This window comes from Heterodontus francisci, chromosome 1 (genome assembly GCF_036365525.1).
Source record: "Heterodontus francisci isolate sHetFra1 chromosome 1, sHetFra1.hap1, whole genome shotgun sequence".
Classification (NCBI taxonomy): Eukaryota; Metazoa; Chordata; class Chondrichthyes; order Heterodontiformes; family Heterodontidae; genus Heterodontus; species Heterodontus francisci.
In genome coordinates, this window is record NC_090371.1 from 65,429,721 (window position 1) to 66,583,153 (window position 1,153,433).

The 1,153,433-nt window shown below is 43.8% G+C and overlaps 3 protein-coding genes and 1 long non-coding RNA gene across 10 annotated transcripts; 2 read left to right on the plus strand and 2 right to left on the minus strand.

Annotated features, from left to right (window-relative positions):
• The first annotated feature begins 38,616 nt into the window (after window positions 1-38,616).
• LOC137369825 (AT-rich interactive domain-containing protein 3A-like) lies at window positions 38,617-568,125 on the plus strand. 5 transcript variants are annotated; one of them, XM_068031397.1, is made up of 8 exons: window positions 38,617-39,019; window positions 40,747-41,433; window positions 386,568-386,640; window positions 518,252-518,435; window positions 529,036-529,280; window positions 538,407-538,703; window positions 549,581-549,673; window positions 565,439-568,125. In XM_068031397.1, exons 1-8 carry the CDS (start codon window positions 38,981-38,983, stop codon window positions 565,594-565,596), a joined length of 1,776 nt encoding a protein of 591 aa, XP_067887498.1. In that variant the 5' UTR covers window positions 38,617-38,980; the 3' UTR covers window positions 565,597-568,125. The 5 variants fall into 5 exon arrangements, with proteins under 5 accessions (XP_067887498.1, XP_067887506.1, XP_067887533.1 ...); XM_068031405.1 differs by having other exon boundaries at window positions 549,584-549,673; XM_068031414.1 differs by lacking the exon at window positions 38,617-39,019 and adding an exon at window positions 39,138-39,426.
• A 13,927-nt stretch (window positions 568,126-582,052) lies between these two features.
• Window positions 582,053-678,162, minus strand: LOC137378911 (uncharacterized). Its single transcript, XR_010976709.1, has 3 exons — window positions 678,083-678,162; window positions 586,189-586,258; window positions 582,053-582,131 (listed from the first exon to the last, which is right to left on the minus strand). It is a non-coding gene; the product is annotated as an uncharacterized lncRNA (long non-coding RNA).
• A 314,148-nt stretch (window positions 678,163-992,310) lies between these two features.
• On the minus strand, window positions 992,311-1,030,460 carry dctn3 (dynactin 3 (p22)). Its single transcript, XM_068031478.1, has 7 exons — window positions 1,030,349-1,030,460; window positions 1,017,953-1,018,037; window positions 998,925-999,011; window positions 996,972-997,055; window positions 995,465-995,523; window positions 995,108-995,167; window positions 992,311-994,219 (listed from the first exon to the last, which is right to left on the minus strand). The coding sequence occupies exons 1-7, from the start codon at window positions 1,030,430-1,030,432 to the stop codon at window positions 994,130-994,132; spliced, it is 549 nt and encodes a 182-aa protein (XP_067887579.1). The 5' UTR covers window positions 1,030,433-1,030,460; the 3' UTR covers window positions 992,311-994,129.
• Window positions 1,030,461-1,030,484: 24 nt separating this feature from the next.
• On the plus strand, window positions 1,030,485-1,037,213 carry rpp25l (ribonuclease P/MRP 25 subunit-like). Of its 3 annotated transcripts, none has more exons than XM_068031455.1 (3): window positions 1,030,493-1,030,562; window positions 1,031,678-1,031,804; window positions 1,036,529-1,037,213. In XM_068031455.1, the coding sequence occupies exon 3, from the start codon at window positions 1,036,572-1,036,574 to the stop codon at window positions 1,037,121-1,037,123; it is 552 nt and encodes a 183-aa protein (XP_067887556.1). In that variant the 5' UTR covers window positions 1,030,493-1,030,562; window positions 1,031,678-1,031,804; window positions 1,036,529-1,036,571; the 3' UTR covers window positions 1,037,124-1,037,213. The 3 variants fall into 3 exon arrangements, with proteins under 3 accessions (XP_067887564.1, XP_067887556.1, XP_067887546.1); XM_068031445.1 differs by having other exon boundaries at window positions 1,030,499-1,030,562; window positions 1,031,642-1,031,804; XM_068031463.1 differs by lacking the exon at window positions 1,031,678-1,031,804 and having other exon boundaries at window positions 1,030,485-1,030,562.
• Window positions 1,037,214-1,153,433: the final 116,220 nt, after the last annotated feature.

A 1,153,433-nucleotide genomic window follows, 5' to 3' on the forward strand; every position in this document is an offset into this window, starting at 1 on the left:
TGTGAAGATGCGATTCTAGTGCCTGGATTGGTCAGGTGGCTCCCTCCAATACCCTCCTACAAGGGTCCCTGTCGCTGTGGTGATCTGCTGCATTCTCTATAACATGGCCCTCCAGAGAGGAGTGAACCTTCAAGACAGTGAGGCCCTGGAAGGAGACAGCTCATTGGGGGATGAGCAGGAGGTAAGAGAGGAGGAGGAAGAAGGGGCGAAGGGGGATACACTGAACAGAGACGTGTCCCCGCTGCACAACAAGGCGGCCTCCTCCAGCCACCCTCTGGGAAGAGGACCTCCTTCTTTTCTCTCAAGGCCTCCAGCATTAGATCCAGGTAGGCATCGATGAAGCGAGGGTCTGCCCTGCCCCTCGTGCCAGGCCTCCAGCTCCCCTGTGACATCTCGCTTCCCTCTGGTGCTGTGGAAAGCAGATCTGTCCCTCAGGACAACCAGCAGCCTCACTGATGTCTGCCATGCGGTGTCTATATGAGCCCCACATTTCATCTGTCCCACTGCCATTTTCAATTTCACTGGCTTTAAGAGGACAAAAAACCTGTCTCCTTACCAATTAAGACTTAAATAAAAACAGAAAATGCTGGAAATACTCAGCATTACAGTTCTAATGAAAGGTCACAGACCTGAAATGTTAACTCAGCTTCTCTCTCCACAGATGCTGCCTAACCTGCTGAGTGTTTCCAGCATTTTCTGTTTTTATTTCAGATTTCCAGCACCCGCAGTATTTTGCTTTAATTCCAGTTAAGGCTTTCCCACTTGAAAATTGCAATCTGAATCAGTTTCCCATAGGAGGCAGGTTTCAGAACCAATACCAGACCGTATATCGTGTTTCCTGCCTTCATAAATCCAGCCCTCAGTGTCTAAAGAGTAAGATAGCCAGAGATAACTGTTCAATCTTTCAAATATTGAGCTGGAGGAAGTGGTGATTCATCAAAGACAATGTTGGAGGAGCAGTCTGACAGGACAGAGGCAGTCAAGAGTTAACCACAGTGTTGGAGAGGTAGAGCTGGATATCATTAAGGAACATGTGAAAACTGAGCTTGTGCCTATGCACAATATCTATGACGAGCACCATATAGATAAGGGAGAGCAGAGGGCTGGGGATAGAAACTATAGGGGGACAAAAAAAAGGAAACCATCTGCATTTGATTATCAGGAAATTCTGTGAGCAGCTAACATTATAATAACCAAGCAACCTGGTTAAAACTCGGAAATCACTGCGAGCGATGTTTTTATATGGGTGCTTAACACACTAATGTCAACCTCTGTTCTTTTTTTAACAAATGCATTAGCTTGTTTATTCTAAATGGGTTAATACTTCCATTAAAGTAGTGGAGAGTGAAATACCTTAAGAATTTGTGCTATAAGATTGACCACAGTAATTTTCAGGTTTACATTATCACAAGCTGTTACATGTGTTTCCTTTTTATCTGTGTCGCTGGATGTATAGCACTTTAAAGTGAATGAGCAGTTTTCTGACCAGTAAATTAATAGATTAAATGATAATTACATGCCTGTGCACCTCCAGTGGATAATCAACACTTATACAGTGACCAATTCAAATTAGCCAGTGGCTGGGTCTCCACGGAACTTGTTCCACTGCTTATATGTGCTTCTGTTCACAAACAAAAAGCCTACAGATCAAAAAGGAAACCAGGAGCTATCTTGGGATTAATCAACATTCATTACACGTTGGAATGTGACAAGATAATGAAATAACTCCCAGCGTTTTAGACGCAACATATGTAATGTGTAACATCTAAAAAACTGACTTTTTTGTTTTATAAGACAGATTTATTTTCTGCCTTTGTCTCTTCCCAAGGCTGCAGTATAGTTCCATGGGCACTAGTCAGCTCCAGGTAACTTGCCCAAGTAGCCTGTTACGAGCTCACAGGACACCAGTCTGGTGTGGATTCTGTCTTTAATGAAACTGACTGTAATGGTTGCCCCTCATCACAGTGCCTCATGGTAGACGTCACATGACTACGGCAAGCCAGAAGGCACATTAGTACAGTATTGCATTTCTATCCCAAACATCCCCCTTTCATACAGAAAAAACAAAAAAAACTTTGTACGCATCAACATTTACACTGTGAGTTGTCCAAGTTACCCACTATGTACACACCTGTTCTCATGCATTAGTAGTTCATCATTCTTGTCAGTCTCTGCACATGCATTGCACATAGTCATTAAATCGTGCCGGTTTCTTAATGGTGCGTGTGTGAGTTGTAGTTGGTTGTTCATCTGGTTGATTTTCCTTCTCCAGCGAGTGTCGTTTCCTTGTCACTTGTTGCCGCGATAACTGTTGTTGTTCCATTTCTGTTGTCGGGTGCTGTGGACCTCTGGGGCTGATGGTTGTTCTGTGGTCTGTGCAGTTGGTGAGTTCTCATCTTCCTGATTGGCTGCCTGTTGTGACAGAACAGCTTCTCCAGTTGTGCGTACATGTCTGCGGCTGCGACGGTATATCCGGCTGTTCACTTCCATCGCATATGATCGAGGTGACAACTGCTCTACGTAGGTCCCAAGTTGCCACTTGGGCTGACTCTTGTTGAGAGCATTGAAAGTTTGTACCCTGACTGGCTCTCCAATGCGCAATTCTGGCAATGATTTGGCAGTTTTGTCAAAGTGAAATTTGACTTTCTGCCATTTCACCTTGATTTTCTCATTCATGCCTGTTACTACTTCTGGCTTCAGTAGCATTTTTTGCTATTGGAAGAGTAGTTTGGAAGCGACGTGACATTAATCTTTGTTCTGGACTACTTTCCATGCCTTTGATAGGTGTGTTTCTCCACTCGCGAATTGCCTTGTATATATCTGTGCCAGATTTGCTCGATTTCTTCATGATTCCTTTGGCGATTTTCACTGCCACCTCAGCCTTTCCATTTGACTGGTGTTAGTGTGGAGATGATGTATGGTGTTGAATTTCCCAATCCTTCATGAAGCTGCTGAATTCTTCACTCGTGAACTGAAGGCCATTGTCGGTCATCACAATATCTGGAATGCCGTAATGACCAAAGAGTCCTTCAGGAATTCTACAATCTGACCAGTAGTCATTGAGGTCAGCTGGTCTATTTCCCAGTAGTCAGAATAATAGTCTATGATGACAAGATAATCAGTTCCTGCGAGAGTGAAGAGGTCTACTCCCAGCTTCATCCATGGTCTGTCTGGGATGTCATGTATCATCAGCAGCTCTTTAGCTTGCTTAGCTTGGTAATCGCTACATGCACTGCACTGGTTTTTTTTATTTATTCATTCATGGGATGTGGGCATCACTGGCAATGCCAGCATTTATTGCCCATCCCTAATTGCCCTTGAGAAGTTGGTGGTGAGCTGCCTTCTTGAACCGCTGCAGTCCATGTGAGGTAGGTACACCCACAGTGCTGTAAGGAAGGGAGTTCCAGGATTTTGACCCAGCGACAGTGAAGGAACGGCGATATAATTCCAAGTCAGGATGATGTGTGACTTGGATGGGAACTTGCAGGTGGTGATGTTCCTATGCATCTGCTGCTTTTGTCCTTCGAGGTGGTAGAGGTCGCGGGTTTGGAAGGTGCTGTCTAAGGAGCCTTGGTGCGTTGCTGCAGTGCATCTTGTAGATGGCACACACTGCTGCCACTGTGCGTCGGTGGTGGAGGGAGTGAATGTTTGTGGATGGTGTGCCAATCAAGCGGGTTGCTTTGTTCTGGATGGTGTTGAACTTCTTGAGTGTTGTTGGAGCTGCACCCATCCAAGCAAGTGGAGAGTATTCCATCACACTCCTGACTTGTGCCTTGTAGATAGTGGACAGGCTTTGGGGAGTTAGGAGGTTAGTTACTCGCTGCAGAATTCCTAGCCTCTGACCTGCTCTTGTAGCCACGGTATTTATATGACTACTCCAGTTCAGTTTCTGGTCAATGGTAGCCTCTAGGATGTTGGTAGTGGGTAATGCCATTGAATATCAAGGGGAGATGGTGAGATTCTCGCTTGTTGGAGATAGTCATTGCCTGGCGCTTGTGTGGCGCGAATGTTACTTGCCACTTATCAGCCAAAGCCTGGATATTGTCCTGGATATTGACGTGGTCCTTGATTTCATTGCTCATGTTTGTCCAGTAGAGCATTTCTCTTGCCTTCGTCAGACTTAACTCAATTCCTTGGTGGCTTGCATGGATGTGTTTTAGCATCTCTCCTCTCAACTCCTTAGGAATAATGACTCTATTTCCTTTGTACAAGACGCCATCTTGGGCTGTCAGTTCATCTCTGTATGCCCAATACACTCTTATGACCACAGGATTGTCCTTGATGCTGTCAGGCCATCCTTTCATCACTATTTCTTGCAACACTTGTAGAGTTGCATCTTGTTGGGTAGTTCGCTTGATTTGAGCAAGGCGTGTGTCTGTCAGATTCAATGTCTCTGCTGGCTTGATGACTTCCAAAGCAGCTTCACATTGGATTTGGAAGATTTCACATTCTGTTGTAGAATCCTGTAATTTCTTCATTGGGAGTGCAGCTCTGGACAACATGTCAGCGATGTACATCTGTTCACCTTGCTTTTATGTCACATCCAGATGATATCTCTGTAACTGTAACCAAACAGGGCCACAGTGAAAATAATGGGAAGGGGCCAAGTAATGTTAAAAAGACAAGCCTTAAGGCTTTGTGCCTTAACGTGCGGAGCATTCGCAATAAACTGGATGAATTATTCGTGCAAATAGATGTAAATGGGTATGATCTCGTTGGGATTACAGAGACATGGCTGCAAGGTGACCAGGGATGGGAAATAAACATCCAGGGGTATTCAGTATTTAGGAAGGACAGACAAAAAGCAAAAGGTGATGGAGTTGCATTGCTGGTTAAAGAGGAAATTAATGCAATAGAGAGGAAAGATATTAGCTCTGACGATGTGGAATCCAAATGGGTAGAGCTGAGAAACACTAACGGGCAAAAAACATTATTGGGGGTTGTATATAGACACCCAGACTGTAGTGGTGATGTTGGGAATGGCATTAAACAGGAACTTAGAGACACATGCAATGAAAGAACATCTGTAATTCTGGGTGACTTTAATCTGCATATAGATTGGGCAAATCAAATTAGTCACAATACCGTAGAGGAGGAATTCTTGGAGTGTATACGGGATGGTTTTCTGGAACCAACTAGAGAACAGGCCATCCTAGACTGGGTATTGTGTAATGAGAGAGGAGTAATTGACAATCTAGTTGTGCAAGACCCCTTGTGGATGAGCGACCATAATATGATAGAATTCTTCTTCAAGATGGAGAGTGACATAGTTGATTCTGAGACTAAAGTCCTGAATCTTAGTAAACTACGAAGGTATGAGGCGCGAGTTAGCTCTGATGGATTGGGAAACATTACTTAAGGGGACGACGGTGTTAAGGCAATGGCAAACATTCAAAGAGCGCATAGATGAACTGCAACAATTGTTTATTCCTTTCTGGCACAAAAGTAAAACGGGAAAGGTAGCCAGACCTTGGCTTACAATGGAAATTAGAGATAGCATTAGATCCAAGGAAGAGGCATATAAATTCGCCAAAAAAAAACAGACCAGAGGATTGGGAGCAGTTTAGAATTCAGCAAAGGAGGACCAAGGGATTGATTTAGAAGGGGAAAATAGAGTATGAGAGTAAGCTTGCGGAGAACATAAAAACTGACTGTAAATGTTTCTATCGGTATGTGAAGCGAAAATGATTAGTGAAGACAAATGTAGGTCCCTTACAGTCAGAAACAGGGGAATTTATTATGGGGAATAAAGAAATGGCTGACCAACTAAATGCATACTTTGGTTCTGTCTTCACAAAGGAAGACACAAGTATCATACCAGAAATGTTGGGGTACACAGGGTTTAGTGAGAGAGAGGAACTGAAGGAAATCAGTATTAGTAGAGAAATGGTGTTGGGGAAATTGATGGGATTGAGGGCCGATAAATCCCCGGGTCCTGATGGTATGCATCCCAGAGTAAGAGAGTCGTCCTAGAAATAGTGGATGCATTGGTGGTCATCTTCCAAGATTCTATAGACTCTGGAACAGTTCCTACAGATTGGAGGGTAACTAATGTAACCCCACTATTTAAAAAAGGGAGGTAGAGAGAAAGCTGGGAATTATAGACCAGTCAGCCTGATGTGGGCAGTGACGAAAATTCTAGAGTCCATCATCAAAGATTTTATAGCAGAGCACTTTGAGAACAGTGGTAGAATTGGACAGAGTCAGCATGGATTTACGAAAGAGAAATCACGCTTGACAAATCGATGAGACTTCTTCGAGGATGTAACTAGTAGAGTTGATGAGGGGGAGCCAGTGGATGTGGTTTATTTGGACTTTCAGAAGGCTTTCAACAAAGTCCCAAATAAGAGATTGGCATGTAAAACTAAAGCACATGGGATTGGGGGTAGTATATTGCGATGGATAGAAAATTGGTTGGCAGACAGGAAACAAAGAGTAGGGATAAATGGGTCTTTTTCCAAATGGCAGGCAGTGACTAGTGGGGTACCGCAGGAATCGGTGATAGGAACCCAGCTATTCACAATATATATTAATGATTTAGATGAGGGAACTAAATGTAATATCTCCAAATGGCAGATGACACAAAACTGGGTGGGAGGGTAACTTGTGAGGAGGATGCAGAGAGGTTTCAGGGTGATTTGGACAAGTTGAGTTAGTGGGCAAATGCATGGCAAATGCAGTATCATGTGGATAAATGTGAGGTTACCCAGTTTGGTAGCAAAAACAGGAAGGCTGATTATTATCTGAATGGCTATAAACTGAGAGGGGAACATGCAATGAGACCTGGGATTTCTCGTACACCACTCGCTGAAGATAAGCATGCAGGTCCAACAGGCAGTAAAAAAGGCAAATGGTATGTTGGGCTTCATGGAGAGAGGATTCGAGTACAGGAGCAGGGATGTCTTGCTACAATTATACAGGGCCTTGGTGAGGCCACACCTGGAATATTGTGTGCCGTTTTGGTCTCCTTATCTGAGGATGGATGTTCTTGCTATAGAGGGAGTGCAGCAAAGGTTTACCAGACTGATTCCTGGGATGGCGGGACTGACGTATGAGGAGAGATTGAGTCGGTTAGGATTATATTTGCTGGAGTTCAGAAGAGTGAGGGGGAAGCTCATAGAAACCTATAAACTTCTAACAGAACTTGACAGGGTAGATGCATGAAGGATGTTCCCAATGATGGGGGAGTCCAGAACCAGGGGTCATAGTCTAAGGATACGGGGTAAACTATTCAGGACTGAGATGAGGAGAGATTTCTTCACCCAGAGAGTGGTGAGCCTGTGGAATTCGCTATCACAGAAAGCAGTTGAGACCAAAACATTGTATGTTTTCGAGAAGGAGTTAGATATAGCTCGTGGGTTTAAAGGGATCAAAGGATATGGGGTGAAAGCAGGAACAGGTTACTGAGTTGGATGATCAGCCATGATCATAATGAATGGCGGAGCAGGCTCGAAGGGGCGAATGACCTACTCCTGCTCCTATTTTCGATGTTTCTATGTTTAACTGGAATAACATCCTTTGCAGACGCTTTGCAGCAGATAGTTGAGGCTTGAGGAAAATGCTTCGAATTGGCTTGTGGTCGGACTTGACTGTCACTTTGTCTCTTCCAAGTCGGTATTGATGATAATGATCACAAGCAAAGACAATGGCCAGGTATTCTTTCTCGATCTGAGTGTAGCGTCGTTACATTTGCGTTAACGCCCTGGATGCAAATGCAACCGATTGTTCTTGTTGTATTTGGGTTGCTCCATGTCCTGTCACGCTGGCGTCACACTGCAGGGTGACTTTATCTTTTACATCATAGTATTTCAGCACTGGCGTTGCCGTCATGAGTTGCTTGATTTTAGTGAATGTTGCTTCTTGTTCTATGCCCCAGAACCACTGCACATCCTTAGCAGTGATTTGGCATAACAGTTCACACTCCGCCGACAAATTGGGAAAGAATTTTGCTAAATAGTTGACAAATCCAATAAATCATTGCACTGCTTTTACATCTGTTGGTCACCGCATCGCTGCTACTGCTCTCACCTTTCCGGGATCTGGGCGAAGATATTTTGCTGTCAGTACATGCCCTATGTACTTGACTTCTGGCATCTTTAATTGCAACTTTTTCTTGTTCAGCTTCAGGTTCATCTGGCGAGCTCTGTCCAGCAGTTGCACCAGATTTTGATCATGGTCAGTAATGGCTTCTTCCATTGAGTCTCCGCATCCATAAACTAGCAGATCATCCACTAGAGCTTCCACTCCGGGAAGTGTCTGATGCTGTCTGTGTTGATACTCCTTTGGAGCTGTGGAAATGTCAAACGGCATGTGCAACCATATGATGGTCCTGAACAGTGTCCAGAATGTAGTTAGAAAGCTTCTGCTTTCATCCAGCTTCACTTGCCAGTAACCATCCTTCGCATCTGGGGTAGTGAAGATTTTTCCCTTTGTAAGATGTGACAAAATTCCTTTGATGGTTGTCATGGGATAGTGTAATCTCTTCAGAGCTTTATTTTGATCCTTTGGGTTGATGCATACTCTCAGCTTTCCAGGTTGTTTCACTGCTACCATGCTGCTGATCCATTCTGTAGGGGTTGTCACTTTGTTGATTATTTTCTTCTTTTCCAGCTCTTCTATCTTGTCTTTCAGGCTGGCCTTGAGGGCAGCTGGAACTTTCCTCAGCAGATGCTGAATTGGTCTTACGCTTTCATCTACTTTGAGATGATATTCTCCAGGAAGACATCCTAAACCTGTAAAAACGTTATTGTTGGCACTAGTATGGTGCCATCTGTGGTGGCACAGTGGCGCAGTGGTTAGCACTGCAGCCTCACAGCTCCAGTGACCCAGGTTCAGTTCTGGGTACTGCCTGTGCGGAGTTTGCAAGTTCTCCCTGTGACCGTGTGGGTTTCCGCCGGGTGCTCTGGTTTCCTCCCACAGCCAAAAACTTGCAGGTTGATTGGTAAATTGGCCATTGTAAATTGCCCCTACTGTCGGTAGGTGGTAGGAGAATGGTGGGGATGTGGTAGGGAATATGGGATTAATGTAGGATTAGTATAAATGGGTGGTTGTTGGTCGGCACAGTCTCGGTGGGCCGAAGGGCCTGTTTCAGTGCTGTATCTCCAAATAAATATAGCCTCAACCTTACTTTTGAGGGATCATTTTTGGATCGCCATGTTGAGTCACGTTGCACAGGTCTGTGAAGGTCATGATGTTGCACCAGTGTCTATCTGGCACTTTATGTTGACTTTATATTCTCCTTCTGCAGTCATCATTCCAACAGTCGCAACCCATTTAACACCTATCGACCTGACTGAACCAACCTGTTGTATGGGGTGTAGTGGTGATTCATCAGAATCTTCAGCAGACATCTCTCCAGTGGCCATCCATACCTGCTTGTTGTGCTTCCTTCTAGCCAAACATGTGTGTGCAGAATGATTCAGTTTCTTGCAGTGAGAAAACTGCTCTCCCCACGCTGGACATGCCTTCTTTTCTTGTGCGTGACCTCCTCTGCATGTGCGTGACATCCTGCCCTTTGTGATCTTTCTGCCCTTTCAGCCTGGAATGTCTACCATCATAAGGCAAGGCCTGGCCTGTTCTTCCATGAATATGATATAGCTACTGATTTACAACCTCAGCAATTCTGCACATGTCAATTGGTTTCCTGAGAGTAAGTTTGTCTTCTCACAGTAGACGTGCTCTCCCTGTGGGATATCTTATGCCTAATACAATCCTCTCTTTAATTAGATTATCTTTTAGTTGCGCAAATTCACAGGATTCTACGACCAGTGTTAACGCAGTCACGTATTGAGCAATGTACTCTTTTTCACCTTGGGCCCTAATATGGAACATACACGGTTCATAAGTTACATTCGCTTGGGGTTCAAAGCATGCCTTCAATGCTTTCAAAATTTCTGCTGTCCATTTCTTTTGTTCTTCAAAGAGATTTAGGGTGGAATACACTTTGTAACAGTCTCTCCCCAATAATGATAAAAGTGTAGTTACTTGCAGCCGCTCTGGTTTATTAATTAAATCTGCCGCAATTTCATAATTTTGCCGTTGCGAGTGGAAAAACTGCCAGTTTTGCTTCATATCACCTTTCATTTCTACTGGCACAGGCAGAGGAAAATTTGCAGCCATTATCTTACCCTGTGCTTTCAGCTGTTTCTTTGTTCCTTTTCTGTGGCTTCCTGTGGCTTTTAGCAGCTCTGACCATTCCTGTGGCCTTAGTTTCGTAGCTGTACTTGTAAACAGCTCTTCAACACTCAATCTCAGCTCCACTCTGACACCATGTTACGAGCTCACAGGACACCAGTCTGGTGTGGACTCTGTCTTTAATGAAACTGCCTATAATGGCTGTCCCCAGTCAGAGTGCCTCATTGTAGAGGTCACATGACTATGGCAAGCCAGGAGGCACATTAGTACAGCATTGCTTTTCTATACCAAACATAGCCATTGTTTAATGTCTAAGCTGATTGAGTGTGTTTATTGGCAGCATTTTCATTAGTGGGAGTGTCACAGATGAACCCAATTCTGTCTTTGCCCAATGTTTACAAGCACACACACACACACACACACATATGCATAAACACACTTATATACAAATGCACTTCATGCACGCGTGCATACACATGCACAAACACAGTCACACGCACAAGCACACACCCTTTCCATTAGCAACCAAATGCTGCCTTTGCTAACCGAGCCACTGGACAAGCCCTTTGCTGCAACTTTCTAATTCTGACTCAGAAAAATTTTGAAAGCTTCAAAAAACAATGATGCTCTCAACTACCAAATCTGCAATTTTGAATTAATGAATTAATTATTATGGTGCAATGTTGATAGTTGAGTATTCAAAAAAATAGCGGAAGAGTACTGCACTACTTTCCTCTCTGTAGGATTTAAAATATTTGGATGTTGAATAACATTCAGTATCCTCCTACCAGAACTTCATGTGGTATATTACAGATTTTGTTTTTCTAAATGCTGAATCTAATGATTTCACAACCGAATTACACATTGCTCTTTTATTGCAGAAATACTGGCCCTGATAGTTACTGGGAGGCAGGGATACTCCGGGGAGGCCAAAAACGGGTAAAACGGGTAAAGAGCTCAGCAAAACTGGTGACATAGAGCTCCTGCTGAACTTAAAGGCTTGACCCCATTAACAATTTTTAATTGTGTTTCCTGCTCGGTGACCAGCCACCAGGCTGGATGGCAGAAGGAAACACCAGGGGCAAGTTGCTGCAGCCTGGGACCCTCGCAGATCACCGCTGGAAATTGGGGAGGAGTGGGAAATGTGAGTGGCAGTGAAAGGGTCAGTAGAAGGAGAAGGGCGAAAGAGATCATAATGTGATCCGGAGGAGGGAGGGAGACCAGTAATTGGGAGAGCCCAGGTTGGGGGGTGGTGTAGTGGGGAGGCTGAAGGCTTCCTTGAGGATACCCCCATCATGGTGGGGTTAATATTAAGATCAGTAATTCTATTGAGTCAGAAAATGAGTAATGAATTATTCACATTTATCATGCAACCGGAATTATACATTCAGTGATTCACTGATGGCTCAGTTAGTAAATGCATAGCCCATTGTGGTGACAAGCCATACAGACCAGGAAAAGAATGAACTTGCATTTATATAGTGCCTTTCACATCCTCAAGATATTCCAAAGCACTTTACAGCCTATGAATTACTTCTGAAGTGTAATCACTGCTGTTTTTCGACAAAAGCAGCAGCTAATTTCCACATAGCTAAGTCCCGCAAAAAGCAATTAGCTAAACGAACAGTTAATCTATTTTTGGCATTGTTGGCTGATGGACAAATGTTGGCCCAAGTGATCAGAGAATTTTTCAACAATCAACTGCAAATTTTTCACTGACAATTTTCTTGTAACTGCTGTTATGAAAGTGCTTCCATTCTAAAAATATTTTTTGAGGACTTGTGGGTTAAAGTCTGTCGAAATATCTGAGGAGCTGCTGGACTTGGGCTTCATTTTAAAAGGTCACAGGAAGGACTTGGGACTTTGTGTGAAAACACACTTACTGGAAGCCACGTGTCTTAAGCTACGTAAACAGCAGGAGACTTCTGATTATGGAATTTGCTTACTGACAAGTGATATGTCAAGATTTATGGTGGTCAAGCGTTGGTTTTGTTTTGGATATTGTTTTAAGTCAGTTGGGGGTAAGCCTGCTAAGAGAGAAACCACCAGCTCATCCTTTTCCCTCTCTTTGAGAATCCAGTGTGGAAAAGAGAAATGTCATTTCTCCTGAAAAGCCTGACAGAATAAGCCTCAATGTCGCCTGAAGAGAACTGCTCCAAAAAGATCCCAGTAACAGCTGTCTATGCGTATTTGGACGCCAGAATAAAGGACCAGTTGGGACATTCCATATCTTCTCCTTTTTCTTCAAGAATTAACAAGTATTTGCCCAAAGTATTTTTTGTCTCTTTTATAAAGCGATCTCTGCAGAGGAAACCATGTTACATTTTCGTGTGTGTGTGTGTTGTGTGTTGTGTGTGTGTGTGTGTGTCTTGTTTTATAAAAAGTTAATAATTTTGTTGTTTATTAAAGAAACCTAGTTGCTGAATTTTATTCTGAAATTAAAATAGATAAAGTATACAATTGGCTGTATCGGTAACTGGGTAAAACATTTAAATTCATGTTGTAACCCATGGAGAAGTGGAACTAGAGAAAGCCAGTGCATTCCTCCTGCCTCAGTCATAACATATAATTGGGGGCTCTGTGCGAGATAACCCAAATCCAATGATGTGTAATTGTAACTGGGGTAATAATAATTGAAAAGGGGAAAAGGAAAACACCAGGTTTCTTGTGCATTAGAGTAAAGTTTACACTACCAAATGGCTTTATCAGTTGCTATGCCCTTTCTGGAAAGGGAGGATTTATCCCTGAGTGATTTGCAAATCTTAACCAAAGCGAGGCTAAAAGAATTGGAAGAAAAGTTGGAGTTAGAGTTAAAACCAGGGGCTAAGAAAGCAAACATAATTGAAGTAATAGCACAGCATTTGAAATTAGAAGAAGGAAAAGACAATCCAGATGACAGTTCAGTTGAATTAGCTAGAATTCGGTTGCAGATGAAGCAGCATGTCCTTGAAAGAGGAATAGAAATGAGAAAACGTGAACTAGAATTTTGAAGGGTACAAGCAGAGCAACAGGAGAGAGAAAAAGAAAGAGAAAGAGAAAAAGAAAGGGCGCAAGAAAGGATATTCCAATTAAAAAAGCTAGAACAAAAAAAAATGGTGGCTTTGACCCCAATGAAAATTCTAGTGAGGAAAGACCTGACTCCAACCCAGGATCCAGTGGAGAGAATTTAAATTTAAGCAAGCCCTACCGAAGTTTGAGGAAAGGGATGTAGGGGCTATTTGCATTTCTTTTGAAAAGATAGCCAAACAGATGAAGTGGACGAAGGAATGCTGGACACTGCTCATGCAAAGAAGGTTAATGGTAGAGCTCATGAAGTTTATGCTATGCTTTCTGAGGAGGCTTCTGCAGATTATGAGATGACAAAGAAGGCTATTCTCGCTGCATATGAATTAGTCCCTGAAGCTTATAGGCAGTAATTTTGGATCCTCCAGAAACAGCCTGGGCAGACTTATATAGAATTTGAGAGGGTAAAGCAAATTGACTTTGATCGTTGGATGCAGGCACATATGTGAGCCTTAGGGTAATAATTCTCCTGGAAGAATTTAAAAATTTACTCCCTCTGTTAGTAAGAACCCATGTAGAGAACCAAAAGGTTTCAACAGCCAGACAGGCAGCTGAGATTGCTGATGATTAAGAGCTTGTTTGCAAGCCCAAACCCTTATCAGTCATCCCCACAAACCCAAGAAGGATAGAATGTGGGTGGGTAAACGGAAGGCATGTAGCCGGGGACAAGAAGGGAGATCTGGGAATGCCCCAGGATCTCCTCCTCAAGCCAGAAAGGAAGATGCTGAGGTTAGAAATGAGTGCCAAAAGCCTAAGTATTTCCATTTCTACAAGGTGGGATACTTTCGTGCAGAATGCTGTAAGTTATGGGGTAAACCTATGGGACTTATTGGGATACACAAGGCCAATGTAGAGAAAGGGGCTCTGACTGAGTGTACGATAGATCAGGCTGTAGCTCTGACTGCAGCTGTAAGGTCAAGTACAAAAACCACAGTGAGTACAGGGAACCTGAACAAGATACCTGAGAGTTGTAGGGAGTTCTTGTCAAAAGGAAAAGTAACTCCTTATCCCAAAAGTGAGGCAGGTAAACCTATAGTTATACTTAGGGATACAGGAGACACCCAAACTCTTTTGCTGGGGAAAGGCCTAACTTTTCCACCAGAGAGCGCATTGAATGCCAAGGTTTTAGTGAATGGTATTGGCGAGGAGTATATTATACCTGTTGCTTTGTATCGGGTGCACCTGGAATGTGACCTAATGTCTTGAACAGTAACCATTGGAGTTGTCCATAGTTTGCCTGTAGACAGAGTTGACCTACGCCTGGGGAATGATTTGGCTGGAGCGAAGGTAGTATCTTCTCCAGTAGTCACAGAAAGACCAAGTGAAGTCAAAGAGACAGAGCAGTTGCAGGAAAAGGTTTCACTTTCTTTGGAGATTTGGATAATCCGAAGGAAATGTTCCATAAGTCTTCTCTGATCAAGACTCAGCAAGCTGATCCAGAGTTAAATAAAGTGGCGCAATCAGCTCTAACTGAAGCTGAAGCAAAGGGAGTTCTGGAAGGCTACTATACTAAAAATGGAATTCTGATGAGGAAGTGAAGACCTCCTCACAGACCTGCAGAAGAAGAATGGATGGTAGTTCACCAGATAGTGCAACCGCCTAAGTATTGCCGGGAAATATTAAGGATAGCCCATGAAATTCCTATGGCAGGACATGTGGGGATTAGGAAGACCCAATCACATATAAGTCAACATTTTTACTAGCTAGGTCTTTACAAGGACATGATGCGGTTTTGTAAAGTGTGCCATATGTGCCAGATTGTGGGAAAACCACAACTTGCCATAAAATCAGCACCTCTAATTCTCATTCCAGTTTTTGGGGAACCATTTAGTAGGGTGTTGGTAGACTGTTTAGATTAGATTAGAGATACAGCACTGAAACAGGCCCTTCGGCCCACCGAGTCTGTGCCGACCATCAACCACCCATTTATACTAATCCTACACTAATCCCATATTCCTACCAAACATCCCCACCTGTCCCTATATTTCCCTACCACCTACCTATACTAGTGACAATTTATAATGGCCAATTTACCTATCAACCTGCAAGTAGTTAACTGTGTGGGATCTTTACCAAAAACAAAAGTGGGACACCAATATCTACTCACTATTATGGATATGGCTACTCGGTTCCCAGAGGCCATTTCCTTGAGAACAATTTCTGCTAATGCACTGGTAAAGAAATTAACCCAGTTCTTCACTAGATATGGATTACCGATTGAGATCCAGTCAGATCAAGGTTCCAATTTTATGTCTAAAATATTTCAAGAAGTTATGATGTTATGACCAAGGCGGGAGGAGTGCACTGTTAATTCAGTCCCACTTAGCCACAGGTCACAACACATTTTAAAAATTCTCCCACTTATCGATACGGTTAATCATATACTCTATTTTTCCCAGAATAGAACACACTAACCAGATTTCTTTAATGAACAACAAAATTAACAGTTTATTATAGAACAAATCTTAACTACTAATGAAGTAAAACATAAACACGTAGATCGAAATTTTAAAGTTCCAAATTTAAATTTTAAAAGTTCCCTTTTTACCGTAACCAAATTTTAAAGTCCCTTTTTACTTTAGGTCCTTCACACTCACACATACATATACACCGGTTAACTAAAAAAAGATAAAAAGGAATTTTTGGATCAGAGCTCTGCTGCAGACAAAAAGCATTTGGGTTGACTACTTGCTCATTTTTTAAAAAGGAAACAGAATTATTTTTAGCAGGCTTTCTTCAAATACAGGAAACAAGATGAATTGACACAATGGACTTAGAGTCATAGAGTCATAGAGAGATACAGCACCGAAACAGGCCCTTCGGCCCACTGAGTCCGTGTCGACCATCAACCACCCATTTATACTAATCCTATTTTAATCCCATTTTTCCCTTCTCAGATGCTTTTAGGAAATTGCTGGAAAGCGAGCTTGGTTGTGGTCTTTTGTCCTTCCTTGACTTCTTCTTCAGACTTGACTTTATCTCCGCTCACTCCAGAAGGTAAAAGCACACAATGACACACAACCAGAAAGCTTCAAAGGAACGCTTATGACTTCCCTGCCCCTGTTACCAGGGTTTCTGCCTATCTCCAAACTGAGTCATGTGACAACCAGCAACACTGTTGCCAAATTAGTTCTTTCAGTGCCTGCTTGATTAAAAAAAGTTTATTCAGTTTAACTATAAATTCCTTTAAAAAGATTTTTTAACGGAACAGAATCACTTTCATAACAATGAGTAATCTGGGTATAATACAGTTAAAGTCCTCAGCATACCACCCACAGACACAAGGGCTTTAGAACGGTACCATCAAAATGATGATCAGGGCATATTGTCATGAATATCCCCATGACTGGGACAAAGGGCTGGAATTTCTTTTGTTTGCCATCAGGGATTCAACTAATGAGTCTACCAGTTTTAGTCCTTTTGAATTAGTTTATAGACATGAGGTAAGAGGTCCTTTAAACCTAATCAAAGTATGGTTTTTAGAACAGAGAGACGAATCTTCCTGGTGAGATTATGCATCCGTGTTCCGGGAGCGGCCCATGAGAGCCTGCAAAGTGGCTCAGGTACACCGAAAATCTTTCCAAACAACAATGAAGCGATAATCAGACAAGCTTGCCAAGACCCGAACATTTCAACCAGGGGATGAGGTGTTAGTATTACTGCCTTTACGGGGTGAACCACTGAAAGCACGGTTGAGTGGACCATATAGAGTAGTCAAATGTATTGGTAAAGTAAACCATTTGATTGACACCCCAGTTCGCTGGAAAAAGAGTCGGCTGTGTCAAATCAATATGTTGAAACAATATCACTGCCGGAAAGTAGATAAGCAAGCACAGGTATGTCAGGTAGTAGGGACAGTTAATGTTGAAAGTGATAATGAGGATGAAGCAGAAGGAGGTCCAGACAATTCTCAAATTGAACGTCCTACTATCCGGTTAGCTAATACTGAATTGTTAGAGAGATTGGACACTATGCTTTCATATTTAGGTGCAAAAAAACATTTAAAGGAGTCTGTAGGGATAAACCAGGATGTACAACCTTAGCCATACATGATGTGGATGTAGGAGAATCCTTTCCTATAAAACAGCATCCTTATCACTTAAGTCCAAAGAAACAGGCTCAGGTGAAAGCAGAAATCCAATACATGTCGGAAAACCGCCTAATTGAACCTAGTCAAAGCAACTGGAGTTCTCCAGTCATGTTAGCGCCTAAGCCTGATGGTTCAACTAGATTTTGCATAGACTACAGAAAGGTTAATGCAGTAACAAAGGTAGACTCCTACCCAATTCATCACTCGTAAGACTGTATTAACAGAGTTGGCAGTGCCACATTTCTTACCAAAATATATTTGTTAAAGGGATACTGGCAGGTTCCTTTAACACCCTGAGCTAAAGAAATATCGTCCTTTGTCACACCAGATGGTCTTTTCCAATGCCGAGTGAGGCCATTCAGGCTAAAGTTGCCCCAGCAACTTTCCAAAGCCTAATGAACCAAGTGGTAGCCAGTGTTCCTAACTGTGTAGTTTATCTTGATGATGTGCTGGTATACAGTGACACTTGGAAGAACCACTTGAAAGAACTAGAAGCTGTATGTAGAAAATTACAGTTGGCTGATTTGGTGATAAACCTTGCCAAAAGTGAATTTGCAAAAGTCTGGGTAACCTACCTACAGCACATAGTAGGGCAAGGACCAGTGTTGCCAAGAACAGCAAAAGTACAAGCACTGATGCAGTTCTCTGCCCCTAAGACTAAACGAGAAATCATGAGGTTTTTGGGGATGTGTGGTTTTTACCGCAAATTTGTACCAAATATCAGCACTATAGCTGCTCCACTGACGTATTTGCTACAAAAAAGAAAGCCAAGATAATGTGGTCAGGAGAATGTCAAGCTTCTTTTGAAAGGCTAAAAGCCATTTTTATCAATGAACCAGTGTTGGCTGCCCCAAATTTCAAGGTAGCAATTGATGCTAGTGACCTGGGTGTCAGTGCAGTCTTGTTATAAGAAGATGAATCGGGCATAGAAAGACCAATGGGATACTTTTCCAAAACGCTAAATCAATGCCAAAAGAGATACTCAACAGTGGAAAAAGAAACCCTGGGTTTATTACTAGCTCTTAAACATTTTGAAGTATATGTCTGCCATGACTACAGGGAGACTTTGTGGAAAAATTCAAAAACAAGAATGCCAAACTATTTCAATGGAGTTTGCTATTGCAGCCCTATTGCTTAAAGATTATTCATATTGTGGGGAAAAATAATGTAACTGCTGATGCTTTGTATTTGGACACCAGCGTAGAGGACCAGTTGGAACATTCCATATCTTCTCATTTTTCTTCAAGAATTAACAAGTATTTGACAAAAGTACTTTTTGTCTCTTTTGTAAAGTGATCTCTGCAGAGAAAACTTCTTTATTTTTTCTTTAACCAACGTGTGTGCATGTGTGTTGTGTTAATTTAGAAGGGGACTTTCAATATTTCAAACTACGTGTTAATGCTTTGCATCTTTATTGAATAAGTCTTGTTTTATAATAAATTAATAATTTTGTTATTGATTAAAGAAGCCTGGTTGGTGGATTTTATTCTGAAACTAAAATAGATAAAGTATACAATTGGCCATATCGGTAACTGGGTAAAACATCTAAATATATGTTGTGACTTTGGAGAAGTGGAACTAGAGAAAGCCAGTGCAATCCTCCAACCTCGGTCATAGCACAACGTCACAGTCACTAGAACTTCAGAGTGACCACTGTCACGCCATCAATGACTTAGAGCTTACCAACTGCGAGCATTCCCATTGAAAGCTACTGCTAGCAAACACAGGCTCAAAACTGAATCAAACAAGCCATAAAGTTTATATATGCTAAAACAAAACAGGTCCCTGGAGTGATTTTGAGTCAGTAATCTTATCTGGTGGTTCAGATGACAGTTCTAAGCCAGAAGAGTGCCTGTTTTGTGACATCATCTGAAGATCTTGATTAGATTACTGCTGTGTATCCATTATTCTTATTTGATTTTGCTGCACAAATGCTGCTGTTCTCCTCAAAAACCTCATAAAATGATTCAAGCTCTTTTTAGTGTAAACCTGTCTGATGTGCGTATGCAAATTTATCACAGATTGATTTCCATGTGATTTAAATTTGACAATGATATCCTGAAGTGCTTATTTTTGAACCTGTCTACAGCATGTATATGTACATTTTAGGCTCAATGAAAAGATACATAAAATGTGAAATACATGCTTTTTCTCCAATGTTTTCCTTTTACTCCTGAAAGTGTTGACTCCTGCCTTTTGTACCTTGTCCAAGTACGTATTATTTATGTGTGTGCTTAGACAGTGAGCATTGCTATTCCTTCAGGGCGATGTTTCAGGTGAGTTTCATTTTCCTCACCTCTGACATACGTGCAGCTTCCAGCAAAAGTTACTGGAGTGTGTTTAGGGAACATGAATCCTGGTTCCACTTCCAAGTCCTGCTAGATTGAGACAAACACACCGCCCTACTGCTGCCCTGACTGAAATCAGCTAATTCAGCAGTGAAACTGAGGTCACCCTTCTCTATGGGGTAAAATCAGGATCCCGCATTCCTCACAAGCAAGCCACACTCAAAGGGAATGGATGGAGAACGGGTTGCAACCTAAATGTTCCCTTTGAGCACAGTTCCTTGCTGGGAGCACAGAATCGGTGAGTTTACGCTTATTTGATCTTGTGTTCAAATCCCTCCATTACCTTGTCCCTCCTTATCTCTGTAGGCTCCTCCAGTCCTATAACCCTCCAAGAATTTTACATTTCTCCGAATCTTGCCTCTTGTGTATCCCTTACTCTGTCCCATAAATGGTGGCCATGCCTTTAGCCATCTAGGTCAAAAGCTCTGGAAATTCTGCCTCCCCCCACCCCCCAACAAAGCCTCTCCACATCTTCACTCTCTTTCCTCCTTTAAGACGCCCTTAACACCTAAACTTTTGGTCACTTGTCCTAATAACTCTTTTGGCTCAGTGTCAACCTTAGTCTAATTATACTCCTGGGAAGTACCTTGATGCATTTTACTACTTTAAAGGTGATCTATAAATTCAAATTGTTGCTGATATAATTTATTACCCCAGTTCAATTATCCCTTGAGCCATTGAGGAAGCTTTTTTTATTATTATTTAAACAGAACTTTCGAACCCCTACTAGAAAATTTAAGATGCTGCATATCCAATTGGGGCAGACTATTGAAATCATTAGTAATGTCAACGAATCTATTCTTTAAAATAATTCTCCTTGATTTTTAGGTCTATTACTTAACAGCAATAAAATTCCGCAGCACGATAGAATAATGATCTCATACTGAATGTCTGGGTCAAATAGCCTCCTTCTGTACTATAATTTCAATAATTTCATAATTATAATTAATATGTGTAATGCCCTGGAATTGTATTACAGAATTATACATGCCTTGTCACAAAGTCATGAGGTATAAGATTTGAAATGGGCAAAATACTAAGAAATTGAACAGCAAGTAGTGAAATTTCATTGTATAGAGGTATCAATCAGAAATGAAGTGTACTGTTTCTTTTGTTTACAGAATGCATCACTAACTAAATTTCTGAATGTTTGCATTGCACATAGTTAATTTATGTGGCACTGAAATGTGATTATTGCCAAAATCCAAGAAGCTATAAACTGCAACATTTATACTTTGGGCTGGATTTTTATGCTGGAGGCAGGGCTCCCAGCACTGGGCCAAAATGTTGGGGGAAGCCCCGTCTCTGCCTTCTCATGCCCCGCTGTAGCTATGCTCCGGTCTTTTTGATTTGAAGTTTTAGGAGGCGGGTTCCCGGTCCCTTTAAATATAGCTCAGCAGTATCTTCAGCGCCACCAGGAGCAGTGGCCAATGCTGGTACTGCAGAGGCATCAGACCCAGGCCCAGTGGTGGAACCCCGGACCAGAGGTAGGTGAGGTGGGGTCGTGGGGCCAGTCCAGACCGCCCAGGCAAGGTGGGGTGGTGGGGGTGGTCATTCAGTCCAGGGGGATGGGGGTCCCCGGGGGAGTAAAGTTGTTCCCAGTGGGGGTTATCTGTGGGCCACATATTGCCCATGAAGGAGGGAACCCAGCCCCCACCAAGAGCACAGAGAGGGCGCCTCATTTTACAAGACATCCTCCCTGCGCTGCAAAAGTTCCTCTGCCGCTGGTAAGATCCCAGTGGCGATGGTAAGAGGCCCTTAATTGGCCATTAATAGGCCATTTAAGAGTCTCAATTGGCCTCTGGGCGGGAAGACCAGCAACACTACTTCGTTGTGGATTCCTTTTCCATCTCAGCAAACATCCCCCTGGGCACCATGACCAACATGGCAGACATAAGAGCAAGGGTGGTCCCACAGTTTAGTGATGCGTCCCGGCTGATTCTCCTCCATGCTGCAAGGGAAAGGCGCAGGTCCTCGTCCCTGGTGATGGCAAGAAGAGGTCCTCCCGCCTGACCAAGCAAGCCTGGACAGAGATCGCAGAGGAGGTTAGCAGCCGTGGGGTCACCCGTCGTAACTGGGTCCAGTGCAGGAAGAGGATTTATGATCTCCTAGGCTCAGCCAAGGTAAGTTGCAGGGTTCCATATAGCTTACTACAACTTGCTTGCCCCAAAGCGAAAAGGCACACGGTTGACACAGCCATTCTAACGTTAGAAAGGTCCGAACGTAATGATAGCAAATTGCTGACTGCATAAGTGAGACCAGTCCCCTTCATTTCAATTGTAGCCCACATTATACCCATGACAGTTAGAGTCATTATGAGAGCAGCGGCCACCCCCCAGGTGCAGAATTGGGGCCCATGTTAGCATTGACATGCTATAGGGACATTTGGAACTTAACAGTGACTGCATCCTTGATCTTTCAGGAGAAGAAGGCCCACAACAGTAGGGAGGTGTCCAGGACTGGTGGAAGGGTGCCCATCCTGAGGCCTCTGTCGCAGGCTGATGTTGAGGTGCTGGAGTTAGCTGGAAGCCAACGAGCACGTGACATATCGGACGTCGAGCTCAGGGTTCCAGTTGAAGAGAGTGATTATTGACAAACACAGAATGAATCAAAATTAAATTTCATATTGTCATGCAGGCCCCCACCTGCCAAAAATGAGGCACATATATTTCACCACATGAACATTAAATTTTAAAATTGTTGCTGGGAAGAAAAGAAGGCCTATCACAAGGGGTTGCCAAGCCCCTGGCTGGAAAGATATTTTTTTCATACTAGCAGACTGTGTTGGAACAAAGGAACCAGTCCCTGCCCCAATACACAGAAGAGACCTGGTCAAAACAGTTAGTTGCGTGACCACCTGCTGGCCAACTAAGGGAGTTTTAAATTGGAGAAAAAGTGTTTGAAGTCAGAAAGCTCCTGACTCCTGAATTAAGAACATCTCTCTCCTGTCTGCTTCCATCTCTTTCTCATGGAACTGAAGACCCATTGAAGACACATAATCCCCAAGAGAGAAAAGTCTCCTACACTGAACTAGGTTTAAGAAGAATACTGGGTCCCAACGAAAAGCAAGACTACTACATTCATTATGATTGTGGCTGATCATCCAACTCAGTAATCTGTTCCCGCTTTCCCCCCATATCCTTTGATCCCTTTCGCCCCAAGAGCTATATCTAACTCCTTCTTGAAAACATACAATGTTTTTGGCCTCAACTGCTATTTGTGGTATCGAATTCCACAGGCTCACCATTCTCTGGGTGAAGAAATTTCTCCTCATCTCAGTCCTGAAAGATTTACCCCGTATCCTTAGACTATGACCCCTGGTTCTGGACTCCCCCACCATCGGGAACATCCTTCCTGCATCTACCCTGTCAAGTCCTGCTAGAATTTTATAGGTTTCTATGAGATCCCCCCTCACTCTTCTGAACTCCAGCGAATATAATCCTCACCGACTCAATCTCTCCTCATACATCAGTCCTGACATCCCAGGAATCAGTCTGGTAGACCTTTGCTGCACTCCCTCGATAGCAAGAACATCCTTCCTCAGATAAGAAGACCAAAACTGCACACAATATTCCAGCTGTGGCCTCACCAAGGCCCTGTATAATTGTAGCAAGACATCCCTGCTCCTGTATTCGAATCCTCTCGCTATGAAGGCCAACACACCATTTGCCCTTTTTATCGTCTGTTGCACCTGCATGCTTACCTTCAGCGACTGGTGCATGAGAACACCCAGGTCTTGTTGCATATTCCCCTCTCTCAGTTTATAGCCGTTCAGATAATAATCTACCTTCCTGTTTTTGCTACCAAACTGGATAACCTCACATTTATCCACATTATACTGCATTTGCCATGCATTTGCCCACTCACTCAACTTGTCCAAATCACCCTGAAGCCTCTCTGCATCCTCCTCACAACTCACCCTCCCACCCAGTTTTGTGTCATCTGCAAATTTGGAGATATTACATTTACTTCCCTCATCTAAATCATTAATATATATTGTGAATAGTTGGGGTCCTATCACCGATCCCTGCGGTACCCGATTAGTCACTGCCTGCCATTCGGAAAAAGACCCGTTTATTCCTATTGTTTGTTTCCTGTCTGCCAACCAATTTTCTATCCATTACAATACACTATTCCCAATCCCATCCGCTTTAATTTTACATACTAACCTCTTATGTAGGACTTTGTCGAAAACCTTCTGAAAGTCCAAATAAACCACATCCACTGGCTCCCCCTCATCAACTCTACTAGTTACATCCTCGAAGAAGTCTAGTAGATTTGCCAAGCATGATTTCCCTTTCATAAATCCATGCTGACTCTATCTGATTCTACCACTGTTCTCCAAGTGCTCAGCTATAAAATCTTTGATGATGGACTCTAGAATTTTCCCCACTACCGACGTCAGGCTGACTGGTCTATAATTCCCAGCTTTCTCTCTATCTCCCTTTTCAAATAGTGTAGAAATCTGTAGGAACTGTTCCAGAGTCTGTAGAATCTTGAAAGATGACCACCAATGCATGCACTATTTCTCGGGCCACCTCGTTAAGTACTCTGAGATGTAGATTATCAGGACCTGGAGATTTATTGGCCCTCAATCCCATCAATTTCCCCAACACCATTTCCCTACTAATACTGATTTCCTTCAGTTCCTCCCTCTCACTAAACCCTGTGTTCCCCAACATTTCTGGTATGTTATTTGTGTCCTCCTTTGTGAAGACAGAACCAAAGTATGCATTTAGTTGGTCAGCCATTTCTTTGTTCCTCATAATAAATTCCCCTGTTTCTGACTGTAAGGGACCTACATTTGTTTTCACCAATCTTTTTCTCTTCTGGTTTCTCACTGGTGTCAGAAGCCATGTCATCAAGGGCTAGCTCTTTTCCCTGGGTATCCATCGCTGAAGGTGAGTGAGGCGAGTGAAAAGCAGTGGCACCTGGGACTGGCACAGTATGTACGAGTCATGGCAGTTACCTGGGTAGTGGGCACACACTTGTAGGAAGCACTTTCTGTGGTCGCACACTAGTTGGACATTGATGGAATAAAACGCATTTCTGTTAATGAAGTCGGCTGGTTAGTCCAAGGGAGCTTTGAAAGCCAGTAGCAGATATAGTCACCAGCCCTCCTGAACAGAGCATCGGTCACCTCCTTGATGCAGCAGTGCACTGCGGATTGAGAGACCCCACACATGTTGCCAGTGGATCCCTGAAATAATATAGAAGCATAAAAGTTTAGGGTCACGGTAAGTTTGAGGACCACAGGCATAGGGTGACCACCAAAGCCCATTGGTTGCAAATCATCATTAGCAGTGGATAGAAGTGTGTGACAGCCTCTCTGGCACTGGCGCTTAGATATCTGCAGGTATGTCATCCAATTCATAGAGACTCGCTGGTGTCTCTGCGCTCCTCTTGGTAGCTGCTGCCGCTCACGGCTGGGAGCTTCCTCCTGGGCCGCAGCTGCCTTGGGTCCACCTCTGACAGAGATGCCTCATCACAGCAAGGGGATCCTAGTAACTTCGGATTCCTTCAAAAGGTCAAGTATACCTATCTGGGTAGAGATTTGTGTTAATTCCTGCTTCAGCAGTATTCCGATATGAACTCTGAGGTATGGCCTGACATTGCCCACACAACCTTTCAATGAGTGCGAGCCATCTTGACCATTGGAATACCATTTGAGTTGCCTGCACTGGACCCCTGACAAAAGCAGCCTGTATAGTTTCCCAGTTCCAGCCACCCAATTCCACCCTGCCCCCCCCCCCACCCAACAGTTTATGCACTTGCAGAGTTCCAACCTCTTCTCATATCCAACAGTATCTACTTGCAGAGTTCACCCCGTTACCCCCACCAATGATATACACTTGCAGAGTTCACCCCCTTTCCTCCTCATCTCAACAATATACACTTGCAGAGTTCCAACCTCCCCTCACTTCTGGAGATTAACCTTAGTGCTAAGGTCCAATGTTTCAACAAATTCTGCAGGATAGCAAGGCAAAGCTTACTTAACCTTTGCAGGCACTGAGGACTCTCACCTCCGTGGCATCAGCTTTTCGTGGACGGAAAAGTGAAGGCACGTGAGTATCACACATCAAGAAGAAGATGACAAACAGCTGGTAGGATTATGGTGAATTGCATGCTAATTAATGCAAAAAGGTATTTAATATATTTAAAGTACGGTCCCATTGCAGAGCGGCAGAGGTGCCGGTATGGAACTTCACCGTCTCTGGGAAAATCAGAACCCAGCACTATGGTGGTGGGTCCATGGTGGATGATTATGCGGCACAGTGGCGCAGTGGTTAGCACCGCAGCCTCACAGCTCCAGTGACCCGGGTTCAATTCTGGGTACTGCCTGTGTGGAGTTTGCGAGTTCTCCCTGTGTCTGCGTGGGTTTTCGCCGGGTGCTCCGGTTTCCTCCCACAGCCAAAAACTTGCAGGTTGGTAGGTAAATTGGCCATTGTAAATTGTCCCTAGTGTAGGTAGGTGGTAGGAGAATGGTGGGGATGTGATATAGAATATGAGGTTAATGTAGGATTAGTATAAAAGGGTGGTTGTTGGTCGGCACAGACTCGGTGGGCCGAAGGGCCTGTTTCAGTGCTTATATCTCTAAATATAAATAAATATAAAATTCTCTGTCTCGCCTGCCACATATACCGCCTTCAGGCTGAACACAAGATCCAGCCTGTTGTGTCTGCAAAACTATAAATTTAAATGTATAACTGTTGCATGGAACTGCATGTTGGTGCAGCAAGTGCACTGTCCCATGTCCCATCGTTGTAAGGTGATATTTAGTATCTATGATATGCCACATGTAAGATATTGATCTTGGCTAGACCATCACATGTCATAGAGTCATAGAGTTCTTCAGCACAGTAACAGGCCCTTTGGCCCATCGTGTCTGTGCCAGTCATACAGCACCCCTGGAGATGGAATAAGGTCAGATTTTCAGCATTTGCAGATTTTTTCTTTATATCAACACAAAAGAAAATTGATCTGCATCTACACAAAGAGTGATGTCCATAAATTTTGCTCCATTCCGTAAAGCTACTTATTTGTTGGGAATCTATCATTTTTTTCAGCCTCTTGTAATGTTAAATCATTACAAGTGGCTCCACTATTCGTTAATATGTATGTGTATATAGTGTATATACAAAGTGTTTTATTCACCCACCCTGTAAATGCCCATGTAAACACATTCTTTTGTTAGAACATGCAGTTTATTTTCCTGTAATTTTGCACCTCTGATTTCCGTCCTCCTTTGTGTTGTTGCACCTGGGATATCACAAGTATTATTCTTCATTACTGTTGACCTCCCTCACCTGTGCACTCAGATCATCATGTCCTGAAGCTAAGACAGTTTTTATGATTTGAAAAATAACAGATGGTGAGGGAGCGAATGAATTACAGATGTGTACGGTATCCATCCATCCTTCATTTGAGACTTAAATATGTATGAGCAGACGAAGCGATAAGTACATGGACCACCTACACATCTGTATTTCATATGAACCATCCATCATTCAGTGCATTGAGATAACACAGTGGTAATTGTGGAATTAGACAGTCTATTCTGCAAATGAGAAAATTATTATAGTCTTTATGGACAAGTATGAGCTGATTAAAGAGAGTCAGCATGAATTTATGAAATAAAGGTCATGTCTAATTAATCAAGTTAAGTTCTTTGAGGTGGTTACTAGCATGGCAGATCAAGGTGTGTGTGTGTGAATGTTTTCTATATGGACTTAGAGAAGGCATTTGATAATGATCCACAAAAAAGATTATTAGCAAAAATGAGAGCACATTGAATTGGAGGTAACCTCGAGAGTCAGATTGATAATGGAAAGTAGGAACGAGAGGTAATGTTCTCTGATTGGTGTATGTGATAAGTGCTGTTTTGCAGGGACTTATACTGGAACCTCAACTTTTCACCACGTATGTTAATAATTTGTAAGAAGGTATAGAGAGTTGTACATCCAAGCTTGCAGATGACATTAAGTTAGGAGGCACAGTAAGTTGTCTGGATAAGATGAAAAAGTTACAAAGAAACATTGACAGAATAAGTGAGCAGTCAAAACTATGGCAAATGGTGTTCAATGTGGGAAAGAGTGAAGTCATCTACTTTGGATCTGAGAAGGATAAAGCAAAATATTTTCTTAATGGTGACACTAGGAGCTGTGGAGGAGCAAAGGGATTTAGGTATCCATGTACATAAGTCACTAAAAGCTAGTGCAAAGAGAATGTAATCAAATATAATCATAAGGGCAAAGAGAATGTTGGCCTCCCTCTCAAGGGGGTTGTGAAAATGTTGTTCTGTTGTACAATGCCTTGATTGGACTTCATTTGGAATACTGCATTAAATTTTGGGCACTGAACCTTCGGAAACATATATTGGCTTTGGAATGCAGATTTACCAGAATGATAACAGGAATTAGAACAGGGTTATATTGTGAGAACAAGTTGCAAACTTGGCTTGTATTATCTGGAGTTCAGAAAGTTGATTCATTAGGTCGAGAGAAACTGTTTTCTCTGGTGTAGGAATCCAGAACAGGAGGCTACAATTTGAAAATTAGAAAAAGCCAATTAGGAGTGAAATCAGGAATTTCTTTTTACCTAAATGGTAGTAGGATCTAGAATTCTCTCTCCCCAAAATGCTGTGGATGCTGGGCCAATTGAAATTTTCAAGACCACGATCGATAGATTTTTTTGTTAGGTAAATGTATCAAGAGGTTTGGAACCAAGGCAGGTAAATGGAGTTAAAGTACAGATAAGCCACAAACTAACTGATCGGTGTAACAGGCTTGAGGGACTGAATGGCCTACTCTTGTTTCTATGTAAAATCAGGTGATCATATTGAGGATAATATCATAGTAAATGGTACAGAAAAGATAAATCTGAAAAATTGATCCAAATTAAATTGTATGAATAGAACAAGGAGACACAGGTTTGAACAAGTAAAAGATAAATTTAGGAATGAAATCTGGAAGTTCTCCACATAAAGGATGATGAATGTGGAGAATGGACTTCCATATAGTCATAGAGGAAAACACCCTGGAAATAGATTATTTTTACATGAGTTTTTTGATTCGTTCGTGGGATGTGGGCATCGGTGACTAGGCCAGCCTTTTATTGCCCATCCCTAATTGTCCTTGAGAAGGTGGTGGTGAGCTGCCTTCTTGAACTGTTGCAGTCCTTGGGACGTAGGTACACCCATAGTGCTCTTAGGAAGGGAATTCCAGGATTTTGACCCAGGGACAGTGAAGGAATGGCGAAATAGCTCCACGTCAGGATGGTGTGTGGCTTGGAGGGGAACTTGCAGGTGATGGTGTTCCCATGCATCTGCTGCCCTTGTCCTTCTAGGTGGTAGAGGTCGTGGGTTTGGTAGGTGATGTCGAAGGAGGCTTGACGAGTGGCTGCAGCGCATGTTGTGGATGGTACACACTGCTCCTACTATGTGCCAGTGATGGAGGGAGTAAATGTTGAAGGTGGTGGATGGAGTGCCGATCAAGTAGGCTGCCTTGTCCTGGATGGGGTCAAGTTTCTTGAGTGTTGTTGGAGCTGCACTCATCCAGGCAAGTAGAGAGTTTCCATCACACTCCTGGCTTGTGCTTTGTAGATGGTGGATAGACTTTGGGGAGTCAGGACATGAGTTACTCGCTGCAGAATTCCCAGCCTCTGACGTGCTCTTGTAGCCACAATATTTATATGGCTGGGCTAGTTAAGTTTCTGGTCAATGGCAACCCCCAGGATGTTGATGATGGAGGATTCAGTGATGGTAATGCCATTGAACATCAAGAGGCGATGGTCATTACCTGGCACTTGTATAGCACAAATGTTACTTGCCACTTAACATCTTAGGCCTGAATGTTTTCGAGGTCTTGCTACATGTGGGCACGGGTTGCTTCAGTATCTAAGGAATCATGAATTATACTGAACACTGTGCAATCATCGGCAAACATTCCCACTTCTGACCTTATGATGGAAGGAAGGTCATTGTTGAGAAAACTGAAGATGGTTGGGACAAGAACAATACCCTGAGGGACTCCTGCAGCAATGTCCTGGGCTGAGATAATTGGTCTCCATCCACCACATCCATCTTCCTATGTGTTAGGTATGACTTCAAACAGTGGAGAGGTTTCCCCTTAATTCCCATTGACTTCAATTTTGCGAGCGCTCCTTGATGCCACACTTGGTCAAATGCTACCTTAATGTCAAGGGCAGTCACTCTTACCTGACCCCTGGAAAGCAGCTCTTTTGTCCCTGTTTGGACAAAGGCTGTAATGAGGTCTGGAGCCGAGTGCTCTGGCAGAACCCAAACTGAGTATCAGTGAGCAGGTTATTGCTGAGTAAGTGCCACTTTATAGCACTGTCAATTACACCTTCCATCACTTTTCTGATGATTGAGAGTAGACTGATGGGCCAGTAAGTGGCCAGATTGGATTTGTCCTGCTTTCAAAACCGCATACAGGATTCGAGATGTGGTCTCACCAATGCCCTGTATAACTGAAGCATAACATCTTTACTTTTATTTTCAATTCCTTTCATAGTAAAGGATAGCATTCCATTTGCCTTCTTTATTACTTGCTGTACCTGCAGATTAACATTTTGTGAGTCATGCACTAGAACACCGAGATCATTCTGCACCTCGGAGTTTTGCAGTAGTTCTCCATTTAAGTAATATTTTGGTTTTTTATTCTTTCTGCCAAAGTGAACAACTTCACATTTTCCCACATTATACTCCATCTACCAGATTTTTGCCCATTCACTCAACCTATCTATATCAGTCTTCAAGCTCCTTATGTCCTCTTCACAACATACTTTCCTACCTATCTTTGTGGCATTTGCAAATTTACCTACCCTGCCATTGCTCCCCTCATCTAAGTCATTGATATAAATTGTAAAAAGTTGAGGCCCCGGCACAGACCCTGTGGGACTCTACTCATCACATCCTGCCATTCAGAAAAGGACCCATTTATGCATACTCTCTGTTTTCTGCCAGCCAGCCAATCTTCTTTCCATGCCAATGTGTTACCCCCTACACCATGAGCTCCTACTTTGCGCAATAACGTTTTATGTGGCACCTTGTCAAATGCCTTCTGGAAATCCAAGTACAATACGTCAATGGGCTCCCCTTTAGCCGTGGCACACGTTACTCCTTCAAAGAACTCCAATAAATTGGTTAAACGTGATCTCCCTTTCACAAAGCCATGCTGACTATTCCCAGTTACCCTGAGTTTTTCTAAGTGTCCAGTTATAGCCGCCTTAATGATCAATTCTAACACCTTCCCCATGACAGACATCAAGCTAACTGGCCTATAGTTACCTGTTTTCTGCCTCCACCCGCACCCTCACCACCCCCCACCCCCCCCCCCCGCCCCGCCCCGCCTTCTTGAATAGAGGGGTTATATTTGCTATTTTCCAGACTGATGGAACCTTTCCAGAATCTAGCGAATTTTGAAAAATTAACACCAATGCATCTACTACCTCATTAGCCACCTCTTTTAAGGCCCTAGGATGAAGCCCATCAGGACCCGGGGACTTGTCAGCCCGCAGCTTCATCAGTTTGCTCAGTACCGCTTCTCTGGTGATTGTAATTTCACCAAGTTCCTCTCTTCCTTTCACCTCCTGATTTATAGCTATTACTGGAATGTTTTTTGTATCCATTACAGTGAAAACAGAAGCAAAGTATTTGTTCATTTCATCCGCCATTTCCTTATTATCTACTATTAACTTCCCATTCTCACTCTCTGGAGGACCAACACTCACTTTACTTACTCTTTTCCTTTTTAAATACCTGTAAAAACTCTTGCTATCCATTTTTGCATTTCTAGCTAGCTTCCTCTCATACTTTAAGTTCTTTCTCCTAATTAACCTTTTAATCAATGTCTGCCATTCTTTATCTTCTAACCAATCATCTGACTTGCCACTCATCTTTGTGCAATTATAGACCTTTTCCTTAAGTTTCATGCTTACCTTAACTTCTTTAACCATGGATATACTTCCTTTTATAACTATCTATAAATTATTAGAATGCTCATAACTGTAACTGAGATCAAAAGTACAGATGTGTTTAGAACCATAACTGAGATCAACAGAAGGGCAGATGTGCTTATGTCTTTCATTCATAGATCAGAACTAAGATATATTGGTAGGGCAATTTATTCCAAAAATAGCAAGCTGGTTGATTAACAAAGATAAAAAAAACAAAAAACAATTTAGCTCGAGTTTCATGTCCAATGTTTCAGACACCACCTGTATTACAGTCACATTTCATGCAGCATATATTCAGCTGCTGATCATCATTTGTTACAACTTAGTGACTACCCCATAATATATTGTTACAGTCAAGTGAGGAGGGATTGAAGGGCTTCCCTCTTTTCCCTCTCCTTGTTAGACCACAACAGGTTTAATTCATTCTTAAAGTGAATGTACTGGCAATTCAGTACGTGTTTGATTACTTACCTGCTATGATCATAACAAGAACCAATTGGACAGGTTTTCTTGAGTTAACAAAGAGGTTAACTTTATCATACCTAAACCAAACGAATAAAATAATAAACAACGTACAAACTTTTACTCTCTCACACACACTAGAGGTTTACACATACACAAATTGGTTACAGAGTGGGGAAAGGTAGATTGGTTGAGTTAGAGTCCATAAAAAAAGGTATACAGTCTGTGGAGTTTGGTGATTTGGTTGGCTTCTAGCTGAATTCAGTGGTCCTGAGGCTTTTAGTTTGCAGAAGCAGATGACTGGTTCAGTGAGTCTCTTGGAGATAGCGATGCAGATGATTTCCTCCAACGGGGTTTGGGATTGTAGCCGGAGTATGCAAAGGTGGTCAGTCAACAAGCAGGATTTGAAAACTTTCAAGCTGGACTGGAGAGAGAGAGAGAGAGGGACCCTCACTTAGGGTCTGCTCATGTCAGAGTCCAGTTGCTTCTCCTCTGCTGCAGAGAAAACACCAGCTTAAAACCATAGATGGCAAGGCGCCTGTCACATGACAGTGATTCAAACATAGTAGTTAGCAGTATTTCTCTGCTTGCTGAAAAGAACAGATAGTTCCTTTAAACTTCCTGGGTCTTGGTTGTTGCTGAGAAATGCAGCCATTTCGTCTCCCTCCTCACAGTCCTTTGCAATGTAGGACACAGTGTTGCAAACTAGGTGATCATCTTAAGCTGAAATGATGACTTTGCTGGCAGCTTGTCTTTTTAAGATGTCTTTTAAAAAATATAAATTCAGATCTCCAGTCAGTGGATTAAATAAAATTATCATTCAACCAAGCACATTGGCATAACAATATTAATGGATGGATGTCATGATTCTATAATTGAGACACAGACTATAACAGTGTTTAAGAGAATTGAGCAAGTATTTGAACAAAAGAGCACAGAATGAATAAGGAAAAAGCAGGGAAATTGGTTTTGAGTGGAGTAGATAACTGTTGTTGAAGAAGTAGCTAGCACTAGTAGCCAGTAGCTATCATTCTTTGATTCATCATGCATCAGCTTTATGAAACCCATTGACTATTAATGCCTGCCATGATTCCCAGTGCTGGCAAAGTGGAATAACACTGTTCCCAGAAATTAACCATCTTTCTATCTAACTATTGTATTATTAACTATTATAATCTCTGTAGGGCATTTTTCTACATTAAAGTCACTAACTAAATGCATGTACTTGTGATGGTTGTAGTTTTAGTGGTAAAAACAGTTAGCTAGAAATTCTTGGCATTCCACTCCACTGACAGAAACATGGGGGTGGGTGCCTACGTCAGTGCCTGCAATGCAGGGGTGCCCACCCCACAAACATGGAGGGATTTAGGAGCTGCACCCCGCCACTCCATCACAGAATGCAAGCTGGTCTGTCCAAAGATGTAATGACCTCAAATTTGTTTTGCTGCTACTCCTTCACTGGTGGGTTCAGTATCCATCTACTGTTTGGCTATTGCCATAGTGGGAACTATGTAAGGCCCTGTAAGCATACTTATAGAAGGGTTACATTCTACAATGGATGAACACAGCCTAAATGATGAGGCATACTTGCCAGTGGCCATACAGGAGGTATAACTGGTGAGATCTCTGGAGAAGCCTGGGATCCCATTTGTCCTTTTCCCAAAGTGATGTTATGCTTGAGGGAAGTGGGGAATATTTGCCTACCCCCTCAACATTAAAATTTCTCTTTAGAGCCAGAAAGGCATGGGAACTGTGTAGGTTCCAGCTACAATTTCCTACTTCTCCCCTCTCACTATGCCAGATTTCTGTCTTCAAAACAGTTGGATTTCTAGCTACTCTGTATAGCATGCACTTTCTGCCTGTCACACTTCTCCTTGCTTCTCCATCGAACTTATCTATCACACTTCAAGTATCACACTCAACTTTCAGTGCCACAACTCAAAAGAAATATAAGAAACAAGAGTCATTTTACACAGGAACCAAAATAACTGTAACATCTGAATGGCCCTACCAATCACATTTATAAAAAGCCAGGGTTATGACCTGTAGCCCGAAGAATAATTAAGCTGTGACATCATTCAGCATTTACTTAGCAGTAATTAATATTTATGTCTGTAACATGTGACACAATTTCAGCTTAGCATCGGGACAACACAACCTGCATTACATTCTAATGTTCCTGTTTTTATAAAACAGCATATCATCTGAAATAAATTATGTAGATATTAATTTTTATTGGGGGTGAACATGGGGAGGGAGGGGGGGGGGGATGGGTAGCGGATTAACCACCTGTTGCACACTCTACCAAGAGTAGAGGTTGGATAGCACTAGCCGGTTGGTGCAAATGGAGAGCAAGCAACAATCCCTGTATCCGAACAGGTAGGACCAATCTAAATTGAGCCTGGGGCCTCATTCAAATCAGATGGGGGAGTTGCGGACACCTGTTGTGTCTACCCAGGCAAATCGCTGGCAAAGGGGACGCCAATTTTGGTTGTTGCATAATGGCAGCGACCCTCAGGTAGGTCCTGGGATGAGGAGGAGGCAATCAGGAGGGCATTGGGAACCATCTTCAGGACTCTTGTGGAGGCAGGAAGAGCACAACTGCTCCTCCTGGCTCAACATTCGGGTAAGAATGTTTTAAGAAGCTTATGTTTTTGGTGGCGGTCTCCAGGGGTCCTTTTAAGGTGTGCTGGTAATGTTCCAGGTCGACCTGGTTTTCCTAAAGTAGACACAGCACCTGCAGTGTTCAGGGCAGCCCAGTTTCAGGGAGGATTCCTAAAATAGGCATTAAATTCCTCATTAATGTATACAAGGACCGCAATGCCTAAAAAAAGGGCCCTACAGTTTTAGCAGTGGGATCAAAACCTGTACTGATTGGGCACAGACTACCCCACTGTTGAATTGTTATGCTCTGTGCTTGTTTTATGCCTGAAATACTGGCATAATGCATATCAATTTCTACCCTCATGCTCTAAACATTGCACTTCAAACTGTCACAATTTGCTACAGAGGCAAAACAATCTTAAAAATGTTGGATTCTTCTGATCTACAGCCAGAAATTGACAGACAGCCTTCTAATTGACCTCAGGAGTTTAGGAGTAGCTACAATTACCTGAATGCGTCTACTTAGCCCATCTTTGCACAGAAGTACTTGAAAGGACGGGACTAGTTAAACACAGATTCATCTTGGCAGCTAAATATCACAACTGTTCTCCAGACTACCCATCAGCAATGTTATAGACCTGCTAATATCTAGAGAAAGATCTGTGTGAGTGGTTTCCAGATTGATATACTGCAGCAGATTTAGCTTCAGATAATGATTATAAACTATTTGAATTTTTCTCTTTCTGTGGCTTATGATGTCACCTGAAACCCACAGCAAGATACCCACAACTTAATAGTTGCTCCCATTATTCACGCTCCTTTTGATAAAAGTATTCCTTCCTTTTCTGTCCTGCACACATGAAAATGATAGCTCAAGCTGGAGCACAGTTCCTCAGGCACAAGCAAGCCTCTTATACAGCACCCGAATGATCACTCTTTACATGTGAATATAGATGGTGAGTGTCAGAAGCCTATTCAAGCAAAGCAGCTGGAGGATGGGAGAGTTACACCGCAGTCAACATGATCCTGCTTCATGTGATGTCCGCACACATGCACTTTCCAGCAGGGGTCACTGGATGGCAATCAGGAGTGGGAATGCTGGCTGAGTTGATTTTACCCTTCCCACAGATGTTGGAGGCACTCTTACTGCCATTTGACTCAGGACAGCTAACTGAGCACAGCCCAGGCATTGAATGGGGACACTCCGATGGTAGTCCAACATTGAGTTACTGCATTTACCCAGCGATTCATCAGTGGAGGCCTAAATATTCGCTATATTACACAACACATTGCCAATGTTGGCATCCTGTATAACAGGATGTATTGCCAAGCATTACTTTGGTTACAGTGTCACAACATATTAGCTCCGATTTTTGTTACTAAAATTATCCAAAAATATTTCTAATCTCCACACACACACATCACCATTTATAGAATCATAGAATCAAAGAAGGTTTAAGGCACAGAAAGAGGCCACTTGGCCCATCATGTCTGTGCCGGCCGAAAATCGATCCACCTATTCTAATCTCACCTTCCAGTATTTGGTCCGCAGCCCTGCAGATTATAGCACTTGAGGTGCAGATCCAGACTCCTTTTGAATGAATTGAGGGTCTCTGCCTCAACTACCCTTTGGGGCAGTGAAGTCCAGACCATCACCATCCTCTGGGTGAAAAAGTTTTTCCTCATCTCCCCTCTAATTTTTCTACAAATCACTTTAAATCTATGCACCCCCATCACTGACCTCTTTGCTAAGGTGAATAGTCCCTTCACCTCCACTCTATCCAGGCCCCTCAAAATGTTGTACATTTCAATCAGATCTCCCCTCAGCCTTCTCTGTTCCAAGGAGAACAACCCCAGCCTATCCAATCTTTCCTCAGAGCTGAATTTTTCCAGTCCTGGCAATATCTTCATAAATCTCCTCTGTACCCTCTCTAGTGCAATTACATCCTTTCTGTAATGAGGTGACCAGAACTGCACACAGTACTCAAGTTGTGGCCTAACCAATGAGTTACACAGTTCCAGCATAACCTCCCTGCTCTTGTATTCTATACCTCGGCTAATAAAGGAAACGTTTCCATATGTCTTCTTAAGCACCTCATCGACCTGTCCTGCTACCTTCAGGGATCTGTGGACATTCACTCCAAGGTCCCTCACTTCCTCTATACTTCTCAGTATTTTCCCATTAATCGTACTCCTTTACCTTGTTTGACCTCCCCAAATGCATCACCTCACACTTCTCCATGTTGAATTCCATTTGTCACTTTTCTGCCCATCTGATCAGACCATCAATATCTTCTTGCAGCCTACAGATATCCTCCTCACTATCTATCACATGGCTAATCTTTGTGTCGTCTGCAAACTTCTTGATCATGCCCCCTACATTGACGTCCAAATCGTTAATATACATCACAAAAAGCAGGGGACCCAGTACTGAGCCCTGCAGAATGCCACTGGAAACAGCCCTCCAGTCGCTAAAACAGCTGTCAACAATTACCTTTTATTTCCGGCCACTGAGCCAGTTTTGTATCCACCTTGCTGCATTTCCCTGGATCCCATGGGATTTTATTTTTTTAACCAGTCTGCCATGTGGGACCTTCTCAAAAACCTTGCTAAAATCCATGTAGACCACATCAACTACACTACCCTCATCTATCTTCCTTGTTACTTCTTCAAAAGATTAAATCAAGTTGGCCAAACAAGATCTTCCCTTAACAAATCCATGCTGACTATCCTTGATTAACCATTGCCTTTCTAAGTGGTAGTTTATCCTGTCTCTCACAATAGATTCCAATAATTTGCCCACTACTGAGTTTAGACTGACTGGAAACAAACTAATCCACAGCCATTTGTATAGCTTTCCCATCAAGCCAGGACCATATCCTTGACCACATCTGGCATTGTTCGCACCAGTAGTTACACTCTGCCTTTATCCCCCTATATATTTATTTTATATCTAGCCGACTGTGTTTAATGTACACGCCTCAATGCAAATACAAACTCAGCGAAAGCTGCTCGTGTTAATTATTCAGGCAGCAGTGAAACTTGTTGCGTAATGAATGCTTTACGTTCTGTGTTGGTGGCTGCGAGTTGTTTATTAATGTTTAACATATATATGTCCATAAAATATGTATATAATCTTGTGAAACAAATGAAACTCCAGGCACAGATATTTTGCAGGTGAACTATGTGGCCATTCCTACTCTTTTTACTGCGTTGCTTATTGTCAAAGAAAGCCATCTGCTTTCTCTATTTATGAACTCGCTGCATGTTTGATGTTTAAATATCTCAGCCTCCTACACCCACCGATCTCGCACTTTACAAGTTCCAACCACACCCAGTGCTGTCGGCGTAAATTTCCCATATGGTGAAGGATCAATACATCTTACGGCTGTCACAACACAGTGACTTCCCCATCCCCCAGCCCCGACACTCCCAGATATATATTCATTATCAACCTTCATGATCTCCAATCTACGGGACAGCCTGTATCTTGGCAATTTAATAATGTCGCTCCAGCATCAAAGAAGTGCAACTATATGGCGGCTGTTCATTTCCAACCTTGCCATAGGCTGTAGTCGTCCCGATCGGGTTAATAAAATTCGCTTCCGTTCCCCATAACGTGGTGACATTTTTTTTCCATATTTAAACGGGTCTAGGTACTAACAGCAGGAGGTACAGCCCTCACTAGCGTACCTGACGCTTTGTTTGCAACCAATGGCTTTGTTCCCTCAACTTTAGCTGGTGCCAAGTTTGAGTCAAATAGCTGCCTCCTCTAGAAATGAGCAATTGCACATCTGCTGATGTGAGCAAAAAAAAAGCTCTACATTTAAACTGTGCAAATCTCAAGAATATCAGTGGCTGCTGGCTTTCGTGTGCACTGGGATTGGGAAGGGATGTGTCACACCAGAGGTGAGAGCGGGGTGTCAATGCAGCCCCCACCTCCTGTGTTAGACCGCTGCCTCTTCTATTTATCAACAAATTGACGTCTATTTAGCAAATGGGAGCAGAGGTCTGGCTCTATCAGACCAGGTTACGCAAGCGCCCCAGCGCTTTCCGAGCCACTTGTTGCAATCCGAGGGCGATATTTAATGGTTGGCAGGAATATACGTGTGTGTATATATGTACACATCTACATGTTTATATGTATGCTGCATGCTGTGAAAGAAAAGCAGAGAGTCCCCAGAGGGATTGGATCGGGAATATCGAAATCAAAAAGGGAAATCTGGACTGTTCGAAGGGAATTACACATGTGGATAACGAGCGAGGAAAGTAAAACATAGCAAGAAACAAAAAAAAATAGATCATGGTTGACAACGCGAGTGTAGTGGCTAAAGCAGCACTGGTGAGGGTGTATTTTTTTATTATTTCTATGTCATATATAAATCTCTCTCTCTCTCCTTTCTCTCTGGTCTCAGATCGCCCGGAGGCGTAACTCGGCAGCTCTGTCTGTAAATATTTTAATCAGGTTTGGCGGTGGGGGAAGCGATTTTTACAGAGATAAAGTGTTACTAAACAGGAGTCGTGACAGGATCTGCAAACCGTCAGAGAGGGGGAGAGAAGACAGAGAGAGAGAAAGAAAATGAAAGGGGAGATTGTTTAATCTGGGAAAAGAACAAACGATTGGATTGAAAATATATCGATATGTGCATATAAAACAGGAGCCGGACTTCGGGTAAAATAAAACACATCGACAGATAAAAGAAAGGCGTTTGTTCGGCTTGGTCCCTTGTGTTGAGTTTTTTCACGAAGGTAAATTCTGCGACTACGTTCACATTCTTAAAACAAAAAAAGTCAACGGCGATTAAACTTGTGATCAAAGATCGCTGAACACGGAGATTGAAAGTGTGGAAACGGTTGGCAGCAAGCTGAATGAATGAATGAATGAATGAAAGAGGGGAAAGTACACGTTTGCCCCCCCCCCCAAAAAAAACATAAAACAGGCACATGTTAAAAGCAAGTTTTAGACGGGATACAACTAATCCAACCTTTACCCGTTAAAAACAGAGGTGGATGGGTTTGGGTAAAGTTATAGGAAATGGTAAATGTAACGTGTGGGGGGGCGGGAGGGGGGGTGGGGGATAAGGTTTGTGATAGAGTATTGAAAACAATCGCAACAGCTTTGCTGATCGGAGCAAGATCACCGAGGGAAATATAGCAGTTTGGTAAGTTTTTTTTTCTAAAAAAGAAAAACACTTCCTGTAGCCGGGGGATTGACGAGGTCACAGTGTAACCGATTCTGGGACTTGTAGATAGGACTTTTCCATTTACAAACGAAGATCTCTATCCTGTCATTTATTAGTGGGACACTTGGTCTGTAGTTTGTACAGAGCCAAGTTCTGTCAGTGTTTTTGGGCAGGTTGCAATATGCTGGAGTCGTTGATTTTGAAGACAAGGTTTAATGGGGCGTTGCACAATAGGACCAGGTAATATTTAATTTAGTTATTGTGAAGAGTAGTTGTTTTCGTTGCGGACTGCCTGCCAACAAATAACTGTTAAACTGAATCAGTGATCGCTCGTTTTCAAACAAATATTCAATGCTTTTAGGAGCCCCACCCCCAAGAATAAACTTTCTAATAAAAATGCCCAACGCAAAACAAATCTTAATCGGGTTTCCCGCGAGTTGTATTGTGAGGATAAATTGTTCTTATATCAGATTGGATTGCAGAGTGGTCTGTAGTTTACAGTCAATCTTTTCCACAACTTTGATTTCAAACGTGTGACCCAGGGAGGAATGCGATCCGACTTTTTTTTAAAGTACCTATTAAAGTTTTATCAAACGTAGAATGTCCGTCCATGTATTTTTGGGGGGAATAATTCTTGAGTTTGTGCTGGCTTTTAATCCCCAATCTGCGAGATAAATGCAATCGAGTTCTGCAATTCTGATAAGTTAACGATACAATATAGTTCACTCAGTTTCCTCACTTTGAGTGTGTTGCAGTTCTGTGTTTTTCTTTAAAACGGGCGCCTGTGAACTCCTGTTAAATATATATGATCAGGTTGCGGGCGAAGTTTGGTTAAGTTATCTGCATGACTTTTTTTGTTGTTGCTTTTTCTTACTTGTGCAAGCAGCAAGGCTTAACAGCCTCTAATGGACTCAGCCTGATCTCTTCTGGAAGTGCACACTACCAGGCTCCCCACGGCATGAAGTTGGAAGCGGTGATGGAAAACCTGCAGAGGCAACAGCAGGCCAGGCTGGAGCAGGAGGAGAGGCAGAGGAAAGAGAGGGAGAGGGATGTGATCCGAGCCGGAGTTGACAGCCAAAGCCAACAGCAGCAACAGCAGCAGCAAGCCATGACCGCAGCCGTCCACCAGCACCTAGCAGCAGCCCAGCAAGCAGCCGCCCTAGCAGCGGTCCGAGCCGCCGCTATGGCCGGTCTAGGAGACGCGGGGCTCGGATCGAGTGGGGCCCATCGGCCGCTGATCACAGCGCAGCGCTGCCGCGTCCCGTCCGCGCTGTCCGAATCCGAGGAGGACGAGCTGGAGCGCGGGGAGGCCGAGGAGGAGCTGGGAGAGGAGGGGGACGAAGAGGAGGAGGAGGAGGAGGAAGAAGAGGAAGAAGGAATGGAGGGCGTTCAGATCCACCGTGCTTCTGGGGTGTCAGCCCCCGGACAGACTCTCAAAGGGACCCCAGTCCAACTGTCCAGATTCGGGCCATCTCCCTACCACCTCCCCGGCCAATCTCACTCTCCAGTCGGGATCCCCCAGCAGGCACAGTCCCAGCAGCAGGAGTGGACCTACGAGGAACAGTTCAAACAGGTAGGCGAACCTTTCCTCTCCACTTTGTGCTGTGTTTGGCGAAATTCACCTGTAATATTCCACTCTCGTCTCATGCAGGGGGCACTAGTGCATGTGGGCACCGAACATCCCACTTTAATTGGCACGATTAGAGTTACTTCCGAGGATTTGGCTCGCTGTTCGTGTATGTTTGTATTGGACCATTGCAGGGACCTAGGTATATCCCCATTATCTAGAGTTTACATTGTGTGTTTTAATGTGGCTGAACTCGCAGAGCTACTTCCGATAGGCAAATATCCAAGTTTGTACTTTTTACTGAAACAAAATGAGTGTGTTTGAAAGGATTGGAATTTCGTCGAATTTAGTTTTAAAAGGATGTTTTCTTAGTTGGAAAAGCTGGACCAAGGTTGACAGGTAGATATAACAATTAAGTGTGTACACGCATTGCACTTGTAGACTGGGAGGACAGACTAATGACTTTAAACTGTCAATAGTTTGTGCTGTATATCATTTTACTTTGTACTGAAGAAAATACCTTTGCCTGTATCTTGTACTTTGCAACAGGTAGTTTTCCTTTATTTCATGTTTCCTTTCACTTTAACAGGTTCATATCACTGAATGTTTACAGAGTATATTACATCCCTCTAAACTGAGGACAGAGTTTGAGGACAGTGTTCTCATAATAAAGCTCATTGTTAATTGCTCAACTTTTTTCACCCATAAGTCAAACCAAGTTGTAGTTAATTTTCTGTCATTGACTTTCTGTCGCTAGATGTGGATAGTGCACATTACAAAAACTTTCCCTTACAGTCCTGTGCTGTTGTGTTGATCAAGTGTGAGAATTAAATCAATGGCAGTAAGAATGTGCACCATTTTCTACCATTACAATCTCAATGCTATTTTCAGTGACTTCACATTTAATCTTAACACTTTCTCCCTACACATCAGTAAAACAGTAGTCAACATGTTTAGTTGTTTTGCTAATGCTGAGGGGAGTGGGGATGTTACAAATTTACTGTTAAAGCAAATCATTTCAGTTTATGATGCATAGTTCTCACTTTATCTGGAAGGGATATTGGCAAATTCAACCTGAGTTTGTCCAAGAAAGTCAAGGCTAGCTTCTGGCTCAACCAGGAGGAAGTCTGAAGAAAATCACTGATATGTTCATTGTAAGGCATTACAGTGAAAGTATGAAATCACCAGACAGTTTGTATTAATTTGTTAAAGCTTCCTTGAAGACCCAACAAATTCATCCAAATAGTGTTTGAGCCAGACAGACCAAGAAGGCTGCAGGTCTATGCTGGGTTAGCTAAACTCAGCTATTGTGCTGCAGGTGTGCTACATTTCTTTCAGTGCCCCTGAGCTAGGAAAGAGAAGATTGGCCAGAGTGTGCGCTCTTGATTGAAATCCAGCAACTGTTGTTGGAAATATATATGTGTGGACATTTTATGAGGACAGGCTAGGGTTTGGCTGTGATGCCTTACTCAACCAAATAGCCTGCCAACAGTGTCAATGCTTGCACATGAATAATGGTAACTTGAATGTGGTACCAGAGGGTGATGATGCCTGTGGAATTCTTGTGTTATGAGGAATCAACATATACAGAAAGCAGGGGCGGGGGGAGGGGGGTGGTGGGGAAGGTAGGGAATTGGCAAGCAGAAAAAAGTCTTTTAAAAGGAGAGAATGTATTTTTCACAATTCTTTTCCTATTCTTGCAGTTTTGTATTTTATTCAGCATCTTTAATGAATCTGTTTTTCAGCTGTGGACAAATCAAAGGTGGTTTAATGTTACATCAAATAAACCCTGCACTTGGATTACTTGCTTGTAGTCTATAAAACATGTTAGAGGAGATTGCAGCCCAATATGATGGAATGAATTTAACCAGACCTTAGTGCCCTGACTTTTTGCAACAATTTTATCCATATAGTACATACCAGAATTTACAAAGTAAGCCAGCTTTCAGAATGATTGTACACTGAAGCCCAAATGTGTGTAACCTCAATGAATGTAAATCCCTGCTATGAGTAAGGTTTCATTATGTCCTGACTCCTTTGCATGTCTGCATATTCAGTCCTCTTTTATACGCAAATGTAGTTAGATGCTATCTTTGTTATTGTGCATACAACATGGCTTTACTGTAATTCACAAATATTTTCTGATGATTTTGCTACTTAGACAAAATATCCTTTACCCAGTAATAATGATGTAAGTTAGTTTCCTGAAAAACCGCTCCAGTTCACTAAAAAAATAGTGATATGAATTGAGTAACTTAATTACATGGGCATATATGCCCACTGTCAAAAGAAAATGCATGCAATATAATGGGACTCCAACCTATTAAGTATGATCACTGAGAAAACATTCCAGCAGGTCACCAGTAGTGATTTGTTACAGCAAAAGCAAAATATTGCAGATGCTGGAAATATGAAATTAAAAAAAGAAAATGCTGGAAATACTCTGCAGGTTTGACAGCATCTGTGGAGAGAGAAACTGAATTAATGTTTCAGGTCAAAGAGCTTTCATCAGAATTATGGTTTATTGTGTACTTCTCTACACTGTAGTTTGTATTTATTCAAAAGGAACAGAATCCTTTCAATAACTTTTTGAGTGTAATTATTATCAGCTAATCTTAATACTGTTAATTTACAAGTATGTTACTGAAAATGAACAGTTCACATTTTATTAATTTGGGTTTTTGTCAAAGCAAGACAAGTTGGGAAGTGAGATGACTTCAGTTCCAACTGAGAAATGAGAATTTCCTTTGACCAACCCATCCAGTTCTAGGCACTTTTTAAAAATATAGTCCACTTGCAGGAAAATGTTATCCAATCACACCTTCTAGCAAGATTCAGATGGTATATGTGAAATCCCTGTTATATTCAAATTTCTTTTAATTCAACTTTTTTATTTGTTTTTGTATATCCCAGTTTATCACATACAATAGGAATTTTTATGATCTTTAAATTTCTTTATCCGGATAAGGCAAAGCAATAGCATCATTAATACCATGAATGGGTGTTGTGTCAGTTACATAATGTTGCCAGTGGCTACAGCGAACACACACATGCTTGGGATTAGAAGAGTCCATTGAAAAATTATATACATCTAACGAAAGTAGTAGCTGGGGCTCTGTGGCTGCTTATTACACCTTGTGATACTAAGTCATGCACACCAGAAATTCTGGTCTTTGATCCTCAGTCTGTACCAAGTCAGCTAATCTTACCCAGCAGTTGGAGTGTGGCAATTGGCTTCAGTTTCTATAGGTTGGGAAGGGGAAAAAAATGCCAGGGTTTCTGATTCTAATCGCTGTCCAGTGACACATGCTGGAAAATGATTGGGTATCAGATCAGGGAAGGACTGAAATCAGCTGTGATGCCTCCCTTGACCAAATTGGTTGCGAATGCTGTTTAGTCACCTGTAAAGAATGGCAACTTGAACAAGGTATCTCAGGCTGCCGAGTACCCTTGAACTGTAGCTCAGCATAAGTGAGAACCTTCAGGACAGCAAGGGAGAAAATTGAATAAAGTAACACTCGGTAAACAAGAACTTCCACTTTACCTTGCATTTCTCAGGGCTATGAGTGTGCAAACAATGATTTAATGGAGATTTTTTAAAATACTATACAAACATTTAAATAGATATGCATTTTGAATTAATTTGGCTGCCCATTTCATCTTTTATATTACTGGGTAAAGGAGGGACGACTAAGGCTGTTAACCACAGCTATCAAAAATGGCTTCCAGCAGTGTGGAATTGCTTTGCCATCTGCTTCTAATTTGCAAAGTACCAGGTATCAATTATAGGCCGAGTTTAATTTGACATGGAAAATGAAAGCACTAACAATCTCTGATCATTAGGATTATTTTGCAATACTTTTCCTCATGAACTCTCCTTAGTATGCATTGTTCATCAGGCTCATTTGGAATAGCTTAAGTCTACATGTGAACTGTTGCTTAAAAGTGAGTATAGCAAGAGGTAATTGTTAACAGAAGTTTGGCTTTTGCACACACATATATGTTCCTTGTACTGGGAAAAAGATTGTACAGTGTTTGGTGGTGGATCTGCAGAGTAAAAGATAAGGACTGTTTGTGAATTGCACATTGTAAGAAATTGACTCAAATAGACAAAAAAGGGAAGTAGCAACAGAAGCTGGATTGATTGGATTGTATTAATTGCCTTTTGATTGGGCCACACCAGAAGTGCTTATTGAAAATACAAGTTTTGAATTGAAGTCACACTGATAGAGGCAGTCCAATGTGGAGATATGTTAGCCTGGTGATTTTTTTCCCCCTGAATTTCTCCCTTCCTCTACTGAAAGCACTGGCATTTGATGGTTAGTGCTTCCATAGGCTCCAGCTGCCTTATGTTGCCTCGCCCAAGTGGCCATTCTTACTGTGTGAGCCTTAAAAGTGCATGTTGGTAAACTAATTGACTATGGGGCGAAGGGGACAGAGAGGAGGGAGTGCTGTGCAACCGAAAGAATGTAACCAGTTCCAAACCTAACTTCATCTGATATCCACATAAATAAAATAGAAAGCAAAGAAACTGTAAATGCTGGAAATCATGACATAAGCAGAAAATGCTAGAAACTCACAGCGGGTTAATAGGCTTCTGTCAACAGAACAGACAAGCTCCACAGATCTGACTGAGCTGCTGCTTGTTTTCAGCTTTCTCTGTTTTTGGTCACTGGATAATGCTGAGAAGTAGATGTCCTATGGCTGATATTTCCTCTTCCTAGCCTGGAGTCACTGTGGCCGATTATGATGCTCGAATGGATGCCAAACTGAGAAAAATGAATTCCAAACCCTTTGTACTCCAAGCAGCGCATTTGCTCTATGAGCTATCAAAGTGTGCTTGAAGCAGATGACTGTGTCTGATTCAAGCAGGATAAAATGGCATAGAGATGTTGTGGAAAAGGCATTATGTTACATTAATTTTAATAGTTGATGCATTACTAACAAAGTGAATACTGCTGATGTAGTGGCTGCATTTTAATTGCTCTGCCATTTGCAGCTCTGCCTTCAGCTGCCTAGGCCCTAAACTTTGGAATTCTCTCCCTATATCTCTCTGCCTCTCTACCTCACTTTCTTCATTTAAGATACTACCTCTTTGACCAAATTTTTGGTCATCTGCCCTAATATCTCCTATGTGGCTTGGTCTTGTTTGATTACATAAAAGGTGCTATATAAATACAAGTTATTGTTTCTGCATGTGTGATGCAACAGTGCCAATACATACTTGCATGAAGTACTTCAACAGGTCCTCTGCTCTTTATCACTTTCTTCTGAATAATAGGTGTAGTTTAGCAATGAGTCATTACTTTCATAAGAGGGGGGAGGGGTACAAATTGGCAACAAAATTCAAAAGGAAAATGGATAATAAGAATATTGGAGTAAATTGGGGTGTGACTGCAACAGTGTGCTGTTTAAATGAAAACTGCTCTCATACCACAGATACAAATATACATTAGTTCTGAATTTAATCTCATTCCAGTGCTTTCCTGGCTGGCCTCCTTTCCTCCACCATCCACTCACATCAGCTCATCCAAAAATCTGCTGCTGTTATCCTTTCCCACGCTAAGCTCCGCTAACCCATCACATTTATGTCTCGGATTTAAAATACTGCTTCTCGCGTTTAAATCCCTTATGGCCTCACCCCTCCCTGTCTCTGTAACCTACTCCAGCCCTACAGTCCTCCAAAAATTCTGCATACTTCTGAATCTGGCTCCCTGTGCATCCCACTCCCTATGCCCCACCATTGGCTACCTTGCCTTCAGCTGTCTGGACCCTACAATCAGGGATGTCTTTCCTAATGTAAAAGCCTCTCCACCTCCCCTTCTGTCTTCAAGATGCTTCTTAAAGCGCCCCCCCCCCCCCCCTTTGAACAAGCTTTTAGTGATCTCTTCAACTATATAACTGAGAGTTGTCTTTGTAATTTTATTCGGAGAAGGACATAAGGAAGGCTGCTGTGGACGTTTGACACATTTTGGTGCAGATCAGAAAGAGACTCATTGAATATGTTGCTCAATGCTAAAATTGAAAAAGGCATTCCATTTTCCCCTTTTGTAATGCTAAGCTTAATAGCACAAACTCGCCCTCCAGTAGGGAAATAAAACAGTGTGTAAACTGTATGAACTTCTTTCTAGGGACCCTTATATTAAAGAAGTGTAGTTGACAGGAGATATGCAAGTCTCCCTCTGTCAGCTGCATTCCTTAAAATGAATGATTCCATGGATAGCGAACAAATGAGTAAGTAGACTGAAAAAATTGCTGAATCTACAAATGTGCTATCACATTAAAAGAGTTGGCCTTAGGATAATAATTGCGAGGAGCCAATTACCTGTGTCCCACTGATACTGAAACCCAGTCTGCACTTTCACAACTGAGACTAGTGCTACTGGCACCCAACTTTATATAAAAAGAAGAGTAATCCAGAGAGGTCACTCTCCCAACACAGAACGTCAATAATATAGGCAATATATAAAGGTGCTTTTACAATCTCACAACACTATTATAGCACTGCTCCCTCTGACGGCACCAAGATTACTTTAAGAGATGATTTTCTTTGGGATTCGAGACAGTAGCACACTTGGTGGCAACTAGTAAACATTGCTGCCAAAATGAGAGGCTGCCATCATTTCTGACAGATTTCTGGGAAACATTTGTGTGGAGCCCGATCTCTGCAACGGAATCTTTTCATTCCACAGCTGAGCCCAGTGCCAATGGCATTCAGTTTTGCGGCTGAGTGTCAGAATGTGTATGTAAGCCAATGATGTTTTTGTTTTAAGTCTTTTAGGAAGTCCCAGCAGCCAGAAAATGGTCATAAATGGTGACTGAGGGAACTGTGCACACGCAGGCTTGAATGTGTGCAGTTATATATCTGGTGCTGGAGAATCTACCTCGCAGTCAAAAAGTGATATTGTTAATTGTATCAGCAGACTCTGGCAATGTTGCAGAACTAATTCAGAAATCAGTGGTGCAATATAAAGAAAGATTAATCTATCTCAGTGTCAAATTAAGTATAAAGAGGGTATTTGATCAATATAACGAGGGCATTAGATCAGAGTAATTTATCTCAGTGCTGAATGCTCTTGTAAAAATATCTCAGAAGTAACAAGCAGATTTAAACAGTATCATTCAGTTAACTGATTTTTAAAAAATATTTTCAGATAGTACTTTATTCAATTCTGGGAGAGCAGTATAGTTAAGCCACTCTCCAGCCTTTACTTTTGGACTGAGTGACAGGTCCCTGTGGCTGGGCTGTGCTGGGCTCTGCTGGGCTCTGCTTTCATACAGAACCCCACTTGGAGCTTAAACATGTACAATTGGTTCCTTGTACTCACATAACTAAAATTGACTGTAGAATTGAAGAGCCATATCTTTGTGTGTCATTGATTCCGCTGTCAATTTTAGTTTGTCGATCTACAATAATTTGCATTCCTATAGCATTCCTCACAAATATCCCTAAGTGATTTTCATTAAGGAGAAAATAAATAGGAAGGGAAAAGGATAAAATGGAAAGGTTTAGGGTGGATGAAATGAAACAAAGCCACAGTTGAATTAAATTAGGGTGGGGCACCAGAGGCATGGTTGAGGTGGAGGGATAAAAGGCATGGTCAAAGAAAAGCTGGGATGGTGGGGGGTGGGGGGGTGGGGGTGGGAGGTAGCAAGAATATGGTCAAAGATGGGCTAGGTGGGGGTATAAAAGTTATGGTCAAAATTAAGTGCTTTGAGAAGGCTTTTGAAAGCAAGGATGGAGGTGGCAAAGTGGAGAGAGTTACTAATGGTGTTCCACAGAGCAGGAATGCAGTGACCTAATGAGTGCCCTCCACTGATGGGGCAGAAGAAGTGGGGGACAAGGAGAAGCCTAGTGTTAAAGCAATGGATGACATCTTTGGACACATAAGATTGGAGATGATCAGTAAGGTTGGGTGGCATGAGACCCTAATGAGATTTGTTGGTCAGGGTGAGATTTTGAAGTCATGTTGCTGGGGCATGGGGAGCTAATGGAGCTTGGAGAAGGTTGGAATGATGGGAGTGGGGGATATTGTGCAGAAGAGCATATGGAATGAGATATTTTGAATGAGTTGAAGCTTGTGGATGAAACCCAGCATTGGAAGAGTTGAGTTTTGAAGAAATGAAGGCATGGACTTGATTTTCACTGGCACAGGGAGAGGTGGTGGTGGTGGGGAGGTGGGGGTGAGAGTGTGGGGTTGGCGTTGGTGGCAGTAAAAACTGCATTTTTAGTAATAGAACACTAATAGAAGCTGAGCAGGACTCAAGATTCCATATGTCAAAGCTCGACCTGATTTGGCAGCCAGGAGGTAAACGGACAAGCGGTGCTGGTGGCAGTCAAATAGCTGGCTTCAGTTTCATCAATATTAGGTTAGAGGAAATGCCAGTGCATTCAGGTCTTGATGGAGAGGCAGTTGAAGAATATGGCAACAGCTTTTGGATTCGTGGAAGAGTCAAGTAGAGATATTGTTCACAGCTTCAAAAAATGATGCTGTCAATGGCTAGCATATTAATAATGAAGAGGAGGGACCTTCAGATGGACCAATGATCAGATGGTGCTTGCGCTGTATAGTGTGATGCCTTTTACTTCAGACCAACAAAGTAATTTTGAGAGGCTCTGCAAATCTGGCGGGCTGTGCACTGGAGGGCACTAGTATGTGTAACTGCTGGGATTACTGCCTGTAGATATTTGGGGCCTATATAATGTTTAATGAAACTTTTACACCATTGATCTATGGACAGCCTTTAGTTGTGATCCTCTCTGTGGTGAGTTCTTAGTATCAGCTGTTAGGTAGAAAGCAGAGCCAATCATCCTTGGCTGATCTTGTGCACTCTGGAGTGGGGCAGGTCCGCGGGAGCAGGCTGTCAGTCTAGACCATCATGCAGGAAGCAGAAGCTGGCATATGGTTTTGGGGGAAGGAACTAAAAGAACAGAGAAAATACGGGTCTCCCTAAAAAGGGATAAATGGAGAGGTTGACCTCTTTGGTGCAGGAGATTAGCATCAGGGATCCAGATCAGCCAGAAACAGATCATTTACTTTGCAGCTGCAGAAAAGTCAGCAACAACAGATGGAGTTTTCTCTGACCGACAATTTAGAATCATTAAATAAGCTTCATTTATACTCAGGAACTAGTAACTTTGCATGGGTATATAATGGGCAGCCAATCCGATTATCACCCGTTTCACATGTCCATCGACTTTACAGGTTCCTCCCACACTCTTTTATCTAATAAATAGTCATAACAATCCAAACCCAGACTCGTACTGACATTGTCCTCAGAGAAATCAACAATGAGGTGTGAGGTTGCGACTTGGGGGAACGTGTCACAAGCTGACACAATTCTGTGTTTCTGTCATACCTACAAACCCAGTCTTTTATAGTAGGGTCAGTGGACTGCTAAGTGATTGTTATTCTAGCCCAGGGACACTAAAACCAATTGTATTGGGCCCACGATCACCATCAGAAGTGATTGTATTGGGCCCTCATTGGTCTTTGTGGTTTCGTTGTACATCAGATATTTATCACTGATCGAATTCGATTTTTAACTGGCAGAACTCACAGATGCATTGCCTGAGAGTGTGGTGGAAGCAGGTTCAATTGAAGCATTCAAAAGGGAATTAGACTGTTATCTAAAAAGGAAGAATGTGCAGGGTTACAGGGTGAAGGCCGGGGAATGGCACTAAGTGAATTGCTCATTCGGAGAGCCAGTGCAGACATGATGGGCTAAATGGCCTCTTCCTGCACTGCAACAATTCTGTGATTCTGTGACCTCTGGCAGCCCGTCTGTTCTGGCAGTGAAAAGACCAGGGCCTTATTTAAGCTGTAAGCTGCTTGCTCAGAATGGCTACTTTGAAGCAGCTTGCTGGATTTGAGTTGGCCCCAGTATCAGGCTGCACAGAGGCTGCTGGGCAAGCAGCAAAGAAAGTGTGTAGGGGGTAGGGGGGATGGGGTTGTGGGGAGGGAGGGTGGAGACAAGTTGGCAGTGACCTAGATTATTTAACACTTATGTTATCAGGGCCTCTTTGGCATCATCACCAGTGAAACAGATCAGAGTGCATACAGCGCGGGCCCCAACCAGTCCTGTTCTAAAATTACAATGAGTGACTTATATATTGTTATCTGGCTCCATGTCAAATTTTGCTTTATAACGCTCCTGTGAAGTGCCTTGGGATGTTTTAATATATTAAAACACTATATAAGTACATGTTGTCATTGTTGTCGATTCATGTAATAGGATCCCAATTTCCATTTAAAAGTTGCCTAACACCTGAAACAGGCAGTTGCTTCAGCTGCACAGTGATACGCCCCTGTTAAAGTGGGAAGAGCATCTGTGTTAATGGAGCGGTAAGTCTACCAACTCCATTTTGAGGCCATTACTGCCCCATTAACACTGACTTCAGCAAGTTATACTTGACCCCAGCCATTGAGGGAGCTGTACCCAAGATATTTAAAGGATCAATGTGTTCTGGAATTTTGTTTGTAAAACAAAGGCTTGGGTTCATAACCCTGCCAACATGATGACATCTCCACTGAGTGTTGATACCTTCAGTTCCACCAATTCACATGTGCACGAGCAGTGCTTCTGAGGAACGAGAAATTGCAGGCACCAAATATAAGTTATTTGATCTCTATTGACAAAATCTGATGCCTGATATTCCAGGCTGGTACAAACATCAACATTTTACGCTGTTGAATGATTGCAGGAGGTGCATTAGAATTTGGCAAGATATTTGATTCAGATAGGAACATACACTCTTAGTGTTGTGATGTCCTCAATGGTTAACTACAGCAAGTAGTGTGAGAGTGAAAGCATTAGATCAATGCACTGAAATGACCTGGGAAACATATTTGGACAGAATCACTCCATCGTGGGAAGATATAGACGAGCAGTGTTTGCTGGCAAGAAAATAGGAAATTGAGTTGGGAAATGTTCTGATCTGGCTCGTATCCAAGAAAATTAGATCTCAAGATGCCTTATTTTATTACTTTATGATAAGAAAACAGTAATAGAAATAACATATGCTTACTTGTCAGTGAAATGGAAGAAAATATATTTCAAATCGGCCTTTCTCTGCTGAAGTTTGATTCATTGTTTCTAGCTATGTTGAACAGATATTTAATGTTAAAATGGTTGACAAATAGGATACAGCAGACTTTTAAATGTTTGTTGCACCGCTGTTTTGCCACATTTTCTGCCCTTCTTTACTCTCCTGAAGGTGTTGACTAATGCTGAAATGCAGTGCCATGGGTGTGAAAGTTGCATTGAAACTGAAGTATTGTGGACACTTGTTCAGGTTCTTGTATTCAAACGGTGCAAGTGGCAGAGAAATGGGTGTTCATTCAAGAGAGTTGGTAAACATTTTCCCAGAACTCAATGAATTTTCAAACAAACACAGAAAATGCAGGAAACGCTCAGTAGGTTTGGCAGCATCTGTGGAGAGTAAACTCAGTTTAATGTTTCAGGTGGGTTTCATTATCGACTTGATATATTACCAGCAATGTTGGGGAGAATTTTCCAGCTCCTTGGAGGCAGGGCTAGAGGCATGGGAGCTGGGAAAAGCCTATTTGGCCAGCTCCCGTGAGATCATACCTGAAGTCCTGCTGCTGCCGCGAACTGGGTCGGGACCTGAAAATGGTCTTGCTGCCTGAAAACTTTCAGAGTCTGAAGATTCAGCCCGTTAACTCTGTTTCTCTCTCTACAGATGCTGCCTGACCTGCTGAGTGTTTCCGGCATTCTCTATTTTTATTTCAGATTTCCAGCATCTGCAGCATTTTGCTTTTTGAGTTTGTTGCCAGGTTGCTTAGAGCAGTGGTTCCCAAACTGAGGTCTGTGGACTCTGGGCGGAGAAGGGTTTGCAGATGCTTCCAGGGAGTCCACAAAATAATGTGAAAATAGTAATGAGATGGGCTTGATGCGAGCCCAGAGGTGGGAGCGGAGTGCGGCAAATATCACACTAAGGATCGACAGACTCTGCAGTGAGAAGCAGCACACCCATCTCACTGATATCTGTAATTACTTGTTTTCTTAAAAACATTATTAAACGTTTTTACATGCAGCACTTTCATATCATTAATACTATATACCATTATAATTTAGATTGGGTGTGGGGGGGTGGGGGGAGGGGGGGGGAGCGTCCGTGATTACTAATCCATTTGAGAAGGGATCCTTCAACCAAAACATTTTAAGAGCTACCTTGAGCCTGCTCCGCCATTCAGTAAGTTCATGGCTGAACTGATTTCTCCACATTTCCACCTATCCCCGATAACCTTTCATCCCCTTGCTTATCAAGTATCTGTCTACCTCTGCCTTAAACATATTCAATGACTGTGCTTCCACCACCTTTTGAGGAAGAGAATTTCAAAGACTCACGACCCTCTGAGAGGAAAAAATTTCTCCTCATCTCTGCCTTAAATGGGCGACCCCTTATTTTTAAACAGTGACCCTTAGTTCTAGATTCTCCCACAAAGGGAATCAACCTTTCCACATCCACCCTGTCAAGACCCCTCAGGATCTTATATGTTTCAATCAAGTACCCTCTTACTCTTCTAAGTGATGGGCTGAAGGGCCTGTTTCTGTGCTGTATAACTTTAACTTCCAGCGGATACAAGCCTAGCTTGTCCAACCTTTCCTTGTAAGACAGCCCGCCCATTCCAGGTATTAGTCTAGCAAACCTTCACTGACCGGCATCCAACACATTTACATCCTTCCTAAAATAAGGAGACTAATACAGTACACAGTACTCCAGATGTGGTCTCACCAATGCCCTGCATTGCTGAAGCATAACCTCCCTATTTTTGTATTCAATTCCCCTCGCGATAAACGATAATATTCTATTAGCTTTCCTAATTACGTGCTGTACCTGCATACTAACCTTTTGTGAGTCATGCACTAGGACATGCAGATCCCTCTGCATCTTAGAGCTCTGCAGTCTCTCACCATTTAGATAATATGCTTCTTTTTTTATTTTCCCTCCAAAGTGGGCAATTTCACATTTTCCCACATTATACTCCATTTGCCAGGTCTTTGCCCACTCATTTAACCTATCTATATCCCTATGTAGCCTCCTCATGACCTCTTAACAACTTACTTTCCTCCCTATCTTTGTGTCAGCAGCAAATTTAGCAACCATAACTTCGGTCCCTTCATCCAAGTCATTTATATAAATTGTAAAAAGTTGAGACCCTAGCACTGATCCCTGTGGTACACAACTCTTTACATCTTGCGAACCAGAAAATGGCCCATTTATGCTACTCTTTGTTTTCTGTTAGCAAGCCAATTCTCTATCCATGCCAATATGTTACCCCTACACCATGAGCTTTTATTTTCTGCAATAACCTTTGATGTGGCACCTTATCAAATGCCTTCTGGAAATCGAAGTACAATACATCCACCAGTTTCCCTTCATCCACAGCACATGTGACTCCCTCAAAGGTCTCCAATAAATTGGTTAAACATGATTTCCCTTCCACAAAACCATGTTGACTGTGCCTGATTACCTTGAATTTTTCAAAGTGTCCTGCTATAATGTCTTCAATAATAGCTTCTAACATTTTCCCGAAGACAGATGTTAAGCGAACTGGCCTGTAGTTTCCTGCTTTCTGTCTCCCTCCCTTTTTGAAGAAAGGAGTTACATTTGCTATTTTCCAATCTAACAGAACCTTCCCCGAATCTAGGGAATTTTGGAAAATTAAGACTAACGTATCAACTATCTCACTAGCTTCTTTTAAGACCCTAGGATGAAGTCCATCAGGACTTGACAGCCCGCAGCTCCAACAATTTGTTCATGTACCACTTCCCTGGTGATTGTAATTTTCTTGTGTTCCTCCCTCCCTTCCATTTCTTGACTTACAGCTAATTCTGTGATGTTACTTGTATCCTCTAAAGTGAAGACCAATGCAAAATACCTGTTCAATTCATCTGCCATCTCCTTATGATCCATTATTAATTCCCCAGACTCACCTTCTATAGGACCAATGCTCACTTTGTTAACTTTTCTTTTAAAAATATCTATAGAAATTCTTATTATCTGTCTTTATATTTCTAGCTAGCTTTCTCTCATACTCTAATTTTGCCTTCCTTATCAATCTTTTAGTCAATCTGTTCTGTTTTTTATATTCTGTCCAATCTTCTGACCTGCCACTCACCTTTGTGCAATTATAAGCTTTTTCTTTAAGTTTGTACTGCCTTTAACTGTTTTAGTTAACCACGGATGGCGGGTCCCACCCTTGGAGTTTTTCTTTCTTGTTGAATTGTATCTGTGTATTCTGAAATATCCCCTCGAATGTCTGCCACTGCATCTCTATTGACCTATCCCTTAACCTGATTTGCCAAGTTCACTTTAGCTAGCTCTGCTTTCATGCCCTCATAATTGCCCTTATTTAAGTTTAAAATACTAGTCTTGGACCCACTCTTCTCTTCCTCAAACTGAAAATAAAATTCAATCAGATTATGATCGCTGCTACCTAGGGACGCCTTTACTATGAGGTCATTAATTAATCCTATCTATATGCACAATACCAGGTCTAGTATAGCCTGCTCTCTGGCTCCAGAACATACTGTTCCAAGAAATTATCCCAAAAACATTGTATGTATTGCTCATCTAGGCGACCTCTGTCCATCTGATTTTTTCCAGTCCATTTGTAGGTTAAAATCCCCCATAATTATCGCTGTACCTTTCTGACAAGCTGCCATTATTTCTTCCTTTATACCCCGTCCTACAGTGTGGTTAATATTAGGTGGCCTGTACACCACTCCCACGAGTGACTTCTTGCCTTTATCATTTCTGATGTCTACCAAACTGCTTCTACATCCTGGTTTCCTGAACTTAGGTCATCCCTCTCTATTGCGCTAATACCATCATTAATTAACAGAGCTACCCCTCCACCTTTTTCTAGCTTCCTGTCCTTTCTAAATGCCATGTACCCTTCAATATTCAGGTCCCAATCTATGTCATCTATGTCTCTGTAATGGCCATCAGATCATACTTATTTATTCCTATTTGCGCTCTCAGTTCAGCTGTTTTGTTTCGAATGTAATGTGCATTCAGATACAGAGCCTTTAGTTTTGTTCTTTTCTTATTTTTGTAACCTCTAGCCTTATCTGTTGATTTACTCTTAGACTTGTACACTCTGAACCTTCCTGTCACAGTCTGTTTATTATTTCCCATATTAATACCTTTTTCTCTTGCCTTGTCTCTACTCCTTGATTTACTATATCTTCCCAAATTTGATCCGTTGCCCCCACTATTCAGTTTAACCTCTGATAGATGGTATAAAAGGACAGAAACAATTGGTGGGAACTTAACAGATAAAAACACCCAAATCTTCAAGAAGAATAGGATGTGTTGTGTAAAGGAAGGTTAGAAAAAAGTCTTTACATGGTGTTGTATGATCACTTTAAGAGTGATATCCCTTTAGGAACTCAGTATGCCAATGAACTAAGTACCAGATGTAGTCATGTGACTAGAAACCATGGTCACTCTGCGCTGTAAATCCTGGACAAAGGTTCTGTATATAGTTTGCTCTGTATTGTATGTACTAGTTTAGCTGTTAATAAACCTTCTAGAGATTTTCAAGGAACTGGAATCCACATACCACATTGTGTTGCTTAAGATAACACAAAGAAACTCATGATATGGTGGCAGTGGTGGTGAAAAGACAAGATATAAGCTTTAAATCTTTTCCAGATCATGTTATGGTATAACCTTCTGGGGATGTGGATTTCGCCCTTCGCTGTTTTTGGCTTGCATATGTGTTTTCAGTGTGTTGGTTGTTGCCTGCAACCTGAATAGATGAGCCAAAGAAGTTGATCTAACTTATATTCACCTGGCACTTCTTGCTGTTAAAATGAGCCCTTCGCGACGAGCTACTGCCATCCGTGAGTGAAGGTTGTGATCATGCTCTTCTTTGGTTTTGCCCATTACCGCAATATTATCGGCAATGCATATGGTTAGTATGTGAAATTCTCTACTACAAACAGTCATTAAAGCAGAGTTCAAATTCTTTCCAAATGGAATTAGTTGCTTGAAAAAGAGGAATATTAAAGGGAATGGGGAAGAAGCAGGAGAGTAGATGAGTCTAAAGAACTGCAATGATTACAGCACAGTATGAGGCCATTCATCTCATTTTGTTTTTGCTGAATTATAGAATCATAGAATGTCTGCAGCATAGAAAGAGGCCATTTGGCCTATTTTGTCTCTGCCAGCTGTCTACAACAGCAACTCACCTAGCTCCACTCCCCTGCCTTTTCCCCATAGCCCTGCAAATTTTTTCTCTCCAGGTAATTATTCAGTTCCCTTTTGAAGGCCTAGATTGAATGTGCCTCCACCACACTCTCAGGCAGTGCATTCCAGATCCTAACCACTCGCTGCGTAAAAAAGCTTTTCCTCATGTCGCTGTTGCTTCTTTTGCCAATCACTGAAATCAGTGTTCTCTGGTTCTGGATCCTGCTGTCAATGGGAACAGTTTCTCCCTGTCTACTCTGTCCAGACCCATCATGATTTTGAACACCTCTATCAAATCTCCTCTTAATCTTCTCTTCTCCAAGAAGAACAGCCCCAGCTGAAGTTCCTCATCTCTGGAACCATTCTTGTGAATCTTTTCTGCACCTAATGCCTTAACATCCTTCCGAAAGTGTGGTGAACAGCACTGGACACAATACTCCAGTTGACGCTGAACCAGTGTTTTATACAGGTTTATCATAACTTCCTTGTTTTTATAACTCTATGCTCCTATTTATAAATCTCAGGATCCCATATGCTTATTATTCACTTTCTCAACCTGCCCTGCAACCTTCGGTGATTTGTGCACATATACCGCCACCCCCTCCCCCCCCACCCCCCCACCTCCCTCTGCTCCTGCACCTTAGACTTATACCCTTTGATTTATATTACTTCTCTTCATTCTTCTTACCAAAATTAATCACTTCACACTTTTCTACATTAAATTTCATCTGCCACGTGTCTGCCCATTCCACCAGCCTGTCTATGTCCTCTTGAAGTTTATCACTATCCTCCTCATAGTTCACAATGCTTCCAACTTTTGTGTCATCCACAAATTTTGAAATAATGCCTTGTACACCCAAGTCTAGGTCATTAATATATATCAAGATTGCGAGAGCAATCCAAAATGAATCCCACTGCCTTGCTTTCTCTCCTATAGTATTATATAGTCCTCTGCTTCAAACGTTCATCCACTTTTCCTTTAAAAAGTACAATAGCCTGCCTCACCCACTTCCTATCACATAGCATTCTATGCTGGAAGATTCATCTCCATAGATAAATTTCTCATACTTCTCACCTTATTAGAGAAAAAGAGTTGCATGTGAGGTTCAACCTATGAACACCAGGTCCTGAAGTTTCACTTCAATCGCAATTAACTTTATGAGGGCAGAACCTCTGCCTATTTTTGTACGGTGGTGGTGGGGGGGGGGTTCATAGGTGGAGTCTTCCTCCATCAGGAGCTCCTGTTTTCTTTGCCCTTAGAGGGACCCAGGATTGAGTGAAACCCAAGTGTATCTATCTAACCACGAAAAGATGGAAGCGGGGTTCACCCGGGGTCCAGGCTGGGATTGAAGCTCGACTCCTGAAGAAAGTTACCCATTTTGTATGTTTTATTTTAAAGTAGCCCCCTTTATAAGGGACACTGTGAGCACCGAAAGGTTATTTTTAGAGGGGGAGAACCTGATACCCCCTTTAGCCAGGAATTTAGCCATTAGACTTCCTAGGTTATCTAACATGGCTGGGACTCCAGATTGCCCTATTGGCAAAGACACCCATCATTTGAAGGGACCTCCCCTAGCCTATCAACAGCAGATATGGTAGGTAGATGCATCTCAGCACTTATGCCAGGATGTACAAGTCCACACAGATTTTCAAGGTTAATATCGCAAGTGGCACAGTGGTGCAGTGGTTAGCACTGCAGCCTCACAGCTCCAGCGACCCGGGTTCAATTCTGGGTACTGCCTGTGTGGAGTTTGTAAGTTCTCCCTGTGTCTGCGTGAGTTTTCTCCGGGTGCTCCGGTTTCCTCCCATATGCCAAAGACTTGTAGGTTGATAGGTAAATTGGCCATTAGCAATTGTCCCTAGTATAGGTAGGTGGTAGGGAAATATAGGGACAGGTGGGGATGTGGTAGGAATATGGAATTAGTGTAGGATTAGTATAAATGGGTGGTTGATGGTCGGCACAGACACGGTGGGCCGAAGGGCCTGTTTTAGTGCTGTTTCTCTTAACTAAACTAAACTATAGTGTCCCATCCTGGTGAATCTTTGCTGCACTTTGTCGGTGGCTTTTATGTCGTTTTTATGATGGGTTGCAGAACTGTGACTTAACCATTGCTTTGTACAATTTCACCATTACTTCTTTACTCTTGTGCTTATGCCTTGCTTTTGTACCCTATGAGACATGGTGGCTCATGTGGAGAAAAACACCAGCACAATCTTAATGGGCCAAATGGCCTGCTTTTGTACTATACCACTCTATAGGGTAGAGCTTGACTTTGTGCAATAGTGTAAAACAGGTGACAGCAAGTTGGCAACCTGTTTCCCATCTCTCCTGATTTTCAGATGTGGCTTAGTTGGTAGCCCTCTTGCTTCTGGGTTCTAGGTTGAAGTCCCACTCTAGGGCTTGAGCAAAAAAATCAAGGCCGACACTCCAGTGTGAGGGAGTGCTGTTGGAGGTGCTGTCTTTTGAATGAGATGTTAAAGTGAGGTCTCATCTGCCTGCTGTGGTGGCACTATTTCGAAGAAGAGCAGGCGTGTTATCCTTGGTGCCCTGGCCAACATTTATCCCTCAATCAACATAACAAAAACAGATCATCTGGTCATTATCACATTGCTGTTTGTGGGAGATTGCAACTGGCTGCCACATTTCCTGCATTACAACAGTGACTACACTTCAAAAAGTACTTCATTAACTGTAAAGCGCTTTGAGATGCCCAGTGGTCATGAAAGGTGCTCTATAAATGCAAGTCTTTTTTTTATTTGTACTGACTTCAGTCAGGCTGCTGACTCACTATCATCCATTTTAGACTATCGCACAGTCAAGATCTGCCCCTATGATGCACAACACACTCTTCAGAGGCAGTGAGGCAGTACCTTTAAAACCATAAACAAATGAGTAAGCTTAGCTCAGACAAAGACTCAACAGTGAAATGCTGCTTTATATTACAATCAGGCTGTCAAAGTCTGTGGTGTAAAAGTCTGTAATATAACCTGTAATATAAATGCAGCAGTTTGTAAATAATATCAATGAGAAGGCACTGGTGCTTTTGACTGTAGAGTACCAGCTGAGCAGGTGCTTTCTTTTATCTCTGTGCCAATGGAGGCACAGTGCCAGCAGTGGCAAATAATATGCCTGCTGGAGCAAGCTGCCACAGACAACTGTTTCTTTGCTTGAGTGGACGCTGATCATCCTGCTTGCTCCCATGGCTCAGCAGTACAGTTTTTGTATTCCTGACCTGCCCACCCTTGCTGACACTTGGAAAGTCCATGGGCATCAAGTTAAAAGTTGCAGACATTTAAACAGCCTTTGCGCATATGCAGTTGTTTCTGAGATGTGCCAGTGCTCTGGATACTACCCCTGGAAAATGAATGGGGTGAATTCCACAGCCTCGAGCTGACGTCTACAGAACAAAGCGTATCTGGATGATACAAGCGGGTCAATGTTGTTAACTTATATCTGAGGAAGTTGGGTTGATTGTCAGGGTGTTGTAGAAATGTCTTTCTGCTTTACTTCAGTGTTGTACTCTCACTCCCGGCCTCTCTAATTGTCCAGGAGCAGCAAAGAATGACCCTCTGTCAGAAGTAATTAGCCCCAAGCTGTGATGGTACGTGGTGGAGTCTTGTTGAAATTGCACTGAGGTAAATAATCATGTGAGGACCCCCTTCCCCCTCATACTTGCTTTTGACATAAATCCTTGTCTCTCAGGTATCAGCCATCAGTCATTGCACTTTCACATAAAGAAAAGCTTCATCTTGGTACATATGTTTTGGGGCAATATTTTCTCATATATCATGATTACAGGGCAAGCTCAATCTCAGTACATATGTCAGTGAGTAACATTTTCTCAGATACAGCATCCTTACTTACCAAAGTCAGATCTCATGGTGAGATTTTAGGCCTCAAAAGTTTTGGGTTGTCCTTTATTTGGTACAAGACACACAAATTAAGTAATGTGATAACTGTATGCAGATTTACAAGTTATTCAGGCATTGAAAATGAGGGTGAATTGGCTGGTGCCTTTTTTGTTTGATCTTGGGATGTGGATGCTGCTGGAAAGGCCACGTTCATTGTGCAGCCCTAGTTGCCCAGAGAGGGTGGCATGGATCTTCTCCTTAAACTGCTGCAATCTGTGTTCTGATGATATTCCCACAATGATGTCACACAGGGAATTTGAGGATTCTGCTGAGTCTCCACCATCCATGGGGAAAATACTTCTCACAGAGCTCAGAAACTTGCTTCATGGTGGCAGCTTTCGTCTCAACCATATGTGCCACAGAGAATTGCTGTATGTGCATCTGATGCCACTGGACAACCTGTCTAAATGATGTTCTTGAGTGTATTCATGTTTGCAAAGGGTTTTTTTTTTGCCTTGAGCAACTTTACTTCTGACCTTTTAAATATAAACATGCTGTATTGTACACTGTTCAATGGAAAAGGAGATTATTCTCTAGTTTCGTTTTTTTAGTTTTGTGGGAGTAATGTGACCATTTATAAAAGTGACGTGAAATTGGAATTCCTGATAATCCAGTATTGATTATCACTTGTGGAGAGATTACCTCACAATCGTTAACCCCTCGCTGTGGATATCAGCACTCATTTATCACACTGGCCATCACTGTCAGTCATGGCACTTGCTTTTAGAAAAAAAGTGACAAAGTAAATTAAATCTGTCTCAGCCAACTGCAGAATGTATTTTATTTAACTCTTGGTAAAAATGTATGTTCTTCAGGATGAGCTTTGTTAGCACTGGTTTAGGGTTCCAGTTTCATTATAAAGCACCTCCAGGGAGATGGATTAGATGCAGAGTATAGCTCTATCTACTATACCCCTCCAATTTAACTGAGTCCAACCTCAGGAGAGCACCCCCTTTAAACCAGTGTTGCATTTTCCATCTTCCACACTGGTCATCTGCAGTGACATTGACAATGTATTGACATTATTATTTGTGTTGTGGGTTTGTGCAAACTAGGAACCAGATTGAAGCTGCCCAAACCTATTCCATATAGAAGCCATACAGCCAGCAAATGAGCTTTCAGTCTGGACTGGATATGACTTGGGTCCTGCAGGTGAAAGACTGACCTGGTACATCATCCATTGCCCAACGTATAAAGCATTCCCAATTCACTGAGTGATTTGAATGTGGTAATGTCGGGCTGAATTTTGCAGCCTTAGTTTTTAAAGAGGAGGCGACTTGATTTCGGGGTCCATAACCCGGAGGCGGGAGTGGCGTGCCTTCCAGTCCAATCTTCCGGAAGGTGTCCAATTATGAACCCGCCTCTGGGATTGCTGTCCAATTAGCGAAGGTGGGTGGGCTGAGGAGACGGGAGGGCGAAGCATTGCGCACGATGTAAAGGGTGGCCAGCATCCTTCACTGTAGCTGCAGTGAGAGTGGTGTGGAAGTGAATGGCACTCGAGGGCACAACAAAATGCATGCAAGAGAAGGCTGAAGGTGTCAGAGGATATCTCTTCACCCCGGGCACTCTCTGTGCCAACAGTCTCCATGAGAGACTACTGCAGTGGCAAGCCTCGGCCTGTGGATGACCGTCGGCTTGCTGTTTTCGCCACTTAAAGTTTGCATTGCCTGTAACTGTCAAGCTGTGCTGACCTCCCGCTACACAGTCGCCTCCTGTGAACTGACGAGTTACGGACACTGCAGGGGTCCCGGTCACATTTACAAAAATTCAATTTTCCTGATAGGTAATCATTAGCAACCTCAATAACATTCCCGCCGCTGCCATGTGTGTCCCCAAAGCATTTTTTACCTGGTTTCCTGGCCCCATGCGCTGCCTCCAATCCTATCTCCAAGGGGTCTAGGAAAACTCCCCCCATCATCTCAGGATTCTGATGATAACTGTGGCCAGTCTCATTTCTGCTGTCTTCAGTACCTGCTGATACGATTCAAACCTTGTAAACATTTGCACACGTACATTATTCTGCTCTTAGTTTACAGTTGTCATGGAATTAAACTTGTAGTGATTCCTTGCTATATCAGAAGTGCTACTGAGTCCTCATTTTGTTCTATGCATTGATGGTAATTGCATAATATGTCAATAAGTCGCTGAAAGCTAACATGCAGGTGCAGCAAGCAATTAAGAAGGCTAATGGTAGGTTAGCCTTTATCGCAAGAGAATTTGAGTACAAGAGTAGTGAAGTCTTGCTTCAATTGTATAGAACCTTGGTTAGACTGCACTTGGAGTATTGTGTGCAGTTTTGGCCCCAATTAGCCAAATATTATTTCCACAGAGGGAGTGCAACGAAGGTTCACAAGACTTGTTCCCGGGATGACAGGACAGTCCGATGGGGAGAGATTGGGAAAACTGGGACAAAAACAAGAAATGCTGGAATCACTCAGCAGGTCTGGCAGCATCTGTGGAAAGAGAAGCAGAGTTAACGTTTCAGGTCAGCGACCCTTCTTCGGAACCCCGGGAAAACTGGGCCTGTATTCTCTAGAGTTTTGAAGAATGAGAGGTGATCTCATTGAAACCTACAAAATGCTTAAAGGGATAGACAGGGTAGATGGAGGTAAGATGTTTCCCCTGGTTGGGGAGTCTAGAACCAGGGGACACAATTTCAAAATAAGGGGGAAGCCACATAGGATAGAGATGAGGAGAAATTTCTTTACTCAGAGGGTTGTGAATCTTTGGAATTCTCTACCCCAGAGGACTGTGGAAGCTCAGTTATTGTGTACGCTTAAAGCAGAGATTGACAGATTTCTAAATACCAATGACATAAAGATATATGGGGGTAGTGTGGGAAAAAGGCATTGAAGTGAATGATCAGCCAGATGATCATATTGAATGGTAGAGCAGGCTCGATGGGCTGAATAGCCTACTCCTGCTCCTATGTTCCTGTGTTTAGCTGCCCTGTTAAATACCTGTTTATGTGCATCTGTTCATCTGGATGTATTGCATAAAGTGGATTGGCTTGATTGGTTATCCTCAGTAACAGATGCATTGCTATTTCAATAAAAATTTGCACATAATTACTGAAATGAAATACACTGAAGCAATATTTGCAGTGTATCAGGAAGGTTGGAGTGCAACCATTGTTTAATCTGACTCAATATATTTACAGTGCATGGAATTGTATGATAAAGAGAGGCCAAGGATTCGTATCCGATTTGTTTATAGAAGAGAGGCTGAATATCCAAACACAGTACTTAATGTATTTAAGGTGATAATGTATTTATTGTGCAGTATGTCAATGAAGGAGCACCATTCCCAGCTCTTCTCAGTTGACTTATGTTGTTCTGTCAAGAGTCGAGAGAGATAAGCACTGAAACAGGCCCTTCGGCCCACCGAGTCGTGCCGACCATCAACCACCCATTTATACTAATCCTACATTAATCCCATATTCCCTAACACATCCCCACCTTCCCTCAATTCTCCTACCACCTCCTACACTAGGGGCAATTTACAATGGCCAATTTACCTACCAACCTGCAAGTCTTTGCCTGTAGGAGGAAACCGGAGTACCCAATGGAAACTCACGCGGTCACAGGAAGAACTTGCAAACTCCGCACAGGCAGTACCCAGAACTAAACCCGGGTCGCTGGAGCTGTGAGGCTGCGGTGCTAACCACTGCTGTGTTTGGGATCATCCTGTAGCATGAATATCACAGCTGTACTGCGGGAGGACACCTCAGAGGGGTCATGCAGCGAGGCAATATGGGTGGAGCTCAGGAATAGGAAGGGTGCAGTCACGATGTTGGGGGTTTACTACAGGCCTCCCAACAGCCAGCGGGAGGTAGAGGAGCAGATATGTAGACAGATTTTGGAAAGATGTAAAGGTAACAGGGTTGTAGTGGTGGGTGATTTTAACTTCCCCAATATTGACTGGGACTCACTTAGTGCTAGGGGCTTGGATGGGGCAGAATTTGTGAGGAGCATCCAGGAGGGCTTCTTGAAACAGTATGTAGATAGTCCAACTAGGGATGGGGCCATTCTGGACCTGGTATTGGGGAATGAGCCCGGCCAGGTGGTTGAAGTTTCAGTGGGGGAGCATTTCGGGAGCAGTGACCATAATTCCATAAGTTTTAAGGTACTTGTGGATAAGGATAAGAGTAGTCCTCGGGTGAAGGTGCTAAATTGGGGGAAGGCTAATTATAACAATATTAGGCAGGAACTGAAGAATTTAGATTGGGGGCGGCTGTTTGAGGGCAAATCAACATCTGACATGTGGGAGTCTTTCAAACATCAGCTGATTAGAATCCAGGACCAGCATGTTCCTATGAGGAAGAAAGACAAGTTTGGCAAGTTTCCGGAAGCTTGGACAACACGGGATATTGTGAGCCTATTCAAAAAGAAAAAGGAAGCATTTGTAAGGGCTGGAAGGCTAGGAACAGATGAAGCACTTGAGGAATATAAAGACAGTAGGAAGGAACTTAAGCAAGGAGTTAGGAGGGCTAAAAGGGGTCATGAAAAGTCATTGGCAAACAGGATTAAGGAAAATCCCAAGGCTTTCTATACATATATAAAGAGCAAGAGGGTAACCAGGGAAAGGGTTGGCCCACTCAAGGACAGAGATGGGAATCTATGCGTGGAGCCAGAGGAAATGGGTGAGGTGCTAAATGAGTACTTTGTATCAGTATTTACCAAGGAGAAGGACTTGGTGGATGATGGGCCTAGGGAAGGGAGTGCAGATAGTCTCAGTCATCTCATTATCAAAAAGGAGGAGGTGTTGGGTGTCTTGCAAAGCATGAAGGTAGATAAGTCCCCAGGGCCTGATGGGATCTACCCTAGGCGGCACAGTGGCGCATTGGTTATCACCGCAGCCTCACAGCTCCAGGGACCCGGGTTCGATTCTGGGTACTGCCTGTGCGGAGTTTGCAAGTTCTCCCTGTTTCTGCGTGGGTTTTCGCCGGGTGCTCCGGTTTCCTCCCACATCCAAAAGACTTGCAGGTGATAGGTAAATTGGCCATTGTAAATTGCCCCTGGTATAGGTAAGTGATGGGGAATATGGGATTACTGCAGGGTTAGTATAAATGGGTGGTTGTTGGTCGGCACAGACTTGGTGGGCCGAAGGGCCTGTTTCAGTGCTGTATCTCTAAATAAAAATAAATACTGAGGGAGGCAAGGGAAGAAATTGCTGGGGTCTTGACAGAAATCTTTGCATCCTCATTGGCTGCAGGTGAGGTACCAGAGGACTGGAGAATAGCCAATGTTGTTCCTTTGTTTAAGAAGGGTGGTAAGGATAATCCAGGAAATTATAGGCCGGTGAGCCTTACGTCAGTGGTAGGGAAACTATTAGAGAGGATTCTTCGGGACAGGATTTACTCCCATTTGGAAACAAATGAACTTATTAGCGGGAGACAGCATGGTTTTGTGAAGGGGAGGTCGTGTCTTACTAATTTGATTGAGTTTTTTGAGGAAGTGACGAAGATGATTGATGAGGGAAGGGCGGTGGATGTTATCTATATGGACTTCAGTAAAGCCTTTGACAAGGTCCTGCATGGCAGACTGGTGCAAAAGGTGAAGTCACACGGGATCAGAGGTGAGCTGGCAAAATGGATACAGAACTGGCTCAGTCACAGAAGACAGAGGGTAACAGTGTTTTTCTGAATGGAGGAATGTGACTAGTGGTGTTCCGCAGGGATCAGTGCTGGGACCTTTGCTGTTTGTAGTATATGTAAATGATTTGGAGGAAAATGTAGCTGGTCTGATTAGTAAGTTTGCGGACGACACAAAGGTTGGTGGAGTTGCGGATAATGATGAGGATTTTCAGAGGATACAGCAGGATATAGATCAGTTGGAGACTTGGGCGGAGAAATGGCAGATGGAGTTTAATCCGGACAAATGTGAGGTAATGCATTTTGGAAGGCCTAATGTAGGTGGGAAGTATACAGTAAATGGCAGAACCCTTCGGAGTATTGACAGGCAGAGAGATCCGGGCGTACAGGTCCACAGGTCACTGAAAGTGGCAACGCAGGTGGATAAGGTAGTCAAGAAGGCATACGGCATGCTTGCCTTCATCGGCCAGGGCATAGAGTATAAAAATTGGCAAGTCATGTTGCAGCTGTACAGAAACTTAGTTAGGCCACACTTAGAATATTGCGTGCAATTCTGGTCGCCACACTACCAGAAGGACGTGGAGGCTTTGGAGAGGGTACAGAAGAGGTTTACCAGGATGTTGCCTGGTCTGGAGGGCATTAGCTATGAGGAGAGGTTGGAAAAACTCGGATTGTTTTCTCTGGAACGACGGAGGTGGAGGGGCGACATGATAGAGGTTTACAAAGTTATGAGCGGCATGGACAGAATGGATAGTCAGAAGCTTTTTCCTAGGGTGGAAGAGTCAGTTACTAGGGGACATAGGTTTAAGGTGCGAGGGGCAAAGTTTAGAGGGGATGTGCGAGGCATGTTTTTTACACAGAGGGTGGTGAGTGCCTGGAACTTGCTGCCAGGGGAGGTGGTGGAAGCAGATACGATAGCGACGTTTAAGAGACATCTTGACAAATATATGAATAGGAAGGGAATAGAGGGATATGGGCCCCGGAAGTGCAGAAGGTGTTAGTTTTGGCAGGCATCAAGATCGGCACAGGCTTGGAGGGCCGAATGGTCTGTTCCTGTGCTGTACTGTTCTTTGTTCTATGTGCCATGGACCAGTTTACCTCAAGCCTCCACCAGCACTTCTTCATTATTCACCTCAGCAATGTACTTGAGACTGGGTTGTGTCTATTTATGTTCAATTCTGCTTTATTCTTCGGGGAGGGTCTTGTTGTCTGTCTCTGGGGTGTGGGGGAGCATGAACTGTGTCTCACTGTACCATGATACAATGTAACTCTGCCCCGTGACTTTCATTTTCTGGCCACAGGCCATCCCCACTGCCTGAGGAGGTACATATAGGCTAGGAATATGGTGAAAGCTGCAATGGTGGCTTGAGTGAATGGGCTGATTGATCAGAAAAAACGGTTGTCTGTGGCATCTCACACCACCAATAGTAGTCATTAATGTTTGTTATTGGTGGTGCTGTGCTGCATATGGTAGAGTCAGCCATCAAATCCTGACCTGGTGTTTAAAGCCACTAAGGCCATTAGGAACAGCTATCTTGAGGCTGAGGATATTTATCAAGGGAGTAACTGAGCTGTACAGTACAGACCAGAAAGATCCAATGTTTAAGAACTTCAGTGGCCCTGGAATAAGGAGGGAGAAAGCTGCCAGGTTTCCCACTCCTGCTCACTGTCTGTCTGTTTTGGAAATGTATGTGCATGCGTTCATGTGCTTGTGAGCGTGTGTACGTGTGTTTATAGGATCAAGTTCAGTTTTGATGTCTCTTGAAGTTGAATAGCCTTCAATATTCACTGTCGAGGTTTACACATGAGTGATTGTCACTTGAATGAGCTACCGAAAGGTGCCTGACACCCATGGAACTGTAGCACAGCACGGTGTCTGGAGAGGACAGCTGAGAGACGTGTAATAGCATTTAAAATGTTTTAAGAAAATCATTAAATATGTGCAGTCATAAGACCAGGAAATTCACCATTTGGAGTATTATAGGTGCCAACACTTCTCTCCCATGATATGACACTGTGCATTAATCAATGTGTTTCCAAATTTTTATTGCCACTATAAAAAGCTGTTGATAAAAATATCCTTTTGGAGAAAGATATGGAATAATAATCAACTAAAGATATTAATTTCATTATTGCAGTATTAAAAAGTTTCATATTCCTCAATGGGTCAGCATATTTAATGTAATCAAAGGGCAAATTGCTGATTATAACATAACATTACAGGGTTCCTTAAACTGGAACTGGAATCAGAATCGTTTTACAAGCTGCAAATGATGCCACCTGATACTACATGCATCTGCTAGATACCAGATGCTTGGTGTCTAATATCTTCCATCTTAAACAGAGGTGAAAGATACATGGTCCTACAGCACATTTAGAATGAAGCAACTCAGAGTGCACTCTGTAACTTGCGAGTGCTGTCCTTACTTCACTTTGTCAATGTGTTAGTCTGTACTTTTTGCAATCTCTGTGTTGCACAATCTTCGATTGTAAACTGCAAACTAACTGCAAACTATGAAAAGTCAGCAAGAATACTTTGTGCTTAATATGAATGGGCAGTCAGTAAAATTATGGGGTGTAGGGGGAACTTTCATTCCCTCTGCCCGGCGGAAACTGGACGAAATGGGAATCAAAATTGAACAACTTAATTCTGCAGCAGGTTAACCTGGCTGGTTTTTGCCAGTGATTGAGGCACCTGCCTGACTCATGCAGGAAGCTCATTAACACATGCTAATTAGGGTCCTATTAGGGTCCCACATTTTAATGTCACATTGCGCCCCGTTCAGTAAAATCTGTTGGGCAAGAAGCGACAGCCCTAAAAGTAAACTTTACCTCTGTGTGGCCAGGAGAAGTAAGACTGCTTCTCTGGACCCCACAAAGAAAGTCTGGACCTCTACTGCCCCAGGCTTCCCCTGTCCCTTTCCCACTTGCAAGATCCTGCCAAACCCTCCACTTACCTCAATGACGACCACAGACAACCAGCCAGTTGACTTTTTATGCCTGTTTTGGGAATAAATGTTAGCTTGCCAGTGGGAAGTAAATGAGATCTGGACATTAATATCAAAACAGATTTCCCACGGAGACTTCTGGACATATGTGTCCCATTGGTTTCCTGCACAGGAGTTAAAATTGCACCTATCAAAGATTTTAACTTTTGGACAGAATGTTATCAAGAAAGATCCAGTTTAAGGTCAGTGAAACCTACTATCCATGTCATCTGCACTGTTCCCAGAGAAGCCAGAATGCGTTAATGACTTGTAAAATGATTAAGAGTCACTGGGTGGTAAATAATTAGATATAAATGTTGTTAAAGTAAAATAAAAACTCTGAAATTGAACTGTAATTTCCTGATCAGAAGAGAAGTACCAGGCAGAATATGGCCACTGCCATGCAATGGCACTCCAGGCATCCACTGCGCATCGTCTAGTGCTGACTTAACTAGAGCATTTTTTGGAACCTAAAAGTGGGTTCCCACCTTCCTCATTAGCTGCGGCTTTCTTTGACAAGGGGAGGTTAAATATGAATGGGGTAAAATAAACTAGTAACTTTTATAAAGAAGCTGCAGTGAGCAAAGTACTGTAAGGCAGAGAGCTGGAATGTGGAAGCTTTATTAAAAGTAGCACAACAGCTTTTGATCACAGTAGATCATTACAGCTCTGGTTAAAAAAAAACTCATAAGAGGAAACTTCCATGATGAATAATAGACAACTGAACAGAGTTTTGGAAAGATGTAGATTTTTTACGAAGTTAATCCCAGACTTGGTAGATTCTAAAAGGATGCCATTTTCTCTCCATCCATTTCCATTTAAATCTGTTTATCCCCTTTGATTTTGTCCCCTTTTATCTTGTTTTTTCTTGATTTATCTAAGGGTAAGGCTTCTAAGCTTGGCTCCTACATTGTGAATCTAGATGCTTGGTCAGTTATTTGACCAAAAAGGACATTGCAGCCAAGCTCTCTCCTGTTTTCACCTGCCTTCTATACTTTTGCAATGCATGGTCAGGAGCCGGATCTGATTTTTCGTTTGTTTCGTCCAAGCACAAGGTCAATTAGCAGTGTTAGCTTAAATTGAATAACTCAGCTCAGACTAGTGCCTTCATTTACATGTCTCACACAAGACAGCCAAATCATCAGGAAAACAAACTTTTAAATGGCTTTGAAACTTTTAACCAAATTGTGAAAAGATTTTTAAAAAAAACTATATGAGCCTGGCAAAACCTGAGTCTGTCCGGTCACAGTATTTCCAACAGGAATTCTCATTCCTGTTGCTCCAATGGGAATTCTAATTTTGCTTCTCCCAAAACAGCCCAGCTGCCCTTTAGATATCAAATCAGAACCAATGGAGTATTGCATTCCAAGTGCATCTTAATGGTACATTTTTCTGAAATGACATACAAGGGCAGTGTATTAGCAGATGTGGTTTTTAAGATAACTGGAGGTCTGAACCTCACAACAGAATTATTTTACCAGGCGGAGTTTGAAAACATCAATGTATAATGTCACACATGAGCAAAATACTATTAACTATTTAGGGTCTCTAATGTGGCATTTATTGGCAGTACAGGATGCACTTGTTTAATATCTTGATAAGATTTTAGTCAGCAAATTCTCTTTTGGTCCAGTTGGTCAGTACACTGCCCAAGTGGAACTGTTGGTCCTCAATGAAAGCTGGAGTTTTCCCTTTTCAGTATTCTGCACTTCTGAAAATCTTGTATTTGCCAATTTTGAAGTACTGTCTAATCTATGAAAACATGTTGGCTCATTGGTCCTATTTAGAATCATCGAATCATGCAGCACAGAAGGAGGCCATTTGGCCCATCATGCCTACGCTCGCTTTCTGAAAGAGCTATTTTTTCCCATTCCCCTACTCTTTCCCAATAGCTCTGCACATTATTCCTTTTCAAGCATTTATCCAATGCCCCTTTGAATCTGCTTCCACCACCCTTTCAGGCAGTGCATTTCAGATCATAGTAACTCGCTACCTAAAGAAAATTCTCCTCATCTCCCGTCTGGTTCTTTTGCCAATTATCTTAAATCTGTGCCCTCTGGTTGTTGACACTCCTTCCAATGGAAATTGTTGCTCCTTATTTACTCTATCAAAAACCCTCATAATTTCGATGATCTCTATTTAATCACCCCTTAACCTTCTCTGCTCCAAGGAGAACAATTCCAGCTTCTCTAGTCCTTTCACATAAGGGCGAACCTTCATCGTGAATAATAGATAACTGAACAGAGTTTTGGAAAGTTGTAAATTTTTTAAGAAGTTCATCCCAGACTTGTTAGATTCTTGTTAAATTTTGATAAATTTCTTCTGCATCGTCTCTTACTTAAGGGATTTTTTAGGGAGAGTCTGGAGCGGCAATGGTTTGGTCATTCATGGATTTAAATCTCTTTATTTTCTTTTTATTATCAGTTCAGGAAGAGTGTACCTTTCACAACAGGGAGTATCTCTTTGTAACTCTTAGACATTCAGTGTAGTGTACCAGGAAAGACAAAATGATAACCCCCAAAAAATACACATAGAATAACAGGTGGCTGGGAATCCGTTTGAAGAATGCAACAACCAAGAAGTGCAGATGATATCATAAATCACAAAAGTGTAACTTGAGCAGGGTACTAATGTCATCGGAACCCCTAGCCTGTTATAGCCTTGAACATAGAGCTATTTTTTAAAAAATAATATATGCATTTTTTCTTTCTCTCTCAGCCTTCATTTATAATATTTTACAGTTGTGATAGTGTTAATTTTTTATTGCTCTGTTACAACTATTCATATTACGCTTTCAGTATTGCATGATTGTGAAAATGAATGAATATATTGTGGTTTTGCTCCGCCAAGTGTCCTGAGATATCTTTCTACATTAAAGGTGGTATATAAATATAAATTGTAATTGTTACCGTGGAAGTGACTAAAATAATTGAATTGACCCAACATATTGTGAAATTGGATCAATTTATTGTTGAATGAGGGATTGATTTGAGCTATTGTAGAACTGGTTGAATGTATTATTGTTTCATTTTATTGCTGGATTGCCTCAGTGTATTCTGGCATTTTTGAGAGGGTTTATTCATTAGTAAGATTAAGGATGTGTGAAATAAACTTGAAACAGATGTAATCTTTCCTACCCAAGATAAAGCATTTCTATAGTGCCTTTCTTGTTCTGAGGACATCCTAAAATGTTTTACAGGCCAATGAAGTACTTTTGAAGTGTAGTCACTGTTGTAATGTAGGAAATGCAATGGCCAATTTGCGCACATCAAGGTCCTGCAAACGGCAATATGATAATGACAAGATAATCGGTACTTGGTGATGCTGGCCAAGAGATAACTATTGGCCAGGGCAGTAGGGAGGACTCCCCTGCTCTTTTTTGAATTGAATTGGTACCATGGGACCTTTTACATCTGAGGGGGCTAGCATGCCCTTAGTTTAATATCTCAGCCAAAAGACAGTACCTCTGCCAATGCAGTACTCCATCAGTACTGCACTGAAATATCACCATTTCAAAAGTACTCTGTTCTATCCAAAGTGAATGACCTCGCATTTGTCTATATTGAAATCAGTTTGCCAAAGTTTTTCCCATTCACTTAATCTACTAATATCGCTTTGTAATTTTATGCTTCAATCTACATTCCTTACAATGCCATCTCTTATTGTGTCATCTGCAAACTTAGATGTGTAGACCACCATCTAAGTTGTTAATAAATACAGTGAATAGTTGAGGCCCCAACACAGATCCCTGTGGACACCATTAGTCACATCCTGCCAGTTAGAGTGCCTGCCTATTATCCCTACTCTCTGTCTCCTGACACTGAGCCAATCTTCTAACCAGGTCAATAAGTTGCCCTCAATTCCATGATATTTAGCTAACGGTCTCTTACGGGGGGCTTAATCAAATGCCTTCTGGAAGTCCATATCAGTAGCATCCATAGACATTCCTCTGTCCACTACTTCAGTCACCTCTTCAAATAATTCAGTCAGGTTTGTCAGGAATGACCTACCTTTTACAAAGATTGGTTAGATATGTGCTGTGGGCCAGCTCAAAAGACTTGTTGGGCAAAGTCTCAGTACAGGTCATCTTCCCACTCTCACTGTCAAGAAATGTGTGCGTTATAGAGGGTTGAAAAAAGAGGGGAAAGGAAAGAAGCTTCATTGCGTTCTATTGCTTCAGTTCATCTATACATTGTGGGCTATCTGCCCTGTATTTCCACTTGTGACTTAGTCCAGAATCACTTGTCTTTTGATAGCTGTTCAAAGCAGGCATCTCAACAAAGCTCTTCTTATGTTCTACATTACAACAGTGACTACGCTTAAAAAATTGCATCATAGGTTGTAAAGTGATTTGGAATGTTCTGAAACCATGAAAGGTGCTATATAAATGCCTGTTTTATTTCCATCTTTCTTTCTTCAGTGTGGTATAATTGTAATAATCTTGAGAAAAGATTTTCAGGGCCACAGGGAAAGGCAGGGGAGTGAGACTCGCTGAGTTGCTCTCACAGAGAGCCAGCATGGACATGATGGGCCAAATGGCCTCCTTCTGTGCAAGAACCATTCTATGAATAACATGATTTCTACTAGAAGCTATTCTAGTCATTCCAAAGTATGCACTTTCATATCTTTAGGATCTTTCTTTTGCCCTATTTTCATATCAATTATGATACAATTGTCAGCATTATCCTTGACCAAAAGTGGCTCAAATCATGTCGAAATTTTCATTAAGATAATAAAAAGTTTTGAACTAGAAAGGGACGAGTTATGTTTAGGGTGTGCACTGCGGGTTGTTAAAAATGTTGCATATATTGCAGGACGAAAGACAGCTGAACTGAGCAATTTGTTCCTACAGAAGGAAAAACAGACAGGGTTTTATTACTTCTATTTTATGAGTATGAGTTGGGTTATGCTTGCAAGATAAAGAATAATATGGCTGCTCAATTCTGTTTCCTTCAGTAAATTTTCAATTTTAAAAACAAAAATAGCATAAAGGTATGATTATATTTATCTAATGTGAAGCAACATTCAGGTTATTTATTCTCCGTCGCTCCAGAATCTAATAGTAAATTATTGGGGCTCCAAATTGGAGGACATGTATTCCAGCCCCATCCCCACAGCTCTGGCGTGGGGTACGAGACTTCCATCTAGAAGACTCGAGTGTAAATCTCTGAGCAGACTTAAACTTGGAGATGCTTATAGCAAAAGTTTTGACTTCTTTTTCTAAAATACTTAACCTGAAGTGAAATGAAAGGACTTCAGGAAAACTTCCATTCCCATTCCAGAAAAGCATCTTTTTGTTTTCACAATGATGTTAGCCAAGAAGTAGTTCATAAAGTTGTTTACATTTTTTTGTTTCTTTTAGGTCATTTCCTGTCTCCTCTCCTGAAAGTGCTGACTCTGTGCTGGGGGATGTGGTGTCATGGGTACAAGGTGCCCTCTGGTTCTTGCCCAAATATCCAATTTTAATGTATAGCTCTGGACAGTATTAGCAAACGTGGGGGCATCACAGCCAAGCTTGAGAATATCGTCAGCTTTTTTAAAATTCATTCATGGGATGTGGGCGTCACTGGCCAGGCCAGCATTTATTGCCCATCCCTAATTGCCCTTGAGAAGGTCGTGGTGAGCTGCCTTCTTGAACTGCTGCAGTCCATGTGAGTTGGTACACCCACAGTGCTGTTAGGAAGCGAGTTCCAGGATTTTGACCCAGCGACAGTGAAGGAATGGCGATACAGTTCCGAGTCAGGATGGTGTGTGACTTGGAGGAGAACTTGCAGGTGGTGGTGTTCCCATGCATCTGCTACTCTTGTCCTTCGAGGTGGTAGAGGTCGCAGGTTTGGAAGGTGCTGTCGAAGGAGCCTTGGTGCGTCGCTGCAGTGCATCTTGTAGATGCTACTGTGTGTCGCTGGTGGAGGGAGTGAACGTTTGTGGATGGTGTGCCAATCAAGTGAACTGCTTTGTTCTGGATGGTGTCGAGCTTCTTGAGTGTTGTTGGAGCTGCACCCATCCAGGCAAGTGGAGAGTATTCCATCACACTCCTGACTAGTGCCTTGTAGATGGTGGACAGGCTTTGGGGAGTCAGGAGGTGAGTTACTTGCCGCAGGATTCCTAGCCTCTGACCTGCTCTTGTAGCCATGGTATTTATATGACTACTCCAGTTCAGTTTCTGGTCAATGATAGCCCCTAGGAAGTTGATAGTGGGGGATTCAGCGATGGTAATGCCATTGAATGTCAAGGGGAGATGGTTAGATTCTCTCTTGTTGGAGATGGTCATTGCCTGGCACTTGTGTGGCGCAAATGTTAATTGCCACTTATCAGCCCAAGCCTGGATATTGTTCAGGTCTTGCTGCATTTCTACACTGACTGCTTCAGTATTTGAGGAGTTGTGAATGGTGCGGAACATTGTGCAATCATCAATGAACATCCCCACTTCTGACCTTATGATTGAAGGAACGTCATTGATGAAGCAGCTGAAGATGGTTGGGCCTAGGACACTACCCTGAGAAACTCCTGCAGTGATGTCCTGGAGCTCAGATAATTGACCTTCAACAACGACAGCCATTTTCATTTGCGCTAGGTATGACTCCAACCAGCAGAGAGTTTTCCCCCTGATTCCCATTGACTACAGTTTTGCTGGGGCTCCTTGATGCTGCACTCGGTCAAATGCTGCCTTGATGTCAAGGGCAGTCACTCTCACCTCACCCCTTGAGTTCAGCTCTTTTGTCCATGTTTGAACCAAGGCTGTAATGAGGTCAGGAGCTGAGTGGCCCTGGCGGATCCCAAACTGAGCATCACTAAGCAGGTTATTGCGAAGCCAGTGCTGCTTGATGGCAGTGTTGATGACACACCTTCCATCACTTTACTGATGATTAAGAGTAGACTGATGGGGCGGTAATTGGCCGGGTTGGACTTGTCCTGCTTTTTGTGTACAGGACATACCTGGTCAATTTTCCACATTGCAGGGTAGATGCCAGTGTTGTAGCTATACTGGAACAGCTTGGCTAGGGGTGCAGCAAGTTCTGGAGCACAGGTCTTCAGTACTATTGCTGGAATATTGTCAGGGCCCATAGCCTTTGCAGTATCCAGTGCCTTCAGTCGTTTCTTGATATCATGCGGAGTGAATCGAGTTGGCTGAAGTCTGGCATCTGTAATGCTGGGGACTTCAGGAGGAGGCCGAGATGCTTCATCAACTCGGCACTTCTGGCTGAAGATTGTTGCAAATGCTTCTGCCTTATCTTTCGCACTGATGTGCTGGGCTCCCCCATCATTGCGGATGGGGATATTTGTGGAGCCACCTCCTCCAGTTAGTTGTTTAATTGGCCACCACCATTCACGACTGGATGTGGCAGGACTGCAGAGCTTAGATGTGAGCTGTTGGTTATGGGATCGCTTAGATCTGTCTATTGCATGCTGCTTATGCAGTTTGACATGCAAGTAGTCCTGGGTTGTAGCTTCACCAGGTTGACACCTCATTTTGAGGTATGCCTGGTGCTGCTCCTGGCATGCCCTCCTGCACTCTTCATTGAACCAAGGATGGTCTCCTGGCTTGATGGTAATGGTGGAGTGGGGAATATGCCGGGCCATGACGTTACAGATTGTGGTTGAGTACAATTCTGCTACTGCTGATGGCCCACAGCGCCTCATGGATGCCCAGTTTTGCATTTCTAGATCTGTTCGAAATCTATCCCATTTAGTACGATGATAGTGCCACACAACATGATGGAGGGTATCCTCAATGTGAAGGCGGGAATTCGTCTCCACAAGGACTGTGCGGTGGTCACTCCTACCAATACAGTCATGGACAGAGGTATCTGCAGCAGGCAGATTGGTGAGGACAAGGTCAAGTATGCTTTTCCCTCCTGTTGGTTCCCCCACAACCTGCCGCAGACCCAGTCTAGCAGCTATGTCCTTTAGGACTCGGGTAGCTCGGTCAGTAGTGGTGCTACCATGCCACTCTTGGTGATGGACATTGAAGTCCCCCACCCAGAGTACGTTTTGTGCCCTTGCCTCCTTTAGTGCTTCCTCCAAATGGTGTTCAACATGGAGGAGTACTGAGTCATCAGCTGAGGGAGGGCAGTAGGTGGTAATCAGTAGGAGGTTACCTTGCCCATGTTTGACCTGATGCCATGAGACTTCATGGGGTCCGGAGTCGATGTTGAGGACTCCCAGGGCAACTACCCTCCCTACTGTAGACCACTGTCCCGCCACCTCTGCTGGGTCTGTCCTGCCTGTGGGACAGGACATACCCAGGGATAGTGATTGTAGTGTCTGGGACATTGTCTGTAAGGTATGATTCAATGACTATGTCAGGCTGTTGCTTGACTAGTCTGTGGGACAGCTCTCCCAACTTTGGCACAAGCACCCAGATGTTAGTTAGGAGGACTTTGCAGGATCGACAGGGCTGGTTTTGCTGTTGTCGTTTCCGGTGCCTCGGTCGATGCTGGGTGGTCTGTCCAGTTTCATTCCTTTACATTGACTTTGTAACGGTTAGGTACAACTGAGTAGCTTGCTAGGCCATTTCAGAGGGCATGTAAGAGTTAACCACATTGCTGTGGGTCTGGAGTCACATGTAGGCCAGACTAGGTAAGGACAGATTTCCTTCCCTAAAGGACATTAGTGAACCAGATGGGTTTTTACAACAATCGACAATGGTTTCATGGCCATCATTAGACTAGCTTTTTAATTCCAGATTTATTAATTAAATTCAAATTCCACCTTCTGCTGTGGTAGGATTCGAACCCATGTCTCCAGATCAATACCCTGGGTTTCTGGGTTACTCGTCCAGTGATAATACTGCTACGCCACCACCTCCCCCTGATGTCCTGTCAATTATAGCAAACAGAATCTTCAACCTTGGGCGATATCTCCTCTCTATATCCAATCTTGCAGAGGTCAGTTGTCCCCTTACTGGCCCCTTTGGTGAAGGTTACCTAACTGATAAGGGAATATGGAATTTTTCTGGTCTTTGTGCCATAATTTGACAATATACAATTGAGAGCAATAAAGGGCAGGATTTTTAGGCCCTCATTGGGGTAAGTGTGGAGGCAGGCAGGGGCAAAAGTTTGTGCCGCTGGCTGGCGTGCCGGTTTGCTGGCTTCATCCCACCTCCAGGACATTTTCCCGGAGGTGGGATCAGAGACAGCAGGGCTACCCACATGCAGTGGGTAGCCAATTAACGGCAGTTAAAGGCATTTTAAGGCCTAATTTCAGAGGCCGACTGGAATTTTCTATTCATCCTCTGGGTCCCCAAGGTGTCGGGAACTAGGGCAACTGCCTGGAGGCAGAATCCCGGCAGCAGACCGGGAGAGACCAGCGCTCCAACCAGGCTTTGAGGCCTTCCCCACCTGCCTGACTTCAGCTGCAGTGGAAGGCTGCCCTTGCGGGAAGTCCCCCCTCCATAAAGTTGCCTGGCTGCTGAAGACATTTTTAAATTTAAAAGTTTAAAAAGTTGGAGAGAAGCTGCCTCAAAATTGTAGTGCCCCCTCTCTCTTACCTAAAACTGCAAACTGCTGCTCCTTCAGTGCTGGAGGGCCTCCTCTTGGTCCTCCTGCTTTGAGAGCCAGCCCCTCTTCCTTCGTTGGATGGCAGAGCCTGTCCTCTGGCCCCTAATTGGCCAATTCAGGGAAAGTCACTGCCAGGTGACTATTTGCCACACAGTTTGGGGTTGTGACACCCATTTGACCCCAGTCGGGGTCCCAAGCTAAAGGGCAAAACCCTGTCCAAAGTTGCTTTTAGAGAATTTTAAAGGGGCAGTTTTCATACAATAGGAAACAAACTGTTGATACAAAAGGATAGGCCTTATGGGCAGCATTTTCAGGCCCCGCAGAAGTTGGGAACGGAGGTGAATGGGACCCAAAAATACCAGCACTGCCAGCGAGCTGGTTTCCCATTACTGTTCCCACCACTGGCTATTTTAGGGGATACCTCCAGGTTTGGCATCCAGTTTTCTGACGGGGGACAGTTCAACTGCTTGGAGGGGCCACCCAGTGGCAGGCCAGAGGGCCATTGCTCCAGGCAGGTCTACAGGCCCTCCCTGCCTGCCATATCAAACCCCCCCACATTGATGACTTGGCTGCTTTTTCTGCTTTTTATTTGAATTTTTAAAAAAGTTGGTAGAGGGTGCTTTCATGTTGAATTCCATATTGAAGTGCCCTCTCAGTTACTTATCCTTTACTGCAGTCGGCTGCTGCTCTCAGGCTAGAAGGTCTCTGATTGGCCCTCCAGCTTCGAGAGCCTGCCTGCTGCCTTTAATTGGACAGGGAAACAATCTCCATGCCAATTAAGGGGACACCTCTGCAAAACTCCCAGGTCAGTGATTGTTTGCCCTTGAGGTCGGGTTTGGGATCCAGAAACAGTCCTGGCTTCTGTTTCCCCAAAGTGAAAATTCATTCTGATGAATTTGAATTTCTCTGTGTCCAATATTCCAGTAGGTGTTCACAGGGTACGCTACTTCATGCACTCGGAGCACGCATTGGAAATTTGGGCAGGGTGGTCAGCAAGCTTCGCAGAATGTTCTGTCCATTAAAGCTACACTTACCAATTTCCCTGCTCCTGATATAGAGCATTACAGCCTTGTAACACATATTGGAATGTTGGATGCCTGTTGTGCAGCCCACTCAATTTTTCACCTGTTAAAAGTTAAAGGTCTGAAAATCCTTCCCCAATATCTCATTAAGCATTCCTGCTCAATGCTCCTCAGCACCAGAAGGAAAGGAGTGGAAAGTTTACTCTTACTCTTCTGTGAGGCCTACCAAACTCCACACCTGAATTCCTGGTTTGTGTTTCCTATTGAGCCAGGAGCACAAAGCCTTAAAACCGCCCCTCGTATGTTGCCTTTAAAATTCAGCCACAATACTAGGGCAACTGTATTGGTGCAGAATAGTTAATTAAACCCCAGAGATTCACAAAGTGTTAACAAAAGAAATGTATGTCGCAGAGTATTCTTATACAAATAAAGTTTTCATATCCTCTTTCGACCAAGCATGGCTGATTTATTCACTTTAATAAAAGGAGAAAAAAAAGTGATGGGTTCTCTATATTTAGAGCCTTGCAGGTATGTAAACTCTCAGCAGTGCCAGTTGACAGTTTCTATTTAGGAGTTGAATGAGAAGTATCAGGGCCTGTCATGTATAATTTAATTCACAGATGTACGCAAGTGCATTTGGCGTTAAGATCAGATTTCTGGCCTTTAGATTCCTGACCCGTGCTGTCATTTGTAGGAAATCTTCCTGCTCATCCTAACTCACAGATCATTGTTCCATGCAGCAATGAAAGTGCCTTTAATTTCTTTCATGGCCTTAAATTAGCTGAGAACGGCAGCTTGTAACTGTGGCTGGAAAAAAGCTTAAATAATAAAAGCTTGCTGTGTTAACCTTTACCTCACCAAGCACTGTGCTATTTAGTAATGCAGAACATTGGGTTCCATTTTTCCTCCATTTCATGCTGTTTACCATACAGAGTTCTGTTCAATATAAAGTGAGCAAACAATGCGGTACATGAGCACTGTAGACTGTCCCTCATTGGGACACAGTTTCCTCTGTGTTTCAGTGGCAGCAAAGATACATGTTTGCCACCAGTGTCACTATGTTGCATTTGCCATTTTAGTTGTGGCCACAGCCACACCGAACTCTTAGCACATCTGTCCGCCACCGCCCACCCATCCCCGTCCCCCATTCACCACTAGTAGAATATGCTGAACTTCTCTCTGATTTCAGGAATGATCCACAACCAGAATCAGAAAATGCAAGCATGTGCCTGTACGTTAGCCTCACTGTTGCCAAAATTTGGCCTGAAGTAGAAACTGGGCAACTTTGATGTCAAAGGAACTGGTACATATTATTGAACTGGTTGTACTGGATGTGTAAACAGAGCATTATAAACTGCAATGCCAGTATGTTATTCCCCATAAAGCAACCATTACCTGCTATATTTTCTACATAGACAACTATATAACATAGAATCTTAAAAATTGTTTACAGTGTGGTCATCAGAATTAATAACATTTTGTTTTAACAGGAAACAAAGTATGTCTGAGAATTTTTGTGATTCTTCATAAGGTTTAACTAATATATAGCACTGTACTTTATTGCTTTTACTCTATGTACTATTTTGTATCTTTGATAAGTTGTGGGAGAGGTAGAAAATCAGACATGTACCAGCAGAAAAGCACATCATAAAATATAAAATGTAATCTAACAAGTTTTTAAACAAACAGTGCATTTCAAAACAATGAGCAGTCATGACTGTTATCGTAAAAAGCACATTGTTCCTTTGAGTTATACAACAGAGCACAAAAACTATTTTTGGTTCTGTCTTATGTAATGAGACAGAGCTAATTAGTTATCTCATAGTAAGGGATGATCTGGGGAAGAGTGATCATAATATGACTAAATTTCACATTGAGTTCAAGAGTGGCATGCTTAAGTCCAAAACCAGAGTATTAAACTTAAATAAAGCCAGTTACATAGGTATGAGGAGGCACCGGCTAAGGTAGATTGGGAAATTAGATTTATAGGAATGATGGTAGATAGCAATGGCGAGTATTTAAAGAAGTATTTCATAATTTTCAATGAATATACCTTTCACTGAGAAGTGAAAATTCCATAGGAAAAGTGGTCCATCCATGGTTAACTGAAGTGGTTCAGGATAATATTAGATGAAAGAAAAGGCTTATAATATTGTCAGGAAGAGTAGGAAGTCTGAGGATTGGGAGAGTTTTAGAAACCAGCGAATGATGACCAAAAAAATGATAAAGAGGGAGAAAATAGAATGAGTGTAAACTCGCAAGAAGTATTAAAATATCTTGTAAAAATTTCTACAAGTATGTGAAAAAGAAGAGATTAGAGAAAGTCTTCACAGTAGAAGACACAAAAAAACCCAAAAATAGTCGGGAACCAAGGGTTTAATGAGATTGACAAACTTTAAGTTATAAATATTAGTAGGGAAAACGTACTGGAGAAATGAAAGGATTCTAAAAGGGATGGCTGCAGGCATAGTGGATGCATTGGTTTTGATCTTCTAAAATTCCCTAGATTCTGGAATGGTTCTAGTGGATTGGAAATAGCAACTGTAACACTGCTATTCAAGAAAGGAAAGAGAGAGAAAACAGGTAAATACAGACCAGCTAGCCTGACATCAGTCATTGGGAAAAAGCTGGAATCCCTTATTAAGGAAGTGGTAACAGGGCACTTAGAAAATTATTAAATAATTAGGCAGAGCCAATATGATTTTAGTAAAGGAAAATAGTGTTTGTCAAATCTAGTAGAGTTTTTTGTAACTAGCAAAGTAGATAAAGGGGAACCAATGGATGTAGTATAATTGGATTTTCAAAAGGCATTTGATAAGGTGCCAAACAGAAGGTTATTACACAAGGCAAGGGCTCATAATGTGGGGGTAATATAAAAGCATGGATAAAACATTGGTTAAAGGGCAGAAAACATAGGATAGGATTAAATGGGTCAATTTCAGGTTGGCACACTGTTACCAGTGCGGTGCCTCAGCTGTTTACAATCTATATTAATGAAGGCACAAGTGGCATGTATCCAAGTTTTCTGATAATACAAAGCTAGGCGAGAAAGTAAGCTGTGAGAAGGAGACAAAGAGTGCAGAGGAATATAGACAGGTTACGTGAATTGGCAACAAAGTGGCAGATGGTGTATGATGTGGGGAAATGTGAGGTTATTCACTTTGGTAAAAATAATAGAAAAACAAAATATTTTTTAAATGGTGAGAAGCTGTTAAATGTTTGTATTCAGAAGGATTTGGGTGTCCTGTACAAGAAACAGAGAAAGTTAACATGCACGCATAGGAAGCAATTAGGAAGGCAAAAGTTATATTGGAATTTAATGCAAAGGGGGTGAAGTAGAAGAGCAAGGAAGACTTGTTGCAGTTGCACAAGACTTAAGTGAGACTACACCTGGAGTACTGTATACAGTTTGGTGTCTGTACCTAAGGAAGGATCTATGTGCCTTAGTGCGGGTGCAGCTAGATGCAATGAAGGTTCACTAGATGGATTCCTGGGATGAGAGGGTTGTCCTATGAGGAGAGATTGAATAGAATGGGTCTACATTATCTGGAGTTTGGAAGTTAGGAGGTGATCTCATTGAAACATGTAAAGTTCTAAGAGGGCTTGACAGGGTTAGGGCTGAGAGGTTGTTTCCCCTGGCTGAAGAATTTAGAACTAGTGGGCATAGTCTCAGGATAAGGAGTTGGCCATTTTGGACAGAGATGAGGAGAAATTTCTTCATTTAGAGGGTTTTGAATCTTTGGAATTCTGTACTGCAGATGGCTGTGGATGCTCAGTTGTTGAGTATAATCAAGGCTGAGATCGATAGATTTTGGCCTCTAAGTGAATCAAAGGATATGGGGAAACGGCAGGGCGTTGAGTTGAGTTGGAAGATTAACCATGATCTTATTGAATGGAAGAGCATGCTCTAGGGGCTGTTATGGCCTACTCGTGCTGTATTCCTTAATTCTTATGTGACATTATAATTTTTTTTTATCCATTTGTGGGATGTGGGCATTGCTGGCAAGGCCAGCATTTATTGCCCATCCTTATTTGCCCCTGAACTCAGTGGCTTGCGAGGCCATTTCAGAGGGCATTTAAGAGGAGTCACATGCGGGCCAGACTAGGTAAGGACTGCAGATTTCCTTCCCGAAAGGACATTAGTGAACCAGATGGGTTTTTACAACAATCAGCAATGGTTTCATGGTTACCATTAGACTAGGTTTTTAATTCCAGATTTTATTAATTGAATTCAGATTTCCCCATCAGCCATGGTGGGATTTAAACCGATGTCCCCAGAGCACTAGCTGGGCCTTTGGATTACTAGACCAACGACTACCACTGTGCCATCACCTCCACCGCCCCCCCCCCCCCCACCACTCCCCTCCCTACACCTTGGCAATCATGGGCTAGGGATGTGAAAAGTCAATCAGAGCTCCCACTATCCAGACCCAAGCCCAATATTTCTATCTCACTTCTTTTGGCCCTTTTGGGCCCTGCTGTTCCCACTTCTCGTTTGGCCCCATTTAGCCATGCCAGCTTTAGCCTTCCCCCTCCCAGGTATTTTGCTCTCCCTAAACTTCTCTGTCTCTTTATCTTCCTCCCATCCTTTAAAAACCTTCTGAAAACTCCTCACTTTCATCAAACATCTGTCACCCCTCTTAACCTCTCCCTTTCTGACTCGGAATTTTTGCCTTGGGGTGTTTCTTTACATTGAAGGCACAATTTATGCTACGATGTAAATGAAGTTGTTATTGCCCAGTTGCCATCCAGCAACTCTTTCTGGAAAGTGGAGCATATGGTCCAAGCTGTTCTCTGTTTTCACATTGACAGTTAACATTGATATTGCACTCAAATCTGGGCACAGGAGGTTGGGCAGCTTGGTGAGATATTGGAGTTGCATATCTGGATTGCATATTGCCAACTGGAAAATGATACCATTCAGTGGGTTTAGGTGCAGAAATGCCAGGATTGCATACTCGAAAGTACTTGGACACATAGCTGTTCAAAACATCATGTTCAAATAGTCCTTGTGCGCTGAGGTGGCAGATATGCTGTCTGGACAATTGTCAGCCTGTGAAAAGTTCATGATTTCAATACCACTTCTTTCATTTTCAGTTCTGTCCAAAAACAGCTGAGTAACAATTAAAAGTACAATCCTATTTATATATACGCTTTGAAAAGTATAGACATAATTTGAAACAATTTAGAATGTTAGAAATGTTCAAATAGTGGGAGACACCAGTTCAAATTTAGGATATCATAGAGTCATAGGGCTGAATTTTACCAGCCTCTCGATGTCGGTGGTTGTGTTGCGGGGGGCGGGGGGGGGGCCCGCAAAATACTTGCGGGAGAGGCCCACCACGACCCCTGACGCCGAGAAGGCCCCGCATCATATTTATTTAAATATTAAAAATCAATTAAACTAAATGCAGATGAACCTAACTGGTCCTGGCAGCTGTCCCATACAGATTTGACAGCCCCTGGCCGCATCTCGCGCGCCTTTGGAACTCTGTACGGAGTTCCAAGGCGAGACACTGGTGGGGAGGGTGGAGGACTGAAAATTCCAGGGCGGGACGGGTGGGGGAGCAGTGTAAACCGCTCCGATTGGTTGCGGGATGGTGGGAAGGGGTTTAGGTTCAAAGGGAATAAAGTTTGAGGGGGATAGGTCAGTTTTTTGGGGTTGATCATCTGATTATTCATTTGGTGGGGTGGGATAGGGGATTGGTAATGTCAATAAAATGTGATTAAATTTTTGCACATCCCTGTCCCTTTAAGCATTTAAATGGCACTGAAGGGATTGAAACACTTTAGAAATGGCGTCGGCGCCTGCATGGTGGCACCGGACAACGTTGCTGAGGATGCAGCGGCCCTCCCCACTATGTCATCAGGGGCTGCCGCTCTGCCCCCTCCATTTAAATGAGCCCCTTCGCGAAATATCGCGGGGGCTCAATGGTGCCGCTTCTGTGTCAGAAGGCCGCCGAGTACAAAGTGCGCTGCTGCAAAGTGCGGCTCACTAACAAAATTCAGCCCATTGGGTCATTGAGGCAGAGAAGGAGGCCATTCAGCTCATTGTGTCCATGCCAGCTCTCTGCAGAGCAATCCAATCAGTCCCATTCCCCTGCTGTATCCCCTTAGCCCTGCACGTTTATTTCCCTCAAGTGCCCATCCAATTTCCTTTCAAATCATTCATCGTCTCCGCTTCCACCACCCGCACAGGCAGTGAGTTCCAAATCATTACCACTCACTGCGTTAAAAAAGTTCTTCCTCACAGTCCCCCTGCATCTCTTACCCAAAACCTTGAACCTGTGTCCCCAAGTCCTTCTGCCATCAGCTAATGGGAACAGCTTTTCTTTGTCTATCTTATCTAAACCTGTCATAATCTTGTACACCTCCATTAAATTTCACCTCAGTCTTCTTTGCTCCAAGTAAAATAACCCCAGCTTCCCCAGCCTAACCTTGTAGATAAAATTCCCCCATCCCTGGAACCATTCCGGTAAATCTCCTCTGCACCCTCTCAAGGATCCTCATATCCTTCCTAAACTGGACACAATATTCTAGTTGGGGTCAAACCAGAACTTTATAAAGGTTCAGCATAACTTCCTTGCTTTTGTACTCAGTGCCTCTATTTATGAAGCCCAAGATCCCATCTGCTTTACTAACCACTCTCTCAATGTGTCCTGCCACCAACAAAGATCTATGCATATGAACCCCCAACTCCCTCTGACTCTGTACACTCTTTAGAATTGTGTCGTTTATTCTATATTGCCTCTCTATCCCTTCTGCCAAAATGCATCACTTCACACTTGTCAGTATTAAATTCCATTTGGCACTTGTCTGTCCATTCTGCTAGCCTACCTATGTCCTGTTGCAGTCAATTGTTTTCATCCTTACTGTCTGTCACATCTCCACAATTGGTATCATAAGCAAATTTTGAAATTTTACTCTGTATTCCATTTTCCAAATCATTTATATATATATCAGAAAACGCGGTAATCCTAGCACTGACTCTTGAGGGACACCATTTCTACCATCCTCTAGTTTGAAAAACAACTATTAACCAGGATTCACAGCTTTCTGGCCTTACGTCAATTTTTTTTTATCTACGCTGACACTGACCCTCCTATTCCATGAGCCTCAATTATGTTAACCAGCTTTTTATGTGGCAGTTTGTTAAATACTTTCTCAAATTCCATTTAGACAACATGCATTGCTTTCCCTTCATCAACAAATGTTACTTCATCAAAAAGTTCAATTAGATTGGTCAAACACAATCTGCCTCTTATAAATAAAAGCAAAATACTGCGGATGCTAGAAATCTGAAATAAAAACAAGAAATGCTGGAAATACTCAGCAGGTCTGGTAGCATCTGTGGAGAGAGAAGCAGAATTAACTTTTCAGGTCAGTGACCCTTCATCAGAACTGCCTCTTATAAATCTGTGCTAGTTCTCCTTAATTAACTCAAACTTCACCAAGTACCTGTTGATCTTTTTTCCCTGCTTATTGTTTCTAAAAACTTACCCACCACTGATGTTAAACTGACAGGGCTGTAGTCACTAGGTAAATCTTTACATCATTTCTTGAATAAGGATGTCACATTTGCCACTCTCCTCTCCTTGGCACCTCCCCCAAATCTAGGGACTGTTGGAAGATTATGGCAAGCCCTTCTGCTATCTCCACTCCCACTTCTTCTGGCAACCTGGGATGCAAGCCATGCAGACCAGGTGACCTATCCACTCTAAGTGTAGCCAGCTTTCCAATACATCCTTATTTTTATTTATTTAGAGATACAGCACTGAAACAGGCCCTTCGGCCCACTGAATCTGTGCCGACCATCAACCACCCATTTATACTAATCCTACACTAATCCTATATTCCTACCACATCCCCACCTTCCTTATATTCCCCTACCACCTACCTATACTAGGGGCAATTTATAATGGCCAATTTACCTATCAACCTGCAAGTCTTTGGCTGTGGGAGGAAACCGGAGCAGCCGGCCAAAACCCACGCAGATACAGGGAGAACGTGCAAACTCTGCACAGGCAGTATCCGCACAGAAAGTACCTTTCTATCAATTTTCACCCCATCCATTACCTCTACCATATCCGCTTATTTTGTCAGCATCCTCTTCCTTGGTAAACATCGATCCAAAGAAGTAAGGAAGGAAATCAGGAAGAACCTTTTCACCAAAAGGTAATACGGTTGTTGAGTAAGTTACAGCAAAGGCCTGGAAATAGACAATGTAAATGGGTTACAAAAACAATTGGATATAATTCTGGAGGGACGGAATTAAGGGATATGATGAGAAGGCAGTTGGAAATGGTTACATAGTATTACATAGGGCTGGATTTTGTGTAGAAGGTGGGATTCCTGATGCCTGGCCAAAAAGGCGGGGGAGAATCCTGCTTCTGCATTTTCGCTGCCCCCTCCCAGAGCGATCCTCCAGTGTTTTTCAGTGTAAGTTTCAGGAGGTGAGATCCCCGTCCCTTTAAAGAGTAGAATGCCACCTCAATGAGTTGCCAGCTAATCAGAGGGTTGGCTGTTCAGCAGTATCGGCAGCGCCACTGGGAGCGGTGACCACTGCTGGTACTGCAGAGGCCTCGGACCCAGGCCCAGTAGTGGAAACTCGGACAAGAGGTAGGTGCGGCGGGGTCACCGGGGCCAGCCTGGAAGGCCCCACCGAGGGGGGACTGGGGGGGGTGGTCTTGTAGTCTGGGGGAGGGGGGTCCCAGGGCGTGAATTGGTTCCTGGTGTGGGTCCTCAAATTGCCCACAGAGGACAGACTCACCCCCTCTCAAGCCCGCAGGAAGGGCACCTTGAGCTCCAAGGCATTCTCCCCGCATGGCAGAGGCCCCCCTCCCCCTCCCCGCCACTGGTAAGATCCCAATGGCCAACAGGAAGAGACCTCTAATTGGACATTTAAGGGCCTCTGGGTGGGAAGGCTAATCGTCAGCCTATTCCACCCCCGGGAAGATTGCTGAGCGATGGGGCCCTCCACCCCCACTGATACCCGTCGCGATACTCCGTGTCCCCCCACCTCCGATCCCGCTTTGCGGGTTTAGGGGGCGGGCCGTAAAATCCAGCCCATAGTATCTGCAGCACAAAAACAGGCCATTTGGCCCATCAGGCCCATTCTGGTGTTTTTGCACCACATGAGTCTCCTCCCACTCTTATTCATCTAACCCCATCAACATATCCTTCTGTTATTTTTTCTCTCATGTGTTTATCTCCCTTCCCCTTAAATGCATCTATGCTAGTAGCCTATACTACTCCTAGTGATAGTGAGTTCCACATTCTAACCATGCTCTGGGTAAAGAAGTTTCTTCTGCATTCCCTGTTGGATTTATTAGTGAATATTTTATATCCATGGTCTCTAGTTCTGGTCACTCCTACTAATGGATTGATCAATAAGAGACAAGCTTGCTGGGTGTAAATATCAAAATTCTTAATGTTCTTATGAGCAATGTATTATTGAAGGGGCAATATTCTATTTTCTGTATAGTTTAATGTTCATAAAACTGCGTGGTAATAGTTAATTGCCATTAGTTATTGCTTTTATTGCTGCTGCTAATTCCTGAGCTGCAGAACTCTCTGGTACAGAAAGTATGAATGTTGATTCGAAAACTGTGAAAGGAAATGGTAGCCTAGTGAATATAATCCAAGACTAACCACCCAGAGGATCATGAGTTAAAAATTTCATCATTCCAAGTTGTGAAATTGAATTTAATCAATTAGGAAATGTGTGGGTTAACACCAAAAGAAAAATGCCCATGAAAGTTGCTGGATTCTAATTTTACAAATTGGTTCACTTATGTTCTTCAGGCAAGGGAAGCTCTCACCTTACCTGGTGCAGCTTGCATGTGGTTCCAGTCCCACATGATGTAGTTGACTCCTAATGCCCTCAATGGGCAATAAATGCTGCCTTGCCAGTATTACTCACATCTCAGGAACAAATAAATATTGAAAGTCTGTCATTCCAAATCTCTTCACTCAGCTATGACGCTAATTACAAATCTTTCCTGATCCTAATGAGGCCAATTCAGATCTGCTTTGATTCATCCCTTTTACCAAGTTGGGGTCAATCCTGACATCATACAAAATCTCCACCTGTTTCAGGCCACAAGTGAAGCTGATACCAGATACTGAACAGACTATTGTAAAATAGCTCCTGTTCAGGAAGGCACAGCTCATGAGCCCCTGGATTGAGGAGGTCACATTCTTCCTCATTCATAAACAGCAACACTGCTTTCAAGTCGGCAATTTCTATTTATTTCACAGGAGTTCTCCTGATTTCCTACCATAACTTTTGGTAGAAAACCTGGAGAAAGTGTGCAAATGATCATTTATGCCATTTCTTCAGGATTTCCACTGACCTCCCACTGAAGTGATGGTGGGAGACCAGGAGAACCTCCTTTATCCCCATGGAAATTACTGGCATGGGAATGTTTTAGGGCAGAAGGGCTGGTGACCAACCGTGACCCTAAGTGACCTGAAGTCCTTATTTATCATTAGTTTTTCTTTCAGTTTACCAAAAGAAAACCTCAGTGTTTCTGAGATGAAACACTAAGTATAAACCCAAATTGACTACTGAGAAATCCGAAACAAAATTGGTATTTCTTAGTCCTCTGATTCAATGGTATGGCATGCAGACTAAGAAGATTCCAGAATTAGCCAATCTAAGCAATGGCTGTGTTTAGGATGCCATAACAGGCACACATTTGCTTATGAAAGAGTCAGAAATCCAGTCAGCCAACGTTTCTCTTGTTGAATGCAATCTAATGTCCTATGTGTGTTGGTGTGTTTGTGGACATTAAGTGAGGGGAGGATTGGGCTCTGTTGTGATATCTATAGATACTCACTGTCAGAGCTCACACCTAAAAGATGGCCACTTAGGGTAGGCTGCTGTAATAGACAGTTGCCAATTGTAAGAGAGGAAGAGAGAGCAAAAATAGAAATTCAACTTTTCAGAAAATCTTCTGAAACTAAATCCATTTCTGGATTCAGATGATTTTGCTGATGGAAAGGTTGCAAGAAAGAAATCTGGGCTTGGCCTAAAGCAGAGAGGAAGCTTGGCATTCCGCCATATAATGTTACTGTGTTACTCAGTTGCAAAGATCCTAACATTACAACTGAATGCTAACGTATACCTTTTTAATAAGGGTGGAACAGGAATTAATAACATGAAGCAAGCAGCAATTTAATTCATAGCTGGGGGAGAAATTACAATATAGTCACTCATTTATTACTAATTTCCTTTAAGCAGACCTTATTGCTAAACATGCTCTCGTATTTTGATTCTCAGGAAGCATCGAGCTGCTTTAGGTGATTTGCTGATGCTGAAGAAGCATTTTATGATCCACTGTAAAAATGGGGCCTCTGTCCGATGATCGCTGTTTTATTTTTAGTTGGGTTGATGGGACAGACTGAATCGCTGACCTGTGGATCCCAGCTTGACCAAATACAGCCAAGCCAAATGCAAAGTGCAAATCATTCATAAATTCAACACCCATGACTGTCTGGGCTCTCAAATCAAAAAGTTACGGTTTACTTTAAAAATACATTTGTAGTAACAAAAAGAGTGGAGAGGGATTATTCCATGAAATTGCAACCTGAGCAGCAGTTCCAAATAGTGCTGAAATTCAAATTGTAAAGATGATCTGAGAAATTACAGGAAATCTCCTGATATAAAATGGGTCTCACTCTGTCCAATGGTTTTGTCCCAATTATTGTTTTACGTGCTTTTATATTGTTCTAAGCAGTCCCATTAATTGCCTGATTGACTATATACATCACTGTCTTATTCACCTTACTACCTGCTGCCGTTCCACAGAAGGCTGGAGGTGCATGATTTCCATACTCAAGTGAGAGGCAATTCAGATGTGCATTTTCTAATGTATATATTGTTACCAGAGTGAGTTTTTTTGGTAAAATATGTTTTTAAGGACTTATATTTGAATGATAGACATTGATTCATCTGGAGGCTTGAAGAGCTGCAGAACTTAGTGTTTTTCTAAAAAGAGGTCACCAGAAGGATTCCTACACTTGGCTTGTAAACAAGCCCTTACTGGAAGGCACCTGTTTTCAGATAAAATACCAGCAGGGAGCTTGTTGTTTTGACTTGGAGAAGATGTTTACAGAGAAGTGACAGGTCAAGATTTATAGGGGTTGATTTTTGTAACGTCGTTTTGGTTTCACTTTGGACAGTGAGTTGGAGTGTAAGCTACTTGGAAGACAGTTGGCTTTTGCCTGGCAAGGAAACCCAGCTCATCTGGTTCTCTCCCTTTTAAAGAAACCCTGCATGTCCAGTGTGTCAGTCTCCTCTTTCCTTCTGTATTTGAAGAAACCCTGCTTATCGAATATGTGGGAACTGAAATCCCTGTTGCTGCATTTCGGCTGTAAGGCCTATCTGAAGCATCTGTAGCTGCATTTCTTGGAAAGCCTACCCGAACTGATCATCAACATCGCCTGGAAAGAACTGTTCTCGGAAGATCCCAGTGACAGTCGTCTATACGCATTTGGGACGCCAAACCAAAACAAGGGACATCTTTCCACATCACTTTTTTTCTTCAAGAATGAGCAAGTATTCAGCCTAAGTGGGTTTTTTTGATCTTTTTTTGGTAAAAGAGCTGTAAACAAAAATCCCTTTTATTTTTCTGGTTAACCAGTCTGTCTTCCTGTGTCAGCTGATTTGTCAGTTCCGAAGAAGGGTCACTGACCCGAAACGTTAACTCTGCTTCTCTTTCCACAGATGCTGCCAGACCTGCTGAGTGATTCCAGCATTTCTTGTTTTTGTGTCTGTGTGTGTGTTGTGTGTGTGTGTGTGTGTGTGTGGGGCTAAGGTAAAAAGGGAACTTCAATATTTCAATCTGTGTGTTCATGCTTTACTTCATTACAGGTTAAGACTTGTTTTATAATAAACTGATAATTTTGTTGTTTATTAGATAAACTTGGTTGGTGTGTTTATTCAGGGATAAAAATAGAATCTATGATTGTCTGTATTGTTAAGTGGGAAAAATTTAAATATATGCTGTGACCCATGGAGAAGTGGAACTAGAATAAAACATGCACTCCTCTCGCCTCAGTCGTAACAATATAGAGATCTAACTAATATCTGGGGCTCTGAGGCAGTTGGGTTTCTGTAGGTAGGTGCATTATACCTAAGAGTGATGACAGTGATGTATATGTGCTGATGGTGAGAGTGTGTGCATTTGTGCTGATGGTAGGAGCATTTTGTGTGTGTGTGCTGATGGTGGGTGTACTGTGCGTGTGCTGTTTAAGCAGATTATCGATGGTCACGGAATTTGGATCATGAAGAGTAAGAGATCTTTATCTTGTCATTTAGAAACTAGATGGTGCCAGAATTGGGAAGTATTCCTGTTTCCAAATGACAGATCATAAATGTGTTCTCATAAAGTACAAGTTGTGCCCAGGAGTATCGAGTTATCATATGCTATAAGCAAGAATGTTGAATGCTGTATTTTCGAAAGCCCTCTAAAGAGAGTTTGTATTGCCTTTCCTTTGAAGAATGAAATGACTTTTATCTTTCAAGTTATACTAATTTTCTGTTTCATATAACATCTGCCAAACGAGTTCCCTGCTGTGTAAATATGTGCGCAATGGAACGATAAAGACCAGAAAGATCCTAGGGTCAATATTTGGAGTAGGATTTTGAGCCCCCGCTGGGGCCGGGTACGGAGGAGCTAAAAATAGCCGCAACGGCCGGCGTTCAGGTTCCTGTCTCCATTCTGCCCCCAAGTCATTTTTGCGGGGGTGGGATTGTGGGGGGTTGGGGGGGGGTGCGGGTGGGTGGGGAGCGGTGGGGAATCACAGCAGGGTAGCCCACACAGCTCATTAAGGCCCAATTGAGGCCAATTAAAGGATGCTGACTGTGATTTTCCAGTCGGCCCCAGGTTCCTGCAGGCAAAGGGGGCCAGTTTAGGTGCCTGGAGGTGCCCTCCCAGCAACAGAGCAGGGTAGGAGAGGTTGTTAGGGAGGCCAGCACTCCAGGAAGACCTAGAGATCCTCCCTGCTAGGGTACTGCAGCAGCTACAGGCCGCCCTGTAGACAGGCTCCCCTCCACCACCGCCCCCCCCCACCCCCCCACCAACCCTCCCGCCTAACCTACAATGGTGGCTTGGCTGCAAAAGCTATTTTTTTCTTTAAATGCAAAAAGGTTGGAGAGAGGGTGCCTCCATCTCAAAGTGCCCTCTCCCTTGCTTACCTTCCATTGCAGCCTACTGCTCCTTTCAAGCTGGAAGTCCATTGATTGCCCCTTCAGCTTTGAGAGCCCACCCGCCATCCTCAATTGGACCTGAGTTGGACCTTAGCCCTAATGGTGAACCTGCCCTTTTGCCATTAATTGGCCATCCTGAGCAAAATCACAATGAGTGACTGTTACTCACTCAGTGTGGGTTTCTGACCCATATTTCAGCCTGATGACAAGGTTTAGAAGGCCACAGGGAAAGTCCTGCCCTTTGTCTCTGCTGAGTTTGCTGATTCCACTTGAAGCAGCCACTGGGGACTAAAATTGTCCTTAGAGTTCCTGAGCTGAGGAAGGGAAATGTGGGTCAGTGCTTCCATTCCACAATGCTATTCAGTGTGTGTGGAACTAGGTGACAGGATTGGATTTGGCCCTGATTCTCCCTTGGCGGCAAATAATCTGCCTAAACTCAAGGGAAAAGTTACTTCTTGACTGTGTGGAAGAGGGCAACAGCCAATCATTAATACAACAACAACTGGCATTTATACAGTGCCTTTAACATAGTAAAATGTCCGAAGACGCTTCACAGGAGTGATTATCAAACAAAATATGACACAGAAAGACATATTAGGACAATTGACCTAAAGCTTGGCCAAAGACGTAAGTTTTAAGGAGGAGCAAAGGTTAGAGATTTGGAGAGGTTATGTTGGGAATTCCAGAGCTTGGGGACAAGTTTGACATTCCTGCACAATGTTTTGTGCTTGGGCCAGAACTAACAAGGTTCCCAATCTTTTTAGTTATTCATTCATGGGTACTGAGCATCATTGGCAGGGCGTGCATTTATTGCCCATTCCTAATTACACTTGAGAAGGTGATGGTGAGCCACCATCTTGAACCTCTGCAGTCCATGTGGTGTTGGTAAACCCACACTGATGTTAGGGAGGGAGTTCCAGGATTGTGACCCAGTGGCAGTGAAGGAACGGCAATATATTTCCAAGTCAGGATGGTGTGTGATTTGGAGGGGAACTTGGTGGCGGTGGTGGTGTTTCCATGCGTCTACTGGCCTTGTCCTTGTCAGGGGTTTGAAAGGTGCTGTCGAAGAAACCTTGGTGAGTTGGTGCAGTGTATCTTGTAGATTGTACACACTGCAACCACAGAGTGCCAGTGGTGGAGAGAGTGAGTGGCAACCCATTCATCACCATAAACAATCAAGCAGGCTGCTTTGTCCTGGATGGTGCCAAGCTTTGTGTGTTGTTTGAGCTCCACCAATCCAGGCAAGTGGAGGGTATTCCATCACACTCCTGACATGTGCCTTGTAGATGGTGGGAAGGCTTTGGGGAGTCACTCGCTATTAAATTCCCAGCCTCTGACCTGCTCTTGTGGCCACAGTACTGATATAGAAACATAGAAAAATAAGAGCAGGAGTAAGTCATTCGGCCCTTCGAGCCTGCTCCGCCATTTAATACGATCATGACTGATCATCCAAACTCAGTAACCTGTTCCCGCTTTCTCCCCGTATCCCTTGATCCCATCAGCCCCAAGAACTATGTCTAAATCTTTCTTGAATATATTTAATGATTTGGGCTCAACTGCTTTCCGTGGCAGAGAATTCCACAGGTTCACCACTTTCTGGGTGAAGAAATCTCTCCTCATCTCAGTCCTAAATGGCTTATCCCTTATCCTTAGACTGTGACCCCTGGACCTGGACTCCCTCGCCATCGGGAACATCCTTCCTGCATCTAGTCTGCCCAGTCCTGTTAGAATTTTGGAGGTTTCAATGAGATCCCTTCTCATTCTTCTAAACCCTAGTGAATGTAAACCTAATCAACCCAATCTCTCTTCATATGTCAGTCCTGCCATCCCAGGAATCAGTCTGGTGAACCTTCGCTGCCCACCCTCCATAGCAAGAACATCCTTCTTCAGATAAGGAGACCAAAACTGCACACAATACTCCAGAAGTGGTCTCACCAAGGGCTTGCATAATTGCAGCAAGACATCCTTGCTCCTATACTCTATCCTCTCGCTATGAAGGCCAACATACCATTTGCCTTCTTAACTGCCTGCTACACCTGCATGCTTACTTTCAGCGAGTGGTACACAATGACACCCAGTTCTCGCTGCACCTCCCCCTTTCCCAATCTATCGCTGTTCAGATAATAATCTGCCTCAATAGACCCCACCACCGAACATCAAGCTACTGTCCACAGGACTGTCACTGACCTAATCTCCTCTGGAGATCTTCCCTGTACAGCTTCCAACCTCATAGTCCCGCAATCCTGGACAGCCCACTACTACCTCCTTCCCAAAATCCGCAAACAGGACTGTCCTGGTCGACCCATTGTTTTAGCCTGTTCCTGCCCCACTGAACTTATTTCTTCCTATCTTGACTTTATCTTCTCTCCCCTGGTCCATCCTCTTCCCACCTACATCTGTGACTCTTCTGACCCCTACGTCATTTTGACCGTTTCCAGTTTCCTGGCCCTAACCGCCTCCTCTCCACTATGGATGTCCAATCTCTCTGCATCTCCATCCCCACCAGGACGGCTTGAGGGCTCTCCGCTTCCTCCTTGAACAGAGGCCCAACCAGTCCCCATCCACCACCACTCTCCTCCGCCTGGCTGAACTTGTTCTCACATTGAACAACTTCTCCTTCAACTCCACTCACTTCCTTCAAGTAAAAGGTGTTGCTATGTGTACCCACATGGGTCCTAGTTATGCCTGTCTTTTTGTGGGATATGTCGAACATTCCTTGTTCCAGTCCTACTCAGGCCCCCTCCCCCAACTCTTTTTCCGGTAAATTGATGACTGTATCAGTGCCGTTTCCCGCTCCCGCCCCGAACTGGAAAACTTTATCAACTTTGCTTCAGCTCTATAACGCCCTGGTTCGACCACACTTGGAATATTGTGTTCAGTTCTGGTCGCCTCATTATAGGAAGGATGTGGAAGCTTTAGAGAGGGTGCAGAGGAGATTTACCAGGATGCTGCCTGGACTGGAGGGCATGTCCTACGAAGAAAGATTGAGGGAGCTAGGGCTTTTCTCATTGGACCGTAGAAGGATGAGAGGTGACTTGATAGAGGGGTACAAGATGATGAGAGGCATAGATAGAGTGGATAGTCAGAGACTTTTTCCCAGGGTGGAAAGGGCTATCACCAGGGGGCATAATTTTAAGGTGATTGGAGGAAGGTTTCGGGAGATGTCAGAGGTAGGTTCTTTACACAGAGAGTGGTGGGTGCGTGGAATGCGCTGCCAGCGGTGGTAGTAGAAGCAGATACATTAGGGGCATTTAAGCGACTCTTGGATAGGTACATGGATGATAGTAGAATGAAGGGTAGGTAGTTAGTTTGATATTAGAGTAGGTTAAATGTTCGGCACAACATCGTGGGCCGAAGGGCCTGTACTGTGCTGTACTGTTCTATGTTCTATGTAATTTCCACCCTTCTGTCACCTTTACATGGTCCATCTCCGGCACTTCCCTTCCCTTCCTCGACTTCTCTGTCTCCATCTCTGGTGATAGGCCGTCAACTAATATCCATTATAAGCCCACCGACTCCCACAGCTACCTCAATTACACTTCTTCACACCCTGCCTCCTGTAAGGACTCCATTCCATTCTCCCAGTTTCTCCATCTCCAACGCATCTGCTCTGATGATGCTACCTTCCATGACAGGGCTTCTGATATGTCTTCCTTTTTCCTCAACCAAGGATTCCCCCCCCACTGTGGTTGACAGGGCCCTCAACCGTGTTCGGACCATTTCCCGCACCTCTACCCATACCCCTTCCCCTCCCTTCCAGAACTGCGATAGGGTTCCCCTTGTCCTCACTTTCCACCCTACCAGCATCCAAAGGATCATCTTCCGCCGTTTCCGCCACATCCAGCATGATGCCACTACCAAATGCATCTTCCCCTCCCTTCACTTGTCAGCATTCCGAACGGATCGTTCCCTCCGCGACACCCTCGTCCACTCCTTCATTACCCCCACCACCTTGGTCCTCTTCCCACCGCACCTTCCCCTGCATTCGCAGGAGGTGTAATACCTGCCCATTTACCTCCTCTCTCCTCACTATCCAAGGCCCCAAACACTCCTTTCAGGTGAAGCTGCAATTTACTTGTACTTCTTTCAATTTAGTATACTGTATTCGCTGCTCATAATGTGGTCTCGTCTACATTGGGGAGACCAAATGCAGATTGGGTGACCACTTTGAGGAACACCTCCGTTCAGTCTGTAAGCATGATCCCGAGCTTCCGGTTGCTGGCCATTTGAACATCCCCCTGGCTTTCAAGCTCATATCTCTGTCCTGGATTGCTGCAGTGTTCCAGTGAACATCAACGCAAGCTCGAGGAACAGCACCTCATTTACCGATTAGGCATGCTAGAGCCTGCCGGACTGAACATTGAGTTCAGTAATTTCAGAGCATGACGGGCCCCCCCTTTTATTTTTAGTTTTTTTTTCTTGTTTATTTGTTTATTTTATTTTAGTTTGTTTCGACTATGCCTACCCACTTGTTTTTTAATGTTTGTGCTTGGAGTCAGGGCTATTCATTTTACAGTCAATTGACACCCTCTCTGTACTAATGCCTTTCACCACACCATTAGATACCATTTGCCTTTGTTCCATGAGCTTCTGGTCAGTTATTCTCTGTGACCTTGTCCTATGAACACCTCTTTCGTTATCTCTTGCCCCACCCCCGCTTTACTTGCTTAAAACCTTTTACATTTCTAATATTTGTCAGTTCTGATGAAGGGTCACAGATGTGAAACGTTGGCTGGAATTTTAAAGTGGGCGGATGGGAGCCGGACTCCGACGTAAATGTCGGTGATGAACCCGCTTCCGCTCAGCCTGGGGATCCGTCCCTTATTTTATGGATCCCCAGGCTTTAATTGACCCGAGATGGGACTTCCACCCACTTGAGGGAGGAGGTCCCCCCTCAGTGAGCTGCTGGTCAATCAGCTGGCTGGCAGCTCTTAGTATCAGCAGTGCCACCGGGAGCGGTGGCCACTGCTGGGACTGCAGCCCAGCCGATGCCATGGAACCGAGAGAGTGGGTAAATTTGGGTGCTTCACCGGGGGGATTGGTCTTGCCCTGGTGAGGCTAGGGTGGTCGTTTGGTGGGGGGGTGGGCGTCTTGGATCCCCGGGGGTGGGTTGGGAGGCAGTGGCGGCCCTCAATTGGACACCCTGTGCCCGACTGCCATGCCCCCTCCACCCCCCCGGGTGCGGAAAGGCCGGCAGCTATCGCTGGGCAGCCTTTCACATCCCCGGCACACCCACTTGCCATGGGTAAAATACCCATGGAGGCAGACGAGGGCCCTTAAGTGGCCGTTAAGTGGCCACTTAAGGGTTTTGATTGGCCTCGGGCGGGTGGACCGTTTACCATCCCCTGCCCCCCCGCTGGACCTCCGTAAACTTGTCCGGAGGCGGAATCGGGGCGGGTAGGCCTCCCGGAGCCTGCCGCTTAATTTTACGCCGCTCCCACGCCACCATCCAACGTGCTGGGGCGGAGTAAAACTCCGGCCCTTATCTCTACTTCTCGTTCCACAGATGCTGCCAGACCTGCTGAGTATTTCCAGCATTTCTTGTTTTTATTTCAGATTTCCAGCATCTGCAGTATTTTGCTTTTATAATAATCTGCCTTTTTGTTTTTGCACCAAAGTGGATCACCTCACATTTATCCACATTATACTGCATCTACCATGTATTTTCCCTCTCACTCAACCTGTCCAGATCACACTGGAGCTTCTCTGCATCCTCCTCACAGCTCACACTCCCACCCAGCTTTGTGTTGTCTGCAAACTTGGATGTATTACATTCCATTCCCTCATCTAAATCATTAATATATATTGTGAATAGCTGGGGTCCTCGCACTGATCCCTGCTGTAGCCCACTAGTCACCGCCTGCCACTCAGAAAAAGACCCGTTTATTCCTACTCTTTGTTTCCTGTCTGCCAACCAGTTCTCTATCCATGTCAGTAGCTTACCCCCAATCCCATGTGCTTTAATTTTGCAAGCTAATCTCTTATGTGGGACCTTATCGAAAGCCTTCTGAAAGTCCAAATACACCACATGCACTGGTTCTCCCTTAATTATTCTATTATACATCCTCAAAAAATTCCAGTAGATTTGTCAAGCCTGATTTCCCTTTCATAAATCCATGTTGACTTTGTCCGATCCTATCATTGTTTTCCAAGTGCTCTGCTATTACATCTTTTGTAATGGACTCTAGCATTTTCCCCACTACTAATGTCAGGCTCGCCGGTCTATAATTCCCTGTTTTCTCTCTACCTCCTTTTTTTAATAGTGAGCTTACATCAGCTGCCCTCCAATCTGTTGGAACTGTTCCAGAGTCGATAGAATTTTGAAAAATGACCAGCAATGCATCTACTATTTCTAGGGCCACTTCCTTAAGTACTCTGGGATGTAGATTATCAGGCTCTGGGGATTTATTAGCCTTCAATCCCATCAATTTCCCTTACACCATTTCCCTACTAATCCTGATTTCATACAGTTCCTCCTTCTCACTAGACCCTATGTTCCCCAACATTTCTGGGAGGTAATTTGTGTCCTCCTTTGTGGAGACAGAACCAAAGTATGTATTTAAATGGTCAGCCATTTCTTTGTTCCCCATTATAAATTCCCCCGTTCCTGACTGAAGGGACCCACATTTGTCTTCACTAATCTTTTTCTCTTCACATATCTATAGAAGCTTTTCCAGTCAGTTTTTATGTTCTCTGCAAGCTTACTCTCATGTTCTATTTTCCCCTTCTTAATCAATCCCTTTGTCCTCCTTTGCTGAATTCTAAACTGCTCCCAATCCTCAGGTTTGCTGCTTGTACTGGCCATTTTATATTTCTCCTCCTTGGATCTAATACTATTCCTAATTTCTTTTGTAAGCCACGGTTGAGCCACCCTTCCTGTTTTATTTTTGCACCAGACAGGAATGAACAATTGTTGTAATTCATCCATGCGTTCTTTGAATGCTAGCCATTGCCGATCCACTGTCAACCCTTTAAGTAATGTTCCCCAATCTATCATAGCCATCTCGCATCTCATACCTTCATAGTTTCCTTTATTTAGATTCAGGACCCTAGTCTCGGAATCAACTCTCTCACTCTCCATCTTAATGAAGAATTCTATCATGTAATGGTCGCTCTTCCCCAAGGGACCCTGTACAACAAGATTGTTAACTAATCCTTTCTCATTACGCAATACCCAGTCTATGATGGCTTGTTCTCTAGTTGGCTGGCTCAGTTAAGTGTCTGGTCAATGGTAACCCCCCAGGATGTTGATGGTGGGGTATTCAGTAATAGTAATGCTATTGAATGGTTAGACTCTCGCCTGTTGGATGTTGTCATTGCCTGGCACAAGTGTGGCACAAATGTTACTTGCTGCTTACCAGCCCAGGCCTAAATGTTGTTCATGTCTTGCTGCATGAGGGCATGAGTTGCTCCACTATCTGAGGAGTTGTAGATGACACTGAACACTGTGCAATCATCAGCAAACATCCCCAGTTCTGACTTTTTAATGGGTAGTGGTCATTGATGAAGCAACTGAAGATGGTTGGGCCTAGTACACTGCCTGAGGAACTCCTGCAACAGTGTTCTGGGGCTAAGATGATTGGCCTCCAATAACCACAAAACCATTTCCCCTTTATGCTGGGTATGACTCCAACCAGTGGCGAGTTATCCCTCTGATCTCCATTGACTTCAGTTTTACTCGGGCCGCTTGATGCTATGCTGGCTCAAATGTTGCCTTGATGTCAAGGGCAGTCATTCTCGCCCCACCTGTGGAATTCAGCTCTTTTGCTCCATGTTTGGACCAAAGCTGTAATGAGGTCTGGAGGCAGGTGGTGCCGGCGGAAGCCAAACTGAGCATTGGTGAGCAGGTTATTAGTGAATTAGTGCTGCTTGATAGCATGTTTTAGAGTTTTTTTAGTTTTAGAGATACAGCACTGAAACAGGCCCTTCGGCCCACCGAGTCTGTGCTGACCATCAACCACCCATTTTATACTAATCCTACACTAATCCCATATTCCTACCACATCCCCACCTGTCCCTAAATTTCCCTACCACCTACCTACACTAGGGGCAATTTATAATGGCCAATTAACCTATCAACCTGCAAGTCTTTTGGCTGTGGGAGGAAACCGGAGCACCCGGAGGAAACCCACGCTGACACAGGGAGAACTTGCAAACTCCACACAGGCAGTACTCAGAATTGAACCCGGGTCGCTGGAGCTGTGAGGCTGCGGTGCTAACCACTGCGCCACTGTGCTGCCAATTTTTTTTAAAGGAATGTATATTTGGTGTGAAGCATGGTCAATGACCTTCCATCACTTTGCTAATAAGCAAGAGTATTGTGTCAGTCATGGCTCAATTGGTAGCATTTTTCCTCTCCGAGGCACAAGGTTGTGGGTTCATGTCCAATTCCAGGACTTGATCATGAAAGTCAAGGCTTACACTTCAGTGTGGTCTTTCAGATAAAATGTTAAACCAGTGTCCTGTCTGCTCAGGATGGATTTAAAAGATCCCATGGCATTATTTTGAAGAAGAACAGGATAGTTATTTCCAGTGTTTTGGCCAATATTATCCCTTAATCCATATCATCAAAAAAATTATCTGATTATTTTCGTGTTGCTGTTTGTGAGGGCTTTCTGTGTTTCCTACATTACAACATAGTCTACACTTCAACAGTACTTCATTGACTAAACCATTTTGGGATGTCTGGTGGTTGTTACTGGAACAGCTTGGCTAGAGGCATGGCTCTTCTGGGGTACAAGTCTTCAGCATTATAGCTGGTATGTTGTTGGAGTCCATAGCCTTGCTGTATCCCATGTGCTCAGCTGTTTCTTGATATGATGCAAAGTGAACTGAATTGGCTGAAGATTGACTTTTCTGTGATGGTGGGTAACCTCAGAAGGAGGTGAAGATGGATCTTCCACTCGGCACTCCTGGCTGAAGATGGTTAAAAACACTTCATTTTGTCTTTTGCACTCAAGTGCTGGGCTCCACCATTGTTGAGGGCAGGGATATTCATGGAGACTCCTCCATATCGTCTAATCCTGTTCCTTTTTCTCGTGTTCTCCTGTTATTTAATTTTCCACCACCATTCATGACTGGATGTGGAAGGACTTCAGAGCTTTGACCTGATCTGTTGGTTGTAGAATTGCTTAGCTCTGTCTATAGTATGCTGCTTCCAATGTTTAGCATGCATGTAGTCAACAAAGAACAAGAACAAAGAACAGTACAGCACAGGAACAGGCCATTCAGCCCTCCAAGCCTGTGTCGATCTTGATGCCTGCCTAAACTAACACCTTCTGCACTTCCGGGGCCCATATCCCTGTATTCCCTTCCTATTCATATATTTGTCAAGATGCCTCTTAAATGTCGCTATCGTATCTGCTTCCACCACCTCCCCTGGCAGCAAGTTACAGGCACTCACCACCCTCTGTGTAAAAAAAACTTGCCTCGCACATCCCCTCTAAACTTTGCCCCTCTCACCTTAAACCTATGCCCCCTAGTAACTGACTCTTCCACCCTGGGAAAAAGCTTCTGACTATCCACTCTGTCCATGCAGCTCCTGTGTTGTTTCTTCACTCGGTTGACACCTCATTTTTAGGTATATCTGGTGCTGCTCCTGGCATGTCCTTCTGCACTCCTTACTGAACCTGGGATGGTCATCTGGCTTGATAATGGTAGAGTAAGGGAGTTTTGGACCATGGGGCTTCAGATTGTGGTAGAATACACTCCTGCTACTGATTACGATTCTTTTCCCCTTTTTATATTTTTTGAATGACAGCTTTGTCAGGCTCACCCAATAATTTTTTCTCTGACTGACAATCAGTCTTCTATCTTGCTACCTTAATGATACCACAGGAGACCTTGTAATCTTTAACATCTTTGGTATATATTGTCATAACCAGGTGCAATTATCTCCTTCCATGAGGCGAACCAAACAGTGGATTCCTTCTTCTGTGTGTGATGCACTGAAATCTTTTTATTAAATGAAAATGGAAAATAAAGTTAGAAAAAATCCTATTAAATCCACATTGCTGTGTTTTGTGATGCAAAAGATATCACATGTGAATCATTATGGGTATCTGACATGATTGTTGTGGAAGTAAACAACAATGCGCCTTTAAATCCTTTTCTCGACTCTTGCTTTTCTCTTCCTCCTCTGCTCAAATTATTAACTCATGCCGAACTACAGTTCCAACGGCACTGACTATCCTCAAGTCTCTCCTCCAAGTGGCTATTCTTCATGTGAGCCTTGATATTGAGTATCATCAGGCTGTTTGACGATGTGAGTCATCATGAGCAATTCAGTCTTCACTTGAAAATCATGCACAGTTATATTTTACAACACGTAATCACTGATTAATGATCAGCAAGCAATTAAGACGGCTAATGCTATGTTAGCCTTTATCACAATAGGATTTGAGCATAGGAGTAGTGAAGTCTTGCTTCAATTGTATAGAACCTTGGTTAGACCACACCTGGAGTACTGTGTGCAGTTTTGGTCCCCTTACCTTAGGAAGTATATTATTGCCATAGAGGGAGTGCAATGAAGGTTCACCAAACTTGTTCCCGGGATGGCGGTATTGTCCTATGAAGAGAGATTGGGGAAACTGGGCCTGTATTCTCTAGAGTTTCGAAGAATGAGAGGAGATCTCATTGAAACCTACAAAATACTTAAAGGAAAAGAAAGGATAGATGCAGGTAAGATGTTTCCCCTGGTTGGGGAGTCTGGAACCAGGGGACACAATTTCAAAATAAAGGGGAAGCCACTTAGGACAGAGATAAGGAGAAATTTCTTTACTCAGAGGGTTGTGAATCTCTGGAATTCTCTACCCCAGAGGGCTGTGGAAGTTCAGTCATTGCACATGTTTAAAGCAGAGATTGACAGATTTCTAAATACAAATGACCAAAGGGGATATGAGGATAGTGTGGGAAAAAGGCATTGAAGTGGATGATCAGCCATGATCATATTGAATGGCGGGGCAGGATGGGCTGAATGGTCTACTCCTGCTCCTATGTTCCTAAAGGGGACCTTGACTTTTGCCCTCTCTAGTCCAGGGACTCTGAAACCAATCATAATCTTATTTAAAATTCTCAACTTCATGTTTATATCCCTCCTTGGTCTCACCTCTCTCAATCTCAGTAACCTCCTCCTGCCATACAACTCTCCGAGGAATCTGTGTTCCTCCAACTCTAGCCTATCCTCCATTTCCTTCGGCCCACCATTGGGGCTATGCTCTGGAATTACAGGCCCTTAATCTCTCCACCTTTCCCTCCTCCTTTAAGACATTCCTTAAAAACTATCTCTTTGGTCACCTATACTAACTTCTTCTTTGATGGCTCGGAATCAGTTGTTTTTTGATTATGCTCCTGCGAGGCACCTTGGGACATTTTACGGCATTAATGGTGCTTTATAAATGCAAGTTGTTGTGTTGCCATCCTGACTGTGATCACTTAACTCAGCATACAATTGAGATCATGCCGAGGACTGCATAGATCAGAACATAAGAACTAGGAGCAGGAGTAGGCAATTCAGCCCCTCTAGCCTGCTCCGCCATTCAATACGATCATGGCTGATCTCATCTTGGCCTCAACTCCACTTTCCTGCCCATTCTCCATAACCCTTCAACCCATTTCTAATTAAAAGTCTGTCTATCTCCTCCTTAAATTTACCCAATGCCCCGGCATCCACCGCACTCTGGGGTAGTGAATTCCACAGATTCACGACCCTTTGAGAGAAGTAATTTCTCCTCACCTCTGTTTTAAATCTGCTACCCCTCATACTAAAACTATGACCTCTTGTTCTAGATCGCCCCACAAGAGGAAACATCCTCTCTATGTCTACTTTGTCAATCCCCTTAATCATCTTATATACCTCAACTAGATCTCCTCTTATTCTTCTAAACTCCTGAGAGTAAAGGCCTAAACTGTTCAATCTCTCTTCATAAGACAAGCCCCTCATCCCTGGAATCAATGTAGTGAACCTCCTCTGAACTGCCTCCAATGCAACTACATCCTTTCTCAAGTAAGGGGACCAAAACTGTACGCAGTACTCCAGGTGCGGTCTCACCAATGCCTTGTACAGTTGCAGCAACACTTCCCTACTTTTATACTCTATTCCTTTAGCAATAAATGCTAACATTCCATTTGCCTTCCTTATCACCTGCTGTACCTGCCAGCTAGTTTTCGGCAATTCATGCACAAGGACGCCCAGATCCCTCTGCTCTGAAGCACTCTGAAGTTTCTCTCCATTTAGATAATTTGCCTTTCTATTCTTCCGACCAAAATGGATAACCTCACACTTAGCCACGTTAAAATCCATCTGCCAAATTTTGGCCCATTTATCTAATCTATCCATATCCCTTTGTAGGTTTCTTATTTCTTTATTGCAACTTACTGTCCCACCTATTTTAGTGTCATCTGCAAATTTGGCTATAGTACCTCTATCCCTGCATCCAATTCATTTATATAGATTGTAAATAGTTGGGGCACAAGGACCGAACCCCGTGGCACCCCACTACTTACATCTTGCCAACCAGAAAAAGACCCATTTATCCCGACTCTCTGTTTTCTGTTGGTTAGCCAATCCTCTATCCAAGCTAATAAATTGCCCCTAACCCCATGTAAACTTACCTTGTGTATTAACCGAGCTCTGAAGAATAGATAGCGAGGACTATAGTCATCTATGAATCTGTACTTCAGCAAGACTCAGTGCCTTCTTGAAAGGAGTTGGGAAAAATTGCAAAAGTAAAAGAGGGGTGAGTAGCATCAGCAGTAACAGATTGGAAAGGTAATGAAGGGGTTAACTGGCCAACTTAAAAGACTTCAGGGATTGAATTGTCCACAGCAGATAATATGACTCCTTCAGATTTTGATCAAGTGGTCAATCTAGCACAAAGGGTGGAGGTCAATTTTTGTTTTAAGTGGTCAAAAAACATATTTTAGAATTGCAGATTCTGCCCAGTTGAACTTGCAGGGCCATAACCAGCTTTATCCATCGCCATCAAATTGGTGATAATGCAAACTCCTGGAAGTGTACTGGACATTTTCCCAATTTCCTCCAATTCAGTCTCTTGATGAACTATTAACCATTTTGTCACCATTTCTAATCTTAGGCTGTTAAAAGGTCTGTTATTTCAATCCGAATAAACCCTTTGTAAATGCTGTCTCAGTGCACACAGCTCTGTTGCACAATACTGCTGGAGACAATCAAACTCCAGCTGAGCTGTGTTGCATTTGATTTGCCTGTTTAAGGACCTAGTCCTCTTTCTTTAGGATCTCATCTGCAGTTTGCTGCATATCATGGACAGTCTTTGCCCTTGCTGTGAAATCAGTACTGCGTGACAGTTTAATCAATGATTCAGCCTTTACTACTTCACATAGTCTAATGATGGCCATGAAACCATTGTTGATTGTTGTAAAAACCCATCTGGTTCACGAATGTCCTTTAGGGAAGGAAATCTGCTGTCCTGACCTGGTCGAGCCTACATGTGACTCCAGACCTACAGCAATGTGGTTGACTCTTACATGCCCTCTGAAATGGCCTAGTAAGCCATTCAGTTGTATCTAACCACTACGAGGTCATTAAAAAGGAATGAAACCGGACAGAGCACCTGGCATCGACGTAGGCACCAGAAATGACAATGGCAAACCCAGCCCTGTCGACCTTATAAAAGTCCTCCTTACTAATATCTGGGGGCTTGTGCCAGAGTTGGGAGAGCTGTCCCACAGACTAGTCAAGCAACAGCCTAACATAGTCATACTCATGGAATCATACTCTCCACTTGTCTGGATGGGTGCAGCTCCATCAACACTCAAGAAGCACAACACCATCTAGGACAAAGCAGCTTGCTTGATTGGCACCCCAACCACAAACATTCACTCGCTCCACCGATGCACAGTGGCAGCAGTGTGTACCATCTGTAAGATGCACTGCAGCAACGCACCGAGGCTCCTTAGACAGCACCTTCCAAACCTGCGACCTCTACCAACTAGAAGGACAAGGGCAGCAAATGCTTGGGAACACCACCAGCTGCAAGTTCCCCTCCAAGTCACACACCATCCTGACTTGGAACTGTATCGCCATTCCTTCACTGTCACTGGGTCAAAATCCTGGAACTCCCTTCCTAACAGCACTGTGGGTATACCTACCTCACATGGACTGCAGCGGTTCAAGAAGGCAGCTCACAACCACCTTCTCAAGGGCAATTAGGGATGGGCAATAAATGCTGGCCTAGCCAGCGATGCCCACATCCCATGAATGAATAATTTAAAAAGAATAGTGGGAAACACACCTCCAATGAATGCAAAACTGAGGAGGAGGCAGAAGAGGAGGAAGAGGAAAGGTGGCCACAACCCGGACAGCCCCTTTCTGCCTGGGCTTTACATGAAGAACTAATTTGAGTATAATACCCGTAACTTCAACCCCAATTCCTCATTCACCAACAGTCCTTACCTTGTCACTGACCATCACATTGTCCTCTTGGCTATAAAGCAAAAATATAATCCACCACAAAATAAACATTCCAAACCCCATTTACAAATGAGATCATGCCATGTTTCATACACATGTAAACTAATGTCTCTTTTGCATTCTCTTAGTGTCTGTCTTACGTATGCCTTTGCCTGTCCTAGTGCTGCTCCTACACAGTGCTATCCCAGTGGCTGCCGCATGGATGGTGGAAGACTGCTGACTTTCAGTGGAGGAAACTAAAGATGGCCTTGGAGAACAACCTCTAGCAGTGCCCAGCAGCAGACTGCACCATCTCAACATAAGCAGCAGCAGTCTGGACTGGCTGCCTGACAGGCAACAACAAGGACACTGACCAAATGGCTGTGGTGGGAGAACGAATTATATCATGCTGAGAGGGGACAACAGGCTCGTGCTCCAAGGAATCAACTGGGGTGGTGCATCAGTAATCCCAGAGGAAAGAATGCTGGACTACTATGGCACCCTGCAATCCCTTTTGCACACTGGCAACTGCAGCCATGATGGCAGAAGTCTGAGCTTCTACTGCAGCACTCAGACTTTTGGTGGAAGCTGCTTGTAATGCATTGGAAGCTGAGATATTGGCCATCAGACTCTGCCTCATGGTTGGCTCCACAATGGTGCTAATGCAGGTGGTCACCAGTTCCACATCGGAAAGGATCGGCTCTAAGCTCTGCCCAAAGCCCTGGGCCAAGTTGGTACTGAACGCCTCCATGTTACTTGACTTTGACCACAAGCTTTCTGGCAGGTTTCCCAATACATCATACATTTTGTTGTGCATACCCATTAGCTTTCTACTGCAGGCTGCCAGATTGAAGTCCTCTGCTGCAGAACTTGTGTACGATCTCGGCCTCTGGTGAGCCAGCACCTGCACTCTCTTTGCCCCCTGCCCTGGCTGCAGTCCCTTGTGCCTGGTGTCTTACCATATGCAGATCCTGCCTCTAATTTATCCTCTAAGATGTGCGCAGTACCAGTATCTGAGTTGATGGTTGTGTGAAATTAGTTGATTAGTGTGTCTTCACCATCACTCTCTTCTTGGTCTTCTTCCACTGCCTGGCCAGGTTGCACTTCTTGGATATCTGAAAGGAAAAAGGCACAAGAGTAAGGTTGTGGTGAGGGGATGGGCTGGGGTTGGGGGCAGGTATGTTGTAATAGTCCATGCTTATGCCATCTGCAGCTTGTAAGTCAGAAGAGAGTGTGGGTTGAGGGAGTGGGATGTGAGAAGGAGGATTAGGTATGAGGATATTGTCATCTTCAATGGTTTCAGTCCCACTGCTGGCCACGGCCTCAGCAATGACCCTTCTGATATTGGCCAGCATGTCTCCACTACAGGGGTTGTAGCATGCAGGTGCACCTCTCCCCTCTGTTTAGTTCCTGCTGCATTTAATAGTGCACGACCCTCTCCTGCAGGAGAGAGAGAATTGTGTCAGTGAGTGTTGTGCAATCTTTTTGGGTGATGTGGCTGTCTCAGTTGCATAACTGGCAGTGTTTGCAAGCTGTGAGATGTGTGTGTGAGGTTTGCAAAAGAGGATGAGGTAAAGCATATACATGTTGGTTATGAACTCCGGTTGATAGAGATTATTGGTAGGTGAGTGATGGGGGTGTGGTGATTTTGGCAGTGTCTGAGGCTAGTGATGCAGTTGGCGAGATTTGGCATTTGAAGATGCATTCACTGACCTTGACCACTCGTGTGAGGTCATTACATTTCTTGCAGCACTGCAACCAGCTCCTTGGTGCTAGACCCCTGACATTGACCTCCATGTCTATCTGCTCCCACTTCCTTTCTCATTATATCTGGAGAGCTTTCTGGCCTCCTGGCCCCCTGCCAATACAAGACATCTCCTCCTCCACCAAGACCTCCAGTGTAGCGTCAGAAAACCTGGGTGCCTACTCTAGGCTCAGCAATTCTTCTGTCTTTTCCAGTTCATACAGGCCTCTAAGTACCTGCATTAACAGCACATCATGAGCCCTGCACCTGTTTTCAGGGGCTATTTAGACCCCATCATATATTTCACTGGATGGACATGTGCAAGGCTCATGAGGCAAGGAGACCTGTGAACTGTATACAAATTTTCTAATTATGAGATTTTCAGTGGAGTCCATGAAAAGCACAAAGTTCTGTTTATTTGGAATAGGAGCCATGTCTAAATCATCAGCTTATGAGCCCAAGGTAGTTTTAGTGCCCCAATCACCCCCCTGGCGGAAATAAGAGAATTCAGCACAGACCAGGGATCAAACCTTACACCTTCCTGGCCAATGTAACTCAACTCCACGCAAAAAAACACATTTACTATCTGGCCACTGGAGTAGCCTGCACTATGATCCTTGAATGTGTGTTTGAGCACTTAGCAAATTCATTTTAAATTCCTCTCTGCGATAATAGCAGATGCTAGAATTCATATACTAGAATTTAATGTGTGATTTCAGACCGCGTTTTTGAAGGCATTGGTAATAATAGAATTATATGCCACTTTGTTCACAGAGAAAAATAATTGTAATTGTAGAAATCTTGGTTGGAATTTTACATTGGGTGGGAGGCCCCACCCACGGGCCAAAACGTTGGGGTGAGCCCACCACCGCTGGACCTGGGGCACCACGCTGGAATTTTATGCTCCCTAGGCCCTTAATTCGCCTTAGGCGGGACTTTCATCTCTCTGAGGCAGGAAGTCCTACCTAATAGAGCTGCCAGCCAATCAGCGGGCCTGCAGTTTCCAGTCCCAGCAGCGCCACCAGGAGTTGCTGGAAGACCCGGAAGACAGGTAAGTTTTTGGGGCTTCACTGGGGACAATCGGCCAGGCCCCGGCGAGGCAAGGGGGGGTGGTGCTCAGTTGCCAGGGTGGGGGGGGGAATTTTTTTTTGATGGAGCGGTTGGGGCTTCGGGGTTGGCCCTCCGTGGGGCATAGGTGCCCGATCAGGAGGGCCCTCCCCAGCCCACATGAAGGCATTCTGGGGGCCTGAGCTGTTCGCCCAACGGCCGCTGGTAAAATACCAGTGGTGGCAGGAGGAGGCCCTTAAGTGGCACTTAATTGGCCACTCAAGGGCCTTGATTGGCCTGGGGTGAGTGGGTGGTATCTTACCTTGTAAAATTGCAGCAGGGGCGGGATGGCATCGGGAACGACACCCCTCCCCCCTCACACCTCACACCTCCCGCTCAATTTTGTGCCCCCCCGGCAAGCCTGCTCCTGTGGGGGGTGGGGCAGTAAAATTCTGGCCCTTAATGCTATAAACAGCTCTCTTTTTATGAAGGCTCCTATTCATATTTGGTGAGAAGTCACAAAGCACAAAGGAGGGGCTCTTCTCAAGAACCTTTTGAAATGCATAATTTTGTTAACAATCATCGCTTTCCCCTTCTCATGGAGACTCACTGATATCTGCGGTTAATGAGGTTCATCGGGCTGTCAAACAGTCCATGGATAAAACAAATGTATCTATGGTGTGTTCGAAGCAGTGGGCAGTCTGGTGGTTTGCCATCACAGCCAACTCAATCACGTACACCAGAAAGCAAATAACCTTATGATTGAAGGATTAAGGTCAAGTTGTCAACTTGGAGGACTGACAGAGGGCAAAGCCCTCCTGCTAAATACAAAACATTTATGCATTCTCCTGGAGCTACATATGGTGGACAATGACCTAAATAAATATAGCCATGTGGAGTGTAAGAATTTAAAGTAAAGTGTGGGATTGAGGCAAACAAGACCATCTGCCTGGACATAAGTGGGCGCCTCCTTTAGTAATGCTGTATTTTGTGTGGCAAATTCTTCACAAGTATGTTTTTGGATTGTGTTGCAAGCTGTTCGTGGATTAGGGATTTGTTACCACATTTTCAAAAAATATATAGACAACAGCTGCATTTGAATTTGCTGCGTTTAGCTTTGCTCCCTTCACTCTAGTAAATGCTTTGAAAGCAAGCTTCCTTTTTGATGTTTGACACACAGCACAGTAGGGATGGACAAGATGTCTGTGCCGGAAATCAGAGCCAGTCTGACTTAGGTTTGTTGGGTCAGGGTAAAAGTCCTCATGAAATCTCAGAATACTCCCTTCCACTAAACAAAAATTCTAAATGTTCATGCTATGGATCTAGCCTCGAGTTCAATGTGCTAAGGTCAATTCAGGTCAAACCGACTGCAGGCTGATTCACACATCTGCATAGCAGGCCTGTCATTAGAATATCTGTTACCCTTGCCTCTTGTTCTTTTTCTCCTGACATTTTTGCTGGAAAATTAAATATTTGAGATGAATGTTGAAAAATTAGGGAAGCTTTAGCTTTCTCCAATGCACCACTTTGCATCTAGGTACAGATCAGCAGCATTGGTGGAGAGCTATGAGCAGGCCATCTGTGGCATGCAGGAGTGGGAGAATTTCACCTTGTTTCAGATTTTTGGATTTTGGTGGCCTGCAGTGGCTTAAAGGGGCAGCATATGAGAGGGCCAGTTTTTTCCTCTTGGATACCATAGAAGCACAGTCTAGCCAAGGGATCACCTAAATTTCCTGCACCAGTATCCATACCCTCAGCATAGGCCTGTGCCACTTGTGGAGCCTTATGCTAGGAACCAGATGCAGAAACAGGAACATGGCTGCGGGCATTAGCGAGCAGCAGTTGCATTTCTGACTGTTAGCTTCAGGGAACTTCTGGCTGCTGCTCTCAAGCCCTGAAATTTTCCATTAAAGACAGAAAGAGCTTGATTTAAATAGCACCTTTCACAACCAAGAAACTATCTCCACTAGTTGGGAAGTCCAGGATTAGAGGGCATAGTCTAAAATTTAGAGTCAAACCTTTCAGGAGTGAAATGAGGAAAAACTTCGACACACAAAAGATGGTAGAAATTTGAAACTCTCTTCCATAAACGGCAATTGATGCTAGATCAATTGTTAATTTTAAATCTGAGATTGATAGTTTTTGTTAGCTATGGGACAAAGGCAAGGATATGGAGTTAGGTCACAGATCAACCATGATCTCATTGAATGGCAGAACAGGCTCGAGGGGCTAAATGGTCTCCTCCTGTTCCTATGTTCTTATTTTCCTATTACCTCAGGACATCCCAAAGTGCTTCACAGAAAAAGAAGTACATTTCAAGGGAAGTCAGTGTTGTGTTGCAGGAAACATGACACTCAAATTGTGCACAGCAAGGCCCCACAAACAGCAATGAGATAAATGACCAGCCAATCTGTTTTAAGGATAAATACTGGCCAGGATTCTAGGAAGAACTCTCCTACTTGCCATGGGAACTTATACATTCACCTAAAAGGTGGATGAGGACTCGCTTTAAAATCTCTCCTGAAAGATTGCAATCTGACAGTGCCGTGCTCTCTCATTACTGCACTGATGTATCAGCCTGGTTTACTTGCTCATGTCTATATAGTTGGGCATGTTCACAACCTTCTGACTCAGAGGTGAGAGTGAAACCAGAAAGGAAAGCTGGAATAGTTTTATTTTCTCAATACAGAAAACAATAGCTGAAGTGAGAGAGATTCATCTGGAGTATAGTTTCATGCATAAAAAAATCCAAATTTTACAGAACAACTTTGTTCATTTTACTTTCCTGAATACACTGTCTTTGGCATATAATCACCTCTGGCAGACTGCTTTGCAGCGTGTTCATTTTTTTATGCTTTCGTGGGATGTGGGCATCACCGGCAAGCCCAGCATTTATCGCCAATCCCTAATTGCCCTTGACAAGGTGGTGGTGAGCCACCATCATGAACCACTGCAGTCTGTATGGTGTTAATACACCCATATACTGCTAGGTGGAGAATTTCAAGATTTTAGCCCAGCAACAATGCAGGAATGATGAAGGATTTACTTCCAAGTCAAGATGGTGCATAAGTTGGAGGAAAACTTGCAGGTGGTGGCATTTTCATGTGCCTGCTGCCCTTGTTCTTCTAGGGAAAGAGATCACAGGTTTGGAAGGTGCTGTTGGAGAAGCCTTGGGGAGTTGCGGCAGTGCATCTTGTAGATGGTACACACTGCTGCCATTGTGCGCCAGTGGTGGAGGATGTGTATGCTCAAGGTTGCAGATGAGGTGCCATTCAAGCGGGCTGCTTTGCTATGGATGGTGTCAACCTTCATGAGTGATGCACTCATCCAGGCAAGTGGGGAGTATTCCATCACACTTCTGACTTGTGTTTTATAGATGGTGGAAAGGCTTCGGGAAGTCAGGAGGTGAGTTACTTTCCTGAGAATACCCAGCCTCTGCCTCTTGTCGCCACAGTATTTATGTGGCAGCTCCAATTAAATTTCTGGTCATTGGTAGCTCCCAGGATGTTGATGGTAATGCTGTTGAATATTAAGGGGAGATGGTTAGATTTTCTCTCCTGTTAGAGACGGTCATTACCTGGCACTTGCGTGGCGCAAATGTTACTTACCATTTATCAAGCCGGAATGCTGTCCAGGTCTTGCTGCATGCATGCACGGACTGCTTCATTATCTGAGGAGTTGTGACTGGAACTGAAGCACAATCATAAGCAAACAGCCCCACTTCTGACCTTATGATGGAGGGAAGATCATTGATGAAGCAACTGATTATAGTTGGGCCTAGGACACTACCTTGAGGAACACCTGCCGCCATGTTCCGGGGCTGGGATGATTGACCTCCAACAACCACAACCATCATGCTTTGCACTGGGTATGACTCCAGCCATTGGAGAGTTTTCCCCTTGTTTCCCATTGGCTTCAATTTTACTAGGGCTCCTTAATGCCACAGTCGGTCAAATGTTGGCTTGGGTCAAGGGCATCAAGTCTCACCTCACCTCTGGAGTTCAGCTCTTTAGTCCATGTTTGAACCAAGGCTGTAATGAGATCTGGAGCAGAGTGGTCGTGGCGGAACCCAAACTGAGCGTCAGTAAGCAGGCTATTGGTGTGTAAGTGCCTCTTGATCGCACTGTCAATGACCTCTTCCACCACTTTGCTGATGGATGACAGTAGACTGATGGAGCAGTAATTGGCCGGGTTGGACTTGTCCTGTTTTTTGTGGACAGGAATACCTCAATTATTTTTCATGTCGGGTAGATGCTCATGTTGTAGCTGTACTTGGCTACAGGCGTGGCTAGTTCTGGAGCACAAGTCTTCAGCACTACAGCTAGGATGTTGTGGCCCATAGCCTTTGCTGCATCCAGCATGATCACCACTTCTTGATGTCATTTGGAGTGAATTGAATTGGTTGAAGACTGGCATCTGTGATGGTGGGTCCTCAGGAGGAGGCCAAGATGCATCATTCACTGAGCACTTTTGGCTGAAGATGGTTGCAAATGTTTCTGCTTGTATTTTGCATTCGCATGCTGGGCTCCACCATCATTGAGGATGGGGATGTTTTTGGAGCTTCCTCCTCCCATTAGTTGTTTAATTGCCCACCACCGTTCGTGACTGGATGTGGCAGGACTGCAAAGCTTTGATCTGATCCGTTGGGTGTGGCATCACTTAGCCTGTCTATAGCATGCTGCTTCCACTTTTTAGCAGTCTTGTATTCCTGTAGCTTCACCAGGTTGGCACCTCATTTTTGGGTATGCCTCGTGCTGCTGCTGGCATGCCTTCCTGCAATCTTCATTGAACCAGGGTTGGTCCCCTGGCTTGATGGTAATGGTAAAGTGGGAAAAATGCTGGGCCATGAGGTTACAGATTGTGGTTGAGTACAATTCTGCTGCTGCTGATGATCCACAGCGCCCTATGGATGCCTGGTTTTGAGCTGCTAGATCTGTTCTGAATCTATTCTATTTAGCACAGTGGTAGTGTCACACAACATGATGGATGATGTCCTTAGTGTGAAGATGGGACTTTGTCACTACGAGGACTTTGCGGTGGTCACTCTACCACCATGGCGTGGATCAAAGCATCTATGACAGATAGGTTGGTGAGGGCGAGGTCAAGTAGGTTTTTCCTCATGCTAGTTTTCTCATCAACTGCCACATGCCCAGTCTGGCTGATACACTTGGTACTTGGCTAGCTTAGTCAGTAGTGGTGCTACTGAGCTACTTTTGTTGATGGACATTGAAGCTCCCACCCAGAGTACATTCTGTGCCCTTGCTACCCTCAGTGCTTCTTCCAAGTGGTGTTCAACATGGAGGAGTACTGATTCATCAGTTGAGGGAGGCTGGTAGGTAGTAATTAGCAGGTAGCAATCCTTGCCTGTGTTTAGCCTGATGCCTTGAGGCTTCATGAGGTTCGAAGTCAATTTTGACGTCTCCCAGGGCCGCACCCTCCCGATTTATATTTCACTGTGCTGCAACCTCTGGTGCATCTGTCCTACCTGTGGGACAGGACATACCCAGGGATGGTGATCGAAGAGTTTGGGGCATTGGCTGTAAGGTATGAATATGTGAGTATGACTATGTCAGTCTGTTATAATGGACATTACAATGAACAGGTAATGTCACTAATACTTCACATATTAACCCTTCAGGCAGCTTCCTGATATTTAAGTTTAATTAGATTTCCAATCTTTCCTTCTCCAGATATACTTGTGTGTTGAAGTGTCAAATGGACTGAACATAATACAATATTATAAAGCACATGAGTCGCTGGATGTAGGCAACAGGAATCACTGAATAGAGGGTACAGAGGTCACTGGAAAATAAGGCCCGGGATCACAAGATTTCCTGACACCTGGGTTACTGAGCCTCAGTTAAGTGACAATAGGGCAAAGAATATAGCGATCACTGGATTTTGGGCATTGGGATCATTGTTTAGGAACCAAGCAAAGTGATGTTGGACATGTGAAAATTTCTGCAGAAGCATTAAAGCGATATCGTTCATGGGGATCACTTGAAAATGTGAAACATTGGGTGATGTTTTGCTGCAAATCTTCAAAAGTAAAATACTTGAATCAAGCAGTACAAAAGCAAAGAAATACCAGGAATAAATGAGAGAGCTGTACACAGAATTCTGATTGTTGCTTTCAGTGGAGATTAGTGGGTGTATGAAAAACACCTTGGGTGAGAAATTGGGATTGTTAGCACCCGATTTTTGACTGCTGTGAATGCCCTTAGAACTCCAAAATGGTGTCCATGGCATGAGCACATTTGTGGGATGAACTATGCCGTAAGCCATATTGATGAGGCCATTAGCACTCATGCATTGAATGCTTGCTAGAGGTAAACAGAGCAGGCAGATCATGACATCAGTCAGCATGCAACACTGGTTTGACGCCAGTGATGCCATTTTGCAGTTCAGTTCTCCAGCTGATGTCCTCTCTTAACCTAGCACAGCTGAACTTGCATTCAGCAGGAAGGTCCCGCCCCACCCTGCCCCCATCACCTACCCACCAACTACTTACAGGTTAGTTTGTTGGTTGACTTCTTCTGGCTGTTGCTTTGATGCCACAAGTGTTTGGTACTTCCTATAGTTATTTAAAGTTGCAGAAGTCCACTGGGAGTGGTGTGGCAGGTGCTCAAGGGTTTTATTCTGACCAAGGCACAAACCATGTGCTCCTGGACATGGGTACACTAGTAGACATTCTTCTTGGAATACAGCTTGGCTTGGAGAATGCACAGAGGTCATTCAGGGCAGGACAGGCTGCTGGAAAAGAGCGGAGGAGAGAAGGGTTCTCAGCAGGAAGCCATATCTGCACAGGGTGTTCAGGGAGCAATTTTCCTCTCTGAACCTCAGTCAGAAACAATGTGTGAGATGGCTGGGATTCGCTAAGGAGGTCCTCAATGAAATATGCCTCCTGCTGCAGCTGCAACTGCATCCTCAGAGTAGAGTAAGGACTGCATTGCCAGTGGCTGTGAAGGTGACCAGGATGATAAACTTTCATTTGTCTGGCTCCTTCCAGGCTGTAGCTGGAGATATTTGCAACATCTCGCAGTTTGCCTTCCACTGTTTCATAAAGGTCTGAGGCTCTCTATTCAATGGCCAGAATTTTATGTCCCCACCCCTGCCCTACCCGGGAGCAGGCTGGGAGGTTGGGCGGCGTAAAATCAAGTGGGAGGCAGCGGGTGCCTTTCCTGTTGCCTCTCTGCCCCTGCTGCTATTTTACCAGTGGCAGAGGAAGTGGCAAATGGCCCACCCACCACAGGCCAATTGAAGCTGTTTAGTGGCCAATTAGTTGCCACTTAGGGGCCTCCTCCCGTGCCGCTGGTATTTTACCAGCAGCGGACGGGCACTTCAGCACCTGAGGAGGCTGCCAAGTAATACCTGGTGGCCTGCTTGTGGGCTGGGGAGGCCTCCTGATCGAACACCCTGTGCCCCTCAGAGGGCCCCTGCCCCCCCCCCCACCACCCCAGCAGCATGGGCCACCCCTGATAAAACTGCCCCCACCCCCGCACCCCACCCTAGACTCTGGCCCCCAACCTCCTTGCTGGCCCCAGTGGGTTGCCCTGTCGAGGCCTGAACTCAACTTACCTTCCTAAAGGATGACATTCATCATCCTCTTCTTGCTGGGTTCAGTCCCTGCAGTGGCCACTGCTCCTGTGACTGAAGAGCTGCTAGCCCTCTGATTGGTCGGAGACAAGTTTTCCTGCCTCAGCGGGGTGGAAGTCCCGACCAAGGTCAGTTAAGGGCCTGGGCAGCGTAAAATTGCTGCATGGCTTTCCAGGCCCGCTGGAGGCAGGCTCGCCCCTGAAATTTTTAGCCAGTGGGCAGGCCACGACCTCAATGTAAAATTCCGGCCAATGAGAGCTAACTACATTTCATTCTGTCATGCCAGATAGAAGCAGGCGGGGTGAGAATGCAGCTTCACTGGAATTACAGGCTTCCCCATGATGCAGGGTTTCATTGACTGCACATATATTGTTTTGTGGGTGCTGGATGTCAACTCTGCCCAGCACAAGAATCGAAAGGGATTCCACTCCCTCAACATCCAGCTGGTGTGTGACCAGAGGCAGTCAATTATGTACGTCAATGGCCGGCATCCTGGCAGCGGTCATAATGTCTCCATTTTATGGCAGTCTGCTGCATCAGCTGCATTTGAGCCACCATGGCAAACCAAAAGGTGGCTAACGGCAACAAGGGCAACATGGCTGATGACCCTGTTGTGCAACCCATGCATACGTGCATAGCATGCAAACAATGAAAAACATGCTGCCACACAAAAAGTGATAGAACAGCCCATAGGCATACTGAAACAATGCTTCAGCTGCCTAGAGTGCTCTGGAGGAACCCTGCAGTACTTGGCAGAGTGAGTGCAATGATCTACGGTGATCTGCATGCCGTACAACCTTGCCATCATGAGGGCACAGCCCTTGTCAGAAGCTGTAAGGCAACCAGCTGAGGAGCAGGAGTCTGAGGAAGAAGAGGAGAAGAAGGAAGAGAAAGGGAGGAGGCAACTTATACAGCCCCTTTTTGCCCAGGCTGTCAGTGAAGAACTCATCTGAGTGTGATACCAATAAATTCCAATTCACCATTCACCAACAATCCCACACCTTACCTTCCCTCTGTCACTGACTATCTTGACCACAATGCAAATGTAAAAGCCAACACAAAATAAACATTCCAAAACAAATTTCAAAATTATATAATGCCTTATTGCAGACAAATGTAAACTAATCAACCTAAACTGGTGGGACTAAAGGCTGACAAGTCCCCAAGTCCTGATGGACCTCATCCTAGGGTCTTAAAAGAAGTGGCTGCTGAGATAGTGGATGCATTGGTTTTAATTTTCCAAAATTTCCTCAATTCTGGAAAGGTCTCAGTCGATTGGAAAACTGCAAATGTAACACCTCTATTCAAGAAAGGAGGGAGACAGAAAGCAGGAAAGTATAGGCCAGTTAGCCTAACATCTGTCATTGGAAAAATGCTAGAATCCATTATGAAGGAAGTAGCAGTAGGACATTTAGAAAATCATAAAACAATAAAGCAGAGTTTTCTGAAAGGGACATTGTGTTTGACAAATTTTTTAAAGATCTTTTAGAGGGGAGGTGATGGTGTAGTGGTATTGTCACTGGACAAGTAACTCAAAGACCCAGTGTATTGCTCTGGGGACATGGGCTCAAATCCCACCAAAGTAGAAGGTGGAATTTGAATTCAATTAATAAATCTGGAATTAAAAAGCTAGTCTAATAATGACCATGAAACCATTGTCGATTGTTTTAAAACCCATGTCCTTTAGGGAAGGAAATCTGCTGTCCTTACCTGGTCTGGCCTACATGTGACTCCAGACCCACAGCAATGTGGTTAACTCTGAAATGGCCTAGCAAGCCACTCAGTAGCATCTAACCGCTACAAAGTCAATAAAGAATGAAGCCGGACGGACCACCCAGCATCGACCTTGGCACCAGAAATGACAACAGCAAACTCAGCCTTGTTGACACTGCAAAGTCCTCCTTACTAACACCTGGGGGCTTGTGCCAAAGTTCGGAGAGCTGTCCCACAGACAAGTCAAGCAACAGCCTGACATAGTCATACTCACGGAATCATGCCTTACAGACAATCTCACTGCCATCACTATCCCTGGGGACGTCCTGTCCCACTGGCAGGACAGACCCAGCAGAGGTGATGGCACAGTGGTATACAGTCAGGAGGGAGTTGCCCTGGGAGTCCTCAACATCGACTCCAGACCCCATGAAGTCTCATGGCATCAGGAAACCTCTTGCTGATTATCACCTCCCTCAGCTGATGAATCAGTACTCCTCCATTTTGAACACCACTTGGAGGAAGCACTGAGGGTGGCAAGGGCACAGTATGTACTCTGGGTGGGGGACTTCAATGTCCATCACCAAGAGTGGCTCGGTAGCACCACTACTGACTGAGCTGGCCAAGTCCTAAAAGACATGGCTGCTAGACTGGGTCTGCAGCAGGTGATGACAGAACCAACAAGAGAGAAAAACATACTTGACCTCGTCCTCACCAATCTGCCTGCCACAGAGGCATCTGTCCATGAGAGTATTGGTAGGAGTGACCACCGCACAATCCTTGTGGGGGCGAAGTCCCACCTTCACATTGAGGATACCCTCCATCGTGTTGTGTGGTACTACCACCGTGTTAAATGGGATAGATTTTGAACAGATCTAGCAATGCAAAACTATGCAATCCATGAAGCGCTGTGGGACATCAGCAGCAGCAGAACTGTACTCAACCACAATCTGTAACCTCATGGCCCAGCATATCCCCCACTCTACCATTACCCTGGTTCAATGAAGATGTGCAGGAGGGCATGCCAGGAGCAGCACCAGGCATACCTCAAAAGGAGGTGTCAACCTGGTGCAGCTGCAAGCCAAGGCTACTTGCATGCCAAACTGCGTAATCAGCATGCGATAGACAGAGCTAAGCAATCCCATAAGCAATGGATCAGATCCAAGCTCTGCTGTCCTGCCATGTCTAGCCATGAATGGTGGTGGACAATTAAACAACTAACTGGAGGAGGTGGCTCCACAAATATCCCCATCCTCAATGATGGGGGAGCCCAGCACATCAGTGTGAAAGATAAGGCTGAAGCATTTGCAACAATCTTCAGCCAGAAGTGCCGAGTTGATGATCCATCTCGGCCCCCTCCTGAAGTCCCCAGCATCACAGATGCCAGACTTCAGCCAGTTCGATTCACTCCGTGTGTTATCAAGAAACGACTGAAAGCTCTGGATACAGCAAATGCTATGGGCCCTGACAATATTCTGGGAATAGTACTGAAGACCTGTGCTCCAGAACTAGTTGGGCCCCAGCCAAGCTGTTCCAGTACATCCACAACACTGGCATCTACCCGGCAATGTGGAAAATTGACCAGATATGTCCTGTACACAAAAAGCAGGACAAGTCCAACCCGGCCAATTACCGCCCCATCAGTCTACTCTTAATTATCAGTAAACTGACGGAAGGTGTCATCAACAGTGCCATCAAGCGGCACTTGCTTAGCAATAACCTGCTCAGTGACGCTCAGTTTGGGTTCCGCCAGGGCCACTCAGCTCCTAACCTCATTACAGCATGGTTCAAACATGGACAAAAGAGCTGAACTAAAGAAGTGAGATGAGAGTGACTGCTGTTGACATCAAGGCAGCATTTGACCGAGTATGGCATCAAGGAGCCCCAGCAAAACTGGAGTCAATGGGAATCAGGAGGAAAACTCTCCGTTGATTGGAGTCATACCTAGCACAAAGGAAGATGGTTGTGGTTGCTGGAGGTCAATCATCTCAGCTTCAGGACATCACTGCAGGAGTTCCTCAGGGTAGTGTCCTCGGCCCAACCATCTTCAGCTGCTTCATCAGTGACCTTCCTTCAATCATAAGGTCAGAAGTGGGGATGTTCGCTGATGATTGCACCATGTTCAGCACTATTCGCAATTTCTCAGATACTGAAGCAGTCCGTGTAGAAATGCAGCAAGACCTGGACAATATCCAGGCTGGGCTGATAAGTGGAAAGTAACATTTGTGCCACATAAGTGCCAGGCAATGACCATCTCCAACAAGAATCTAATCAACTCCTCTTGACATTCAATGGCATTTCGATCACTGAATCCCCCACTATCAACATCCTAGGAGTAGCCATATAAATACCGTGGCTACAAGAGCAGGTCAGAGGCTAGGAATCCTGTGGCAGGTAACTTACCTCCTGACTCCCCAAAGCCTGTCCACTATCTACAAGGCACAAGTCAGGAGTGTGATGGAATACTCTCCACTTGCCTGGATGGGTGCAGCTCCAACAACACTCAAGAAGCTTGCCACCATCCAGGACAAAGCAGCCCGCTTGATTGGCACCCTATCCACAAACGTTCACTCCTTCCTCCACCGACACACAGTGGCAGCAGTGTGCACCATCTTCCAGATGCACTGCAGCAATGCACTGAGGCTCCTTAGACAGCACCTTCTAAACCCACGACCTCTACCACCTCGAGGGACAAAGGCAGCAAATGCATGGGAACCCCACCACCTGCAAGTTTCCCTCCATGCCTCACACCATCCTGACTTGGAACTATATCGCCATTCCTTCACTGTCGCTGGTTCAAAATCCTGGAACTCCCTTCCTAACAGCACTGTGGGTGTACCTACCCCACATGGACTGCAGTGGTTCAAGAAGGCATCTCACCACCACCATCTGAAGGGCAATTAGGGATGGGCAATAAATGTTGGCCCAGCCAGCGACGCCCAACATCCCATGAATGAATAAAAAAAATGTAACAAGCAAGGTGGATAAAGGGGAACCAGTTGATGTCGTGTATTTGGAGTTCCAAAAAGCATTCGATAAGGTGACATATTAAAGGGTACACAAGTTAAGAACTCATGGTATTGGGCTAATTTATGATTATGGATAGAAGATTGGCTATCTAACAGGAAACAGCGAATCAGGATAAATGGGTGATTTTCAGGATGGCAAACTGTGTAACTAATGGAGTGTCACAGGGATCAGTGCTGGGGCCTCAACTATTTACAATCTATATTAATGACTTGGATGAAGGGACCAAGTGTATTGTAGCCAAATTTGCTGACAATACAAATATAGGTTGGTAAGCAAGTTGTGAGGAGGATTCAAAGAGTCTGCAAAGGGATATAGAGAGGATAAGTGAGTGGGCAAAAATTTGGCAGATGGAGTATAATGTGGGAAAATGTGAGGTTGTCCACTTTGGTGGGAAGAATAGAAGAGCAGAATATTATTTACATGGAGAGAGACTGCAGAATGCTGCTGTACAGAGGGATCTGGGTGTCCGTGTACACGAATCACAAAAAGTTAGCATGCAGATATAGCAAGTAATTAGGAAGGCAAATGGAATGTTGTCATTTATTGCAAGGGGGATGGAGTGTAAAAGAGGGGAAGTCTTGCTACTACTATACAGGGCATTGGTGAGACAGCATCTGGAGTGCTTTGCACAGTTTTGGTCTCCTTACTTAAGGAGAGATATACTTGCATTGGAAGTAGTTCAGAGAATATTCACTAGGTGATTCCTGGGAAAGGAAAGGTTGAGCAGGTTGGGCCTATACTGATTGGAGTTTAGAAGAATGAGAGGTGATATTATTTAAGATTCTGAGGGGGCTTGACAGATCAGATGCTGAGAGAATGCTTCCCCTTGTGGTTGAATTTAGAATTAGCGGGCACAGTTTAAAAATAAGGGGTCTCTCATTTAAGATAGAGATGAGGAGAAATTTCTTCTCTGAGGGTCATTAATCTTTGGAATTCTCTTCCCCAGAGAGCAGTGAAGGCTGTGTCATTGAATATATTCAAGGCTGGGTTAGACAGATTTCTATCTATAAGGGAGTCAGGGGTTATGGGGGGCAGGCAAGAAAGTGGAGTTAAGGCCACAATCAGATCAGCCATGATCTTACTGAAAGGCAGAGCAGACTTGAGGGGCTGAATGGCCTATTGCTGCTCCTTTTTCTTATGGTCTTCTGGCCTTGTGAATTCCCTTGGTGGCTGTCTTCCGTGTGCCTTTGTCTCTCCTAGTGTTCCTATGTTGTGCTACCCCAGCAGCTGCAGCATGGCAAGTGGAAGGCTGCTGACTTTCAGTGGAGCAGACTGCAGAAGGCCTTGGAGGACGACCTCTAGTAGCTCTGGGCTAACTGGCTGACCGGCAAAAGCAAGGGCACTAGCGAAGTGGCACTGGTGGGAGGACAATCTCTTTTTAAAAACAAATACTTCCTTCATAAAATTTGTGAAAAAACTTATATAACGAGTCAAATTTGACATTATATACAGTGCAGTACAGACCAGTTTCTTTCAATACAGTTTGAGGTGCCTCACTACATTTGCCATTACAAGTTATGTTTACAATATAAATTTATATTACTCGTCAAACATTCTGTGGTGCATACAGCCCGAGGGGTTTAATGTGGTTCCCTTGGGCCTGGGAAAAACATTTTTTTTTTCCAAAAATGTACTTCATTCATAAAATTTGTAAAAACACATTATGTAACAGCTCAAATTTGACATTACATAAAGGGGTGGGAGGAGAAATGTTGTCCTCCTGAGAGAGCACAGCAGGTTCATGCTTCATGGAGCCACTGTCACTCCCCTGGGGTGGTGCCCCGGCAATCCTAATAATCTGTTGGCAGGCAGATTGCTGGACTGCTGTGACACCCTGCAAGCCACTTTGCACACTGTAATCCACAGCCATGATGCCAGCAATCTGAGCTTGCATTGCAGCACTCAGATAGTGAGTGGCTGCTGCTTTTGCTGCAATGGAAGCTGAGATATTAGCCACCAGATGCTGCAACATGGTTGGGTCCTCCAGTATGCTGGAAAGGATGGGCTCTAAGCACTATTCACTGTATGCTGCGCAAGCATGGCCAGGCAGCCACCAGGAAGTTGCTGCCTAGGCTGCTCGCAAGTTGTCCTTTAAGATACAGTATTTGCATGCAGCTGCGTAAAACATTTTGAAGGTACCCGCACTGAAATGAACAGGCTGGTCAACAAAAAAAAAAGAAATTTAGGGGGATGTTGGCTCCAAGCTCTACGCAAAGCCCAGTGCTAAGTTGGTGCTGCACTCTCTGTCATCCTTGACATTCAACGCAGCCTTTCTGGCAGACGTTCCATTACACCAAGCACTTTGTTGTGTCTACCCATCAGCCTTTTTCTGTAGGCAGCCCCATCATAGTGCTCATCTGAGTCCTCTGCTGCAGAAATTGTGTGCAACCTTGTCCTCTGTTGAGCTGACTCCTACATATGGACATCGGAATTAGGAGCAGGAGTAGACCACTTGGCCCCTCAAGCCTGCTCCACCATTCAACAAAGATCATGGCTGATCTGATTGTAACCTCAACTCCACATTCATGCCTACCCCCAATAACCTTTCACCCCCTTGCTTATTAAGAATCCATTGACCTCTGCCTTAAAAATGTTCAAATATTCTGCTTTCACTGCCTTTTTAGGAAGAGCGTTCCAAAGACTCACATCCCTCTGAGAGAAAAAAATGTCTCCTCAGCTCTGTCTTAAATGGGTAACCCCTTATTTTTAAACAGTGGCCTCTAGTTCTAGATTCTCCCAAAAGAGGAAACATCCTTTCAACATCAACCCTGTCAAGACCCCTCAGGATATTATATGTTTCAATCAAGTCCCATCTTACTCTTCTAAATTCCAGCGGATACAAGCCTAACCTGTCCAACCTTTCCTCATAAGATAGCCCGCCCACTCCAGGTATTCGTCTAGTAAACCTCTGAACTGCATCCAACACATTTACATCCTTCCTTAAATAAGGAGACCAATACTGTACACAATACTTCAGATGTGGTCTCACCAATGCCCTGTATAGCTGAAGCATAACCTGTCTACTTTTGTATTCAATTCCTTCGCAATAAACGATAACATTCTGTTAGCTTTCCTAATTACATGCTGTACATGCATACTAACCTTTTGTGATTCATGCACTAGGACACGCAGACCCTTCTGCATCTCAGAGCTCTACAATCTCTCACCACTTAGATCATATTATTTTTCCTGCCAAAGTGGACAATTTCACATTTTCCCACATTTTACTCCATTTGCCAGGTCTTTGCCCACTCACTTAACCTACCTATATCCCTTTGTAGTCTCCTTATATCCTCCTCTTCACAAGTTACTTTCCTACCTATCTTTGTGTCATCAGAAAATTTAGCAACCAGACCTTCGATTCCTTCATCCAAGTCATTTATATAAATTGTAAAAAGTTGAGGCCCAGAACTGATCCCTGTGGCACATCTTGCCAACCCGAAAATGACCCATTTATGCCTATTCTCTGTTTCCTGTTAGCTATCCAATCTTCTATCCATGCAATATGTTACCCCCTACACCAGGAGCTTTTATTTTCCGTAACAACCTTTGATGTGGCACCTTATCAAATGCCTTCTGGAAATCTAAGTACAGTAAATCCACCAGTTGCCCTTTATCCCCAACACATTACTTCTTCAAAGAACTGCAGTGAATTCGTTAAACATGATTTCCATTTCACAAAACTATATTGACTCTGCCTGATAACCTTGAATTTTTCTAAGTGCCCTGCTATAACGTCTTTCATAATAGCTTCGAACATTTTCCCTAAAACAGTTGTTAAGCTAACTGGCCTGTAGTTTCCTGATTTCTGTCTCCCTCCTTCTTTGAATAAAGGAGTTGCATTCGCTATTTTCAAATCTAATGGAACCTTCACCAAATCTAGGGAATTTTGGAAAATTAAAACCCCAACGCATCAACTATTTCACTAGCCACTTCATTCAAGATCCTAGGATGAAGTCCATTAGGACCTGGGGACTTATCAGCCCGCAGCTCCAACATTTTGCTTAGTACCACTTCCCTGGTGATTGTAATCTTCCTGTGTTCACCCCTCCCTTCCATTTCCTGATTTACAGCTATTTCTGGAATGATACTTGTATCCTCTATAGTGAAGTCCGATGCAAAATTCCTGTTCAATTCATCTGCCATCTCCTTATTTTCCTTTATTAATTTCCAGACTCACTTTCTATAGGACCAACACTCATTTTGTTAACTCTTTTTAAAATATCTACAGAAACTCTGTTTTTATATTTCTAACTAGCTTTCTGTCATACTCTAGTTTTTCCCTCCTTATTAATCTTCTCGTCATTCTTTGCTGTTTTTTATATTCTGTCCAATCTTCTGACCTGCCACTCAACTTTGCACGATTATATGTTTTTTCTTTAAGTTTGATACTTTCTTTAACTTTTGTAGTGAACCACGGATGGTGGGGCCTCCCCTTGGAATTTTACTTTCACGGAATGTGTTTATTCGATGTATTCTGAAATATCCCCTTAAATGTCTGCCACTGCATCTCTATTGACCTCTCCCTTAACCTACTTTGCGAGTTCACTTTAGCTAGCTTTCATGCCTTCATAATTGCCCTTATTTAAGTTTAAAATACTAGTCTTAGACCCATTCTTCTTTCCCTCAAACTGAATGTAAAATTCAATCATATTATGATTGCTGCTGCCTTGGGATGCCTTCACTGTGAGGTTATTAATCAATCCTATCTCGTTGCACATTACCAGGTCTAGTATAGCCTGCTGTCTGGTTGGCTCCAGAACGTGCTGTTCTAAGAAATTATCCTGAAAACATTCTATGAACTCCTCATCTAGGCTATCTTTGCCCATCTGATTTTTCCAGTCTATATGTAGACTACAAAAACCCCATGATTATCATCGTACCTTCTGACAAGCTGCCATTATTTCTTCCTTTATACCCCGTCCTACCATGTGGTTACTGTTAGGGGGTCTGTACACCACTCCAACAAGCGATGTCTTGCCTTTATCATTTCTCATCTCTACCCAAACTGCTTCTACATCCTGTTTTCCTGAATTTTGGTCATCCTTCTGTATTGCGCTAATAACATCATTAAATAACGGAGCCACCCCACCACCTTTTCTTACCGTTTCCTGTCCTTCCTAAATGTCATATGCCCATCAATATTCAGGTTCCAATCTATGTCATCCTGCATCCATGTCTCTGTAATGGCTCTCAGATCGTACTTATTTATTTCTATATGTGCTCACAGTTCATCTGTTTTGTTTTGAATGCTATGTGCATTCAGGTACAGAGGCTTTAGTGTTGTCCTTTTATTATTTTTGTAACCTCTAGCCTTATCTGCTGATTTACTTTTAGATTTGTACTCTCTGTCCCTTCCTTTCATGGTTTTTTTTATCATTTCCCATAATAATACCTTTTTCTCTTGCCTTGTCCCTTCTGTTTGATTTACCACATCTTTCCAAATTTGATCCCTTGCCCCACTATTTAGTTTAAAACCCTCTCTACTTCCCTAGTTATGCAGCTTGCTAGAACACTGGTCCCAGCTGGATTCAGGTGAAGACCATCCCAATGGTACAGCCCCCACTTTCCCCAGTACTGGTGCCAGTGCCCCACAACCGGAACCCACTTCTACCACACCAGTCTTTGAGCCATGCATTCATTTCTGGAATCTTTTTGCCCTATGCCAATTTGCATGTGGCTCAGGTAATAATCCAGAGATTATTACCTTTGAGGTTCTGCTTCTTAATTTAGTGCCTAGCTCTTCATACTGACTATGCAGAGCCTCTTTACTTGTCTTGCCTATGTCATTGGTACCTACATGGACCACGATGACTGGATCCTCCCCCTCCTACTGTAGGTTCCTCTCCAGCTCTGAGCAGATATCCCAAACCCTGGCACCGGGCAGGCAACACAGCCTTCTGGACTCTCGCTCTTTGCTGCCAAGAACAGTGTCAATACCCCTCACTATACCGTCCCCTACTACCACTACTTTCCTTTTTGCTTCCGCCCACTTGAATAACATCCTGTACCATGGTGCCATGGTCAGTCTGTTCATCCACCCTGCAGAGCTTGCTTTTGTCCACACAGATTGTAAGCATCTCAAATTTGTTTGACAATGGCAAAGGCTGAGGCTCCTCCACCACTGTCTGCCCAGTCCCTTTTTCCTGCCTCACTCATGGTGACAGCCTCCTGTCCCTGACCGCTGGCCAAAACAGACGATCCTGTTCTAAGGGGTGTGACTGTCTTCTGGTACAAAGTGTCCAGGTATCTCTCCTCCTCCCTGATGTTGCGCAGTGTTTGCAGTTCAGTTTCCAGATCAATAATCCTGATCCAGAACTCATTTAGCTGCTTACACTTTCTGCAGACATGTTTGTCCTAGATTGCGTTGGCCGCACTTAGCGGCCAATCAACATACTAATTACTGAACTTTACTAATACTAATAAAAGTTTACAATTACTGATACATGACCTGAATTTTGAAAGATAAATGAGCAAGATAGCAAAATACTCACCAGCCAATCAACTTACAACTTTCCTGTGATACCTCGAATTTCCACGCTGTTTTTAAACTCCCTCTCACTCTCCCGATGTGATCTGCTGGTCCCGGACTTCCTGAACTGTTTTTAAACTCTCTCTCTCTTTCCCCCTGATGTGCTCTGCTGGTTCCAGAGTTCTTACGCTGTTTTAAACTGTTTCTCTCCCTCTTTCTCCTCTGATATGCTCCTGTGCTATACTTACCCTCTGTCTTGGCTGCAAACCACTCTTGCCTGGTGTCTCACTATGTGCAGATTCCGTCCTATTCTATTCTTTAAATTATGTGCAGTGTCAGTGGGCTGGATTTTACCAAACCTTCGATGTCGGCCTCCATGGCGGGGAGTGGGGGAGGGGAGGGGAGGGTGGTGGGATGAAAGATGGGGCCAGCAGTGGTCCACCACGGAGGCCGTGCCGGGAGGGCCAGGTGGTGGTGAAGCTCTGTGGCAGCATCCCCCCCACCTCCCCCTTCCGCCGCTGGATGACTGGACCTGGATTTCAATTTTTAAATTAATGATATCCATAAATTTAAATGAACTTATCGTCAATCTTCCAGGCCCGCCGCGATCTTCAGCGCTGCGGCTGGCACACCCGCGCCTTCAATTCCCTGTCTGGGGAAAGCAGGCGTGACACTGGTGGGGAGGGGGAAGGAATTAATATTTTCAGTGTGGTGGGTGGGGACGGGGTAAGATAAATGTAATGGGTGTAGGGGATGGTGGGAAAGGGCGAACTTTAAGCTTTGCGCAGTCTCGGTGGGGGGAAGGTCAGATTTAAAAGAGACAAGCTTTTCTTTGGGGGGGGGGAAGGGCAAATAATTAATGTAATTGTTATTGGGGGGCAGGACAGGGGCGTTTGAAATTTATTTAATCAGTTATGGAGGGGTGTATCTTTAAAAATTCAAATTGACCGGCAGGGCTGGCTGCCCTTTAAAAATTGCGCCAGCGCCTGTTCATAGGCCAGGGATGGACAGCCCACCCCCTCCACATGATTGGAGAGGGGGACGGGGGGGTGGGCCCCCCCGGCTATTTAAATGAGCTGCCACGCAAGATCGTGGTGGCTCCTCAGCATGTGGCCCGCCATTCTTTGAGCTTAGAGCTGAAATTGGTGGCAGGCTCTTAAAATTCAGCCCAGTGTCTGAGCTGGTGGCTGTGAATGTGAAAACAAGTGATGGTGCATCATCATTATCATATGCTGTTCCTCCACTGCCTGCCAAGGTTGCACTTCTTGGGTATCTAAAAGGAGAAGGGATCAAGTGTGAGGTTGTGGTGCAGGGAGGGAGAGAAAGTAAGATGTGCATGCTTACATCATCTGCAGCTTGTAAATCAGAGGAGTGTGTGGGATGAAGGGAAGGTGGGATATAAGAAGGAGGATCAAGTATGAGGATGCCACTTCTTCTCTGGTTTCAGCCCCACCACTGGTCACACCCTCAGCAGCGTCCGTCAGATAATGGCCAGCATCTTCTCCTCTGTGGGGGTTGGAGCATGCAGGCTTGCCTGTCCCAGTCTGTTTACATGCTGCTACCTCATTCGCTCTGCCTCCTTGTCCTGCAAGAGTGAGAGAAGTGTGCCAGTGAGTGTCATGCAATCTGTTTGGCTGATGTAGCTGTCATAGCTGAATAACTGGCAGAATGTGAGATATGGGTGCGAGGCTTCCTGCTACGTGTGTGAGGGTGTGTTAGACCATATAAATGTCAGGTATGAGTCCTGATTGTTCGAGATTTTTAGTAGGAGAGTGATGAGAGTGAGCAGCATCAGAGTCTAATAGTTCCTTTGGTAGGATATGGCATTTGAAGATGTGTTCACTGACCTTGAACACTCATGTGAAATTGTTGAACTTCTTGTGGCAATGCATCCAGTTCCGCGAGGCTTGCCATTGATCTTCACAGCTATCAGCTCCCATTGCCTTCTAAGCTTGTGTCTGGAGAGTCTCCTAGCCCCTTGCAAATACAGGACAGCTCTCCTTTTTTCCACCTCCTCCACCAATGGCTCCAGTGCAGCATCGGAAAATCTTAGAGCCTCCTCTCTTCCAAGTTGTGCCATTCTACAATGTCAGAGTCACTTCCTGCATGTCTGCAAGCACCTGCTCCAGCCACGATGCACCTCTCTAAGAGGTGCAGACTGCTTTAAGCAGTGCTAGCCACTCATGATATTGGTTCCCTGCTGAAGCATCCAGCCCAATCAACAGTGTGAATAGTACTGGCTGGGCACTTAAATAATTGAAATAAGCAGGCAGCACAAGTTTGGCATGCTGCCTGCATCGCAATTAACAGGCACAGGTTAACGGGCAATTCCCTCGCCTGTTGTTAGGGGCTATCGATTTAGACCCCCTAGTCTTTATTCACTATAATAACAAGTACATTACATTTGATACCACCATGCCAACTGGATCGTAGTGGGTGAAGCCTAAGCTGTGTACAGCAGGCGCACGCTTTGCTGTACTGGATCCAGTCACCCAGTGTGAGTGTAAGCCCTGGGCATCTATCCAGTACTTGCGGAAGATCTGTATTTCACTTGCTTGCCGCGTGGCTTTACAGATTACAGGGCTGATGTTTTGCTTAGCAATCTGTTCACCTGGCATGCTGCCTGTGCCCTAATCCTGTCATTCAGCCCATTACTGCAGTGTGATTTCTGCACAGCCAGAAACTAGGAGAAAGATATTTTTCTGTGGCTGGCCCTCTTTTTATCATGCAATGCATGTCAATGCTTTATATTTTTTAAAACATATATCTTCTCTTCCTGATTCAAAGCAAGCTTGGTTTTTTATCTTCCTATGCTCCATCACTCATTATTCACTGGTCAAGGAGCAGCACAATGGGCTGGATTTTAAGAGCTCACCGCCAATCTCATTGGCAAGCTAAAAAGAAATGACGCAAAAGAGCCGCCGCGATCTCAAGATTGGCGGCACATTTAAATAGCCAGGGCGGCTCGCCCCCACCCCAATCTCATGGAGGGGTGGGCTATCCGACCTGGTAATGGTGTCAGCTACCTGTGCGCAGGTGCTGGAGCCATTTTTAAAGGGCAGCCAGCCTTTCCGGCAGATTTAAATTTTTAAAGAAATATTCCCCCCAAAATTAAATGAATATATTTCTTATGCCCCTTTCCCACCACCCCCCCAACAGCAATTACAATAAATAATTGCCCTCCCCCCCCCCCCAAATCACTTACCTTTTAAATGTGACCTTCCCCTCCCCCAACCGACAGCACAATGTTCGAACTTCAACACTTCCCACCATTCCCTAGACCCGTTCCCCCCAGGCCCCCAGCACAGAAAATCTTAACCTCCTCCCCACTCCCCACCAATGTGGTGCTGCCTTTCCCCAGACGGGGAATGGAAGGTGCTGGAGTGACGGCCGCAGCACCGAAGATTGCAGCGGGCCCTCAAGATTGCAGATGAGTGTGTTGTAATTTATTCATTCACTTGATTAACATATGTTTAGTAGTTTCCCATTGCCCAGCGGTGGGGGGGCGGGTGGCTGCCACGAAGCCTGGCCGCTGCTGGGAGTATTGGGCCGGGCCCTGCCGGCGTCGCGGTCTGTGGTGGACCTCATCCGGAGCCATCTCCAGGCCCCCCTCCCCCCCACCCCCACCAAGGATCACGACATCAAGTGCTTGTTAGAATTCGACACTTTTCCTCTGCTATCTGAAGCCCACTTTTGCAAGGTAAATGAATATTATTATTTATAAATAAAGGCTAAAATCTTTGGGCTATCAGCAAGATGCTGACTGTTTAATAAAGCTCTCATAGAACTCAAACAATCAGATCACAGTAAATTTGAGTCCATTGGAGAACCTAAGATCCTAACTGCCCCATCACTAAGGGATTGAACGTAAAACCATTGACAGGAGAATTGATAAATTCATAAACCTACCACGAGGTTGTCCAGGTCATCAGTAACTATTCTAAAGGGCAAGAATCTACAAACTAAAATTGTCATAAGGTTAACTACAAAGGATAATAGCATTTTCCTTTATTGGGGGTGCGTGATAGTGAACCATGAGTCATCCTTCAGAGATCATGACAAGCCCACACCCAAACTGAGCAAACCATAAAGTATTTATCTGTTGGAGGGGGAGGGGAAAGGAAGGTAGATTGTTCAAACAACGACTGCGCCTTCTTTTTCTGTAGACCCTTCAATTGGAGTTAAACTGCTAAGAGAGTCTCAAGCTGCTTTAATATTAGGTTCTAGGACAGCCGGCTACTGATGCATGTCTCACTCTGCATCAAAGTAAACTTGTCAAATTTGCTAAAGCCGGCAATGAGAAGACCAAACAAGCTGGTGGCCTCACTCAATATAAAAGTAGTTGAAGATACAGCAGGTTGACTTAACACTTAAAGGCAAATAAAGTTACATTTATTTTAATATTTTAAAGCTACAGAGCCCACATTCTTGAACGGTAAGGTACAGTGTCATGGTGCAAATAAATCGTACATAGCAGAAGCTCCCCTCCAAATAAGTTCAGTGATGTATATTGGAATACTTGAATCTTGCTCATATGAATGTGTGAAAGCAGCACTTAATTGCCAATTGCTGAGTGGCCTCCATACCCGTCTCATCCACTTCCTGTTGGAATGATTCCAATCAGGTTTCTGCCTCTACCACTGAAACTACCCGAATCAAAGTCAATTTTATGTAACTGTGACCCTGATGTATTATCCATCCTCTTCCTCCTTGAGCAATATGTAGCCTTTGACATGGCTGACCACACCAACCTTCTCCAAATCTTAGTGGGACTGCCTTTGCTTGGTTCCACACCCACTTATCCAATCATTGTGGAGCATCTCCTGGAAGAGGTTCTCTTTTCATCCCAACACTGTTAACTTTGGAGTCCCTCAAGGATTTATCCTTGGCACCATCCTCTTCCTCATTTACATGCTGATCCTTGGTGACATCATCTACAGACATGGGGTCAGCTTTCACTGTATATTGCCGACACCCAACTCTACCTCTCCACCACCTCTCATGCACTCCCTTGACTCTGTGTGGTCAGATTATGTACCGGACAAAAGTCTTGGGTGAGCCACAATCTCCTCCAGCTAAATATTGGAAGACCAAAGCCATCATCTTCAACCCACATTTTGCCATTGATTACATCCACCTCCCTGGCCAATGTCCCTGGTTGAACCAGCCTGTTCATAATCCCAGTGTCCTATTGTGACTCCATGTTCTCTTTCTCACAAAGACCACCTAGCTCCACCACCCTAATATGCTCTGCTCCACTTATACCTCTGTGAATCTGCCACTGAAACCTTTGTCATTCATACCTTTGTCACCTCTTTGACTCAACTTTTCCAATGCTCTCCTGCTTGGTCTGCCATTAATATCCTGCACCGAAATCAGCTCAACCTAAGTTGAGCTCTCCTTTTCCTCAGTCGCTCCAAATTCTGCATGCCCATCAGTTTTATTCTTGCTGACTTCCATTAGCTCCTGGTGCCTCAACGTGTTGTAACCCTCCCGATCTTTGTAACTTCCTTCAACATACATCCCACCCCTATTTTCCAAACTTAGCATTCATCTGACTCTGTTCTCTTATGATTCTCCCTTTATTCACTTCATTGGCAGCTGTGCCTTCATCCTCCTATGTCCCATGCTCCGAAATTCCCTCCCTAAACCTCTCCACTCCCTCCTTATTTAAGACCCTTCTTAAAACCCACATCTTTGACCAAATCTTTTGTCACCTCTCCTAATCTTGTTCTGATGTTCATTACACTCCAGTGACACACCTCTAAACCTTTTATTCTATATTAAGGGTACTATGTAAGTTAAAATTGTTGCTGCTGTTGGGTAAATTGGATATTAGAACTAAAAGCTGACAAGTCCCCAGATCCTGATGGACGTCATCTTCGGGTCTGAGATAGTGGATGTATTGGTTTTAATTTACCAAAATTTCCAAGATGCTGGAAAGGTCCCATCAGATTGGAAAATAGCAACTATAACTCGGCTATTCAAGAAAGGAGGGAGACAGAAAACTATAGGCCAGTTAGCCTAACATTTGTCATCAGAAAAATGCTGAAATCTATTATTAAGGAGGTAATAGCAGGTCATTTAGAAAATCTCAATGCAATCAGGCAGAGTCAACATGGTTTTGTGAAAAGGAAATTGTATTTGACTGATTTATTAGAGTTCTTTGAGGGAGCAACAAGCAACGTGGATAAAGGGGGACCTGTGGATGTGCTGTATTTGGATTTCCAGGAGGCATTTGACAAGGGAAGACAAGATAAGAGCTCATGGGATAGGGGGTAACATATTAAGATGGATAGAGGATTGGTTAGCTAACAGGAAACAGAGAGTCGACATGAAAGGGTCGTTTTTTTAAATTCATTCATGGGATGTGGGCATCGCTGGCCATTTATTGCCTATCCCTAATTGTTTTCAAGTTGGCAAGCTGTAACTGGTGGAGTTGCACAGGGATCAGTGCTAGGGCCTCAACTATTTACAATCTATATCAATGACTTGGTTGAAGGTACAGATGTATGGTTGCTAAATTGCTGATAACACAATGATAGGTAGGAGAGTAAGTTGTGAAGAGGACATAAGGGGCTGAATTATACCCGCCCCTTGACGTTGGGGGTTGTGGCGTGGGGGCCTGTAAAATACTTGGGGGAGTGGCCCGCCACAACCCCCGACGCCAAGATGGCCCCGCCGCATTTTACTGGCCTCGGTGAGGCCTCCCCGCCAGATGGCGGCAGGGCCTTCATTTGCGTATTATAATGAGTGCAAATAAATGGTAGAGATCTATTTTGAAAGATCTATTTAAGAGATTTAGAGATCTGCATGTCCTAGTACACAAGACACAAAAAAGTTAGTATGCAGATACAGCAAGTGATTAAGAAGGTAAATGCAATGTTGTCGTTTATTGCAAGGGGAATGGAATATAAAATGTTACGGCCAGGTGTGGAGGGGGTCACTGGCTGCCTCTTGCCCTTCCCTTATTTGACTGCAACAGGGTTTATTCCTTTTTAAACAGTGGTTGTGCTTACCGCCCCAGTGAATGTTTTACCTTTTACCTTTAATGTGATCTTTTAGGAACCAATCAGACAGGTTTTCATGAGTTTAAACAAGAAGAAGATGAGTTTTTCTACTTTACAATCTCAACCCAATCTAAAAAAAAATGCTACACATTCACACACACATTCACATGAAAATCACACACACACAAATAGATTACAGTATGAAAAGTAGATTTTGTGGTTGGATGAGAGTCCAGAATAAATGGAAATTAAATACACTATCTGTGAGGTTGGATATTTTGGTGGTCTTCCGGATAAAATTGTGTTCTTGAAGTCTTTCGCTGGCCAAAGTGCACTTTGTGACTGTCCCACATGGCTCAGGGATTTCTTGGAGGCAGACTCGTATGGCTCTCTCCCCCTGGCCTCTGTCTGTAGCAATCTGTAGGCTTGGAGGGTCCACAGTTGCAGATGGTTTTCAAACTTGTGGGGTTACCTGGGGGAGGGGGTAGGATGGTGGGGGGGAGAGAGAGAGGGAGGCACACACCCCTTCTGCTGATGCACAGGCTGAGTTACTAGTTTGACACCCTTTGTTCAAAGAAACTCCCAGCTTTCACAGAGATGGACAGACAGTCACATGACTGACTCAGTGTATTCTCTGGAACATTCTAATGAAATTCAAGTTTTGGAATTGGCTCCTCAGGCCCCAGGATGCCAATATTTACAATTGGAGGAGTTTGCTCTTTCAAAGTCAAGGTGTTAGGATTGCCTTCAATGCCATGCCAATGAATCAATCTTAGGTAATTCAATCACTTAGAGCAAGCCATTGTTCTGGGTCCATGCTCCTCAGACCTCTGTCTTTGGTTGAGCCTTGGAATGTGAAAAGTTGTTTCAGATGCAAATTGCGTTGGCCATCTTGGCTGCCAGTTTTTTAAAAGTTAACTGCTGGACTTTTTCCATTAAAAGTTTAATCTAAGTTTCCAACCAATTAATTAATATTCCTTATTTGGCATATTGTTTTCCTTGACAAAAAGTAGAGATGTTTTGCCGCAGTTGTACAGGGCATTGGTGAGACCACATCTAGAGTATTGTGTACATTTTTGGTCTCTTTATTTAAGAAAGAATATGATAGCGTTGGAAGCAGTTCAGGGAAGGTTCACTCAACTGATTCCTGGGATGAGAGGGTTATCTTATGAGGAAAGGTTGGACAAGTTGGGTCTGTATTCATTGAAGTTTAGAAGGATGAGAGGTGATCTGATGAAAACATATAAGATCCTGAGGGTACTTGACCGGGTACGAACATACGAATTAGGAGCAGGAGTAGGCCACATCGCCCCTTGAGCCTGCTCTGCCATTCAATAAGATCATGGCTGATCGGATTGTAACCTCGACTCCACATTCCCGCCGACCTCCAATAACCTTTCATCCCCTTGCTCATCAATAATCTCTGCCTTAAAAATATTTAAAAACTCTGCTTCCACCACCTTTTGAGGAACAGATTCAAAGATTCATGACCCTCTGAGAGAAAAAATTTCTCCTCGTCTCTGTCTTAAATGGGTAACCCCTTATTTTTAAACAGCGACCCCTAGTTCTAGATTCTCGCACAAGAGGAAGCATCCTTTCCACATCCACCCTGTCAAGACCCCTCAGGATCTTATATGTTTCAATCAAGTCACCTCTTACTCTCCTAAACTCCAGCGAATGCAAGCCTTGCCTGTCTAACCTTTCCTCATAAGACAACCTGCCCATTCCAGATATTAGTCTAGTAAACCTTCTCTAAACTGCTTCCAACACATTTACATCCTTCCTTAAATAAGGAGACCAATACTGTACACAGTATTCCAGATGTGATCTCACCAATGCCCTGTATAGCTGAAGCATAACCTTCCTACTTTTGTATTCAATTTCCTCACAATGAACAATAACACTTTATTAGCTTTCCTAAGTACTAGCTGAACCTGCATGCTAACCTTTTGTGATTCATGCACTCAGACACCCAGATCCCTCTGCATCTTAGAGCTCTGCAAAATCTCACCATTAAGATAATATGCTTCTTTTTTATTCTTCTTGCCAAAATGGTCGATTTCACATTTTCCCATGTAATACTCCATTTGCCAGGTCTTTGCCCACTCACTTAACCTATCTCTATCCCATTGTAGCCTCCTTATGTCCTCTTCACAACCTACTTTCCTACCTATCTTTGTGCATCAGCAAATTTAGAAACATGCCTTTGGTCCCTTCATCCAAGTCATTTATATAAGTTGTAAAATGTTGAGGCCCCAGCACGGATCCCTGCGGCACACCACTTGATACATCTTGCCAACCATGCCAATATCTTACCCTTTACACCATGAGCTTTATTTTCCACACTGACCTTTAATGTGACACTTTATCAAATGCCTTCTGGAAATCTAAGTACCATACATCTACCAGTTCCACTTTATCCACAGCACATGTTACTTCTTCAAAGAGCTCCAATAAATTGGTTAAACATGATTTCCCTTTCACAAAACCATGTTGACTCTGTCTGATTACCTTGAATTTTTCTAAGTGCCCTGCTATAATGTCTTTTATAATAGTTTCTAACATTTTCCATAAGATAGTTGTTAAGCTAACTGGCCTGTAGTTTCCTGCTTTCTGTCTCCCTCCCTTTTTGAATAAGGGAGTTAACATTCACTACTTTACAATCTAATGGAACCTTCCCCAAATCTAGGGAATTTTGGAAAATTAAAACCAGCACATCAACTATCTCACTAGCCATTTCTTTTAGGACCCTAGGATGAAGTCCATCAGGATCTGGGGACTTGTCAGCCCACAGCTCCAACAATTTGCTCAGTACCATTTCCCTGATGATTGTAGTTTTCTTTAGTTCTTCCTTCCCTTCCATTTCATGACTTACAGCTATTTCTGGGATGTTACTTATATCTTTTACAGTGAAGGCTGATGCAAAATGCCTGTTCAATTCATCTGCCATCTCCTTATTTTCCCTTATTAATTCCCCAGACTCACTTTCTATAGGACCAATGCTCATTTTGTTAACTCTTTTTAAAGTATCGATAGAAGCTCTTACTATCTGTTTTTCGATTTCTAGCTAGCTTTTTCTCGTACTCTATTTTTCCCTCCTTATCAATCTTTTAGTCATTCTTTGCTGTTTTTTTAATATTCTGTCCAATCTTCTGACCTACCACCCATCTTTGCACAATTATATGCTTTTTCTTTAAATTTGATACTATTTTCAACTTTTGTAGTTAACCACGGATAGTGGGTCCTTGCCTTGGTATTTTTCTTGTTGGAATAAATCTATTCTGTGTATTCTGAAATATCCCCTTAAATGTCTGCCACTACATCTCTGTTAACCTCTCCCTTAACTTAATTTGCCAGTTCACTTTAGCTAGCTCTGCGTTCATGCCCTCATAATTTCCCTCATTTAAGTTTAAAATACTAGTCTTGGCCCCATTCTTTTCTCCCTCAAACTGAATGTAAAATTCAATCATATTATGATCAATGCTACCTAGGGACGCCTTTACTATGTGGTCATCAATGAATCCTATCTCATTGCATAATATCAGGTCTAGTATAGCCTGCTCTCTGGTTGGCTTCAGAATGTGCTGCTCTCAGAAACTATCCTGAAAACATTCTATGAACTCCTCATCTAGGCTACCTTTACCCATCTGATTTTTCCAGTCTACATAGAGATGAAAATCCCCAATGATTATCGCCATGCCTTTTTGACAAGCTCCCATTATTTCTTCCTTTATGCTCTGTCCTATCATGTGGTTGCTGCTGGTGGGCCTGTACATCACTCGCACAAGTGAGGTCATGCCTTTATCATTTCTCATCTCTACCCAAACCGCTTCTACATCCTGGTTTCCTGAACTTAGGTCATCCCTTTATAATGTACTAATACCATCATTAATTAACACAGCCACTCCTCCACTTTTTACTAGTTTCCTATGCTTCCAAAATGTTATGTACCCTTCAACATTCGGGTCCCAGTCTGTGTCATCCTGCAGCCATGTCTCTGTAATGGCTATCAGATCGTACTTATTTATTTCTATTTGTGCTATCAGTTCATCTGTTTTGTTTCTAATGCTATGTGCATTCAGATACAGAGGCTTTAGTTTTGTCATTTTATTATTTTTGAAACACCCAGCCTGACTGCTGATTTACTCTTAGATTTGTACTCTCTGTCCCTTCCTATCACGATATGTTTTTCATTTCCCATATCAAAACCTTTCTGTCTTGCCTTATCTCTACTCTTTGATTTACTACATCTTTCCAAATTTGATCCCTTTCCCCCACTATTTATTTTAAAACCACTCTACTTCCCTAGTTATGCGGCTCACTAAAACATCAGCTGCAGCATGGTTCAGGTATAGATTGTCCCAACGATACAGCCCCCACTTTCCCCAGTACTGGTGCCAGTGCCCCACAAACCGGAACCCACTTCTACCACGCCAGTCATTGAGCTAGCATTCATTTCTGTAATCTTATTTGCCCTATGCCAATTTGCACGTGGCTCAGGTAATAATCCAGAGAGGTTCTGCTTCTTAATTTGGTGCCTAGTTCCTCATGCTAACTATGCAGAACCTCCTTCCTTGTCTTGCCTATGTCATTGGTACCTACATGCACCATAATGACTGGATCCTCCCCCTCCCACTGTAGGTTCCTCTCCAGTACTGAGCAGGTGTCCTGAACTTTGGCAACACAGCCTTCTGGATTCTTGCTCTTTGCTGCAGAGAACAGTGTCAATCCCCCTCACTATACTGTCCTCTATTACCACTACATTCCTTTTTGCTCTCCCTACTTGAATGGCTTCCTGTAACACAGTGCCATGGCCAGTTAGCACATTCACCCTGCAGCCCCCACTCTCATCAAAACAAGCTGAAAGAACCTCAAACCTGTTGGACAATCGCAAAGGCTGAGGCTCTTGCATTCCTGCCCTCTGGGTCCCCGAAACTGCCTCAGCTGCAACCACACTCTCCTGTCCTTGACCACTGATCAAGTCAGAAGACCATATCCTAAATGGTGTGACCGCCCCTGGTACAAAGTGTCCTGGTAACTTTGCCCCTCCCTGATGTGTCGCAGTGTCTGCAGCTTGGCCTCCAACTCAATGACTCTGAGCCGAAGCTCCTCAAGCCGCAAACATGGCAGACGTGTTTGCTCTGGATCATACTGGCATCCAGGAGCTTCCACTTGCTGCAGCCATGACATATCACCTGTCCTGCCATCCTTCATGTGTTTTAATTCACTACTTAATTATTTTATTCAATTATTTATTTTCCTTTTTTTATATATGTTATGAACCTTACCACCAGTTCCTGTACTAATTTAAACCTTAGTAATAGAATAGACGTTAACCACTTACCAGATACTCACCAAACCTATTCCCCTGTAGCAGAGTAAGAACCAAATCCTGCAGGGTGAAAAAGTTAGAAGAAGCAAAGGAGCACCTCCTTCCCTTCCTCACTTAATTTATCAAACTCCCATCACTCTGTTCAAGTCGCACTCTAAATCCTCTCTTTTCTCGTTGATTCTCTTCGAGCCACCAGGTTTTGGCGCGCTTTTTAAAACCTCTCTTGTCCCACTGCTTCTCTCCAAATCTCCGAGCTTATGGCACGCTTTTTATATCCTCTCCTCTCCCGCTTCTCTGAATCTCCGAGCTTTTGGCATGCTTTTTAAATCCTCTCCTCTCCCGCTGCTTCTCTCTGAATCACTGAGCTTTTGGCACTTTAAAATCCTCTCCTCTTCCGCTGCTTCTCTCCGAATCTCCGAGCTTTTGCTGCTTTTTAAATCCACTTCTCTCTGGGTGGATATTGAAAGGATGTTTCCCCTTGTGGGAGAGACTAAAACTAGGGGGCATAGTTTAAAAATAAGATGTCTCCCATTAAAGACAGAGATGAGGAGAAATTTTTTTCTCTCAGAGGGTAGTAAGTCTGTGGAACTCTTTTCCCTGGAGAGCAGTGGAGGCAGGGTCATTGAGTGTTTTTAAGGCAGAGGTAGACAGATTCTTGACAAGCAGGGGGATCAAAAGGTATTGGGGGTTGGCAGGAAAGTGGAGTTGAGACAACAAAACAGTTCAGCTATGATCTTATAGAATGGCGGAGCAGGCTCGAGGGACCAAAAAGCCTACTCCTGCTCCGAGTTCATATGTTCGCACATATGTATGTTCATATAAACACTTCAGTGAGGCTCTGATATGTTGGAGGGGTTCATGTTGCTTATCGATATTCAGCGGGTACCACTTCTAACTGTGTGCGTGTAAACATTGGGTGAGGACAGGAGTATCTCTCCCAGCTTGAAAATGGCTACATGAACAATTTACTGGTGGATTGGAGGTGCCCATGTAGGGTGTGTCACTACCTTCAGCAACAAAGGAGAAAATTGGATGTAATATTGTTGGCAAAAACATTATTTTCTTCACAACGATACTGTCTCTTTAAAAATGCTCCCAAAGATTTAGAAATACGACCACAAAAAGAAATCTGTTTTTGCTGAGTAAAACAATTGATTGATTGATCGATTGATCGTTTGTCTTTCGTAATCGTACATGCACGAGTTAAGTTTCAAGTGCGATGTGTTCAAAGATGACTAATAAGTCTAATATGAGTATGAACAGATCTGTTATATGAGGGACACACAATTATTGTTAGTTGCGGAAGAGATGCTTGCAGCTCTGGACTTGCGAAACTCACGTTTCCTGTTGGTCAGTGCGATTCTGTTCTGTTCATAGGAGGTGGCCCCTTTGCTGTTGAGACTGCATCATATACAGCGAGGTTCTCCCATATCTCAGAGGTGATGTTGAAACTCTTCAGCAAGACCTTTAGGGTGTCCCTGAAACACTTTCTCTGGCCTCCATTTGAGCGCTTTCCTTCAATTATCTCACTGTAGAAGAGCTTTGTCAGCAAGTGTTCATCAGGCATTCTGGCAACATGTCCTGCCCATCTTAATTGAGCTCCCTTCAGCAGAGTGCGGATGTGAGGAATGTCAGCCACAGAGAGAATCTCAGTATTGGGAACCTTATCTTGCCATCTGATCTTGAGTAGTCTCCACAGGCAGGCCATGTGTATGTGGTGTAGCTTGTTTGTGTGCCTGGAGTTAATTGTCCACATCTCACAAACATACAAGAGAGTGGGAAGGACAGCCGCTCTGTGGATCTTCACTTTTGTTGAGAGACTGATTCCTGTTTGCTCCCAGACAGATTTTTGTAGCTTGCCAAAAGCAACATTGGACTTAGCTATTCTGGTGTTGATTTCATCGTCAATGTGAACTGCTCTGGAGAGGGTTCTGCTGAGACAGGTAAATTTGTTGACTGCTTCAAGCATTTGACCATTGACTGTAATAGTTAGCTTCACACACTGCTTTTGTGTGCAGGTTGGTACATGACTTCAGTCTTTCAGGTGGTGATGGTGAGATCGAAGTTATCACATGTAGATGAGAAGCAGTCCATGCTACGTTGCATTTCTTGTTCTGAACGGGCATTTAGGGCACAGTCATCAACGAAAAGAATGTCACGAACCACAGCTTCATGCACTTTGGTTTTGACTTGTTATCTTCTCAAATTGAAGACTTTGTGTAGTATCCAATGTGGATGCCACTTTCGCTAACACAGAATGCTTCAGATAGCATGGCAGAGAACATCAAGTCCCCCCTCCCCCCCACCCTTGGCTATGTTGAACACCAATTGGAAGAAGCACTGAGGGTAGCAAGGGCATAGAATGCACTCTGACTGGGGGAACATCAGTGTCCAGCACCTAGAGTGACTCAGTAGTACCACTACAGACTGAGCTGGCTGAGTCCTGAAGGACATAGCTGCTAGACTGAGTCTGTGGCAGCAAATGAGGGAACCAACAAGAGGGAAAAACCTATTCGTCCTCACCAATCTGCCTGTTTCAGATGCATCTGCCCATGACAGTATTGGTTGGAGTGACCACCGCACAGTCATTGTGGAGATGAAGTGATGTCTTCACATTGAGGATACCCTCCATTGTGTTTAGTGGCACTATCACCGTGCTAAATGGGATAGATTTTGAACAGATCTAGCAATGCAAAATTGGGCATCCATGAGGCACTGTGGATTATCAGCAGCAGCAGAATTGCATTCATCCACAATCTGTAACCTCATGGCCTGGCATATCCCCCACTCTACCATTACCATCAAGATGGGGGACCAACCCTGGTTTAATGAAGAGTGCAGGAGAGCATGCCAGGAGAAGCACCAGGCATACCTAAAACTGAGGTGTCAGCCTGGTGAAACTACAACACAGGACTACTTGCATGCCAGACAGCAGAAGCAGCAAGACCTGGACAATATCCAGACTTGGGCTAAGTGGCAAGTAACATTCCAGGCAATGACCATCTCCAACAAGACAGAATCAAACCATCTCCTCTTGACATTCAATGGCATTACGATCTCTGAATCCCCCACTATCAACATCTTTGGGGTTAACATTGACCAGAAACGGAACTGGAGTCACCATATAAATAAAAGCAAAATACTGCGGATGCTGGAAATCTGAAACAAAAACAAGAAATGCTGGATTCACTCAGCAGGTCTGGCAGCATCTGTGGAAAGAGAAGCAGAGTTAACGTTTCGGGTCAGTGACCCTTCTTCGGAACTCAAGAAGGGTTCCGAAGAAGGGTCACTGACCCGAAACGTTAACTCTGCTTCTCTTTCCACATATGCTGCCAGACCTGCTGAGTGAATCCAGCATTTCTTGTTTTGGTTCACCATATAAATACTATGGCTACAAGAGCAGGTCAGAGGCTAGGAATCCTATGGCGAGTAACTCACCTCCTGACTCCCCAAAGCCTGTCCACCATCTATAAGGCACAAGTCAGGAGTGTGATAGAATACTCTCCACTTGCCTGGATGGGTACAGCTCCAACAACACTCAGGTAGCTCGACACCATCCTGGATAAAGCAGCCTACTTGATTGGCACCCCATCTACAAACATTCAACATTCATTCCCTCCACCACCGATGCACAGTGGCAGCAGTGTATATCATCTACAAGATGCACTGCAGCAACGCACCAAGGTGCTTCAACAGCACCTTCCAAACCCGTGAGCTCTACCACCGAGAAGGACAAGGGCAACAGCCGAGAAAAGCAAAATACTGTTGTTACTGAAAATCTGAAATAGAAACAGTAAATGCTGGAAATACTCAGCAGTTCAAGCAAAATTTGTGGAGAGAGAAAGAGAGTTAATGTTTCAGGTTGATGAACTTTTGTGAGAACTGGAAGAAGTTAGAGATGTAACAGATGTTAATCAAGTACAGAGGCAGAAAAGGTGGATGAGAAGAAAAACAAAAGGGATGGAATGTGATAGAGTGGAAGGCAAGAGAGATTCAATCATAGAATAGTTATAGCACAGAAGGAGGCCATTCAGCTCTTCATGTCCATGCCATCTCTCTGCAGGAGCAGCTCAGCTAGTTCCACTCCTTGGCCAACTCACTGCTCTACACTGGGGAGACCAAACGTAGATTGGGTGACCGCTTTGCAGAACACCTCCGCTCAGTCTGAAAGCATGACCCCGAGTTTACGGTTGTTTGCCATTTCAACACTCCCCCCTGTTCTCATGCTAACATTTTTGTCTTTGGCTTGCTCCAGTGAACATCAACGCAAGCTCGAGGAGCAGCACCTGATCTTTCAATTAGGCACTCTACAGCCTTGCGGACTGAACATTGAGTTCAGTAACTTTAGAGCATGACTGGCCTTTTTTAATATTTTATTTTAACCATCATGTACCTGTTTTCATGTAGTCAGAGCTGCTCATTATTTGGCTATTAACACTCTCTCTGCACTAATGTTTTGTCTTTCACCACAAGCATTAACACACTCTTTGCCTTTGTTCCAGGACAGCTTTGTTATTTTATCTCTCCTGCCCTCTGCCCTATCAAACATCTTCTCATTTGTTCTCCCCCCCAACCCCTGCCCCTTCACTTGCTTAAAACCTAATTCTTTTCTAACCTTTGCCAGTTCTGATGAAAGATCGCAGACCTGAAATGTTAACTTTGCTTCTCTCTCCACAGATGCTGCCTGACCTACTGAGTATTTCTAGCGGTTTTTGTTTTTATTTCAGCCTTCTGCTTTACTTCATTTATGAAATTAAATATTTTTGAAAATTAATGTGAAAAAGAAATCCCTGTATTTATACGGAAGCAATTCACAATATCAGGACATCCCAAAGTGCTTTATGGCCAATAAAGCTTGTCCAGTGGCTCAGTTGGTAAGTAAACTGTCAAATAGGCAACTAAGCCAGCAATACTCTAGATTTGATTGCTGGTTCTGTTGAACGAGCTGACCTTAGCTGAAACAACAGTAAGAGTGTTAATTGTCTTCAGTGGTCCTGGTCCAGCAAGGGATCAACCAGGCTTCCATCTCTAGATCACCATGCATTGATGTCTGCTGGAATATGCATTTCTATGAATACAGGGCAAGGCAGGATTGGCCAGCCCTCATCACTCATATCATTGTAAATCCTGCCATCACTTAGTGCCTGGGCTCAAGAACGAAAAATCTTCTGTTGGGTTGAGTACTAGAGGCACCCGGCACCTGTGGAATGAAAGCTCAGGAAGAGTCATTTCCTTCAGGAAAAGTGGGTGTAAATTTGAAAGAGGCAAAAATGTAACTATTGAGTATTAAACAATAAGTAGCACTTGATATTTTCTTGGTGAACTGGATAATTAAGAAGATTTTATTTTCTTCAGGCCCCTGAAGGTGATGCAACACAGCAGGCTTTTAATGATAATATTTATCCAAGAGCTTGCTGTTAATTAATTCACAATAGTAGGCTAGACCCTAATTATGAGATGCATTAGATTACAAGGCTTCTCCCTCTGTGTTTGAGATCTGCCTGCTGCTGCTGTTCTTGCTGGTATCAGGGAGTGTGACTGTCAGAGTGAAGAAACTGATGGGTCAGAAAGGTTAAATTGAACAAATCCGGTCATTGACTTTCTGTCTTCTTCACCTTCAACTAATATAATTATCCCAAACAGCAGATCCAGTGTCTTGTTTGTTACAGAGTGAGGAGTGGAGAGCGGGGGGACGATGGAACATGTTTCCAAGAGAGACCTCCCACCGAGCATCATTTTTTTCTGAGCTATTGTTCAGTGGCTGACTCTGGGGCCAAAGATCAGGAAGCCTTTGGTACAGTGAGGACTTGAAAATGACTGAAAACAAACAGAAAGCTTAGTGGCCTGATCTCCAGACACAGGGAGTGGGAATGCTGATAAGCATTTGTTAAGGACAGTGGCTCTGAACAGGATTACTGTACATGCAAGGAGGTGCAAAATTGGTTTAATTAGATACTATTATCTGATACAATTCGTATTGTGAATGCCTGGCAGTGTTTTGCCCACATGAACTGCCTGCTGTTTCGAAGGGTGTGCTACAATTTTTGGCTGCCCTCTTAATACCTCACGTGTGACTCTAGTTAGTGACAGCCTCCAAGATATTACACCATGGAGCAAAGCACTACTGACCCACAGTTAGCCCTCAACATCCTTGAAAATGTACTTTACCATAGTCGTCATGGAGAGTGATTAACAGTAGAACCATGGTTGACATTTTTCACTCAGGAGCTTTCAGCCCAATTGTGGCACCCTACCTGAAACTCGGACTGAGATCGTGTAATTCTGCATGGACCAGGGATTGAATCTGCAACTTTATGGATTCTATGGTTTAGTATTAAGTCATTGGTGGAGCTCACTCATAGACTGCAATATTCCCAATTTCAATTACCCAGAAAACAGAAGACTTCCTTTCTTCGTCAAGGTTCAGAATTGACAGTTTCAGTTCTGATGAAAGGTCACAGACCTGAAACGTTAACTCTGCTTCTGTCTCCACAGGTGCTGCCAGACGTGCTGAGTATTTCCAGCATTTCTTGTTTTTATTTCAGATTTCTAGCATCTGCAGTATTTTGCTTTTATTTTATTGAGCGTTTCAGTGCCTGAAGAGCTGGTTTTACGAGCATGTGTCTGAATCAAAGTGCTCATGTAAATCTAGGAAAACAGCTCTGTGGGAATGACTTCAAAGCCTCTAACTGATCCAAGGTGTTCAGATGATACCCTAAAAAAACTTGAGTGGTTTATGAATGTCACCTGAACTCTGAGGTTATGTTACAGTTTTTCACTTAATCCCTGCAATCTCTTATTCCGTATGCTGTCATCATTTTTTGTTGTTGTTTGCAGTTAAACATTATCCCAATTCTGATAACATTCCAGGGTTTCAAGAATTGATGAATGACATTCAGGTATAATATGTGCTTTTTTGATGCCATTCTGATCGATTTACAAGAAAATATTTTGTTGTAGATTACAGAGAAATGCCATGGAATGTGTTAAGTGTGTGTGTCTATCTATGGCTGCCTCTGCCTGTCTATAACATGAATCAGATCTTCCTTACAATTAACTGATACTGCTTTCCTCATAACCAACCCATTCTTTATTCAAAATTGGGGTTCGATTAGTATCAGGCTAGGAGTTTAAACTTCAAACCTTAATAGGTAATTCTTTACTACCCCCCTCCCCACCAGCCTGCCACCTTCACCACTGTAAGAACTGTGTTGCCAGTGATGTATCGGTTTGGTATGTTTTTGCACTGCAACAGAGTGTCATGCTGTACACTTTGAGTTCCTAACCTTGGTTGGGTTATCTTGGAGAAGAGTGGTTTGTTCTTCTACAGGGGTTGCTGCAGATCTCCTGCTCGTCAGACCACCCAGAAGCATTGGCAGAGCCCTGGTGCTCATTTTGCCCTTTCGGGAGCTGAAACCAGGAATAGGCTCCAAAAGAAGGTCTCATTACCACCTTGCTGTCCTGATACTATTCTTTCTTCACTATCATTTGCTACCATATCTAAATAGCCTTTATTAATATATGAAGTTGCATTAAGCAACATTTAATTTGGATTCTGGTGTCATACTTCTCTAGGGATGCATTGGAATGAAGGTGGCATTTTGTGCTTAGCTGATTGCAGCAAGTGGCTGCCCCTAAAGTATGCAGTGAACCAACATTATTTCCATTCTCAAATACAAATCCAAAGTTGAAACTCTTTCATTAAACCACATCAAGTACGACCATACGACCATACGAATTAGGAGCAGAAGTAGGCCATTCAGCCTCACGCGCCTGCTCCGCCATTCAATAAGATCATGGCTGATCTGTTTCTGACTCGAATTCCACACTCCCATCTACCCCCGATAATCTTTGATTCCCTTGCCTAACAAGAATCTATCTACCTCCGCCTTAAAAATATTCAATGACCCCGCCTCTACCACCTTCTGAGGTAGAGAATTCCAAAGTCGCACAACCCTCTGAGAGAAAAAAATTTCTCTTCATCTCTGTCCTAAAAGGGCAATCCCTAATTTTAAATCAGTGCCCCCTAGTTCTGGACACACCCACAAGAGGAAACATCCTTTCCACATCCACCCTGTCCAGACCGTTCAGGATCTTATATACTTCAATCAAGTCTTCCCTCACTCTTCTAAACTCCAGTGAAAACAAGCCCTGTCTGTCCAACCTTTCCTCATAAGACATTCCAGGTATCAATCTAGTAAACCTCCTCTCTACCGCCTCCAATGAATTTACAACCTTCCTTAAATAAGGAGACCAAAACTGCACACAGTTTTCGAGATGTGGTCTCACCAATGCCCTGTATAACTGAAGCATAACATCCTTACTTTTATTTTCAATTCCTCTTGTAATAAAAGATCACATTCCATTTGCCTTCTTTATTACTTGCTGTATCTGCATACTAACTTTTTGTGAATCATGCACTAGAACACCAAGATCCCTCTGCACTTCGGAATTCTGCAGTTGTTCTCTGTTTAAGTAATACTTAGCTTTTTTATTCTTCCTGCCAAAGTAAAAAGTTCACATTTTTCCACATTATACTCCATCTGCCAGATTTTTGCCCACTCATTCAATCTATCTATATTGGTCTTCAATCTCCTTATGCCCTCTTCACAACATACTTTCCTACCTATCTTTGTGTCATCTGCAAATTTAGTTACCATGCCATCGCTCCCCTCATCTAAGTCGTTGATATTAATTATAAAGAGTTGAGGCCCCAGCACAGACCCCTGCAGGACTCTACTCATCACATCCTGCCATTCAGAAAAGGACCCATTTATGCATACTCTCAGTTTGCTACCAGCCAGCCAATCTTCTATCCATGCTAATATGTTACCCCCAACACCATGAGCTCCTACTTTGCGCAATAACCTTTTATGTGGCACCTTGTCGAATGCCTTCTGGAAATCCAAGTACAGTCAACAGGCTCCCCTTTATCCACAGCGCATGTTACTCCTTCAAAGAACTCCAGTAAATTGGTGAAACATGATTTCCCTTTCACAAATACATGCTGACTATTCCCGATTACCTTGAGTTTTTCTAAGTGCCAAGCTAGCAACCTCCTGAATGATCGATTCTAACACCTTCCCCAACGACAGACGTCAAGCTAACTGGCCTATATTACCCGTTTTCTGCCTTCCCCCCGCCTTCTTGAATAGAGGGGTTATATTTGCTACTTTCCAGTCTGATGGAACCTTTCCAGAGTCTAGCGAATTTTGAAAAATTAACACCAACGCATCTACTACCTCATTAGCCACCTCTTTTAAGAGGTCATCCGCCCATCATTTAAGGCTGGGACAGATAGATTTTTGGTCTCGCTGAGCATCAAGGGATATGGGAAGTGGGCAGGAAAGTGGAATTGAAGCCCAAGATCAGCCATGATCGTATTGAATGGCGGAGCAGGCTCGATGGGCCATATGGTCTAGTTCTGCTTCTATTTCTTGTGTTCTTGTGACCGGGGACTTGTCAGCCTGCAGCTCCATCAGTTTGCTCAGTATCGCTTCCCTGGTGATTGTCATTTCACCAAGTTCCTCTCTTCATTCCACCTTTTGATTTACAGCTATTACTGGAATGATTTTATATCCTCTATAGTGAAGATAGAAGCAAAATATTTGTTCATTTCATCCACCATTTCTTGATTATCTACTATTAACTACCCATCCTCATTCTCTAGAGGACCAACCCTCTCTTTACTTACTCTTTTCCTTTTTAAATACCTGTAGAAACGCTTGCTATCTGTTTTTACTGTGCTTTTGCTTTGAAAGTATTCTCTCTCAGTCACATACCGAGACACTCACACACATGTGGACAAGTAAATCCCCGCTGTAAGTGAAGCCAAGGATTTATTTGATTTTCGGCCTTGTTTTAGATGGAAGTTTCCTCTGGTTTCTTATGGTCATGGTTTATTTGCAAATAAATAGAAGGTGCAGTGCGGGGGTGGGGTAACTTCCACAGCTGTTTTTCTGAGTCTGAAATGGTCTTCAGTAACTAATTGCAGTCAGTTTTCTGTGCTTGTGTGCAGCAGCATCATCATCATCCACATCATCAACAAGAACAACAACGTGCATTGCCTAGTCCTTTAGTATCGAAAAAACATGCCAAGGTGCTTCACAGAGGTGTAAAAAGACAAAAACAGAATGATGAGCCAAAGAAATAGATATCATGAGTGGGTACCTTGGTCAAAGAGGTAGGTGTTTTAGGAGGGTTTTAAAGGAAGGGAAAAACTGGTGAGGTGGAGGGATTCATTGTGTGAGTGAATTCCAGGTTGCCAGACCTAGACGAGTGAAGGCATCATTGCCAATGGTGGAACGAAGAGGGGAGAAGGATGCACAAGATGCCAGTAATGGAGGAACGCAATGAACTGGGGAGTTGTAGGGCTGGAGGAGGTAATGGATGTGGAGAGAAGAAATGCCATGGAGGCATTTAAATGCAATGACGAGAACTTTAAATTGGAAGAGTTTGGGGACCAGGAACCAAATGTAGGCAAGTAATGCAAGGGTGGTAAATGAATGGTACTTTGTATGGGATAGGATATGGGCAGCAGGATTTTGGACAAGCTGAAGTGTATGGAGTGTGGAGGATGGAAAACTGGCCAGGAGATTACTGGAACAGTCAAATCTACAAGTGACAAAAGCATGGATGGGATTAGTGCCAATAATATGGAGTGTCTGGCACAGGTCGAGGACAATGGCTTCAGTCTTTCCAGTGTTTTGCCAGAAATATTGTGACTCATCCAAGACTGAATGTGGAGGGGGTAGTGGGAGGAAGTTTTGTTTTGTAGGCAGGGGAAGGGAGAAAGCAGCTGAGGCAGCTGAATGTTCTCCATCTTGGTGACAAAGAAGACCATGACCTCCTCATTATTGTTGGAGGTAACAATGGAGAGAGCAGAGGTGAGGGTTTAAGGAAATGTTTGGTAGTGGAGAAAAGAAGCTGAGGTTGATCTTTGTTCTCCAGGATGATTCTGAAGTAGGAGGGCAGTTTTCATAGAATCATAGAAAGTTTCCGGCACAGAAAGAGGCCACTTGGCCCATCATGTCTACGCTGGCTGAAAAAATGAGCCACCCAGCCTAATCCGACTTTCCAGCATTTGGTCCATAGCCCTGCAGGTTACCGCACTCCTTTTAAATGAGATGAGGTTATTTGCCTCTACCACCTTTGCAGGCAGTTTTGGCAGAGGAGAACAAGGCCCGATAACAGCTGATGTTGTACAGTCAGATCGAATGGATGGCTCAATTAGTTGTGCACCATATTTTTGATCAAGCTTTTGCCACTTGGACTTGAGGGAGTGAAGATGGACAAGACCATACTGGGGGAATGTTGAGAGGAAATAAACTTGAAAATAAAGATCAAGAAAGATGTAAAACTGGCTGCTGACTTGCGAAACCCGTTTTACACAATTGTATGGCATTTGAACACAGTGCTTAAGGTCTAATCAAGCCAGAGATTAAACATGATTCTACTATAGAAGGAAAGAACTTACATTTATATAGCACCTTCATGATCTCAAGACATCCTAAAGCGCCTTACAGCCAATGAAGTACTTTTGCAGTGTAGTCACCATTATAAACTAAGTGCTGTGCCTATTAATACCTTCAGTTCTCTTTCAATTTCATACTGAGCTATTTCAACATTATTCTGGACTGTGTTTGCTTCTCTTTTTTCATATGTCCAGTACATACTGTTTGTTGCACCTACATATTGAATCTGAATTCAGTTTATACTTTATAATCTGGCTCATCAGATTTGATTGCCCTGTCCTTTTAGTTTAGTATTCATGATAAATCTGGAGATGACAGGTGTACAGGTGATATATTAAAAAAAAACACTTTAATTTAAATATTACCAGTGAGGAATACACAGTATATCAAAGAGCTTTTTGCCCTAACCAGAGCATATGATCAGACCAGCAATGCAATCCAGAGCATGAGGCCTTTGGAGGGCATCCTGTTCCTTTTTAACCTGCTTTCTTGAAACCAGAAGAGAGTGGTTAAACATGTGTTTCCTTTAACAGTCATCACATGGCTGTCTGTGTTGGAGCCATGCACAGCAGAGAGAATGACAGGGAGCATTAAAATAACTGCTTTTGCACAGCTGCTGACAGCGTGATTTAGGAAACCACTATGGCATTACCTTGACAAGTACCCAGTCCATTCTCAGCATCACAGCAGTCACTTCCTTAATCAGTAGAATTGCATTGATCCGGTGAGTTGCTGAATAGCAAGTAACATTTTCCGTGTCTACGGTATTTGCATTTTAAAAATAAGTCACAAGTTGAGCATCAGCAAATCAATTACAGAAGTCAGTAACTGTAAAAGAAAGACTGAAATTTATATCGCACTTTTCATGACCTCTGGAGTATTCACCGTTGTAATGTAGGAAATGAGGCAGCCAATTTTCACACAGCAAGGTCCCACTAACAGCGATGTGATAATGACCAGATCGTTTGTTTTAATGACCTTTGTTGAGGGATAAGTATTGAAAAGTATTGAAACGTCATAGCATACAAGGCTACGGGCCAAGTCCTGGAAAATGGGATTAGAATAGTTAGGTGCTTGATGGCCAGCACAGTCATGATGGGCCTAAGGGCCTGTTTCTGTGCTGTATAACTCTATGACTCTATAGGACACCAAGAACTCCCCTGCCCTACTTTTATGTCCATGTGAGAGGGCAGACAGGGACTTGGTTTAGCATCTCATTTGAAACTTTTCGCCTTTTACAGAAAAGGATTTTAGGAAACCTCAAAAAGTGTTTTTGCTAAGCCAATCAGACTACAAAGGTTTCAGGTTCAGGCTTCTGTTGAGTTATCAGCTGTTGAGTATCATCTGCTGATACTCATTCTGTGCTCCCACATGAAGACCACCCATTTGGGTGAGCTACAAGAGGACATCTGTAGCATTGTACACTAACATGAATCAGTACCTTCAGGAGAAGAGGGGAACATAAGTACTACATTTGAGTAAAAACATCAGTATATTACTTTCCACTGGTTTATGAGGAAAATGACCAACAGTTTTTAAAACAGCTTTTGTATTTAATACAGAATTCAAAGTATTTACTTACACTATTTAAAAATGAATGATGAAAATCTGAAACATAAATTTAGTACAGAAATATACAGAAAGTCTGAAAGAGAAAAGTTAGGTTAATGCCAAAATTTTATTGTTTATTTGGAAGATTACAGGAATTGATAGAGAGGATTTATTTCCTCTGGTGGGGGAGTCCAGAACAAGGGGGCATAACATTAAAATTAGAGGTAGGCCATTCAGAGGTGAATGGAACCACTTCTTCATGCAAAGTATAGTGGAAATCTGGAACTCTCTTCCTCCAAAACCATGTTGATGCTAGAATATTAGAACAATAGAACACTTCAAAACTGAGATTGATAGATTTTTGGTGGCTAGTGTATTAAGGGTTAGGAATCCAAGTTGGTAGATGGAGTTGAGATATGGATCAGCCGTGATCTAATTGAACAGCAGAACAGATTCAAAGAGCTGAATGGCCTACTCATGTCCCTACGCTCCATTGTATATGTAAAGTCCTGTTGTAACTCCCATTTCAGACATTATCAGTGAAACACCTTCAATTGATAAACATGTTCCCTACAATATCTACCTGCAATGCATTTCATGAATCCTGGATCTTGGTTAATGTTTAAATGAATATTGATGTGAATATACCTGTTAACTGGCAAATCCCAGACTCTATCAGTGGTTCAGCTGGTAAATAGATTACCTGTACATGAATTGGGAATGTTTCAGCTTCCATCTCTGGCCTGTGCTGAGTTACCTAATTTCAGCTGAGCACTAGCGAAGGCATTACAGTTGGCTCAATCTTCCTAAGTTGGGAAGGGGAAAGATCAGCCAAGATTCCTCTTGCTGATCATTATTGAGTGACTCCTACTGGAATGTGTGTATGTGTAAGTGTTGGGTGAGGGCTGGATCAAGCTTTTTGTGATGATCCATGTGGATTGAAATCTTGCTAATAACTATAATCTAGGCTCACATGCTGGCACCTTGGAACCTACCCAGCACAAGATAAACTGAGCAGTGTCATGCTGACGGCCTACCATGTTAGAGTGTGGTGCAAGAAATAACTATGCAGAATGCTTTACATTTTGACAGTCTTCCATTATACTTCAAAACATCCTAGGCCTCTCCGATAGCTCAGAACATTTATCTAGTAGCTGTTTCTTTACACTGGCATATGGTTAGCTTGCATTCCAGGAGACTGTCATCTGTGTGCCAGCTCCCACCAGTTGCAATATTAAATCCACATCCTTATTTCAATGGGAAAATTGTGGATCAAGAATTTTGTAGCTATGCAATTTTAATATTGGGATAAGACAGGCAGATTTAGTAGTGCAAATGCCAGGAACCAGGTCCTTTTTATTTATTCATTCATGAGATGCGGGTGTCGCTGACAAGGCCAGCATTTATTGCCCAGCCCTAATTACCCTTGAGAAGGTGGTGGCAAACTGCTTTCTTAAACCACTGCAGTCCATGTGGTGTAAGTACACCCGTAATTCCATTACGTAGGGAGTTTCAGAATTTTGACCCAGTAACGATGAAGGAACGGCGATATATTTCTAAGTAAGGATGGTGTGTAAACTGGAGGGAAACTTGCAGGTGGTAGTGTTTCCATGAGTTTACTGCCCATGTCCTTCTAGATGGCAGAGGTTGTGGGTTTGCGAGATGCTGTCGAAGAAGCCAAGGCGAGTTGCTGTAGTGCAACTTGTAGATGGTACACACTGCAGGCACGGTGTTCCAGGGGAGAGGGAGTGAAAGTTGAAGGTAGAAGATGGGGTGCTGATCAAGCAGGCTGCTTTCACTTGGATGCTGTTGAGCTTCTTGAGTGGTGTTGGAATTTCACCCCTCCAGGAAATTGCACACTCCTGATTTGTGCTTTGTAGATGTGGATAGGCTTTGGGAAGTCAGGAGATGAGCTACTCACCACAGAATACCCAGCCTCTGACCTGCTCTTGTAGCCACAGTATTTATATGGCTGGTCCAGTTAAGTTTCTTGTCAATGCTATCCCCAGGATAGTGGGGGATTCAGCGATGGTAATGCCATTGAATGTCAAGGGGAGATGGTTAGATTCTCTCTTGTTTGAGATGGTCATTTCCTTGCACCTGTGTGGCGTGAATGTTACTGGCCACTTATCAGCCAAGCCTGAATGTTTTCCAGATCTTGCTGAATGCAATCATGGACTGCTTCATTATCTGAGGAGTTGGAAATGGAAGTGAACACTGTGCAAACATCAGCGAACATCCCCACTTCTGACCTTATGATCATCGATGAAGGTCAACGATGAAGCAGCTGAAGTTGGTTGGTCCTAAGACACTGCTCTGTAGAACTCCTGCAGCAATGTCTTGGGGCTGAGATGATTGGCCTCTAACAACCACAACCATATTCCTTTGTGCTAGGTATGACTCCAACCAGTGGAGAGTTTTCCCCCAGATTCCCAATGACTCCAATTTTTCTAGGGTTCCTTGATCCTACACTCGGTCAAATGTTGCCTCTCACCTCTGGAATTCAGCTCTTTTGTCCATGTTTGGACCAAGGCTGTAATGAAGTCAGGAGCCAAGTTGTCCTGATGGAAGCCAAACTGAGTATTCGTGAGGAGGTTATTACAGAGTAAATTCTGCTTGATAGCATGTCAACCACATAGTCCATCACTTTTCTGATGATTGAGAGTAAACTAATGAGGTGGTAATTATCCAGATTGGATTTGTCCCGCTTTTTGTGGACAGACCATATCAGGTAATTTTCCACTTTGTCGGGTACATGACAGTATTGTAGCTGTTCTGGAATAACTTGGTTAGGGACTTGGTTTGTTGTGGTGCACAGGTGTTCAACACCACAGCAGTATGTTGTCAGGGCCCATAGCCTTTGCTGTTTCTCGTGCCTTTAGCTGTTTCTTCATATTGCATGGAGTGATTCAGGTTGACTGAAGACTGGTATCTGCGAAGGTGGAGACCTGAAGTAGAGCCTGAGATGTATCATTCATTCGGCACTTCTGGCTGAAGATGCTTTCAAATGTTTCAACCTTGTCTTTTGCACTCGTTTGCTGGGCTCCAACATTGTTGAGGTTGGGGATGTTCATGGAGCCTCTTGATCCTGATAGTTGTTTCATTGTCCACCACCATTCATGACTGGATGTGGCAGGACTGCAGAGCTTTGATCTGATCCATTGGTTGTGGGTTTGCTGAGCTCTATCTAAAGCAGCTAATTCTGCTGTTTAGTATACATGTAGTCCTGTACTGTAGCACCTCATTATTAGGTATGCCTGGTGCTGCTCCTGGCATGGATAAAATAAGAACTAACTGATATGTGGAGAATCGTTAGAGCATTGCTGAGCAGACCTTTGGTTTAATCTCTAGTCTGCTGAGTTATTAGATGTAAGGCTGCAGTTGGTCTCAGTGCCATGAGTGAGTGTGGTGCAGGGGGAGGGGGGGAATCAGCCTTGTTTCCTGTTCCAGGTTGCTATTTAGTGACCTCTGCTAGAAATATGTGTGTACTGGTGATAAGGTCAGGATCATGTTTGGGCACGTCACCTCCCATGGTAGAATAAACCTCTCAGGATAACAATTATGGCTCTTAAAAGAAGAATGACCATTTGAGTGAGGTAGCCGATAACACTGGCTGCCATAAAACCGTACTTCAGCAAGAAGTCAATGCTGTCAATTGAGAAAAGTGGGGGAAAATATGACACACCTCGTGGTAAAAAGCTGCTTTGCAATGCTTGACCAAAAATTCAGCTGTCACAAGCCTAAATCAGAGCCCACTTTCACACATGTGACTGGAAGTTGGTGTGTGATCTGTCTGTTTTTTGGGTGTGCAACAGTTGCAAACGGCAGCAGGACCGTCTGTGAGGCCCTTTTTTAGGCATTCTGGACCTGTTCCTGTTACAGAACCCGCTTAAAACGTTAGTTACTGCTAAGTGGGACAAGTGTCAGACCTCAGGATTCTTCAGTGGTACCTGTGACCGCCAACCAAAGGTAAGTACTTTAAATTTGGTTCTTTTTTTAAGAACCAGCTTCCTGCAGGGATAGGATAAACAGAAATGTTCTGCTGACTCCACAGAAGTTGCATTAATGCACCCCACTCCCTACCCCCCCCACTCGCCAGTTCCTGCTTTTACAGCTCCCAAACCACCCCCCACCCCTTACCTGAGGGTCGCTGCCAGCGATGGAGGCGGCCTGATATTAGCAGATAAACTTCCTGCAGATGTGCTCCCAGTAACCCAATTACTCAGATGAGGTCCAAGGAGAAATTTCTGTTAATCCTCGGCTTCTTGCTTTGGGTGCACTCTGCCTCTACATATCTAGGTTTGGGCCTGTAAACCGACTCAGATTCATTTCCACCCCATGGTCTAAACAAGCTGCCATCTCTTCAACTAAAGGCTGCTTCAGTCCAGAATTTGACTAAATCTGATCACCCATTGGCATTCATGTGCTCCATGCTGGACTACAGCTGTGTTCAGCGATCATGGATGACTACACACACTTTTCAACTGCCATTACCAGACTTTGCTGGGTCTTTGGCACACACTTTACTGATAGCAAGACACGTCAACATTCAAATAGCATCCTTTTAGGAATGGGTCCGAATTCTTGTTATTCACAGTTCAGAATGTCTGGGGCAAACCTACTGGCCTCTCCCAACAGTCACCTACTCCTCCTTACTTCTGACCTGTGCAACATCTGGTACAGCCTCCTCACAGTCACTATCTAAATCCTCTGTGAGAATATATCAGTTCCATTCCTTGCTATGGAAAGAGTGAGTGATGCAGGTGCTGTGAGGTGCTGACTTAATGGGCATTTGGGACTTGCAGTTGGTCCTTAGATTTATCTGTAGGAACAGAGGAAGAGTAATGCTGGGAGATCAAGGGAATATCATGAAAATTCTACTCCATAGTCAAAGGCATTATGTTCAGAACCTGTTCAGCAGTTTGACATCCATGTTACATTGTCCCTCCTGCTGTTTTATAGAGAGACTCTGCTGTAACTGTATAGGTGCACAGTTGCTCTTTGTGGTGACCATGTGCCCTTCCATAAATACACTGTAAATTAAGTGATTCATTTTGGTAGGAAGAACATGGAGAGACATATAGAATAAAGGGTACAATTCTAAAGGGGGTGCAGGAGCAGAGGGTGTATATATGCATAAGTCATTGAAGGTGGCAGGACAGGTTGAGAGAGCGGTTAATCAAGCATACTGTATCCTGGGCTTTATTAATAGGGGCATAGAGTACAAGAGCAAGGAGGTTATGTTGAACTTGTATAAGACACTAGTCTGGCCTCAGCTGAAGTATTGCGTCTAGTTCTGGACACCGCACTTTAGGAAAGACGCAAGGGCATTGGAGAGAGTACAGAAAGATTCACAAGAATGGTTCCAGGGATGAGGAATTTCAGTTATGAAGATAGATTGGAGAAGTTGGGACTGTTTTCCTTGGAGAAGGGAAGGCTGAGAGGTGATTTGATAGAGGTATTCAAAATCATGAGGGGTCTGGACAGAGTAGATAGAGAGAAACTGCTCCCACATGTGAAAGTATCAATATCACAGATTTAAAATATTTGGTAAGAGGAGCAAAAGTGACATGAGGAAAATCTTTTTCATGCAGCGAGTGGTTAAGGTCTGGAATGCGCTGCCTGAGAGTGTGGTGGAGGCAGGTTCAGTTGAAGCATTCAAAAGGGAATTAGACAGTTATATGAAAAGGAAGAATGTGCAAGGTTATGGGGAGAAGGCAGGGGAATGGAACTGAGGGAATTGCTCTTTCAGAGAGCCAGTGGAGACATGATGAGCTGAATGGCCTCCTTCTGCACTATAACGATTCTGTGTTTCTGTGATTCTATGAGATGTGCCCACCCCATTGCATAGCTTGGAAAATATTTTGAATAAATAGCTTACTGGCAATGCAGTGATTGTTTTGCATCATGAGAAAACAAAATGCTGGTTGACAAGTAACAGTTGAAAGTTTGCAATGCTAGAAGCTAACTATGAGATCACTTGCCTTTTCCCTATGTGTGTGTTTGACTGCTGTTGTAATAGCAAGGCCATTTGTTGAATTCCCCACCCCACTACCAACCCTAACAGGCTTTTTTCTCCCTTCCCATCCTGACTTTTCCAGGATGTCATTCCATAGATGCTGACACTACTCCTGTATCTCACCCAAATAACCACGGACAATAATGTTGGCAGACTGTAGAGGCACCATGCCCCAAGCCCAGCCCTGACTTTCCCTGATAGCCATGTGCATACTCTTTGTTCCAGGAAGCACTAGGTAGTAATCAGAAGCGGGAATCCTGGCTGACTTTATTCACATCCTTACTCCCGGGTTGCTGAAGCCAACCTTACCAGGCCTACTAACATCTCATTCATGAGGAACTAATTCAGAGCAGATTGGTGACTGAATCTGGGATCTTTGAAGCATACATCGATATACTGTGCCATTAACTTACCCGTGGTTTTTTGATTATTGATTATTTTACAGACATAATTATCTGTCATATTTTGTTTACGAAAATCAGTTGTGCAACAATCTCCTGCAAAGCCCATGGGTCCATCATTGTGGCTTTGAAGTAAGAGCCCAAAAGACCTTTTGTCCTGTTATGCTTACTCATTATTTTCTATCTTCCCTGTCTCTTTTTTTCATATGGGCCTTCCATTGATACCCTATTTGATCAAAATTACCTCCCTTTGTTATCTACAAAAGCATATTGTAATAATGCAACTGTTGCTTTGTAATGAGATAAAGAAGCCACTGTACTGCTGCTGTACAGAAACCGTGTAGTCAGTGAGATTAAGCCAATAAACTAAATTAGCATAACTATACAGTTCTAGAAGGCTCTTACTGGTGTGAATAATAATGTTGCTCTGAGTACTGCTGCTGTACATGAGTGCTTACATTGGCTGTTTATTGTGTCCTGTCACTTGTGTAATTTTTATTGATATCACAATTATAAGCCACAGATGAATGGCCTGCCAAGTTCATGCCATTGTTTGGAGTCTTTGAGGCCTTTCAGGCTTTAGGTTTCAAAATTATGAATTGAAAATTGTTTTTTCCAAAAATGTACAAGGGTGGAAGCACAGATTTGCTTATAAACTGACTGATAAACTTCTTGATGGCTCAATTGGTCAAGTTGATGCCTAATGGGTTATAGGCTGGAAAGGTCCTAGGTTTGATCCTTAGTCTGTGGTAAGTTAGCTGATCTCAGTCAGGACAGTGCTAGAAATGGTCTGCAATTAGGCAAATAAGAGAAAAAATCAGCTAGGTTTCCTCCTTCTGATCTCTATCTAGGGACCTCTCCACCTACCCCTCCCCCAAAACAAACACACACACACACCTGGAAAGTGCATGTGTGGTGGATGCCCAGTGTAAAGAGATCAGGCCCAACTCTGAAACTTTCCATGGTCAAGTATTCACAACACAGCTGACTGAGGCTGGAGATGGGCAGGATCATGTGAATGCTGAGTGCTATGAAGAAGTGAGCAAAATCTTGGAAGTGGCAAGGTCACGCGAGTTGTTGAGGTCATAGTTGGTGGATATGGAGTTGATGAGTGGAGTGAATGAGGAATGAGAGGAAGGCAGAGAAATCAGAGGAGATTTAATCATGGGACATTTAGGCAAGTGTTAAAATCACTAAGAATGAGTTGCTCAGTATAGAGGAGAGAAGGGAGCTGATTGCTTTCAGGCAAGTTACTTTGATACTTGGGAGGATGATGGACAATAAGGACCTCAAAGGAGAAGAGGGAGGATAGGATTTTCCAAAGGAGAATAAAGTGCCAGAAGATTAAGTGGACTGGGTAAGGTTGGACCTAGAGAAGAGAGCTTTGTCATTGTCACAGTGGTTTGGGTCGGGGAGATATAGTGGATTGCGTAGCTAGGCAGAGTAGCCTTAGTCAGGGGGATTGAGTGACATCGATAAGCCAGGTTTCTGTCTAATTTCAAGCTGTCAATACCCTCAATACCCGACATTGTGAGTTTCCCACTTCAGCCTTGTGATTATAGGGAAACAGTGAGCAGAAAAGGTGAGCATTTATAGGGGGAAACCCGAGTGTAATATATTGCAGTGATTTTTAGCATGTCTTTGCTTTCTGGGTAAGTAATATGACTAATCTCCAGAGATGATCTCCTCCCTCACCCTTTATTTTGTCCTATGCCGCCTATGATGACATGCAGCAAGACCCATTTGCAGTCACTTGTTTGACTGCCTTGTCAATGATTTACTGAACCTTCTGTATCAACATTAAACTGCCAATCATTATTTTGTACTTCTACAAAAGTCGACAATTGTGTTTCAAAATCAATTTGAAATGAATGAAGTAACATACTGTATGCAGTCTAAAGTACCAGGCTCAAGGACCACTCACTGGGTTGGTATTTGCAGTGATTTCCATGGACTGGGATGTTAACTTTTATAAACCAGGAAATACAAATTACTGAGTCGTTGATATAACATGCCAGAATTAGCTTGCAAGGCAGTTTGGAATTACCCAAATGGTGCAGTTTGTGCTTCAGACAGGGAGTCTCCTTCTGTAATTGCAGTGCCAGCTAGAACAGTAGTGATAGCTGCTGAAAGAGATAACATTCGTGCCACGCAAGTGCCAGGCACTGACCATCTCCCCTTGACATTCAACAGCATTACCATCGCTGAATTCCCCACCATCAACACCCTGGGGATTAACATTGACCAGAAACTTCACAGACCAGCCATATAAATACTGCAGCTACAAGAACAGTTCAGAGGTTGGGAATTCTATGGTGAATAACTCATATCCCGACTCCCCAAAGCCTGTCCACCATCTACAAGGCACAAATCAGAGTGTGATGGAATACTCTCCACTTGCCTGGATGGGTGCAGCTCCAACAATACTCAAGAAGCTCGACACCATCCAGGACAAAGCAGCCCACTTGATTGTTACCCCATCTATAAACATTCACTCTCTCCACCACTGACGCACAGTGGCAGCAGTGTTTACCATCTACAAGATGCACTGCAGCAACGCACCAAGGCTCCTTAGACAGCACCTTCCAAACCCACAACCTCAACCACCTAGAAGGGCAAGGGCAGCAGTGCCTGGGAACAGCACCACCTGCAAGTTCCCCTCCAAGCCACACCATCCTGACTTGGAACTATATCGCCGTTCCTTCACTGTTGCTGGGTCAAAATCCTGGAACACCCTTCCTCACAGCACTGCAGGGGTACCTACCTCACTTGGACTGCATCGATTCAAGAAGGTGGCTCACCACCACTTTCTCAAGGGCACTTAGGGATGGGCAATAAATGCTGTTCTAGCCAGCGATGCCCACATCCCATGAATGAATAAAAAAAATTGTCTTCAACCCTCATGGACTGTAATGGGATCATTACCCACTGATCCCTGTTGGAAAAAAAAACTCTTGTGTGAATGTCAGGGTTAAGGGACCAGCCAAATATATTCTCCCGTTCCTGCATAATCTCGCAAATTATATGCAGATTTACTGGAGCTGGTGCAGGCAGATGGCAAAATATATATCCCTCCATTCATGAAAAAGCTTGGGCCCACTCATGGCATACAACAGCACAAAATGCCAAGTCACCATTATCAACATCCTGGGGTCACCACTTGCCAGAAGCTAATTGGACCAGTTTTATCCACACATGGCTACAAGATGTGACTTCCTGACCTCGCTAAGCCTCTCCACCTTCTACAACGCTTACATTAGAAGTGTGATGGATTACTCACCACTCATCTGAATGGGTATAGCTGCAACAACTTAAAAAGCTTGACATCATTTAGCACAGATCAGTCCATTTCATTGGTACCCCTCCACTGGATTCCATATCCACCCTGTCCATGACCAATTTACTATGGCAGCAGTGTGTACCCTCTACAGGATGTGTTGCAGCAACTCACCGGGTTTACTTTGACAACACCTCCTAACCCTGCAACCTCTCCCACAAGAATTAACAAGAGCTGCAAGATCATGGGAACACCATCAGTTCAAACTTCCTCTCCAAGTCACGCACTATTCTGACTTGGGCTTTTAAAAAATTCTTTCATGGGTTGTGAGTGTCACTGACAAGGCCAGCATTTGTTGCCCATGCTTAAGTGCCCTTGAGAAGATGGTGGTGAGCTGCCTTCTTGAACCTCTGCAGTCCATCTGCTGTAGATACACCCACAATGCTGTTATGAAGAGAGTTCCAGATTTTTGACCCAGCGACAGTGAAGGGATGGTGATCTACTTCCAAGTCAGGATGATGTGAGACTTGGAGGGGAATTTGCAGGTGGGTGCTGTTCCCATGCTGCCTTTGTCCTTTAGGTGGTAGAGGTCGCAGGTTTAGTAGGGGCTGTCAAAGGAGGCTTGGTGAGTTGTTGGAGTGAATCTCATATATGATATACACTGCTACCACTGGTGGTGGAGGCAGTGTATGTTTAAAGTGGTGGATTGGGTGCTGATCAAGTGGGCTGCTTTGTCCTGGATGTTGTCAAGCTTCTTGAGTTGTTGTTGGAGCTGCATTCATCCAGGCAAGTGGAGAGTATCACACTCCCAGCTTGTGCCTTGTAGATGGTGGACAGGCTTTGGGGAGTGAGGAGGTGAGTTACTTGCCACAGATTTCCCAGCCTCTATTCCTTCATTGTCTCTTGATCAAAATCCTGGAATTCCCTACCTTGCATCATTACGGGAGCATCAACTCAAGCACTACCTTCGCATGGCAGCAAGAGATGGGCAATAAATGCTGGTTTGTCAGTTTCTGGTTGATAAGCCAGGCAGGTGATCTGCTCTCAGGCCTCTGAAATTATGCTACTGATCCAGCTGTTGGTAGGTTACAATCTTGATCTTCATTTATAAGCTTTATATGGCCCTACTTCTGCAATCTCCTCCCTAAATACAAGTTCACACAATTCCCTTTTCTGCCATTGCTCCTGCTTTTTCTTCCTATTGCATCCTTAGGCAGGTGCAATTGTCATAGAAACATAGAAAAATAGGAGCAGGAGTAGGCCATTCGGCCCTTCGAGCTGCTCTGCCATTCAATACAATCATGGCTGATCATCCAAACTCAGTAACTTGTTCCCGCTTTCTCCCTGTATCCTTTGATCCCATTAGCCCTAAGAAATATATCTAACTCTTTCTTGAATATATTTAATGATTTGGCCTCAACTGCTTTCCGTGGTAGAGAATTCCACAGGTTCACCACTCTCTGGGTGAAGAAATCTCTCCTCATCTCAGTCCTAAATGGCATATCCCTTATCCTTAGACTGTGACCCCTGGTCCTTCCTGCATTTAGTCTGCCCAGTCCTGTCAGAATTTTGTAGGTTTCTATGAGATCCCCTCTCATTCTTATAAACTCTAGCGAATACAGGCCTAATCGACCCAATCTCTCTTCATGCGTCAGTCCTGCCATCCCAGGAATCAGTCCAGTGAACCTTCGCTGCACTCCCTCCATGGCAAGAACATCCTTCCTCAGATATGGAGACCAAAACTGCACACAATACTCCAGATGTGATCTCACCAAGGTTTTGTATAATTGCAGCAAGACATCCTTGCTCCTGTACTCAAATCCTCTCGTTATGAAGGCCAACATACCATTTGCCTTCTTAACCGCCTGCTACACCTGCATGCTTACTCCCCCTTTCCCAATCTATCGCCATTCAGATAACAATCTGCCTTTCTGTTTTTGCCACCAAAGTGGATAACCTCACATTTATCCACATTATACTGCATCTGCCATGTATTTGCCCACTCATCCAAATCACACTGGAGCTTCTTGCGTCCTCCTCACAGCTCCCACTCCCACCCAGCTTTGTGTCGTCTGCAAACTTGGATATACTACATTTAATTCCCTCATCTATATAATTAATATATATTGTGAATAGCTGGGGTCCTAGCACCGATCCCTGCAGTACCCCACTTGTCACTGCCTGCCACTCGGAAAAAGACCCATTTATTCCTACTCTTTGTTTCCTGTCTGCCAACCGGTTCTCTATCCATGTCAGTACCTTACAAAGAACAAAGAACAAAGAAAATTACAGCACAGGAACAGGCCCTTCGGCCCTCCCTGCCTACGCCGATCCAAATCCTCTATCTAAACCTGTCGCCTATTTTCTAAGGGTCTGTATCTCTTTACTTCCTGCCCATTCATGTATCTGTCCAGATACATCTTAAAAGACGCTATCGTGCCTGCGTCTACCACCTCCGCTGGTAATGCGTTCCATGCACCCACCACCCTCTGCGTAAAGAACTTTCCACGCATATCCCCCCTAAACTTTTCCCCTTTCACTTTGAACTCGTGTCCCCTTGTAATTGAATCCCCCACTCTGGGAAAAAGCTTCTTGCTATCCACCCTGTCTATACCTCTCATGATTTTGTACACCTCAATCAGGTCCCCCCTCAACCTCCGTCTTTCTAATGAAAATAATCCTAATCTACTCAACCTCTCTTCATAGCTAGCGCCCTCCATACCAGGCAACATCCTGGTGAACCTCCTCTGCACCCTCTCCAAAGCATCCACATCCTTTTGGTAATGTGGCGACCAGAACTGCACGCAGTATTCCAAATGTGGCCGAACCAAAGTCCTATACAACTGTAACATGACCTGCCAACTCTTGTACTCAATACCCTGTCCGATGAAGGAAAGCATGCCGTATGCCTTCTTGACTACTCTATTGACCTGCGTTGCCACCTTCAGGGAACAATGGACCTGAATACCCAATTCTCTCTGGACATCAATTTTCCCCAGGACTTTTCCATTTACTGTATAGTTCACTCTTGAATTGGATCTTCCAAAATGCATCACCTCGCATTTGCCCTGATTGCACTCCATCTGCCATTTCTCTGCCCAACTCTCCAGTCTATCTATATTCTGCTGTATTCTCTGACAGTCCCCTTCACTATCTGCTACTCCACCAATCTTAGTGTCGTCTGCAAACTTGCTAATCAGACCACCTATACTTTCTTCCAAATCATTTATGTATATCACAAACAACAGTGGTCCCAGCACGGATCCCTGTGGAACACCACTGGTCACACGTCTCCATTCTGAGAAACTCCCTTCCACTGCTACTCTCTGTCTCCTGTTGCCCAGCCAGTTCTTTATCCATCTAGCTAGTACACCTTGGACCCCATGCGCCTTCACTTTCTCCATCAGCCTACCATGGGGAACCTTATCAAACGCCTTACTGAAGTCCATGTATATGACATCTACAGCCCTTCCCTCATCAATCAACTTTGTCACTTCCTCAAAGAATTCTATTAAGTTGGTAAGACATGACCTTCCCTGCACAAAACCATGTTGCCTATCACTGATAAGCCCATTTTCTTCCAGATGGGAATAGATCCTATCCCTCAGTATCTTCTCCAGCAGCTTCCCTACCACTGACGTCAGGCTCACCGGTCTATAATTACCTGGATTTTCCCTGCTACCCTTCTTAAGCAAGGGGACAACATTAGCAATTCTCCAGTCCTCCGGGACCTCACCCGTGTTTAAGGATGTTGCAAAGATATCTATCTGTTAAGGCCCCAACTATTTCCTCTCTCGCTTCCCACAGTAACCTGGGATAGATCCCATCCGGACCTGGGGACTTGTCCACCTTAATGCCTTTTAGAATACCCAACACTTCCTCCCTACTTATGCCGACTTGACCTAGAGTAATCAAACATCTGTCCCTAACCTCAACATTCGTCATGTCCCTCTCCTCGGTGAATACCGATGCAAAGTACAATCCCATGTTTAAAAAATTATTCTTGGGATGTTGGAGTCACTGGCAAGGCTGGCATTTATTGATCATTCCTAGGTGTTCTCAAACCCTGAGTAGTGGGTTGATACAACTTAGTGGCTTCCTAGACCACGTAAGAGGGCAGTTAGCCATGTTGGTGTGGGACTATAGGTCAGATTGGAACAGCTGCATTCTTTCCCTAAAAAACATCAGTGAACCAGTTTGGCTTAGCTTGATGGTCACTTTTACTGGTACAAGCTTTTTAAAAAAAAATTTCCAGACTTTAAAAAAACTAATTTTAAATCCTCAAACTGTCCTGATGCGATTCTCAGATTTTCATCAGATTCTCTGGATTATTTGCCCAGACCTCAGGAGTACTAGTCCAGCAACATAATTACAACATTTTATTCCTGGTCTTCTTTGATGGCTGAGGAAGATTCCATGCAGCAGTGTTGCTAACAACCACAACTTGTTTTTAAGGTGCAAATGGAAGATTTTCAAGACACTTTGGGCAGAAGATTCAAAAGTAAATTTCCTTGAATTACTTTTCTCTACTTCTATACTTTTGTGGACCTGCCGACCCCCATCCTGGAACTGTGGAAGGGCTGACCTTGTCCTTGATAATATTCTAGTGATTGAGAAATTCCATGGCTAGCCACTATAAAGTGGATTGATCACTCGGGCTACTGGTGACTAATAAAAGTGGTAGCCTTTGGCTTTAGTGGAAACATTTATTTTGCCACCGTGCTTGGGGGAATTTGAATGCTGCCTCCAAAGTTATTCTCAGTGCAACTGCCAGCCTCAGTGCAGCATAATAATTTTATTTTTGCATTGCTCACTGAAAAGATTTAATCAACAACGGGATGGAATGACCTTGGACAGTTCATGTTTTAATGGCATGCTTTTTACAAAACCTCCGTACCGTTGTCAGTCGGTTATCTAGTATGTGATGTGCTGGCTCACTGATAGCCCTTTGCACTGTTCTACTCAGTTCTTTTTTGAAGGCATCAGCATTTTGCCAGTTTTGTGACTGCTAAGTAGCATTGTGATCCCAGCCGTTGGGCTGCTGGAATTAAACCAGTCACTGGTTTAACTATCAGTGACATCTGGCTATTGTTCGACATTCATGCAGGTCACTGAGCATGCCTAATGGAAAGGGATGGGCCCCTGCTCGGAGTCACCTGATAACTGTGTCTTTTTAAAGAAAGATGCTTTCAAAGGAAAGTTGACACCTGTTTGGACAAAGGCCGGTTGGGCTGTAGTGGCACTTAGGGTTGATGTTCTGCAGTAGTGAGTGTAACTTGAGTAATGTGACGACATTCTGCATTTAAACATTAACCCTTTAATCCTTTGAAGACAGCAGTACTATTTTTATGTCACAAACAATAACAATACAAGATTTAAGAGTTTCCCATTTTCTTAAGGGTACTGTAGAGGTGTGGCCCCATTCAGTCTGTCACTTTGTTCTCATGATGTTGGGTTATATATAGAGTTACAGTCTCATTCTGGGAAGAACAACAACCAGGGTGTTCCCAACCAGCGTTCCTGACAGTCAATTGCACTCGTTGAGTACAAGGTGGTTCACCCCAGAATTCTAGCCATATCTTTTAGTTTCTTTTTTCCAATTCCCACTTTTCTTCCTTTCTCCCTTACACTTTAACTGCAGTTGTCGCCTTTCTGGTTTTCAGATAGTTGTCCATAAAAATCTAAAATGTAAATTGCACATCAAAAAAATCTGGATTTTTAAATAAAATTCTATTTTGTTTTGCACTTCACGAGCAGGTAATGTAAACACATCAGTTATTTAAGGCTTTTGATTGAATTTCATCGTCAGTAAAACAAACGAACATAAGCTTTGGGTCCCTCCCTAATCTCATCCTTGTCTGGGTTTGGATTTTTGCAAGGTACTACAACCCTACTTTTTCACACTACCATACATGTTCAAAGACTGGCAACACCTGCAAAGACCATGGCAGCAATAATAATCAGTGATGGGCCAATTGTGGTGTCTCTCATGGTGGTCAGAACAAAGGAAGGTTTTTACTTGATTGGTGGCGTACTCTCAGGATTGGGAAACAGCTTTGTTGTTCCACCTGAGAGGGAAGCACCTATTTCAAAAGTGTTTTATTGTCATAGCAGGTAAATAATTCCATATTAGTAATAATAATTGATGTCTATTTCATAATTGTGCCTGGATTGTTAATTAGTTGTGAGCAGTTCGACAGTTTAATGTGTTCTCATAATGGCTTATAGTATCCTCGGTGATTTAGTAGCTAATTATACCTCTGTGTTTGTAAGCAAGCCATACAGACCAGGAGGATTCCAGGTTTGATGCCAGCCTGTGGTGAGTTTGCTGATCCCATGAAGGATGGCATCCAGATGGGGCACTGCAATTGGCCTCTATGCTCTAGGTTTGAGAGTGGGGGGGTGCTCCTGAAAGTAATAAATCACTCCTACTGGAAAGTGCATGAGTAGGGATAAAATTCGACTCGGTCACAGTAGTAGCTTCCCCTTACCGCTCCAGTTTAACATGTCCATATTTAAATGATATTGGTTCATATGCTGACCTCAGATATCTTTTCTGTCTTAAGATGGCTCTTGGACAAACGTTGCTGAATGTAAATAAAGGTACAGTATAAAGAGAGCTTCTCATTCTGCCAGCATGTATTGAAAAATCTCAGGCATAACACTGGCCATTTTTTGATATGTACTGACATTGGATGAGCTTACTTACCTTTGGTATTTACGACACTGAAACGGGATTCTGATCACTTTGCATCCACAAGAGGAAATACCAGCTTAAGCCTACATGAATGCTCAACCAAGTTTTGTAAATAGGGAACCAGATGTAGCAGAGCTAAATTACAGCAGGTTCCTGTGCTTTGATTGCTTGTTGCAAAATTATTTTTTTGTCTTTGTGGGAATCTTCCTCATAGCAATTCAGTGATGAAAGATTTTGGGTATGTGAACTATGCAATACATGTGCAGTATCAGGAATCTACTGCGTTGAGATACTGCACACAATAATTACTCTGAGAAGTGTAATTAAATTGCAGCAAGTAATAAACCAAGAATGTTGCAATTTAATTAGGAGCAAAATACTGCGGATGCTGGAACTCTGAAGTGAGAACAGAAAGTGTCGCTAATACTCAATAGGTCTGGCAGCATCTGTGTAGAGAGAAGCAGAGTTAACGTTTCAGGTCTGTGACCTGTCATCAGAACTGGCAAAAGTTTGAAATGTAACAATCTTTGAGCAAGTGAAAGGGGGCGGGGGAAAAAGAACAAGAAGGAAGGACTGCGATAGGATGGAGCGGGGAGAGATTAAATGACAGAGATGTCAAGGAACAGGACGCAAATAGAGTGTTAAATAGTTGTCGTGAAAGACAAAGTATGAGTCCAGAAAGAGTGCTAATGGCAGAATAATGAACAGCACTGTACGAAAGCAAAAGCATGAAAAATAAGTTTAAGACTAGCACATGGTTAAAAATTAAAATAATTAAAAGAAGAAAAAATATTTTAAAAAAATAAACGAAAATGGGGCTCATGGTCTGAAATTATTGAACTCAGTATTGAATCTAGAAGGCTGTAGAGTGTCTAATCGGAAGATGAGGTGCTGCTCCTCGAGCTTGCGTTGATGATGACTGGAACACTGCAGCAGGCCGAGGACAGAAATGTGGGCATGAGATCAAGGTGGTGAATTAAAATGGCAAGCAAACGGAAGCTCGGGATCAAGCTTGCAGACCGAGCAGAAGTATTCTGCAAAGCAGTCACCCAATCTGCCTTTGGTCTCCCCAATATAGAGGAGACCGCACTGTGAGCAGCGAATACAGTATACTAAATTGAAAGAAGTACAAGTAAATCACTGCTTCACCTGGAAGGAGTGTTTGGGGCCTTGGATGATGAGGAGTGCGGAGGTAAAAGGGCAGGTATTACACCTACTGCGATTGCATGGGAAGGTGCCATGGGAAATAGACGAGGTGTTGGAGGAGTGGACCAGAGTGTCACGGAGGGAATGTTCCCTTTGGAATGCTGACAGGAGAAGGGAGGGGAAGATGTGTTTGGTAATGGCATCACGCTGGAGGTGGCGGAAATGGTGGAGGATGATCCTTTGGATATGGAGTCTGGTGGGGTGGAAAGTGAGGACGGGGGAACAATTTGTTGCAATTTATTTCTGTGATAATTGGGTAAACCACAGTTAATCTTCTCATCTCTCAAACTCCTTGGCCTTGTTTTACTTGGAACCCATGATCCTTGTGCTAATTGACCTACAGTGGCTCCCAGTTAAGTGAGGCCTCGATTTTAAAATTATCCTCCTTGCTTTCAAATCCCCCATGGTCTTTCCCCGCCCTATCTCTGTAACCTCCTCCAAGTTATCTGTGCTCCTCTAATTCTGGCCCCTTAAGCATCCCTGATTTTAATTCATCCACCATTGGTGGCCATGCCTTCAACTACCTAGACCTTAAGCTCTGGAATTCCCTCCCTAAACGTCTCCACCTCTCTTTCCTCCTTTGAGACGCTCCTTAACATGTATTTCTTTAACCAAGCTTTTGGTCACCTGCTCTAATATTGCCATATGTGGATCAGTGTCAAATTTTCCTTTATATATAAGTGAAGTAAATTTATTATCTTAAAGGTGCTATATAATTACAAGTTGTTGCTGTTGTATATAGAATAGAATAGAATCATAGAAGGTTTAAGGCACGGAAAGAGGCCACTTGGTCCATCGTGTCTGCACCAGCCGAAAAATGATCCACTCATTCTAATCCCACCTTTCAGCACCCACCTGCAGATTACGGCACTTGAGATGCATTTCCAGACTCCTTTTGAATGAGTTGAGGGTTTCTGCCTCAACTACCCTTTCAGCCAGTGAGTTCCAGACCCCCACCACCCTCTGGGTGAAAAATCTTTTCCTCATCTCCCCGTTAATTTTTCTACCAATCACTTTAAATCGATGCACCCTCGTCACTGACCTCTCTGCTAAGGTGAATAGGCCCTTCACCTCCACTCTATCCAAGCCCCTCAAAGTTTTGTACATTTCAATCAGATCTCCCCTCAGCCTTCTCTGTTTCAAGGAGAACAGCCTCAGCCTATCCAATCTTTCCTCATTGCTGGATTTTTCCAGTCCTGGCAACATCCTTGTAAATCTCCTCTGTACCCTCTCTAGTGCAATTACATCCGTTCTGTATTGAGGTGACCAGAACTGCACACAGTACTCAAGTTGTGGCTCCAGCATAACTTCCCTGCTCTTATATTCTATACCTTGGCTAATAAAGGAAAGGATTTCATATGCTTTCTGAACCACCTTATCAACCTGTCCTGCTACATATATATATATTTTATATATATATAAAAAACTTATATCAAGAAATGCTTAAACTCCCTTCTTTCTCTTTTATCAATGGTTTCTAGAATTGATACATGAGGATAAATTGCAGTAATAGCTTAGCGGGTAAAAGTATTGACTAGTGTGAGACTAATCTATACTGATCACAATGACCCAGGTTGGATACCTGATCTGTACTGAGTTAGTTAATCTCAGCCGGGGTGGCACTGGGGTTTCTGCATTCAGTCTTAGCTTCCTTAGGCTAGTAAGTGGAAAAAGATTGAGCTAAGAGGATTGATTTTATGAGGACAAACTGGGATGTGGGGATTCACTAGTTGCAGGCAAAAGCTAGGAAATTGGGTACCAATTGGGACCTTGTGAATGATTCCCAGGGCACATAATTTTTCAGTGGAAAATTTGGGCACCAAAAAATAAGATGTGCTCTGAAAAACATTACCCCCTTACCTATGTTAAACATTTGCATCTTTATGAATGTGTACATGCAATACTGTAGTACTGGAGCGTTCCTTCAGCAGTCAGATTGCAGAGTCAAAGACCACTGTTCCTTCAACCAATCAGATTCCAAGGACCACACCACTTCAGCGAGTCAGTTCCCCGCTCCATATGACCAGGGCCAATCAGATTGCAGACTCAACCTTATATTGACATTTTTGATTTGTTAGATCACAAAATTGACCAATTATATTCTACCAAAAAGAAATTCTGTGACACGTAGCTGCTATGACAGATCCTCACCCATCTCATTGTATATCCTGAAGAATAACATTTCTTATACAGTTAACATCTAAAAAATTAACTAAATCCGAATCAAAATCATGCATGTACTCATAAACCTCCAATCACTTTGGCTTGCATGGGCTAATGGTCCAGCAGGCTTCATTGATGTTCCTGAACATGGCCACGCTCCCCCTCTTTACTCCCAAAACCAAGGCTGCACTGCTCAGCCAAAATCCCATGTGCCTGCAAGAAAGTGCATTTGCACAGAGGCCTCATTATTCCCTCTTTATTGCAGCTGCATGAGAAAAATATTATGCTAAAAGAGTATTCCCTGTTCCCAGTCTCTATGCTTCCTATTCCTGAAATGTACTTCCAGTTCCATCTCACAGGCCTGGAACCATTAGTTTCCTCCTCCTGAACCTCAGACCACTGACCACACTCTCACTGACCTGCTACCACTCTAAATGTCCAAGCCTCTCTGCTTGGTGGCCGCTGCCATTTCTGGTGCGAGGCCTCATTTTAAAATCTATACTTCGGATAAGGGCAACTTTTGCAAGGCCACATTTATTGCCCATCCTAAGTTACCTTCAGAGAGTGGTGATGAACCTTCTCTTTGAATAATTGTTTTTTGTAACTGATAGTTTGCATGTAGACCAGATAAAGCAGGAGTGGCAAGTTCCCGTTCCTGAAGAACAAGAGTGAACTAATTCAGTTGTTATGTCAGTGCAAAAGAAAAGAAAGATTGACATTGGTATCCTACCTTTCATGACCACCAGACATCCCATGGTGCTTTTTAGCCAATGAATTACTTTTGAAGTGTTGTCACTGTTGTAATTTGGGAAACACAGCAGCCAGTCTGTACACAGCAAACATCCACGTGACAATGACCAGATAATCAGTTATTGTAATGTTGAATGAGGGGTAAATATTGGCCAGAACACCAGGGATAACTTAACTGCTTTTATTTGGGATATATTACATCCACCCAGGAGAACAGGTGGGGCCTTGGTTTGGTGGCTTATCTGAAAGATGGCACCTCTGATAGTGCTGCATTCATTCACTACTGAATTAGAGTATTAGCCTTCATTTTTACACGTACATCTTAGAGCAAGACTTGAACCCACAACCTTCTAAGTCAGAAGTGAGAGTGCGACCAACTGAACCACAGGTAAAACCCAGCAGGGGTTGTGGTCATGTTTCTCACACTACTCCACAAATTACAAGATTTATTGAATTCAGTATCACCATTTGCCATGGTGAGATTTGAACCAAAGGGCAGGATTTTCTGTTTTGGGTCGGGACTCTGACATTGGGTTCAAATGCAGGTCCCGACCTCGCACCGTGTCGGAAGCAGTCACCTGACATAAATTTTGTCTGGATTGCCCCATTAGTGGTCAGTAGACGGGCTCAGTGTCCAATTAAGGACGGTGGGCAGGCTCTCAAAGCTGAAGGGTCAATAGGAGGCATTCCATCACACAAGAAACAACAGCTGATTTTGCAAATAAGGCACCCTTGAGGCACCCTGTCAGCACTTTTAATTTTTTTTATTCGTTTGTGGAATGTGGGCGTCGCTGGCTAGGCCAGCATTTATTGCTCATCCAGAATTACCCTTGGTGGTGTGCTACCTTCTTGAACCACAGCAGTCCTTGGGGTGTAGGCACAGCCATAGTGCTGTTAGGAAAGGAGTTCCAGGGTTTTAACCCAGTGACAGTGAAGGAACAGCAATATAGTTCCAAGTCAGGATGGTGTGTGACTTGGAGGGGAACTTGTAGATGGTGGTGTTCCCATGCATCTGCTCCCCTGGTACTTCTAGGTGGTAGAGGTCGCTGGTTTGGAAGTTGCTGTCTAAGGAGCCTTGGTGAGTTGCTGCAGTGTATCTTGTAGATGGTACACACTGCTGCCACTGTGCGTTGGTGGTGGAGGGAGTGAATGTTGAGGGTGGTGGATGGAGTGCCAATGAAGCGGGCTGCTTTGTCCGGGATGGTGGCGAGCCTCTTGAGTGTTGTTGGAGTTGCATACATCCAGGCAAGTGGAGTGTATTTCATCATACTCCTTACTTGTGCCTTGTAGATGGTGGACAGGCATTGGGGAGACAGGAGATGAGTTACTGTCCACAGAATTCCCAGCCTCTGACCTGCTCTTGTAGCCACAGCATTTATGTGGCTGGTCCAGTTCAGTTTCTGGTCAATGGTAACACCCAGGTTGTTGATAGTGGGGAATTCAGCAATGGTAATGCCATTGAATGTCAAGGGGAGATGGTTAGATTCTCTCCTGTTTGAGATAGTCATTGCCTGACACTTGTGTGACGTGAATGTTACTTGCCACTTATCAGCCCAAGCCTGGATGTTGGATATGGACAAGGGCTGCTTCAGTATCTGAGGAGTTGTGAATGCTGCTGAACAATGTGCAATCATCAGTGAGCATCCCCACTTCTGACCTTATGATGGAGGGAAGGTTATTGATGAAGCAAGTGAAGATGGTTGGGCCTAGGACACTACCCTGAGGAACTCTTGCAGTGATGTCCTGGAGCTCAGATGATTGATGCCCAACAACTTCAACCATCTTCCTTTGTGCTAGGTATGACTCCAACCAGCAGAGAGTTTTCTCCCTGATTCCCATTGACTCCAGTTTTGCTAGGGCTCCTTGATGCCATACTCGGTCAAATGCTGCCTTGATGTCAAGGGCAGTCACTCTCGCCTCACCTCTGGGGTTCAGCTCTTTTGTCCATGTTTGGACCAAGGCTGTGATGAGGTCAGGAGCTGATTGGCTGTGGTGGAGCCCAAACTGAGTGTCAGTGAACAGGTTAATGCTGAACAAGTGTCGCTTGATAGCATTGTCGACGACACCTTTCATCACTTTACTGATGATTGAGAGTAGACTGACGGGGCGGTACTTGTCCTGCTTTTTGTGTACAGGACATACCTGGGCAATTTTCCACATTGCCGGGTAGATGCCAGTGTTGTAGCTGTACTGGAACACCTTGGCTAGGGGCGTGGATAGTTTTGGAGCACAGGTCTTCAGGAATGTTGTCAGGGCCCATAGCCTTTGCAGTATCCAGTGCCTTCAGTTATATCTTGATATCATGTGGAGTGAATTGAATTGGCTGAAGACTGGCATCTATGATGCTGGGGACCTCAGGAGGAGACTTTTAAAATATTTGAAATTAAAAATAATCACAATTACCAGACCACCATGGTGGAGGGAAAGACTCTCCACAGGGTGGCCTGCGGCTGCAGCCATAACTAGGGGGGCGGGGGGAGGGGGTGCGGCCTCAAAGTCATCCTAGTTTGCTGCTGGGAGGCTGCCTCCAGGCAGCTGCTCTGCTCCTGGCACCACAGGAGGCCCACAGTCTGACTGTAAAATTCCAGTCGGCCTCTGATCAATTGTTTTAATTGTCCTTTTAATTACTTTAACAAGCTGCCCGTCACTTTCAGGTGGATGGTAGTTCCATTCTCGATCCGGTGATGCCAAAAATGGCTCAGGGGATGGGATGGTGCCAGCAAACTGGCACACTGGCCAGTAGCACTGAATTATGCCTCAGTTCCCGCCAGCATCGGCCTCTGAAAATCCTGCCCAGAGTCACTGCTCCTCACCACTCTCCTTGAACTTATATCCTTCTTCTGCTCCTGGTTCTGAACCCATCTATGCTTCACTCTCCAATCCTCGGTCTGTCTCTGCTCTATTCCTTGAATATGGGCAGGAGTCTATCTCTTCCTCTTCTCTGCAGTATTGGAATATTATCACAGGTCCGCTTCCGATTACTGGCCAATCTATCAACTTTGTTTTGCAATGAAGCCAATATCTCCCTTCTCTGCACCAAACTCAGGTCCTAGGCCAATCTGCATCTCCCTAGTCCTTAGTTGATCTCCATGCTGAACTCCAGGTTGCGATTTGGATCAGGACCCTGATGTCAGGATCAAATGGGGTTCTCAATCCCACACTGTATCAGAGCGGTCACCTGAGAGTGATTTTCCCTGAATTGGCCAATTAATGGCCAGAGGGCTCACTCGCCATCCAATTAAGGTCCACGGGCAGGTTCTCGAAGTGGGAGGGCAATAGGAGGCCCTCCAGCACAAAGGAGCTGCCGCTTGCCATTGTAGGTAAGGGAGAGGGAGGGCAACTGCAGCCCTCTCAGCAACCCTAATGAATTTTGAAATAAAAAATGGCCACATCTGTTGGGCCACTGTTGTGGAGGGGGATCCCCTCCACAGGGTGGCCTGTGGCTGCAGCTATCCCAAGTAGGCAGGGGGAGGGGGGTCTGACAGGCATCCTGGAGTGTTGGCCCTCCCCCCAGTCCGCTGCTCTGCTCCTCATGCCACAGAGGGGCCTATAGTCCAACTGGAAAATTCCAGTCGGCCTCTGATAATTGACCTTAAATTATCTCAACAAGCTACCCGATGCTTGCGGGTAGGTAGTGATTCTGCCCCCAAACCAGCCTCAGCAAAATAGCTTAGGGCAGGATGCTTGGCTGGATGGAGACTTGGCTGCAAGACATTTATGTACCATTAGGGACAAGAGAGGTTACTTCCCTTATCCATTTAACTCACAATGGACTTTGAGTACCAGACATTGAAGGCAGGAAAGTGCATTCCAGGCCCTGCTGAGATGATACAATCCACAGAGCCAAGACGTGGTCAGACCAGTTAGTCACATGACTAACCTGCTCGGCAACCTGGGGTTTCCTGAATTGTACAAACTGTTTGAACTGGAGAAAGACTCTTTGCTCCTAGACTGAGAAGATCTCTCCTGTCTGCTCCCATCTCTTTCACACAAGCCTCTAAATCCACTGAAGACACATGAACCCCAAGAGAGCAAAGTCTCCTACAGCGAACAAGGTTTAAGAAGAATACTGGGCCCCAATGAAAAGCAAGATCTACCTACAATCAAGGACACTACAGTGAGCTCGAAGAACTGTAACAAAAACTCTTCAGATATTGCCTCAAACTTTTCCACTTTATTTTTCTTCTGCTCTTTTCTGTCTCTATTTGTATGTGTGTATCGCATATGCATGCTAGCGTGGGCATGTCGTATATCCATAGGCGTCAACCGAATTAGAGTTTAAGTTCAAGCTCAATAAATTTCAACCTTTCTTCTTTAAACCTAAGAAGTAAATATCGGCCAGGACACTGCGCATAACTCCCTTGCCCTTCTTCGAAATAGTGCCATGGCATTTTTTACATACAACTTAGAAAGCAGACAGAACCTTGGTTTAACATCTCATTCAAAAGACAGCACCTCCAACAGTGTAGCACTCCCTCAGCATTACACTGGAGTATCAGCCTAGATTTTGTCCTCAGGTTTATGAAGTAGGATTTAAATCTACAAGCTTGTAACTCAGAGACAAGAGTGTCACCAATGGAGCCACAACTCAATTGAAGGAGGAGATCTGTATGTAGGACAGTTTATTTGAGAAATTCAGCAGAAACAAGAGGACAATGTTCAAAAATAAATGGCTGAAATAGTATTGATAAAAATAGAGACAGAGGAGGTTGAAGGTGAGAGTTGAGAGTAGGATCAGACTATAAATTATCATCACAGTGTTAAGTACCCTGAACAGAGCCCTCATTTCTCAGGAAAGAACTGGCAACTCTGAAGTTCCTGATGTCAGTGCTCCTTTAAGGAAAATTTCACATCCAGTTTATCTTTATGGCTTGTTCATTTACCAGGATCTATTCACAACAAACAATATTTTACAGCCATATAATTATCAGTTATAAAAGTTAATGATTGTGGTATTAAACTGTGCTGAGGTTGTGCATGTCAAGGGTTTATAATCTGGGTAGACACAAGAATAAGATGATGGATAATAAATTTTAAGGAATTTTACCTCTGGGTTCATTTGGGGAAAGAATTTGCTGAGGTTACCTGCTTTCCCTGTCTGGATGCAGTGAATATTTAATATCACTCCTTTCCTGCGCGGGTTAATGTGTGTTTCCAAGGCAAAGCATGACGAGGTGTTCATGCACATTACAAATGCTGCAAATGTTAGGTGGCAGGAGGGAGTGCAGGTGATCTGCCACACCCAAAAGGTGACTTTAAACATGGCAAAGTACACATCTGTCTCCCACTTTAGTTGGAGTTAGTGGGGGTTGTTGGTGAGGCTAAAGAACAGGGGATCGAAAACACAGAGTCACTGTAACTACAGTGATAGTTTAATTTGCACTGTGATAGCTCATATTGCTGTAGCACTGCTACTGATGCTACTTCAACTTCAGCAGCTATACTATACTGTGAGACTGTACTGCCACTGCTTGAGGAGTGCAGGAGCCCCCAAAGTGTATGTAAAGTAGTGGAGGTAAAAATCCTGGAATCATTTGAGAAACAGTTGATTTCTAAAGTCTAAAGTATTAGGGTCAAATGGCTTTTGTCATCCATAATTATCTTGTGATTTGGTGCAGCCAAAGTGAATATGGATCAGCTACTGCCACCATTTTTCCTGCTGCAGACAGACTGAGAGGCCAAATGATAGTGCAAGCCACCAATAAAATATTCATATCACTGAAAATGTTCAGTAACCAGAAGTGAGGGTTGTGGTTTTTTAATTTATTTATTTATTTAGCGATACAGCACTGAAACAGGCCCTTCGGCCCACCGAGTCTGTGCCGACCATCAACCACCCATTTATACTAATCCTACATTCCTAACACATCCCCACCTGTCCCTCTATTCCCCTACCACCTACCTATATTAGGGGCAATTTATAATGGCCAATTTACCTATTAACCTGCAAGTCTTTTTGGTGGTGGGAGGAAACCGGAGTACCTGGCGAAAACCCACGCAGACACAGGGAGAACTTGCAAACTCCACACAGGCAGTACCCAGAATTGAACCCGGGTTGCTGGAGCTGTGAGGCTGCGGCGCTAACCACTGCGCCACTGTGTGTGAGGCTTTCAATTAACTTTGCCTCCCGAAGGATGAGCGCCAAGCAACCACTAGCTCCAAAAGGTAGTTACTCATTTTGCAAAGGCACAGGCAGTTCTTAAACCAGAGTAAATGGCTATTCTTCACGAACAAAGACTCTAAGTGTTGGGAGGCTGCTTCACCTTGGAAAGGAGGTGAGGTAGGCGGTGCAGGGGGAGGGGGTGGGTAGTGGGTGTTGGGGAATTGTAACTGAAGCTGATTCTTTCCTTACCTGATATTCACACCGTCACACTTTCCAGCAAGAGTCATGACTGCTTGCTTAATCCAAGGAGATAAAAGGAAGAGCCTAAATTCAATTCGTGACCAGTGATAAGTGAGCTGATTTCAGGCAGGGCTTTGGTAAGGACTCTACAGTAGACTTCAGTGCCCCTATGTTGGGGAGAGGGAAATCAGTAAGTGTCCATGTTCCTGATTGGTTTTCAGTGACTCCTTCTGGAAGCATGTCTTGCATCAAGATAGATTGAGCTTGGCTATACGTCCTACGTGGTCAAATAGCTTGCAAACAGTCATAGCTTGCACATAAGTAATAGCCACTTGGATGAGGTACTAGAGGATACCCAGTATGCAATGCACTCATCAAGGAGGACAGGGGAAAATGGTAAGACAAAAAAAAGAGGAAAATGAAAAACAAGAATCAGTACTTATAAAATTACAGTCATGAGTCTGTTAGAGACAAAACACCGCATACTATACCTGATTCCTTAGCCAGTGTAATTGCAGTGTGACATGAATACATTGGGTTTATCATTATAGTTGGGATATATGATGCTTGTATAAGCAAGAAAGAAGGTTCATCAAGTTCAAGCCTTGGAGTTTTCTATCAATCATACAATAGTGTTACATTAACACATGAAGAAGGACAGCTGCACGTGCCATTTAGTGGAAGCAAAGTCTACTAAGGTCTTAGAGTTTCTTTCTTTCCAAACTGTTTCATTAGAGGCTTCTTCTTTCAGCTGGCACTATATATTAAACCACAAACAAAAATAGCAAACACACTTTACACACATGCTATTTAAGTTGAAGTACATATCACCTGAATATAAATCCTAGCTTTGATTCCCCAATCTACACTGAGCTAAGTAAGCTCAGCAGGATGGTCAGGATGGTTCTAGGGGAAGACTGGGGAAATGGGGGGCTGGTGGTGGGGGGAGTGGTGGTTACAATTGACCTCAGTACCCTCAGTTAGGGAGGGGACATATTATCCAGGGTTTTTAATCCTGGCCTCTGTCCAGTGTGTATTCCTTCAGCCCCATAATCCAGGGAAATTCTCCTTCACCTACTGACTGCTGCTGCCACGCCTTCCACATGCTAAAATAACAAGGCTACCAAGTTTGGGAGATTCTAATTAATTTATGTTTTGATTGCTACCCTTTTTACAGGCTGACAGAACCTTGAAATTAATTCCACTGTCACCATACCTTCAATATACATTTCTCCAGTGTTTTTCTACCTCTGTTCATCCATATCCTTTTCTCTTATCTCCAGAGGATTCTGCTTTTTACTGCATAACCTTGCCCTTTTTTCTGGTAAAGCCATGGTTTCTATTTAATCTCCTGGAATTGGGGGATGGGGTGGAGGAGGTCATATCTGTGCTGCAGCTGTCTCTATACAATTTAAATTCTGAACTTGCATCGTATGAAGAAAAGCATAGATTGGGTAGTTAATGACAACTATCACTCACGTAGAGTTCAAAGTGCATAAAATATCTTGGGTTGATCAGTGTTACCTACATTTAATGTTGTTTGTCTTTAAATGGACTCTATGACTTCAAGGTCAGCAGTGAGGTCAGCTCAAAGGACATATAGGTCTCTGAAAACTGGCTTCCTAATCTGCATCTGACTGAGAAATCTGGGCAGAAGGGGAATGAGTCAGATATAAAACCTGTTTTGTTTCTGCTTTTCACTGCATGTCCTGGCTTTTTTTTTAGGCAACTTGTGGAATCAAGTAAGGCATCTTGCAAAATTAGGGTAGGAACCATTCTTATCGAACGTTGATTCCCAGTGAGGTATGACCCAATTTTGCTATTAAATAGTCAGTGAGTTAGAAAACACTGCCCATGGCTGAATGACCACAACTTTCTACCAGACAGCAGCATATGGGATGGGTGGAGAACTATCAATTTTCTGGTGCACAGATACACAGACTAAATGATTGAGATAAAGTGTCAAGATTTTTGTTTTGTTTAAAATAAATAGAAACACAACTTTGCAAAACGTTGAGATGCTTATCTGCATGCGATCATAAAAAAAAAGCAGAGAAGGGCATTAATGATGAAATGAATTGGAGAAGGAAAACATTTAAGAGAGATAGATCACCCCTAGGATGATCTTCATGCATCACATTATCAGTGGGGTAACAGGTTTAGAGCTACATTAGTGCTGCAGGTCATCAGTGGTTACTTTGCTTATTTCATGTTTCTTTGTGACTGGATGTCAATGTTTGGTATATCAGGAGTGAGGTACCTGTAACCTTGTTTTAGTGCTGTCTTATCAGCAGCACTGCCTCGAGATTGTCAGAAAAGGTCCAGGGTAAGAACAGACCATTTGGCCAGTTGGAGCACATTTCTCTCACTCAGCTTAACTTCCCAACTGTATCTTTAATGATCCTCATGACTTTGCTACCATACGTGATGGATTATTTCAAATGCTTATTACAATTTAAATACATTTGGGCCTAAGTTTGATAGTGCCTGATAACAGGTGCAAAATTGCTAGACTCATGTGCCAGCAAAAAGAGGTCAAATTTAGCACAGTCCTTGGGCCTGATTGGAATAAACCCAATGCATTTCAGGCACACATTATGCCGTTTTAAATTCAGCAATCTTGGATGCCAAGGAGGGAAAGGAGGGGCAAACAGAAGGAGGGAACTGCAGGTCCGCAGCAGTTGGCATCATTAATATGGAGGCAGGAGGTTTCTTTAGAGGCCACAAGTGGTAAGAACCACTGGTTAGGCCCCTGTCTAAAATGCATAGTTGGTGCTTGCTCTGTAAAATGTGCACAAAGACCAATGCTGAATAATTCCTCCATATCTTCTGATTTACTTCTCATCACATAAATCTACTGCCCTGGGTTAACTTGAAGTAATATTTTGAATTCATTTATGGGGCAACAGTTGTTTGCATAGTGTCATTTCAATGATGTTAATGAAGAACACCAGATGGGATCCGCAGGTAGTGGCCCGCAACATTGTCTGCCCCCAAGGGAAGCTATGCAAACATATTTCTCCCCCAGATTAGATTATGCACCTTGATGAGGCTCCCCCCTCCTCCTAGGTTGCATAGAATAATCACAATCCATCTGAACGTTGGGCAGATTACATGTAGATGGTGGATGGAGTGCTTACTTGGTACTCATAGGCAGCTCGCCAGTTTGGAGGGGGTTGGGCACTGAATTGCAATGGCTGTGATCTAGAACTAAGCTGAAAATGTCATTACCAGTGAGTGAGGCAATTGTGTGGTGTGGGTGGGGGAAGGGGTAGCACAAGGTAGCCAGCACAAGGATGGAAGATATATGTGGGGTTTGGTGGAGTATTAATCCTGGTTCCCTAAAAATGTTTTAAAATGCAATAAAAGAGATTTAAGGTCAGGCAGATCAAAGACTTGTACCATTGGATAGAGTACACACAGTGCACACTCCACCCATTGTTGCCTCAAAATTGCATCAGAATTACCATTTAGAATTAGGCTCCCACCTAAAGCAGGCACATGAAGACCCTCAGGGAAAATAGTGACAAGCAGGAACAGGATGGTAATTGTATCCCTGTGATTTTCAAGCCTCTTATGCGCTGTTCCTATACAGGGGAGAGAATGAAAATTAACACTGGCAACTCTAATCTTTCTTCATAATATTGAGTCTGCTTTACATTGGGATTGCTCATGCTGCTCCTCTCTGTAACTTCATTCGTGTGTCTATACCAGTTTTGAAGTGTGGAGTACAAAGTTGTTCACAGTACTCCAGATGAAGTTCGACCTCTGCAAATTTATACTCAATTAGTCCAGCTTTGTATGAATATTGGCTGCCATTTTGTGTCAAACCTTCTATCACTATTTTTCCTTTTTGGTCACTTTACCCATTTATCTCCTCTTCTATGACAGCATGTGGGTTAATTTTATCCTAAACTAACCTGCCTTCACTGACTTTGATGGAGAGTGAAATCAGGCAGGGTACCGAATCCTGTCAAGTTCCTGCTGGGTGGATTAGTTTAAATTACCCCACATATCTCCCTTGATTCTTTCTTCTTCTTCCCCATCTTTAAAAACCTCAAAGACCACCTTTTAAACCAAGCTTTCAACTACTCATCCTAATCAGACATTAATACATCTGCAGAATGGGTATGTAATTCACAAATGAACATCAATATAGGTAAGTGTGAGGTTGTAAATTTTGATAAGAAGAATCAGGAGGTCACATCTTCTTTTCTTTTGGGCCTCCTTATCTCGAGAGACAATGGATACGCGCCTGGAGGTGGTCAGTGGTTTGTGAAGCAGCGCCTGGAGTGGCTATAAAGGCCAATTCTGGAGTGACAGGCTCTTCCACAGGTGCTGCAGAGAAATTTGTTTGTTGGGGCTGTTGCACAGTTGGCTGTCCCCTTGCACCTCTGTCTTTTTTCCTGCCAACTACTAAGTCTCTTCGACTCACCACAATTTAGCCCTGTCTTTATGGCTGCCCGCCAGCTCTGGCGAACGCTGGAGGTCACATACTTCCTGGAAAAAAAGTGTTGAAATGTGGTAGAAGAGCAGAGGGATCTGGCGGCTAAAGATACACAAATCACTAAAAGTAGTGATGCAGGTCGATAAATTACCCCCAAAAAGCAAACAAAGCTCTGCCAGTTATTTCTCATGGGATAGAATTCAAAAGCAGAGAAGTAATGGTAAACATGCATAGAACCTTGGTTAGACCACACTTGAAGCACTGTGAACAATTCAGGTCTCTATTTCATTAAGAAAGGATATAGAGGCACTGGTGAAGATACAGTACTGAGAGTTTATCCCTATCAAGAAAGATTGAACAGCTTCGAAAAGACTGACGTGTAACCTGATAGAGGTCTTTAAGATTTTGAAAGAATTTGATAGGGCTTATGCAGAGAAGATATTTCCACTGGCCAAAACTAAGTGTCATAAATATAAGGTAACCACTAATAAATCCAACAGGCGATTCAGGAGAACCTTCTTTACCCAGTGAATGGTTAGAATGTGGAACTCGTGATCACAAGGATTAGTTAAGGTGCTTAGGATAGATGCATTTAAGATGAATCTAGATAAACACCTCAGGGAGAAAGGAACAGAAGGATATGTTGATGGGATTTTATGAAGAATGGTGGAAGGAGGCTCGTGTGGAGCATAAACACCAAAAGGGATCTGTTGGACTGAATGTCCTGTTTCTGTGCTGTAATTACTATGTATTATCATGTAACTTCTCCCTCTGTGACTCAGTGTCCACTCCCTTACCTCCTCTTATTTTTTCTCTCCCTCTGCAAAGCACCTTTGAAATGTATCTACATTAAGTTTGTTATATAAATCCACATTGATGTTATTTTTATCCCAACGTTCTACTCAACTACCAAACAGTTTCTCAACATGATGTTTCAGGTACAGGCTATATACATTCCAACAAGGGCAAAAGGTAGGGGAACCAAAGCCAGGGCTCCTTGGATGCTGAGGAAGGTAGAGAATATGATGAAACAAAAAAAGAGTATGCACGATGCATATCAGGTGAATTCTTTAAGCAAGAACCAGGCCCATTACAATAAGCTGAGCGGGGAAATGAAGAGGAAAATAAAACTAGCAAAGACAGAATAAGAGAATAGAATGGCAGTTAATGTAAAAGGGAACCAAAAATCTTCTACTGGCATTTAAATAATAGTAAGAGCTGGGATGGGGCCTAGAAGGTGATATGTGCTTTGAGGCACAGAACAAGGCTAGAATACTTAATGAGTTCTGAAGAAGGGTCTCTGACCTGAAACATTGACTTTGCTTCTCTCTGTACAGATCCTACCGGACCTGCTGAGTATTTCCAGCATTTCTTGTTTTTGTTTCAGATTTCCAGCATCTGCAGTATTTTGCTTTTATTTATACTTAATGAGTATTTTATATTGGTGTTTAGTAAGGATAAGATATTGGTAGAAGTTGAGATGGTAGAGGTAATGGATGGGGTGAAAATTGATAGGTAGGATGTACTGGAAAGGCTCACTGTGCTTAGAATGTCGCCTGGTCGGAATAGCTTGCATCCCAGTTTGCTAAAGGAAGTAGGGGTGGAAATAACGGAAAGACTTGCCATAATCTTCCAAGCCTCCCTAGAAAAGGGGAGGTGCCAGAAGATTGGAGAGTGGCAAATGTGACACGCTTATTCAAGAAAGGGTGTAAGGACATTCCTAGTAACTACAGGTCGGTCAGTTTAACATCAGTGGGTAAGGCATTAGAAACAATAATCAGGAAAAAAGATCAACAGGCACTTGAAGAGATTTGAGTTAATTAAGAAGAGACAGCACAGATTTGTAAAAGGCAGATCATGCTTGACTAATCTAATTGAATTTTTTGATGAATTAACAGAGAAGGTTGATGAAGGGAAAGCAATGGTGTTGACTACATGGATTTTAAGAAAGCGTTTGACAAAGTACCACATAAAAGGCTGGTTGACAAAATTGAGGCTCATGGAATAGGAGAGGCAGTGTCAGCCTGGATAAAAAAATTGGCTTAAGGACAGAAAACAGGGAGTCGTGGTAAATGGTTGTTTTTCAGATTGGAGGATGGTAGACAGTGGTGTTTCCCAAGGTTCAGTGCTGGGACCATTGCTTTTTTAACATATATAAATGACTTGGATATTGGAATATAGAGTAAACTTTCAAAATTTGCCAATGATACCACTTTTGGAGGTATGACAAACAGTGAGGATAATACAAATTAACTGCAACAGGTCATAGATAGGCTAGCAGAATGGGCAGACAAGTGGCAGATGGAATTTATTACAGAGATGTGTGAGGTGATCTATTTGGCAGAAGCGATAGGAAGAGGCAATATAGACTTCATGGCGCAATTCCAAAGAGTGTGCAGAGACAGAGGGACCTGGGGATCCATGTGCACAGATTCTTAAAGGTGGCAGGACACATTGAGAGAGTAGTTAGCCAAGCTCTAGGGATCTTGGACCTCATAAATAGAGGTATTGAGTGCAAAAGTAGAGAAGTTATACTGATCGTTTATAAAGCTCTTGTTAAGCCACAGCAAGACTATTGCATCCAGTTCTGGTCACCATATTTTAGGAAGGATGTGAAAGTCCTTGAGAGGGTGCAGAGGAGATTTGCCAAAATGGTTGCAGGGATGAGTGATTTTAGTCACGTAACTGTTGGGTTATTGTCCTTGGAGCAAATGATTTTGACAGGTTTTGATAAGGCGGACAAAGAAAAGATGTTCCCATTAGCTGATAGTACAAGGACTAGGGAATGCACATTTAAGATTTTGGGCAAGAGGTGCAGGGGAAATGTAAGGAAGACCTTTTTTATGCGTTGAGTGATAATGACCTGGAACTCGCTGCCTACAAGGGTGATGGAAGCAGAGACGATGAATAATTTCTGAATAAAATTGGATGGTCACTTGAGGGAAATAAAATTGCAGGGCTACAGGGATAGAACGGTGGAATGGGACTGACTGAATTGCTCCACAGAGAGCTGACATGGACCTGATGGGGCGAATGGTCTCTTTCTACACCATAATGACTCTATGACATTGAGAATTGTGAGTCTATTGTTACTCTCAGGTTCTTTTCTAAGTATTCCTGTGCTGATTCTGTTGCCTTCATTTTTTAGCTCTATGGTTCATACTTGAAAAAGAGTGCAATGCTTTATATTTGCAACAATAAATTTCATCTGCTGTTTGTCTACCCAATTCCATAACTGTTCTAAATCCTGCTGTAAATCATTAGCTACTTTGACTACTCCCCTACATTTTGTCTGTAAATTTAACAAGCTTACAATTAGTTGATACATAAAGATCATTTATACACATATATGAAACAACAGTGCTTGGTAAAGCACTGACTCCTGTGATACACCACTCAAAACTTCCCCACAGTAGAACATTTCACCTCTCATAAGTACTCTTTAGGTGATTTTATGTTGATAGACTTTTCTATTCCTGTCTAGAGAGAGCAACTTCTGTCTGTTGCCCTACCACTTTTACTGGTAGCGCTGGACTCTGCTGTCGAATGGAAACACATTTGCTGTATCAGTGAAAACATGGCTTACCAGCTCCACAGTTTTACTTTCATGTACTCCATTATTCATACAATCACACTTTCATGGGTCCCTAATACTGTTGAGGATCTTTTACAATATGGTGTGCAGCTGTGAGAGGGAGACACATGAGGGTAAATTATTATCTTCACAACTTGGGTAGTAATCTGGCGGAGTGGATCACCCGTTTCTTACAGAGCACGCCCAATCTTCATTCTATTGTCTTTTAGCATTTAGAAGAACATAAGAGTGCAACCTACCTCACACTTCTTGTGAGTGTCTGACTACCAACAGCAACTTGCATGTTGTAAAACATTCTAAGGTGCTTCACAGGAGTGTTAACCAACTAGATTTCACAGCAACCCACATAAGGAGATATTAGCACGGATGGCCAAAAGCTTGGTTGAAGAGGCAGATTATGATGAGCGCTTCAATGGACGAAAGAGAGTTAGAGAGACAGAGATTTCCAGAGCTTAGGGCTGAGGTAGCTGAAGACATGGCTGCCAATGGTGGAATGATTGAATTAAGGGATGCACAAAAGACCAGAATTGGAGGAGTGCAGAGATCTTGGAGGTCTAGAGGAGGTTACAGAGATGGGGAGAGAGAAGGACATGTAGGGAAATGTAAATAAGGATTTTAAAATGGAAGTGTTACCAGACTGGGAGCCAATGTCAGCAAGCACAGGGATGATGGGTGAATGGAACCTGATGCGAATTAGGATATGGACAGCAGGTTTTAGATGAGCTCAAGTTTGTGGAGGGCGGAATGCTGGCAGGCCAGCCAGGAGAGGATGAGAATAGTCAACCAGATAACAAAGACATGGATGAGGGTTTCAGCAGCAGATGAGCTGATGCAAAGCCAGAGTTGGGGGATGTTATGGAAGTGGAAGTAGGTGATCTTAGCAATGAAGCGGATATGGGGTTGGAGATTCATCTCATGGATCAAATGTGATGCCAAGTTTGTGAACAGTCCAGTTCGGACAGTTATCATGGAGCAGGATGGAGTTGGTGGTTAGGGAATGGAGTCTTTGGCCGGGACTGTTTGGTCTTCCCATTGTTTAGTGGGAGGAAATTTCTGCTCATCCAATACTGGATGGCGGATAAATAGCGTGACAAAATTTAGACTAAACAGCATTCGAGTAATTTTTAGGTGACATTTTGACTTATTTGCACAACAAACAAGTTTCTAACATTAGAAGCATTAAATGGAGGCCACAAAGTGTAACCTAAGCATTATGGACTTGGAAGGGCAGGTGTGAAAGTTATGTGGTTGTGTGATGGCTTGCCGTGCTCTATCACTGATGCTGCACCATATGCAGGATGTATTGTTCTAGCCTGCATACTATAAATATGAACCCAGTTTGAGCTGTCAGGCTGTGGGCAGCCTTACCTTGACACTCTTTATAATGTGACCACAAATGATTGACCTACCTCATCTTATCTCCTTGGTGTTACCTCACACTATGGGCATTAGCACTTCTCCCAGGTTTCTCAATAGAAAAAAGGTCTATGTCTTGATAGTCACCGCTATTCATTGAAAACAGTGTCACCGGGAATATCCTCTGAGGTTTTTCCGATTGGCCACCGTAACTAGCAGAAAATGGCGGCGATCCCAGTTACATGTTTATTCAGAGACTCCATCACTCTTCTGCTGGTTATGGCGGCCATTCAGGAAAGCTCGAGAGGAAATTTCTGAGGTATGAAATGTTAGGATGAATTAACTCGGATTATCTGGAGCCAAGTGGTCACAATCGCAGACCCCAAATAAAGGAAAACAGACCTAGCTGCTTTCATGATCTCAAGAGGCCGCAAAGTGCAATTCAGCCAATGAAGTACTTCTGAAGTGGAATCACTGCTGTAATTTAGGAAACACAGCAGCCAATTTGTGCATGGCAAGCTCCCATAAACAGGAACGTGATAGTGACCAGACAATCTGTTTTTAAGTGAGGGATAAATATTGGCTAGGGCACTGGGGGAAAGTTTCCCTGCTCTTCTTTGAGATAGTGCCTTGGGATCTTTTACATCCTGAGAGGTCTCATCTGAAAGATAGCACCTTCAACAGTGCAGTACTTCACTGAAGTGTTAGCTTGGACCATGTGTTTAAGTCTCTGGAGGAGAACTTGAATCCACAACCTTCTGACTCACAGCTGAGAATGCTGCCACTGAGCTACGGTTGACTCATGTAGCCCCTCAGAATTTAAATTTACCCTGTTACTCCAAAAATTGAAGTCAAAATTGATCCAGTAAGTCACACTGTCACTTGTAAAACTGCAGTTTCTCAGAAGTGGCAATCTAAAGCTACTATTTTCGACAAATGCACCCTAACTAAAGGCGTCTTTAACTGAAAGAATTCTGGAATTTTTAACTGTAGCATTTTCAAGCAGTATAATCTAATTTTTAAGCCACCATGTAATAAAACAATTATTATTTATAACAAATGTATAACAGGCTGTTCTAGTTTCTAAAATCTTGTGATGGTAATGTTAGGGAGAGAATCTTTATGGTTCTATGATGTTAGGGAGAGGATGGGTCAGTTAAACTGACTTAAAACTGCAGGGCCCATGAATATGGATTTGTAAAATTGCTCCATAGAAACAAAGGTAATGTTTTAACACTTTTTTAGCTGAGTCCTGAAATAAAAGTGTAAAAAAAAGGCATTGAACAAGAAACAACCATTTGTCTGTTTCTTCCATAAACCATGTACAGTCTATCACATCATGGATTGATGGGGGGGGTGGTGTCGGGGGGTGGTGTGGAAGTTTAGTCATCATGTTACTGAACTACTAATTCAGAGAATGTGAGCTTAGGTACCATCATGGCAGTTTAAAAATTTGCATTTGTTTAAAATAAAATCTGGAAATAAAAAGCTGACGTTAGCATCAGCGACCATGTCAGTTTGTTCTAAAACCTCAATTGCTTCACTATTGCCTTTTAGGGAAGTAAACCTACTGTCCCTTTTCCAGGCTGTCCTACACATGACTCCCATCCAATACCAACATGACTCTTAACTGCTCTCTGAAGTTGTATCAAACTGCTAACTTCAGTTCAGAGCAATTAGGGATGGGTAATAAATGTTGGCCTTGTCAACATTGCCCACGTCCTGGCCGGGTAATTATCTGGGCGACATGAGTCTTGCCCTCTGGCTAAAGTGCTGGCAAGAGCCCCACGTTGCCTCCTCTGGGGAAGGCCTACCGATTAGGCACTTAAGAAGTGCCTAACCCAAGATTAAGGACCCCAGCCATGGAAGTCCCGCCTGCTGAGAGCTGCTGGCTAATCAGAGTCCGGCAGCTCTTTAACTGAGCACTGCCATTGCGGAGGTGGTGGCTGCTGCTGGTACTGGACTCATCGGAGGCACTGGAACCAGGCCACAGTTGAGTCAGGGTAGGAAGGGTTTTGCATGGGGTGGTGGTCATGAGTTGGGGGGTCGGCAGCAAAGGCAGGGGGGTGGCTCTCAGCGGGCTCCATCCCTTCCCAATGCTGGGCTTGCTTAGCAAGCTCCCCACCTGGCAAAAGGCCTGCCCACTGCTGGGCTAATACCGGCAATGGCAGAATGAGGCCCTTAATTGGGCATTAATTGCCCACTTAAGGGCCTCAAATGGTGAAAGGATGGGAAGGCTGTCCACGGGCCTTCCCATCCTGATGTTAGTTGGGGAGAGCATAAAATCACCCCGACCCCGAGAGCAAATAAAAAATAACAACCTAATCTTTGGGGCTGGGGATTATTCTGCTTACAGTCCTACTTTGTTGCACTCCAGTTACATGTTCTACACAAATGTTCATGTGCTGCAGCTGCGGGGGGAAGGCGGTGATGCAGTGATAATGTCACTGGATGAGCAATCCAGAGGCCCAGGCCATTGCTCTGGGTCATCGGTTCAAATCCCACCATGGCAGCAGGTGGTATTTAAATTCAATTAATAAATCTGGAATCGGAAAGCTAGTCTCACGGTGACCATGACGTCATTGTTGATTGCCATAAAAACCCATCTGGTTCCCTAATGAAGGAAATCTGCTGTCCTTACCTGATCTGACCTACATGTGACTCCAGGCCCACAGCAATGTGGTCGACTCTTAACTGACCTCTGAAATGGCCTGGCAAACCGTTCAGTTGTACCAAACCTCTTGAGAAAATCTAAAAGGGATGAAACCAGACGAGCTACCTTGCATCGACCTAGACATCAGAAACGACAATGGCACACCCAGCCTTATCAATCCTGTAAAGTCCTCCTTACTAACATCTGGGGACTTGTGCCAAAATTGGGAGAGCTGTCCCACAGACTAGTCAAGCAACAGCCTGACATAGTCATAATCATGGAATCAGACTTTACAGACAATGTGCCAGACACCACCATCACCATCCCTGGGTACGTCCTGTCGGTGGTGGCACAGTGGTATATAGTTGGGAGGGAGTTGCCCTGGGAGTCCTCAACATTGACTCCAGACCCCATGAAGTCTATGGCATCAGGTCAAACATGGGCAAGGAAACCTCCTGCTGATTACCACCTACCTCTCCCCTCAGCTGATGAATAATTGCTTCTCCATGTTGAACACCACTTGGAAGAAGCATTCAGGGTGGCAAGGCCACATAATGTACTCTGGGCGGGGGACTTCAATGTCCATCACCAAGATTGGCTCAGTAGCACCAATACTGACTGAGCTGGCTGAGTCCTAAAGGACATAGCTGCTGGACTGGATCTGTGACAAGTGGTGACGGAGCCAACAAGAGGGAAAAACCTACTTGATCTAGTCCTCACCAATCTACCTGTCATAGATTCAACTGTCCATGACAGTATTGGTTGGAATGACCACTGCACAGTTCTTGTGGAGAAGAAGTCCTGTCTTCACACTGAGGACACTCTGCATCATATTGTATGACACTAACAACATGCTAAATGGGATAGATTCAGACCAGATCTAGAAACTCAAAACTGGACATCCATGAGGCACTGTGGGCCATCAGCAGCAGCAGAATTGTATTCAACCACAATCTGTAACCTCATGGCCTGGCATATCCCCCACTCTACCATTACCATCAAGCCGGGGACCAACCTTGGTTCAATAAAGAGTGCAGGAGGGCATGCCAGGAGCAGCACCATGCCTACCTAAAAATGAGGTGCCAACCCAGAGAAGCTACAACTGCATTCACGCCAAACAGCAGAAGCAGCATGCGATAGACAGAAGTAAGCAATCTCACAACCAACGGACCAGATCCAAGCTCTGCAGTCCTGCCACATCCAGTCGTGAATGGTGGTGGACAATTAAACAACTAACAGGAGGAGGAAGCTCCACAAATATCCCTATCCTCAATGATGTGGGAGCCCAGCACATCAGTGCAAAAGTCAAGACATCCTGACCTTTGCACCCATCTTCAGCCAGAAGTGCCGAGTGGATGATCCATCTCAGCCTCCTGTGAAAGAATAAAAAAACCTGCGCTGCCATCCCTATATAGCCTTGTTTAATTTATTTAATTTATTACATTTTATATATTTGGTTAACTTAATTGATAGTTTTCAGTTTTTTTAACTTATGACTTGATCTACTTTAAATTATAGATACGTTAAATTAAATATTTACGTGGTAACACAAACCACTGCTCTGCAACAAATTCCCACTCTTACCAAATTCCCAACTTTTACACTCTGTTCATGGTGCACTCTATTTACGACCATCCTATAGGACAAATTGTCATGGTTTAGAGTCCTGATGTAAAGCTTTGTACGATGGTAGCTCTTATCAGGATTTAAAGCACAAGGCTCAATGCTAAATAATGGATGGAAAAATCTGTGTGCAGCAAAATAGGTATGCTGACCTTTGTTCCTGAAATTCCAGTGTGTCTTTCCCTTGCAATTAGTTTGCTAAATTATAAAGTTTACCCTGATATGACTTTTGGCTACAGCTGCAGTTGATCGATAATTTTTTTTTGCCATTTACAAGTAGCAACCAAGGAAGTTTAATTGTGGAAAAACAGAAGTATTTTAGTTAATCCTCCCAAAAATTTAATAGGGTGGGTATTTTCATGTTAAATTTAAGTTTGCAGCTCAAATTCTGCACTCCACACATTCTATATAGTTTTGATAAGTAGAGTTAGGTATCCTTGCATGAAGTGCAGATTTAAATTCACTGCAAAATGAAATTAATTGTGCAGTTGATCATTACACCATGCATTCTGGTTAAGTTTATTGCAGCAGAGTATGTCATCAGTAATGGACAGTTTGCATATTCATAGGGCCGACCACAGCCTCGGATTTCTGGTTCTGCCATTGTTAGCAACCAGATGGGAAGCAGGGGACAGGGGAAAACTGGGGATTAGTGATGTGAGATTACCCATGGCTAAATAAACCCTTCCCTACAAAGGTATTTCTGTATACTTGCAATAGAGATGGTGAACATTTAGTTTAGTTTAGAGATACAGCACTGAAACAGGCCCTTCGGCCCACCGAGTCTGTGCCGACCATCAACCACCCATTTATACTAATCCTATACTAATCCCATATTCCTACCACATCCCCACCTGTCCCTATATTTCCCTACCACCTACCTACAATTTATCCACAATTATGCAAATTCCTCCTCAGGTTTTCACTTCTTTGTTTGTGGAGGTACTGACTTGTGCTGGATCAAAAATGTGTACCCATTATAGGTGTGTTGATTCTTTGAATGGGGTTAGGATGCAGTTAAACTCGACCTGTTCCTCATCCAACATGCACACCCATGTTTTTTCAACCAGGAGTCATTGGATAGCGATCAGCAGAGAGAACCTGGGCTGAATTTTTTCCCTCCCCAGAGCAGGAGCAACTGTAAAACTTGAGATCAGCTAAGGGTATTTCACCATTCAGGAAATTGGAACTGATCCTGTCCTTACACAACTCCCTATAATTCCCCTTTCCAGCAGGATTCACTGGATGGCAATCAGGGAATTTATAAATGGTTGCTTTTTCCCCTTTCAATGTTTCCATAGTTGATCTGGACTTGGTTATGGGGAACACAATGTCAAAATTTACAATGTCATGAATTAGGGAGTGTGTTTAATTATGAAAAGGACAAAGATATGCTGGTACATTAAGTAAATAGATATTCAATGAAATTTAGGACAGAGAAATGTGAGGTGATGCAGTTTGGAAGGAAGAATAAAGAGGAAACAGTCTAAATGGTATACTAGAATATACAGGAATAGAGACTTTAGCTGTGAGGAAGGAATTGAGAAACTGGGGCTTTTATAATGAGAACAGAGGAGGATAATAGGACATCTGAGAGAGATGTTCAAATTGGTGAATCCATAATAGTTCTTAAAAGGGAAATTGATACACACCTGAAAAAGAAAAAAATCACAGCCTGGAGAAAAAGGCAGGGGAATCGGACTAACTGTCAAGAGAGCCAGTACAGGCAGAACTATTTATATGATTCCAATAGTGTCAGCCTTGGCTCAGTGGTGGAACTCTTCCCACCCAAGTTAAAAGGTCATGGGTTCAAGCCCCAATCCAGAAAAGCAGTTCAGGGGGAGTGTGACACTGTTGGATGTGTTATTTTTCAGACAGAACATTAAAGCAAAGTACTGTCTATCTTCTTAAAAGATATGCAAAAGGTCTCATTGTGCTATTTCGTGGCCAATGTTTATCCATTAACCAATTCTATCAAAATCGATTATCTGGTCATTTATCTCATTGCTGTTTGTAGGACCTTACTGTGTGAAAATTGTCTGCTGTGTTTGCCTACATTACAACATTGGCTACATTTCAAAAAGAGATGTCAAGTGCTTTGGGACATACTGAGGACATGCTATATAAATGCAACTTGTTTCTTTCTCGCTTGCTTGGTCATGATCAACTGGCTCAGCACAGACTATTTATCAAACATCCACTGGCCAGTATATATCAGTTCCATATTGAGCAACACTTACTAGTCAAATGAGCCAAGGAGTGAGGCTGGCCGTTTTGCTTGACTCTTGTCCCTTGGGAGCACCCATTTCTTGGACGAAAGGCCAGAAGAAAAGGGGTGAACATCTCTCTGGCCTCTGTTCCCTTTATATTGCCCTGATATTCCAAGATTCTTGGTTGTGGTGGAAGAAGGAGCAGAATTGGTCTTGTGCCTGCAGTAGGTACATGTCTAATACAGAAAAATTGAGGTGGGAGATGGTGGTTCTCGCCTCACGTCTCACTTTCCTGCGCATCAATTGGGAACTCAATTGAAGAGAGTAGGTGCTCCGTAGCACTGCTAATACCCCAGAGGATCTGCAAGATCTCAGAAGTCGTCTAAAAGTAATTGAAGTTTCTTAGTTTGAAACCTTGCTGTCCATCAGTGGGCATGTTATTGACTTGGAAAAGGAAATTGTTGAGTGCCTGAGCCTGCATAGAGAAGTGGAATCTTTAGTTCTTTTTAAATGTGGTTTCAGTGGAATCTAGTGGTAATGATATATCCAGAAACATGTCCATGCAGGATTGGTAATTTTTCATCTGTTTTAGCTCTCCATGTATTATATATCTCCTCATTAGTTATTATCTAATTAGTGGGCTGCACCTATTATCGCTTAGCCTTTATTGCTTTTTGTCTTTCTCACAAATAGACACAAGTGCTTGAATACCAGTGTACAGGGTGAGGCCATAAAGTTATGTTTACTGTATACAGAGCCTTCATGAGTGGGCATTTGCCCTGCAGCAGCAATGAAGACAAAAAGTTGCTGGGTGATATTGACATACTTCTAAAGAATCAGTCATGACTGCATGTGGTGACCGTGTTCCTGTTGGTGGTACAAAATGGACACTGCAGTTGGTAGTGGATTTATGCTGTAATAATAAAAAGATTGTCAGTAGGGCTCGCAGTGTGGTGCATTTGCGCGTACTGGAAGCTACATATATTAATGCACCTGTTCTTTGTAGACAGAAAAAACGTGTACAAACATTGCACCTGTTCCAGCTAAACAAAATAAGCGACAGCCATTCACTGGTTCATTCCTCAGAGAAATGTCTTGACCAATCAAAGTCAAAATGCCTGGTTTAACTTTCAAACAAAGCTTGGCAGTTAACTGTCAGTCACCATAAACTGGTGCATTCTCCCTCGCAACGCATCTACCAATCACAGTTCACTTGCCAACCAATCAGCTCTCTCTTCTCATACAGTGTAAAGTTGTTGTTTCCCCTTACATTGGTATTCTTATGGGTTGTCCTGATGAGTGCAAGACAAAAAGCTTCGACAACATGTCTCTATTTTCAGCATTTCTCAAGTTCTGCACTACCAAATGACTATTTGCATCTTCCTTTAATATAAAATGATTGCTCTGCTTCAGTTTTCACAGAAGAGTGTGGTAGTGGAAATGAAAGTTTACAAGCAGAGAAGATCAAGCAACTACAAAGGATAACTGTAGACAAAGGATGTCAGAGAGAAAATACTCAAGTGCTGTAATAATATTGAAGAATGAGATTGCACCATAGGGACAGGCAACTTCTTGTACCTAATCCAGCAGCCATTCACCGTCTGACTAGTCATCGACAGGATTGTCACAGCTGAGTCCAATTTTATTTTCATCTGACATTCCTGAGCAGAAACCTTGATGGATGTTTTCCTTTTCTCAAGACTGGTGAAACAGGTCAGTTGTAACATCTTAAACCCTGTGCTGGATGAGGTGAACTCACTCAGCACAGACCTGGGGATCTTCCCACTTGCTATTGTTCAGGACCATGTTAAGCGTTGCCCTTACCCATTGAGAATATTTCTTTTTCCCAAGAGTGTGCTGTATTGTCAAAAAAAATCACCCATTTTTGTGAAGTTAAAGTTAGGGCCACTGAAGTTTGATGAATTAATAATTCAAATTCCATTCTTAATCCTTTGGATTGAGGGACTTTTATCAGACGAATCTATCCATTTACAGTTAAGGACCTTGGTTCATTTTTTTTTTTGAATAGGTTAAATTCTGTTTTTATTACCTAAAACAACAGAGCTTTTTATCAGTGTTTTGAGGAGAGAATGTCAACTCTTTCCTTAAGAAATGCAAATCAATGACTTTGGAAATGATTGTCTTATAGGCGAATGAATGCAGCCAGCTTGGTGGAATTGTAAAAAAGTTGGTACAGAAGGAGACCATTTAGAAAGAAAGAAAGGTTTGCATTTATATAGTGGCTTTCATGACTTCGGGACACCCCAAAGCAGTTTACAATCTTACAAAGTACTTTTGAAATGTAGTCACTGTAGGGAATGTAATGTAGGGAAATGTGACAGCTAATTTGAGCAGAGCCATTTTCCATGTACAGTCGTCTGATAATGATCAGATGATTTGTTTTAGTGATGTTGATTGAGTGATAAATGTAGACCAGGACAACAGGATTTAGCCCATCTTAGCGTGAAGAACGAGACTGAAGGCTGAGTCCTTAAATCAGTGATTATTCTCACCTACCTGACAGCGTTCTGGGAATATCGCAGGCTGTTATGTGAGGCAAGGGAGGAGATAGCAGGGGCTTTGGCACAAATTTTCAGATCCTCTCTGGCCACAGGAGAGGTGCCAGAGGACTGGAGGACAGCTAATGTGGTACCATTATTCAAGAAGGGTAGCAAGGATAAACAGGCAGGTGAGTCTAACATCAGTAGTTGGGAAAATATTGGAAAAAATTCTGAAGGACAGGATTAATCTCCACTTGGAGAGGCAGGGATTAATCAGGGATAGTCAGCATGGCTTTGTCAGGGGGAGATCGTGTTTAACTAACTTGATTAAATTTTTCGAGGAGGTGATTGGATGTGTAGATGAGGGTAAAGTAGTAGATGCAGTATACATGGATTTCAATAAGGCTTTTGATAAGGTCCCGTATGGGAGATTGGTTAAGAAGGTAAGAGCCCATGGGATCCAGGGCAGTTTGGCAAATTGGATCCAAAATTGGCTTAGTGGCAGGAGGCAGAGGGTAATGGTCGAGGACTGTTTTTGCGATTGGAAGTCTGTGACCAGTGGTGTACCACAGGGATTGGTGCAGGGACCCTTGCTGTTTGTAGTGTACATTAATGATTTTGACGTGAATATAGGAGGTACGATCAGTAAGTTCGCAGATAACACGAAAATTGGTGGTGTTGCAAATAGTGAGGAGGAAATCCTTAGATTACAGGGAAATATAGATGGGCTGGTAAGATGGGCGGAGCAGTGGCAAATGGAATTTAATCCTGAAAAGTGTGAGGTAATGCATTTTGGGAGGACTAACAAGGCAAGGGAATATACAATGGATGGTAGGACCCTAGGAAGTACAGAAGGTCAGAGGGACCTTGATGTACTTGTCCATAGATCACTGAAGGCAGCAGCACAGGTAGATAAGGTGGTTAGGAAGGCACATGAGATACCTGCCTTTATTAGCCGAGGCACAGAATATAAGAGCAGGGAGGTTATGATGGAGCTGTATAAAACACTAGTTAGGCCACAGCTGGAGTACTGTGTACAGTTCTGAGTGCCACACTATAGGAAGGATGTGATGGCACTGGAGTGGGTGCAGAGGAGATTCACCAGGATGTTGCCTGGACTGGAGCATTTCAGCTATAAAGAGAGACTGAAAAGGCTAGGGTTGTTTTCCTTGGAGCAGAGAAGGCTGAGGGGGGGACATGATTGAGGTGTACAAGATTATGAGGGGCATTGATAGGTTAGTTAGGAAGAATATTTATCCCTTAGCGGAGGGGTCAAGAACCAGGGGTCATAGATTTAGCGTAAGGGGTAGGAGGTTTAGAGGGGATTTGAGGAAATTTTTTTTCACCCAGCATGTGGTTGGAATCTGGAACGCACTGCCTGAAGAGGTGGTGGAGGCAGGAATCCTCACAACATTTAAGAGATATTTAGATGAACACTTGAAACGCCATAGCATACAAGGCTACGGGCCAAGTGCAGGAACATAGGATTAGAATAGTTGGGTCCTGGATGGCCGGCACAGACACGATGGGCCGAAGGGCCTGTTTCTGTGCTGTATAACTCTATGACATGGACTGCAGTGGTTCAAGAGGGTTCACCACCTTCTCAATAGAACTCAATATATGAGCAATAACTGCTAATGATTCCCATTTCTTAAGAGTGAAATTGAAAAAAAATGATAAAATAGCTAATATACAGATTTTTCTTTAAAAAGTTCACTAATAATTTTAGACTACTGAATATGTGATATATATATATATATATATATATATATATATTATATATAGTTGGCTGATTCTTTAAATTAGGCTTTCTTCCATTTTGAATGAATTATTATTTGGAGAAAGACCTGCTGCATTTGTAGAATTCATTGAGAAATCTAAGTTTTAGCACATCAGTTAATTGAAACAGGGAACCAAACTCAGCAACAGCCTGACGTTTGATATAATAGGTTTATATGGCATCTGGAATTTGTCAAGAATTTGCTTGGATCAGTTTTGTGTGGTTGTATATTTGTCTGAAAACTGCATTGAAACGTAATTCCTGCTCTGGGTGCTCCTTCAAGATCAAATTGAAATAATAAGTTGGTGCACTCCCCAGTACTTTACTGCATGGAGGCATTAGGCAATCTGCTAATCAACCACAAAGACCAGAAAAGAGCAAAAACATCTGCATAGTGGGCTTCAGTACCTCAGAAGATAGTAATAAAAAAGAAAAACTTGCATTTATATAGCAGTTTTGATGACTTCAGGATATTCCAAAAATGCTTTACAGCCTGCTAAGTATTTTGAAGCAAAGTCAGTTATGCAGAAAAATGGCATTACTGGCCATGGCACCAGGGAGAACTCCCCTAGTAACATCACCTGTTTTATTTTACTGTTAATGTTGCGACACAGGGAGGAGATACTGATGAGTATGTAGATACCCTCCTGTACAATATTTAGGGATTGAAATGTGACGATTCAGTATTCAATAGAATCTACTTCCTCCTTGTTCCTCCAAGTATTCCACATACATTTACTTGCCTTATCACTGTTAGCCTGTCAGTACTTGCAGGTACATGTAAATATTTTTGCAGTCAAGATTGATCATTCATGAACATTTAAATTTTGGCTTTTGAGGAGCTGGGATACTGGCAATTATAGCTAGCTTTCCAGTCAGTGAAAAACCCTTTTAAAGAAAAACTGCTTTTCTCAACACCAAAATAGATGAAGGATAGCAAGTTTTAAACTTAGGGGAATAGAGTTAGAATTGGTTTAATTAAAAAAAAATAAAAGAAAAAGGGCAGAGCAAATAAAAAGTAATTTTAAAGCACTTTATCACATTAGGGGAGGTGGTGGCGTCGTGGTATTGTCACTGGACTAGTAACCCAGAGACCCAGGGTATTGCTCTGGGGACATGGGTTCGAATCCCACCACAGCAGAAGGTGGAATTTGAATTTAATTAATAAATCTGGAATTAAAAGCTAGTCAAATGATGGCCATGAAACCATTGTCGATTGAGGTAAAAACCCACCTGGTTCACTAATGTCCTTTAGGGAAGGAAATCTGCTGTCCTTACCTGGTCTGGCCTACATGTGACTCCAGATCCACAGCAATGTGGTTGACTCTTACATGCCCTCTGAAATGGCCTAGTAAGCCACTTAGTTGGCAGCTCACTGCCACCTTCTCAAGGGCAATTAGGGATGGGCAATAAATGCTGGCCTGGCCAGCGGCGCCCACATCCTATGAATGCATTAAAAAAAAACCTCCCAGGAACATCCCAAAGGGGCTTCACAAACAATGATGTAGTGATTTATAATGCTCACAGCAAGATCACCTAAACAGTAATGAGCAATTCATTTGTTTTTGGAGGTGCTGGTTATGGAAGGAATACTGAACATCACGCAAACTCCGTACCGTTCATTAGTAGTGCCAGGAATTTTTAACGCCCATGTGAACAGGCAGACGGGGCCTTAGTTTAATGTCTTATCAGAAGGGCATGCCTCCAATTATGTTTCACTTAGCCTAGAGAGACAATAAGGACCGAGAAGCAAAGAATGAGAGGTAAAGTTGCTGTTACTTTAAAAAAATATATAAATTATGTTTTAGCTTTAATCTAATAGTTCTGGGTTCATATTAAAGTAATATAGTTCATAATGTTTAAGTAGATTTATTCTGGTCTTAATTATTTCAGTGTCACAATGTTTGAGCTGAAGAACAGACCAATCAGTCTAAGGAGACAGAAATTTCTTTGAACCCTGATGTCAGTTTAAGGATTAGTTTACATTTGCACTTACATTCACTCCTCGTGATATCAAGAAATGGCTGAAGGCACTGGATATAGCAAAGACTATGGGCCCTGACAACATCCCAGCTGTAGTACTGAACACGTGTGTTCCAGAATTAGCCGCACCCTTTGCCAAGCTGTACGTGTACAGCTATAACACTGGCATCTCCCCAGCAGTGTGGAAAAATGTCCAGGTATGTCCTGTCCACAAAAAGCAGGACAAATCCAAGCTGGCCAATTACCACCCTATCAGTCTACTCTCGATCATCAGCAAAGTGATGGAAAGTGTTGTTGATAGTGCTATCAAGCGGCATTTACTCAGCAACAACCCGCTCACTGACATTCAGTATGGGTTCCACGAGGGCCATTCAGCTCCTGACCTCATTAAAGCCTTAGTCCAAACATGGACACGTGAGCTGAATTCTAGAGCGGAGGTGAGAGTGACATCCCTTGCCATCAAGGCAGCATTTGACAGAGTGTGGCATCAAGCAGCCCCAGCAAAATTGAAGTCAGTTGGAATTGGGGGGAAACTCTCCACTGGTTGGAGTCATAGCTAGCACATGGGGAGATGGTTGTAGTTGTTGGAGGCCAATCATCTCAGCCCGAGAACATCACTGCAGGAGTTCCTCAAGATAGTGACCTAGGCCCAACTATCTTCAGCTGCTTGAATGATCTTCCATCCAGCATAAAGTCAAAAGTGGGGATGTTTTCTGATGATTACACAGTGTTGAGCATCATTCACAACTCCTCAGGTACTAAAGCAGTCCATGCCCGCATGCAGCAAGACCTGGACAACATTCAGGCTCGGACTGATGAATGGCAAGTAACATTTGTACCATACGAGTGACAGGCAATGACCATCTCCAGTAAAAGAGAATCTATTCATCTCCCCTTGATGGCATTATTATCACTGAATAACCCACCATCAACATCTCGGGGGTTATCATTGACCAGAAAGTTAACAGGACCAGCCATATAAATACTGTGGCTACAAGAGCAAGTCAGAGGCTGGGAATTCTGGAAGTCACCTCCTGACTCCCCAAAACTTGTCCACCATCTACAAGGTACAAGTCAGGAGTGTGATGGAATACTCTCCACTTGCCTGTCTGAGTGCAGCTCCAACAACACTCAGGAAGCTCGACACTATCCAGGACAAAGCAACCCGCTTGATCAGCATCCCATCTGCCATCTTCAACATTCACTCCTTCCACCACCTCTACTACCTAGAAGGACAAGGGCAGCGGACGCATGGGAACACTATCACCTGCAAGTTCCCTTCCATCCTGACTTGGAACTACGGCTGGGATTTTACCCTGGGCGGACGGGAGCCAGTCAGCGGGCCGGCAGCTCCTAAACCCAGCAGCGCCACCAGGACTACAGCCACTTAAGGGCCTTGACTGGCCTGGGGCGGGCAGACCATTTCTTGCTACTGCTCTGCATAAAGTGGCAGTGGAGGCGGGAGCGGGTCGGGAAGTTCTCCCGGAGCCTCCCGCTCCATTTTACGCCACCCCCTGCCACTATCCCGCTCGCCGGGGTGGTGTAAAATTCAGCCCTATATCTCTGTTCCCTCACTGTCACTGGGTCAAAATACTGTAACTCCCTCCCTAACAGCATTGTGGGTGTACCTAGACCACATGGACTGCAATGGTTCAAGGCAGCGCCTCACCACTGCCTTCTCAAGGGCAATTAGGGTGGACAATAAATGCTGGCCTTGCTAGCGTTGCCCAGATCCCAAAGACAATTTTTTTTTTTAAATTCACAAAGGGTTAATATAATTGTGGTTACATCCCATGATTCTGTGACAAACAATCACAAGCTACAATGATTAAACTGAAACCAGGTTGGTGTTTAATGATGTGTGTGAATTATCCATATGCAACGCAACAAATACTAATTGCATTGGGTTAAACTGGATATATCAGAGTTTGTTAAAAATTAAACAAGGGACTGAAGGAAGGGATCACATAAAAGTGGCAGGACTTTGTGCTTGGATGCAAAGGATCTCAGTTATTAAGTTCACATGAATGAAAATACATGGTATAAGCCTGCATGAAGTACAGGATCACATTTAAAGGTTATTGGTGAATTAATATGGCTCAGGGCATAAATATTTTGTCTAATTTAACAATTTATAAACCAGCTTTGTGTTAATCAGCTCTCCCTCCCCTTTGCAATTTATGCTCACCTCTCCTGAAGGCACTGACTTGTGTTGAAGTACAGTTCGTTGGTCATTGGGAGCCCTACAGTACAGCAAAGAGGTTGATTTTCATACGTGGCAAGATATTTGACTGTAGAGAGCATCACACCTGAAGTCTTTACCTGAAAGGCGCACACATACACTTTCCAGCAGCAGTCACTGGATAGTGATCAAGTGCAGGAACCCTGAATGATTTCTTTTCCCTCTTCTTAGCTCGGTGGGATCAGTTTCATTTACAGTGCAGCTATCCACCACCTCAGATCAGCTAACTCTGAACAAACCAGGGATCAAACCTGTGTCCTTCCTTGTCTGTGTGGCTTGGTCCCAGTGTACTTACTAACTGAGCTTACACAAAGCAAAATATTGTCCGTCAATAAGATTGCCCAGTTCTGAAAATATTTCCAATGGAACAAACGCCTTTATCCTGGACTTTGCCATTTGGTGTCTTAAGTTTACAGCCTGGTGCTGTATTAAGTCGCATAGGCCAGGAAGCTCCCAGATTCAGTCTCTGGTCAGCGTGGAGTTAGCTGGCCTCAGCTATGACAGCAATGAGACACTCTCTAGCTAGGAAGGTAAAATATCAGCAAAGGTTCACTCTCCCCATGAGTGTCCTGGCAGCATATTTTGTTATTTACTTAAGAAGAAACCATGGTAGTAACTGTAACCTAAGCTGCCGATGGGAAACAGGCAGGTCAGATTGGACGCCCATATTAGACGTTGCCCAATTTCACTTTTCATTCACTTCAAGTGTAAAACAAGTGCTGGATCACATTCATCAGTTGCCACCCCAGATGGGCTAGGTTAAAATGACTCCCCATGAATCAAATAGACTGTGGAGATCATCAATCCAAGCTGCGTAAACTGGATACGGAAAAGCAAAAATTAAATGATGGTTTCAAAACAAGATCCAGTGAAGAGTTGCAAACAAGTTAAATAAATTCTTCAAGAACCACAAAGATTCTGCACTTACAGAAGAAGCAGTGCTTTTTCCAGTCTAGGGCTAAGGAGAGATTGGTCCAGGGGCTCCCTCACTGATTATCTTCCCTCAGAATAATCATACTATTTCTCTTCCTTCATATTTAACAGCTGCCTTAATGTATCATGGAGAAAGCACAATCTAACTGCTGTTAGTTGCAGGCCTGTGCATGCTGCCTGTGGATGTATCACAACAATTGAAATAATTATGTCAATTTTGCACGGAGACTAAATGAATTCTGAGAAGAAATAACACAGTGAAGTCTAACTGAAACTGTGCAGAAGATTTGCCCATCCCAACACACAGCTCAATACATGACCCCACCCTCTCTCACACACACATAGATACTCACACACACCTACATAGGATTACACAGAACATATAGCCCAACCAATCCATTGCAGAATTTATGCTCCACGCAAGCCTCCTCCTGTCTTCCTATATTTAACTCTATCTGCATATCTCTGTGTTCCCTTCTCCCTCATATGCTATTCTAGGCTCCCTTTAAGTGCATCTATACTATTCACCTCAACCACTCCCTGTGGTAGTGAGTTCCGCATTCTCAGTACTCTGAGTAAAGACCCACCTTCTAAAATCCCTATTTGATTTCTTGGTGACTGTCTTTTATTGGTCTTTAGTTTTGTTCTTCACAAAAAGTGGAAACCTTCTATTAAACCACTCCTCAGCTTTTTCTTTTCAAGAGAAAAGAGACCCAGCCTGTTCATCCTCTCCTGAAAATATAACCTCGCATTTCTGGTACCATCCTTATAAATAATTTTTGCACCCTCTCCAGTGCATCTATATAATTTTTATAATATGGCAACCAGAAATGTACATAGCATACCGTGTGGTCTTATGAAGGTTTGATACAAGTTTAGTGTAACTTCTCGACTTGTCAATTCTATCGCTCCGGAAATAACCCCTAGTGCTTGGTTTGCTTTCTTTAATTGTCTTATTAACCTGTGTCGCTATTTTTAGTGATTTGAGTATTTGTACTGTGAGATCCTATTGTACCTCAACTTCACTTACATTATTATTTTCCAAGTAGTATGCAACCTCCTTATCTCTCTTACCAAAGCATAATGCCTCATAACGTAATTTGTTGAAATTTCTTGCCAGTTATATGCCCAATCTGCAAGTTTATTTAATGTCTTCTTGTACTGTGTTGCAGTCCTCCTCAGTGCTGACCATCCCCCCACTTTCGTGTTATCTGCAAATTTAGAAATTGTGGTTTTGATTCCACAGTCCAAATTGTTAATGTAAATTGTGAACAACAGTGGTCCCAGGACTGATCCTTGTGGAATCCCATTTTCCAACCTTTATCCTTACTCTCTGCTCTCTATCTTGAAGTGAACTAGATATCTATTCTGCTACTCATTCTCTGACTCAACATTCTTCATTGGTCTATTATGTGACACCTTATCGAGGGCCTTTTGAAATCTACATAAAGTACATCTACTGCATTACCCTTGTCAACTTTCTCTGTTACCTCTTTGAAAAACTCAGTGAGGTAGGTCAAGCAAGACTTTCCCTTTTCAAATCCATGCTGAACATTGATTAATATATGAAAAGCAAAATACTGCAGATGCTGGAAATCTGTAATAAAAACAAGAAATGCTGGAAATACTCAGCAGGTCTGGCAGCAACTGTGGAGAGAGAAGCAGAGTTAACGTTTCAGGTCAGTGACCTTTCATCAGAACTGGCAAAGGTTAGAAATGTAATAGGTTTTAAGCAAATAAAGCGGGGTTAAGCGTCTCGGTCTGTAGTTCCCTGGCTGTCTATCCCCACCCCCCTAATTACAGAACCTCTTTTAGAACCACATTTCTATTCTACTGTTACCTTCCTTGGAGAGCCTTCTGAGCCACAGCGATTTGGTCTGAATTGTAGCCATCCTCCCTGCAGTCTTTCTCCTTGTCCTCCCAGGTAGTGAGTACATTGTACCTGTTGGACAAGACCAGTGTCTGCAGGACCTCTTTCTCAACTTGAGTCCCCGCTAACTGACAGTTACACCCTCCCCCTCTTGAACATGTGCTTTGCAATGTGACAGTTTTATCCAGAAGATAATCAAGAAACTTCTCCCATCCCTTATGTTTTGGAGTATCTCTAACTGGCACTCCAGATCAATGAATCTGAGCCGGAGTGATTTAAGGCAGAGACATTTCCTGCAGGTGCAGGAATCTGGGGCAGTCACCCTATCCAGTAACTCCATGTACTGCAGTCCTGACACATAGCCTATTTTGCCATCTCTACTCTTTTATATTTATTTGTTGATTGATAGCCTGAATTCAAATTAGGTAAATTACTTTTTGTTTTTAAAAAATCTTACTTTTTACTCACCTGATTTACTTATCCTCAGAGCTCCTCCTCTGGGTTTGCCATGATGGCACTTGGCTTTCACAGGCTCCTCCACTCCATCGAGTGTGACTTCACCTTTTTCAAATTTGTGCTCGCACTTCCGAAATACAAATTGAAAATACAGTGTAGCTACAAATTCTCCCCAGGGGATGATTGCAGAATAATTGGAAGTTAAATCTATGCTTGTGGAGGTACAAATCATTTGAAGATCATTCCCATGAGCTGCAGCCATGAAGATATTATTCATGCTGTGAGTTGATTAACAAAGAGGCCACATGCCTCATTTTAATTGAATGTAGAGTTAAATTTTGGTTGAAGTAACATGGCAGTAAGCAAGATTTGATCTTCCAACACTGAACTTATCTGGGGCATTGTATTGTGCATTAGACAAAGGTGGTTTGGATGTGGGGAAAAATGGTTAATCTTACATCGAACTTAGGCTAAGTGCAGTTGGTCCTTTGAATCGGGTGTACTGTATGTTTAATTAGAGATCATTTCAAATAGTACTCCAGGATAGGCTTCTATTATTAATAATATAATAGGCTTCTATTATTGTTGGAATTATAGAAATGTCATATAAAGGTAGAATAGATCAGAAAATTTAGGAGATGACATTGGATGAATGTTCTGGAATTCTTCTTAATTTGCCTTTTGGAGCAGGAGAAATCTTGCAAACCTTTGCCTCAGGAGGTGTGCTGATAGACTGTTGAAATGTGAATGGCATCTAGCGTTCATACACATCCAGCAATCAGGAGCAGCAGCCATGGCTGCCTTTTCCCTCCCTGGCCTGGGACATTGAAGCTGATTGTAACCCTTATTATCATCCCAACAAAATTAGCCAGCTCTGTACACACTGCAATAAAAACAAGAAATTCTGGAAATACTCAGCAGGTCTGGCAGCATCTGTGGAGAGAGAAGCAGAGTTAACATTTCAGGTCAGTGACCTTTCATCAGAACTGCACACACTGCAGATTGAACTTCCTAATCTGTATAACGTGGCTGCATGTTGAACAGTGCACTTACAAGCTGAGCCACTGTGATGGATTTCCTCTGGTTTCTTATGATTTTATGTAAAACAAAAATGAGAAACAAGAAAAAGAGGTCATCAGAACTGTGAAATGAATCTGGGCATTGTTAAAAGAATAAAAGTGCCTGCATTTAAAGATCGGATTTTGCATCCTTGGGGCATCCAAATGTAGTTCACATACTGGTAGTTTCATACTGGTTAATGTTATCATGGAGGTACACAAAGCAACAGATTGTGTGCAGCAAGTTTCCACAAACAGCAAATGCGATTTTTGATTATTAATGTTGAGAGAAGAATGTTGGCCAGTTGAGTTGAATTGAAAGCTTAATCTGGGTAATTTGAAAACATTCCACATTCATCTAAATTTTATGATTGGCGTTTGGTGGCTTATTTTAAACAGGTTACAACGGCAGGAAAATAGTGTTGCTTGGAAAATTTTAGGCAACTATTTAAACCAAGTGTAGATAAACCTAGAAAGGTAATATGAAAATCAGGAAACTGAGTTCTTTCTCGAGGATTTAGACATCTAGCCACTTTGGCATTTTCCATCGTCTACACATTGAGAGAGTCGCCATAGTGGTTGTCCTTCTCCTGCAGGAAGCAGCTCCCTTGAGTTATCTCAGATTCCAGATTGTATTCAGTGTATCCTCCTGTTTTAATAACAGTACTATGTGCAACAGTAGGTCATTGCGTTTGTAATCATTAGTAGCTTTTGATATGTCCAGATAAGGAGTTGGCCTGTCAAATGTATTCACCGGCAGCCAGCACACCTGGATTTGTCATTTTTAATATTTACTCCGCCTCTGAAAGAAATGTCACACAAGGTGGGGAGAGATCATGCCATTCTTATGTAATTCTTATAATCAGTCACCCCTCCCTATTTATGCCCAATCCACCCCAGCTGTCTCGTAAGATATAAAAAGGAATTCTGTCAGCATGCCAAAAGCATGAGAGGAGAATGCAATTAGAATTTGAATTAGATTTTTGTTCAATGACACAAAATGTTCCATTTCACAATGTCTCCACATTTATATGTGCTCTGCAGGCAAAAAGAACATGTCCAGGTGTTGTGCCTTTTTTTGAATTAAACAAAAGTGTGAGGACAATAGTTCTCTGGTGCATTCTCCAAGGCAATGTCTCAGCAACTCAGAGTCAATTTGACAACCAATCACCGCCTTTTCTCATGCAGTATAAATTGTTGCTGCCTTTAAAATTTGGCATCTCGTATCTGTCCTGATGAGTGCAAGATGAAAAACTTCGACAGAATGCCACTTTTTTTTTAGCAATATATAAAGTCCTTCATCTCGCATGTGCCTGTCACACTGTAGACTTCATAATACAGCATGTTAAAATTATGCAAAAAAGCCAGTAATTTCTGGCTGGTTTCTTTTGACCTGTTGACCTATAAAATTCTAACAGGACTTGACAGGGTAGATGCAGGAAGGATATCCCCGATGGTGGGGGAGTTCAGAACCAGGTGTCATAGTCTAAGGATATGGGATAAACCTTTCAGGACTGAGATGAAGAGAAATTTCTTCACCCAGAGAGTGGTGAGCCTGTGGAATTCGCTACCACAGAAAGCAGTTGAGGCCAAAACATTGAATGTTTTCAAAAAGGAGTTAGATATCATCAGGGTATAGGAGTTGGATGATCAGCCATGATCATAATGAATGGCGGAGCAGGCTCGAAGGGCCAAATGGCCTACTCCTGTTCCTATTTTCTATGTTTCTATGTTTCTGCAAGCTTTTGTCAGTCTACAAACCTCCCTCGCCATTAGCAATTAACCTCTAATTGACTGTAGCATTTAAAAATCTTAAAGTTCTCCCTCAGCAGCAGAATAATACACCGTGAAAGTTCTGTCCTGTACTGATGGGTGTATCATTTGGCTTTATGGTGATCATTACTATGGGAGGTTCACAAGTATTGAATAGAATTCTAGAAATTGCTATTAGCATCAGCCTGAGCAGCAATAAAATCTTATCTGTAGCTTCTTTTGAAAATGGGCAGTTGAGCCATACATATTATTATGGTTTCATTTCGATCTGTGGTCAGCGCTGACTAAAATACTGTCAGAAAGAGTGGTATCACTACAGTTGGCCTCCGACTCTGTAATTTGAGAGGCAAAATGAACTAGGGGGTCATAATTGAAATACTATTGAAAACCCCAGCTGATGTGAGTGTTCAGTAAAGATGGATTTGGACTTAGCTGTGATGTCAGCTGTCGTCAAATATTCTGTCAACAATCATTGTCCATACTCATACATGAGGATTGGGCAATATAAGTGAATTATACTCCATCAAGCAGACAACACCTACCGATGAGGAAGGGATGGGAAGTCACCCATTGAATATCAAGGCTGTCTTGTTGGAGGTGATCATTGCCTGGCACTTATATGGTGCATACATTACATTCTATTTATCAGCCCAAGTCTGCATGAACTGCTTCATTATCTGAGGAATTGCAAATTGAGCTGAATACCGTGCAATCATCCGCCAATAACTCTTCTAACCTTATTATGGAAGGAGCGTCATGGATGAAGCAGCTGATGATATTTAGACCCCGAACATTGCCCCTGAGGAACTCCTGCAGCAAAGTTCAGGGACTGAAATGATTGTCCTCCGAGAAGCATAACCATTTTCCTTTGCAGCAGTATGACATCATCACTGCAGAGTTTTCCTCCAATCCCCATTGAGTTCAATTTTAATGGAGCTCCTCTGTGCCTTGTTGTCAAGGCCAGAGACTCTAACCTCACCTCAGGAATTCAGCTCGTGTCCATGTTTGGATCATAGTTGTAATGACGTCTAGAGCCAAGTGGTGCTGGTAGAACAAATCCTGAGCATTGATGAGCACCTTGTCATTGAGAGATTAATCACTTGATAGCACTGTTGACAACTCCTTCCATCAGTTTGCTCGTGACTTGGAGTAGGTTGATATGGCAGTAATTGGCCTGCTTTTTGAGGTCAAATTCCACATTGTCAGGTGCAGCTGTATGGAACAGCTTGGGTGGGGGCTCAGTTATTTTTTGAACGCAGGTCTTCAGCGCTACAGTTCAGATGTTATCATTACTAGTAGCTGTTGCTGTGTCTGGTGCATTCATCCATTTCTTGATGTCACGTGGAATGAATTGAAGTGGCTGAAGGGTGGTATTTGTGATGGTGGGGATCTCAGGAGGAGACCAAAAGGAATCATCTGCTTGGCAATTGTGGCTTGAAAATGCTTCAGCCTTGTCTTTTGAATTCACGCCTGTGCTGTGCCATCATTGAGAATACGGGATGTTTATGGAACTTCCTCTTTCTGTTAGTTGCTTACTTGTTTATCATCGTCTATGACGGTATGTGGCAGGGCCTCAGAGCTCTGAACTGATCTGTTGGTTGTGGAATTACTTAATTCTGTCCATAACATGCTGCTTCCATTGTTGAGTGCTGTGTTCCACAGTCTTCATTGAACCAAGGTTCATCATTTGACTTGATAGCAATGGAGGATTGAGGAATTTGCTGGGCCATGGGGTTACAGATTGTAGTGGAATATAATTTTGCTGCTGCTGATGGCCCAAAACACTCAAGGATGCCCAGTTTTGTGCTTCTAGATCCATTTTTAATTCATCCATTTAGCATGGTGGTATTGCTACATAATGGGCAGGATTTTACCGGCTCCCCGACATCGGGGGTCGTGACGGGGTGGCCCAGAAAATATCTCCGGGAGAGGCCTGCCACGGGCCTGGCCGCTGGGAAGGCCCTGCCCCATTATACCGGCGGTGGCGGGGCCTCGTGGTGGCCCACTCACCGCTCGGCAATGGGGACCTAATTGAAATATGTTAATGAATGCAAATAAGATGAATAAACACTTACCTGTTCATGATGGCTGTCCCACGCCGATATTGTGGCCGGCTGCTGGAACTCCTGTGCCTTCAGATCTCTGTTCGGAGATCCGAGGCAGAACACTGGTGGGGAGGGGGAGGAGCTAAGTTTTCAGGCTGGGAAGTGGGAACGGGGAAAACCGTTATTGTTGGTTGAGGGGATGGTGGGAAAGAGTTGAAGGTCAAAGTTCGGGGGGGGGTGGTGAAGTTCTGGATTGGCAAAAACATTTTCTTGGGTGTGGGGAGAGGGAAATAAATAAATTGTTTGGTCATTGCAGGGGTGGGAGAGGGGCTTCGACCTTTTATTGAATGTTTAAATTTAACTGCAACTTGCAGATCACTTTAAATATTTAAATGACTTATAAGGGCTTTAAGCCCTTTAAAAATGGCACTGGCGCCTGCGTGGTAGCACAGACGCCATTGCCGGGGATGGAGCGCCTGCCCCTCTATGTCATTGGGGGGGGGGGGGGCGGGTGAACTGCCTCCTGCATGTAAATGAGCCACTGCGCCAAATATTGCGGCGGTTCCGCGGCACACATCTCGCATGTACGCCGCGCTGTTTTGGAAGCTTGCTGCTGAGATCGGCAGTGAGCTTTAAACATTCGGCGCAATTTGTTAGAGAGTGTCCTCAGTATGAAGATGGGACTTGATCTTTACAAGGCCTGTGCAGTGGTCACTATTACTATTGCAGTTATGGACAAACACACCTGTGACAGGTGAGGACAAGACCAAGTAGACTGTTCTTTTGTGTTGGTTCTCCCACCACCTACAAGCCCACTCTGGCAGCTATGTCCTTCAGGATTTAGCCAGCACAATCAGTGGTGGGGTACTACTCATAGTGATAGACCTTGAAGACCCCACCCAGAGTATGTTATGTTTCCTTCTTATCCTCAGTGTTTCCTCCAAGTAGCATCCAATATGAAGGAGTCCTGATTCAGTGGGCTTGTAATAGATTTCATTGGAAAATCCATCCCTGGAGTAAGAGAGAGGTAGAAGTCGAAAAAGGAAAGGAAAGGGAAGAGTCAGTAAAGAACTATGTAAAGAATTGGATGGGCAAAAATGTGGCATATAGCTAATGGAATTCTCTACATCAGGCTAAGAACATCCATTTTTATATCTGGACCTCGAGATTGAGGCTAGAAACCTGTGATTCTACTCTGTTGCCATTCAGTTACATCTTATCCTGTTAGAATTCATGTGATCAGCAAAGCAGCGTACAATGAGTGGATGCCTACACCAGTATCAGTGCAGCTGGGGCATCCACAGCTGTGCTGCAATACTGGCAGGTCCGGCAGAAGAAACATCAAATAGGAGAGGATTAGCCGTATTGCACAAAGGCTAATTTCCTTACGCAAACTGATATTTTTTTTAACCAAACCCCCTGTAAACACACCTGTGGGCCCCACTTCGGTCTTCAAAGTTGCCCGCTGCTTTCAGGTCTACAGGATATGGGTGCGATCGGAGGCAGGGCTGACACAAACTCTGGTGGGTGGCAGCCTACCAGCAGCAGCTCGAGGAACCTCTCAGCCCCTGTTCATGCTGCAGCAAACAATAACACTTTTTGGAATAGGAAGAAAATGCAACACAACCTTCCTTGTCCCAATAGCACCCCAAAGCCGCTACAAATATCATTAATTTTCAAAGAACAAGTGTCAGCAGGCTATTTGACTGTAGGGAACATCACAGTCAAGTCTAATTCAGTCATTATATACATTCCTCCTGCTGGAACTGTTGGATAATGATGAAGATGGGACTCTTAGTTGACTTTTCAAATTCTAAGGCTGGAGCACTGAGGTCAATTGTGGTGTCCTTAAAAACCCTGCAACTCAGATCATCTAAATCTGACCATAAAACTGTCTCTCAGCAAGCTGTCAATACCTTGAGGAGAGGATAAAGTGAGGGCAAAAAAAATTGCAGAAGAAGTGTTAGGGCAGGGAGGTAGCTTCCCCAGTGTTATGCTCCTGATATGGTATTTGCTAAAGCAGTTAACAACACGTTGGAAGCAAACTACCTCAATGTAAATTGGGTTTTGTTGGCAATCAGGCACAGCTCTAACAGCTCATCCAGGACTGGCAGCCTTCCAAGAGAGTGTGTGTGCCAGGACAAGGGCTATTTGTCTCAGCTTTGTAACTAAATACCACAAGGTAATACACTGCACTTACTAATAAGTATAAATAGACAATCATTTTCTAACAGGTTGTTTGAGCCTATTTGTTACTCTATCTTGTAATCTATTGGCCATGTGAGCCGCATGGAAGATGGCAGGATCCCCAAAGACACATTGTACAGCGAGCTCGCCACTGGTATCAGACCCACCGGCCGTCCGTGTCTCCGCTATAAAGACGTCTGCAAACGCGACATGAAATCGTGTGACATTGATCACAAGTCGTGGGAGTCAGTTGCCAGCATTCGCCAGAGCTGGCGGGCAGCCATAAAGACAGGGCTAAATTGTGGCGAGTCGAAGAGACTTAGTAGTTGGCAGGAAAAAAGACAGAGGCGCAAGGGGAGAGCCAACTGTGCAACAGCCCCGACAAACAAATTTCTCTGCAGCACCTGTGGAAGAGCCTGTCACTCCAGAATTGGCCTTTATAGCCACTCCAGGCGCTGCTTCACAAACCACTGACCACCTCCAGGCGCGTATCCATTGTCTCTCGAGATAAGGAGGCCCAAAAGAAAGAAAGAATCTATTGAACCAAAAACAAGAAATTACTTAGTTGAAATCTGGCCTGATTTTTTTTATTATTTACAATTTTCTTTGTGGGTTTGAGTTCATCAAAATGTTTCCAGATGAGAACATTGAGCAGCTCTTCACTTCTTTCTAACCTTGGTCTTTCCTAACCAGTATGTGACTGATCTCATCATCTTTTCTCCTGTTCTTTTCCGTCTGCTCTAAGGCCCTGTTCCTTCAACTGAGTTTCTCAAAAGAATATCATGGGGTAGATAGTTACTATTGACCGGTTGCAAAACAGACAGTAGTGGATTGGCTGCCATTGATGCACACCACCCAATTTTTCTTTCTATAAAATCAGTGAATCAATCCCTATATGTCTGTTATATACTTCCCATAATATTGGACCAAATTTTGCCATGGTAATGACAGTGAAATGTCAGCATTTGCTGTCATTGCTCCACTAAAACTGCCAACAACTCCAGGAATTTAAACATGTGCAGAATAACCCGGAAATCTAGAAGTTGCTGTCAGTGATTCTATGCTCTTGCAGAGGATGCACTGTTCAGGTCCCCCCAGACTGCAGTCTCAACGCAACCAGTGAACTGACAAAAAATTCCATTTTTATGCTGTCAGTCTGGCTGTAAAAACCTTGAAAAGGTTATACCCAGTTGAATGAAGTGTAACTGTCTTTTTAATAGCGTATTAAGTTCATCATTTATGCTAAACAGCCTCACTGTCCCTGAAAAGTTAATTTTATATTTGTGGAATGTCAAATTTCTCATGGTTAAAAAAAATCCACTTGTTTTTAAAATAATCTTTTTAAGTTTGTTTTTGATAATTTAATTTCTAATTTAATCTGATCATAATCACTTATTTCACGATATAAAAATTTAAATAAAAAAATAAAGAATAATCAGTGCTTTTAACTTTGTAAATAAAATAAAAGCAAAATACTGTGGAGGTTGGAAATCTGAAATAAATACGGAAAATGTTAAAATATTCAGAAGGTCTGGCAGCATCTGTGGAGAGAGAAACAGAGCTAACATTTCAGGTCTGATGAAAGGTCACAGACCTGAAACATTAACTCTTTTAACTTTGTGGTTTGCGGGCTGTGAGAATACTTCAGTGTGATTGGCTGCATACCCTGCTTGATGACATCACTGTTGCTGGATGCTTGGAGATCACCTTGACTTGGCTGCAGATTTAAACTGCTATTGGGAAAGGGAAAATCCACATCATAGAGATCACTTGAGCTTTGTGGAAAGCTTCATTTGAGGTCAGCGGAGAGCACTGTTTCTTCACTGCTGACCGCAAAATCTAGCCCATTATAAGTCATAACAGCACAGAGCGTAATGGGACAGAAGGTGGCCATTTGGCCCATCGATTCCATGCTGGCTCTCTGTAGAGCAATCCAGTCAGTCTCATTCCATCGCTGTATCCACATAGCCCTGCAAGTTTATTTCCCTCAAGTGCGCATCCAATTTCCTTTTGAAATCATTCATCATCTCTGCTTCCATCACCCTCGTAGGCAGTGAGTTCCAAGTCATTACCACTTGCTGTGTAAAAAAGTTCTTCCTCACATTCCCATCTATCTCTTGCCCAAAATCTTAAATCTGTGTCCTTGTACCTCAACTAATGGGAACAGATTTTCTTTCTCTATTTTATCTAAACCTGTCATAATCTTGTACACCTCTATCAGTTCTCCCTTCAACCTCCTTTGGTCCAAAAAGAACAACCCCAGGTTCTCCAACTTAACCTTGTAGCTAAAATCCCACATCCTTGGAACCATTCTGGTAAATCTCCTCTGCACCCTCTCAAGGACCCTCACATCCTTTGTAAAGTGTGGTGTCCAGAACTGAATGCAAACTCTCGTTGTGGCCTAACCAGAGCTTTATAAAGGTTCAGCATAACTTGTCTGCTTTTGGACGCAATATCTCTATTTATGAAGTCCAAGATTTGTTATGCTATGCTAACTACTCTCTCGATATATCCTGCCACATTCAAAGATATATGCACATGAACCCCCAGGTCCCTCTGTCCCTGCACATTCTTTAGAACTGTGCCATTAAGTTTAGATTTCCTCACCCCTACCCCTTCTGCCAAAATGCATCACCTCACACTTCTCTGTATTAAATTCCATCTGCCACTTGTCTGCCCATTCGGCGAGCCTATCTATGTCCTGCTGCAGTCGATTTGTGCCATCCTTATTGTTTGCAACAGCGCCAAGTTTGGTATAATCAGCAAATTTTAAAATTTTACTCTGTATTCCAAGATCCAGGTTATTTATATATCAAAAAAAGCAGTGGTCCCAGCACTGACCCTTGGCTACCATCCTCCATTCCAAAGAACAACCATTTACCGCGACTCACGATTTTCACTCCTTAAGCTAATTTTTTGTTTAAGCTGACAATGACCCTCCTATTCCATGATCCTCAATTTTGTTAACCAGCCTTTTATTTGGTACTTTATCAAATGCTTTCTTAAAATCCATATGGACAACATTGACCGCATTCACCTCATGAAGAAATTGAATTAGATTTGTCAAACATGATCCTAATCCTAATGTCCTAATAAGGTGTTTTTACATTCGCCTCAGAGGAGCAGTTCCTGGTTGCATCACTCAAAGTTTTTTTTTCCATTTTGTTAACTTTTTGCTCCATCTGAAAAATGGTTAGCTGCAATGATGATTACTAGTTTGTACTATAATAGCAGCTTGTATTTATATAGCACCTTTACCGTAGAAAAACATACAATGGTACTTCACAGAAGCGCCAAATAAAATTTGACACTGAGCCACATCAGGAGATATTAGGGCAGATGACTAAAAGCTTGGTCAAATAGGTAGGTTTTAAGGTGCATCTTAAAGGAGGAAAGAGATAGAGATGCAGCGAGGTTTAAGGAGAGAATTCCAGAACTTAGGGCCTTGGCAGTAGAAGGCACAACTGCCAGTGGTGGAGCAATTAAGATCGGGAATGCTTAAGAGGCCAGAATTAAATGAGTGTGGGTATCTCGGAAGTTGTGGGGCTGGAGCACATTACAGAGATAGGGAGGGGCAAGGCCATGGAGTGATTTGAAAATGAGGATGAGACTTTTTCAATCAAGACGTTATTTCCTGGTTCCCAGTTTAGGTCAGGGAACACAGGGGTAATTGGTGAACTGGATTTAGAGTCATAGAGTTATACAGCACAGAAACAGGCCCTTCGGCCCATCGTATCTGTGCCAGCCATCAAGCACCTAACTATTCTAATCCCATTTTCCAGCACTTGACCCGTAGCCTTGTATGCTATGGCGTTTCAAGTGCTCATCTAAATACTTCTTAAATGTTGTGAGGGTTCCTGCCTCTATCACCCCTTCAGGCAGTGTGTTCCAGATTCCAACCACCTTCTGTGTGAACATTTTTTTCCTCAAATTCCCTCTAAACCCTCTGCCCCTTACCGTAAATCTATGCCCCTTGGTTATTGACAATTCCACTAAGGGAAAAAGTTTCTTCCTATCTAACCTATCAATGCCCCTCATAAGTTTGTATACCTGAATCAGGTCCCCCCTCAGCCTTCTCTGCTCCAAGGAAAACAACCCTAGCCTTTCCAGTCTCTCTTCATAGCTGAAATGCTCCAGCCCAGGCTGGTGAATCTCCTCTGCACCCTCTCCAGTGCAATCACATCCTTCCTATAGTGTGGTGCCCAGAACTGTACACAGTACTCCAGCTGTGGCCGAACGAGCGTTTTATGTAGCTCCATCATAACCTCCCTGCTCTTATGTTCTGTGCCTTGGCTAATAAAGGCAAGTATCCCATATGCCTTCCGAACCACCTTATCTACCTGTGCTGCTGCCTTCAGCGATCTATGGACATGTACACCAAGTCCCTCTGACCCTCTGTACCTCCTAGGGTCCTACCATCCATTGTATATTCCCTTGCCTTGTTAGTCCTCCCAAAATGCATCACCTCACACTTCTCAGGATTAAATTCCATTTGCCACTGCTCTGCCCATCTTATCAGCCCATCTATATCGTCCTGTAATCAAAGGCTTTTCTCCTCACTATTTACGACACCGCCAATTTTCGTGTCATCTGCGAACTTACTGATCGTACCTCCAATATTCATGTCTAAATCATTAATGTCCACTACAAACAGCAAGGGTCCCAGCACCAATCCCTGTGGTACACCACTGGTCACAGGCTTCCACTCGCAAAAACAACCCTCGACCATCACCCTCTGCCTCCTGCTACTAAGCCAATTTTAGATCCAATTTGCCAAATTGCCCTGGATCCCAAGGGCTCTTATCTTCTTAACCAATCTCCCATGCGGGACCTTATCAAAAGCCTTACTGAAGTCCATGTAGACTACATCAACTGCTTTACCCTCATCGACACATCCAGTCACCACCTCGAAAAAGTCAATCAAGTTAGTTGGACACGATCTCCCCCTGACAAAGCCATGCTGACTATCCCTGATTAATTCCTGCCTCTCCAAGTGGAGAGTAATCCTGTCCCTCAGAATTTTTTCCAATAGTTTCCCTACCACTGATGTTAGACTCACTGGCCTGTAATTACCTGGTTTATCCCTGCTACCCTTCTTGAATAATGGTACCACATTCGCTGTCCTCCCGTCCTCTGGCACCTCTCCTGGGGCCAGAGAGGATTTGAAAATTTATGTCAGAGCCCCTGCTATCTCCTCCCTTGCCCTACATAACAGCCTGTGATACATCTCATCTGGGCCTGGGGATTTATCCACTTTTAAGCCTGCTAAAACAGTTAATTTCCTCCCTTTCAATGCTAATATGTTCTATATCTCAATTCCCCCTCCCTGATCGCTACACCTACATCGATTTGGTGTGAGTTAGGACACAGGGAGCAGAGTTTTGGATAACCTCAAGGAGGCAGGGGGTGGTAGTGGAGGGTTGTTTTTCAGATTGGAGGTCGGTGACCAGTGGTGTGCCGCAGGGATCGGTGCTGGGCCCTCTGTTGTTTGTCATATATATTAATGACTTGGATGTGAATGTAGGGGACATGATTAGTAAGTTTGCAGATGACACCAAAATTGGTGGTATAGTGGACAGTGAAGAAGGTTGTCTAAGGTTACAACAGGATATAGATGAACTGGGAAAGTGGGCAAGGGATTGGCAAATGGAATTTAATGCAGACAAATGTGAAGTGATGCATTTTGGGAAGTTAAACCTGGGCAGGACATATACAGTGAATGGCAGGGCCCTGGGAAGTGTTGTTGAGCAGAGAGACCTTGGGGTGCTAGTACATAGTTCCCTGAAAGTGGCAACACAGGTAGACAGGGTGGTGAAGAAGGCGTATGGCATGCTTGCCTTCATTGGCCGAGGCATTCAGTACAAGAGTTGGGACGTCATGTTACAGTTGTATATAACGTTGGTTAGGCCGCATTTGGAGTACTGTGTGCGGTTCTGGTCGCTGCACTACAGGAAGGATGTGATTAAGCTAGAGAGGGTGCATAATAGATTCACAAGGATGTTGCCTGGTTTGGAGGTCTTGAGTTATAAAGAGAGATTGAATAGGCTGGGTCAGTTTTCCCTGGAGCGAAGGAGGCTGAGAGGGGACATGATAGAGGTATATAAAATTGTGAGAGGCATAGATAGGGTAGATAGCCAGAGTCTGTTTCCCATGGTAGGGGTGACTAAAACTAGAGAGCATAGATTTAAGGTGAGAGGGAGGAGGTTTAAAGGGGATCAAAGGGGTAAATTTTTCACACAAAGAATAGTGGGTATCTGGAATGAGCTGCCTGAGGAGGTGGTGGAGGCAGGAACAGTAGCAACATTTAAGAGGCATCTAGACAGGTACTTGAATGAGCAAGGCATAGAGGGATATGGAATTAATGCAGGCAGGTGGGATTAGTATAGAAAGGCATTATGGTCGGCATGGACGCAGTGAGCCGAAGGGCCTGTTTCTATGCGGTACGACTCTATGACTCTACAGAGGATAAAATGTGAGAGACCAGTCAGGAGTGCATTGAAATAGACAAGTCTAGAGGTAACAAAGGCATGAATGAGGGTTTCAGCAGCAGCTGGGCAAGGCAGGGGTGGAGTCAGATGGTGTTATGGAGGTGGACATAGGTGGTCTCAGTGATGGCGTGAATATTTGGTCGGAAGCTCATGCTGGGGTCAGATATCACACCAAGGTTTCACACAGACTGATTCAGCCTCAGATACTTGATCAGGAGAATAATGGAGTTAGTGGCTCGGGAATGGAGTTTTTGGTGAGGACTGAAGGCAATAGTTCTGGTCTTTGCAATAGTTAGTTGGAGGAAATTTCTGCTCATCCTTTATTGTTTGCTGGTCTAGCAGTCTGACAATTTAGAGACAATGGAGGGATCGACAGAGGTGTTGTTGAGCTAGCACTAGGTGAATTGCACAGCAGTTCATAACAATACCCCCAGAAAAGTCCACTTGGCGCATTCTTTCTCTTCCCCAAAGATCATGAAGAATGGACTTAATATTAACTTTGCATGCTTGTAGAATCATAGAACGGTACAATGCAGAAGGAGGCCATTCAGCCCTTCGTGCTTAATCCAGCTGAGTTTCAGTGGAAATGAAAATTTGGAGAGGTGTTTTAACAGGTGGCTGAGCTGATATTACACACTTTACACTATAAAGTCAAAATTTCCCCTTAACCTCTTTATCTGGATTTTCCCACAGACATTTCAGTCGCTGGAGAGAATAAATGTACTTGAATGCACTACTGAATAAAATGGAGGAATCAGTCAATTCTTTTGCCGACAACTAAAACTTTCCCGTTTTCCTTTTGACCACTTTGACGACTTTCTCCATTGATGGTATTAACTCACAGTGGGAAGGTGTTCGATAGCAGCCAACCGATATCTAGTACCTCCGTTGAATTGGCAAACTTCCTGTGTGAACTTTGGCTGTCATTATCAGGAGGCTATTCACCATGTCGGTCATTACAAACAAATTGATCCTGTCCTCACCCAAAACTACATGCACAAACTTCTCAGTTGGCATCAAATGATGGTGCTATGGCCAATTGTTAGAATCTGCACAGAGCTCAGCACAGAGGTAAGTTTAACATGGGAGTTCATTTTGGGTGTAAATAAATATCACACCAACAGCACACTCACTTGCTAAGCCATTAGGGGAGTTGCACAAACATTCGAGATAGTTTATTAGAGTCAAACTTGTTTTCCAATATCTCTTTTTTTGCTCATTTAAATTGTAACTAATATGTAATATACGGGACGTTGAAAGTAACAGAAAGTGAATTGAAATGTTATTAATAGCGGGTTAGCTGGCTAACCTTGAACACTTTGGCTAACCATTTTAAAGGAGACTGTGGCTGACATCACAGTATGATCTGATTGGCCTGAAGCAGCCAAAAAAATCCCTCACTAATTACTTTTGAATGTATTTCCAGTGGTTACTAAGTAGCTTAGTTTTTAATTACCGTGACCAATATATTCCATTACTCCAGCAATTGCCCGTTATATCTGACTGTTCTTACTTTTCAGGCTCTTTGGAGTATGAAGCTGCCTCATCTAAACAGATGACCTTGCAGTTCTTGTACTGGTACAGGATGTCAATGTTGACCTCTTGCCCTTGAGCAGTAATTTATCTCTGTCCCTCCTCCCACTGTCTTTATACAGTAACACTGCTGTCGATTGTTCTTTTATTTACTCTTGCAAGCAATTTTCTTTATTGGTAGCCTTTCCATGTCATTAACAATCCATGGCTGAAAAGATAGGCTGGGGAATGGCTTCTAAGTCAATGCTACTCTGACTCTATAGGGGTGATTCCACAATTACCACTCCAAGTTGGGAGTACGGCTGACAGGGAGCCCACTTCAAAAAAGCCGCAGGATCCCAGCCTGTAGTTTTCCAACCAGTAATTTGCAGGCAATCACAAAAGCCATTTAGCACACAGTCTCATCCCACAAACAGCAGCAAGATCAATGATTGGCTAATCTGTTTTGACTGAAAGAGGAATGTTTGAGGATAACTGTGGCAAAATACAAAATGATATTTACATTGTATCCCTGAATGGCCATTGCATGGTTAGTCATCAGGAGTTGTGTTTCAAGTGTATTGACTGGGATCATGTCAATTCCCCTGGCGTCACCTTCTCTTGGAGGTGGAGCACACTGCGTATGCAATAAGAAACAAAGCTCAGAGCTGGTGAAACCCATTTAAATGAGACAAATGAAGATGAATGACAGGCAGTTCTGACACTGAAACTATAGAACCATCCACATGGCCTGGTGACAAAGTGCCCAAATTCAGCCTGTGTCCTGTGCAAATATGGCATTGGTTGCCAAGAAGTTATTTAAGTTCATTGCAAAATTTATAGTTTTTACGTTACTTTAAATAAAAATAAACAAAGTTGTTAGATCAAAAATATCTTCATCAAATAAGCATTTCTATTCCAAAATCCAGGTTGCTAGTTGACAAAGTTATCAAATACCTACAAATAACATAAGCTAGCAGAATATATCCTGTAATAGATATGAGTGTACATTAAAAAAAATTGGATTATTGTGACTGTGATTGGTGAAGCCAGATAAGGTGATGCATTACCTTACAAACAGGCAATGTAGAGGCCATTATGCTGATTGAGAACACTGAACTGGGAATGTAAAACTAGGGGGATCATTTTCTGACTTCATGCTCCTTGCTGGCAGCCTCACCTGTCAAGTTGGAAAATGACCCCTTAGGGCCCATGCAAACATGTGCCCTGATTGATTCCTTGTCCAATATTTAGAACTATGGCACAGTAAAATTGGCGCTGTCATGTGGGGATGCTTGGTGGGGGAGGGGCCAAAAAGGCACAGATGTTTCTTGATGGTAGCTTCAAAGCTTCCACTAAAGGCCTCAACTGAGAGTAAGTGTTGGGCCTGACTTACTCCTAGGCTCTCTCTCCACTGAGATAAATTAGGGCCTTTACCCATTGCATCTCACCACCTCCCACCTGGAGGTTCAAGGTAACAGGGATGTGCTGATTATGAGTGATATCCCCCTGGGCCCTGGATCTGTGCCCTCCCCCCAGCCCCTGCATGTGCCAGATTTGGTGGGGGGTGTGTGAGGGGCAGGGGTGGGGGGGGGGGGGGGAGCAAGCAGCAATGGTCTTGAAGGAGACAGAAGGAGGGAAATCCTGGTGAGTTGATGGCAGGCCACATTTTCTTATTTTTCTCTCATTCTTCACTGTGATCCCACCTAATTTCCGGCAGCACTGCTGTGCTACCAGAATTTATCAGCTGAGGTCGCAAACACAAGTTCATGTCATTGTTCTGCTGCCCATGCCAGTATTGGTGCTAATAGATAGTGTACCCCAGGGAACTGCTTTCAGAGCAGCACCTTGCCGCATTATTGGGGTGGGGGGGGGTGGGTGGCAAGGACCAGCCTAGTTGAAGATCTTAAGGAAAAATATACCTGTCGTACAGCTCCCTTGGTAGGGCTGGGCCTGATATCCAGAAAGCAGTCATTCTTTCTTGGATTGATCGCAGTTTAATTCATCCTTGTGGGACCCAATTATAGCCCTGTACTGCAAACGTGTGTGCTTCATACAGATTTACTCACCATAGGCCATGCAGAAGGCATAACTGATGGGATGTCTAAGAATCCACCACTGATGCTCAAAAGTGATGTCAGGATTGATGTGGAGTGGGTGGAACAAACACTTGTCCTCACCATCACCGTGGCTACCACTCAAAGATTGGTTTACCTGCAGTGGGTCAGAGTACAGTTTGCCCTGCTTTAATGTGGTTCCCATACAGGAGCTGACAATGAGACACACACCAGATATCCATAAGCCATACGGCACCAGATGTGAGCAAATTGCCAGCTTCCAGCCTGCTGTGCAGTGTGTACTTTGGAAGCATTCCAATAATAAGTTTGGTGTGCTGCCAAGTATCCTGTTATTCATATGGAGGAAAATTGCCTGTGACACTGATATAATTTTTACATGATTTGATATGACCCGAGGTTGTAATGAGTGATGGTATTGATCGCTTGTGTTTAATTGCTTCTCTTTCTCAGACTTCACTGTGTACTGAATAACCAATTGCTGCTGTCACTTGAACACTGTAAATATTTTGCAGTTCTTAATGCAATTTTTCTACTTTAAGCCATTACTCAGTTTAAACAATATGAAATGTTTCCCCCTTGTTTCCTGAAGGCACTGGCTCATGAACTGGTACAGTTTTGCAGTCACAGGGAGATATGTAATGCTTTGCCAAAGTGGCCAGTCTTCATGTGTGAGCCTTTACAGTGAGTGTTGACAGACTATTTGGCTGGAGGTGACATCACACTTGGCTCCTGAATCTAATCCCAGAGGATGCTTTCACTCTAACGCAAACACTGTTATCAATAAGGATCATTGGACAGCGATCAGAAGTGGAAACCTAGGCTGATTTTTTCCCCTCCTCTCTAGCTCAGGTGTGCAAAGACCAACTGGCTAGCCCCAGCTGCTACCCTAACCAAGATTAGCTAACTCACTAGAGCTCATTATGGACCTTTTTGGTTTGAATCTCTCAGTTACAGCATTAGCCTGAGTCATTGCAGAGCCTTGCAATTTTCTAATGTATCACAATGCTCTTTACAAATTTTATTTTGAATCAGATTGAGGATAACCCAAGTTACGTTGAGGTAGAATTTCCCTCTGAGTGGTTTTCGGGTAGCTGGCCGCCTGATAGTGAGAGAGAGAGGCTCAATCCATTGGGAAACGAGTGGCTTAGGCTCCAGACTGTAGCAATATTGGGCATCTAGGTATCACAAAAAACGATTATCTGGTCATTATCACATTGCTGCTTGTGTGCAAATTGGCTGATATGTTTACTGCATTACAGCAGTGACTACACTTCAAAAGTACTTCATTGACTGTATAGCGCTTTGAAACGTCTTGTGGAAGTGAAAGATGCTATATAAATGCAAGTCCTTTTTTTTCTTTTAAATGTCCAGCGTCAAGTAAGCTGCCAATGCCCACTATCTTTGCGGACACATGAAGAACGGCCACTTGGGGTGGGATATGGGAAGGCTGCATGGAACAGTATGTCTACACGACTAAGTGACTTCATGGCTTTAGTGTAGAAAATTGTGGGGAGAAATAAGTGTGCTGGAGGAAATCGATTCCACACTATACTGTATTTGGGACTGAGAGAGCACTGCAAGGTAAAGACTAAAGTGCCCAAGGTTTCCAAAGACCATGCCATTCTGTTTATCTTGATTCCTATGGAATACAGTGTTCCAAAGGAAATGCAAGGATTCAGTATAAAAACATAAACAGACTTTGTATTTTGTCGCATATTTGGTATCACAATTCTGCTGGGAAAGTCTGAAGCAATTACAGCACCGCAGTAAAGGTCATAAAAGGGGGAGAAATGCTGGAATTGGAAGGTTAAATGATTACAATTATCTGATTAAAGGGAAGGGTGTGGCAGAAGAGACAGCTTGGGGCAGAAAGTAGCAGTACTGAGCAGAGGTTGTACCAAAAAGGGTGAGAAAGAAAAAAAAACAATCATATCTCCTTGTGCCCCAGAACTAGCCACACCCTTAGCCAAGCTGTTCCAGTACAGCTACAACACTAGCATCTACCCAACAATTGAAAGATTGCCCGGGTTTGTCCTGTCCACAAAAAGCAGGACAAATCGAATCCGACCAATTACCGCCCCATCAATCATCAGCAATGTGATGGAAGGTGTTGTTGACAGTGCTATCAAGTGGCACTTGCACAGCAATAACCTGCAAACCGATGCTCAGTTTGGGTTCTGCCAGGGTCACTCGGGTCCAGACCTCGTTAAGCCTTGGTCCAAACAAGGCCAAAAAGAGCTGAATTCAAGAGGTGAGCTGAGAGTGACTGCCCTTGACATCAAGGCAGCATTTGACTGAGTATGGCATCAAGGAGCCCCAGCAAAATTGAAGTCAATGGGAATCAGGGGGAAAACTCTCCACTGGTTGGAGTCATACCTAGTAGAAAGGAAGATGGTTGTGCTTGGTGGAGGCCAAACATCTAAGCCCCAGGACCTCGCTGCAGGAGTTCCTCAGGGTGGTGTCCTAGGCTCAACCATTTTCAGTGGCCTCTATCATAAGGTCAGTAGAGGGGATATTTGCTGATGATTGCACCATGTACATTGCCATTCACGACTTCTCAGATACAGAAGCAGTCCCTGTCCAGATGCAGCAAGACCTGGACAAAATTCAAGCTTGGGCTGATATGTGGCAAGTAACATTCGCACCACACATTGACATTCAACGGCATTACCATTGTTGAATACCCCACCATCAACATCCTGGGGGTTACCATTAACCAGAAACTGGACTGGGCCAGCCATATAAATACTGTGACTACAAGAGTAGGTCAGAGGCTGGGAATTCTGCGGTGTGTAACACACCTCCTGATTCCCCAAAGCCTGTCCACCATCTACAAGGCACAAGTCAGGAATGTGATGGAATACTCTCCACTTACCTGGATAAGTGCAGCCCCAACAACACTCAAGAAGCTCAACACCATCCAGGACAAAGCAGCTTGCTTGATCAGCACCCCACCCACCACCTTAAACATTCACTCCCTCCACCACCAGTGCACAGTGGCAGCAGTGTGTACCATATACAAGATGCACTGCAGCAACTTGCTAAGCCTCCTTTGACAACACCTTCCAAACTCGCAACCTCTATCACCTAGAAGAACAAGAACAGCAGTTGCATGGGAGCACCACCATCTGCAAGTTCCCCTCCAAGTCACACATCATCCTGACTTGGACCTAGATCACTGTCACTGGTTCAAAACCTGGAACTCCCTTCCTAACAGCACTGTGGGCGTACCGACACTACATGGACTGCAGCAGTTCAAGAAGGTGGCTCACCACCACCTTCTCAAAAGGGCAATTAGGGATGGACAACAAATGCTGGCCTTGCCAATGACGTTCACATCCCATGAAAGAATTAAAAAGAACCCAGACCTATATGCCAGAGAAACTTAATCACATGTTGTCTCCACTTTGTAGTGGCAACAACCATCTTCAGTTGCTTCATCAATGGCCTTTTCACTAGGTCAGGGCTACTTGCTGACAACTCTCCTGTATTCAGGTTTATTCAATTGTAATTCTGTTGCATCTTTAATAAAATGCCCTAGGGCACGTCACAGGAATGTAATTAAAGAAAGGCAGACAGATTTAGGGAGGAAACCTTAGAGCTTAAGGCCTAGGCAACTTAAAGCACTGCTGCAATTGTGGAGCGATTATAATCAGGGAAGCACAAGAGGCCAGAATTGAAGGTGTGCAGAAATCTCAAAAGGTTGTAGGACTGGAGGAAATTACAGAGAGAGGGAGGGGCAAGGCCAGGGAGTGACTAAAACACAAGGATGAGAATTTTAAATTCTAAGTGTTGCTGGACTGAAAGCCAGTGCAGGTCAGCGAGCACAGGGATGATGGATGAACAGGACTGTGTGAGTTAGATACAGGCAGCAGAGTTTTGGAGCTCAAGTTTATGGAGGATGGAAAATGGGAGGCTGGCCAGGAGAGCATTGCAAAAGTCAAGACTTGCGGGAACAGAAGCATGGATGAGGGTTTTGAGCAGCAGATGGGCTGAGGTAGGGGCAGGACCCTTTAAAGCCTCACTGCCATCTACAATAATTTAAGAGTGTCATGGAATGCTCACTACTTGCCTGAATGGGTACAGCCATACCACATTACGAACTAGGAGCAGAAGTAGGCCATTCAGCCCATCGAGCCTGCTCCACCATTTAATACGATCAATGCTGATCTGTTTCTGTCTCGAATTTCACACTCCCATCTATCCCCAATAATCTTTGATTCCCTTGCCTAACAAGAATCTATCTACCTCTGCCTTAAAAATATTCAATGACCCCACCTCCATCACCTTCTGAGACAGAGAATTCCAAAGTCGCCCAACCCTCTGAGAGAAAATAATTCTCCTCGTCTCTGGCCTGAAAGGGAGACCCCCCATTTTCAAACAGTGCCCCCTTGTTCTGGACTCACCCACAAGTGGAAACATCCTCTCCACATTCACCTTTTCAAGACCGTTCGGGATCTTATCTACTTCAAGTCTCCCCTCACTCTTCTAAACCCCAGTGAAAACAAGCCCAGTCTGTCCAACCTTTCCTCATAAGACAACCCGCTCATTCCAGGTATCAATCTAGTAAACCTCCTCTGAACTGCCTCCAATGCATTCACATCTTTCCTTAAATAACGAGACCAAAACTGCATACAGTATTCGAGATGTGGTCTCACCAATGCCTTGTATAACTGAAGTATAACATCCTGACTTTTATTTTCAATTCCTCTCATAATAAAGGATAGCATTCCATTAGCCTTCTTTATTACTTGCTGTACCTGCATACAAACTGTTTGTGACTCATGCACTAGAACACCTAGATCCCTCTGCACCTCGGAATTCTGCAGTTGTTCTCTGTTAACGTAATACTTTGCTTTTTTATTCTTCCTGCTCAGGTGAACAACTTCACATTTTTCCGCATTATACTCCATCTGCCAGATATTTGCCCACTCACTCAACCTATCTATATTAGTCTGCAACTTCTTTATGTCCTCTTCACAACATATTTTCCTGCCTATCTTTGTATCATCTGCAAATTTAGCTACCATGCCATCGCTTCCCTCATCCAAGTCATTGATATAAATTGTAATAAGTTGAGACCCCAGCACAAACCACTGCAGGACTCTACTCGTCACATCCTGCCACTCAGAAAATGATCCATTTATGCATACTCTCTGTTTTCTGCCAGCCACAACAATACTCATCGACAGGAAACATTAAAGTAACTCACCACACTTTCTTTAACAGCACCTCCCAGGCCTGTGAGCTCTGCTACTGAGAAGGATAAGAGCAGTAATGTCATTGGAACACCATTGCCCTCCAGTTCTTAGACCACCATTTCTTCATTGTTGCTGGAATTCCCTACTTAACAAAATTGTAGGAGCACCATTAGCATGAGGAGTACGGTCATTCAAAGAACAGTTTGACCACCACCTTTTCAGGACAATTAGGGATGGCAATAAATATGACCCTAAAACAATTAAATTGAAACACACTGCCACAACAATGACTGAATAGGTTAACTTAGGAAAGACTATGGATTGAATCTAGGACATTCCAAATCTCTTTCGAGGAGGCACAGAAGGTTCTATAGATTAAAGTAAGAGGTGACTAAGGGACATAGACAGACTTTGTGAATGGGCAAAACTGTGGCAGATGGAGACCAATGTGTGAGGTCATTCATTTTGGAGCACGGAAAGACGAATAAAAATATTTTCTTAATGCTGAGAGTCTAGGAAATGTGGAGAAGCAAAGGGAATTGGATGTCCATGCAGACAGATTGTTAAAAGCCAAAGCACAGTAGTCAAAAGGCCTAATGGAATGTTGGCCTTTATCTCAAGGGGACTGGAATACTAAAGCGAGGAAGCTATGCTTCAGTTGTACATAACCTTTGTCAGACCCCATCTGGAAAACAGCACTCAAATTTGAGCACTAAACCTCCGGAATAATATATTGGCCTTGGAGGCAGTGAAGTACTAATCACTAAAATAATATTCAAGCATAAAGGGTTAAATTATGGGGACATGGGCAAAAACTTTGTTTGTATTCCCTTGAATTTAGAAGGTTGAGGGGTGAATTAATTGAAGTGCTTAAAATGATAAAGGGATTTGATAGTTTGGATAGAAAGAAACTTTTGCCTCTATCGAAAGAATCCAGAACAACAATAACTTGGATTTGTGTAGCACTTTTGATATAATAAAGCGGCTCCAAAGTGCTTCGTAAGAATGTTATCAAACAAACTTTGATTTAGAGCCACATTAGAAGATGACGGGTGACAGGTTGTACAAAGAAGCATAATCTTAAATTTGGAGCCATGTCGTTTCGGAGGTAAATCAGGAAGCATTGTTTCACACAAATGGAAGTGGAAATCTGGAACTCATGTCCCACCCTCCCCTCCCCGTCCCCCCCTCCCCCACCCCACTCCTTTCCAGGAAGCTGAGAATGCTGGATCAATTAGAATTATCGACACTGAGATAGAGACAATTTTGTTAGAGTAAGTAATCAAGGGATATGGAACAAAGATGAAGTTGAGGTACAGATCAGACATGATCTAATAGAGTGGTGTGTTATGCCAATGTGCTTTGTTGAATGATAATTTTCTTTAATCCACTGACTGGAGATCTGAATTTATATTTTTTCCAAAGGCATTTTTAAAAAGACCAGCTAAAAGGTTGACTTTGCTGGCAAGGGGTATAGCAAATAAAGCAGATGAGCTGAGGGCACAGATAGACACATGGCAGTATGATATCACAGCTATTACTTAAGATGATCACCTAATTTGCAACTCTGTATCCTGCACTGCAATGCTTGTGAGGAGAGAGACGAAATGTCTGCTCATGCCCCAGCATGAACCAAGACCCAGGAAGTTTAAAGGAACTACCTGTTCTTTTTAGCAATAGAGAAATACTGCTAACTGTTATGTTTGAATGACTGAGTGACTGTCATGTGACAAACCCCTTCCCATCTGTGGTTTTAAGTTTCTGCAGCAGAGAGAGGAGAAGCTTTTGGACTCTGACTTGTGTAAACCTTAAGTGGGGGTTCCTCTCTCTCTCTCTCTCTCCTTTCCAGCTTGAAAGCTTTCAAATCCTGCCTGTTGACTCACCACCTTTGCATACTCCAGCTACAATCAGAAACCCCTGTTGGAGGAAATCATCTGTTGTCTCCAAGAAACCCACTGAACCAGTCATCTACCTCTTCAAACTAAAAGCCACAGGATCACCGAATTCAGCTAGAAGCCAGCCAAATCACCAAACACCACTGACTGTATAACCCCTTTTTTCTATGGACTCGAACTCAACCAAATTACTTTTCCCTACTCCGTACCCTATTTGTGTGTGTATAAACCTCATTTGATGAACCTTCCAATGCATCATTCCTGCTCACAGCTGTAATTGTTTCTTTGACCAAAATTGTCACTCTCCCTCTTATCTTATCTCCCTCCCTATCGTGTCTGAAAACCCTGTAACCAGTAATGTTGAGCTACCATTTCTGTCCTTCCTTAAGCCATGTTTCCATAATAGCGATGATATCATACTGCCATGTGTCTATCTGTGCCCTCAGCTCATCTGCTTTATTTGCTATACCCCTTGCATTGAAGTAGATACCCTTGAGAACTGCCAAACTCTTTTTATTTTCTAACCTTTGTTTCCTTTGCCTTCTAGACTCATCCATTAACTTTATGCCTTCCATTTTCATTTCTGATTTTGTCCCTACTGAGTCTACCCTTAGGTTCCCAACCCCCTGCCAAATGAGCTTAAACCCTCCCGAACAGCACTAGCAAAAGGTCCCGCAAAGAACTCAGTCCCAGCTCTGTTCAGGTGCAACCCATCTGGCCTGTACAGGTCCCATCTCTCCCAGAGCTGGTCCCAATGTCCCAAGAATCTAAAGCCCTCCCTCCTCCATGAACTTTCCAGCCACACATTCATTGTCTTATCCTCCTATTCCTGTACTCACTTGTGCGTGGCACTGGGAGAATTCCGGAGATTACGACTTTTGAGGTCCTGCTTGCTAATTTCTTACCTAGTTCAGTAAACTCTTTCTGCAGGACCACATCCCTATGTCATTGATACCAGTGTGGACCACAACTGCTGGCTGTTCACCCTCCCCACTCAGGATGCTCTGCAGCCGCTCAGTAACATCCTTGACCCTGGCACCAGGGAGGCAACACTCCATTCCTGGAATCATGTCTGCGGTTGCAGAAACACCTGCCTGTTCCTCTGATTATTGAATCTCCTATCACTATTTCACTTCCAAACTTTCTTGTGCACCCCCTGGTGCAGCTGAGCCACCCGTGGTGCCATGGCCTTGGCTGTGGCTGCACTCCCCAGATGAACCATCACTTACCTCAGCAATCAGAACTGAATACCTGTTGGAGACTGAGATGCAGTCAGGGGTCTCCTGCACTACCTGTCTATTTCTTCTTGACTGTCTGGCGGTCATCCATTCCCCTCTCCCTGTATACTCTTAAGCTGCGGGGTGACTACATCTATAAATGTGCTATCCACGAAACTCTCATCCTTGCTGATGCACCACAGTGTTGTCAGCTGCTGCAACTGACGACACTTCCTGCACATATGTAATTGCACTAGAGAGGGTACAGAGGAGATTTACGAGGATGTTGCGGAACTGGAAAAATGCAGCTATGAGGAAAAATTGGATAGGCTGGGGTTGTTCTCCTTGGACCAGAGAAGGCTGAGGGGAGATCTGATTGAAATGTACAAAATTGTGAGGAGCCTGGATAGAGTGGATGTGAAGGGCCTATTTACTTTAGCAGAGAGGTCAGTACTAGGGGGCATAGATTTAAAGTGATTGGTAGAAAGAGTAGAGGCGAGATGCAGAAATATTCTTTCACCCAGAGGGTGGTGGGGGTCTGAAACTCTCTGCCTGAAAGGATAATAGAGGCAGAAAACCTCAACTCAATTTAAAGGTATCTGGATATGCACCTCAAGTGCCATAACCTACAGGGCTACGGACCAAATGCTGGAAGGTGGGATTAGACTGGATGGCTCGTTTTTCGGCCGGCACAGACACGGTGGGCCAAGTGCTCGCTTTCTGTGCAGTAAACTTTCTATGACTCTAAACCTCTAGTGTGTGTGTGAGCGAATGAAAGTTGGCACGTTGTTTATTGTTGCTATTAGTTCGGTTTAGGCACACTAAAATTAACATCTTTCTTTGTTAACTCAAGAAAACCTGTCTGATTGGTTCTTGTTATGATCATAGCAAGTAAGTAATCAAACACCTATTGAATTGGCCAGTACATCCACTTTAAGAAAGAATTAAACCTGTTGTGGTCAAACAAGAAGAGGGAAAAGAGGGAAGACCTTCGACCCCTCCTCACTTCGCCGTACCAGGTGGATCAGGCTTAATGGGCTGAATGGCCTACTTCTGTTCTTATGTCCCGACACATAGCCTCATTAACTTGGCACTTCTATATAAAAAGTACAGTCAACTGGAGATAAGTGGATCTGCTGCATTCCAAAGTATACAAACCCTCATGCTAAGGGAACTTGGAGCATTATTGTCACACATAAAAAGTGGGTCTATAAATGCCCTGATAGATTAAGGGCTCAGTTTCAAGAGAGTAAACACACAGAGTTCAGCAATTTTGTTTTCACTGATAATAGCAACTTGGTTTCCAAATTTCATGATGGAGACCAGCATTGACAGTACCTGATTTAAAAGTAGAAGGGAGAGAGTAGAAGACGCCTCCCAAGATAGGAGGGAACATGTCAACAGTTTAAAGGGGCCCATTGTTTCCCTATCCCTTGCCATTTCCACCTAACAGCTTTAATATCTGGAATCACCAACAGCTCTTCCTTTCTTTTCCTCTGTGTTTACAACATTCATTCCTGGAATCTTCAGTGGTCTTCAAAAAGAGATCAGCTGAATTAATTTGCAATGTTATTTATAATTTATTGGTTAAAATCCTTACATGTATTAATTCAATTGGATCATTCACCTGTTTAATTTTGTGACTTCCTTAAACGAGCAAACATAAGAATTTTACAGAAGCAAGCTAACCAGCACATTAAAAGTAACTTGCGGCCCAATTTCGAACTCGTTGAAAGTTTTACTGAGTTTAGGGTGGGTGTGTGCATATATGTGTGTACAAGTGAACACTGATTATATGTATGACCAATCCTAACTTAATAATCTTGTACAATAAACAAGTATCACTTTTATGTTTAGGAAGCCCTGCTTGCAATCTACTGACATACTTTTGATTAACTTCTCTTTTTTGTTTGACTTTTTTCTACATACCAGGAGAAATAAAGAAGCCCTGCATTATAACCAACAGACACATGAGAGTTACTCACGTCATAAGGAACACGTGTAAAGACTATCAATCACTAAAAGAATGTCTGCAGCCTCCCAGGAGAGACCAGACCAACCAGCTAACATTTATTGGGAGGGTGGGGTGGGACAAGGAGACAAAAGCTTGGCTTTCAAAGTGCAATTGTTAATAAAACTTTTTTGAAACATTGCATTCCTTAAAGAGACAGCATTGCTCAGTTGGCATAAAAGGGCTGTGGCTTGACCTCTCCTGTTGTGCCTATTCAGTGGCCACAAATACTACACTGATCCTTAGTGCTTCTTTGTCTGTGTGCCTTCCATCCCCCACTGATTTCAGTTTTTAAAACACTGCTAACCTTTCCCTATTTCACATGCACTATATCCACAGAATGTTAATTTGTACTGAAGTTGGCAAAGTGATGCAACCAGAAAGCTTAAGCTGTGTCTAAAAGACATTTTGTTGAAGGGACAGTGCAGTGAATCCCTGTTACTCTCACTATCTGTTTAGCAACCCAGCGATCAGATAAATGATGAAGAATGAAATGTTCCTATGTCAGAAATATTTTTAACGGTGGCAAATTGTAGCATCTTGGGGTGGATGACCTGCATAATGCCAGAAACCAAAGATTTGGGGATAGAGTTTCCATTCATTGATGCTAGTATTATCAGTACATTCTGACCGAATCAACCAAACCAGCAAAAATGAACAGGGAACGTTAACCGTGAGTTACACCCAAAACTGCATACGTTCATATTTTCTGTGACGTTTTACACTGGTTTAAGATTCAATTTGACGGCTCAGACCCTTCCCACAAAATTGGCCATGTCCCCAGGTCAAAATTGTGAGATTCCGCTGACTGCATTGCTTGAAGAAAGCTCTTCAAATTGCGCTCATTTTCTTAGATGTACTGGCACTAGTTAGCACCTTCTAACAGTATTTTATATTAAAGCATAATTAATTTACTAGGAAACTGACTAATGTACACCAATGAAATTATTAAATGGTTCAGTGTCATTTTTTAAAGTTATTTTCAGTGATTTTAAATCAGGTTACTCAAAGGTGACATCACTTATTAAAGTGCTTATTTTGGTAATAAACCCATTTTCAGCTGTATTAATAAAATTGTACTAGATTACCACTCTTAATGAATACCTTTTAAGGGAAAAAAAAATAAAAGAAATGATTTTGATCTATTATGCTATCCGATTGCACTGGTTAATTAAAGATTTTGTTTGTGATTATATAAATTAATTTTATCAGAAACTTGAACTGTAACCTAATCAGCACAATTTCGAGTGCATTTTAGACGCAATTTCTCGATTGCGCCCAAAGCGGAAACTCTACCTCCTGATTTTTAAAATAGAGATTTTCACCTTTCTACTATGTGTCTTAATAATGTGGATGGATTATTTATTCAGCTTATTGCCATCTTAAATAGGTTTTCTTTTTTAAAAAACATTGTAGTTCTTTTATCTGCCAATTTTTTCTCTCCCTTGATTGTTTCTTAAAGACACTGACTGCTTGCTGGGTTACTGGAGGTGTTGGGATCTCTTCTTTCCCACCAGCCTCACTGTGACCGCACCCTAAAATCAGGGGACTGGGTCATTTAAATACTGGTACTGTTGGGGTGCATATCCCGGAAACCTGGTGGGATTTCAGAAATGGCATCTTGCTGAATCATTCGCAGGCATTTTTTCTACCTAGGAACAGCACTTCAAAAGAAATTTATTGGATGTAAAGTGCTTTCAGAAATTTTTTCTCTCAGAGGGTTGTGAGCCTTTGGAATTCTCTTCCTGAAAAGGCAGTGGAAGCAGAGTCTTTGAATATTTTTAAGGCAGAGGTGGTTAGATTCTTGATAAGCAAAGGGGTGAAAGGTTATTGGGGGGAGGTGGGAATGTGGAGTCGGGGTTACAATAAGATCAGTCATGATCTTATTGAATGGTGGAGCAGGCCCAAGGGGCCGAGTGGCCTACTCCTGCCCCTAATTTGTATGTACAAGGACATGACATATAAAAGCAAGTTATTTTTTCTCTGTCACTACACGGGCAGCAGTTGCTACTTCAATGGTAGTGTTATAAGATAAGTGAACTCGTGCAATGCAGTGGTTTACCAGGCTCCTGTAGAAACAGTAGCACTGGAATGGCAACAAAATGTTTGCCTGTGCGCTCAGTCCACCACAGTATAGGCCAGGGGTGCAGTTCTTACCATAGGCCAGAGGCTTGAATAGATCTTACATTTCAGAAGATCCAGGTGCTAAAGATCAAATAACTGCACAAAAACAAACTCACAGCAGCACTGTTGTTTGTCTATTATTCTTAACGATATAGGAATTCTCCCAGCAATCTAAACAGGATACATTCCACATCAAGTATCAGCTGTGGCTCAGTTGTAGCACTCAAAACTTTGAGTCAGAAGGTGGTATGTTGTCCCACTTCAGAGCACATTGCTAGGCTGACACTCCAGTGCAGTACAGAGGGAGTGCTGCACTCTCAGAGGTGTCGCCTTTTGGATGAGAGGTTAAACCAAGGGCACGCCTGCCATCTCAGATGCTTTGGGAAATGTAAGTTATTTCTTCATTCAAAACCAAGAATCAGTGTGAAAGTTTAGTAGAATTGCACTGCTGCAGCCTAGCTTTTAAGAGCCGACTTTGAAAAGACTGCCTGAAATTTCTGCAGGATTTAAATGGATAACAGTAGAGCTTCGATTACACCATCATACCTCATCATAAATGCCATAGTGGCTCAGTAACTAAATGTGGTGCCCAGTGTGATACTGATCAAGCAGATCCTAGTTTCAGCCCTTGGTCTGTACAATTTGCCTCTGCTTTCGATTGCTGTCCAAAGACCCCTGCAGAATAAGTACATGCCTGTAGAGATGTCAGATGAGAACTGAATTGGGTTCAGCTGTGATTTCTCCACACAGTGGAATTAGCTGGTGACACTCACTGTTTAGCGCACGTGATGGCCACTTGTGTAAAGTACTTGAGGGCTGCCCCTATTTGTGGAACGCTATACCAGTGAGTCAGAGCCTCGAGCAGAGGTAGTCAGAACACTGGACAGAGCTTGCGCGTGTTGTGTGAAGGGGGGAAGGTATTACTTTGTTCCCCAGTAACAATTATACTCGATGCTGGAGTGGGTATTGCTCATAAGCAGTGATTGTTTCTGCTATGTCCAAAGGGAACAAAAATCTCTACTATAAAACCTGTTAAAAAAAACAATGCATCTCAGACAGTTAGCAGGAGGATCGGTGGTTTGAAGGAGTTGGTATACATAGCACCAAGGTGGAGTTGATGTAGAAGATCAACCATGATCATATTGAATGCAGAGCAGGCTTGAAGGGCCGAATGGCCGTCTCCTCCTATTTCTAATGCTGAAGAGGCAGCAGTGCAGTTCTGAAGGGATTGAAGGAAATTATGCAAAGCTTGGTAGGTGGGATTGAGATTAATGAAATGGGATGGGGGTCTTTGCCTGTTCCTGAAAATTCTTGTGTACAGATGATATTGTGATTCCTCCACTAAGATTATTTTTATTTCAAAGCTTATAGAAGCTGTCTATAAGCAGACTTCTTTTTCTTTCTTTTGGGCCTCCTTATCTCGAGAGACAATGGATACGCGCCTGGAGGTGGTCAGTGGTTTGTGAAGCAGCGCCTGGAGTGGCTATAAAGGCCAATTCTGGAGTGACAGGCTCTTCCACAGGTGCTGCAGAGAAATTTGTTTGTCGGGGCTGTTGCACAGTTGGCTCTCCCCTTGCGCCTCTGTCTTTTTTCCTGCCAACTACTAAGTCTCTTCGACTCGCCACAATTTAGCCCTGTCTTTATGGCTGCCCGCCAGCTCTGGCGAATGCTGGCAACTGACTCCCACGACTTGTGATCAATGTCACACGATTTCATGTCGCGTTTGCAGACGTCTTTATAGCGAAGACATGGACGGCCGGTGGGTCTGATACCAGTGGCAAGCTCGCTGTACAATGTGTCTTTGGGGATCCTGCCATCTTCCATGCGGCTCACATGGCCAAGCCATCTCAAGCGCCGCTGACTCAGTAGTGTGTATAAGCTGGGGGTGTTGGCCGCTTCAAGGACTTCTGTGTTGGAGATATAGTCCTGCCACCTGATGCCAAGTATTCTCCGAAGGCAGCGAAGATGGAATGAATTGAGACTTCGCTCTTGGCTGGCATACGTTGTCCAGGCCTCGCTGCCGTAGAGCAAGGTACTGAGGACACAGGCCTGATACACTCGGACTTTTGTGTTCCGTGTATAAGCAGACTAATATGAAGACATTGGAACCATCATAGTGCTCACCTGTAAAGTGGGTGGGCTGAGTCATTTGTATCTCCAGGTCCTCTGCTACCTGCATCCAAATTTGTTTTGCAGGCATTACAGGGGTAGGCAGTGGTTAAAGTACACTAGAATAGTCTGTTACACGTTTGTGGTTCTTGCCTTTATTGAGTGCTTGATAGTATTTTTCTTGTTCTTAGGCTAGCAGCCTGGTGCACTAGTTTCCTTTGGACTGGCAGATTAGGGCTATGGAAATACATGATGTTGCTAATTGTTTGAGTAAGAATGTATCACATTTACTAGTTTTTACAAGTTGTTTTGTTTACAAACTATTGGGAAATTGGAAATAATGCTAAAACTTGTATTGGTTTCATTAAACTAATTAAGTAAATTCAGTCAGCAGTGGCTTAGTTGGCTTTCCTACTTCTGAACCAAAGGTTGTGCTTTCAAGCCCTACTCCAGAGACTTGAGCACAAAAGTCTGGCTGACATTCCGGTGCAGTATTGATGGAGTGCTGCATTGTCGGAAGTGCTGTCTCTTGGATGAGATATTAAACTGAGGCTCTATCTGCTCTTTAATGTAGTTGTAAAAGATCCCATGGCACTATTTTGGAGAAGAGTAGGGGAGTTATTGCCAGGGTCCTGGCTGATATTTATTCATCAATCAACACCACTAAAAAGATTCTGATGGAAGGTTATCGACCTGAAACGTTAACTCTATTTCTCACTCCACAGATGCTGCCTGACTTGCTGAGTATTTGCAGCATATTTTGTTTCTATTTTAATTTTTTAATTCCAGATTTCCAGCATCTACAGTATTTTGCTTTTGTAAATAAGATTATCTGGTCATTATCACATTGCTGATTGTGGGAGTTTTTTGTGTGCAAATTGGTTGCTGTGTTTCCTACATTACAACAGTGACTAAACTTGTAAAGTACTTCATGGGCTATAAATATATGGGCTTTGGGACAAGGTGAGGATGTGAAAGTACTAAATAAACGTTTTGCTTTCAAATACTCCGAACTGGGTTTAATTGAGCATTCCTGCCACCGAATTGCTAGAGTTTGAGTAAAATAGAGAGTGAAATTGTATAAGTTTCATTTAATTTTAGAAATTACTGTGAAATTTCCATTTAGAATTACAGTAGGCTGCAAAATATTTGTAAAGGCAAAATATTTGAAATTAGGTGTCAAACTTTTTTTTTCAAATTCTAGAAGAGGAAACACCTCTATATAATCCACTTAGAAAAAAAACCCCTCATGTTTTCAGCACTCTCATCTTGTCTCAAAAATGTATAAATTCAAAGATTTTACATACTGCAGTGAATTTGATTATCTGCACCCTAAATTATAAGAATATGTCGCACTGCACTTTCAGTCTAATTGCTTGTCTTCACATGTCTTAAACTGATTCAGAAGGATCAGCTGTGTTGTAGCTAATTGGTTAGTCAGAATGCTTCACCTTCCTAAGTAACCATTCCTTTTCAGGTAGCTCCAGTGTTACAGTTAGTCTGTCCTAAGCTTTTAGTAAAATATCAGTATATTAATCTGACTACCTAAGAATATAGTTAAATGTAACGGAAGGTTTTAGGGTGCAGTTGTAGATTATGGGAAGTTGGGATCAAAAATGATTGAGGGCCTGGACTCCTTTTAACTAATTCCACTTGAACATTAGGATAGACATGATAGACTTACAGCTTTGTAACTGTAAAACAAATTAAAAACTGAACCCAAAACATACAATGAGGTGTGTTACTGAACTTTAAAGATGAATAATGAGGTAGATTTGTTTTCTGGTCTGTAACCTTGGATTAAGAGAAAAAAAACTTGCATTTATTTAGCACCTTTCACAGCCCAAGAGTGTTCTAAATAGTTTTACAGCTAATTAAATACTGTAAAAGCTTTGTTATCCAGCACTTTACCAACCAGCAAACTCTCTTATCCAGAATTTCTGTGGGAATTCAGGTTGCCATCTGTGGTTAGAAATGCTACCTTGCCTCATTGCCTCGTTCCCTATTCACTATAACAGGATTCTTGGTCCCTGCAGTCAGACGCATTTTGCTCCAGAGTTCCACATCCAATCTCCACCAGGGATGGCTCGTTGGAAAGGGCGGACTCTCCTGCGTACTATCTTTTGTGCAAGGACCCTGAAGGATTAAGAAAAAATTAAGAATAAGCTTTCCCAATGCCAGGCCCTGTGTAACCTTCGCTGTCCGGGCAATAACTTTGGAGCGGAAGGTCGGATCTCCACCCGCCTTGCAAGTACAACACTTGATTAACTGGAATTTGTGCTTTTTTGGCACCTCTCGGGTCCAGCAACTGCCTGATAGCAAAGCTTTTACTATATGTTTTGAAGTGTAGTCACTATTGTAATGTAAGAAACATGGACAGGGATTTTATGCTTGCGACAGGGGTTTCGATGTCCGGAAAAAGTGACACCAAGATCCCCATGTCGCCTCTTCTCCGGAAGGCCTGCTGAATCTAGTGCTAATCAGGCACTTAATTGGACAGCGGCGGACAAGGGTGTGGCTCTCAGCGGGACCCCCTTCCCACTGGTGGGTTCCTTGTTCAGGCACTAATGAGGGACACCCCCGGATCCAGGAAGCAGCCCGATTGGTTTTGCATGCCATGCTTCCCGTGTGGTGACAGGGCTGTCTGCTGCATGGCTAGTTGTGGCGAGATGAGGATTTATTGCCCAATTAAGGGCCTCAATTGGCAGTGGGGTGGGAAGGCCGTTCAGTTCCTACTCCAGACTAAATTTTGGTGGAGCAGGGATGGTGCAGCAACCCCCCTGCTACCATCCCACCCGATTTTTATGTTGTCCCCGTCTCCAAACCCGCCATGGGGGAGAGCATAAAATTCTCCCCATGGCAACCAACTTGTACACCGCAAGCTCCCAAAAATAGCAATGTGATATTCCGAAAATTTGTTTCAATGTTGAATGAGAGATCAACATTGACCAGGACACCAACATATTTCCATTTGGTGTGCTTACCGGATTTATTGATGAACTACAAATTGTCTGAAATTTCATGAATAAAATGTCATTAATGCCAATTGTTAGGATCACACCTGGAGTTATGATTTCCTGAATTTTGATTGTTTTCCATTTCCTCTTTGATGTTCGAGATTTGAAATCAATGATGCTCGGGAGTATACACTTTCCATTGTACATCACTTTAACTTGAGATCTAAATTACAGGTTGTCATGACATATTCACCAAGATAATAATTTGTATTTGGGTGAGTTTGTATCAAATTATACTACATGCTGACAGCCTGCTTGTAACTTTGAATGTTGAAGTGCCGTCATTCATCCCTTCATGATATTGGTCTGAATACAGTATGACCATATGATGTGAGAGTACACTGTGAGCGCTGCCTGAAGAGTGGTTAATCGGTGTATTTCAGGGTAAGTGGAGCTCTTTTGTTTGGCATTCGTGGGGCTGTTTTATTTTAACACACAATACCTTGACAGTCCAGCCACTTACATTGTGCAGAAAATGGGAAGTACCTCATTTACACTAGTGTAACACGACGCTGTACTAAAAATAATCCATCCATGGATTGTGCAGTGTCAGCAGAGCAGTATTTTCAGTATGGCTGAAGGAGAGGGAATTAAACTGTATAGTGGTCGAGCACTTTTGGCAGTAACTGTAACTAGGTAACAGAATTTGCTCGTATGCAGTAGATACAGTATCATTCATATTACCACTTGCAGGTACTCAAAGATTCCGGTGCTACATTTTAGAAAGGAAATGCTATATCTATTCCTCCAACAACTGGAAATCGACTTTTAACCTTTGCTAAATAATTTGCCTTGGTTTCTGGTGGACAAAATAGCAACAATACAATGATGCAGGCAAGGTTGTCAAAGCTTAGCCTCCCTGATAGCATTTGAAATACACTGGTCGGTGCGACATTGCCAAGCAGATCATGATGGTCCCAAGTCCAAATCCTGTCTGTGCTGTGTTAGCAGATTTCAGCTGGGGCATTGGGAAAGGTATTATAATGAACCTCATTGCACATTCTTGTGGGTGTGGGGTGTGGGGACAGTGAGGGCAAAGAGGAAGAAATCAACCAGGGTTCCTTCTTGTTCACTATTGAGTAGCTCCTGCTGGAAATTGGACCTTTGTGATGGTTGGGTAAGGACAGGATCACACTCGGCAGTGATATCACCTAAAGGTTTGCTAAGAATCACTACCAAGGGTAACTCATTGAGAATGGCGATGCAGGTCAGGTATTGAAGGGCATCCAATGTCTCTGGAAAGAACTCTGTACATTCACAAGGAGGGTGGGGCGTGAGGGGAAATGGATGAAGCAAAATGCCATATTTTTGGCTTGTCTGGTAAGTTAATGTAGAATATACTTTAATTAATTAATGGAATGTGGACATCATTGAATTGCTCATTTCTAATTGCCCTTGAGAAGTTGGTGGTGAGCTATTTTCTTGACCCGCTGCAGTCCATATTGTGTTGGCACACCCACAATGGGGTTAGGGAGGGAGTTGCAGGATTTTGACCCAGCAATAATGAAGGAACAGCAATATAGTTCCAGATCACAATGGTAGGGAACTTAGAGGTTGTGATGTTCCCATGCTCCTGCTGCCCTTGCCCTAGAGGTCTGGGTTTTGGCAGGTGCTGTAAAAGAAGCCTCGGTGAGTTGCTGCAGCACATCTTGTAGACGGTACACACAGCAGCAATGGTGTGTCGGTGGTGGAGGGAGTGAATGTTTTGGGTGGCAGATGCCAATCAAATGGGCTACTTTGTCCTGAATGGTGTCGAGCTTCTTGAGTGTTGTTGGAGCTGCAACCATCCAGGCAAGTGGAGAGTATTCCATCACACTGCTGACTTGTGCCCTGTAGACGGTGGGCAGGCTTTGGGGAGTCAGGAAGTGACCTGCTCTTGTAGCCATAGTATTTATGTGGCTGGTCCAGTTAAACTTCTGATCAATGATAAGCCACAGGATGGTGATGGTGGGAGATTCAACAATGATAATACTGTTGAATGTCAAGGGGAGATGGTTAGATTTTCTCTTGTTAGAGATGGTCATTGATTGGCACTTAAGTGGCAAGTAACATTCATGCCACATATCAGCCATCAGCTGGATGTTATTGCATGCAGGCACGGACTGTTTCATTACATGGAGTTGTGAATGGAAATAAACACTGCAAAATCATCAGCGAACATCCCCACTTATCACCTTATGATGGAAGGAAGGTCATTGATGAAGCAACTGAAGATGGTTGGGCCTAGGATACGACCCTAAGGAACTCCAGCAGTGATGTCCTGGAGCTGAGATGATTGACCTCCAACAACCACAACTATCTTGCTTTGTGCTAGGTATGACTCCAACCAGTGGACAGTTTTCCCCCTGATTCCCACTGACTTCAGTTTGGCTAGGGCTCCTTGATGTCACAGTCAATCAAATGCTGCTTTCATGTCAAGGGCAGTAACTCTCACCTCACATTTGAAGTTCAGCTCTTTTGTCCATGTTTGGACCAAGGCTGTAATGAGGTCTGAAGCTGAGTGGCCCTGGCGGAACCCAAACTGAGCATCAATGAGCAGGTGACCTTCTGTCACCTTGCTGATGATTAAGAGTAAGCTGATGGGCAGTAATTGGCCAGATTGGATTAATCCTGTTTTTTGTGGACATGCCATACTTGGGTAATTTTCCACTTTGTGGGTAGAAGCCGGTACTGGAACAGCTTGGCTAGAGGCATGGCTAGCTCTGAAGCATATCTTCAGTACTATACCAGGATGTTGTCAGGGCCAATAGTTTTTGTATCCAATGGGCTCAGCTGTTTCTTGATGTCAAGTGGAGTGAATTAAATTGACTGAAGACCTGGCTTCTGTGATGCTGGGGACCTTAGGAGGAGGCTGGGTTGGATCATCCACTCGGCAATCCTGGCTGAAGATCTTTACCTTGTTTTTTTGCATTCTGAGCTGTCTTCCGCCATCATCGAGAATGGAGCTATTCATGAAGCCTCGTCCACCACCATTCATGGCTGTGGTAGAACTGCAGAGCTTTGATCTGATCTGTAGGTTGTGGGATTGCCTGGCTCTGTCTACAGCTTGCTGCTTCTGCTGTTTAGCATGCATGTAAGCCTGTGTTGTTTTCTTCATCAGGTTGACACCTGATTTTTAGGTGCACCTGGTGCTACTCCTGGCATGTTCTTCAACGCCCCAGGATCAACCAGGGTTGATCTTTTTGGTAATGGTAGAGTGAGGAAAATGCCAAGTGTTAACGGTCAAGTGGGAGGGGTCAAAAGGTTTCCATCTTTTCCCCCTCCTTGTTTCACCACAACATTTTTAATTCTTTCTTAAAGTGGATATACTGGCCAATTCAGTAGATGTTTGGTTACTTACTTGCTATGATCAGAACAAAACCAATCGGACAGGTTTTCTTGAGTTCACAAAGAAAGAGGTTAACTTTATTGTATCTAACTAACTAATAAAATAATAAGCAACGCACCAACTTTCACTCACACACAAATTAGAGATTTACACGTACACAAATAGGTTACAGAGTGGGGAAAGGTCGATTGGTTGAGTTAGAATCTATAAAAAAGGTATACAGACTGTGGAATTTGGTGATTCGGTTGGGTTCTAGCTGAATTCAGTGGTCCTGAGGCTTTTAGTTTGAAGAGGTAGATGACTGGTTCAGTGAGTCTCTTGGAGACTGTGATGCAGATGATTTCCTCCCGTGGGATTTCTGATTGTAGCCGGCGTATGCAAGGTAGTCAGTCAGCAAGCAGGATTTGAAAGCTTTCAAGCTGGAATGGAGAGTGAAAGAGAGGGACCCCCACTTTGGGTCTATTCATGTCCGAGTCCAAAAGCCTCTCCTCTGCTGCAGAGAAAACACCAGCTTACAACCACAGATGGGGAGGGGCTTGTCACATGACAGCCACTCAGTATTTCAAACATAGCATTTAGCAGGTTTTTTTTCTTCTTGCTAAAAGAAAGAGAACAGACAGTTCCTTTAAACTTCCTGGGTCTTGGTTCTTGCTAGGATATTAGCAGACATTTTGTATTTCTCCTCACAGTCCTTTGCAATGTAGGACACAGTGTTGCAAACGAGTTGCTTATTTTAAGCTGAAAGGATGACTTTGCTGGCAGCTTATCTTTTTATAAGTGTTCTTTTTAAATTTCTTCAAAAAAAAGTCACCTCTCCAGTCAGTGGACCAAAGAAAATTATCATTCAATAAAACACATTAACACAAAGGCCTGCTTAGGTCAGGAAAAAGAACCCGACCGATGCACAGCGGGCCCGACCCAGGCCCGACCCGACCATCCCTTTACTTACCTTTCCACTGGGAACCTCCAGGAAGCTGCGGCGCATGCGTGATGACGTCATAGTGACTTTACTCGCTCACTGCGCAGACTCAGTTTCGTCCCAGACACCCAGCTGAGTTAAATTTTTTATTTTTAATACTTACCAGCAGAGCACTTACCATGTGTGTCCGGCCCGACCCGACCCGAGCACGACCCGGACTGAGCCCGACCTGACCCGAGCCCGACCCATGTCGGTGGGTCCTGTCGGGTTCGGGTTGGGTAGCAGGCCTTTAATTGGCGTAACACCGAGACATGAGGGTACAGATTGTGTTGGAATACAATTCTGCTGCTGTCCATGGCCTTGTGGATGCCCCGTATTGAGCTGCTGTGAATCAATCCTATTTAGTGGGAGTGCCACACAACAGGATAGAGGTGTTCTTTGTGTGAAGCCAGAACTCCTACTCCATGAACACTCCATACATAATTTAACATATGAATGATTATAATTTTATACAGTATTGAGTGAAAATACTTAATGTTCATGGTTCTCTTGGTATTTTATCCCCTTAGCTTGAATAGAAAATTGATTTTCAATTCAAATGCAGTAGTCTTCTTATAAAAGAAAATAGGGTTACCAAAGCTATGCCAGAAATCACAATTCCAGTGATTATACCTTCACAGTGATTTCACTAGACCTGACACACAAGTGTCCCTTCTGGCAAAGATATTATTGTGGCTTCTGATGAGGATGTCTTGAGGAAGGGGAAAAAGGAGGTAGTTTGAAAGAATCATCCTCCCTGGTGCAGCTAAAAGCTCACCAGAAAAGGGCACCATTGTAGTTTAATAAAAGCAAAATACTGCAGATGCTGGAAATCTGAAATAAAAACAAGAAATGCTGGAAATACTCAGCAGGTCTGGCAGCATCTGTGCAGAGAGAAGTAGAGTTAACATTTCAGGTCAGAGACCCTTATTCAGAACTGATAAATATTAGAAATGTAAAAGGTTTTAAGCAAGTAAAGCGGGGATGGGGCAAGAGATAACAAAGGTGAAGGTGTTGATAGGACAGGGTCACAGAGAATAACTGACCAGAAGGTCATGGAACAAAGGCGAACGGTATGTTAGTGGTGTGCTGAAAGACAAAGCGTTAGTACAGAGAGGGTGTGAATGACTGTAAAGTACAGAGCACGCCAAGCACAAACATAAAAAAACACATTAAAAAAACCAAAACAGTGGGTAAGCACAGTGGAAACAAACTAAACAAACTGAAAAACCTAAAATAAAATAACCAAATAAAAAAGGAAAAATTAAAAAATTAAAAAATAACTAAGCATAAAAAGGGGAACCCGTCATGCTCTGAAATGATTGAACTCAATGTTCATTCCAGCAGGCTGTAGTGTGCCTAGTCGGTAAATGAGGTGCTGTTCTCGAGCTTGCGTTGATGTTCGTTGAAACACTGCAGCAATCCCAGGACAGAGATGTGAGCATGAGAGCAGGGGGGAGTGTTGAAATGGCCAGCAACCGGAAGCTCGGGGTCATGCTTACGGACTGAGCAGAAGTGTTCCGCAAAGCGGTCACCCAATCTGCGTTTGGTCTCCCCAGTGTTGAGGAGACCACATTGTGAGCAGCAAATACAGAAAACTAAATTGAAAGAAGTACAAGTAAATTGCTGCTTCACATGAAAGAAGTGTTTGGGGCTTTGTAGTTTAATTAGATTTTAGACTCAATGCAATTTTTTGTTGCTAATTAACTGACACCAGGGATTACATAAGAGACCCAATCCCAAGGAATTTATTAGTGCCATTTTCGTCTCCTCTTGTAATATATGTTGGAATTGAAACAATGACTTTAGATCTTGATTCTTTACAGGACACATTCCTGCTAACTGCAGGTCAGTACACATTCTTTCAAAATGTCTTGGTTTCCTGCACCAATTTTTCACTCTGGGACCTTTTGTGATCTGTATGGTTTGGTGTCACCATCAAGTGAGCCATTGGTGCCTTTTGATGGTGTTTGTTTCATAAACAATGGAAACATTTTTGCTTGAGCCCAGGATGTTCCCATAATGAGGCTTCCACTTGTAACTGGGGAGATTGTTGCACCTTTTATTTGTCTGTTTACATAAGGAGCAAGAGCCCATGCCATGAATAATGCAACAAAGCTGAGACTTTCATTCACTTGTTTGATTAAGAAAAACAGGCCCTGTCATGAGGAAAAGGCCAGTTAATGGGTTAGCGATTACACATGATTCAGTGAGTTTGAAGCAAAGATTTCTATCTCAGATTGTTCTATACCAATAAGCTTCTGAATACCAATAAAATTTAATTCTGAACAGTCGCTGGATTGTCTGAACTAAAGTGAACGGCTAACAGATTCATGGCCGGAATTTTATGGGGCCTTTGGGGAGGCGTGATGGCTGGCAAAATGGCGTGGGAAGGTATCGGGTGCTATGTCTGACATCTTTCTGCCGCTATATCACTTTGCCAACGGGTGGAAAGGTGACAGACAGCCTGCTCGCCTGGAGTCCAATTGAGCCACTTAAGTTGACAGTTAAGGATCTCTGCCCACTTCCATTGGCATTTTACCAGTGGTGGGGGGACCCTTCACCATGTGGGGAGACCGCCAGCTAAACCTTGGGGGCCGCCAAGCTGGCTCCGGATGGGTCCCTCCTTTTGGGGTACTCTTTCACCCATGAAGGGGCCCCCATGGTAATGGCGCTGCCTGCCTGACTGATTTCAGTGCCGCCAGACCTCACATACCTGGTAGTGAGGGCACATATCCATCGATGCACCGTCATAACCAGATACAGCCCCAGCAGTGGGCACCACTCTTGGTGGCACTGTAAGGCTGCAAGCTGCTGCCCCTCTGATTAGGCCAGCAGCTCTTGGCGGTGGGCCGCCATCCTTAATAGGACTGCAGGCCTGATGGCATGCATTTAATTGTCTGCTGATCATAAAATGTGGCCCCAGAGCCTGCCACCTGCTGAAACGGGATCAATGCCCCCCCACCTTTGGCTTTGGCGGACAGACCCCTGGCAGCTCTGAAAAATCTCAGCCCATAACTGGAATTTATGCAGTTGTTAGGGGGGATGGGGTGGTTGGTGTGTGTAGGTTGATTGCGGAAAGGGAATTAACCAGCCATATTTTAACAATTGCAAATCAATGGCGATGAGTTGAAACTGATTTCTGTTAACTTTATTCTTCTGCCCTCTAACATATTTGACTTTCTAATTTAAGGAGGTTTGGCAATTCATTAGCACTGACTGGAGTTGAATTCTGCCTTGCATTATGTAAGGTGTTTTTCTCTGTAACAGGATAGCTAGCTTTACTGCAGCTCTTTTTTTCATTTGTTCTTGGGATGTTGACATCATTGGCTAGGCCAGCACTTATTGCCCATCCCGAATTGCCCTTGAGAAGGTGATGGTGAGCTGCCTTCCTGAACCGCTGCAGTCCATGTAGTGTAGGTACACCCACAGTGCTGTGAGGGAGGGAGCTCCAAGACTTTGACCCAGTGACAGTGAAGGAACAGCGATATATTTCCAAGTCAAGATGGTGTGTGGATTGGAGGGGAAATTACAGGTGGTGGTGTTCCCATGCACTGCTGCCCTTGTCCTTCCAGGTGGTAGAAGTCGTGGTTTTGGAAGGTGCTGTGGAAGGAGACTTGGTGCGTTGCTGCAGTGCATCTTGTAGATGGTACATACTGCTGCCACTGTACGTCGGTGGTGGAGGGAGTGAATGTTTTTTGATGGGCTGTCAGTCCAGTGGGCTGCTTTGTCCTGGATGATGTCGAGCTTCTTGAGTGTTGTTGGAGCTGCCTCCATCCAGGCAAGTGGAGAGTATTCCATTACACTCCTGTCTTATGCCTTGTAGATGGTGGACAGGCTTTGGGGAGCTAGGAGGTGAGTTACTTGCCACAGTATTCATATGGCTACTCCTGTTCAGTTTCTGGTCAGTGGTAACCCCTAGGATGTTGATAGTGGGGATTCAGTGATTGTAATGCCATTGAATGTCAAGGGGAGATGCTTATATTCTCTCTTGTTGGAGATGGTCATTGCCTGGCACTTGTGTGGCACAAATGTTATTTCCACTTATCAGCCCAAGCCTGAAAATTATCCAGGTCTTGTTGCATTTCTATATGGACTGCTTCAGTATCTGAGGAGTCGCGAATGGTACTGAATATAGTGCAATCATCAGCGAACATCCCCACTTCAGACCTTATGATTGAAGGAAGGTTATTGATGAAGCAGCTGATGACAGTTGGGCCTAGGACACTACCCTGAGGAACTCCTGCAGTGATGTCCTGGCACTGAGATGATTGACCTCCAACAACCACAACCATCTTCCTTTGCGCTTGGTACGGCACCAACCAGCGAAGAGTTTTCCCCCTGATTCCCATTGACTTCAGTTTTGCTAGGGCCCCTTGATGCCACACTCAATCAAGTGCTGCCTTGATGTCAAGGGCAGTCAATCTCACCTCACCTCTTGAGTTCAGCTCTTTTGTCCATGTTTGAACCAAGTCTGTAATGAGGTCAGGAGCTGAGTGGCCCTGGCGGATCCCAAACTGAGCATCACTGAGCAGCTTCTTGCTGAGCAAGTGCCGCTTGACAGCACTTTCAATGACACCTTCCATCAGTTTACTGATGATTGTGTGGCACAAATGTTATTTCCACTTATCAGCCCAAGCCTGAAAATTATCCAGGTCTTGTTGCATTTCTATATGGACTGCTTCAGTATCTGAGGAGTCGCGAATGGTACTGAATATAGTGCAATCATCAGCGAACATCCCCACTTCAGACCTTATGATTGAAGGAAGGTTATTGATGAAGCAGCTGATGACAGTTGGGCCTAGGACACTACCCTGAGGAACTCCTGCAGTGATGTCCTGGCACTGAGATGATTGACCTCCAACAACCACACTAGTGTGGCTTTCGTGCAGAGAGATCGACTATTGACATGCTGTTCTCCCTTCGTCAGATACAGGAGAAATGCCGTGAACAACAGATGCCCCTCTACATTGCTTTCATTGATCTCACCAAAGCCTTTGACCTCGTCAGCAGACGTGGTCTCTTCAGACTACTAGAAAAGATCGGATGTCCACCAAAGCTACTAAGTATCATCACCTCATTCCATGACAATATGAAAGGCACAATTCAACATGGTGGCTCCTCATCAGAGCCCTTTCCTATCCTGAGTGGTGTGAAACAGGGCTGTGTTCTCGCACCCACACTTTTTGGGATTTTCTTCTCCCTGCTGCTTTCACATGCGTTCAAATCCTCTGAAGAAGGAATTTTCCTCCACACAAGATCAGGGGGCAGGTTGTTCAACCTTGCCCGTCTAAGAGCGAAGTCCAAAGTACGGAAAGTCCTCATCAGAGAACTCCTCTTTGCTGACGATGCTGCTTTAACATCTCACACTGAAGAATGCCTGCAGAGTCTCATCGACAGGTTTGCGTCTGCCTGCAATGAATTTGGCCTAACCATCAGCCTCAAGAAAACGAACATCATGGGGCAGGATGTCAGAAATGCTCCATCCATCAATATTGGCGACCACGCTCTGGAAGTGGTTCAAGAGTTCACCTACCTAGGCTCAACTATCACCAGTAACCTGTCTCTAGATGCAGAAATCAACAAGCGCATGGGTAAGGCTTCCACTGCTATGTCCAGACTGGCCAAGAGAGTGTGGGAAAATGGCGCACTGACACGGAACACAAAAGTCCGTGTGTATCAGGCCTGTGTCCTCAGTACCTTGCTCTACGGCAGCGAGGCCTGGACAATGTATGCCAGCCAAGAGCGACGTCTCAATTCATTCCATCTTCGCTGCCTTCGGAGAATACTTGGCATCAGGTGGCAGGACTATATCTCCAACACAGAAGTCCTTGAAGCGGCCAACACCCCCAGCTTATACACACTACTGAGTCAGCGGCGCTTGAGATGGCTTGGCCATGTGAGCCGCATGGAAGATGGCAGGATCCCCAAAGACACATTGTACAGCGAGCTCGCCACTGGTATCAGACCCACCGGCCGTCCATGTCTCCGTTATAAAGACGTCTGCAAACGCGACATGAAATCGTGTGACATTGATCACAAGTCGTGGGAGTCAGTTGCCAGCATTCGCCAGAGCTGGCGGGCAGCCATAAAGACAGGGCTAAATTGTGGCGAGTCGAAGAGACTTAGTAGTTGGCAGGAAAAAAGACAGAGGCGCAAGGGGAGAGCCAACTGTGCAACAGCCCCAACAAACAAATTTCTCTGCAGCACCTGTGGAAGAGCCTGTCACTCCAGAATTGGCCTTTATAGCCACTCCAGGCGCTGCTTCACAAACCACTGACCACCTCCAGGCGCGTATCCATTGTCTCTCGAGATAAGGAGGCCCAAAAGAAGAGTAAACTGATGGGGCGGTAATGACGGGTTGGATTTATCCTGTTTTTTGTATACAGGACATACCTGGGCAATTTTCCACATTGCAGGGTAGATGCCAGTGTTCTAGCTGTACTGGAACAGCTTGGCTAGAGGCGCGGCTAGTTCTGGAGCATGTGTCTTCAGTACTATCGCTGGAATATTGTCAGGGCCCATAGCCTTTGCAGTATCCAGTGCCTTCAGTCATTTCTTGATATCACGTGGAGTGAATCAAATTGGCTGAAGACTGGCATCTGTGATGCTGGGGACTTCAGGAGAAGGCCGAGATGGATCATCCACTCGGCATTTTTGGCTGAAGATTGTTGCAATTGCTTCAGCCTGATCCATTGCACTGATGTGCTGGGCACCCATTATTGAGGATGGGGATATGTGTGGAGCCACCTCCATCTGTCAGTTGATTAATTGTCCACCACCATTCATGTCTGGATGTGGCAGGACTGCAAAGCTTGGATCTGATCCATTGTTTGTAGGATCACTTAGCTCTGTCTATCGTATGCTGCTTCTGCTGTTTGGCATGCAAGTAGTCCTGGGTTGTAACCTCACCAGGTTTCGACCTCATTTTGAAGTATGCCTGGTGCTGCTCCTGGCATGCCCTCCAGCACTCTTCACTAACCAGGTGTGGTCCCACGTCTTGATGGTAATGGTAGAGTGGGGATATGCCGGGCCATGAGGTTACGGATTGTGGTTGAATACAATTCTGCTTCTGCTGATGGCCCACAGCGCCTCATGGATGTCCAGTTTTGTATTGCTAGATCTGTTTGAAATCTATCCCATTTAGCACTGTGGTAGTGCCACACAACATGATGGAGAGTATCCTCAATGTAGAGATGGAACTTTGTCTCCAAAAGGACTGTGCGGTGGTCACTCCTACCAATACTGTCATGGACAGATGCATCTGCGGCAGGCAGATTGGTGAGGATGAGGTCAAGTAGGTTTTTCCCTCGTGTTGGTTCCCTTATCACCTGCTGCAGACCCAGTCTAGCAGTTATGTCCTTTAGGGCTCTGTCAGTAGTGGTGCTACCAAGCCACTCTTGGTGATTGACATTGAAGTTCCCCAGCCAGAGTACATTCTGCACCCTTGCCACCCTCAGTATTCCTCCAAGTGGTGTTCAAAGAACAAAGAACAAAGAACAAAGAAAATTACAGCACAGGAACAGGCCCTTCGGCCCTCCAAGCCTACGCCGATCCAAATCCTCTATCTAAACATGTCGCCTATTTTCTAAGGGTCTGTCTCTCTTTACTTCCTGCCCGTTCATGTATCTGTCTAGATACATCTTAAAAGACGCTATCGTGCCCGCGTCTACCACCTCCGCTGGCAATGCGTTCCATGCACCCACCACCCTCTGCGTAAAGAACTTTCCACGCATATCCCCCCTAAACTTTTCCCCTTTCACTTTGAACTCGTGTCCCCTTGTAATTGAATCCCCCACTCTGGGAAAAAGCTTCTTGCTATCCACCCTGTCTATACCTCTCATGATTTTGTACACCTCAGTCAGGTCCCCCCTCAACCTCCGTCTTTCTAATGAAAATAATTCTAATCTACTCAATCTCTCTTCATAGCTAGCGCCCTCCATACCAGGCAACATCCTGGTGAACCTCCTCTGCACCCTCTCCAAAGCATCCACATCCTTTTGGTAATGTGACGACCAGAACTGCACGCAGTATTCCAAATGTGGCCGAACCAAAGTCCTATACAACTGTAACATGACCTGCCAACTCTTGTACTCAATACCCCGTCCGATGAAGGAAAGCATGCCGTATGCCTTCTTGACCACTCTATTGACCTGCGTTACCACCTTCAGGGAACAATGGACCTGAACACCCAAATCTCTCTGTACATCAATTTTCCCCAGGACTTTTCCATTTACTGTATAGTTCACTCTTGAATTGGATCTTCCAAAATGCATCACCTCGCATTTGCCCCGATTGAACTCCATCTGCCATTTGTCTGCCCAACTCTCCAGTCTATCTATATTCTGCTGTATTCTCTGACAGTCCCCTTCAGTATCTGCTACTCCACCAATCTTAGTGTCGTCTGCAAACTTGCTAATCAGACCACCTATACTTTCCTCCAAATCATTTATGTATATCACAAACAACAGTGGTCCCAGCACGGATCCCTGTGGAACACCACTGGTCACACGTCTCCATTTTGAGAAACTCCCTTCCACTGCTACTCTCTGTCTCCTGTTGCCCAGCCAGTTCTTTATCCAGCATGGAGAAGTACTGATTCATCAGCTGGGGGCATTGGGTGGTAGGTGGTAATCAGCAGGAGGTTTCCTTGCCCATGTTTGACCTGATGCCATGAGATTTTCTGGGGTCCGGAAACAATGTTGAAGAACCCCAGGGCAACTCCCTCATGACTGTATACCATTGTGCCGCCACCTCTGTTGGGTCTCTCCTGCCGGTGGGACAGGACATACCCGGAGATGGTGATGGCAGTGTCTGGGACATTGTAAGCAAAAGGAACATAGGAGCAGGAGTAGGCCATTCAGCCCATCGATCTGCTCCGCCATTCAATACGATCATGGCTGATCATCCACTTTAATGCCTTTTTCCCACACTATCCCCATATCACTTTTTTCCATTGGTATTTAGAAATCTGTCAATCTCTACTTTAAACACTGCCCTCTGGGGTATCGAATTCCAAAGATTCACAACCCACTGAGTAAAGAAATTTCTCCTCATCTCTGTCCTAGGTGGCTTCCCCCTTATTTTGAAAGTGTGTTCCCTGGTAATAGACTCCCCAACCAGGGGAAACCTCTCACCTGCATCTAACCAGTCTATCCTTTTAAGTATTTTGTAAGTTTCAATGAGATCACCTCTCATTTTTGGAAACTCTAGAGAATACAGGCCCAGTTTCCCCAATCTCTCTTCATAGGACAATCCTGCCATCTTGGGAACAAGTCTGGTGAACCTTTGTTGCACTCCCTCTATGGCAATAATATCCTTCCTAAGGTAAGGGGACCAAAACTGCACGCAGTACGCCAGGTGCAGTCTAACCAAGGTTTTATTCAATTGAAGCAAGACTTCGCTACTCCTGTAGTCAAATCCTCTTGCAATAAAGGCTAACATACAATTAGCCTTCCTAATTGCTTGCTGCACCTGCATGTTAGCTTTCAGTGACCTATTGACAAGGACACCCAGGTCCCTTTGTACATCTATACTTTCTAATCTCTTACCATTTAAGAAATACTCTGCACATCTATTCCTCCTACCAAAATGGATAACCTCACATTTTTCCACATTACATTCCATCTGCCACGTTCTGACCCACTCACTAAGTCTGTCCAAATCCCCTTGAACCTGCTTTGCATCTTCCTCACAACACACATTCCCACCTATTTTTGTGTCATCTGCAAACTTGGATATATTATATTTGATCCCCACATCCAAATCATTGCTATATATTGTGAACAGCTGGGGCTCAAGTACTGATCCTTGTGGTACCCCACTAGACACAGCCTGCCAATGCGAGAATGACCCGTTTATTCCTACTCTGTTTTCTGCCTGTTAACCAATCCTTAATCCATGCCAGTGTATTACCTCCTATCCCATGTGCTTTAATTTTGCTAACCAACCTCCTGTGGGGGACTTTATCAAAAGCCTTCTGAAAATCCAAGTATACCATGTCCACAGACTCCCCTTTATCAATTCTGTTAGTAACATTCTCAAAAAACTCAACAGGTTCATCAAACATAATTTCCCATTCATAAATTCTTGTTGACTATACCCAATCAGATCATTATTATCCAAGTGTCCATTTATCACATCCTTTAGAATCTTATCTAATATTTTCCCTGCTACTCATGTAAGACTCATGTTCGTAATTCCCTGTTTTCTCTCTCCCTCCCTTCTTAAATAGTGGGGTGACATTTGCTACCTTCCAATCTGCAGGAACCACTCCAGAATCTATAGAATTATGGAAGATGATCACCAATGCATCCACTATCTCCATAGCTACCTCTTTTAACACTCTCGGATGTAGATTAGTAGGTCCTGGGGACTTAGCAACCTTTAGCCTCATTAATTTCTCCAATACAACTTTCTTACTAAACTAATTTCCTTCAATTCTTCCTTCTCCCTTGGATTTCTATTTCTGGGAGATTTCTTGTATCTTCTTCAGTGAAGACAGACACAAAGTAATCATTTAGCTTCTCTGCCATTTATCTATTCCGCATTATAAATTCTCCTGACTCTGCCTAGAATGGACCCACATTTGTCTTAGCCAAACGTTTCCTTTTTACGTACCTATGGAAGCTTTTACAGTCCATTTTTATGTTTTTTGCTAGCTTACATTCATATTTTATTCTCCCTTTTGTTAACAGTTTCTTGGTCCTCCTTTGCTATATTATAAAATCCTCCCAATCCTCAGGTTTATTTCTATTTCTGGCAACTTTATAGGCCTTTTCTTTTAATCTTATACAATCCTTAACTTTGTTTGTTATCCACGGTTGACTGCCTTTACTTTTGGGGTTTTTGTGCCTTGAAGGAATGTATAGTTACTGTAAACAATGTAATAATTCTTTGAAGACTATCCATTGCCTATGCACCTTTTAATGTATTTTCCCAATCCACCTCAGCCAGTTTGCCCCTCATACCTTCATAATTTCCTTTGTTCAAATTTAACACCCTGGCTTCTGATTGAACTACCTCACTTTATAACATAATGTAAAATTTTATCATATTATGGTCACTTATCCCTAAAGGTTCTTTTACAACAATATTATTAATTAGCCTTTTCTCATTACATAATACTAGATCTAAAATAGCCTGTTCTCTAGTTGGTTCCTCAACATACTGCTCTACAAACCTATCCTTGACACACTCCAGAAACTCATCCTCCACAGCATTAGTGCTCATTAGGTTTACCCAGTCTTTATGCAGATTGAAGTCACTCATGAAGTATTACTCATGCTACATGCTTCTCTAATCTCCTGATTAATACCATGCCCCACACTATCACTACTGTTCGGTGGCCTATAAACAACTTCTGCCAATATTTGCTGCCCCTTGTTATTCCTTAGCTTCACCCAAACAGATTCCACATTTTGTTCTTCTGATCTGAGATCCTCCCTTACTAATGTACAGATCTCATCCCTTATTATCAGTGCAACACAACCTCCTCTTCCTTTTTTCCTTTTTTCCTGTCCTTCCTAAATGTCGAATATCCTTGAACACTCAGTTCCCAGTCTTGCTATGATAAGGTGCGTTTGACTATGTCGGACTGTTGTTTGACTAGTCAGTGGGACAGCTCTCTCAACTTTGGCTGAGTGCCCCAGATGTTAGTAAGGAGGACTTTGCAGGGTTGACAGGGCTGCGTTTGCTTTTGTCGTTTCTGGGTGGTCCATCCAGTTTCATTCCTTATTGACTTTGTAGCGGTCAGTATGGCTGTTCTCGTTCAGTTTCTGGTCAATGGTAAACCCTAAGATGTTGATGGTGGAGGATTCAATGATGGTTATAATGTTGAATGTCAATGGAAGATGGTTAGATTCCCTCTTGTTAGTGATGGTAATTGCCTGGTACTAGTGTGGCACGAATGTACCATGCCATTTAACAGCCCAAGCCTGAACGTTGGCCAGGTCTTGCTGCATACGATATGGACTACTTCATTACCTAGAGAGTAGTGAATGTATTGAACACTGCAGTCATCAGCGAACAGACCCATTTCTGACTTATGTTGGAGGGAAGGTCATTGATGAAGTAGCTGAAGATGGTTGGGCCTTGGACAACTGTCAGTTATTACTTGAAAGTGCCATGCCTAACTGACCCTGGTACAAAAGATAATTGCTTTTTAATTTAAAAAATCTAAACCTATTTAGAGATATTTTGTTCCATAAGCACGGGAGCTCTGACATGTATCACATTGTGATGGGATTCAGGTTTGTACTTTTGGCTGTTTTTATATTGCATTTAGTGGGCTGTTAGCCCCATCAGATCTTGACATGTTCATCATGCTCAGCCAGCAGCAACTCCAGAGTAAACTTGCTGCATTCATTGAGGCTTACACATAATTCAGTGAGTTTGAAACATGAACTTCTATCTCAAATAAGTCCCTGAATACCAATGAAACCTAATCCACACAGCAGATAATAATGACTTGGAACTCACTGCCCACCAGGGTGTTGGAAGCATAGACAATCAATGACTTCAAAAGGAAATTGGATGGGCACTTGAAGGTAATAGACTTGCAGGGCTCTGGGAATCAAGCAGGGGAGTGGGATTGACTGGATTGTTCTATGGAGAGCTGGCATAGACTAGATGGGACCAATAGCCTCCTTCTGTGCTGTAAATGATTGAGAAGTAGGCACCCAGGTTGATTTATTTTTTTTACTCTTTCTTCCAAGGATACTCTGGCCAACGATAATATTCCCAGTGCTGCCATAACTGAAATTAGTTAATTCATTACAGGCCAGGAACCAAACTTGAGATTTTCCTGGTCTGTTAAGCTTAGTATCGCAAGAGGTAGTCATAGGGGGGAAAATTGGACAATTTTGGCTACTCAAAGAAATGTTAAAAACTAGATTCATCGTCAAGCAATGAGATTTCTAAAAAAAAATTAAAATTACATTTTAAATATTCAGGTTAACTTACTGCAAACTTGTTTATCCTGCCTCCATGTTGCCATCTAGCCAATTACAGGACGTGATATCGAGCCCACTGCTTCACTGTATAGGTCTTGGACCCCAGGAAACAGGGTCCGACCACTCGGGGAAGCTTCAGTTTCCTGAGTCTGTCCACATTCAACTCTGTTGTGCTAAAGAATGAAATAATTTAATTTTGAATTGAGTGGAGCCCAGAATTCCAAAGTAAATATTTGATCAAATTTATCTATATTAAGTCAGTTATTGCCAATGTATGTCAGTATGATTATGATATATTGATCCTTTATAAAACTCTGGTTAGGCCCTGACTGGAGTATTGCATCCAGTTCTGGTCACCACACTGCAGGAAGGATGTGAGAGTCCTTGAGAGGGTGTGGAGGAGATTTACCAGAATGGTTCCAGGGTTAGGGGGATTTTAGTTATACGGTTAGGTTGGAAAAGCTGGGGTTGTTTTCCCTGGAGCAAAAGAGATTGAGGGGACATTTGATAGAAAGTGTACAAGATTATGACTGATTTAGATAAGGTAGACAAAGAAAACTTCCCGTTAGCTGATGGTACAAGGATGAGTGGACACAAATTTAAGGTTTTGGGCAGGAGATGCAGGGGGGATGTAAGGAAGATCTTTTTTATGCAGCTAGTGATAATGACCTGGAACTTGCTGCCCACAAGGGTGATGGAAGTGGAAATGATAAATGATTTCAAAGGTAAATTGGATAGGCACTTGAAGGAAATAAACTTGCAGGGCTGCAGGGATAGAGCTGGGAAATTAAACTGATTGTATTGCTCTACAGAGATCCGGCATGAACTCTATGGGCCGAATGGTCACCTTTTGTGACCGAATGACTCCATGATTGATTAAACGAAGAAAGAAATACTTGCATTTATATAGTGCCTTGCACAACTTTAGGGTGATTCAAAGTGCTAGTAAAGTGTACTCACTATTGCAGTGTCGAAATGGTCCAATGAATTTGCAGACAGCAAGGTCCTATAAATAGCTACATGATGGTGACCAGATCATCTGTTTTAGTGATGTTGGTTGAGGGATTAACATTGACGCGACGCTGAGGAGAACTTCCTTGCTGTTCTTCAAAGTAATGGTCTGGGATTATTTCCGTCCACTTTAGAAGGCACATTGGGCCTTGGATTAACGTCTCAACCGAAAAACAGATTAACCTGATGATTGAATCATGCTAACCATGTTACATCACTGACTGACCAGATTCTGATCATTGTTCCATGTTGGCCACTTGACACCACAGATCAACCAGATTGTTACATTGGTCCTCGCTAATCATGTGACACAATGGACCACATAGATTTTTTGAAACGTTATTTGAAGCCAGTTTTGATGACCATAATAGCTCCCCCTTTATTCCTTCGGTAATCCTGCACTCTTGGCAGTTTACCCACACTTTTTAACCTGCCCGCCCCCAGCAATTCTAACTGAAAACTTCCCCTCTTTTACATGATTTAGTGCAAAATGAATTACTGTTATTTGATTTGAAAATTATACATGTTGTTATTAAAGGGCTAGAGAAGTGACCTTATCCATTGAACTAAATAAAACAATGACATTTCTCAGTATAACTTTTTTTTATTTCCAAAATATACTTCATTCATAAAAATCTGTAAAAATTACATTACAAAACAGTTCAAAACAGTACCCAGTCAACAATACAAAGAGTGCAAAGGAGATCAGTTTCCTTCAAGACAGGAGTGAGTTGCCTCACAACCCTTCCATTTCTTTTTACATGCCATGTACATTTTGCAGCAAACCCATATTTGCTGGATACAGCCCGAGGGGTTTTCCATGGATCTAGCCCCTCAGTTCACCTTGGTGGGAGGACCTTACACTGTGGTCTTTCCCCATTGAGCCTTTGCTGCGGCCGCCCCAAGCTTTAGTGCATCCCTCAGCATGTAGACCTGGACCTTGGAATGTGCCAGTCTGCAACACTCGTTCGTGGACAACTCTTTGCGCTGGAAGACCAGCAAGTTTTGGGCAGACCAAAGGGCGTCTTTCACCAAATTGATGGTCCTCCAGCAGCAGCAATTGATGTTTATCTCGGTGTGCGTCCCTGGGAACAGCCCGAAGAGCAAGGACTCCTGTGTTACAGAGCTGCTTGGGATGAACCTTGACAAAAACCACTGCATCTCTTTCCACACCTGCTTTGCAAAGACACATTCCAGAAGGAGGTGGGCAACCGTCTCTTCCCCACCACAGCCACCTCGAGGGCATTGTGCGGAGGGGGTGAGACTCCGGGCATGCAGGAAGGATCTGACAAGGAGGGCTCTTCTCAACACCAGCCAAGCTACATCTTGGTGCTTGTTTGAAAGTTCTGGTGATGAGGCATTCTGCCAAATAACTTTGGCAGTCTGCTTGGGGAACCATCTGACTGGATCCACCATCTCCTTTTCCTGTAGGGCCTTGAGAATATTCCGTGCAGACTACTGCCCGATGGATTGGTGGTCAAAGGTGTTTTTCCGCAGAAACTTTTCCACGAAGGATAGGTGGTACGGCACGGTCCAACTGGATGGAGCGTTCCGCAGCAATGTGACCAGGCCCAACCTTTGCAACACCGGGGACAGATAGAACCTCAGCACGTAGTGACACTTGGTGTTTGCGTACTGGGGATCTACGCACAGCTTGATGCAGCCGCACATGAAGGTGGTCATCAGGATAAGGACGAAGTTGGGTACATTTTTCCCGCCCTTATCCAGAGGTTTGAACATCGTGTCCCTCCGGACCCGGTCCATTTTGGATCTCCATATGAAGCGGAAAATGACTCGGGTGACCGCCACAATGCAGGAGTGGGGTATGGGCCAGACCTGTGCCACGTACAGCAACAACGTGAGCACCTTGCACCTGATGACCAGGTTCTTACCCACAATGGAGAGAGATCGCTGCTCCAACATGCTCAGCTTATGGTATATCCTGGCTACTCGCTCCTTCCAGGTTTTGGTGCACGTCCCGGCCCTTCCGAACCATATCCCCAACACTTTCAGGTAGTCTGACCTGACGGTGAAGGGGACAAAGGATCGGTCAGCCCAGTTCCCAAAGAACATGGTCTCGCTCTTGCCGTGGTTAACTTTGTCTCCCGAGGCCACTTCGAACTGGTTGCAGATACTCATCAGTCTGCGAACGGACAGCGGATCCAAGCAGAAGACTGTATTACTGATGTTTGTGTAGAGCAGTTTGATCCAATTGCAGATTTCCACCCCAAACCCCATTTTGGAAAACACATCCATCATGTAGGTGTGTGATATCCTGTCAAAAGCCTTCTCCTGGTCCAGGCTGATGAGGCAGGTGTCCACCCTCCTGTCCCGTACGTAGGCGATTGTATCCCTGAGTAGCGCGAGACTATCAGAGATCTTCCTGCTGGGTACAGTGCAGGTCTGATCAGGGTGGATCACCTACTCCAGAGCAGACTTGACTCGAGTGGCTATGACTTTGAACAGAATCTTGTAGTCAACATTAAGCAGTGAGATGGGCCGCCGGTTTCTGATTTCTGCCCTCTCCCCCTTCCGCTTGTTGATGAGGGTGATGATGCCTTTCCTCATGGATTCTGACATGCTGCCGGCCAGGAGCATACTCTCGTATACTTCCAGCAGGTCTGGGCCGACCCAGTCCCACAGGTCCGAATACAGCTCATCCAGTAAGCCATCGCTTCCGGGAGATTTACTCGTCTCGAAGGACTTGACGGCCTTTGTCAGCTTGTCCAGAGTTAGCGGCTTGTCCAGTCTCTCCCTCATGCTGTCATCTAAGACCTCAATGATAAAGGACTGGGAGACTCTGCTGTCTGTGGGCTTTACATCATACAGCCCAGCATAAAAGGATTTGCTGATCCTTAGTATCTCGGATTGCGAAGATGTTACCGAGCCATCCTCTTCCTTCAGGCTTCTGATCACAGAGCTCTCTGTGTGTACCTTTTGGAAGAAGTAACATGAGCACGTTTCATCCTGCTCAATGGAGTGGACTCTGGACCGGAAGATGATCTTGGAGGCCTTCATGGCAAGGAGCGAGTCTTGCTGCCTCTTCACCTCATGGAGGTCCTCCTTGACCTCGACCCGCATCGACTGCAGCTGGAGCAGGTTTTGCATACTTTTCTGGAGTTGGGACATTTCCCTCTGTCTCTCTCTCGCCCTCTGAACACCTTTGAAGATAAAGAACCTCTTGATGTTCTCCTTGATCGCCTCCCACCAGTGAACTGGAGACTCAAAGAGGGGTTTCACGGTTCTCCAACCTTTGTAATGCCTTTTGAGTTTCCCAACGTTCTCTGGGGTTAGCAGTGTAGCATTGAGCTTCCATATCCCCCTGCCAACCCGCTGGTCGTCCTGTAAGTGACAGTCGGCCAGTAAGAGGCAATGGTCGGAGAAGAACAACGGCTTGACGTCGGTGGATCTGACCGTGACAGCACGGGACACAAACAGAAAGTCAATCCTGGAACAGGCAGACCTGTCCAATCTTGACCAGGTGTATCTACGCTGCGCTCCGTCTGAAGGTTTGCTGAAGACATCGTGCAGCTTGGCATCTTTTACTGTTTCTATTAGGAATCTGGATGCAGCGTCCAGTTTGTTGTTGTCACTGCTGGATCGTCCAGCTGTATCGATGATGCAGTTGAAGTCACCGCCTAGAATGACCGGCCTGGATGTCGCCAGCAGCAGTGCGAGCTGCTGGATAACATCTCAGTATAACATCATAAACACACATGTGCTCTTGAGTTTATTCAGCTAACAACATTCATCTAAAGGATGGCCTCTGCGTTATCTTTATCCCTCATTATAACCGTGACAACGATTTATTTTACAAAGTTAACGAGCATAACCTTCTAAACACAGCTGTATCAGGCTAAATTGAGAGCTGCAGGAGACAGGAACTATTTGACATGCACCAATAAAGTGGGAAACAAGCTGTAACTATGCATTATTGATGGCAAAGCAACATAAAGAAATTGCTTTTGATCGCTATGCATAATTCATGACAGCACATGGTGATTTCTCTACTTCCACCTCCATTTTCTTAGACAAAAGACTTTCTCATTCACCCCCACTCCTTCCCCCCACCCCCACCATACTCTCCACTACATTACGCACAATCTGGATTAAAAATAACATAATTATATATTAATGAGATGATACTCTCATATGAATTCAGCTTCTCTGTTTGTAGCAAAGGACCTGCCAGGTTACTTAAGCCTCTGGTTAGTGTGACCTGAGGTGTCCTTTTATGGGACATGTAAAATGTTGCAACTGGGATATATAATGAGAGCACTGTGCATATTTGACATTTCTACGTTGCAACTTCAGGGCAGAGAGTCTTGATATATTTTTTAAAAAGTTATTGAAGAGAATAATGTTCACCTGGGAGTGATTACCAGGCAGGAATCTAATTGAGGATTTGAATGGTTTCTATAGCGAATAATGGATACCTGGGGGTGATTATTGGGCAGGAAGGTTTCAGCTGACTTCGAGCAAATTATGTGTAGCTGGGAGTGACTGCTAGTCAAGAATCTAATAAAAGGGTTCACATAACACTAAAAATCTTCATGGGAGTAAAACATGAACAATTTTTTTTATGGTTCTTTGTACACCTCAGAATCACTCCCTACTAATTCTTCCTACATTTTGCATTGATGTAGAAGTTTTATTTTGATTTCGATGAGCTTCCTGTGATAGCAGTGACATGGAGACTGTTCGGTGTGTCTCTTCTACCACATGCCGATAGTCACAGAACATGTAACCAATGACTGCAATATCATTACAGTGCTTCATTGAGAAATGATCTGCTGTTGATTACCAGCATGATGTATGTCCGGTGTGTGTTGCACTAGAATACTATTCTAGCTGTAGTTCTTTCCCCAAATAACTTGTCATGGGGAAATTTGCACAGTGCTGTGTAAAACTGAAATCTTATCAGCTTTGTAATCCTTCAGGCTTTCCTGACAAGGTATTTGTTGATAGCATTTAACAATGGAGTAGATTTATCAGTGAATCAATACTAGCAAAGAAAATTAGACACAGTAAAGAAATACTGATAGAAAAACCAGCCACAATTCATGGGGTGCTCCTCATAGTCAATCTTAAATATTCCTTCTTTGTATCTGAAATTGTGTATTGCAGAGATTATTTCAAAATAAAGCTGTTCCCACCCCACTTCCAATTTTCTCCTCGCCTCTTGCAGGCACTGATTTATGCTGAGGAATGTTCCATGGTTGTTTGATCTTCATATGTGAGCCTAGGTAGCCAGTGATGGTAAGTTATTCTAATGGGAGGGATGGGGTTGATTTTGCAGCTGAGCCAGGGATAGGAGATTTTAGTTACATGGTTAGGTTGGAAAAGATGGTGTTGTTCTCCCTGGAGCAAAGGAGATTGAGGGGAGATTTGACAGGCTTAGATAAGTACGTCAAGGAAAAACTTCCCATTAACTGATGGTAAAAGGACTAGAAGACACAGATTGAAGATCTTGGGCAAGAGATGCGGACGGAATGTGAGGAAGAACTTTTTTACACAGCGAGTAGTAATGATCTGGAACTTGCTGCCCACAAGGGGTGATGGAGGTGAAGACAATCAATGATTTCAAAAGGAAACTGGATGGGCATTTGAAGGAAATAAATTTGCAGGGTCACTGGGATTGAGCGGAGAAATGGGACTGACTGGATCGCTCCGTGGAGAGTCAGCATGTATTCAACATAGAAAAAAACATAGAACATGTAGAAAATAGGAGCAGGAGTAGGCCATCGGCCCTTCGGGCCTGCTCCGCCATTCAAAAAAGATCATGGCTGATCGTCTAATTCAGTATTCTGTTCCTGCTTTCTCCCCATATCCCTTGATCCCTTTGGCTTTAAGAAATATATCTATCTCCTTCTTGAATATATTTAATGACTTGGCCTCCACTGCCTTCTGCAATAGAGAATTCCACAGGTTCACCACCCTCTGAGTGAAGAAGTTTCTCCTCATCTCGGTTCTAAATGGCATACCCCATATCCTTAGACTATGACCCCTAGTTCTGGACTCCCCAGCCATCGGGAACATCCTCCTTGCATCTAGCCCGTCTAGTCCTATTAGAATTTTATAGGTCCCTCTTATTCTTCTAAACACTAGTGAATATAGGCCTAGTCGACTCAATCTCTCCTCATAATTCAATCCTGCTATGCCAGGAATCAGTCTTCTTTGCACTCCCTCCATGGCATGAACATCCTTCCACAATACTCCAAAGGTGGTCTCATCAAGGCCCCGTATAACTGCAGTAAGACATCCTTGCTCCTGTACTCAAATCCTCTTGCAATGAAGGCCAACATACTATTCGCCTTCCTAATTGCTAGCTGCACCTGAATGCTTGCTTTCAGCGACTGGTGTACAAGGACACCCAGGTCTCGTTGCACCTCCCCTTTCCCACTCTTATCACCATTCAGATAATAATCTGCCTTTCTGTTTTTACAACCAAAGTGGTTAATCTCACATTTATCCACGTTATACTGCATCTGCCATGCATTTGCCCACTCACCCAACTTGTCTAAATCACATTGGAGCCTCTTTGCATCCTCCTCACAGCTCACATTCCGCCCCAGCTTTGCATCATCTGCCAGCTTGGAAATGTTACATTCAGTTCCCTCACCCAAGTCATTAATATATATTGTAAATAGCTGGGGCCCAAGCACTGATCCCTGTGGTACCCCACTAGATTTGTTAAACATGATATCCCTTTCGTAAACCCATGCTGACTTTGCCCAATCTTGTTTATGCTTTCTAGGTGTTCTGCTATCACATCCTTTATAATAGACTCTAGAATTTTCTCCACTACTGATGTAAGGCTAACTGGTCTGTAGTTCCCTGTTTTTTCTCTCCCTTTTTAAAAGAAGGAGTGAATGGCCTCCTTCTATGTCATAAATGACTCTGACTCTGATCTATATGGGCCCCAGACTTGGCTGGCATAAGGAATTTATAAAGCACCTGTGAAAGGATGTTCAACAGTTGGAAGTCTCCATTAGGATCTTTTAACTACAGCTCTTCTGTTTCAAAATGGCTCAAATCTGTAGTTAATGACGTCTTTTGTATTGAAATTGATTCAATTCAGGGATTACTTAAAGCATTCCAGATCCCAACAACTTTGAGTGGAACAATGTTTTCCTCGTCTCTCCCCTAGATCTTTTGCCAGCGATTTTGAATCCATGGCCTCTAGTTATTTGCCCTTCACCAGAAGGAATTTGTTTTTTGTATCTATCAAAACCTCTCATGATCTTGAAAACCTCTGTTTGGTCACCTTCTTTGTTCCAAGGCGAACAGTCCTAACTTTTCCAACCTGTCCTCAAATCTGAAGAGCCTCATCCCTGGTAACATCCTGGTAAACCTCCTGTGTACCCTTTCTAAAGCTTTTACATCTTTCCTGAAGTGTCGCACACAAAATGGTCCACAAAACTTCAGCTGAGTCCTAGCCAGTAATTTATGAAGTTCTAGCATGATCTGACTGCTTTTATATTCTACTCCTCTATTTATAAACCCAAGTACCCAATATGCTTTTTGAATCAGCTTACCCTGCCACCTTTAAGGAATTGTATGCATGGACACCAAGGTGTCTCTGCTACCTACACGTTTCAGAATTGGGCCATTTATAGTCTACTGCCTTTCCATACGAGTTCTTCCAAAGTGCATCACTTTACACTTTACTGCATTGAACTCCATCTGTCACTGCTTCTAGCCTTTCACCATCGTGTCTGTCATTCTGAAGCCTATAATTATCCTCATCATGATCTATTACTTGTTTCTTGTGCCAAGTTTCTTGTCATCTGCAAAATTTATAATGCTGCCCCCGATATCTGAGTCTAGGTCATTTATAAAATCTGAAAAGAGTAACGGACTCAAAACTGACCCTTTGCAAACAACACTGACAACTCCCTCGCAGTCTGAAAAGCATCCATCCACCATCACCCTTCACTTCCTGTCATTGAGGCAATTTTGTATCCACATTCCCTTAATTCCATGGGCATCCATGGTATCACTTTTCTCACTCAAGATAATAACACAGGGTGCCTACTGTTGCTATTTAAATCAATAAACCAGCTCCTGAATACTCTTACAGGGTACTGGCACCCACTCTACTGTACTTCTACTGGCAAGTGGGCCAGAGATTTTCAACTCATTGTACAGAATGAAAATATCTGAGTGGGCTGGGGTTAAACAAACATGTCTGACACAAAACTGACCTGTATCTAACTCTCCTGAGTTGTGATATCACCCATGCTGATTTAATGTGAGTTAGCTTATGATTTGTTTAGCGAAGAGGGTTTCTCCACTTTATTATAGATGCCTTTCCTTTCCCATTGCTGTCTTGATGCCATACATCATTTCTAAAATATATTCTTGGGATGTGGCAATCATTGACCAGGCCGACATTTATTGCCAATCCCTAGTTTCTCTTGAGGTGGTGGTCAGTACCTTTCTCGAACTGCTGCAGCTTTTGATTCCCGAGCAACTGTTCCAAGCCCTCTGCTATTGCTGATCTGTAACTGGCAATAGGAGATAAACAAGAGTAATGGAGTGTGATTCACTCTTCAGTATTCTCCCTAAATTTATGCACACCATCCTGTCCCCACCCATTGAGATTATGGGGGAAAGGTTTGTTCACGCAGCGCCACTTCAAGTGGCGCTACACAGACTTGCACCAATTCCACTGGGGCAGACAGCATAGTGGGCTGTGGGGCATTCCTCATTGATATCAATGAATAATGCTGCAATTGCCATGCAGGTAACGGCCTGTGGCCCTGTCTGCTGCCGAAGAATCAACGTAGTCTCCATGGAATTGCTTGAAGTTGCACGAATAAATTTGTCCCCTGTAAGTCTGGTTGAACTTTGCAGGGTGGTGGATAGTGCAATTGTGCACCTGCTCGAAGTCCATGCAAACATAAGGTCAGTGTTTCACTTTTGAAGCTGTGTCACCCCATTTACACTATGAAGAACCCATTGTCTCTTTTTCCTCCCTGATGGTCCAGTGGAAATTGCGAAGCTACGATGTTGGCACACTAGTACCATGGCTGTAGGGCATCCTAGCATCTCATCATCATTAATTTTATACTGCAAAGACAGAATAAATCTCTGCAGAACATGGAAAAACCACAAAGTGGTTTCTCCAAAAACAAAGCAGGTCTCGCTGCCTATCCTGGGCACCATGTAGTGCAAATTTGCTGTGGCTGTTGCGAGCTCTGATTGTGTTCCATCCACAGAGGACTATCATTGGTCTGTACGGACCTTCTTTTGACATCAGGAACTTAAAGCCAAAAATGGCATTTGGAAGTGACTGTGTATGCACAAGATCACAATTTATGAAGAGGTGTGTGGTCTTGCACATGCACAGTTACTTCATTGCTCCCATAGGTGCTTTGAATTCAGTCCTGCGACGTTATAAAGCCAGATGCAGAAAATTAGCAGCCAACATCAATATACACACAACAGTCAACATTAAATGTAGTAAGACTGTGTTAACTTTAGATTAATGCTGAAGATTCTTATAACAGAGCTGTTAAAATGAGCAGTGTCCCTTTAAAATTCTTCTAATTGCATGGTTTGCTGATGTCCTTTAGGGAAGGAAATCTGCTGTCCTTACCCGGTTTGGATTAGATGTGACTCCAGACCCACAGCAATGTGGCTGACTCTAAACTGCCTTATGGAATGGCCAAGCAAGCCACTCAGTTGCACAAAACCACTACGAAAAGCTATAATAAGAGTAAAACTGGATGGATCACCTGGCATCTATCTAGGCACTGGATTCAGACACAACAAAGGCACACCCTGCCCAGTTGACCCTTCAATGTCTTCTTCACTAAATCTGGGGACTTGTGCCAAAATTGGGAGAGTTGACCCACAAACGAGTCAAGCAACAGCCTAACAGAGTCATGCTCACGGAATCATACCTTACAGACAATGTCCCTGACAACACCATCACTGGGTATGTCCTGTCTCACCGGCAGGACAGGCCCACCAGAGGTAGTGGCACAGTGGTATAAGGTTGGGACGGAGCAGATCCGGAAGTCCTCAACATTGACTGCAGACCCCATGACATCTTATGGCATCAGGTCAAACACGAGCTAGGATACCTTCTGCTGATTACCACTTATCACCCTCCCTCAGTACTCCTCCATGTTGAACATGACTTGGAAGAAGCATTGAGGGTAACCTGGGCACAGGATATACTCTGAGTGGGGAACTTCAGTGTCCATCACCAAGAGTGACTTGATAGCACCATTACTGACCTGCGGGCAGAGTTCTGAAGGACATATCTGCCGGACTTGGCCTGCGGCAGGTGGTAAGAGAATCAAAATGATGAAAAAGACTTACTTGATTTTGTCCTCTTCAATCTACCTCGTTGCAGATGACAGTATTAGTAGGAGGGACCACCCCACAGTCCTTATCGAGACCAAATCCTGTCTCCATAGTGAGGATGCCCGCCATCAGGTTGCGTGGCACTACCTCCATGTTAATTGCGATAGATTCAGAAAAGACCTAGCAGCTCAAAACTGGGCATCAATGAGGCACTGTGGACTATCAGCAGCAACAGATTTGTATTTCTCCACAATCTGTAACCTCATGGTCCGGCGTATTCTACAATCTACCGTTACTATCAAGCCAGGGAACGAAACCTGGTTCAATGAGGAGTGTAGAGGAGCATGCCAGGAGCAGCAACAGGCATACCTAAGAATGAGGTGCCAACCAGGTGAAGCTACAACACAGGACAACATGAATGCTGAACACCGGAAGAAGCATGCTATAGATATAGCGAGGCGATCCCAAAAATCAAAGCTGCAGCTTTTGACAAACTTGATTGCGGCACCAAGATTGTCAACTATGTCTGATGCATTCACCATGGAGGAATTAAACACAGCCCTGCCAACTGGAAAAGCTGCTGGTCCAGATGGTATTTCCCCAGAATGCTTTAAAGCACGAGGGCCTAAAGCAAAGACATGGTTGACTTCCTTCTTCTCCAAGGTACTGGCAGCTGATAAAGTTCCATCTACCTGGAGAGAGGCGAGAATAATTATCCTTCTAAAGCATAAGAAGAATGATTGTGAGGCCTCCAACTATTGTCCAATCTCCTTACCTTACACTTGCTACTGCTCCATAGACAGCCCCCATCATCGAGCCTACCATCCCTAAGGAGCAAGCAGGGCTTCCAGAGTGGCCATAACTGCTGCAACCAAATGGTAGCATTGATAACATACATTGAAGCAAGCTTCCAATGCCAACTCAAGACCACTATGTCACTCGCAGACCTAACAGTGACATATTTATTTATTTAGAGATACAGCACTGAAACAGGCCCTTTGGCCCACCGAGTCTGTGCTGACCATCAACCACCCATTTATACTATTCCTACATTAATCCCATTACCCTCTCACATCCATACCTTCCCCTACCTATACTAGGGGAAATTTATAACAGCCAATTTACCTATCAACCTGCAAGTCTTTGACTGTGGGAGGAAACCGGAGCACCCGGCGAAAACCCACACGGTCACAGGGAGAACTTGCAAACTCCGCACAGGCAGTATCCAGAATCGAACCCGGGTCGCTGGAGCTGCGAGGCTGCAGTGCTAACCACTGCGCCACTGTGCCGCCCTATGACACAGTACGGAAGCATGGACTGCTTTTCAAGCTTTCCACTTTGCAGAACAATGATCCATATTCGCAAATTCATGTTTAGCAACCAAACCTTCCGTGTGAACACTGGCACTCAGAAGAACAGATAAAAGACACTGAACAATGGACTCTGATGAAGTTCCGTATTGGCACCCATTTTATTCAATGCTTACACCAGTGATTAGCCTGATACATGGTTGCGCAAGTTTGTATATGCTGATGAATTGCCTTGGCCATGCAAAACAAGAATCTTTTGCCACTGAGGAGACCCTGACCAGCAATTTGGAATGGATGCGACTTCAGCCAAACCCGCAAATACTGTCACTTTGACATTCCACCCATCAAACAAACTGAGTTCTTTAAGTTTCCTTTTGTGGCACAGAGAAGAGTTGAATTCCAGAGGTGAGGTGACTGTCCTGGACATTAAGGCAGCATTTGACTGAGTGTGGCATCAAGGAGCTGTAGTGAAATTGATGTCAATGGGAATCAGGAGGAAAACTATTCACTGATTCGAGTCATACCTAGCACAAAGTAAGATGGTTATGGTTGTTGGAGGCCAATCATCTCAGCCCTGGAACATTGCGGCAGGAGTTCCTCAGGGTAGTATCCTAGGCCCAACCATCTTCAGCTGCTTCATCAATGACCTTCCTTAATTCATAAGGTTAGAAGGGGGGATGTTCACTGATGATTGCACAGTGTTCAGTACCATTTGCAACTCCTCAGATAATGAAGCCATCCATTTCTACATGCAGCAAGACCTGGCCATCATTCTGGCTTGGGCTGATAAGTGGCAAGTAACATTTGCGCTACACAAGTGCCAGGCAATGACCATCTCCAACAAGAGAAAGTCTAACCACCTCTCCTTAATATTCAATGACATTACCATGATCGAATCCCCCACCATCAACATCCTGGGGGTTAGCGTTGAGCAAAAACTTAACTGGACTAGCCACATAAATCCTGTTGCTACAAGAGCAGGTCAGAGTTTGGGTGTTCTACAGCGAGTGGCTCAACTCCTGACTCACCAAAGTCTTTCCACCACTTACAGGCACAAGTCAGGAGTGTGATGGAATACTGTCCATGTGCCTGGATGAGTGTTGCTCCAACAACACTCAAGAAGTTCAATACCATCCAGGACAATGCTGCCCGCTTGATTGGCACCTCGTCTACCATCTTAAACTTTCACTCTTTCTACCGCTGGTTCAACATGGCTGCAGTTTGTACCATCTACAAGATGCGCTGCAGCAACTCGCTAAGGTTTGTTCAATAGCACCTCCCAAACCCATAACCTCTACCACCTAGAAGGACAAAAACAGCAGGTGTATGGGAACACCACCACCTCCAGGCTTCCCTCCAAGTCACACACCATCTAAGTTGGAACTACTTCGCTGTTCCTTCATTGCCAAAATCCTGAAACTCCACACCAAACAGCACAGTGGGAGCACCTTCACCATACAGCAGCGGTTCAGGAAAACAGCTCACCACCACCTCCACAAGGCGACCTCGGGATGGACAATAATGCAGTTCTCACCAGTGATGCCCAAATCCCATGAATGAATAAAAGAAAGATCTTATTACTGATTATTTGAATGTGAGATTGACTGCGACATGGAGGTTGCTTCAGGCTAACAGTACATGCTAGCTGCAATTTACATTAAATATTGATTGTATTAGCTGTCAGGAAGCTAATGCCCTGCAGTCCCTGATCTTTGGTGAACAGTCTTGACTGTTTAGTCCATCAGGGCTCATTAGAGGGTGGAAAGACTGAAGCACTGAGCTGATCGATAGCTGTCTTTTGGGTTTTAGGAAGATCAGGTCAGTTAAAAAAAAGATCAATTTTCGCTTTATTGATTTGAAAGATACATACCATCAAAGGGAAGAATTAAACATCAGTTTAGCTGATGTGAAAAATCCAGGCATAAAGATCTATCATCAACATGCATCATAGATTTCTTGCTTACATCTTTATTTCTCTTTTTCAGCATGGTAGTGCAAACAATGTCATCAGCCTTATTGACATAGGATTATTCTGTAAGTGGCCAGCATAGTATGATCCACATGGCTAGGTATATTTTTCTTTTCAATCATCTGGATTTAACCCTCTTTCATTCAAAGATTTTTCAATATGCTGCCTAGTTTGCAGAGTCTACACTGAGCTCAGTCCAGCCTGAGACAGTGCAACCAAAATGAGCAAATAATAAGACTTGAGGGGAAACAGTTCCAAGTTTTCAAATTGTTGAGCAGAAGAGAAGTACAAAATAGGAGAGAAAGGGATGGGTTGGTGGGCAGTCGAAGGGAGAGGGGAGATTTAGAAATCCAAAGAGAATGGCCAAGGCATTGCAACAGTATAGCGTTGTGGGTAAAGACAAGCAGAATGGGACAGGAAGGGACAGAGAGTTTAACAGAAATTGTACATCAGCATATAAGGTCATTGAAGGGAATGGAAGCAAAAAAATGGAATTAAAGTTTCTATATCTGAGTGCATGAAGCATCTGCAATAAGGTAGCTGAACTAGTGGCATTAATAGAGGTGCATGATTTAGATCTAATTGCCATTACAGAGACATGGTTACATGGTGATCAAGGTTGGGAAATAAATATTCCAGGGTACACAATTTTTCAGAAAGACAGACAGAATAGCAAAGGAGGAGGGGTAGCACTGATAGTAAAGGATGACATATGGACATTAGTGAGAAAGGATCTAACCTCAGAAGATCATGAACTAGAATCAGTATGGGTGGAAATAAGGAATAGCAAGAATCAGAAAACACTGGTAGGAGTAGTTTATAGGCCTCCTAAAAGTAGTTATACCATTGGACAGAGCATTAAACAAGAAATTATTGGAGCTTGTAACAGACACTGTAATAATTGTGGGGGACTTTAATCATCATTTAGACTGAGACAATGAAATTGGCAAGAGTGGTCTAGAAGGTGAGTTTGTAGAATGTTTTCGGGACAGTTTCTTGGAGCAATATGTTGTGGCGCCAACTAGGGATAAAGCTATCTTGGATCTAGTATTGCAGAATGAAGCAGGGTTAATAAGCAATTTCATAGTAAAATATCCACTGGGAAACAGTGATCATAATGGCATTGAATTCCATGTCAAGTTGAAAGTGACATACTCTATTCACAAACAAGAATCTTAAACTAAACAAAGCCAATTACATAGGCATGAGGGGAGAACTGGCTAAGGTAAATTGAGTAAATAGAGTAAAAGGTATGGCGGTAAATGAACAGTGGGAAACCTTTAAAGAAACAATTCAAACAAAAATACATTCCTTTGCAAAGCAATAACTCAGCCAGAAAGATCGATCTGTGGCTCACTCAGGAAGTTAAGGATAGTATTAGATTAAAAGAAAAGGCTTACAATGTTGCAAAAAAAGAGTAGCAAGGCTGATGATTGGAAGTGTTTTAGAATCCACCAAAGGGCCACCAAAAAGTTGATTAAAAAAGGAAAAAATAGAACATGAGAGTAAACTAACCAATAACATAAAAACAGATTGTAAAAGCATTTATAGGTATATCAAAAGGAAGAGAGTAGCTTAGAAGCAGAGACAGGAGAAATTATCATGGGCAATGAGGAAATGGCATAGGCATTGAACAAATATTTTGTGCTTGTCTTCACAGTGGAAGACACAAGCTCCATACCAGAAATAGGCAGTAACCTAGGAGCAAAAAGAGTGAGGAAATTAAGGAAATTCATATCAGCAGAGAAAAAGTATTGGAGAAACTTGAGGGACTAAAATCTATCAAATCTCCAGGACCTGATAGCCTACATCCTAGGGTTCTGAAAGAGATAGCTGCAGAGATAGTGGATGTGCTAGCTGTGATTTTCCAGAATTCCTTAGATTCAGGAATAGTCCCTTCAGGTTGGAAGTTGGCAAATTTTACACCACTTTCCAAGAAAGGAGGTAGAGAGAAAACCGGGAACTACAGCCCAGTTAGCCTAACATCAGTTGTTGGGAAGATGCTGGAATCTATTATTAAGGAAGTTTTAACAATGCATTTTGAAAAGCACAGTATGATTAGAACAAGTCAACATGGTTTTATTAAAGGGAAATCCTGTTTGACAAATTTATTAGAGTTTTTTGAGGATGTAACTAGTAGGGTAGATAAAAGGGCTGGTTGGGGAGTCTAAAACACGGGGGCACAGTCTCAGGATAAGGGGACGATCATTTAGGACTGAGATGAGGCGAAATTACTTCACTCAAAGAGTTGGGAATCTTTGGAATTCTCTACCCCAGAGGGTTGTGGATGCTTCATCATTGAATATATTTAAGGCTGGGATAGACAGATTTTGGGTCTCTCGGAATCGATGGGTATGTTGAACGGGCAGATAAGTGGAGCTGAATCCTAATATCAACCATGATTGTTTTGAATGGCAGAGCAGACTCAATGGGCCATACTACTCCTGCACCTATATCTTGTGTTCTTGTGAAGCTGAAGAGGCTGATTAGGACCCACAGTTAGAGTTAAAGTAGATTGATGTTAACAGGCTTTGTTTCCAGAGTGGAGCCTTGCCTGTGGTGAGCAAGTCATGGTTTTGATGTTGTAGCTGTATCTTTACTATTGCATTCACTGCTGTTAAGCTCTGCAGCAGGAGTGGGTCCTCACAAAACTGCCCCTGAAAGCCCCAATTTCGCTAAGGTGGAGAAAATGGGCTTGAGCTGGCCCATGGAACAAGGTCATCTGTCATCCCTAATTTGAAAAACCTTTCTCAGACCTTGTTCTGTTGCTCAATTGGCTAGGGAGAGTAAAGCCTGGCAAGATGACAGCCTTTTAAAAGTCTGCAGTTCCCTAATAATCATTGCAGGAGTTCCTCAGGGTAGTGTCCTTGGCCTAACTAGCTGCTTCAATGTCCTTCCCTCCATCATAAGGTCAGAAGTGGGGCTGTTCACTGATGATTGCACGGTGTTCAGTCCCATTCCTAACTCACTTACTGAAACAGTCTGTACCTGCCCCTGCAGTAACACCTGAAAAATTTTCAGGCTTGTGCTGATAAGTGGTAAATAACATTCGCTCGACACAAGTGCCAGGTGATTACCACCTCCAATGAGAGAGAGTCTAACCACCTCCCATTGACATTCAACAGCATTACCATCAACATCCTGGGCGTTACCATTGAGCAGAAACTGTGAGCCAACCACATAAATACTGTGGCTACAAGAGCAGATCAGAGGCTGGGAATTCTGTGGCGAGTAACTCACCTCCTAACTCCCCAAAGCCTGTCTGCTACCTCCAAGGCACAAATCAGGAGTGTGATGGAATACTCCCCACTTGGCTAGATGAGTGCAGCTCCAACAACACTCAAAAAATTCGACACCATCCAGGACAAAGCAGTCCACTTGATTGGCACCCCATCCACCAACTTAAACATTTGCTCCCTCCACTGACATTCCGTGGCTACAGTGTGTACCATCTATAAGATGCACTGCAGCAACTCACCTAGGTTTCTTTGACAATTCCTTCAAAATCCATGACCTCTACCACCTGGAAGAATAAGGGCAGAATAGGAACACCACCACTTGCAAGTACCCCCCTAAGCCACACAGCATCCTGACTTGGAACTATATCGCCGTTCCATCACTACTGTTCAAATTCCTGGAACTCTCTCCCTGACAGCACTGTGGGTGTACCTGCACCACAAGGACTGCAGTGGCTCAAGACGACGGCTCACCAGCACCTTATCCAGGACAATTAGGGATGGGCAATAAATGTTGATGTTGCCAGCGATGACTGCATCCGATGAACGAATAAAAATAACTGGTTATTGTGGCAGTAAAGTGGATTCATTGATCATAGTAGCACAGTAGGCAACACGGCTCCCTTTGATGCTGAAGAGTTGGAGGTCCTGCTGCAGACGCTGCATCAAAGGAGCATAAGCCCAATTGAAACCCAACATCCAGTAAAATCACAGTTGCCAGTAGCAAAGCGGGAAGTCATCAGCCACATCAATGCAGTCACTCAGGTTCCTTGTACCTTGCTGAAAATGAGGAAGAAGTTTATTGGTATCAGCAGGCACGCAAAGGGAAGGGTCAGCATCACATTTGCATAAATTTCTCTGGGGCACAACAAGCATAGGGAAAACTTGAGTTGGATTTGACTTTGCCTTCTGGGAGGCATTATTTGAACCACTCTATTGCCCTTTAGAACACAGTCTTTCATGGATGGCTAACTTTGCTTGCAGGTGGAAATAGTGGCTAACAAACAGCAACAGATGCTCAGGCTTCCAGGCTAACAGTCAGCTGCAAATGGGTGTCTTAGTGAGATCGGCAGCCATGAGTGCAGGGGCTAGCTCTTGTTTCCCAAAAGCCATCTCCCCAGTGTTGTTTCTTCCAAAAATGTGGGCATTGTCAACTGCTGCACAATGAATGCTTCATGGCTGCTTCCTGTTTAATGGTTCTTGATGTGCATGATAATTTTTCTGTGTCTAGATAGCACCTAACCGTTAATTGAGTGCAAATCCTTTCTGTTTACCTTGGCTATGGGATTGGCATGAAGAGCGCTGATATGCACATGGTTGCCATCTTTTGATGCTTTGCTCTCAAGGTTTTGTTGCTGGCCAACCAGACATTTGTTATTTGCTTAATACAGTAAGCAGATTACCTGATGTAGCAGTGATTTGGAAAAAAATCAGTAGCATGAAGGCTTACTTCATGCTGCTGTAATCTTCATGTGTAATGAAAGAGCTGTACCTATTGCAGATGCTGTCTGCCTATGATCATGCAGCCTATGATCATGTACAAGACTGTGACAGCATGTCTGGTGAATTGGAGGCAGCAAATCAGGGCACCTCTGACATGTTCAGGTATGTGTGGTGGGTGTCTGCAAATGTGTCTGGAGACAAAAGACCTCAGTTGTCATTGCATGGCATTTGCTGCACCCTCGTGAACTCATCATCCTCACTGAAATCATGGATTGCGATGGAGCTCCCAAAGGAAGATCCATCCTCAGTACTTTGTAAGGTGTTGTTTAAATGGCAACAGCTAGTTACTAAGGATGATGAAAGAAATCATTAGTCCTTATTACTGCTCCAGATAACTCCGCACAGACTAGGGAGTGAAGCTGGGACTTTTCTGATCTGTCTGGCTCAGCTACTTATTGTATAAACTCATTGAGAGAGCTGGTTCTTGTTTTCCTGTGTCCTTTTCGAACCTTTTCTAACAGAGCTGCACCTCCAGAGGATTGCAATGTTTGAGTGTCTTGTAACATATTTTCTACATCTACACAACAGGAGCCAGTTCTGTCAATGGTTATGCAACTAAATTATTAATTGCACCCTAGTGCTACAAGCTCATTATTTCTTAATGTAGTTTCATTTTGTTTCTCTACAGTTTAAATTAATAAAAGTTTGTTTTGCAGCAAATAACAGATCTATTACAGGCAGAAGTGCAACCATTAATAAACAGCTGGGAGAGATGGCAGGGTAATTGTGAGATTTGGACAAGGAGTATATGGTTGATACTTCCCGAGAGGGTGCAGGATTCTTTGGGATTCTCACGGAAAAAGGTAGATGCCAACAATAGTGCTACGGAACCAATCATGGGGGCACTTGGAAAATCTCTCAAATTTCCTTATGGCCTGTTCACCTTCTTTCCCCTGCCTTTTATAAAAGTTCCAGAAACAGCCTAAAGATTCTCCAATACCACATGTATATGCCTTTAAAAATGAAGGTAGGTTTTAGGTCTCTTTTCCTGTAAGGCTACCTCCTTCCCCAATTCAGTACCTGTATAGGCTTTAAGATAATATTTGGAGCTGACCTCATCTGAGAATCATGCATCATTGAAAACTGGTTGAAAGTATGGCCCATTGGTCATTGAGGACAGTTGATCTTGCTCATGCTAATAGTGATGTACTGTTCAGCTAGATCTATCCCTGGCCAGAGAGGATGTTGTTTAGATTCAACTGCACAGTCTTCTGATTTTAAAAGTTTAAGAAATATATTTTAAAAAATACGGAACAAATGTAAATAAAATACATAGTATATATACTGATTTCCTAGATTGTGATTATATTAGATGATTGATAGACTTCTTATTATCTTAACCTTTACAGAAATGGTGACCATTAACCTAACATATTGGAAACCAAACCCAGGACCTGCCAGGTCCATGTAGCACATCTGCCCACTGCTATGTCCAACATAAATCTTCCCTATTTTTTTTATTTTGGTCGATATTTCTGAATAATAATGAAAATGATTTTTTCCTCCACGATGAACTGTTTCTGCTGGTTGCAGTGGAATTATGTCTTTGAAGTAGCTTATTTCCAGATCTTACCTTCCATTTCTGAAAGACTATAGTAAGTAGATGGATGATGGGCCAACTCACTTATATTCATACATTTGATTTATTATGTACTAACAAACTAAAGTACTGGATGCAAAAGCAAAATACTGCAGTTGCTGGAAATCTGAAATAAAAACAGAAAAAAAAATCTTTCCAGCATTTTCTGTTTTTATTAAAGTAGTGGGTGGCACCTTAAGGTGCATTTCTCCATTATTTTTTTAAAAGATAAATATTCAACAATATCAACTAAATTAACAGATATTAATGAGAACATCGTGACTTGTGCTCACCTTTGGAAAATATATCTTCTCGTCCCCCACCCCTTGTTTGCTTTCCAGTGGGAAAATTCCCTCTGATACCTTTGTTCCCTTTTCCATCACAAAATAAAGTCAAACATTTCCAGATCCTTGAGCTGTTTCTCCATGCTCTGAGCTTTATAATTGATGACGTGATCCACAGCCAAATCTTTTAGGAATGAGAAAGCATTCTCAGAGCAGGTGGTGGTCACATGGGCTCCCCAGGCTTTCAAGAGCTGAATAGCAAAGGTACCAATTCCTCCAGATCCCCCAAGGATCAGAACCCGTTTGCCTTTGCAGTTGTCTTTTCTCAGTCCTCCATTGTTCACCAGGGCTGACCACGCAGTCAGAGCCACATAGGGTAAAGCTGTAGCTTGTCTGACTGAGAGCTTTAGGCTTGAGGCTCACTTCATTTGCACTTGCCACAATTTGGATCCATTTGATTTGGAAACTGCTATGAATCAGAATTTCATATTTTTTAATATACCAGTTTTTCTACCAGTGTTTCTCTCCTCTCCCCTTACCCTTATCAGGAATACATTGACCCTCATGTTGGGGGACTATTCCACAGGCATTACAGTTCACCCAAGAGGTCTTTATTCCTGTGTGAATTTTGATAGTATCAGCAGGCAATTTGACCACATAACATTGGATCATCATGAGTCTGATTCAGTCCACAATTGATGCTCACAAATAGGCACATCCATCAAGGGACACTGGATGCTGACCAGGAGTGGAAACCCAACCAATCTTATTCTCACGATTGGTGCACTGAAGCCATTGTATTGTCCTTACAGCCGAGATTAGCTAATTTAACAGAGACTGGAGATTGAATCATGGACTTGCTGGTCTGTATGATTCACCTATTCACTGAATTAACTTTACTTAGGCTTCAGGGAAACTGCAAAGTTAAAAAAAAATAATAGTGTTTGCCAGTGATTTACACTCATAAAATAAGTCATTTTTTTATTTGGCTACCACCCTATTCACACTGAAAAACAAAGCAGGAGGCAGAGAATTTTAAAAAAAGCGTCAGGCCCCCTGACTTGATTTGCAAATGAACTTCATGATGAGTGGCCAATACTCCCACCTGCAACTGGTGTGAGCCTTATTACAGGATAAATGCAAATTCTTTGTCTTTCATTATTTGAATCAGAGATCTAAGCCAGAAGTAAGATCTTGACACAATTTTTGTTCATCAATGCCCTTTGGTAGTAGATGTAGACCACCTAACCCTCCTGGCCCCGGATCCATTGTACAACTCACTGGTCCCTCTCCCCAGGTTGCCTTAACCCATCCACCACAGCCCCACCCCCACCAACTCCCCCCAACGCCCTTTGAGTAAATGCTCTGGCTCAGCTCTACAGAGTTGTTGGATCCCCTGCCACACACCCACTGGCAAGCTGCCTGTCAGCACGTCAAACACTGACACCTTGGCAATCATATTCAAATGAAGTCGACCCTGAAAATAGTTTGTGCCGCTTGCTAGTGCTATTAGGCAGGCTTCACTCACTCGTTGCCTGATGTGCACTATAAATGATGGTATGTTCAGTAACTTTATCACTCTGCTTCCATACATGTGTATCAAAGGTGGATCTTTGAGGTACTTAAAGATCAATACCTGTCTTTTCTGAGAGCCACTTTTTTTTGAGTGACTACCATCTTGAATCTTTTCTCATGTGCCCAACTGATCTACTTTCTTGCTACCCTTAGTAGGGTGCCTGAGAGGAACCCAATCATAATTTATTCTTTAGCTTCTATTTGATTTATTCAACCAATATTGTGGCAGAGGTTGCAGCATCTAAACTTGCCCTTATGCCACCTGTTGCTCAGATTGACAAGAAGCCTTATGCTGGCAAACACAAAAACACTGCCATGCTTGGACTCTTCAAACTAAACCACCTAGTGATCCTTGTGATGCCAGGATTTTATCCAGGTGATGGGGGTCTTGACCTCTGGCATAAGTGCCGGCGAGAACCTCAGGTTGCCCCTTCTGGGGAGACCCGCTGAATCGGGTGCCAATCAGCCACTTAACGACAGTGGTAGGCTTTCCACGGGATCAAGGACCCTTATGGCAGAAGTCCCACCCTCTGAGAGCTGCTGGCCGATCAGAGGCTGGCAGCTGTTTAACTGAGAAGCACCAACGCGGAGGTGGTGACTGCTGCCGGTGGAGCACCCACCCGAGGCCTAGGAGTGGTTCTGGACCCAGGCCACAGGTAGATCAGGGCAGGAGGTGTCTCGTGGGTGGGGGTCACGGGAGAGAGGGCATGTAGGGGGGTTGGCAGCAAGGGCAGAGGTGTGGCTCTCAACGGGCCCCCCCTTCCCGATGCCAGGTCCCTAGTTCAGGCACTAAGTGCCTTTTAATGAGGGACACGCCCCCTCCCCCTGCCGGAACTGGCAAGCAACACTCACAGTTTTTCTTGCCGTGCTTCCCGTGCAGTGACAGGGCCATCCACCATTTGGCTAATTGCAACAGCGGTGTGATGAGGCCCTTAATTGGGCATTAACTACCCATTTAAGGGCCTCATTGGTGATGGAGCGGGAAAGCCATTCACAGGCATTTCTGCCCCTGACGTAATGTCGGCGGAGGCAGGAAAGTGGCCGGGAGAATTTGATGCTCTCCCTGCCTCCAAACCCGCTGGGGAGAGTGTAAAATTCCCCCCGAGTTTCTCTTTGCCTGGTAGGACATGTATACTCTTTCCTCACTTATGTATGCCCAGAGAAGGTATAGAGATCCCTCAGACATGCATTGGATATTTCTGGCGTTTAACCAGCTGATTATACAGTTTACCATCACAGAGTTATGTTGTTCACAGCTTATCTATCCTGGAACACCTTAACTACTAAGGAAATGTCTAAAAATGTTGTCAAGAGCTGAGTAGAAAGATTCTCTGTCTAGAGTGATAGAGCTATCCTTGCAGGTGTCATTAATAAAGAGGAACAAAGAACAGTACAGCACAGGAACAGGCCATTCGGCCCTCCAAGCCTGCGTCGATCATGATGCCTATCTAAACTAAAACCTTCTGCACTTCCGGGGTCCGTATCCCTCTATTCCCATCCTAGTCATGTATTTGTCAAGATGCCTCTTAAACGTTGCTATCGTACCTGCTTCTACCATCTCCCCCGGCAGCAAGTTCCAGGCACTTACCACCCTCTGTGTAAAAAACTTGCCTCGCACATCCCCTCTAAACTTTGCCCCTCGCACCTTAAACCTATGTCCCCTAGTAACTGACTCTTCCACCCTGGGAAAAAGCTTCTGACTATCCACTCTGTCCATGCCACTCATAACTTTGTAAACCTCTATCAGGTTGCCCCTCCACCTCCGTCGTTGCAGTGAAATGAGCTAAAGTGGCTAGTCAGTTTTCAATATGGATCACTGGAAACCTGTATTGTTCTCATATAGGGTTGCTGAATCAAACTGATCCCAAAGGAACACTGGTTATCATCCTCTCATTAATAGAGTGATGAATTATACAGGTATTTGGTGGATCCTACTCCTTGTAGGCCCAGACGGTTTTTAGTCATCAGGAAAATGCTGGAATCTATTATTAAGGATGTGGTAACAAGTCACTTACAAAATTGTAATGTGATTAGGCAGAGTCAACATGGTTTTATGAAAGGGAAATAATATTTGACAAATGCAGATTTTTTTGAGGATAAAAATAGAAGGGTACATAAAGGGGATAAAGTGGATGTAGTATATTTGTATTTTCAAAAGGCATTCGACAAGGTGCCACATACAAGGTTGTTGCACAAGATAAGGGCTCATGGGGTTGAGGATAATATATTAGCATAGATAGAGGATTGTTTAAAGGATTGAAAATAGACAGTAGGAATAAACAGGTTATTTTCATGTCGGCATGCTGTTACCAGTAGGGTACCGCAAGGATCAGTGCTGGAGCCTCAGCTATTTACAATCTATATTACTGCTTTAGATGAAAAGACCTAGTGTAATGTATGCAGGTTTTCTGATGATACAAAGCTAGGTGGGAAAGTAAGCTGTGAGGAAGATACAAAGAGTGTGCAAATGGATGTAGATTGATTCCTGGGATGAGAGGTTGTCCTGTGAGAAAAGATTGAGTAGAATGGGCCTCTCTGGAGCTTAGAAGAATGAGAGGTGATCTTATTGATGCATATAAGATTCTGTGAGGGCTTGACAGGGTAGATATTGAGAGGCCATTTTCTATGGCTAGAGAGTCCAGACCTAGATGGCATGGTCTCAGGATAAGGGGTTAGCCATTTAGGACTGAGATGAGGAGAAATTTCTTCACTCAGAGTTGTGCATCTTTTGAATTCTCTATCCCAGAGGGTTGTGGATGCTCAGTCGTTGAGTATATTCAAGGCTAAGATCGATAGATTTTTGTATTGTAAGAGAATCAAGGGATTTGGGAATCAAGCGGTAAATTGGAGCTGGGGTCGAGGATCAGCCATGATCTTATTAAATGGCAGAGAAGGCTTTAAGGCTGTATGGCCTACTGCTATTTCTGTTTCTTATGTTTAGCTTGACAGGTAGGTGGCTTTCAGTTCAAGTATTCTTTTTCACAGGAAACAAATATCTTCCCTGAGAGCCGTCATGTAGAGCCTCTATTTCTGTTCTCCAGCTCCCCATTATGTGTTGATAAATTTTTGACATGCCCCCACCCCACAGTGTGACACCCACTAACAAAACAAATTGGTATTTTCCATACAGTTGTTGGTCTGTTGTTTTTTCTTATGGTATTTGTGGCTATAGAGAGAATGCTGAAGAATAACTCCTCATGCTATTGACTTTTAAAAAGAATATAAAGAAGATAAACTCCCTTGATTGTTCCACTGGATTCCTGCCATAACCCCAGTGGAACGGATTGGAAAAATTCTAGGTTGTGGCCTTAGTTGGGAATTCTCACTCAGCCTTGCGAGAGCTGCAGTTTTCGCCCTCCCCTAACAAGACCATTGACATGGACATCTGATGGTGGGAGATATTTTAGTTTTATTGGAGGAAGGGGTAAGGTTGGGGAACTGCATGAGATCTCCGTCTTGACTGGTCCCCAGCATAACAAGAGTGGTCGGAGAGGTCAGGAGTCAATTGTGGCTGGGGAAAGGGGAAGGAAGCCCAGAGTGGGGGGAGGGGGGGGGGGCAAGATTTCTTTGTGGGGCCTGGAGGAATGCTTAAATATGAATGAGACCTCCACTAGCCTCCTGAAAACCTGACAGTTAAAATAATGGCAACTGTGAAAGTGTCAGGAACATATCAGGTAGTGCGTGACTACCAACTGCCCATTTCCATCTAGCAGGCAGGGTTAACATTGATCCTTATGTAATTTAAAAAATGTAACTTTCATTGGTAAAGAGACCAAAATATTTAGACAGTAATGATTATAATTGAATTGAATGTAGCAAAAACATTGCCCCCACCCAAAGTGCAGTAGAATGATGCTTTCTGTCACTCTCTTACAATCACAATGCTGGATGCTAGCCCCAAAACAAAATATTGTTTTTGAAAAATACAACTTAGGTACTTCAATCAGAAATAAAATGTGTGCAATATGACGCATAAATGAGCCCTGGATGATTATAGTAGAATTTCTGGACTAAAACATAATAATGTGCTTCCCTGGTGGCTCAGTTGCTAAAGTCACTGTACACTGGGGAGGCGATTGTGTAAAACTTCCATTGAAGTCAGTGGAAGTAAAAATCGGGAGAGATGCAAGGTGGACTGGCAATTTTCTAACATCCGTTTTATGCTATTGCACAAAGTGAAAGTTATCCACTTTGAGGCTGCGCCATACGAACCAAGAAGGTCTCAGGTTCAACAGTTCGCTGAACTGAGCTACAATTAGCCTAGGCAGAGGGAGAGTTTTTCAGGGACTCCACTCATTACGTCCCTTCATGGTGAATGCATGTAGGTGAAGGTTAGGTCAAGACAAAATTGAGATTGTCCTGTTATATTGCCCATGGTTGTATTGCCTGCTGACCTCGCACATAAAGAATGAACACCAGGACAATGTACCAAATCAAATCCTAGTGCAAGTTTAAAAATTAGAGGGATAAAAAACTAAGTGAATTGTAATAATATTAAACGTTATGCTCTCTGAACAGGAACATTATCACTCATTGTTTGGAAATAGAAACTGAATTGTTTCTGCCTGGAAGCCCCTCAGAGATTACCATGAATAAGTAATGTGCTTTGGATTTGTGCTCTTTCTAATTTATCTTTTTGACATTCGGTATTACAGAATTGGGACAGAAATAGACAAAGTGCAGTCTACACAGAGGCTTATAGCCAAGCCCATTTGGTCCTTGTAGACCTATCTATTTTAGTCAGTTAATTATTGTCACAAAGGCATTCTTTTGGAATTTCCTTTAACTGTTACTAATAATAAGTAATGTGCACAAAGTTAGAACTCAGTGATACTTGAACAATTTACCTGATTTCAACCATGAATATGAGAAATAGACTACCAGCTTCCTCAGATTAACTGACTATTTATCTCATTTTTTGTGAAACTTGCGTTGTGCAAAATGCTGGAAAGGCACAGAGGGCCAATCAACACATGAATGAAGGAAGCCTTCAATAGAATTGATGTAGAATAGAGTCACTCCTGAAACGTTAAGATGCGGATCTGCTATTTCAATTCCAGTATTTACTGACTTTTACTCCAAACATTCTGTTTCATTTTACCTCCTGCAATCACTGTTGTAATGCTTCACTATTAGGGCTTGGAAAACAGAACTGGAAAAAAGCACTGTCCAGAAAACAGGCCAGAGATCTGACTCATGAATAATTTGTAAATAATAGGTTGGTAGGCTTTTCATAGTTATTTGTATCTGCCTGCCATTAAATCCTGGTGAATTAGGAGCTTGCACTGGAAGAGCAGCTGAAACTGGCTGTGAATTGAATGTAGCAAAAACATTGCCCCCACCCAAAATGCAATAAATGCTTAAGGAGGAATTTACAAGGTCAGCTTCTATTGGCCAGAAGATGTTGATATTTGATCATCTTTCCTTGTGCACTAGTTTTTTTCTCAGTGCAGCAGGGAACAGCTGTGCAGCACATGGTTTGATTTGCAGCAAAATTGAATTTGAGCCTTGTAATCTGCAGCAACTAAAAACACTGACAAGTCGCGAGTCGTAAATTTTACCTTTCTCAGGCAATTTAGCAGCTTGTCAAGCCTATACGGTGCTTATTATTTTAGTAGCCATGGTAACTAAATGTTTTTGTCTCTGGTACTTAAAACTTTGACCTTAAAACAGAGGGTGCCCACCCTGAAAAGTTAGAATTGAACAGGCCTTGTATGTATTCTCATGGGGAGGGGTTTGGTGGTGTTTGTAGACGTAACTCACTATTCTTCACTGGTTATCACTATAGTTGTGGTGCCCCGCAAGTTTGTTAATGTTAAAATGATTTTTTTGCAATATGAAATTTTAGTTACCCTGTTAGATTATTAGATAAAGGCATCACTCAGTGCAGTATTGAACCACATAAACCAGCAAAGCCTCAGGCTGCTGTGATTAGCCTCAGCACCCTCTGGTCTAGGAACGTGAAAGATATTGGCCAGGACTGTTGCTGTCAGAAGACAACAGGTGTTGATGGCAGGTTTGGTCCTGTCTGCGATTAGATTGATGACACTCATGCCGAGGCTCATGTATAAAGTTTGACACTCGCAATATGGAACAGGTGGGCTGCCAACATCCGTGGAACACTAGCCCAGCATGAGTCAGCACTTTTAGGAGAGGAAAAGAGAAAAATATTAATCAAATATTGAACACTGAGTTCAGGCTTCCCATTAAAATCATTCCATAGTATTTCAGGTCCTTTTATACAGGATTTTGAAGACATGGGTAGCTTTGTGTTTGTCCCCTTGGAATGATTCAGGTAAATACCAACCGCCTCTCATCTCCTGGCCTGTACTCATATTGATTGTGTAACTTGTTGGGAGCATTTCACTATGCATGGTTAGCACTGATGCATTTTCCACCATACTGTTAATTTTACAAGTTTGTGCCATGAAATTTTGTGTCAAGTGCTAGTTTGTCAGAAAACCAGTATGATTTTGGACAAAGTGCCTTGAACTTTCTCAGTCTGCGTAAACACAAACATTTTGTGTTTTTAAAAAATTTTTTTCAAATTGTCAAGAACAAAACTTTATTCTGTCACATGTAAAGAAACCACAAGAATTAGTACTCAGTGTTAACAGCATTTGACAAAAATATTTCTGTGTTCCAAAGCTCATTTTTTATAATCATCTTTCTGCTAACATGAACTTTAGTACCTATTCTGTCTCTCCCAAGCGTGCTCTACTTAACACGTTTAGTTACTCATCTACTGTATCCCAAAATATTTTTTGAAAGAAATCGATCAAATTTGTATTTGAATTAATGAGCATATTCTGCTTCCACTGTCTCCCTGGGGAGTTTGTTCCATAGATTAGTTCCAATGTGGTTGACTCTTGAATGCCCGATAGAACCATAGAAAAATTACAGCACAGCCTGTCATGTCCGTGCTGGCTGAAAAAACTAGCTGCTCAATCTAATCCCACCTTCCAGCACCTGGTCCATAGCTTTTTTTTTTAAGAGATGAAGCACCGAAACAGGCCCTTTGGCCCACCGAGTCTGTGCCGACCATCAACCACCCATTTATACTAATCCTACATTAATCCCATATTCCTACCACATCCCCATCTGTCCCTATATTCCCCTACCACCTACCTATACTAGGGGAAATTTATAATGGCCAATTTACCTATCAACCTGCAAGTCTTTGGCTGTGGGAGGAAACTGGAGCACCCAGCGAAAACCCACACAGTCACAGGGAGAACTTGCAAACACCGCACAGGCAGTACCCAGAATCGAACCTGGGTCGCTGGAGCTGTGAGGCTGCGGTGCTAACCACTGCGCCACTGTGCCGCCGCGGTTACAGCACTTCAGGTACATGTCCAGGTATCTTTTAAAAGAATTGAGGGTTTCTGCCTCCACCCCCGTTCCTGGCAGTGAATTCCACCACCCTCTGGGTGAAAAAGTTTTTCCTGATGTACCCTCTAGTCCTTCTACCAATCACCTTAAATCTGTGCCCCCTGGTAATTGACCTCTCCCCTAGGGGAAACAGGTCCTTCCTGTCTACTCTATCTAAGCCCCTCATAATTTTGTACACCTCTATTAAGTCACCCCTCAGCCTCCTCTGTTCTAAGGAAAACAACCCGAGCCTATCCAATCTTTCGTCATAGCTGTAATTTACGAGCCCTGGCAACATTCTTGTAAATCTCCTCTACTCTCTCCAGAGCAATTATGTCCCTTCTGTAATGTGGTGACCAGAACTGTACGCAGTACTCCAGCTGCAGCCTAACCAGCGTTTTTATACAGTTCCAGCATTACATCCATGCTTTTGAATTCTATACTTCAGCCAATAAAGGAAAGCATTCCATATGCCTTCTTCACCACTCTGTCCACCTGTCCTGCCACCTTCAGGGACATGCACTCCAAGGTCTCTCACTTCTTCTACCCTTCTCAATATGCTCCCATTTATTGTGTATTCCTTTGCTTTATTTGCCCTCCCCAAATGCATTACCTAATACTACTCTGGATTGAATTACATTTGCTACTTTTCTGCCCACTCAACCAAACCATTGATATCTTTCTGGAGTCTACAGCTATCCTCTTCATTATCAACTACATGGCCAATTTTTGTGTCATCAGCAGTCTATCCTGTCCCTCAGAATAGATTCTAACAATTTACCCACCAGGTCGGACTGACCAGCCTATAATTATTTGGCTTATCCCTCACACCCTTTTTAAACAATGGTACAATGTTTGCAGACCTCCAGTCTCCTGTATCTAGTGAGGATTTGAAGATGATCCTCAGCGCATCTGTTATTTTCTCCCTGGCTTCCTTTTATAACCTGGGATACAATCCATCCGGCCCTGGTGATTTATCCACTTTCAAGGATGTCAGACTCTCGACTACTTACTCTTTCATTATGCATATTATATCTAATATTTCACAATCCTCCTCTTTAACTACAACGTCTGCACCAACCCTCTCCTTTGTGAAGACAGAGACAAAAAACTCATTAAGAACCCAGCCCATATCTTCTGCATTCACGCATAAGTTACCTTGTACATCTCTGATAAGCTCTACCCTTTCCTTAGTTATTCCGTTGCTCTTAATGGACTGATAAAACATCTACAGGTTTTCTTTGATTTTTACCTGACAATAATTTTTCATATCCTCTCTTTGCTTTTCTAATTTCCTTTTTTACTTCACCCCTGCACTTTCTATACTCCTCTTGGCTTTCTAAAGTATTAAGATTTTTGTGATCGTCATAAACTTATAAGCTTATGAAGTGGCCTGGCAAGCCACTCAATTGTATCAAACTGCTACAAAGTCTAAGAAAAGGAATGAAATCGGACCCACCATCGACTTAGGCAGCGGAACAACAACGGCAAACCCAGCCCTGTGAACCCTGCAAAGTCCTCCTTACTATCTTGGGGCTTGTGCCAAAATTGGGAGAGCTGTCCCACAGACTAGTCAAACAAAAGCCTGACATAGTCATGCTCACAGAATTATACCTCGCAGACAATGTCCCAGACATCACCATCACCATCCCTGGGTATGTCCTATCCCACCGGCAGAACAGACACAGCAGAGGTGGTGGCACAGTGGTATACAGTCAGGAGGGAGTTGCCCTGGGAGTCCTCAACATCGGCTCTAGGTCCCATGAAGTCTTATGACATCAGATCAAACATGAGCAAGGAAACCTCCTGCTGATTACTACCTACCACCTGACCCTTGGCTCATGAATCAGTGCTTCTCCATGTTGAACACAAATTGGAAGAAGCACTGAGAGTCCAAGGGCACAGAATGTACTCTGGGTGGGGGACTTCAATGGCTCGGTAGCACCACTACTGACTGAGTTGCTGAGTCCTAAAAGACGCAGCTGCTAGACTGGGTCTGCGGCAAGTGCTGAGGGAACCAACAAGAGGGAAAAACCTACTTGACCTCGTCTTTACCAATCTACCTGTCGCAGATACATCTGTCCATGACAGTATCGGTCGGAGTGACAACCACACAGTCCTTGTGGAGACAAAGTCCTGTCTTCACACTGAGGGTATCTACCGTCGTGCTGTGTGGCACTACCACCGTGTTAAATGGGATATATTTTGAACAGATCTAGCAACTCAAAACTGGGCACCTATCAGGCGTTGTGGGCCATCATCAGCAGCAGATTTGTATTCAACCACAAACTGTAACCTCATGGCCCAGCATATCCCCCACGCTACCATTACCATCAAGCTGGGAGACCAACCTGGTTCAATGAAGAGTGTAGGAGAGCATGCCAGGAGCAGCGTACCTAAAGATGAGGTGGCAGTTGGGTGAAGCCACAATACAGGACTACTTGCATGTCGAACAGTGGAAGCAGCATGCAATAGACAGGGCTTAGTGATCCCACAACCAACGGATCAGATCTAAGCTCTGCAGTCCTGACACGTCCAGTCGTGAATGATGGTGGACAATTAAACAGCTGACAGGAGGAGGAGACTCCACAAATATCCCCATCCTCAATTATGGGGGAGCCCAGCACATCAGTGCAAAAGACAAGGTTGAAGCATTTGCATCCATCTTCAGCCAGAAGTGCCGAGTGGATGATCCATCTCAGCCTCCTCCTGAAGTCCCCAGCATCACTGATGCCATTCTTCAGCCAATCTGATTAACTCCATGTGATATCAAGAAATGGCTGAAAACACTGGATACTGCAAAGGCTATGAGCCTGACAAGGTTCTGGCAATAGTACTGAAGACTTGTGCTGCACCCATGGCCAAGCTGTCCTAGTACAGCTACTACACTGACATCTACCCGACAATGTGGAAAATTGCCCAGGTATGTCATGTGCGCAAAAAGCAGATCCAACCTGGCCAATTACTGCCCTCTCAGTCTACTCCCCATCATCAGCAAGGTGATGGAAGGGGTCATCGACAGTGCTGTCAAGCGACACTTGCTTAGCAATAACCTGCTCACTGATGCTCAGTTTGGATTCCGCCAGAGCCATTTAGCTCCTGATCGCTTTACAGTCTTTGTCCAAAAATGGACAAAAGAGCTGAACTCCTGAGGTGAGGTGAGAGTGACTGCCCTTGACATCAAGGCAGCATTTGACCGACTATGACATCAAGGAGCCCTAGCAAAACTGGAGTCAATGGGAATTGGGGAAAAAATCTCCGCTGTTTGGAGTTATACTTATAAAAAGGAAGATGGTTGTGGTTGTTGGAGGTCAATCATCTCAGTTACAGGACATCACTGCAGGAGTTACTCAGGGTACTGTCCTAGGCCCAAGCATCTTCAGCTGCTTCATCGATGACCTTCCCTCCTTCATAAGGTCAAAAGTGGGGATGTTTGCTGATCATTGCACAATGTTCAGGACCATTCACAACTCCTCAGATACTGAAGCAGCCCACGTACATATTCAGCAAGACCAGGACAACACCCAGGCTTGGGCTGATAGGTGGCAAATAACATTCATGCCACACAAGTGCCAGGCAATGATCATCTCCAACAAGAGAGGATCTAACCATCTCCCATTGACATTCAATGGCATTACCATTGCTGAATCTCCGACTATCAACATCCTAGGGGTTACCATTGACCAGAAACTGAACTGGACCAGCCACATAAATACTGTGGCGACAAGAGCAGGTCAGAGGCTGGGAATTCTGCAGCGCGAACTCACCTCCTGACTCCCCAAAGCCTGTCCACCATCTACAAGGCACAAGTCAGGAGTGTGATGGAATACTCTCCCCTTGCCTGGATGGGTGCAATTCCAACAACACTCAAGAAGCTCGACACCCCATCCACGACCTTTAACATTCAGTCCCTCCACCACCGACGCACAGTGGCAGCAGTGTGTACCATCTACAAGATGCACTGCAGCAACTCATCAAGGTTCCTTTGACAGCACCTTCCAAACCCGCAACCTCTATCAACTAGAAGCACAAGGACAGCAGATGCATGGGAACGCCACCACCTGAAAGTTCCCGTCCAAGCCACACCCGATCCTGACTTAAAACTATATGGCCGTTCCTTCACTGTCATTGGTTTTACATCCTGAAACTCCCTTCCTAACAGCACTGTGGGTGTACCTACACCCCAAGGACTGCAGCAGTTCAAGAAGACAGCTCACCACCACCTTCTCCAGGGCAATTCGGGATGGGCAATAAATGTTGGCATAGCCAGTGACATCCACATCCCCCGAATAAATAAAAAAGATTTACTACTTGTTTTGAAATAATATTTCTGCAGATAAGTTTTGAATTTACTCACTTCAAGGACTGTCCGTGTCCTCTGCTCCTATTCTGGACAAAATGAAACATTTTATCATGGTCTACATTTTCAAGTTCTTTTTGAATCCTTAAACAGAAATTGTATGTTTTCTTTTCCACTGCGACCATGTACAATCCAATCACTCCATCTGCAAAATCATTATCTTTCACCTCTCTTTCCATATTCAATTCAAACTTTTTCATTGTTGTTCTGAAGCTCTTTTACAATCCTGTCATGTCCTTTGGTACTGAATCATTCCTACTTCTGTGCCATTATCCTTCATGGCTTTAAATGCCTTTTTTTTCCTTCGTGAGTTATACTTAGTAGTCCCATTCACCCAGGCATGAGTTCTTTAAGCTTGGTACCTTTGCCTTCCTTCTGTACACACTGGTCCATTTCAGGTGACTAAGGTCGTGGACAGGGGAATGTCTATGGATGTTATTTATATGGACTTCCAGAAGGCATTTGATGAATCCCACATAAGAGACTGTTAACTAAGTTAGAAGCCCATGGAGTTGAGGGCAAATTATTGACATGGTTAGGAACTTGGTTGAGTGGTAGGTGACAGAGAGTGGGGATAATGGGTAAGTAGTCCGATTGGCAGGATATAACTAGTGGTGTCCCGCAGGGATGTGTGTTGGGGCCTCAATTATTCACATTATTCATTAACGACTTGGATGATGCTATAGTAAGTCATATATCCAAATTTGCTGATGATATGAAGTTAGGCGGCATTGTAGACAGTCTAGATGATAGCATGAAATTGCAACGAGATATTGACAGACTAGGTGAGCAGGCAAAACTGTGGCAGATGGATTTCAATGCGGGCAAGTGTGAGATTATCCATTTTGGACCAAAAAAGGATAGAGCAGGGTACTTTCTAAATGGGAAGAGGTTAAGCACAGTGAATGTCCAAAGAGACTTGGAGGTTCAGGTGCATAGATCTTTAAAATGCCATGAGCAAGTGCAGAAAATAATCAAAAGGGCTCATGGAATGCTAGCCTTTATATCTAGAGGATTGGAGTATAAAGACACAGAGGTTATGCTGCAGCTGTACAAAACCCTGGTTAGACCCCACTTGGAGTACTGTGAGCAGTTCTGGGCACCACACCTTAGGAAGGATATATTGGCCTAGGAGGAAGTGCAACGTAGGTTTACAAGAATGTCACCTGGACTACAGGGGTTAAATTACGAGGAGAGATTACACAAATTAGGCCTGTTTTCGCTAGAATTTAGAAGGTTAACGGGTGATCTGATTGAAGTCTTCAAGATATTAACAGGAAAAGACAGGCTAGATAAAGATAAACTATTTCCACTGGTTGGAGATTCTAAAACTAGGGGGCATAGTCTAAAAATTAGGACCAGACCGTTCAGGAGAGATGTTCGGAAGCACTTCTTCACGCAAAGGACGGTAGAGGTTTGGAACTCTCTCCCACAAACAGCAGTTGAAGCTAGAACAGTTGTTAATTTTAAATCTGAGATAGATAGATTTTTGTTCAGCAAAGATATTAAGGGATATGGGCCAAAGGCAGGTATATGGAGTTAGGCCACAGATTAGCCATGATCTCATTGAATGGCGGGACAGGCTTGAGGGGCTGAATAACTTACTCCTGTTGCTATGTTCCTATGTTCATTCAGAAACACCTCTTCGAAGGAACTCCATAGTTTCTGCACCCCTGTAGCCAGGCCCACTCTGACAAGACTTTTCAAGCAAAACTAATACTCTGAGAGATATTCAACATGATTTTCCTCAGCTTATTCAAAGGACCATCTGCAGGACTGAGCATTTTTGACATTTGACTGCGCAAGGTTATAATTATGCCCTGTGTGCACAGTACACTATTTCACCATAGCTCAATTCATGCCACTTGCTCTGGCCATTTACTTTGTGATACACACTATGTGGCTTTTCTAACAAATGTACATACAGGAAAAAACAAAATGTAGCAAGATTACGTGCAAAGGAAAGATAAGTGAAAAAAAAATTGTCAGTCAAAAAAAATTTAACCAAAAATAAAAAACTTCTCTTTGAAACAGAGATGGCTGAGGGGAGATCTGATTGAAATGTACAAAATTTTGAGGGGCCTGGATAGAGTGGAGGTGAAGGATCTATTCACCTTAGCAAAGTGGTCAGTGACGAGCGTGCATAGATTTAAAGTGATTGGTAGAAAAATTAGAGGGGAGATGAGGAAAAACTTTTTCACCCGGAGGGTGGTGATGGTGTGGAACTCTCTGCCTGAAAGGGTATTTGAGGCAGAGACCCTCAACTCATTCAAAAGGAGTCTGGATATGCAGCTCAAGTGCTGTAAGCTGCAGGGCTACAGACCAAATGCTGGAAGGTGGGATTAGAATAGGTGGATCATTTTTTGGCCGGCACAGACATGATGGGCCAATTGGCCTCTTTCTGTGCCTTAAACTTTCTATGATTCTATGATTTCTATGATTCATTACATTTCTCCCTTTTGTAGGTGTTTCCTCACATTACATATGCAATGCCACACCTTCCTTGAATGGCAACTCCCATCACAAATTGTAAACTTGTGAGATTCTAATTCTTATGCAGGAAAGAATACAGACAGCAGTGGCCATTAACGGTTTTAAAATGGAAGGTGCAGTGCGCTAGGCCAACACTTCCTGTACTTGGGATGACAACATTCACAAGTTGAGATAATGGAGATTATTGCTTTAGATGTAATAAATACGATTGTAGATTTGAAATCATGCAAGTTACTGAAGCAGTGTGAAGCAGCGTATTTTGAAAAGGTAGATATGCCAGGTTTACCATTATTTGGATTGAAATTACATCAACATGTTGGCAAGAAATTCCTTTGTCCACTATTTTGATGAAACCATTAACACATTTGTCAGCCTGTATCCAGTACTACCTCCACAGGCAGGCTACACAAAATAGAGCTGTTGAGTCACGAGAGACAGGGTACACTCATGGGAACTGAACTGGAACTTGAAAGGCTTTAAAAAAAAGAGCATATCGCCTCCCTCTCAACTATCCTTTTTTCATTTGCAACTCAAGACAGTAAAGGCTGAATATTCCTCTGTTGTGTTGCCCAGTGCCCAAAATTGGGTGCATTAGTGGCAGAATGGTCATAAAAATGGGGCCTCTCCTCTGTACATCTGATTTCACTCTCCGACCAGGATCACCAGTGGCCATCCCTTTCTCACTTTCCCAATGTAGATGCTGGCTGGAAGTGAGGGGCATGAAGCCCGGGCTCATAACCCATTTCCCTTCTGTCAGCGCACCCAGGACCTGTCTGGTGGAAGATGGCAGTAGGTCCAGCGTAGCGGTGGTATGCACCATATGTACATCAGTGTATGAAGTATTGCTAGTAAACTCCTCTTCTCCCTCCAGTCCCTTACCTGTGTGGGACTTGGTCCCTGCCAAGACCTAATAGGTTGCATATCCTGCCCTATTTGGGAGTCCCCTGTTCCTTTAAGTTCCCTCAATCCGAGGGCTACTGAGGCAGCACCACCAGAATTTTCTTCATGCCCCTGGCCGGACACTCCTGGTGACGAGAATCTCTCCCTGAGCCCACCATGCATGAGTAATGAACCCTAGGTGGAAATTTATGCTCTCCCCTGCAGTGGTTTTGGAAGTGGGGAGAGCATATAATTGGGTGAGATAGTGGCGGAGGGGGACCCCGCCACCATCCTGCCTCCACCGAAATTTAGTCCAGGTCAGAATGGCCTATGACCAGCCTTCCCGCCCCACTGGTGGTCTAGGAGGTTTTGAGTTTGCTATAGTTGCAGTCCCAGAACTTATTTTATAATGAGTTTGGAGGGGATCATCATTGCTTTATACTTCATTTTCCTGGGCTGTAACTGTTGGCTAACTTACTATCGTGGTGCCTGAATATACCTGGCCCAGGATTCTGCCCAGACTGGAGAGCCTGCAGGAGTCCCAAATGTGGGACAAAGATTAGGCAGGCTAGTAGGAAATTTTGGGCAGTATTTCCTGCTCTCTCCCATGACGGGTTTGGAGGTGAGGAGGGCATTTAATCGGGCAGATGGTGGCGGGTGGGAACCCCACCACCTTTCCACCTACACTCTGATTAGGTTTGTGGTGGGAAGGCCCGTGGACAGCCTTCCTGCCCCACCACCGTTGAGGCCTTTATGGGACAATTAATGCCTAATTAAGGGCATCTTCCCGCCGCTGCTGAGATTAACCCAGCGGCAGGCAGGCCCGTCGCCATATGGGGGGCACGACACGCAAATCCTTGTGGATTGCTTGTAGTCTCCCGGGGGGGGCGGTCCCTCATTCAAAGGCATCAGGAAGGGGGTGGGGGGGAGACACCACTGAGAGCCACCCCTCTGCCCTTACTGCTGACCCACCTACATCCCCTCCCCTGTGATCTCCGCCCTGCAACACTCCTCCCGCCATCACTTACCTCTGGCCTTGGCTGCTCCATGATCCTGGGCCTCTGGTGGGTGCCGTTCCGGCAGCAGCCATGACCTCCCTGCTGGCACTGCTGAGCAAAAGGTCAGCAGTTCTCGGCAGGCGGGACTTTCCACCTCTGGGGTCCTGATCCTGGGAAAGGGCCGCTGCTGGCCTCTCAAGTGCCTGATTGGCTCGTGATATGGAGGGCCTTCCCCAAAGGAGGCAACACAGGTCTGTCAGCCGGCGGCCAAGACCCCCATCACCTCCATAAAATTCTCCCCTTTGTTATAACTGTACCCTCCCAGGCCCCTTTATCTATGTCCTTCGAATAATCTGAAGCACCTTGGCTTTCTAGCTGCATTTCCATTTCTTCCTCAATGGTCAGGTATAAGGCCTGTTCATTAGTGCACCCAGGTAGATTGCGAGCTTCTCTGTTATGACAGATGTAGCACCTGTTACGTAGCCAATGGACATCCCATTGTGGAAAATTAACCCCATGCACTAACCATCAAAGGGTCATAAGATAGTGATCATGGCTAGATTTTACCAAGTCCTTGAAGTTGGGCTGAGTGGGGGGAGTGACCGCAAGATGGGGCCAGCTGCAGTCCGCCAAAGAGCCCGATGTCAAGAGGGCCTGGCCCGATCTTCCCGATGGTGGTGAAGCTCCGTGGCAACACCCCCTCGCCCCCCACCCCAGCCGCTGGGCCAACGGGACCTCAATTACAATATTCAAATTAATTACATGCATAAATTTAAATGGACCTACCTGCAATCTTGAGGGCCCCCGTGATCTTCAGTATGGTGGCTGGCACTCCCGCCACTTCAGATCCCTGTCCAGGGAAAGGCGGCGTGACACTGGTGGGGAGGGGGGAGGAGGTAAGATTTTTAATGCAGGAGGGTAGGGATTGGGGTCAAATCAATGTAATGGATGTGGGGGATGGTGGGAAGGGGTGAACTTCAAGCTTTGTGCAGTCTGTGGCGGGGGGGAGGGTGGGGAGTCAGATTTGAAAGGTGTTTTTTTGAGGGGGGGGGAAGGGAAATAGTTGAGGTAACTGTTATTGGGGGGTTGGGAAAGGAGCATTAAAAATTTATTTAATAAAATTTGGGGGGGGGTGGGGTGTTTGCTTAAACATTCAATATGCCAGTAGGGCTGGCTGCCCTTTAAAAATGGCGCCAGCGTCTACGCACAGGCAGCTGACACCATTGCCAGGGACAGACAACCCGTCCCTCCATGTTATTGAGGGGATGGGGACAGGCTGCCCGACTATTTAAATGAGCTGCTGTGCGTGAGATCGTGGCGGCTGTTTGGTGCGGGCCGCCATTGTTCGAGCTCGACACTGAGATCAGCGGCGGGCTCTTAAAATCCAGCCCCATAAGTGGAAGCTCCAGTTGATTCTTTCGCTCACTAGTCTAGGGTGCTTAAATATGTGTAAAGCTGTGTTGAGTGCCATCTGAGTGACAGTAACACTTTTAAATGTCAAGAAAGACCTGATGAGACAGTTCGGTTTTCTAGAATGCTGCTTTTTAAACTTGGTTCTGCATTGTTTCAGCTTTGGTACAACAAGGAAGGTGCACCATAACTGCCAGAAAAACTGTAGTAAAACTGCTTCAAAGCATCCTCCAGAGTGCAATGTATCTAACAACTAAAGGCGGGGGAATGGGACTAGGTGAGTTGCTCTTGCAGAGAGCTGGCATGGATACAATGGGCCAAATGGCCTCCTTCTGTGCTGTAACCATTCTATGATTCTATGACTTCTGTCTAAATGAGTGTGTATGTATGCGTACCCATCAGGTGAGACCAAGATTCAGCTCAGCAGATACTGTCATGGTCCAATAACTTGCTGACATCCTAGGACTAAAATTTTGATGGCCCTCTTCAGCTGTTGCAATTGAGGCAGGGCAGAATCCACAGCAACCCACATTCCAGTACAATGGTCTCCATTCCAATCAAACAAGAGGCCTGACAAAAACATATTTTTTAAATAGCTAGTTGTATGGCTGCCAGAGGGCAGATGCTAGAGTTTCCAGCAGCTTGGGGTTTGGGGCACCAGAGAGTGGAGCTTGCATCTGCTTTCCCATTTGTACTCGCACTGACTCTACAAACTCCGGTGGGGTCAATGCTGGATAGCACTTCAGGTGTGATCTTGGAGTAACCACAGGGATCAATTCCTGAGGAATTTCAGGACCATTATGTTAGAAGATGCAATAAGAGTTATATGCAGTATGGAATATAATACCTTTTCAGATTCTAACTGTCTTTATTGGTCCTAACATACACAATCCAGTCACTGAACAGTTCCACCTGGGCTGTCGTGAGGTGTAGAGTTTTGATGGTGTAAGTGGCTAAATTAAGGTAAAAAATTGTGTTTACACAAGTTGGCTTAGCTCAGATTTATCCCACTTTGCATTAACAACAACAGATCTAATTAGAGAGAGAGCACTTAGGCTAAATTACTCATCAGCTGCATAAATCTTTATAATGAAATTTGTTGCTTAGTTGAATCTCTGTGCATTTTGACTGTCAATTTATCAGTCGATGCCAATTTTCATTTTTCTTTGTTGGTTAAGTATTTAAAGCTAATAAATTGCTGTGTGCAGTAGTAAATTCAAAGATAAATGTGATGTTCTACAAGTTTGTATATTTGAAAACAGTAGAAGGAATTCCATAGTAGGATTATTACACTGGAAATAAAAGTAAACTTGCGATTTCAAGCCAAGTCATAAAGAAAGAAGACACTATAAAAATAAATTGACCTGGAGATAAATAATTGCACTTAATACCAGATTCTTTTTAACATCATGTTTTAAAATATTTCAAAATGTTGGTGAATGTCTTTGTTCATGAGCAGTGTCAGGGGAGACGAACAAAAAACTCTTTGCAGGCAGCTGCATCCTGTTGAATTAGATTTGTAGGGTGGTGTGAGGAGAGGAACCTGATCTGTTTTATTAGTTAATTAACAGTCTGAACTATGTTTTCTAAATGAGTGATCCAGAACAGGTACAGTATAAGGTCTCAGCAGATTATTAAATAATGAATTATTAATTCCACTTTGCAGCAGGTGTATTCTGCTTGTCTTATAAACAAAGACTACGGCTGGCTTATCGTGCTGTGTATAAATGATGTTTGCTACTTGTGTTTGTTATTCAGACAGCTCTATATGGCTGTATTTTAATTTAGGATTGATAGTTCTGTCAAGAAAGTAGATTGAAAACATTTTACTTTGAACTAAATTAGTAATTACATTGTTTTTATTGCTGAATAGCCAAAAACTTTCAACACATAAACCGATTAAAGGTTCTTAATTCATAAGAGAAACATATCTCATTGTCTCCTCGATCAGTCTATTTATTTGTTCTATTCTTGTAGACTAATTACAGCACAGAAGGAGGCCATTCAGGCCATGCTGGCTCTCTGTAGAGCAATCCAGTCAGTCCCATTCCCCCGTTCTATTCTAGTAGCCCTGCTAGTTTATTTCCCTCAAAAACCTATCCAATTTCATTTTGAAATCATTGATGGTAGATTAGAATTTGCAGCATAGAAGCCACATGAGCCTCCGCCACCCTCTTCATTTAACCCTGTCAGCAAACCATCTATTTCTTTCTCCTTCATGTGCTTATCTACTTTTCCCTTAAATGCATCTATGCTATTGGCCTCAACTACTCCTTATGGTAGAGAGTGCCACATTCCAGGCACTGGGTACTCTCTGGGTAAAGAACTTTCTTCTGAATTCCCTACTGGATTTATGAATGTTCTATCTATTACATTAATCACCCCTAAATTTGGATGCCCCCACAAGATGTTGTTTCTCACTGAGGTACAGTTTCATGAGTCCTTATCATTCTCTTGTATCTTGTCGAAGTGGCCACACTTTATATGTGAGCGTAGATATTGAGTGTTGGTAGTATAGATGCATCACAGTTGAGCCTCATCTTGTGCTCAGCCAATGGCCACACAATGGCAGGGATTACTAAATTGCAATCAGGAATGGATACCTTGACTACTTTAACACTCCTACAGTCACCTTGACTGAGGTCAACGAACTCAGTATTGGGAAATTGTACCTTGAACCTTCTGGTCAGTGTTGATCGGCTACACACAGTCTTTATTATCTGAGCCATTAGGGAGCCACCTCTTTTTTTTTTATTCATTCATGGGATGTGCGTATTGCTGGCAAGGCCAGCATTTGTTGCCCATCCCCAATCGCCATTAAACTTAGTGGTTTGCTGGGCCATTTCAAAGGGCATTTAAGAGTCCACCACATGTAGGCCAGACCAGGTGAGGATGGCAGATTTCCTTCCTCAAAGGACATTAGTGAACCAGATGGGTTTTTACAACAATCGACATTGGTTTTATGGTCACCAGTAGACGAGGTTTTAATTTCAGATTTTTTTATTAATTGAGTTCAAATTTCACCCTCTGCCATGGTGGGATTTGAACCCATGTCTCCAGAGCATTAGCTTGGGGGTCTGGATTACTAATCCAGTGACAATACCATTACGCCACTGCCTCCCCAGAACCTCTTGAACCCCATTCATAATGCTTTCTTCACTAGTCTTCCACAACTATATTGCCGTTTGGGTGAACATGTTTCATCTGACTTTATTCTTCTTATTTGCCAAATTTTTAAGATGTAGCTCTTGGTGTTCAACCCCTTCATAACAGTGTACAGTTTGCCTGGATCAATTTTATCAACTCATTTATAAGCTGGAAAATTACAATAATTTATTACAAACAAACCTGGTAATACTCCATCTACCAGTCACATCATTGATAATATGGATTTACTTGAGTTATAATGGTTTAGAACGTAAATGGTGTTATCTCCAGATGATCCTCTGTCAATCTCCAGATGATCCTCTGTCAATTATCACTTGATAAACTCACAATTCTCAATCCTTCAGTGTGGGCAGCAATATACTTCACTGCCCTGAACCACCATGGCCATTGATGGCTATCATAATACCTGTTCCAGGAAGATTAAAGAATAAAGCTTCACCACACCAGCTTCATTGTAGATATCACAAGAACAGCATAAGCTTTGGTATGTTTAGAATGAGATGATACATGCTCTTGCAATTTATAACATCTTAAACTCCAAGTTAAGATTACTGCCTGGTAATGACTCCCAAGCAACCATTTCTCCACAGGGTGTGCATTTGCTGTTGTCACTCCTCAAGGATCAGAGGCAGGTCTGCCTGCTGATCATTGGGTATTCAACACTTCCACAAATCAAAGAGACCTAGATTACAATGGAATCTTGTTGCATCCATCCCAGCACAATCCATGCTAAAGTGTCAGCTTCACCTAGCGGGAGCACTTTCACCTTTTTGAGTAAGAAGATAACTCATTACAGGACTTGAGTACATAATCTACCCTGACAGACAGCTCTGAAGGAGAGCTGTATTGTTGGGCATACTGCCTTCTGAATAAAATGTTAAATCAATAGTTGTGTCTACCTGTTCAATTAAATGTGAAAGATCCCATGGTACTATTTGAAGAAGAGCACACTCACACTCATCAGCAGTGACCAGGAGAGAGTATAGCAGTGGTGATCAGGGCATAAGGTAGTGGTGGAAATCAGCAGGGGTGAGGGTGGCAGTAAATTCTGTTCTACCATCAGAGTAGAATAAATATGTAGACTGATTGAGGAGGGTGGTTGGGGGTGGGGAGGGTGACAAAGTGGACTGGGGAGGAGGTTGAGGTCGCAATCAGAATCGTGGGGGGCACCTGGTGGCTGGCAGTGCAGAACACAGTTTAAATCTGCAGTCATGCTCCTTCCGACTCCACATTCAGCTAAGTATTTTTGACAAGCATTTTTGGTGGTGGCCTGCAGCAGTCCCTTCAAGGGCATGGTTTTCCTGAATTCAGCTGACTCGGCTGCCTCAGGGCAAACCAATATTGCAGAGGTGCATGCCTCAAACAGTTTTAGGCCCCTTATTTGCATATGCAATATTCTCAACACCTGTTTTAGACTCAGGCCCTGGACATCTTTTTTTGCCTACGCCAGTATGGTGGTTGGCACACTCCCAGCTCATAATGAATGGACTCTTCCTGCTGGCCATATTGGAAGCTAGACACTCATTTATTGAATTTCTAGGCCAAGGTATCAGATGATAATTAGCATACCCTCTGTGATTTGTCAACCTAGATTACACAATTAAATCTTGGAGTGGGGATTAATCCCACAATCTTCTTCCTCAAAGCAAGAGTGATCTAAATTGAGCCAAACTGACAAATGAACAAAGGGTTAGCAAAAATGATTACATAGAATAAGAGATGGTATGAAGAAAGACTGACAATATAAAGAGAATTAGTAAAATATATTAATATGTAAAATGAATAGCTTAAAATGGGAAGGGGTGATTAGAAATGAAGAAAGATGTTATGATTCAATGGTAGATATATAAAATAAAAACAGAAAATGCTGGAAATACTCAGCAGGCCAAGAAGCATCTGTGGAGAGAGAAACGAGAGTTACATTTTGAGATCGGCGATCTTTCATCAGGGTTCAGCTTTCCAGCATCCTAAGTATTTTCCTTTGGGAATTGCTGAAAATAGAGACACGTTGCCCAAGCTTTTCGTCATGGACAATACGCAAAAATAACCAATGTAAGGGAAAAGAACCAACTTATACTGCAGTGGAAGAGAGTGCTGATTAGTTGGCAAGTGAACTCTGTTGGAGATGTTGCCATGGAGAATGCACTAGTTTACAGTGACTGACAGTTAATTGCCAAGCTTTGTTTGAAACTTAAACCAGGCAGCTTGACTCTGATTGGTCAAGGCATTGCCCTGAGGAATGAACCAGCGAATGGCTGTCACTTAAGGATGTCAGAGAGGAACATAGAACATAGAACATAGAACATACATAGAACATACAGCACAGAACAGGCCCTTCGGCCCACAATGTTGTGCCGATCCTTTGTCCTCTGTCAAGGACAATTTAATCTATACCCCATCATTCTCCTATAGGAAATAGCAGAGGCTCTGAACACAAACTTCAAAATGTCCTTGAACATGCAAGTTATACTCAGACTGGAGAACTGACATTGTAACATCTCTGTTAAAAAAGGGAGAAAGAGAATCAATTAGTCATAGACCAGTTAGCTTTACAATGGCTTACCCTCTTTTTTTCATGTTTGTACTTGCGGCTGTTCAATTTTCAGTCCGTTAACACCCTATCTGTACTAATGCTTTTGTCTTTCAACACACCATTAACATATTGTTTGCCTTTGCTCCACAACCTTCTGGTCAGCAATTCTGTGACCTTGTCCTCTCTACACCTTCTCCTTTTTTATCTCTTGCCCCACCCCTGCTTTACTTGCTTATAACCTTTCACATTTCTAATATTTGCCAGTTCTGAAGAAGGGTCACTGACCTGAAACGTTAACTCTGCTTCTCTCCCCACAAATGCTGCCAGACCTGCTGAGTATTTCCAGCATTTCTTGTTTTTATTTCAGATTTCCAGCATCCACAGTATTTTGCTTTTATTTTAGCTTTACAATGGTACTAGCTAAGAAGTCATAATATGGAATAAAACACTGAGAAAGATATGAATATATTAAAGACAACTAGCACAGCTTTGTGTTGAGGAGGGAGATGCATTGGATGTTTTATATGGATTTTCAAAAATGTTTCTAAAGGTGCTGCATGGAGTCTTCTTAATAAAATTATGATACAAGGGGGCAGCATGGATAAGGAGTTGGTTAAATGTTTTTGTTTGGATTGAAAGGATTTAACAATTGTGCCATGAGGGTTAGTGTGAAGAACATTTTATATTTCAATATATAAATGATCAGCACCTCGGTAAAGCCAAATTTGCAGATAATGCAAAAAATAGAGATTGTGATCAATTGTGTAAAGGACTGTAAATTACTTCAGGACGTCGAGAGGTTAGTAAAGACGAGTAAAAACGCAGCAAATTTCTTCCCCCATATTGTTACCTTCCATGCCACCAGAAGCTTGGAATTTCCTGGATATTCAGTGGCGGAGCCAGTGGGGTGGAGCAGGTGGGGAAGTTGGGGTCACGATTTTCCCAATCATTTTGTGTTTGAACAAATGTGACTTTGGAGACCTGCTTCGAATTAACTCCCAGGAACCTCTGTCACCTGTCTTCAGCCTCCAGGTTCAGCTGGCTTGGACTGCAGAATAATTTTGTCAGAATTCCCCAGTTTCCAGCTCGGTTTCCTTCATGCCAACATAGCCAAATCTTTCCGCATTCACCCAAGCCGAGCTCCACTACTGAGATGACAGTGACCAGTTTTGTGTATGGAGAAAGGGCAGGGAAATGGAACTGAGTTGACAGCTCCTTTAAAGAACCAGCATTGATAGAATGGGCTGAACAGGCACCTTCTGTGCAGTATACTTCTGTGGGCAGAATTTTCCCTGTGAGATTGGAACCCCACTATCATGGTCAAATGGGAGTCAGAAGCTTACACTTATAGGGAACAGTGACCCGGCTGTAATTTTCCCCGAATTAGCCAATTAATGGCTAGAGGGTGGACTCACTGTCCAATTAAGGTCAGCGGGTGGGCTCTCGAAGCTGAAGCAGGCTGCCCTTTCAGGTAAGTGAGGGAAAGGGTGCCCCACGATGGAGGTGCCCTCTCCAACATTTTTAACCTTAAAGTAAAAAAAATGGCCTCAGCAGTCGGGCCACGATTGTGGAGGTGAATCCTTCCACAGGACGGCCTGCGGCTGCAGCTGAAGTCAGGCAGACCGGGTCTCTAAGCCTGCCTCGAGCAGTGCCCCCCACCCCAATCTGTGGCCAGGTGGCTGGGAGACCGCCTTCAGGTAGCCACACTGTGTCCCAGTGACTCCGGGTACCTGGAGATGGACTGGGAAATTCCAGTTGGCGAAGAGGGGAACTATAAATTAATTAAGAAAAATAAATTTAATTCATACAATATAGATGGCAGGACAGGTAATGTATTGTGGTTGCAGCATGTAGAAGCTGCTGGATGCCACTGCAATCCATGGAAATCACATCTGTAGTGAGTGTCTGCGGCTTGAGGAGCTTCGGCTCAGACATAATGAGCTGGAGGCCAAGCTGCAGACATTGCGATGCATCAGAGAGGGGAGGAGTTGCCTAGACACTTTGTTCCAGAAGGCAGTCATACCCCTTAGGATAGGGTCGGCTGATTTGGTCAGTGGTCAGGGACAGGAGGGTGTGACTGCGAGTCTGGCAGGTAAGGGGATCAGGAAGAAGGGAGTGGAGAAGCCCTCAGCCCTTGCAATTGTGGAACAAGTTCGAGGTTCTTGCAGCTTGTATGGATAAGAGCGAGGTCTGTGGATGAGCAGACTGACCATGGCACCATGATACAGGAAGCCATTCAAGTAGGGGGAGTTGAAAGGAATGTAGTGGTGATAGGGGACAGTATAGTCATGGGGATAGTTCTCAGCAACCAAGAGCGAGAATCCAGAAGGCTGTGTTACCTGCCTGGTGCCAGGGTTCAGGACATCTGCTCAAGGCTGGAGAGGCACAGTGCAGTGGGAGGGGGAGGATTCAGTTGTCATGGTCCATGTACGTACCAACGATGTAGATGGAACTAGGAAGGGCATTCTGCACAGGGAGTATGAGGAGCTAGGCACTAAATTAAAAAATACAAAACCTCAAAGGTTATAATCTCTGGTAATAATCACCTGAGCCATGTGCAAATTGGCAGAGGGTAAATAAGATTAGAGAGATGAATGTGTGGCTCAAAGACTAGTGTGAGAGAAGTGGGTTTCAGTTTGTGGGGCAGTGGCATCAGTACTGGGGAAAGTGGGGGCTGTACCGTTGGAACGGACATCACCTGAACCATGCTGCGATCAGTATTCGAGTGAATCATATAATCAGGGAAGTGTAGAGGGCTTTACACTAAATAGAGAGGGGAAGGGATCATGTAGGGGAAGATTGAGTAAATTAAAGGGAAATGACAAGGCAATAGATCAAGGTAACAATAAAGATAATGATAATCAGTATGGCAGGAAGGGACAGTGATTGCAAACTTAAGAGTGTGTTAGCAGATAGAGCCAGATTTTTTTTAAAAACAGTTAAAAAAAATTGAATTAAGGGCTCTGTATCTGAATGCTTGCAGCATTTGCAATAAAACAGACGAATTGTCAGTTCAAATGGAAATTCATATGGATGACCATTACAGAAACGTGGTTACAAGGAAACCAAAGCTGGGACCTGAATTTTGAAGGGTCTGTGACATTCAGGAAGGATAGGAAGCTGGGATGAGGTCTTGGGCTAGCTCTGTTAATTAAATAGGATATTAGTCTTGTAGTGAGAGATGACCTTAGCTCTAAAGATCAAGACATAGAATCAGTTTGGGTGGAACTAAGAATCGGCAAGGGGCAGAAAACATTGGTGGGAATTGTTTATAGGCCACCAAATAGCAGTGGTAATGTAAATCACAGGATAAATCAGGAAATTAGAAGTGCATGTAACAAGGGTAATACAGTAATCATGGGGGATTTCTATCTACACATAGACTAGGTAAACTTTATTTGTACTAATGTTATGGAGGATGAATTCTTGGAATATATGCGAGATGGTTCTCTAGAGCAGTGCATTGCGGAACCAACTAGGGAATGGGCTATTTTGGATTTAGTATTGTGCAATGAAAAGGGCTAATTAATAATTTTGTTGTAAAGGAGCCTTTAGGAAAGAGAGACCATACTATGATAGTATTTTACATGAAGTTTGAAAGTGATACAGTACAATCAGAAACTAGTGTCTTACATCTAAGCAAAGGAAACTATGAAGGTATGATGTGCAAATTGGCTATGGTGGATTGGGAAACTACGTTAAAAGATATGATGGTAGACAGGCGATGGCTAACATTAAAAGAACTAATACATAGTTTACAACAAAAATACATTGCTTTAATGCACAAAAACCGAACAAGTGAAGTGTTCCAACTGTGACCAATGAAAGAAATCAAGGATTGTATTAGATCAAAGGAAGAAGCAAAGAAAGTTGCCAAAAAAAAGTAAGCCTGAGGACTGAGAGCATTTTAGAATTCTGCGAAGGAGGACCAGGAAAAAAATGAAGAAATGGGAAATAGAATATGAGAGTAAACTAGGGAGAAACATAAAAATGTAAAAGCTTCTATAGGAATGTACAAAGGAAAAGATTAGCAGAAACAAATGTGGGTCCAGTACAAGCAAAATCAGAAGAATTTATATTGGAGAATAAGGAAATGGCAGAGAAACTGAACAAATACTTCACGTCTGAGTGCAGGAGACGAATACTAAGATTAGATTAGAGATACAGCACTGAAACAGGCCCTTCGGCCCACCGAGTCTGTGCCGAACATCAACCACCCATTTATACTAATCCTACACTAATCCCATATTCCTACCAAACATCCCCACCTGTCCCTATATTTCCCTACCACCTACCTATACTAGTGACAATTTATAATGGCCAATTTACCTATCAACCTGCAAGTCTTTTGGCTTGTGGGAGGAAACCGGAGCACCCGGAGAAAACCCACGCAGACACAGGGAGAACATGCAAACTCCACACAGGCAGTACCCGGAATCGAACCCAGGTCCCTGGAGCTGTGAGGCTGCGGTGCTAACCACTGCGCCACTGTGCCGCCCTAAAAAAACCTCCCAGAAATAATAGAGAATCAAGGACTAGTGTAAACGAGGAACTGCAAGATATTTGGAGAGGCTAAGTAGTGAGCTAAAATTTGGCAGTTGGAATACAATGTGGAGAAATGTGAGGTTATCTACTTTGGTCGGAAAAACAGAAATCCAGAGTATTTCTTAAATGGTGAGAGGCTGGGAAGTACTGAACATCAAAGGGACTTGTTTCATGAGTCACTGAAAGCTAACATGCAGGTACAGCAAGCAATTAAGAAGACAAATGGTATGTTGGCCTTTATTACAAGTGGATTTGAGTATAGCAGTAAAGATTTCTTACTACAATTATATAGAACCTTGGTGAGACTGCACTAGGAGTATTGTGCGCAGTTTTGGTCTCCTTATCTAAGGGAAGATATACTTGCTGTAGCGGGAGTGCAACAAAGGTTCACCAGACTAATTCCTGGGATGGAGGGATTATGCTATAAGGAAAGACTAAATAGACTGGGCCTTTATTCTCTGGAATTTAGAAGAATGAGAGGTGTTCTCCTTCAAACATACAAAATTCTTACAGGGCTCGACAGGGTAGGTGCAGGAGGGATGTTTTCCCTGGCTGGGGACTCTAGAACCAGGGGATATAGTTTCACAATAAGGGGCAGGCCATTTAGGACTGAGATGAGGAGGAATTTCTTCACTCAGAGGGTGGTGAACTTTTGAAATTCTCTGCCCCAGAGGGCTGTGGAGGCTCAGTCATTGAGTATGTTTAAGACTGAGATCAATAGATTTCTACATATTAAAAACATCAAGGGATTTGTGGATACTGCAGGAAAATGGTGTTGAAGTTGAAGATTGGCCATGATTTCATTGAATGGCAGAGCGGGCTTGAAGGGCTGAATGGCCTACTCCTCCTTCTATTTCTTATGTTCTTATGTTCACCCATCTTTGTGCCCGCCCCCGTTGGGCCTAAAACTTCAGCCCTACAAATCTGTTTATTGTGAGTTGAATTTATATGTATTTGCCAAATCCAAGTGATGTATATTTGTTGTCCTCGTGAACATGTCTAGCATCATGCCTTAGTGACCCTGGGTTGTTCATTTCACTCTAAGGGGTGGTAGGGGTGCTCTAATTTTTCACAAGAAAGGAGCATAACCTTAAAATTAGAGCTAGGCCATTCAAGGGTGATGTCAGGAAACACCTTTTCACACAAAGGATACTGGAAATCTGGAACTCGCTCCCCAAAAAGCTGTTGAGGTTTGGAATAGAAATTGAATTCTTCAAAACTGAGATTGATCAGATTTTTGTTAGGCTAGGGTATTAAGGGTTCTGGAAACAAAGCAAGTTGATGGAGTTAAGACATAGATCAGCCCATGCTCGATAGTTTGAAAGGCACAGGATCAAGCCAATGCTCCACTGGGGAAAGAGAAAAAATCAGCCAAAATTCCCATATTTTATTGCTAACTATTGACTCCTGGAGGTAAATGTGCATGTGTGAATATCGGAAGAGGGCAGTATCAGATCAATTGGTGATGCACCCCACAACAGAATAGCCTGTCAACACTTCTCAGCTCACACTTGAAGAACAACCAATTGTGTAAGGTATTGGAATGTTGCCATCAGCCAAGAAACATTATCCAAACATTAGTTACTACCCTCAGGGAACAAGAGATAACATTACATGGGGGGGGGAAAAAATGAACATTTTGCCCTCTTATTCTCAAATGTGAAAGACACAGATTGAAGTTACAGTGGGAGGTGGAGAAGAGGAATCTTTAAGTGATTGCTATGAGATGTAACTTTCTAGCTTACTTAAAAAAATTATGCTTGGTTCAGCTGAGAGCTAAGCTCCAGACCTAAATGATGTTGACTAACCTCTCCTTTACCCCAAAGTACCGAAAGAAGACATTATTACCTTAGTAACAAAAGGAAAAATAAAGGATAACATAATGAGAAAATGTTACTGTTTATTTTTAACAGAATGGCTTAATACATAGAATTGCCTTTCTGAAAATTAACCACCCAGGCAATAGTGAATGAGGCTGCAGAGAGCAGGAGATGCTAATTTCCATCCATGATTTATAACATATGGTTCACAATTTTCCAATAGAATTGACAGTAAAGAATTAAGTTTACAGCAAGCAAAAATATTTGGGAACAAATGATAAAATAATGAGGATAACTGGATCCTGAGGTGAAGCATTTACTCCTGTGGATAGTTTGCTCTCTCCAGAACCATCCAGATTTGAGTGAACAATTTGACTTCTGCTCCTCTAGGGTCTAACTGTTGTTGTAATGTAGTAAAACACTTAGTGCTGCCAATACAGCATCAACTCATTGCCACTTAATCCAGCCTATCAACTCAAGTACCCACAAAGCCTATTACTGGAGCTGTTTCATCAAGTGTGTTGCTTCATGTTAGCTTATACATCTCATTATGTCAACTCCCTCGCTGTAGCTTCTGGCTGAGAATTGAACCAAGTCTTGGCAAGCAGCCATTTGGCTCAGTACCAGCTGGAAGTACACTGTACTCTAATTAACTCCTTGCTCCTGAGCATCCTCTGAGGCTATGTGGGCTTGTTTCAATAATACCAAGAGCACTGAGTGGCAAATGCTTGGGTTAGGGAAGATTAATACTGCAGTCGATATTGTACATCATTTTCGGTGGAATACATGATTGTGTGGGAAGCTCAATAGCCTTCCTTATACTAATTACAGTCACCAAAATCAATTTTGTTTGAGATTTTTATAATATCAATTGTTATCCCATGGTGTTACTTCAGTAATTTGGAGGATACCCTGTTAACAAGGAAAGGATAATTATACTGTGCAACACACAATGTATCAGTCTGCTGCTAAAGTATAATTGTGTGTAAACGGTGTGTCCTTTTATGGGCTTAGAATCTAATTACCATGCCTTTCGGAGACTGGTTAGAAGATAATTGCTTTTTTGCAGATTCTGAGGTCAATTAGAGGTCAGAATAAACTATCAGGAGATGGCTGGCTATTTTAATACTTTTCATTACAAAGTGTGACACCTGAAAACAGATTGAATAGATTTCACAACTTTAATATGTGCTGGTAGATTTGTTGCAACATTGCTTATAGTTAGATAGGCAGCCAAGCTGTATCTATGTCTCTTTAAGTGCACAAACTCTAAGTTGTTAAGTACATACATTCAAATCCAGTGGTGTTTAATCGTTGTTTGATCAGGGAACATGGCAGATTGGAAAAGTGCATCCTGTAGGTCAGAAGAACCCTGTATTTGAAGGCTGTCTTTTTTGTGCTTTAAGTGTGATTGCTAATCTGAGACATTCGGAATTCTGTATCAATAAATCATATAATGCAAATTGTTAGCTTTTCTTTTGTTTGTTTGTAAAATATAATGGGGGTGAAAATAGGAAAAAAATTCAGCAAGAAGACTGGACCCCAACTGGGAGCTTGAGCTCAGCCCAAATTGGGCCCAGGTCTCATTAACACTTTCTGGATGAGCTGCCACAGGTGGCTTGCCCATTTAAAGAAGGTGAATTTTGGGCTGTTTGTATCACTGGCTTCAAGGTAAGTCTCGGGGAATGAAGTGGCAATGGGGGTTTGGTAGGGGACAATCAGGATATTGTGGAGTCGGGGAAACACTCCTGCTCCTCCCGACACCATAGGAACATTATTTTTTTTTAAAACCTACCTTGTGTTAGCAGCCATGGTAACCCTGAAGCCCTGGCTTCTGCTTCACTCCGTCTAAGACAGGCTTTTGAGCTGTCATTTAAATACCTAGTGGGCCTAACCTCTGTGGGGCCACCTGAAGAATGGCCCAGTTATATTTTGGTTTGGCTATTTTTCAGGCATCCTTTATTACAGGTCCTGGAAATTGAGCCTTATTCTGTCCATTTTACACTATTAAAATGAATATAACATGGTCCAAATTCTACCACAATATCGTCTCCTCCCATTTATTGTTGTACCATGATTGCTTGAATGGGCATCTGTAATTAAAGTGTCATAGTAAAATATCTCGCGAGTAATTATTTTGTGTAATTGCATTTCATATTATTTGCAAATATTGGTTTGAACTATTGGACCTAGGTTGCAAAATATCCCTCATTAAATCATCAGTACTGGCACAGAGCAAGCCTGGACAGAAATATTAACGATAAGATTTGTTTAAAAAGAGAACGGTATTTGATCAATGTTGGTTTGGGTGCGGGGATAGTGGGGGGTGGAGAATGGAGCAGCTGGCAGGTATTTGTCCAATCTGCTAATAAAAAAAAAGCAGTGGATTTGGGATTACAGTGTATTGCGTGATACATAATCCTTTCATTTTAAATATTAAATTTATGTAATTTAAGGTAATTGGCAAAAGAGCCAGAGGTGAGATTAGGTGGCTTTTTTTTTGCGCACTGACTTCTTATGATGTGGAATGCGTTGCCTAAAAGGGTAGTAGAAGCAATGCAATAATAACTTTCAAAAGGGAATTGGATATATACTTGAAGGGGGAAAAATGTGCAGGGCCGTGGGGCAAGGGTAGGGTAGTGGGACGAATTGGTTAGCTCTTGCAAAGATCGGGCAGAGGCACAATGGGCCGAATGGCCTCCTCCTGTACTGAATCATTCCAAGATTCTCGGTAATTCTTGGTGCACCTCCATATAAAGTTGCATATTTATGTTGAGCATAAGCAGGGCAATAAGTGTCGACGAGCTGGTGACATGGCCAGGAGTAAAATCCTGGATAATATTTCTTGTCTGTGAACATTTGTGAACTATACAATGTTATTCCCATATTTATATCTTTGAATTAGGAAAAAGACAGTGTTTTTATGAAAGTACTGAATTGCCACCATTTTGAGCCAGTAGAAACTGCTCTCTGTAGGTGAGGTTGGATGGCAAATAAAGAAACAGTGTGAAATGTAATAGTAATAAAGGTTTAACATTTCAGCTCGATGATGGTTCATTGGAACAGTTCAGAAAAATAGCTTCTCGTTAATTTTGTACGCAGAAATAAATATATTTTGTAAACAACTATGCCTCTGCTTGGAAGTTAATGTTAGGTCCAACTAGATGACAATTTCACCATTTTGAATTCAAGGCAGCAAATGCGAGAGATCTGTGAAGAAACATATAGGATACAAAGTTGAATGGGAAATGATACCTCCCATAACTGAACAGCTTCACTGCCTAGGTCATGCATAAAATATATCAAGTTGGACAAAGTAGCAAAGTGTAGCCAGTTCCAGTGGATGCATATCCCAGCACCTTCAGGAGAGGAAGCGAGAAAATTAAACCCCTGTTCAAATATTTGGTTATTTCAGCATCCGAATCCGTGATATTCAGTCCTTGCGCAGATCCAGGTCTGGTTTTTATTGAAGCTGAATTTGGACCCTAGTCTAGAGAATGAAAATCTAATTTTCACCATGGCTTTTCCTACCCTCTGTCCATTAGTGTATTTTTTTTCTGTAACAGTATCTCGTCATCTCTTTAAATCACCAAACATCTTCGCAAAACCTTCAGGTCAAATCTTGACATACTGCAAAGCTGAGATAGGAGAAGGATGGCATTCTGAAATTTAGCTATTTGTGTTGAAATGTCATGGCAATCCAGATAATTATTTCTGATGATTGTGAACAGTGCTTTTATAACCTTAGCATTCCTACAACCTGGATTTGAAAAGAAACCCCATACAAAAGTTTCTTGAGTTCAGCCTTGACACAATAGTAAGTCGCACCGTTCTCCTGAAATTGACGTAAGCCATGCAGAAGATTGCAGAATTTTAGACGTAAATTACGTTCAGCGCAAATCAAGTTTCCACAAACTTTTGCGCTAGTTTAAAAAAATCATGCAAGAAGATGGCCCTGCCCAGAAAACTGGCCACGCCTTTAAGATGAAGTAATTATCATTGTGCTCATTTGCAATCCTGCAAGGAGGCTCTAAGTAGGAAGCTGATTCTTTTGGTTGCAAGGACACTAACAGTTTTCAAAGCTTTTGAATGAATTTCTTTTTAATTTACTAAGAAACTGACCACCGTACCCTGATATAACCAGAAACGTGTTCAGTATATTTTTCAAGGTTATTTTCAGTGATTTAAAATCTGGTTACTCATCAGCAGTGAATTGACACTGTGATTAAAAAATGGTTTTTTTTGTGATAAACCTTTTTGTAGCTGTATTAATCAAACTCAGCCTAATTATTACTCTTGAATATATCAGGGAATATTTTTAACGCAAGTTTTTTAAAATTATGTTTAAAAAGCTGCCCAATTGCATTGGTTCATTGCAGATTTTGCGTCTGGTGATATGTAAAGGAGTTTGAGTGGTAACTCGGCGGGGGGAAAAAACTCCTCAAAACGGGCACAATTTGCGGGATTGCTGATTGCACCCAAAACGGAACCTCTACCTTATAGCATTGGACTAATTTTATAACAGTCAGGATCTGTCAAAGAAAGCAATCAATATTACAGCTTATTATTTTTCGGTAAATGGAAATCCAGTTGCATATGGAAATCCTGTATTGAAATTTAATTTTAAATTTACCTTTTAAAACTTTGATATTTGTCATGACTATCATTGGTTATGGAGGTTTTGGGTGGAATTTAATGGGGCCTTTGGGAGTGGGCTGGGAGGTGGGGAGGGGGTGAAGTGCCCATTGCCGTCCCATAGCCATGGCATTTTGTCAGCAGTGGGGAAGGTGGCGGACAGCCCTCCTGCCCAGAGGCCAATTGAGGCCCTTAATTAGCCAATAAAGGACCTCTTCCCACCACCACTGGCATTTTACCAGTGGTGGATGGGTCCTCCACCATGTGGGGAGACTGCCAGGTAAACCTTGGTGGCCTTCCTGTGGGCTGGGGGGGTTTGGGTGGGGCCCTTCTTTTCGGGTACTCTGTGGCCCACATAGGCCCCACCCCCAGCGGCAATGGGTACCCCCATGCAACACAGCACCACCCCCCATCCTGCCCTCACCCCCAACCCTTGACCCCCACTCCGCTTACCTTGGAACATGTAAATTCTTACCACCAATGAAGGATGCACATTTGCTCAGAGGTTTCACCGTCCCTCCAGACAGACCCTTGCCCACCTTCACCACTTCATACCTCTTTTCTTGTCCTGCCATTAATAAAAGGAAGCTCACACTCATAACCTTCATGCCATACAAGTGCCAGGCAGAGACCATCTCCAATGAGAGAATCTAACCACCTCCCCTTGACATTCAATGGCATTACCATCGCTGATTCCCCCATAATCAACATCCTGGAGGTTACCATTGACCAGAAACTGAACTGGAGTAGCCATATAAACACTGTGGCTACAAGAGCAGGTCAGAGGCTAGGAATCCTGCGGTGAGTAACTCACCCCCTGACTCCCCAAGCCTGTCCGCCATTTCCAAGGCACAAGTCAGGAGTGTGATGGAATACTGTCCACTTGCATGGATGGGTGCAGCTCCAACAACACTCAAGAAGCTCGACACTATCCAGGACAAAGCAGCCCGCTTGATTGGCACTCCATCCACAATCATTCAGTCCCTTCAACACCGATGCACAGTGGCAGCAGTGTGTACCATCTACAAGATGCACTCCAGTAATGCACCAAGGCTCCTTAGACAGCAACTTCCAAACTCGCAACTTCTAGCATCTAGAAGGACAAGGCAGCAGATGCATGGGAACACCACCACCTGCAAGTTCACCTCCAAGCCACACACTATCCTGACTTGGAACTATATTGCTGTTCCTTCACTTTCGCTGGGTCTAAATCCTGGAACTCCCTAACAGCACTGTGGGGGTACCTATCCCATGTGGACTGCAGCGGTTCAAGAAGGCAGCTCACCACCACCTTCTCAAGGGCAATTAGGGATGGGCAATAAGTGCTGATCTAGTCAATGATGCCCATATCCCATAAACAAACCAAAAAAACACATCTGGCTTCATATGTCAATATTTACATGGTACTCATAAAGGAAAACAGTCCACAGCTACAGATAGAAGACACCCCAATTGCACACTTAGTTCTCCTCCCAATGGGGTAGCCACCACTCTCAGTCACTTCTGCACGCTGCTCCCCTTGTGGCCTCTGAGGAGGTGGAGGCAGCCTGCTCAATTGTCTCTGCCTGCGGCTGAGGTTTACATGATGGTCATCCTTGTTTTGGATGTGCCAGTGGGGGCTTCTCCAGAGGTTGCTGCACCTGCTTCATTGCAGGGGCAGCCTCCGTTACAGAGCCCTGTTGCACAGGAACTCCCTCTGCCAGAGAGGCCAATGAGGCCAAAGATGATGATGGCGCCCCGTGCAGGCTGGCACCCTCCTCCTCCTTGGCAACTGCCTCGGCCCTTGGCTGGTGCTCCAGGTGGCTGGAGGGGAGCACCAGCTGGGACACAACTTGTATCCACTCCAGACATCCATGTGCCACCAGGATCACTGACTGGTCCAGGCTACATAGTGTGGAATGCATCCATTGAACATCAGTGCACAGTTCCTGCATACACTCCAAGTGCTGTCGCATATGGCTCTCGATGAGGTTGATCACTCTCTACGTGGAGGAGCGCATGTGCTCGTAACCCTGAGCCATGGTGGTGTACGTGCACCAGATGGACTCATCTATTCTCAGCCCATGACTGCACACTGTATCAGGGAACCTCAGCATGTGGGAGCACATCTGTAGCTGCTGGTCTAGGTAGAGCCTCCTTTCTTGTGACTCCTGAGGCCCTGCATCTGTGCCCACCTGAGCAGGGCTGTGTCTGTCCTCCCTCGTTTGAGGGGACTGGCCACAGCTGCCTTTGTCTCTGGCATCTCCTCCTGCACACTACTGTCATGCTCATCACCCAGTGCCACCCTATATAACCACATGCAAGGACCCACTGAGGTCTTTGTAACTGCGCTGGTGGAGGGTGTGCTTGTAGGGTGTGACAGTGCCTCTTCTGAGCTCTGATGTGGCTGTATTTGGCCCAGTGATGGTGAAGGATTTGGTCTTATTGCTTCTCGTCTGGACCCTCTCCTGGGCATAATAAGCCTGTTTCTCCTGTAAGGACAAAAGAGAGCAAGATAAGGTAGTGTTGGCCTCTATGGCTGATGCTAGCTGCTCCTATTCATTAGAAGCTGCATGTATCAGTGCTGGCAGGTCTTCAGCAGCACTCCATTCTGACGGGTCAGTAAGTGCCCTGGGCACACACTCCTCCCATGTTCAGGAGCAGCATGTGCTCTGAGGCTGCTCAACTGCTGGTGGGTAAATACCCTACGGGAGGCGCTGGCTTAGTGGTAATGTCACTAGTCTAGTAACCCAGAGCCCAGGCTAATGTTGTAGGGACATGGGTTTGAATTCCACTATGACAAATAGTGGAATTTGAGTTCAATTAATAAATCTGGAATTAAAAAGCTAGTCTAGTGGTGATCATGAAATCATTGTCGATTGTTGTAAAAACCCATCTGGTTCACGAAGGTCGTTTAAGGAAGGAAATCTGCCGCCCTTACATGGTCTGCCCTACATGTGACTCCAGACCCACAGCAATGTGGTTGACTCTTAACTGCCCTCTGAAATCACCTAGCAAGCCACTCAGCTGTATCAAACTGCTACAAAGTCTAAGAAAAGGAATGAAACTGGACAGACGACCCGGCATCGACCTAGGCACCGAAAATGACAATGGCGAACCCAGCCCTGTCGACCCTGCAGAGTCCTCCTTACTAACATCTGCGGCTTGTGCCAAAGTTGGGAGAGCTGTCCCACAGACAAGTCAAGCAACATTCGGACATAGTCATACTCACGGAACCATACCTTGCAGACAATGTCCCAGACACCGCCATCACCATCCCTGGGTATGTCCTGTCCCACCGGCAGGCCAGACCCACCAGAGATGGTGGCACAGTGCTATACTGTCAGGAGGGAGTTGCTGTGGGAGTCCTCAACATTGACTCTGGACCCCATGAAGTCTCATGGCATCAGGTCAAACATGGGCAAGGAACCCTCCTGCTGATTACCACCTACCGCCCTCCCTCTGCTGATGAATCAGTGCTTCTCCATGTTGGTCACCAATTGGAAGAAGCACTGAGGGTAGCAAGAGCACAGAATGTACATTGGGTGGGGGAACTTCAATGTCCATCACCAGGAGTAGCTCGGTAGCACCACAAGTGGCCAAGTCCTAAAGAGCATAGCTGCTAGACTGGGTCTGTGGCTGGTGGTGAGGAAACCAACAAAAGGGAAAAACCTACGTGACCTCATCCTCAACAATCCATCTGTCACAGATGTATCTGTCCATGACAGTATTGGTAGGAGTGACCACCGCACAGTCCTTGTGGAGACAAAGTCCCGTCTTCACACTGAGGGTACCCACCATCGTGTTGTGTGGCACTACCACCGTACTAAATGGGATAGATTTCGGACAGATCTGGCAACTCAAAACTGGCATCCATGAGGCACTGTGAGCCATCATCAGCAGCAGAATTGTATAGAACCACAATCTGTAACCTCATGGCTCAGCACAATCCCCATTCTACCAATATCATCGAGCAGGGGGACCAACCCTGTTTAATGAAGAGTGCAGGAGGGCATGCCAGGAGCAGCACCAGGCATACCTAAAAGTGAGGTGTCAGCCTGGTGAAGCTATAACCCAGGACTACTTGCATGCCAAACAGAGGAAGCAACATTCAATAGACAGGGCAAAGATCCCACAACCAACGCATCAGATCTAAGCTCTGCAGTCCTGACACATCCAGTCATGAATGACGGTGGACAATTAAACAACTAATGGGAGGAGGTTGATCCACAAACTTCCCCATCCTCAACAATGGGGGAGCCCAGCATATCAGTGCAAAAGACAAGACTGAAGCATTTGCATCCATCTTCAGCCAGAAGTGCCAAGTGGATGATCCATCTCATCCTTCTCCTGAGGTCCCCAGCATCACAGATGCCAGTCTTCAGCCAATCTGATTCACTCAGCGTGATATCAAGAAACGGCTGAAGGTACTGGATAGTGCAAAGGTTATGAGTCCTGACAACATTCTGGCAATAGTACTGAAGACTTGTGCTCTAGAACTAGCTGCACCACTAGCCAAGCTGTTCCAGTTCAGCTGCAACACTGTCATCTACCCGACAATGTGGAAAATTGCCCAGGTTTGTCCTGCGCACAAAAAGCAGGACAAATCCAACCCAGCCAATTACTGCCCTATCAGTCTACTCTCAATCATCAGCAAAGTGATGGAAGGGGTCGTTGACAGTGCTATCAAGTGGCACTTGCTCAGCAATAACCTGCTCACTGATGCTCAGTTTGGGTTCTGCCAGGGTCACTCAGCTCCTGACCTCATTACAACCTTGGTCCAAACATGGACAAAAGAGCTGAACTCCAGAGGTGAAGTGAGAGTGACTTTCCTTCAAGGCAGCATTTCACCGAGTATGGCATCAAGGAACCCTAGCAAAACTGGAGTCAATGGGTATTGGGGGGAAACTCTCTGCTGGTTGGAGTTATATCTAGCACAAAGGAAGATGGTTGTGGTTGTTGGAGGTCAATCATCTCAGTCCCAGGCATTGCAGCAGGAGTTCCTCAGGCTAGTGTCCTAGGCCCAACCATTTCCAGCTGCTTCCCTCTATCATAAGGTCAGAAGTGAGGATGTTCGCTGATCATTGCACAATGTTTAGCACCATTTGCGACTCCTCAGATACTGAAGGAGGCCATGTCCATATGCAGCAAGACTAGGACAACATCCAGGCTTGGGTTGATAAGTGGCAAGTAACATTCGCGCCACACAAATGCCAGGCAATGACCATCTCAAACAAGAGAGAATAACCATCTCCCGTTGACATTCAATGGCATTACCATCGCTAAATCCCCCATTATCAACATCCTGGGGGTCACCATTGACCAGAAACTGAACTGGATCAGCCACATAAATACTGTGACTACAAGAGCAGGTCAGAGGCTGGGAATTCTGCTGCGAGTAACTCACCTCCTGACTCCCCTATCCACCATCTACATGGCAATAGTCAGGAGTGTGATGGAATACTCTCCAGTTGACTGGATGGGTGCAGCTCCAACAATACTCAAGAAGCTCAACACCATCCAGGACAAAGCAGCCCGCTTGATTGGCACTCCATCCACTACCTTAAACATTTACTCCCTCCGCCACTGATGCACAGTGGCAGCAGTGTGTACCATCTACAAGATGCACTGCAGCAACTCACCAAGGCTCCTTCGACAGCACCTTCCAAACCCACGAAGGACAAGGGCAGCAGATGGATGGGAACACCATCACCTGCAAGTTCCCGTCCAAGCCACACACCATCCTGACTTGGAATTATTTTGCCATTCCTTCACTGTCACTGGGTCAAAATCCTGGAACTCCCTTCCTAACAACACTGTGGGTGTGCCTTCACCCCAAGGATTGCAGCAGTTCAAGAAGGCAGCTCACCACCACCTTCTCAAGAGCAAATAGGGATGGGCAATAAGTGCTGGCCTAGCCAGTGATGCCCACATCACCCAAATGAATAAAAAAAAGTGCCAGAGGCCTGGGTTGAGGGTTGTACTCTCCTTGCCAGAGCAAATCAGGTCATTGAACCTCTTCCAACTCTGAACCCAGTTTCTGTGCACTGCACTCCATCTGCTGACTATGTCAGCCATGCTCATCCTGGCCTACGTAGTCTGGGTGGGTGGCCACCTCCTGCCACCTTCCAGGAAAAGGACTTCTCTCCTCCCTCTCAGAGCCTCGATGAGCTCCTCCACATCCCATCCGTGAATTGAGAGGCTGCTCTGCCCCATGTTCTAGACCTCTCCTGAGACTTCTTTCAAACTGAAGATAAGGCAATAAAAAGGTGGCCACAGGAATGGCTGCCATGGTCTGCTTAAATCAGAGCTGCACTTGCACAGTCCCACCTCCATTTCCTCCCCCGTGCTGATTGGCTGCCAAATGCAGCTGCAAGCCACTTAAGGGGGTGCCAGTGAAGCGCAGGGTCAGTGCCTGTTTTCCCCCTGGGCGCAGGTTTGGGACCTGGGAACATTACTGACTTCCATTTCCTGCCCTCGGAGGGAAAATCCTGCCTTTGTGTGGAAAAAGTACTTCTTGATTTTACTGCTCAGTGGCCTATCTCTGAGTTTTGCTATTATACTACCTTGTTTTGGATTCCCTCGCAAAGTGAAATAGTTTCTCTTTAGTGTCGAACCCTTTTTCATTTTAAACAGTTTGATTAGCTCACTCCTCAATCTTCTCAACTCAAAGGAATACAAGCCAGGCTTATTCAACCTGTCCTAATAATTTAACTCTTGAAGTCCTGGTATCTTTCTGTTGGATCTGCATGTACCACCTCCTAGGCCAATATTTATTTTCTGAGATTTGGTGCCTAAAACCCCAGATGTACAAGGCTCTGTACAAGTGAAATATCATTAACTTGCTTTTGTATTCCAGCATTTTATGAGCCTTTTCGATTATTTTTTGTATCTGTGGGTGAGCTTTTAATAACTTGTCCACAGCTCCTCTGGGTAGATGGTGGCATAGTGGTAATGGTGCTGAGCTAGTAATCTAGAGGCGCAGGCTAATTCCCTGGGGACACAGGCTCAAATCCCACCATGGCAGCTGGTGGAAATTAAATTCAATTAACCAATAAAAATCTAGAATTGAAAGCTAGTCTCAATAATGGTGCCAGGAAACTACCATTGATTTTTGTAAAAACCCATAAGGTTTACTAGTGCCCTTTAGGGAAGGAAATCTGCCATCCTTACTTGGTCTGGCCTAAATGTAACTCCAAACCCACAGCAATGTGGTTGACTCTTAACTGCCCTCTGAAATGACTTAGCTAGCCATTCAATTGTCAAAGGCAATTATGAATAGGTAACAACTGTTGGGGCCTTGCCAGCGATGCCCACATTCCATGAAAGAATGAAAAAAAATTCTCTCCCTATTAAGAATATCTGCTGATTTGTCTTTCTCAGATCCAAAGTGGGTGATTTATGTAGGTGGATGATTTCATGGCAACAGTGATCCTCCACCATTTTGCCTGTGACCATTCTTCATGTGTAAGTGTAACCCCTATGGAATCTCAGATCCTGAGTGTCGATTGGCTATTTGAGCAAGAGGGTCTTTAGAAAAGGTTGGGAAAGCAGAAGATGTAGCAGTCTTGATATAAGACAATTACAGCAGTTGACAGAAGGGATATCAATAAGGATAAACAGGCAGGGAAAACACTGGTTAGAATTAAGAAACAGCAAAGAATGCAAGACTGGTAGTTGTTGCCTACAGATCTCCAGCATTACAATAGTGACTACACTTCCAAAATAATGTACTTAATTGATTGTAAAGCACTTTGTGATGTCCAGTGGTCATGAAAGGAGCGATAAATGCAAGTTTTTTTTTCAGTAGTGGTGTTGTAGCCGGCTGCATAAATATGGAGATCAATGAAGCATGGAGCAAAAGCAAAGCCATTATTATGGGAGATTTTAATTTTCAATTAGAGTGGGAGCAGAGCAGCACAAGTCATAAAGGCAGCAAATTTTTAGAATGTATTCAGGATGGTCTAGAACTGAAAAGGGAACAAGCCGTATTGGATTTAGTGATGAGTGACAAGCCAGAATTAGTTAACAATCTGATGATAGGGGAGTAGGGAAGCATCTTGCAAATAGTAATCATAACATGATCAAAATCTGATGTTAGGTTTATGGGGGAGAAGGGAGAGTCACAAACCAAGGTTTAAAATTTCAGTAGGATTGACTTTGAAGGAGCATAGGATTGGGAATGGGCCATTTAGCCTCTGGAACCCAGCTCTGCCATTCAGTTAGATCATGGATGATTTGTACCTCAACTCCATTTACCCACCTTAGCTCCACATCCCTTGATATCCTGACCTAACAAAAATCTATTGATCTCAGTCTTGAAAGCTTCGATTTTCCCAGTATCCATAGCTTTTGAGAGATTCCCTTCATATGAAAAGGTGAGTGCTGATTTTCCTCCTAAATCATCTACCCTAGCTCTAATTTTAAGATTATGTCCCTTCATTCTTGATTCTCCCAATCAGAGGAAATAGATTCTCTGTACCTAGCCTATTGAATCCTTATAACATTTTAAATGGCTTGATCAGTTCACAACCTAATATTCTATACGCAAGGAGGTACAAGCCAAGTTCACGTCCTCATAATTAAACCTTCTAAGCCACGGTATCTTGCTGGTGAATCGCCAATGTAATCCCTCCAAGGCCAATATATCCTTCCTCAGGTGCAGTGCCCAAGACTAAACATACCTAGTATAACTCCTATCCCTTTGTAATCCACCACCCTTAAGATAAACCCAACATTTCATTGGCCGTTTTGGTTGCTTTTTGTACCTGACTACTAGCTTTTATTGATTTGTGTACTAGGATTGCTAAATCTCTTTTCCCCTCTACAGTTCTTAGTTTCTCACCATTTAGAAAATATTCTTACTTAACTTTTTTAGTTCCTTATACTTGACCATATTAAACTCCATCTGCCATATTTTTGCCCATTCACTAATTTTTTTGCAATTTCCTACTCCAATCTGAAGGGATGAAACATAAACTAACCACAGTAAACTGTGCTGCACTGTTAATGGGTAAAGCTATAGACAAACAGTGCGTCCATTGAAATGTATTGCTTTGGAGTAGCAAGATCTGTACATACCCCTGTTCATTTAAGAGTTCATTCACACTGTTCTGGGGATGTCACTAGGAATACAGGAATGTACAGAATCAGAAGAGATCATTGTATTTGATCTGTTTCATATATTTCACCAGCCACTCTATGAATGTGTTAAATTCAAACTGCCTGTCTTGAAACACTGGCACTTTTCAGTTTGTGCTTAAGGAATCAGTGGTCTATATATTGCCATATATTCTTTGATTGTCATGCCCTGAGTGGGCTTATATAACATCAGTGTAACTTTCATGAACAGCAGGGTTACATTTGCTACCTTCAATCCATAGGGACTGTCCTAATTCTGGAAGATCAAAACCAATACATTCACTATCTCTGCAGCCACCTCTTTTAAACCACTAGGATGTAGGCCATCTGGCCCAGGTCCAGGCTCTGGATAACATACAGGCTTACATCTTCTTCTTCCTCTACCATTGAGAAGAACAAGCCATGTGTTGGAACATCATCAACTCCAATAAAAACAGGAAGTTATTACTCAGCAGGACTGTGGAGAGAGAAAAGATCTGTGACCTTTCATCAGAAACAACACTGACAGACCTGAAACGTTAACTTTGTTTCTCTCGCCACAGATGCTGCCAGATCTGCTGAGTATTTCCAGAACTTTCTGTTTTTATTTCAGATTTCCAGCATCCATATTTTGCATTTAGCTCCAAGTTCTCTTTCAACTGGCACACAATCCTGACGTGGGCACATATCACCATTCCTTCATCAACTCCAATAACTGGAATTCAATCGCCATTCAATATCCATTGTGAGGGCACCGTTGGCACAAGGACTGCACCAGTGCATAGATACTGCCAACCATCACCATCGCAGGGCAATCATGGTGGATCAATAAATATTGTCTTGCCAGTTTCACTCATATTCTGAGAACAATTTTGAAAACAACTGTTGCAATACAGTACATTGGGCTTTCCTCTATTAGATCACATGGCTTTGGACTGCATCCAACATAACCCATTGTATTATATCCGGGAGAACATGCAGCTTTGTTGTGTGTCCATTGAAATGCATTGCTTTGGAGTAGCTGTGCTTGAATGTTCTGTCAGGATTATATCTGTTGTATCACATTGCCTTGGAATATATCTAGTTAAATGCATTCCTGCTTGGATTGTGTCCAGTCTAATGAATTGGAATACATTGCTCTGGAGAGTGTTCAGAGCAACACATTTGACTTGGGATGCACCCATTGAAAGATAAACTGCTATCCGTTTCCATTAAACACAAAGGGTGCTGACAGTTGGCCATGGCAGTCAAAACACTGCAGTGTGGTATGTATCCATTGGAGAACAATTGAACTGAAACACAAAACATCAGTGCAGTTCTGCATTGGCATATTAACAGGTAGCCTCCAAAGATATTCAAAACTGTGTGCTTAGTTAGTTTACAAAACTGGTATATGAAAAATATATTAACATAAGAAAGTTAAATGGATGCTGTTCATTCAGGGGATGTCTAATTTTTTTTCTTTTTTTCCAATTTTCTCTCTTCCTCCTCATCTGAAGGCGCTGAGTCCCTAAGTGAGATATGGTTCCACAGGCACTTGTGACCATCCAATATCCTCATCCGGGTAGTCATCATTCAGCGTTAATAGCGCATGCTAGCATGTTTCCAGTGTGCGGACAGTATCGCAGCCAAGCTCAGGTCTGTCTTCCTAATCCATCCTGCCATGTGAATCTTCATCAAGGGTTGACGTACAGCAATCAGAATTAGGAGCCTTGTCTGATTTTTCCCTTTCTTAAACCGGGGAGCTGCCCCAATTGGGACCAACTAACTCAGTGTGAACTAAAGATTGAACTTGTAACTTTATTTCATGCCCCTCCCCCAACCCCCACCCCACTTCAGATTTTCTTATCCTTTGCTAATTTTGCTGGGGTTGATTTGATGGATGCCAACAATCATTTGGTACCTTGCCTGCCTTCATATGTGAATTCCAGCCTGCAGTTAGATTATGGAGAAGTCATAGCCCAATCATAGTCCTGTCCTGTCTTGACATCCATGCACAGGCACACAAACAGTTTCCAGATGGAATCCTTACTGATTTTTTCCATCATAGTCTGGGACACATCCCTACAACCATCCTAATTAAGGTCAGCTAATATTTACATCCTGGGATGCTTTTACATTGCAGTGGGCTTTGGGTCCCAGGAGCGAAGCCACTGTTCTCCCATGTTTACACACTAAACTTAGCTCTGTGTGTGCATGAACAACTTGTGCTATTTTGCTGAATACACATACACAAATGGTTTATGTACTGATGTCATGATGCCATGACATCTGGAACATTCCGGGAATTCCGACCGCAGCTGACACAATGTGCTAACTGGGTCATCCATTGGTGTTGCAGAAATCAGCGACAGATTAATAGACTCAGAAAAACAGAGGCCTCCATTTTAAGTACTGGTGGGATTGGCGCATAGGGATTAGGGGTTCTGGGGTGTGGTGGGGTTGGGGGTGGTGAGGGAGCTTGATGTGTTTCTAGGTGAGCAACCAACTCACATGCTGAGGCCTGGAGAGATTTTGACTCATTTATATATTCAGAACCTGACTCCTGCTAGAATTCAGCAGGAGTCACTGCCTGGCTGGTGGGCGGGAGTGGGAATTTGGTGCCCGGGGGGGGGGGGGCTCCTCTGGGAAATTGTGGGAATGATTACCTGCAGTCAGATAAGTGGTGGGGGAGGGGTGCGGTGACTCTAGAGGATTCTGGCTACTTCAGTAAACATTCAGCATGGTGATATAGAGGGTGATTTTCAATGTGCTCAACCAGTCTGCAAATGCACAGCCTTGTGCTAGACTCCATTTCAATCAGAGAAAGAATTTTCAGAAAGACCTAGCCTGTCTCCTGATGGCTAATGTAGGAAGCAGCATTAAATGGTATGGAACTATGCAGTAATTACCACATGGTATGGGCCATTTGGGTCCACCATTCCAATTTTGTCTTTCACATGAGCAGTTATCATATCCCATGGACCTGTTCTATTTCCGTATCCCCTTGTCCCTGTACCCTTGATGGTGGTCATGATTTCTATTGCTCCAAAACTGGTGTAAAATAGCTGATAAAGGGCAGACCCAGGAAAATAGCAGCTAAAGGGCAGCACACGGCAAAGGGAATAAGAAATGGAGAAAAAGCTAAAAAGAAATGATTCCACTTGCCCAAGAAATGTGTTTCACAGTATTGATTGGAGGGTATGTTGTCTTCTCATTCTTCCCTAAGGTTCGTCCTTTCGTAATGTCTCCTGATCCTGCATTCTTTACCTGTTGCCAAGAAGGTGCACACAGAGTAAACCCTTGCTTTGTGACTGTATTTCTAATAATATTCTCTACCAGACTGGGTTGTGCCTCTCCACAGCCAAGCTGAACCTACGTCCTTTTATGGCGCTGCTCTTGTGTGTCGTGGTTCCAAGACACCGGGATCGATTTTCAAGCGACAACCTCCGGCTTCTTGCCTGAAAAATGGGTAGCCAACTGTGGTAGATTGAGGGGGTGTTCGGGTGGTGGGGGGGGTGGGGGGGGGGTGGACGTGGATGGGGTTAGACACCTTTAAAGGGACTGCTGTAAGTTACTCCAAGAAATTTTCAATTTTTATTTTTGTGGGGCCAGAGTGGGGAGGATTGCACCTCCGACGCCCACAAAAGAAATCTCCAGCTCACTGCCAGCCCGTGCGAGGCAACCCCTGGATTGTCTCTTTACACCAGGACCAAGCTGTTAGCTGGCTCAGCATAGCAGTTGGCTGAATTCCTATCCTCCACCGTCTGAGCTGCAATAGGTCACCTGCTTGGTAGCCACAGATCACAAGTGACATTTAAATGAGGTCTGAAGCTGAAATAGGTGTGTGGCATGTCATGCACAGGAACTTAATCAGCACCTGACAGAGAAAGAAAGGGTAATGTTTCATTAGGACAGTGACTACATGCAGCTTATAGTTAGTAAGCACCTGGCTTAACTGGTTTAAGGGTGGCTGCAGAACACATGTACTTGTGGATTATGCTCTTGTTTCTTTACAGAAATACTTACCAGAGTAGGTGTAAGCATTGGCTCATGGTAGCACGCGTATCCAAGTCACAAGAAAGAACTTACATTACATAGCAGCTTTCACAACCTTAGGATATCCCAAGAGCTTCACAGCCAATGAAATACTTCTGAAGTGTAGTCGCTGGTGTGTTGTACGGAAACACGACAGCCAATTTGTGCATAGAAAGTCTCCACAAATAGCAATGAGATTAATGACCAGATCATCTCTTTTAGTGATATTGATTAAGGGATACACTTTGGTCACAGCATTGGGAGAACTCCCCTGCTCTTCTTGATATGGTGCCGTGGGATCTTTTGCATCCACCTGAGAGGGCTGGTGAGACTTCAGTTTCACATCTCACATGAAAGACAGTATCCCTCGCTACTGTACTGAACTGTTCTCAGGTCTCTGGAGTGAACCCACGACCTAACTGAAAGTGCTACCACAGAGCCAGCTGAGAAGGTGATTAACACTGGAAACTTCTTGCAGACTATGTGTTAATAACCATTGTTCTGCAAAGTTCCAATGTTACATTTAATTACAGCAAATATCTGCAATCATTTTTTTTATTGTCATGAATTTTGATTTCTGCGTGCGCTAGAATGTTAACTAATGTGGGTTTACTGTGGCTCCCACCCAGTCAAACTCTGATATTTCAACATGGTGCGATTTAGTAGAGTTCAGCTTAGTAGAATATACATCAATGAATGAGTATCCTGTATCTGTTAGAAGAGAATTGTTACTTAGGCATTGATTGAGCTCACTTTTTTTTTAGTGTTTGCCTGAAGGGAGTGATTGGACAAAATAAATATTTTTGTGTACCTATTAAGAAGTTTCTGTTATATTGCAAACTGTGAATCAATTAAATTTTTGTTCAAATTACATTTGTAAGCTGACAGGCATCCTAGCAATCTACTGGTTATTAAGGTTTAATCAGGTCAAATTCTGCAAGCTTAATGTTATTTATTGCAAGCTTATCCAGTTTGTTAACCACTGTTGAGGCATTTTCTTAGTGACTATCCATAATAATTGCAAGAATTATCGACTTATGAGGGAAGATTAAGGACGTTGGACTTATTTGCCAAACAAACAGGGGGATATTGAATCGAAAGGGAATTCACTTAAAGACTGGGTACTCTGCAAAGAGAAGGCTCACCTCCTGACCCTTCAAAGCCTCTCCAACATCTACAAACACTTAAGTCAGGAGTGTGATGGAATACTCACCACATGCCTTGATGGGTGCAATGCACAACACTCTAAAGGCTTGACACCATCCAGGACAGCACATTTTGCTTGATCAGTGCCCCTGCTACTGGACTGATTATCCATTCTTCCACCACCAGCACTCTGTGGCTGCAGAAGTATGATCTACAGGATGTAGCAACTCACCAAGCTTACTTAAAGAGCACATCAATAGCAGAATATTGCAGATGCTGGTAATCTGAAATAAAAATAGAAAATGCAGGATGCACTGAATCGGTCAGGCCTATCCCTCCATTATGGTAAACAGGGCCCTGTATCTACTTCCTGCATTCCCTCCCTCATCACTTCTCCCTTCCAGAATGATGATCGAACCCCCGCTCTTTGTCGTCATCTTCCACCCCGCTATCCTCTGGGTTTGACAGAATGTCCTCCATCATTTCTGCCACCCACAAAGCAAAAACATTTTCCCCTCCTCTTTCAACATTACGAAGTGACTGTTTGTGATAACTTGATCCACTCTTCCATCACCCCAAAGACCTGTGCTCTTTATCTCAGGACTTTCCCATTCAAGTATGCGTCATCTGCCCTTTCGCCTCCTCCTGTTTTACTGTCCAGGGTCCCAACCACACCTTCCAGTTGAGACAGTGATTTACTTGTACTTCTTTCAATTTAGTTAACTTGTATTCGCTGTTCGTCAAGCAATCTCCCCCTACAGGGGAGCTGGTGGTATAGTGGTAATTTCATTGGACTCGAAATTCAGAGACCTGGGCTAACTAGGGATATGGGTTTAAATCCCACCATGGCATCTGGTGGAATTTGAATTCAATTAATTAATAAAAATCTGGAATTGAAAGCTAGTCTCAGTAATGGTGCCATGAAACTAATCATTGATTGTCATAAAACCCATCTGGTTCACTATTGTCCTTTAGGGAAGGAAATCTGCCGTCCTTACCTGGTCTGGCCTACATGTGACTCCAGATCCACAGCAATCTGGTTGACTCTTAACATGCCCTCTAAAATGGCCTCACAAGCCACATCCCATGAAAGAATTTAAAAAAAACACCAGAAAAACCAAATGCAGATTGGATGATTGCTTTGCTGAACACCTCTGTTCTCTCCACAAGTACAGTCCTGACGCACTTTGATTCCCTGTTGCATTTTCACTCTACCCTCTCTGTCTTTGACCTCCTATACAATTCCAATGAAGTTCAGCACAAGTTTGAGGAACAGCAGTTCATCTTTCTGCTTGGTATTTTACCGTCCTCTGTTCTTAACATTGACTTTAACAATTTCAGACCTTAACCACAGTTCCCATTTTCTCTTGAACAGCAGGTGCTGGTAATGTAGGATTGGTGCATAAGTGCTTTTGGGAATGGGGGAGGTGTGGTCTGATGCTTGAGATGGGAATTTCCTATGAGTACCCAGTCCATGAAGTAGTCTACACTTCTGTGTCGTCTGCCTTTATCTTTCTCCAAACACCTGGGCCACTGGAGCCTGCTCCATTTTGCCAGATTTTCTACGCTTCTTTCACCCTCCGCTATTCTTCTGTAGCAACTTCCACATCCTCTGGGACTGAAATCTTAATTCTCTAATTGCTCTTATTATTGTCTTCTTTTGTCACACAATTATCACTTCTGCCATTTAATTATCTCCTATCCTCCATGTAATCATAGATAATTCCTTTCTTTTTATTGCTATTACCTTTTTCCCCTGTTCTCTGTTCCTCCTTATAAGCTGTTCATCTGTAACATAGAAACGTAGAAAGACTCATGGCATAGAAAGAAGCCATTCAGTCCATCTCCCAGTTCTGACAAAAGTTCATCGACCTGAAACATGAACTTTACTTTCCCCTCTCCACAGATGCTGACTGACCTGCTGAGTGTTTCTAGCATTTTCTGTTTTTTGACAGCAGCTCCCTCTATGTGAAGTCAAGCAGACAAGAACAGCAATGTTGTGTAAAAACCATCACTGTCAAGTATTCAACTAAGTCACACACCGTCCCAGCTTGCAAATGTGTGGCCATTATTTCATCATCGCTGGGTCAAAAGCCTGGAATTCCCGACTTAATACCCTTGTGGGTGCAGCATCTGCCCAAGAGCTGCAGGAGACGGCCCACCACCATCTTCTCAGGGCAGCTCGGGATGGACAATGTTCAGTCTTGCTAGGGTTGCTGAAATTGCAATTACAGATGAAGGAAAATTACCTGTATAAATTAATTGAAGCAGCAATTAGATGCATCTCCACAGAGAGGAGGGATATGGTGAGATGATAAGTATGTGAGGGAGGGGCTGAGTGCTGGTCATCTACCAAGAAAGGGGTGGGACAGTGGCAATTAATCTATCCATTAAGTAAAATTGGGCAAGGCGTAAAATGGACAGCAGTTCCAATCCTGGTAGTTCCCCACCGGGTGGATTAGGTAAAAATTGTTGCCCTGGTTTTGTAATACTCATATGTTGGAATTTTGTGGGTGTATTCACAGTGCATGGTGCTAATAATTGGTGTCACACCCAAACACATTTCTTGTTTTTGCTTTTTGTGAAGGAAGGAAATGGAACACATAGTTTCATCATGATGTACGGTTAATGTATAGTGGAATTGATGCAGTTGAGCAATTGCCCAATGACGGGAGCTGCTCTGCTGTGAATGCAAGATAACGCAAGGGTCAAAGCTCTCACTTTGGTACATAATGAAAACTAGGTGGAAATATATTTATCTGGCCGTGTTTGGGTTATCTTCTGAGGTATCAGCAGTTTAGGGCATTGTGGCGTCAAACAATTTAAACATTTAACATGTTTATATTACTGAACTGCTGAAGTTTGCTGTCTCAGTAAAGGTCCTGCATGGTATGACACTGACAATTCTCAATTCAGTTAGAGGGTGCAAATCCACAGCACAAAATTGCACCTAATTTGATTCGGCATTAGAAACTAAAGCCACAAGAATGGCTTTGGCAAGAAATTAAAATTCCAGAAACTGCAGCGTTAGCAATTCTGAATTAGCCTCAAGACATTTTCAGAATGGGTTTGCGTCCTGAAAGAAATACTTAAGAGGTTATAACATGGAAACAGGCCATTTGACCCAACTAGGTGCTGTATAATTCAATCCAAAGCAAACAGTAGATGGAAAGAAAGTAGCAACACGTGCATGCATGAGGACCACAAAGCTAATATAATAGGAACAATTTGAAAGATATTTGCAATTAAAATCCACCTGAATTTTACCTTTGTAAGAATTGTAAAATGTGTCATAGTGGTGCATGTCGAGCTTTTTAAAGTTATTTGATGTAGAAGAGCCTGGGAATCAATGCATTGCCAATCCATACATCTATGTTCTTATTTTGTTTAACCAATTTTCCAGATGAACCAAGCACTGAGACCCACAAGACCAGCTCTGCGCATTTAGCATGCTGCATTAGGAGGGCATTAATCTGACTGATTTATTTACTTATACTTTCATGGGTCTACTATGTTGTTGATTCTCTGCAGGTTGGGATGTTTATATTTATGGTACCATTCTTGACTCTAAGGCAGAAAATTGTGGGTTCAAATCCCACTTATGGACGTGAGCGCATAAACCTAGCTGATCTCCAGTGCGGCACTGAGGGAGCCTTCATTGCCCGAGGTGTTGTCGTTTGGATGAGATATTTAACTGTCTGGTAGTTCCTTTTGAGATGGAGCAGGGAGTTCTCTCAGTGCCCTGGCCAATATTCCTAACTCAATCAAAATTGCCCAAAAAACAATTTACTGGTCATTCTCCTTATTACTTTGCCTACTTAACAGTCATTGACGTCAAAAGGTAATTCATTACGTGAAGCCTCTAGAAATATTTCAAAGTCCATGATAAGATATTTGAGCACAAGTCTTTGGGAGTGATTTTCATTCAGGTGATAATGTAAAGTAGGCAATACCGCATCAATACATTGACTTCAATTGAAATGAAAATTGAGAGAGATGTATAAAGGGTGGCTGATCTGGTATTGCCCGTTTTACTCACCTCCTTTATTTTTAATAATTCTTCAAACCACGCCATACAGTTTTTGGAGAATAATGCTTGCTGAGGACCAAGGTTATGTATCGACACTGCTGTTTTTATAGCTTGTAAATGGGAAAGAACTGAGTATGGCTGCAAGCGGTGTGTGGTCGAACTGAGAAGATGAATCCAATTGCATGAAGCATTTCATACAGAGTGGAGTTAACCTCCAGGGTTTGTGCCTCACAGAGAATGGACATGTGAACACTTTCCAACAGACCTAATGCACTAAGCTGTGCAATTAGAAGCCCCAGAGGGGTTTTTGAAAGACCTAGCCTAGGTGAATAATTATAATTGTGAGATGCATTGGAGTGCTCTGTGACAGGATTTGCTGCCTGTCTGCTATTGGCTGCATGACATAGTGCAGCAGGCATAACGGTGCATTGAGGCAGCAGGGTTTTAACTGGGATCCAACAGCCCAAGGAACTCCTCACCTGTAAGTATACAAATCACCATTTTCTCAGTATTCTGTTATCATGAAAATAAAGCTTTGACTTGAAGGAGTATTAGTCACGTCCTCAGACAGAAATGCAGCAGATTTATGGTCCTTTTACAAATTTTCTCTCAGTAATGCTCCATTCTTCGCACAGGGCTGGAGGTATGAGAATCAAATCTAAAGGTAGTTTTATGGGCACCACCAGAGGCAGTTGTGGCATCAAGTGTAAAGGTAGCATGGGCCACAATATCTTTCTGGCTTGGATTCAGCATTTCATCCAACTGAAGAAGACTTGAATTTAAAAAGTGTCTTTTAGGGCATCCCAAATCACTTCATAACCAATGAATGATAATCACTGTTATTATGTAGGAAACACAGCCGCCAATTTGTGCACAGCAAGCTCCCATAAACAGCAATATGATAATGACAGATCATCTGTTTTTTTTATGTTGATTGAGGGATAAATATTGACCACAGCACCAGGGATAAATCACCTGCTCTTCTTCAAAGTAATGCAATGGAACCCACCTTAGATAGCAGATGGGACTTTGCTTTAACATCTCATCTGAAAGATAGCACCTCCAACAGTGCAGCACTGGAATGCCAGCCTAGTTTTTTGTGTGCTCAAGGCCTGGAATGGGACTTGAACCCACCATTTGCTGGGTTTGCAGCGAGAGTCCTACCAACAAAGCCACTGGATAGATAAATAGTTAACAGAGCAACCAAAGTATACTGTAATTTAAAAGTATTGAATTATAGGGATAATTCCAGTAGTTTATTTGGTAACATTATTGAATTATGAACATGCACAAATAGAATGAGCTACTGCGGAATGGTGAAAAATAATTTTCGTTCCCAAACATGAAACTGGAAACAAAAATAATTGGTTCCTGCCACGCAGCATACATCTTCAACAAAGTTGCAATTGAAGAAAGATACCCAGCTACCCATTTCACCCTTCCAGCCTAAAATTACAGAAATGTAACTGTTAATCCTGTATGCTTAGCTGTGCTGGCTTTAAACAAAGCACATTCTGTGCTGGGTTAGTTGAGCTCAGCCAGAGTGGTAATAGGTCCACGCTGCTGGTCTTGAACCCCTGAGCTAAGATACGGAAATTCTTGCTGCTAATCGTTAGCATTCGACTGCAGGATGGGAGTTAAAAGTTGTCACCTGTGAGACTCAAAACTTGACAATGTAGTCAATAGTGAGCCAGATAGTAGCAGACTTCAGCAGGATGTAGACAGACTGGTGAAATGGCCAGACACATGCCAGATGGAATTTAATGCAGGTAGGTGTGATACATTCTGGAAGGATCAATATGGAGAGGCAGTATAATCTAAATGGTATGACTTTGAAGGGAGATGCAAGAGGGATCTGGAGGTGCATATTCACAAATCTTTGAAGATGGCAGGGCAAGTAGATAAAACAGTTAAGAATATATATGGAATGCTTGTCTTTGTAAATAGGGGCATTGAATACAAAAACCAGGAAGTTATGCTAAACTTTTATAAATCATTGGTTAGACCTCAGTTGGAATATTGTATACAAATCTGAGCACCACACTTTAGGATGACAAGGCCTTGAAAAGGGTTCAGAGGAGCTTGAACAGGATATTATCTGGGAAGAAGAACTTCAATTATGTGGAGATATTAGAGAAGCTGGGATTGTTCTCCTTTGAACAAAGAGGGTAAAGGGGAGATATAAGAGAAGAATGATAGTCTTAGATAAATTACACAAGGAAAAACTGTTCCCATTATCTGATGGTACAAGGACTAAGGAGCACATTGAAGATTTTGGGCAAGAGCTGCAGGGGGAATGTGAGGAAGCACTTTTTTATGTAGTGAGTTGTAATGACCTGGAACTTGCTGCATATGAGAGTGGTGGAAACAGGGACAATCAATGATTTCAAAAGGAAATTGGATGGGCATTTGAAGGAAATAAACTCGCAGGGCTACGGGGATCGAGTGAGGGAGTGGGTCAGACTGGATTGCTCCGCGGACAGCTGGCATGGACACGATGGGCTGAATGGCCTTCTTCTGTATCATAAAGGACTCTTAAGTATTCAAAATTATTTTTGGTTTTGATAGACCAAATAGGAAGAAACTAGTTTCTCTAACAAGTGGGTCAGTAACCAGAGGCAAAAAAAAACAGAGGGGAAATGAGATTTCTTTCCACACAGAGGACTGTTAAGATCCAGAACGCAATGCCTGAAAAGGCAGTGGAACTTTTAAAAGGCAATTGGATATGTAATTGAAAATGACTAGTATGCTGGATTATGAGGAAAAAGCTGGGGTGAGGGGCTAAATTGAAAAGCACTTTCAAAGAACGGACACAGATATGATGGATGGAATGGCCTCCTCTGTGCTGTAAAATTCTGTCAGTACATTGGCATGGATGTCAAATAAGGATGAGCGGGCTTGACTGTGCTGCTCCCACAGTCGAATAGCCTATCAACACACCACTAAGGAGAACACTCCCAGCTTTTCCAACCTATCCATGTAATTGTAATCCATCATCCATGGAACCATTCTAGTAAATCTCTTCTGTAAACTCTCCAAAGCTTTCAATTCCTTCATAGAGTGGAGTGTTCAGGATTGGACACAATACTGCAGCTGAGGTCGAACCAGTGTCTTATGTAAATTTGGATTAACTTGCTGGCTTTTGTACTTTGTGCCTCTGTTTAAAAAGCCATGTATTTCATAATGCTTCATTGACTTGTTAACCTGTCCTGCCACTTTCAAATAGTTATGCATAAACACCCTCAGGTCTCTCTGCTCTTGCACCCCTGTTAAAAATTGTACCCTTCAGCATGCATTTTCTCTCGACATTCTTCCTACCAAAATGTATTATGTCTCACTTTTTTACATTTAATTTAATCTGCCATGTATCCATCCATTTCACCAACCTATCTACGTCTTGAGGTCTATTACTATTTTTCTCACTGTTTACTACACTTCCAAGTTTCATGTCATCTGCCCTGTACCCCAAAGTTATAGTCATTATTTTATATCGAAAATAGCAGTAGTCCTACTACTGAACCTTGGGGAACTCCACTGTATACCTTCCTTCAGTTCAGAAACACAGCCATTCACCACAGCTCTTTGTTTTCTAGCCCTTTAGCCAATTTTGTATCCCAAGGGCTTCAATTTTGCTAACAAGTCTAAGTTGTGTTCTTTATCAAATGCCTTTTGAAAGTCCATACACACAACATCCCTCATGCACTGCGCTCATCTATCTGTTACCTCTCAATCAACTTAGTGAAACACCATTTTTCCTTAACAAATCCATGCTGGCTTTTCGTTATTAGTCCATGCTTGTCCAAGTGGCTGTTAATTTTCACACTGATTATTGTTTCTAAATGCTTCCCAATCACTGACATTAAACTGACTGGCTTGTAATTGCCAGTTTTATCCACCTCTTTTTGCAGTCCTCCAGTCCTTTGGAACCACCCCTGTACTTAAGGAGGATTGGAAGTTTGTGGCCAACACTTCCACAATTTCTACCTTTACTTCCCTCAGCATCCTTAGATGCATCCCATCTTGACCAGTTGACTTACCCACTTTAAGTGCTGCCAACCTCTTCTATCTCATCCACTATCCCAGCGACTTCCTTTGCCAAAGTCCTCTTTCTGGGTAAATACCAATGCAAAGCATTCATTTTGGATAGAAAATTGTGATGTAATACATGTGCCTTAACCATGCCTTCTGGCTCCACCAGAAGGTCTCCATTTTGGTCCCTAATTGGCCCTACTGCTCCTCTGATTAATGTTGATATACTTGTAGAAGATCTCTGGATTCTCTTTTATGTTAGCTGCCAGTCTATTCTCATATTCTCTCGTTGCCTCTCTTATTTCCATTTTCACTTCTCTGTATTTTTTGTATTCTCCCTTGTGTTATCAAGCTTTGTACACTGAAAAATGTTAACATACGAGTGCTTAGTCATTATTAATTCATTCTATCCTAGGCCCTCCAAACCATAGAACTCTGGTGTAGAAATTCATATTGGGCATAGTGCAATTTGGCAACCTGTTATACTCTGCTCAATTTCTTTTCCACTGTGGAATGGTAGGGCTAAAAGAGGCTGCCAATTTGTTAGCTCCCATTTTGTATTACCGTCCGAAAAGAATCTCTACCCTTTATCTCCCCTTCCTTCTACAGCCTAAAGCCTTTTTAAATCTGAAATTTGGTATTACCTAATGACTATTTGTAATTCATCTCAGCCCACTCTTTTCAAACAGTGGAAAATTGAACTATTGCCCTTGACCCTTCAAATTGGTTCTCAATTAAAAGATTAAAGTTGAGATGCAGTAGTAAATATTTTATGAAAATATGGTAAGGAAACCATACATGTTCCCATATACTAGGTGATAGTGATGAACTTACTTTTCAGGTGGCAGTTTAACATGAATGACAACATTAATAAAATCACATTAAATAGAGGCAATGAGTTCTTTGGAAGGAATTAACAAGTCAGAGATGGATCTTTAAACATTGTGCTGATGCAGGGAGGACAAAGAACGTGCAGGGCATTGTAGTTGGAGCTGAGGAGGAAGAGAAGCTTGAGGAAGATTGATCAAATATGCAAAAACTTTCTGTGAGCTGTGCCTGTTCTGACTGCTAATATATATTCACTTTTAGAATATTTTAGAATATATTTTGCAAGTCCTCACCTGCAATGAGGTACCTTTGCCACTGTCAGTTTGTAGAAGAAGATTGCAGCCAATACATTCATAAATGAGAGATCCGTGCTGTCGGATGAGGACTTGCAAACTCTATCCCTTTTTCTGTTTCTGGAGTGCTGCAACAAACTTTTGAGGATTATCTTGTTTTATAAGATTGTGGTTAAATATTAGAATACTTCAGCAATTTGACACATTTTAAATTTTGCCTGTTATGATGATTTGTTTTTATTATTACAACTTGCCCATTCCTGAGACCATACTGATGATTTGCTCCCAGGTCAACTACCCACCACAATCTCAAATGATTTTCTTTTTTTTAATAATCATACTGTTATGAGAAGGAGTGGGAATTTTTTAATTGTATTTTTATCAAATTACATTTAGCTGTGGCCAATTTAGATCCAATATGCACAAATATAAGGAAGTGGGGATGTTTGCTGATGATTGCACAGTGTTCAGTACTATTCACATCTCCTCAGATACTGAAGCAGTCAGTTTCCATGTGCAGCAGGACCTGGAAAACATTCAGTCTTGGACTGATAAGTGACCAGCAACATTCACGTCACACAAGTGCCAGACAATGACCATCTCCAATGAGAAATTCTAACCGTCTCTCCTTGATGTCCAATGGCATTACCATCACTGAATCCTGACCGTCACATCCTGAGGGTTACCATTGACTGAAACTTAACTGGACCAGCCATATAAATACTGTGAGTACAAGAGCAGATCAGAGGTTGGGATTTTTGTGATGAGTAACTCCCTCCTAACTCCTCAAAGCTTGTCAAACATTTACAAGGCACAAGTCAGGAATGTGATACAATACTCTCCACTTGCCTGGATGGGTGCAGCTCCAATAACACTCAAGAAGATTGACACCATCCAGGACCAAGCAGCTGGCTTGTTTGGCACCCCATCCGGCACCTTCAACATTCGCTCCCTTTACCACTGATGGACAGTGGCAGCATTGTTTTTCTTTTATTCGTTCATGGGATGTGGGCATTGCTGGCTAATTTTAAAGCCCATCCCTAATTGTTCTTGAGAAGGTGGTGGTGAGCTGCCTTCTTGAACCACTGCAGTCCTTGGGGTGTAGGTACACTTACAGTGCTGCTAGGAAGGGAATTCCAGGATTTTGACCCAGTGACGGTGAAGGAACGGTGATATAGTTCCAATTCAGGATAGTGTGTGGCTTGGAGGGGAACTTGCAAATGGTGGCATTCCCATGCATCTGCTGCCCTTGCCCATCTAGCTGGTAGAGGTCGCAGGTTTGGAAGGTGCTGTCAAAAGAGCCTTGGTAAGTTGCTGCAGTGCATCTTGTAGATAATACACACTACTGCCACTGTACATTGTTGGTGAAAGGAGTGAAAGTTTGTGGATGGGGTGCAAATCAAGCAGGCTGCTTTGTCCTGGATGGTGTTGAGCTTCTTGAGTGTTGTTGGAGGTATACCCATTCAGGCAAGTGGAGGGTATTCCATCGCACTCCTGACTTGTGCCTCGTAGATGGTGGACAGGCATTGGGGAGACTGGAAATGTTACTCGCCGCAGAATTCCTAGTCTCTGACCTGCTCTTGTAGCCACAGTATTTATGTGGCTGGTCCAGTTCAGTTTCTGGTCAATTGTGACCCCAGGATGTTGATAGTGGGGGATTCAGCGATGGTAATGCCATTGAACATCAAGAGGAGATGGTTAGATTCTCTCTTGTTTGAGATAGTCATTGGCTGGCAATTGTCTGGCATGAATGTTACTTGCCATTTATCAGCCCAAGCCTGGATATTGTCCAGGTCTTGCTGCATCTGGACACGGGTTGCTTCAGTATCTGAGGAGTCACGAATGGTGCTGAATATTGTGCAATCATCAACAAACATCCCCATCTGTGACCTTATGATGAAGGGAAGGTCATTGAGGAAGCAGCTGAAAATGGTTGGGACTAGGACACTACCCTAAGGAACTCGTGCAGTGATGTACTGGAACTGAGATGATTGACGCCCAACAACCACAACCATCTTCCTTTGTGCTAGGTATGAATCCAACCAGTGGAGAGTTTCCCCCCGATTCCAATTGACTCCAGTTTTGCTAGGGCTCCTTGATGCCATAATCGGTCAAATGCTGCCTTGATGTCAAGGGCAGTCACTCTCAACTCATCTCTCGAGTTCAGCTCTTTAGTCCATGTTTGAACCAAGCCTGTAATGAGGTCAGGAGCTGGGTGGCCCTGGCAGAACCCAAACTGAGCATCAGTGAGCATGTTATTGCTGAGCAATTGCCACTTGATAGCACCGTCGACGACCCCTTCCATCACTTTACTGATGATTGAGAGTAGACTGATAGGGTGGTAATTGGACGTGTTGGATTTGTCCTGCTTTTGGTGTACAGGGCATACCTGGGCAGTTTTCTGCAATGTCGGGTAGATGCCAGCATTGTAGCTGTACTGGAACAGCTTGGCTAAGGACACGGCAGTTGTATGATTGCCTTTAAGAGTGATGTCCCTTTAAGATATTAGTATGCTAATGAGTTGAGTACCAGGATGTAGTCCTGCGACTCAAAACCAGAGGCACTCTGCAACTGTAATGCCTAGAGGAAGGTTCTGCAAATAGTTTTCTCAGTACTATTTATAATAGTTTAACTGTAATAAACCTGTTTGAGATCTTCATCTGCATCAGACAACATAAAAAACTCATTACATGGTGGCAGCTGTGGTGAGAAGACAACGTCAAAGTTGAAGACCACAGGTAAAACAGCTTTGAAAATGACCCTTGCTACAGCCAAAAGAGAGAAAGTTCCACAGAAATACTGCCCAAACAGTGGAAAGAAAAACGGAACTGGCTGGAAGTAAATTGGGTGAGTCATTGTGCCAATGGTTGAGGGATACTGGTTTAAAAAAAACAAGCTTTGAAGTGCTTAAAAGATTTCGAAAGACTCCATTTATAAAAAAATGGGGAAGACCAGAATCCTCTCCCAGGCTGATCAAGGTCAGCACCATTACAGGAGGCGTCCAGGAGCAAAACACGTGGGAAAATCCCAATCACTGCAGAGTCCCAATTTCACGCAGCCAAAGTTTAAAAAAAAAACCTCATTAAATCACTTGAGTGTGAAGACGCACTTCCATCAATGCAGTCACAGGTATAAAAATACCATTAAACCACTCAAGCGTGAAAAACATAAACAAACTCTAGCAAAAAAAACAATTGAACTGCCTATTGAACATCTGTGTAAACAGACAGGCTTAAGTGCTGCAAGCAAGATAACCAAAGCGCATTATCAAACACATGTTCCTTTCAATCCAAGCAGCTAGTCTAAACAACAAAGTTTCCTAAAGGAGAAACAGCACAGAGTCATAGAACAAGATATCCTGCAAGGATATAGAAAGTGCTAGAGCATCATCCACAGGAATCAATAGACCAGTTCGTCATTAGATGCTGTAGTAAGGGCAACGCGTATGATTTCTCAGAAACTGAGATGTCAGAGCAACTAATGGAGCTGGTGATTGTCTTGACACCCATTGAAGTGTTTCAGAAAGACTTCTTGGGAAAAAAGAAAGATCACAACATTGATGCACTGCTCGAAGATGGCAGGAAATGCGAAGCCATTGTAGCTGGACTAGAGCATCTGCAAGCACTAGGTACAGCCAACAGTATAGGCACAATAACCAGGTCAAGAAGAGCTAAAGAATCTCAAGAAGTCACCACCTTCAGGACGCCATTTGGAAGATACTGCTTCCAGAGACTACCCTTCGGCTTATCTGTCAGTCAAGATCTGTTTCAGTAGCATAAGGACAGAATTATAGAAAACATGACTGGATATATATACATTGCCGATAACAGTGCGGTAATGGGCAAAACCGAGGAAGAACATGATCGAATTCTACATTCACTGATGGCAGTAGCTTGTCACAAAGGGCTCATTTTTAACAGTAAGAAATGCCAAGTGAATGTAAGTCAGATCAATTTCTTTGGCTCCAACTATTCCAGTTGCGGAATCCTTCCTGACCCAGGCAAAATCAAAGAGGTAAGGCATTTGCCTACTCTACAAGACAAGGAAGACCTCCAGAGATGTCTTGGATTTTTCAACTTCTTGGCACCATACATTCCAAAGTTCTCTGAGAAAGCATCATCGCTGAGAGAGCTCTTAAAGAAAGACGTACCATTTGTATGGAGGACCATCAGCATATGTTTGAATGTCTCAAACAAGCATTGCCAGCAGAAGCCTGTACCCTACAGTACTATGACCCAAGGAAGAAGACAATTCAGGAAGTTGACGCCTCACAGAAAGGGCTAGGAGCGTGCATCCTGCAGGATGGCAAACCAGTTACATTCGGGTCCAAATGTTTATCCTCAGCACAATCCAATTACTGAAACATAGAACATGAAACACTTGCTCTGGTATTTGGGATCACAAGGTTCCACACCTACCTGTTTGATAAGCAGCTCACGGTGGAAACAGACCACAAACCACGAGAGATGATCTGGCGCAAACCATTGACAAGTGCACCACCTGGACTACAGCGGCTCTTAGTGAAAGTACAGGTGTACAACTTCGATGTCTGCTGAAAACCGGGTACTAAAATGGTTACCTCAGATACGCTGAGCAGATTGCCAAACTGAGCAAGAATGAAGAAGTTCCATTGGATCTACAAGTAGACTGTGGACATCAAGGTGGAAAATGTGCTCAAAATTGATTTTATTGCATTTTGGTCAGTACAAATATGACCAACTACAATCAGAAACAGCTGAAACCCACAGAAACCCACAACTGAAGACACTGTGGAGAGTCTTCATAAAAGGTTGGCTTGACACGGTAAAAGAGGTGCCAGAAACCCTCAGATGCTTCAGGCCTTACCGTGATTAACTCGATATCTTGAGAAGTGTCACCTTCAAGGGAAAACAAGTGATTGTGCCCAAAGTTCTCCAACAGGACATCTTGTCACAACTTCACCAAGGCCATATGGGCATAGAGCGAACAAGACGACTGGCATGAGACACTATTTATTGGCCAGGGATCAACAGTAACATTGAAAAGTTAGTGAGGATGTGTGAGGCATGCTAGAGCCACCAGCCACAACAACGCAAAGAGCCCCTCCACCCTCAAGAGATTCCATCAGTCCCTTTGTACAAAATCGCCACTGACCGATTTTCCGTTAATGGAGGTGACTTCTTCTTAGTCCAAATTTCTCCAAATTTCCAATTGTCAGACAGGTAAAAGACACTTCAAGCTCAGTCGTCACAGACGCATTAAGGCTATATTCAGTCTATTCGGTGCACCTGAAAAAATAATTTCTGACAATGGGCCACAGTATATGGGCAAACCTTTTATGGATATGTGTGCCAAATGGGGCGTAAACCATGTGACGTCCTCACCACATTACCCTCGGTCTAATGGTCTTGCCGAGCAAATGGTTCACAAAGTCAAAGCACTTAGCCTAAAGTGTAGGACAACGAAACAAGATTTTCGTGTTCCCATGCTCCACCTCAGGGCTACAGGTACAGTCACCAGCAGAGATCATGTTTGGCAGACAAGTGCGGACGACTCTGCCAAGCCATCATTTGTCCAAATTCTCTGAGATGCGGGAGACACTGCTTGAAAAACAAGGGAGAATGAAGATGGTGCCGGAACTGCCTCTGCTACATGTAGGACAAATGGTCAGGGTCATACACCCCACAATGAGAACATGGTTACCCACAGAGGTATCCAAAATATGCAGTGAGCTTAGGTCCTAAGAGATTACGACATCTAACGGAGCAGTGTTGAGAAGGAACCAAAGCCAACTCAGAGAAGTGTGCAATATTCCAATTGCACACAGCGGACTTGAAAGAACACATTCCGATGATGAGGGCGTGATGGAAGAACAGGACAACAAGACATTGACCACATGCCTTCAAACCTAAAACAGCCAAGGGTAAAATCCACATCCCCAGAAGGTTATACCATAAGCAGATCTAGAAGAGTTGTCAAACCACCAAAACGATATATGGACTCTTAAGCTTCTATACTTGTAAATTTTATGATCTATATCTTGTACAAAATGTTATGTGTTTTTACTTTGTGCATATGAGACTTATCTTTGGAAAAAAAGAGGATGTTGTATGATTGCCTTTAAGAGTTATGTCCCTTTAAGATCTTAGTATGCGAATGAGCTGAGTACCAGGATGTAGTCATGTGACTTGAAGCCAGAGGCACTCTGCAACTGTAACACCTAGAGGAAGGTTCTCTAAATAGTTTGCTCTGTACTGTATATAATATTTTAACTGCAATGTTTGAGATCTTCAGCATAAACATAATTGGACTTCATGCATCTCATTTATGTTGCATCAGACAACATAAAGAACTCATTACAGCAGCTAGTTCAGGAGCACATGTCTTCAGTACTATTGCTGGGATGTTGTCACGGCCCATAGCCTTTGTAGTATCCAGTGCCTTCAGCCATTTCTTGATATTACGTGGAGTGAATCGGATTTACCGAAGACTGGGTTCTGTGATGTTGGGGACCTCAGGAGGAGGCCGAGATGGAAATGCTTCAGCCTTTTCTTTTGCACTGATGTGTTGGGCTCCCCCAGCGTTGCGGATGGGTATATTTGTGGAGACTCCTCCTCCTGTTAGTTGTTTGATTGTCCACCACCATTCACGACTGCATGTGGCAGGACTGCAGAGCTTAGATCTGATCCGTTGGCTGTGGGATTGCTTAGCTCTGTCTATTGCATTCTGCTTCTGCTGTTTGGCATATAGGTAGTCCTGTGTTGTAGCTTCACCAAACTGACACCTCACTTTTAGGTATGCCTGGTGCTGTTCCTGGCATACCCTCCAAACACTTTTCATTGAACCAGGGTTGGTCCCCGGCTTGATGGTAATGGTAGAGTGGGGGATATGGCAGGCCATGAGGTTACAGATTGTGGTTGAATACAATTCTGCTGCTCATGATGGCTCACAGCGCTTCATGGATGCCCAGTTTTGAGTTGCCAGATCTGTTCTAAATCTGTCCCATTTAGCACAGTGGTAGTGGCACACAACACGTTAGAGGGTACCCTCAATGTGAAGATGGGACTTGGTCTCCACAAGGACTGTGCAGCAGTCACCACTACCAATACTGTCATGGACAGATGCATCTGCGACAGGTAGATTGGTGAGGACAAGGTCAAGTAGGTTTTTCCCTCTTGTTGATTCCCTCACCACCTGCTGCAGACTCAGTCTCACAGCAATGTCCTTTAACGCTCGGTCAGTAGTGGTGCTACCGAGTCACTCTTAGTGATGGACATTGAAGTCCCCCACGCAGAGCACATTCTGTGCTCTTGCTACCCTCAGTGCTTCTTCCAACTGGTGTTCAACATGGAGAAGCACTGATTCATCAGCCGAGGGTGAGCGGTAGATGGTAATCAGCAGGAGGGTTCACAGAATCACAGAATAATACAGTGCAGAAGAGGCACTTCGGCCCAAGGGTTCCTTGCCCATGTTTGACCTGATGCCATGAGACTTCATGGAGTGCAGAGTCAATGTTGAGGACTCCCAGGGCAACTCCCTTCCAACTGTATACCACTGTGCCGCCACCTCTGCCGGTGGAACAGGACATACCCAGGGATGGTGATGGTGGTGTCTGGGACATTGTCTGCAAAGTTTGATTCCGTGAGTATGACTATGTCAGGTTGTTGCTTGAATGGTCTGTGTTACATCTCTCCCAATTTTGGCACAATCCCCCAGATGTTAGTAAGGACGACTTTGCAGGATCGGCAGGGCTGGGTTTGCCATTGTCATTTCCATTGCCGAGGTCAATGCTGAGTTGTCCGTCCGGTTTCATTCCTTTTCTGAGACTTTGTAGCAATTTGATACAACTGAGTGGCTTGCTAGGCCATTTCAGAGGGGATTTAAGAGTCAGCCGCATCATTGTGGGTCTGGAGTCACATGTAGGTCAGATGGCAGATTTCCTTCCTTAAAGGACATTAATGAACCAGATGCGTTTTTACAACAATCGACAATGGTTTCACGGTCCCCATTAGACTCGCTTTTAATTCCAGATTTATTAATTGAATTCAAATTTCTCCATCTGCTGTGGTGGGATTCGAACCCATGTCCCCAGAGCATTAGCCTGGGCCTTCTGGATCATGAGTCCAGTGACATTACCACTATGCCACTGCCTCCCACTGTGTACCATCCACAGCAGGATTGTCCAACATATCTCCTGAAGGCCAGGCTCCGGCCCGCCAAAGGTTTCCATCCGGCCCGCGGATGTAAACTGTACCTGAGCTGTTCCTCAACCTCGCAGGGCTCCTGAGATGAGAAATTTCCCATTGTCTTCTTCCAGATTGTTGGTCAGTTTAAAAAAAAAATCAGAAATCAGTTTCACAGCTGACAGCGGGAACAGCCGTTTACCAACTTTGGAGAGATTTGGAGTTTTTTAAAGGCCTGCCAGAAAACCCCAGTTTTGTCCAAAGTTCAGAAGCCACCGTTCCCGCTTCAAGCACCGGTCAGCTGTGAAACTGACTTCCGATTTTTAAAAAAACTGACCAACTATCTGCTGAGTGTTCCCACTCTCTGAAACTGTCAGAGAGAGAGAGAGGGGGGCCAGAGAGAAAGAGAGAGAGAGGGGTGGGGGGGGGGACAGAGAGAGAGAGAAAGGGGGGTGGGGGAGAGAGAAGGGGGCCAGAGAGAGTGTGGGGGGAAAGAGAAAGAGAGATAGAAAGTTGGGGGAGGGGTGGGGGGGAGAGAAAGAGGGAGCCAAAGACAGAGAGAATAGGGAGATAGGGGGGGCCAGAGAGAGAGGGGGGAGACAAAGAGAGAGAGAGAGGGGGTACTGAAAGAGAGATAGAAAATGGGGGAGAGAGAGGGGGACAGAGAAAGGGGAGGGGGGACCACAGAGAGAGAGATGGACAGAGCGAGAGAGAAAGAGGGGCACAGAGAGAGAGAGAGAAAGAAAGGGGGGAAGAGAGAGGGGGGCCAGAGATAGAGAGAAAGGGGAGGTGGGGGCAGAGAGAGAGGGGAGGCAGAGAGAGAGAGTGGGGGGACAGAGAGAGAAAGAGGGGAACAGAGAGAGAGAGAGATCAAGATCACTCCTGACAGATGGATATCTATCTGGGATACTGTGCATCACTAAAAGTGTGCAGGCAAACATTGACTACTTGTGCAAGCAAAAGAAATGCCAGGTATCTCACTAACTCAATGTCTAACGTAGTGAAGAGAAAGCAAGTCAATAAATTAGTCTTCTCATTTAAAGCTTCGTCATGAAAATGTACATTTGTTGCTGTTTTGATTAATAGTAGGATAAATTTTAATGCCTTTATCTTTCCAAAATTGTCTCGCTGCCCCCCCACCCATGTAAGACAAAAATTGTAATGTGGCCCCCCATGCAAAAAGGTTGGACAACTCTGATCTACAAGATGCACTGCAGCAACTCACTCCCTTGACAGCACCTTCCAAACCCACAACTCCTTTCCCATCCAAGTTGCACTGCATCCTGACTTGGAACTATCTTGCTGCTCCTTTACTGTTGCTGGGTCAAAATCCTGGTACTCCCTCCCTCACTGCACTGTGAGTGTACCTACACCACACAGACTGCAGCAGTTCAAGAAGGCAGCTCACTACTACCTTTTCAAGTGCAATTAGGGATGGACAATAAAGGCTGGCCTAGCCAGTGACACCCACATCCCCATGAATGAATATAAACAAAATTATCACACTGAAGTATAAAAGGTATATGGCAAATGTAAAAAGTGAGTCCCCATCACATTTCTGAAGCAACAGTTCTTCCAGTTTTCAATTACAAATACTGCAGGCAGTTCTGTAGAATATATACAGAGGAATTTACTTAGGTGTTTGTGCCTCTTTATTAGGTAAATGCGTGCAAGTGGCTCGAATTCTTGTCACTTTCTGGTGGAATTTCTTAATCACCAGTGAATAGGAATGAGGCAGAGATTCCAGGGTTTACTGTTGTTGACTAGAAGCTAGCCTGCAAATAGAGTGGAGACATAATGGTTTGGGTTGACTTGAGACTGCCCTCAATTCAGTTTACTTGGAACCTTGTCAACTGATCAAATAGAAATCAATCTGGGCTGATTTCAAAGTAGGTCACAGAAGAGTAGGGACACTTAAAAAAAAAATTGGGCAAATTAAGTGGTTCGGGGCATATACCATGCTTTCATTTGAGTTTGAACTCAGTCCAGATGGATGGAATAAAGTTCCCCTTTTTTCTAGTAGCTGTAAATGACAGTCTCAAGTTCAAAATGAATGTGCATCTGCAGCAAAAAGCTAATGTGGTTGCCACCTGGCTGGGTTTTACTGGCACATGTTCTTTTTTATAAATATATTCCTGTCGACGTATAAAATCAGCAAAAGCGAACACACGTTCAAAAACAAAAGAACTGATAGTTTAAAGGCAACCTGAATGTAAGCCTTATGACATGAGAATTCAAGGAGTTAGAGAAAGTGCAGTGAGACACAGGCTTGCCATAAATTAAACTGCAGGTAAATACTTACCCGGGACAAGAAAAGCACATTTGCTGCAGTGGTGGATTTAGAAATGACAGAAAGCAGATGTGAGGCTAAAGGCAAGAGATTTATATTTTTAAAGGGTCTGGAGGTATACCATCCCAAAGAAGATTGTTTTCTGACACTTTATTTGGTATTTTCTGGCATGTTGTAGCCTATTCTGTGTGTAAAATTGCGTGAACCTCTTTACCACTACAATCCTAGACTGCATATTATTTCAAGATCTTTAAAAGCCGAACTTCAGTACTTTATTTGTTTCATATTAATTTCTCATGGTCTGAGCATGAAACATACAGTTCTGTAATGGTGGCTCTCCAGAGCCATCTTACATTTTTCTGCTTCAAGTTCATGTGCAACTAAAAATGGGAAAACAAAGCCACTAATTAATTATTGCCCATTTTTTGGGCACTATGAGTACCCTTACATCTCCAAAATGGCGAACGCTGTGTGCACACATACTTTTTGGGTGATGACGCCAGATGCCTATATGTGAGGGCCTTAGTGTGGGCTCAGTGGATGCTCGATGGAAGCATGCAGAGCAGGCAGATCTTGGCGTCACTCAACGTAAACGGCGCCAATTTGGAGCTCAGCATTCCAACTAACTCCCGCTCAACATCGCACTGCTGAATGTGCATTGAGAAGAACATAAGGACATAACAAATAAGTGCAAGAATAGGCCATTTGGCCCTTGGAGCCTGCTCCACCATTCAATAAGATCATAGCTGATCTTCTACATCAACTCCACCATCCTGTTATCCTCCATCCCATAGTTGGGATGGAGACAGATTTCCTGTCAACTTAGAGCCAGTGGGACCGGGAATGGAGGTGGGTCAGATAAAGTGTGAAGTGTGGTGCATTGATCAGTGTCTGAGGCTAGTGGTGCTGTTGGTGGTGTTACGACCAGGTGAGAAAGAGGTCTAGGTGTTCCCTTTCAGCCTTCACCTGGTCTTACTGTAACAGGGTTTAATTTTAAACATATCATGTTTAAAGCTCCCCCTTGGTGAATCCTTGTTCACCACTTTCCAATTATAAGACAAAATGAGCACCAACAGGCTTTCTTAGGTTTAAAGAAGAAAAGTGAAATTTATTTAAATTAAAACTCTAATTTGGTTAACGCCTACGGATACACGACGTGCCCATGCTAGCCTGCATACACGATACATACGCAGATAGGGACTGAAGAGCAGAAGAAAAATAAAGTGGGGAGGTTTGAGGCAATATCTGGAGTTTCTTCTTACTGTGCTTTGAGCTCACTATAGAGTCCTTTTGCAGGTAGCTCTTGCTTGTAGGTAAATCTTGCTTTTCGTTGGGGCCCAGTCTTCTTCTTAAACCTTGTTCACTGTAGGAGACTTTTCTCCTTTGGGGTTCATGTGCCTTCAGTGGATTCCAAAGCTGGTGAGAAAGAGATGGGAGCAGACAGGTGAGAGATGTTCGCAATCTAGGAGCCAGGAGCTTTCTTTCTTCAAACATTGTTTCTCCAATTTAAGACTCCCCTAGCTAGCCAGCAGGTTACTGACTGACTGGTTTGACCAGGTCTCTTCTTTGTATTGGGAGCAGGGATTGGTTCTTTGTTCCAACACTGTCTGCTAATATGCAAAAATGTCTTTTTGGCTAGGGGCCTGGCAATTCCTTGTAATAGGCCCCTCTTTATTTCCCAGCAACATTTTGAAGTTTAATGTCCATGTGGTGAAATTAATGTGCCTCATTCTGGGCAGGTGGGGGCCTGCATGGCAGTGGAATATCGCATTTGAAGATGCATTCACTGACCTTGACCACCCATATGAGGCCATTGAATTTCTTGCACACTGCATCCAGATCCTCGGAGTTTGACTCCTGGCATTGACCTCCAGGGCTATCTGCTCCCACTGCCTTATTAGCATGTCCCTGGAGGGTCTACTGGCTCAATGCAGCTACAGGATATCTTCCACCTTTTCCACCAAGACCTCCAATGCAGCCTCCAAAAACCTTGGTGCTCACTCTATCCATGTTGTGCCATTCTTCAATGTTTATTTAACGTTTTTCTGGCTAGATTCACTTTCTGCAAAGCTGCGAGCACTTTCTCCAGGCACAGTGCACCTCTCCTTTAAGAGGTGCAGGTTAGCTTTAAGCAGTGCAGGCTAAATTTATCAAGTGCTAGCCGGTCATACTATTGTCCCCTTGGTGATGCAGTCAGCCAATCAGCAGTGTGTTTAACACTGGCTGGAGGCTGAAATCATTAAAGTCAATTGGCAGCACCAAGTTGGTGTGCTATATGCGTTGAAACAAATGGGGGTGGGATAATCACTCATTGTGATCCCTGCACCCATTATGAGGGCTATACAATTTGGCTCTTCTTGGTCTTCCATTTTCACATGCACATACACCCTCATCCCCACATCCAAACTCAACCATACCACCACATCATTCCCCTCCTATACCTTGGGATGATTTCCTACATTAATGAGATTAAACAAATGTAAGTTGTTGTCTTCTGGAGGGGAGAAGAGCAAACTGGGGGAAAACCTCAAATCCTAATGAGCAAGTATCTGTGCTGAATTTATTGCTGACTTCATGCTGCAGCTGTCTTACAGTTCAGATTTGCTGTGAATCAGCCGCTAACCCGCTGCAAATGGCTGTGCACATGAGATGCAGAGTTAATATGTGATCAAAGCTTGAGATTTTAGTTTAGTTTATAGTTTAATTATACAGCACTGAAACAGGCCCTTCGGCCCACCGAGTCTGTGCCGACCATCAACCACCCATTTATACTAATCCTATACTAATTCCACATTACTACCACATCCCCACCTGTCTCTATATTTCCCTACCACCTACCTATACTAGGGGCAATTTATAAAGGCCAATTAACCTATCAACCAGCAAGTCTTTGGCATGTGGGAGGAAACCGGAGCACCCGGAGGAAACCCACGCAGACACAGGGAGAACTTGCAAACTCCACACAGGCAGTCCCCAGAATTGAACCCGGGTCGCTGGAGCTGTGAGGCTGCGGTGCTAACCACAGCGCCACTGTGCCGCCCTTTTAAGGAAATAGTCTCAACAGTGACCAACAAGTCACTCTGCATAGCGTGCACATGATGTTGGTGGTTCAGCTCTAGGTTTGCAGTAAGTGTGAAGCTGCAATGCCAGTGTGAAAAGAGCCATAAATTCAGTAGCTTGAGATGTTTACAGAAGAGTTTGGCTCTTCTACTCAGAAACTATAAAACCACTTTCAATTCTGTGGTCATTACATAATATAATTACACTCACACTGGATCAGCTCCAGTAATGCTGGAAGTTGGCCAGTATACACAGCTGTTAGGATTGTAGGCAGTCAGAAAGTCAATAAATCGCTATTAATGATAACAATTTTGATTTGTTTTCTTGCATAATGGTGCAACAAAAAAAAACTGGTGTCATTTATTTTGCTGCGTTGATTCCAGTTCAAGAACATCCTGTATCCGTAGGATGTGCCTAGGCTTTTGCAATGTCTGCAATCTTTTCAAGACACTGCCTGAAGAACTGCGTCTGTGTCTTCTGTCGTTCCTGAAGTATTCTGTATGCTGTGTTCAAAACCATTAATGTAAAGAGACAAGATCACTTTCATTGTCTCAGACACCCTTTGCAAGCATTTCTTTAAAAAAATGTTACCCCCCTTCCAATTTCCTCCTGTCCTTTTCTGAAGATGCCGTTCCCCTGGGAACATTGTCTAATTGACCATTATTTTGAAGTGAGTGCAGCCAGTGAGCATCACCAAAATATCTAAACATGGCAAGGAATCTCGCAAGCAAGATCCCAATTTCGTGCATGGCGGCCAAGGATCACAATACTCCAGTAATCAGGAGTAGGAATTTGGCTCATATTTTTGGAGCCTCCCTTTGAACACTGGTGGTTTTGCTACTCCTTTCCCAACTGATATTATCTAACTCAGCATAAATTGATTCTCAAATTTAGCACCTTCCTGATCACTGATTCGATAGCATACCTGGCAATGCACTGACATTATAATCGGAGGAATTCTTTTCAAGCACTTTTGATATTCAAGCCAGGACATTGAAAGTAATTTATATTTAATAGGAAAATACGGCATCAGCAAGGACAATTGAAATTTCTGGCGTTTAGTGTGAATTGCCTCAGTGACTCCTGATTTCACCACATTAAAGTTTAAAGTGATCGCTCATATTGACATATTTCTGTAGGCATCAGGAATGATTAAACAAGGACACAGATTTTTTTTTAAATGACTTGTTGCAATGCTTTTTGTACATTCTATACAGCCAATGTAAATCCTATACAAAGTAGAAAGCTTTATTTGAGTGCAGTGAAAGAAATACTTGCATATCTAGAGCACATTTCACAACCTTAGGATGTCCCAAAATGCTTTACAGCCAATGGTGTACTTCTGAAGTGTAGTCACTGTTGTAATGTGGATAACACAGCAGCCAATTTGCACTCAGCAAGCTCCCACAAAGGCAATGAGATAATGATCAGATAATCTGTTTTTAGGTGTTGAGTGATAAATGCTGGCCAGGACATTGGGAGAACTCCCCTGCTCTTTTTCAAATTGTCATATGGTATCTTTTACATCCGCCTGTAAGGGAAAACAGGGATGAGGAACTCTTCATAATATGCAAATGAAAATGCATGAGCCAATGGTATTAACTTGGGTTAAACATGAGGAAACGAAATAATTTCACAAACTGAGCGATCACAATAACTGAGTAATCACACTGAAGGTCTTACTAATTGAATGAGCACACAAGCTGACAAGTTACAGTGATTAAAGTTAATAGTCACCTGGAAAATCTATAAATTATTTAGTGTGAATTTGTTAAAGACAAGCACTATCTGCCAAATCTAATACATTGATAAAGGAAATATAGTGGGTATTGTGTGGATTTTCAAAATTCACTTGATAAGGTGTTGTATAGGAGGCTGGTTGATGTAATTAAAGAACATGATATTAAAGGAGTGTGGCAACATGGCAGGAAGTATATTGGAAAAATGTAAACAGTGGAGCCCCCAAGAGTTAATGTTGGGACCATTGCTTGTTCAGTATATACACGATCAACTCTTGGATAAAGCAAAATTTGCAGACAATGTTTACCAAGGAAGAAGATGTGACACAGGTCACAGTGAAAGAGGCGGTAATTAATGCATTAGAAGGATATACAATTGATGAGGAGGAGCTATTGGATAGGCTATCTGTACTTAAAGCTGACAAGGCACCAGAGCCGGAAGACATGCATCCATGGATACTGAGGGAAGTGAGAGTGGAAATTGCACAGACACTGGCCATAATTTTCCAGTCTTCCTTAGACTCGAGGGTGGTGCCAGAGAACTGAAAAATTTCAAATGTTACATGCTTCTTCAAAAAAGGGTGTAAAGATAAGCCCAGCAACTACAGGCCAGTCAGTTTAACTTTGTTGGTGCGGAAATTTCTAGAAACAATAATTCAGGACAAAATTAATAGTCACTTGGACAAATGTGTGTTAATGAAGGAAAGCCAGCACAGATTTGTTAATGGAAAATCATGTTTAACTAATTTGCTGGAGTTTTTTTGAAGAGGTAAAAGAGAGGGTTGAAGGGGTAATGTTGTTTTTTTTTAGAGATACAGCACTGAAACAGGCCCTTCGGCCCACCGAGTCTGTGCCGACCATCAACCACCCATTTATACTAATCCTACACTAATTCCATATTCCTACCACATCCCCACCTGTCCCTATATTCCCCTACCACCTACCTATACTAGGGGCAATTGCTAATGGCCAATTTACCTAATAACCTGCAAGTCTTTGGCATGTGGGAGGAAACCGGAGCACCCGGAGAAAACCCACACAAACACAGGGAGAACTTGCAATCTCCACACAGGCAGTACTCGGAATTGAACCCGGGTCGCTGGAGCTGTGAGGCTGCGGTGCTAACCACTGCGCCACTGTGCCGCCCATGTACACAATGTGGTGTACATGGGCTTCCAAAAGGCATTTGATATAGCACTGCACAAAAGACCTGTGAGAAAAGTTATAACTCATAGAATAAAAGGGACAGTAGCAATATGGGTATGAAATTGGCTGTTTGGCAGGAAACTGAGAATAGTGGTTAATGTTTTTCACACTGGAGGAAGGTTTGTACTGGAGTTCCCCAGGGATCAGTGTTGGGACCCTTACTTTTCCTGATATATATGAATGACTTAGACCTTGGTATACAGGGCACAATTTCAAAGTTAGTGGATGATACGAAACTTGGAAGCACTGTGAACTCTGATAAAGATAGTGTGGAATTTAAAAGGACATGGACAAGTTGGTGGAATGGGCAGACAGGTGGCAGTTGAAGTTCAATGTGGAGAAATGTAAAGTGATTCATTTTGGTAGGAAGAACACGGAGAGACAATTTAAAATAAAGGATTTCACTCGAAAGGTGGGGGGGCTGCAGGAACAGAGGACCTGGATGTATATGTGCATAAGTCATTGAAGGTGGCAGGACAGGTTAATAAAGCATACAATATCTGAGGCTTTATTAATAGGGGCATAGAGTACAAGAGCAAGGAGGTTATATTAAACTTGTGTAAAACACTGGTTCAGCCTCAACTGGAGTATTACGTACAGTTCTGGGCACTGCAGTCAAGCAAAGATGTGAGGGTATTGAAGACAGTGCAGAAAAGATTCACGAGAATGGTTCCAGGGATGAGGAACTTCAGTTACGAAGATAGATTGGAGAAGTTGAGACTGTTTTCCTTGGAGACAAGAAGGGTGAGAGGGGATTTGATCGAGGTATTCAAAATCATGAGGGGTCTGGACAGAGTAAATAGGAAAAAACTGTTACTACTTGTGAAAGGATCAAGGACAATATGGCATTTAAGGTAATTGGCAAAAGAAGCCATGGTGACATGAGGAAAAACTTTTTCATGCAGCGAGTGGTTGGGATCTGGAATGCACTGCCAGAGAGTGTGGTGGAGGCAGGTTCAATCGAGGCATTCAAAAGGGAATTAGATAGTTATCTGAAAAGGAAGAATCTGCTCAGAGAAGCAGAATCTCCCAGAGAAGGCGGGGGAATGGCGCTAAGTGAATTGCTCACTCGCAGAGCCGATGCAGACACAATGGGCCAAATGGCCTCCTTCTTGCTATTACAATTCTGTGATTCAATGCCAAAATAGAGATGTAGTCTACAGTGTCTATAAATGACTTCAGGAAGACATTAACAAGTTTGTAGGTTGGACAGATAGCTATCAGATGAAAGTTAATGCAGAGAAATGTGAGGTGATACATTTTGGGAGGAGGATATATATGCAAAATGGTACAACTTTAAAAGTAGATGTACGGTTCAGATGTACAATTTCTTCACCCACATTAAAAGTAGGAGACAAGTTGATAAAGCCAGAAAAATCCTATGGAATTCGGTGTTTAATAAATAGAGGCAAAGAGTGTTATATATAAATGAATGGTTAGCCTGCAGTTAGAATATCATATTCAGCTTTGGATACATTACTTTTGGAAAGGATCTGAAGACCATGGAGAAGGTGCATTGAGGGTCAACACAATGATACCAGGGATGAGAGGCTTTAGTTTTGAGGAGAGACTAGAGAAATGGGTGCTTTTTTCATTAGAACAAAGAAGATTAAGAGGAGTTTTAAAAGAGGTATGCAAAATTATGAGGAGTTTTAATAAAGTAAATTTGGAAAAAAAAATCTAATTCCACTTGTTGGTGAGTAGTTAACTAGAAAGCACAAATTTAAGATCCAAGACAATGAAAGAGGAGGTTAGGAGAAACTTTTTTTCAATACAGAGGGTTGTTAGAACATGGAATACTCTATCAGAAAAATAATATCTTTCAAAGGTGAAATGGAAAAGTAGTTGAGAACCCGCCTAAAAGTATGGAGAAATGGCAGCAGAATTAGACTGAGTAGCGAGCTCTTTCAGAGAGCCAGGAGACATGCAACGGGTCAAATAGCCTCTTTCTGTCATTTACAACTCTACAATTCTAAGAGCTGATGGATCACAATAATTCAGAGTTCACATTAACCGAGGGATCACAAAAACTGGAAATATCATACTTCTTTTGCCTATGGCACATTATTAATATAAAAACACTAATTATTCCAAGATAAAAGGATTTTAAATGAAATGGTGTAAACGGAAATGTTGGTCACTCAGCACTGTAGGTACAGTGGGAGTCAGAAGTAGTTTAACAATATAGAATAAAAAATGTTAAAATATTAACAAAGCTGAAGATGATACAATGTGTGGTGATCATTCAGTTTTAGTGAATACAGGACTTTACCAAAATGGACTGAAAAAATAATTTTGGTAGCAATAGTTTAAGAAAAGATTTGGGTCATTTTTATTTGTCTGATTGTTGCCATGGTTGTGAGTATTGGGACCATTTTATTGCTGTAGTTTAGGGCTCCTGTCTTCAGTGTCTTCATTTGGTGGCAGTGTGGTTACCAAGGAAACGTTAGTTATTTGGTGCATGACTTTCAGCAGTTAGTGGACAAGAGAATAAAACAGCTGCTATCAGTTTCAGAATTCAGACTGTTCTGTAATACCCATATAAGGAATGAAAGTCATTGTGTGAAAACCAGCCATGAAGGTTGCTATTTCATCCACTGAAGCATGCAATTGTTACTCTGGGATTGAGAGCAGTGGAAGATATTAAAATTGAAATTCCCTTCCTGAACTTCGAATGCGATACCAGCCAAAAAATAGAAAAGGGGTAAATTTCCATAGGGGTTTTCATGATCATCCTCAGTTACACTATTTTTCCGGGGTTTCTGTGCCTTTTCCCCCTCAATTATGGTGGACGAGCAGGAGATCCTTTGTGAAATTCACGCCCTATCTTTAAGCTGCCCTAGTGGCTTGGATAATAATTACCCTGGTGGAATGGACTGGTTCCATACAGGCCAGGAAAATCCCAGGGTCAAAGTTCACTGTTTTTAACTGAGTCAGCCAAGCAGAGTAAGGCCAGCAGTAGGGATTGGGAGGGCCTGAGCAGTCCTGGACTAAAGAAGAGTCAGATCAGCCAAGTTTCCTATTTCTGATCATTATCCCGCTAGAAATTGCACACGTGTAGATCAGGTTCGGCTGTGATCTGCCCCATAGTTGAATAGTTGCCAACATTCATTGCATTATCTCATGCCTGAAGAGTGACCACTCTGGGGAGACACCTGAGCTCATGGAACCTTGTTGCAGTAAGAACCAAAACTTCCAAGAGATGAAAGGTAGTAAACTGAAATGAAGGGGATCAGGTAGCAGCAAATAAAATTTTAAAATCCAACAACTCTGTAACTTAATCATTCTACTTTCTACATGGTGCTAATGCTTACAATCAGAATTAAATTTGCCTGTGTTAAACAAACTGAAATCGTGCAATTTAACTCCATTACTGAGCCTGAAGGAGACAAGATTAGCCTTTGTACTGTTTTATCTCATTGAAAATAATAGTAACAGGACTGTATATGTAAAAGTCAGGCTTCCCGGGGCGAGGCGTAGATTTCCTGTTCCTTTGATTGTCAGTGAGTGAGTATTTTGGGAGGCAATGCTTAAAAATGATTTTACATCACCACAGTTTTAGTTTGGATTCTAGGAGACTGAGTCAAATCCTAAAATCTACACCACTAAATGCATCTGTCTTATCCTGCGAGTGTAATCATAGGCCGGGAATTTCCTTGGAGCTGCTCCTGCTTGGCTGCCATAACTTTGCCAGTTTATGTACGTAAATGGGATTCCCGCCACACTTCTTGTGAAGTTATGGTGGTGGAGCGGGAGCAGACCTAAGGAAATTCCCGGCCATAGACTGAGAAATAAATCTTCAGCTTCAGCATTCCCGGAACAGAGCTTTGTAGACTGGGGTGCACATTGTGATTCTTGACACAATTTGTGGGCCTGTGATTTTCCTTGAGTGTAAGGAATGCAAATTACAGTCTGAGACATTTTGAGCAGCATAAACAAATGTAAATAATGACAATGTAAAATTGATATGTGGAATTGAAAATCTTTTTAAAACTCTGTTGCCTCAAACAATGTAATTTAAGGGCACTTTCTAAGGTGAATCAACTTGCTGGAATGCAGAAGGTAAAATCATTGACTGAAAAGCATTTGCACCATTTGAAAGACATAAGGAGGAGTTGTAACACAGGAGCAGTGGGCCAGTGGAATGTGCCACCTGGGAAGTGTTAGGAGCGGCCTAGACCATTTTAACATCCAGCGATTACTAACATAGATGTATTGAGCTGCCCTCCAGAAACAGATGTCCAGAGGCAGCTCACCACGTTCCAGCTGGCGAGTATCGTAATGTGGATAGGGGGGGACCTGGAGGCCGCCCAGCCAGTACTCAGGTACATCGTTGAGGGGGTTGGGGATCCAGGAGGTTTTTCCAAATGCAGATGGTGTAAGAATCTGGGACAGCAGTAGCTGAAATGTTCTTTATGGGGCCCGAAGTACCACTCCAATCCTCCAGGCTACACAAAGATAAATTTTATATTTAACCTTTTGGGGCTTCTGCTTTTGCTCTGCCTGCTTCTTCCAAGTCCATGTCAGTTGTTCCGCTCAGTAGGCTATTAAAGTGCCTTAGCTGTCCTATCTAACTGATAGGACCCCAATTTGCAGAGACTATATTGAGAACACTGCCGCCTAAGTAAAGCGCGTGCCACAATCACTCAGCAAAACAGCGGTGTTAAACTGGCTGTGGGGGCAGGAACACAGCGGTACATTTACTGCTTGGATTTTAACTCTCATTCTCACTGGTTACATCTGGGCACAGGGAGTTGAAATTTTCCCTATAAGGTTGGAAATTCCCTGGAATGGCTCCGCTGCTGTAACTTTGCCGGAACTGCAGCAGAAACCTCCATTAAGCACGTAAAGGTGCACATAATGACATTTCATACCCCTTAGATAAAGCCTAAATCAGTGTTCCCATTAATTTTCATATATCTCAAGGAGTGAATGCTAGCAGATCGTGATGATTCTCATTTAGGATGTATCCACCAATAAGGCATTATTGCTATGAGCAACTCTTTTTTTAAAACGTCCAGGCCTAAGAGATTCAAATAGGTCAAACCAGTGATTAAGAACTATAAGTGCAACTAGAAGTAAGTTGCCTGATCTTGTGGATCAGAGTGCCAAAGATTGTGGGTCAGATGTAGTCCGTGGGCCATAGTTTGGGCAACTCTGAAATAGGAAAGTTGTCAGGTTGGTGACCATAGAGTCATTGCTGCCGACTAGGAAGTCGATCATGAGAATAAGTGAGGCTGAAAAGAGAAGTCAGTTTGATGTGGTCCACATTATCTCAGGTAAGCCCAGGGTAGAAAAACCCTTTAGTTTTTTGCATAAGGAAGATGATGGTGTGAATTTTATGGCTAGGTAATTGGTCCTGCTGCCATGTCCCAACCCCGCATGGGCAGGCGATGGGACCCTTGGGTGGCATTTTACTGGCGTTGGCCAATTAACAGGCAGCCATTGGACCTCCATCCAGTTGAGGACTGCGGCCTACCTCCCAGAGCTGCTGGCCCAATCAGAGGGCCAGCAACTTGGCAGCCTTGGGAGAGCCACCATTAGAGGTGGCTGCTGTTGAGGCTGCAGGAGGAAGGAGAGGGCAGCTCCATGAAGGTGCCTTCGAAGACATGGTAAGATTTTTTTCTTACTGTGCTGGGGCCAGATAGGCAGGCTCCGGTGATCAGGGAGGGGTGGCCATGGTTGGGAGAGTGTCCACCTTTCAGCGGTGGCCCAGTAGCCATGGTGTTGACAATTGCCGCTGGGGGACCCCCACAGTGGGCAATGAAGCGGTCATAAACGAAGGGCCCCTCCGGGATCCTAGTGGGAGGCTGCCAGGGTTATCTGGCAGTCCCCGCAAGTGGCTGCGGTGGCACCTCCCGTGCCAGTAAAATGCTGGCTGGGGCAGGAAGTGGCCCTTAATTGGGCACTCATTTAACATAATTGGTCACCCTGCATATGGTGCATCATTGAGGTTCCCACCACTAGTAATATCTGGTGGCAGTGGAAAGCCATCAAGCTCCCCTCCCAATGCCTTCTGCTGCCATTTTACTTGCCTTCCAGCCCATCTCCAGAGGGATGGTAAAATCAAGCCCGATATCTCTCTACTACCTACACTACAAGAGAATGTAACTCTTGATTACCTGCTTTGAGAGAGACAGTAACTAAGTTATCTGTAATAAGGGACACTGTACCCCTAGATTACTTACAATGAGGGATATTATATCACTCAATTACCTGCACTAAGGGAGAGACACCCATCGATTACCTGCTTTGGGAGAGACTGCATCTCTCAATTACCGGGGCAAGTATAAAATTGGATTTATCTTTCTGCTGGAAAACATTGCAAAATTGATCATTCATAAAGTTTTCTAGACAGAGATTCTTGTTCAAATACACATCAAAAATACATTGCCCACATTCCTGGCTATAGAAATATATTAAAAAAACCACAAAAGGCAAAAAGATCAGAGTTAAAATAGACCTAAAAAGTGGCTTCCTCTGGTATTAGCATATGAACTCTCATTGCATTCAAATGGACTTCAACTGTTCACTATTTTAATGGAGGTGGTAACCTGCCTCTGGACAAATGTTTCGGGAGGCAGCATCTTCCAAACCCGCAACCTTTACCACCTACAAGGACAAGGGCAGCAGGCACTTGGCAGCACCACCACCTGCAAGTTCCCGTCCAAGTCACACGCCATCCTGACAACACTGTTGATGCATCAACACCATACAGACTGCAGCAGCTCAGAAAGGTGGCTGACCACCACCTTCATGAGGGCAGTTAGGGACAGGCAATAAATTATAGCTTTGCCAGCGGCACCCACATCCCATTAACAAATAAAAAAAATTCCTCTTTATTTGAAGTCATTGAACCCCTTAGCTAAAGCACTAGACGGAGGAATACTACACAAAAACATTAAGCATCTATCTGCTGAAATGAGCAACAGCAACTTCTAGACTAAAAGGTTACAAAAGGTAGAAGCTACCTTTTACATACGAACATATGAATTCGGAGCAGGAGTAGGCCACTCGGCCCCTCGAGCCAGCTCCGCCATTCAACAAGATCCTGGCTGATCTGATTGTAATCTCAACTCCACATTCCCGCCTACCCCCAATAACCTTTCACCCCCTTGCTTATCAAGAATCTATCTACCTCTGCCTTAAAAATATTCAAATACACTGCTTCCGCTGCCTTTTGAAGAAGAGAGTTCCAAAGACTCACAACCCTCTTAGAAAACATCTCTCCTCATCTCTGTCTTAAATGGGCGACCCCTTATTTTTAAACAGTGACCCCTAGTTCTACATTCTCCCACAAGGGGAAACATCCTTTCCACATCCACCCTGTCAAGACCCCTCAGGATCTTGTATGTTTCAGTTAAATCGCAACTTACTCTTCTAAACTCCAGCAGATACAAGCCTAGCCTGTCCAATATTTCCTTGTAACACAACCCGTGCATTCCAGCTTTAGTCCAGTAAACCTTCTCTGAACTGCTTCCAACACATTGACATCCTTCCTTAAATGAGGAGACCGATACCGTACACAGTACTGCAGATGTGTTCTCAACAATTCCCTGTATAACTGAAGCATAACCTCCCTACTTTTGTATTCAATTCCCCTTGCAATAAATGATAACAATCTGTTAGCTGTCCTAATTACTTGCTGCACCTGCATACTAAGCTTTTGCGATTGATGCACTAGGACATCCAGATCCCTCTGCATCTCAGACCTCTACAATCTCTCACTATTTAGATAATATGCTTTTTTATTCCTCTTGTCAAAATGGACAATTCTACATTTTCCCACATTATACTCCATTTGCAAGATCTTTACCCACTCACTTAACTATCTATATCCCTTTGTAGCCTCCTTATGTCCTCTTCACAACTTACATTCCTACCTATCTTTGTGTCATCAGCAAATTTAGCAACAATTCATCCAAGTCATTTATATAAATTGTAAAAAGTTGAGGTCCCAGCACTGATCCCTGTGGCACACCACTCATTACATCTTGCCAACCAGAAAATGTCCCATTTATGCCTACTCTCTGTTTCTTGTTCGCTAGCCAATCTTCTATCCATGCCAATATGTTATCCCCTACACCATGAGTTTTTATTTTCCACAATAACCTTTGTTGTGGCACCTTATCAAATGCCTTCTAGAAATCCAAGTACAGTACATGGGCGGCACAGTGACGCAGTGTTTAGCACTGCAGCCTCACAGCTCCAGCGACCTGGGTTCGGTTCTGGGCACCGTCTGTGCGGAGTTTGCAAGTTCTCCCTGTGACCGCGTGGGTTTCTGCTGGGTGCTCTGGTTTCCTCCCACAGCCAAAGACTTGCAGGTTGATAGGTAAATTGGCCATTGTACATTGCCCCTCGTGTAGGTAGGTGGTAGGAGAATTGAGGAAAGCTGGGGATGTGGTAGGGAATATGGGATTAATGTAGGATTAGTATAAATGGGTGGAATCAGTGGGCTGAAGGGCCTGTTTCAGTGCTGTATCTCTTTATGACTCTACATCCATTGATTCCCCTTTATACACAGTATATGTTACTTCTTCAAAGAACACACTCTGTGACAAAAAGAAGCATTTTTATTTAAGGTTTAGCTTGCAATTGGCTTCATTAAGTTGTTAAGGAGTTAAAAGAAACAGTTTCATTTATAGTTGCTTTGGTGTGCAAGCAGTTTGCTTGAGAGAGGAACTGAGATATTAAATTCAAATACAAACATATTGGGTGATTTATTCTGATATGCGTCTGATTGGCAATTTTTTTATAGTTAACAGTTACTTAAATAATTGCTCGAGTCCGGTTACTGTTTTCATGGAGATTTATTAGTCTGTACTTTTCGAATCAATAAATTCGATCTGGTCTTTGAATGGCGATTGTCTGATTGGAGCCTCTGCAGATATTAAGACAAAGCAGAAAGCTTCTGTAGTTAGTGAAGAAAACTACAAAAAAACTACATAAGAAATGGATTACTGTTATGGTTTTAGCACAAGAATTATGATCCATTGAGTATTTTCTACTCTGTGAGAAACTGGTATTATGTAGGGATGGACAATAAATGCTGACCTTTCCAGCAATGCCCACATCCCATGAAAGACTAAATAAAAAAAACCCTACTGCAATATATATATATATATAAAATGCTTCCGATACTATTTGCTGCTCTTGTATTGTTTGGAGAGTTTGTTTGACAGTTAAAGCGCAAAACAAGGTCCAGTGTAATGTAGTACTGCCTCTTTGTAAAAGAATTTCTTTTTGTTCATTATCCTATTTGACCTGGATATCAGGGCAATCGCAAACATTCTTGAGGATGGGGTTGGGGGTTTGCTTACAAGATTAGTCTGAGACATGGAAGTCAAAAATATCCTGAGTAAAAAGATAAAAGGCCCGTAAAACCCAAAAGCCTAATTTTGTACTTCTGAAGGCATCACTACAAATGGATTAAATACTGAGTTATTTTTTAGCCATTTGATCTGTTCACCTTTTTTGCCATTTTCCTTTTCTAAATTCAACTCTGAATGGAAGCGTATAGTGTAGTTTTTCTATCTTTCTTGAAGTACAATAATTTGATTTTTGAAAAAATGCTTTAAATAGTTGACGTCTGGAGGAAATGTCAATGTTTCCCATGTCCAGCTAGTTGGGTTTCCTCTGCCACGCGAAACCTCATTCTCTGTCATTTAGGGTCTGATGTGAAAACTTCCTGTCAAAGGCAACAGCTGGAGGAGATGTATAACAAAACTCCCATATTTAACTTCACAATGTTTTGTTTGAGTTTATGATGGGAATGCAGTTTAAAAAAATTAGGAGTCTGTTTTATTATTTAAACACAATTGTATATGTAGGTTATTTTTAACGTGTTCATTTTTTCTGTCTTATATTTTTACCATTCAAAAATAACCCTTTATGGAGGTTGGTGTGTACATGTGTCCCATAGTGAATAACCCATTGGAGCAAACTTTCATCTTCACTGTCTGGGCTGTAATCCAGCAAAGCGGAATGACTGCTTGTTAAGAAATTAATGGAAATGAAAATCGGGCAGATTCATTAAAGGCAGATTATCTCCAGGAGATGAAGATGAAAATTTAGCACCTTGAGTATTTCTCTCTCCTGGGGGAATGATGGGTTTCAATTTTGTAGCTCCTTTGAAAGTACTTTTACATGTGGTATTCCTAAAGTTTGATTCATGGGGAAGTAGCATCTGCCCATCAACATCCCACATTTACAGTATCCAGACTGGCTCCCTTATCCTGACAGCAGAATCGCAGACTCACAGTTTGGTTGGGATTTTGTGAGGCCCCCTGAGGTGGGGTCGGAGGTGGGGGGGCAGGGAGTGCATGCACGACGGGTAGCGGCAGGGAGGAGGGCCCATCACCCAGTGAACTTCCTTGGGCGGGATAGGCTGACGACGGCCTTCCTGCCCAGAGGCCAATAGAGGCCCTTAAATGGCCTATTAATGGCCAATTAAGGACCTCTTCCTGCCACTGTTAGAATCTTTCCAGCATCGGTGGGGAGGGGGGCCTCCACCGCTGTGGGAGGTTGCCTTGTAAAACAAAACACTTTCCCTGCGGGCATGGGGGCGACGGCCTCCTTTGTGGACAATTTGTGACCCACGGAGGACCCCCACTGGGAACATTACCCTCTGGGAACCCCCCCCCGGACTGCACAACCACCCCCTCACACCCCGCCCTTGCCGGACTGGCCCCGGCGACCCTTCCTCACCTAGCTCTCTTCCGGGGTTTTACCGCTGGGCCTGGGTCCAAGGCTTCTGCAGGTTAGGTCTAGGTTCTGTTCCCTTTGTTTCTCATGTTCACCATTATTCTGATGTCTTAATCACTGCCTTACTTACCTCAGAGTAACAAATCAGTTTATCAAACTGAAATCTCATCACTGAGCTGAGGCAATGGCCCTCATTATAAGAATGCAACATTTTATCACACATTTGTCCAGTAAAATCTCTAGATTTTAACAGCCCATTTACCAGTGGAGGTTGCAAACCAACAACAGGAACAATATTTAGTTGTTCTAAGAACACAATAACAAGCATGGGATAGGCCATACGCAGTCTGTGTTATCATAGTCTGTATCCAATCATTTACTCTCCTGTCGAGAATGCTGTACATAAATTCTTCCTGCTCCTGCTCCCGGTGGTTCTGCTGATACTGCTGAGCTGTCGGCTCTCTGATTGGCCGGCAGCTCTTGGAGGCAAGATCCCTATCCCTTTAAAGTCTTTAAAGGAATGGGGATCCTGCCTCCTAAAACTTTGATTCCCCCTGCCTCTTCGGCCTGGTACCAGGAGCCCTGCTTCCAGTACAAAATCCAGCTCTTTGTGACTCTGTAATTCTGTTGTTGGGATAATAAAGCATCCAGATGATTGGAAAGTCGTTGTGTGGCACCCTGTGAGCTTGAATCCGCTCTCTGTGTGTCACTCTGTACTCAGTCTTTACCCCATTTTGGAATTGAAACAATTGCAAAACAGAAATCTGTGACTTAACTTCGGTGTCACCCTCTGAGTGCATACCTTACCCTGTAAGTCCAAGCATTGAGCTGCCTCTGTTGTAGTGAACACTGTATTGTGCCCATTGATTTTGTTTTGATCCAACTGCAGAACTGGCTGCATTTTATGCAGTCTTCTTGCCTGTTTGTTCAAAAAAATTACACAAAGCAATACAATTAATTTCTGTTTTGAGAGATCCCACTGCAGACTTTTAGTGCCCTTGAGTGCATGATGGAATGTTTGTGCTCCACCCATGATTTTCTGTCCAGGAGCACTGAAGACAAAAATGATAAATAAAAGCATGTAGTCATTATTAAAGAACAAAGTAGGTTCTTTTTAACTAAAGTAAAATACTGTGGATACTGAAAATCTAAAATAAAAACAGAAAATGTGGAAACCAGCAGCTGAGGCAATGGCCCTCATTGTAAGAATTTTACCACACATTTGTCCAATAAAATCTCTAGATTTTAACAGCCCATTTACCAGTGGAGGTTGCAAACCAACAACAGGAACAATATTTAGTTGTACTAAGAACACAATAACAAACATGGGATAGACCATACACAGTTCTACATAAATTCTTCCTGGCCCCCAAAGGAAATCAAGCAAAACTCCAGAACATTCATCCATCCTCATATTTCCACTATTCAACCCTAACCTTCTGCCCTCTGCAGACAACATTCCATCTCCCAGCCCGAGAAACAGGAACTTCCGTCATGCCCCATGGAGTGTTTCATCATCTCTGTTTCTACCCTATCCCTATAAACTCTGATCCTGTTCCCCATCAGATATTTATCCGGCTCCTCTTTATCCCATGTGTATTGCTGCCTGCATTCCTTGTGAATCAACATTTTTCAAAAAAGTAAAAGGCTCATTTAAGGTATATTCTTGAAAATTGTATTTGAATTTTAGCATCTAGCATGTAAATGTGCAGGAATGCCCAAAGTAAATAGCAAGAGAGTACAGCCCCATAAACTGCAGAGGAAATGCAGAGGGGTGCTAAATCACACATAAGTCTGAGTGTTTTACAGTTTGTGATCTAATTGGGCACCTCATGTAATCAACTAATTAAAGAATGCAGGTCATTAAACTCCTTCAGTGTTTAGTGGCAATGTCAGTAATTACCTGGCAGGATCGCACAGGGGCTTATCTGCACGCTTTTAAATTAATGATGTTTCCATTTCTCTTGTTTATGCAATGCATGCTTAATCCATTGACTGGAAAACCAACAACAAGCAGCAGGTGCAGGAGCAGCAGCTGAACTGTGAATGTGACATTACAGCCAAGTCGGTGGGGGGCAGGGGAGGTGGGGTGAGGGGGTAGATTTAATTAATATATGGAAATATGCTCAGAAAGGCTGGATTTCCAAATGCCGTGATACGAACAATATAGCTTGATGTTTGTTCTAAAAACTTACAGCAATTCTCAGCTGGCTGGATAGTTAAGTTGGCAAATGCACAGCCTAGTGTGGCTGAACCACCTAAAGCAGGCAGATCCTAGGCTCAATCCTGTGACTGTGATGAGGTAAATGATTCCACCTGGACCAGTAAGTTCTTTAGGTTTGATCCCTGGTCTGCACTGAGATAAATTATGTCAAGCAGAAGAGTAACATTATAATTGCCCTCAATGTCTCATGAGCTAGGGTGGTTTAAAAAAAAGTAAGCAGGATTCCTACTCCTGGTCAGTATCCAGTGACTCCTATAGGAACATCTGCAGGCTGCCAAGTACATCGGCAGATGCCACAGTAGCTGCTCAGTACAGCAGAATGGAAGAAAATAATAAATACAATATTAAAAGTAAAAAGCAATCTGTTTCTACCTCACATGTATCCAAAGGTAGATTACTTAATGAATATTTCTACTTCTTAGATTATTTGTATGAATATACAATTAGGAGTAGGCCACTCGGCTCCTTGAGCCTGCTCCACCATTCAATAAGATCATGGCTGATCTGATTGTAACTTGACTCCTGCCTACCCCCGATAACCTTTCACTCCCTTGCTTATCAAGAATTTATCTACCTCTGCCTTAAAAATATTCAAAGACTGTGCTTTCACTGCCTTTTGAGGAAGAGAGTTCCAAAGACTCACGACCCTCTGAGAGAAAAAATGTCCCCTCATCTCTGTCTTAAATGGGCGACCCCTTATTTTTAAATAGTGACTGCGAGTACTAGATTCTCCCACAAGGGGAAACATCCTTTCCACATCCACCCTGTCAAGACCCCTCAGGATCTTATATGTTTCAATTAAGTCGCCTCTCACTCTCAACTCCAGCAGATACAAGCCTAGCCTGTCCAATCTTTCCTTATAAGACAACCCACCCTTTCCAGGTATTAGCCTAGTAAACCTTTTCTGAACTGCTTCCAATGCATTTACATCCTTCCTTAAATAAGGAGACCAATACTGTACACAGTACTCCAGATGTGGTCTCACCAATGCCCTGTATAACTCAGCATAATCTCCCTACTTTTGTATTCAATTCCCCTCGCAATAAACAATAACATTCTATTAGCTTTCCTAATTACTTGCTGAACCTGCATACTAACCTTTTGTGATTCATGCAGTAGGAGACCCAGATCCCGCTGAATCTCAGGGCTCTGCAATCTCTCACCATTTAGATAATATGCTTTTTTATTCTTCCTGCCAAAATGGACAAATTCACATTTTTCCATTATACTCCATTTGCCAGATCTTTGCCCACTCACTTAACCTATCTATATACCTTTTTAGCCTCCTTATGTTGTCTTGTTCATACATTCTTGGCTAGCTTAATGTAATTCTAAATGATTAGGGACTAGGTTCTTGAAAAGTTTCTTGCTCAGATTATACCATACATGCCCCTGCCTTAGTCTGGGTAATCAAGTGGTAGAGTCTGCCTCATGTGAAGGAGGTGTCATCACCAATTGTTTCCCCCATTTTTCCCTTCTGCATGAGATGAGTTATGTTGGAGTACAGATCCATAGGCACTAACTGCCCTCCAGTATCTCCCCCTTCATATCTGAGCTTCACAGTCAAAAAATGAAGTCTGTTTAAACTTTAAGTTAGTAGATAACCTCTTAACTTGCTATTCCGCCATTCCTTTTCAGCACTCTGCATACAAACGTTGCTTGAAATCAGCATCATTTTTCTGTAAGATCACATGAGACCCAGCAGCTTGGTTCTTTTTGTCAGTGAACGCTAAAAGTGTGCATTTGACCAAGGATGGGATGAGATGGTGGTACTCCGCCCAGTGGAACAACAACACACTGTGCCCCAAAGTGATCTGATATGAGTTTGTGCCCAAATTGCTGGTGCTTTGAGTTGTCATTTGTCATCTATGGCATTACAGGGAGCTGCCAAGAGCAGCTCCGGTTTTTTCCACATTGAGGGTGAAATGGTTTGAAGGAAGACCAACCTTTGAGTGATGAGTTAAAGAACAGAGATCTTGGAGCAGGCTGCCTGCCTGCTGTCATCTCTAACAAGGGGACATGAGTCACAGAACAGATATGAGACTATTAAGAAAAAGGAAAAAAGAATGAAGTAAAAACAAATGGACATTTTAAAAAGCCTTTTGTTAAATCAATTTTTATAGGAATAGCTTTCAAACCCTGGGGTCCAGTTATGTGCTGTAAATAGGCTTTGCAATACTTGTATTAGGACTGTCCCAGTGACCTCAAATAATATATACATTATACTGTGGTAACAACATAAATATTAGTTGCCTTATGAATGTCATATGTGCTTAGATATATGTATTTCACAGAGAAATTATGTTGTACAGTTCTTACGCCAAGCCCCTGAGTAATGTCCAGTATTGAACTGTTTGAGTTCCAAGATTGATGAGGCCTAATACACTACTAACTGTTCACTTATTATCTCTGGGGCCTGATTTCTGGTGCCCTGTTTTTCAGAAGGCCATTCCCATTTTTTTCAGTCACATTGATTACATGGCATATTTAATGATGTCCTTTCACTACTGTGGATGGCACTTTACAAAGATAGCATCCGACATAGGTGGAATTTTTAACTTATTCTTGTTTGCACTATGGGGAAGTCACAAGCCCTACAAAAAGAAAGGGCCATTGATTGCTGAGTCTCAGCATGCACAGTACATTGAGGAAAGCCATACTTCACTGAAATGTTCCATTTGAAAGCCTCCTCATTCAACAACATCTAAATTTGAACCAAGTTGACTGTACCTATTCCAAAAAAGAGAAAAATAATGTGGTATGACTGACCCTCCCAGTCAGAGTTGTGCACATGCTTTGACCTTCACCATCAGGGATTCACAAGGACACCAATAAAGCCTTTCACTGAACTGTGGGACCCAAACCAAGGGAGAATAATGTCTGTAAATAATTGATGAGTACTTTGGGGTAAAAGTAAATGTGAGTGTATGGGGCTCAGAGCTTTCACAAGCACCATTGACAATTGGGCACTTGATATTGTAATACTGCTAATCTTGTGAAAGTGTTAAATCTACCTGCTGTGGTTCAGAGGGCTCATTTGTCTCAGTACAAGTGTCTCACAAAGGTGCATTAGCATATGTCAATAATGGTGTGCTTGTTAATTAAACTGTTACTTGCAGATCATATAATACATTTCTTTAAATTTAAAAGTACTCATAAACTATAATGGAAACAAGTTCTAGAGATTGACGTAGGTCTACCCCCTATATCCATAGGTTTTTATTGTGAAAATGTTATTCAGTTGAAATGAACAAAAGGATGCACTTTTTATTTCAAAAGTAGTGCAAAATGTGTCCATTTTGCTGAATTTGAGCAGCAACCAAATAAAAATAAATATTAATAAACTGGAAAAAATAAATTGATTTTGCTACGTTATTCAAGCAGTAAAGTTATATTACGTATATTATTGTGATTCCTTTGTTTAAATTTTTAGCTCTTCTTGCATGCCTATGTTTTCACATTCCTAAAGCCAACTTGTAAAAAGACAATGGGTCAATTTTGGTAATCCAGCATCCACTGGATGTGTGATGCTCTACTCTGCCTATCAAATGAGATCAGTGTGAGAAGTGATCCATTTTCATGGCTGGGCTTCATTATAATAGAAATGACTATTGGGGGGTTGGGGAAGGGCCTCTATCACAGCAGATTTTATTTCTTAAAAATTATTAATGCTACACCTTTAAAAATTGTAATTTTTGCAAAAGGGCTTAAAGCCTTTTAAAAATGGCGCTGCGCCGGTGATGAAGGGCAGTTGCCAGGCGGCGGGGGGCCCGCACCGAGGTTCCCCGCTGCCGGTAGTATACGGTGGGCCCACCTCGACGTCACGGGTCGAGGCGGGCCTCTCCACGCATAAAGGTGCCAGCGCCCTCTATGTCATCAGGTGTGTCTGCTCCACCTCTCTATTTAAATGAGCTCCTACACATAATATCGCGGGGGCTCCTTGGCGGCACTTACATGTCAGAAGGCTGCCAAGTTGAAAAAACGCTGCCACGGAGCGCGGCATGTGTTTAAAATTCAGCCCAATATAACCAAGTTCAATTCTGACACTCACACAATATCTAGCTACACATACTTTCCAGCTAGGGTCACTGAGTATTAATCTGGCAACCTTACTGACTGCATAGCTCATGACCCCATAGGGCAGTGCACTTACCAACTGAGCTAGGAGGAGAGCTCATTCTTTTGAAATCATTCAGGACCATGAGAACAATTCCAACATAACTTAATAAAGAGGCAATTTCTTTTCCCATTCTTGAGATGAGTCATTGAATAGTGCGGATAATGAAATATCATGTAACTCTGGAAATGATAATCAGAGATATGAGAATATTTTTCCTAATCACTGGCCAAAAACATGTTCCGAGCTTGAAAGCTCGAAAGACCATTCAGTTTTGACAAGGTCAAATATATTGGACTCAGTTCTCAAGGAGGTCGGTGTCCAATTAATTCTCAACCAGATAGTTTAACAATATTTAACAGAGATACAAACCGATAGAAGGTATTTCAAAAATGTGGGAAACAAATTATACACTAGGGCAGCTTTCCTCTGTGTGTGTAACAAAATTATAAACCTATTTTGAAAGAATGGTTCTTAATTTTTGCCAATTGTGATCAAAATTTGCAGTAACTGGGCAACAGCACACAAGAGCAACAGCAACAACTTGCAGTTACATACACCTCAAAGTAATAAAACATCCCAAGGCACATCACAGGTGTATTGACAAAATTTGACACTGAGCCACATAAGGATGTATTAGGATAGGTGACCAAAAGCTTGATCAAAGAAGTAGGTTTTAAGAATTGTCATAAAGGAGGAGAGAGTGGTAGCGAGGTGGAGAAGTTTAAGATACAAAGAAGTGGATGCTTTATTTTATTATCAATGAAATACAACAGTAGATTTTCAATTTAGTGCCTGGGTGCAAAACTCCTGCTGGAGATTTGCTACTATTTATAGAAACCACCCCATTTTCATTATCATTGATTTCAGTGAAATTGAAAATTGGGCAGTAGCTATAACTAGCAGCCAGTTGACGATGCCAAATTTCCTCCAGGGTGGCAACTTGGAAACCTATCTCAATTCTTTTTCTGACCAAGTCTTCTTCTTCTTCTTTGGCCTCCTTGTCTCGGGAGACAATGGGTAAGCGCCTGCAGGTGGTCAGTGGTTTGTGGAGCAGCGCCTGGAGTGGCTATAAAGGCCAATGCTAGAGTGACAGACTCTTCCACAGGTGCTGCAGATAAAATTGGTTGTCAGGGCTGTTTCACAGTTGGCTCTCCCCTTGCGCTTCTGTCTTTTTTCCTGCCAACTGCTACGTCTCTTTGACTCGCCACACTTTAGCCCCGCCTTTGTGGCTGCCCGCCAGCTCTGGCTTCGCTGGCAACTGACTCCCATGACTTGTGATCAATGTAACAGGACTTCATGTCGCGTTTGCAGACGTCTTTAAAACGGAGACATGGACAGCTGGTGGTTCTGATACCAGTGGCAAGCTCGCTGTACAATGTGGCCTTGGGGATCCTGCCATCTTCCATGCGGCTCACATGCCCAAGCCATCTCAAGCGCCACTGATTCAGTAGGGTGTATAAGCTGGGGATGTTGGCCGCCTCGAGGACTTCTGTGTTGGAGATACAATCCTGCCACCTGATGCCAAGGATTCTCCGGAGGCAGCGAAGATGGAATGAATTGAGACGTTGCTCTTGGCTGACATACGTTGTCCAGGCCTCGCTGCCGTAGAGCAAGGTACTGAGGACACAGGCTTGATACACGCGGACTTTTGTGTTCCATGTCAGTGCGCCATTTTCACACACTTTCTTGGCCAGTCTGGACACAGTAGTAGAAGCCTTTCCCATGCGCTTGTTGATTTCTGCATTGAGAGACAGGTTACTGGTGATAGTTGAGCCCAGGGAGGTGAACTCTTGAACCACTTCCAGAGCGTGGTCGCCGATATTGATGGATGGAGCATTACTGATGTCCTGTCCCATGATGTTCGTTTTCTTGAGGCTGACGGTTAGGCCAAATTCGTTGCAGGCAGCCGCAAACCTGTCGATGAGATTCTGCAGACACTCTTCAGTGTGAGATGTTAATGCAGCATCGTCAGCAAAGAGAAGTTCCCTGATGAGGACTTTCCGTACATTGGTCTTCGCTCTTAGACGGGCAAGGTTGAACAACCTGCCACCTGATCTTGCGTGGAGGAAAATTCCTTCTTCTGAAGACTTGAACGCGTGTGAGAGCAGCAGGGAGAAGAAAATCCCAAACAGTGTATGTGTGAGAACACAGCCCTGTTTCACGCCACTCAGGATAGGAAAGGGGTCTGATGAGGTGCTGCTATGCTGAATTGTGCCTTTCATATTGTCATGGAATGAGGTGATGATACTTAGTAGCTTTGGTGACATCCGATCTTTTCTAGTAGTCTGAAGAGACCACGTCTGCTGATGAGGTCAAAGGCTTTGGTGAGATCAATGAAAGCAACGTAGAGGGGCATCTGTTGTTCGCGGCATTTCTCCTGTAGCTGACAAAGGGAGAACAGCATGTCAATGGTCGATCTCTCTGCTCGAAAGCCACACTGTGCCTCAGGGTAGACACGCTCGGCCAGCTTCTGGAGCCTGTTTAAAGCGACTCGAGCGAAGACTTTCCCCACTATGCTGAGCAGGGAGATTCCACGGTAGTTGTTGCAGTCACCGCGGTCACCCTTGTTCTTATAGAGGGTGATGATATTGGCATCGCGCATGTCCTGTGGTACTGCTCCCTCATCCCAGCACAGGCAAAGCAGTTCGTAGAGTGCTGAGAGTAGAGCAGGCTTAGCACTCTTAATTATTTCAGGGGTAATGCCGTCCTTCCCAGGGGCTTTTCTGCTGGCTAGAGAATCAATGGCATTACTGAGTTCCGATTTTGTTGGCTGTACGTACATCAGCTAATTGTTTCATGAATATGATGCTGCCCCTCAACTGTTGATGGCACACATGGAAAGTGGACACTTGGCCCAGGGTAACTGAGGATGCCCAGAGCATGTGGAACCTTCAGGATAGAAGGAAGGGTGGAGAGGGGAGAACATTGGTGGAAAAAAAGGAGAAAAGATATTCAAAAGGAAAAAAATGCAAAAAGAAATGCTAAGTGAAAAATGTACTGAATGTATTGTGAGAAATCTATGAAGTAGTCCTGTAAGACTCATAATAACTGGCATATTGAGCTTTTGATTTATTACCCATTAGAGTTAACATTAACATTTAAAAATAGCATTAAAATTAAATTATGTAAATAAAATAAAATAATTGGAGTTAAATTTAAAAAATAATATAATAAAAGTTGTTAGCCTTGGCTCATTGGTAGAACTCTTACCTTTGAGTCAAAACGTCATGTATTAGAGACCTGAGTGCAATCTAGGCTGACACTGCAGTGCAGTACTGAGAGAATGCTTCACTGTTGAAAGTGTTATCTTTCAGATATGTTAAGGGGAGGTCTCATCTGCCCTCTCAGATTGATGTAAAAGATTGCAAAGGAGAAAGTGAATGCTCCTGGTACCCAAGCCAATATTTATCCCTCAAACAAAACCACTGAAACAGACTATCTGGCTATATATCTCATTGTTGTTTGAGTGCAAATTGTTTGCCGCATTTCTATATGTTACAATAGTGATGACATTTCAAAGAATACTTCATTTGGCGTAAAGCAATTTGGGACATCCTGAGGCCATGAAAGTTACTATATAAATACAAGTTCTTTCTTTTAATTTATACCATTTAATTTATACAGTTGTAAGCTGCAGTATCTATGCAAGCATTAAGCTTTGGTAGTTTTATCACAGCTTTTGTCTGTGGATTATTTTACAGCTTTAACTGAGAGGATTTGGCAAGGTGCCCATCGCTGTCAGTAGGGAGGGTCATAGGTCAAGGCATGCAGTAAAGTAAGCTGTGACATATAAATTGCTGCTTGACGGTATGACTGTGTAAAGTGACTCCTTGATTGTTTTACTGTTGGTTAGTAGGCATTTCTGGCTTTAACAAGACAGGAACTAGAAAACAGTCTCATGTGCCTTTAACAGTTTTCTTAAACCTATATATCTGTTATAGCAGCTTTACACATGGTCTTATTGTGAGTCATTGAACACTGGGGAGGTCCCACCAGATTGAAAACAAACTCATTTAGTACTGATATTCAGAAATGATAGCAAGTCAATAGCAGGAAGCTTATTAGTTTTACATCAATAATTGGTAAAATAATGGAATAATTTGGATCAAGCATGAGAATTACCTTAGCAAATGGTAGCTAACAGAAGGAAAAGGTCCTGTCGAAACAATCTCTCTCTTGAGCAGATAACATATCAAATGGATTGTGGTAAGCCATATGATATGGTAGCCTAGATTTCATGATCAGCGTTATTTAAACATCAGCATTAATCTGTTTACGATAAATGAGTTAAGGCTGCTCTTAAAACTGTGCCATTTGGAAATCCTAGACTCCCAGAAAGCTGTTGACAGTGTTCATCAGAAATGTTATAAATAATGGAAATGCAAAGTGAAACCTGAAAATAGATAAGATAGCTTTAAAAATGGAAACAGTGTTCAGAAGTCAGGGGCATAACAGAGCATTGGGGGGCTTGGGGGGGGATTGTGGGTAGGTGTCTGCAGGCTGGAGCATTTATTGGAATCCATAATAATTCAAATTGGTAATCTGCACTCAGAAACACCATGCAAAGTGGTCCAATCCATAGATGATACCAGACCAGGAGGGAGGCTAAGTTAGGTGAAACAGCCAAGGATCAACAGAAGGAGTTAGCTGAAATATGTAAAAGAATATAGTAGTAGGAAATAAAATTTAATACAGAAGTAAATGTAGCTACTACATATTGGAAGGAAAAATGGGTGATATAACTTTATGAACAGTGTTGAAATAGCTAAAGGTGAGATTGAAAGACTGGGGTGTTAGGACCATTGGCACTTACCTTATTTAAGCAATAATTAACAGTGGAAAGAGAATGATGAACTATGGAAATAAAAATCGGGGGATATAAAATGGAGCGCTGATTTGCCATCACCTGTTACACACTATCGTATAAAGTAACAATCACATTTTTGCGTCGAACTCTGCTTAACTCTATGCCATAGTTCACAAACAGCATATTGATGGATTTGTTCAAACCAGTGGACGATGGAAAATAAATCCCTGCAGAAGAGTTTAATTTATTTCAGTAGAGCTTTGCCTATTATATTTGTGTAAAATTCCTTTGTGCACTAGTTTAAGACAGTTGTTAACACATTTGAAATGACAGCGTATAAGTAGTGTGAGGAAAATATGTGTATTTGTTAAGCAGTAGGTGGCTGAGGAAATTGAACCCCTAGAGAGGCAAATTGTCTCCAGGGTTCAGGCACATGTTAATAGTGTTGTATAAATGCAAGTTCTTTCTTTAATAACAAAATCACGCGCACACACAACACACACACACACACACACACACACACACACACACACACACACACACACACACACACACACACACACACACACACACACACACACACACACACACACTCACAAACTATAAGTAACGTTTCAGAGGTAATGCATTCAAAATTGTCACATTTACACATAGAATGCTACAGCCCGACACAGCTGTTTAGAAATTAACAGTTTTTCAACATTGTTAATAAACGAGACGGAAGATCTCCAACTGGTTGTAAACAGATTCCGATTGCCTCTGTTTGCACTGAAACACACACTATCATATGTTAGAAGCTGCTCTTTATTCATTCAAACATTTAATCAGAGAAAATGACCTTCTGACACTAGGTTTGATTATATTCTCCTCCTCCTCTTAAGATATTTTCTCTGTTCCAGTGGTTTTAATTATTAACAGTGGGAGTTCTGCCAGTTTTTAGTGTATACAACATCAGGAACCCTTGAGAACTATAAAGAATTAAAAAATGTGCTTCCAAGAGAATGCTGGTGAAAAACACCCTTAAATGATTAAAGAATGATTTGATATTGGAACTAATGCTGCCACTATTGCTTCTGTTGCACAATATAAGATATTAAAATGCATACAGCAAACAACCTGGCAAAGCAGGATGTAGCATTTTTCAATAACACTATCATTCTTGTCACAGGACAAGACCACATGTTACATTCTCTTGACAACCTTTCTCTGTTAACAAGTCTGTGGGTGTATAGATGTCCATTAAAGAATTTATGAACTGAAACAGCAATATTCAAACGTGAAAGGATTGCTCCAAATGTGTAGCGATTATAACAAATTAGGAATCTGAGCGGGCCCCAGGAGCGCTTATAAATATTCAAGACCTGAAAAATCATCACAAATCCATTCTTTTCTCTGTATCTATTACTGATGTGGATTCAAAACATTCTGATGAAAGAAAGGAATGAAAAAGTTTGATTTTATAGCATGCCTATTGTATCCTCAGGATGTATCTAAGCACTTTGCAGCAATAAAGTACTTTTTTGAAATGTAGTCACCAACGTTGTGTAGACAAACACAGCGACCAATTTGCATCACAGCAAAGGCTCAACAAACAGCAGTGAGATGAAGAGGAGGAGGTGGGGCAGTTTTCATTTGTGTATGTGTGTGTGTTAAATGGCAGGCGGTGTGTTGGTGCACAACCCGACTGATTTTCATGGTCGTTATAATGCAGTAGGTGAGCTGCCAGCATGCAGCACACTCCACATGGGCTGCTCGCCAAATTGGAGGCAGATAATCGGGTTTTGTGGCCACACGTAAAGAGACTGCAGCAGCAGCTTAAAGGGGATTAGTCTTGAGACCAGAGAGCAGCATCACTGTGGGGCAGCAAGCAACATGAGGGCACAACTTACAGTAGCATTAGTTCCATTCAGGTGGAAGCGACTGCTGGAAAAAGGTCTCCAAAAGCTCCATCCAACTTTTCCCAAATGCAGCTGAGGACCCCTTTAACTATCGACGGGAATGGCTGCCTCCCAAATTCTACTGGTTGTAGTTGGTGTGCAGAAGAAGGAATCAGTGGGGCAGTCGGGTGTGAAGAGATGAAAATAGCATCGGGGCCTCACAGATGTCACATAGCCCATTATTGGCATTTATTCATGAGGTCCCTGCCTGTTTCAGTTGGGAATTCTAGTGCCAAGATGCAGATCTGACCACAAAAGGGAACAGATTCAATAAAGCAGTAAGTCACCGTGACTAGCTGCTGCTTGATTTTGCTTCTTCTCCCATCCTGCTTTTGAGTGCAAACCGTTGTGGGGAGGGGATGGGGGAAAGGGTATCAAGAGTGAAAATCAGCCCCAAGCTCTTTATGTTGAGTGATAACTGTTGGCTGGGAGAACTGCCCTACCTTGAATAGCATTTAAGGATCTTTTCTGTCCACCTCTGAGAACAGCCAGGGCCTCGTTTCAACATTTTAATAATAAAAACAGAAAATGCTGGAAATACTCGGTAGGTCAGGCAGCATCTGTGGAGAGAGAAACAGAGTTAATGTTTCAGGTCAACGACTTTCCATCAGAACTGGGAAAAGTTAGAAATGTAATAGGTTTTAAATAGGTCAAATGGGGGAGGGTGGAAAAAGAACAAAAGGGAAGGTTTGTGATAGGGCAGAAGACGAGAGACATTAAATGACAAAAGTGTTTGTGGAGCAGAGTCAAAGAGAGTAGTAATGGGACAAGTAGAGAAATAAAAGATGTGTCCAGAGGGGTGTGAATGGCAGAATAGTGAACAGCTGCTGTCTGAAAGCAAAAACAAGAGAAAGTGAAGATTAAGATCAAAATGAAAAGGAAACAAAATTGGGGCAGAGATTATGGTCTGAAATTGTTGAATTTAATGTTGGGTCCGGAAGGCTGTAAAGTACCTAATTGAAAGATGATGTGCTGTTCCTTGAGCTTGTGTTGAGCTTCATTGGAACACTGCAATAGGCCGAGGACAGAGACGTCCGCGTGAATTAAAATAGCAGGCCTCAGAAACTCAGGGTCATGCTTACAGAATGACTGGAAGTGTTCCACAAAGCGGTCACCCAATCTGCGCTTGGTCTCCCCAATGTACAGCTGAATGCATTGTGAACAGCAAATACAGTATACTTAGATGAAAAAAGTACATGTAAATCGCTGTTTCACCTGGAAGGAGTGTTTGGGGTCCTGGCCAATGAGGAGAGAGGAGGTAAAAGGACAGGTGCTGCCTATCCTGTACTTTAACAAATCATGGGTGCCTCTCTGCAGCCATTTGCATCCTGTTCCAAGTGGGTTCTCTAATGGAGGGAGAAATTGTGCCTGGAGTCAAGCCTAAAATGTGTAAATTACCTTGACCTCAGAAAATGGTCTGGAGACAGAGGGATCCATCGGAGTGGAAAGAATTCCCACCCTCCTGAAGTTGTTCTGGGATTTAGGAGTCTGGGTCTGAAATGGCTGTATGTTCATTTCACGTGGTTTAATTGACTATCATTGTGCCAGTTTTATACCTCGGGCATGGATGAAACAAAGTTGGATTTAGACCCTAGTGTTCCCACATTATGAGACACAGAAGTAATAGGATCAATAGACATCTGTTTTATTAAGACTTTGTTGTCCAGTTTCCATTTAAGAAATTTCCAAACGTGCTTCTCAAACACTGGTCTTGAGTTTCAGCTCCCGACGGGACTGGGATCTGAGGTAGAGGGCACTAAAAAACAGTGCCATCAGCCTGCATGCCAGTCCCCTGGCTCCATCCCACCCTCGGGCCATTTTCACAGAGGCAGACTGGAGGGTGCAGAAGGGCTACCTGCCCACACACGGCGGGTAGCTAACACGGCTAGTTGAGGACCGCTAGGAGGAGGCTGACTGGGATTTTCCAGTCAGCTTCCAGGTTCCTGCAGGCGACAGGGCCCAGTTTAGCTGGCTGGAGGCTGAGTGGAGGGCCAGTACTCCATGCAGGCCTAGAGGCCTTCCATGCCTGCCTGGATACAGCAGCAGCTGCAGACCACCTCCCCCACCCTACCCCCCTCCCAACGCTCCCTCCCGCACCTCCCACCAGTAGTGGCCTGGCTGCAAAAGCCATCTTTTTGTTTAAATTTAAGAAAGTCGGTGAGAAGGCACCTTCATTTTAAAGCACCCTCTCCCTCATTTATCTTCCATTGCAGCCTGCTACTCCTTTCAAGCTAGAAGGCTTCAAGAGCTCTCCCACCATCCTTAATTGGACAGCGTGCCCTCCCTCTGGCCATTAATTAGCCGCTCTGGGGAAATTCACAATGTGACAATTTCCCACACAGTGCAGGCTTCTGACCCACATTTGAGCTTGACAGTAGGGTTCAGAAGCCCACTGGTAAAGTCCTGCCTATTGTCTGACCTAAGTTCCCTAAGTACAACATTGCTCCATCAGAAACAACAGAAGACTAACACTTACACATCTCATTTGAAGAGTGATACTGGCAATGGCCATTCTGGTTGCAAACTCTGGTTAGCCATATTCCTGCATATGTCATCACATGACCTTTTACCTCCACCTGCCCTGTGCCCCCACTCCTGCCATTGGTTGGCCAGCACATCCAAATTCACGGTGCACTGCCTTGCCATCTAATTCTTAAGGGAATAGACTGTTCATTATTACCCAGTTGGATGATTAGTGATCGACAGCCAGCCAGCCTTTTTGTCCCATGACCAATATTTTTATAACTAGTAAACAAAAGGGTTCAGATTTTTTTTAAACAATTTTTTATTGCCCTTATGATTTTTCTTGTCACAGCAGTGTCCTGGCTTTAATTCCTGGAGATTACAGGGTAATCTTTGAAGGGTTCCCAATCCTAATAGCCAACAACAAGGCCACAGCCTGCAGTTCAGAGTATCCTCACTCCTCTGGCTGAAAGAAACTGAATGGCGTTTCAGAATCTACAAGGTCATTGGGGATCTCCCCTCCCCCCGCCAAATCAATGTTCCTCTGTAGGTACAGGCAGTCTAACTGTTGAGATTTTAAACCCCATCTGCATCATGTATTATCATAATAGACTTTTCCGTTTGGGTTTAGAATGTGATGGGAACTGAAATTTATTTTCATTTATTTTGTCTTTCAGCTTTATGAACTGGATGATGATCCGAAGAGGAAGGAATTTCTGGATGATCTGTTCAGTTTTATGCAAAAAAGGGGTGAGTACAGCTTCAAGGAAGCTACGTCTGTGTGTGTTTCCCTCTCATCCTGTGACTCTAGCTTGGATTACCTGGAGTGGCCTCAATGGCTGTTCTCATAGACATAGTTAAATCCTAAAAGGATGCTCTATTGTTCTGAGGTGGGTGCTAATGCTGTATTGTATTGTCAACCCTGTTGTATCACTGGGTCTTATTTAGGAGCCAATTTTCCTCCCCAGTCGCTACGCTCACTTTTGGATTTTGTATTCCTTTGTCCCTGATTGTGGCTGGTTTCTTGCAGTCAGGCTCATTTTAGTAATTTTGGTAGACAGGTCCTTGTTGGGAGTCATGCTTGTGTCAGGAAGCCTGCTTCAGGGGAGGGAGGGAAATTGGGGACCGTTGAATCCTTTTTTTCCCAAAATTGAGAAAGAGGTAGTGTTTAAAAAAAAAATTTAATCTCCCTCCATAGGCTATATACAAACTAAAAACAAAATTAAATGGAATCTAAGACTGTTACTTTGCTTTACAACATGTTGACTTGTTTGCTGATTAAAGACGAGATTTCAGTCTCAGTTATTGAAGAACTCGGGGTGTCGTTGTAATGTGAAATTTTGGCGTTTGGATGTTAAAAGTATAAAAATCGTCAACAGCAGATTAGCTGGAAGGTGGGAACTTCATTGAAATGTGGTGTGTGGGTATATATGATTGTGTGTGATGATCTTACACACCTGAGGGAAAACAAAAGTCACTGAGTTACTGTGAAAGATAATCATTTGTAATAAAGAGCACAGGATGAGCTTAATTGTTTGGTTTATAAGAAAATCTTCGAACATAATTTCTATTGCTGGTTACAGCAAATAGAATTTCGTTTGTCTGGAAAGAGAAAAATATGTTTTTTTTTTGCCTCCTCATCTGAAAGTATTATGTGTCAGGGCAGTGGTCATCCTCCAGTTCCATTCAAGTAGCCAAGTGAGCCTATTTAGAGAGCATTCATAAGCTATTTGATTGCATATGGCATTATAGCCGAGCCTGATGCCATTCTGAGCTGTCATTCACATTTCCAGCAGGGATCGGGAGATAGTGAAATAGAAACAGAAAATGCTGGAAAGTACAGGTAGAGCTATATAGTGATCAGCAGTAGAAACCCTAGTTGATTTTTCCATTCCCAGTCTGGAGCACCTCAACTGCTTGAAAGAAGATCGACAGAAGAACAGTAGAAGTTTACAGCACAGAAGGAGACATTCAGTGCATCATGTTTTTGCTGGTCATTTGATAGAACGATCCAAAACTAACTCCATTCCCCACACTCTGCCTAGGTTCCAGTAGCTTCCTCTGCTTCGAATATTTATCTAATTTTTCCTTAAGAGGTGCAGGGAGTTAATTTCAGGATCCCCACATTTGAGCACCTCCAGCCCAGTGGTAGCACCCCTGCACACAAATGGTGAAGTCTGAGAAGTCCTGGTTATTGGGCCTCAGATTGCATCATAATGAAGACGGTACTGGGGGAGGAGGTAGTTGCTCCAAGTTTTCGAGTTAAGTGCTTGAAGTCGGGGGCTTTGGAGTCAGGATTGAGGGCCTCGGGCTTGCTGTCAGGGCTGAGGGAGAGAGATCAGTGGCTTTGAAATGCCTAGTGATCGGGATCACCAGGGAGGGAGATCAGGAGACCTGGAGGTCGGGGATATTTGGACCAGGAGCAGTGGTGATCAGGATGATGATTATGATAAATATGTGCCTTTTAAAAATTTAAATGATGCTTAGGGCTGGTGTTTCGAGGTAGGTATACAAACATACGAATTAGGAGCAGGAGTAGGCCACTCAGCCCTTCGAGCCTGCTCCGCCATTCAATAAATTCATGGCTGAACTGATTACGCCACATTTCCACCTACCCTCAATAACCTTCCACCCCCTTGCTTATCAAGAATCTATCTACTTCTGCCTTAAAAATATTAAAAGACTCTGCTTCCACTGCCTTTAGTGGAAGAGAATTTCTGACCCTCTGAGAGAAATAATTTCTCCTCATCTCTGTCTTAAATGGGCGACCCATTATTTTTAAACAGTGACCCCTTGTTCTAGATTCTCCCACAAGGGAAAACATCCTTTCAATATCCACCCTTTCAAGACCCCTCAGGATCTTACATATTTCAATTAAGTTGCCTCTTCCTATTCTAAATTCTAGTGGATACAAGCCTAGCCTGTTCAATATTTTCTTGTAAGATAGCCCGCCTATTCCAGGTATTAGTCTAGTAAACCTTCTCTGTACTGCCTCCAACGTATTTACATCCTTCCTTAAATAAGGAGACCAGTACTGTACACAGTACTGCAGTACACAGTGGACTCACCAGTGCCCTGTATAGCTGAAGCATAACCTCCCTACTTTTGTATTCAATTCCCCTTGTGATAAATGATAATATTCTATTAGCTTTCCGAATTATGTACTGTACCTGCATACTAACCTTTTGTGATTCATGCACTAGGACACCCAGATCCCTCTGCATCTCAGAATCTGCAATCTCTCATTATTTAAATAATGTGCTTCTTATTAATTCTTCCTGCCAAAGTGGACATTTTCCCACTTTCCCACATTATACTCCATTTGCCAGGTCTTTGCCCACTCACTTAAACTATCTATATCCCTTTGTAGCCTCCTTATGTCCTCTTCACAAGTTACTTTCCTCCCTATCTTTGTATCATCAGCAAATTTAACAACTATACCTTCGGTCCCTTCATCTAAATCATTTATATAAACTGTAAAAGGTTGAGGCCCCAGCACAGATCCCTGTGGCACACCACTCATTACATCTTGCCAACCAGAAAAAGACCCATTTATGCCTACTCTCTGTTTCCTGTCAGCTAGCCAATCTTCTATCTATGCCAATATATTAACCCCTACAGCATGAGCTTTTATTTTCTGCAATAACCTTTGATGTGGCACCTTATCAAATGCCTTCTGGAAATCTAAGTACAATACATCCACCAGTTCCCCTTTATCCCAGGGTGGCACAGTGGTGCAGTAGTTAGCACCATAGCCTCACAGCTCCAGCGACCCGGGTTTGGTTCTGGGTACTGCCTGTGTGGAGTTTGCAAGTTCTTCCTGTGACCGTGTGGGTTTCTGCTGGGTGCTCCAGTTTCCTCCCACAGCCAAAGACTTGCAGGTTGATAGGTAAATTGGCCATTGTAAATTGCCCCTAGTGTAGGTAGGTGGTAGGAGAATTGTGGGGATGTGGTAGGGAATATGGGATCAATGTAGGATTAGTATAAATGGGTGGTTGATGGTCGGCACAGAGCCGAAGGGCCTGTTTCAGTGCTGTATCTCTCTATCTCTATCTACATGTAACTCCCTCAAAGAACTCCAATAAATTGGTTAAACATGATTTCCATTCACGAAACCATGTTGACTCTACATGATTATCTTGAATTTTTCAAAATGCCCTTTTATAACATCTTTAATAATAGCTTCTAACCTTTCCCCTGAGACAGATGTTAAGCTAACTGGCCTGTAGTTTCCTGCTTTCTGTCTCCCTCCCTTTTTGAATAAAGGAGTTACATTCGCTGTTTTCCAATCTAATGGAACCTTCCACGAATCTAGGGAATTTTGGAAAATTAAAACTCATGCAGCAACTATCTCAGTAGCCACTCTTTTCTTTTTAAAATATCTATAGAAACTCTTCATCTGTCTTTATATTTCTAGCCAGCTTTCCCGTGTACCCTAATTTTACCTTCCTTATCAATCTTTTAGTCATTCTTTGCTGTTTTTTATATTATGTCCAATCTTCTGACCTGCCTCCCATCTTTGCGCAATTATAGGCACTTTCTTTAAGTTTGATACGATCTTTAACTGTTTTAGTTAACCATGGATGGCGGGTCCCACACATTGTCATTGAAATGTATCTATTCTGTGTATTCTGAAATTTCCTCTTAAATGTCTGCCACTGCATCTCTGTTGACCTATCCCTTAACCTGATTTGCCAGTTCATTTTAGCTAGCTCTACTTTCATGCCCTCATAATTGCCTTTATTTAAGTTTGAAATACTAGTCTTGGATCCACTCTTCTCTCCCTCAAACTGAATGTAAAATTCAATCATATTATTATCGCTGCTACCGAGGGGAGCCTTAACTATGAGGTCATCAATTAATCCTATCTCGTTGCACAATACCAGGTCTGGTATAGCCTGCTCTCTGGTTGGCTCCAGACGTATTGTTCGAAGAAATTATCCCGAAAACATATTATGTACTCCTCACACAACAAAAACAAGAAATGCTGGAATCACTCAGCAGGTCTGGCAGCATCTGTGGAAAGAGAAGCAGAGTTAACGTTTCGGGTCAGCGACCCTTCTTCGGAACTCACAAGTGACCTCTTGCCTTTATGATTTTACATCTCTTCCCAAACTGCTTCTACATCCTGGTCATCCCTCTCTATTGCGCTAATACCATCATTAATTAACAGAGCTACCCCGCCACCATTTTCTAGCTTCCTGTCCTTCCTAAATGCCATATACCCTTCAATATTCAGGTCCCAATCTATGTCATCCTGCAGCCATGGCCGGAATTTCATGGTGGATGGACGGGAGCCGGACTCCGACGTGAAAGTTGGTGGTGGTGAACTCACTTCCGCCTAGCCCAGGGATCCGTCCCGTATTTTACGGGTCCCCAGGCTTTAATTGTCCTGAGGTGGGACTTTCACCCACTTGAGGGAGGGGTTCGCGCCTCTGTGAGCTGCCAGCCAAGCAGCGGGCCGGCAGCTCTTAGTCCCAGTAGCGCCACCGGGAGTGATGGCCACTGCTGGGACTGCAGCCCAGCGGACGCCATGGATCGAGGAGGGAAGCTAAGTAGGGGTATGCCTCACCAGGGGGATCGGTCCTTCCCTGGTGAGGCTGGAGTGGTCGTTTGGGGGGAGGGGGGTGTCTTGTGTCCCGGGGTGGGTTGGCAGGCGGCAGCGGCCCTCAAATCAGGCACCTTGTGCCCGACTGCCATACCCCCCCCCACGGGGCCGCGGAATGGCTGGCGGCCTTTCATGTCCCCAGCACACCCGCTTGCCATAGGTAAAATACCCGTGGAGGCGGGCTAGGGCCCTTAAGTGGCCGTTAAGTGGCCACTTAAAGGGTTTGATTGGCCTCGGGAGGACGGGCCATTTTCCATCCCCCGCCACTGGGAGGCTGACTCCAGGCAGCTGCCTTTCTGCCTATGCTGTGGTGAGCCCACAGGCTAGCTGGAAAATTCCAGTCGACCTCTGAACAATTGCCTTCAACTGGCCTTTAAATGAGCTTAACAAGCTTGTGGATGGGTAGCTGTTCTGCCCCAAACCAGCCTCCAGCAAAATGGCAGGATATTGCCAGCATGACATCCAGCAACACGAAACTATCAGCCCGCCCGCCTCCAATCTCACCAAAAGTCCTGCCCATAATCTTCCCAAATCCCAGGAGTCAATAATTGCATCCCTACCAGTAGTATAGTGGAGATCAGTTTACTAGGGAAACTCTGCGGATTAGAGCCGTGCCCCTCCTGATCTAGCTGGGGATCGAATGTAACTCACTGGTGTTAAAGTCCTTGTCTGCAGCTGGAAGGGTTTCTTGTGAACGACCCACATAGATTTTCCATACATCCAGGTTCATTGGCATTTTTGTCTTTCACAGAATCATAGAATGGTTGCAGCACAGAAGGAGGCCATTCAGCCCATCATGTATGTGCCAGCTGTCTGCAAGAGCAACTCACCAAGTCCCACTTCCCCTTTTCCCTGTAGCCGTGCAATTTTTTCTCTTCAGATAATTGTCAAATTCCCATTTGAAGGCTCGATTGAATCTCCCTCCACCGCACGCTCCGGGAGTGCATTCCAGATCCTAAACACTCATTGCTCATAAAAGTTTTTCCTCATGCTGCTCTTGCTTCTTTTGCCAATCATCTTAAACCAGTGTCCTCTGATTCTTCTGCCAAGGGAACAGTTTCTGTCCATCTACTTTGTCCAAACACTGTATGATTTTGAATACCTCTATCAAATCTCCTCTTAATTTTCTCTTCTCCAAGAAGAACAGTCCCAGCTTCTCCAATCGATCCTCGTAACTGAAGTTCCTCAACCCTGCAACCATTCTTGTGAATCTTTTATTGCACCCTCTCGAAAGCCTTAACATCCTTCTTAAAGTGCGGTGCCCAGAATTGGACACAATAGTCCAGTTGAGGCTGAACCAGTGTTTTATAAGGGGTCACCATAATTTCCTTGCTTTTGTGCTCTGTAATGGCTGTCAGATCGTACTTATTTATTCCTATTTTCGCTCTCGGTTCATCTGTTTTGTTTTGAATGCTGCGTGCATTCAGATACAGAGCCTTTAGTTTTGTCCTTTTATTATTTTTGTAACATCAAGCATTATCTGTTGATTTACTCTTAGATTTGTACACTCGGTCCCTTCCTGTCACAGTCTTATCATTTCCCATATCAATACATTTCTGTCTTGCCTTGTCTCTACTTGATTTACCATATCTTCCCAAATTTGATCCCTTGCCCCCACTATTCAGTTTAAAACCCTCTCCACTTCGCTAGTTATGCGGCTTGCTAGAACACCAGCCTCAGCACGGTTCAGGTGTGGAACGTCCCAACGGTACAGCCACCACTTTCCCCAGCACTGGTGCTCGTGCCCCACGAACCGGAACCCACTTCTACCACACCAGTCTTTGAGCCACGCATTAATTTCTCCAATCTTATTTGCCCTATGCCAGTTTGCACGTGGCTCAGGTAATAATCCGGAGATTATTACCTTTCAGGTTGTGCTTCTTAATTTGGTGCCTAATTCCTCATACTGACTATGCAGAACCTCTTTCCTTGTCCTGCCTGTGTCATTGGTAACTACATGGACCATGACGACTGGATCCTCTCCCTCCCACTGTAAGTTCCTCTCCAGCCCTGAGTAGATGTCCCGAACCCTGGCACTGGGCTGGCAACCCAGCTGTCTGGACTCAGGCTCTTTGCTGCAGAGAACAGTATCAATCTCCTTAACTATACTGTCCCCTACTCCCACTACATCCCTTTTTTCTCCTTCCACTTGAATGGCTTCCTGTACTATGGTGCCATGGTCAGGTTGCTTATCCACCCTGCAGCCCTCACTCTCTTCCAGATAAGCTGAAAGAACCTCAAACCTGTTGAACAATTGCAAAGGCTGAGGCTCCTGCACTCCTGCCCTTTGGGTCCCCTTACCTGCCTCAGCTGCAGCCACACTCTCCTGTCCCTGACCACTGACCAAATCAGAAGACACTATCCTAAGGGGTGTGACTGCCTCCTGGTACAAAATGTCCAGGTAACTTTCCCCCTCCCTGATGTGTCGCAGTGTCTGCAACTCGGACTCCAGTTCAATGACTCTGAGCCGAAGCTCTTCGAGTTGCAAACAGATGTGTTTGCCCTGGATCACACTGGCATCCAGGAGCTCCCACATGCTGCAGCCGTGACACATCACCTGTCCTGCCATTCTTAATGTATTTCAATTAATTACTTAATTATTTTATTCAATTATTTATTTTATTTTCATTTTGTTATATATTTTATTACGCTTACCACTAGTTCCTTTACTATTTTAAATGTTGGGATTAGAATGGAGCTTAATCACTTACCAGATACTCACCAAACAGATAGCTTCTTCCCAAACCAATCACTTATCTGCTTGCCTGTGACATTTGATGCTATGTTTGATATAAATTAAATTAAATTAAAAGCTTACCTGTATCCTCACCCTGGCAGCTCTCTGTTTCCCTGTTCTCACTGTTGATTGTGACGTCATTCTGATGTCACTTTTAGACTTTTTCTTTGCTCTGCTCCTGCTGTGCTCCTCTCTCGCTCTCTCTGTCTCTGTCACTCTGGGCTTTTGGCACTTTTTAAACCTCCGCTCCCGCCGTGCTCCTCTCTCTCTCTGTCGCTCTGTCTTTGTCTCCGGTCACTGACATCACTGACACTTGGTAACCAGTGCACTTCCCGGGGAGATGGGGCATTTGAGATTGCCGCTGGAAATTAGTTGCCACCAAATCTAAATTTTTACCCCAAATTGTTCCCCTCTGCACTTGCACTTTCACAGCATCCTGTATTTGAACCCATAGGTCTCTCTGTTCATGCACACCCTTCAGCGTTTTTCCATTCCTTGCATTTCATCCCAAAATGGATTACCTTCACAGTAAATTGCATCTTCCAACTGTCTGCTCATTCTAACAATCTCTTTTGTTCCTTTCTATTATTTGCTAAGCTCTTGAATTGTCAGTGAATTTTAAGATAGTGCTTCGACATCAACAATAGCAATAAAATCAACAACTCATTTATATAGCACCTATAATGTAATAAAACCTCCCAAGGTGTTTCACAGGAGCATTATATTAAAAAATTATACTGAGCCACATAGCGAGATCCACATTATATATAAAGAGAATTTAACTTGTCCAGCGGGTGGCACAGGAAGCAATTTGAGGTCTTGTTTTTCAATCTGGTACCTAATTCCTTAATTCCATCTACAAGATAGTCAATGTATTTCTATCAATGTCAATGATTCCAACCCTACCCAGAAGTTTGTCCATGATGTCCTTCAGCCTGGCAACAGAGAGATAACAAGCCATTTGAAGCCCTCAATCATGTTTATTCCCCTAACTATTGATCTGCCATTACTGCATTCTCCTATTCTTGCAGTCTACCTGTCTTTTAATTCCTGGGTAGTCCCTTGCTTCACTTTGCCACAATATTGCTCAGAGTTAGCCTCCTCTGAGTCACTCTCACTTTCCAAGTCACATTTTTCAACACGATGGGTAGAATTTAGTGAGGTCTTCGTGAGCAGGTTGGAAGGCGGGAGGGTGCAAATAATCAGGAGGGAGGGTGGGGTGGCATGGCTGTCGCCTTCCTGCCACCATGGCATTTTGCCAGCAGCGGGGAAGGTGACAAATGGCCCTCCTGCCCGGAGGCCAATTAAGGGCCAGTTAAGGGCCTCCTCTTTTTGCTGATGGCATTTTACCAGTAGTGGGTGGACCCTCCGCCAAGTGGGGATTCTGCCTGTAAGCCCTGATGACCTCTCTGCAGTCTCGGCGGGGGTTGGGGGGTGGGGGCAGGTGGTGCCCTACTCGTGGGGCACTCTGTGGCCCATAGAGGGCCTCCTGGCGACAATGGCCAACCCCATGGCAACACCCCTCCCTGCCCTCACCAACCACCCCACTCCCCCCACCCCTTGCTGGTGCCTGCCTGACTGGCGCTGGCAACCCCGACCACGACCCCACTTAGCTTGGTGTGAGGGCGGCGTCCATGCTGCTTCTCTGGGCTGGATGCAGTCCTAGCAGTGGCCACCACTCCCAGTGATGCTGCTGAGACTGAAGAACTACCGGTCCTCTAACTGGTCAGCAGCTCTTGGAGGTGGGCTGTCATCTTTTAAAGGGACGGGAGCTCCAGTACCAGGCGGTTAATTGCCTGAGCGCCAAAAATTGCGGCCAGGGATCCCCTAAAAGGCTGAGGCAAATTGCCCCTGGCTTTCCAGCCAGGTGTCGGGACCCCGTCGCGCCAACAAAATTCATCCCACTGTATCTATTGTACAGTTCCAGTGACTAAGTGGTATCCTGCACATTGGAGCCCTGCAGATGGTCACCTACTTCTCTTTTTCTAACTATTCCTGTGTCCTGATCTGTCAAGTACTGCCTCTTCAGTAACTACATTTTGGAGAGCAGAATCCAGAAACCCTTAACCTTTGATGCTGTGGAGTTTAGCAAATTGCTGTTCAAGCACAGAGATTCTCCACTGTAGAGATTGAATTTTGAAACATTCAGTGTAACCATGCTGTCCTTAAAATACGCTGATAAGTGATGGTCCACATAATGCACTCCACATCATGTGACGAGGGCCTCCTGCACATCACTCTTTTGCGCCTAAGTTAAAATGTAATGTTAGCCTGAACCCCCACTAGCATTGAATTGGCACAAGAACCAAACTCTGCGTACTTACTATATACTTACATAAAAAAGAAAACCTCTTGTTCAACTGTACCTCAACTGAACTCTACTAACATTCATAGTCCACTGACCTCTCATAGTGTGGGACTTAAGCTTGGGTTGAACTAATGCAGCATAGACTTAGAATTGAACTTAAGACCTTAAGACCATCTTAAACAGTGGAGCTCTCAGGAATGAAGCCTTAATATTTCAATTATTTTTTATTATTTTCCCTTTTTAAATTTGCACACAACGTCTACACGAAGTCAAGCAAGACTGCTTCAGTACCTTCCTTCTCTGTTAAGTATGTCTTATTCCTGTCCAACTACTGTCCATGATTTAGCAGTTACTTGGGAGAAGATGATCTCAGTCATTCTTGTGGAATGAATTTATTTTCATCACAGACTTGCTGCACCATTTCCTAGTTTAATTCTTCTTCCCTCAGGACCTTAAAACAGTCTAAAACTCTCCTACAAATCTTCTGGATTTTAAAATCAAAACGCAAAGTCATATAATCAATATTTCCGACATACCTCATTGTTTTTCAAATAGTCTTTTAAAAAAATTGAAATGGCTCCATGTGGCTTAGTTATGAATTTGGTTTGTTGCATATCACTGATAAATAGACCCCACACTGCCCCATCCCCCGATTCTTTTTCCTTTTCTAACCTTTTTTCTGGAAAACAGCAACAACTTATATTTATATAGCGCCTTTAACAGAATAAAACACCCCAAGACGCTTTACAAGAGCATTCTAAAACAAAATATGACACCGAACTACAAAAGGAGATTTTAGATTAGATGACCAAAGGCTTGGTCAAAGAGTTAGGTTTTGAAGGAGATAGGGAGGGGTGAGGACATGGAGGGATTTGAAAACAAGGATGAGAATTTTAAGATCAAGATGTTGCTTGACCGGGAACCAATGTAGGTCAGTGAGCACAGGGGTGATAGGGGAATGGAACTTGGTGTAAGTTAAGACACAGGCAGCAGTGTTTTGCATGCCTTCAAGTTTATGGAGGGTAGAATGTGGGAGTCTAGCCAGGAGTGCATTGGAATAGTCAAGTCTAGAGGTAACAAAGACATGAATGAGAGTTTCAGCAACAGATGAGCTGAGACTCCGCAACTGATCCACTTGACCCACCTCATTCCATCGAACCAGATGCAGCAATGCCTCCTTCCTCGTTGGACTGGAAACATACTGACCTAGAAAATTCTCCTGAAAGCACTTCAGAAACTCGTTCCCCTCTTTGTCCTTTGCCTATCCCAGTCTATATTAGGATAATTAAAGTCCATTCATTATAACTGCTCTATAATTTCTTTGCAAATTTGCACTGGAGGGGAATGTGAGGAAGAACATTGTTACGCAGCAGTTGGTAATAACCTGGAACGCACTGCCCACAAGGGTGGTGGAAGTGGAGACAATCATTGATTACAAAAAGAAATTGGATGGCCACTTGAAGGAAATAAACTTGCAGGGCTACGGGTATCGAACAGGGGAATGGGACTGACTTGATTGCTCCGCAGAGAGCCAGCACGGACTCGATGGGCCAAATGTCCTCCTCCTGTGCCATAAATGTGACGAGCGAAGTCCGGCATTGTTACGGAGGTGGAAATAGGTGGTCTTAGTGATGGCCTGAATATGTGGCTGGAGCTCATCTCAGGGTCAAATATGACACCGAGGCGGGGAACAGAGTTTGGAGCGGGGACCAAAAACAATGGTTTCTGTCTTCCCAATATTTACTTGGAGGAAATTTCTGCTTATCCAATACTACTAGGCGAAAAGCTAGGCTGTGGATCTGTGAGTATTAGAAATACCTTGGTGCCTTGCTCAAATGGCCGCCTTCATACGTGAGCCTGGATGGTGAGTAGACACGTGTACATAGTGCAGGCCATTCAACTGTAGAGGATATTGCAGCTAAGTTCTCATGCAACATTCATATATTGCATAGGAGGCAGATCAGAGTTCCTATTGCATCTGATGATCAAGAAAGGAATTAATACTTGAATGAGAGACACACCAGAAGCGTGGGATAATGCACGTGCAGCACTTCTCAGAACTTAAAACTATCTGAAACAAGAAGCATGAGTAAATAAACAAATTTCTTCTGTGCATTCAATAAAAACCGCATTGATGATCAAGATGGCTATTGTATTTTGGAACAACATCATTAAAGAGCTACAAATGTGATTGCATTTTCCATTTCCTGAGTCTAAAAGTGTGAGTTTTTAATTGTAAAGCTCATACAGACCCTGCTTTTAAAGCTGAGCTCCATGTTTGTCTAATCTTTTCTGTTCAAATAATGCTGGAGGGCAGGCTCAGAGCAGAGAGGAAGGCGACATCCTGGAATTATGTTCCACTGGCAAGGTGCAATTAATTTTCAGTTTTATGGTGCTCCGGACAGATTTGCTCCTTTTCCCACAGAATAAGCATCTGTTACATCTGACTGCCTCACACTATAACGGAAATTTAGACTTAACCCAGTGAAAGCTGTGGCTCTTGCCAAATAGACTGAGTTATAAATAGGAGCTGTCAGAATATTAAAAGGTGAAAATCAATTAAAATACAGCCTTCGCTGAGAAATTGTAATGCAGCATTTAATTTTATTTATTTTTGTGTTAGCTGAACTATATTACATGCTGCTCTTCAGTCTCCTTTCTTCACTTGACAGGACAGACAACCAAGTTAAATCCAAGTTTGGAGCAAAGGTTTAGGATCCTGTAAGTTCCAGGAAGGGTAATTAATTATTGCCATTTGTAAGCCCGCAGCTGCCTGAAATAGATCTAACAGTGTTGCTGTTTTTATTAATAGCATATTTACATTAAAAAGTCATGATTGAAACTTTGCTATCCTGGCCATATACTTTCCCTGCTGGTGGAAGAAGATCCCTATAGGTCAACAATGTAAAAATTACACTGCTGCCCAATATGGCTGACTGAGAACTCAATCAACTGTGGCCAAAAATAAAAGGCTAGCTCTGAAAGCAAATGATGCTGGCAGCAACCTTTGGTGTGAAAAAAGGGAACTAAACCATCTCCTCACATAGCTTTTCCAGTCTCTGGATCCATGTACCTTGCTGTCTCTGAGGCATGTGGGTAATATAAATGCTGTGTAAAGTAAAAGCAAAATATTGCGGATGCTGGAAATCAGTTTCCAGTATTTTCTGTTTTTATTTCGATCAGCAGGTTTGGCAGCATCTGTGGAGAGAGAAACAGTGTTAATGGCCCCAATACTTACTGGGGTGGGATTCCCAAGCTGTGATGGGAGGAATTCTGTTCTGGTGAATGCCATGGAGTTTTAACTCCATAGTGTACATGGTTTTTTTGGTTGTGCTGTTGGTGATCATGGGGTGGGGTCATTAATCATGAGTGAGTTGGTGATTGTGGGGTTGACATTGATGATGGCAGGAGAGTCATTGATCACCGAGGTGGTAGGCGGGGGAGTGGGGGGGAGGTGGTGGTCGATGATGGTGGGAGCTCAGAGATGGACCAGAATGGTTCCAGGGTTGGGGGATTTTAGTGACAAGGTTAGGTTGGAAAAGCTGGGGTTGTCCCTGGAGCAAAGGAGATTGAGGGAAGATTTGATAGAGGTGTACAAGATTATGACAGGCTTAGGTAAGTTATACAAGGAAAAGCTGTTCCCATTAACTGATGGTACAAGGACTAAGGGACACAGATTGAAGGATTTGGGCAAGAGAGGGGGGATGTGAGGAAGAACGTTTTTTACGCAGCGAGTGGTAATGACCTGGAACTCTCTGCCCACGAGGGTGGCGGAAGCGGAGACGATCAATGATTTCAAAAGGAAATTGGATGGGCACTTGCAGGGCTATGGGGATTGAGCAGGGAAGTGGGACTGACTGGATTGCTTCGTGGAGAACCGGCATGGACTTGGTGGGCTGAATGGCCTCCTTCTCTGCCATAAATGACTATGAGTCTCTGAGTCAGAGATGGCTGGGGTTGACAGATGTGGGGGGAGGGGGGCTGTCATTGATCAGGAGGGGGTAAGTGATGGTGGGGGTGTCAATGACCGCGGGGATTTGGTGATCACAGAGTGGGGGATCTGATTCAAGGAGGGAAACAAGTTGGCTTTGGGGATGGGAGAAAACAATTTGATCCTTCTGGCCCACAATCAGTGCTGGAATGCACGTACCTGTTCAATACAACATTCCTCACCTCCCTTTAACTGTGGGTTAACTGAGGCCTGCATTAAAGCTGGAAGAGAGATAAAATCTGAGACATGCAGCCAAAGATTATGGCTGATTTTTGATCTCAACTTCACTTTCCTGCCCTATTCCTATATCGCTTGATTCCTTTAGAGACTCAAATCTATCGATCTCAGCCTTATATATACTTGTTCGTGGAACATCCACAGCCATCTGGGGTAGAGAATCCAAAGATTCACAAAGAAAGTTCTCCTTATCTCAGCCCTAAATACCGACCACTTATTCTGAGATGGTGACCCCAAGTTCTAGACTCTCCAGCCAGGGGAAGATGCCTCTCTGCATGTATCCTGTCAAGCCTCTCAAAATCTTATGCGTTTCAATGAAAGCAGCTCTCATTCTTCTAAACATCAAAAAGTATATGCCCAGTCTACTCTATCTCTCCTCATAGGACAACGCTCTTTTCCCAAGAACCAAGCTAGTGAACCTTCTCGAAGACAAATGTATCTTTCCCTAGGTACAGCGACCAAAATTATACAGTACTTCATGTGTCAGACTGAATTTTTGCCACAGAGGCAAGAAACAGGAGCCGGGTTTGTTTTTGGGTCAGAAACCCTCCTCTGGTGGGAAGCTAATTAAAATTAATATAATATAATTAGAATAATAACAAGAAATGCTGGAAATACTCAGCAGGTCTGGCAGCATCTGTGGAGAGAGAAGCAGAGTTAACGTTTCAGGTCAGTGACCCTTCATCAGAACCCTGATCCCTGAATCAGTTCTGAACTGATGAGTATTTCCAGCACCTTGCTTTTATTTCAGATTTCCAGCATCTGCAGTATTTTGCTTTTAATCTAATTAAAATTAAGATTTTCACAGGGGTGAGCCCTTGATTGATATGGAGAGGGGTTTCCTATTCAATTAGAGCCAGTGGGGATGGGTACGGAGGTGGGTCAGATCAAGTTTGGAACTGATTTTGACTCCCCACAGCAGCCATCGCTGAGGCTGCTGGCTGTCCTGATGGAGAGGATCTGTGGTCCATGCCATAGATTTCCACTGCACCAGAGGGAAGTGAGATCATTCAAGAGAGGTGGAGGCCTGGAACCCAGGGCAAGGCTGCTCCTCACTTCATTGATCCTGGCCTGGAGGCCGTCAGGGAGAGGAGGGAGGTCCTCTTCCCGGAGGGTGTCAGGAGGCGGCCACCACATCATGCTGAGCACTAAGTGGATAACTGGGGTGTGTTCTTACTAACTCTGTCTACTGTTTTCCTCTCTGTACTCTTTGTAAATGATAGCACTTTAATGCACACATCTGGGACTCCTTTTATTGCTGCCATGACAGGAAAAGTAGTATGAGGTGGTGAAAGAGATAATGGGATCTTCCACGGTGAGGGCAAAGCCTCTGGGCAGATGTGTTTCCTTCATTGGCGGTAAGTGATTAGATGTTCCAGGCTACATCTTCCCCGCATGCGTTAGTTCAGGTATCTCAGACTCCCTTCCATACCAAGCCCCGCAACCTGGGTCAGAGAGGCCCTGTTGAATCAGGAGATCCCTGACATTCATGGCATCCTCACGAGCTCTTCGCTCCCCAAGCTGTGCCCAGCCACCACATCAGGCAGCTGGGGCACTCCCACTTCTCCCCTGATGGTCCTTCCAGGGTCTCACCGTCTTCAAGGGCCACACCTCTCTGGAGGGCCATGTTATGGAGAGCACAGCAGATCACCACAATGACAGAGACCCTTGCAGGAGCGAATTAGAGGGCACCAGAATCACATCTTCAGAAGCCCGATGGACAGCTCAATGGTTGTCCTACTGAGCAGGTGGTACTGGTTGTATTGTCTCTGTGCTTCTGTCTGGGGCTCTGTAGAGGCAAAGGGGGCATCAGCGACCTGCGAGATGCAGTGGTATGCAGCCACTTGCGCGATGCCACTAATGTCCGCAGCTGATCCTTGGAAGGAGCCAGAAGAGAAGAGGTTCAAAGCCGCAGTGACTTAGATGGCTACTGGCAGGGCATGGCCTTCAGTGTTATGAGATGCAAGGTCTTTGATGATAAGGTCACAAATTTCTGTGACCATCTGCCTGGAGAGTTGCCATCTCCTGTGGCACTGGGTCTCCATTATCTCCAGGTAGCTCCATCCTTGGGGGTAGATCTACTGTTGAGCGTATGGCCTCCGTTGCCTTCTTGCCCCTTTTTCCTTTTCTGTGCCCTCCTGATGCTCGGGGTTCTGCTCTTCTGCAAAGGATGTTGCCCCTCATTGCCACTGGACCCAAAAGCTGACAGGCATGCCCCCATTGCCAGCTGCCACCTTCCTTTTGGCATGCGGCTGTCCTGTTGTCATTGAAAGCCTTGGCCCTTGATCTTCTGTCCAGCAATGGTGGGGGAGGGGGTGATGACCCTGTTCAATGCCCGAGCACTGAGTGCCCACTCTCCCTACCTGCGTCAAGGGCACCTCCTTACCAAATGCCGAGTCCCACTTTACCCTGCTGTCCCTCTTATGGGACCAGGGTGATGCCCTGGGGTCAGTCATAACTGACTCCCCACTGCTTCCTTTCAGCTGATCTGATACAGACTCCCGAAACCCATGTGTCCCCTTCAAAATTGCACCCTTCACATTCAGTAAGCTCTTGAAAGAGCTTTTAAGCTACTTTAATTGGCCTCAGTAGGGAGGAGAGCGGGATCCCTGTCCCATCCTGGTTAACATTGCCAGCGCCAGGAATAGAATCCTGAAACTGACATGATGGCGCCAGTATTTCTGGATTCCCACCCCATCAGTTCCTGCGTTCAGGGAGGCCTGAAAATTCAGCCCATGGACTCACCAAAGCCCTGTATAGTGTTACGACTGAGGCGGGAGGAGTGCACTGTTTATTCTCGTTCCACTTCTCCACGAGTCACAACATATATTAAAATTTTTTCCCATTCACATATATGGTCAATCATAGACTCCTGTTTTTATCCCAGAATAAAACACACCAACCAGGTTTCTTGAATAAACAATAAAATTATCAGTTTATTATAAAGCAAGTCTTAACCAGTAATAAAGTAAAGCATAAACACAAAGATTGAAATATTACAGTTCCCCTTTTACCTTAGTCCCACACACTCACACACGCACGTACACCGGTTAACCAGAAAAATAAAAGGGATTTTTTTTGGAACTATGTTATGGACAAAAAAAAACACTTGAACTGAATACTTGCTCATTCTTGAAGAAACAACAGATGAGATGTCTTGTGTTCCAAAACTGGCATACAGTCCGGCCTCCGAGTACATGTAGATGTGTCACTGGGATCTTTAAGAACAGTTCTTTTCAGGCAACGTTGAGAATTAATTTAGCAGGCTTTTCTTCAAAGTCAGGAGATGAGATGAGTTGACACAGTGGTCTTCTCAGGGTCTTTTAGAGAGGTGCTGGAAAGCTGAGCTGGGTTGTGGTCTTCTCTCCTTCCTTGGCAATTCTCTTCTTTCCTTGGAAGTTATTTTCTCCTTGGAAGTTCTCACCCTTTTTCTGCAGGCTTTTTAAAGAGATGGAACATGCTGGGCTGAGCTGGGGTTCTGTCCTTCAGTTTTTTTTTAACTCCAACCCCTTTTGAACAGTTCATTCTCAACTCCAAGCAATTCAAAAATTAAGCTGGAAACAGAAAGTCCACCTTCTGACCCATCATTTCCCTGCACACATCTTTCCCCAGTTACCAGGGTTTCTGTTCTATTTTTAACCTGAGTCATGTGACAACCAGTAAATGTTGTTGTCAAACAATGCCTCTTCATGATCCTCTTGGAAAAAACTGGTCCAATATTTCTTCAGCTTGACTATGAATTCCTCAAAAAATATATTTTTAAAAAACAGAAGCACTTTCATAACAATAGCTACAGCAATGCTTCATTCCTCTTGTACTCCAACATCTTTGTAATAAAGGCTAACATGCCATTTGCCTTCCTAATTACTTGCTGAATCTGTATGTTAACTTGCTGTGTTTCATGTATAAGGACACCCAAATCCTTCTAAACACCAACATTTAATAATTCCTCGTCATTTAATAAATTCATTCTGCCAAAGTGAATAACCTCACATTTCCTCACATTATACTCCATCTGGCGCCTTCTTATCTACTAACTTAACCTGTCCATATACATTTGCAGGTTTCTTGTGAATTCCTCACTGCTTACTTTCTCACCTAGCGTTATATCAACAGTAAACATGAACACATTACACTCAGTCCCTTCATCTAATTCATTAATATACATTATAAATAGCTGAGATCTAGCACTGATTCTTGCAGCACCCCACTGGTAACTGCCTGCCATCTTAAAAATGATCCGTTCATTCCTAATGTGTTTTCTGTCCTTTAACCAATCCTCTATTCATGCTAATATATTACCCTTAACCCCATGAGCCCTTGCGTAACAACCATTCATGTGGCACCTTCCTGAAAGCCTTTTGAAAATCCAAATATACTACATCCACTGATTTCACTTAATCTACGCTGCTAGTTATATCCTTAAAAAATTCAATAAATTTGTTGAACATGATTTTTCTTTCATAAAGTTATAACATCACCCGACTCTGCCCCTGCCTAAGCTCATCTGCTGCTGAAACCGTCATTCATGCCTTCATTACCTCTAGACTTGACTTTTGCAATGGAACCCTGGCTGGTCTTCCTCATTCTACTCTCAGTAAACTTGAGGTAATCCGAAACTCTGCTGCCCATGTCCTAACTCGCACCAAGTCCTGGGTACTTGAGGGAAATAAAGTTACAGGACTACAGGGATAGAGCGGGGGAATGGGACTGAATGGATTGCTGCACAGAGAGCCAGCATGGACTCAAGGGGCTGAATGGCCTCCTTCTGTGCCGTTATGACTCAAGTAGTAAGAGGCTACCTCCCACAGTAATGAGAATGTCTTCTATCCACTGTTAGATTACTTCATCGATTAGTGAGAGACTACCTCCTGTCGCAGCCAGATTACCATAGTAATGACATACTACATCTTGTGAGATTATCCCTAGTAGTTGTGAGATTACCAAGTAGTAGTGAGAAACTATAGCTGAAATTTTACACCCCCCGCGGGAGTGGGCTGGAGGCGGGTGGGGGTGGGGTGTATAAAATTGGGTGGCGGGGTGGGGGGGGAGTGCCGTTCCCGTTGCCTTCCCACCCCGCTGCAATTTTACCAGCGGCAGGGGAGGTGACAAATGGCCCATCCGCCCCAGGCCAATTAAGACCCTTAAGTGGCCAATTAATTGCCAAGCGGCAGATGTGCAACTTAGCACCTCAGGAGGCTGCCCAGTAAAACCTAGCGGCCTCCTTGCAGACTTGGGGGGGTGGTCCCTCCTGATCAAATACCCTGTGCTTCATGGAGGGCCCCCCTCCATGGCACAACCTGCCCCCACTGGAGCACATTCCCCCCCTTTCTGATGAAAGGTCACAGACCTGAAACGTTAAGGTTTCTCTGTCCACCGATGCTGCCAGGCCTGCTGAGTATTTCCACCACTTCCTATTTTTATTTCAGAGTTCCAGCATCCGTAGTATTTTGCTCTTATTGCCCTGAAAACTATTTGGCTTACTTCAGATTGCTTTTTACCTATTCAAAATGTGTTGAACAGGCCTACAAATTAAAGTCAAAACATTCAAGATGCTGACCTGTGCTTTACAGTGGCAATGGCAGATAATATATAAATTCTACAGTGAGCAAGGAGCAGGAATTAGGATTGTGCCAGCACAGGCCCGAATGGTGGCTACCAGACTCGAGGAGAAAATTGGTGCTTTTGCATGCTGATTTATTTGTGACCCCTGCATGTTTTGAAACAAGAGTCATTGCGAGCATTTCATTAGCTTCTACCATTAATGATATCCCAAATGCTTCCTTCACTGATTATGCCTTGGAAACATTTATAAAATATAAGTGCTTTGTTATGGTGGAACGTTTTTTGATAATTCTGTAAAGATTATATTATTATTGGCTATCCCTCGCAGGCGAGGATGATTGTCCTGCTTGAGTCCAAAGATGGCTGTAAAGATAGCACACAAGGAATTGCTCTCGCAGACATATTGAAACTGAACACATCATTCTGACTTTTTTTTATTCGTGCATGGGCACTGGCAAGGCCAGCATTTATTGCCCATCCCTAGTTGCCCTTGAGAAGCTGGTGGTGAGCTGCCTTCTTGAACCGCTGCTGTCCATGTGGTGTAGGCATATCCACAGTGCTGTTAGGGAGGGAGGTTCCAGAAATTTGACCCAGTGACGGTGAAGGAATGGCGATATAGTTCCAAGTCAGGATGGTATGTGACTTGAAGGGGAACTTGCAGGTGGTGGTGTTCCCATGCGCCTGCTGCCTTTTTTTTTCTAAGTGGTAAAGGTAGTGTATTTGGAAGGAGCCTATATCTATATCTTTGGATATAGATGCACTACAGCTGTGCCTCAGTGCTCCCCCCTCTATGTCTGAAGGACTAGAGCACAAAATTCATGGCTGACACTCCAATGCAGAACAAGTAAAATAAGCAGTTGGTCTATACTTGTCACATAGCAGATTAAAACTTCTGAATTTCACATCCTTGAGAGTCTAGGTCTAGGGGGCATAATCTAAAAATGAGAACCAGACTTTCAGGAGTGTAATTAGGAAATTTTCTACACACAAAGGGTGGTAGAAGTTTGGAATTCTCTTCCACAAACGGCAATTGATGCTAGATCGATTGTTAATTTTAAATTTGCGGTTGATAGATTTTTGGTAACCAAATGTTTAAGGGATTTGGGGAAACGGTAGGTATTTGGAATTAGGTCACAGATCAGCCTTGAACTCATTGAATGGGAGAACAGCCTCGAGGGGCTAAATGGCCTGCTGCTGTTCCTATATTCCTATGAAACACATTGGCAATTTCACACAGAAGCTAATCAATAAGGTCTTTGTATCTGAAGTTTTTTTTAATGCAAACATACAATAGAGAGCCAATATGCTTAATATCTGTGCATTCTTACTGTGCAAGAATGACTGTCAACCTGTTCACCAACAATTTGTCAATGCAAGCAGAATGTTAGTCACAGCTCTTTGGATATGACTGGGTGGGGAGGGGTGGGAGAGGAGGGGTGCTATTTATCAAACCTACAAATGGCACACTAATGAACAATAAATTGACAGCCATTCTGTCAGACACAGTGATTGTTTAGTGTTCTGGAACTTTCTGGGTCAGTCCTGAGATCTATATATCACCAGGAATAACGCAAGAAAAAATGGTCTATGATAAAATAACAAACTGTGAGTGCAGGATGTAATAAAAAAAAACCTGTGCAGGCAAAGAGAGAGATAGAGAGAAACCACAAAACTATGCTTATTCTTGAGGAAGCAGGCAAAAGAGGCCCATTTGATATAACAAGGCTGTGTGAAGAAAGGAAGTTATAAATGTAACTGTGTGACATTAGTTCAATTGAGAGACTGCTCAGAGTGCCAATCCTTAGCCTTCTAAAGCTACTTTCAGATAATTAAAGGATGTAAATATGCATGGGAAAGAAGCTGGAAGTGGCCACTCATAGCAGCTGCTGTCTCTGATAAACATCTTTTGTGTCTCAATTTGATATATAGTCACGAGTTATCCTAATAATATGACTTTGTGGCATTAAGAATGGGTTCCGTGCCTTGGAGCAATTGTTTTGAGGGTTGGTAACACAGATGGTAACACATGTAAGTCTTCATGGATGCAAGGCTTCACCTTATTTTAACAAACATGTTCGCTGCTTGCTTAATTGTAGAACAGCAACCCCCTGTAATCCCATAACAACAGCAGATTGGTTCATAAACAGTGCAGGAGCATGATTATGCTTAGATTTGAAAATCAAATCTTCATTATTGCAGTAGATAAGAGAATTATTTCATGATATTTTGATGTAAGAGGTTGCAGTGTTTGCTTAACACATGGTAAACATTAAAGGCAACATATCTCAGCTGCATAATGAAACCAAATCAAAAAATCAGAGATTAATGGAGTGAATTTCCTTGCTGTTTTCAGCACATTAGTGGTATATAAGAAATTTCATAAGTGAGATGGGCAGGAATTGTTTCTGCCAGTTGTTTGTCTTTAAGACACTTTCTCCAATTTCCTCACTCCTCTTGATCCTCCCCACAATCCAGCTAGCAAGAACTCTTCCGTGTCCTATAACAATAATGTTGGCCTCTGCTTCCACCCCAACACCACAACCTGTCATCATGGCCACTCCTGGACTTAGTTTGCTGCTGGCCTGAGGTTGGTGGAGCTCCTGATATTAGACCGCCCTAAATTCAGCAAGCTGCATGGGGATGCTGGTTTGGGATTCGCTCCTTTCCCGGATCCATTTAATTGTACTGGGACACAAAATGGCTCCAGCCTCTGCCCCTGGAATGGGCTATCTGCCACCGTGTTCTACCTGCTCAGCTGGCCGAAACTTAAGATTGGCCTCATCTGTGGAGAGAGAAGCAGAGTTAATGTTTCAGGTCAGTTCTGATGAAAGGTCACTGACCTGAAACGTTAACTCTGCTTCTCTCACCACAGGTGCTGCCAGACCTGCTGAGTATTTCCAGCATTTCTTGTTTTTATTTCAGATTTCCAGAATCTGCAGTATTTTGCTTTTATATTAAGATTGACCTCAGTGGCTCCCTGGATAGTGTATTTTCCCATAGAGTTATTGGAAGGCTCCTCACTCTTCAATGTTTCATTCTCAGTAAACAGCCACCAAAGTTCATGGAGTTTTAAATTGTACAAATCCCCAAGCGTTAAATTACAAAAAACTTATGAGCGGCATTTAATGAAAGACACCCCTTCATGAGCATTCATTGCAGTCAGGTGGATTATTTTTTGCTAGGTTTCTATGCAGCTGCTTCTGGAGGTCTCATGGTGTTGTAACTGAAAATAAGTATTAGAATTGCCAAATAATCCATGGATTATATTAGCCTTAGTGATGTTAACCTTCAAACTTTTATTTTTATTAATTTGAACTCATTTATTCAATTGAAACAAATTGCAAGACAGCTCTATGGTTCCAACTGATAGCGATTTGGGAATTAGAGTAAGTACTTCAGCTGTCATATAGAATTAACCATTGCACTCAATCATCAACCTTGGTCCAGTAATTTGCTAAAGTTATAATTACTGTTAAGATTACAATTAAGAGCAAGTTCAGTTTCTTAACCTAAAACCTGCTTACATCAGGAATGAATTTTTCCAGTGTTACTAATTGATCCAAGGATTCATATTTGGGCATACTTTTTTTTAACCAGTTATCTCCTGCTCTTCGCCCTTCCTATCCTGAGCGCAAAGGCTTTTGCTGAAATATGAATCTACTGGCACCGCCAATCTCCAGTAGCTCACCCTAATGTCCATCCCTTTATGTGTGAGCCTGGGAAGTGATGGTCAGCAGACCGTTTGACCAAGGAGAGTACCACAGGCCAATCCTATCCTGTCGTCACCTGACATTCAATTTGCTGTTTTCCAGAAGAGATACTGGCTAGCAGCAAGAATCTGGAACCATTTCTTTTTTCCCTCCCTTTCCCAGAGCACGGAGGCCATTTGTAGCCCCTCAATTGCTGCAGCTGCTGAGGTCAGCTGACTTAACATTGGCCTGGAATTGAAATGGGCTCATATGCAGGACTGCAGAAAGATCCTCACACATGACCAGCACATGTGCAGTGAGATTCAAGTCCAACTGATGGAGCTGTGGGACATTTTGTTACGTTAAAGATGCTATATAAAAGAAGATTGTTGTTATTGTTGACAGTACACATTAGTGAGAACACACAGTGTGCATATGCAGGAGATGCCACCACTCACTGGCCAGGTGAAGGTCAGTCAGTTAATTAACTTGTGGACCAAAGATGGCCTATGGATCTGGTTCTTGGGGGTAAGGTGGGTTGGACTCAGAAGGATTTCAGACCATTGATGGGATCTGGAGGAATTCCTGGGATATGGAGGATTTACAAGGTTTCTTGGGGAATGAAATTGTACCATGGCAGCCTGCTGAACCTGATGCTGAGGGTTCCTTGGTTAGTAGGGACTGGAGAGTTCCGTTTATGGTCTTGTAGTTAGTGAGTAGTGGGCAGGCGCTGCTGGGAAGCAAAGTCAGTAATTGAAGGAGTATGGACAAACCCTCCTTTACATACAGAGGTATTGACACTTCTGGTCTGTATGGCTTAGTCATGAAATAGGCAGCGCCTTTATTCATGAAGTAAGAAAAAGAATTCTTATGCTAATTTACAAATTTCGCCATGGTCTTACCCCATCTAACTCTGCAACCTCCTTCAAGCCTATGGCCTTCAAATTCTGATCTCTTGTGCATCCCGTATTACTTATTTGGTAGCAGAACTTTCAGCTGTCCAGGTGCTGCTGTCTGGAGCTTCTTGCCGAAACCTTTTCCACTTTAACAGCTCGTCAAAATGTTTTCAACCATGCAGTTAGTAAACTCTTCTTATTTGTCTGCTATAGCTTGGTCCATTCTTTCCTATGTGAAATGTCTTAGAATATTTTATACATTAGGTGCTAAACAAATGCAGATTGTCATTATTGCTGAGGTAAAGGGAGCTAAATCATACCCATTTAAGTGGAGGAATTTATAAGGCATAGCAGAGTAACAGTCTAAAGGTTACCCCAAAATCTGTTAGGTTACATCAGTTAATCATGCACTCTGATGATCCAAGCTTCACTGTCAAGACATTCTGTGCATTGAAACAGAAGAGATTCTTGTTTCTAAATGTTCATGTCAGGGTTGACTGAAATAAATGAGGAAAGATCATTGCACAGACCTGCTTTGCTGTCAAGGTGAGAAATTAAAAATTTTGTGATGTCTTGTTACTCGGAGTGAACTTGCTCTTTATTTCCTTCAAGCAGATTGACAATATAATTGTGATTGTGGATGGTATCTATCCTTTTCTCCCGCCAATTTTCACCCCGTTTTCCCTTCACATCTCCTGAAAGCAGGAGGATCAATTTTTAGAGCATGTGTTACTATTCGTTTTAATCAATGGAAAATTGTGGGCAGTGCACTTGTCAGACTGATTTTGTTCTCTTGGCCTCTATGTGCCTGTGCCTGTGACAGGCACAGCGCATAGGAGGTTGTTGGAGTTTTGCAGGGCTCCCTCCAGGCACACTGTTCCAGACATGAAGATTTCTAAAATTAAACTTTACTTACCTTCATGAATTTTTGGGCTGCCTCTGATATCCACATTCTGTGGGGCGGAGGAGGGGTGCGGTTGGGAGGGGGGGTGCGGGATGTGAGGCAAGCCAGCTTGCTTTAAATGCTGGACCACAAAAGCAAAATGCTGCAGATGCCAATGAAATCCTGGGACATCATTATCAGAAAGCATCTTGGCCCCCATTTTCTCTTTGCTGTGCATGGCAACTGTGTGGATGCAACTCTCCACCGGTAACACACATACTTAAATTCATCCTTGTTGACTCTCGCTGGGATACTGCTCCATGGGAACTGATCATTTCCAGTACTTCAACCAAGTAGCCATTCTGCAGGTGTGTGCCCAGTGAGTGTTTGTAGGCTATATAACCACAAAAGACATCGCAGCTGAACCTTACCCAGAATCCATACACACGTCTTACAGCAAAAAGAACTGGCTAGTGATCAGGAACAGGAATGAGGGCTGATTTCATTCTCAATATAAAGGAGCATATTGGCCGTATTTAACTCTATTGCCACCTCAGCTGGGATCAACTAATTCAGCACAAGCCAAGGATAGAGTGTTTATCTTATTTTATTCAAGCAAATTTTTAAAAAAACTTAAGATTATGGATGATTTCTGTTATAATTAGTCTCGCTTTAGATTGAGTTGATTATTCTCTTGCAATTTGTGATGTAATGTGTGTTTTATGGACATAGCTGGTCAGGTGCCTGAAAATCTAACATTCTGCTCACCATTTAATTTTAGCTCAGGGAATGTAACAGATTCATTGAAAAGTTAAAAGTCCTGATTTGAACTTGTGGTGGGATGACAGGGCGCATGGTGGTGGTGTGGGCGAGGGTGGTTGAATGAGTGCAGAATAGAAGCAGGTAGCGATCAGTCTGGACTGCTGGAGCATGAGGCCCAGGAGGTTTTAGCATCACAATAGCCTGGGGCAGAAGAGTTTTCTTGTTGACCCAGAAAGAGCAGTCCTAGTTCCCCCAGACTTCAAGGGACAATTCAAAAAGGCCAATGCTGCTTGCTGCCAGCTGTTCCTGTCAGCTTGAAGACTGTGTGGGTTTTGCAAATTTCCCAGTTAAAATTATGTTGGAGTCTGAATGACATAATTAATATTAATGAGACCCCCACCTGCCTGTGAAGCGCAGCCTCTACGCTGCTGAAAACCCTGGAAGTTACAAAGGCGAGAAGCAGGAATGCTGTGAAAAGGCAGTGGCTTCTGCCAGGCCCTCATTCTAAACCCTTACTTCCCGTCAGGTGAGCTGGCTTAAAATTGGGGCGAAAATTTGAATGTTGGAAAACTAAAATAAAAACAGAAAGTTCACAAAACATATAGCACATCAATAAGTATTTTACCTTATGGGGCTGACTGGATTGCTCCGTGGAGAGCTCGCATGGACTTGATGGGCCGAATGGCCCCCTTCCATGCCATAAATGACTCTATGGCTATGATTCTATGACTCTACCTGCAAGAGTGAGACCCTTCACCAGAACTTGTACAGTCAGACCCAAAAGCTGCTTTTCTTGCCCAAGCCGTGCAGTTTGGATGCATGGTCACACATGAATCATTAACTTCGCTTTCGTTTGCAGATTACTTGTATTTCTGACATTTTCTTTCTGTAACTTTCCAGTGCACTTTCGTTGAACTTACTTAATTTCAGGGTACAATCAGCACCCATCAAATGATCTCAGACAAACTGTGACCTTTGATGAACCTTATTAAACATAAAAAGGGCTCACGAGTGATTCGAATATTTTCAGCAGGGAGCCACACTTTCAGGAAGTGCAGGTTAGAGGCTCAGAGCTACCGTATTTCAGCTGTATCTTCAAATATGGTTCCTGAGGGTGTGGCACTTTACTGGGAGCTCAGGATTATGGAATTACTCTTTCCATGCATTGTAACGAACTGACCTTCATGAGCTTGGTGACTGAATGCCAATATTCATCAAGTCATTGACAACGGAAATATTGAAGCACAAAGTATTTTGTTGCATGTAAAATTTAGCTTAATCTTTTCTTGGTATCGTTGCTGAATGTAGTACTCGTGATTGTGAGTCTATTTGCCTTACACACTGATTATGCATTGGGAAGGAACAGTGGTTAGACGTGCGGACTGAATGGAATTGAGAACAAGCATCAGTATCTTTCCCCGCTTGTCCAGGTCCACATGCATGGTCTGGAAAAATTAAAAGGATTTTTTTCTCATTTTTTAATAGAATTTTTGTGCTGAAGAAAGCAGCTATTTTTAGCATTGGGGAACAGAACACTTCTTGCCTTTCAGGCACATAGACTTGGATTTTACCAACAACAATGAAGTCTCAACATCGGGTCATAAAGTGGGTGGTGTGGGCACATGGGCGGGGGCCAGAAGTGAAACTGTGATAACGTTGGATCCATCCAATTAATGCTGGTAGGGATGGGAGCTGGCCAGTTAGGCGGTGTGGGTGAGTGGAAGAACCGGGGCAGGCTAGGCTGGCACCATATTTAAAAGGCAGCTAACAATCATTTTAAAGGCAGGAGCCCCAGAGGAAACTGAGAGGAAGCTCTAACAGCTGGCATGATTGGGAGATGGTAGAAGTCAGAGCAAGGGTGGCACCCACGTTTTCTGATGCCTCCCTGGAAGTGCTCCTCCAGGCGGGAAGGGCTCAGAGGGAAGTCCTTTTCCCTGAGGACAGGAGGCAGAGGTCGGCTAACCAGACAAAGAGAGCATGGATGGAAATCGCAGAGGAGGTGAGCAGCCTTGGGCTGGTCCCACATGCGTGGCCGCAGTGTAGGAACCTTGCGTTCTGGCCCTACGTGCATAGCATTAAGCACGCCACCTTAAATGACACAAAAAATGAAAATAAAATTGGAGAAAGGGTGCCCACCCAATCAGCAGCAATGCCCAGGTAGCAGCATGGTAGCCTCTCTGTGAAGGGTGCTGGTCAGTTACAGTTAACTCCTGCACTGCCAGTACCGAATTGCTGCATACTGCAGGTGCCTGTGACACCATGATGGAAAGTTTGACTGCCACCAACATTGGTGTGGTTAATGTCTATGATAGGCGAATGCCAATGTGAATTTATGTGCATACAGGGAGAAGAGAGCTCTCAGTGCGCGTGAGAGAGGAAGGACTGTAGGCAGCGTCCCAAATATGGCAGTTCTGATGCCAATGGCAGAGGATGTCTTGGAGTTAGGAGGCCTGAGGTCAGGGCAGGCTATCATTGATGGTGAGATGGGTGTTGGAGTTCCCAGACAGTTAGTGCCCTAAAGAATGGGGGCAATTGACTCTCTAGCGAGCAGTCAGCATGGCGCTTATGTCGCCACCACTGAGGATGGGTAGTCAGAAAAACGTGTTGGAATGTGCAGCGCCCTCTCATCACTCTTCTCTCTGTCACAGATCATGTACAAGAAGAGGCAGCTGCAGAGCCTGCAGAACAGCCTTTCTCCTCCTCCTCTGAGGAGGAGACCTCAGAGGGTGCAGCACCACATCATTCTTGCATGCCCTCCACCAATACAGATCCTTTCACATCGGTGGGCAGTTGCACACGTGTAGTAAAGGGCGCACCAACTGGTGCACCCTCTGGGTCTCAGGCAATCAGAGGACGACCACTATGGCCACCAAAAGCCACAGAGCAGATAGGTCAGCAGCCTGCTTCCAACTCAGCTGATAGCGCAGGGGGAGCACCATATAGTGACACCTGTATCGCATGAAAAACTCCACCTAGCTGCACTTGGGTTTCACTGGGTTATAGTATGTAATTCGATGTCACCTGGTTGTTTATTTGTCATTAATGAAATCTGATATGCTGCACCACAAAGAATCCTTTACTCATTTATCCATTATTGAGCCATTAACAGTTCTTCCAAAGGGTGTGATGGGAAGAACCTGACTGCATTAGATCAGTGCATTGTCCATATTGTGGTCTAATGTCATGATGGGTCCAGTGAGATAGTAAGAACATTCAAAGAAAGGGCAACATGGCTGTAGACGGTAGAAGATTTATTTATTTGCATGGGTGTGTCAGGAAAGCTCATGAGCAACGTGTCTGTATTTGTGAATCACATGCCTCCCTTGCATGTCTCTCATTGTGCCTTGCCTGCGGTCCCTTGTTTTCAACACTATAGTCCACCTGGTCAGCAGCACCCTCCAAATCCTCATCCACAGAGGAGGCAATATGACCCAGGGTGTCCTCATTGTTCAAGCCTTCTCCCCTCCATCGTGCCAAGTTTGCAGAGCACAGCACACTACCACAATGCACAAGACCATTGCGAGGGCATATTGAAGGGCTCCACCAGATCCATCAAGGCATCTGAACCGAATCTGCAGAAGCCCAATGGCCTGCTGAATGGTCGCTTGAGTTGTCGTGTGGCAGCTGTTGTATCTCTCCTCTCCATCAGTGCTGGAGTTCCCCACAGGTGTAAGGAGCCATGTCTTCAGTGGGTAGCCCTGGTCACCCAGTATCTCTCCCTGAAGACATGGGGTGGCCTGAAAAGGTCGGACACCTGGGATTGCTTTAGTATGAAGGCGTCATGCCACCTTCCTGGAACCTCGCACAGACCTGAAGGAAGCATTTGCGAAGGTCGCAAAACGGTTGTACATTGAGTGAGTGGAAGGCCTTCCTTATGGCCACATGTGTGTAGTCGATTACACCCACACCTGGGGGAATCCAGCAATGGTCCCGAATCTACAGCCCTCTCGCCAGAACTTGTACAGTCAGACCCAAAAGCTGCTTTTCTAGTCCAAGTCTTGTTGTTTGGGTGAAGGGTCACACATGAATTAATAATGTGGCTTTCACTTTCAGATTGTTTTGTAATTGTAACATTTTCTTTCTGTAACTTTCCAGTGCACTTTTGTTGAACTTACTTAATTTCAAGGTACCATCAGGGCCAATGAAATAATCTCAGACAAACTGCGACCTTTGATGGGCTTTATTAAAATAAAGAGAATTCTCGAGTGATTCTGATATTTCCAGCAGGGAGCCACACTTTCAGGGAATACAGATTAGAGGCTCAGAGCTGCCGTATTTCAGATGAAAAAGATATCACTAGTAGATTCATCTCTCTGACAACTTTTGAGTTCAGTTTTAACCCCCAACAAGAAATAAGAATAAAACCAGACAGAGTAAAGGCTGGCTCGGGTCTGCAAATGAAACCCGACTCGAGTTCGACAGAACCACATCCGACCCCAAGCCCGACCTGGCCCGAGTCCTTTCATTTTTTCTTGCCCCTGACCCGACCCAACCCGACCATCAGTTAACCTACCTTCTGTTTTTCACTTTGTTGCTTACCTGCACAAGCTTAAAATAACTGTAACAAAACCACATTTCAAGTCCAAAAAGTATATTAACATTGGAGTTACTTACTGGAGGTGATGATAGAGAGCGTGTCTGACCTGGCCTGACCTGAGCCCGAATGCCAGACCCGGAAGTGTAACCCGACCCGACCTGAACCTGACACATGTCATCGGGTTTGGGTCGGGTAGCCAGCCTTTAAGACAGACCACCTGACATCAGCCTAGGCACCGGAAACAACAAAGGCACACCCTGCCCAGTTAACCCTGCAAAGTCCTCCTCACGAACATCTGGGGACTTGTGCCAAAACTGGGAAGCTGTCCCAAGACTAGTCAAGCAATTGCGATGGTACTAAATGGGATAAACGCAGAATAGATCTAGCAGCTCAAAACTGGGCATCCATGAGGTGCTTTGATTAGATTATTAGAGATACAGCACTGAAACAGGCCCTTCGGCCCACCGAGTCTGTGCCGACCATCAACCACCCATTTATACTAATCCTACACTAATCCCATATTCCTACCAAACATCCCCACCTGTTCCTATATTTCCCTACCACCTACCTATACTAGTGACAATTTATAATGGCCAATTTACCTATCAACCTGCAAGTCTTTTGGCTTATGGGAGGAAACCGGAGCACCCGGAGAAAACCCACGCAGACACAGGGAGAACTTGCAAACTCCACACAGGTAGTACCCGGAATCGAACCCGGGTCCCTGGAGCTGTGAGGCTGCAGTGCTAACCACTGCGCCACTGTGCCGCCACTGTGCTGTGGGGCAAAAGCAGCAGCAGAATTGTATTCCTTCTTAGGCTGTCCCTCCGGATCGAGGATGACTTGTTTTCGCTACAGTTCGATGGGTTCGGAGATGGCTGTAAGTCCAATGTGTGATCTGCAGACTCTGCTACATGAGGGGCAGGTGGTGCTTGAAGGGTCAGGTAGATGAGTAGTTCGGAGGTTTGTGTGCTCCCTCCTACGCTTCAACTTCGCCTCTGCATGTTCCCGATGAAGTCCCTTGAGGTGTACGATGCCTTCTCGAATGAGCTTTCTCCATCGAGATGGTCTTGAGCCAGGGACTCTCACTAGTCAACAGGGATGTTTCATCTCTTCAGTCATGCTTTGAGGACATCTCTAAAGCACTTCCTCCTGGGAGTCTCCTGCCATGACTAGGTTTTGAGTGGAACAGCTGCTTCAGGAGTCTGATGTCTGGCATGCGGACGACATGTTCCACGCAGCGGAGTTGGTTTTGGGTGATTAGCACCCCATTGCTGGGTAGATTGGCTTGGGAGAGGATGCTGCTGTTGGATCGCCTTTTTTACCACTGGATTTGGAGGATCTTGTGGAGGCACCTCTGATGGTACATCTCCAGTGCTTTGAGGTACCTGCTGTAGGTTGTCCAAGTCTCTGAAGCATATAGAAGCGTAGGGATTACTGCTGCCCGGTAAACCATGATCTTAGTCTTGGATTTGAGATCCTGATCCTCAAATAATCTCTTCCTCAGTTAGCCGAAGGCTGAACTGGCACATTGGAGGCGATGATGAACCTCGTCATCTATGTCTGCCTTCACCGAGAGGAGGCTCCCAACATATAGGAAATGGTCCACATTTTCCAGGATCTCATGTTTGATTGATGGGGTGAGGTGTTGTGCTGTGGGAGCTGGATGGAACAATTGTATCAATTATGTTCAACCACAATCTGTAACCTCTTGGCCAGACATATCCCTCACTCTACCATCACCATCAAGCCAGGAAACCCTGGTTCAATGAGGAGTGTAGGAAAGCATGCCAGGAGCAGCACCAAACAGACCTAAAAATGAGGTCCCTACCTGTTGAAGCTACAACACAGGACTATATGTATGCTAAACAGTAGAAGTAGCATGTGACAGACAGAGCTAAGCAATCCCACAACCAACAGATCAGATCGAAGCTCTGCAGTCTTGCCACATGAATGGTGACGGACAATTAAACAACTAACAGGAGGAGGAGACTCCAGAAATATCCCACCCTCAATGCTGGGGGAGCCCAGCATGTCAGTGCAAAAGACAAGGCTGAAGCATCGGCAACCATCTTCAGCTAGAATTGCCAAGTGGATGATCCATCTCACCCTCCTTCAGTGGTCCCCACCGTAACAGATGCCAGTCTTGAGACAATTTGATTCACTCCATGTGATATCAAGATATGGCTCAAGGCACTGGATACAGAAAAGGCTATGGGCCCTGACAACATCCCGGCTGTAGTACTGAAGACTTGTGCTCCAGAACTAGCTGCACCCTAGCCAAGCTGTTGCAGTACAGCTACAGCACTGGCGTCTACCCAACAATGTGCAAAATTGCCCAGGTATGTCCTGTCCACAAAATTAAGGAAAAGTCCAATCCGGCCAATTACCGCACCATCAGTCTGCTCTCGATCATCAGCAATGATGGAAGGTATCATTGACAGTGCTATCAAGCAGCACTTACTCAGCGATAACCTGCTCTTCAATGCTCAGCTTGGGTTCTGCCAAGACCACACATCTCCAGGCCTCATTACAGTCTTGGTCCAAATATGGACAAAAGAGCTGAATTCCAGAGGTGATGTGAAAGTGACTGCCCTTGATATCAAGGCAGCATTTGACCATGTATGGCATCAAGGAGCCCGAGCAATAGTGAAATCAATGGGAATCAGGGGGAAAACTCTCCAGTGGTTGGAGTCATACCTAGCACAAAGGAAGATGCTTGTAGTTGTTGAAGGCCGATCATCTCAGCCCCAGGACATCACGGCAGGTGTTCCTCAGACCCAACTATTTTCAGCTGGTTTATCAATGACCTTCCCTTGAACATAAGGTCAGAAGTGAGGATGTTCACTTATGGTTGGAGAGTGTTCAGTACTATTTGCAACTGCTCAGATACTAAAGCAGCCTGTGTCAAGAAGCAACAAAACCTGGCCAATATCCAGGCTTGGACTGATAAGTTGGAACTAACATTCGTGTCACACAAGTGCCAGGCAATGACCATCTCCAACAAGAAAGAATCTAACCATCTCCCCTTGATGTTCAATGGCATTACGATCACTAAATCCTCCACTATCAACATCCTGGGGGTCACCATTGACCAGAAACTTAACCAGACAAGCCACATAAATACTGTAGCTACAAGAGCAGGTCAGAGGCTGGGAATTCTGTGGTGAGTAACTCACCTCCTGACTGTCCACCATCGACAAGGCACAAGTCAGGAGTTTAAAGGAATACTCTCCACTTGCCTGATGAGTGCAGCTCCAACAACACTCAAGAAGCTCAACACCATCCAGGGCAAAGCAGCCCGCTTGATTGGCACCCCATCCACTACCTTAAACATTCACTCCCTCCACCACTGGCGCACAGTGGCAGCAGTGTGTACCATCTACAAGATGCACTGCAGCAATTCACCACACCTGCATCGACAGCCCCTTCTAAACCCGCAACCTCGACCACGTAGAAGGACAAGGGCAGCAGACACATGGGAACACCACCGCCTGCAACTTCCCCTCCAAGTCACACGCTATCCTGACTTGGAACTATATCGCTGATCCTTCACTGTTGCTGGGTCAACATCCTGCTACTCCCTTCCTAACAGCACCGCGGGTGTACCTACATCACAAGGACTGCAGCGGTTCAAGAAGGTGTCTCACCATGACCTTCTCAAGGGCAATTAGGGATGGGCATTAAATGCTGGCCTGGCCAGCAACACCCACATCCCAAAAACAAATAAGAATAAAGTTTTGAGGGGTATGGGGTGAGGGCTAAATGCATTGGTAGGTCCAGGGTACTTTAACAACCCAGAGCTCACCTGCATGTTGGCAGTCAGCAGTCTGCCTGAAATTGCCTGATCGCCCAGTGCTCAAAGGAAAATATTATTCACAATATGTTCTTTGCAGGGTCCATTTCGCCACATGGCCAGGCCAGATCAGAATTTTCTTGTCGAATGTAAGCAGTCCAGCTCGGGGACCGATAAGCTGTGTATGGTCTAGAAGTGTGCTGATTTTCAGTGTAATTGAGCTGTGAATGATATGCAGCTATGAGAGCAGATTTATCTTCATTAATTATGTAGCAGTATCACTACATTGTTGTTCTTTGTACTTTTTAGACTGCATTTAATTTTTGGGTAGCACATGTTTAAAGCTGATGCCGGGACACTTTAGTAAAAGACTTCCCAGGAATTGGGATCTTTGCATTTAACACCTTCAAACATTGAGCTGGGGTGTGTATAGTTTGCGCTCTGTGTGCTGTATAATTTAACTTACAATAACAAGCCTCGTTGTTTACCACTGGCAAGAAGATGCCTTTGAAATCAGAATGACGGGCCATGTAGTGTAGCCATGGATCTTCTATTGGCATGTGAAGGGGTGGTGAGGATTTTCCCTTCTCTGCTTGATTAATATTGCAGCTGGTGAAGTTAAAAATCAGCATTGTGGATAGCCTATGATAGAAGGATTAACTGGCCCACACACACAGGCAGTAAGCAGTGCAAATAGATGGGAGGCTGCCTCCATTTTAATCCTGTCACACTGAAAAGACCTAGGCAAATGGGTCTCAGCTTTCAGTTTAAATGAACCGGATGAAGGTTTGTGAAGTAATATAATGAGGCAGGGGAGGATCCTTGTTCACAGTGCTGATAATTAATGAAGCTGCTCCATGGATATTAACTCAAAAACGTGAAAATCCTTAGTCAAGAAATTCAACTCCATAGCACCCGTTTTCACCCGCTATAAATGCTGTTTTGCCTCGAAAATGGCAAAATCAGTGTAACACTGACTTGACGACATTGCTGCCATTTCGGAACGCAACCCTTCAGCTAATGCTGTCTTTTAAACCTGCACAGCTGAACATATGTTCAGCAGCAGTAAGGACCCCACCCCCACCTCCGACCAATGCTATTTAAAGGGATCAGCAGCTAATTTTAGGTTAGTTGCTGATTGACTTCTAGTTTCCGGAGTTGCTGAAGTCTACAGGGAGTATTGTGGCATTTGCTGTAGAACTTTGTCCTGACTTCAAGGATTCTTCACCAACCATTTGCTCCCAGGCATCCCCCTTGGCCTACAGAATAAGCGGGAGAATGAGCAGAGCCACATAAAAGGTTACTAAACAAGATAAGAGCTCATGGTGTTGGGGGTAATATATTAGCATGGATAGAGGATTGGCTAACTAACATGAAACAGAGAGTTGGGAAAAAATGGGGCATTTTTGGATTGGCAAACTATAACTAGTGGAGTGCCACAGGGATCAGTGCTGGGGCCTCAACTATTTACAATCTATATTAATGACTTGGATGAAGGGACCGAGTGTATTGTAGCCAACTTTGCAGACGATAAAAAGATAGGTAGGAAAGCAAGTTGTGAGGAGGATACAAAGTGTCTGCAAAAAGCTACAGATAGGTTAAGTGAGTGGGCAAAAATCTGGCAGATGGAGTATAATGTGTGAAAATGTGAGGTTGTCCACTTTGGTGGGAAGAATAGAAAAGCAGAATATTATTTAAAAAGAGAGAGACTGCAGAATTCTGCAGTGCAGAGAGATCTGAGTGTCCTCATACATGAATCACAACAAATTAGCATGCAGGTACAGCAAGTGATTAGGAAGGCAAATAGAATGTTGGCATTTATTGCAAGGGGGATGGAGTATAAAAGAAGGGAAGTCTTGCTTCAACTGTACAACACAACTGTACATGACCACACCTAGAGTACTGCGTACAGTTTTGGTCTCCTTACTTAGGGAGGGATATACTTCCATTGGAAGCAGTTCAGAGAAGATTTACGAGACTCATTCCTGGGATGAAGGGGTTGAAATAAAAGGAAAGGTTGAGCTGGTTGGACCCACACACATTGGAGTTTAGAAGAATGAGAGTTGATCTTATTGTAAGATATAAGATTTTGAGGACACTTGACTGGGTTGATGCTGAGAGGATCTTTCACCTTATGAGGGAATCTAGAACTAGGGGATCTCCCTTTTAAGACGGAAATGAGGAGGAATTTTCTCTCTCAAAGGGTTGTTAATCTTTTTAATCTTCCCTAGAGAGCAGTGGAGGCTGGCTCATTGAATATATTCAAGGCTGAGTTAGGCAGATTTTTGATCTACAAGAGAGTTAAATAGTCACCAACACAGTTTTCAAAGGAATGGCCAATGAGTGGCCAGAGGGCACACTTGCCATTCAATTAAGGATGGTGGCTGGGCTCCCGATGTTGGAGGGCTAATCGGAGGCCCTCTAGCACTGAGATCAGTTGTCTGCCAATATATGTAAGGGAGAGAGAGGGTACCTCAAGATGAGGGTGCCCTCTCAGCACTTTTAAAAGTTTTGAAAATCAAAATAGTCACAGCTACCAGACGACCTTTATGGAGGGCAGTGGGGAGGGGGGCTTTAAATTATACTGGTGCACTGCCCCCCCCCCCACCCCCGGTTTGCCATCAGGAGTCCATCTCCTTTCACTGTCTGTGTTTTGGCCACCATGGGGACCTGGAAGAGGTGCTTTAAAAGGCCTCTTAGTTGATTCATTTGGCTACCCACTGCTTGCAGGCATGTAGCCATTGCACCTCCAATCCAGCCTCCTTGAAAATGGCCCAGAGACGGGAAGATGCCAGCAAACCGGCATGCAGTTCTTCCACAGCAACTTTTCTGCCCAGCCGCTTCTGGTCCCTATTCCATGGCAATTTGAAAATCCGGCCTTTATTTTCAGCTCGCATGAATATCATGGAGATTACATTACAGTAGAAGGTGTTCAGGTTCAATGCACCTCTTTCGCTGGAACTGCCTACTCTAATCACACTTTTCTACCTTTTTTTCATATTCTTTTTCAAGTATTCATCCTGTTCATTTTTAGATTATGTTCTAGTCTCTGTCTACATTGCCACCTATTCTAATTACCATCCTAAAATCTTCTAACTTCCTTCTCTGTTCTTTCAGTGTTAATTTTCAATCTGTGCCCCCTTGTTACCAAATCATCAACTATTGGAAACAGTCTTTCATTGTTTATTGGCTCAAGGCCTTTCATAATTCCTTGCTCCAAGACCTCTAATTTGACGCCTTCTGCATTCCTGATTTTAATTGTTCCACCACTGGGGGCTGAGGCTTCAGCTACCTGAGCTCTAGGCTCTAACTCTACCCCCGTAAACCTCTTTGCCACTCTACTCTCTCCTCCTTTAAGAAGCTCCTTAAAGCCTGCCTCTTTAAACAAGCTTTTGGCTACCTATCTTATGGGGCATGGTGTTAAATTAACATTCTGTGAAGTGCCTTGGGACATTTTACTATGTTATAGGTGCTATATAAATGCAAGTTGTTGATGCTGTTTCCCTGTGTGGCTCCTGAGCTTGCTACGATGTCTAAACAAATGACTCACTCTGCAATTTGCTTTTTCTTTATCTCTCCTGAATGGGAAGCTGCCAGGCTTTCCTTGGCACCACGCAATCATCATCAACCTTTGTGGAACTTTTTGTATGAGGGAATCAGTATGACCCAATGTACAGTAAATATTTTTTTTAATTAAAAACAAGCAAACAGGGCAATTGTTTTAACTCTTTGAAGATTTATGAAGGATTGGGTGGTGGGCAGTAAGACAACAGACAATCCTTTCACCTCTCAAGCTGAGGCTTGATTTGAGTCTGGAGTGATGAGTAAACATTTCCTCTTTTCTGGCACCTCTTCTATCTGAATGAATTTAGAAGTGTCAATCCCAATTTCTGGTGAGATCACAAAACTGTTCATAATTGACACAAATTGGCAGTCTCACTGAGAGAAAGAATGATGATGGCTGCTGTGGGTTCTTTCCTCCAAATGCATACTGAAGTAAGAATTCATTGGTGGCTATGTGTTGTAACATTATAATGTGTTTACATGTTTCCATGGTTCTGTATTTCTAGTGAAATTGTAAACCATTTGTAAAAGAAAGTGTTGATTTTGCACGACATACTGACCAGTGGAAGTTCTCGTGAGCACATTCATGATGTTGCTATATGTAGTGATCAGAGAAATTTTTATACCATTGCTGAGGCAAATAAAAAGGAAACTTCTATCTATGCAGTACTTCCTAAATCAGGCACTGAATTCTCAAAGTGGGAAAGTGACCAATTTTTTTGCACTACTATCTTGGGGGTGAAATTAATGTGGGCAGTCGTGCAAAATAAGCGATAACGAATAGGCAGCCACTTCACACCCCATTCAATTTTCTTATGTATTGATCAATGGAAAAGTAAATCAGGCAAGGTGTAACAGGGGCTGTTGATTCACTATCACCTGCTTTGTTTTGCCTCACGATCAATTTCACTCCCTTGCCTCCTGTACCTTGTTGAGGACAAAAATTCAGTATGAAATTTCAATTAACTATTGCTGTATTTTCTGACGTTCCTGGCACAGAATGAAAATTGTCTACCAATAGTTCTTCAGTTTAATGCTGTTTCACATTATTATGTTGTAAATTAAATTTGACAGAAACAGTCTCATTCTCATAGGCTTTCAGTAATAGATCTATAATCAATGCCACAAATAGCAAAGCCAATTTAATTCTTAGAAATGAACCTTTAAATTTCCTTAAATATTTTAATAACGAAACAAATTGGCTTCATATTCAAAATGGTGCAGAAGGAGGCTATTTGGTCCAGCGACTCCATGGTGGCTCTCTGTTGAGCAATCCAATCAGTCCTATTCCCTTGCTCTATCTCCATAGCCCTGCAAGTTTATACCCCTCAAGTGCATATCCAATTTCCTTTTGATGTCATTTAGCATCTCTGCTTCCACCACCCTCTTAGGCAGCGAGTTCCAGGTCATTACCACGCTGCATAAAAAAAGTTCTTCCTCACATTCCCCATGTATCTATTGCCCAATACCTTAAATCTGTGTCCCCTAGACCTTGTACCATCAGCTAATGGGAACAGATTTTCTTTATCTACCTTATCTAAACCTGTTGTAATCTTGTACACTTCTATCAAATTTCTCCTCAATCTCCAAGGAGAATAACCCCAACCTAACCTTGTAGCTAAAAACGCCCATCCTTGAACTAATCTCGTAAATCTCCTCTGCACCCTCTCAAGGACCCTCACATCCTTCCGAGAGTGTGGTGACCAAAATTGGACTAATACTATAGTTGTGGCCTAACCAGAGCTTTATAAAGTTTCAGCATAACATCAGACAGATTGAATTCAATAAAATCAGCTGTGTTTTAATCAGAAGTTCAAGAAAAAAAGATGTATTTTCCAGGACAGTATAGCACCATCAGCATTTAGTAGCTCATATAGGAATACATAAAAGTTACAGCATGGAAACAGGCCATTCAGCCCAACTAGTCCACATTGCCATTAACCTTCCAATGGGAAAATTGTTCTAATTGTACCCTGTACCCAAATCCTTTCAGCCCCATTTCTTTCATCCACCTAACTAATCTAATATTGATGTTAAGATGTCTCAACCACTAACCCAGGAAATAAATTCCACATTCTTACAACTGTCTGGAAAGACATTTCTGCTAAAATCTGTTCTAAATCTCTTACATTTAAACTTGTATCTATGGCTGTCATTCTTGACCCCTCAGTTACTGGAAAACAGTCTGCTTTTTTATACCCTCTCCCATCCTTCTATGATTTTGAATTCCTCTATCATATCACTCTGTAATTGGCATTGTTCCAATGATAAACAAAACAATTTTTGAAATGAAGAACTTAAATTAATATAGTGCCTTTCACACCCTCAGGATATTCCCAAAGCGCTTTACAACCGATGAAGTGTTTTTGAAGTGTAATCACTGTTGTTGTGTACTAACTGACAGCCAATTTGCACACAATGAGGTCCAACAAACAGCAATGAAATAAATGACCAGATAATATATTCAGATATATACAGACCCAGAGTGGAATCACAAGTGGAATGATGAAGCTGATCAATTCAGTCAAGTAATGGACAGAAGCATTAAGAAGTTAAAGAAACACAGAGTTTGTAAATAGGCAAGCAATTCAGGGACTTGGGAAATTGTGAGGAAATAAGAAAGATGGAAACTTGGAAGGATGGTCAACGAACATTTTTGAAAATGGGACATTTCTGAAGTCTACAGTTACTGACAGTTACTGAATTAATTGTACAGACTAAAGAGTTGCACGATGTCTAATAGAAATGATACATTGTTCTTGAAGCTTGCATTAAGCCTCATTGGACCAGTGTACAGATAACTTTTTACTGATAATTTGAGGCAATTAACATAAGACATAAGGCTGGAGGCAAATTTATTACTAATAGTGGAAACAATTTGAAGTGTTGAAGCAAGAGTGTCAGATAAGAAGTGTATTGATTATTAATATGTTTTGGCACATGCAGAATTTTCCCTACAGTGCATTGAGATCAAAATCTAAATAAGCCTACTGACAATACTGTATGGGTATCTAATTACTTTGGACTTTTCAAATGAGCTTCAACACTAACATCAGGAAACATGAGAGAGTCCTGACATCGTATCCTAATTTTTGTTAGATTGTTTTTCATGAGAGAAGGTGAGAAAATTGAAGAATAAGATCCAGTTGTTCTATAACAAAGAATGCAAAAGGCATCTATCAAATGACCTGATTGATCCACAGTGTCGTAGTATAACTGATGGGTGATGAACTTTGGGTGACTTTAGACATAAAATCAAACTAATCTTGACATGCATTTTAGTCAACCAATTAACACAATGCTTTTCATTTATCTATGCCCAATATTAGTACAGCATCCCTTAATTAACTTCATATAAATCCCAGGTATCATTCAAGATAAGATCAATCAGCCAGTGATTGAGTGCGACCTCCACTCCTAATAATTAAGTCAGCAATAATATATTTATATAATAACATTTGTACATATAGAAAATGCAGTGAGTGATAATGACAACGAAGAACGTTCAATAGCTGTTAACCTATGACCTTCAGCTGTATAAAGAGTAATGAAAGAGTTTCTCTTGCAATATGTTAATGGGAGATCTGCGCAGGTGCCTGCATTAATGAAACGTCTATTCAATAGAAAACAAACCTTGGTTAGAGGTTAATGATTTGTTAATCAACTGAAAAACACTAATCTCTTCAGATTTAGTTTCACAGAACAGAAGGTTAACGCATTCCATAAACTCTACATGTTGGTACTTGAAATATTAGCACTGTGACAGTAAAGTGAGGACCTTGTTGCTTAAAAAATGCATTTTTTGTACAAGAAACGAATGCCGTTTGGAAATAGTACAGCAGCTCTGATTACCTGGCTGGGCTGTAACTGGCTTTAGCTTACTGTTGTTAATTTAAAAAATTTTCATTAATCATTTAGTAAGTATTATGCAATTGATGGATCCCTGATTGCTCAATGGATCATCCCATTGTGGATCTTAGTCCTACAGCACAGGAAGGCTCCTGTTTAATCCATTTGCAGTGCTGAGTAAGCTGATTTCAACCTGGGCAGTGGTAGGAGTGCAATGATTGTCCTCAATTCCACCAAGGGTGAGGATTGAAAAATTTATGTTCTTGATTACTATCTAGTGAGCCCCGCTGGAATGTGATCCGCACAAATATCAGATATTCAGGAGTGAACTTGATTGTGATGGTCCCAAAGTCCAACAGCCTGCCACTGCTCACTGCCTATACATGAAGAATGATCGCTTGGGCAAACTATTAGTGAGTTAATGCCTAAGGAGCTGTACGCCAACATAAGTTAGTGCTGTTGGGAGAGCAAAGACCAACTGAAAAAATATTAAATGTTAACCACTCTGTTGCAAACTCCTCCAAGTGAACTTACATTTTTGGTACAAAGGACTCTTGCTTGATCAGAAAGTGAGTTGGTATATCTCTCTATTTCCAAACTCTCAAAAGGTTTGTGTGATGAATGTCAAACCACATCAAGACGTATCTAAAATGCATCTTATGCTTGTTGTTATACAATTATACAAATTGCTTGTATGTATGTATGCCACCCAGTCCATTCCTTCTCAGGCCTAAATAAGGACATGTTTACTAATTTCATGTCAATCTCAGCATGCATCTTTCATTTGTCAGTAAAAGTAATAAATACAAAATTGGCAAATGACCGCAATGAATGGATTAAATATGCTTTTGCACTACTGATCCTCATCCATTTGTGATATCACCTTGTTATATGAACTGTACTTCTCAAGGACCGGGGCCTTTCCATAATACAGGTGCACAAATGTGGTGAATATTCAGCCCTTGTGGTGGAGGGTACTGCTCAACACTTCTGTTCAGAGAGACATCTTCCTAAACTACTTCGAGCATTGCTTTGGCAATGTGCAGCTTTGTTAATAGTATGCTTATCTATGTGTATCATATAGTAATGTGCTGAAATGCAGCCATTTTTTTATTTGCTGTCCTATTCTAAAGAATTTGCATTTATATACCAACTTATTATGCACTTGTGACATCCAATAGAGCTCCACAACCAAGCAATGTTATGTAGGTGAAGTCAAAATGAGTTTTGAACTACAGACAGGAATGGAGTAGGAGTAGGTTAAGTAGATGTGACGTTTGTTGACTAGTAGCTTTTGCGAGCCTTGTAAAGAACCTTAAACAGATCACTTGTCCTATGTTCACAGTTGCCACAGAACTACCACCCTGATCAGTACAAACCTTTTACAGCAACGTTTGTGGTTGGATGGGAAATGACGTCTCTTGCTTTTTAAAATTCTGCAGCCAGACTGTGACAAGTGAATGAGAAATGTATAGAAAAAACAGAGTCTGAGAAAAAAAGGAAGAGAGAAAAGACAAGGACAGGGGTACAGGATTAAAAAGGAGAGTAAAAAGATATATTAATGTCACTGATCATATAATAGATGCAGTTTACCAGATTTATAACGGAAGCTCTCACACCTAAGGCATGTCATTATTGACAGCTGTACATTTGATGTTGCTTTATGGAATCATAGGCTATTTTAACAAATAAACAGTACATTTGGCCCGTTGGTACTGCCCCAGTGTTTTACTCTCATTTAATTGCACTCTGCAGCTTGTTCCTAAATCCCTTCAATATTACTCTTTTTAAAGCAGCCAATTCCCTTTTCAAAGAATTTATGGACTCTGTTTCAACAATGGTTTGTGACAGAGAATCCAACTTTCTAACCAGACCCTTGTGTAAATAACTTTTGTAACTTCACTTTTAATTCTTTTTGTACTTATTTCAAATTTATGGCCTCTTATTATCATCTTGAAAACAGTGTCTAATCTTATCACAACACTTCGTAATCTTGAAGACTTGTATGAAGTCACTCCTAACCTTCTTAGCCATAGTGGAAAAAGGTCTAATTTCTGAAGTATAACTCCCTACCATCCCTGGAACATTCTAATGAAACTATGCTATACCTTTTTCATAATTCTTCATATCCTATAATGAGGGGCGGAGGTAAAACTGCACACAATACTGAAAATGCACCTTTTTTTTGTCCTCTGCAAGTTCAACATTATTTCCTGCTTTTGTGACACTGTGCTCCAAATTTGATGGTCTTACCTCCCTCTGTTGCCATCTTTAATGATCTTTGTATCTACACACTATGGTGCATCAGCCAATCTAGACCGTTTAAAACCTTAGCATTCAATATGTCTATTATTTGACTATTATTACTTTCACAATGCATTACTTCCAATGTCCAGATCAGTAATATGTATAAAGTAAGAGTTGCCCTATCACAGACCCATGGAACAACACATATACCATCTTTTAAGAAACTTCCTCTTCCCACCCTGCCCCACCCCCGCAATACTTTGATTCTGCCCTCCAACATCTCTCTATTCATTGAGCCACATTCTCTTTAATTCTGTCTGTCGCTATCTTTGCCATATGTGTCTTATGCATTACCTTATCCTGTGATTTTGGAAAATCCATTCACTACATTTTGTTTATCAATGCTATGTCTTATTTCTACAAAGAATTCCATAAGATTGGTCAAGCATAAGCTGTCATTTAGGAATCTATGTTGACTGTATCTGATTAACTTGCTTCTTTAAGTACTCACTAATTTCATCCCATAGACACATGTCTGCAGTGAATTATGGGTATATCCTGGCAGGACAAAATCACAAATGTGGCAGTCCTCTCAAAGGCAGAGCTCACAAGTATGCTGGCAGTAATCAAACAGAGGCAGCATTGGTGGATCAGAAATGTTCACAGGATGGAAGACAGTTGCATACCCAAGGACCTTTTGTAAGGTGAGGTAGCCAGGCCAGACGACCAGTGGGACACCCAAAGCTCTGCTTCAAGGATGCTTGCAAGTGTGACATGAAGGCCCTAAATGTCAACTATCACACCTGGGAGTCACAAGCTGGTGAAAGAGGGAAATGGCGACACATCCCGTGGACTGGTGTGCACTACCACGATGACCAGTTGCTACAGCAGCTTAGCAACAGGCGCCACTGTCAAAAACAATAGCTCACAGTGTCACTTGGCAGCTTCATGTGCAGCACTTGTGGTATAACCTGCTTCTCAAGGATTGGCTTTCACAGCCATCATCAAAGGTGCGCCAAGAGAAGCCACGTCGCTTAAATGGATTATTTGCTGCGCGTCCATCATCTTTTATAGATGGAAGAATGCCAACCAGTAGTTTACTGACAAATGAGGTAACTGGCTGATAACTTTCCTGGCTTCCCCCATTTCCTTTTGGAAGAGGTATGTTACTTTTGACACCCTTTAGCTCCCAGTACATCTTCCAACAGAATCTGTGACATATATAGTGAGAGTCGCCTTTATTTCCTTCCTCGCTTCTGTCAGGATCCTGTTACGACCAGGTGAGGAAGGGGTCTCAGGCTTCCCCTTTCGCCCCTTCTCTGGTTTGACCACAACAGGGTTTATCCTTTTTCATAGTAATTGAACTTACCACGTCAGTGAGCGCTTGCTCCTTTGCCTCTAATATAAATGCCAAACAACCAATCAAACAGGTTTTCTTGAGCTTAACCAAGGAAGATGTAAGTTTATTATCCTTAACACTCTATACTAGTTAAAATTACTAAAATATGCTACGCGTCTATGCCCACATTCACACAAAGAGAGGTTTTAAAGAGAGGTTGATTAGCATGCAGGAGAGACATGTTCCTGTGAAAATGAGGGATAGAAATGGCAAGATTAGGGAACCATGGATGACAGGTGAAATTGTGAGACTAGCTAAGAGGAAAAAGGAAGCATACATAAGGTCTAGGCGGCTGATGAAAGACGAAGCTTTGAAAGAATATCGGGAATGTAGGACCAATCTGAAACGAGGAATTAAGAGGGCTAAAAGGGGTCATGAAATATCTTTAGCAAACAGGGTTAAGGAAAATCCCAAAGCCTTTTATTCATATATAAGGAGAAAGAGGGTAACTAGAGAAAGGATTGGCCCACTAAAGGACAAAGGAGGAATGTTATGCTTGGACTCAGAGAAAATGGGTGAGATTCTAAACGAGTACTTTGCATCGGTATTCACCGAGGAGAGGGACATGACGGATGTTGAGGTTAGGAACAGATGTTTGATTACTCTAGGTCAAGTCGGCATAAGGAGGGAGGAAGTGTTGGGTATTCTAAAGGGCATTAAGGTGGACAAGTCCCCGGGTCCGGATGGGATCTATCCCAGGTTACTGAGGGAAGCGAGAGAGGAAATAGCTGGGACCTTAACAGATATCTTTGCAGCATCCTTAAACACGGGTGAGGTCCCGGAGGACTGGAGAATTGCTAATGTTGTCCCCTTGTTTAAGAAGGGTAGCAGGGATAATCCAGGTAATTATAGACCGGTGAGCCTGACGTCAGTGGTAGGGAAGCTGCTGGAGAAGATACTGAGGGATAGGATCTATTCCCATTTGGAAGAAAATGGGCTCATCAGTGATAGGCAACATGGTTTTGTGCAGGGAAGGTCATGTCTTACCAACTTAATAGAATTATTTGAGGAAGTGACAAAGTTGATTGATGAGGGAAGGGCTGTCGATATCATATACATGGACTTCAGTAAGGCGTTTGATAAGGTTCCCCATGGCAGGCTGGTGGAGAAAGTGAAGGCGCTTGGGGTCCAAGGTGTACTAGCTAGATGGATAAAGAACTGGCTGGGCAACAGGAGACAGAGAGTAGCAGTCGAAGGGAGTTTCTCAAAATAGAGACGTGTGACCAGTGGTGTTCCACAGGGATCCGTGCTGGGACCACTGTTGTTTGTGATATACATTAATGATTTGGAGGAAATTATAGGTGGACTGATTAGCAAGTTTGCAGACGACACTAAGATTGGTGGAGTAGCAGATAGTGAAGGGGACTGTCAGAGAATACAGCGGAATATAGATAGATTGGAGAGTTGGGCAAAGAATTGGCAGATGGAGTTCAATCAGGGCAAATGCGAGGTGATGCATTTTGGAAGATCCAATTCAAGAGTGAACTATACAGTAAATGGAAAAGTCCTGGGGAAAATTGATGTCCAGAGAGATTTGGGTGTTCAGGTCCACTGTTCCCTGAAGGTGGCAACGCAGGTAAATAGAGTGGTCAAGAAGGCATACGGCATGCTTTCCTTCATCGGACGGGGCATTGAGTACAAGAGTTGGCAGGTCATGTTACAGTTGTATAGGACTTTGGTTTGGCCACATTTGGAATACTGCGTACAGTTCTGGTCGCCACATTATCAAAAGGATGTGGATGCTTTGGAGAGGGTGCAGAGGAGGTTCACCAGGATGTTGCCTGGTATGGAGGGCGCTAGCTATGAAGAGAGGTTGAGTAGATTAGGATTATTTTCATTAGAAAGACGGAGGTTGAGGGGGGACCTGATTGAGGTGTACAAAATCATGAGAGGTATAGACAGGGTGGATAGCAAGAGGCTTTTTCCCAGAGTGGGGGTTTCAATTACTAGAGGACACAAGTTCAAAGTGAAAGGGGAAAAGTTTAGGGGGGATATGCGTGGAAAGTTCTTTACGCAGAGGGTGGTGGGCACCTGGAACGCATTGCCAGCGGAGGTGGTAGATGCGGGCACGATGGAGTCTTTTAAGATGTATCTAGACAGATACATGAATGGGCAGGAAGAAAAGAGATACAGAACCTTAGAAAATAGGCGACATGTTTAGAGAGAGGATCTGGATCGGCGCAGGCTTGGAGGGCCGAAGGGCCTGTTCCTGTGCTGTAATTATCTTTGTTCTTAAAAGTCACACACACACACAAATAGATTAGAGGGAAAAACAGGTGAGTGGAGTAGAGTCCAGAATAAATGGAATTTAAATATAGTTTATCAGTCCCAGAGTCCTTAGTTAAAATTGTAGTCCTGAAGTCCTCGCTAGGCCACATGTACGGATCGGGCTTGCTTCTCAGGGCTCCTGAAGACCGAAGAGGAGGCTTGATCCTAGATGTTGGTTGTGGTGGCCTGTAGATTTGGCTTTACTAGTTGCAGCTGAGGCTGCTCTGGATCTGTACCATGGAGAGAGCGAGAGAGAGAGCTGCCTCCTTGATGGCTTTCAGTTACTGTTCTGCTTTCTGATTGACAAAGCTTAGCCTCTCCAAAGCTGCACAGCAGTCACATAACATTCTCAAACCTCTTTGTTAGGTTAATTCGCTGAGATACAAGGCGCCACACCTTAAGCTGTTCAGTCACTCTTGTAAGGGGTTGGCTCTTTCAAAGTCAATGGGTGTCGATGGCTCTTGACAACCGTGTTGACAAAGCCCATTTCAGGTAATTTAATCAGAGAGCACCCCATTGTTCTGGCTAGGTTGAATCAGTCATGTTGTCTCCTGTCTAATCCTTTGGTGTTTCAAATGTAAATTTCTGTAGCCATCTTGGCTGCCAGGTTACTCTTTTTAAAAGAAGTTATTTGTAAGAATTTTCAGCAAAAGTCTAAGGCAATGTTCCGACTGAAGAAATTAATACTTTCCCATTTGGCATGTGGATTGTCATGATAATCCTCATATATAAAGCATTGATCTCAGTTTGAGTAACTTCTTTAGTATCATCGCTGCTAACTGTTCTACATTTACCTTATTGTTTACAATCCTAATATCTGCCTCCTCTGTGAAAACTGAGGGAAAGTACTTATTGAGTATTTTTGCCATTCTTGCCTCTTTTTTAAGAGCAGCCCTATCCCTACATGGACAACTCCCTTACTGCTAATGTGCCTATAGAAAGCATTTTCATTGCCTATTATGTGCTTTGTTCATTTTTTCTCATACTTTCTTTGTACCATTCTAACCTCCCTTTTTGTAGTTTTCTTATATTAGTTATATTTGTTCTGGCTTTATTTTTAATTATCTATCATTTAAGCTTAAAACGTTAATGCTTTTTTGAAGTTTCAAATTTTCTTTTATTTCCTATTCATCCATTCCAGTCTTTGGTAGACCCCTTCTTTGCTTACTGGAATGTACTCATTTGTACTCATTCCAACCCCTACTGTGGGCGGCACAGTGGCGCAGTGGTTAGCACTGCAGCCTCACAGCTCCAGGGACCCGGGTTCGATTCTGGGTACTGCCTGTGTGGAGTTTGCAAGTTCTCCCTGTGTCTGCGTGGGTTTTCTCCGGGTGCTCCGGTTTCCTCCCACAAGCCAAAAAGACTTGCAGGTTGATAGGTAAATTGGCCATTATAAATTGTCACTAGTATAGGTAGGTGGTAGGGAAATATAGGGACAGGTGGGGATGTTTGGTAGGAATATGGGATTAGTGTAGGATTAGTATAAATGGGTGGTTGATGGTCGGCACAGACTCGGTGGGCCGAAGGGCCTGTTTCAGTGCTGTATCTCTAATCTAATCTTATGATAAGTTGATAAATTATTTACATTTCTGTCAGCCTTTTTAATTGTTATAGCCCAGATTTGTGGCTCTATGGCTTTAATTTTGGTCTCCCTACAGTGTGTGCAGATGCAACTGTCAATGGATTTAGAGACTTCCTGAAAACAAAAATAGAAGAAAGCATTTCTTTGAGTCATTATATTTGCCCCTAGAGTTAATAAACAAGGTCTTCATTCAGGAAGAGACCAGACAAGATGGCTAATTAGATGGTGTTTTATTAGTTTGTATGTTATTCTCTATTTGTGCTGCAGCACTACTAAACAAAACAAAAGCCCCCTCCCCCACCAGAAAAAAATCGAAACTCTTTGTGCTGTGCTCATGGAAGAAAATTGGGCTCTATAAATTCATGAAGTGGGAACACAGTGAGATAAGACTGAAGAAAATTTTCCCAAAGGCTGCTCTACTGATTATTACTGAGCCTGATTGAATGATGATCAAGATAAAACTGCTCTCGCAGTAGCAGCATAAGCTTCTAATTCCTCTCATGCTTAATGATGGTAGCTTTTGGCAACCCTTCTGACCCCAGTAATTAAGGTAATATCGTCAGACATAGGGAAACAGATGAAACAGTTTAAGAAACTGTTGTAACATGTGGTCATAGAGCTATGTCTCAGCTGAAATCTTCAATGTTGTTTTTCAATAGCAGGATTTTATCACTGCAATTGCACAACAGTATCCTAAATATTAACCTGGCCTCCATTTATAAAGGCAACAAAGATTCTTGCTTTGTAACCCATGTCCTAATATTGAAACTATTGCTTCTCCATACGAATTTACAGGTTACACAGTCTTGCTTATATCCAGTTATTCTGGGTTTCACAAACAAAGTTCAAGTTACCTGATCCCACATGCGGCAGTCTGCCTCAATGGTTTCTCTTCCCATAATTGTTAAAGAAGAGCTGGAACAGGTTTTTCCAGCTTAAAAATAAAAACAAAGCTTTGCGTATACAGTATATTATTATTCTATATTTGTTTATCCTTCTTCAGTACCTCCCCCCTCCACACTCTTGTCTGAACCATTCCTCGGCCATGATGGATGGCACATGACCAGTCTGTGATTTTTCTTTTGTCCTCCTCTCCTCCTAAAATTGACTGACTGCTAAAGTAGAAGAGGAGTTTGCATGTTTAAATGTGCAACTTGTGTTTCAGGTGAATAGCGTAGATGGATTTAAGGGGAAGCTAGATAGATGCATGACAGAGAAATAAATAGATGTTTGTCACGACAAGGGTGAGATGAAATAAGGTGGCAGGAGGCTCATGTGGAGCATAAACACCGACATGTTGGGCCAAATGGCCTGTTTACATGGTGTAAGATTCTATGTAATTCTATATAATTGCATGTATATAAGATAAAAAGAAAAACTGCAGATATCTAAAGTAGAAATGTACAGGAACTGGAATGACCATTTCAGTCCATCTGACCATCTTCAAACTCTCCTGAATGTTGTTCTCAGGGCCATGAGAAAGTTTCTCAGTTCAACTTACCGATACTCTCAAAGATCTTTAATATCTCAATAAAAGCCCCTCTCAGTCTTCTCTTCTCTAGTGTAAACAAGCTCAGCTTCTGTCATCTCCTCCTAGTAGCTCAGGAATCTGATAGCCAGGCAATCTATTTGCTTCACATGCTGCAGTGATGCCCTTCCTACAATAGGGTGACTGGTACTTCACACCTCACTCTGGATGGAGAGGAACAAATGCCCATTTTTTATTAATTATTACTCTGTAATTTCTGTTTTATTCTGTGAAATATATTATTTGTTTTACTTACTGCTATTGCACACTGTGCAGATGGTTTCAATAATCTTTCCATCACTGTCACCCTTTCTTGTGCTGACATTATTTGGTTTATACTTATATTCTCTTTCTGTCATTTCATTGCTTTGCTCTTGTCAACATTAAATTTAATTTGTCATTTTTCAGCTCAACTTCCCAAGCTATCTAAATCTCTGGTCACCTGATCTTCCTTACCTGTGTAGGGAGTTACCCCAATAAGCCATACTCCACTCTTTGCTTGACTAACTTCAGGATTACAGCTGGCCTTTGCACTCTACAAGCAAAATACACCTGTAATTCTAAGTACCTTTACATTAGGAATCTGTGATTGTTCACTGCAGATAGTTACATGCATTTATTCATAGGCTTGTGCAAATTTGCTACTCGGTATTAGAATGATCAGTAATCCTACTGCTTGTAATCAATAAGAAAGCAATGGAAATGAGGAGAGAGGAGGAGGTATTAGATCTCCAGCAGCAGATAGAGCTGGTCACGTGTAATCATTAAGTGAGGAGCTTGGATGTGTTGAATTCCCTGCCGTATTGCAATAGTGGCCATGGGTGATGGAAATCTGTCTGCCTATAACTGAGTGTTGGGTCCCTCTGTCTAAATGTTGATGGTTATTTGTGAACTGAATTGAGCCATTCTCTGCTAAAGTGTCATATTGGTGTAATCTTTACTTCTGTGTGCCTTGTACATTGGTTGTTAACATGGCTCGTGACTGAAAAGATGAATATAAGACAGATGTTTAATTCAAAAGGTATTATAAATGGATCTGATAAATAAATATTTTTAAAAGTCATCACTGATATGTATATCTGGAATTTGCACAGGGATTCTTCCAGACATATACTCTCTGATGAATGTCACAGGAGCATGGAAACAATTCATAAAAACTAGTTGATCTCTTGTGCCATTATGTGTGGTGGGAGGCTTAGACCTTGTCGCACCTGTGTTTCCCCTACACTCTTCTTCCTTCCTTTCCTTAAGATGTTGTACAATGCAGAAATATGGTTTCAACAATTTAGTATGTTGTCTTACATACCAATTCTTCATTCAGGATTATAGGGTTGACCAGCATTCAATTGTGAGAGTATTACAGCCTGACTCAATCCTGTCCTCACCCCTTATCCAGATACAGGCACTTTCCAGCATCATTCATTGGAAAGTGACAGAAGTGTAAGCCATGGCCAGTTTTTTTCCTCTCAAGCCCAAGGATGATTTATCGCCTCCATGGCTACCACATTTGAGATCTGGATGTCAGTGATAGTGCTTCCATGCCACCTGGTAAGATCAAATAGCTCAGCACAGCATTGAATAGAATTGGGTCCTTCTTTGTCTGTATAGTTCAGTGCCACTGTCATGGTGTAATTACTCACCAATCCCATGTGTGTTATTAAGCATTGACCCTACTTCTGAGTGATACTCGCTGAACTCCATATCATATATTTACCCATTGAAGCCCATATGCTACAGTTATCCAGAGAGCACCATATACTGTACTTACCCTTTGAGCTCCACATGGTGCCATTTACCATAGGGCTGCATGTTGCCAGTTGAGCCTCACGTGGTACAGTTGCCATTTATGTCCAACATGGTGTACCTATCCATTGAGCCCTCTGTTGTGAAGTTAATCAATGAGCTCCACCTGCTACAGTTGCCCATTGAAATAAGCATGTTGCACTTACCCATTGAGTAACACATGGTCCAGTTACCATAGAGTCCCACAAAGTATATTTACCATTGACTGCTCCCCCAACACATGCTGTAGTTACCATCAAGTCCCACCCAGTACATTTACTATTGACCCCCACATGTTGCAGTTATCATTGAGTCCACTTGCTGCAATTACGAGTTCCACACAGTACATTTACCATTGACTTCCACATGTTGCAGTTACTATTAAGTCCCATGTGGTACAGTTACCTTTGAGCTCCATATAGTGCAGTTAGATATTAAGATCCACATGCTGCCATTACTCATTGAGCTAAACATGGGGCAAGTTTTCTATTTAGTCCATTGAGCTATTGTGAGAGCACCATTCCCAAATGGACTTGCAGCTGAGGATGGACTGTAAATGTTGCCTGGGCACAAATTTATATTTAAAAAGTATTACTTTAACTAAAGCAAATTTAAGGAACCATGGTGTATATTTTCCCAAATTCACTAATGGCAGTGAAAAAGTCAGTGTCAATATAAAGCAAGTTTTTCTATTCTATATTCCAGGCATATTTTTGCTAACATTAACAAAGAGAGGAAAATGTACTTCCTTAGTGACAGTTTAAAAAAATGTAAAACTACAAAGCCAAAACAAAAAGCCTTTAATGTTTTGTGTACTCTGACATTTCCTGAGATATAACAGCAAAGTTGCCATTGCTGAGAACTACTTCTGACTTCTAGCAGCCAGTTCAACTAACAAGGAGCTAATAAAAGAAAGCAGAACAGAACAGCACAGAGCTCAAGTTCTGAATGTCACAAATTTGAGAGTATGAGGCAGTTCTACTCCCTGGTAACTTGCTTTGAGTTTGTCAAGCTGTGTAGAAATCTTACTAAGAACTTTTGAAAATGGTTAAAGTTTGGGTATTTTGACAGGAGCAAATAGAAAAATCTTATAACTAATTGTTCCATTTGAAATCATTTCTGTCGCACTGGTTTCATTTATTCTTTAACTCAAATAACCTCTCAATTTTTGCAACCTTGTATCCCAGCCTTCCAGATAAAGCAAATCAAAAAGTGACCAGAAGAAAATATGTTCACTGTTGAAACAGAGTTTATACCATTCCTGTGGATTTCACCTCATGGAATAAACATTTAGCTCCATATTAAGCAATATTGGATAGGACAGCCAGGCATCTATGCAGAGATGAACACCACCTTATGTGATCTGGGTGATAAAAAAAGATTATACTGCCAGAAACTTCCATAAAAGTTATTCTGATCTGCCGCCATAACTTCAGCAGTGGACCTAGTGAAACAACATAAATAGGGGTTTCTGCTGATCATCCACTGAAGTTATGACAGGTCATTCAGAAAGTCTACTCATAAACATTTATGATAGGACCTACTAAAATTAAATTAAAAGTATTTAAAAATAAATGTGGCATTTGGTAGCTCTTCTGATACCTTATTTGATTAGGCATTGAAAAACACATGTAGAAAATGGAATATGTTGCACCTCTGGGTGCTAGTGACTACTAATTTTTTTTTTAATTTGTTCATGGGATGTAAGCGTCACTGGCAAGGCCAGCATTTGTTATAGGTACACCCATAGTGCTGTTGTTCTGTTTTTCTATTCTTGGTACCAAAGTGAATAACCTCACACCTCCCCACATTCTTTTCTTTTTTTTCTTTTCTTTTGGGCCTCCTTATCTCGAGAGACAATGGATACGCGCCTGGAGGTGGTCAGTGGTTTGTGAAGCAGCGCCTGGAGTGGCTATAAAGGCCAATTCTGGAGTGACAGGCTCTTCCACAGGTGCTGCAGAGAAATTTGTTTGTTGGGGCTGTTGCACAGTTGGCTCTCCCCTTGCGCCTCTGTCTTTTTTCCTGCCAACTACTAAGTCTCTTCGACTCGCCACAATTTAGCCCTGTCTTTATGGCTGCCCGCCAGCTCTGGCGAATGCTGGCAACTGACTCCAACGGAACACAAAAGTCCGAGTGTATCAGGCCTGTGTCCTCAGTACCTTGCTCTACGGCAGCGAGGCCTGGACAACGTATGCCAGCCAAGAGCGACGTCTCAATTCATTCCATCTTCGCTGCCTTCGGAGAATACTTGGCATCAGGTGGCAGGACTATATCTCCAACACAGAAGTCCTTGAAGCGGCCAACACCCCCAGCTTATACACACTACTGAGTCAGCGGCGCTTGAGATGGCTTGGCCATGTGAGCCGCATGGAAGATGGCAGGATCCCCAAAGACACATTGTACAGCGAGCTCGCCACTGGTATCAGACCCACCGGCCGTCCATGTCTCCCCACATTATACTTCATCTTTTTGCCCACTCACTTCACCTGTCTACATTTGTTTGCAGCCTCTTTCTGTCCTCCTCACAGTTTGCATTCCCACCTAGCTTTATATTGTCAGCAAACTTGAATACAAATACATTACTCAGTCTCTACATCTAAGTCATTAATATAGATTGTAAATAGCTGAGACCCCAGCACTGATCCTTGTGGCACTCCACGAGTCACAGCCTGCCAACTTGAAAGTGTCCCGTTTATCCCTACCCTCTGCTTTCTGTCAATTAACCAATCCTCCATCCATGAGCCTTTATATTGCATAGTAACCTTTTGTGTGATACCTTATCAAATGCCTTTTGGAAAACCAAGTATACTACATCTACTGGCTCCCATTATCTACCCTACTAGTTAGATCCTCAATAACTCTAATAAATTTGTCAAGCATGATTTCCCTTTCGTAAAACTATGTTGACTCTGCCTGCTCATGCTATGATTTTCTAAGTGCATTTTTAAGACTTCCTTAATAATAGATTCCAGTATTTTCCTTCTAACTTAATTTTTCATTCATTCATAGGATGTGATTATTGCCAGCCAGGCCAGCATTTATTGCCCATCCCTAATTGCCCTTGAGAAGGTGGTGTGAGCTGCCTTCTTGACCTGCTGGGTCCATGTGGCGAAGGTACATCTATAGTGCTGTTAGAGGGGGATTTCCAGGATTTTGACCCAGAGAAGGTAAAGGAACAGCGAAGCAGTTCCAAGTCAGACTGACATCAGGCTAATTGGCCTGTAGTTCCCTTTTTTCTCTCTCCCTCCTTTCTTGAATGGCAATGTTGTATTTGCTAACTTCCAATCTGCTGGGACCATTCTAGAATTTAGGGAATTTTGGAAAATCATACACTATCTATGCAGCTACCTCATTTAGAACCCTAGGTTGTAGGTCATCACGCCCTCGGGATTTGTCAGCTTTTAGTCCCTTAAGTTTCTCCAATACCTTTTCTCTGCTGATATTAATTACTTTAAGTTCCTCACTCTTATTAGCCTCTTGGTTACCCTCTATTTCTGGTATGTAATTTGTGTATTCCATTGTGAAGACAAATACAAAACATTTGTTCAGTGTTTCTGCCATTTCATTATTCCCCATGATAGTTACTCCTGTCTCTGCCTCTAAGGGACCAACATTTACTTTAGCTACTCTCCTTTTTTATATAATTGTGAAAAATCTTGCAATCTCATTTTATATTCCTGGCTAGTTTACTCTCACTCTGTTTTTCCCTTTTTATCAACCTTTTGGTCAACCTTTGCTGATTTATAAAACTCTCCCAATCATCAGGCTTACCACTGTTCTTTGCAACATTCTAAACCTCTGTTACAAATACAGAATAGGATGAGGCCATGAAGAGAGTTATACAAGAGGATGATCATTTTAAATTGGAGTTATTGGAGGGAGCCAAGGTAGGTCAGCAAGCTTAGGGCTGATGGGTGGAAGTGAATTGGTGTGGGATATGATACGGACAGCAGAGTTGAATGAGTTCAGATTTACAGAGTATGGCAGATGAGAGACTGTCTAGCACAACATGAGAATAGTTAAACCTGGACATAACAGTGTTGTGGATGAAAGTATCAGCAGCAGATGAACTGATGCAAGGTTGGAGCCAGGCAATTTGGAGCTGGAAATGAGCAATCCTTGTGGTGAAGAGGATCTGGAGGTGGAAGTTAAGTTCAGGATCAAATAGGATGCTGAGGTTGCGAACAGTCTGAATCAATCTGAGGCAGTTGCTGGGGAGAGTTATAGAATCAGTGCAAAGTATATGGAATTTGTGGCAAGGGCCAAAAAACAATGGCTTTGGTCTTTCAACAAGAACAACTTGTATTTATATAGCAACTTTAATGCAGTAAAATATCCAAGGAGCATTATAAACAAAATATAACAACGAGCCACATAAGGAGATATTAGGGCAGATGACCAACATCTTGCTCAAAGAGGTAGCTTTTAAGGAGAATCTTAAAGGAGGAAAGAGGAAGAGAGGTGGAGAAGTTTAGGGAGAGAATTCCAGAGCTTAGCACCTTGGAGTTGACCATTTAGCCCCACAAACCTCAAATTGATCTAGGCACCAGATCAATTTGACACTGCCCCATTGACACTGCGAAGTCCTTCTTACTACTATCTTGGTGCTTGTGCCAAAACTGGGAGAGCTGTCCCACAGACTAGTCAAGCAATAGTCATACTCATCAAATCATACCTTACAGCCAATGTCCCAGACTCCATCATCGCCATTCCTGGATATGTCCTGTCCCACCAACAGGATAGACCCATCAGTGGTGACAGTACAGTGATACACAGTCAGGAGGGAGTTGCCCGGGGAGTCTTCAACATTGTTTCTGGACCCCATGAAGTTTCATGGCATTAGGTCAAACATGGACAAGGAAACCTCCTGCTGATTGCCACCTACCGCCACCGTTCCCCCCCCCCCCCCCCCCCACCCCCCAGCTGATGAATCAGTACTCCTACATGTTGAACATTACTTGGAAGAAGAACTGAGGGTAGCAAGGGCACAGAATGTACTTTGGATGGGGGAACTTCAATGTGCATTACCAAGAGTGGCTTGGTAGCGCTGTAATTGACCGAGCTGGCCGAGTCCAAAAGGGCATACATGCCAGACTGGGCCTGCAGGAAGTGGTAATGGATCCAACACAAGGGAAAAACTCTACTTGACCTTGTCCTCACCAATCTACCTGTCGCAGATGCATCTGTCCATGACAGTATTGGTAGGAGTGACCACTGCACAGTCCTTGTGGAGACAAAGTCCCATCTTCACATTGACGGTACCCACCATTGTGTTGTGTGGTACTACTACTGTGCTAAACGAGATAGATTCACAACACACCTAGCAGCTCAAAACTGGGCATCCATGCGTTTTTGTGGGCCATCCAATAGCAGCAGAATTGCATTCAACCACAATCTGTAACCTCATGGCCTGGCATATCCCCCACTCTACCATTACTATCAAGCCGGGGGATCAACCCTGATTCAATGAAGAGTGCAGGAGAGCATGCCAGGAGCAGCACCCGGCATACTTAAAAATGAGGTGTCAACCTGCTGAAGCTACAACACAGGAGAAATTTCTTCACTCAGAGGGTGGTGAACCTGTGGAATTCTCTACCACAGAAGGCAGCGGAGGCCAAGTCATTAAATATATTCAAGAAAGAGATAGATATATTTCTTAATGCCTAAGGAATCAAGGGATATGGGGAGAAAGCGGGAACAGAGTACTGAATTAGACGATCAGCCATGATCTTTTTTGAATGGTGGAGCAGGCCCGAAGGGCCCACTCCTGCTCCTATTTTCTATGTTTCTATGTTGTTTGCCAAACAGCGGAAGCAGCATGCAATAGACTGATCTAAATGATCCCACAACCAACGGATCAGATCTAAACTCTACAGTCCCGCCACATCTAGTTGATAATGGTGGTGGACAATTAAGCAACTAATCGGAGAGGAGGCACCACAAATATCCCCATCCTCAATGATGGGGGAGCCCAGCACATCAGTGCAAAAGATAAGGCTGAAGCATTTGCGACCATCTTCAGCCAGAAGTGCTGAGTGGATTATTCATTTCGGCCTCCTCCTGAGGTCCCCAGCATCACAGATGCCAGTCTTCAGCCAATCCGATTCACTCCATGTGATATCAAGAAACATTTGAAGGCACTGGATACTGCAAAGGCTATGGTGCTGATGACATCATGGCTGCAGTACTAGTTGCAGAACTAGCTGCGCCCCTAGCCAAGCCGTTCCAGTACAGCTACAACACTGGCTTCTAGCTGATAATGTGGAATATTGCCCAGGTGTGCCCTGTCCACATAAAGCAGGACAAATCCAATCTGACCAATTACCGCCCCATCAGTCTACTCACGATCATCAGTAAAGTGATGGAAAATGTTGTTGACAGTGCTATCAAGCAGCACTTTCTCAGCAAGAACCTGCCCACTGACATTCATTTTGGGTTCTGCCAGGGCCACTCAACTCCTGACCTAATTACAGCATTGGTCCACACATGGCTAAAGAAAGAGGTGAGGTGAGAGTGACTGCCCTTGACATCAAGGCAGCATTTGACCAAATTTGACATCCATGGGTATTTGGGGGAAAACTCCACTGGTTGGTGGAATTCTTAGCACAAAGGAATTTTTGGTTGTTTAGAGCCAATCTTCTCAGTCCCAGGACATCACTGCTGTAGTGTCTTAGGCCCAACCATCTTCAGCTACTTCATCAATGACCTTTCCTCCTTCACAAGGTCAGAAGTAGGGATGTTCCATGATGATTCCAGTGTTCAGTACCATTTGCAACTCCTCAGATACTGAAACAGTCCATGCAGCAAGACCTGGACAGCATTCAGGTTTGGGATGATAAGTGGCAAGTAACATTCGTGCCACACAAGTGCCAGGCAATGACCATCTCCAACAACAAATAATCTAACCATCTCCCCTTGACATTCAACGGCATTACCATCGCTGAATCCCCCACTATCAACATCGAAGGGGATACTATTGACCAGAAACTGAACTAGGCTCGTCATATAAATACTGTGGCTACAAGAGCAGGTCAGTGGCTGGGAATTCTGCGACGAGTAACTCACCTCCTGACTCTCAAAACCTGTCCACCATCTACAAGGCACAAGTCAGGAGTGTGATGGAATACTCTCCACTTGGGGCGGCACAGTGACGCAGTGGTTAGCACCACAGCCTCACAGCTCCAGCGACCCGGGTTTGGTTGTGGGTACCGCCTGTGCAGAGTTTGCAACTTCTCCTTGTGACCGCGCGGGTTTCCGCCGGGTGCTCCGGTTTCCTCCCACAGCCAAAGACTTGCAGGTTGATAGGTAAATTGGCCATTGTAAAATTACCCCTAGTGTAGGTAGGTGGTAGGAGAATTGAGGGAAGTTGGGGATGTGGTAGGGGACATGGGATTAATGTAGAATTAGTATAAATTGATGGTTGGCACAGACTCAGTGGGCCGAAGGGCCTGTTTCAGTACTGTATGACTCTATGACGTGCTTGGATGAGTGCAGCTCCAATAACGCTCAAGAAGCTCAAAGCCATCCAGGACAAAGCAGCTTCCTTGATTGGCACCCCATCCATCACCTTAAACATTCACTCCCTTCACCACCAGCACACAGTGGCAGCAATGTGTACCATATACACGATGCACTGCAGCAACTCACCAGCCTCCCTTGACAGCACCTTCCAAACCCAAAATCTCCACCACCTAGAAGAAAAAGGGCAGCAGATGCATGAGAACACTACCTGCTACAAGTTTCCCTCTAAGCCACACACCAGCCTGACTTGGAACTATATCACCATTCCTTCACTGTCGCTGGGTCAAAATCCTAGAACTCCCTTCCTAACAGCACCTTGGGTGTACCTACACCAGATGGACTGCAGCAGTTCAAGAAGATGGCTCACTGCTACCTTCTCAAGGGCAGTTAGGATGGGCAACAAATGCTGCCCTTGCCAGCGATGCTTACATCCCATGAAAGAATAAGAGCTAGAACTGCTAAATGCATGATCATCAATCATTGAAGTGATTTAAAATTGGAGATGCTCAAGAGACTAGAATTAGATGAGTGCAGCTATCTCAGAGGTTTGTCGGGCTCAATGAGATTACAGAGATAGGAAGTGGTGAGCCTATGGACGGATTTGAAAACAAGGATGAAAATTTTAAAATTTAGGCATTTCTTAACTGGGAACCAATGTAGGTGTGTGAGCACATTGGTGATGGGTGAATGGTACTTGGTGAGTGAAGGCATGCCCTTAAGTTTACAGAGGGTAGAACAGAGGCCAGCTAGGAGAACATTGGAATAATTGAGGTTAGAGGTAAGAAAGGCATAGATTTCAGCAGCTGATGAGAGTCAGGGAACGTTACGGAAATGGAAATAGGCAGTCTTAGTGACGGCCCAGATATGTGGTCAGAAGTTCATCTCGGGGTCAAATGTGATACCAGGGTTGCACATTGTCTGGTTCAGCCTCAGACAATTGGCAACGAGAGGGAGGGAAGTGGTGGCTAGAGAAAGAAGTTTATGATGGGGACAAAAGACAATGGCTTTGATCTTCCCAAAATTTAATAGGAGTTAATTTCTTCTCTCCAGTACTGGATGTCGGACAAGCAGTTTGATAATTTAAAGACAGTGAAGGGATCAAAAAAAAGGTGATGAGGTAGGGCCAATGTTTAACATGAGGAAATAGCAGCACATCAACGACTGGATTTCGGATCAGCAGTTTGACATAACAGAGGAGACAGTCGGGTGATTGAAAGGAGTTTTGGAAAGGTGGAGTGCATGTTTTCAATGTGCATCTGGAAGCTTACCGCATGGTTTCAGATGATGGTGCTAAGGGAAGCATACAGATGTGGAGGAGTAGCTAAGGATAGATTTTTGGGGGGCTCAGAGGGTAATGGTGCAAGAGCAGGATGCTCGCTGCGATTTGATAGGTAATGTGTGTAACCAAGAGAGCCATTCCACTGTAGTAAACGATGTAGGAGAGGCATTGATGGAGGATGGTACGGTCAAGCATGTCAAAGGCTGCAGAGAGATTGAGAAGGATGAGGAGCAAATATGCACCATAATCACAGGGAATCTCATTTGTGACATCGATTAGGGACATTTCAGCACAGTGGCAGGAGCAGAAACCTGATTGGAGAGATTCAAACATGGAGTTACAGGTAAGGTGAGCACTGATTGGAGGTTATAGCATGTTCAGAGACTTTGAAGAGTAAAGGGCTAAAGAGTCAATGTTTTTTTTATGAGGGGGTGATAATGGCTGTTTGGAAAGGGAAGGGGACAGCACCTGAAGGGAGGGAATCTTTTATACTGTCAACCAGCATGGGGGCTGGTAATGGAAGTCAGTCGTTTCGTGGAAATAGGGTGACGGTAGCATGAAGTGGTTCTCATGGACAAGGTGAGCTTGGGGGAAGAACGAGGGGAGATAGTAGAGAAACAGAGCAAGGCTGCTGGGAGTCTTAGCCAGGTTCTTTAACATGGTGAAGAAAGGGAAGGGGGAAATGCTGCAGAGGCAGCTGAATGGATTATCTTTATCTTAGTGAGTAAAGAAGACCATGAAATCGTAGACTTGTTTAATTACAGCAAAAACTGAAAAATATTCTGGACCTTTATTGATTTGGATGAAAATTTGTCCCTTAGTTTTATTCTATCGGCTCAGGAGGCAGGACCGGAAGCAGACAGGCCCACATTTTCCCTCTGATGGCAGTGTGCTGGTTTGCTGGCATGGTCTTGCCTCCAGGCCATTTTCAAAGAGGCCAGGTTGGGGACGAAGTGGCTACCTGCCTACAAGCAGCAGGTTACCAATTAAGGCAACAAAGGGGCCTCCGAGCAGCCGACCGGGTCCCGATGGCCAGTGCTCAGTGCTTCAGATTCATTTCAACTCCACCCCACCAAGCTGTTGGTTCAGAAAGATGGTAACAGGTAGAGGGATTTCCCATTCACAATGGCAGGCTGGCAGCTGTGGCCATTTTTAATTCCAAAAATTATAAAAGTGCTGAGAGGGCACCTCCATCAAGACGGTCCACCTTCTCAAGGGCAATTGGGGATGGGCAGCAAATGCTGGCCATACCAGCGACACTCACACCCCATGAAAGAATTTAAAAAAAACCTTTGAAAGTCGCAGCGAGCGTGTCACGTTGTGCCGGGCTTGGTCGGGCCCTGGAACTGGTCGCGACGTTGGTGTCCTGGCCCAAAAATGAAAACCCAGCCCTATGATATTACTTTAGATATTCTCACCTATTGAACTTTGCCGTGATTATTTTTGCTTCTGCAGAAGTCTACTTAATAAAGCTGATTTGTAGTTTAAAGCCCAAGGTCTATACATTCGGTTAGAATGTTATTTGTCTTGTCTCAGGGAGAGACTGGGACACTACATTGAGCCAATCAAGGTTTTTTGTTCACCCAGGCATGCTGCATTCCAGTTTGTATTTTGACTCATCAATCTGTGGGCTTGCTGATGAAGTTTGTCCTTTTTTTGCAATGCATGGGAAAAAGTATTTGGAGAGCACCTGAATTATAACATTTGTGAGTCTGCAATTCCTATCCCTTTTGCTGTTTCCTCTCTTACATTGTTGAAGTGTACAATGTGGCGTTTCAAACATTCACCAGTTTGATGAGTTACTAATAGTCCCATTGGTATGAGCAATGCTTTTGGTTGAATTTTGATGTGTGAATAGCATTGAATGCTATTCACGTTACACTTTGTTCAAAGCATGCAGGATTGTGCTGGTGAAGGGGAGAAGAACTGAGACTGTTGTAGAGCACTAAACCAATTACACTGAGATGTAAGGAGGGCCTCTGGTTGAAAGCCACAATGTCCCATAGAGAAATGCTACGCTTTGCACTACTAGTTTCTGACAATGACGCCATGTACTTGCACTGTACCACAGATGTAATTGTCCCTGAGAAACAAACCCAGAAGGTTAAGATCTCAATCTGTGTGAGACTATTTTTAAAAATGTGAAAAGAAAGCATATCCCCATGAGAAAAAGAAGAAACAGAGCAAATACTTGAATAAGGAGACAGCGTTGGGGGTGGGGGGTGTGGGAAAATAGGGGAGGAGCTGTGCTGAGATGGTTCCCCGATGCATTACAGCCTCCGGAGGAATTTCCCAGTTGCAGGCTGGATTATTAAGGTAAAAAGGGCCCCAATTAGGGGCGATTTTGTGGCATCGCTGGAATTTTCCAACTGGTGGAGTGGCCCACGTCGTGTGTGGAGGCTGCCAGCTCATTGGAGATAGCATCCCTGTGGCAGGCCAGGGGTGGTTGGGGAGGGATCATTCCAGCCAGTGGCTCCATGCTCCAATGACAGGGCCACGTAGATGAAAGGCTGCAATTGCAACCGGAACCAACCCTGCATGGGGGGGTGGGGCAGAGGGGCGGGTGGGGAGGGGGGGTGGTTTCCTTAGTATTCAGATGTCTCTATCGACTTCGGGAGTTTTCATGCAGCTGTTTTGTTCTGGCCTGTGAGGCTACCATCATGTTGAGGCGCCCTTGCATTACTTGATCTGCCTCAGCAGCGAGTACCTCTCCTGGTGGGGCTGCCGAGGTTCCAGAGCTGCTAGTCCTCTGGTCTGGCAGCACTGGGAGCGCACCTGCAGTCCTTAATAGGACGGCGAGCACGAAGGCAGCCAATGACCAGATAATCTGTTTTTGTGATGTTGATTGAGGGATAAATATTGGCCAACACACCAGGGATAACTGTTTTGCTTTTTTAAAAAAATAGTACCACAGGATCAGATAGGACAAATTCAGGGCAGGGAACGGGAGGCAGAAAATTAGCGAGTGACTGAAGCACAGAAGAAGCAAAGGTTAAAAAGTGTGCAGCAGAGGAATTTGGCAGTGTTAAAAGTTATTTATTTAAATGCAATGAGTATAACAAATAAAGCCGAAGAGCTGAGCAGATATACACATGACAACATAATATCATTGCTATAATGGAAACTTGGCTTAAAAAGGGGCAAAAATGGCAGCTGAACATCCCTGGATATAAAGTTTTCAGGCAGGATAGAGAGAGGGATAAAAAAGGAGGGGGTGTAGCATTATTGGCTAAAGAATCAATTATAGCTGTGGGGAGGGATGATATGCTAAACGAATCATCCAATGAGGCCATATGGGTTGAACTTAGACATAATAAATGGGCAGCCACATTACTAGAAGTGTACTATAGACGACTAAATAGTGAGAAGGAAATAGAAGAACAAATATGTAGGCAAATTTCTGAGTGCAAAAACAATAGAGCAATAATAGTTGGGGATTTCAACTACTGTTCAACAAACAGTGTGAAGGGCACGAAGACACAAAATTCTTGAACTGCATTGAAGAGAACTTTTTTAGTCAGCCCGTAACAAGCCCAACGGGAGGGGACGTAATTCTAGATTTAGTCTTAGGAAATGAAGCTGGGCAAGTGGATGAAGGAGCATTGGGTGACCATTTTCTAGATTGTGACCATAATACAGTTAGTTGTAGCATTATCATGGAAAAGGACAAAGAGAGAACAGGAGTAAAAGTTCTAAATTGGGGGAAAGGAAATTTTACGAAGCTGAGAGGTGATCTGGCGAAGGTGGACTGGATACAGCTACTTGAAGGAAAATCAGTGTCAAACCATTGGGAAGTAATCAAAAGCGAGATTCTACAGGCATAGTGTAGACATGTCCCCACAAAGAAAAAGGGTAGTACTGCCAAAGCTAGAGCCTCCAGTTATATAGAAGCATAAAGCAGAAAAAGAAAGCTTATGACAGTCACAAAAAACTTAATACTTTAGAAAGGTATTTATATAGAATATAGAAAGTGCAGGGGTGAAGTAAAAAAGGAAATTAGGAAAGCAAAGAGAGGATATGAAAAAATATTGGCAGGTAAAATCAAGGAAAACCAAAAGATGTTTTATCAATACATTAAGAGCAAGAGGATAAGTAAGGAAAGGTATCAGAGATGGAGAAGGTAACTTATGTGTGGGTGCAGAAGATGTGCGCAGGGTTCTTAATGAGTACTTTGTCTCCGTCTTCACAAAGGTGCAGACATTGTAGTTAAAGAGGAGTGTGAAATATTAGATAGGATAAACATAATGGAAGTACTAGGGGCTCTGACATTCTTGAAAGTGGATAAATAACCAGTGCTGGATGGATTGTTTCTCAGGTTATTAAAGAAAGCCAGGGAGGAAATAGCAGATGCTTTGAGGATCATCTTCAAATCTTCACTAGATACAGGCGAGGTACCAAAGGATTGGAGGTCTGTGAATGTTGCATCATTTTTGAAAAAGGGTGCGAGGGATAGTCCAAATAACTATAGGCTGGTCAGTCTGACCTTGGTGGTGGGCAAATTATTATAGGATATAGGATAGGATAAACTATCACTTAGAAAGGCATGGATTAATAATGGATAGTCAGCATGGATTGTTAAGGGAAGGTCGGGTCTTACTAATTTAATTTAATTTTTTGAGGAATTAACAAGGAGGATTGATGAGGGTAATGCAGTGAATGTGATCTACAGGGATATTAGTAAGGGATTTCACAAGGCCCCGCATGTCAGACTGGTCAGAAAAATGAAAGCCCATGGGATACATGGGAATGTGGAGAGTTGGATCAGTGACAGGAAACAAAGGCAAATGGTTGACAGATGTTTTTGCGAATGAAAGGTGGTTTCCAGTGGCATTCCACAGGGCTCAGTGTTGGGTCCCTTGCTGTTTATGGTATATATTAATGATTTGGACTTAAATGTGGGAGGCATGATTGGGAAATTTGCAGATGACACTATGGACGTCCAATCGCTCTACACCTCCATCCCCCACCAGGATGGTTTGAGGGCTCTCCGCTTCTTCCTGGAACAGAGGCCCAACCAGTCCCCATCCACCACCACCCTCCTCCGCCTGGCTGAACTTCTCCTTCAACTCCATGCACTTCCTTCAAGTAAAAGGTGTCGCTATGGGTACCCGCATGGGTCCTAGTTATGCCTGTCTTTTTGTGGGATATGTCGAGCATTCTTTGTTCCAGTCCTACTCAGGCCCCCTCCCCCAACTCTTTTTCCGGTACATTGATGACTGTATCGGTGCTGTTTCCTGCTCCCGCCCCGAACTGGAAAACTTTATCAACTTTGCTTCCAATTTCCATCCTTCTCTTACCTTTACATGGTCCATCTCTGACACTTCCTTTCCCTTCCTCGACTTCTCTGTCTCCATCTCTGGGGATAGGTTGTCTACTAATATCCATTATAAGCCCACCAACTCCCACAGCTATCTCGACTACACTTCTTCACACCCTACCTCCTGTAAGGACTCCATTCCATTCTCCCAGTTTCTTCGTCTCCGACGCATCTGCTCTGATGATGCTACCTTCCATGACGGTGCTTCTGATATGACCTCCTTTTTCCTCAACAGAGGATTTCCCCCCACTGTGGTTGACAGGGCCCTCAACCGTGTCCGACCCATTCCCCACACCTCTACCCTCACCCCTTCCCCTCCCTCCCAGAACCGTGACAGGGTTCCCCTTGTCCTCACTTTTCACCCCACCAGCCTCCATATCCAAAGGATCATCCTCCGCCATTTCCGCCACCTCCAGCGTGATGCCACTACCAGTCGCATCTTCCCCTCCCTTCCCCTGTCAGCATTCCGAAGGGATCGTTCCCTCCGCGACACCCTGGTCCACTCCTCCATTACCCTCACCACCTTGTCCCCGTCCCAGGGCACCTTCCCCTGCAATCGCAGGAGGTGTAATACCTGCCCATTTACCTCCTCTCTCCTCACTATCCCAGGCCCCAAACACTCCTTTCAGGTGAAGCAGCAATTTACTTGTACTTCTTTCAATGTAGTATACTGTATTCGCTGCTCACAGTGTGGTCTCCTCTACATTGGGGAGATTAAGCGCAGACTGGGTGACCGCTTTGCGGAACATCTCCGCTCAGTCCGCAAGCAGGACCCTGAGCTTCCGGTTGCTTGCCATTTCAACACTCCCCCCTGCTCTCATGCTCACATCTCTGTCCTGGGATTGCTGCAGTGTTCCAGTGAACATCAACGCAAGCTCGAGGAACAGCATCTCATTTACCGATTAGGCACACTACAGCCTGCCGGACTGAACATTGAGTTCAATAATTTCAGAGCATGGCAGCCCCCCATTTTACTTTCATTTTTAGTTATTTTTTCTTCCTTTTTTTTAACATTCTTTTTTACATTTTTTACAATCTTTTTTTTTTTGCATTTATTTCATTTCATCTTTGTTTGTTCAGTTTGCTTACCCACTGTTTTTTTTCAGGTTTTGCACTTGCTGCTGTTCAATATTCAGTGTATTTACACCTAATCTGTGCTAATGCTTTGTCTTTCAACACACCATTAACATATTGTTTGCCTTTGTTCCGTGACCTTTTGGTCAGCTATGTGGCCTGGTCCAATCTAGACCTCCTTTGTTATCTCTTGCCCCACCCCCACCTCACTTGCTTATAACCTGTGACCTTTCTAATATTTGTCAGTTCCGAAGAAGGGTCACTGACCCGAAACGTTAACTCTGCTTCTCTTTCCACAGATGCTGTCAGACCTGCTGAGTGATTCCAGCATTTCTTGTTTTTATTTCAGATTTCCAGCATCCGCAGTAGTTTGCTTTTATTATATGAAAATTGGTGGTAGCAGACTGACCACCCATTATACACCTTGTCTGACTTTCCTGTCCTTTGACTTGATTAAAAAGGAAAATCAGGCTGAGTATATGGGTGGCTGATCTGATACCGTCAGTTTTCCACGCTCACTCAAAATTAAAATCACCCCAATGTTTAGGAACAAACAATGGGAAAAAGTAGAAGGGCGTGTGTAGCCACACCTCTTTTAAGACCAGGGAGAAAATCAATGTGTCCTGCCCATGAACATAGCAAATAAGGCCTGGAATCTAAAGAAGAAGAAAATGAGCAATGAAATCCAGTTCCTAAAATATTGTAGCGATCTCAAATTGCATGGGGTAGATTTTGAGCTTTGGGTTGCTGACTGTTGGAGCGGAGAGCTGACGGCTGTTGGTCCAGCAGAGAAGCCTGCTCCATTTTAGGCTTGGAGCTCATTAGCGTGAACCCCTAGTAAGCTGCATGTCCTGAATGGATATCCCACTGCAGCTGGTCAGTTGGCCAGTGGAGGTACTCTGGTTGGCTTGGCCTTGGAGCTGGCTGGCAGGCAGCCAAGTCTGTGGGTTACTGATGATGACGGGTAAAGGTGGGGAGGGAGGCATGTCTGGGTGCTTGTGGCCCACAGTCTCCTTTGGGAGCACAGAAGAGCACTTCTGCTCCTCCTGGCCTCGTGAAATAGAAATCAAATTAATTCAGGGTCACTTTTTTTAACTTATGTCCTGGGGCAAATGCACAATATTTCTTCATCTAAGCTGCTGCTGGGGTCTTAGGTACATCATAAGATCCAGATTTACATATTAAGAGGAGCTACCGCTACAAGCAGCAGGCAATCTGGCCACCCATTGAAAGGACCCTTGTGAAATGGTGGGAGCCATAGTACCTGCATGAACTTGTCTGAAGCCATTTTCGGGCCACTACTGTTCCATTTATGCTGAGCTAGATGACTTAAAATTGCACCTATAAACTTTATGTTGTACCATTGATGTTTGGAATCCTAAGGGTTTGTCACTAGAAGTTTAATTTCAAAAAACTTTTTTTTTTCCACTGAATTGGTGATTGCAGCCACAGCAGAGCCTTCAGGGTATCTTGTTCTTTCTCCTGTCAGCTCCAAATTTCATTCTACCTTTTTTGTTCAAATATAAAATTTATCATATAAATATTCTATCTAAATACCATTCAGTTTCTGATTTAAATGAAGCAGCACTTTCACACTGGTTGCATGGCAACACTTGGGAAGCAATGTCAATACAATTAATGATGGCAACTTTTCAACTATGCTTCAATTTCAATGATTGAAGCTGCTTTCCGACAGTGACTGAAAACTACTTGAGCTTTGCTGTAATATTCCTGACCTTGCTTGAACCCCTCAATGAGATTACTGCCTTGTAATTGCTTCTGGTTATCCATTATGCTGTAGAAAAATACTTTGAATTCACACCGTTATTTCCCCCTCTCAGTGGGTTGGTGCACTGCATGGTGTGATGAGGTTTCATGATTAACCTGGGCTTAAGTTAGTGAGGGTACAGCTGGCTGGAAACTTTATTTCTGATGGCTGTCCAGTAGCACCTGCTGGAACAGTAAGTGTTTGTGAATGTTAACTGAGGACAGGATGAGCTTGGTTTGACGGCCACAAAATTTAGTTAGTCTGACTCTCTGGATTCATACGTGAAAAATGGCTACTTGATTGAGCCTCCAGAGTGTTGCCATGGCCTGTAAAAACTCGACCCAATGTGAGTTTCTGCCTGAAGATGAAAAGTTCAGTGGTGAGAATTGCAGACAAAAACTATGTTGAGATACTCTGAATTCACAACCTTTTAGCCTGCTACCTTTGCTGGTCATGTTGAACTTCAGAGGTTTAACAAACCGCAGAAGATACTGTGATCTGTGGTTAATTGTTACAAATCATACTTCAAGAATACTTTGAAAACAATGTAATGTGGCTGCTGTCTTCCAGCCTAGGGTAAATATATGGAACCACAGAACCATCTGAGGAAATGAAAAGGGTCAGAGGGTTTTGCTGTTATGTTTAAGATGGCCAGTTACATTAAAAAAACTTCCTTCCAGAATCACTGAAATTATAGCACGAAAGAAGGTCTTTTGACCCATCATACTTATGGAGATTGTAAACTCATCTAAACCCAATTCGCTGCCCTTTCCCTGTATATGTTTATATTCAAATACATATCCAATTCAATTTTAAATGATGTTACAGTCTTGCCTCAGTAACGTCTTGTGATAAACACATTTCACACATTAATGATCCTCTGTGTGTGAAAACTTTTCCTTTAACATTCCCTTGATTCTTATACTGGTCATTTTCCATCCATAACAATAATAATTTTGAGCAAATAGTGTAAAGTGGATGATATTGCAGTGGCAGCCCATTATACACCCACCTGATTTTGCTTTCCATTGACTTCAATGGTCTGATTGTTGAGGATGCCTCTAGAAACAGATGAGGAACATATGTTAGAATCTTAGCTGCAAGGCACTTTCCTCAAACAGTGCTGACATAGTTAATTGACCCTGAGTCCTGGGAGTAGCTTGCCCAGGATTGCTGCACCTGGTGCAACCAAATAAAAAAGGGTGCGACCTCCTTCGAAAGCAAGCGCATATCAGAGGCAGAGAGAAAACGCAAGGAGAGGAAATCCCAAGCCAGCAGTTAGTCCAAAACTCAATTGTCTACAGTATCCTGCCCTATTTGCAGCAGAACCTTCTGGACGAAGATTGGCCTTAACAGTCACCTACATACCCACCGGAACCTGACTGAACACCGCAGGTGATGGACAGTAGTCATCTTCGCCTTGAAGGACGAACTTAAAAAATATAGTTAATATGTGTCATGATGGAGTACTACAGCATATGCAAGTAAATAGGAGAACATAGGAGTACTAGCCTTAGCTTGGGATTTGGCTCCAGCTTCATTATCTCCCATTCCTTCTAACCTTTCACTGCACCTCAGGAAGGTTATATTGGCTTTGGAAGGGGTGCAGTGCAGATTCACTGGAGGAGTTAAACTATGAGAGCAGGCTGCATAGATCAGGCTTGCATTCCCTTGAATGTAGAAGATTAAGAGGTGATCTCATTGAGGTGTTTAAGATGACTAAAGATTTGATAGGGTAGATAAAGAGAAACCAATTCCTCTGGCCAGGAGTCCCGAACTAGGAAGCATTACTTTAAAATTAGAGCTAGGCCATTCGGGGGGTGATGTAAGAAAGTATTTCATCAAATAAAGGGTAGTGGAAATCTGGAACTCCCTTCCCCACAAAGCTGTTGATGCAAGATCAATTGAAAATTTCAAAACTAAGAATTTTTTTAAGGTAAGGTTATTAAGGGATTTGGAACCAAGGTGTGCGAATGAAGTTGAGATACAGATCAGCCATGATCTAATTCAATGGTGGAACAGGCTCAAGGGACTGAATAGCCTACTCCTGTTCCTATGTTGTATTCCAGCTCTAAGATTTGGAAAGGGACTAAAGGCTTAAAGCTATGTGATTCTCCTCCCAAACAGGTCTCATTAAGTGCTGCATTGTCCTGCAAGGAGAGAAAAAGTGTTGAAATGTTGAAAATCTGAGCAACAGAGTGACGCCCAAATACCTACACTACATTCCAGCATGTATGTGACTAAATAAACATGCATCATTCAGCAAGCTTTTGTTGGAAGCTTGCTTTGTGGGCTTACCTTAACATCCAAATATGGTAATAGCTCCAGTTTAAATTTGCAGTGAGAAAGCTTGTCCTGCTTCAGTTTATATCTGCATGTCAAGCCATGAAAGAGCTGTAGAGCTGTGTGAGTGTTTTGCATGCAGCTTCAGCTAAGATGCAAGATAGATTGAGAAATGCATTATTTTCCCATTTGCCTTTTGTATGTCAGTGCTGGGTAGCGTTACCGTGGCAGATTTTCTGCCAAACTTTTTCCTCATCTGTTGCCTGATGTTCTGGATGCTACACATTTGCTTTGAATCTGTAGTAGCAGCGCCATTGGGACAGTTTTCCTGATGTGATTATGTCCTACAATGCCAAAAGTGCAACAACAGTTGCATTTGGAAAACAGGGGAGGGTGTTTCACTGTGCATGCTGAGACATTTATTTATTTAGAGATACAGCACTGAAACGGGCCCTTCGGCCCACCGAGTCTGTGCCGACCAACAACCACCCATTTATACTAACCCTACATTAATACCATATTCTCTACCACATCCCCACCATTCTCCTATCACTTACCTACACTAGGGGCAATTTACAATGGCCAATTTACCTATCAACCTGCAAGTCTTTTGGAGGTGGGATGAAACCGGAGCACCCGGCGGAAACCCATGCAGACACAGGGAGAACTTGCAAACTCCGCACAGGCAGTACCCAGAACTGAACCCGTGTTGCTGGAGCTGTGAGGCTGCAGTGCTAACCACTGCGCCACTGTGCCGCCCATTAACAAATTTTGCCTGCTTCCTAGTTTCTCCAGCTGCCCAGTATTTCCTGCCTCCCACAGTGAGTGGGCCTCTGGCTACAGGCCCAATCCGTAGAAGTAAGCTCATTGTGAATATTAAATCAGATCCCATCTCAAAAGATCTGGCAGCATCAACCATTTGTATGAAAGATAAACTCAGTGTTCTACTTCTGCTGACTCAGTGGTGGGACCAGAAAATATAACCTATGAAGTAAACTCTAAACTCTTGACACTTTGCCTTTAACGGCAATGGTAAATGTCTGGTTATTTAAAACAAAAGGATTCTGGAAATCTGAAGCAAAAACCGAAAATGCTAGGAAAACAGGCCACATCTGTGGAGAGAAAAACAAAGTTAACGTTTCAAGTCAATGACCTTTCCTCAGAAAGTTTGTCTGATGAAAGATCATTCATTGACTTGAAAGGCTAACTCTGTCCCCACAGATGCTGCCTGACCTGCTGAGTATTTCCAGGATTTTCTGTTCTTGTGTTTGGTTACATTAGTTGTTTCTTTCTCCAGTAAATATTCATATAGCTCAGTGGATAAATCCATCACCAGTGTAAGTACTGAACCATCCAAAGTACATTCAATCCCTGGTCTGTGCTAAATTAACTGATCTCAAATGGGACAGCAGTAGGCATGCAACCATTGACCTCAGTGTTCCAAGGCCAGATTTCTCACTCTTGATCATGATCCAGTGATCGCTGCCGCAAAATGCACTTAATGTCAGGTTGAGGACTGGATTATCATCAGAAGGAAGCAGGCAAATGGAGACATCTTGGCTGGGATTTTGTTGCCATGAAGAAAGTCCTGACGTCGGAACCCAATGCAGGTTGCAATCCCATGCAGGAGGCTAGCGGTACCGGGGCGGCAATCTTCCTGGAGATGGACAATTAAGACGCCGCTGCCGGGTGCCCTGTCCAATTAAGAACAGCAGACTGGGCCAATCAGAGGGCCAGCAGCTCGCAGCTTTGGCAGTGCCACTGATAGAGGTGGACACTGCTGAGGTTGCTAAGAGAAAGAGAGGGCGCCTCCATATTTATTTCTGTGTTGGGGCCAGGTAGGCAGGCCCTGGTGATCGGAGGGGTAACCCCTCCAGCAGCAGAGTCAGGGCCCCAGCCATTGCCACCAGGGCATGACATCTCCGCAAACCCAGGTACCTCTCTCCACCACCCCCCCGACCCCCCCACCCCGTCTAGCTGCTGCAAGGCTGTCTCCATGTAGCTGGCGACCTCCCATGTGATGGGGGGCTGTACCACCACCGGCAAAATGGCCGTCAGTTGGCCTTTTAATTATTTTAAATTGGCTGCCTTCCAATGGTTGGCGGGCGACTGAGCCACTGCCATTCCCACTGCTGGGAAAATGGCCTGGTGGCGGGATTGCGTCAGGCTTTCCTCCCGATGTCTTTCACTGCCATTTTCCCGCCCCTCCCGCCTCCCAGCCCGTCTTCAATGGATAGGTGAAATCCCAGGCTTTACTTCTTGGAAAAAGATCATTTTAGGACCATGGAATATCAAAAGTAATGTTATTGGTGGATTAGCAGCTGGCCTAAGCTCACTGGGTTCACATATGAACATTGCCTGAGGACTTCCAAAGCTTGTGGTGCCATACTTAATAAGGAATCAGTACACTCAGGTATGGAGGGGTGAAAAGATAAAAGAAATTCCAGAGAAAAAGTACATTTTCTACTAACACTGTTGCTGATGTAAAACCCAGGTCTGTTTGTTGATGTCTAATGTAAAGTTGTCTGATGTGGTTATCGGTGTTTTATGTTAAACCCTGGTATGATGTAAATCCCTAGTCTGGTCCAGTCATTGCTACTTGATGTAAATATCCATCCTTCATCAGTGGATAGTCTCTGCTCCAGAATTCCTCCTTCCTGAAAGTTAAACTATCTCTAGCTGCCTGCTTCCAGCTGAAGTCTTTAATCCCCATTGTAATAGAAGTGTCTGTGATCACAGTAATGTTTCATCCCACAATTATGCCAGTTTTATTGCAATCCAAATGAAAAGTATTGACCAATGCAGTTATAAGACAAATGCATTTATTTACATACCTGCTCCTAATTATTAAGTGATTAAGAAAAATAAAGTGTAACTAGTAATATTGTCTTTTGTTAATAGTTTGTGCTTTAAAATTACTGGTACTGTAATTATTCTTTTTAATGCAAAATTATCATTTACAAAAGTAAAAATGACCAAAAATAAAAGCAAACCCATAAAACTGAAAGTCAGAAATGTAGAGGACACCTACTTTGTTGGTGGAGAATTGGTGAACTTCTTTGGTGTTTTGCCACCTTTTTTCAGAGAGTCACTATTGAGATCTTACTGAAACAATCTGTATTTTCCATTTCGCCTGCTATTACAGAAGCCGAGATTTTCTGCAGCAGTCCTTGTTACAATCCTTGGAGAGGGATATTTACTAATGGGGTCAGCTGACAAGTAGTTCAGGTTTTACCAAAAAATGATGCAATTTCATTGAAATCACCCTAACATCAGAACATATATTCATTTGACAAAAAGGGCTGGCAATGCACAGCTGAACAATCAACATCTGAAAAGGAAGCAGGTTAATGTTTCTAGTGAGATTCTGCAGAAGAGCCTCACTTGACAACTTACACTGACTAGAAATTTTTTGATTTCTTTTCAGATTTCCAACATTTATAGTATTTCAGATATTTATTCCATCCTTTCTTCATTTCAGACATCTTTTGACCTTTATGTTTAGCTGAAAACACTTCTTGAATTGAGTTTTTGGGACCTCTGTACAGTTTCAATCGTTACCCTCTCAGACTGCTCGCACAGGGTGCAACTTCAATGTTCTTTTTGGGCTGAGCTTCAAATCCCATAATGTGTTCACTGCCATGGCTGCAACTTTTTGCTTTGCCATTTTTACCTGTTTCTGCCCTCACATCACTCGCTCATAACTGTGCGAAGATTTATCTGCACCTTTGCCCCCTCCAGGTTTGACTTTTCCAATGCTCTTCCTGCCAACCTTCCAAGTTTCGCCCTACATAAACACCAGTCATGCAAAATTGTGCCTCCTGCACCAAGTCCCCGTCCAAGTCACACACCATCCTGACTTGGAACTATATCGCCGTTCCTTCACTGTCGCTGGGTCAAAATCCTGGAACTCCCTTCCTAACAGCACTGTGGGTGTATCTACCTCACATGGACTGCAGTGGTTCAAGAGGCAGCTCGCCACCACCTTCTCAAGGGCAATTAGGGATGGGCAATAAATGCTGGCATAGCCAGTGTTGCCCACATGCCATGAATGAATTAAAAAAAAAGTCCCAATGTCCTATTGCCCCTGTTGAGTCCCCCATTCCCAAAAGCTTTGACTTACAATTCCTTCCACAGTCTTGCTATTCCCTATCTCTGCAAGCTCTTCCAGCTGCAGTTGGCAGTTTGTACACTTTGCCCTTCTCTCTCTCTCTTTTATCACCAGTAGCAGAGCCTTCAGTCATCTTAACCCCACACTCCAGACTCTTCCCCTATACATCTCTACCATGCTAACTGTTTCGACTTCAAAAAGCTTTTTTAAAAGCTTATCTGTTTGATTGTGGTTTCAGTCAGCTCTGCTAACTCTTTTCCTACTACTGTTTGTTATTTCTCTTTGGTTCTGTGAAGCAACAAGTATTGGTTACTATGTTCCCAGTCCTATATAAATTCAAGTTATTGTTGGTGAATGTATCAATAGCTGTTTGTATACAGTGCCTACACAAGAAGATAGTAAGAATAGAAAAGCAGAATATTTGTAAAAAAGGATTTAAAAACTTTTATTTGTTGATGTTCCGACAGACTTTGGTGTACTCATACAAGGAACGCAGAAAGTTAGCATGCAGATACAGCAAGCAACCAGATTGGAAGTTGGCAAATCTAACACCGCTATTCAAGAAAGGAGGGAGAGGGAACTACAAGCTATTTAGTCTGACATCAGTTGTTGGGAAAATGCTGCAATCTACAATTAAGGAAGTATTAACAATGCACTTAGAAAATCAGACAGAGTCAACAATGTTTTACAAAAGGGAAAGCATGTTTAACAAATTTATTAGTGACTTTTAAGGATGTAACTTGTAGAAATGGGGACCGGGTAGTTTAGATGGCTAGCGTGTGGTTCGGAACAACGTCAACAGCGTGGGTTCAATTTCCGTTCCGGTCTGAGGAAGGTAATGGGAAACTACCTCATATCCCTCTTCCCTAGTCATGCTTTTCTCTCCTGGGTGGAGAAAAAGAGCAGAGGACCTGCCCTTGGGCAGACCACCACCACGGTGTGGCAACTTGTAGGGTAGATGGAGAGGAGCAGTTGATTTAGTATACTTGAATTTCCAAAAGGCATTTGATAAGGTGCCACATATAAGTAATATATTGAATGTAGGATTGGTTAATGGACAGGAAGCAGAGAATAGGGATAAACAGGGCATTTTCAAGTTGGCAGGCCGTGACGAGTGGAGTGCTTCAAGGATCAGTGCTGGGGCATCAGCTATTTACAATCTATTAATGACTGAGATGAAAAGACCAGGAGTAATGTATCTAAGTTTGCTGATGACACAAAGCTAGGTGGGAATGTAAGCTGTGAGGAGGATACAAAGAAGCTGTAAAGAGATAGACAGATTAAGTGAGTGGGCAACAAGATGGCAGATGGAGTGTAATGTGGGGAAGTGTGAGGTTATTCACTTTGATAGTAGGGATAGAAAAGCAGAATATTTTTAAAAGGCGTGAAACTTTTAAATGTCGATATTCAGAGAAACTTGGGTGTACTTGTACAAGGAACACAGAAAGTTATCATGCAGACACAGCAAGCAATTAGGAAGGCAAATGGCATGTTGGCCTTTATTGCAGGGAGACTGGAGTACAAGAATAGAGAATTGTACAGGGCTTTGGTGGGACCACACCTGGAGTACTGTGTGTAGTTTTGGCCTCCATATCTAAGGAAGGATTTACTTGCCTTGGAGGTGGTACAGCGAATGTTCACAGGATTGGTTCCTGGGATGAGAGGATTATCCTATGATGAGAGGCTGAGTAAATTGGTCCTATACTCTCTTGGGTTTAAAAGAATGAGAGGTGATCTCTTTAAAACATACAAGATTCTGAAGGGGCTTGACAGAGTAGACACTGAGAGGTTGTTTCCCCTGGCTGGGGGATCTAGAACAGAGGGGCACAGCCTCAGGATAAGGATCATGTAGGACTGAGTTGAGGAGAAATTTCTTCACTTAGAGGGTTGTGACTCTTTGGAATTCTCTACCCCGAGGGTTGAGGATTCTCCATTGTTGAATATATTCAAGGCTGAGATAGACAAATTTTTGATGCCTCAGGGAATCAAGGGATATGCGGAGGGGGCAGGAAAATGGAGTTGAGGCAGAAGATCAGCCATGATCATATTGAATGGCAGAGCAGGCTCAAGGGGCCATATGGTCTACCCCTCCTATTTCTTAAGTTCTTATGTTCAGACCCAATAAAGTCACTCACACATTATATCTGGTGGGGTCCGTATTGTAACCATGGCTTATAGTAGTTTTACAATGAAAGATAGAGTTGACCAATTCATCAATGCAAAATGTATTTTTTTTACCATCAATGCAAAGTTTCTTTTTTTTTTACAATGGAAGTTTGGTGAAATGTCAACACTTTCAATATAAAAATTGTGTTTTTCACCAATGTGTGATTAAAATTAACAACTAAAATCTAGGGTGGGTACATGCTACCCATAGATCTAATTAATGCAATATGATGGCAGCTATTGCTAGGATTCATTGTGGCCCCATGAGACATGGAAACACACTGGCTAAGGAGCCAATTTTGATGGATAAATTCACTTGTTAGTAACTCTTTGCCTCATGGCAAAATCTACAGAATAAATGACATTTGAATATATTTATTCAGAAAAGATACCATTTCATATGTTGCTTTTGGATTCTGATTCTGTGGATCTGAAATGTTATGTCACACAGCGTTATCACATTCTTTGCAAGAATTAAAATGCAGCCAATGAAGGAATAAAAACAAGGGCAACAAATGTAATGAAATCTGAACCACTTCAGTACCAAAGTGCTTAAAAATGTATTTACAAATGAAATAGGCCTTTAGATGTTTTGCAGAATAATTATCTGCCACCTCAGTATTGAAATCAATGTGTCATTGAAGATTCCAGCTGTGTACAGCTTAAAAGTGAATTTCTGTTGTATGATTCCAAATCCCATTAGACAGAGCTAGCTGAAAGGTCAGTGACCTTTACACTGCCCTCTGACCCTTCCAATCATTAATCATAGCCTGCCAAATGGCAATGATTTGTCACAGAAGCCTCAGAGTGTTAAATGTAGTCAGAATGGACAGTCTATTGTCAATAAATCTTCGTTATTAAATCATGTTTTTTGCAAGTGAGGTAAAACTGGACATGTCTCATATTTAAGCCGATTCTCTAAAGTGTTATGCCTTCATTTCTCTAATGTTTGGAAGGCCAGGAATGGATGGAAGACCTGCAATAATACACAGAGAATAGCATGTGATTAATAGGATTCTACAGGCTATTAGTATAAATTGATTATAGTTTCTGTCAAGATCAGCATTTTCCTTTGAATTAACCTGGTTTTGTTTCCTTATAATTACCCAAAACACAAGCACAATAAAGCATTTTCGAGTGACTTCAAAGACAAAAACCTTTGGCATGTTTCAGTCATCGCTCAACTGAAAGTCTCTTAAAAAATGTCTTTGCAATTCGATCCTTTGTTTCTATGAGGAGATATATAGTGTTCACAGACTTACAAATGAGCAACATTTCTAACTGATGTTACTTCTGTCAATGTTAATGAAATTTTGATTACATTTCAGAAAGTGCTTCCTATAAATAATTAAATATATGCTTTTCAAACAAAATCAGATTCCATCTACTGTTTTTAAGCAGACTTATCCTCTATTTTTATGTTTATAGATAAAGAATTCAAAGTTAAGCATTTAAATAGAGCAATGAGGAGCTTGTAATAGTGCAATTCCTGGACATACATGTTGGAGCACCCTCGGGCTCCCAATTAACTTTATGCTGCAGCTGATGGTAAAACTGCTGGAGTGTGAACTTTTTAAATGTGGTTTCAATTGAATTTTACGTGTTTTTAGTAAATGAACCACAGGAGTAGATCTGACTGTTAAATTTTTTGTGGCAATTTACTATGCTGGCGCCATCACTTTTTCCCCACATCCATTTTATTCCCATTTACCCCTCTTATCCTGAAGGCATCTAGGGTTCCACAATCACTGGGCAGCTCTTGGTACGAGTGGTCATTGTACAGATGTACGTTTGACACATATACTGTGACACTGGAAAAGGGGGCCAATGCTTTAAAAAGGGAACAATCAAGAGTACATTTAGAAGATTTGGTTCTTGCCGCATATTCAATTGTGATGTGGAATAATGGCGATCATCTTCTACTGTTACCTCACAGAGGTTAGATTTTAAAAAGAGCAGGATCTGGAGCCTCGATTTAAGATCAGAATGCGAGTGCAACCTGCAGAAGCCATGATGGGATGCAATGACCTGCGTGAGGTCCAGTCCATTTTAACTCTCAAGCCTTATTACCATATAGCAGGCAGGATTCTCACCCCCACCCAGAAGGAATGCCGAGGTAACTGGCGGGCAGAAATGGGATTTTAGGAGGACCACGATGCATGTTGGTAAATGTAAGTGTGGTGAATAAGGTTGGTAAGCAATAAACACAAATCGCATTGTGGAATTTGATGTAGTGGATATCACGGAAATGTGGCTTAAAAATGGTGAGGACTGGGCACTTAATATACAAGGATATAAAGGGGGGAATTTTATGCTGGCGGCAGGGGTCGCAACGTTGGGGGAAACTGACACCGAGATCCTCGCATCATCTCTTCTATGGAAGGCCTGCCAAATTTAGTGCCAATCAGGCACTTAACTGGACAGTGGTGGGCCTTCCATAGGATTTAGGACCCCATCGCCGGAAGTCCCGGCCTTGCAGAGCTGCCAGCTAATGTGATATCTGAAAATAATCTGAAAAGCCAACACTCACCCTCACCCTATTGCCCTGTCGCACCCATCCCTCACAGCCACCCTCCACAAATGTTCTCATTCCATCATCAACACATACTCCCATTCTCACACTCATTACTCACTGCTTTCTCTCATTGCAGAAGAGAGCACACAACTCCAAGGAGAGGCAGAGAACCAGGGGTGGAGCTGCAGCCATAGTCACCCTAACTACAGTAGAGGAGGATGCCTTGGAGTTTAGCTGGGTGGCACAGACATTAGGCGTCAACAGTGGAGAGATGGAAGTGGCCTACGGACCTGGTGACAACATTAGATATCACACTGCCACTTGGCACTTTATTGTTACTCAGATTGAATTGATGTCACCACTAACTGAAATGTCATGATTTGCACTGTACCGAGTTTGAACCCTTTCCTTATGTCAGTACTAACTCATGCCTAAGTGTCCCATAGGTCCTTCCAATGTGATGACAGAGCTGCTGTGGGAGGAAACTAAGGTGTCCTCAGAAGAGGGCCAGCACTGTCACAGGACTCATGCACATCCTCTACCAGCGCAGATACACACACCTCAGTGGGTACAGCAGTAGAGTTAGATAGGTTGTCACAGGGTGAGGAGCATATCTCATGTGAGCAGGAACAGGTTCTGGAGACAGGGGCAGCAGTGGAGAGTCTCCATTGGAGTGCACAGGCCACTCCAAGCTCTGCTCAGTTGGACATAGTTGCTGAACCTCAGGAGTCATTCACAAAAAGGGAATTTGTGGAGCAGCAATGGGAAATGTGTGTCTTTCTGCCGACTTTTCCAGAGGAACTGTGTACCCTTGGAGAGAGATTGGAGGAGCTTATCTGTAGCATGAGTGCCATGATGTTTCAGGCACTTGCACTGATCTCCTCCTCCATGGAGAGAGTGGCCATCAACATGGAGAATCTGATGCAGCAGGTCAGTGAGTGTATGCTGGCCCAGATCAATGAACCGCACACTCTGACTGCGACTTTGCACAGGATAGAGGAAAGCCTCACCTTGGTGGCTCAACACCTCACTGAAATGCAGCCAAGTGCTGCGCTGCATGGAGGACTGTAAACCTGTGGAAGATGTGACTGCCACAGAATGAATGAATCATGGCAGCACCCAGGATATCTTGCGCAGACATGCATAAGATCAAGCAATCACAAAAAACACTGAACATTAAGGAAATGGAGTCCCTTGCAATTGATGAACACGCCAAGTTGATATGAGTGTGTCTTAATTGCCACACGCATGCAGTCAGTGACACTCTGTACCTGTGGGAATCCAGCCACTGCAACAAAGCCGACCGTCCTCTGTGTCTGACTGACCTCATCCATGGCAGAGTGCACACAAGTGACAGCCTTGGAAAACAAGGCTTCGGTGACCTAGGAGATGCACTTTTGGCCAACAGATTATGGGATCCTGGAAAGGTTACCAACATATCCCTGGAAGGAGTTGGAGGCGAAGAAATTCAGGGATGTGGTGACCTTGACAGCCACTGGCAATGCATGCCCACCTGGTTTACTTGGTCAGCAACGACCTGTCATAAAAAGCTGAGCCTCCTTCTCTGTTGTGTCCAGGAAGCTCACCCTCTGTATACCCTATGCTGCAGGTATCGCCTCCTTAGAGCTGGACCTCTGTGTCCATCTCCCCCCATTCACTTTCATTCTCCATACACACATTCCTGATATCCATTTCCATGTGTGAAGTTTTGTGCCCTGAGCACAATTTCTTAAAATCTAGTGCAGAATGCAAGACTGAATGGTGGAAATCTGAAGCTAAATTAAAAATTGATCCAAAAGCAGACCAGGTCAGTCATCTTCTGAAAGAGAAAAGATAGGTTCTCATTCCATTTGGCATTTTTCACCAAAACTGGAATTTATCCCATTTGATGTTCCAAGGAGTTGTACCTGAGGCATTTTTCTTGGCCTGTTTTGATGTGGGTGCGATGGCTTTCCTAGTTGAACAGCCTAGTAATGCTATGGTGTTGCATGAAGATTGATTACCTGGGTAAGGTACCAAACTTGGTTGCTATTCCCCACTGAGTTAGACCACAGCTGGAATACAGTGTTCTGTTCTGGATATCACACCTTAGGAAGGATGTACTGCCTTGGAAAGGGTGTTGTGTGGATTTACCAGTATGATTCCTGGTCTCGAAGGGTTAAGTTATGAGAAGAGATTGCACAAATTAGAGTTGTATTCCCTTGAATTTAGAAGGTTTAGAGGTGATTTGATCAAAGTTTTCAAGATATTAAGAGAAACTATTTCTGCTGGTTGGGGAGTCTAGGACTCTGGTTAATAGCTTAAAAATTATAGCCAGATCAAAATTAGGAAATTTTTCGACATGGAAAGGGTGGGAGAAGTTTAGAATTCTATTCCGCAAACAGCAGTTGATGCTAGGTCAATTATTAATTTTCAATCTGAGATGCATAAATTTTTGTTAAGCAAAGGTATTAAGGGATATGGAGCAAAAGTAGGTATATGGAATTAGGTCGCAGATCAGCCATGATCTCACTAAATGGTGGAGCAGGTTCAAGGGGCTAAATGGCTTACTCCTGTTCCTCTGTTCCTATGTTCCCATGAGCAATATCAAACATCAGTCTCTGGGCTGCATTTTATTCTTGCAACGGGGATCCTGGCGGTGGGCCAGAAGGTGGGAATAGACCCCGCCTCGGCCCTCTGTTGGACCCCCAAAGCCATTCCACGGCGGGCAGCCAATTAACTGCTTGTCGTCGAGGATGCCATCCCTTTAAGGGACAAGCTCCTGCCTCCAGAGCTGCAGGCCAATCGAAGGCTGACAGCCCTGCAGTACACGCAGAGCCACGGGGAGTAGTGGCCACTGCCAGTACTGCAGGAGGCCCTGCAGCACTGAAGACTGGGGGGAGACCCTGGCACAGGTAAGTGGGGTCAGGCTCCTGGATTGTCCCCAAAGGGGGGGACCCCTTTGAACCCACTAGGAGGCCACTAGGTTTTACCTGGTGGCTTCTCCCAGCAGTGGCAGGCCCCTCTGCCTCCCTCAAAATTGAGGTAGAGGCCCTTCTATAGCCATTAATTGGCAATTTAAGGGTCTCAATTGGCCAGGGATGGGAAGGCCGTCCTTGGTCTTCCCTGCACTGGACAAAATGGCAGGGGGCCCGGGCAACGTCGGGAACAGCGCCCCTTGCCATCTTGCTTGCCCCTCCACTTCTGTGCCGCCTCCAAGGGCAGAGTAAAATTCTGCCCTCTGTATTTAGAAAAGAAACATCGATAAAATAAAAGGAGGCCATAAACAAACCAACTGACTGTAATATGTAGAATAAGGGAATTATCCCCAGAATATTCATTCTTTACCCGATGACAGGGAGAGCAGTTATATTCCCAAAGTAATTCTACAACAGCTGATTACATAGGTAGCTTCTAGATTTGAGTACTTAGCATTTATAATGCTTCTCCCTAGTGTTTCCTCCCCTTTAAAAAACTCAGTATCAGATTGCAGTAAAAAATCTAAGGGCTGTTTTTTGTTTGCTTGGGTGGCTCATGGTACATATGTAACAAAATGTTAGTATAGTTATCAAGGTTCACAACTGAAAAACAACTGCTTATATATGACTGAATAAATTTCCAGTAAGAGCACCTTTCTCCCAAACCTGGGGAAATTGCAGGTAAGCTCGGTTTCTGGGAAAACCTGTTGTGAAAACAAAGGCTGCATAATCAGGACTAATCGAACAAACACATTGGAAATGTTTAAACCTGCGCTCCAGTACTTTTTTGTCCAGACAGTGAGCATTGGGAATGATGGGAGTGGCTTCAGCAGGAGATTTTTGAACCTCAGATCACTGGCCTCAGTCGTTTGATTTGGAGACTTTTAAGTATAGTAATGGGTTTCCAAGCATGTCAGACACCAAGGCTTGACTTCCACTACCACACCCCCGGCTCACCACCAACAAAAAAATGGCCAGGTGCAGACGAACATATGTATGAACATACGAATTAGGAGCAGGAGTAGGCCACTCGGCCCCTCGAGCCTGCTTCGCCATTTAATGAGTTCATGGCTGAACTGATTACTCCACATTTCCACCTACCCCCGTTAACCTTTCACCCCCTTGCTTATCAAGAATCTATCAACCTCTGCCTTAAAAATATTCGAAGACTCTGCTTCCACCGCCTTTTGAGGATGAGAATTCCAAAGACTCACTACCCTCAGAGAGAAAGAATTTCTCCTCATCTCCGTCTTAAATGGGTGACCCCTTATTTTTAAACAGTGACCCCTAGTTCTAGATTACCCCATAAGGGGAAACATCCTTTCTACATCCACCTGTCAAGACCCCTCAGGATCTTATATGTTTCAATCAAGTCACCTCTTACTCTTCTCCAGTGAATACAAGCCTAGCCTGTCCAATATTTCCTTGTAAGACAGCCCGCCCATTCCAGGTATTAGTCTTGTAAACCTTCTCTGTACTGCCTCCAACGAATTTACATCCTTAAATAAGGAGACCAGTACAGTACTCCAGATGTGGTCTCACGAATGCCCTGAAGAGCTGAAGCATAGCCTCCCTACTTTTGTCTTTAATTCCCCTTGTGAAAAACGATAACATTCTATTAGCTTTCCTAATTACATGCTGTACCTGCATACTAACCTTTTGTGATTCATGCGGTAGGACATCCAGATCCCTCTGCAACTCAGAGCTCTGCAATCTCTCACTATTTAGATAAGGTGCTTTTTTATTCTTCTTGCCAAAGTGGACAATTTCCCACTTTCCCACATTTTACGACATAAATTGTAAAGAGTTGAAGCCTCAGCACATATCCCTCTGGCACACCACTCATTACATCTTGCCAAGCAGAAAATGACCCATTTATGCCTATTCTTTGTTTCCTGTTAGCTAGCCAATCTTCTATCCATGCCAATATGTTAATCCCTACACCATGAGATTTTATTTTCTTCAATAACCTTTGATGTGGCACCTTATCAAATGCCTTCTGGAAATCTAAGTACAATACATCCACCGGTTCCCCTTTATCCACAGCACATGTAACTCCCTCAAAGAACACCAATAAATTGGTTAAATATGATTTCTTTTTCACAAAACCAAACTTTTTCTGCCTGATTACCTTGAATGTTTCTAAATGCCCTGTTAAATGTCTTTAATAATAGCTTCTAACACTTTCCCTAAGACACTTGTTAAGCTAACTGACCTGTAGTCTCCTGCTTTCTGTCTCCCTCCCTTTTTGAATAAAGGAGTTACATTCACTATTTTCCAATCTAACGGAACCTTCCCTTAATCTAAGGAATTTTGGAAAAGTAAAACTAATGCATCAACTATCTCACTAGCCACTTCTTTTAACACCCTAGGATGAAGTTCATCAGGACCTGGGGACTTGTCAGCCCGCAGCTCCAACAATTTGTTCAGTACCAATTTCCTGGTGATTGTAATTTTCTTGAGTTCCTCCCTCCCTTCCATTTCCTGACTTACAGCTAATACCGGGATGTGACTTGTATCCTCAATAATGAAGACCGTTGCAAAATATCTGTTCAATTCATCTGCCATCTCCTTATTATCCATTATTAATTTCCCAGACTCACTTTTTATAGGCCCAACACTCACTTTGTTAAATCCTTTCTTTTTTAAATAACTATAGAAACTCTTACTATCTGTCTTTGTATTTCTAGCTAGCTTTCTCTCGTACTCTAATTTTACCTTATTTATCAACATCTGAGTCATTCTTTGCTGTTTTTATATTCTGTCCAATCTTCTGACCTGCCTCCCATCTTTGCGCAATTATAGGCTTTTTCTTAAGTTTGATACTATCTTTAACTGTTTGAGTTAACCAAGGAAGGCAGGTCCCACCCTTGGCATTTTTCTTTCTCATTGAAATTTGTCTATTCTGTGTATTCTGAAATTTTCCTTCAATGTCACTGCATGTCTATTGACCTATCCCTTAACCTGATCTGCCAGTTCACTTTAGCTAGCTCTGCTTTCATCCCTCATAATTGGCCTTATTTACGTTTAAAATACTAGTCTTGGACCCACTTTTCTCTCCCTCAAACTGAATGTAAAATTCAATCATATTATGATCGCTGCTACCGAGGGGTGCCTTAACTTTGAGGTCATTAATTAATCCTATCTCGTTGCACAATACCAGGTCTAGTATAGTCTGCTCTCTGGTTGGCTCCAGGACATATTGTTCCAAGAAATTATCACAAAATCATTCTATGTACTCCTCATCAATGCTACCTCTACCCATCTGATTTTTCCAGTCTATATGTAGGTTAAAATCCTCCATAATTGTTGCTGTACCTTTCTGACAAGCTGCCATTATTTCTGCTTTTATACCCCATCCTACAGTGTACATGTAATGTACAGAAAGGTGACAGGAGTGGCATACGTGGGAATGGGAGTAATATACTGCAGGGACTGAAATCTGAAAAGGCCATTTTCACTCGCAGTACCTGGAAAATCATATCATGATGTCAGAAAACTACACCATTATTGACAAGTGGGGTAAATCACATAATTTTTCAACAGCATACCTTAAGAAATTCCAGTTTTCAGATTTGTGTCTTAGTTTTATTCAAGTTTTAATTTAAATGATAAAACCCATGTATTTACAATACTGATGGCTGCAGATGTACTTGATGACACATGACATTGAGTTGTTGTTCCCTCCTCTGCAGAGAAATATGGAACAACTCTACCATGGCGACAACACCTTTTAAATTATACAGGCTACCAATTACAGATAGAAAAGCAGACAAAAAGGGCTGTTTTTTTCTTTGTTCTTGAGATATAGGCAACATAATATTTAATAACTATCCCTAGTTGCCCTCAGGTATTTAGTCAATTACATAATGTGGGTTTGGAATTATATGTAGATCAGATCAGGTAGAGTTGGCAGGTTACTTTAAGTGTGGTGAACCAGTTCTTTCATCATGATAGAGAACAAATTGCTAGATTTATTGAATTTAATTTCAGATAGGTTTTAATCTCACAACCTTGAGGTTAGAAATCCAGGACCATAACCACCATGATTCTATAACTAATTGATGGCCGTGGTAGATGAGCACAGATATCTTGGAAGGTATTGGGGCAGAAGGAGATTACAGAGATAGGGAGGTGCGAGGCCATGGATGGATTTTCAAACAAGGATGAGAATTTTAAAATTAAGATGTTGCTTGACTGGGAGCCATGTAAGTCAGCGAGCACAGAAGTTAATTAGAATTAGAACATTACAGCGCAGTACAGGCCCTTCGGCCCTCGATGTTGCGCCGACCTGTGAAACCATCTGACCTGCACTATTCCATTTTCATCCATATGTCTATCCAATGACCACTAAAATGCCCTTAAAGTTGGCGTGTCTACCACTGTTGCAGGCAGGGCGTTCCACGCCCCTACTACTCTCTGAGTAAAGAAACTACCTCTGACATCTGTCCTATATCTATCACCCCTCAACTTAAAGCTATGTCCCCTCATGTTTGCCATCACCATCCGAGGAAAAAGACTCTCACTATCCACCCTATCTAACCCTCTGATTATCTTATATGTCTCTATTAAGTCACCTCTCCTCCTCCTTCTCTCCAACGAAAACAACCTCAAGCCCCTCAGCCTTTCCTCATAAGACCTTTCCTCCATACCAGGCAACATCCTAGTAAATCTCCTCTGCACCCTTTCCAAAGCTTCCACATCCTTCCTATAATGCGGTGACCAGAACTGCACGCAATACTCCAGGTGCGGTCTCACCAGAGTTTTGTACAGCTGCAGCATGACCTCGTGGCTCCGAAACTCGATCCCCCTACTAATAAAAGCTAACACACCATATGCCTTCTTAACAGCCCTATTAACCTGGGTAGCAACTTTCAGGGATTTATGTACCTGGACACCAAGATCTCTCTGTTCATCTACACTACCAAGAATCTTCCCATTAGCCCAGTACTCTGCATTCCTGTTACTCCTTCCAAAGTGAATCACCTCACACTTTTCCGCATTAAACTCCATTTGCCATCTCTCAGCCCAGCTCTGCAGCCTATCTATGTCCCTCTGTACCCTACAACATCCTTCGGCACTATCCACAACTCCACCGACCTTCGTGTCATCCGCAGATTTACTAACCCACCCTTCTACACCCTCTTCCAGGTCATTTATAAAAATGACAAACAGCAGTGGCCCCAAAACAGATCCTTGCGGTACGCCACTAGTAACTAAACTCCAGGATGAACATTTGCCATCAACCACCACCACTGTCTTCTTTCAGCTAGCCAATTTCTGATCCAAAGCTCTAAATCACCTTCAACCCCTTACTTCCGTATTTTCTGCGATAGCCTACCGTGGGGAACCTTATCAAACGCCTTACTGAAATCCATACACACCACATCCACTGCTTTACCCTCATCCACCTGTTTGGTCACCTTCTCGAAAAACTCAATAAGGTTTGTGAGGCACGACCTACCCTTCACAAAACCGTGCTGACTATCGCTAATGAACTTATTCTTTTCAAGATGATTATAAATCCTGTCTCTTATAACCTTTTCCAACAATTTACCCACAACCGGAGTAAGGCTCACAGGTCTATAATTACCAGGGCTGTCTCTACTCCCCTTCTTGAACAAGGGGACAACATTTGCTATCCTCCAGTCTTCCGGCACTATTCCTGTCAACAATGACGACATAAAGATCAAGGACAAAGGCTCTGCAATCTCCTCCCTGGCGTCCCAGAGAATCCTAGGATAAATCCCATCTGGCTCAGGGGACTTATCTATTTTCACACTTTCCAAAATTGCTAACACCTCCTCCTTGTGAACCTCAATCCCATCTAGCCTAGTAGTCTGAATCTCAGTATTCTCCTCAACAACATTTTCTTTCTCTACTGTAAATACTGACGAAAAATATTCATTTAACGCTTCCCCTATCTCCTCTGATTCCACACACAACTTCCCACTACTATCCTTGATTGGCCCTAATCTAACTCTAGTCATTCTTTTATTCCTGATCTTTCTTCTTCTTTCTTTTGGGCCTCCTTATCTCGAGAGACAATGGATACGCGCCTGGAGGTGGTCAGTGGTTTGTGAAGCAGCGCCTGGAGTGGCTATAAAGGCCAATTCTGGAGTGACAGGCTCTTCCGCAGGTGCTGCAGAGAAATTTGTTTGTCGGGGCTGTTGCACAGTTGGCTCTCCCCTTGCGCCTCTGTCTTTTTTCCTGCCAACTACTAAGTCTCTTCTACTCGCCACAATTTAGCCCTGTCTTTATGGCTGCCCGCCAGCTCTGGCGAATGCTGGCAACTGACTCCCACGACTTGTGATCAATGTCACACGATTTCATGTCGCGTTTGCAGACGTCTTTATAGCGGAGACATAGACGGCCGGTGGGTCTGATACCAGTGGCGAGCTCGCTGTACAATGTGTCTTTGGGGATCCTGCTATCTTCCATGCGGCTCACATGGCCAAGCCATCTCAAGCGCCGCTAACTCAGTAGTGTGTATAAGCTGGGGGTGTTGGCCGCTTCAAGGACTTCTGTGTTGGAGATATAGTCCTGCCACCTGATGCCAAGTATTCTCCGAAGGCAGCGAAGATGGAATGAATTGAGACGTCGCTCTTGGCTGGCATACGTTGTCCAGGCCTCGCTGCCGTAGAGCAAGGTACTGAGGACACAGGCCTGATACACTCGGACTTTTGTGTTCCGTGTCAGTGCGCCATTTTCCCACACTCTCTTGGCCAGTCTGGACATAGCAGTGGAAGCCTTACCCATGCGCTTGTTGATTTCTGCATCTAGAGACAGGTTACTGGTGATAGTTGAGCCTAGGTAGGTGAACTCTTGAACCACTTCCAGAGCGTGGTCGCCCATATTGATGGATGGAGCATTTCTGACGTCCTGCCCCATGATGTTCGTTTTCTTGAGGCTGATGGTGAGGCCAAATTCATTGCAGGCAGCCGCAAACCTGTCGATGAGACTCTGCAGGCACTCTTCAGTGTGAGATGTTAAAGCAGCATCGTCAGCAAAGAGGAGTTCTCTGATGAGGACTTTCCGTACTTTGGACTTCGCTCTTAGACGGGCAAGGTTGAACAGCCTGCCCCCTGATCTTGTGTGGAGGAAAATTCCTTCTTCAGAGGATTTGAACGCATGTGAAAGCAGCAGGGAGAAGAAAATCCCAAAAAGTGTGGGTGCGAGAACACAGCCCTGTTTCACACCACTCAGGATTGGAAAGGGCTATATACCTATAGAAAGCCTTAGGGTATTCCTTGATCCTATCCGCCAATGACTTCTCGTGTCCTCTCCTTGCTCTTCTTAGCTCTCCCTTTAGATCCTTCCTGGCTAGCTTGTAACTCTCAAGCGCCCTAACTGAGCCTTCACGTCTCATCCTAACATAAGCCTTCTTCTTCCTCTTGACAAGCGCTTCAACTTCTTGAGTAAACCAAAGTAAAAGTGATGGGGACGGGACTTGGTGCGAGTTAAGACACAGGCAACAGAGCTTTGGATGACCTCAAGTTTGCGGAGGGCAGAATGTGGGAGCTCAGCCAGGAGTGTATTGGAATAGTCAAGTCTAGATGTAACAAAGACCTGTATGAGGGCTTCAGCAGCAAATGAGCTGAGACAGGGTTGAAGTCGGGTGATGTTACAGAGGTGGAAATAGCCGTAGTAATGGTGTGAATATGCGACGAGAAGCTCATCTCAGGGTCAAATATTGTGAACAGACTGACTTAATCTCAGACTCTTGCCAGGGAGAGGGATGGAGTCGGTATCTAGGAAATGAAGTGGGGACCAAAAACATTGACTTCAGTCTTCTCAAAATATTCTGTGTGGAGATATAAATCACCGTTCCTCCATCATCGCTGGGTCAAACTCCTTTTTCCTCTGTTTCAGCATCTCAGACTGCCACTGCAGTTGGTCCCTTGCTTCTCCGAGTGTGTCTTTACCTGCCCAATAGCTAGGTGATTTGCAGTGAGTCCAGCCATCATATAGAATAAGCTTGCTGCTTTATCTCAACTGCAGTATATATCATGTATTCTCACTTAATTTTCTTTGACATCTGAAGGCAGTAGAATAAACTACATCATTCCCTATGCTACAAACTGCCAAATAGATGTATTATATAGTAAATGGATATATGAACAGAAGCAATGACATACTGTAGATTTATGGCTGTTTTAACCTTACCTAACTCTTCACTGATTGAAAAATAACAAGCAGTCATGTCTGATGTGCTGAACTATAACATGTAAAGACCAGCCAAAAATAGTTACATTCTGCATCTGTTGTATCAAAACAAGCTAGACCTTTTTCTGTGGGGTGTGCCTGGCTATTGACTGCATCTTTTCTCTCAGAAAAGAACTAAGATAAATAATTGACAAAAATGCTTCATATCTTGAGCCTATATATCTATTTACTGTTTTCAAAACCATTGAATGGGCTTACATTTTCAATGTGTCTGGTAGTCCTAGTTTGCAGTTCTTATAGAATCTCTAATGCATTGTGTGAAACACCTTGAGAAATCTTGGGGTAAATTTTAACTGTTACCACTGGCAAAAGCTGGTCACCGCAAGGCAGCCGCCCATTATACAACTCACTGGATTTTATTTTCTTTCGACTTCAATGGGAAGGAAAATTTAGCAGATGTGTAACAGGCAGCCTGTGCACTATGATCAACTTTCCACCTGACATTAAAAGTTAAGATCTACCTCTCTGCCTGCATTATATGTTCCTATGTCTGGAGTTATAATGAAATAAAAGTCCAAGTAATTTTGTTATGCTGTAAACAAACTTTCCAGCCATCTGTGGTGCTGTAGGATCTTAGTTTTGTGCCTCCTCGCTTGTTATTTTACGGTACAGAATTATGCTCCTGTCAACTCAACTTCCCAAATTGCAGATAGTTCTGCAACTTAACTCAATATCAAATCAAAATGTTATCTAAATATAAGGACAGAATGCCTGACTTTAAAATTGGAACTCAACTATATTTTTAAACCTTGGTTCAATTGTCCCTTTCCTTTCCGAAAACTACACAATGGTCTAGAAATTTGTTGGTGCTACGTCCATTTTTCAGGTGGAACGTGGGCACCTAATCATCCAATATGACAGATGGCACATGTGTATTTATTCCACCCAAGAAGTTTGCTGCCTGCCATGTTGGTCAAGGCAGAAAAAGGTGTCCAGAACTGTGCCTGGGCTATCTGGTTCAGGAAAACATGGTCTACATGTGACCTAACCAAATGAACTTAAAGGGACCAAAGGAAAATACTGCAGATGCTGGAAATTTAAATAAAAATAGAAAATGCTGGAAATATTCAACACTGCAGACAAAATCTGTGGTGGGAGAAAAAGAGTTAACACTTCAGGTCGAAGCCACCACCAAAAGGTAAGTTTGTTTTAAAAAAAACTTAACCGAATATGGAGCAGGAGGGCACAGAAGTGCCTGAGACCATTGCCAGCTCAACTTCCTCCCAATTGCATCCCTCCCAATCGATTGCTTCCCACCCACTCCCAATTGCCTCCCCTCTCCCAGGACCTACCTGAGGATCATCTGCCAAATTGCAGTGAGGTCAGGTGCTCAAAATCTGGTCCCTTCTTCGCTGCCAAAAGGGGCGAAGGTTTAGCACCTTCTGCTGGTCAGTCAAAGAGGTGTTGGGAGGGAATTCCAGAGCTTAGGTCCTAGCCAGCTAAAGGCATGACCACCAATGGTGGAGCAATTAAAATTAGGGATGCTAAAGAGGCCAGAATTAGATGAGCACAGATATCTTGGAGGGTCGTGAGGCTGGAGGAGATTACAGAGATAGGAGGGGCATAGAATCATAGAAAGTTTAAGACACAGAAAGAGGCCACTTGGCCCATCATGTCTGTGCTGTCCAAAAAACGATCCACCGATTCTAGTCACATCTTCGAGCATTTGGTCTGTAGCCCTGCAGAATATGGCACTTGAGGTGCATATCCAGACTCCTTTTGAATGAGTTGAGGGACTCTGCCTCAACTACCCTTTCAGACAGCGAGTTCCAGACCCCCACCACCCTCTGGGTGAAGCAGTTTTTCCTCATCTGGCCTCTGATTTTTCTACCATTCACTTTAAATCTATGCCCCCTTGTCACTGACCTCTCTGTTAAGGTGAATAGACCCTTCACCTCCACTCTATCCAGGCCCCTCAAAATTTTGTACATTTCAATCTGATCTCCCCTCAGCCTTCTCTGTTTGAAGCAGAACAACCCCAGCCTATCCAAAATTCCCTTTAGCTGCATTTTTCCGGTCCTGGCAACATGCTGGTAAATCTCCTCTGTACCCTCTCTCGTTCAATTACATCCTTTCAGTAATGAGGTGACCAGAACTGCACACAGTACTGAAGTTGTGGCCTAACCAATGAGTTATACAGTTCCACCATAACCTCCCTACTCTTGTATTCTATACCTCGACTAATAAAGGAAAGGATTCCATATGTCTTCTTAACCACCCTATTGATCTGTCCTGCTACCTTCAGGGATCTGTGGATATTCACTCCAAGGTCCCTCACTTCCTCTACACGTTTCAGTATTTTTCCATTTATCGTGTATTCCTTTGCCTTGTTTGACCTCCCCAAATGCATCACCTCACACTTCTCCAGGTTGAATTCCATTTCCATGAACTCTGATGAAGGGTAACTGACCTGAAATATTATCTCTGCTTTTCTCTCCACAGATGCTGCCAGACCTGCTGAGCATTTCTTGTCTTTATTACCCTCATCTATCTTCCTTGTTACTTTTTCAAAAACTTCGATCAAGTTGGTCAAATAAGATCTTCCCTTAACAAATCCAAGCTAACTATCCTTGATTAACCTGTGCCTTTCTGAGTTACAGTTTATCCTGTCTCTCAGAATAGATTCCAATAATTTTCCCACTACTGAGGTTAGACTGACTGGCCTGTAATTATTCGGTCTATCCTTCGCTCCCTTTTTAAACAGTGGTACAACGTTAGCAGTTCCCAATCCTCCGGCACCACACCTGTACCCAGTGAGGACTGGAAAATAATTATCAAACCTCCTGCTATTTCGTCTCTTGCTTCTTTAATAGCCTCGGGTACATCTTATCTGGCCCTGGTGATTTACCAACTTTCAAGGATGCTAATCCCATTAATATTTCCTCTCTCCCTATGTTTATCACATCCAATACTTCACACTCCTCCTCCTTAACTACAATATCTGCATCATCCCCCTCTTTTGTGAAGACGGACGCAAAGTATTCATTAAGAACCAACATATTCCACCCTTACACATAGGTTACCTTTTTGGTCTTTTATGGGCCCTACTCTCTCCTTAGTTATCCTCTTACTCATAATGTATTGATAAAACATCTTTGGGTTCACCTTGATTTTGCTTGCCAATATTCTTTCATCCCCTCTCTTTGCTTTCCTAATTTCTTTTTTAATTTCACCCCTCCACTTTCTATACTGCTCTCGGCTTTCTGTAGTATTGAGTTCTCGATGTCGGGCAGAAGCTTTCCTTTAATAATATATGATATAAGCTTTCCTTTTCTGCCTTATCTTACCCTGTAGACTGCTTGACATCCATGGGGCTCTAGATTTGGCCATCTCACACTTTTTCTTTGTGTGAACATATTTACTCTGAACCCCTTGAATCTCCCATTTGAATGCCTCCCACCGTTCTGACACTGATTTACCTTCAAGTAGCTGTTTCCGGTCCACTTCCGCTAAATCACTGCTCAGTTTAGTAAAATTGGCCTCGCCCCAATTGAGAACTCTAACTCCTGTTCTATCTCTGTCCTTTTCCATAATTATGTTAAAACTGACTGAATTATAATCACTACCACCAAAATGCTTTCCCACTTCCACCCCTTCTACCTGCGCATTTTCATTTCCTAAAACTAAGTCTAAAACTGCACCCTCTCTTGTTGGACTTGCTCCATACTGGGGCAAAAAGATTCTCCTGAATGCACCTCAAGAATTCTGCTCCCTCAATTCCTTTCACACTAAAACTGTCTCAGTTAATATTGGGGTAATTAAAATCCCCGCTATTGCTGCTCTACTGTTCTTGCACTTCTCAGAGATTTGCCTACATATCTGCTCTTCTATCTCCCTCTGACTGTTTGGGGGTCTATAGTACACTCCCAGCAGTGTGGATTGCCTTTTTTGTTCCTTAGCTCAATCCATATGGCCTCATTTGATGAACCTTCCAACATATCATCCCTCCTCACAACTGTAATAGTTTCCTTGACCAAAATTGCCACTCCCCCTCCTTCAAACTTTTGCCCTTCAACCCCTTCCCACCACCTACACATCCAATCAAGATTGTTTTCCCAGCTCCCCCACCCTTCCCGCCTTGAAAATTTTATTCCTTGCCCCTCGCACCAGGTTCCTGCCTCGGAATGCTGTATGGTGTTCCGAAGGCACGTGAAGCACGATTGGCGACTGTAATGGGACGGCCGGCGCTGCAGGTAAGTTTATTTACATATTATTAAGCTTAATTTGCATATACCAATGAAGGGCTGGCCGCCAGTTGGCGGGGCGAGGCTGCACCGAGGTCCACCTGTCGCCGGTAATATGCGGCGGGCCCTTCTCAACGTCGCTGGTCGAGGTGGGCCTCTCCCCACAGAATTTAACCTGCCCCCGCACTGCGACCCGTGGTGTCAAGGGACTGGTAAAATTCAGCCCAATATCTTGTATGTGGCTCTGTGTCATACTTTGTTTTATAATGCTCCTGTGAAGCGCCTTGTCAAATTTTATTATGTTAAAGGCATAGTATAAATATAAGTTATTTCGTTGTTGTGAACTAGTGTATACAGGTATATGCATGTAGCATGCAAGAACTTGATGAAATGACACCAAGGTGGCTGACTATTCAAAACAAGTGGCACTGGACATAATTTACTTTATTAGGCAGCATTTATTTTTGATTTAATCACTCAAAATTTATCTATTTGTGTTGCTGGTGATGTTACAGTGACTGTACCTTCTGGAAACTGTCAACAAAGCCGTGTTAAAATTGCTTGAGCAGAAGAGGGTTAATCTCGGGTGCGAGCTTTGCTGCTTTTGCCTTTGTGCTGACAAGGAAATTTCAGTGTTATCTGTGATTACTCTCTGTTAGAATGATACATGACCCGTCACCATTGGCGTCTGCTGACAAAAGTTATACTGGTCATGGAATTCTTTTGCTTTTTATTGTCGGTGCATTTCAGGTAAAATACATTTGATTGAATATTGAAAACAGATAAATCTCTTTTATCAGAGGTTGGCAATCCAGGCTGATTCCATTTTTTTTAAACCAGACAAAACACTCAGCCATTATTCTTTTTAAAAAAACTTTTACAATTAAGTCACAGGTGCCTTGCTCTTGCTTGTTTTTCAGACCTTTGTTAAGGCTGCTAGATTGATAACACTCCCATCCTGCTAGGGATGAAAATTTCAATCTGTTCAATTGTTTCAAGACAAAACATTCAGTCAGTAGGCTTTGTGTTTTTGAATAATGTAGCCAACTATCTCAGAGAATCTGCCTTCACTTTGCTATATCCTACATTTGTTTCTCATGGAGCAATATTTAAAAGATTGCTGCATATTGTAAGATATTGGCAGTTCATCTTAGCTCATAAATCTGGCCCTTGCCTTCATTTATCTTAAGTTGTTCAATGTTTTGTTTTGAAAAGTTAATGGCTCTGTATTAGACAACAGCTTCCATCTACATCCCAGAAAGATGATGCAAGATTAACATTTACGGTTTAGTACAATGTAATATATCTGTTATGAGTTCTTAGTTTAAATGTGTTCCCATGATTTATACTCAGGAATGTGTTTCTGTATCTTGCAGCACTGCTTCAATGTAAGGTGATAAACTGCAAATTGCTAAGTTTGAATGACTGGAAAACACACTAATTCACCATTCTGGATAGTCACAAATGACAAAATGGTGCAAATCTACATGCATTGCATCATATAGTTTAGAGAGAGTAATAACTTTGCTCACGTTTACAGCAGTACACAGTTTGTGCGTAATTTTTTGCATGAACTATGAAAATTCCCTTCTCCGATACACTTGTTTTTGAAGATCTGAAAATTTAGGAGTGAAATAGTTCAACTCAAATTGTTTAAAAAACACAAAAGGGCTCTACCATGTTTTAAGTATAATTTTCCTGCAGGATAAGTTCCCTCTATATACAACCCCCACGTTAGTGGCGGTTGTATATAGACCCCCAAACTGTAGTGGTGATGTTGGGAATGGCATTAAACAGGAAATTAGAGAAGCATGCGATAAAGGAACATCTGTAATTATGCGTGACTTTAATCTGCGTATAGATTGGGCAAATCAAATTAGTCACAATACCGTAGAGGAGGAATTCTTGGAGTGTATAGGGGATGGTTTTCTGGACCAATATGTTGAGGAACCAACTAGAGAACAGGCCATCCTACATTGGGTATTGTGTAATGAGAGTGGAATAATTGACAACCTAGTGGTGTGAGACCCCTTGAGGACGAGCGACCATAATGTGATAGAATTCTTCATCAAGCTGGAGAGTGATGTAGGTGATTCTGAGACAAGGGTCCTGAATCTTAGTAAAGGAAACTACGAAGATATGGGGTGCGAGTTGGCCATGACAGATTGGGAAACGTTACTTAAAGCAATGATGGTGGAGAGGCAATGGTAAACATTTAAAGAGCGCATGGATGAACTGCAACAATTGTTTATTCCTGTCTGGTGCAAAAGGAAAACGGGAAAGGTAGTCAAACCATGGCTTACAAGAGAAATTAGAGATAGCATTAGATCCAAGGAAGAGGCATATAAATTCGCCAGAAAAAAACAACAGACCTGAGGATTGGAAGCAGTTTAGAATTCAGCAAAGGAGGACCAAGGGATTGATTAAGAAGGGGAAAATAGAGTATGAGAGCAAGCTTGCAGGGAATGTAAAAACCGACTGGAAAAGTTTCTATCGGTATGTGAAGAGAAAAAGATTGCTGAAGACAAATGTAGGTCCCTTACAGTCCGAAACAGGGGAATTTATTGTGGGGAATAAAGAAATGGCTAACCACCTAAATGCATACTTGGGTTCTGTCTTCATAAAGGAGGACACAAATATCATACCAGAAATGTTGGGGAACACAGGGCTTAGTGAGAGAGAGGAACTGAAAGAAATCAGTATTAGTAGAGAAATGGTGTTGGGGATATTGACGGATTGAAGACCGATAAATCCCCAGGGCCTGATGGTATGCATCCCAGAGTACTTAAGGAAGTGGCCCTAGAAATAGTGGATGCATTGGTGGTCATCTTCCAAGATTCTATAGACTCTGGAACAGTTCCTACAGATTGGAGGGTAGCTAATGTAACCCCACTATTTAAAAAGGGAGGTAGAGAGAAAGCAGGGAATTATAGATCAGTCAGCCTGACACGGCAATGGGGAAAATTCTGGAGTCCATTATCAAAGATTTTATAGCAGAGCACTTGAAGAACAGTGGTAGAATCAGGCAGAGTCAGCATGGATTTACAAAAGGGAAATCATGCTTGACAAATCTACTATAATTCTTCGAGGATGTAACTAGTAGAGTTGATGAGGGGGAGCCAGTGGATGTAGTTTATTTGGAATTTCAGAAGGCTTTCGACAAAGTCCCACATAAGAGATTAGCATGTAAAATTAAAGCGCATGGGATTGGGGTTAGTGTATTGCAATGGATAGAAAATTGGTTGGCAGACAGGAATCAAAGAGTAGGGATAAATGGGTCTTTTTCCGAATGGCAGGCACTGACTAATGGGGTACCGCAGGGATCGGTGCTAGGACCCCAGCTATTCACAATATACATTAGTGATTGAGATGAGGGAACTAAATATAATATCTCCAAATTTGCAGATGACACAAAACTGGGTGGGAGGGTGAGTTGTGAGGAGGACGCAGAGAGGCTTCAGGGTGATTTGGACAAGTTGAGTGAGTGGGCTAAAGCATGGCAGATGCAGTATAATGTGGATAAATGAGAGGTTATCCAGTTTGGTAGCAAAAACAGGAAGGCAAATTATTATCTGAACGGCTATAAACTGAGAAAGGGGAATATACAGCGAGACCTGGGTGTTCTCGTACACCAGTTGCTGAAAGTAAGCGTGCAGGTGCAACAGGCAGTAAAAAAGGTAAATGGTATGTTGGCCTTCATAGCGAAAGGATTCGAGTACAGGAGCAGGGATGTCTTGCTGCAATTATACAGGGCCTTGGTGAGGCCACACCTGGAATATTGTGTGCAGTTTTGGTCTTCTTATCTGAGGAAAGATGTTCTTGCTATAGAGGGAGTGCAGGGAAGGTTTACCAGACTGATTCCTGGGATGGTGGGACTGACGTATGAGGAGAGATTGAGTTGGTTAGGATTATATTCGCTGGAGTTCAGAAGAGTGATGGGGGATCTCATAGAAACCTATAAAATTCTAACAGGACTTGACAGGGTAGATGCAGGAAGGATGTTCCCGATGGTGGGGGAGTCCAGAACCATAGTCTAAGAATTGGGGTCATAGTCTAAGAATACGGGGTAAATCTTTCAGCACTGAGATGAGGAGAAATTTCTTCACCCAGAGAGTGATAAACCTGTGGAATTCGCTACCACAGAAAGCAGTTGAGGCCAAAACATAGTATGTTTTCAGGATGGATTTAGATACAACTCTTGGGTCTAAAGGGACCAAAGGGTATGGGACGAAAACAGGAACAGGCTACTGAGTTGGATGATCAGTCATGATCATAATGAATGGCGGAGCAGGCTCAAAGGGCCCAATGGCCTACTCCTGCTCCTATTTTCTATGTTTTTATGTTTCTATTTTCTCTTCACATTTTCTCTGTTGATTTCCTTAGCAAACAAGATGACATTGTCTCAGACCTCTGCCAATATTGTGCAGAATAGGCCACTAGGAAATGTGTGAGAATGATTCTGGAGGGACTGCTTCTAGTCTCACCATGTGGGCAAGTACTTGCTCCCTCATTGGAACCTACTGACAACAATACATTTGAGATGGTGAATTCAGCCGCCTTGTGGGTATCAAAATCTGTTTTGATGTACGCTCCACGACTGTCCTACCAGTGCTGGAGTTGTAATGCATCAAATTTCCTCATCTCCGTTTGGTGAATCATAGTTTATTTAGTTTTAATGAAACTATTGTCTATTGATTTGCTAATTGCATGACTTGAATGCAGATTTTAAACTTTATCAAAGATGTGTTGGTTCGATCAATTGAATGACCTAAGCAGAAATACATCGATTTAAACTTAGTGTTGATTTGTTTTAGAAGATAGAAATATGTTTTAAACACAGCTATATTAGATTGCAGTTATATCAGTTGTCAAATTTATTAGGCAAGACTTTAGATAGTTGACTTGTAAGTTCGTAAAATTGTGCCACTGACCAAAACCTTTACACATTTTACCCAGACTACACCTTTTGCACGTCATATGCATGCTGGCCATTCTGCACATTGTAAGATATTGGCAGTTCATCTTAGCTCATAAATCTGGCCTTTGCCTTCATTTATCTTATGTTGTTAAATATTTTGTTTTGAAAGGTTGATAGTTTCATATTAAACAACAGTTTTCATCTGCATCCCAGAAAGATGATGCAAGATTAACATTTGTGGTTTATATATATTTTAGTTGGAACCATTTCTACAGACAAGATTGGAATGTGTCAAATTGCAGCAAATAACAGAACTCCTTCAAATAAGGAGTAAAATAAAAGCAAAATACTGCGGATGCTGGAAATCTGAAATAAAAACAAGAAATGCTGGAAATACTCAGCAGGTCTGACAGCGTCTGTGGAGAGAGAAGCAGAGTTAACGTTTCAGGTCAGTGACCCTCCTCCTAGTTCTGAAAAAGGGCCACTGACCTGAAACATTAACTCTGCTTCTCTCTCCACAGATGCTGCCAGATCTGCTGAGTATTTCCAGCATTTCTTGTTTTTACCTCAAATAGGCAAACTCGGTGCATTCTGGGATGAACACTGGCCACAAGAGCCAACTAATTAACGCATGAGTTGGCTGAGAATAATGCTGTGCCATTTATAAATCAGAACCCAGTTTGATCAAGTTAAGAAGGGGTGCAAGTCAATAAGAAAACATTTATATGGAACATACAGCACAGAAACAGGCCACTTAGTCTAGCTTGTGTCAGCTGTGGCTCAGTGGTAGCATTTTTACCTTTGAGACAGATGATTGTGGGTTCAAATCCCATTGTACTCATACCAAACTTTCTAAATTGTACCCATTTTAAAGATGCTCCAACTTTCACCAATACCAAAATCACTATATGTTATACCTAATGTTCCCTATTACTTCTGTTTGCTGTTCATGGCCAGCTTGTTGTACTGTGCAGACCCTTTAAGATTAACACATGGCTGCGCAATTGCGCCTCTTAAAGGGAAAGTTGATTGTGTGCGACCTGCTTGTTCCCTGTGTGGCACATTCCCGATTGCTGTGTGGCCAAGCACTCGTGCAGCTTAGGGGGAACATTGGTTATACTCATGCTAGCCCTTTTATACATTGCACTTTTACCAAGACTTCTACATACTGTGCTCATGTGAGAGCTGCAAAACTTCTTGTTACCAAAAAAAGCATTAAGCAATACCCTAATCTAAACAATTCTGGGAAGGTTGATGGGATACAATAGTGTATAAGTGAGTGCCATTAAAATTTCTTTGCAATCGTTGAAAGTGATCCACTCCACTCGTGTGGAATAGAAACACCAGCACAGTTGGTTGGTTGGTTGGCATCCTTCCATTTACGAAAGATGATGGAAATGCAGCAAACAATCCATTCAAGTGAGGTGCAGGTCTTGCCACAAGTGCTACACATGAAACTGTCAAGTGACGTTATGAGTTGTTGCTTTTGACGTTGGCACCTGTTGCCAAGCTGCTGTAGCAACTGGTTGTTGTGATGGTGCACACTAGTCCATAGGATGTGTCGCTATTTCCCTCTTTCACTTACTAGTGACTCCCAAATGCAATAGTCGACATTAAGGGACTTCATGTCACGCTTGCTAGCATCCTCAAAGTGGAGCTTTGGGCCCCCCACTGGTCATCTAGTCCCAGCTACCTCACTATACAGAATGTCCTTGGGGATGTGACTGTCTTCCATCCTGTGGACATGTCTGATGCACCGAAGCTGCCTCTGTTTGATTAGTGCCAACACACTTGGGAGCTCTGCCTTTGAGAGGACTGCCACATTTGTGATTTTGTCCTGCCAGGATATACCCATAATGTGCCACAGACAGCGAAGATGGAAATTATTGAGCTTTTTTTCCTGGTAGCTGTAAGTCACCCATATTTCACAGCCGTAAAGCAAGGTGCTGAGAATTCAGGCCTTATAAACCATCAGCTTGCTCCTAAGGGTCAACCTCGTGTTATCCTATGTGCGTTTCGCAAGTTGGCCAAAGGTGGTAGCTGCTTTCCCTATGCGTGTATCGAGCTCTGCATCAAGGGACAGATTATCTGTCACCATGGACCCAAGGTAGCAGAATTTGCTAACCACTTCCAGTCGGGTGTTATTTAGTGTAATCAGGTGCGGAGATGCAACCCTTGTCCCATGACTATGGTTTTCTTGATGTTTGTAGTGATGGAGAACAAGTTACAGGCATGAGAGAGACAATACCAGATATTATACTGTAAGATTGTACTTTGTTTTTTCCGTTCCTCAAAGTCTTTCCCTGACTTTGGCTTAACCAGTTGAATGGGCATTGGACTTGTTCTCATCCACGGCTTGTCTTCAGCTCGTAGGATGTCTCTATTTTGTTTATGAACTTCAGCCTGTCTTACAATTTGAATGGCCTTTTCCAGTGTAAGGTCATCCTTGGATTCATCCATTATGCTGATGACTATCCTGTCTCTGATTAGTTCTGCCTTTAATTTGCTATTTTCGTAATCTTCTGCCAATCTATATTTAGGTCATTAATGTAGGAGTCTACAGATTTGCCAATCATCTGCGTGCACTTATTTAATTTATTTATTAAAATATTTATCAGAGTCTTTGAGTACTGTTGTGTGATTGCTTTAAGTGTGATGTCCTTTTAAGATCATAGTATGCTAATGAGATAAGTACCAGGATGTAGTCATGTGACTACATGTCAGAGTCACTCCGCATCTGTAACACCTAGAGGAAGGTTCTGTAAATAGTTTGCTCTGTACTGTATATAACTGTTTAGCTATAATAAACCTGTTTGAGATCTTCAGCATAACTTGACTCCACACATCTCATTTATGCTGCATCAGACAACATAAAGAACTCATTATAAGTACCTCTGCGAATTTATTGGTAGCCTTGTTGATCCTTTGTTGGACAATTACTTGGTCCGCAATCGCACCTACTGAATATAGGAGGGTGTTCACTTGTTCCACTTCAGATTTTGTATGGAGTTGCAAAGCAATTCTAAACCTTAGGAATCTTTTTCTCCGTGATAGCAATTTTGAATCTGTTTGGTTCACTCTTGATTCTGGAAACTCTCGGGCATTCCCAATTTTGGATCCATATTGCTTTCTTTAATAGACTTTTTAGAATGTACCTCTTTCTTTAAAAAAATCTACTTGTTTGTTATGTTTCCGCCTTGCTTGCCTGACTGGAGATGTCCTTGCTGTTTTCGGGAGTTTCCTGCTCTTTTGATGTGTTCCCATGCTTTTTGAGGGTTTGCTGCTCTTTGCCTCCACGTTCCCCCCGAATGAAGGATTGGGTTTTCCTCCTGTTTTTTTAATTTTCTGAGCACAATGCCTTTAGAAAAGCACTACAAGTTTTTCAAAGGACTTTTAAACCAATCCAAGACCATCAGTATTGTGACTTACCCGATCGCTGGATTCTATTTGCAGGCCACCATGCTTCAGTGGTGCAGCCTTTATTTAATTTTGATTTAGACTTTTAGATACAGCACTGAAACAGGCCCTTCAGCCCACCGAGTCTGTGCCGACCATTAACCACCCACTTATACTAATCCTACACTAATCCTATATTCCTACCATATCCTCACCTGTCCCTATATTCCCCTACCTATACTAGGGGCAATTTATCTATCAACCTGCAAGTCTTTTGGCTGTGGGAGGAAACCGGAGCACCCGGAGGAAACCCACGCAGACACAGGGAGAACTTGCAAACTCCACACAGGCAGTACCCAGAATTGAACCCGGGTCGCTGGAGCTGTGAGGCTGCAGTGCTAACCACTGCGCCACTGTGATCTGACTCAGCTGAGCTCTTCACAATCGCTTCTGTAGGTAAGTAGTTTTCTTATTGTACTGGGCCAGTATTTGTCTTTAAATTTCTCTGTTGTTTACCTGGTGTTTCTTCCAAAGGTAGGGAGATCTTCAAATTCTCCTGTTCGCTTTCACTGCTGTTTTACCATTGTTTTACCATTGCCAATATATTGGGTTTGTTGGGTTTGGTTGTATTAGTATTAGTAGTGTTGTAGGGCATTCTAGAGAATGTCTTAGACTCTGGTGAAGGTTAACTAACAACTCTTTATCATTTACAGTTATGATATAGACAAACAATATTGCATACAGTGTTGCTTAACACCCATATGCCATCCAGTCTGCTTACTTCACAGATTGGTGTAACTGTAGCAGTTACTGAATCAAGCCTGTATGAATTCTGGTGCTAACTCAACTCAGCTACAGATAGATAACATCTTAATTCACTTAAATTCACATGAACAGTCTGGAAAACTTTGGGTGGGGGGGTGGAATTACCCTTCGTAATCCCAATCAGAATTGGACGGAAATGACAGAAAAATGGAGGCCTACCACTTTCTCTTCAGCCTGACCGAATGTCCCTTCCTCTGCCCTCCGCCCCTGCCAAGACCACCACAGTCACTTCATCATTGCCCATCCCATGCCAAAGATGTGCCTATGTCTTGGAAGATCTTCCTTCTTTCTGTCCATGTTCCCACTGTTGCCCGGTGTTCTATTCCAGACAGCCAGGTGGTAAAGAATAGAACGGGAGCCTAATTTTTACACATTTATAAGCTTTAATTTACAGAGTCACGCATTACAAATATGCCCCTCCAAACCAAAGAACCACTGTTTCAGTCTGCTCCTAAATATAGGAGCACAAGTGAATCCCCAGTTAATGCCCATAATATGAATACAATTAAACACTTAATTGATATACAATGAACATCCAGGTTCATCATGGGGAATATGACAGTGGGCCCAGAAGTGACAGTAACTGCTCTGAGATGTGGAATGGAGGGAAAGGACCTTGTCCAGAGGAAGGTTGGAACAGAAGTAGGCCTTTCAGCCAATTGAGGCTGTTCTGCCATTTAATTATATCATAGCTGATCTCCCTAATGACACAGTTCTAAAAAATATGCAGGGACAGAGGGACCTGGGGGTTCAATTGCATAGATTTTGAAGGTAGCAGGGCATATTGAGAGTAGTTAGTAAAGCATATGGGATCTTGGGCTTCATAAATAGAGGTATTGAGTACAAAAGCAGTGAAGTTATGTTGATCCTTTATAAAGTTCTGGTTAGGGTACAACTAGAGTATTGCATCCAATTCTGGTCACCACACTTTAGGATGGATGTGAATTCCTTGAAAAGGTGCAGAGGAGATTTACCAGAATGGTTCCAGGGATGTGGGATTTGGCTGTGAGGTTAGGTTGAAGAAGCTGGAATTGTTCTCCTTGGAGCAAAGGGGATTCAGGGGAGATCTGATAGAGGTGTACAAAATTAAGACAGGTTTAGATAAGGTAGACAAAGAAAAGCTGTTCTCATTAGCTAATAGTACAAGGACTAGGGGACACAGATTTGGGCAAGAGATACAGAGGGAATATGAGGAAGAACTATTTTACACAGCGAGTTATAATGACCTGGAGCTCACTGACTATGAGGATGGTGGAAGTGGAGCAGATCAATGATTTCAAAAGGATATTGGATGGGCATTTAAGGGAAATAAACTTGCAGGGCTGCGTAGATAGAGCGGTGGAATGGAACTGACTGGATTGCTCTACAGAGAGACAGCATGGACTTGATGGCCAAATGGCCTCCTTCTGTGCCATTGTTACTCTATGACCCCATGTACCTTTGCTCCATTTAACTGCCTTTGTTTAGCTGCCATTTAGGTCTCTTCATACCCTTATCAAACACAAGTCTACCAAACTCAGTCTTGAAAATTTCAATTAAACCAGCATTCAGAGCCTTTTGGGGCAGAGAATTCCAGATTTCACTACCCTTTGTGTGAAAAAAATACTTCCTGACTTCACACTAAAATGACCTAACTCTAATTTTAGGATTGTGCCACCTTGTTCTGGATTTCCCCCACAAGATGAAACATTTTCTCTGAAACTAATTTATCCAATTCTTTATCATTTTAAACACTTCAATTAGATCACCCTCAACCTGGCCTCCTGGCTTCCCATTCCACCACTGACGACTTACCTGTTGAAGACCCTGGTCTCTGTCCAGGCCACCTGTGGGTCTTAGTTTCAGATCTTCTGGGTACTTCTGCCCTTTCTGGATGCTGCAGTGGTGTCTCACTTGAAGCTTGTAGTTCATATTTAATAAGCTCCAACACAATAAAATAGATCAGGGCTGGCATGGAAAGGAAGGGTTGGGCTGAAGTCCTGCCCCACCAGATATCCATCAGGAACAGGAGAAGCTCTCCCCTTTTGATTCAATAGGGAAAAAAATCATGCACTGAGATCCTTCTCCATCTACACCAATTACAGATGGAGAACGTGCTTTTGTTGTGAGGGATTTATTTGGTGGAAGGACCTTATCTGATCCACTTCTCTTCCTGGCAAGTTGGTGACCTTCTCATTGGTGTGATGCCCAATATCAATCTTTCTTTTTGATCTTTATTAACCATTTGATCAAATAGATTGGATTGACTGCCAAAGTTATTACAGCAATGCCACAATGCTTGTGTTTATCTAGTACCTCACCACAATGAAACGTCTTGAAGTGCTTAAAGGACAATGCATTATTTTTGAAATGTAGTGGTTATTGTTATGCAGGAATCAAATTTATCCCTTACCATAGCTTGTCATGTTCCACCTTATTGATTGCAATTGAAAAGTGTGTCCATGTTACTGGTTTCCTTAGCAATGTGTAACTCCAGCCTCCAGTTTACCTGAGGAAAATGTTGGTTGCTTCTGCCTTCTGTCTTTGTTGAAATATTTATGATCCTAATTTTCCATCAGAATTACACAGTACTGTATGTCACAAGCAAGTACAGGACATCGTTAGCATGAAGATACATAAACTCATAATGGCACAGAAGGAGGTCATTTGGCCCATCGAGTCCATGCCTACTCTTTGTCGGGCAATCCAATCAGTCCCATTCCCTGGCTGTATCCCTATAGTTCTGTATCGAGTCATAATGGCACAAAAGGATAAGCAAAAGAATAATTTAGAATTTGTTCAGGTAGAGTCAATATGGCCTCATGGCCAATTGAATGCGTGAAAGCAAATGCAATGAAATCAATACTCACTGAAATTAATGCATTTTTACTCAATTGAAACAATGTTTTTTTATTCAAACTAACACACTTTTATTGAAAGTAATACATTTTTTGTTTTAACCAATTCAATTTCCGACGCAGGACAAACTAGAAGAGTTTAATTATTTTACAGTAGAAGCATGGAGGGCAGCATAGTGGTCTTACACTGTTAAAGTGGTTTCAGCAACTTTTAACAATATAAATGACCCAACCTCCACGACAGTTTCAGTAACCAAATTTATAGTCATACACTGGAGACAAAATTGAAGAGAGGAGTGTTTATAGGTCATGGGTCTCCTCTTTAACATTGCCCTAGTCCAAAAATAATAGCACAAGACAGCTAGAAAAAGCATGGAAAGCAAATGCATCCCATCAAAAGATATCTCTCTCCTTGGCAGTTGCAACAATAATGGTGTTGTGATGTGAAAGTAGCTAAATTTCAGGGGACAGTAGGATCCAGGATCTCACTTGCTGCACTGGAAGAAGAGTAAAAACAATCTGACCAGTGAGAATTTAAGTGTTAATGAGTGGAGGTCTGATAGAATCGCTGCTGTGACAGTTTGCAGAAGCCTCTTATGCAACAGGAGTTGTTCAATTCCTCTTCCACGGTTACTGTTGCTGGCATAGTTATGGCAACAGAACAAAACAGAACAAACACTGAAATTACTTGTGAGGTTTGTTAGTTATTAGCGAGAGAATTCTTTCACTGACCAGTTAATATTCTGCTGAGCAAATCCAGGGTCCAAGATGGACACAATCATTTCAGCAATAGATATGATTGGATGGCACAGGTCAAGTTTTTTTTTATTCATTCATGGGATGTGGGCGTCGCTGGTCAGGCCAACATTTATTGCCCATCCCTAATTGCCCTTGCGAAGGTGGTGGTGAGCTGCCTTCTTGAACCGCTGCAGTCCATTTGGGGTAGGTATACCCACAGTGCTGTTAGGAAGGGAGTTCCAGGATTTTGACCCACCGACAGTGAATGAATGGCGATATAGTTCCAAGTCAAGATGGTGTGTGACTTGGAGGGGAACTTGCAGGTGGTGGTGTTCCCATGCATTTGCTGCCCTTGTCCTTCAAGTTGGTAGAGGTCGTGGGTTTGCACCTTCCAAACCCGCGACCTCTACCAACAAGAAGGACAAGGGTAGCAAATGTATGGGAACACCACCACCTGCAAGTTCCCTCCAAGTCACACACCATCTTGACTTGGAACTATATCGCCGTTCCTTCACTGTCATTGGGTCAAAATCCTGGAACTCCCTTCCTAACAGCACTGTTGGTGTACCTCCCTCACACGGACTGCAACGGTTCAAGAAGGCAGCTCACCACCACCTTCTCAAGAGCAATTAGGAATGGGAAATAAATGCTGGCCTGGCCAGCAATGCCCACATCCCATGAATGAATTTAAAAAAACTTGACCTGTGCCATCCAGTGTGATGGTAAAATGTATTTTTCTGAAGTAGATTTTTTAGGGAAACAAAACATGATGTTAACAATGAAAGTGAATTTGTTAAAATAAAAATGTATTACTTTCAATAAAAACAATTTAGTTTGAGTAAAAAGCATTGTTTCAATTGAGTAAAAATACAGCAATTTCAGTAAAGTATTGATTTTATACCACTTGCTTTCACACATTCGATTGGATTTATCTAATACATTTGCACTGCAGCCAATAAAGGTACAGAAGTTAAACAAGACATTACAGACGTGGATTTTCGACTTAGATCCTTGCTCATTCCTGCATGTAGATCATGGCGTTCTTAGAAGAATTTATTCCCAATTGACCCATTCAGCAAAGCGAGACAAAAGTATATAACACAGATCGTATACTCCTGCATTACAAAAATGGCATCTGCTTGTTTTCCTCAACAAGACTTTGAGTTTAAATTTCAATATGCAGAAAGCCTTGAGGTATGATTAAATTGCACATCCAACTTGCTGCGAACAGTGCACGTTAGCTTCAATTAACTGCCTGTCCTTTCTGAAGATTTGTAACTATATACAATTGATATTAAAATCTTTTAAAAAACAGAAACTATTTCACCTGTAATAGAGCTTAACATGAAACCAACTGTATTGGTCACTACTGTATATAAGTTATGTCCTCTCTGTTCTTTTCACTAATTCCCTATACCTTGTACTGTGTTGACCATCCATATTTAGAGAGAAACATGCGTTAAACTGAAACATATAATTTAACCATGAATTGCTTTCTGGAAGAGACAGCAATCATGCTATTAAGCCACATACTCACCAAAAACAATCCGATTGATACTCAGTTTGGATCCTGCACTGGCCTCATCACAACCTTGATTCAAACATGGGCGCAAGAGTTGGCTTTTTTAAAATTCATTCATGGAATGTGGGCATCACTGGCTAGGCCAGCATTTATTGCCCATCCCTAATTGCCCTTGAGAAGGTGGTGGTGAGCTGCCTTCTTGAACCGCTGCAGTCCATTTGGGGTAGGTATACCCACAGTACTGTTAGGAAGGGAGTTCCAGGATTTTGACCCAGCAACAGTGAAGGAATGGCGATATAGTTCCAAGTCAGGATGGTGTGTGACTTGGAGGGGAACTTGCAGGTGGTGGTGTTCCCATGCATTTGCTGCCCTTGTTCTTCTAGTTGGTAGAGGCTGCTGGTTTGGAAGCTGCTGTCTAAGGAGTCTTGGTGCTTTGCTGCAGTGCATCTTGTAGATGGTACACACTACTGCCATTGTGTGTTGGTGGTGGAGGGAGTGAATGTTGAATGTTTGTGGATGGGGTGCCATTCAAGCAGGCTGCTTTGTCCTGGATGGTGTCGAGCTTCTTGAGTGTTGTTGGAGCTGCACCCATCCAGGCAAGTGGAGAGTATTCCATCACACTCCTGACTTGTGCCTTGTAGATGGTGGATAAGCTTTAGGGCGTCAGGAGGTGAGTTACTCGCCACAGGGTTCCTAGCCTCTGGCCTGCTCTTGTAGCCACAGTATTTGTATGGCTATTATTCAGTTTCTGGTCAATAGTAACCCCCAGGATGTTGTTAGTGGGGGATTCAACGATGGTAATGCCATTGAATGTCAAGAGGAGATGGTTAGATTCTCTCTTGTTTGAGATGGTCATTGCCTGGCACTTGTGTGGTGCGCATGTTACTTGCCACTTATCAACCCAAGCCTGGATATTGTCCAGGTCTTGCTGCATTTCTACATGGACTGCTTCAGTATCTGAGGAGTCACGAATGGTACTGAACATTGTGTAATCATCAGCAAACATCCCAACTTCTGACCTTGTGATTGAAAGAAGGTCATTGATGAAACAGCTGAAGATGGTTGGGCCTAGGACACTATCCTGAGGAACTTCTGCAGTGATGTCCTGGAGCTGTCAGAAGTGAGGTGAGAAATGCCCTCAAAATCAAGGCAGAAACATAGAAAATAGGAGCAGGAGTAGGCCATTCGGCCCTTCGAGCCTGCTCCGCCATTCACTATGATCATGGCTGATCATCCAACTCAGCAGCCTGTTCCTACTTTCACCCCATACCCTTTGATCTGTTTAGATCCAAGAGCTATATCTAACTCCTTCTTGAAAACATACAATGTTTTGGCCTCAACTGCTTTCTGTGGTAGTGAATTCCACAGGCTCACCACTCTGTGGGTGAAGAAATTTCTCCTCATCTCAGTCCTGAAACATTTACCCCATATCCTTAGACTATGACCCCTGGTTCTGGATATAAATATAGATCAGGGAGCCCAAGCAAAACTAAGGTCAATAGGGGTCTAAGGAAAATGCCTTCAGTGGCTGGAATCATACCTCACACAAAGGAAGATTGTTGTGATTGTCAGAGGCCAATCATTGCAGCCTCAGGACATCACTACAGGAGTTCCTTGGGGAAACATCTTCACTGCAACTACCTACAGCTGTGTCATCAATGAGCTTCTCTCTTTCAATTCTTCAGAAGTGATGCTATTTGCTAATGATTGCCTAGCACTAAGCTTGATTTGCAACTCTTCTGGTAATGGAGCATGTCAGCCTACAATAGGAACTGGACAACACTGAGACTTGGGCTGATAAATGGCAGATAAAATTTGGGCCACATAAATACCAGGTAGTGACAGGAGAAAGCCCAGCCATCTCCTCCTGACCTTAAGTGGCAGCGCCATTATTGTTGCTATTGACCAGAAACTTAACTAGACCAGCCATATTAAACCATACTTACAAGCGCAGGACAGAAGCTCAGTACTCAGCAGCAATTGGCTCTCCTGCTGACCCTTCAAAGCCTCTCCATCATCTGCGAACAAATGATGTAAGGAAAGAGGATAGGAATTGTGACTGTTCTCCAAATGTGGCAGTTGAAAAATGTGCTGGAGATAGTTATGGGGTAGCATTAGAAATTCTTACAGGAGTACAGATATTTGGCATATCATTTGAGATATCAGCATGCAAACGCTTAACACCCTTGTCTAAAACTCCTCTCACTGCAATTTTAACAAATGCATTAACTCTTTTATTTCAAACAAATTAGTAACTTCACTGAAATAGAGAGGCAAATTTCATAAAAGCATGTTAGCTGCAAAATTCGGCTCCATAGCGTTTCGGTTTGTCGGCATTATGCCTTCCATTTTGCCTCCAAAATGAAGTCCACTGCGTGTGTGCACACTTCTGGTGCAGGCTGTGCTGAATGCCAGTTTGGCGAGGGCATTAGCCCGTGCACAGAAGCCTTCGTTGGAACTATGTGAAGTAGGCAGTTTGTGACATCAGAGTGAAACACCGATTTGATGCCCGGGCTGCCATTTTGGGGCTCTGTGCTCCAAGTAACGCTGTCTCTTAATCATGCACAACTGAAGATGTGTTGAGAAGCACTAGAACTATTTGAAGGGATCATCAAGTTAGTTAGTGATTGATTTTTTCCTGGTTGTTGCTGCAAGCTTTTTAAAAATTCTTTCATGGGATGTGGGGGTCACTGACAAGGCCAGCATTTGTTGCCCATCCTTTGTGTTTGGTGGTTTTCCAGAGTTCTTTCAAGTTGCTGAAGTCTACAGGGAGTGGTGTGGCACGTTCTGAAGGGCTTAGTCCTGCCTTCAAGGATTCTGCACAAACCGGTTGCTCCCAGATGTAGGTGCATTAGGATGCTCCCTCTTAGACTACAACGTGACAGGGAGAATGAGCAGAGGTGATATAGAACAGGGCAAGCTGCTGGAAGAGGGAAGCGGGGGAGAAGGGCTCTCAGCAGGAGACCGTATCTGCCCATGATGTTCAGGGAACGATTCTCTGACCTGAACCTCAGCGAGGAACATTATGTCAGATAGAGTCATAGAGAGATACAGCACTGAAACAGGCCCTTCGGCCCACCGAATCTATGCCGACCATCAACCACCCATTTATACTAATCCCACATTAATCCCATATTCCCTTCCACATCCCCATCGTCCCTCAATTCTCCTACCACCTACCTACACTAGGGGCAATTTACAATGGCCAATTTACCTATCAACCTGCAAGTCTTTGGCTGTGGGAGGAAACTGGAGCATCCGGCAGAAACCCATGCGGTCACAGGGAGATCTTGCAAACTCCACACAGGTAGTACCCAGAAGTGAACCCGGGTCGCTGGAGCTGTGAGGCTGCGGTGCTAACCACTGATGTCTCCTCTTTGCTGAGGATGTTTCCTCTTTGCTGAGGATGTCCTCACTGAAATCTGTCACCTGCTTCAGCTACAACTGCAACTCTCAGAGCAGGGCGAGGACAACATTGGTAGTGATTGTGAAGGTGACCATGGCCATGAACTTTTATACATTTGGCTCCTTCCAGGCTGGAGCAGGCGATCCTTGCAACATCTTCCAGTTTGCCATCCTTGGTTACATAAGGGAGGTCACTGAGGCTCTATATCCCAAGAGAGCTGAATAAATTTTATTCTCTCATGCCAGAGAGAAGCAGACAGACAGAATGAGCGTGCAGCTTTGTGAGGATTGCAGGCTCGCCATGGTGCAGGGTGGCATTGACTACACACACGACGCTTTGCTGAGATGTACCACATCCAAAAAGGATTCCATTCCTTTAACCTCCAGCTAGTGTGCAGCCATATGCAGTGTATCCTGCAGATCAATTTCCATTATGCTGAAAGCAGTTATGATGCCTTAATTCTGCGGCAGTCTGCTGTGCCATCTGCATTTGTGCCACCAAAACAAACGAGGGTGGTTTCTCGGCAACGAGGCTGTACTTTGATATCATGGCTCAAGATGGCAGTGTTCAATCCACACGCATATGAGACGTATGCATACAATGAAAACCATGCTGACACATGAAATGTGATAGAGCAGACCAGTGGGGTACACAAGCAATGCTTTTGCTGCTTTTACTGCTCTGCAGTACTTTGCAGAGAGGGCATCAAGTTTCGTGGTGGTCGTCTGTATGCTGCACAACTTCGCAATCGTGAGGGCACAGCCCTCACCACAGCTATATGGCAGCCAGCTGAGGAGGGGGATGAGGAAGGGAGGAGGCAACCCACACAGCCCCTTTTTGGCCAGCCTGTCCATTATCAACTCATCTGAATATGATACCGGGATGCGCTGTCCCAATTCCCCATTCACCAGCAGTTCTATCCATTTCTGACCATCACAGTGTCATCTTGGCCACAATGTTAAAATAAATGCCATCACAAAATAAATATTCCACACAAAGTATACACATCAAATCATGCAAGATTCCATACATCACCCTTGTGCATTTCCTTAATGTCTGTCCTCTATGTGCCTTTGCCTGTCCTAGTGCTCCTCTGAAGTGATACCCCAGTGGGAGCAGCATGGCTGGTGGGACACTGCTGACTTTTGGTGGGGGAGACTGCAAATAACCTTGGGTATTTGTGGGCCTAGAAGGCCCAGCTTCAGCCTGCACCTTCTTGGCACAGACAGCAACAGTCTGGATGGCTGGCTGACAAGCAGCAGCAAGGGCACTGGCTGAATGGCAGTGATGGGAGGACAAATGCTGGACATCCTAAGAGAGGACAGAAGGTTCTTGTTCCATATAGCCACTGCCAGTCCCCGGGGCAGTGCCTGAGAATCCTTGCAATCGTGTGGAGAACAGATTGCTGTGACATGCTGGAAACCCCTTTGAATGCTAATGATGACCGCAGCCTGACCTTGCATGGCAGCAAGCTGACCTTGTATTGCAGAGGTCTGATTTTCCACTGTAACACCCAGACATTGGGTGACTTCTAGTTGTGCTGTAATGGAAGTTGAGACATCATGGCTGGGTCCATACGTTTACTACTAGAGTTGCCACCACTTCCACACTGGAAAGTATGGGCTCTGTGCAAGGTTGGTGTAGGACTTCTCCATGCTCATTCACAGTGACAACAGACTTTCTGCCAGGCTTGCCAATGCACCAAGCATTTCTTTGTGCATACCCATCAGCTTTGTTCTGTACGCCATCCCATCGAAGTCCTTATCTGAGACCTTTGCAGTAGAGCTTGTGAGCAACTTCGCTCTCCAAGAGGGCTAGCACCTGTGCGACCATTTCTCCCTGTCCTGGCTACAGACCACTCATGCCTGGTATCTCACCATGTGCAGATTCTACCTCTAAGCTACACACTAAACTACGCACTGTGTCAGTATCTGAGCTGGTGTCTGTGAGTATGAGTGTGAGTGATAGAGTTTTTTTCTTCATTACTGCCTTCCTGCTGTTCCACTTCTTTCTCTTCCACCACTGCTCAGGTGGTAGTTCTGGGGAGTCTGAAAGTAGAAAGGGAAAAGTAGGGGAGGTGGTGAGGACAGGTGGAAAAAGTAAGAGTTGCATGTTTACACCATCTGTAGCTTATAATTCAGAAGAGACTGTGGGATGAGGGAGAAGTGGGATGCGAGAAGGAGGATTGGTTATGAAGATACCGCCATCTTTGATGGTTTCAACCCCACCACTGGCCACAGCCTCAGCCATGGCTGCTCCAATGACGGTGATCACCATCCGCTCCATTGGGGTAAAAACATGCAGCCATGCCTGTTCTCTGCTGGCTGGCAGCTTGCATTTGTGCACCACCTTGTCCTGCAAGAGAGAGGGAAGTGTGTCAGTGAGGGTGGCATAATGTGTTTGGGTGATGTGTTGTCATGGTGTGTGCAAACTTTAAGATGTGGGTGTGAGGCTTGCAGCAGTGCTAAATGTGTGAGGGTGAGGTGAAGCTATGAATATTAGGTATGAGTCGTGATTGATGGAGATTGTTGGTAGTTACATAGAAACATAGAAAATAGGAGCAGGAGTAGACCATTCGGCCCTTCGAGCCTGCTCCGCCATTCAATACGATCATGGCTGATCATCCAAACTCAGTAACCTGTTCCCGCTTTCTCCCCGTATCCCTTGATCCCATTAGCCCTAAGAACTATATCTAACTCTTTCTTGAATATATTTAATGATTTGGCCTCAACTGCTTTCCATGGTAGAGAATTCCACAGGTTCACCACTCTCTGGGTGAAGAAATCTTTCCTCATCTTAGTCCTAAATGGCTTACCCCTTATCATTAGACTGTGACCCCTGGTCCTGGACACCCCCACCATTAAGAACATCCTTCCTGCATCTAGTCTGTCCAGTCCTGTTAGAATTTTGTAGGTTTCTATGAGATCCCCTCTCATTGTTCTAAACACTCGCGAATAGAAGTCTAATTGACCCAATCTCTCTTCATATGTCAGTCCTGCCATTCCAGGAATTGGTCTGGTGAACCTTAGCTGCACTCCCTCCATAGCAAGAACATCCTTCCTCAGATATGGAGACCAAAACTGCACACAATACTCCAGATGTGGTCTCACCAAGGCCTAGTATAATCGCAGCAAGACATCCTTGCTTCTGTACTCGAATCCTCTTGCTATGGAGGCCAACATGCCATTTGCCTTCTTAACTGCCTGCTGCACCTGCATGCTTACTTTCAGCGACTGGTGCACAAGGACACCCAGGTCTCGCTGCACCTCCCCCTTTCCCAATCTATCGCCATTCAGATAATAATCTGCCTTTCTGTTTTTGCCACCAAAGTGGATAACCTCACATTTATCCACATTATACTGCATCTTCCATGTATTTTCCCACTCACTCAACCTGTCCAAATCACACTGGAGCTTCTCTGCATCCTCCTCACAGCTCACACTCCCACCCAGCTTTGTGTCGTCCGCAAATTTGGATATATTACATTTAATTCCCTCATCTATATCATTAATATATATTGTGAATGTAATTGAGTATATACAAAAAAGATCAGGTAAACCTTTCCTATGATTTTTCCTCTCTTATGGGCACCTGATCTCTTTTCACTTTCTACAGCACACATTCTCCAAAAGGAATTCATAGACGTATCTTACCATTGTGGCACATTGGTATCCCAATGTGGGCCAACCGCAGCTCTTTTTGAGAATATAGAGGGAGTTATTTTCTTGCAATGAACAAAGCAGTTTCATTTTTTAAACTCAGTCCTGCAAGCTATCGCAGTTGAAAAATGTAAGGTCATTACTTTTGACCAAGAGAGACAAATCAGAATACTTAATGGTGAGAGATTGGGAGCTGTGGAAGAGCAAAGATATTTAAGTGTCACTGAAAGCTATTGCACGGGTACAGAAATTCATCACAAAGCCTAATGGAGCATTGGCCTTTATCTCAAAGGGACTGGAGTACAAAGGAGAGGGATATATGCTTTAGTTGCACCGAGACTGCAGGAGATGCATCTAAAATGGCACCTGCCCCCTCCTGCCCTATGATAATAAAATATTCTTCCACTGACCCTGCAAATTCAGGTGGAGTCATTGCTGGAGGGCATTGTCCTCATGATCATGGCATAGCTGCTGGGATCAATACCGAAGCAGTTTTGTAACTTGACTGCAACACTAAATGTTATCCATTTCTGACAACAGGCATATTTATGGGCTTTCTTGGTGTGAAATTTAATTATGTGCAACTTATGTTGAAGTATGGGTGATGCTTGTCAGAAAGACACGGCGATAATCATGGGGGATTTTAATCTACGTATAGATAGGAAAAATCAGATGGGCAAAGGTAGCCTAGATGAGGAGTTCATAGAATGTTTTCACATTCTGGAGCCAACCAGAGAGCAGACTATACTGGACCTGGTATTGTTCAATGAGATAGGATTAATTGATGACCTCATAGCGAAGGCACCCCTTGGTAACAGTAATCATAATATGATTGAATTTTACATTCAGTTTGAGGGAGAGAAGAATGAGTCCAAGACTTGTATTTTAGATTTAAACAAGGGCAATTATGAGGGCATGAAATTAGAGCTAGCTAATGTCAACTGACAAATTAGGTTAAGGAAAAGGTCAATAGAGATGCAGTGGCAGACATTTAAGGGGATATTTCAGAATACACAGAATAGATATATTCCAACGAGAAAGAAAAATTCCAAGGGAAGGACCCACTAATCATGGTTAACTAAAAAAGTTAAAGATAGTATCAAACTTATTTGCGCAAGGATGAGTGGCAGGTCAGACGATTGGACAGAAGATAAAGAACAGCAAAGCATGACTAAAAGATTGATAAGGAGGGAAAAATTAGAGCACGAGAGAAAGCTAGCTCGAAATACAAAAACAGACAGTAAGAGTTTCTATAGATATTTTAAAAAGAAAAAAGTTAACAAAGTGAGTGTTGGTCCTATAGAATGAGTCTGGAGAATTAATAAGGGAAAATAAGGCGATGGCAGATGAATTGAACAGGTATTTTGCACCGGTCTTCACTATAGAGGATACAAGTAACATCCCAGAAATCGCTGTAAATCATGAAATAGAAGGTAGAGAGGAACTCAAGAAAATTACAATCACCAGGGAAGTGGTACTGAGCAAATTGTTGGAGCTGCGGGTTGACAAGTCCCCAGGTCCTGATGGACTTCATCATAGGGTCTCAAAAGAAGTGGCTAGTGAGATAGTTGATGCGTTGGTTTTAATTTTCCAAAGTACCTTAGATTTGGGGAAGGTTCCACTAGATTGGAAAATAGCGAATGTAACTCCTTTAATCAAAAACGGAGGGAGACAGAAAGCAGGAAAACACAGGCCAGTTAGCTTAACATCTGCTTCGGGAAAATGTTAGAAGCTATTATTAAAGACGTTATAGCACGGCACTTAGAACAATTGAATGTATTCAGGCAGTCAACATGGTTTTGTGAAAGGGAAATCATATTTAATCAGGGATCAGTTATCAGTTTACAATTTATATAAATGACTTGGATGAAGGAACCAAAAGTATTGTTGCTAAATTTGCTGATGACGCAAAGATGGGTAGGAAAGTAAGTTGTGAAGAAGTCATAAGGAGTTTACAAAGGGATATCGATAGGTTAAGTGAGTGGGCAAAGATGTGGAAAATGGAGTATACTGTGGGAAAATGTGAAATTGTCCATTTTGGCAGGAAGAATAAAAAAGAAACATATTATCTAAATGGTGAGAGATTGCCGAGCTCTGAGATGCAGAGGGACCTGGGTGTCCTAGTGCATGAATCACAAAAGTTTAGTATGCAGGTACAGCACGTAATTAGTAAAGCTCATAGAATGTTATCATTTATTGTGAGGGGAATTGAATACAAAAGTAGGGAGGTTATGCTTCAGTTATACAGGGCACTGGTGAGACCACATCTTATTTAAGGAAAGATGTCAATGCGTTGGAAGCAGTTCAGAGAAGGTTTACTAGACGAATACCTGGAATGGGCAGCTTGCCTTACGAGGAAAGGTTGGACAGGCTAGACTTGTATCCACTGGAGTTTAGGAGAGTAAGAGGCAACTTGATTGAAGCATATAAGATCCTGAGGGGTCTTGACAGGGTGGGTGTGGAAACGATGTTTCCCCTTGTGGGAGAATCTAGAACTAGGGCTCACTGTTTAAAAATAAGGGGTCGCCCATTTAAGACAGAGATGAGGAGAATTTTTTTCTCTTAGAGGGTTGTGAGTCTTTGGAGCTCGCTTCCTGAAAAAGCAGTGGAAGCAGAGTCTTTAAATATTTTTAAGGCAGAGGTAGATAGATTCTTGATAAGTGGGGGGGTGAAAGGTTATCAGGGGTATGCGGGAATGTGGAGTTGATATTACAATCAGATCAGCCATGATCTTATTGAATGGCAGAGCAGGCTCGAGGGGCCGAGTGGCCTACTCCTGCTCCTAATTCCTATGTTTATATGTTCATATGCGGACACTTACTGGGGTTAAGACTATCCAAAGCGATTTTATGTAGGATCGTTACAGCAAACCAGAGATGTAGCTTTGGTGTAATTGGCTAGGCATGGATTTGAATCCAGCTGCAGAGGTTAAAATAATTTGCTGACCTACTGCACTAGGCCCTTGTACCTCTCCATACTGGGGACTTACAGAAAACTGAAATCATGAAACATGGTGACTTTTCCAGGGGTGCAATTTATATGTCAACTAATATTGGGAGTGATATATTTTCTGAAGATCAGAACAATCTTGTCAGTTAAAATATGTACAGTGCATAATTTAAAACCCCCAAAATTAATTTTTTTTACGTTGGTTAATTGTGAAAGATACAACATCTTTGAATGAAAAAGAAATCATTTTGGTGCCAGTGTGATTTACAAATTCTTCTTCAAGGAAACCCCTGTGTGCACGAAGATTTATACAGCCAGACATATATTTAATGAACTAGTCTTTATGCTATTATCATAAATCCACAGTTTACAATAGGGCTCTCTCAGCTAAACTCGGGTTAATTAGAAAGGCCAAGTGTACAAAAGAACCACTTACACACACATTATCAGGTTCAATAATCTGCTTTCTGTACTGATATATCATCCCGTATCTCATGATATTTGCAGTGCAGTTTGAGCATTTACAATCCCAGAAAATGTGAAGTTTTTGTTCAAAAGCTGAAGCAATAGATTATGGGCCCTATTTGAAATTGCTGTGCCAAAGTATTGCACTAATTAGAGGAGTGGAAGTGCTGGTTCAAGGCATCAATAAAAACAGGAACGTTATTCTTACATTTGGATTTAGGGCTAGATTTTCCTGCCTGTACAGTATCCAATGGGACTTCTGCCTTGATCCCGCCAAGGTCAGAGTGGTCGGCCTCACTGCCTAATTTCACACTATTCTCATCATAGGACAACCCTCTCATCCCAGGGACCACTCTAGTGAACTTTCACTATACTCCCTCCAATGCAAGAATATCCTTCCTTAAATATGGAGACCAAAACTGCACACAGTGGGCTGGATTTTGTACGGCTGTCGAGGACAGGAACGTGGGTAGGGCGGGCGCTGGAGATTTGTAACGCGGCTGTCTGCCCAGAAATCTGGTGTCGTGACGTTGGTTCCAGATTTTGTTAGTGGCAAGAAAGCAGAATGGTGGTAATGTTGCCGCAGCGCAATGGGAACCTAATTTTTTTGCAGAGGTGCTGATTTTAAATGTATTTGAATAGCATTATGTGTGATGTAATGACCGATGACTGATTCTGTGAAAGGCGAGCGGCGCAGATGTGCCTCCAGTTTCACGACCAGTGAAACCTGGTGGCACAAAGGCGAGAGTGCACATTGACGCGATGGGGAGCCAGCTTTGACCACTGCAACCTCAGGGACAATGAGGGTTTGGAGGCCATTATGGGAGTGCATTGCTGCAGGCTCTGCAAAGAGATCCAGTGTAGAAGGGGCTCTGCAAAGTGGTCCGGCGAAGCGGGGCCTCTGCAAAGGGGTCCGGGGTAGCGGGGGCTCTGCAAAGGGGTCTGGGGTAGTGGGAGCTCTGCAACGGGGTCTGGGGTAGTGGGAAGCTCTGCAAAGGGGTCCAGGATAGCGGGAGCTCTGCTAAGGGGTTTGGGGTCGTGGGAGATCTGCAAACGGGGTCTGGGGTACTGGGGGCTCTGCAAAGGAGTCTGGGGTAGTGGGAGCTCTGCAAAGGGTTCAGGGGTAGTGGGGTTGCTGCAAAGGGGTCTGGGGTAGTGGGGAGCTCTGCAAAGGGGTCTGGGGTAGTGTGAGCTCTGCAAAGGGGTCTGGGGTAGCGGGGACTCTGCAAAGGGGTCCGGGGTAGCAGGTGCTTTGCAAAGGGGTCCGTGGCAGCAGGAACTCTGCAAAGGATCTGGGGCCGTGGGGGCGGTGCAAAGGGGTCCTGGATAGCAGGGGCTCTAGAAGGGGGTGAAATGTGCATTTGGGTTATTGGGGTGGGGGGGGTGGTTGTCAGTATGGGGTTGGCAAACTGCTGTGTGATGGGTCTATATGATCACACAGCTGGAACAGAGGGTGGGCCTTTATTAAAATTAGGATCTGAAGTCTATGACAGAATTTGCACATCCTCAGGTACCAAGGCAGGAGGCCAGATGGGTACAGCTACACGTGAAGGAGGCAAGAGACAACCTCACAATGACTCGTTTGCACACATCCTGGTGTCTATTCTCAGAGAGTGAAATAAAGGCTCACCTTAATGCCTCAGCTTTGTTGCATCCTTTCCATGTGCCATTATGTTTTGTGAGCGGATGCAATTGGGGGTAAGGTACTGACATGGATAGCGAACTGGTTGGCAGACGTGAAACAAAGAGTAGGAATACACGGGTCTTTTTCCGAGTGGCAGGCAGTGACTAGTGGGGTACCGCAGGGATCAGTGCTAGGTCCCCAGCTATTCACAATCATTATTACTGATATAGATGAGGGAATTAAATGTACTATATCCAAGTTTGCAGATGACACCAAGCTGGGTGGGAGTGTGAGCTGTGAGGACGATGCAGAGAAGCTCCAGTGTGATTTGGACAGGTTGAGTGAGTGGGAAAATACATGGAAGATGCAGTATAATGTGGATAAATGTGAGGTTATCCACTTTGGTGGCAAAAACAGAAAGGCAGATTATTATCTGAATGGCAATAGATTGGGAAAGGGGGAGGTGCAGCGAGACCTGGGTGTCCTTGTGCACCAGTCATTGAAAGTAAGTAAGCATGCAGGTGCAGCAGGCAGTTAAGAAGGCAAATGGTACATTGCCTTCATAGCGAGAGGATTCAAGTACAGGAACAAGGATGTCTTGCTGCAATTATACTAGGCCTTGGTGAGACCACATCTGGAATATTTTATTTTGTTTTAGAGATACAGCACTGAAACAGGCCCTTCAGCCCACCAAGTCTGTGCCGACCAACAACCACTCATTTATACTAACCCTACAGTAATCCCATATTTCCTACCACCTACCTACACTAGGGGTAATTTACAATGGACAATTTATCTATCACCTGCAAGTCTTTGGCTGTGGGAGGAAACCGGAGGACCCGGCGAAACCCCACGCAGTCACAGGGAGAACTTGCAAACTCCGCACAGGCAGTACCCAGAATTGAACCCGGGTCCCTGGAGCTGTGAGGCTGCAGTGCTAACCACTGCTCCACTGTGCCGCCCACTGTGTGTAGTTTTGGTCTCCTTATTTGAGGAAGGATGTTCTTGCTATGGAGAGTGCAGCGAAGGTTCACCAGACGGATTCCTGGGATGGCAGACAAAAAGCAAAAGGCGGTGGAGTTGCATTGCTGGTTAAAGAGTAAATTAACACAATAGTGAGGAAAGATATTAGCTCTGACGATGTGGAATCTGTATGGGTAAGCTGAGAAACACTAAGGGGCAAAAAATGTTAGTGGGGGTTGTGTATAGACGCCCAAACTGTAGTGGTGAAGTTGGGAATGGCATTAAACAGGAAATTAGAGACGCATGCGATAAAGGAACATCTGTAATTATGAGTGACTTTAATCTGCATATAGATTGGGCAAATCAAACTAGTCACAATACCGTAGAGGAGGAATTCTTGGAGTGGAAACGGGATGGTTTTCTGGACCAATACATTGAGGAACCAACTAGAGAACAGGCCATCCTAGACTGGGTATTGTGTAATGAGAGAGGAATAATTGTCAACCTAGTTGTGCGAGACCCCTTGGGGTTGAGTGACCATAATATGATAATATTCTTCATCAAGATAGCGAGTGACATAGTTTGTTCTGAGACTAGGGTCCTGAATCTTAGTAAAGGAAACCTCGAAGGTATGAGGCGCGAGTTGACTATGACGGATGGGAAACGTTACTTAAAGGGACGACGGTGGAAAGGCAATGGCAAACATTCAAAGAGCGCATGGATGAACTGCAACAATTGTTTATTTCTGTCTGGTGCAAAAGTAAAATGGGAAAGGTAGCCAAACCATGGCTTACAAGGGAAATTAGAGATAGCATTAGATCCAAGGAAGAGGCATATAAATTCGCCAGAAAAAACAACAGACCTGGGGATTGGGAGCAGTTTAGAACTCAGCAAAGGAGGACCAAGGGATTGATTAAGAAGGGGAAAAAAAGAGTGAGAGCAAACTTGCGGGGAACATAAAAACTGACTGTAAAAGTTTCTATAGGTATGTGAAGAGAAAAAGATTAGTGAAGACAAATGTAGGTCCCTTACAGTCAGAAGCAGGGGAATTTATTATGGGGAACAAAGAAATGGCTGACTAACTAAATGCATACTTTGGTTCTGTCTTCATAAAGGAGGACACAAATATCATACCAGAAATGTTGGGGAACACAGGGCTTAGTGAGAGAGAAGAACTGAAGGAAATCAGTATTCGTAGAGAAATGGTGTTGGGAAAATCGGTGGAATTGAGGGCCGATAAATCCCCAGGGCCTGATGGTCCGAATCCTGGAGTACTTAAGGAAGTGGCCCTAGAAATAGTGGATGAATTGGTGGTCATCTTCCAAGATTCTATAGACTTTGGAACAGTTCCTACAGATTGGAGGGTAGCTAATATAACCCCAGTATTTAAAAAGGGAGGTAGAGAGAAAGCAGGGAATTACAGACCAGTCAATCTGACGTCAGTAGTGGGGAAAATTCTGGAGTCCATTATCAAAGAATTTATAGCAGAGCACTTGGAGAACAGTGGTAGAATCAGACAGAGTCAGCATGGATTTACGAAAGGAAAATCATGCTTGACAAATCTACTAGAATTCTTCGAGGACGTAACTAGTAGTGTTGATGAGGGGGAGCCAGTGGATGTCGTTTATTTGGACTTTCAGAAGGCTTTCGACAAAGTCCCACATAAGAGATTAGCGTGTAAAATTAAAGCGCATGGGATTGGCGGTCGTGTATTGCGATGGATAGAAAATTGGTTGGCAGACAGGAATCAAAGAGTAGAGATAAATGGGTCTTTTTCCGAATGGCAGGCAGTGACTAGTGGGGTACCGCAGGGATCGGTGCTAGGACTTCAGCTATTCACAATATACATGAATGATTTAGATGAGAGAGCTAAATGTAATATCTCCAAATTTGCAGATGACACAAAACTGGATGGGAGGGTGAGTGTGACGAGAGAGGCTTGGACAAGTTGAGTGAGTGGGCAAATGTATGGCAGATGCAGTATAATGTGGATAAATGTGAGGTTATCCAGTTTGGTAGCAAAAACAGGAAGGCAGATTATTATCTAAACAGCTATAAACTGAGAGAGGAAATAGGCAACGAGACCTGGGTGTTCTTGTACACCAGTCGCTGAAGGTAAGCATGCAGGTCCAACAGGCAGTAAAAAGGCAAATGGTATGTTCACAGCGAGAGGATTCAAGTACAGGAGCAGGGATGTCTTGCTGCAATTATACAGGGCCTTGGTGAGGCCACACCTGGAATATTGTGTGCAGTTTTGGTCTCCTTATCTGAGGAAGGATGTTCTTGCTATGGAGGGAGTGCAGCGAAGGTTTACCAGACAGATTCCTGGGATGGTAGAACTGGCATATGAGGAGTGATTGAGTTGGTTAGGATTATATTCGCTGGAGTTCAGAAGAGTGAGGGGGGATCTCATAGAAACCTATAAAATTCTAACAGGACTTGACAGGGTAGATGCAGGAAGGATGTTCCCGATGGTGGGGGAGTCCAGAATCAGGGGTCATAGTCTAAGGATGTGGGGTAAACCTTTCAGGACTGAGATGAGGAGACATTTCTTCACCCAGAGAGTGGTGAACCTGTGGAATTCGCTACAACTGAAAGCATTTGAGGCCAAAACATTGTATATTTTCAAGAAGGAGTTAGATATAACTCTTGGGTCTAAAGGGATCAAAGGATATGGGGCGAAAACGGGAACAGGTTACTGAGTTGGATGATCAGCCATGATCATAATGAATGGCGGAGCAGGCTCGAAGGGCCGAATGGCCTACTCCTGCTCCTATTTTCTATGTTTCTATGACTGACGTATGAAGAAAGATTGGGTCGATTAGGCTTGTGTTCGGTAGAATTTAGAACAGTGAAAGGGGATCTCATAGAAACCTACAACATTCCAGCAGGACTGGACAGACTAGATGCTAGAAGGATGTTCCTAATTGTGGGGCAGTCCAGGAGCAGAGGTCACATTCTAAGGATAAGGGGTAAGCCATTTAGGACTGAGATGAGGAGGAATTTCTTCATCCAATGAGTGGTGAACCTGTGGAATTCTCTACCACAGAAAGCAGTTGAGGCCGAATCATTAAATATATTCAGGAAAGAGTTGGATGTAGTTCTTAGGGCTAATGGGATCAAGGGATACGGGAGAAAGCAGGAACAGGATACTGAGTTTGGATAGTCAGCCATGATTGTATTGAATGGTGGTGCAGGCTCGAAGGGCCGAATGGCCCACTCCTATTCCTATTTTTCTGTGTTTCTAGTTTCTAAGTGCCCATTGGAGAGCTATGTTAATGAAGGCACTCATTAGATTGCCGTGTTAATGAGGGCTGTGGCACATTGGCCTAGCCCTAGGGGGGAAGTATGAGGTCTGCCTCTCACAACTCAGGCATAATGACACATGGCTTTCAGACAATGAAGCCTAAACATTTGAACAAAGGATCTTTTAATTATTTAACACAAAACGTATATTCTGCACCTGTGAAATCCGGAGTGTTGCTGTGTGCTCTTTGTAATCCATTTGTGACTGCTCCTACACGCTATGATCCTGGTGGCAGCAGCTGAGCTGGAGGCACACTGCTGATCAGGCTGCCCCTTGACCTGTGATGACTTTGGCGGGTGTCCTCTCATTGCCTGAGGCCTGGAAAGTCCCAACTGCCTGAGGGTGTCCTGGACTAGTGCAGGGCTCTCAGGCATCGTGGCTGCTAGAGGTGGGCTCACGGGCGGAGGGGCTGAGGAGCCTCGTGCCACAGTCGGAGCACCCTAAGGGGAGACCCCAGATGTGGAAGGCAGCCTGTCCTCCTCTCTTTCAGCCTCCCTGCTCATCAGAGATGGACCAGGAGTGGGCTAGGTCTCCAGGCTCCTGTTCCTTCTCTCCCTTGCCACTGCTGCATCAAGCACATGGTCAAGGCAATGGTGTGCAGTTCAGCATGGATCTCTGAGATCTGGCTGTCCATGAGGGTCGGCAACCTCTCGATGGAGGAAGCCAAGCACTCATGGGCCTGAGACATGGCAGCTATCATGGCATGGATGGACTCTTCCATCGTCAGCTCATTACGGCACATGGTCTCTGGCATCTCTGCCAGATTTTGCCTGATCCCTTACCGCAGCTCCAGCATGCCCTGTGCTGTCAACACCAGGGGGTGTTGACCTGGGGCTCAGCCTGGCCACCCACAGTCCTCCAGTTTCAGCTGTCTCAGCCTCCGCCAGCTGCTCAGGCACACATGTGGCGCTGTTACCAGCTTGTGACCCCAATTCTAAAGCCAAGCGGGTGTCCACCGAGGTGAAAGTATCTGCGCTAGTGGAGGGTACAAGAGAGTCATGGGAAGGAGCATCCTCTGAGTTGTCCTGCTCCTCAGAGGTGGACACGAACACAACACAAGTAACACAAGAAATAGGAGCAGGAGTAGACCATATGGCCCATCGAGCCTGCTCCACCATTCAATACGATGATGGTTAATCTTAGGCTTCAACTCCACTTTCCTGCCTGCTCACCATACCCCTTGATTCCCTGTGAGACCAAAAATCTGTCTATCCCAGCCTTAAATGTATTCAATAATGGAGCATTCACAACCCTCTGGGGTAGAGAATTCCAAAGACTCACAACCCTTTGAGTGAAGTAATTTCTCTTCATCTCAGTTTGAAATGATCTACCCCTTATCCTGAGACTGTGCCCCCGTGTTTTAGATTCCCCGTCCAGCAGAAACAATCTCTCAGTGTCTACCCTATCTCTGGGTGTTGGCTGTCTCCCAGTGTTTGTGGACCCTTGCGAATGGCTACCTGCATGAGAGAACACAAACATATGTGGGTTAGGCAGTGCAGTTCTCCTGATGCCAATCAAGTGTTATGTGGATCTCCAACATTGATGCACATGCCAATGAGAGACAACCCTCATTCTCTTGCACAGGGACTCCAATCTCCCCGTTGGCTATTGAGCAGCTGCCCTGGGTGCCTGCCAGATCCAAGGCATCTTCCTTGGCGGAAGTCAATGGGCGTACATCTAGGATTCTTTGGCCTGTCCAGGACATCTTGCTCCTATCATGGGCCCTCTTGTCCTGCAAGACAAAGGATGGAGAAACATGACAGTTCAGCTCTTTTCAGCCTGTCAGGTCCAACTGGGGAATTTGATGTCTCCGATGCTGACACTCGCTGTCAGGGGGGTTAAGGGAGGTGAGCTATGAAGGAAAGTGGCCTGTGGCCAAGAGCCATCCATGCATTTGTCAGGAAGAGACAGAATCATAGCCACTCAGCCAACGTCACTGCACTGGTACCCTCCCCATGTCGTGCAACCTTCCATGTACTCACATGCAATCCTCTAGAACACGACTGGTGTGGAGCACTTACCTTAGCAGAACACAATAGGGTATTGACCCTCTTCCTGCACTGGACCCAGTCTCACTGGCTAACGCCACAGCTGCTGACCTCCTCTGTGATCCCCACCCAGGCTTGCTTACTCAGGTGGGTGAAGCTCATCTTGCCATCACAGGGGAAGAGTACCTCCTGCCTTTCCCTTAAAGCCTGGAGGAGAATCTGGAGAGAGGCATCGCTGAACCGTGGGGCCACTCTGTATCAATGCTTGAACATCGTCTTCTGGGAGGGTTGGGGGGGATAGGACCCAGTCAGACAAAGTTGTTGGTTGCCCCAAGCTGACAATGTATCCAGGACAGGAGTGAATTCCGGGCTGGCAGGGCTTTAAATATAACGCCAGCACCTGCTCCAGATTCATCTGAGGCCGCAAACAATGAATTGCCTCCCACCCCCACCATGTAATTGGGGATGACCTGCAACTCCCCTGTGCAAAATGGACACCCACCCCACTGCGATTATGTGTGACGAACGGGAATGGTGCCGGGATCCTAGCGGCAGGTTCATTAAATTCAGCCCAATACTTCAGGTGTGGTCTCACCAGAACCCTGTACAATTGGAGCAAGACTTCTTTATTCTTGTACTCCAATCCCTTTGCAGTCAAGGCCAACATGCCATTTGCCTTCCTAATTGCTTACTGTACCTGCATGCGAACTTTCTGTGATCCTTGTACAAGCACACCCAGGTCTCTGAGCATCAACATTTATGCTTTTTAAAAAATATTCCGCTCTTCTATTCTTACGACCAAAGTGAATAACCTCATACTTCTCCACGTTTTACTCCATCTGCCACCTTTTGCCCACTCATTTAACCTGTCTATATCGGTTTGCAGCCTCGTTGTGTCCTCCTCACAGCTTGCATTTCCACCTAGCTTTGTATCATCAGAAAACTTAGATACATTAGTCTCTGTCTCTTCATCCAAGTCATTAATATGGACTGTAAATAGTTGATGCCCCAGCACTGATCCTTGAGGCACTCCACTAGTCACAGCATGCCAACTTGAAAATGCCCCATCTATCCCTACTCTCAGCTTCCTGTCCATTAACCAATCCTCTACCCATGTTAATATACTTCATGTGCCTTTATCTTGTGTATTAACCATTTGTGTGGCACCTTATCAAATGCCTTTTGGAAATCCAAGTGTACTACATCTACTGGTTCCCCTTCATCTACCCTACTAGTTACATCCTCAAAAAACTCTAATAAGTTTATCAAACATGATTTTCCTTTCGTAAAGTGAGAGTGACTGCCCTTGACATCAAAACAGCATTTGAATGCATATGGCACCAAGTAGCCCTAGCAAAACTGGAGACATTGGGAATCAGGGGGAAAACACTCTGCTGGTCAGAATTGTACCGAGCACAAAGGAAGATGATTGTGATTGTTGGTGGTCAATAATCTCAGCTCCAAGGCATCACTGCAGGAGTTCCTCAGGGTAGTGGCCAAGGCCCCACCATCTACAGCTGCTTCATCAATGATCTTCTTTCAATCATAAGGTCAGAAGTGGGGATGTTCGCTGATGATTGCACAATGTCCAGCACCATTCGCGACTCCTCCAATATTGAAGCAGTCCGTGTAGAATTGCAGCAAGACCTGGACAATATACAGGCTTGGGCTGATAAGTGACAAGTAACATTCATGCCACACAAGTGCCAGGCAATGACCATTTCCAACAAGAGAGAATCTAACTGTTTCCCCTTGACATTCAATAGCATTACAATCGCTGAATCCCCCACTATCAACATCCTGGGGGTTATCATTGACCAGAAACTGAACTGGAGGAGCCATATAAATACCATGGCTACAAGAGCAGATCAGAGGCTAGGAATCCTGCGGCGAGTAACTTACCTCCTGACTCCCCAAAGCCTGTCCACCATCTACAAGGCACAAGTCAGGGGTGTGATGGAATAATCTCCACTTGCCTGGATGGGTGCAACTCCAACATCACTCAAGAAGCTCGACACCATCCAGGACAAAGCAGCCCGCTTGATTGTCACCCCATCAACAAACATTCACTCCCTCAATTACCGAAGCACACAAGATGCACTGGAGCATTGCACCAAGGCTCCTTAGACAGCATCTTCCAAACACATGACCGCTACCACCTAGAAGGACAAGGATAACAGATGCATGGGAACACCACCACCTGCAAGTTCCTCTCCAAGCCACTCACCATCCTGACTTGGAACTATATTGCCACTCCTTCACTGTTAAAATCCTGGAACTCCCTTCCTCACAGCACTGTGGGTGTACCTACCCCACATGGATTGCAGCGGTTCAAGAAAACAGTTAACCACCACCTTCTCAAGGGCAATTAGGGATGGGCAATAATTGCTGGCCTAGCCAATGACGCCAACATCCCATGAATGAATTAAAAAAACACATTGACTTTGCCTGATCATAATATGATTTTCTATGTGCATTGTTAAGACTTCTTTAATAATAGATTCCAGCACTTCCCCAATGACCGGTGTCGGACTAACTGGCCTTTAGTTCCCTGTATTATCTCTCCCTCCTTTCTTGAATAGCAGTGTTACATTTGCTAACTTCCAATCTTCTGGGACTGTTCCAGAATCTAGGGAATTTTGGAAAATCATAGCCAGCGCATCCACTGTCTCAGCAGCTATCTCTTCTAGAACCTTAGGATGTAGGCCATTAGGTCCTGGGCATTTTTCGGATCTTAGTCCCTTAAGTTTCTCCAATACTTTTTCTCTACAGATATCAATTATCTTAATTTCCTCTCTCTTTTTAACCCTTAGGTTACCCTCTATTTCGGGTATGCAACTTGTGTCTTCTATTGTGATTTTCTCATTTCCCATAGGCCTCAGTAAAAACAAATGGGAGGTACATATTCTGCACTACTTCCCCTTTATATTATATTGAACTGAGTACAGCAGAAAGTATTATATTCATTATTTTTGTAGCATCGATACCCCAAGAAGTAAATATATTATCTTTTTGACAGAAAGTGAGCAATTAGGTGTTTTACTTAGTCAAATCAATTGGCCTATAACTGTAGGATGTCTGTCGATTTGTTGAAGCTAATGTAATTGATTGTGGATATTTTTTTCATTTGCACAGGGACTCCAGTGAATCGGATTCCCATCATGGCCAAGCAGGTGTTAGATCTGTACAGTCTGTACAAGCTTGTCACTGAAAAAGGCGGCTTAGTGGAAGTCATCAATAAGAAGATCTGGCGCGAAATCACCAAAGGCCTCAACCTCCCTACCTCTATTACCAGTGCTGCTTTCACCCTGAGAACCCAGTAAGTAAAAGTAAATGTGTTTTGTAATTGATATTGCAATAAAATATGTTCGAAAAAGATCCCTGGTATAGAAAGGTTGCCTATGACAGTGCAGCAGGATGATTCTTGAACTTGCTGTGTCACAGGATTAATATATATGCCATGGATTTCTTCCCCTGCCATTGTCCACACAATGCAATCTCACTGGGCTACGAAGGGAAGCAGAAAGCTAAAAGAAAATATTTTGGGGGAAGCATATGTCAGAAATCAGATGCATATTTATTGACATTCAATTCACAATCATTGCTGACAGAGGTCAGTGAGCAGATTGATTGTCCACTTTAGATCTGGGAGGATGGATATAATGGAAAAAGCAAAAGAGAAGGTGCAAATAAAAAACTGGGAGGATTAGAGAAATCACCTATCTCTTTTTAATTCATTCATGGGATGTGGGCATTGCTGGCTAAGCAATGAGCTGCCTTCTTGAACCACTGCAGTCAATGTGGGATAGGTGCACCCACAGTGCTATTAGGAAGGGAGTTCCAGGAGTTTGACCCAGCGACAGAGAAGGAACAGCGATATAGTTCCAAGTCAGAATGGTGTGTGGCTTGGAGGGGAACTTGCAGGTGGTGGTTTTCCCATGCATCTGCTGCCCTTGTCCTTCTAAGTGGTAGAGGTTCTAGGTTTGGAAGGCGCTGTCGATGGAACCTTGGTGCGTCGCTGCAGTGCATCTTGTAGATGGTACACACTACTGCCATTGTGCGTTGGTGGTGAAGGGAGTGAATGTTGAATGTTTATGGATGGGGTGCCAGTCAAGCGGGCTGCTTTGTCCTGGATGGTGTTGAGCTTCTTGAGTATTGTTGGAGCTGCACCCATCCAGGCAAGTGGAGAGTTTCCATCACACTCCTGACTTGTGCCTTGTAGATGGTGGACAGGCTTTGGGAAGTCAGGAGGTGAGTTACTCGCCACAGGATTCCTAGTCTCTGACCTGTTCTTGCAGCCACAGTATTTATATGGCTACTCCAGTTCAGTTTATGGTCAGTGGTAACCCCCAGGATGTTGATTGTGGGGGGATTCAATGATCGTAATGCCATTGAATGTCAAGAGGAGATGGTTAGATTCTCTCTTGTTTGAGATAGTCATTATCCGACACTTGTGTGGCGCGAATGTTACTTGCCACTTATCAGTCCAGGTCTTGCTGCATTTCTACACGGACTGCTTCAGTATCTGAGGGGTTGCAAATGATGCTGAACATTGTGCAATCATCAGCAGACATCCCCTCTTCTGACCTTATGATTGAAGGAAGATCATTGATGAAGCAGCTGAAGATGGTTCGGCCCAGCACACTACCCTAAGGAACTCCTGCAGTGATGTCCTGGAACTGAGATGATTGACCTCGAATAACCACAACTGTCTTCCTTTGTGCTAGGTATAACTCCAACCAGTGGAGAGTGTTCCCCCGATTCCCATTGACTCCAGTTTTGCTGGGTCTCCTTGATGCCAGACTCGGTCAAATGCTGCCTTGATGTCAAGGGCAATCACTCTCACCTCATCTCTTGAATTCAGCTCTTTTGTCCATGTTTGAAGCATGGCTGTAATGAGCTCAGGAGCTGAGTGGCCCTGGCGGAACCCAAACTGAGCATCATTGAGCAGGTTATTGCGAAGCAAGTGCTGCTTGATAGCACTGTCGACAACACCTTCTTGTGACTATATTATGTTCCAATAACAAAATATAGGTTTCAATTTAAATCTGAATTAAGATAGAAAATACTTGAAGTACAAGTGAAAGAGAAAAGATAGATTAATGTTTGTGGTGAATCCTTTCATCAAGGTTCTGGCAAAGGATCCTCCCTCAAACATTAGCACATCATTATCTTTCAGATGTTAACAGACCTACTGTGTTCTTTAAACATTCTTTGTTTTTATTATAGATTTTCAACAGTTGTAGATTATCTTTTTACCTAGACTTTAAGTACTATCCACTCGGTAGAAACAAGCAAGCCAGCATCCAAATTAAACTCCATAATGTGCAAGCCTGCACGGCTGGCAGCTCCATTTTCAGAAATATTGCCCCAATATCGAAAAGGGAGGCACGGAGGGTGCAGGGGAGAGCAGCAGTGCGTGGAGAAACCGGCAAGGCCGGGTTACGTGGAGGCTCAGCTGATCTTAATGGCAAGGCCTCATTTAAATAGCCTCTGCAGTCTCCAGCTCAGTAGCCAACCAGCTTGACGGTCTGGCTGGTGGATGGGAGCACAAATAAGTGGCAGCGGGGAAGGTCCTCAGAAGTTAGTGGGAGGAAAGCTTGGGCCACAATCAGAAGTTGGTACTGCAATGAGGGGAGGAGGCTGTGAGGTTGGGGCCACAATCAGGGTGGTAGGGGCTTGGAGCTTTGGTTAGGGTGAGGGGAGGCTGTGAGGTTGGAGCTGAAAAAGGGAGGGGTGAGTGGAGACTGTGAGGTCAAGGTTGTGATTGTGTTGGGAAGCCTGTGAGGTGACAGCTGTTATTTGGAGGGGTGGGAGGTGGAGGCTTTGAGGTCAGGTTTGTGATCAGGGTGGTGAGAAGGGAGCTGCACCTGGGGTGAGGAGGCTATGAGGTTGGGACTGTAATTGGGGTGGGTGATGATACGGTTGCTGTGTGGTGGGGGCTGCGATGGTGAAGCTTGGGGTAGGAGACTGCCAGGTTGGAGCTGTGATCGGGAAAGGTTGGGGGAATGCAAGGTAGGGGCTATGATTGGGAAGGGTTGGGAGGCTGTGAAATGGGGCCTCGGGTTGATATTATTGGTCAGGTCCTGCTGGCATCATCGGAGTCGAGCTGCATGTCTAAATCAGGACCCCACTTCCTTCCTGCGGTGTCCTGCTCAGAAGAGCATATAAATTGGGGACATATCTGGAAGGAAGCAGCAGTGGGAAAGTGTCTTCCATCGTTTAAACTGACCACCACTACCCACCGTCCAATCCGATTTCCACCAGGTGGGAGAAATTAAAATCAAGCATATTTTGTTTGAACGAAGGAAATTTAAATCAAATTGAGCCGAGTGAAACCAGCTTAATGTAAGATAATGGCTTTGATGCTGATATTGTACTCTTGTGTTTCTATTCCTGAAATGACAAATTTAAACACTACAGGCATCTACACTGCACTACTGCATGACATAGTTTGAAGCAGCTTTAATGATTATGTCACTTATGGATAAAGACCACTTGAACTCGCTCAAAAGATGATTGTTACAGACTAGTTTGGTGTGTAATTTCAATTTAGAGAGCAGTCAATCCTGATGCTTAAACCAAAGTTTGTATAGTGTAAGGCTAGAACAAGTAATTTCCAGTCTGTAAACTGTTGCCCTGTAGGTCAGAGAAAGCAAGAGTAAAAACTCTGCTGAGCAATGGAGAAGCAACACAGAAGTACATGACAGGTCTGTTTGGGAATTTTTTAGGAAATCTAGAGCAAGAAAAGGCCATTTTGACCCATTAAGTCTGTTCTTTCCAATCAGATCTTTGTCCGTTAATCGGCATCTTCTGATTTCTATTGCAAAGTCAATTCTAAATGTAGTTAGCTTATTTGCCATTAATTCCATGATCCTGAATGTTCACACATGGAACGTTATCAAATGCCTTCTGAAAATGAAAGTGAATAGTATCTACTGGCTAAGCCCTATTTACTATTTTAGTTACCTTCCATCTAGTAGGTTCATGAAGCATGGTTATTGTTTCTGAAATCATAGTGACTGTTCTTGCAGCATCTACAGGTGAATGCTAGCAGATTCCTGTCACATGCTCACAAACATTTTCACAGCAGATTCTCCCTTATAGCAGTGGCGACACTTCATATTGGCAGAGTAACATACAGCTGAACTTTGATTGTTGGGGGTGACTTCACTGGAAAGGAAGCTCGGTCAGGGCCTATATCAAGCAGCCAATCTGAGATTGTCCATTTTACACCCCAACCAAAATTGCAAGTTCTGGCCTTCTGCAGGAGAGATCCATCTAGTCCACAAATCCACAAGGTTCCCTTGGTGCTTTCTAAAAACCTTGAATTTAATTTATTGACAAGAATCTGTCTAGTTCCTTTGTGAAAACCATTTGGGTTTCTTGTTCCACAACCTGTGCCAGTAATCTGTTCGACATCCTTAACACCCTTTTAGTAAAAAGATTGCTCCTGCATTTCCTCTTTTATGTCCTTAATTTGCAAATATAATCCCCTGTGCTTAAACTCTGTACACAGTGGAAAAGTTTACATGAATCCAATTTGTTGAAACATTTTATAATCTTAAACACTTGTGTCATATCTCCTCTCAGTCTTTTCTGATTGAGAGAAAAGTATTGAATTGGCTGTGGAACATACTGATGATATGAAATACACCATAGAAATGGAAGCCTTTCCTTTTCTTGAGAGATGTGAGACTAACTGGTCCATAATTTCCTAATTTATGTCTTGTTACTTTTTTGCATGTCAGATATTAATTATCTTCCATTATTTAAATATTTAAGTATAGCCCTGTATTAAACAATATCAATTGTATCATCACATAAATTTCTTGACCCTCTATCCTATTTCTTATCATTAATGATCTTTAATGCACCACTTACTTTTTGCTCAGTTAAAAAATACTTATATCCTTGCTGTTGATTTGAAAACCTTGTTGTTCTATTGTCCTCATTCTCCTTTCATGGAAATTCTGTTCATAAAGTATAACCCCACATCTTCTGGAAAAATGCTACTACTTCTGAAATTGAGTGGGTAACGCTGTGTTTGAGTTCAACTATATGGGGTTAATTTACTCTCAATGGATCTAAAACTTGCAAGAAGGCTAATTTGACATCTTCGTCTCCCAGTATGACAATTTTGAAAGACTTCAGTAATGCAGATTGTAGTTGTAAAAGAGATCAACATCTGTCAGTTTGGTGAGCTTTTTGGAGGTTTCAGACTGAACACAGTGTAGGTATATTATGGTCAGTGGCACTGAAAATAATCTGAATTATATTTCCCACTTCACTCCTCCAAAACAAATATATTCCATTATATAATTCTAATTCTATTCATTAGTGCATCCTGAAAGTAATCTCTTAAAAAGAACAAAGAACAGTACAGCACAGGAACAGGCCATTTGGCCCTCCAAGCCTGCGCCGACCTTGATGCCTGCCGAAACTAAAACCTTCTGCACTTCCGGGAACCGTATCCCTCTATTCCCATCCTATTCATGTATTTGTCAAGATGCCTCTTAAACGTCGCTATCGTACCTGCTTCCACCACCTCCCCCGGCAGCAAGTTCCACCCACTCACCACATCCCCTCTAAACTTTGCCCCTCTCACCTTAAACCTATGTCCCCTAGTAGCTGACTCTTCCACCCTGGGAAAAAGCTTCTGACTATCCACTCTGTCCATGCCGCTCATAAATTTGTAAACCTCTATCATGTCACCCCTCCACCTCCATCGTTCCAGTGAAAAGAATCCGAGTTTATCCAACCTCTCCTCATAGCTAATGCCCTCCAGACCAGGCAACATCCTGGTAAACCTCTTCTGTACCCTCTCCAAAGCCTCCATGTCCTTCTGGTAGTGTGGCGACCAGAATTGCACGCAATATTCTAAGTGTGGCCTAACTACAGTTCTGTACAGCTGCAGCCAGACTTGCCAATTTTTATACTCTATGCCCCGACCGATGAAGGCAAGCATGCCGTTTCCCTTCTTGACTACCTTATCCACCTGCGTTGCCACTTTCAGTGACCTGTGGACCTGTACGCCCAGATCTCTCTGCCTGTCAATACTCCTAAGGGTTCTGCCATTTACTGTATACTTCCCACCTGCAATAGACCTTCCAAAATGCATTACCTCATATTTATCCGGATTAAACTCCATCTGCCATTTCTCCGCCCAAGTCTCCAACTGATCTATATCCTGCTGTATCTTCTGACAATCCTCATCACTATCCGCAACTCCTCCAACCTTTGTGTCGTTCGCAAACTTACTAATCAGACCAGCTACATTTTCCTCCAAATCATTTATATATACTACAAACAGCAAAGGTCCCAACACTGATCCCTGCGCAACACCACTAGTCACATCCCTTCATTCAGAAAAGCATCCTTCCACTGCTACCCTCTGTCTTCTATGACCGAGTCAGTTCTGTATCCATCTTGCCAGCTCACCTCTGATCCCGTGTGACTTCACCTTTTGTACCAGTCTGCCATGAGGGACCTTGTCAAAGGCTTTACTGAAGTCCATATAGATAACATCCACTGCCCTTCCTACATGAATCATCTTCGTCACTTCCTCAAAAAACTCAATCAAATTAGTGAGACACGAACTCCCCTTCACGAAACCATGCTGCTTCTTGCTAATAAGTCTGTTTGTTTCCAAATGGGAGTAAGTCCTGTCCCGAAGAATTCGCTCTAATAATTTCCCTACCACTGACGTAAGGCTCACCGGCCTATAATTTCCTGGATTATCCTTGCTACCCTTCTTAAACAAAGGAACAACATTGGCTATTTTCCAGTCCTCTGGGACCTCACCTGGAGCCAATGAGGATGCAAAGATTTCTGTTAAGGCCCCCACCAATTTCTTCCCTTGCCTCTCTCAGTATTCTGGGGTAGATCCCATCAGGCCCTGAGGACTTATCTATCTTAATGCTTTGCAAGACACCCAACACCTCCTCCTTTTTGATAATGAGATGACTGAGACTATCTACACTCCCTTCCCTAGGCTCATCATCCACCAAGTCCTTCTCTTTGGTGAATACTGATGCAAAGTACTCATTTAGTACCTCGCCCATTTCCTCTGGCTCCACACATAGATTCCCTTCTCTGTCCTTGAGTGAGCCAACCCTTTCCCTAGTTACCCTCTTGCTCTTTAGATACGTATAAAAAGCCTTGGGATGTTCCTTAATCCTGTTTGCCAATGACTTTTCATGACCCCTTTTAGCTCTCCTGACTCCTTGCTTAAGTTCCTTCCTACTGTCTTTATATTCCTCAGGGATTCGTCTGTTCCTAGCCTTCCAGCCCTTACAAATGCTTCCTTTTTCTTTTTGACTAGGCTCACAATATCCCGTGTTATCCAAGGTTCCCGAAACTTGCCAAACTTATCCTTCTTCCTCACAGGAACATGCCGGTCCTGGATTCCAATCAACTGACGTTTGAAAAACTCCCACATGTCAGATGTTGATTTACCCTCAAACAGCCGCCCCCAATCTAAATTCTTCAGTTCCTGCCTAATATTGTTATAATTATCCTTCCCCCAATTTAGCACCTTCACCCGAGGACTACTCTTATCCTTATCCACAAGTACCTTAAAACTTATGGAATTATGGTCACTGTTCCCGAAATGCTCCCCTACTGAAACTTCGACCACCTGGCCGGGCTCATTCCCCAATACCAGGTCCAGTATGGCCCCATCCCTTGTTGGACTATCGACATACTGTTTCAAGAAGCCCTCCTGGATGCTCCTTACAAATTCTGCCCCATACAAGCTCCTAGCACTAAGTGAGTCCCAGTCAATATTGGGGAAGTTAAAATCACCCACCACTACAACCCTGTTAGCTTTACATCGTTCCAAAATCTGTCTACATATCTGCTCCTCTACCTCCCACTGGCTGTTGGGAGGCCTGTAGAAAATCCCCAACATCGTGACTGCACCCTTCCTATTCCTGAACTCCACCCATATTGCCTCGCTGCATGACCCCTCCGAGGTGTCCTCCTGCAGTACAGCTGTGATATTCTCCTTAACTGGTAATGCAACTCCTCCACCCCTTTTACATCCCCCTCTAGCCCGCCTGAAGCTTATAAATCCTGGAACATTTAGCTGCCAATCCTGTCCTTCCCTCAACCAAGTCTCTGTAATAGCATCAACATCATAGTTCCAAGTATTAATCCAAGCTCTAAGTTCATCTGCCTTACCTGTTACACTTCTCGCATTGAAACAAATGCACTTCAGACCACCAGTCCCGCTGTGCTCTGCAACATCTCCACGCCTGCTCGTCCTCTTAGTCTTCCTGGCCTTATTTACTCGTTCCCCCTCATTTATTTCACTTGCTGTCCTACTGCTCTGGTTCCCACCACCGCCACACTAGTTTAAACCCTCCCAAGTGACGCTAGCAAACCTTGCAGCCAGGATATTTGTGCCCCTCCAGTTTAGATGCAACCCGTCCTTCTTGTACAGGTCCCATCTGTCCCTGAAGAGATCCCAATGGTCCAGATATCTGAAACTCTCCCTTCTACACCAGCTGTTCAGCCACGTGTTTAGCTGCACTATCTTCCTATTTCTAGCCTCACTGGCACGTGGCACAGGGAGTAATCCCGAGATTACAACCCGAGAGGTCCTGTCTTTTAACTTTCTACCAAACTCCCTAAACTCCCCCTGCAGGACCTCGTCACTCTTCCTGCCTATGTCGTTGGTACCGATGTGTACCACAACCTCTGGCTGTTCACCCTCCCCCTTCAGAATGCCCCCTGTCCGTTCAGAGACATCCTTGACCCTGGCACCAGGGAGGCAACATACCATCCTGGAGTCTCTTTCACGTCCACAGAAGCGCCTATCTGTGCCCCTGACCATAGAGTTCCCCCATAACTATTGCTCTTCTGCGCTTTGTCCCTCCCTGCTGATCAACAGTGCCAGCCGTGGTGCCACTGTTCTGGTTGCTGCTGTTTTCCCCTGACAGGCCATCCCCCCAACAGTATCCAAAACGGTATACTTGTTAGAGAGGGGGATAGCCACAGGGGATTCCTGCACTGACTGCCTGCCCCTTGTAGCGGTCACCCATCTATCTGCCTGCACCTTGGGTGTAACCACTTCTCTAAAACTCCTGTCTATGACGCTTTCTGCCACCTGCATGCTCCTAAGTGCATCCAGTTGCCGCTCCAACCGATCCATGCGATCTGTGAGGAGCTGCAACTGGGTACACTTCCTGCAGATGTAGTCGTACGGAACGCTGGAAGTGTCACGGACCTCCCGCATCTCACAGGTGAAACACTTCACCCCTCTAACTGACATTTCTAGCACTAATTAATAAATTAATTTAAAATAAATAAATAAATACTTATTAAATTCTTACTAAATTGTTATAATTAACTATCTGGTCCCTGGTGGTAGATTCCTACTATAAATATTAAATGCTAACTAAATACAGTAATCTCCTCCCTCCGGTTTAGTTACTCTACTTATTAATTAGTTAATTAGGGTTTTAATCAATTTTTATCAATGTTTTATTTTCAAATTCAGTAAAAATTCCCTACCAGCCAATCAGGTTGCAGCTTTCCTGTGATGTCACTTTCAGTTTTATTTTTACCAGAGGTAGGTTTTTTATACTTACCGTTCTGGAACTCCACCCTCCATGTCTTCTCCTAGTCAGCTGTGCTCTTTGGAAGCTCTTGGCTCCCCTCACTGAGGACAGGTAGGAAATGAAAGGAGCTCCTCACTCCCTCCTCACCAAACTTCCTCAGTTACCAAACTTCCACGATAGCACTCTAATTCAACCCAAGTCAGCACTCACTTTTATACTGACTGACTCCAGCCCCTGAAAACTGGTTTAAGCCAATTCTCTAATTAACAAGGTGCAGCTGCAAGCAGAGCCTGAGTGAACCCTGTTTAAAGCTGGTCTAAAACTCACCTTCTCCAACCCTAACAGCAACTGTTAAGTTAATCTGCTAAATAAAAGACAGATTAGTTTTCAGATAAAATTAACCCTTAATTATCCTCAGTTACCAAACTTCCACAATAGCACCCTAATGCAACCTAAGTCAGCACTCTGGTGCAAACAAAAGGACAGAGCACTGGCAAGCTGTGGATGCCAATTGAGTATCTCAAAGCAGCTCCCGGGTTTGCATCTCCCCAAAATTGGGTGATTCAGACACCGAGTCAGCCCACAGGTAAGTCCTGAAGGGAATAAAGTGAATGGGTGGGGAGGTGCAGACCAATAGCATCCTGCTCCTGACTCCACATTAAGATAAGTGCAAAACAAAAAACTTATCTGTTCTTCAACAGCATCCAGCTGTCCCTTTAAGGATCCCCGGTTAGACCACTATGGAGCCATAAATAGTTAGCAGACACAGACGTTAAGCCCCCTGATTAGCATATTCTAGAAGCCTATCAGTCAGGTACCCCAGTGACACAGAAGTTGTCTGCTGCTAAATTGGCAAACACCACAAATCTGGGAGTTGGGGGGGGGGTGGTGAGGTTAAGCTAAGGAGGCTGCACCAGAAATTGGACCCCCCCACCATCCATTACTCACCCAAAAGCTTCCTATTTTTTGTTAAACGAACCTAAGGAGTACAACCCCTTACTGCGTCATTATGACTTTTATCATTCCCTACAGCAGCCTTCTTTACAGCCTGAAGGAGGTTGTAAATTAGTTGGCATGTCACACTAGTGTTGTGAGAAGTGCTATTTCTAAGATTAGGATAAAGGTTTGATGTTAAGAAACAGCAGTAGGAAGTTTAGTGTAAAGCTTGCTATGTTTTGTTCTGACTCAGAAGTGTTTGGTGTTCATGGTGGATGCTAGAAATAAAAATATGTTGCACTACCTGAATTACCATCAAATGCACACAGAAGTGAATGAGAATGAAGCAACATGACTGGTCTGAACTATTTTTCCAATATTATTTATTCCCTAATTACTTTTTAAATTGCCTTCCAGATATATGAAGTACCTGTATCCATATGAATGTGAAAAGCGAGGTCTGAGCTCACCTGGAGAGCTCCAGGCAGCTATCGATAGCAACAGACGAGAGGGCCGAAGGCAGAGTTATGGATCTACATTGTTTAACTACTCCCCTGTGGGGACGCCAACTATCTTATCCTCTCCTAAGATACAGATGCCTACCATAGCTGTATCCACTCATAATGGCAGCCATATTAGCCATGGACATTCTATAAAGAAAGGTATTGTGTTTAGATTTTTATCTCATGAAATTCTGATCGAATAGAACAATGCAATCTTTAAATAGCACAGTGCCACACTATTGGCTTGTAACTTTATTTCTATATTGACACAAGGTGAGATATCCCAGGTGCTCAAAATCTTTTGTCCATTGAATTAACCATTTGATATGTATTATTTGTGGTTGATGTGCTGGGATTTGCACCATAGATCTCTTTGTCCAGGAGTTCATCTCATTGATGGGGAGGATTCGGGGTGAGAGTGTACCTTCATAATAAGGACCTGTGCCATAAAACCCCTAAAAACCCTTGAAGCAATCATATGAGGAACACCACTTCCTTTCCCAATGGGCGTCAGCCATTTCAGTTATCTTCCATCTTTCCTCTATGTGAAGAAAGTTTAGGTCGTTGCTGAGTGTGGGCACTGCAGTTTTCAACCATAGTCGTGCTTCATTAATAACTGTCACTGATAAGTGCTTTTCGAATGTTATTATCTATAATGTGGGAAATAATGGCTCTTGAGGAAGAAGTTGTAACACAAACAAAAGCTTCAGATAATATGATAATAAAAATAGGAAGATCTGAAAGACATCAGAATACTCAGATTAGGTCAATGATTCATTATTCTATGATTGAAATATATAATGTCAATGATTTTTAACATTTTGGGCCATCACTGAGTCCATTGCCAGAGTTGGGTTAAGAATTCCTGAGGCCCTGAGCACAACTTTGTTCAGCCACCAGCACCATCCCCCTCCCCTGCGACATGATTCATTTAAAAAGAAACATGCAGTAAATGTGTGAAGAAATGAGCCGTAGAACACTTACACACTGCTTTAATAATAAATATCACAATATATTGCACTTAAGTAAAGCTGCTTAATTTTGTCACAAACATCATATTTGCACAGTGCCCCTACAGGGGCTCATGTTTTGCTGGGACCTATGAGAACACACCCCAAAGGTCTGTGCATTATTCAGTGCCTGACCATTGATCCTTTGTGTGTTTGTTGTGCTGCATAATGCTATCAAGTAGTACCAGGGGTGAAGGACTTCAGTTATGTGGAGTGACTAGAGAACCTGGGATTGTTCTCCTTTAGCAGAGAAGGTTAAGGGAAGATTTAGTAGAGGTGTTCAAAATTATGAATGGTTTTGATAGAGTAGATGGGGGTGAGTCAATAACCAGAGATTTAAGATGATTGGCAAAAGAAACAGGAGAAGATGAAGAGTTTTTTTTTAACGTAGTGAGTTGTTATGATCTGGAATGTACTGCTTGAACGGATGGTGGAAGCAGATTCAGTCGTAAATTTCAAAAGGAAATTATTTATATTCTTGAAAAGGAGGGAAATTACAGGACTATGAGGAAAGGGGGAGTGGAACTAATTGGATAGCTCTTTCAAAGACCCGGTGTAGACTCAATGGGCCTAGTGGCCTCCTTCTGTGCTGTATAATTCTATGATTCTGTGCAAAAAGATGCCAGAATTGTAATTCAAGCAAACACAGGAATTTATCATTAAATGATTGCAATAAAGGTACAAGTGTTGTTTTTCCTACATGCACCCAAATTATAAAATGTATCTACACATTACAGCCTGTTAGCCTATTATACAATAAATCTAGTTAATGGCATAAGTGCCAATACTTTTACTTTTAATGCTGCATTTGGATGACACACATCAAGAGTTGAGATAATATAATTTACTCCATCCATTGCCTGTTCCCCACTCCTTCCAGTTTTGATTCTGTGTACCTACCTTTGTAGGCCTAGGTCTCTTAATGCCAGGGAATGCCAGGGAATGAGGGTAGTGCAGTGGATGTGGTCTACATGTACTTTAGTAAGGCATTTGACAAGGTCCCACATGGCAGACTAGTCAATAAAATGAAAGCCCACGGGTTACAGGAAAATGTGGCAGGTTGGATCCAAAATTGGCTCAGTGACAGGAAGCAAAGGGTAGTAGTCAACAAATGTTTTTGTGAATGGAAAGCTGTTTCACAGGGCTCAGTGTTGGGTCCTTTGCTGTTTGTGGTATAAATGATTTGGACTTAAATGTGGGAGGCATGATTGGGAAATTTGCTGATCAAACAAAAATTGGTCATGTAGTTGATAGTGAAGAGGATGGCTGTAGACACCAGAATGATATCAATGGTTTGGTTGAGTGGGCGGAAATCAATCCAGAGAAGTGTGAGGTAATGCACTTGGGGAGGGCAAATAAGGTGAGGGAATACATAATAAGCGGGAGGATATTGAGAGGGGTAGAAGAAGTGAGAGACCTTGGAGTGCATGTCCACAGGTCCCTAAAGGTGGCAGGACAGGTAGATAAAGTGGTGAAGAAACCATATGGAATGCTTTCCTTTATTGGCCGAGGTTTCGAATACAAAAGCAGGGATGTAATGCTGGAACTGTATAAAGTGCTGGTTTGGCCACAGTTGAAGTATTGCATTCAGTTCTGGTCATCACATTACAGGAAGGACATAGTTGCTCTGGAGAGAGTGCAGAGGAGATTTACACGTATGTTGCCAGGGCTTGAAAGTTGGAGCTATGAGGAAAGATTGGATAGGCTAGATTGTTTTCCTTAGAACAGAGGAGGCTGAGGAGTGACTTAACTGAGGTGTACAAAATTATGAGGGACCCAGATAGAGTAGACAGGAAGGACCTGTTTCCCCTAACAGAGAAGTCAATTACCAGGGCGCACAGGTTTTATGTGATTGATGGAAGGATTAAAGGGGACATGAGGAAAACCTTTTCACCCAGTCACAGAGCCCTCTACAGATCATCTGAGAAATTTGTGTGCAGGACATGCAACTGTCTATCTCCTTAACCAAATAGATTGAGGAAATCTTAATGTGTAGCACAGAATCTGAACCAGGAAGTGTAATTTAAAATATTGAATTCATTGTCAACTCAGGTAAAGAAAGTGAAATAAAGAGAGAGAAAGAATGTGAAATTGAGAGAGAGATAAAAGAGACAGAAAAAAAGTATAAAAATGTTTTAGTTAAATCTTTTTAAAAATCTCCAGCAACAATTAAAAGCTGAAGGAACGAGATTGCACATTTGTAAAAGTCAATTTTCAGTGCCAAAAAGGTTGTTTGGCAGTAATTAAGACTCACCATCCTGTTACAAGGGTACTTAGACCGAAATGGAGGAGATCTAACTCTTTTTTGGCAAGTTTAGTACCTATCTCTGAGTTAAGTACTGGACTTTCACGCTGTTCAGTGCAATTGAATGGTGTGTCAAACAGCAAGATGCCATTTTCGGGAAGCTTTTGTAGAAGCAGGGCATCTTGTACAGCAGCTTTTGAATTTTCAAGTTAACTGCACATGTGCAGTTGCCAGAAGTTGCATTCCAATTTGTACATCGAACATTTGAGTGCTGTTGGCTCCACCATTACTTTTGCTGCAAAATCCATCCTGTTATCTTTACGCACTCTTGGAATAATAAAATGCAGTGCCTCTCCAGGATATAGACATGTCCTCCCTATAACCAACAAAAACAGAACAGCAGATACAAGGAATTTGAAGATACTTTCTGATAAGTAACGAATATGTGAAGAAAAGTGAGTGTGCACTTCAGACTTAATGGATTCCTGCCCAAACAAGATGAAAGAACCACTGATCATAGTCACAACGGACCTAAAAGTGATGTTTGCACTTTTCTGACGCAAACAGGCTAAAGATATTGAGTGCATGAACAGACAAGTCTGTGCATGTTCCACTGGTTAATCTGGGTGTAGATTTAAAGTGATTGGTAGAAAAATTAGAGGGGAGTTGATGAAAACATTTTTTCACCCAGAGGGTGGGTGGTCTGGAACTCACTGCCTGAAAGGGTAGTTGAGGCAGAAACCCTCAACTCATTCAAAAGGAGTCTGGATATGCACCTCAAGTGCCGTAATTTGCAGGGCTACAGACCAAATGCTGGAAGGCGGGATTAGAATGGGTGGATAGTTTTTCAGCCAACACAGACAAGTGGCCTCTTTCTGTGCCTTAAACTTTCTATGATTCAATGATTTTAATCAGAGCTATCTCTGGTAGGATTCCCAAGTAGCCCAGGAGCACACCTAAACTATTGCTGAGACATAAGGCAGAAAAATACCCATCACCACATCTTTAGAATGGGATTTCTTGTCCACTTCAAGAAAGGTCCCTTTTTTTGGCTCCACCCCCACTTCCAAATTTCGCAGAATTGTGCAATTCATGTTATTTTCAGATTGACACCCGTGCAGAGAAAGTACTTCCTTCTCACTTTAAGCTGCACCTTGCTCAATAAAGTGCAGAACAAACTGCCTGTCCTTTCAGAATGGGATTCTTTGGTGGTTATAAGCTAAAGGACATGCAGTGAGGGTGGAGGGGGCTAAAAATTAATCTATCCAAACCTCCTGGCAAACATTTTCAAAATCCTATTTAACTCTTAGTGGCGATTTTAATTTTAAGGATGACTAATCAGATTTATTTGCATTTCTATAATCCTACAAAATCTTCCTCTTGTAAACCTCACGCTAGACTGGACCCTGATGATATTGAAAATTGAAGTCTATTTATGGATTTGGTAGACTTATTAGCAGGTCTAGAGGCATTAATTAAAATTAATAGTTTAAAAAAGCTACCAAATAGATTCTAAAAGAGGGAATAGAATTTAATTTTTTTAGATCATGGATGGGCAGCTGTGACCTGTTGCTTGCAATTCCTGTGCCATGTGAGAACTCCAGGACACTTCACGTGTCTTGGGCAACCACGTGTGTAGGAAGAGTGTCCAGCTGCTTCAGCTTGAGCTCAGGATTTCTGAGCTTGAGGGAAGTTGGAATCACTGCGGAGCATCAGGGAGCAGGAGAGTTTCCTGGATCATACTTTTCAGGAGGTGGTTACCCCACAGGCACTAGGAGTTCAGGATAGTAGGTGAGTGGCCATCCCGAAGATTAGGAAGAGGCAGGAGGTGCAGGAGTCTTTGGGGTGTGCCAAAGGGTGTGCCACTGGAGACTGCTGGGAGTGATGATACCATGAAGGAGTGCAGTCCAGACCATGGCACCAATGAGCAAGGGATTGTACAGGAGGGAGCAGCAAAGTGTAGAAACGCAGTTGTTATAGAAGATTCCATAGTCAGGGGACAGACTGGCATTTCTGTAACCGTCATTGTGAGTTCTGCATGGTGTGTTGCCTCCCTTTGCCAGGGTAAAGGACATCATCAAGAGTGTGCAGGATATTCTGCAGTGGGAAGGAAGTGAGCCAGAAGTTATGGCACAAATTGATACCAATGACATAGCAAGGGCAGATATTGAGGTCATACAGTCAGATTTTCAAGAGCTAGGGAATCATCCTTCCTGCATCTATCCTGTTGAGCCCTGTCAGAATGTTGTATGTTTGAATGAGATCACCTCTCATTCTTCTAAACTCCAGAGACTAAAGGCCCAGTTCATTTAATCTTTCCTCATAGGACAATCCCTCCATTCCAGGAATTAGTTTGGTGAATCTTTGTTGCACTCCCTCTAAGGCAAGTATATCTTTCCTTCGATAAGGAGACCAAAACTGACACAATACTCCAGTTGCAGTCTCACCAAGGTTCTATATAACTATAATAAGACAACTTTACTCCTGTACTCAAATCCTCTTGTAATAAAGGCCAACATACAATTGCCTTCTTAATTGTTTGCTGTACCTGCATGTTAGCTTTCAGTGACTCACAAACAAGGGCACCCAAGTCCCTTTGAAGTTCAACACTTCCCAACCTCTCACCATTTAAGAAATACTCTGCATTTCTGTTTTTCCCACATAAGTACATTACCTCACATTTTTCCACGTTGTATTCCATCTACCAATTTTTTGCCCACTTGCTTAGCCTCTCCAAATCCCCTTGAAACGTCTTTGCATCCTTCTCACAACTCACACTTCCTTCTAGTTTTGCGTCATCGGCAAATTTGGAAATATTACATATAATCCGCACATCCGAATGATTGATATATATTGTGAATAGCTGAGGCCCAAGCACTGATCCTTGCTGAACCCCACTAATCACAGTCTGCCAACTTGAAAATGACCTATTTATTCCTACTCTCTATTTTCTGTTCGTTAGCCAGTTCTCCCAATCCCATGTGCTCTAATTGCGTTCACTAACCTCTGATGAGGGACCTTGTCAAAAGCTTTCTGAAAATCTAAATATACCACATCCACCGGTTCCCCCTTATCTATTCTGCTAGTTACATCCTCAAAAAACTCCAACCGGTTTGTCAAACATGATTTCCCTTTCATAAATCCATGTTGACTCTGCCCAATCGTACCATTATTTTCTCAGTGTCCTGTTATCACATCCTTTATTATAGATTACAGCATTTTCCCGATGACTGATTGAGGTTAACAGGTCTGTAGTTGCCCGTTTTCTCTCTCCCCACTTTCTTAAATAGTGGGGTTACAATTGCCTTCCAAACTGCAGGAACCATTCCAGAGTCTACAGAATTTTGAAAGATGACCACCAATGCATCTACTATCTCCACAGCCACCCCTTTCAACATTATGGGTTGTAGATCATCAGGTCCAGGCAATTTATCTACTTTAAGTCCCATTAATTGCTCTCTTGCTACTTTTTATTAATATTGATATCTTGCAGTTCCTCGTTTACGAGTCCCTTGATTCTCAATTATTTCTGGGAGGTTTTTTGTATTTTCCTCTGTGAAGACAGACACAAAATATTTGTTTAGTTTCTCTGCCATTTCCTTATTCCCCATTATAAATTCTCCTGAGTCTGCTTGTAATGGACCCATATTTGTTTTTGCTAATCTGACTTATAGAAGCTTTTCCAGTCTGGTTTAATGTTCCTCACTAGTTTACTCTCATATTCTGTTTTTCCATTCTTAATCTTTCTCTTGGTCCTCCTTTGCAGAATTCTAAAATGCTCTCAATCCTCAGGTTTACCACTTTGGGAAAATTTATACACCTCTTCCTTTGATCTAATACAATCCTTGATTGCCTTTGTTAGCCATGTTTGGAAGACTTTCCTTGCTGGGTTTTGTGCATTAAATGAATCTTTAAGAAAGAGATGCTTCACGTACAGGCTAGTTACATTCCAACAAGGGGGGAAGGTAGGGAAACCAAAATCAGGGCTCCTTGGAAGATGAGGGAGATAGAGATTGTGATGAAACAAAAAAAGAGGGTGTGTGATACATGCCAGAAGAATTCTCCAAGTGAGAACCAGGCCAAATACAATAACTTGACAGGGGAAGTGAAGAGGAAAATAAGACTGGTGAAGAGGGAATATGAGAATAGAATGTCATTCAACATAAAAGGGAATCCAAAAATATTCTACTTGGATATCAATAGTAATGGGTAGTAAGAGATGGAGTGAGGCCTATTAGGGACAAAGAGTGTAATATATGCTTACAGGCACAGGGCAAAGCTAGAATATTTAATGAGTACTTTGTGTTGGTGTTTACTAAGGAAGAGGAATCTGACAAAATATCAGTAAAAGCGGAGAGAGGTGACGGATAGGATAAAAATTGAGAGGGCGGTGGTACTAAAAAGGTTGGCTATACTTAGCGTGGATAATAACCTGGTCTGGATGACTTGCATACCAGGTTGCTAAAAGAAGTGCGGTTGGAGATAGCGCTAGGGCTTGCCATAATCTTCCAATCTTCCCTCGATTTGGGGGAGGTGCCAGAGGATTGCAGAGTGGCAAATGTGACAGCCTTATTCAAGAAAAGGTGTGAGGACAGCCATAGCAATAAAGGCCAGTTAGATTAGCATCAGTGGTGGGTAAGGTTTTAGAAACTATAATCAGGGGGAAAAAAAATCAACAGGCATTTGGCGAGGTTTGAGTTAATTAAGGATTGTAAAAGGCAGATCATGCTTGACTAATCTAATTGAATTTTTTGATCAAGTAACAGAAAAAATTGATGAAGGACATATGGTAGATGTTGTCCATATGCATTTTAAGAAAGCATTTGGTGAAGTACCACACAAAAGGCTGGTTGGCAAAATTGAGGCTCATGGAATTAGAGGGTCAATGTCTAATTGGATAAAAATTTGGCTCAAGGACAGAAAACATGGTATATTGTTGTTTTTCAGACTGGATGATGGTAGACAGTGGTGTTCCCCAAGGGTCAGTGCTAGGATCGCTGCTTTTTTTTGCTATATATAAATGACTTGGATCTTGGAAATACAAAGTAGAATTTCAAAATTTGCCGATGATACCAAACTTGAAGGATTGGCAAACAGTGAGAATGATACGAACCACCTGCAGCAGGACATAGATAGATTATCAGAATGGGCAGGCAAATGGAATTTAATACAGACAAGTGTGAGGTGATACATTTTGGCAGAAGGGATGGGGAGAGGAAATATAGCCTTAATGGCACAGTTCTAAAGAATGTGCAGGAACAGAGGGACCTGGAATTGCATGCGCATTAATCTTTGAAGACAGCAGGACATATTGAGAGAGCAGTTAGCAAAGCATATAGGCTTCCTAAGTAGAGGCCTAGAGTACAAAAACAGGGAAGTTATGCTGAACCTTTTTAAAGCTCTGGTTAGACCCCAACTAGAATATTACGTCCAGTTTTGGTCACCACATTTCAGGAAAGGTGTGAGGGTCCTTGAGAGGGTGCAGAGGAAATTTGCCAGAATGGTTCCAGGGATGGAGGATTTTAGTTACAAGGTTAGGTTGGAAAAGCTGGGGTTGTTCTCTTTGGAGCAAAGGATATTGAGGCGAGATTTGATAGAGGTGTACAAGATTATGACAGGCTTAGATAAGTTAGACAAGGAAGAATTGTTCCCATTAACTAATGGTACAAGGACTAGGGGACACAGATTTAAGGTTTTGGGCAAGAGATGCAAGGAGAATATGAGAAAGAACTTTTTTACACAGCGATTAGTAATGACCTGGAACTCACTGCCCACAAAGGTGGTAGAAGCGGAAACAATGACTGATTTCAAAAAGAAATTGGATTGGCACTTGAAGGAAACAAACTTGCAGGGTCACGGTGATCGAGCGGGGGAGTAGGACTGACTGGATTGCTCCGCGGAGAGCTGGCATGGATCCGATGGGCCGAATATCTTGCTTCTATGCCGTAAATGACTCCACGACTCTATGACTTCTTTGCAGCTACCTTAGATTTTTAGTAATGGAGCACTTCCTTTTCTTTTTCATCCTAGAAGAATCTATGCTGTCAACAGCGGCACACAATCGAATAGCAATCCCACTCAGCATCGCCGGTCATCATGTGACCACAGCCCAGGCTATTGCAGCTCAGGCGGCCACAGCACAAGTAGCAGCAGCTCAGGCCGCTGCCCTGGACCAGCTGCGAGAGAAGCTGGATTCAGGAGAGCCACCAGAGAAAAAGATGTCAGTCATTGCAGAGGAACAGCAACGACTCATGCAGCAAGCACTGCAGCAGAACCTGCTGGCCATGGCAACACAGATCCCTATGAACATTAAAATCAATAGTAGAGGTAAGGCGAGAAGACTTCATTCATGCTAAAATGCTGGATTCTGTCAAAAGTTTCTCATTAATACTCTACTTTGTTGTACATCACCACCACGATAGCCGTACAATAGATGATTTTTCCTCATTCACTTGTGGCCTTTACATCTTCTATTACTATCTTTTCTTTATTTATATGTATATGATCCCTGCTTCCTTATAATTTCCACCCTGTTCCTTCTGAGCTCCAACTGTGCTGCCATCCTTATGTGTTTATTCCCATTGTGCTGAAATCAAGATCCATCTCCCTCACCTCTAAATATGGAACTCCTGATCTCCTTCCCTCTCTCCTACAATCCACTGATTTTTGAAATTTAAATCCAGTCAATACTTTCTGATTGAATTAGTCTTTCTTCTGCTTTTACTGTCTTCTGCCCCGTGGACTTGAGCGTATATCTTTTTTTTTACAAAATAAAATTAAATGTCTTCTAAGTTAAGATATTGTGTACAAATTTACATTTGGGATAAAGTACCACATAATGTGTCCAAATAATCAGATAATACTGTATACTTTATACCAGAAAATCGTAACAACTTACACTAAATGTCCCTCTTGCTGTTGCCTGATTTTTAATGGAGTTTTGACATAATATCGTATAATCCCCACCTTTCCTTCTTCCTTATGAATAGGCATGCTGATTTTATTACATTTTTTATGTTTCATTCCTCATGTTACGACCAGATGAGAAAGAGGTCTAGGGGTCCCTTTCAGCCTTCACCTGGTCTTACACACTGTGTTTTTAGCTCCCCCTTGGTGAATCTTTGTTCATCACTTTCCAATTATAAGGCAAAGATACGAGCACATCAGGCTTTCTTAGGTTTAAATAAGAAAAGTTGAAATTTATTAAACTTAAACTCTAATTCGGTTAATGCTTACAGATACATGCCGCGCCCCAGGCTAGCATGAATACGTGATACACGCGTGCAAATAGAGACAGAAAGGAGAAGAAAAATAAAGTGGAAAGTTTTGAGGCAATATCTGAAGAGTTTTTGTAATGGTTTTTCGAGCTCACTGTAGAGTCCTTGGTTGTAGGTAGATCTTGCTTTTCATTGGGGCCCAGTATTCTTCTTAAACCTTGTCCGCTTAAGGAGACTTTTCTCTCTTGGGGTTCATGTGTCTTTAGTGGATTCAGAGGCTTGTGAGAAAGAGATGGGAGCAGATAGGAGAGATCTTCTCAGTCACGGAGCAAACAGCTTTTTGCCCAAACTGTTAGTACAAACTCAAAAAACCCAGGTTGCCCAGCAGGTTAGTCATGTGGCTAGCTGGTTTGACCATGTCTGTTTGTGTATTCGGCCATTTTAGCAGTCAACCTGGAATGCAAAGTCCCCCACCTTCAACGTTTGGTGATCAAAAGTCCATTGTGGGTTGAATGTCAGGGAATGGCTGCTTTGTCCTTCCAAACACCATCTGTTATTATGCAAATATATTTTCCAGCCATGGCTGATCAGTTTAACAATTCCTTTCATAACTCCAGTAACAGTTTAAAATCAATGTTCATGACAAAATTAATGTGCCTGATTCTTGGCAGGTGGGGGCCTATCATGACACCTCCAGACGCAGCAGAATGAAATGAGATTTAAGAAAAGTGCATTTCATTAAAAGGGTAGAGAAAAATATAAGATACAGAAAAACCCAGGCATTTCTCTCATTCATTCCCATTCATTCATAAATCCTAAAACGTATTACAGCCTTTCTTGGTGCCAGTGCTGCTTTAATTGCCCCCTTTTTGGCATTCCGATAAACGTGTTTTTTTTTGGGAAGTTTGGTGGTTTGCTTTTTCTCTGATTGTGGGGGAGGATTCTTTGCTCATCTTCCCTTTCTCCCAGAGGACACTCCTGCCTGCAGGTGTTCATGCAGACTTGACTGCACACCTCTGTAAGACTTTGACTAGGTGAGGCATCACCTTCACGTTTCTCAGCCCCCTGGAGGTCTGTCTTTGGCTCTGCAGGTTCCTGTAAATGCTGTTAGCAACTCTGGTGGGATGCTTCTAGTGTCTGCATTTACATAGGAGGATGATAGGAGGATAACGTCTCATATTTTCTGGGGTTGGCTGACTGTACAGTAGGGGTTTTCATCCGGGATTCCTCTGAGACTTCCTTTCATTTGCCCTCTTGGTCACTTTTTCCCCTTCCCTGTCTTACCTTTTGCCATGCTTGTGCCTGCCTGTCCCCTTTTGTTCATGGCGGAGGTCCCTTACCGTTCTTGACCCTCTGCTGGAGGGTCCTCCTGACACTGATACAGGACTTGGGGTTGCAGATTTCACTGTAAGTTGGGGTTTTCCCTCAACCTGGCACACATGGCAACTTCTTCAGTACTCCACCACATCTTTGTGGAGTTTTAGCCAGTCAAACTACTGTCTTATGCGGGCTTTGGTCTTTCGTATACCAGCATATACAGCCACTGTAGTCTCGTGGGTCCTTCTTAATATTTCTCTCTGGTAACTCTGTGGCACCAATAACTGGTGAACTTCTGTCCACTCCTTGCTCTCAGGTCTGTGAGGAGAACTCCATTTTCTCATCAGTACCTCATTCATTAAATAGTAGCAATCAGGGACACCCTCTGATTCACTTTCAGACTGGGCAGCCTGTGCTAACTTTCGCAATACTCAGTCGGCTCGCTGAGGCTCAACTAGGGAAATTCCATTTAATTCATTCCCTGGGTCTCCTAACTTTCCAAAGAAAGTCTCGGACGGCAGACCTCATGGTCATCTACCTGCAATGCCAGCGCAGTCTCCTCTGGGGGAGCCGACTTATAAATTATAGCAAACTCATCAGCCAGAATGGCCACTTGCTGGGCTCTCTGGACCCGCTGCTCCTCTATGTGGGTCCTTATGGAGAATGGGAGAGAGTATTAAATTCCTTTAACAAAATTACTTCTCTGAGATTCTCATAGCTGAGCTGTACTTTAAGACCCCTCAGCCACAGGTCAAAAGCCAGCTGCTTACTTCTTTCAAACTCCAGATAAGTTTGATTAGCTTGCTTCTTGAGGGTTCTAAACTTTTGGCAATAGTCTTCGGGCACTAATTCGTATGCCCCAAGTTTAGCATTTTTTGTCAGTTCATAATTTGATGAACTCTGATCTGGCAACTGGGAATAAACCTCATGGGCTTTTCCCGTTAGCTTGCTTTATAGTAAAAGGGGCCAGGTCTTAGCTGGCCATTTTAGCTGCCTTGCCAGTTTCTCAAAGGACACAAAAAATGTTTCTGCATCCTCCTCAATGAATTTTGGAATTAGTTGAGCTAGTTTTAACAATTTTGTACCCACCCCTGAATTATGCTCCTTCATATTGGCCATGCTTTCATTGGGGTTACTCTGTCGCCCCCTAGTTAACTCAAGCCGCTTCAATTCTCACTCTTCGCATTCCTTCCAGAATATTCTTTCCTCTCCCTCTCCTCAAATTCAAGTGTCCTCTGTTGCAATTGTATCTTTGCTAATAATACCCTGTCAGAGTCTGCTTCTAACCCTGTTTCTGCTTCTTCAGATTCAAGGGAAAAATGGTTGGCCACTAGCCTTAGGAAGCCCTAGGACTTCCTAGCCTTGCCACATAAAGTAATCCCACACTGCTCAGCCATTTTCCTCAATTCCTCCATAGGCAGTGCTTTTAACTTATCCCAAGTTACTTCACCCTGGCTTGGAGAGCTACCAGCTTCAGTTGCAGACATGTTAGTACTCAAACACACACAACCACAAGAAAACCTGTCTTGAAATCTTGGTCTTTTTTGATTGGGAACAATTTGGCTTCCTACTTCCAATTTCTCTCGTTTGTGGGTACAATCCAGGACGGTAGCACCCATATTTCTGCTACGATCAGGTGAGGAAGGGTCGGGGGGTCCCTCTCAGCCTTCATCTGGTCTTACTGTAACAGGGTTTAATTTTTAAAATATTGTATTTTTTAGCTCCTCCTTTGGTAAATCCTTATTTATCACTTTCCAATTGTAAGGCAAAGAAACCAGCACGAGCAGGCTTTCTTAGGTTGAAAGAAGAAAAGCTGAAATTTATAAAACTTAAACCTAAACTCTAATTCGGGTAACGCCTACGGATACATGACACGCCCCACGCTAGCATGCATACACGATACACCCATGCAGATAGAGACAGAAAGAGAACAGAAGAAATAAAGTGGAAAGGTTTGAGGCAATATCTGAAGAGTTTTTGTTATGGTTCTTCCAGCTCACTGTAGAGTCCTTGATTGGAGGTTGATCTTGCTTTTCGTTGGGGCCCAGTGTTCTTCTTAAACCTTGTTCACTGTAGGAGACTTTTCTCTCTTGGGGTTCATGTGTTTTCAGTGGATTCAGAGGCTTGTGAGAAAGAGATGGGAGCAGACAGGAGAGATCTTCTCAGTCACGGAGCAAACAGACTTTCTGCCTTTTTTGGCCAAGCTGTTTGTACAAATTCAGAAAACCCAGGTTGCCCAGCAGGTTAGTCATGTGACTAGCTGGTTTGACCATGTCTGTTTGTGTATTCGGCCATTTTAGCAGTCAACCTGGAATGTGAGCTCCCCCACCGTCAACATCTGGTTATCAAAAGTCCAATGTGGGTTGAATGTGTCAGGGAATGGCTGCTTTGTCCTTCCAAGCACCGTCTGTTAATATGCAAATGTCTTTTCCAGCCACGGCTGATCTGTTTAACAAGTCCTTTCATAACTCCAGTAACAGATTAAAATCAATTTTCATGTCAAAATTAATGTGCCTCATTCTTGGCAGGTGAGGGCCGAGCATGACAACACATAAAACTGTGAAAGAATTGTTAATGAAAGTTTAGGACTGGTTAGAGATGAAAAAGGAAATCTCATGAAAATGAAGGTGGTGATACAAAATGAGTACTTTGCTTCACTTTTTATACAAGAGAGTGATAGTGGGAATGAAAGGGTATTAAAGGGGGTTACATAATTGGATTGAATAACTATATGGAAATAAAGGGAAATAGTACTGAAAAAGATTATGGAAATTGAAGGGCAAAGGGCACTGGGTCCTGATACCAGACATCCCAGAATATCGAGGGGAATCAGAGAGAAAATTGTGGCAACTTGAACTGGGTAACTATAGAGCAGGGTTGTCCAACATACCGCCCGTCAAAGGTTTCCATCTGGCCTGCGGATGTAAGCTGCACCCGAGGCCGTTCATCATCCTCGCCCGGGGTCTGTGACTGGAGATGGGAAATTTCCCTTTCTCTTCTTCTTGCAGTCTGTCCTTTTTGATAACATCACGCTGTCACTTTCACAGCTGAGAGCTGCTGAAGCAGGAACGTGCTTCCCAACTTTGACAGATTTGGGGTTTTCCAACTTTTTTTAAAAGCCCGCCAGCAAACCCCGAATCTGTCCGGTGTTGGGAAGTGCATTCCTGCTTCAGCAGCTGTCAGCTGTGAAACTGACAGCGCGATGTTTTTAAACAAGCTGACCAACCACAAAGCTACTATGCTGTGTGCTCCTCAGAGCTAGGGAGAGAGAGGGGTGGTGGGGGGGGGTGGGGGGGGGGTGCGGGAACTACGCATAGATGGGAGTCAGGTCAGAAGAATGGACAGAATATAAAAAACAACAAAGGTTGACTAAAAGATTGATAAGGAAGGTAAAATTAGAGTACGAGAGAAAGCCAGCTAGAAATATAAAGACAGATAGTAAGAGTTTCTATAGATATTTAAAAAAGAAAAGAATTAACAAAATGAACGTTGGTCCTATAGAAAGTGAGTCTGGGGAATTAATAATGGATAATAAGGAGATGGCAGATGAATTGAACAGGTATTTTGCATTGGTCTTCACTATTGAGGATACAAGTAACATTCCAGTAATAGCTGTAAGTCAGGAAATGGAAGGGAGGGAGGAACTCATGAAAATTACAATCACCAGGGAACAGGTACTGAACAAGTTGTTGGAGCTGCGGGCTGACAAGTCCCCGGGTCTTGATGGACTTCATCCGAGGGTGTTAAAAGAAGTGGCTAGTGAGATAGTTGATGCAATAGTTTTAATTTTCCAAAATCCCCTAGATTCAGGGAAAGTTCTGCTAGACTGGAAAATAGCGAATGTAACTCCTTTATTCAGAAAGGGAGGGAAACAGAAAGCAGGAAACTACAGGCCTGTTAGCTTAACATCTGTCATAGGGAAAATGTTAGAAGCTATTATTAATGATGTTATAGCAGGGCATTTAGAAAAATTGAAGGTCATCAGGCAGAGTCAACATGGTTTTGTGAAAGGGAAATCATGTTTAACCAATATATTGGAATTCTTTGAGGGAGTTACATGTGCGGTGGATGAATTGTACTTAGATTTCCAGAAGGCATTTGATAAGGTGCCACATCAAAGGTTATTGCAAAAGATAAAGGCTCATGGTGTAGGGGATATAAGATTGGTTAGCTAACAGGAAACACAGAGTAGGCATATGTGGCTCATTTTCTGGTTGGCAAGATGTAACAAGTGGTGTGCCACAGGGATCTGTGCTGGTGCCTCAACCTTTTACAATTTATATAAATGACTTAGATGAAGGGACTGAAAGTATGGTTGCTAAATTTTCTGATGACACAAAGATAGGTAGGAAAGTAAGTTGTGAAGAGGACATAAGGAGGCTACAAAGGGATATCAATAGGTTAAGTGAGTGGGCAAAAATCTGGCAAATGGAATATAATGTGGGAAAATGCGAAGTTGTCCATTTTGGCAGGAAGAATAACAAAGAAGCATATTATCTAAATGGTGAGAAATTGCGGAGCTCTGAGATGCAGAGGGATCTGGGTGTCCTAGTGCATGAATCACAAAAGGTTAGTATGCAGGTACAGCATGTAATTAGAGTCATTGAGTTATCCAGCACAGAAACAGGCCTTTCGGCCCGTCGTGTCCATGCTGGCCATCAAGCGCCTATCGATTCTAATCCCATTTTCCAGTACTTGGCCCTTAGCCTTGTATGCTATGGCATTTCAACTGCTCATCTAAATACTTCTTAAATGTTGTGAGGGTTCCTGCCTCTACCACCTCTTCAGGCAGTGTATTCCAGATTCCAAACAGCCTCTGGGTGAAAAAAGTTATCCTCAAATCCCCTCTAAACCTCCTGCTCCTTACCTTAAATCTAAGCCCCCTGGCTATTGACACCTCTGCTAAGGGAAAAAGTTTCTTCCTATCTACCCTATCTATGCCCCTCATAATTTTGTAAAACTCAATCAGGTCCCTCCTCAGCTTTCTCTGCTCTAAGGCAAACAACCCTAGCCTTTTCAGTCTCTCTTCATAGCTTAAATGCTCCAGCCCAGGCAATATTCTGGTGAATTTCCTCTGCACCCTCTCCAGGAAAGCTAATAGAATATTATTGTTTATTGCAAGGGGAATTAAATGCAAAAATAGGGAGGTTATGCCTCAGCTATACAGGACCACATCTGGAGTACTGTGTACAGTACTGGTCTCCTTATTTAAGGAAGGATGTAAATGCATTGGAAGCAGTTCAAAGGTTTACTAGACTGAAACCTGGAATAGGCAGACTATCTTATGAGGAAAGATTGGACAGGCTAGGCTTATATCCACTGGAAATTAGAAGAATAAGAGGCGACTTGATTGAAACATATAAAATCCTGAGGGGTGTTGACAGGGTGGATGTGGAAAGGATGTTTCCCCTTGTGGGAGAATCTCGAACCAGGGGTCACTGTTTAAAAATAAGGGGTCACCCATTAAAGACAGAGATGAGGAGAAAATCTTTCTCTCAGAGGGTCGTGAATCTTCGGAAGTCTCTTCTTCAAAAGGCGGTGGAAGCAGAGTCTTTGAATATGTTTAAGGCAGAAGTAGATAGATTCTTGATAAGCGGAGAGTGGGGGGGAGGTTGAAAGGTTATCGGGGGTAGGTGGTAATGTGGAAAAAGTTCAGCCATGAACTTATTGAATAGCACAGTAGGCTCGAGGAGCCGAGTGGCCTACTCCTGCTCCTAATTCGTATGTTCGTATGAGAGAGGAGGGGGGAACAAAGGGAGAGGGGAACTGAGAGACAGAGAGGGGGTAACAGAAAGAGAGAGTGGGGGGGAACAAAGAGAGAGAGAGGGGGGGACAGAGAGAGAGGGGGTAACAAGAGAGAGGGGACAGAGAGAGAGTGGGGATAGAGAGGGTGGGGACAAAGAGAGAGGAGGACAGAGAAAGGGTGGGAACAGAGAGAGGGGGTCAGAGAGGGAGAGATACAGACAGACAGATAGAGGTGGGCACAGAGAGAGAAAGGGGGGGATGGTGGGGGGACACAGAGAGTGAGGATGACACAGAGAGGGAGGAACAGAGGGAGAGAGTAAGACAGAGAGAGAGATCAAGATCACTTCTGATAGATGGATATCTATCCTGAATACTCCACATCACTACAGCAAATGTGCGGGCAGACATTGACTACTTGTGCAAGCAACAAAATGCCAGGTATCGCACTAAATCAGTGTCCAACATAGTGAGTGAGGAAGTAAGTCAATAAATTAATCTTCTCATTTAAAGCTTCTTCACAAAAATGCACATTTTGATTAATAGTAAGATAATTTTTGATGCCTTTAATTTTCCGAAATTGTTTCACCGGACCCCTATGTAAGACAAAAATGGTAATATGGTCCCCCACATGAAAAGGTTGGGCAACCCTGCTATGGACCAATCAGCTGAACATTTCTAGTGGATATAGAAAGAAATAATGTGCATTTATATAATGCCTATCATGTCCTTAGAATGTCCCAAACTTTTTCTTCATTGCTCAGACCCTCAACATTAGGAATTAGCCTTCTTGGCAGTAATTTTCCAAGTTTTCATTAAAGCAAATGCTTAAAGATTTTAGCCTTTAATTTGGTGCCATTTCTGCTCCATTTTTATTATCTTTTTAAAAATTCTAAGCTATGTTCATTTTTGTTTTTCAACTTCCAAGGGTTGTGATCCAAGGACTATATAATTCACTAAAGAAGCTTGCAGCATGGCTGTTCCTTTAAAAGCTAATTGTCATCACATTATGTAATTTTCTCCTTTCTTATGCTCCATGTGATGCCCTCAGACTCTCTTTAGCCTTTTTTCTGCTGTTCCTGGCATCTGTTGTATTTGCATTGCTCTGGCAAATTAATGAGAGGCTGAGTGATGTTTCTGTTGGTACCTAGAAACATCCTGTGCAAATGTTGGTGTAGTGATCATCTTCACTTCCTCTGAGCTTGCCATCTGGATGTTGCACCTTTGCTTCATGTCCTGTATGTGGAAGGAGAATTTTTTTGATACAGTGAGTTATAATGATCTGTAATACATTGCCTGAAAGGGTAGTGAAAGGAGATTCAGTTGTAACTTTCAAAGGGGAATTGGATAATTACTTGAAGGGAAGAAAAGAACAGGACTAATTGGATAGCTCTTTCAAAGAGCCAGCACAGAATGGTGGGCAGATGGCCTTCTTCTGTGTTATAAGAGTCTATGATTCTAACCATAATTGGTCTAATGTTGAGTCCCTGCCAAGGGACAGACTGCATACATGCTGTTCAGTTGCTGAGATCCAGATAAGTAACATATTAGTGGTACACATATTGTATTGCTTAGTACTGAGTCTAAAATCCTCTTCATATGGTCTGTAAAGTTTCAGGCTGTAGTCTCTTGCTGTTCTACTTCTTCTTCCTCCATAATATCTAGCAACCAGATGATTGATGTAACACCTATGCTACAGGATTCACCAGTAGACTCATTCTCTCCTGCTCTACTCACACCTTGAACTGTGCAGATATCTCTGGTGTTTTTGTGGCTGCTTTAGTTATAACACAATTAATGTGATGCATGAATCAAGTAAATCCTGAGTAAATTTGCAGGTTTTTAAAAATTGTTGCTAAACAACCAGTCAATAAGCAAAATACTGTTGATGATGGGTCACCGTGTTACATCTGATTACCTCAGGAACAATTTTGGTGGTGTGAACAAAGGTTGGTGCCATTCCATTATCTAAAACTAACCAAATTATTATTCTTTAATCACAAGTAGTGTGTACACCAATTCTAATGCTGGGAGCAAATTAAACCCTTACCAAAAGTACCAGGATGATTGGCGTGGGAAATAAAAACTACCACACTGGTGGAGTGGAAAATACTCTTCTGAGGTTGAGATTTAGGTATGTTTTTGCGCAGAGTAGAGGGAGCTTTACTCTTTACTCCATTATTTCATGTACCTATTTATAAAGCACCTTGGGATATTGTTTACATTACATTACTATATAAATGCAAATTATTATTGCTATTGTTCTTGCATCTAACCCATTATATCTGTAAAGCTTGGAGCTGACTACTGGCTCCTGAAATAAAAAGTGCTGCATTCCACAACACGACTGGGCTTCAGCTTATTGAGTACAAAAATGTTTTAACAAAACCCAAGTAATATTTTATTCAGTACATTTACTAAGTGAGGGGAAAATGCCATTTAAAGTATGAGGTCTCCATTTTTCTGTAAGTTTATTTGCCTTACAACTGTTATATTGGTATCATCTAACCTTTTGCTTTACAAAATAATTTAAAACTAGTCTGGAGAGGAACTTGCTTTTAATGAAGAAACCTGGGTGAAAACTAAAGCCACCACGGTCCAGAAGAGGAGGAGAAATTAAGAAGTGGTTAGATGGCAACTACTCCCCAAACTTGGCTTTTAAAAGCTTGGAGAATATAAGAGAAAGGGAAGATGAAGAAGGTAAAGAATTCCACTAATTGGGCCCAATTTCACCTTAATAAAGAACAACTCCCAGCAAGTACGGAAGAGAAAGAAGAACACTTGCATTATGTGTTAAGAGAAACTTAGTAATCAAATATCCTGGTGCTATCAGGTTCCAGGAGTCAGCTTATCATCTCTAGTTTACTCTCTCAGCTATCTTGCTTTTTGGCACTCATATTGGTATTTTCTTCTTCTTGCTTTCCCCAGCAGATGACAGACAAGAAACTGCATTGAACCTGTCTACAAATGGCATTAGCAGCATCAACATGTCAATAGAAATAAATGGAGTTGTCTACACAGGTAAATAGAAGGCTGTTTTCCGATGTAATTGCGAGCAGGAAATCCAATAACTTATAGCAGTGCAGTGGCGTTAAGTTCTATACACAATTTGATGTCTTTACTATAAAATCCATTCTAATGAAGTGGCAGTCTGATGCAGTTAAAAAAGTTAAATATCTTGAAATTGCCCTTGTTGATTTGTGGTCGATTGTGCTCATTGTCTTAGATTGAGAAACAGACTGCTGAATCCAGACTGTGTCGTTGAGCTGAAGGTTTAATTACCACTGTGTAAGCACTGGCAGTTCAGAGCCCTCTCTGCTGTGTTCACTTGCCCTTTAATTCAAACCCACTCCTCAGGGAACAGATGGAAACATGAAATTAAATAGGATGGGATGGGGAGGTATGGGATGGAATGGCAGCACAGATAGCACAAGGCGTTCAGAGGAAACATGTTCCCACAAAGAAAAAGGGTGAGATGGCCAAATCTAGAGCCTCATGGATGTCAAGGAGCCTACAAGATCAGGCAGAATAGGAAAGCTTATGTCTGACACCTAGAACTCAATACTACAGAAAGCTGAGCGGAGTATAGAAAGTGGAGGGGTGAAATAAAAAAGGAAATTAGGAAAGCAAAGAGAGGGCATGAAAGAATATTGGCAAGCAAAATCAAGGTGAACCAAAGAGCAAGAGGATAACTAAGGAGAGAGTAGGGCCCATAAAAGAACAAAAAGGTAACCTATGTGTAGGGGCGGAAGATATTGGTATGGCTCTTAATGAATACTTTGCGTCTGTCTTCACAAAAGAGGGGGATGATGCAGATATTATCGTTAAGGAGGAAGAGTGTGAAGTATTGAATGTGATAAACATAGGGAGAGAGGAAGTTTTAATGAAAGTTGATAAATCACCAGGGCCAGATGAAATGTATCCAAGGCTATCAAGAGAAGCAAAAGAGGAAATAGCAGAGGGTCTGACCATCATTTTCCAGTTCTCACTGTAGTGCCGGAGGATTGGAGAACTGCTAAAGTTGTACCTCTGTTTCAAAAGGGAGTGAAGGATAGACTGAATAATTACAGACCAATCAGTCTAACCTCAGTAGTGGGCAAATTATTGGAATCTATTGTGAGAGACAGGATGAACTGTCTCTTAGAAAGGCATAGGTTAATCAAGGATAGTAAGCATAGATTTGTTAAGAGAAGATCTTGTTTGACCAACTTGATCCAATTTTTTGAAGAAGTAACAAGGAAGATAGATGAGAGTAGTGCAGTTGATGTGGTCTACATGGATTTTAGCAAGGCTTTTGACAAGGTCTCACATGGCAGACTGGTTAAAAAAATAAAATCCATGGGATCCTGGGAAATGCAGCAAGGTGGATACAAAATTGGCTCAGTGGCAGGAAAAAAAGGGTAATTGTTGACGGCTGTATTAGCGATTGGAGGGCTGTTTCCAGTTGCATTCCGCAGGGCTCAGTACCGGGTCCCCTGTTTTTTGTGGTCTATATTAACGATTTGGATGTAAATGTAGGGGGCATGATCGAGAAGTTTGCGGAAGACACAAAGTTTGGCCGTATGGTAGATAGTGAGGAGGATAGCTGTAGGCTGCAGGAAGATATTGATGGTCTGGACTGATGGGCAGAAAAGTGGTAAATGGAATTCAACTTGGAGAAATGTGAGGTGATGCATTTGGGGAGGTCAAACAAGGCAAAGGAATACGCGATTAATGGGAAAATACTCAGAAGTGTAGAGGAAGTGAGGGACCTTGGAGTGAATGTCCACAGATCCCTGAAGGTAGCAGGACAGATCGATAAGGTGGTTAAGAAGGCATATGGAATCCTTTCCTTTATTAGCCGAGGTATAGAATACAAGAGCAGGGAGGTTATGGTGGAACTGTATAACTCATTGGTTAGGCCACAACTTGAGTACTGTGTGCAGTTCTGGTCACCTGATTACAGAAAGGATGTAATTGCACTAGAGAGAGTACAGAGGAGATTTACAAGGATGTTGCCAGGACTGGGAAAATGCAGCAATGAGAAAAGATTGGATAGGCTGGGGTTGTTCTCCTTGGAACAGAGAAGGTTGAGGGGAGATCTGATTGAAATGTACAAAATTTTGACGGGCTTTCATAGAGTGGAGGTGAAGGGTCTATTCACCTTAGCAGAGATGTCAGTGACGAGGGGGCATAGATTTAAAGTGATTGGTAGAAAAATTAGAGGGGAGATGAGGAAAAGACTTTTCACCCAGAGGGTGGTGTGGGGCTCGAACTCACTGCCTGAAAGGGTAGTTGAGGCAGAGATCCTCAACTCATTCAAAAGGAGTCTGGATATGCACCTCAAGTGCCATATTCTGCAGGGCTACGGACCAAATGCTGGAAGGTGGGATTAGAATAGGTAGATCGTTTTTGGCACAGACATGATGGGCCAAGTGGCCTCTTTCTTTGGCTTAAACTTTCTATGATTCTATAGAACAGGGATACTTACTAAGGAATGTTGTGCTAAACGTAGAAGCAAATATGAATAAAAACTACAGCTAAGATAGCTGTTGGTAACATTTCATAACAGGAGTCTGGACCGTAAAAATAAAATAGTGACAAATTCACCATCTTTTATGGCCTGGGGCACAATCTGTATACTTTGAAGCTGTATTGAGTAGCCTGAGTCCGTGCTAACCATAATTGATTGCCTATATACCCTATATGTATTTCCAGTGATTCTGCAAAGTGTAAAATGATGCTGGTGCTTACCTTGCTTATATTGCAGGATAGATTCCCAACATCAATGGGAATATTGAAGCAATTGTGCACCCTCAAGATTGCACATTCATAGCCACCTAGGGCTATGGTTGCACGTTTAAAGCAATTGTGTACACACGACCTTCTGCCTTAACTGTAGTTTTCATTCTGGTGACTTGCATCTTACCTGTTACCCATGTCCATTCTTGATCTGCATGGATGGGTAGGAAACTCAGAGAATCCACAAAAAAATAGCAATTGACATTTGCCATCAGTGGCATTTTGCCACCAACCTTGTCACAGAGACATGTCAACAACAAGCATTTTTCTTTTGTGATACTTCCATAACACAAACCAAGAAAATGACTCAGTGTTGCAGTGTGGTCAAACTGGCAGGCAGAAGGCCCACCCTGGTGCTGCTATGAGTAAAACCAGTCCACACTGTCTTGTTTGTATTATGGAAGTGTCTCTAATGGCAAATGCATATTATATATGGTAATATTTCTACTAAGTTCCTATCCGTTAACTCAGCAACAATGGTGGAGCTGAAAGAATTCACTCCACTGTTGCTGGTTCTGGTCAAGATTGGTCTCTTCATTCATTTGTACCCCTTTCTGTCACAAGTCATAATTAACGTGTCTATCCAGCACATCCAGTTTTGCTCTGCTTCTTGTTCCATGTACCTCTATACACAGGGTCACGAAAGGTAGTCCAGCTGTTTCTATTCCAAATGTGCCCAAACTATCACAGTCATCTTTCTTGGATCTTCTGTATAAGCATTGTTTCTTGTTCAAACCACATTCTTCTTATATCACTCTTGATTCTTTGCAGCGGGAAGGCAGCTAAACATTTCAGCTGATGTGTCATGAACTACAGTAACTATTTAGAATTCTAGATATGCTTGAAGGTTAAAGATTTATGAGCTGATAATTGATTAAAACAAAAAAAATGTGTCGGGGTAGGACTGTAAAACTCCTATAAATCTTAAGACTGGCAATGTTATCTAGAATCCTGTCTTGATATGAGGTCACTTTGGTTTTTTTACTGTGCAGCCTGACTCACCCCAACCTTCAGAACAATCAGTAAAATCTTTAATGCCTTTTAAAATAAACTTGTTGCCATCAGCTGCCTGAAGAACCTCCTGGGGGAGTAGCAGATTTAAAAGGACAGTGCAGGATTCCTCTCTCCAGTGGCTACAATTCCACCAGAGTTACCATAATATTAGCATACTACCACTGTCATGTTTTGGGCAGAAAACAAATAGACATTCTAGCCCACGCTTCCAAAACAACCATCAGTTTTGTTTATTTTATTCATTCTCAGGATATGGGCATCACTGCCAAGGTCAGCTTTTATTGCCCATCCCTAACTGGCTATGAGAAGGTGGTGATGAACAGACTTCTTGAACTGCTGCAGTCCGTCTGGTATAGGTACACCCACAGTGCTGTTAGGGAGGGAGTTCCAGGATTTTGACCCATTGACAGTCAAGGAATGGCACTCTATTTCCAAGTCAGTGTGTGTCTTGGAGGGGAACTTGCAGGTGGTGGTGTTCCTATGCACCTGCTGCCCTTGTTTTTCTGGGTGGTAGAGGTCGTGGGTTTGTGAGGTGATGTCAAAGAAGCTTTGGTGACTTACTGCAGTGCATCTTGTAGATGGTACACACTGCTGCCACAGTGCGCCGCTGGTGGAGAGAGTGATTGGATGGGGTGCCAAACAAGCAGACTGCTTTGTCATGGAAGGTATCAAGCCGAGGCTGCACTCATTTCGGCAAGTGAAGAACATATCATCACATGCCTGACTTATGCCGAGTACATGATGGAAATGCTTTGGGGAGTCAGGAGGTGAGTCACTCATCTCAGAATGCCCAGTCTCTGATTTGCTCTTGTCGTCACAGTATTTATGTGGCTTGTCCAGTTACATTTCTGGTCAGTGGTGACCTTCAGGATGTTGATGGTGGGGGATTCAATGATGGTGTGCCATTGAATGTTGGAGGAAGATTTTTAGGCTCTCTCTTTTGGAAATGATCATTGCCTGGCACTTGTGGGATGCGAATATTAGTTGTCCCATAAGAACATAAGGAATAGGAGCAGAGTAGGTCATTTGGTCCCTTGAGCCTGCTCCACCATTCAGTAAGATCATGGCTGACTTGTTTGTGGCCTTAACTCCACTTTCCTGCCTGCCCCCCATAACCCTTTACTCCCTTGTAGATCAAAAATCTGTCTGGTTCAACCTTGAATATATTCAATGACCCAGTTTCCACTGCTCTCTGGGGTAGAGAATTCCAAAGGTAAATGACCCTCTGAGCCTATAAAATTCTAACAGGACTTGACAGGGTAGATGCAGGAAGGATGTTCCTGATGGTGGGGGAGTCCAGAACCAGGCATCATAGTCTAAGGATATGGGGTAAACCTTTCAGGACTGGGATGAGAAGAAATGTCTTCACCCAGAGAGTGATGAGCCTATGGAATTTGCTACCACAGAAAGTAGTTGAGGCCAAAACACTGAATGTTTTCAAAAATGAGTTAGATATAGCTCTTGGGTCTAAAGGGATCAAAGGGTACGGGACGAAAGCAGGAACAGGCTACTGAGTTGGATGATCAGCCATGATCATAATGAATGGCAGAGCAGGCTCAAAGGGTCAAATGGCCTACTCCTGTTCCTATTTTCTATGTTTCTCTGTTTCTACGAGCCCAAGCCTGAATGTTGTCCAGGTCTTGCTGCATGCACGCACGGACTGCTTCAGTAACTGAGGAGTCATGAATGATACTTAACACTGTGCAATCACCAGTGAACATCCCCACTTCTGATGTTATGATGGAGGGAGGGTCATTGATGAAGCAGCTAAAAATGGTTAGGCCTAGGATTCTACTCTGTGGAACTCCTGCAGCGATGTCCTGGGGCTCAGATTATTGGTCTCAACAACTACAACCATCTTCCTTTGTGCTAGGTATGACTTTAGACAGTGCAGAGTTTCCCCCTGATTCCTATTGACTTCAAGTCACCTCATCTCTGGAATTTAGCTGTTTGTTTTTACTATTTTTGGACCAAGGCTGTAATGAGATCTGGAACTAAATGGTCCTGGTGGAACCCAAACTGAGCAAACTGAAGTTATTGGTGAATAAGTACCACTTGATAACACTGTTAAACTTCCTACATTTTGCCGACAATTCAGAATAGTCTGATATGGCATTAATTGGTCAGATTGAATTTGTCCTCCTTTTTGTGGACAGGTTATTCCAGGTCAATTTTCCACTTTGTCGGGTAGATGCCAATGTTATAGCTGTACTGAAAATGTTTGGCTAGAGGCACAGCTAGTTCTGGAGCACAAGTCTTCAACATTACAGCTGAGATGCTGTCAGGGCCCATAGCATTTATTGTATTCAGCCATTTCTGATATCATGTGGAGTCAATTGAATTGGCTTAAGACTGGCATCTATGGTGGTGGGGACTGCAGGAGGAGGCCAAGATGGATCATCCACTCTACACTCCTGGCTGAAGATGGTGACAACCACTTCAGCCTTGTCTTTTGCACTCGTGCTGGGCTGTGCCATCGTTGAGGACGGGGATATTCTTGGAGCCTCCTCCTCCCATTAATTGTTTAATTGTCCCGAACCATTCAGGGCTGGATGTGGCAGGACTGCAGCGCTTTGATCTGACCTGTTGGTTGTGGGATTGCTTAGCTCTGTTATCATGACTTCGGGAATTAACAGCCTTGTATCCTCTTTCCCATATGGACATTTTTAAACTTTACTATGGCTTTCTGTTCCAGCACCCTGACTGTTAATCTGTTTCTGAATTTTATCATTTGCGTATTAACTACTACCTAAACTTACCAGCCTGGAAATTCCACAGGGTTCTCCCAATGTCAGAACTCCCAGAAAATGATGTATATTATCATTTTTGGTTGTTAACGCTTCAATGCTTGGCCAATCTCCTGCCTAAGTTTTGGCAGAAAATTGGGAGAAGCCCCATGAATTTCAAAGCCCCAATTTCCTTCAACACCTGTAACTTTAAATTTAGTTGCCACGAAATTGGGCTCCGTAGCATCACTGGTGCCAGTGCTATAGAAGCCCTGAACTGGAAAAAATGGTGTGCGTGCAGCGCTTCCGGCCAGTTGCACACTGGGAAGGGTGCTAGCGCGGGCATACTATGCATCTGCTAGAAACTTTCACAATGGCAGAGAGTGACACCAAACAGCCTTGCGGCTGATTTGTAACACGTTCTGAAAACACAGGTCCAGTGAACACTTGTGCTAACCACTCACAGATGACTAAGTGTTTAGGTACACGAGGGAGAACCCCCCCCCCACCACCCCCCACCCCCCAACAATGTTGCTATTTAAAGGGCCAGCTATCTAGCTTGTAGGTGAGGAACTTTTGATATACTTCTACCGTTACAAAGTTTGTGGAAGTACTGTGGTGACTTTTTGGAGGTGTTGTGGTAAGTTGCTGGATTTGGAAGGGACTGTTGCTGCATCCTGACAGAGAGGTCAGAGGAGTTTTTTGACCTGTCTGTACAAAGGCTGCAACAGTTATGGGGTATAGTGCCTCTGGGTCTGTATCAAAACAAGGAAATGGAGTAGAGGGTGCAGAGTAGTAAAGCTCTGTGCAGAGGGAGGAGGAGGAGGGCTGTCCACCAAAGGTCCTAACCGCCAAGGGCTTTCATGGAGCACTTCTTCTGCTATCTCCTCAACCAGGATCAATGCCTGAAGTGCCTGAGATTCACCAAGAAGGGGGTAACAGAACTGTGCCACCTCCGTCAATAGGATCTGCAGCCTCACAGCTGTCACCCATAACATCTACACGACCGGATCCTTTAAGGCAGGAGCAAGCGACATTGCAATGATATCCCAGGTCGTCATCCATTGCTGTAGCAGAGAGGTGACAGAGGCCCTGTATACCAAGAGAGGCGAGATCATTGTTTTTCTGTAATCAGAGAGAAGCAAGGTGAGCGGGCATGTGACTTTGCCAGGGTAGTAGGATTCCCAAAAGTGCAAGGAGTGCATGCACGTGGCTGTGCGGACCCCACATACCAATGGGAAATGTACCACAACCACACAGGGTTCCACTCCTTTAATGTGCACTTAGTGTGCGACCAAGCACAGACCATCATGTCAGAGAATACCTGCTATCCTGTCAGCAGCCATGACGCCTTCATCTGAGGCAGTCTGCTGTTCCGGTTGTCATTGGGCTACTGCAGAGATTCAGAGGCTGGCTGTTTGGAGACAAGGAATACCTCCTGTATATGGCTGATGACCCCCCTCTGCTACCTGACGACATGAGGATAACAGACGTACAATGAGAACCATGCTGTCACCAGAATCATCATTGAGCGGACCATCAGCATTCTCAACCAACAGTTCTGCTTCTGGGAATGCTTGGGGGTGACCTTCAATAGTTACCAGAGCATGTCTCCCTAGTTCTTGGTGGTCTGCTGCATCCTCCACCACTTCACTATTATGAGGGTGAAGTCATTTCTGCCAGACATAGGAGGAGGGGGAGGAGGCAGGGAGGCAGGCTGTACTTGAGTGCCTACTGAGACTCTGTTTCCCTTAGGATGTCGTCCTTTCAACATCATAGCTCCACTGTCCCCCACCTTCCCATTCATGTGTGACATTCCATCACAACATCCTCTTGGCCAAAATCCTGCAATAATATTCACAACAAAACCTTTATCATTACCCAACAACACTTGCGATAATACAAAAAAAACTGAACCATTCACCCTTGTGCATTCCCTTAGTGCCTGTCTTGTGGGTGCCTTTGCCTGTCCTAGTGCTCTAGCACAGTGCTACCCCAGTGGCTGCAGCATGGCTGGTGGAATGCTGCTGACCTTCACTGGCGGAGACTGGAGATGGCCATGCAGTATGCCCTTGAGTAGCTCTAGGCCTAGAAGGCCCATCTTTGGGCTTTACCACCTTGGCATGGGCGGCAACAGTCTTTGCTGGCTGGCTGAGAGGCAACAGCAGGGGTACTGGCAGAGTGACAGTGGAGGAAGCACGAATACGAACATACGAATTAGGAGCAGGAGTAGGCTACTCAGCCCTTCGAACCTGCTCCACCATTCAATAAGTTCATGGCTGAACTGATTACTCCACATTTCTACCTACCCCGTATTCTGAGAGAAGCTACCAGGTTTGAGCATCACGGAAGCACTGCCACTCCCCCAGATCAGCACCTGAGCAATCCTAGTAATCTGTTGGAAGACAATATGCTGGACTTCCAAGAGAGGCTGGAAACCTCCTGGAGCACTAAGATACGCAGCCATGATAGCAGCAGTTTGAGCCTACATGGTAGCAAGCATGGATCTCATGACCTTAGTCTGAGCTTTCACTGCAGCATTGAGACATTGGATGGCTTTCACCTACACTGCAATGGAAGCTGAGATAGTGGTCTCCAGATGCTGCATTGCGGCTGGGTCCACAAGTGTGGTCATGGACTTGCCCACCACTTCCATGGTGGAAAAGATGGGCTCCAGGCTCTGCACGATAGCCCTGTGCCACATTGGAGATGGACTCCTCCTTGACAGTGACAAGAGGCTGTCTAACAGGCCTGCTACTGCATCCAGTGTGCATAACCATCAGCGTTTACCCCATTGATGTCCTCCTTTGAGTCCTCTGAAGCAGACCTTGTCTGAAGCTCCACCCTCTGGGGAGCCTGGTAAACAAACTCTCCTGTCTCCCAGTCTGGTTGCCCATGTCTTAACTTGCACCAAATCCTGTTCATTTATCACCCCGTGCTCACTGACCTACATTGACTCCAGATCAAGCAACGTCTTAATTTTAAAATTGCCGTCCTTTTTTGTTTAAATCCCTCGATGGTATCGCCCCTCCCTTTCTTTGTAATCTCCTCCAATCCCACATCCCTTCAAGATATCTGCGCTCATCTAATTCTGGCTTCTTGAGCATCCCCAATTTTCATCACTCCACAATTGGTGACTACTCCTTCAGTTGCTTAGATCCTAAGCTCTGGAATTCCCTCCCTACATCTCTTCGCTTCTCCACCTCGCTTTCCTTCTTTAAGATTCTCTTTCAAATCTACTGCTTTGACCAAGCTTTTGGTCATCTTACCTTATATCTCTTGTAATTTATTTGTTTTATAATCTTCCTATGAAGTTCCTTGGGAGGTTTTATTAGGTTAAAGGCGCTATATAAATACAATCTGTTGTTGTTGCTGTGCCCTGACTGTCAGGGACTGCTGATGGGTGAGTGATGGGGCTGTAATATATTGAGCAGTGTGACATGTTGGTGGTGGAGTGGGTAGGAGATGTTGTGTTGAGATGCATTCATTGACCTTGTGAGGTCATTGATATTCTTGCGGCACTGCTGCCAGGTCCTTGGGGCCAGAATCTGTGAATTGACTTCCCTGGCCAACGGCTCCCATTTCCTTCTGAGGATGTTCGTTGAGGGCTTCCAACTCCTCAGTGGAAACATGGGCTTCTCCTCCCGTCAGCCTCCTGGACTAACACCTCCAATGCTGTATCCAAGAACCTGGGAGCCCTTTCTCTTCACTGTTGCTCCTTTTGGGATGTTTTTCCTTCCACCCAATTCCTGCAGAGACAGCAGCAGCTTCTTCCTTCTAATGAGTGCTGGTCTTCTTTAAGAGGGACAGGCTGCCTTTAAGAGGTGCAGGCTAGCTGCACATTGCTGGGCTCCCTGTTGAGTATTCAGCCAGCCAGCAGCAGCACATGTCATGCTTGGCTGAATACTACAATCATGGAAATGAGGAGGCAGCATGAAGTTTGCCTGCTGCTTGCCTCCAGGGGACCAGGTGAGGACAGATTGCGATCCACGCGCCTGAAAATGGGAGGAAACCAATTTTTTCCACGTGTTCCATAGTTCTCAGTTGCTGGATCCCTCAATTTCTCCATACTTTAATGACCTTTATCAAAATCCTCTGCCCTTCCTTTTTCCAGAGATTAAAGTCACAACATAGACAATCATTTCTTCTAACACAACTGTTTTAAGTTCAGGAACCAGCTTCATAATACTAACACCACACTGAACACAATACTCCAGATGCACCTCACTAAAGCCTCACTGAAGAATCATTTCTTCAGATTGTTAAATTACACCTCTAGCTAAACATTCTAATGTTTTATTTGCTTCTTAATTATCTGTGAACATTAAACCAACAATTTTCAAAATGTAAGCAGTAAAACCATCAGATTTGTTTCTTGCTCTTTTTTATCTAGCATGTAGCCATTTAATATATAATCCACATTATTGTTTCTTCTACTTAATTTCATAACTCTGTACTTCCCTGTGTTAAACTTCATCTGATCTATCTTGTCTTGACCCATTTGAAATATTGTATATTGATTCTTGTTCTCCACTGCACCCAATATGTTGTCATTCACAAATTGAGATGCTTCGGACAATATTATGACCAGAACCCCGACTCCTGTGGGTCTGCAATGGCAATTGGTTTCCACTCTGATACCTTCCCATTGCATCATCACTTTTTGTTGTCTATCTTTCAGCCATGCATCAGTCTGTCTAAGCTGCTAGCCTTGGTTTAGTATTGCATCTGTGTGAGAAGGTTGTGTGCTCATGTGCAGCTTCAGAGACTAATCTAGGCTGGAACTTCTGTGCCATAATGAGGGAATTCTACATTGTCGGAGGAGCTGTCTTTTAGATGAGACATTAAACTGAAGACTTGTCTGCCCTTGCAGGTGGGCATAAAGGGTCCCATGACACTATTCGAAGAAGAGCAGGGCAGTTCTCCCCAGTGCTCTGGCCAATATTTATCCTTCAACCAACAGGTCATTATCTTCTTGCTGTGTGGCACTTTGCTGTGCACAAATTGGCAGCTACATTTCTTACATTACAACAGTGAATACAGTGCAAAAGTACTTCATTGGTTGTAAAACGCTTTGGGATGTCCTGAGGTCATGAAAGCCACTATATAAACGCAAGTTTACATTTTTCATCCTAAAACTATTTGATGCATACTTACATTGTAAACTACACTAAATGAAATTTATTATGTGGTACAGTGTCAAATGCATTCCCAAAATCTAGATAGATGACATCCACTGTTGACCCTGATCCACCACCTTCAGAAACAAATTTGCCCATCCTTTCTGAATACATGCTGGCTCTGTCTAATCAGACCATGTCAATCAGATGATCTTTTGTAAAGGTGGCCAACTCATTGAAAGTGGCTGCATCTGTATTTTGCAGTGTACTAAATAGGCTGTCCCCAATATGTTTGCTGGCATAATTTTTTCACATTCTGATGTTGAGCATTCAAATTAAAATCCAGAATCCAGAAATAACATTGAAATAAAAACAGAAAAGGCTGGAAATAATGAACAGGTCAGGCAGCATCTGTGGAGAGAGAAACAAAGTTAGTGTTTCAGATTGTTGACCTTACATCAGATCTGATAAAGGTTAGAGATATAACAGATTTCAAGCAAGTACAGAGGCAAGGATAAAAGGGACGTGGGAAAGAACAAAAAGAAAGATCCGTGATAAGGTAGAAGCCAGGTGAGACGAAGGCAAGGCAAAAAGAGATTTAAAATTGAAATTAATTCTGCACTGATTTCACTGTTCAGAACTTAATGGAAATACATTCATACAGAAGCAAAATATTGCAGATGCTGGAAATCTGAAATAAAAACTGAAAATGCTGGAAATATTCAGCATGTCAGGCAGCATCTGTGGAGAGAGAAACAGAGTTAATGTTTCAGGTCAATAAGCTTGGAAATACACTCATGCTGTGTTTGCATTTGAGTGGATGGGTTAGTTTTTCTGCTGGAGGCAGGGCTCCCAGCGCCGGGCCGAAAAGGCGGGGGGAACCCCGCATCTGCCTTTTTGTGCCCCCTGAGCGATCTGCCGGTCATTTTAAATCACAGTTTCAGGAGGCGGCATTCCCTGTCCCTTTAAAGTCGTTAAAACAGGGTTGTCCAATCTTTTCACATGGTGAGGGGGGGGGTGGGGGGTGGGTGCATTACAATTTTTCTCTTACATAGAGTGCCGGTGAAGCAATTTCGGAAAGATAAATGCATTTGGCAGTATTCACACAAGACCAGATAACCATGAATTTAAATTTACTGCAGTTACATCCTGGTCAAAAGACAATTGTTTACCCTAAGAAATCAGATTTATTGTGCAGCATTATAAGCCCCAATGGTAATAAACTGTGATATACAGTGAAAATGATATTGCTGTTTATTGTCCACAGTAACAAGCCAATTATACAGGAGTGCATCACACTGGTTTTTAGCACATTTTCCGATTTCATGCAGTATAAAGTTACATAGCCTGAAATAGGAACAGGAATTGACCAATCAACTCCCCCCCAAACCTATTCTGCCATTCTATTATATCATGGTTGATCTGTACCTCAACTACATTTACCTGCCTTTGATCCAGATACGTTGATGCCCTTATTTAACAAAAAAAATCAATCTCAGTCTTGGTAATTGCAATTGATCCAGCATCCACAGCTTTTTGGGGAATAAAATTCCAGATTTTCACAAGCCCATGTGTGAAAATTGCTTCCTAATTTCACTCATAAATGGCCTAGCTCTAATGTTAAAGATTGAGCCCTCTTTTTCTGGATTTCCCTGCTACCGTAGAAAATAGTGTATCTATACTTACCAATTAGTTTTGTCATTTTACATAGCGAATGTAACTCCTTTATTCAAAAAGGGAGGGAGACAGAAAGCAGGAAACTACAGGCCAGTTAGCTTAACATCTTCTTAGGGAAAATGTTAGAAGCTATTATTAAAGATGTTATAGCAGGGCATTTAGAAAAATTGAAGATAATCAGGCAGAGTCAACATGGTTTTGTGAAAGGGAAATCATGTTTAACCAATTTATTGGAGTTCTTTGAGGGAGTTACATGTGCTGTGGATAAAGGGGAACTGGTGGATATATTGTACTTAGATTTCCAGAAGGCATTTGTTAAGGTGCCACTTCAAAGGTTATTGCGGAAAATAAAAGCTCAGGGTGTAGGGATAGAAGATTGGCTAGCTAACAGGAAACAGAGAGCAGGCATAAATGGGTCATTTTCTGGTTGGCAAGATATAACAAGTGGTGTGCCACAGGGATCTGTGCTGGTCCCTCAACGTTTTACAATTTATATAAATGACTTAGAAGAAGGGACCGATGGTATGGCTGCTAAATTTGCTGATGACACAAAGATAGTTAAGAAAGTAACTTGTGAAGAGGACACAAGGGGATATAGATAGGTTAAGTGAGTGGGCAAAAACCTGGCAAATGGAGTATTATGTGGGAATGTGTGAAATTGTCCACTTTGGCAGGAAGAATAAAAAAGAAGCATATTATCTAAATGGTGAGCGATTGCAGAGCTCTGAGGTGCAGAGGGATCTGCGTGTCCTAGTGCAGGAATTGCAAAAGGTTAGCATGCAGGTACAGCACGTAATTAGGAAAGCTAATAGAATGTTATTGTTTATCGCGAGGGGAATTAAATACAAAAATAGGGAGAATATGCTTCAGCTGTACAGGGCATTGGTGAGACCACATCTGGAGCACTGTGTACAGTACTGGTCTCCTTATTTAAAGAAGGATGTAAATGCATTGGAGGCAGTACAGAGAAAGTTTACTAGACTAATACCTGGATTGGGTGGGTTGTCTTCTGAGGAAAGATTGGACAGGCTAGGCATATATCCGCTGGAATTTAGAAGAGTAAGAGGGTACTTGATTGAAACATATAAGATCCTGAGGGGTCTTGACGGCGTGGATGTGGTAAGGATGTTTCCCCTTGTGGAAGAATTTCGAACTAGGGGTCACTGTTTAAAAATAAGGGGACGTCCATTTAAGACAGAGATGAGGAGAAATCTTTTCTCTCAGAAGGTCATGAGTCTTTTGAATTCTCTTCCTCAAAAGGCGGTGGAAGCAGTCTTTGAATATTTTTAAGGCAGAGGTAGATAGATTCTTGATAAGCAAGGGGTGGAAGATTATCGGGGTTAGGTGGAAATGTGGAGTAATCAGTTCAGCCATGAACTTATTGAATGGCGGAGCAGACTCGATGGGTCGAGTGGCCTACTGCTGCTCCAAATTCATATGTACGTATGTAAGCCTCTATTAGACCTTATCCACCCTATTGAGAACCAAGGCCCCCCTGATGCAATTTTGAAGGCTTTCTGTAAATAGGCAAGAAGTCCAACTGGCTGAAACAGGCCAGAGCCTGCTGAAGTGTATACACCATTCAATTGGAATTGTCAGGTACAATATGATGGATCTGTATAAAAAGCTAGTTAGGCCACATCTGGAGTACTGTGTACAGTTCTGGTCGCCACACTATAGGAAGGATGTGATTGCACTGGAGAGGAGGAGATTCACTAGGATGTTGCCTGGGCTGGAGCATTTCAGCCATGAAGAGAAACTGAATCGACTAGGGTTGTTTTCCTTAGAGCAGAGAAGGCTGAGGGGGGACCTGATTGAGGTATACAAAATTATGAGGGGCATAGATAGGAGGAAACTTTTTCTCTTAGCAGAGGGGTTAATAACCAGGAGGCATAGATTTAAGGTATGGCGCAGGAGGTTTAGAGGGGATTTAGGGAAAAAAAATTTCACCCAGAGGGTGGTTGGAATCTGGAACACACTGCCTGAAGGGGTGGTAGAGGCAGGAAACCTCACAACATTTAAGAAGTATTTAGATGAGCACTTGAAAGACCATAGCATATAAGGCTACATGTCAAGTGCTGGAAAATGGGATTAGAATAGATAGGCTTGATGGTTAGCGTGGACACAGTGGGCTGAAGGGCCTCTGTGCTGTATAACTCTATGACTCTAAATGGGTGGTGAAAATGTCATACACACTCTGTCCATTTGTACCAGGTGACTTTAAATGGGCCGTTGGAGGATACTCAATAAGCAGCTTAGGAATTATTACATTTTAGCACTAAGTGGCACCCACAATAAAACTCTGCCTGCAATTGGACCATTCGAGCCCCCCACCCACAACTTGTGTTAGATTAGAAAATAGAATGGGGCTACCTATCTCTTGGCATGTTTATGTATGTGTGTGTGTGTGTTTGTGTTCATATTAAATAGCAATTTCTTTGCATTACTACCTTTTACTTTACCTGCAGGGGTTCTCTTCGCACGAAGGCCAGTCATTCCTGTGACGTCTGGCAGCAACGGGAACAGCAGCAGCTCTCAGGGCATGCCTAGTCCGGCATTAGCAGCACAAGCCCAGCCTTCCTCTTCTTCATCTCATATTCACACTCCAACCAGTTCTGCACCTTGAAGCCTCGATGATACACAGGAGACCACACGAGACAGTCCCTGAAGACTCTGGTGTTTTTTTGAGAGTGTTTTTTTTTGCAAGGAAAGTTTGCAATGAGAATATTGATAACTTTGCAGGTGAAGTGGTGGAAACAAACTCAATCATGCATGAGGGTCACATTTGTTATATTGTACAGTTAATCACTGTTGGACTGGACTCCACTCAATTTTGTGAAAAAAAACCAAAATCAGTGATTTTAACTTTGCGTAAATCTGTTGCTTTCTGTAAGTGGGTTGACACTTATATTTTTAGATGGACATCCACATGACCATAGACTCTTCAATGAAGATGGTGATGAGATTCAGGATGACCATTTTGGTTGGATGCACTTGTCTGTGTATAACTGGTTTTGTTGTGTTCTGCAGAAGGGTTCGATTTTTGGAAGATTTATTAGGTGTGGCCAAAAAGAAGGGAAAAAAGAAAAAAAAAGATAATGGATTGATCATATTTACATCTTAATAATGTTTCATGATTGAGGGGAATTGATTACTTTGTTTCACCAATCAATTGTTTTCAGGAAAAAAACATATACTGTAACTCAGCTTTTACCAAAGAGAGGACTAATTTATCAGGATATATGGCATCATATCACAGGGCTGAATTCAATTATGAAATAAATATAAAAATAAATATAAAAGAAGGAATGAACATATTACAATATTGAAGAAAGGGAACAGCTTTGAAATGGCTGACTTAACACTGTATATTTTTAGTGTTTTGAGTGAATGACATAGAATTATTCGAGGAAGTTGATTCTTCGTAAGGCCACAGAAAGAGAAAACAGCTTAGGGATTGTTCATATAGTACTGGATCTGGAAAGGAAATTGCCATATCAGGCAAGAATCTTGGGAATACATCTGGGGCCTGACCTTTTACAAAGCTACAACTGTGTTACAGGGATCAATTCTGTCTTATCATCCATGTCCTGTTGTTCACAATGATGGCTGCATGTCTGTCCCTGTGCAGCAATAATATGGAGATTTATGACTAAGTGCACAAAGGGAAAGAAAAAAAGCAGTGGGGCAGTTTTATCAATTAAGTGGCTTTATTGAATAGGGCCAGATGATCATTTTGACAGTGATGCACTGACCCAGGCTGTTGAATGGAGTCAAGGGGGAGGTGGAGGTGTGTCTGTTCAAATAAATGCTGTCAGAATCCAACAGCTCATTGCAAAGGCTTGTCAAGTCTATAGAATTTAGTCTGAAAGAAGTATCTTGCTGTTATATTGATTTTTTTTTCTTGACTTCTGATATACTGAAATGGCAACCTCTGCCTCTACCCCTGTCCATTTGCTATTCACAGATGCAGCCGAATACCTCGTGAATCTTCTAATTAACATTTAATGAGAAAGAAAAAGAGAGATGCTCATAATATACCTCATAGAAGTCATTTTATTTAATTTGTATTTTTATTGTAAAGCCACTTGTGAAGCATTTATTTTCACCAATCACTGTTTTTTTTTAAATTTTGTATTGTACCAAAGAAGGGAATATTCTATTGTACACCTACCTCATTATTCTGAATAGCAGATTGTCAACTCCCAGTCGCATCATTAGGATCTTTGTAGGGTGTTAGGAAGGGAACAAGTTGCCATTAGCTGGAATTCTAGCTGACTGTGAACCAGGTTTAATGGTGGCTTCTTTTTTGTTGCTGTGTACCAAAGATCAAACAACACATTTCCCACACTTTGTTGAACAGTAGCACATTGCTGGTAAATATTACTTATGTCCATTATGTGTTGTTCACTTTGTTTAGGCTTTTTTGCAATGCAGTAGGACCTTAGATTCTAAAATGGCTTACTAGCTGTGTATGAAACTTTATTTTTTTCTTCTTCTTGACTAATCCAGTGCATTAAGTGAAAGCTGGATTGTGGTGCTCAGGGGTATCAAACGAAAAAAAAAAGAAAAGGTGATTTTTTTGCCATTTGACTTCTAGTAAATTTAGAAAATGCTGCTTACTCAGAGAATAGGTGATTTCTCTCTCCGATTTGATGTCTGTGGAATATGCACAATTGGAAAGTATACTACTAAACAGTCAATCAAACAGATTCTTAAAGTGTTCCACTCGCTTAGGTTTTCCACCAGTTAAAGTATGTGATTACTAATCATTTATCATCAACAGCAGCACAACTTTTCCTACCAACTGAGATTTTTTCTATACACTCATAGGAATAATATTATTAGTCAATTATTATTAGGATTGTTTTACCATTAGGGAAATAAATAACAATTGGTCAAGTCTACTGAATTACCTATGTTTCCTTACTCTTCCCACCTCCGCTCCCAGGTTTCTGAATGAATTTACGTATGCGTCTGTAATATTCTTATTCAGTAATAAAACTGTTTTCAATAAATCCTGAACCATCATCAGGATTAGAATTTTAGAAAGGAAAGAGATGCTATAAAAACAAATACATTGTCGAGAGTATGTTTGTGTTAAAATGGTGTTTTGCTTTGGCATTGGAGTTATTCTTTGTAAACCAGTCAGAAATTAAACTGTAAATTGAAAGAGCTTTTTCCAATGTGTGAATTTCTGCAAGCAATCATCATTTTACATACTAATGGATTTCCTGTGGTTGGTGAAAACCAGTTTCTCAACAGATTTGAAGGGATATCTGTCCTTATAACTGGAAATAATTTCTTAAACCATTTTTGCCCACTTGGTTTCGTTCCAAAGAGATTTTTTCTTTCTTGTTGGGGTACAGTTCTAAGGGTGGTGAACAGTCTCTGTTTTCTTGCCCTACTGTACGTGCTTCATGTCTGTGTCTGGGCAATAAATGTCATGAGGTGGTAAACTATGGAGCATTACAGTTGTTTCCCATTTTGTCATTAGCTGACTTCCAAAAAGATGCACTTTCCAGAAGCGGGTCACTGAATAGTGGTCAAGAGGGAGCATCCTGACTGGTTTCCTTTTTCATGAGCTAAGGCATCATGGCCCATTACAGCACTCTATCAGCTGATTTAAACTAAATTGCAACAGGCTAAGGATTAAATCTAGTATCTTCCTAGCTTAAATGGCTCATTTCTCACTGAAAGTACAGTTACTAACTGAACAATTGAGGAAACTTTGCAAAGGTATTTTTATGTAACTATTATTCAACCCAGTCTCAAAGCAATTGTTCATTTTGGTTAACAGATTTACTGTTACTGTTCTAACTGTGAGTGTTCAAAGAACATACCAACATTTCAACTTAAAAACAACTCAATCCAAACATTTTTGTTAAAATTATTAACTGGAATTTTACCACAACAGCTGAGGTCCTGCTGCCGGGGCCGAAAACGGGAGGCAACCTCACTTCAGCAGGCGCAGGACCCAGAGAGGCATCTTCCCTGTGGTGGCCAAATAACTGGCCGCCACCAGGCCACCACCCTATTAAGGATGCTGGACTGCCCCTAAGAGCTGCCGGCCCAATCAGAGAGCTGGCACCTCAGCAGCACCACTGCTAGCAGTGGCCATTGCTGAGGCTGCAGCTGTGAGGAGAGGGCTAAGTATTCTTGGGGGACGCTGGGGCCAGGCAGGCAGGCCCCGACGATTGGGATGGGGGGGAGGATGGGGTTCACGATGAACAGGCAGTGCCATTGCTGCTGGGAGCCCCTCCGTGGGCAATAGAGTGCCCACCCCGAGCCTGCTGGGAGGCTGCCAGCTTTCATTGGACGGTCTCCCCACATGGTGGCGGACCCCCTCAATGTGAGCAAAATGCCCGTGGAGTCGGGAAGTGGCCCTTAATTAGCCACTTAATTGGGTGGCTGAATTGGGCTTTAGGCAGGCAGCTCATCTCCTACCTTTCCTGCTGCTGGCAAAATGGCATAATGGTAGGAAGCGGTCGAGCATAACCCCCACCGCCTACCCAAACTATTTTGTCACCCTTCCCGCTTCCCTGTCATCAAAGGGCTGGTAAAATTCACCACTTTGAGTCAAGCCCATATCCATTGGTTCTGTACTACATGGCATTTATAATTCATAAGCACAACGAGTTTTGTTTAACATAGTTTGTGGCTTCTTTACCTCATAATTATTCCCTCTGTATTTTCTTTTTTCATTATAGCATAAAATATATATCCTTTTGTATAGAATATTGCTCTGTATTCACACTGTTGATTTTCTTCATCAAAACTTGGACCGTTGTCAGAAGATGAGCTGCAAGATTGTCCCACATTATTTGTCACCCTATCTTTTTAACAACCTATTTTACAGAATTTGTGAGCAGAGGAACGTCAATCAATGCAAAGAATATAGTACTTTTGGACAACTACAACCTAAACCTCATGGGTCTTTTGGAAAGAGTTATAAAGGCCTCACCCACAGGCCATTACTGACTTGCTGCCCACAATATTCAATCGTGGCTAAAAGATTATGGGCAGTCTGCTGCAGATATTCCAATATGTGCAGGTAAGGCTCCCCTCCTGCAATGTATTCATACAATTTTCCCTGTAGTGCCATTTGCAAGGATGAGATGTGGTCTTTGCTATAAAATGCCAGTTTTATGGAACTACAAATTGTGGATCCAGTGTTGGGACCACCAGGAAGAGATGCTACTGTAGCAATCAGACTGCAGCTCAGCCCTAATTCACAGTCTGGATTCAAAACATTCCGGCCCTGATTTTAACCCAGCCTGCCCAGTGCAAGCAATGCAGATGATGTTTTAACTGCCATGATTCTGACAACATAGACTTAGCGGGAGGCAAAGATAATTTGTTTTTTTTTTCATTTTTGTGAGGGTTTCTTGTGAGCCAGGAGTGCTACTCAGTCACCCGCAAAGAATTCTGGGCCTCCCAAAACTTAGTCCTTCGTCTCTCATCCCTGACTGGCATCAGCTCCATAACATCCCACTCCAGCACTTACTTTATGCCATGGACTGTTCCTTGCAAAATTCCCACTCTCACCTACTGGCCTTGATGCCATTCCCACTAACTTCAGGTGGGAGACAGATGTGCAATACTAAAATGAGGTCCTGGGTCTCTTTCTCTGGGAGTGCTGCCCATTTTTGCCCTTTGTGCTGATCCCACGGTGAGTTAAAATTAATATTGATTTGGAAAATAGCTTCAAACATGTCCTACTTAAGAGTCACAGGTGTGGTTGGAATTGGTCCTCATTGCCCTCATTGTCTGGGGGTAAAATGGGGACAATGATGACCAATTTTGGGCTACAGTGTCCTGTGCCAATCTGCCTGGGGTACCAATGCCACCATGTTGGTAAAGGCCTCCCATGCATCTGTGGCATCCACTTAAAACAAGCAGTAGCCCCTTTGTGCATGCAAATGAGCAGCCTAATACCTGTCAGAAACTGGTCAAAAAACTAGATGGAGCATGAGCCATGCATGCTGTGACTAGTTTCCCCAGTTCCACAGCACCCTAACCAGTGGTTCGTGAAGGAACTGCTGGAGACTGCTGAAGAAATGGTGGGTAAAATATCCTTTAACTAACCTTCCTGCAGAGTCAGGATGTGCTGTCAGCCCATGCTGGCCCCCCTTCCTGCCTGTTCTCCGATCAACCACACCTTCCACCCACAACCAGTCTTGCTTAAGGATCACTGCTAGCAAAGCAGCTGATCCAATTAGTCCCGGGGGAATGGTGAGCTACCTCTGGAAGCATGACAGTCACCCATGAGGTTCAATTTCTGTCGAGCCTCGGAATGCCCTGGAAACCTTCTGTCAGTTACGTGCCCATAATGAATTTTGCAGCCTACAATTACCAGTTTTCCTGGAGTCTCGTTTCACACAAAGTTATAAGTAGATGGATCCTGGATATGTTTGGATGCTCATGTTGACAGCTGCTTTGGCCAAAACCTTGTAGAATGATTGAGATTCAGCATTGTGTACTCACTGGCATGCTCCAGTTTGCTTCTTAGCAAAAGGGGAAGGTGGTTTTAAGTGCAGGCAGCTGAAAAAAGTAAGTTTCCCTACTTTCCTCCAGAAAGAGCTGGGGTTCTGAAATAAGATGATTATCCCCCAAATTACAGGAAGTTAGTAAACTGGCACAACATCTACAAAGATCTAGCAAATATGTATTTCATCATGCTCACTCTATATTCTGGAACTTGATTGTAAACTTGTGACTTGTTGAGTTAAATGGAAATTGAAAGTTGTTAAATTTATTTGCAGGGCAACAATAAAACAAGTGCATTATGAAAAGATCATTTCTTGCAGAGGAAAGTAAGTTACTAACATGGAAAGTAAGACAGAAAAATTGAGAACAGCAAATTGATGTAAGTAACAAAGGGAACAGTAGAGAGAGGTTTTGTCGATAATATTTGTAACAGATAGAACATTAAAGAACATAAAGGGCCATACCAGGATAAAATGGATAATCTGAAAGATGAGGGCATAGTCAAGTTGTTCCATTATTTCTTTTCATCAGTATTCACAGGAGAAATATGTGCCAATAGGCTAGAGGCAGTAAGAAAATTCTAATGGGGACCAGCCTCGTACCTGACAAATACAGAGATAAGAAGATTGCTAGATGATTAGGAGCTTTCAGAATGAATAAAGCAACAGGCCTATCTGTGTACCATGTATCCAATGAGAGTAAAATAAAGAAATAGACGTTGCCTTTATAGAGATTCTCTGTAGTTCCTGTGAAAATGGAGGAGAGAAATTTGGAGATCTGGAAATAGAGGGCTAAACATTTAAGGCCTGACAACAAGTGTAGGAATCACGCTGTGTGATTAACCTCTGCCAATTGAAAGTAGTGCAGGCAACACACAAACTTTGTGCTGCCTGCTCATTTCCACGACAGTGGCATGCAGTCCAGTGTTAAACGTGCTGCTGAGAGACTGCTTGCTCATCAGGCAAACCACCTTTGTGTGAGGCTCGCATCAATTACAACTAGCCTGCATTTCCTGAAGGCAGCATGCACCTGTTAAAGGGGAGGTGCATTCTGGCTGCAGCAGCTCATTCAACTGGCTGAGAAAGACATTAGGAGCAGGAAAACACCAGAGTAATGGAACAGCAGACCAAAGAGAGTGCTGCTAGGTTTTCGGATGTAGCTGGAGGCCTTACTGCAGAAGGCTGGAAGGAGGAGAAAAATGATCTGTCTGTAGGGGTCTAGGAGCCCCTCTAGACAGGCACTGTGAAGGCATTGGAAGCAGATAGACGCGGAGATCAATGCCACAAGTCTGGCCCTGAGGACCTGGATGCAGTGCCGAGAAAAGTTCAATGAACTCACACGAGTGGTCAAGGTCAGTGAACACATCATCAAAAGCCATCTCCTACCAACTGCAACATCACACCCCCATCAGTCACACAACAATGATCTCCAGCAATCAGGACACATGCCTAATATTCAAATGCTCCACCTTACCCTCACACCCTTACGACTGCAGCTAGTCTCACACACACATCTCGCAGTTTCCACATACATCCAGCTATTCAGCAGGCACATCACCCAAACACATTGCAACACACTCACTGAATTGCTTCCCTCTTTTTTGCAGGACAAGGTTGCACAATTGACAGCAGCAGCAAACAAGCGGGGGGGGGGGGGGGGGGGTGCGGGTCGGGGGGGTGGGTGAGGGGGAGACAGGTGTGGGGCTGCAGTTTCTCAATGACATGGAGGATACGGCTGGAGATGATTGGAGCAGTCATCGCTGAAGCTGTGGCCAGTGGTGTCACTGAAGCCATCCATGATGAGGGAATGTTCCTGCCTTCAGCACCTCTCAAATCACACAAGAATTAGAAGCAGGTGCAGGCCATTCAGCCCCTCGAGCCTGCTCCTCCATTCAATAAGATCATGGCTGATCTGATTGTGGCCTCAACTTCACTTTTCTGTCTACCCCCCATAACCCTTGACTCCTTTGTTGATCAAAAATCTAACTCAGCCTTGAATATAGTCAATGACCCAGCCTGCACTGCTGTCTGCAAAAGAGATTTCCACAGATAAATCCTTCTGAGAGAAAAAAATTCTCCTCATCTCAGTCTTAAATGGGAGACCCCTTATTTTAAACTGTGTCTCCTAGTTCCAGACTCCCCCACAAGGTGAAACATCCTCTCAGCAGCCACCCTGACAAGTCCTCTCAGGATCTTACCCAAGACCACTTCTCATTCTTCTAAACTCCAATGGGTATAGGCCCAACCTGCTCAACCTTTCCTCATAAGATAACCCCTTCATCCCAGGAATCAGTCGAGCAAACCTTCTGTGAACTCCTTCTAATGTAATTATATCCTTTCTTAAGTAAGGAGACCAAAACTGTACATAATACTCCAGACGCGGTCTAACTAATGCCCTGTACAACTGTAGCAACACTTCCCTACTTTTATACTTGATTCCCCTTGCAATAAATGCCTACATTCCATTTGCCTTCCTGATCACTTGCTGTACCTGCATACTAACCTTTTGTGATTCATGTACCAGGACATCCGGGTCCCTCTGTACCATAGAGTTCTGCAGTCTCTCTCCATTCGAATAATATACTACTTTTCTATGCTTTCTGCCAAAGCGGACAAGTTAACATTTTCCCACATTATACAAACTCACTGAACCTATCTAAATCCCTGTGTAGACATTTTGGGCTGAATTTTACCAGCCCCCCGACATCAGGGGTCGTGGCAGGGGGGCCTGGAAAATACCTCCGGGGGAGGCCTGCCGCGGGCCTCAATGCCGGGAAGGCCCCACCCCATTTTACTGGTGGTGGCGAGGCCTCGTGGCGGCCACCCCGCCCCACCATTCAGCGATGGAACCTTAATTGAAATAGTCAAATAAATGTTAATGAATGAATAATCACCTTGTCCCAACGGCTGTTCCACGCCGATATTTCGGCCAAATGCCGGATATCCTGCGCCTTTGGATCTCCATTCGGAGATCCGAGGCATGACACTGGTGAGGAGAGGAGGAGGAGTGAAGTTTTCAGGGCGGGGGGGGTGGGGGAGCAGGGAAAACTGTTCCTTTTGGTTGCAGGGATGGTGGGAAAGGGTTGAGGGTCAAAGTTTATGAAGTTCGGGGCGAAAGTGCAGGATCACAAAATTGTTCTTTTGGGGGCGAAAGGGCAATTTACATATTGATTACTTATTGAACAGGTGGGAGAGGGAATTCAAAGTGCAATTAAAGTTTAGTTTTATCTTTTGGACAGTGGGACCTTTAAAAATGTAAATCTCACTGAAGGGCTTGAAGCCCTTTAAAAATGGCACCAGTGCCTGTGTGGTGGTGTTGGACACCATTGCTGGGGACGGAGCGCCCGCCCCTCCATGTTAATGGGCCACCAATCTCAGTGGCGAGCTTGAAAAATACAGCCCTTTATGTCCTCTTGAAAATTTACTTTCCTATCTATCTTTGTGTCATCAGCAAATTTAGCTACCATACATTTGATTCCTTCATCCAAGTCATTGATATAGAATGAAAATAGTTAAGGCCCCAGCACTGATCCCTGTGGCACTACACCAGTAATGGCTTGCCAACCTGAAAATGACCCATTTATCCATATTTTCTGCTTCCTATTAGCTAACCAACCCTCTATCCAGGGACCCGGGTTCAATTCTGGGTACTGCCTGTGCGGAGTTTGCAAGTTCTCCCTGTGCCCGCGTGGGTTTTCGCCGGGTGCTCCGGTTTCCTCCGACAGCTAAAGACTTGCAGGTGATAGGTAAATTGGCCATTGTAAATTGCCCCTAGTGTAGGTAGGTGGTAGGGAATATGGGAGTACTGTAGGGTTAGTATAAATGGCTGGTTGTTGGTCGGCACAGACTCGGTGGGCCGAAGGGCCTGTTTCAGTGCTGTATCTCTAAAATAAAAAAATTAATAAATTATATGTTGACCCGACAACTTGAGTTCTTATTTTGTGCAGCAACCTTTGATGTGGGACATAATTGAATGCCTTTTAGAAATCCAAGTACACCACATCAACAGGTTCCCCTTCATCCACCTTGCTTGTTGTTTCCTCAAAGAAATCTAATAAATCAGTCAAACACGATTTCCCTTTCACAAAACCATGTTGACTCTGTCTGATTGCATTATGATTATCTAAAAGTCCTGCTACTACTTCCTTAATAATAGATTCTAGCATTTTCCCTATGACAGACGTTAGGCTAACTGGCCTATAGTTTCCTGCTTTCTGTCTCCCTCCTTTCTTGAATAGGGGTGTTACATTTGTGATTTTCCAATCTGCTTGGACCTTTCCAGAATCTATGGAATTTTGGAAGATCACAAGCAATGCAATGGCTATCTCTGCAGCCACTTCTTTTAAGACCCGAGCATGCAGCCTGTCAGGTCCAGGGTACTTGTCAGCCTTTAGTTCGAATAGGTTTCCCAGTACTTTTTCCCCAGTGATCGTGAAAGTTTTAAGTTCCTCCCTCCCTTTTACCTCTTGATTTTCAAGTTAGACGGATTTTTGACCTACAAAGGAGTAAAGGGTTATGGGGGAATAGCAGGAAATTGGAGTTAAGGCCACAATCAAATCAGCCATGATCTTATTGAATGGTGGAGCAGGCTCAAAGAGCCAAATGACCTACTCCTGCTTCTAATTCTTATGTTCTCACAATTTTAAGTCATGCTCTTGGGGGTGTTACTTGTGTTTAAGAGAGGGTGTTAACAGGATTGTCGTGGTCCAAAAAGGCAGGTCAGACATCAAATCAACATTAGACGCTGACAAATGCTATAATTCGCCATTCTGCATACTTCCAATGCACACAGAGGAAACCGCACTATTACTTTTTACAATATGGCATTTGGCTTAGGCCATGCCAGAAGTGGTCAGGAGTGATCCCCCTGCCATTTTTTACCTCAACCTGCTCCCCTAGCACCGAAACCACCAACAGGATGGAGTCAAACTTTGCGGCAGAGACCCCTGAGTCAAAGGGGCTGGAGAGGCAGGAATTTGAGGCAAAATCTGGTTACCTCATTTAAACTGGGGCCTTAAATTCTAGCAGAGGGAGTCATGGGTAAATTTTCTCGTCACACCTCTATGTTGAGGCAATATGACTGGGTGAGTTCCTGAGTTTCCCTAAGAAGTTTCACTCCTCACTTCATCTCTGAGCCTCAACAGATCTCACACCAAGTCCCACTTAGGCCTATAAAGAGATCCTAAACCTTTACTAGGGAAAGGGAATCAATCTTGGAGGGAATCAATTAGTGTCCTAAAGAAGCTTTTTTGCTCCATTGACAACAGAAGATCTGAGGGAATTTCACCAGGTCTTCACTGGGCCTACCCTCAGCTATCAGAGTGCCAAGGCCCCCTGGCTATGCAAATGATCCCATCCCTGAGATTTGGAATGAGGCTCGTCAATGGTGTTGGTTCAATTATGCAACACTTACGGTGGTGAAGCGGATTCCTTGGAATTTAGAGACCAGGAAATTGTTGAACAATTTTCAAAAAGGAACTGAAAATGAGTGAAGAATTTTCAACTAGAAGGCTTAACATTAGATGAGGTTTACAGAAAGCATGACCTCGAGCTTCCATTCGCTTGCCATTTCAATTCAACACCCTGCTCTCATGCCCGCATTTCTGTTCTTGGCTTGCTGCAGTGTTCCAGTGAACATCAACGCAAGCTCGAGGAACAGCGCCTGATCTTTCAATTAGGCACTCTACAGCCTTCCGGACTCAACATTGAGTTCAACAATTTCAGGCATGACTGGCCTTTTTTATTATTATTTTATTTTATATTTTAACCATATGGCTGCTTTAAACTTGGTTTTTCATGCTTATGCTTTTGGGCAGAGCTGTTCATTTTTCTACCATTAACACTCTCTCTGGACGAATGCTTTGTCTTTTACCACAACCGTTAGCATTCCCTTTGTCTTTGTCCCATGACACCTTTGTCATTTAATCTCTCTTGCCCTATCACACACCTTCTCTGTTGTTCCCTTCCCCACCCCCTCCCCTTCACTTGCTTAAACCTATCAAACACATAAAACCTATTACATTTCTAACCTTTGCCAGTTGTCATGAAAAGTCACAGACCTGAAACATAACCTCTGCTTCTCTCTCCACAGATGCTGCCAGACCTGCTGAGTATTTCCAGCACTTTGTTTTTATTTCAGATTTCCAGCATACTCAGTATTTTGCTTTTATTTTAGCAGAAGTCCAGTGTATGATTAGGTTTTTAGGATACTGATTAAATCATATGTAGCAAACTATCTCAGTTATTCTCCCCATTCCTTAAAAAACAAGGGAATAAAGACATTTGAAAGAGAAGAAGGGAGCGGCAGTCGGCGGACCTAGGAGGTACCGGAACTGGATCGAGAGATAGAAATAAAGAGTGGGGTTCGAGGCCCTCGCTTACCGACAAGATCGGAGTGACAGTCTGTGGCTGTGTCCTCGCGCGCTGGGTTGAAAAGTGAAAAAAAAAAGTAACAGTGACATCAGGGGAATCCGTAAGCTAATTGGCTGGTAAGTAACAGCTGTTATTACCTGTAAATAGCTTAAAAAATCAGAGAAAAAAAAGTTATTTTTTTAAAACCCTCAATTAGCTACCTTGTAAATGGTAAGGTTAGTACTACTAAGGTTTTAGTTAGTGTAATTTATTAATAATTACTAATTAGAATAGTGCTGTTTGGACAAAGTGTAAGGCTGTGTGTGAGGGATTTCACTGACGAGGGAAAGGAGGTGCTATTTGCTGTCTTTCTTTTCTTTTCTGCCTTTTCAGCCTCCATGGTACAAGGGGAACAAGCTGATTTGCAAGCAACTGGTAAGTTATTCTACTTATTACATTAGCAGTAATTAGTTTGTAAAGCTAAGTAATGGCAGGGCAGCTTGGCCAAGTGGAATGTGCCTCCTGTGAGTCATCGAATCAAAGAACAAAAGAACAAAGAACAGTACAGCACAGGAACAGGCCATTCGGCCCTCCAAGCCTGCGCTGATCTTGATGCCTGCCGAAACGAACACCTTCTGCACTTCCAGGGCCCATATCCCTCTATTCCCTTCCTATTCATATATTTGTCAAGATGTCTCTTAAACGTCGCTATCGTATCTGCTTCCACCACCTCCCCTGGCAGCAAGTTCCAGGCACTCACCACCCTCTGTGTAAAAAACTTGCCTCGCACATCCCTTCGAAACTTTGCCCCTCGCACCTTAAACCTATGTCCCCTAGTAACTGACTCTTCCACCCTGGGAAAAAGCTTCTGACTATCCACTCTGTCCATGCCGCTCATAACTTTGTAAACCTCTATCATGTCGCCCCTCCACCTCCGTTGTTCCAGTGAAAACAATCCGAGTTTTTCCAACCTCTCCTCATAGCTAATGCCCTCCAGACCAGGCAACATCCTGGTAAACCTCCTCTGTACCCTCTCCAAAGCCTCCACATCCTTCTGATAGTGTGGCGACCAGAATTGCACGCAATATTCAAAGTGTGGCCTAACTAAGGTTCTGTACAGCTGCAACATGACTTGCCAATTTTTATACTCTATGCCCCGACCGATGAAGGCAAGCATGCCGAATGCCTTCTTGACTACCTTATCCACCTGCGTTGCCACTTTCAGTGACCTGTGGACCTGTACGCCTAGATCTCTCTGCCTGTCAATACTCCTAAGGGTTCTGCCATTTACTGTATACTTCCCACCTGCATTAGACCTTCCAAAATGCATTACCTCACATTTGTCCGGATTAAACTCCATCTGCCATTTCTCCGCCCAAGTCTCCAACCGATCTATATCCGGCTGTATCCTCTGACAATCCTCATCATTATCCGCAACTCCTCCAACCTTTGTGTCGTCCGCAAACTTACTAATCAGACCAGCTACATTTTCCTCCAAATCATTTATATATACTACAAACAGCAAAGGTCCCAGCACTGATCCCTGCAGAACACCACTAGTCACATCCCTCCATTCAGAAAAACACCCATCCACTGTTACCCTCTGTCTTCTGTGACAGAGCCAGTTCTGTATCCATCTTGCCAGCTCACCTCTGATCCCATGTGACTTCACCTTTTGCACCAGTCTGCCATGTGGGACCTTGTCAAAGGCTTTACTAAAGTCCATATAGACAACATCCACCGCTCTTCCCTCATCAATCATCTTCGTCACTTCCTCAAAAAACTCAATCAAATTAGTAAGATACGACCTCCCCTTCGCAAAACCATGCTGTCTCTCGCTAATAAGTTTGAAAGACTCCCACATGTCAGATGTATAGAGTCATAGAGTTATACAGCATAGAAACAGGCCCCTTTGGCCCATCATGTCTGTGCCGGCCATCAAGCACCTAACTATTCTAGCCTCATTTTCCAGCACTTGGCCCATAGCCTTGTATGCTATGGCATTTCAAGTGCTCATCGAAATACTTCTTAAATGTTGTGAGGGTTCCTGCCTCTACCACCCCTTCAGGCAGTGTATTCCAGATTCCAACCACCCTCTGGGTGAAAATATTTTTCCTTAAATCCCCTCTAAACCTCCTGCCCCTTACCTTAAATCTATGTCCCCTGGTTATTAACCCCTCCGCTAAGGGAAAAAGTTTCTTCCTATCTAACCTATCAATGCCCCTCATAATTTTGTACTCAATCATGTCCCCCCTCATCCTTCTCTGTTCTAAGCAAAACAACCCGAGCCTTTTCAGTCTCTCTTCATAACTGAAATGCTCCAGCCCAGGCAACATCCTGGTGAATTTCCTCTGCACCCTCTCCAGTGCAATCACATCCTTCCTATAGTGTGACGCCCAGAACTGCATGCAGCACTCTAGCTGTGGCCTAATTAGCGTTTTATACAGCTCCATCATAACCTCCCTGCTCTTATATTCTATGCCTCAGCTAATAAAGGCATCCCATATGCCTTCCTAACCACCTTATCTACCTGTGCTGATGCCTTCAGTGATCTATGGACAAGTACACCAAAGTCCCTCTGACCTTCTGTACTCCCTAGGGTCCTACCATCCATTGTATATTCCCTTGCCTTATTAGTCCTCCCAAAATGCATCACCTCACAGTTCTCAGGATTAAATTCCATTTGCCACTGCTCCGCCCATCTTACCAGCCCATCTATATCATCCTGTAATCTAAGGCTTTCCTCCTCACTATTTACGACACCACCAATTTTCGTGTCATCTGCAAAGTTACTGATCATACCTCCTATATTCAGGTCTAAATCATTAATGTACACTACAAATAGCAAGGATCCCAGCACCGATCCCTGTGGTACACCACTAGTCACAGGCTTCCAATCGCAAAAACAACCCTCGACCATTACCCTCTGTTTCCTGCCACTAAGCCAATTTTGGATCCAATTTGCCAAATTGCCCTGGATCCCATGGGCTCTTACCTTCTTAACCAATCTCCCATGCGAGACCTTATCAAAAGCCTTACTGAAGTCCATGTAGACTACATCAACTGCTTTACCCTCATCTACAAATCTAGTTACCTCCTCGAAAAATTCAATCAAATTAGTTTGACACGATCTCCCCCGACAAAGCCGTGCTGACTATCCCTGATTATCCCCTGCCTCTCCAAGTGGAGATTAATACTGTCACTCAGAATTTTTTTCAATAGTTTCCCTACCACTGATGTTAGATTCACTGACCTGTAATTAGTTGGTTTATCCCTGCTACCCTCCTTAAATAATGGTATCACGTTCACTGTCCTGCAGTCCTCTGGCACCTCTCCCGTGGCCAGAGCGGATCTGAAAATTTGTGTTAGAGCCCCTGCTATCACCTCCCTTGCCTCACTTAACAGCCTGGGATATATCTCATCTGGGCCTGGGGATTTATCCACTTTTAAGCCTGCTAAAACACCTAATACTTCCTCCCTTTCAATGTTAATATGTTCAAGTATATCGAAATCCCCCTCCCTGATCTCTACACCTACATCGTTGTTCTCCACAGTAAAAACAGATGAAAAGTAATCATTTAAAACCTCACCTATGTCCTCCGGCTCCGCCGACAGATTGCCACTTTGGTCCCTAATGGGCCCTGTTCTTTCCCTGGTTACCCTCTTGCCCTTAATATACTTATAACACTACCAATTTCAGAAGAGCAGTTTAAGATGGAAGACTGGATCCCAGTGAGACTTTGATGGTTAAGTCACCTGGTCAATACAAATGTGCCCTGTCCGGTCTTCATTATTATTAATTTATTGCTATTGGGCTATCTGTATTCCAGAACCCCGCAAGATTTTTCTCATTTTCTCCTCTCTCCCAACATCTTTTGGTTGCTCTGTTAAAATGTCTGATGTAGTGCAGTACTGCATAAAAAAACTGGGAGAAAGAACTATTCTGATCACTGTGCATGGTGATATTGTGCTCCTGAAGATTTCATTTGTTCTGTTTTTCTAGCATAATTGTAATTGCATTGTAAAAGGTCATGTTTATGATTTTGGTGCAAAAATTGTTGAAAGGTAATTATCATAAATAATTTAAAACGTCACTATACATAGTGACCAGAGGAATTAATCTACATCCCTAATTAATATGATGATTCATCATGCTCTCCCTATATTTTCATATGAAACTGCAGAAAAGTCTTCCAGTGAGTGTTTATTGTAAGAGACATACATAGATTTAAACAAATTCTAATTTGGTTGATTTGACAGGATCCATAAATTTAAAATAAAAACAAGAAATGCTGGAACCACTCAGCAGATCTGGCAGCATCTGTGGAAAGAGAAGCAGAGTTAATGTTTCGGGTCAGTGACCCTTCATCGGAACTGACAAATATTAGAAAAGTCACAGGTTATAAGCAAGTGAGGTGGGGGTGGGGCAAGAGATAACAAAGGAGGTCTAGATTGGACCAGGCCACATAGCTGACCAAAAGGTCATGGAGCAAAGGCAAACAATATGTTAATGGTGTGTTGAAAGACAAAGCATTAGTACAGATTAGGTGTAAATACACTGAATATTGAACAGCAGCAAGTGCAAACCTGAAAAAAAAACAGTGGGTAAGCAAACTGAACAAACAAAGATGAAATGAAATAAATGCAAAAAAAAGATTGTAAAAAATGTAAAAAAGAATGTTAAAAAAAAGGAAGAAAAAATAACTAAAAATGAAAGTAAAATGGGGGGCTGTCATGCTCTGAAATGATTGAACTCAATGTTCAGTCCGGCAGGCTGTAGTGTGCCTAATCGGTAAATGAGATGCTGTTCCTCGAGCTTGCGTTGAAGTTCACTGGAACACTGCAGCAATCCCAGGACAGAGATGTGAGCATGAGAGCAGGGGGGAGTGTTGAAATGGCAAGCAACCGGAAGCTCAGGGTCCTGCTTGCGGACTGAGCGGAGATGTTCCGCAAAGTGGTCACCCAGTCTGCGCTTAGTCTCCCCAATGTAGAGGAGACCACACTGTGAGCAGCGAATACAGTATACTACATTGAAAGAAGTACAAGTAAATCGCTGCTTCACCTGAAAGGAGTGTTTGGGGCCTGGGATAGTGAGGAGAGAGGAGGTAAATGGGCAGGTATTACACCTCCTGCGATTGCAGGGGAAGGTGCCCTGGGACGGGGACGAGCTGGTGGGGGTAATGGAGGAGTGGACCAGGGTGTCGCGGAGGGAACGATCCCTTCGGAATGCTGACAGGGGAAGGGAGGGGAAGATGCGACTGGTAGTGGCATCACGCTGGAGGTGGCGGAAATGGCGGAGGATGATCCTTTGGATATGGAGGCTGGTGGGGTGAAAAGTGAGGACAAGGGGAACCCTGTCACGGTTCTGGGAGGGAGGGGAAGGGGTGAGGGTAGATGTGCGGGGAATGGGTTGGACACGGTTGAGGGCCGTGTCAACCACAGTGCGGGGAAATCCTCAGTTGAGGAAAAAGGAGGTCATATCAGAAGCACCATCATGGAAGGTAGCATCATCAGAGCAGATGCGTCAGAGACGGAGAAACTGGGAGAACGGAATGGAGTCCTTACAGGAGGTAGGGTGTGAAGAAGTGTAGTCGAGATAGCTGTGGGAGTCGGTGGGCTTATAATGGATATTAGTAGACAACCTATCCCCAGAGATGGAGACAGAGAAGTCGAGGAAGGGAAGGGAAGTGTCAGAGATGGACCATGTAAAGGTGAGAGAAGGATGGAAATTAGAAGCAAAGTTGATAAAGTTTTCCAGTTCGGGGCGGGAGCAGGAAACGGCACCGATACAGTCATCAAAGTACCGGAAAACGAGTTGGGGGAGGGGGCCTGAGTAGGACTGGAACAAAGAATGCTCGACATATCCCACAAAAAGACAGGCATAACTAGGACCCATGCGGGTACCCATAGCGACACCTTTTACTTGAAGGAAGTGCATGGAGTTGAAGGAGAAGTTGTTCAATGTGAGAACAAGTTCAGCCAGGTGGAGGAGGGTGGTGGTGGATGGGGACTGGTTGGGCCTCTGTTCCAGGAAGAAGCGGAGATCCCTCAAAACATCCTGGTGGGGGATGGAGGTGTAGAGCGATTGGACGTCCATAGTGAAGAGGAGGCGGTTGGGACCAGGAAACTGGAAATTGTCAAAATGACGTAGGGCGTCAGAAGAGTCACGGATGTAGGTGGGAAGAGACTGGACCAGTGGAGAAAAGATAGAGTCTAGATCGGAAGAAATAAGTTCATTTTTCAGATTTCCAGCATCCGCAGTATTTTGCTTCCATAAATTTAATCTATATTTGTCCGATGATGGTATTAGTAATTTCAGCTATAGGGTCTTGGATTAAATAAAAGCTGACTTTTTGAGGTTTCGGTGAGAGTTTGACAAGCAGCGCAAGAGTTGCAGAAAATTATGGAATAGCGGTGTAGCAAAGTGAACTGCTTTAATTTAACCTTTATCAGGCAAAGGTTTTCTATAAAACCACAATAATTTGCTCCGTTCTGAAGGACAGAATTGCCCACTTGTATTTCTCTACTGTCCTGATTTCATTTGGTAGAAGCAATTTTTAAGTTAAGTTCAGAGTGGCACTGCTGAGTTTTAAAATGTCCACTGGTCTAAAAATCTCACTTGCACCATAGTTTCCTCTTGTCATTTTCACCAAAAAAGAGACCCAAATGCTGTAGATGGACTATTGCAATGTCACAAGTCTCCAAAAATTAATGGGCCACTATTTCAATTTTTAAATTATTATATATGTTCAAATAATTTTAGTTTGCTGCCATTAATTTCACAAATCCAAATGTAGATTAAGGGAATTTTGACCTTTGTATAGAATATGGAGCTCAAAAACAGGCCATTCGGCCCAACCAGTCCATGCTGATGTTTATGTTCCACACGAGCTGGTCGAAATCTGGTATGCCATTAAATGTCTTTTACATATTCCTAATTCAGATGATTACTGCGTTATTTTATTGTAATAATACACAGTTTAAGCTTTCAATTACATGCTATCAAAATGCAATAAGATATTCATTTTTCTTTGTGAAGTGTGAAAAAACAAATTAAACATTTTTGACCTCAACTCTTGTAATTTCAGAGATAAACCTATGATTTTTAGGCATAAGGACATCTTAAAACTCAAGGGTCCCAATCTCAAATCACCTTAAAACTGGAACAACCACATTAAATAAGGACAGTAGAGAGATATAAGTGAGCAATTCTGCCCCTCAGAAAGGAGCAAATTATTGTGGTTTGATAGAAAATCTTTTCCTGATAAAGGTTAAATTAAAGCAGTTCACTTTGCCCTCGGGAACTGAGCCCAGTACAATGTAGCTGAGTAGTAATGAAGAGATAGTTGAATTGGAACATCATTTCGTGACAACATTTCTCAGAAACTGATTATCTGATCAACAAGGCATGTTGTTAAATACGTTTGTAACTGTTACTGCATCAACTGAAATGAACAAGAGAGCTTAGGGCGATAAGCTCTGTTGCTATTTTTGCAGGAGATAATTGACAGACTACTTGACATTTGGATCCTTGGTTAAAGACTCAGTGGGCCTGACGTTTCCCTTTTTAGTAAAAAAAGAGGGAGAAAAGCATGCTTTTCTCCAGAGTTGATGACATGTTTACGATATCACTGCAATGCCCAACTTTGCAAAGTACAATTTGTGAAAATTGGATTTTGTTAGCAGCAATGAAAATGTAGCAGGAAATCACAATAATGATCTTTTAATGCATTGCAAGCATAAGAAAATTTATGAATGTCACTCGCTTAATGGTGAGGCCCCACAAATGTTGGCACATACACATTTGGAACCCTTCGCATACTAGGACAAAGGGGCAGTTTTTCTTCTGTTGTGCTTGAATGTAATTAACTGCTTATGGGAGCACATTAAGAAAAATTATGCTAATGGGATTTTATGAGCAGAGAAACTCATATGAATATCAAAAGGGTTCCATTACAGATGTGCAATCCTCCTCACCCAAAATTCCTGTACAAACTTTATTCAGGCAACTGTTCGGGGCTGTAAAGTGCAACAGAGGAAAGTCTAACCCAATATGTGACAAACACCTGAACTCACAAACAACAGAAATTTTCAAAAAAATTGAAACAGATTACTCCCTGCCACAACTCCTTGGGATTAAGGAGACCATAGTTGGCAGGGGATTCTCTGACAACCTCCATTGTAGACAATGCTGTACGGCACCCACTGTGTTTGTAACCTATGGATTCACGGCACCTATTTCTTTGAGATCTGGTGGGACTATATGCCCCAATGAACTTACTGATTGCATACTGGTGGATGTATATACTTTGTTATACCATGTATCTTGTATTCATAGCTATCTCAATGAAGTAATGAGCTAGTGTTGAAGAAGGTACCTTGGATATTGATCAGTCACCCTTGCACCCTCGGCCTTGATCTTCTGATAATGCAGGTGTGATGGATTGCCTTAAAATAAACACATCTTAATTACAACCAGGGAAGTGAACATTCAGTTGCATGATTTTGTGCTGTAGTCTATGTGTACATTCATCAAGTGGAAACTATTTTTGGTTCAGAGTGGTATAAAACAAAATTATTGACTCTTGAGATGTCCTATTGTGACATAATGGTTCGGGGCACTGGTGACTTTCACTATCATCATTTAACCTCCCAAATCCTTTCACCATTTTGAACACCTTTATTAGATCCCTCCCCTTCTCTGCTGCAGTGAATATTGTTATTAATTCTCCCATGAAATCGATATGGCGCCTCTTCTATGTCTCCAAAATTCTTTCTATAATGGGGGTGTCCAAAACTTCTCACAGTACTTCATATGTGACCTAACCAATAGGATCAATTTTCATCTTTGAGGCAGGCGAAGGGCAGAATGATAGCAACACCTGCTCCGTGTCGTCAGTGAGAGGCCTTGAATCAAGTTGATGGTTGGCCCTCACTTTCATTCAACTGGTAAGCTGCCACCATGTGCCAAGCGCTGATAAAGGGGCAGCTTGCCATCTAGAGGTGGTGACATTGAAAATCGAGGTCGATCCTACACAGAGCATGAGTTGCAGTGAGAGATTAAAGGGGGTGGCAGGGTGGAAAGGAGGGGTGGTTCTGGGCTGATGCTAGGAGGGGAGAGTTGGAAAGCATCATTAAAGAAGGTGAGGATTAGCAGCAAATTCATATGTTTAAATGTTTAATCTTTGGTCGAAATCATTTTAGTGGTTTCACATATTTTCTATTTTTTTTCTTGATGAGTCGTACAATATGCTGTTTCATTGTGATTTGAATATTGGAGGGAGCAAAGTTGATAATTGAAAGCAATTTGCATCTAACATCACTTTATCATGGATTTTCTTAAATTGGTGTTAAATCTAGCTCCTTTTATCATGCTATAGAAGTTAATAGAAATGGAAGAAGTTAAAGACAATGATAGGGCTGCAGAAAGCTCTAGAGCTTTGTGGTCTCCATTTATCTCATGTCAACTCTTCAATGGTGTTGTCTGCTAGTCCCCTCACACTTATTCATTATACTCTTTTGCCTGTAATGTGATCAATAATATTCACTGATGTCTAAATAACTGCTGAATAAAAAAAGGGGAAGAACATTCATCAAGTTAGTAACGATTAAAGAGGCACTTCTACCATCTGTAAACATTTTAAAAACTAGCAGCTAAAATGATTATGATTAACACCCTTTCCTGGGATACATTATTTTAGAAAGTCTTCACTTAAATGTTGAGTGCTGGTGATATTATAGCTGAGGAAAGTTATTGAGTGCAATAAAGTGAGGAAGCTGAATTAACAGATAGACCTGAATCTTTGGATTTGCTGATGCACCCTGGATTATGACTGCTTTCACTGATGTTAATTCAATTCCATCACACTGTCAGCCTCAGAGATAAGCTGACATACTTTGATAGAGAAAAGTAGATGAAACTTTGTTCTGCTATAAAGTCCCCATCACTTACACCATCCATGTTTAACACGGGCAGTTCCCTATATTGGGAAAATGGCACTGACCATTTGCTTGTACTATAGGAGTCAATTACAAAGGTGTCACTTATAACATGTTAAGCAGGCTGGCTATTTCAGGCAGTGTCTGTGTCTGTCTGTTTAAAATGTGTGTGCTGACAGTTCATTCTGTGTCTGCTCAAAAAACATGGATTAGAGAAGATACTGCACTACAATTGCTCCAACTGGTTCATTGATCAAGCAGTCTGGTTTTTGCTTTGGGCAAAACAACATTAACAATTGCAGACCAGCCTAACTTTCAAATTTGCACCAAGTCTGCACAATATTTTGGCTAAAGTTAATTACACAACCTCCTCTTTCATGAAACAAAATTAAACCTGGTGGGGGCTGAAAAGAGGTCCCATCCCTAATTTGTGCCTATTATCTCTTTCATTGCTAACAATCAACCAGGACAGAATTGGAATTCAATCTGCCGTTTGTTTTCTTCTCCATTCCCTTTCTCTCTTGATATCTCTGAATGATGATACTGTTTGAATTGGCAATTGAGTTCAGATCAGTCCTCCAACAGACAGACTCGCATCCATCACTGAAACACAGGAAGTGCTGTTAATCTATTCTGGGGACACTTTAGGAGCAGTGGGTGTCATATACTTGGTAACACATTCCACCAACTTATTAACGTGGTATAACTGTTTAACGCTTATAGCAGGCTAATCACATTAACACCAATGAGCCCACATTAGGCAGTGGGGAATGGAGCTGTGTGGCGGCTCTTGATGCTTTCCAAAGTGTTCAATTTCCAAAACATTGACTTCACTCACCTTGATCAGCACAAAATGCACCAAAAAAAGAAAAAAAAACCCACAATATGAGCTAAACTGCATTATAAACTGTGGAAGATTTCTTGGACCTTTCAGGAATTTGAGGTGACTGCTGTGGAAAATGCCAGCAAGATGTTGTATCGAGAAATATTTATGGATGAGAGGTGAAGAGTCTGAACTGTTCCACTCATTATGGTGGAGATGCACACATGGAAAACGACCATATTTTGTAGACCAGAAAGGAAAAGAGGGACACGACTTAGCTCTAAGTGTGAAGGATAAGCAAAGTTTAGTGGCTGTTGGAAGGAACTGTACTGCTTCAAGCATTGTGTGAGGGTGAGAGTTTAATGAGAAGGGAATAAGGGTAAGGCTGCTAAGACCCCTGCTGATGTGTCCTCCAGTCTCAAGACACATGATGCCACCCAACGGCATAGTCCCATGGTTACATTACTTCCTCCTCACTTGGACAGAGGACCCGAATAGATGCTTTCCCTCCCCCTGTCCTTACCTCTTCTCTGCTATTGTTCTCTAGAATTTCCTTCAAGGAAGAACAGAGTGTTAGTGGTAACCTAGTCGATGCATTCATGGAAGCTTATGAAAGAATGGTCCTTAAGCCAAACATCCAGAAGACAAAGGTCCTCTACTAGTCTGCTCCTGCAGTGCAAAGCTCCCCCCCCACACCCCGCAACTATCAAGATCCACGGCGAACCACTGAACAATGTGAATCACTTCCCATACCTTGCGATTCTCCTCTCAACAAGGCAGACATTGACGATGAAACTCTAATTTGCCTCCAGTGTGCCAGTGCAGCCTTCGGCCATCTGAGGAAAAGAGTGTTTGATGACAAAAAGCTCAAACCTGGCACCAAGCTCATGATCTACAGGGCTGCAGTGTTATCTGTCCTCCTGTATGTGTCGGAAACATGGGACACTGTGCGGCAGACATCTTAAAGAGATGGGGCGATATCACCAGCAGTGCGTCCGCAAGATCCTGCAAATTTAGTGGCAGGACAGGTGCTCCAATATCAGTGTCCTCTCTCAGGCCAACATCCCCAGTATCGAGACACCGGTCATGGCTAGTCAGTTACATTGGGTGGGCCACATCATCTGCATGCCTGATACAAGACTCCCAAAACAAGCTTTCTACTCTGAGCTTTGTCACGGCAAGAGGCTACCAGGAGGGCAGCGGAAACGCTACAAGGATGTCCTTAAAGCCTCCCTGAAAATATGTGACATCTCCCACCGATTCATGGGAATCTCTTGCCCAAGATTGTCCAAATAGGAGAAGAAGCATCCGCGATGGTGCCAGCCAGTTCAAACAACGTCGACATGCCCAGGCAGTGACCAAGTGCAAACAGTGGGAAGGAGCATTCGGAAATTCGAGCATCCCATTCACTCGCCTCACCAAACACCACTTGCCCCAGCTGCAGTAGAGTGTGCGGATCTAGAATTGGACTATTCAGTCACCTAAGGACCCACAACCCTGAAAGAAAGTCATCCTCGTTCCCAAGGGACTGCCTAAGAAGAAGAGGTAGATGCTTTGAGTATGTGCATATCAAGGTCAAGTAGTGCTGCCTATGTGTGAAGGAAAGCAGAGATGTGAAGGCAATAACAGTGAGGAGAGTAGGAGGTGCAGTGTGCAATATTAGGAACAAAAAGAGAAGTGAAGTACATTTCAAGAAGTCAATGGGAATGAAAATTGGGAGAGATGTATAACGGGCAGCTGAATCGATATTGTTCCAAATCTCATTATCACCAAAGTTTAAATTACCCTCAGTGACAGTATTACGTTAATTTTGTCAGTATGGCTATATTGAAAATAGTTTGCATTTATGCGTCAAGTTAATTGTTTTAGATTATGTCCTTGGGTTATATTTGGTCTAGGAATGCTGCCTACAATATTTGGTAATTGTAATGAGTCACAACATGAATAGGGGTACATGACCTTTCACTTAGAATCACTGTATGATGGTACATTTTGTGACAGGAGCATTTTTAGAAAGATGAGCAAAAATAAAAAATGCATAGAATACTGTCGGGCCAACAGCATTAACTTTACGATGTGGAATACAAATGTATTTGCACATTTCTTCCAGATAGTGAGTTCTCAGCTGTGCTCATAGGGAGAGGAGCAGAGCAGTGGTTAATGGCTTCTTCAGAGTGAGTGAGAGAAAATTAAATGGCGAATCACCCCAGGCCATGTTCTTCTAGTTCCCCATGACTGATTACATTTAGGACAGATAGAAGCTTGCAGCTAAGAGGCAGTAAATGACATAATTGGATGCTGGGTTAAGAGAGATGATAGGGTCTTTCTGAAAGAATAGTCTAAGATTAACCAAATGGTCTTTTGCATTCATATTTATGAACATAAGAATATGAAACACAGCTAAAAATCAGTGGATCCACTGAGCCTGGACATTGGCCATAGCAACTCATCCAGCTCATGTTTGAACACTCTTTGTTTCCTGTCTACCCCCAATCCCATGCGCTTTAATTTTACAAGCTAATCTCTTACGTGGGACTTTGTCGAAAGACTTCTGAAAGTCCAAATTAGCCACATCCACTGGCTCCCCCTCATCAACTCTACTAGTTACATCCTCGAAGAATTATAGCAGGTTTGTCAAGCATGATTTCCCTTTTCGTAAATCCATGCTGACTCTGTCCGATTCTACCACTGTTCTCCAAGTGCTCTGCTGTAAAATCTTTGATAATGGACTCTAGAATTTTCCCCACTGCCGTCGTCAGGCTGACTGGCCTATAATTCCCTGCTTTCTCTCTACCTACCTTTTTAAATAGTGTGGTTACATTAGCTACCCTCCAATCTGTAGGAACTGTTCCAGAGTCCATGGAATCTTGGAAGATGACCACCGATGCAACCACTATTTCTAGGGCCACTTCCTTAAATACTCTGGGATGCAGACCATCAGGCCCTGGGGATTTATAGGCCCTCAATCCCATCGATTTCCCCAACACCATTTCTCTACTAATACTGATTCCCTTCAGTTCTTCTCTCTCGCTAAACTCTGTGTTCCCCAATATTTTTGGTATGATATTTGTGTCCTCCTTTGTGAAGACAGAACCAAAGTATGCATTTAATTGGTCAGCCATGTCTTTGTTCCCCATAATAAATTCCCCTGTTTCTGACTGTAAGGGACCGACATTTGTCTTCATTAATCTTTCTCTCTTCACATACCTATAGAAACTTTTACAGTCAGTTTTTATGTTCCCCACAAGCTTGCTCTCGCACTCTATTTTCCCCTTCTTAATCAATCCCTTGGTCCTCCTTTGCTCAATTCTAAACTGCTCCCAATCCTCAGGTCTGTTGTTTTTTCTGGCGAATTTATATGCCTCTTCCTTGGATCTAATGTTATCTCTAATTTCCCTTGTAAGCCATGGTTTGGCTACCTTTCCCGTTTTCCTTTTGTGCCAGACAGGGATAAACAATTGCTGCAGTTCATCCATGCGCTCTTTGAATGTTTGCCATTGCCTATCCACCGTTGCCTCTTTAAGTAACGTTTCCCAATCCATCATAGCCAACTCGTGCCTCATACCTTTGTAGTTTCCTTTACTAAGATTCAGGACCCTATTCTCGGAATCAACTACGTCACTCTCCATCTTGATGAAGAATTCTATCATATTATGGTTGCTCATCCCCAAGGGGTCTCGCACAACTAGATTGTCAAATTATTCCTGTCTCATTACATAATACCCAGTCTACGAGGGCCTGTTCTCTAGTTGGTTCCTCAACCTATTGGTCCAGAAAACCATCCCGTATACACTCCAAGAATTCCTCCTCTACGGTATTGTGACTAATTTGATTTGCCCAATCGATATGCAGATCAAAATCACCCATAATTACAGATGTTCCTTTATCTCATGTGTCTCTAATTTCCTGGTTAATGCCATTCCCAACATCACCACTACAGTTTGGGGGTCTAACGTTTTTTGCCCCTTAGGGTTTCTCAGCTCTACCCATACAGATTCCACATCGTCAGAGCTAATATCTTTCTTCACTATTGCATTAATTTACTTTTTAACCAGCAATGCAACTCCACCGTCTTTTGCTTTTTGTCTGTCCTTCCTAAATACTGAATATCCCTGGATGTTCATTTCCCATCCCTGGTCACCTTGCAGACATCTCTCCGTAATCCCGACTATATCACACCCGTTTACATCTATTTGCGCGATAAATTCATCCACTTTATTGCGAATGCTCCACACGTGAAGGCACAAAGCCTTAAAGCCTGTCTTTTTAACATTACTTGGCCCCTTCCCACTATTTTTCACTGCAGCCCTGTTTGATTCTGGCCCTTGATTTCTCTGCCTATCACTGTTCTTGTTCCCCTTACTGTCTTTTCTTTCTTGTCTTTGATCCCTGCTGCTTTGACTCCTTGCAAAGGTTCCCATCCCCCTGCCACTTTAGTTTAGACCTTCCCCAATCACTCTAGCAAATACTCCCCCTAGGACATCAGTCCCGGTCCAGCCCAGGTGTAACCCATCCAGTTTGTACTGGTCCCACCTCCCCCAGAACCGGTCCCAATATCCCAGGAATCTAAAACCCTCCCCCTCAAACCTTCTCTTCAGCCACGTATTCATCCGATATATCCTGCTATTTCTACTCTGACTAACATGTGGCACTGGTAGTAATGCCAAAGACTTGCAGGTTGATAGGTAAATTGGCTATTAGCAATTGACCGTAGTATAGGTAGGTGATAGGGAAATATAGGGACAGGTGGGGATGTGGTAGGAATGTGGAATTAGTGTAGGATTAGTATAAATGGATGATTGATGGTCGGCACAGACTCGGTGGGCTGAAGGGCCTGTTTCAGTGCTGTATCTCTAAACTAAAACTAAACTAATCCTGAAATCACAACCTTTGAGGTCCTATTTTTCAACTTACTCCCTAACTCCCTATATTCTGCTTTTAGGACCTCATCTCTTTTTTCACTTACGTCGTTTGTACCAATGTGTACCACGACCATTGGCTCTTCACCCTCCCCCTTCAGGATGTCTTGTAACTGCTCTGAGACATCCTTGACCCTGGCACCAGGGAGGCAACATACCATCCTGGAGTCTCTTTTGCGGCCACAGAAATGGCTATCTATTCCCCTTACAATTGAATCCTCTATAACTATTGCATTCCCGCACTTTTGACTCCTCCCTGTGCAGCAGAGCCAACCATGGTGCAGCGAATTGAGCTGTTGCTGCTTTCCCCTGAAAGGCCATTCCCCCAACAGTGTCCAAAGCAGTATATCTGTTTTGCAGGGGAATAGCCACAGGAGATTCCTGCACTGACTGCCTAGTCCTCTTGCTCTGCCTGTGGGGTCTGAGCCTCCGGTGTGACCACCTCTCTATACATGCTATCCACGATACTCTGCGCTTCGTGGATACTCCAGTGTCCCCAGCTGCCGCTCTAGCTCCGAAACCCGGGCTTCCAGGAGCTCCAGCTGGAGACACTTCCTGCACACATGCTGGTACCGGGCACTGGTAGTAATGCCAAAGACTTGCAGGTTGATAGGTAAATTGGCTATTAGCACTGGAATTGTTCCCGGCTTCCCACATAGAGCATGAGGAACACACCACGGCTTTGAGCTCTCCTGCCATGACTTAACCCTTTAAATTAAACCTTTTGGAAGATCTTAATATCAAATAATATCAATTACTCCAGGACCCTTCTTCCCTGGTCCTCATTACTACAGAACTCCCTAAAAAACATTACTTACTAGATGTGAAAATAAACTGTAAACCTTTCTTACCTTAGATACTTACCCAGCTATTTAGAGCTAGTCTCTAACCAACCAATCACCTTGCAGCTTTCCTGTGATATCATTGTTGGCTTTTTTTTAAAAACTCCGGTGCGCCTGAAGAGGTCCGACTGCTCTCCGCTCCTGAAGGTAAGTGAAGACCCCGAGCCTCGCGCTGGATTTATCCGCTCCCGGTTCTGGTTGTTTCCACACAGTTCCGACTGTTCTCCGCTGCTGAAGGTAAGATGGTAGATGAGAAAGGGCATCCGGTGAAGTTTTGAGAAAAGCACTCTCAAGCTTTAGCAGACAAGTGAGGATGTCAGAATGAGCAAATCAAAAATGGCCACAACCATTACTGCAACAAATTGAGTGAAAGAATTTGGAAGCCAAATTCTGTATGCCGATGGTGGAATACTGTTTTGTACAAGCTGCAATGTTTCGTTGGATCACACAGGGCGGGCAACAATTCAGCACCACTTAGAGTCTGAAAGCCATCGCAGAAGAATGTGAACATCCAACACTGCACTGCTGGAAAACTAACACGCAAAAAAAAAAGATTTAATCTCTTTTCAGAAGTCGACAGAGAGCGCATAAAATCATCAGCTGGTTGCAATGAAACTTGTGGATGCTTTTGCAAGCACCAACTTATCATTGGAAAAACTTGATCATCCAAAGCTGAGGGAGTCAACATAATGTGCAAAATGGTGATTGCATGTCAAGTGCAAATAAACTACGACAGGACTGCCTAGCAAAGGATTTTGCTACATATTGCGAGGAGATGAAGTCTCAGATTAACGCATGTGAGTCTTTTGCAATTATTTGTGAGAAGTCCACCAATGAACAAGACAGCTATGTGCTGCATGTTATCACGGCCACGTAGTGAGGTTTGGATGAGTTCCCACTGTTCAACTCCCATCTGACTACCACAAGTGTGTTTTGTTAATAGGGTTTTAAATCCTTTGTGTTTTAGTTTTTCAAATAAACAGACAGCGACAGGTTTTCTTGTAGGTTTAAAACAGAAAATCAATTGTTTATTGATCAATACGCCTCAACCCGAAATTGTCATAACTGCTTCCACTCATGCATTCGCTTGCGTGCGTGCACGCACACACACACACACACACACACACACACACACAAGAAGCGACTGATAGAGAGGAAAAAATAGGTAAATGATTATAAGTGGGAGGAGGTTTTGAGGGGGGAGTCACAATAAACCTGTTGAATTCTCTTGGAAGTCAAGTACTTTTTGGTTGCAAGCCTGAGCTGTTTGTAGATCTCTCTTATGGTTGAAAGTTCAGTTGAAGACAATGGATGACTTCTGGTTCACTGCTGTATAAAGTGTAGATGTAGAATTCTACAGCAGGGTGTGTGCCTTCTGGTTTGCTGAAAACAAGCTTCTTGGATGTTGCTTTCTGGGTGTCTCTCTCTCCCTCTCTCTAGGCTACTTTTTAAGGTAAAGCTGTGTTACATCTCAACTGCTGGTAGGGGATGCTTTGGTCGCTCCACCATGGTCATCACAATGGCCCAGGACATGGAAACTTCACACCTTCTTTGCTTCAGAAGAACCCATTCAATTCTGGAATGTTTTAGGATAGGTGTAGGATGGGTGCAATTGACACCTCTTAGCTTTGAAGATTTCCCTTTGTCCCTGTCAGATAGTTTGAATATACAAAGGTCAAGTCCTTTGCCTTCGACAGTCATTTTGGAGCACATTGTCCACTTTTTTAAAAAAAGGTCAATTTTTTAAAAGACAAAGTCAGTTTTTATAACTCTTCAGTTTTTCACCATAATTTTTGTACTGTCACACATTTTTGTGTGCGTGACAATGTTTTGTTTGATTTTATGTCTTGTAAGGCCAAAGATGTACAGTCAGAAAAGCTAACAACAGTGCTCACAGACTGCATCCACTTAGAAGCTATTAATTACACCACTCTTTCCCAAGTGATAATAAAAACCATTTGAAAATATGATGCAGATTTCAACCAAGTGTCTGCTTTCATTAGTGCCAATGCAAGTTACATGACAAAATCTTTCAAATCAGTGCTCCAAGGTGTAATGCCTAATGCTGTTCATATTACATGTAATGCACATATAGGGCTGAATCTTGTGCTGACAGCAGGGCTCCCAGAGATGGGCTAAAAAGGCAAGGGGAACAGCACCTCAGCCATTTGGACCCCCCCCCCACCCCCCTCCTCCTCCGGCATGATTCTATGGAGCCGGGTCAATTAACAGCCTAGCACTGGGATTCCCATCCATTTAAAGATGTGGATTCTGCCTTCAAGAGCTTCCAGCCAATCCCAGGGCTGGTAGTTCAGTAGTATCGACAGAGCCACTGAGAGTGGCGGCCACTGCCATTACTGCAGAAGCCTTGGAACCAGGCCCAGCACTGGAGACCAAGGCCTCAAGTAAATGAGGTAGGGTTGCTGGGGTCAGTCCGGCAGGACTCAGTGGGGGGGCTGCTGGGGAGGGTGGGCATTTAATGCAGTAGGAGAGGGGTCCAGGAAGGAGGTTTGTTTGATGGCGGGGGCCATCCATGTGCCACACAATGCCCATGGGGGAGGGAACACCCCCAAGCCAGCAAGGAGGTCACGTTGTTTTACTGGGTGACCTCCCCATGTGGCGGAGGCCCCTCACCAATGGCAGGAAGAGACCTTTAAGTGGCCAGTAATAGGCCACTTAGGGACCACAATTGGCTTCTTGATGGGAAGGCTGTCCTTGGCCTATCTTGCCCCCGACTAAATTCCGATGCGACGGGAAGACCCCCCCACTGCACACCCCCCCCCCCCGCCTCCTGTCGCTATTCTATGGACACATCTGAACCCAACTATAATTTCTCTTGTCAGTGAGCTGTGGAAAAGTGAGTTTGGTGAAGTCAATAAACTGGGCAGCTACATCGAAAAGATCTTCAAACACTCCCTCGCCACAAGCTTTGATGCAGGCAACACATTGTAAATGCGACTAAAATGGCTGAAATTGGAGAACAAAACATCAACCTTCCTCCAGAACCCGTACTTACAAGTTGATATTCTTGGTTTCGGGCAGTGCGTATCATGCAGCTCACCTGAAATACAACTCAGACTTTCTCTCAGAAGAGCTCACACTGACACCGAATAAGCATGTATTAGCAGACATTGTAGCCCTTCCCACTTAATGAGGTGGTTCAGATTATTGCCAAGAATGCTACATGACTGATGGATTTGACCACTTGGTTTGAATCTCGACACATCACAATCCACAAAGCATACAATAAAGTAATGGATGTACTGTTCTGGCCTGAATCACAGTGAGACGAACAACACTCTGATGATACTGAATTAAATGCCTGTGCCCGACAGGAGTTTTCTTGCATGGCAAAGAAGCTTAATCAATATTGCTGCTAGTAGATACAGCTGTAGCAAGAAGGCATCAAGAGTTTTTAACATACATACATTACAAAAAAAAAATCATTCAAGAGCAGTAATACTGAAGCATTTAAATAATAGCCAGGAAAACCCACAAACCTGTACAGGTTGGTGAAAGTATAGTGTGCAGGGTCTTCCACTCACCATTTTGAACCATTCCAAATATTGGAGACAGGATCATTAAGAATATTTGGGCGTGGCACTGGCACCCCACCTGTAGTACATAGAGTGACATCCTGACGCTCAAGTGGAGAGGAGCAATTAAAGCTTGAAGACGGTTGGCCATAAAATGTAAACAGTTCTCCTCAGGGAGCAGAGGGCCAATCCCTCTTGATTTGATTACTGTGTTTTTCTTTTTGGGGTTTTCCTAAGTATAAGTCCTACTGAACCTGATGAGGCAAGCTGGAGACAATACCCATAGTAGCCTGGCGATGGGCCGAGACACATTCCCAAAGTGCTGGATCATTGTAACGAGGATGGGGAGAAGAAGCACCCTTGCTCCAAGATGAAACTTGTGGGGAGAGTTCAGAGGGATAGCAACCTGGGGGATCTAGGTTTTGCCCCAAATTGGAGCCCCATGCCTGAAATTGTGTCCTAATTCTATATCCCTGGATTGTGAAATTTGCAGGCCAATATGTACAAACTCTTCAAATGCTCTTCAGGTTGGAAAATGTACAGAACTGAGCCATATATTGTGGGTTAGAACTAGAAAAATATAGCCATGAAACCTGTCAGACTATCATAAAAATCCAATTGATTCACTAATGTTGTCCAGGATAGGGAGCTTGACACCCCAACCCAGTCTAGTGCACACAGGATTTCAGTTTTAACCTATGCAGTTCACTCTTAATACACTCTGAGATGGTCCAGCAAGCCACTCAGTGTTAAACATTTGCTATGAAATTCAGTAATAATATAAAAAACAAATAGACCCACTGGCAATAATGCAGACATTGTATCAACACTGAGGCAACCTCAGTCCAATCAACTCTGAAAGTTCTTCCTCATTAACATTTGGAGACTGGTGATGTCCCATGGATTAGACGAGAAACAGCCTGACATAGTCATACTCACAGAATCATATCTATCAGCCAACACCCCAGTCTCCTCCAAACCCATTACCAAAGCAAAATACTGCATATGTTTGAAATCTGAAATAATCTTTTGATTAGGCATTTTACAGCTTTTCAGACTCAACATTTAGTTCAACAATTTCAGATCATAAGTTCTGCCCCTATTTTTTCAGATGGCATTTGATGGTGATGAGTCTGCTATTCCCATTTACACCTCATTTAGATCCATTTTTTGTTTCTGTACTTGTCCCATTATCTTTTTTTACCTTGCAACATCATCCCCTTTGTCATTTAATTTTTCCTGCCTTCCACCCGATCACATGACTTCTCCCCAACCCTGCCACCCTACCCCCTCACAATAAGTTTCCTTGGCTTTCTATAAAGAAACAATAAGTTTCCTTGCTTAAAACCTGTTGCATGTCTAACTTTTTCCAGTCCTGACAAAAAGTCATCGACCTGAAATGTTGGATGGAATTTTAACCCTTAAAGATGGGTAGGGTTGGGTTGGCGGGGGAGGTCGAAGTGTTAAAAATCTGAATCCTGACCCCAACCCACCAACAGAGGTGTGATGGGAAGGGGAGTGGGGTGGGGGGGGGGGGGGGGTGGGGGGTGCAGTGGGCAATCAACCTGCTGCAACAAGGAGGTGGGTTACTTTAAATATTTTAATGAGGCTCATTGTATTCGCCATTTTGAATTTAACTGTGGGCGCCTGGATTTCCTGAGCCCCGGAAAACTGGGCTGCAGGTGAGGACTGCTGAATCCAGGAGTAAGTGCCTTTCAAGGTACCTGCAGGATCTAGTGAGCCTGCTGGGACAACTCTCCTGTGATCACACACCCCCCCAAATATTTCCTATCTCCCCTCCCAACCTTTCCCACGAGGCCACTAATATTCCCCGACCTCTGCCCTCCCCCCGAGGCCTCTGTTCACATCCCTAGGCCTCCTACCCCTCTCCCCAGGTTCCTCCAATCTCCCCTTGACCTCCAACATCCATCCCAGCTTCTGCTCTCCTCCCAAGGCCTCCAATGTGCCCTCCCAGACCCAGGATCTGACTCCTCTGGATCACAGGATCAGCCCCCTCAGAATTGTCTCACTCCTCCGGTTCCGACTTGCTTCGGATCAGCCCCCAGTCGCAGGATTGGATCCCTCCCCAGGATCGATCTGCACGATGTGGTTCTACCTAGTTATGCGGCCTTCTCTGAACAACTCCCTACCCGACTGGAAGCCAAGCTTGTCAATCAGGCTGGGTTCAGGGGAACCTGTCGATAACATCACATGCATGCTGTGGAGTTAAAACTCAGTCACTCCTACTGACGTTGGGTCAGGGAAGTTAAAATACAGCCTAAACTCTGCACCAACCCATCAAGCTTATGTCAATCACACCTCCCAGCATCATAACTTCTATGACTGATAAGGAAAAGAGCAGCAAGTTCATGGGAGCCTCTATTTTGCCCTCCAAGTCACACACCATCCTGACTGCAAAGTATATTGCTGTTCCTTCATCTTCACTGGGTCAAAATCCTGGAATTACTTACATTACATCATTGCAAGGGTACCTTCACTACAAGAACTTGGCAGTTGAAGAAAGATTGTCCACCATCATTTCCTCAGGCAATTAGGGATGACAATTAAAGCAGCTTTTCCAATATTTCCCAAATGAGCAAACAGAAACAGTCCCGCGATTCTGGATTTGGCAATAGAAGCACTACAATTGGTGTCAGTGTCCTTGAATTAGTGGACGAGTGGCGAGCATTACTGAGCACTTTTGTTTTCCAATTTTTGTTCCATACTGGGAAGGGTACATGTATAGACTTACATGGACCTTGCAACACGGAAACAGGCCATTTGATCAATCAGATTTATCCTACCTGTGTGTATATTTGTTTATCCCTCTTCATATCCAACCTATTCTTAAATGATAACATGGTCTCTCCTTCAAACACTAGCAGGGTCTTTAAATATTCTTAAGACTGAGTGAGATAGATTCTTGATTGACAATGGAGTCAAAGTTTATCGCAGGTAGACGGGAAAGTAGAGTTGAGGCCACAATCAGGTCAACCATGATCTTATCAAAAGGCAGAGCAGGCTTGAGGGGCCAAATGGCCTACTCCTGCTCCTAATTCATATGTTCGTATGGTCACAGCCTCAAAACAATTACATTTAATTTTATAATCTGTGCCCACTTGATTTAGACCCCTCAGCTATTTTGTTTAGATTGTGGTATTCGAGATGAGGATAATGTGCAAAAGTGTGAAATTGTCCATTTTGGCAGGAAGAATAAAAAAGAAGCATATTATCTAAATGGTGAGAGATTGCAGAGCTCTGAGATGCAGAGCAATCTGCGTGTCCTAGTGCATGAATCGCAAAAGGTTAGTATGCAGGTAAAGCATGTAATTAGGAAAGCTAATAGAATGTTATTGTTTATCGCAAGGGGAATTGATTACAAAAGTAGGGAGGTTATGTTTCAGCTAGATAGGGAATTGGTGAGACCACATCTGTGCACAGTACTGTTCTCCTTACTTAAGGAAGGATTATTGGAGGCAGTTCAGAGTTCAGAGAAGGTTCACTAGACTAATACCTGGAATGGGCACGTTGTCTTATGAGGAAAGATTGGACAGGCAAGGCTTGTACCTGCTGTAATTTAGAAGAGTAAGAAGTGACTTGATTGAAACATAGAAGATTCTGAGGGGTGTTGACAGGGTGGATGTGGAAAGGATGCTTCCCCTTGTGGGAGAATCTAGAACTAGGGGTCACTGTCTGTCGGGTAGGCGGTGGCGTAATGGTATTATCGCTGGACTAGTAATCCAGAGACCCAGGGTATTTCTCTGGGGACATGGGTTCAAATCCCACCACAGCAGAAGGTGGAATTTGAATTTAATTAATAAATCTGGAATTAAAAGCTAGTCTAATGATGGCCATGAAACCATTGTTGATTATTGTAAAAACCCATCTGGTTCACTAATGTCCTTTAGGGATGGAAATCTGCTGTCCTTACCTGGTCTGGCCTACATGTGACTCCAGACCCACAGCAATGTGGTTAACTCTTACATACCCTCTGAAATGGCCTAGCAAGCCACTCAGTTGTACCTAAATGGGATAGATTTCGAACAGATCTAGCAATGCAAAACTGGGCATCCATGAGGCGTTGTGGGCCATCAGCAGCCGCAGAATTGTACTCAACCACAATCTGTAACCTCATGGCCCGGCATATCCCCCACTCTACAATTACCATCAAGCCAGGAGACCAACGCTGGTTCAATGAAGAGTGCAGGGGGGCATGCCAGGAGCAGCAACAGGCATACCTCAAAATGAAGTGTCAACCTGGTGAAGCTACAACACAGGGCTATATGCATGCCAAACTGCGTAAGCAGCATGCGATAGAGCTAAGCGATCCCATAACCAACGGATCAGATCTAAGTCCTGCCACATCCAGCCACGAACGGTGATGAACAATTAGACAACTAACTGGAGGAGGTGGCTCCACAAATATCCCCATCCTCAATGATGGGGGAGCCCAGCACATCAGTGCGAAAGATAAGGCTGAAGCATTTGCAACAATCTTCAGCCAGAAGTGCCGAGTTGATGATCCATCTCGGACTTCTCCTGAAGTCCCCAGCATCACAGATGCCAGACTTCAGCCAATTCGATTCACTCCGCGTGATATCAAGAAATGACTGAAGGCACTGGATACTGCAAAAGCTATGGGCCCTGACAATATTCCGGCAATAGTACTGAAGACCTGTGCTCCAGAACTTGCCGCACCCATAGCCAAGCTGTTCCAGTACAGCTACAACACTGGCATCTACCCTGCAATGTGGAAAATTGCCCAGGTATGTCCTGTACACAAAAAGCAGGACAAGTCCAACCCGGCCAATTACTGCCCCATCAGCCAACTCTCAATCATCAGTAAAGTGATGGAAGGTGTCATCAACGGTGCCATCAAGTGGCACTTGCTTAGCAATAACCTGCTCAGGGATACTCAGTTTGGGTTCCGCCAGGGCCACTCAGCTCCTGACCTCATTACAGCCTTGGTTCAAACATGGACAAAAGAGCTGAACTCAAGAGGTGAGGTGAGAGTGACTGTCCTTGACATCAAGGTAGCATTTAACCAAGTATGGCATCAAGGAGCCCGAGCAAAACTGAGGTCAATGGGAATGAGGGGGAAAATTCTCCGCTGGCTGGAGTCATACCTAGCGCAAAGGAAGATGGTTGTGGTTGTTGGAGGTCAATCATCTGAGCTCCAGGACATCACTGCAGGAGTTCCTCAGGGTAGTGTCCTAGGCCCAACAAACTTCAGCTGCTTCATCAATGACCTACCTTCAATCATAAGGTCAGAAGTGGGTATGTTCGCTGATGATTGCACAATGTTCAGCACCATTCGTGACTCCTCAGATACTGAAGCAGTTCATGTAGAAATGCAGAAAGACCTGGACAATATCCAGGCTTGGGCTGATAAGTGGCAAGTAACATTCGCGCCACACAAGTGCCAGGCAATGACCATCTTCAACAAGAGAGAATCTAACCATCTCCCCTTGACATTCAACAGCATTACCATCGCTGAATCCCCCACTATCAACATACTAGGGGCTACCATTGACCAGAAACTGAACTGGAGTAGCCATATAAATACCATGGCTACAACAGCAGGTCAGAGGCTAGGAATCCTGAGGCGAGTAACTCACCTCCTGACTCCCCAAAGCCTGTCCACCATCTACAAGGCACAAGTTAGGAGTGTGATGGAATTCTCTCCACTTGCCTGGATGGATGCAGCTCCAACAACACTCAAGAAGCTCGACACCATCCAGGACAAAGCTGCCCACTTGATTGGCACCCCATCTACAAACATTCACTCCCTCCACCACCGACGCACAGTGGCAGCAGTGTGTACCATCTACAAGATGCACTGCAGCAATGCACCAAGGCTCCTTAGACAGCACCTTCCAAACCCGTGACCTCTTCCAACTAGAAGGACAAGGGCAGCTAATACATGGGAACACCACCACCTGCAAGTTCCCCTCCACGTCACTCATCATCCTGACTTGGAACTATATCGCCGTTCCTTCACTGTCGCTGGGTCAAAATCCTGGAACTCCCTTCCTAACAGCACTGTGGGTATACCTACCCTAAATGGACTGTAGCGGTTCAAGAAGGCAGCTCACCACCACCTTCTCAAGGGCAATTAGGGATGGGCCTGGCCAGTGTCGCCCACATCCCATGAATGAATAAAAAAAAATAAGTGGTCGCCCTTTTGATTCAGAGATGAGGAGACATTTTTTTCTCTCTGAGGGTCGTGAGTCTTTGGAATTCGCTTGCTCAAAAGGCAGTGGAAGCAGACTCTTTGAATATTTTTAAGGCAGAGGTAAAGAGATTCTTGATAAGCAAGTGGTGGAAGGTTATCGGGGATGGGTGGAAATGTGGAGTAATCAGATCAGTCATGCGCATATTGAATGGCAGAGCAGGCTCGAGGGGCCGAATGGCCTACTCCTGCTCCTAATTTGTATATTTGTATGTTTATTTGTATCCGGTCAAACTGTGATGCTCACTGTATCAGGCAGTCTGCTGACATCAAAAAATAGCCATTTTTTGGGGCGTAATGTGGAGATGCTCACATCCCAGGAACTGCACCACAGTATGTGACAGCTCTGGTTCAGTAGTAGGAGGTTCACCTCTGAGTTAGAAAGTTGCGCATTCAACACTCACTCCAGAGACTTGAGCTCATTGTCCAGGATGTCACTCTGGTGCAGTGCGAAAGGAGAGCTGCACTGTCGGAGGTCCTGGATAAGATACAAAACCAAGGCCCTCAGTTGGATGTAATGTATACTATAGCATATTTTAGAGAAGAGCAGGGGAGTTCTCCCTAGTCTCCTGGCCAATATTATTTCCTCAACCAACATCATTAAAACAGATTTTTTGGTCATTACTTCATTGTTGTTTGAGAAGCCTTGCTGTGTGCAAATTGGCAGCTGCATTTCCCACATTACAGCAATGACTACACTTCAAAAAATGCGCCTTCAGAAGTGAAGGGACAAAAATTGGGCAGATAGTGAAAACTGCATCCTGTTTAGCTGCCGTGGTTTATGACACTATTTAAACCATTTAATTTTGCTGCTGCCTTCTAAATCTCTCTTCCTATCCATCACTCTGTATATTTAATCAGTTGACTAGTAAGGGTTTTGCCCTAAATTGTTTAACATGCAATAATTTGTAAAGGCACATTACGTGCATTGTTTATCAGTCTGCATCATTACTTAATAACTGAGGCGCCATCTCCAATGGAAATAAAGCAGCTAATCACAAATATGGGTGGTAATGAAAACAGCCAATTAGTGTAAACACAGTTAAAAGCTTTGCATGACAAGAGACTGATTCCCAGAAAGCACTGCAGGCAATTAAACTAATGATGTCAAGACTGCTCTGCATTAAGCCGCTAAAATGAAAAAAAATTGGTTAATTAAAGGATGAGAGTTGCGTTTAATTAGGAGCAGTCAAGATTTGTGAGCTGGGATGTTTGTTTAGTGATTTGCAGTAACAGAGTTATTATTGAGTTTGAAGACTGTTACATTACACCACAGAATAAACAAAAACAAATTAGCAGTATTCCTCTTTAATGAGCTGTCCTGCCATGGTTAGATTAATCCCCGTCTTAAAAATGCAGTGTTAATTTTATGCATCAGTGCTGCTCACAGTAAAAATCAATGAAACCACAATAAACTAGTAAAAAAAAACATCAATTTGCTTATTTTGGAAAATCACAGTTTAGCACTTAATGGTTTTGTTCTAATGCTGTCCTACAAATAAATAATTTGTTTCGATTTTGCACTGATTAATTTTTGAATGGATGATAAATGTTGCTGCTTACTAAGTCTGAGCTGGTTTGAGGAATCAGTATTTACAATATAAAGAACCTACTGTAGCCAATTCTGTTGCAGTTGAAAGACTAACTTACCTTCCTGAAATAAAGGTTGTATTGGGTGAGTGGGTGCCAAACAAATGAATTCATCATATTGTTACATATACGAAAGGCTTCCATGGATCTTAGATTAATTAAATGGAGTAGTGAAAATAATTCTGCCTTTTTGTGCTGCGATTATTGGGCAGAAGCTATGGGTGTGTGTTATGAGATCTGTACCATCTGTTCCAAACTGATTACAGCCATGAAAAGCTGGTAATCAAGATCCTTCATCTGCTTATCAAATTTCAATTACGCGGAGCAATGCTATTAATCATACCAAAAATTATTTTGGGGCCTGCACTATAAACAAATCCTTGTTGAACTTGCATGCTGCAAAGATGCAGTAAGTCTTGGGTTAGGGGTGCTACTGTAAAGTTCAAATCTAGCCAGTGCGAACTAGGGCAGAAGAGAGGTGTCGAATTGTGGTTCTGATGTTTGCTTTGATGATGTTGAAGATTCATTAAAAGTCTAAATAATTAAGGGGGTGTAATTAGTCTTTCCTTTACACACTTCACTTTTAAAAGCAATTATAGGTATTGCTTTCACCACTGTTGGTGGAAGCGACTTGTAGGACATTCCATTTATGGGGCATTGTATAAATGCACACATTGCCGAGCCTAGAAATTGGTTATGCCGCGTTTCCAAATGCAAAACCAATGGCGCACAGCCAGTACGTGTCCCAACTGGGAAACCTATAGCCAACTTGAAATTGGGCCTTGGGCTTCACTTACAGGATTTGGATGATCTGCTGGGGCCTGTCTCACCTCCACAGATGGTTCACCCATTTTATGCTGTTCGGGCCTGTAGCAGCTCCAGGGTAAGGACCAGGGCATGGAGTGTCAATGGCCATTGAGGCAATCATGAGTATTATGGAGTCATAGGGAGTTCTCATGACTCCACTTTTTAAAAAAAATTGTCATTGTTTAGGCCATAGCAATCTCTTAAGATTTGCAAGCAGAGCAGGCCTGACACCAACTCTGCTCATCACAAATCAATTTGAACAAGCAGGTCTAAAACAGGGTTACACCCCCAATTCACATATGTAAGGAACCTAATGCATGTTTTAGTTGGCCGCCTGGAAAATGACCCAACTTCTGATTGGATGTTTTTCAGATGTCCTTGGTGCACAGGGTATTAGTCCCCAGAACTGGCCTCTTTATGCCCATTTTACCCCCGTAAACCAGGAGTACCAATGCCCAATGTCTCCCCTGTGGATTTTCTGTGTATACAGTTCTTTGCCTTTTATTACTCTGAATTGCACATCGTTAACTGAGAGTATTTTCTGCTGGGTCATTATTAAAAAGAGAGCTCAACCAGGAAAGGCTTTATTGGCACAGTTTGAGTCATTACCCCACTTTTCCACATTTTGGGTTCTGTTCATGCCCACTTCTATTTGAAAGTTAAATATGCAGTGTGATGTGTGCAATTGTCGGAATACTCTAGAATTAGACTGAATAAGCCCTTATGGTGCCTTATTCTGGAACATTCTTTGTAAAAATACACTCCCTCTTTTTAGAAGATATTTAAACTCTATGGTCCTGAAATTTCTTGGGTAAGGGAGGCTGGCACAGTGACGCAGTGGTTAGCACTGCAGCCTCACAGCTCTAGCAACTTGGGTTCAGTTCTGGGTACTGCCTGTGCAGAGTTTGTAAGCTCTCCCTGTGACTGCATGTGTTTCCTCTGGGTGCTCTGGTTTCCTCCCACATGCCAAGGAGTTGCCAGTTGGAAGGTAAATTGGCCATTTTAAAAAATAAATTGCCCCTAGTGCAGGTAGCTGGTTGGAGAATTGAGGTAAGATGGGGATGTGAGAGGGAAAATGGGATTAATGTAGGATTAGTATAAATGGGTGGTTGACGGTCAGCGTGGACTCGGTGGGCCGAAGGGCCTGTTTCAGTGCTGTACCTCTCTATGAGAAGGTGGAAAGCTTGATTTCTTCCCAGGTTATGCAAATGATTCTGCACATAGATTTGGGTGAGGTCTGCCAAGCTGTTCCAGTACAGCTACAACACTGGCATCTACCCAACAATTTGGAAAATTGCCCAGCTATGTCCTGTGCACAAAAAGCAGGACAAATCCAACCCAGCCAATACCACCCCATCAGTCTACTCTCAATCATCAGCAAGGTGATGGAAGGTGTCATTGACAATGCTAGAACGTGGCACTTACTCAGCAATAACCTGCTCAGTATGAGTTCTGCCAGGGCCACTCAGCTCCTGACCTCATTCCAAAAGAGATGAGAATGACTGCCTTTGACATCAAGACAGCATTTGATCAAGGAGCCCTAACAAAACTGGAGTCAAAGGGAATCAGCTGGAAAACTCTCCACCATTGGAGTCAGACCTGGCACAAAGGAAGTCGGTTAGAGATGTTGGATTTCAATTATCCCGGATCCAGGACATCACTGCAGGAGTCCCTCAGGGTAGCGTCCTAGGCCAAACCATCTTCATCAATGGCCTTCCCTCCATCGCAAGGCTAGAAGTGGGGATGTTCGCTGATGATTGCACGATGTTCAGCACCATTCGTGACTCCTCAGATACTGAAGCAGTCAGTGTCCATATGCAGCAAGACCTGAACAAGATTCAGGCTTGGGCTGCTAAGTGACAAGTAACAGTCATGCCACACAAGTGCCTGGCAATGACCATCTCCAACAAGAGAGACGCCAATCATCTCCCCTTGACATTCAATGACATTACCATTACTGAATACCCCATTTTAACATACTGGGGGTTATCATTGACCAGAAACGGAACTGGACCAGCCATATAAATACTGTGGCTACAAGAGCAGGTCAGAGGCTAGGAACTATGTTGCGAGTAACTCACCTCCTGACTTTTCAATGGCTGTCCACCATCTCCAAGGCACAAGTCAGGAGTATAATGAAATGATCTCCACTTGCCTGGATGGGTGCAACTCCCACAACATGCAAGAAGCTCGACACCATCTAGGACAAAGCAGCCCGCTTGATTGGCACCCCAGCCACCACCTTCGACATTCACTCCCAGCACCACTGACGCACAATTGTAGCAGTGCGCACCACCTAAATGATGCACTGCAGCAACTCACCAAGGCTCCTATGACAGCACCTTCCAAGCCCGTGACCTCCACAACCTAGAAGGACGAGGGCAGCAGATCCATGGGAACACCACCACCTGCAAGTTCCCCTCCAAGCCACACACCATCCTGACTTGGAACTATATCGCAGTTCCTTCACTGTTGCTGGGTCAAAATCCTGGAACTCCCTCCCTAACAGCACTGTAGGTGCACCTACACCACATGGACTGCAGCGGTTCAAGAAGGCAGCTCACCACTACCTTCTCAAGGGTAATTAGGGATGGGCAATAAATTGTGGCCTAGCAAGCGATGCCCACATCCCATGAAAGAATAAAAAAAGGACATGAATTCAGTCCTGTTGCACTTACGGTGGCAGAGTAGCCTCCAATAAATACGAGCTCATGTTTTCGAGCAACTCTCTTGCAGAAAGATGCTCTATAACATTTCACTGACAAGCAAGGAGGCTAGCATCATATGAACAGGGGGAAACCTGCTGGAAATTTTGTTGTGCAATATTTTGGCGTTAGCTACCTGATAGGAACATTAGAAGCAGGAGTAGGCCATTCAGCCCCTCGAGCCTGTTCTACCATTCTATCAGATCATGGCTGATCTGTAACTCAACTCTATTTACCTTCCTATATTCCACATCTCTTGATACCCAACCAAACTTAAATCTATCGATCTCAATCCCATAAATTCCAATTATCCTTTTCGAGGGAGACTGTTTCGATTTTCCACTACACTTTTTGTGATGAAGTGCTTCCTGATTTCACTCCTATATGGCCAAGTTCTAACTTTAAGATTTGCTCCCCCTTGTTCTGGCTTCTCTTCCCAGAGGATATTACTTCTTGGTATCTATCTGATCAAATTATTTTATTGTTTCAACATCTTGATTCCCTCACAAACTCTTAAGCTGAAGGGAACAGAAGCTAAGTTTGTTCAACCTGTCTTCATAATGTAATCCTTTAAACCCTGGTATAATTCTGGTGCTTCTGAGCTGTACTTCACCAATCCCTACCCCCACTTGCCTCCCCCCCACCCTGCTGCCAGCCCACAAGGCTAATATATCCTGCCTGAGGTGTGGTGCCCGGAAGTGAACATTGTACTCCAAATAGGATAGGAAATGAGTTATCAAATCTTAACACCCAGCTTTGGAAGTGATTGCCCTGATTGGTAATTTGAGATAAAAAAAAGTAAGCATACTTTTCACTTAATTACATTTTCAAAAATAATCAGGATGCAGTTTTTATAAGAAATGCTGCAGGATGTGGTTACTGTAGGGCTTTATCCCAGAGTATTTCTTCTAACAGTGCCAAGAACTAATTGCAGGTAATGTTAGAATTTCAACAACATTATCAGCTCAAGTCACTGCAGGTCATTAATGTTATGAAAGTGCTTCCACTTTGTAAATACTTTTATTTTTTGACGACTTGTGTTAAAACTGAAAAGATTCCATGGATGTGTTTTTTTTTTAACCAAGTTCACTGAAAGGACACTTGAGATGTTGTTTGAAAACCAGCTGTGCTGGAAACCACCTGTGATTTGGGCTCAGAAAACGACAGAACCCTTGGTGAGTTGGGGAAAAATGGTTACAGAGAAGCCACATGCCAAGGTTTATGGAGGTCAGGAGGTCGACGCTCTGTTTGGAGTTTGATATTGTTTTCAGTTCAGTTGGGGTGTGAACTATTTGAAGAGAGCTGGTGTTTTCCTACCAAGAAAAAAAGAAACTGCCCAGCTTACCTCCTTCTCTACCTCTTTGAAGAAATCCTGCAACAATCCAGTGTGGGGCGACAGAGCTCCTGAGAAACTGGGAAAAAACTCTTACGATTCAAGTAGGTGCTGGTGGAAAACGCTGATGCCAGATTTCTCCTCGAAAACTTACTAGAATCATTCTTAACATCTCTTGAACGGACTGCTTCTGAAATGATCCCAGTGACCGATCGCCTATATCCGGATGTCAGCCCAAAAAAAGGGACAACTGACATCCTTTCAAATCTTTGCTTTTTTACGTCAAAAATGAGCAAGTATTTAGACAAAGTCATCTTTTCTTTGTCATTTTTTGTAACAGACCTCTGCAGAGAGGATTCCTGTATTTTTTCCCAGTGTGTGTGTGAGTGTAATTGAGGAAATTTAAAAAGAGATCTTTCATATTTCAATCTGTGTGTTAATGTTTTGCTTCGTTACTGATTAAGTCTTGTTTCATAATAAACTAATACTTTTGTTGTTTATTAAAGAAACCTGGTTGGTATATTTCATTCTGGGATTAAAAAAAACAGAGTATATGATTGGCTGTACTGCTAACTGGGTAAACATTTAAATATATGTTGTGACCTGTGGAGAAGTGGAACTAGATAAGACAGTGCACTCCTCCCGCCTCAATCACAACATTAATGAGAAAAGAACTTTAGAAGCAACCAGTAAGTATTACAGGTTACAAAAGCAGTTGCTTAGTTAATTCTGAAACTAAAACTAACATAGGATAGGATCCAGCTACTTTTCTATTGGGCTGCTACGGGATTGAAGGGTAGAATTTAGGTCTCCAAATCTATCTTTGCACAATGGCACTAGGAAACTTCCACAATAGCCTCAGAAGGCAGTACAAGATTAAAATGCAGTGGGCTGGTGCAATGAGGGCATCGACCTGCTATCTTTCAAACTTCATGATGCAGTTGCAAGCACCCCCTATTGCTCAATGGGGTAAATGCAACACCTATCTTGATACTGATCCATACATATCAGGAAGGTGACAGGCGTGATCCTCAGTTTGTGTTGTGTTAGCTGATCTCTGCTCAGGGAGCAGTAGAGGAGCTGCAACTTTTCTCAACTAAAAACAGATGGAATTTTATGGGCTCCCCTGAGATGGGTTTGGAGGCGGCGGGTGGGGGGGTGGGGTGTCCCATAGAATTGCAACGGGAGGCAAGGGTGCGGAGGGCCAGTCACTTACCCGCCGTAATAGGATTTTGGTGGGGCTGGTTAAGCCAAAGACGGCCTTCCCACCCAAAGGCCAATTGAGATCCTGAAGTAGCCGATTAATGTCACTTATAGGCCTCTTCCTGTTGCCACTGAGATTTAACTATTGGCAGGCAGAACCTTTGCCACATGGGGAGGTTGCCACTAAAATGAGTTGACCTCCCTGTGAGGGGATTGTTGTTGGGTGGGGGGGGGGGGCAACCTCCTCTATGGGCAATCTGTGGCCCTAGGAGAGCTCCCACCAGGAAAATCTACAACTCACTGAACCCCCTCCCTTAGTGGCGGCACAGTGGCGCAGTGGTTAGCACCGCAGCCTCACAGCTCCAGCGACCCGGGTTCAATTCTGGGTACTGCCTGTGTGGAGTTTGCAAGTTCTCCCTGTGTCTGCGTGGGTTTCCTCCGGGTGCTCCGGTTTCCTCCCACATGCCAAAGACTTGCAGGTTGATAGGTAAATTGGCCATTATAAATTGCCCCTAGTATAGGTAGGTGGTAGGGAAATATATAGAGACAGGTGGGGATGTGGTAGGAATATGGAATTAGTATAGGATTAGTATAAATGGGTGGTTGATGGTCGGCACAGACTTGGTGGGCTGAAGGGCCTGTTTCAGTGCTGTATCACTAAACTAAACTAAATGCCCACTCTCCAACACCTCTCGTCGGGCACTTTTGGAATGGTTCTGACAACACCGCCTCACTTACCTTGAATCCGGACTCCAGCACTAGGCCTGGGTCCAAGGTGTTTTGCAGTAGCTGCGCCCCTAGCCAAGCTGTTCCAGTACAGCTACAACACTGGCATCTACCGGCAATATGGAAAATTGCCCAAGTATGTCCTGTGCACAAAAAGCGGGACAAATTCAATCCGGTCAATTAGTGCCCCAACAGTCTACTCTCCATCATCAGCAAAGTGATGGAAGGGGTCATCGACCGTGCCATCAAGCGGCACTTTCTCAGCAATAACCTGCTCACTGACGCTCAGTTTGGGTTCCGCCAGGGCCACTCAGCTCCTGACCTCATGACAGCCTTTGTTCAAATATGGATAAAATAGCTGAACTCAAGAGGTGAGGTGAGGTTGACTGCTTTTGACATCAAGGCAACATTTGACTGAGTATGGCATCAAGGAGCCCTAGCAAAATGAGAGTCAATGAGAATTAAGGGGAAAACTCTCCACTGGTTGGAGTCAGACCTAGCGCAAAGGAAAATGGTTGTGATTGTTACAGGTCAATCATCTCAGTCCCGGGATGTAACTGCAGGAGCTCCTCAGGGTAGTGTCCTAGGCCCAATCATCTTCAGCTGCTTCATCAATGAACTTCCCTCCATCATAAGGTCAGAAGTGGGGATGTTCGCTGATGATTGCACAATGTTCAGCACCATTCATGACTCCTCAGATACTGAAGCAGCCCCTGTCCAGATGCAGCAAGATGTGAACAACATCTAGGCTTGGGCTGATAAGTGGAAAGTACCATTTGCACCACAAAAGTGCCAGGCAATGACAATCTCAAACAAGAGACAATCTAACCATCTCCCCTTGATGTTGAATGGCATTACCATTGCTGAATCCCCTACTATCAACACCCTAGGGGTTCCATTGATCAGAAACGGAACTGTACCAGCCATATAAATGCTGTGGCAACAAGAGCAGGTCAGAGGTTAGCAATTTGCGGCGAGTAACTCACCTCCTGTCTCATCAAAGCCTGTCCATTATCTACAAGCACAAGTCAGGAGTGTGATGGAATACTTGCCTGGATGGGTGCAGCTCCAACAACATTCAAGAAGCTCGACATCATCCAGGATAAAGCAGACCACTTGACTGTCACCCCAAGCAGGCGGGGAGGCGGTGGCGTAGTGGTAATGTCACTAGACTAGTAATCCAGATGCCTTGGCTCATATGCTGGGGTTTGAATCCCACCACAGCAGATGGTGAAATTTGAATTCAATTGATAAAAAATCTGGAATTAAAAACTAGTCTTATGAAACCATTGTCGATTGTTGTAAAGTCCATCTGGTTGGTTGATGCCCTTTAGGGAAGGAAATTGCCTGGCCTACATGTGACTCCAGACCCACAATGTGGTTGACTCTTAAACATGCCCTATGAAATGGCAGAGCACACCACTCAGTTGTATTAAACTGCTACAAAATTTAAGAAAAGGGATGGACTGCCTGGCATCGACTAAGGCAGTGGAAATGACAATTTTTAGAATTAGAATTAGAATATTACAGCGCAGTACAGGCCCTTCGGCCCTCGATGTTGCGCCGATCATCTGACCTACACTATTCCATTTACATCCATATGTCTATCCAATGACCACTTAAATGCCCTTAAAGTTGGCGAGTCTACTACTGTTGCAGGCAGGGCGTTCCACGCCCCTACTACTCTCTGCGTAAAGAAACTACCTCTGACATCTGTCCTATATCTTTCACCCCTCAACTTAAAGCTATGTCCCCTCGTGTTTGCCATCCTCATCCGAGGAAAAAGACTCTCACTATCCACCCTATCTAACCCTCTGATTATCTTGTATGTCTCTATTAAGTCACCTCTCCTCCTCCTTCTCTCTAACGAAAACAACCCCAAGTCCCTCAGCCTTTCCTCGTAAGACCTTCCTTCCATACCAGGCAACATCCTAGTAAATCTCCTCTGCACCCTTTCCAAAGCTTCGACATCCTTCCTATAATGCGGTGACCAGAACTGCACGCAATACTCCAGGTGCGGCCTCACCAGAGTTTTGTACAGCTGCATCATGACCCCGTGGCTCCGAAACCCGATCCCCCTACTAATAAAGGCTAACACACCATATGCCTTCTTAACAGCCCTATTAACCTGGGTAGCAACTTTCAGGGATTTATGTACCTGGATACCAAGATCTCTCTGCTCATCTACACTACCAAGAATCTTCCCATTAGCCCAGTACTCTGCATTGCTGTTACTCCTTCCAAAGTGAATCACCTCACACTTCTCCGCATTAAACTCCATTTGCCATCTCTCAGCCCAGCTCTGCAGCCTATCTATGTCCCTCTGTACCCTACAACACCCTTCGACACTATCCACAACTCCACCGACCTTCGTGTCATCCGCAAATTTACTAACCCACCCTTCTACACCCTCATCCAGGTCGTTTATAAAAATGACAAACAGCAGTGGCCCCAAAACAGAACCTTGCGGTACACCACTAGTAACTAAACTCCAGGATGAACATTTGCCATCAACCACCACCCTCTGTCTTCTTTCAGCTAGCCAATTTCTGATCCAAAGCTCTAAATCACCTTCAACCCCATACTTCCGTATTTTCTGCAATAGCCTACCGTGGGGAACCTTATCAAACGCCTTACTGAAATCCATATACACCACATCCACGGCTTTACCCTCATCCACCTGTTTGGTCACCTTCTCGAAAAACTCAATAAGGTTTGTGAGGCACGACCTACCTTTCACAAAACCGTGCTGACTATCGCAAATGAACTTATTCTTTTCAAGATGATTATAAATCCTGTCTCTTATAACCTTTTCCAACATTTTACCCACAACCGAAGTAAGGCTCACAGGTCTATAATTACCAGGGCTGTCTCTACTCCCCTTCTTGAACAAGGGGACAACATTTGCTATCCTCCAGTCCTCCGGCACTACTCCTGTCGACAATGACGACTTAAAGATCAACAACAACGGCTCTGCAATCTCCTCCCTGGCTTCCCAGAGAATCCTAGGATAAATCCCATCTGGCCCGGGGGACTTATCTATTTTCACTCTTTCCAAAATTGCTAACACCTCCTCCTTGTGAATCTCAATCCCATCTAGTCTAGTAGGCTGTATCTCAGTAATTTCCTCGGCAACATTTTCTTTTTCTACTGTAAATACTGACGAAAAATATTCATTTAACGCTTCCCCTATCTCCTCTGATTCCGCACACAACTTCCCACTACTATCCTTGATTGGCCCTGTTCTAACTCTTATCATTCGTTTATTCCTGATATACCTATAGAAAGCCTTAGGGTTTTCTTTGATCCTATCCGCCAATGACTTCTCGTGTCCTCTCCTTGCTCTTCTTAGCCCTCCCTTTAGATCCTTCCTGGCTAGCTTGTAACTCTCAAGCGCCCTAACTGAGCCTTCACGTCTCATCCTAACATAAGCCTTCTTCTTCCTCTTGACAAGCGCTTCAACTTCTTGAGTAAACCACGGCTCCCTCGCTCGACAACTTCCTCCCTGCCTGACAGGTACATACTTATCAAGGACACGCATTAGCTGCTCCTTGAATAAGCTCCACATTTCGTTTGTGCCCATCCCCTGCAGTTTCCTTCCCCATCCTACACATCCTAAATCTTGCCTAATCGCGTCATAATTTCCTTTCCCCCAGCTATAATTCTTGCCCTGCAGTATATACCTGTCCCTGCCCTCCTTACTAGCATCTGGTAGTTTGTGCCGCAGAGCTGTCCCACAGACTAGTCAAACAGCAGCCTGGCATAGTCATACTCCCAGAATCATACCTTACACCACCATCACCATCCCTGGGTATGTCTTGTCCCACCAACAGGACAGACCCACCAGAGATGGTGGCACACTGTATACAGGGAGGGAGTTGACCTGGGAGTCTTCAACATTGACTTTGGACCCCATGAAGTCTCATGGCATCAGGTCAAACATGGGAAAGGAAAGCTCCTGCTGATTACCACCTACAGCACCTCCTTGACTGATGAATCAGTGCTTCTCCATGTTGAAAACCAATTGAAAGAAGTGGCAAGGGTGCAAAATGTATTCTGAGTGGGGGACTTCAATGCCCTTCACCAAAAGTGGCTTGGTAGCACCACTAATGGCCGAGTCCTAAAGGACATCGCTGCAAGACTGGGTTTGCGGCAGGTGGTGAGGGATAAACCTACTTGACCTTGTCCTCACCAGTCTACCTGTTGCAGATGCATCTGTCCATGACCGTATTCATAGGAGTGACCACTGCACAGTCCTTGTGGAGACCCACCATTGTGTTGTGTGGCATGACCACTGTGCTAATTGGGATAAATTTCGAACAGATCTAGCAACTCAAAACTATGGGCCATCAGCAGTGGGCCTTCAACTGTGTCCGGTCCATTTCCCACACTTCTGCCCTCACGCCTGCCCCTTCCTTCTAGAACCTTGACAGGGTTCCCCTTGTCCCCACTTTCCACTCCAAATCCATAGGATCATCCTCCACCATTTATGCCACCTCCAGCATGATGCTGCCACCAAACGCATCTTCCCCTCCAACGCCCCCCCCCCCGTCAATCCAAAGGGATTGTTCCCTCAACGACACCTTGGTCCACTCTTCCATTACCCCCGACACCTCGTCCCCTTCTCACAGCAGCTTCCCTTGCAATCGCAGGAGGTGTAATACCTGCCCTTTTACCTCCTCTCGCCTCACTTTCCAAGGCCTCAAACATTCCTTTTAGGTGAAGCAGTGATTTACTTCTACATCTTTCAATTTAGTATACTGTATTCGCTGCTCACAATGCGGTCTCCTCTACATTGGGGAGACCAAACGCAGATTAGATGACCTCTTTGCTGAACACCTCCACTCAGTCTGGAAGCATGACCCTGAGCTTCCGGTCCCTTGCCATTTCAACCACCACCACCACCACCCACCCCCACCCCGCTCTTATGCCAACATTTCTCTCTTTGGCTTGCTCCAGTGTTCCAGTGAACATCAACGCAAGCTCGAGGATGACTGGCTTTTTAAAAATATTTTATTTTTTAACCATGTACCTGCTTTTCATGTAGTCGGAGCTGCTCATTATTCTGCTATTAACACTCTCTCTGGACTAATGCTTTGTCTTTCACCACAAGCATTAACACACTCTTTGTCTTTCTCCCAGGACAGCTTTGTTATTTAATCTCTCTTGCCCGATCAAACACCTTCCCTTTGTTCTCTCCCCCAGCCCCCTCCCCTTCACTTGCTTAAAACCTAATTCTTTGCTAACCTTTGCCAGTTCTGATGAAAGGTCTCAGACCTGAAACGTTAACTTTGCTTCTCCCTCCACAGATGCTGTCAGACCTGCGAGTATTCCCAGCACTTTCTGTTTTTTGTTTCAGATTTCCAGCATCTGCAGTATTTTGCTTTTAAGCTAGGGGGCCAACCCTGGTTCAATCAAGAGTGGAGGAGGGCATACCACGAGCAGCACCAGGCATACGTAAAAATGAGGTGTCAACCTGGTGAAGCTACATTACAGGACAACTTGCATGTCAAACAGCAGAAACAGCATGCAATAGACAGGGCTAAGTGATCCCACAACCAATGGATCGGATCTAAGTTCTGCAGCCCTGCCACATACAGTTGGGCATGGTGCCACACCTGCTGAGTATTTCCAGCATTTTCCGTTAACATTAGGGAAATGTTGCCCCCACAGATAATAGCTATATTGAAATGACTGCAGCTGCTTTCATTTGAAGTTTCCAAGTCAAAATAACACATTGGTAGAGAAATGCAAATCAGGTATCACAGCATATGATTTTGCAGCTTTTTTTGTGATGGCAACTAGATGAAAAATTAAACCCTAGGCTATTCCTGTTGTTATCTTTGGCACAAGTTACCTGTGTTAGCAGTGTAATGGCTGCAGACATATTAGTTTATAAAGGCAAGAAATGCTGGATTCACTCAGCAGGTCTGGCAGCATCTGTGGAAAGAGAAGCAGAGTTAACGTTTCGGGTAGGTGACCCTTCTTCGGAACTCCGAAGAGGGGTCACTGACCCGAAACGTTAACTCTGCTTCTCTTTCCACAGATGCTGCCAGACCTGCTGAGTGAATCTAGCATTTCTTGTTTTTGTTTCAGATTTCCAGCATCTGCAGTATTTTGCTTTTATTTTAGTTTATAAAGGAACTGGGCCTATAGGACATGTTTTGAACATCCCACGAGCCTCCCCATTCCATTCAGAATATTTGTAATAGAAGCTACACTTCAACTTAAGTCCCTTGCCAAGGAAGGAGACTCCATGGCGGAGGACATAGGAATGGCCATGCTCTCCATTTGGTCTGAAGTTCAGTCAGGCAGTCATGTAGCACTGGAAAGTGTGGGCTATGGCATGATCAATAGGCTCCCCAAACTGTTCAGGTTGCCTGGCACACTCTGCATAAATTGCTGCTGGTGAACAGCTAAGCAGTGATGGTGGAAAGGTCTTATGAGGCCTGATAGATCCTTCTAAGCATGCTCAAGTCCTCAAACCAGAGTGCTTTATCTAAAAGACTGTTTCCTAACTCTAATACTTCTACAAGGTACATCCCTGAGCAAAGCTGGTGGAAGGCTGCTATTTGCTAATGTTCAGACCCTTCTGGTTTTGCACCTGGCGAGCTCGGGGCACTTGAGCCTGCAAAGGCCCAGCTGCAGGCTGTTGCACCTCGACGGCTTGGGAAATTTGTCCCAGCTGACTTTCTGGTACCATGGTGGATAATGGTTGAAGGGGTGGCAAAGCAGCAGACATACTCTCATCCTGAGAGAGACCAACATGCATCGATCCCATGTCACCACTGCCACTCCACTAATCAGTGTAAGAGCAGATTGTAGGTTACTTTAAGAGTTGTATCATCGCTTAAATACTGTTCAGAGAATGGTCCCAGAAGTGGCAGCCCAGAGTCCCATGGGCTTTTGAATTGACACCTGGATCAGAAGAATAGTCCACCATGCATATTTAAAACAGTTAAAATGGCCTGGGCCTCATATTGGTGAGTTTAACAATCACCCTTTCAGCCTCATGCTTGCCGTCTAAACCCAAGGTAATACTGGGGCTTTATCTGTGAATGCTTTCACTTTCAGTAAATACTTTCAGTAAATGCCTTTCAGATGCGATGCTAAACGGGAGGCCCTGTCTGTCCTCTCAGGTGGAAATAAAAGATTTTGTGGTATTATTTTGAAGAAGAGCAATGGAGTTCTCTCTGGAGTCCTGGCCATTGTTTGTCTTATAACCAATGTCGCTAAAAAATGGATTGTCTGGTCAGTGTCACATTGCTGTTTGTGGGAGCTTGATGTGCGTAGGGCAGCTGCCGCGTTTCCGACATCACAATAGTGATAGCACTTCAAAGGTACTTCATTGGCTATGGAGTGCTCTGGGATGTCCTGAGGTCATAAAAGGTGTTATATAAATGCAAGACTGTCTTTCTTTAAATGGCTGATCTGATGGACTATTTAAGGAGATAAAGCAGGTTACAGCAAAAATCCGTTACAAGCTCGGAAGCTTTTGGGTGAGCAGCAATGGAGGGGAGGGACACAGGCTTGAATTCAGGTCACAGATCAGAAGTGTTAACTCTGTTTCTCTCTCCATAAATGCTGCCAGACCTGCTGAGTATTTCCAGCACTTTCTGTTTTTATTTCAGATTCCAGCATCTGCAGTATTTTGCTTTGATTTCCTTTTTTTCAGCTGAAATTCTGGTCTGAGATACATTTGAATGGAGTGTCATCCTGACCCCCATCCCCTAATTATTAAATCTGGGGATATGGAGGTCACTGGCTAAACTGTCATTTATTGCCCTGAGAATGCTGACTGGAATTTTCCCCACACTCATCCCTTGGGGCACCCACCTTCTAGGTACGTGGGCACCTTCCTCCCAGACTTGAGTATGATAGCGCTGTGGTTATGTTACTGGATCAATCACACATAAGTAGAGATGAGAAATGATAAAGGAAAGAAGTCACTTGTGGGAGTGGTGTACAGGCCCTGCTAACAGTAATCATACTGTAGGACAAATTATAAAGGAAGAAATAATGGGAGCTTGTCAGAAAGGTACAGCGATAACCATGGGGGATTTTAATCTACATATTGACTGGAAAAATCAGATGAGCAAAAGTAGCCTAGATGAGGAGTTCACAGAATGTTTGCGGGATAGTTTCTAAGAACAGCACGTTCTGGAGCCAACCAGAGAGCAGGCTACACTAGAACTGGTATTGTGCAACGAGATAGGATTAAATGACCTCATAGTGAAGATGGCCCGAGGCAACAGCGATCATAATTTAATTGAATTTTACATTCAGTTTGAGGGAGAGAAGAATGGGGCCAAGACTAGTATTTTAAACTTAAATAAGGGCAATTATGAGGGCATGAAAGCAGAGCTAGCTAAAGTGAACTGGCCATTTAGGTTAAGGGATAGGTTAATAGAAATGCAGTGGCAGACATCTCAGGGGATATTTCAGAATGCACAGAATAGATACATTCCAACAAGAAATAAAAATTCCAAGGGTAGAACCCACTATCTGTGGTTAACTAAAAATTAAAGATAGTATCAAACTTAAAGATAAAGCATATAATTGTGCAAAGATGGGTGGCAGGTCAGACAATTGGACAGAATATACAGAATAGCAAAGAATAACTACAATATTGATAAGGAGGGAAAAATTAGAGTATGAGAGAGGGCTAGCTAGGAATATAAAAACAGATAGTAAGAATTTCTATAGATATTTAAAAAGGAAAAGAATTAACAAAGTGAATGTTGATCCTATAGAAAGTGTGTCTGGAGGATTAATAATGGAAAATAAGGAGATGGCAGATGAATTGAACAGGTATTTTGCACCTGTCTTCACTATAGAGGATATAAGTAATATCCCAGAAATAGCTGTAAATCATCAAATGGAAGGGAGGGAGGAACTCAAGAAAATTACAATCGCCAGGGAAGTGGTACTGAGCAAATAGTTGGAGCTGCAGGCTAACAAGTCCCCAAGTCCTGATGGACTTCATCCTAGGGTTCTAAAAGAAATGGCTGGTGAGATAGGTGATGTGTTGGTTTTAATTTTCCAAAATTCCCTAGATTTGGAGAAGGTTCCATTAGATTGGAAAATAGTGACTGTTAACTCTCTTGTTCAAAAAGGGAGGGAGACAGAAAGCAGAAACTACAGGCCAGTTAGCTTACCATCTCTCTTAGGGAAAATGTTAGAAGCTATTATTAAAAACATCATAGCAGGGCATTTAGAAAAATTGAAGGTAATCAGGTAGAGCCAACATGGATTTGTGAAAGGGAAATCATGTTTAACCAATTTATTGGAGTTCTTTGAAGGAGTAACATGTGCTGTGGATAAAGAGGAACCAGTGGATGTACTGCGCTTCGATTTCCAGAAGGCATTTGACAAAGTGCCACATCAAAAGTTATCGCAGGAAATAAAAGCTCATGGTGTAGGAGGTAACATATTGACATGGATAGAAGATTACCTAGCTAACAGGAAACATAGAGTAGGCATAAATGGGTCATTTTCTGGTTGGCAAGATGTAATAAGTGATGTACCACTAGGTTCAGTGCTGGTGCCTCAACTTTTAACAATTTATATAAATGACTTGGATGAAGGAATTGAAGGTATGGTTGCTAAATTCGCTAATGACACAAAGATGGGTAGGAAAGTAAGTTGTGAAGAGGACATAAGGAGGCTACAAAGAGATTGTTACGACCAGGTGAAAAAGGGTCAAGGGGTTCCCTCTCAGCCTTTGCCTGGTTTGTCCGTAACAGGGTTTAATTTTTAAAACACCGTGTTTTTAGCTCCCCCTCAGTGAATCCTTGTTCACTGCTCTCCAATTGTAAGGCAAAGAAATCAACCAGACAGGTTTTCTTAGATTTAAACAAGAAAGGTGGAAGTTTATTAACCTTAAATTCTAATTTGGTTAATGAGTACGAATATGTGACGCGACCATGCCAGCATGCATACGGGATAAACACACACACGGATAGAGATAGAAAAGTAGAAAGAATAAAGGGGAAAAGTTTGAGGCAATAGCTGGGATTTATTTATGGGGTCCTTTGAATTCGATGTAGAGTCTTTGATTGCCAGTAAGTCTTGCTGTTTCGTTGGGGCCCAGTGCATGCTTTAAAACTTGTTTCAATGTAGGAGTCTTTTCTCTCTTGTGGTTTAAGTGACTTCAGTGGATTTGGAAATTTGTGAGCGAGAGAGAGAGAGAGAGAGAGAGCTAGCCAGGAGGGAAGCTCTCTTCTTCCAAGTTCAGTTACAATCTGACGCAAACTGTCCTTTGAGCAGTTCAAAACCAAACCTGGCCAGCAGATTAGTCATGTGACTAGCTGTTTTAACAAACTCCTGTGCTTGTGGATTCTCCATCTTAGCAGACACCCTGGAATGCTGGTTTTCTTACACATTCAGTGTCTGGTGATCAAAGTCCATTTGGGTTAATTGGATCAGGCAGCCGTTCTATTGTCTCTGGGCACTGTCTCTTAGTATGCAAATGTTTTCCAGCCACTGCTGATCTCTTGCACAAAGCATTCGGAATAAAATTAATGAGTTAACAGTGCAAATAGAGATGAATGGGTATGATTTAGTGGTGATTACTGAGACGTGGTTGCAGGGAAACCAGGTTTGGGAATTGAATATCCAAGGGTACTCAGTTTTTTGGAAGGATAGGCAGGAAGGAAAAGGAGGTGGTGTAGCTTTGTTAGTAAAGAAAGAGATCAGTGCTGTAGTGAGAAATGATATAGGCACTAGAGATCAAGACGTAGAATCAGTCTGGGTAGAAATAAGAAATAGCAAGGGAACGAAGTCCCTGGTGGGAGTAATCTATAGTTCCCAAATAGTAGTTCCACAGTGGGGCACAGTATAAACCAGGAAATACCGGGGGCTTGTAAGAAAGGTACGGAAATAATCATGGGTGATTTTAATATGCATACAGACTAGATTAACCAAATTGGCAAGAGTAGCCTCGAGGGAGAGTTCATTGAATGTATTAGAGATTGATTTTTGGAGCAATATGTTGTGGTACCAACCAGGGAGCAGGCTATTCTAGATTTGGTATTATGTAATGAGGTGGGATTAACTAATGACCTCATAGTTAAGGATTCTCTAGGGAAGAGTGATCATAGTATGCTAGAATTTCAAATTCAATTTGAGGGCGAGAAGCTGGAGTCCCACACTAGCGTTCTGGAGTTAAACAAAGATAATTACATAGGCATGAGGACAGATTTGGCCCTAGTGGACTGGGCAGGAAGACTAAAAGGTAGGACAGTTGATGAGCAGTGGCAGATGTTTAAGGAGATATTCAATTCCTCCCAACTAAAATATATTCCAGAGAGGAAGAAAGATTCTAAGAGGGGGAAAATTTAAGCAAGGAAGTTAAGGAAAGAATAAAGACAAAAACTAAGGCATACCATATTGTAAAGGCCAGTGGCAGGCTGGAAGATTGGGAAACTTTTAAAGATCAACAAAGTGTCACTAAAAAAGTAATAAAAAGAGCAAAGGTAAATTATGAAAGAAAACTAGCACGAAATATAAAAACGGATAGCAAAAGCTTCTATAAGTATATAAAAGGGAAGGGAGTAGCTAAAGTGAATGTTGGTCCCTTGAAGGATGTGACTGGGGAGTTAATAATGGGGAACACAGAAATGGTGGAGACACTAAATCACTATTTTGCCGCAGTTTTCATGGTGGAGGACGCTCGTACCGTTCCAATAGTAACAGGTAATGCAGAGGTTATAAAACGGGAGGAACTTAGAACAATCATCATCACTAGGAAAAAAAGTACTGAGCAAACTTTTGGGATTGAAGGCAGACAGGTCCCCAGGGCCTGATGGCCTACATCCTAGGGTCTCAAAGGAAGTGACAGTGGAGATAGTGGATCCAAAATTCCCTGGATGTGGGAAAGGTTCCAGTGGATTGGAAAAATGCTAATATAATGCCCTGATTCATAAAGGAAGGGAGGCAGAAAGTAGGAAACTATAGACCAGTTAGTTTAACATCTGTCATTGGGAAATTGTTAGAATCCATTATTAAGGAAGTAATAACAGGACATGTAGAAAGTCAAAACACAATCCATCAGTCAGCATGACTTTATGAAGGGTAAATCGTGTTTGACTAATTTGCTAGAGTACTTCGAAGATGTAATAAGTAAAGTGGATAATGGGGATCCTGTAGATGTAGTATATCTGGACTTCCAGAAGGCATTTGATAAGGTGCTGCACAAAAGGTTAATACACAAGGTAAGATCACATGGGGTTAGGGGCAATTTATTAGCTTGGATAGAGGATTGGCTAACCAACAGAAAACAGAGATTCGGGATAAATGGGTCTTTTTCTGGTTGGCAAGATGTAACCACAGGGTCCTCAGTCCCCAACTATTTATGATCTATATTAAAGACTTGGATGCAGGGATGGAAGGTACTATAGCCAAATTTGCAAATGACACTAAAATATGTGGGATAGTAAGTTGCAATAAAGAAATAAGAAATTTACAAATGGATATGGATAGGTTAGGTGAATAGGCTAAAATTTTGCAGATGGAGTTAAACGTGGATAAGAGTGAGGTTATCTATTTTGGTTGGAAGAATAGAAAGGCAAATTATTATCTAAATGGAGAGAAACTTCAGAGTGCTTCGGTGCAGAGGGATCTGGGTGTCCTCGTTCATGAATCACAGAAAACTAGTATGCAGGTGCAGCAGGCAATAAGGAAGGCAGATGGAATTTTGGCATTTACTGCTAAAGGAATAGAGTATAAAAGTAGGGAAGTGTTGCTGCAACTGTACAAGGCATTAGTGAGACCGCACCTGGAGTATTGCGTACAGTTTTGATCCCTTTACTTGAGGAGGGATGTTGTTGCATTGAAGGCAGTTCAGAGACGGTTCACTAAATTGATTCCAGAGATGAGGGGTTTGTCTTATGAAGAGAGATTGAGCAGTTTAGGCTTTTATTCTCTCGAGATTAGAAGAATGAGAGGAGATCTAATTGAGGTATATAAGATGATTAAGGGGATTGACAAACTAGATGTAGAGAGGATGTTTCCTCTGGTTGGGCAATCTAGAACAAGTGGTCATAGTTTTAGGATAAGGGGTAGCAGATTTAAAATGGAGATGAGAAAAAATTACCTCTCTCAAAGGCTTGTGAGTCTGTGGAATTCACTACCCCAGAGTGCGGTGGATGCTGGAACATTGGGTAAATTTAAGAAGGAGATAGACAGATTTTTAATTAGTAATGGGTTGAAGGGTTATGGAGAACAGGCAGGAAAGTGGAGTTGAGGCTGAGATTAGATCAACCATGATCGTATTGAATGGCGGAACAGGCTCGAGGGGTTGAATTGCCTACTCCTGCTCCTAGTTCTTATGTTCTTATGTTCTCATGTTGCCTTTGATTCTTTTGCCAATCAACTTAAATTGGTGTGCCCTGGTTCTTGACCTTTTTGTCAATAGGAACAGTTTATCCCTATCTGCTCTGCCAGACACCTTATGATTTTGAACACTTTCATCAAATCTCCTCTTAACCTTCTCTTCTCCAAGGAGAACAACTCCAGTTTCTCCAATCTGCTCACGTAACTGAAGTCCCTCATCGCTCAAACGAGTCTTGTAAATCTTTTCTACACCCACTCTAAAGCCTTTAAATCCTTCTTAAATTGCAGTCCTCAGAATTGGACACAATACTCCAGTTGTGGCCGAACAAGGGTTTTGTAAATGTTCATCATAACTTCCTTGCTTTTGTACTCTAAGTACTCTTTGTACTTTACATTTAAGTTGTTTTATGCTCTATATTTAAGGTGTTTTGTGAGTCTATGTTTAAGGTGGTGTGTCTCTGTATTTACGGTATTTTGGACAGGCTAGGCTTGAATCTGCTGGAGTTTAGAAGAGTAAGAGGCGACTTGATTGAAACATAAGATCCTGAGGGGTCTTGACAGGGTGGATGTGGAAAGGATGTTTCCCCTTGTGGGAGAATCTAGAGCTAGGAGTCACTATTTAAAAATAAGGGGTCGCCCACTTAAGACAGAGATGAAGAGAAATTTTTTCTCTGAGGGTTGTGAGTCTTTGGAACTTTCTTCCTCAAAAGGTAGTGGAAGCAGAGTCTTTAAATATTTTTAAGGCAGAGGTAGATAGATTCTTGATAAGCAATGGAGTGAAAGATTATTGGGGTAGGTGGGAATGTGGAGTCAAGGTTACAATCAGATGAACCATGATCTTATCAAATGGTGGAGCAAGCTAATGGGGCCGAGTGGCCTACTCCTGCGCCTAATTTGCATATTCGTATGTTCGAGTTCAAATCCTATCACCGCAGTTTAAGAATTTGAATATTTTAAAAAGAAAACTGGAAATAAAAATCTGGTATCAGAGAAGTAACCATATGCTTCACTAACATTAATAAAACAAACTGCAACGAATGCTGAAAAAAAAAGTACTTTTCAAATGCAAGCGCAGTGAGTTAACCTTGCAGGACAAAGCAGCCCACTGATTGGCACCTCATCCATCACCTTAAACATTCACTCCCTCCAGCACTGGTGCACAGTGGCAGCAGTGTGTACCATATACAAGATGCATTGCAGCAGCTCTCCAAGGCTTCTTTGACAGCACCTTCCAAACCCACAACTTCTACTACCTAGAAGGATACAGGCACTTGACTCAAAGGAACACCAACACTTGCAAGTCCCCCTCCAAGTCACACACCATTTATACTTGCAGCTATATCGCTGTTCCTTCAAAATCCTGGAACTCCATTCCTAACAGCACTGTGGGTGTGCCGACACATGGACAACAGCAGTTCTAGAAGTTAGCTCACTGCTACCTTCTCAAGGGCAATTAAGGATTGGCAATAAATGCTGGCCTTGCCAACGATGACCACATCCCAAGAGTGATTAAAAAAATGAATGAATGGCAATTTTGTGATGGCAATTAAATTCATGACTGTTCAAGTGTGTGCCAAATGAATAGTCATTCTTTATGCACAGGGTTGTCTTCTAGCCACATGTAGTGATCGCTGCTGAGTGAAAAATATGATTCTGTGGTATTGAAGATATCCCTCTTATTGGCTTAGAACATAGCTTTGAACAACCATCATTCTTTTACAGCACTTGTTGGGTAAATGGATATATTCCATTGAATGAACAGTGACTGCTACAGAAAAGAGACAGAAGATGTTGGAGATACCTTAAAAAAGTTGATAAGATGGTTGAAATTATTTTGGACAAACACAAAATTATGTACATACTGTGCAGAATCAGTAGCTAGGACATTCAGTATCACGTTATGAAAGTCACAACACAAGGGAAAGGATTCCAATCACAATACAAGTCACAGAACCATCTATTGAAATACCTGTGAGGTCACAATCTGTAACCTGCATGCTGAAACATTTGACAAAAGGAAGAGACTTGTATCTTCTCATGCAATAGAATAGAAGATTGCAGTAACATAATATATATATTTTGGACTGTAGCAGAGAAGGTTAGTCTATGAGAGCTAGATCTATGTTCTTGAGGGAGGTCCAAACTTTCAGATAGCTTGCATGTAGAAAGGTTGTAACCTTCTCATATTTAATGTCAGGTGTAAAATTAGCAATGCTACATCTTAATTCAAATTACGTCGGCTGTCGAGGCTTGAGATCCGAGCTGAAGTGCATTGTGCTCACTGATGGCTACCATTTTGCCTGCTGAATGAGTGGGAAGCACAAAGAGCTCCTGCTCTAAGGGGTGATATTTCCTTAGACTGTTATATACCAGCATCATCACAAACGTAGAGGGAAGATTCCCTCTAACATTGTTTCCACTGAAATCGTAAAAGGAAGCTTTTAGATTTTGCAACAATTATCAAACGTTGGAAATCTTCCCATTATATTTACAAGATTGCTTGCACACAATGAGCAGTGGAAATCTGCCCCCACAGCCTATAATCACTATAAATAGCTTCATTGGTCTCAAAATCAAAAAATTAAACAATGATTGAAGTACAGGCCACAGTAAATAACTAACTTTGTGCTTTTTAAATTTATACTGTGTGCATAGAAGATACTTGGAAAATAAACCATGAGTCACACTGAGTTTTCCAGCTTAATTTTATCTACAGGCCTTTAACATCTTGCAATTTTGATGAAAATAATTGGTTTAGCCTGTCATATTCTTCAATCTGTTCAGCCACAGCTGTACTCAAACTAACAATGGGAATTTAATGATTCTTCCTGCACCTGCCATCTTGTCAATAGGATGTTTGCATTATACAAATATCATCTGATTTACACCCTGCTGAATTTAAATGTATATCATACTATAATGAATTTGATGAGGCATTCAGTGACTAACCAAATATGTATTTTAATGAAAATGTGCATTGTGATAGGACTCCCGTATTTTCTCCATTTCTAAAGCTATCTCAAGATAGCTTGCTTTTCTCTCCTGTGACAAACACTTCATCATCTTAAAACTCTCTTCCAAGATTTGAATATTGCACTTTTTTCTTCATTCATGGGATGTGGGTGTTGCTGGCTAGGCCAGCATTTATTGCCCATCCCTAATTGCCCTTGAGAAGGTGGTGGTGAGCTGCCTTCTTGTACCGCTGCAGTCCATGTGGGGTAGATATACCCACAGTGCTGTTAGGAAGGGAGTTCCAGGATTTTGACCCAGCGACAGTGAAGGAACGGCGATATAGTTCCAAGTCAGGATGGTGTGTGACTTGGAGGGGAACTTCCAGGTGGTGGTGTTCCCATACAGTTGCTGCCCTTATCCTTCTAGTTGGTAGACGTCGTGGGTTTGGAAGATGCTGTCGAAGGAGCCTTGGTGCGTTACTGCAGTGCATCTTGTAGATGGGACACACTGCTGCCACTGAGCGTTGGTGGTGGAGGGAGTGAATGTTTGTAGATGGGGTGCCAATCAAGTGGGCTGCTTTGTCCTGGATGGTGTCAAGCTTCTTGAGTGTTGTTGGAGCTGCATCCATCCAGGCAAGTGGAGAGTATTCCATCACACTCCTGACTTGTGCCTTGTAGATGGTGGACAGGCTTTGGGGAGTCAGGAGGTGAGCTACTCTCCGCAGGATTCCTAGCATCTGACCTGCTCTTGTAGCCATGGTATTTATATGGCTACTCCAGTTCAGTTTCTGGTCAATGGTAGCCCCTAGGATGTTGATAGTGGGGGATTCAGCAATGGTAATGTCGTTGAATGTCAAGGGGAGAAGGTTAGATTCTCTCTTGTTGGAGATGGTCATTGCCTGGCACTTGTGTTGCGCGAATGTTACTTGCCACTTATCAGCCCAAGCCTGGATATTGTCCAGGTCTTGCTGCATTTCTACACGGACTGCTTCAGTATCTGAGGAGTCACGAATGGTGCTGAACATTGTGCAATCATCAGAAAACATCCCCACTTCTGACCTTATGATTGAAGGAAGGTCATTGATGAAGCAGCTGAAGATGGTTGGGCCTTGGACACTACCCTGAGGAACTCCTGCAGTGATGTCCTGGAGCTCAGATGATTGACCTCCAACAACCACAATCACCTTCCTTTGCACTAGGTGGGACTCCAACCAGCGGAGGGTTTTTCCCCTGATTCCCATTGACCTCAGTTTTGCTAGGGCTCCTTGATGGCATACTCGGTCAAATGCTGCCTTGATATCAAGGGCAGTCACTCTCACCTCACCTCTTGAGTTCAGCTCTTTTATCCATGTTTGAACCAAGGCTGTAATGAGGTCAGGAGCTGAGTGGCCCTGGCGGAACCCAAACTGAGTGTCACTGAGCAGGTTATTGCTAAGCAAGTGCCGCTTGATGGCACTGTTGATGACACCTTCCACCACTTTCCTGATGATTGAGAGTAGGCTGATGGGGCTGTAATTGGCCGGGTTGGACTTGCTTTTTGTGTACAGGACATAGCTGGGCAATTTTCCACATTGCAGGGTAGATGCCAGCATTGTAGCTGTACTGGAACAGCTTTGCTAGGGATGCGGCAAGTTCTGGAGCACAGGTCTTCAGTACTATTGCCGGAATATTGTCAGGGCCCATAGCCTTTGCAGTATCCAGTGCCTTTAGTTGTTTCTTGATATCACGTGGAGTGAATCGAATTGGCTGAAGTCTTGCATCTGTGATGCTGGGGACTTCAGGAAGAGGCCGAGATGGATCAGTCTTATCTTTCACACTGATGTGCTGGGCTCCCCCATCATTGAGGTTGGGGATATTTGTGGAGCCACCTCCTCCAATTAGTTGTTTAATTGTCCACCACCATTCATGAGTGGATGTGGCAGGACTGCAGAGCTTAGATCTGATCCGTTGGTTATCGGATTCCTGAGCTCTGTCTATTGCATGCTGCTTACGCAGTTTGGCACGCAGATACTCCTGCGTTGTAGCTTCATCAGGTTGACACCTCATTTTGAGGTAAGCTTCGTGCTGCTCCTGGCATGCTCTCCTGCACTCTTCATTGAACCAGGTTTGGTCTCCTGGCTTGATGGTAATGGTAGAGTGGGGGATATGCCAGGCCATGAGGTTACAGATTGTGGTTGAATACAATTCTGCTGCTGCTGATGGCCCACAGCGCCTCATGGATGCCCAGTTTTGCTTTTCTAGATCTGTTCGAAATCTATCCCATTTAGCGCAGTGGTAGTGCCACACACCACGAAGGAGGGTATCCTCAATGTGAAGGCGGGACTTCGTCTCCTCAAGGACTGTGCGGTGGTCACTCCTACCAATACAGTCATGGACAGATGCATCTGCGGCAGGCAGATTGGTGAGGACGAGGTCAAGTATGTTTTCTCCTCTTGTTGGTTCCCTCACCACCTGCCATATACCCAGTCTAGCAGATATGTCCTTTAGGACTTGGCCAGCTCAGTCAGTAGTGGTGCTACCAAGCCACTCTTGGTGGTGGACATTGAAGTCTCCCACCTAGAGTACATTCTGTGCCCTTGTCACCCTCAGTGCTTCCTCCAAGTGCTGTTCAACATGGAGGAGTACTGACTCATCAGCTGAGGGAGAGCGGTAGGTGGTAATCAGCAGGAGGTTACCTTGTCCATGTTTGACCTGATGCCATGAGACTTCATGGGGTCTGGAGTCAATGTTGAGGACTCCCAGGGCAGCTCCCTCCCTACTGTATACCACCGTGCCGTCACCTCTGCTGGGTCTGTCCTGCCATTCTAGCACTCTCTTCATTCTTGTAAAGTTCCCCCTAAAAAAGGTTATTATCTGATTAGTGATCCTGAGTCACATCAAAGCCACGATCTTCCCATTCAGGCAAAATCTGGCCTTTGTAGCAATCTATGTATAAAGAACAAACATGCACTTATGCAGTGCCTTTCACAACCTTAGGATGTCTCAAAGCACTTCACAGCCAATGAAGTGCATCTGAGGTGTAGTCACTTGCAGTGTCGGGCAACGAACACAGTAACTTATACAAACAGCAGTTAGATAAATGATCAGATAGTGGGCCTGAAATTGCTGGAATGATGTTTTTGGCAGCACATGTAATTATGTGGACTTCTCAGCTCCATGTTCATATGCAGCTATATTTGCATTACAGGTGCATTTTACATGTACTTGGAGTATATTCGGTACTTTTCGTGGGGTGACTGCATGTAGGGAGGTGAAAGATGAAAGCTGATCGTATAAAGTGCAACTTACTGTTTTGTGGACATTGTAACCAATCACTCATTGACATTGTTTGTATAAATTATTAGTAATTACTAGCTGTACTAGTGCTGTGTACACAAAGTGTGGGTATTTTCACTGGCTGGGGCAGTGGAACGTGTTGTTTGGTCTCTTTCTTTCTCAGCCTCAAAGGTACAGGGCATAAAAGCTGATTGTAAATAGCTAGGAAGTTATTAGACTCGCAAAATTTAATTGTAAAGTTAAGTAATGGCAGGGCAGCTTGGCCAAGTGGAATGTGCCTCCTGGGCAATGTGGGAAGTCGTGGACGTGCCATGTGATCTTGGCAAACATGTCTGCAGAAAGTGTCTCTGGTTGCAGAAGCTTGAGCTTCGGGTTTTGGAGCTCGAACAATGGCTGGAGTCTCTGAGGTGCATCTGCGAGGTGGAGGAGTCCGTGGATGGCACGTTTCAGGAGGTGGTTAACCCATTGCCTAGGCAAGCACAGTAGGTTGGGGGGGGACTGTCTGGCTGCCGGATGGACAAAGAGGTCAGGGCAGGTAGTGCAGGAGTCCCCAGAGGACATCCCACTTTCTAACAGGTATTCAATTCTGAGTACCGATGGGAAAAAGAGTTCCTCTGGAGAGTGCACTGAGAGTCATAACCCGAACATCATGGGTGACTCAGCTGTGCTGGGTTGGAGAAAAAGGGACAAGAGGGCAATAGTGGTAGGGGATTCTATGGTTAGAGGAACAGATAGGCATTTTTGTGGTCGCAGACGTGATTCCAGGATGGTATGTTGCCTCCTTGGCGCGTGGGTCATGGCTATCACCAAGCAGCTACTGAGTATTCTGGAGGGTGAGGGTGCACAGCTGGAGGTCGTGGTCCACATTGGTACCAATGACATAGGTAGAAAGAGGGATGAGGTCCTGCAAAAAGGAATGAGGAAGCTAGGGAGCAGATTAAAGAATAGGACCTCAGAGGTTGTAATCTCTGGGTTTCTCCCGGTGCCACGGGCTGGTGAGTATCTGAATAGGAGGTTAGAGCAGGTGAATGCGTGGCTGAAGAGAGGGTGCAAAGATTGGATCTGTTTAAGTTGGACAGGTTACACCTGAACTGGCTCCTTGCGAGTGCTATTGGGGGGGGAGGGGTTTAAACTAATTTGGCAGGAGGATGGGATACAAAGTGGAGGCACAGTAGGGGATGATGTACAATCAAATACAGAAGAGAAACTAAGTCAGTCTGGAGGGCAGAGTAAATATAGACCTGATAAGACTCAAGAGAATAATGCAAGGCTGGATTGTATCTATTTTAACGATAGGAGTCTTACCAGTAAGGAAGATGAATTGAGGGCGTTGATTAACACATGGGAATATGATATCATTGCTATCAGAGAGACATGGTTGAGGGAAGGGCAAGACTGGCAGCTCAATATCCCAGGGTATAGAATCTTCAAACGTGATCAGGGAGGGTGTAAAAGAGGAAGTGGCATTGCACTGTTGATTAAGGAGGCAATTACTGCAGTAAGGAGGGATGATATCTTAGAAGGTTCCTCAAATGAGGCCATATGGGTAGAACTTAAAAACAAAAAGGGGGCAGTCACTTGGCTGGGAGTGTACTCCAGGCCTCCAAACAGTCAGGGAGAGATAGAGGAGCAGATATTTGGGCAAATCTCAGAGAGATGCAAAAATAATAGGGTAATAATAGCAGGGGATTTCAACTTCCTCTATATTAGAGGAGATAACTTAAACAGATCCAATCTTCGCACCCTCTCTTCAGCCACGCAAAAGGCTTAAAGGGGGCAGAATTCTTAAAGTGCATTCAGGAGAGCTTTTTGAGTTAGCACGTAGAGAGTCCTACAAGAGGAGGGACGGTACTGGACTTAATCCTCGGGAATGAAGCTGGACAAGTGGTAGAAGTGGCAGTGGAGGAGCATTTCGGGGATAGTGACCATATCTTTGTAAGATTTGAGGTAGTTATGGAAAAGGACATAGAGGGACCGGAAATAAAAGTACTGAATTGGGGGAAGGCAGATTTCAATATGATAAAACAGGATTTGGCCAAAGTGGACTGGGAGCAGCTTCTTGTAGGAAAGTCTCCATCAGACCAGTGGGAGTAATTCAGAAAGGAAATAGTGAAAGTTCAGAGCCAACATGTTCCCGTAAAGGCGAAGAGTCGGACCAAAAGGTCCAGGGAACCCTGGATGTCAAGGGATATAGAGGATTCGATAAAGAAAAAAATGGAGGCTGATGGCAGATTCAGAACGCTGAAAACAGCGGAGGCCCTAGAGGAATATAGAAAGTGCAGGCTGGTACTTAAAAAAGTAATTAGGAGAACAAAGAGGGGGCTGAATAAAACACTGGCAGGCAAGATAAAGGAAAATCCCAAGGCGTTTTATCAGTATATTAAGGGCAAGAGGATAACCAGGGAAAGAGTGGGGCCCATTAGGGACCAAAGTGGCAATCTGTGTTTGGAGCTGGAGGACATAGGTGAGGTTTTGAATGATTACTTTTCATCTGTGCTCACTATGGAGAAGGATGATGTAAGTGTAGAGATCAGGAAGGGGGATTGTGATATACTTGATCAAATTAGCATTGAAAAGGAGGAAGTATTAGCTGTTTTAGCGGGCTTAAAGGTGGATAAATCCACAGGCCCAGATGAGATGTAACCCAGGCTGTTATGTGAGGCAAGAGAGGAGATAGCAGGAGCTCTGACACAAATTTTCAAATCCTCTCTGGCCACAGGAGAGGTACCAGAGGACTAGAGGACAGTGAATGTGGTACTATTATTCAAGAAGGGTAGCAGGGATAAACCAGGTAAGTACAGTGAGTCTAATGTCAGTGGTAGGGAAACTATTGGAAAAAGTTCTGAGAGATAAGATTAATCTCCACTTGGAGAGGTAGGGATTGATCAGGAATAGTCAGCATGGCTTTGTCAGGGGGAGATCGTGTCTAACAAATTTGATTGAATTTTTCGAGGAAGTGACTAGATGTGTAGTGAGGGTAGGGCAGTTGATGTGGTCTACATGGACTTCAGTAAGGCTTTTGATAAGGTCCCGCATGGGAGATTGATTAAGAAGGTAAGAGCCCATGGGATCCAGGGTAATTTGGCAAATTGGATCCAAAATTGGCTTAGTGGCAGGAGGCAGAGGGTAATGGTCGAGGATTGTTTTTGCGATTGGAAGCCTGTGACCAGTGGTGTACCTTAGGGAATGGTGCTGGGACCCATACTGTTTGTAGTGTACGTCAATGATTTAGACGTGAATATAGGAGTTATGATCAGTAAGTTCACAGATGACACGAAAATTGGTGGTGTCGTGGATAGTGAGGAGGAAAGCCTTAGATTACAGGCCGATATAGATGGGCTGGTGAGATGGGCGGAGCAGTGGTAGATGGAAATTAATCCTGAGACTTGTGAGGTGATGCACTTTGGGAGGACTAACAAGGCAAGGGAATATACAATGGATGGTAGCACCCGAGGGAGTACAGAGGGTCAGAGGGACCTTGGTGTACTTGTCCATAGATCACTGAAGGCAGCAGCACAGGTAGATAAGGTGGTTAGGAAGGCATACGGGATACTTGCCTTTATTAGCCGAGGCATAGAATATAAGAGCAGGGAGATTATGTTAGAGCTGTATAAAACGCTGGTTAGGCCACAGCTGGAGTACTGTGTGCAGTTCTGGTCACCACATTTACGGAAGGATGTGATTGCACTGGAGAGGGTGCAGAGGGGATTCACCAGGATGTTGCCTGGGCTGGAGCATTTCAGCTATGAGGAGAGTCTGGATAGGCTGGGGTTGTTTTCCTTAGAGCGGAGAAGGCTGAGGGGGGTACTGGATTGAGGTATACAAAATTATGAGGGGCACTGATAGGATAGATAGCAAGAAACATTTTCCCTTAGTGGTGGGGTCAATAACCAGGGAGCATAGAGGACTTTCCGTACTTTGGACTTCGCTCTTAGACGGGCAAGGTTGAACAACCTGATCCTGTGTGGAGGAAAATTCCTTCTTCTGAAGCCTTGAACGCATGTGAGAGCAGCAGGGAGAAAAAAATCCCAAAAAGTGTGGGTGCGAGAACACGGCCCTGTTTCACGCCACTCAGGATAGGAAAGGGGTCTGATGAGGTGCCGCTATGTTGAATTGTGCCTTTCATATTGTCATGGAATGAGGTGATGATACTTAATAGCTTTGGTGGACATCCAATCTTTTCTAGTAGTCTGAAGAGACCACGTCTGCTGACGAGGTCAAAGGCTTTGGTGAGATCAATGAAAGCAACGTAGAGGGGCATCTGTTGTTCGCGGCATTTCTCTTGTATCTGACGAAGGGAGAACAGCATGTCAATGGTCGATCTCTCTGCACGAAAGCCACATTGTGCCTCAGGGTAGACGCGCTCGGCCAGCTTCTGGAGCCTGTTTAAAGTGACTCGAGCGTCTAAGAGCGAAGTCCAAAGTACGGAAAGTCCTCATCAGGGAACTCCTCTTTGCTGACGATGCTGCTTTAACATCTCACACTGAAGAGTGTCTGCAGAGTCTCATCGACAGGTTTGCGGCTGCCTGCAACGAATTTGGCCTCACCATCAGCCTCAAGAAAACGAATATCATGGGACAGGACGTCAGAAATGCTCCATCCATCAATATTGGCGACCACGCACTGGAAGTGGTTCCAGAGTTCACCTACCTAGGCTCAACTATCACCAGTAACCTTTCTCTGGATGCAGAAATCAGCAAGCGCATGGGAAAGGCTTCCACTGCTATGTCCAGACTGGCCAAGAGAGTGTGGGAAAATGGCGCACTGTCACGGAACACAAAAGTCCGAGTGCATCAAGCCTGTGTCCTCAGTACCTTGCTCTATGGCAGCGAGGCCTGGACAACGTATGTCAGCCAAGAGCGACGTCTCAATTCATTCCATCTTCGCTGCCTCCGGAGAATACTTGGCATCAGGTGGCAGGACCGTATCTCCAACACAGAAGTCCTCGAGACGGCCAACATCCCCAGCTTATACACACTACTGAGTCAGCGACGCTTGAGATGGCTTGGCCATGTGAGCCACATGGAAGATGGCAGGATCCCCAAAGACACATTGTACAGCGAGCTCGCCACTGGTATGAGACCCACTGGCCGTCCATGGCTCCGCTTTAAAGACGTCTGCAAACGCGACGTGACGTCCTGTGACATTGATCACAAGTCGTGGGAGTCAGTTGCCAGCATTCGCCAGTGCTGGCGGGCAGCCATAAAGGCGGGGTTAAAGTGTGGCGAGTCGAAGAGACTTAGCAGTTGGCAGGAAAAAAGACAGAAGCGCAAGGGGAGAGCCAACTGTGTAACAGCCCCGACAAACAAATTTTTCTGCAGCACCTGTGGAAGAGCCTGTCACTCTAGAATTGGCCTTTATAGCCACTCCAGGTGCTGCTCCACACACCACTGACCACCTCCAGGTGCTTACCCATTGTCTCTCGAGATAAGGAGGCCAAAGAAGAAGAAGATAGATTTAAGGTAAGGAGCAGGAGGTTTAGAGGGGAGTTGAGGAAAAATGTTTTCACCCAGAGGGTGGTTGGAATCTGGAACACTCTGCCTGAAGAAGTGGTAGAGGCAGGAACCCTCACAACATTTAAGAAGTATTTAGATGAGCACTTGAAACGCCATAGCATATAAGGCTATGGGCCAAGTGTGGGAAAATGGGATTAGATTGGATGGGTCCTGGTTGGTTGGTGCAGACACGTTGGGCCGAAGGTCCTGATTCTGTGCTGTATAACTCTATAACTCCATGACTTTAACAAAGGGAAAGAGGAGGTGATTGTAAGTGTCTGAGATGTTTTGTATAGTGTAGGACAGTGTTTTGTACATACTGTTGACTCCTCTTACATTGTTCGGCCAAATAAGGTCATTACACTTTTTTGGCTGATTTTCTGTATGTCCAGTTGTAGTGCTGATTGCCCTGGATGCCTCCTGCACTGCTGCTGTGTTGCTCTCCTTTTCAGCCTGTATCTCTCAGAGCCAAATAGTGCTTCATTAGCAAACTGCTGGGCTCTGCATTGTCCTGCCAACCTTACAGATTCTGTCTTCGATATTCTGTTGGCTCAGTAATGCTAGTCACTCCCGTAAGCAGTCCAAACATCTTACATTCAAGAGTGTGCCCATACTATCCTGTATCTAATTATGTGAAAGTGTAACCTGGAGATGAACCAGATATTGAGTCTTTCACCCATGCCCTCACATCCACTTCTGCAATCTTTCCAAAGTCAGTCTTACAGACACTTTAGTAAAATAAGCCCAGAAGTGAGTCATGATGCTTTACTTCATAGACCGCAAGTGAATTTACAAAATAACAGCCAAAACAAATGTTACTTTTCTCAATCATAATTTTATCCTTAAAATAAATGAGAAAAAAAACATGTGCTCTGTCACTTTCATGGGTTGACTTACTTGATTTTGGCATTACCTTTCTTTTTCCTAACTGCAAAACCTGACCTCTTAGATTTTAGTTTCCATCTCTGGAGCCCAGGTCTGGAATTTCCAGTCTCCTGTTTTAAGCTTAACTGACTGCTCAGCTGTGCAATGCTCTCTGAGGATTCATAAGAAGTGGAGGGGTGAGATGTGCAACTCTTTTCCTTTTCATGGATTCCCCAGTTGACCTGTAAACCAAGCTAACAGAGTACATTCTCTGCACACAGCTCATGCTGGCACACGTGAATGGAATTATCCCCATCAAAATAGATATTGTTGAGTTTTTTAAGCCATTAGAGATGAGATAATGAATCGCTTAATATCCTCGAATGTAATAGACATCAATAAAGATTGTTGGCCCAATAACAAAAGAAACCCCTTCCCATCTCAGTACTACAGCCTGTGGCTTTTTAAACCTGTATAAATTCACTTTGTTTTAAAATACAATAGTTACATTCCTAAATCTATTAGTGAGGCATTCACTTAAAATAGTAATGAGGAAGACCCCATGAACATAAATAAATACATTATATTTTGTGTAGTCTGTTATGCATTGAAACGACAAGGAAAATTTATTTAAGACAGATGTTTCCCATTAATATAAAGCCTAGGTCAAATTGCGTGCGGCCCCTATGGTATTCAGTGTAGGTGCTAGACTCCTTGTAAAGCTGACAGAATAGTACAATTGTAAGTATATAAATATACATATATCTATGCATAAAATATCCATGTCTCATGAGATGAAACAACAGTCCTTAATAGAGCAGTGTCTGGTTACAGTGGCCAAATCCAGCAAAGTCTCCTGTCAGTATCTGAAAGTTATTGCTGGTGCAGACATTGTGAGAAATTTAATGCCCAATTTGATTGATAGGGTTCTCTTGCTTGTAAATTGGGTCAGCATTTTATGTTAAATCAAGCACCAAAGCATAGAAATTAGTCTGGTCCCATTTTCAGAGCTATGTGACCAATGTGAGCTGAAACTGAAAGGTCCAAGGATCAATGAAAATTGTTCCTGTGCCCTCATCAATATATATGGTGTAAGCTGGTTGTACTGGTTGCACCTTTGCAGAGAGCTGACCCAAGTGAAGAGATCAATGTTGGCTCACCTACATCACCAGCAGCATGGACCTGAAACGTTGGGGGTAATTTTATGGAGGCAGTGGGTGAGAAACCCACTTTGCTTCCTTTGGGGATGGCTCACCATATTATGAAGTATTCAGGCACTTGAGAGGCCACCGGCAGGCCTTTGCCGGGATCAGGGCCCCAGGGATGGGAAGTCCTGCCTACCGAGAGCTGCCAGTCAATCAGAGGCTGGCTGCTCTTTTGCTTGGCAGCGCCACTGTGGAGGTAGTGGTTGCTACCAGAACAGCACCCACAGGAGGCCCAGGATCATGGACGCAGGCCAGAGCTAAGTAATGGTGGGAAGGGTTTTACGGGGTGGGTTTTGTGGGAGAAGAGGGTGGAGGGGCATCGGCAGCAAGTGCAGGGTGGTGGCTCTCAGCGGGCCCTGCCCCCTTTCCGATGCAAGATCCCTTGATCAGACACTGAGTGCCTTTGAATGACAGACCCCTGTGAGTCCACAATGCAACATGGGTTTGCATGTCGTGCTCCCCGTGTGGCAACAGGCCCGCTTACCGCTAAGCTAATACCAGTGGTGGTGGGAAAAGGTCCTTCATTGGGAAGGTGGCGGGATCCCCACCTGACACCATCCGGCCCGAGTAAATGCGCTGCCCGCCTCCAAACTCATCATGGGGGAGAACATAAAATACCACTCGTTAACTCTGTTTCTCTTTCCACAGATGCTGCAAGACCTGCTGAGTATTTCAAGCATTTTCTGTTTTTATTATTTTTTTGCTCTCTCGCTGCATTCATCATTTGTGTCTCAATACTTGACCCAACGAAAGAAAGACTGAAGAGATTTCTAAAGCCTATAAGCATTGCTCCCCAATTTTGTTCACTTATTTCTGTAATGCTTTATTCCACAATGGAATATACCCACATCTCTTTACACTACAAATGGTAGTTGCATTTATTTGACTGCTCAACATTTTCATAATGTCACATTTTCCTAAGCTGCCAAACCGATGATTTGTTTGATGTATGTTGTTTTTATATAAAACTGTGATATATAGAATGACAAGGATTAACTAACATAGACTGTGATTTGTCACAGAGGAATTTTTGAATTTGAAAGCCATTTATTATATTGTAAATTACCTACGGTGGTAATATTGTGTTTCTGAATTGATTTACAAGGAGTATAAGTAGAAACTGCTCTCTTTTCAACTGTTAAATAAATTTGCCTGTCACAAAATATGCTAGCTTCGAATATAACCATGTAAGGAAGCAGGGACTGAGAAAAGTGCATTAATCCCATTCAGCCCACTCCTTACAACAGAATATGTACAGTTTGCATTATCATGAACTATTCTTGACTAATTGAATAACCCAAGAGAGATGAACAACTATGGATGAAACTTCATAGATTAAACTCCGTAACTCTGGATAGCAACAGCTAAAACCCCAGGATATCTGTTGTTAGCGGGAATGAATCTAGAAGAATCACTCGACACTCAGGTCTGCTCCAATGTCAAACAGTTTATTTAGTTACGCCAGTGGGGAACAGGTCACTGGTCTGTCCAGATGCCTCTCCACCGAACAAAGGAAAATCCACAACGGATATACAGTTACTCAGCCCATCCCAGCTGGACATAATCCAATCATAACGGTTATTGATTACATACATTACACATATTACCAATTAGATTACTCATTAGGCATCATGTGGCTACGTGATCAGCTCATGCAAGCCCCCTGATCATCTTGTGATGTTTCCCAGACCCCCTTATCAACTATCCCTGAGTCTTCACAATGAATCCTTTTACCTTTATCAAGCTTGCATTCCTGATTGCTTCGTGCTGTCTGTAGTTACACAAAGCAGCTGTCTTATACACTGATATGAGGGGCCTCCTTGGTCAGCCTAACTGTCTTTGTCTCACAGTACCATTCTCAGGGATATGACTTAGCCAATCTTGTTCCCACAGTGCCTTGGGTGAGTACTCCATTTTGTAACAATATGTGGCTATACTTTCAACTTGTATATGAGTGTATATATATATATATATATATATATATATGTTCACTAGGACTATATGAATCTACTTACTCAAATAACATTTAAACAGTATAATAATAACTGCAGGTGCCTCTGCGCTTGGGAATACCCTACAACAATGTCAAGCATCACAGTCTACATTATTCCACGCTGATTTTACAAATTATAGGCTTATCCCCACCTTAGCAAAATTGTTCTGCTGTGTTTTGGTTCTCCTCACAATCTACACTCTTGTTTCGTGCAGCTCGTTTTATAAGATCAGTTATCAACACTGCATTTTTTTTGATAAGAGTTTATTCATCAAGATTATTGTTTTTTTTTCAGAACTGCATTCCTGACCTGGAGCCATACTTGCAAGGGATACCTATCAGGGGATTATGGGAGGAATACACCTATCATTTCTCTGTGTACAAGTATGGTGCTTCGATACGCTATATTGATGTGAGACAGATTCTATATTCTATGCCAAACTGTTCCGAGTGAGTGAGGCTCTGTGCCAGCAGTGTTAACCTGCTCATATCTATTTCTCTGTAGGAAAAATTCATCATATTGTTTGAGGCTACACAGTTTTACATTCATACTCTAAACCTGCAGTCATGTTTTCAGTTAACCACTTACAGCTTCAGTACTAACTACTTATAATGGACGAGCTAGGACATGGATATTTTGTCTGGAACAAGCCACAGTCCAACTTGTGCCTCAGAGATTGGTAGGTTGCCAAGCAGGAAACAGGATTCTTCTAACAAAGTAAAAAGTAAATTAAAGCTGTGCAGGTACCTTATTATGTCATATTTTGTTTTAAAATCATTCATAGAGATTCTCATAGAGAAGGCATACGGCATGCTTTCCTTCATCGGACGGGGTATTGAGTACAAGGGTTGGCAGGTCATGTTACAGTTGTATAAGACTTTGGTTTGGCCACATTTGGAATACTGCGTGCAGTTCTGGTCGCCACATTACCAAAAGGATGTAGATGCTTTGGAGAGGGTGCAGAGGAGGTTCACCAGGATGTTGCCTGGTATGGAGGGCACTAGCTATGAAGAGAGGTTGAGCAGATTAGGATTATTTTCATTAGAAAGACAGAGGTTGAGGGGGGACCTGATTGAGGTGTACAAAATCATGAGAGGTATAGACAGGGTGGATAGCAAGAAGCTTTTTCCCAGAGTGGGGGATTCAATTACTAGGGGTCACGAGTTCAAAGTGAGAGGGGAAAAGTTTAGGGGGGATATGCGTGGAAAGTTCTTTACGCAGAGGATGGTGGGTGCCTGGAACGCGTTGCCAGCGGAGGTGGTAGACGCGGGCACGATAGCGTCTTTTAAGATGTATCTAGACAGATACATGAATGGGCAGGAAGCAAAGAGATACAGACCCTAAGAAAATAGGCGACATGTTTAGATAGAGGATCTGGATCGGCGCAGGCTTGGAGGGCCGAAGGGCCTGTTCCTGTGCTGTAATTTTCTTTGTTCTTTGTTCTTTGTTCAATGTAGCCAGGACCTGCCTGTTTTAATGCAGTCTGGAATGAGTCAGCAGAGTACATGTTGACTGTAGCACCAGATGATTACTGTACTAACTGTGTTAACTTAGTGTGTGCTCCTCGCACTGGCAAAAGGAGCGCTCTTGAACAGACAGCTATTAACTATTTAAGAGACTTTGTTATGAGCTTAACACAAGTACTGAACCAGATTCTGCATTGACGTAAGGCAATTGCAAGAATGATACCATGCAACTTCTATATTCATGTAACACTGGCTTTATACTGTGTACAAGTATGGTGCTTCGATACGCTAAATTGATATGAGACAGATTTTATATTCTATGCCAAACACAATGTATTACAGCTTCTATTGCTGCAAACAGACTAAGCAACTTTTTTTAAATATCAAGGAAAACATTATGCATGTTTTATTTTGAAATAAAGCAGGCTCTACTTTCTATATTGAGCATAGAGTATGGCATGATGCATACTGATGAAAAGACTGCATTGGAAAGATACAATAAGCTGTACAACCTCATCTACAAATCCCTCTATTGTCTTGCTACACTCTATTTTCTCCAGCCTTATGGCCCTTTCAATACCCTCTAATCTTCTGACTCAGGCAATCTTTGCATTCCGTTTCCCCCTGTTCAATTTTCAATAGACTTCCCCAACCCGAATCTTTGAAACTTCCTCCCCAAACCCTAGTCTCTTTATCTTCCTTCACACCTCTAAAAACCTTCTAAAAAGTCATTGCTAATGATGCTTTTGGTCACCTCTCCTAACCCTTTTCTTTTCTGTAATTGAAACAAGTTAAATTCTTCTGATAACATGATCATGCATGTCACTCTTCTACAGTTTTTTTTTACAATACATTTATCACCTTTTCAAGGGTAGTGTGCCCAGAATTGCACACAGCAGTCTGAAGGAGCCTTACTGATGAGTTATACAGCGTTATAGTTAGTTATTTTGGTACATAATGACATGCCCTTGAGAGGCATTCCAATCCTTTAATAGCCCTGTTGATAACAACTTCATGTTGACTCAATACTTTTATAAAGCAGTCAGAAATAACACCTTTATTTTCTGTTCTACCTTAGCTTGTGGACAGCCATCCGTTGTGTATGCATTTCATGCACACTTGTGCATTATCTTACATCTATTTATAATAGATTCTATTTGCCTTTCCACATAATTTCTCTATGCACTTTTAATATTATCAATCTCTCCATTGCTATAGTTTTATGTTATCAGCAAATTTTATAATGTTTGTACAAGGAACTTATCCATGTAAACAGTAGAATTTTCAGGCCAGATACCTATCTTCAAAAGTGAGCAAACTCAGACAGAATGTTTCCATTTATCATTACTTGCCAAAAGGAGGAAACAGTTTTTAACTGGGTCTTTTTTTTTTGTCAGGACCAAGATTACAGGGCAATATGATAAAAGTGTTAACATTTTGAAAGAATAGGGCAAGGTAGTTAGTAACAGATTGTTTCCAGGAGTTGAGGGGTCAAGAACAAGAGGCTTTGGATATCAGATTATATGTGAGATTTTTAGAATGGAGTGCAGGAGAAACCTCTTTATACAGAGTTCTGAGGCCGTGAAATTCACTCCTAGGGTTGATGGTTAAGCTAGAAACTGCATTAACATTCAAGATTAGATTGGATAAGTGGATGAAGGAAAAGGGGGGTTTAAGGAATATGAGAATCAAATTGGTAAATATGATTTGAATTATTTGGTCATGTTGGGATAAATGCCAGCATGGACTGGTTGGGCTGGATGATCTTATTCCATTTTGCAACTCCATGAATTTCTATGTTGGATCTGTAGTTCTTGTTGATGCTGTCATTGGTGTAACCGTGTTTCTGAAGATTCTTTTCACTGTCAAATCTACAATAGCCAGAAACTGACAGATGATCATTCACCATGATCTGTGCAGTTGACTGATTGACTCTAGCTACAATGCCTAAGGTCAGTAAAAAGCCCATGATAATCATTACCCTCTGGCGCCTATCATGACATTAGTCCCAAACGGCACTGGGTAAGAATTTCTATTTAATTGTGACATATATAAACATTAAAGGCCTGATTTTGTCTCAGGGCTGGAATTAGGTGTGCATGGTCCTCAGTGGGAGGTGATCTATCAGGCCCACTGACTGTGAGACTGGGGAGAATTTAACTGCATGCCCTGAAACTGAATCCCATCTGAAGGCAGTGGGCATGATGTTTATGCCGATGGGCAGAAATGGAAATTTGCGGGAGGTCAAGCTGCCATCAGGGACCTGTAGAAATTGTCCAGACACGCTAAATGAGAAAGGGGAGGATCACACTCCCACCCCACCCTTTCCTAGACAGCCCACTTTCCTGGGCCCACTCTTTACTGATCCACTTTAACCATATACCTAAGGGGTCGCTGATGATGTTGCAGTGGTCCAATTTTCCATTCTGCAATGCATGCCAGCTACCTGTCAATATCTGCAGCTCCCTGACTCAATGATAACGAGGCCTAAGGCCCAATCTTGGGTGCTCACCATTCAGATGCAGGGATTGTTCGGGCACAAGCAAAAGGTCAACAAATAAATAACAGAATGACAGCGTTGCTCCAACCTTGAGAGTGCACCTCCTGTGCTATGTGGGAGCTCCAGGATGCTTCCCGTATTCTGGAGAACCATTTGTGCAGGAAGTGTTGTCAATTGAAGCAGCTTGAACTCTGGGTTGTGGAACTTAAGCGTCAGTGGGTGACACTGTGGTACATTCATGAGGATGAGAGCTATGTGGATAGTACGTTTATAGATGTGGTCATCCCACAGCTTATGAGTATGCAGGGAGAGAGGGAATGGGTGACTACCAGATAATCAAAAAGAATCAGGCAGATAGTGCAGGAGACCCCTGAATACATCTCACTCTCCAACAGATATTCAGTTCTGAATACTGAGGAAAGTGATGCTTCACCTGCGGAGTGAAGCCAGAGCCAAGTCCATGGCACCAGGGGTGGTTCAGCTGCACAGGGGGGTACAGGGATGACTGGAAGAGCCATAGTGATAGGTGATTCAATAGTCAGGGGAGCAGACAGGTGTTTCGGTGGTCGCAGGCGTGAATCCAGGATGGTGTGTTGCCTCCCTGGTGCCAGGATCAAAAATGTCACTGAGCAGCTGCAGAGCAGCCTGAAGGGGGAGGGTGAACAGCCAGCAGTCGTGGTCCACATCGGAATCAATGACATAGGTAGAAAGAGGGTTGTGGTCTTGCAGTCAGAATTTAGGGAGCGAGGTAAGAAATTAGCAAGCAGAACCTCAAAAGTTGTAATGTCCGGATTACTCCCAGTGCCACGTGCAAGTGAATATAGAAATAGAAGGATAAGACAGATGAATGCATGGCTGGAAAGATGGTGCAGGAAGGAGGCCTTCAGATTCCTGGGACATAATTTTAAATATCTCTAACATGTCCCCTCTCAGCCTCCGTCACTCCAGGGAAAACAGATCCAGCCTATCCAATCTCTCTTTCTAACTCAAGCCCTCCTAACCAGGCAACATCCTTGTGAATCCTTTCTGCACCCTCTCTAACTTAATTACATCTTTCCTGTAGTGCGGCGACCAGAACTGCACACAGTACTCCAAATGTGGCCTATCCAACGTTTCTGCTCAATGGTTACCCCCATTCAGCGATGGTAATGTCATTGAATGTTAAGGGAAGATGGCTGGATTCTCTATTGTTTGAGAGGTCATTGCTTGGCACTTGTATGACGCGAATGTAACTTGCCACTTATCAGCCAAAGCCTGAATATTGTCCAGGTCTTGCTGCATATGGACACGGATATTTTCAGTTTCTGAGGAGTCATGAATGGTGCTAAATCTTGTGCAATCATCAGCAAATCATTGGAGAGTTTACCCTTGATTCCCATTGACTCCAGTTTTGCTAGGGCTCGTTGATGCAACACTCGATCAAATGCTGCCTTGACGTCAAGGACCGTCACTCTCACCTCACCTCTTGAGTTCAGCTCTTTTGTCCACGTTTGGACCAAGACTGTAATGAGGTCAGGAGTTGAGTGACCCTGACGGAATACAAACTGAGTGTCAGTGAGCAGGTTATTGCTAAGCAAGCGCTGCTTGAAAGCACTGTTGACGACACCTTCCGTCACTTTACTAATGATTGAGAGTAGAGTAATGGGGCGGTAATTGGCCGGTTTGGATTTCTCCTGCTTTTTGTGTACAGCCCATACCTGGGCAATTTTCCACATTGCCAGGTAGATGCCAGTGTTGTAGCTGTACTGGAACACCATGGCTAGGAGTGCGGCCATTTGTGGAGCATAAGTCTTCAGTACTATTGCTAGAATGTTGTGTTCAGTTCTGGTCGCCTCATTATAGGAAGGATGTGGAAGCTTTAGAGAGGGTGCAGAGGAGATTTACCAGGATGCTGCCTGGACTGGAGGGCATGTCCTACGAAGAAAGATTGAGGGAGCTAGGGCTTTTCTCATTGGAGTGTAGAAGGATGAGAGGTGACTTGATAGAGGGGTACAAGATGATGAGAGGCATAGATAGAGTGGATAGTTAGAGACTTTTTCCCAGGGTGGAAAGGGCTATCACCAGGGGGCATAATTTTAAGGTGATTGGAGGAAGGTTTCGGGGAGATATCAGAGGTAGATTCTTTACACAGAGAGTGTGCTGCCAGCGGTGGTAGTAGAAGCAGATACATTAGGGGCATTTAAGCGACTCTTGGATAGGTACATGGATGATAGTAGAATGAAGTGTAGGTAGTTAGTTTGATATTAGAGTAGGTTAAATGTTCGGCACAACATCGTGGGCCGAAGGGCCTGTACTGTGCTGTACTGTTCTATGTTCTATGTTCTAATGTTGTTGGGGACCATTGCTCTCCAGTTCTTGATATCATGTGGAGTGAATCGAATTGGCTGAAGGCTGTCATCTGTGATGCTGGGGACTTCATCAGGAGGCCGCGATGGATCATCCACTCAGTACTTCTGGCTTAAGATGGGTGCAAATGCTTCAGCCTTGTCTTTTGCACTGATGAGCTGGGCTCCCCCATTGTTGAGGATGGGGATATTTGTAGAGCCTTCCACTCCAGTTAGTTGTTTAATCATCCATCACCATTCACGATGGATGTGGCAGGACTGCAGATCTTAGATATGAGCCATTGGTTGTGGCATTGCTTAGCTTTGTCTATTGCATGCTGCTTCCACTGTTTGGCATGCACATAGTCCTATGTTGTAGCTTCATCAGGTTGACACCTCATTTTAAGGTATGCCTGGTGCTGCTCCCGGCATGCCCTCCTGCACTCTTCATTGAACCAGGTTTGATTGCCCAGATTGATGGTAATTGAGTGGGGGATATGAAAGGCCATGAGGTTACAGATTGTGGTTGAATGCAATTCTGCTGCTGCTGATGGTCCACAGCACATCATGGATATCTAGATTTGAGTTGCTCGATCTGTTCAATAGCTATCCCATTTAGCACGGTTGTAGTTCCACCCAACACGATGGAGGGTAACCTCAATGTGAAGATGGGACTTTGCCTCCACAATGACTGTGGGGTGGTCACTTCTACCAATACTGTCATGGACAGATGGATCTGCAACAGGTGGATTGGTGAGGATGAGGTCAAGTAGGTTTTTCCCTCTTGTTGGCTCCCTCACCACCTGCCACATACCCAGTCTAGCAGTTATGTCCTTTAGGACTCGGCCAACTCGATCAGTAGTGGTGCTACGAGCCACTCTTGTTGATGGACGTTGAAGTCCTCCACCCAGAGTAAATTCTGTGCCCTTGCCACCCTCAGTGCTTCTTCCAAGTGGTGTTCGACGTGGACGAGTACTGATTCATCAGCCGAAGGTGGGTGGGGGTGGGGGGTGGGGGGTAGTGGGGGGGGGGGTAGATGGTAATCAGCAGGAGGCTTCCTTGCCCATGTTTGACCTGATGCCATGAGACTTCATTGGGTCCGGAGTCAATGTTGAGGACTTCCAGGGCAACTCCTTTCTGACTATCTACCACTGTGCTGCCACCTCTGGCAGGTCTGTCCTGTTGGTGGATGATTTGGACTTTGAAATTAAAAAATAATTCTTAAATTTGCAGATGACACCAAACTGTGGGTGGGGGGGAAAGGGTACGGGTGATAGTCAATTGTGAGGAGGACTGCAACAAATTACAGCAGGACATTAATTAACTTGCAGAATGGGTAAATAATTGGCAAATGAATTTCAACACAGATAAATGTGAGGTAGTACATTTTGGCAGGAGGAATAGGGAGGTCAATTATTACTTTGAAGGTGCGAGTCCAGGTGGGTTAGATGAACCGAGGGATCTCAGAGTACAATACACCAATCACTGAAAGTTGTGCCACAGGTGAGCAGGCCATTAAAAAAAGCAAACCAAGCACTCGGCTTTATTTAGTTTAGTTTAGTTTAATTTAGAGATACAGCACTGAAACAGGCCCTTCGGCCCACCGAGTCTGTGCCGACCATCAACACCCATTTATACTAATCCTACACTAATTCCATATTCCTACCACATCCCCACCTGTCCCTATATTTCCCCTACCACCTACCTATACTAGGGGCAATTTATATAATGGCCAATTTACCTATCAACCTGCAAGTCTTTGGCATGTGGGAGGAAACCGGAGCAATGGGAGGAAACCCACGCAGACACAGGGAGAACTTGCAAACTCCACACAGGCAGTACCCAGAATTGAACCCAGGTCGCTGGAGCTGTGAGGCTGCGGTGCTAACCACTGCGCCACTGTGCCGCCACTAAGGGAGGGGGTTCAGTGAGTTGTAGATTTTCCTGGTGGGAGCCCTCCTAGGGCCTTTCTAGAGGGACAGAATTGAAAAGTAGCGACGTTATGCTAAACTGGTATCGAACCTTGGTTAGGCTACACTTAGAGTATTGTGTGCAGATCTGGTTTCTGTCTAATAAAAAGGAGGTAGAGAAACTGGAGAGGATACAGTGAAGATTTACAAGGATGATACCAGAAATGTGTGGGTATACATATCAGGAAAGGCTGAACAGGCTGGGTCTCTTTTCTCTTGAAAAGGAAGGCTGGGGGTGACCTAATAGACATCTTTAAAATTATGAAAGGTTTTGATAGTGTGGATACCGAGAGAATGTGTCCACTTGTGGGGAAGAACATAACTCGATGCCATCAATATAATATAGTCACCAAGCAATCCAATAGGGAATTCAGAAGAAATTTCTTTACCCAAGGAATAGTGAGAATGTGGAACTCGCTACCACAGGGAGTGGTTGAAGCAAATAGCATTGATGCATTTAAGAGGAAGCTAGACAAGCATACGAAAGAGAAGGGAATAGAGAGTTACGATAATAGATTTAGATGAGGAAAGATGGGAGGAGGCTTGAATGGAGCATAAATGCTGGTATGGACTGTTTTGGCCAAATGGTTATGTAATCCTATGTAAAATCTGTTAGAGTTTATTGAGGTTGTAACAAGCAAGATAGATAAGGGAGAACCAGTGGATGTCATACATTTAGATTTTCAAAAGGATTCAATAAAGTGTGACACAAGAGGTGATTACACAAAATTAGGGCTCAGGGGATTAGGGGTAATATTTGAGAATTGATTACCGACCAAAATAAAGAATAGGAATAAATGGGTCTATTTTAGGTTGGCAGGCTGTAACTAGTGGAATACCTCAAAGATCAGTGCTTGGGTCTCAGCTACTTACAAGCTATATCAATGACTTAGATGAGGGGACCAAGTGTAATGTGTCCAACTTTGCAGACTATACAAAACTAGGTAGGAAAGTAAGCTGTGAGGAGGATGCAAAGATGCTGTAAAGGGACAAAGACAGGTTAAGTGAATGGGCAAGAATGTTGCAGATGGAATATAATTTGGAGAAATGTGAAGTTTTCCACTTTGGTAAGAAAAATAGAAAGGCAAAGTATTTTTTAGCAAGTGAGAGACTTGGAAATTTTCATATTCAGAGGGACCTGGATGTCCTTGTGCACGAATCAGGGAAAGCCAACATGCAGGCACAGCAAGCAATTAAGAAAGCAAATAGTATGTTAGCTGTAATACAAAGGGATTGGAGTATAAGAGTAAGGAAGTCTTACTGCAACTATATAGGGCCTTGGTGAGGCCACACCTGAAGTACTGTGTCTTGTTCCCCTTGCCTAAGAAGGGATATGCTTGCTTTAAAGGGAATACAATAAAAGTTCACTAAACTGATTCCTGAGATTAGAGGATTGCCCTTTGAGGAGGGGTTGAGTACGATAGGCTTATTTTCCCTAGATTTTAGAAGAATGAGAGGTGATCTCATTGAACCATACAAAATTCTTAAGGAACTTGACAGGGTAGATGGTGGGTGGATGTTTCCCCTGGCTGGAAATTCTAAAATAAGGGTCACAGTCTCAGAATAAGGGGTCCATCATTTAGGACTGAGATGAAGAGAAATTTCTTCTCTGAAAGGGTTGTGAATCTTTGGAATTCTATGCCTCAGAGGGCTGTGGATGCTCAGTTGCCGACTGCATTCAAGGCCAGAGATCGATAGTTTTTTTGGATACTGAGAGAATCAAGAGATATGGGGATAGTATGAGAAGGTGGATGAGGATCAAAGGGTCAAATAGCTGGCTCCGACTCCTATTTCTTATGTGAAGCTTGAATCGGCACCTTTGGGAAAGGAATAACTCTGATTGTCTGTTTATTTGTAAGGAGCGAACTGATTTCAATGGCAATACAAACACTGTTCTTTTGTTGGTTTCTCTATTCAATAGCCATTGATTTTTACTGACTTTTGACCTGTACAGTGAATACGCACACCCCTAGACAACTATATGTCACAGAATATTTCTGTCTGTTTGTAGAGTGGACAAGTGATCCGTCAATAATAATTACCAATGCTACTAAGATTTTTTTTAACCTAACTCCTTAACTATATCGCTGATACAGTTAAGCTAAAGTATTTAAATCAAATGGTCCCTAGAGGAGTAATTCAGAGCAAAGATATGAGATAATGAATCTCAAAGCAAGGTGTATTATAACTCAAGGCACAATTGAAATGCCTGGGGCCATGTCACAAGTCTAAACAGGACCATAAATAACAGATGGATGTGGCCAAATTCAGATTTTTCCAAGTACAACTTGACTAACACTTTCCCGGGACCAGTGCTAATCAAAAGCATTAATTTCAACCAATCCAGTTGAACAATTTTAAAATAACCCAGAAGAATAGGACCAACTTAGAGTTGGAGATACCTATCTCTCTAAGCAAAATGGTGACATAACCAAAGCAGCATTAAATAAGCAGTGGCAGTATACTTTTTAAAAGCCACATCTTATTATAATATATGAAAAATTTTACATCTGCATGTACTTCCTGTCTGCCTACTTGACTTCGTGTTGTTATACTTTTGTATCCCATTTTTCTATTCTTATATCTATCTTTGTAAAATGGAAAATGCCTATATCAACTCATCATTTTGTGCAATTGGGGCACTAAGTTATGTAATCTGGCCACTATCCCCTCGATTATTCAATTTTTTTATCCTCCATTTTTCCCAGGAACTGAAATTTCTGAAGTCCAAAACTCGACATTAATTAAAACTTTAAAATTCAAAAAATTACATATTTCTCAATAATGTGACTACATTTATCCATTGAATTTCCTTTTGGGTCTTTTAATGCCTTCATTAATGATATTTTTGGTCAATCTGTGATTCTTCAGCTTAAAACTTTTTCAGAATTATTTGAAGACATGTTAGCAGAAAAATTTCAGATGCTTTATTGAGGTGACATTTATATTGCATGCTTTCTACATAAAAATGAAGATATTGGTGTAGAAATTGCTTTAGACCAATTTGTGGGCCTGAACTTTGCATGGAACTTGTCACACTTGAACAGTCAACAACTTGCCATTTTACAAAAGTGACATTTAGGCCGCTTGCCTCATTTGCATATTGAAGAGCCTAACCTCTTTTTTATGTGTGGGCCCTGGCCACCTCTTTTTATGCCTTTAACAAAATAACAGGTGGCACAATTCCAGCACGTAATTAAAAATAAGCATTCTCCCGTTCGCCAAATTGGAAGCATAGGGGTCCATTTTACATATAAAAAGCAGCATTGAATTTCTAAACCAGTATCAAATTTCTTCATTTAATGTTTAAAACTTAAGTAAGAGAGAAGGGGAAAATTGGCCCATGCTGTGGAGATAGAGTCATAGAGACATACAGCACTGAAACAGGCCCTTCGGCCCACCAAGTCTGTGCCGACCATCAACCACCCATTTATACTAATCCTACATTAATCCCATATTCCCTACCACATCCCCACCTTCCCTCAATTCTCCTACCCACACTAGGGGCAATTTACAATGGCCAATTTACCTATCAACCTGCAACTCTTTGGCTGTGGGAGGAAACCGGAGCACCTGGCACATGGTCACAGGGAGAACTTGCAAACTCTGCACAGGCAGTACCCAGAACCAAACCTGGGTCGCTGGAGCTGTGGTGCTAACCATTGCGCCACTGTGCCACCCATTTACAGTCTCCATTTAAATGCCAGACAATCTGTTCTTATTTTTATATTTCCTATGTCCACAGTTATAATCTGAATTGTCTATATAAAATTGTCGCACTGTAATTATACTTTCCAGCCAGTGGGGCATTATCACCACAGGGGAGAAATGTGCAACTAAAGCATGACAGGTCTGACAGAAGCAAGGGCAAAGTTTCTGTTAGTTTTGCACCCAGATTCCAGCACAATTGGTCAAACCAATACAAAGAAATTGAGGAATTTTACACATAAGCAAGTTGCACCCCAAACCACTTACATTTGTGTTTTCTATGCTCATTTATGATGAATTAAGATTTAATTTGCTTGAATCAGGCCCTGCCCTATTGTTAAAGGTAAGGTATTTCTGTGCACAGAATGACTGCTGCATTTGTTCACATACATTACAACAGTGACTACACTACAAAAGTACTTAACTGACTATTGTGATGAAATATAAGTATAATAGGCTTAATTAGGTAGAATTTAGATATAATTAATATATTATATCTTTTAGAATTAACATTGAATAAATGGTCAGTTTTCAAGACTTACTTTTAAGAACAGGGTTAAAAATTCATAAACATCCCTGTTATGATAGACTGTGAAACAGAAACACCTTTTAAGCAAAAAAAAATCCATTCCAAGGTCTTCCAAGGTCTCTTCTACAATAGAATTAGAAGATAAAACACATTGAGACATCCTATGTGAGGTCAGTACTGATACCTATAAACTTAATTAGTTGATAATGTTAGTGATACAGACAGACTGACTCAGGAGGATGGTACAAAGTACCATAAAAAGACAATTACAGAGGATAAATTATAAAATGAAATGATACTTAGAAAAACAGATGCCAAGAAAACCCAATTACAATCATTTTGACCAGATAAAAGCTCATAATTTTCAGAGAAGGGAATTTCCAGCAAATAAATTAAGTGGGGATGGTAGCTAATGATATTACCGTATATGGATCTCAAAAGAAGGAAAAATACATACAGAAAGGTAACACCTACATTCTAAAAGATGAGTTGATAGATTAGTAACAGTATAAACATGAGAGTTTTGAATCAAAAAACAGAGGTATTGAACCATCAATAATTCTCAACCTATGGTACTTGGGGAATTTAAGGTAAAAGTTTACTTTAAATTTTGATGAATATTCTAAGATATTTTGCGGTAACATTGTCAAGGTTGAACTTTTGGATTCTATTTTAGAAATAAGATTATGTTTTACCTCTCTTAGTAATCTTTGCTATTGTAGTATACATAGCCACTTAAAGTATATTGCATGTTCAATTCTTTAATAAATTTATAAAAGTTAATAAATCATCTCATGTAACATTCTGTATACAACTACAAGAACCCCCTCTCTGTGACTCCTTAAGTGGGGAGATACTTACTGAAGAGAGTTTCCCAGACCCTTATAATATCTGGGATATTTATGACTTAGCTACAATTATTTTAAAAAAGGCTATCCAAAAGATAATAATATTCTCTGTTAGTTTTCTTTCTTTGAGGGAAGACTAGTTCAGTTCTTCAGACCCAAACAAGTGTCTGTAGGAATCTGTCTGGTCTGAACATAATTAAAGGAGACTTATAGGGATGTACGCATGATTTAATTTAGTCCCTAGAAGGGGTTAAATTCATAAATCACTTCACTCTCAAGTGTTTCTGGACATCCTGAGGTCATGAGAGACACTATATAAATGAAAGTCTTTCTTTTCTTCATAACAACAGTCTCAAAAAGAGAAGGCTGAGGGCTGACCTGATAGAAGTTTTTAGGATTATGCAAAAGTTTAATTTGACATCCACTTCTGGGCGAGACTAAAACTAGGGTCCATAAATATAAGAAAGACATGAATAAATCCAATAAGTGACTCAGGAGAAACTTCTTTACCCAGAGTAAGGTTCGAATGTGGAACTCACTATCACAAGGAGTAGTTGCTGAGAATAGTATTGATGTATGTAAAGGGAAGCTAGATAAACACATGAGGGCAAAAGGAATAGAGCTTTTGCTGATAGGGTTAGAGGGGAGGGGGGGCTCATATGGAGCATAAATAATAACATGGCCCAGCTGGATCGAATGGCCTGTTTCTGTGCTATACATTCTATATAATTCTATACAACTGCACTTCAAAAAGTGATTCATTGGATGTGGAGCAATTAGGGACATCCTGAAACATATCATACAATCCCATATAAATGCAAGATCATCAGTGGTATCTAAGACCTTTACTATTTGAACAAAAAAATGTAGAGAATTAACTGATGTCCGAGCAATTGATCCCAGTCAGTGAATCTTCCATTAATAGGCTTCAACTGACCTCCAATAAAGTGTGAATATAAACAGAAGTTTGGTGTCTGCTACAAAAAGAAAGACGCAGTCTCCCATGAGACAATTTGTGTCACATGCTGTAATAATATCGTGCTCATATCAATTTTCTATGTGGGAGGAAGACACTACTTGTCATCAAACATCCATTACCTGAATTATTCCAAACTAATTAATGGAAAGTCATACTCAGGTATGTGTCGAGATAGCTACAGTACAATAATTTGTCTAAGAATTTACTTCATGCCACAAACTGGATATAAGACAATGGATATCTGAAACATATAAGATCCTGAGGGCTGTTGACTGGGTGGTTGTGGAAAGGATGTTCTCCCCTTGTGGGAGAATCTAGAACCAAGGGTCACTACTTAAAAGTAAGGGGTTGCGCATTTAAGACAGAGATGAGGAGAAGTTTTTTTCTCTCAGAAGGTCATGAGTCTTTGGAATTCTCTTCCTTAAAAGGCAGTGGAAGCAGAGTCTTTTAATATTTTTAAGGTAGATGTAGATAGATTCTTGATAAACGGGGGAGTGAAAAGTTATTGGGGTAGGTGGGAGTGTGGTGTCGAGTTTACAATCAGAGCAGCCATGATCTTATTGAATGGCAGAGCAGGCTTGATGGGCCAAATGGCCTACTCCTGCTCCTAATTTGTATGTTCGTATGTATATAAATGCCAATATATAATGTTGACGAGAACTACATTAGGATTTAGTATGTGGCTCGCTACTGTGATTTTTGTGCCATATTTATGTTGTTATATTTATACTGTAAATGCAATGCAAAAATCCAAGTATAACAATGGTATTATTAATGTTCTCTCGAGATAAGGAGGCCCAAAAGAAAGAAAGAAAGAAAGAAATGCCCACTTGCTGAATATACAGATGAATTCTGTGTATTAACGTGAAATTGCATTGCGTGATAGTAGCATTGAAACACGTTGACAGGTTCATATGAAATTGTTCTATGCGTAGTTCAAGGAAGGTGTCAGTCAATTTGCCTTTTATTAAAATATGTTCCATGAATTTCATATGAATGTCCTAATGTGCTCATATGCTATATAACACATTGTGCTTTGAGCTCATGTACGTACTATTGGCTTCAGGCCATTGTACCTTAATCAAATAGTAAGAGTGAAAATTTTGCAGACTGAATATGTTGTAGATTGAATATGTTGATAACCAATAATCCCTTCGCAGCTGATGGGGACTAATAGCCCTCCAGATCCTTCTTCCCCTTCACTTCCATCTGACCCCACCCCTTCTGATCTGACCTCTTGCCGTGTATTCGCTGTACCCTCTGACCTTCCCTTCTCTGACGCTGAACGTTCTGTACTCAGCAAAGGTCTCAGTTTTATCCCCTTACGCACCCACCTCAATGAATTTCGTGCTCAGCATGACGTTGAGCTCTTCTTCCGTCGCCACCGCCTCCGGGCTCACTTCTTTGACCAGGAGTCCTCCCCCCGAGCAGTAGACCCATTCATCCACCTCCAGCATTTTCCCTCTACCGGGACCCCTCCCCCTGGCCTCTTACCCACTTTTCATTTAAAACTGTCGCCGCGACATTGGTCATCTCAATTTCTCTGCCCCCCTCACTCACTCTAACCTGTCCCCCTCTGAACCTGAGGCACTCCATTCTCTCAGGTCTAACCCCGACATGGTCATCAAATCTGCAGACAAGGGTGGTGCTGTTGTTGTATGGCGTACCGACTTCTACCTTGCAGAGGCTCAGCGCCAACTCTCAGACACTTCTTCCTACCTCCCTCTGGACCATGACCCCACCACCGAACATCAAGCTACTGTCTACAGGACTGTCACTGACCTCATCTGCTCGGGAGATCTTCCCTCTACAGCTTCCAACCTCATAGTCCCGCAACCCCGGACAGCCCGCTTCTACCTCCTTCCCAAAATCCACTAACAGGACTGTCCCGGCAGACCGATTGTGTCAGCCTGCTCCTGCCCCACTGAACTTATTTCTTCCTATCTTGACTCTATCTTTTCTCCTCTGGTCCAGTCTCTTCCCACCTACATCCGTTACTCTTCTGACGTCCTACGTCATTTTGACAATTTCCAGTTTCCTGGCCCCAACCGCCTCCTTTTCTCTAAGGACGTCCAATCTCTCTACACCTCCAACCCCCACCAGGAAGGTTTGAGGGCTCTCGCTTCTTCCTTGAACAGAGGCCTAACCAGTCCCCATCCACCACCACCTTCCTCTGCCTGGCTGAACTTGTTCTCACATTGAACAACTTCTCCTTCAACTCCACTCACGTCCTTCAAGGAAAAGGTGTTGCAATGGGTACCCGCATGGGTCCTAGTTATGCCTGTCTTTTTGTGGGATATGTCGAACATTCCTTGTTCCAGTCCTACTCAGGCCCCCTCCCCCAACTTTTTTCCCAGTACATTGATGACTGTATCGGTGCCGTTTCCTGCTCCTGCCCCGAGCTGGAAAACTTCATCAACTTTGCTTCTAATTTCCACCCTTCTCTCACCTTTACATGGTCCATCTCCGACACTTCCCTTCGCTTCCTCGAAATCTCTATCTCCATCTCTGGTGATAGGCTGTCTACTAATATCCATTATAAGCCCACTGACTCCCACAGCTATCTCGACCACACTTCTTCACACCCTGCGGCCTGTACGGAATCCATTCCATTCTCCTAGTTTCTCCGTCTCCCAGGCATCTGCTCTGATGAGGCTACCTTCCAGGACAGCACTTCTGATATGTCTTCCTTTTTTCTCAACCGAGGATTCCTCCCACTGTTGTTGACAGGGCCCTCAACTGTGTCCGGCCCATTTCCCACACCTCTACCCTCACCCCTTCCCCTCCCTCCCAGAACCGCGACAGGGTTCCCTTGTCCTCACTTTCCACCCTGTCAGCCTTCATATCCAAAGGATCATTCTCCACCATTTCCGCCACTTCCAGCGTGATGCCACTACCAAACGCATCTTCCCTTCCCTTCCCCTGTCAGCACTCCGAAGGGATTGTTCCCTCTGTGACACCCTGGTCCACTCCTACATTACCCCCACCACCTCGTCCCCTTCCCATGCCACCTTCCCCTGCAATCACTGGAGGTGTAATACCTGCCCATTTACCTCCTCTCTCCTCACTATCCCAGGCCCCAAACACTCCTTTCAGGTGAAGCAGTGATTTACTTGTACTTCTTTCAATGTAGTATACTGTATTCGCTGCTCACAATGTGGTCTCCTCTACATTGGGGAGACCAAACGTAGACTGGGTGACCGCTTTGCAGAACACCTCCGCTCAGTCCGCAAGCAGGACCCCGAGCTTCCGGTTACTTGCCATTTCAACACTCCCCCTTGCTCTGATGCTCACATCTCTGTCCTGGGATTGCTGCAGTGTTCCAGTGAACATCAATGCAAGCTCGAGGAACAGCATCTCATTTACCGATTAGGCACACTACAGCCTGCTGGACTGAACATTGAGTTCAATAATTTCAGAGCATGACGGGCTCCATTTTACTTTTATTTTCAGTTATTTTTTTTCTTTTTCCTTTTTTTAAAATATATTTTTTGTGTTTATTTTATTTTATTTCATCTTAGTTTGTTCAGTTTGCTAACCCACTTTTTTTCATGTTTGTACTGCGGCTGTTCAATTTTCAGTCTGTTAACACCCTATCTGTACTAATGCTTTGTCTTTCAACACACCATTAACATATTGTTTGCCTTTGCTCCACGACCTTCTGGTCAGCTATTCTGTGACCTTGTCCTATTTACACCTTCTCCTTTGTTATCTCTTGCCCCACCCCCGCTTTACTAGCTTATAACCTTTTACATTTCTAATATTTGCTAGTTCTGAAGAAGGGTCACTGACCTGAAACATTAACTCTGCTTCTCTGTCCACAGATGCTGCCAGACCTGCTGAGTATTTCCAGCATTTCCTGTTTTTATTTCAGATTTCCAGCATCCACAGTATTTTGCTTTTATTATCCCTTTAATATTATTTTTGTTGGGCACAACCTATTTATTTCAATGCATGGTACCCTTACATTATTTTGCGCAGCCGCGCAAGCACAGTATTTTAAAGGCAACAGTTTGGGTGCGGCCTGCATGGCACTTTCATGATTTCTGCACAGCCATGCATGCGCGCAGTTTAGAGGGAACAGTGTTGATAACCAGTAAGCCAATAATCCACCTATCCAACTGGATACCTCAAGCAGTAGACTCGTCACTGTGAAGTACAGGAGCCTGTCTGACAACTGTCTTGGATTTTTTTTCAAAAAATGCTTTATTCATAAAATTTGTAAAAATACATTACAAAACAATTCAAACTGGGCATTTCATAAAGTGCAATAAAGATCAGTTTTTATCAATACAGTATGAGTTGTCTCACTACCCTTTTTATTATTCATTCATGGGATGTGGGTGTCACTGGCCAGGCCAGCATTTATTGCCCATCCCTAATTGCCCTTGAGAAGGTGGTGGTGAGCTGCCTTCTTGAACCACTGCAGTCCATGTGAGGTAGGTACAACCCCCCACAGTACTGTTAGCAAGTAAGTTCCAGGATTTTGACCCAGCGACCCTTGCCATTTCAGATCATATTGACAATGTACATTTGTATTACATACCAAAAACATTCTTGGTGCATACAGCCTGAGGGGTTTTACACGGGTTCCAGCCCCTCGGTATACTATTATGGGAGGGCCTTAAGCAGTGGCCTTTCCCCATTGAGCCATTGTGGCAGCTGCTCCAAGTTACGTAGTCCTGGACCTTGGAGTGTGCTAGTCTGCAACACTTGATCGTGGACAGATCTTTCTACTGGAAAATCAGCAAGTTTCAGGCAGACCAAAAAGTGTCCATCACCGAGTTGATGATCCTCCAACCGCAGCTGATGTTTATCTTGGTGTGCACCCTGTGAACAGCCTGTAGAGCACTGAGTCCTGCACTATGGAGCTGCATGGGATGAAACTGGACAAAAACCACCGTATCCCTTTCCAGAACTATTTTGCAAAGGCACATTCCAGAAAGAGGTGGGCGACAGTCTCTTCCTCACTGCAGCCACCTCAAGGGCAGTGTGCAGAGGCCATGACACTCTAGGCGTGCAGGAAGGTTCTGACGGGGAGGGCCCTTCTCACCATCAGTTAAGCAATGTCTTGGTGCTTATTTGAAAGTTCGAGCAATGCGATATTCTGCCAAATGAGTTTTAAAGTCTGCTCGGGGAACCATTTGACAGGATTCCCCATCTCCTTTTCCTGCAGGGCCTCGAGGACGTTACATGCACACCCCTGCCTGATGGACTTGTGTTTTTTTTATTCATTCATGGGATGTGGGCATTGCTGGCTAGGCTAGCATTTATTGCTCTTCCCTAATTGCTCTTGAGAAGGTGATGCTGAGCCTCCTTCTTGAACCGCTACAGTCCATGTGGGATAGGTACAACCACAGTGCTTTTAGGAAGGGAGTTCCCGGATTTTGACCTAGCGACAGTGAAGAAACAACGATATAGTTCCAAGCCAGGATGGTGTGTGGCTTTGAAGGGAATTTGCAGGTGGTGGTGTTCCCATGCAACTGCTGCCCTTGTCCTTCTAGGTGGTAGAGCTCGTGGGTTTGGAAGGTGCTGTCGTAGGAGCCTTGGTGCATTGCTGCAGTGCATTTTGTAGATGGTACACACTGCTGCCACTGTGTGTCAGTGGTGGAAACATAGAAAAATAGAAAATAGGAGCAGGAGTAGGCCATTTGGCCCTTTGAGCCTGCCCCTGCCATTCATTATGATCATGGCTGATCATCCAACTCAGTAGCCTGTTCCGGCTTTCATCCAATATCCTTTGGTCCCTTTAGACCCAAGAGCTATATTTAACTCCTTCTTGAAAACATACTATGTTTTGGCCTCAACTGCTTTCTGTGGCAGTGAATTCCACAGGCTCACCACTCTCTGGGTGAAGAAATTTCTCCTCATCTCAGTCCTGAAAGATTTACCCTGTATCCTGAGACAATGACCCCTGTTTCTGGATTCCCCCACCATCCGGAACATTCTTCCTGCATCTACCCTGTCAAGTCCTGTTAGAATTTTATAAGTTTCTATGAGATCCCCCCTCACTCTTCTGAACTCCAGCGAATATAATCCTAACCGACTCAATCTCTCCTCATAAGTCAGTCCCGCCATCCCAGGAATCAGTCTGGTAAACCTTCGCTGCACTCCCTCTATAGCAAGAACATCCTTCCTCAGATAAGGAGACCAAAACTGCACACAATATTCCTAGTGTGGCCTCACCAAGGTCCTGTATAATTGCAGCAAGACATCTCTGCTCCTGTACTCAAATCCTCTCGCTATGAAGGCCAACATACCATTTGCCTTTTTTACCACCTGTTGCACCTGCATGCTTACCTTCAGCGACTGGTAAGTAGTGTAGGGGTCTCGTTGCGTATTCCCCTTTCTCAGTTTATAGCCGTTCAGATAATAATCTGCCATCCTGTTTTTGCTACCAAAGTGGATAACCTCACATTTATCCACATTATACTGCATCTGCTATGCATTTGCCCACTCACTCAATTTGTCCAAATCACCTTGAAGCCTCTCTGCATCCTCATCACAACTCACCCTCCCACCCAGTTTTGTGTGATCTGCAAATTTGGAGATATTACATTTAGTTCCCTCATCTAAATCATTAATATATATTGTGAATAGCTGGGGTCCTAGCACTGATCCCTGCAGTACCCCACTAGTCACTGCCTGCCACTCGGAAAAAGACCCATTTATCCCTACTCTTTGTTTCCTGTTTGACAACCAATTTTCTATCCATCGCAATACACTCCCCCCCAATCCCATGCGCTTTAATTTTACATCTAATCTAATTTAATGCTAATCTCTTATGTGGGACTTTGTCGAAAACCTTCTGAAAGTCCAAATAAACCACATCCGCTGGCTCCCGCTCATCAACTCTACTAGTTACATCCTCGAGGAATTCTTGTAGATTTGTCAAGCATGATTTCCCTTACGTAAATCCATGCTGACTCTGTCCAATTCTACTATTGTTCTCCAAGTGCTCTGCTATAAAATCTTTGATAATGGACTCTAGAATTTTCCTCACTACCAACGTCAGGCTGACTGGTCTATAATTCCCTGCTTTCTCTCTACCTCCCTTTTTAAATAGTGGGGTTACATTAGCTACCCTCCAATCTGTAGGAACTGTTCCAGAGTCTATAGAAGCTTGGAAGATGACCACCAATGCATCCATTATTTCTAGGGCCACTTTCTTAAGTACTCTGGGATTTGGACCATCAGGCCCTGGGGATTTATCAGCCTTCAATCCCATCCATTTCCCCAACACGATTTCTCTACTAATACTGATTTCTTTCAGTTCCTCTCTCTCACTGAACCTTGTGTTCCTCAACATTTCTGGTATGATATTTGTGTCCTCCTTTGTGAAGACAGAACCAAACTATGCATTTAGTGGGAGTGAATGTTTGTTGATGGGGTGCCAATCAAGTGAGCTGCTTTGGCCTGGATGGTGTCGAGCTTCTTGAGTGTTGTTGGAGCTGCACCCATCCAGGCAAGTGGAGAGTATTCCTTCACACTCCTGACTTGTGCCTTGTATATGGTGGACAGGCTTTGGGGAGTCAGGAGGTGAGTTACTCACTGCAGGATTCCTAGCAGTTACTCTCCTCACTAGCATGACTTAATACACTGGAATTATTCCTCATGACAGCCACATCACAGATAATTGACAATTTCATGCACGCTAACCATTTGGTTAAAGGGCACCTGCAAGTTAGCAGCTCTGGTTAATTTCAAAAGATGACTTCAATGAAGTATATTTGAATTTAAGCCCGACATCGGCTGCATTGGGCAGCCCAATTTTATAAAGTGGTCCTCAAGCATCTGTTAAGCATCCTATTTGCCTATTTCAGGGACAGGCTCTGGCCACCTCTTTTCTGCCTTCAGCAATATGGTGAGCAGCGGACTTCTGGCACAGAGCAAGCATTTCATTGTCTGCCATATTGGAGGCTTAGGTGCTGCTTTGAGCCTCAGAAACAGGTGCGATGTCACTGCATTTCCAGGCCACAATGTGTTTGATTAGATAATAAACAACACTGTGAGTTTTATCCAGCTATGCTCACGCCACTATCTGAAAGCCTCAGAGCAGCTCTGTATTTGAACATTTTCAATAAAGTTGTTCCTGAATGATCAGTCCAGAGTTCAGCCCACAGCCTTATTTATTCTCTCAATGTTGTGTGATATAATATGGGACTTATATTGCCATTGAGGTAAATTACAGTTGCAAAGAACAAAAGCTCTTCCAGACTCTATTTAAGTTATTTATATTAATCTTTAAATTGCAGTTTAAGCAATTAAATCACTTAATGATACTTAAAACTTTAAGTGCGTAAAAGTAAGAATAATGACATTCCTTCATTGCTGCAGTAGCAGGTCACTAAAAAGGACCTCTAAGTAAAGCTATATTTTGCCTCCAAAAGCATTTTACCCTTTGCCATGAAAGTCTTTCCAGGACAGGAAGAATCCAAGGCCTAGATCCTAAAGTCCAAGATTTAAATAGACCAAAAGACCACTGACCCAATAATAGTCAAGTAAACTTCAAGTTGTTAGGCTCATTAGGTAAAGGATATCTTATGATCTTAGAGTACCGACTCTTGAAAGATCACTGGTATTTTTTGTGTGTAATGTCGAATGACTACTGCTTCTTGAGTCTAACAAATTGATGTGGGATTGGAGTCATATATAGACCAGACTGGGTAAGGATGGCAACTTTCCTCTATAAACAACATTAGTGAGCTAATTATTTTATGTAAATTTGGCAGCTTCATGCTCACTGATACTGATATCAGACTTTCTTTTATTTCCCATTTTTTTTAAACAATTCAAATTCTCAAACTGCCATGGAGGGTTTACTGGTCCAATAATTTAAGCACTGCACTACTGTACACATTTTCTTTTGTTTTGAAAATTGTGCCCTAGCTACTGGACATTCTAGACAGTGGTTTTATCTTTTTACCACTATCTTTATAATTTGAGAACACAATATCATGAAGAATGTCTCTGAAGTAGGTCTTTTTTAAACTTTGTTTGATCCATTTTGTGGGATGTGGGCATCACTGGCCAGCATTTATTGCCCATCCCTAATTGCCTTTGAACTGAGGGTCTTCCTCGCTCATTTTTTAAGAGTCAACCACAATCACATGTAGGCCAGACCAGGTAAAAACAGCTGATTTCCTTCCTTAAAGGACATTAGGGAACCAGATGAGTTTTTACAACAATTGACAATGGTTTCATGGTCACCATTAGGCTAGCTTTTAATTCCTGATTCATTAATTGAATTCAAATTTCACCATCTGCTGTGAAAACCCATGTCCCCAGAGCATTAGCCTGGCCTCTAGATTGCTAGTCTAGTGACATTACTACTAAGCCACCGCCTCCCCTTAAAAGGGCAGTACTTCCAACTGCTCAAATAACAAAAAATTCAGGACTGATGAACTAGGGCAACTCTACTTTTAGCAGCTATATGCCTTTGAAGGCGAGATTTACAGACAAGCATAAAAAATTGTTAGTCTGATATTGAATGGATGATTGCTCCATATCAAAATATGAAAAAATACAACTTCTTTAACTGTACAGATCGATGAAATTTACATCAGATAACCATCAAAATAACATTTGCATCAGTGAAAAGACCACTTTGAAATAAATTAAAAGTCATAATTCAGTTGGAAGCTAAACAAAGTAATTCAAAATCTGCACTGTAAGTAATGGAAGCACAACACATAGAAAAGTGGAATCTGCCATAAGCCTCCTTTTTTCCCCTGATCCAATCCTCTATATCCTTTGACATCCAGGGTTCCTTGGACTTGTTGGTCCTACCCTTTAGCTTAACGGGTACATGTTGGCTCAGAACTCTCACTATTTCCTTTTTGAATGACTCCCACTGGCCTGATGTAGACTTTCCTACAAGTAGCTGCTCCCAGTCCACTTTGGTCAGATCCTGTTTTATCATATTAAAATCAGCCTTCCCCCCAATTCAATTCCTTCAAATGGTGGCCTTGTATTCAAGTGTCTAGACCCAACAAAGGAATTTCCTCCTTAAACCTCCCCACCGCCTCCTTAAAGCCCATATCTTAAACCAAGCTGTTGGCCACCCCTCCTAAAACCTCCTTCTTAGTCTTAGGCTGGGATTTTCAATTGCCAGTGTATTGGGAAGGGGTGCGGGCACGATTTGAAAATCATGTCCCCAGAGGGTTGCACTGGATCCCACTGCCTCTGGAGCGTGAGCCAGTATTCGAAGGGAGAATGGGAAAGGGGAAAAGGGGAAACCGCTTGCCTCCAATTAACAACCTATTAAGCTCCTTGAGGAGCCAGGGAGGGCAAGAAAGCAATTTTCAAAGTGGAGCTCGCCAAACCCGAACTGTCTGGTGCATGGACAGAGATTAAAGGCTTTTATTGATGTTGAAAAATTTCAGTAGCAGAGGACCCCTCCTAAAACCTCCTTCTTAGTCTTAGGCTGGGATTTTCAATTGCCAGTGTATTGGGAAGGGGTGCGGGCACGATTTGAAAATCATGTCCCCAGAGGGTTGCACTGGATCCCACTGCCTCTGGAGCGTGAGCCAGTATTCGAAGGGAGAATGGGAAAGGGGAAAAGGGGAAACCGCTTGCCTCCAATTAACAACCTATTAAGCTCCTTGAGGAGCCAGGGAGGGCAAGAAAGCAATTTTCAAAGTGGAGCTCGCCAAACCCGAACTGTCTGGTGCATGGACAGAGATTAAAGGCTTTTATTGATGTTGAAAAATTTCAGTAGCAGAGGAATCTTACGCCAGATTGTTTTTTATTACTCGTTCATGGGATGTGGACATTGCTGGCAAGGACAGCTTTTATTGCCCATCCCTAATTGCCCTTGAGAAGGAGGTGGTGAGCTGCCTTCTTGAACCTCTGCAGTCCATGTGGGGTAGGTACACCCACAGTGCTGTTAGGAAGGGAGTTCCAGGATTTTGACCCAGCAACAGTGAAGGAACGGCGATATAGTTCCAAGTCAGGATGGTGTGTGACTTGGAGGGGAACTTGCAGGTGGTGGTGTTCCCATGCATCTGTTGTCCTTGTCCTTCTAGTTGGTAGAGGTCGCGGGTTTGGAAAGTACTAGCTAAGGAGCCTTGGTGCGTTGCTGCAGTGCATCTTTTATTTGGTACACACTGCTGCCACTGTGCGTCAGTGGTGGAGGGAGTGAATGTTTGTGGATGGGGTGCCAATCAAGTGGGCTGCTTTGTCCTGGATGGTGTCGAGTTTCTTGAGTGTTGTTGGAGCTGCACCCATCCAGGCAAGTGGAGATTATTCCATCACACTCCTGACTTGTGCCTTGTAGATGGTGGACAGGCTTTGGGGAGTCAGGAGGTGAGTTACTCACCACAAGATTCCCAGCCTCTGACCTGCTCTTGTAGCCACGGTATTTAAGTGGCTACTCCAGTTCAGTTTCTGGTCAGTGGTAACCCTCAGGATGTTGATAGTGTGGGATTCAGTGATCGTAATACCATTGAATTTCAAGGGGAGATGGTTAGATTCTCTCTTGTTTGAGATGGTCATTGCCTGGCACTTGTGTGGCGTGAATGTTATTTGCCAGTTTGCATGCTTTACCTTCCATTTGGCCGTTTGGCTACTTTTGTGCTCGTTGAGGCTGTTGGCCCTTTAATGTGTTGCCTGCTCTCTTCTGCAAGGCAGCAGCAGGCCCCATCATGGCTGCCGTCTGCCTTTGCTGCTTGCGCTCTGCAGGCAATTAGGGCATTTACATTTAAAGTTAGTGTTGTTGGAGTGACTCAGTTGCGATATGGGGTGGGACCGGGAAATTATCTGGGCATCCGATTTCCGACCCTGATTTGGAAATCCAGTGTAATAAAAACAGAAAGTGCTGGAAATACTCAGCAGCTCAGACAGCATCTGAAAAACCTTTGCCAGTTCTGATGAAGGGTCACTGACCTGAAACGTTAACTCTGCTTCTCTCACCACAGATGCTGCCAGACCTACTGAGTATTTCCAGCACTTTCTGTTTTTATTTCAGATTTCCAGCATATACAGTATTTTGCTTTTATTTTTGACTGATTACACCTTTCTGAAATGCCTTCGGCCATTTTGCTGTATTAAAGATGTATAAATGCAAGTTTTGTTATGTGTTTGGTTCTTGTTTATTGAATTTAAGAATTTGAAGTAATATATGAATTTATTTTATACAATTTCATATCTCACATGCCTGCATATGGCTCTCCTCTTCCGTCTTCTTTCTAGACTGTAGAACCTAATTTTTCTGATAACACATCCATTTCACACTTCGGACCAATTGCTCCCAGCACCCAGCCTCACTGGCTGTGTGTGCACATTCAGAAAACTAGTTGTTCGGGGTCTTTTTGCGATTCTCTGAACCAATGTTCCCTCTAAGTTGTGTGGCTGTAAATTACATTGTACCATGCAGTGACACAAACAGGCTGCACACCACAATCAGGGAATATTGCTCTGATCCCTCATCAATGCACTTTTTCCAATGTATTGCAATTATTTTGAGGAGTGATGATCAAAGCTGAGCACAGCTGGAGGAGTGGATAATTTGCCCATTTTAGAAACTACTTGATTTTCGGAATGAAAATCTATCAGTTTCTGCACCTCCGCTCAGTCCGCAAGCATGACCCTGAGTTTCCAGTTGCTTGCCACTTTCATTCATCACCTATCTCTCATGCCGTGTTCCAGTGAAGCTCAACACAAGCTTGAGGAACAACATCTCATCTTCCGATTAGGCACTTTACAGCCTTCTGGACTCAACATTGAGTTCAACAATTTCAGACCATGACCCAGTCTTGCACTTGTTTCTCATGTTTTTGCTTTTGAACTGAGCAGTTCATTATTCTGCCATTAGCACAGTCTCTGGAGAAATGCTGTTTTTTTTACTCCAACTATTATCACTCTCTTTGCCTTTTCTTCCATGACATCTTTGTCATTTAATCTCTCCCGTCCTCCACCCTATCACAGATCTTTCCTTTTGTCTTCATTCCCCTTCCCTCCTTTCACTTGCTTGAAACCTGTTACATTTCTAACCTTTGCCAGTTCACAGACCTGAAACGTTAACTCTGTTTCTCCCTCCACAGATGCTACTAGACCTGTTGCATATTTCCAGCACTTTCTGTTTTTATTTCAGTTTCTGCAATGTAAGAGTGAAGCAGTGGCTGGAATTTATCGTTGGGTGGGGAGCCCCATCCACCGGCCGAAAAGTTGGTGGTGAGTCTGCCTCCACCAGGCCAGAGGAGTCAGACCGGGATTTTTCATTCCCCTAGCCCTTAATTGGTCTTGGGCGGGACTTCAAGCTCCTTGAGACAGGAAGTCCCATCTAATGGAGCTGCTGGCCAATCGGCAGGCCAGCAGATCTTAGTCCCGGTGCGTGGCCACTCATGGGACTACACCCAGCCACTGGAAGGAAGATGATGAACGGCCCTGGAACAAAGGTAAATTTTTAGGGCCTCGCCGAGGGACAATCGGTTGGGCCCCGGCGAAGCAAAGGGGCTCGGTTAGGGAGGTGGGAGGAGTGTTGTACGTTGGGGGCAGCCCTCTGTGACACAGAAGATGCCCGATCAGGAGGGCCCCTCACCAGCCCACAGTAAGGCTGCCTGGTTTCACCAGGATGGCTTTTTGAGGCCTCAGCTGCCCACCAGTCTAGGGTAAAATACCCAGGGCAGCGGGCGGAGGCCCTTAAGTGGCAGTTAATTGGCCACTTAAGGGCCTTGATTCGTCTGGGGCGGGCGGGCCATTACTCACTGCCGCCGCCCCGCGTAAAACTGCAACGGGGGCAGAAAGGGGTTGGGGACGCCGCCCCCCCCCCCCCCCCACTGCCCGCCTCCCACTCAATTTTACACTCATCCACCCCCCACCTCTGCCACCAGCCTGCTCATTTGGTGGGCATAAAATGGGTCAGCCAGTGGGTCAGATTACGGCCCAGATGGTGAAATTGAAAATTATCTTCTGTACTTCCAATGTAGATGAATAGTAGTCAAACCACACCGTGTTCAATTCTTCAATTCTGCAGGATAACTTCTTAACTTCTAGAAACTTGTATTCTATTGCGGTGAGTATATATCCCAGCATTCTATGAGTTTTCTATAAGCCTCTATAAACAGTGTCCAAATCACACGCTGCTTCCACAGTACGGACTTGGGCGTGCAGCAAAGTTAGACTCAACCAAAGAAGCTGCATCATTCCAAGCAGAAGGGCCGCCCGCACATCAACGCTAACAGAATTTCATATCCACAGCTGTAACATAAGTTTCTAAATTCACCTGAAAAAGCCCTTCAAAACACTCCTATAGGGGATGCAGAGACCAAGTGGGCCCACATCAGAGATGCCATCTATGACTCAGCAATGACCACCTTTGGCAAACGTGAGAAGCAGAATGCACACTGGTTTCAATCTCACTTTGAAGAGCTGGAACCTGTCATAGCTGCTCAGCGCATTGCACTGTTGAACTACAAGAAAGCCCCCAGCGAGTTAACACCTGTAGCACTTAAAGCAGCCAGAAGCGCTGCACAAAGAACAGCCAGGCACTGTGCAAATGACTACTGGCAACACCTATGCAGTCATATTCAGCTGGCCTCCGACACCGGAAACAGCAGAGGAATGTATGATGGCATTAAAAGAGCTTTTGGGCCAACCATCAAGAAGATCGCCCCCCTCAAATCTAAATCAGGGGACACAATCACTGCCCATCGCAAGCAAATGGACTGCTGGGTGGAGCACTACCTAGAACTGTACTCCAGGGAAAATGTTGTCACTGAGACCTCCCTCAATGCAGCCCAGTCTCTGCCAGTCATGGATGATCTGGACAAACAGCCAACAAAATTGGAACTCAGTGATGGCCATTGATTCTCTAGCCAGTGGAAAAGCCTCTGGGAAGGACGGCATTACCCCTGAAATAATCAAGAATGCAAAGCCTGCTATACTCTCAGCACTCCATGAGCTGCTTTGCCTGTTCTGGGATGAAGGAGCAGTACCCCAGGACATGCGTGATGCCAATATCATCGCCCTCTATAAGAACAAGGGTGCAACAAATATCGTGGAATCTCCTTGCTCAGCATAGTGGGGAAAGTCTTCGGTCAAGTGTTTTAAACAGACTCCAGAAGCTGGTTGAGCATGTCTACCCTGAGGCACAGTGTGGCTTCCAAGCAGAGAGATCCACCATTGACATGCTGTTCTCCCTTTGCCAGATACAGGAGAAATGCCACGAACAACAGATGCCCCTCTACGTTGCTTTCATAGATCCCACCAAAGCCTTTGACCTCATCAGCAGACGTGGTCTCTTCAGACTACTAGCAAAGATCGGATGTCCACCAAAGCTACTAAGTATCATCACCTCATTCCATGACAATATGAAAGGCACAATACAGCATAGCTGTATCAATGGCTGTGTTCTCGCACCTACACTGTTTGGGATCTTCGTCTCCCTGCTGCTCTCACCTGCGTTCAAGTCTTCAGAAGAAGGAACTTTTCTCCACACAAGATCAGATGGCAGGTTGTTCAACCTTGCCCGTCTTAGAGTGAAGACCAAAGTACGGAAGGTCCACATCAGGGAACTCCTCTTGCTGATGATGTTGCATTAACAACCCACACAGAAGAGGGTCTGCAGAGACTCATCAATAGGATTGCGGCTGCCTGCAACGCATTTGGCCTAACTATCAGCCTCAAGAAAACGAACATCATAGGACAGGACGTCAGAAATGCTACATCCATCAATATTGGCAACCACGCTCTGGAAGTAGTTCAAGAGTTCACCTACCTAGGCTCAACTATCACCAGTAACCTGTCTCTCAATGCAGAAATCAACAAGCGCATGGGAAAGGCGTTCGCTGCTATGTCCAGACTGGCCAAGATGGTGTGGGAAAATGGCGCACTGACACGGAACACAAAAGCCCGAGCGTATCAAGCCTGTGTCCTCAATACCTTGCTCTATGGCAGTGAGGCTTGGACAATGTATGTCAGCCAAGAGCGACGTCTCAATTCATTCCATCTTTGCTGCCTCCAGAGAATCCTTGGCATCAGGCGGCAGGACCGTATCTCCAACACAGAAGTCCTCTGCGCTTGAGATGCCTTGGCCATGTGAGCCGCACGGAAGATGGCAGGATCCCCAAGGACACATTGTACAGTGAACTCGTCACTGGTATCAGACCCACCGGGCATCCATGTCTCCGCTTTTAAGATGTCTGCAAACGTGACATGGAGTCCTGTAACATTGACCACAAGTCGTGGGAGTCAGTTGCCAGCGATCGCCAGAGCTGGCGGGCAGCCATAAAGACGGAGCTAAAGAGTGGCGAGTCGAAGAGACTTAGCTGTTGGCAGGAAAAAAGGCAGAAGCACACGGAGAGAGCCAACTGTGTAACAACCCCAACAACCAGTTTTATCTGCAGCGCCTGTGGAAGAGTTTGTCACTCTAGAATTGGCCTTTATCGCCACTCCAGGTGCTGCTTCACAAACCACTGACCACCTCCAGGCGCTTACCCATTGTCTCTCGAGACAAGGAGGCCAAAGAGAGAGAGAAAGAGAAAGAGATGAGCTTTTTAAATTGTTTCACCACATTGTTTTAGGTACCACAGCATATTACGCATGTACTTATGTTTCACAATAGCGTTAATGCAGCACAGCTCTAGGTGACACAGCAATCCGGTGGATCAACTGTATGTTTCCCTTAATTACTACATTTCAAATGCGATCTGTAAGAACTCAGAGAACAATGCTCACAAAAACTTTGCCAAGTAAAATTGCATTGTAACCTTTTCCCTTGTTGGCTGATATGTGCAGGTGGTTTTGGAGGTGGAGGTTAGGGTGCTTGAGGTGATGAAGGGCTTATCATTAAATTACCGGGATTTCAAAGCTAGACCTTGAATTGCAGCAGTAATGACACTACCTTGACACTGTAATCTCAAGGTTTGAACAATCTCAAGTCTTTTATGACCACATGAAAGTCTTATGGTATATTATTAAGTTTACCAATGTCTTTCATTGGATAAAAAGTATTATCCTGAATCTTACTGTCAGCAGTTTTTCTCATGCCATGTAATTATTAGTTACTGAAGCAAGTTGATTGCCTGAGTATGATAAATTAAGCAACAGTAACACCTAGAAACAAACACTGAGTGAGTGCAGCTATTGGGGGATGGGTAAGAGGTTAGAATTTATTGATAGCCATCCGATTATTTTGTCTAGAATGCTGAGACCCCCAAAAAATCCATGAACTGCAAGACTAGTGGTTGTCCTCCAATGTTGACCCTGCCAGAATTTGTATAGTCAGCAGGAGGGTACCTAACTTGCATGGAACTGACGGCTGCCTGTGCCACTAAAGGTGTATCTCTGGTGCACCCACTCCTACGCGCCACCTCCCCGCCCTATACGGCCAAAAATCCAGTGCCCAGTCACCATTGCCTGACACCCCATTCTACCCCATTTTTGCCCCAGGATTGTGGGCAGGGTAGGGATGGGGAATGGATGGTGGATTCAATTATTTTCCAGAGTGCAGATTGCTGCCCTCAGCTGGATCCTCCCAATGGAGCACATGCAATCCTCGCTAGAGGCCAGAACACCTCATCTCACTCAGCAAACCAGCCTCCAGTCATACTTCAGATCCCAAATAAGGTGGAGAAGTGGGTCTAGGGAATCACACAATCACAGAATTGTTACAGCACAGAAGGAGGCCATTCAGCCTGTTGTGTCTGTGCTGATTTTCTGAAGGAGCAATTCACCTAGTGTCACTCCCCTGCCTTCTCCCCGTAGCATGTTCTTCCCTTTCAGATAACAATCCATTCCCTCTTGAATGCCTTGATTCCACCACACTCTCAGGCCACACATTCCAGATCATAAACACTCGCTGGTTGAAAAAGCTTTTCCTCAAGTCACTATTGCTTCTTTGGCCAATTCTCTTATATTGCTCTGGGGATAATTTTGAATGATAGCATAAAGCAAACAATATAAACTTGACCACCTGTTAAACAGCTCTCATGATTTTCATTTCGTTTGAGGAGAAAAGTCCAAAAAGTGAAACAAAAGGCAGAATTTTAATTGCCAAGGGGAAGCAGATTCAGGTGCAGACATGGGGCTGGAATTTATGCTGGGTGGACGAGAGCTGGCCACCAACGTAAAAGTCGGTGGCGAACTCGCTTCCGCCCAGTCCGGCGATCTGACACACATTTTAAGGGTCCCCGGGCTTTAATTGTTCCAAGGCGGGACTTCCACCCGCTTGAGGGAGGACATTCTGCCTCATTGAGCTGCCGGCCAATCATCGGACTGGCAGCTTTTAGCCGCAGCAGCGCCACTGGGAGCGGTGGCCACTGCTGGGACTGCAGCCAAGCCGAGGACATGGAGCCAGGACTGAAGGTATGTAAGGGTTGCCTAACCAGGGAGATCGGATGCGCCCCGGTGATGCAAGGGTGGTCGTTTGGGGGGAAGGGGGGGCGTCTCAGGTCCTGGGGGTGGTTGAGGAAGCAGGGCCAGCCCTCAGTTAGGCACCCTGTGACCGATTGTCAGGCCCCCCCCCCCTCCTGGTGCACTGAGAGGCCACCAAGTATCACTGGGCGGCCTTTCACGTCTCCCGACACCTGCTTGCCACAGTAAAATACCCGTGGAGGCATGGGAAGGCCCTTAAGTGGCCATTAAGTGGCCACTGAAGGGCCTTAATTGGCCTGGGGTGAGCAGCCAGTTTCTGGAGGTGGGAACGGGCCGAGAAGGCGTCCCGGAGCCTCCCGCTCAATTTTACACCGCCACCCCAACCCCCTCGCCACCATCCGGCTTGCTGAGATGGTGTAAAATTCCGGCCTTGATGTGGGGGTGGGGGAGGTTTAAAGCCCCAGGAAGTGGCATTGGATCGGGAGCCAGATATGATCCCGTCCACTTCTGCGTTTAACTTGGGAGGGTTTGCAGGTGAGTGGGAAACCTCTGTGGAGTTGTCGAGTAAGTAATTTCAATATATAAATCCCCAATTAAGTAGAGGATTTAATCCAGCATTCTGGCTTTAACAGCCAGCACATCGGTTTCCCGAGCTGTGCGCAACAGTCAACCAGCCGAGAGCACAGAGGGAGTGTTTATTCAGTGAAACTGAGAGGCTGGGAAACATTCAAAGGTTGAAACTGAATAGCTGCAGCCCTACTCAGGTGAGAGGCTGGTGCTCACAGAACTTCTTCTAAGAGTGTGGTTTCACTGCTTGCCAGAGGATTTCCAGCTTCTTGGATTTTACTCACCTTGATCTGCACTTCCCTTCTGTTAACCTTCACCACGGCATTGGAGCAGCTTATGCAGCTCTACCTTGGACCTCCGATAAGGAGGAGCAGCAACAGCAGCAGCTGCCTTCTCCTCAGCCACAGATCACTCCATTTCACTTCAACCTCATACATTTAGTACTGCTACAAGCCTCATACTCACATCTTACAGCTTGTACACACTGCCAACTATTCAGACATGGCAGCCACATCACCCAAACATATTGTACGACACTCACTGACACATATCCCTCTCTCTTGCAAGAGAAGGTGGCCCATTTGCGGAGGTAGCAGAAGCTAACTGAAGGGGGAGAGGCTCGTCTCCATGCTCTAACCCCCATAGAGGCGATGATGCTGGCCAAAATTGGAAGGGCCATTGCTGAGTCCGTGACCAGCAGTGGGGCTGAATCCTTTGAAGATAGCGCTATCTTTCTACCTAATTCTCCATCTAAAATCACACTTACCCCTCATCCCACATTCTCTTCTGACATACAAGCTGCAGATGGTGTAAGCATCTTAGTTTCTTCCCTCACATCACCACAACCTTGCCCTTGCCCCTTTTACCTAAGAATGGCAACATGAGCAGGCAGTGGAGGAACACCAAGAAGACAGTAATAATGAAGATGCACTGTCCCTTGAGCCACCAGCTCAGATACTGCATGTATCTTAAAAGGTAGATTAGAGACAGGATCTGCATGAGATACTGGACATTAATAGGCTGCAACCAGGGCAAGAAGCAAGGATAACACAGGTGTCAGCTCACCAGACAGTGAGGTCACATACAAGGTCTGCTTCAGAGGGCTGAGATGATGGGCCAGGCTACAGAAGAAGGCTGATGTGTGTACACAATGAAGAATTGGTGCATTGGAAAACCTGCCAGCAAGCTTGCATTCAATGTCAAAGAGCATGGAGGAGTCTGGCACCAACTAGGTACAGGGCATTGTGCAGAGCTTGGGGCCCATCCTTTCCAGCAGGGAAGTGGTGGCCAAATCTAGCAGCAGAATTGTGGACCAAACCATTATGCAATGTCTCATGGCCGATGTCTCAGATTTCATTGCAACACAAGCATCTTCCATCAAAAGTCTGAGTACTGCAGTAGAAGTTCAGACTGCTGCAATCAAGGCTGTGGATCCTAGCATACGAAAAGGATTGCAGGGTCTCACAACAGGCCAGCAATCTGTCCGACAGATTACTAGGACTGCTGAGACATTGCCCTGGGGGAGTGGCAGTGGCTCCATGGAGCATGAGCCTGCTGTCCTCTCTCAGGATGACAGCATTCGTGCTCCCAACACTGCCACTTCACCAGTGTCCTTGTTACTTGTCAGCCAGCCAGCCCAGACTGCTGCCTTCCCTGTCCCACTGCTGCAGTCTGAAGCCGGGCATTCTAGGTCCTGAACAGTTTGAGGTCATCCTACAAGGTCATCTGCAGTTTCCTCTACTTGCTACGCTGCAGGCACTGAGATAGCATTTTGTAGAAGCACTAGGATAGGAAAAGACACATGGAAGACAGGCACTAAGGGAGTGAACAAGGGTGATTAGTTGCATATTGTACGCAATATGGCATGATTTCATTTATGAATTTGGTTTGGAATGTTTATTTTGTGTGAGTTTTTGATTGTTTTTTGATTGTTCCTGCATTATGGCTACGAGGACAATGTTTTAGTTAGTGACAGAGGGAAGGTAAGGAGTGTGGTAATGTTGGTGAATGGGGAATCGCACTAGAATTAATTCTTCAGGTACAGACCAGGCAGAAAAGGGCTGTCTAAGTTGTGTGCATCCCCCACCCCCCCCACCAACCCCCCGCCCCCCACAACCTTTTCCTCCTTTCCTCCTCTTCCTCAGCACCTTCTCACCTGATAGATGGTGGGAAGAAGTCTCCCCTAATGATGTTAATGTTTTGCAGCACACAGCATACCATCACAAGTCTTGAGGTCAGCTCAACCGAGCATAGCAAGGCTCCTCCAGAGTGGTCCAGGAAGTGGAATCATTGTTTCAGCATGCCAATGGTCTGCTCTATCATATTCCTTGTGGCAACATGGCTCTCAATGTATGCATGCTGCACAGGTCTGTGTGGGTTATGAACCAGAGGCATGAGCCATGTCGGTAGTGGATAGCCCTTGTCACCCAGTACCCACCCTTTGGCTTTCTATAGTGGCTCCAATGCAGCTGGCACAGCGGACTGCTGCAGAATGAAAGCATTATGACTACTGCCAAGATACCAGGCATTGGGCTGCATGATGTTCTGCCAATGGTCACACACCAGCTAGACGTTGAGGGAGTAAAATCTCTTTTGGTTTCAGTGCATTACAGAGTTGACATGCCGTGTAAAGCAATGTGTGTGTATTATGGCACCTTGCACCATGGGGAAGCCTGCAAATCTTGCGTACCCTCCTGCTCATTCCACTTGCTTGTCTCTGGCAAGAGGGAATGAAATGAAGTTATCTCTCTTTGGATAGAGACCTTCAGTGACCTTGATTATGCAACAACAGATGATAAACTGCAAAATATTTTTTAATACCTCCAGCATTAGCCCGGAAGGAGCTAGACGCATAAAATTTAATTATCATGGTCATCTTCACAGCCACTAGCATTGCAGTCCTTGCCCTGTGCTGAGACAGCAGTTGTGGCTGCAGCAGGTGGCAGATTTCGATAATGACATCCTTAGTGTAGGTCTCACACATTGTTCCTCACTGAGAACCTGTAGGACAAGTAGGACCTGAACACCATGTCCAATATGGTCTCCCTCTTCTAGCAGCCGGTCTTTCTTTGTGTGGCCTCTGCTCATTGTCCCAATGATGCTTTAATCGGAGCAGAAGGCCCCAATGTCTGAGAGCAAGTGGTTTGTACAGAAATCTTGAAGATACCAAGAAGTCCTTTAGCACCTGCCACACCACTCCATGTAGCCTTTTGAAACACGAAACAATTATGGAAAGCATCAAAAAAGTGTACAATTGTAGCAACAGCCAGAAGAAATCAACCAGCAACTAACCTGTAAGTTGTTGATGATCCCCTTAAATAGTGGTGTGGGGCATCCTTCCTGCTGTTTAGTGCGTGCCAGCTATACGAGGTTAAGAGAGGGCATCAGCTGGAGCAAAATGGCAGTGCTGCCAACAAATCAGCATTACACACTGATTAACGTCATGATCTGACTGCTCTGCATACTTCCGCCTTTACCACAAGTGTCTGGCGTGCTTCACATCAGAAGTTTGCGTGCAAGCTGCAGACATCATGTTGGAACCCTAAGCGCCCATAAAATGGGTTCTGGTGAAAGGTAATTGATGAAACATTAACACTATTTCTCTCTCTACAGATGCTGCCTGACCTGCTTATTTTTTATAGCATTTTCTGCTTTTGTTAACTAAATTATTATAATCCCCTAAGCTTTCATGCTGCTATTGTGTAGTATCAGCATGTTCAGTGTAAAGGTACTCTTATTAACTGAGACTTTAAGTGTTTTTAAAGGAATAAGACCAATAGTTTTCTGATCACTATTTGCATCAGTACATATTTCTGTAAATAATTTTATGTTTAATGTAAATGAGGAGCTCTGCAACTTTAAATGAAGTCATAGCTATATTTGATCAATGTGAAATTTTAATTAGCCTTCTGTCAGTGCATAGTAATGGTTTCAGTTGCTTTTCCTCTACCCATTACAGATTTATATCATACCTCATAAAACTTTTCAGCAAATGAGACATAAACTAGCCTGTCTGAATGAGATACAGATTAGCAAATGTTGAAATCGAGTGACCATTGCCCCAGTTTCAAATGGATGATATTATTCAAAAAGAGCTTTATTAACACCTGTTTCTTATGGTGTAATTTATAATTCATTTTTTTTTATTATTCATGCATGGGATGCGATGCTGGCGAGGCCAACATTTATTGTCCATCCCTAATTGCCCTTGAGAAGGTGGTGGTGAGCTGCCTTCTTGGACCGCTGCAGTCCATGTGGGGTAGGTACACCCACAGTGCTGTCAGGAAGGGAGTTCCAGGATTTTGACCCAGCGACAGTGAAGGAACGGCGATATAGTTCCAAGTCAGGATGGTGTGTGGCCTGGAAGGGAACTTGCAGGTGGTGGTGTTCCCATGCATTTGCTGCCCTTGTCCTTCTAGTTGGTAGCTGTCGCGGGTTTGGAAGGTGCTGTCGAAGGAGCCTTGGTGAGTTGTGCAGTGCATCTTGTAGATGGTACACACTGCTGCCACTGTGTGTCAGTGGTGGAGGGAGTGAATGTTTGTAGATGGGGTGCCAATCAAGTGGGCTGCTTTGTCCTGGATGGTGTCGAGGTTCTTGAGTGTTGTTGGAGCTGCACCCATCCAGGCAAGTGATGAGTATTCCATCACACTCCTGATGTGTGCCTTGGAGATGGTGGACAGGCTTGGGGGAGTCAGGAGGTGAGTTACTCGCCGCAGGATTCCTAGCCTCTGACTTGCTCTTGCAGCCATTGTATTTATATGGCTACTCCAGTTCAATTTCTGGTCAGTGGTAGCCCCTAGGATGTTGATAGTGGATGATTCAGCGATGTTAATGCCATTGAATGTCAAGGGGAGATGGTTAGATTCTCTCTTGTTGGAGATGGACATTGCCTGGCATTTATGTGGTGTGACTGTTACTTGCCACTTATCAGCCCAAGCCTGGATATTGTCCAGGTCTTGCTGCATTTCTACATGGACTGCTTCAGTATCTGAGGAGTCACAAATGGTGCTGAACATTGTGCAATCATCAGCGAACATTCCCACTTCTGACCTTATGATTGAAGGAAGGTCATTGATGAAGCAGCTGAAGAACTCTGATGAACTCCTGTAGTGATGTCCTGGAGCTGAGATGATTGACCTCCAACAACCACAATCATGTTCCTTTGTGCTAGGTATGACTCCAACCAGCGGTGAGTTTTCCCCCTGATTCCCATTGGCTGCAGCTTTGCTAGGGCTCCTTGATGCCATACTCGGTCAAATTCAGCCTTGATTTCAAGGACAGTCACTCTCACCTCTAGAGTTCAGCTCTTTTGTCCATGTTTGAACCAAGGCTTTAATGAGGTCAGGAGCTGAGTGGCCCTGGCGGAACCCAAACAGAGCTTCAGTGAGCAGGCTGTTGCTAAGCGTGCTGCTTGATAGCACTGTCGATGACACCTTCCATCACTTTACTAATGATTGAGAGTAGACTGATGGGGCGGTAATTGGCTGGGTTGGACTTGTCCTGCTTTTTGTGTACAGGACATACCTGGGCAAGTTTCCACATTGCCGGGTAGATGCCAGTGTTGTAGCTGTACTGGAACAGCTTGGCTAGGGGCGTGGCAAGTTCTGGAGCACAGGTCTTCTACTACTATTGCTGGAATGTTGTGAGGGCCCATAGCCTTTACAGTATCCAGTGCCTTCAGTCGTTTCTTGATATCACGTGGAGTGAATCGAATTGGCTGAAGTCTGGCATCTGTGATGCTGGGGACGTCAGGAAGTGTCCGAGATGTATCATCAGCTTGACACTTCTGGCTGAAGATTGTTGCAAATGCTTCAGCCTTATCTTTTGCACTGATGTGCTGGGCTCCACCATCATTGAGGAAGGGGATATTTGTGGAGCCACCTCCTCCAGTTAGTTGTTTAATTGTCCACTACCATTCATGGCTGGACGTAGCAGAACTGCAGAGCTTAGATCTGATCCGTTGATTATGGGGTCGCTTAGCTCTGTCTATCGCATGCTGTTTATGCAGTTTGGCATGCAAGTAGTCCTGTGTTGTAGCTTCACCAGGTTGACACCTCATTTTGAGGTATGCCTTTTGCTGCTCCTGGCATGCCCTCCTGCACTCTTCATTGAACCAGGGTTGGTCTCCCGGCTTGATGGTAATGGTAGAGTGGGGGCTATGCCGTGCCATGAGGTTACAGATTGTGGTTGAGTACAATTCTGCTGCTGCTGATGCCAGTTTTGCATTGCTCGATCTCTTTGAAATCTATCCCATTTAGCATGGCGATAGTGCCACACAACACGATGGAGGGTATCCTCAATGTGAAGGCGGGACTTCGTGTCCACAAGGACTGTGAGGTGGTAACTCCAACCAATACTGTCATGGACAGATGCATCTGCGGCAGATAGATTGGTGAGGATGAGGTCAAGTATGTTTTTCCCTCTTGTTGCTTCTGTCACCACCTGCCGCATACCCAGTCTAGCAGCTATAATGCTGCAGATAATGATTTGAAATTGGGGATGTTGGCTTGCCAGGCATGAGTTGTACTTGTGGTCCCATATTGCTCTCAAGCCAAGGAAAATGGATGCTTGAAAGTGCACAAAGTTCAGTTCATTCACATTCAAATGGCAGTTATATTTCAGTCTTAGCTAAAAGCCAACTGTCTTTTTGTCTCCTTGGTAACATAACAACGATTAAAAGTTGCCTTTAAAACTCTGCTTTGCACTTTGTGCAGTTCATACTCCTCTTGGCTTAAAGCTGAAGTGGTGTGAGACTGCCTTCTGGAGGTGGTTTCACATCACTTTCTTATGTGCAATCAGATGACTTTAAACCTGATACAAAGTCAAAATTTCACCGAATGATGCAAATTATAATACAACAGGCTTCTTAGTTCCTATATCAAAAGTCATTACTTGGGATGCATGGCACATTTAATCAATCTTTACATTATGGCTTCAAAGCATCCAGGAAAACATATATGATACAGTTGCCTGTTCAGTGAACTTGTGAACTTATACATGAGTACATGAGTTTACCTTTGGACTTGTTTTTGTGTTTGGAAAAAAATAAATATGCTCATTTAGGGAAGTGCATCTTGATGAAAAATAGGATTTACATGAGCTGAATATTTGCATAACTACATTTAGAATATAATGCAAAAAGCAATGCAGTCAAATTTGGTGGGTGTGTTTGCCACTTGTCCTTTTGATAGTCTGTGTTCAATATCATGTTTGTAGGTTGATAACATACAAATAGCTAGTTCTTACAGATATCCAATGCAGTTTGTGATGGGACATATATTATACATACATACACACTAGCCAGTACCATACCATTGTTTATGACAAGTTGGAGGATGCTTTAACGTGACATGATTTTTTTCAAAAAATAGTGATCCCAAAATTTGTAGCTATTCTGAAAGACTTCTGTCATGTGTTCAGTGGGAGTTCACTAGATTGGCTGCAAAATTGGTCAAGATCCAACACTTCCCCATTCCCCCAGCCAGACAGCTTCTGCTGGTGTCTCTAATGTGCTTGACGGAGGAGAAAGAGTGGCACAGATGCATTCTGAGTCTGCCAAAGTCTCATCGAAGTCCCTCCCCATCGCTAGTGAAATGGAGTTTTGCAGTGGCTACAATCGCAATTTAACTGTGCTCCCATTGATTTTCTAGACATGTGTCTCTACCAAAAAATGTCTCCCACTGTCTAATTCTTTCTTTCCTTCTTTGTCTTTGTTGACCTTTCACTCTTTGTATCTCCCTCATTCTTTCTGCATACTTCTCACACACTTTCATTATAATCTGTATATTTCTCGCGATGTTGTTGACTTTGCCACACTACATTTGTGTAAAATTTGTGTTAACAAATGTTGAACTGCTTTTTGAATTGCTCAGATGGACAACACCCGTGAACAGTAGCACCTATGCTCATGCTTTCTTTGATGGTTGGAAAAAAACAAAGAGACAGTTTATGGAGAATGGATAGTTTATTGTCATTGAAAATTAAGTGAAGAAATTTCTCTTTGGAACAAGTTTTGAGATTAAGCTTTTTTCTATATATATAAGAACTAGGAAACTGAATAAATTATGAACTTTCTAACATTTTATAAGCTAAGGAAATCTATGTGTACTAAAAGCCATACAGATCATCAATCTCATTAACAGTTCATTAAATTTGCCGCTGCGAACTCTAGAAACACATCGAGAGCACCTATAAGGAAATTGCGTACAGTGCTATCTGGGAACTCCAGGATTCTTCCCGTGCCCTGGATAAATATATGTGCAGGAAGAGTCATCAGTTGCAGCAGCTTGAGCTCCATGTTTCGGAGCTTGAGTAGCATCTGGCGTCACTGCGGAGCATCCGTGAGGTTGAGAGTTTCATGGATGTGGTCACCGCGCAACTAAAGAGTATGCAGGGATAGAGGGAATGGGTGACCACCAGGCAGTCAAGAAGAAACATGCTGGCAGTGGAGGAGTCCCCTGAATGCATCTCACTCTCCAAACAGTACTCTGTTCAGCAAGAGCCAAGTCTATGGCTCAGCTGCAAAGGGGGGCACAAAGAAGACTAGAAGAACAATAGTGATGGGAGATTTGATGGTTAGGGGACTAGACAGGCATTTCAGCAGCCACAGAGATGAATCCAGGATGGTATGTTGCCTCCCTGCTGCCAGGGTCAAGGATGTCACTGAACAGCTGCAGAGCACCCTGAGGAGGGAGGGTGAACAGCCAGCGGTCGTGGCCCACATTGGTACCAATGACATAGGTAGGGAGTGGGATGTGATACTGTAGTCAGAATTTAGGGATCTAGGTAAGAAATTAGCAAGCAGGACCTAAAAAGTAGTAATCTCCGGATTACTTCCAGTACTATGCGCAAGTGAGTATAGGAATAGAAGGAAAAAGCCGATTAATGCATGGCTGGAAAGATGGTGCAGGAGAGAGGGCTTTAGATTCCTGGGACACTGGGATCAGTTCTGGAGGAGATGGGACATGCACAGTCTGGTCAGGTTGTACCTAAATAGAGTGGGGACCAATTACTTTGCGGGGCTTTTTGCCAGTGCTATCGGGGAGGGTTTAAACCAACTTGGCAGGGAGATGACAACCAGGAGGTAATACTAGAGAGGAATACCAAGGTGCATAGAATACTGGGAGAGACAGTTAGCAGAGTAAGAAATGGTAAGTTATTAGGTGAGTTCAGAGTGAGGGGCAAGTAATAAAGTCTAAATTAGGTTTACTGTGCATGTATGTGAATGCATGGAGTGTGGTAAATAAGATTGGTGAGTTGCAGGCACAGATAGTCACTTAGAAATATAATATTGTAGCTATAACAGAGACCTACTTCAAAGAAAGACAGGACTGGGTATTAGATATTCCTGGATATAAGGTGTTCAGGAAAGATAGGAAAGGAAGGAAAGGGGGAAAGGTGGCAGTATTGATTAAGGAGAACATTGCAGTGCTAGAGAGAGAGGATGTCCTGGAGGGCTTCAGGAGAGAATCTATTTGGCTAGAACTAAGGAACAAAAAAGGTGCAATTACATTGCTGGGTGTATTCTATGGGCCACCAAATAGTGGGAAGAATATGGAGGAACTAGTTTGCAAGGAAATTACAGAGAGGTTATAATAGGGGATTTTAATTATCCAAATATAGTAATAGTGTAAAGGGCAGTGAGGGGCAAGAGTTCCTAGAGTGTCTTCAGGAGAATTTTCTATGGCAGTATGTTTCCATTATAATGCAAAAGGAAGCACTGCTAGACCTGGTTCTTGCGAATGAAGTGGGACAAATGAATCAAATATCAGGAGGGGAACATTTAGGGGACAGTGATCATTGTATCATAAGGATTAGGTTGGCTACGGAAATAGACATGGAACAATCCAGAATAAGAATAATTAACTGGGGGAACGCCAACTTCAATAAGGTAAGATTGAATCTGGGCCAGATAAATTGGAATCAAAGGTTGGCAGGCAAAACTGTAATTGAACAATGGGCTACCTTTAAAGAAGTGGTAGTTCAGGCATAGTCAAGGTATGTTCTGACAAAGGGAAAAGGTAGAGCAAACAAATCCAGAGCTCTTAGGATGAAAAAACAGATAGAGATTAAGATGATGAAGAAGAAGTGTGCTTATGGCAGATGTCAGGTGAATAATACAATGGAGAACCAGGCTGAATATAGAAGGTTAAGAGGGGAATTGAAAAAGGAAATGAGAAGCAAAGAGAAAATATGAAAAGAGACTGACAGCTAATATAAAATGGAATCTAAAAGTCTTCAAAAGGCACATAATTAGTAAAAGGGTGATAAAAGGAGGAGTGGGGCTGATTAGGGACCAAAAAGGGATTTACACATGGAAGCAGGGGGAATAGCTGAGGTAATAAATGAATACTTTGCATCTGTGTTTACCAAGGAAGAAGATGCTGCGCAGCTCATGGTGAAAGAGGAGGTAGTTCAGACACTTGAAAGGTTTAAAACTGATAAGGAGGAGATATTGGATAGGCTGTCTGTACTTGAGGTTGATAGGGCACCAGGACCGGATGAGATGCATCCAAGGATACCGAGGGAAGTGAGAGTGGAAATTGCGGAGGCACTAGCCACAATTTTCCAATCTTCCTCAGACTCGGGTGGTGCCAGAGGACTGGAGAATTGCAAATGCAACATTCTTTTTCAAGAAAGGGTGTAAAGATAAGCCCAGCAACTACAGGCCAGTCAGTTTAACCTCGATTGTGGGGAAGCTTCTAGAAATTATAATTCAGGACAAAATTGATAGTCACTTGGGTGAACGTAGGTTAATTAAGAAAAGCCAGCATGGATTTGTAAAGGACAAATCATGTTTAACTAACTTGCTAGAGTTTTTTGATGAAGTAACAGGGTTGACGAGGGCAATGATGTTGATGTGGTGTACATGGACATCCAAAAGGCATTTGATAAAGTGCCGCACAACAGACCTCTGAGCAAAGTTAGAGCTCATGGAATAAAAGGAACAGTAACAACATGGATACAAGATTGGCTGTATGACAGGAAACAGAGAGTAGTGGTTAATGGCTGTTTTATTGGACTGGAGGAAGGTTTATAGTGGAGCTTCTCAATGGTCGGTCCACTCTTCCTGATATATATATATTAATGACCTAGACCTTTGTATAAGGGCATAATTTCAAAATTTGCAAATGATACAAAACATGGAAATAGTGTGAACTGTGAGGAGGATAGTGTAGAACTTCAAAAGGATATAGAGAGGTTGGTGGAATGGGCAGATAAGTGGTAGATGAAATTTAATGCAGAGAAGTGTGAAGTGATTCATTTTGGGAGGGAGAACATGGCGAGACAACATTAAATAAAGGGTACAATTATAAAGGGGATGCAGGAGCAGAGGGACCTGGCTGTATATGTACATAAATAATTGATGATGGCAGGATAAGTTGAGAGAGTGGTAAATAAAGCACACAGCATCCTAGGCTTTATCAATAGGGACATAGAATACAAGATCAAGGAAGTTATGTTGAACGTGTATAAAATACTGCTTTGTTCTCAGCTGGAATATTGAGCCCAGTTCTGGGCACCACACTTTAGGAGGGATGTGAAAACGTTAGAGAGGGTGCAGAAAAGATTCACGAGAATGGTTCCAGGAATGATAAACTTTGTTGTGTAAATAGATTGGAGAAGTTATGACTACTTTCCTTTGGGAAGAGAGGTTGAGAGGAGATTTAATAGAAGTATACAAAATCTTGAGGGCTCTGGACAGAGTAGATAGGGAGAAACTGTTCCCATTGGTTGGAGGATTGAGAACGAGAGGACACAGCTTTAAGGTAATTGGTGAAAGAAGCAATGGCGACATGAGAAAAAACTTTCTCACACAGCGAGTGGTTAGGATCTGGAATGTACGGCCTGAGAGTGTGGTGGAGGCAGTTTCAATTGAGGTATTCAAGAGGGATTTGGATTATTATCTGAAAAATAAGAATGTGCAGGGCCATGGGAGAAGACAGGGGAGTGGCACTGTGTGAATTGCTCGTTCAGAGAGCAGCACAGACATGATGGCCTCCTTCTGTGCTCTAAACATTCTATGATTCTATTCTATTATTTTGGAACAGTCCAAGATTATACGTCCACTAATTTTAAGAAACAGGAAATTTATGCTTAAAATGTTTTAAAGCAGTAACATAATAGCAGGAACTGACTGTCAATGAGAAAACTATGGGAGGGTAATTGAGGGCAGAAAAGGGGCTATTGGCAGGCTGGATGAGGAGGCTGACAGGCAGGAACATGGAGCAAAGTTTTGAACTAAATGGTTCAAAATGAGTCAATGGATGGTTATCCTCTATTCGCCTGAAACACACCCTCCATAAGACTTTGAGACCCTGCAACTTCCCAATAGTGTCAAACAATCTACAATCCTAACAGCATGGTTGGTGTACCTGCACTCCAAAGACTGCAGCGGTTCAAGAGGGCAGCTCACCACCATCTTCTCAAAGGCAGTTAGAGATGGGCAATAAATGCTGGCCTAACCAGTGACGCCCACATCCCATGAACGAATAAAAAGAAAATGCCGCACCCGCCCCCGGCATGCTCCAAAATCCCATCTTCAGTCCTGCTGGACCTAAAAGTTCCCCTAACTCACAGATCCCAGGCTAATCGCTCAATGCTCACAAATTCCTGCAATCTGATCTCCCTAATCCAGAACTGCTGCAATTCTCCCAGACCTGAGACTTTCTCAGCATTTCCCACAGATTAAAGACCCCATTCCCAATATTCACAGATCCTAGGATCTGTTTTAGTTTTCCCAGAACGCTGGGCCTCTCCCCTTGCTATTTGTATTGCTCTCAGATCCTGGGGTTCCTCCTCCACAAAATAATGCTGCGACCCTGAGACCTTCATTCCAATAATGCTAGATGCTGGGCTCTCTTCCCAGTGTTCCCAGTGGTGCCCCAATGTCAATATTTCAACAATCCTGGTAGTAATATGCATTTTGAAAGTGCTTCCATTTTTTTATATTTTGTGAGGACTCGTGTTTTGGAAATGTGGAGATGAATTCATTGGAGGACTGAAGTGATTCCATAGATGCTGGATTTTTTTTTTAAAGGGTCACTGGAAGGACTCTGTTTAAAAACATTTACTGGATATCACATACTTTCAGCTCTGTGAACAACAGGTGCCTTCTGATAATGGGAGTTGTTTACAAGAGAAGTGACACGTCAAGATTTATGGTGCTCAAAAGTGTATTTCAGTTTTGAATACCGTTTTGAGTCTCTTGGGTTTGTAGCCTGCTGAAAGAAACACCCAGCTCATCTATTCTCCACTTCTCTGAGAAACCCTACAAAAAATCCAGTGTGTGATAGCTGTAACGCCTGATGCCGCATTTCTCCTGAGAAGCTTTTGGAAGACTTCCTCTCGACATCTCCTTAACGAACTGCTTCTGAAAAGATCCCAGTGACCCATCTACATATACTCAGATGCCAGACTGTATGCCATCTGAAGCATAACATATCGTATCTCTTTTCTTCAAGAATTAACCAGTACTTTGGCCAAAGCATCTTTATTTTTCCTTTAACCGGTTTGTGTGTGAGTATATGTGTGAGTGTTGGGTATTTAGAAGGGAATATATATATATTTACTGTCATATTTCAAACTGTGCATTAAAACATTGCATCTTTATTGACTAAGTCTTGTTTTATAATAAATTAATATTTTTGTTGTTTATTAAAGAAACCTGGTTGGTGGATTTTATTCTGAAACAAAAATAGAGTACATAATTGGCCACATAGGTAACTGGGTACACATTTAAATATATGTTGTGACCTGCGGAGAAGTGGAACTAGAGAAAGAAAGTGCACTCCTCCCGCCTTGCTCCTAACATATAATTGGGGGTTCTGTGCGGGATAACCCAAAGTCGACGGCATGCAATTGTAAGTTGGGTAATAATAATTGAAAAGGGGACAAAGAAAACATCAGGTTTCTTGTGCACTAGCGTAAAGTTTGCGCTACCGGAATGGCTTTATCAATTGTTACAAACTTTCTGGGGAGGGAGGACTTATCCCTGAGTGATTTGCAAATCTTAACCAAGGCTAGGCTAAAGGAATTGGCAGAAAAGTTGGAGTTAGAGTTAAAACCAGGAGCTACGAAAGCAGACATAATTGAAATAATAGCACAGCATTTGAAATTGGAAGAAAGAAAAGGTCATCCAGATGATAATTCAGTTGAATTATCTAGGATTCAGTTACAGATGAAGCAGCTTGAACAGGAAAGAGAATTGGAAATGAAAAAACTTGAGCTTGAACAAGAAAAAGAAATGAAAAACTTGAACTACAATTTCAAAAGCAAAGAGAGAGGCGTAGGAAAAAGAAAACAAGAGAGGGAGAGAAAGAGAAAAAACAAGAAAGGGAACAAGAAAGGGTATTCAAATTTAAAAAGCTAGAAATAAAAATAAAAATGGCCTTGACAGCAATGCAAATGCTGGTGAGGAAAGAACTGACTCCAGTCTAGGACCCAGTGGAGAGCTGTTTAAATATGAAATCTCAGCCGAAGTTTGAGGAAAAGGATGTAGAGGCATTTTTCAATTCTTTTGAAAAGAAATGTAGAAAGATGAAGTGACTGAAGGAAAGCTGGACACTGTTTATGCAAAGCAGATTGATAGGCAGAGCTCATCAAGTTTCTGCCATGCTTTCTGTGGAGGCTTCTGCATATTATGGGATGACAAAAAGGGCTATTCTTGCTGCTTATGAGTTGGTCCCTGAAGCTTATAGGCGGAAATTTCAGAACTTCTGGAAACAGCCTGGGCAGACGTATATAGAATTTGAGAGGGTAAAGTAAATTCATTTTGATCGTTGGACGCAGACACTAAAGGTAAAGGCCACATATGAGATCCTTAGGGAAAAAATTCTCCAAGAGGGATTTAAAAGTTCACTCCCCCTGTTAGTAAGGACCCATGTAGAGAACCAGAAGGTTTCAACAGCCAGACAGGCAGCTGAGATCAGAGATGATTACGAGCATGTTTACAAGCCCAAACCCTTTGTCCATCACCCCCACAAACCTGAGAAGGAAAGAAGATGGGAGAGTGAAAGGAAGACAAGTAACCAGGGACAAGATCTGACAAAAACATGCAGGCTGCATTTTGCGCAGCCTCCTCAACTGTCCATGCGGCAGCTCATTTAAATAACTGGGGCAGGCTGCCCCCTCCCCTCACCCCGATCACGTGGAGAGGGCTGGCTGTCTACCCCTGGCAATGGCATCGACTGCCTGTGCACAGGCGCGGATGCCATTTTTAAAGGGTTATCAGTCCTACGGGGAAATTTAAATATTTGAAGATGAAGAAAATAAAAATAAATAAAGACATTTATACTGCCCCTCTCCCACCCCCCAATAACAATTAAATTAATTATTTGCCCCCCCCAAAACACTTATCTTGTCCATCTGACCTTCCCCCCACCTCCCAAAGTGCATAAACTTTAAACTCCAACCCTTCCCACCATCTCCTGCACTCATGATGTTACTTTGACCATGCCCCCCCCCCCCAAACACTGATAAATTTAGTTCCTCCCACTTCCCCACCAGGTTGGTGCCTCATTTCCCTGGACGGGGATCCGAAGGCATGGGAGTGCTGACCAGCGGGCAAAGATCGCAGTGGGACATCAGGTGGCCGCATAAGTATCATTTATTCATTAATTTTAATGTATTTAAATATTCAAATGGGGGTCCCATCTTCGAGGGGCAGGGGGCCGCCACGAGGCCTTGCCACCACCGGTAATATCAGGCCGGGCCCTCCCAGTGTTGGGGTGCGTGGTGGCCCTCTCCTGGAGGCATCTTCAGGCCTGCTCCCGCCTGGGGGAGCAGCCCAGGTTCAATTGAAGCATTCAAAAGGGAATTAGTCTGTTATCTGAAAAGGAAGAATGTGCCAGGTTATGTGGAGAAGGCGGGGTAGTGGCTCTAGGTGAAATGCTCATTAGGAGAGCCAATGCAAACCCACTGGGCTGAATGGCCTCCTTCTGTGCTGTAACAATTCTGTGATTTTGTGATCCTGAGATTCTCTGTGATTTTTCCTTTTTGCCACAAATCCGCCTCACAGCTTAGTTCTGGATATTGCTCATGAGATGCAGGGAGTCCTTCTGATAGGCAGGGAATTGTGAACCATGAAAGAGAACTGTTTTGACACATTTCATATGCCACAAGCATTAGTTGCATTTGCTCTTTGCTGTCATTAAAGAAAGCCCAAAGGGCCCAACATCTTTCTTAGTGCTGTCTCAAATGATTATGTCCAGACTAAAGTTAACTGGTGTCAAAATGTCAGTTTAAAAAAAATGTTAAGACGAGAGAAAGTGTCTTGCTGTTTTTTTACTAATAATAATAGTATAGAAGCGGATATAAAATAAGTTTAAACAGTCGGCTTTGCACTAGTTCTATTGGAACCGCTGTTCAAAAATGTGAAAATTCTTGCTGTGTTGAAGTGTCATAGGTTCCTACCATCCTTTTTCACTTTAGCCAAATGCTGATTCTGCCCAAAAGCAAAATACTGCGGATGCTGGAAATCAGAAAAACAGAAATGTTGGAAATGCTCAGCAGGTCTGGCAACATCAGTGGAGAGAGAAACAAAGTTAAAGTTTTCAGTTGATGACCCTTCACCAAAACTGACGAAAGTTCATTGACCTGAAATGGTGATTCTTTACATGTGAGCTACATGCTAGCAGGCTCTTTGACTATTGGGCATCATAGCTGAGTTCTTAATCTTTGTGTCCATACACACAGTTTCCAGCAGGACTGATTTTATAGCCATCAGGAGTTGAAACCTTATCTGATTTGTCCTCTCTTTAGATTGGGGAATTATGTCACTTTGTAACAGCAAATGTGTTACTTTGGGTGAAATTAGCTTAACGCCACACAGATTGGGGATTGAAGCTGGTTTACGCTCAGGCTGTATATCTCAGTACCGCACCAGCAATTCTATTTGCCGCTACGCTATCTAGGGTAGTGGGAAGCAATTTTATACAAGACATTTTACTTCAGATTTTTAAAAATCAGTTATTTTCTTCTGCATAACCATTTGAAATTTGTTCGTAGCTGTTGAAAATTATTTCTTTATCAACAGTTTTAAAGTACACAATTATGAGGTAAAATCAGATGGCTGACCATAGCAGACAACAGCTCATAATCACAGTGTCATTAAAAAGAATTGCAGCCTTATTTATTTCATCCATGTGCTACTGCCATCTTCAAAAGGTTAAACCACAAATTATCCTTCACACTGTAAAGGTTAGAAGTGTTAAATCAGGGTTTTTAAAAATAATTTGAAGGCTGAATTGTAGGCAGGCATCAGGCTGTACTTCTGATCAATAAAATGTCAGAATACTCATTACATCAATGCTGCTAAAAGGAGAAAAATTTCAGGATTCAAAAGGCATGAAGGGTTCCATTATACCACCACAATAAATGGTGACCTTTGGGCTACAGGTTTATTTATTGTGTATCCCTATTTCTAAATGTACTGTACTTGTACTTCTGCGGACAGCCCATCATTTTATATCTCTATCAATTTTGGTTGAATTGAGTGGTGATGTCTCTCTTTATTTTTCGGGCTCCATTCCCAAGCTTGTATCATTACAATGCTGCAAGATAACATTGAGTGGATTTTATTGGCTAGAATTCAGGCTATTGACCTGTGTTTTGGATGGTTGCCAGGCATGCAGTTAAAGCTAAGTTAGACTATCTCCCTAAAGAGTAATTACAGCCGGTTCCCTGCATCCAGAGGCTCATTTGCATTATGTTACGTGCCTATTTGAGAAATTTCTACTGGCAGCCTACATACCTGTTGAAAAATATTTTTGAGTAAATGGTATTATAAATAAATTATATTTTGCTTACTTTAGTTTACTTTTGAGGTATAGTTAATTTTATTAAGTTTTTAAATTGTAAAATCTTTAACAAAAAAAAAATCGCAATTAAATTTAATGGGGAGCAACTTGAAAAATTTGATCAGACATCTGGCAAAGGATTCAAATATCAGAGGATGACAGAAAATAAAGAACTTGGGGTAAAGAGGGAAATTCAGTGGAACTTTTTCAATGGTGTGTTCATAGAGTTGTGAGTTACGTTACCAGGGAAAGCCTATGAAGCATGCAGGATAAATGGGGTTGAGAGACAATTGGATGATTTTTTTTGTTAAGACAAGGAATAGACAGACATAGCAAAAAGGGTTGGTGCATTTTATATATAGTAGCACATGTCCTGTGGTGAGTCAGGAGTTGATGTATTCTAACAATAGTTATTCCGTGTCAGGTCACTGATTTATGGCAACTGAAGAAACCAAATTCTGTTTTTATTCACATTTGTTGGTTTTTAGGGATTGAATTCTACAACTGTTGATTTTTCTGTGAAAATGGTGACCCTGATTATTTTTATATTCATAAATGAATGGTCTTTATTTTATATAGTCCTTTAATTTTTATACTATTTCTTTTTTAAAGCTGGTGATACACAACAATAAGGCATGCAAGGCATAACAGATCAAAGGTAGGTACTTGGACCGAGAATTTCCTAAGTGTTACGTGCGCTGCTGTTGCCCCTTTAAGAATATCATTATACTCGCTGCTAGCCTGCAAAACTCGACTACCGTTATCCTAATTCACACCATGTCCCATTAACCCAACATCCCTGTGTTCACTGACCTACATTGGCTCCCAGTCCGGCAATGCCTCAATTTTAAAATACTCACCTTTGTGTTCAAATCCCTTCATGGTCGTAGCCCTTCCTATCTCTGTAACCTAATCTAGTCCTATAACCCTTTGAGAACTTTTGGCCTCTTGTACATCTCCTACTTCCATCGACCTGCCAATGGTAGTCGTACCTTCAGCTGTCGAGGCCTGAAGCTCTGGAATTTCCTCCCTCAACTTATTTGCCTCTCCCCTCTTTTAAGACGCTCCTTAAAACCAAATGTTTGATCAAGTTTCTAACCACCTTTCCTCATGCCTCCTTCTTTGGTTCAGTGTTAATTTTTGTTTGATGATGCTCCTGTGCAGCATTCTGGGATGTTTTACTATATTAAATGTTATATAAATGCACTCTTGGACTAGGATAGGGAAGAAAGTCATACAAAATTTGTGCATCTAATCCAAATACAGTGTTATCCACTGGAAAGTTTGTTTCTCTATCTGAGTCACATATGAAAAATGTTCATTTAAGTAAAATAGAGTTGCCAGTGGAAACAAAGCCCAGCACGAATCAGAACTTTCAGGAGATGAGGAAAGAAAAGGTGAGAAATTGGGTTGCGGGGTGGTGGTGATGGAGGAAATAAAAAGAAGCTGAATTGACAGGCAATAATTAACCCAGGATACTTCATTGATTGTATAGTGTGTGTATGTTAATTAAATCTCTTGCATTGCTGGGGTCAGTAACTCATCGAAGCCAATTATGCCATCACTGCTCCTGTTTAAATAAATATCCATTTATCAGTGAAAGAGACAGGAAAAAAAAATAAAGGATATTGGTACTAAACATAATTCTGTTTGACTGCCTTTTGTAAAGGAATTCTTATATCAACACTTCCTCTTAATTATCTTTTAATCCAGGTTTGATCAGCTTGTGTTCAAAAATTGCAACCATCTAGTTGCTGGATTTTATTTGCAGCTCAAACAATATTATTTTCTGGCTTCTATCTACAGTTGTAAGAACACTTAAATACTTGCTAAGAAAAGCATGGGCGAGAAATTGGGTGCCCATTTTTCTGGGTGCTACAGGAGGCCTTAGAGTTCCAAAATGGCGGCCCAGTTTGTGTGCACACTTTTGCCACATATTCCTGGACACCATGACTGGAATTTTACCATCCCCTCCCCCGCAGGAGTGGGCTGGTGGCAGGAGGGTCGTAAAACTGAGTGTGAGGCATGGGGGGTGGGGAGGGGCCGTTCCCGACACCTTCCTGCTCCTGCTGCAATTTTACCAGGGGCGGCGGTGAAGAGAAGTGGTTCACCCACCCAAGGCTAATCAAGGCCCTTAAGTGGCCAATTAACTGCCACTTAAGGGCCTTCTCCCGCTGCCGCTGGTATTTTACCAGTAGCCAGTGGGTGCTTCAAACCCCCAGAATGCCACCAGATAAAAGCTGGCAGCCTCCTTGCAGGCTGGTGAAGCCCTCCTGATCGGGCACTCTGTGCCCCTGGAGGGCCCACCCCACTCCGAAGCCCCAATCACACCCACTGAAATAAAGTCCCCCCTCCCAACTGCCCCCCTTTGCCTTGCTGGAGCCTGGCCGATTGTCCCGAGAGAAGCCCCAAAAACTTATCTTGTTTTCAGGCCAGCGCCTCTCTTGCTGCTGTGGCTGTGTGCATTCCCAGCAGTGGCCACCGCTCCCTGTGGCTCTGATGGGACTGAGAGCTGCTGGCTGGCTGATTGGCTGGCAGCTCCATTAGGTGGGACCTCTTGCTTCAGAGAGGTGGAAGTCCTGCCCAAGGCCAATTAAGGGCCTGGGTAGCTTAAAATCCTGGCATGGCTCCCCAGGCCTGGCAGAGGCGGCCTCGCTCCCGACTTTTTGGCCTGTGGGCAGGGCTCCTGTCCAACGTAAAATTCTGGCCCATATTGGGGACGCCGTTACGTGTGAACATGTTCAGCAGCAGGAAGGATACCCCCCCCACTCCCCCCACCAATGCTATTTAAAGGGATCCTATTTAAAGTGAATCATGCTGGTCAATGCCCAGTATCCAGGCAGCAGTCATGATCCTTTCATTTGAGGCAATCCATTATGCCAGCTGTCATATAGGCTAGTTGCTGGATCATTTCATCTGGCTGTTACAACAATTCTACAAGTGTTTGGTGCTTTCTATAGTTGCTTCAATTTGTGAAAGTCTGCAGGGAGTGGGCTGGCAGCTGCTCAAAAATTTGTGACTGACTTCAAGGCTTCAGTACAAGCCAGTTGCTCCCAGACATGGATGCACTAGTAGGTATGCCCTTTGGACTACAGCATGACTTGGAAAATGAACAGAGGCTACGCAAAGCAGGACAAGCTGCTGGAGGAAGGAGAAGGAAGGGGAGAAGGATTCTCAGTAGGAGGCCATATCTGCCTAGGTTTTTCCAGGAGCAGTTCTAAAGAGGTCCTCACTGAAATCTGCCACCTGCTACAGCTACAACTGGAACCTCAGAGCAGAGTAAGGACCACATTGCCAGTGGCTATGAAGATGATTGTGACAATGAACTTTTCTGTGTCTGGATCCTTCCAGGCTGGTGCTGGAGATATTTGCAACATCTCACAGTTTGTTGCCCACAGTGTAAGATAGGTCACTGAGGCTCTGTATTCAATGGCAGCTAACTGTATTTCATTTTCTTTTGCCAGAGACAAGGAGGTGGAGGGAACACACAGTTTCGCTACGTTTGCAAACTTCCTCATGGTCTAGGATGCCATTGACTGCATGCACATCTCTTTGCAGGCACTGTATGTCAACTCTGCCATATATCCAGACTGAAAGGGATTCTATTCCCTCAATGTCCAGCTGCTGTGTGACCATAGGCAGTGAATCATGCTGGTCAATGCCCAGTATCCAGGCAGCAGTCATGATACTTTCATTTGAGGCAATCCATTATGCCAGCTGTCATATATAATGGTAAATTTCTAAAGATATGGAAAATACATATCTCTAGACAAATTGGGCAGGAATTTCCAGGACTCCTGGGCTATTGGAATGGTGTATTGACGTTGTTGACTCCATTTTCCAGAGTAAAAATCTGAGGAAATTCTGGTATGAATAAGTTACACAATAATTCACACTACTGCATAATTCATAATAACACCTCTCCGCTAAAACTATCGCTGACACTATGAAAAGTTGATGATCATAGTTTCATCCACTATTCAGGACAATGGTGAACGTACATTTTCTGATTTTGGTCATTTTCTTGCTGCATCACCAAAGCAAGAAAGAAAGAGCTTGAATTTATATAGCACCTTTCATAACCTCTGGATGTCCCAAAGTGTTGTACACCCAACAAAGTACTTTCAAAGTTTAGGCACAGTTGTAATGTAGTAAATGCAAGAGTCAATTTGCATCCAACAAGCTCCCACAAACAGCAATGTGATAATGACCAGGTAATCTGTTTTAGTGATGTTGGTTAAGGGATAAATTTTGGCTCTTCTTCAAAATAGTGGCACAAAATCTTTTATGTCCACTTGAGAGAGCGCAGTTGACACGAAATAAGTTCATGGATGACATGAAAATTGGTGGTGTCGTAAATAGTGAGGAGGAAAGCCTTAGATTACAGGACGATATAGATGGGCTGGTAAAATGGGCGGAGCAGTGGCAAATGGAATTTAATCCTGAGAAGTGTGAGGTGATGCATTTTGGGAGGACTAACAAGGCAAGGGAATATACAATGGATGGTAGGACCCTAGGAAGTACAGAAGGTCAGAGGGACCTTGGTGTACTTGTCAATAGATCACTGAAGGCAGCAGCACAGGTAGATAAGGTGGTTAGGAAGGCATATGGGATACTTGCCTTTATTAGCCGAGGCATAGAAAGTAAGAGCAGGGAGGATATGATGGAGCTGTATAAAACACTGGTTAGGCCACAGTTGGAGTACTGTGTACAGTTCTGGGCACCACACTATGGGAAGGATGTGATTGCACTGGAGAGAGTGAGAAGGAGATTCACCAGGATGTTGCCTGGGCTGGAGCATTTCAGCTATGAAGAGAGACTGAAAAGGCTAGAGTTGTTTTCCTTAGAGCAGAGAAGGCTGAGGGGGGATATGATTGAGGTATACAAAATTATGAGGGGCATTGATAGGTTAGATAGGAAGAAACTTTTTCCCTTAGCGGAGGGGTCAATAACCAGGGGGCATAGATTTAAGGTAAGGAGCAGGAGGTTTAGAGGGGATTTGAGGAAAATTTTTCACCCAGAGGTTGGTTGGAATGCCTGAAGGGGTGGTAGAGGCAGGAACCCTCACAACATTTAAGAAGTATTTAGATGAGCTCTTGAAATGCCATAGCATACAAGGCTATGGGCCAAGTGCTGGAAAATAGGATCAGAATAGGTAGGTGCTTGATGGACATGATGGACCGAAGGGCCTGTTTCTGTGCTGTATGACTCGATGACTCTATAGGGTCTCAATTTAACGTCCTTCTGAGAGATGGCACAGAACAGTGTTGTGTTCCTTCAGTACTGCACTAGAATGTCAGCTTAGAATGTACTCAAATCTCAAGAGGGGCACTTGAGTAGGACTAAAAATATCTTAGTGCAAATGAAACAAAAACAAAAATGTTGGAAATACACCGCAGGTCAGGCAGCATCTGTGCAGAGAAAAGTAGTTAACATTTCAGGTCATGACAACTGTCAAAACCTGAAACTTTAACTCTGTTTCTCTCTCCACAGAGGCTACCTGACATGCGATCTCCAGCATTTTCTGTTTTTGTTTCAGATTTTTAGTGTCCGTAGTATATTGCTAGTGCAAATGAACTTCGGTTACCTTGTAGCGACATAATTTAAGACTGTTAAATGATTCTCAGCTTGGAGGACCATTAATGCTTTGGAGCATCATCTCTGAAGCCTGGAATTCATCTCTCAGGTTTTTCTTCTGCTTCTCTGTTACTGAGATCTTCAGTTTTGCCAGTTCTGCCATCCAACATCCTGTGACTGAGTAGGGCACTGAGCCACATCAGGAAATATTCGGACAATTTTCAAAAAAAAAATTCATTCATGGGATGTGAGCATTGCTGGCAAGGCCAGCGTTTGTTGTCCATCCCTAAAGGCCCTGAGAAGGTGGTGGTAAGCCACCTTCTTGAATGCTGCAGTCCATATGGTGTAGGTAAATCCACAGTGCCGTTAGCGAGGGAGTTCCAGGTTCTTGGCCCAGCGACTGTGAAGGAAAAGCTTAGTTAAAGAGGTAGGTTTTAAGGAGTATCTTAAAGGAGAGGCAGAGAGAGTTAGGGAGTGATTTCCAGTGTTTAAGGCCTAGGCAGCTGAAAAGTATACATGGCTGCCAATGGAGAAGTAATTAAAATTGGGAATACTCAAGAGGCCAGAATTTGAGGAGCATAGATATCTTGGAGGGTTGTAGGTCTTGATGAAGTTACAGAGATAGAGAGGGGCAAGACTACAGAGGGAATGAGATCAAGGATGAGGATTTTAAAATTGAGGCATTGCCAGACAGGGAGCCAATACGACCATACCATAGGAGCAGAAGTAGGCCATTCAGCCCATCGAGTCTGTTCCGCCATTTAATAAGATCATGGCTGATCTGTTTCAGTCTCGAATTCCACACTCCCATCTACCCCTGATAACCTTTGATTCCCTTGCTGAACGAGAATCTATCTAGCTCCGCCTTAAAAATATTCAATGACCGCACCTCCACCACCTTCTGAGGCAGAGAGTTTCAAAGAATCACAACCCTCTGAGAGAAAAAAATTCTCCTCCTCTCTGTCCTAAAAGGGTGTTCCCTAATTTTAAAACAGTGTCCCCTAGTTCTGGACTCACCCACAATAGGAAACATCCTTTCCACATCCACCTTGTCAAGATCGTTCAGGATCTTATATATGTCAGTCAAGTTTTCCCTCACTCTTCTAAACTCCAGCGAAAACAAGCACAATCTTTCCGAACTTTCCTCATAAGACAACCCACTCATTCCAGGTATCAATCTAGTAAAACTCCTCTTAACCGCCTCCAACGCATTCACATCCTTCCTTAAATAAGGAGACCAAAACTGCACACAGTTGCCGGAATTTTAAGCCACCCCAGCGAGCCTGATGGTGGCCACTTAACGGCCACTTAAGGGCCTTCACCTGCGTCCACAGGGATTTTACCTGTGGCAAATGGGCATCCGGGAGACGTGAAAGGCCGCACAGTGAAACTTGGTGGCCTCTCAGCGCACTGGGTGGAGGCGGTCAAAAGGGCACAGGGTGCCCGATTGAGTGCTGCCCCCACTTCCCCAACCACCCCCAGGTCCCGAGATGCCACCCTGCCCCCGAAACGACCTTCCTTGCCTCGCTGAGGCATGACCGATTAGCCTGGCGAGGCAAACCCCAACTTACCTGGACTCCGGGCTCCATGTCCTCAGCTGGGCTGCAGTCCCAGCAGTGGCCACCGCACCCGGTGGCATTGCTGGGACTATGAGCTGCTGACCCGATGATTGGCCAGCAGCTCAATGAGGCGGGACTTCCTCCCTCAAGCAGGTGGAAGTCCCGCCTCAGAACAATTAAAGCCCGGGGACCCATAAAATGTGGGACAGATCCCTGGGCTGGGCGGAAGTGGGTTCACCACTGACTTTTATGTCAGTGGCCAGCTCCATTCCGCCGAACGTAAAATCCAGCCCAGTATTCGAGATGTGGTCTCACCAATGCCCTGTATAACTGAAGTATAGCATCCTTACTTTTATTTTCAATTCCTCTCATAATAAAGGATAGCATTCCATTCGTCTTCTCTATGGCTTGCTGTACCTGCATAATAACCTTTTGTGACTCATGCACTAGAACACCTAGATACCTCTGCACCTTGGAATTCTGCAGTCGTTCTCAATTTAAGAAATACTCTGCTTTTTTATTCTTCTTGCCAAAGTGAACAACTTCACATTTTCCCACTTTATACTCCATCTGCCAGATTTTTCTCCATTCACTCAACCTATCTATATCAGTCTGCAACCTCCTTATATCCTCTTCACAGCATACTTTCCTACCTATCTTTGTGTCATCTGAAAATTTAGCTACCGTGCCATCGCTACCTTCATCTAAGTCATTGATATAAATTGTAAAAAGTTGAGGCTCCAGCACAGACCCCTGTGGGACTCCACTCGTCACATCCTGCCAATGTATGTCGACAAGCACAGGGGTGTTGGGCGAACAGGACTTGATGCTAGTTAGGATATGGGTAGCAGAGTTGTGGATGAGTTCAAGTTTATTGAGGGCCAGGAGAGTATTGGTTATGCTCCCATTTAGACATAACAAAGGCAAGGATGAGGGTTTCGGGAGTGGATGAGCTGAAACCTCAAGATATCCCAAAGAACCCAAAATAACAATTAGGCATGTCTGCAAAATGCGTCAGGAAGACCTGAAGCCATGGTCTACTCCCATATGCCTTGTCGATCTAAATGAAGTTGACCTTTCCCCTCAATTTCCACAGCTTTTGTCCCTTGTAGCCATGCACCAGAAATCTCTGCCAAATCAGTCAGTGGGCTGTGAGATTTTGCATTCAACAGGAGACAGGCACCCTCTACCGCAGGGCATCAAATTTCACCAAAAGCAGCATGTCCCCTGTGGCACAAAGAGGCGATCAACCTCCACATCTTTCCCCGTGTTCCAGAGGACTATTGATGGTACCCCAGTGGCATTGACGGTTCCTTGCAAGGACTCTCATATTCTTCAACAGGAAGGCGATCCACTCGTTAAGTATGTAAATTGTCTGTGATACCCACAAAAGGATATTGCTGTGCACTGCACAATTCTGCACTGTGGGAAGATCTCAGCCTGGATTTGGCAAACGAGGAGACAGTGGAACAGCAGATCTTGACCTGCATGTCTCCAAGCCCAAAGTTGGAATTTGCTTGGAGGAATCTATGCTGGCAGCCAGCTGGTAGCACAGGTGCTCAGAATGATAAACCCCAGCCCTTATAACTCATGTCTAACTAGCAGAACCAAGAAAGATGAGGATCATGGCACCCAATGGCAAAATGGCAACGGAAAATCTTGTCGTGCACTGATCCGCACAGGGCTGCAAACCCATGGAATGACAGGTGAGCTAATGTTTAGAGATACAGCACTGAAACAGGCCCTTCAGCCCACCGAGTCTGTGCCAACCATCAACCACCCATTTATACTAATCCTACACTAATCCCATATTCCTACCACATACCCAACTGTCCCTATATTTCCCTACCACCTACCTATACTAGGGGCAATTTATAATGGCCAATTTACCAACCTGCAAGTCTTTTGGCTGTGGGAGGAAACCGGAGCACCCGGAGAAAACCCACGCAGACACAGGGAGAACTTGCAAACTCCACACAGGCAGTACCCAGAATTGAACCCGGGTCACTGGAGCTGTGAGCTGTTGAGTACAAAATAACAATTGAACTTACAGTCCAAAAAGAACAGTATTGAAAATTGTGTTCCAAAAACCATCTTTATTCAACTTTAATCCAAGAAATGGCATCATAAAAGCTCTTATTCTGCAAGCTTTTGTAATGACATGTGAATGATTTCAGCATTGGCAGTTCCACATTTGAATCCATTATGTTCACTGCAGCATATTGAAATTACTTTCCAGGAAATTTTAGAGTAAGTTAGCATTGGGAAAGTCGGTGTGTGAAATAGTATACATATGGCAACTACCCCAGTCCAGGAAGTTCTGCATCATTGAATTACAAAACTTATTTCAGTCGTATTTCAAAACATAACTTTTGATGTTATGTATAATTTGATTTTGCAGTATTTTTTGGGTCCATGCTGAGTTCCTCTTTATTTTTCTAATTTAATACTGCCTAAAATTCAACCATGGACTCTGTTTTATATATATTATTTCATACAGACTTTGTGACCAATGAATCCCACTTGATACTTCCAGCCTATGTTTAATTAAGAATAGCAAATTGATTCAATGACTGCTAATCACATTAAACCCAATTAAATCTGCAATATTATCATCTTTCTTTTAATGAGATAAAGATAAAACATAACTGTCAATAAGGGTGATACTTCCAGTCTGGTAAAATACTTTCTGGCAACAACAGCAAAGAAATCAGAGACACCAAAACCAGACACAGATTATGTTATTGATGGGGGCTCTCAAAAGCTCTTTTTTTTATTCATTCATGGGATGTGGGCGTCGCTGGCTAGGCCAGCATTTATTGCCCATCCCTAATTGCCCTTGAGAAGGTGGTGGTGAGCTGCCTTCTTAAACCACTGCAGTCCATTTGGGGTATGTATACCCACAATGCTGTTAGGAAGGGAGTTCCAGGATTTTGACCCAGCGACAATGAAGGAATGGCGATATAGTTCCAAGTCAGGATGGTGTGTGGCTTGGAGGGCAAATTGCAGGTGGTGGTGTTCCCAAGCATTTGCTGCCCTTGTCCTTCTAGGTGGTAGAGGTCGTGGGTTTGGAAGGTGCTGACTAAGGAGCCTTGATGTGTTGCTGCAATGCATCTTGTAGGTGGTACACACTGCAGCCACTGTGCATCAGTGGTGGAGGGAGTGAATGTTTGTGAATGGGGTGCCAATCAAGTGGGCTGCTTTGTCCTGCATGGTGTCGAGCTTCCTCAGTGCTGTTGGAGCTGCACCCATCCAGGCAAGTGGAGAGTATTCCATCACATTCCTGACTTGTGCCTTGTAGATGGTGGACATGTTTTGGGGAGTCAGGAGATGAGTTACTCGCCGCAGGATTCCTAGCCTCTGACCTGCTCTTGTAACCATGGTATTTATATGGCTACTCAAGTTCAGTTTCTGGTCAATGGTAACCCGCAGACTGTTGATAGTGCAGGATTCAGCGATGGTAATGCCATTGAATGTCAAGGGGAGATGGTTAGATTCTCCCTTGTCGGAGATGGTCATTGCCAGGTACTTGTGTGGCGCGAATGTTACTTGCCACTTATCAGCCCAAGCCTGGATATTGTCCAAGTCTTGCTGCATTTCTACATGGACTGCTTCAATATCTGAGGAGTCGTGAATGCTGCTGCCCTTATGATTGAAGGAAGGTCATTGATGAAGCAGCTGAAGATGGTTGGGCCTAGGACACTACCCTGAGGAACTGCTGTAGTGATGTCCCGGAGCTGAGATGATTGACCTCCAACAACCACAATCATCTTCCTTTGTGCTAGTTATGACTCCAACCAGCGGTGAGTTTTCCCCGATTCCCATTGACTCCAGTTTTGCTAGGGCTCCTTGATGCCATACTCGGTCAAATGCTGTCTTGATGTCAAGGACAGTCACTCTCACCTCACCTCTTGAGTTCAGCTCTTTCATCCATGTTTGAACCAAGGCTGTAATGAGGTCAGGAGCTGAGTGACCCTGGCGGGACCCAAACTGAGCATCACTGAGCAGGTTATTGCTAAGCAAGTGCCGCTTGTTGGCACTGTTGATGACGCCTTCCATCACTTTATTGATGATTGAGAGTAGACTGATGGGGCGGTAATTGGCCGGATTGGACTTGTCCTGCTTTTTGTGTACAGGACATACCTGGGCAATTTTCCACATTGCCGGGTAGATGCCAGTGTTGTAACTGTACTGGAACAGCTTGGCTATGGGCGCGGCAAGTTCTGGAGCACAGGTCTTCACTACTATTGCTGGAATGTTGTGAGGGCCTATAGTCTTTGCAGTATCCAGTACCTTCAGTCGTTTTTTGAGATCATGTGGAGTGAATCAAATTGGCTGAAGTCTGGCATCTGTGATGCTGAGGACTTCAGGACGGGGTCGAGATGGATCATCAACTCGGCACGTCAGGCTGAAGATTGTTGTAAATGCTTCAGCCTTATCTTTTGCACTGATGTACTGGGCTCCCCCATCATTGAGGATGGGGATATTTGTGGAGCCTCCTCCTCCAATTAGTTGTTTAATTGTCCACCACCGTTCATGGTAGGACATGGCAGAACTGCAGAGCTTAGATCTGATCCATTGCTTGTGGGATCATTTAGCTCTGTCTATTGCATGCTGCTTATGCAGTTTGGCATGCAAGTAATCCTGGGTTGTAGCTTCACCAGGTTGACACCTCATTTTGAGGTATGCCTGGTGCTGCTCTTGGCATGCCCTCCTGCACTCTTCGTTGAACCATGGTTGGTCTCCCGGCTTGATGGCAATGGTAGAATAGGGGGATATGCCAGCCATGTGGTTACAGATTGTGGTTGAGTACAATTCTGCTGCTGCTGATGGCCCACAGCGCCTCATGGATGCCCAGTTTTGCATTGCTGGATCTGTTTGAAATCTATCCCATTTAGCACGGTTGTAACACAACACGATGGAGGGTATCCTTAAAGTGATGGCGGGACTTGGTCTCCACAAGGCCTGTGCGGTGGTCACTCCTACTAATACTGTCATGGACAGATACATCTGCGGCAGGCAGATTGGTGAGGACAAGGTCAAGTATGTTTTTCCCACTTGTTCGTTCCCTCACCAGCTGCCGCAGACCCAGTCTAGCAGCTATGTCCTTTAGAACCCGGTCAGCTCGGTCAGTAGTGGTGCTACCAAGCCACTCTTGGTGATGGACCTTGAAGTCCCCAACCCAGTGAGTCATATTGAATAGAAATTCTCTTAGGCCAGAGAATTGTCCATGGTCATTGAACAGAAGTAAACTTGGAAACCCAAAAAATATCAGGGTTTGATGAGTAGAAAGGACAACGCTGAATGTAATAAAGTCTGAGGCAGATCGAAGGTGTGTCAACAATTAAGGCCACAAAGTCCGTAGAGAGCCTATTGCTATCAAAATGTCATGACATAAATAAGCAGGTGAAACCGCAGTTGACAAGGGCAGTGGAGAGAATGTTCTGAGGCTATGAATAACCTAAAAAATAATTATCCTTAATAGGTTATGAGAGCCTTTTCAGTGTAACCTCAGGTATCCCCTAGATATCTTTGTAGTTCAGGATATTTTCTGAGGTCTGTATCAAAATAAATATGTAGGTGTCACTCTTCATGATCAAAGTGAATGACACTCTGGCTAGTTATTTTTCAATATGTGGGCATGCCTGACAAATTGCTGTGATAAATGAGGAATAAGTCATACTTGGTTATTGAACAACTTTTTTTTAACTGTTCCTTTTTCACATTTTGTGCCAAATGTTTATCCTTCTGTGATAGTTCTATGTTCCATTGAAAGCAGGGATGGAGTTTGAGGCAAGTAAAATAGTATAATAGAACAACAAATTATGAAGTACAACCCTTTGCCCAATTATAAGTGCTTTTAACTCAGTAAAATAAATACGTACATGGATTTAATGAAGTGGCTGCATAGAGTTGTTATTTGTAACCTAATGGAGAATACAAAGACACATTGAAGTTGTTTGAGGAGTTAAGCACAATTGCTTCTCTAAGGATTTCACCTATCTTACAGCAGGAGATCAGTAGAAACCGCCACAGAAATTCTGGGCACACAGATTTTTGGGGTTCAGAGTAGTTGGCTGGTGTGTCTCATGCTTGGTTGAATCAAGGGTATTTCACCAATCCTGCAAGTTAGGGAGGTCAGTACGTCAAGGGGTCACAAAATTCAATATTCCTGCAGGCCCAAGCCTGTACCTATTGGCTTATCCACTGAGGAACGAGCCCCATGTGTTGCATTTGTTTGCTCTGTGCTGTGTTTGTAAGACTGCTGACAGTCAACCCAAGAGGGAATGGTTCCAAAAGTGAAATGAAGGCCAGGATTTTATGAACCCAGTGGCGTTCCTGACGACAGGAGCGGAGGTTGACCGAACTTCCGCTTCCGCCATTTTTCCGTTTCACACGTGATATTATATGTAAATGAACCATGTGGCGATAGGCATGGAGACATGTGGGATTATACGGCAGGGCAGCCTTTCATTGGTGGAACCCGTCGTTACTGGGCCAAGCACCTTGATCGTCATGGCTATAAAGCATTCTGTGCATGCAGCCCCAAGGATCAGCAGCCTTCCTGTCATGCATGTCTCTGCATAGGAACCTGAAGTAAAGCTTGTACTTAATTCAAAATGCTTTTGTCTTCCTTAATTTTTCAAATCCAGCACCAACTCCCCATCATTTTTTTTCACTGCAGCAAGAGCAAAGAAAATGTCAGGCAGCAGGCAGCGTCCCGTCCTGCGGTTCAGCGATGCCTCCCTGCAGGCTCTCTTCCAGGTCCTCAGGGAAAGGCAGGATGTCCTCTTCCCTGCAGATGGAGTCCAAAGACCCTCCTGCCTCACCAAGGTGGCCTGGATGGAGATAACAGAGGAGGTGTCGAACTGTGTGGTGGCGCAGTGAACCTGAGCGCAGTGTCGCGAGCATATCAATGACTTGTTCAGATCGGTGAGGGTAGTGGTCTTGGCGAAACTGTTCCATTGTTTTTCTCCCTGGCTCCGTGCCTTTAAGACAGATGGCAGATAAGGTATGCAGTGGATTGCGTGAGCAGCCTTGATGCCATTCACTTACTGATTGTGCGCAAAGTTGACGATTGGCATTGTTGATGTGCTTGGATGTGTCGTGTGAAAGCCAGTCCAGAATGAGTGATATCAATGCATGTTTACAGTGGTTGTGATTCATCTTTTGACATGTCATTAAATTTGCACCGTCTCCTGCAGGATAAACGAACCCATAACCAGCGCAAGCGGGTGAAGACAGGTGGAGGTGTTCCAGACATCAGAGCCCTGACACTGGCTGGAGAGGAAGGTGCAGAAATTGCGAGAGAAGAAGGAGGCAGGACAATCGCAGATGGCGAGGCAGGATCCTCAAGGCGTGAGGCTGAAATGTCGTCTTCAGTTTTGCAGCCTTATGTGCACAGCAGAGTGTGTGACCTCATGTTCAGCTGATGCTTAATGTGCCTCTGTTTGTGTCTTCACTGCAGGTGCCTGAATGTCGCAAGGCCCAACACTCCTCCTCTAGATAGGAAAATGAAGCCAATGCCCCAGAGGGTGCACATTCAGCTGCCTCTTTTTCCACCTCTGCCAGCGCAGATACATCCACATGGTCCGCAGGGGGTTAAGATTAGAATCTAGGTCACAATCTGGTGCACACGTCCCAGCAGTTGAGGGAGCATGTGCCAGCTGGGTCCCCTGACAATCAGAGGACTGCTGGGGACCAGGTCCCTGCTCAGCCCCACACTGATGATGATCCTCTGTTTGTTGCTATGAGAAGTCTGCTGATGTGCAGCAAAGCCATGTGGAAAATATGTCGGAGATGCCTGAGGTAATGCGTGGCTTTGCACGTGCCGTGGATGGGGTCCATGCAAGTCATGATGTCTGCCATGTCCCAGGCATATGAACGTCTGGCTTCCTCAGTTGAGAGTTTGACGAGCTACGTAGCGAGTCTAGTTGAGCACACGGGCCATATGCAATCTGACCTGCACTCCTTCGCTGTTGTCATGGCCTCCATGCAGCAGAGTCTAAGTGGAAGTGGAATGGGGAACTTGGACCTCCCTCCAGGTGCTCCTTGCCCTCAGGGAGACAGGCAGGTGCCATTGTGCACACAGATGGAAGAGAAGCACGTGCCAGCTGCCCCAAGGCCTTCCTCTCAGGACACCCCCAGGCTAAGTGGCATCTCACCCTCCCCCCGACATTGGCCCCCTTACCTCCAGCAGGCAAGTATATGGGATACTCACGCACCGGTGCTGCAGACCCTGAGTAGAATGGAGCCATCAAGGCCCCGATCCTCCAGAGGACGCCCGCCACGGTCATCCATAGCACTGGGGCAGCGCACTGAGCAGACTGCCTCCACCTCAGCTGCTAATGTTGGGATCCAACCTAGGCGTAGTGGGAGAAAACGGAAAAATAAACAGGTTTGAGCATGAAGGTGGTTTGGGTGCTTTAAATATTGTGCACATATTCCAGAAGTTTAAATACATCTATATTTACTTTAATATTCGATGCACTCTTGTAAAACATTTGCTTGGTTTCAGATGAAAAAGAAAATGATTATTGGTGGCCTATGGCAGTAATGCAAACAAACATACGAATTAGGAGCAGGAGTAGGCCCCTCGGCCCCTCGAGCTTGCTCCGCCATTCAATAAGATCATGGCTGATCTGATTATAACCTCAACTCCACATTCCCGCCTACCCCCGATAACCTTTCACCTCCCCTTGCTTAAAAATATTTGAAGACTCTGCTTCCGCTGCCTTTTGAGGAAGAGAGTTTCAAAGACTCACGACTGTCTGAGAGAAAGAATTTCTCCTCATCTCTGTCTTAAATGGGTGACCCCTTATTTTTAAACAGTGACCCCTAGTTCTAGATTCTCCCACAAGAGGAAACATCCTTTCCACATCCACCCTGTCAAGACTCCTTAGGATCTTATTTGTTTCAATTGAGTCGCATCTTACTCTTCTAAACTCCAGCGGACACAAACCTAGCATGTCCAACCTTTCCTCATATGACAATCCGTCCATTTCAGATATTAGTCTAATAAACTTTCTCTGAACTCCTTCCTTAAATATGGAGACCAATACTGTACACAGTACTCCGAATGTGGTCTCACCAATGCCCTGTATAACTGAAGCATAACCTTTGTATTCAATTCCCCTTGCAATAAACAATAACATTCTATTAGCTTTCCTAATTACTTGCTGAACCAGCATACTAACCTTTTGTGATTCATGCACGAGGACACGCAGATCCCTCTGCATCTCAGAGCTCTGCAATCTCTCACCATTTAGATAATAGGCTTCTTTTTATTCTTCCTGCCAAAATGGACAATTTCACATTTTCCCACATTATACTCCATTTGCCAGATCTTTTCCCACTCACTTAACCTATCTATATCTCTTTGTAACCTCCTTATGTCCTCTTCACAAGTCACTTTCCTACCTATCTTTGTGTCATCAGCAAATTTAGCAACCATACCTTCGGACCCTTCATCCAAGTCATTTATATAAATTGTAAAAAGTCGAGGCCACAGCACTGATCCCTGCGGCACACCACTCATTGCATCTTGCCAACCGGAAAATGCCTACTCTCTGTTTCCTGTTAGCTAGGCAGTCTTCTATCCATGCCAAGATGTTACCTCCTGCACCATGAGCTTTTGTTTTCCTCAATAACCTTTGTGTGGCACCTTATCAATTGCCTTCTACAAATCTAAGTACAATAAATCCACCAGTTCCCCTTTATCCACAGCACATGTTACTTCATCAAAGAACTCCAATAAATTTGTTAAACATGATTTCCCTTTCACTAATGTTGACTCTGCCTGATTATCTTGAATTTTTCTAAGTGCACTGCTATAGCATCTTTGATAATAGCTTTGAACATTTTCCCTATGACAGATGTTAAGTTAACTGGCCTATAGTTTCCTGCTTTCTGTCTCCCTCCCTTTTTGAATAAAGGAGCTATGTTCGCTATTTTCCAATCCAATGGAACCTTTCCCAAATCTAGGGAAGTTTGGAAAATTAAAACTAACGCATCAACTATCTCACTCACCACTCCTTTTAACACCCTAGGATAAAGTCCATCACGACCCGGGGACTTGTCAGCCCGCAGCTCCAACAATTTGCTTAGTACCACTTCCCTGGTAATTGTAATTATCTTGAGTTCCTCCCTCCCTTCAATTTCCTGATTTCCAACTAATTCTGGGATGTTACTTGTATCCTCTTTTGTGAAGACCGATGGAAAATACCTGTTCAATTCATCTGCCATTTCCGTATTTTCTATTATTAATTCCCCAGACTCACTTTCTATAGGTCCAATGCCCACTTTGTTAACTCTTTTATTTCTAAATATCTGTAGAAACTCATAGTATTTGTTTTTATATTTCCAGCTAGCTTTCTCTCATATTCTAATTTCTCCCTCCTTCTTAGTATTTTAGTCATTCTTTGTTGTTTTTAATATTCTGTCCAATCTTCTGACCTGCCATCCATTTTTACACAATTATATGCTTTATCTTTAAGTTTGATACTATCTTTAACTTTTTTAGTTAACCACAGAGGGTGGGTCCTCCCCTTGGAATTTTTCCTTCTCATTGGAATGTATCTATTCTGTGTATTCTGAAATATCCCCTTAAATGTCTACCACTGCATCTCTATTGACCTTTCCTTTAACCTAATTTGTCAGTTGACTTTAGCTAGCTCTGCTTTCATGCCCTCATAATTGCCCTTATTTAAGTTTAAAATATTAGTCTTGGACCCACTCTTCTCTCTCTCAAACTGAATGTAAAATTCAATCATATTGTGATCACTGCCACCAATGGGGGGCCTTCACTATGAGGTCATTAATTAATCCTATCTCGTTGCACAATATCAGGTCTAGTATAGCCTGCTCTCTGCTTGGCTCCAGAACATACTGTTCTAAGAAACTATCCCGAAAACATTCTATGAATTCTTCCTCCCGGATACATTTGCCCATCTGATTTTTCCAGTCTGTATGTAAGTCAAAAGCCACCATGATTATCGCCTTACCTTTCTGACAAGCACCCATTATTTCTTCCTTTATATCCGGTCCTACTGTGTGTTTACTGTTAGGTGGCCTGTACACCACTCCCACGAGTGACTGCTTGCCTTTATCATTTCTCATCTCTACCCAAACTGCTTCCACATCCTGATTTCCTGAACTTAGGTCATCCGTCTCTACTGGGCTAATACCATCATTAATTAACAGATCCACCCCTCCACCTTTTCCTAGCTTTCTATCCTTCTTAAATGTCATGTACCCTTCAATATTCAGGTCCCAATCTATGCCATCCTGCAGCCATGTCTCAATAATGCCTGTCAGATCGTATTTATTTATTTCTATTTGCGCTATCAGTTCATCTGGTTGATGCTTGCAGTGCATTTCAGAAAGTGTCCAGTGTCCATTTATCATTGCTATTTGAGCCTTCAGACTTCAATGATGGCTGGCTGTCATTTGATGATTGTTCACTTGTTTCACCACCAACCTGCTTTACATTTGTGGTTCTGCGGTCACACCCTTACTTTCCTTGCATTGGTGTGTTTTCGGTTCCATCTTATCCTAGAGAAGATTTCATGGGCCGATCATATTAAAGTGCAGCAAACTTGTAGCTTCCTATTTGTGCTGGTTAATGCCTTGATGCAGGGCAATATTTCCAATGGAGACGCAGTTTTCTATTAGTGAAGTTGATAGTATACAGGCTGTCAGGCACATCTCCACTGCAGGTTCATGTGTTGTTGTCAGAAGAGCCCTTCTTTTTTACTACAGCAATGAATAAGACCTTAGCATATGTGAACATATTTGGAGAACTTTTTTTTCTCCTACCAACATTCCTTGATGAAGTGACTTATTGTTGGCTGAAACATGCAAAAATGAGGTGCTCCCTGATGTCCCTTGCATGTCTCTCCATGGCCCTCATCTCTGTAATGGCATTGTTGTCCTCACCCTCTCCACAGTCGTTCTCTTCTGAGGAGGCCTGTTGTTGCTCCTGTTCACCACCTGCAGAACGTTGCCACATCTAATTACAAGGTTGTGCAAGGCACGGCAGACAACAATTTTTCGTGAGACTCTCTGTGGCACGTATTGAGGAGCCCCTCCAGACCGGTCAAGGCAGCCGATGTGCATTTTCAGCATGCCAGTGGTGTGTTCGATGATTGCTCTGGTGGATGCATGAATGGCATTGTACCTCTCTTCAGCAGCGCTTTGGGGATGGCATACTGGTGTCATCAACCATGTCCAAAGTGGGTAACCCTTGTCACCCAGAATCCAGCCATCTACTTCAGCTGGTTCATCAAAAACACCTGGCTGCTGGGAGTTCCTCAAAATGTATGAGTTGTGACAGTTCCCTGGGAAACATGCACAAACCTGCATGATTCTTCTCCTGTGGTCACAAATCAGTTGTACGTTCAAAGAGTGGAAGCCTTTGAGAGTTACAGATACAGCAGGCTGGTCCCAGGGAGCTCTAATGGCTATATGAGTGCAGTTGATCACCCCTTGCACTCTACGGAACCCAACTATGGCGCTGAAGGCCGCAGAGCTTGCTGCCTGGTTGTCCTCGTCTACAGGTAAGTAGATGAAATCATTGGCACTTTGAAAAGGGGCATTGGTCACCTCTTTGATACACCTATGGGTCGTAGACTGTGATATGCCACATATGCCACCCATGGATCCCTGGAAAGCCCCGCTAACAAAAAACTTGAATGCAGCAGTCACCTTGAGGGCAACCGGCATTGGACTCTCATTGAACCCAAGAGGTTGCAGGCCTTGCCATAGGATCCTACAAATTTCTGTGACCATTTGTCATGACATCCTTAGGCATCTCTGGCATTGTCCCTGACACTTGAAGGTAATTTGTCCTTGTCTTGAGGATGTGATGATGTGCCAGTGCCCATCTTCGATAATGCTGTTTCTGGATATTATCACTCGGAGCATCCTCACCTTTTTCTGTCTGTTGCTGGCTTTCAGGCATCATGGGTTGAGGGAAAAAAGCCCTCCTTAGTCACTCCCTCCGCTCTTCTTCCCGTGGTACTAGACAAATTGGGTGTACGAGACCCGTGTCGCTGCAGTTTTTCTAAATATTAAATAAGCAGAGCATTGTAATTCAGTCCTCTGTTGCCAGTCAGCTGAAAGATCGAGGCAATGAGCAGTTCGCTTTTATGTGCCTTAGATTTGCAGCCAGGTGGAAGATACACCCACTGTAATATAAGGGTATCAAATGATCAACCTTGAAAGAATGTAAAAATTATCGCCCACCAGGATGAGGTAGTGAATCATGTGGGAGAGACTCGACAACAGTTACAGTGTGGCTTTTAAAGGAGACACACAGGCTAGTATGGAGTGTATATAGTGTGAGGACCAGGTGAGATGGGGTCTAGGGGTTCCCTCTCAGCCTTTGTCTGGTTTAATCGTAACAGGGTTTAATTTTAGAAACGCCGTGTTTTTAGCTCCCCCTTAGCAAATCCTTGTTCACTGCTCCAATTGTAAGGCAAAGAAATCAGACAGGTTTCCTTAGATCTAAACAAGAAAGGTAGAAGTTTATTCATCTTCAACTGTAGTCCAGTTAACAAATACGAATATGCAATGCAACCATGCTAGCATGAATACACGATAAACACACACGCCGATAAAGACAGAAAAAGTAGAAGGAATAAAGGGGAAAAGTTTGAGGCAATATTTGGTAGCTACATTCCTTTAAGTTCAATGTGGAGCCTTTGGTTGCTGGTAAGTCTTGCAATTCATTGGGGCCCTTTACGTTTCAACTTGTTCCGATGTAGGAGTCTTTTCTCTCTTGAGGTTTACGTGTCTTCCGTGGGTCCGGTGGCTTGGAAGAAAGCGAGAGAGAGAGAGACTTCCTTGTTCCAGCTTCAGTTGCACGCTGCCTTCTGTTCCTTTCTGTGCGGCACAATTCAAAAACCCCAGGTTGCCCAGCAGGTTAGTCATGTGACTAGCTCTTTATTTGGAACAGTCTCTCCTATGAGGTTTGTGGATTGTATTACCCTAGCAGTCTTTGGAATGCATTGCCTTACTCCTTCAATGTCTGGTGATCAACATCCATTTGGGTTAATTGGAGAAGGGAATAGTCCTTTGTCTCCACAAACAGTGTCTCTTAGTATACAAATGCCCTTCCAGCCCAACATCTGGTGATCTTCAAACAAGTCATTTCTTCACTCCAGCAACAGTTTAAAATCAATGTTCATATGACAAAATTAATATGCCTCATTCTTGGCAGGTGGGGGTCTGCATGACAATAGTTACTATGCAATAAAGATTAATGTTTAAACACTGCAGTCTAAGAACCTCTCTGGCTAGACTCTATACAGTGCCAACAGGGCGGCATAGTGGCGCAGTGGTTAGCACCGTAGCCTCACAGCTCCAGGGGCCCGGGTTCGACTCCGGGTACTGCCTGTGTGGAGTTTGCAAGTTCTCCCTGTGTCTGCGTGGGTTTTCTCCGGGTGCTCCGGTTTCCTCCCACAAGCCAAACGACTTGCAGGTTGATAGGTAAGTTGGCCATTATAAATTGTCACTAGTGTAGGTAGGTGGTAGGGAAATGTAGGGACAGGTGGGGATGTTTGGTAGGAATATGGGATTAGTGTAGGATTGGTATAAATGGGTGGTTGATGTTCGGCACAGACTCGGTGGGCCGAAGGGCCTGTTTCAGTGCTGTATCTCTAATCTAATCTAAACAAAGAACCAAATATATAACATGGTGAGCAGCGCTGGGATTGAAGTCCTACACCCAGAAGAGAAAATCTGAAGCAATAATCATCCTTCAGACAGAAGAGAAGAAATTTTAAAACAACTAACTGAAGAGAAATAAATAAACTATATCTCTTGGAAGGTGGAGAAAAGCTCCATAGAATGGAAGCATGGCTGAAAAGCAAGCGATTGGGTGAGGCACTGTGCCGATGATCGAGAAATCCTGGTTAAAAAAAAGCTTTTGAAGAGCTTGTAAGATTAATTTTCTAAAGGCTCCATGTGAGTGACAGCGAGAAAAAAGGGGAAAACCCAGAAAAGCATGAGAACCGAGAAAAAAAAGTCCAATAGTGAAGAAAAAAAGCGCGGAAACCCCCAAACACAGCAGAGTCTCAAACTGAAGAGAAAAAAAATCACTAAAGCAGCCAAACTTGAACAAGATAAATAAACTCCAGCTCTCAAAAAGCAGCTGTGTCAACATTTCAGTGAACTGCTTAAGCAAAGGGAAAACTCTTAGAGAACCTAAAACAAAAATCAGCGAACACTGTCAAGCACCTGTTACACTCCATCAAAACAAGCTAGCCTGAAAAAAGGTTTCTTAAAGGGGGAACACTCTGAAAAGTCTATAAAAATAAAAAAAAAATGGATCAAAATTTGGGAGTGCCAGAGAATTTCAAAAGTCACGAGGGATCCAATTAGACGCAAAGCAGGGTACTATGGAGGAAAAGATTCCTCAGGTACAGAATTGCATCAAAATTGGACAGCAGGTCTGAAACAGAGCAAGTGAACACATTATTCTACTTAATTGGTGTTGTAGCTGCTGATATAATAGCAAGACAAAGTGTTGATGAAACAGCAGCAAAATTTAATGAAGTCTTAAATGCTTGTGATTCCTACTTCAATCAGCACAGCAATAAGATTCTTGAAACAGCTAAATTCAATAAGAGGGTCCAGACACCAGGCAAAATGGTGGATGCCTTTATCAATGACCTTTAGAGACTTGCAGAGGGATGTAAGTATGGAGACCTTGGACAGGAATTCTTGCGAGGTCGTATTGTTGTCGGTGTTGCAGATGATTCCATATCCGACCTTTTACGGTCTAAAGAATACCTCACCCTAGAAAGAGCTGTTCAGCTGGTGAAGCAAGCTGACGACAGAAACAACAGACTGAAACTGTGAGGTGAGGAAAGACCTTGGTACAGGAAACCTCATGCAACTCACGGGGAGGCGGTGGTGTAGTGGTAATGTCACTGGACTAGTAGTACAGAGGTCCAGGCTAGTGCTCTGGGGACATGGGTTTGAACCCCACCACGGCAAATGGTGAGATTTGAATTCAATTGCTCTGGAATTAAAAAGCTAGGCTAATGGTGATCACGAAACGATTGTTGTAAAAACCCATCTGGTTCACTCATGTCTTTCAGAAAAGGAAATCTGTTGGTCTGGCCTATATGTGACTCCAGATTCACAGAAATGTTGTCTCCTAAAATGCTGTCTGAAATGGCCTAGCAAGCCATTTAGTTCAAGGGCCTTGCCAGCAACACCCACGAATGAATAAAAAAAACTGTTCAGTTCCTTCACTAGAGAGCTGAACAAGAGGCACCAGGAAAAAAGATGCACTGGGTAGAGGGGAAGCAAAAGACACCATTAAACCCTGCCAGTGCTGTGGTGCAAAAACTTTCCACAGGCATGAACAATGTCCTGCCAATAGAGCAGAATGCTTTTATTGCAGAAAAATAGACATGCAGAAATAAAATCTTGATTACCTCAAGCTCTAAACGAAAAGCAGTTAAGAATAGAGAGGTAAATGAAGTCAAGCAATCTCCTGCAGCAGACCAATCGAAATATTTTCTGGATCAGATCAATGATCTGAAACAAGCTTTTTGGTCAGCAGATGTATATGTCAACGGACATATCATTAATTTTAAACTCGACACAGGAGCAAGTGTGACAGTCCTGTCAGATAAAGAGCTGTGGCTTTCCACACACGTTCCACAACCAACAGAAAGTCAGTTACACACCCACTATTATTTGTCTTCTTCCACTTTCTCTGCAATCCTTAGAGTCATAGAGTCATAAGGTTATACAGCACAGAAACAGACCTTTCTGCCCAACATGTCTATGCTGGCCATCAAGCACCTATTCTAATCCCATTTTCCAGCACTTTGGCCCTTTGCCTTGTATGTTATGGTGTTTCAAGTGCTCATCTAAATACTTCTTAAATGTTGTGAGGGTTCTTGCCTCTATCACCCCTTCAGGCAGTCTGTTCCAGATTCCAACCACCCTCTGGGTGAAATTTTTTCCCTCAAATCCCCTCTAAGCCTCCTGCCCCTTAACTTAAATCCATGCTCCCTGGTTATGGACATCTACGCTAACGGAAAAAGTTTCTTCCTAGCTACCCTATCTGTGCCCCTCATAATTTTGTATACCTCAATCAGGTCCCCCCTCAGCCTTCTCTGCTCTAAGGAAAACAACCCCAGCCTATCCAGTCTCTCTTCATAGCTGAAATACTCTAGCCCAGGCAACATCCTGGTGAATCTCCTCTGCACCCCGTCCAGTGCAATCACATCCTTCCTATAGTGTGGCGACCTGAACTGTACACAGTACTCCAGCTGTGGCCTAACTAACATTTTATACAGCTCCATCATAACCTCCCTGCTCTTATATTCTATGCCTCGTCTAATAAAGGCAAGTATCCCATATGCCTTCCTAACCACCTTATCTACCTGTGCTGCTGCCTTCAGTGATCTATGAACATGTACACCAAGGTCCCTCTGACCCTCTGTACTTCCTAGGGTCCTACCACCCATTGTATATTCCCTTGCCTTGTTAGTCCTCCCAAAATGCATCACCTCACACTTCTCAGGATTAAATTCCATTTGCCACAGCTCCGCCCATCTTACCAGTCCATCTACATCGTCCTGTAATCTAAGGCTTTCCTCCTCACTATTTACGACACTGCCAATTTCATCTACGCACTTACTGATCATAACTCCTATATTCACGTCTAAATCAATAATGTACACTACAAATAGCAAGGGTCCCAGCACTGGTCCCTGTGGTACACCACTGGTCACAGGCTTCCAATCCAAAAACAACCCTCAACCATCACCCTCTGCCTCCTGCCACCAAGTCAATTTTGGGTCCAATTTGCCAAATTGCCCTGGATCCCATGGGCTCGTACCTTCTTGACCAATCTCCCATGCGAGACCTTATCAAAAGCCTTACTGAAGTCCATGTAGGCTACATCAATTGCTTTACCCTCATCTACACACCTAGTCACATCCTCGAAAAATTCAATCAAATTTGTTAGACATGATCTCCCCCTGACAAAGCCATGCTGACTATCCTTGATTAATCCCTGCCTCTCCAAATGGAGATTAATCCTGTCCCTCAGAATTTTTTCCCATAGTTTCCCTACCACTGATGTTAAACTCACTGGCCTGTAATTACCTGGTTTATCCCTACTAACCTTCTTGAATAATGGTACCACATTTGTTGTCCTCCAGTCCTCTGGCACCTCTCCTGTGGCCAGAGAGGATTTGAAAATTTGTGTCAGAGTCCCTGCAATCTCCTCCCTTGCCTCACATAGCAACCTGGGATACATCTCATCTCATCTGGGGATTTATCCACTTTTAAGCCCGCTAAAACCGATAATACCTCCTCCCTTTCAATGCTAATTTGTTCAAGTATATCACAATCCCCCTCCCTGATCTCTACACCGACATCGTCCTTCTCCATAGTGAACACTATCCTTGAGTGTCCATGTGGTTTGCATTATCATTGGAGAAAATGGTGCATGTAGAATTTAGGGCATGTCTCCCACCTTCCAAACTCCTCCTGCAATCTTCCAACCTGAACCCATCACCTTCGACCCAACCAATGTAACCATGGCCCTTCCCTCCATTATCAGTGAACCTCCCCCCTTTACCATTCACAGTGTCATAATCATTCATCCCATCCCTCAGCTCTGTTGCTACTCCCGTCATCATCGACATGCTGACTCTGACTCTTGATTCCACTCAAATCAACTTTAATATTGCTGCCAAGTCCCGTTCTCCTCCCAATGAGGTTGTAGAGTACCCAACCATAGGTCTTGACCTCCCCCCTACAGAATCCATTTATCCCTGTTGACTGTGACCGTTCCCTCTGCCAGTACTGACCCTGAATTTAACTCACAGGTCCCGGATGTTGACGGCACTCATCCCTCCATCTGTTAACTGTAAAACTCAAATCAACCCACCACCCCCACAGCAACCCACAACCACTACACACCCTGCACGCTCCGCTCCTCCCTCCTCTGCACCTCCATAAACCCAATCACAACACCCTGTCCTCTCCAAGAAGCCTCCCTCCTCTACTACTTCAGGTAGGGGTGATGATGGTGTAGTGGTGATATCACTAGACTTGCAATTCAATAGTAAAAACTAATGTTACGGGGATGTGGGTTTGAATCCCACTGTGGAATATTAAATGAAACAATGTTTTAAAAATCTGGAATTGAGAGCCAGTCTCAGTAATGGTCTCATGAAACTATCATCGATTGTTGTAAAAACTCATCTGGTTCACTAATATCCTTTTGGGAAAGAAGCCTGCCATACTTATCTGGTCTGGCCTATATGTAACTCCAGACAGCAGATATTTTATAATGCTGAGCAAAAATTAATCCCGATCATACAGAAGGACTAGATGAGAAGGATGAACCATCCGTGGTTAACAAAGGCGGGCAAGGAGAGTTTCCAATCAAAAACTAAGGCATACAAAGTGGTGAAAACTAGTGTTAGGCCAGAGGATTAGGAATTTTTTAGGAACCAGCAGTGAATGACTAAAAAGCGAATAAAGAGGGAGAAAATTGATTATGAAAGTAAATTGGCAAGAAATATAAAAACAAAGAGCTAGAATTTCTACAGGTATATAAAAAGAAAGAGAGTAGCTAAAGTGAGCATGCGACCCTTGGAGTATGCGACTGGAGAATTGATAACGGGGAACAGCAGGTAATTTAAACCAATATTTTGAATCGGGCTTCACGGTGGAGGACACTATAAACATCCCACAGATATCAGATAAGCAAGAAGCTAATGGGAGGAAAGATCTCGTAACAGTCTCTACCACGAGGGACAAAGTATTTGACAAACTAATGGGACTAAAGGTAGACAAGTCAGCCAAAGACTTGCAGGTTGATAGGTAAATTGGCCATTAGAAATTGCCCCTAGTGTAGGTAGGTGGTAGGAGAATTGAGGGAAGGTGGGGATGTGGTAGGGAAAATGGGAATAATGTAGGGTTAGTATAAATGGGTGGTTGTTGGTCGGCACAGACTCAGTGGGCCGAAGGGCCAGTTTCAGTGCTGTATTTCTAAATAAATAAAAATAAATAAAAAGTCACCAGGACCTGATGGCCTACATCCAAGGGTTTAAAAAGGAAGTGACTGCTGTGATAGTGGAGGCATTGGTTAAAATATTCCAGAACTCACTGGATTCCGGGAGGGTCTCAGCATATTAGAAAATCGCTAATGTGATGACCCTGTTCAAGAGGAGAGGGAGACAAAAAGCAGGAAACTATAGGCCAGTCAGCCTAACATCAGTCGTAGGGAAAATGCTAGAGTCCATTATTAAGGAAGAAATAGCAGGACATTTAGAAAAGCTTACCACAATCAAACAGAGTCAACATGGTTTCGTGAAAGGGATATCATGTTTGACAAATGTGCTAGAGTTCTTTGAGGATATAACGAGCAGAGTTGATAAAGGGGAACTGGTAGATGTAGTGTATTTGGATTTCCAGAAGGCATTCGATAAGGTGCCACATAAAAGATTATTGCACAAGATAAGAGCCCACGGTATTGGGGTAATGTATTAGCATGGATTGAGGATTGGTTAACTCACAGAAGACAGAGAGTCGGGATTAATGGGTCCTTTTTCAGGTTGGAAAGACGTAAGTAGTGGAGTGTCACAAGGATCAGCCCTAGGGCCTCAATTGCCATCACCATCCCCGGGTATGTCGTGTCCCACTGGCAGAACAGACCCACCAGAGGTGGTGGCACAGTGGTATATAGTAGGGAGGGAGTTGCCCTGGGAGTCCTCAATATCGACTCTGGACCCCATGAAGTCTCATGGCATCAGATCAAACATGGACAAAGAAACCTCCTGCTGATTACCACTTACCGCCCTCCCTCAGCTGATGAGTCAGTACTCCTCCATGTTGAACAGCACTTGGAGGAAGCACTGAGGGTGGCGAGGGCACAAAATGTACTCTGGATGGGGGACATCAATGTCCATCACCAAGAGTGGCTCGGTAGCACCACTACTGACCGAGCTGGCCGAGTCCTAAAGGACATAGCTGCTAGACTGGGTCTGCGGCAGGTGGTGAGGGAACCAACACGAGGGGAAAACATACTTGACCTCGTGCTCACCAATCTGCCTGCTGCAGATGCATCTGTCCATGAAAGTAATGGTAGGAGTGACCACCGCACAGCCGTTGTGGAGACGAAGTCCCGCCTTCACATTGAGGATACCCTCCATCGTGTTGTGTGACACTATCACAGTGCTAAATGGGATAGATTTCGAACAGACCTAGCAATGCAAAACTGGGTATCCATGAGGCGCTGTGGGCCATCAGCAGCAGCAGAATTGTACTCAACCACAATCTGTAACCTCATGGCCCAGCATATCCACCACTCTATCATTACCATCAAACCAGGACACCAACCCTGGTTCAATGAAGAGTGCAGGAGGGCATACCAGGAGCAGCAACAGGCATACCTCAAAATGAGGTGTCAACCTGGTGAAGCTACAACACAGGACTATCTGCGTGCCAAACTGCATAAGCAGCATGCGATAGACAGAGCTAAGCGATCCCATAACCAACGGATCAGATCTAAGCTCTGCAGTCCTGCCACATCCAGTTGTGAATGGTGGTGGACAATTAAACAACGAACTGGAGGAGGTGGCTCCACAAATATCCCCATCCTCAATGATGGGGGAGCCCAGAACATCAGTGCGAAAGATAAGGCTGAAGCATTTGCAACAATCTTCAGCCAGAAGTGCCGAGTTGATGATCCATTTCGGCCTCCTCCTGAAGTCCCCAGCATCACAGATGCCAGACTTCAGCCAATTCGATTCACTCCACGTGATATCAAGAAACGACTGAAGGCATTGGATACTGCAAAAGCTATGGGCCCTGACAATATTCCGGCAATAGTACTGAAGACCTGTGCTTCAGAACTTGCCGCACCCCTAGCCAAGCTGTTCCAGTACAGATACAACACAGGCATCTACCCGGCAATGTGGAAAATTGCCCAGGTATGTCCTGTACACAAAAAGCAGGACAAGTCCAACCCAGCCAATTATCACCCCATCAGCCTACTCTCAATCATCAGTAAAGTGATGGAAGGTGTCATCAACAGTGCCATCAAGCGGCACTTGCTTCGCAATAACCTGCTCAGTGACACTCAGTTTGGGTTCCTCCAGGGCCACTCAGCTCCTGACCTCATTACAGCCTTGGTTCAAACATGGACAAAAGAGCTGAACTCAAGAGGTGAAGTGAGAGTGGTTGCCCTTGACATCAAGGCAGCATTTGACCAAGTATGGCCTCAAGGAGCCCTAGCAAAACTGAGGTCAATGGGAATCAGGGGGAAAACCCTCCACTGGCTGGACTCATACCTAGCACAAAGGAAGATGGTTGTGGTTGTTGGAGGTCAATCATCTCAGCTCTAGGACATCACTGCAGGAGTTCCTCAGGGTAGTGTCCTAGGCCTAACCATCTTCAGCTGCTTCATCAATGACCTTCCTTCAATCATAAGGTCAGAAGTGGGGATGTTCGCTGATGATTGCACAATGTTCAGCACCATTCGTGACTCCTCAGATACTGAAGCAGTCCGTGTAGAAATGCAGCAAGCCTTGGACAATATCCAGGCTTGGGCTGATAAGTGGCAAGTAATATTTGCACCACACAAGTGTCAGGCAATGATCATCTCCAACAAGAGAGAATCTAACCATCACCCCTTGACATTCAACGGCATTACCATCGCTGAATCCCCCACTATCAACATCGTAGGGGCTACCATTGACCAGAAACTGAACTGGAGTAGCCATATAAATACCATGGCTGCAAGAGCAGGTCAGAGGCTAGGAATCCTGCAGCGAGTAACTCACCTCCTGACTCCCCAGAGCCTGTCTACCATCTACAAGGCACAAGTCAGGAGTGTGATGGAATACTCTCCACTTGCCTGGATGGGTGCAGCTCCAACAGCAGTCAAGAAGCTCGACACCATCCAGGACAAGGCAGCCCGCTTGATTGGCACCCCATCTACAAACATTCACTCCCTCCACCACCGACGCACAGTGGCAGCAGTGTGTACCATCTACAACATGCACTGCAGCAATGCACCAAGGTTCCTTAGACAGCACCTTCCAAACACGCGACCTCTACTAACTAGAAGGACAAGGGCAGCAAATACATGGGAAAACCACCACCTGCAAGTTCCCCGCACACCATCCAGACTTGGAACTATATTGCCTTTCCTTCACTGTCACTGGGTCGAAATCCTGGAACTCCCTTCCTAACAGCACTGTGGGTATACCTACCCCAAATGGACTGCAGCGGTTCAAGAAGGCAGCTCACCACCACCTTCTCAAGGGCAATTAGGGATGGGCAATAAATGCTGGCCTGGCCAGTGACGCCCACATCCCATGAATGAAAAAGAAAATTATTTACGATCTATATTAATGACTGGGAGGAGGGGGCAAATTGTAATATATCCAAATTTGCTGATGATACAAAAATAGGTGGGAGGGCATGTTGTGATGAGGATATAAGGAATCTGCAAGGGGATATAGATAGGTTGAGTGAGTGGGCAAAAGCTTAGCAGATGGTGTTTAATGTAGGAAAACATGAGGTCATGCACTTTGGTCGGAAGAATCAAAAGGCAGACTATTATTTAAATGGAGAGAGACTCCAAAAAAGTGCAGCACAAAGAGATTTGGGTGTTCTTGTGCATGAAACACAAAATATTTGCTTACAGGTACAACAATTAGTTAAGAAAGCAAATGGAATTTTGGCCTTTATTGCCAGGGAGTTTAAAAATAGGGAAGTCTTATTACAACTGTACAAGGTGTTGGCGAGGCCACACCTGGAGTACTGTGTACAGTTTTGGTCCCCATATTTAAGAAAGGATATACTGGCATTGGAGGCAGTTCAAAAGAGATTCACTAGGCTGATTCCTGGGATGAAAGGTTTGACTTATCAAGAATGGCTAAACAGGTTAGGCCTATATTCATTAGAGTTTAGAAGAATGAGGGATGATCTTATTGAAATGTACAATTTTCTGAGGGGGCTTGAAAGGGTAGATTTTGAGAAGATGTTTCCACTAGTGGGGGAATCTCGAACTAGGGGACATATTTACAGAATAAGGAGACACTCATTTAAAACTGAGATGCAAAGGAATTTCTTCTGTCAGAGGGTAGTGAATGTCGGGAATTCTCTACCCCAGAGAGTTGTGGAGGCTAAATCACTGAAAGTATTTAAAGAGGTGGTCGATAGATTTTTGAAATATTGGGGAGTTGAGGGTTCTGAGGAACTGGCATGAAAGCAGAGTTGAGGTACTGTACTGTTCTTTGTTCTTTTTATCAAATCAAAAGCCAAGCAAAAGCAAAAACAGAAATAAAATGCAAAAGCATAAAAGATGCAGAAAGTAGTGACTGCAGGTCTCAGGCCTGCACTGTCCTCTGAAATGGCCTAGCAAGCCACTCAGTTGTCAAGGGCATCAAATGCTGGCCTTGCAAGCGACATCTACTTCCCGTCAAAGAATAAAAATAAACCCATGCTTCACCACCATCCACTGAGAAGAATCACCCTTGCTAGTGCCGAGCAAACATCCATTGAAGCTGGTGTTCATTTTGCCGATGAGTTCAAGAGACAAAACACTGCCCTCAAACTCAACTGCACAAAGCCAACTGTTGCACGCCACGTTGAAACAAATGTGAACCGGGTGGCACAGAAATAGCGCTCACTGTTCAATGAATCTGGCAGGTAGGACTTAATTGTAACTAACTGTAGGCTAATGAGTATTCATGCCATGTAAATTAATGCAAAGCTGCAATCTACCACTGTGTATGAGGAACCCCGGAATGCCGCAAGCATGCCGTTGATTTAATATCGGAAGAAAATCCTGCTGTTGGAAATCGGAAAAAACACCTCCCGCATAATTAAATCACCCCACACGTCACCAAATTGACTCTTGCAGGGCCCATAAAAATCCATCCAAAGACATATCCCAGGCAGCTATCGAATAAAGCCTCTACACACTGAAATCGTGAGTCTTGGGGTATGAAACATAATATCTGTTGATTAAGATGGTGAGGAATTTAAATTTACCACCACCAGTGCTTTTCCTATCATTGCTGGGAGATCCTCCTATTTCGTCGGTCAGTTGGATTTCTGGGTTTGAAATCTACTTGCTCACTATGGATATGAACCATACAGATGTAGCAGCAACCCGCAAAAAGGCCATACGCAAGCATTACCTCGGAGCCGAGGGCCAGTGTATATTCCAAAAGCTAACGGATGATACGTCTACGTCGATCAGGCAGTAAGTGCTCTCAGAAAATACTTTGGCCTGAAGAAAAGTGTGATGATTGAATGTTACATATTTTGCCAGAGGTGCCAGGGCAATGGTGAGCCCATAAAACAATATGTGGTTGTGTTTTGTCAGTTGACTTCTACATGCAAATTTGGCACACTAACTAATGAACTACTTTGTAACCAACTAATTGATAAAACTTCAATCCCACAAATTAGAGAACGCCTACTCATGGAGGATTATGGTTTGACTTTGGAAAAGGCCATGACCTTGGCCGTCCAAATCGAATCCACCATGTTAGATTCAAAGATGTTACACAAAGATGCACCGTCAGGCTCACGGTTGCAGACTGAGCTTGTCCAATCAGCTCAAGTGCATGGGTTATGAACAAAGAGACCTCAGCAGGCTCATCATTGCTTGCCCTATCACAGTCAGGCACCCTCAAAAACATGCCCAAATTGTGGGGTACCCATGTCAGGCACAGGGGAAAAAGTGCTACTCATGCTTAAAGATGAATCACTTCACAAAGGTATACAGGTCGAAGAAGCAGACTTTAGTTCCATATATGGAGGAACCTATTCCTGAGAGCGAAATAGGGTATGTGTATACTATTCCAGACAATGATGTGCTCAGTCCCATGTGCAACGGTACAGGGGTCACTTCAAGATTGCACAGTCATGATTGTGAGCATTTCAGTGCCGCTCCTCATTGATGTGGGTGTGAAAGTATTCACGTTGAGAGAAGACTTCCACCATCATTATTTTTTGCAACTTCCTCTCGCTCTTACAACAGACACTCTTCAAACTTACAATAACTATTATTCCAGTTTTGTGAATAATCACAGTTCCAATGCACAACAAAAATATTAGCCTAGACTAGTTCACATTCTATGTGGTCAAAATAAGAGCTTTATGAAGGTAGATCTGTGCGATAAGCTTGGCTTCACACTTGCAGACTCAAGAACTATCAGCATCATTTCATGATTCCCCAGTCTTCATGAAGTTCAACAAGCGATGGAGCTATTTTCAGATACCAGCACTAGAGCGAAGCCAACATCTTATAGCTTTTGTTACACATGACGGAGTGTTTCAGTACCGCAGAATGCCCCATAGACTCAGCACCTAACGCCTTCCAGAAGATTGTCTCTTCAGTCTTGTCAGATGCCAAGGGGCTGCTCAACTACTCTCGACGATGTCGTTGGCAGGGACTAAGCAGAACACGATCAGCAGTTATCCACGGTGTTCGCGCGACTCGCACAACAATATTTGACACTTAACAAGGGCCTTTTGCGGCATCCCCGAGATTGACTTTCTTGTGTACAAAGTGACAGTAGCTGGAGTAAAGCCTATATATGACAATATTAAAGCCATTCATGCGTTTCTGACCCTGTCTAACGTGAAAGAGTTGCCATCGTTCCTTGGCACTACCAACTTTTATCATAAATTTGTGCCTCAGTGCTTGGAGAACATAGAGCCCTTTCAGAAGTTGCACAATGGGAATGGACAATCACACAGCAAACAATGTTAGACACGTTAAAGGCGAGGATAGCATCTCCGCCAGTCCTAGTGCATTTCATGTATGTGGAAACATACATCACAACAGATGCCTCAGGAAAGGCAATTGGAACTGTACTCTCACAGTACATTGCAGGAAGTGAACGACCAATTGTGTATGCGTCACACCTTTGTCAGAAACTGAACACAAATGCTCCACTGACGAGCGGGAAGCATTAGCCTGCATCTACGCTGGTGAACATTGGCACATGTATCTCTATGTTAGGAAGTTCACCTTCTGCACCACTCACCAAGCACTGACTACATTGTTAGCCACGTCAGGATCTGGTCATCGACCTCTACGCATCTACTGATGGTCTGATCAGCTTCATCAGAACAACATAGAGGTGCGAGTATCTCACAGGTTCACAGAATTGAGTAGTTGACATGCTTAGCTGCACTACTATCACAGGCAGCGTTAGTGATAGCGAAGCGACTTGCGACATTGAAGATGATGTCGTCACGGTGATTTTGCTAGTGACCGTGAACCTTGTGACGTGAGAGGAGTTGAAGGCAGAGTCTGCGGCCTGTACCTAAAAACTGACTAGCCTCGCGAAATAGAGAAAGAACTGGTCCTGTGTTACAGAGTACACAATGAGCTCACATTGTTTGATGACAACTGCATCGCACATGGAACCCGAGTGGTTATCTCGAATGCGCTATAGCAACGGGTGTTGCATCTTGCCCATCAGGGACATCAGGTGTCATGAAGATGAAACAACAATCCCGTGAAGCAGTCTGGCTGGCAGTAATAGAATGCCACACAGAAGAGTTCATCAGAAACTGCGTAGTTTAGTTTAGTTTAGTTTAGAGATACAGCACTGAAACAGGCCCTTCGGCCTGTATGTAGTATGTAGGAAAATCTGCTAAACTGTGTCCTGCACCTCTACAACCAACCCCATGGCCAACAAAACCATGGTCACAGCTCCAGCAGATATTTTGGGAGAAGTGCATGCAGCCCCTGTTTTTTGCTGCTAGTTCATGATCTCCATAGCAAATGGCTGGAAATCACTGCAACAAATTCCATAACCATTACTTCAGTCATTGACATTCTAGACAAGTTGTTTACAAAGTGGGGCTTGCCGGACAACGGACTGCAGTTTTGCAGTTTGTTTCTAGTCAATTCACGGAGTTCCTAGCAAGCTATGGAATTCACCACCATCTGACATTACAATACAACCTGCATTCGAATGCTGGCATCAAACATTTCAATAGGGTAATCAACCACGGTTTGAGAGTTAGCATGTCAGAGGGGAAAAGGTTTGAACAATTGCCGAAATTTTTTTTTATTCATTCGTGGGATGTGGGTGTCACTGGCCAGGCCAGCATTTATTGCCCATCCCTAATTGCACTTGAGAAGGTGGTGGTGAGCTGCCTTCTTGAACCGCTGCAGTCCATTTGGAGTAGGTATACCCACAGTGCTGTTAGGAAGGGAGTTCCAGGATTTTGACCCAGCGACAGTGAAGGAACGGCTATATAGTTCCAAGTCAGGATGGTGTGTGACTTGGAGATGGTCATTGCCTGGCACTTGTGTGGCGCGAATGTTACTTGCCACTAATGAGCCCAAGACTGGATATTGTCCAAGTCTTGCTGCATTTCTACATGGACTGCTTCAGTATCTGAGGAGTCATGAATGGTGCTGAACATTGTGCCATCATCAGCGAACATCTCCACTTCTGACCTTATGATTGAAGGAAGATCATTGATGAAGCAGCTGAGGATGGTTTGGCCGAGGAGACAACCCTGGGGAACTCCTGCAGTGATGTCCTGGAGCTCAGATGATTGACCTCCAACAACCACAACCATCTTTCTTTGCGCTAGGTAGGACTCCAAACAGCGGAGGGTTTTCCCCCTGATTCCCATTGACCTCAGTTTTGCTAGGGCTCCTTGATGCCATACTTGGTCAAATGCTGCCTTGATGTCAAGGGCCGTCACTCTCACCTCACCTGGGGGCAATCCTGCCTCAGCCATTTGAAGAACCCCCTCCACTCCCCGCCTCTCCCTCCTAGCCCCGTGTGATTCTACATGCCCAGGCAGTTAACAGTTTGGAACTGGGATCCCCGTCTCTTTAGTGATGGGGATCCTGCTTCCAAGAGCTGCCAGCCAATCATAAGGCCGGCAGCTCAGTAGTTTTGGCAGTGCCACTGGAAGCGGCGACCACTGGCTGTACTGCGGAGGCCTTGGACCCAGGCCCACCATCACAGTCCAGACCTGATGTAGGTGAGACAGGGTCACGGGGTGGGCGGGGGGGGGGGGGGGGGTGGAGGATAGGTGCTTAGGGGGATAAGGGTTCAAGGAGGTGGAGTTTTTCCCAGCAGGTATCCTCCATGGGGCACAATTTGCCCATTGAGTAGGACCCCCTCCAAGCCCTCAGCGAGGTTGCGTTGTTTTACTGGGTGACCTCCTTATGATGCGGAGGCCCCTCTCACCGCTGGTTAATTCCCAGGGGCGGTAGGAAGAGGCTCTTAAGAGGCTGCTAAGAGGCCAGTTCAGGGCTTCAAGTGACCTCTGGATGGGAAGACCGTCTTTGACCTATCCCACCCCTGACAATGTTGTATTGTGACGGGGAGGTGACGGCCCTTTCATCATCCCCCCACCCCACCTCACATCGCAATTCTATGGGTCCCCCTGCCGCTGAACCTATCTTGCAGGTCCCATAAAATTCAGCCTATTGATCCACTGCACACGCACTGACCATTCCACCACCATTCAACGTGAATATCAAAGTTGAAAGCAGAAGAAATCGTGAAGCAACAAGGCAAAGTAATAGCGTACTCCGATAAGTGAACATGCGCAGGGAAACCACGATTCGCAGTCGGAGATTGGGTTTGCATCAAATACCCAAATTGCAACCACAAGCTTGCGTTATCCGTATTGCAACCTAAGAAGATCAAGCGGATGCTCGGTTCCGACCTTTATCTCTTGATGACAACACCAAGCGGAATGTGAGAAGCTTGATTGCGAACAGACCTGGGCATTTCGATAATTGTGACTATGAGGATACATTTCCTTTGTTGATAAGCGATCGTGATGTTCGTGATCATCAAGATGATCGCACTGAAGCACAACCATGTCTTCATTGATCTCAGTGCCATTATAGGAGACCTCCATATCTTGAAGATTATGTGTATAGTTAGAGGAACAAATGGACTCTGAGAAATGACAATATTTACCTGTTTGGTGCTTGTGAAGGTTTAATTCAAAATAAGCTCTTTAGTCTACAAGGGGGATTCTGACGAAAGGTCACTGACCTGAAACGTTAACTCTATTTCTCTCCCCACAGATGCTGCCAGACCTGCTGAGTATTTCCTGCACTTCCTGTTTTTATTTCAGATTTTCAGTATCTGCAGTATTTTGCTTTCACTATAAAAAGGGGAAAATATGTTGTGTTTGATTGCTCAGTAATTGATTGCTGTGTTTGTAAGACTGCTCACTATTGCTGTCAGTCAACCCTGAGGGGAGGTGGTTTAAAACTAAGACAGACCCCGGGCAGCTATCTGAATAAAGCCTACACACACTGAAATCGTGAGACAAGTTTCTTCATTCTTTGGTTACGAAACATAACACCATGGAAGCTTTCACATTAATGAGACTGTCACTGCTAGCTGCATTTCCCCTGCATCTCCCACTATAATAAGGCACATACCTTTCCCGAAACATATGGGAGAAACAATTATGAAACATGTCAGTTAAAATGCCTGATTTACAGACTTCATCTGATAACATTGGGCAATCTGGAGTCCTGTCATGACAACTCAAGCCCTGAAAACCTGCACGATGGTGCATCTTGCTTCAATTTGCTAGCATTCATTGTTGACTTCAGCAAAGTTTATGCAGTTAGGGAACGGGCACATGATTTGCATGGTTCTGACAGACTAAGGATGGACCTCAGACTCCATACCTGACCAAGAGGCCATAAAGTCCAGCAAAGAATCCTGGTCCAGAAGGAGGAGCATGACAGAGCAGTGGGGAAGGGCGATGACAGGCGACTTCAGAAAAATGATTTAGGAGCCCACCCATGGCCTCCCGAAAAAGGAGGCCAACTTAAAATCAGTTAAAAAAGCAATTTATGAGATTTTTAAACTTAAGTTATGTGGAGAGAAGACTGTTAAAGGAAGATTTAATAGAGTTATTCAAACTCATGAAGGATCTTGATAGAGTAAATTAAGGAGAAAATGCTTCCACTGGCAAGAGGAAACAAATTTAAGATAATAAAAACAGAAAATGCTAGAAATACTCAACAGATCTGGCAGCATCTCTGGACAGAGAAACAGTTTATGTTTCAGGTCAATGACCTTTTGACAGAAGGATCGACCTGAAACATTAACTCTGTTTCTGTCTGCTCAGATGCTGCCAGATCTGCTGAGTATTTCCAGCATTTTCTGTTTTTATTTCTGTATTACAGATTTAAGATAATTGACAAAAGAACCAAAAGGAGATGGGAAGACTATTTTTCTGCAGTGAGTTATTATAATCTGGAATGCATTCGCTGAGAGGGTGGTGAATGCGGATTCAATCGTAACTATCTAAAGGAAATTGGACGTACTTGAAAAGAAAGGAAAATAATACAGCGCTAAGGGAAAAAGGAAGGACAGTGGGACTAATTGAACAGCTCTTTCAAAGACATGGCAAAGCACAATGGATCAAATTGCCTCCTTCTGTGCTATAAGAATAAATAGTTCCAGGATCAAGTCCAAACAGAGGAGGTAAGTCAACCTCCTTCACGTAGGTAAGTATTCCTTTAAATTACATTCCTGCAGCATATTTCCTGACTGTTAAGGCAATGACTTTCTGGTCAACTTTAAGACCTAGCGAATACTCTGCACTTGCCTGGATGAGCGCAGCTCCAACTCACTCAGGAAGCTAGACACCATCCAGGATAAAGCAACCCGCTTGATTGGCACACCAATCACAACCTTCAACATTCACTCCCTCTACCACTGATGCACAGTGGCAGCAGTGTGTACCATCTACAAGATGCACGGCAGCAACTCACTAAGCCTCCTTCAACAGCACCTTCCAAACCCGTGTCCTCTACCACCTAGAAGGACAAGGTCAGCAGATGCATGGGAACAGTGGTTAGCACTGCAGCCTCACAGCTCCAGCGACCCGGGTTCAATTCTGGGTACTGCCTGTGCGGAGTTTGCAAGTTCTCCCTGTGACCGCGTGGTTTTCGCCGGGTGCCCCGGTTTCCTCCCACAGCCAAAGACTTGCAGGTTGATGGGGCAATTTATAATGGCCAATTTACCTTAGTATAGGTAGGTGGTAGGGGAATTGAGGAAAGGTGGGGATGGGGTAGGAATATGGGATTAATGTCTTCTTCTTCTTTGGCCTCCTTGTCTCGAGAGACAATGGGTAAGCGCCTGGAGTGGTCAGTGGTTTGTGGAGCAGCGCCTGGAGTGGCTATAAAGGCCAATATTAGAGTGACAGACTCTTCCACAGGTGCTGCAGAAGAAATTGCTTGTCGGGGCTGTTACACATTTGGCTCGCCCCTTGCGCTTCTGTCTTTTTTCCTGCCAACTGCTAAATCTCTTCGACTCGCCACACTTTAGCGCCGCCTTTATGACTGCCCGCCAGCTCTGGCGATCGCTGGCAACTGACTCCCACGACTTGTGATCAATGTCACAGGACTTCATGTCACGTTTGCAGATGTCTTTAAAGCGGAGACATGGACGGCCGGTGGGTCTGATACCAGTGGCGAGCTCACTGTACAATGTGTCTTTGGGGATCCTGCCATCTTCCATGCGGCTCACATGGCCAAGCCATCTCAAGCGCCGCTGACTCAGTAGTGTGTATAAGCTGGGGATGTTGGCTGCCTCGAGGACTTCTGTGTTGGAGATACGGTCCTGCCACCTGATGCCAAGGATTCTCTGGAGGCAGCGAAGATGGAATGAATTGTGACGTCGCTCTTGGCTGACATACGTTGTCCAGGCCTCGCTGCCATAGAGCAAGGTACTGAGGACACAGGCTTGATACACGCGGACTTTTGTGTTCCGTGACAGTGCGCCATTTTCCCACACTCTCTTGGCCAGTCTGGACATAGCAGTGGAAGCCTTTCCCATGCGCTTGTTGATTTCTGCATCGAGAGACAGGTTACTGGTGATAGTTGAGCCGAGGTAGGTGAACTCTTGAACCACTTACAGAGCGTGGTCGCCGATATTGATCAATGGAGCATTTCTGACATCCTGTCCCATGATGTTCGTTTTCTTGAGGCTGATGGTTAGGCCAAATTCGTTGCAGGCAGCCGCAAACCTGTCGATGAGACTCTGCAGACACTCTTCAGTGTGAGATGTTAAAGCAGCATCGTCAGCAAAGAGGAGTTCCCTGATGAGGACTTTCCATACTTTGGTCTCCGCTCTAAGACGGGCAAGGTTGAACAACCTGCCCCCTGATCTTGTGTTGAGGAAAATTCCTTCTTCTGAAGACTTGAATGCATGTGAGAGCAGCAGGGAGAAAAAATCCCAAACAGTGTGGGTATGAGAACAATGCCCTGTTTCACGCCACTCAGGATAGGAACGCTATGCTGAATTGTGCCTTTCATATTGTCATGGAATGAGGTGATGATACTTAGTAGCTTTGGTGGACATCCGATCTTTTCTAGTAGTCTGAAGAGACCACATCTGCTGACGAGGTCAAATGCTTTGGTGAGATCAATGAAAGCAACGTAGAGGGGCATCTGTTGTTCACGGCATTTCTCCTGTATCTGATGAAGGGAGAACAGCATGTCAATGGTCGATCTCTCTGCACGAAAGCCACACTGTGCCTCAGGGTACACGCACTCGGCCAGCTTCTGGAGCCTGTTTAAAGCGACTCGAGCAAAGACTTTTCCCACTATGCTGAGCAGGGAGATTCCATGGTAGTTGTTGCAGTCACCGCAGTCACCTTTGTTTTTATAGAGGGTGATGATATTGGCATTGCACATGTCCTGAGGTACTGCTCCCTCGTCCCAGCACAGGCAAAGCAGTTCATGGAGTGCTGACAGTATAGCAGGCTTAGCACTCTTGATTATTTCAGGGGTAATGCCGTCCTTCCCAGGGGCTTTTCCGCTGGCTAGAGAATCAATGGCATCACTGAGTTCCAATTTTTTTGGCTGTCTGTCCAGCTCATCCATGACTGGTAGAGGCTGGGCGGCATTGAGGGCGGTCTCAGTGACAACATTCTCCCTGGAGTACAGTTCTCGGTAGTGCTCAACCCAGTGGTCCATTTGCTTGCGTTGGTCAGTGATTGTGTCCCCTGATTTAGATTTGAGGAGGGCGATCTTCTTGATGGTTGTCCCAAAAGCTCTCTTAATGCCATCCTACATTCATAGAACATAGAACAGTACAGGCCCTTCGGCCCACGATGTTGTGCCGAACCTTTAACCTACTCTAAGATCAAACTAACTACCTACCCTTCATTCTACTATCATCCATGTACCTATCCAAGAGTCGCTTAAATGCCCCTAATGTATCTGCTTATGGGCAGCACAGTGGCGCAGTGGTTAGCACCGCAGCCTCACAGCTCCAGTGACCCGGGTTCAATTCTGGGTACTGCCTGTGTGGAGTTTGCAAGTTCTCCCTGTGTCTGCATGGGTGTCCTCCGGGTGCTCCGGTTTCCTCCCACATGCCAAAGACTTGCAGGTTGATAGGTAAATTGGCCATTATAAATTGCCCCTAGTATAGTTAGGTGGTAGGGAAATATAGGGACAGGTGGGGATGTGGTATATGGAATTAGTATAGGGTTAGTATAAATGGGTGGTTGATGGGCAGCACAGACTTGGTGGGCTGAAGGGCCTGTTTCAGTGCTGTATCTCTAAACTACCACCGCTGGCAGCGCATTCCACGCACCCACCACTCCCTGTGTAAAGAACCTACCTCTGACATCTCCCCGAAACCTTCCTCCAATCACCTTAAAATTATGGCCACTGGTGATATCCCTTTCCACCCTGGGAAAAAGTCTCTGACTATCCACTCTATCTATGCCTCTCATCATCTTGTGCCCCTCTATCAAGTCACCTCTCATCCTTCTGCACTCCAATGAGAAAAGCCCTAGCTCCCTCAATCTTTCTTCGTAGGACATGCCCTCCAGTCCAGGCAGCATCCTGGTAAATCTCCTCTGCACCCTCTCTAAAGCTTCCTTATCCTTCCTATAATGAGGCGACCAGAACTGAACACAAATTCCAAGTGTGGTCGAACCAGGGCCTTATAGAGCTGCAGCATAACCTCGCGACTGCATTTGTTGACAACGCTATCGGTAGGTGGCGCTGTTTTGGCACATGCGCAAATACAGCATGTGCCACTAAAACGTCACAGCTTGCGACTGTAGCAGCTGCCAGGACTAAAGATGGCGCTGGTCAAAGAATCACACAGAGGCAACCTGACAAACACGTGGCAGCATACAATGGCCGGAGTGAGAGAGTGGAGCGGGCCGGGGAGAGCAGCGCGGGGGGTGGGGAGACCAGCGGCGGTGGCGGAGAGCTGAGGGAGGGAGTGGGGGAGAAGGAGAGAGAGAGGGAGGGAGGTGGGGGGGGGGAGAAGGAGAGAGAGGGGGTGGGGGGAGTGCTGAGGGAGGGAGAGAGATGGGGAGGAGAGCGGGGAGGGTGGGGAGAGAGTGGGGGGGGGGAGGGCGGCGGTGGGTGAGAGTGTTGGGGGGGGAGGGTGGTGGTGGGGGAGAGTGTTGGGGGTGGGGGTGGGGGGGGGGTTGGTGAGTAGCGGAGCGGAAGAGGAGTGCCTTTTTCTGTGCATGTGCCATGAACACAACAGCAAAAGACTTACCGGCCAGTCCCTGCACCTGGCGACACCAAGGTCTTCGGCCGCTCGCTCCCCGCAGCTCTCTACGGCCTCTCGCTTTCGGCCCTCTCCATTCAGCCTTTCCCTCCAGCTGCGGATGCCCAATCCAGTTGCTTTCTCCCCTACCCAGTTGCTTTCTCCCCTACTTCTCAACAGTACTTCAGGCATTGCAACTGTCTGGTCCCTGCCTTTTGCATGCTCCCTCTCCCCACCCCGCTCTCCCCACCCCTCCCTCCTCACCTCCCCCACCCCTCCCTCTAGCCCCCTACCTCCACCCCAGTTGAATATCTGAAGTGCAGTTGCAAAGTCGGGGAAATAGCAACTTCAACAATTCTGGTTTTAATTAATTATTGAGAAGTTTTATTAAGTTCATTAAGCATCCGAGGAACTGCTGTGCATGGATACATGAGTGTTGTGTCCAGCATTCCCGTGAGACAGACAGGCCGAGTCTCTGCTATGCACAGCTGAAGAGATTGTTCCTGGAGAGCCTTGTGGTGAATGAATGCTTGGTTCTCTATTCCACTACTGTATTGTCCATGTGAAGAAGGCAAAGTCACAAGAGTCTGAGCTCAGTCTATTCTTGGTGAATGTTCCCCAAGCGCATCCCAATGTGCACTCCCAATTCATCCATAAATGCAATGTTCCTTTCCACATCGTGACCAGCTCCGCAGCATGATCTAGTTGCCTTCGTTGCTTGAATGCTGACCTTAAGTCTCAAGGATTGTTTTCTCGACGGGATGTTTTACATGAAAAGAAATAAAGCAAATCAGAGTCAGAGCTTGCCTCCCTCCATCCACTGAAATTACTGTTGTGCACACCTTTTTAAGTTCTGCAGTGAAGGCACCAATTGATAACGTCGCCAATGAAGCACTTATTACCCACCTCAGATGCAGGAATCAGCATATCCGTTCGTCCCCTCCTGCACTGCCTCCTTTGCTTGAATGCCGTCCTTAAGTCTCAAGGATTGTTTTCTCAAGGGGACGTTTTACATGAAAAGAAATAAAGAAAGAACAGGAGTGTCAGAGCTTCCCTCCCTCCAATGAAATTACTGTTGCGCATGCTTTATGCTCTGCAGGATAGGCATGTACTGATAACACCGCCAATGAATCACTTAGTACCCACCTCAGCTGTAGGAGTCAGGATGATGTAACTGCCCCTATCTCGTGATGGTTCAATGCTGCTCTCAGAGAAAACATGAATGATGTGAGGGTGCTGGAAAAAGAAGCACTTTTCTTTTGGGCTATGAACATAAAGCAGGCCATTTAGCCCAGCTGTTCCCTGCTAGTGGTTGTGCTACTCCTGCGCCTTCCCATACACTCCCATTTAATCCTGCCTACTACTATCAGCATCACCTTCCATTTCTCTCACTTTTACCTACCTTTGCCTTAAAGCAACACTGAGGATGGAGAATGGTGTGGCTGCACTCCCACCTCACCAGTTGTGTATGCAGCAAGAGCATTCACATTTGTGCTGCCACTGGACACGGCATGAGGTGGCTGTGTGTCCATGTGCACTGCTCGGATGGGTGCAGGAACAGGTGGCTGTGTGTCCATGTGCACTGCTCTGATGGGTGCAGGAACAGGTGACTGTGTGACTGAACAGCAAGGAGAGGGTACTGCAGGTGGGGGAAGTGGAGCTTTGAACAGGCAGGCATATGTTCAGGAAGTTCAGGAAGGCTATTAAGGGATACATGAGATGAGATAAGAAATACAGAATGCACTCCATTGAAACGTTACAAAAATGAAAGTGACCGTTTAGATGGAAGGTTGTTCGCTGGACTGCAGCACATGTACTGCCTGCACACAGCAACTTACAACAGTGACTGGAGCGGCACAGTGGCGCAGTGGTTAGCATCGCAGCCTCACAGCTCCAGTGACCCGGGTTCGATTCTGGGTACTGCCTGTGTGGAGTTTGCAAGTTCTCCCTGTGTCTGCGTGGGTTTCCTCCGGGTGCTCCGGTTTCCTCCCACATGCCAAAGACTTGCTGGTTGATAGGTTAATTGGCCATTATAAATTGCCCCTAGTATAGGTAGGTGGTAGGGAAATATAGGGACAGGTGGGGATGTGGTAGGGATATGGGATTAGTGTAGGATTAGTATAAATGGGTGGTTGATGGTCGGCACAGACTCGGTGGGCCGAAGGGCCTGTTTCAGTGCTGTATCTCTAAACTAAACTAAACTAAACATGCAGTGCCCCAGACAATGGAAATGTTTTCAGAGCAACTTACCTTGGAACAATCTCCTCTGTCTAATAAAAATGAAGCAAATCTCCAAAACGACTAAATAATTGAGATAAAATGCGAGAAAATGCCCGACGAAACCTCTCCTCCTTCCACTTTCAAAAACTCGCGCCGAAGCTTTGACGCATGCGTGAATATCCGGTGGCGTTGCATGAAGCGCATGCGCAGAGGCCAACCCGGCGCGTTGCCCGAGGAAGACGACGTAACGCGATGACGTCACCAGCGCATGCGCAAACGGGTCCTGGCAAGCCGGAACGCAGCGTATGCGCAGAGAGCAGGAGACCGTCTGCTCATGTGCGCACCGCAGCACAGCCTGATGATGTCGGCGCTGGCCAGCGTTGTCAGGAACCACTTTGTAACCTCGTGGCTCTTAAACTCAATCCCCCTGTTAATGAAAGCCAACACACCTTCTTAACAACCCTATCAACTTGGGTGGCAACTTTGAGGGATCTATGGACATGGACCCCAAGATCCCTCTGTTCCTCCACACTACCAAGAATCCTGTCTTTAAGCCTGTATTCCGCATTCAAATTCGACCTTCCAAAATGAATCACTTCACACTTTTCCAGGTTGAACTCCATCTGCCACTTCTCAGCCCAGCTCTGCATTCCTCTGATGTTTCTGGTGTCTGAAGCCAGCTGAATATGACTGCATAGGTGTTGCCAGTAGTCATTTGTGCAGTGCCTGGCTGTTCTTTGTGCAGTGCTTCTGGCTGCTTTAAGTGCTACGGATATTAACTCGCTGGAGGCTTTCTTGTAGTTCAGCAGTGCAATGTGCTTAGCGGCTATGACAGGTTCCAGCTCTTCAAAATGAGATTGAAACCAGTCTGCATTTCTCTTCACACCTTTGCCATAGGTGGTTATTGCTGAGTCACAGATGGCGTCTCTGATGTGGGCCCACTTGGTCTCAGCATCCCCTGTGGGAGTGTTTTGAAGGGTTTTTACAAGTGAATTTAGAAATTTTTGTAACAGCTGTGGATGAGAAATTCTGCTCTTGTTGATGCGCAGGTGGCCCTTCTGCTTGGAGTGATGCAGCTTCTTTGGTTTGAGTCTAACCTTGCTGCCCACCAGGGAGTGGTCAGTGTCGCAGTCCGCACTGTGGAAGTTGCGTGTGACTTGAACACTGTTTAAGGCGGCTCGCCTTGTGACGATGAGGTCCAGCTGGTGCCAACGACGTGATCTTGGGTGCCTCCATGAAACCTGGTGACAGGGTTTAGTGTGAAAGAACGAGTTGGTGATGCCGAGGTTATGATAGGTACACAACTCAAGCAGTCTCTGTCGATTCTCATTCATCCTTCCAACACCATAGCGCCCTAGGCGGGAGGGCCATGAGTCATGGTCGCCCCAACCCTGGCATTAAAGTCCCCCAGCAGGAACAGGTGTTCGATGTTGAGGATGCTACTAATGATATTATGGAGTTCCTCGTAGAACTAGTATAAATGGGTGGTTGATGGTCAGCACAGACTCGGTGGGCCGAAGGGCCTGTTTCAGTGCTGTATCTCTAAATAAATAAATAAATAAACCACCACCCGAAAGTTCCCCTCCAAGTCACACACCATCCTGACTTGGAACTATATCGCCATGCCTTCATTTTCGCTGGATCAAAATCCTGGAACTCCCTTCCTAACACCTGTGGTGTACCTGGCCCATATGGACTGCAGTGGTTCAAGAAGGCAGCTCACCACCACCTTCTCAAGGGCAATTAGGGATGGGCAACAAATGCTGGCCTTGCCAAGGACGTCCACATCCCATGAAACAAATAAAAAAAATCAGGTACTTCCAGGTGGGCATTTAGCAAATGGGTCCTTATTTAGGTGCAGGATCCTCATTTGAATATTGAAATCAATGCTGCACTCCTTACAGGCAACCGCCCAAAAGATCTCAGGATCAAATTAGCAATGGTCCCAGTGCTGGTGCAACTCTGGTGCTGACCGTCACATTGCTAAACTTGTCCTGCTGAGCCTGTACAGTGCCTGAATGATGTCAAGCTCATAGGGAATGATAGTTTCCTTCAGTGCTGCAGGCGTTGTCCAATGGCTTTATCAGCAATCTGAAGTGAATATCGATTCTTTAAATTTTTGTACTCTCTCCTCACCAATTCAGAACCATTGCAAACTTGTTCCCCCGGTTCACATGGCTTTGAATTGCACTGAAGTCATGATTGAGGTGGGCTTTCTTCACAACCTGCAAAACAAGTCTATGGGTATTGCTAAATACATTTACAGTGTTAAAAATCACATTATAAACTATTCACGACAAGCCAGGTGGTGCTAGATTTTAATTCCTAGTCTGTCTTGAGTTAGTTGACCTCATCCAGGATGCCTCAGTATTCCTGGCCTCAGGAAGGAAAAAACTCAACCAGGATCCCTGCACTGTATCACTCTCCAGTGACTCCAGCTGGAAAGTGTTTGTACATCAGGTGTGAATAGGATTGGACTGTCTGCAATGCCAAGTGTGGTTAAGTAGCCTGCTGACACATTAAAAATGACCACTTAATTGAGGTTGATCAGCATCTATGGAAGCTCAACATGAGCCAAGGTACTAAGCAGCCAAGAGAAGGAAATGGGGAAGGAGGTAAAGTAACATACCCACAGATACAAAAATGGATGTGGAAAAAAATTATTCTACCTTGAGGAACAAACAAGATATATTCAATTCAAAGCAAAACAGTGCCTGATAATAATGGTTGCACGATTGCCCAGGGCGAGCAAAAAAAATACAATTGGACAGTTACAATTTAAACGTATTGACCTAAACAAGTGAGCCGAGTTATAGTACAAGCATCAGGATTGATCCTGCATGGTAAAATGGATTGGGCCAGCTGGATGCATACGCTGTGTGACAGCTGGGCCAATCAATTTTACAATTCCTTATTGGTTTATTAAAATAAGCTACTGTTTTTGAGCTTTCATCATGCAAACACTGCACAGCGCAGATTGAATTTGCCTGGTGCACAGCTGACTGTTTCTACAACAGTTAATTCAATATGTTTTAAGCTGCAGGTTGAATCAATCTTCTGAATTGAATTGCTTCATCCTGAAATGTAAAAAAAATTGTATTGAACAAACTGCTGCACAAATATGCACCTAGTAAAGGAACTCAAAGCCAACTGTGCAAGTCTTTGGGTAACTGAGCCAATGAAGTTGTGCTTTCAGTATGCTCAATTTGTCTGGTTATTAAATCCATGTGTGGATTTCGTAGGTATCGTGGTGGTCACCATGTTTGTTTAATACAACCTCATGGGGCACTAAACATTAACTAGCTACCAAAGGAGAAAATGTTTAACTTTGTGAACATGGCCAGCTCAACAGGTTAAAGAAATAAACAGTGAAATCATACAGGCCAGGAAGATCCTTAGATTTATATCATTTGTTTGTGCTAAGTTAGCTGATCATAGCCAGAACCACATTAGAGATAGAGATGCTACAAATTGGTCTCAGAACCCTATGTAATCATTCAGGGTTCTGGTCACTTTCCAGTGAGTATGTGAAAATAAGGTGAGTACAGGATTGGGCTCAGACATGGTATCCTTCCCATCCTCATAGTAGAATAACCTTGCAACACTTACTGCCTGAGATCAGATCCATTCAAGTAAGGTAATGGAGGATGACTGACTCCCTTAGATCTGAACCACGGTAAGAACTCAAGCATCTTCAGAGTGGGTACCATCATTTTTGTTTGTATCTAAACGTTCCCAGCATTATCTGATAGCACTTAAAAAAAAAGACAAAAAACTCTGAAAATACAAGAAAAAACATGCACCCATCCATTGTGCACCTGTAATCAAAAGTGCCTGGATTTCTCATGGAGCTGAAAAGGGGTAGAATCCAAGTGTGCAATCTGAGATCTAACCCCTCGCACTGTCAGTATATTTGAAAACCATGGCCTAGAAATTCTGTGCCTGTTTCACAGTATAAAACAAGAAACTAACCATCCAATGTTCTGTGGTGTATGCTCACCATCCACCATATTGAATCACAGAATTGTTACAGTGCATAAGGAGGCCCTTTGGCCCATCATGTCTGCTCCGGCTCTCCAAACGAGCAGTTCATTCAGTTCCATTCTCCCACATATTAGTAAAGGCTCCTGCATAAACTTCCAGGGCCCGCTCTTGAAAAGGATGTTAGCTCCTTTGCATATGTAGACCACATTACTACATGGAGTGGTTGAGGTGAAAAGCAGAGATACATTTAACGAGAAGCTAGATAAGTACAGTTTAATAGGGTGAAATGGAGAATGGTAGGAAGAGACTCGTGTGGAACATAAACTATGTCATAGATCTATTGGGCTGAATGGCCTGTTTCTGTGCTGTAAAATTCTATGTAATATGCAACCAGAGCATGTAATAGCAATATGAGGCCCCCTTTGTAAGATTTATTAGTGACTGATCACAGCATGCTGCTGTCGGTTTAACTGTCAAGCACCTGAGAAAACTAACAGTTCTTAAAGAGACCCCAGGAAACTGGAAGGTATGTTTCTATTTTATAAAATTACCTTATTGAGGAGCAGGACTGCTCCTTGCTGGCTCCACATTAAATTCACACGCTACTGCTAGTCTTCACTCACCCCTTCAGATATTGATTAATGACTTCACTTGATCTTTGTATCCTAGTATCAACCCTAAGGCTGGAATTTTATGGGCCCCCCCCCCCCCAACGAGCGGGCTGGTGGCGGAGTGGGGGGAGCGTAAAATTGAGTGGGAGGCAGGGGGGTGCGTTTCCACAACTTCCTGCCTCCCTTTCAATTTTACGCAGGGCGGCTGTGGTGAGAAATGGCCCACCTGCCCCAGGCCAATCAAGGCCCTTAAGTGGCCACTTAACAGCCACTTAAGGGCCCTCGCCCGCTTCCACGGGTATTTTACCCGTGGCAAGTGGGCACGTTGGGGACGTGAAAGGCCACCCAGCGATAGCTGCTGGCCATTCCGCACCCTGGGGTGACATGGCAGTCGGGAACAGGGTGCCCGGTTGAGGGCCACCCCCGCTTCCCAACGCATCCACAGGACCCAAGACACACCCCTCCCACCCCCAAACTATCACTCCAGCCTCACCAGGGAAGGACCGATTCCCCTGGTGAGGCATGCCCAACTCACTCACTCTCGTCCATGGCGTCGTCTGGGCTGCAGTCCCAGCAGTGGCCACTGCTCCCAGTAGCACTGCTGGGACTAAGAGCTGCTGGCCCACTGATTGGCCAGCAGTCACTGAGGCGGGACTCCTCCCTCAAGTGGGTGGACGTCCCAGATCGGGACAATTAAAGCCCGGGGACCCGTAAAATACGGGACGGATCCCCAGGCTAGGCAGTGGCGAATCCCCATCCGCCCAAGGTAATATTCAGCCCTTTATGTTCTTTCCCGAGTTGCAATTGGTTTAAAACACTCACTCAGACTATATCAAGAATATGCTTTTATTCCTCTAAAAATATAAACATAATGAATACTTCAACAGCATTGTTAGATTAGATAAGATAGTAAGGGTTTAATACCCTCTTCTAAGACAGGAACAAACTTGGCAGCAAATGCTTTATTGTGAATCAACATTGTTGAGATAAAGGTAAGGACAAGTTTATTACGTTTTCAGATAAACAATGGACACAAACTCAAGCAGTCATTAACAGTCTAACACAGAGATTACCTGTATTAGAGACTGGACAGCAGAGCGCACGACTCTTTCTCTTGCAGCTTCTGGTCTTCAAGTTGCTTTGGTTGGTCTCTCTCCCTTGCGTCTTCTTGTTCAAAAATTCTCTGCCGTACAGGGACAAAGCCAAGACATCTTTTATACTGGCTGCTTTCCAATTAACCTTCCCTTCCCCCAATCATCTTTAGCCTTGTGTTTAAAGGATGGTTTTCTTAACCATTCAAGAATAATTCTTTGGTTGTTGCGAACCTTTCGGATTTGTATAAGTAATATCCCTTTGTGTTGAGTACTTTATCTCAATGTTTTTACATTTCATGGTACCTTATCTCATTACGAGACAAGTCTACAATTTGTTCTCACAGAAGCTGTTTCCACTGTCTGCTCCCAAAGTCTCACCATTCTACTGCAAGTAAGTATTTTAGAAACTGACATTATATCCCAGAAACCCTCTAGCTTGACATCTTCTCTATACTGTGCCCTATTTCCTAAGTTTTCCCACTTTACCATACTACAAAGAAGGGTTCTAATAAAGCTAAATGTTAGTTTATAATAATTAGATTTTAACAGTTGGTATTCTGGCTAGTAACATTTTGGTAATTGAATAATTTTACAGCATCTTCATTCTTAATAATCCAAAACAATGTTATTTAATTTGTCTACTGGCCTGAGATAGGACTATTAATCACAAGCCAGGCAGATCCTACAACAGGTGGCTACAGGGTCAAAGAACAAGCTACCCAGCATACCCTGTCTGCTCTCTCTAGCAAGAGAGAATGAAATGTAGTTAGCTCCCTTTGAATAGGGAACCCCCACACGTTCCCCACCCCCATTCCCCACTCCTTGAACATCCTAGGAGGATATGGCCTCCTGATGCTGCTGTATTCCCTTCCTCTTCCTCAGCAGTTTGCCTTGTTCTGCTTGGCCTCTGTTAATTCTCCCAGTTGTGCTATATTCCAATTGGAATGGCTACTAATGCACCCATGTCAGGGAGCAACTGGTTTGTGCGGAAACGTTCCTATGCCTAAGAGAGGGCGTCACCTAGGGCATTGAGCTCCAAAATGGCATCGCCAATGTCAAATCAGCATTGCACACTGATTGATGCCATGATCTGCCTGCTTTCCATACTTCCAGTGGGCATTAGCTCTACTCACCAATATGGCATCCATCGGGATTTGTGGCAGAAATGTGTGTGTACATCAAATGCCACTTTGGTAGCCGACTGACACCTGTAGTGCCCAAGCAATGGATGTTACCGAGCCCAATTTCGTGCCTAGAATCTTTCTGAGCAGCTTAGTTGTGCTAAATGGTCTTCCTCACTTATATTTACCTGTGATCTTGTGGTACTAAAGTCCTCACAATGTAATTGTCTGATTAAAGTGCCAGCAGCAGTAAATGATTGTTTTAAATAAGTTAGTCCTTAATCAGATGGGCCACACACCGTGAAGGGTTTAGTGTTAGTGCTGGACTCTAATCTGATTGACAGCAAGTAACTAATTAAGTGGCAAGGGAGCTAACTGATACTTTTCCCTAAAAAGTACCAGTAAAATAAGACTGCACCACCTAATAAAAGACAATCAATATAAAATTAACCTGGTAACACGGAACACTGTCATTTTGCAGGTGCAAAATACTTATACTGATTAGGCTGCTCTGGAGGAGCCCAACAGTATTCAGCAGACTGGGCATCAAGATTCATGGTACTCTGCTGCATGCTGCACAATGTCGTTATCATGAGGGGACAAACCTTGCTACAAGCTGTATGACAGGCAGCTGAAGAGCAGAAGCATCAGGAGGAGGAGTAGCAGGAGGTAGAAAAGATGGTCTTAATTCGAGTACAGTGTCTGATGCATGTCTGGTGGAAGCTTGTTGACTTTCAGTGGAGGAGACTGCAGATGGCCTTGGGGGATGGCTGATAGGCAACAGCACAGGCACTGGCGGATTGGTGGGGTGGGAGGTCGAATTCTGTCATTCTAAAAGGACAGCAGATTTGTGCTCCATGAAGCCACCGCCACTCCCTCTGGCAGAGACTCAGCAATCCTAGTAATGTGTTAGAGGACCAATGGCTGCACTGCTGTGATACCCTGCCAGCCCCTTTGATCACTGTAATCCACACCCATAATGGCAGCACTCTGAGCGTCCACTGTGGCACTTGAACATTGGTTGGCTGCTGCTTGTGCTAAAATGGAAGTTATGACACGAGGCATCAGATTCTGCATCATGATTGAGTCCACAAGTGTTCAAATGGAGTTTTCCACCATTTCCATGCTGGAAAGGACGGGCTTCAAGTTTTGCACAGGACTCCACCATGCTCCATGACATTGACGACAGGCATCCGAATGTGTTAAGAATTTTGTTATGCATTCCCATTAGCATTCTTCTGTAAGCTGCCCCATTGAAGATCTCATCTGAATTCTCTTGCGTGAAACCAGTGTGTGACCTTGCCCTCCAGAGAACTTTCTTTATATTCTTTCATGGGATGTGGCCATTGCTGGCAAGGCCAGTATCTGTTTCCCATCCCTAATTCCTCTTGTAAAATGAGTGGCTTGCTAGGCCATTTCAGAGGGCTGCTAAGAGTCAACCACATTGCTGTGGGTCTGGAGTCGCATGTAGGCCAGACCAGGTCAGGACAGCAGATTTCCTTCCCTAAAGGATAATAGTGAACTAGATTAGTTTTATGACAATTGATAATTGCTTCATGGCACCATTGCTGAGACTTGCTTTCAATTCCAGATTTTTAAAAATTAATTGAATGTATTAATCAATTGAATTTAAATTCCAGCAGCTGCACTGGTGGGATTTGAACACATACCCCCAAACTATTAGCCTGGCCTCAGGATTGCTAGGCAAGTGATAATACCACTAGGCAACCATCACCTGCCCTATCCTTTCGCCCTGTTCTGGCTGCAGCCCACTCATGCCTGGTGTCTCACCATATGCTGATCAAGCCTCTGATCAATCCTCTCAGCTTCTGAGCTGCTAGCTGCCAGTGTGAAATCAAGTGACAATACTGTGACTTCATCATCACTCTCTTCTTGGTCTGCCTCCACTCCCTGGCCCAGTTGCATTGTCTGGGAATTTGAAAGGAAACAGGCACAAGGGTAAGGTTGTAGTGATTGGAGGAAGTGGGAGGAGTGGGGCGGGGGGGAGTGGAGGTGGGGCGCTGCGTGGAAATGTAAGAAGTGCATGCTTGCATGTTCTGCAACTTGTAAATCAAAAGAGATAGTGGGATGAGGGGAAAGTGGGATGTGTGGTATGAGGATACTGTCATCATCGATGGTTTCAGCACTGATGCTGGTCATGGCCTCAGCAATGGCTGTTCTAATATTGTCCAGTTCTGACTCCACTGTGCATTTTAGGACAAGCAGGAACATCTGTCCCGCTCTGGTTAGCTCCTGTCACTTGCAGTTATGTGCCACCTTGTCCTGCAAGAAAAAAAGAAAGACTTTCATTTATATGGCGCCTTTCACAACCTCAGGACGTCCCAAAGTGCTATACAGCCTGCAAAGTGCTTTTTTTGAAGTCTAGTCACTGTTGTAATGTTGCAAACACAGCAGCCAGTTTGCACACAGCAAGCACCCACAAACAGTAATGTGATAATGACCAGATAATCTGTTTTTGTGATGTTGATTGAGGGATAAGTATTGGCCAGGACACCAAGGATAACTCTCCTGCTCTTCTTTGAAACAGTCCCATGGGATCTTTTACATTCAGCTGACAGGGAAGACAGGGGCTTTGTTTAATGTCTGATGCAAAAGATGGCATCTGATTGTACAGCACACCCTCAGTACTGCACTGGAGTGTCAGCCTAGATTTTTGTGCTCAAGTTCTACAGTAGGACTCTGAACCCACAACCTTCTGACTCAGAATTGAGAGTGCTACCAACTGAGCCATGGCTGACACAGCAGAAAAGAAAGAGAAGTGAGTCAGTGAGCATCATGCAATTTGTTATTGTGGTGTAACTGTCATGGGTGAATAGCTGGCAGTGTGTGCACTCCATCAAGACCTCCAGTGTAGCACCCGAAAACCTTGGCGCCAACGTCCCTCCCGTGTTGTGCCTTTCCTCACTTTTTCCCAGAACAGATTCACTTCCTGCACGACTCCCAGCACCTGGCCCAGCCACAGTGCACCTCCCCTTTAAGATGTGCAGGTTACCCTTAAGCAGTACAAGCTAGCTTTAATTGGTGTCAAAAAAAAAATTATGATTTTGGGCCCCCTGCTGATGCAGGCAGCCAACGAACAGCACGGTTAATGCTGGTTGCAAAAATAAATGATTATATTGAGCAGGCAGCATGTAGTTGCTGTGTTGCCTCCATTTCAATCAACAGGTACGTGTTAATTGCACATTGTGATCCCTGCACATATTATTGGGGGTTGCCAAGTTTTGACCCCCTGTATTTTCTGATGATAGCAACCGACTGATCTTAATGGTTCCAGGACTTTTGTCTGCACTTCTCTACTTGGAAATCCATTTCATATCTTGATTAGTTTTTGTGTGAAAAACGTATCTGATCTCAGGCCTAAATTTGAATCTAACACAATTTGGTCCTACTGCTATGGCTTAGCTTGAAATTGTGTTTTGGATCTGCCTCTTCTTTAGTGGTTTCTATTTTAATTGTTTCAGTGAAGACCTGTTGTAGTCACCTACCCTCAAGGTTGAAGAAGCCCAAGTTGTTTCTGACTTTCCTCATATTCCAGTCATCTGGCAATGAGAGGGGTGAATTTTCATAAACACATACTCTCAGTGCAGAGCCTTAGCTTCTATGTGGGAAGTCAGAACAATTCCAGTGCCCAGGACCAGCATGTGTGCAGTAAGTGTCTCCAGCTGCAGCTCCTGGAAGCCCGGGTTTCGGACCTGGAGCGACAGCTGGGGACACTGTGGAGCATCCACGAGGCGGAGAGCCTGCGGTTACACCGCAGGCTCAGACCCCACAGGCAGGAGGGGAATGGGTGACCACCAGGCAGAGCAAGAGGACTAGGCAGGCAGTGTAGGAATCTCCTGTGGCTATTCCCCTGCAAAACAGACATACTGCTTTGGATACTGTTGGGGGGAATGGCCTCTCAGGGGAAAGCAGCAACAGCCCAATTCGTTGCACCACAGTTGGCTCTGCTGCACAGGGGAGGAGTAAAAAGTGTGGGAATGCAATAGTTACAGAGGATTCAATTGTAAGGGGAATAGATAGGTGTTTCTGTGGCCACAAAAGAGGCTCCAGGATGGTATGTTGACTCCCTGGTGCTAGGGTCAAGGGTGTCTCAGAGCATCAGGACATCCTGACGGGGGAGGGTGAACAACCAGTGGTCGTGGTACACATTGTCACAAACGACATAGGTAAAAAAAAGGATGAGGTCCTAAAAGTAGAATATAGGGAGTTAGGAAGTAAGTTGAAAAGTAGGACCTCAAAGGTAGTGATCTCAGGAATACTACCAGTGCCACGTGCTAGTCAGAGTAGAAATAGCAGGATATATCGGATGAATACGTGGCTGAAGAGATGGTGTGAGGGGGAGGGCTTTAGATTCCTGGGACATTGGGACCGATTCTGGGAGAGGTGGGACCAGTACAAACTGGACGGGTTGCACCTCGCCAGAACGAGGACTGATGTAAAACTAAAATACTGCGGATGCTGGAAATCTGAAATAAAAACAAGAAATGCTGGAACCACTCAGCAGGTCTGGCAGCGTCTGTGGAAAGAGAAGCAGAGTTAACGTTTCAGGTCAGTGACCCTTGTTCGGAACTGACAAATATTAAAGGACTGATGTCCTAGGGGCAGTATTTGCTAGAGTGGTTGGGGAAGGTTCAAATTAAAATGGCAGGGGGATGGGAACCTTTCCAAGGAGACAGAGGAGAGGGGATCAAAGACAAGAACAAAAGACAGTAAGGGGAATAAGAAAAGTAATAGGCAGAGAAATCAAGGGCCACAGTGAAAAATAGTGGGAAGGTGCCAAGTAATGTTAAAAAGACAAGCCTTAAGGCTTTGTGCCTTAACGCACAGAGCATTCGCAATAAAGTGGATGAATTTATCGCGCAAATAATTGTAAACAGATATGATATAGTTGGGATTACGGAGACATGGCTGCAAGGTGACCAGGGATGGGAAACGAACATCCAGGGGTATTCAGTATTTAGGAAGGACAGACAAAAAGCAAAAGGTGGTGGAGTTGCATTGCTGGTTAAAGAGGAAATTAACGCAATAGTGAGGAAAGATATTCGCTCTGACGATGTGGAATCTGTATGGGTAGAGCTGAGAAACACTAAGAGAAAAAAAACGTTAGTGGAGGTTGTATATAGACCACCAAACTGTAGTGGTGATGTTGGGAATGGCATTAAACAGAAAATTAGGGACGCATGCGATAAAGGAACATCTGTAATTATGGGTGACTTGAATCTGCATATAGATTGGGCAAATCAAATTAGTCAATACCATAGAGGAGGAATTCTTGGGGTGTATACGGGATGGTTTTCTGGACCAATAAGTTGAGGAACTAACTAGAGAACAGGCCATCCTAGACTTGGTATTGTGTAATGAGAGAGGAATAACTAACAATCTAGTTGTGCGAGACTCCTTGGGGATGAGCAACCATAATATGATAGAATTCTTCATCAAGATGGAGAGTGACGTAGTTGATTCTGAGACTAGGGTCCAGAATCTTAGTAAAGGAAACTACGAAGGTATGAGGCGCGAGTTGGCTATGATGGATTGGGAAACGTACTTAAAGGGACGATGGTGGAAAGGCAATGGCAAACATTCAAAGAGCGCATGGATGAACTGCAACAATTGTTTATTCCTGTCTGGTGCAAAAGTAAAACGAGAAAGGTAGCCAAACCATGGCTTGCAAGGAGAAATTAGAGATAGCATTAGACCCAAGGAAGAGGCATATAAATTTGCCAGAAAAAACAACAGACCTGAGGATTGGGAGCGGTTTAGAATTCAGCAAAGGAGGACCAAGGGATTGATTAAGAAGGGGAAAATAGAGTATGAGAGCAAGCTTGTGGGGAACATAAAAACTGACTGTAAAAGTTTCTATAGGTATGTGAAGAGAAAAAGATTAATGAAGACAAATGTAGGTCCCTTACAGTCAGAAACACGGGAATTTATTCTGGGGAACAAAGAAATGGCTGACCAACTAAATGCATACTTGGGTTCTGTCTTCACAAAGGAGGACACATATATCATACCAGAAATGTTGGGGAACACAGGGTTTAGTGAGAGAGAAGAACTGAAGGAAATCAGTATTAGTAGAGAAATGGTGTTGGGGAAATTGATGGGATTGAAGGCCAATAAATCCCCAGGGCCTGATGGTATGCATCCCAGAGTACTTAAGGAGGTGGCCTTAGAAATAGTGGATGCATTGGTGGTCATCTTCCAAGATTCTATAGACTCTGGAACAGTTCCTACAGATTGGAGGGTAGCTAATGTAACCCCACTATTTAAAAAGGGAGGTAGAGAGAAAGCAGGGAATTATAGGCCAGTCAGACTGACGTCAGTAGTGGGGAAAATCCTAGAATCCATTATCAAAGATTTTATAGCAGAGCACTTAGAGAACAGTGGTAGAATCGGACAGAGTCAGCATGGATTGACGAGAGGGAAATCATGGGTGGCACAGTGGCGCAGTGGTTAGCACCGCAGCCTCACAGCTCCAGCAACCCGGGTTCAGTTCTGGGTACTGCCTGTGTGGAGTTTCCAATTCTCCCTGTGTCTGCGTGGGTTTTCACCGGGTACTCCGGTTTCCTCCCACCACCAAAAGACTTGCAGGTTGATAGGTAAATTGGCCATTATAAATTGCCCCTAGTATAGGTAGGTGGTAGGAGAATATAGGGACAGGTGGAGATGTGATAGGAATATGAGATTAGTGTAGGCTTAGTATAAATGGGTGGTTGATGGTCGGCACAGACTCGGTGGGCCGAAGGGCCTGTTTCAGTGCTGTATCTCTAAATAAATAAAAAAATAAAATCGACTAGAATTCCTCGAGGATGTAACTAGTAGAGCTGATGAGGGAGAGTCGGTGGATGTGGTTTATTTGGACTTTCAGAAGGCTTTCGACAATGTCCCACATAAGAGATTAGCATGTAAAATTAAAGCACACGGGATTGGGGGTAGTTTATTGCGATGGATAGAAAATTGGTTGGCAGACAGGAAACAAAGAGTAGGGATAAATGGGTCTTTTTCCGAATGGCAGGCAGTTACTAGTGGGGTACCGCAGGGATCAGTGCTAGGACCCCAGCTATTCACAATATATATTAATGATTTAGATGAGGGAATTAAATGTAATATTTCCAAATTTGCAGATGACACAAAACTGGGTGGGAGGGTGAGTTGTGATGAGGATGCAGAGAGGCTTCAAGGTGATTTGGACAAATTGAGTGAGTGGGCAAATGCATAGCAGATGCAGTATAATGTGGATAAATGTGAGGTTATCCACTTTGGTAGCAAAAACAGGATGGCAGATTATTATCTGAATGGCTATAAACTGAGAAAGGGGAATACGCAACGAGACCCCTATACTACTTACCAGTCGCTGAAGGTAAGCATGCAGGTGCAACAGGTGGTAAAAAAGGCAAATGGTATGTTGGCCTTCATAGTGAGAGGATTTGAGTACAGGAGCAGAGATGTCTTGCTGCAATTATACAGGACCTTGGTGAGGCCACACTAGGAATATTGTGTGCAGTTTTGGTCTCCTTATCTGAGGTAGGACATTCTTGCTATCGAGGGAGTGCAGCAAAGATTTACCAGACTGATTCCTGGGATGGCGGGACTGACTTATGAGGAGAGATTGGGTCGGTTAGGATTATATTCGCTGGAGTGAGGGGGACCTCATAGAAACCTATAAAATACTAACAGGACTTGACAGGGTAGATGCAGGAAAGATGTTCCCGATGGTGGGGGAGTCCAGAACCAGGGGTCATAGTCTAAGGATACGGGGTAAACCATTCAGGACTGAGATGAGGAGAAATTTCTTCACCCAGAGAATGGCGAACCTGTGGAATTCGCTACCATAGAAAGCAGTTGAGGCCAAAATATTGTATGTTTTCAAGAAGGAGTTAGATATAACTCTTGGGTTTAAAATGATCAAAGGATATGGGGCGAAAGCGGGAACAGGTTACGGAGTTGGATGATCAGCCATGGTCTTAATGAATGGCGGAGCAGGCCTAAGGGCCGAATGGCCTACTCTTGCTCCTATATTCTATGTTTCTATGTTTTTTGAGAAATTTCCAATGATTTTCGAGACTGCAAATGCGCTGAGGGCAGGGTAGGTTCCATGAGTCACCAAGTGTGACCTTCAAAACCCTACTATATGATTGGAGTCATGAAACTGCTACCACCGACACATCAAATGACTTGACCATTTTTACTTGCCCTGATTATGACATACTGCTGGCAACAAGTGGCAGGATAGAGTGCAGAAAACTGATGTCTTCAAGCACTGCAGTATAACTAGAATTGAGCCCCTATCATAAAGGTTCAGTTGCATTGGTATGGATTTATGATTTGCATACCTGATTGCAGAATTCAAAAAGCTGTCTTCTACAGCGAGCCTTAGTTGCAAAATGCACCAAATTGTGCACTCTATAAATACACATGAAAGATCAGCTCAATAGCTTGCAGTATTAACCTGAACACCCATGAAGACACAATCACCGACCGATCACAATGATGTTACATCTGCCAGGTCAATTTGACATTGCAGAGTTGCAAGATCTAGTGGCCAAGTGCCTGACACACAAAGAAACCCATCTGGATATGGAAATGATGTTTCCTCTTGTGGGAGAATCTAGAACTAGGGGTCATTATGTAAAAATAAGGGGATGCCCATTTACAACAGAGATGAGGAGAATTTATTTCGCTGAGAGCCATGAAACTTTGGAACTCTTTTCCTCCAAAAGTGGTGGAAGCAGAGTCTTTGAAGATTTTTAAGGCAGAGGTAGATGGATTCTTGATAAACAAGGGAGTGAAAGGTTATCAGGGGTGGGCGGGAATGTGGAGTCGAGGTTACAATCAGATCAGCCATGATCTTGTTGAATGGTGGATGAGGCTCGAGGGGCCGAGTGGCCTACACCTACTGCTAATTCGTATGTTTGTATGTTCTATCTGCCCATCTGTCTTCCAAAGTGATATGTGTGGCCATTTAGTAGCATCGGGAATTGGGCTCTTCTCTCATCAGCAAACACAACAAGACTCATCCGTTGACTCAACAGGAAAATTCATTCCAGGCCTGGAGTGAGCATTTGGAAAATTAACTCTTTTTTGAGTTCACCTTCTTGGCTCTTCTCTGCATAACCTTCAGAACTTGAATGTCATCATTATGTTTCGATGACCAAAACTGGGCATAGTACCCGAGATGACTTTGGCTAGCAAATAGTTTAGTCTTAACTCAATATTTTATAATCTGTAATTTTAGCTATATAGTTTAGCATTTTATTTTCCTAATATCCCTTGATCTCTTTCAACTTCACTCACAGACATTTCTATATCATTTATGGCATGCATAGATCACCCAATTTTTTCTTCTCTGCAATACTTTACACTTACTTCATTCGCCACTTCTTCAAAAAGCCTCAGAGTGATTGGTAAGGCAGGTTCTTTCCTTTCTGAAGTCATGTTGGCTATTGTTAACGGTTCCAATGGAACGTGCTCCGCAATATTGGTCGCCTGAAACCCATTGACTTCAATGGAGAGTAAAATTGGACAGGGTGGACAAAAGAGCCTTCAACCTGACCTGCCCTCTTCCCACTGGGTGGATTAGGTCAAAATCAGTGCTACTCTCTTCATGAATAAAAAAGATACTTGGAAACCTTTTTGTTTGGGAATGGGGGAAAAAACAGAAAAGTTGGACATCCTTTTTGTCACAATGATGATAGGGTTAATTTTCTGAATCTACACTGATGGTCAGTAGTGTGATATTGGAAAATTGCACCTAAATTGTTTTAATGTGATTTACATAGGAACATATAAACAGGAGTCGACCATTTATTCCCTTGATCCTGATTCACCATGCAATTAGATCATGGCTGATCTCTAGCTCAATTTCGTTTACCCCTCTTTTATAAAAGCAAAATACTGCGGATGCTGGAAATCTGAAATAAAAGCAAGAAATGCTGGAAATACTCAGCAGGTCTGGCAGCATCTGTGGAGAGAGAAGCATGGCACCTTCCCCTGCAATCGCAGGAGGTGTAATATCTGCCCATTTACCTCCTCTCTCCTCACTATCCCAGGCCCCAAACACTCCTTTCAGGTGAAGCAGCTATTTACTTGTACTTCTTTCAATTTAGTATACTGTATTTGCTGCTAACAATGTGGTCTCCTCTACATTGGGGAGACCAAACGCAGACTGGGTGACCGCTATGCGGAACACCTCTGCTCAGTCTGCAAACAGGACCCCACGCTTCCAGTTGCTTGCCATTTCAACACTCCCCCCTGCTCTCATGCTCACATCTCTGTCCTGGGATTGCTGCAGTGATCCAGTGAACATCAACGCAAGCTCGAGGAACAGCATCTCATTTACCGATTAGGCACACTACAGCCTGCTGGACTGAACATTGAGTTCAATAATTTCAAAGCATGACGGGCCCCCCATTTTACTTTTATTTTTAGTTATTTTTTTCTTTTTCCTTTTTTTTAAATATATATTTTTGTGTTAATTTTATTTTATTTCATCTTAATTTGTTCAGTTTGCTAACCCACTTTTTTCATATTTGTACTTGGGACTGTTCAATTTTCATTCCATTAACACCCTATCTGTACTTATGCTTTGTCTTTTAACACACCATTAACATATTGTTTGCCTTTGCTCCTTCTGGTCAGCTATTCTGTGACCTTGTCCTAGCTACACCTTCTTTGTTATCTCTTGCCCCACCCCTGCTTTACTTGCTTATAACCTTTTACATTTCTAATATTTGCCAGTTCTGAAGAAGGGTTACTGACCTGAAACATTAACTCTGTTTCTCTCTCCACAGAATCAGCCAGACCTGCTGAGTATTTCCAGCATTTCTTGTTTTTATTTTACCCCCCTTTTATGTCACGTCATGCCCTTACTTAACAGAATGCTATCAATAACAGTCTTGAAAATTTCAATTGTCCTAGTCCCAGCAGCTTTTTAGGAGTGAGTTCCATATTTCCTCCACCTTTTGTATGAAAAAGTTTTTCCCTATTGCAATTTTAAAAGACCTAGCTCTAATTTTAAGATTATGCCCTCTTGTTTTGGAGGAAATAGTTTCTCTGTAGCTGCATTATTGAGTTTCTCTGTCATTTTATTTATTTAGAGATACAGCACTGAAACAGGCCCTTAAAGTCTGTGCTGACCATCAACCACCCATTTCTACTAATCCTACACTAATCCCATATTCCTACCACATCCCCCTACCTATACTAGGGGCAATTTATAATGGCCAATTTACCTATCAACCTGCAAGTCTTTGGCTGTGGGAGGAAACCGGAGCACCCGGCGAAAACCCACACAGCCACAGGGAGAACTTGCAAACTCCGCACAGACAGTACCCAGAATTGAACCCAGGTCACTGGAGCTGTGAGGGTCTGGTGCTAACCGCTGCGCCACTGTGAACACCTCAATTAGATCACCACTTAATCTTCTACACACAAGGGAGTACAAACCAAGTGTATGCAACCTGCCCTCTTGATATTAATCTTTAAGCTCTGGTATCATTCTAGTGAATCTGCACTGTACCCAGTCCAAGGCCAATATATCCTTCCTGAGGTTCATTGTCTAGAACTGAATAAAGTACTCAAGATACAACATGACCAAGGTTCTGTGTAATCAAAGCATCACTTCCTAACTTTTGTATTGTCACATCATCTCTTCATTTTTTATTCTTTCATGGGATGTGGGCATCACTGGCGAGGCCAGCATTTGTTGCCCATGCCTAATTGCCCTTGAGAAGGTGGTGGTGAGCTGCCTTCTTGAACCTACGCAGTTCATATGGGGAAGGTGCACCAGTTGTGTAATTAGGAAGGGAATTCCGGGTTTTTGACCCAGCAATAGGGAGGGAATGGTGATATGGTTCCAAGCCAAGATTATGTGTGACTTGGAGAGAAAGTTGCAGCTGGTGGTGTTCCCATACATTGCTGCCCTTGTCCTTGTAGGTGGTAGAGGTCGCAAGTTTGGAAGGTGCTGTCGAAGGAGCCTTGGTGCTTTGCTGCAGTGCATCTTGTAGACGGTACACACTGCTGCCACTGTGTGTCAGTGGTGGAGGGAGTGAATGTTTAAAGTGGTGGATGGGATGCCAATCAAGCAGGCTGTTTTGTCTTGGATGGTGTTGAGCTTTTTTGAGTGTTGTTGCAGCTGCATCCATCCAGGCAAGTGGAGAGTATTCCATCACACTCCTGACTTGTGCCTTATAGATAGTGGCCAGGCTTTGGGGAGACAGGAGATGAGTTACTCACCTAGCCTCTGACCTGCTCTTGTCACCACAGCATTTATGCGGCTGGTCTAGTTCAGATTCTGGTCAATGGTAAGCCCCAGAATGTTGATGGTGGGGGATTCAGCAATGCTAATCCCATTGAATTACATGGGGAGATTGCTAGATTCTCACTTGTTTGAGATGGTATGTTACTTGCCACTTATCAGCCCAAGCCTGGATGTTGTCCAGGTCTTGTTGCATGTGGACGCGGACTGCCTCAGTATCTGAGGAGATGCGAATGGTACTGAACACTGTGCAATCATAAGTGAACATCCCCACTTCTGACCTTATGATAGAGGGAAGATCATTAATGAAGCAGCTGAAGATGTTTGGGCCTAGGACACTACCCTGAGGAACTACTGCAGAAATGTCCTGCCGGTGAGATTATTGGTTTCAACCACAATCATCTTCCTTTGTGCTAGGAATGACTGCAACCAGTGGAGAGTTTTCTCCCTGATTCCCAGTTTTGCTAGGTCTCCTTGATGCCACTCTCTGTCAAATGCTGCCTTAATGTCACCCTGACTCTCACCTCACCTCTGGAATTCAGTTTTTTTTCCATGTTTGGACAAAGGCTGCAATGATGTCTGGAACCAAGTGGCCCTAGCGGAACCCAAACTGAGCATCCGTGACCGGTTTATTGCTGTGTAAGTGGTGCTTGATAGCACTGTCAATGACACCTTCCATTACTTTGCTGATGATTGAGAATAGACTGATGGGGTGGTAATTGGCCAGATTGGATTTGTCCTGCTTCTTGTGTACAAGACATAACTGGGTAATTTTCCACATTATCAGGTAGATACCAGTGTTGTAGCTGTACTGGAACAGCTTGGCTAGGGGTGCGGCTAGTTCTGTAGCACAAGTTTTCAGTCTTACTGCTGGATGTTGTCAGGGCCCATACCCTTTTCTGTATCCAGCGTCTTCAGCTATTTCTTGATATCACATAGAGTGAATCGAATTGGCTGAAGACTGGCATCTGTGATGCTGGGGACCTCTGGCGGAGGCCGAGATGGATCATCCACTTGGCAGTTCTCCCTGAAGATGATTGCAAATGCTTCGGCTTTATCTTTTGCCCTGATGTGCTAGCCACCCCATCATTGGAGATGGGGATGTTTGTGAAGCCTCATCCTCCAGTTAGTTGCTTAATTGTCCACCACCATTCATGACTGGATGTGGCAGGACTGCAGAGCTTTGGTTTGATTCGTTGGTTGTGGGATTGCTTAGCTTGGTCTATCACATGCTGCTTCCACTGTTAAGCATGCATGTTGTCCTGTGTTGTAGTTTCACTCGGTTGGCACCTCATTTTTAGGTATGCTTGGTGCTGCTCCTGGCATGGCCTCCTGCACTCCTCATTGTAAGCAAAGGAGATTGGTCAACAGTTTTTGAGATAATGCTCCTTTAATTATGAAGTTTTTCTTTGTCTTTTTCTGAACACATTTCAATAATCTAAGATTAATAATAATTTGGTAAACAAAAATGAATCACAAAGGAACTTAAGTTTAAGAAGGATTACACACTAAATGGAAACTATGTAAAGAGTCCTGGTTATTGAGCACCTTATATAATAGTTTTCCTTCTAACTGAAAAATGAACAAAGATTAACAAAGGAAAACTGGATAGATATTGGCGGGCTGGTGTTGGAGAGTCTGGCGGGGGGGGGGTGGGTGGGGCTGGGGCGGTTGCTGGTGGGGGTGTGTTGGTGGTGCTGGAAATCCTCTGACATTCTCATGTGGCCTGAATAAACAGTCTAACAAGCAAGGCTGTTGAACCCGCAGCGCGCGCTGCCAGGTTCATGAGAAAAGCAGCTTGTACTGCCTCAGATTGATTTGAGATGTAATTGGGGTCTCACCTCTGCCCATTATTGTGAATCAGATCTTGGCAGGGTTAATAAACTCTGGGGCCTCAGGTGTGTGCTTCGAGTCCTGAACCCAGCATGGAGGGATATACTGGTCCCTCAAAGATTAATTAATAACGCCAACCTCAAGGCACAAACCCAGGAACTGCACAGCTTTCAGATAAAGTGAAACACCATGGCAGCACTTCATCAATCATGGTCTCTTTTTTGTCTGACAGGTAGCCTAATGAAAGAGAAAAATCTAGAGGCAAAAGATTTTGACTATTAGCTTTTCCACTCCAGATGATGTCTGTAACTTTTTTCTATTTTAGAAATATGAGAGACTCAATGCTGTGCTTTGTATCCACTGCTATTGATAAAGTGATTTCACTTCTGGAGGTAATCCTTTTGCTTTGAAATTATGCTACGCGACAATTTGCAAATTGACACTTAATAAATTTTTTTGCCTGCTATTTTAATGGGGGCATTAAGATGGTCAAGGTCTCTAGTAAAATACTGGACTAAGGAATATAATACAAATGTGCTATGCAAACAACTGATAATCTTTGGCCTGAATAACTTCGAGGCTCTTCTGACCTCCACGACTCCGCCTATCCTGATATAAAAGGACATTTTAAGTTCTAAAGCCATGGCCAAACAGTTATTTACCATGTCAGTTTTATTCTCACATAGGGAAAACAATATGAAGGCATTCAAAAGGTTCAAAATATCAATTTGAGATTTTTCTAGATATCCCAGTCGATTGCTTTACAATGAATTTCAGTTAAAACAGAGCTAGTGTGAAACTCCTGGAGGTGGTTTCACCCTGTTTGTGTTTTTAGTTTGGTCCAACATCAGATTGTTGTTCAGATTCCTAAATATTTAACCAGTTTTGAGGCAATGGAGTGGATTTTCCTTTGCCCAACAGTGGCAGAAAATGAAGAAAAATTGGACTGCCAGGTTCATTGCTGCATCCCTACTCCTACCACTGCTAACCTTCATTTTCCTCCCTACCCCACTGCAGAAAAGCAAATCACCTAATTCCTCTTACCTGTGGGATGCATTTTGATTTTCCTCTCTTCACCCACTGCCACCACTGATCCTACAGACGCCAGTATAGGAGCGGTGTTAGACCCTTGGGTAGTGGTGGAAGGCTCACTATTTCACTGATTAAAGGGAGAAGGCCTAGTAGTGGCCATCTTTCCCCTAAGAAAGGCCCTGATCAATCACATCATGAAGGCCTTAATCCAGCATGTGGCCTTCACTGAAAAATTTCCTCAAGTCTTCAGGGCACTCTTACTGCCTTTGTATCAGTTCCTTCCTCTTCATGGTATTACAGGGGATTTCCCATTGCTGCTGAACCTCCCTCATCCTCAAAGGCTTCCTCTTGCTGATGGGGATTTCACTGGGACCCTCCTCTATATATTTAACCAAACTAACCCAGAAAAATGAGTCAGGTCATAACTGGATCAGAAGTTCTGCTCCGTCAGACCTACCCTGCTCCTCCTCTGACTGAGAGCCAGTCCTGGAGGAAAATCTCACTCAATATTTCAACAAAGCCTTTTTAGAAATGCAAAAATATTTCAGTTGGAGGAGAAGCTGCTGGAATGTTCTGAATGCAGTTAAAACTACACTGAAATAAAAGTAAAGGAAAAGGAAAGCAACTTTTCCACTATCATTTTATGTAGAAATAACAGTAACTTATATTTTTATCGTGCTCCTCACATACAAAGACATCTCAGAATGTTTTACAGTGCAATGGGTAATGAGTAGACACTGAGCTGGAAGGAGAGAAGGGAATGGAATTGAGGGTGGATGGTAGTGGGGAGTGAAAGTAGATTTAAAGAGGAGAGTTTTTAGAAGAATTTTGAAACCAGGGAGGGAGTTAGAAAGGCAGATGTAGACAGTCAGGGGCATAATGGCTGAAAAAATGGCCACTAATGATGAAGTGGAGGAGAGAGAAAACAAGCAGTAAGTCAATGCCAGAGAAGTGGAGGATGAGCAGTGGGGCAAACAGGTGGGGGAGACTGTGAAGTGAGAAAGAAAACTGAGCTTAGCAACAAGCAATATGTCAAGGTGCCATACTTCTGAGCTCAGCCTAAGGTGACAATGATGGAAGCTGATGGAATCAAGGCTGCAGATTCACAGGTATTTGTGTGAGGGTAGGTGGTAAGAATGGTTTTGCCAACATTAAGCTAGAGGAAATTAGAGGTCTGATTTTCCTCTTGGATTCTTGGTGCTGCATCAGACATAGCAGAGGTCTCCTGTGGTTGCTGTGGCAGGATTGTGCCCACATTGGCTCAGAATAGTTATGTAACCTGGGCTTTCTCCCAGCACAAGCCTGCCCCTTGGCACAGTCTTGCCCTTGGAAATTGAGGAGCAGCACTATGAGTGTAGCTGCAGACCTGACAGGTGTCTAGCTATGCCCCTGGCTGCTGGCATCAGGACTTTCTGCTGCTGCTGCTGGAAGGAAATAACTTTCTGATTTTCTGCCTCCTTAGATCTTCAAAGTGCTTCCGGGGCTCCTACATACTTCAGGGTACAGGTGAAAGCCATACTTCCAGCTTCTTGGGGCCCCTTTCGCTTGGCATTCTACAGTCAAATATATCAATATTACGGTGCAAGGGCTCACAATTCCCTCATTTGCTACTTTAGGATGTGAGCACTGGGCCTGGGCTCGTGCTAAATACACATAGAAGTCCAATACCACCTGTTTTAGGAACTCCTGAAAATCGCAGTTCAGTACAATGGAAATAGAGTGCTGACTTAATGGGCTGGATTTTAAGAGCTCGCCACTGATCTTGGCGGCGAGCTCAAAAAATGATGGCCCGCCTGCGTAGGCCACATGCCAAAGAACCGCTGCAATCGCAACCGCGGCGACTCATTTAAATAGTTGGGGTGGCCCGCCCCCCCACCCCCCCCAATCACATGGAGGCAGTGGGCTGTTCGTCCCCAGCAATGGCGTCAGCTGCCTGTGCGCAGGCACTGGCACCACTTTTAAAGGGCAGGCAGCCCTGTCAGCATACTTAAATTTTTAAAGAAAGATTCTCCCAAATTAAATAAATAAATTTCTAATGCCCCTTTCCCAGTCCCCCAATGACAATTACAATAACTATTTGCCCTTACCCCCCAAAACACTTACATTTTACATCTGACCATTTCCCCCCTACAATCTGCACATAATTTATGGTTCAACACTTCCCACCATCCCCTATACCTATTATGTTTATTTGACCCACCTCCCCCACACTCCCCGGCACTGACAAACTTACCTCCTCCCCCCTCCCCACCAGTGTGGTACTGCGTTTCCCCGGATGGGAATCTGAAGGGACGGGAGTGCCGGCCGCCGCACCGAAGGTCATGGCGGGCCCTCTAGATTGGAGGTAAGTGTATTTAAATTTATTAATTTTATTAATTTGCATATTTAAATTGTGGTCTTGTCATCCAGTGGAGCGGGGGGTGGTGGGCGAGGGCCACCACGGAGCCTCGTCTCCAACGGTAGGATCAGGCTGGGCCCTGCTGGCATCGAGGTCTGTGGCAGGCCTCAACCGGAGCCATCTTCAGGCCCCCCCGTCATGGATCACGACATCAAGGGCTTAGTAAAATCCAGCCCAATGGGTCTCTGCCCCAATGCAGCATTTCCCATGTATAACATAGAGGAAAATCTCCCCTTACAGCCCATTTTTTTCCCCAATTGTTTGCAATTTGGTGGTAATTATATCAGCAACTATTTTATTGTAAACAATACATTTTATTGTATACCACAAGATTAATTGTAAAGTATAATATTTACCACTGATTTTTTTTAACAAAGATATATAAGTTACACATTTTTAAATAGAAAATATACTCTAAAATGCACAAATAAAAATATCCAAGCTTAATTGTTGTAATTACTATGTATATGTACAAGCTGGCTCGAGGCGTGAGGATGGGTGTTAGGTGGAAGCATTACATGTCATGTTGACAGGGTAAGGAAACAATGAGCTCAGAAACTGAAAATTAACGTGAATTCAGAATTAGATGTGATCTATTATGGTATAGTCTGGGTTTAAACCACTGAAGATATTAGCTCAAATTTACAAAGGCACAAAATTACAATGATGTTTCTTCCTGAAAGATATAATTTAGTCAACAAAAAATGACAATAATTTCTTTGTATGTTGGTTTATTTATTTTTTGTTGCTAATTTACTGCCCGCCTGAGTTCTGTGGAACCTTTCTTCACTCCATGTACTGATCCCTCTTGTTATTCTCACCACAAATCCTGCTGCTCCACCCACTCCCTATCTAATTGGATTTTCTAAAATGCAACTCTGCCTAGGCTCAACCTCTGTCCATCCTTTCTGCCACCTAGCCTGCTAAAATGGGATTTCATAGATGCCCAGAATGTGTGAAATCATTGCTATAATCATGACTATGCCTTCCCTGATATTTTCTCCAGCGTAGCTTTTATAGCTTATGTACTGATTCATTTTCTTGGTTTCCCCCACCACCCCCCAAACTTCTGTGTTTGAATCCTTCCAATTCAAGTCATGTTTAGTATGTGGCTACTTGAATTCAGGAGGAGCATAAGCTGAGCAAGACCAGAGCGAGATGTAAAGAGTGGCGGCAGAAGAGGCCTGGGATCAGGAGAAGTGGGGTTTGAGCGAATCTGGAGCAGAATCTAAAGAGCTCTTTTGGGAGCGGATGGACAATGTTCGAAACAAGTGTTCAAGAAAAATCAAAGTGTGATATAACAGGAATGCAGGTAAGTGATTCGTTGGTGAGTATTTCTCTTCTCTTTCTTTTCTCTCCAAACTAGGGCATTGGTTTAAGTTAAGAGCTGGGCAATTAAAAACAGTAAGTAAAACAGTGGGTGAATTAATAATGCATATTAGCGGAGAGGAGCTTCATCTGAGTGCAGATTTCACTAGCGTGCAAGGGAATTTGGTGAGTGTGGGAATTCAGTGAGATGGGGGTAAGAGATGCTGTTTGATATATATATAAAAGATTAAATTAGTTCTGTGGGCTAAGTTACAGTAAAAACCTCAAGCACATAACTAAAATTAATACATTAATATATTAACTACATTAAAAACTATAAATAGACCATTGAGTGATATTTCAAAATGTGAAAACCTAATTAGTTAAATAAAATACAATAGAGATAGCAGAGCAAGTGATGTGATGCAACTGTAGCCAAAGGAATGTAGGCTCAGAGTTGATCAGCTGGAGTCCAAGAACTGGGAGGTATCAGGGAGGGAGAAAGTTATTTGGACACTTTGGGAGGAGCTTTATGCTCTCCCCTGTGGTGGGTTTGAAGGTGAGGGGTCCCTGCCACCTTCCCGCCTGTGCTAAAATTAGGTCCGGGGCCCGCCCCGCCCCGCTGGCAATTGAGGCATTTAACTGGGAAATTAATGTCCAACTAAGGGCCTCTTCCCACTGCAATTAGCCGTATGGTGGGAATGCTGTCACCATACGGGAAACATGGCATGAAAAACCATGTGGGCTGCTTTCCGGCTTGGTGGGGTGGGGGAGGGGGGTCTTAGTGCCTGAACGAGGGACCCGGCCTAAGGAAGGGGGAGCCTGCTGAAAGCCACGCCCCTGCCCTTGCTACCAACCCCCCTACATCCCCCTCCACTGCAACCCCCACCCCACAAGATCCCTCCCACCCTGAACTACCTGCAGCCTGGGTCCAATGCCACTCCTGGGTCTCAGGTAGGTTCTCCACTGGCAGCAGTCACGGCTGCCATGGTGGCACTGCTCAGTGAAAGAGCTGCCAGCTTCTGATTGGCTGACAACTCTCCGAGGGCAGGACTTCCTTGATCCAGTGGAAGGGCCACCGCTGTCCACTTAAGTGCCTAATTGGAACTAGATTTGGCGGACCTCCCACAGAAGAGGTGATGTGGGGATCTCGGTGTTGTTTCACCCAAATATCGAGCCTCCATCGCCAGAATAAAATCCTGGCCATTGTTCCAGGAGGTAGTCAGACCACTACCCACACCCACAGCTCCCTCCCCCAGCCTTAGGTTAAATAGTTCAGATATGGACTGTGGTCAGGATAGGAGGGTGTGACTAAGTGTGAAGTAGGTATAGGGATCCAGAAGGTAGCAATGGAGGAGCCTCAGAACTTAGACCTGTCCAACAGGAACGAGGTTCTTGCAGCTTATGTGGATAGGAGCAGGGACTGCAGGGAAGATGAGCAAACTGATCAAAGCACCGTGGTACAGGGGGCTATTCAAGTTGAGGGGAGCAAAAAGGAATGTAGTAGTGGTGGGTGATAGTTAGGGGGATAGATACTATCCTGTGCAGCCAAGAGCATGAGTACCGAAGGCTCTTTTGCCTGCCTGGTGCCAGTGTTAAGGACTCCACGGGGCTGGAGAGGAACCTGGAGTGGGAGGGAAAAGAACCAGTTGTTGTGGCCCACATAGGTACCAATGAGACAGTTAGGGCTAAGAAAGAGGTTCTGCTGAGGGAGTATGAGGTTAGGGGTTAAACTGAGTTCAGTTTTAATGACACCATGTATGCCCAAATAGATAGTGTTGCCATCGGATCCCCTCTAGGCCCAGCTCTCGCAAACATCTTTGTTGGGTTCCATGAGAAACGTGTTTTTTATGGAATGACACCTAACCTACCTCTTGCATATTTCTGATTTGTAGATGATACGTTTGTTATATTTGAATCTGCAGCTGCATGCAATAATTTCCTGACACATCTTAATGGGTTCCATCCTGCGCTCAAATTCACCTTTGAAATGGAGCAGTCAAATGAGCTCCCTTTCCTTGATGTACTAGTTGATAAATCTGCTAAGGGGTTCTCTACCACGGTCTACCACAAACCTACCTTCACTAGTCAATACACGCGTTGGGATTCTTACAGTTCCACGCGCTATAAGATTGGCCTTATCAGCAAATTCGTAAATAAGGCCCGAGCCATTTGCTCACCATGCAAGCTTGATGCTGAAATAGGGCGAATCAAAGACATCCTGCGTGACAATGGCTACCCTGATCAGATCATTTCTCGCTGTATATTGCACAAACTTATGAATGGGCCTAAGGCCGTCATTTTCTGCCCTGGAAAGTACCAGTCTACCTCAAATTACCCTGGTAGGGTAATGTATGCTAAAAATTTGAGCAACAGATGAAGCTAGTTGCTTCATGCTGCTACTATGCAGTAGCAACATGTGTGGTGTTCGCCACTAACAGTATGCTGCTGTCAAGCCAAAAAGACGTCCTGCCTATCACACATATGAGTAATGTGATATGTGAATTACAATGCCAGTGTGATGCTAGGAACATAGGCCATATATCCCAAAGTCTGGCGGATCGTATCAAACAACACGTCCCTTCTGCTGTTTGCAACAGGTAAGGTATAGGCCATACCCAACCAGGTCGTGCTTGCAAAACTCAAAACACAGTGACCAACGTTAGATGTGATTCTGCGATTGAACAACATTTGCTAAATAATCCTCAGTGTGCTAAGAATTACACTGACAACCAATTTAGGACAGGCTGTAGGGCTCACAGTGTGGCGCAGTTGCGCATACTGGAAGCTACATATATTAATGCACAGGGCCCTGTTCTTTGCAGAAAGAAATAATATGTACAAACATTATGCCTGTTTCAGCTAAACAAAATAAGTGACAGCTGGTTCATTCCTCAGGGTAATGCCTTGACCAATCAGAGTCAAGCTGCCTGGTTTAAATTTCAAACGAAGCTCGGCAGTTAACTGTCAGTCACCGTTAACTGGTGCTTTCTCCATGGCAACAACTCTACCAATCAGGGTTCACTTGCCAACCAATCAGCACTCTCCTTAAACAGTATAAAGTTGTTGTTTTCCCTTACATTGGTTATTCTTGCATATTGTCCTGATGAGTGCAAAACGAAAAGCTTCAACAACATGTCTCTATGTTCAGCAATACTCAAGTTCTGTACTACCAAATGACTAAAAGAAAAGGAGTTGGGGTAGCTCTGTTACTAAAGGATCAGATCAGTACAGTAGTGAGAAATTATCTTAGGATAATGTAGGATCAGTTTGGGTGGAGATGAGAAATAGCAAGGGAAAGAAGTTACTGGTGTGAGTAATCAATAGGCCCCGAACAGTAGCTACACAGTAGGACAGAACATAAATCAAGAAATCAAGAAAAAAGGGGGCTTGTACGAAAGGTACTGAATAATCATGGACAAATTTAATATTCATATAGATTGGACAATTCAAATTGGCAAAAGTAGCTTTGAGAATGAGTTCAATCGGGACAGTTTCTTAGAACAATATTTTGTGGAACCAAACAAGGAACAGGCTCTTTTAGATTTGGTAATATGTAATGAGTCATGGATAATTAATGATCTCATAGTAAAGGATCCTCTAGGGAGGAGTGATCATAGCATGATAGAATTTCACAAGCATACCTAAAAATGAGGTTTCAATCTGGTGAATCTACAACACAGGACTACTTGCATGCCAAACAGTGGAAGCAGCAGGCAATAGAGCTAAGCGATCCCACAACCAATGGATCAGATCAAAGCTCTACAGTCCTGCCACATCCACTTGTGAATGGTGGTAGATAATTAAACATCTAACAGAGGAGGAGGCCCCACAAATATCCCCATCCTCAATGATGGAGGAGTCCAGCTCTTCAGGGCAAAAGAAAAGTATGAAGCATTTGCGATCATCTTCAACCAGAAGTGCTGAGTGTATGATCTATCTCAGCTTCCTGCTGGGGTCCCCAGCATCACAGATGTCTGTCTTCAGCCAATTCAATTCACTCCATGTGATGTCAAGAAATGGCTGAAGGCACTGGATACTGCAAAAGCTCTTGGATCTGACAACATCCCGGCTGTAGTACTGAAGACCTGTGCTTCAGAACTAGCCGGGCCCCTAGCCAAGCTGTTCTCGTACAGCTACAATACTGGCATCTACCTGACAATTTGGAAAATTGCTCAGACATGTCCTGTGCACAAAAAGCAGGACAAATCTAATCTGGCCAATTAACGCGCCAACAGTCTACTCTCGATCATCAGCAACATCATGGAACGTGTCATCGATAGTGGTATCAAGCGCCAGTTAAACAGCAATTACCTGCTCACTGACGCTCAGTTTGGTTTCCGCCAGAGTCACTCAGCTTCTGACCTCATTGCAGCCTTGGCCCTAACATAGACAAAAGAGCTGAATTCAAGAGGTGAGGTGAGAATGATTGCCCTTGACATCAAAGCACCATTTGACCGAGTGTGGCATCAAGGAACTCTAGTTAAACTGGGAAAACTCTCCACTTGTTGGCATCATACCTAGCACAAAGGACGATTGCTGTGGTTATTGCTGACAAATCATCTCAGCCCCAGGACTTTGCTGCAGGAGTTCCTCAGGATAGTGTCCTAGGCCCATCCATCTTTATCTGCTTCATCAATGACCTTTCCTCCATCATAAAGTCAGGAGTGGGGATGTTCACTGATGATTGTACAATGCTCAGTACCATTCACAACTCCACAGATACTCAACAGTCCGTGTCCACATGCAGCAAGACCTGGACAACATTCAGGCTTAGGCTGATAAGTTGCAAGTAACATTTGCACCACACAAGTGCCAGGCAATGACTATTTCAAATCAGAGAGAATCTAACCATCTCCCCTTTACATTCACTGGCACTGCCATCGCTTAATCCCCCACCATCAACATCCTGGGGCTTACCATTGACCAGAAACTGAACTGGAGCAGCCACCTAAATACTATGGCTACAAGAGCAGTTAAGAAGCTGGGAATTCTGCGGTGAGTAACCCACCTCTTGTCTCCCCACTGTTCACCATCTACAAAACACAAGTCAGGATTTAAATGGAACACTCTCTACTTGCCTGGATGAGTGCGGCTTCAATAGTACTGAGGAAGTTCAACACCAACCAGGACAAAGCAGCCTGCTTGATCAGCACCCCATCCACAACCTTAAACATTCACTCCCTCCACCACCAACACACAGTGGCAGTCGTTTGTATCATATACAAGATGCACTGCAGCAACTCACCATGATTCCTTTGACAGCACCTTCCAAACCCACAACCTCTTCCACCTAGAAGGACAAGGGCAGCAGACACATGGGAACACAACCATCTGCAAGTTCCCCTCCAAACCACGCAGCATTCTGACCTGGAATTATATTGCCATTCCTTCACTGTTGTCGGATCAAAATCCTGGAACTCCCTCCCTAATAGCATTGTGGGTGCACCTATATCAGAAGGATGCAGCGGTTCAAGAAGGTACCACTTTTTTCAAGAGCAATTAGAGATGGGCAATAAATGCTGGCCTAGCCAGTGACACCCTCATCCCATGCAATGAATAATAAAAAAAAAAATCAGTTTGTGGGTAAGAAACCTGGGTCTGAAACTAGTGTCTTAAACTTAAATAAAGTCAATTACAAAGGTATGAAGACAGAGTTGGCTACAGTGGAGAGGGAAAATAGATTAAAAGGCATGACAGTAGATAAACAGTAGCAGACATTTCAAGAAATGTTTCATAATTCCCAACAAAGATATATTCTATTGAGAAAGACTCTACAAGAAGGATGAACTAACTAAGGATGTTAAGAATGGAATCAAATTGAAAGAAAAGGTATCAAAGATTGTGAAGATTAGTGGTAGGCCAGAGAATTGGGAAATTTTAGAAACCAGCAAAGGATGACCAAACAAAAATGAAGAGGGAGAAAATAGATTATGATAGCAACCTGGCAAGAAATGCAAAACCAGACAGTAAGAGCTTCCACAAGTATATAAAAAGGAAGAGTAGCTAAAGTAAATATTGATCACTTAGAGGATAAGACTGGAGAATTAATAATGGGAAACAAGGAATGGCAGTGACTTTGAACAAGTATTTTGTATCTATCTTCACGGTAGAAGACACTAAAAGCATTCAAATAACAGCAGAAAATCAAGGGGCAAAAGGGAGGGAGGAACTTAAAACAATCATGATCTCTAGAGAAAAGTGATAGGACTAAACATTGACAGGTCCCCTGGACCTGATGGCCTGCATCCTAGGGTCTTAAAAGAAGTGGCTACAGAGATAGTGAATGCATTGGTTGTAATCTTCCAATCTTCCCCAGATTCTGGAAAGGTCCCAGCAAATTGGAAAATTGCAAATATAACTCCCCTATTCAAGAAAGGAGGGAGACAGAAAGCAGCAAATTATAGGCCAGTTAGTCTAACATCTGTCATTGGGAAAATGTTACAATCCATTATGAAAGAAGTAGTAGCAGAACATTTAGAAAATCAGAAAACAGGCAGACTCAACATGGTTTCATGATAGGGAAATTGTTATTGACAAATTTATTAGAGTTCTTTGAGGATGTAATGAGCTGGATGGATAAAGGGGAATCAGTGGATGTAGTGTTCTTGGATTTCTAAAAGGCGATCAATAAGGTGGCACATAAAGGTTACTGAACAAGATAAGAGCTCATGGTGTTAGGGGTAATATTGGATTTGGATTGGATATTGGATATTGGATTGGCTAACTAACAGAAAACAGAGAGTTGGATTTTCAGTTTGGCAAACTGTAATTAGTGGAGTGCCACACGGATCAGTGCTGGGGCATCAACTATTTACAATCTATATTAATGACTTGGATGAAGGGACTGAGTATATTGTAGCCAAATTTGATGACAATAGAAAGATAGGTGGGGAAGCAAGTTGTGAGGAAAACACAAAGGGCAGGATTTTCTTTTTGGGATCGGGACGGTGACGTTGGAAGCATTTCCAGGTTCCAACCTTGCTCGAAGGGGAAAGCAGTCACCTTCCTGATTTTCCTGGAGGTTATCCCTAATTGGCTGGAGGGTGAGTTTGGCAGTCAATTATCAGTGATGGATGCAGGCAGGAGGCTGGAGACTGAAAGTGTGGGCCCAATTTAAAGGGATGATGGCTGCCATAGCAGGCAGATGGGAAGAGAATGCCAGCACCGCAGTGACATCATCGGAGTCCTCGGACAACATGGAAGCCACAGACTTCATACCATTGTCATACCATTCTAGCACATCCTTCACCAGCGCAGATACACTCACATTGGTGGGTCCTCATGTGTGGTTAGAAAAGGTGGCATTGGGTGAAGACTGTGCATCTGCGTCCAGCTGAGCTAGGCTGTATCTGTCCTCCATCCTTTGAGAGGGACTGACCACAGCTGTCTCTGCCTCTCTCACATCATTCGTGAGCAGGACGAGGTGAGAGAGGCAGAGACAGCTGTGGTTAGTCCCTTTCAAAGGATGGAGGACAGATACAGCCAAGCTCAGCTGGACACAGATGCACAGTCTCAAGAGTAGCAAGTAAGGTATACTTTGACCAGCAGCATGAGGTATGTGCTCACATGTCAGAATTCCCTGAGGCAGTATGGGGTCCAGAGCTGAGAATGGAGGAGTTCATTCAGCTCATGTGCACTGTCATGGCTCAGGGTTTTGAATGCATGATCTCCTCTGGCAGCACTATGAGTGGATGCAGGAAAAGTGCACTAACATGCACAGAATGCATACACCGCTCAGAAGCATTGACCGGTTAGTGGTGCTGATGGCACAAAGATGCATGAAGTAGATGCCAGTTGTGCCCCAGCTGGTGAACTAGAGCATTATCAATGGGCTGAGGCAGTCACCTCATGGGGCACCATGATCATCAGCCTCCTTGGCTCCACTGACTGAGGGACCATCTATACAGCAGGGCCCTGTGATGGAGGCTGCCCCTGCATTGACACCGGATGACAAGGCCAACCACCTTGGGCATCTCATCCACAAGCAGATACATGCGAGCAGGCTGCCTTCACCTCATCTGAGTCCACAAGTGGCCAAGAGCGAAGACCACAATGTTGGTTAGAGTACTGAGTGGTTCACTTGGGTGACTTTCATTTGTGATTGTGTAAACTCATTTATTAATTACATTGGAGATGTTGAGCCATGATCCGAGTTGTGTGAGCTTCCATTCTTTAGTAGCAAACCTGGAAAAGAGGGAAGATGTGGTGATCAGAAGCAATGGTCTTTGAATGGGGACATTGAGACCACTGGAGGGATATATTTATTTATTTATTTTATTATTTATTTATTTATTTAGAGATACAGCACTGAAACAGGCCCTTCGGCCCACCGAGTCTGTGCCGACCATCAACCACCCATTTATACTAATCCTACACTAATCCCATATTCCTACCAAACATCCCCATCTGTCCCTATATTTCCCTACCACCTACCTATACTAGTGACAATTTATAATGGCCAATTTACCTACCAACCTGCAAGTCTTTTGGCTTGTGGGAGGAAACCGGAGCACCCGGAGAAAACCCACGCAGACACAGGGAGAACTTGCAAACTCCACACAGGCAGTACCCAGAATCGAACCCGGGTCCCTGGAGCTGTGAGGCTGCAGTGCTAACCACTGCGCCACTGTGCCGCCTATGTACTATGCACTGTCGGTAGGAATGGAACTATTCAAAGTTCTGAGTTTAATGGATGTGTTCTCATAGACAGAGGCAAATAAATGCCAGTGCAGACAATTGTGCTGGACGAGTAGCACTCACATGAAATGTGCCTGGAACAGATGTGCCCTGGCATTCAGGCCATCTTGGTGAGAGCTTTGACTCCTGAGCTGGCCCCGGCCACCTCCCGACACAGCATTGGCACTGTTCTGCTCTGCATCCTCTCCTCCTCTTCCTCCAATGGACTGTGTCAATCTCACACTTCAAGATCCACATTTCTCTGGAGGGCCATGTTATGGAGAGCGTAGAGGACCTCCACAAAGCACAAGACCCTTGCAGGAGTGTACTGTGGGGAGCCACCCGACTGGTCCAGGTACTGGAACCATATCTTCAGAAGCCTGATGGCCTGCTCACTGGTTGTCCTCGTGAGCAGATGGCTTTGGTTGTAGTGACTCTGTGCCTCTGTCTCGGGGTCATGTAAAGGTGTGAGTAGCTAACTCTTCAAGGGATAACCCTTGTTCCCTAGACACCATCCACGGAGTTTCGGTGGAGACATGAAGAGCAGTGGACTGTTAGAGGATGAAGGTGTCATGGCAGCTGCCAGGATAGCGAGTACACATATGCATAAGGCACTAGTGTTGCATACCAGCTGAGAATTAAAGGAGTGCAAGCCCTTTGTGTTGGCGAATCTCACTGGCTGCTCACTTGGTGTCTTGAGGGCCACATAAGTGCAATTGATGATGCCTTGTGCCTGTGGGAATCCAGCAATGGAGGCAAATCCCACTGCCCTTTGCGCCTGCGAGGCCCCATCTTTCACAAATAGGGACCTGCGAGGTGCAATGGTGTGCTGCCGCTTGAGAGGTGTGACCAGGATCTGCTGTTGATCCTTGGAATGAGCCAGAGGTGAAGAAGTTCAAGGACATAGTGACTTAAATGGCTACTGACTGGGCATGGTGGGTAGTACTTTGAGATCTGAGCTCTTCCTTGATGAGGGCACAGATCTCAGAAACCATCTGCCTAGGTAGGTGCAATCTCCAGTGGCACTGATTCTCCAGCATGTCCGGGTAGTTTCTACTTCGATGGTACACTCAATGCTTATCGCCTTTCTGCCCCCTGTTCCTCTCCTTTGCCCTCCTCATACCCAGGACTCTGCATCTCTTCTTTAGGATGCTGATCTTTATCACTAATCATCCCTATCTGCAGTACCTTAAGCTCTTGCTTGTGTCAGCTGCATTCACAAAGCTTACTGTACCCCACCTCTTATAGCCCCACAATCCCTGGAGTGTCACGATCCCCACAATTGACCAATTGTGCACAGACCGCTTGTTCCACTAATTCTGCTCACCCAATGGCAACTGTGCATCAATGAATGAGTGCCCCTCTTAGCTCTGCACGCTATTACGAGCCCAGCTCATTGAATGGTGCAGCCATGACTGGCTCCCTACTATGTTGCCACCACCTTTTACTTGGTATGTTCCAGATCCAGTGTTTTTTTAAATTCGATCTTGGGATGTGGGCGTCACTGGCCAAGCCAGCATTTATTGCCCATCCCTAGTTGCCACTGAGAAGATGGTGGTGAGCCTCCTTCTTGAACCACTGCAGTCCATGTGGGATAGATACATCAACAGCTCTGTTAGGAAGGGAGTTCTAGGATTTTGAGCCAGCAACAGTGAAGGAATGGCGATATAGTTCCAAGTCAGGATGGTGTGTGGCTTGGAGTAGAACTTGCAGGTGGTGGTGTTGCTATGCATCTGCTGCCCTTGTCTTTCTAGGTGATAGAGGTCGCGGGTTGGAAGCTGCTGTCTAAGGAGCCTTGGTGTGTTGCTGCAGTGCATCTTGTAGATGGTACACACTGCTGCCAATCTGCATCAGTAGTGGAGGGAGTAAATGTTTGTGGATGGGGTGCCAATCAAGCGGGCTGCTTTGTCCTGGTTGGTGTCGAGCTTCTTGAGTGTTGTTGGAGCTGCATCCATCCAGGCAAGTGGAGATTATTCCATCACACTCCTGACTTGTGCCTTGAGGATGGTGGACAGGCTTTAGGGAGTCAGGAAGTGAGTTACTCGCCACAGGATTCCTAGCCTCTGACCTGCTCTTGTAACCATGGTATTTATATGACTACTCCAGTTCAGCTTCTGGTCAATGGTGAGCCCCCGGATGTTGATAATGGGGGATTCAGCAATCGTAATGCCATTAAATGTCAAGGGGAGATGGTTAGATTCTTTATTGTTTGAGATGGTCATTGCCTGACACTTGTGTGACGCAAATGTTACTTGCCACTTATCAGCCCAAGCCTGGATATTGTCCAGGTCTTGCTACATTTCTACATGGACTGCTTCAGCATCTGAGGAGTTCTGAATGCTGCTGAACATTGTGCAATCATCAGCAAACATCCCAACTTCTGACCTTATGATTGAAGGAAGGTCATTGATGAAGTAGCTGAAGATGGTTTGGCCTAGGACATTACCCTGAGGAACTCCTGCAGTGATGTCCTGGAGCTGAGATGATTGACTGCCAACAAGCACAACCATCTTCCTTTGCGCTAGTTATGACTCCAACCAGCGGAGAGTTTTATTCCTGATTCCCAATGTCTCCAGTTTTGCTAGGGTTCCTTGATGCCCTACTCGGTCAAATACTGCCTTGCTGTCAGGGGCAGTCACTCTCATCTCACCTCTTAAGTTCAGCTCTTTCATCCATGTTTGAACTCAGGCTGTAATGAGGTCAGGAGCTGAGTGGCCCTGGCAAAATCCAAACTGAGTGTCACTGAGCAGGTTATTGCTAAGCAACTGCTGCTTGATAGCACTGTTGATGACACCTTCCATCACTTAACTGATGATTGGGAGTAATTGGCTGTGTTGAACTTGTCCTGCTTTTTGTGTACAGGACATACCTGAGCAATTCTCCACATTGCAGGGTAGATGCCAGTGGTGTAGCTGTACTGGAATAGCTTGGCTTGGGTTGCAGCAAGTTCTGGAGCACAGGTCTTTAGTACTATTGCCGGAATGTTGTCAGGGTCCATAGCCTTTGCAGTATCCAGTGCCTTCAGTCGTTTCTTGATATCGTGCGGAATGAATCAAATTGGCTGCAGATTTTTTAAAAATGTTTTATTCATTCATGGGATGTGGGCATCGCTGGTCCGGCCAGCATTTATTGGCCATCCCTAATTGCGCTTGAGAAGGTGGTGGTGAGCTGCCTTCTTGAACAGCTGCAGTCCATGTGGGGTAGGTACACCCACAGTGCTGTTAGGAAAGGAGTTCCAGGATTTTGACCCAGCAACAGTGAAAGAACGGCGAGATAGTTCCAAATCAGCATGGTGTGTGACTTGGAGGGGAACTTGCAGGTGGTGGTGTTCCTATGCATTTGCTGTCCTTGTCCTTCTAGTTGGTAGAGGTCGTGGGTTTGGAAGGTGCTATCTAAGGAGCCTTGGTTGGCATCTGTGATGCTGGGGACGCAAGTAAGCGGCTGAGATGGATCATCCACTTGGCACTTCTGGCTGAAGATTGCTGCAAATGCTTCAGCCTTATTTTTTGCACTGATGTGCTGGTCTCCCCCATCATTGAGGATGGGGATATTTGTGGAGCCACCTCCTCCAGTTAGTTGTTTAATTGTCCACCACCATTCACGACTGGATGTGGCAGGTCTGCAGAACTTAGTTCTGACCTGTTAGTTATGGGATCGCTTGGCTCTATCGCATGCTGCTTATGCAGTTTGGCGTGCAAGTAGTCCTGGGCTGTACCTTCATCAGGTTGACACCTCATTTTGAGGTATGCCTGGTGCTGCTCCTGGCATGCCCTCCTGCACTTCATTGAACCAGGATTGGTCTCTGGGCTTGATGGTAATGGTAGAGTGGGGGGTATGCTGAGGCATGAGGTTATGGATTTTGGTTGAGTATAATTCTGCTGCTGCTGATGACCCACAGCGCCTCATGGATGCCCAGTTTTGCATTGCTGGATCTGTTTGAAATCTATCCCATTTAGCAGTGCCACACAACACGATGGAGGGTATCCTCAATGTGACGATGGGACTTTGTCTCCACAAGGACTGTACAGTGGTCACACCTACCTCGACTGTCATGGTCTGATGCATCTGCAGCAGAAAGATTGGTGAGGACGAGGTCAAGTCTATTTTTCCTCTTGTTAGTTCCCTCACCACCTGCCGCAAACCCATCTAGCAGCTATGTCCTTTAGGACTCAGCCAGCTCAATCAGTAGTGGTGCTACTGAGCCACTCTTGGTGATGGACATTGAAGTCCCCCACCCAGCATACATTCTATGCCTTTGCCACCCTCAGTTCTTCCTCCAAGTGGTGTTCAACATGGAGAAGCACTGATTCATCAGCTGACAGGGTGCGTAGGTGGTAATCAGCAGGAGGTTTCCTTGCCCATATTTGACATGATGCATGAGACTTCATGGGATTTGGGGTCAATTTTGAGGACTCCCAGGGCAACCCCCTCCCAACTGTATACCACTGTGCCGCCACCTCTGCAGGGTCTGTCCTGCCAGTGGGACAGGACATACCTGGCGATGGTGATGGTGGTGTCTGGGACATTGTCTGTGAGGTATGATTTGGTGAGTATGACTATGTCAGGCTGTTGCTTGACTTGTCTGTGGGACAGCTCTCCCAACTTTGGGACCAGCCCCCAGACGTTAGTAAGGAGGGCTTTGCAGGGTCAACAGGTCTGGGTTTGCTGTTGTCGTTTCTGGTGCCGAGGTCGATGCCAGGTGGTCCGTCCGGTTTCATTCCTTATTGACTTCATCGCAGTGAGATGCAACTGAGTGGCTTGCTAGGCCATTTCAGAGGGCATTTAAGAGTCAACCACATTGCTGTGGGTCTGGCTTCACACGTAAGCCAGACCAGGGAAGGACAGTAGATTTCCTTCCCTAAAGGGCATTAGTGAACCAGATGGGTTTTTACAACAATCGACAATGGTTTCATGGCCATCATGAGACTAGCTTTTCATTCTAGATTTATTAATTGACTTCAAATTCCACCTTCGGCCGTGGTGGGATTCAAACCCATGTCCCCGAAGCAATAGTCTAGGTTTCTGGGTTACGAGTCCAGTGACAATACCACTATGCCACCACGATCCCATACCTTCCCAGAAAAATTGAAGACTAGCCCTTAATGAGCTGACAACAATCCCATTAACAGGCTTAATTGGACAATACTCCAAATTGGGTGGGTTGACGGATCCCACCTTCAACTTTCCTCAGCAAAATCACTGACCGTTGGAACAGCTTTGAGAAGCTGGCATGACAGCTGGTGTTGGGAAATTACCACCCGCTTGCCTCAATTCCCACCCCATTTGGCCACCAAAATCCAGCCCAAAGAGTCTGCTTATATATTTATTATATGTATATGTCAAGAGAATGGACAAAAAGTTGGCAGATGGAGTATTATGTGGGAAAATGTGAGACTATCCACTTTGGTAGGAGGAGTAGAAATGTAAAATATTATTTAAATGGAGATGCTGGGGTACAGGGGGATTTGGGTGTCCTTATACATGATAAACCAAAAGTTAGCATGCATGTACAGCAAGTAATTAAGAAAGCACATGGAATTTTGACATTTATTGCAAGGGAGACAAAGTATAAAAATAAGGAAGTCTTACTACAACTGTACAGGGCGTTGGTGAAACCATACCTAGAGTACTGCTTACTGTTTTGGTCTCCTTAATTGCATTGGAGGCAGTTCAGAGAAGGTGCCTGGGATGAAAGGGTTGCTTTACGAGGAAAGGTTGAGCAAGTTGGGCTTATACTCATTGAAGTTTAGAAGAAAGAAAGGTGATCTTATTGAAGCATATAAGATTCTGAGGGAGCTTGATAGGGTAAATGCTGATAAGATATTTCTCCTCTTGGGGGCATTTGAGAACTAAGAGGCACAGCTTCAGAGTAAGAGGCCACCCATTTAAGATGGAAGTGAGGAGGAAGTTCTTCTCGAAGAAGGTTGTGAATCTTTGGAATGATCTACCCCAAAGAGCAGTAGAGGTTGGGTCATTGAATATATTCAAGGCTGAGATAGACAGATTTTTGAACAATAGGTGTGTCAAGGGTTATGGGGAGCAGGCAGGGAAGTGGAGTTGAGGCCAAAATCAGATTATCCATGATCTTATAGAATAGTGGAGCAAGCCCGAGGGACTTTATGGTCTACTTCTGCTCCTATTTCTTATGTTCTTGTGTTCCCATGAATCATGGACAATCTGAGTTAATCTCTAAATAGTAATGGTTCGTTGAACAGTCACTGAGAGGTAGATAAAGTATAAGAAAAATACAACTAAACTCCTATCATGATGTCCAGTAAATATACACACAAAGTATTTGTTTTCCCCTGTTAACATTCAGAGATAAAAACACTTGCTGGCATTCGAGAAGGTCTGTACTCTACAAAACTTCTCATTCTGTAGTTTCTCTGCTGAGCAGGTCCCCATTCCCAGTTAACAATTGGATACGAGAGTGGAGCTGTGTGAAATTGTACACTCCTCGTTAGGGATGATCAAGCTACCTTGAATTCAGTTTCTTTTAATACTTTTTTCATGGTGTTGGAATGCTGGACAACTGACAACTAAACTTTTAATTTCTGTTCATAATGGGTGAATATCACAACATATAATGTTTGAGCTGTTTTCTCAAATTTTGTGTTTGATTGATTTCACACTAACTAAAGGCATAAATCATTGGAATTATATAGTAGAAAGTTGGGATAGACATTGTACCTCCTTGTGCTCCATTTTGAGGTCTAAGATTCTGCATTCCAAGGACACTTAATAAAACATCCAAACTTTTAAACATTAACATTTGGGTTGGGCCATGTTTCAGGTGCCTCTGGCAGCTACCTAAAACAGGCCTCAGGTCCCTTACACATCTGCAAATGAGTGGCTTATCACCTGTCTCATGCCCTCTCTGTGAAATTGGGTAGCTATGAGCAGGGCATGTTTCAGAGTTGCCCAATCAAGATCCTTCAGCAGCTGCTACAGCCACCAATCAAAAGTAAGTTGTTTGTAAAGCCAATTTTTACAAACAATTTCCTCTGGAGCCAGAAGGAGCAGGAATACATACCCGACTCTACAATTATCGTGATATTTGTCTGTTCAAATGTGCACGGTGGGCCTGTGGAGGAATGACAGATGCCAACAAATTGTGCATAAAATGTTAATGAATCCCCAGGCTAAAAGATGGCCTGGTCTTGGGCCTCTTGACTGAGAGATTATAAAATTCACATAGACTGGGAGAAGCAAGTAGATAAAGTAGTAAAAGCAATGAATTTCTAGAATGTATTCTGGACAGTTCTGAACAATATAGTTGAGAACTGACAAGGGAACAGCCCATGTATAGATTTAATGATGAGAAATGAACCAGAATTAATTAACAATAGAGTCTTATTGAGTCATTTATGGTACAACATGACTGTAAGGAGCAATTGAAAATAGTGATGACAAAATGATTGAATTTAATATTAGAGGTTGAGAGGCAGAAGTAAGAATCACATAAAAGGCCTGTGAGTTAGTAATGCTACTATCACCGGAGGTGTAATGTTGATAGGAGAGATGTGACAATGGTTAGTGAAAGGCAATGTCACTATAATGGTGGTATTATCGTATTGATTAGGAAATGTCACTGTAATGAGGCATTACATTGATTATTAAAAGGAAACACCACTAAGATGAGCAGTATAATGTTGATTTATGAGTCAGAGTCAATCAGATTAGATAAAATGACTGGCATTTCCCTTAATGTTTACCAGTATTGAAATTGTAGTTGCTGTCAGACACTTGAGGCCTAATTTTAACCCAACCTACCCGGTCAGACTCCCATGTTACACCCCAACTGACTTGATGCTCTTTGAAGTGAATGGAGCATAAATCCGGTGGCATACAAAACAGGGATCTGATGTGAAACCAACCATTCCAGCCTAGCAGATCAAGATGAAATTAAGGCTCATTGTTAATCTGGTCATCACCTCCTTTCTCTAATTTTGATTACTTCCAATTACTTGCAATTATATTCCTTCCTTTATTTTCTTCACCTATCCTCCCCCACTAAATATGAAAATGATGACTACAGCTCCAATAACTCAACCGGTAAATGTGCTAGTGTGGCACTAAACCATGCAGACTGGAATGTTGCAAGTAAGATCCCCATTTCGTGGTGAGATAGCTAGCGCGACAGTACAAATATTTCCAACCCCCACCTCACTTGTTTATAATCTGTGACTTTTCTAATATTTGTCAGTTCCGAAGAAGGGTCACTGACCCGAAACGTTAACTCTGCTTCTCTTTCCACAGATGCTGCCAGACCTGCTGAGTGAATCCAGCATTTCTTGTTTTTGTTTCAGATTTCCAGCATCCGCAGTATTTTGCTTTTATATTAGTGTAGTACAAATATTTCATTTGAAATGAACTCTTTTGGGCTTGGAGGGGAAAAGGCAACAACAACGTAAGGAAACCATCCCAAGGAGCTCACAGGAACATAATCAGTCAGAAATTTACACCAAGGCAAAGAAGGAGAAATTTGGATGTGTGCCAAAAAGTTTGGTGAAAGTGGTAGTTTTTAAGCAGGGTCTGAAAAGGGGAGAGAGAGGTGGCAAGGCAGAAAGGTTTCAGAGGGATTATCAGAGCTTTGGGCCTAAACATCGGAAAGCATGGCCATCAATGGTGGAGCAAAGGGAGTGGGGGTGCACAAGAAGCTAAACTTGAAAGAACAATTTTTTGGTGGATTCTAAGGCGAGAGGAAATTACAGAGGTAGGGAAGGATGATTCCATGGAAGGATTCAAACAGGAGTTTCAGAATTTTATAATTGATGTATTCATAGACTGGGAACCCATGTAGGTCAGTGAGCGCCGTGCTGAAACATGATGGAGACTTGGTGCAGATTAGGATATGGGCAGCAGAGCTTTGGATGTGTTCAAGTTTATGAAGCATGCAAGACAGGTGGCCTGCCAGGAAAGCATTGGAATTGTCCAGTTTGGAGGGAACAAAACCATGGATGAAGCGGATAAGCTGAGATGGGTCAGAGACATGTTATGTTATGGGGGTTGGAAGTAGGTAGTCTTTGTGACGAAGAAGATATGGGGGTTGAAAGTCCAGCTCAAGATCAAATAGAGCACCAAAGTTATAAACAGACTGGTTCAGTATTTTTAAGAACTTGCTCCATTTGCCCATTAAACTCGTCACAGAAAGTTAGGTCTGGTGATTAGAGCATAAGTACCCCTTTGAGGAAATGATAATTTTTAATGCAATGCTAATATGGTGCAGAAAGGAAACAAATTAAACTGTTCAACCTCATTCCTGCATGTAGTAAATTTTTGTTAGAGATTTTTTAAATGTCGAATCTTAAATTTTTAAATCTATTCCTTATTTTTTCTTTCTGTCTCTTTTTCATCTCTCTCACAATCCAATCTTTCTTTCACTCCCTTTATTTCTCTTCCTATACCTGATTTGACTCTAATTCACCTCATCTAATTAACCCTCCTTGTCTTTCATTTCTCTGTTTCTTTCTCAATCTTTAAATCCCATTGATTAAAGAGATGCACTTTTGGTCCTGTCATTCACTAAGATTCCAGATGCCTCTTTGCTCTCACCATGTTGTTATCAGCTTATACTTTCAGCAAGTTACGGGCAAAAGATTTTCAAGCTGAATGTTGTAGAAAAAAGTCAAATTAACTGCATAAGTGACTCATTCAGGGCTGCTTGTCAGATTAGCAGTCTGACAACACAGAGGCAATGGAGTGGTCAAAAGAGGTTGTGTTGAGGTGAAGCTGTGTGTTGTTAGCACACATGTGGAACCTGGCGTCGTGTCTTTAGATGATGTTACTGAGGGGAAGTATGCAGATGAGACTTAGGAAGAGGCCAAGGATAGTTCCTTAGGGGACTTCAGAGGTAAATGTGTCAGAGCAGGCAAAAAAATCCATTGCAGGAAATTCTCTGACAATGACTGGATAGGTAAGTGTGGAACCAGGCATGGGCAGTTCTACTCAGTTGGACAATGGAGGGGAGGGGTTGGAGGATGATGTATGGTTAATAATAAAAAGTCAGACAGAATTCCTGCTCTTAATTATTATATAGCAACTGCTGTTAGAAAAGAAAATGAATTTCGTATGATATTGGGTGAGGACAGGAACAGGCTCAGCTGTGATGCCTACCATAGTTGAAGATTCCAATGTCACCTACTCTATAGCTTCACATGTAAAGAATAGCAACTGGGGTGAGGTACTTGAAGGTGAGCAGTGCCCATAGAAATATATCCCAGCAAGAGTTGGCCACCTCATGAGAAAAAGAGATATTTTTTGAAATAAGTAAGTTCTACTTCAATTTAGCAGCTTTATGTTCTTCCAAGCAGTTCATGTCTCCCTCAAACTAGGTATCACTTTTTTCAGTTTACTCCATTCTGAGGCTTACATGTGATGAATAGCCACTTAGGTGGTCTCCATGAAGCCATAATCCCAGTGAAAAGGTCAATGCCTTCAGAATAGGAGACAGTAAGAAAATGGACAAAAAATACATTTGCTATTGATGTTGATTAAGTCATGTAACATAATGCATTATTGATTTAAAACCAAACATTTAAGTATTTTCTCCAATCATTTGCCTGACTATGAATAATATAGTAGTTACTGTTCTATAGTTTGATAGACTGCTCAATATCCATTGTTTGACAGTGCATAGTAACATATTTATCAAGAAGCATCATCTTTAATTACTACTGAATTTTCTGCAGGACAACACATCTAAACAAATTTTAATCAACTTTCCTTTCTTGCTATATCAGTAGCCAGAGCTGCATGTTTCCAGACGTGAGGTAATATGCTGTAGTAACATTATACTCATAATAAGTATTTTATTTAGACATTATGTTTCCCGTGGGTGCTATCAAATCCCGACATAAATAATTTAAACAATTGTGCATTTACAACTTTCACTTTCATTATTGCTTACTTTAACAGCATTATAGTTGGACACACATTTATTCAATTAGGGTGTATTAATTTGTAAGATGGATGAAGTATATTAAATTCTAGAGTGTAAAATGTGTTGGGTTCAGCACGTCAATTAATTATAATACAATTATTGGACACAGTATTTAGAATAACTAAAATGTAGAAATAGATTCTATTCCTTACATGCTATTAAATGGCGAAACCCAGAAGAGAGAATTGTTAACATGACAGCTTTTCTAGTACCAATCCCATGGAAAATTGATTTTATTTTTATTTGTTCGATATAGTTCTAAGTCAGGATGATGTGTGGTTTGGAGGGGAACTTGCAGGTGGTGGTGTTTCCATGCATCTGCTACCCTTGTCCTTCTAAGTGGTAGAGGTCGTGGGTTTTGGAAGATGCTGTCGAAGGAGCCTTGGTGAGTTGTTGCAGTGCGCCTTGTAGATGGTACACACTGTGCGTCGGTGATGGAGGGAGTGAATGTTGAAGATGGTGGATGAGGTGCCAGTCAAGCGAGCTGTTTTGTCCTGGATGGTGTTGAGCTTCTTGAGTATTGTTGGAGCTGCACCCATCCAGGCAAATGGTGAGTATTCCATCCCACTCCTGACTTGTGACTTGTAGATGGTGGACAGCATTGGGGAGACAGGAGGTGAGTTACTTGCCGCAGAGTTCCCAGCCTCTGACCAATTCTTGTAGCCACAGAATTTGTGTGGCTGATCCACTTCAATTCCTGGTCAATGGTGGCCCTCAGGATATTGTTAGTGGGGGATTCAGCGATTGTAATACCATTGAATGTCAAGGGGAGATGGTTAGATTCTCTCTTGTTGGAGATGGTCATTGCCTGGCACTTGTGTGGCATGAATGTTACTTGCCAGTTATCAGCCCAAGCCTGGATATTGTCCAGATCTTGCTGCACATGGACATGGGCTGCTTCAGTATCTGAGGAGGTTGAATAGTGCTGAAAATTGTGCAATCATCAGCGAACATCCCCACTTCTGACCTTATGATTGAAGGAAGGTCATTGATGAAGCAGCTGAAGATGGTTGGGCCCAGGACACTACCCTGAGGAACTCCTGCAGTGATGTCCTGGGACTGAGATGATTGACCTCCAACAACCACAACCATCTTCCTTTGTCCTAGGTATGACTCCAACTAGTGGAGAGTTTTCCCCCTGATTCCCAATGACTCCAGTTTTGCTAGGGCTCCTTGATACCGTACTCGGTCAAATGCTACCTTAATGTCAAGGGCAGTCACTCTCACCTCACCTCTGGAGTTCAGCTCTTTTGTCCATGTTTGGACCAAGGCTGTAATGAGGTCAGGTGCTGAGTGGTCCTGGCGGAACCCAAACTGAACGTCAGTGAGAAAGCTATTGATGAGCAAGTGCCACTTGATAGCACTGTCGGCAACCCCTTCCATCACTTTTCCATCGGGAATAGACTGATAGACCCATAATTGGTAATTGGTTGGGTCGGGTTTGTCTTGCTTTTTGTGCACAGGACATACCTGGGCAATTTTCCACTTTGCCGGGTCGATGCCGGTGTTGTAGCTGTACTGGAACAGCTTGGCTAGGGGCACGGCTAGTTCTGTAGCACAAGTCTTCAGTACTATTGCTAGAATGTTGTCAGGGCCCATAACCTTTGCAGTATCCAGTACCTTCAGCCCTTTCTTGATATCATGTGGAGTGAATCGGATTGGCTGAAGACTGGCATCCATGATGCTGGGGACCTCAGGAGGAGGCCGACTTGGATCATCCTCTCAGCACTTTTGATTGAAGATGAATGTAAATGCTTTAGCCTTATCTTTTGCAGTGATGTGCTGGGCTCCCCCATCATTGAGGATGGGACTATTTGTGGAGCCACCTGCTCCAATTAGTTGTTTAATTGTGCACCAACATTAACAACTGGATGTGGCAGGACTGCAGAGCTTAGATCTGATCTGTTGGTTGTGGAATAACTGAGCTCTGTCTATTGCATGCTGCTTATGATGTTTAGCATGCAAGTAGTCCTGTGTTGTAGCTTCACCAGGCTTTTTTAGGTGTGCCTGGTGCTTCTAGACTTGTGCTCCAGAATTAGCCGCCCCCCCCCCCCACCCCCCCACCACCACCAAGCGCAGCTGTTCCAGTACAGCTACAATACTGGCATCGATCTGGCAAAATGGAAAATTGCCCATGTATGCCCTCCTGCACTCTTCATTGAACCAGGGTTCGTCTCACGGCTTGATGGTAATGGTAGAGTGGAGGATATGCTGGGCCATGAGGTTACAGATTGTGGTTGAATACAATTCTGCTGCTGCTGATGGCCCACAGTGCCTCATGGATGCCCAGTTTTGAGTTGCTAGATCTGTTCGAAATCTATCCCATTTAGCATGGTTGTAGTGCCACACAACACAATGGACAGTACCCTCAATGTGAAGATGGAACTTCACCTCCACAAGGACTGTGCGGTGGTCACTCCTACCAATACTGTCATGGACAGATGTATCTGCAACAGGTAGATTGGTGAGGACAAAGTCAAGTAGGTTTTTCCCTCATGTTGGTTCCCTCACCACCTGCCGCAGACCCAGTTTAGCAGCTATGTCCTTTAGGACTCAGCCAACTTGGTCAGTAGTGGTGATCAGTGTCACAGGAATTATACAAACAGGAGTAGACCATTCAGCCTCTCGAGTCTGTTCTGTCATTCAATCAGATCATGGTTGATCTGTACCTCATCTCTATTTATCTGCAATTCCTCCATATCCCTTGATACCCTTACTGTATAGACAACATCCACAGACTCTACCCTATCCACTATGTCAGTAGCCTCCTCAAAATATTGAACTAGATTAGCCAGACATGATGTTCCCATCACAAATTCATACGGACTTTTTTGATCAGCTCACGTTTTGTTCAAATACTTGGTCACTATTTCCATGATGACAGATTCTGGCAATTTTTCCTTCATGCAATGCAACTGAAAACATGCTTGGCACACTTCAGAACAACCATCCAGCATGGCAGTTAGTCAGAACTTCTCAAGTACCTGTTCCATAAGACCTGATATACTTCTACTCCCTGTTACAAAACATGAATTGGAGCACACAAAGCAAAACAGACAAGAAAATTGATGTAATGCTCTCCTATGCTATCCTGGGGCCTCACATCCTATCTGTCCAATTTCTGTATTGGCCAGGTGGAGATCTTGTGGTAATCCTTTTAAGTTACTACCTTTGCTACTAGTTTTTCTATGTATTTGCTATGCCTATTTTCCTGGTGGTTCATTGACTATTGACCTCTCTCACCAAGAGCAGCTTTACCTTTAACTGACTAAAAGTAAGTTTGTGCTTCTGCAGAACAGAACTCAATCAAAGCAACTGATTGACAATGTAGCTTCATAATATATTTCTCAAGCTTTGATTCCATTATTCTAACAGTTCTGAAAAGGACTAATCCTTTAAATGCAAGGCAGAATAATAGTTCTCGGTCTTTCTAGATCTACCGATATGGCTTTATGGCCCCTTTGAAAAATTAATCTCTTTTGGTATATCTTCTTCTGATGTATCTGTTGACCAGCTGAATTGAAAGTACAAAACCCTCAGAAAAATAGTCTCTGATATTACCTTGCAATCTTTACACTGTAAGAGTATTAAGCTTTTCTCGGTTACAATGCTATAAGCATTTAATTCCTTGGTTTAGTAAAGGCTTTCAAGTTACGCCAAGACAATCTTTGACTTTCTTAAGGAAGTGAAAACCCAAGTAGGCTGCAGTAAATGTACAGCATTGTGTAGTTAAACTTCCAAGTGGCATTTGATGCAGTTCCACATGAAAGGCTACTGGTTAAGTTCAACCCTGTGGGGTTTCAAGGTAAAACTTGGAAATACATTAAAGAATATATTTAAGAATATGTTAAAGGATAGAAAACAACAGGTATTGGTTAAAGGAGTCATTCCAGAGGACAGAGTTGGGGTCTCTAGGGATTGGTGTTGAGACCACTACTGCTTCTAATTTACTTCAATGATTTAGATTCAGAAAGTCAATGCAAAGTGGTCAAATTTTCAGATTTTACCAAACTAAGAGGCCCAGTGGAATTGAAAAAGGAAGCCCAAAAGTTATAGAATCTGTTAAACAAATTATATCAGTGGTCCATACAATGGCACCTGAAATTTAATGCTCAACATATCCAATTAATACAGAGCAGCAATTAGCAAAGTCAATAAAATGTTGAACTACATCACCAAATAGTAGAGTACAAGTCAGAGGAAGTCATGATTAAACTGTACAGTGCTCTTATCAGGCCACGCGTTCAGTTTCATATCCAGTTCTGCTCACAAAGAAACAAGGGAGATATTCAAGCATTGGAAGCACTGCAGAGGAAAATGACAAGGCAGATCCCTATTGTCATGCATCTGAATTATGAGGAAAAACTGGAAAAACTTGGACCTTTTTAATCTGGAAAGGAGGAATCTGAAGGGTGATCTTATAGAGGTATATAGCATAATATATGGTATGAAAAAAGGTAAATCGGGAACATTATTTAAAATTATCCTGTGAGAGTAGGATAAGAGGATACAAATTCAAATTTGTAAAGAGTAATTTGAGAGTTGGTGCAAAGAGAGATTAATGTTTAAAATGGACTTCTGGCAAGAGTAATGGAGACAAAATTGCAGAGCCTTTGTCCTTGATCTTTATGTCGTCATTGTCGACAGGAATAGTGCCGGAAGACTGGAGGATAGTAAATGTTGTCCCCTTGTTCAAGAAGGGGAGTAGAGACAGCTCTGGTAATTATAGACCTGTGAGCCTTACTTCGGTTGTGGGTAAAATGTTGGAAAAGGTTATAAGAGACAGGATTTATAATCATCTTGAAAAGAATAAGTTCATTAGCGATAGTCAGCATGGTTTTGTGACGGGTAGGTCGTGCCTCACAAACTTTATTGAGTTTTTCGAGAAGGTGACCAAACAGGTGGATGAGGGTAAAGCAGTGGATGTGGTGTATATGGATTTCAGTAAGGCGTTTGATACGGTTCCCCATGGTAGGCTATTGCAGAAAATACGGAAGTATGGGGTTGAAGGTGATTTAGAGCTTTGGATCAGAAATTGGCGAGCTGAAAGAAGACAGAGGGTGGTGGTTGATGGCAAATGTTCATCCTGGAGTTTAGTTACTAGTGGTGTACCGCAAGGATCTGTTTTGGGGCCACTGCTGTTTGTCATTTTTATAAATGACCTGGAAGAGGGTGTAGAAGGGTGGGTTAGTAAATTTGCGGATGACACGAAGGTCGGTGGAGTTGTGGATAGTGCCGAAGGATGTTGTAGGGTACAGAGGGACATAGATAGGCTGCAGAGCTGGGCTGAGAGATGGCAAATGGAGTTTAATGCGGAAAAGTGTGAGGTGATTCACTTTGGAAGGAGTAACAGGAATGCAGAGTACTGGGCTAATGGGAAGATTCTTGGTAGTGTAGATGAACAGAGAGATCTTGGTGTCCAGGTGCATAAATCCCTGAAGGTTGCTACCCAGGTTAATAGGGCTGTTAAGAAGGCATATGGTGTGTTAGCTTTTATTAGTAGGGGGATCGAGTTTCGGAGCCACGAGGTCAAGCTGCAGCTGTACAAAACTCTGGTGAGACCGCACCTGGAGTATTGCGTGCAGTTCTGGTCACCACATTATAGGAAGGATGTGGAAGCTATGGAAAGGGTGCAGAGGAGATTTACTAGGATGTTGCCTGATATGGAGGGAAGGTCTTACGAGGAAAGGCTGAGGGACTTGAGGTTGTTTTCGTTGGAGAGAAGGAGGAGGAGAGGTGACTTAATAGAGACATATAAGATAATCAGAGGGTTAGATAGGGTGGATAGTGAGAGTCTTTTTCCTCGGATGGTGATGGCAAACACGAGGGGACATAGCTTTAAGTTGAGGGGTGATAGATATAGGACAGATGTCAGAAGTAGTTTCTTTACTCAGAGAGTAGTAGGGGCGTGGAACGCCCTGCCTGCAACAGTATTCGACTCGCCAACTTTAAGGGCATTTAAGTGGTCATTGGATAGACATATGGATGAAAATGGAATAGTGTAGGTCAGATGGTTTCACAGGTCGGCGCAACATCGAGGGCCGAAGGGCCTGTACTGCGCTGTAATGTTCTAAAAAAAAAAAAATCTGTGGAATCACTTAAGAAATAATTAGATGCAGCAATGGGAGGAGTGTAAGGTCTTTCTAGAAGGATGAATTAAGCTGAGACAAATGGTCTTACAGTGAAAATAAATAAGTAGCTGAATACCTGGTAGAATGGTGGAGATACTTAAGTAAACTGTAAATCCTTAAGAAACTACATGCCAGGGCTGTCAGTTTTACTGTTCCACAAAATCTACAGATTTACGTCTGTGGATCTCCAGTGGACACTTGCTAATTTTATCATACTTGAGGTCCTCTGTACATGTTAGAGGAGTGGAGTGCTGTAACTTTCCAACATTGAATATTTGAATGGTCCAGGTACCCTCGAGGCTGAGACTTGTGCTGAAAAACAGGGAAGCAATAGCTTCACTTCTGGCCAGTGGCATTGGGGGTCTCCTGGCTGCTGCAAGACCTACCACCAGGTTTCTTCAGGTGTCCCTTGTAGTGGTGCCCAACAGTTGGCTAAGGAGGAAGGTTAAACAAGAGACCAGGAATATCCCTCTAACATCATTACCATTGCAACAATGGTTCTGCATCTACTCCAGGTGCAGGCCCAGTGATGTAACTTTGGGAAACTCCAGGAAATCACAAATCATAACAGGTCTCCACCCCTTTTACTCTTTGTTGCACCTTTCTGTAGGCCAAAACTATATACACTATTCTAAGTGCATTCACACCAATGATTTATAAAGTGCTATTTTGACTTAATATTGAAGAGATCTCAACAACTGATTAACTTTACCCACTGCCGCCCACCATTGTTGCAATAGCTTCAATTTATTGTCTTACAGACTTGTCATTCTTTTATTTCTATTCACCTTGGGCAGAATTTAACTGGCAAAGGGTAGCAGGTTCCAATACTGGGGGCTGGGGGAGTGGTTAAGGACCCAGAAAATGCCAGCATGTCGGAAACATGACATGAATCATAAAATCCTAGAATTGAAGAATGGTTACAGTACAGAAGGAAGCCATTCAGCTCCTTGTGACCATGCTGGCTCTCTGCAAAAGCAACTCACCTAGTTCCACTCCCCTGCCTTTTCCCCGACGTCCTACAATTTTTTTTTGTCTTCAGATAATTATCCAGTTCTCTTTTGAAGGTCTTGATAGAATCTGCCTCCACCACGCTCTCAGGCAGTGCATTCGAGATCCTAACCATTCGCTGCATAAGAAAGTTCCTACTCATTTCTGTCTTTAACAAACAGGAGGTGCATGGGAAACCTCCATTGCGATGTCAGGTCTGTCATTAGAAACTGTAAAGATGCAATTAATTCTGAATTTAACAGCCAGCGCACAAGTTTCCCAAGCTGTATGAAACTTACCAGGGTCAGCCAGGTGAGAGCACAGTGGGTATTGATGGTTCTGTGAAACTGACAGGCTGGAAAGCCTTTGAAGATTGAAACTGCACAGCTGCCTCCCTGCCTAGATGAAAGGCTTTTGTTCATAGGACTTGCTAAGAGAGTATGCATTTCACTGCTTTACAAGTGATTTCCAATCTTTGGAAGTTATTTCTACCTCCTCGGATTTTGTTCACTTTGATCTGTCCTTCCCTGCTGTCAGCCTTCACTGCAGCAAGAGCCTCTGATGAGGAACAAGAGGAGCAGCAGCAGCAATGCCAACAGCACCAGGAGCAGCAGAAGCAACAACACTAGCAGCAGCAGCTGCCTTCTCCTCAGGCACATGCCACTCCAGAGGGCAGAAGGGATGTGCAAGAACTCCAGCTCAAAAGAGGCAATTATCCCATTACAGTGACTACAGACAGGGGATCAGCTTCCTCAACATGACTAAGCAGCAGTGCCTGAGGAGGCTCAGGTTTTCACAGCAGGTCATTGCTGACATCTGCAGCTTCCTGGAACAAGATCTCCTTCCCTGTGGGCGAGGTGGGAATGCATTGCCAGTGGCCATCAAAGTCATCATAATCTTGAATTTCTTTGATACTGGCTCCTTCTTAGGGATCTGCTTGTGACATCTGCAGAATCTCATAATCTGCTGCCCACACATGCACCTACAAGATGACCAATGCCATGATTGCCAGGACCACAAATTGCATCCACTTTGACACTGATAAGGCCAGTCAGAACTGGAGGCCTTTTCACATTTGCTGCAGTGGTTGTGTTCCCACAGGTACAGAGAGTCATAGACTGCACACATTTGGCAATCAAAGTGCCCTCACATCAACCAGCAGTCTTTGTCAACTGGAAGGGATTCCACTCCATCAATATTCATTTAGTATTTGACCACGGGATGGTTTTCATGCTTGTCTATGTAAGATATCCTGGAAGTTGTCAAGATGCCTCCATCCTGCAGCCGTCACAACTCCACAGGTCTTTGAACCTCTGAGCAGAGTCAGCAGATGTCTCCAGGAGGACAAGAGCTACCGTCTAAGGACGTGGCTGAAAAGAGATCAGTGAAGAGCCCTGATGCAGAAGAAAGAGCCACGTGAGCACAAGAACGCTCATTGAGCAAGACATTGGTTTGCTGAAGATGGAATTCAAGTGCCTGGACAGATCTGGAGCGCATTCAGTATGCATCGGCAAGGGTCTCCAGAACAGCGGTGGTCTGCTGTGTCTTACACAACATCGAACTGCAGAGAAGACAGGAGCTTCAGGCTGCAGGAGGAGGGGGATGAGGACTGCTCTTCATCCTAAGGGAAGGAGGAGGAGGAAGAGGAAAAGGAGGAGGAAGAGGAGGAGTCGAATATGGCCAGGGTGCCTGCAGCCGCTCACTTAACTGCTAGAGAAGCTCACGACAGACTCATCCAGTCATGGTTCAGATAACCTGAGTGTGTGAAGGCTTATAACATAACAATGCTGAACCCCACCACCCTCTAACACAAATTATTCCCACAGTCAGAAATCCCTCCATCTCATTCATAACCTTTACTCAATTTCCACTTTGGTCATTTCATTCTCCTCAAGGTTAGTGTCTATTTGAAAGGTGGGAAGCAACGATGGAGATGACTGGCCAATGGATATTTGAAATAAAGTGCATGATTCATTTACATTTTCCAATACATTAAGACAGTGACCTTGCTATAATCATCCAAGTCAATCCCTTGTGCTAGCTAAGTTGTCACATTGTAAGGTGCTCATTACAAGTGAGCAGGAACAGGTGCTGGAGACAGAGACAGCAGCTTGATGTTGTGTAAGGCACAGCAGACCACCACGGTTCTGGAGACCCTTGCCAATGCATACTGAACGCGCTCCAGATCTGTCCAGGCACGGGGGTCATCCATGAAGAGCACATTTCTGGAGCAGTAATAGGAAATGTGTGAGGTTCTGCCAGCATTTCCAGAGGCTCTGCGACCTCCTCTGAGGATTTCTCAGCCTCCTCCCGCTCCAGATGCTGTGTCATGGTTGAAGGGCCTGTGGGAGATGAAAGACATGAATTAGAACTGACATGGGAAATGGGTTCAAAGTCATCATTGTGCAGATGTTTACATTGCAGTTAATGGTGACAGCAAAATAACATTAGTGATTGTCATGTGCTATGTAGCTGTGTGCTATACAATTCTATCACCAGGTATCTGGGAGACCCTCATCTCTCCATTGCCAATGGCCATGCACTCTGCCAAACTGCTGATCGCCAAGTCCTCCTCCTATGTCACCATCTGGGTGACTCACTGGAGGGACAATCCCAGCTGTCTGTCTCTCTCTCTGGAGTTCTGCACTCTCTTCTGCAAGGAGAGGAACCAGAGAGTTGAGTGTGAGAATTGGATCTTTTGGAGAGGATGGAATGACAATATTTGTGCAGGGTGACTGTAAGGTGTCAGATGGCACAAAGATGAGGGTGAGAGTGTTGGCTGTTCAGATGGGGATGTGAGGAGATGCCTTGAGAAGGAGGAATGAGTGAACCTGCAATTAGTGTTGATCTGAGGAGTGCTGTGCAGGAGAATGCTGGGAAAGTCAGAGTGTGGGGTTGGCACCTGAAAGTGGACACCACTCACCTTTCCTCCCCTCTTGAGGTCATTGATCCTGCTGCTCACTTCATCAACCACTTCCAGCCATGCTGGTTTGCTCTGAGAGATTGATCTCTTACTCTTACTTCTTTGAGGCCTTTTACAGCAGGATCTCCAGGGAAGAGTCAGACAAATAGAGAAGGGGGTGGGGGTGTGGTGGAGCAGCCTTCCCACATTGCACTCCTATTCTTGCAGTTGATAAAGCCTCAGAAATCAATATCCACTTTTGCCATTCTGATCCCTGCCGGGGTCCCTTTAAATAGACAGGCCAACCAGGGGCGATGCCACATTGGATTTGGTACTGGGAATGAACCCGGCCAGGTGTTAGATTTAGATGTAGGTGAGCACTTTGGTGATAGTGATCACAATTCGGTTAGGTTTACCTTAGCGATGGGCAGGGACAGGTATATACCGCAGGGCAAGATTTATAACTGGGGGAAAGGAAATTATGATGCGATTAGGCAAGATTTAGGATGCATAGGATGGGGAAGGAAACTGCAGGGGATGGGAACAATCGAAATGTGGAGCTTATTCAAGGAGCAGCTACTGTGTGTCCTTGATAAGTATGTACCTGTGAGGCAGGGAGGAAGTTGTCGTGCGAGGGAGCCGTGGTTTACTAAAGAAGCTGAAGCGCTTGTCAAGAGGAAGAAGAAGGCTTATGTTAGGATGAGACGTGAAGGCTCAGTTAGGGCGCTTGAGAGCTACAAGCTAGCCAGGAAGGATCTAAAGGGAGAGCTAAGAAGAGCAAGGAGAGGACACGAGAAGTCATTGGTGGATCGGATCAGGGAAAACCCTAAGGCTTTCTATAGGTATATCAGGAATAAAAGAATGACTAGAGTTAGATTAGGGCCAATCAAGGATAGTAGTGGGAAGTTGTGTGTGGAATCAGAGGAGATAGGGGAAGTGTTAAATGAATATTTTGCGTCAGTATTTACAGTAGAGAAAGAAAATGTTGTTGAGAATACCTAGATTCAGGTTACGAGGCTAGATGGGATTGAGGTTCACAAGGAGGAGGTGTTAGCAATTTTGGAAAGTGTGAAAATAGATAAGTCCCCTGGGCCGGATGGGATTTATCCTAGGATTCTCTGGGAAGCTAGGGAGGAGATTGCAGAGCCTTTGTCCTTGATCTTTATGTCGTCATTGTCGACAGGAATAGTGCCGGAAGACTGGAGGATAGCAAATGTTGTCCCCTTGTTCAAGAAGGGGAGTAGAGACAGCCCTGGTAATTATAGACCTGTGAGCCTTACTTCGGTTGTGGGTAAAATGTTGGAAAAGGTTATAAGAGATAGGATTTATAATCATCTTGAAAAGAATAAGTTCATTAGAGATAGTCAGCACGGTTTTGTGACGGGTAGGTCGTGCCTCACAAACCTTATTGAGTTTTTCGAGAAGGTGACCAAACAGGTGGATGAGGGTAAAGCAGTGGATGTGGTGTATATGGATTTCAGTAAGGCGTTTGATAAGGTTCCCCACGGTAGGCTATTGCAGAAAATACGGAAGTATGGGGTTGAAGGTGATTTAGAGCTTTGGATCAGAAATTGGCTAGCTGAAAGAAGACAGAGGGTGGTGGTTGATGGCAAATGTTCATCCTGGAGTTTAGTTACTAGTGGTGTACCGCAAGGATCTGTTTTGGGGCCACTGCTGTTTGTCATTTTTATAAATGACCTGGAAGAGGGTGTAGAAGGGTGGGTTAGTAAATTTGCAGATGACACTAAGGTCAGTGGAGTTGTGGATAGTGCCGAAGGATGTTGTAGGGTACAGAGGGACATAGATAGGCTGCAGAGCTGGGCTGAGAGATGGCAAATGGAGTTTAATGCGGAAAAGTGTGAGGTGATTCACTTTGGAAGGAGTAACAGGAATGCAGAGTACTGGGCTAATGGGAAGATTCTTGGTAGTGTAGATGAACAGAGAGATCTTGGTGTCCAGGTGCATAAATCCCTGAAGGTTGCTACCCAGGTTAATAGGGCTGTTAAGAAGGCATATGGTGTGTTAGCTTTTATTAGTAGGGGGGTCGAGTTTCGGAGCCACGAGGTCATGCTGCAGCTTTACAAAACTCTGGTGAGACCGCACCTGGAGTATTGCGTGCAGTTCTGGTCACCACATTATAGGAAGGATGTGGAAGCTATGGAAAGGGTGCAGAGGAGATTTACTAGGATGTTGCCTGGTATGGAGGGAAGGTCTTACGAGGAAAGGCTGAGTGACTTGAGGTTGTTTTTGTTGGAGAGAAGGAGGAGGAGAGGTGACTTAATAGAGACATATAAGATAATCAGAGGGTTAGATAGGGTGGATAGTGAGCGTCTTTTTCCTCGGATGGTGTTGGCAAACACGAGGGGACATAGCTTCAAGTTGAGGGGTGATAGATATAGGACAGATGTGAGAGGTAGTTTCTTTACTCAGAGAGTAGAAAGGGCGTGGAACGCCCTGCCTGCAGCAGTAGTAGATTCGCCAACTTTAAGGGCATTTAAGTGGTCATTGGATAGACATATGGATGAAAATGGAATAGTGTAGGTCAGATGGTTTCACAGGTCGGCGCAACATCGAGGGCCGAAGGGCCTGTACTGCGCTGTAATGTTCTAATTCTAATTCTCAGAAATTCTTCCATTGGCAGGCGTGGATCATCATCACACTCGCACCCTGCGATTGTTCAGGGATGCTAATGCTGCGGCTGAATTAAACAGCCCCGATACAGCCCGTTCCAGCAACAATCCTGACTTGCTGACGCCCAATCCTCAGCTACGAGTGGCTTCAGGTTCAACACAATTCTGCCCATTATTTTCGATATTATTCAGCATTACTTTCAAATTTCAAGTTCCAGGAAAAAGGGTTGAAATGATATTGGGACAGGGTCGGTAAATGTGATCAAAACTGTTTGCTCATGTGGAAGGTAAGTGCCAGCAAAGCTGGGTGACCAGAATGGCCTGTTCCTGTGTCCTTTCATCGGACCTGAGTAAAGTTAGAAAAACAATAGGTTTTGAGCAAGTGAAAGTGGGAAGACTGGGAAGAAGGCTTATTCTTCTTCAAGGCGGGCATTCCTGGAAGAGAAGCGTCAGTGAATTAAACACAAACACAAAAGCAAAATACCGCTGATGCTGTAAATCTGAAATAAAAACAGAAAATGGAACAATAAGTAAAAGAGGGAGGGTGGGAACATTCCTCTTCCAGGACTTCCCACCCTGAAGAAGTTCTGCTCGTCTCTCCGACAGGATTTCAGTTCATCTCTTCCACCTTGTTCACTGCCATTTCTTTCTATTTCCCTTCTCGTGTTTGCCCTCCACCCTATCACAGACCTTCTTCCCACGCTCCCCCCTTTCACTTGCTCAAAACCTATCCCATTTCTAACTTTTCTCTGCTCTGATGAAAAGTCACAGACCTGAAACATTAACTCTGTTTCTCTCTTCACAAATGCTGCCAGACTTGCTAAGTGTTTCCAGCATTTTCTGTTTTTATTTCAGATCTCCATTATCCAGAGCATTTTGCTTTTATTGCCTGTTCCCATGCTGTACCCAGAATGGTTAGGGTGTAGTGGCTATGATATTAGACTGGTGATCCAAATGTTGTGAGTTCAAATCCCACCATAGTAAATTATGAAATTGAATTAATTTGATCTTGTGATTTGTGGGCTGGCATCAAATAAAATGGCCATGAATGCAGTAAAACTCAACTGGATCACTAATATCCTTCAGTGAAGGGAATCTGCCACCCCAGTTGTGTGCCTTCTGTCATGCCAACATGTTATGTTGAATGATAATTTTTTTTAATCCACCTGAATTTATATTTTTTAAAGAAATTAAAAAAGGAACAGATAAAAGGTGACTTTGCTGGCAGCTTAAGGTGGCCATCTAATTTGTAACTCTGAATCCTACATTGCAAGGCCTGTGAGGTTTGGCTGGGTCAAAATCCTGGAACTCCCTTCCGAACAGCACTGTGGGTATACCTACCCCAAATGGACTGCAGCTGTTCAAGAAGGCGGCTCACCACCACCTTCTCAAGGGCAATTAGGGATGGGCAATAAATGCTGGCCTGGCCAGTGACGCCTACATCCCATGAATGAATAAAAAAAAACAAAGAGTCTGCCCTGTCCCAGCAAGAACCTAGACCTGAGGAATTTAAGGGAACTGCCTGTTCCCATTAGCAAGGCATCAAGACTATTACTTGAAAAATGGGACCTTGCTTATGATCGAGAAATCCCCAGGCATGGGCTTGTTTTAGTTGCAAGAATAAATACTGCTAACTACCATGTTTGAATCACTGGGTGACTGTCATGTGACAAGACCCCCCCCCCCCCTCATCTGTGTTTTAAGCTGGTGTTTATCTGCATAAGGCTGAGAAGCATCTGGACTCTGACCACTGCAGACCCAAGTGGGGGTCCCTCCATTTTCTCTCTCTCTCTCTCTCTCTCTCTCTCTCCATTCCAGCTTGCAAGTTTCAAACCCTGCCTGCTGACTGACTGCCTCTGCATACTCCGGTTGCAACCTCTTGAAGGAAATCATCTGCATCGCTGTCTCCAAGACATCCACCAAATCATCCATCTATCTCTTCAAACCAGAAGCCTCAGGACCACCGAATTCAGCTCGAAGCCAGCTGAATCACCAAACTCCACTGACTGCATACCCCTTTTTTCTATGGACTCTAACTCAATTGATCTACCCTTCCTCATTTAGTAACCTATTTGTGTGTGTGTGAACCTCTAGTGTGTGTGTGTGGAAGTTGGAGTGTAGTTTATTATTTTACTTAGTTTGGTTTAAGTACAATAAAGTTAACCTCTTTCTTTGTTAAACTCAAGAAATCCTATCTGATTGGTCCTTGTTATGATCATAGTAAGTAAATAATCAAAAGCCTGCTGAATTGGCTCGTACATCGACTCTAAAAAAGAATTAAACTTGTTGTGGTCAAACAAGGAGAGGGAAAAAAGGGAAGCCCTTCAACCCCTCCTCACCTGACTGGGCGGCACAGTGGCGCAGTGGTTAGCACCGCAGCCTCACAGCTCCAGCGACCCGGGTTCAATTCTGGGTACTGCCTGTGTGGAGTTTGCAAGTCCTCCCTGTGTCTGCGTGGGTTTTCTCCGGGTGCTCTGGTTTCCTCCCACAAGCCAAAAGACTTGCAGGTTGGTAGGTAAGTTGGCCATTATAAATTGCCCCTAGTATAGGTAGGTGGTAGGGAAATATATAGGGACAGGTGGGGATGTGATAGGAATATGGGATTAGTGTAGGATTAGTATAAATGTGTGGTTGATGGTCGGCACAGACTCGGTGGGCCGAAGGGCCTGTTTCAGTGCTGTATCTCTAAACTAAACCGTTTGACCTATTTTGACTCTTGTTGCCGTTAAGGCTACAAGGGATCAGCAATTAATGTGGCATTGCCAGTGTCACCCACATCCTAAAAAAAAATGTTTACAAATAGGATTTTTTTTCTATCATAGCAGCACTCTATGTAGAATACAGGACAGAGAATTCTGTTTGCATGTAAACATATCGAAATATATAATTTAATTAAAAGTGATGCTTCTCAAGGGCAATTAGGGATGGGCAATAAATGCTGGACTGGCCAGAAACGCCCACATCCCATGAATGGATAAAATAAAAGAATAAATTAGCTTGTGCTCCCTTTGAAGCAATTGTTTGTCTGACTGTCAATCTGTCTCTCTAACTTCACCACAGCCCTTTTGTTTGATGCCTTCAATTGTTGTCTTCAAGTTTAGAAGTAATAGAGTAATACTAGGGCAGCACACCTAATTATGACTGGTTAGGCTCGTCTTCACATTCCATGATGGACAAGTAGAGGGACAAGCATGGTAATTAGAATTTTATGGCTATTCTTTGAGAACATATTACCATGGAAATTGAGTCTGCTGGGTGGGGTTGTGATTGTACAGTCTTGCCACAGGATTTGACTTAACTCCAAAATGACAAGCCGTGCATGGGAGATGAGCTGATTCTTTCTAAATAAAAGGCTAGGTACCTTCAAAAATTGCTTGCATAACATTTAATATTTTTCAGCAAGGTTACAGTACTAATTTTACCACTGAACATTCAAGTTTGTGAATACGGGATATTCAGCATTTTTATTCCATGTCTGTTAAAGTAATTTATAGTATTATGCTTGCACGACAATCATTGATAATTCACTAGTATGAAGCTTCCCCGTTGCATGGAACTGAATCGTGGCAGTTTATTAATGTAGTTCAATGTCAAATGCTTCTAGCGGGCTATCCATTGGTATCCACCTTGAAATCTTTTGAGATTTTGGTAAATTGTCTAAACACGGAAGGATTAATTGTATCTCCCGATTTTTGTTTCCAGTGAAAAATAGGGTGAGATGTTTAATGGGTGGACAAGCACATTTCGCGTGATTAACACTGTCACCAAAAGTCAAAATTACTCCTAAACAGAATCATAGAATCATAGCATCACAGAATGGTTAGAACACAGAAGAAGTCCATTCGGCCCATCGTGTCCATATTGGCTCGCTGCAACAGCAACTCAACTAGTCCCACTCCCCTGCCTTTTTCCCATAGTCCTACAAGTCTTTTTTCTTCAGATAATTATCCGATTCCCTTTTGAAAGCCATGATTGTGTCTGCCTCAATCACACTCTCAGGCAGTGCTTTCCAGATCCTAACCAGTCGCTGCATAAAAAAGTTTTTCCTCATGTTGCTTCTTTTGCCAATCACTTGAAATCAGTGTCCTGTCGTTCCTGACCCTTCCATTAATGGGAACAGTTTCTCCCTATTTACTCTGTCTAGACCCCTCATAATTTTGAACACCTTTATCAAATCACTTCTCAACATTCTCTTCTCTAAGGAGAACAAACCAAGATTCTCCAATCTATCTTCATAGCTGAAGTCCCTCATCCCCATAAATTTTTTCTGCACCCTTTCTGATGCCTTCACACCCTTCCTAAAGTGTGGTGCCCAGAATCGGACTCAATACTCCAGTTGAGGCCAAACCAGTGTTTTAAAAAGGCTCACAGTAACTTGCTTTTGTACTCGATGAGTGGAATTGTATGCTCTCTCCCGTGGTGGGTTTGGAAGCGAGGAGAGCATAAAATCATGTGGGATGGTGGCAGGGTGCGGGGGTGGGGGGGGCTCCTGCCACCATCCTACCTCGGACAAAATTTAGTCTGGGACAGGAGGGCCTGTGAACCGCTTTCCCACCCCGTCATTAATTGAGGCCCTGATCTGGGCAATTAACCTCAATTAACGGCCTCTTCCCTCTGCAGCTGCAATTAACTGTGCGGCGGGTGGCCCTATCGCCGCACAGGAAGCACAGCAGGAAAAACCGTGCAGGCTGCTTCCCGGCTTTGGGGGGGGTGGAGGCTCCCTTATTAAAATGCATTGTGCCTGAATGAAGGACCTGGCATCAGGAAGGTGGGGAGCTTGCTGAGGTTCATCCCCTGCCTTTGCTACCAGCCCTCCTCTCACACCCCCGTGACCCCCACCCTGTGAGACCCCTCCTGCCCTGACCTACCTGAGGCCTGGTTTCAGTAAAGCTCCTCGGCCTCTGGTAGGTCCACCTGCAGCAGCAGCCATGCCTCCATGGTGGCACTGCAGCTGCCAGTCTCTGATTGGCCGGCAGCTCTGGAAAGGCGGGACTGTCGACAACGGGGTCCTTGATCCTGTGGAAGGCCCACGCTGTCCACTTAAGTTTCTGATTGGTGCTAAATTCATCGGGCATTCTGGAAAAGAGGCGAGACAGGGATCTCAGCGTCTGGCGAAACCGATGCCGACATCCCTGCCACCAGGATAAAATACCCCCCATGCCTCTCTTTATAAAGCCCAGGATCCCGTATGCTTTATTAACTGCTTTTTCAATCTGCACTTCAATGATTTGTGCCCATATACTCACGGGTCCCTGTGTTCCTGCACCTCCTTTATTTTATATTGCCTTTCCTCATTCTTCCTACAACGATGTATCACTTCAAACCTCTCAGCATAAATTTCATCTGCCACGTGTCTGCCCATTCCACCAGCCTGTCTATGTCCTCTTGAAGTTTATCACTACCCTCCTCACAGTTCACAATACTTCCAAGTTTTGTGGCATCTGCAAATTTTGAAATTGTGCCCTGGACACCCAAGTCTAAGTCATTAATATAGACCAAGAAAACCCCTGGGCAATCCCACCATCCTCCAGTCCAAAAAAACAACCGTAGACCGCTCCTCTGCATTTCCTGTCACTCAGCCAACTCGTATCTTTGCTGCCACTATCCCTTTTATTCCATGGGCTTCAACTTTGCTGATAAGCCTATTTTATGACAATTTATCAAACGACATTCAGAAATCCATGTACACCACATCAATCGCATTAACCCCTCTGTTACCTCTTTAAATACTCAATCAAATCAGTTAAACATAGTTTGACCTTATCAAATTTGTGCTGGCCTTCCTTAATTAATCCACATTTGTACAAGGAACTGTTAATTTTTATTCCAGATTATCGTTTCTGAAAGCTTTCCCACCACCAAGATTAAACTCACTAGTCTGTTAGTTGCTGGGCTTATCTTTACACTCATTTTTCAACAAGGATGTAATATTTACGATTCTCCAGTCCTCTGGCACCACTCCTATATCAAAGGAGGGTTGGAAGATTATGGCCAGTGCCTTCGCAATTTCCACCCTGACTTCCCTCAATATCCTTAGATGCATCTGATCTGGTCCTGGACAGTTGCGTACAATTCTGGTCGCCACACTACCAGAAGGACATGGAGGCTTTGGAGAGGGTACAGAAGAGGTTTACCGGGATGTTGCCTGGTCTGGTCTGAGCTATGAGGAGAGGTTGGATAAACTCAGATTTTTTTCACTGGAATGACGGAGGTGGAGGGGCGACATGATAGAGGTTTACAAAGTTATGAGCGGCATGGACAGAGTGGATAGTCAGAAGCTTTTTCCCAGGGTGGAAGAGTCAGTTACTAGGGGACATAGGTTTAAAGTGCGAGGGGCAAAGTTTAAAGGGGATGTGCGAGGCAAGTTTTTTACACAGAGGGTGGTGAGTGCCTGGAACTTGCTGCTGGGGGAGGTGGTTGAAGCAGGTACGATAGCAGCGTTTAAGAGGCATCTTGACAAATACATGAATAGGATGGGAATAGAGGGATACGGACCCCGGAAGTGTAGAAGGTTTTAGTTTAGACAGGCATCATGATCGGCGCAGGCTTGGAGAGCCAAATGGCATGTTCCTGTGCTGTACTGTTCTTTGTTCTTTGGACACTTTTCAACTTTAAGTACAGCCAATCTTTCTAATGCCTCGTCTTATCAATTTTTAGCTCATCCACTATCTCAATGACCTCCCCTTTAGAACTTTGGCAGCATCTTCTTCCTTGCTAAAGCCAGATGGAAAGTACTCATTTAGTAGTTCAGCCATGCCCGCTGCCGAGATGCATAAATCCCCTTATTGGTGCCTAATCACCCCTACTCCCCTTTTTACTACCCTTTTACTGTTTATATGCCTGTAGAAGTCTTTTGCATTCCCTTTTATGTTGGCTGTCAGTCTCTTCCCATACTCTCTTTTTGGTGCTCTTATTTCTTTTTGCACTTTCCCTCTGAACTTTCTATATCCAGCCTAGTTCTCACTTGTATAATCAAGCTGAGGTCTACCATATGCACCCTGTTTCTGCTTCACTTTACTCTCTATCTCTTTCATCATCCAGGGAAATCCAACTTTGTTGTCCTAACTTTCCCTCTTGCGTCAATGTACTGGACTAGTAATTCAGAGGTCCTGGGGTACAGGTTCAAATCCAACCACAGCAGCCAGTGTAATTTAAATTAAATTAATTAATAAACTTAATTAATAAAAAAAAACCTGGAATTGAAAGCTAGTCTCAGTAATGGTGCCATGAAACGAATCATCAATTGTCATAAAAACCCATCTGGTTCACTAATGACCTTTAGGGCATCTTTACCTGGTCTGGCTGAAATGTGACTCCAGACATACAGCAATGTGGTTGACTCCTAACTGTCTTCTGAAATGATCTAGCAAGTCATTCAGTTGTCAAGGGCAATTAGGGATGGGCAACAAATGCTGGCGTTGACAATTACACCCACATCCCATGGAAGAATGATAAAAACGTCAACTCTATCTACGGGAGCGGAGAGGAGCTCTTCCAGCGTGCTGGAGTTTTGAAAAAAAAAAGCCAACAGTGACGTTAGAGGAGAGCTGCAAGGTGATTGGTTGGGTGAGTAGCAGCTGTTAGTGCATTTAAATATCTTAAAAAATAAGGGAAAAAGTTTTTTTTTGAAAAAATAACCTCTGGTGATAAGGTGAGTACTACTAAAGTGTTTTATTTTAAGGACTTTAGATTGGAGTGTGTAGATCAAGGCCCCTAGTGCAAATAGTATTTTTTAATTCAGGGAGTAACTAATTAATCCAAGGGTAATTCATGACAGGAGAGCTCGCACCCGTGATATGCTCCTCCTGTGCTATGTGGGAAAGCAGGGACACTTCTAGTGTCCCTGACGACCATGCGTACAGGAAGTGTATCCATCTGCAGCTACTGGCTACCTGCATGACGGAGCTGGAGCTGCGGGTGGATTCACTGTGGAGCATCGTGATGCTGAGGATGTCGTGGATAGCATGTTTAGCGAGGTGGTCACACCGCAGGCAGTAAAGGGATGGGTGACCACCAGACGGAGTAGTAGGCGTAGGCAGGTAGTGCAGGAGTCCCCTGTGGCCATCCCTCTCTCAAACAGATATACCGCTTTGGATACTGTTGGGGGGAATGACCTCCCAGGGGAAAGCAGCAGCAGCCAAATTTGTGGCACCACGGAGGGCTCTGCTGCACAGCAGGGGAGGAAAAGGGTTGGAAGAGCTATAGTGATAGGGGATTATATAGTAAGGGGTGCAAATGAGACTCCAGGATGGTATGTTGCCTCCCTGGTGCTAAGGTCAAGGATGTCTCGGAGTGGCTACAGGACATTCTGAAAGGGGAGGGTGAGCAGCCAGAGGCCGTGGTCCATATTGGTACTAACGACAAAGGCAGGAAGAGAGATGAGGTCCTGCAAAGTGAATATGGGGAGTTAGGCAGAAGGTTAAAAAGTAGGATCTCTGGGGTTGTAATCTCAGGATTACTCCCTGTGCCACGTGCTAGTAAGGGTAGGAATAGGAGGATAAGGCAAATGAATGCTTAGCTGAAGAGCTGGTGTAGGCGGGAGGGCTTCAGCTACTTGGATCTCTTGGGATCTCTTCTGGTGCAGAGGTGACCTGTATAAGAAGGACGGGTTGCATCTGAACTGGAAGGGGACCAATATCCTTGCGGGGAGGTTTGCTAGTACTACTCGGGAGGGTTTAAACTACTGTTGCAGGGGGGTGGGACCCAAAGTAGTAGTCTCTCCGATGAGATAGTTGAGGCAAATGTAGAGGTTAAAGCAAGCAAGTCCAGTAGGCAGGCCGGGCAGGGGCAGGACAGGGAGCGTGGAAGGTCTGGTAGGCTAAACTGCATTTACTTTAATGCAAGAAGCCTGACAGGTAGGGTAGATGAACTCAGAGCATGGATTGGTACATGGGATTGTGATATTATAGCTATTACGGAAACGTGGTTGAGGGATGGGCAGGACTGGCAGCTCAATGTTCCGGGGTACCGATGCTTCCTGCGTGACAGAGGTGGAGGTAAGAGAGGAGGTGGAGTTGCACTATTGATTCGGGAGGACATCACGGCAGTACGTAGAGAGGATATCTCGGGGGGAACGTCCAGCGAGGCCATATGGGTAGAACTTAGAAATAAAAAAGGGGTGATCACTTTGATGGGATTATACTATAGGCCCCCGCAATAGTCAGATGGAATTGGAGGACCATATATGTAGGGAGATCACAGCTAGGTATAGGAATTATAGGGTTGTAATTGTAGGTGATTTTAACTTCCCTAATATTAACTGGGACTGTCTTAGTGCAAAGGGATCAAATGGGGAAGAATTTGATAAGTGTGTCCAGGACAGTTTTCTGAAGCAGTATGTGGATGGCCCTACTGGAGAAGGGGCTACACGCGACCTCCTCTTAGGAAATGAGGATGGGCAGGTGGGTGATGTGTCAGTGGGGGAACACTTTGGGACCAGTGACCATAACTCTATTAGATTTAGATTTAGAGATACAGCACTGAAACAGGCCCTTCGGCCCACCGAGTCTGTGCCGACCATTAAGCATCCATTTATACTAATCCTACACTAATCCCATATCCCTACCACATCCTCACCTGTCCCTATATTCCCCTACCACCTACCTATACTAGGGGCAATTTATAATGGCCAATTTACCTATCAACCTGCAAGTCTTTTGGCTGTGGGAGGAAACCGGAGCACCCGGAGGAAACCCACGCAGACACAGGGAGAACTTGCAAACTCCACACAGGCAGTACCCAGAATTGAACCCGGGTCGCTGGAGCTGTGAGGCTGCAGTACTAACCACTGCGCCACTGTGCCGCCCAAACTTCAAGATAGTTATGGAAAAGGATAGGACTGGTCCTCAGGTTGAAGTCCTAAATTGGGGGAAGGCTAATTTTGATGGCATCAGACAGGAATTCTCAAAAGTTGAATGGGAGAGGCTGTTTACAGGTCAAGGGACGTCTGGCAAGTGGGGAGGATTTTAAAAGTGAGATAGGAAGAGTTCAGGGCTGGCATGTTCCTGTTAGATGGAAGGGCAAGGCTGGCAAGATTAGGGAACCTTGGTTGACGAGGGATATTGAGGGTCTGGTCAGGACAAAGAAGGAGGCATATGTCAGGTATAGGCAGCTGGGATCAAGCGAGTCCCTCGAGGTGTATAGGGGATGTAGGAGTACACTTAAGAAGGAAATTAGGAAGGTGAAAAGGGGCCATGAGATTTCCCTAGCAGATAAGATGAAAGAGAATCCTAAAAGATTCTACAATTATATGAAGAGTAAAAGGGTAGCTAGGGAGAGAGTAGGTCCCCTTAAGGATCAGTGTGGTAATCGATGTGTGGAGTCACAGGAAATGGGCGAGGAAATGAATATTTCTCATCTGTATTTACCATGGAGAAGGTCATGGAAGCTAATGAGTTCAAGGGAGGGAACAGCAATATCCTGCAGCATATCAACATTACAAAGGAGGATGTGTTGGAGGTTTTGAAGCGCATTAAGGTGGATAAATCCCAAGGGCCTGACCAGGTGTATCCTAGGATGCTATGGGAAGCAAGGGAAGAGATTGCTGGGGCCCTGGCAGAGATTTTTGTGTCATCATTAGCCACGGGTGAGGTACAGGAAGACTGTTGGATAGCTGATGTTGTGCCTTTATTTAAGAAGGGCAGCAGGGATTAGCCAGGGAACTACAGGCCGGTGAGCCTTACATCAGTGGTGGGAAAGTTATTGGAAGGGATTCTGAGAGACAGGATTTATATGCATTTGGAAAGGCATGGTCTGATTAGGGATAGTCAGCATGGCTTTGTGCGTGGGAGATCATGTCTCACGAATTTGATTGAGTTTTTCGAGGAGGTGACCAAGAGGATTGATGAAGGCAGGGCGATGGACGTTGTCTACATGAACTTTAGCAAAGCCTTTGACAAGGTCCTGTATGGTAGACTGGTCCAGAAGGTTCGAACACATGGGATCCAGGGTGAGCTAGCCAATTGGATACAAAATTGGTTTGGTGATAGGAGGCAGAGGGTGGTAGTGGAGGGTTGTTTTTCAGATTGGTGGCCGGTGACCAGTGGTGTGCTGCAGGGATCGGTGCTGGGCCCACTGTTATTTGTCATATATATTAATGACTTGGATGTGAATGTAGAGGGCAATGATTAGTAAGTTTGCTGATGACACCAAAATTGGTGGTATAGTGGACAGTGAAGAAGGTTATCTAAGGTTACACCAGGATATAGATCAACTGGGAAAGTGGGCAAAGGATTGGCAAATGGAATTTAACGCAGACAAGTGTGAAGTGATGCATTTTGGGAAGTTAAACCAGGGCAGGACATGTACAGTGAATGGCAGGGCCCTGGGGAGTGTTGTTAAGCAGAGAGTCCTTGGGGTGCAAGTACATAGTTCCCTGAAAGTGGTAACACAGGTAGACAGGGTGGTGAAGAAGGTGTATGGCATGCTTGACTTCATCGGCCGAGTCATTGAGTTCAAGAGTTGGGACGTCATGTTACAGTTGTACATAACATTGGTTAGGCTGCATTTGGAGTACTGTGTGCAGTTCTGGTTGGCATGCTACAGGAAAGATGTGATTAAGCTAGAGAGGGTGCAGAAAAGATTCACAAGGATGTTGCCTGGTTTGGAGGGTTTGAGTTATAAAGAGAGATTGGATAGGCTGGGTCTGTTTTCCCTGGAGCGAAGGAGGCTGAGAGGGGACATGATAGAGGCATATAAAATTATGAGAGGCATAGATAGGGTAGATAGCCAGAGTCTGTTTCCCATGGTAGGGGTGACTAAAACTAGAGGGCATAGATTTAAGGTGAGAGGGAGGAGGCTTAAAGGGGATCAAAGGGGTAAATTTTTCACACAAAGAATAGTGGGTATCTGGAATGAGCTGCCTGAGGAGGTGGTGGAGGCAGGAACAGTAGCAACATTTAAGAGGCATCTGGACAGGTACTTGAATGAGCAAGGCATAGAGGGATATGGAATTAATGCAGGCAGGTGGGATTCGTATAGATAAGCATTATGGTCGGCATGGACGCGGTGGGCCGAAGGGCCTGTTTCTATGCTGTATGACTCTATGACTCTATGTATCTGAACTATTTCCCCTTTAAAGGTAGCCTATTGCTCCATTACAGTTTTGCCTGCTCATCTTTGATTCCAACTTATCTGGGCCAGATCCGTTTTCACCCCACTGAAATTGGCCCTCCCATAATTAATTATTTTTACTCTGGATAGCTCCTTGTTCTTTTCTGTATCTAACCTAATCCTTATGATACTATTATTAATGTCCCCTAAATGTTCCCCTACTGACACTTGATCCACTTGTCCCACCTCGTTCCCCAGAAACAGATCGAGCAATACTTCCTTTCTTGTTGGACCCAAAACCTCCCCCCACCGACAAAATGCACAAGCTTTTAACTACAACCCTTCCCACCATCCCCTAAACCCATGACATTAATGGACCCTATTGCCCCGCGCTCCCCGCACTGATAAACCTACCTCCCTTTCCCTCCCCACCAGTGTGATGCCTTGTTTTCCCAGATATGGATCCAAAGGCGTGGGAGTGCTGGCCGCTTGGCCGAAGTTCGCAGCGGGACATCAGGTAGCGATGTGAGCTTAATTAAATCAATAATTTTAATTTATTTAAATATTCAAATTGAGGTCCTATCGTCGAGCAGCATGGGGGCTTCCACGAGGCCTCACCACCACCAGTAATATCGGGCTGGGCCCTCCAGGCGTTGGGGTGCTTGGAGGCCCTCTCCTGGAGGTATGTTCCGGCCCACCCCTGCCACAAAACCCGACTCGGGGGTCGGTAAAATCCAGCTCATAATTTGTTAAAAGATCAATTTGGGGAAGGAAGATATCATTTAACTGGCATTGTGACTTTTTTTGAAGGCATTACTGAGGAAACACAGTGCAAACTATATACTTTGGAGATTTTCAGAAAGGTATTGATTGCCATGCTCACGCAAGGATAAATTATGCACTATAAACTGAACAGATGAATTGAACTCAAAAAGGACACCTTTTGTTGCAAAACAAGATGGAGTAAGAGGTCAAGTGACCTCTGCTGTACACATGGTAAATTCTGGAACCTTAAACCAATTGTCATGTTTGGTCAAGTGTTGAAGAATGCATTAAAAATATAAATGACCCATTCCATGTTAATGGCTACCTCTCTTCAACAAGTTGGGCTAACAGTGACTTTGCAGACATAAAGACTCCAGACTCAAACTCAGGATAAAGGGTGTGAAAAAACACCACTTTATCAAGATGGCATAGAGCACCACTTTATCAAGATGGCATAGAGATGAGCAACACCCAAACCCATTGTCCAACAATGGCCAAAACATCAAACACCATTTATGAAAATAAAATTGTAGAGAAACATTGGTCACCTGATAGAAACCAGGACCAGTACTTTATGTGGTGGCAGAGGCTCTGCCCACCGGCTTAAAAGTCAGGGGCGAGCCTGCCTCTGCCAGGCCTGGAAGACATGCTGTAATTTCTTATGTGTGTGTGTGTGAAATTGCAAATATTTTCACGTATTGCTCAATAAACAATTATCTTTTTCTAAACCTGCGAGAAAACCTGTCATTTGCCTGTTTATTGACCATTAAAATGCTCAAGGTTTAAACACAATTCTTATAAACATGCTGTCTTTGGTCAGTTGAAAGGTGAGAGAGGGAAACCATCCCTATCATTTCCCATCTGTCCGTAATATTGATAAGAATCCATGTCCTTATAGTAAATATGAACAGAAGAGACTAAGGCCTACGCATAACACTAAAAAGAAAATTGGCTTAAAAAATTACTGATAAATTAACATTTCTTAAACTGGAAAGCATTTACAAATTGGATGTCTTGAGGCCCTTAAGAGATATATATTATTTACTTTGACTTGGTACATTAAATAAAATGTTTAAATTTGCAGTTAAAAAAAGACTTGTATTTATATAGCACCTTTCACAACTTTAGACATCTCAAATCACTTTACAGTCAATGAAGTACTTTTGAAGTGTAGGCACTGATGTATGTAGGAAATGTATAAGCCAATTTGTGCACAGCAAGGTCCCAAAAACAGAAATGCACTAATAACCAGACAAACTGATACTAAAAGAAAATGTAAGGAGAAAAAATGAAGCCAGTTTCTGTTCCCATGTTTTGGGCGGGGTGGGGGGAAGGGGAATTGAGCAAAAAAAAACAAGATATATACTACCTCATTCCCTTTGCTGATCTGCTATTAATAGGCTGTTAAGAAGTATACAAATCAGGGTTCAAATTAGAGCAACCTAACCTTAAAGGGACCGCTGTGGGCTGCTCTCCAAATGCAGAACAAAAAAACTGTGACACTGATATTTGTGTAGTCAAGAATGCACTTCCTGGCCCTAGACATCTCTTCCCAACTATTGCTCGTCCCTCCATGACCCCCATCCTGGATTGCCTCCCTTCTCTTTAAAGGAAATTAATCTAATGAGGCCAAATGATGAAAATTGATCAGGCCTCACACCTGCTATTATCAAGAAAGAGTTTTGTTGACGAATGTACTTGAAAGATGATTTTTTATTGCTGCACTTGCAGAGCATTGCAACTCGAACCTGTCGTCTTAATAATGTTGCAAAGATGAAAGAGTTAAATTATTATCTTAACAGCATTAGACTCTTTTTCAAGAAATGCCTGTCTTAGACTGCTGTGGTTTACCATGCTAAGTGATCCATTTAGACATGAATCATATCCTTGATATCATTCAACAGTCCAAATAACAGGAAACAGGAGGGCAATTAGGATTGCTGGGGTCCAAGTTCTTGTGGAACAGCTGATCCTTTACTGCATAATACATGGTTGTATGTGCAATGCTCTCTAATTTAGAAAATCATAGCCATTTCCTCTTTTTAAAAATGCTGTCTGATGCTCATAAATCTGTTGCACCTTTTCTGTATCAATTTAAAGACCTTATTTCCTGCTGTAGGATGTAGATTGTGTCTGATTTTCTCACAGGCTTTAATCTATTAATGAACAAGTAGGTGAGCAGTTGTGGGGGGTAGTAACTCACTGAACTGGTTCGGCAGGTTCAGCTGGAGCAGGAAGAACATTTGACATAATCAGCGTTAGAAGTTTTTCAGCATCAGAGATAGCTTTTTTTCCTGGGAAAATACAATTTTTTTTGTGCTAGCGGGCTATTTAAACAGTATGGAGACATGAGTATTGTACAATACTAAAAGAAAATCCTTACTAACTAGAGGAACAATGTATTTTGATTGGGGAAGGGAAAAAGGCAGAAAAATCCCATGTATTATTTTTGTCACAATGACATCAGTCACAAGTACTATAATGATTATGCAGTTGAACTGACTTATGTCATTGGCTTGCACATTGGAACAGCTTTACTATATTTTTTTCATGGGAGTGATACAGCTTTGAGATATTTTTCCTCACCCAAGATTTTTCTTGAGTAATGATAGTTGTTTTATTTTTCACCATTTTAAAATGGGGTTTTATATTCTGCCCTCGTTAGATTTTTCTATTCCATGCATCAAGAACAGCATATAATTCGGAGCAGACCTCTATTGTCCTAGATTGTTCAGATTCCTTTCTGATTGTTTCTTCCTCTCCATGGTGCAAAGCAGAGCTTCCACTTGGCATTTTCCGAATGATGGCAGAGCCAAAACAAACATTCTCCTTATGGGAGAATGATGGGGGCAAATCGGGATCTAACCATGTGCGGCGCATTGTATTAGAATGTCAATGCTTCATATCATTATGTCAATCAAGTATTCTCATTAACAATCACAATATCAACATTTGCGATGAGCATCAGCTTAAGTTGCTGAAGGCCAAGGCAGTAATAGGTGTGACCCCATTCTAAATAATGGCCAGCAGTCTACTCAGGATATCTCACCAATATTCTCACAAAAGTGTGAAGGATTAATTCATAAGAATTATAAATTATGACAAGATTTAAGGAATACCATAAATTCACTGCTGCAACATATTCCATTAGGGAGTAAACAATCCCTTAATTTTAGCACAGCATCAGCTTGAGACAAACTTCCCAGTGCTGCATGTAACCACCATACATGTGTGCAACATTACTTTAAAATGCTAGCTCGCTTGGCCATGAAATTACAGTACTATTCACCACTGTAGTAATAAATCAAGGTACATCTGAAACAGAAGCAAAGGCAGGGTGTTAGAAATGTAGCCTGCTGGGGTAATGAGAAGGTATTGTTTTGCATTCCTGAAGTCACAGGCAGGAAAGTTCAAGGCCTTTGGAATTGGATGGAGGGATACTATCCACAAACATTACATTATGAATAAGAAAGAAAAAAAATTCTTGAAGCTGAAGATTATCACTGGGACCCAGGTTCTCCTATTTTCTTCAAATCCTTCAGTCAAGGTTGTCTACAGTTTCAGGCTTCAATCTTGATGAAGCGGAACATTTCAACTTGTGTACTTATATTGCTGAGTCTGCACTAACAAGGTGAATAGGGAATTATTAACAAGGCATTGCAGTGGGGGTGGAACAGGTTAGATGGACCAGTGGATCTTTTCCCATCCCTTGTTGTTTGTATGTTTAACACAGGGGTCAGCTGCAATAATGCAGAAGATCTCAGTATGGAATCAAGTATTGATTATTGTGAAAACATATCTGAGTGTTGAAAACATGCAGTGGAACAGTGAGTACTGGATCTTGTTCTCCTCCCAACAGTGGGCTTTGTGGCAGGTGCAGCGAAGAATCAGAGCGACAGTGGCCACCACGGAACCTGACGCCTAGATTGCTGGTTCCGATTCTCCCAGGGGCAGGATAGGTCGTCGATGGCCTTCTCACCCAGAGGCCAAAGTCTCTACCCACTGTCACTGGGATCTTGCCAGTGGAGGTGGGGGAGGGTGGGGGTGCCTCTGCAATGCGGGGAGGACGCCTTGGAGAATGAGGCGCCCTCCCCGCAAGCTTGGGGGGGGATTCCTTCCTTCGTGGGCAATTTGTGGCCCATGGAGGACCCCCACTGAGAACCAATTCACCCCCCAGGACCCTCCTCCCCTGGACTGAATGCCTACCCCCCCACACCCCCTCGCAGAGTCTTCTGGCCTGGCCCCAGCGGCCCCACCTCACCTACCTGTGTTCCAGGGTTCCACGCTGTGCCTGGATCAGAGGCCTCTCCAGTACTGGCAGTGGCCACCGCTCCCAGTAGTACTGCTGATACTGCTGAGCTGCCAGCCCTATGATTGGTCAGCAGCTCTTGGGGGCGGGATCCCCATCCCTATTAAGTCTTTGAAAGAATGGGGATCCTGCCTCTTTAAACTTCACCCCAAAAGACCGGAGGATCACTCTGGGACTGAAAAAATGCAGAGGCCAGGTTCCTCCTGACGTTTCGGCCTGACACTGGGAGCCTCGCCTCCTGCACAAAATCTAGTCCTGAGTGTTTGAAAGAGAATTCATGATTCCATCTGAATGATTTTTCTTTCTATCTCTGAGTATTGCTCATTAGTATTGATAAATTATTTTAGAATTCTGCTAAATCTCTTGTTGTGTTACATCCTAGTATAAACCTAACATTCATATAAATGTAAAATGTCATATTATTTAAGCTCAAAGTATAAAAGCAGCAGAATTAGCAGGCATATAGATGAAGCAGAAGCTGGAGTGAGGTTTATTTCGGTCTATTAATGGGGTTTGTTTTGGTGAATTGGCTAATCAGCCTGCAAAGGTTAGTTTTGGGTCCATTACTCTTTTCAATTTTTATAAACAACCTAGACTTGGGTGTAGGCAGCAGCATTATATGAAATTTAACAAAGTCATAGATCGTGATGAGGATAGTAGGAGGCTTCAGGATGACATAGACAGGATGATAAATTGGGCAGAAGCATGGCAAATGGAGTTCAATGCAGAAAGTGGACAGTGATGCAATTTGGGAGGACTGATATGGAAAGACTGTATATTAAAAATGACATCATTTTGAAAAGTATAGACGAGCAGAGAGACCTTGGTGTCCATATACACAAATTCTTAAAGGTGGCACAGAAAGTTGATAAGGTGGTGATAAAAGTCTATGGGTTACTTAGGTTTATAAATAGAGGAATTAAATATTATAGCAAAGAAACCATGCTAGAACTTTATAAATTACTATTTCGGCCTCAGCTGGAGTACTGTGGACAATCTGGGCACTACACTTCAGGATAGATATAAAGGCCTTAGAAAGAATACAGAGCAGGTTTACAAGGATGCTAGCAGGGATGACAGACTTTAGTTATAAGGAGAGATTTGAAAAGTTAGGATTATTCTCTTTGGTACAGGTTAAGAGGTGACCTAATTGAGGTTTTCAAGATGATAGGTTTTCACAGATGAGATGTAGAAAACATTCCAAAGTGTATTCCTTAGGATGAGCCATAGTGAATCATGGAATGTTACTGTCTTTTAATTATAGTCTCAAAATATTTAACAGCATTTCTGCAGGCTGCAGCTTTTCAAATATTTTCTCCTCTATTATTCCATGTTCTCATCTATCAACTAATAGAATTAGTATATGTTCGAAAGATATTTTTAATTAATATATTCGGAAAGAAATTAGAATGACCCATTTATTCCTATTCGCTGTTTTCTGTTCATTAACCAATTCTCAGTCCATGCCAGTATATTACCCCCAATCCCATGTGTTCTAATTTTGCTTACTAACCTCCTGTGTGGGACCTTATAGAAAGCCTTCTGAAAATCCAAATACACCACATCTACTAATTTCCCCCTTATGCTGGTTACATTCTGAAAAAACTGTAATAGGTTTGTCAAACATGATTTTCCTTTCATAAATCCTGTTGACTCTGCTTAACCCTGTCATATTTTCTAAGTGTCCAGTTATCACATCCTTTATAACAGGTTCTAGCATTTTTCTCACTACTGCTGTCAGGCTAATAGGTCTGTAGGTCCCTGTTTTCTCTCTCCCTCCTTTCTTAAATAGTGGGGTTACATCTGCTACCTTCCAATCTGCAGGAACTGTTCCAGGATCTATAGAATTTTGGAAGATGATCACCAATGCATCTACTATCTCTACAGCCACCTCTTTCAATACTCTGGGATGTACAAAATCAGGTTCAAGGGATTTATCAACTTTCAATCCAATTAATTTCTCCAGTATTACTTTTTTATTAATACTGATTTTTTCAGTTCCTTATTCTCGCTAGTCCCTTGGTTCTCTGGTATTCCTGGGAGGTTTTTTGTATCTTCCTCTGTGAAGACAGACACAAAGTATTTCTTTAGTTTCTCTGCCATTTCCTTATTCCCCATTATAAATTCACCTGTCTCCTGTACAGCATTTATTTTGAAATTAGGACATTTTAATGCTTTATCCATTGCTTTCTGCATTACTGAGCAATTGAAATCCATGGAGGAGCCCTTCTGCGCATCTTAGTTGATGTGTGTGTTTTGAAATCTGCTAAAGACAGACAGCAGTCAAAGGGTCAAGTGCTATTTTGTGTAAACCTGTGCAGCGCACTAAATCTGTTAGCAGGAGATATCTGAATTTGTCCAATAACCGAGAAATACTAAATATTGCACATAATGCAATATCTTTTCCAATTTCGAAGATGAATGTTAGCAATCCTCACTCTGATTTGTGAATATATTTGTCTTGCAGGATCTGCAAATAAACTAGCCGTAGTGTAAAACATAAACTTTCTACTTTTTAGTTACACAACTTTTGCTCTTTAACTTTAACATATTTGCATTTGCAGACGACACTAAGATTGGTGGAGTAGCAGATACTGAAGGGGACTGTCAGAGAATACAGCAGAATATAGATAGACTGGAGAGTTGGGCAGAGAAATGGCAGATGGAGTTCAATCAGGGCAAATGCGCGGTGATGCATTTTGGAAGATCCAATTCAAGAGTGAACTATACAGTAAATGGAAAAGTCCTGGGGAAAATTGATGTACAGAGAGATTTGGGTGTTCAGGTCCATTGTTCCCTGAAGGTGGCAACGCAGGTCAATAGAGTGGTCAAGAAGGCATACGGCATGCTTTCCTTCATCGGACGGGGTATTGAGTACAAGAGTTGGCAGGTCATGTTACAGTTGTATAGGACTTTGGTTCGGCCACATTTGGAATACTGCGTGCAGTTCTGGTCGCCACATTACCAAATGGATGTGGATGCTTTGGAGAGGGTGCAGAGGAGGTTCACCAGGATGTTGCCTGGTATGGAGGGCGCTAGCTATGAAGAGAGGTTGAGCAGATTAGGATTATTTTCATTAGAAAGACGGAGGTTGAGGGGGGACCTGATTGAGGTGTACAAAATCATGAGAGGTATTGACAGGGTGGATAGCAAGAAGCTTTTTCCCAGAGTGGCGGATTCAATTACAAGAGGACACGAGTTCAAAGTGAAAGGGGAAAAGTTTAGGGGGGATATGCGTGGAAAGTTTTTTACGCAGAGGGTGGTTGGTGCCTGGAACGCATTACCAGCGGAGGTGGTAGACGAGGGCACGATAGCGTCTTTTAAGATGTATCTAGACAGATACATGAATGGGCTGGAAGTAAAGAGATACAGACCCTTAGAAAATAGGCGACAGGTTTAGATAGAGGATTTGGATCGGCGTAGGCTTGGAGGGCCGAAGGGCCTGTTCCTGTGCTGTAATTTTCTTTGTTCTTTGTTTTTATATCTAAAACCACTGATGGTTTACACTCTAAATTATTTTCAGAATATATTAATTAAAACATCTTTAGAACATATACTAATTATCTTAATTGATACATGAGAACATGGAATCATACAGGAGAAAATATTTGAAGAGATGAATCCTGCAAAAATGCTGTTAAATATATTGAGACTATAATTAAACCAGAGTAATATTCTATTATTCACTGTGACTCATCCTGAAGAATACGTTCTGGAATGTTGTTGTTCCCTACAATTTTAATGGTGCTGATTTATTGAAATGGCTAAAAATTTCAATCAACCCTCTTGTTACATCCTTAGTTATTTCAATATTTCAAGGACTATGAATGGTACTTACTTTTCCTTCCTCTGGGCAACATATAATTGCATTACATTTATCTGCCATTAATCTGTCCATATGCTTACTTTGTCCAATTTATTCAGTAATTTCTGAAATGCTTCCTCTGATTTCACTGCCCCTCCTAGTGGGTATAAGAGTTTCCTATGAGGAGAGACAGAGTAGAATGGGCTTATATTCTCTGAAGTTTAGAAGAATGAGAGGTGATCTCGTTGAAACATATAAAATTCTTAGAGGGCTCGACAAGGTAGTTGCTGTTTCCCATGGCTGGAGCATCCACAACTAGGGGTCATAGTCTCGGCATAAGGAGTCAGCCATTTAGGAGTGAGATGTGAACCTGTGATGTAGTTATTATTGTACAAATAATTCTCAGATTTACTCCTGACAGGTGATTCCATTATTTTGGATGGAATGGAAGTAAGACTAATGAGTCTGTAATTGCCTATGTTGCATTTGACACCCTTTTTGAAAGTGGATGCCACATTGGTCTGTTTATGATTTTCTGGTTCCTCCTCAGTGCTCAGTATCTCCCTTATACATTTCCTTCCTTGTCTCTTTGACTAAATATCTTCCATCTTTGGTGATTTATTTGTTTTGAGCCTTTTTAGCCTGTCTAAGACTTCCACCTCATTTATATCAAAGCTATTGATTTTATTTTGATTATCTCTGTCTGGGGAAGGCATGTTGTTCATAAGTTCCCTTGTGAATTCTTGGAGGAAGTAATCATTCAGACTGTTAACTATCTACTCTCATCCTTAGTTTCAATTCTGTTTGCATCTTTTATGATTTTTACCTCTTCTTTGACTGGCTTTTGTCGTAAAGAATGAATATTTTTGCTGTAACATTTGGCTATGCTTTTTTACCCTTTTAACTTGTTTCTGTAGAATAAATTAGAGCTCATCCAAGACTGGAAAGGGTGTTCAGAGATGAGCAGTAGTCTTTGAGGACAGAGGGATGAAGGGTGTTTTTTTATGATTGGGGTGGGGGGGCGGGGGGGGGGGGGGGAGGTGGGGGGCGTTGTGAAGACATTATTTTAAAAGGGAGAGGCAAGGTTTCTAATGAAGGGGAACCATTTGTAACATCAACTAACATGTGACCAGGATAATAGGTTGAGTGGACAGGTGGTTAGTGGAAATGATGTGAGAGCAGATTGATCTAATGGATAAGATGAGCTTGGAGAGGGCAGGGGGAGAGACAGATGGAAGAGCAACTAGAAAAAGACAGAGGTTCAGAGATCAGGTAGAAGGGGTACTGGAAAGAGGTTGGGCTTGGTGGGCCAGAGAAAGGCGGGGTGGGGGGGTGGGGAGCGGGGAAGCAGCAGAGGCAAATAAAAGAATGGTATTAATCTTAGTGATAACGAATTTCATTAGCTCCTTGTGGTTATTGTTAGAGGTGAGGGTGGAGGGCAGGGCCAAAGGGTTTAAGGAGGCACCTGTTGTAGAGAAAAGGAACCTGGGGCTATTTTGCCTCCAAGCAGATGCGAGAGTACTCAACAGATTTGGCAAAACTCTGTAGCACTTAATATAGTTGAGCCAGATCTGAGATGGATGGCAAAGTAAGTATGCACGAGCTACACTCAAGCTTGTGTCCCCTAGCGTTGAGGAGGTGAAGATGTGGTATTATCATGACTGAGATAGAAGACAAAGAGGTTTTGTTCAGGGTGCGGACATTGAAGGTGGAGATGAATCACAGAATCATAGAATTGTTACAGTGCGGAAGGGGGCCATTCATCTTATCATGTCTGCATTGGCTCTCTGAAGGAGTAACTCACCTAATGACACTCCCTCACCTTCTTCCCATAGCCCTGCACATTCTTCCTTTTAGGTAACAATCCAATTCCCTCTTGAATGCCTCGATTGACCCTGCCTCCACCACATTCTCAGGCCACACATTCCAGATCCTAGCCCTTCCTGTGTGAAAACGTTTTTCCTCAGGTCTCCATTGCTTCTTTTGCCAGTTACCCTAAATCTGTGCAATCTTCTTCTCAATCATTCCATCAGTGGGAACAATATCTCCCTATCTACTCTGTCCAGACCCCTCTTGATTTTGAATACCTCTCAACCTTCCATTCTCCAAAGAAAATAGTCCCAACCTCTCCAATCTAACCATGTAAACTGAAGTTCATCATCCCCTGGAACCATTCTTGTGAATCTTTTCTACACTCTCTAAAGCCTTCACATCTTTCCTAAATTGTGGTGCCCAGAACTGGACACAATATGCCAGTGAGGCCGAACAAATATTTAATGCAAATTTAACATAACTTCTTTGCTTTTGTACTCTATGCCCCAATTAATAAAGCTTTGGATGCTGTATGCTTTATTAACCATTCAATTAACCGCTTTATTAACCTGTCCTGCCACCTTCAATGACTTATGATCATGTACATCCACGTCCCTTTGCTCCTGCAACCCCGATGGAATTGTACCCTTTATTTCATAGTGTCTGTCCGCATGCTTCCTACCAAAATGAATCACTTCACATTCTCTGCATTAAATTTCATCCGCCAATTCCATTCCACCAACCTGTCTATGCCCTTTTGAAGTTCTACACTATCCTCCTCACTGTTCGCAATGCTTCCAAGTTTCATATCATCTGGAAATTTTGAAATTGTGCTCTGTACACCAAGGTCTATGTCATTAATATATATCAGGAAGAGCAAGGGTTGTAAACATCAACCCCTAGGGAACTCCACTACAAACCTTTCTCCAGTCCAAAAACATCCATTAACCACTACTCTCTCTTTCCAGTCACTCAGCCAATTTTGTATCCGTGTTGCTACTGCTCTTTTTATTTAATGAGCTCCAACTTTGCTCACAGGTCTGTTGTGCGGTACTTTATCAAATGCCTTTTGGAAGTCAATATACACCACATTAAAAACATTGCCCTCATCCACCTTCTCTGTTACCTCCTCAAAATGTCCAGTGAGTTAATTAAACATGATTTAACAAATGGGGAGGTGGTGGTGTAGTGGTATTATCATTGGAATAGTAACCCAGAGACCCAGAGTATTGATCAAGAAGGTAGAATTTGAATTTAATTAATAAATCTGGAATTAAAAGCTAGTCTAATGATGGCCGTGAAACCATTGTCGATTGATGTTAAAACCCATCTGGTTCACTAATGTCCTTTAGGGAAGAAAATCTGCTGTCCTTACCTGGTCTGGCCTACATGTGACTCCAGACCCACAGCAATGTGGTTAATTCTTATATGCCCTCTGAAATGGCCTAGCAAGCCACTCAGTTGTACCTAACCGCTACGAAGTCAAAAAAAAGGAATGAAACCGGACGGACCACCCGGCATCGACCGAGGCACCGGAAACGACAATGGCAAGCCCAGCCCTGTCGACCCTGCAAAGTCCTCCTTACTAACATCTGGGGGCTTGTGCCAAGGTTGGGAGAGCTGTCCCACAGACTAGTCAAGCAACAGCCTGACATAGTCATACTCACGGAATCATACCTTACAGACAATGACCCAGACGCTACAATCACTATCCCTGGGTATGTCCTGCCCCACCGGCAGGACAGACCCACCAGAGGTGGCGGACAGTGGTCTACAGTAGGGAGGGGGTTGCCCTGGGAGTCCTCAACATCGACTCCGGACCCCATGAAGTCTCGTGGCATCAGGTCAAACATGAGCAAGGTAACCTCCTACTGATTACCACCGACTGCCCTCCCTCAGCTGATGAGTCCTCCATGTTGAACACCACTTGGAGGAAGTACTGAGGGTGACAAGGGCACAAAATGACTTCAATGTCCACCATCAAGAGTGGCTCGGTAGCACCACTACTGACCGAGCTGGCCGAGTACTAAAGGGCATAGCTGCTAGACTGGGTCTGTGGCAGGTGGTGGGGGAACCAACAGGAGGGAAAAGCATTCTTGACCTTGTCCTCACCAATCTGCCTGCCGCAGATGCTTCTGTCCATGACAGTATTGGTAGGATTGACCACCGCACAGTCCTTGTGGAGATGAAGTCCCGCCTTCACATTCAGGATACTGTCCATCGTGTTGTGTGGCACTATCACCGTGCTAAATGGGATAGATTTCGAACAGATCTAGCAATACAAAACTGGGCATCCATGAGGCACTGTGGGCCATCAGCAGCAGCAGAATTGTACTCAACCACAATCTGTCACCTCATGGCCTGGCATATCCTCCACTCTACCATTACCATCAAGCCAGGAGACCAATGCTGGTTCAAAGAAGAGTGCAGGAGGGCATGCCAGGAGCAGCACCAGGCATACCTCAAAATGAGGTGTCAACCTGGTGAAGCTACAACCCAGGACTGCTTGCATGTCAAACTGCATAAGCAGCATGCAATAGACAGAGCTAAGCGATCCCATAACTAACGGATCAGATCTAAGCTCTGCAGTCCTGCCACAATCAGTCGTGAATGGTGGTGGACAATTAAACAACTAACTGGAGGAAGTGGCTCCACAAATATCCCCATCCTCAATGATGGGGGAGCCCAGCACATCAGTGCGAAAGATAAGGCTGAAGCATTTGCAATAAACTTCAGCCAGAAGTGCTGAGTTGATGATCCATCCCGTACCCCTCCTGAAGTCCCCAGCATCACAGATGCCAGACTTCAGCCAATTCGATTCATTCCGCGTGATATCAAGAAACGACTGAAGGCACTGGATACTGCAAAGGCTATGTGCCCTGACAATACTCCTGCAATAGTACTGAAGACCTGTGCTCCAGAACTTGCCGCACCCCTAGCCAAGCTGTTCCAGTATAGCTACAACACTGGCATCTACCCTGCAATGTGGAAAATTTGCCCAGGTCTGTCCTGTACACAAAAAGCAGGACAAGCCCAACCCGGCCAATTACCGTCCCGTCAGTCTACTCTCAATCATAAGTAAAGTTATGGAAGGTGTCATCGACAGTGCTATCAAGCAGCATTTGCTTAGCATTAACCTGCTCAGTGATGCTCAGTTTGGGTTCCGCCAGGGTCACTCAGCTCCTGACCTCATTACAGCCTTGGTTCAAACATGGACAAAAGAGCTGAACTCCAGAGGTGAGGTGAGAGTGACTGCCCTTGACATCAAGGCAGCATTTGATTGAGTATGGCATCAAGGTGCCCCATCAAAACTGGAGTCAATGGGAATCAGGGGGAAAACCCTCTGCTGGTTAGAGTCATACCGAGCGCAAAGGAAGATGGTTGTGGTTGTTGGAGGTCAATCATCTGAACACCAGGACATCACTGCAGGAGTTCCTCAGGGTAGTGTCCTAGGCCCAACCATCTTCAGCTGCTTCATCAATGACCTTCCTTAAATCATAAGGTCAGAAGTGGAGACGTTCGCTGATGATTGAACAATGTTCAGCACCATTTGCAACTCCTCAAATACTGAAGCAGTCCGTGTAGAAATGCAGCAAGACCTGGACGATATCCAGGCTTGGGCTGATAAGTGGCAAGTAACATTCGCGCCACACAAGTGCCAGGCAATGACATCTCCAACAAGAGAGAATCTATCCATCTCCCCTTGACATTCAATGGCATGACCATCGCTGAATCCCCCACTATCAACATCCTAGGGTCTACCGTCGACCAGAAACAGAACTGGAGTAGCCATATAAATGCTGTGGCTACAAGAGCAGGTCAGAGACTAGGAATCCTGCGATGAGTAACTTGCCTCCTGACTCCCCAAAGCCTGTCCACTATCTACAAGGCACAAGTCAGGAGTGTGATGGAATACTCTCCACTTGCCTGGATGGGTGCAGCTCCAACAACACTCAAGAAGCTCGACACCATCCAGAACAAAGCAGCCCGCTTGATTGGCACACCATCCACAAACATTCACTCCCTCTGCCACCGACGCACGGTGGCTGCAGTGTGTACCATCTACAAGATGCACTGCAGCAATGCACCAAGGCTCCTTAGACAGCACCTTCCAAACCCACAACCTCTACCACCTCGAAGGACAAGAGCAGCAGATGCATGGGAACACCACCACCTGCAAGTTCCCCTCCAATCTACACACCATCCTGACTTGGAACTATATCGCCGTTCCTTCACTGTCGCTGGGTCAAAATCCTGGAAGTCCCTTCCTAACAGCACTGTGGGTGTACCTCCCTCACATGGACTGCAGCGGTTCAAGAAGGCAGCTCACCACCACTTTCTCAAGGGCAATTAGGGATGGGCAATAAATGCTGGCCTGGCCAGCGACGCCCACATCCCATGAATGAATGAATAAAAAATATTCATGCCAGTTTTCCTTAATTAACCCATATTCACCCAAGTGACCAGGACAGGGGAATTTATAATGGTGAATGAGGAAATGGGAGCGAAACTAAAGAAATACTTTGTGTCTGTCTTCATGGAGGAAGAAACAAAAAAACCTCCCAGGAATACTAGAGAAGCAAGGGACTAATGAGAATGAAGAACTGAAAGAAAATAGTATTAGTAAAATAATAGTACTGGAGAAATTAATGGGACTGAAAATTCATAAATCCCTGGACCTGATGATTTACATCCCAGCGAGTTGAAAGAGCTGGCTGTAGAGGTAGTGGATATGTTGGTGATCATCTTCTAAAATTCTATAGATCCTGGAACAGTTCCTGCAGATTAGAAGATAGCAAATGTAACCCCACTATTTAAGAAAGGAGGGAGAGAGAAAATGGGCAACTCCAGACCAGTTAGCCTGACATCAATAGTAGGGAAATGCTAGAATCTATTATAAAGGATGCGATAACTGGACAGAAAATAATAGTAGGATTAAGCAGATTCAACATGGATTTATAAAAGGGAAATCATATTTGACAAACCTGTTACAGTTTTTTGAGGATGTAATTAACAGATTAGATAAGGGGGAAACAGTTGATGTGGTGTATTTGGATTTTCAGAAGGTTTTCGATAAGGTCCCACACAGGAGGGTAATAAGAAAAATTAGAGTACACGGCATTGGAGGTCAAATTCTGGCATGGATTGAGAATTGGTTAACAGACAGAAAACAGAGAGTAAGAATAAACAGGTTATTCTCAGGTTGGCAGGCTGTGAGTAGTGGGGTACCGCAAGGATCAGTTCTTGGGCCACAGCTGTTCACAATATGTATAAATGATTTGGATGTGGGGACCAAATGTAATATTTCAAAGTTTGCTGATGACACAAAACTAGGTGGGAATGTGAGTTGTGAGGAAGATGTAAAGAGGCTTCAAGGGGTTTTAGACAGGCTAAGTGAGTGGGCAAGAACATGGCAGATGGAATATAATGTGAAAAAAAGTTATCCACTCTGGTAGGAAAAAAAGAAATGCAGTGTATTTCTTAAATGGTGAGAGATTGGGAAGTGTTGATGTCCAAAGGGAACTGGGTGTCCTTATTCATAGGTCACTGAAAGCGAACATGCAGGTGCAACAAGCAATTAGGAAAGCAAATGGTATGTTTGCCTTTATTGCAAGAGGATTTGACTGCAGGAGTAAAGAAGTCTTGCTGCAATTGTATAGAGCCTTGGTGAGACCACGCCTAGAACATTGTGTATAGTTTTGGTCTCCTTACCTAAGGAAGGATATACTTGCTTTAGAGGGATTGCAACAGATGTTCACCAGACTGATCCCTGGGATGGCAGGATTATCCTATGAGGGTAGATTGAGGAGACTGGACCTATATTCTCTAGAGTTTAGAAGGATGAGAGGTGATCTCATTGAAGCATATATAATTCTTACAGGGCTTGACAGAGTAGATGCAGGAAGGATGTTTCCCTTGGTTGGGTAGAGCAGTGGGGGAGTCAAGAACCATGAGACACAGTCTCAGAATAAGAGATAGGCCTTTTAGGGCTGAGATAAGGAGGAATTTTTTTCACTCAGAGGGTGTGAATCTTTGGAATTCTCTACCCCAGAGGGCTATGGAGGCTCAGTCATTGAGCTGATTCAAGACAGCCATCAATAAATTTCTAGATATTAAAAGTATCAAGGGATATGGGGATAGTGTGGGTAGAAGATCAACCATGATCTAGTTGAATGGCGGAGCAGGCTCGAGGGGCCGAATGGCCTCCTCCTGCTCCTATGTTCCTATGTACTCAGAGGGAGGATACACTGATAAAGGAGTAGGAATTAAAAAGATCCATAATATCTCTCCCCCATTTTCATCTGTGACATTTATTTGCACCACCTGTTGAATTCTATGCCACTTTTTAGGTCCATCTCAAGTTCAGTGTATTAAGGATTCAACCAACCCTGCTTCATCTGATTTAATAATATTGATACAACCTTCAAGACAGATGAAGCAGAATATAAGATTATCAAAATACTGGAATCCAAACAATTCATAGAATCATAGAATCTTATAGCACAGAAGGAGGCCATTCAGCCCATCATGCATGTGTTGGATCCTAGAAAGAGCAGTCATGTTTAATCCCCCATCCCTGCTTTTTGTCTCTATCCCTGTAAGTTCCTCATCCTTAATTATCTGTCCAACTTCCTTTTATAATTATTTATGGAATCATCTTCCACCATCTTTTCAGATAGAGAATTCCAGATCCTAAGAACTCAAGTGAAAAAAAATCTCCTCATCTCCCATCTAGATCTTTTGCCAATGATTTTACATCTATGACCTCAGATTATTGACCCACTCACTAGAAATAAGCTAGCTACTGTGTAAAACTTAAACTTTCTACTCTTTAGTTATACAAACTTTTGCTCTTTGATCTTAACATATCAAAACCTTTGACGAATTACGCTGTAAATTTCTTTCAGAATATATTAATTAAAACATTTCCTACTCTAGTGCCTTCTGTCTCGCCCAGTATTCTGTGCACCTTGGTATTCCTCTCTGATATTATCAACTGATTGAGAAAACCAAGAGCTGCAGATGTGTCACAGTGAATGCATGACCAAAGACGAAGCATTTTGAGGTTAGTTAATGAAGTTATAAGTGACCTGGGGGAAGAGTTTTCTCAAACGCATATAAGGAAGGAAGTGGTATTGTGAGCGATACAATGATTTGGTCAGTGATGGCAGTGTCACTGATTGAGCCTACAGGATTGGAGACAGCAAGATTTTTTCATTCTTTCATGGGATGTTGGCATTGCTGGCATGGCCAGCATTTGATACCCCTCCATAATTGCCCTCGACAACTGAGTGGCTTGCTAGGCCATTTCAGAGGGCAAGAACAAGAACGAAGAACAAAGAACTGTACAGCACAGGAACAGGCCATTCGGCCCTCCAAGCCTGCGCCAATCTTGATGCCTGTCTAAACTAAAACCTTCTGCACTTCTGGGGACCGTATCCCTCTATTCCCATCCTATTCATGTATTTGTCAAGATGCCTCTTAAATGTCGCTATTGTACCTGCTTCCATCACCTCCCTCAGCAGCAAGTTCCAGGCACTCACCACCCTCTGTGTCAAGAACTTGCCTCACACATCCCCTCTAAACTTTGCCCCTCGCACCTTAAACCTATGTCCCCTAGTAACTGACTCTTCCACCCTGGGAAAAAGCTTCTGACTATCCACTCTGTCCATGCCACTCATAACTTTGTAAACCTCTATCATGTCATCCCTCCACCTCCGTCATTACAGTGAAAACAATCCGAGTTTATCCAACCTCTCCTCATAGCTAATGCCCTCCAGACCAGGCAACATCCTGGTAAACCTCTTCTGTACCCTCTCCAAAGCCTCCACGTCCTTTTGGTAGTGTGGCAACCAGAATTGCACGCAATAATCTAAGTGTGGCCGAACTAAGGTTCTGTATAGCTGCAGCATGACTTGCCATTTCTTATACTCTATGCCCCGACCGATGAAGGCAAGCATGCCGTATGCCTTCTTGACTACCTTATCCACCTGCGTTGCCACTTTCAGTGACCTGTGGACCTGTACGCCCAGATCTCTCTGTCTGTCAATCTCCCAAGGGTTCTGCCATTTACTGTATACTTCCCACCTGTTAGATCTTCCAAAATGCATTACCTCACATTTGTCCTGGATTAAACTCCATCTGCCATTTCTCCGCCCAAGTCTCCAACAGATCTATATCCTGCTGTATCCTCTGACAATCCTCATCACTATCTGCAACTCCACCAACCTTTGTGTCGTCCGCAAACTTACCAATCAGACCAGCTACATTTTCCTCCAAATCATTTATATATAATACAAACAGCAAAGGTCCCAGCACTGATCCCTGCGGAACACCACTAGTCACAGCCCTCCATTCAGAAAAGCACCCTTCCACTGCTACCCTCTGTCTTCTATGACAGAGCCAGTTCTGTATCCATCTTGCCAGCTCACCTCTGATCCCTTGTGACTTCACCTTTTGTACCAGTCTGCCATGAGGGACCTTGTCAAAAGCTTTACTGAAGCCCATATAGACAACATCCACTGCCCTTCCCTCATCAATCATCTTTGTCACTTCCTCTAAAAACTCGATCAAGTTCGTGAGACACGACCTCCCCTTCACAAAACCATGCTGTCTCTCGCTAATAAGTTCATTTGTTTCCAAATGGGAGTAAATCCTGTCCCGAAGAATCCTCTCTAATAATTTCCCTACCACTGACGTAAGGCTCACCGGCCTATAATTTCCTGGATTATCCTTGCTACCCTTCTTAAACAAAGGAACAACATTGGCTATTCTCCAGTCCTCTGGGACCTCACCTGTAGCCAATGAGGATACAAAGATTTCTGTCAAGGCCCCAGCAATTTCTTCCCTTGCCTCCCTCAGTATTCTGGGGTAGATCCCAACAGGCCCTGGGGACTTATCTACCTTAATGCTTTGCAAGACGCCCAGCACCTCCTCCTTTTTGATATCGACATGACCGAGACTATCTACACACCCTTCCCTGGACTCATCATCCCCCAAGTCCTTCTCTTTGATGAATACTGATGCAAAGTACTCAGTTAGTATCTCGCCCATTTCCTCTGGCTCCACACATAGATTCCCTCTTCTGTCCTTGAGTGGGCCAACCCTTTCCCTGGTTACCCTCTTGCTCTTTATATACGTATAAAAAGCCTTGGGATTCTCCTTAATCCTGTTTGCCAATGACTTTTCATGACCCCTTTTAGCCCTCCTGACTCCTTGCTTAAGTTCCTTCCTACTTTCTTTATTTTCCTCAAGGGCTTCGTCTGTTCCCAGTTAAGTGTCAACTACATTGCTTTGGGTCTGGAGTCACATGGAGGCCGAACCAGGTAAGGACGGCAGATTTCCTTCCCTAAAGGGCATTAGTGAACCAGATGGTTTTTAAGACAATCAATGATAGTTTCATAGCGCCATTACCAAGACTAGCTTTCAATTCCAGATTTGCATTAATTAATCGAGTTTATTAATAAATTGAATTTCAATTCCACCAGCTGCTATGGTAGAATTGGAACCCCTGTCTCTAGGGCATTAGCCTGGGCCTCTGGATTAGTAATTTAGTGACAATACCATTGCACCACCATGTGTGAATATGAGCTCATATGGAGTGTATGTTTTAGGTAGGATAGGAGAGCAGTTCGTTCAGAGAAAAGAGCTGAAGGGGAGTTGAAATAAATGAGGATGCAGAACTCCTTGGTGCAGAGCTGAGGCAGGAAAGAAGACAGTATATATCTCATGGGGAAACTTAGGGTAGAGAAGGTGGCAGACAAGGATTTTAAAGAATATGCCATAGGGCTGTATCAAGGTGAGATGTTTAAAGAACAAGAAAGCACCAGAGGAGTAAAGGAAGAGAGCCAAGGTCACCTTTGGTTATCAAGGCCGCATCACAATACCAGGGTAATTTGGATGGAGCAGGTGGTGCAATGAATAGCTTCGGTAAGGGGCAAAATATCATCATCCATGAGCCATGTCAATATGATCATCCACAATATGGTAATGGATGGCAAAAGCCTTGTGCTCAAGTGAGCAGACATTCTGGAGGGAAATGCTGAGGGTCAAAGATTGTTCATCTGTGGGTAGAGTACAGGGACTTAGGAACAGGAGTAGGACAGTTAGCTCCTCGAGCCTATTGCGCAATTCAATGAGATCATGGTTCTGCGAACTAACTCCATATACCTGACAATGGTGACTCCAACAGGTTGGACGTTAGTGAGACAATCTCCAATGGGTATGTTGTGCAGAAAGTCAACAAGTGATCAGGATGGGACATTTAGCATTACAACTTTAAGGAGGCGGTAGTATGTATCGCAATGGTTCTGCTGAAGAATGCTGAGTGATGTATGACAGGAAGCCATGTGCTTGTTTGGAGAGTTTCAATCCTGGAACTATGGCAGGAGAGAATGAAAGCTAAGGATTATTGATTGGTTGGGAATGGAATGGGGGTCACAGCCAGATTAGAGAAAGTGAAAGAGAGAGGGAAAAAAAGTGAAAGAGAGAAGCCAAAGTTAGAAATGAGTTTGATAAAAGTCAAGGGTTTGCGTCCAGAGGAATAATCAAAATCCGTCACAAGTGGACGAAACAGGGATTCTTGCTTCCATTGTCATTGCAGAGATTGGGCAAAACCTGCAATCATAAACAGAAGGCATGGAGAACATAACATGGAATAGTCCAAAGTTAGTCTGAAGACCAGGAGTCCGTGGTGGTCTGAAGTCCAGTTATAGACAGAGTGGGCCACAAAACTTCTGGAGTTTCTGCTGCTCCACCATGTTACTTCACACAAAGTTCAGCAGAAACTCTGTTTAAGTAGGCAAACAAGGATTCTACTACACATGCTGCAGTAATGCCAGCAGAATAGGAGCAGCTCTGAGGAATTTTCCATTCATGGAATTAGATAGATGCCATCATCCCGTCCCCTTCTCCAACTAGCTGCAGAATATGTCATCTGTCCAGTCTGATGTTCAGCTATATATCTGTTTAATAAGCATTAATTGTCTGACATGCCCAAATGTACCTGCCTGTGTTAGAGCTGCAATCATTTTTTCCAAACTGCTGCATTTTGGCCTTTTCAGGTGTGCTCGGTGTAAGTAATAGCTTGTACTAAATTCATGTACTGTTGGCAATGCATAGTATTGCACTGAGCTCTAACTCACTTTTCAGACTTAAGGGGTACAGAATGAATTTTGAAATCCATGTTGAAATGTCTCATCGTCTCATTAATTTTGAGAATGGAAGGCATTCTTAAGTCATAATACTAACAATCATTTTTTAGACAAAGGGCTGAATTTTCAGATCATTCCAGGGGTGGGAATGGAGGCAGGTGGGGGACAAAAATACCAGTTCTGGCCAGTGTGCTGGTGTCCAGACGCCATTCCCAGCACCGGCAAGTTTCCTAGGGCTGGGGGAGGGCAGCCCTGAGACCTCGTCCGATCCATTAACAACGGTAATTAAGATTGTTAAGGAGCATGTGCTGAACTTGATGGGGGTGCACGTGCTGCATGTGCTGTCTGGGGCAGATCGGGTGAATGGAGGCTGAAACACAGTGGGGAGCCAGTCATGGCCACCCCAGGGAATTTGGTGGGCCCCATGAAGGGTGAATGGGACTTGGCCTTTGAGAAACAGGTGTCATTGGGTCAGCACAGGTTGTGGGGAGAGTGGTCAGTAAGTGCTGGGGCAGTGGAAGGGGTTGTTACCTTTCTGGCATTGTGGAGGCATTAGATGAGGGGACAAGGCTGCCAAACATAATTGAGAGTGTGACTTGAGCATAAAGAAGGCAGCAGCTGGCAATGGGGGCATGATGCTCAGATTTTGAGTCGAGTGTCGAGTACCCTCAGCAGGAAGGGCAGAACCTCGGGCATCATGAGACCCAGAGGAGCAGGAAGGACCCTCAGCATAGGATCTACCTGCAAAGTGGGATCTCCCTTGAGATGATGGAGAACCAGTGCTGCAGGAGACTACAGTCCTCAGGCAGATGGTCACATAGATCTTTGCTCTTGTCAGTGAAAACCTCACACCTCACAGCACTGCTCACCATGCCCTGTCATTAGCCCTCAAAGTCACTGTGGCTTTGAACCTTTTTGCTTCTGGTTCCTTCCAAGGATCAGCTGCAAGCCTTGGTGGCATCTCACAAACAGCTGCAGACCACTGCATCTCACAGGTCATTGATGCCCTATTTGCAAGAACTGGGCAGTACATTCAATTCCAGTCAGACAAGGCCTTGCAGGCACATAGGGCAGTGGGTTTCACCTCCATCGCAAAGACCCACCAAGGTGACTGGTGGAATTTGCACTTATAAGGTGTGAAGGTGTCTCTTCTGAGCTCTAATGTAGCTCAACGTGGCCCATTGTTGGTGAGGGAAGTGGATTTATTGCCTCGGCATCTGCACCTGTGGGAGACACAAGAAGAGATCATGAGCACTAGCCTTGGAGAACAGAAGCCTCTGCAGTACTGAGGCTTCCCAATGCAGCTCAATATTTGATATGCTGTTGGATAGGGTGGAGTGCAATGCACCCCCTTAATGAACGCATTGCACTCACTAATCACCATCCCCACCACGGATGCCCATTTCACCTTGCCCGACTTCCTCATCATCCATGATCCTGGCGATGTTCATGGTTCCCTCCTCCATGACGGCGATAACATGCAGGTAGGGAACGTCTCCTCCTGTCAGCCCCTCTCATGGGCATTTCTCCTGTTTCTCCTGCAAGGACAAAAGAGAGCAGGATAAGGCACTGCTGGCCTCTTTGGTCTGTGCCAGCTGCTCTTATTCATTAGAAGCTGCATGTTTCAATGCTGGCAGGTTTTCAGCAGCACTATGGCTCTGGGTCATTCTCAGGGTCAGTAAGTGGCCAGGACATACACTCCTCCCATGTTCAGGAGAGGCTCCTCAACTGGTGTGTCTGCTTGAGCGTGAATACCTAGAGGCCTGGCCTGATGGTTTGGCATTGTATTCACCTTTCCAAAGCAAATCAGGCCATTGAACCTCTTCCTACACTGAGTCCAGTTTCTGCTGATGGATTCAACTATCTCCATTCAGGCCCGCTTGGTCTGCATGGATGGCCTCCTCCTGCCAGCCTTTGGGAAGAGAACCTCACTCCTCTCCCTTATGATTTCGAGGAGGTCCTCCAGGTCCGTATCTATGAATCAAGGAGCTGCCCTGCCCCAGTTTCCAGGCTTCTGCCTCTCCTGAAACATCTTTCAAACTGAAAGTAAAGCAATGAAATGGCAGCCACAGTAATGGCTGGTAAAATTCGGCCCACACTTGTATAGTCCCACCTCTGTTCCTGCCTCTGCGGCTGCTAAAAGGCCACCAAACCCATCTCCAAGCCAATTAAAGAGATGCGCCCATGAAAATCAGGGCCAGTGACTGTTTCCCCTGGGGCCGGATTCGAGAACCAGAAATAGTCCCAACTTCTGTTTCCCACCCGCAGAAGGAAAATCCTGCCTCAAATGTTTAGGATTTTGCTTCGTCAATAAAGGAGCCTCAAGCTTTATAATTTATGGTAAAATTAAATGAAGTTTCAAGTAACAAAATTAATTGTCATAACAAAAGGCATTTCTAATTCTTGAGGAAAATAGCATCACTGCAAATTTGCAAGAAGTTTTATATTCCTTTCCTTCCATGTTTTCAAATTCATTGAGTAATTTAGTAGTTTTGTATGAGAATAATTTTGTACCAGTAGATGAAATGAAGTAATCGGCACTGTTACCATGCTCAATTGTTCAGCGGATAAATGAACAATGTGGAGTGGAACCCATACTGACAAGGAAAGCCCCAGCTTTGACTCCTGATCCGTGATGAGTTAGTGGCTCTCTGCCAACAGGGTGGTCGGGTGCTAAAGGGCTGAAATCAGCTCAAATTCACTCACTGCCTAGGATCCCTGCCGAGAGTTTAGAAGAATGAAAGGTGATCTCATTAAACACACAAGACTTTGAGGGGGCTTGACTGGGCAGACACTGAGAAATTGTTCCCCCGGCTGGGGAATCTAGAACATAGGGGCCCAGTCTCAGAATAAGGGGTAGATCATTAAACACTGAGAAGAGGAGAAATTTCTTCACCCAAAAGGTTGTGAATCCTTGGAATTGTCTACCTCAGATGGTTGTGGATGCTCCATCATTGAACATATTGAAGGCTGACATTGACAGATTTTTGGTCTTTGAGGGAATCGAGGGATATGGGGAGTGGGTGGGTAAGTGGAGTTGCGGCAGATGATCAACCATGATCGTATTGAATGGCGGAGCAGGTTCAATGGGCCTTATGGTCTCCTCCTGCTCCGATTTCTTATGTTCTTAACATATGAAGCATGGATACTTGGCAAAGTATGGCAGGATTTCTGGTACGACTACTATGGATCAGATCTAAGCTCTGCAGTCCAGCCGCATCCAGTCGTGAGTGATTGGAGATGGTGGCTCATCAAATATCCCCATCCTCAATGATGGGGGAGTCCAGCATATCAGTGCAAAAAATAAAGCACCATTCGCAATTCCTCAAATACTGAAGCAGTCCGTGTAGAAATGCGGCAAGACCTGGACAATATCCAGGCTTGGGCTGATAAGTGGCAAGTAACATTCATGCCACACAAGTGCCAGGCAATGACCATCTCCAACAAGAGAGAAACTAACTATCTCCCTTGACATTCAATGACATTATGATTGCTGAATCCCCCACTATCAACATTCTGAGGGTTACCATTGACCAGAAACACAACTGGAATAGCCATATAAATACTATGGCTACAAGAGCAGGTCAGAGGCTAGGAATTCTGCCGCAAGTAACTCACCTCCTGACTCCCCAAAGCCTGTCCACCATCTACAAGGCACAAGTCAGGAGTGTGATGGAATACTCTCCACTTGCCTGGATGGGTGCAGCTCCAACAACATTCAAGAAGCTCAATACCATCCAGGACAAAGCAGCCTGCTTGATTGGCACCCCATTCACAAACATTCACTCCCTCCACCACCACGCACAGTGGCAGCAGTGTGTACCATCTACAAGATGCACTGCAGTAATGCATCAAGGCTCCTTAGACAGCACCTTCCAAACCTGTGGCCTCTAACACCTGGATGGATAAGGGCAGCAGATGCATGGGAACACCACCACCTGCAAGTTCCTCTCCAAGTCACACACCATCCTGACTTGGAACTATATTGCCGTTCCTTCACTGCCGCTGGTTCAAAATCCTGGAACTCCCTTCCAATCAACACTGTCGGTGTACCTACCCCACATGGACTGCAGCTGTTCAAGAAGGCAGCTCACCACCACCTTCTCAAGGGCAATTAGGGATGGGCAATAAATGCTAGCCTGGCAAGCGACACCCACATCCCATGAATGAATAAAATAAACTATAAATCCAACCCAATATGAGTGAGGAAGAGAAGCCAAAATAGAAAATGCCCCAAGCTCTCGCATCAACAACATTTCATACCTTACTATCAAAAAGTAGGGACAGCCAGAGAATGGAACATCTTTTGCATAATGTACAATTACACTGTGAAAGCATTTTCCTTCTGCTTATGATGATGCAATCCACGAATATAATTTTTGTCATGACAATATAATTTATGTTGTGAAAACATATTTGTGTCATAAAGTATCATCACACCAGAGGAAACATGTAGCTATATTGCTGGGGAGTCATATCATTGTGAAAAATTGATACCTGACTCTTCCAGAACTGAGTGATTGAATTTCTTCCTTCCTAACAAGCACGTTGATGGTTCCCTTTAACAATCTATTCTCCAAAAAAGTAACAGATTCCTTAGCAGTTTTCAAAATGTACTCAAGTGTTCAATACAACTTATTTTGTTTGGCTTTGCAATTTCCTTCTTGTCTTACAAGGTACAATCACTTTAATCGTTCAATACAGTTATGTATGTTTTGTCTCAGTCAAGTCATTGACTAGCTCTTGTCATGAATAGACAGGATAAAAGATGTAGGATAGCTGGGGTTCAAACAGTCTTTTTCCATTTATTTCTCATTTTCTTTTCTGTGCACACAGATAGCATCATCTTCAAGGCTTTCAGCTGTTAATGGCAGGAAAAAAATCTCAACCGAGAGATTTCATGTAAGAAGCACAGCACTTTTTATTGTACAGCTCACTGAGCTGCAATTTGGTTGTCAGTTTAAGAGATAGGATCCCTTTTGTTGCTTGTCGGTTGTAGTCCATTTTTCAATACTATGGATCAAATCCTTTAATGCAAACACCTCATTTGTCATCACATTTTATTTGTTTATCTATCAGACTGTTTCAGAACTGAACTGTTAGTTGTAAGCAAACTCGACTCAGCTTGCCTTCTGTAAATAGTCACATTATTTATTAAGTTTGTTCACTAAATGCAAATTTGAATAAAATAATGGGAAGAGCAATGAGATACAGATTGAAATTGAATGAGATAGAATCACGTGACAACCTTACTGCAGCAATAATGTAGAAATCCAGGGGTGCTACATTGTCCAATTAGAGTTGGATCAGAGTATTAAGGATTAGCAGAATGAATAAAGTCAATATCTTGCCCCTGGGAAAGGCCTCAGCTTTTTACTAAAAAAATCTGTAAACATTAAATTCAGTATGTGGGGCTTGGATCCCATTGGAAACATGTCAAAGTGCTCTTATGGGAAATCTCATTATACAAAGGCCAAATTTAGTTTTGCAGTAACCAGCTACATTTGTAATTGGATCTGTGGTAAGACTATGCATGTTAGAGTTGTTATACCTTCTGTAAACATAATATTCCTGTCACAAAGCATTGCCTGTTACATAACACCTACTTTTTTAGTCATTGTCCTGAGGATGACTCATATGTATGTTCCACCCGCCCTCATAAGTCCCTAAAAATGCTTCTTAAAAAATGATTAGCTAGTAAGTATTGAGTAACTGAAATTTCCTTTTCAAAAATGATCGTTCCATCAATATTTAAAAGATCAAAAAGTTACATATTTCACAATAATGTGTATCCATTGAACTGGTTTTTGTATCTTTGGTGCATTCAGTTACTTGAAGACCTCAGCCTCTCCCAAAATCCTGGTTTTGGATTTGATATTTTTGTCCAGTTCTGTGAACTGACTTTGTTATTGTTCAGCCCCAGCAAGTGCATTACACCTAATTTATCAGGATATATCGCTACCAGTCAATCGTAACGAAGGAGATTTTTTTTTAAGTTTATACTCAGCTGTTTTCCATAATTATTTGAAGAAATGGGTAGGCGGTGGCGTAGTGGTATTATCACTAGACTAGTAACCCAGAGACCCAGGGTATTTCTCTGGGGACATGGGTTTGAATTCCACCACAGCAGAAGGTGCAATTTGAATTTTATTAATAAATCTGGAATGAAAAGCTAGTCTAATGATGGCCATGAAACCATTGTCGATTGTTGTAAAAACACATCTGGTTCACTAATGTCCTTTAGGGAAGGAAATCTGTTGTCCTTACCTGGTCTGGCCTACATGTGACTCCAGACCCACAGCAATGTGGTTAACTCTGACATGCTCTCTGAAATGGCCTAGCAAACCACTCAGTTGTACCTAGCCACTACGAAGTCAATAAAAAGGAATGAAACTGGACGGACCACCCGGCATTGACCTAGGCACCGGAAACGACAACGACAAGCCCAGCCCTGTTGACCCTGCAAAGTCCTCCTTACTAACATCTGGGGGCTTGTGCCAAAATTGGGAGAGCTGTCCCACAGACTAGTCAAGCAACAGTCTGACATAGACATACTCACGGAATCATACCTTACAGACAATGTCCCAGACACTGCCATCACCATCCCCAGGTATGTCCTGTCCACCGGCTGGACAGACCCACCAGAGGTGGTGGCACAATGGTATACAGTAGGGAGGGGGTTGCCCTGGGAGTCCTCAACATCGACTCCGGACCCCGTGAAGTCTCGTGGCATCAGGTCAAACATGGGCAAGGTAACCTCCTACTGATTACCACCTACTTCCCTCCCTCAGCTGATGACTCAGTACTCCTCCATGTTGGACACCACTTGGAGGAAGTACTGAGGGTGGCAAGGGCACAAAATGAACTCTAGGTGGGGGACTTCAATGTCCATCACCAAGAGTGGCTCAATAGCACCACTACTGACCGAGCTGGCTGAGTCCTAAAGGACATAGCTGCTAGACTGGGTCTGCGGCAGGTGGTGGGGGAACCAACACGAGGGAAAAACATACTTGACCTTGTCCTCACCAATCTGTCTGACGCAGATGCTTCTGTCCATGACAGTATTGGTAGGAGTGACAACCGCACAGTCCTTGTGGAGACAAATTCCCGCCTTCACATTGAGGATACCGTCCATCGTGTTGTATGGCACTATCACAGTGCTAGTTGGGATAGATTTCAAACAGATCTAGCAATGCAAAACTGGGCATCCATGAGGCGCTGTGGGCCATCAGCAGCAGCAGAATTGTACTCAACCACAATCTGTAACCTCAAAGCCCGGCATATCCCACACTCTACCATCACCATCAAGCCAGGAGACCAACCCTGGTTCAATGAAGAGTGCAGGAGGGCATGCCAGGAGCAGCACCAGGCATATCTCAAAATGAGGTGTCAACCTGGTGAAGCTACAACACAGGACTACTTGCATGCCAAGTAGTAAGCAGCATGCGATAGACAGAGCTAAGTGATACCATAACCAACGGATCAGATCTAAGCTCTGCAGTCCTGCCACATCCAGCCGTGAATGGTGGTGGACAATTAAACAACTAACTGGAGGAGGTGGCTCCACAAATATCCCCATCCTCAATGATGGGGGAGCCCAGAACATCAGTGCGAAAGATAAGGCTGAAGCATTTGCAACAATCTTCAGCCAGAAGTGCTGAGTTGATGATCCATCTCTGCCTCCTCCTGAAGTCCCCAGCATCACAGATGCCAGACTTCAGCCAATCCGATTCACTTCGCGTGACATCAAGAAACGACTGAAGGCACTGGATACTGCAAATGCTATGGGCACTGACAATATTCCGGCAATAGTACTGACGACCTGTGCTCCAGAACTTGCCCCTAGCCAAGATGTTCCAGTACAGCTCCAACACTGGCATCTACACTGCAATGTGGAAAATTGCCCAGCTATGTCCTGTACACAAAAAGCAGGACAAGTCCAACCCGGCCAATTACTGCCCCATCAGCCTATTCTCAATCATCAGTAAAGCGATGGAAGGTGTCATCAACAGTGTCATCAAGCGGCACTTGCTTAGCAATAACCTGCTCAGTGATGCTCAGTTTGGGTTTCACCAGGGCCACTCAGCTCCTGACCTCATTACAGCCTTGGTTCAAACATGGACAAAAGAGCTGAACTCAAGAGGTGAGGTGAGAGTGACTGCCCTTGACATCAAGGCAGCATTTGACCGAGTATGGCATCAAGGAGCCCTAGCAAAACTGAGGTCAATGGGAATCAGGGAGAAAACACTGCGCTGGCTGGAATCATATCTAGCTCAAAGGAAGATGGTTGTGGTAGTTGGAGGTCAATCATCTGAGCTCCAGGACATCACTGCTGGAGTTCCTCAGGGTAGTGTCCTAGGCCCAACCATCTTCAGCTGCTTCATCAATGACCTTCCTTCAATCATAAGGTCAGAGATGAGGATGTTTGCTGATAATTGCCCAATGTTCAGCACCATTTGTGACTCCTCAGATACTGAAGCAGTCCGTGTAGAAATGCAGCAAGACCAGGACAATATCCAGGCTTGGGCTGATAAGTGGCAAGTAACATTCGCGCCACACAAGTGCCAGGCAATGACCATCTCCAACAAGAGAGAATCTATCCATCTCCCCTTGACATTCAATGGCATTACCATCGCTGAATCCCCCACTATCAACATCCTAGGGGCTACCATTGACCAGAAACTGAACTGGAGTAGCTAGGAATCCTGCGATGAGTAACTTGCCTCCTGACTCCCCAAAGCCTGTCCACTATCTACAAGGCACAAGTCAGGAGTGTGATGGAATACTCTCCACTTGCCTGGATGGGTGCAGCTCCAACAACACTCAAGAAGCTCGACACCATCCAGGAAAAAGCACGCCACTTGATTTTCACACCATCCACAAACATTCACTCCCTCCACCACCGACGCACAGTGGCAGCAGTGTGTACCATCTACAAGATGCACTACAGCAATGCACCAAGGCTCCTTAGACAGCACCTTCCAAACCCGCGACCTCTACCAACTAGAAGAAAAAGGGCAGCAAATACATGGGAACAGCACCACCTGCAAGTTCCCCTCCAAGTCACACACCATCCTGACTTGGAACTATATCGCCGTTCCTTCACTGTCGCTGATTCAAAATCCTGGAACTCCCTTCCTAACAGCACTGCGGGTATACCTACCCCAAATGGACTGCAGCGGTTCAAGAAACAGCTCACCACCACCTTCTCAAGGGCAATTAGGGATGGGCAATAAATGCTGGCCTAGCCAGTGACGCCCACATCCCATGAATGAATTTTAAAAAAATGTATCACACCCTATCTGTACTAATGCTTCGTCTTTCAAAACACCATGAAAATATTAATATAAAAGCAAAATACTGCGGATGCTGGAAATCTGAAACAAAAACAAGAAATGCTGGATTCACTCAGCAGGTCTGGCAGCATCTGTGGAAAGAGAAGCAGAGTTAACGTTTCGAGTCAGTGACCCTTCTTCTTCCTGGAACAGAGGCCCAACCAGTCCCCATCCACCAACACCCTCCTCCGCCTGGCTGAACTTGTTCTCACATTGAACAACTTCTCCTTCAACTCCATGCATTTCCTTCAAGTAAAAGGTGTCGCTATGGGTACCCGCATGGGTCCTAGTTATGCCTGACTTTTTATGGGATATGTCGAGCATTCTTTGTTCCAGTCCTACTCAGGCCCCCTCCCCCAACTCTTTTTCCGGTACATTGATGACTGTATCGGTGCCGTTTCCTGCTCCCGCCCCGAACTAGAAAACTTTATCAACTTAATCTTCCTGGAACAGAGGCCCAACCAGTCCCCATCCACCAACACCCTCCTCCGCCTGGCTGAACTTGTTCTCACATTGAACAACTTCTCCTTCAACTCCATGCATTTCCTTCAAGTAAAAGGTGTCGCTATGGGTACCCGCATGGGTCCTAGTTATGCCTGTCTTTTTGTGGGATATGTCGAGCATTCTTTGTTCCAGTCCTACTCAGGCCCCCTCCCCCAACTCTTTTTCCGGTACATTGATGACTGTATCGGTGCCGTTTCCTGCTCCCGCCCCGAACTAGAAAACCATTAACATATTGTTTGCCTTTGCTCCATGACCTTCTGGTTGGTTATTTTCTGTGACCTTGTCCTATCTACACCTCCTCCTTTGTTATCTCTTGCCCCACCCCCCTTTACCTGCTTAAAACCTTTCACATTTCTAATATTTGCCTGTTCTGAAGGGTCACTGACCTGAAACGTTAACTCTGCTTCTCTCTCCACAGATGCTGCCAGACTTGCTGAGTATTTCCAGCATTTCTTGTTTTTATATTAGCTTTGGAGACTGGGTTACCTCACCTTGGTTGAGTTCATTGTTCTCAGTCAGGGAAATCTTTTCTTTTGGGCCTCCTTATCTCGAGAGACAATGGATACGCGCCTGGTCAGTGGTTTGTGAAGCAGCGCCTGGAGTGGCTATAAAGGCCAATTCTAGAGTGACAGGCTCTTCCACAGGTGCTGCAGTGAAATTTGTTTGTCGGGGCTGTTGCACAGTTGGCTCTCCCCTTGCGCCTCTGTCAGGGAAATCACTTCAGCACTAAATGGATCAGTCTGGACGGGGCAGGTAACAGAGGAAAAGGATTAAAAGGTACTAAGTGCAGACCATGCAGCAGGATGACTTCAGGCGATGTGATTATGATATTTCGATAAGGAGCATCATAAAAGGGACAAGATCGAAGGGTTTGGAGCTGCAGTTATGTGAAAAAGGACAGGGACTGGTCTTCTCAGGTCCAGGCCTACAATCAACATTGGTAACGACCAGCCGTGTGGGTGATTGTAAGTTTTTCAGTCAAATCTTGAAGGGTGCTGCAGTCGAGAAGGAGGGTCAGGAACGGTCAACCTGGCTCGTGGACCTACAATGCTCACCGGAAGGACCAACTGCATGGAGGGATTGTAAGTGATCAGCCAAATCCAAGAGGTATTTGGGGCTAAGAGTTTTAGAACAATTTTAAGTGTAGCAACCAAATCCTGGGAGGGTTTGGGTTTTGAATTGAGTGAATTTGGGGTTTTGCCTGTGGTTTTTCAAAAGGTTTATTTTATAAGTCATGGTGACTTGTGTTTGGGTGAGCGCCGAGGTTAAATCGTGGAGGAATTTAAATCGGACTAACCAATCAAGGTGTTGTGTGGTGTCCTTTAGACTCATTAGAGGTCTTTGTAACAGGGTGTTAGGAGGGGTGTTGTTTTTTTTAAATAAAGAAATTTGTGATTCAGCCCAACCCTGTGTCCGAGCTATTTTTCCTTTATAAAATCCTAAAGTCAAGAATCATCAGTAAGGGGGGAAACGGGAGCAGGAACCGCTTACAAATGGTAGCAAGGTCCCATGTATGTCAAGGACCCCTATTTGTATACAGTGATGAGCCTCCCACCTGATCAAGGTAATGCTTGGTAATGCAAGGTAATGCTTGTGCCAACCAGTGGAGCGCCTGGGAAAAATGGCGATGGAGCAGGAATGTAGGTCTACCACCTCCATTCTAACTCTGCTCTCCTTTGATTCCACCAAATAGAGTGAGTTGAATTTTAATCCAAGAACTCTAATGGTTAACAGCATTGGTCATGAATTTCCTCAGAGTGCACCCACAGTCCAGCACTGAAATGTGAGCTTAACTGACACTGAGGGAGTATTGCACTGTTGGAGATGCTGTCTTTCAGATAAGAAAATAAACTAAGACCTTGGGCTGGATTTTACCAGCCCATTGGGGAAGGGCTGTGTGGTGGGAGGGCCTGTAAAATGGTGTCGGAAGGCGGGGGTGTGGTATGCCCGTCGTCTTCCCACTGCCATGCCATCTTGGCAGTGGTAGGGAAGGTGGTAGATGGCCCTCCCGTACAAAGCCCAATTGAGCCCCTTAAGTGACCTATTAAGGGCAGGACCTGGGGTCATATCTTGTCAATGGCAACTGATTAATTAATTAATAGGCTGCTGCCGAGTCGGCGCTCCCTATGAACGACAGAAGCCTGCCTCCAAGAGCTTGGTCAAAGAGTTAGGTTTTTATGAGCCTTCTAAAATAGGAGTGGGAGGTGGAGAGATGGAAGGATTTAGGGAGGGAAATTCAGAGCATGGGTAGTTCACTTGGAGAGAGGAAGTTGAGCTTGTCAGTCTCGGCTGAGACCTCTGGATACCCACGCTGAATCAAATGTGTCAAGTTTAAAAAAAAAACACAGAAGCTGGAAGTCTTAAACAGGAACAGAAACTGTTGCAAATATGAAAAAGGTTAGTCAGCATCTGTGTCGGAGTAATATTTGGGGTATAACTCTTGATTGGAATTCTGCTATGAATTTCCAGCAATTTCTGATTTCTGCCCAAATGTGTCTCTTGTAGGTTGCACCTTTACAACCTTGCAATCAAGAATGGAGGAATGCTGTGATGGGAATTGGAGGAATTAAAAAATATAAAATCTAGAGGATGTCTTAATTTAGTTGCAGTGCCATACTGTATTTATGGGGGGGGGGGGGGGGGGGGGTGGGGGGGAGGGTGGTGGTTAAGATTCAGCTTCAGTAGAGGCCCAAAACGTATGGTAGATCAAGCCACCGCTGTGCACCGCACCAAATGTTCTGTCTGGTTTTGCATCCCTACCAAGTTGAATTTTACACCCATGATATATTGTGAGTTGGGGGAAGGACATATGCACAGTATTGTGGGCAAGTTAAATTCAAAGTGTCAGTTATTTGCTGTATAATAGAAACAGAAAATGCTGGACGTGCACAGCAGGTTGATAAACCTCTGAAAAAGAAGCAAAGTGCCTCCAGTTATAACTGAACAAAACTGTGTCTCGTCTTTTAAATAAAGAAGATGACATTTTTTGCACACTGTTAACCCTGTGGCTGGATTTGGTTAAAACACTTTATTCTTTGTGAAGTAGCCAAGGGCCAGGGATATAAAAGTTTTGTGAAATTCAACCTGAGCAGGTCAGTAAAGGAATTTTTGTCTCTTAAAAGTGTTTTTCCTTACATGCTGAGCAGACCTTTGGCAATTTTTTTTCTCAGCTTGTTTGTTATTCTTTCTACCTATTTGCTTATACTCTCGGTCAGTTCACAGGATGAGACACCTTTACAAATGCCTTTACAAATCTAAAATGAAATAAGAGCAGCTGCTGGCAAAAATACCATTAGAATAGCATCCATAAAATCATTGCTGTTTAATTTAAATCAGGTGGGTTTCTATTCCAAACAGAACATTTTCTTAAAGTCAGTGACAAAAAGATCTTTAGTTTCAATTTCCTTGAGGCTGAAAATTTTTGTTTTATTTCACTGGCATAACTTTATGGATGGTATTGTTCTACTTTTTGTAATGTTGCTAAAGCCATCAGCCACATGAGGTAACACCGGAACACTAACTCTGAGTGTCAGGATGCAGGGGAAGAGATCAATCAAAATCCAGAAGGAAAATCAGAGGAAGTTGGTCACTTAGAATTTCTTTATAAACTCTTCATAGATGATTCAAAGCAGTGTTGTGTCTTTGCTGGGAATGCTGACCTTTTTCCAGAATGATTTTTATATTTAATTTTTTCACATTTCCTTTTACATTGATGGCAGCTGGCAAATCCTGGGAGCATCAGTGACTAAGTGTCAGTAGGTTGCAAGAGAAAAGGAAGCAATATGACTCTAATATGGATAACTGGAATAAGGAAAAGTACATCTGACTGCAGTAAGGATCTAGTCGAGTAATGGTAATGAGGGAGCAGTGTGGGGGAAAGTAATACAGAAACTTGAAGAGCACTGATTTGCAGGGCTATGTGGAAAAAGCTAGGTTATGGAAGACAGCAGTGAAGAAGCAGGTGATGTTGTTTATGTACCTTCATATTCTTCCCTTGGAGAATAGTATGAAATAGTTGAAGGATTAATCCTTAACCCAACAGATCGTGACATGACTGCTCCCTCCATAGCTGTGATTATCTTTATACTAATCCTATACCATGGGAGGTTTTGTGGGCTCCTACAACCCCTGTAATGGAGGAGCCATCCATATTGTGAGTATTCCATTGGATGTCAGCCCAGAATTCAGAACCAGAGCACTGGTCTTCTCACACTGAGACTGGAGTGGGATTTGAATCCTACTTTTCTGACTCAGAGGTGGAAATGCTGCCACTAAATCAAAGGCTCGCACTTGGAGATAGCAGTGAGAAAACTATATGAGCAATAGAAGTGAGGAAGCTGTATGGGGAAACTGTAGTGAGGGAAGAGCTTGGTAGTAGCAGCAAGGAATTTCCGGCAGTTGATGGATTGCACTAGGCAAATCAAGAGATTAAAAAACAAATTAAAGCTTTACAATAATTTCTGCTGGCAGTTCAGGCAATCCTATACTTCAACATTGAGGGAACATTCTGGAAATTTGCTGAAAACACTAAATGGAGGTTATTACAAATTATGGGCAGAATTGTGAAAGATTGTAGCAGGATATAGATAGGCAAGCAGGATAGACAGACAGGTGGAAGAGAAATATTAAGTGATACATTTTGGAAAAAAATACAGAAAGAAATACATCTTAAATGATACGATGTTAAATGGAGCAAAAGACAGCGGGACCTTGGTGTGCAGATGCATTGATTATTAAAAATGGCAGCAGAAGCAGAATCCTTAATTTTTTATTAAAAGGCACAGAATACAAAAGCAAGCGATAATGTTGAACTTGTACATGACTTTCAATCTTTGTATCAGGAGTATTGTGTACAGTTTTCGCTATTGTGAGGATATAAAGGTCAAGGCAAATTTGCAGTGTACGTTCATTGGGATGCAACAAAGGAAGGAGAGGTTACAGTTATGAAGACAGACTTGAGAAGTTAGATTTACAAATTTTCTTGCAGCTTGTCCTGTTCCAGCACTGTAACTTTGCCTAAAATGTGGTGCAAATTCTATTGACATGTGTAAACATGGTTTGAGCCACACTTCTGGTGAAGTTACAGCAGTGGAAGGAGAGCAGCTCTGAGGAAATTCCTGGCCTAGGGCTTTTTTCACAACAGCAATGAAGGTTAAGTAGTGACCTGATAGAGCTATTCAAAGTTCTGTAGGGTTATGACAGGGTAAATAGCAATTAGATTGTTTCCATTGGTAAGCAAAAAGGCAATGAGTGAACATAACTTTATGATAATCAAAAAAAGAATTACAGGGAAAGTCGGAAAAAAATTATTTACATAGAGGATGGTTCAAATGTGAAACCTCTGCCACAAACCAGACTTAGATAATTGCTTGAAAAAAAAGGAATTTAAAAAAGTAGATGGCTCATCTGGAGAAAGCTGCTGGCACAGACTCGATGGACTAATTGACCTGTTTCTGTACTGTAACATTCTGAGATTCTGTAATTTTACAGTATCTCACTCAAGAGATCACTTTGTGTACATAAACCTAGACAGCAGCGTTATCTAGCTATTCAACTAAAAAGTACCTTTGTCAAACTTGATCTAGTCCATATCAGGTGACTACTCAAATATATCTTCCTCCAGAATCGAGAGTAATCAGGAGCAGGAACCTGGCTGGTTTCCCTTCTCCATAGCTCAGAAAATTCCAGCCAAATATACTTGTGTCTACTATCATGCTGGCTGAGATCAGCTAACCCAAAACAAACTGAAGATTAAAGATATGACCTAATCTATAAGATTCAGTTCCACATTACAAACTAAGGGAGACAAATTATTTTTAATTTCTTTTGAAAGCTAAAACATGTGTCCTCCAGAGAGAGGATCATTTTGACCCATTGTGAGTCATAGCACCTACATTTAGTGCTCAGCAGAGTGATATGAGATGGTAACTCAGCAATATTGATGATGCACAACCTTTAATTAATGGTTAAATTGGATCTTAAATATTTGGGTGACAATCATTACTATCAGTGATTAAATTGTAGCTGAAAATGAAAACACACAGTCAACCTTTCCAAAACTGAATTGCCACTCAAAGTTCTACTTTTCATTGTGTGGTAAAGCTGACCAAACGCTGTCATACACACTGAAATCCAATTACGAACATATGTACATACGAATCATGAGCAGGAGTAGGCCACTCTGCCCCTCGAGCCTGCTCCACCATTCAATAAGTTCATGGCTGAACTGATTATTCCACATTTCCACCTACCCCCGATAACCTTCCACCTCCTTGCTTATCAAGAATCTATCTACCTCTGCCTTAAAAATATTCAATGCTTTCACCACCTTTTGAGGAAGAGAATTCCAAAGACTCACGACCCTCTGAGAGAAAAAAATTCTCCTCAACTCTGTCTTAAATGGGCGACCCCTTATTTTTAAACAGTGACCCCAAGTTCTAGATTCTCCCACAAGGGGAAACATCCTTTCCACATCCACCCAGTCAAGACCCCTCAGGATTTTATATGTTTCAATCAAGTTGCCTCTTACTCTTTTGAACTCCAGTGGATACAAGCCTAGCCTGTCCAATCTTTCCTCCTAAGACAGCCCGCCCATTCCAGGTATTGGTCTAGTAAATCTTCTCTGAACTGCCTCCAATGCATTTATATCCTTCCTTAAATAAGAAGACCAATACTGTACACAGTAATTCTAAATCTACACAGTAAAGCAGCTAAAAAAAAATGTCATTTTGTTGATGTTTGCCCTCGAAGCTATTCAGTGCAAGATTATTTTTCATTCACTGCTTGTGTTTCATTGGAATTCTGTATTGAAAATGTGTTGTCATTTCTGATTCATGTGAAAAAGTGAACTAATAACTGTTACCACCTGCTTTTACAACATACCACAGTCCTAGTGCTCAATTGCAGTTTCTGACATCCTACTTGAACTTTGAACATGCCAATATGCTCTGTATTTCTGACTTTGTAAAGTAGAGTCTTGAAGTTGGGCCTTTTGTGAGCCTGTGCTAATTTAATTCAAAAATAGATGTCCCTTACATTTCTGTGGTTATCGTTTTCACAATCATTTTTGTTTTGAAATTTATTTCAAACCATAGGGCTAACATTTTCGCTATGGAGGCAGGAAACAGGAGCCGGGTTTGTTTTTAGGTCAGAAACCCGCCTCCAGTGGGAAACTGATTAAAGTTAAGATTTTCACAGAGGTGAATCCTTAATTGGTATGGAGATGGGTTTCCTGACCAATTAGAGCCACTGGGGGCAGGGGCGGAGGTGGGTCAGATGAAGTACGGGACTGATTTAGACTCCCGATGGCAGCCATCACTGAGGCTGCTGGCTGTCCTAAGAGAGAAATCTGCTGATTGTACCAAAGCCTTCCACAGCACCACAGGGAAGTGAGATGCCACAGGAGAGCTGGAGGTCTGACTATTGGGCAGAACTGCCCATTGCTTCATTGATGCTGACCTGCATCTAATATTGAATGCAGCGAGGGAGAGGAGAAAGGTCCTCTTCCCAGAGGGTGGCAGGAGGAGGCCACAGTATTGCACAGAGCAGTAGGTGGGTCACTAATGTATCTTCTTACTGTCTCTGTCTATTGTTTTCCTCTCTTTGCACTGTATAAATGATGACATTTCAAGCCAGATGTCTGGGACTCTTTTTATTGCTGCTGTGACAGGAAATGTGGTGCAATGTGGTGAAAGAGATAATGCGATCCTCCATGGTGAAGGCAAAGTCTCTGGGCAGATACACTTCCTTCATTGGCGATAAGTGATTAGCTGTTGCAGGCTGCATCTTCCATGCATGTGTTAGCACAGGTATCTCAGACTCCCTTCCATGCCATGCCCCTCAACCTGGGGCGCAGTTGAAATGTTCCTGACATTCATGGCATCCTAATGAGCCCTTCGTGCCCCAGGGATTTCCCGGCCACCTCATTGTGTAGCAGTGGCACCTCTCTGTTCAGCGTCATCTCTCTCCCCCTCCACTTCCTCCTCCTCTCTCACCTCCTGCCCTTCCTCCGATGAGCTATCTTCTTCCAGGGCCTCACCATCCTCAAGATTCATATGTCTCTGGAGGACCATGTTATGGAGAGCACAGCAGACTACCACAATGACAGAGGACAGTATCAAAGCTATCCACCCAACCAGTCCAGGCAATAGAACTGCATCTTCAGAAGCGTGATGGCCTGCTCAGTGGTTGTCCCACTGAGCAGGTGGCATCAGTTTACCACCTCTGTGCCTCTGTCCAGGACTCACAGAACTGTCTTCAAGGGATATCCTTTGTCCCCTAGAATCCATCCACATACTCTGGGAGTTGGAGTGAAGATCTGAGGCAGCGTCGAATGGCGAATGATGAAGGAGTCATGGCAGCTGCCAGGAAGTTTTTGTTGTGGTTGCTGACCAGTTGAACGTTGAGGTAGTGGAAGCCATTCCTGTTGATGAATCTGAGTGGCTGGTCACATGGGTGCAATCGATGCTGTCATGCACTGGAGGAATCCAGCGATGGAGGCAAAACCCAATGCCATCTGTCCCTGCGAGGTCACATCTGTCATTAAATGAATGTACTGTCCAGCTCTGGCAAAGCGGGCAACAGTGACAGTGAGATGCAGTGGTGTGCAGCTGCTAGTGAGTCACCAGTAAGGTTCAAAGCTGATCCTTGGAAGGCAGCAGAGGTGAAGAAGTTCAAGGCCACAGTGACTTTGATGGCTACTGGCAGTGTTGTGAGGTGTGAGTTCGTCAGTGAAGAGGGTACAAATGTCTGTAACCATCTATCTGGAGAGTCGCAGTCTCCTTTGGCATAGGGTGTCTGTCATCTCCAGGTAGCTCCATCTTCGGCAGTAGATCCTGTGTTGCGTGTCTGGTCTCTATTGCCTTCCTGCCCCTCTTTCCTCTCCCATGCCTCCTGCTGCTCGGTGTTCCACCTTCCTGCAGAAGGTATTGCCCCCTCATTACCACTGAACCCAAAATCTGACAGTTGTGCCCCCATTGCTAACTGCAGCCTTCTTTTTGGACAGGTGGCCACCCAATTGTCCTTGGCAGCCTCTTCTGGCCCTGCGATGCAAGGTGGTGTGACGATCCCGTTCAATACCCGAGTGTTGAATGCCCACTCTCCCCGCCACTTGCACAGTGCCAAGGGCACCTCCTGGCTCCCCACTCTTTATCCTCCTCCCTTCAGCTGATCTGCAAGAGAAGGCGCATGTAATCCCTGCACCCCATTTAAAAACTCCATCCTTCAACTGTAACCAGCTCTTAACAAGCTTTTAAACTGCTTTATTGGCCTCAATATGGAGGAGAGCAGGATCTCTATTTTACCCTCCTCCCACCATCCCTGGTTAACATTGCCAGTGCTGGGAACAGCATCCTGAAACAGACATGTTGGCCGGTGCCAACATTTTCCAGCCCACCCAACCCCCCCAACCCCGCCCACCTCCATTTCCACCTTCGGGGGACCCAAAAATTCAGCCCATAGTGTCACTTTATAGGCAAATGTTGGATTTGCTCAGTACCTGGAATAGATGAATAAAACATGACCTGACAGCCAGACAGCTGGGAAGGTAGTCCTGCTCCTCTCAGTTCCCCCCAGTTCCATATTCAGAATTCTTAACAAACACAACTTTTTGGTGGTAGCTTGTAGTTGTCCCTTTAAAGGACCAAAACAATATTTCAGACAGATTCTGAAACTGGTTTTAGGCCCCTTATTTGAATATGCAAAGGACCTAATGCCGGTTTCAGGCGAGGGCCCTAGATGCCTGCACTAGTATGGCGGGTGATGCCACTACTGGTTCATAAAGTGTGTGTGTTTCTTGCCTGCTTCACTGGAGGCTCAGGTGCCTGATTAGCGCCTGAAAAATCAGACGTGACGCCATCATAATTTCTCGGCCCATAACTCAACATGAAAACCCAACTAAAACGTCCAGCTGCATTGGATATCAGTTAAATACCTTCTGATAAATTAACACAAGCAAGCAACAATCTCTTTGTTTTCTCATTAACATCAACATATATGTGAACCTAATGAGTACATTTTCTTTGCACACAATAGCCCTTGAGTTGTTGTTGCTAAAAAGTGGTTGTGCAAAGTCAATCAGATAGCAATGTTATTTTACTTCATTGTTTTTCTGTTGATGGTTAGCTATTTAGTGCATTGCATGCTCTTTGATTTCAATCTATCATTGACTGTCCAGCAACCAATAGCAAAAGTCTACTTTTTGCCTTGTGTCCATCAGTTTTCTTTAATTATATTCGCAGTTCTCCCAGAATTGCACCTCAGACTACTTCCTATCTTACTTAAAATCCCATCAGGAAATATTGTGGGTACTTAACTCCGCCCTAGGACAGGTGCGGGGATGCGCATGGGAGGGGTGAAAACTTCAAAAATGGGAAATCCCATCCAAACCCGCCTCTATTGTGTCCACTTGCAATTTCAATGGAGACAGACATGGGGTAAGCGACTAATCTGCTGTCCAGAAGCAGGTCCCTACTTTAAATATTTTAATGAGGCTGAGTGCCTCAGATTTTAGCTCTGTTTCATACTTAATGCTTCGGACCCGATTTCTCATGGCTCAGGTTGCCCAGTAGCTGAAGGTAGGTGAGAACAGCTGGATCCAACAGATAAATGCCTTTCCAGCACTGCTTGTGGGCCTGGAGAAGCAGGAGTGCTTCCTCCCAGGTGCCCAAGCAAAGCTGTTAACCTCCATGTGATTGGTCCCCTCTCCACCAACCTTGCAATCTCTCCAGACACACACTCCCACCCCACAGACACACACACACACAAACTCCCTGATGTCCATTTGACCCATGATCTCTCCCTCCATGATCTACACTCCTGGGCTGCAGCCTACTCCCATAGCACTTCTCACCCAACAGTCAGCTTCTCAATCTGTCTGGCTTCCAGCCAGCGAAAATATTCCAAAAATTTAAATTGGGTCATCCTGCTGTTAAATCTGCGAGACCCCCAGGAAACCCATATTTCCACTTTCCCACCTGCTAAACATTCTTCCCCTCCCTCTTCACCTTCCCATAAATATCGGGGCGATTCCTGCCATTTTTTCGAAATCTTAACTTCTCCTCTGAAATCATCCTGATGTTATTAACCATTGTCTCTCCTCCAGTTGGCTTTGCAACCTTATTCCCTCTCTCCAACTTTGTTATAACTTAAAAATAATTCTCTGAAAAATTACTTGCAAAAAAGGAACAACCAAAGAGAATTAAGCAGCTACTAGAATATCAGGACTGTACAGAGAGCTTCAGTGGATCTTAAACAGCTAGTGAAAGGGTTAGACTTCATTTGCAATTGCACATTTATCAATGTGTTTTCTTTTAAATCAGGTGATTTGTACAGCAGTCAGTATTTGGCTGGCTTCAAATGTACATTTGACCTGAATTCACCAGTGACAGGTTGGTTAATGAAATTTCCGTGATGGCAAAATAGCCATTTTTTTTTGTTTCAAAGTATATAGTGCAAAACAATGTCAAGAAATAAATAAACGGGAGAAAGAGAGTTGTTGGAAATTAATTGCTCGAGGTTAGGCCCAGCATTGAAGAGTTGAAAAATAGGAGAAGTTTTTCTCATAATGCATGTAACACAATCCACCTGTGATTGCTGCATCAGATAACCTAAAAGACCCACTCATGAGTGACCGTTCTTTTGTTTTTTTTATGAACTTGTGCAGCTCAGAAGCTTTCTGCCCTGTAGAAAGTTGTTGCCTATACTGACAACCTTTGAATGATGATGGATGATGTTTGCTGCCTCCTTAATCACCTTCTCCGACATTAAAAAGAGACCCTCAAACCAGTAATAAAAAGGATACAAGATGAAGGCATTACTGCTCAGAGTTACAAACTAATTCATCTGCCTGAACATAGAACATAGAACAGTACAGCACAGTACAGCACAGTACAGGCCCTTCGGCCCACGATGTTGTGCCGACCCTTTAACAAGCTTTGAGGAGAGAAGAAGGTCAGGGATTTAGTGACTGAACACAAGTATTGTAATCAAAAACATGCAATAATAGAAAAGTCCAGTCATAATTAAAATTAAATTTTCTCTACTTCAAAGGCCATAATAAATGATCGTTAACACTGACTGAATCAGGCAATTTCCCAGGGATGTTGTTGAAAACACAAACTGACACCAAGAGGCACTTTTACAGTTACAACTTAAAGCTCTCCTATCATTGCCAATTAGAAGGGAAATTTCTGTGAAATGTTAAGTATTTCTAAATCCACGTGATCTTTTTTAAACTTTTCTTTTTGCCTTTCATAATTGCGTCTGCCCATTATCCTGTCACAAGGTTTGAAAATACATCCTGGCCTTAGGCTTTTCTCAGGTGTTACTGTGGGCTGAAAAATAGGGAGCAATCCAGTTCCATCTGGATTCCACCCTGTGGAGAGGAGGTCAAGAAATTCTGTTGGGGGTCCATGGGCAGAACCTCTCCCTTCCCTCACTATGGGAGCGTGCCTGGGGGAACTTCCTGGAACTTCGCAGGAAATTCTACACCATTTTCCAACCAATAGACTGAAAGCAGATATGGGATCAGGTTTGTGCCTAGTAAATGCTCCAACATGTCTAAAAGAAAAGGTAATCGATTCCTTACAGTGACAACCCAACAGCTCTTTTGGAGCCACACTGACATTCGGGACCCTTGTGGGGATAGGTGCTGCTTGTGCACCTGCCTTTGAACATGCTAAGGATGTTGTATGTTTGGTTCATCTGCTGCCACCTTAATATACTTAGTTAGTCTAGCTTAGAGAGATTACTGCGTCTTCTATACTTTAAATATTAATCTTTATTACATTGTAACTGTGTACAGCTTCACACCAGAGTGTGTGACTCCTCTGAAGCCATGCTGCATCTCGCTCCAGTCTCTCTCACATGTGATCTCTTACATCATCATGGTGGAAGGTATTCCTTACACCGTCTCAATCATTAACCCTTTCAGAACCTTATACTACATCTGCCCCAAGTCTTTATCCATATATATATTTTTATACATTCACTTATATTTATACATTTATTTTTTCTATTTTTACACACTACCCCATCTCCCACCAAGTCTCTGACATCACAGATTCAATCTGTCAGGAGGCTTCACAACTCTCCCTGATCATGTTGTCAGACACGCAACATCAGTAATCTTTCTCTGAACTCTTGTTTCTTGACCTGAATCGCCTCCATTGAGGTTTGTAGTATCTAGTGCTTTCTGAATTTCAGAATCAACATCTGATTCATCCAAATGTATGATTGATTGATGTCTCTGATGAATAGGAATCAAATTCCTCCTGTTTCTTCTTACAGTACATTCTGAAGTATGTACTAAATATGATCTCTGTTGGTTCTCATCTCTGTGGACGATCAATCCTTCCCTGCCTTGGTCTTGTACCCATACCTTTTGTCCTCTGTCAACTTAGTTGTTAGCTGTTCCTTATACAGTATTTCCTATTATAATGATAGGCTTGTTGCTTTCGGTAAGACTTTTCTCTGCCTTGAACTCTCTGATAATCCTGGACTTCTAGCCCTGGAAGTAATTTTTTAGGTATGATTGGGAGTTGTGTTCTAGGCTTTCTGCCCATCAACAGTTCTGATGGTGCTAATCTGTATAGCAATGGAGCAGTTCTGTAGTTTAGGAGTGCCGTTTGAAAATCTGGATTTTTCTTTAACAGTGCTTTGATAATTCTGACACCTCTCTCAACTTCACCATTAGATTGACAATATCTAGGGGAGCTGTACTGTATGTGTGTAGATTAGAGTCCTGACAGTGATTTTTTTTATATAAATACTGTATATTTTATAATAATTAATCACTCAGGATCTTCCTGATCTCTGCATCTCAGTTACTCACTGGATAAACTTGCAGCAAGTATTTCAATCTGTAAAGCAGGAGTCTAGGTAATGCATAATGATATTTTCTGAGCCTTTGGGCAATTGCTGTGTTTATTTTAAGCAATACAGATATTACAGTATGGCACAACCTGTCTGGGCACAACTCCATGGGTTTCTCTTTAACTTGTGACCAAACAATCACTGACTTCGTGGCTCCAATCTTCATCTTTTTAAACAACCAATCAAGTCCAATTAGTTTTTGTTGCTTATCTGCAGAAACTGAAAAAGTGAAAAACGGATTCGGAATCGGAAGGTAGGTAAAATGACCATTCCGGCCGTTGGGTCTGGCTCGGATCGGGCGGGCTCGGGTCGGGTCGGGTGCGGGTCGGATAGGGTCGGGCGCGGGAAAAATGGAAGGACTCGGGTCGGGCTCGGGTCCGATGTGGTTCTGTTGGGTTCGGATCGGGTTTTTTTTTCCATACCTGAGCAGGCCTTTAAAGTGGACACTTCATCAACATGGATTTATGAAAAGGAAATTATTTCCTTTTCATAAATCCATGTTGATGAAGTGTCCACTTTAAAGGCCTGCTCAGGTATGGAAAAAAAATGTTGACAACATTATTTCCTCAGCGGAAAGACATTTTTTGCATACTAGCAGACAGTGTTGGAACAAAGGAACCAGTCCCTGTTCCCCCAAAATACACACAGACGTGGTCAGAGCAGTTTAGTCACATGACTAACTGGCTGTTGGAGTTTTTTGAATTTGAATTTGCCACCGAAAATTTGAACTCAGAAAGCTGTTTGCTCCTGGACTGAGAATATCTCTCTCCTGTCTGCTCCCATCTCTTTCCCACGGAACTGACGACCCATTGAAGACACATGAACCCGAAGAGAGAAAAGTCTCCTATACTGAACAAGGATTAAGAAGAATACTGGACCCCAAAGAAAAGCAAGAATTTTACCTACAAGCATGAACTACCTACAAAAGGACTACAGTGAGCAGGAAGCACAGTAACAAGAAACTCTTCTTATATTGCCTCAACCCGCTCCACTTTATTTTTCTTCTGCTCTTTCTGTCTCTATTTGCATGTGCGTATCACGTATGCATGCTAGTGTGGGGTGCAGAGTGTATCCATAGGCATGAACCAAATTAGAGTTTAAGTTTAAGTTTTAATAAATTTCACTTTTTCTTCTTTAAACCTAAGGAAGCCTGTTTGTGCTGATTTCTTTGCCTTATAATCGGAAAGCGGTGAAAAAAGATTCACCAAGGGGGAACTCAAAACACGGTGTGTTTAAAAACAAAATTGTGTTACAATAGGACCAGGTGAAGGCTGAAAGAGACTCCTAGATACCTTTCTCAACTGGTCTTAACAACATAAATGTGGGGACCAAATGTAATATTTCCAAATTTGCTGACAACACGAAACTAGGTAGAATGTAAGTTGTGAGGAAGATGCAATCAGGCTTCAAGCGGACTTGGACAGGCTAAGTGAGTGGGCAAAAACATGACAGGTGGAATACAATGTGAATACGTGTGAAGTTGTCCACTTTGGTAGAAAATATAGCAAGACAGAATATTTCTTAAATGGTGAGAGGTTGGGAAGTGTTGGTGTACAAAGGGACCTGGGTTTCTTTTTTCATGAGCCACTAAAAGCGAGCATGCAGGTGCACCAATCAACAAGGAAGGCAAATGGTATGTTGGCCTTCATCGCAAGGGGATTTGAGGACAGAAGTAAAGATATCTTGCTGCAATTATATACAGCCTTGGTGAGACTGCACCTGAAGTATTGTGTACAGTTTTGGTCTCCTTATCTAAGGTAGGATATACTTGCCATAGAGGGAGTGCAATGGAGGTTCACCAGACTAATCCCTGGAATGGCAGGATTGTTTTATGAGGAGAGATTACAGAAACTGGTCCTGTATTCTTTAAAGTTTTGAAGAATGAGAGGTGATCTCATTGAAGCATACAACAATCTTACAGGGTGGGTGTAGATAGGATGTTTCCCCTGGCTGGTGAGTCTAGAACCAGGGGACTTAATCTCAGAATAAGGGGTAGGCCATTTAGGACTGAGATGAGGAGGAATTTCTTCACTCAGAGGGTGGTGAATCTTTGGAATTCTGTATCCCCAGAGGGTTGTGGAAACTCAATCACTGAGCATGTTCAAAACAGAAATCGATGGATTTTTGGAGACAAATGATATCAAGTGATATGGGGATAGCGCGGGAATGTGTCGTTGAGGTACATGATCGGCCATGATTTAATTGAATGGTGGAGCAGGCTCGACGGGCTGAATTGCCTACTCCTGTTCCTACGTTCCTATAAGTGTTCAAAGAAGATTTTCATCCTCTTACAACTGCTGCGGCCAGTCTTGCTTGCAATATTTGTGGATATAGATGCATTCCTCAACTTGCATCTGAGCATGACAAATTTTTTGGAGCTTTTTTGAACTTGATGGCCATTGTGATGCAGTGAACTGAGAATATGACTTACTTTCATGAATAAAGTTAACATCCTGTTGTGTAGGATGGTCAACAGTAGCTCTGGACAATGCATCTGCTGTAATTTGTTGCTTGCCCTGTATGTATACCGTTTCATACGTGAACCTCATTCTGAGGAGTCTCAGAATATCTGGATTCACAGAGGCAACCTAAGGGTGCCTTTTCATCAAGTAGGGACCCTAGAGGTTTGTGGTCTGTCTCTATGACAACCTTTAAGCCGATAATATATTCTGAGAACTTTGCGCAAGCCCACGTGACTGCAAGAGCTTCTTTCTCTATGACACTGTACCTTGTCTCAGTCTCAGACGATGCTCGTGAGATCTATCTGGCTGTTCTTGGAAAAGGACTGCCCCTAACCCTGCAGATGAGGCATCTACTGCAATTATGGCTGACAGTGAGGGGTTATAATGCGCTAAGATATCTGACGAAATCAGCATCTCCTTGATCCTTTGCACTGCTTGCTCCTGATGTGCATCCCAACACCATGCTTGAGCTTTTCTTAATAGTTAGGAACATAGGAACATAGCAGCAGGAATTGGCCATTCAGCCCATCGAGCCTGCTCCACCATTCAATATGGTCATGGCTGATCATCCACTTCAATGCCTTTTTCACACACTATCCTCATGTTCCCTTATGTCATTTGTATTTATAAATCTGTCAATCTTTGCTTTAAACATACTCAATGACTGAGCTTCCATAGCCCTCTGGGTAGAGAATTCCAAAGATTCACAACCCTCTGAGCAAAAAAATTTCTCCTCATCTCTGTCCTAAGTGGTTTCCCCTTTATTTTGATATTGTGTCCCCTGGTTCTAGACTCCCAACAAGGGGAAACATCTTAGCTGCATCTACCCTATCTATCCCTTTAAGTATTTTGTAGGTTTCAATGAGATCACCTCCTATTGTTCGAAACTCTAGAGAATACAGGCCCAGTTTCCCCAATCTCCCTTCATAGGACAGTCCCGCCATCCCGGGAACAAGTCTGGTGAACCTTTGTCGCACTCCCTCTATGGCAATAATATCCTTCCTAAGGAAAGGGGACAAAAACTGCACAGAGTACTCCAGATGCAGTCTAACCATGTTTCTATACAATTGAAGCAAGACTTCATTACTTCTGTACTCAAATGCTCTTGTGATAAAGGCTAACATACCATTAGCCTTCCTAATTGCTTGCTGCACCTGCATGTTACCTTTCAGTGACTTATTGACAAGGACACCCAGGTCCCTTTGTACATCTACACTTTCTAATCTGTTACCATTTAAAAAATACTCTACTGTTACGACCAGGTGAGAAAGATGTCTAGGAGTCTTTCTCAGCCTTCATCTGGTCTTATTGTAACAGGGTTTTGTTTTAAGCACACTGTATTTTGAGTTCCCCCTTGATGAATCCTTGTTCACCGCTTTCCAATTGTAAGGCAAGGAAATGAGCACAAACGGGCTTTCTTAGGTTTAAAGAAGAAAAGTGAAATTTATTAAAACTTAAACTTAAACTCTAATTTGGTTAATGCCTATGGATACACACCACGCCCCACGTTAGCATGCATACGTGATATGCACATGAGACAGAAAAGAGAAGATAAATAGTGGAGAGGTTTGAGGAAATCTCTGAAGAGGGGTTTTTGTTACTGTGCTTCAAGCTCGCTGTAGAGTCCATGATTGTAGGTGGATTTGCTTTTCACTGGGATGCAGTATTCTTCTTAAACCTTGTTCTCAGTAGGAGACTTTTCTCTCTTGGGGTTCATGTGTCTTCAATGGATCTTCAGTTCCATGTGAAAGAGACAGGAGCAGACAGGAGAGAGATGTTCTCAGCCCAGGAGCAAAAAGCTTTCTGTCTTCAAACACTGTTTTTCCAATTTAAAACTCCCCTAGTTGGCCAGCAGGTGGTCACGCAACTAACTGTTTTGACCAGGTCTCTTCAGTGTATTGGGGCAGGGACTGGTTCCTTTCTGTCTACTAGTATGAAAAAAAACGTCTTTCCAGCCAGGGGCTTGGCAACCCCTTGTAATAGGCCTTCTTTTCTTCCCAGCCACAATTTTAAAATTTAATGTCCATGTTGCGAAATATATGTGCCTCATTCTTGCCAGGTAGGGGACTGCAGACTGATCCACACCCAGGGAATGAAATGCAATTTGAAAAAAAAGGCATATTTCATTAAAAGGATTGAGAGAAATATAAGATACAGAAAGAAAAGCCATGCATTACTCTCATTCATTTCCATTCATTCATAACTCTTAAAGCTTATTAAAATTGTCTTTCCTGGGTGCCAGTGCTGCTTTAATTTCCCCTTTTTGGCATCCCAGTAACCATGTGGTTCTTTGGGGAAGCTTTTCTTCAGTTTGCCCATTGCCATGGCTGCTTAGGGTTTTGTTCCTGTTGAGGTCATTTTTTTTCAGGAGAGTTAGTAGTGGGTGGATCTATCCTGAACTCTCTTTCAGTGCTTTGCTGAGTCATGCAAAGGCTTTTGACTTCAGGGATTGGGCGTTCCTTTTTCCTCTGACTGTGGGGGAGGATTATTTGTTAATTCCCCCTTTGTTCTCTTGGACATTCCTGCCTGCAGGTATGTGTGCAGACTTGACTGCATGCTCCTGTGGCACTTTGACTAGGTGAGGCATCACCCTCACAGTTTCTGAGCCCCCTAGAGGTCTCTCTTTGTCTCTGCAGGTTCCTGTAAATGCTGTTATCAAATCTGGTGGGGTGCTTCTAGAGTCTGCATTTACATAGGAGGATTTTACATTTTACTGGGTTGGCTGACCGGACAGCAGGGGTTTTCATCTGGGATTCATTATGGACTTCTTTTAACCTGCCCTCTTGTTCACTTTTTCCCCTTCTGTTTCTAAACTTTTGCCAGCCGTGTGCCTGCCTGTCCCCTTTTGTTCTTGGTGGGGGTCCCTTACTGTTCACTAGCCCTCTGCTGGAGGGTCCTCATAATACCGGTACAGGACTTAGGGGTGCAGGTTTCACTATAGGTTGGGGTTTCTCCTCAACCTGGCATAAGTGGCAACTCCTGCAGTACTCCACCACATTGTTGTGGAGTTCTGGCCAGTCAAACTGTTGTCTTATGTGGGCTTTGGTCTTTCGTATACTGCATGTACAGCCACTGTAGTCTCATGGGCCCTTCTTAATATTTCTCTCCGGTACTTCTGTGCACCACTAACTGGTGAACTACTGTCCACTCCTTTCTCTCAGGTCTGTGAGGAGAACTCCATTTTCTCATCAGTACCTCATTCTTTAAATAGTAACAGTCAGGGACTCCCTCTGCTTCACTTTCAGACTGGGCAGCCTGTGCTATCTCTTGCAATACTACTGGGTCAGCTCACTGAGCCTCAGCAAGAGAAAATCCATTCAATTTATTCCCTGGGTCTCCTAACTTTCCAAAGAAAGTCTCAGAAAGGCAGACCTCATGGTCATCTGCCTGCAGTGGCAATTCAGTCTCCTCTGGGGGAGCTGGTTTGATCATGGCCTGATCCACTACACATTCAGGGAAACTGCAGGGATCTGTCTCCTGCCACTGCCCTGTCTCTCTGACCTCCTGCAGTCTTTCTTTCACTACAGGGGGGTCGACCACCTTCACTCCTGCCAGATCATTACCTAGGAGCAGGTTAACACCATCCACAGGAAAATTAGGGACAATCCCTATAGTCACTGGTCCTGAAACTAGGTCGCAATCAGGTGCACCTGGTGTACAGGTACAGGCATACACTGCCCTCCAATACCATTCACCACCATTTTGGTGTTCACTGCACTCCCTGGGGGAAAGGTCAGGCCTTTTCCCAGTAAAAGGGATCTAGCGGCCCCTGTGTCCTTGAGAATCACTATGGGCTTGTTTGCCCCACTCAATGGGTATGGGATTACTTTCCCTTCAAACACAAAACCCTGATAACCTTCAAGAATCCTATTAACTTTTCCTGCACTGGCCATAGTAAGCTTCCTGGGTTGCACTCTTACTGCAGTTAAGGCCACAGCTTGTTCTGTTGTGATTTCCATCAGGATTCTGTCTTCACTGAGTGGGTGTGCCCGGGTTAAGCCGATCGGTTTTTCCTTTAGTTTCCAGCAGTCAGCTTTTAAATGCCCTGCTTTATTACAATGGATGCACACAGGTCTCTGGGTCTCACTCTTGCTCACAGCACCTTCCTTTTTGGCTAGAGGAGGGTCCCCTGTGTCTCCTGCTTTCCTTTCTTCCCCAGGACTGCCTGGGCGGAGATCACCTTCCCACCCTTTGTCCTTTTTGGATTTGTGGGGGTGATTAGGAAAGGTTCTCCCCGGAAAACCAACTTATAAATTAATGCAAACTCATTGGTCAGAACATCCACTTGCTGGGCTCCCTGAACCCACTGCTCCTCCACATAGTTCTTGACTGAGAATGGGTGAGACTTTTTAAATTCCTCTAACAGAATAACTTCCCTGAGAGTCTCATAGCTGAGCTGTATTTTAAGAGCCCTCAGCCACTGGTCAAAAGCCAGCTGCTTACTTCTTTCAAACTCCAAATAAGTTTGATTAGCTTGCTTTTTGAGGGTTCTAATCTTTTGACGGTAGGCTTCGGGTAGTATTTCATATGCCCCGAGGATAGCATTTTTGGTCAGTTCATAATTTGATGAACTCTCATCTGGCAACAAGCTTTTCCAGTTAACTTGCTTTGTCTTAAAATAGACCAGGTCTCAGCTGGCCATTTTAGCTGCCCTGCCAGTTTCTCCAAGGACACAAAAAACACCTCCACATCTACCTCTTTGAATTTTGGAATTAGTTGGGTGAGTTTTAGCAATTTTGTAGCTAGCCCTGAATTATGCTCCTCCATATTGGCCATGCTTTCACTGGTGTTACAAGGTCACCCCCTAGTTAACTCAAACCTCTTCAGCTTTGTTTCTTCGGATTCTTTCTGGAATATTCTTTCTCGTACTCTCTTCTCTCTCTCTTGTTCCTTCTCCTGTCTTTCTTTCTCTCTCTCCTTACTTTCATATTCTTCACATTTCTTCTGGAAGGCTCTCTCTTTCTTCCTCTCTCTTTCCTCAAATTCAAGTTTCCTCTGTTCCAATTGTGTCTTTCCTAATACTACCCTGTTGGAGTCTACTTCTAACCCTGTTTCTGCTCTTCAGATTCAAGGGAAAACTGGTTGGCCACTAGCCTTAGGAGTTCAGACTTTCTGGCCTTGCCACATGCTGTGATCCCACACTGCTCAGCCATTTTCCTCAACTCCTCCATAGACAGTGCTTTTAACTTATCCCAAGTTACTTCACCCTGGCTTGGAGAGCTACTCGCTTCAGTTGCAGACATGTTAGTATTCAATCACATACAATCACAAGAAAACCTGTATTAATCTTGCTCTTATTTTTTGCTTGGGAACAATTTGGCTTCCCACTTCCAATTTCTCTCGTTTGCCTGTGGGTAAAATTTTGGATGCTAGCACCCAAATTTCTGCTATGACCAGGTGAAAAAGGGTCTAGGAATCTTTCTCAGCCTTCACCTGGACTTATTGTAAAAGGGTTTTGTTTTAAACACACTGTATTTTGAGTTCCCCCTTGGTGAATCCTTGTTCACCACTTTCCAATTTTAATGCAAAGAAATGAATACAAACAGGCTTTCTTAGGTTTAAAGAAGAAAAGTGAAATTTATTAAAACTTAAACTTAAATTCTAATTTGTTTCACGCCACGCCTCACGCTAGCAAGCATATGCGATATGTACTTGCAAATAGAACAGAGAAGAGCGGAAGAAAAATAGTGGAGAGGTTTGAGGCAATCTCTGAAGAGGGGTTTTTGTTACTGTGCTTCGAGCCATGATTGTAGGTAGTCTTGCTTTTCATTGGGGCCCAGTATTCTTCTTAAACTTTGTTCACTGTGGGAGACTTTTCTCTCTTGGGGTTCATGTGTCTTGAATGGATCTTCAGTTCCGTGAGAAAGAGATGGAAGCAGACAGGAAAGAGATGTTCTCAATCCAGGAGCAAAGAGGTTTCTGTCTTCAAACACTGTTTCTCCAATTTAAAACTTCCCTAGTTGGCCAGCAGGTGGTCACGTGACCAGGTCTCTTCTGTGTGTGGGGCAGGGACTGGTTCCTTAGTTCCAACACTGTCTGCTAGCATGAAAAAAATGTCTTTCCAGCCAGGGGCTTGGCAACCCCTTGTAATAGTCCTTTTTTCCCAGCCACAATTTAAAAATTTGATGTCCATGTGGCGAAATATATGTGCCTCATTTTGGCAGGTAGGGGCCTGCATAACATCTAGACAACTATTCCACCTACCAAAGTGGATAACCTCACTTCTTTCCACATCGTATTCTATCTGCCACATTCTTGCCCACTCGCTAAGTCTGTCCAAATCCTCTTGAAGCCACTTTGCATCTTCCCCACAATACACATTCCCACCTAGTTTTGCGTCATCCGTGAACTTGGAAATAGTACACTTGGTCCCCACATCCAAATCAATGATATATATTGTGAACAGCTGGGACCCAAGCACTGAGCCCTGTGGTACCCCACTAGCCACAGCTTGCCAATGTGAGAATGACCCCTTTATTCCTACTTTCTGCTTTCTGCCTGTTAACCAATCCTTAATCCATGCCAGTATATTACCTCCTATCCCATGTTCTTTAATTTTACTAACCAATCTCCTGTGGGAAACTTTATCAAAAGCCTTCCGAAAATCCAAGTATACCAAGTCCACCGACTCCCCCTTATAAATTCTGTTAATAACATCCTGAAAAAACTTGAACAGGTTCGTCATTTCTCATTCATAAATCGATGTTGACTATGCCCAATCAGATTATTAATATTCCAGTGTCCATTTATCACATCCTTTAGAATAGATTCTAGCATTTTCCCAACAACTGATGTAAGGCTAACAGGTTTGTAATTCTCTGTTTTCTCTCTCCCTCCCTTCTTAAATAGTGGGATGACATTTGCGACCTTCCGACCTGCAGGAACTGCTCCAGAATCTATAGAATTTTGGAAGATGATCACCAATGCATCCACTATCTCCATAGCTACCTCTTTCAGCACTCTGGGATGAGGAATATCAGGTCCTGAGGACTTATCAACCTTCAGCCCCATTAATTTCTCCAATACTAATTCTTACTAACACTAATTTCCTCCCATTCCTCATTCCCCCTAATTCCTTGGATCTCTAATTCTGGGAGATTTCTTGTCTCTTCCTCAGTGAAGATAGACTCAAAGTAATCATTTAGCTTCTCTGCCATTTCTCTATTCTCCATTATAAATTCTCCTGACTCTGCCTGTAATGGACGCACATTTGTCTTAGCCAAACGTTTCCTTTTTACGTACCTGTAGAAGCTTTTATAGTCTGTTTTTATTTTTTTTGCTAGCTCACATTCATATTCTATTCTCCCTTTCTTTATCAGTTTCTTTGTCCTCCTTTGCTGTATTCTAAAATCCTCCCAATCCTCAGGTTTACTACTATTTCTGGCAACTTTATAGGCCTTTTCTTTTGATCTTATGCAATTGTCACGACCGGATAAGAAAGAGATCTAGGGTTCCTTTTCAGCCTTCACCAGGTCTTACTGTAACAGGGTTTAATTTTAAACACCCCGTGTTTTTAGCTCCCCCTTGGTGAATCGTTGTTCACTACTTTCCAATTATAAGGCAAAGAAAGCAACACAAACAGGTTTACTTAGGTTTAAAGAAGAAAGATTGAAATTTATGAAACTTAAACTCTAATATGGTTAACGCCTACGGATACATGACGCGCCCATGCTAACATGCATACGCGATACACACATGCAAATAGAGTCAGAAAAGAGCAGAAGTAAATAAAGTGGAAAAGTTTGAGGCAATCTCTGAAGAGGGTTTATGTTATGGTTCTTTGAGCTCACTGTAGAGTCCTTGATTGTAGGTAGATATTGCTTTTCGTTGGGGCCCAGTATTCATCTTAAACCTTGTTCGCTGTAGGAGACTTTTCTCTCTCGGGGTTCATGTGTCTTTAGTGGATTTGGAGTTCCTTGAGAAAGAGATGGAAGCAGGCAGACAGGAGAGGCTGTGGCGAGCCAGCCAGGAGAGATCTTCTCAGTGCAGGAGCATTCTGCTTTCTGCTAAAACTGTTTGTAAAAATTCAAAAAACTCAGGTTGCCCAACAGGTTAGTCATGTGACTAGATAGTTTGACCATGTCTGTTTGTGTATTCATCCATCTTAGCAGTCAACCTGGAATGCGAGCTCCCCCACTCTTTTTTGAACAAGGATGTAACATTTGCACTTCTCCAGCCCTCTGGTACCAACCCTGAATCTAAAGAAGATTGGAAAATTATGGCCAGTGCCTCTGCAATTTCCACCCTTACTTCCCTCAGTATTCTCAGATGCATCTCATCCAATCCTGGTGACTTATCAACTTTTAGTACAGCCAGCCTTTCTAATGCCTCCTCTTTATCAGTTTTTAGCCCATCAAGTGTCTCAACCACCTTGTCTTTCACTACAACTTTGGCAGCAAATTCTTCCTTGATAATGACAGATGCAAAGTACTAATTTAATACCTCAGCCATGCCCTCTTCCTCCATGTGTAAATCCTTTTTTTGTGTCCCCAATCAGCCCTTCTCATCCTTTTACCACCCTTCTACTATTTATATGCCGATGAGACTTTTGGATTCCCTTTCATGTTGACAATCAGTCTCTTCCCTTATTCTTTCTTTGCTGCTCTTATTTCCATTTTTCACTTCTGAACTTTTTATATTCAGCCTGATTCACACTTGTATTATCAACCTGACATCTGTCATACACATCCTTTTTCTGCTTCATCTTACACTCTATCTCTTTCGTCATCTAGGGAGCTCTGGCTTTGTTTATCCTACCTTTCCCCCTCTGAATTTAACTTGACTGTAGCCAAACTATCTCATCTTTAAAGGCAGTTTTTGCCTGCCAATCTTTGATTCCAATCTACCTGGGCCAGATCTGTTCTCACCCTATTGAAATTGGCCCTCCCTCAATTAATTACTTTTATTATGGATTGTGCTTTGTCCTTTTCCATAGCTAACTTAAATGTTAAGAGTCACTGTCCCCTAAAAGTTCCCCAACTGACACTTGATCCACTTGTCCCACTCATTCTCCAGAAACAGATCCAGCAATGACCCCTTCTTTAATGGACCAGGAACCTACTGATGTAGAAAATTCTCCTGAACACAATTTAGAAACTCATCCTCCTCTTTGCCCTTTACACTATTACTATCCCAGTCTATATTAGGAGAATTAAAGTCCCTCATTATAACTAGTCTATAATTTTTGCACAGCTCTGTAATTTCCTTGCAAATTTGTTCCTCTATATCTTTCCCACTAGTTGTTGGCCAATAGAATATACCAGGCATTGTAATGGCACCTCTATTGTTTCTTAGTTCTAACTAAATAGATTCTGTCCTCGACCCCTCTAAACATCCTCTTTCTCCAGGACGGTAATATTCTTCATAATCAATACTGTCACTCCTCCTCCTTTCTTCCTTTCCCTATCTTTCCTGAACACCTTGTATCCAGGAATATATAGTACCCAGTCCTGCCCTTTTTTGAGCAAGAGTCATAGAGTTATACAGCACAGAAACAAGCCCTTCAGCCCATCATGTCTGTGCCAGCCTTGAAGTACCTATCCAGTCTAATCCCATTTTCCAGCACTTGGCCCATAGCCTCGTATGCTATGGCATTTCAAGTGCTCATCTAAATAATACTTAAATATTGTGAAGGCTACTGTCTCTACCACCCCTTGAGGCAGTGGGTTCAGATTCCAACCACCCTCTGGGTGAAAACATTTTTCCTCAAATCTCCTCTGAACTGCCTGCCCCTTACCTTAAATCTATGCCCCCTGGTTATTGACCCCTCTGCTAAGGGAAAATGTTTCTTCCTATCTAACCTATCACTGCCCCTCAAAATTTTGCATACCACAATCAGATCCTCCCTCAGCCTTCTCTGCTCTAGGGAAAACAACCCTAGCCTATCCAGTCTCTTTTCATAGCTGAAATGCTCCAGCCCAGGAAACATCCTGGTGAATCTCCTCTGCACCCTCTCCAGTGCAATCACATCCTTCCTGTAGTGTGGTGACCAGAACTGTACACAGTACTCCAGCTGTGGCCTAACTAGCTTTTTATACAGCTCCATCATAACCTCCCTGCTCTTATATTCTATGCCTCGGCTAATAAAGGCAAGTATCCCATATGCCTTCCTAACCATCTATGGACAAGTACACCAAAGTTCCTCTGACCCTTTGTACTTCCTAGCATCCTACCATCCATTGTATATTCCCTTGCCTTGTTAGTCCTCCCAAAATGCATCACCTCACACTTCTCAGGATTAAATTCCATTTGCCACTGCTCCGCCTATCTTACTAGCCCATCAATATCGTCCTGTAATCTAAGGCTTTCCTCCTATCTACGACACCACCAATTTTCGTGTCACCTGTGAACTTACTGATCATACCTCCTATATTCATGTCTAAATCATTAATGTGCACGACAGACCACAAGGATCCCAGCACAGATCCCTCCGGTACACCACTGGTCACAGGCTTCCACATGCAAAAACAAACCTCGACCATTACGCTCTGCCTCCCGCCACTAAGCCAATTTTGGATCCAATTTGCCAAATTGCCCTGGATCCCATGGGCTCTTACCTTCTTGACCAATCTCCCATGTGGGACCTTATCAAAAGCCTTATAGAAGTCCATGTAGACTACATCAACTGCTTTACCCTCATCTGCACATCCAGCCACCACCTTGAAAAAATTTATCTGTTATTGCCATATGATCATATTCTCATGTGGCTATCTGCGACTGCAGCTCACTAACTTTGTTTACCATGCTCTGTGCATTCACATACATGCACCATAAACCCAATTTAGGCTTTATTGCATTCCCTCTTATTCTGACTCCACCTAATACTTTGCTATTTCTTACCGTAGTACTAACTGTTTCTCCCAATTCTTTGAGCACCTTGTTTTACCTGCCTAATGTTACCTTCCTGGTTCCCATTCCCCTGCCAAGTTAGTTTAAACTCTCCCCATTATCACTAGTAAACTATTCCACAAGGACGTGGGCCTGGCTCTGTTCAGGTGCAACTCATCCAGCCTGTACAGATCCCATCTCCTCCAGAACCAATGCAAATGTCCCAGGAATCAAAAGTCCTCCCTCCTGCACCATCTCTGAGGCAAGTATTCATCTTCTCTATCCTCCTATTTCTATATGTATTAGTGCATAGCACAGGGAGTAATCTGGAGATTACTACCTTTGCGGTCCAAGCTAGTTTCTTTCCTACCTCCCTAAAATCTGCCTGCAGGATCTCAATCCTCATTGGTACTGATATGGACCATGACTGCTGGATATTTAGCTGCCCCCCTCAGCGTGCTCTGCAGCCACTCAGTGACATTCTTGAACCCGGTACCAGGGAGGCAACATATCATCCTGGATTCATGTCTGTGGTCAGAAAAATGCCTGTCTATTCTCTTAACTAGAGAATCCCCTATCACTATTGCTTCCCCTAATCTTTCTTCTGCCCCCCTATACCGTTGAGCCTACCATGGTGTCATGGATTTGGCTCAGGCTGCACTCCCCGGAGGGACCACTACTCTCACCTGAATACTGATTGGAGAGCAAGATGCAAGACCTGCCTGTGGTCACCCATTCCCTCAAGCTGCTGAGTGACTGCATCCAGGGATGTGCTCTTCACATAGTTTTCAGCCTTGCAGATGCACTGCAGTGACGTAAGCTGCTGCTCAAGCTCCAAAACCTGGAGTTTGAGCTCCTCCAGCTTACGAATCTGCCTGCACATGTAATTGTGCAGGACATGAGAAGCATCCTGGAGTTCCCACATGTTTCAGGATGTGCATTCCACAGAACTGAGGATCCCTGTCATGCCTCTAATTATTGCTCTAGTCATAGTCCCAAAGGACATAGGCATCTCTCCCCATTAGAGGGGGACAATTGGTGATGTATAGCTTGAGAGTCACCACTCCTCAAGCATGGGGCAAGGCGAGGAGGCAAGCCTCCATGAACTACCACAGCTAGTATGGGGATTGAACCCATGCTGTTGGTATCTTTTTGCATCACACTCTAGCTGTTAAGCCAACTGAGCTAACCGACCCTCTCTATTTATTAGACTAACTAAACATAACAGAAATAAATTAAAGATTTATGAAACATTTATAAAAAAAGTTCTCACCAGTTATCGCCCTCCCTAGCGCTGATGATACTTTTAGTTTTATTTACCTTGCTCCTCAATGCTCATACTCACTCCACTGTGCTGCTCGGTTCCCAAACTCTTTCAGCTATGCACTCCTCACCTCGGGGCTGTCCAAACAATCAATCAGCTACCTACTGTCCAGTGACATCACTCATTGATTTTTTTTTGTTGATTTGCTCTCCCAGTCTACTTTTAACTCCTGCTGATTATTTACTCACACCACACCTCCCATCGTTGTTATTATCTGTTTGTCGCCAGCAGTGTTCTCCCTCAGGCTTGCACTTTCCCTTTGATCATCAGCAAACATCCCCACTTCTGACCTTATGATGGAGGGAAGGTCATTGATGAAGCAGCAGAAGGTGGGCAAGCCCTGAGGAACTCGGCGATGTCCTAAGACTGAGATGATTGGCCTGCAACAATCAAAACCATCTTCTTTCTGCTAGGTATGACTCCAACCAGTGAAGAAATTTCCCCTTGAATCCCATTCAGTTCAATATCACTAGGACTCCTTGATGCCACACTCAGTCAAATGCTGCCTTGATATCAATGGCAGTTACTCACACCTCACTAAAATAAAAGCAAAATACTGCAGATCCAGAAATCTGAAATAAAACAGAAAGTGCTGGAAATACTCAGCCGGTCTAGCAGCATCAGTGGAGATAGAAACACAGTTGACACAGCTGTAATGTGGTCTGCAGCTGAGTGGTCATGGCAGAACCCAAACTGAACATCGGTGAACTGTTTCTTGTTGAGTAAGTGCTGCTTGATAGCCTTGTCAATGACCCCTTCTATCACTTTGCTGATTTTGGGGCAGTAATTGGCCAGATTGGATGTGTCCTGCTTTTTGTGAGACAGGACATATTTGGCCAATTTTCCACATTGTTGGTGGGTTGCCAGTGTAGTAGCTGTAACAGAACAGCTTGACTTAAAGGCACAGTAGTTCTGCAGCACAAGTCCTCAGCACAATAGTCTTTGCTGCATTCAGGACAGCCGGTTCTTGATATCACATGCCTTCTGTGGTGCTGGAAACCTCAAGAAGAGGCTAAGATATATCATCCACTCAGTATTTCAGGCTGAAGATGTTTGCAAATGCATTGGCCTTGTTTTTTGCACTTATGTGTGGTGGGTTCTGCCATCGGTGAGGATGAAGATGTTCATCTCCTCCTGCTGTTTTCTAATTTTCCACTACTATTCATGACTGGATGGAGTAGAGCTCTGATTTGATCTCTTGGGTCCCTTGGAATTGCTTAGCTCAGTCTATCACATGCTGCTTCTGCTGTTTGGGATGCATGTAGTCCTATGTTGCAGCTTCACCAGGTTGGCATTTCATTTTTAGGTATGCATGGTGTTACTCCTGGCATGCTCTTCTACATTGCTCATCAAACCAGAGTTGATTCCCTGGCTTGAAGGTAATGGTAGAGTGAGGGATATGCCAGGCCATGAGGTTACAGATTGTGGTTGAATACAATTCTGATGGCTCACCCACATGGATGGCCAGTTTTGAGCTGCAGATCTGTTCTCAATCATTCCTATTTGGCATGGTGATAGTGCCACACAACACGATGGAGGGAGTCCTCAGTGTGAAAATGGGACTTCTTCATTATTTAGTGGTCATTATTACTGATATGAGTTTTTTTATTCCTGTTTTATTTAATTTAAATTCCCCAGCTGCCTTGGTGGGATTTGTACTCATGTCTGGACCATTAGCCTAGGCCTCTGGATTACAAGCCCAGTGACATAACCACTATGCTACTGTACCCTGCGTGTGTTGATGAAACAGATAAAAGCCACTAACTAATCCATCATAAACAAAACCCATCATTTTTGTAGTAAATTAATAGGTGTATGCAAGATATGAAAAAATAGCTGGTAAATGGCAAGAAAGATTGAACAGGTTAAGAAAAAGATCATTTTCTGAAGTTGGGTATATTTGCCATTTTTTAATTGAAAATGTCAAATTAAAGTGTAGGACACCAGCACAGTTCAAAAGAATTGCTGAGAAGAATAGAAAAATAAAGAAGGAGTAGTGAGTGACGCAAAGCTTTGCATTTAAATGTTCATAGATTAGAAGAGGAAGACCATAGTGAGATGTTTTACAATAGTTCCACAGGTTGTTGCATGAACCATTGCATAATTTTGGAACTGAGGTGAAAGATCTATTGGGTACAGAATGCAGTTCCGGCATTGCAGTGAAGTTGGAGCTGTGTAGCTGAATGCACCTGGCTGTGGAATGATACTTCAGAGATAAACTCACAACTGGAAAAGCGCTTACATATAGCCACAGAAGATGGCATTCTTCTTAGTAGAGCTGTCAGAGCAGGTTGCTGCCCATCTGGAGTGTACCAGAGATTCCTACTGGGTTGGATGAGCCAGGGGTTGGGTTTGAGTCACAATTTCAAAAATTACTGAAGGCTGCTCTGCCACCAATTATGTAAAATGTTTTCTTTTAATTATCTGCAGAATTTCTGTTTTGTGGTTCCATAAATCTAATGACATGACAGGAGAAAATGGGCTATTATAGACATAAACAAACTTAAAGCATTCAGCAGCTCATGCCTGTTTTAGTTAACCGTATCCACTTGTCTGCTATACAACTATGTACGTGATTTTAAACAAAGGATGGAGTGTGTAATGTCCTGCAGAAGGACGGGTGATTGATGCAGAGCCATAAATTTGATTGTATAACCTTTTACAAGCAATTCAAAATAATTGCACAGATTTAAGCTCATCTCGCATGGTTCAGTTTACCACATTATTAAATATATTCATCCAAAGGACCTTAGGTCTACTTAATATGTTCCATTGGGTGCTTGAAAAGGTAAGACACAGTTTATCTACATGTGTCGAAACTACAGCCAATTTTCTTTTGTTGCAGTCAAACAGATGTGTGTTGACCTTGAGAGTGAAAATCCATGGCCTTTCTGGCACAGAAACCCAGCAGAAGGGCTGGAAATTAGGCCAAGGTACACCAAATCTTACTCAGCAGTTAGAGCAGGGCCTTGTAAGAAGCGGAACCTCTGTTGATCCCCAAACAAGCCCAATGGCATAGGAGAGGTCGTGGCTGGGAGCAGGGATTCCTTAGTCAGGTATTTCTGTGTCCCCAGGCCTGGACAAGCATTGACAGGCTATTATATTGAGTTAGACAAGGTACACCAACGAACTGAAGATGGAAGTGAAGTCTGTGTGGATGTCCAGGCTGGGATTGTTCACAAAATCCTCAAGATGTTTACAAACTTGTGATTATTTTATGTCCCTTTATGAAGGAGGCCTAGAAGACATTTATGTATTCTTTCCAGGGGGGCCCAGCACCCTTCCTCCAACTTGGCCACCACTTATTGTGTTTTGCAGCCTCCTGAAGCAAGCAGACACCATGATGCACCTTTAGTGACATGTGTCCCTGTTAGAGGTACTTAAATCAAGTGGCTTCCCTTACCCAGAGTTGCAGGTCATTGATGGGTGAATCCTGGCAGTTACTCTGGAATGTTGGTGTTGTAAATTTTTGATCCTTTTCTATTATATACAATTATATACATCAAGGCAACAAAACTAATGCAATTCCTTTCCTTTTCAAAAATCTGATTCCTTAATCCAATAGCTTGTCCACGCAAGCATATACCTCTATTCTGATGATTAATGCACCACTTTCCCCATTTGCCAGTCCCATCCTGCTCCATAGGAATGGAAGTTTTTGTGGCCTTGAGGAAAGCTGCAATAAGGATATATCCGAGTAATGATATGGAGGGTTAACATACGATGTAAATGAGAATCGAATTTAATCAATGAAAATAACCCTGATACACTCGCTGGAGAAGTGACATCTGGGAGTGGCATGGAGTGTTTCAGTGGAAATAGTCAAATGTTTTTGTGCAATTTGAATGTTTAAGATCAGGAGCTAGATCCATGTTCAGAAAGCTGAAACATATGTTTGGAATCCAGGTGGGATGAAGCTTAGAGTAAAGCTGAAAGTACAAAGCTTTTGAGATTACCAATCTCCTACATGGATTTTGAGTCCAAGATCTTGACAAGCTTCACCTCAAACGTGGGTTCCCATAATCTCCTGCTTTTGGTGGGAGTCTCCTGAAATCGATGGTTCATCTCTTGAGCACTGCCACTGGCAACAGAGGAGAAAAGCATGTTTTGAGATGACCTGACTTTTGCCAATGTTATTTTGCTTAAATAGCGAGACTTAAAGGTTGGCACAGTGACATTTTTAAATAGTATAGCAGCCAATAAGTTGTTACTATCAGTTACACATAGACTATCAGTGAGTTATTATGTTACTTTAGGTTATCAGGGAAATTTGAATTTTACCAGTATAGTATCAGTAATTGGTGGAATCAAAGTTCCTCCCACATCTGGTTGCTCCTTGTGATTCTCTCCTCCCCCTCAGTTTCCCCTCTCCCCACTCTTGATTTCCCAGGTGGTCTCCTGGTTCTTGGAACTTCTTGCATAACATCTGCTGGTGCAAATTACAAGCAAAGAAACTTAGCTACAGAGAATACAACCTGTATAAGGTCAATGCAGTAACATTAGCAGATGTCGCAAGATCAGATCTCACATGGCTAGCTGTCACATGGTCAGAATTCATGTGGTCGGGACATCACATGATAAAATCTCCAGAATGCCTCCAACTAGAGTTGGCAACCCAACCTCTGACACCTTGGGCTGCATTTTAAAAATCTGCCGCTGAAGTAGGCAGCGGATATAAAAAAAAGTGCCCCTCCCACACGGGCACTGCGTTGCAGAGCCGCCACAATTTCAAATGTGGTGGCTCATTTGCATGGCCACCGCGCCTGCCCCCTGCGATAACAATAGCATTTAGGGAGCGGGTGAGCCATCATAGGCAACGGCATCCAGCGCCAATGCAGAGGTGCCAGCAAAATTTTTGAAAGGCTTACAGCCCTTCATGGATATTTTAAAAATTAAAGGGCCAGGTAAGTCACGTTGCAGCAAAATATAATTTCATGATGTTGGAATGCATTTTCCCAGCCCCCTCCAATGGCACTTCCAGCCGTTCGTGCCCTTTTACCAACCCCCCCCCACAGAATGCAAATATTTAGAATTTGCCCTTTCCCCCCTCCAAAGTTCGGCAACTTTGCCCTTTACCCCTTCCCATCACCCATCACCCCCCACCCCCGACCAATCCGCATCGTTTTAACCTCGCTCCCCTTCTCTAATGCAGATAAAAAATCCTCCTCCCCCCTCCCCATGGGTGTCACACACGTTTCCCGAACAAGGATTCGAAGGCACGGTGTTGTCGGCCATCTGAGTGGAGATCGGTGTGGCGATTTAGGAGGCGAGGGGACCCTAATTAATTCCGGTATGTAAAGTACTTCCCATATTTAAATGGAGGGCCCGTCGCCGAGCGGTGGGGTGGCCACCACGAGGCCTCACCGCCACCAAGATCGGCACGGGGCCTGCCGCTCTCAGGGTCGGTGGTGGGCCTCTACCGCACCCAAAGAACAAAGAACAAAGAAAATTACAGCACAGGAACAGGCCCTTCGGCCCTCCAAGCCTATGCCGATCCAAATCCTCTATCGAAACCTGTCGCCTATTTTCTAAGGGTCTGTATCTCTTTACTTCCTGACCATTCATGTATCTGTCTAGATACATCTTAAAAGACGCCATCGTGCCCGCGTCTACCACCTCCGCTGGCAACGCGTTCCATGCACCCACCACCCTCTGCGTAAAGAACTTTCCACGCATATCCCCCCTAAACTTTTCCCCTTTCACTTTGAACTCGTGTCCCCTTGTAATTGAATACCCCACTCTGGGAAAAAGCTTCTTGCTATCCACCATGATTTTGTACACCTCAATCAGGTCCCCCCTCAACCTCCGTCTTTCTAATGAAAATAATCCTAATCTACTCAACCTCTCTTCATAGCTAGCGCCCTCCATACCAAGCAACATCCTGGTGAACCTCCTCTGCACCCTCTCCAAAGCATCCACATCCTTTTGGTAATGTGGCGACCAGAACTGCACGCAGTATTCCAAATGTGGCCGAACCAAAGTCCTATACAACTGTAACATGACCTGCCAACTCTTGTACTCAATACCCCGTCCGATGAAGGAAAGCATGCCGTATGCCTTCTTGACCACTCTATTGACCTGCGTTGCCACCTTCAGGGAACAATGGACCTGAACACCCAAATCTCTCTGTACATCAATTTTCCCCAGGACTTTTCCATTTACTGTATAGTTCACTCTTGAATTGGATCTTCCAAAATGCATCACCTCGCATTTGCCCTGATTGAACTCCATCTGCCATTTCTCTGCCCAACTCTCCAGTCTATCTATATTCTGCTGTATTCTCTGACAGTCCCCTTCACTATCTGCTACTCCACCAATCTTAGTGAAGATGAACCCATCTTCATTGCCCCCCCCCCACCAACGTTTCCGATGGTGGAGGGGCTTTAAAATCCAGCCCCTGAAATACACAATGAGCATCAAGTGACAGAAAAATAATAGAAACTGCAAGATCATTGAAAATATTATGAGCACTAGCACTGAGGCTATGATAGGAAGAGCACTGTTGTGCAGGTCATGGCACAATGAGGATAATTTTATGAGTTAGTGTTAGCAGTGAGGAATCTCATCCACTGGCATCTCAAGCTCTAAAACCTATCCCTTTTCGACATTTAACACACCAGAATACGACAAAGGATATTATACATTGAGCTGGAATAGGCTAAGAAGAAGGAGAATGGGCAGCAAAAGAGATATAAAGACTTGGTCAAATGCGACAGCAAAATGGAAAATATTAATGTCAACAGTTGGGAAAATTTCATAGCTGATCAAACAAGCTGCTAAGCACAGATATATCATGATGACAGCCTGTCTGAACACTGACATATTGTTCTCTTGAAGAAGCAACAATAGCAGACAAAATGAACAGCAGAAACCATCAGCCCCACACAGATGGCTTGAATATGTGAAACATTAGGGCGACACAGTGGCGCAGTGGTTAGCACCGCAGCCTCACAGCTCCAGGGACCCGGGTTCGATTCTGGGTACTGCCTGTGTGGAGTTTGCAAGTTCTCCCTGTGTCTGCGTGGGTTTTCTCCGGGTGCTCCGGTTTCCTCCCACAAGCCAAAAGACTTGCAGGTTGATAGGTAAATTGGCCATTATAAATTGTCACTAGTATAGGTAGGTGGTAGGGAAATATAGGGACAGGTGGGGATGTTTGGTAGGAATATGGGATTAGTGTAGGATTAGTATAAATGGGTGGTTGATGTTCGGCACAGACTCGGTGGGCCGAAGGGCCTGTTTCAGTGCTGTATCTCTCTAATCTAATCTAATCAAAAAAATTTGGCATAGCTGGCCTCTCTTGGCATTGCTCTTAACACTCATCAGTGCAATCATCAAGACAAATTCAATGTAATGAAGTTTGAAGTGGTTCATTTTGGTAAGAGGTACAAGGAGGCCAATTATTCCTTGAAAGGTAGGACACTAGGTGGGGTCGAGGAACAAAGAGATTTAGGACAGATACATAAATCCCTAAAAGTGGGAGAGCATCGCAAACCAGGACGACCGCTACTACAATGAGTGTCTGCAACTTGAGGAACCAGCTCAGAGTTGTTGAGCTAGAGTCCAAGGTGCAGACATTGTGGGGCATCAGGAAAGAGGAGAGTTACGTATACACTTTGATCAAGGAGGCAGTTATGTTAGAAAGTGGTGCAGGGCTTGTTATTAGTCAGGAACAGAAGAATGTGACTGCAGATCAGGCAGGTAAGCGGATCCCAGGCGCAGTGCTGGAGGAGCCTCGGCCTTTGTCCTAATCCTACTGGCACAAGGCTGACGTTCTTGTTGTCTATGTGGATGAGGGCAATGTTTGGAGGGTGGAAGAGCAAACTGGCGGTGGCACTGTGGTACAGATGGCCATTCAAGTGGAAGGAGTGACAAGGAATGTGGTAGTGGTAGGGGACAGCTTAGCCAGAGGGGATAGATACTGTTCTCTGCAGCTGTGATCAGGAGTTCCAAAGGTTGCACAACCTGTCCATTGCCAGGTTTAAGGATATCTCCTTGCGAGTGGAAAATAATTTGGATTAGGAGGGGTAGGATCCAATTGTTGTGGTCCATATTGGAACCAATGACATGGAATAAGGTTTTGCTGCCAATTTTAGAAGTTAGGTTCAAAACTAAAATGCAGAACCTCACAGGTAATAATCTCCATTGTTACTCGAGCCACACACAGATTGGCATAGGGATAAACTGATTGGAAGGTTAAATGAGTGGCTGAAGAAGTGGTTTGGGATTCATGGGGCACTGGCACCAGTACTGGGGTGAGGGGAAGCTGTAACTCTAAAACTGGGCTGGGACCTGTGTCCTGATCTATTGAATAACTAGGGCATTAGATAGGGCTTTAAACAAATGGGAGTGCTGGGAAGTTTCAGGAAAGGGTAAATTCAAAAACAGGAAGAGAAATGTAAAGTCTATGGAGAAGAATAGCAATTTGGGTATAAATAAGCAGAGTGGATCAGGAAAGGACAGAAAGCCTAACAAAGATAATGGAGCATTGGTAACTAAGGTGATGCTCGGGAAAAATAGAAAAAAGTTAAAGCTAAAGGCATTATATTTGAACGCATGAAGCATTCGCAACAAAATAGCTTAATTAATAGCACAGATAAAAATAAATGGATTTAATCTAATTGCTTTTATGGAGACATTGGTGCAGAATGACTAAGGTTCAGAAATAAATACTCCATGATACCTGACTTTTAGAAGAAATAGGCAAAATTGAAAAGGAGGAGGGATATCCTTTGTAATAAAGAATATGACAAAGAGAGTTGAGAGAAAAGATCTTAACACAGAATATCAAGAAATAGAATGAGCTTGGGTTGAGCTAAGAAACAAGGGGCAGAAAACACTGGCGGAAGTAATTTTTAGGCACCCTAACAGTAGTTGCAGCTGAAAGCAGAGTATAAGTCAGGAAATTAGAGATGCACATTGCAAAGATAATACAGTAATCATTGGGGACTATAATCTTCACACAGATTGGACAAACCAAATTTGCAATAATAGTATGGAGGACGAGTTCATAGAATGCGTTCAAAGTAGTTTTCTAGTTCAGTATATCAAGGAACCAACTAGGAAATAGGTTATTTTATATATAGTATTGTGCAATGAGATAGGGTTAATTAATAACCCTGTAGTAAAGCAGCCTCTGATGAAGAGTGATCATAATATGACAAATTCTATATTGACTTTGAGAGTGATTTAGTTAAGGCTAAAACACGGGTCTTAAATCTGAATAAAGCAAACTACATAGGTATGAGGGGTAAGTTCATTAAGGTAGACTTGGAGCTAGATTTAAAGATACAATGGTAGGTAAGCAATGACAAAGATTTAAAGAATTAATTTATAATTCAGAGCAAATATACATTACCTTAAGGAATAAAAACTCCACAGAAAAAGTGGTGCAACCATAGCTAATAAGCCAAGTTAAAGATAGTATTAAAGAAAGAAGCTTATAATGTTGCCAAAAAGAGTAGCCATCCTATGGATTGGGAGGATTTTGGAATTCAGCAAAGAATGACCAAGAAAGTGAGAAAGAAAGAGAAAATAGAATGAGAGTAAAATAGCAAGAGACATAATAATGGGTTGTAAAAGCTTCTGTAGATATATAAAGCAAAAGATTATTGAAAATAAACATGGGTCCCTTAGAGGCAGAGACAGGAGAAATTATAATGTGGAATAAGCAAATGGCAGAGAAATTAAACAAATACTCTGGGGAAATATTAATTCACACAGTGCCAGCTCAAGTGGCGCTACACAAGGTTAGGTTGATTCCCCTAGCCAGACAAAATCACAGGCCATTACCTGGACAAGTTTCTTAATTGAAGTAAGCTGAAAGGGCATTGCAGATAAATGTCCGCGCTGCTGCCTGCTGCTGGTAAATCAACGTCGTCTGTGTAAAGGAGAAAAGGCGCTACATGAACAAATTTTTCCATCTCTGTATCTGTCTTCACAATAGAAAACACAAAAAATCCAGAAAAAGTGGGGAACTAAGGGTACAGCAAGAATGAGGAACTTTAAAAAAAATTAGGATTAGTAAAGAATAGGTGTTGCAGAAATTAACAGAACTAAAAGCTAGCAAATCCTCTAGACCTGATGGATTGGAAGGTAGTTAATGTAACCCCCACTATTTCAGAAAGGAGGAAGAGAGAAAATAGGGAAATATAGGCCAATTAGCCTGACACCAGTAGTAGGGAAAATGCTAGAATCTATTATTAGGGATGTTATCACAGGGTACTTAGAAAATCATTATATGGTTGAGCAGAGTCAACACAGATTTATGAAAGGGCGATCGTGTTTAACAAATCTGTTTGAGGTCTTTGAGGTTATAACTAGCAGGTTGAATTGGGAACTAGTGGACCTAAGTGTATTTTAAAAAGCATTCGATGAGGTGCCACTCAAGAGGTTATTTCCTCTTGTGGGATAATCTAGAACTCGGGGTCACTGTTTAAAAATAAGGGGTCACCCATTTAAGACAGAGGTAGATAGAGTCTTGTTAAAGGTTATCGGTAGACGGGAATGTGGAGTAATCAGTTCAGCCATGAACTACTGAATGGCAGAGCAGGCGCAAGGGACCGAGTTGCCTGCTCCTGCTCCTAATTTGTATGTTCGTAAAATTAGGGCTAATGGGATTAGGGGTAGTATATTAACATAGATTGAAGATTGATTAACAGACAGAAAACGAGGAGTAGGAATTAAACAGGTCAGTTCAGGATGGTAGGCTCTAACCAGTGGGGTACCATAAGGATCAGTGCTTGGGCATCAGCTATATACAATCTATATCAATGACTTAGATGAGATGACCAAGTGTAATATATCCAAGTTTACTGATGATAGAAAGTTAGCATACAAGGCCATGGGCCAAGTGCAGGAATATGGGATTAGAATAGTTGGGTGCTGGATGGCCGGCACAGACACGATGGGCCGAAGGGCCTGTTTCTGTGCTGTATAACTCTATGACTGCTGCTCTCACATGCGTTCAAGTCTTCAGAAGAAGGAATTTTCCTCCACACAAGATCAGATGGCAGGTTGTTCAACCTTGCCCATCTAAGAGCGAAGACCAAAGTATGGAAAGTCCTCATCAGGGAACTCCTCTTTGCTGACGATGCTGCATTAACATCCCACACTGAAGAGTGTCTACAGAGACTCATCAACAGGATTGCGGCTGCCTGCAACAAGTTTGGCCTAACCATCAGCCTCAAGAAAACGAACATCATGGGACAGGACGTCAGAAATGCTCCAATCATCAACATCGGCGACCACACTCTGGAAGTGGTTCAAGAGTTCACCTACCAAGGTTCATCTATCACCTGTCTCTCGATGCAGAAATCAACAAGCGCATGGGAAAGGCTTCCACTGCTATGTCCAGACTAGCCAAGAGAGTGTGGGAAAATGGCGCACTGACACGGAACACAAAAGTCCGAGTGTATCAAGCCTGTGTCCTCAGTACCTTGCTCTACGGCAGCGAGGCCTGGACAACATATGTCAGCCAAGAGCGACGTCTCAATTCATTACATCTTCGCTGCCTCCGGAGAATCCTTGGCACCAGGTGGCAGGACCGTATCTCCAACGCTGAAGTCCTCAAGGCGGCCAACATCCCCAGCATATACACCCTACTGAGCCAGCGGCACTTGAGATGGCTTGGCCATGTGAGCCGTATAGAAGATGGCTGGATCCCCAAGGACACATTGTACAGCGAGCTCGTCATTGGTAGCAGACCCACCATGGCTCCGCTTTAAAGACGTCTGCAAACGCGACATGAAGTCCTGTGACATTGATCACAAGTCGTGGGAGTCAGTTGCCAGTGATCGCCAGAGCTGGCGGACAGCCATAAAGGCAGGGCTAAAGTGTGGCAAGTCGAAGGGACTTAGCAGTTGGCAGGAAAAAAGACAGAAGCGCAAGGTGAGAGCCAACTGTGTAACAGCCCCGACAACCAATTTTATCTGCAGCGCCTGTGGAAAAGTCTGTCATTCTAGAATTGGCCATTATAGCCAATCCAGGTGCTGCTTCACAAACCACTGACCACCTCCAGGTGCTTACCCATTGTCTCTCAAGACAAGGAGGCCAAAGAAGAACTCTATGACTATGAGAGCCAAAAACGATTGCTATTGAGAGAAACAACAGAGAGAATACAGGCTAGCGAGAGACAGTAGTGCTTTCCTTTATGAAGACTAGGCCTTAGACCTAGAAAAGGTGAGGTACAGTGTTCTAACAACATACAAACATCATACAAACATCATTTTCTGGAAAATTGACTACAAGGGATTTCACATGATGGAAAATTATTGGAAGAAAGTGAAAGAAAGATGGACAGCTTTCTGAATTGTCATATCTTTCCTGACAAACATCACTCGTGTTTACAACATGGAGGTGGTGTAAAAGAGACTGGTTTAATCTGCTTTTTCTTATACACATGAATACGCATGATAGGTCACAGGATGGTGCTCCTCCCTCCTTAATGAAAAAGTTACAATACAACTGGTCTAGATGTGAAATGTGACAATAATTGTGGTTTATAACACTAATTTCAGTGTATACCTGTTTCATTTGTCTCTTTTTTTTTCCAAAACACATACCACATCAACAATATGTTTGACACATTTCTTTGTTTTACTTTACTCACAAATCAAACTTAACCAGTGGTTTCCTATTCCGAAGACGATACCTCCTTTCCTGACCCAAACTTTCAGAACTTGTGGAAAGACCTTGACCCATCTTGGTCTGAGTCTGAGGAGAAGTTTTCTCCAATAAATGCTGATTTTGCCCTTGATCTATAATTGAAATTCCACTTCATCAGACTTGTCTAACTCGGGCTTGGATCTGTATCTTTTGCCCTGGTTTCAGACACGACTTGTGTTGGAGTAACTATTGGTTCTTGGCTCGTAACCAAACTATCTGATTCATCAGACTCATTTGATTCTTTCCAACTTACTTCTTTTTCGTGAACCTCTGAAGATAAACATGATCTGTATGTCCAAGCCTAACCTTTCCACTACTAAACATCTTGACCAAATATGACCACATAATTTCACAACTCTTCCTGGTACCCACTTCAACCACTTGTGATGATGATTCTTCATTCTAATCTTCTGGCTCAACTTCAGACTTCTTTCTCTCACTCTACCCCTACCCTATCTCTTTTCTGTCTCAATTGTTTCTCCACTACTGACTGCTAAATGTGGCTTCAGCAATCAAAACCTCATTCTGGGCTGTCTTCTAAGAAACAATCAAAGAAAAGATCATTCTGCCAGTAGCAGTGTGAGGGGTGTTGGATAGGTAAACAGAAAGTTCTATTTACCTATCAAAACTGACATTTGGGACTAGATTCTATGAGCTCGCTGCCGAAGTCGGAGGTGAGCTCTGAAATCGTTGGCCTGACAATGCGGGCCGCACGCCAAAGAGCCACCGCAATCTTAAGCGTCGTGGCTCATTTAAATAGCCGAAGCGGTCCACCTCTCCCAATCACGTGGGGGGGGGACGGGCTGTCCGTCCCTGGTAATGGCATCAGCTGCCTGTGCGCAGGCGCTGACACCATTTTCAAAGGGCAGTCATCCCTACAGCTTATTTAAATATTTAAAGACATATTCAATAAAATTAAAGAAATACATTTCTTTTGCCCCTTTCCCAACCCCCCCAATAGCAATTACATTAGCTATTTGCCCTTCCCCCCAAACACTTGGCATTAACATCTGACTTTCCCCGCACAAACGGCATTAAGTTTAAAGTACAACCCTTCCCACCATTCCCTACACCGATGATGTTTATTTGACCCCATTCCTCCCCACCCACCTCCCCCACCTCACTGATAAACCATTCACCACCAGTGTCACGCCTCGTTTCCCAGGACGGGGTTCCAAAGGCATAGGAGTGCCGGCCACCACGACGAAGATCGCGACGGGCCTTCAAGATCTGAGGTAAGTATATGTAAATGCATTTATTAATTTGAATATGGTGACTGTGGTCCCGTTGACGAGTGGCGGGGGGGGGGGGCCGCCACAGTGCCTCGCCACTGCCAGGAGGATCAGACCAGTCCCTGCCAGTTTCGAGGTCCTTGGTGGGCCTCATCCAGAGCCATCTTCAGGCACCACCCCCCCACCCCGCCCCACCACCCCCGGCCTGAATCTCAACGTCGAAGGCTGCTTAAAATCCAGCCCTTCCTCCTGCCTCTGTTTTCTCTGTTGACCTTCTTGCCACATGCCTTAGCACTCTGCCTTCATAAATGGATAATTCTGTGGCCAATGTTGGCCTAAGTACTGGTAACAGGACTTTGTTGTACCACTACTACTAACCTGATGGTCTCCTCCCATACTGTTACTAGCAATATTGTGTGCATGCAATCAACAGTATCAGCACCATAACCAGGTCGAAAAGAGCAAGCAAGCTGTTACCTAAGTGTGGTCTGTTCCAGTCATGGCAAAATTCCCCTGCATTTCAAGACCTGTGCAAGGTGTGTAGTGCAAAAGGACACGGGCCTGCCTTGCAAGAAATCTGGCCCGAAAGACGCAGCCAGAAGCCACGATAGGACACAAGCCAACAGAAAACAGGTGCCGCAACAGGGCAACAGCAGCAAGGAAAGCACCAGAGAACTGCATAAACGCAAGCCGATACATAATGTCCACGGTGAAACAGATTTGAGCCAAGACTTAGATACAAGCAAGTCTCAGTCAGAAGACGAGCAATCATTCCACATTGTCAACTTGACACATCATGTTGATGAAGTCAAGCAACTGGAAGCTTTCACCACCATTAACATCATGTGCCCAAAGAAAACTGGCAAATATATAGTCAAGGTCAAGGTTGACACCGGTGCTAGTGCAAATATCCTACCAGTCTGAATCCTCAAAGATATGTACCAGAGTCATTGGAAATCAATGATACAACTGACAACTGCCAAGTTATCTGCATACAACGGGTCATCCATCCCTTGCAGTTGCACATTAACAATGCAGTACAAATATGGCAAGTACGCTTGGAAACCACAAACGTTCTACCTAGTAGACGTTAGCGGACCAGCATTGACAAGACTATCAGCCCATAAGGACCTCAACATCATCACCATCCACGAGAGCACTGCCAAGGGGAAATCTTGAAGGACCAGAATCCGCTCGTAGACTCCGGCCAGCATCAAATGGTGCAGTCTGGAAACTCAGCAACAGCACAACTGTGCCGCAACTTCACCTCTGCTCGCTAAAGAACCGCCAGCACCACAACGAGCCAGAATGGACAGGTATCTCCAGGAGACCAAGTACATTTCCCCCAACAAGTCCTCGACCTTGAGCCCAAGACCTTCAGACGTGGAGGATAAGGAGAGGCGAAGAACACGTAATGTCCTAAGGATGCAGAGGAGGAATGAGTTGAAGCAATGTCTGTTGGATCTTCGAGATGAGGTGCTAGAGCTTTCCAAGAATGACAAGGCTTCAAAAGTGGTCATTTTGAGAAAAGCAATAGAGTATGTTAGCAGACTGAAGACAGAGCAACAGAAACTCAATGCAAAGAGAGAGAAACTTCAGAAAGAACAGCAACAGATGAGACACAAACTCCCCAAGCAAGAGTTGTCAAACCACCGAGACAATTTATGGACTTTTGAGCCGTTATATCTGTAAACTTCACAATCTCCATCCATGGGTAAATAATTTTGATGTTATCTAATTGTATATGTTTCTTACTTTTAGTATACGAGACTTACCTTTGGAAAGAAGGGGGATGTTGTGTGATTGCCTTTAAGAATGATGTCCCTTTAAGATCTTAGTATGCTAATGAGCTGAATACCAGGATGCAGTCATGTGACTATTGTAACTGGAACACGAAGAGGCAAGCCCTGTAAATAGATAACTCTGTATGGTATATACTTGTTAGCTGTTAACAAACCTGTTTGAGATCTTCAGCCAACTGAACTCCACGCATCTCATTTATGTTGCATCAGATAATACAAATAGCTTCTCATTACAAATAACACCCGCATGACCATGACCAGCTGCCATCACTGGGGCCTTCTGCTTACTCATCTGCAGCTTATTTACTTCAGCAGATGACTGACAGTTGTTAACTCTCACTTCCCTTGCATCACATTCAGCCATGTTCATGGACAATGCTGTTTGACAAGCTCTGTCAAAAATCAACTTTGGCAATGTCATCAACCTACAGAGAATGTGCTCACTTTTTAAGCCGCAAACAAATCTGTCACGCAAAGCTTTCTCTTGAATTTCTCCAAAATTACTCCCAATTTTCAAGGCCATAATAAACTCCCCATTGTCCTCAATGGGCAGCTGATTCCTTGTTCCAAAACGATAGCTTTCTGCAATCCTCAAAGTCTTTGGATTGTAGTACTGCTCAAGCTTAATCAAAATATCCTACAGCGTCGTGTCCTCTGGCTTTGCTGGGGTGAGCAAATTCTTGAGTGTCTTATATACTTGCCTTGTCCTTTCCCACACTGCCTGGTTAGCCAGATTGCTGTGGGTCTGGAGTCACATGTAGGCTAGACCAGGTAAGAACAGCAGATTTCCCTTACGAAAAGGCATTCATGAACCAGATGGGTTTTTACAGCAATCGATGATATTTTCATGGCACCATTACTGAGCCTAGCTTTCAATTCTTGATTGTTATTTCCATTGACTTCATTCAGGCTGCCGACTCACAATTACCCATTTTGTTCTATCACACAAAGTAAAGATATACCCCATCCACATATGCCTGCACACTGCCTTGGAGATAATTTTCCAATATACAATGGTAACGGGCAAGGTCCCTCATCTTCAGTGCACACTTGGACAATTTAGGCTTTAATGCATTAATATTAAACATACCTTTTAACAAAAGAGTTATGCATGTGACCCAGTTCAGACTGTAATCAGACCACTCTCCCACTGTGACCATTTTTGCATATTTTCTACTGGCCTTAGATTTAATGCCAACAACAATTTCTAGGCCATGGCACCAACTAAAATGGTGCTTGACTATAATTTCAAACACTCTGTTATATTGTTGATCACAAGACTTGTGTATGCTTTTCCTGCCTAAACTGTAAACTGCAAATTATGGAAGATGTTTTAGAGTATATGGAATTATTTAAATATTCAGCCTTTTGGTTGCAACTTGGAATTAAATTTGTTCAAATAATAAGATCATTAATGCTTCTTTGCTCTTTGTTGACTCACTGGATAGTTGTGTAGAGAAAATGGACTGCAGCGGTTCAAGAAGGCAGCTCACCACCACCTTCTCAAGGGCAATTAGGGATGGGCAATAAATGCTGGCCTAGCCAGTGACGCCCACATCCCATGAATGAATTAAAAAAAAAAGGTAATCCCTGATATTTGTTAAAAGGAGAGGAAAATCTAGTTTTAATGGCTGGCTACTGACATTAGATAAAGGAAAATTTGACGTCAAGTTACATTAATAGTCATGAGTATTTTACCATATATTTCATCATTGCCATTGTAAAATAGTTTCCTGACATTTTCTTCCTGTTCCCTATCGATTTTTCAGTATCATGATTGAGTTGTATGTGGTAATATATCAACAATAATCTTTGAACATTTACAGAAATACCTCTGATGCAATCTTTGTATATTTTGACACTTTATTTCATGTAAATTAGGGAGTCAACAAAGAGCAAAGAAGCATTAATGATCTTATTATTTGAACAAATTTAATTCCAAGTTGCAACCAAAAGGCTGAATATTTAAATAATTCCATATACTCTAAAACATCTTTCATAATTTGCAATTTACAGTTTAGGCAGGAATAGCATACACAAGTCTTGTGATCAGCAATATAACAGAGTGTTTGAAATTATAGTCAAGCACCATTTTAGTTGGTGCCATGGCCTAGAAATTGTTGTTGGCATTAAATCTAAGGCCAGTAGAAAATATGCAAAAATGGTCACAGTGGGAGTGTGGTCTCCTTACAGTCTGAATACTGCCAATACAAAATTGTTGCCTAAAAATCCATTAATTTGATCACTGATATGCTCAAGACAAATAAAGGTCAAATAATGTGGTTAACACTTGAAGATCAGATAGTTAAGAGTGAAGTGCCCCTTATTGCTAGACTGACATATAACTCATTTGATGCATTAATAACACTCAAATGCAATAGAGGTTGCCTGAGAGGTAAATGTTGGGGCCTTCACTTACAAGAGAGCTCATGCAAATTTTCTCCAAATGTTGTATGTTTGTGAGCACTATGGAAACTATATGATTATAGATATTATATAACTTCACCAGCTGTGGACTCAGCAGAAAAGGAACATCAAGAGTGGGAAAGGTTGCACATTTGGTCTGTTGTCAACCTTTTCCATCACTCTACTACGAAAGATTCATTTTCAGTTATTCAAGTTCACTTATGAAAACACACTCTCGCTCCATTTCAGTCTGCACTATTTTAAGGCAGGCACTGACCCATTTATAGTAAATGGAATGTAGCATGAGCATTAAACATTTGGACGTGAAATTTGCTGATCAGAGTATATACCTGCTATGTGAGAACGAGCAAGCTTTGTTACTTTAAGCTAAGACAGCATCTTTCACATCCTAAAGATGTCCCAAAGTATTTCACAGTTGCAAAGTGTAGTAACTGAATTTTTTATGCAAACCTGACAGCCAATTTGCACACAGCAAAGGTCCTGCAAACAGCAAATAAGGTGAATGACCAATGAATTTGTTTTGGTGGTGTTGGTTGAGGGATGAATGCTGGCCAGGACACTGGGCAAACTCCTTGCTCTTCTTCAAAAAGTGTGATAGAATATTTTACATCCACCTGAAAAGGCAGACTGACCCTTTGTTTAATATCTCATCTGAAATATGTCAGCTCTAACAATTCTGTATGCCCTCAGAATTACACTGAAGTGTCAGTTATTATGTGCACAGGTTCGATAGTGAGATTTGTAACACACAGTTTGTTGCCCAATTATGCACCAATCTAATTTTTAGGTTCCTGTCTTCAATTTTTTTAGAAACCTAGATAAAGGGCCTAGTGTAGTGATGAAGTCTATAGTGCAGAACACCAAGGGTACAAAGAGTAAAAGTAAGAGAGAGGACAAGGCAAATCAAGATTCAGCAATTACTTGACACTAAGATTAGGTTTTAGAAGTATCTATATTGCATGAGGAACAGAAATATAAATAGCAAACAGTGCAACAGTCATTATAAGGTAGATTTTCCACTTTCTGTCCAATTTTGGGTGAATCCACAATGAGAAACGGACCCAGGAGCAGTTCCTGCCAATTAACATTCCAATGGAAGTGACAACCAACATTTAAAATATCGATTCAAATTTGGATGGGTGTATTCAAGCTATACAGTAATGGGATGATTCGACTAATTATTTCTCATCTGACATTATCGCCATAGCAATGTTGATGTCCTAAATTGCTACAGCAAGTAGGAGGTGTAGCCAGTCCTGCTACAGAGAGGTGCATAAATCCTCTTAAAGGAGTGAAATAAATTACATGGAAATCAATTGCACTGCCAGACCCTGCATTTTTTTCAAATCCTCTTTAGCTGCTCCTGAGCCGGCCAATCCTGCTATAAGTGTCCGAGGCCTTCAGCAGCCATTTTCCACTCCCTTCTCCCCCAAGGTTCCCTGGCATAAGTGGGATCTCCTTGCAAGTCCATCAAAATTAACTAAATGTTGCTAAGCCTGGAAAATTCACCGGGATCAGTTAGGCAGGGACAAAACTCAACACACCAATTTCACATTAAAGCAGAAAATCTTGCCTCTTGTGCCTTGTTGATTATTTTTCTGAGTAAATTTTTGTATTCAGATTGTTCATTTTACTTCAGTCCCTTTGGTAATTAGCAGTTACAATCTCCATTGATTTCAAATGGTGTAGCTTTTCCAAGCCAGGTTTATTTTTTTTGTCTCAAGTCACCTGTTCAGATGTTAAATGGGGATGAATACAACCATTGGGAGAGAAGTGCCCAAAGCAATGCAGTGTACAGGTTATCTAGAATGTTATATTGCAGAAATGATGTAGGTTTCTTATATGACATCCTCCTTGTGATAAACAATCATTTGTTGTTTACGCAGCGGAATTACTGGTATTTATTAAGTAACATCCTTCTGTCATAGCTTTCAGTAAATAAACAAACTGCAAGCAAACTGATAGTAGATATATTTACAATCAGCCTAAAGTACAATCAAATGATATCATATGGTCATTGAAGACCAGGCACAAATGCACTTTCACCTAGTGAGTTCGTAAAGATTAATCCAACTGGATTTTTCATGGGAGCACTTTTTATTAACGACATTAACTTTTGGATTTTTGAAAGCTGGATTTATGATTATTGGTCTAGAATTTCCTCCAAGTAGGTCCTGTTCCCCTGCTGTAACTTTTTTAGAACACCAATATAAACTGGGGAGAAATTTTAACTTGCAGGAGTATTGCGGCGGGGTGGATGGTGTCCGGGTGAAATTAAAAACATAGAATTTGGCAGCGCATTGAGAAATTGGCTCCAACCTGCCGACCTCCGCATTTAACTGCAGCTCATTAGGTTTTGTGCAAGCAACTGCCTTGGGAGAGCTGGGTTGTCAATTTCAATGGCCCAGATTTTGCAGTGGTAATGACTCCATCATTACTCCACTGAAACTAACAGCAATTTCTGGAGTCTGCACATGCACAAAATAATGTGGAAATCTAGTGGTTGCTGTCAGTGATTCCATGCTTCTCCAGAGGGTGCGTTGTTGAGGCACCTCCAGACTACAATGGGGAATCTTATGAATTGTTGAGAACATCCATTTTAATGCTCTTAGTCTCGCTGCTGAAACCCTTGAAAAAGTTACACCTTATTGAATAGGTGTAATTGGGTTTTAACAGCATACTAAATTCCTAATTACTGCTAAACTCCCTCATTGATCCTGAGGAGCTAATTTTATTGATGGAATGCCAAATTTCTCCATTATGATAAAAAAAAATCCACTTTTTAATTTTTTTTTTACTTAGTTTATCTTTATTTTAGCTTCTATCTTAATCCATATTATTATTTATTTTGTTATCTGAAAATTTAAATTAAAAGTGAAAGATAGCATGAGGTGCTTTTAACCTCTTGGTTTGCTGTGTGTGAATATTTTAATTGGCTGTGACATCACTGCTGCTGCCACACCAAGAGATCCCCTTGATTTGGTGCCCGATTTAAACTGCTGTCGGGAAACAGGAAAGCTACATCACAGAGATCCCTTGGTCTTTGTGGGCAGCATTTTTGGAGGTCAGTGGTGAGCAACAGGCCAATATGTTAATCACTCAATTACCTCAGATGAGGGCAAAGATGATCAGCAGTATCAACAGCATCAGGAGCGGCAGGAAGAGCAGCAGCCAGAGCATGAGCAGAATCAACCTACTATTCACAGAGCTGCCGCTCCACTAGAGAGAGGGCATGATCAGAGAGGCCATACTGCATACAGCCCACAGGAGGCCATACTGCAGCACAAAGTGTAAAGGCAGAGAATGAGCTTCCTCGACATGCCAGAACTCCAGGGTCTCAGGAGGCCCTGGGTTTCATGTCAGGTTGTGGCAGAAATTTGCAGCCTGCCGGAACAAGACCTGCTGCCAAGTGGATCTGGTGGCCATGCTTTTCTGTCGCTGTCAAAGTCCTCAGTTTCTTTGCATCTGGCTCCTTCCAGGTATCTGCCAGAGAAATTTGCGGGATCTTACAGTCAGCGGTCCAAAAATGAATAAGATGGGTGACTTGTTTGCCAGGGCAACCAACGATGCCATCAGATTGAGAGGGCGCTCAGGTTTGTGGCTCTGGCAGGCTTCCCACAATTCATAGAGTTATAGATTAATACAGCATAGAAACAGGCCCTTCAGCCCATCGTGTCTGTGCTGGCCATCAAGCACCTAACTATTTTAATCCCATTTTCCAGCACTTGGCCTGTAGCCTTGTATGCTATGGCGTTTCAAGTGCTCATCTAAATGCTTCTTAAATGTTGTGAGGGTTCCTGCCTCTACCACCTCTTCAGGCAGTGCGTTCCAGATTCCAACCAATCTCTGAGTGAAATTTTTTTTCCTCAAATCCCCTCTAAACCTCCTGCCCCTTAACTTAAATCTATGCCCCCTGGTTATTGACTCTCCAATTACAGGCCGGTGAGTCTAACATCAGTGGTAGGGAAACTATTAGAAGAAATTCTGAGGGACAGGATTAATCTCCACTTAGAGAGTCAAGGATTAATCAAGGATAGTCAGCATGGCTTTGTCAGGGGGAGATCGTGTCTAACTAACTTGATTGAATTTTTCGAGGCGGTGACAAAATGTGTAGATGAGGGTAAAGCAGTTGATGTAGTCTACATGGACTTCAGTAAGGCTTTTGATAAGGTCCTGCATGGGAGATTGATTAAGAAGATAAGAGCCCATGGGACCCATGGTAATTTGGCAAATTGGATCCAAAATTGGCTTAGTGGCAGGAGGCAGAGGGTAATGGTCGAGGGTTGTTTTTGCGAGTGGAAGCCTGTGACCAGTGGTGTACCGCAGGGATCGGTGCTGGGACCCTTGCGGTTTCTAATGTACATTAATGATGTAGACGTGAATATAGGAGGTATGATAAGTAAGTTCGCAGATGACACGAAAATTGGTGGTGTCGTAAATAGTGAGGAGGAAAGCCTTAGATTACAGTGAGATGTTGATGGGCTGGTAAGATGGGCAGAGCAGTGGCAAATGGAATTTAATCCTGAGAAGTGTGAGGTGATGCATTTTGGGAGGACTAACAAGGCAAGGGAATATACAATGGATGGTAGGACCCTAGGAAGTACAGAAGGTCAGAGGGACCTTGGTGTACTTGTCCATAGAACACTGAAGTCAGCAGCACAGGTACATAAGGTGGTTAGGAAGGCATATGGGATACATGACTTATTAGCCGAGGCATAGAATATAAGAGCAGGGAGGTTATGATGAAGCTGTATAAAATGCTAGTTAGGCCACAGCTGGAGTACTGTATACAGTTCTGGGCACCACACTATAGGAAGGATGTGACTGAACTGGAGAGGGTGCAGAGGAGATTCACCAGGATGTTGCCTGGGCTGGAGCATTTCAGCTCTGAAGAGAGACTGAAAAGGCTAGGGTTGTTTTCCGTAAAGCAGAGATGGCTGAGGGGGGACATGATTGAGGTATACAAAATTATGATGGGCATTGATAGGTTAGATAGGAAGAGACCTTTTCCCTTAGCAGAGGTATTAATAACCAGGGGGCATAGATTTAAGGTAAGGGGCAGGAGGTTTAGAGGGGATTTGAGGAAAAATGTTTCACCCAGAGGGTGGTTAGAATCTGGAATACACTGCCTGAAGTGGTGGTAGAGGCAAGAACCCTCACAACATTTAAGAAGCATTTAGATGAGCACTTGAAACGCCATAGCATATAAGGCTATGGGCCAAGTGCTGGTAAATGGGATTAGAATAGTTAGGCGCTTGATGACCGGCACAGACACGATAGGCTTTCTATGCTGTATAATTCTATGACTCTTAGGTCAAGTCTTGCATGTAAGTCTTTTTGGGGTGAAGAGGGCAACTATTATCTGTAAGTGTTATTGTGGCGGGGGGAAGGGGCAATATTTTTATTGCGATGTACTGGTGTGGTGTATGGTTTTAAATATTTAAATTTAGCGGTTGGTCTGGCTGCCCATTGCCAGCATTGCCTGCCCCCATGTGATTGGCGGGGGGGGGGGGGAGGGGGGGCAGGGTGGTGAGGCCTGACCGGCATATTATCTTGAGCCACCACGTGATAGATTGGCAGCGGGAGAATAAAATTCAGCCCCATGTGTCATGATGTTGATAAATGACAGGGTTAGGTTTGGCTCTGATCCGCCTGCCATTTGGTAAAATAACCTGTTAATATAGTCTAGGCTTGCACTTTATTGCAGCCTGAGGAACTGTATCCTGACATAAATCAGTGCCTTCAGAAGGATAAAGGAAAACGTCTAAAAAGAATAAGCCTGCATTTAGAAGACCCCTGATACAAAGAATTACTTTGCTATTCTGCTGCTTCCCATCAGATAGTAATAACAAGGATTGACTATGTATTGCAGTTTAAGACATTTCTATTAGGCAAAAAAGTGATGAGTACTGTGGACTGGCTGAATTGAAGAACAGTGGCCTGGATTTTGCAGTCCCAATAGTGGTCAATACTGGGACTTTTGCCGCTATTGAGAGTCGGAACGGAACCCCAACTTCTGGTGGGGTTCTTGCAATGCACCTCAAGGGGCTCCAGAGGACCTCCTGAGCTGCTTTGTAACACAGCAGGGACCCATAGTTGATCAGTTTGGGCTGATTGCCCACAAGTTATGCTGATTTTCATGCAGATTTGGTTAGAGCTGGCAGAGCCTGCTCGGGAGCGCATCCACATCTGCAAACCCCATTAAAAGGAATATACCACTTCTGTTTTACTTTTACTTGGCATCTTCGCTTGATTCCCATATTTTAGTGGTAAAAGTTCAGTGTTATTTGACCTTTTTTGAAGAAGTTATTCATTTCGATTGAATCTGCTCTAGTCTGATTGCTGTAATTTAAGAGTCTTGCGATATATCAATAACACATCTGTTTAAATCCAACACTGCGCCATTCGTCTCATCTATTTTCACATGTTAACCCTACTAACAGTTCAATTTCAAAATGACTACACTGGATCACAGATAGTCAGAGTATGGTGCTGCATTAATGGTCCCTCTAGTCCTAATGTCCTGTTCGATGTTTTTTTTTAGGGCAACTGTGAACAGGCTGTGTTTATCACAACAGTAATGATTGGATCAGGAATCAATTTTTTTAACTTCAATGGATGATGTGATGGCATTTCAGGGCCTCGATGGGGAAACAACAGATGTGACGGAGGGGGGGGGGGGGAAGAAAATCCATGTATTATAGTTTTATAAATTAGGAACCCTGAATCACCATAATCGGAATTAAGAAGCATTTCTGTTTTATCTGGTAGACTTTAGCCCAAACTCTTCTCTCACTTTGCAGGCTGGTACACTCCCTGTTTTCTCAGCTAATGATATTATTAAATTCTATTTCTAGGCTCCTTCACATACTTGCCTTAAACAGCATCGTAAGAGATTCTATTCCAGCCTTAAGGATGGAATTAATGTTCTGCTGAAGAAGGGGCAAATGTCGACCACATCACCAGGGTCGGTCTATAAATACTGAGCTGTGCCTTCTGGTGAATCTGCCATTTGTAATTGCAGCAGTGTTTCTTTTGAAAATAGACTGCTTTTTAGAACCATCAATACATCCCCACCACAACACTAGTACATACCATAATCAATTTACACATCTTTATGTATCTATAAATCAGCATTTTAAGATTCTAAAATAAAGCCCTGCATAATTGCAATGCAAGATTCTGCAGCAAGTTCAAAGAGCATTTTCTGTAACAAATTAAATGGTATTGTTACAAATATCACACTTCTCCAGGTCATTGGAAATGTGTATAAAAGTATCTGAAAGTTTCTAACAGTTTTTTTTTAAAAGTATTTAAAGTGTTTTAAAGTATTTAAAATCATACTAAAACACCTGCCTTTGAGTTGGAGACTGACGTCAAGGGCCGTGTCTTCAGTCCATTATGTTGTTAGGGGTTGTGGCTTCACCAGCAATGTGCCTCGCTGCTAGGCCTCACAGATCATTTCATTGATGGACCATGCTGCAGCAAGAAGTGGAAGTTCTCCAACGAACTAGGTGAGTTCTTATTTCCCTGTGCAGTCAGCAGCTTCACCGCTGACTGCAAAATCCAGGCCAATATTTTACTACAATTAATCATTCCAATTTCACCTGTGTTGCAGTACGGTTTGAAAAATTCAGAAGACAGAAACATTGGGCTGAATTTTTCCACCAGGGATGAAGTTCTGCCACCAGGACCAAAAGCGGGACTCAATTCCATGAGGGGTCAGTGGAACCCTGGACAGCACCTTCATTGGCCACCACCGGACCGCCATCTAATTGAGGATGGCAGCTCACCTCTCAGAGCTGCCGGCCCAATCAGAAGGCCAGCAGCACTGCAGCCTCAGCAGTGCCACCATTACAGGTAGCTGCTGCTGAGCCTGCACGAAGAAGGGGAGGCGCCTCCATACCAAGGCGTCCTCGAAGCCCAGGTAAGTTTTTTCCTTAACTGTGCCGGGGCCAAGCAGCCAGGCCCCAGCAAACGGAGGGGATCCTTCTTCCATCGGTGGCACCATTGACATGGGAGAAGCCATTGCCACCGAGGGGGGCCCTCCGTGGGACATGACTGGCCATAAAGGAGGACCCCTCCCACCCTGTCAGGAACCCTCAGGGAGGCTGCCAGGGTTTACCTGGCAGTGTACCCACACAGTGGCACCACTCCCCTTCTTGTCACACGACAAGAAGAACATAGGGGGTGGTGGGAGGTGGCCCTTAATTAAACACCTAATTGGCACAATTGGCCACTGAGTAGGTGGCAATGCCATTGAGGTAAAATATTGTGGCGGTGAGAAGGCATGGGGTTCACCTCCCAATATCCTTCTGCCACCATTTTACCAGCCCTCCTGCCTCCAGCCTTTCTCCAGAGGGCTGGTAAAATCCAGCCCATCTCATTTGTACCTTTCTGTTCTAAAATAGTTTTTCAAAATGGTTTTTGTTTCTCTCCTCAGTTGGACCTTTTTTCATGAATCACACAAGTTACTGCAGCTAAGTTCACAGGTGAACTTCTGCTACCAGATATTGACATATTTCCCTGCAGGTCAAACACAACTTCATCAAAATGTCAAAAAATGTAATAGCACTGTATTCCCGAGGTTTCAATTCCATTTGTGCTGTTTACTGACTCTTTCATGTTGATGGATACTGCAAGTGTGAACAACAAAGTTGCAGGATTTTACAGCAGTCGTCAAAAGGCAGGTTATTAGTTTTGCATAGATGTAACGTGGTTTCTGATATCCATTGATGCAAGCTGTAATTATAATGTAGGACTTTGATTAGAAACCCGACTGTAACTTGCATTATAGCAAGAGGTGAGACACCAGCTCTGGGATTGCAGATCAATGTGAAGCCAACTTTAAACTTAATGCTTAACAATTTGCATGTTAGTTTTCTCCAAATGTTAAAACCTAGCTGTGATTTGACATACAGAGCTCTCTTGTCACTGGGTAGAGAGAAATGTGGTGATCTGCATTATAAGGGGAGATTTAACACTTAAATGGAAAGCTGACAAGCCACTCAGGCTGGCAGGCCTGGGCCTGCAGAGGGTGGCCCAGGCCATTTTAACGGCTGGACTTCATTAACATTCCACTGGCCAACTGTCTGCCCAAATCGGGCATTCAGAGACAGCTTGCTCGCTTCGGGCCTGTGAAGATTGTGCAGTCCAGAGACCACCAGGCTGGCAGTCATGGGGGAATTCTGCAGGGTTTTGCAGTTTGGAATGGGAACAGCATGGGACAGCAGTACCTAAAACATTCTGTGTGGGTCCAGCTGAAGCAAGTCACCATGTTTTATTCAGCAGAGTGTCTGCAGCTGATGCTCTGTAAGCAATTCAAATTGAATCAGAGTCCTAATGGCAATGTACATCCTCAATTTATATTTATTCATCAGGCATCATTCAAAGAAGAGCATAAGGGTTTTCCAAGTGTCCTAGCCACTATTTATCCCTCAACCAACATCACTAAAACAGCTTATCTGGTCATTATCACAATGCTGTTTGAGGGGTCTTGCTGTGTGCAAATTGGTTACCATGTTTCCTACACTGCAATGTGACTACACATCGAAGCACTTTGAAATCCTGAGGGTGTTTAAGGCACTATATAAATTAAAGTCTTTCTTTTTTGAAGACTGTTGGTACAGACATGTGGGGCCGGATTTTCAAAGGCGGGGTCGGGAGCTAGAGCGGACATGATTCAAAAATCATAGTCCTGGAGAGGGGTCGTCTCTGGAACCTGATACTTCTGGGACAGTCCACTATCTTCAATGGGAGGGTGTGGGGAAGGAACGGAGTAGATGCTTGCTTTCACTTTATTGCCCATTAAGTTCATGTAGGAGCTCGTTAAGGGACGGGGGTGGGGGGGGGGGGGGGTGAAGGGGGGAGGTGGCGGTGGGGGTGATTGGTTCACACGACAATTTTCAATGAGGATTCCAGCGAGTCTGATCAGTCTGGTACACAATTCTGCACAGCCGTCAGGCTCACAGAGGGCAGGTGGAAAACATTTTTGGTAGGAGATGATATATTTTAAGTTCATGGGAATCTTGCGCTGGGCCCAGCACAGGACATTTTTTTCTTTAGTTTGGATGCATTGCCTCACCTTTTTATTCCTCCATGGAGTTGCCTGCTTTCATCAGCAAGGGAGCGGTAGGCCCAATCATGGCTGCCGCCTGCTTTTTACTCATGCTCTTCTGGGCCCCTGCTGGTTTATCACCTGGGTTCTTTCTTTTAAAAGTTGGAGACTGATCTTGTTTTCCTGCCTTACTCTCCTTTTTTCTCGATCCCATTTCTACTTCATCTGCATCCCTGCTATATCTCCCTAACCTGTAAGAGTTACTCAACCCAAATTTATTGAGTTAGGAATTTGTGTGCTAACTCATAATCATTAGCCATTTTGCTGTTTCTCTTACTCTTGTAACTCTCTGCTCTCCAATGTGGGTCTGTATATTTACTGGGATGCTATTTTTAAATTCTTACAGCAACCTCACTTCTCTCAAATTTTCATATGAGGATTCTAGCTTGAGAGATTGTTTCCAATGATCAAAAGCCATCTGTTTAATTCTTTCAAATTCAATGTAAGTCTGTGTGGGTCTTTTCCCGGTGTGTCTGAATTTCTGTCTATATGCTTCAGGTACTAACTCATACGCATTTAGAATTGCAATTTTAGTTTGTCCATAGTCAGAGGAACTCTCTTCTCATAACAGGAAAAAGCCTTTCAGCTATTTTAGCCTGGTAGCTATTTTCTCAAATGAGATAAAATATGACTCAACCCCCTCCTCATTAAATTTTGACAGTAGTCTTGAGTGCCTCAGTATATCAAAGTTTTGCTCTGAATTGGGAATAAGGTTCGAGCGGCTGGTGGCATTTTCATTTTGGGTTTACAGCCTTGCTAACTCAAATTGTTTTGCCTCTCTTTCCTCTTTCTCTCTCTGAAACTCCTCTTCATCTCTTTCCTTTTGAAGCTGAAACTCCCTTTCTTCCTTTTTCCTTTTGAAACTGCATCTCCTCTCTTTTCAACTGCAACTGAATTGCTTCCCTTTTCATCTGCAACTGGATTCTAGCTTGAATTATTTTTTTCAGTCTCTGATTCCATGCTTTCTTCTTTTGGTTCAGGAGTAATTTTAAAATTAAATATTTAAAATAATTAAAATTTAAAATAGACTCTTCACCAGTTCAAATGTCTTTGTTTTTTTTATGAAAGTGATTCCCACCTCTGTAGCTAAGCTTTTTAAGCCTTGCAACTTGTATGTCTCCCTGCTCTAAAAATTCGTAGCATTAAATGCAGCCATCTCTTTCGTTTCTAGGACCATAGAAAAAAAACAAGAATGCAAGAAAACCTATTTGCTTACTTTTCCACAATTTCAGAGGTGAATTTTCCTTCTGTTTTCCAAATCTCTTGTTTGGCGGTTCAGATCCTGGCTTCGAGCCCCCAATTTGTTACAGCCACATGGTGAGGTTTGGGTGGTTCCCACTGTTCAACTCCCACCTGACCTAAGCAAATTTTTTTTGTTATTAGGGTTTAATCCCTTTGTGTTTTATTTGTCAAATAAACAGACAGCGACAGGTTTTCTTGTAGTTTTTAAAACAGAAGATTAATTATTTATTGAGCAATATGCATTATCCCGAAATTGTCGCGACCGCATCCACTCACGCATTCACTCATGCACATACACACACAAGAGATAGAAAGAGAGGAAAAGGGGTAAGTGTTTTTTTAAATGAGATAGAGTTTCGGGGTTAATATAAACCTGTTAAATTCTCTCACAAGTCATGTTCTCGTTGGTTGCAGGCCTGAGGTGTTTGTAGAGTTCTCTCTTGGTTGAAAGTTCAGTTTTAAGACAGAGGACCATTTCCAATTTTACTACTGCATAAGTTAAAAATGGAGAATTTACAGCAGTGTGCCTTCCCTTCTGGCTGCTTGGATTTTTTTCCAGCTCTTAACTGGATAAGCATTTTTGGTGATGCTTCTTTTTGGATGTCTCCCTCTCTGCGTCGAGGGCTGCCTTTTTAAGGTAAAAGTTTGTCACATCATATTCTGGTAGGAGATGCTTTGGTCTCTCCCCCATGGTGATCACACAATGGCCAGGATGAGAATAATCCAGTTATGATGTTTTCACTTCATACCTTCTTTGTTTCATCTCCTTTTCTGCTCCATTCTTTCTCACGATCACAAAACTTGGAAGTCCTAGCCTCACTCATTCTAACATTCCTGCTACAATCCAGGCTTTTAAAACTCAAACTTGTTTGTGCTGAATAAGCTTACCATTCAGAGTAGCATCCACCCTAACACCATCAAAGAATTGATCTGTATCCTGGCAATAGTTAAGAAGTACTTCCAACTGTCAGCATCAGGAGGTCGTGCCTTAACACTGGGAAGGGGAACTCATGACAAACTACTGGGGTGAAAATCATTGTTAAATTCCAGAAAGCTTGTTGTGGAAGGCTGATGCTGGAGCCTATCTTTACTCAGCTTCACATTTATTATACAAAGCAACAAGGATTACAAACAAGTAGCTCCTCACACAAAATCTTTACCAGTCTCGGTTAGAGTCTCCTTATAAGTTCTCAAGTAAGATCCCAATTAATATACTCCAATGAGATATAATTAAACAATTGGTACACAATTAACAATCATACGATACAATATTAGTAATAAATGCAGTGATATGTTAAAAATAAATTATCTGATATTTAATGAATACACTAATCTATCTACTTTAACTCAATTAATTACTTACTTAAATAGTGAAGAAGGGAATCTCAGCCTTGACTCAATTGGTAGCACTTCTACCTCTGAGTCAGAAGCTTATAGATTCAAATCCCAATCCAGAGATTTGAGTGCATAATCCAGATGGATATTTCAATGCAGTTCTCCGAAAGTACTAAATTGATTGAGATACTGTCTTTTGGGCGAGATATTAAACTGAGGCCTTGTCAGGTGGAAGTAAAAGATCTATTGCTCTATTTGAACAAGAGCCAGGATTTTTTTCCTGGTATCTTGGTCACAATTTATCCTTCAACTGATCTCACTAATACAAATTATCTGGTCATTTAACTCTTGCTATTTATCAGGCCTTGCTATATGCAGATTGGCTGCTGTGTTTCCCTACATTTCAACAGTGACTACATTCAAAAATATTTAATTAGCTTTGAAGCGTTTTGGGACATTCTGTTGTTGTAAATGTAATACAAGTGTAAGTCATCCAAATACATTAGCACATTTGTTACCAATAGTGTATGGTGTGATTTCACCCCAGTTGAAGGTCACTTCTGTCGATACATTTTTATTGTCATTATAATGTGACAGCTTTTTCTCCTGTTGTTCTTGAGAAACTTTGGTGCAGGACCAAATATCAGATTACAGAACACAACCAATGTGTAAAGGAGCAGGAAAGAAAACAAGAAATATCCATGGTGATGGTTAGGTGCAGTCAAACTTTGGTTTTGAAAATTTGCACATTGGATGAGGAAGGGAGGACATAAATAGGTAAGGGAGGCGAATCTCCATCTTTAAAACCCTCACCCCCTTCAAGGACAAAGCCATGGGCACTCACTTGGCTCATGCTGTGGGAGATGGCAAGGTTGACTACATCTTGTCAGCACCAGGTTAGTGACTGAGGACAACACTGTCATCTTTGCAGGCCTGTGAGGCACTGTACAGATATAACCTTCCACTCCCTATCCCTGTCTCCCTAATCTCAAGGCAATAATGCCCATCCATTCTTATCTGCTACTCTCCTTTCCTGCTGATTTACCACAGCACCAGGGATATAAGAGGAGGAAAGTGATGAGAAGAAGGAGAAGATGGAGGCATCTTGCTCATTGCATATGGCAATGACAGTGATGAAAAAGAGGAATATGAATGCTAGACATCTCACCCAGGTGACTGTGCTATCCTGCCCATCTTTCTCTGCTGCACCTGATTGCTGTCTGGAAAAATCTGAATTTGATTTCCTTCTTGGATTTTGAAATTTTGTTTAGCTGTTTGTAGATTTAAACAGCAGCACCCCAAGTTCTGAATAATCAAGGGTATCTTTAACTAAAAATTGTTAGAATGTTGCAATTTTTTATCTAACAAAATAAAATATGCCACAATCATATCGACTGACAATTGTATTTATTTCAATACCATGGCAAAGTTGGCCTGTTCAATGTCTATTCATGTCATTGCTAAATATACAGCTATATATAATTTTTTCAATTTCAATTTTATAAGAATATAGATAAATATCAGACCTGAATAGACCATTGTGATCCACATGGCCAATCACAGTCTCCAGGAAATATCACGTTTCACAATATCTCTCATTCCCCTTGATCAAATGTTTCTCCTCTCTTGTATTTGCTTCTTCTGATGCCTATTCTATACATTCATCACCCTCTGCATAACGTGGTTCAATCTATAATGTCTCTTCACCATCCCTCTTCTAAGTTTAAGCATATGCCATCTTGTAGAATCTGTGAATGCTCTAAAAATGTCACGGATCATTTTGACTTTGTGTGATAGTGTAAAACTGGCGATAGCAAGTTGGCAGCATGATTTACTTCGCACTGAATACTTATTTCCATTGAATTCAACAACAACATATATTTAATGTCATAAAACGTCCCAAGGCCTTCCAAGGAGCGTTATAAAACAAAGTATGACACTGAGCTGCATAAGGAGATATTAAGTCAGATGACCAAATGCTTGGTCACTGAGGTAGGTTTTAAGGATTGTTTTAAAGGAGGAAAGTGAGGTAGAGAGGCAGAGAGATGTAGGGAGGGTATTCCAGAGCTTGGAGTCTTGGCAACTGAAGGCGTGGCCACCAACGGTGGAGTGATTAAAATTGGGAATGCTCAGTAACCCAGAATTAGAGGAGCGTGGATAACTAGGAGGGTTGTGGCGTGGAGGAAATTACAGAGATATGGGGCTGGAGTTTGTGATACCAGCGGGGCTCCCGCACCAGACCGAAAAGTCGGGCAGAACTCCGCCTTGGCCTTGTCAAACAACCCACCACCCACCAACTCCCCCCCCCCCCCCCCCCACCCCCCACAGCCCCAGCACAATCTTGCATTGTTCTGGCACTTAACTGGCTGGCACCAGGATGCCCATCCCTTTAAAGACGGGATCCTGCCTCCAAAAGCTGCCGGCCAAGCACAGCGCCAGCAGCCTGGCAGTATCAGCAGTGCTACTGGGAGCAGTGGCCACTACTGGTACTGCAGAGGCTAGGATCCAGCGCTGGAGTCCCGCACCTGAGGTAAGTGAGGCGGGGTCGCCGGGGCCAGTCCCGAAAGCGGTTTGTAGTGTACATTAATGATTTAGACATGAATATAGGAGGTATGATCAATAAGTTCGCAGATGACATGAAAATTGGTAACATCATAAATAGTGAGGAGGAAAGCCTTAGATTACAGGACGATATAGAGGGGCTGGTAAGATGGGCAGAGCAGTGGCAAATGGAATTTAACCCTGAGAAGTGTGAGCTGATGCATTTTGGGAGGACTAACAAGGCAAGGGAATATACAATGGATAGTAGGACTCTAAGAAGTACAGAGGGTCAGAGGGACCTTGGTGTACTTGTCCATAGATCACTGAAGGCAGCAACACAGGTAAATAAGGTGGTTAGTAAGGCATATGGGATACTTGCCTTTATTAGCCCAGGCATAGAATATAAGAGCAAGGAGGGTTATGATGGAGCTGTATAAAATGCTAGTTAGGCCACAGCTGGAGTACTGTGTACAGTTCTGGGCACCACACCATCGGAAGGATGTGATTGCACTGGAGAGGGTGCAGAGGAGATTCACCAGATGCTGCTTGGGCGGAGCAGTTCAGCTATGAGGAGAGACTGGATAGGCTAGGGTTGTTTTCCTTAGAGCAGAGAAGGATGAGGGGGAACATGATTGAGGTATCCAAAATTATGAGGGGCATTGATAGGATAAATAGGAAGAAACTTTTTCCTTTAGCGGAGCGATCAATAACCAGGGGGCATAGATTTAAGGTAAGGGGCAGGAGGTTTAGAGGAGATTTGAGGAAAACTGTTTTCACCCAGAGGGTGGTTGGAATCTGGAACACTCTACCTGAAGGGGTGGTAGAGGCAGGAACCCTCACAACATTTAGGAAGCATTTAGATGAGCACTTGAAACACCATAGTATACAAAGCTACGGGCCAAGTGCTGGAAATTGGGATTAGAATAGATAGGTGTTTGATGGCCGGCACAGACACGATGGGCTGAAGGGCCTGTTTCTATGCTGTATAACTCTATGACTCTAAAGCCCTGGAGAGGGGAGGTGGGAGGGTGGGCATGTTGTGCAGGGGGAGGAGGATTCCATGGAAGTGGAGTTTTTCCAGCAAGGTCCTCCAAGGGCCACAGATTACCCACGGAGGAGGGATCAGCCCCCGCATTCCCCTGCAAGCCCGCAGGGAGGGTGCCTCATATTACTGGGCAACATCCCCATGTGGTGGAGGCACCTCTCGTCACTGGTTAAATCCCAGTAGCGGGATGAAGAGGCCCTTAAGTGTCTGTTAATAGACTACTTAAGAGTCTCAATTGGCCTCTGGGCGGGTATCCCACTCCTGACAAAATCTCTTGGCAACGGGGAGACAATGGGTCCTCCAAGCCCCGTGCCTCCCATTGCACTTCTTTGGGTCCCCCCTCCAACCCCGGCTCAGAGGGGGCCCCATAAAATCCAGCTAAGGGAGAGGTGAGGGCATAGAAGGATTTGAAAATGAAGATGGGAATTTTTAAATCAAGACGTTGCTTGACTGGGTTCTAATGTAGGTCAGCAAGCACAGGGGTATTGGATGAACCAGACTTCTTGTGTGTTAAGACATGAGCAACAGAGTTTTGGATGACCTCAAACTTACAGAGGATAGAATGTGGGAGACCAGCCAGGAGTGTATCATACTAGTCAAAGCTAAAGGTAACAAAGGCATGAATGAGGGTTTCATCAGCAGATGAGCTGAGACGGGTGAAGTCGGGCAATGTTACAGAGGTGAAAATAGATGATCTTAGTGATGGTGTGTGTATGAGGTCAAATGCAACACCAAGGTTGCAAAGCGATGGTTTACTCTGACTGTTGCCAGGAAGAAGGATGGAGTCGGTAACTGGGGAATGGAGTTTGGAGCAGGAACTGAAAACAATAGCTTCATTCTTCCCAATAATTAATTGGAGGAATTTTCTGCTCATCCAGTACAGCAAAGATTCATTAGATTGGTCCCTGGGGTGAGAGGGTTGTCCTATGATGAGAGGCAGAGTAAATTGGGTCTATATTCTCTGAAGTTTAGAAAATTGAGAAATGATCTCATACAAACATTCCATATTTTGAAGGGACTTGACAGGGTAGATACTGAGAGGTTCTTTCCCCTGGTTGGGGAATCTAGAACAAGGGGGCACCATTTCAGGATAAGGGCTGAGATAAGCAGAAATTTCTTCACTCAAAGGGTTGTGAATCTTTGGAATTCTCTACCCCAGAGGGTTGTGGGTGCTCCATTGTTGAATATAGTTAAGGTTGAGATAGACAGATTTTTGGTCTCTCGGGAAATCAAGGGATATGGGGAGTGGATGGGAAAGTGGAGTCAAAACACAAGATCAGCCGTGATCATATTGAATGGTGGAGCAGGCCCGATAGGTCATATGGTCTACTCCTGCTCCTATTTCTTATGATCTTATGTTCCTATGATGTTGGATAAGCAGTCAAATAATTTAGCAATAGTGGAGGAGTCACGAGAAGTGGTGGTGTGATAGAACTGAGTGTCATCGGCAAACGTGAAAACTAATGCTGTGTTTTCCAATGATGTCACCGAGCATGTAGATGAAAAATAGGAGAGGGCCAAGAATAGATTCTGGGGGGATACCAGAAGTAACGGTGCAGGAGCAGGAAGAGAAGCCATTGCAAGTGATTCCCTGGCTACGATTAGATAGCTAAGAATGGAAGTAGGTGAGAGTCGTCCCATCCAGCTGGAAAACCATTGGAGGAGGATGGTGTGGTCAGCTGTGTCAAAGGCTGCAGACAGGTTGAGAAGAGAAAGTTTACCTTTGTCACAGTATTTTTTCTACCCATTTTTGGGATGTGGGCATCACTGGCTAGGCCAACATTTATTGCCCTTGAACTGAGTGTCTTGCTAGGCCATTTTGAGAGTCACCCACATTGCTGTGGGTCTGGAGTCACATGCAGGCCAGACCAGGTAAGGACATTAGTGAACCAGATGGGTTTTTACAACAATGGTTTCATGATCAATATTAGAGTAGATTTTTAATTCCAGATTTATTAATTGCATTCAAATTTCACTATCTGCTGTGTTGGGATTTGAATCCATATCCCCATAGCATTACTAGTCTAGAGACGTTACCAGTACACCACCAGCTCTCTGACATAGGATGGTATTTGCAATTTTAATAAGAGCTAATTTGGTACTGTGGCAGGGGCGGAAACCTGTTTGGAGGGATTCAAACATGAAGTTCCAGAAAGATGGAAACGGTTTTGGGAGGCGACAACATGTTCAAAGACTTTGGGGAAGAAAGGAAGTTTGCAGATGGGATAATAGTTTGCAAGGATGGTGGGTTCAAGGGTTTGTATTTTGAGGAAAGGGGTGATGATGGCAGATTTAAAGAAATCTATGAAAAGAGAGAACCATTAACAATATCGGCTAACATGGGGAGCAGGAGGTGAAGTTGGGTGGTCAGCATTTTAGTGAGAATCGGGTCAAGGGAGTGGGACGTGGGTCTCAATGGACAAGATGAGCTCAAAGAGGGCATGAGGGGAGATAGGAGAGAAACTAGAGAAAGATGTGAGTTCAGGGCTAAGGAAGTGGGGGAGCATTGGAGGAAGTTTGGCCCGGTGGGCTCGTGGAAGGGAGGAACGTGGCAGAGGCAGCTGATCGGATGGTCTCAATCTTAGTGACAACAAAGTCCATGAGCTCCTCACTACTTGGAGGGGACAGGGGAGAGGGTCAATGGAAACAAAAAGGAGAGATGTAAATCATGCTGCCGAATCACTATCAAGTGCTTTATACTATCGCACAAAGTCAGAATGATCCTGGTAAGTATTTTGAATGCTTTCTGTGGGACCATGTTAAGGTTAAATGCAAAAGTTTGCCCTGGCCACTGCAGTTCCATCCATAGTCCCCTCTTCTATTACCTACACCACCACCCCCCCATCCCACCCCACCCACCTCCTTAAAGAATCCCTGCATATTAAACCAAATGCTATAAAAGAGGATGGTATTTCACAAAGATGAAATCAAATGGCTGTAGGGCCTTTCTTGTCTGAACATATCTTGCCATGATTGATAGTGCTTCCTTCTCTATTTGGCGATATCAGTTGTTGTATAACATATATAGGTTTTCCCCTTCCAGTCATCAAATTCCTGGAGTAATCGAGCAGCTAACCCATAATGATTTGTGTCAGTGTTGATTTTTATAGATCATAAAAATAAAGATTTTTTTTGTAATATTCCTTTCAAATCTTGCCATAATTCTTCCTAAATAATTTACCATTCCAAGAAGCCATTAGAGTTCCATTTTCTATGCTGGGCATGTCCATTACTATCCCAATTTTATTCCTATCAGATCTGTGTAACTCTCAGGTCTCCCTGGTCTGTGAAAAAAAGGTATATTTATAATTTGCACTAAGTTGGCATAATAATTAGCAATACATAAAAACAAGGTTATATATTGACTTCTGATTTCCTACTTTTGTTGATTTACAACATTCAGTGAATAACAGCCATCGCTAACACTTAAAAATTACTTTGCAATGAAGAACTCCTTCCTGAAACAGTACTGCATAACTAGCCATTGGTCAAACAATATATCCATCTACAGTCAGTTAGGCAATTTCTGACAGTTGAAAGTTTCACAACTAAGGGAGGGAAATTCATAATCATGATAACTACTTTGTTACAATATAATCAGACACCACATGGTTCTGTTCAGAGAGTTTGAAGTTTTATTAGAATGTGGGTGACGTGAAGTAGTATCACCACAGACATTGACTCATTGATATTTGCAGTGGACCTGGCACCTGGAAGTATGAAGTTGGGGAATCAGGGGGCTAGCAGTATTTTGAGATGGGCTCCCAGAGACTTAGAGCATTGGGAAGGGATGGGGTGTGTGTGGAGTGGGGGATGGGAGGTGGTGGGATGGCAGCATCCAGGGTTCCAGACATATGGGAGAGATAGACTTGAAAAAATACTGAAGAAAATCCTGACGTCTGAGATGACTGGGAGAGAAGGCCCCTGAGAGAGTGTGTGCACTTGATATGGAGGGTGTTTTTAGGTTCAGGGAGCACTGCGAATACAGGCAAGGATTTTGTGATTGCTGTGAAGGAGTTCTAGGGTCTGGCAGTTTTGGGGGAAGAAGGTCTAAGGAAGGAGATCCTAGGGTCCAGCAGGAATCAGGAGGAGTTCTTGAAGCATTGGAAGTTGCTGGGATCTGGCTGGATTGGGAGCAGCTGGCTATAAACCTTTATGGGGTAGGGGGCACCGAGGGGAATCAGCATCTTTGGAACTCCCAGGCCCCAATTTCCTGAGTTCCAATTTGTCAACTACTTCCACCATCACTTTCGTCATTATCAGCTGGTTCCTATGACATTTATACATTTATATATACATTTTCTATTTGTTACAATTAATGGACAGAAAATTATGGGCCGGGGGTTAGCATTTTCCAGATATGCATTCAGTGTGTTCCAAAAATGAACCATTAGCGATTTTGTTGATTTATTCTAGTCTTTAATAAGCATAAACAAAGAAATATTACCTCATAAAACGTTCAAAGTTCATAATTTCATAGTTACAAAGCAATTGTTAAGCATTAAATGGCCCAGGACAGCCTTTAAAACTGAATGAAAAGCAATGACTAATTAAAAAAAAGTTTTTCTTTTCTTAACTTCAATGAGAAGCCCATGATAATTACTACTATTGTTCCCATGTGCTGCTCCTCACAAAATAACATAATCTATCAAAATCGGCATGTCCTGCCACCTCTAAAACTTGCTCATGGACTTTTTGTTATTAATTGTAACTACCCTCTATTACATTTCTAATTGTCTGCGATGCCCGTAGAGAATGCTAGAATAGTGTTTCCCATTAAACCACTTCGCCCTAAATCATATTCTCTCCATCATAAAACTCTGACTCCTGTGCTATCCCTGAGTTAAAATTACTTGTTTTCAGTCATTATCAAATGACAGGTTTTGGCCATTAGATGACCTTGTAGACCAGAATTGTGAACCTTCATTGACCCATTTTTCTCAGTAACTGAAATTTCTAATATCCAAAATAAGAGATTAGACGAAAGAAAACATTGAAAAATATATATTTCCCAATACCTAATTAAAGTTATCCTTTGAATTACCATTTGTGTCCTTTATGGTTTCATTAAATTTTTTTATATGAAGGCCTCAACTTCTGCAAAAACATGGGCTATAATTTGGTTGTTTTGTCCAGAGCTATGACAGTGTAGCTGAGTTTGTACTATGCAATATGCAATTAATTTCTAAGGATCCATCAATGCCTGGCATCAGCTTGACTTGATTGTTGTCCGACGTCAGGATGAGAAGAACGTCCACATCTCCAGATCTCTAGGTCTATGCATAGTGCCAATTGTGGAACCAATCATGCTCTTGTCCATTGTAAGTGTTACATTTTATTCAAAAAGAAAAGAAAGCATAAACATCAAGCTTTTTCACGGATAAATGTGCAACTCCTCAAGGAAAGCCCAAAGAGAGAGGAATTTCAGCAAGTGTTAGCTGTTGCCTTTGCTGAAAAACCCATTCCTAGTGAACCTCAGAGTCCAGAAGAGGAGTCGGGATACTATATATGCAACAGCAGGAGATGTTCTTGGTGAAAGGAAAAGAAATGAATGCTGACTAGTTCAAAGCTCATGAAGCTGATTTAGCTCCAATGATTGCAACAAAGAGCAAGACTGCAATTCTTGGACACCCCTAGCAACACAAATAAACTGCAAATGAGGCAAAAATCCCAAACTGTCCAGCGAGAGTATCGTAGGCATATGAGAGAATACTGGTTTGACCTCTGTCAACATATCTAGACGTATTCCAAAAATGGTGATACATACGGAGGGCTTAATTTTGTGGAGCCGGCGGTGGTCCTGACACCAGGAAGAAAGGCAAGAGGTACCCCACGGCCCCTTGGAGAACCTTCAACTTAATTTAATGGCGCTCAGGCAATTAACTACCTGGCGCTATGGTCCTCATCCCTTTAAGGACAAGGATCCTGCCTCCCAGAGCTGTCAGCCAATCAGACTATCCCACCTCCCAGAGTTGTTGGCCAAATCGGCTATTAATTGACCACTTAAGGGCATCAATTGGCCTCAGGGTGGGAAGGCCGCTTTCAGCCTTTCCTGCCCCGACTTGATCGCAGGGTGACAGGCAGTCCGCCCCCTGACTTCTGTCGCTATTTTATCTGGGCACCCATAAAATTCTGCCCAGAATGTTTGCCGGAATTAAAGAGGCAATGAGCCATGTTGTCACCAGACCTGCTCCGCTGTGTACTACTATGGGAGAAATGATCACTGCTAGAGAAAGAATTATGGATCCCTAAGTAGAGCACTGTAGAGGTCTAAGTAGAGGTCTGTATAATAGACAAAATGCAGTAAGTGAAGAAGGACTATGCCTTTTTGACCAACCAGTTAAAGATGAACTAGATGTCCACCCACCCCGCCCCCGCAACATGGAAGATGTTAAAGCAGCGCTAAAAAAATTGTCATCTGGTAAAAGGCCTGGTGCTGATGGATTGCCAGCAGAACTCTAGAAGCTGGGAGGCCCTATTCTGCATTATGAATTGTTCTTGCTTATCATCTAAGGCTAATTGCTTAAATACTTTCAAAAGTACACATACAACATGAGAGAAAAGGGAATGGAAAGATATGTTGAATGGCTGCGATGAGGCAGATGGGATGGGAGAGGTCTCATATGGAGTATAGCTGGGCTGAATGGCCTGTTTCTCTGTTGCATGTTCTGTATAATTTAATTTTGGACATTTTATGCTCATTAAGGAGAGGAATATTAGTGTTGGAAGTGTAATACTTTCCCATCTCAGGCACCTAATGTTACCATCAGCACATGTACATTTGGTATAGATGGTACAGATGGTAAAGCTATGACAATATGTGTTGAATTTTGAACTTTGACAGAGGCATAAAATAAGGTGATAGCAGCTCGGTTTCCCATTATGCATCCCACCCACCTATCTAATTTTCCTTCCCATTGACTTCACCTGCCCACGTTTTAGGCCTGGCATCTCATTTAAATCCAGGAATGGACAGGAAGGGGGCACAGATCAGCTGCCAGTAGGAGAAGATTGGGCAGCATAGAGCTGATTGCCAGCTTGCAGGTAATTGGTAGCCAGGGTGTTCCAGGAGGGAGGGAGTCCAGGGCAGGGGAGCCATGACTTTTCCCAAAGGAAAGTTTTATCCCTTACCTCGAAGGCCTCTTCTCCTGGGAACCCGATTAACATTTATACCTCAGGCTACCACCTGAGTCTGGCAGGTGCCTCATTCATTGCTAAAACCAGCAGCATTAAAATCAGAGATCAACAAGAATGTAGCAAGAAATGGAACCACTCCACCTTACCTGGTCACCCACTCAGTTCCCCACTCCCAGTGAGAATAGTTAAGATTCCACCCAGTTTATTTTTGAAGGCAATTCATGACGGTAGATCCAAATTAGCCAGGTTTATGCCCTCGGTCACGATTAATTACATTCCAGCTCTGTGATTCAGGGAACATGGGCTCTTCTCCTCTGTGCTCCTCATGCCATAACAGCAGTTGGGGGTGTTTATGGGGGCATCCCCAAAAGGATCATTTATAGGCCCAGAGGATCCTAAGACTGCTGATAGCAGGCATAAGTTTCATTCTGGGCCTAAAGTGGGACCTAAAGTTGAATGATTTATTGCAATCTTATAGGCCTGCTTGCTGCTGGAGGACAGGAAACGAAAACGTCTGCTCCTTTTGATCTGTGGTCTGATTGGCCTCCTGCTCCCCATCTTGGAGTAGGAGGGTGCTGCTTAGAGATTACAGACTCTCCCTGGCTGTGACATCTCTTGTGCTGCCCAGAGACAAGCATTTCCTCCTTAATTGTTGCTGAACCCTTCCCTAGGTTTTGGGACAGGGTCATTACCAGAGCTTAGCAGCAACCAGAGGTCTGTTCCCCCGGTATAGGCTGGAATCTTTTAATATTTGTGTTTTCCTTGGCATTTGCACCCACAGGGATACTTTTCTGGAAAAAATGCAATTATGGCAAAGAAGAAGCCAACAACACAAACTGATTCTTTCGAAGTGGCAGCAAAGTGAGAAAATTATGTTGATTTTCCTCTATTTCCGTTTTCATTTCTCTCACTTTCAAAGAGAGGAGCTCATCAAATCACCAACTACTCTTCAATTTGAAAATTAAATCGGACGAAATTCCTCAAAGGTTGTCAAGTATTTTTTAGAAGTCAAACTTTTAGTGCCATCTTATGGACAAAATAAGAACTGTAATAAAAAATGCAAAAAGAAACCCGGCCAAACACAAGTTTCACATTTTGGTTCAGTTGATTTACCATGTCATTGCTTATCACTGCAGAATTACAAGTTGAAATTTATATCATAATCTCTTCTAAAAAAATTGCTTTCTGAAATATTGTATTTCAAATAAACTGTTAAGTTAAAAGAGTTGTTTGGGTGAAGTAAGAGCTATGCAGAATGAACTTGCACTTTGCTATATTCCTGACTTCAAAGCCGTATGGAAATGCACCCAAAATGCTTTGACATCTTGGGGGTAATTTTCAACTTGCAAAACAATGAATAGTTAAATAAAATAATGCACCTCAATTAAGATCTAGATAAACTTATCTAAACATATTAAACATAATCACCATCATAGGTAGCTGCCATATTTCTTCTCAATTACACAAATCAAGGTAGACCTTCTTTGTCCTTTCTTTAAAAAGAGTAAACAGTTTAAATTCAACACAACTGAATGCCAGTGTGGTTTATGTGCTATGTGTTTGGATGCATTCATTCTTTAAGTGTGTAACACTGGGAGACATTTGATATCCTGAAATGAAAGACTGAATTTACATTTATATAGTGCCTTTCTAAACTTCAGGATTTCGAGTAAACTAGTGAACTGTTTACTAGTTTACTAGTTCTAGTGAACTGAAGGAATTTCCACATTTTAAATGCTAACTTGTCTTCTCTTCCTCAGGAGTATACAGGAGAAAATCACCTCGTCACTATATTGAAACGAAATAATTTGATATGATCACCAATACAAACTGGGCATTTATTTGTCTTTTCCCTCCAGTCCTTTTAACATGGTAATAACCAATCTGATTCACTCCACGTGATATCAAGAAATGGCTGAAGACACTGGATACTGCAAAGGCTAGGGGCTCTGACAACATTCCGGCAATAGTACTGAAGACTTGTACTCCAAAACTAGCCATGCCCCTAGCCAAGTTGCTCCAGTACAACTACAACACTGGCATCTACCCGGCACTGTTGAAAATTGCCCAATTACCTTTGACAAGGTCTCGCATGGTAGGCTGGTCCAGAAGGTTCGAACACATGGGATCCAGGGTGAGCTAGCAAACTGGATACAAAACTGGCTTGGTGATAGGAGGCAGAGGGTGGTAGTAGAGGGTTGTTTTTCAGATTGGAGGCCGGTGACGAGTGGTGTGCCGCTGGGATCGGTGCTGGGCCCTCTGTTGTTTGTCATATATATTAATGACTTGGATGTGAATGTAGGGGGCATGATTGGTAAGTTTGCAGAAGACACCAAAATTGGTGGTATAGTGGACAGTGAAGAAGGTTGTCTAAGGTTACAACAGGATATAGATCAACTGGGAAAGTGGGCAAGGGATTGGCAAATAGAATTTAACGCAGACACGTGTGAAGTGATGCATTTTGGGAAGTTAAACCAGGGTAGGACATATACAGTGAATGGCAGGGCCCTGGGGAGTGTTGAGCAGAAAGACCTTGGGGTGCAAGTACATAGTTCCCTGAAAGTGGCAACACAGGTAGACAGGGTGGTGAAGAAGGCATATGGCATGCTTGCCTTCATCGGCCGAGGCATTGAGTACAAGAATTGGGACGTCATGTTACAGTTGTACATGACGTTGGTTCGGCCGCATTTGGAGTATTGTGTGCAGTTCTGGTCGCCGCACTACAGGAAAGATGTGATTAAACTAGAGAGGGTGCAGAAAAGATTCACAAGGATGTTGCCTGGTTTGGAGGGCTTGAGTTATAAAGAGAGATTGGATAGGCTGGGTCTGTTTTCCCTGGAGCAAGGAAGCTGAGAGGGGACATGATAGAGGTATATAAAATTATGAGAGGCATAGATAGGGTAGATAGCCAGAATCTGTTTCCCATGGTAGGGGTGACTAACACTAGAGGGCATAGATTTAAGGTGAGAGGGAGGATGTTTAAAGGGGATCAAAGGGGTAAATATTTCACACAAAGAATAGTGGGTATCTGGAATGAGCTATTCCTGAGGAGGTGGTGGAGGCAGGGACAGTAGCAACATTTAAGAGGCATCTGGACAGGTACTTGAATGAGCAAGGCATAGAGGGATCTGGAATTAATGCAGGCAGGTGGGATTAGTATAGATAGGCATTATGGTTGGCATGGACGCGGTAGGCCGAAGGGCTTGTTTCTAGGCTGTACGACTCTATGACTCTATGACTCTATGCCCTGTACAAAAAAGGCAGGACAAATCCAACCCGACCAATTACTGCCCTATCAATCTACTCTCGATCATTCGCAAAGTAATGGAAGGGGTCGTCGACAGTGCTATCAAGCAGCACTTGCTCAGCAATAAACTGCTCACTGCGCTCAGTTTGAGATCTGCCAAGGCCACTCAGCTCCTGACCTCATTACAGCCTTTGTCCAAACATGGACAAAAGAGTTGAACTCCAGAGGTGAGGTGAGAGTGACTGCCGTTGACATCAAGGCAGCATTTGACTGAGTATAACATTAAGGAGCTCTAGCAAAACAGGAGTCAAAGGGAATCAGGGGAAAACTCTCTGCTGGTTGGAGACATACCTAGCACAAAGGAAGATGGTTGTGGTTGTTAGAGGTCAATCATTTCAATCTCAGGACATTCCTGCAGGAGTTCCTCAGGGTAGTGTCCGAGGCCCAACCATCCTCAGCTGCTTCATCAATGACCTTCCCTCCATCATAAGATCAGAAGTGGGGATGTTCGCTGATGATTGCACAATGTTCAGCAACATTCGTGACGTCTCAGATAATGAAGCAGCCCATGTCCAGAGGCAGTAAGACCTGAACAACATCCAGGCTTGGGCTGATAAGTGGCAAGTAACATTTGCGCCGCACAAGTGCCAGGCAATAACCATCTCAAATAAGAGAGAATCTAACCATCTCCCCTTAATGTTCAATGACATTTCCATTGCTGAATCCCCTACTACCAACATCCTGGGGGTTACCATTGACCAGAAACTGAACTGGACCAGCCACATAAATGCTGTGGCTATCAGAGCAGGTCAGAGGCTAGGAATACTGGGGCGAGTAACTCACCTCCTGAATCCCTAATGCCTGTCCACCATCTTTAAGGCACAAGTCAGGAGTGTGTTGGAATACTCTCCACTTGCCTAGATGGGTGCAGTTCTAACAAGTCAAGATGCTCGACACCATCTAAGACAAAGCAGCCTGCTTGATTGGCACCCCATCCACCACCTTCAACATTCACTCCGTCCACCCCTGATCTATAGTGGCAGCAGTGTGTGCCATCTACAAGATATACTGCAGCAACTCACCAAGGCTCCTTCGACAGCACCTTCCAAACCCATCAACCATCTCGAAAGACAAGGGCAGCAGATGCATGGGAACATGACCATCTGCAAGTTCCCCTCCAAGCCACATACCATCCTGACTTGGAACTATATCGCTGTTCCTGCTCTGTTGCAGGATCAAAATCCTGGAACTCCCTTCCTAATAGCACTGTGGGTGTACCTACCTCACATGGTCTGCAGCAGTTCAGGAAGGCAGCTCACCACCTTCTCAAATGCAATTAGGGATATTGAAGCCCCTAATTCACATTGGCTGGATTTTTTACAGTTCGTTACAGATCTCGGCGGGGCACACGTGCGGGCTTTTCCCCGTGGAGCCGCCACGATATTTCACGCAGCGGCTCATTTACATGCCCTGGGTGGACCACCCGCCCCAGTGATGTAGAGGGGGCAGGCGCTCCGCCCCGGCAATGGCATCCGGCGCCATTGCGCAGGCATCGGTGTCATTTTAAAGGGCTTCAAGCCCTTATATGTAATTTACATTTTTAAGGAAACAGGCAATAAAAATGTAATGTGCAAAATGTAATTAATTATTCAAACCCCTCTTCCATCCCCCCAACGACTGAATTCTTTATTGATTGCCCTTCCCCCTTCCAAAAAAAACTCACTTTCCAATCCCGAACTTTTCCCCCTGCACTTTATTCACTTTGACCTACAACCTCTTACCACCAACCCCTCCACCGACTACAGAGTTTTCCCCGCTCCCCCCACAACCCTGAAAACATAACCCCTCCCCCCTCCCCACCAGTGTTCCGCCTCGGATCTCTGAATGGAGATCGAAAGACACAGGAGATCTGGCAACCGGCCGGAATATCAGAGCGGGACGGTTGTCGCAATGAGGTAAGTACTTGTTCATTAATTAACATTAATTTAAATATTTAAATGAAATTTCCGTCGCTGAACGGCGGAGGGGCCGCCACGAGGCCTAGCTGCCTCCGGTAATATGGGGCGGACCTTTCCCGGCACCGAGGCCATCATGTGACAAAGATTTCAATTTCTTCTTCTAACTCTTTGCTTCCTAGGTTCACAATTGGTCTTTTATTATTTTTGTCTGTTTATTACAGGTTTTTGATTTACATCACAAGCATTATCCTGTTTGAATCTGAAGAGTTCAGCAAAATTTGTGTTGCTCATCTCTTTCTTTTCACAAACGACAATATCTTTTTTATGATTCAGTAACCGGAGTTGCATATGGTTCTTTAGGTGGGAGTCTAACTCACTGCTCATAAAACAATAAATAAATCTCATTAGATTTGCACTCTATTTCTCTATTAATAAGACCTGTGCCTTGTTGGGTTCTCTTAATGCCACTGTACTGATGGTGCCATTGATTTTATCACTTTAATCCTTAGATCTCTTTTGTGATCTACATAGTTTACACTTCACTCCTCCACTAATTATTTTACACCTGTCCACACTTAAGTGCATCTGTGACCTATTAGCTGAGTTACATAAAAGATACTTTAAGGTCCATAGTTTCCATGTATGTCTCTTGAGCCTATTTATTTCATGGGGTTTGCTAGGCACCTGTAAATTGTCGTAATCTCTTCACTAAATACAGTTTCATTATTTTCAGTCTCCATCTCCTTTAATAGTCACATTCAAGTTGTCTGGACCAGGCACTGTTCATTTAGCAGTATTTAATCTTCTTTGTTATTCTTTGCCTAGGTCTCTTTCTACCATTCTTGAAAATCTGATACCTAACCTAGAAATTTTGTCCCTGCTTCTTGGGCAAAGACAGATGTGAAATAACTATTTGAAAAATTGTCTATTCCGATTCCAGTTCCCTATTCTCATTTTAAGTGAACCAATACTTCCTTCCTCCCTTTGTTTACTGCATTTATATTTGAAAACCTTTTGTTTTTATCATGTGAGATACTCTCAGCAATCATATTCATTTAATCTTTTGGCTTCTCTTATTACATTTTCACCTTTTTTTAACTTGTCTGTATAGTTTACCCAATCCTCATTCTGGATTCTTTGTACATTTTGAAAGCCTTTTGCTTATTGCTGGTATTGCTCTTAAAAGGCAGGGAAAAGTCCAAGGGGAGTGCTTTTTGTTTAACATAATTCTTTAGAAAAAGATAATAGAAATAAAAGGATCATCTTAAATTTCCCTTGTTTTTTTTAAACATCAATATTTTTGCAGACATGAAGGTGCTCAAGTGGAGGCTCCCGCCCTGCTGGGTCACTCTGGTGATATCATTTAAAGGGTGCAGCTTAGAGTGGCTCCATTGCAAACAGCTGAATGGGGGAAGGGTGAAATATGTGACTTTGAACAGCTGAGAGCCAACCTAGAGTGACCACAGGAAACCACACCACAAGCTGGCAATGCAAATTCTTTTCCCTATTTCAGCTGATTGAAATCTCTAGATATTTAACCCGTTTTAATTTGGGCAGAAAGAATTTGATTCATTGTTTCCTTAAATGGAAAAGGTAGTCTGCACTAAACTGCAGGACCAATTCTACAATCCATTGCCCCCAGCGAGTGTCAGCATTCACTAGAAATGTATCTTGGGAAATTGTAAGCATCCATTAAAATGATTGAATAAAAAAACGTGGGCTGCATCTCTGCAATTTCCTACATTGCACTCCCTGTGCGCTCCACTGGGAGTGCTGGATCACATAATCATCTCAGTATCCCAAATGCTCCCTCATCAATAATCTGCATAAGGTTAGAATAATTTGCTTTAATTCATAGTCATGTGCCCTGAAGACATTATGATGTTCAAAGTCATACTATAATCAACAAGCCGACTTAGCCTGTCTATTTTTCAGGGCTATTCATTTTGCTCTACAGGCATCAGTGTAGGGCAAAACCCATCAATATTTAAGCGGTATAGATATTTACATTTCATTATAGTCATCACAAAAATCTTTGCTAATTTGCACCTAACCTGTCAGTAGAAAAATGGCAGTAAAATCAATCAACAGCGCCCTGCCGAGAAGATAGAAGAAACAGACAAATTACAGCACAATTGCACCATTCTGCTTTGATACAGCAAAACCAGTGAAGGACAAATTGGGGTAGATTTTCACTTTTAGTGCCTGGGCATTAAATGTTGCGTAGATAGAGCGCAAAAAGGAAAACCCTGGCATGGAAGTTGACATGCCAAATCAGAACCGGCCTAATCTTCTCAGCGTTGAAGTTAATGGAAGGACGTTCTGTCGAGTTCTGTTAGAGCTGTGGAATCTTCTCTGCCAGATTTACCTTTCTGTACCCATTCACATGATGCTGAATACCCAGGTGAGTAAAGACAAAGTTCTACATTGTTCTGTTTTAATCATATCAGCAACACCATCTTCTGTGCAAAATATATCCTTTGTAAGAGATGGCAAAAACTGATACAGATTCAAATGTCACTACGACAAAGCATTTCCTTGTAACAGTGATGGATAATGTTCTACATCCATTGGTTTTCGTACCTCTTTTGGCTGTTTAAATTTCATTTTATTCAACTGACACCAAGTTCCAATATAAACTTGAGATTACTGTTACTGATGTTGATTAGACAGTCAAGGTAAATCAGTCAAGGTAACATTGGTTTCTACCAGATATGTCTCTAAAGGAATCCAATTGGATAGGATATTTCCTGGGGTAGGATAGGTAAGCAGGATGGGAAGGAGTTTTGGTTGTGAAACCTGAAAGTCTGGAGTGTGCATCTTTTGGCCCTGAGAGAAGGCGGGGGAATGGAACTGTGGGAATTGCTCTTTCAGAGAGCCAGTGCAGACATGATGGGCCAAATGGCCTCCTTCTGCAGTGAAATGATTTGGTGATTCTGTGACAGGTTCCCTGCCTGGAAATCAGTCTGATTGACAGGTTTGGCTGCCAATTGGGGAGGGAGAACTTCAGAGCAGCCCACAGGACCAGGTAGGACCAATCCAAAACCCTGGAGATGAGAGGGAGGGTGTGAGGTCCTATCCCAGACCTGGGGAGAGGGTAGATTCCTGGGGTGGAGGCTGTTTGAACCCAGAATCCAGGGATTTTATATGGAGGAGAGCCAGGGGAGACATGCTCCTGCTCCTCTTGGCCCATAATCAGGGCTCCAAAGGCATTTTCCTTCTACCTGCAGCAGTCTTCACCTTTCTTTAGCCTGGAAAACCCAGCTGCCCACTGTAAAACCTGCAAAGTAGGTAGATTCAGAGGCTGCCAACCTCATTAACATATGTAAAATGCCAACCCCCTTCTTGGGAACATGTTAGCTGGTAAACCCTTCTTGCTCCTTGGTATATATTGGAAATCAGCAGGTTAAAACCTGCTTCCTGACTTTCTGGGAATTCTTCCCAATTTGTGGTTGTTGGAGGTCAATTGTCTCAGCTCCAGGACATCACTGCAGGAGTTCCTCAGGGTAGTATCCTAGGTCCAACCATCTTTAGCTGCTTCATCAATGACCTTTCTTCAATCATAAGGTCAGAAGTGGGGATGTTCGCTGATGATTGCACAATGTTCAGCACCATTTGCGACTCCTCAGATACTGAAGCAGTCAGTGTAGAAATGCAGCAAGACCTGGGCAATATCCAGGCTTGGGCTGATAAGTGGCAAGTAACATTCGTGCCACACAAGGGCCAGGCAATGACCATCTCCAACAAGAGGGAATCTAACCATCTCCCCTTGACATTCATGGCATTACAATTGCTGAATCCCCCACTATCAACATCCTTGGGGTTACCATTGACCAGAAACTGAACTGGAGTAGCTATATAAATACTGTGGCTACAAGAGCAGGTCAGAGGCTAGGAATCCTGCAGCGAGTAACTCACCTCCTGACTCCCAAAGCCTATCCACCATCTACCAGGCACAAGTCAGGGGTGTGATGGAATGCTCTCCACTTGCCTGGATGAGTGCAGCTCCAACAACGCTCAAGAAGCTCGACACCATCCAGGACAAAGCAGCCTGCTTGATTGGCACCCCATCCACAACATTCACTCACCACCGACGCACAGTGGCAGCAGTGTGTACCATCTACAAGATGCACTGCAGCAACGCACCAAGACTCCCTGGACAGCACCTTCCAAACCTGCAAGCTCTATCACCTAGAAGGACAAGGGTAGCAGATGCATGGGAACACCACCACCTGCAAGTTCCCCTCCAAGCCACACACCATCCTAACTTAATTAAATTAAAAGCAAAATACTGCGGATGCTGGAAATCTGAAACAAAAACAAGAAATGCTGGATTCACTCAGCAGGTCTGGCAGCATCTGTGGAAAGAGAAGCAGAGTTAACGTTTCGGGTCAGTGACCCTTCTTCGGAACTGACAAATATTAGAAAAGTCACAGATTATAAACAAGTGAGGTGGGGGTTGGGCAAGAGATAACAAAGGAGAAGGTGCAGATTGGACCAGGCCACATAGCTGACCAAAAGGTCACGGAGCAAAGGCAAACAATATGTTAATGGTGTGTTGAAAGACAAAGACAAAAAAAGATTTTTTTGCATTTATTTCATTTCATCTTAGTTTGTTCAGTTTGCTTACCCACTGTTTTTTTTCAGGTTGTTTTTCTTCAGGTTTGCACTTGCTGATGTTCAATATTCAGTATATTCACACCTAATCTGTACTAATGCTTTGTCTTTCAACACACCATTAACATATTGTTTGCCTTTGCTCCGTGACCTTTTGGTCAGCTATGTGGCCTGGTCCAATCTGCACCTTCTCCTTTGTTATCTCTTGCCCAACCCCCACCTCACTTGTTTATAATCTGTGACTTTTCTAATATTTGTCAGTTCCGAAGAAGGGTCACTGACCCGAAACGTTAACTCTGCTTCTCTTTCCACAGATGCTGCCAGACCTGCTGAGTGAATCCAGCATTTCTTGTTTTTGTTTCACCATCCTAACTTGTTCAAGAGAAAAGGCAAGAGAGAAAGGTATTAATATGGGAAATGATAAACAGATTGTGACAGGAAGGGACAGAGTGTACAAATCTAAGAGTAAATCAACAGATAAGGCTAGGTGTTGCAAAAATAATAAAAGGACAAAACTAAATGCATCTTAATACATGTAGCATTCGAAACAAAACTGATTAACGGTGAGTGCAAATAGAAATAAATAAGTATTATCTGATAGCCATTACAGAGACATGGCTGCAGGACGGCATAGATTGGGATCTGAATATTGAAGGGTACATGGCATTTAGGAAGGACGGGAAGCTAGGAAAAGATGGAGGGGTAGTTCTGTTAATTTATGATGGTATTAGCGCAATAGAGAGGGATGACCTAAGTTCAGGAGACCAGGATGTAGAAGCAGTTTGGATAGAGATGAGAAATCATAAAGGCAAGAAGTCACTTGTGGGAGTGGTGTACAGGTCACCTAACAGTAACCACACTGTAGGACGGGGTATAAAGGAAGAAATAATGGCAGCTTGTCAGAAAGGCACAGCGATATTTATGGGGGATTTTAACATACATATAGATTGGAAAAATCAGATGGGCAGAACTACCCTCGATGAGGAGTATATAGAATTTTTTGGGATGAGTTCTTGGAACAATACATTCTGGAGCCAACCAGAGAGCAGGCAGTACGAGACCTGGTATTGTGCAACAAGATAGGATTAAGTAATTACCTAAAATAAAAGCAAAATACTGCGGAAATCTGAAATAAAAACAAGGAATGCTGGAAATACTCAGCAGGTCTGGCAGCATCTGTGGAAAGAGAAGCAGAGTTAACGTTTCGGGTCAGTGACCCTTCTTCAGAACTCATAGTTAAGGCACCCCTAGATAGCTGCGATCATAATATGATTGAATTTTACGTTCAGTTTGAGGGAGAGAAGAGTGGGTCCAAGACTAGTATTTTAAACTTAAATAAGGGCAATTATGACGGCATGAAAGCAGAGCTAGCTAAAGTAAACTGACAAATCAGTAGAGATGCAGTGGCAGACATTTAAGGGGATATTTCAGAATACACAGAATAGATACATTTCAACGAGAAAGAAAAATTCCAAGGGTGGGACCTGCCATCTGTGGTTAACTAAAACAGTTAAAGATAGTATCAAACTTAAAGAAAAAGCCTGTAATTGTGCAAAGATGGGAGATTGGACAGAATATAAAAAACAGCAAAGAATGACTAAGATATTGATAAATAAGGTAAAATTGGAGTACGAGAGAAAGCTAGCAAGAAATATAAAGACAGATAATAAGAGTTCTATAGATATTTAAAAAAGAAAAGAGTTAATAAAGTGAGCATTGGTCCTATAGAAAGTGAGTCTGGGGAATCAATAATGGATAATAAGGAGATGGCAGATGAACTGAACAGATACTTTGCATCGGTCTTCACTATTGAGGATACAAGTAAGATCCCAGTATTAGCTGTAAGTCAGAAAATGGAAGGGAGGGGAACTCAAGAAAATTACAATCACCAGGGAAGTGGTACTGAACAAATTGTTGGAGTTGCGAGCTGGGTCCTGATGGACGTCATCCTAGAGTGTTAAAAGAAGTGGCTAGTGAGATAGTTGAGGCATTAGTTTTAATTTTCCAAAATTCCCTAGATTCGGCAAAGGTTCCATTAGATTGGTAAAAAGCGAATGTTTTTATTCATGGGCGGCACAGTGGCGCAGTGGTTAGCACCGCAGCCTCACAGCTCCAGTGACCCGGGTTCAATTCTGGGTACTGCCTGTGTGGAGTTTGCAAGTTCTCTCTGTGTCTGCGTGGGTTTCCTCCGGGTGCTCCGGTTTCCTCCCACAAGACAAAAGACTTGCAGGTTGATAGGTTAATTGGCCATTATAAATTGCCCCTAGTATAGGTAGGTGGTTGGGGAATATAGGGACAGGTGAGGATGTGAGGACGAGACAAAGCTAGCAATAAATATAAAGACAGATAATAAGAGTTCTATAGATATTTTAAAAAGAAAAGAGTTAAAGTGAGTGTTGGTCCTATAGAAAGTGAGTCTGGGGAATTAGTAATGGATAATAAGGAGATGGGATTAGTGTAGGATTAGTATAAATGGGTGGTTAATGGTCGGCACAGACTTGGTGGGCCGAAGGGCCTGTTTCAATGCTGTATCTCTGAATCTAAATCAAATCAAATCAAAAAGGGAGGGAGACAGAAAGCAGGAAACTACAGGTCAGTTAGATTAACATGTGTCTTAGGGAAAATGTTAGAAGCTGTTATTAATGATGTTATAGCAGGGCATTTAGACAAATTGAAGGTAATCAGGCAGAGTCAACATGGTTATGTGAAAGGGAAATCATGTTTAACCAATTTACTGGAGTTCTTTGAGGGAGAGGAGCGGAGCCCGAGGAGCAGCAAGACCGGAGGTATAAAAAGCGCTCCAGAAACCTATGTGGGAGAGAGGCAGGGAGGAGTGGAGCCCGAGGAGCAGCAGGACCGGAGGTATAAAAAGCGCACCAAAAACCTGTGTGGGGGAGAGACAGAGAGGAGCAGAGTCCGAGGAGCAGGGAGGGCGGGGGGGACAAAAATTGAAAAGTGACATCAGAGTGATGTCACATTGAACAGTGAGAGCAGGGAAACAGAGAGCAGCTGGGGTTAGTATTCAGGTAAATTTTTCATTTAATTTAATTGAATCAACATAGAGTAAGATTTGATTAATTTATAAATATATAAATTAAAGACAAAAGCAGTTTTAAAAAAAAACTAAAGACCAGTCGGAAATTTAAATAACAAATTAAAATCTAATTAAATAAAATAGAGATGCAGGGCCAGGTGATGTGTTGTACCTGCATGATGTGGGAGCTGGTGGACCCCATTGTGGTTCCTGGTGAACACATCTGTAACAAGTGTTGGCTACTCGAGGAACTATGGCTCAGAGTTGATGAGCTGGAGTCTGAGCTTCAGACACTGTGACACATCAGGGACGCTGTGTTTCAGGAGGCAGTCACACCCCTTAGATTAACTACCTTGAATTCGGCCAGTGGTCAGGGACAGGAGGGTGTGACTATGAGTGAGGCAGGTAGAGGGATCCAGGAGCCTCAGCCATTGTCCTTGTCCAACATGTTCGAGATTCTTGCTTCCTGTGTGGACGAAAGCAGGGACTGTAGGGAGGATGAGCAAACTGACCACAGCACCGTGGTACAAGGAGCCATTCAAGTAGGGGGAGAAAAGAGAAATATAGTCGTAATCGGGGATAGTATAGATAGGGGCATAGACTCTGTTCTCTGTGGCCAGGATCAAGAGTCCCGAAGGCTCTGTTGCCTACCTGGTGCCAGGGTCTGGGCTGCAGAGGAACTTGGAGTGGGAGGGGAAAGATCCAGTTGTCGTGGTCCATGTAGGTACTAACGATATAGGTAGAACGAGGTTAGAGGTTCTGCTGGGGGAATATGAGCAGCTAGGGGCTAAATTAAAAAGCAGAACTAAAAAGGTAATAATCTCCGGATTACTACCTGAGCCACGAGCAAATTGGCAAAGGGTCAATAAGATTAAAGAGGTAAATGCGTGGCTCAAAGATTGGTGTGGGAGAAATGGATTCGAATTCGTGGGACATTGGCACCAGTACTGGGGAAGGAAGGAGCTGTTCCGATGGGACGGGCTCCACCTGAATCATGCTGGGACCAGAATCCTGGCGAATCGCATAACTAGGGCTGTAGATAGGGCTTTAAACTAAATAGTGGGGGGGAGGGTTCAGTTGCATGGAAAAACAAGAAGTTAAAGGAGAATGTAGGAGTGCAGGTTAGTGGTGAGGCTGATTGTATACTGGTTAAACCAGAAGAGAGAAATAATAAACAGGCGAATAAAGCATCAGTGCTGAGGGACAGGTTAAGGGGTATAGCTCAAATAAGAGTTCTATGTACAAATGCACAAATATACTACGCCAGCATTTATTGCCCATCCCTAATTGCCCTTGAGACAGTGCTGGTGAGCTGCCTTCTTGAACTGCTGCAGTCCATGTGAGGTAGGTACACCCGCAGTGCTGTTAGGAAGGGAGTTCCAGGATTTTGACCCAGCGACAGTGAAGGAAGGTGATATAGTTCCAAGTCAGGATGGTGTGTGACTTGGATAGGAACTTGCAGGTGGTGATGTTCCCATGCATCTGCTGCTCTTGTCCTTCGAGGTGGTAGAGGTCACGGGTTTGGAAGGTGCTGTCTAAGGAGCCTTGGTGCATTGCTGCAGTGCATCTTGTAGATGGTACACACTGCTGCCACTGTGCGTCGGTGGTGGAGGGAGTGAATGTTTGTGGATGGGGTGCCAATCAAGCGGGCTGCTTTGTCCTGGATGGTGTCGAGCTTCTAGGGTGTTGTTGGAGATGCACCCATCCAGGCAAGTGGACAGTATTCCATCACACTCCTGACTTGTGCCTTGTAGATGGTGGACAGGCTTAGGGGAGTCAGGAGGTGAGTTACTCGCTGCAGAATTCCTAGCCTCTGACCTGGTCTTGTAGCCACTGTATTTATATGGCTACTCCAGTTCAGTTTCTGGTCAATGGTAGCCCCGAGGATGTTGATAGTGGGGGATTCAGCAATGGTAATGCCCTTGAATGTGAAGGGAAGATGGTCATTGCCTGGCACTTGTGTGGCGCAAATGTTACTTGCCACTTCTCAGCCCAAGCCTGGATATTGTCCAGGTCTTGCTGCATTTCTACATGGACTGCTTCAGTATTTGAGGAGTCGCAAATGGTGCTGAACATTGTGCAATCATCAGCGAACATCCCCACTTCTGACCTTATGATAGAAGGAAGGTCATTGATGAAGCAGCTGAAGATGGTTGGGCCTAGGACAGTACCCTGAGGAACTCCTGGAGTGATGTCCTGGAGCTCAGATGATTGACCTCCAACAACCAAAGCCATCTTCCTTTGCGCTAGGTATGACTCTAGCCAGCAGAGAGTTTTCCCCCTAATTCCCATTGACTCCAGTTTTGCTGGGGCTCCTTGATGCCATACTCGGTCAAATGCTGCCTTGATGTCAAGGGCAGTCGCTCTCACCTCACCTCTTGAGTTCAGCTCTTTTGTCTATGTTTGAATGAAGGCTGTAATGAGGTCAGGTGCTGAGTGGCCCTGTCAGAACCCAAACTGGGTATCACTGAGCAGGTTATTGCTAAGCAAGTGCTGCTCGATGACACTGTTGATGACACCTTCCACCACTTTGCTGATGATTGAGAGTAGACTGATGGGGCGGTAATTGGCCGGGTTGGACTTGTCCTTTTTGTGTGCAGGACAGACCTGGGCAATTTTCCACATTGCAGGGTAGATGCCAGCGTTGTAGCTATACTGGAACAGCTTGGCTAGGGGCGCGGCAAGTTCTGGAGCACAGGTCTTCAGTACAATTGCCGGAATATTGCCAGGACCCATAGCCTTTGCAGTATCCAGTGCCTTCAGTCATTTCTTGATATCACGCGGAGTGAATCGAATTGGCTGAAGACTGGCATTTGTGATGCTGGGAACTTCAGGAGGGGGCCGAGATGAATCTTCTGGCTGAAGATTGTTGCAACTGTTTCTGCCTTATCTTTCGCACTGATGTGCTGGGCTCCCCCATCATTGAGGATGGGGATATTTGTGGAGCCACCTCCTCCAGTTAGTTGTTTAATTGTCCACCACCATTCACGGCTGGAGGTGGCAGGACTGCAGAGCTTAGATCTGATCCGTTGGTAATGGGATCGCTTAGCTCTGTCTATTGCATGCTGCTTACCCAGTTTGGCAAGCAAATAGTCCTGGGTTGTAGCTTCACCAGGTTTACACCTCATTTTGAAGTATGCCTGGTGCTGCTCCTTGCATGCCCTCCTGCACTCTTCATTGAACCAGGGTTGGTCTCCTGGCTTGATGGTAATGGTAGAGTGGGGGATATGCCGGGCTATGAGGTTACAGATTGTGGTTGAGTACAATTCTGCTGCTGCTGATGGCCCACAGCGCCTCATGGATGCCCAGTTTTGCATTGCTAGATCTGTTCGAAATCTATCCCATTTAGCACGGTGATAGTGCCACACAAGACGATGGACAGTATCCTCAATGAGAAGGCGGGAATTTGTCTCCACAAGGACGGTGCGGTGGTCACTCCTACCAATACTGTCATGGACAGATGCAGTTGCGGCAGGCAGATTGGTGAGGACAAGTTCAAGTATGTTTTTCCCTCATGTTGGTTCCCCCACCACCTGCCGCAGACCCAGCCTAGCAGATATGTCCTTTAGTACTCGGCCAGCTCGGTCAGTAGTGGTGCTACCGAGCCACCTTTGGTGATGGACAATGAAGACCCCCACCCAGAGTGCATTTTGTGCCCTTGCCACCCTCAGTGCTTCCTCCAAGTGGTGTTCAACATGGAGGAGGACTGACTCATCAGCTGAGGGAGAGCGGTAGGTGCTAATCAGTAGGAGGTTACCTTGCCCATGTTTGACCTGATGCCATGAGACTTCATCGGGTCCGGAGTCGATGTTGAGGACTCACAGGGCAACTCCTCCCTACTGTAGACCACTGTCCTGCCACCTTTGCTGGGTCTGTCCTGCCAGTGGGACAGGACATACCCAGGGATAGTGATTGCAGTGTCTGGGACATTGTCTGTAAGGCATGATTCCGTGAGTATGACTATGTCAGGCTGTTGCTTGACTAGTCTGTGGGACAGCTCTCCCAACTTTGGCAAGCCCCCAGATGTTAGTAAGGAGGACTTTGCAGGGTCGACAGGGCTGGGTTTGACGTTGTCATTTCCGGTGCCTAGGTTGATGCCGGGTGGTTCATCAGGTTTCATTCCTTTTTATTGACTTCATAGTGGTTATGTACAACTGAGTGGCTTGCTAGGCCATTTCGGAGGGCATGTAAGAGTCAACCACATTGCTGTGGGTCTGGAGTCACATGCAGGCCAGACCAGGTAAGGACAGCAGATTTCCTTCCCTAAAGGACATCAGTGAACCAGATGGGTTTTTACAACAATCGACAATAGTTTCATGGCCATCATTAGACTAACTTTTAATTCCAGATTTATTAATTAAATTCAAATTCCACCTTCTGCTGTGTTGGGATTCGAACCCATGTCCCCAGATCAATACCCTGGGTCTCTGGGTTACTAGTCCAGTGATAATACCATTACGCCACCGCCTCCCCTTTTTAATAGGCAGCATGCACTGGAAAGGCTGGCTGTGTTTAGAGTGGATAAGTCACCTGGTCCAGATGACTTGCCTCCCAGATTGCGAAAGGAAGTGGGAGTGGCGATAGTGGAAGGGCTTGTTATAATCTTCCCTGGATACAGGGGAGGTGCCAGAGGATTGGAGAGTGGCAAATGTGACACACTTATCCAAGAAAGGGTGTAAGGACACTCCTAATAACTACAGGCCAGTTAATTTAACATCTGTGGTCAATAAGGTTTTAGAAACAATAATCAGGGAAAAAATCAACAGGCACTTGAAGAAATATGAGTTAATTATGGATAGCCAGCATGGATTTGTAAAAGGCAAATCGTGCTTGACAAATCTAATTGCATTTTTTGATAAAATAACATAGAAGGTTGTTGAAGGGAAAGCAATGGATGTTGTCTAAATGAATTTTAAGAAAGCCTCTGACAAAGTACCACATGAAAGGCTGGTTACCAAAATTGAGGCTGTGGGATAGGAGGGCCAGTGTCCAATTGGATAAAAGATTGGCTTAAGGACAGAAAACAGCGAGTTATGATAAATGGTTGCTTTTTAGACTGGAGGATGGTAAACAGCAGTGCTCCCCAGTGGTCAGTGATAGGACCATTGCATTGTTTGATATACATAAGTGACTTGGATATTGGAATATCGAGTAAAATTGCAAAATTTTCCAATAATACCAAACTTGGAGGACTAGCAAACGGTGAATATGATACCAATCAACCGCAACAAAACATAAATAGGCTGTCAGAATGGGCACACAAATGGCAGATGGAATTTAATACAAAGAAATGTGAGGTGATGCATTTTAGCAGAAAGGATAGGGAAAAGCAATTTGGACTAAATGGTACAGTTCTAATGAGTGTACAGGGCAGAGGGACCTGGTGGTGCATGTGCATAGACCTTTAAAAGTGGCAGGACATATTGAGAGAGTAATTAACAAAGCATATGGGATCTTGGGATTCATACATAGATGCATTGAGTACAAAACAGGGAAGTTATGCTGAACCTTGATAAAGCTCTGGTTAGGCCCCAACTACAGTACTGCGCCCAGTTTTGATCAAAAGACTTTAGGAAGGATGTGAAGGGCCTTGAGAGGGTGCCGAGGAGATTTACTAGAATGGTGCCAGAGATGGGGAATTTTTGTTACTATGTTAAGCTGGAGAAGCTGGGGTTGTTCTTCGTGGAACAAAGGAGATTGAGGGGAGATTTGATATAGGTGCACAAGTTTGCATAGGGTAGATAAAGAAAAGCTGTTCTCATTAGTAGATGGTACCAAGATTAGGGGATACAAATTGAAGGTTTTAGGCAAGGGATGCGGGGGGATGTGAGGAAGAGCTTTTTTATGCAGTGAGTGGCAATGACCTGGAACTCACTGCCTAAGAGGATGATGGAAGCGGAGACGATGAATGATTTCAAAAGGAAATTGGATGGGCACTTGAGGGAAAAAATATGCAGAGCTATGGAGATACAGCTGGGCAATGGGACTGACTGGACTGCTCTGCAGCATGATTCGATGGGCTGAATGGCCTCCTTCTGTGCCATTATGGCTCTATGACTGCCTGAAAACTATGGAGAATTCAGCTTAATGTCAGTTGGCAGGGAAAACCGCAAAATAATTTGAATAAGAGAAGGAAGAATACCTGAACAGCAGGACTTGGTGTCAGAAAATAAGAATATATTCCGGAAGGAGAGATCATATTAACTAGCTGGAATTTTAAAGATACTGGGCCGGATATTGCAATCAACGGCGAGCAAACAGTATTCATTACACTTGCACTTGCTCACAAACTTTCAATGGGCTTTTGCACTAGAACTTGCAGCGATTAGAAACCCATTTCAGTGTAGCATCCTGTAGAGGGGATCTGGGACCTATGTGAACAGGGCAAACTAATATGTATCTCCTTAACCAATCAGATTGAAGAAATATTAATGAGCAGCACAGAGTCTGAACCAGGAAGTGCCAATTAGAATATTTAATTCAATGGCAAATCAGGTACAAAAAGCAAAACAAAAGGCAGAATTTTACCAGCTGCATGGAGGCAGGAATGGAGGCAGAAGGCTGGTAAAATAGCGTGGGCCCACATTGGGCCAGCACCTCAACATCTTCCTGCCGCTGAGCCATTTTATCAGAGGTTCAGTGACTGACAGATCAGTGGTGAGCAGGTGTTGCCCTGGAAGTCCTCAACATTGACTGCGGACCCCTTGAAGTCTCATGGTATCAGGTCAAACATGGGCAAATAAACCTCCTGCTAATTACCACCTACTGTTTCACCTCGGCTGATGAATCAGTGCTTCTCCATGTTGAACACAACTTGGAAGAAGCACTGAGGATGTCAAGGGCACAAAATGTACTCTGGGTGGGGGACCTCGATGCCCATCACCAAGAGTGGCTCAGTAGCACCAATACTGATCAAGCTGGCCGAGTCCTAAAGGACATAACTGCTAGACTGGGTATGCAGCAGGTGGTGAGGGAACCAACAAGAAGGAAAAACCTATTTGACTTCATCCTCACCAATCTGCCTGTCACAGATGCATCTGTCCATGACAGTATTGGTAGGAGTGACCACCGCACAGTCCTTGTGGAGACGAAGTCATGGCTTCACATTGAGGGTACCCACCATCATGTTGCGTGGCACTATCACCATGCTAAATGGGAAGATTTCGAACAGATCTAGCAATGCAAAACTGGGCATCCATGAGGTGCTGTGGGCCTTCAGCATCAGCAGAATTGTATTCAACCACAATCTGTAACTTCATGGACCGACATATCCCCCACTCTACCATTACCATCAAGTCGGGGGACCAATCCTGGTTCAATGAAGAGTGCAGGAGGGCATGCCAGAAGCAGCACCAGGCATCCCTAAAAATGAGGTGTCAGCCTGGTGAAGCTACAACACAGGACTACTTGCATGCCAAACAGCAGAATCAGCATGCACTAGGCAGGGCTAAGAGATCCCATAATCAACAGATCAGATCTAAACTCTGCAGTCCTGCCACATCCAGTCATGAATGGTGGTTGGCAATTACACAACCAACAGGAGGAAGAGGCTCCACAAATATTCCCACCCTCAATGATGGGGGAGCCCAGCACATCAGTGCAAAAGACAAGGCTGAAGCATTTGCATCCATCTTCAGCCAGTAGTGCCAAGTGGCTGATCAATCTCAGCCTCTTCCTGAGGTCCCCAGCATCACAGATGCCAGACTTCAGCCAATCTGATTCACTTTACATTATGTCAAGAAATGGTTGAAGGCACTGGAAAGGCGATGGGCCCTGACAACATTCCGACAATAGTACTGAAGACCTGTACTCCAGAACTAGCCGTGCCCCTAGCCAAGCTGTTCTAGTACAGCTACAACAGTGGCATCCACCCGGCAATGTGGAAAATTGCCCAGGTATGACCTCTGTGCAAAAAGCTGGACAAATCTGACCCGGCCAATTACCACCCTATCAGTCTACTCTCGATCATCAGCAAAGTGATGGAAGGTGTCATCGACAGTGCATTCAAGCGTCACTTGCTCAGCAATGATCTGCTCACTGACGCTCAGTTTGGGTTGCACCAGGGCCACTCAGCTCCTGACCTCATTACAGCTTTGGTCCAAACATGGACAAAAGAATTGAACTCCAGAGGTGAGGTGAGAGTGACTGCCATTGACATCAAGGCAGCATTTGACCGAGTAGGGCATCAAGGAGTCCTAGCAAAACTAGAGTTAATGAGAATCAGGGTTGGAGTCATACCTAGCACAAAGAAAGATGGTTGCGGTTGTTGGAGGACAATCATCTCAGTCCCAGGATATCATTGCAGGAGTTCCTCAGGGTAGTGTCCTAGGCTCAACCATCTTCAACTGCTTCGTCAATGATCTTCCCTTCATCAAAAGGTCAGAAGTGGGGATGTTTGCTGATGATTGTACAATGTTCAGCACCATTTGTGACTCCTCAGATACTGAAGCAGTCTGTGTAGAAATGCAGCAAGACCTGGACAATATCCAGGCTTGGGCTGATAACTGGCAAGTAACGTTTGCATCACACATGTGCCAGGCAATGACCATCTCAAACAAGAGACAATCTAACTATCTCCCCTTGACATTCAATGGGAGTACCATCGCTGAATCCCCCACCATCAATATCCAGGGGGTTACCATTGACCAGAAACTGAACTGAAACAGCCACATAAATACTGTGGCTACAAGAGCAGTTCAGAGTCTGGGGATTCTGCGGCAAGTAACTCACCTCCACGCTCACCAATACCTCCATCATCTATAAGGCACAAGTCAGGAGTGTGATAGAATACTCTCCATTTGCCTGGATGAGTGCAACTCCAACAACACTCAAGAAGCTCGACACTATCCAGAACAAAGCAGCCCACTTGATTGACACCCCATCTACCACCCTCAACATTCACTCCCTCTACCACCATTGCACAGTGGCAGCGGTGTGTCCCATCTACAAGATGCACTGCTGCAACTCACCAAGGCTCCTTTGACAGCATCTTCCAAACCCACGACCTCTACCACCTAGAAGGACAAGGGCAGCAGATGTATGGGAACACCACAACCTGCAAGTTCCAATCTAAGTCACACATCAACCTGACTTAGAACTATATCTCTGTTCCTTCACTGTTGCTGGATCAAAATCCTGGAACTCCTTTCCTAACAGCACTTTGGGTATACCTACACCCCAAGAACTGCAGCGGTTCAAGAATGCAGCTTACCAACACCTTCTCAAGGGCAATTAGGGATGGGCAATAAATGCTTCCCTAGCCACCGATGCCCACATCCCACGAATGAATAAATTAATCTAAAGTCGTTAAACAGCTAATTGTGAGATATATTTCTACTTTTTTCTGAACTTACCAATGGCACGCAGAATCCACAGAGTCTCAGGGTCTCACCTACTCAAATGAGACGAGATCACAGTGGCAGCTGATTAGTGGAGGGAACTAGCAGCCATACTGCGAAGCTGTCTGCAGGCTGTGTGTTCAAGAAGCAATCCTATCAAGTTAGGAGGCAGTGCAGAGGGTGGGGCCGAAGTGAAGTGCTGCAAGTGAAAAGGTGTCTCTCAGGTCCACAGCAAGTCACTGGAGGCAGGATCAGTTTATTCAGAGGCACATCGCAGTTGAATGTGTTTCATTTGCTGTTTTCACACTTTGCAGTTTTGTGGATTTAATAAAACAGGGTCCAAACCAAAACTAGCAATCAATGCATAATTGCAAGATTTGTATCTTAAATGGGGTGTATTATTTTCCAATTTTGAGATGTATTTCTAATTGGGCATCAAAGGCTAAAGTAAAGAATCAAGAATCAGGATAGGTTTGAGTGCTGGATGAAAAATTGGCTTAGTAACAGTCACCAGGAAGACCACTGCAGCAAATAGCATAAATAAGTTTAAGAGACCTGTTTCTCGAGAAAGGGAGGTTGGAAAGATTGCGCGAGGTCAACTCAAAAAGGGTGAGTGCTTTGAGCCGAACAGCCTTTACCTGTTTCTAAACTTCCTACATCTTACCTGTCAATATATTGTAGTATATACTGAAGAAAGTATAATGGTGTGATCTGCGATACACAAAATATATCATAGTATTGCCAATCATGTTTGTTCCAGATATGTTGGGCTGGATTTTGTGTAGCAGGCAGGGATCCTTTCTCTTTCAATTTAAATTTAAATGTAAGTTTCAGGAAGTGTAATTGCCCATCTCTTTAAAGAGGGGCATCACGCCTCCATGAGCTGCCAGCCAATCAGAAGGCTGGCAGTCCAGTATTGGCAGCGCCATTGGGAGCAGTGGCCATTGCCAGTACTGCAGAGGCCTTGGACCCAGGCCCAGCGCTGGAACCCCTGACCCAAGGTAAGTGAGGCGAGATCGCCGGGGTCAGTCCAGAGGGCCCCGGTGAGGGGGTGGCGGGGGGTTTGCTGGTATTGGGATCAAGGGGGGATGTCCTTGGGGTGAATTGGTTCCTAGTGGGGGTTCTCTGTGGGCCACAAATTTCCACAGAGGAGGGACCCCACCCCAAGTTCGCAGGGAAGGCACCTCATTTTACAAGGCGTCCTCCACACGTGGCAGAGGCTCCCCCTACCCCCACCAATGATGGCAGGAAGAGACCCCTAATTGGCCATTAATATGCCACTTAAGGGCCTCAACTGGTCTCTAGGTGGGAAGGCCATTGTCATCCTATCCCACCCCACCTCCACCCCAGGAAGATCGCTAGGCTACAGGGAGGCGGCCAGCTCTTCGCCTTGCCGGACCCCTCGCCTGCGATCCCACCTTGGGGTGGGGGGGGCCTGTAAAATCCAGCCCGTTACTTTGAAGTTAGACCTGAAAACTCAGAAAAGAAAGACTTGCATTTATATAGCGCCTTTCACAACCTTAGTATATCCCAAAGCACTTCACAGCCAATGAAATATTTTCTGAAGTGTAGTTACTCTTGTAATGTAGGAACCACAGCTGCCAATTTGTGCACAGCAAGCTCCCAAAAACAGCAATGTGATAATCACCAGATAATCTGTCATCCAGGAATGCCTACCTTGAAGATGTTCTGTCTGCTCTTCTCTCCGACGGGGTCTGATGAAGGGGCACTGACCTGAAACGTTAACTCTGCTTCCCTCTCCACAGATGCTGCCAAATCTGCTGAGTATTTCCAGCATTTCTTGTTTTTATTTTAGATTTCTAGCATCTTCAGTATTTTGCTTTTAGTACCAGATAATCTGTCTTAGTGATGCTAATTGAGGGATAAATATTGGCCAGGACACCCGAGATAACTCCCCTGCTCTTCTTCAAAATTGTGCCGTGGAATCTTTCACATCCACCTGAAAGAGCAGACGGGGCTTTGATTTAAGGTATAAATTACACTGAGATATTTTGTGCCTGTTTTATAGCAGAGTTTCCAGAGTAAGCTTTGCAGTTTTCCATTCATTGTTAATTATACCCTTAAAAACTGAGAATGGTGCCATTTTATGTATTGTTTGAACACATATTTATCCTGGCCTGGTCTGACTGATCCCATCAAATTCAGTTGCTCAGAATTTAATATCAGATTATGATTCATTCCAGTTTGAATTCTGATAAACTCATAAATCAATCGCCAAGAAATGCTGGGTGTGATTTTCAAGTGGCATCTAAATGGCTGTGATGTGAACTATGCCTGCCTGAAACTGCTGACATGAGACAATTACCATTTCAAGGTCTGTGACCTTATTAGGTATCACTACCATTCACAACTTTCATACAATTTGCATAACTCTGCACTACTGTACTGTAGTCCCAGCATGAGCAAGAGGATGGTGTGGTCATAATGAGGGTAAGCTGTCATTGCTATTTGTTCTTCAGATTAGCAGCTCATACATTGGAAGTGTGGAATATTTGTCTAGTGCTCCCAAAATTTAAACGTAGCCCACACAGGGGAATAGGACTGATTGGATTGCTCTACAGAGAGCTGGCATGGAATCGATGGGCCAAATCACCTTCTTCTCTTCCATAATGACTCCAAGACTCTATAACTTTATTGAAGGTCTTAGTGAATGGGGTGACTTGGAGGAAGTGGGTGTTGCTCCCAGCAGACAGGCAGAGACTGTCAATTAGTCTGGCAACAATGGGCAGACCTAGCAGCAATGCAGGAAGAAATTCAATGACTGACCAGACCTTATAAGGTATCACTACCATTCACAACTTTCATACAATTTGCATAACTCTGCACTACTGTACTGTAGTCCCAGCACGAGCAAAAGGATGGTGTGGTCAATCATGTCAAATGCTGCAAAGCAGTCAAAGAGGGCAAGGAGCAATAGTGCACTATGGCCACAGTCATGGAAGATGTCATCTATGACTTTGGTTAGGGCTGGATTGCTGGTTAGGGACAGAAGCCTAATTGGAAAGATTTAAATGTGGGGTTGTGGGAAAGAGGTGTACAAATTTGAAAGGTGACAATGTATTCAAGGACTTTGGAGAGGAAAGAGAGGTTGGATATTGGGTAGTGGTTGGCAGGGGGGGTCAAGGTTACGATTTTTCATGAGAGAGTTGTGAGAACTCTCTGGGGCGGCACAGTGGCGCAGTGGTTAGCACCACAGCCTCACAGCTCCAGTGACCAGGTTCGATTCTGGGTACTGCCTGTGCGGAGTTTGCAAGTTCTCCCTGTGACCGTGTGGGTTTTCGCCGGGTGCTCCGGTTTCCTCCCTCAGCCAAAGACTTGCAGGTTGATAGGTAAATTGGCCATTATAAATTGCCCCTAGTATAGGTAGGGGGGATGTGAGAGGGTAATGGGATTAATGTAGGATTAGTATAAATGGGTGGCTGATGGTTGGCACAGACTCGGTGGACCGAAGAGCCTGTTTCAGTGCTGTATAAATAAATAAACAGAAGGGTTGAAAGGGAAGGGGACAGTATTTAAAGACTGCAACTAAAAGAGGCCTGTTTCAGAAGTGATAGACTTGTATATTTTCAACATTTTCTGTTTTTGTTTCAGATTTCCAGCATTCCCAGATATTCAGTTATCTTGTTTATTTCTGGATTACAATACAACAATGCAAAAATGCAGAGTGGTAATGAAAGTCCATTGGCCTTTATACTATAAAATGCTAGATAATTTACAGAGCAATTATCATAATAAGATTGCAATCTCTCCTTTGACTCTCACATTCCATACGTACAGAAATACTGTGAATAGACTGATGTACTGGCTGTCTTGTGTGGTAGAGCATGCTGTATGTTCTGTTTTCAGGAGTAGAAATGTTCCACTGTTGTGTCCCTGCCCCCACCTCTTAAAGACTGGCTTAGCTTCATTCCTCAGAGCTAGAACTGCAACCATAGCGCTGATCTTTGGGAGACAAAAAGTGGCTCACCTTTGACCTGGCAGGCAATGATTTCATACAGGCTGTCAGCATGATTGATTGATTTAAGGTGAGATCAAAGCAGGCAGATTCCAGAAAGCTTGTCGATAGACCGTCATGAAAAAATATATACTGGATGACAAGGTCCATAATCACTGGAAACTATTGATTATAGACGAAAGGAAAGAGTAGTGGATGACAAAGTAAAGTTTGGTTTGTCTTGTATTTATTAGCCCATACCGAAAATAAACCTTTTCTTCATTCAATTCACACACCTCTAACTAGCTATGCCGTACACCTATCTATTTAGTAGATACAGATTAAATGGTATTGATTCAGCTCCTCATTAAATGTGGTACCTCAGGGCTCCAGCGTCCATGGCCTTGTGGGCTTGGCTAATCCACTGAGGTTTTGAGTAGTTTGCTGCACTCAATCAATAAATATAGCAGTTTGTGACATCTAGTTCACTCAATATAAAGCAGCATCAAATTAAAAAGGGTGTCTGATGGATATAGTTTCAGTTCATTCATAAAAGTAATTTGTTCGAAGTTACTATTATTAGTCTTGCACATTATTGATTAAATTATAAGTATCTCACACACGTCCCTTCTATCATCATATTATTAATGGTGGACAGCCTTCAGGACAGTCAGGACAAGATATTAATGCCATACTCTATGAAGCCAATTTTGACTGCTTCAGCCTGGAATGGAATGGTAGCAACCAGAAAATGATATCAGGTCACGACCCCTATGTTTACACTGTTGTTCTGGCTTTTGGTTAGGGTTCTAAGAGGGGTGGCCAATGAATCATAGAATTATTACAGCACAGAAGGAGGCTATTTAGCCCATCATATTTACACTGACTCTCTGAGTGAACAATTCACCTAATGCCATTCCTCCACTTTCTCCCCATAATCCTGTACATTCTTCCTTTTCAGGTAACTATCTAAATCCCTTTTGAATGCCTTGATTGAACCTGCCTCCACAGCACTCTCTGACAGTGTATTCCAGATCCTAACCATTCGTCACATGAAAATGTTTTTCCTCATGTCACTTTTATTCTTTTGACAAGTACTTTAAATATGTGCCCTCTTGTTCTTGATCCTTTCACAAGTGGGAACAGTTTCTATCTACTCTGTCCAGAGCCCGCATGATTTTGAATACCTCTATCAAATCACCTCTCAGCCTTCTCTTCGCCAAGGAAAACAGTCCCAACTTCTCCAATCCATTTCATAACTGAAATTCCTCATTCCTGGAACCATTCTTGTGAATCTTTTCTGCACTCTCTCCAATGCCTTCACATCTGTCCTTAAATGTGACACCGAGAACTGGACACAATACTCCTGCTGAGGCCGAACTAGTGTCTGATACAAATTCAACATAACTTTCCTGCTCTTGTACTCTATGTCCCTATTAATAAAGCCCAGGATACTGTATGCTTTATTGACCGCTTTCCCCACCTATCCTGCTACCTTCAATGACTTATCCACATATACACCCAGGTCCGTTTGTTCCTGCACCCACTTTGGACTTGTACCCTTTATTTTATATTGTCTCTCCATGTTCTTCCTACCAAAGTGAATTACTTCACATTTCTCCACATTGAACTTCATCTGCCACTTGTCCGCCCATTCCCCCAGCTTGTCTATGTCCTTTTAAAGTTCTATACTATCCTCCTCACAGTTCACAATATTTCCAAGTTTCGTATCATCTGCAAATTTTGAAATTGTGCACTGTACACCAAGGTCTAGGTCATTACTCTATATCAGTAAGAGCAAGGGTCCCAACACTGACCCCTGGGGAACTCCACTACATACCTTTCTCCAGCCCAAAAAACATCTATTAACCACTACTGTCTGTTTCCTGTCACTCAGCCAATTTCGTATCCATGTTGCTACTGTCCCTTTTATTCCAAGAGTTATAATTTTGCTCACAAGTCTGTTGTGTGGCACTGTATAAATGCCTTTTGGGAATCCATATACACTACATTAACAGCATTGCCCTCATGAACCCTCTCAGTTACCCCTTCAAAAAAACTCCAGCAAGTTAGTTAAACACAATTTTCCCTGAACAAATCCATGCCGGCTTTCCTTAATTACCCTCATTTGTCCTGAATTATTGTTTCCAGAAGTTTCCCCACCACCAAAGTTAAACTGACTGGCCCGTAGTTGCTGGGATTATCTTTATATCCTTTTTTTGAACAAGGGTGTAACATTTGCAATTTTCCTGGCACCACCCCGAGTTGAAGGAAGACTGGAAAATTGGAAATGTGCATGCTTGTTTCAGATGGAAGACTATTTGTAATATATTGTGACATACATCGAACCCCAGTTGCAATGTTGAGGTACAAATAGGCATACCATGTGTTGCTGATGCTTGGTCTATTTTTATAGATGCTGAGTGGCCTAATAAAGTGTCCTTAAAGGGATCACTAGAGGCCATTCAAAATCAACTTCAATGTCTAGTTGATTAACATTTTCCTCCAGGCTTTTTTTTTATATTTGTGTGCTTATACTTTGCTTTAAAAGCTCAACATTTAAATATAGTTCTTTTCCAAATCCTTCCTATGGAAGGATGACCAAAAATCCAGAAATTAGACCCAGTGCAGAATATGCTAAAAACAATGAATGTGTAAGGATTGAGTTTAGCTGTGATTTGCTGTAGAATTGATAAAGGGGAGTCGGTAGACGTGGTATACTTGGATTTTCAGAAGGCTTTTGATAACGTCCCCCCACAGGAGGTTGGTTAGTAAAATTAAAGCATATGGGATAGGACATAATATACTGGCATGGATTAAGGATTGGATAACAATCAGAGAGGAGAGAGTAGGAATAAACAGGTCATTATTGCTTTGGCAGGCTGTGACTAGTGGGGTACTGCAGGGATCAGTGCTCGGGCCCCAACTGTTCACAATATATATCAATGATTTGGATGTGGGGATCAAATGTATTATTTCCAAGTTCGTGGATGACACAAAACTAGGTGGGAATGTGTGTTGTGAGGAAAATGCAAAGTGGCTTCAAGGGGATTTGGACAGACTTAGTGAGTGGGCAAGAACGTGGCAGATGGAATATAATGTGGAAAAATGTGAGGTTATCCACTTTCATAGGAGAAATATATGTGCAGAGTATTTCTAAAATGGTAAGAGATTAGAAAGTGTAGATGTATAAAGGGACCTGGGTGTCCTTGTCAATAAGTCACTGAAAGCTAACATACAAGTGCAGCAAGCAATTAAGAAGGGTAATTGGTATGTTAGCCTTTATTGCAAGAGGATTTGAGTACAGGAGTAGTGAAGTCTTGCTTCAATTGTATAGAACCTTGGTTAGACTGTACCTGGAGTACTCTGTGCAGTTTTGGTCCCCTTACCTTAGGAAGGATATTATTGCCATAGAGGTAGTGCAACGAAGGTTCACCAGACTTGTTCCCGGGATGACGGGACTTTCCTATGAAGAGAGATTGAGGAAATTGGGACTGTATTCTCTAGAATTTCAAAGAATGATAGGTGATCTTATTGAAACCTACAAAATACTTAAAGGGATAGATGGGCAGATGCAGCTAAGATGTTTCCCCCTGGTTGGGGAGTCGAGAACCAGGGGTCACCATTTCAAAATAAGGGGGAAGCCACTTAGGCCAGAGATGAGGAGAAATTTCTTCGCTCAGAGGGTTGTGAATCTTTGCAATTCTCTACCCCAGAGGGCTGTGGAAACTCAGTCATTGAGTATGTTTAAAGCAGAGATTGACAGATTTCTAAATACCAATGACATAAGGGGATATGCAGGCTCGATGGGCTAAATGGCCTACTCCAGCTCCTATGTTCCCATATTCCTACATCTCATACAAAAGCAGCTTGCATTTATACAGCATCTTTAATGTGAAAGATGTCTCACCAAAACAGTGTGTGGAAGCAGACACTAAGGCCACACATTTATATATGCCAAAGTTCCAATACCTGCTTCAATCACAGGCCCTGGACACCTTTTCTAATATGACCAGAGACACACTTCTTGTCTGTCATATTGGGATCTTTGTAGGTCAGTGAGTGCCTGAAAGGAGGGCGCTATACAGCCCGATTTATAGGCCTAATTTTCTTAGAATGTTTGAAAAAAATATAATTGTCTTCCCCAATACATCTTCTTTACATTGATATTTTTTCACTCATTTTACTTCTATTATCATTCATTAGAAAGTACTTGAATGATTGGCATTATAATGCATAATATAAACCTTACGCTTTTGCTTCATTCTAGAAATTTTGATTCAGAAGCAAATTCATAAATACCCATGTTAGATACCAGATAAACAGGCAAACCTGTTTTCAAAAGAACATAAAAAACGTGGCAGGTAAATTTCCTTGATGTTTTCACCACATTAGAAGTGCATAAATGGAGCAATTTTATTTCAAGGCAGGTGCATTGGCAGAAACCATTTCTGCCTGAATTATGCTATTAAGGCATTTCCTCCCACTTTTTGATCCGTCCTGCAATTTTTTTTTCATTCATGGGATATGGGCGTCGCTAGCCAGGACAGTATTTCTTTTTATTTGTTTCTGGGATGTGGGCGTAGCTGGCTAGGCCAGCATTTATTGCCCATCCCCAATTGCCCTTGAGAAGGTGGTAGTGAGCTGCCTTCTTGCACTGCAGTCCATGTGGGGTAGGTACACCTACAGTGCTGTTAGGAAGAGAGTTCCGGGATTTTGACCCAGCAACAGTGAAGGAACAGTGATATAGTTCCAAATCAGAATGATGTGTGGCTTGGAGGGGAACTTGCAGATGATGGTGCTCCCTTGCATCTGCTGTCCTTGTCCTTCGAGGTGGTAGAGGTCACGGGTTTGGAAGGTGCTGTCTAAGGAGCCTTGGTACGTTGCTGCAATGCATCTTGTAGATGGCACACACTGCTGCCAATGTGCATCGGTGGGGGAGGGAGTGAATGTTTGTAGATGGGGTGCCAATCAAGCAGGCTGCTTTGTCCTGGATGGTGTCGAGCTTCTTGAGTGTTGGAGCTGCACCCATCCAGGCAAGTGGAGAGTATTCCATCATACTCCTGACTTGTGCCTTGTAGATGGTGGACAGGCTTTGGGGAGTCAGGAGGTGAGTTACTCACCTTAGGATTCCCAGCCTCTGACCTGCTCTTGTAGTCATGGTAATTATATTGGCTATTCCAGTTCAGTTTCTGGTCAATGGTAACCCCAGGATGGTGATAGTGGAGGATTCAACGATGGTAATGCTATTGAATGTCAAGGGGAGATGGTTAGATTCGATCTTGTTGGAGATGTTATTGCTTGGCAATTGTGTGGTGTGAATGTTACTTGCCACTTATGAGCCCAAGCCTAGATGTTGTCCAGGTCTTGCTGCATTTCTACACGGACTGTCTCAGTATCTGAGGAGTCGCAAATGGTGCTGAACATTGTGTAATCATCAGCAAACATCCCCACTTCTGATCTTATGATTGAAGGAAGGTCATTGATGAAGCAGCTGAAGATGGTTGGGCCTAGGACACTACTCTGAGGAACTACTGCAGTGATGTCCTGGAGCTGAGATGATTGACCTCCAACAACCACAACCACCTGTTAAGTCCTAACTGAGCAGATTTGCATTTGTCAAAATTGGGTCCAGTGGTGCAGCAGTTACAAGTTTTCTGTGTTTAGCTTCCTAATACATGTTGGGAAACAGACTGAGATTCAAATCGTGCAGCAACTGCCAGGGCCAACAGATATAGGAAAAGGGAGCAATTTGTGAGCTTGAAAAGTAGAGAGGTTAAATGGCAGTTTCTGTTTTTGAGAAATCCTTTATTTTGTGTTTTTTTTTTCCATTCTCCCTAAATACATCTGAATTTGCTTCTGGCTACTTTTGACAGGGTCATACCACAGGTAGGTTCCCAAAAACTCCATCCCCCACCTACCTGCAGTGAGAGCTTCTCAGGCACAGGTATGGCATTCTTTACAGACATACCCTTGTATGCATTATTATGGAGGAAGATAGAGCAGAGTCAGTTCGCATTTACTGCAAGAGGCATTACATCACACCTCCTGACTGGAATCTTCTCTTAAATGGAACACTTTCTACTTCATACTGTAGCTTTCTTCTGCACCCTGCCTCCCTTCAAATAAAGGGAAATTCTTTCAATCCGCCACTTGTCCTACAGTACAACAACCGTGTTCCTACATGACCATACCAATAATCATTACGTGACTGCAAAGTCAACTTTAAAGCAGCACACCATTCCCTGTATGACTTTAATCTTCACCAATAACAAAGTGCCATGTCAGTGCAAATTCTTTTCTTTCAGCTGACACAGACACGACGGGCCAAGTAGCCCCTTTCTGTGCTGTAACTTTCTATGATTCTATGATCCTATTCTGTTTTATTACAGCCAATTTCAAAATGCACACAATCAATTTCCTCTTACTTAACACCATGCTTCACCTGAGTGCCTACACATGCCTTTTTAAAACCTATTCTAGTGCTCCTGGTCAGGATGGCTTGCATTCCAGGTTACTAAAGGAAGTGTGGGGAGAGATAGCCGAAGGGCTTGTCATAATCTTCCGATCTTCCCTGGATACGGGGGAGGTACCTGAGGATTGGAGAGTGGCAAATGTGAAACCCTTATTTAAGAAAGGGTATAAGGACAGTCCTAGCAACCACAGGCCAATTAGTTTAACATCAGTGGTGGGTAAGCCTTTAGAAACAATAATCAGGGAAAAAAATCAACAGGCACTTGGAGAGGTTCGTGTTAATTAAGGAGAGCCAGCACAGATTTGTAGGGGGCATATCATGCTTGACTAACCTAATTGAATTTTTTTGATGAAGTAACATAGAAGGTTGATGAAGGGAATGTGGTGCATGTTGTCTATGTGGATTTTGTTTAGTTTAGAGAGAGTTTAGAGATACAGCACTGAAACAGGCCCTTCGGCCCACCGAGTCTGTGCCGACCATCAACCACCCATTTATACTAATCCTACACTAATCCCATATTCCTACCACATCCTCACCTGTCCCTATATTTCCCTACCACCTACCTATACTAGGGGCAATTTATAATGGCCAATTTACCTATCAACCTGCAAGTCTTTGGCATGTGGGAGGAAACCGGAGCACCCGGAGGAAACCCACGCAGACACAGGGAGAACTTGCAAACTCCACACAGGCAGTACCCAGTATTGAACCCGGGTCGCTGGAGCTGTGAGGCTGCAGTGCTAACCACTGCGCCACTGTGCCGCCATATTTTTAAGAAAGTGTTTGATAAAGTACCACATAAAAGGCTGGTTAACAAAATTGAGGCTCATGGAATAGGAGGGTCAGTGTCAGCTTGGATAAAAAATTGGCTTCAGGACAGAAAACAGTGAGTCATGGTGAATGGTTGTTTTTCAGACTGGATGATGGAAAACTGTGCTGTTCCCCAAGGGTCAGTGCTAGGACCCCTGAGTTTTTGCTATATATAAATGACTTGGATCTTGGAACATAGAGTAGATTTTCAAAATTTGCCAATGATGCCAAACTTGGAAGAGTGGCAAACTTCAAAATGACTTCAAAAGGAAATTGGATGGGCACTTTAAGGAAATAAACTTACAGGGCTATGCGGATCGAATGGGGGAGTAAGACTGACTGGATTGCTCTATGGAGAGCTGGCATGCACTCAATGAGCCAAATGGCCACCGTATGTGCCATAAATGACTCTATAACCGAGTGGCTTGTGAGACCATTTCAGAGGGCAGTTAAGAGACAACCATATTTCTGTGGGTCTGGAGTCACATGTAGGCCAGGCCAGGTAAGGACAGCAGATTTCCTTTCCGAAAGGACATTAGTGAACCAGATGGGTTTTTATGAGAATTGACAATAGTTTCATGGTACCGTTACTGAACCTAGCAGCTTTCAATTCCAGATTTTTATTAATTAATTGAATTTAAAATCCACCAGCTGCCATGGTAGCATTTGAACCCTTGTCCCCAGGGCTTTAGCCTGGGCTTCTAGATTACTAGTCCAGTGAAATTACCACTAGATTAGATTAGAATTAGAATATTACAGCGCAGTACAGGCCCTTCGGCCCTCGATGTTGCGCCGAGCTGTGAAACCATCTGACCTACACTATTCCATTTTCATCCATGTGTCTATCCAATGTCCACTTAAATGCCCTTAAAGTTGGCGAATCTACTACTGCTGCAGGCAGGGCATTCCACGCCCTTACTACTCTCTGAGTAAAGAAACTACCTCTCACATCTGTCCTATATCTATCACCCCTCAACTTGAAGCTATGTCCCCTCGTGTTTGCCATCACCATCCGAGGAAAAAGACGCTCACTATCCACCCTATCTAACCCTCTGATTATCTTATATGTCTCTATTAAGTCACCTCTCCTCCTCCTTCTCTCCAACGAAAACAATCTCAAGTCCCTCAGCCTTTCCTCGTAAGACCTTCCCTCCATACCAGGCAACATCCTAGTAAATCTCCTCTGCACCCTTTCCATAGCTTCCACATCCTTTCTATAATGCGGTGACCAGAACTGCACGCAATACTCCAGGTGCGGTCTCACCAGAGTTTTGTACAGCTGCAGCATGACCTCGTGGCTCCGAAACTCGACCCCCCGACTAATAAAAGCTAACACACCATATGCCTTCTTAACAGCCCTATTAACCTGGTTAGCAACCTTCAGGGATTTATGCACCTGGACACCAAGATCTCTCTGTTCATCTACACTACCAAGAATCTTCCCATTAGCCCAGTACTCTGCATTCCTGTTACTCCTTCCAAAGTGAATCACCTCACACTTTTCCGCATTAAACTCCATTTGCCATCTCTCAGCCCAGCTCTGCAGCCTATCTATGTCTCTCTGTACCCTACAACATCCTTCGGCACTATCCACAACTCCACCGACCTTAGTGTCATCTGCAAATTTACTAACCCACCCTTCTACACCCTCTTCCAGGTCATTTATAAAAATGACAAACAGCAATGGCCCCAAAACAGATCCTTGCGGTACACCACTAGTAACTAAACTCCAGGATGAACATTTACCATCAACCACCACCCTCTGTCTTCTTTCCGCTAGCCAATTTCTGATCCAAAGCTCCAAATCACCTTCAACCCCATACTTGCGTATTTTCTGCAATAGCCTACCGTGGGGAACCTTATCAAACGCCTTACTGAAATCCATATACACCACATCCACTGCTTTACCCTCATCCACCTGTTTGGTCACCTTCTCAAAAAACTCAATAAGGTTTGTGAGGCACGACCTACCCGTCACAAAACCGTGCTGACTATCTCTAATGTACTTATTCTTTTCAAGATGATTATAAATCCTGTCTCTTATAACCTTTTCCAACATTTTACCCACAACCGAAGTAAGGCTCACAGGTCTATAATTACCAGGGCTGTCTCTACTCCCCTTCTTGAACAAGGGGACAACATTTGCAATCCTCCAGTCTTCCGGCACTATTCCTGTCGACAATGACGACATAAAGATCAAGGACAAAGGCTCTGCAATCTCCTCCCTAGCTTCCCAGAGAATCCTAGGATAAATCCCATCTGGCCCAGGGGACTTATCTATTTTCACACTTTCCAAAATTGCTAACACCTCCTCCTTGTGAACCTCAATCCCATCTAGCCTCGTAGCCTGAATCTCAGTATTCTCAACAACATTTTCTTTCTCTACTGTAAATACTGACGCAAAATATTCATTTAACACTTCCCCTATCTCCTCTGATTCCACACACAACTTCCCACTACTATCCTTGATTGGCCCTAATCTAACTCTAGTCATTCTTTTATTCCTGATATACCTATAGAAAGCCTTAGGGTTTTCCCTGATCCGATCCACCAATGACTTCTCGTGTCCTCTCCTTGCTCTTCTTAGCTCTCCCTTTAGATCCTTCCTGGCTAGCTTGTAGCTCTCAAGCGCCCTAACTGAGCCTTCACGTCTCATCCTAACATAAGCCTTCTTCTTCCTCTTGACAAGCGCTTCAATTTCTTTAGTAAACCACGGCTCCCTCGCACGACAACTTCCTCCCTGCCTCACAGGTACATACTTATCAAGGACACGCAGTAGCTGCTCCTTGAATAAGCTCCACATTTCGATTGTTCCCATCCCCTGCAGTTTCCGTCCCCATCCTACGCATCCTAAATCTTGCCTAATCGCATCATAATTTCCTTTCCCCCAGTTATAATTCTTGCCCTGCAGTATATACCTGTCCCTGCCCATCGCTAAGGTAAACCTAACCGAATTGTGATCACTGTCACCAAAGTGCTCACCTACATCTAAATCTAACACCTGGCCGGGTTCATTTCCCAGTACCAAATCCAATGTGGCATCGCCCCTGGTTGGCCTGTCTACATACTGTGTCAGAAAACCCTCCTGCACACACTGGACAAAAACTGACCCATCTAAAGTACTCGAACTATAGTATTTCCAGTCGATATTTGGAAAGTTAAAGTCCCCCATAACAACTACCCTGTTACTCTCACCCCTGTCGAGAATCATCTTCGCTATCCTTTCCTCTACATCTCTGGAACTATTCGGAGGTCTATAAAAGACTCCCAACAGGGTAACCTCACCTCTCCTGTTTCTAACCTCAGCCCATACTACCTCAGTAGACGAGTCTTCAAACGTCCTTTCTGTCGCTGTAATACTCTCCTTGATTAACAATGCCACACCCCCTCCTCTTTTACCATCTTCTCTGTTCTTACTGAAACATCTAAATCCCGGAATCTGCAACATCCATTCCTGCCCCTGCTCTACCCATGTCTCCGAAATGGCCACTACATCGAGATCCCAGGTACCAACCCATGCTGCAAGCTCACCCACCTTATTCCGGATGCTCCTGGCGTTGAAATAGACACACTTTAAACCAGGTTCTTGCTTGCCAGTGCCCTCTTGCGTCCTTGTAACCATATCCCTGACCTCACTACTCTCAACATCCTGTACACTGGCACTACAATTTGGGTTCCCATTCCCCTGCTGACACTATGCCAGTGTCTCCCATTTAAGTAGAGGCATAGAGTACAAAAGCAGGGAAGTTAGGCTGAACCTTTAAAAAGCTCTGGTTAGGCCCCAATTAGAGTATTATGTCCCGTTCTGGTCACCACACTTTAGGAAGGATGTGCGGGTTCTTGAGAGGGTACAGAGGAGATTTACCAGAATGGTTCCAGAGAGGGGGGATTTTAGTTACATGGTTAGGTAGGAAAAGCTGGGTTGTTCTCCCTGGAGCAAAGGAGATTGAGGGGAAATTTAATAGAGGTTGTCATGCACGTGTGCTTTGTTGAATGATAATTTTCTTTAATCCATTAACTGGAGATCTGAATTTATATTTTTCAAAGAAATTTTAAAAGGAACAGATAAAAGATGATGTTGCTAGCAGCTTAAGATTGCCACCTAATTTGCAACACTACATCCTACATTGCAAGGCTTTTGAGGAGGGAGACAAAATGCCTGCTCATCCCAACAAGAACCAAGACACAGGAAGTTTAAGGGAACTGCTTGTTCTTTTTCCTTTAGCAAGATGAAATACTGTTAACTACTATGCTTGAATCAGTGAGTAACTGTCATGTGACAGCTCCTCCCCATCTCTGGTTTTAAGCCTGTGTTTCTCTGCAGCAGCAAGGAGAAGCATCTGGACTCTGACACATGCAGACCCAAGTGGGGGGCCCCTCCTCTCTCTCTCTCTCTCTCTCTCTCTCCATTCCAGTTTGCAAGCTTCAAATCTTACTTGTTGACTGACTACCTTTGCATACTCTGGCTACAATCAGAAACCCCTTTGGAGGAAATCATCCACATCACTGTCTCCAAGAGACCCACCAAATCAGTCATCTATCTCTTCAAACTAAAAGCCTCAGGACCACTGAATTCAGCTAGAAGCCAGCTGAATCACCAGACTTCACAGACTGTATACCCTTTTTTTCTATGGACTCCAACTTGACAATTCTACCCTTCCCCACTCTGTAACCTATTTGTGTGTGTGTGTGAACTTCTATTGTATGTGTGCATGTGTTTGTGCATGAAAATTGGTTTATTATTTTAATTAGTTCGATTTAAGTACAATAACGTTAACCTGTTTCTTTGTTAAACTCAAGAAAACCTGTCTGTTTGGTGCTTGTTATGATCATAGAAAGTAAGTAATCAAATACCTACTGAATTTGCCTGTACATCCACTTTGAAAAGAATTAAAACTTTGGTAGTCAAACAAGGAGAAGGAAAAGAAGGAAGCCCCTTTGACCCCTCATCACCTAACCGTAACAAGGTGTAAAAGATTATGACAGGCTTATATAAGTTAGACAAGGAAAAACTGTTCCCATTAACTGATGGTACAAGCAGGAGGGAACACAGATTGAAGGTCTTGGGCAAGAGATGCAGCAGGTGGTAATGACCTGGAACTCGCTGCCCACGAGGGTGGTGGAAATGGAGACAATCAACGACTACAAAAGGAAATTGGATGAGCACATTAAGGAAATAAACTTGTAGACTATGGACATCGAGTGGGGAAATGGGACAGACTGGATTGCTCTATGGAGAACCAGCATGGATTCACTGGCCTCCTCCTTTGCCGGAAATGACTCTATGACTCTTTCTAAGTGCCATCTGAGGGCCAGGATTGCAGGATGTAGCTGGCTCCTCCAAGCTCCAAAGCCCTCCAGAGGGGTCCCAGCTGTAATCCCCATGCCTATTATACTGCAAAACCCCCAGTCCCCCAACTCTAGCATTTATCTGGGAGCCGCTACCTGCAGAGAAAGTTACCCGAAAAATATTCTGAAATGGGCGAGCTGTCTATGGGGCATGAGGCTTGAGGCCTAATTTCAAGCCAACCTCAGGCCTCCAGTTTGGAGTTGTAAACAATCCCAGATGAATTTCTACCCCACTAACTCCTTACTATAAGGAGTGAAATCTCTAGGACTCAAGAGAAACAAAGGGAAACCAACTGTTCATTTATACACAACTCAAAAATATATTTATTTAGAGATACAGCACTGAAACAGGCCCTTCGGCCCACCGAGTCTGTGCCGACCAACAACCACCCACTTATACTAACCCAACAGTAATCCCATATTTCCTACCACCTACCTACACTAGGGGCAATTTACAACAGCCAATTTACCTATTACCTGCAAGTCTTTGGCTGTGGGAGGAAACCGGAGGACCCAACGAAAACCCACACAGTCACAGGGAGAACTTACAAACTCCACACAGGCAGTACTCAGAATTGAACCCGGGTCCCTGGAGCTGTGAGGCTGCAATGCTAACCACTGTGTCGCCCTATGTTATATATGTTATGGGAACTGATACGTTATGGGAACTGAACTGCTGGTCTGGTCTGTGTAGAGCAAACAATCAAATGTTGCACATTTTTCACTTACATTTTTCATAAAGGATTTTTAAAAACATTCCACCTTCAGATTCTAGTTTTTCTTTCTGTTTTCTAACTTTCTGTGGTATAGTGGTCCCTAAAAGAACACCAAGGGAGACCCCTGCTGACCAACATTGTCACAGTATAACTGGCACAGTTACTGTGTTTAGTGTTACCACTTCAGCCTATTTTGGAGCTTAAAGCCAAAGTGCTGTTAAATAAGTGTAATAATAGTTTGATTATACACTAGTTATGAATTCAATTTAAAACAAGCAGTAATGGTGGGGTAGGGAAACATCAATAATTGTGCCACAGAAATGGAAAAGATCTTACCAGGAACCAGTACATCCAGATGGTAACATTTGAAGAGATTGATTTTGAGAGGAAAACTATTTTCTGAGATACAGCCTTCATAGACTTCAATATTAAAATATTAAGTGGCTGAAGCAGCCGATAATAATCAAATGAATTTTTGATTTTTTTTGTGTTTCTTATTGAGATACAATATTTAATAGTTGAAAGGAGCACAATCCCAACAGCCCTGGCCTGTAACTTATAAACTTTTACATAAGAACATAAGAAATAAGAGCAGGAGTAGACCATACGGCCCATCGAGTCTGCTCTGCCATTCAATATGGTCATTGGTGATCTTGGACTTGAACTCCACTTTCCTGCCTGCTCCCTGTATCCCTTGATTCCCTGAGAGACCAAAAAATCTATCTATCTCAGCCTTAAATATATTCAATGATGACGCTAGGGTAGAGAATTCCAAAGAGTCACAATCCTTTGAGTGCAGTAAATTCTCCTCATTTCAGTCCTAAATGATCAGCCCTGTATCCTGAAACTGTGTCCCCTTTTACTAGATTCCCCAGCCAGGGGAAACAACCTCTCAGTGTCTATCCTGTCAAGCCCCTTCATAATTTAGAATTTTTCAATGAAATCACCTCTTATTCTTCTAAACTCTGGAGAATATAGACCCAATTTACTCAGCCTCTCATCACAGGACAACCCTCTCATCCCAGGGACAAATCTAGTGAGCTGTACTGCCTCCAATACAAGTATATCATACACCGAGCACAAAGGAAGATGGTTGTGGTTGTTGGAAGTCAATCATCTCAGTCCCAGGACATCACTGCAGGAGCTCCTCAGGGTGGTGTCCTAGACCCAACTATCTTCAGCTGCTTCATAAATGACCTTCCCTCCATCATAAGCTCAGAAATGGGGATGTTCGCTAATGATTGCACAATGTTCAGCACCATTCACGACTCCTCAGATAATGAAGCAGCCTGAATCCAAATGCAGTAAGACCTGGACAACATCCAGGCTTGGGCTGATAAGTGGCAAGTAACATTCACACCACACAAGTGCCAGGCGATGACCATCTCCAACAAGAGAGAATCTAACTATCTCCCCTTGACATTCAATGGCATTACCATTGCTGAATCCCCCACTATCAACATCCTGGGGGTTACCATTGACCAGAAACTGAACTGGAGTAGCCATATAAATACCGTGGCTACAAGAGCAAGTCAGAGGCTAGGAATTCTGGGGTGAGTAATTCACCTCCTTTCTCCTAATGCCTTTCCATCATCTTCAAGGCACAAGTCAGGAGTGTGATCAAATACTCACCACTTGCCTGGATGGATGCAGCTCCAACAACACTCAAGATGCTCGACACCATCCAGGACAAAATAGCCCGCTTGATTGGCACCCCATCCGCCACCTTCAACATTCACTCCCATCACCACTGACGCACAGTGGCAGCAGAACCATCTACAAGATGCACTGCAACAACTCACCAAGACTCCTTAGACAGCACCTTCCAAACTCACGACCTGTACCACCTAGAAGGACAAGGGCAGCAGATGCAGGGGAACACCACCACCTGCAAGTTCCCTTCCAAGCCACACATCATCCTGACTTAGAACTTTATTGCTGTTCCTTCACTGTCGCTGGGTCAAAATCCTGGAACTCCCTTCCGAACTGCACTAAGGTGTACCTACACCACAAGGAGTGCAGCGGTCTCGGAAGGCAGCTCACCCCCACCTTCGCCAGGGCAATTAGGGATGGGCAATAAATGCTGGTATAGCCAGTGACGCTCATATCCCATGAATGAATAGGAAAAATCATTCCTTAAATATGGAGACCAAAATTGTACACAGTATTCCAGGCATTGTCTCATCATCTGAGCTCAATCATCTCAGCTCCAGGACATCACTGCAGGAGTTCCTCAGGGTACTGTCCTAGGCCCAACCCTCTTCAGCTGCTTCATCAATGACCTTCCTTCAATCATAAGATCAGAAGTGGGGATGTTCGCTGATGATTGCACAATGTTCAGCACCATTCGCAACTCCTCAGATACTGAAGCAGTCCATGTAGAAATGCAGCAAGACCTGGACAATATCCAGGCTTGGGCTGAGAAGTGGCAAGTAACATTCGTGCCACACAAGTGCCAGGCAATGACCATCTCCAACAAGAGAGAATCTAACCATCTCCCCTTGACATTCAATGGCATTACCATCGCTGAATCCCCCACTATCAACATCCTAGGGGCTACCATTGACCAGAAACTGAACTGGACTAGCCATATAAATACCGATGCTACAAGAGCAGGTCAGAGGCTAGGAATCCTGAGGCGAGTAACTCACCTCATGACTCCCCAAAGCCTGTCCACCATCTACAAGGCACAAGTCAGGAGTTTGATGGAATACTCTCTACTTGCCTGGATGAGTGCAGCTCCAACAACACTCAAGAAGCTCGACACCATCCAGGACAAAGCAGCCCACTTGATTTGCACCCCATCTATAAACATTCACTCCGTCCACCACCAACGCACTGTGGCAGCAGTATGTACCATCTACAAGATGCACTGCAGCAATGCACCAAGGCTCCTTAGACAGCACCTTCCAAACCCACGACCTCTACCAACAAGAAGGACAAGGGCAGCAAATACATGGGAACACCACCACCTGCAAGTTCCCCTCCAAGTCACACACCATCCTGATTTGGAACTATATCGCCGTTCCTTCACTGTTGCTGTGTCAAAATCCTGGAACTCCCTTCCTAACAGCACTGTGGGTATACCTACCCCAAACGGACTGCAGCGGTTCAAGAAGGCAGCACACCACCACCTTCTCAAGGGCAATTAGGGATCGGCAATAAATGCTGGCCTGGCCAGTGACGCCCACATCCCATGAATGAATTTTTTAAAAACCCTGTACAATTGTAGCAAGATTTCTTTATTCTTGTACTTCAATCCCATCGCAATAAAGGCCAACATTCCATTTGCTTTCCTAATTGCTTGCTGTACCTGCATGCTAACTTTTTGTGTTCCTTGTATGAGTGCACCTTAGCCTCTCTGAACATCAACATTTACAATTTTCACGCCTTTTAAAAAATATTCTGATTTTGTACTCTTACTGCCAATGTGAATAACCTCACATTTCTCCACATTATATTCCTTCTGCCACCTTGTTGCCCACTCAATTAACCTGTCTATATCTCTTTGCACCCTCTTTGTGTCCTCCTCACAGCTTGCATTCCCACCTAGCTTTTTATCATCAGCAAACTTAGATACATTACTGTCTGTCTCTTTGTCTAAGTCATTAATATAGATTGTAAATAGCTGAGGCTCAACACTGATCCTTGTGGCACTCCACTAGTCACAGCATGCCAACTTGAAGATGCCCCATTTATCCCTAATCTCTGCTTCCTGTCCGTTAACCAATCCTCTATCCATGCTAATATATCACTCCCAACACCATGAGTGTTATCTTATGTATTAACCTTTGTGCTGTAACAGTTCTGTGATTCTGTGTGGCACCTTACCAAATGCTTTTTGGATATCCAAATATACTACATTTACTGGTTCCCCTTTATCTACCCTATTAGTTACATCCTTAGAAAACTCTAATAAATTTGTCAAACAGGAGTTCCCTTTTGTAATAAAAGCAAAACACTGCGGAAGCTGGAAATCTGAAATAAAAACAGAAAGTGCTAGAAATACTCAGCAGGTCTAGCAGCATCTGTGGAAAGAGAAACAGAGTTAATGGTTCAATTCTGATGAAAGGTCACAGACCTGAAACATTAACTCTGTTTCTCCACAGATGCTGCCAGACATGCTGAGTATTTCCAGCACTTTCTGTTTTTTTATTTCCCTTTTGTAAAACCATGTTGGCTTGTTCTAATCATACTATGCTTTTCTAAGTGTATTGTTAAGACATCCTTAATAATAGATTCCAGCACTTTACTGATGACTGATGTTAGACTAACTGGCCTGTAGTTCCCTGTTTTCTCTCGCCCTCCTGTCTTGAATAGCGGTGTTACATTTGCTCACTTCCAATCTACAGGGTGCGTTCCAGAATCTAGGGAGTGTTGGAAAATTATAGCCAGCGCATCCACTATCTCTGCAGCTATCTCTTTTAGAAGCCTGGGATGTAGGCCATCAGGTCCTGGGGATTTGTTAGATTTTAGTCCCTTGAGTTTCTCCAATACATTTTCTCTACTGATATTAATTACGTTAATTTCCTCACTCCTGTTAACCCCTAGGTTACCCTCTATTTCTGGTATGTAACTTGTGTCTTCTACTGTGAACATCAGTTTGAACAAAATCAAAGGCAACCGGTCTATTTGAGGAATGTGACCTCTCAGGATGTGCTTTTTGTGTCATTTCCTGTGAACCCAACATTGGAAAGACTGTTTGCCATAGGAAATCCCGTACACAGTTCTATCATTCTACCTGAAAATAATGTAAACAAAATTGGAAACATGGAAAGGGCAGATCTGGGTGCAGTCAGGGGTCAATGTGCATGTATCAGAGAAAAGTCGATACTCAGCAGGACTAGTGGGTGCTCTGGAGCCTCTTTTCTATCACCTAATATTGCCAGTTCATTGACAAAAAATACTAGCCTAAATAAGATATTAACATTAGCGATATTGGTGATATTGCAATTCTTTACTGATAACTTCAGCATGGGCATTAACCCATTTTATTTTCCGTGGGTCTACTGAATAGGGAGCAGGGCAATGTCACGCAACATTTTGCTCATATCAACACAATGAGGATGCAGAGAGTAGCATGAGTGTGTCGGAGAGCATATTTGGAGCTTACAAGGAAGAACACAAGAAATAGGAGCAGGAGTAGACCATGTGGCCCATCGAGCCTGCTTTGCCATTCAATTTGATCATGGCTGATCTTGGGCTTCAATTCCACTTTCCTGCCCGCTCCCCATGTCCCTTGATTCCTTGAGAGACCAAAAATCTATCTATCCCAGCCTTAAATGTATTCAACGATGGAGCATCCACAACCCTCTGGGGTAGAGAATTCCAAAGATTTACAACCCTTTGAGTGTAGTAATTTCTCCTCATCTCAGTCCTGAATGATTGGCCCCTTATCCTGAGACCGTGTCCCCACATTCTAAATTCCTCAACCAGGTGAAACAATCCCTCAGTGTCTACCCTATCAAGCCCTTTCAGAATCTTGTATGTCTCAATTAGATCATCTCTCATTCTTCTAAACTCCAGAGAATATAGGCCCAATTTACTCAGCCTCTCATCATAGGACAACCCCCTCATCCCAGGGACCAATTTACTAATTCTTCACTGCACCGACTCCAGAGCAATATATCTTTTCTTAAATGTGGAAACCAGAACTGCACACAGTATTCCAGGTGCGGTCTCACCAAAGCACTGTACAATTTTAGTAAGATTTCTTTATTCCTGTACTCCAATCCCCTTGCAATAAAGGCCAACATGCCATTTGCCTTCCTAATAGCCTGCTGCATCTGCATGTTAACTTTGTGCGTTCCTCGTATGAGTATCCCCAAATCTCTCTGAACATCAATACCAGTTTCACATCTTTTAAAAAATATTCTGCTTTTCTATTTTTACGACCAAAGTGAACTACTTCACACTTCCCTACATTATACTCCATTTGCCATCTTGTTGCCCACTCACTTAACCTGTCTATATCTCTTTGCAGCATCTCTATGTCCACCCCGCAGTTTACCCTTCCACCGAGCTTTGTATCATCAGCAAACTTAGATACATTACTCTGTCCCTTCATCCAAATCATTAATATAGAGTGTAAATAGCTGAGGCCCCAGCACTGATTCTTGCAGCACCCCACTATTCACTGCCTGCCAACTTGAAAATATCCCATTTATACCCACTCTCTGCTTTCTGTCTGTTAATCAATTCTTTATCCATGCTAATATATTACCCCCAACACCATGAGCCCTTATCTTGTCTATTAATCTTTTATGTGGCACCTTATCTTTTGGAAATCCAGGTATACTATATCTACTGGTACCCCTTTATCTACCCTACTAGTTACATCCTCAAAAAATTCTAATAAATTTGTCAAACAGGATGTCCCTTTAGTAAAACCATGCTGAAGAAGAAAGGGAAATTAGAGGAGTAATTGTTGCAATGGTTCACAGAAGAGAATATCATAGCTTTGAAATATTTAAAAATGCAAATCACTCCTTGAAGGTTTAATTAGTGTCATAGAGTCATAGAGTTATACAGCACAGAAACAGGCCCTTTGGCCCATTGTGTCCGTGCCGGCCATAAAGCACCTAACTATTCTTACCCACCACCGAGGTCAGACTGACTGGCCTATAATTATTTGGCCTATCCCTCGCACCCTTTTTAAACAACGTTCACCAACCTCCAATCGTCTGGTACCTCTCCTGTATCTACTGAGGATTTGAAGATGATCCACAGCGCATCTGCTATTTCCTCTCTGGCTTCCTTTAACAACCTGGGATACAATTCAGCTGGCCCTGGCGATTTATCCACTCTCAAGGATGTCAGACCCTCTAGTACCTCCTCTCTCATTATGCTTATAGTATCCAATATTTCACACTCCTCCTCTTTAACTACAATGTTTGCATCAACCCTCTTCTTTGTGAAGACAGAGACAAAAAACTCATTAATAACCCTGCCCACATCGTCTGCATCCACACATAAGTTTCCTTGTACATCTCTGATAGGCTCTACCCTTTCCTTAGTTATCCTCTTGCTCTTAATGTACTGATAAAACATCTTTGGGTTTTCCTTGATTTCACCTGCCAATAATTTTTCATGTCCTCTCTTTGCTTTTCTAATTTCCTTTTTTACTTCACTCCTGCACTTAAAAATGTAAGTTATGAAATTGTAAAAATTTAGGGTGGCGCAGTGGTTAGCACCACAGCCTCACAGCTCCAGCGACCTGTTCTAGGTACTGCCTGTGTGGAGTTTGCAAGTTCTCCCTGTGACCACGTGGGTTTCTGCCGGGTGCTCCAGTTTCCTCCCACAGCCAAAGATTTGCAGGTTGATTGGTAAATTGGCCATTGTAAATTGCCCCTAGTGTAGGTAGGTGGTAGGAGAATGGTGGGGTGTGCTAGGGAATATGGAGTTAATGTAGGATTAGTATAAATGGGTGGCTGTTGGTCAGCACAGACTCAGTGGGCCGAAGTGCCTGTTTCAGTGCTGTATCTCTTTAAAAAAAGGTAAATACCAGTAAAGGTTACGCAAAAAAATTCCAGTCCTTTAAAAGCTCCGTCACATGTAGCTTTTTTTGCTCACTCGAATGGCTAAGCAAATGGATGAAAAATTGTGTTTTGTCTTCTTATCATATATTTAAATTCATTTTAGTGCTGAAATTAGTCTTTCACACACTATAGGATGGCTAGAAAAAATTGTACTGCACGAATTAACTGAGAAGAAAAAAAGAGGCAGAGGAAGCCGTGGGCATTTGGATTGGGCTAAAATCAGCAAGGCATCAGAGAGAGTGAGGCTAGAGGCCCAAAGTCAGTGAGTTTTTGGCAGAAGTGGGGCCTGACTCATGTAGCATCCTGGTGAACATGGGTTCTATAAGCTGTCTGTTGAATGCTCTTTCTTCTCACAAGTGAAAAATACAACCAGCTGAGAGGAAATGAGACAAAAGCAAAATACTGCAGATGCTGGAAATCTGAAATAAAACAGAAAGTGATGGAAATACTCAGCAGGTCAGGCAGCATCTGTGGAGAGAGAAGCAGTGTTAACATTTCAGATAACACTTTTATCAGATGAAAGGTCACAGACCCGAGAGGAAATGAGAACTCAGCATGAATGTGCATTCCTGCACGCACTACTTAAAGCCACATTCAACTGAACAGGCTAACCTAAGTTGTGAAATATATCGGAAAGGTTGTACTTATGATGCTATTCCACCTGAAATTATTCAAAGTGGAAAACCATCACTGCTGCAGCATCTCCACAAACTTTTGTGTCTCTGTTGGAAGGAAAGATCTGTGCCTCATGATATTCGTGATGCAAACATAGTCACCTTGTACAAAAACAAGGGGGAATCGCAGTGACTGCAAAAATTACTGAAGCATCTCCTTGCTCAGTAATGCGGGGAAGGTCTTTGCTTGCATTGCTCTGACTAAATTTCAGACCTATCCTGAGTCTCAGTGTGGCTTCAGAGCTGGCAGATCGACAGTCAACATGATTTCTCACTGGGGCAGTCACAGGAGAAGTGCTGCAAACAGTGAAGGCCACTCTATATCACCTTCACAGACCTCACCAAGGCCTTTGATTTCGTCAGCAGAGACAGACTTTTCAAACTGCTGCAGAAAATAGGCTGCCCTCCCGGACTCCTGGGCGTCATTTCATCTTCCATGAGAACATGAACAATTCCGTCAGTTCCAATGGAGCAACATCAAACGCTTTCAAGATCAGCAGCGGGGTAAAGCAGAGGTGCATCCTGGCGCCAACTCTCTTTGGCATATTCTCCATGCTGCTATTGTATGCTTTTGACAACTCAAATGAGGGTGCCCACCTTCATGTCAGAGTTGATGGAAAGATGTTCAACTTGGCAAGACTGCGCCCCAAGACCAAAGTGGGAAAAGTACTAATCTGTGAGTTGCAATTTGCTGTTGACACTGTGCTGGCATCCCATATGGAAGTTCACTTGCAGCAGCTTGTAGATCGGTTCTCCTGGGCTTGCAGGGAGTTTGGACTGACACTCAGCATCAGGAAGACCAAAGTTTTGGGCCAGGATGAAGAGACTCCACCTGCCATCAGCATCAACAACCTCACTTTGGAGGTCGTCGACAGCTTCACATAACTTGGATGAACAATCCCCAGCAACCTGCCCCTTGATGCTGAAATCATCACCAGGATTGCCAAGGCTGCAGCAGTCATGTCAAAGTTGACAAGATGGGTGAGGACCAACAGAAAGCTAACTGAAAATACAAAGCTCCGCGAGTACCATGCTTGTGTTCTCAGCACCCTCCCCTACAGTAGTGAAGCATGGACAACTTATGCAAGCCAAGAAAAGTGACTGACAGCTTCCCCCTCTGCTGCCTCAGAGCAATATTGGGCATTCCCTAGCAGGGCAGACTGTGAATTATGGAAGTACACCAGCGTGCAGGGATCCCCAGCATGTTTGCCCTCGAGTCAACGGCGACTCCGTTAGCTGGGTCATTTGAGCTGGATGGAAGATGGCCACATCCCCAAAGACATGCTCTATGGAGACCCCCCAACAGGTTGCCCACGACTGTGATACAAGGAGGTCTGCAAGCGAGACCTCAAGTTGAACAGGATCAGAATTGATGCATAGGAAGTCCTTGCTGCTGACCGGAGTGCCTGGAGATGAGCAGTCAGGAAGGGCATGGAACAAGCAGAGGACAAAAGAAACGACCAGATGGCAGAAAGAGAGCCCGGCAAATGAAAAAACATCAGTTGACATTAGGCCAACATTATTCATCTGTGCCAGTTGTGGAAGGGATTATAACTCACGAGTCGGCCTCTACAGCCACAGCAGACGATGTCCAATCCAGAAGTGACGTACAGCTCGGGCGCTGTCCAACATTTCCCAAAATGGAAGGATGCCATTATCATCATTTGGGTCAAGCACTGGCAAAGTTGTGGAATGATTGGAAATTAATAATAAAATTGTTCTCTAGATGTAGATTAGTTATCCTGGCAAAGCTACATTTATCACCGTCATTCAGTCACACTATGAAGATGGTAGTGTGCTTTCTCCTTGAACCGATTGCACTCCTTATAACAATTGTGCTACTACTATGGTGTAAGGTAATTGTTGTATTGTTATAGTACCCCAAAATGATTTGTGCATGTATACATGTAATTCCATAATACCACATCAACCACACTACAGTCTGTGTACCAAACACACAGCGTATCATTCTACCATACCTGTAGAGATGTACAAAATATGAGATGCAAGCTCCAGTATCTGTGTTAAAAAGTGTGATTATTTCAGAGCCCTGGGAACCACAAGACATAACAGTAATGAATTCCACAATTTTGATTCAATGAAGATGTAGTCGTAGTATACCTTCATCAGGATGGTGCATCACTTGAAATGGAATTTGCAGGTGATGGTCTTTCTATGATGCTTTGCTGCTTTTGGCCTCCTCAATCGTAAAGACTACAAGGCTTCTGCACCACTCTCATAGATACAGTGTCGGTGGGATTACACTTCTGGTCAATGGTGCTCTTCCCCCAGATTATTGATGAAGGACTTGGCAATGCTTGTGCCAATGAAAGCCAGCTGTGATGCTGGCTGAGTCTTTTAATGTTGAAGATAGTCATTGCCTGGCACTTATGTAGGATGAATATTTACCTGTTACTTGTCCGCCCAAGCTTGGATATTGGCCAAGTCCTTAGGTAGACTGGCATGGGCTCTTCCATTATCAAAGGTTTTGAATCGAGCTGAACACTGAAGAATCATCAGCTGAACCCCACCCCTGAACTTTGGGCAGAGTAAAAGTTGTTGATGAAGTACCAGAAGATAGTTGGACCAAGGTTGCTGCCCTGACAAAATCTAGCAGCAATGTGCTAGGGTTGTGATGATTCGCGTAAGCAACGATAACTATTTTCCTGTATGTCAAATACAATTGCAAGCGCTGGAAGATTTTCCTATCGACCTACATTAAACTCAATTTTATTAGGGCTCCTTGGTGACATACTCAGTAGAATGCCTCAATGTCAAAGGCAACTACTCTCACCTCTCCTCTGACATTCAAGTCTTGAGTCTGGATCAAGGCTGCAAACAGGTCAGGAACCAATGGGATAGATTATGTGCTCGGTTAGTTTTGTGATTTTATACTTTATTGTTTCCTTAGGAACATAGGAGCAAGAGTAGGCCATTCAGCCCATCAAGCCTATTCTGCCATTCAATTAGATTGTGGTTGATCATCTACCTCCACGCCACGTTCCCACCCTATCCCCATATCCCTTGATGTCATAAGTATCCAGCTATCTATCAATTTCTGTCCTGCACATGCTCAATGATTGAGCTTCCACAGCCCTCTGGGGTAGAGAATTCCAAAGTTTCACCACTCTCTGAGTGAAGAAATTCCTTCTCATCTCAATCTTAAACCTTATTCTGAGACTATTTCCCCTGGTTCTAGGCTCCCCAGGCAGGTGAAACATCCTATCTACATCCATCCTGTGTTACACCCTGTAAGAATTTTGTAAGTTTGAATGAGATCACCTCTCATTCGTCAAAAATCTAGAGAATACAGGCCCATTTTCCTCAATCTCTCCTCATAAGACAATCTCACCATCTCAGGGAATAGTCTGGTGAACCTCCTTTACATTCCCTTTATGACAAGTATGTCCTCCCTAAGATGAGGAGACTAAAACTGTACATAATACTCCAGGTGTGGTCTCACCAAGGCTGTATACAATTGCAGCAAGACATCTTTATTCCTGTACTCAAAAGCCCTTAGTGTTTATTAAATTGAACATGCTCTGAAATTTTGGTGATCTTGTTCTATTGCTGGAAGTGCAGGGTTTCCGCCAAACTTCCGATGAAGAAACTCCAAGGAAAGTCCCAGCATGTGTAAAATTTAAAAAAGACTTGCTTTTATATAGCACCTTTCACAACCTCAGGATGTCTCAAAACACATGACAACCAATAAAATATTTTTGAATTATAATCATTGTTGTAATGCAGGAAATGTGGCAGCCAATTTGTGCACAGCAATCTCCCACAAATAGCAATGAGATAATGACCAAATCATGTGTTTCATTGATGTTGGTTGAGGGATAAATTATTTGTCAGGACACTGAGGAGAGCTCCCCTGATCTTCTGGGTGTTTCTGTGTTTTATATATTCCATACATCTACACACTGTCCAAATTCCAACCTTCTTCTCACCTGAATATTACTTTTTGTTTTACATTATTTCTCAGCAGTCAAATGGTGAAACTTTATTCCTTCCTATGGAGTAAACTGTCAGTATATGTTAAATTGTAATGAATAGAAATGTCTGGTTAGATCTCAGTTGGTTCCTTTGAGGGACCTGAATAATATAATTTTACTACTGGCACTTTGTTCAAAACCAGCTCAGACAGATGAGGTGAAAGTTTGCTCCCCTCTATAAGAAAACATATGAAATTAGTTTAAACAGTTCTGTGTTTCTTGCATGAAACTGTTCAGCATAATATATTGACACCAGAGAGCATGCACCAAAGGCAATACACCAGAGGCACACTTTAACCTTTGAGTGCATTCCCCTCAGCCTCCAATCAGGATCGATTGACTCCTTTTGCACTTCCCACACCTCTGGTTCACTCATGATTCACCCTGAGAAATGTCCTCATCCCCTTGTTTATCTTCTCCCTGAGCTAATGAGAGGGAGAGAGGTGAAAGATTGCAAGGGTGGAAGAGTGGGCATATGCCCTGAATCAAAGGGCCTTGACTCATCTTCTTCCTCCTTCTTTCCCCCCTACTTTCCATTTCTGTGATTGATCTGCTGAAGAAAAGAGATCAGAACAGGTGACAGAATTACAGAAGGAGTAACAAGATCAAGTGCAAAGTGTTCCTGCACGAAGTGACAGAAAAGCGAAACAATGGATGGAATCTTATCACCTCAGTCTCTGCTGGAATGGCGGAACCATTTTTGGGTCTGGAACCCGACTCTCCGAATTGTGCTCCTGGCAGTTGCTCTTTACCAGAGCAAACCAATTGTCATCCCACCTTTGGCTTCTCAACCAATTAGATAGAGTGAGTGGGATGACATTCTGTCAAAGGAAGGATTTCTAATTAAAGGGACCATGGCATGGGTGAGAAAAGCTCACCAGCACTTGGATTTTTCAGCCTGCAGCAACCACAGGAATGGAACCAAGACCTGGGAGGGCTGTGTCTCCTCCACCCCCAGATCCCTCCCCTCTCCACACCCCCCACCCCACCCCAGATCTCTCACTCTTTCCGGAACTCCTGCTGCAGGATCCGAGGGACTGCAGTGAGGTGAGCTCTCCCAAGGATGGGAGGAAGAGAACAAAGTTTTCAACCAATTAAATGAGGATGGAAGTGGCTGAGGAAGTCAGTGGCAGGTCTGTTCTCCCTCCAACCTAGAGACAATGCACCAAGAGGACCCAGGACCTCAAAGAGCATGTCGGTTAGTAGTACAAAACTTTCAAGTGCCAAGCCCCACACTCTGACTTGTGTAGCTTTCTCTTTTACAGCACGCCTCAGATCAATACATCTTGGAGCTCACTCATTCCTTTCTGTAAAGGCATTTCACATCCCTTTAGGAGCAGCCAACACTCACACTCACCCTCAGCCTATTGCCCTCTCACACCCATGCCACACACTCACCCTCCACAAATGGTATCCTTCCCCCTTCCCTCCTCTCCACACTATTAAGAGCACTTACACCTCTTTGCTTTCTTTCCTTGAAGAGAGCTCACAACTTGGAGAGAGACAGAGTCCTGGGGGTGACCTTCCAGTGACAGGCACCTTGTCATCCATTGGCAATGCATGCCAACATGCTTCACTGGGAAGGGGATCTTGTTGCAGGAAGCTGCAGATGTCAGCACTGCCCTGCATAAGAGCCTGAGCCTCCTGAGGCACTGGAGCTCAAACATGTCGAGAGAGCTGATTCTCTGTCTGTCAATCATGGTGTTGGGGTCTCGCCCTCTTTCAGCTGGATCTCGATGTACATCCCCTCTGCCTTGGGGAGAGGCATGCGGCTGAGGTGAAGGCAACTACTGCTGCTGCTGGTGTTGCTCCTGCTACTGCTGGAGCAGTTGGTGGTGGTGTGGCCTCTGCTTTGATGCTCAGCAGAAGTGGAAGGTGGAATTCTGTAAACTGCTCCCATTGTAGGTTGTAACGGGACATTGACAGGATGCAGAGCTGGGCTGAGAAGTGGCAGATGGAGTTCAACCTGGAAAAGTGTGATGTGATTCAGTTTGGAAGGTCGAATTTGAATGCAGAATACAGACTTAAAGACAGGATTCTTGGTAGTGTGCAGGAACAGAGGGATCTTGGGGTCCATGTCCATAGATCGCTCAAAGTTGCCACCCAAGTTGATAGGGTTGTTAAGAAGGCGTATGGTGTGTTGGCTTTCATTAACAGGGGGATTGAGTTTAAGAGCCGCGAGGTTATGCTGCAGCTCTATAGGGCCCTGGTTCGACCACACTTGGAATATTGTGTTCAGTTCTGGTCGCCTCATTATAGGAAGGATAAGGAAGCTTTAGAGAGGGTGCAGAGGAGATTTACCAGGATGCTGCCTGGACTGGAGGACATGTCTTACGAAGAAAGATTGAGGGAGCTAGGGCTTTTCTCATTGGAGCGAAGAAGGATGAGAGGTGACTTGATAGAGGGGTACAAGATGATGAGAGGCATAGATAGAGTGGATAGCCAGAGACTTTTTCCCAGGGTGGAAAGGGCTATCACCAGGGGGCATAATTTTAAGGTGATTGGAGGAAGGTTTCGGGGAGATGTCAGAGGTAGATTCTTTACACAGAGAGTGGTGGGTGCGTGGAATGCGCTGCCAGCGGTGGTAGTAGAAGCAGATACATTAGGGACATTTAAGCGACTCTTGGATAGGTACATGGATGATAGTAGAATGAAGGGTAGGTAGTTAGTTTGATCTTAGAGTAGGTTAAAGGTTCGGCACAACATCGTGGGCCGAAGGGCCTGTACTGTGCTGTACTGTTCTATGTTCTATGTCACATTGAAGGCTGGCAGTAGGGAACTGCAGTTGAAGGTGAAGTGCCTTCCAAGAATTTGGCAATCAAAGCAATGATAGTGCTCTCAGAGAGAAGAAAATTTTGAACTGAAGCCTCTCACCTGGCCATGGCTGAAGACCTTCAGTGTAACTGATCAAAGACTTCCCAGCTTGTCAGTTTCACTGAAGAAGTTCTTCCTGCTGTGCAGTCACCTTGGTGACCCTGGCATGTTGCTGACTGGTTGCGAAACAGTTTCTCTGGCTGGGAAATCCAGGATTCAGGGTCAACAGCTCATAATTGGCTTCTTAACAACTTCAACCCCTTCTTAATTAATTACCCGACAGATCCAAGGGGGTTCCCTGCTCTCCTTCAATCCTGCCCCAGAGAATGCTGGAAGAGGGCTCAGATTTAACAAAAAGGGAAAAATGGGAGTTGAGGAGCTCAGCACAGAGCCAGGAAATGTCATTGTCTATTTCTATTTCACTTCCAGCAGAGAGGGTTCAATAAAAATAAGGAGTGAGAACTTTGGCTGAGCATTTTTGTCCTACTCCTAGTCTGCTGGCAATCTGGCTAATTTTGACATTCTTACTGTAACCCAGTCTGAGATCAGCTATCTCAGGGACTTAACCTAAACCTACCTGTTTTGCATGGCTCAGTTCCAAACAGATATTATATTTACTAATTGAAGGGGAAGGGAAAATATGTCTGTTCTTTTGAAGTTGGCAGACTGTAAGGTGGTAACATTGTAATAGTATTGACCTTACAATCAATAATCTCACTGTAAAGTATGCCTGTACTTTAAAGTGACATAGGATTTTAACACAACCCTGATTTTTCATTTCAATCAAATTTTTATTCATCCAACAGCAGATCTTTTAACTTACAATAACTACAACTATAGTGTTAGTCTCTGTACTTTATCTGGAATAATCTTCCAAGTTTGACTCAAAAGCAAAACCCGCCTGCGTTTGATCTCTCCATCAGAGGCTGCTAGGAAGTGTGACTCCATCGTGGATGAGGTCAAGAAGTAGTGGTTTCCAGATGGAGCAGATTCAAAGATTACATGAAAGAAACAAAAAGAACAATGCTTCTCAAACTATTTCCTTCTGAAATCCTTGATGTTCTTTGAAAATATTGTACAAGGTTACTTGTTCAGCTTTCACGTTTGACCTTTTAATACGTAGGGGCAGCCAACACAGGATTGTATTCAAGTTCCAAAAACGTACATACCTAAAAATTTCCATTAAACTGCAACATTGTCAGCATGAGGTTTATTCAAATGTTATTGATCAAAGTAAATATGTTTATTCAAATAAAGTATAATGATACTTCAAAGATTGTTTTCAACTTTTGCATGCATTTTTCCTCTGAATATCAAAGCTGTAATGGTAAGTGAAATGTACTGCAGGTTTTTTTTTAACAAAATCCACTTTCAGCTCATGAAAGCACTAACTCTTGCTGATATGCAGTTTCTCAAGGGTTGGAGCCATCCAGTGCTTCTCCAAAGTAATAATTATTTGTGTTTGAACCTAAAATTTAAGGGCCAACTGATCCTGGAGGGCATCACAGCCAAAGCTGATCCTGTTCACACCTGATGTCCATATGCATATAATATATGTTCACCAGTAGGAATAGACATGCAACTTCATGCTTGAATCCCTCCAATCAGAGGGTTGACCACACCATCCTCCTTCAACACCTCTCCTCTGTTGCCCAGCTGAGTGAAACTGCACCCACCTGGTTTAATTCTTATCTATCCAGCCGTAGCCAGAGAAGCACCTCCAATGGCTTCTCTTCCTGCTCCTGCATCATTACCTCTAGAGTCCCCAAGGCTTTGGCTCCCTCCTATTTCTCATTTGCACTTTACCCCTCGGCAACATAATCTTAAAGCACATCAGATTCTACGTGTATGCTGATGACACCCAGATCTACTTCACTACCACCTCAATCAATCCGTCCACTGTCTCTAAGTTATCAAACTACTTGTCCGGCACCCAGTACTGGGTGAGCAGAAACATCTTCCAACTAAATATTGGGAAGACCGAAGCCATTGTCTTCAGTCACTACCACAAACTCTGTTCCCTAGCCACTGACTCCATCCCTCTCCCTGATAATGCTCTCAGTCTAAATAAGACTATCCACAATCTTGATGTTGTATTTAACAAGATACCTGGACATGCACCTGAAGTGCTGTAACCTGCAAGGCTATGGACCAGGTGCTGGAAGGTGGGATTAGATTGAGCAGCTAGTTTTCTCAGCCAGCAGGGACACGACAGGCTGAATGGCCTCTTTCTGTGCCATAATGTTTCTATGGTTCAATGGTTCTATGGTGATTCAGATGAGTGTTAAAAACCCCATGGCTGCTGAAGAGAAGTGAGGACAGTTTCGGGGAGGAGGTATGTGCTTTTACAGCACTATTTGTAGGCCAGGACGAGCAGGAATGCTTTCCCCAAGCCTACAAAGTGCCACCCATCAGAATCCACCCAATACAAAGATTGCTGGGATCCGGGGTCAGGCGTTTGGTGTTAGGGATCCAAACCCCCACCCAGCTGTTATTTAATCTCTCCTGCCCTCTGCCCTATCACACACCTCCCCTTTTGTTCTCTTCCCCACCATACCCCCGCACCCCCCCTTCACTTGCTTAAAACCAAATTCTTTTCTAACCTTTGCCAGTTCTAATGAAAGGTCACAGACCTGAAATTCTAACTCTGCTTCTCTCTCCACAGATGCTACCGGACCTGCTGAGTATTTCCAGCACTTTCTTATTTCAGATTTTTTATTTTTTTATTTCAGATTTCCAGCATCTGCTGTATTTTGCTTTTATTGTAATTTTTCCAAATTTGCTGATGACACAAAACCAGGTGGGAACGTAAGTTGTGAAGAGGATGCAAGGAGGCTTCAAAGGGACTTGGACCTGGCAGATGGAATACAATGTGAATAAGTGTGAAGTTATCCACTTTGGTAGAAAAAAACAGAAAGACAGAGTATTTCTTAAATGGTGAGAGATTGGGAAGTGTTGATGCCCAAAGGAATCTGGGTGTCCTTGTTTGTGCAGCAAGCAATTAGGAAGGAAAATGGTATGTTAGCCTTCATCACAGGGGGTTTTGAATACAGAAGTAAAGAAGTCTTACTGCAATTGTATGAAGTCTTGCTGCAATTTTATAGAGTCTTGGTGAGACCAGACCTGGAGTATTGTGTACAGTTTTAGTCTCCTCATCTAAGGAAGGATATACTTGCCATAGAGGGAGTGCAAAGAAGATTCACCAGACTAATCCCTGGGATGGCAGGATTGTCTAATGTGGAGAGACTGAGGAAACTGGGCCTGTATTCTCTAGAGTTTTGAAGAATGAGAGGTGATCTCATTGAAACTTACAAAATTCTTACAGGGCATGACAGGGTGGATGCAGATAGGATATTTCCCCTGGCTGGGGAGTCTAGAACCAGGGAACAGAGTCTCAGCATAAAGGGTAGGACATTTAAGACTGAGATGAGGAGGAATTTCTTCACTCAGAGGGTGGTGAATCTTTGGAATTCTCTACCCCTGAGGGCTGTGGAAGCTCAATCATTAAGCATGTTCAAGACAGAAATCGATACTTCAAGGGATATGGGGATAGCATGGGCTAAAGTGGCATTGAGGTAGATGATCAGCTATGATCGAATTGAATGGTGGAGTAGAATAGGAAGTTAGGTAAAGGTGGAGGGGTAGCACTGTTAATCAAGGATGGCATGGGTGCAATAGTTAGAGATGACCTTGGTTCAGGAGATCAGGATGTAAAATCGGTTTGGGTGGAGATGAGGAATATTAGAGGAAAGAAGTCACTAGTGGGAGTGGTCTACAGGCCACCTAACAGTAATCACAATGTAGGGCGAAGTTTACAAGAAGAAATATTGGGTGCTTGTGATAAAGGGACAGCAATAATCATGGGTGATTTTAATCTACATATAAACTAGAAAAATCAGATTGGCAATAGTAATCTGGATGAGGGGTTCATAGAATCCTTTTGAGATAGTTTCTCAGAGCAGCATGTTCTGGAACCAACCAGAGAGCAGGTTATATTAGACTTGGTATTATGTAATGTGACCGGATTAATTAATGGCCTCAGAGTAAAGGCACCTCAAGGTAGCAGCAACCATAATATGATTGAATTTTACATCCAGATTGAAAGAGAGAAGAGTGGGTCGAAGACTAGTATTTTAAACATAAATAAGAGCAACTATGTGGACATGAAACCTGAGCTAGCTGAAGGGAACTGTGTTACTAGGCTAGGAGAAAGGTCAATAGAGAAGCAATGACAGACACTTAAGGGGATATTTCAGCATACTCAGTATAAGTATATTCCTACGATAAAGAAAAATTCAAAGGGGAGGGCCCACCATCCGTAGTTAACTAAAGAAGTTAAGGAAAGCATCAAACTTAAGGAAAAAGCATATAATTGCACAAAGATGAGTGGCAGGTCAGATGATTGGTCAGAATATAAAGAATGGCAGAGAATGCTAAAAGGTTAATCAGGAGAGGAAGCTAGCTAGAAATGTAAAAACAGATAGCAGGAGTTTCTACAGGAATTTAAAAATCTTCACTTCAGAGGATACAAAAAACATTCCAGTAATAGCTGTAACTCAAGAAGTGGAAGGAAGAGAGGAACTTGGTGAAATTACAATCACCAGGGAGGTAGTACTGAGCAAACTGATGGAGCTGCAGGCTGACAAGTCCCCTGAGTCCTGATGGGCTTCATCCTAGGGTCTTAAAAGAAGTGGCTAATGAGGTAGTAGATGCGTTGGTGTTAATTTTTCAAAATTCGCTAGGTTCTGAAAAGGTTCCATCAGACTGGAAAGTAGCAAATATAATCCTGACATACAAGAAGGGGGGTTGGTGGGTTGGTGGGAGGGGAGGCAGAAAACAGGTAACAATAGGCCAGTTAGCTGGATGTCTGTTGGGGGGAAGGTGTTAGAATGGATGATTAAGGAGGCTATAGCTGAGCACTTAGAAAAACTCAAGATGATCAGGAATAGTCAGCATGGTTTTGTGAAAGGGAAATCATGTTTAACCAATTTATTGGAGTTCTTTGAAGGAGTAACATGCTCTATGGATAAAGGGGAGCCCGTTGACATACTGTACTTGGATTTCCAGAAGGCATTTGACAGGGTGCCACATAAAAGGTTATTGTGCAAAGTAGGAGCTCATGGTGTAGGGGGTAACATATTAGCATGAATATAAGATTGGCTGGCTGGCAGAAAACAGAGTATGCATAAATTGATCCTTTTCTGATTGGCAGGACATGATGAGTGGAGTCCCGCAGGGATCTGTGCTGGGGTCTCAATTTTTTACAATTCATATCAATGACTTAGATGAAGGAAGCGATGGCATGGTAGCTAAATTTGCAGATAACACAAAGATAGGTAGGAAAGTATGTTGTGAAGAGGACATAAGGAGTTGCAGACCGATATAGATAGGTTGAGTGAGTGGGCAAAAATCTGGCAGATGGAGTATAATGTGGGAAAATGTGAAGTTGTTCACTTTGGCAGGAAGAATAAAAAAGCAGAGTATTACTTAAACAGAGAATGACTGCAGAATTCCGAGGTGCAGAGGGGCCTGGCTGTTCTAGCGCATGAGTCACAAACAGTCTGTATGCAGGTACAGCAAGTAATAAAGAAGGCTAATGGAATGCTATCCTTTATTACGAGAGGAATTGAAAATAAAAGTAAGGATGTTATGCTTCAGTTGTACAGGGCATTGGTGAGACCACATCTTGAATACTGTCTGCAGTTTTGGTCTCGTTTAAGGAAGGATTTAATGCGTTCAGAGGAGGTTACTAGATTGATACCTGGAATGAGTAGGTTGCCTTATGAGGAAAGGTTGGACAGACTGGGCTTGTTTTCACTGGAGTTTTGAAGAGTGAGGGGGGACTTGATTGAAGTATAAAAGATCCTGAACAGCCTGGACAAGGTGGATGTGGAAAGGATGTTTCCTCTTGTGGGGGAGTCCAGAACTAGAGGGCACTGTTTTAAATTTAAGACGGAGATGAGGAGAAATGTTTTCTCTCAGAGGGTTGTGCGACTTTGGAACTCTGTGCCTCAGAAGGTGGTGGAGATGGGTCATTGAATATTTTTAAGGCGGAGGTAGATAGATTCTTGTTAGGCAAGGGAATCAAAGGTTATTGGGTGTAGATGGGAGTGTGGAATTCAAAACACAAACAGATGAGCCATGATCTTATTGAATGGTGGAGCAGGCTCTAGGGGCCGAATGGCCTACTTCTGCTCCTAATTTGTATGTTCGTAGCAGGAGAGACGGGCTGATTGGCCTACTCTTGCTCCTATGTTCCTAGTTGTGGCCCAACTAGAGCTTTATAAAGGTTCAGCATAATTTCCCTGCTTTTGTACTCAAAAGCTCTATTTATGAGGCCCAAGATCCCATATGCTTTGCTAATTACTCTCTTAATATGTTTTGCCACCTTCAAATACTGATGCACATGAACCCCCAGGTCCTTCTGTCCCTGCCCACTTTTTAGAACAGTGCTATTAAGTCTATATTGCCTCTCCCTATCCCTTTGGCCAAAATGCATCACCTCACACTTCACTGCATTAAATTCCATCTGCCACTTGCTGCCCATTCTGCTAGCCTACTTATGTCCTGTTGCAGCTGATTGGTATCATGGACACTGTTTGCCACAGTGGCAAGTTTGGTATCATTGGCAGATTTTAAAATTTTACTCTGTATTCCAATATCCAAGTCATTTAATTATATCAAAAAAGCAGTGATCATAGCACTAACCCTTGGACAACACTGCTATCTACCATCCTCCAGTCTAAAAAACAAGCATTTAACATGACTCACTGTTTTCTGTCCTTCAGCCAATTTTTAAACCAAGCTGACACTGACCTTCTTATTCCATGAGCCTCAGTTTTGTGGACAAGCCTTTTATGTGGTACTTTGTCAAAGGCCTTCTTAAAATTCATATAGACAACATTCCCTTCTTCAACCTTTGCTGTTGCTTCATCAAATGACAGGCATTGCAGAGGGCATTTATGAGTCGACCACATTGCTGTGGGTCTGGAGTCACATGTAGGCCAGACCAGGTAAGGATGGCAGATTTCCTTCCCTAAAGGATATTCGTGAACCAGATAGGTTTTTACGACAATCGACAATGGTTTCATGGTCACCATTACTGAGACTAGCTTTTTTAAATTCCAGATTTATTATTAATTGAATTTAAATTCAAACAGCTGCCATGGTGGGATTTGAACCCATGTCCCCAGAGTATTAGCCTGGGTCTCTGCATTGCTAGTCCAGTGACATTCCACATCCCATGAAAGAATTTTAAAAAATGTTTAGTCAAGCACGATCTGCCTTTTACAAATCCATGTTGGCTATTCTTAATTAACTCAAACCTCTCCAAGTGCCTGTTGATTTTTTTCCCTGATTATTGTTTCTAAAATTTTACCCACCGCTGATGTTAAACTGACCAGCTTGCAGTTACTAGGAATGTCCTCCCACCCTTTCTTGAATAAGGATGTCACTTTTCCACTCTCCAATTCTCTGGCACCTCCCCCATATCGAGGGAAGTTTGAAAGATTATGGCAAGCCCTTCTACTATCTCCAACCCAATTCCTTCAGTAACTTGGGAGCCAAGTCAACCAGACCAAGTGATTTATCCACTCTAAGCATAGACAGCCTTTTCAGTACATCCTGCCTATCGAATTTCACCCCATCTCTGTTTCCATTGATATTTTGCAGCATCCTCTTCTTTGGTAAATACCAATACAAAGTACTCATTAAGTGTTTTAGCCTTGCCCTATGCCTCTAAGCATATACCACACTCTCTGTCCCCAATAGGAACACCCTGCCTCTTACTACCAGTAGAAAAATTTTGGGTTCCCTTTTATATTAACTGTCATCTCTTCTCATATTCTCTCTTTGCCAGCCTTATTTTCTTTTTCACTTCCCTTCTCAAGCTATACATTTGGCTGCCTTCTCGCTTGAAGAATTTGCTTGATGTGCAACATACGCCCTCTTTTTTTTTTGTTTCATCATATTCTCTATCTCCCACGTCATCCAAGGAGCTCTGTCTTTGGTTCCCCTACCTTTCACCTTTGTTGGAATGTACCTAGCCTGTACCTGAAACATCTGCTTCTTTAAGATCACTCATTGTTCTGTCACAGTTTTTCCTTTGTTTCCTCTTACCCTGGCTAAATCCCCTCTCATTCCATTGAAGATAGCCCTCTTCCAATTTAGAAGTTCTACTTTAGATTGTTCCTTGCTCTTCTCCATTACTAATCTGAATCTTATGATACTGTGATCACTCTTACCCAAGTGTTCCCCACAGACACTTGGTCCACTTGGCTCACCTCATTCCCCAGCAGCAGATCCAGCAATGCCTCCTTCCTAGTTGGACGGAGAACACACTGTTCAAGAAAGTTCTCCTGAACACATTTCCGAAATTCCTCCTTCTCCTTACCCTTAATTCTAACATTATCCCAATTGATATTTGGGTAATTAAAGTCCCCCAATATCACTGCTCTATAATTCTTGCACATCTCTGATTTCCTTGCAGATTTACTCCTCTATCTCTCTCTTGCTATTTGGAGATCTATGGAATATCCCCAGTAGCGTGATAATACCTTTCTTGCTTCTCAACTCTAATCAAATGGATTCTGTCTATGCCTCTCCTCAAGGACATCCGCTCTTTCCAATACTACAATGTCCTCTATAATCAGTACTGCCTCGCCACGTCCCGTTTTGCCTTCCCTATATTTTCTTAACACTTTGTATCCTTGAATATTAAGTGCGTGCCCAGTCAGCACAATTTTTAAATCATGTTTGCATTATTGCCATTACATCATATTCCCATACTACTATTTGTGCTTGTTGCTCTCCAACCTTATTCTTCACACTGTGTGTTTACATACATGTATTGTAAACCTTGTGGTAAGATTCAGGAAGCTGTCATCCTCCCTGATGCTCCGCAGTGAATCCAGCTGCCCCTCAAGCTCAGAAGTCCTTAGTTCAAGCTCAAGTAGCTGATCCCCTAAGATACATGAAATGTTCTGAAGTTCCCTCATGGTGCAGAAATTGCAAACAACTGGTCTCAGCTGCCCAGCCATGATCTAAAAAATCTCTATTCTCTCTTTTAGAATCTAGTTAGTACCATGTTTAAACTATTAATTTTAATTAACACCTCTAGATCTTCTCTGTGCTGATATTCTTATTATTAATTCACTTACTGTTATACTTAACCCGTTCTTTTGTTCTTGAACACTTGCTCCCCACCCCACCCCGCCCACAAACTAATGGAAAAAAGCTGATTTTATCTACCCTGTCCCATCCTTCCAAAATTAGAAATACTTTATTTACATTGCTCTGTAATCTACATCATTCTAACAAAAAAGGCTAAACTTTTCACATCTTTCTTTGCATTTCCTCATCCAAGACAGTATCCTTTCTAATGCCTCTATATCCTTCCAATAGTGTGGAGTCCAATATATTAAATGGAATTCTAACTGAGGTCTTATTAAGGTTTATATAAGCTTATCAGGAGTGAAATTGGACTTTGGCAGTAGTGTAAAATGGGCAATAGCCCATTCATTGCAGTTAACAGGCAGGGTGTAAAATGAGCTTTAACAAAAACAGAAAATGCTCGAAATACTCAGCAGGTCAGGCAGGACTTGTGGAGAAAGAAACAGAGTTAACGTTTCAGGTCAATGACCTTTCATCAGAAAGTTCAATGCGGAGAATGAAGAGCCAAGATCATTATGTGGAGGGGGCAGTTGACTACTGAAATTATGCAGGATAATGGTGATAATATATGGTAACTTAAGTGAGATTATACAGAAGATGCTAACACTACGAAACCATAACCCATCATAATTCCTTGCCTCAGGAAATGTCAGAAAATTTTGGGAAAGGAACTAATTTTCTTTTTGATTTTAGAAAGCCAAGCCATACATGCATTGTGGTGAATTCCTCTTTCATTCTGTATTATTAATTGCCTTTATACTGGTTTTAAATTAAGTTTAAAATGGTAAGTTAAACCAGGCCTATTTAGAAGATTTAAAAAAAATTAATCTTATTCACAAGTCCAATTCAAGTATTTGGAATCACAAGCTGCTAGGTTGTGAAGAGGTCTAATTTGTAAGTTGTATCTCAAATACACCACTCTTTCCCCTTCCTTGTGATGAAAAGTTCCACAGTAATCTCATGTAATGTAATTCTACTACAACATTTCCACAAGCTGATGTTAAATCATAGAAAGTACAACAATGGCAATTTCTGACTTACACTGCAGCTGGCAAGAAACCTCACCCACCTGCAGCAAATTCAGGGGATGTTGTGGAGATATTCCAAACAATGAACTGGAGGCTGAGGCTTTCACTGGAAGCACAAAATCAAAAATTACCACTGATTACATAGAATTACACAGAATGTACATCACAGAACCAGGCCATTCGGCTGAAAAGATCTATCCTCGTATATATATTTCAGACAAGCTTCCTCCCAACCCTCTTCTCCTACTCCTATCAGCAAAACCTTCAATTCCTTTCACCCTTATATGATTATCTCCTTTCCTTTTCGGCCTCCTTGTCTCAAGAGACAATGGGTAAGCGCCTAGAGGTGGTTATCTAACTTACCCTTAAATACATAATGGGTGAAGGAAGGTACAAAACTGTGGAATATAACTTGATGTGGAAGCATACTGATATTCTGATAGCTCAAAAGCTGTTTATTTTTTTCCAAAATTCTTCCTTTTAGGCTTGGTAAATGCTCCATTAACTAACTAGCTGCCTTCCGACAAATTCTAGGTTATCTGGCACTCTCTCAGATCTCCATAAACACATGTTATACTGGGCAGCACCTTTCCTCAATTGCTCACCTTTGCTCTGACAGTTTAATGGTGCAGATGAAGCACTTCTACTTGATTGCAATTCTTTTGTAACTTAGAAAATTTCACACAGTAATTACATGGTTTGTAGCAAAATTCTTTCACCCACGAAAGGAAAGGTATTTAGTAATTAAGTAATTTGGCTAACTTCTTATTGGAGTCTTTTTATTAATATAGACTAGGACAACAATCAAGGAGACAACAATTAAGCAGTCGGCTGGACGTTCACTGTACATTAAAACTTAAGAAAAAGGAATAGCATCAGTTTTTCTACATCTGCATCTAGATTTTCTGAGAGTTCTGGAGCTTACACAACCTCATGCTGTAAATTTAGTGAGAACTCTGGAGAAATACCGGCCCAGAAATTGCTGGGAAAATAATGGCTGCTTCAGCCATTATAAGTAAGTCCTATATATTTGGGCAGCGGCTGAACCCGAGACACTACACCTGTAGTGTCTCCCACCCGCCCCCCTCCTCTAATCAAAAAAAAAAGGACTCGGTGGTGTGTAGATAAGGTAAGGCTTTTTCTATTTCTTTTTTTTTCCGTGTGATTGGTAAAAACTTTTTGTTCCCTTTTCATTTATCTAAGTTAAGACTAAGTTAAGCTTAAGATTAAAAATGGCAGGAGATCTCAGACCCGTGACATGCTCCTCTTGCTCAATGTGGGAGCTCAGGGACATGGCTGATGTCCCTGACTCCTTCACGTGCTGGAAGTGTGTCCAGCTGCAGCTCTTGTTAGACCGCATGACGGCTCTGGAGCTGCGGATGGACTCACTTTGGAGCATCCGCGATGCTGAGGAGGTCGTGGATTGCACGTTTAGCGAATTGGTCACACCGCAGATTAGGATTGCTGAGGGAGAAAGGAAATGGGTGACCAAAAGGCAGAGAAAGAGCAGGAAGGCAGTGCAGGTGTCCCCTGCGGTCATCTCCCTCCAAAACAGGTATACCGTTTTGGATACTTTTGAGGGAGCTGGCTCACCAGGGGAAGGCAGCAGTAGCCAGGTTCATGGCACCGTGGCTGGCTCTGCTGTTCAGAAGGGCGGGAAAAAGAGTGGAAGGGCTATAGTCATAGGGGGTTCGATTGTAAGGGGAGTAGATACGCGGTTCTGTGGTCGAAAACGAGACTCCCGAATGGTATGTTGCCTCCCAGGTGCACGGGTCAGGGATGTCTCAGTTCGGCTGCAGAACATTCTGAAGGGGGAGGGTGAACAGCCAGTTGTCGTTGTGCACATAGGCACCAATGATATAGGTAAAAAACGGGATGAGGTCCTACAAGCAGAATTTAGGGAGTTAGGAGCCAAGTTAAAAAGTAGGACCTCAGAGGTAGTAATCTCAGGATTGCTACCAGTGCCACGTGATAGTCAGAATAGAAATGAAAGAATAGTCAGGATGAATGCGTGGCTTGAGAGATGGTGCAGGAGGGAGGGGTTCAGATTTTTGGGACATTGGGACCGGTTCTGGGGGAGGTGGGACTATTACAAATTGGACGGTCTACACCTGGGCCGGACTGGAACCAATGTCCTTGGGGGTGCTTTTGCTAACGCTGTTGGGGAGGGTTTAAACTAATGTGGCAGGGGGATGGGAACCAAATGAGGAGGTCAGTGGACAGTAAGGAGGTAGTAACTAAAGCCTGTAAGGAACTAGATAATGAAGTCAGCGTGACTAAGGGAAAGAGTAGGCAGGGAGCAGATGATTAACGCAAAGGGACTGGTGGTCTGAGGTGCATTTGTTTTAATGCAAGAAGTGTAGTAGGTAAGGCAGATGAACTTAGGGCTTGGAGTAGTACATGGGAGTATGATGTTATTGCTATTACTGAGACTTGGTTGAGGGAAGGGCATGATTGGCAACTAAATATCCCAGGATATCGATGCTTCAGGTGGGATAGAGAGGAAGGTAAAAGGGGTGGAGGAGTTGCATTACTGGTCAAAGAGGATATCACAGCTGTACTGAAGGAGGGAACTATGGAGGACTCGAGCTGTGAGGCAATATGGGCAGAACTCAGAAATAGGAAGGGTGCGGTAACAATGTTGGAACTGTACTACAGGCCTCCCAAAGGCGAGCGTGAGATAGAGGTACAAATATGTAAACAGATTATGGAAAGATGTAGGAGCAACAGGGTGGTGGTGATAGGAGATTTTAATTTTCCCAACATTGACTAGGATTCACTTAGTGTTAGAAGTCTAGATGGAGCAGAATTTGTAAGGAGCATCCAGGAGGGTTTTCTAGAGCAGTATGTAAATAGTCCAACTCGGGAAGGGGCCATTCTGGACCTGGTGTTGGGGAATGAGCCCGGCCAGGTGGTTGAAGTTTCAGTAGCGGACTACTTTGGGAATAGTGATCACAATTCCGTAAGTTTTAGAATACTCATGGACAAAGACGAGAGTGGTCCTGAAGGAAGAGTGCTAAATTGGGGGAAGGCCAACTATACCAAAATTTGACAGGAGCTGGGGAATGTAGATTGGGAGCAGCTGTTTGAAGGTAAATCCACATTTGATATGTAGGAGGCTTTTAAAGAGAGGTTGATTAGCGTGCAGGAGAGACATGTTCCTGTGAAAATGAGGAATAGAAATGGCAAGATTAGGGAACCATGGATGACAGGTGAAATTGTGAAACTAGCTAAGAGGAAAAAGGAAGCATACATAAGGTCTAGGAGGCTGAAGAAAGACGAAGCTTTGGAAGAATATCGGGAATGTAGGACCAATCTGAAACGAGGAATTAAGAGGGCTAAAAGGGGTCATGAAATATCTTTAGCAAACAGGGTTAAGGAAAATCCCAAAGCCTTTTATTCATATATAAGGAGCAAGAGGGTAACTAGAGAAAGGATTGGCCCACTCAAGGACAAAGGAGGAAAATTATGCGTGGAGTCAGAGAAAATGGGTGAGATTCTAAACGAGTACTTTGCATCGGTATTCACCGAGGAGAGGGACATGACGGATGTTGAGGTTAGGGACAGATGTTTGATTACTTTAGGTCAAGTCGGCATAAGGAGGGAGGAAGTGTTGGGTATTCTAAAAGGCATTAAGGTGGACAAGTCCCCAGGTCCGGATGGGATCTATCCCAGGTTACTGAGGGAAGTGAGAGAGGAAATAGCTGGGGCCTTAACAGATATCTTTGCAGCATCCGTAAACACAGGTGAGGTCCCGGAGGACTGGAGAATTGCTAATGTTGTCCCCTTGTTTAAGAAGGGTAGCAGGGATAATCCAGGTAATTATAGATCGGTGAGCCTGACGTCAGTGGTAGGGAAGCTGCTGGAGAAGATACTGAGGGATAGGATCTATTCCCATTTGGAAGAAAATGGGCTTATCAGTGATAGGCAACATGGTTTTGTGCAGGGAAGGTCATGTCTTACCAACTTGATAGAATTCTTTGAGGAAGTGACAAAGTTGATTGATGAGGGAAGGGCTGTAGATGTCATATACATGGACTTCAGTAAGGCGTTTGATAAGGTTCCCCATGGTAGATTGATGGAGAAAGTGAAGTTGCATGGGGTCCAGGGTGTGCTAGCTAGATGGATAAAGAACTGGCTGGGCAACAGGAGACAGAGAGTAGCAGTGGAAGGGAGTTTCTCAAAATGGAGACGTGTGACCAGTGGTGTTCCACAGGGATCCGTGCTGGGACCACTGTTGTTTGTGATAACCAAAAAAAAGGACTCTGGTGTGTTGATAAGGTAAGCTTTTTATTTTATTTCTTCTGTATCGTGTGATTGGTAAAAATTTACTTTCTTCTTTTACTTTTTTGACTTATCTATTAATTGGTTATTTGAAAAACACCACAGCAGAGAAGTATCAAAGTATTTAGCTCATAAATTTATATAAATTAATAAAGTAATTAACTAAGTAGAGATGGCTGGGCAGGTGATGTGCTGTAGCTGTATGATGTGGGAGCTGGCTGATCCCATTGTGAACGGCAGGGACCACATCTGCAGCAAGTGTTGGTTGCTGGAAGAACTCCGGCTCAGAGTTGATGATCTGGAATCTGAGCTTCAAACACTGCGGCACATCCGGGAGGGGGAGAGTTACCTGGACGTTTTGTTTCAGGAGGCAGTCACACCTGGTAGATTAAGTAATTCAAATTCAGTTAGTGATCAGGGACAACAGGGTGTGATTGTAAGTGAGGCAGGTAGGTGGATCCTGAGTACAGGAGTGGAGGAGCCTCAGCCTTTGACCTTATCCAACAGGTACGAGATACTTGCTCCCTGTGTGGATAAGGAAAAGGGTTGCGGGGAGGATGAGCCAACTGACCATGGCACCATGGTGCAGAAGGCCATTCACGAGGGGGGAGCAAAAAGACAAGTGGTAGTTATAGGGGATTCTATAATTAGAGGAATAGATAGTATCCTTTGCAAGCCGGATCGGGAGTCCCGCATGGTGTGTTGCTTGCCCGGTGCCAGGGTGCATGACATCTCTGACCGGCTTGAAAGGATATTGGAGCGGGAGGGGGAGGATCCAGTTGTTGTGGCCCACGTTGGGACTAACAACATAGGCAAGGCTAGGATGGAGGACCTGTTTGGGGATTATAAAGCACTAGGAACGAAATTAAGGAACAGGTCCTCGAGGGTCATAATCTCCGGATTACTGCCCGAGCCACGTGCAAATTGGCTTAGGGATAAGAATATTAGGGAAGTAAACACGTGGCTAAGGGAGTGGTGTGGGAAAGAGGGGTTCCATTTCATGGGGCATTGGCATCAGTTTTGGAACCGGGGGGATCTGTACCGATGGGACGGTCTCCACCTGAACCGATCTGCAACCAGTGTTCTCGCGAAACGGATAAATAGGGTGGTCTCTAGGACTTTAAACTAGTGACTCGGGGGGAAGGGAAAGGGAAAACGACAGGGAGTATGATGGTAAATAAAATGGTAAGCAGCAGGTTAACATGTGTGCAGGAGGGTTTAAGTTCAAGGCAGACTATGAAAGAATCAGAAAGGAAGGATAACTCAGGAGTTATTATTAGAGATGTTGGAAATCATGAGGGTAAGAAAGCTAGCATAAAGGCACTTTACCTGAATGCTCGTAGCATTCGTAACAAGGTTGATGAGTTAACGGCACAAATCATCGCGAATGAATATGATTTGGTAGCCATTATGGAGACATGGTTACAGGTTGGTCACGACTGGGAGTTAAATATCCAGGGGTACCAGACTATTCGGAAGGACAGACAGGAAGGTAAGGGAGGTGGTGTAGCTCTGATATTCAGGGCGGTGCTGAGAGATGATATAGGTTCTATGGAGAATGAGGTTGAATCCATTTGGGTGGAAATTAGAAACTCTAAGAAGAAAAAGTCATTGATAGGCATAGTCTATAGGCCACCAAATAATAACATCACATTGGGGCGGGCAATAAACAAAGAAATAACTAATACCTGTAAAAATGGTATGGCAATTATCATGGGGGATTTTAATCTACATGTAGATTGGTCGAACCAGCTCAGTCAGGGTAGCCTTGAGGAGGAGTTCGTTGAGTGTATCCGTGATAGTTTTCTTGAACAGTATGTAATGGAACCGACGAGGGAGCAAGCTATCCTAGATCTAGTCCTGTGTAATGAGACAGGAATAATTAATGACCTCATAGTTAGGGATCCTCTTGGAAGGAGTGATCACAGTATGGTTGAATTTAGAATACAGATGGAGAGTGTGAAGATAAAATCCAATACCAGGGTCCTGCGCTTGAACAAGGGGGACTACAATAGAATGAGGGAGGACTTGGCTAGAGTAGACTGGAAACAAAGATTTTATGGTGGGACAGTTGACAAGCAGTGGAGGACTTTCAAAGCAATTTTTCAAAGTGCTCAGCAAAAGTATATTCCAGTGAAAAGGAAGGACTGGAAGAAAAGGGGTAATCTGCCATGGGTGTCTAAGGAAATAAGGGAGACTATCAAATTGAAAAAGAAGGCATACAAAGTGGCCAAAAACAGCATGAAACTAGAAGATTGGGAAAACTTTAAAGGTCAACAGAGAGCCACAAAAAGAGCTATAAAGAAAAGTAAGATAGAACATGAGAAAAAACTAGCACAGAATATAAAGACAGATAGCAAAAGTTTCTATAAATATATAAAATGAAAAAGAGTGGCTAAAGTAAACGTTGGTCCTTTAGAGGATGAGAAGGGGAATTTAGTTATGGGATATGATGAAATGGCCGAGGCATTGAACAGGTATTTTGTATCGGTCTTCACAGTGGAGGACATTAATAACATGCCAGTAATTGACAAAGAGACAAACGTAGGTGAGGACCTGGAAACAATCATTATTACGGAAGAGTTAGTGTTGGGCAAGCTAATGGAGCTAAGGATTGATAAGTCTCCTGGCCCTGATGGAATGCATCCTAGGGTACTAAAAGAGATGGCGGGAGAGATAGCAGGTGCGCTGGCGATAATTTTCTAAAATTCACTGGACTCTGGGGTAGTCCCAGCAGATTGGAAAACAGCAGATGTGATGCCACTGTTTAAAAAGGGAGGGAGACAAAGGATGGGGAATTATAGACCGGTTAGCTTAACCTCTGTAGTGGGGAAGATGCTTGAGTCTATTATCAAGGAAGAACTAGCAGGGCATCTCGATAGAAATTGTCCCGTTGGGCAGATGCAGCATGGGTTCATGAAGGGCAGGTCATGCTTGACAAATCTTTTGGAATTCTATGATGACATTACGAGCAAGGTAGACAATGGGGACCCAGTGGATGTGGTGTACCTAGATTTCCAAAAAGCCTTCGACAAGGTGCCGCACAAGAGGCTGCTGTATAAAATAAGGATGCATGGCGTTAGGGGTAAAGTATTAGCATGGATAGAGGATTGGTTGACTGACAGGAAGCAGGGAGTGGGGATAAATAAGTGCTATTCTGGTTGGCAATCAGTCACTAGTGGTGTGCCTCAGGGATCGGTGTTGAGTCCGCAATTATTTACAATTTATATAGATGATTTGGAGTTGGGGACCACTTGTAGGGTGTCAAAGTTTGCAGATGACACTAAGATGAGTGGCAGAGCAAAGTGTGCAGATGACTGTGAAACTTTGCAGAGGAACATTGAGTGAGTGGGCAAAGGACTGGCAGATGGAATACAATGTTAATAAATGTGAAGTCATTCATTTCGGTAGGAGTAACAGTAAAAAGGATTATTACTTGAATGGTAAAAAGTTGCAGCATGCTGCTATGCAGAGGGACCTGGGTGTCCTTGTGCATGAATCGCAGAAGGTTGGTCTGCAGGTACAGCAAATAATTAGGAAGGCAAATGGAATTTTGTCCTTCATTGCTAAAGGGATTGAGTTTAAAAGCAGAGAGGTTATGTTGCAGCTGTATAAGGTACTGGTGAGGCCGTACCTGGAGTACTGTGTGCAGTTTTGGTCTCCTTACTTGAGAAAGGATGTACTGGCACTGGAGTGGGTTGATTCCGGAGTTGACGGGGTTGGCTTATGAGGAGAGACTGAGTAGATTGGGATTATATTCATTGGAATTCAGAAGAATGAGGGGGGATCTTATAGAAACATATAAAATCATGAAGGGAATAGATAAGATACAAGTGGAGAGTATGTTTCCACTGGCAGGTGAAGCTGGGACAAGAGGGCATAGCCTCAAGATTAGAGGGAGCAGATTTAGGACTGAATTAAGAAGGAACTTCTTCACCCAGAGGGTTGTTAATCTATGGAATTCCTTGCCCAGTGAAATAGTTGACGCTTCTTCAGTAAACGTTTTTAAAGCTAAGGTAGATATCTTTTTGAATAATAAAGGAATTAGGGGATACGGTGAGAACACGGGTAAGTGGATCTGAGTCCACGAAAAGATCAGCCATGATCTTATTGAATGGCGGAGCAGGCTCGAGGGGCTGGACAGCTTACTCCTGCTCCTACTTCTTATGATCTTATATACATAAATGATTTGGAGGAAAGTATAGGTGGTCTGATTAGCAAGTTTGCAGACGACACTAAGATTGGTGGAGTAGCAGATAGTGAAGGGGACTGTCAGAAAATACAGCAGAATATAGATAGATTGGAGAGTTGGGCAGAGAAATGGCAGATGGAGTTCAATCCGGGCAAATGCGAGGTGGTGCATTTTGGACGATCCAATTCAAGAGTGAACTATACAATAAATGGAACAGTCCTGGGGAAAATTGATGTACAGAGAGATTTGGGTGTTCAGGTCCATTGTTCCCTGAAGGTGGCAACACAGGTCAATAGAGTGGTCAAGAAGGCATACGGCATGCTTTCCTTCATCGGACGGGGTATTGAGTACAAGAGTTGGCAGGTCATGTTACAGTTGTATAAGACTTTGGTTTAGCCACATTTGGAATACTGCGTGCAGTTCTGGTCGCCACATTACCAAAAGGATGTGGATGCTTTGGAGAGGGTGCCGAGGAGGTTCACCAGGATGTTGCCTGGTATGGAGGGCGCTAGCTATGAAGAGAGGTTGAGTAGATTCGGATTATTTTCATTAGAAAGACGGAGGTTGAGGGGGGGACCTGATTGAGGTGTACAAAATCATGAGAGGTATAGACAGGGTGGATAGCAAGAAGCTTTTTCCCAGAGTGGGGGATTCAATTACTAGGGGTCACGAGTTCAAAGTGAGTGGGGAAAAGTTTAGGGGGGATATGCATGGAAAGTTCTTTACGCAGAGGGTGGTGGGTGCCTGGAACATGTTGCCAGCGGAGGTGGTAGACGCGGGCACGTTAGCGTCTTTTAAGATGTATCTAGACAGATACATGAATGGGCAGGAAGCAAAAGAGATACAGACCCTTAGAAAATAGGCGACAGGTTTAGATAGAGGATCTGGATCGGCGCAGGCTTGGAGGGCCGAAGGGCCTGTTCCTGTGCTGTAATTTTTTTTGTTCTTTGTTCAGCAATTAGTAGCATAAGATACTCCGGAGTTGTGAATTGCAACAAATTGCTGGATGAATTGCACCACACCACCATTACCTCACCAAAACAGCAGCACAGCATCAATCTCTGTCAAGAATGTCAAGAAATTGCTGGATTTATGCTATAAATATTAATGAGTCTCACCGCAGCCATTTAGTGCTGCTATTTCATGTTGTAAGGACCCTGTTAATGATGTGATTTATGGTCCTGAAATGAAATTCAACCTTGGAGGTGCAAAGAGAGAACAATTGAAACTCTGCAGTCTCACACTTGCAGCTAGTAAATTCTTCCGAGAACCATTTTAATTATAAAGTTCTCTTAAAATTCTTACTTTTTCTATTTTCTTCTCTCTCAATCTCTTCTCTGAGTCTGATTTAACTAATTTATTTGGTTTCCTTTTCCTCTGTTTCTTTATCTTTAAATGGCATTGGCTAAGGCAATAGACCACTGGAGTCGATGATCAGGAGGTTCCAGATTCCCCGTTGACCTCAAAGCATTGGTAAAAATTTCTCCACTAAAAAATGGACAAATCTCATCCGGCCAATTACCGCCCCATCAGTCTACTCTCGATCAGCCACAAAGTGATGGAAGGGGTCATTGACAGTTCTATCCAGCAGTACTTACACAGCAATAACCTGCGCACCGATGTTCAGTTTGGGTTCCACCATAGCCACTTGGCTTCTGACCTCATTACTGCCTTGGTCCAAACATGGACAAAAGAGTTGAATCAAGAGGTGAGGTGAGAGTGACTGCCGTTGACATCAAGGCAGCATTTGACTAAGTGTGGCATCAAGGAACACTAACCAAATTGAAGTCAATGGGAAATGGGGAAAACTTTCCACTGGTTGGCGTCATACCTAGCACAAAGGAAAATGGTTGTGGTTATTGGAGGCCAATCATCTCAGCCCCAGGACATTGTTGCAGGAGTTCCTCAAGCCCAACCATCTTCAACTACTTCATCAATGACCTTCCTTCCATCATAAGGTCAGAAATGGGGATGTTTACTGATGATTATACGATGTTCAGTAACATTCGCAATGCCTCAGACACTGAAGCAGTCCATGTCCCTATGCAACAAGACCTAAACAACATTCAGACTTAGGCTGATAAGTGGCAAGTAACATTCACACCACACAAGTGCTGGGCAACGACGATCTCGAACAAGAGAAAATCTAACCACCTCCCCTTGACATTCAATGGCATTACTATCGCTGAATCCCCCACCATCAACATCCTGGAGGTTACCACTGATCAGAAACTGAACTGGACCAGCCACCAGGTACTTAAATGAGCAAGACATAGAGGGATATGGAATTAATGCAGGCACGTGGGATTTGTATAGATAGGCATTATGGTCGGCATGGACGCGGTGGGCCAAAGGGCCTGTTTCTATGCTGTACGACTCTATGACTATGACTCTATGACATAAATACTGTGGCTACAAGAGCAGGTCAAAGGCTGGGAATTTTGCAGCAAGTAACCCATCTCCGGACTTCCCAAAAGCCTGTCCACCATCTACAAGACACAAGTCAGGAGTGTGATGGAATACTCTGCACTTGTCTGGATGAGTGCAGTTCCAACAACACTCAGGAAGCTCGACAAAGCAGCCCACTTGATCGGCACCCCATCCACCACCTTAAACATTCACCCCCTCTACCACCGACGCACAGTGGCAGCAGTGTGCACCATATACCAGATGCACTGCAGCATCTCATCTCGCCTCCATCGACAGCACCTTCTAAAACCGCAACAACTTCCACCTAGAAGGACAAGGGAAGCAAATGGGTGGGGACACCACCATCACTGTCCTTCACTGTCGCTGATTCAAAATCCTGGAAGTTGTTCCCAACAGCACTGTGTGTGTACCTACACCAGATAGACTGCAGCGGTTCAAGAAGGCAGTTCCCCACCACCTTCTCAAGGGCAATTAGGGATGGGCAACAAAATCGCGCCTTGTCAGTGACGTCCATATCCCATGAAATGAATTTAAAAAATGCATTTCCAACAATTTGCAGTGCAAAGATATGATCGAAAGGGCAAGATAAAAAATCCAAATCTCAGCTGTAATAATTATAATTTTTATAATTTATTTTAAGTACAAATGATCAATTATCTAAATCAGTTAGGATCAATTGCAACCAATACGTTGCATTTAATCAGAGTTTAAGATGGACTATAACACACTAGCTATACAGCAAAAACATACAACCACGACAAGTTGAGAGCACCAGTCTGGGTCGGCAGGACGGCTAGCATGCATGATCAGTTCTTTCCTTTTTCTTCTTTCACTTCTCTTAGTGCCCCAAGTCTTCTTGAATTACCCAAGAGTTTTAGCATCGATCTACCCTGAGGTGTTTCTCTCCAACACCTACTGCACTAAGACCTTCAAAAGTCTCTTACTATATACCCTTTTTCAGGGATGGACCTGGATGGATTATTGACAGGGTCTCATTGCTCTATAAAGATTTACTTTATTACAGTATGCCCGGTAAAATGTTGAGTTCTTTGTCTAAACCATGGGGTAAAAGCCCACCCTAAATGTTTTCCATCTGCCATTAGCTTCTTGAGCCTTCGCACATATCCTCTGTCCTGAATCAATTAGGCCTTTACACATCTTTTCCTTAGCTTATCTCATGTTTCACCCCTGATCAGCTTCATCCTCCCAAAAAACATTTCACCTCTGGCATTCAAAGCTAAGTTGCAAAAGTCCCATTATTTGTATCTGTTCTGTTATTAGTTATTTATGTCTAAGGCTGTTCATAATGGCCATTCAGTTCTTGTTTCTTATCAGACTATTAAGCCATAGGGTTGTTTATTAAAGTAACTTCAATTCTACTTTCACACACGAATTAACTGAAAATCCTAACACAGCTCTGTAGCATGGTTATTTTTCATAACTATCTATCCAGTTGCTCTCCCACTATTGCAGATACCTCATCTGACCATGGTCCCTTTTTGGGTTTGATACATCTGTCATCACTAAAAAATAAACATTCCACTCGCTTTGTTTCAAGAAATGAAACTATAAGCAGTTGCCAGTAACATGAAATTACAGCACTAACCTAGTCCTTTACCTATTTCAAGTATATATAGTAGATATATATATATATATCTTCCTTCGCCTTCGGGCTCACTTCTTTGGTCAGGACTTCTCTCCTCGACCAGTTGACCCATTCACCCGCCTCCAGTGTTCTCTCTCCACCTGGATCCCTCCCTCTGGCCTCTTACCCACTCTTGATCTTTTCATTGAGAACTGTTGGCAAGACATCGACTGTCCTAATTTCTCTGCTTCCCTCGCTCATTCTAACCTGTCTCCCTCTGAACTTGCTGCACTCTGTTCTCTCAGGTCTAACCCCGAAATTGTGATCAAACCTGCTGACGAGGGTGGTGTTGTTGTTGTCTGGCGCACCAACCTCTACCTTGCAGAGGCTGAGCGCCAACTATCAGACACTTCTTCCTACTTCCCCCTGGACAATGACCCCACTGCTGATCAAGCTACTATCTCTAGGACTGTCACTGACCTCATCTCCTCTGGAGATCTTCCCACCTCATAGTCTCACAACCCCACTTGTACCTCCTTCCCAAATTCCACAAACAGGACTGTCCTCATAGACCCATCGTTTCAGCTTGTTCCTGTCCCACTGAACTTATTTTCACCTATATTGATTAATTTTCTCCGCTAGTCAAGTCTCTTCCCGCCTACATCTGTGACTCTTCTGACGCCCAATTCCATTTTGACATTTCCCAGGTTGTGGCCCGAAGCACCTCCTCTTCACCACGGATGTCCAATCTCTCTATACCCATCCCCTACCAGGATGGTCTGAGGACTCTCCACTTTTCCTTGAACAGAGGTCCAACCAGTCCCCATCCACTACCACCCTCCGCTGCTTGGCTGAACTTGTTCTCACATTGAACATCTTCTCCTTCAACTCCACTCACTTCCTCCAAATTAATGGTGATGCTAAGGGTACCCGCATGGTTCCTAGTTATGCCTTTTTTTTGTGGGGTATGCCAAACATTCCTTGTTGCAATCCTACTTAGACCCCTTCCCCCAAATCTTTGCTGGTACAGTGATGACTGTTTCGGTGCCATTTTCTGCTCTTGCCCTGAACTGGAAAACTTCATCAACTTTGCTTCCAATTTCCACCCTTTTCTCACCTTCATATGGTCCATCTCCGACAGTTCCCTTCTTTTCTTCAACTTCTCTGTCTCCATCTCTGGGGATATGTTGTCCACTAATATTCATCATAAACCCACCGACTCCCACAGCTACTTCGAATACACTGCCTCGCACCCTGCTTCCTGTAAGGACTCCATTCCATTCTCCCAGTTTATCTGTCACCGATGCATCTGTTCCAATGATGCAACCTTCCATAACAGCGCTTCTGATCTGTCTTCCTTTTTCCTCAACCGACAATTCACTCCACTATGGTTGATAGGGCCTTAGTCTGTGTCCAACCCAGATCCTGCACTTCTGCCCTCACCCCCTTTCCCAGAACCGCGACAGGGCTCCCCTTCTGTTCAATTTCCACCCCACCAGCTTTTCCGCCACCTCATGCGTGATGCTATCACCAAACATACCTTCCCGTCAGCATTCTAAAGGAACTGTATGCTCCGTGACACCCTGATCCACTCCTCCATCACCCCAACACCTCATCCCTTTCCCACTGCACTTTCCCATGCAATGTAGGAGGTACCTTTCGCTCCTCTCTCCTCACCATCCAAGGCCCCAAACACTTCTTTCAGGTGAAGCAACAATTTATTTGTACTTCTTTCAATTTAGTATACTGTATTTGCTGCTCACAATGTGGTATACTCTACATTGGGGAGACCAAACGCAGATTGGGTGACCACTTTGCGAAACGCCACCAGTCTGAAAACATGACTTTGAGCTTCTGGTTGCTTGCCGTTTTAATTCACCACCCTATTCTCATGCCCCATATTTCTGTCCTTGGTCTGCTACAATTTTCCAATGAATCTCAACATAAGCTCGAGGAACAGCACCTCATCTTGATTCGGCAATCTACTGCCTTCTGGACTCAACATAGAGTTCAACAATTTCACAGCACGAGTGCCTTTATTTTCCTTATTTATTTTTCAACCATATGCCTGTCTTAAACTTGTTTTTCATGTTTGGCTTTCGAACGGAGCTGTTCATTATTCTGCCATTAACACTCGCGCTCAACTAATGCTTTGTCTTTTACTATTACCACCCCCTTTGCCTTTTGATCAGTGTCATGTGTCATTTAATCTCTCCTGCCCTCTGCCCACACTCACACCTTCCCTTTTGTTCTTCCCCTCCCTCCCTTCACTTGTTCAAAGCCTATTAATTTCTAACCTTTGCCAGTTCTGATGAAAGGTCACAGAAACGTTAACTGTTTCTCTCTCTACAGATGCTGTCAGACCTGCTGAGTATTTCCATCAAAGAACAAAGATAATTACAGCACAGGAACAGGCCCTTCAAGCCTGCGCCGATCCAGATCCTCTCTCTAAACATGTCGCCTATTTTCTAAGGTTCTGTATCTCTTTTCTTCCTGCCCATTCATGTGTCTGTCTAGATACATCTTAAAAGACTCCATCGTGCCCGCATCTACCACCTCCGCTGGCAATGCGTTCCAGGTGCCCACCACCCTCTGCGTAAAGAACTTTCCACGCATATCCCCCCTAAACTTTTCCCCTTTATTTTTATTTCACATTTCCAGCACCCACAGCATTTTGCTATTGTATATATACACACAGCCGTGCACACATACTAAGCACATTGCTAATTTCCAACAGCACTGACTGTGAGGTGGACTGCTCCAACGATTGCTCAGCCATCAGTTCAGCAGGTTTACAACTTCTGGTGACAGAATGGGAGAACTCGTGCAGAAACTCTATCCCCAGCTGTTTGTGTTTCAAGCTATTCAAAGTTTGGTCCCATCCTTCCTACTTTCTGTTTAAAGCAAAGTATTTGTTGTAGGCCAGAAGATCAGCCAATCCTGGTTAAATAGATTCTGTTCTGAGACCAAAATACCAGACAATACAAAAAAAGTCTTTACCCAGGACCACAAGACATAGGACGAGCAGGCCAATGTCCTTTCAATAAAATCATGGCCGATCTGATTGTGGCCTTAACTCCACTTTCCTGCCAGCCTCCCATAACCCTCGACTCCCTTGTATATCAAAATCTGTCTAACTCAGCCTTGAATATATTCAATGATTCCGCCTCCACTGCTCTCTGGGGAAGAGAATTCCAAAAATTAACACCTAAATAGAAGAAATTGCTTCTCATCTTAAATGGGAGACCCCCTTATTTTGAAACTGTGTACCTAGTTCTAGATTCTCCCACGAGGGGAAACATCCTCTTAGCATCTACCCTGTCAAGCCCCCTCAGAATCTTATGTTTAAATAAGATCACCTCTCATTCTTCAAAAGTCCAGTGAGTATAGGCCCAACTTTTCCTCATGAGACAACCCCTTCATCTCAGAAATCAGCCTAATGAACCTTCTGAACTGCTCCCAAAGCAAGTACATCCATCCTTAGGTAAAGAGACCAAAACTGTATGCAGAACACTAGGTGCAATCTCACCTGTAGTTGTAGCAGTACTTCCCTACTTTTATACTCCATCTCCCTTACAATAAATGCCAACATTCCATTTGCCTTCCTAATTACTTGCTGTACCTGCAAGCTAATTTTCCATGTACAAGAACACCCAGATCCCTCTGTAACACAGCATTCTGTAGTTTCTCTCCATGTAAATAATATTATGCTTTTCTATTCTTCCTGCCAAAGTGAACCTCACATTTTCCTCCATCTGCCATATTTTTGCCCACACACTTGAACTTTATTTCCCTGCTCCCTGGTTGGTTCCAGGACAACTTGTCCAAAGAAACTAGCCCTTATACACTCATCCTCCAGGCTACCTTTGACAATTTGACTAATCTAATCAATATGAAGATTTAAGTTGTGCACAATTATTGCAGTACCTTTCCTACAAGCCCCCATTATTTCTTGGTACGTCTGTCCTATAGTGTATCTGTTAGGGGGCCTATGAACTACTCTCTGCAGTGACTTCTTTCCTTTGCTGCTACTTATATCCATCCAAACTGATTCTACATCTTGATGTTATGAGCCAAAATCATTTCTCACTACCTCTCACTCAATTACTTTCGATCCTAATTTATAATACTTCTGCTTCCTCATCTTCCCGGCAAAAAAAGGAACATTTACAGATTGGTCCCGCTCTAAACAGAGAATATTTGGATTTAGATACGAGACTAGTACACTTAAGAGTTCAAAATGAGAAATCCAGCATATAGAAACCTCAAGGGAGATAATTAGATGTTCAGACATTGCAAAGGGCTGCAAATCAGAAGTCTGGATGATAAAGATTGGAGATATTTATCTGCGGATGCCGGTTTCACAGTGTAAGTACAACTCCTGCTCAAGTTTCCTTTGCCTTGACAATTTTCTTGCATCTTGTTCTGAAGGTACTGATTTTTGATAACGCCCCTGTGAAGCACCTTAGGACATTGGACACTATATAAATGCAAGCTGTTGTTGTTGATCACTTTGACAGTTCATCCAATTAACCATTCTTGATGCGAGTTACAAAAGAAAGGGTCAGTGGACTATCCAACTGGGGAGGTAGGGAGGAAATCACAGCTAAGCCTATTCTTGTCCTCATGTAACATTTGCCCTTTCCAGCACAATTATTATTGATTGGCAGGGGAAACAGGATTTTCTTTTTAAATCACTTCATAGCCACGAGACTAATGACCAAATAGCTGAAATCAGCTAACCTAGCAGACTGGTGATTGAATCCAGAACCTTTTGGTCTTTCTATACTACTGTGCAGCGCATTTGACAATGCAGTCATCAGAAAAAACCCTTGATCCAATTTCTCATGAACTCTTACTGCTGATGGAAACTTGGTGAGCATCAAACTAGGATAAAACAAAAGTCTTAATAAGGGTGAATATCGGTAGTTACAAACCATAAGGCCAAATAAGCCTTCCAAGAAAATAAACAAATCAAATAGTTTATTAATTAAACTGCCTGAACTTTATGTCTGAACTGTCATCCTTACCTGGTCTGGCCTACATTTGACTCCAGACCCACAGTAATGACTCTTAACTGCCCTCTGAAATGGCCTAGCAAGCCACTCAGTTGTCAAAGACAATTAGGGAGGGCAACAAATGTTGACCTTGCCTGCGATGCCCACATCCCATACAAAAAAACCATGCAGCAGCTTAAAAGCAGCTGAGAACAACTTGGAATTTAGAGTATATGAATCTCTGAAGGCTATTTTAAAAGCAAATCGTGTCAGGAGGTACTGGTAGAAGAATTAGATGCAAAGCAACAAACAGTATCCTGTCTCAAATAAGGCCTTGGTCAGTTTAAATATTGTACCCAGTTTTGGTGCCCTTATATGACGGGTGATATAGAGGCCTTGAAAAAGGTTCAGAGGATAACCAGCAGACTGTTACACAGTTCAAAGGTTATCTGTTACCATAACAGTGCTCGCTGGGGCTTATTAACTGTAGAATAGCACAGATTTCAAATCTTTAAAAATAATGAGAAAAATTAGACTCAGTCCAATTGTTGCACGGACATAGACAGGTGAGGGAAAACCAGGAGATATTACATAAGCATGGAACTAGATCAGAGTCAAATATCCACGACCGCTGGAACAAGTTGCTTGCATGTGCAGTGTATGGGTCCAATGCAAACATTTCAACAAGAGTTGGATGAGTTCTTGAGAGTGACCAACATAACTGGATATAGAAAGTAAGTGGGTCACGAGGACTTGTGTCATCCAGTCTCCGTGGTCTCCTGTAGCTTGCTTGGTCACTTGAAATCAGAGAGGAATTTTCCAGAGTCTTCCCCTGAAATTGTTCTCGGCAGGGGCAGATTAACACACTAGCTTACAGACCCCAGGTAAAACTCACCATTCAAATTACAGCCGCTGCATCAAATTATCCTTGCACTTTAATAAAAATAAATTGTCAGAAGGGGGCAAGGCAGAGTTGGCAGCTTTGCTGCAATATAAATATTGCCACTTGCCATTGCAGTTAATACAATACAAAACATTTATTTATTCAGATAGGAGAAGCCTTGCAAGCAGTGGTAATAAGAATCTTTAATAAATAAAAAAAAAATGCTCGACATAGAAAAGAAACTCCATAATAAAGAAGGGACAGTGTGTTTTAAATAAGGCCCCTGTGGCATCACTCCTTTAAACTTCAAATATTTCTTAATGCATTTTATTATACTTTGCATTTGAATAAATTGGATGGGAGCAGATAAAGAGAAAGAATTAAGCAGGGGGTTCAAAGAAGCAGCCAGGGCCTCAAAAATTCATAATTAAGCTAAGTGTTCAGGTTTATTTCTCTTTCTCTTCTTAGCATGGCTGCTTGGCTGGGGAGGGGATGGGGTGTTGGTGTGCAGAAGTTATACCATGCTTATATAGGTCAGGCTCAATGGAACAGCTGACCTTAACCTATTCTTTTTTGTATGTGCACATTATACCCAGGTGACCTTAAAGTGCCAACATGCAGCATCTGCCAGCTCAATGAATGCTTCATTGTGTTTCTGTCCACTGCCTGGAACTTATGATGGCACCCCAGTGGATTTGGGTCACATTCTGTAAACAGAAATTAGCCACACCTCCACGACCACTGGGAATCACGTGGCATTTTCATATTGATTCGATTGTTATTTTACATTTAGTTTGTTTTATTTACAACAAGGTTGTGTGGATCATAATCCGCCATGAGCTTTTAATGGTTTTTATCTTCGTAAAGGGAAGCTCTTGAATCCTAGTGGGATTGGGTTAACCCCCTTATTTCCACAGGCCAATTTAAAATAACACATTTTCGTGTTAGCCTATGACTACTAATTGAGAATGTCTGATCTGATCTCAGAATATGAGCCAAATCACAGTTAGTTAGCACTCAGATGGGAAACTGCCTGAGAACATCAGATCCAGAAGACTTTTAAACCTCCCTGATTTATTCAGGTGTCCTCTCTGTAAGGAGACGCACCCAATATATCCCCGTAGGAGTGGACAATGCCCAACGATCTCGTGGCTATTTCAAAGAAAACCCCTTTCTTGGTATATCCAGCTGACTATGTAGCTATTTTTGCTCAAAATTATTTTAAGTTGCCTTCTGGTGATATGGTGCTCAGCCCAAAACCAACACCATTTCATATTATACTCTGTATACCCTTGTGATGTCTGTCCACAACTGTTAGGGACTACACTGGAACTTTTGTTCATTTTCTGTGCCTATACCATTGCATTTAGTTCTTAAAGATCATACAGATCAATTACCATAGTAGTGCACAAAACAGATAAGGATTTAGCAAATGTATATATAATCCTCTGACAAATTAATCCAATGACATAGTAAACAACAAAAAATCTGTTAAATAGGTTGCATAAAAAAAATCTGCATCATTTCTGCACTAATTACCCAGTCTTTAAACACTGCAAGAAGGCAATGATTGGCAAATATGAATAAAATTACATTTTATGGTCAGTTTAAGTTTTAAATATTATAATGTAAATCTAGAAATGTGATGCTCAAAATCACTAGGATATTCAACCTGCCACACTGATTACTATTACATAATGCTAGTTCTCTCATTGCAGGAGATTTTAAAATATACCATTGTAGGGAATATATTTTCAATATTACTAATTACATATACAATACTATATAGATAGCAAAAAGAATAGCTTGCTCCACTACCACATAACAGTTTGATGTTCCCATGCTATGTGATATCAGTCATAGAGTGGCTTTATTTGCTTTGCAGCTTCAAGCTTGGTTAGCATTTCTTCCCATTGAACAAACTGCTTTGAAAGGAGTAGAATCTGAGAGGCACTGTTAAGGTGAATAAAAAGTATCTGCAGAACCCTGAAAAGTATTTAATTGTAAATTTAAAATGTTTACTCGAAATAAGAGTTAAACTACATTCAATAAATCAAGAAGAAAAAAAGTTCCTCACTTATTTAAGTGCTGCAGCAGCCCAGAATAGTGTCATGAAAGAAATACATTAACTATAATTTGATGTTGAGGTTTGCCACCAGGAGGATTCACTAAAGGCAGGATCTTTAACGAACAAATGATTGGCCCAAAAGGTGGACAAAGCTCAAGTGCGCCTTTCATTTTGTCTTTTATCTGCTGACCTGCCAAAAAGATTCATTGAAATTTAAGTCCACAAGAATCTAGCCCATCATTCACTACCAGAGGTGCCCATTATAATTCCAGCCACCCTCCTTTAACAGGAACAGAAATATAAATCCACAACCATCTAGAAATACATTTCATTGAAGAGACAAAGTTTCATTTCCAAATTAACGGTTGTCCACATTAGCTACAAGTGATGGATAGTAAAGTTCAAAAACACCATGCAGAGAAATTTGGTCAAGGGAGGAATTCTGGGATAATTTAAGCTAAAATAATTTTATAACTCTGTCAATCTGATTACTAAAACTAGAACCCAAAGCTGACTCAAAATAGTGAGACAAATGAGTGGAATCTGATTGTCTTAAGTATAAGAAATGCAAGATTAGAAACCTCAAGTCAGAAAACTCCCTCTATCCCAATCCAGAAGAGCTGCCCATAAAGGGAGCAGGCAAGCCTCCTTCAAACTTTATAAAAGGAGTTAACATGACTGTGCTGAATGAAAGAAAATTCCATATAGTTAACACAATCCGAGGGATCGTTTAAAATATGAATTTTAGAAACCAAAAGGATACCATTTTATTATACTCATCGAGCATCTTCCTTACATCTTCTGTGATTGCATTACATTGATCCTACATAAAAACATGAGAAAGAAAAAATTGTAGGACAGAGGATTTTAAAAAATCATGTCTACATTGAGGAAAACAAAGTGATCAATAAAAATGAAGAACTAGCAGAACATTTTACCTATTTGGTTGCATTTATATTAGTCTTCCAAAAAAAAAAATCAAAGAAATAAAACAAAACAGTACATATTAGTAGAGTTTACAATACCTCAATTTTAATTAGAATCGATCACTAATTAAAACTCATTCTATACAACAAAAAACAATTACAGAAATGCTAAATAATTACAGTGCATACAGTACCTGCTCCTGAATTTGAACTTGGGTCAGTGCTTGCACCTTTGATGAATAGTTTGGAACAGCTGTAGAAATACAAGCAACAAGTTGGATTTTTATAATATACAACATGATTATATTTTGTAATATTCATGGGATTTTACTTACCCCCAAATATTCACAGAAAACTGGGGGTGGGAGACAGCAGAGTTTTGCGGTTTTGAAAGAAAACTAGTGAGAGGAAAGTTTTGAGTGAGACACTTTTTCTGGTAATTGTTCGCATTGACCGTTAATGTGCTCACTTTCAAGATATCGTTGATGTTTCTTCACAGATTCTAAAAGACGGACTTGGGATTGGATGAAATTAAATGAAATTGTCATGGTCCTGTAGTTCTTTTTTTCTCTCCAGGAAATATGAGGTGTGTCTTTAAGGCTTGCAAAAAATCAGTACTGCTTTAAGAACCAGCAAGCCTCAGGAGTTATAGAAAATGGATTTTTGGATACACCCATATGGAGAAGGAACCAACCAGCTTCAGAGAATGCATCCTGGTTACCCAGCAACAGCCATTCGGAGACTGCGATTCAAAGGGTGCATTCTTGTTACCTTGGATATAGCTACTTGGACTGAGCATCACGTGATATTTGTTACAATTCAATTTTGAACTGGCTTTTTAGTTGGAGACAGTTTGTTCTAACAGGGAACAGAGAGACACAGCTGGTGTTTGCACCTGAAAAAAGAGCTCTCAGCTATTTAAACTGAAGGAAGTGAATTTAGTCTGTTTAATTATCTCTCAAAATTCTAAAAAAAGTCAAGCCAAAACAGAGATCTCTGATAATTTAAACTGAAGGAAGGGAAGCTAGACTGTGACAATCATTTATCCCTCAAAAATTCTAAAGCCAGATTGATTCATTTAAAAAGTATTTGCAAGTTATTAATTGTTGAAATTCGCTGAAGGAAGGAAAGCATCACTTACTGCTGGAATTAGACTATGGACAGTTCTACTGTGGAAGAACCTTTTTCCCCCATCGGACAGCTGTGAGGACTTCAAGCAACATTGGACTGTAAATTTGCAAGGACTCTAATTTTTTTCTATTTTAAATGTTGTTAATATCTTCATAGTGTTTAAGAATTTAGTTTTTCTAATTAAACAGTTAATTTGTTGATTTAAAGACACCTGGTTTGGTTAGCCTCATTCGGGGGTTAACAGACAGTACAATTTGGCCGGGTCTTTCTTTAATTTGGAAAGTTTAAAATGATATGTTAGGCGATCTGTGGAGGGACGGGATTGAATTAACAGTGCGTTTCTCCCACCACAATCAGAACTGTATGTTGTGATTGGGGGCTTTGACTGGAGCGGTCGGTCGTAATGTAATATACAACATGATTATACCTTGTAATATTCATGGGATTTTACCCCCAAATATTCACAGTAAACTGGGGGTGGGAGACAGCAGAGTTTTGTGGTTTTGAGAGAAAACTAGTGAGAGGAAAGTGTTGAGTGAGAGACTTTTTCTGGTAACTGGTCATACTTACCTTTAATGTGCTCACTTTCGAGATATGGCTGATGTTTCTCCACAGATTCTAAAAGACGCACTTGGGATTGGATGAAATGCTCCTCTATAGTGTAAGGAAAACAGAGATAATAAAGCTTCTCCCAAATACTCCACAATTTATATATTTTGCTCACAGAATAAAATACCAAATAAATATTTTCAGATTTAAAACCATGCCATCATTTGGATAGAAGCCAGGAAAACCTAGATTTTATTCATAATGGCTGCTGCAACCATACATGACTAGAATGCAATTTTCAAGTAGACAATTTGGTTTAATAATCAGGTGAGGTGTTGAAAACTTACATTACAATAAAACTTACACCCTTGCTATGGTGCACTACTTTAGTGAGTGAACACAGACTATATCCTTCAAAGTTCAGTTGTACTTGCAGCACTGACTACTACCACAGTTACTGATCAGTTCATTAACCCCTTCAAATTCACTGATTGAACTCACACGAACATCTGGTAGCGGAATTGAAGGGAATAATGAATTTATTTATATAGGTAATTAGCTCTCTGACTACAATTGAAATTTCAGCAGATATGAAACATTTTAAGCAAGGGATGCAAGGTTGTAGCTGAACACGCAGCCAGTCCCAGCCGCAACATCAAAAGTACAACTAGCAAGCTTCCTGAGTAAAGTCCAGTATCAAATTGCGATTGCGCTCTCAATGATGATTGAGGTGTAGGTTGTTGAGAGAATCTTACTGGTTCACTGTGATCCTGGTGCAGGCTTCATCCTGTATTTGCTGACTATACAGCTACAAGTACCATAATAGTGACTTGAATATCCTATAATGAAACACTTGATTCGTATAATATTCTTAGAGGGCTTGACAATCTAGGTACCAAAAGGCTGTTTTCCTGCTGGACAGTTGAGAACTAGGGGTCACAGTGTCAGAATGAGGACTTGGCCATTTAGGTCTGTGACCAGAAGAAATTTTTTCACTCAGAGGACTGTGAATCTTAGGAACTTTCTACCCCAGAGCTGTGGACGCTCACATTCTGTGAAAAACTGTTACCATTAATGGTACAAGGATGAGGGGACACAGATTGAAGGTTTTGGGCAAGAGATGCAGGGGGAATATGAGGAAGCACTTCTTTTTTTTTTTTTAAACGCAGCGGTTGTAATGGCCTAGAGCTTGCTGCCCACAAGGGTGGTGGAAGCGGAGACAATCAATGACTTCAAGAGGAAACTGGATGGTCATTTGAAGGAAATAGACTTACAGAACTAATGGGATTGAGAGGGGGACTGGGACCAACTTAGTAGCTCCGTGGAGAGCCAACATGGAGTTGGTGGACCGAATGGCCTCTCCTGTGTGGTAAATGATGGCATTTGATCAATATATTCAATACCGAGATCAGCAGATTTTTGGAAACACTGGGAATAAAGGTATATGGGGATAAGGTGGAAAAGTTCATGTGGAAGATCAACCATAATCTTATTGGATGGCAGATCAGGTTCAAGGGGCAGTATGGCCCACTCCTGCTCCTATTTCTTATGTTCTTTTTGATGTCCCTTCACGTTTGTTATATAGTAAGACTGCAGCACATTTTGATTTATGCACAAGCCTTTTTATTCACTAAAATTTTTTTTTGAATCTGAAGGATCAAACAATAATTTGCTAGAAATTTTAAAGTTAATTCGTAAAAGCATCTGAAAGCAAAGCTTATTGTGAATGAGTGATTGCAGATGATTTGTGAAGTACCTTCAGAGTTTTTAATTTTAAATGCACTATATAAATTCTCTTTCTGTACCTGTTTCTTCTCCTAAAATATGCCTTCAATCTTAATCTTTTTAGTAAGCAGGGATTTAAATTTACCCGTCACCAAGATTAACTCAAGATGAAAAAGATCGATTTATTATCACAAGTATTTTTATTTACCTCAATACATTTAAAAAAAAAATCTAACCATTGATCCTTACCTGCTAGAATGAACTCTAGTTTCATGGAATCTGGGATAGCAATTCTGTCAATGTACTGAGGGTCCAAGTACTTTATCAGATCATCAACTGAAAATATAGAAATTATGCAAAACTAGTTAACTGCGTATATAAAAAGGGAAAAAAAAATAAAGCAATGCTTTGCATTCTACAGAAAGTTGTAACAAACTGATTATATTGGCTTCCAGAAACAAATGCTTTTTTAAATAAATGCTTTTTTATATAAAAGAGGATGAAATCAGGAATTTAAACAGTACACTCAAGCAGCGTTAATAAAATGTGATCAAGTTTTACAATGACACCCAAATTGACATTGGACAATGACAACTGAGTGGCCAAGGTTTTGCATAAACGTTCTTCTAAGAGAGACAACAAGGTGATGTTGAAAAGTCACTTGTTTCATTGCAAATCACAACCTAAAACTCAAACTTTATTTGGCTTTGATGTACAAAGGTTACGAGGTGATACCACTGCTTTTTTTGATGTATGTAAATGACTTGGATATTGTAATATATAGAGTAAAATTTCAAAATTTGCCTACAATACTTGGAGGTGTGGCAAACAGCGAGAATAATAGCAATCGACTGCAAAGGATTTAGAATTCAGCAAAGGAGGAACAAGAAACTGATAGAGAAAATAGAATATGAAAATAAACAAGAAATATAAAAAAGGGCTGTAAAATCTTCTATAGGTATGCAAAAAGGAAAAGATTAGCAAAGACAAATGTGGGCCCACTACGGGCAAACACAGGAGAATTTATAAGGGGAAATAAGAAAATGGCAGAGAAACTAAACAAATACTCTGCATCTGTCTTCATGGAGGAAGATACAAAAAACCTCCCGGGAATACTTGAGAACCAAGGGACTAGCAAGAATGAGGAACTGAAAGAAATTAGGATTAGTTTAAAGAACAGTACTGGAGAAATTAATAAGACTGAAAGCTGGCAAATCCCCTGGACCCAATGATCGATATCCCAGATTGTTGAAAGAGGTGGCTGCAGAGATAGTGGGTACGTTGGTGGTCATCTTCCAAAATTCTAGAGATTTTGAAAGTGTTTCTGCAAATTGGAATGTGGCAAATGTAACCCCGTTATTTAAGAAAGGAGGGAGAGAGAAAACAGGGAACTACAGACCTGTTAGCCTGATATCAGAAGTAGGGAAAATGCTAGAATCTATTAAGGGTGCGATAATTGGACACTTAGAAAATAATGGTAGTACTGGGCAGGCCAACATGGGTTTATGAAAGGGAAATCATGCTCGACAAACCTGTTCAGAGTTTTTTGTGGATGTAACTAGCAAAATAGAAAAGGGGGAACTAGTGGATGTGGTGTATTTTGATTTTCAGAAGTCTTTTCGATAAGGAAAATTAGAGCACATAGGATTGGGGGTAATACACTGACATAGATAGAATCATAGTATCATAGACGTTTAAGGCACAGAAAGAGGCCACTTGGCCCATCGTTTCTGTGTAAGCCGAAAAACGATCCACCTATTCTAACCTTACCTTTCAGGATTTGGTCCATAGCGCTGCAGATTACGGCATTTGAGGTGCATATCCAGACTCCTTTTGAATGAGTCGAGGGTCTCTGCCTCAACTACCCTTTCAGGCAATGAGCTTCAAACACCCACCAACCCCTGGGTGAACAGCTTTTCATTTCCCCTCTAATTTTTCTACCAACCACTTTAAATCTATGCCCCCTTGTCTCACTGGCCACTCTGCTGTGAATAGACCCTTCACCTCCACTCTATCCAGGTCCCTCAAAATTTTGTACATTTCAATCAGATCTCCCCTCAGTCTTCGCTGTTCCAAGGAGAACAACCCCATCCAATCGGATCTTTCCTCATAGCTGCATTTTTGCAGTCCTGGCAACATCCTCGTAAATCTCCTCTGTACCCTCCCTACTGCAATTACATCCTTTCTGCAGAACTACACACAGTACTCAAGTTGTAGCCTAACCAATGAGTTCTACAGTTCCAGCAGAACCTCCCTGCTCTTATATTCCATACCTCGCCTAATAACATAGGAACACAGGAAGATAGGAACAGGAGTAGGCCATTCAGACCATCGAGCCTGTCCCGCCATTCAATGAGATCATGGCTGATCCGCGACCTAACTCCATATTGGGCTTTTGGCCCAAATCCCTCAAAATCTTTGCTTAACAAAAATTTATGTGTATCAGATTTAAAATTAACAACTGCTCGAGCTTCAACTGCTGTTTGTAGGAGAGAGTTCCAAACCTCTACCACCCTTTGCGTGAAGTGGTGCTTCCTAACATCTCTCCTGAACGGTTTGGTCCTAATTTGTAGACACTGCCCCTAGTTGTAGAATCTCCAACCAGTGGAAATAGTTTATCTTTATCTAGCCTGTCTTTTCCTGTTAATATCTTGAAGACTTCAAAAAGATCACCTCTTAACCTTCTAAATTCTAGCGAAAACAGGCCTAATTTGTGTAATCTCGCCTCGTAACTCAACCCCTGTAGTCCAGGTATCATTCTTGCAAACCTACGTTGCACTCCCTCCAAGGCCAATATATCTTTCCTAAGGTGTGGTGCCCAGAACAGCTCACAGTACTCCAAGTGGGGTCTAACCAGGGTTTTGTACAGCTGCAGCATAACCTCTGTGTCTTTATACTCCAATCCTCTAGAAAATGTGGAAAATTGCCCAGGTATGTCCTGTACACAAAAAGGACAAGTCCAACCCGGCCAATTACTGCCCCATCATCCTACTCTCAATCATCAGTAAAGTGATGGAAGTGGTCATCAACAGTGCCAACAAGCGGCACTTGCTTAGCAATAACCTGCTCAGTGACGCTCAGTTTGGGTTCCGCCAGGGCCACTCAGCTGCTTACCTCATTACAGTTTTGGTTCAAACATGGACAAAAGAGCTGAACTCAAGAGGTGAGGTGAGAGTGACTGCCCTTGACATCAAGGCAGCATTTGACCGAAAAAGGCATCAAGGAGCCCTAGCAAAACTGAGGTCAATGGGAATAAGGGAGAAAACCCACCGCTGCCTGAAGTCATACCTAGCGAAAAGGAAGATGGTTGTGGTTGTTGGAGGTCAATCATCTGAGCTCCAGGACATCACTGCAGGAGTTCCTCAGGGTAGTGTCCTGGGCCCAACCATCTTCAGCTGCTTCATCAATGACCTTCCTTCAATCATAAGGTCAGAAGTGGGGATGTTCGCTGATGATTGCACAATGTTCAGCACCATTCGTGACTCCTCAGATACTGAAGCAGTCCATGTAGAAAGGCAGCAAGATCTGGACAATATCCAGGCTTGGGCTGATAAGTGGCAAATAACATTCGCGCCAACCAAGTGCCAGGCAAAGACCATCTCCAACAAGAGAAAATCTAACCATCTCCCCTTGACATTCAACAGCATTACCATCGCTGAATTCCCCACCATCAACATCCTAGGGGCTACCATTGACCAGAAACTGAACTGGAGTAGCCATATAAATACCGTGGCTACAAGAGCAGGTCAGAGGCTAAGAATCCTGAGGCGAGTAACTCACCTCCTGACTCCCCAAAGCTTGTCCGCCATCTACAAGGCACAAGTCAGGAGTGCGATGGAATACTCTCCACTTGCCTGGATGGGTGCAGCTCCAACAACACTCAAGAAGCTCGACACCATCCAGGACAAAGCAGTCTGCTTGATTTGCACGCCATCTACAAACATTCACTCCCTTGACCACCGACGCACTGTGGCAGCAGTGTGTACCATCTACAAGATGCACTGCAGCAATGCACCAAGGCTCCTTAGACAGCACCTTCCAAACCCGCGACCTCTACAACTAGAAGGACAAGGGCAGCAAATACATGGGAACACCACCACCTGCAATTTCTCCTCCAAGTCACACACCATCCTGATTTGGAACTATATCGCCGTTCCTTCACTGTCGCTGGGTCAAAATCCTGGAACTCCCTTCCTAACAGCACTGTGATTATACCAACCCCAAATGGACTGCAGCAGTTCAAAAAGGCAGCTCACCACCACCTTCGCAAGGGCAATTAGAATCACAGAATAATACAGTGCAGAAGAGGCCCTTCGGCTCATTGAGTCTGCACCGATGCATTAAAACACCTGACCTGTCTACCTAATCCCATTTGCCAGCACGTGGCCCATAGCCTTGAATGTTATGACGTGCCAAGTGCTCATCCAGGTACTTTTTAAAGGATGTGAGGCAACCTGCCTCTACCACCCTCCCAGGCAGGGCATTCCAGACCGTCACCACCCTCTGGGTAAAAAAGTTCTTCCTCAAATCCCCCTTAAACCTCCCGCCTCTCACCTTAAACTTGTGACCCCTCGTAACTGACCCTTCAACTAAGGGGAACAGTTTCTCCCTATCTACCCTGTCCATGCCCCTCATAATCTTGTACACCCCTCAGTCTTCTCTGCTCCAGTGAAAACAACCCAAGCCTACCCAACCTCTCTTCATAGCTTAAATGTTCCATCCCAGGCAACATCCTGGTGAATTGCCTCTGCACCCCCTCCAATGCAATCACATCCTTACTATAATGTGGCGACCAGAATTGCACACAGTACTCCAGCTGTGGCCTTACCAAAGTTCTGTACAACTCCAACATGACCTCTCTTCTTTTGTAATCTATGCCTCGATTGATAAAGGCAAGTGTCCCATATGCGTTTTTCACCACCCTATTAACCTGCCCTTCTGTCTTCAGAGATCTATGGACAAACAAGCCAAGGTCCCTTTGTTCCTCGGAACTTCCCAGTGTCAGGCCATTCACTGAATACTTCCGTGTCACATTACTCCTCCCAAAGTGCATCACCCCAAACAATAGGGGACCCAGCACAGATCCCTATGGTACGCCACTGAACACTGGCTTCCAGTCACTAAAACAACCGTCTGTCATCACTCTCTGTCTCCTACAGCTAAGCCAATTTTGAATCCACCTTATCAAGTTACCCTGTATCCCATGTGCATTTGCTTTCTTGATAAATCTCTCATGTGGGACCTTGTCAAAGGCTTTGCTGAAATCCATGTAAACTACATCAACTGCACTACCCTCATCTACACACCTGGTCACATGCTCAAAACATTCAATCAAATTTGTTCAGCATGACCTCCCTCTGACAAAGCCATGCTGACTATTCCGAATCAAATTTTGCCTCTCCAAGTGGTGATACATTCTGAAGGAGAGAATCTTCGCCAATAGTTTCCCTAACACGGACGTGAGACTCACTGGTCTGTAGTTCCCTGGCTTATCTCTACAACCTTTCTTAAATAGTGGGACCACATTAGCTGTTCTCCAGTCCTCTGGCACCTCCCCCGTGGCCAGAGAGGAATTAAAAATTAGGGTCAGAGCCCCTGCAATCTCCACCCTCGCCTCCCACAGCATCCTGGGACACAAATCGTTCCGACCTGGAGATTTGTCCACTTTTAAGCCTGCCAAAACCTCCAACACCTCGTCACTCCCGATGACAATTTGCTCAAGAACCTCACAATCTCTCTCTCCAAGTTCCATATCTACATCCTCTTTCTCTTGGGTGAAGACAGATGTGAAGTATTCATTCAACACCCTACCAATGTCCTCTGGCTCCACCCACAAATTTCCCCCTTGGTCCCCAATGGTTCCTACTCTTTCCCTGGTTATCCTCTTCCCATTGATATACTTGTAGAATATCTTGGGATTTCCCCTACTTTTACCAGCCAGAGCTTTCTCATATCCCCTCTTTGCTCCCCTAATTGCTTTCTTAAGCTCCATCCTACACTTTCTGTACTCCACTAATGCTTCCATTGATTTGCTCTCCTTGTATTTGCTAAAAGCCTCTCTTTTCCTTCTCATCGTACCCTGAATGTTTCTGCTCATCCATGGTTCTCTGGGCTTGTTGCTCCTACCTATTACCCTAGAGGGAACATGTTGGGCCTGCACCCTCCCCATTTCCTTTTTGAATGCCCCCCACTGCTCTTCTGTAGATTTCCCGAGAAGTAGCTCTTTCCAGTCTACCTTATTTTACTAAAATTCGCTCTCCCCCAATTCAAAACCTTTTTTTGCAACTTGTCTATTTCTTTCTTCATAACAAGATTAAATTGTACCATGGTGTGTTCACCATCACCAAATTGCTCCCCCACCAACACATCAACCACCTGTCCGGCTTCATTCCTCAGAATTAGGTCCAGCACTGCACCCTCCCTTGTTGGATCCTCCACATATTGAGCTAAAAAGTTTTCCTGCATACATTTTAAGAACACCACTCCATCTAAGCCCTTAATACGATGACTATCCCAATTCATGTTGGTTAAGTTGAAATCACTTAATATAATTACCCTATTATTTTTACACACCTCTGCAAATTGCGCACATATTTGCTCCTCAATTTCCCGCGGACCATCTGGGGGTCTATAATAAACACCTAGCAATGTGGCTGTCCCTTTTTTATTCCTAAACTCTACCCATAAAGCTTCATTTGATGCCCCCTCCAAGATATCATCTCTCCTTATTGCAGTAACTGACTCCTCAACTAATATTGCAATGCCCCCTCCTCTTTTACCCCCTCCTGTCTCGCCTGAAGATTCTGTATCCCGGGATATTGAGCTGCCAATCCTGCCCCTCCCTCAACCATGTCTCCGTGATGGCTACTATATCACAATTCCACGTGTCAATCCTTGCCCTTAATTCATCCGTTATACCTGCAATAGTCCTGGCATTAAAGTAGAGGCCTTCCATCCCGGTCTTACTGTCTTGAAACTTACTTCTGCTGTATCCCCTCTGACTTGTTCGCTTTCCTGTATTTAGCTGTGTCCCTATCCTGCTCGGAGTCTGCATCCCCCCCCCCTGCCAAATTAGTTTAAACTCCTCCCAACAGCACTAGCAAACCCGCCAGCAAGGATGTTAGTCCCCCTCTGGTTCAGATGTAGACACATGTACAGGTCCCACCTTCCCCAGAAACGGTCCCAGTGGTCCAGGAATCTAAAACCCTCCCTCCTGCACCAACTCTAAAGCCACGCATTCATCTGTGCTACTCTCCTATTTCTATACTCGCTAGCATGTGGCACTGGGAGTAATCCCAAGATTACAACCCTAGAGGTCCTGTTTTTTAGTCTACTGCCTAACTCCCTGAATTCTTGATTCAAGACCTCATCCCTCTTTCTACCTATGTCATTGGTACCAACATGTACCATGACCTCTGCCTTACCACCTTCCCCTTTCAGGTTGCCCTGCAGCCATTCAGTGACATGGGATGGGCAATAAATGCTGGACTGGCCAGCGTCGCCCACATCCCATGAATGAATAAAAAAAAATATAAAGGCTCGCATTCCATTAACCTTTTTGATTATTTTCTGCACTTGCTCGTGGCATTTTAAAGATCTATGCACCTGAACCCCCAAGTCTCTTTGGACATCCACTGTACTTAACCTCTTCCCATTTAGAAAATACCCTGCTCTATCCTTTTTTGGTCCAAAATGGAAAACCTCACACTTGCCCACATTGAAATCCATCTGCCACAGTTTTGCCCACTCACCTAGTCTATGAATATCTCTTTGCAATTTTATGCTATCTCGACTATCTACAATGCCACCTAACTTTGTATCATCAGAAAATTTGGATATATGACTTACTATGCCATCATCCAAGTCGTTAATGAATGTGAATAATTGAGGCCCCAACACAGATCCCTACGGGACACCACTAGTCACATCCTGACCAATCGGAGTACTTTCCCATTATCCCCACTCTCTGTCGCCTACCACTCAACCAACCTTCTAACCATGTCAATAATTTGCCCTCAACTCCATGGACTTCTACCTGAGTTAACAGTCTCTTATGTGGGACTTTATCAAATGCCTTCTGGAAGTCCATATGAATAACATCCATAGACACTCCCCTGTCCACTACCTTAGTCTCCTCTTCAAAAAATTTAATGAGATTTGTCAGGCATGACCTTCCCGTCATGAATCCATCTGGCTGTCCCTGATTAACTGAAATTTTTCTAGGTGTTCCGTCACCCTATCCTTGATTATAGACTCCAGCAACTTGCCCACCACAGATGTCAGGCTAACTGGTCTGTAATTTCCTTGGTTCCCCCTTTCACCCTTCTTAAAAGGTGGAGTGACATGTGCAATTTTCCAATACAGAGGAACCACTCCTGAATCAAGTGAACTCTGAAAGACTATAGTTAGGGCATCTACAATGTACTCCCCTACTTCCTTTAACACCATCAGATGGAAACAGTCAGGTCCTGGGGATTTCTCACTCTTTAGTTCCATTAATTTCCTTGTTACTGATGATTTGCTTACGTTAATTGTATTAAGGCCCTGTTCCCTATCGGCTATTAATTTTTTCGGGACTTCCTGAAAGTTATCCTCCTTTTCAACTGTACATACTGAGGCAAAGTAATTTTTTTTTTTATTAGAGATACAGCACTGAAACAGGCCCTTCAGCCCACCGAGTCTGTGCCGACCATCAACCACCTATCTATACTAATCCTACATTCCTACCACATCCCCACCTGTCACTATATTTCCCTACCACCTACCTATACAAGGGGCAATTTATATTGGCCAATTTACCTACCAACCTGCAAGTCTTTTGGCTTGTGGGAGGAAACCGGAGCACCCGGAGAAAACCCACGCAGACACGGAGAACTTGCAAACTCCACACAGGCAGTATCCAGAATTGAACCCGGGTCGCTGGAGCTGTGAGGCTGCGGTGCTAACCACTGCGCCACTGTGCCGCCCACACAATTGTTCAACATGTCTGCCATTTCCCCATTATCAATGACAATATCTCCAGTTTCAGCTTTTAGTGGGCCTACATTGCTCTTGACCACCCGTTTTCCCTTTATGTAACTATAAAATTTCTTATTGATTTTGATGTACCTTACAAGTTTCCTTTCATAATCTCTTCTGGTAGCTCTTTTAAGCTGCTTTGTGACTCTTTGCTGGTCTTTTTATCGATCCCATTCGGCCGGATCTGTGCTGCGTTTTGCATTTTTGTAAGCCATTTCTTTTTGTTTTATGCTATCCCTAATCTCTTTAGTTATACATGGCTGTTTTTTCTGTGAAGTGCAGCTTTTCCCTCTCAGGGGTATATACTCGCTCCGTATTTCGTTAAATGTTTCTTTAAATATTCTCCCCACTGCTCTTCAGTCATTTGACCCATTAACAGATCTACCCAGACAGTCTCTGTCTCATCCCGATAAAGTCAGCCTTACCCAAGTCTAAAATTATCGTAGCTGATTCGTGCTTTTCACTTTCAAACACTACCTTGAATTCGATCATGTTGTGAACACTATTTGATAAATGTTCACGCAGTTAAGCTAATTAAATTTGGCTCATTACTCATAACTAAATCTAATATTGCCTGTCCCCTTGTTACATCTAGGACATATTGCTGTAGGAAACTATCCCAGACACATTCCAGAAATTCACTACCTTTCTAGCAGGTGCTAGTCTGCCTCTCCCAATCTATATGCAAGTTAAAATCCCCCATTAATACTACTCTGCCTTTGTTACACACTTGCCTAATTTGTGCATTTATACAATCTAACACCTCAGAACTGCTACCAGGGGGTCTATACACAACACCTATTACAGTTTTAGATCCTTTTCTGTTCCTCAATTCCACCCATAAGGTCTCCACTGGATGCTTTCCCCTCATTTTTTCCTCCCTCACCAATGAGGTGATATTATTTCTAATCAGTAAGGCTACTCCACCCCCTCTGCCATTTTCCCTGTCCCTCCTGTAAACTTTATAACCAGGTATATTTAGTTCCCAGTCCCGAACATCCTGCAGCCACGTCTCCACAATGGCCACCACATCATAATTTTCCATTTGAATTTGTGCCTGCAGTTCATTGAGTTTATTTCTTGCACTCCTTGCATTTGTATATAGAACTCTTATTTGGGCTATAACCCCTAACCTGTCCCTCAACACTGATGCTTTATTCGCCTGTTTATTATTTCTCTCTTCTGGTTTAACCAGTATACTTCTTGCAGTTTGGTAACAATCAGCCTCACCACTAATCTGCACTCCTACCTTCTCCTTTAACTTCCTGTTTTTCCATGCAACTGAATCCTCCCCCCCCCACTATTTAGTTTAAAGCCCTATCTACAACCCTAGTTATACAATTCGCCAGGACTCTGGTCCCAGCATGATTCAGGTGGAGCCCGTCCCATCAGAACAGCTCCCTCCTTCCCCAGTACTGGTGCCAATGTCCCACGAATTCAAACCCATTTCTCTCACACCAATCTTTGAGCCACGCATTTACCTCTTTAATCTTATTGACCCTTTGCCAATTTGCTCGTGGCTCAGGTAGTAATCCGGAGATTACCACCTTTTTGGTTCTGCTTTTTAATTTAGCCCCTAGCTGCTCATATTCCCTCAACAGAACCTCTAACCTCATTCTACCTATATCGTTGGTACCTACGTGGAGCACAACAACTGGATCTTTACCCTCCCACTCCAAGTTCCTCTGCAGCCCAGGTGAAATATTCCGAACCCTGGCACCAGGTAGGCAACAGAGCCTTCGGGACTCTCGATCATGGCCACAGAGAACAGTGTCTCTGCCCCTAACTATACTATCACCGATTACGACTACATCTCTTTTCTCCCCCTACTTGAATGGCTCCCTGTACCACGGTGCTGTGGTCAGTTTGCTCATCCTCCCTACAGTCTCTGCTCTCGTCCACACAGGGAGCAAGAATCACAAAACTGTTGGACAAGGACAATGACTGAGGCTCCCGCAGCACTACCTCCTGGATCCCTCTACCTGCCTCACTCATAGTCACTCCCTCCTGTCCCTGACCACTGGCCGAATTCACAGTAGTTAATCTAAGGGGTGTGACTGCCTCCTGAAACACGGCGTCCAGGTAACTCTCCCCCTCCCTGATGTATCGCAGTGTCTGAAGCTCAGACACCAGCTCATCAACTCTGAGCGGTGGTCCTCGAGCAGCCAACACTTGCTACAGATGTGGTCACAAGGAATCACAATGGGGTCCACTAGTACCCACATCATGCAGGTACAACACAAGATGCAGGCCCTGCATCTCTTTTATTTAATTAGATTTTAATTTGCTTTTTAAATTTCCGACTGGTCTTTAGTTTTTAAAATCTGTAAAATATTTCTCCTATTTACCTTTAATCTGAAATCAACTTAGAATAGGAATTCAAATTAGCAGTTACTTACCAACCAATGAACTAACGGTTTTCCTGTGATGTCACTTTCCCTCCCACTGTTTTTACTCCCTTAAATTACCCAAACATTACATTTACACTAGGTACCTTGGTTCCCCCCCAAAAAAACACTACCTACTATATTAAAAAGAACTGTAGACCTTTCTCTTTAGTTACAAAACCAGCTATTTAGAGTTATTCCCTAACAGCAGTTACTTACCAACCAATCATCTTGCAGCACTCCTGTGATGTCACTGTTGACTATTTTTCAAACCTCAGGCGCTGTGAGTGAACTCTATATCTCTCTCCCGGGCTCTTTATGCTCCCACTCCACTCTCGCTGTTTCCCGCATTCCATATCCCTTATCGACCTGTCCTGTTACCTTCAGGGATCTGTGGACATTCACTCCAAGGTCCCTCACTTCCTTTAAAGTTCTCAGTATTTTCTCATTAATTGCGTATTCCTTTGCCTTGTTTGACCTCCCCAAATGCATCATCTCACACTTCTCCAGGTTGAATTCTATTTGCCACTTTTCTGCCCATCTGACCAGACCATCAATATCTTCCTGCAGCCAACAACTATCCTTCTCGCTATCTACCGCAACCTTCTTGATCATAGAGTCAGAGCTATTCTGCACAGAAACAGGCCCTTCGGCCCATCATGTCTGTGCCGGCCATCAAGCACCTACCTATTCTAATCCCATTTTCCAGCACTTGGTCCGTAGCCTTGTATGCTGTGGTGTTTCAAGTGCTCATCTAAATAATTCTTAAATGTTGTGAGGGTTCCAGCCTCTACCACCTCTTCAGGCAGTGCGTTCCAGATTCCAACCATCATCTGGGTGAAATTTTTTTTCCTCAAATCCCCTCTAAACCTCCTGCACCTTGCCTTAAATCTATGCCCTTTGGTTACTAACCCCTCCGCTAAGGGAAAAAGTTTCTTCCTATCTAACCTATCAATACCCCTCATAATTTTGTATACCTCAATTGTATCTCCCCTCAGCCTTCTCTGCTCGAAGGAAAACAACCCCAGCCTTTTCAGTCTCTCTTCATAACTGAAATGCTCCAGCCCAGGAAACATCCTGGTGAATTTCCTCTGCACCCTCTGCAGTGCAATCACATCCTTCCTATAGTGTGGTGCCCAGAACTGTACACAATACTCCAGCTGTGGCCTAACTAGCATTTTATACAGCTCCACCATAACCTCCCTGCGCTTATATTCTGACTCGGCTAATAAAGGCAAGTATCCCAGATGCTTTCCTAACCACCTTAACTACCTGTGCTGCTGCCTTCAGTGATCTATGGACAAGTACAGAAAGGTCCCTCTGACCCTCTGTATTTCCTACCTTCCATTATATATTCCCTTGCCTTGTTAGTCCTCCCAAAATGCATCACCTCACACTTCTCAGGATTAAATTCCATTTGCCACCGCTCCAACCATCTATATCGCCCTGTAATCTAAGGCTTCCTCCTTACTATTTACGACACCACCAATTTCTGTGTCATCCTGCCCCCTACACTTACGTCTAAATCATGATATACCGCAAAAAGCAGGGGACCTAGTACTGAGCTCTGCGGAACGCCACTGGAAACAGCCCCCGAGTCACTAAAACACCTGTCAACAATTACCCTTTGTTTCCTGCCACTGAGCCAATTTTGTATCCACCTTGCTGCATTTCCCTGGATCCCATGGGATTTTTTTTTTTTTTAATCCAGTCTGCCATGTGGGGCCTTGTCAAAAGTCTTGCTAAAATCCATGCAGACCACATCAACTGCACTACCCTCATCTATCTTCCTTGTTACTTCTTCAAAAATTCAATCAAGTTGGTCAAACAAGATCCTCCCTTGACAAATCCATGCCAACTATCCTTAATTAACCTGTGCCTTTCTAAGTGACAATTTATCCTATCTTTCAGAATAGATTCCAATAAAGTGCCCACTACTGAGGTTAGACTGACTGGCCAGTAACTATTCAGTCTATCCTTCGCTCCCTTTTAAACAGAGGAACAACGTTAGAGGTTCTCCAGTCCTCCGGCACCACACCTGCATCCAATGAGGACTGGAAAATGATGGTCAGACCTTCAGCTATTTTCTCTCTTGCTTCTTTTAACAGCTTAGGGTACATTTCATCCGGCCCTGGTGATTTAATTTAATTGAGAATTGGTTAACGAACAGAAAAGAGAGAGTAGGAATAAACGTGTCATTCTCAGCTTAGCAGGCTGTGACTAGTGGCGTACCGCAAGGATTGGTGCTTGGGCCCCAGCTATTCACAATCTCCATCAATGATTTGGATGTGGGGACTAAATGTAATATTTCCAAGTTTGATGACAGAAAATTAGGTGGGAACGTGAGTTGGGAGGAGGATGCAAAGAGGCCTCAAGGGGACTTAGACAGCTTAAGAACATGGCAGATGGAATATAATGTGGGAAAATGTGAAGTTATCCACTTTGGTAGGAAAGACAGAAATACGGAGTATTAAATGGAGAGAGAGTGGAAAGTGTTGGTGTCCAAAAGGACCTGGGTGTCCTTGATCATAAATCACTAAAAGCTAACATGCAGGTTTTTTCACCAGAGGGTGGTTGGAATCTGGAACACACTGCCTGAAGGGGTGGTAGGAGCAGGAACTCTCACATTTAAGTATTTAGATGAGCACTTGAAACGTCATAGCATACAAGGCTAGGGGCCAAGTGCTTGAAAATGGGATGAAAATAGATAGGTGCTTGATGACTAGCACGGACACAATGGGCTGAAGGGCCTGGTTCTGTGCTGTATAACTCCAAGACGCTAGGTGCAGCAAGAAATTAGGAAGGCAAATGGTATGTTAGCCTTTGTTGCAAGTGGATTTGAGTACAGTCGTAAACAAGTCTTGCTGCAATTGCATAGAGCCTTGGTGAGACCGCACCTGGAGCATTGCGTACAGTTTTGGTCTCCTTACCCAAGGAAGAATATTCTTGCCACAGAGGGAGTGCAATAATGGTTCACCAGACTGATTCCTGGGATGGTGGGATTGTCCTAAGAGAAGAAATTGAGAAGACTGGGCCTATATTCTCTAGAGTTCAGAAGAATGACAGGTGATCTCACTGAAGCATAAAAAATTCTTAAAGGGCTCGCAGGGTAGATGCAGGATGCTTCCCCTAGCTAAAGGGCTGTTGGGGGTGGGGGGGGGGGGGGGGGAAGAGAGGGGCAGGGGGTTGGTCTAGAACCCAGGGGACACAGTCTCAGAACAAGAAGTAGACTATTTAGGACTGAGATAAGGAGGAATTTCTTCACTCAGATGGTGGTGAACCTTTGGAATTCTCCACCCCAGAGGGCTGTGGAGTCTCAATCATTAAATATACTCAAGACAAGAGATCAACAGATTTCTAGATATTAAAGAGATCAACGGATATGGGGATAGTGCGAAAAAATGGCGTTGAGGTAGATCATCCAGGATCTAGTTGAATGGTGGAGCAGGTTCGAGGGGCCAAATGGCCTATTCGTGCTCCGATTTCCCATGTTCATATGTAATAGGACATAAATAGACTAGCAGAATACGGAGACAAGGGGCAGATGAAATTTAATAGAGAATTGAGGGGGATAGGGAGAGGCAATATAGACTTAATGGCACAGTTCTAAAGAGTGTGCAGGGACAGAGAGAACTGGAGGGGGTACGGTGGGGGGGTTGTTGATGAGCTTGTAAATTACCACTCCATCTCCAACTTCCCCTTCCTCGCCAAAACCCTTGAACGCATTGTTGCCTCCCAAATCCATTCGCATATTTTCCGGAATCCCATGTTTGAATGCTTCCAATCAGGTTTCTGCCCCTGCCAGAGTACCGAAACAGCTCTCAAAGTTACAAATGACATTGTATGTGAATAACTCTTGCTCTTCATCCTTCTCAACCTGTCTGCAGCCTTTGACACGTTTCACCACACAATCCTCCTCCAATGTCTATCCACAGTCGCCCAGCTGGGTGGGACTGCTCTCACCTGGTTCCATTCTTACTTATCTAATAGTTTCCAGGGAATCACTTGAAATGGCTTCTCTCCCTGCTCCCCCACCATTACCTCTGGTGTCCCCAAGAATCTATCCTTGGCCTTCTCAGATTTCTAATCTACATGCTGCCTCTTGGTGACATCAATCAAAAGCCCAGCACTGCTTTTCACATGTATGCTAACGACATCCAGTGCTACCTCACCACCACCACTCATGACTCCTCCAGTGTTGCTAAATTATCAGACTGCTCATCTAGCACCCAGCACAGAAACTTCCTCCCATTAAATAGTGAGAACACTGAAGCCATTGTTTCAGTCGCCGTTCCAAACTGTTCAAGCAACTGACTCCATCCTTCTGCCTGGCAACATTCTAAGACTAAGCCATTTGGTTTGCAACCTTGGTTTCACATCTGAACATGAGATGAGCTTCTGAAATGAGTACCATCACTTAAGACCACAGGTTTCGACCTCTGTAACATCGCCTGACTACGTGTATCTCAGTTCACCTGCTTACGAAACCCACATTCATGCCTTCTTTACTTCTACACTAGACTATTCCAGCGCACTCCTGGCTGGTCTCCCATATTTTACCCTTCATAAACTTGTTATCCAAAACTCGGCTGCCTGTGTCTTAGCTCACATCAAGTTTCATTCCTCTATCATCCCTGCTTACAATGGCTCCCGATCAAGCAACATCTTGATTTTAAAATTCTCATCCTTGTTTTCAAATCCCTCAATGGCCTTCCCCATCTCTGTAACCTCCTCCAGCCCACAACCCTCTGAGATATCTGTACTAATAAATTCTGGGCTCTTACGAATCCCCCAATTTGAATTGCTCCACCACTGATGGCCATGGTTCAGTTGCGTAGGCCATAAGGTCTGGAATACCCTATCTACACCTCTCTGCCTCGTTTTACTCCTTTAGGACATTCCTTAAAACCTACCTCTTTGAATAAGCTTCAGGTCTGATGAAAGGTCACTAACTTGAAACGTTAATTCTGCTTCTCTCTCCACAGATGCTGCCTGACCTGTGAAATATTTGCAGCAGTTTCTCTTTTTATTTCAGAATGCCAGCATTTGCAGTATTTTGCTTTTATTTTAGGTTGGAGAAACTGAGGTTGTTTTCCTCAAAGCAAAGGAAGTTGTGGGGAGATTTGATGGAGATGTACAAGATTGACAGGTTTTGTAAGGTAGAAAAAAGAACTGGGGACACAGATTTAATGTTTTAAGCAAGAAATACAGGCGTGGGGGGGGATGTGAGGAAGAACGTTTTTTTTCCAAACAGAGCAAATGGTAATGACCTGGAACACATTGTCTATGAAGGTGGTGTCAGCGGTGCCAATTGATAATTTCAATAGGAAATTGGATGAGCACCTGAAGTATTGAAGGACTATGGGGATAGAGCACAGCAATGGGACTGCCTGGATTGCTCTATAGAAAACATGGACTAGATGGGCTGAATGGCTTCTTTCTGTGCCACAATCTCCATGACTCATGAAATTTGGGGATACGCTATCGATTTGGCTACCAACATAATCAAAAAATAACCAAAAAAAAAATCAACCAGATTAGTAAGATAAACACAGTTGCATTTATATAGCACCCTTCACAATCTCAGGATGCCCCAAAGTACTTTACAGCTAATACTTTTGATGTGTAGTCACTGATATAATGTAGGAAACTATTAAATCACCCATTTATACTAATCCTACATTAATCCCATATTCCCACCATTCTCCTACCACCTACCTACACTAGGGGCAATTTACAATGGCCAATTTACCTATCAACCTGCAAGTCTTTGGCTTATCACAGATTTATCCCACCCGCTCTCCAGCCTCTCGCTCCCTGCCCGCCTGAAGAAGCGAGGTGAGCCGGGAGTGATGACAGGTCGACGTAGGAGAGTGAGTGACCAACAGGAGGAAGCGGCGCGGCCTAGAGCTGGCAGCTGGCAGGGGGGTGGAAGCAGGGGGCGAGCGGCCAGAGAGAGAGGTGGCGGGGTACGGGGAGCAGGAAACGATCAGATGCTTTACCACGCAGTCGCAAACGTCAAACGCATGCGTGGAGACCGACCAGGCACATTACGCGATGACGTTGAGCGCTGCACGATAGCGTCTTCCCGCGCATGCGCGAACCAGTCCTGGCAAGACGGCAGGGGACCGTTTGCGCACGTGCACCGCTGGCAGCTCTCTCAGGACGTCCGCGGGCTGCTGCGTTGTCAGGAGTCACTTGGTTAACTTTAACCAGACAGGAAGAAACTGAAGACAGGAATAACGAGAGGGGGAGGGGACATGAGGAGATATGCTGTCGGAGTGAAGGAAAATAATGCAGGCGACGGGTGCAGACGATAATGGGGGAAGCTGCTGACACAGGGTAAGGAGGAGGGTGAGTGGATGGTGGGAGGGTGCACGGTCTTACAGCCAGTTGTGCATCTTTGCTAGAACCCATGTTAAACCTGTCATGGTGGTCATGATCCCTTCAAGCAGCTTTATTATAACCAAAGCCAATCTAATTGGCCTGTAATTTCCCAGTTACAACTTGTTGCCCTTTTGGAATATTGACATCATGTGGGCTTTCCACTAGTCCATGAGGATCACTGAACATGGAGAGCTATTAAATATCTGAGAAAGAGCCTGTATAAGCACAGCTCCTGTTTCTTGGAGCACTCGCGAGCGAGTACAGCAAGGTCCATCCACCCAATCTCCATGAGATCCCTCATGGTATGTAGGACTATAACTATATCCATCTTGACATTTATAATTTTAATCAATTGTACAATGCATTAACTGAGCATTTAATACCTCTACTGTAACCCGAGATCCCACCTGAATTTGCCCAGGAATCGTTCAAGAGCCAATGCAGTTCTTAATGCCCAATGACTGCTAAGATAGCTTCATTTTCCAATATTATAAAGGCATTCCATTTTTCTTCTGTGTTGGTAATGTCCCTTTTTCATAGGCTTATCCAATCTACCTGATTCAAGACTCCTGCCACCTATGCAAATCCACTTGAAATCCAGAACAAGCATTAAATTTTTGATAACTTTGATCAAGTTGAATCTAATAATACTATGATCACTGTTGTGGTGATCGAGGGTGTTCTCCAGTCCTATCTGCCCATTGCAGCTAATTGTATTCTACATGAACTTCCTGTAAATTATGTGCTTTCAGTGCACACAGCGCCCAGGACTCTTGCAGTTGAAGCACTACATCTTAATCTCTTGAAAATTGTGTCAACTCTGCAAATACACAGTTCCTTCACATCTCTTGTAAGTCTAACAGCAGCCACTTCTTTGATGATGCCAACTGCAATCTTTCTTCATCTTAGCTGTACTCTCTCCTGACTTTAAACAGATTTCCAGCATCTCCTCCATTAATAAAGCTGCCAACAACAGTTCAGTCTCCTCTTTGGCACTCAATTCTCTATAAAGCTCCAAACTAATCAACACTGATGTCATATCTAAAGAGTGTAACACCATTCTACTGCACAGGCTCCCAATATCTTTTCCTCAGGATCTCAAAACTACAGAACTCCTTACCTTTCTGTCCTTTGCACCTGCACTACCATGAGGTTTTTAAACCCAAACTTGCGATTACTTGATTACTTCCTGATTTACCTTTTCTCTATTTCTTGATTTCTCTCAATTTTTTCCACTTTTCAAACTTGGAGGTGTCCTGCAGTATGGTCATTGCTTTTCATCTTAGTTTCTAAATAAAAAAATGACTTTTAAATAAGCGGATCTAGAGATATTTATCCAAGCATAAATTTTGGGATTTCAAAACGAAGAGTGAAAAATACTTGAAAAAAAGTTTACATACAAGATAAACATCCAAGAATAGTAAATTTTAATCTCAGTGCAACATATAACCCAATCTTGCTTTGAACAGAGTAGTCTGTACTTACTCTTCTTATACAGAGTTTTTATCCTTTCTCTTTTGCTGGAAATATTCCCCAGAGAGGCCTGGACTTTTACAACAGCATCTGTAAACTGGAAAACAATGCAGCACACTGGATAAATGAGCACACAGTAAATCCTGGGTGATGACATTTTTTTTACTGTAACATTAAATCAGGGCCTTTCCTTTGCTTTCAGTCAAAAGCTAAGACGGATGTCTGTTCAAAACTGATTTCCAACCAAAGAACACCCCCCACCCCACCCCTTCCCAACTGCACCACTAAGGCAATTGAGGAATATAGGGATAGGGCAGGAAGCAGAGTTGAGGTGAATCAGCCATGATCCTATTGAATGGCAGAGCAGGCTCGAGGGGCTTTATGGCCTATTCCTACTTCTATTTATGATGTTCTAGTTGACACACATTTAACATCCTTACTACTTTGGTATTTTGTTCAATAGAATAACAAACTAAAGTAGAACGTCTAAATTAGAAGAGGACTAGCTTCAATGGGATGACAGCCTTTCCAGTACCTTCTGTGTCTCACTTTTTACCCCATCCATTACCTTTACCACCTCCATATCGATCAATATTTTGTCAGCATTCTCTTCCTTAAACACTGTTACACAGTTCTCATTAAGTATTCTAGTCTTGCCCTCGTCCTCCAAGCATAGATCACCTTCTTTGTCCCTAATAGGGCCCACTCTCAGTTTACAACCCGCTTACTATTTACATGCTGGATGATGATTTTTGTCTTTCTTTTTATGTTGGCTGGCATTCTATTCTCATATTTCCTCTTTGCCAGTCTTATTTTCCTCTTCACTTCCCCTCTCATCTTACTGTATTTGACCCAGTTTCAACATATTCTCCATCTCCCCTGTCATCCAAGGAGCCCTGGATTTGGTTTCCCTATCTTTTGCTCTTATTGGAATGTACCTAGCCTGTACCTGAAGCAGCCTATCCTCAAAGATCAACCATTGTTCCCTTGCAATTTTTCCTGTCAGTCTTTGGTTCCATTTTACCCTGACTAGGGTTAGCCTGGTCCAGATGCTTGCAACTCAGGTTGCTAAAAGAAATCCCTGTGTCTGCGTGGGTTTTCGCCGGGTGCTCCGGTTTCCTCCCACAGCCAAAGACTTGCAGGTTGATAGGTAAATTGGCCATTATAAATTGCCCCTAATATAGGTAGGTGGTAGGGGAATATAGGGACAGGTGTGGACGTGGTAGGAATATGGGATTAGTGTAGGATTAGTATAAATGGGTGGTTGATGTTCGGCACAGACTCGGTGGGCCGAAGGGCCTGTTTCAGTGCTGTATCTCTAATCGTAATCGTAACTACAGTGTAACATCAGTGATGGGAAAGGTTTTAGAAACAATCAGGAAATCAAAAAAAAAAATCAACAGGCATGGAGAGCTTTGCGTTAATTAAGGAGAATCAGCATGGATTTTTAAAAGGTAGATCGTGCTTGACTAATCTAAGTGGATTTTTTGATGAAGTAACAGTGTTCATGAAGAGAATGCAATGGATGTTGTCTATATAAATTTTAAGAAACTGTTTGACAAAGTTGCACATAAAAGGATGGTTAATAAAATTGAGGGCCATGGAATGAGGGTCAGGGTCAGCTTGGATAAAAAATTGGCTTAAGGACAGAAAACAGTGAGTCGTGGTAAATGGCAATTTTTCCTATTGAAGGACTGTAGATAGTTCTAAGACCATAGCTTTTTTGCTATTTAATGACTTGGTTAATGAAATAGAGTAACATTTCAAAATTTGCCAATGGTACTAAGCTTAGAGGTGTGGCAAACAGTGGGGATAATAATCAACTGCAACAGGTCATTGACAGGCCAGCAGAATGGGCAGACAAGTGGCAAATGGAACTTAATATAGAGAAGTGTGATGCATCTTGGCAGAAGGAATAGGGAGAGGCAATATAGACTTAATAGCCAATTTCTAAAGAGTGTGCAGTGACAGAGAGATCTAGGGGTACATGTGTATGTGTCTTTAAAGATGGCAGGACATATGGAGAAAGTGGTTGAGAGAAGCGATTGAGCAGAGATTTGTACAAGATTATGACTGGCTGAGATAAGGTAGATAAAGAAAACCTGTTTCCATTACCTGATGGTACAAGGACGAGGGGACACAGATTGAAGGTTTTGGGCAAGAGATGCTAGGGGTGGGGGGAGGGGTGGGGAAAAGGAAGAACTTTTTTATGCAGTGAGTGGTAATGACCTGGAACTCATTGCCTACGAGGGTGGTAGAAGCAGGGATGAGCAATGATTTTCAAAAAGAAATTGGATGGGCCCTTGAAGGAAATAAGCTTGCAGGTCTATGGGAATAGAGTGGGAGAATGGGACTGATCGGATTGCTCTAGGGAGAGCCAGAATAGACTCAATGGCTGAATAGCCTCCTTCTGCACCAGAAATGACACTGATTCTAGTAAGATACAGAAAAAGATTGAAATATGAAACACTTTTACTGGATCTGAAAACAATGAGCTCTTTATATCAATTTGGGCTTGTCCAGAAAAAAAGCTCTCGTTCAATTGAAAATCATTTCACAGAATTCCTCTTTTATGATCACTTTTTTGGTATCAAAAATCTCACCCCTTTTCATTTCATTAATCTTGAGACTCAAAAGTTCAGAGAATATAGCCCTCCAAATAATGCTATACAGTGATCCATGAATGGTTTCTCATTCTCAACTAAGTGCTTTTAGGTTTCCTCCTCCGGAATAGAATATTTGTGTAGGCATACTGGTCTACAATCCATAAGTGCTGAAAAGATCATAAATTGACAAAAATGTAATCTTGCAAAGCTGCAATACTTAACTTTGGCCACTAGAGACTGCAAGCAATCTGCAAACAAGGTAAACAATTTTTTTTTTCAGAATTAACAGAATATAGTGAGTCATCAAACACAGGGGAAATTGAAAAAGGAATTATCGCCAGGAACATGGCTTGCTAAATTAATCCAGAGAAGTGTGAGGTAATGCATTTGGGGAGGACAACAAAGCAAGGGAATACACAATAAACAGGAGGATATTGAGAGGGATAAAAGAATTGAGAGACCTTGGAGTTCATGTCCAAAGGTCCCTGAAGGTGGCAGGACAGGTAGATAGAGTGAAGGCATATGGAATGCTTTTCTTTATTGGCCGAGGTATAGAATATAAAATACTGTATAAAATGCTGGTTAAGCCACAGCTGGAATATTGTGTACAGTTCTGGTCACCACATTACAGGAAGGACATAATTGCTCTGGAGAGAGTACAGAGATTTACAAGAAAGTTGCCAGGGCTTGAAAGTAGCAGCTATGAGGAAAGATTGGATCGGCTAGGGTTGTTTTCCTTCGAATAGAGAAGGCTGAGGGGTGATTTAATTGAGGTGTACAAAATTATGAGGGGCCTAGATGGAGTAGACAGGAAGGACCTGTTACCCTTGACGGAGAGGTCAGTTACCAGGGGGCACTGATATAAGGTGACTGGTAGAAGGATTAGAGGTGACATGAGGAAAAACTTTTTCACCCAGGAGGGTGGCGGGTGTCTGGAATTCACTGCCAGGAATGGTGGTGGAGGCAGAAACCCTCAACTCATTTACAAAGGTACGTCGACACGCACCTGAACTGCTGTAACCTGCAAGGCTATGGACAGGTTGCTGGAAGGTGGAATTAGATTGAGCGGCTAGATTCTTTGGCCGGCGCAGACATGGCAGGCTGAATGGCCTCCTTCTATACTGTAACTTTTCTGTGGTTCATATAGACATTCCTAGATCATATTGATGTATCTATTGCCTTTTCACGACAAAAATACTTTTAAAGACTACAGCTCACTGAAATGACCTTTTAAATTGACTTTTTTAAATTTATCTAAAGTCTCGAGAGAACCGGGAATTCCCTTCTCTGCAGCCGTGATCAGGAATTCCAAAGATTGTGTTGCCTGCCTGGTGCCAGGGTTAAAGGCATCTCCTTGAGGCTGGAGACAAACTTTTAGCAGACGGATCCAATTGTCATGGTACACGTGCAAATTAACAACATAGACTGAACTAGGAATGATGTTCTGCTGAGTTGAAGAGTTAGGGACCAAATTAAAATGCAGAACCTTAGGGCGGCACAGTGGTTAGCACTACAGCCTCCTTGTGACCGCTTGGGTTTTTGCTGGGTGCTCCGGTTTCCTCCCACAGCCAAAAACTTGCAGGTTGATAGGGAAATTGGCTATTGTAAATTGCCCCTAGTGTAGGTAGGTGGTAGGAGAATGGTGGGGATGTGGCAGGGAATATGGGATTAAAGTAGGATGAGTATAAATGGGTGGATGTTGGTCAGCACAGACTCAGTGGGCTGAAGGGCCTGTTTCAGTGCTGTATCTCTAAATAAAAATAATAAAAAAGGTTCTGGACTGTTACCTGAGCCACATGCTAATTGGCATTGGGTGAAGCAAATTAGAGAATCAAACGCGTAACTGAAGGAGTGGTGGGGGAAGATGGGGTTTTGATTCGTGGGGCACTGGCACCAGTATGGGGGGGGGGGGGAAGATAAAAAACAGGATGGTTCGGATGGGTTCCACCTGAACCGGGCAGGGATCAGCGTCCTAGGAAATCGCATAACTAGGACTATGGATAGGGTTTTAAACTAAAAGGGGGAGAGTCATCAGGTGAAGGGGGATTTAGAAATCTAAAGAGAAAAATCGCAACAGCAGATCAGCGTGGCAATTTGGGGAAAGACAAAGAGTAGGACAGGAAGGGACAGAGAGTTTAACAGTGCTAGAGTCTCATCAAATAAGGTCTGTACAAGGAGCAATGGTAAAAAAAAATTAAAGACTCTTTATCTGAATGCATGAAGCATTTGTAACAAAATAGATGAACTAGCGAAAGAGATAAATGGGTTCAATATAAATCGCCATTACAAAGACGTGGTTGCAAAGTGACCAAGGTTGGGAAATAAATATTCCAGGATACCTAACATTTCAAAAGGGTAATACAAGGGCAGTAGTAAGAAAGGATCTTGGCGCAGAAGATCAGGAAGTACAATCAGTATGGATGGAGATTAGGGTTAACAAAGGTCAGCAAAGGTCCGTGGGCGTAGTTTATAGGCTACCTAACAGTAGTGAGACAGCTGGACAGAGCATTAAGCAAGAAATCACAAAATTGTTACAGCACAGAAGGAGGCCATTCAGCCCATATCTGCACCAGCTCTCTGGATGAGCAATTCACTTAATCCATTCCCCGCCTCCTTCCTGTGACCCTGTACATTCTTCCTTGGCAGATAATGATCTAATTCCCTTTTGAATGTCGCGATTAAACTTGCCTCCACCACAATCTCCGGCAGTGCATTCCAAATCCTAACCACTTGCTGCATGAAAAAGAATTTCCTCCTGTCGTCATTGATTCTTTTGTCAATTACCTTAAATCTGTGCCGTCTCGTTCTTGATCATTTCACAAGTAGGAACAGTTTTTCCCTATCTACTCTGTCCAGACCCCTCATGATTTTGAATACCTGTATCAAAATGATTGCAGCTTGTAGCAAAGGCAATGTAATAATTCTGGGGGACTTGAACCTTCACATAGACCAGACAAATCAGATTGGCAAAGTTAGTCTCGAAGATGAGTTTGCACAATGTTTTTGCAAGTTTCCTAGAATAATACATTGTGGAACGTACGAATTAGGAGCAGCAGTAGGTGACTGAGCCTGCTCCGCCATTCAATAAGTTCATGGTTGAGCTGATTACTCCACATTTCCACCAACCCTCGCTAACCTTCCATCCCCTTGCTTAACAAGAATCTATCTACCTCTGCCTTAAAAATATTCAGACTCTGCGTCCACTGCCTTTTGAGAAAGAGAATTCCAAAGACTCTCAACCCTCAGAGAAAAAATTTCTCTTCTTCTCTGTCTTAAATGGGCGACCCCTAACTTTTAAACAGTGACCCCAGTTCGAGATTCTCCCACAAGAGGAAACATCCTTTCCACATCCACCCTGTCAAGACCCCTTATGTTTCAATCAAGTCTCCTCATTCTTCTAAATTCCAGCGGATACAAGCCCACCTGGTCCAATCTTTCCTCGTAAGACAGTCTGCCCTTTCCAGGTATTAGTCTAGTGAACCTTCTCAGTACTGCCTCCAAAGCATTTACATCCTTCCTTAAATAAGGAGACCAGTGTTGTACACAGTACTCCAGATGTGGTCTTACCAATGCCCTGTATAACTGAAGCATAACTTCCCTACTTTTGTATTCAATTCCCCTCACGATAAACAATAACATTCTATTGGCTTTCCTAATTACATACTGTACCAACATACTAACCTTTTGCAATTCATGCACTAGGACACCCAGATCCCTCTGCACCTCAGATCTCTGCAATCTTTCACCATTTAGATAATATGCTTCTTTTCTATTCTTCCTGACAAAGTGGACAATTTCACACTTTCCCACATTATACTCCGTTTGCTAGGTCTTTGCCCACTCACTTAACCTATCTATATCCCTTTGTAGCCTCATGTCCTCTTCGCAAGTTACTTTCCTACCTATCTTTGAGTCATCAGCAAATTTAGCTGCCATACCTTCAGTCCCTTCATCCAAGTTATTTATATAAATTGTAAAAAGTTGAGGTCCCAGCACAGATCCCTGTGGCACACCACTCGTTACATCTTGCAACTAGAAAATGACCCATTTATGCCTACTCTGTTTTCTGTTAGCTAACCAATTTTCTATCCATGCCAATGTTATCCCCTAGGAACCAACTAGGAATAAAGCTAGATCTAGCATTGTGCAATGTTGTGGGGAAGGAAAAAACACTTCAGTTAGGAGGCAAAATCAGAAAAGCTGTCTCTCAAAAATCATACAGCATCTCATTGGAAGTATCCCTTGATATAATTTTTTGGTATAATCACATTTGACCCGTACACACAGATAAGCACACCCCAAGATCATGATGGAAAGGTACAGAGGGAGAAAAAAACAATTTTAACAGTATGAACTCTGGCAACCCTTCACTTTCCACATCAGCAATGAGGCAGCTTTAATTAGTAATCTCATAGTAAAAGATCCTCGGGCAAAAACTGATCATAATACAATTGAATTCCATATTAAGTCTTAGGATGTGACATACACAAGTCCAAAACAAGAATCTTAAACAATGTCAGTTATGTAGGTATGTGGGGAGAGCTGGCTAAGGTTGATAGGTTAAAAAAGCTAAAAGATATGGTGGTAAATAAACAATGGGAAACATTTAAAGAAATGATTCAAATTTTTCAAAAATACATTCCATTAAATAACAAAAACTCAATGAGAAAGATCCATCGGTGGCTTATGAGGGAAGTTAAGGATAGTATTAGATTAAAAGAGGCTTATAATGTTAGGAAGAATAATAGTAAGGCTGAGGATTGGGAGAGCTTTTAGACACCGGCAAAGGATGACCAAAAAGTTGATAAAAGGGAAAAAATAGAATAAACTAGCCAGGAATATAAAAATGGATTGTAAGAGCTTTTACAAGTACATCTTTTCTAACCTTTGCCAGTTCTGATGAAAGGTCACAGACCTGAAACATTAACTCTGTTTCTCTCTCCACAGATGCTGCCTGACCTGCTGAGTATTTCCAGCACTTTCTGTTTTTATTTTATATCATATAAAAAGGAGAGTGGTTAAAGTAAACATTGGTCCCTTAGATGCAGAAATAGAAGTTATCATGGGGAAATAAGGAAATGGCAGAGGCATTGAACAAATATTTTGTGTCTGTCTTCATAGTAAAAGACACAAATTACATATCAGAAACAGAGGGTAACCTAGGCACTAATAAGAGTGAGGAGCTTAAGGTTTTCAGCAGAGGAGAAAAGTATTGTAAAAAACTTAAGGGACTAAAAACTGACAAATTCCCAAGACCTGATGGCCTACATCCTAGGATACTAAAAGAGGTAGCTGCAGAGACAGTGGATGCACTCGTCAGGATTTTCCAAAATGCCCTACATTCGAGAAACGTCCCAGCTAGCAAATGTAACAACGCCATTCAAGGAAGGGAGGGAGAAAGAAAACCGGGAACTACAGGCCAGTTAGCCTGACATTAGGATCATTAGGAAAATGCTGGGATCTTTATTTAAGGAAGTCTTAACAATGCACTTAAAAAAATCACAGTATGATGAGACAAAATCAACATAGTTTCATGAAAGGGAAATCACACTAGTAGGGTAGATAAAGGCGAGCAAGTAGATGTATACTTGAATTTCCAAAAGGCATTTAAGGTGGTGCCACACAAAAAATTAATAAGGGTAAAATATTAGCTTGGATGGCAGATTGGTTAATGGACAGCAGCAGAGTAGGGATAAATGGGACATTTTCTATTTGGCAGGCTGTAACTAGGAATGCCACAAGAATCAGTGCTGGGGCCTCAGCTATTTACAATCTATATTAATGACTTAGACGAAGAGATCAAGAGTAATGTAACCAAGTTTGCTGATGATACAAAGCAAGGTGGGAATGTAAGCTGTGAGGAGGACACAAAGAAGCTACCAGAAGATATAGACAGGGTAAATGAGTGGCAACAATGTGGCAGATGGAGTATAATGTGGAGAAGTATGAGGTTATTCACTTTAGTAGTAATAGAAAAGCAGAATTTTTTTTTTTAAAAAGGCATGAAACTTTGAAATATTGATGTTCAGAGAGACTTGGGTGTACTTGCACAAGGAGCACAAAGTTGCATGCAGGTACAGCAAGCAATTAGGAAGGCAAACATGTTAGCCTTTATCGCAAAAGGACTAGAGAACAAGAATAAGGAAACCTTGCTACAATTGTATAGGGCAGGGTCTGCAACCTGAGGTTCAGCAAGGACTCGTGCAGCTCTCAACCTTGATCGAACAAAGCCATTTTGATGGTGATTAAATGGCTTTTGTTTCTTTAAACTTTTATCAACATTGATACTCTCAACTACATTCAATTAACAACTTTTTTGTGAAAGCCTTTAAAATGGTCTGAAATGTGTCTCTCATTTTTCATTATTGGCATTTGAATAATAGCACTACGGCTGATAAGAAATTGCATTTTTGACTAAATTTTTTAAATGGCTCATTATTAAAGTTGCCAACCCCTGGTATAGGGCATTGGTGAGATGACAGCTAGAGAGTACTGTGCGCAGTTTTAGTCTCCACATCGAAGGAAGGATATATTTGTCTTGGAGACAGTATAACTCGTCTAACGATGGCCATAAACCATTGTCGATTGCTGTAAAAATCGATCTGGTTCACGAAGATCCTTTAGGGAAGGAAATCGGCTGTCTTTACCTGCTCTGACCTACATGTGACACCAGACCCACAGCAATGTGGTTGACACTGAACGCCCTCCAAGATGGTCGAGCAAACCACTCAGTTGTATCAAACTGTTACAAAGTCAATAAGGAATGAAACTGGACGGACCTCCTGGCATCGACCTAGGCACCAGAAACAAAAATGGCAAACCCAACCATGTCAACCCTGCAAAGTCCTCCTGACGAACATCTGGAAGATGCCAAAGTTGGGAGAGCTGTCCCACAGACTAGTCAAGCAACAGCCTGACAGTCATATTCTCTGAATCATACCAGACACCGCCATCATCATCCCTGGGTATGTCCTGTCCCACCAGGAGACCCCCAGCGGTATACAGTCGGGACGGAGTTGCCATGAGAGTCCTCAACATCGACTCCAGATCCCATGAAGTCTCATGACATCAGGTCAAACATGGGCAAGGAAACCTCCTGCTGATTATCACCTACCGCCCCCTCAGCTGAAAAATCAGTACTCGTCCATGTTGCACACCATTTGGAGGAAGCACTGAAGGTGGCAAGGACACAATGTAAGCTGGGTAGGGGACTTCAATGTCCATCATCAAGAGTGGTTCGGTAGCACCATTACACATCGAGCAGGCAAAGTACTAAAGGACATAGCTGCTAGGCTGGGTCTGCGACAGGTGGCGAGGGAAAAACATACTTGACCGCATCCTCACCAGTCAGTCGCAGATGCATCTGTCCATAACAGTATTGGTAGGAGTGACCAATGCACAGTCCTTGTGGAGACGAAGATCCGTCTTCACATTGAGGATACCCTCCATCATATACTGTGGCACGATCGCCATACTAAATGGGATAGACTTCGAACAGATTGAACAACTCAAACTGGGTGCCCTTTTTTAAAAAAGTTTGTTTCATGGGATGAGGGCATCGCTGTCCAGGCCAGCATTTATTGCCCATCCCTAACTGCCCATGAGAAGGTGGTGGTGAGCTGCCTTCTTGAACAGCTGCAGTCCACGTGGAGTAGGTATACCCATATTGTTATTAAGAAGAGTGTTCCAGGATTTTGACCCAGCGAGATTGAAGGAACGGCAATATAGTTCCAAATCAGGATGGTGTGTGGCTTGGAGGGGAACTTGCAGGTGAACTTGCAGGTGGTGGTGTTCCCACACATCTGCTGCCCTAGGTGGTAGAGGTTGCAGATTTGGAAGGTGCTGCCTCAGCAGCCTTGGTACGTTGCTGCAGTGCATCGTGTGGATGGTACACACTGCTGCCACTGTGCATCGGTGGTGGAGGGAGTGAATGTTTGCAGACAGGGTGCCATTCAAGTGGGCTGCTGGCCCATGACTAGTGGTGTACCACAGGGATAGGTGCTGGGACCCTTGCTGTTTGTAGTGAACATTAAAGATTTAGACGCGAATATAGGAGGTATGATCAGTAAGTTCACAATGACACGAAAATTAGTGGTGTCGTAAATAGTGAGGAGGAAAGCCTTAGATTACAGGATGATATAGATGGGATGGTAAGATGGGCAGAGCAATGGCAAATGGAATTTAATCCTGAGAAGTGTGAGGTGATGCATTTTGGGAAGACTAACAAGGCAAGGGAATATACAATGGATGGTAGGACCCTATGAAATACAGAAGGTCAGAGGGACCTTGGTGTACTTGTCCACTGATCACTGAAGGCAGCAGCACAGGTAGATAAGGTGGTTAGGAAGGCATATGGGATACTTGCCTTTATCAGCCGAGGCATAGAATACAAGGTTATGTTGGAGCTGTATAAAACGCTAGTAAGGCCACAGCTGGAGTACTGTGTACAGTTCAGGGCACCACACTATAGGAAGGATGTGATTGCACTGGAGAGGGTGTAGAGGAGATTCACCAGGATGTTGCCTGGGCTGTAGCATTTCAGCTATGAAGAGAGACTGAAAGGGCTAGCGTCGTTTTCCTTCGAGCAGAGATGGCTGAGGGGGAACATGATTGAGGTATACAAAACTATGAGGGGCATTGATAGGAAGAAACTTGTTCCCTTAGCGGAAGGGTCAATAACCAAGAGGCATAGATTTAAGTTAAGGGGCAGGAGGTTTAGAGGGGATGAGGAAAAATATTTTCACCCAGAGTGTGGTTGGAATCTGGAATGCATTGCCTGAAGAGGTGATTGAGGCAGGAACCCTCACAATATTTAAGTAGTATTTAGATGAGCACTTGAAACACCATAGCATACAAGCTACAGGCCAAGTGCTGGAAAATGGGATTAGAATAGTTAGATGCTTGATGGCCGGCACAGACATGATGGGCCGAAAGGTCTGTTTCTGTGCTGTATAACTCTATGACTGACTCAAAATGTGTTTTTCCAGCCAAACTAGAGATTACAGGTAATTGGAAAAACTTCAAGAGAATTTAGAAAATTCTGACATCGTAAATATAAACTGGAGCAGCTGATGGTTTCATTGAAGCTTAAGTAACAGCTTATTGCTCATGCCAACCGACCTGGTGAACTTCACTTAAGTGTCACCAAATGTAAAAACAGACACAGCTCCAGCTCTTTTCCTTCTCCCTCCATTTTACTTCCTCAGCCTCCACCTTTCAGTACCTGCAAACCAACACACCACTCACTGCTCCTCCAACTTCCCCATACCTGGGCTGTTCCTCTCCACCACCCACCCAACACTTTTTTCCGCTCTCCCTCCTCTCTAGCCCTGTACCTAGCCAGCCTGACACCCCACCTCCGTACCTGGCAGGCCTCTCTCTCCACTCCCCATCCTCCTACCCTGTACCGGGCCAATCTTTCTCTCTCTGTCTCTCTCCTTCCCCTGTAACTGGACAGCTTTCTCTCCCTCTTTAACACCACCCGCTCGCCTCTTCGCCCCTGTTCCTGACTGGCTCCTCTTCTCCTTCGTCCCCTGTACCTGGCCAATCTGCCTCAGTCGCCATCCATCCTTCCCTCGCACCCCACTCCCCTCATACCTAGCCAGTCTCCGTCTCTATTCCCCGCATCCCGAGTCTCTCGCCATCCCCCTGGAGACTGGCCAGTCTCCGTCTCCCTCCATCCCCGTACATGCCGTGTGTGTTTCCCTCTCACCCAGCCAGCCCGTGTCTTTTCTCCTCCCCTATACCTGGTTAATCGCAGTCAAGATCTCTCGTCCCGTCTATTTCCCCCCTCCTCCTGTACCTGGCCAGTCTGCCTCGATTTCTCTCCATAGAGCCGAGTTTCCAGCTTCTCGAGGCGATTCTGCAGCTTTTTCAGCTCCGCCATTGTTACCACTACTTCCGCCACGCCCACGTTGTCGCACAGGAAATGACGATTAGGGGCGGGGCCGAACAATGCGCATGCGGAGGAGTCAGTGGATGGTTTCCAGTGCAGCGGATCTTGGGCCTGGAGAAAGGTGAATATAGCCAGTCGGGAATTTACTGCTTCCCGTTACCAAAATTGACAATACTCAGTAGGTTAGACAGTATCTGTAGAGAGAGGAACAGAGTTAATATTTCAGGTTTCACCGGAACTGGGAAAAGTAAGAAAAGGTTTTGAACAAGTTAAAGGTGGTTAGGGGAAAGAAGAATTAAAGGAAGGGTCTGTGATAGGGCAGAAGGCAGGAGAGGTTAAATGACCAATGGGATGATGGTGCAAGACCAAAAGAGATGGTAGTGGGATAAATAAACAAAAATATGGGTCTAGAGGAGTTGTAAATGACATCCTGGTTCACTCTTCAATCACCTCAACACCCCTTCCCATCCCATGGCACCTTTCTATGTAAATACAGGAGTTGCAACACCTACCCTTTTACCTCCTCCCTTCCCACTACCCAAACAAACACTCCTTCCAGGTGAGATATGATTTATTTGCACTTCTTTCAATTTAGTAGACTGTATTCACTGCTCACCATGCAGTATTCCCCACATTAGGGAGCCCAAACGCAGATTGTGTGGGCACTTTGCAGAACACTTCCATTTAGTGTGAAAGCAGGACGCTGAGTTTTGGATCATCTTGTCATTTTAATTCTCCCTCCCACTTTGACCTTTCTATCCTCAGCTTCCTATACTGTTCTAATGAAGCTCAATGTAAACTCGATTAGCAGTACCCCATTTCTTGATTAGGCGCTTTACAGACTTCCATTGTACCCATTTTTTTCAGACACCAGAAACTGGAAGTAATTATGCTGTTGCCATTTTCTCCTCCTCTAGACCCATCTTGTGTTCCTTTATTTGTGCCAATACCATGCCCTTTTTCTTGTACCGTTTGGTCATTTAATCTCTCCTGCCTTCCACCTTGTCACATACCTTCCCTTTTGTTTTATCCCCCTCCCCTTTCATTGCGTCTAAGCTTGCTTAAAACCTGTTACATTTCTAACTTTTGCCAGTTTTGACGAAAGGTCATTGACCTAAAATATTAACTCCGTTTCTCTCTCTGTCTACAGATGCTGCCTGACTTGCTGACTATTGCCAGCATTTTCTGTTTTTATTTCAGATTTCCATCATCTGCGGTATTTTCATTTTATTTAAGTGCCAACTATGGCTCAGCCTCCAAATCAGAAAGTTGTGAGCTCCAATCCCACTCCAAAGACTTGAGCATAATGTCTCGGCTGATACTGCAGTGCAGAACTGAGGAAGTCAGAAGTGCTATCTCTCGGGTAAGATGTTAAACTGAGGCCCTGGCTGCCCTCTCAGTTGGAAGTAAAAGATCCCATGCCACTATTGTAGAGGAGAGCAGGGGAGTTTTTCTGTGTTCTGGCCAATATTTATGGCTGCATATAGGAACACCACTATTCCTGGTTAGAATGGAAATGATTGAGTAATTCCATTGTCAGTCATGCCTGGAGAGCATGTTATAAGTTTCTGAAATTTATGATTTTGCGAATGTAATTGTTTGCTGGTGATACAAAGAGAGGTGGAAAGGTAAGCTGTGGGGAGGAGAGGCTGCAAAGAGATATAGATAGGTTAAGTGAGTGGCAACAAGATGGCAGATGGAGTATAATGTAGGGAAGTGTGAAGTTATTCACTTTGGTCATAATTAGAGTTGCGGATAGTGATGAGGATTGTCAGAGGATACAGCAGGATATAGATCGGTTGGAAACTTGGGCAGAGAAATGGCAGATGGAGTTTAATCCGGACAAATGTGAGGTAATGCATTTTGGAAGGTCTAATGCAGGTGGAAGGTATACAGTAAATGGAAGAACCCTTAGGAGTATTGACAGGCAGAGAGATCTGGGCGTACAGGTCCACAGGTCACTGAAAGTGGCAACGCAGGTGGATAAGGTAGTCAAGAAGGCATACGGCATGCTTGCCTTCATCGTTCAGGGCATAGAGTATAAAAATTGGCAAGTCATGCTGCAGCTGTACAGAACTTTAGTTAAGCCACACTTAGAATATTGCGTGCAATTCTGGTCGTCACACTACCAGAAGGACGTGGAGGCTTTGGAGAGTGTACAGAAGAGGTTTACCTGGATGTTGTCTGGTCTGGAGGGCATTAGCTATGAGGAGAAGTTGGATAAACTCGGATTGTTTTCACTGGAACGACGGAGGTGGAGGGGCGACATGATAGCGGTTTACAAAGTTATGAGCGGCATGGACAGAGTGGATAGTCAGAAGCTTTTTCCCAGGGTGGAAGAGTCAGTAACTAGGGGACATAGGTTTAAGGTGAGAGGGGCAAAGTTTAGAGGGGATGTGTGAGGCAAGTTCTTTACACAGGGGGTGGTGAGTGCCTGGAACTTGCTGCTGGGGGAGGTGGTGGAAGCAGGCACGATAGCGGCGTTTAAGAGGCATCTTGACAAATATATGAATAGGATGGGAATAGAGGAATACGGTCCCCGGAAGTGCAGAAGGTGTTAGTTTCGGCAGGCATCAAGATCGGCGCAGGCTTGGAGGGCCGAATGGCCTGTTCCTGTGCTGTACTGTTCTTTGTATAGAAAAGCAGAATATTTTTTTAAAAGGTGTGAAACTTGTAAGTGTCGATGTTCAAAGAGACTTGGGTGTGCTTGTACAAGGAACGCAGGAAGTTAACATGCAGGTACAGCAAGCAATTAGGAAGGCAACTGGCATGTTGGCCTTTATTGCAAGAGGATTGAAGAACAGGAATAAGGAAATATTGCTACAATTGTACAGGGTTTTGGTGAGACCACATCTGGACTACTGTGTGCAGTTTTGGTCTCCACATTTAAGAAAGAATATGTTTGCATTGGAAGCGGTACAGCGAAGGTTCACTCGATTAGTCCTTGGGATGATAGGCTAAGTAAATTGGGTTTGTATTCTCTGGAGTTTAGAAGAATGAGATGTGATCTAGACACTGAGAAAATATTTCCGCTGATCGGGGAATCTAAAGCACGGGGGCACAGTATAAGGGCCAATCATTTAGGACTGAGATGAGCAGTAATACTTCTTCAAAGGGCTGTGAATCTTTGGAATTCTCTACCCCAGAGGGTTGTGGCTGCTTCATTATTGAACACCTTTAAGGCTGGGATAGACAGATTTTTGGTGTCTTAGGGAATCAAGGGTTATGGCGAGCAGGCGGGAAAATGGAGTTGAATCGTAAGATCAGCAGTGACTGTTTTGAATGGCAGAGCAGGCTCGATGGGCCATATGGCCTACTGCAGCTCCTATTTTTTGTGTAATTATCCTTCGCTCACTCCATTTGATTCCCAAAAATCACCCTGCTTTTATCGGGAGGAGTTGCTGCATTTTGGTGAAGCGTTCTATTTTCTCTGTTTTGCAGGAAATCTTTTTAAGTAGACTCTGTAAATTGTTGGCTGTTGTGTACTGATGTAAGTCGAGGTCCACTTTCAGCTCATTGGCTGATAGTGTTGACAATCGATACTCTGAATATGGATCCCTCAACCACTGTGTGAAATAGGAAACTATGAGAAAATCCCTTCAGACTTTAAGGCAGGAGTGCAACCAGCTAAGACAAATAATTTATATTTAGCTGTTTCTGTAAAAAAAAAATACAAAATGTAAAATTCAGTGATTCTATAGGATATGAGAAAATTGCATGGAAATGGATTGGCTTTAAAGCTATTAGAAAATGACAATTTAGAGTCATAGAGTTAACAGTATTATACAGCACAGAAACAGGCCTGTCTGCCTATCGTGTCCATGCCGGCCATCAAGCACCTATCTATTCTAATCCCATTTTTCAGCACTTGACCCATAGCTTTGTATGCTATGGCATTTCAAGTGCTCATCTAAATACTTCTTAAATGTTGTGAAGGTACCTGCCTCTACCACCCCATCAGGCAGTGTGTTCCAGATTCCAACCACCCTCTGGGTGAAAAAGCTTTTTCTCAACTCCCCTCTAAACCTCTTACCCCTTACCTTAAACTTATGCCCACTGGTTATTGACCCTTCCACTAAGGGAAAAAGTTTCTCCCTATCTAACCTATCAATGCCCCTCATAATTTTGTATATCTCAATCATGTCCCCCCTCAGCCTTATCTGCTCTAAGGAAAACAACCCTAGCCTATCCAGTCTCTCTTCATAGCTGAAATGCTCCAGCCCAGGCAACATCTGGTGAATCTCCTCTGCACCCTCTCCAGTACAATCACATCCTTCCTATAGTGTGGTGCCCAGAACTGTACACAGTACTCCAGCTGTGGCCTAGCTAGCATTTTATACAGCCCCATCATAACCTCCCTGCTCCTATATTCTGTGCCTCAGCTAATAAAGGCAAGTATCCCATGTGCCTTCCTAACCAGCTTATCTACCTGTGCTGCTGCCTTCAGTGTTCTATGGACAAGTACGCCAAGATCCCTCTGACCTGTATTTCCTAGGGTCCTACCATCCATTGTTATTCCCTTGCCTTGTTAGTCCTCCCAAAATGCATCACCTCACACTTCTCAGGATTAAATTCCATTTGCCACTGCTCTGCCCATCTTACCAGCCCATCTATATCGTCCTGTAATCTAGGGCTTTCCTCCTCGCTATTTACGATACCACCAATTTTCGTGTCATCTGCGAACTTACTGATCATACCTCCTATATTCACGTCTAAATCATTAATGTACACTACAAACAGCAAGGGTCCTAGCACCGATTCCTGCCATACACCACTGGTCACAGGTTTCCAATCGCAAATACAACGCTCGACCATCACCTTCTGCCTCCTGCCAGTAAGTCAATTTTGGATCCAATTTGCCAAATTGCCCTGGATCCCATGGGCTGTTACTTTCTTGACCAATCTCCCATGCGGGACCTTATCAAAAGCCTTACTGAAGTCCATGTAGACTACATCAACTGCTTTACCCTCATCTACACATCTAGTCACCTCCTTGAAAAATTCAATCAAATTTGTTCGACATGATTTCTCCCTGACAAAGCCATGCTGACTATCCCTGATTAATTTCCCAGTTGTTAGAGGTACAATTATGGGGTAGGCAGTGGTGTAGTGGTAATGTCGTTGGACGAGCAATCCAGAGGCCGAGACTAAAGCTCTGGGGACATGGGTTCAAATCTCAACATGGCAGATGGTGAAATTTGAAATCAATCAATAAAAATCTGGAATTAAAATGCTAGTCTAATGGTGACCATGAAATCATTGTCGATTGTTGTAAAAACCCATCTGGTTCACTAAAATGTCCTTTAGGGAAGGAAATCTGCTGTTCTTACCTGGTCTGGCCTACATGTGACTCCAGACTCACAGCAATGTGGTTGATTCTTAAATACTCTCTGAATTGGCCTGGCAAGCCATTAGGGGTGGGCAGTAAATGCTGGCATCGCCTGCAACACCCATATCCCAAATAAAATAAAAAATTTGCAATCCACAAAGTTTAAAATATGGGCTGAGTGGAGGGACATAATGTGAACTATTGAAAATATGCACAAAGCACTTCCCGCTACAGTAGTGTCTTTTAAGAGCCAAACAGTGGAATTTTACTCTGAAACGTTTTGCCCTTAATTTATTGGATATATGCACCACTGGGTTGCTGCTGAACAATAGGTCAGGAAGGGCCATTCAATCTGCAATTTGTGTTGTGCTGGTTGATCATGGTTGGTGCAGCAGTATGCATGCGATAGTTGCCCTCAGTGTTCTAGGTAGGTTGGGAAACATCAGCCTGGGATCCCACACCCGATTGTTATCTCCACACTCCAGCTGTAATGTCCATATATGGATGTCGGGCGAGGACTGACTCAGGCTTTGTTTTGATGCTTTCATTGTCAAGGAATATGTCCTGTGTGGAATGGCCACCTGAATGAACTACTGGGGGATTGTCAGTGTCTGTGCCTTAGGATGAGTCAGCTCTTCCAGCAGAGGGGCAAGGATAAGCATACATTTTTTATGATACGATAAGTTGGAATGACAGGCAAACTGGATTCTCAGTTTTGCATTTGTAAGCAACTAATATTTATTCGTTTGTAATTACAGGTTCTGATTTCCATTTACTCAGAATTACAAGACGTTTCTCAAAATGGAAAACTACCAGAAAACAAAAATCACAGAACTGGCTTGTGCACAGCCAATTGCCAATCTTCCAAAAGATATTATCGAAATGAAGGTGAAGGAAGGAAGCAAAATAAGAAATCTCATGGGATATGCCATCGGAAAGATGGAATCAGCCAGTACCAGAGAGATCCTTTTCACTGGCACTGGGAAAGCAGTTAGCAAAGCAATCACCTGTGTGGAAATCATGAAGAGAAGATTAAAAGGCCTCCATCAAATTACCAAACTATTTTATAAACAGGTTGAGGAACTCTGGGAACCTATTGTTTCAGAGGCAGGGTTAGATAGTTTAACTGTAAAAAGAAACCTTCCTGCCATTTGTGTTCTGTTATCGAAAGACATTCTGCACACAAACGAGCCAGGCTACCAGGCTCCTGGGTCCTTTGACGCTTTGTGGATACATTCTTTAAAAGAGGAGGCACTAGCACAAAGGAAAAAAAGACAAGGAGACAGACAGGGCAAAGGAGGTAAACATCCTGGATCTGGAAAAGGAGAGAGGCCCAAGAAAACCAGAAGCTGAGGGAAAAGTACAATAAACAAATATTGTAGGAATGTTATTGTTCAATGCTATTGCTGTAATTTTGTTTCAAATTAAAATCTTATCAAGTAGCTTTTTATCTGCCCACTCCAATTTTATTCCTTTTTCCGAAGACATTAGGTTCTTCTCTCCGGTACCTTTGCTCAAATGGTCATTCTTCATGTGTAAACATAGACTGAATGACAGCAGGCTTTTTAAAAATGTGTTAATCAAGGAGAGGCATCACTGGCAATGCCAGTATTTATTGCCCTTGAGCAGGTGAGCCATGTTCTGGAACCACTGCAGTCCATGTAGTGTAGCTATACCCACAATGCTGTTCCAGAGAGTTCCAGGATTTTATGATGATCAAATATATTTCCAAGTCAGAATGACTTGAGTGACTTGAAGGGGAACTTGCAGGTGGTGGAGTTCCCAGGTACTGGCTGCCCTTGTTCTTCTAAGTGGTCCTGGTCACAGGTTTGGTTATTGAACCAGATTTTCAAGTGGATCCTGATCCTATCCTCCCTTGGCATCCAAACACATGAACTTTCCAGCAAGACTCATGAAATAGGAGGGCAAACTGATCAATTTCCGTGCACCCCCTCCATTGCCCAGAACTGCTGAGGCCAACTGTAGCACCTCTACTTCTAGCCTGACTAAGATCATTAACACAGCAGAAAGCAGGGAATCGAGCCTACAACCATTTTGAGCTCTGGCTTAGTTGGATACTATGGCATGTAATTACCAACTGAGCCATTTGATGAGCATTTGTTTAGGACACATACAGCTTTGCTGCTGCTGGGTATTTCACTATTCACTGAATTTTACTGTACTTTGTCAGCTTTCTGTAATTGCAATGAAGTTGAAAGACTGATTATGACCAGGTGAGAAAGGTGTCTAGGGGTCGTTTTACTGTCTTCAACTGGTCTTATTGTAACAGGGTTTAATTTTAAACAAACTGTGTTTTGATCTCCCCCTTGGTGAATCCTTGTTCACAGCTTTCCAATTACAGGGCAAAGAAATGAGCACACCAGGTTTCCTTAGGTTTAAAGAAAGAAAGTGAAATTTATTAAACCTTAAACTTAAACGCTAATATGGTTAACGCCTACAGATATACGACGCACCCAAGCTAGCATGCACGCGCGATACACGCATGCAAATAAGGACAGAAAAGAGCAGAAGAAAACTAAGTGAAGAGGTTTAAGGCAGTCTCTAAAGGGGTTTCTTGTCACTGTTTCTGTGTTTCCAGCTCGTCATAGAGTCCTTGATTGTAGACAGCTCTTTTTGATGGGAGCCCAGTATTCTTAAACCTTGTTCACTGTAGGAGCCTTTTCTCTCTTGGGATTCATATGTCTTCAGTGGTTTCCAAAGCTGGTGAGAGCGAGATGAGAGCAGATAGGAGAAAGGTGTTCTAAGTCCAGGAGAAAAGTGCTTTCTGATTTCTTTCCCTGTTGGGAGTTTTCTTGAATTTGAACTTCCAACAGTCAGTCAGTCATTTGACTAAAACTAATCTGACCACCACTTCTGTATATTGGGAAACAACAACTGGGTCCCCTTGTTCCAACACTGTCAGTTACTATGCAAATGTCTTTCCAGTCAGGGGCTTGCAATTTTAAGTTTTAATGTACATGTCGCTGAATAATGTGTGCCTCAGTCTTGGCAGGTGGGCGTCTTTCCTGACACCTCCACACCCAGGGGAATGAAATGCGATTTGAAGAAAAACGGTGCATTTCAATACAGGGTGTGAGAGAAATATAAGATACAGAAAGAAAAACCATGCATTTCTCTCATTCATTTCCATTTATTCAGCAATCTTAAAACTTATTAAAAATGGCCTTTTCTGGGTGCCAGGGCCGCTTTAATTTTCCCTAGTATTTCTCAGGAGAGTTAGTAGTGGACGGGTCTATTCCTAAACACTCTGAGTCATGAAGACTTTTGACTTCAGGGGATGGGTGATTCCCTTTTCCTCTGACTGTGGGGGAGGAGCCTTTGTTATTCTCCCCTTTGTTTTCTGGGATACTCCTACCTGCAGGTATTTGTGCAGACTTAACTGCACTCTCCTGCGACACTTTGACTAGGTGAGGCATCGCCCTCATAGTTTTTGTGCCCCCTAGAGGTCTCTCTTTGTCTCTGCAGGTTCCTATAAATGCTGTTAGCAACTCTGGTGTGGTGTCTCTAGAGTCTGCGTTTATATAGGAGGATGTGGGGTCTACCTTCTCACATTTTTCGGGGTTGGTTAACTAGACAGTAGGAGTTGTCCGGTATTCTTCCCGGACTTCCTTTAACTTGTCCTCTTGGTCACTTTTTCCCTTCCCTTTCTAAACTTTTGCCAGCTGTGTGCTTGCTTGTCCCCTTTTGTTCTCAGCGGGGGTCCCATACAGTTCATCATTAACGACTTGGATGATTGCATAGTAAGTCATATCTCCAAATTTGCTGATGATACAAAGTCAGGCGGCATTGTAGACAGTCTAGATAGGATAAAATTGCAAAGAGATATTGACAGACTAGGTGAGTGGGCAAAACTGTGGCAGATGGATTTCAATGCGGGCAAGTGTGAGATTATCCATTTTGGACCAAAAAAGGATAGAGCAGGGTACTTTCTAAATGGGAAGAGGTTAAGTACAGTGGATGTCCAAAAAGACTTGGAGGTTCAGGTGCATAAATCTTTAAAATGCCACGAGCAAGTGCAGAAAATAATCAAAAAGGCTAATGGAATGCTAGCCTTTATATCTCGAGGATTGGAGTATAAAGACACAAAGGTTATGCTGCAGCTGTACAAAATCCTGGTTAGACCCCACTTGGAGTACTGTGAGCTGTTCTGGGCACCACACCTTAGGAAGGATATATTGGCCTTGGAGGGAGTGCAACGTAGGTTTACAAGAATGATACCTGGACTACAGGGGTTAAGTTACGAGGAGAGATTACACAAATTAGGCCTGTTTTCGCTAGAATTTAGAAGGTAGGGGGTGATGTGATCGAAGTCTTCAAGATATTAACAGGAAACGACAGGCTAAATAAAGATAAACTATTTCCACTGGTTGGAGATTCTAAAACTAGGGGGCATAGTCTAAAAATTAGGACCAGACCGTTCAGGAGAGATGTTAGGAAGCACTTCTTCACGCAAAGGGTGGTAGAGGTTTGGAACTCTCTCCCACAAACAGCAGTTGAAGCTAGAACAGTTGTTAATTTTAAATCTGATAGATTTATAGATTTTTGGTAGATTTTTGTTAAGCAAAGATATTAAGGGATGTGGTCCAAAGGCAGGAATATGGAGTTAGGCCGCAGATCAGCCATGATCTCATTGAATGGCAGGACAGGCTCGAGGGGCTGAATGGCCTACTCCTGTTCCTATCTTCCTATGTTCCGATGTTCACCAGCCCTCTGCTGGAGGTTCCTTCCAATGCCGGTACAAGACTGAGGAGTGCAGGTTTCACTGTAGGTTGGGGTTTCCCCTTAACCTGGTACATGTGGCAACTCCTACAGTACTCCACCACATCTTTGTGGAGTTTTGGCCAGTCAAACTGCTGTATTATGCAGGCTTTGGTCTTTGGTATACCGGAATGTACAGCCACTGTAATTTCGTGGGCCCTTAATATTTCTCCTCGGTACCTCTGTGGCACCACTAACTGGTGAACTATTGTCCACTCCTTACCCTCAGGTCTGTGAGGAGAACTCCATTTCCTCATCAGTACCTAATTATTTAAATAGCAGCAATCAGGGACTCTCTCTGCTTCACTTTCAGACTGGGCAGCCTGTGCTAACTCTCAGAATACTGGGTCGGCTCGCTGAGCCTCAGCAGGGAAAATCCATTTAATTCATTCCCTGGGTCTCCTAACTTTCCAAAGAAAGTCTTGGACAGGCAGACCTCATGGTCATTTGCCTGCAGTGCCAATGCAGTCTCCTCTGGGGGAGCTGGTTTGATCATGGCCTGATCCATTACACATTCAGGGACTCTGCAGGGACTGTCTCCTGTCACTGCCCTGTCTCTCTCACCTCCTGCAGTCTTTCTTTCACTACTTAGAGGGCTACCGCCTTTACCCCCGCCAGATCATTACCTAGGAGCAGGTCAACCCCATCCACAGGCAAACTAGGGACAATTCCTACAGTCACCGGTCCCGAAACTAGGTCGCACTCCAGGTGCACCTGGTGTACAGGTACACCGATACACTGCCCTCCAATACCATTAACTACCATTTTGGTGTTCACTGCACTCTCCGGGGGGATAGGTCAGGTCTTATCCCAGAAAAGGGATTTGGTTGGCCCTGTGTACCTGAGAATTCCAATGGGTTTGCTTGCCCCACTTGAGGGATATGGGGTTACTTTCCCTTCAAATACAAAACCCTGATAACCTTCAGGAAATCTATTAACTTTTCCTGCACCGGCCGTAATAAGCTTCCTGGGTTGCACACTCACTGCAGTTAAAACCACAGCTTGTTCTGTGTTTTGTATCAGGCCCTCATCTTCACTGAGTGGGTGTGCCCTGATTAACCCTACCAGTTTCCTCTTTAGTTTCTAGTAGTCAGCTTTTAAATGCCCTGCCTTATTACAATGGAAGCACTCACGTCTCCAGGTCTCACTCTTGCTCACAGCACCTTCTTTTTTGGCTGGAGGAGGGCCCCCTGCGTCTCCTGCTTTCCTTTCTCTCCCAGGACTGCCTTGGTGGATATCACCTTCCCACCCTTTGTTCTTTTCAGATTTGTGGGGGTGATTAGGAAAGGTTCTCCCCAGGGAAACCGACTTATAAATTAAAGCAATCGGCCAGAACGGCCGCTTGCCGGTCTCCCTGAACCCGCTGCTCCTCTACATGGGTCTTTATTGAGTATGGGAGAGAGTTTTTAAATTCCTCTAACAGGATTACTTCTCTGAGAGTCTCATCGCTGAGCTGTATTTTTAAAGCCCTTAGCCATTGGTCAAAAGCCAGTTGTTTACTTCTTTCAAACTCCAGATAAGTTTGATTAGCTTGCTTTTTGAGAGTTCTAAACATTTGGCGATAGGCTTAAGGTACCAATTAATTTGCCCCGAGGATAGCATTTTTGGTCAGTTCATAATTTGATGAACTCTCATCTGGCAACAAGGAATAAACCTCATAGACTTATCTGGTTAGTGTGCTTTGCAATAAGAGAAACCAAGTCTCAGTTGGCCATTTTGGCTGCCTTGCCAGTTTCTCCAAAGACATGAAAAATGCTTCCGCATCTTCATTGAATTTTGGAATTAATTGAGCGACTTTTAGCAATCTTGTACCCAGTCCTGAATTATGCTCCTCCATATTGGCCACTTGGGTTATTCTGTCGCCCCCTAGTTAACTCAAGCTGCTTCAACTCTCTTTCTTCGATAGGGTGGTTGTGGAAAGGATGTTTCCCCTTGTCGGAGATTCTAGGGATCGCTGTTTAAAAATAAGGGGTTGTCTATTTAAGACAGAGTTGAGGAGAAATATTTTCTCTGAGGGTCATGAGTCTTTGAAATTCTCTTCTTCAAAAGGTGGTGAAAGCAGAATCTTTGAGTATTTTTAAGGCAAAGGTAGATAGATTCTTGATAAGCAAAGGTTGTTGGTGTAGGTGGGGAATGTGGAGCAATCAGTTCAGCCATGAACTTATTGAATGACGGAGCAGGCGCGAAGGGCCGAGTGGCCTATTCCTGCTCCTAATTCGTATGTTTGCATTCTTTCCAGAATATTCTTTCTCTCTCTCTTTCCTTCACCTGCCTTTCATTTACTTCACGTTCCTTTTGGAAGGCTCTCTCTTTCTCCCCCTCTCTTTCCTGAAATTCAAGTTTCCTCTGTTCCAATTGTGTCTTTGCTAACAGTACCCTGTCGGATTCTGTTTCTAACACTGCTTCTACTTCAAATTCAAGGGAAAAATGGTTGGCCACTAGCCTTATGAGTTCAGATTTCCTAGCCTTGCCACGTGCAGTGATCCCACACTGCTCAGCCATCCCACACTGCTCAGCCATTTTCCTCAACTCCTCCATAGACAGTGCTTTCAACTTACTTCACCCTGGCTTGGGGAGCTACAAGCTTCAGTTGCAGACATGTTAGTATTCAATCACATACAACCACAAGAAATCCTGTGTTTGAAATTTTGCTCCTTTTGATTGGGAACAATTTGGCTTCTCTCTTCCAATTTCACTTGTTTGTGGGTAAAATTGTGGATGCTAGCACCCAAATTTCTGTTACGGCCTGGTGAGAAAGGTGTCTAGGGGTCTTTTACTGTCTACACCTAGTCTTATTGTAACAGGATTTAATTTTAAAAACAAACTGTGTTTTGAGCTCCCTCTTTGTGAATCCTTGTTCACAACTTTCCAATTATAAGGCAAAGAAATGAGCACACCAGGTTTCCTTAGGTTTGAAGAAAGAAATTGAAATTTATTAAACCTTAAACTTAAACTCTAATACGGTTAACGCCTACGGATATATGACGCACCCATGCTAGCATACGCATGTGATACACACATGCAAATAAGAAGAGAAAAGAGAATAAAAATAAAACGGAGAGGTTTGAGGCAGTCTCCAAAGGGGGTTTCTATGTTTCCAGCTCGCTGTAGACAGCTCTTACTTTTTGTTGGAGCCCAGTGTTCTTCTTACACCTTGTTCACTGTAGGAGACTTTTCTCTCTTGGGATTCATATGTCTTCAATGGTTTATGAAGCTGGTGAGAGCGAGATGAAAGCAGATAGGAGAGAGGTGTTCTCAGTCTAGGAGAAAAGTGCTTTCTGATTTCTTTCCCTGTTCGAAGTTCAAATTCAAACAAGCTCCAACAGTCAGTCAGTCACTGGTTTTACAACTTCTGTGTATTGGGAAGCAACAACAGGGTCCCCTCGTTCCAACACTGTCTGTTACTATGCAAATGTCTTTCCAGTCAGGGGCTTGCAATTTTAAGTTTTAATGTTCATGCAGCGAAATAATGTATGCCTCAGTCTTGGCAGGTGGGGGGGCTTTCCTGACACTGATGTTACCATATACACTGGGATGAGTTGCAACTAAAACTGGGACTGCTGGGTAAGTAAAAACTATATATTTGGGCGGTTTAAAATCACTTTCTTTTAGTTTTGGTTGCAGCAGCTTTGACAGAAGCGGAGGTACGGAGCGAACTTGCAGCTGGGAGGTCCGTTTCAGTGTAAGTTAAAAGTTAATTCCCTTTTGTTTTCGGAGGACCAGGGGACTGCTGGGTAAGTAAAAACTATATATTTGGGCGGTGGCTGTACCTGAGACACTACACGTGTAGTGTCTCCCACCCACCCTCCTCCTCTAACCAAAAAAAAGGACTCTGGTGTGTTGATAAGGTAAGCTTTTTATTTAAAAAGTTCTGTCCGTCGGATTGCTAAGCTAACAAGTTTCGACTTTTTTTTTTGGTTTTTCAGTAGATTTGTTGGGAATTTAGAACAGTGGGAATGGAGGTTAAGGCAGTTGTATGTTCCTCCTGCAGAATGTGGGAGGTAAGGGTTGCCAATAGTGTCCCTGCTGACTGCATCTGCGGGAAGTGCACCCAACTCCAGCTCCTCGAGAACCGCATTAGGGAACTGGAGCTGGATGAACTTTGGATCATTCGGGAGGCGGAGGGGGTTATTGAGAGGAGTTATGGGGAGGTAGTCACACCTCAGGTAAAAGAAGTAGGTAGATGGGTTACCGTCAGGGGAAGGAGAGGGAACCAGCAGGCAGTGCAGGAATCCCCTGTGGCCGTTTCCCTCAACAACAGGTATACCGTTTTGGATACTGTTGCGGGGGACGACTTACCAGGGGTAAGCAATGGGGTACAGGTATCTGGCACAGAGTCTGTCTCTGTTGCTCAGAAGGGAAGGGGGAAGAGGAGCAGAGCATTAGTCATTGGGGACTCCATAGTTAGGGGAACAGATAGGAGGTTCTGTGGGAACGAGAGAGACTCACGGTTGGTGTGTTGCCTCCCAGGTGCCAGGGTTCGTGATGTCTCGGATCGTGTTTTGGGGATCCTTAAGGGGGAGGGGGAGCAGCCCCAAGTCGTGGTCCACATAGGCACCAACGACATAGGTAGGAAGAGAGATGGGGATTTAAGGCAGAAATTCAGGGAGCTAGGGTGGAAGCTTAGAGCGAGAACAAACAGAGTTGTTATCTCTGGGTTGTTGCTCGTGCCACGTGATAGCGAAGCGAGGAATAGGGAGAGAGAGGAGTTGAACACGTGGCTGCAGGGATGGTGCAGGAGGGAGGGTTTTGGTTTCCTGGATAATTGGGGCTCTTTCTGGGGTAGGTGGGACCTCTACAAACAGGATGGTCTTCACCTGAACCAGAGGGGTACCAATATCCTGGGGGGGAGATTTGCTAGTGCTCTTCGGGGGGGTTTAAACTAATTCAGCAGGGGAATGGGAACCTAAATTGTAGTTCCAGTGTACAGGATGTTGAGAGTAGTGAGGTCAGGGATAAGGTTACAAGGACGCAAGAGGGCACTGGCAAGCAAGAACTTGGTTTAAAGTGTGTCTACTTCAACGCCAGGAGCATCCAGAATAAGGTGGTTGAGCTTGCAGCATGGGTTGGTACCTGGGATCTCGATGTTGTGGCCATTTCGGAGACATGGGTAGAGCAGGGGCAGGAATGGATGTTGCAGGTTCCGGGATTTAGATGTTTCAGTAAGAACAGAGAAGATGGTAAAAGAGTGGGCGGTGTGGCATTGTTAATCAAGGAGAGTATTACAGCGGCAGAAAGGACGTTTGAGGACTCGTCTACTGAGGTAGTATGGGCCGAGGTTAGAAACAGGAGAGGAGAGGTCACCCTGTTGGGAGTTTTCTATAGACCTCCGAATAGTTCCAGAGATGTAGAGGAAAGGATAGCGAAGATGATTCTCGACAGGAGCGAGAGTAACAGGGTAGTTGTTATGGGGGACTTTAACTTTCCAAATATTGACTGGAAATACTATAGTTCGAGTACTTTAGATGGGTCAGTTTTTGTCCAGTGTGTGCAGGAGGGTTTTCTGACACAGTATGTAGACAGGCCAACCAGGGGCGATGCCACATTGGATTTGGTACTGGGTAATGAACCCGGCCAGGTGTTAGATTTAGATGTAGGTGAGCACTTTGGTGATCGTGATCACAATTTGGTTAGGTTTACCTTAGCGATGGGCAGGGACAGGTATATACCGCAGGGCAAGAATTATAGCTGGGGGAAAGGAAATTATGATGCGATTAGGCAAGATTTAGGATGCGTAGGATGGGGAAGAAAACTGCAGGGGATGGGCACAATCGAAATGTGGAGCTTATTCAAGGAGCCTACTGCGTGTCCTTGATAAGTATGTACCTGTGAGGCAGGGAGGAAGTTGTCGAGCGAGGGAGCCGTGGTTTACTAAAGAAGTTGAAGCGCTTGTCAAGAGGAAGAAGAAGGCTTATGTAAGGATGAGACGTGAAGGCTCAGTTAGGGCACTTGAGAGTTACAAGCTAGCCAGGAAGGATCTAAAGGGAGAGCTAAGAAGAGCAAGGAGAGGACACGAGAAGTCATTGGCGGATAGGAACAAGGAAAACCCTAAGGCTTTCTATAGGTATATCAGGAATAAAAGAATGACTAGAGTTAGATTAGGGCCAATCAAGGATAGTAGTGGGAAGTTGTGTGTGGAATCAGAGGAAATAGGGGAAGTGTTAAATGAATATTTTTCGTCAGTATTTACAGTAGAGAAAGAAAATGTTGTCGAGGAGAATACTGAGATTCAGACTACTAGGCGAGATGGGATTGAGGTTCACAAGGAGGAGGTGTTAGCAATTTTGGAAAGTGTGAAAATAGATAAGTCCCCTGGGCCAGATGGGATTTATCCTAGGATTCTCTAGGAAGCCAGGGAGGAGATTGCAGAGCCTTTGTCCTTGATCTTTATGTCGTCATTGTCGACAGGAATAGTGCCGGAAAACTGGAGGATAGCAAATGTTGTCCCCTTGTTCAAGAAGGGGAGCCCTGGTAATTATAGACCTGTGAGCCTTACTTCGGGTTGTGGGTATAATGTTGGAAAAGGTTATAAGAGACAGGATTTATAATCATCTTGAAAAGAATAAGTTCATTAGCGATAGTCAGCACGGTTTTGTGAAGGGTAGGTCGTGCCTCACAAACCTTATTGAGTTTTTCGAGAAGGTGACCAAACAGGTGGATGAGGGTAAAGCAGTGGATGTGGTGTATATGGATTTCAGTAAGGCGTTTGATAAGGTTCCCCACGGTAGGCTATTGCAGAAAATACGGAAGTATGGGGTTGAAGGTGATTTAGAGCTTTGGATCAGAAATTGGCTAGCTGAAAGAAGACAGAGGGTGGTGGTTGATGGCAAATGTTCATCCTGGAGTTTAGTTACTAGTGGTGTACCGCAAGGATCTGTTTTGGGGCCACTGCTGTTTGTCATTTTTATAAATGACCTGGAAGAGGATGTAGAAGGGTGGGTTAGTAAATTTGCGGATGACACGAAGGTCGGTGGAGTTGTGGATAGTGCCGAAGGATGTTGTAGGGTACAGAGGGACATAGATAGGCTGCAGAGCTGGGCTGAGAGATGGCAAATGGAGTTTAACGCAGAAAAGTGTGAGGTGATTCACTTTGGAAGGAGTAACAAGAATGCAGAGTACTGGGCTAATGGGAAGATTCTTGGTAGTGTAGATGAACAGAGAGATCTTGGTGTCCAGGTACATAAATCCCTGAAAGTTGCTACCCAGGTTAATAGGGCTGTTAAGAAGGCATATGGTGTGTTAGCTTTTATTAGTAGGGGGATCGAGTTTCGGAACCACGAGGTCATGCTGCAGCTGTACAAAACTCTGGTGAGGCCGCACCTGGAGTATTGCGTGCAGTTCTGGTCACCGCATTATAGGAAGGATGTGGAAGCTTTGGAAAGGGTGCAGAGGAGATTTACTAGGATGTTGCCTGGTATGGAGGGAAGGTCTTACGAGGAAAGGCTGAGGGACTTGAGGTTGTTTTCGTTGGAGAGAAGGAGGAGGAGAGGTGACTTAATAGAGACATATAAGATAATCAGAGGGTTAGATAGGGTGGATAGTGAGAGTCTTTTTCCTCGGATGGTGATGGCAAACATGAGGGGACATAGTTTTAAGTTGAGGGGTGATAGATATAGGACAGATGTTAGAGGTAGTTTCTTTACTCTGAGAGTAGTAGGGGCGTGGAACGCCCTGCCTGCAACAGTAGTAGACTCGCCAACTTTAAGGGCATTTAAGTGGTCATTGGATAGACATATGGATGAAAATGGAATAGTGTAGGTCAGATGGTTTCACAGGTCGGCGCAACATCGAGGGCCGAAGGGCCTGTACTGCGCTGTAATGTTCTAATTCTAATCTAATCTAATCTAAAACATTGTCTCACATGTTGATAGATCAATCGTTCCTTTGTTTCTTCAAAAGATAATAGCTATGAGCTGGATACAGCAAAATTATTCACTTTCATAAATAAAGCAACTCCTTGTAAAAGTTGGAGTCTTGCAAACAATAGGTACAAAATTCCTGCCAGCTCATTGAGAGTGAACTCAGATTCATTGGAATGGGTTTTTTTTTATAGCAATATGATTTATCAAAAATTTTTGATTGGAATCGATCAGCATTTTTGGAGCAAATTCTTAAAGCTGCATTTCTAATTGTTTTTGAAAATGCAGGCTTGCACCAAAGAATGTTTCTAAATTTGTGCATTTAATGCCTTGCATTCCTCTGAGTTTATACTTTCTAGTTTAAATTGAGTTGCTGAACATCATGCTTTGATTATAAATGGAACTGTTCTCTTTTTTTCTCACAGAATGTGAGCCAAGACTAAGGAGGGAATACGAGCAGAGGTCAGTTCCATTTGTAACAAAACACACTGCTCAGCATCTTGATTTTAAATTAAAAAATCTGCAGAACATAAGACAAAAAACAACTGTTTTTGGCAGCTGTGTTGAATTCTAACATTTGTCAGGTGCAGTGATCAAAGGGCAATGTGAACACATTGCAATTCTGTTTTTAATAGCAGTTGGAGCCTTTTGCACTGTGCCGTTCTGTACTTGTATTCTACCTGAATATTCATGTACCCTTTGGTCATACACCAAAAAAAAATGGTGCATCATATCGAACCTTACATCTTAGCTAAAATAGAAAAGGGAATCTTCAACGGTAAATCTATCATATAGCTCAGAATATTGAGATTTGTGTGGACAGGATGATGTGTTCTCCATTTAAGATGATAAATTGTGCCCTTTATTTTGTTCTATTTTCAATTATGTCTGTAATTCATTAATATCAAGTGTGTACAGAACTTAGTATTCAGTTTACTGAAAGGGTTAATTTGCTTATACATCTTTTAACTATAAGGAATTAAAATTATAGCGATGTTTCACTTGAGTCCGAAGAATATTTGTTTATAGAAAGACTCAATTCCTTATTTGAGACGATTACAATGTTTACATTTGCAGATTATTTTCATCCCTAGCTTTGTGAGACAATCTTTTGAGGATATGCACTCTAGTCTGAATGCAAATTTAAAGATGATACAAAACTAATCTGCTGTGTTCTATTAAAAATATGAAATCATTTGCTGTGTTGATCTGTTTTGAGGTTTCTGTGTGACACCAGCAATGTAACCCCTATCACTTGAAAAGTATATCTGTTGAATTCAACTGAGCTTGACTTTATTTCACCATTATTTAAGATGAAATTACAGAATGAATTATTTTGCCTGAATATCATTGCTGCTGCTTATTTCTGCATTTGAAGTCTTTGAAGGCCTTAGAAGTTCTAAATGGAAAATACAAACAGAAAATAAAGTAATTTACAGTCAATATATGAAAAAGAAATATGGGTTTCATAGGAATCTGGATAAGATGCCAAGCTGCTCTTTCTTCTGTTCAAGGAGACATGGTTCTAGTATCTCAAATATCTCCTCATTTTTCTGTGTAACATAGTTTGAAGTTACTAATAAAAAATAGATGACCCATAAAGCATAGAAATTCCTGTTGACGAAACAATTCTTTGCCCCCAGTAATCATACTACTGCAAGAGAGGAGGTCAAGCATGTTAGCTAATTTTGGAGTTCAGATGATCATTATAAAATGTCTTGATTGGGCAGTGTGACACCAGTTGGCCTTTCATTAAATTCCTTCCAATGGGGCTGAAGAGCATTGCATTTTCACTGCCCTTTCATCTCTGTAGTTTGGATCTTAATCCAGCCTGGAAAGATTTTCCTGTTTGTTGGTAGTAAATGGACTAAGTAAAAACATTGATAGCCTTAAGCCATTTGATTGAAGGAGTGAGCTTGCCACATAAACCATAAACAGCCCTTAATTCGGCATAAATTTGCCAATTTCACGTTGATCAGAAGGGATGTTCTGAATTTTATGTAAAGATACATTGGGATAAGTACAGAAAGCTTTACTCAGCCCATGCCAGACAAATTCTGGTAGTCCTCAATGGTAACTAATGTTTTGAGCTTTTTAACCTCAATGGTAACTAATATTTTCAGATTTTGGTCTTAAAGGAATTTTGGTTTAATTTATGTTGCTATGAAGTTAACTTCAGTTCACAAAGGGTTCACACACATACCCAGGCCTTCTGAGATGTTTCGAACAAATTATTGGAATACTCGATGAATCAACTGCCCCGGTTTGGGGAGGGGGGGTTGGGGTGGGAGGTGTGGGGAGGGGATGCAGTGCTGTATTCTCTGTTTGAAACAATGGGAGCATGTGGCCCATAACCCGGAGGTGAATGGACCATTTTCACCAGCACACACATGATGGGTCAAATGGTTTCCTATTGTGCTATGCCATTCTATAACTTTATGCCCAACACATCCTACAGAGGTTCACGCCTTTAATATTAGAATAATTTTCATTCAAAGACACCCAACAGTGTGCCTAGCTATACTGATAATGTAGTTGCCATAGACCCCACACTGAAGGTGGAGGCCCCTTTCAAGGAGATAAGTTTGATTAGTAACTAAGCAAACCAACCCTAGACACCACAGGACCGAGACTAACTTTATCATGTCTTTGTCTTTGTACCTATTGGTCTGCAGTTTGAGTCTGGAACAATGAATGAGATGGAGGTCTCATTTTCTAATTAACAAATGGAATATAGTCTTGACATCTTCTTTAAGAGCCTCTTTAAAAACCTACTTCTTTGACCAAGCTTTTGGTCCTATGTCATAATATCTCCTTATGTGGCTCAGTATCAACTTCAGTTTGATATTGTTTCTGTGAAGTGCCTTCGGACGTTTTACTATATAAATGCAAGTTTTGTTTAATGAGAATTTCCCGGCTAAGGTATAAATGTATATGTCTTGTAAGAGATCAGTTAATGCCAATAATTTGGATTGCTAGCTTATAAAGTATGTAGCAGAAGGACTGAGTTGTATCATGTATTATTTTGCCATTACAAGGAGCAGTAGACAATTGATTCTCACTGGAAAAATACGTTCTATTTACTAATATTTCTCAGATAAAATAACAGTCTATTGGTTTACAATTGAACTTGCCTCACAGGAGTGCTTTTTCAATTTTTCTTGAAAAAGATAGTCCAATGTGCATAGTGGTGTGTGCAAGATCATGGTGTGCAGTACATATATTGAGGGGTCTTGTCATGATCCCTGGGTTACACTCTTTGAATAAGTATTGGGCAGTAACAGTGCTCCCTAGATCATAGGGGTATAGGTAATGAGCAGTGGTGCTGAACCTTAGGAAATATCTCATTACATTTTTGATCAGCAATTTGTTGAATCGTTGTCAGTTTGAGATAAAGCCAATATAAAGCCCTTCAATAGATGCAATACATTTTCACAAAACCTCTGGTAATGAAAGTTGAGTCTCTAAAGTGGAAACATAAAGAATAAAAGACTCACGTGAAAGCAGCACCGCACATGATGCAGAGTCACACAGCTTAATTTTTGCTTTGTTCTGAATGGACTGAGACAGTATTAGGAGTACTGTAATTGCCCCAAGCTGGAGATGGGGCTAAAATCAGTCATGATTTGTAGCACTGATCACATTTTAATGATCTCTACTGTAAGATGTACAAGTATGGGCAAGGATATGATCCGATTTTGCAGTGATGCCTTCCATCACAGCTGTCAACATCCATCCAGTTGCCTCTCCTTTTCTTCCCCCCAGTTCCCAAACTCCTCTCAGCCCAGTCCTGGAGTCTCTCTCGGATTCCCCTCTGCAGGCTCATCTCTTCCACAAGGCCTAACTGCTGCTGACCAGAAGTTTGCATCAATGACATTGGGTGAAAGTGGTGGCGGGGGCGAGGTGGCTGGGAGAGAGCTCATGTTGAAAAGGTAGCATAAATAATAGTTAAAAAACAGATGAGAGTAGAATAACAGTCAGAAATTGTGCTTTAGGCTCCACAGGTAAAGGGAAAACTAAAAGATGTAAGAAATTAAACCAGGAGAAAGAAATAAGTAATGTGCAGGTAAGACATTAGGTTAGGGTGTGCTTTATACAACTAGTGCAAATTATGACTGATTTTACACAAAATGGAAAAGTAATTATTCAACATGTCCGCCGTTTCCTTATTTTCATTGCAAATATCACTGTTATTCGTTTTCAAGAGGGCGACATTACACCTGACCACCCTCTTTTTCTTAATATAGTTATAAAAATGTTTGTGTTGATTTTGATATGACTTGTAAGTTTCTTTTCATACTCCACTTTTGTAGCTCTTACTAGCTGTTTTGTCATACTTTGCTGTTCTGTGTCTCTCTCCCAGTCACCAGGATCTGTGCCAGTTTTTGCATTTTTATCTGCTTTTTTCTTTTAGTTTCATCTTTAGTTGTCCACGTCTACTTTCTAAAAGGAATAAAAGGTACATTCTAAATGATGAAAAGCTAAAAACAATGGAGGTCTAAAGAAACTTAGAGGTCCACGTAAAAGGATCACTAAAATATCATAAACATGTACAGAAAATAATTAAAAAGGCTAATGGAATACTGGCTTTTATATCTAGAGTACTGTGAGCAATCCTGGGCACCACACCTTAGGAAGGAAATATTGGCCATGTATGGAGTTCAGCTTAGATTTACCTGAATGATACCTGGACTTGAAGGGTTACATCATGAGGAGAGATTACCCAAACTAGAGTTGTATTTCCTGGAATTTAGAAGTTTAAGGGGTGACTTGATTGACATTTTCAAGATATTAAGTGGAACAGATACGATAGATAGGGAAAATCTATTTCTGCTAGTTGGATGATCTAGGACTAGGGGATTTAGTTTAAAAGTTAGAGCCAGACCTATCAGGAGTGAAATTTGGAAATACTTCTACATTAAAGGGCGCTTGAAGTTTAAAATTCTCTTCCGCAAATGGCAATTGGTGCTAGATCAATTATAAATTTTAAATCTGAATTTAATAGACTTTTGTAACCCAAGGTATATGGATAGGTATATGGATAAAGGAGAATGATGGGGTATAGATTAAATTGTCCTTGACAGAGGACAAAGGATCGGCACAACATCGTGGGCCGAAGGGCCTGTTCTGTGCTGTATTTTTCTATGTTCTATGTTCTAAGGTATTAAGGGATATGGGGAAAAGGCAGGTATATTGAGTTGGATTGCAGATCAGCCATGATCTCATTGAATGGCAGAACAGGCTCAAGTGGCTAAATGGCTTACTTCTGTTCTTATGTCCCTGTGTTATTCCTATGGAAAAGTGTTCAATTTTTCTTCATTGACATCCTTCACCTTGTTGAACGGGTGGTCACTCTGACTGCTCCTGGATGCCGTAATAAAATGTTCATCAGCTACTTCCATGTTCTGAATCTATTCATTAATTCTGCTCTGTACATCAGTGCTCAGTGGAGACCAAGGGGGAAGACACACTGAACAAGTAGCTGAATGATTTCTCATTCAGATGTAAATACGGTATTGCATAATTGTACACTAGGTTGGAAATTCCTTCCTTTCCAGCATTTTATTTTCTGGTTAGCAATGATTAGAGTTCAGTGTCACTGAAGGCATGGCTGATGACATATTCATTCACTTACTTCGTCAACTTATAGTTAGCAGCATTGTATTCAATGTCTTTTCAATCTAATTGAAATCATTGGAAGTAACTGTTGATTTGTTTTATTCTGTCAGGTTCCTGGATAGACAAGGATATGACAAAGGAAATTTTGCCTGATCAGCACTCTCTTCCAACCTCCAATGTCTATATATTGATACGGTAGAGCTCCAGTGGCATTTCTTGTGTTCCCTCTGCTGCCTATACATGACTACTTCACCCATGACTGCAGAAATATAGAATTCTTTAGGTAGGATGTAAAGGCTTTGGAGAGAGTACAGATGAGATTTACAAGAATGTTTCAGGGATGAGGAATTACATTTATATGGATGGACTGGAGAAGCTGGGGTTGTTCTCCTTAAAGCAGAGAAAGGTTAAGAAGAGATTTGATAGAGGTGTTTAAGATCATGAAGGGTTTAGATAGAGTAAATAATGAGAATCTGTTTCCAATGGCTGAGGAGGGGGTAACCAGAGAGCACAGAATGAAGGTGATTGACAAAAGAACCAGAGGCGACATGAGGGAAACTTTTGTTACACAAATGGTTAGAATTTGGAATGCACTGCCTGATAGGGTGGTGGATACAGATTCAATAGTAGATTTTAAAAGGGAATTGGATTAATATTTGAAAGAGAACAAAATTGCAGGGATATGACGTGACTATTACAATGCACTTCTGGCTGCTTTCCCATATTCTACCCTCCATAAACTTGAAGTCATCCAAACCTCTGTTGCCCATGTCTTAACTCTCGCCAGGTCCCATTGTCCCTCACTCCTGTGCTCACTGACCTACATTGGCTCCCAGTCAAGCAACGTGTTGATTTTAAAATTCTCATCCTTGTTTTCAGATCCATCTATGGCCTCGCCCCCTCCCTATCTCGGCAATCTGCTCCAACTCCACAACCATCCAAGATATGTGCGCTCCTTTAAATCTGGGGTCTTGGGCATCCCTGATTTTAATCGCTTCACCATTGGTGGCCATGCCTTCAGCTGCCTAGACCCCAAGCTCTGGAGTAGCCTCCCTACACCTCTCCACCTCACTTTCCTCCTTTAGGACACTCCTTAAAACCTACCTCTTTGACCAAGCTTTCGGTCATCTGACCTAATATCTCCTTTTGTGGATTGGTGTCATACTTCGTTTTATAATGCTCCTGTAAAGGACCTTGGCACATTTTATTTTGTTAAAGGTGCTATATAAATATAAGTTGTTGTTGTATATAGGAAAAGAGTGGGAAGTTGTACTAACTGGATTGCTGATTGAAAGAGCTGCGCAGACTTGATTGGTCTCCTTCAGCACTGTACTAACTAGGTGGTTAATTGTTTGTCCAAAATAATGATTAGAGTTGTTTGTTGCTGAAGACAAGCTGCAGAAAATGCTGCAACCACCATTTTATGCCATTTTCATGGAGATTCTGTGGTTCACCAGCAATGTTTCAACTGATGAACAGCAGTACCTCATGCAAATGCACCCCTTGAATGAATAGCGGAACAGGTTCAATGGACTGAACGGACTACTCCCATTCCCATGTTGAGTACATAATGAGTGCAGTACTGAGGGAGTGCTGTACTGTCAGTGGAACCTTCTTTCAGATAAGATGTTAAACTGAGGCCTCATCTACCTCTCAGGGGGACATAAAGGATTTCATGGTACTATTCAGAGGAGAGAAGGGGAGTTCTCCCAGAGTAGTGGCCGACATTTATCCCTCAATAAATAGCACCAGGAGAAATAGATTATCTGGTCATCTAGTTGCTGTTTGAAGGATTTTGCTGTGCATAATTTGACTGCCGTGTTTTCTAACACGATAACAGTGACCACCTTTCTCTTCCCTATCACCTTTCCCATGCTTCCCCTTCTCTCTCCCATCCTCTCACATCTACCATTTCTATCCCATCTTTCCCTTCCCTTCCCAGTCCCATTTATCTCCATCTCTCCCATCTTTCTCCCTTCCCATCTTTGTCCTTTCCTCCCATCTCAACCTCCTTCGCTCTTTCCCATTTCCCATCTTGCTCCCATCTCTCTCCCCGTCACCATCACTTCTCCCTTCCCACTTGGTTCATCCATTCCCCATTGTCCCTTTCTCCACCCTGAACCATCCCGTCTTTCAACCCTCCCCCTCTCACATTTCTTTTCCTCTCCTATCTCTCTTCTCTTCTCCCCCTCCCATCTCTTCCCATCTTTCTTTCCCAACCACTTTTTCTATCTGACCCTCACATTATGCTTCTCTTCCCCTCTCTCTCTCCCCTCATCAATGGGATTGTTTGGCCGAATGAATTTTTCCTATTTCTATAGAATCTTATGTTCTTGCAAGCTGAGATATAATGGTATGCTGCCCATATTTTCCACCAGACTAAATTTAAGCCTCCTTGTACTGCTTCCAAACATGCAGCTAATGATTACTCTTTGCAATTTCTGACACTTGCTGATGTACTGTGAACTAAATTCTCATAATGTGTGACAACCCACCAACAATAATGACCCACTCTAAATATAGATTAAATAAGCATTTTAAAGGCAAATGTAAAATTGATTTATTAACAAGTAAAATATATAAGCACCTTATTGATATCGTTGACATTTCAATAAACCATTTTCACTGAGCGGTTTGTGGGCAGGTGGATAAGGGGTGGATAGTTCAAAACTCACCTTCTGCTTTTGAAAACAGGTCAATACAGTTTAACTCCCAGAACTCATTAGAATCTCACAGGTGGGTTTCCAACCCAGTTTGTTGACCTGCTGGGAAACATGCCCACTTCAGGGATATGATTTCCAACGTTGTCAGCCAGAAGCCTATTTAAAGTGTCGATGAAACCCTTAAAGTGATTACTTCTGTCTCCTGGATAAATTTTTTTAAGGGAAATGTCAGAGGTTCCCCACAATTCCTGAAGCCTCCCCAAAGGTTTTGCTGGAAGAGATCAGAGCGAGGAGGGAAGATCTCTTATAAGCCAATGGCAGGAGAATCCCTAAAGCTCGCTGTCAGGAAAATTTGTATATATATAACTTCTATATTTTGTTTTAACATTTTTAAAACATTATACCTCCTTGCATGCCTTCAGTCTCAGTTTTTAATTGTCTGTGCACCTGCCTGCTTTCTTGTTACCTGCTGCTCATGATGCTCAACCATAGTGCCTGCTGTTTCCCATTTGTTGACCCCAACCTCGCTCTCTTCACCTCGAAATTGTATGCCAATTTTCTTGAAGATGTGCTCTGATTGCTCTGGCCTTCCCACCAAAACCCATTCCACTCCTAACTCTTCCAAATAAGGTCTCCTTGATCTTCATTGGTCAATCAGCAATTCTTCAAACATTGCAATGAACACAAAGACTAAAAATGTAAAAGCAAGTATTGCATTATCCTGAAGGTGGCAGCATAGGAACTACTGTCAGTCACTCCATTATAATACAGAGTAACACACAGGAAAGTGACTGTTTGGAGCTTACAGCTACATAGTACTCTTCATTCTGAAAAACCATGAATATACCCCTACAACCTGAATTTACTTGGACAAACTGAATATTGGAAGAAAAATCAACACTTATGGGGTGAATTTCCTCACCACTTTCATGCAATTACTGCACAGAATTGGTATTGGGAACGTTTGAAATTCAGGTGAAACATGTTTGCATTGCTTCTCAACTTCTGCAGCACAGGATCATATCAAGGCAACTACAACTGACAATCTGCAAGTTGTGTCAGGGAACAGTATGGATATCACTGACATCCTGTACAGGAGAGCAGCCTAGCAGGAATTCCAACAAGGCAGCAGAGAAATAAAGTCATACAATTTTATGAAAGCTGGTTTTCCCAAGGTCCAGGGTGCAATCAACGGCATCCACATTGCTTTGAGAGCATCCACAGAACACCCATTCAATTATGTAGTGTCCCAGGCCCAACCATCTTCAGCTGCTTCATCAATGACCTTCCTTCAATCATAAGGTCAGAAGTGGGGATGTTCGCTGATGATTGCACAATGTTCAGCACCATTCGCAACTCCTCAAACATTGAAGCAGTCGTGTAGAAATGCAGCAAGACCTGGACAATATCCAGGCTTGGGCTGATAAGTGGCAAGTAATATTTGCGCCACACAAGTGTCAGGCCATGACCATCTCCAACAAGAGAGAATCTAACCATCTCCCCTTGACATTCAATGGCATTACCATCGCTCAATCCCCCACTATCAACATCCTGGGGGCTACCATTGACCAGAAACTGAACTGGAGTAGCCATATAAATACCATGGCTACAAGAGCAGGTCAGAGGCTCGGAATCCTGAGGCGAGTAACTCACCTCCTGACTCCCCAAAGCCTGTCCACCATCTACAAGGCACAAGTCAGGAGTGTGATGGAATACTCTCCACTTGGATTGTTTGGATAAACTCGGATTGTTTTCACTGGAACGACAGAGGTGGAGGGGCGACATGATAGAGGTTTACAAAGTTATAAGCGGCATGGACAGAGTGGATAGTCAGAAGCTTTTTCCCAGGGTGGAAGAGTCAGTTACTAGGGGACATAGGTTTAAGGTGAGAGGGGCAAAGTTTAGAGGGGATGTGCGAGGCAAGTTCTTTACACAGAGGGTGGTGAGTGCCTGGAACATGTTGCCGTGGGAGGTGGTGGAAGCAGGTACCATAGAGACGTTTAAGAGGCATCTTGACAAATACATGAATAGGATGGGAATAGAGGGATACAGACCACGGAAGTGCAGAAGGTTTTAGTTTAGGCAGGCATCATGATCGACGCAGGCTTGGAGGGCCGAATGGCCTGTTCCTGTGCTGTACTGTTCTTGTTTGCCTGGATGGGTGCAGTTCCAACAACACTCAAGAAGCTCGACACCATCCAGGAAAAAGCAGCCCGCTTGATTGTCCCACCATCCACAAACTTTCACTCCCTCCACCACCAATGCACAGTGGCAGCAGTGTGTACCATCTACAAGATGCACTGCAGCAACGCACCAAGGCTCCTTCGACAGCAGGTTCCAAACCTGCGACCTCTACCACCTCGAAGGACAAGAGCAGCAGATGCATGGGAACATCACCACCTATAAGTTCCCGTCCAAGTCACGCACCATCCTAACTTGGAACTATATCGCCGTTCCTTCACTGTCACTGGGTCAAAATCCTGGAACTCCGTTCCTAACAGCACTGTGGGTGTCCCTACCTCACATGGACTGCAGCAGTTCAAGAAGGCAGCTCACCACCACCTTCTCAAGGGCAATTAAGGATGGGCAATAAATTCTGGCAAAAGCCATTGATGCCCACATCCCATGAATGAATAAAAAAAAAAGTGAACAGGAGGTGATACCACTGTCCTAAATGATGGTAGTATTGCGCAAGTGGATTCCAGCTGTTACCATTCCAATGGGCCCTGGACTTTGGCCCCATTGATCAATGCAATGGTTGGTCTAATGGACACCATCAGAATTTGAAAGCCCAGAATCATGGTTCTCACTATGTTCTGGGAGCTACAATTCATGCTGCACTCCATTCTGTCCCCTATTACCTCCAGAGCTGCAGCCTGTGCTTCTATTGAGGTATAGACACCAACTGCTTCATAGTTGGGGGTGTGTTGCAGGTTCCAATGTAGCTGTCACTCACTTCATTGGTGCTGCAAGGAAGACAAAGCTTTCTACAGTGTTGCCACAAAGAACTACTGTAGACTTGAGAGTCACACCTGGAAATTGCTGCATATTCTCAGATACCGCTTTCAGAACCTGCATGTAGGTATGATGTTCCTCCAACACCCTTCTTTTCAGACACGTATCCAGGAGTTCTGTGTCCACAATGCCAAATCTTTAGGCAGCCCTGTCCTCATCTCTCCTGTGAAGTTAGCACATCCTCAGCCAATAGCTTGTGTTCTGTGAATGACCCAGTGTTACATCCTCGCTGTCACTATCTAATTTCCCCAGAGAAAAGAAACTCTGCCGATGCCTGAGAGTGAGGAAGCAAATGCTGCAGGTTTGAGTTGGCAGTGGATGAGACAGAGGAGGACAAGGCAGGATACAGCAGCTGCACAGGGAAGGTGCCCTCAGTTCTCATACTCCTCTTCCTCATCATCATTGTCATATAGCGACAAGGGAGCTATACCTCCCCAGTCTTGCCCTTGAAAGGGTGAGAGGTTTAAAGGTGAGGCCCCCTCTGGTAGCCTGCCTTTGACAGGTACTATGAGTCAAACTTTCCTGCAAGAAGATTGAGCAAATGAGGGTAAGGTTAGTTGTGAGCCTGTGCCAAGTGGCATGAGAGAAGTGAAGCAAGTGATGTGGGCTATGAGGCTGTTACAGTGGAGGAAGAGGTTTGGGTCGTGTATGCCAGTTATCAGTGTTAGGGAAGCTATGTAACCATAGTGCAGGATTAGAGTCACCCTTTACCACAGTGCAGTGTGAAAGGTTGATTTTGAAAGTGCTGATTTGAGAGCATGAGGATTATGCTGGTGCACAGGGTGGGCAAGGGAGAAAAGGAGAGAATTCCCAGCTTTTACCTTGCCAGTCCTGGTGAGGTTGTTAAACTTTTAATGGAATATCTGCAGCCCAAGGGGTGAAAGCATTGGCACTCCCTCTAGCCAGCATAAGTTACTTTTCTAGCAGGCTTGGTAGCATGCACACCCAGCAATCTGTGCCACCTAGTTTTCATTTTCTCAAGGATCTGAATCATTAAAATTTCATCCCCTTGGATCAATCTTGTTTTGCTGTTGGCACAGATTTTTGAGTAGCAAAAATTTCCATAAGACATGCAGTGAAGTTATTTGAGAGTGAAGAGAAAGAGCCAAGCACTGTTCCTTTCATATCTGTTTGTCCCTCAGTCTGCAGCCGAATGTCTCCTAAATCTATTACAAAAATGGGCATCAGAGGGCCTATGCTGATATATCAGTCAAACTTCTTCTGCTTTCTTCTCCTTAACAATGTTTGAGCCCTTTCCTCTCGGGTAGCCTCGCTGAAAGCTACAACCCACGGCGCATAACTTCACAGCTCAACGGCTGATCTGCTTGTTAAACATCATTGAATAATAGGAGTTGATCATTATTTTGCTTACAGATGAACATGTAATTTAGCTGACAATCAGCACTGCGGCAGTGCGGTCATTAGGGGGAGTGGCAGTAAATGTGGTGTGCTGGCAGTGGAGATCAGGATGGGTAGCACTGGTGATCAGGGAGCTGGTGGTGGTGATGTGGGGATTGTAGTTGGTGATGGGAGGATGTTGCTGTGGCAATCGAGGGCTGGTGACGGTCGTGATCGGGGAGTGGGTGATAATGGGAGAGTGGGTGATGATCGAGGAACGGGTGATGATCGGAGAGTGGGTGATGATCGGAGAGTGGGTGATGATCGGAGAGTGGGTGATGATCGGAGAGTGGGTGATGATCGGAGAGTGGGTGATGATCGGAGAGTGGGTGATGATCGGGGGGGTGGGTGATGATCGGGGGGGTGGGTGATGATCGGGGGGGTGGGTGATGATCGGGGGGAGAGGGTGATGATCGGGGAACGGGTGATGATCGGAGAGTGGGTGATGATCGGAGAGTGGGTGATGATCGGAGAGTGGGTGATGATCGGAGAGTGGGTGATGATCGGGGGGGTGGGTGATGATCGGGGGGAGAGGGTGATGATCGGGGAACGGGTGATGATCGGGGCGTGGGTGATGATCGGGGCGTGGGTGATGATCGGGGCGTGGGTGATGATCGGGAAGTGGGTGATGATCGGGAAGTGGGTGATGATCGGGAAGTGGGTGATGATCGGGAAGTGGGTGATGATCGGGGGAGCGGGTGATGATCGGGGAGTGGGTGTTGATCGGGAGAGCGGGTGATGATCGGGGAGTGGGTGATGATCGGGGGAGTGGGTGATGATCGGGGAGTGGGTGTTGATCGGGAGAGCGGGTGTTGATCGGGGGAGTGGGTGATGATCGGGGAGTGGGTGATGATTGGGAAGTGGGTGATGATCGGGGGAGTGGGTGATGATCGGGGAGTGGGTGATGATCGGGGAGTGGGTGTTGATCGGGGGAGTGAGTGATGATCGGGGGAGTGGGTGATGATCGGGAGAGTGGGTGATGATCGGGAGAGTGGGTGATGATCGGGAGAGTGGGTGATGATCGGGGGAGTGGGTGATGATCGGGGGAGTGGGTGATGATCGGGAGAGCGGGTGATGATCGGGGGAGCGGGTGATGATCGGGAGAGCGGGTGATGATCGGGGGAGTGGGTGATGATCGGGAGAGCGGGTGATGATCGGGAGAGCGGGTGATGATCGGGAGAGCGGGTGATGATCGGGGGAGTGGGTGATGATCGGGGGAGTGGGTGATGATTGGGAGAGTGGGTGATGATCGGGGAGTGGGTGTTGATCGGGGGAGTGGGTGTTGATCGGGGGAGTGGGTGATGATCGGGGAGTGGGTGATGATCGGGGAGCGGGTGATGATCGGGGAGCGGGTGATGATCGGGGGAGCGGGTGATGATCGGGGGAGCGGGTGATGATCGGGGGAGCGGGTGATGATCGGGGGAGCGGGTGATGATCGGGGAGCGGGTGATGATCGGGGGAGCGGGTGATGATCGGGGGAGCGGGTGATGATCGGGGGAGTGGGTGGTGATTAGGGAGGGGGTGATGATCGGGGAGTGGGTGATGATGGGAGAGAGGGTGATGATCGGGGAAGTGGGTGGTAATTAGGGAGGGGGTGATGATCGGGGAGTGGGTGATGATCGGGGAGTGGGTGATGATTAGGGAGTAGGTGATCGGGAAGTGGGTGATGATGGGTGAGTGGGTGATGATCGGGGAAGTGGGTGGTAATTAGGGAGGGGGTGATGATCAGGGAGTGGGTGATGATCGGGTGTGTGGGTAGGGATCAGCAGAGTGGGTGATCATTGAGTAGTGGTTGATGATCGGGGGAGTGGGTGATGATCAGGCAGTGGGTGATGATTGGGGGAGGAGGTGATGATTAGGGAGGGGGTGATGATCAGGAAGTGGGTTATGATTGGGTGTGTGGGTAGGGATCAGCGGAGTGGGTGATCATTGAGTATTGGTTGACAATCGGGGGAGTGGGTGATGATTGGGGGAGTGGGTGATGATCGGGGAGTGGGTGATGATCGGGAGAGTGGGTGATGATCGGGAGAGTGGGTGATGATCGGGGAGTGGGTGTTGATCGGGGGAGTGGGTGATGATCGGGGAGTGGGTGCTGATCGGGGGAGCGGGTGATGATCGGGGGAGTGGGTGATGATCGGGGAGTGGGTGATGATCGGGGGAGCGAGTGATGATCGGGGAGTGGGTGATGATCGGGGGAGCGAGTGATGATCGGGAGAGCGGGTGATGATCGGGGAGTGGGTGATGATCGGGGAGTGGGTGATGATCGGGGGAGTGGGTGTTGATCGGGGGAGTGGGTGATGATCGGGGAGTGGGTGCTGATCGGGGGAGCGGGTGATGATCGGGGGAGTGGGTGATGATCGGGGAGTGGGTGTTGATCGGGAGAGTGGGTGTTGATCGGGAGAGCGGGTGATGATCGGGGGAGTGGGTGATGATCGGGAAGTGGGTGATGATCGGGGAGTGGGTGATGATCGGGAGAGTGGGTGTTGATCGGGAGAGTGGGTGTTGATCGGGAGAGTGGGTGTTGATCGGGAGAGTGGGTGATGATCGGGAGAGTGGGTGTTGATCGGGGAGTGGGTGATGATCGGGAGAGCGGGTGATGATCGGGAAGTGGGTGATGATCGGGGGAGTGGGTGATGATCGGGGGTGTGGGTGATGATCGGGAGAGTGGGTGATGATCGGGGAGTGGGTGATGATCGGGGGAGTGGGTGATGATCGGGAGAGCGGGTGATGATCGGGGAGTGGGTGATGATCGGGGAGTGGGTGATGATCGGGGGAGCGGGTGATGATCGGGGGAGCGGGTGATGATCGGGGGAGCGGGTGATGATCGGGGAGCGGGTGATGATCGGGGAGTGGGTGATGATCGGGGGAGCGGGTGATGATCGGGGGAGCGGGTGATGATCGGGAGAGTGGGTGATGATCGGGGAGTGGGTGTTGATCGGGGGAGTGGGTGATGATCGGGGGAGTGGGTGATGATCGGGGGAGTGGGTGATGATCGGGGGAGCGGGTGATGATCGGGGGAGCGGGTGATGATCGGGGGAGTGGGTGATGATCGGGGGAGTGGGTGATGATCGGGGGAGTGGGTGATGATCGGGGGAGTGGGTGACGATCGGGGGAGTGGGTGATGAACGGAGGAGTGTCATAGAGTCGTACAGCATAGAAACAGGCCCTTCAGCCCACCGCGTCCATGCCGACAATAATGCCTATCTATACTAATCCCACTTGCCTGCATTAATTCCAGATCCCTCTATGCCTTGCTCATTCAAGTACCTGTCCAGATGCCTCTTAAATGTCACTACTGTTCCTGCCTCCACCACCTCCTCAGGCAGCTGACTCCAGATGCCCACTATTCTTTGTGTGAAAAATTTACCCCTTTGATCCTCTTTAAACCTCCTCCCTCTCACCTTAAATCTATACCCTCTAGTTTTAGTCACCCCTACCATGGGAAACAGACTCTGGCTTTCTACCCTATCTAAGCCTCTCATAATTTTATATACCTCTTTCATGTCCCCTCTCAGCCTCCTTCGCTCCAGGGAAAACAGAACCAGCCTATCCAATCTCTCTTTATAACTCAAGCCCTCCAAACCAGGCAACATCCTTGTGAATCTTTTCTGCACCCTCTCTAGCTTAATCACATCTTTCCTGTAGTGCGGCGACCAGAACTGCACACAGTACTCCAAATGCAGCCTAACCAACGTTATGTACAACTGTAACATGACGTCCCAACTCTTGTACTCAATGCCTCGGCCGATGAAGGCAAGCATGCCATATGCCTTCTTCACCACCCTGTCTACCTGTGTTGCCACTTTCAGGGAACTATGTACTTGCACCGCAAGATCTCTCTGCTCAACAACACTCCCCAGGGCCCTGCCATTCACTGTATATGTCCTGCCCTGGTTTAACTTCCCAAAATACATCACTTCACACTTGTCTGCATTAAATTCCATTTGCCACTCCCTTGCCCACTTTCCAGTTGATCTATATCCTGTTGTAACCTTAGACAACCTTCTTCACTGTCCACTATGCCACCAATTTTGGTGTCATCTGCAAACTTACTAATCATGCCCCTTACATTCACATCCAAGTCATTAATACAGTTGTGGTCCCAAGAGATTTAGGGGGCCATGTGCACTCCAGTATCCTACCATTTATTGTGTAATCCCTTGCCTTGTTTTCCCTCCCCAGGTGCATTACCTCCTCAAAAAATTCAAATTAGTCACGCATGACCTTCCCTTAACAAATCCATGTCTGTCCTTGATTAATCCATGCTTTTCTAAATGACAATTTATACGTCCCTCTGATTTTTTTCCAATAATTTGCTTACTACTGAAGTTAGGCTGACTGACCTGTAATTACTCGGTCTATCCCTTCCTCCCTTTTTAAATAATGATACAACTTTCGCAATCCTCCAGTCCTCTGGCACCATACCTATAGCCAAAGAAGATTGGAAAACGATGATCAGAGCTCCCGCTAGTTCCTCCCTTGCTTCTCTTAGCAGCCTAGCATACATTACATCCAGGCCTGGCGATTTATGTACTGTCAAAGATGCTAAACATTTAGGCCGGGATTTTACCCTTGGTGGATGGGATCCGTCCACTGACTGAAAAGTTGGTGGCGAACCCGCTTCTGCCTTGCCTGCGGATCTGACCCGTATTTTGTGGGTCCCCGGCCTTTAATTGTTCTGTGGCAGGACTTCTACCCGCTTGAGGCAGGAAGTCCTGCCTAATAGAGCTGCTGGCCAATCAGCGCCAGCAGCTCTTAATCCCAGTAGCGCCACCGGGAGTGATGGCCACTGTTGGGACTGCAGCCCAGCCGACAGAAGAGGATGTCTGGGAGCCTGGAACCAAGGATCACTCAGGCCCCGGCGAGGCGAGGGTGGGCGATTGGGGAGACGGGGGTGGGTGGGGATGCGTGTTGGGGGCGGTTGGGGCAGCAGGGGCAGCCTTCTATTGGACACAGGGTGCCCGATCATGAGGACACCACCCAGGCTGTCACAGAGCCACCCACTTTTGTCTGGCAGCTTTTCTTGGGCCTGGGACACCAACCTGCCAAGGGTAACATCCCCATGGAGGCGGGTGGAGGCCCATTTTTCGCCGCTGCCCCCTGTGTAAAGTGGGCGACGGAGGCGGGAGCGGGTCAGGAAGGGCCCCCTGAGCCTTCTGTTCCATTTTATGTCCCCCCTGCCACCTTCCTGCTCTTTGGTTGGAGGGCGGGGGTAAAAGTCAGCCCTTTATCTTTCCTCTCTCACCATGTTTAGCCCATCCAATATTTTACAGCCCTGCTTGCCTCACCTACAATATCTGCACCGTCCCCCTCTTTTGTGAAGTCAGATGCAAAGTATTCATTAAGTTCATTGGGTGGCTTCAGCCTGTGCTCCTGTGGAAGTTGACACAGTGGCCAACGGATGCTGTATCAGGGCTGGGTCCACAAGTGCAGTCACAAACCTGGACACCACTTCCATGGTGGAAAGGATAGGCTCAAAGCTCTGTTCTGGCAAGCTGGCACACAAGATATCCTTTTGCCCTGGCCAAGCTGCAACCCACTGATGTCCGGTGTTTCACCATGTGCAGTTCCCAAATCTACACAACCCTTTAAAAACCACCTGTACCAGTATCCGAACTGGTGACTGCGAGTGTCAAATCAAGTGACAGTGTTACTTCCTCAGTGATATAGTGCTACTCTTGCCCTTCCTCCTGAGGCTGCTGTGGCTCAGGAGGTGGCAGTTCTTGGGTGTCTGAATGCAGAAAATCAGAAGGGGAGAAGATTGCGAGTGAGGGAAGGGGGCTGGGGTGGAAAGCAAGAGGTCCATGATCACAATGTCAGCTGCTTGCACATCATGCCAGATAGCAGGATGAGATTGAGATGACAGTTGAGAAGGGGCATAAGGCAGGAACATACTATCATCTTCAATGGTCTTGCTGATGCCAGATGCAATGGCTGCATCGCTGCTAACCCCATGATGCAGAGCACCATCTGCTCCATAGGGCAATTCAGGAGATGCAGCCATGCCTGGCCCCAGCCAGTTCTGCTCTGCTCCCTGCGATTATGTGCTACCTTGTCCTCCTCCGAGAGAAGAATGTTGCTGATTGTGAGGCACTGTGTTTGGGTGATGAGCCTGTCATAGCTGAATAGCTAAAGGTACATGGTGGCTGCAAGAGTCTGGCATGAGGCTGGCATCATTGGAAGATGTGTGAGAGTGAGGTGGAGTTCCTGAATGTTAGGCGTGAGTCCGGAATGCCAGGTATTACTGATGAGTGAGTAATGGTGGCGTAGTTCATTGAACGGCATGAGAGGTTGAGTAGTGCTGTGGACATTAGACGTCATGTGGTGATACATTCGCTGACCTTGACCACCCACGTGAGGTCATTGAACTCCTTGTGGTGCTGCTGCCTTGTCCTCGTGGCCAGATTCGGGGAATTGACCTCACTTGCCACCTGCTCCCATTCCCTTCAGAGAGTGTTCCTTGAGGACCTCCCTGGTCCCCACGACCATGGCCTATCTCCACCTGTTGACCTGCATCACTAAGGCTTCCAGCGCCACATCCATGAACATGGAAGCCCTCTCTCTTTCCTGGTGTTCCAGTTCTTCCCTTCCACTGGCAGCCAATTGCAGTACTGGTAGTCAGCAGCAGCTTTCTTCTACTGAGAGCAGCTCTCCTTTAAGAGGGGCAGGCTGCCTTTAAGAGCTGCGGGCAAGTGGGAACATATCCACGCCATGCATGCTGCTGGGCCCTCAGTTGAGCGTTCAGCCAACCAGCAGCACAGGTCATGCTCAGCTGATCTCTACAATTACTTAAATGAAAAGGCAGCCTAAAGTTTGTGTGCTGCCTTCCTCAATGGCATTGGGTGTGGGCAGATCATGAATCATGTCCCCCATGCCCAAAACAGATGCAGTTGAATTTTTAGCCTCTTTTCTCTTTACAGATGTCAGTGGTCTACTCTGCATTTCTAGCATTTTCCCTTTTTAATTCTGATTTCCAGCATTTGTCATTGGCACTGACTGAGAGATATTCATTACAGTTCGGGTTTGGTGCTCACACAGGAAGCACATTGTTATGTGAATCATGGTATGAGCCTTGTAGACAGGATTTGTTATGCAGGGGATGAAAGCTGATCTTGGAAGAAAAGCTACTCTTTTCTTTGTTGGGAAGAAGAAAAGAGAGATTCAGATGGATTAGGAAGACATTTTTATCAGAACAGGGATTAAGTAACTAAAAAAAAGAAATGAGATGTAATTTTCTGATGATGTGATTCATATTGTGTATTTGAATGTGTGGCAGGACTGTACTGAGTTATTTAGATAATTTAATTGAACTAGCAGTTTCCATAATTGGTTTGTAAATCATAGAATCATAGAAAGCTTACGGCACAGAAAGAGGCCACTTGACCCATCATGTCTGCGCCAACCAAAAAACACGCCACCCAGCCTCATCCCACTTCCCAGCATTTGGTCCGTAGCCCTGCAGATTACGGCACTTGAGGTGCGTATCCAGACACCTTTTAAATAAGTTGAGGGTTTCTGCCTCGACTGCCCTTTCAGGCAGTGAGTTCCAGATCCCCACCACACTCTGGGTGAAAAAACTTTTCCTCATCTCCCCTCTAATCTTTCTATCAATCACTTCAAATCTATGCGCCCTAGTCACTGACCTCTCTGCTAAGGGAATTAGGCCCTTCGTATCTCACATCTCATATAACATCTCACACTGAAGAGTGCCTGCAGAGTCTCATCGACAGGTTTGCGGCTGCCTGCAATGAATTTGGCCTAACCATCAGCCTCAAGAAAACGAACATCATGGGGCAGGATGTCAGAAATGCTCCATCCATCAATATTGGCGACCACGCTCTGGAAGTGGTTCAAGAGTTCACCTACCTAGGCTCAACTATCACCAGTAACCTGTCTCTCGATGCAGAAATCAACAAGCGCATGGGAAAGGCTTCCACTGCTATGTCCAGACTGGCCAAGAGAGTGTGGGAAAATGGCGCACTGACACGGAACACAAAAGTCCGAGTGTATCAAGCCTGTGTCCTCAGTACCTTGCTCTATGGCAGCGAGGTCTGGACAACGTATGTCAGCCAAGAGCGACGTCTCAATTCATTCCATCTTCGCTGCCTCCGGAGAATACTTGGCATCAGGTGGCAGGACCGTATCTCCAACACAGAAGTCCTCGAGGCGGCCAACATCCCCAGCTTATACACACTACTGAGTCAGCAGCGCTTGAGATGGCTTGGCCATGTGAGCCACATGGAAGATGGCAGGATCCCCAAAGACACATTGTACAGCGAGCTCGCCACTGGTATCAGACCCATCGGCTGTCCATGTCTCCGCTTTAAAGACGTCTGCAAACGCGACATGAAATCCTGTGACATTGATCACAAGTCGTGGGAGTCAGTTGCCAGCGTTCGCCAGAGCTGGCGGACAGCCATAAAGGCGGGGCTAAAGTGTGGCGAGTCGAAGAGACTTAGCAGTTGGCAGGAAAAAAGACAGAGGCGCAAGGGGAGAGCCAACTGTGTAACAACCCCGACAAACAAATTTTTCTGCAGCACCTGTGGAAGAGCCTGTCACTCTAGAATTGGCCTTTATAGCCACTCCAGCGCTGCTCCACACACCACTGACCACCTCCGGGCGCTTACCCATTGTCTCTCGAGATAAGGAGGCCAAAGAAAAAAAAATCCACTTTATCCAGCCTGCTCACAATTTTGTACATATCAATCAGATCTCCCCTCAACCTTCTCTGTTCCAGGGAGAACAAGCCCAGCCTATCCAATCTTTCCTCATAGCTGCATTTTTCCAGTACTGACAATATCTTCGTAAATCTCCTCTGTACCCTCTCTAGCACAGTTACATCCATTCTGTAATGAATTGACCAGAACTGCACACAGTACTCAAGTTGTGGTCCAACCAATGATTAAACTGTTCCAGCATAACCTACCCGCTCTTAGATTCTGTACCTCAGCTAATAAAGAAAAGGATTGCATATGCCTTCTTAACCACCTTATTGACCTTGCTAAAATTCATTTAGACCACATCATCTGCACTAACCTCATCAATCTTACAAGATACGAACATACTGTTATGGCACGACCGCTCAAGAGAAAGCCCCCAATCAACATATATATAATAAAAGCAAAATACTGCAGATGCTGGAAATCTGAAATAAAAACAAGAAATGCTGGGAATTCTCAGCAGGTCTGGCAGCATCTGTTGAGAGAGAAGCAGAGTTAACATTTCAGTTCAGAAACCCTTCATCATCAGAACTGACAAATATTAGAAATGTAAAAGGTTTTAAGCAAGTAAAGCGGTGGGGGGGGGCAAGAAATAACAAAAGAGGTGTTGATAGGACAAGGTCTTAGAGAATAGCTGACCAGAAGGTCATGGACAAAGGCAAATGGTATGTTAATGGTGTGCTGAAAGACAAAGCGTTCGTACAGAGAGGGTGTCAATTGACTGTAAAGCACAAAGCACTCCAAGCACTAACATTAAAAAAAATTTAAACAACAGAAACAGTGCTTATGCACAGTAGAAACAAACTAAACAAACTAAAAAAAACTAAAATAAAATAACCAAATAAAAAATAAAAATAACTAAACTTAAAAAAGCGGGGGCCCATCATGCTCTGAATTATTGAACTCAATGTTCAGTCCGGCAGGCTGTAGCGTGCCTCCTTGGTAAATGAGATGCTGTTCCTCTTATATATACATAATGCTGACTGCGGTGGGAGCAACGCACTGTCAATTCAGTGCCATCACTCCACAGGTTGCATCATACATATCTTAAAGCTTTCCAAATCAAAGAAAACCACAGCCGACTGAACCAAACTAGTAATCCTGGAATGAGGCAAACCAAACCAGGTATCTTTAGATATCAACAAATTAACTGTTTATTTTAAAAAAAACTAAAATTTTATACACGACTAAGATAAATCAATATCGAAAGATCTTATAACTTATTTAAAGAATCTAACTCCCGCATTCACATACATATACCCAAACTATCAGTAGTTTGGTGTTTAATTAGCGGCCCGAAACATAGAAATAACAATAAAGTCTTTGTTGATTTACATTCCTTACGAAATGGAATCTTCAATGTAGACACAGTCCAAGGTTGCTTGAAGTCCACTGTTGTCCGATGGGGGAAAAAAACAGTTCTTCAACGATAGGAAATTCAGTAGTCTGGTTCAGCAGTTGAAGTGTTACTCTTCTTTTTCCAGTGATGGATACAGCAGATCAACAATTTGCTACCACTTTCAAAAGAATGAATCTGACTTGAAATTTAGAATTTTGAGGGATAAATAAACAAACTAAATTTCACTGACCTGAAACGTTAACTTTGCTTCTCTCTGCACAGATGCTGCCAGACCTGCTGAGTTTTTCCAGCACTTTTTGTTTTTGTTTCAGATTTCCAGCATCTGCAGTATTTTGCTTTTATTTTAGTGTTTAATTCACTGCCACTTCTCTTTCAGGAATGCCTATGTTGAAGAAGCTCTGCTCTTCTCTCCGATGGGATTTTTGTTTGTCTCTTTTACCTTGTTCACCTTCATTGCTTTCTATTTCCCTCCTGGTATTTGATAAAGTGTCTACTAAAACTCGTTTTCACAGCCACATCTCCTTCCTCAGTGACTGTCTCTGACTCCGACTTATTCCACGTGGATTCCAACTGAAGTTTCATCCTTCATGTTTTGAATCCACCCAGGATTACAGGTATCTCCAAGACATACAATGTTCCTCGGACTGCTGCTCTCACCGCATCCTGAGATCCACATTCAGTGCCATGCGCTGCCACATGTACACACTGGACCTCTCTCTCCAGCAGCACCGCCTCACCTTATCTCAAAGCTGTTCTACTCCACAGTTTCATTTCATCCTTCATCTCATCCGACGCATTAACAAAAAACTTTTTTTCTTCTTCTCAGGTGTTAAGGAAGCAAACTCCAGCAGCTGATGGAAGTAATGTCCCTCCAGATCCTTCTTCCCCTTCACTTCCCTCTGACCCCATCCCTTCTGATCTGACCCCTTGCCATGTATTCACTATACCCTCTGACCTTCCCCTCTCTGACGCTGAACGTTCAGTACTCAAAAAAAGAACTCAGTTTTATTCCCTTACGCCCACATCTGAATTAATTTTGTGCTCGGCATGACGTTGAGCTCTTCTTCCGTCACCTTCGCCTCCAGGCTCACTTCTTTGACCAGGAGTCCTCCCCCCAACCAGCAGACCCATTCACCCGCCTCCAGCATTTTCCTTCCATCTGGACCCCTCCCTCTAGCCTCTTACCTGTTCGGATCTTTTCATTGAAAACTGTCGGCGAGACATCGGCCGTCTCAATTTCTCTGCTCCCCTCACTCGCTCTAACCTGTCTCCCTCTGAACTTGCTGTACTCCATTCTCTCAGGTCTAACCTTGACATTGTGATCAAACCTGCAGACAAGGATGGTGCTGTTGCTGTCTGGTGTACCATCCTCTACCTTGCAGAGGCTGAGCGCGAACTCTCAGAAACTTCTTCCAACCTCCCCCTGGACCATGACCCCGCCACCGAACATCAAGCTACTGTCCACAGGACTGTTACTGAACTCATCTCCTACGGAGATCTTCCATCTACAGCTTCCAACCTCATAGGCTTGCAGCCCCGGACAGCCCGCTTCTACCTCCTTCCCAAAATCCACAAACAGGACAGTCCTGGCAGACCCTTCACTGCAGCCTGCTCCTGCCCCATTGAACGTATTTCTTCCTATCTTGACTCTATCTTTTCTCCCTGGTCCAGTCTCTTCCCACGTACATCCGTGACTCTTCTGACGCCCAATGTCCAGTTTCCTGGCCCTAACTGCCTTCTCTTCACTATGGATGTCCAATCCCCCAACACCTCCATCCCCCACCAGGATGGTTTGAAGGTTCTCCACTTCTTCCTTGAACAGAGGCCCAACCAGTCCCCATCAACTACCACCCTCCTCCGCCTGGCTGAACTTGTTCTCACATTGAACAACTTCTCCTTCAACTCCACACACTTCCTTCAAGTAAAAGGTGTTGCTGTGGGTACCTGCATGGATCCTAGTTATGCCTGTCTTTTTGTGGGATATGTCGAACATTCCTTGTTCCAGTCCTACTCAGGCCCCCTCCCCCAACTTTTTTTCCGGTACATTGATGACTGTATCGGTGCCGTTTCCTACTCCTGCCCCGAAATGGAAAACTTTATCAACTTTGCTTTCAATTTCCACCCTTCTCTCACCTTTACATGGTTTATCTCCGACACATCCCTTCCCTTCCTCGACTTCTCTGTCTCCATCTCTGGGGATAGGCTGTCCACTAAAATTCATTACAAGCCCACCAACTCCCACAGCTAACTCAACTACACTTCTTCAGACTCTGCCTCCTGTAAGGACTCCACTCCATTCTCCCAGTTTCTCCATCTCCGACGCATCTGCTCTGATGATGCAACCTTCCACAACAGTGCCTCTGATATGTCTTCCATTGTCCTCAACCGAGGATTCCCCCCCACTATGGTTGACAGGGCCTTCAACCGTGTCCAGCCCATTTCCTGCACATCTACCCTCACCCCATCCCCTCCCTTCCAGAACTGCAACAGGTTTCCCCTTGTCAGAGAGTCATAGAGTTATATGGCACAGGAACAGGCCCTTCGGCCCATCGTGTCTGTGCCGGCCATCTAGCACCCAGCTATTCTAATCCCATATTCCTGTACTTGGCCCGTAACCTTGTATGCTATGTCGTTTCAAGTGCTCATCTAAATACTTCTTAAATGTTGTGTAGGTTCCTGCCTCCACCACCTCTTCAGGCAGTGCATTGCAGATTCCAACCACCCTCTGGGTGAAAAAATGTTTCCTCAAATCCCCACTAAACACCCTGCCCCTTACCCTAAATCTATGTCCCCTGTTCTTGACCCCTTCACGAAGGGAAAAAGTTTCTTCCTCAACTTCTCTGTCTCCATCTCTGGGGATAGGCTGTCCACTAAAATTCATTACAAGCCCACCAACTCCCAAGCTTACTCGACTACACTTCTTCACACTCTGCCTCCTGTAAGGACTCCACTCCATTCTCCCAGTTTCTCCATCTCCGACGCATCTACTTCCTATCTAACCTATCAATGCCCCTCATAATCTTGTACACCTCAATCATGTCCCCCCTCAGCCTTCTCTGCTCCAAGGAAAACAACCCTAGCCTTTTCAGTCTCTCTCTCTTCATAGCTGAAATGCTCCAGTCCAGGCAACATCCTGGTGAATGTCCTCTGCACCCTCTCCAGTGCAATCACATCCTTCCTATAGTGCGGTGACCAGAACTGTACACAGTACTCCAGCTGTGGCCTAACTAGCATTTTATATAGCTCCATCATAACCTCCCTGCTCTTATATTCTATGCCTTGGCTATTAAAGGCAAGTATCCCATATGCCTTCCTAAATTATCTACCTGTGCTGCTGCCTTCAGTGATCTATGGACAAGTACACCAAGGTCCCTCTGACCTTCTGTACTTCCTAGGGTCCTACTGTCCATTGTACATTCCCTTGCCTTGTTAGTCCTCCCAAAATGCATCACCTCACACTTCTCAGGATTAAATTCCATTTGCCACTGCTCCGCCCATCTTACCAGCCCATCTATATCTCCCTGTAATCTAAGGATTTCCTCCTCACTATTTACAACACCACCAATTTTTGTGTCATCTGCGAACTTACTGATCATACCTCCTATATTCACGTCTAAATCATTTATGTATACTACAAACATCAAGGGTCCCAGCACCGATCCCTGTGGTACACCACTGGTCACAGGCTTCCAATTGCAAAAACAGCCCTCGACCATTACTCTCTGCCTCCTGCCACTAAGCTAATTTTGGAACCAATTTGCCTAATTGCCCTGGATCCCATGGGCTCTTACCTTCTTAGTCAATCTCCCATGTGGGACCTTATCAAAAGCCTTACTGAAATCCATGTATACTGCATCTACTGCTTTACCCTCATCTACACATCTAGTTAAGTTAGTTAGACATGATCTCCCCCCGAAAAAGCCATGCTGACTAACCCTGATTAATCCCTGCCTCTTCCAGTGGAGATTAATCCATTCCTTCAGAATTTTTTCCAATATTTTTCCAACCACTGATGTTAGACTCACCAGCTTGTAATTAATTGGTTTATCCCTACTACCCTTCTTGAATAATGGTACCACATTCGTTGTCCTCCAGTTCTCTGGTACCTCTCCTGTGGCCAGAGAGGATTTGAAAATTTGTGTCAAAGCCCCTGCTATCTCCTCCCTTGCCTCCTGTAACAGCCTAGGATACATCTCATCTGGGCCTGAGGATTTATCCACTTTTAAGCCCGCTAAAACAGCTAATATTTCCTCCCTTTCAATGCTAATATGTTCAAGTATATCACAATCCCCCTCCCTGATCTCTACACCTACATCATCCTTCTCCATTGTGAACACCGATGAAAAGTAATCATTTAAAAATCATTGTCCTCACTTTCCACCAGCTTCCACATCCAGAGGATCATCCTCCGCCATTTCCGCCACCTCCAGTGTGATGCCGCCATAAACATATCTTCCCCTCCCCTCCCCTGTCAGCATTCCGAAGGGATCATTCCCTCCGTAACACTCTGGTCCACTCCTCCATTACCCCCACACTTTGTCCCTTTCCCATGGCACCTTTGCAAGCAACCGCAGGAGGTGTAATACCTGCCTTTTTACCTCCTCGCTCCTCACTATCACAGGTCCCAAACACTCCTTTCAGGTGAAGCAGCAATTTACTTGTACTTCTTTTAATTCTGTATACTGTATTCACTGCTCACAATGCAGTCTCCTGGGAGACCAAACGCAGATTGGGTGATCGCTTTGCAGAACACCTCCGCTCAGTCCAAAAGCATGACCCCGAGCTTCCGGTTGCTTGCCATTTCAACATTGCCCCCTGCTCTCATGCCAACATTTCTGTCTTTGGCCTGCTCCAGTGTTCCAGTAAACATCAACGCAAGCTCGAGGAGCAGCATCTGATCTTTCGATTAGGCACTCTACAGCCTTGCAGACTGAACATTGAGTTCAATAACTTCAGAGCGTGACTGGCCTTTTTTAATATTTAATTTTTTAACCATGTTCCTGCTTTTCATGTAATCATGTAGCTGCTCATTATTTCGCTATTAACACTCTCTCTGGACTAATGCTTTGTCTTTCACCACAAGCATTAACACACACTTTGCCTTTGTCCCAGGACAGCTTTGTTATTTAATCACCCTCTGCCCTATCAAACATCTTTCCTTCTGTTCTCTCCCCCACCCCCCTCCCCTTCACTTGCTTAAAACCTAATTTTTTTCTAACCTTTTCCAATTCTGATGAAAGGTCACAGACCTGAAACGTTAACTTTGCTTCTCTATCCACAGATGCTGCCAGACTTGCTGAGTTTTTCCAGCACTTTTTGTTTTTGTTTCAGATTTCCAGTATCTGCAGTATTCTGCTTTTAAATAAATTTTCTTCCTTCAATTTAAATGGTATGAGAGCTCTCCTTTCAGGTGCTACTACTACTTGGGAGGGTTTAAACTAGTCTTGCAGGGGGGTGGGACCCAAAAGCAAGCAAGTCCAGTAGGCAGGCCGGGCAGGGGCAGGGGCAGGACAGGGAGCGTGGAAGGTCTGGTAGGCTAAACTGCATTTACTTTAATGCAAGAAGCCTTACAGGAAAGGCAGATTAACTCAGAGCATGGATCGGTACATGGGATTGCGATATTTTAGCTATTACGGAAACGTGGTTGAGGGGTGGGCAGGACTGGCAGCTCATGATCCGGGGTACCGATCCTTCCAGCGTGACAGAGGTGGAGGTAAGAGAAGAGAGGGCGTTACACTATTGATTCGGGAGGACATCAAGGCAGGACTTAGAGAGGATATCCCGGGGGGAACGTCCAGCGAGGCCATATGGGTAGAACTTAGAAATAAGAAAGGGGTGATCATCTTGATGGGATTATACTATAGGCCCCCCAATAGTCAGAGGAAACTGGAGCAGCATATATGTAGGGAAATCACAGATAGGTGTAGGAATTATAGGGTTGTAATAGTAGTTAACTTCCCTAATATTGGCTGGGATTGCCTTAGTGCTAAGGGATCAGATGGGCAAGAATTTGTTAAGTGTGTCCAGGATAGTTTTCTGAAGCAGTATGTGGATGGCCGTACTAGAGAAGGGGCTACACTTAACCTCCTCTTAGGAAATGAGGATGGGCAGGTGGTTGATGTGTCAGTGGGGGAGCACTTTGGGACCAATGACCATAACTCTATTAGCTTCAAGATAGTTATGGAAAAGGATAGGACTGGACCTCAGGTTGAAGTCCTAAATTGGGGGAAGGCTAATTTCGATGGCATCAGACAGGAACTCTCAAAGGTTGAATGGGAGAGGCTGTTTACAGGTAAAGGGACGTCTGGCAAGTGGGAGGCTTTTAAAAGTGAGATAGGAAGAGTTCAGGGCCGGCATGTTCCTATTAGATGGAAGGGCAAGGCTGGCAACTTTAGGGAACCTTGGTTGACGAGGGATATTGAGGGTCTGGGCAGGACAAGGAAGGAGGCATATGTCTTGTATAGGCAGCTGGGATCGAGCAAGTCCCTCGAGGAGTATAGGGGATGTAGGACTACACTTTAGAAGGAAATTAGGAGGGCGAAAAGGGGCCATGAGATTTCCCTGGCAGATAAGATAAAGGAGAATCCTAAAAAATTCGATAAGTATATTAAGAGTAAAAGGGTAGCAAGGGAGAGAGTAGGTCTCCTTAAGGATCAGTGTGATAATCTATGTGTGGAGCCACGGGAAATGGGCGAGGTCTTAAATGAATATTTCTCGTCCGTATTTACCGTGGAGAAGGTCATGGAAGCTAGTGAGTTCAAGGGAGGGAACACCGATATCCTGGAGCATATCAACATTACAAAGGAGGAGGTATTGGAGGTTTTGAAGCGCATTAAGGTGGATAAATCCCAAGGGCCTGACCAGGTGTATCCTAGGATGCTATGGGAAGCAAGGGAGGAGATTGCTGTGGCCCTGGCAGAGATTTTTGTATCATCGTTAGCCACGGGTGTGGTACCGGAAGATTGGAGGATAGCTAATGTTCTGCCTTTACTTAAGAAGGGTAGCAGGGATAAGATAGGGAACCAGAGGCTGGTGAGCCTTACATCAGTGGTGGGAAAGTTATTGGAAGGGATTCTGAGAGACAGGATTTATATGCATTTGGAAAGGCATGGTCTGATTAGGGATAGTCAGCATGGCTTTGTGCGTGGGAAATCATGTCTCACGAATTTGGTTGAGTTTTTCGAGGAGGTGACCAAGCGGATTGACGAGGGCAAAGCGATGGACGTTGTCTACATGGACTTTAGCAAGGCCTTTGACAAGGTCCCGCATGGTAGGTTGGTCCAGAAGGTTCAAACACATGGGATCCAGGGTGAGCTAGCAAATTGGATACAAAATTGGCTTGGTGATAGGAGGCAGAGGGTGGTAGTGGAGGATTGTTTTTCAGATTGGAGGCCGGTGACCAGTGGTGTGCCGCAGGGATCGGTGCTGGGCCCTCTGTTGTTTGTCATATATATTGACTTGGACGTGAATGTAAAGGGCATGATTAGTAAGTTTGCAAATGACACCGAAATTGGTGGTATAGTGGACAGTGAAGAAGGTTGTCTAAGGTTACAACAGGATATAGATCAACTGGGAAAGTGGGCAAGGGATTGGCAAATGGAATTTAATGCAGACAAGTGTGAAGTGATGCATTTTGGGAAGTTAAACCAGGGCAGGGACATATGCAGTGAATGGCAGGGCCCTGTGGAGTGTTGTTGAGTAGCGAGACCTTGGGGTGCAAGTTCATAGTTCCCTGAAAGTGGCAACACAGGTAGACAGGGTGGTGAAGAAGGCGTATGGCATGCTTGCCTTCATCGGCCGAGGCATTGAGTACAAGAGTTGGGACGTCATGTTACAGTTGTACATAACGTTGGTTAGGCCGCATTTGGAGAATTGTGTGCAGTTCTGGTCGCCGCACTACAGGAAAGATGTGATTAAACTAGAGAGGGTGCAGAAAAGATTCACAAGGATCTTGCCTGGTTTGGAGGGCTCTAGTTATAAAGAGAGATTGGATAGGCTGGGTCTGTTTTCCCTGGAGTGAAGGAGTCTGAGAGGGGACATGACAGAGGTATATAAAATTATGAGAGGCATAGATAGGGTAGATAGCCAGAGTCTGTTTCCCATGGTAGGGGTGACTAAAACTAGAGGGCATAGATTTAAGGAGAGACGGAGGAAGTTTAAAGGGGATCAATTTTTCACACAAAGAATAGTGGGCATCTGGAATGAGCTGCCTGAGGAGGTGGTGGAGGCAGGAACAGTAGCGACATTTAAGAGGCATCTGGACAGGTACTTGAATGAGCAAGGCATAGAGGGATATGGAATTAATGCAGGCAGGTGGGATTAGTATAGATAGGCATTATGGTCGGCATGGACGTGGTGGGCCGAAGGGGCTGTTTCTATGCTGTACGACCCTATGACTCTATGTCTCTAACACACTGCTGTGTCAACTGTCTCTGCAAACCAGTTTTCAAAGTCAAACGGCTACATTGTATATCCTGTTGTCCCTCTCTGCATGGTTGTATCCAAGCAACCAAGATGCACCTTCACATGGTGACTTCTAAAGCTGGCTGCCTTAAAGAAGTACTGATCTCTTACAGCCTTAAAGGCACACTGCTTATTTCCTAAGGAGAAAAAAAACAGGATCATGACAATACGAGCATATGAATTAGGAGCAGAAGTAGGCCATTCGGCCCCTTGAGCCTGCTCTGCCATTCAATAAGCTAATGGCTGATCTGTTTGTATCTTGAATACCACACTCCCATCAACACCACCAATAACCTTTATTTCCCTTGTCTAACAAGAATCTATCTACCTCAATCTTAAAAATACTCAATGACCTAGCCTCTACCTCCTTCTGAGGTAGAGAGTTCCAAAGTAGCACAACCCTTTGAGAGAAAATATTTCTCCTCACCTCTGTCTAAAAGGGCGACCTCTAATTTTAAAACAGCGCCCCCTAGTTCTGGACTCACCCACAAGAGAAAACATCCTTTCCACATCCACCTCGTCAAGACCATTAAGGATCTTATATACTTCAATCACATGTCCCCTCACTCTTCAAAACTCCAGTGAAAACAAGCCCAGTCTGTCCAACCTTTCCTCATAAGGCAACCCGCTCATTCCAGGTAACAGTCTGGTAAACTCCTTTGAATCGCCTCCAACGCATTTACATCCTTCCTTAAATAAGGACACCAAAACTGCACATAGTATTCGAGATGTGATCTCACCAATGCCCTGTATATAATTGAAGCATAACATTCTTACTTTTATTTTCAATTCTTCTCGTAATAAAGGATGGAATTCTCTTAGCCTTCTTTATTACTTGCTGTACTTGCATACTAACGTTTTGTGACTCATGCACTAGCACACCTAGATCACTCTGCACCTCGGAATTCTGCAGTCATTCTCCATTTAAGTAATACTCTGCTTTTTTATTCTTCCTGCCAAAGTGAACAATTTCACATTTTCCCACATTATACTCCATCTGCCAAATTTTTGCCCTCTCACTCAACCTATCTATATCAGTCTGCAACCTCCTTATGTCCTCTTCACAACATACTTTCCTACCTATCTTGGTGTCATCTGCAGATTTAGCTACCATGCTATCGCTTCCCTCATCTAAGACATTGATAAAAATTGTTAACAGTTAAGGCCCCAGCACAGACCCCTGCAGGACTCCACTCGTCACCTCCTGCTAATCTAAAAAGGACCCATGTATGCATATTCTCTGTTTTCTGCCAGCCAGCCCATTTATCTTCCTTGTTACATCTTCAAAAACTTCGATCAAGTTGGTCAGACAAGATCTTCCCTTAACAAATCCATGTTGACTATCCTTGATTAATCTGTGCCCCACTAAGTGTCAGTATATCCTGTCTCTCAGAATTGATTCTAATAATGTGCCCACGACTGAGGCTAGACTGACTGGCCTGTAATTATTCAATCTATCCCTCATCCCTTTTTAAACAAAGGAACAACTTTAGCAGTCCTCCAATCCACCGGCAGCACACCTGTATCCAGTGAGGACTGGAAAATGATGGTCAGACCTTCTGCTATTTCCTCTCTTGTTTGTTTTAACAGCCTGGGGTACATTTCATCTGGCCTTGGTAATTTATCCACTTTCAAGGATGCTAATGCCATTAATACTTCCTCTATCCCTATGTTTATCACATCCCATACTTCCCACTCTTCCTCCTTAACTATAATATCTGCATCAGCCCCCTCTTTTGTGAAGAAATATGCAAAGTATTCAATAAGAACAATGCCAACATCTTCTGCCCCTACAAAAAGGTTATCTTTTTGGTTTTTTATGGGCCCTACTCTTACTTTTAATGTATTGATAAAACATCTTTGGGGTCACCTTGATGTTGTTGCCAATATTCTTTCATGCCTTCTCTTAGCTTTGCTAATTTCCTTTAAGATTTCACCCCTCCATTTTCTATACCCCTCTGACTTTCTGCAGTATTGAGTCGGACATAAGCTTTCATTTTCTGCTTTATCTTACCTTATAAGCTCCTTGACATCCATGGGACTCTAGATTTGGCCACCTCACCCTTTTTCTTTGTAGGGATATGTTTACTCTGAACCCCTTAAAACTCCCCTTTGAATGCCTTCCACTGCACTGAGACTGATTTACCTTCAAGTAGCTGTTTCCAGTCCACTTTCGCTAAATCACTCCACAGCTTAGTAAAATTGTCCTTGCCTCAATTGAGAACTCTAACTTCTGTTCTATCCGTGTCCTTTTCCATAATTACGTTAAAACTGACTGAATTATGATCACGACCACCAAAATGCTCTCCTACTGCCACTCAACCTGTCCATCTTTATTTCCTAAAATTAAGCTGAAAACTGTGCCCTCTCTTGTTGGATTTGCTACATACTAGCCAAAAAAGTTCTCCTGAATGCACCTCAAGAATTCTGCTCCCTCAATTCCTTTCACACTAAAACTATCCTAGTTAATATTGGAGTAGTTAAAATCCCCTACTATTATTGCCTGATTGTTCTTGCACTTCTCAGAGATTTGTCTTCATATTTGCTCTTCTATCTCCCTCTTGACTGTTTGGGGATCTTTAGTACACTCCCAGCCGTGTGATTGCTCCTTTTTTGTTCCTTAACTCAATCCATATGGAATTTAGAACATTACAGCGCAGTACAGGCCCTTCGGCCCTCGATGTTGCGCCGACCTGTGAAACCATCTGACCTACACTATTCCATTTTCATCCATGTGTCTATCCAATGTCCACTTAAATGCCCTTAAAGTTGGCAAATCTACTACTGCTGCAGGCAGGGCGTTCCACGCCCTTACTACTCTCTGAGTAAAGAAACTACCTCTCACATCTGTCCGATATCTATCACCCCTCAACTTGAAGCTATGTCCCCTCGTGTTTGCCATCACCATCCGAGGAAAAAGACGCTCACTATCCACCCTATCTAACCCTCTGATTATCTTATATGTCTCTATTAAGTCACCTCTCCTCCTCCTTCTCTCCAACGAAAACAACCTCAAGTCCCTCAGCCTTTCCTCGTAAGACCTTCCCTCCATACCAGGCAACATCCTAGTAAATCTCCTCTGCACCCTTTCCATAGCTTCCACATCCTTCCTATAATGCGGTGACCAGAACTGCACGCAATACTCCAGGTGCGGTCTCACCAGAGTTTTGTACAGCTGCAGCATGACCTCGTGGCTCCGAAACTCGACCCCCCTACTAATAAAAGCTAACACACCATATGCCTTCTTAACAGCCCTATTAACCTGGGTAGCAACTTTCAGGGATTTATGTACCTGGACACCAAGATCTCTCTGTTCATCTACACTACCAAGAATCTTCCCATTAGCCCAGTACTCTGCATTCCTGTTACTCCTTCCAAAGTGAATCACCTCACACTTTTCCGCATTAAACTCCATTTGCCATCTCTCAGCCCAGCTCTGCAGCCTATCTATGTCTCTCTGTACCCGACAACATCCTTCGGATGGCTTCAATTGATGAACCTTCCAACATATCATCCCTCCTCCAAAATTGCCACTCCCCCTCCTTTCTTATCCCCCTCCCTATTGTGTCTGAAAACCCTGTAACCAGGAACATTGAGCTGCCATTCCTGTCCCTCCTTAAGCCATGCTTCTGTAATAGCGATGATATCATACTGCTCTGTATTTATATGTGCCCTCAGCTCATCTGCTTTATTTGCTATACTGCTTGCATTGAAGTAGATACCCTTAAGCACTGCCAAACTCTTTTTTTTAATTGTATAACCTTTGTTTCCTCTGTCTTCCAGACTCATCCAGATTTTCTGCCTTCAATTTTCATTTCAGATTTTGTCCCAACTGAGTCTACCCTCAGGTCCTCATGCCCCTGCCAAACCAATTTAAACCCTCCCCAACAGCACTAGCAAAACATCTCACAAGGAACCCATCCGGCCTGTACAGGTCCCATCTCCCCCAGAGTCAGTCCCAATGTCCCAAGAATCTAAAGCCTTCCCTCCTGCACCATCTTTCCAGCCACACATTCATCTGCATTATTCTTCTATTTCTGTACTCACTGGCGCATGTCACTGGGAGTAATCCAGAGATTACTGCTTTTGAGGTCCTGCTTACTAATTTCTTACCAAGCTGTCTAAATTCTGACTGCAGAACCACATCCCTCTTTCTACCTATGTCGTTGGTTCCGATGTGGATCACGACTGCTGTCAGTTCACCCTCTCCCTTCAATATGCTCTGCAGCTGCTCAGTAACATTCTTGACCCTGGCACCAGGGAGGCAACAAACCATCCTGGAATCACGTCTGCGGCTGCGGAAATGCCTGTCTGTTCCCCTGACTATCAAATCACCTATCACTATGGCTCTTCCAGTCTTCCCTGTACTCCCCTGTGCAGCTGTGCCACCCATAGTGCCATGAACTTGGTTCTGGCTGCACACCCCAGATAAACCATCACTTTCATCAGTAATCAGCACTGAATATCTGTTGGAGAGTAAGATGCACTTGGCGGTCTCCTGTACTACCTGCCTGTTTTTTTTTGACTGCCTGGTGGTCACCCATTCCCTCTCTTCCGACATACTCTTAAGCTGTGGGTTGACTACATCTATAAGCATGCTATCCACATGATAGTTCTCATCCTCATGAATGCACCGTAGTGTCTCCAGCTGCTGCTCAAGTTCCCGGAGCTCAAGCTGCTGCAATTGACAACACTTCCTGCACAAATGGTTATCCAGGATACGGGAAGCATCCTGGAGCTCCCACATAGCACAGAAGGTGCACTCTCAAGGTTGAAGAAACCCTGCCATACCTTCATTTATTAGTTGACCCTTCACTACTGCTAAAAAACAAAATGTTATCAATATTAATACACCTTAGAACTACTAATAAAACCTTACTAGTACTGATAAATCCTACTGCTAATCAATACAATTCACTAGTTAAAATAAACCTTACTTTAAAAAAAGATAATACTCATCAGATACTCATTTCTTCCTTATTATTAATACTTGATTTTTTTCTAATTTTTAGTCTACCAGTCATTGCGACGCAATCCCTAAGCTGCAATATTCACCAGCCATTCACATACCTGCTTCCCTGTGATGTCACACTTCTTTTTTCTCTTTCCAAATGCGGGCTCCAACTGGTTACAGGCAACAGCTAGTCTGACTGGTCTCGCTGATTTGCACTGCTCCGACTGCACTCTTGCTTTCCTTCTCCTCACTGTTTATAGTCCCGCTGGTCTTGCTGATTCGCGCTGCTCCGACTGAACTCTCGCCTTCCTTCTCCTCACTGTTATCGCCCGCTGGTGTCGCTGAATCCCGCTGCTTGGACTCCCATGAAAAACTAAATTGCCCAATGAGCCCAAAGACCAAAATCAAGTTTGAAAGTGCAGAGGATCATTTGGCACACTGACGAACATACCTAGATATTTCGGCTGGAAATTTTTTTAAAAATTCATTCAGGGATGTGGGCATCACTGGCTGAGCCAGCATTTATTGCCCATCCCTAATTGCCCTTGAGAAGGTGGTGATGAGCTGCCTTCTTGAACCGCTGCAATCCATTTGGGGTAGGTATACCCACAGTGCTGTTAGGAAGGGAGTTCCAGGATTTTGACCCAGCGACAGTGAAGAACGGCGATATAGTTCTAAGTCAGGATGCTGTGTGACTTGGAGGGGAACTTGCAGGAGGTGGTGTTCCCATGCATCTGCTGCTCTTGTCCTTCTAGTTGGTAGAGGTCACAGGTTTGGAAGGTGCTGTCTAAGGAGCCTTGGTGCATTGCTGCAGTGCATCTTGTAGATGGTACACACTGCTGCCACTGTGCATCGATGGTGGAGGGAGTGAATGTTTGTAGATGGGGTGCCAATCAAGCAGGCTGCTTTGTCCTGGATGGTGTCGAGCTTCTTGAGTGTTGTTGGAGCTGCACCCATCCAGGCAAGTGGGGAGTATTCCATCACACTCCTGACTTGTGTCTTGTAGATGGTGGACATGCTTTGGGGAGTCAGCAGGTGAGTTACTCGCCTCAAGATTCCTAGCCTCTGACCTGCTCTTGTAGCCACGGTATTTATATGGCTAGTCCAGTTCAGTTTCTGGTCAATGGTAGCCCCTAGGATGTTGATAGTGGGGGATTCAGCGATGGTAATGCCATTGAATGTCAAGGGGAGATGGTTAGATTCTCTCTTGTTGGAGATGGTCATTGCCTGGCACTGTGTGACGCAAATGTTACTTGCCACTTATCAGCCCAAGCCTGGACATTGTCTGGGTCTTATTGCATTTCTACACGGACTGCTTCAGTATCTGAGGAGTCACGAATGGTGCTGAACATTGTGCAATCATCAGCGAACATCCCCACTTCTGACCTTATTATTGATGGTAGGTCATTGATGAAGCAGCTGAAGATGGTTGGGCCCAGGACACTATCCTGAGGAACTCCTGCAGTGATGTCCTGGAGCTCAGATGATTGACCACAACCATCTTCCTTTGCGCTAGGTATGACTCAAGCCAGGGGAGGGTTTTTCCCCTGATTCACATTGACCTCAGTTTTGCTAGGGCTCCTTGATGCCATACTCAGTCAAATGCTGCCTTGATATCAAGGGCAGTCACTCTCACCTCACCTCTTGAGTTCAGCTCTTTTGTCCATGTTTGAACCAAGGCTGTAATGAGATTAGGAGCTGAGTGGCCCTGGCGGAACCCAAACTGAGCATCATTGAGCAGGTTATTACTAAGCAAGAGCTGCTTGATGGCACTGTTGATGACACCTTCTATCACTTTACTGATGATTGAGAGTAGGCTGATGGGGCGGTAATTGGCCGGACTGGACATATCCTGCTTTTTGTGTACAGGACATACCTGGGCAATTTTCCAGATTGCAGGGTAGATGCCAGTGTTGTAGCTGTACTGGAACAGCTTGGCTAGGGGTGCGGCAAGTTCTGGAGCATAGGTCTTCAGTACTATTGCCAGAATATTAGTTTAATTTAGTTTAGTTTAGAGATACAGCACTGAAACAGGCCCTTCGGCCCACCGAGTCTGTGCCGATCATCAACCACCCATCTATACTAATCCTACACTAATTCCATATTCCTACCACATCCCCACCTGTCCCTATATTTCCCTCCCACCTACCTATACTAGGGGCAATTGCTAATGGCCAATTTACCTATCAACCTGCAAGTCTTTGGCATGTGGGAGGAAACCGGAGCACCCGGAGGAAACCCACGCAGACACAGGGAGAACTTGCAAACTCCACACAGGCAGTACCCAGAATTGAACCCGGGTCGCTGGAGCTGTGAGGCTGCGGTACTAACCACTGCGCCACTGTGCCGCCCTGTGTCAGGGCCCATAGCTTTTGCAGTGTCCAGTGCCTTCAGTCATTTCTTGATATCACGCAGAGTGAACCGAATTGGCTGAAGTCTGGCATCTGTGATGCTGGGGACTTCAGGAGGAGGCCGAGATGGATCATCAACTCGGAATAAGGAAATAAGGAAATGTTCTGCATTTTTTCAAAATTGATATGAAGCTGCTGCTCTGAAGGGAACAAGAACAAACAAACCTAATGAGCTGGGAATCTGAGACCATAATATTACTTTCCCACATAGATTACAGTCTGATAATAGCTTTAAAAGTCATCCATAAAATCTGCACAATCCCTGGCATCCAGCTCTGAACAGATATTATCTAAAAGGAGTTATTAATGTCAAATAATTTCCTCTAGACCTCAGTAAAGTAGGTTCATCCATATTTAGCAAACAGCCAAGAAATTGATTTTTGTAACAGAATGATATGACTGCCATTAGATAAAGAAAACAAGACAATGTAAACATCACTGGAGGATATTTTACCAGGGGCTTTATCCACAGATAGGACTGACCTTGCGTTTAATAAATACAGAAGTCATTGAAGGCCAAATTCTGACATTAAACAGGATAGAGGTGCAGTAAGTCTTCCACATAGATTAAATACAATACATTCTGTTTTTTAAACAGCTTTGAAAATCCTGTTGTAATCTTAGTACTTGATGTTGAAAAGGAATGAAATGATTCTAAATTGAATATTTAGCGCAGTCAAGACAGGCAATCTAGTTAATGACTAAAGAGGTAAATATTTGAAATGTTATGTTCCAGCAAACCTCAAGCAATGTGACTGTGACCAAGAACTGGATACTTGTTTTTGTTGTGATGCTATTTTTATCATTATCTTCTGGCTTAAAACTTCAAATACTGCTAAAAATTATACATTGCTCCAGCACCATCAATAACCCTGTCATCTCTGTGATAGCTTTTGCATCAGGTTGAAGGGCAGTTGACAATGACAGATTTCTGGTATATTTTTAGATTCAATCACACTGGCCTGAACAACAAAGTGATTTAAGGCAAAATTTTCTTGATACCATAATGCCAGCTTTGTTGCCCTCATACTTGTGCCTTCTTCATGTTTGATTTTATTTTGCATATATAGTTTCCCAAGTGACCCACTATCTGTTTTGCTAATATTAAAGTGATGATATAGTGAGTGACAGCAACTTGACAGTGCATCACACACGTTGACCAAGAAATATGTTGACACCATGCCTGCTTTGCACATCCAATATGGCAGACGGCACATGTGCACCTGTCCTGTGCTGGAAGTGCGCTGCTCACTTTATTGCATAACGTTCCCATGTAAGGTCCAGGGTGCAAGCTTTACCGTAAAAATAACAGCGAGACCCTTGGTGCTGATGGTTATTTTTGCTCAAATCGCTCAGTAACTCCGGTAAGCGGATATGAGCAGTTAAACGCAAAATTCTGGAAGTTGCTATCCAAGATGTGCTGCCCTTCTGTAAGCTGTGTGGAAATGGCATCTCGTCCACTGGCTGCCCATTCAAATGTATGGAATGGTGTACAATTCTTGTACTTGCATGGCAGAAATGGACGAAAGTTAGGGCTTGTCTACTTCAATCTAAGTATTCTTTTCAACAATGTGGTAAGTCTTAATTACTGCCAAAAATGTCTCTGGCATTGAAATTTAACTTTTACAAGTATAGAGTCGCATTCTTTCAGATTTAAATTGTTGTTGGAGATTTAAAAAGTAAATTTTTTGATATTTCTGTCCCTTTTTTCTCTCTCTCTTAGTTCTTCTTGCCTTCTTTTTGTTTCTCTTTCTGTACCTGATTTGACATTGAATTCATTACTCTAACTTAGATTTTCTGGTTCAGACTCTGAGCAGCTCATTGTTTCAGGAGGCACACAGTGGCTTGTCCTGTTCACACAGGTTCTAGATTCCCTGAACAGGCCACCGTGCTGTGGGTATCACAAAACCTCATAGAAATTAAAAGGGAAAGTCTAATGAATAGTGTGTGCAGTTCATTCCCCAGCTACAGTAAATTCTGGCCCAGCATGTTTATGTATGAATTGAAAATATGTTCCATTCCTTAAGTAAGAGAGTGGTTTTCTGACTTTGAGGCTAAGGATCATTATTGGTCAGAGTAAAGGGAGTTTCACTCGACATATAACTGTTATACCACACCCTAGAAGTGCTTGATGCTGACATTGGGTGGCGAAGAATGAAAGGATGTCCATTCTCAAGTGCAAAATTAACATTATCCTTTTGAATTACATCAGTTTATTAAAATATTCTTTATTATGTTCATCCATGAGATGTGAGCATTGCGAGCAAGGCCAGCATTTATTGCCCTTCCACTTTAGAAGAGGGTGGTTAGCCATCTTCTTGAACTGCTGCTGTCTGTCTGGTACATGATACACCCACTGTGCTGTTAGGAGATTCCAGGATTTTGAATCAGTGACAGTGAAGGAACAGTGATATATTTCCAAGTTAGGATGGTGTGTGGCTTGCAGGGGAACTTGCAGGTGGTAGTGTTCCCATGCTTCTGCTGCCCTTGCCCTTCGAGGTGGTAGTGTTCACACAGAATAGCTGCATTTTGCTAACGATGAAGATGATACTCTGCGCTTGATTTAAATTCAAAGTTGTTTCAATGAAGGCTGTACTGGAATGGTTGATACTGTCATGCAGGCCCCCATCTGCCAAGAATGAGGCACATTAATTTCACCACATGGACATTAAATTGCAAATTGTTGCTGGGAAGAAGAGAAGGCCTGTTACAAGGAATTGCCAGGTTCCTGGCCGGAAAGATGAGAGATGCCAGATGAGAGTTCATTAAATTATGAACTGACCAAAAATGCTATCCTCGGGGCATATGAATTAGTACCCGAAGCCTATCGCCAAAAGTTTAGAACCCTCAAGAAGCAAACAAATCAAACTTATCTGGCGTTTAAAAGAAGTAAGCAGCTGGCTTTTGACCAATGGCTGAGGGCTCTTAAAGTACAGATCAGCTATGAGAATCTCAGAGAAGTAATTTTGTTAGAGAAATGTAAACACTCTCTCCCACTTTCCGTAAATACCCGCATAGAGGAGCAGCGGGTTCAGGGAGCCCGGCAATTGGCCATTATGTCTGATGAGTTTGCTTTAATTTATAAGTCAGTTTCCCAGGGGAAAACCTTTCCTAATCACCTCAACAAATCAGAAAAGGAGAAAGGGTGGGAAGGTAATATCCACCCAGGCAGTCCTGGGATAGAAAGGAAAGCAGGAAACACAGGGCCCCTCCTTCAGCCAAAAAGGAAGCTGCTATGAGCAAGAGTGAGACCCGGAGACCTGTGTGCTTCCATTGTAATAAAGCAGGGCATTTAAAAGCAGACTGTTGTAAACGAAAGGGAAAACCGATAGGGTTAATCAGGGCACACCCACTCAGTGAAGACAGGAACCCGATGGAAAGCACAGCAGAACAAGCTGTGGCTTTAACTGCAGTAAGAGTGAGACCCAGGAAGCATACGGCTGCAAGTGGAGGAAAATTTAACCGGATTCCTGAAGATTATCAGGGTTTTGTTTCTGAAGGGAAAGTTAGATTTAGATGTAGGTGAGCACTTTGGTGATGGTGATCACAATTCGGTTAGGTTTACCTTAGCGATGGGCAGGGACAGGTATATACCGCAGGGCAAGAATTATAGCTGGGGGAAAGGAAATTATGATGCGATTAGGCAAGATTTAGGATGCGTAGGATGGGGAAGGAAACTGCAGGGGATGGGCACAATCGAAATGTGGAGCTTATTCAGGGAGCAGCTACTGCGTGTCCTTGATAAGTATGTACCTGTCAGGCAGGGAGGAAGTTGTCGAGCGAGGGAGCCATGGTTTACTAAAGAAGTTGAAGCGCTTGTCAAGAGGAAGAAGAAGGCTTATGTTAGGATGAGACGTGAAGGCTCAGTTAGGGCGCTTGAGAGTTACAAGCTAGCCAGGAAGGATCTAAAGGGAGAGCTAAGAAGAGCAAGGAGAGGACACGAGAAGTCATTGGCGGATAGGATCAAGGAAAACCCTAAGGCTTTCTATAGGGATATCAGGAATAAAAGAATGACTAGAGTTAGAGTAGGGCCAATCAAGGATAGTAGTGGGAAGTTGTGTGTGGAATCAGAGGAGATAGGGGAAGCATTAAATGAATATTTTTCGTCAGTATTTACACTAGAGAAAGAAAATGTTGTCGAGGAGAATACTGAGATACAGACTACTAGGCTAGATGGGATTGAGGTTCACAAGGAGGAGGTGTTAGCAATTTTGGAAAGTGTGAAAATAGATAAGTCCCCTGGGCCAGATGGGGTTTATCCTAGGATTCTCTGGGAAGCCAGGGAGGAGATTGCAGAGCCTTTGTCCTTGATCTTTATGTCGTCATTGTCGACAGGAATAGTGCCGCAAGACTGGAGGATAGCAAATGTTGTCCCCTTGTTCAAGAAGGGGAGTAGAGACAGCCCTGGTAATTATAGACCTGTGAGCCTTACTTCGGTTGTGGGTAAAATGTTGGAAAAGGTTATAAGAGATAGGATTTATAATCATCTTGAAAAGAATAAGTTCATTAGAGATAGTCAGCATGGTTTTGTGAAGGGTAGGTCGTGCCTCACAAACCTTATTGAGTTTTTTGAGAAGGTGACCAAACAGGTGGATGAGGGTAAAGCCGTGGATGTGGTGTATATGGATGTCAGTAAGGCGTTTGATAAAGTTCCCCATGGTAGGCTATTGCAGAAAATACGGAAGTATGGGGTTGAAGGTGATTTAGAGCTTTGGATCAGAAATTGGCTAGCTGAAAGAAGACAGAGGGTGGTGGTTGATGGCAAATGTTCATCCTGGAGTTTAGTTACTAGTGGTGTACCGCAAGGATCTGTTTTGGGGCCACTGCTGTTTGTCATTTTTCTAAATGACCTGGATGAGGGTGTAGAAGGGTGGGTTAGTAAATTTGCCGATGACACAAAGGTCGGTGGAGTTGTGGATAGTGCCGAAGGATGTTGTAGGTTACAGAGGGACATAGATAGGCTGCAGAGCTGGGCTGAGAGATGGCAAATGGAGTTTAATGTGGAAAAGTGTGAGGTGATTCACTTTGGAAGGAGTAACAGGAATGCAGAGTACTGGGCTAATGGGAAGATTCTTGGTAGTGTAGATGAACAGAGAGATCTTGGTGTCCAGGTACATAAATCCCTGAAAGTTGCTACCCAGGTTAATAGGGCTGTTAAGAAGGTATATGGTGTGCTAGCTTTTATTAGTAGGGGGATCGAGTTTCGGAGCCACGAGGTCATGCTGCAGCTGTACAAAACTCTGGTGAGGCCGCACCTGGAGTATTGCGTGCAGTTCTGGTCACCGCATTATAGGAAGGATGTGAAAGCTTTGGAAAGAGTGCAGAGGAGATTTACTAGGATGTTGCCTGGTATGGAGGGAAGGTCTTACGAGGAAAGGCTGAGGGACTTGAGGTTGTTTTCGTTAGAGAGAAGGAGGAGGAGAGGTGACTTAATAGAGACATATAAGATAATCAGAGGGTTAGATAGGGTGGATAGTGAGAGTCTTTTTCCTCGGATGGTGATGGCAAACACGAGGGGACATAGCTTTAAGTTGAGGGGTGATAGATATAGGACAGATGTCAGAGGTAGTTTCTTTACTCAGAGAGTAGTAGGGGCGTGGAACGCCCTGCCTGCAACAGTAGTAGACTCGCCAACTTTAAGGGCATTTAAGTGGTCATTGGATAGACATATGGATGAAAATGGAATAGTGTAGGTCAGATGGTTTCACAGGTCGGCGCAACATCGAGGGCCGAAGGGCCTGTACTGCGCTGTAATGTTCTATGTAATGTTCTATGTTCTAACCCCATATCCCTTGAGTGGGCCAAGCAAGCCCACAGTGATTCTCAGGGACACAGGGGTCACTAGATCCCTTTTACTGGGAAAAGGCCTGACCTTTCCCCCAGAGAGTGCAGTGAACACCAAAATGGTGATGAATAGTATTGGAGGCCTGTAACGGTACACTGGGTGCAACTGGAGTGTGACCTAGTTTTGGGACCGGTGATCGTAGGGATTGTCCCTAGTTTGCCTGTGGATGGGGTTGACCTGCTCCTTGGTAATGATCTGGCAGGGGTGAAGGTGGTAGCCCCCCCAATAGTGAAAGAAAGACCGCAGGAGGTTATTGAGACAGGGCAGTGGCAGGAGACGGTCTCCAGCAGTTTCCCTGAATGTGTAGTGGATCAGGCCATGATCAAACCAGCTCTCCCAGAGGAGACTGCATTGGCACTGCAGGCAGATGACCATGAGGTCTGCCTGTCCAAGACATTCTTTGGAAAGTTAGGAGACCCAGGGAATGAATTAAATGGATTTTCCCTGCTGAGACTCAGTGAGCTGACCCAGTATTGCAAGAGTTAGCATAGGCTGCCCAGTCTGAAAGTGAAGCAGAGGAAGTCCAGGAGGCATCCCGGATGAAAACCCCGACTGTCCATCAGCCAACCCCGAAAAATGTGAAAGGTTGGACCCCACATCCTCCTATGTAAATGTAGGCACTGGACACACATGCAAATAGAGACAGAAAAGAGCAGAAGAAATAAAGTGAAAAGGTTTGAGGCAATATCTGAAGAGTTATTGGTTATGGGTCTTTGAGCTCACCACCAGAGTTGCTAACAGCACTTACAGGAACCTACAGAGATAAAGAGAGACCTCTAGGGGCCACAGAAATCGTGAGGGTGATGCCTCGCTTAGTCAAAGTGCCACAGGAGCATGCAGTCAAGTCTGCACAAATACCTACAGGCACTGAACAAGGGGGAGATTAACAAAGAATCCTCCCCCACAATCAGAGAAAAAGGGAACTACCCATCTCCTGAAGTCAAAAGGCTTTGCATGACTCAACAAAGCACTGAAAGAGAGTTCAGGATAGACCCGCCCACTACTGACTCTCCTGAAGAACCACATGATTACTGGGATGCAAAAAGGTGAAATTAAAGCAGCACTGGCACTAAGAAAAGACAGTTTTAGTAAGTTTTAAGATTCATGAATGAATCGGAATGAATGAGAGAAATGTATGGTTTTCTGTATCTTACATATTTTCTTTCAGCCCTTTTAATGAAATGCACTTCTCAAATTGCATTCCATTCCCCTGGGTGTGGAGGTGCCCTGCAGTTCCTCACCTGCCAAGAATGAGGCACATTAATTTCACCACATAGACATAAAATTTCAAATTGTTGCTGGGAAGAAGAGAAGGCCTGTAACAAGGAATTGCAAGGCCCCTGGCCGGAAAGACATTTTTGCATATTAGCAGACAGTGTTGGAACAAAGGAGCTATCCCCTGCTCCCATACAATATACACAACGGAGCTGGTCAAACCAGTCATTCACGTGACCACCCTGCCGGCCAACTTGGCAAGTTTTAAGTTGTAGAGACAGTGAGTGTTTGAACTGGCAGAAGGCAGTTTTGCTCCTGGATTGAGAACATCTCTCTCCTGTCTGCTCCCATCTCATTCTCACCAGCTTCAGAATCCATTGAAGACACATGAACCCCAAGAGAGAAAAGTCTCCTACAGTGAACAAGGTTTAAGAGGAATACTCGGCCTCAACGAAAAGCAAGATCGACTTACAAGCAAGGACTATACAGTGAGTTCGAAGACCCGTAACCAAAAACTCTTCAGATATTGCCTCAAACTTTTCCAATTTATTTCTTCTGCTCTTTTCTGTTTCTATTTGCATGTGTGTATCGCATATGCAAGTTAGCGTGGGCGTGCCGTGTGTCCGTAGGCATCAACCAAATTAGAGTTTAAGTTAAGTTTTAATAAAATTTCATCTTTCTTCTTTAAACCTAAGAAAGGCTGTTTGTGCTCAGTTCTTTGCCTTATAATTGGAAAGCGGTGAACAAGGATTAAAAATAAAACCCTGTTATAGTAAGACCAGGTGAAGGCAGAAAGGGACCCCTAGACCTCTTTCTCACCTTGTCATAACAGAACGTACACATGAAAGTAAGCTGCTCCACTTGAAATGTTATATCTTTTCTTTGGAAGCTGCTGGACCTGCTGTGTAAGGCCAGCATTTTCTGTTGTTGTTTCTAGAAATCCCAATCTATAGAACACACTGGGGTCTTTTTTAACTTTTGGCCAACTGCCCATTCTGGTGGTGAATAGATTCCCCCCCCAACACCACCACCACACCGCCCCCACCACTCCCCGCCCCAGCCATGATGTCCTCGGGTCTTGAGTGACGTTTAGCCGAGTTTCGTATAAGGTGTGAGGCAAAGACAGACAAAGACTGCAGCAGCTGTTGAACATGAAGGCTTCTTTGGTCTGCCAGTTCGAGTTTCACTTTCACTTTGCCAGCAGTGCGCTTTGAACTTGGCGGCCTTCTAACACGGAAGTGCCGCTGCAAAGCCCCCGTGATATTACGCGCGGGGGTTCTTTTAAATAGAGGGGACGGAGCAGCCACCCCCGATGAAGTAGAGGGGGCGGCCGCCGTGTCCCTGGCAACAGCGTCCGGCACCACCGTGCAGGCGCCAGTGCCATTTTATAGGGCTTCAAGCCCTTCAGTAACATTGTAATATTTAAAGGTCCCAGTCTCCGGGAAATAAATATAAAAGTTTATTTTAACTGTAAATCCTGTCTCCCACCCCACAATCGGTAATTTATATATAAATTGTCCTCTCCCCCCATAATAAACTTTTATTCATTTCCTCAACTTTCCCCCCCCCCAAAAAAATTTCTCCCTTTGACTCTCAAACCCTTCCCACCATCCCCAAAGCCAATAAAAATTGTTTTCCTTACTCCCCGACCCTGTCAAAGAAACCCTGATGTGTTGCTGCAGTGCATCTTGTAGATGGTACACACTGCTGCTGCTGTGCGGCAGTGGTGGCGAGAGTGAATATTTAAGTTGGTGGATGGGGGCCAATCAAGCGGATTGTTTTACCTGGATGCTGTTGAGCTGCACTCATCCAGGCAAGTGGGGAGTATTGTCTCAAACTCCTGACTTGTGCCATGCAAATGGTGAAAAAGGCTTCTAAGTGTCAGGAGGTGAGTTACTCGCCGCAGAATACCCAACCTCTGACCTGCTCTTGTAGCCACAGTATTTATGTAACTGTTAAGTTTCTGCTCAATGGTTGATGGAAGATGATTCAGCGATGGCAATGCAGTTGAATGTCAAGGGGAGATGGTGAGAGTCTCTCTTATCCAATCATAGACAGAAGGAAACCATTTGGCCCATCGTGTCTGTGCCATCTCTCTGCAAGAGTGACTCAGCTTGTCTCACTCCCTCGCCCTTTCCCTGTACCCCTGCAAATTTTTTCTCTTCAGATAATTATCCAATTCCCTTTTGAAAGCCACAATTGAATCTGCCTCCACCACACTCTCAGGCAGTGCATTCCAGATCCTAACTACTTGCTGCAGTAAAACGTTTTTCCACATGTCACCTTTGGTTCTTTTGCCATTCACCTTAAATCAATGTCCTATGGTTCTCGACACTTCTGCCAATGGGAACAGTTTCTCCCCATCTACTTTGTCCAAACCTCTCATGATTTTCAACACCTCTATCAAATCTCCTGTTAATCTTCTCTTCTCTAAAGAGAGCAACTCCAGCTTCTCCAATCTATCCACGTAACTGAGGTCTCTCATCCTTGGAACCATTCGCATAAATCTTTTCTGCTCCCTTCCTAAAGCCTTCACATCCTTCCTGCAGTGTGCTGCCCAGAATTGTCGACAATAACCCAGTTGAGGCAAAACCAGTGTTTTACAAGTGTTCACTATAACTGTTTTGCTTTTGTACTCTATGTCCCTATTTAAAAGCCGAGGATCCCGTATGCCTTATTAACCACATTCTCAACTTGCCCTGCCACCTTCAGTGATTTGTGCACATATAAACCCAGATCCCTTTACTCTTGCACCCCCTTTAGAATTGTAACCTTTATTTTATGTTGCATCTCCTCGTTCTTTCTACCAAAATGTATCACTTCACACTTCTCTGCATTAAATTTCAGCTGTCATCTGCCCACCCATTCCACCAGCCTGTCTCTGTCCTCTTGAAGTCTATCACTATCCTCCTCACAGTTCACAATAGTTCCAAGTTTTGTGTCATTTGCAAATTTTTAAATTGTGCTCTTCACACTCAAGTCGAGGTCATTAATATAGATCATTACGATCACTGAATCCCCCACTATCAACATCCTGGGGGTTACCACTGACCAGAAACTGAACTGGAGTAGTCATATAAACACCATGGCCTCAAGATCAGGTCAGAGGCTAGGAATACTGCAGCAAGTAACTTATCTCCTGGCTTCCCAAAGCCTGTCCACCATCTACAAGGCACATCTACAAGTGTGATGGAATATTCTCCACTTGCCTGGATAGATGCAGGTCCAACAACACTCAAGAAGCTCGACACCATCCAGGACAATGCAACCGGCTTGATTGGCACCCCATCTGCAAACGTTCACTCCCTCCAACACCGACGCACAGTGGCAGCAGTGTGTACCATCTACAAGATGCACTGCAGCAACTCACCAAGGCTCCTTAGACAACACCTTCCAAACCCACAACATCTACCACCTAGAAGTAGGCAGCAGTTGCATGGGAACACCACCACCTGCAAGTTCCCCTCCAAGCCACACAACATCCTGACTTGGAACTATATTGCTGATCCTTCACTGTTGCTGGGTCAAAATCCTGGAACTCCCTTCCTAACAACACTGTGGGTGTACCTACCACACATGGACTGCAGTTGTTCAAGAAGGCAACTCACCACCACCTTCTCAAGGGCAATTAAGGATGGGCAATAAATGCTGGCCTAGCCAGCAATGCCCACATCTCATGAATGAATGAAAAAAAATCAAGAATATCAGAGGTCCTTATATTGGCCCCTGGGGAACACCTCTGCATACCTTCCTACAGTCTGAAAAACAACCGTGTTCCATTACTCTCTGTTTCCTGTCACTCAGCCAACTTTGTATTTATGCTGCCACTCTCCCGTTTATTCCATGGGCTTCAACTTTTGGAAATCCACGTACACCACATCAACTGGATTACCATCATCAACCCACTCTGTTACCTCATCAAAAAACTCAATTAAGTTAGTTAAACATGATTTGACTTTACAAATCCATGCTGGCTTTTGCTAATTAATTCGCATTTGTCCAAGTGACTGTTAATTTTGTCCCAGATAATTGTTTCTAAAAGCTTTCCCACCTTGTTGAAGATGATCATTGCCTGGCACTTGTGTGGCATGAATGTTACTTGCTACTTATCAGCCCAAGGCTGAATGTCATCCTGGTTGTGATACATCTGGTCATGGACTGCTTCATTATCTGCGGATTTGTGAATGGAACTAAACACTGCAATCATCAGCAAACATACCCATTTCTGACCTAAAGATGCAGGGATGTTCATTGATGAAACAGCTGAAGATGGTTGGGCCAAGGATACGGCCTTGAGGAACTCCTTCAGAGATGTTCTGGGGCTGAGATGATTGGCCTCCAACAACCACAACTATCTTCCTGTTCTGATGAAGGGTCACTGACCTGAAACATTAACTCAGTTTCTCTCTCCACAGATGCTGCCAGACCTGCTGAGTATTTCCAGCATTTCTTGTTTTATTTCAGATTTCCAGCATCTGCAGTATTTTGCTTTTACACAACGATCTTCCCTTGTGCTTGGCATGACTCCAGTTGGTGGAGAGTTTTCCCCCTGATTCCCATTGACTTCAGTTTTGCTAGGGCCTTGATAACACACTCAGGCAAATGCTGCCTTAATGTCAAGGGCAGTCAGTCACTTTCACTTCAGTTCACCTGGTGGAAATCGGACAAGTAGCTGGTTAAAATCGTTGCAGAATACTTATGACTCCATTCCCACCCAATGCCCTTTTAACCCGGTGGATTTTTAAAAATTGTCCAAGGTACCCAGCCAGGCAGTTGCCTCATGAATGCCAGCAGCGATTCAAGAAGGCAACTCACCACCACCTTCTCAAGGGCAATTAGGGATGGGCAACATCCCGGGTGCTCCGGTTTCCTCCCACAGCCAAAGACTTGCAGGTTGATAGGTAAATTGGCCATTGTAAATTGCCCCTAGTGTAGGTAGGTGGTAGGAGAATGGTAGGGAATATGGGCTTAATGTAGGATTAGTATAAATGGGTGGTTGTTGGTCGGCACAGACTCGGTGGGCTGAAGGGCCTGTTTCAGTGCTGTATCTCTAAATAAATAAATAAAATAAATAAATAAATAAAATGTTGGCCTTGACAGTGACACCTACATTCCATGAAAGAATGACAAAAATCAAGCTCTATGATGTCACTAGGAACCCAATGCAATTCTAACTTGAAATCGCAGATGTCCCTCCCTGCTGAAACACACCAAATCCCATCAAACAAAACTTGAAAGCTTGGCCTCTGAAGCAGTGTTTAAAGTAACATGCTGCTGCAGCTAATTAAATCACAGGATCTGTGTATCATTGTGCAGCTTGGACTGCTGGAAGAGGTTCCAACTTCTTTTCAGTAATTTTTGCCTTACTTACCCTCAGTAAACTCTGTTTATCTTGGCTTCCATTATTACCAGTTTCAATTAAATGAGGTGGAAGAGGAGGAGGAGAAGCAGTAGCCTCAGCAACCAGCACAAGCAGCAGCTGGACCTATCTGAAGACAGCAGGTGAGGGGGCTGCTCGTAGGAGGCCATACCCAGCACACAGGGTGAGAGCCAGTTTCTTCGATCTATCTGGAGCAGTACGTCAGGGCACTGCATTTCTTTAAGCATACTATCGCAGAATTCTACAGCAGCCTCCTGCAACAGGATCTACTGCCTGCTAGACCAGTGTGGGGGAAGTGGAACACAGGCATGCTTTGTCAGTGGCCGTCAAAGTCACTGAATTGCTTAATTTCTTTACCGCATGCTCATTCCAGGCTGCTATAGAGCCACGAGCCACATCTCTCAGTACAAAGCTACATTAAGCAGGGCACCAACGTCCCGTTTGCCTCAGATAACCAGAAAATCGCTTTCCCTATTGATGTCAGCAGGAGAGCTCAGAAATTTGCCAAAGTTACTATTACATTACAACTTCATTAAATTTTAAGGAGACAAAGGCCTAGAAATTGGTGCTTGAATTTGGGTGCCAACCCAGTTGTGGCAATGACAGCCACACCTGAACTGATGCACAAGAGGACCATACAAAATTGGTCATCAGGGCTTTACCGTACTGGAGGCACAGGTCGTGGAGAGGAGGAAAGTTGATCAGTGGCAAAAATAGCACTGGGACCACAGTGAGCCCAGGGGGAGAAAAGATCAGGAAAGGGACAAGCGGTGGCCAGCAGGGGCCCACAGTTTCAATGTAGAGTTAGGAGGAGCAGGACACTTAGAAAACTAACAATTTTTTCATAACTTTTTTTGATAGCCTCCAGTGGTATTTTTAAGGACCACGGGTTTGGCTGTTTTGGGCCTAAGGAACTGACTGTAGCATGCACATGCTGCATTCAGGATTGTTTCAATATGGGAAAGAGGCCTGAAACTGACATTAGACTATGGATTGGCAATGGAAATGTGCGCAGCACTAGACGACTTCACGTTGTCAAGCAAACCCTATATGCCAAATGAGAAATATTAATTTCTTCAGTTGGAAACTAACATTAGGCTTTTAATGGAAAAAAAACACTGTAACTTTTTTAAAAAACTAGCAGCCAACTTGGCCACTGCAATTTACATCTGAAGTACCAGGAGCTTGAACTGGAGACAAAAAGTCTAACAATAAGCCCAGCCAGGACAATTGCTTGCTCTAAATGATTGAATTATCTAAAATGGCTTCATTAGCACAGCAGTTAAGGCAATCTTCACATATTGACTTTGAAAGAGCAAACCCCTCCAAGTGTAAATTGACATCCTGGGGCCTGTGGAAACTTGAATTTCATTAGAAGGTTCCAGAAAAACCAGAAGCAGCCAAATGACTGTCAATTCATCTCGGGGGAGTTGTTGCACAGACAAAGAGACAAGTGGTAACTGAGTGGGCAGCAGCAGAGAAGATTGCAGGCCTCCCTTTCTCTCTCTCTCTCTTCCTCTCTCCCCAGAAAACATCAAGTTTGAAAACTGTCTGCCACTGGGGACCCTCCAAGCTTACAGATTGCTACAGCCAGTGACCAGGGGAAGAGAGCCAAATACAATTCTACCTGCAGGAAAACCGTGAGCAAAGCAAGGCAACCAAAGTGCACTTTGACCAGCGATGACGTCAAGAATACAGCTTCGGCCGAGGACTACCGGATCATTCACTTCACAGACTGTGTATTTAAGTTCCATTTATTCTGGACTTTAATCAAACCACCAAATCTATTTTTCCCTCTGTTATCTATTTGTGTGTGTGATTCTCATGTAAATGTGTACATGAATGTGTAGCATATTTTTAGTATTTTTAAATCAGGGTTAGAGTGTTAAGTATAATAAACTTACCTCTTTCTTGTTTAAACTCATGAAAAACTGCCCGATTGGTTCTTTCACGATCACATTAAAGGAAAAAGATACAATGCTCACTGAGGTAGTAAGCACAAACACTGTTTAAAAAAAGAAATAACCCTGTTGTGGTCAAATAAGAGGAAGGGCGAGAGGGGAGCCTGAGACCCCCTCCTCACTTGACCATAACAACGTGCCCTTAGCAGGCATGTGGTATTCTCCCAGTGTGGAATTCCACTTGTGATATTGTATACTTCGGTACCTGTTCTCCACCCAAAAAACAGGCACTGCATTATCCAATTTCTGGACCATTATCTTCAATCTTCGAGCTGGGCAAATCTCTTGTCCTTTTCTATGCATTCTGTTTCCTGTCTATTGATTGTTGTTTTGTTTTCTTATGCTCTGCTCATTCCTTGATGAACACTAGTTTAAATTTTTAATTTTGGAAGTGCATCAGCAAACATGCACATCCATTTTGCATTATCTTCTCTATTGACAATTTCTCAACAGTATTATATTGCTTTGCAATTGTCCTGAGTTAAGTGCCTCCAATTATTAAACCATTATCTCAGGAATTTTGGAAGTGCACCGAGCTCTATAGATTTATAGTTTCCTGCGATCACTTAGACACAAGAGGCCCCGAAATTCCAACACATGGCAAAGGTGGAAGAAAGATGGAACTTTTTGGGAGGATCAGAATTTTTGGCTGGCACTGGATCTGTGAGAGAGCCACCCAGTTTTTCTGTGCCATTCTGCTGCTAGAAAGAGAAGCACCCGCTCGCTCTTCAGTGAGGCTGTGTAAATGACGATAATGGATGATGCCACCTATCTTAAATCCTGTCATTTGCACCCTGGACTCCACCTACGCAAACTAGGAGAAAGAACTTGTCTTTACATTGTACCTTTCACAATCTCTCGACGTCCCAAAAATGCTTCACAACCAAAGAAGTACTATTGAAGAGTATTCAGGATTTAAGTGGTATTTCTCTGCTAATCTTGATGACAAAGGTTTCTTGAAAGGGAACTGCAAGGCTAAATTCAATTTCAAATGGCTGTAAACTTTTGTTTCCCTGAGGCAATTTAAGAAAGGAATATTGTGGCTGCACTTTGGAAGGTTCAGAATGCACTTTGCACCATTCTCGGAGCATGCAGTTCCAATAAGGAAATTTCAGGGCAAGTGTTCAAAAGATTCAAAATTATCAAGGGGCTGAAGCTCCACATATTGAAAACAGAAGAGGAAAATGAATAAGAGTCCGTCACAGAAGCTTTGAGAATCAGGAAGCACCAAAGGTGAGCCAGACCCTCACAGAGATAGATTCCACCAGAGTTTACAAACCATTGTGCTCCTTCACCAACATTTCTTTACAGTTATCTGTTGGGAGACTCTGCTTCACTCCTGAAGTTCTGAAAGATTTTTGTTCCATCCTAGAGGATGACTTGGTGATCACATCAAGAGCAGGGGACATGCCTCACAACTGGAGAAAGTTAAAACAGTCCTTTTGTCACAACTAGGCCATTGCAGGGAGCTTCTGCAGACTTCTGCTAAGTAAATCAATTAGCAGTGTATTGCTGCATTAGGCAGATTAAAAATCTGTCAAGATAACCCAATTCATACATTTTGACACAGGAGCCAGCCAAATGAGTGAATGAGCTATCAAGTAGTGCAGACTTGCAGCTTGTGCACCCTTCTCCTTCATTAGAGTGGTTGTGGCTTAGGGAAAGCCTGTCTTTTTTTTGGAAAAACAATTGGGGTGCTTCTGCCCCCTTTAACCCCAGCTTCACCCTCTTTATGGCACTACAGCAGATGTCCCACTGTAGTGCCGTTGAGTTTTGCTGCTTTGCAGTGACTACCTCCCTCCACTTTTTTATATATTCATTCATGGGATGTGGGCATCATCTGGCAAGGCCAGTATTTATTGCCCATCCCTAATTCCCTTGAGAAAGTGGTGGTGAACCTGAACAGGATTTGGATGAATATCCTTGCAGGAAGGTTTGCTAGTGCTGTTGGGGATGGTTTAAACTACTTTAGCAGGGGGATGGGAACCTGAGGGCAGTTTCAGGTAGGACAATTTCAGGGCAGGGAATGGGAGGCAGAAAATTAGCGAGTGACTCTGAAAGACAGAAGAAGCAAGGGTTAAAAAGTGTGCAGAACAGGAATTTGGCAGTGTTAAAATATATTTGTTTAAATGCAAGGAGTATAGTAAATAAATCTGATGAGCTGTGGGAGCAGCTAGACACATGGCAACACAATATCATTACTATAACAGAAACTTGGCTTAAAGAAGGGCAAGAATGGCAGCTCAACATTCCTAGATATAGAGTTTTCAGGTGGGATAGAGAGGGGGATAAAAAAGAAGAGGGTGTAGCATTATTGGTTAAAGAATCAATAACAGCTGTGAGGAGGGATGATATGCTAAAATGAATCATCAAATAAGGCCAGATAGGTTGAACTCAGAAATAAAAAAGGGGCAGCCACAGTACTGGGAGTGTGCTATAGACCCCCAAATAGTAAGAGGGAGACAGAAGATCAAATATGTAGGCACATTTCTGAGTGCAAAAACTATAGGGCAATAATAGTTGGGGATTTCAACCACCCTAATATCAATTGGGATACAAACAGTGTGAAGGGCACAGAGGGCACAAAATTCTTGAACTGCATTCAAGAGAACTTTTTTAGCTAACATGTAACAAATCCAACGAGAGGGGGTGAAATTCTAGATTTAGTCTTCGGTAATGAAGCTGGGCAAGTGGATGAAGTAACAGTGGGTGACCATTTTGGAGATAGTGACCATAATACAACTAGTTTTAGCATAATCATGGAAAAGGACAAAGATAAAACAGGAGTAAAAGTTCTAAATTGGGGGAAGGCAAATTTTATGAAACTGAGAGGTGATCTGGCGAAAGTGAACTGAATTGGAGGAAAATCAGTGGCAAACCAGAAGGAGGCATTCAAAAGCGAGATTCTACAAGCAAAGTGTAGACATGTCCCCACAAATAAAATGTTGTACAGCCAAATCTAGAGCTCCCTGGTTATCTAGAAGCATACAGGATAAGTTAAAGCAGAAAAAGAAAGCTTATGACAATCACAAAAAACTACTTTAGAAAGCCTAGAGGAGTATAGAAAGTGTAGGGGTGAAGTAAAAAGGAAATTAGAAAAGCAAAGAGAGGACATGAAAAATTATTGGCAGGTAAAATCAAGGAAAACCCAAAGATGTTTTATCAGTACATTAAGAGCAAGAGGATAACTAAGGAAAGGGAAAGGCATATCAGAGATGTACAAGGGATATGGATGAATGCAGAAGATATGGGCAGGGATCTTAATGAGTTTTTTGTCTCTGTCTACACAAAGGAGAAGGTTGATGGACACAGTGTAGTAAAAGAGGTGAAGTGTGAAATACTGGATACAATAAGCATAATGAGATCCTTGAAAGTGGATAAGTCGCCAGGGCCAGATGGATTGCATCCCAGGTTGTTAAAGGAAGCCAGGGAGGAAATAACGGATGCGCTGAGGATCATCTTCAAATCCTCACTAGATACAGGCGAGGTACCAGAGGATTGGAGGTCTGCGAACTTTGTACCTTCGTTTAAAAAGGGTGCAAGTGATAGGCCAAATAATTATAGGCCAGTCCGTCTGACCTCGGTGGTGGGTAAATTATTAAAATCAATTCTGAGAGACAGGATAAACTGCCACTTAGGAAGGCACGGATTAATCAGAGATAATCAGCATGGATTTGTTAAGAGAAGGTCATGTCTAACTCACTTGATAGAGTTTTTTAGAGGAAATAACAAAGAGAATTGATGAGGATAGTGCAGTGGATGTGGGTTTTAGTAAGGCATTTGACAAGGTCCCGCATGGCAAACTGGCCAGAAGAATGAAAGCCCATGGGATACAGGGGAATGTGGCAGGTTGGATCCAAAATGTGCTCAGTGACAGGAAGCAAAGGGTAGTAGTCGGCTAATGTTTTTGCACATGGAAAGTGGTTTCCAGTGGCGTTCCACAGGGCTCAGTGTTGGGTCCCTTGTGGTATATATTAATGATTTGGATTTAAATGTGGGAGGTATAATTGGGAAATTTGCTGATGACACAAAAATTAGCCATGTAGTTGATAATGAACAGGATAGCTGTAGACTTTAAAATGATATCAATTGTTTGGTTGAGTGGGCAGAAAAGTGGCAAATGGAATTCAATCAGGAGACGTGTGAGGTAATGCATTTGGGGAGGGCAAACAAAGCAATGGAATACACAATAAACGGGAGGATATTGAGAGGGGTAGAAGAAGTGAGAGACCTTGGAGTTCATGTCCACAGGTCCCTGAAGGTGGCAGGACAGGTAGATAGAATGGTGAAGAAGGCATATGGAATGCTTTCCTTTATTGGCCGAGACATAGAATACAAAAGCAGGGATGTAATGCCGGAACTATATAAAACGCTGGTTTGGCCACAGCTGAAGTATTATGTACAGTTCTGGTCACCACATTACAGGAAGGACATAATTGCGCTGGTCAGAGTACAGAGGCGATTTACGAGATTGTTGCCAGGGCTTGAAAATTGCAGCTATGAGGAAAGATTGGATCAGCTAGGGTTGTTTTCCTAAGAACAGAGGAGGCTGAGGGGTGACTTAATTGAGTTGGACAAAATTATGAGGGGCCTAGATAGAGTAGGCAGGAAGGACCTGTTTTCCCCTAGCGGAGAGGTCAATTACTAGGGGGTATAGATTTAAGGCGATTGGTAGAAGGATTAGAAGGGACATGAGGAAAAACATTCTCATCCAGAGGGTGGTGGGTGTCTGGAATTCACTGCCAGGGATGGTGGTGGAGGCAGAAACTCTCAACTCATTTAAAAGGTTCCTGGACATGCAATGCTGTAACCTGCAAGGCTACGGCCCATGGAAGGTGGGATTAGATTGGGCAGCTAGATTTTTCGGCCGGCGCAGACACGATGGGCTGAATGGCCTCCTTCTGTGCTGTAATTTTTCTACAGCTCTATGGTCCTTGAACTGCTGGAGTCCATGGGGTGTAGGTCCACACTGTGGAGTTGGCTCTCTTCTTCTGGTTTCCTTTCCAGAAGAAGGTGTACTACCACCTTGTTCCTTGAGCTGGGCATCTCCTGCCCACCATGTCTCACTCAGGGCAGCAATATCAATGTTGTAGCGGTGGAGCTCTTGGGCTATGATAGCGGTGAGACGCTCAGGTCTGTCGTTGCTGGGGTTGTCCATAAGAGTCCTGATATTCCAGGCCCTGAAGTCTATTTTGAGGGGGTGGAAGATGCCTGTATGTGGGTTCTTTTAACTTGGGATGGCCGTTGCACACTGCCTACCACATGACTCGAGCGAAGCAAGGTCTTTGTTCAATGGCAGGGATGGCTGAGACAATTGGGAACAGGCTCCACTACACGGATGGGGACTAATACATACACATGGCCAGCATGACCAGATGGTGAGCCTGGATGCAGGCCTACGCTGCCTCTAGTCCAGAACCAAGGTCACCCCAACCTCTGTCATTGAGCTGCAGTACGCTAACGACGTTTGTGTATGTGCACACTCGGAGGCTGAGCTTCATACCCTCGTCGATGCATCAAAGGAGGCTTATGAAAGAATAGGCCTTAAGCTAAACATCCGGAAGACAAAGGTCCTCTACCAGCCAGCTCCCACAGCACAACACTGCCCCCTGACTATCAAGATCCACGGAGAACCACTGGAAATGTGGATCACTTCTCATATCTTGGGAGCCTCCTCTCAGCAAGGGCAGACATCGACCAGCACAGCCTTCTGAGGAAAAGAGTGTTTGGCAACAAAGACCTCAAACCTGGCACCAAGCTCATCGTCTACAGAGCTATAGTGTTACCTGGCCTCCTGTATGCGTCGGAAACATGGACACTGTAAAACAGACTAAAGCCTGGCTACCCGACCCGAACCCAACTAGACCCGACTACATGTGTTGGGTTCGGGTTGGGTCGGGTCGAAATTCCGAGTCCAGCATTCGGGCTCGTGTCGGGTCAGGCTGGACACTGCTTCCGGGAAGTCACGGGATCAGGCTTACACATGATTCCCCACAACTCCAGCTGCAGGAATAGCCTGCTGCCAGAACGGGTCGGGCCCTAAAAAAAATTTAAAGGCTCGAGCTCGGGTGGGGCTCGGGTTGGCTTTAGTCAGGTCGGGCCCGGGTCGGGTTTTAATTTTATACCCGAGCTAGGCTTTACAGCAGACATCTCAAAGCCCTGGAGAGGTATCACCAGCGGTGCTTCTGCAAGATCCTGCAAATTCAGTGGCAGGACAGGCGTTGTGTCCTCTCTCAGGCCAACATCCCCAGTATCGAGACACTGGTCATGGCTAGTCAGTTATGCTGGGCGAGCCACATCGTCCATATGCCTGACACAAGACTCCCAAAACAAGCTTTCTACTCCAAGCTCAGTCATGGCAAGAGTCTACCAGGAGGGAGAGGAAACACTACAAGGATGTCCTTAAACCCTCCCTGAGAAAATGTGAGATCTCCACTGATTCGTGGGTATCTCTTGCCCGAGGCTGCCCAAAATGGCAAAGAAGCATCCGTGACAGTGCCAACCAGTTCGAACAATGTTGACATGCCCAGGCAGCGACCAAGTGCAAACAGCGGAAGGAGTGTTCAGAATTTCAAGCATTCCAGTCACTCGCCTCACCAAAAACCACCTGCCCCACCTGTGGCAGAGTGTTCGGATCCAGAATTGGGGTATTTAATCACCTAAGGACCCACAACCCTGGAGTGGAAGAAAGTCAACCTTGTTCCTGAGAGACTGAAGAAAAAACATACATAGAAACATAGAAAATAGGAGCAGGAGTAGGCCATTTGGCCCTTCGGGCCTGCTCTGCCATTCAAAAAAGATCGTGGCTGATCGTCTAATTCAGTATCCTGTTCCCACTTTCTCCCCCTATCCCTTGATCCCTTTGGCATTAAGAAATATATCTATCTCCTTCTTGAATATATTTAATGACTTGGCCTCCACTGTCTTCTGTGGTAGAGAATTCCACAGGTTACCCATCCTCTGAGTGAAGAAATTTCTCCTCATCTTGGTTCTAAATGGCATACCCAATATCCTGAGACTGTGACCCCTGGTTCTGGACTCCCCAGCCATCGGGAACATCCTTCCTGCATCTAGCCTGTCTAATTCTATTAGAATTGTTGGACATGGTCATTGCCTGGCACTTGTGTGGCACAAATGTTACTTGCCACTTATCAGACCAAGCCTGAATGCAGTTCAGGTCTAGCTGCATGCGGAAATGGAATGCTTCAGTATCTAAGGAGTTGTGAATGGTACTGAACACTGTGCAAACATCTGTGAACATCCCCACTTCTGACCTTATGATGGTGGGAAGGCTATTGATGAGGTGGCACAAGATGGTTGGGCCTAGGTCATTACCCTGAGGACCTCCTGCTGCAGTTCCCTTGGGCTGAGATGATTGGCCTCCATCAACCAGAACCATCTTCCTTTGTGCTAGGCACGATTCCAACCAGTGCAGAATCTTCCCCCTGATTCCTATTGACTTCAATTTTGCTAGGGCTCCCTGATGTCACTCTTGGTCTAATACTGCCTTGATGTCAAGGGCAGTCACTCTCACCTCACCTCTTGAATTCAGCTCTTTTGTCTTAATCTGGGCCAAGACTGTAATGAGGTCCAGAGCCAAGTAGCCCTGGCAGAATCCAAACTGAGCATCACTGAGCAGGTTATTACAGAGTAAATCTTGCTTGACAGCACTGTCAACAACACCTTCCATCACTTTGCTGATGATTGAGTGTAGGCTAATTGGACGGTAGGTGGCTGGATTGGATTTGTCTTGCTTTTTGTGGACAGGACATTGCTGGGCAACTTTACACATTGTCGGGTGCATGCCAGTTTTGTAGCTGTACTGGCACAGCTTGGCTAGGGACGCGTCTAGTTCTGGAGCAAAAGTGTTCATTACTACAGCTGGGAAATTGTCAGAGTCCATTGACTTTGCTATATCCAGTGCCTTCAGCTGTTTCTTGATAGCACATGAAGTGAATCAAATTGTCTGAAGACTGACATTTGTGATGTTGGTGACCTCAGGAGAAGGCTGAGATGAAACATCCACTCAGCACTTCTGGCAGAAGATGGTTGCAAATGCTTCAACCGTGTCCTTTGCACTGACGTGCAGGCCTCCGGTTTCATTGAGGATGGGGATATTTGTGAAGCCTCCTCCTCTGGTGAGTTGTTTAATTGTCCACCACCAGTCATGACTGGATGTAGCAGGACTGCAGAGTTTTGATCTGATCTGTAGGCTTTGGGGATTGCTTAGCTCTGTCTATCGCATGCTGCTTCCATTGTTCAGTATGTACGTAGTCCTGTGTTGTAACTTCATCGATTGGCATCTCATTTTTAGATATGCCTCATGCTGGTCCTGGCATGCTCTCCTACACTCTTCATTGTACCAGGGCTGGTACCCTGGCTTGATGGTAATGATAGGGTGAAGGATATGACAGGCCATGAAGTTACCGATTGCAGTTGAATGCAATTCTGTTGCTGCTGATGGCCCACAGCACCTCATGGATGCCAGTTTTGAGCTGCTAGATCTGTTCTGAATCTATCCCATTTAGCATATTGGTACTGCCACACAACACATCCTCAGTGTAAAGATGACTCTTTGTCTCCACATGTTCTGTGCGGTGGCCACTCCTACCAAAACGACCATGAACAGATGCAGCTGCGACAGGCAGATTGGTGAGGATAAGGTCAAGTAAGTTTTTCCCACTTGTTGGTTATCTGACTACCTACCACAGGCCTATTCTGGCAGATATGTCCTTCAGAACACAGCCAGCTCGGATAGTAGTGGTGCTACTGAGCCATTCTTGGTGATGGACATTGAAGTCCCTGACCCAGAGTATATTCTGTGCATAGTACATGCAGAATACTCCTAAGAGCCTTGCATCTGTCATGAACATTGTCCAAGTAAATAGGATGTAGTCAAGATGGGGAGACTCCTGTCCTACAGCCTATTGAGTGCCTGGCAAGTTGACGGGTGTGGTAAGTAGGAGCAGGAGGGAATATAAGGATGGTCCCCAGCAGTTTGTCAGAGGGGAAGGCTCTGGGCCATGAATGGAGCTGGGTGTGGGGGAGGCAGAAGTTCAGGGCTGTGCTTGGAGTTAGGGTTTGGTTGGTGGAAGGTGGCAAAGGCTTTCTTGTGATGCCTGGCAGTTTCACTTCTGCTCCTCCTGATCCACAAAGAGTTCTAAAAGGAGCTGATCAGTATTTAACTTCAGCAATCAGCACTTCCTGCATTGGATCTGTTGCCGGGCAGCCGACAGCTCAGGCCTCCCTCCAACTGAGGCTGTCATCAGGTCACAATTTTTGAAAGTTAATTAGGTCTCTGCCTTCCTTCAGTTTCACCCTTATCAATTGTATGATTTGTGTTTATAAAAATGTAAATGGTAGGGTTGGGGTCGAGTTGCTTTATCCTGATATTTTAATAATCCCCACCCTCTCCCACGCTTCGGGGGTTAAAATCAAGGCCCTTATTTCAATTGTAGCATTAGCAGTGCAGCTGAGTTGAGGTAATCTAACTCAGTACAGACGGAAGGTTAAGCCTGTGGCCTTCTGCTTTGTATGGATCTGTGACCTGGATGAAAGTTTGCCACTGGAAACATTAACCCATTTTTTGATCTTTTGAATCTACCATGCATGTCTGGCATTTTCTGTTTTATCCCAGATTTCTGGCATGGTTTGTTTTTATCTCCCAGTGACTATGTGTGTGCGTGTTTGGGGAGATAAAGAGAGTGGTTCATTAGCTTTGCAAATAACAGCTTCACATTGCAATGATGTGGTACTGATGCCTAACTCCTGAGTAGGACATTAACTTGTGTCTGTGGTAAAGCTGCTTTTAAACATATTATTCTTTGATTCATTCTAATTGTTTTATAACTGAAAATTTCCATAAGATTATGCTTCTCTGTTTAACTCAGGGAACTTCATTAATACCTTTGCAATCTGTATCATACTTATGTTCACATCTTACTTTTCCTATTGCGCTGAGTTTGACATTCATTTAGTCAGTTGAAAGAAAACAACAGTTTCTGTTTTTTTTTTATCACACTGTAATGCTACAGCAAAGATTATAGGACTGATAGTAACCCCTCCACACCCCCCCCCCCCCCCACCTCCACGATGGGCAGGAGGGGGTCTGGGTGGATTAAATCCTAAAAAACTGGAAAAACATTCCTAACCCGCTGTGTATGTACCCGTTGCCATTTATGTGGCAGCGGGTTGTGTGGCTTGTGTGTGTCTCATCTTGGAGAGTCTGGACACTTCATTATTGTAGTTAAATTTGGATCCCATGGTGCAATTGGGAGACTGATTTAAATTTAACATTTGCCATATGGACTTCCCAGGACCCAGGAAACCTAACAGTGCAAGGGAGGCAAGAGTTACCAACTGCAGAAAGTAAGTGCTTTTGCTGCACTTCTTGTAGGCCAAGTGGAGAAGGAGTGCTTCTGCCTCCCCCAACATTGCACCCCCAGCCACCACCACCAACACCCCCCCCGACCACCAATCCCTACCCCCCCCCCCCCCACCTTGACCCATGATCCAATTTGCTAGGAACCATCCCTAAGTGTCCCCGAGTGCTGCCTCCTGCCACTGGCTTTTTTGCCAGGCAACTGGCCAGGCTGTCAATTTGGCCGGCTGCCAGGTGGAAACGTAAGAAAAAATTATAATGAGACCCTGCTGTTAAATTTGGTGCTACCTCCATGTTCTAGGCCTTGTCAACGCCCAATTCCCCATCCTCCACCACCAGCTCCCCCACTGACCCTGCACAATACTACGCTCTCCTGCTTCACCATCCTGGGTGTTACCATTGTCAGAAACTTAACTCAATATAAATATAAACCATGGCTATGAGTAGAACAGAGCCTGGGAATTCTGTGACGAGTAACTCACCTCCTGACTCCTCAAAGCCTGTCCACCATCTACAAGGCACAAGACAGGAGTGTGATGGAATACTTTCCACTTGCCTGGATGGGTGCAGCTCCAACAACACTCAAGAAGATCAGCACCATCCAGGCACCCCATCCACCCACCACCTGAAACATTCACTCCCTCCACCACCAGTGCAGAGTGACAGCAGTGTGTACCATCTACAAGATGCACTGCAGCAACTTGCCAACCCTCCTTCAACAGCACCTTCCAAACCCGCGACGTCTACTACCTAGAAGGATAAGGGCAGCAGACGCGTGTTACGCGTGTTGTGCTATGCATCAGTGATTTGGTCTCTTAAAGATACAGTTTCTTAAAGGTGAAGTCACCACTGCACTACATTACAAACACCAACACTTACAAGTTCCCCTCCAAGTTACACACCATCCTTACTTGGAACTATATCGTCGTTCCATCACTGTCAGTGGGTCAAAAACCTGGAACTCCCTTCCTAACGGTACTGTGGGTGTACCTACACCAAATGGACTGCAGCAGTTCAAGAAGGTGGGCCAAGTGGATCAAGTATCATTAGGAGAGCATTTAGGGGATAGTGATGATTGTATCATAAGGTTTAGGCCGACTATGGAAAAGGACAAAGAGCAACCCAGGCTAAGAATAATTAACTGAGGGAAGGCCAACTTCAATGGAGTAAGAATGGAGCTGGGCTGAATAAATTGGAGTCAAAAGCTGGCAGAAAAACCAGTAGATGAACAATGAGCTACCTTCAAAGAAGAGATCGTTCGAATATAGTCGAGGGGAAAAGTAGAGCAAACAAATCCAGAGCTCCTTGGATGACAAAAGAGGTAGAGATTAAGATAAAGAAGCAAAAGTGTGCTTATGACAAGACGCCAGGTAGAAAATACTATCAAGAACCAGGCTGAATATAGAAGATCCAGAGGGGAAGTGAAAAAGCAAATAAGAGAAGAAAAGAGAGAACATGAGAAGAAACTGGCTAGCATTAAAGGAAATCCCAAAGTTTTCTATCGGCATATAAATAGTAAAAAGATGGTAAAAGGAAGAGTGGGGCCGATTAGAGACCGGAAAGGGGATTTACACATGGAGACAGAGGGCATAGCTGAGGTATTAAATGAATACTTTGCAGCTGTCTTTACCAAGGAAGAAGATGCAACCCAGGCAATGTTGAAAGAGGAGGTAAGTCAGACACTAGAGGGGTTTAAAATTGATAAAGAGGAAGTGTTAGATAGGCTATCTGAACTTAAAGTGGATAAGGCACCAGGGCCGGATGAGATGCATCCAAGGATACTGAGGGAATTGAGGGTGGAAATTGCAGAGATGCTGGCCATAGATTTTCAGTCTTCATTAGACTCAGGGGTGGTTCCAGAGGACTGGAGCATTGCAAATGTTACACCCTTGTTCAAAAAAGGGTGTAAAGATAAGCCCAGCAACTATAGGCCAGTCAGTTTAACTTTGGTGGTAGGAAAACGTCCAGAAAAAATAATTCGGGACAAAATCAGTAGTCACATGGACAAATGTGGGTTAATTGAGGAAAGCCAGCATGGATTTCTTAAGGGAAAATCATGTTTCACTAACTTGCTGAAGTTTTTGAGGAGGTAACTGAGAGGCTTGATAAGGGCAATACTGTTGATGTGGTGTACATGGACTTTCAAAAGGCATTTGATACAGTGCCACACAACAGACTTGTGAGCAACTTGTAGCTCATGGAATAAAAGGGACAGTAGCAACATGGATACGAAATTGGCTTAGTGATAGCAAACAAAGAGTAGTAGTTAATGAATGCTTTTTGGGCTGGAGGAAGGTTTGTAGTGGAGTTCCCCAGGGATCAGTGTTGGGACCCTTGCTTTACCTGATATATATTAATGACCTAGACCTTGGTGTACAGGGCACAATTTCAAAGTTTGCAGACGATACGAAAATTGGAAGCATTGCGAACTGTGAGGAGGATAGTGTAGAACTTCAAAAGGACACAGACAAGTTGGTGAAATAGGCAGACAGGTGGAAGATGAAGTTCAATGAAGAGAAATGTGAGGTGATTCATTTTGATAGGAAGAACATGGAGAGACAATATGGAATAAAGGACACAATTCTAAAAGGGGTGCAGGAGCAGAAGGACCTAGGTGCATATGTGCATAAGTCATTAAAGGTGGCAGGACAGGTTGAGAGAGTGGTTAATAAAGCATGCAGTATCCTGGGCTTTATTAGTAGGGGCATAGCGTACAAGAGCAAGGAAGTTATGTTGAAGTTGTAGAAGACACTAGTTCGGCCTCAGCTGGAGCATTGTGTCCAGGTCTGGGCGCTGCACTTGAGGAAAGACATGAGGATGTTGGAGAGACGATAGAAGAGATTCATGAAAATGGTCCCAGGGATCAGGAATTTCAGTTATGAAGATGGATTGGAAAAGTTAGGATTGTTTTCTTTGGAGAAGAGAAGGCTGAGAGGTGATTTGATAGAGGTATTCAAAATCATGAGGGGTCTGGACAGAGTAGATAGAGAGAAACTGTTCCTACTCGTGAAAGGATCGAGAACGAGAGAGCACAGGTTTAAAGTATTTGGTAAGAGAAGCAAAAGTGACATGAGGAAAAACTTTTTAACGCAGCGAGTAGTTAAGATCTGGAATGCGCTACCTTAGAACGTGGTGGAGGCAGGTTCAACTGAAGCATTGAAAAGGAAACTAGACAGTTATATGAAAAGGAAGAATGTGCAGGGTTACGGGGAGAAGGCAGGGGAATGGGACTGAGGGAATTTCTCTTTCAGAGAGCCAGTGTGGACACGTTGGGCCAAATTGCCTCCTCTGCGCTGTAACATTTCTGTGATTCTGCGAAGGTGACTCACCACCACCTTCTCAAGAGCAATTAAGGATAGGCAACAAATACTGGCCATGCCAGCCACGCTCACATCCCATGAAAGAATAAAAAAACTCTTCCCAATTCCACATAAATTTCAAGGTCAATGCAGTTCACACTTAATAAATTGAAACAATGCTCTCTGACAATGTTCTTAACCAGTGATAAAGTATTGGTACATGAAATAACCATAAGTAACAAGTAGCCTGGGGGTTCATTCTCTTGTGTAGTTACTGTGCATTCAATTATATTTCAGGCCCTAGTTACAAGATTGCACAGGTTAAATGGTCTGAGTAACAACATGAATATGTGACCTTGTAAAAATGTTTACAGTGTTTGCTGCTCTTTTGTAAATCAGGCTCTGAGAAATGCAACAATTAGTTAATGTCTTAAATTTGGATTATTCATCCGACTCATGTCAGACCTCTGTTCTTTGTTAAAGATGTATTGATAACTGAAATTAAATTGTGTTGCACAAATGTGAATGTTACAGAAAGATGGTTTTCCTGGGGCAGTTGGTGGTGTAGTCATAATGTCACCGGATGAGTAATCCAGAGACCCAGGATATTGCTCTGGGGACATGGCTTCAAATCCCACCATGACAGAAGGTGGAATTTGAATTTAATTAATAAATCTGGAATTAAAAGCTAGTCTAATAATGGCCATGAAACCATTGTCGATTGTTGTAAAAACCCATCTGTTTCACTAATGTCCTTGAGGGAAAGAAATCTGCTGTCCTTACCTCGTCTGGCCTACATGTGACACCAGACCCACAGCAATGTAGTTGACTCTTAAATGCCCTCTGAAATGGCCTAGCAAGCCACTCAGTTGTATCAAACCGCTACAAAGTCAATAAGGAATGAAACCGGACGGACCACCCGTCATCGACCTCGGCACTGGAAACAACAACGGCAAACCCAGCCCTGTCAACCCTGCAAAGTCCACCTTACTAAAGTTGGGAAAGCTGTCCCATAGACTAATCAAGCAGCAGCCTTACATAGTCATACTCACGGAATCATATCTTACAATGTCCCAGACACCGCATCACCATTCCCGGGTATGTCCTGTCCCACCGGCAGGACAGACCAACCAGAGTTGGCGGCACAGTGGTATACAGTTGAGAAGGAGTTGCCCTGGGAGTCCTCAACATCAACTCTGGACCCCATCAAGTCACATGGCATCAGGTCAAACATGGGCAAGGAAACCTCCTGCTGATTACCACCTACTGCCCCTACTCATGATGAATCAGTACTTCTCCATGTTGAACACCACTTGGAGGAAGCACTGAGAGTTGTAAGGGCGCAGAATGTACTCTGGGTGGGGGACTTCAATGTCCATCATCAAGAGTGGCTTGGTAGCACCATTACTGACCGAATTGGCTGAGTCCTAAAGGACATAGCTACTAGACTGGGTCTGCAGCATATGGTGAGGGAACCAACAAAAGGGAAAAACATACTTGACCTCATCCTCACCAATCTGCCTGTCGCAGATGCATCTTTCCATGACAGTATTGGTAGGAGTGACCACCGCACCGTCCCTGTGGAGACGAAGTCCTGTCTTCACGTTGAAGATACCCTCCATCATGTTGTTTGGCACCACAACCATGCTAAATGGGATAGACTTCGAACAGATCTAGCAACTCAAAACTGGGCATCCATGAGGCACTGTGGGCCATCAGCATCAGCAGAATTGTAGTCAACCACAATCTGTGACCTCATGGCCCGGCATATCCCCCACTCTACCATTACCATCAAGCTGAGGAATCAAACCTGGTTCAATGAAAAGCGCAGGAGGGCAGGTCAGGAGCAGCACAAGGCATACCTAAAAATGAGTTGTCAACCTGGTGAAGCTATAACCCAGGACTACTTGCAGAAGCAGCATGCAATAGACAGAGCAAAGCAATCCCACAACCAACGGATTCGATCTAAGATCTGCTGTGCTGCCAGATCCAGTCTTGAATGGTGGTGGACAATTAAACAACTAACAGAAGGAGATGGCTCCACAAATATCCCCATCCTCAATGATTGGGGAGCCCAGCACATCAGTGTAAAAGATAAGGCTGAAGCGTTTGCATCCATCTTCAGCCAGAAGTGCTGAGTGGATGAACCATCTCGGCCTCCTCCTGAAATCCCCAGCATCACAGATGCCAATCTTCAGCCAATTCAATGCACTCCACGTGACATCAAGAAATGACTAAAGGCACTGGATACTGCAAAGGCTATGGGCCCTGACAGCACTCCAGCAATAGTACTGAAGACCTGTGCTCCAGAACTTGCCACACCCCTCGCCAAGCTGATCCAGTACAGCTACAACACGGGCATCTACCTGGCAATGTTTTGCCCAGGTATGTCCTGTACACAAAACACAGGACAACTCCAACCTGGCCAATAACTGCCCTATCAGTCTACCCTCAATCATCAGTAAAGTGATGGAAGGGGTCATCGACAGTGCTATCAAGCAGCACTTGCTTATCAATGATCTGCTTAACGACACTCAGTTTGGGTTCCACCAGGGCCACTCCTGACCTCATTGCAGCCTTGGTTCAAACATGGACAAAAGAGCTGAACTCAAGAGGTGAGGTGAGAGTGACTGTCCCTGACATCAAGGCAGCATTTGACTGAGTATGGCATCAAGGACCCCTAGTAAACTGGAGTCAATGGGAATCAGGGGGAAAACTCCCCACTGGTTGGAGTCATACCTAGCACAAAGGAAGATGGTTGTGGTTGTTGGAGGTCAATCATCTCAGCTCCAGGACCTCACTGCAGGAGTTCCTCACAGTAGTGTCCTAGGCCCAAACATCTTCAGCTGCTTCATCAATGAACTTCCTTCAATCATAAGGTCAGAAGTAGGATGTTTGCTAATGATTGCACAATGTTCAGCACCATTCGCGACTCCTCAGGTATTGAAGCAGTCCGTGTAGAAACGCAGCAAGACCTGGACAATCTCGAGGCATGGGCTGATAAGTGGCAAGTACCTATCTCACATGGACTGCAGTGGTTCAAGAAGGTGCCTCATCACCACTTTCTCTAGGGCAATCAGGGATGGGCAATAAATGCTGGCATAGTGATGCCTACATCCCACAAATACATTTTTAAAAAAGCAGCCCAGGCAAATGCTCTAGGAACATGGGTTCAAATCCAAGCATGGCAGCTGGTGGAATTTAAATTCAAATTAATTAATAAATTATTGGAATTGAGAGCTACTCTCAGTAATGGTGCCATGAAACAATCAAAAACCCATCTGGTTCAGTAATGCCCTTTTGGGAAGGAAATCTGCAGTCCTTATCTGGTCTGGCCTACATGTAACTCCAGACTCATAGAAATGTGGTTGCCTCTTAACTACCCTCTGAGATGGCCTAGCAAGCCATGAGTTGTCAAGGGAAATTAGGGATCAGCAATCAATGCCGACTTTGCCAGTAACACCCACATCCCATGAAAAAAAAATTAAAAAGACATAATGTGATTTTTATATTTTCCAACTCACTGCTCTGCATTTGATTAAGCTGGCTGCTGATCTGAGTTTGACTAAGCTGTCTGCCCCCTGGCCAGCCTTTGTTGGTTTCACACAGCCATCAATCCCAGACTGTCCTGGCCTATGCCAAGACACAGTGAATTGCAGGCAGGCCCTCAAGGCTCAGATCTCCTTAAGTGCCCTCTGTAGATGATCGGTAGCCTTCTGCCTTGAGAGAAAGAAAGAAGGTCAAGCTCAACTGTCTATAACATGTTTTCTTCTATAGCAAAGTATCAATTGGTATCTTGGTGTTGGCTGTGAGTATGCATTTTCATTTACCCTGAATAAACCAGCAAGTGTTTGACTCCTGCTTTCAGAACCCTTATTTCTGGCATGTGGATGAGGACTGCAGTCTCTGTCCACATTATTATAAAAACCAATTCCAGCAGATGCCTATGGGTTGCTCAATGAGGGCTCTGGCTTGAATGTGGCTTTCATTGTTTTAGTGCTCCATGTTTGTTCTTGTGTTTCTGACAGGAGGCAGAAGTCTGGTGTAGGGATCCAAGGAGCCAGCTTGATGCCCGCTGGTCTGGATCAAAAACAGGAGTCATTGAGCTGAACACTCAGGGCCCTAGTATACAATGTGGCTAGTTCTTGAAGAGGACAATGCATGGCAATGTTTCACAGTTAATGGGTTCTTACACTTGGGAAAATCCAGTAATGCAGACAAATTTGACAGCTCTCTCCTCCTAGAGTCATAGAGTCATAGTTATACAGTACAGAAACAGGCCCTTCGGCCCATCGTGTCTGTGTCAGCCATCAAGCACCTAACTATTCTAATCCCATTTTCCAACACTTGGCCCTAGCTTTGTATGCTATGGCGTTTCAAATGCTCATCTAAATACTTCTTAAATGTTGTTAGGGTTCCTGCCTCTATCTCTACCACCTGATCAGCACCCTGCATTGGGAAGGTAATGTGAAGAGGGTATCTGTCATCCTATTGGAATCTATTTTGTAATAATAGACAGAGGCTGCAGTGCTATACCAATGTGCCAAGTCAAATTCTTGCACCTTTATTTGGGGTTATGAGAACATTTTCTCACAGACAACACACGCCGATGCTTTCCTGGAGACAATCACATGTTACAGTCATATAGGTCAGCTTTCTAGATATTTTCCTTCTGCTTGATTGTCTAACCTCACATTATAGTTCCACCATTTTGATGTCTTTCTAATGATGTTATTTCGATGCACTTTAGTCTAGTTCTCATCAGTCTTTATCAAGACATCTAGGCTCTCTAATTATTCATGCCCCAAGGCTCCCTATCTGATGTTTTGTAGTCTTGTAGGATACTGGTGTTTAGGATCTGTTATTATGTTTATATTTTAGTTTCATTAAGTTTGCAGCAGACACGAAAATTGGTGGTGTCGTTAATAGTGAGGAGGAAAGCCTTAGATTACAGGATGATATAGATGGGCTGGTAAGATGGGCGGAGCAGTGGCAAATGGAATTTAATCCTGAGAAGTGTCAGGCGATTCATTTTGGGAGGACTAACCAGGCAAGGGAATATACAATGGATGGTAGGACCCTAGGAAGTACAGAGGGTCAGAGGGACCTTGGTGTACTTGTCCATTGATCATTGAAGGCAGCAGCACAGGTAGATAAGGTGGTTAGGAAAGCGTATGGGATACTTGCCTTTATTAGCCGAGGCATAGAATATAAGAGCAGGGAGGTTATGATGGAGCTATATAAAATGCTAGTTAGGCCACAGCTGGAGTGCTGTGCACAGTTCTGGGCACCACACTATAGGAAGGATATGATTGCACTGGAGAGGGTGCAGAGGAGATTCACCAGGATGTTGCCTGGACTGGAGAATTTCGGCTATGAAGAGAGATTGGAATGGCTGGGGTTGTTTTCCTTTGAGCAGAGAAGGCTGAGGGGGGACATGATTGAGGTGTACAAAATTATGAGGGGCATTGGTAGGTTAGATAGGAAGAAACATTTTCCCTTAGCAGAGGTGTCAATAACCAGGGGGCATAGATTTCAGGTAAGGTGCAGGACGTTTAGAGGGGATTTGAGGAAAAATGTTTTCACCCAGAGGGTGGTTGGAATCTGGAATGCACTGCCTGAAGAAGTGGTAGAGTCAGGAAGCATCACAATATTTAATAAATATTTAGATGAGCATACAAGGCTATGGGCCAACTGCTGGAAAATGGGATTAGAATAGTTAGGTGCTTGATGGCTGGCACAGACACGATAGGCCAAAGGGCCTGTTTTTGTGCTGTATAACTCAATACTCTATTACAGATAGTTTAATCTCTAGATGTACATGAATTTATGAGAAAGAAAGAAAAACTTGCACTCATATAGTGCTTTTCATGACCACCAAACATCCCAAAGTGCTTCACAGCCAATGAAATACTTTTGAAATGTAGTCACTGTTGTAATGTGGGAAGCACAGCAGCCAATTTGCACACAGCAAGCTCCCACAAACAGCAATGTGATAATGACCAGTTAACTTGTTTTTTTGTGATGTTGATTGAGGGATAAATATTGGCAGGACACCAGGGATAAATCCCCTGCTCTTCTTCAAAATAGTGCCATGTTTTACATCTTTTACATCTACTCAAGCAAGCAGATGGGGCCTTGGTTTAACATCTCATCTGAAAGACGTTACCTCCAACAGTGCAGCATTCCACCGGAGTGTCAGCCTTAATTTTTGTTTTCAAGCCCTGAAGCAGGCCTTGAACCACAAACCTCATGATATAAAGGCAAGAGTGCTACCAACTGAGCCACCGCTGCAAAATTAGATACAAGCGATCCATTGTTTAACCTCAAACTCAGGCTGTTTGTGACCTATGTGAAGACCTCCAGTGGGAGCAAAGCTCTGCAATCTTCTAACCTTAGGGGCTTAATACAAAGTGCATTCTTCACTTACTGTTGATCCCTAACAACCTGATTTGCGGGAAAACTGATAAATATTGTTCACGTCACATGTTGCAGCCTGAAATGTGCTTGCGGTGTGGAATTTAAGGACCACCATAACCTTTACAGGCACAGGTGGTGCTGCATATGCACTGGTGTTTGTTTACAATTCCTGCTGCAGCAGGTGACATAAGGCAGTGATGGCAGGGAGGGACTGCACTCATCTGGCTCTATTCTTATCGATCTAATAATAGTCAGAGTCACCTTTTTATTTATTTGTTCATGGGCTGTGGCGTTGCTAGCTAGGACAGCATTTATTTTGCCCATCCCTAATTGCCCTTGAGAAGGTGGTGATGAGCCACCCTCTTGAACCGCTGTAGTCCATATGGTGTAGTACATCCAAAGTGCAGTTAGGAAGAGAGTTCCAGGATTTTGACCCTGCGACAGTGAAGGAACAGTGATATAGTTCCAAGTCAGGATGGTGTGTGACTTGGAGCAGAACTTGCAGGTGGTGGTATTCCCATGCATCTCAGAATCACAGAATCGAACCAGTGCAGAAGGAGGCCATTTGGCCCATCATGTTTGCATCGGCTCTCCCTCAGTTCCATTCCCCTGCCTTCTCCCCATAACCCTGCACATTCTTCCTTTTTATATAACTGTCTAATTCCCTTTTGAATGCTTCAATTACAGAACGTGCCTCCACCATGTTCTCAGCAGAGCATTCCAGACCTAAACCACTCACTGAGTGAAAAGGTTTCTCCTCATGTCAGTTTTGCTTCCTATGCCAAATACTTTAAATCTGTGCCGTCTCGTTCTCAATCCTTTCATGTGTGAGAACAGTTTCTCTCTATCTACTCTGTCCAGACCTCTCAGCCTTCTCTTCTCCAAGCAAAACAGTCCTAACTTCTCCAATCTATCTTCATAACTGAAATTCCTGATCCCTGGACCCATTCTCGTGAATCTCTTCTATACTCTCTCCAATGCCCTCACATTATTCCTGATGTGCAGTGCCCAGAACTGGACGCAATGCTCCAGCTGTCGCCAAACTAGTGTGTTATACAACTTGAACATAACTTCCTTGCTCTCGTATACTACGTCCCTATCAATAAACCTTATAATTAATTAATTAATTATTAATTATAATTAATTAATAATCTGCTGCCCTTGTCCTTCTAAGTGGTAGAGGTTGTGGGTTTGGAAGGTGCTGTCTAAGGAGCCTTGATGCATTGCTGCAGTGCATCTTGTAGATGGTACACACTGCTGCCACTGTGCGTCGGTGGTGGAGGGAGTGAATATAAACATAGAAAAATAGGAGCAGGAGTAGGCCATTCGGCCCTGCGCCACCATTCAATACGAATGTTTGTGGATGGGGTGCCAATCAATGGGCTGCTTTGTCCTGGCTGGTGTCAAGCTTCTTGAATGTTGTTGGAGCTGCATTCATCCAGGAAAGTGGAGAGTATTCCATCACACTCCTGACTTGTGCCTTGTAGATGGTGGATAGGCTTTGGGGAGTCAGGAATTGAGTTAGTCACCACAGACTTCCCAGCCTCTGACCTGCTCTTGTAGCTATGGTATTTATTTGGCTACTCCAGTTCAGTTTCTGGTCAACGGTAATCCCCAGGATGTTGATAGTCAGGGATTCGGAGATCATAATACCATTGAATGTCAAGAGGAGATGGTTAGATTCTCTCTTGTTTAAGATAGTCATTGCCTGGAACTTGTGTGGCGCAAATGTTACTTGGCAGTTATCAGCCCAAGCCTGGATATTGTCCAGATCTTGTTGAATTTCTACACGGACTGCTTCAGTGTCTGAGGAATTATGAATGGTACTGAACATTGTGCAATTATCAGCTAACATCCCCACTCCTGACGTTATGATTGAAGGAAGGTCAATGATGAAACATAGAAAATAGGAGCAGGAGTAGGCCATTCGGCCCATCGAGCCTGCTCCTCCATTCATTATGATCATGGCTGATCATCCAACTCAGTAACCTGTTCCCGCTTTCACCCAATATCCTTTGATCCATTTAAATCCACGAGCTATATCTAACTCCTTCTTGAAAACATACAATGTTTTGGCCTCAACTGCTTTCTGTGGTAGTGAACTCCACAGGTTCACCACTCTCTGGGTGAAGAAATTTCTCCTCATCTCAGTTCTGAAAGGTTTATCCCATATCCTTAGACTATGACCCCTGGTTTTGGACTCCCCCACCATCGGGAACATCCTTCCTGCATCTAGCCTGTCAAGTCCTGTTAGAATTTTATCAGTTTCTATGAGATCCCCCCTCACTCTTCTGAACTCCAGTGAATATAATCCTAACCGACTCAATCTCTCCTCATACGTCAGTCCCGTCAACCCAGAAATCAGTGGGTAAACCTTCACTGCACTCCCTCTATAGCAAGAACATCCTTCCTCAGATAAGGAGACCAAAACTGCACATAATATTCCAGGTGTGGCCTCACCAAGGCCCTGTATAATTGCAGCAAGACATCCCTGCTCCTGTATTCGAATCCTCTTGCTATGAAGGCCAACATACCATTTGCCTTTTTTACCGCCTGTTGGACCTGCATGCTTACCTTCAGCGACTGGTGTACGAGAACCCCCAGGTCTCGTTGCATACTCCCCTCTCTCAGTTTATAGCCATTCAGATAATAACCTGCCTTTCTGTTTTTGCTACCAAAGTGGATAACCTCACAATTATCCACATTATACTGCATCTGCCATGCATTTTCCCACTCACTCAACTTGTTCAAATCACCCTGAAGCCTCTCTGCATTCTCCTCACAACTCACCCTCCCATCCAGTTTTGTGTCATCTGCAACTTTGAAGATATTACATTTAGTTCCCTCATCTAAATCATGAATATATATTGTGAATAGCTGGGGTCCTAGCACCGGTCCCTGCGGTACCCCACTAGTCACTGCCTGCCATTCGGAAAAAGACCCATTTATCTCTACTCTTTATTTCAATCTGCCAACCAATTACTGTCCATCGCAATACACTACCCCAATCCCATGCGCTTTAATTTTACACGCTAATCTCTTATGTGGGACTTTGTCGAAAGCCTTCTGAAAGTCCAAATAAACCACATCCACTAGCTCCACCTCGTCAACTCTACTAGTTACATCCTCGAAGAATTCTAGTAGATTTGTCAAGCATGATTTAACTTTCGTAAATCCATGCTGACTCTGTCCGATTCTACCACTGTTCTCTAAGTGCTCTGCTATAAAATCTTTGATAATGGACTCTAGAATTTTCCCCACTTCCGACGTCAGGCTCACTGGTCTATAATTTCCTGTTTTCTCCCTACCTCCCTTTTTAAATAGCGGGGTTACATTAGCTACCCTCCAATCTGTAGGAACTGTTCCAGATTCTATAGAATCTTGGAAGATGACCACCAATGCATCCACTATTTCTAGAGCCACCTCCTTAAGTACTCTGGAATGCAGACCATTAGGCCCTGGGGATTTATCAGTCTTCAATCCCATCAATTTCCCCAACACCATTTCTCTACTAATACTGATTTCCTTCAGTTCTTCTCTCTCACTAAACCCTGTGTTCCCCAACATTTCTGGTATGATATTTGTGTCCTCTTTTGTGAAGACAGAACCAAAGTATGCATTTAGTTGGTCAGCTATTTCTTTATTCCACATAATAAATTCCCCTGTTTCTGACTGTAAGGGACCTACATTTGTCTTCACTAATCTTTTTCTTTTCACATACCTATCGAAACTTTTACAGTCAGTTTTTATGTTCCCTGCAAGCTTGCTCTCATACTCTATGTTCCCCTTCTTAATCAATCCCTTGGTCCTCCTTTGCTGAATTCTAAACTGCTCCCAATCCTCAGGTCTGTTGTTTTTTCTGGTGAATTTATATGCCTCTTCCCTGGATCTAATGCTATCTCTAATTTCCCTTGTAAGCCATGGTTTGGCTACTTTTCCTGTTTTGCTTTTGCACCAGACAGGAATAAACAATTTGGCAGCATCTGTGGAAAGAGAAGCAGAGTTAATGTTTCGGGTCAGTGACCCTTCTTCGGAACTGACAAATATTAGAAAAGTCACAGATTATAAGCAAGTGAGGTGGGGGTGGGGCAAGAGATAACAAAGGAGAAGGTGTAGATTGGACCAGGCCACATAGCTGACCAAAAGGTCACAGAGCAAAGGCAAACAATATGTTAATGGTGTGTTGAAAGACAAAGCATTAGTATAGATTAGGTGTAAATACACTGAATATTGAACAGCAGCAAGTGCAAACCTGAAAAAAACAGCGGGTAAGCAAACTGAACAAACTAAGATGTTCAAACTTAGTTTCCTGTTCAATATTCAGTGTATTTACACCTAATCTGTACTAAAAGTCCATATAGACAACATCCACTGCCCTTCCCTCATCAATCATCTTCGTCACTTCCTCAAAAAACTCAATCAAATTAGTAAGACACGACCTCCCCTTCACAAAACCATGCTGTCTCTCGCTAATAAGTTCGTTTGTTTCCTAATGGGAGTAATTCCTGTCCCAAAGAATCATCTCTAATAGTTTCCCTGCCACTGACGTAAGGCTCACCGGCCTATAATTTCCTGGATTGTCCTTACCACCCTTCTTAAAGAAAGGAACAACATTGGCTATTCTCCAGTCCTCTGGGACCTCACCTGTAGCCAATGAGGATGCAAAGATTCCTGTCAAGGCCCCAGTAATTTCTTCCCTTGCCTCCCTCAGTATTCTCGGGTAGATCCCATCAGGCCCTGAGGACTTATCCACCTTCGTAGTTTCCTTTACTAAGATTCAGGACCTTAATCTCAGAATCAACTATGTCACTCTCCATCTTGCAGAAGAATTCTATCATATTATGGTCGCTCATCCCCAAGGGGTCTTGCACAACTGGATTGTCAATTATTCCTCTCTCATTACACAATATCCAGTCTAGGATGGACTGTTCTCTAGTTGGTTCCTCACGTATTGGTCCACAGTGGCGCAGTGGTTAGCACCGCAGTCTCACAGCTCCAGCGACTCGGGTTCAATTCTGGGTACTGCCTGTGTGGAGTTTGCAAGTCTTCCCTGTGTCTGCGTGGGTTTTCTCCGGGTGCACTGGTTTCCTCCCACATGCCAAAGACTTGCAGGTTGATAGGTAAATTGGCCATTAGCAATTGCCCCTAGTATAGGTAGGTGGGAGGGAAATATAGGGACAGGTGGGGATGTGGTAGGAATATGGAATTAGTGTAGGATTAGTATAAATGGGTGGTTGATGGTCGGCACAGACTCGGTGGGCCGAAGGGCCTGTTTCAGTGCTGTATCTCTCAACTAAGCTAAAACCATCCCAAGAATTCCAGGAAGCAGCTGAAGATGTTTAGGCCAGTACACTATCCTGAGGAACTCCTGCAGTGAAGTCCTGGAGATGTATCCTGCATTGGCTTCTTTTTCTGCTCCTGCAGAGTTACCTCTGTTGTTCCCCAAGGATCTATCCTTGGCCCCTATCCTATTTATCATCTACATGCTGACCCTCTGAACATTGTCTGAGAACACATGGTCAATATCGACCGGAATTTTATGGCTCCATAGTGGACAGCCTTGGAGGTTGGGGGAGGGGCTGTAAAACTGTGTGTTTTGGTGTCAGCACAGACGTCCGATGTCAACTTGACGAGTTTCTTCAAAACTAGCAATTCAGGGCTAGTTAAACTGATTAAACAGCCAATTGAATGATATTTTATGGACCGGTTTGAATTTTACGAAGAGTGCACTGGGGCCTCAGGCTGTGAGTATCGAACTGATCCAGTTGAATCCTTGAATCCTTCAAGGCTGGATTCTTGTTGATAGGGGATACCCACTAAAGAGATAGCTGCTGACACCAGTGAGAAACACTAGGACTGAGGCAAAGGAGTGCTATAACGTGAGCCACATAGTGCCCTGAGCCACCATTGAGCAGACATTCTGAAGATGAGATTCAGGTGCCTGGATTGTTCTGGTGGGGCACTTCAATATGGCCCAGCAAGGGCCTCCTGCATCGTGGTGGTCTGCTGTGCTTTGCACAATTTGGTGCTTCAGATGGGGGAGGCATTGGCCAATGAGGATATAGTGGAGTGCAAGGCATCCTCAGATGAGGAGGAAGATGGGGAAGTTGATCACCAGCTGCAGCATCCTGAATGACATGATGGACTGCATGGAAGGTTCAATGATATAGGCATCACGGAGGCTCGGGAGGCACATTTCCTATACATTTCAGATGACCCTTCCTACAGTGTCCCTTGTACCAAATAAAGGTCCGTCTTCAACCACCACTGTTGCCATTCACCTCAGTTGCAAGTCCAGGCTCCCTCACCCAGTGCCATCTTGTCTTTCTGGGCAGTCCAAAAGAAGAGCACACACGCCATGGTCCCAGTCAAACAGCCGTTGGGGTGAACTATGGTATTCCTGCACTTCCAGAAGGCATCCAACAATAAATAAAAATGTCAAGAAAACAAATGACGCCTTTATTTCAAACATATTCTTGGTCGGCACAGACTCGTTGGGCCGAAGGGCCTGTTTCAGTGCTGTATCTCTAAATAAAAAAATAAATAAATATTCAGACACAAGCATTAACACATTAACTATCTATTCAGCTGTGAAGACCAAGTGCATCTCATGTGTTTTCTTATTTCATTTACATCTGCTTCTTCTTGGTGCTCCCCTTGCGCTGCCAGCTGCAGTGGAGGCAGGCTGCTGACCTTGCTACCCTGTGTCCTGGGATGACCTTGGCAACTGTCTTCTGGCTGCCTGAGGCCTGGTGGGCCCTGGCATGCTGAGTGGCTCCTGTACGGTTGCAGGATTCTCCTCTGTCGTCGCGGCAACAAGCAGAGGGGCTGAGGAGCCGCTGTTCACACTAGGAGTGCCCTGAGAGGAGTCCCCTGATGCGGAGGGCAGCCGCTCCTCCTCCCTGGTAAGGAACACTTGTACCTCCCTGCTCACTTGATATCAATGAGTAGCTGGTGGAGATTCCAGACGCCTCATTCCCCCTCTTGCCAATGCCTGATAGAGCTCATGGAAAAGGTGATGGTGTGCAGGGTTGCCCGCATCTCTGGTTGCCTTGTGGGAAAGATCAAAGTGTTTTGTCTTTCCAAACACGAACCTCCAGAATTGGCTGGTGTTCAGATCGATGTATGTACAGTGGAGAACAAAGGAATACCTTGCCATGTGCTCGCCTAAGGCTCCCTCGTGCCCACTCATGAGGCCACTCACCCTCTTGCGACTGCCTCACCAGCCATGCTGCCCTGCTAGATCAGGAGCCTTCCCTCCATTGGCGTTAGGAAGGCTAAAAGTGGGACACTGCCAACAGTCTGGGGCCTTTGCATTGTGGGCTTAATCTCCTGTGGAAACACAGAAGAGGAATTTTAATTGCCCCATAAGAAGACATAGCAGTTAGGGGGCTGCTACCCTAGCAAATGACTTTGTGGCCACTGGCATGCATGTAGCATTGGGCCATTCTGGAATGACCTTACGAGAGTTGCCAGTGCCAGGCCCGCGCCCCTTGACCGAGCTACATCCAGTCCTTTCAATGGAGATGCTGCAGCCACATATCCCTGCCACCAACACGGTGGGTTCTCCCTCCTGCACCATCACCAGTTGCTGAGCCCTAAGAGAACTGAAATGTGGTACTCACCCTGAGGGAGTGGAGAAGGTTGTTGGTATGCTTGCTGCACTGCAGCCAGGTTCTCCGGATGCTGACCTCCTCAGCGATCTCCGTCCAGGCTTATTTGGTTAGGCGGGGAGGTCTCCTTTTTCTGTTGTTGGGAAACAGGACCTCCTGCCTTTCCTGAATAGCCTGGAGGAGAACATGCAGGGAGTCGTCGCTGAAGCATGGGGCCACCAGGAAATCTTCCTTCTGCTATGCCAACAAGCAGCTCTTTCCTCAAGCCTTCACTATGCCTACTTCACTGACCTCTTGGTCCTCTTCCAATGGCAGGTCTCCATTGCTGGCTGGAGATCTTGAAAGGGCAGATCTGAGGCAGCTGTAGAGTAGTTCAGAAGCTCATGGGTATGGAATGTAGAATTAGGTCAATTCACAGAGGCGTCAATTTTCCTTTATTTTAAAGCAGCATTCCAGTTCTGGCAACCTTTAAAGACAGCGGTAACACATTCAACCACATCAGCTGACGACACGGCCGCCACCTCAGTCCCCGTCTCCGACTGGTGAATGATCAGCCATCCCGATAAGAACAGGGATTGGAGGGTAAGCATAAGCGTAAGCACCAGCGTCATCCACTTCTAGTTCTATCTTCGCCTCCCTGCTGAGTCACAGAAGAATTCCAGCCCACATGTACGCTGATGACACCCAGCTCCACCTCACCACCACCTCTCTTAAGGCTGGCACAGACACAATGGGCCAAAGGGTCTCCTTCTCTGCTGTACGTTCCCGTCACTGTCTAAAAGCTGTCAGACTACTTTGTCGAACATCCAACGAAATTTTGTCCTGTTAAATATTGGGAAGACCGGTGCCATTGTCTTCAGTTCCTACCACAAATTCTGCTCCCTAGCCATCAACTCCATCCCTCTCCCTGTCAACTGTCTGAGGCTGAACCAAACTGCCCTCAACCTTAGTGTCATATTTGACCCCTGGATGAGCTTTCAACCACAAATCCTCACCATCACTAAGACTGCCTATTTCCACCTCCGTAGCAACTCCCAACTTCACCCCTGCCTCAGCTCATCTGCTGCTGAAACCCTCATCCATGCCTTTGTTACTTCTAGACTTGACTATTCTTATGTGCTCTTTGCCAGCCTCCCACATTCTCCCCTCTGTAATCTTGAGGTCATCAAAACTTTGCTACCCATGTCCTAACTCAAACTAAATTCCGTTCCCCCATCACCCTGTGCTCACTGGTCTATACTGGCTCTCAGTTAAGCATACCCTTGATTTTAAATTTAAATTCCATATCCATCTATGATGTTGCCCCTCCCTATATCTATAATTTCCTCCATCCCCACAACCCTCCAAGCTTTCTGCATTCCTCTAACTCGAGACTGTTGAGCATCCCCAATTTTAATCACTCCACCATTGCTGGCTGAGCCAACAGCCGCCTAGGCCTAAGCTCTGGAATTCCCTCCCTAAACCTCTCTGCCTCTCTACCTCACTTTCCTTCTTTAAGACACTCATTAAGACCTACCTCTTAGACCAAACTTTTGGTCATCTGACCTTATGTTTCATTTTATATTGTCTCTGTGAAGTGCTTTGAGACATTTTCTTATGTTAAAGGCCCCAAATAAATACAAGTTATTGTTGTTTTCCACTTCTCCCACAGCCAATGAAGTCAAATAGTGCAGATGCAGGTTAAATCAACAGCTGTGTACTCCCAAAAAACTGTTAAAAGAGCCAAATATTGGCTCCAAAAATTCCAAGTAACCAATAGTAACCAGAGTCTTAGCTTCAGTATTACTGTTTCAGCTAGCTTACCAAGTATTTGTGCCATGTTTCTCTGGGTGGGCATAAGAATGAGCAAATGAAATGCTCCCAGGGACCAAATTCCAAAAGGGTCCTAATTCAAGTACAGGACTCCATTAACATATTTCAATGAGTCCAGCATTCACTTCAGGAGCCGAATGTGCGTTTTAAGAAATATGGCACAGGACATTTTTTGTCTGAGAATAGGCACAGAATATCCCATCACAAAATTGGTGAGTGGAACACCAATTTCACACTCAGAAACTTGGCGAACTGTGAAGAAGTTTCTCCCCAACAATGTTGGGAAATCACAGGCAACAAATCTGCATCCTGTGATTTGGTGATAGAGTATGACCTCTGCCATAGTGATTTTCTTCTCTCAATGCTGAGGTAGTGTGTGATTTGAATATTTCAGACTAGCAGTATTCAAGTGAGGAATGCTAATGTCAAAGGAGATGTTTGGTTCAGCTCTGATGTGGGACCCTATGGGTGACGTCTTGAATTTTCATTACGACTACTTGAGTGATGAGCAAATGAAAATCTGAAATCCCACCCCGCTGAGCTCACCACTCCCGCTGCGTTGAAGGCTAAAATATTTTTCTTAAAGTCTTTTGCTGGCTGGCACAGTCTTAACTCTGAGATACCAAAAGGTCTAGAGAATTTCAGATTCCATGTTTCAGCCGCTTCTAAAAATAGCTCACATTTTTAAAATTCTTATAATAAAGTAATAACATTACTTCAATCATGTGAATAGATATAGTGCCAGGTGGTTGACGTTTCAGTAGGGGACTACTTTGGGAATAGTGATCCCAATTCCGTAAGTTTTAGAATACTCATGGACAAAGACGAGAGTGGTCCTAAAGGAAGAGTGCTAAATTGGGGGAAGGCCAACTATACCACAATTCGGCAGGAGCTGGGGAATGTAGATTGGGAGCAGCTGTTTGAAGGTAAATCCACTTTTGATATGTGGGAGGCTTTTAAAGAGAGGTTGATTAGCGTGCAGGAGAGACATGTTCCTGTGAAAATGAGGGGTAGAAATGGCAAGATTAGGGAACCATGGATGACAGGTGAAATTGTGAGACTAGCTAAGAGGAAAAAGGAAGCACACATAAGGTCTAGGCGGCTGAAGAAAGACGAAGCTTTGAAAGAATATCGGGATTGTAGGCGCAATCTGAAACGAGGAATTAAGAGGGCTAAAAGGGGTCATGAAATATCTTTAGCAAACAGGGTTAAGGAAAATCCCAAAGCCTTTTATTCATATATAAGGAGCAAGAGGGTAACTAGAGAAAGGATTGGCCCACTCAAGGACAAAGGAGGAAAGTTATGCGTGGAGTCAGAGAAAATGGGTGAGATTCTAAACGAGTACTTTGCATCGGTATTCACCGAGGAGAGGGACATGACGGATGTTGAGGTTAGGGACAGATGTTTGATTACTCTAGGTCAAGTCGGCATAAGGAGGGAGGAAGTGTTGGGTATTCTAAAAGGCATTAAGGTGGACAAGTCCCCAGGTCCGGATGGGATCTATCCCAGGTTACTGAGGGAAGCGAGAGAGGAAATAGTTGGGGCCTTAACAGATATCTTTGCAACATCCTTAAACACGGGTGAGGTCCCGGAGGACTGGAGAATTGCTAATGTTGTCCCCTTGCTTAAGAAGGGTAGCAGGGAAAATCCAGGTAATTATAGACCGGTGAGCCTGACGTCAGTGGTAGGGAAGCTGCTGGAGAAGATACTGAGGGATAGGATCTATTCTCATCTGGAAGAAAATGGGCTTATCAGTGATAGGCAACATGGTTTTGTGCAGGGAAGGTCATGTCTTACCAACTTAATAGAATTCTTTGAGGAAGTGACAAAGTTGATTGATGAGGGAAGGGCTGTAGATGTCATATACATGGACTTCAGTAAGGCGTTTGATAAGGTTCCCCATGGTAGGCTGATGGAGAAAGTGAAGGCGCATGGGGTCCAAGGTGTACTAGCTAGATGGATAAAGAACTGGCTGGGCAACAGGAGACAGAGAGTAGCAGTGGAAGGGAGTTTCTCAAAATGGAGACGTGTGACCAGTGGTGTTCCACAGGGATCCGTGCTGGGACCACTGTTGTTTGTGATATACATAAATGATTTGGAGGAAAGTATAGGTGGTCTGATTAGCAAGTTTGCAGACGACACTAAGATTGGTGGAGTAGCAGATACTGAAGGGGACTGTCAGAGAATACAGCAGAATATAGATAGACTGGAGAGTTGGGCAGAGAAATGGCAGATGGAGTTCAATCAGGGCAAATGCGAGGTGATGCATTTTGGAAGATCCAATTCAAGAGTGAACTATACAGTAAATGGAAAAGTCCTGGGGAAAATTGATGTACAGAGAGATTTGGGTGTTCAGGTCCATTGTTCCCTGAAGGTGGCAACGCAGGTCAATAGAGTGGTCAAGAAGGCATACGGCATGCTTTCCTTCTTCGGACGGGGTATTGAGTACAAGAGTTGGCAGGTCATGTTACAGTTGTATAGGACTTTGGTTCGGCCACATTTGGAATACTGCGTGCAGTTCTGGTCGCCACATTACCAAAAGGATGTGGATGCTTTGGAGAGGGTGCAGAGGAGGTTCACCAGGATGTTGCCTGGTATGGAGGGCGCTAGCTATGAAGAGAGGTTGAGCAGATTAGGATTATTTTCATTAGAAAGACGGAGGTTGAGGGGGGACCTGATTCAGGTGTACAAAATCATGAGAGGTATAGACAGGGTGGATAGCAAGAAGCTTTTTCTCAGAGTGGGGGATTCAATTACAAGGGGACACGAGTTCAAAGTGAAAGGGGAAAAGTTTAGGGGGGATATGCGTGGAAAGTTCTTTACGCAGAGGGTGGTGGGTGCATGGAACGCATTGCCAGCGGAGGTGGTAGACGCGGGCACGATAGCATCTTTTAAGATATATCTAGACAGATACATGAATGGGCAGGAAGTAAAGAGATACAGACCCTTAGAAAATAGGCGACATGTTTAGATAGAGGATCTGGATCGGCGCAGGCTTGGAGGGCCGAAGGGCCTGTTCCTGTGCTGTAATTTTCTTTGTTCTTTGTTTATTAATCTGTAGACTGCTAGTTGGTTCAGAGAAATTCCTATTTGCCTGAACAGCATAGTTTTGTTTGTTTTCAGCTCATGTACTGGAAAGAAAGAACTTTGAAATGAAGGTACTTGTTTCCGCGCAGCTGATTTTCTTTTGTAATTGCAGTCCATGGTCTTTTAAAGGTACACTTTTCAAAATTGTGCTCCCATTGTCAAGCTTGGCCTGCTAGATCAGTGGGTCTGGCAAGATTTGCTATCCATTCATTTTAATCCAACATTATATCAAATACTTGCGTTGGTCAGTGACAGTGTCCCCTGATTTAGCCTTGAGGGGGCGCGATCTTCTTGATGGTTGGCCCAAAAGCTCTCTTAATACATTCCTCTGATGTTTCCGGTGTTGGAGGCCAACTGAATACGACTGCATAGGTGTTGCCAGTAGTCATTTGCACAGCGCCTGGCTGTTCTTTGTGCAGCGCTTCTGGCTACTTTAAGTGCTATGGATGTTAACTCGCTGGGGGCTTTCTTGTAGTTCAACAGTGCAATGTGCTTAGTGGCTTTGACAGGTCCCAGCTCTTCAAAGTGAGATTAAAACCAGTCTGCATTCTGCTTCTCACATTTGCCATAGGTGGTCATTGCTGATTCATAGATGGTGTCTCTGATGTGGGCCCACTTGCATCCCCTGCAGGAGTGTTTTGAAAGCCTTTTTCAAGTGAATTTAGAAACTTATGTAACAGCTCTGGATAAGAACTTCTGTTAGTGTTGCTGCGCGGGCGGCCCTTCTACTTGGAGTGATGCAGCTTCTTTGGTTTGAGTCTAACTTTGCTGCATACCAGGGAGTGGTCGGTGTTACAGTCCGCACTGTGGAAGATGCGTGTGATTTGGACACTGTTTATAGAGGCTCGCCTTGTGACGATGAGGTCCAGCTGGTGCCAACGACGTGATCTTGGGTGCCTCCATGAAACCTGGTGACAGGGTTTAGTATGAAAGAACAAGTTGCTGATGCAGAGGTTGAGATAGGTACACAACTCCAGCAGTCTCTGGACTGCAAGCAAATGGACCGCTGGTTGGAGCACTACCAAGAACTGTACTCCAGGGAAAATGTTGTCACTGCAGCCTCAATGCAGCCCAGTCTCTGCCAGTCATGGATGAGCTGGATGAACAGCCAACAAAATCGGAACTCAGTGACGCCATTGATTCTCTAGCCAGTGGAAAAAGCCCCTGGGAAGGACGGCATTACCCCTGAAATAATCAAGAGTGCCAAGCCTGCTATACTCTCAGCACTCCATGAACTGCTTTGCCTGTGCTGGGATGAGGGAGCAGTACCACAGGACATGCGTGATGCCAATATCATCACCCTCTAAAAGAACAAGGGTGACTGTGGTGACTGCAACAACTACCGTAGAACCTCCCTGCTCAGCATAGTCAGGAAAGTCTTTGCTCGAGTCGTTTTAAACAGGCTCCAGAAGCTGGCTGAGCGTGTCTACCCTGAGGCACAGTGTGGCTTTCGACAAGAGAGATCCACCATTGACATGCTGTTCTCCCTTCGCCAGCTACAGGAGAAATGCTGTGAACAACGGATGCCCCTCGACATTGCTTTCATAGATCTCACCAAAGCCTTTGACCTCATCAGCCGACGTGGTCTCTTCAGACTGCGAGCAAAGATCGGATGTCCACCAAAGCTACTAGGTATCATCACCTTATTCCATGACAATATGAAAGGCACAATTCAGCAGAGCGATGCCTCATCAGACCCCTTTCCTATCCTGAGTAGTGTGAAACAGGACTGTGTTCTCGCACCCACACTGTTTGGGATCTTCTTCTCACTGCTGCTCTCACATGTGTTCAAGTCTTCAGAAGAAGGAATTTTCCTCCACACAAGATCAGATGGCAGGTTGTTCAACCTTGCCCGTCTTATAGCGAAGACCAAAGTACGGAAGGTCCTCATCAGGGAACTCCTCTTTGCTGACGATGCTGCATTAACATCCCACACAGAAGAGTGTCTGCAGAGACTCATCGACAAGATTGCAGCTGCCTGCAATGAATTTGGCCTGACCATCAGCCTCAAGAAAACGAACATCATGGGACAAGACGTCAGAAATGCTCCATCTATCAATATCAGCGACCACGCTCTGGAAGTGGTTCAGGAGTTCACCTACCTAGGCTCAACAATCACCAGTAACCTGTCTCTCGATGCAGAAATCAACAAGCGCATGGGAAAGGCGTTCGCTGCTATGTCCAGACTGGCCAAGAGGGTGTGGGAAATTGGCGCACTGACACGGAACACAAAAGTCCAAGTGTTTCAAGCCTGTGTCCTCAGTACCTTGCTCTACGGCAATGAGGCCTGGACAATGTATGTCAGCCAAGAGCGACGTCTCAACTCATTCCATCTTTGCTGCCTCCGGAGAATCCTTGACATCAGGTGGCAGGACCGTATCTCCAACGCAGAAGTCCTCGAGGCGGCCAACACCCTACTGAGCCAGAGGTTCTTGAGATGGCTTGGCCATGTGAGCTGCAAGGAAGATGGCAGGATCCCCAAGGACGCATTATACAGCGAGTTCGTCACTGGTATCAGACCCACTGGCCGTCCATATCTCCTCCGCTTTAAAGACGTCTGCAAACGTGGCATGAAGTCCTGTGACATTGACCACAAGTCATGTGAGTCAGTTGCCAGTGATCGCCAGAGCTGGCGGACAGTCATAAATGCGGTGCTAAAGAGTGGCAAGTTGAAGAGACTTAGCAGTTGGCAGGCAAAAAGGCAGAGTGCAAGGAAAGAGCCAACTGTGTAACAGCCCCAACAACCAATTTTATCTGCAGTGCCTGTGGAAGAGTCTGTCACTCTAAAATTGGCTTTTATAGCCACTCCAGGCACTGCTCCACAAACCACTGGCCACCTCTAGGCGCTTACCCATTGTCTCTCGAGACAAGGAGGCCAAAGAGAGAAAGAGAGAATACCATTGAATGTCAAGGAGAGATAGTTGGATTCTCTCTAGTTGAAGATGGTCATTGCCTGGCACTTATGTGGCCAAGCCTGGATGTTGTCCAGGTCTTGCTGCATTTAGACATGGGCTGCTACAGTATTTGAGGAGTCGCAAATGGTGCTGAACATTGTGCAATCATCAGCAAATATTCCCACTTCTGACCTTATGATGGAGGGAAGGTCATTGATGAAGCAGCTGAAGATTGTTGGGCCTAGTTCCTGAGGAACTGCTGCAGTGATGTCCTGGGATTGAGATGAATGACCTCCAACAACTACAACTATCTTCCTTTGCACTAGGAATGACTCCAACCAATGGAGAGTTTCCCTCGATTGCAATTGACTCCAGTTTTGCTAGGGTTTCTTGATGCCATACTCGGTCAAATGCTGCCTTGATGTCAAGGGCAGTCACTTTCACCTCACCTCTTGAATTCAGCTCTGGTTGTCCATGTTTGGACCAAGGCTGTAATGAGGTCAGGAGCTGAATAGCCCTGGAGGAACCTAAACTTAGCATCAGTGAGCAGGTTATTGCAGGAGTCCTCCGAGTCTATCTCACTCATGAACCGGTTTTCCATTTTGGACACAGATGAGGGCATAGTTCCTCAAAGGTGTGCACCAAAAGCCAGGTTTGGTGGCTCTGCTGCATGGGAGGGAAGGAAGAAGAGTGCAAGAGAAATAATGATAGGGGATTCGATAGGGGAACCGACAGGTGCTTCTGTGGCCATAGACATGGCTCCAAAATGGTATGTTGCCTCTCTGGTGCCAGGGTCAAGGATGTCACAGAGCGGCTGCAAGACATTCTTAAGGCGGAGAGTGAACAGTCAGAGGTCATGGTTTACATTGGTACCAATGACAAAGGTAGAAAGAGAGATGAGGTACTGAAAGCATATTTTAGGGAGCTAGGTAAAATATTAAAACACAGGGCATAAGAGGTAGCAATCTCCGGATTACTGCCAGTGCCAATAGAAGGTTAGAGCTGATGAATGCTTGGTTGGACAGGTGGTGCAGGAGGGAGGGCTTTAGATTCCTAGGGCATTGAGAGCGGTTCTGGGGTAGGTGGGACCTGTACAAGCTGGACGGTTTGCACCTCAATAGGGCCGGGATCAATATCCTTGCCGGGAGGTTTGCTAATGCTGTGGGCAGGGTTTAAGCTAGTTTGGCGGGTGATGGGAACCTGAGGCTAGACTCAGATGGGGCAAAATCATAAATGGAAATGGAAGGCAGAAAATTAGTGAGTGAATCTGAAAGGCAGAGGAAACAAAGGATAGAAAATAATAAAGAGTTTGGCAGTGCTCAAGGGTTTATACTGCAATGCAAGTAGTATAGCAAATAAAACAGACGAGCTGAGGGTACAGATAGAATCATGGCAGTATGATATCATAGCTATTACAGAAGCATGGCTCAAACAGGGACAGGAATGACAGTTCAATGTTCCTGGTTACAGGGTTTTCAGACGAGATAGACAGGGGGATAAAAAGGGAGGGGGGTGGCAATTTTGGTTCGAGATGCAATTACAGTTGTGAGGAGGGATGATATGTTAAGAGGATCATCAATTGAGGCCATCTGGATTTGAACTTAGGAAGGGACTGTCACACTTGCAATAAATGACAACATTCCAGTTGCAGGAGGCAGGCGGGCTGAGCAGCCATCAGGTTGAAGAATTCCCACAGATAATAAAGGAGTAAGTAAAAAGCAGGGCATATAAATCATATTTAAATCACTTTGCAGAAAAAAAGTAGAGATTGGGACCTACGAATGGGCTGAAGGGAGGATCATAAATATCAGAACAAAAACTAAACAAAAATGTTATTTTATTAAAAATGCACAATTTTGAATGTTTTATGAGGGAATGTCACTCCACACTTGCAAAATTAGCTTCTCAGGGCCCGAGACTTTGTTCAACAGTAATTATGACTTAGTACGCCATTGAAAACTCAGTTGTTACACAGGAAAAAGTACTCGGAACACATGAAGATTCCAGTTCATTTGACTCTTTTATTCCATGGGACACCGAGTATGTAAAGAAAGAGAGGAAGTAAACAAAAAGAGAAAAACAAAACCTGGCAATGTAATGTTGCCTGCAGGACAAGCCTTCACTCGTCAAGACATGGTAGACGTCGAGTCTGCCACACACCTATAAATTGTGGGTTGGGAGGCCAGCTAATTGTTGCCCTGCTGTGTGTCGGAAATGTTGTTCAAGAATTTACAAATGTATCCACAACCCTATGCGGACCTTGAAGGCATTAGAATATTCTGTAGGACTCAGTATTATCAATGGGCGGTCGTGGTGGTGGCAATACTACCCCAGACAATACAGCCATGATCTCACTGAATGATGGAACAGGCTCAAGGAGCATGGCATACTCCTGTTCCTATGTTCCTCTGTAATTCATGGAGTATGCAGCATAAGGAACATATAGATAATAACATGGAAGCATGCCCATCGGCTCATCCAATCCCTGTTGATGTTTATTAACCATACCACCCTCAACAGTGTCTCGCCTTCTCTTTCTGCAGCACTAATCAGTACATAATGTGTAGGATTTGAGCAAAGGCACCAAAAGGCACTAAAGCAGCTCAGGAACTGAGAGGGTGTGTATTCATGTTGGAGAGCCTTTCTCTTTGATCTGCCAGGAGATAAGATTAGCTGAGATGAAACTAGATGAAAGGAACTCTAACAAAAATAGAAATAAAAACAGAAAATGCTGGAACTACTCAGCAGGTCAGGCAACATCTGTGGAGAGAGAAACAGAGTTAACGGGTTGGATTTTATATCGGGCGGACGGGAGCTGGCCACCAACGTAAAAGTCGGTGGCAATCCCGCTTCCGCCCAGCCTGGTGATCCGACCCGCATTTCATGGGTCTCCGGGGTTTAATTATTCCGAGGCAGGACTTCCACCTGCCGATGGTTGGCCGGCAGCTCATCGTCCCAGCAGCACCACTGTTTCTGGTGGCCATAGCTGGGACTGCAGCCCAGCTGAGGACATGGAGCCAGGAGTCCAGGCAAGTTAGGGTTGCCTCGCCGGGCTAATCGGTGGCGCCCTGGCGAGGCAGGGATGGTCATTTGGGGGGAAGGGGTGGGTCCTGGGGTGGTTGGGGAAGTGGGAGCAGCCCTCAATCAGGCACCCTGTGCCCGTTTGACCGGGCCCCCCCCCCTCCCACCCCGGTGCACTGAGAGGCCACTAGGTTTCACTGGGCGGCCTTTCACGTCTCCCAGATGCCCGTTTGCCACGGGTAAAATCCCCGTAGAGGCGGGCAAAGGCCCTTAAGTGGCTGTTAAGTGGCCACTTAAGGGCCTTGATTAGCCTGGGTTGGGCGGCCCGTTTCTCTCCCCCGCCCCCGGCCCACTTAAAGTGGGGCGGAGGCGGGAGTGGTCGGGAAGGCCTCCCGAGCCTCCCGCTCAATTTTACGCCACCCCACCCCCTCCCGTCACTATCCAGCTCGCTAGGGCCGTGTAAAATTCTGGCCAACGTTTCAGGTCTGTGACCTTTCATGGTGAGAGAAATTCTGTTGATATATTAATCCTTCGTAGGAAGGGAAAGTTCTGAAAAGTGAATGAACAATCTCTTGTCAACCATAAATCCTTCTAAGGTTAGTGTACATTCTATAGGACAGAAGTTTGGTTACTTATTAGCTTCTTGAAACTTTTACCAGTTACTTTATCAGGTTTTGGTGGGCGGCACAGTGGCGCAGTGGTTAGCACTGCAGCCTCACAGCTCCAGGGACCAGGGTTCGATTCTGGGTACTGCCTGTGCGGAGTTTGCAAGTTCTCCCTGTGACCGTGTGGGTTTTCGCCAGGTGCTCCGGTTTCCTCCCACAGCTTGCAGGTGATAGGTAAATTGGCTGTTGTAAATTGTCCCTAGTGCAGGTAGGTGGTAGGGAATATGGCATTACTGTAGGGTTAGTATAAATGGGTGGTTGTTGGTCGGCACAGACTCGGTGGGCCGAAGGGCCTGTTTCAGTGCTGTATCTCTAAAATAAAAAAATATAAAAAATTATCCTGTAGAACTGTTCCATCCTCCGATATTCAATGCCCCAGGAAGCTGGCACGTTGACAGATGGGGACAATGGATACCCATATGCATGTGGCTCATGACACCCCACCACAACTTGTCCATGCTTGAGTAACACACGTATAATCAAGACCAGGCGATGACCAGGATCATTATTGAGGACACTGTCATGCTAGGCCCCCACCTGCCAAGAATGAGGCACATTAATTTTATCATGAACATTGATTTTAAACTGTTACTGGAGTGAAGAAAGGACTTGTTAAACAGATCAATCATGGCTGGAAAAGGCATTTGCATATTAACAGACGTAGATTGGAAGGACAAAGGACCATTCCCTGACACATTGAACTCACAATGGACCTTGATCACCAGGTATTGTGTGTAAGAGGTGCATTCCAGAGACCGCTGAGGTATTACAATCCAAGACGTGGTCAGACCAGTTAGTCACATAACTAACCTGCTTGGCAACCTGGGTTTTTCTGAATTGTACGAACAGTTTGAACTGAGAGTGTCTGTTTGCTCCTGGACTGAGACGATCTCTCGCCTGCCTGCTCCCATCTCTTTCTCACAAGCCTCTGAATCCACTGCAGACACATGAACCCCAAGAGAGAAAAGTCTCCTACAGCGAACAATTTAAAGTCCATTAATTAACGAATGTGGAATAAAATACAAGTCTCATTAATGATGATTATGAAGTTACTGGGTTGTTATAAAAACCCATCTGGTTCACTAATGTCCTTTAGGGAGGAAGTCTGCTGTCCTTACCTGCTTTGGCCTACTTGTGACTCCAGACCCAGAGCAATGTGTTTCACTCTTAACTGCTGTCTGAAATGGCCAAGTGAGCCATTCAGTTGTAGGTGGCTCACCAGCACCTGCTCAAGGGCAATTCAGGATGGGCAACAAATGTTGACTTTGCCAGCAATGCTCACATCCCAAGAACAAATAAAAACAAATTCCTATTCTTATTACATCCTTCACCACTCCCTTCATCCTACATTAAAGAAAAGCCAAACCACTCAGATCAATTTATAGGACAGAAGTACTGATGATTCAGACTCAAAGAACAAAGAACAAAGAACAAAGATAATTACAGCACAGGAACAGGCCCTTCGGCCCTCCAAGCCTGCGCCGATCCAGATCCTCTCTCTAAACATGTCGCCTATTTTCTAAGCTTCTGTATCTCTTTTCTTCCTGCCCATTCATGTATCTGTCCAGATACATCTTAAAAGACTCCATCGTGCCCGCATCTACCACCTCCGCTGGCAATGCGTTCCAGGTGCCCACCACCCTCTGCGTAAAGAACTTTCCACGCATATCCCCCCTAAACTTTTCCCCTTTCACTTTGAACTCGTGTCCTCTAGTAATTGAAACCCCCACTCTGGGAAAAAGCTTCTTGCTATCCACCCTGTCTATACCTCTCATGATTTTGTACACCTCAATCAGGTCCCCCCTCAACCTCCGTCTTTCTAATGAAAATAATCCTAATCTACTCAACCTCTCTTCATAGCTAGCGCCCTCCATACCAGGCAACATCCTGGTGAACCTCCTCTGCACCCTCTCCAAAGCATCCACATCCTTTTGATAATGTGGCGACCAGAACTGTACGCAGTATTCCAAATGTGGCCGAACCAAAGTCCTATACAACTGTAACATGACCTGCCAACTCTTGTACTCAATGCCCCGTCCGATGAAGGAAAGCATGCCGTATGCCTTCTTGACCACTCTATTTACCTGCGTTGCCACCTTCAGGGAACAGTGGACCTGAACACCCAAATCTCTCTGGACATCAATTTTCCCCAGGACTTTTCCATTTACTGTATAGTTCACTCTTGAATTGGATCTTCCAAAATGCATCACCTCGCATTTGCCCTGATTGAACTCCATCTGCCATTTCTCTGCCCAACTCTCCAATCTATCTATATTCTGCTGTATTCTCTGACAGTCCCCTTCACTATCTGCTACTCCACCAATCTTAGTGTCGTCTGCAAATTTGCTAATCAGTCCACCTATACTTTCCTCCAAATCATTAATGTATATCACAAACAACAGTGGTCCCAGCACGGATCCCTGTGGAACACCACTGGTCACACGTCTCCATTTTGAGAAACTCCCTTCCACTGCTACTCTCTGTCTCCTGTGGCCCAGCCAGTTCTTTATCCATCTAGCTAGTACACCTTGGACCCCAAGCGCCTTCACTTTCTCCATCAGCCTGCCATGGGGAACCTTATCAAACGCCTTACTGAAGTCCATGTATATGACATCGACAGCCCTTCCGTCATCAATCAACTTTGTCACTTCCTCAAAGAATTCTATTAAGTTGGTAAGACATGACCTTCCCTGCACAAAACCATGTTGCCTATCACTGATGAGCCCATTTTCTTCCAAATGGGAATAGATCCTATCCCTCAGTATCTTCTCCAGCAGCTTCCCTACCACTGACGTCAGGCTCACCGGTCTATAATTACCTGGATTATCCCTGCTACCCTTCTTAAACAAGGGGACAACATTAGCAATTCTCCAGTCCTCCGGGACCTCAGAAGCTGCTATTAAATAACACTCTACTACAAAGTAGTAAATCTGATAAAGATTAATTTAATGGCAGACAGAACAATTGCCTTCCATTAATTTCACATCCAAGTGACCAAACCACAGTGCTTTTCTTAAAAGAAGGTTTGCTAACACTGTTACTCTGACAAGGTGCTTCTAGAATAGCCTGTTCGGTGGAAGGCTGTTGTTACTCATATTGGGAGTCCTGAGGTGGGTATGGCATTTGGGTGCTCGAGCCTGTGAGGGCCCGGCTGCAGACTGAAGCAACTTCGTTGACCTCCTGGCACCATGGTGGGTATTGGTCCTGCTCAGTGTTTCACCATGCGCAGACCCTCTAACCCGCTAGCTAAGCTGCATTGTACCAAAGGCTGAGCTGATGCCTGGGAGAGATGGAGTGCATAGTGGTGCATCCTCAGGAGGATTGTGTTTCTCTGAGGTGTCTTCCTCATGTGTCTCTTGATGCCGAGAAAGACCTGGAGGAAAGAGAATAGGGGCAAGAGCAAAGATGGCACAGAAAAACTGGACATGAGCAGGCAACAGTTTTGAGAACGCAGTTGAAGTTGTGAAGCTTGTTGCATATTTGCTGAAGTGAATGAAGGGTTACAAGTAAAATGCAAATGTGCTGCCAATTTACAGCACCAGCCTTGTCTTCCCTTATTGGTGTTTATTGCTTTGTCTGTCCCAGCAATCTCAAGGCGGGCGGCACAGTGGCGCAGTGGTTAGCACCGCAGCCTCACAGCTCCAGGGACCCGGGTTCAATTCTGGGTACTGCCTGTGTGGAGTTTGCAAGTTCTCCCTGTGTCTGCGTGGGTTTTCCCCGGGTGCTCCGGTTTCCTCCCACAGCCAAAAGACTTGCAGGTGATAAGTAAATTGGCCGTTGCAAATTGCCCCTAGTGTAGGTAGGTGATAGGGAATATGGGATTACTGTAGGGTTAGTATAAATGGGTGGTTGTTGGTTGGCACAGACTCGGTGGGCCGAAGGGCCTGTTTCAGTGCTGTATCTCTGAATAAAAAATAAATAAATAAGGTCTTCCTTCTCTGCCTTGCTGAGGGCAATGAAGTTTGCTACTTCTCTAACTGTCTTGCTCCTGTCCTTTACATTTTGTACTGTTTAGTTGTGCAGAAAGAAAGCCTGAGAGTTAGTGAGACACTTTGGAAAAGGTAAGTGGAGATGTGTGGGGCTTATGCATATGGTAGCTGTGTAGAGAGGTGGAAAAGGAACAAGATGGAACAAGGAGGGGGAGGTGATGAATGTAAAGGGAAATGTGTATAATGTAGGGTGAGAAAAGAATATTCGGAAAGTTTGTTGGTCTGATGCGTGAGAAGGGAATGGTGGTAGTGTGTTGTATGAAGAGGTTTACCGTATTTGGAATTATAATGAGATGTGCTGCATTGTGCCCTTGTAATTGCATGTTGAAGGATATGATGAAAAGGAGGAAATTTCTGGGAGTGTGGGGAGGGTGTGAAAAGAGTGTTATGAGGTGCTGCTGAGAGAGATGGAAAAAACTGAGGGATGTACCTACCTTTGCTGTTCTTGTAAAGTCACTAAACTACATTGAAGCATGTCCTAGGCTGGTGGCACTGATCCCATCAGCCACCTCTGTCCGCTCCAGAGAACTGTAGTCCTGGGGAAACTTGTGTAGCTTGTGGTGAAGAGGACCTCCTTCCTGGCCCTCGCTTCCTCTATTAATACTACCGGGGTAGCATCAAAAAAGTGGGGGACAGAGCTTCTGCACACATCAGCAGCAAACACAACTTTGCAAATTGTCAGAACTTAAAAGCAGTGGCTGGATTTTACTAGCACTTTTGAGTGTGGTAGGAGTGTTGAGGGCTGGTAATATGGTGAGCTAATGCACTGGGAGGGGAGACTGATGGCTTCCTGCCATCATGGCATATTACCAGTGGCAGGAACCTCAGCAGCGCAGCAGCCCACTGGGCAGCTTATTGAGGCAATTAATTGCCCAATTAACAACTACCATCCATCCCCGCCAGCATTTTACTGGAATCAAGAGGGTCTGCTGCTGTGTGTGGAGACTGGCAGGTAAAACCTGGCGACCTCCCAGCGGGTTCCTGGGGGAGGGGCCGGCCTCCTTTATGCCCGCTCCATAGCCCAAGGAGATCCTCCCGGCGGCATTGGCCACCCCCACAGTTAAGATGGCACCTCTGGAATATGGCTGCTACCCCTGATCGCCGGGGCCTGCCTGTCTGGTCCCAGCTTGCTCAACAGCAGTTCTGGTCACTTGGACGAGAATTGGTTTGTAAATTTAAAACTGACTTGGATGATAAATAAAGAATAATTTACTAAGTAAGGGAATGAAATCAAAGGCATTAAGAGTGATGATAAAATTGGGATTGGCTGTAATGGGCCACATGGTCAAATAAGCTTACTTATACTGTTGCGGTTGAACCTCACATGTGAAGAATGGAGAATGGGGACCAGGGAAAGATATTGTAGGGTGGCTGTGGGATTGCACCCCATCCAGGGTCGATATTTTGAGAGCCAATTAATTGGCAGGAGTGCCATTGTTGATAAATAACCAGAAATTCAGGCACATGAGGAAAGAACAGGGGAGTGGGATGATCTGGATTGCTCTTTGAAAGAGCCCATGCAGACTCAATGGGCCAAATAGTCTCCTTCTGTGCTATACTATTCCAGAATTCTAAGTTACATCAATTTTTGTTAATTTTAACATTACTAAAGATTGACTTGTTTTATGCTGTCCATAATAACTGCATCTTAAAGTTTACCAGTTTTAGGACACCTTTTCTGAGCATCACATTATTGCTGCACTACATTGTAATGCCCTAATCTGTAACATAGATATGGTACACCAGCATGTTTTTTTTTAATTCTTTCATAGGATGTGGGTGCCACTGGCAAGGCTAGCATTTGTTGCCGATTTTGAATTGCCCTTGACAACTGAATGGCTTGCTAGGCCATTTCACGGAGCAGTTAAGAGTGAACCACATTGCTGTGGGTCTGGAGTCACATGTAGGCCAGACCAGGTAAGGACAGCAGATTTCCTTCCATAAAGGACAGTAGTGAACCAGATGAGTTTTTACAAACCTCAATGATAGTTTCATGGCACTATTACTGAGACTAGCTTTCAATTCCCGATTATTTGAATTTATTGATTAACTGAATTTAAATTCCACCAACTGTCACGGGATTTGAACCCCTATCCTCATGTCATTAGCCTGGGCTTCAAGATTACTAGCTCAGTGACATTACCACTATGCCACCATCTGCCCTACTCCATTGTAAACTCCACTGTAGTGTCTTTATTTAGCTCCTTTTCCTAACAGTAGTAAAACAGAAAATATAATAAAGAACAGTCAATGCGGATTTCAAAATGAAAGGTCATGCTTGACCTACCTTATTGAATTCATTGATGAAGTAACAGAAAGAGTAGACAATAGATATGTTTGGATTATCAAAAGGCTTTCAATAAGGTAATGCACAGTAAACTAATGACTCAGATAATAATGTATGGAGTCAAGTAGAAGAATAGACAGCACGTTGGCTGCAAAACAGAAATCAAAGTGTGGGGGTTGGTGGTTGTTGCTCAGACTGGCAAAAGTCAGGAAGTGGTGTTCCATAAGGATCGGGACTGGGTTTAATGTTGCTTACTATTTACATAAATGGTTTGGATTTAGGAATTAGAAATGCTATTTCAAAATTTGAGGGCGACATCAAATTGCGAGGCCTGGTTCATACAGAGGACAATTGCACCAAAATACAGGAGGACATTACTAAACTTGTAGAATGGGCATGTAATTAGCAAATCAACTTGAATATAAATAAGTGTAAGGTGGTACATTTTGGTAGGACAAATAAGGAGGAGACTTACTTCTTGGAAAATATGTGTCTAAATGGGTAGAGGAACAGAGTGATCTTGGGTTACAGATACACAAATTACTCAAAGCAGTGATGTCGTTGATAAGGCCATAAAAAAGCAAACAAAGCATTGGAGTTCATTTTTAGAGTGATAGAATTGAAAAGTACTATTAAGCACGTTGTTACAATTAGGGGAGGAGGGGTCGAAGGGCTCCCCTCTTTTCCCTCTTTCTGTTTGACCACAACAGGTTTACTTCTGTTCCGAAGAAGGGTCACTGACCCGAAACGTTAACACTGCTTCTCTTTCCACAGATGCTGCCAGACCTGCTGAGTGGTTCCAGCATTTCTTGTTTTTATTTCAGATTTCCAGCATCCGCAGTATTTTGCTTTTACTTCTTTTACAAGTGGGTACACTTGCCAATTCAGTGAGTGTTTAACTGTTTATGCGCCGTGATCATAAAAAGAACCAATCGGTTTCTTGAGATTAACAAGGAACGAGGTTAGGTTTATGGTACTTAAACTGATTTAAGTGAAATAATAAGCTATGCTCAAACTTTCACACATACACATACTCAAAGTTCTCATGCACACACAAATAGGTTACAGAGTGGGGAAGGGTAGATTGATGGAATTAGAGTCCAGCGAAATAAAAGGGGTATACAGTCTGTGCAGGTTGATGACTCGGCTGGCTTCAGGCTGAATTTGGTGATCAGGCGACTTTCCTTTGGTGGTCCTGAGGCTTCCGGTTTGAAGCTGTGGACAGCTGACTCGGTGGTTTTCCAGGAGACTGCAATGAGGCTGATTTCCTTCAATGAGTCTCTGTCTGCAGCAGGGATATGCCTCAGTGGTCATGGTCAGCAGGCAGGGTTCAAAGCTTGCAAGGTGGATTGGGAGAGAGAAAGGAAAGAAGAACTTCTTTTGGTAGTATCTAGCTGCTCATCTGCTTGCAACATAGAAAACACCAGCTTAAGCACACAGATGGTAGGCCGGTCACAAGCATGGCGGTTACCAGTGTGTATTCCTTCTTGCAATTTAATCAGTCCATGTCTAGGAATTCTCTTCTCAAAACCAGTGTCCCATTGTTCAAGTGATCAAGTTTGAGTGGTTCATCTCCACCAGTTTAATATTTAGGCGAGGCTAATGGGAACAGGATAGGTAGTTCACTCAGATTCCCCAGGTCATTGTTCGTGATGGGTCTATGCAGACAATCCATTCCTCAATGCATTGGAATGTGGAGTATAGTGATGCAAATTAGGGTAGCCATCTTTAGCTGCTGGTATAGAGTCACTTTTCATCTTTCTTTTTTTAAATATAATTCAGGTTTCCAACTGGTGGATTTAAAAAATCAGCATTCAAAATAACACGTTTTTGTGACAATGTATTGTATTTTGGTCAGATCACACTTGGAGTATTGTGAACAGTTTTGGTTTCCTTCTCATATAAAGGATGTAGAGGCCCTTGAGATGACACAAAAACGATTTACATGAATGACACCAGGACTGAGAGAATATCTTCTTCTTTGGCCTCCTTATCTCGAGAGACAATGGATACGCGCCTGGAGGTGGTCAGTGGTGTGTGGAGCAGCGCCTGGAGTGGCTATAAAGGCCAATTCTAGAGTGACAGACTCTTCCACTGGTGCTGCAGAAAAATTTGTTTGTCGGGGCTGTTACACAGTTGGCTCTCCCTTTGCGCTTTTGTCTTTTTTCCTGCCAACTGCTAAGTCTCTTCGACTTGCCACATTTTAGCCCCACCTTTATGGCTGCCTGCCAGCTCTGGCGAACGCTGGCAACTGACTCCCACGACTTGTGATCAATGTCACAGGACTTCATGTTGCGTTTGCGGACGTCTTTAAAGCGGAGACATGGACGGCCGGTGGGTCTGATACCAGTGGCGAGCTCGCTGTACAATGTGTATTTGGGGATCCTGCCATCTTCCATGCGGCTCACATGGCCAAGCCATCTCAAGCGCCGCTGACTCAGTAGTGTGTATAAGCTGGGGATGTTGGCCACCTCGAGGACTTCTGTGTTGGAGATACGGTCCTGCCACCTGATGCCAAGTATTATACTTATCAGGAAATACTGAACAGACTGGGGCTCCTTTTTCTAGTAAAGAGAAGGCTGACGGGTGACCTGATAGACTTCTTTAAAATTATAAAGGGGTAGACGGAAAGAAGATGTTTCCACATGAGGAGGTGTTCAAAACTAGGGGCCACAAATATAAATTAGTCACTAATAAATCAAATAAATAATTCAGGAGAGAATTCTTTACCTAGACAGCATTTAGAAGGTAGAACTTGTTACATGGAGTAGTTGAGGTGAATAGAATGGATGCCTTTAAGGGGAAGCTAAATAAGTACATGAGAGAGGAAAGAAAGGAAACAGATGCAGATGGAGTTAGATGTAATAATGTGGGAGGGGGCTCATATCACATATTAGCATCTGTATGGACCATTGAAGCCATATGGCCTGTTTCTGTCCTGTAAATGGGATGTATTGCTATGTACAGTTGCTAGGCTTGTCACATATTCCAGCTATTGAATTAACCTTGTCACACTCACACAAGGAGGAATTATGAACGATATAATGAACTTATGAAATAAGCCCAAAACTGATGCTTTTCCTGAAAAACAAGATGGAACTTGAATTCAATTAATTAAAAAAAATCTGGAATTAAATGCTCGTTTACTGGTGACGATGAAACCATTGTCGATTGTTGTAAGAATCCATCTGGTTCACGAATGTGCTTTAGGGAAGGAAATCTGCTGTCCTTACCTGCTCTGGCCTACATGTAACTCCAGACCCACAGCAATGTGGTTGACTCTTAAGTGCCTTCTGAAATGGCCTAGCAAGCCACTCAGTTGTATCAAACCGTTACAATATCTAAGAAAAGGAATGAAACTAGACGGACCACCCGGCATCGACCTAGGCACCGGAAATGACAATGACAAACCCAGCCCTGTTGACCCTGCAAAGTCCTTCTTTCTAACATCTGGGGGCTTGCGCCAAAATTGAAAGAGCTGTCCCACAGACTAATCAAGCAACAGCCTGACACAGTCACACTCACGGAATCATACCTTGCAGACAATGTCCCAGACATGACCATCACCATCCCTGTCCCACCGGCAGGACAGACCCACCAGCACAGTGGTATACAGTTGGGAGGGAGTGGCCCTGCGGGTTCTGAACATTGACTCCGAACCCCATGAAGTCTCATGGCATCAGGTCAAATGTGAGCAAGGAAACCTCCTGCTGATTACCATCCATTCCCCCCACCACCACCACCCTCCCCCCACCCACCGCCCCGACCTCGGCTGATGAATCAGTGCTTCTAAGGGTAGCAAAGGCACAAAATGTACTCTGGGTGGGGGACTTCAATGTCCATCACCAAGAGTGGCTCGGTAACACCACTACAGATCGAGCTGGCCAAGTTCCAAAGGACATAACTGCTCGGCTGGGTCTGTGGCAGGTGGTGAGGGAACCAACAAGAGGGAAAAACTTACTTGACCTTGTCCTCACCAATCTACCTGTCACAGATGCAACTGTTCATGACAGTATTTGTAGGAGTGACCACCGCAAAGTCCTTGTGGAGAGGAAGTCCCATCTTCACATTAATGATACCCATCATCGTGTTGTGTGGCACTACCATCGTGCTAAATGGGATAGATTTCAAATGGATCTAGAAACTCAAAACTAGGCATCCATGAGGCGCTGTGGGCCATCAGCAACAGCAGAATTGTATTCAACCACAATCTGTAACTTCATGGCCCGGCATATGCCCCACTCTACCATGACTATCAAGCCTGATTCAATGATGAGTGCAGGAGGGCATGCCAGGAGCAGCACCAGGCATACCTCAAAATGAGGTGTCAACCAAGTGAAGCTACAACACAAGACTACTTTTGTGCCGAACAGCCTAAGCAGCATGCAATACACAGAGTTAAGCGATCCCAGAACCAACGGATCGTATCTAAGCTCTGCAGTCCTGCCACATCCAGTTATGAATGGTGGTGGACAATTCAATAACTGACAGGAGGAGGAAGCTGTACAAATATCCCCATCCTCAATGATGGGGGAGTCCATCACATCAGTGCAAAAGACAAGACTGAAGCATTTGCATCCATCTTCAGCCAGACGTGCCGAGTGGATGATCCATCTCAGCCTCCTCCTGAGGTCCCCAGCATCACCGAACCCAGTCTTCAGCCAATCCGATTCACTCCATGCGATATTAAGACACGGCTGAAGACACTGGATACTGCAAAGGCTATGGGCTCTGACAACATTCCGGCAATAGTACTGAAGACCTGCGCTCCAGAATTTGTCGCGCCCCTAGCCAAGCTGTTCCAGTACAGCTACAATTCTGGCATCTACCCGGCACTGTGGCAAATTGCCCAGGTATGTCCTGTGCACAAAAAGCAGGACAAATCCAACCTGGCCAATTACCTCCCTAACAGTCTACTCTCAATCATCAGCAAAGTGATGGAAGGGGTCATCAACAGTGCTATCAAGCAGCACTTGCTTAGCAATAACTTGTTCAGTAACGCTCAGTTTGGTTTCGTCAGGGCCACTCAGCTCCTGACCTCATTATAGCCTTGGTCCAAGCATGGACAAAAGAGCTGAATTACGGAAGTGAGTTTAGAGTCACTGCCCTTGACATCAAAGAAGAATTTGACCATGTATGGCATCAAGGGGCCCCAGCAAAACTGGAGTCAATGGGAATCAGGGGAGCCATACCTAGCACAAAGGAAGATGGTTGTGGTTGTTGGAGGTGAATCAGCTCAGTCCCAGGACATCACTACAGGAGCTCCTCAGGATAGAGTCCTAGGCCCAACTATCATCAGCTGCTTTATCAATGACCTTCCCTCCATTATAAGGTCAGAAGTGGAGATGTTCGTTGATGATTACTCAATGTTCAGCACCATTCATGACTCCTCAGATACTGAAGCAGCCCATGTCCAAATGCAGCAAGACCTGGACCACATCCAGGCTTGGGCTGATAAGTGACAAGCAGCATTCGCGCTGTACAAGTGCCAGGCAATGAACATCACAAACAAGAGAGAATCTAACCATCTTCCCTTGATGTTCAATGGCATTACCATCATTGAATCCCCCACTATCAACATCCTGGGGTTTACCATTGACCAGAAACTGAACTGGACCAGCCATATAAATGCTGTGGCTACAAAAGTAGGTCAGAGACTAGGAATTCTGCAGCAAGTATCTCACCTCCTGACTCCCCAATGTCTGTCCCACCATCGACAAGGCACAAGTCAGGAGTGTGATGGAATGGGTGCAGCTCTAGTAACATTCAAGAAGTTCAACACCATCCATGACAAAGCAGCCCGCTTACTGGCACCTCATCTACCACCTTCAACATTCACTCCCTCCACCACCAATGCAGCAGTGTGTACCATTTACAAGATGCACTGCAGCAACTCACCAAGGCTCCTTCAACAGCACCTTCTAAGCCCATGATCTCTATCACCTAGAAGGACAAGGGCAGTAGATGCATGGGAACACCATCACCTGCAAGTTCCCCTCCAAGCCGCACACCATCCTGACTTGGAACTATATTTGCTGTCGCTGGGTCAAAATCCTGGAACTCCCTTCCTAACAGCACTATGGGTGTACCTACACCCCAAGGACTGCAGCAGTTCAAGAAGGCAGCTCACCACCACCTTCTCAAGGGCAATTAAGGATGGTCAATAAATGCTGGTCTAGCCAGCCATGCCCACATCCCACAAATGAATGAAAAAAAATCCTGGACTGCCAACAACATGGGAACCCTGAATCAAACTTCTGAGTCAAACATGAACTGTGACTGAGATAGAACAAAATGAAGTCTGCAACAACACATTTGCTCTCCTGAATTTTTCCGAGTTTTGTCTTCAATGAACCCGGAAGAAAGAAAAACCAGCATGCACTGTTTTTAAATCTTCACTCGCCAGGGAAGAATACAAGATTTACTGTGACCTCTTTTAAAAACCATCAGACCTAGATGCCTGTTAAGTTGCAAAAATTTTCAGGTATTGTATAATGAACATTTATCTTTCTTTAAACCTATGAGAAAACCTATCATTTGTCCATTATCATTT

Coding starts and splice junctions, on each gene's coding strand:
- LOC137369825 (XM_068031397.1), top strand. CDS start 38,981: ATGGTTGACAACGCGAGTGTAGTGGCTAAAGCAGCACTG. Junction 41,434..386,567: donor ACGAGGAACAGTTCAAACAG/GTAGGCGAACCT, acceptor TTTGTCTTTCAG/CTTTATGAACTGGATGATGA. Junction 538,704..549,580: donor CATTAAAATCAATAGTAGAG/GTAAGGCGAGAA, acceptor TGCTTTCCCCAG/CAGATGACAGACAAGAAACT.
- dctn3 (XM_068031478.1), bottom strand. CDS start 1,030,432: ATGGCGGAGCTGAAAAAGCTGCAGAATCGCCTCGAGAAGCTGGAAACT. Junction 1,018,038..1,030,348: donor AATCGAGGCAGACTGGCCAG/GTACAGGAGGAG, acceptor ATTGTTTTCCAG/TTTACAGATGCTGTTGTAAA. Junction 999,012..1,017,952: donor AAAAACTCTGTATAAGAAGA/GTAAGTACAGAC, acceptor CTATATTTTCAG/TTGATGATCTGATAAAGTAC.
- rpp25l (XM_068031463.1), top strand. CDS start 1,036,572: ATGGAAAACTACCAGAAAACAAAAATCACAGAACTGGCTTGTGCACAG.